Consider the following 1,153,433-nt stretch of genomic DNA (forward strand, 5'->3'; position numbering starts at 1 on the left):
CTGGAGACCTTGGTTAAGCAAATTACTCACGGTCACACGGGTCACATACAAACCTGCCCCCAAACAGACTGATTCCAGAGCTCTTGCTTCTTAGCGGAATACTTATGAAGCAAGCATCAACAGAGACAAGCATTCATCAGCATCCATAATATTTCAGATCCAGACCATGGGTAGGTCCAGGAATTGCAGCATAATTTAAAAAAGAGGAAAGAAAGAAAGAAAAGAAAGAAAGAAAGAAAGAAAGAAAGAAAGAAAGAAAGAAAGAAAGAAAGAAAGAAAGAAAGAAAAAGAAAGAAAGAAAGAAAGAAAAGAAAGAAAGAAAGAAAGAAAGAAAGAAAGAAAGAAAAGAAAGAAAGAAAGAAAGAAAGAAAGAAAGAAAGAAAGAAAGAAAGAAAGAATAGGTTAATGGTTAAGTGCTAGAGTCAAACAGACCTGAGTCTAGTTATTGGTTCTATATCCCTGGCCAATAATATAGCATCTTAGAGCCTCAGTTTTCTCATCAGTAAAATGGGTATGTGTGCCCTACTCCAGAGGGTTGCTGTGAGGTTTATATGAGATCATGTGTGTGAAGCACCTAGCACCATGCTGGCTTTGCTTTTGAGCTATTGCTCTAATCAATAATAGGTTTTTATATTGTGACAGCTTGGCCCAAGCAGAGGAAGTGAAGAGGGCTATGGGAACCCCCCTTAAAAGGATGGTGAACTCCTACTTTTGGGTGTTGCGGGCCAGTTGGAGGCCCATGATTCTGGACTTCTGTGCATGGCATCTATGGAATGAAGGAGGGTAGGAAGGGCCAAACACTAAGCCCTAGGTCAGGCCTCAGGGAAGTAACTGACTTTGCAGAAGGCATTTGGAGGTAAGGAACTGCCATGGTGGGTCTTATCTATTAAGAGAAAATGAGCCCACAAACATGGGATTCCTTCCCTTGTTCAGCACACTCTGGCCCATACAGCACAGGATGCTGGCCCCTCTGGGAGACTGGAGGGCTCAGCCAAGAGGATACACTGCACTGGGCTCCATTCCTCCAGGCCATCTTCCTGCCACATATCCAGGGCAAAAATGGTTAAAAACACATTCAGGAAACACAGACAAGCCAGCTGATCCTTAACTCAGTCGTGCCACCTTTTTATATTTAATTACATATTTTTATTTTCTCAAGAAATGCTGTCTGATTTTAAAATTTCTTCTAATTTTTTTCAAAATAGAATTTTGCTTTGCTTTCTTCTTCCCCCAAATCCATAACATACCTACCTCAAAGTATCACAGGACAGAACCGGAGGTGAAGCTGCTAGTCCACAGCCGGGGACAGGCTATGTACTCAATTTAGCTAACAAGACCATCATTACTATTACTTTACAAAAGGCTTCCCCTGACACCCCTTGGAAGTCGTCCCGGGGGGAGGGGATTCATAGTATGCACTCCTAATTTTAGGGACCCAGAGGAGAGCCTGCTACATTAGCAAATACGGGGGTGGGGGGGGATGGTGAAACAACATGGGGAGAAGAATGGAACGAGAGGGAGACAGATGGTGCGTGTGTTGGGGGAAGGGATCAGAGATCCAGGAAAACTTATGTTCCCTGAATTGCAAGAATGTTTCCATTTAACCACTTCTTGCCTGACTCCTGATTCTACACAAAAGAGAAGTGGGGAGTTGTAAGATTTGGGGCCACCTGTACCAAGAACCTTAGACGCGAGGTGCGGAGTCAGGAGCGTTGGAAAGCAGGGGCGTAGCGGCTCTTGCTCCAGCCACCGAGGGCTCCAGTCGGTGTCCCGGACCCAGGTAAGGGGCGGTCTCCCTTTCCCCTCGCAGGGGCGGTGTAGGGGCGGCCGGCGGTTCGGACTGTCCCACGAGGGGGCGCGTCTCGGGTCCTAGGACCCGCCCTCGCAGCCCTGGGCGCGGGGAGGGGACCCGGGAACCCAGGCGCCCGGCGCTCCGCCTCCCGTTTCCGGGGCAGCGCGGTTACCTGCACCGCCCGAGCCGCACCTGGCGGAGGCAGAAGTCGCAAAGCGAGCGAGCGCAGAACGCCGCAGCGGAGAGGGGCGACGGCGCCGGGCCAAGGGGAGGAAGAGGGGGAGGCGGCGGTTGCAGGCGGCGGCGTGGAGGGCGCAGCGCGCCGCGCGGCGGAGGAGGGCAGGCGGCAGCTGCGCTCGGCTCGCTCTGCCCCGCCGGCCGGGAGCGTACCCGGACCCGCACCGCGCCGCTGCGGGCGCACATGGCAGCGTGAGAGGCCGGCGGCGGGAGCAGCCGGCGGCGCCGGGCCGGAGCCGCAGGGCCGCATGGACCGCGGCGCCACCCCGGCCGGCCCCCACTAGGGCCCCCAGTCCGCGGGCGCCACTCCCTCCCCCACCCCCGCCATCATGGTGCCTCGGCGGCCACCCGGGCTGGGTACGGCCGGCCGGAGCCGCTGAGCCGGGGGCCCCCGCGGCGGCCGGGAGCTGCATGGGGGAGCGCGGGCCGCGCTCGGGAAGATGCCCCGGCCAGAGCTGCCCCTGCCGGAGGGCTGGGAGGAGGCGCGCGACTTCGACGGCAAGGTCTATTACATAGATCACACGAGCCGCACCACCAGCTGGATCGACCCGCGGGACAGGTAGGACCCCGGGGAGCCCCCACACCTCCCGTTCCCTCCTGCCCCAGGGGCCACCAGCCGGGACTGGGCCGGGGGTGCAAGGGAACTCTCTGAGCCTCTTGCGCTTTCTTCAGTTTGCTGCCCCCCCCCCCAAAATCCCCCGCCGTCTGGAGCGCTGCGGCTGCCAGGGTGGGCTGCTGGGAGGAGAGGACCGCCAGTGGGTTGGCCCAGGCAGTCCCACCGCCATCCCCGATGGAGGACTTAGGCCCCAGCCGGCACCTGCCCAGAGTTTTGACCTTAAGCTCTAGCCCCGCCCCCCCGCCCCCTTTAGGAAGAGGTCGGGCGGGGGCTGGGGAAGCAACCTAGCAGTGTGATTCTGGGGCTTCCCGGGGAGGCTTTCCCCAGCATGTGTGTGTGTGTGGGGGGGGGGGAGATGGGGAATCATCTGGTTTGGAGGGGGTAGTAGGGACCCAGGATTCAGTGGGAAACTGCTGGAGGAAGGACACTAGGCGGAGGGGAAGGCGGTCCGGAGTGTGGTTTTTGACAGGTTCCTGGGAGGCTCTGAGAAGAGCATAGGAGCAGCCAGGGGGCCTGGAGGCCGGGAGTGGGAAGGAAAGGAAGGGTGGGGGGGGAGGGCTGATGGGGAAGACTGGTTCTCCAGGAATCTTACAGCAACTTGGAAGCTGTTAGGATATAGATGGAGGTGAGGGGCCTCCCGCAAAGCCCAGCCCATCACCTCGTTCTCCTCCCTTTCTTCCTCTGGGGGCCGGAGCTCCTCAGCCCTGCACCAGCGCGTCCTGACCTTGGACCTTGGTGGGCACCAAGCCGACTGTAGCACGGGATTTTTTTTTTTTTTCTTTTGCCTGAGGCAGGTGGAGTCTGAGATGACTGGTGTGGCTCTTAGCTTCCAGACTTTTTTCCCGGTTTTGATGCCTTGGCATTTCTTTACACACACCATCCCCATGTATATCCCGGGGTGGGCTGGAGGGGAAGAGGACCACCCTCTGAGATTTCTTTGTTGTCCTTGTTGTCCTGATCTGTGGTCATAGTGTCTTAGGAATGTGGACTTTTCACCTGGTCAGTGCGACCTTGGGTATCAGGTGCCTGTAAAGCAATAGAGGTGAATTTTTTGGACCCTTCATCTTGTAGGGTTGGGATGGAGGTCCCAGAAGTCCAAGATGGGGTGTGTAGCAAGGTGAAGGTTTAAAAAAAGAGGCAGAAAGAAAACTTGAGTTGAGATTCCCAGTAGTTTCTGTGAGCACTTTAAGTTCATTCATTTAACATTTACTGGGCACTTGCTTTATTCTCATCATTCTTCCATGCTGGATGTCTCATTAATGTAATCTGGAAGAGAAATTAAAAAAAAAAAAATCTACGCCTAATGTGGGGCTTGAACTCACCACCCCGATATCAAGATTCGCGTGCTGTACTGACTGAGGCAGCCAGGTGGCCTTGGAAGAGAAATTTTTAATGCTAGAGAAAACATCCCATGAGCAAGCTGCTTTAACCTCTGAGCCCCAGATTCCCCGTTTGTCAGATTAATGGTTTGCTTGGAAGGGAAGGAGTAATAGAAGAACTCTAAAAGTTGGAAGGGACGTAGATGATCAGAGCCCAGCTCTTACTTTCAAACATAAGAGAAAATTTGAGGCCCAGAGGTGTGATTTGCTTGAATATCTTGATCTTTCCACCACTCACCATATGCCAGATTCTTTACAAGCTCTGAAGTTCTGACCTCCAAATCTGTCCTGACTCACTTTCCGTCCCCACCCCACTCAGGGGCATCTGCCCCAGGGACGCTGTTGCCGCGTTGGTGAACGGGGCAGCCCCTTGTTCTCTTCTAGAACAGACGCGAGTTCAGTCTTCTATTTCCTGCCTGGTTTTGGTCCCTGCAGCTTACTGAGGCCACTGTGCTGTCAGCAGTTGGATGTTGGAGGACTGGGACAGCCCCACACCCAGCGCTGCTAACTCACCCGAGGTCATGAATCTAGGGACTTCTCTGGGGCTCTGAGAAAGCCTCTCAAACAACAGTAATTTTTTACCCCTGGACGAGGGCAAGTGGAAAACTGACTTGGCTAGAGCATTATTTTTCAAATTTTAGTATCATGTGAACCACCACCATGGTTTTGTGCTCAATGGACTAGCACTGTTGCTTACTTAATACTTGACTTTAAATCAACTCAGTTTGAAAATTTTTGAACCACTTTCACATATGGGAAACTAGTAATATCCGTTGTCATAAATAGAAAGAATCCTGTTTAGAAACAGTAGAGGGGGGGAAAAAAACCCAATCCAGCACCATTATATTTTAGCTCTGTACTGTAGCTTGCCCATATCCCAGCAACAGGTATGCCCAGCCTTTATTTTTAGGCAGATTGGCAAGCATTGGAGAGGAATTAAAAACATAGTGGCATTTAACTGAGCCACTCACTTTCTTCACCTTGCAAGTCATTGGTTTTAATGCATCTTCGTACCTCCTGGTCATCCCACCCACACTGGGTGGGTGGGGGGCCCCGGAGTTTAGGGCCCTGAGGTGTTCCTAGCACAACCCTGGGGTCACTGTTATGGTGGGCTAACTGAAAATTTGGGGAAAGAGCTCTGGAATTTCCTGCACACCCCGTTCGGGATTTCTGTCTTATAATCTTACCTGTGTGGCCTCGGGTAAATCGCTTGACCTCTCTGAGGTACAAGTAAGTGCTTCATTGGTGTGAGAAGACAGTTGATGAGATGTTTGCAGGACCCTGTCAGGTCTCAGATGTGGTTTCAGACTCCTTGGCCTCGCCTTACCCCTCCTGACCCCATGGCAGAAGGGGAAGAGGGATTGTAACAAGGAAGAAGAAAAAAAAAATAAAGCGAAAAAGAGCCAGACATTTTTGGGGTGGTGGGGTGGGGGAGATAAATTCTGCCAAGGTAGTTATATCTCTGCAACTAATTAATGCTCTTAAACAAAAGAAAACGTAAAAAAAAATTCTTCTCCTTAAGCGTGTGTGAGTGTGTGTGTGTGTGTGTGTGTGTGTGTGTGTTTACATTTGTCTTGGCTTTTTCCTTACCTGAATCAAGGAGATGCCCACCCATTCCCTTGAATTGAAAAGAAGTAAGTCAAACGGTCCTTCAGTCAGAAAAGTGATTTCTTAGCCACGAAGAACAAAATAGCGTCTCGGGTTACCAACCCTGAAGAATGTCTTGGCACATTCCTCCCTCTGGGGCCGAGCTGTTTTGTGCGCTGTCCGGCCTGGAGGCTGCTGGGGGTAGGGAATCCGGTTTTCCGCTTCCCCTTTCACCAGCGGGCTGGAAGAGCAGCTAGGCAGCCGGCCTTGCCAACTCTCTCCTCTTCTCACCCAGGGCAAGACTGGGAGGCCGAAATTCCTGAGGACGGTTGTCCCAACAACCCGAGAGGGTCCAGTGGGCAGCGTGGGCCCTGCCTACTGGGCCAAAGGCTCCAACGGCCCGCAGGCTCCTCCTGAGACAAGGCTGGCCTGGAGAATCAGGTGCTCTGGCCTCCACAGCCCCTTGGAGCAGAATAACTCTGGGTGCTTCTGGGAGCTTCCAGCAAAGGGCCAGCATTCCTTGTGTATTTAACTTAGTGGTATGCGAAAACAAATACACTGATTGTTCTCCAAGGAAGAACGGATTGTTTGAACTGGCCCTGCCAGAGAAGGTTCCTGAAGCCTAATTCCTGCTCATTCAGTGGTGTATGTTCAGACCTTCTTCCAGGAACCACCAGGAGCTCTGTGGGCACGGTTTCTGGGGCTATGTGATAAGTCCTGGAGGCCCACATGGCTAAGAGGCCATGTTGAGAGGACTCAGCAACTTCTCTCATGATTTGAGGAACATTTGCTAGTCCTGTTATTTCAGAAATAATTTATATTGTAGGAAGTTGGGTCTACAGTCAAAAGATCTGAACCTCCTTCTGGCCACAGATCCTTCTGAGAATCTGACAAAGGTTAAAGATGTTTCCTGAAGAAAAGTACAAATACGGTTTTTGGCACATAATTTCGGGGGCTCTTGGACGCCAGGTCCATACTCTTGCCATAGATTAATTTAGAAACTGCTCATCACTGCCTATATGCCCTCCTGTTCAGCGAGGTAGGAAGTAATGACTGAGCGTTTACTGTATTCAGGCAGTCTGCTGAGAGCTTTTTATGGGTGATTTCCTTTAATCCCTCGGACAACCCTGGGAAATAGGTACAATGATCTATGAGGAACCTGAGGCTCAGGGGGGGCTGAGTTTGGTGAAAGCCAACTTTTTTGGAGGTGAGATGCGGATGCTGGGCGCACTGACGCCAGAACCCACACATCTGACTGCTGCACTGCACTGCTACCCCGCCTGGGCCCCGTTGCCTAGGGGATTTGGCCTTGGGGAATGGAGTGGGGACAAGCAGGATTTCACTTACCGGTAGCCATGCTGGTGTGGCCGGGCCATGGTTAACCTGAGAGCAAATGTGGACAGTGGAAAGAGGGTGAGCCTTGCTACCTGAGTGACCTTGGCAAGTTGCAAGCCTTGGCTTTTGTCTTTTCTACAATAGGGAGGTACACATAGTTGTCAAGAGCAGTTATGGACATTAAATAAACTGAGTCAGGTAGAGCAGTTAGCACAGAGCCTGATACCCAGGAGGCGCTTGGGAATGCCAGTTCTTTTCGCTTTTACTAGAACGTGCCTACGGGACACTTAAATCAAATGGAGACTGAGTCTCTGCTCGGCTCTGTAGCAGTTTGTAGCTGGGATGGACTTTTCCGGTCGTGTAACCCATCCCTCTCATTTCACTGATGAAACTAAGACTCAGAGGCAAGTGACTTACTTACCTGCCCAAGGTCACACCTTGAATCATTAGGAAAGGTCTCCTTCCCACTTTCTTTAATGCAAACTTTTCCCTAAAAATCAGATCCAGTCTCTCCTCACCCACTGTAATAATTTGGGAATATTTTATGCTTGTGGCTGAGTTGTTTTCCGTAATCCTTTCTGACTGTGTAGACCAGCAGTTTTCTTTCATCTGTCCCAACCATTTGTGAGTCGTGTCCTAGGAATACTATGGTACTGAACTTACTCTATGCTCCTCATTGGGCTGAGCCTTTTCTTTTGGGATTCATTTCATCCTTTTGCCAACCCTGTGAGGTAAGTACTGTTGTTATTATTTTTGTGTTCAGATAAGGATACTGAGACTTAGAAAGGTAAAGTAAGTTGCTCAAGGTCACCAGTAGGTGATGCACCCGAATCAGAGTCCAGGTAGTGGCAGTCTTGAGTCCACACTCAAGTTAACTGTAGCTGTTCCAGAGTGCCCTGTCAGTAAGGTGGCCTTGAAAGTTGCCATTTATTCCTGAGCTGAAGCAAACGTGCTGTGCATCTCAGGGAGATAATGTTGCTGAGGAAGCCTGATCAGAGGGGCCTGTGAGATCCTCAGTGTGGATTAGGAGGCTGTTGGGCAAAAACCCCACCTTCTGGGAGCAGCCAGCTAACCAGAGCTCTGGGAAAGCGAGAACAGAAACAGAGGCAAAGAAATTCTAAAGGATACAGTGTGTGTCGAGAGCTCAGAGTCGTTTCCAAGTCGCTTGTGTAAATGTTCCCAGTGGCCAGGGAATTAGTAGCCAAGGCAGCTACTCTCTGTCATCACCTCCCCGGCTTTTTGCCTAGCCAAACTGACCTGATTCTCCAATCCCCCGGGATCCCAGGTAGCTATGAAACACTGCTCTTTTGAAGAGAAGGGAATCAGGTTGCCTTAGTTACCGGGAGGGTTGGAACACCAAGCTCAGGTGCACATAAGGAGAGACAAGGCTCAAATAAGTGGGAGTTGGAAGGTGGCCGGCGTATTGCTGCAGAGCTTCCTGGTTTGGAAGAAGCCTTGGTCAGGTTTTGGTGGCGTTTGCAGGGGTTGCCAAGTGAAGGGCAGTCGGCTGTCCACGCTGACTGTCAGGAGCTGTCTCGGGCCATGTCTGCCTCCCTCCAGGCGATGAGGACCTGCAGCCGCCAGCTCAGTCAGGGGCCCTGGACCAGAGAAATCTGCTTCTCTTGGGGAAATGGCTGGGGTGACATCTCCTGGGGTTTCCACTTGGACAGGGCCGATGGCCATGTCTGGGCTGAGTGTGTGTGAAAAGTTCACACGCCCTGCGTCTCGCAGCATGGACAGGGCCAGCCGGCTGCAAACCCTCAGGCAGAACAGCGAGAGGCTCTGCTTGCTGCTGACAAGCTTCTCCGCTGCCTTGAATCCCTGTTTCAGAGTGAGATAAAAGAAGAGAAAACTCAGAAACTGGATACAGTGGTGTTTTGTTATTCAACCTTCACCAGCAGGCCATTAAGCCTCCAGCTCCTGAGCAGAAAACCTCTTGCCAAAATAATGGGGGGAGATTGAGGCGGAGACAGGCGTTCGCTGTTGCTGTGTTGGGAGAACACAGAACATTTTCTAAAGATGCTGGACGGGGTGGGGGGGGCTAAAAATGGACAAGTGCGGTGGGTCACATTCTCCACCCCCCCTTAACCCCCCACAATTGCCTCTTCAATGCTTCTACCCATGACATCTCACCGTTGGTAAGAAATGGGATCTTTCAGTTTCAAATGTCTGCCAGAGAAAAAGGACCCAGGCTTAAGTTCTCCCTCAATGGTCAGCCAGAAAAAAAAAAAAAAAAATGAAGCTGCATCAAGATTAGGGACACCTTTGTTGCCTGTTTTCTTCCCCTGCTCCATTCATCACTCGTTGGCAGCCAGGACCCCAGGCCAGCGGCAGCTGCTGACTTTCCCCAGCCGGCTGCCTGCTGTTGCTGGGCCCAGTTCCGTGGCAGCCCCGCCGTCCCCCCCACCCCCGGTTCCGTGGCAGCCCCGCCGTCCCCTCCCCCCCCAGTTCCGTGGCAGCCCCGCCGTGCACCCCCTCCCCGGTTCCATGGCAGCCCCGCCGTCCCCACGCCAGCTTTCTCCCCGCCCAGTGGCGGTTGCTTGTTTGATTGGTCAGTGGGGCAGCTCTTCCGATCCACTGACTGGTACCTGACTTGGAAGGATAAAGTATCAAGATACAGGCATCAGGTGGCTGCTAGGATGAGGTGACCTTGGGACAGCCTTCTGATCTTGCATCTGTTGTGGCTTTTCTTAGGTAGTTAGGGCTCTGTGAGCATTTCACTTTGTATTCCAGGAATTTCTTCCAAGCACATGGCTTGTCTTTGTACTGCTAACAGGCAAACAATAACTGGTTTTAATGTTGGTGGTAGCGAAGATAATAATAGTTACATTTTATCATTTCTATCCAGTACCTGTCATATGCCAAGCACTGTTGCTCATTGTAGTTTTCTGGCATTTTGCAAATGGGGAAACTGAGGCTAATAAGAATGGGCAAGTGACAAGCTCAAGGTCAGACAGGTAGAAAGAGGCAGAGTTGGAATCTGAATCGAGGTCCATCTGATTTCAAAGCCTTACTCTTTGCACCGCTGCACTCTCAGTAAATTCGGAGAGAGGAAGGGCAGAGAGAGAGGGAAGAGGGAAAAGGAACTTTTTGACTACAGAGGAATCAACAGAAACACACCTATCAGTGTATTGTTCACTGAGGAGAAAAATGATTGTGTGCTTCCAGCCAAGCATCGGTCCCACGATACCGCACATTCCCTGCCGTAGATAAGGTCTTCGTAAAGATCTTCACAGGGCACCAAATCAAGTTCTGGCTCTGTCTTTACATGTAGTAGGTGACCTCGAATAAATTTCTTCTCCTCAGAGTAGGACGTGCCTACCCCCAAGGATGAGATGACACCAGACACGGCAAGTCTTAGCCCAGTGCCAAGTGCACGTCAGGCTTTCTAATGGCAGCTCTTCCCGGTGAGGCGCATTTGCCCTCCTGGGCATCCGTAGAGGAACTCGAACGATCGTTCCTTCCTTGCCAACTCCAGTGTCTTCTGGTAAACCAGGGCTCATGTGAGCCACGTTGACATCAGAGCTTGCAAACCACCTCGGCAGCACTCATTAGATAAGTAAGTCAATAAATTCTTTTCCCCCCACCCCGGTCTTATCGGAGACAAGCCCTTCTTTGGAATTTCTGGAGTGAAATGACTTGCCAGAGAGCTGGCACCGGGGCTGTGCGTGAAGCAGGGGTAAGGAATCGCAGTTGTCATGGCAGAACTGAAAAGGCTGCTGCAGAAACTGGAGGTATCTGGAATTCATCTGTAACTGCTTGATACCGTGTCTCTTCACTCCAGAAGTCCTCCCCCCCCCAACCTCTTGCTGATTTTCGCACGGCAGTGGTGCAGAAGGGCATTGGTATTTATCACGTCCCACCCAGCCAGGGGTTGGCCATTCATTCAGCAGGTATTTATTGAGTGCCTACTGGGCTTCAGGCTCCGGTGCCAGTGCTGAGGATCAGAGCAAAGTCCCTGTGGCAGCAGGGTGTACCCTTGGGTGAGGGAGAAGGGCAAACAGTTAAACAGATAAGTTGCATTACAACTGGGGGCTTGGTGTTCTCTGGAATTCTTTTACCCATCTTAGGAAGATGGAGGGACAGACCCATCTGCTGCACCTGTTGGCAGTTGTGGGGTGAACTTAGATTTGGAACTGGGAGACATTTGTGCCTTCAACAGGGTGTTGCCAGGAGCCTGTCAGGATGAGCTGGGCACTGCGCTAGGAGCTGGGAATGCAAGGGTGAGGTGCAACAGTCAGTCTGCAACTTGTAATATTTACTACAAATTAGTGAGAGAGTCATCAAGCTGTGCAAATACAGTTAGAAATGCCAGGCTATCTGGATCTTGGTTTTCCTTCCTCCTCTGTTTCATCTGGACTCATTTAATCATTCAAAAATATTTATTGAGTGCCTGTGAATGGCTAGGATGTCTGTAATATGCCAGGCATTATTCCAGCACTGGGGACTCGGTGGACCAACAGAAATCCTGTCCTCGTGGAGCTTATATTTTAGAGCAGAGGTTGTCAAACTTGCGGAAGCATCAGAGCCACCTGGAGGGCTTGTTAAATCCCATTCCCCAACTCCGACCTCCCTCCCCACCCCAGTTTGCCTCAGTAGGGCTGTTGTGGGGCCTGGAAATCTGCATGTCAACCGGTCCCCAGGTGTTGCTGCTGGTCTTTGCCCTGTACAGCCATTGGCAGTCGATTCATTGAGTCCTCCCAGTAGGCTGGGAGAGTACCATATTATTCCTGTTTCACAGACGGGGAAACCCAAGAAAGCAGGTGAGGTAACCTGGTCCTCCTTCTTACGCTAAGAGAGCGAGAGGAAGTGGTTTCGGGAGCAGGCACTGTTTCCCTGCATGGCTATGATTGCTATGAGCATACCATTGTCCTAGTTCTTTGGCTACCCTGAAGCCCAGTGGCGGCAAAATCTGGTATTTTCTCCTCTGTTGTGAAATAAAGCACAGGGAAGCAGGAAGTCAGGGGATTCTGGAAGCCAGAGGGACTTCTCTTTACATCAGAATGTCTAGAATCTAGGGGCGCCTGGGTGGCTCAGTCAGTTAAGTGTCTGCCTTTGGCTCAGGTCATGATCCCAGGGTCCTGGGATCGAGCCCCGAGTGGGGGCTTTCTGCTCAGCAGGGAACCTGCTTCTCCCTTTCTCTCTGCCTTGCCACTCTGCCTACTTGTGCTTGTTCTCTCTCTCTCTCTCTCTCTCTCTCTGTCAAATAAATAAATAAATAAATAAAATCTTAAAAAAAAAAAAAAAGAATGTATAGGATCTGTATATCCATACTCAGGAGAGGATCAGAGGAAACAGTTATATCTGTTTCTCAGTGGCACTGAGCCAGGACATCCATGCTGAGCTGTTCTGCCGAGAAAGGGTTGCTGGGCTCCTTCACCCTTGGGAACTTTCAGGGCCCCCTGCCCCCAGTCCGACTTCAGCCCTAGGGAGTGCAGGGGAGGTGTGTAGAAGAGGCAAGTCCCTCTCCTCGCTGAATCCTCACAAACCCTTGAGGGAGACATTGTCCATTGCTGGTCCCCTTGACCACAATTTGGATTTTATATCTCAGCCTTGTCACTGGCTAGTTCTGTGAGCTTGGTTAAGTTACTTAAATCCTCCTGAGCCTCAGTATCCTCACTGGCAATAAGAGAATGTTAGAACATACCTCATAGGGTTAGCCAAAACCGAATTAGAGGTGTGTCATTATATTCAAGTTCCACTCTCCAGATAGTTCTAAACGCAGGAATTAAGGCCTCCTCAGTACATTTTATTATTATTATTTTTTTTAAATTTTATTTATTTGGGTGCTTGGGTGGCTCAGGTGGTTAAGCATCTGCCTTTATGGCTCAGACCATGATCTCCAGGTCCTGGGATCGAGCCCCACGTCAGGCTCCCAGCTTAGCAGGGAAGCTGTTTCTCCCTCTCCTCTGCAGCTCCCCCTTCTTGTGCTCTCTCATTCTCTCTGTCTCTGTCTCTCTCAAATGAATAAATAAATTTTATCTTATTTTTTTTTAAAGATTTTATTTATTCATTTGAGAGAGAGAGCACAAGTGGAGAGGAGGGGAAGAGGGAGAGGGAGAAAGCAGGCTCCCCACTGAGCAGGGAGCCAGATGTGGGGCTTGATCTTGTGACTCTGAGATCACAACCTGAGCCGAAGGCAGATGCTTAATAAGCTGAGCCACCCAGGCGCCCCTCCTCAGTACATTTTATAGCTTTATCAATCATTATGTAATTACTGCTCAATTCATATATTTTGAGTACCAGATTTCTTGGACATAAACCACTTTCTTCCTGTTTTTCTGGGAAAACTGATCATACTTCAGAGGTAAACATCTTTCCAGTAAACAATGACTTTTGCTAGACAAGACTACTGAAAGGTATCTTAACAGTTCAAGGAGTTTCTAAACCAGCCTGAGTGCTTTATTTCCATCGCTGACATAAAACAAACATTGACCAGCTGCAGTGGAGACCGTGGGTATTTCTCCAGCTTCCTTACTGGTCACCCAGCCCAAGTTCTCAAAATGTGGTCCCAGACTAGCACATCAGCTTCTTCTGGGAACTTGTTAGAAACACAGATTCTCGGGGTGCCTGGGTGACTCAGTTGGTTAAGCGGCTGCCTTCGGCTCAGGTCATGATCCCGGGGTCCTGGGATTGAGCCCCACATCCGACTCCCTGCTCAGCAGGGAGCCTGCTTCTCCCTCTCCTCTGCAGCTCCCCCTGCTTGTGCTCTCTCTCTCTCTTGAATAAAGAAAGAAAATCCTAAAAAGAGAAAGAAAAGAAAGGCAGATTCTCACATCCCACCTACTAAATCCAAAACTTGACTCTCCTGCCCCTCAAGTCTCAGAACCACTGGCCAAATGTTTGCAGCCAGAATGACCTAAGATATTTTGTTAGTGATTGCAGGCAAAAACTGACCAGATTTAAAGAACCTTCTGAGCACAGGTAGGGGCAGCCAGTGGAAATGGTCTTCATTGGCTTATGACCATTTTAGTATCATCCCCAGACTTTTAGTGTGCAAGCTGGACCTTCACACTTCCTTCAGCAGACCCCACCATTGCTTGACATCTTCTTTACATTGAGGTTCATCTCACACACGACGGTTAGAAAGGCCTTCCCCTGTGCCTTGCCTGGGCCCCATGGCACCTTACACTGTAGTAGAACAGCATGACCACCCATGTGTTCTGCATTCATGGTTATTAGGTAGCCCAGTGGCTGGCAGGCAGTAGGAGTGCAGAGTCAGGAAATGAATGTCCCCAGTTGGGAGTTTTAGATTCTGTTTCTGGCCCTTCTTCGGAGTAACAAGTCACTTGCCTTCCCTGATGCCTAGTCTCCATTGCTCTACCATGGGGGAATAATAACCTTTGATCTCCTTTCCACAACGGAGGATAGGAGGTTGTGTTTGGAGCTGGGGGACAAAAGGATCAGTCAATGGTTCTCAAGTTCAGTTGCATATTAGTCTCACAGGAGGGGAGTGCAAAAAGTACCCATGTCTGGCCCACTCCCAGACATTCTGGTTTAATTGGACTGGGGTATGGCCTGGGCACGGGATTTCCAGGGTAGAGCCCAGATTGGAGAACCGCGACTATAGGTCAAATGGTTTTATAAACAGGTTTCAGTGAGATTATATGAAAGTACCCCCTAGAAGTTTTTAAAACTAAAGATTTGTACAGTTCTATATAGAATAATTGAGATGATTTAGGAAATACTTAAAAAGTAGTTGTGGGAGGGGAGAAGTAGATCTTTGGCGGATGTCAGTCACCTTGCTGTACCTGTCTTGTGATTTCTTTCCTGGCGTGTTAAGGTTCAGAGAGATTTAGGCTCATCTTTACTTTAATGTGAAAATCTTTAAATTCCTATTGTAGCAGTAATGGTTTTGGACAAATTGGTCTAAGCTGCTGTGGAGTTGCAGGCCCAGGGGTTGGGCCTCCAGCACATCTTCTGTCTGACCTCAGCAGAACCCCGTCTGGATTTCATGCACACATCTGTGTCCTTGAGACTCCAAGAGAGTGGGGCATGCAGACATTGTCACCATATAGATCATAGCCTGTGGGTAAGAACTAATAATAGCTAACATTTATTAAGACCTTAGACTGTGCCAGGATCTGGGCTGTGGGCTTTTAATGCATTATCCAATTTAATTCTCATAGCAGCCCAATGAGGTAAGAATGATACCGTCTCCATTCTGCTGATGGGGAAAGTGATGCATAGGGGTTTGAAACCTTGCCCACGATTGTAAGCTAATAAGTGGCAGAACTGGGATTCAAATTCAGTCTGCCTGCCCCCAAAATGCATGTTCTTCACCATCGTGTAGATCAGGCAAGGCGGTCAGGGAGAGCAACACTGACTTATTCCTGGTAATTCAGACCAGAGCCTCTTTCACTATGCTGATTTCTGCAGTGGCAACTTCTTCCAGTTGCTCGGGATCTGTTTGGAGAGGCCAGACTTTTGTGTTTGCTCTACTCCTGTTTTAGCAGATGTCCCTCTTCAGGAAGCAGGGTGAGTGAGCTATTTTTTTGAGTAGAGTTGGTTTTTCAAAATCCACCCCCCAGGGATGAATGTCCTTGACCAAATTCCTTGGTCCGTGGTGGTGATCGGCATCTTTGCTTCACCCTCCTTACTGACTGTGTTCGAGAGAGCTCCATCTCTTATTACTTTGACACAAAAGACTTAGCAAGAATCAAGTTCCTCTTGGACTCTTGGTATCTGCCCAGCATATGGGCTTGGTCTGCGGCATTCTTGCTTGCTCAGCAGAACATCCTGTAGGATGTTTGTTTTGGGTTCACTAGAAGTCATTTGGGTCATCTCAGGCCCGAAATGGCTCTAACTGGGCATGAATTACTTTCCACTTCTGTCGTACAGTGGGTAGAACTGAAACAAAAGGATGCCACTCCCTGTGTGTATTTGGTTCCTGGTGGGAGCTGTACTAGGAAGGGGGTTCAGCAGTGGATAAAGGCTAACGTCGCCCCTCGTGGAGCTTACAGACAAATAATAAAAACATAAAATAATTACAGATCAGGAAAATGAAGAGGATGCTGTATCAGAAAATAAGTCCTTGTGAATGATATCAGAGGTCAAGCCATAAAGTTGTAAAGATTCTATAATTAGGAAAACTGGGTTTGCTTTTAACTTTAAAAAAGATACATCTTTTGGGCGCCTGGGTGGCTCAGTTGGTTAAGCGACTGCCTTCAGCTCAGGTCATGATCCTGGAGTCCCGGGATCGAGTCCCGCATCGGGCTCCCTGCTCGGCAGGGAGTCTGCTTCTCCCTCTGACCCTCCCCCCTCTCATGCTCTCTCTCTATCTCATTCTCTCTCAAATGAATAAATAAAATCTTTAAAAAAAAAAAAAAAAAAAAAGATACATCTTTAATGATCCCCTGTCTCCCTCTTCATACAGGTCGTCTTAATTCCAGTGAGTAGATTGTGGTCCTCACTGTGGTGGCAACCAACAGGGTTTCTTCTTAACTTTGGCCAGGGAGCCAGGTTCCCCCTGAGTCTGGCATCATCTGTTGATTGCATACATCAGAACCTCCTAAGTGGCTCAAATGCAGATTTCCAGGCCCAGCCCCAGTCAACATAATCAGAACCCATGGATTATGTGGAACCCAGACTCCATGTGTGTGAAAAGAACCCTCAAGTGATTTTGATGCCATCTTAAGGTTGAGAACCCCTGAACCCAACCAGGACTAGAGTCCCTTTGGCCTCTGCCACAACCTGGCCTGCTTTTTGGGCCTCATATCAAAGAAGTCTCTTCCTTTTGTCAGGCATCTGTGGATTTTTCTCCAATGTGCTCAAGCATTCCCTCTCCAAGAATAAATGTTCAGTCTGTGTGCTCTCACCCCATGCCCCTCCCTCTGAAGAACATGGAGGAATTCCGTAGCCACTGGCCCCCACTCATGCTCCAGCACTCACCCTCCTCCTCCCACCTCATCCTCTGATCACAGTTCCAGAAAGGTCACAGGAGCCCCATGATGAGCTCTTCCTCGACCTCCCTGTAGCATCTAACAACCTGGCTGACCCTCCTCCTTTCCTGGTGTCTTTCTTTAATTTTTATTTATTTTGTGGAGATATAATTGACATGTAAATTTAGTTTTAGGTGTACAACATAATGATTCAGTATTTGTATATATTACAAAATGATCATCACAGTAAGTCCAGTTAATATCCTTCAATACATAGAGTTTTTTTTCTTGTGATGAGAACTTTTAATATCTGCTGTTAGCAGTTTTCAAGTAGGCAGTTGCAGTATTGTTAACTATGGTCACCATGCTGTAGATTACATCTCCAGGACTTATTTATTTTATAACTGGAAGTTTGTACTTTTTGACCCCCTTCACTCATTTTGCCCACCATACCTCCTGCCTCTAGCAACCACCAGTCTGTGCTCTGTATCTGTGAGCTTGTTTTGTTTTGTTTTATTTTTGGATTCCACATATGAGATCATATAGTATTTATCTTTCTCTATCTTATTTCACTTAGCATAATGCCCTCAAGGTCCAGCCATGTTAACACAAGATTTCATTCTTCTTAATGGTAGTAGTATTCCATTGTATATATACACCACATTTTCTTTACCCATTCATTCATTCATCAGTGGCCACTTAGGCTGTTTCCATATCTTGGCTGTTGTAAATGATGCTGCAGTGAGCATGGGGTGCAGATATATTTTTGAATTAGTGTTTTCATTTACTTCAAATAAATACCCAGAAGTGGGATTGCTAGGTCATATGGTAGTTCTATTTTTAATTTTTTGAGGAACCTACATACTGTTTTTTTTTAAGATTTTATTTATTTATTTATTTATTTATTTATTTATTTATTAGAGAGAGAGAGTGAGAGAGCGTGCGCGTGCGTGCGCACCAGTAGGGGGAGCGGCAGAGGGAGAAGCAGATTCCCCACTGAGCAGCCCAATGCCACTGGATCCCAGGACCCTGAGATCACGACCTGAGCCGAAGGCAGATGCTTAACTGGCTGAGCCCCCAGGCGCCCCCCAAACTGTTGTTCCTAGTGCCCGCACCAACTTACATTCCCTCCAACAGTGCACAGGCATCTAAGGGTGGTGTTGACCCTCCTCCTCCATTGGCGATCACTCTTCTCCAGGAAAGGGAGGGCATTTTGTGGTCTTATCTCCTGTTGCTCTTCCCTAGTAGTGTCCTGTACCCCACGCTTCCTGCTACCTCTTGTCTAGCGAAACCTCAAGTGCCCATTTCCAGTTTCCTGCTGGACATCATTTCTGGGTCCAGACAAACCCTGTACTCTACTACAGATTTAAACCTGAATCCAGTCCTGGTCTCAAACAGCTTTGCCTTTTCTGCCATTCCCATGAGAAGGTGCCCCCATAATGACTAAAACATGCATGGTTCAAATTCTAAAGGTCCAAAAGGTATGCAGCAAAATGTAGGTATTCCTCCCCCCCTGGTACCCATGTACCCAGTTCCCCCACTACACACAGGCCACCCCTGTTTCCATCCTCTGGATTCCTCCCTCCCCCCATCTAGCTGCCAAGTTCTGCCACCCTTTCTTTTATAGGCTCCAACACCTGCTTCCTTTTCTGTTTATTCCTACTGAGGCTTGTTAGAAAACAGAGACCAAACTAGAGGCCTCTCCCTTCTAGCCAACCTGTGGCCTTCTTTCAGATCAGTCTTGCACCAGTGCTGACCACCCCTCTCCTCACGCTCTTTAGCCGCCCTCCCCCCACCCCCAAGTTTGCTGAGGGACAACCTTCTGAGCCTGACCGTCAAAGCTTCTCAAAGCTGGTCCTGCCTCATTTCCTATGTCTCTCATGCTTTGCCCCACTTTCCTCATTAATAAGATGGGGGTAATAGTAGTATTGACCTCATACTATTTTTAAAGATTTTATTTTTTTTGTATCTTTCCCATGCATCTTTTGGTAGCTTTTAAATTTTGATATAATTTTAAACACAGGAAAATTGCAAAAATATAAGAAATTTCCATATACCCTTTGCCCGGATTTACCAGTTTTTGCATGTTATGCATTTACCTTATAGTCTCTTATTTTCCCTATGTGTGAGTATGTGAGTCTATATATGTGTGCATATTATACAAACATATGTAATCATATGAAACCATTACATAGATAAACCATTTAAGAGTAAGTTGGTTATAGGGGCGCCTGGGTGGCTCAGTCTGTTGATCTCAGCTCAGGTCTTGACCTCAGGGTCGTGAGTTCAAGCCCCATGTTGGGCTCCACGCTGGGCATGGAGCCTACTTAAAAAAAAAAAGTAAGTTGGTTATTACTCTTAAGTTGGACATCGTGTCTCTTTGCCACTAAATACTTCAGTGTTTGTCTATATGTGTGTGTATAAGAAACAAAACGTCCTCTTATATAACCACACTTCATCCAATTTTAATAAGTTTATCTAAAATACTTTGCAGAGTGCCCAGTAGCACGTAGGTGCCAGTCATTGTCAGCTGCGGCTCCTGAGCTCCCTTGATTGGTCCTCTGCGTATGGTCCACCTGGGTTAGTGGCAGCACCCAGACAGGCCCTGCCCTTTGCCATTCTCCCCGTGTGGGCCCGGGTCCCAGCCCCGCCTGTATCCGTGGACGCCCCACCTCCCTCACAGGCCACAGGCGATGCCACCTGCTTCACGAGGTCTTCCCTCATCCACCCTCTCCCTCCCTGCTCCTGCCTGGAAGCGATCTACCTTGAGTCAAGTCTCTCCTGGTCAAAAGCAGGAAAAGCCTGTACCAGATGGCTCTGGGAAGAAGCTGCTGCTGGGAGCTGAGATTTCATAAGAATCTAAGGAAGGGAATAGGAGCCCTCACTGCTGGGCAGGTGGGACTGCAGCTGGAGGCCACCAGAGGTTTCTGCTACCTCCCGAAACCTACTAACAGCAGATCTAGAATTTGTTCATAAATTCGCGAACTTTGTTTCCAACCAGTTCTGCCTCTAACTTGCTGTGTAAACTTGGGCAAGCTGCTTAATCTCGTTGAGCCTCAGTTTCCTTGCCTCATACAAATAAGGCTAAAAGAATAGCCAAGATTTTATTGAGCGCTAAGTGCCGCACTGTTTTATATTTATTCACCCAACCGTCTGAGGGAGGTGCTGTAACCCCATCTACAGAGGGGGAAGTTGAGGCATGGAGGGGCTAAGTAATTTGCCTAAGGTCACACAGCTAGAAAGTGGCAAAGCTGGGATTCAGTCTCAGGCTGTCTGGTTCCAGAGCTCCCGCTCTTAGGCTACCCACTTTGAAGGGTTATTGTGAGAATTGCAGCATGGATCCTTCCATGTAAGGCACTTAGCAGACTGCAAGGCCCAGACTCAGTACTCAAAAATGTTACCAGTTAAGACATTATCACAGCCTTAGATGACCCTTATCCTCCTGCATGGCCCCAGCCTGTCTCATAACCCTTCAGCCCAGCAACCACAGTTAACTCAGTGTCCAAAAATTCAGTGCTGATTTGGAAAAATCACAGAGCTGACCTTGAATTGGACTCACCTGGTACCAGAAACTATGATAAGAGTCAGGGATCATGTGGTACCAACCACAGCAGCTGCCATGCCCAGGAGAGTCTGTAGGCAGTTGGCCATCCCTAGGTCATTCTTTCTCAGAACTTCTAAGTCAGTTGTTCTGATTCTGGGGCAATGAGTAGGACTTAGTGGTTCCTGTATCTGAGCACATGTTCGATTCTGGGCCCTGCTCCTGGCCTCACTCCCGTGTGGCAAACTCCCACTCAGTGTGATCCCTACCCTCTTGCTGCTGGAAGCGTGGGCTGTGGACCAGCACATCAGCATTGCCTGGGAGCTTGTTAAAAATGCAGAATCTCAGATTCCACCCCAGGCCCACTGAATCAGAAACCATTTTTGGTGGTGGTGGTGTTTTTTTTTTTTTTTAATATGGAATGCTTCTTGAATGTGTGGGTCCTCCTTGCACAGGGGCCATGCTAATCTCTGTATCGTTCCAATTTTAGTATATGTGCTGCCGAAGAAAGCAGCAGAAACTGCATTTTAACAAGATCCCGGTGGTCCATAAGCATGTTGATGTTTGAGTAGCACTGGCTAGACCATTCAATAGGACTTATTACTGCGTAGCCCTGGTTTTTCTGTTTGTTTTAATATTTTGTTTTTGTTCTGTGGCTGACTGCCTCTTACGAAGCTATGATGTTGGGCACACCACGTATTTGTGATATCAATAAACAGCAGATTATTACAACCGGTCATAAACACTGTCCGGGGAAAAGAGTTTCTCAGCCTGTTCCCAGAGCTCCACGTGCAATAAGGGAGTGAAGCTGGATGGGGTGTGAAGGTCAGTTCAAAGGGGATCACACCTGCTGAGAAAAGGCAGGTCTTGAGATTGTAGGGTATTCAGCAGCTGGGCCAGAGCAGATGCGGGCTGTGTGGGAAGTCCCCAGGGTGGCAGAACATGGCCCTTGGGGACATGGGGCAGTTGGAAGGTGGGAATTCTTGGGAGGCTAGTGCCTGTGGCTCTAACACATAATGAGGAGGTGGCCCAGCAGGCACTTGGCAGAGATCACAAAGGCAGGGTTCCAGCCCTCAGAGAACAGAGGCAAGAGCAAGACAAGGAGGTGTAGGGTTATCCCCATAAGCTTCCCAGGCAGGGGCTTGAGCCAGCGAAATAAATGGCGGACTCCCTGGAACTAGCTCTGAGTAGGGAAGAATATTGCCATGAGGCTACCAGCAGAAACAATGCCTACGGCCAAGGCTTAGGCTGGTGGAGGCAGAGTCCCCACATGAGACGCTGGGTCCAAGCCAGGAGGAGCCTGAGTGGGGTGGCACTGGGGTAGCAGAGACCAGGCTCTCGGTGGAGGACCCAGGACAGAAGGGGCAGGGAGCCAGCCGCGGGCTGTAGAGAAAGTCTGTAAGACGTCCATAGACTGCCTTGCCTTTCCTGGCATAAGGTTGGCAAGGAGGTGTGGCCAGATTCCAGAAGGCTTTCCCAGCACCGCTTGCTGGGCCCTGGTTCACCTATGGACAGCCTTTTGGCATAAGTGTGGACCTTGCCCCGACACATTCCTGAGATGATAATGCCCACTGTCATCCCATGGAACACAGTGACAGCCGTCCATGTGAATGGGGCTCCTGACACTCTCCTGGGGTTCATTTCCAGTTTGTTTGATGTTGGTATGTCTGTCTGTGTAAAATGACTGAAGAACAAATCATTAGTGAGCTGTCCAAAGTCCCTTTGGGAACATTCCAGGAAAATAAACCAATATTCCATCAAAGCCACAAATGGCTTTTTTTTTTTCCATTCCTTCAAAGCAGGGTTTCTCAGAGTGTGGTCCATAGACTTCCTGCCTTAGACTCCCCCAGGGAGCTCATAAAACAGATTCCTGGGCCCCCACCTGAAAAACACTGAATTACAATCTCAGTGGGGCTTCCAGAATTCTGCATCTTTATTTTATTTTATTTTTATTTATTGGAATCTGCATTTTAGATATGCTACCCAGACGATTCTAATATGCCTTAAACTTGAAACCCTCTCCTCCCTGCCCCAGGAGATGCTCTCCTTGCTTTGCAGGAACCGAGTGTGCGCCCTGCCTGCTGGTGTACCCCCTCCATGCGCTGCTACCCCCAGCTTCAAGGCCTCCTCTTGTGGGAGCCTGCCTTGTCCCAGCTCGGGGAAGGGCCCCTGCTGTGCCCCTTTCTCATATGCATCCACCACGGAGCCATCATCCTTTTCATGTCTGTGTTCTCCACCGAATGGTGTAGTGTCCTGTCAGTCTCCCGGGCCCAGCACCACGTCTTGTACATGATCGGTACTAGCAAATGAGGAGATACCCCCGAAGGCAGCTGAGAGGCAACGGGAAAGTCACAGAATAAAGGGTGATGAATAGATACCTCCTGACTCCTCTCTTGGTCAGTCTGAAGTCCTAGGTCAGGTTTTGGAGCCGGAGGGCAAGCGTTGGACCCAGAGAGAGCCCAGGGCTCTGAGTGGCTGGGAGCACAGCCCACCTGTGTGGGGTTGAGGCATCTCCCGCGGAAGCCCAGCTCTCCGTCTGCCGTTCAGGAAGACCCCTGATGTGGAAGAAAAGACTCAAGGACAGTTTGCCAGCTCCACCCGACCCCACACCCAGGGCCGCTAGAATGCACAAGCCTCCCCCTTGTCAGGAGGCACTAAAGAATAGAGCTATTGGACCGTGGAACTCCCACGAGTCCTTTCCCCCGGAGTTTCCCAGCATCGGCTACTGTGATTTTCTGCGCAAGGTTCCGTATTGCTCTTTGCCAAACCGGTAACTGTTGACCCAACGGGCATCACACAGGCTGTCTTAATCATGTCGGTGAGGAGAGAGCCAGCTGCCTATGGAATGCTGCCCATCACCTGTCTCTGAGAAACAAGCTGCAGTTCCTTATTCTTCGCTGGAGCACCACGAAACCTGCTTTACAAGCCCAGGGCCCCTCCTCTGAGCTTGCTTATCTGTGTGCGTGTGGTGGGCGGGGAGGTGGGGGTACCCGAGGGGACTCTAGGGTTAGCCCAGACTGCTGTGGCTGCAGGGGACCTCAGCACAGGAGACAGCCTGTCCTCTTGATGCGTGAGGTCAGGGTAAGGGCAATGTGCTCTCAATCCAGAGTAGGGTCAGAACCTTCCTTGGTTCTTTGAAGAGAAAGGAGAGGCTGAGTTGTAGGGGCAGGGCAGAGCCTCTGAGGGCTCCGTGCGCAGCCTGCCCTCAGCAAATGCTCCTTGAGTTGATAAAAGGAGAGCGTCCAGTTCTAGTTAATGTGGGCTGTGTCAGAATCCTTCAGGCGTTGGCTGCAATGTCATGGGGGAGTCAGGTATTATAAGATCGTGGGTCATTACTGAGTCTCTTCCGTGCTTTTTTCATAAGGATATTATTTCTGAATCTACTCCCTTTCTCTCTCATCTCCCCAAATTACACTTGATTTGCCTCTAGGAGGAAGGCAATGCTGTGCTCTCATTTGGTCAGGATTTTAGATTCAAAAATAATAAAGTGCTGGGGAAACTTCCAGAGGTTGTGACAGCCGCCATGTACCGAGGAATTTTACGTGCATTTACTGTTTCACTTGCCCTCACTTTCCACAGGAGGCAGCTAAGGCCCGGAGAGATCAGGGGATTTGTCAGGGTCACACAGCAAGTTGGCACGAGGGTTGGGTTTCCATCCAGGGCTCAGTGCTTGTCACTGCCGCATTGTCTCCTGGAGGTCATTGGCTCGCGTTGATGGAACATGGCTAACACTTATTGAGTCCTCCACCGCTTCTCAGAGGGTTTTGTGTATGTGTCCTGATTTGAGAATTAGTTAAGCTCTCGCACTCTCCAGGGTGCAGGGACTGGAATCCAGGCACTGGAGGAAGTTTCTGCCTCCTTCCTAGAGTCCACAGGCAGCCAGAACCCACAGACCCTCCTCTGCAGGGCAGTGGGGCCGGGAGGTATTGCTCAGCAGTTGGTGGGCAGCGTGGCCAGGGGTTGTGGAGGAGGTGGGGTTGTGATGACCCATGGGGCACATGGTCCCTTGTCAGCTCCCGGGGGCCGCACCCAGGGCCCTCCCCCCGCCACGACCTCCTCTCCTATTTCCCTCTTTGGCCCCTGCCCTCATAGACACTATAGCTGTTTGGAAAAGCGAACACAGAGATCTTTTCAGAAGGAGTCTTGTTCTCCAGTATTCCCAGTATCCTTACTCACTGGAGAGAAAGAGAGAGAAGCAGGATTGTGTGGGAAGGAGAGGCAATTGTATGGGAACAGTTGAGATGCAATTGCTAATGACTCCTGAAATTTGTCTCCTAAATGTCCTGCTTGCGTGCAGGGGCGCTGCCCGCCTTAGTGAGGGGCCAGGCCACACTGAATGATGTGTTATCAATACAGTACAATAGCCCTCCAACATCATGAAGACCTTGGTGTTAGGAGGAGATGGAGGGGCCTTTTTACACAGCATGATCCAGCTTTTATTGTATAACCCCTGGGCCTACTGGCCCTTTGTTCCTGTTCTCTTTGACAAAGGATTTTTTTTTTTTTAACTTTCTGATTAGAAACCAGTAGTTTAAGCCTGCTAATCACCTCTTTTGGCTTGGCATGCAAACCAGGGAAAGACCGGAGCACTTAATCTGTTTGCAAGGGCCCTCTCAGTTCCAGAAGTTCAGAAATGTTGTCGCCAACCCCCCCCCACTTAAAAAATTATTCAGTGTAATTCCTACTGTAATTACAATAATAAACATTCTGAGGTGTATTACTTTTTAGTTTACTTTTTAAAACATTAGTTTACTTTTTTTTTTAAAGATTTTATTTATTTATTTATTTATTTATTTATTTATTTATTTGAGAGAGAGAGAGAGAAACAGCATGAGAGGGGAGAGGGTCAGAGGGAGAAGCAGGCTCCCTGCTGAGCCGGGAGCCAGATGTGCGACTTGATCCTGGGACTCCGGGATCATGACCTGAGCCAAAGGCAGTCGCTTAACCAACTGAGCCACCCAGGCGCCCAACATTAGTTTACTTTTTAAAACATTTTATTATTTATTATTTTGGGGGCGCCTGGGTGGCTCAGTTGGTTAAGCATCCATCTTCGGCTCAGGTCATGATCCTGGAGTCTCGGGATCAAGTCCTGCATCGGGCTCCCTGCTCAGCGGGGAGTCTGCTTCTCCCTCTGCCCCTCCCCCGTCTTTCTCTCTCTCTCTCCCTCTTTCTCCCTTTCTCTCTCTCAAATAAATAAATAAAATCTTTAAAAAAAAAAACATGTATTTTTGATTGGGTAAAATATACATAAAATTGACCATGTGAACCATATTAAGCATCCAGCCTGTGGTGTTCAGCACATTCACGTTGCTGTGCAACCATCACCACCATCCATCTCCAGAACTCTTTCCATCTTGTAAAACTGAAACTCTGTCCTCATTAAACTCTCAGCTCCTTGTTCGCCTCTCCCCTCAGCCCCTGGTGGCCACCGTTCTACTTGCTGTTCCTCCCAGTTTGAGTGCTCGGGGTACCTCATATGAATGGACTCCCACGGTATTTGTCTTCCTGCGACTGGTTTGTTTCGCTCAGCGTAACGCCCTCCAGGTTCATCCACGTTGTCGCGTGTGTAGAATGTCCTTCCTTTTTTAAGGCTGAATAGTATTCCACTGTGTGTACACACCGCGTTTTGTGTATCCACTTATCCATTCATGGACACAGTGGTTGCTTTCACTGTTGGATTGTCGTGAATAATGCTGCTCCGAACACGGGTGTACGAATATCTGTTTCCATCCTTGCCTTTAAATCTTTTGGCTTTATTCCCAGAAGTGGAATTTCTGGGTCATAACAGCAATTCCACTTTTAATTTTTTGAGGAGTCCTTGCACTCTTTTCCACTGTGGCTGCACCATTTTACACCCGCAGCGGCAGTGCACTCGGCCTTCCCATTTCCCCACCCCTTCACCCTCACACTTGTTATTTTCTGGGCTTGTGTACAGTAGCCGTCCGAATGCGTGCAAAATGGTATCTCGTGCTTTGGATTTGCATTTCCCTGATGACAAGCAGTGTTGAGCATCTGCACAGGTACTTCTTAAAAAATCTAACTCCTTGGGGCGCCTGGGTGGCTCAGTCGGTTAAGCGTCCGCCTTCGGCTCAGGTCATGATCCCAGGGTCCTGGGATCGAGCCCCGCATCGGGCTCTCTGCTCAGCGGGATGTCTGCTTCTCCCTGACCTTCTGTCCCTCCCTCTGCTTGTGCTCTCTCTCTTTCTCAAATAAATAAACTCTTTAAAAAGTAAAATAAAAAAATAAACAACTAACTCCTCATGTCCTTTCAAATATAGAGAGTCAGTAAAATGTATGTTCAAGTAGCTGAATGGGTTTAATGCTGCCTGGATTTAATGCCGGCTCCACTCCTTACTGACTTTGTTACCTGGGTCCGCTGCAAGACCTCTCTGTGCTTCAGTTTCTCATCTGCAAAATGAGATAATACATAAATGGATCTCACAGGGCTACCGGGAGGACTCAGGGAACTAATACAGTTATGTCCCGCAGAATACTTTCTGTGTGTGGGCTAACTGCTTTGCATCCTTACTCTCTGAACGGAGTCGAATCTGCTGCCTTCCATCAGCCAGGGATACTTCTCTGCCAACTCTTTTTCAAGTAGGGGCATTTGAGGTGAGACGGTAGCTAGAATCTGGTGGGTTTTCACACCCCAAGGGTGGGCATGTCAGGGGGAAAAAGAACCGTTGCAGCCTCCGATATCCATCCTGAAACCTGGCAGAATCTGGTTTTGAGAGTGAATGTTTGCAGAGCTGGTAATTGGTAGGGAAATGGGACTAGGTCTGGCAACCTAGTGGAAAGGGAGCTGCTGTGGTCCCTCACCCAGTAGTTTTTACAGCAAATAACCATCTGGATGAGGAATGGCTCCTAATGCCTTAAAGGAAGACAGTTAGCTAAGGGTTTGTGTAGCTACCTGTATGACCATAGGACTGCATCCTAAGGGCCTGGGTAACTGTCCTCAGGCCCGCGTTGCCTGTGTCCCCTGTGTCCCCTGTGTCTCAGCATCTGGGCCTCCGTATAGTGCCCCATCTGTAGAGAGATCAGGGTTTGCTTGTCCCTGAGGTAAATTCCAGGCATGTCAGGAGGACCCTGGGGTTACAGCTTCCCCTCTGCTTCCCAGAGCACATCTCTGACTTGGTCCCCTCAGGGGAAGATGTCATGGCAAAGTCATCCTCATTCCTGATCCTTCCCCAAAGCCTAACCCAATTTCCTCAGCCAGACAAGAGGAGCAAACTTGCTGAAGGAAGGGAGAGCTTCCCCTTTCCTGCCCTTCACCTGGTTAACCATCTTTTCCAAGCCCAACTTGAAACATAGTTTCCTCAAGAAATCATTCCCCGACTCCCCAAATGGGGCCAGATTCAGTGTTTACATTCCCTCATAGAGCAGTATTGTTTTCCTTTAAATCAGTTGTTCGATGATAATTAGCTAATTAGACCTCATGTGTTTTCTGTTTAATGTCAGCCTAGGACTTTTCTAGACAGCCATTCTCAAAATGTGGTCCCTGGAGGTCCCAGAGATTCTCTCAGGGGGTCTGCAAAGTCAGAACTTCATAATAATACTAAGAAGTTATTTGCCTTTTTTATGTTGTGTTTATCACGAGAGGACAGTGGCGTTTCTAGAGGCTATGTGACATGTAGTTTTGCAACAGGTTGATGCAAATACATCTCTTCGGACTCAGCTGTCTTTCTGTTAAGCTGTACATTAAAGAGTTTTGCAAAAATACAAAGTAATGCGATTCTTCTCACTAATTTTTTTGGAGGGGACTTAGAAAAACATTTAAGTATAAAAACATTTAAATTATAAATTTATACATTAAAATGTTTTTAAATTTATATTAAATTTATAGATTTATAAATATAAAATTATATTTAATTATAAAAATGTTTATGTTAACATGTGGGATTACTGTTATTTTCAAAGAAATTAATATTTTCAAATTTTCTCTGTTTTGATTTCTAATATAGTAAATATTGATAAATAAAACACACATGAACAAAACCTCTTTGGTGTTCTCAAGTTTTAAGATAGTGAAGGGGGTCCTAAGACCAGAAAGTTTGAGAACTGCTACCCTAAATGAGAGTCAATAACCTCTTTCTATAAAGAAGTAGATAGTAAATATTTTAGGCTTTGTGGACCATACTACCTGTCTTAACCACTCAAATTTATAGCACAAAGGCAGTCATAGATAATACATAAACAAATAGGCATGGCTGTGTCCCATTGAAAACTTTATTTGCAGAAACAGGCAATACATGAGTTTGGGCTGCAGGCCGCAGTTTGCCAGACCCTGCTCAAGACGATAAGCTGACGGGTCAGGAACGGCATCTAACTTGTTAATTACTTTATCACCAACACCTAGCACTTGCTCTACTTAGTAGATATTCGGCACCTTTAACAGAGTGTTTAGTGGCTGGCAGCACAAGTCAGAATATATGAATAACAATGGCTTAACTTCAAGATTTAACTTTACTTCTTTATCCAATTAAAAAAAGAAATCACAAGACAAGCCAGTCAGGGTTGGAGTGGTAGCTCCACATGGACACCAGGGACCCAGGTTCCTTATGCATCTCTGCTCGACCATTCTTGGCATGTTACTTGTATCACTATACTCACCCATGGCTTGACAAAGCTTAAAAAGCCTCAAGGGAATAAAGCTGATCTGCCAATAAATTAACTGCCCATCATGACAAATCTTTTTTTTTTTTTTTTTTTTTAAGATTTTCTTTATTTATTTGAGAGAGAGAGCGGCAGAGGGAGAGGGAGAAGCAGGCTCCCCGCTGAGCAGGGAGCCCCATGTAGGGCTTTATCCCAGGACCCTGAGATCACGACGCGAGCTGAAGGCAGACACTTAACCGATTGAGCCACCCAGGTGCCTCACAACAAAATGTTTTTAAAGGAAGAACACAAAATCCAGATTCTCAGCAGCTCAGTATTCACCATGTCCAGCATAGAATAGAAAAGGTATTTAGACATAGGAGGAGAGACGGTAGAGACAGACTCACAGGTGGCAGAGATGGAATTAGCAGAAAAATGACCTTAAAATATTATAGGTATGTTTAAGGATTCAAAGGAAAATAAACCAGTAGAGAAATGGAACCAAATAAAAATTCTGGATGAAAACTGTAGTATCTGAAATGAAAAACCCACTAGATGGATCTAATTGTAGATTGGATATTGTAGGAAAACAGGACACTGAACGCCAAGTCAGGGCAATAGAAACTATCCAAACTAGGCCCAGAGAGAAGAACAGCTGGGGGAGAAAAGGTCAGAACCTTAGCAATCTGTGGGACATTCAGCAGTCTAACAAATGTGTATTTGGGTTCTTGAAAGGAGAGAGAGTGAGACAGAAATTGAGGAAGAAAATATATTGGAAGACTTAATGACTGAAAAGTTCCATAGTGATGAAAAATATCAACCCACAGATCCAAGAAGTTCAACAAACCCCACACAGGAGAATCATGTGAAAATTCCCACCTAGATACATCATAACCAAATTGCTGAAAACTAAAGACAAAAGAGAAAACCCTTAAAATCAGGCAGCGAATAAATACGCGTGATGTACAGAACAATGAGCCTTATTACTGTCTTCTCATCAGAAACAAAGCCCCAAAATAATTGAATTATATCTCTACAATGCTAAGCCAGGGGGCTGGGGAACGTCAGTCTACAATGCTGTATCCAACAAAAAAATCCTTTAAAGATGAGGGTCAAATCAAGATATTTTCAGATAAAAGCTGAGAGAAATTCTCACCAGCAGACTTACACAAAAAGAAATGTCAAAAGAAATTCTTCAGGCTGAAAGAAAATGGTATCAGATGGACACTTGGATCTCCATGAGAAATTAAGAGCCCCGGAATTATAAAAGACTTTAACATTTTTCTTCATTTCTTTAAAAGATAATTGCTTAAAGCAAACATAATAGTGTATTGTGGATGATTTCTCTAGAGTAGGAAAAAAGAAACAGACGAGACAAATAGAAAACAACTGGCAAGTTTGTAGACTTTAATCCAGCTATATTAATAATTTGTTAAAAATAAATGGATTAAACAGTCTAGTTAAAAGATAGATACTGTCAGGTTGGGGGGGGAAAAAGCAAGACTCAAGTATATAAGCTGCCTCGGAGAGATTCCCTTTAAATATAAATATACAGCTAGGCTAAGAGTAAAAGGATGGGAAAATACTAATCAAAAGAAAACTGGAACGGTTATAATAACAAAACAGGAGTATTATATACCAAAAACAGGAGTATTACCAGATAGAGAGACAGAGCTCTTGTTATAATGGGTCAGTTCCTTCCTCAAAAAGACGTAGTAATCCTGAATGTGTATGCACCTAATAGCTTGAGTTCAAGATTCGTGAGTAAGGGACTGGATCCAGTGGAGCTGGTTTTCCAGCTTTTTGCAAGGGGAAGGATTGATGGAGGCATTTCCTCATTCTAGGCCCGATCTTCTTTGAGTCAGTGATGAGGACAGAGGTGGGCAGAAACAAGCTGAACTCTGCGGCCTCATTCTGTGCTCGGCGTCGTGAGCACTGGTGTCCTTCCCGTGCCTCTCAGAAGGCAGGCCCTGGGGCTCTGTGACAGGAGCCCTTACACATAGCTCCCACAAGGCACTTCACCTCTTCTTGCCACAGAGCATTTTCTGGAATCTGCCACTCTCACATGAAATGCCAGCCAGGATATGGGGCTATAGTTCCTGAGGTTGGAGAGGGCTGGGGTCTTGGAGTGATGGGCATGGTCAGTGTCGGTCACTGGGAACTCCAGGTGTCCCAAGACACAGGATAAGGTAGCCGCGTCTACCCTAAGGCTGACTCCTGCCATTCAGATACTACAAGGGACTGAGTCAGCATCCGGTGGGATAGGGGGAAGGGGTTAAGGGAATTTTTAAGCAATAATGAAAAGTTGGGGTATGCCTCGTTGGCAGAGATCTGCATCGTTTTATGCCGTCCCATTTTCTGACAACCTAGCAATGATTGCTTGCTTGCTTGCTTCCTTTTCAAACTTTTTAAAAAATTCTGGCAAAATCCACATGACAAAATGTACAATCTTAAGCATTTTTAAGTGTCCAGTTCTGTGGTGTTCCACCCATTCACATTGCTGTGCAGCCGTCACCGCCATCTATCTCCAGAACTCTTTCCACCTTGCACAACCGAAACTCTGTCCCCATTCAACTCCAACTCATTCACCTCTCCCTTAGCCCCTGGCAACCACCATTCTACTTTATATGAATTTGACTGCAGTAGGTATTTCACATTAAGTAGAATCATACTATTTGTCTTTCTGTGACTGCCTTATTTCAGTCAGCATCATGTCCTCCAGGTTCATACATGGTGTAGCTCATGTCGGAATGTCCTTTTTAAAGGCAGAATAATACTCCATTGTAAGGACACACCACCTCTTGTTTCTCTGTTTATCTGTTGATGGACACTGGGGTTGTTCCCACCTTTCGGTTCTTGCGAATAAGATGCTCCAGTGACCGTGAGGGTAGAGCAGGGATTCCTTTCTGTTTTGTTTTGTTTAAAGGTGATGAGGTGAATGTGGGGATAGAAGTTAGTTGTTCGAGACGCTGACATGACAGCCTTATTTCACACCTGAGACCTAGAACAAAAACACACATCTGAGATTGTTTATCCTTCTAAACCTGCAGTTTTGAGGGGACAGCTATCGAGATTTTCCCGCAGGTGAGGTCTTTAAAGTCTGTCCCACCCATCTGCCAATCCTTTGTCCTTTGTGTCCCCATGGTGACCATCTGAGTTAAGGCATCATTTCTGGCATCGGCTATTGCAACAATCCCTGGCTAACAGGCTAGCCAGACTCGCAAGGTAATTTTCCAGCAATTCACGTTGCAAGTCCTATCAGAATTTTCTTCCGTAGGGCTTTCCAGAATAAATTGCTCTTCTTCTCGGAAACTTCTCATGGTTCTCCAATGCCCAAAATTTCTGAGCTTGACTCAGGGCCCCACTGGCCTTCCTAGGCCCTTCCTTCTCTCCTTCCCTCCATTCCTTCATTTATTGATTGGTTCATTTGTTCACCCTGTATCCTATATTTTGTATTTGTTTCTGACACGCATGTCTAATACGGACTTATTCAAATGATGTGTTAAAGGGCTCAGCACATAGTAAATGCTAGAATGTTTATGATTAAAAGAGTTTTAACTTCTGGGGTCTCATTAGCTCTCCACTGACAGCCTTGTGAGGTAAAGCCTTTCTTACCCAATTGACAAGTTGGGAAATGGAGCTTTCAGAGTGCAGAGAAATAGCTTTGTAATTGGTCCTTGGATCAAATTCAGCATCAGAACCAGGGTGTTCCTCTGGGTGAGATTGTGGCTTTGTGAGACCCTAGGAAGCTGGAGGCAGCAAGAATAAATGCTCAGGGTCTCTGGATGTGTTTCTCTCTCCAAGTAAAGATGAGGCCTTGCTGGGGCTGAATTTGATTGAAGAACAATGAAAGGCCGGTCCTTGTTGATGTTCGCTAACAGAAGCCTAAGTGTAAAATGACGTAGTATAGCAGCAAGTTGTCTGCTTTCCCAACTCTGGAAGGATTCCCTAACGATAATATCAGCTCATGTTGGAAGGAGCATGCTTCTTTCTTTATAGGGAACCCAGAGCAAGGAAAAACCCTTATCAAAATATGTTGCATTCATGCTGACAAAACTTCTGAACGCTTGGCTGGATCAGCCAGGAAGTTGAAGCAAAGTGGGTGGATGTGGACTCCATCCTGCCATGTGCAGCCCAGTGAAGTGCTGAGGCCAAGGACAGAAGTGGGATCAGAAACACCTGCAGAGGGCTAAATGACTTGCTCAGTCACTCAGCTAAGAAGCGCTGAGCTGGGCCTCCCGCATTTGAGGAGTCCAGGTTCACTGATTCTTCTAGTATATCATGCAGCCAGCTTTTAATACACATCTTCCATTTGAAGGCTGTGTAGTACCAGGGGAAGAGTGTGGGCTTAGGCCCCATTTGCAACCTTGACCAAGTTAGCTCAGCCTCAGCGATCTCACCTGCATGTGTGGATAAGAACGCTTGCTTTGGGGCCCCTGGGTGGCTCAGTCTGTTAAGCGTCTGCCTTCGGCGCAGGTCATGATCCCAGGGTCCTGGGATCGAGCCCCACGTTGGGCTCCTTGCTCAGCGGGGAGCCTGCTTCTCCCTCTCTCCCCTGCTCCTGCTCTATCTCTCACTCTCTCTCAAATAAAATCTTTTAAAAAAAAGAGAGAGAATGCCTGCTTCCCTGGGCTGCACTTAAGACTAGTGAGCTAATTGGGTAAAGTGGCCATCAGGTACCCAGGACAAAGTCAGTTATGAACGGTGCTATTTCCTGGTGAGGCCTTGCTTCATCCACGCTTCCTTCACTTGGTACACACCACCACTGCCCGGGACTTGCCCCAGGTGCTCAGGATTCTTGGTGGGTAGCATTTTGGGTGCTATCACTAAAGAAATAGAAGGTTCTGATCGGATGCAAACATCATCCAGGTGCAGTCATCCTTCCTTTCCTGATTCTAGCATTCCCATTGCCCTACACCAGCAATCTTGGGATAGGGATGGGGAATTATTTCATTTCCTTTTCCCCAAAGGTATCTGCATGACCTCAGTGTCTGGTGACTCTTTGCTGGGGCATCTGATACTCGGTCCGCTTAACCAACATCTATCCTGGGCTGGCTGTGCCCATCTCCCACCTCCAGTAAAACAGACATGCCTCGTTGAGAAAATCCCTTCTGTCTGGAGGAACAGGTGGGCCTCAGGATCTTTCCTGCCTGTAAAGTCAGCCTTGCCCTTTGGCTCCCCTCGCAGGGTACCCTTCTCTACCCCCTTGGTAATATCTCAGGAAGAAAGTTCTATCCTAGAGTTTCCAGGAAGCCACTTGATTGCATTATTGACTGATAACCTCATTTACCCTGGAGCAGAAAGACCTGTAGTTTGGAGTTATACTTAGGATAACGTATGCTGGCGTCAAGGCCCAAGTGAAAAATTGAGAAGGCCCGGTTACCGCCAGGCCCAACTCCGACATCACTTACAAGGCTTTGAGGTTTCTTATTTTCTATATTTAAAAAGGGCTCCTTCTTCTTTTGAGACAGAACTTCAAAGGACTCATTCCAGGCCACACTTCCTTTTGGTAAATCTTAACCAGTGTAAATGTTTACTTTTGTGTTGTAAATCCTAGGAGGTAAAGGGAGGAGGAATTTCAGAAGCAGGTGTTCTGCCAGCAAAAGTTAAAACTTAATCTGCTGTTTTGGATGTTTTGGGGAGAGGGGTGGCTGGGGAGGGGAGCATTGATAATTAACGAGCCATGCTAATGAACCTGGAATTAGTAGACTGCCTTTTTGCCACATTGAATGAATTCCTGGACCTTGTGCCCATGGCCCACTGGAAGGGGGGAGAGCTTAGGAAGACCTGCCTTGCTTCCACCCCTTTTGGGAGGCGGGGAGCGGTCAGTGAATGAAAGTGAGAGGAACAGGGCAAAACAATAATTAAAAGGGTAGAAAGATAAAGGGGAAAGTAAAATGACGTAAAACAATATTCATTAAACACTGTGGTTTTAGTTAACACTCTTAAGTTCCTCACATGATTACTGAAAGGAGTCTCCACTCCCCTGCCAACTCCCCCCACCACCACCACCACCAAGCTGAGTCCCCTTCCACCGCATCCACGGACATAATACATTGAACGGGAAGGTCTTGGGGATTGACCTGGGACCTGCACTCGCCACTAAAAAGACTTCTGAGTTTCAATTTGCCGCCTAAGAAACACCCCCTTGGAAGGAACCCTTGAAAAACTGGGGAATTCTGTGCAAGGAGGCCACTTAGGTGTTGTATAACTTGAGCCAAGGCATTCACCTTCTCCAAGACTCAGTTTTCCTATCAATAAAATGGAGCTAACAATTGGTACCTTCCGAATTGTGAGGATGACTTGGGATTGTGTGTGCTCAGTGTAGTTGGTGTTCAGTAACCATTACTATTACCCCTATAGAGCCCACCATATGTATGTGTCATGTGCTGGAGGCGGATGATTTGGTGGGAGCAGATCCTGGGATAATGAAACTAGGACATCCCTCCACCTCCACAGGCACTCATTTCTGGAGGCCCCCCCTTTGCCTTGCTCTTTCCTCTGTTCATCTAGAAGGGGGTGGGGCTGGCGGGGCAGGAGAAAGGGACCTAGAGCATAGAGCAGCATGCAGGGAGGGAGTCTGGGACTGTGGGCAGACAGTGGCCAGGTTTAGGGTATACAGGGCTCTGCAGATTAGGAAGAGGAAGATGGGGAAAGAGCTGGGCCTCTTCACCATCCTCACCCCTAAAGCTGATGAATCTTCTAGTGCATCCAGAATCCTCTACAAGCAATCCCTTCCTGCCTCCCCAGAGCCCCAAACTGACCTCAAGACAGTCACTTGTGGGTGACTCACATAGCCTTTCCCAGGTTTGGGATCACCCTCCCACACTGGGGTCATGCTTCACACTGCAGCCTTGCCACTTCCTCGTGTAACCTTGAGTAGGAGAGCAACAAAACCAGAAAACAGCCTGACTGTGTCATGCTGGGAGCTGCTGCGTAGGTAAGTTAAGGGACATCCATACAGTGGAGTGTCATGTAGATAAATAACAAGCATGTGCTAGAGCTACAGGTGCTGATAGGGAAAGAATTCCAAGATACAAAATTAAGCAAATAGCAATGAGAATAGTATGTTCGTGTTAAAAGAAATGGGGTTAAAAATACTTATACATCCATATATATTGGTTTTATGGAGGGGATTGAAGGGATTCTCTATTCCATGGAAACATTAAAATAGCTGCTGGTCCAGGACCACCCTTGGAGAATCACTACTTTAGAACTACTTTGTGTTAACACAGCCCCGCCTTTCCCACTTCACTCAGTGTCCTGCCTGGCTTGTGTTGTGACTTGAGTTTGCAATCCCAAGTCAACTGAGAGTCAGATGAGGGAGATTATGTGTGCATTGTAGTATAATTCATTTTAAGATTAACTTGTGTTGTTTTGTTTTGTGTGTTAACATCTTCAAATTGGGGATGCATCTCAGAAATGCTTTTGGCTACGGTCCTTGCCCACACCTGCACAAACTCTGGTGTTCCCGCTAACGTAGCCGGTGCTGTGGTCCTGCTGAGTTTCAGCCACAAACCACTTAAGAACGAATGTGGACAGACCTTTGTTCTTTTATCAAAAAAACTTTCTTTAGCATCTTCTGGTAAAATCAGACAGATACCAGAATTTGAACTCAAAGTAATTTTCAGGAGCTTGGAAGAAAATCACAGAGACATTATCAGAGCTAATGTTGCCCCAGCGTTCAGTGGTACAAAGAGTGGCAGCGTGAGGAACGCACAGGTGTCGATGACTCAACACTGAGAAAGGGTTCTGTCTTATCAATACCTTAGCTAATTTATTTTGCTTATATTTTTCTTTCCATATATGGAAAAGAGAGCTGTATAATTAAGTGCATGTCTAAATAAGTCCAAGTTAAAGCTTTTTCAGTATATATGAAGTAAATATTCTAAAGTAAAGAAAGCATTGGGCTATAGTTTATTGGCAGTGTTTTTCTTTCTTCATTTTATAAATCAGAAAACTGTTATGTAGTTGAGGCTTGCTTTCTTAGTTCCGTGGAGTAGAGTATGAGTGTGTATGATCATCCTGAACGTACATCTGCATGTGTGTATGCATGCTAGGTACGTACACATGCTGGTATGTCTGTGGAAATATCTCTGGAAAGACACACAGGAAATCTTAACTTTCATGTTCCTTTAGGGGCTCACGTCTGTGGGTGAAGAGGGAAAAGGTTTTTGTTGCCTATGTTTGTGGGATTTTTGTGTTTGTTTTTATTTTTCACTGTATTTTCTCTAATTTTTTTTTCTTTAAAAAAGTGCAGAAACCTTTAGAGTCTCAGCCTTATCTTGGGCCTCTTGACTTCCAGATCTCAGAGAGTGGGACCCCAGATGTGGGGTAGCCAGGTTTGATTATCCATCTTACCAGGCTGAAAGCCAGCCATCATCTCCATGTTCGTGAGACCAAGAACTCCATGAGGCTCGTGGGTGTTCAAAGAAACTACTCACTAGCCTATTAACTATGTTCTTGCCCTCTCCTCTCCCTGTCTCCCTTCTTTCCTTATGTTTTTTGAGCATGTGTCTTGTGTATAATGTCAAACATCTATAGACCCCCCTCTTCTAGAACTGGAGGGGATGTCCATTTTGTAGCAGAGGTGCCTGAAGAATGCGTTATGTCATTACAGTCCTTGACCATCTCTTCAGAGCCTTCAAGTCTGATAATGTGGCCTCGGTGATATGAGCCTCACCGCAGGGCTTCTCCTCTCTGCAGTGATCTTGGTGCAAGGCCAGATGTCGTTTTATCAGGTTCCTAATGATGGGCAGTACCCCTGTGACTTTTGCAACACGGAGAGCCTCCTCTGAAGCAATGTCAGTCCGGAAACACTGAGCTCAGTGCTGGTGTGGCTGTCAGGGCCTTCCAGAAGGAGGCGGACATTTGGAAAAAAGACAGCCAAATCACGCTCCACCTGCATCATACTACCCTCCCCTTCCCCCCCACCTCCTGTCAGCCCAGGTGCCCAGGTCCATCATTTCGGGGACTTGGACATGCTACTAAAATTCCCTAACTTGTGTGCTTTCTTTTCATCTTACCCTCCCCTCCCACTCCATTCTCCAAGATGATCTTATTACAAAGTTCTTAGGCAGTCTGATCAGTGCCATCCCCCTATGGGAAACATTTGGATGCTCTAACAGGGCCCATAGAACGCTCACATAAGTGTAACCCTGATTTTGCTTCTCCAGCCCCGTCGTGTCCCCCACCAATAGGTCGGCAAAGGCATTACAGAGCCTTTGCAAATGCTCGTCCCTCTACCTGGAATGTTCTTCCCTCCTCTCTCCACCTGTTTACACCTACTACCCTTCAGCCTTGAGCTCAATCGTCACTTACTCCAGAAAGCCTCCTCTAACATTGCTGAGTAGTCAGACCTCCTATGTACGGTCTCATGCCTCTGTGTGCGGCCGCTTCGGAGCGCTGCTCACATTATTTCTGGCTGTCTTCTTCCCTGCCCTGCAAGCTCCCCGGGAGCAAGGACTTGGGCTGTTTTTCCATAAAACTGTATCCCCGGTGCCTGGCTCCAGCAAGCTCTGAACATGTATGTTGCACAGTGAATGAATGGTTGACCCTCCTGCTAAGGCATTGATGCTTCTCCCAAGAACTAGTGGCGGGCCCTGCCCCCAGCAGGATGTGACTGAGGAGGCTGATTGGTGGGATGGAATGCGACAGGTCCCTCTGGTATCCTGGATACCAGAGAGGGTGGGAATGTAAACTGGGCCCAGAGGCTGCATTCTTGAAATTTCACTTCAGCCCAGGAGGAGCCTGCAGGGAAGTGAACCTGACCTTGAAGTTCTTGCCTTTATTTTTTACCCCCTCTCAAAAAAATCAAGATGAAAGGTGCAGTCATGCGAAACATTCCTTCTGAGGGAGCTGGGAGGTGGGGGCTTCCAAGTCACGGTCCACTCATCACCCGACCTGCTTCCTGCTGGTGCAGGTGCGCCTCCCAAGATTCCTCGGCATTGCGTGCCCCGGAGGAGGGGAGGTTCCCTGGGCGCTCACAGGAACATCTCTGCAGCAGTTCCCCAAACAAGGTGCCACAGAAGTCAGAAAGAAGCAGGTGCTCACTGAGCATCTGTGACGTCCAAGACACCGTGGCAAGCGCTTTGCATGCGTCACATGATCTGGGCCTCCCCACACCTGTAAGCAAGGAAATAAGCCCCTTAAGCAGATGAGGAGTCAGGGCTCGGGAATTGAAATGATCTGCCCACAGTCACGTAGCTGGGGGAGGAAGTGCCAGGATTTGAACGTAGATCCATCTTGTGGCTTCCTAGCCCCTGTTCTGACCACTGGGCCGGCTCCAGGTTGCCCTGACAACCAGCACCTGAACACTCAGAGTCTTCCTGCCACTTCATTAGCTCTTTTGTTTACAAAACTTGATAAAGGGCAATATGATGACTCTCATTTCTCAAATAACTAAACTGAGGCTTAGGCTTAGAGAACTTAGTTAAATGGCAGAACCAGGATTCAAACACAGTTTTATCCACCTGCAAAGTCCTTGCTTTCCTTCGCCTTCAGTGGACAGGGGGTCTGTGTGGCATAGAGAGAGTCACTTTTCCTCTCTGGTCCCCGGTTTCTTCATCTGTAAAATGAAGATAGTGGACAATATCAGGGGTTTTCAAACTTTTTTTTTTTTCCCTAAGCGATGGAGCCATTTCATGTGAAATCTTACATTGAACCCTGGCGTGTGAAGCCCTCCCTTTGCTTCCCAGTGTCACCAGCTGCCTGGATATGGGGGTCTCCTGTATCCCAGATATTCTCAAACAGAACCCAGTTTGAGAACCTCAGCAGTCGGTGACTTTCAAAGGCCTTTCCAGTGTGATCTGCCATCTCTGCTTCTGTAATTTGGGATTGAGCCAGGGCCCATTCTCATTCTTAAAAGCAATACCTTGGGGCACCTTGGTAGCTCAGTTCTTAAGCATCTGCCTTCAGCTCAGGTCATGATCCCAGCATCCTGGGATTGAGCCCCGAGTCAGGCTCCCTGTTCAGCGGAGAGCCTGCTTCTCCCTCTCCCACTCCCCCTGCTTGTGTTCCCTCTCTCGCTGTCTCTCTCTGTCAAATAAATAAATAAATCCTTAAAAAAATAAAAAATAAAATAAAAACAATACCTTCTGGTTTAGCATCTCCTTGGGACTCCAAGCCAAAGGGATTGAGCATATGTCCCAGAATACCCCTCCTGTGTGTTTAGAAACTGGCTTAACTATAGGGAATAGAGATGAAGTTCATTGTGTGGTTGGTGTTCTGACTTGCTAGGAAATCCATATCCATATCCAACTCCATATAAATTAGTAGTTATTGCAAGGAATTAAACTGAGTGGGTTGAAATCCCTGCACCTTCACCTTGCAGCCTGTGCCCATGGGCAAGCTACCTAACCTGTCCTATCTACCTAACCTGCTTTGGTTTCTTTGGTGTGTCCAGGAGGTGATGATGCCGAGGCTCTAGTATTAAACTAGATGTTGTACATGCTGTATAAATATCAGTCATTGTTAATAATCTCAATTGCAAAGCATGCATTATTTCTAATGTAGTATGACCATAGTTAGAAATGGGCACTGAGCTGGGAGATCTTGGGTTATATAAAGATGAGGGTGACATTCCAAGAAAAAGGAGCATCATCCTGTACTCCCTTACCAGCTGCCCAGCTGTCTACACCAACTGATGGGACAAAATTGTTGGGGTCCTGCAGACACCTGGACTTGTAGCTGTCCTCTCCCCCTCCACTCTTCTACATGGTGGCAAACAGCCCTGCCTGGTGTGGAGACACCCCACTCTCAAACTATATACTGCACTTATGGATGAATTCTCTTTTCCTTACTTTTGACTTACTCAATCTTTCAACAATATCAGTGGTTCTTAATTGGGGAAGATTTTGACACCTCCTCCCCCCCATCCGCCCCCAGTGCAGGGAACGTTTGGCAATGTCCGGAGACATTTTTGTTGTCATAACTGGGAGAGGGGGTGCATCTAATGGTTAGAGATGAGGGATATGACTAAATATCCCACAATGCATAGGACCGTTCCCCTGCAACAAAGAATCATCTGGCCTAAAATGTCAACAAGGACTCATGGTGAAGGTCAAGGTGGAGAAGCCTTGAAAGCCATGTTGAGCACCCACCATGCAGGCCTGGTGATGAACAAGACAAACGTGGTCCCCTGCTTGTGTGGATCTTATAGACCAGTTTGCATTGCAGGGGGTCTAGGGAACAGAGATTACATGACTAAACAAAGAAACAAACATAAAATTGCCATGTGTCTTCAATTCCATGAAGGAAATAAAAGGGTGCCATGGTGGAGATTAAGCAAGGGGGACCTAATTAAGATGACTCAGTCAGATGAGACCTTTTTGGGAAGGTGACAGTTAAACTGGGATCTGAAAGCCCAGGAGCTAGCCATGCAGAGAGAGGAGGAGGGAATTCCTGGCATGGGTCTGAGTGTGCTAGGTGGCTGGAGTAGAGTGAGCTTTGGAAAAAATTATCAGAGCTGGAGGAGGCTGGAGAGCCAGACTTGAGGGGCCTTTAGGCTTGGGCAAGAGCGTGGGCTTTGTTCTAAACACAGTGAGAAGCCACTGGAAAGCCTTTAACAGGGATATGATAGGATCTCCTCTTTTTAAAAAAAAAAAAGATTTTTAAACTCTGAATTGGAAGGGATTTTTCCTGTGTTAAAAATCTTGAGAGGTGCTAAAGAAACCAGTCCTGGCCATTGTAGGGACCAAGGGCTCCAGGGGAGCCATGACCCTCTGCATGTGTGAGAACACACAGATTTATGTGAAGGAAGGAGCTTTGAGAGGAGAGAAGCAGAATTGTACCAGCTGGGCTGCTGAAGAGCTGAGGGGTTGGGGTGGGGAGCCTAGGACTTGGCCGGGGGGGGGGGGGGGGGGGCGGGGAGGGGAGCTGCCCCTCAGCGAGTTGCCTAGGAGGAGAGAATGCCAGCCGACAAGCCGTAGGGCCTGTCAGGGGCACTCTCATTTGATGTGAAGGAGAATGTTGTTCATCTGTTCTTGCCAACTGGTTCCCACTTCAAGTCCAGGGTCCCCCAGGTTTGGGGAATATTGTTCTCTCTGTATGTGATGGTTCGGTGTCTGCCACTTGCCAGTTAAGTCACTGTAGGTTAGTTACTTGTTCTCTGTGTGCCTCAACTTCCTCATCTATGAGGTGGGTAAGTACTTACCTCACTGGGCTATTCCGTTTAAATGAGGTTCTCTTTGCAAAGCGCTTATTAACAGAGCTCCCAGTGCATAATTAAGGTTTAATGAATATTCACTATTATGTAGTTAGTTTAGATAAACACTTTCACAGTGATACATTTAATTTAATCTTTATTACAATACTATGAGATAGGTACTATAATTTTTTCCAACAACTTTGTTGAGATATAATTCACATGCCATGTAAGTAACCCATTTAAAACATACAATTACATGGCTTTTAGTATATTCAAAGTTTTGCAACCATCACCACAATCACTTTTAGAACATTTTTAGCACCCCAGAAGATACCCTGCACCCCTTAGCCATAACCCCCTCCATCTCCTCCCACTCCTACCCCGAGCCCTACATAACCACTAATCTACTTTCTGTCTCTATAGCTTTTACTTATTCTGGGCATTTCATATAAATGGAGCCATGTAATATGTGGCTCTTTGTGTCTGGCTTCTTTCACTTAACATAATGTTATCAAGGTTCATCCATGTTGTGGCCTATACTAGCACTTCATTCCTTTTTATTGCCAAATAATATCCCATTGTATGAATACCCCACATTTTGTTGATCCATCCCATCAGTTGGGTCTGGGTCGCCGTGGTAGGTGCTATGGGTGAATCGCAGATGTAGGCGGCACAGCCCCCACCTCCCAGGAGCTCACAGTTCACAGTACTGCTCACAGTGCAGCACACAAGTTTTAAGCAGTGAAAATAGATGTGGGGTTGGATTCAAGCTGATGGGGTTCAAGCAGAGGGAGATTTCCAGAGACCTCATGGAGGCCCTGAGGTTTTATAGGACTTTGAAGGGCTGAAACTCATGTGTTTGGGGGCGGCCCAAGGGGTCACGGAAAACTTCACATGCTGAGACATTGAAGTGAGAAGGGACCCAGGGATGAGACCATACTGCATGGACGAGGGGGTTTGTGGAAAGGCAGAGAACTCCCAAAGGGTAGATGAGGAAGAGCACTGACCCAGCGAAGGAAGCCTGTAAGTGACGGGGAACCTTCGGAGATTCCTGAGGAAAGGAAAGCACAGCGAACAGGTCACGTCGTGCCTGCATGGAGAGCACTGTTGTGGGGGCTCCTGAGCATTCCCACCCTGATCCAGTGGGCTTAGCCTCGTGCCCACTGCCAAGTACTGGTGTCTGGGCACCAGGCAGGGAGCAAAGGGCGTTTTCAGTTCCAAAGTGAAGGAACTCATTCCTGTTTATACCCTCCAAGGAACAACTGGGCTCCCACAAGGTTGGAGTTCTTGTCCCCTAACCACCGCCCCATTCCTGAGAGCCCCCCTAGGGCCTCTGCAGCCTGTCTCAGACACTCCCATTGCACATGGGGGACTCCCACCTCCACACTTGCCCGACTTTAGTTCTTTCTCCCATTTGCGCAAAGCTGTAGTCATAGTTTTGAAGGTCGTGAAGTCCCCTCACTAGGAGACACAGAAATACCTTCTTGGCATGGAAGGACCTAACCCATATTGAGTGCAGTCATGTGCCATGCTCTAGATTTATTCATAATAGCCTGTGTTTTGAGCGTTTACTATGAAGTAGGCACCATGCTGACGGTATTTTTCACAACAGGTGTTAAGTGCTGAATCTCCATTGTATGGAGGAGGAAAACCAAGCCTCACAGAGAGGAAGTAGCTCGCCCAAGGTCACACAGCTCCGGTCGGCCAGATTCTAGAACATCCCTTCTTCACCACACCATGCTGTTTGTCAGCAGCAGCACAAAGGGCTGATTTCAAAGATGGTGCCAACTTATACCTCAGAAGTTGAGCTCTTGCTTCCAGGGGTGTTTCTTCCTAGTCCTTAGGGGTTCAGACCTCTCAGATGTTTTTCCCAGCACCCTGACCCAGTCTTCCACTGGTGACATTCCTTGATAATCCTTGGCTCAGTTGGGAGTAGAGGGCGCTGCCACACCTAAGTATACTGACGAGAAGCTGTCAGGCCACAGGCTTGCAAGGCCTCCACGTGCTGAGCATTTGAACTCGAGCTCCTCTCATGCTTATTTTCCACCTAGAACAGTCAGGAGAGGGCAGTGGAAATGTATTAATTATCACGATTGTGCTTAAAGACCTCGGACCCTTTCTGTGAAAGGAAAGAAGATATGTTTGGGTGTTTTAAGGCAGCCCTGCAGGTAGTTTCTGAAAAGACTTTCTGGGCCTGAAAAATTGTTCACTAGCTTGCATGCAGAGTTTTCCTGCGTCCTTCTAAGCTTGAGAGAGCCAGGTATCCCATGGGAAAGAATAAGCTGTTAAAACCCAGCTGCCAGGCCTAAAGCTTCTACCAATGAGTTAGGGCACCTTGGGCATTTCTTTGGATCTGAGTCTGTTTCCTCGGCTGTACCGTGTGAGTGTTACTTTTGCCTTGTAGAATTGTCCTGTGGGTCAGGAGGAGATAGCAGCCTTGAGAAGAGCTTTTGCAAGTGACAAAGTGGAGATATGTGTGAGGGATAACAGTACACAGTTTCCTTAACTCCCGGAGTTCTTGAAGTCACCCGATGAAGCAGTAGATGGGAAAGTACTGGGAGGAGGGAAAACCTCTCTGCGTCTCTGCGGCAAGGGTGGTACTGCTCAAGCCTCAGCAGCGTGTCTCCCACAGCAGGAAGCAGGGAGGGCTTGACAAAGCAGTGCAGGGGGTTCCTGTTCCAAGGAAAGGTTTCATTTATTTCATTAAAATAGAGGCCAAACATTTACAGTAAATACTGGGCGGGGGGGGGGGGGGTGGTGGTGGATTTTATTAGGATTTGACTTTGGGAAACAGAAGTGAAAGTTATGACAATAAGTGTATTTTATATTTAACAAAACTTAAGTTATAGTTGCAATTATGCTTTAATGCTTAGTATGAACAAAGTGTTGATTTCCCTTTTGCATAATTATTTGGGCACAATTAACAATAGCAATAAGAGCTTTCTCTTCTCATTTGACTTTCCCAGCAGACTCATAAGGTCATTTTTGCAAAAAACTGGAGAGAGCTTCAGCAGTTCCCAAGGGCCTCATTTAATTCCGATTGTCATTGAAGTTCTTCTCTTTTGAAGGGCCTCTTGTCTCTTCTTCATCCCAGTGGATCTTCTCCTCACTTGTTAACAGGAACTCTGCCACTCTTTGGGCCTGGTTTGAGGATGCTTTCACCCTGCATCACTTAGAATATTAGCTATTTTCCCTTCAGTTGATGTGCATTGTACTTGCACTGCTTTGTCAATCGCTGAGACATCCAGCCAAGCCATGAGGATGTCGACTTGAAATGTTAATGGCCTGGGCTGGGCTGGACACTAATATTAAGTGGAGAATAATATTTGAGTAGCGCTGATTTTTTTTTTTAAGATTTTATTTATTCATGTGAGACATAGAGCTTCAAAGAGAAAGAGCATGAGCAGGGAGAGTGGGAGAGGGAGAAGTAGGCTCCCCGCTGAGCCAGGAGCCCGATGTGGGGCTCAATCCCAGGACCCTGGGGTCATGACCTGAGCTGAAGGCAGATGCTTAACCATCTGAGCCACCTGGGTGCCCCTGAGTAGCGCTGATTTTTTAAGTGCTTGGTTCACAGGTTAAATTTTCAGATTGTGATGACTCTTGCTTCCCCAAATGATCTTCTAAGTACAGGGATCAACATGATAAATATCCAGTTATCGAGTTTCCCATGACTAAGAGTGTGGGCTCTGGAGTCAGGACACTTGGGTTTCCATCCCAGTATCTACTTGTACAATCTGTGTGACCCTTGACAAGATAATTAAGTTGTCAGAGTCTCAAGTTTTCCCACCTGTATGAAGGGGAAAATGTTAATCACTAACTCATCGGGTTTTTATGAGTATTAAATAAGACTGTTGCTGTGAAGAGCTTACTTTAGTTCTGGAACTTAGTATATCCTCAGCAAGTATTAATTATTATTATTACCAAGTATTGTTGTTCACAGTTTTCACCAGAACCTTTCTTACTCATCTGTGGCCCAGTTTTTCTGTGGAGCTGCTGTTCACAATGGCAGTGACACTCTACGTCTAAATCCAAGGTCTAAAATAAATGAGGCTGGAGTAGGATGGAACGAGAGTATTGTAAGCATTCAAGGACTTTGTGTGATGTGCGAGGCTCTACCCTACACCACCTTGTCGGGGAGAAATGACAGATCCCATCTCATAACAGAACCAGATGGCCAAGGGAGGCAGGCACCTTCAAGAGCCGTGGCCTGGGATGCCCTGGCCCTTGCCCTCCAGCTGCGCAGAGCTTGGGGCTCCCCGAAATTAATTAGGTGCCTTGTGTCTGATAGAAGAAGCAAAGAGGAAAAGGATATGGGAAGGGCAGGTTCTTAACAGATTCATGTCAGCAGCTCTGGAGTTAGGCTAGGAATCTGTATTTTGGAGATGCAAAATCACCTGAAAGAGATAGCACACACCTTGCACTTAGCGGGCATGCCTGAATGCTTGTTGAGAGAATAAATGCATGCAGAATACACTGGAATACCTCCGGTTTTGCTGTAAGCAAAGGAATTCAGCTGAGTGTTGTTGAGAAACCTGTGTGACTAGTTAGAATTAGTTAAAAAGTAAAAGCTGAGGACCTCCCAGGGCCCAGTTTGGAATGCTCTTTGAGTGAGATTGTTCCATAAGTTGGTGGTGGTTTAGAAATGATTGCCAGGCATGCCTTATTTTTTAATGAGACAGTGGATGTTTTGGTCCCTGTAAAATGATTTGAGTGGGAGCCCTGTGGTTAAGTCAGGTGCTGTGTCTCCATCAGTCCCCCACATGCTTTCTGTCTGACATTGGGGCATGGACAAATGTTCTTAGGGTCTCTTGGGCATCTCAGGAACCATGAAGGGCAGAGGGGCGCCGAGCAGAGCCAGAAATATACCTGTAGCCCCTGTCTTAGGCAGCCATGGTTTCCTAATCCTAAGAAAATCATTCTCAATCTGTGACATGGGGCTTGTTACTCAAGGTTCCTCTTCCTTTCCTGATGCGGTCCTCAGAAATCACCCCCGGGTACTGGCAAGAGCCCCTAACCCACTGGACTGGCCCCTGAGTGACCGTGTTGGAGGGGCTTCTTCCTGGATTCCAGTCGTCCTTGCACAGTGCTCACCCTTGCCTTGCCTGGAGAGGGAGTTTGGAATTCTGTGCCGCAGATCCCAGTGGCTGCTCCAGGACCCCCTTGCACCTTCTGTTGAGATACTGGTGTTGAGGAAGAGGTCTCATGAAGATCTTGTTCGTTCTTTTGGGACCTGTTTGTGGCTCCCCCACCAAGGTAGTAAGAAAACCCCGTTTTTGCCATTCTGTCAGTTCATGGCCCAATCTGGACACAGACCTCATTTTCCCACATACATTCCTGAAATCGAGGGTCAGGGGAGGGGTCTGAACAAGGTGAAGAGGAAGCCATATGTGGATCTCTTTCATTTACTAGCCTGAGTGAAATCTGGAGATGTTTTTATAGAGTCATTGTCAGGCAAAGTCAGGCCAAAAAACCCAAATCCTTATGTATTCATTATCATCGTAATTGCTCTGTGCACTGATCGCTGGGGAAACCGCAGTGACCTAAACAGTGCTGATGCTTGCCCTTGGTCAAGGTCATCATCCGCAGGGAAAGACTGTAAGTCGTTTGAAGCGAAGCTGGGATCTAACCTGGTCCAGAGGGTAGGAGGAGTGCTGTTCCTGTGATGGTGATTTAACTACTTGACATACCTACCATGATAAAGACTACCAAGTGTAGAGTACTGAGCACCTGCTCTAAGCACCATGCAAACACCTGGCATGCCGGGGCCCCTTTACCCCATGAAGTGGGTGTCACAGTCAGCCCCATTTGGCAGGTGTGGGGTGCTGCATGGAGACATGACGTGATGTGAGCAGGGCACACAAGTGGCAGAGCTGGCCCTGAGCTCTGGGGATGTGACTGCAGTGTGTGTGTGTGTGTGTGTGTGTGTGTACTCACACACACGTGTGCCTGCGCACAAGTTGCAGTAGGGCGCACCTCAAGGAGACCCAGGCTGTTACCCTCACCCTCTCTTCTGTCTCACTGCCAAGGAGGGGCACGGCCCCAGGATGTTTGCCGGCTTTATTCCGCTGGGCACTTACCCAGGCCCCTTTAATCCACGGCCGGATGGGAAGAGCTGCTGGCGCTGCTGGCAGACGGAAGGGCTACACATCATTGTCCCTTTCGTGAAACACACCTCTCAACGAGTTCCGGGGTGGGGTGGGAGCTTGGCCGTGAGCACAGGCCTGCCTTTATCCCACCTCGATGTTGGATGGGCCAGAGGAGAGCTCCTCTGACTTGCCAGCCGGGAGCGATGGCCATCACAAACAAGGGCTTCTCCAAGGAGGAAATGCAAAGGTTCCCTCCAGAAAGCTGGGGATGCAGAGGATCAAGGAGTAGGCTGGTTAGGGTCCACTTGAGAAACACAAAGAAAGATAGAAATGATCAGCCCAGGAAAGAGCCTTAAGAAGGCCTTTTGGCCCAGCAGGAATTTGGTTGGGGTGGGGTGACCAGTCCCCGAACTATAGTCTGGGTTCTTGGTGAGGTGGGAAGAAAGGGGTTTCTCTCCTGGTGGAAAAGTCCCTGAGTAGTCTGGAAATGACAATAGCTAACAGGCCTCGACTGCTTTTCATATGCCAGACATGAGGCGTAGTGTCATATACACGTGTTCTGTAAACCCCCCAGGAGCCCTGTGAGGTGGGAACTACTGTTACGCCCATTTTACAGAGGAGAAAACTGAGGCACGGTGAGGTTAACTGACACACCCAAGGTTCTAGAGTGCTTAAATGGAAGGGCAAAGCTGGGTTCTCCTTCCAGCTCTGCCACTGAGTGACCATGGCCAAGTCACTTCCCCTCCCTGGGCCTTGGTTTCCCCATATCTACAATGAGATGGATGGAGATAATTATTTCAAAGTCCACAGTACTGAGGCGCCATGATTGTGTGACAGGGACTTGGAGGGTCACCCAGGCACAGAGGGGCAGGTCGCCTCTTGGGCATCTCGGTTGTTAACACCCCCTGTCCACTTCTCATGCACACACATTTTTCTGAGCAAGCCTCCTGAAATCTTTCCCACATAGCAACCCCCAGCTTATGACTGTAGGGAGGTTTTTGTTTTAAATGTCTTCCATGTCTAGGCTCAAGAGAGCCCTTTTTCTCTTCCCGCTAAAAGCTTTCTGCCCCCTGTCCCTCTCTGCAGGGCCTAGTCATGGCCAAGCAGCCTTGCCTTCAGGACAGCTCTGCAGGCAGGCATTACCAGCCCTCTGATATTTACTGCACACCCATCACAGGACTGGCCCAAGGTCATACAGTCAGTGAGTCGCTACTCCCAGCTGGGACTTACAGCCTGGTCTCCTACAGGGCACATAGTAGATCCTCAAAGAATGCTGTTTTCCTCCTCCATCATTAAACTGGCTCTTCGCTTTGCTTCTGCTGGCAGACAGAGAGCAGCACGGGGCTGGGAGTGGGCTTGACTGCTTCTGGCCCATCGGGCCCGGGTCTTCCAAACCCTCCTGCTTTGAGAAGAGGTGGTCTGGACCAGCAATTCCAACAGCCCCAAGCCCATAACCAACAGGCTGCAGAAGGCACACGTACAAGGTTTCTTAGTGACCTTGATTTCCTCAAAGCAGTACTCAACAGAGCAGAAAGGGTGGTGATCCACATGGGCCCTCCAAATGTGAGCTCTCTCCACCTCTGCTGCTTAAAACGCCTGCTTCACCTTCTACCTCCAGTTATTCCTCCAGGGTCCCGTGGAAAATCCCTCAGTCCCGCTGGACATTAAATACTAGAGGCCACTTACTGGAAAAGTCCAGGAAAAGTTGCTGTTTGCTCAGTGATATGGTTTGGTCATAGCTTCTCTCATCTCCTGACTCTTCCAGCTGCTGTGGTGGTTTCATTCTCAGTTTTCACACGATGGGCTCCTAGGCTTTAGGACAGGTGCAGAAAGAGGTCTCTTTCCTTCATGGCTCAGGCAGAAGCCCTGGGGTCAACTGTCAGTGGCTCATACTGGGTCACTTGCCTGCACCTGACCTGGAGCTGTGGGTTCAGGGGCACAGAGTGGGGGTCGGTCAGGCCCACAGCAAACACCCATCTCCAGAGCTGGGGTGAAATCACCTCCCAACCGAAACACACGGACTAAGAATCCTAGAGAGGTGATTACCCCCAGAAAATTGGCAGGGTGCTCACCCAAAGAGGTAGAAGTGGGTGTTCAGTGTCAAAATCCCAACAGCTGTCTTTCATACCTTCCCCTGCTGGTCCCCAGGGCCAGTCCAGCAGGCTGGTGGGCACCCGGACAGAAGTTGAGAGCTCCTCTTATGGATTAACTTCCCCACATACCCTGGGCCCTCTACTTTTAAGCAGTGCTCTCTTTTTCTCCACTCAGAGATGAATGGCATCTGGTGAGGGCAGGATGGGGAGGGGCGGGGGGATAGAAGGGAACCAGTCATTATCACGATCATTCATTCATCCATTCACTCATTCTTCGGCTCACTGGATTACTCAGTGATTTGTTCAACAAACGCTCATTAACACCTAAGACCTTGCAGATAGGGGGTTCAGGGGTTTTCCAAACTTCAGTCATTGGGGCACCCTCTTCCCAATTGTTGGCAAAAGCCATGAAGCAAAATGATGTTCTCAATCCCTAGCTGCTAGCTGACGGGGAGGCTGTGAGCCTGGGGCATGATCTTGCTTTATGAAAAAGGGAGCCTGGAAGATGTTGGAGGCTAAAGACACAGTGTCACCAGACTGAGACTCTGTTCTCAGTGGAATCTGAAAAGCTGAAGGGGAACTGAAAAGGGTATCCATTTTCTCACTGAGAGATCCAGTGCCTTGTATGTGAAAATTGTGAAGTTGTCCTGTGTGCCACCGAGAAGTGTAATGCACACACAGGATATGTAAAATACTGATGACATTCAGAAGTGAATCCAACATACACCTTGCCTCGAAGCGACTTCCATTCTGGAAGGAGAGACAAAAGCAGCAGAACGCAAATGCAAGTGCCGTCAGGCAGGACATGAGGGAAGGAGGGCCCAGAGGAAATGCTGGAAGACCGGAAGAGGGTGCTCCCTGGGCACCCGGTGAGGGGTGCAGGGGCCTCGACGCGCGGCGAGGCGTTTCGGAGGCCTGCCACGGCTGTGCTGTTTCTGCCCACTCAGGTGTCCCTTTATACTCGGATCCTAACGGTGTTGATTAGTGGACTGTCCATTCAGAGCTGAGGCCAGGATGTCTGCCCAGTGACCTCCTCATTCCCTGCACTCTGGTTGGCTCCGCATTCTCTGCCCAGTCATCCTGGAGTGGCAGCTGGTGTAGTAGAAGCCGATGGGGATGCACACCCCAGAGCTGCTCCTTCCCAGCTGTCGGACCCTTTTCTCGGTGACCTGGCAGTAATCTGAGTACCCACCTCAAGGATGGTTGGGAGTGTAAAATGAGCCAGGGCACAGAGAGTGCTAAGCACACAACCTGGCATGGGGCGAGCTCAGTAAACGTGAATGAACACAATTTGAAAAATATGCATGCTTACTGAGTATAACCAGTAGTTGAGATATTGTTGGCTTCCTGTCCTGATTGTCTCCCAGCTCTGTGACTTTAAGCAGGTTAACCTCCCTGAGCCTTAGTTTCATCATCTGAAAAATGGGATGCCCATGCCAGGTGATCCAATAACGCTGATGAAGCAAGAACCGCACAGTAGGCCCTCCATGCTATTTCCTGTGCCTCAGTGGCCTCGGCAGTGCTTTGGGTTTGTCCGTTGACTGTTCTGGTATCAGTCATTGAGTTCCAGCTTGGTGCCAAGACCTCCCACTCTTCTCTTTTCTGATTGTCAAAATAACTCTGCATGGTATTAATATCTGTATTCCCTGTTTTACTCATCGCATGGTGCCAGGTGGTTAATAGAGCGCAGAAACTGCTTGCCTAGGCTGAAATCCCAGCTCTGCCACTTGCCGTTTGTAGGGCCCTGAGCAACTGGCTTAGCCTCTCCAGGCCTCATTTTCTGTCTAAAATGCAGAGAACAATCCTTAATTATACAAAGTAGAATCTTCTCATGGGATTGCTGTGAGGATTACCCCGAGTTAGTATATGTAACTCTTAGGTCAGTGCTTGCCAAATGGTAATCATCTGTAAATGAGCACTGTCACTGCCATGATTACTAATGAGTTGAAGTTACTCAGCTGGTACATGACAACTCAGATTCGAACCCAGACCTGTGTGCTCCAAAGCCCACCTATTCCTTCTCTCCCACTTGGAAACCCCTGTCTATATTTTGGGCCCTTCCAGGGGGCCGGGGACAGCCCCTGCCATGCTGCCTCTCATCCCTGGGCCTCCCAGACTCCCCTGAGCAGGTGTGCTCACCTCCTTCTCCTGCCTTCCCTAAGATGGGGCACTCACCTCCCCCCACCCCCCACCCCACCAAGCTTCCTTGGAGCTACACCGTCACCAGCCTGGCTCTTCCTTCCAGAATTTTCTTCCAATCCCTTGCTGTTCTTCCAGACCCTGCGGCAGTTCTTGCCCTTTGCATGTAAAGTCCTTAAGTAAAGAGACAAGAAGCTACTAATGTACAAACAGAGGACAGCCCTGCTTCTGGCATCAGCCAGCTTTGACCATGCCCAGGCTTCTCATCTCCCACCCCAAAGGATGAGGGTTGTTGCCGTTTGCCGCCCCAGGCCCCCAAGGGAGCCTTTGCCTTTGCACCGGGTCTGGCTGGCTGTACCTCCACAGCTGTGCGCCATCAGGCCCATCACAGCCCCCCTCGGGCCCAGCTTCCTCTCCTGCGCGGTGAATGGTTGTGAGGGATGGAGACGTACGCTGTAATTTATTTGGTTGAACAATCACTGCCCTTAGGGACCAGGCTGCTTCCTGCTTCCTTTCGGGAGCCTCCTGGGAACAGTCCCGCATGCAGGGATCTCTCCTTTTTGGGAATCCTGTGGCACCTTTCATGAAAGTTTCGTTTTGAACGATGTCTTCATTGTTTTCATTCCTCCATATATATATATGGATATATTATCATGTGTGAATGAATATGTTTATGTGTTTATTTCCCGGGATTTTAAGCTCATGTAGGATTTGGCACTAGGCACATAGTAGCTGTGTAAAAAGATACTTGATCATTAGCTTAGGCTCTTTCAAAAATGAATGTTTTTCAAGATTGATGCCCTTGAGCAGATAGGGGTTCAATTGTTAGGTTCTTTCTCATTGGTTTGTACGTTCTCTAGGGAAAAGCAAAATTTCAAGTATTTGGATAAATTTCTGAAATATATTTTAGCTTACTTTTTAAAAAATTATCCTCTCTCTCTTCCATTCTACATTTTTTGGGAACCTGGGTCGTGCCTGGCACTAGCAGTATCCTTTGTACAAAATAAATATTCCTGAAGTTCCCAGGATGCTTGGGTGTTCAGTGAACCCAGTTATAAGGTCTGATTCCTGCCCGTCTACAGAAAGGGGTTGCCGGATGCCCACGGAGTCCGCTCCGTTGGCGAGTTTCCCCTCTGTGGACCTGTTTTGGTTCTATCAGTTCAAAGTCTTCACAAGGAAGGTTCCCAGGGCCTGTTCTTTGGGGAGTTTTCAGTTTGCCTTGGGGTTTATGGAGGGCATTGAGTTCAAGGGTGAGCCTGTAACAGGCCCTGGTGTGTGGGCTGTGTGCTTTGTGCCTCTGGGACTCTTTGCAGGAGGTTGGTGCTGGCTTTGTAAGTGTTGGGCTCAGTGACTTTACCTGGGAGGGAGGGAAAGAGGGAAAAACCCCAGAAAGCCCCCACAAACTCAAAACCTTTCCCCTTGGAGAGGAAGGGCTGCTCACAAGTCCTGTGTTTCGTTCATCCGGCAGATAGGAACCGCCCCTATGCTGCATGTTGTGGTAAGACAGCAGCAGTGAGCTGGGCAGGTCGGCTCTGTTTCCATGGGAAAGACGAGACAGGCAGTCAGCATGTCGATAAGCAAAGACAGAGATGGGAAGTAGAAGGAAGCTCAGGAGCCCACACTGATGAGCCCTGTCCCGTGCGGGGGCGCCCACTGCATGGGGCCCACAGAGGGGAAGAGTCTGACATAAGCTTTCACAGCTGGGAACCCAGCACTCTGTGGTCCCAAAGGCCTGGCCCGCTCCCCTGACCTAGGTGGGCTCCAGGCTCCTCTGTGTTGCTGTCCGTGAAAAAGGAGCAATAGTAGTCCATCAGTGTCAGGCAAGGGCCTTCCATGTCAGCTGGGCTGGGAGAGGCCCCGGCCCACGCCCTGCTCCCGTCTGGGGACCATCTGTGGTGATGGCGCCCGTGGCTCCCCAGTAGCTGAAACCCACAGACAGTCCACAAGGATCCTTCCCACCCGCAGGCGTCAGCTCCTTCCCTGGGGACCGTCCAAGGGTCACAGAATGCCTGTGCCGGAGAGACTCGCTTCTGTGTGCTGCTGATGATACTCATGGGAATGAAAGGGGAGGAGGGGCTACGCAGCGGGATGTGCCCTCCCCAGGGAAGGAGAACTGGCTGTTGCCACACTTCTCCAGTTACCAGCTGGGAATGAGGAAGGAGACCTACTGAGAGAGTTTGTGGTAAAGGCGAGCAAGCCCTGGGCCTGGGCTCAAGTGGCCTGTGTCCAATCCTGGCACAGACCGGGGCCCCGGGAGCCCTGTCAGGTGAGGAAAGTCTGTGTCCGGTTTGCTCATCTGTAAAATGGGGGAGCCATGATGATGGTAAGGATGCTGTTTCACTGATGGTGATTTGCGAATCAAATAAGGTCAGGCATGCGGAAGTACTTTGAGGACCCTGAAGGATTTCTTCATTTGCAAATTTCCCTTTGTTAGGTCAAGCAAAACTTTGGAAGGTGGAATGCCTCGCTGTGAACCCTGCTGGGCATTCCAGTGAAATCTTTCCTCCTTCCTTTGTTCTTTTGTGAGTTCGTGTATTCATTCGGTGAGTGCTCACTCACATAAGATGTTGAGGTTACCGTGATTGGTAAGACACTGCTCAGGCCCTCTTAAAACTCATGGAGGTGGCAGACGCACAAACAATAAAAGGACATATATGGTAAAGAAAGAACTCTTCAACTCCTGCTTTAGATCAACAGGTGCCCAGGAAAAGGTGTTCTGGGCAGCAGGAACAGCAAGGACAAAGGCATGGAATGTGTGAAATAGCGTGGAGTACGCATGGAGTGGTCTTGAAGCCATGTCCTCACCAGAAGCAGCAGGAAGCTGCCATTTGTCTGAGCCAGAACCTCGTCAGGGCAGAGGAGTTCAGGGGCGTGGGTGGGTGAGAGTTATTTTAACAGCTCCTATAGCCGAGTATTCTGTCAGGCTCTTCTTACCACAGTTTGTGTTGTCACAGGCTGGCCTGAGCCCCATCAACGTTCTGTTTGACACAAAATATTCCAAGCTGTCCCCTGTTTATTACCCTCCACTAAGCACTCCTCCAGCGAAACCTAACTGGTTGTAATTTGGGGTGACTGATAATGGTTTGGGATTTTTCTGTTTGCCTACCCAGATGCCTTTGCGGGGAGGATCTAGAAATCATTGTCGGGTCTCCCCAGGGCCTTTCACATCAGCTCCTAGACAGCCTCCCGGGCTGGTCCCTTCGGGGTCTGCAGGCTCTGGGGAGGTGACCGAGGAGGGCTGGGTGAGTTCCTCTCCTGGCAGCCGGCCCAGGGCCATATGGGAGTCTCACCAGCCTCCACTCGGCATCATGGCTCCACTTCTCAGCAAGGATCATGTAACGAGTGTTGAGGCTTGTTTTCTTTCAATGTTTTAATATTTTTCTATACTTTGCATTTTTCTCTAAGAAAATTAGGATTCGTTTTGGAATGACTTTTTTTTTTTATGAAGGGGTAGTAAGAGGTTCTAAATAGAAGAACTGGAGTTGTGTAGAAAAATGTACTTGGTATTTTTAGTATTTTTTCTGTCTTTTCTGATTATAAAAGCAGCAGGGGAAAAAAAAATCGCTAAACATTACCCCCTCCACTGAAAGACGAACACGGTCAATATTTTGGCATTTTTCCTTGTAGTCATTTTCCCTTTTTCTTGCAGGTGGGTAAGATTGTGCTGCACACACAGTTTTATATCCTGCTGTTTTATTTCTTTTTAAATTCTGTAATATAAGCACTCTTTCCTCTATCATCAAAAGGCTTCATGAGCGTACATTTCAAACAGTTGCATCAAATGGTTATTACCAGCCATTCAGTCCCTATATAGTTTACCTATTCCCTATTGATTTTGAGGCTGTGTCCATTTTTTTTTTTTTTTTTGGTATGATAAATAATGCTGCACTGAACATCTCTGTGTATGAAACTTTCCACCTGGGTAGGTTGAAAACAGTGGTGAGACAAGTGATGAAGTTTTTGAGGCCCTTTCTCTTTGAGGAATCAGGTGCTTCTCTGATTCCTGTTTTGTTGGTCATCAGCCTTGACTTCTGCTACTAGGGCTCCAAGATGAGCATCTCTTTCAGTTTATCTAATACACAATTCTTTTCCTCCTTGCCTCCCACAGCCTCACCCATGGTATTCCCATAAAATTCCTAATGTCGTTTGTAGCTGGGGGTAAAAATAGTCCCACAGTTTTCCCTTCTTCCCAGACTTTATTGTTTAAACCTCTAGGGAGTAGTTTTAAATTCCTTGGTATTTAAAAAATCCCCTCTTCTGGCCACCCAATGGTGTAGTCAGCGATTTCTACTCAGTTTTTGAATAGTCGCTAAGATCTAAATTCAAATCCTCAATCTGCCTCTTACCAGCTGAGCAACCTTGGACAACTCCATATCATTCTCTAAGGTTCCACTCATTTATGCCGGGGGATTATCATAGGAGCTACTTACATGGCTTGCTGTGAAAACTTAATACCATGTCATACATGTAAGGGATCGAGCATGTGCTCGTATTATTACTCTCTGAGGGTTTTGACACTGGGTCCTTACAGAGGAACATGCAAGTCACCCTTTGCATGCTAGATTTTCATGACAAAATGGCACCACGAAATGCCAGACCTGGAAGAGTTGTTTGAGATGGAGTCCATCCTTCTCATTTCATTGTTGGGGAAACAGAGGCCCGAGGAGGGGAAGAGACTTGGCCAAGGTCACCTGGATGGATATAAGATAATATAGCAGAGCTTCTCCTATAGTCAGGCAGCGAGGAGGACTGATGACTTCAGAATCCAGATGGAGCCCTTCCACCAAGCCTGCTGGATGCACCCTTTGATGTCCAGAGCTCAGGCAGGCTCAGTGTAGGGATCAGCTGATGTTCCAGATCCCTCCCATTGCCGATCAAGCCCCCAGCCCCCTTGCCTCTCAAGCAATTAGGAAACTTGTGGAATATTAGAAACACTGTACATAGTCTCTCTTGCACTATGCAGGTGATCTTTTGTGACACCGCTCTCCCTCTCCCTTCCTCTCCCTACAGTCCTCTTGGGCCAGTTGGATATTCATACATTCTCCCCTGGCACTGGAGCCGAAGGCGCCTGCCAACCTGTGGGTTTCTTTTCTGTGTGGCTCACCATCTGGAGCGGCCACCTGGCCTCCTTGTGGGGTGTGTGTGTGTGTGTGTGTGTGTGTGTGTGTGCACGTGTGCGCGCAGGCACCCACGTCCCAGGGCCAGGGTATTGTGTCCCCTCTCTGTGCTTGAATGGCTGCATGAACAAGAGCAAGAGAACAGAGCACAGAAGACAATGCCCAGAAGTCATTCTGGCAGTATGAATGAATAATTCATATTGTATCTGCTGCTTTCCAGGGCTTCCTGAAATAGCTGTTTTATTTGCTGATTTGTTTCACTGCTGACTTTAATTCAGCTGTCTTCAGCTCAGCACACTTTGGTGTTTAATGTTGACTTGCAGGTAGGGCTTCCCTTCAGGGAACAACACATTGTATTTATTTTCTTCTTTAAAAAGAAATGATGGGGGGCGCCTGGGTGGCTCAGTCGTTAAGCGTCTGCCTTCGGCTCAGGTCATGATTCCAGGTCCTGGGATCGAGCCCCGCATCAGGCTCCCTGCTTGGCGGGAAGCCTGCTTCTCCCTCTCCCACTCCCCCTGCTTGTATTCCCTCTCTCGCTGTGTCTTTCTCTGTCAAATAAATAAATAAAATCTTTTAAAAAAAAGAAATGATGGGAGGAAAATAAACCCTTAAAGAAAGTCCTATTTCTCGGAGGTGAAAACCATTCCCTTTTCAACTCCTGTGCAGAGTTCCTTTGTAGTCAGTTACTCTAGTCCTCTGTGATCTTGGAAACTAAGGAAGTAGCAGTGAGATGGACAGACAAGGTGAGCTTCTGGACTAGATCAGTCTGCGCCCTGTGATGCAATCTGCAAACACTTGGGCGTCTGCAGCTTTTCAGATTCTCAGACACAGCCGGGCTGCGCTGACTTGTGCTTTCCTAGACCAGCCAGCTGCAGTGTCTAAGAAGGGTGTCAGGAAGGCCCTACCTGCCAAGGTGGGCAACCCAGGAAACCACCCTGACCCTGCTGCCCACAGAACAGTGGTGGTGGGGGAGGGAGGACAGTGTCCTGTCCTCCCAGGGCTCTGGCAGGTCACCTCTAGTGTGAAATGCATGGCTCAGCTTTGAAAAGGCTTCTTCCAGTAGTCCTGGTGGACAGGCCTGGTGGACAGGCCTGGAGGAGAGGGGAGGTTAGAAGCCAGGTGTTTGGAGTCCCTGATAAATGCATACAGGGGCAAAAAGAGGTAGCAAGATGATAGAAGTTGTGTGGGTTACAGCACAAGATGACAGCTGTCTATCCAGAGACACAAAGGGCACCCAGAAGACCCTTGATGGTTGGAGAGTTAGGGCAGGTGGGCTTTGTGGTCTAGTCCTGCACCTGCAGAACCAAGGTCCTGGAGAGCCCGTAGGCCAGGTACTGCCAACTGCCCCCGCCCCAGCCCCCAGCCCTGCTTGACCTTCTGTCTGCAAATGGATGCAAAGGGAAGAGAGCTGTTTAATATGAAATAAATCAGAAAGAAAACGATGCTCACTGAGGGCCTTCTACATAGAGAGCAGCTAAGTGGTTGAGAACCTGAGTTCCTGGATCAGATACAAATGCTGGCTCTCTGCTCACTGGCTGTGGGACCTCAGGCAAGACACTGTTTTGGGCAGGAGCTCAGCAAACACTAGCAAAGGGCTGATACAGCCTGCCTACAGAGCTGTGCTCAGGGAGAGGCTGAGTGGCCATGAGCAGGCCCTGCAGAGTGGGACGGGGAGGCAGAAGGCTTTGATAGAGGAGAGGCATTTCTTGAACACAAGGTTGGGTACCATTTTTTAGAGTCCCTGCAGTTATGAGGTTGGGGATGCTGTTATACGCCAGTGGGTCCTAGGTATGGTGCCAGGACCAGCAATATCAGCATCGCCTGGGAGCTTGTTGCACATGCAAATTCTCAGCCCCGCCCAGAATCAGAAACCTATTGAATCAGAAAGTATGGGGGTGAATTGTGGCCATCTGTGGGTTCTCAAGCCCTCCAGAGTGTTCTGATGCAGCTCAGAGTTGAGAACCACTGCTGTATACAATAAGGAGATGTCAGGAGGGGTGCTCATAGAATAAATGAATATGGACATGGGAAACAGCGGGAGGGTCAGGAAATCTGGGTGCCTGGGAGGATCCCCTCCTTTGTGGCCATGTGACCTTGGACAAGTACTGAGGACAGTCTTGGAAACTCAGTACTGAAAAGTCCCTTAGCAATCACTGTGTCATCTTTTCATGGTGGGGATGGGGAAATAGCGGCCCAGGATGGGAAAGGGACTTGGCTGCCTGCAGTCACTTAGTGGCAGAGCTGGGAATTGAGGCCAGTTGGATTTACCTCTCAACTGGCCGAGTGTTCCTGGGTATGTCAGCTCACCTCTCTATGCCTTAGTTTCCACATGTGGAAAATGAAGCTGTTAATAGTACTTATAAGATTACTTTAAACAAATTAAGATTCTATTGCATCAAACGTATGGGGTTTTTCTTTATTTTTTCTTGACAACTTTATTGAGAAATTGATTATTAAAACACACTAAATTGTATGTATTTAACAAGTGTAATTGGATGAGTTTTGACATACATATATACATCTGTGAACCCGTCTTCATAATCAATATAACAGGCATTCCCATCTTTGTGCCCCTTTGTAACCCTTCTCTCTCTCTCCCCATATCCCCAGGCAACCACTGGTCTGCTCTCTGTCCGTATAGGTTATTTTTTATTTTCTAGAATTTTATATAAATGGAAACATATAGTATAGTCTCTTTTTCCCTGACTCTTATCCCCAGCACAATGTTTCTGAGATTCATCTATATTGTTGCATGTGTAAGAGTTTGTACCTTTTTATTATTGAGTAGTATTCCATTATATGATACACTACATTTGTCTATCCATTCAACTGGTTTTTAAAATTTTTTTTTAAAGATTTTATTTATTCATTTGACAGAGAGAGAGAGAGAGAGAACAAGCACAAGCAGGGGGAGTGGCAGAGGCAGAGGGAGAAGCAGGCTCCCCACTGAGGAGGGAGCCTGACGTAGGGCTTGATCCCAGGACCCTGGGATCATGACCTGAGCCGAAGGCAGATGCTTAACTGATTGAGCCAACCAGGTGCCCCTGTTTGGTTTTTTTTTTTTTTAAGATTTTATTTATTTATTTGAGAGAGAGAGAGAGCATGAGCAGGGTGAGGGGCAGAGGAAGAGGGAGAAGCAGGCTCCCCGCTGAGTAGGGTGCCTGAAATGGGGCTCCATCCCGGGACTGATCCCAGGACCCTGGGGTCATGACCTGAGCCAAAAGGCTGACACTTAACTGACTGAGCCACCCAGGCACCTCATATCCATTCAACTGTTAATGGACATTTGGGTTGTTTCCAGCTTGGGATTATTACAAATCAACACAACATTGATTTTTTTTAAGAAGCACCATTATTTTATGTGCTACTAGGAAAGAAAAAAAGCGACCAATTAAATTATAACCCAATATTTTGAAATTAAATAAAATGTTTTTCTCCTACTTATTGAAATAAATCTTTCAAACTTAGATTTCTTTTAATTCACATACTGCTTTTATACATACAAAAAACCAAAACCCAGCTAGATAAACAAAATAAAGCTCCAGTTTTCTTAAAACATCTTCCTACTCAGAATCCAATTCTTTTTTTTTTTTTTAATTTATTTTATTTAAATTCCATTATGGTTAGCATACAGTGTTATATTAGTTTCATAAATCCAATTCTTTGGAGTTACTTTTTAACTCAGGATTATTGGTGTCTGTGCTTTGAATAGCGTCCTTGTTGCCCTCAAAGTGTTGGTGATGCAGCCTTCTTATAAGGACCCACAGGGGAATTCAAAGGCTTTGGTGCTGGGCTCTGAAGCCAGCGTGGTGGCAATCATGCAGAGTTAGCCTACTTACTTTGCACTCCTGCTTGGGGAATGTTGCTGAACAGGTGGGTTCACTGCCTCCTCAACCCTACCCCACAACCATTTGGCTCCTAGGGGTTAAAAGTGCTCCACTGTTGTCTCTAGGATTTTATCCCAAGCCAGGACACCTTTGATGTCTGTACACAGGAAGGGAAACCTCCATCAGGATTGCAGGCTGGCTGACAGTGTTGTAAGATGTCAGTAAGCAGTGGTGATACACAGCCCAACTTCAGGGATGTTAAAACGTATTTTTAAATGTGCAGCTTAGAATCATTGAAAGATGGTCTATGGAAGGGAGCCTGAATAGTGCCTGGTACTTTGTACACCCTCAATGAAGTTTAGCGTTGTTTATTATTATTATTATTATTATTATTATTATTATTATTATTATTACTAGTATTGTTCAGCATTGTTTGCTCTTTTGGTTAAATGAAGGTGGCAGTACCTGCCTCACAAAAAAGTTGTGAGGATAAAGGAAATGATTTCTCTTACATAGAGCATATGGTCCAGCGCCTCATATTTAATTGGCCTTCAGCAAAAGACATTTTCATTATTGTTTCATTGCAACCTCACAGTGCTCTTGACCTTTGGGACAGGTGGCCAAACAGTAGATTAATGAAGGCTAAAACTGTAAAAGGGGCCTCAGAGAGACCATATTCCAGTTCCCTTATTTTGGAGTTGGGAAGCCCAGAGAGGGTAGGAAGCCCAGGTGCGTGGCTAAACTGGTGATAGCATCAAGATTCAAACCCACATCTCATCACTCCCCTCCAGTGCTCTACGCTGTGCTGTCATGGAAGGGGCCACAGGTCAGACAGGATCCCAGAGAAGCCTTCATGGCCAGTTCCTTCTAGAAGGACCAGCTCCTCAGGTCTGCATTGGTAGGGTGAGGGTCAGAGCTCAAGGAATAGAGGAATGGTCAGATTCCAGGGAGGGGTGGGCTGTGGCCTCTGCTCTTTGAGCTGGAGGTTCGGGGACAGCCTAGTACCTGGGAAGACCCCTTGGAAACCTAGCTCCTGGGACTGGAAGGAGTAAAAACTGGGGGTTGAATGCCCTCAGGATCCTGACTACAGAAAGGAGAAGCTCTGCATTCCTACCCAGCATTACATGCCAAGTGCTGTGTTGAGTCATTCCCATGTACTAATTGATTTAGTCTCTGCAAGAACCCTGCAAGGTAGATTTTCTTGACTGCTTTATACCTATGAGGAAACTGAGGCTCAGAGCTGGGGAAAGAATGGACTAAAATTACACAGCTAAGAAGGATGAAACTGGCCCTTTTATAGGGCACAGAACTGCCTTAGTCTAGCTCTCAATTCAGGAATGAGAATGAAGCTAGGGTGGAGCTGGGTGAGGGACAGACATGCATACCAGGTGCCCTGTTCTGTTGTGGTGTTGGGCTTTCAAGAAATTACCCTCCGATGAGGAAATGGGCAAAAGGAAGGGCCCTTCTCCCAGGCTTGTCTCTCCATGAGTGGGAGCTTCATAGTTTCATTCAGGCTCTTGCCCTGTGGTCATTCTCCTTTCAGTATCATAGGGTCAGTTAGCCCAGAAAATACTATCAGTAACCATATCTTGCAGGATGTTTAGATACTCACTGCATTTCATATGGAGCCAAACTCAGCACCAGATTGGCTTGATCTCTTGGTGTCATGAGTGTGATGCAGGCCTGGGGTAGATTCCAGATTTTATTCTCAGCCCTGCCACTGGGTTCTTGGGTGGCTCTGGGCAAGTCTTTTCTCTCTGTGCCTCAGTTTTCTTAACAGTAGAACAAGGGCGTTGATTTGTCAGATTCCAGATGCCCTGTTCAGTTTTATCATTCTTTAATACCTCTGCATCAGAGGCCTCATTTGGACGGCAGTGAAAATAACAATGAATTGGTCATGTTGATTTCATGTATTCCAAAGTTCCTTTTTGTGCATTCTCTCATTTAATTCTCAAAGAACACTGTGAAGCAGGTCTGAAGAGTACCTACCGAAAAGGGTTGTTAATGAGGGCCAAGTAAGTTAATATCCACAAGTGCTTGGAAAAGTTCTTGGCACGTAGTAGGTATTTAATAAATGTATTATTTTTTTCCTGATTTTCAAATTTGAAAACTGAGCTACAGAGAGTTTAAATGTCTTGCCCATGGTCACACAGCTCAAAAATGGCAGAGCCTGGATTCAAAGCCAGGAGTCTAGCTCCAGAGCCCTGTATTCTTAACTACTACTCTATGCTGCCTTTCGGTAAGACAGAAGTTGGAGTGACATGTTACAGAGCAAGGGTACTGTGTGCCACAAGAGTGCAGCCCCCAACAGTCATGCTAATTCCACTTTTAAACAAAGTGCTGTAACAGGCAAACAGGCTACTGCAGAATGTCAGCTGAATTTGGCCTTCCAGTGGTCAGTTGGCCATGCCTACTCTAATGCACGATCTGGTTCTCTCAGAACCGTAATCTTAAATCCCAGCAAGTGGTTCGCAGAGGGGTAGCAGCACGGATTCACCACTGTGTCCGTGAGCTGGAGGGAATCGGGAACAGATGGACAGAGAGAACTGGGGATGGAGGCAGATGAGGCGGACCAGCCCAAGAACTCAGTAAGGGCAGGGTAAAGATGAGATTTAGCAGGGGGAGTAAGCCACCGGTGTGTGTGGGAAGGGGCCAGCCTAAAGATGAGAGGGGAACATGGAGAACAGTCTGGAACCTTCCCTCTAAACAGTTTGCTCCCTCCTCTTCTTTTCCCCATAAAAGAATTCCAGGAGTGGGAGTGACCAAGCCAAGAAAGCTTCCGGATAAACCAGCTCAACCAAAATAGGGAAGCAAAGAGGTCTGGGGGTAAAAAAACACCAGAATGTTGAGATAGGTGTTTTGAGTGGAGGGAGGGAGGGGAGTGTTCTCTTAAGAATGAGAGCTTAGAAGTTCCTGGCGTAAACACCTCCTCCAGAGAGCAGATCGTGAGAGCCAAACCCACTCCAGCTGCCATCGTCTAACTCCTGGTTTAATTTCCAGAAAGGGAGCATGTATGCAGTTCCAGCCCCTGGAAGGAAAGGAGGCCGTGGAGCACAGTGCAGGGTGTATTGGCTCTTAACCTGGACAGTTATTTTGCCTCAGTTTCCCCATCATAGAAATAAGGATAGAAAACCCAACTCACAATACCAGCTAATGTTGGTTGAGTCCTGTGTGCCATGGGCTCAGCACAGCTCATTTTAACTAGGTGGTTACTCAGAACATCCCCACTTTTCAGATGAAGAAGCAAACTCGGGCAGGTTAGGGTTCATGCCCAAGGCCAAAGAGTAAGTGGCTGTGCCTGCATGGGTGTGCGGTGGCTGACTGTAGAGCCCGGGAGCTTTAACCACCACAGGGTATCTCTTGGGGTGAAGAGTGATGCTGATGAGGATCATTAACATATCTGACCACCTGAGATGGAAGGAGACATGATTCTCACGAGGCACAGAGCACAAAGCCTCTCCACAGATCCTGTTAACAACCCACATCTACTCAGGGCTTATTACATGCCAGGCCCTGTGCAAAGCACTTTATATGGGTTATCTCATTTAATCCCCACCACGCCCTTATGAGATTGGGACTTACAAGTTTCACAGAGAAGGACACTCCTCCTAAAGAGGTTATGTAACACGCCCACAGTTGTGGAAGATGTTGAGCATGGGTTTCAGACCAGCATGGGCTCCTGAGCCTTTGTGGGCAGCAGCTAATCTGTCTCCCCAGGAACCGTGAAGCTGACCACCATCTTTTTCCTTCCTGCCTGGACTCCTTCCTCCTCCAGCCTTTCTTCACTACACCTTGTCGCCTCATTCTCTCCAGTTTCCCAACTCGTTGGCCTTTTGCATCTGAACGGCTGACCTAGCAGCTTATTAACCATCCCTACATCGTCTGATTAATTGCCGTGGCGCACAGCCCCAGGTAGCATAGCCACCTCATATACAGTCACCAAGTGCCCTGGCGATGGGTCACTGCCTGTTTTAAGGGTGAGCATTGGCTCCCTGGCCAGACCCGCTGCTCTTGAAGGCAGAGATAAGGTTTATTCAAATGTCAGAGTCCTCATAGTGTCTGGCGTGGGATTAGGCTCTTGTGTCCATGCAGTAAATGTTTGTTGCTTGGAGAACTACCGGAAACGGGAGAGAGAAGGAAAGCAGAGGGTGAGGCAGGGAGCTTCTCTAGGTCTCCTTCTGCAGCGTAGCATAGGGGAGGCATTTACAAGGGCAGCCCACCCACTACATCCCCATGCCTCCACGCCATCACTTATAACAGAAAGATGTGTCAGGTGGCTTTTTCCCCCCTCAAACTCACCAACATCTTCCCGCCCCAACTGGCCCTTCCCATTGCTTCCCCCCATGGGGTCTCCGCTCAAAGATCACCTTCTGCAAGAGGCTTCCTCTGGCACTCCCTCCCCTCCGCTCCCCACCCCTATTACCCTTGATCCCACCACCCTGTGGCATTTTTCTGCATAGCATGAATCTCTGTCGTCAGTGACTTCGGTGGCTTGCTTCCTGATTGGGGTGTGTCTCCCGACTAGAGTGTTAGAGCAGGTGCCTGTCTGTCTCGTCCACTTCTGCAGTTGGCGTTGATGAAGGTTCAGCTGTGTTCTGGGTGCGCAGTCCTCCTCACAAACTCTGAGATGGTTTTTATCACCTCCCCCTCCTGTTGTGAGATGTATGAATTAAGGTGTTTGTTTTGGTTTTTTTTTAAGATTTTATTTATTTATTTATTTGAGAGAGAGAATGAGAGAAAGAGAGAGAGAGAGCTTGAGATGGGGGAGGGTCAGAGGGAGAAGCAGACTCCCCGCTGAGCAGGGAGCCCGATGCGGGACTCCATCCCGGGACTCCAGGATCATGACCTGAGCCGAAGGCAGTCGCCCAACCAACTGAGCCACCCAGGCGCCCCTAAGGTGTTTGTTTTTGTTTTTTTTAAAGATTTATTTATTTATTTATTTATTTATTTATTTATTTGAGAGAGCGAGAATGAGACAGAGAGAGTACATGAGAGGGGGAAGGGTCAGAGGGAGAAGCAGGCTTCCCGCTGAGCAGGGAGCCCGATGTGGGACTCGATCCCGGAACTCTGGGATCATGACCTGAGCCGAAGGCAGACGCTTAACCTACTGAGCCACCCAGGCACCCTGAATTAAGGTGTTTGAACAGAACTGAATTAAAGGAAGGGAAGAGAACTTCCAATATGGCACTTTCTCCCTGCCCACCCCAGCCTTCAGGGTGCCCAAGGTGAAGGGGCAGTTTGGCAACGCGGCCCTGCTCTGCAGCAGCCTGGAGGTGAGGCTACGAAGGTCGGAGGTGTGCAATCAAAGCTACGGGAACTAGGCATGTGAAACAGCCCCAGGCGGAGGAGCCTGCTGGCCCAGCTCCTTCTGCCTGGGCGGGAGGAGAGGTTCAGCTGAAAGTTTGGACAGTTCTTGGCTTGCAGTCTGGAGGGCCCTTTATCTCCTCTGATCTTGGAGGGCCCTTTAGAAAGTGATCCCGCCCAGCTGTCCTTCGGAGAGAGCCCAGTCGGGGGCCAGCATCCTGCTGGACGGCGATAAAGAGGTTACTGTGGGAAGCATTGGGATCGCTGGGGAGGCAGTAGGAACATGAAAGATAGGTTACGCGTTCCTCAGTCCCCAGAGAATCACCACCCAGTGTTAGACTTGGCAAAAGGCCTTCCGTTCCTTCTCTGAGCTGCCTTGCTTAGAAAGGATGCACCGTCTGAATACCGAATACCGGCCATGGCGATCTGGCAGCCTCTCCCACAGACCATAGGAAAGTGACATGACGCCGGGAGGAGGGCAGGGAGCTAGTGCTCCTGCACAGGTGGGCCAGTGGCACCCCCGTAGTGTGCTCCCCACAGGGTGATCCTGGCAGAACCTACCTGTCTCCAAGGTGACACATCCGGGCCGCTTCTGCAGGAGGACCTGTTGTGAAACATTTAGGAATGTTTGTGTTCCTTCAGAGATTTGTAATTAAGAAGAGGCAGAACGAGTTTTTGCTTGGCCTTCTTCCCTCCCTGCCTCTCACCCCTCTAGTATTTGGGACATTTTGATTTCATGATTGGGGTTTTCGGTAGTCCAGGACATGGAGGCTGGAGGCCGCCCTGAAGCTTAAAATGGGGTGAATCGCTTCACTGGAGGGTGGGGGCTGTGACTTCCAGGCAAGCCCCCAAGCCTGGGCCACATCTGAAAGCGGACATCTCTTCCCAGCCCACATTCTTGGCACTTGCCCAAGGGGGAAACATTGTAGGCCAGAGAAGCACCCACCGTTTCCCAGAGGGGACTGGTTTAAACAGATCGTTCTCTCTGGCAGGAAGAGTGAATGTGTGCATGTGCATATATATACACGTGTGTGTGTGTGTGTGTGTGTGTGTGTGTGTGTGTGTGTTTAAATCTTTGTGCAGCTAAAAACACTTCTCTTCATCCTGATTCTCTGAATGACACATTGCTGCACACTGAATAATTCATCTCCCTCTTGGCATTTGTGCCAGAGAGAATCTTGCTGTCCAGATTTCTTGTAAGTTGCATAGTCTTCCAATAGAAGCTTTTCTCTTTCCCATGGAAGAGCTCTGGGAGCTAGGCTATCAGCCCTCTGGCTTTTCCTCCAACATTGCATCAAAGGGAAACCCTGAATATCAAACCAGAGCCCGCCTTTCTCCTCGGGCCCTCTCCTGACTTTGGGTCCTCTTGATTCACTCTTCTTTATCCCTGAAGGGCACAGTGTCTGTGCTCACTGCATGTGGAAGTCCGCATCTCAGTGGGGTATTCTCATGGCAGTCACGTTACTGAACCTTGTAGCTATCATTTATCTCACTTCTGACTTCCCTGTGTCTAAGGCCGGAACAATCAGCGGAGTTCATGGTTTTCTGGAAAATTGATGCATTTCGGTGTTTCAGACCTGCCCCCAGACCCCTCCTCACTGAGAGAGTTCAGTGAATTACTGGTATTGATGACTTAGGTGACTTTGAAACATTTCATTATCTTTTCATCAAGCAGCTGTGGATGATCCAAGTCTATTGAACGTCTTTGTACCAAGACACAGGTGACCAAAGGTGCAAATATCCTAAAGCTCCAGCGCCTTTTGCCTACAGGCTTGCCTCTGGTCCAGAGTCGTTGCCTGTATCTCTGGCATAGCTTACTCTGTGTTCCAGATTGTTCTGAGACTCACTTGGTCTTGTTAATTCTTATTAGCAAAGCTCAGGTTTGGGACTCAGGTAGTGGGGCTTTAGGTTATCCCTCTGGGGTTTACTGTGTGATATTGAGCATGTTTTCTCATTTGTAAAATGGAGTACGAGTGCCTGCTACCTGGAGAGAGAACATGACATATATAACTTGCTTTCTAGGCTTCGATTTAGCCATTATTAAATATTTTAATTACACTGATGTATGAACATTACAGAGAAATTAGTAAAAAAAAAAAAAATTACATTAAAACCCCTGTACCAAAGATGACATTTTAATGTACATCTTTCCAGTTTCCCTTCTTTATGTGCTGCTGAAGCAAGCACCCAGTTTCTCTTCTATACACACACACACACACACACACACACGGATTTGTAGGCAAAGTATACAATAACAGTATCCTATAGATTTTCTCTTTCAACAGTGTTGTTTTTCTCAGAATATATTGAGAGCATCCTCCCATATTAGCAACATATAGAACAATACATCATTATTTTTCATTCCTACATACTCATTATTGCAGTCACCCATTCCACAAATATTTATTGAGCAGGTGGGGGACACAAGGATCTCGCTTAGATGTACCATTGGATGAAACCATTTAATTGATCCCCATGGAAGAATTTTGAAAGGTGCTGATCCAGGGGAACTGTCAGGAAGGGATATATCTTCTTGGTTTTCTGGGTTACACACAGTATATGTAGTAAGATTCATATCTGTGTGGGGCGCCTGGGTGGCTCAGTTGGTTAAGCGTCTGCCTTGGGCTCAGGTCATGATCCCAGGGTCCTGGGATCGAGCCCCGCATTGGGCTCCCTGCTTAGCAGGGAGCCTGCTTCTTCCTCTCCCCCTGCGTGTGTCTCACACAGCGAGAGAGGGAACAAACACAAGCAGGGGGGAGTAGGAGAGGGAGAAGGCAGACGCTTAACCGACTGAGCTACCCAGGCGCCCCTCAAATAAATCTTAAAAAAAAAAAAAAAGAATGATTTAGGTGAAGGGCGCCTGGGTGGCTCAGTCGGTTAGGTGTCTGACTCTTGATTTCTGCTCAGGTCATGATCTCAGGGTCGTGAGATAGAGCCCCACGTCAGGCTCTGCACTGGGAGTGGAGCCTGCTTGAGGTTCTCTCTCTCTCCCTCTCCCTCCATCCCCGCACCTCTCTAAAAAAAAAAAAAGAAAAATACTGAAGCTCAGAGAGATTAAGTAAGTGGCCAAACCCACACAGCCAATGTGAGTGATGCTTCCTGAATCCTTATTTGGCGGAGCTGAGTCTGTGGCATCTCCTAGGTACCTCTGGCCTCATCCTCGTCGTCTCCCACAATACAGCAGTAAATTACTAACAAGCTTTTGGATTCTCCATTTATTCAGCCAGGAGGTATTTTTCACAACCTACCTGACTTGGATATATGTTGGCACGTGAACTCACCACGTCCTGTTCACCAGGGGCTCCTTCAGTGTTTCTTTTTCCCCCCAATATTTAGCTTTAAGTCTGACTTGGAGTGGGTATAGGAGAGGAGATTGCACAGTAGAAGAGAGAGGGTAGTTTCCTGAGGCCTGGAGGGAAGGTCTTAATCAGAACTCCTAGACCCCACCCAGTCCTCTTTCTTCCTGTCCTGTTGTACCTCAGCTTGCCACTCTATCCAAAGAGTGAGGAAACAGAGCCTTCTGGTTTTCCAGGATTGGGAGGGGGTGGGAGCACACAGGAGACGGAGAACATCTGAATATGTATTTTAAGCAGAGTCCGCAATGGGAGAAACCAAAGGGGTTTTCTGGAGGGGTCACTCAGGCTGATTGGCTGTATATCTAGGTTGGTGGCTCCCTGCACTCTGGCTAAAATGCTTGACCGGTGGCTTGTGCTATTTTCCAGCCTTGACAGCCCTTAGTTCATTTAGTTGGATGATTTGTCTGTCTGACTTAGCCACCAAGTGGGTGATTACCACCACTGCACACCAAAATGGGGTCTTAGATGGTGGTTATTACTAAAAAGATCAGTTTGGCCTGGATTGTCTAGGGAAGGATGGTGGTGGGTGTATGCATTTGGGAACCTGCTCAGGAGGCAAATAAATACTTCTTTTGGCCAAATTCATAGGGATGGAACATCTGCTATTCTAGATGCTGCTGTAAGCCAGCTTTCAGGAGGGCAAGTGGGCATGACAAACATGAGATAGAGCCAGAATGAAGACTGGGGGTGGGGTTGTCAAGTGAGTTGCCGATGAAGAAGCTAGCAAGGGTTGGAGTCTGAGTCCAGAAGCAAGACTTGACCTTTGAACCCTCTTCTGCAAACCCCCCAGAGATGCAGAAACAGAGGCCCAAAGAAGGAAGATGTCTTGCTCAAATCATTCCCAAATTAGTGGCAAAGTTGGGATCAGAATACAGATTCCCCACCTCCTCCTGGGTGATCTAATCCTGCGGCTGCAGCCATGCACTCACCTTCCCGGGACAACGGGGGCCATGGGGACAGCAGAGCCAGGGTCGGTGTGACGTCTGTGGCTCTGTTGGGCCAGCCCAGAGGAGCAGGGAGGCTGAGAGAAGCAGTGAGTTGCAGGGCCTTGGGGACTGTGGGCTGATGGAGTCTGTTTCTCCTCTCCCTTGCCAGGTACACCAAACCGCTCACCTTTGCTGACTGCATTAGTGATGAGTTGCCACTAGGATGGGAAGAGGCGTATGACCCACAGGTTGGAGATTACTTCATAGACCACAACACCAGTAAGTTCCTGGCCAGCCTCCCTTTCCCATCCTGCACCCCATCCCTCTACCTCCACACCCCCCCACCCCGAGTCTGAAAGAGCTGCCGGCAGAGGCTCTTGAAGCCAGATTGTGTTTTGTTTTCTATAGAGTTAGATAGAGATGTCAATGTGGATATAGATAGATAATGTATGCGTGTACAAAATAACCGTTTAGAAGGGTTTTAAATAGAATCTAAAACTGCCCCCTCACAACCCAGCTCCCCAATTTTACAGAAGCAGCCACTGCTAATTCCTTGTGTATCATTCCAGAAATGTTCCAATTGTGTGTTTGTGTGTATTTGCATCTATTCTTTCACTTTTTTAATATATCTCAACTTTTTGTGCATACAGAGTTTTTTTCCATGTAAGGCAGATGTGTCATTGTCATTGCCAGGCCATTTTGGAGCAGCTAGAGCCCCAGCATGTCACTAGCAGCATGCGCACATGTACGTCCATAGTGGATTGGCATCAGTGTGCGTCTACAGCCCATCATACCGGTCAGCCCACCCTCACTTTGTGTCCATGATCCAAGTATCCTGATCTAGAGTACAGATTCCTAGTGTCTCTGTCTCTGGGACCATGATGGAGGAATAGATTGAGAAAGGGACAAGCATATTGTCTGGCAGGTGGAGAAATCCAGGTCACGGTCCCCCAGCCAGGGAGAGTTGATGTATATTTGGGCTTCATCCTTTGTATACCTTCCTGGCCAGGACTATTTCCTGTCCTCTGAAATTTGCTGCCCCGTTTGTCCAATGCCTGTCTCACTCTCAACTTCTGAAGTGTAGGATTCCCTTTGTCCTTTCAGGCCAGAGGAGAATGGACTGAAATGGGTTGTGCCTGGCCAAGTTTGAAGGCCGAGAATAGGGTAGGAAAACCTAATAGCCCCTGTTTACTGAACATACACTCTGTGCCATGTGCTCAGCAAGGCACCTGATAGGCATCATCTCATTTAATCCTCCCAGCTCCCCTGTGGGATGTTAGGATGATTATCCCCATCTTACAAATGGAACTTAGAAGTCGTAACTGGCTGCTTGACACTCAGAGCTAAAACGTGGTAGAGCTGGGATTTGAACTGGTGCTAGGGAACCAGGTTGTGCTTCCCCATTCATTTCCTCCTCGGGTTTTCACTAGCACCCGGCCGTGCCCCTCATCACTCAGTGGTATAACCATTTGCCTGTTGTAAAGCAAGACAGTATCTCAATTCATTGCTCCAGTCCCAGGCCTGTGCTTGATAAGGCACACAGTAGGTGTGCACTTGACCTTTGTTAAATAGGAAAGGGCATACGTGCATGAATTCATGACTGGATGAATGAGCGGACTTCGTCGAAGAGTTTCTGAGAGACAGCTAATGGCATTAATTGCTTTGTTGGGGGTAGCAGAGGTTTTTATTAGCACTCATGATTGCATGCTGGATAATGAGAAGTAAATATGCCTAATTGAGTGTGTACGGGGAATGAGGTTAATGCTTGGAGGGCTGCACGGTATGCTGGGTTAAACACTGATGTACAGGGACCCTAACCAGTCCTCTCCTTGCGTCTAATTGCTGAGTTCATCCCCCTCATTAAAATCTGATGGCAAGAGCAGGATTTTAAGGTGCTTCTGAGAGTTGCTGGAGAAATAGAAGGGAGGAAGGAGTAGCAGGCAGCGGCAGAGTTTATTCTTGAGGGGATGAGGGCAGAAATGGGGTGTATGGGCAGGTGAGTAAATGGGGGCCATCATGGGAAGAATTCTGTCTGATAGTTTTACCAGCTATCAGGCTACTGGGTGCCTTTTGCTTTGAAGTTGTTCTCCTGGGAGGGAGGACACCACGTCTGCTGCTGGAACCAGTGCTACAGGTAATGGCAATGTGACCCTTGAGGCCCAAGCATTCAGAGCCGTGGACTTGGACCAGTGCTCCATGTGTGTATTGTTCATGGACGGAAATTACCTTCTTGAGTTATAGACCCAATACAGTTGAACAAGTTAAATCTACCATCCAGCATTCATTCATTCAGCAAGTATTCACTGACAACCTCTAATGTTCTAGGCACTGTTCTCACAACTTGGGATACGTGAGAATTGCAAAATGGCAATGATTCTTGCCCTTACAGAGCTTTCATGTTAGCAGAAAAGCCAAAAAATAACACAAATAAGCAGATTATAAGGTATATTAGTCAATTGCAGTATTAGGGGAGAAAGAGAAAGCAGAGTGTGGACTGAGGCATGCGGGGGTGAATTTGAAGGTGGTGGGAAAGGACAGTGGTCATGGTCTTCTGAAAGAAGACCTGGTTGAGAATTTGAGTTTTTGAGCTAAGACTTGAGGGAAATAAGGGGGCATTTCAGGTAGAGGATGGATAGAGCCAGAACTCTGAGGTGTGGTCACGTTTAGCTTGCACAGGATGGTAAGGAGGCAGATGTGCGCATGGCAGAGTGAGTGAGGAAGCCGGGAGAAAGACATCAGGCTAGAGAGTGGCAGGGCATAGATGGAGTGGCGGTCTGCCTTCAGGGCGCTAGCTTTTGCTCCATGTGAGATGAGAGCCGTTAGAGGGTCTTAAGCAGATGAGTGGCACGATCTGCTTTATGTCTTGAAAGGGCCACTCTGACTGCTTTGCTGAGAATAGACCTTAGTGGGGCAAGGACAGAAACAGAGAATTTTGTGAGAGATGATTGCAGTAGTCCAGGTGACAGAGGACAGTGCCCCAGACCAAGGCCATAGTGGTGGAGGTGGTGAAAAGTGGCCAGATGTGGATGTATTTGCAAGATAGAGCCAGCAGAATTTCCTAGTAGATTGTATATGGAGCATGAAAGAAAGAGGAATGTATGAATCTCATGGGGCCTGAGCAACTGGCAGGATGGAGTGTCATCGATTGAATGAAAAACACTAGAGGAAGACTGAGTTTAGGAAGGAAAACAAGAGTTTGGGCATGTCGAGTCTTCCATGCCTGTTACACATCTAAGATGTTGCTGGTCAGTTTGATAAAGGAATCTGGAGTTTGGAAAAGATAGTTATTTGGGAGTTGTTGGCATATAAGTAGTATTTAAAGACATGAGACTAGCTGAGATCATCAGAGGAGTACATCAAAGACAGAGAGGAGGACCAAGGAATGAGCTTTGAGGTCCTCGGACAGTAAGGGGATGCAGAGAAGAGAAAAACCAGCGGAGACTCTAAGGAGTGACCAGGAAGGAGGGAGGAAAACCAGGCTATCTTGGCAGCCATGTGAAGGAAGCGCATCAAGGAGAGGATCCTGAGTCCTGTTGAATGCTTCTGATGGGTCAGGTACCAAGAAGACTGAGATAGACCCGACTTGGGAGGGCAGCTTTGGACAAGGACTTGGGGCACGAGCCTCACTACAGTGAATTTGAAAGAAGCTGGAGGAATGGGGAGCAGCAAATATAGACAACTCTTTCCAAAATATAACCCATTTTATTATTTTGGTACTCCCACTGACTGTTTACATCCATCATGATTAGATGGTTTTAATCAGTGATCAAGTTGTGTGTTCTACTATTTTCTCTTCACAGTATGAGTATTTGAGAGATGCCACATAGTCTTCATATTTGTCATTTTTTAAAAAGATTTATTTATTTATTTGAGAGAGAGAGAGCATGCACACAAGTGGGGGGAGGGGCAGGGAGAGGGGGAGAGAGAATCCTCAAGCAGACTCCTTGCTGAGCATGGAGTCCGACACAGGGCTCAGTCCCACAACCCTGAGATCATGACCTTAGCTGAAACCAAGAGTTGGATACTCAGTAGACTACCCATGTGCCCCCGTATTTGTCATTTTTAATGCATCAAACAGATGTAGTGATACATGTTAACACGTAAAACAAATGCACTGTAATTGCCCCCATTGCTGACCTTTTGTGTTATTTCCATATATTTGTTATAAATAAATAACACCAGAGGGAGACTCCTTATTCATATTGCTTCTCTCCTTTGTGATAATTTCCTTTATATTTCCAAAAATAGGATCACTAAGTGAAAGGTTATGAACATTTTTGAGACTTCCAGTCCATATTCCTAGGTTGATAAGTATTTCCAGAAAATTGTAGCAATCTGTATTGCCACAGGCAGCAAGGGTACTGTTTTCCTCATACCTTGATCAGTATGGGGCTGTTTTCATTTCTTTATTTTTTGATAAATTCATCATAGGTTGAAACTGTTACTTCACTGCTTTTCATTTGCATAGTAACATGGTTGGGCATTCTCCAGATGTTCGGCTGTTTTTGTTTTTTTTTTTTTAAGATTTTATTTATTTATTTGACAGAGAGATAGAGAGCACAAGTAGGCAGAGGGCGAGGGAGAAGCAGGCTCTCCACTGAGGAGGGAGCCGGACGTGGGGCTCGATCCCAGGACCCCAGGATCATGACCTGAGCCGAAGGCAGCCGCTTAACCGACTGAGCCACCCAGGCGCCCCTGTTCGGCTGTTTTTAAGACGATTGTTGTTAAAGCCCTTGGAGAATACAGTAGTGTTAGCCACGTGGGTGGGTGTGTGGTGTGTGTAGAAAGTGGGTGTGTGGTGTGTAGAGGTGGGGTGTGGAGTGTGTGCAGAGCTCGCGAGTGTGGGGAACGTGTGTGGAATGTATTTGTAGGTGGAGGTTTGGAGCATGAGGGAGGATAGAGAAGGGGTTTTCAATCATGGTTTCACTCAGTCAGCTAAATGTTTGTTGGCAGTAGCTGCCTTTTGGGGAGGGGGACATGAGAGGAAAGAGGATGGGGAATGATGTTTTATGTAGCTAAGTTTGTAACCTGCTGAACGATTAAACTGTGTCCATGTATAGCTTTAATAAAAAGGAAAACGAACAATTAGCTAGACAACGTGATGTCAAAGATCTTGCCCAGGTGTAAAGTTACCTGTTTGGGTGTGATGGACTTAAGGAAGGGGAGTACCAGCAGAAGAGGCTGGGCCTGGGAGGACCCCCTCAGAATATGACTAATCCAGGATTAACAGCTGTTAACACAATTCCATAGAACCCCCTGGGAGCTTTTGAAAAGCCCAGTGTCCTAAAGGACAGTCTTTTCAACAGTTGCCGGTACAGCTGGCCCACATGGGAAAAAGTACACCTCCACTTCTGTCCCTACCTCACACCATACATAAAAATAAACTCAAAATGACCATAGACCCAAACATAAAAGGGAAAGCTGGAAAAGATCTAGAAGAAAACATAGGAGAAAAATCTTCAAGATTTTAAGGTAGGCAAAGATTTTTATTTGGACAACTAATTATAAAAGAAAAAAGCGATAAATGGAGCTTCATCGAATTTAAACCTGTATTGTTCAGAAGACACCATTAAGAAACTGAAAGGGCAAGCCACAAATAAGGAAAAAATATTTGCAATACTTACATCTGACAAAGGACCCATATCAAGAATATATAAAGAACGCATATCTTACAACTCAGTAGTAAGAAGCCCAGCAACCCAATAAAAAATATAAGCAAGAGATTTAAAAAGACACTTCACTAAAGACATACAAATGGCCAGTAAACACATAAAAGTATGCTTTCACCATCAGTCCTTAGGGAAATACAAATTAAAACTACAGGGAGGTACCACTGCATACCCGCTGTAATGACTAAAATGAAAAAGATGAACGATGCCAGTGGTTGGTGAGGATGTGGAGGAACTGGAACTCTAATACATTAGTGGTGAGAATCTAGATCAGAACAAACATTTTGGAAAATGATTTGCCAGTTTCTTATAAAATTCAATATATGCTTACCATTACAACCCAGCAATTCCACTGCTGGATAGTTTTACCTAGGAGAAATGCAAACAGATGCCCATACAAAGACTTGTGCATGCCTGTTCATTAAAGTTTTTCATAATAATCCCAAACTAGAGGGGCGACTGGGTGGCTCAATTGGTTAAGCGTGTGCCTCTTGATTTCGGATCAAGTCATGAACTCAGTGTCCTGGGATCAAGCCCTGCATCTGGCTCCATGCTCAGTGGGGAGTCTACTTGAGAATTCTCTCTCCCTCTCCTTCCATGCCCTCCTCCCGCTTGGCTGTGCGTGCTTTCTCTCTCTCTCTCAAATAAATAAATAAATCTTTTTTAAAAAATCCCAAACTAGAAACAACCTAAAAGTTTATCAAAAGTGAATTGTGATAAATTCACACAATAGAATATTATTCAGAGGGACGCCTGGGTGGCTCAGTCGTTAAGCGTCTGCCTTCAGCTCAGGTCATGAGATCGAACCCCGCATCGGGCTCCCTGCTCAGCGGGGAGCCTGCTTCTCCCTCTCCTCCCTGCTTGTGCTCTCTGTCTGTGCCCTCAGTTGCTATCTCTCTCTCTCTCTCTCTCTCAAATAAATAAAATCTTAAAAAAAAAATAGAATATTTATTCAGCGATAGCAAGAAACAGGTCACTGATAGAAACAACATAAATGAGTCTCAAAAGCCTTATGCTGAGCATGAGAAGCAAGGCCCAGAAAGCACACACTATATCGGTCCATTGATACCAAGTTCAAAACAGAAGCAGAGGGAGGAGGTGGGTGGGGGAGACTGGGAAAAAGAGTACAGGGATTGTTAGGGTCCATCTAAATCTGATTCTGGTCCAGCTGGCTGGTGTGATGCTGAGCTCCAGGTGGGATCACCCACCAGAGGGCTCGCTGAAATGCTAGGCAATGTTTTACACATTGATTCAAGCAGTGGTTTATGGTATACACATTTGTCAAAACATATTGAACTATACACACTTCAAATGCCTGCACTTCATTGTATTTAAATTATGCCTTAGTAAAGTTGATTGAAGCAATATATTGATGCCCATTTCATACTGCAGACCAATTAAATGGAAATCTCTGGGGTAATCCCAATGTGCAGCCAGGTTGAAACCGGTGTTCTGACGTGGGGTTGTGTGTTGTTTGTCTCTGTGTGCGTTCATCTATCTGTGTTGGTTTCTACTGTAAAAGAGAGCCTGGGCCACCAAAAATGGTAACCAAGCTAGCCCTCAATTAAGTCTCTCCCGTTCGTTTATATTCCAAGGAGTAGGGCCTCAGCCACAGGGCGGGCGCCAGAGGGAGGGTTCATCAGGGTGTGCCCTAGCTTCTTGTCCAGGGCCTAGCATTTCAGCGAGCCCTCTGGTGGGTGATCCCACCTGGAGCTCAGCATCACACCAGCCAGCCTTGCCTGCCAGCCTCAGTGACCGCTCAGCCCATCTGTGTTGGCACCTCTTGGAGAGTGGTTTTCACCTTTGGTGACACATTGGAATTATTTGGGGAGCTTTGCAAATCACCATTGACTTATTCCCACCCCAAGAGATTCTGATCTAAAACCTGGGCATCAGGAGTGTCAAAATATACCCAAGTGATTCTCATGTTGCAGTCAGGGCTTCTCAGCCATGTCTGCATATCAGTCACCTGGGGAAGCTGTTACAACTCTCAATGCCTGGGTCCCACTCCTAGAAATTCTGATGTAAGTGTTCTGGGGCAGAGTTCAGGCTTTTTTGTGTTTTTGGTTTTTGTAGCTCCTCAGCTGATTCTAATACACTGCCAGGACCCAGAATTACTGGATGAAGTACCAACATTTTTTTTAAAACAGTTTTGCTGAGAATCTGGGGGAAAAGTCACTTTCATAGGCTGTTCGTGAGAAAATTGGTACAACCTTTTGGAAGGTAATTTGGTTGTAACTGCTAAAATTAAAATATATATATATATATATGTATATATATATATATACCCTCCGACCCAGTAGTCCCTCTATTAAGAAATATATCCCTCAGAATTAATCACACAAGTTCATTACGGTTTTTTTAACAATTGTCACTGCAGTATTGATTGTGGTAGCAAAAGAACTGAAAACAATCCAAATGTTTCCCAATAGTGGTCTGGAAAACCACTAACACCCTACCATAAATAAAGCCTACCACCATATCATAGAATACTATGCAACCATTTAAGTGGTCGAGGTAGATAAAAAACTAAAAAATAAATAAAAACAGTAATAAAACTAAAAACAATGAATAAACAAAAAAGTTGAGTTGAATCTGCACCCACAAGGAAGGATGAACATGATATATCATTTGCAGATGAAAGCAGATTACAGACTAGTAGATGTGACATGGGGCCATGTTGCATTAAAAATAAATTAGTGCATATAGACACACATGTATGAACAGATTTATGTGGAATCAGAGGGCAGTATCTCCTAGTGTGCGGGACTCCTAGCAGCAGTTACCTCTGAGGAATAGGATTAGAGACATGGAAACTCTCACTTCTTACTTTATAAATTTGCGGTGGTGGAATTACGAGATGTTCCTTTTTTGTATTTTTCAGTATTTTTTCCAAAAAATGTAAATTTTAAAAAGTTACAAACTTTTGAAAACATCTCCAGCCTGGCGGTGACCGGCTGTTTCTTTTCTGTGGCTTCTGTCAGCTGGTGGTCTGAGGCTAGTGCTCGAGGGGTGCTCGGGAGTCCCTGACTCTGAGGGAGTCCACATCTACTGATGGAACATGGGGCCCAGCTTTATAAATACTCCCCTTCTTAATCTTTTCTTGCAGATGTTCCTCCTCCTTTCTTGGTGGAAAGGTTGCAAAGCTATTCTTATGAGCAGTCTTGTGGCTCCCGCCAGCAATCTTCAGTCCTTGTTTTCTTTCCCAGAAAAAGGGAGGAGGGAGAGCTAGAGGAATTACTGTTCATGGACAGTTCAGAAACTGATCCCAGAAAATAGTTTGGGCTTTACTCTCAACCATCGTTTGTTTACTTTACCTGGGCAGAAGTGCTTTACAGCTCCCTAGGAAGCAGGGAGGCAGGGCCCATTAGCCCCTTTAATAATTACAGAAGTAGATTCAGAGAGGTTAAGCAGCCTGCACATTGTAACACAGCAGTTACCAGCAGGGATGAAAACTTGGCCCTGCTGCTTTTTTTTTTTTTTTTTAAGATTTTATTTATGTATTCATTTGAGAGAAAGAGAGAGTGCATGCAAGCAATGGGGAGGGGCAGACAGAGGGAGAGAGAGAATCTCAAGCAAACTCGCGCTGAGCACAGAGCCCGATGTGGGGTCCATCTTACAACCAGAGATCAGACCTGAGCTGAAATCAAGAATCAGTCGCTTAACTGGCTGAGCCCCCCAGGCGCCCCCGCCCTGCTGCTTCTGTGATCATTCTCCCTATCCCTTCTTGCTTTCACTGGAGATGCTCATTTGGGCCTGCTTACAAGGAATGAGAGCTATAGGGCCTACGAAAGGCGGCACAAACTCAAATTCCCCAGGAGTCAGATCCGTGACACGAATGAATGAAGCAGAACAGCAGACGGATGGAGGGCACGGGTCTGTGGCCAGCCGTGGACTCAGCGTGGCCAGATCTTCTGAGAAACCAGAGGTCAGGATTCTACTGTGTAAATCTCCCTATTTTTACATACTAGTAACCAACTCACCGTTAATAAAGCACTTTGGGTTAAGCAAACCTGTCCAGTGGCTGGATTCGCCACATGGCCGTGATGGTACAGTTCTGGTGTGTCAGTCGCCCCTGAACCCACCCACCACCTGGAAGGTGGCTGGGTGGTTGGCAGTTGATGAACATCGATTCTTTGACATTGATTTGACCTCCTCCGTGTCTGCTCAGCTGCCAACTGTCCATTTTTTTAAATGTCTGTCTTTCAGGGTTTTGACTTTTTCAAATGATCGCTGTATATATTTACTATATACATAATTTTTTTCAAAAAAGAATGAAGGAAAAATATCCTACTACCCAGACATATCTACTGTCAATAACGTGCTAAGTTGTCTCCTAATCTTTTTGAGAATGTACATATTATTTCAATAATCACAAAATTCTTTATGCAGTTTTGCCCCCGCACTTCCACTTGTATGTCATAGGCCCCTTTCCACTTCACCCATATTTCTTTGAAGACACTATTTTTAGTGGCTATGGCAGTGTATTATGTAAAATGCAGCAAGGCTATTTGGCCAGTTCTTTTCTGTGTGACCTTGAGCAAGTTATTTGACCTGTGTCCAGATTTTCTCTTTTGAGTAGTGGGGGTCATAATGGAATCTAGTCTTTAGGGTTAGCGTAAGGATCGAAGGGGTAAAGAGATGTAAAGTCGTTAGAACAGTGCTTGGCATACAGTAAACATGAAATAAGTGCTAGTTATTATTGTCATCATCATCATCATTATTATTATCATCCTGATTTGGTACAAATGCATCTTTGCCTGACTACTTTATTACATTTAATAATAAATTACTATGGGGGAATTATGGATCAAAGGGTGTTCACATTTTAAGGCTCTTAATTTGCATAGTCATTTAGTCCTCTTCTAAGTCTATTCTAATTTACATTTCCAGCAGGGAATGGGGTCCGTATTTTTTCATAGCCTCTAAAATATGATTTATTTTTCTTTACTCGACCAAGATAGCTGACCTTAAGCACCTCAAGTGTCCTTGAGCCTCTGTCTAGATTAGAACTCAAACCTGGTCCTTCTCTTGGCTGTTCTGAGATGGCTTGACTTGGGTATGGAAACTGATTCTGGTTTATTTCGTGTTTGTTTGTTTAATCCAAGTGGATTTAATAGGTAAGTTGAACCCATCCGCTTCTATCGTGATTTTCTATTTACCACGCTTTCTGATTTCTGCTAGTGGATTCCACAGGCCACCGACCCAACAAGACATTTGTGAAGTGCTGACCGAGGGTGTCTGGGGTCTGTTCCAGAAACCACTCAGATCGAGGACCCCCGGGTACAATGGCGGCGGGAGCAGGAGCACATGCTGAAGGATTACCTGGTGGTGGCCCAGGAGGCCTTGAGCGCGCAGAAGGAGATCTACCAGGTGAAGCGGCAGCGCCTGGAGCTTGCGCAGCAGGAGTATCAGCAGCTGCATGCCGTCTGGGAGCACAAGCTGGGCTCCCAGGTCAGCTGTGAGTACCTCCCACCGCCCGCGCCCACCAGCACCTCTGCAGGGAGAAGGGAATGGCCGCGCTCGGTCCTGCCTGGCTTGCCTTTCAGTGCTTCTCACATCTACCTGTTTCCTTCCATCTCCGCTTCTCATGCAAACCACCATCCCTCTCCGATGCCATTCCTGCTCCTGCTTGTGCCTTGCAGTGATTCATGAGCCATTTTCATTCCATTCCTTTCATTCATTCGCAGTCGTCTCCAACTACCCGACTACCCGACTACCTGTTGGCTGACAGATCTCATTGAAAGCCCTCCAAAGGCTAGGGGGTGTGGGGAGTAGGGAGTTCGTCCTTAATGGATGGAGTTTCAAGTTGGGAAGATGAAAAAGTTCTGGAGATGGTTGGTGGTGATGGTTGCACAACAATATAAATGTACTCAATGCTCCTGAATTGGACATTTAAAAATGATTAAAGTGGTGAACTTTATGTTATGTATATTTTACCACAATTAAAAAAAAAAAAAACCTTCCTGTCGTTCCTTCCATGGCCTCCACTGCCCTTTGTGATCAGGCCCCTGCCAGCCACCCCCACCTCGTCCCCTGCGGCCACTCCCTGCACCTCAGGCTCATTCACCAGGCTCCAGAGCCCCCCACTCCCCTAGCCTGCCCTGCGCCTTTCCGCCTCGGGGCTTTTGCTCTTGCTGCACCCCTGCTTAGAATGCTCTTCTGTCTGTCCATTTGCACAGCTGGCTGCCTCTTACCCTTCCAGTCTCATTCTTCCTGTCATCTCTGAGAGGCTTGCTTCTGACAACTCTATCCACAGACCCCCTTCCCCAGCGGTAGCCTGTGTAAGGGCTCTCTGTTTATTTTCTTCGTAGCGTGTGTCCCAAGACATCTGCTTACAGGTCTGTCTGTGTTCCCTGCGCTGGCATATTAACTCCGTAAGGGCGGGGCTCCTGTCTCCCCGGTTCACGCTGGTGTCTCCAGAACAGGCATGCGGGTCCCCCAGTCCTTCGTTCCCGGTGCAGTGCAGAACGGTATCTGCTCAGGAGCCCACACCCCTGTTCCTCTGTGTTTTTTGTCTTTTACCACTATTTCTAATAACCAGTCCTCCCCCATGTTTACTGGGTGTTTAGAATATGTCAGGCCGAACATGCTGTTTCATTGAATCCTCCTAACAACCCTGTTGGCAAGCACAGTAAATATCCCCTGTCATAGATAAGGAAACAGGTTAGAGGGGTCGGTGACACGCCCAGGGTCTTAGAGCTGGCAAGAGGTAGCAGTAAGTTCTAAACCCAGACCGTCTGTCCCTCCAGCATTCTCACTGTGGGCCAGGGGCCAGCATTAGGCCATGCTGTTATGGTGGCCATTGCTCGGCTGGGTCCCTGGACACTTCTCCTGTGCGAAGCCCTTGCTCTGAGGAGTTCAGTGCACCAGGGGGGACAAAACTTGCCCAATTACTCACGGTCCCAGCCTTGCCCTTTTCCTTGGTGACTCAAGCAAACCCCCAGCATCTCAGATGATGGAAGAGAACTGTATTATACTCATTCGCTTTTTCTAGGTCCAGTAATGTCTGAGAGACTGTCCTGAGTGTTTTAGCACTTGATCTGTTTTAGGCAGCTCAGGCTGCCATAACAAAATCTCATAGACTAGGTGGCTTAAACAACAGCAATGTATTTTCCCATAGTTCTGGAGACGTGCAATCCAGGATCAGGGTGTCGGCATAGTCTGGTTCTGGTGGCAGATGGCTGTCTTCTAACTGTGTCATCACATAGCAGAGAGACAGAGACAGCATGCTGTCTCGTGTCTCTTCTTGTACAGTCACTAACCCATCATGAAAGCCCCACCCTGGTGACCTCATCTAAACCTAACCACCTCCCAAAGGCCCATCTTCAAACACCATCCCACTGGGGGTTGGGGCTTCAACATATGGATGGGGGTGGGGAGAGGGCGGGGGACAGAATTCGGTCTATAGCATGATCCATACCACAGCCCTGGCAGGGAGATACTATTGTCCCTACTGAAACACAGGTTTGAAGAGGTAGGGTCATTTTTTTTCTCTCTGAAGCCCTCTTCCTCTCTGAAAAGTGACAAGTGTGTATAAAAACAATACTTCTTATTTTGGGGGACAGGATGCTTTTTACATGGAACCAAATTATCACCCCACAAACCATTTACTACTTTGAGAGGGTAACGTGTATTTTCGCATGGGAGAGCGCTGCAGCCACCACCTCACATAGGTGTAAAATAGCCTCACCATGAGGAGACGAACTGGTATCACGTGCCTTCTGATGTGGTGCAGTAAGAACATCATGGAGGCTTCTTGACAAAAATGTTTACCATCAATCAAATCATCAAGACACAGCCAGACAGATCCATAATGTGGACTATCCTACAGGATGATCAGCCTGGACTCTTCGGGGTCGGGGGTACTGAAAAACTGGAAAGAGGGGAAACTATTCTAGACTTGGGGGAAAAAAAGCTATGGATGCATAAACTAAATTAAATGTCTGCACCCTGATTAGACCCTGGATTGGGGTGGAGGGTGGGAAGCAGCCATAGAAGACATCCTCGGGCATTTGGAAGATTGTCTTACGTGTGATCATCATGTTGTGGCTAGGTAGGAGAATGTCCTTGTTCCGAAGGCATGCATGTGGCATCCTACCTGCAGCTTCATTTTAAAAAAAGCAGGAACAAAAAGAAACAATTATGCCATCAGTGTAAGTGAGCTGATTAGTAGCTGCCGATGACACGTTGGTGGCTTTGAATATAGGATAGGCTTTCATTTTTGGTCACCATTTTCAGTAATCGTTTGTTGAGGGCTTGCTCTGGACCAGGTGTCCCACTGAGAGAATTGGAGTGGACAGAAGGATGGATAGAACAAATGTGGGAAAATGTTAAAAATTGGTGGACCTAGGTAGAGGAGGACATATATTATATTATTCTTTCAAATTCTCTGTACCTATAGTTTCCAAAATAAAAGGTCAGGGTGGGGAAAAGAGCCAAATGGGCAGGAATAATGCATTCCCACAGAGAAGCCTGGCGGTGGGAGATGGCAGTTGTTGGACTCTGAAGTCAGAGGGCTTGGGTTTGAATCTCCATTCCACTGTTAACTGTGTCTTCTTGGGGAACATGCTTCACATCTCTTTACATCTGAGATTCCTTCCGTTTAAATATGAAATGTTAATAGTCCCCTCCTCTCCTGGGTCCATGTCAGAGTTTCTCAACCTCCATATGATTGACATTTGGGGCCAGATAAATCTTCATTGTAGGAGCTGTCCTGTGTATTGTGGGATGTTTAGCAGCACTTCTGGCCTCTAACCACTAGATGCTAGTAGTACCCCTCCACCCCAGGTTGTAACAACCAAAAATATCTCCAGACATTGCCAAATGTACTCTAGGGGGGTGCAGAATTCCCCGAGTCGAAAACCAATGGTATAGGTAAAACAGTACCTTCAGAACATGTTAATGGTTCAATATTCTTCTTGGCAGGAAATACTTCACATAATATTTTGAGAGTGTGGACTCTGGAGCTGGACTGCCTGGACTCAAATCCAGGATATGCAGCTTACTGACCATGTAACCTTGCCCAAGTTATGCCACTTCTCTCTGCCTCAAATTCTTCATCTATAAAATTGACATAATACTGGTATCACCTTCACTGAGGTGTTACGGAGCTTAAATTCGTTAACAGATATATAGTACTTGGAATAATACTTGTGATATTCTTAAGCTCTCAATAAATAATAACAATTATTTGACATCATTAATTCATTGGCATTGAAATGACATAAGATTTTAATAGATCTATTTATTCTTATTTTAACCAGTTAGAATAAATACATGATCAGGGGTAGGAAGCAATGATGCAGTCCTGTCATACAACTCTTGGATGCTCCCAAGAGCTCCATCAAGTCCAAAGGCACCACTGATTTGGATGTTAAAGAACTTCCATCTGAAGTGACTAGGGTCATCTCCGGTAATTAGATCTGAGATCCAAACCAGCCAGGAGTTGGGGTGTCCCCAGCCTAAGCATCCCAGTTCAAGTCTCATGACTTTCTTTGGGTTTTACAAGCCAGGTCTGCCTTCCAAGTCAAGCTCTGCAACATGTTGATAGACTGGTGAGATCACATGCCTTGCTTCTAATTCAGATGGCCTGCCCAGGCTTGTGAGAGTTTTGCCACCTGGCCTTGGCTGCAGTGGGGCCTGGCCACAGGTGGGGCCCTGCCCTGGGGATGGAGACTTTGTTGTCACTTCTGGTGCAGTCTCTAGCTCCATGGAGAAGGAGAAGAGAACTAACATTTAATGTGCACCTGTTATATTCCTGCAGGGCAGTATGATGGGCACTCCACATATGTTATTTAAAGTGACCTTCCCCCTCCAAACAATCCTACAAGATACTGTCATTCCCATTTTACAGATCAGAAAACTGAGGCCCAGAAAGGGAAAGGAGCTTCTCCAAGGTCACACTGGTAAAAAGTGGCAGCGCTAGCCTTTATACCCAGGAGTATCTGACCGCAAAAACACTTCTCTTAATACAAATCAGCCAGTCAAATTCTAAGGTTCTTGTGTTACATTTGGGTCCTCCTGTCCTCTGAAAGATGAGAACTCAGGAGAGCTGGGTTCTTTGGGACCTCATCATGTTCCTTCCTCTCTCCAGGCCTTGGTCTCCCATGTGAAAAAGAAATCATTGGGAGGATGCCTGGGTGGCTCAGTTGGTTAAGCAACTGCCTTCGGCTCAGGTCATGATCCTGGAGTCCCAGGATCGAGTCCCGCATCGAGCTCCCTGCTCAGCGGGGAGTCTGCTTCTCCCTCTGACCTCTCCCCTCTCATGCTCTCTCTCTCTCATTCTCTTTCTCTCAAATAAATAAATAAAATCTTAAAAAAAAAAAATCATCGGGAACCTAGCAGTTAAAAATGCCAGTTGAACCACCCACCTGATCTCACTCACTCCTGAAACAAAGTAAATATCAAATAAGAGAATTTTTTTTTTTAAGGAATACATGCACAAAGACAGGGAAACCGGGAGAAAAAAAAGAGCAACTATAAGATGTGGAAGCTGGAAATTAGATGGGCAGGTGACAACCTATCTGATAGACCCGAGGAAAGAATATGGTTCAATCACAAGGAAAACCAGCACCCTAGTCTACACAGGTCACTGGCAAAAGGTGTGGGAATTGGAAGCCATGGCTGTCTCTGGAAGAGCAAGTGAAGTGAGAAGGGCCTCAAATAAAGAGGATTGGATGAAAGCTGTTTTGTGTAGGACTACCAGATCTCCTCCCCAAATTGGTTCGTCCCATCCCCAACTTGGCAAAAGACTGAAGAGTTTTTCGGGGGTTTTTTTCCAAAAGAATAAAGAATCTCTGGACTACGGGATACAAGGCAAGTTCAAAGCTGGGATGAATCACACTGAAAACATAGTGAGAAGTGAACATGAACACACAGGATTTGAGACCTCAGCTCACATGTACCACTTGGTTCTCCAGAATGGTGCCAGGCTCTTTCCACCCAGGCTGGACAGTAGCAGAGGCTGGGGAGTCTGACCGGATAAAAGAGATGGGAAGCCGTTAAAAGTTTCTGGGTGAAACAGTCCAGCCAAATCATGTACCACGTAACCCACAGTCAACAAACTCCACTCCAGTCTGCTTTTGGGGCCCCACTCTTAAATGTGAGCAGACAGCTGAGATTCCAGATATCTGAGGAAAGACTTTGGCATGAAAAGTAGAGATGAAAACAAACACGTGGTGATTGGGGGTGGGGGGCGTGGTGTGTGGAGGGACCAAGGAGTCTGCATGAAGAAGAAAACCTCAAGGGAAGCTACATACCCATGAAACAAGAACAGGATGCTACCTTTTATAGAAAGGAACATTGAGAGAACACAAAAGAGCTTTAGAAATTAAAATACAATAGCAGAAATTTAAAATCCATAGGAAGACTGGAAGGTAAGACCGAAGAAATCTTCTAAAAAGTAGAGCAAAAATAGAATGAGATAGAAAGTGAAAGAGAAAAATAAAACAAAATAGAGCACCAGGCCAGGAAATCTATCAGAGTAATAAAAGTTCCAGAGAGAGCAGAGGAAACAGAGGAGAAGGAGCATCATGTAAAATAATTTCAGAAAAATTTCCCAGAACAGATGGAGGAGAGTTTTTAGGTTGAAAGGGCTCTCAGCGAGCACAATGCATGAAAGTCAGCTCACACCAAGACATACCCATGGTGCAACTTCAAACATGGAGCCGTCCGAGATCCTGAAAGCTTTCAGAGAGAAAAACCAGGTCACACAAAAATTCCTGGGACTCAGAATAGCTCAAAAGTAACACTGGAAACCTGGAAGACAATGGAGTCATGCCTTCAAATTTTTAAGGAAAATCACTTCAGACCTAGAATTCTATATCCAGCAAAACTACCTTTAATCAACTGTAGGGTAGAGCAACGATATTTTGAGACAGGCACAGTTTCAAAAGTTTCTTTCCTTTGTGGTCTCCTTTTCTTGGGCAGCTGCTGGTGTTCTACTGAAACAGCTGGTAGGAGAGGAAGACGTGGTATTTAGGAAAGAGGAGCAAGGTAAGGAGGGCATCTCAGGGTGCCTGTAGGGCAGAGAGAGCGACCAGCTCACGTGCCCGGGCCAGGCAGCGCCCAAAAGTGGAACCGGGCAGGGAGCCGACCAGCTGCCTGGACCCTGGGAGGGGAGGCTCAGATAACTGGCAGAGCATGAGGTGGAATCTGTGAGAAGTTTGTAGAAAGTGAGCAAGCATAAAAATGACAATTATTAACTCTAGGAAAAACAAACCCCCAAAAATGTGCTGGAAAGGAAAAGTAAACGGAGTCAGCTGCGTGCCTCTGGCCCGAGGAGTGTTTACAAAGTAAAAGTAATGCAAACACTGAAGGTGGCTTTCCCAGAGATGGGGAGATGGTGCTGTCTGTGAGGATGGGGAGCGGGGAGGGGGGCACACGTGCGGTGTCAGGGCTGTGGAAGGGAAGGAAGCTAAATCCCTGGCCTCCAGAGAGATAAGTGAGTAAATAATGCCTAAACCAAAAATACCTTGCTGCTTTTTGATAACCAAGAAATTAGCTGAACACATTGAAATGGCTCCCTTTTGGGGAGTGAGATATGGGATTAGGGCCCTGTGGAATGTTCTTTTAGAGCAAAACCTTGCACTGTGTTGGACTGTTAAACTGGTGTTTGTATATAACTTGAATAAAAGCTTAACAGTTAAAAACGATAAAAAGGTGGGCACTTAAAGTCAGCCTTTAAGGTCCAGTTTGAATATAAAATTCCTTTGTTGGAGGAATAGTGAAGAGATAGGGGTCCAAGGGGAGGGAGGTTGATGACCTGTTTCTTGATTGCAGTGCTGATTAGTTGAGTGTGTGACCTTTTTTTTCCCCCCATCAGTGCAAAAAGATGGTTTTATTAAAGCATAGGGACAGGACCCATGGGCAGAAAGAGCTCGAGTGTGTTTCTTTGGTGAAAATTCATCAAGCTGCACACATGATTTGTGCACCTTTCCACATGTATTTTCTAGTTAGATAAAATGTTTACTTAAAAAATAATAACAGGCCACATCCCATTTCAGCAGCTTTGGGGTACAGATAGTGCATTTCACAGTAGTACCCCAGAGCATAAGAATTCAAGCCCCCAGTGGCCCAGTTGGTGGGAGTCTGTTCTTTTTTGGGTTCCCTTCCCTCCCAAGATTTTTGAGCATGCCCTAGGACCACCTCCACGTTCTGCAGGTCAGCTCTGGGTGGCATTGCTGGTCCCCACAGCCGTGCTCTCCCTGGCAGGGTGAGGTCTTGCAATTTTTCAAGGGCTCTCCCCATGCTGCTGCTTCCATGCTCACCTTTACAGTTCCCTGAATTGTCAACCCCAGTCCAGCGGCACAGCTTGATAGCAGAGTGGTTGGCAGGATGGGGCGCTCACAGAACGGACACCCTTCTTCTTGAGCTATCCCCATCTTCCTCACCAGTGACTCTCTTCACCGTGTTTTTACAGTTGATCAGTGGGTAACAAATATTAACAACCTTAAAATTTTGTTGAAAAGTGCCTGTCTGGGGAATATGGCTTCAATCACTGCCACCAGCTATGTACCCAGCCAAGTCCCACCCTGAAATCCCGAAGTCCAGCAAACACCAGAGGAATGAGAATGCAGGAATGAAAGCTTCCAATTGGAAACAAAAATCTGTATCTGAAGTCTCTGTTCCATGCTCACAAGGAGGACCACAAGGTCTCCCCCCCGCCCCCCAGGTATCCCTGCCACCCATCTCTTGTAGTAAAACCCAGCCTCCACCTCCTCCTCCCCTTCGTCGTCATCAGCACTGTAAACTGGGCAGAAATGCAACACTGCCTTTGGTGCAGAACATCTTTTCTGTAATTATGCAGAACACTTTTATTTCCCTTCTCCTGAACTTTCCAGTGTTAGGTTTTAACTTTCCTCGTGCGTGATCAGAAGATCCGTTCCAGTATTTTAACCAAATCCAAAGAGCAGCATCCCCTTCGCAACTGTCACTTCTACCTTTGGACTCTGGAAATTGCCACCAGTCTCTATCCTCAGAAAACTCTAGGCCCCAGCAGGTGATATCTCTGTGCACACACAGTGTCCAGGGGACAGTAGGTGGAAAGGTGGGGGAGAATGGAATTGCACGGATGGTAGGATTAAGGCCCCACGGGAGAAACTCTTCTCTGGCCTCCATACCAAGAATGCCTCTCCTTTCCCTGAACAGTGAGGTTGTGTTTGCAGTAAGGGCACCAGGACTCTTGTATCGGGCCCCTTTCCCTCTTCACATCACCAGTTAGGAAGCTCAGAGCCAGGCCGTGGCACCTGGTAAGGAAGTGGGACCTTCCATGTTTGCCTGAGCCCTAACTCACCTCACACCTGTGGGTGTGCTCCCTCATTCTTGGATTTCCTTTGTCTCATTTTCCTTACTTTAAATATATTTTACTCTGTTGTGCTCATTTTTGTAAATCTTAAGTATCTTTTCAAGACCTGAATACTATTTTAAAATTTTTTAAAAATGCGGTAAGATTACAACTACATAATAGAACTGTGGATACCCAGAGCGCCTGGGTGGTCTTCAGTCAGTTAAGTGTCTGCCTTCGGTTCAGGTCATGATCCCAGGGTCCTGGGATCGAGTCCCACGTTGGGCTCCCTGCTCAGCGAGGAGCCTGCTTCTCATTCTTCCTCTCCCTCTGCCCCCCTCCCCCTGCTCATGTTCTTTCTATCTCAAATAAATAAAATAAAAAATTTAAAAAAAAAGAAAGAACGAACTGTGGATAAGCAGTGGAAAGTAACTTGTGAGAAAAGATTATTGCATTGGGGTGATGGGATTATGAGTAATTTATTTTCCCTTAAAAATATACATTAATATTTTGAAGTATGATAAATAATATTTTTATTAATTTTTTTCTGATTATAAAAATATGTTCATCTTAGAAAATGTAGAAAAGAAAAACACAAAGATGAAGATACTATTCATCATCTACATCTCGAGTAGATATCAGTGTTATCTTTTTGGTATATTTCTTTCTGTGCTTTTTTTTAGATGCATATGCATGTGTATCTGTTAACTGTATATTTTCCAAATTTAACTTTCTTTATAGTTTTTTGTACACTTGTTTTCAGGTAGCAGCACATGCTGGACATTTTCCCTTGTTCAGGATTTTCCTACACCATCATTTTATTTTATTTTTTTTAAAGATTTTACTTATTTATTTGAGAGAGAGAGAGAGAGTGAAGGGAGTGGGGAAGGACAGAGGCAGAAGCAGACTCCCTGTTGAGCAAGGAGCCCGACACAAGACTCGATCCCAGGACCCTGAGATCATGACCTGAGCCGAAGGTAGATGCTTAACGGACGGAGCCACCCAGGCACCCCTGCACCATCATTTTAAATCACATTAAGTCGTATTGTCCTCATTTAACCATGCACCCTATTTATCTAGCAGATCCCCCCTTGTTGGACACTTAGGTGGTTCACTCTTAGTCATTCCTTTCTGGGTTTATGTAGATGGCCAAACAAGCCATCTTTATCAAAATGTGTTTCTCCTACAGAACTGGTTTTTTTTTTTTTCCCTTTCTCATTGCAGTGGTGTCGGGTTCATCATCCAGCTCCAAGTATGACCCTGAGATCCTGAAAGCTGAAATTGCCACCGCGAAATCCCGGGTAGGGCCCCTTTGCGTGTCCTGTGGAAGGGGTCACGGCAGCAGCCACGGGCCCCTCCCCGCCCACCAGCCCAGAGCAGGTGCTTCCACCAGGCAGTGGCGGCCAGTGCCGACTGCCAGGATCCCGAATAATAGCGGGGGTGGCAGTTGTCATAGCAATTGTGATGGCAACCGCCGCTGCCATTTCACGGCATCCCCGGCGCAGTGCTCACTGCTTTCTGTCTCGAGTTCTCGAAGCAAGCCCGTGAAGCAGCTGTTGTCAGTGTCTGGACTTTAAAGACGAGCACACACGAGCTGAGGGGAGCTGAGGAACTTGCCCAGGGTCACAAGGACTCAGGCTGCCTCCACAGTGCTTCACGTAGTGCGCTGTCTTCCTAGCTGTTGCTTGTTCTCCATCGTCTTATTTAACTACGTCACAATAATTACTTCCTGACTTCTTGGGAATAAATAGGATCCCCATTGTCCTGATGTGGAACTAAGGCACAGCAGTTAAGGGACTTGCTTGAGGTAAAGCCAGTATTTTGAACACTGGTTCAGTTACACTTCAAGCAGGTTCTCCAAAGTCAGATGCCTGCAAGAAAATGTAAAAGGGGGCAGTGGGCTCGGGGTGAAGCAGGAGGGAGTGGTGGGAAGTGAGCAACCTGGAGAGCTGTGCCCTGTCTAAAGGGGTCGTTGAATTTTAGCCCTCCCCTCTTGGGGCCATGCTGGAATGAGGGCTCAGTGTCAGCAGATCTTCTAATTTTAGAAAACAGCTATACTTAGGCTTATTATAGGAAATCTCTCAATATTTCATTATTAGCAATGAACTTTTTTGATTTAATAACTGCAAGCCAAACAAAGCATTCCTGCAGGTCAAATCTGGCTCCATGAGCCGTGTCTTGCCTCTCGCCTCCATGCACCGCACTCCCATACCCATTGCCTGCTTTAGGTAATGCACAGCCCTGCAAATGACCATGTTTCTCTTCTGTCTGAATAGGGAAGGGAGGCTCAGAGAGGCAAGGTGGCTTGAGAGAGGTCACCCAGCGAGGCAGTGGGAAGGCGAAGCTCTATCTCAGGGCCGCTAGCACCTGTCCACTTCCTGTTTCCCTCAAGTGAGGGCTGACCCAGGATGACCTGCAGGACAGCTGGGCTGGGATGCTGACTGCACGAGCAGCTGCAGAGACCAAGGCAACATCAGTGAGGGGAAGGTGTTAGGACCATGTGGCCAAGGGATATCGACCTGAGTCATTATGTAGGGGCTGTGGGGGGCTCTGGGTTCCCCTTAGAGGAGAAGGCAGCCCGTGGTTCCATCAATCACTGATCTAGCCCCTTCTGTGGTCTTCTGCCATCCAGGTCAACAAGCTCAAGAGAGAGATGGTTCACCTCCAGCAAGAGCTGCAGTTCAAAGAGCGTGGCTTTCAGACCCTGAAGAAGTAAGTCCACTCTGTCGTGCAGAGCGTGGGGGTGTCCCGTGCTCCCCTTCCTACCCCTGTGTCTGTGTCTCTCATGTAAGGCCGCTCTAATCATTCAATTCCAGTTCTAGTCCACTGGTATTTACTGAAAATACTGTCACCCAAGGTTGAGGTGTAGAAAGAGACAAGGGGAATCATTTCATTCTGTTTTTCTGAAGATTTTATTTATTTCAGAGAGTGCGCAAGCATGAGCAGGGGGAGGGGCAGAGGGAGAAGCAGACTACCTGCTTAGGGAGCATGATGCGGGGGCCTGATCCCAGGACCCTGAGCCCAGGACCTGGGGATCATGACCTGAGCCGAAGGCAGGCACTTAACCAGCTGAGCCACCCAGGCACCCCAAGGGAAATCCCTTCAAACCAGAGTTCTCATTGTCCTCTGAATTCCTGAAGCCATTAAAGTCTGTCCCGTTCTGTTGAGTTTTACCAGCCAGTCACAGAAACAAGTACTGCTGGGCATTTCTGGGCACCTGTCTCATCTCCTCCAGGAGATCCAGTAGGATCTGGTGCACACGCAAACAAAACAAACTCTTCTTTCCCCTGGCCCCTAAAGATGAGCAGCCAGTGTGCCCCACTGAAGGAACAAGGCTCTCTTCCACGACACACAGATCACCAGACGAGCATGCACGGCACCATGCTCTATTGTTTTTTTGGAGCAGGTGTGTTGATTGCTATTATCATTATACTAGCTAAGATTCGCTGAGCAGTTTCTCTGCCGGGAAGCACTTTCATTGTTTCTGCCTGGGTGACCTCATTTGATCCTCATCACTACTCTATAAGGAATGTTCTCTTAGCTAACTCCACTTTATAGGTGAGGAAACCAAGTCACATAGTAAGTGCTCAGTAAGCATTAGCTTATCGGTATGAATAGTCACACATGCAACGAACACTTACGCATTGAGTCACGTTCAGTGTATTTGAGGGACTCAGTGTCCAGTCATTGCAGAGGTGTCTGGAGCCCTCTTGGAAGCCCCAGGGAGAGCAGCCAGTCGATTCCTCTGTTCTAAGGGACATCTCCCTTAGATTCCCAGGGAGGCCACATCTCTACAGACAGCTGCTTCTCTAGTCACTTGCCTTTTCTCTCTCTCTCTCTCTGCCTATACCTTTTCCTCAGCCTCTGAACCTCAAATCCACCCCGACCACTCTGTGGCCACAGCTCCGAGCCTTGGGATGTCTGTCTCCAGGCTCTGTTAATCGAGGGAACTGTGACCACTCTCAGGGGTTGCTTGGTTCTTGCTCACATCTTCCCATCCTCCAAGCCCCCACTGCCTAGGGAGGAGCTACCATGAACCCCCCACCACACAAGGTTTAAGAAAGTATAGATTGTGTATAATGCTTTTCTGTATTATAAATTGTTATAAAATAGGGTTTTATGTGTGTGTGCTTATACAGATGCATACGTTATTATATATGTATATATCCATATGCCTGTGACAGTCAAGAGCAGGAATATGAGTTTAGAAAAGTCCTATTTGTGATCTATAAAGCAAATAACCTCATGAGCCCTCCAGATTCTGAACACATAGTTTAAAGGTTACTCACTCCCACGTCATCTTACCGCAGGGGCCCTCCCCTCCTCCCCCTTCCTGCAATCCTCAGGAGCTTCTGGTTAGAACATTTCCCATTATTCTCTGAGCCACCACAAACCTGTTTTACCACTTTGTCGCCCTGTAGCAGCATTGAAAATTCTTGTTCCTTGGTAAGCTGACGCTGAAACCCCAAAGACAAGCCTCCTTTTTTTTCCTCCTCCCTCCACCCAACCGATGTTTGATATCAGGCCCAGATAAGACTCATGGCAGCGCTGACCGCCCACACTCCCTACCCGAAGCCAGCTCCATGTTCAGTGCAGAGGAAGGCATCTGCTTTCATGCACACCTTGGCATAGAGGGTTAGGAATGTAGCCTCAAGGGGCAGATGGCCTGGGTTCAAATCCCAGCTCCCTGGGACCTTGCAAAAATGACTTAACCCCTGTGAGCTTTGGTTTCTTTATCTGAAAAATAAGTGATTGTGAAGATGAAACTGAAGCGTGTGACAGGGCCTGGCAGTGAGTGTAAGGGTTGGCGAGGGATGTGAGGGGGTGACCTCTAGCTAGTTGCTGGCTTAGATTTGGGGAGGAACTCAGATGAACTCTGTTTGCCCCAGGCTAACGGTTATGCTGCATAAGCATTTTGCATCAGTCACCTCAATTCACTGGCTCTCCCCCTTTAAGAGAAGTTTTTGTTCTGCCCCACTTTACAGATGAGGGCACTGACGAGGTTGAAAGTAGACTGTAGGCCCCCCTAGCCAGTAAGCGGCAGAGTGGGATTAGAACCCAAGACTTTGGGTTTTGCCGCTTCCTTCCTGGCTTCATCCTTAATAACCTTCTTCTCATACCCAGAAAACATACCCTCTTTCCTTGTCCCCTGGGATCTTTTCCAGAGGCTAGTGGTGGGAGATGATCTCATCACTTCTACCTCTCAGCCTCCTCCCTTAGCAGAGCATGGGAGAAGGTGAAACTCGTCCATCTGTCATGACCATGTTCATGGTCAGCAACCCCAGTTTTAAAAAAAAAGGAAAGGTTGATGAGAATTGAAGGATACCTCTTCGGAGACTGAAAAGAAAAATCACGATGAAAGCTCGGGACTTGGGTCCATCAGCTGCCTCGAGCCCTTGTAAATAGGAAAGAATTGAGACTTGGCATGTCATCCCTGTGGGTGGAGGGCCATGCGGCATCTTTCCGCATGTCCCCAGAGCCGCCCTGCCCAGGTGAGAGTTGTCCGGGCAAGACCGAGAGGAATTGGCTCCTGTCAGAGCCTTTGCCCTTCTTCTCTGTGGCTGTGCTGTGGCTAGCGGCTGTGTGAATCTCTGGACAGCTGCGTGATTTGGAAATTCTAAAACACAGGCAGCGCACTACACCCTCCTCTCCCCTGCAGCCACACAATTTTTCTTTCCCTTAAAAAAAAAAAAAAAAAAAAGATTCATTCAGTGAGCACATAATGGTGACCCTTTGTTCCCCTCCCCTCACCCCCCAATCCCAAGAGTGTTCCCTCTTGGAGCTCCTCTCTGGAGCCAAATTCCAGAGCCTGGGTTGCTAAGGCCCCTGAGGGAAATCAGGTAGAGGCTGTCTGAGGAGCCCAGGGCCCAGCAGACAGACCGCGTCTGTCTCATCCTGCTGAGGATTCAAAGCCATCCTGTTGGCAGAGGACAGCAGGGCACAGCCCCCTCCCCAGAGCCCCCAGCCCCACTCAAGCAAATGGCATCTCTCCTACACTCCTCCCCCCACCTTGGGGCAGGGCCATCTCCGGTCCTGGGGGTCCTGCCTCTCCACGGAGCATCTCAGGCAGGACTCTGCTACCAGAAAGCTCCCTTTAGACTAATTTTTCAAACTAAATCTGAGACCAGTCTTAGCCAACCTGGCAGGCTTGCTCGGGCCCAAGTCCTCGAAAGGAACAGACAGGCTATTTTTAGTGGGGAGACATAAATGGGGCTTTGTTTTCTCTCCACGGAGGCTGAACTAACGGACAGGCAGGGGGAGGGCCGTGCTGAGACCCGGGTTCTCTCCCTCTCCTGCTCGGAGGCACAGACAGACCCGGATGAAAACCTGCTCCCGCCATCCGTGATTCCCCACTCAGGTTATTTTTAGCCCAGGACAGTTTGGCCTCTAGCAGGAAACCAGAGAGGAATGCCTGTGAGTGGTTTCTCATCCCGAAATAATGGGTTTGTGGTGTTCCCTCAGACTGTAAGACTTCCTTTTCTCCACTGGGGACTGAGACCTCAGGCCTAGCCTTTGGGGAAAATGTGAAGCAGTTAAAATTTATCTCTTTCCTCCGAAGCTTCTCCACACCACAGCCTCCTTCGCCAGAGGGCCCAGACCTCCACCATCTCTGATTTGGTCTGATCTTCAGAAAGTGACATCGAGACCCTTAATTATTTTTTTAACTCTTTTCTGCCACCAAAATGAACATGTATGGGGGGCCTAGATAAGCTTGATTTGGTCCCATACATCCTAGTCCACCACCTGACTATCCATCCTTTATCCATTTGACATTCCTAACAGCTTCGTGAACATGGGCTGGGCAGGTGACATTATCCAGGTGTTTTTAGAGGAGCAAGCCAAGCCTCCAAGCATTGAGGGCCGTGCCCAAGGTCATGCTACTGAGTAGCAGGGCTGGGAGATTTTCATCATTCGCAACTTTCTTTCATTATGCCTGTTGACTCCACAAATGCTTATTAAAAAGTCCGTGGGTTTCAGCTGGGGATGATCTTGCTCCTCTCCCCCAAGGAGCATTAGGCAAAATATGGAGGCATTTTTGGTTGTCACAACTTGGGGTCAGGATGCTGCTAGCATCTAGTGGGCAGAGCCCAGGGATGCTTCTAAACATCCAGCAATGCACAGGACAGCCCCCCACCACGAAGAATCATCCTCCTCAAATGTCAAGATAGTGAGGTTGAGAGACCCCGAGTTAAAGGAATGTTCTATGCCAGATACTGAGCGGATTCAGTCGCACCCGTGTCCCAAGCCTGCCAGAGACCAGTCAAGGACACTGCTGTACGTAGTACTAAGTAGAACCCAACGTAATGGTTGTAGGTCACAGCTGTGCACAGTGTTACGGGAACACCTAGCCCGGCCTGGAGGACACAGGGAGGTAATCAGGGAAAGCTTCCTGTAAGAGCTGATGCTTAGAGGACCCTTGACTTCCAGGGTGGTGTCGATTCTGCAGCCCCACACCGTGAGACATTTCACTGGAACCTGCTGTGCCTTATCCCACAGGCCGGACCTGGGGAGGGAGGCTGTGCAGGACAGAGAGGAATCTTCTTACGGGACTGATGTCTGTCGTCTGCTTTTCCCCAGGAGAGACTCCATCCCTCACCCTATCTTTGTCTGACCTTCTCCATTGACTGTTTCCTAGAATCGATAAGAAAATGTCTGATGCTCAGGGCAGCTACAAACTGGATGAAGCTCAGGCTGTCTTGAGAGAAACGAAAGCCATCAAGAAGGCCATCACTTGTGGAGAAAAAGAAAAGCAAGATCTCATTAAGGTACGAGAGTTCCAGTGACGGGGATCCCACGTTGATTTCTCCCGAGCACCTTTCTGTGCCCGGACTCAGGCTGCTTCTGCACGCTACGCAGTCACTGAGGTCCCATCGCTGGTTTTCTGGGGCTTTCAGTCTCATTTTATGGAGTAGGGAGAGGAGGTTCAGAAGCATTAGGTGGCTTGCCTAAGGTCACGTCGCTGGCAGAGTTGTTCCAGGAGCCCTCTGCTCCAGTCCAAAGGTCATGTCCTTGCCACTCTTTCTAGCCACCTGGCTTCCTTCTCAAAGAACCGGATAGGGAGGCGGTTCCGACACCGATAGCCCCGACATCAGAACGGAACATCTTCATAAGTATTTCATCCCATGTTCTCCGTCTGTGCTGAGGACCGAGCAGATGAGAGTTGATGTGACTTCACGTGCCAGGCACTTTGCATGCATCATGCCTCACTTATCTCTTACACCAGGCCTAGTTCATCCCCTTCCTGCAGATAATGACAGTACAGCTCAGAATCAGTGGTGGGGCCAGGATTCGAACCCATGAACACGGACTCAGAAGCCTAGTCTTTTAATCCGTAGACACTCCACCTCCCCTCACAGGAACTACCCTGACCTCAGAGATACTGGATTTGTTTGTGTTCCCATTGGCAGATGAGGATTCAGGCTCAGAGGGGCTGTAACTGATTTGGTGAAGGGAGCTTTACGCTCTATGACAAAGAGAATGATCTCGAAGCTCTTGCCCAGGGCAGCAGCCCAGTGAAAACATTCAGGCCCTGGTGGACAGGGAGCCGTGTTCCTATTGTGATTAGCATTTAAGAGCACTGAGTCTTAAGTCAGACAGACCAGGACCAAATCCTGCTCTGTCATTTGCCAGCTTTTCCATGCAACAACTCCCTTATGAATAAAATGGGGACAATACTAGGATTATCAGTCCCAGGTCTGATGTCAGGATTCAGTAAGCTGATGGTAAAGCTGACAGGTACTGAGTATTGGCTGTACTAGCACCTTGCCCTGGTCATCTCATTAAATCAGTATGGTAGTCCTATGAGATAGGACCTATGGTTATTCCTATTTTTCAGGAGAGGAAACTGAGGCACAGAGCGCTTAATCAACTAGCTCAGGTCACACAGCTAGGGAGTAGCAGTGCCAGGATTCCAAGGTAGGCAGTGTGGCTCCAGAGCTGGGGCCCATAGCAGTCTCTCCCAAGTAAAAGACCCAGCCTGGTGCCCGGCACCGAGCAACTGCCCACTTGCTGCTAGCTTTTTACTTACGTTACCGGAGTGAGCATGGCTTCCTACTGAATGACGCAAGGTGGAGAGGGAAGCACGCGGAGGGCGGCAGAGCAGAGCTCCCTCCTGGGCAGTTATGTTGCTAACCCTGCCCCCTCCCCTCTTTAGAGCCTCGCCATGCTGAAGGATGGCTTCCGCACGGAAAGAGGGTCCCACTCTGACCTGTGGTCCAGCGGCAGCTCTCTGGAGAGTTCAGGTTTCCCACTGCCGAAACAGTACCTGGACGTGAGCTCCCAGACGGACATCTCGGGAAGTGTGAGTAGGCTGTGCATCCAGGAGACGGCTGTAGAGGGCAGTCCCTTCTTGTTTCTCACCTGCGGAGTTGACCGGTGTCTCTCTGGGCCTGGCTGCTAACTCAGCCTCCTGGAGCTCCGTTCTCTTGCAGACCGCTTGGCCCCAGGATGATGATGTGGAGGAAAAGCCAGCGCTGACTCCAAGGTCCTGAGTGTTGCCTGGCCATGTGCTTGCATCTCTAGATGCTGCACAGAAAGCAGGTCTGAAGGACCAGGGTCTCTCTTGGGTTCCCTTCTTACAGATTTGTAACACCATTCTGCTTTTCTTTCACCAGCTATAAATCAGGTGATATTTTCCCCTCTGTTCATCCTGAAACGTTACATGTGGCTTTCAGACAGCTCTCTTCAAAAGCTCAGGCTGGTCACTGTAGTGAATAGTGTGAGTGCCATCCGGATTTACTCCATGGAAGTTTTAGAGCAGGACTGACCCATGGCCGTCTGGCTCATTTGGAGAACTTTTGTTTTCCTAGAACAGGTGACATTGAGCAGACCCACCTCCCAGCCTCCGTGGCTAAATGCTATTCCTCTCTGTTTCCTATAGCTGTGTCCCCACTTGTGAAGAGACGTTCTATCCATGTCTGCTTGGGTGAGCCCTGGAGCTTCTTGCCGCTCTTGACAGAATGATGCGGCCAATAGGCTGTCCCCTCCTTCTCCATGCCACCCAAGTGTCCATCTATAAGCCACCGTAGGCCTCCCTGCCGGTTCTAGGACCCTCTTCTCAATCACTCAGTGTTTCAGTCCCGGCTGCCGCCTCCCTGAGTTTTCAGTGGAGCCCCTCCCCAGCTCTCCCAGGATGCCTTTCTTGTATATTGGCTGCCCCTGTTTCCTCCTGACCAGCTGTCCTCCATGCTGCTGGAGCTTGAATGGGCTCCAAGCCCTTCGGGGCTGCAAGATGATATTCTGGGCGCTCCGCTTCTCTTCTGGAAGTGATGGATGTCTGAGTTTGGGGGTCTTCCCACAGCCTGCAGGAAGGAAAGTGTCTTTGCCTGACTAGCTTCCCTGCGATCACACAGCCAACTCAGTAATTGGGGGCTATTCTTAGCTACTTCCCACGCAAGCTGTCAAGTCTCTCATGAGCTCTTGAAATCCAACTCCGCACCGGCCACAATGGCCCTATAATTCCCGACTTTGTTCTTTCCCCCAGTTTGGCACGAGCAGCAACAATCAGTTGGCAGAGAAGGTCAGATTGCGCCTTCGATATGAAGAGGCTAAGAGAAGGTAATTAGGGGCTGGGGGCGGGATGGTTCCAGTTACGGCAACTACCATTGCACAGTGTCTGCTCCTTGCCTGACTTCTCATACACCTCCTTCTCTTTAGTCCTCCAAGATTATGAAGATGAGGATTATGGTATTTATATTTTAACCCTCTCTGAAGCTCAGAGAGGAAATCACTGAGCCAGGGACGCTTAACTAGGTAAAAAGTGGCACTGTGCTTTGAACCCAGATCTCTGAAACCTCAGAGCCTCGTTCTCTTTCCACTTACTCGGCTCGGTTTCTATATAATCAGGGTTTTCCAATGATCCTGTAAGTAGCCTGGTTTGAAGGAGCACAACTGAGGTTTTTAGCAATAAGGCGAAACAGACCCTGGACACTGAACACTTCAGTGTCTCCTGCCCAATGGGGAGCCAGCTGTGCTTACAAACCATGTAGACCCCAGTGACTTTAGACGTTCTGTGGCTTCACGGGCTCCTAAGCAGTTGGGTTCCACCACCACAAATAAAGTTAAAACAGTAAGCAAAGCTGTTATTTTTAGAGCATCTGTTATGCACCAGGTATTGTATTAAAGCATTTGTATGTGTATCGTCTCATTGAATTTTAAAAACAACCTTATAGCGTAGTTTGTGTTATCTCCATGTTAGAGAAGAGAAAGGTAAGATCTAAGATGTTTTATGACTTTTCAAGATGATGGAGTAGGATTTTGAACTCTGAACAGTCTAGCTCCAAGTCTGTGATCTCCTTATGCACGAAGCCAGCCTTCCTGGGAAAGAATCCACAGAGTGTGCTGGTGAATGAAGCCAGGCATATTGCATCCACATGCTGCCTGGCCCATGGACATTCTAAGCCAGGCCACATAGAGTGTGGCAGTGCCCGGCTCTGCCCCTCTGCCAACTGTGTGTGAGCCGCAGAACCCTTTGCAGCAGTGACGGAAATCCTACAGAAACTAGAAGAAGCAGCAAAGGAAATTTGTTGGCTTATTGAATTCCAAAGTCCTAGGATAAACCAACTTCAGGCACAGCTGGATCCAGGAATTCAAATCATGTTACATAGACTCAGTTTTTCTCTTCTGTACCCTGCTTGCCTTTGTATTGACAGACTTTCCTATCAAAATGTAAAGGTGACCCCCAGCAATTCTAGAGTTATATACTATCAGGTTAGCAACCCCAGCAGAAGGAGGACCTGCCTTTCCCAACAGATTTAACGGATTTTGAGTTTGAGGCTCCCTGGGTTTTCCTGGTGACCGATCATGTTGCAGAGTTGGAGGAATTAGAATTCTCTGAAGGTCCAGGCATGGGTCATGTGCCTAACTCTGGGAAGGGGGTTGAGATTAGCTTGTGGGACCCCAGTGACTTAAGTATGGTAGGAGTGATTTCCCAAAGAAAATGTGGAGTATTATTAACAGGAGGAGGAGAAATTGGATCCTGGGTCAGGTAGAGAAAACACTCTGTGCATTATTTCAGCTCCCCCTAGAGGCCCAGCAAAACAGCAGGACTTCTGCATTTGGACAGCCACTTGTCCCCTCTGAAGGGGACCACTCTGAACCCTGGATCCATTCCAGCCTGCAGTAATGCCTATCTTAGAGGATCAGTTCTGGAGAGACCCAAGGACTGAAATCTCCCCTCTGGGCTTGAGCCATTAAACTTCTCATCTCAGAGCTTCTTGGCTCATCTGCCATTACCCAGCTTCACGCCTCCCTTTTCACCCAGAGGTAGTTTAAGTGTCAAGGAGAGAGCAGCCCGCTGAATGGAAAGCAGAGGCTGCAGGGCTTGAAGAAGGGAGGGCAGGTGGCTGTAATGAAAAGTCTGCTTGCTAAGTTTTGTCATGTGTGCATTTCTGCAGAGCGAGTCCAGTGCTTTTCATCAGATCCACCAAAAGGTGGGTGGCCTGAAGGTCAAGGAGCACTGGGAAAGCTCCACTAGAAAGTACATCTAAGCCTTAAGCATCGATCACCCCTTCAGTGTACTGCGCCTAGTAGAGCCCCTGCCAGATCTGTCCAGATCACTCCATCCTCAGAGTGGCGGAAGCTACAAAGTTGTCCCAGATTACTCTCTTTGTGAATGTGGCATATAAATTAATCGACTCCAGGAATCCCTCTGATGCAGGTGGCTGGGGACTGAGCAAACCTAGATGTGTTTGCGTGGAATTTTCATGACACGCTGTGGAGATGTTGTCCCCAGCGGTGTTTCTGTAAATGAAGGGTCGGGCCACCTGTCTGCAGGTAAGATCGGACTGGGAGTGCAGAGGCCTGGGCACTCCACAAGTGCTGGCCGTGTTTATGACGCGCAGGCTTAGGTGATCCATCTCCTCTGTGGACATCTGTCCAGCAACCTCACTGCCAGGTCTTAATCCACACTGTAGGGATTGGGTGGGGCAAGGATGTGATGCTGAAAGTCTTTGCAAAAGCTAAATCCTAAAGGATCACATCATGATTGCTTTGAGATATTTGTAGCAGTCATCTTAGTTATATTGTGGATCTTATTTTGGTCCAAAGATAATTATACTTTATATCTGTGCAGCAGGCGCTTGGCAATGTATAAAGAGCTCTTGATGGTAAGTTTTCATTCGGGTCTCATAACCCACCTTGCAGGTTCCATTATTGACCCCACCTTACAGGTGAGGAGACTGTGTCTCAAAGAGGTTAAAGGATGGAGCTCCCAACTCCTTCCTTTTAACATTTAATAAGTGCCTGTAGTGTACCAGGCCCTGTGCTAGAAGCTCACGATCCCAGAATGGTCTAAGAATGGTGCCTTCTGTCGAGAAGGCCAGAGCCAAGACTCTCCGGCTCAAGGCCTCTGACCCTAGTCTCTAGACTGGGAATACGCAGTTAGCAACTGCAGTATTTGCCGTCATTGTAGTGGGCCCCCGATGGCCATTGGTTGAGCACCTGTTAGTGCCAGTTCCTCTGAATACGTTATTGCTCATTTTCAGAGTTCACCCGACGTTCTATACCTAATAAGTGGTTGAACCAGGTAATAAAACGGTAGCAGCAGAAGCATTCGTTTGAGTACCTGCTACGTGACAAAGACCGTGCTTTGAGAGCTCATGGAATATGTCTAAAGCCTTCCACCACAACCCCATGACAAAGAAGCTTTTGTTATTCCCTTCAGAGACATGAAGCGACTTGCCCAAGGTCCCATAGCTGGCGGTAGGAGGTTATTGCCTGGTGATGAACCCAGCTCTCTGTTCTACCAGCCTTCGTGTCCCTCAGGGCAAGGACATTGCCTTGTTTATGTCTCTTCCCCACCCCTGCAGAGCCTACTCGTTGTTGGCACAGAGTAGGCACCCCATGTGTTGGTTAGATAAAAATAGGTTCCTTGAGACGACATGCTGGTCCGGTGAAGACAGTCACCACCAGAGATGGCTCTGAGGCTGTCATGGCTCCTCGTACATAACCTTAGAAACACAGTCTGTGACCCTGCTCCCGCTGTGCCCCTCTCCGCCCACAGGATCGCCAACCTGAAGATCCAGCTGGCCAAGCTTGACAGTGAGGCCTGGCCTGGAGTGCTGGACTCGGAAAGGGACCGGCTGATCCTCATCAACGAGAAGGAGGAGCTGCTGAAGGAGATGCGCTTCATCAGCCCCCGAAAGTGGACCCAGGGGGAGGTGGAACAGCTGGAGATGGCCCGGAAGCGGCTGGAGAAGGATCTGCAGGCAGCTCGGGACACGCAGAGCAAGGCCCTGACGGAGAGGTGGGGCTGGGCTGGGGCCAGGAGGGCGCGTGGGGCCCTACCCTCGCTGCCAGTCTGTGCTGCAGCCCAGGCAGGGGAAGGGGCAAGGGGGACCACCTGGGGCACCTGGGCTCCGCCCTAAGAACACTCAGTCTAAAGATCCCACAACTCTCCCAAGTTGCAAATTGAGGGAAATGATTCACCATCCAGAATACCAGCTCCCTGGGAGTTTGCGCAGGGAATCCCAGTACCAAAATGTCTGCTCGGGTGCAGGTTTTCAGAAATTATCTTCTGACTAAAGTAAACCACATAACCGTATGTAATGTAGACCAGTCATTTGCCAACTTTGTGGCAGTGAGTCCCGTGATACAGAAGTTTCACGAAACAGTGCATACTCTTTCTGTGTGTGGTAGCCCTCTGATAGTGTCTCTCTTACATTGCGTTTCTTCTCATGATGGTCATGACCCACTAATGTCACCTCAGGCTGAGGGGTTGCAGTTTGCACTTTGCAGAATACTGGTTTAGATGGGGGGTGCAGGTAAACTTGCCTACACCCCAGCGGAAGCAGGCCAGAAGTCCTAGGTGCCTGGGCGTATGCTCTCTGCGTCACCTCGTGATGGGTCCTAAGATACCTTCAGGGAGCCTTCTGAGCTCTACAGCACCCAACTCTCAATCGTACCCTAGGACCCGAATAAGCCCCACTTGCACATGGTGGGGTGCCAGATGGATCAAGGTGAGCAGGCTCTGCCTGGCCCCTTGTAAGCAAGCACATCAGAGTCCAGTGCTCATGGCTGCGAGCATCCTATGGAAGAGAGGAGAAAGCCAACCCAGCGGTCTTTTGTCTATGTCTACAGCCGTTTGCTTCTGGTCCCGTGTTTGTCTGTCTGTGTTCATCCCCCGGACTCTGTTGTTCTCTCTCTAGGTCTCTTTCTCTCCCATTTCTTCTGTTCCTCTCTCCGATCTCTCCCTTTCTCTCTCTCTCTCTCTCTCTCTCTCTCTCTCAGACTGGGAGTATCATGCTCCTCATCATCACACATCAGCCTCTCCACTCCAGGGGCCTTTGAGAAGGACAGGAATGGACACATCCAGAAAGGGCACCACAGGCCTGCCAGACCTCAGTCATACATCAATCACCATCAGACATCCCAACACCCCAGGTCCTACCCCCTGCTTCCACCCTCCCCTTCTGTGGGCCCCCACCACCACTTCTGAGAGCTGCTGAGCACTCACACGGGGGGGCTGGTTGGAGCATGGACTCCCTGGCCTCTCCCCAGGGACCAGTTCCCCAGCCCTGAGATGCAGCCCAAGCTCTTGCATTTTGAGCCAGCGCCCCAGGTACTGAGCTACAGCTTGTGGGGATTCCAGCTCCACCTTCTGGAGCCTCTCCCTACTTCTATGCTTGATGCGTTTGTAGCTTCCCAGCATGTGCCAGGCATCACACACAAATGCCAGATGGCCTGGCAAGCTGGAGCCCCTGGGAGGAGGCCTCGGCACCTGTGTGTTGCTGCAGGTGGTTACACCCCCACGCTCAGGAAGGTGAGGCCACCCGATTCCCAGTCCCCTTGACATCCTGGCGGGGCTCTGGTGGGGCCTGCGTTTTCTCCCAGAACACGTCTCTGTGACTTTTCTCCCAAAGAAGGGGGGGCAAATGAAGGTAGAAATGGTGAGCCCCAGCTGCTTCTTGGCCCCACAACCCCACAGCCTTCCAGGCCTCTGCTCTTAAGGAGAGTCAGGAGATTCCACAGTCCCTCTCCATTCTGTTGAGTCAAGGATTTTGTGCACCACAGGCTCCATCTGCCGGCCTGCTGCCTGCTCCGCCAGCCCCAGGCGGGGACTCTGAAAGAAGAGCGCCAGGGATTGAACTGGCCAAGACCCATGCCGAGCCCCTCACCACCTTGCTGAGTCGTGTAGAGCAAGTTCTGGTCTTCATTGCAGAGCTTGTGTTGGAGGTCTGGGTGTGTTGGTGGAGGTTTGGCATGGTTGGGTTTTTCCATGAGAATGAACTCTTTCTCCCAGTCCTCGCCTGGATTGGGTCAGTCTGTCCCTCCCTAGCAAGATGGCATAAGGGCATATGAGCCCCACAGTGGAACACATTTGTCTGCGGGAGATAGAACAGGCAGGTCTTTCAGCAGAGTGAACGAATTTTGCCTCCCTCCACTGGGGAAAAAGTGGTCCATGCAGCCAATACTGAGCACAGCCGTGTGGTGGGCACTGTGCCGAGTGCCGGAGAGCAGGACATACCACTGCAGCAGCTCGTAACCTTCGTGTGCCCGAAATCACCTGTGAGCCCTCCGATGCAGATGCATGGGCCCTGCCCCGACTTTCTGATTCAGTTGATCAAAGGAGGACCCAAGAAGGAGCATTTAATAAGCATGCCTCCCTTTCCATTGCAGGAGGTCTGCAGACCACACGCTGAGAACCTTAAATGTAGTGGCTCCCTGAGGGCAGCCCACATTCTGAGTTAGTGAGGGCACAAGCCCCTTCCCTGTCAGATCCTGGGACCTTCGAGGGGGCTCACTCCAGCAGTTAGAGGGGGCCATTCCAGGCCCACCCCAAGCTGCCCTCCATGTGGGATTTCAGGAGAGGCGGGGGAGGGGGACTGAGAGGTGGGTCTGGATCCAGCAGATTCTCCTAAAAGCAAGGATTTTGCTTCCAGGGAGGTCATGACTGACATGGGCTTTGGTATCAGCTATCAGCCATGCCTCTGTGCAGATCTTTGCTCCCACATTCCAGGACACTCCACCACACTCACCTGCCTCTTCTCTGGGCTCTCTGGTCCCACTCTCTTGGGCTTCTTTGCCTACTATTGCCAATCCATTCAACCATGGAGTGCTGTATGTACTCAGAGCTTAGTGCTGGGCCCTCCCTTTTTTTCCCCATTATATTTTACCCTACGGTGGTACATTCGTTTGTTAGGGCTGCCAAACCAAAGTACCACAAAATAGGTGACTTCAATAGCAGAAATGTGTTCTCTCACAGTTCTGGAGCCTGAAGTCCAAGACCAAAGTGTTGCTAGAATTGTTTCTTTGGAAGTTTCTCTCCTTCACTTGACGATCGCCGTCCGCACATGAACGTCTGCTATGTCTTCACTTGGTCTGCTCTATGTGCAGGGTGTGTGTCCTAATCTCCTCTTATAAGAACACGGGTCATGTTGGATTAGGGCCCATCCATATGACCTCATTTTAACCTTAATTCCTTAAAGGCCTTTTCTTCAAATACAGTCCCATTTTGAGGTACTGGGTTATTAAGACTTCAGCATAGGAATTCTGGGGTAGGGGGACACAGTCTAATCCATAGCAGATGGTCCTCTCTTTCGTGTGGTGATCCATGTGATGGGGGTTCCCCACCTTGGCAATAGCCCACCTGTTCAGCGTTCAGGCCCACACATCCATAAGAGAACTCCTCTTCCCCTGGGTTGCTCCGCCCCTCGCCTTCCCATCTCTGCAGAAGCCATCTCCGATCTGTTCAGTTGCTAGTGGCAGGTACCTCACAGTCTTCCTCTTAACTCCCTCAGCCTTGCCCCTCATCCAGCCCATGACCTTTCTCTGTCCTCTCCAGTGTCACCCTGGTCCATGCCATCTCAATCACACCATCGTAGCCACCCCAACCTCTTGTCCCTGCCTCACATCCACAACCTACCCCTTTTCCTCACGGCAGCCATTGGTGACCTTAAAATGAAAGTGGCCCCCGCTCTGATTCCCTGCTTGGAATGTTCTTTTCCCTGCACTTCTCCTGGCCAACTCCTGTCCATCCTTCATATCAGCTTAAATGTCTCTACTAGTTAGGGCAGGCCACCTGCCGCCCAAATCTCCATGGTTTAACACAGTAGAAGCTTGTTTCTTGCCTACATAGCATCCACTCGAGTATGCCTGGCTGACAGGCAGCCTTCCGTGTGTTGGATCATTCAGGGACCCAGGCTCTTCCTGTCTGTGGCACCTCCCCTCTTAGAGCTCTCTAGGCGACTGTGGGGAAGATCCACCGACTTAACCCGCTTCGGCCTGATGTGCCTTCTTCGCTCACATCCTATTGGCCAGAACCCTGTCCCATGCCCCGCCTGCCCAGCTGCACGGGAATCTGTGAAAGGGTCCGGCTGTGGGCTCAGGGAGCCGAGGAGAGCATAGATCCTCAAAACAGACTCAGCCACACAGTCACTTGCTCAGGAGGCCCACCTGCCAGTCTAAATTGGGTCTCTCCTGAGTTCTTTTCTACCATTCTGTACTTTTTCCTCATAAACCCTGACACACGATGTGTTAGATATTAGAGATTCGAGTATTCTCTTAATATTTGTCCTCTCCCCCACTCCGCAGCAGAATGTAAGTGCCATAGGAGCAGAAACTAGTTCTGTTTCGCTCACATCTTTATCCCTAGTGCCAACAGCAGGTTCTGGTTATGAGATAGGCACTCAGCAAATATTGGCGGGTTGGCTAGGGGCCAGTGGATGGGAAGGAAGATGGGAGGGGGGGGAGGGATGATTGGGTAGAATTCTAATTCTGCCACGAATTCTCTAGCTTGAAGTAAATTAACTCTAAGAGCCTCAATTTCCCGTATGTAAAGTGGTAGAAACCATTTTAGCTGTGCAGGGCTATTGTGCAGATGAATTAAGGCTGGGTGACACATTTCCTAGCACAGCACCTGGTATGTTGTAGGCGATGAATATAGCCGTTACTATAGGATCGTACGTGGAGGCCCTGTCTCCCCAAACGTCGTGGTAAAACGCTTCCGGAAAATTCCTGTGTCTGTGACTGTGGGTCTGTGTGTACATCTCCACAAGTACCTGCCTATGATTCCTCGTTCAGATGGACGGAGGCTGGATCTCCTGGGGCTCGCCACTCATGCCCTCTGTCCCTGCAGGTTAAAATTGAACAGTAAGAGGAACCAACTGGTGAGAGAACTGGAGGAAGCTACCCGACAAGTAGCGGCTCTGCACTCCCAGCTGAAAAGGTGAGTGGTGCGGGCTGCCTGGGCGTCTGCCTTCGGCTCAGGTCATGGTCCCAGGGTCCTGGGATCGAGCTCTGCATCGGGCTCCCTGCTCTGCGGGAAGCCTGCTTCTCCCTCTGCCTGCTCTGCCTGCTTGTGCTAGCGCACTCTCTCTCTCTCTGACAATTAAATAAATAAAATCTTAAGAAAAAAAAACAGGTGAGTGGTGGGCAGCAAGTGTGGCCGCGGGGCTGGGCTCTGCCCTTCCCGTGTCCACCAGAGCTTGAGTGTGGACATTTAGAAGCACAGCAGGCAGCTGGTTAGGCTGGTGCACTTGGGCTGGGCCTGGTGTGGCCAGGGGCACGATCCTTCTCTCTGGACTGCGGTGCCCTCAGTCCTTCTGCCAGCACCGAGGAGCAGGCACCCGTCAGAGGCCGGTGTGTCCCATTGACGTCTCGAATACCTGCCCGCCTGCTTTCCCAACACAGAGAGCGCAGGCCTCGGGCCTGGGCCTTGGTGGGCAACAGCGCGTCACTGGGATTTAATAACATTTTGTCCCATCAGAGATTTGTAATGCTCGCCTTCTATTTGCAGTAAGTGATGCTGCTTTTCCAATTACACTTAGGATATGAAGTTTCCTTTTTAAGATAAATGTATTGAAGAGTAAAGACTGAGTTTATCTGAGGAAAATATCAAGAAATAGGGCTGGATTCATACAGGGAAAGAGTGTGCAAACGGACTAGGGCCGGTGGAGGTTTGGGAAACAGGAAGAAGTGGGCTTCTGAGGCAGCTGACTTGGGTCTGAATCCCAGCTCTGCCACTTTCTGATTATGTGGGCTTCTCAGGGTATCCTCTTTAGTGAAATGGGGGTGCATGGTCTCCCCTGGAGACTGTCAAGAGGGTGCAACAAAATTCAGTGTTGGAAGTGTCCATAGTGCTGTTCAGAGCCAGGAAGGGAATTCCAGGTGGCCCCCTACCCTCTGCGTGTTTTCACCCTCTGTCCTCTCCCCGCCCCCAGCCTCTCAAGCAGCATGCAGTCCCTGTCCTCTGGCAGCAGCCCTGGATCCCTCACGTCCAGCCGGGGCTCCTTGGCCACCTCCAGCCTGGACTCCTCCACCTCAGCCAGCTTCACTGACCTCTACTATGACCCCTTCGAGCAGCTGGACGCAGAGCTGCAGAGCAAGGTGGAGTTTTTGCTCCTGGAGGGGGCCACGGGCTTCCGGCCCTCAGGCTGCATCACCACCATCCATGAGGACGAGGTGGCCAAGACCCAGAAGGCGGAGGGGGGCAACCGCCTGCAGGCCCTGCGCTCCCTCTCTGGCACCCCGAAGTCCATGACCTCCCTGTCCCCCCGCTCCTCCCTCTCCTCTCCATCCCCGCCCTGCTCCCCACTCATGGCTGACCCCCTCCTGGCTGGAGATGCTTTCCTGAGCCCTCTGGAGTTTGAAGACCCGGAGCTGAGTGCCACTCTCTGTGAACTGAGCCTCAGCGGCAGCACCCAGGAGAAGTACCAGCTGGACGAACCAGGAACGGAAGGCAGACAGTTGGGCCAAGGTAGCGAGCATCACATCCGGAAGAGGGGACCACGAGGAGGGAGGAGGGTAGGAAGTGCACTTGGGCCTGAGCACAGACCCCAGTGGTAATTATGGTCATTTACTGACTGCTTTCTGTGTGCCCAAGTGAGTGGGCGCTTGAATAGTGAGAAGGAGCCAGCTTGGGAAAAGTAAGAGCAAAACCTCTGAGGCTACTAGCAAACCAGAGAATCAGGCAGAGTCCAGGTCATTTAAGGCCTTGTGGGCCATGCATGGTAGGGAGTTTGGATTTTATCCTAATAGCAGCAGGGACCCATATGACCGTTTGAAGCCAGGGAGATATGATCTGGCTCCCATTCTGCATGGGGTCAGAAAGAACATTTTGGTATGGATTGAGATTCAAGTAGGGATCTTCAAAACAGAAGATGCTGATAGTATAGCTAAGCTTTATCAGGAGAGAAATTCTTCATTTTTAGCAGCAACCACATATTAAATTGTAATAGTTAATATTTATTGGGGTATATTATGTGATGGGCAATGTGCCTTATACAGTGAAATAGGTTACTTCTATTATGCCCATTTCACAGATGAGGAAACAGGTTCGGAAAGGTAGTATTACTTGCTCTAGGTCCCCCAGCCAGCAGGTGGGGAAAGAAGGGATTGGAACCTGGGTTTTCCTGACCCAGCACCCCACCTCTTTATCATCGCACTCCTCTCCAGATGTGAGGCAGCTCTGTGTGTTTGCTTCTGAGACACTCCGGTGCTCACTGGCCCCACCATGCCCATCTGGTGTGAAGGTCAAAACTGAGCAGGGTGCCCAGATAGCTCACCTGGGGCTCCCAGGCTTTCCTGGCCACGATTTATTGAATGCAGGTATACAAGGTACGGTCACTGTTCTGTATTTACTCATTTAAGCCTCATAACAACTCTGTGAGATGGGTGCTATTTTTATCCTCATTTACAGACAAAAGAAGTGAGGCCCAGGAAGGTCAGTGTCACGACTAGGAAGTGGCAGAATCAGGACTGGCACCAGGACCACCTGCCCAGATCCCACATTAAGACGTGTGCCGGCTTTGAATGCACAGGGCTCCTGTTTCTGGCTCCTTTTGAGGCCAGGTGGGAAAAGTGGACCCATCTCAGCCTTAAGGCTCCAGGAATGGGTGGAATGGTTGCTGCTATGCCCAGAATTATCCGTTCGTGTGCAAGGGCCAGTGGGAGCAAGGTGGGGGCAAGACGAGATTTCCTGGTTAATTAAAGGCTCTGCTGGGTGAGTGCCAGCCATTTCCTTAGAAGAGGAGCCGAGAGATCCCTGGGGCTCCCTCATCAGGAAGGGAGTCTTGCTGAGTGCTCTCAAACAAAAATAAAAGCAGGCTTCCTACGACAGCAGGTGGCCAACTTCAGAAAATTGTCCCCTGGAGAGGAGCGAGTACAGGTGGAACGTCTAACCAGGCTCCAGAAGAGCCCCTGACAATCTGTCAGAGGATGGCGATGAGCCAAGTCAGGGACCCAGCAAGGTGCCGGGAGTGACCCCCTCCTCCCCGAGCGTCCTTGGGGCTTGTGGGCCAAGGACTGCACATGTCTCAGGATGGCGTCTTCCTTCACGCCATCTCCAAAAGCCGTCCCTGCGGTGAGCAATGCCAGGCTGAGCTTTGACACTAAGCAGGTTATGCGATTAGTGCCGCTGTTCAGTCAGCAGACAAATTAATCTCCTTAAGTGGTTTAGTGGAGGGTGGAGATGCGTGGGTCTGAAGGCGGGGGGCAGGTGGGGGGGTTCTCCACTAGCTGCAGCAGGCATGGGACGCGGGCCGGGACAGCCGCACCCAGATGGCCTCTCGGCTTCCCCCGGGCTCGCTGTCCCCGTCCGTTCCCTCAGCCTGGCCTGCCCCCCGCCCCGTCTCTTCTCCAGGCTGCCCCGGTGCCTGGCACCCAGCGGGCGCTCAGAAGTGCTGGCTGTGGGGTTGCAGGGCCTGAACCTCGTCTTCCCCACCGCACGGAGCTCAGGAACTGTCCTGTCCATCTTGCTAGCTCAGAGCCTGGCAGTGGGCCTGGCTCACCATTGGCACTTGTGACTTAGGGGAGGAAGGAATGTGCAGCATGGGCCAAGTGCCTGGTTGGAGCCCTGGGTCAGAGGCTTTTGAGGGCCTCTGTCAAGGGCAGGGGAGCTGAGGAGCAGAGTTAGGAATGGAATAGAATAGGCCCGAGTGGGGAGAGCCAGTGGTGAAATCCTGTCTTTTCTTCCTCATGCCCCTCCCAAGGGTCCAGGGGCTGTTATTTTGCCCCAGGTGTGTAGGGATCGATCTAGAAGGCATCACCACAGTGATAGGAATGACCATTGCAGTAAGGACAGTGGTACTGAATTTCATCGAGTGTTTTCCTGCATCAGCCTCTGTACTAAGGACTTCACTAGAATGTCTCATTGGGTCCTCCCGGCAGCCACATAGGGTAGGTGTTACTTTCCCCATTTTACAGAGAAGGAATCCAAGGGCCAGAGAGCTGAAATCCATGTCCCAGTGTCATGAAGCAGTAAGTGGTGGAGCTGAGAGGTGAACCCAGGCGCTTTGGTTTCCAAGTCTGGGATGTTAAACACAGAATCCTATACCCCAAAGCAAGGCAGGACCTTGCTGTCAAGTTCAGAGGTGGTATTTGGCGGGACCGCCCTAGGACAGAGAGTAGATCCAAAGTGTGTGTTGCAAAGACAGTGTCCTGGTTTTGGAACCCTGCCTTCCCATCCTTCCTTTTTCCCCCTTCTTCCTCCAGCTATGAATACAGCCCAGGGGTGCAGCCTGAAAGTGGCCTGTGTCTCAGCTGCTGTGTCGGATGAATCCGTGGCCGGGGACAGTGGTGTGTATGAGGCTTCCGTGCAGAGGTGGGTCCCTGAGTCTTGGCTCTCTCTGGGAAGTCTGAGAATGCAGAGCCCGGGCCCCCTCGGGTGTGTGGGAGGGGCCCACAGGAGGCCATGGCCAGGTGACCCCACCTTCCCCCTGGGAGCCCTGTTTAGGGTGTGTTGAAGATGCACACAGCACTGCTCCTCCTGCGGCTGGGGGCACTTCACATTCGCGGGAGTGCTGGTCCCCTGATTGCCATGAAGGAGCATACGGCTAGGGGGGCAAGTACTGGAGAAAAGGCAGCCCCTTCCAGAGAGGAATCCCGAGTAGTTGTGGGAAGGCAGGGTCTGCAGGGAGTCTGAGCAGACCCAAACTTCCGTCCTTCAGGACGCAGCTGCACCCTTCCAGAGAGAACCCCTTTTCTGGAAAATGGCTTTGGCCCCAGGTTACTGCGGGGAAGCCTGACCCTCTTCTTCCCCGTGTTGCCTTCCAGACTGGGTGCTTCAGAAGCCGCTGCTTTTGACAGTGACGAATCGGAAGCAGTGGGTACAACCCGGGTTCAGATTGCCCTGAAGTAAGTGACTGGGAGGGTGAGCGCAGAGCAGGTGGTCGGCAGCAGCCTCCCAGCCTGGACCTTCATGGCTCCCCCGGGGAGGAAGGCAGAACCAGCAGGACCTGCCGGGAGTTGTGGGTTCCCAACTGAAGGGGGCCAGCCCTCTCCCTCCCTCTCAGCTCCACGTTTAACAAAAGAGAAAAATGAGGTCTTGAAGACCTTGTAACTTGCCCCAACTCTCGGAGCTAGCCAATGGCAGAGGCAACCCTGACTGAGACCCCCTGCGTCTTGGTCTGTTGGGTCGTTTTTGCTGCGGCTGTTTGTCTTACCTTTCCGTTGAGGTTCCCACCGTCTGGGGGTGACAGCCCAGATGTGTTCTTCTTGTTGTTTTCTCCTGGTGCAGGGTGGCCTTGATACTGTTTTCAGTAGAAATTAATTGCCAACGTTTAAATATCGAGAGATTTCACGTAACGCAATCTTCGGGCTTCTCTTTAAAAAATTGAGACGGACAGCCTGCCCCTGCACCCCTGCATGGCAGCAAAGCCCTGGCCCTGCGCTCTCGAGCTCAGCACAGTCTCCCGAGCAGCCAGCAGCCACATCGGTGATCACTGAGAGAGAGAAAAATGTGTCACTCCTAGGTGCTCCATATGCCCCTTTCCATTTCAGGTACGATGAGAAGAATAAGCAGTTTGCAATATTAATCATCCAGCTCAGTAACCCTTCTGCTCTGTTGCTACAACAAGACCAGAAAGTGTGAGTATATAGCAGACAGGGTGTCTGTCACTCTGTCAGCCTCTGTGGCCATCCCCGGGGGCGCTCTCTGTGCTGCTCCGACAGTGGGCCCTGTGTGTATTTAACACATGTGACCGTCATGCCACGTGTCAGTGCTGTGAATGTGGATAGAGGCTTGATGGCAAACTCACTAACTATAAAGAGAAGCACTCTAGACAGCTTCAGTTCCTTCACGAGTACATCGTGAGCACCTACCATGTGCCAGCACTAAGAATGGGGCGGTGAGCAAGTCCTTGCCCTCGTGAACTTGAAGCCTCATGAACAAGGGGGACACCTGCGCTGTTAGCCTGTTGGCTCTTCCCATTGCAGATCGGCTCTATGTTTCATTGCATTTCATCTGCCCACGTGTTTCTCCTTTAACTAGACGGTACGCATGGGGGCAGCAACAAGAGCTCCTATTTCCATGGTCTGTACCCAGCCGGCATCTGGGGCTGCGACGTGTGGGAACGGGAGAGGCAGGAGGAAAGCAGGCCAAACAGAAGGAAGACAAGATGGGACCGTAGAGTCGTTTTCAGTCTTTTGCTCGCACAGACCGTGCCAGAATGAATAACCTTCTCCGTATCTCATTGGTCCTTGTACGGGGCTATCTGTGGGACAGTATCGAAAAGCCAGCTGAATGGGTCCCGGGGTCAGTGCCTCTCTAATTGTGTCACGGCTGCCACATGCCCCTCTGCGGGGCTGTAGCAGCTTGCCTTCCTCTCAGCAGTCGTGTCAGACTTCCTGAGTGTTAACAAGCAGGCTTGCTGATTCTTCTGTGCACAGAAGTTTGCACACTGTTGGCCTCAGGCTCCACTGCTTTGAGGTTCTGAGGATTGGGGGATTCAGGAGGAGGAAGAGCAGTGTGTTGTCCCGGGGGCCCTTTCGGCTTCCCTTACCAATTCCTGCATAACCCCTTGAGAACTTACAAACCCCTCCACTGTTATTTTCTTAGGGATTTGCAGCAACTGTTTAACCGAACACATCAGCCCAGACCCAGGCTGAGCTGGGCTCTCCTCTGTCTCCCTCTAGGAACATTCGTGTAGCTATCCTTCCCTGCTCCGAAAGCACCACCTGCCTGTTCCGGACCCGGCCCCTGGACGCCTCAGACACCCTCGTGTTCAATGAAATGTTCTGGGTGTCCATGTCCTATCCAGCCCTTCACCAGAAGACCTTAAGAGTCGATGTCTGTACCACCGACAGGAGCCATCTGGAGGAGTGCCTGGTGAGGGCTATGCCCGTCGTCCCACCTTCTGTCCTTCTGGGGATTGGCCCAGCTTGCAGTTTAGGGAGAAGGCTTGAGAAAACACAGGTTGTAGTGCCAGCGAAGCTCATCCGGGTTCCAGGCAGGGAACTGTTGCCCCGGTGAGCCACATTCTCACACTTACTGGGAGCAAGGGGGCAAGGAAGCGGGAAGCTCCTTTCCGAGCCGACTAACTGCAGGGCCGCATCCCTTGGGCCTGAGGCTGCGTTGCCTACGACTCTTTTAATGCTGTGTCTCAGTCTCCTTATCTGTAAAATCCAGCTAACACTGCCTACCTCACAGATGGCTCTCTGAGGATTAAATGAGGATTTAAGTGGTGTTTCTGGAACTTGAACGTGCAAACAAGTTACCTGGGGCTCTAGTTAAAATGCAATTTCTGATTCAGCAAGTCTGGTGGGGGGTGGGGACACCAGGAGATTCTGCATTTTTAGTTAAGTTCCCAAGTGCTGCTGATTGCTGCTGGTCCCCATAGCAAGGATGTGAAACAATGATGTGTCTGCACACGCTAGATGCTCCGTGGCTCTCACTTCCCACCGCCCCCCTCCTCAGCTGCAGTACAGAACAACATCATTGCCAATTATGTTGTTGATGATATTATTGGCAATAATGCGATAGCATCCATAGGTTGAAAGCACTCGCTGTGGTGGGCACTGAGCTAAGCTCCCTACATGTCGTTTTTCTACCCTCACTACAATCTCCTAGAACAGGTACTGTTATGCCAGTGAGGAAACTGAAGAACAGAGAAGTGAAAGAACTTTCCCAGGGTCACACAGTCAAGAAGTGGCAGGAGCAGTTAGAACCTAAGGCAGGTCTACTTGCACCACCCACCCACGTCAGCGCGTTGGTGTTCTCACCAGCATGGTGCTCCCCAGAGCCCACAGCTAGGACAGTGACTGAAGACTGGTGAGCAGGGGAGACTCTGGATGTTAGAGCAGAAAGCTTTTCCAAACCCAGCCTCTTCTGCTGAAGCATTTCCTCAGCCCTGGGAATTCCTCAATGACAAGAGAATCCTATTTTCTTCTCCTAATTGGATGTCTTTTATTCCTCCTTCCTAATTGAAGTCTGGCCATTGCTGGTTGCCATGGCAGCAGCCAAAGCGCTCGTCGCACTGTGGCTCGTCTCCGTCTGTGGCCAATGGGAAATCTACTTTCCCGTACCCCGCAGGGATGTGGAGTGTCAGGCTGCCGTGTTTTGGTGGCTAGGGGAGCAGGCGAGGAAGTGGGACTCAAGGAGAAAGGCTGTGTGCTCCCACGCAGGCTCCCTAGGCTGCTGGGTTTGGGGAATCTCTAGTCTGTTTGGAGCTGCTTTATCAGCCAGGCCGCAACAGTGGTCCTCCTCCTGAGCGGCATCTGTGTCGAGGACCGCGCTAAGAGCTCTGCGTGCAGTTTGCACTTAACCCTCCCAGCAGCCTGAGGAAGAAGCGTCAGGATTGCCTCCATCTGATAGATTAAGGGTCGAGGCCCCAAAAGGCTAAGTAACCTGCCCAGGCCATCCATCAAGTCGGTGGAGAAGCCTGTTTCCTGTGCAGCTTCCTTCCACACAGGCATCATACTGTCCTACTTCTCAGGGGGTTACAGTGTCATCTCCCCCCTCGCCCCCAAACATGGATTATGGGTTTGGATGAATACAGGGCCTGCCTTCCCTAATATCTCAGGCCACAGTTCTACCAAATGCTTGAGCATGGCATAATAGGCTTTCCAGCTGGGCCCTGGTTGTCCACTCCCCAGCTGCTAAGCTCAGTGCCACTCAGCACAGGTTCTGTTAAGAAAGCCAATTTCCCAGGCCCCGCTCCTATCCCATAGGTAATCATTACAACCAAGAGGCTCCCTTGCCCCTTTTCACCTTGCCATCCCCACTGGGGAAAACCCCAGCCCTGTCAAAGTGAACTCTCCACCTGTGCACTTGTGGGGAAACACAGCCACGCTGTAGGGTCTTATTTTAAAATCGTAGTCATGGGGCGCCTGGCTGGCTCAGTCGGTTAAGCATCCGACTCATGGTTTCGGTTCAGGTCATGATCTCATGGGTCATGAGATCGAGAGCCCCGTGTCAGGCTCCGCGCGTGCAGCAGGAGTTTGCTGGAGATTCTCTCCTCTGCTCCTCCTCCCACACACAAGCGTGCACGTGCGCTCGCTCACTCACTCTCTCTCTCAAATGAATAAATAAATCTTTTAAAAAAATAAAATAAAATCGTGGTCATAAACCTCATTAGGGTCATGAGCCCTAATGCTACTCAGCACTGATACTGCATCTTCCTAGGCCCATTGCCTTCCCCTTGTCCCAGGGGCGAATTCCTACCCTCTCCTCACACTTCCGGAGCAGCTCCTCTCCCGCAGTTGAGCTCCCCCTGCTGAGGCCCTTGCTTCACTCCTTCTTGCCATTTCTCCTGGCTCTCACCTGGCCCCTCCCCACTCCCACCTGAAGCCGGCTTCTCTCACGGGTTACTCGGGCTTTCTCCTCTCTTCAGTCGTCCCTCCTCCACTGGATCTGGCCTGTCAGTATACCAACATGCTGTGAATGCCCCAATGCTTAAAAAGAAACCCAAAAAGCAAAAAAAAGAGAGCAGCTTTTTACCCATTTCTCCCTCCAGGTCCTACCTTGTTTCTTTTCCTTTATAGCAAAATGTGGAAAGGGTGTTCATGTTCTCTCTGTAAGCCAGCTCACACGGGATTTTGTCCTCCCCATCCCACTGGAAATGTGCTCGGCAAGGTCATCAGTGGCCACTTCTCCGTCCTCATCTCCCTTGGCTGGTCAGCTGTGTTTGGTTCAGTTGCTCTGCTCAGCGAGTCTTCCTCGGCATCCTTTGCCCTGACTTGGCCTCCAGGACACCTTGCTCTCAGCATCCTTCCCTCATCACTGGCTTCTCTGTCTCTGCTGATTCTTCTCGGTTCCCTGACCGCTGTATGTCGGAGGGTGCCAGGGCTCAGGCCTTTCCCTTTTCCATTCGCATCCCCTGCCCTGGTGATTGAGATCCCCGTCCTCCAGCGTCCAACACCATGCCAGATGTATGGCTCCAGCCTGGGCCTCTGTACTCACAGCTACATTACACCCCCTTGTCTGTTCCACATCTCCTGCCTGTCCAGGAGGCATCTCAGATGAACTTGTCCACAACCATGCCCCTGATCTTTCCTCCTGTGTCTTCAGTGTCTCAGCTGACAGCAACCCCGTCCTTCCACCACCCAGGCCAGAGACCACAGGGTCATCTTTGACCCTCTCCACCCCACATCCAGTCCTTTAGGAACTCCTGGCAGCTCCATCTTCAAAAGATCCCAGGCCCCAGCCGTTTACCCCTGCTCCACTGCCATCTGTCACCTGGATCGTGTAGCACTCTACGGGGTCTCCCTGCATCTGTCGTTGCCTCCCTTCATCTCTTCTCTACATGGTAACCAGAGTGATCCTAGTAAATTGCAAATCAGTGCAACCTTACAGTAGCTTCCGTCCCCACCCAGAGTCAACTCCCGGGCCCCTTGCCTGCCACCCCCCCCCCAGGGCCCTCAGGGATTTGCCCCTTATTATCTCCCAGATTTCATCCCAAGACTCTTCCTCCATCCTCCATGTGCCCCTTGAATACATAAGCATGCTCCCCGCTCCAGGCCTTTGCACTTGCTGTCCCCTCTGACCGGAATTCTCTTCTCCCAGATACTGATAGGCAAGGCTCACTCCCCCTGCCCCATTCTGGGCTTGACCCAAAAGTCACCTTCTCAGTGAGGTCTTCCTTCCTTCCCCCTCCCCTCTCTTATCCACCCTTACTCCCTTTTCTCTGTATTATTTTTCTCTGTGCCGCATTCCCCCACCTAGCATTTGTCTATATCACAGATTTTAGGGGATACGTGATTTTCACATTTTATCAAATCTCTAAAATCATGATGCAGTTTATACTAGATGACAGGTCATAGTTTAAATCGTAACTATTTTTCTTTCTTAGAGTGCAGGAAATAGTATATTGCATAATTGATGGCATCTTAGATTCCATGAAACACAATATAGTATTTACTTACTGATTTGTTTATCTGATTCCCCCAGACTGGAATGTAAGCTCATGAGGGCAGAGATTTTTATCTGCCTTAAATTCTCCTGTATCCCCAGGACCCAAAACAGTGTCTGGCACATAGAGGCCACTTAGCATGTGTGTGTGTATTGAATAAATAAATGAATGCCCTCAAAGTGAATCGTTTACCAAAGTGGACCATATTCTCACCTATAAGCCAGCCCAAAATAGACAGCGTTGTCTTGTTGGAATTCATAGTAATCTGATGGCAATGTTACACCTCAAAGCTGTCGTTATATTCATTCCCCCTTGCCCCTCAAACATGGCCTGGCAAGTTCTGAACTGTAATATCTGATGCATTTGCCTGTCTTTGAGCCCCTTGGGGGCAGAATCTTGTCTTACATGTTTCTATGTAAGTCTTCTGCAAAGTGCTTGGAGGATATTTATTAAATGAATAAATGAGTAATATACACAAATTTGTGTATATTTAAATGTATTACAGGTGCCTAAAATACACCAGGCATTCAATACCTGAATTGACTCTAGTCGTGCAGGTGGGAGTTATTTACCTTGTTTTCCTCACTGGACTACTCACCACTGTTATAGAAATTAACCTTTAGCCACACGATGGGCTTGCACAGTCCATACCATGCCCTGGTCCATCCTAACAGAAGGAAAAACTGGGGAAAGGGATCCCAGGTAGGTTGGAGAGGCCCCTCCTCATCCCAGGGCCACCACTTGGCTACTGGCCCACTTCACAAACTGGCTTGTGGCATTTCTACTACCCGTTGGCACAGCCCCTGTCGTGTTTGGGGATGGTGAGTCAGCCAAACCCCAAACCTGGTCAGGGCTCTTCAAAAGAAGGCATGTTGAAACAATAAGGCCTCTGAGGAATGGTGAGAATTATTTTATCATTCTTGCCATGAAGGATGTATGTCACCAGAAATAAATCGTCTCCCTGGGAGGTTATATTCAGTTAGGTTAATTTGGTGTCGTTTGCCTTCATCTTAAGGCATCCATTTACACAATTCAAAGGAAAACTGTATAGAAAGATTAACTAAAGAGAAATCTTGTTCCCCCTGCCCCTTGCACCCAATCCGCCCACCTATCCTAGATAGCTAACCACTTTGGTTAGTGTTTTATCTTTCCATCCTTTCTTGTTGCACATACATTCCTGTGATAATGTTCAGGCTCCCTTGCACCTCAAATATGGTGCAAAATATATGTATATATAGAGAGATAATGTATTATTCTCATCCCTCCTTCCATTTCTTTTTCTTTTTTTTTTTTTTGAGAGAGAGAGAGAGAGCGCACGCGCGCAAGAGAAGGGAGAGTCAGAGAAGCAGACCCGATGTGGGACTCAATCCTGGGACTCCAGGATCATGACCTGAGCTGAAGGCAGTCACTTAACAAACTGAGGCACCCCCTCTTTCCATTTCTTATACAAAAAGTAGCATACTGCATATTCCATTCTGCACTGTTCTGTTTTTTTTTTTTTTTCCCTTAACAACACAGCCTGGAAATCTCTCCACATCAGCACCTAGAGATCTTCCTCATTTTTTGTACATAGCTATATAATATCCCATTCCATAGATATATTATAGTTTATTCCTCCAGTCTCCTGTTGCTGGAGCTTTGAGTTGTTCAAAATCTTCTACACTGGTCTTGATGATGATTTTTTGGATCTGACTCCAAAAGCACAGGCAACAAAAACAAAAACAAGTGGGACTACGTCAAACTGAAAAGCTTCTGCACAGCGCAGGAAATCATTGACAAAATGAAAAGGCAACTACCAAATAGAAAATATCTGTAAGTCATGTATCTGATAAAGGGTTAATATCAAAAGTGTATAAAGCACTCATACAACTCCATAGTAAAAAAAGCAAACAATCCAACTTAAAAATGTGCAGAGGTTCTAAATCGTCATTTTTCCAAAGAAGACATACAGAAGGGCAACAGGCACATAAAAAGATGATCACCATCACTAATCATCAGGGAAATGCAAATCAATATCAGAGTGAGATAGCACCTCACACTTCTCAGAATGGCTATTATCAAAGAGACAAGAGAGAGCAGATGTTTGCAAGGATGTGGAAAAAAGAAAAGCCTTGTGCACTGTTGGTTGGGATGTAAATCATTATGCAGGGCCACTGTGGAAAACCGTAGGGCGGTTCCTCAAAAAATTAAAAATGGAATTACAATGCGATCTAGCAATCTCACACCGGTATATAAACAAGGTTTTTTTGTTTTTTTTTTTTTTTAGTTTTTTTATAAACAAGGTTTTGAAGAGATTCTTGCACGTTGTGTTCATAGCAACATTATTCACAATAGTCAAGAGACAGAAGCAACCCGAATGTGTATCCGTAGATAAAGGGATTAAAAAATGTGGTCTCTGGGGCGCCTAGGTGACTCAGTCAGTTAAGAGTCCCTACTCTTGATTTTGGCTCAGGTCACAATCTCAGGGTCATGAGATTGAGCCCCATGTCGGGCTCTGTGGTGGGCTGGAGCCTGGTTAAGATTCTCTCCCTCTCCTTCTGCCCCCACCTCCCCAGCCTGGCTTGCACACACATGCTCTCTCTCAAAAAAAAAAAAAAAAAAAAGTGATCTCTGTATATAATGGAATATTATTCAGCCTTAAAAAGGAAAGAAATCCTGACACATGCTACAACACGAATGAACCTTGAGAACATTATGTTAAATGAAACAAGCCAGTCACAAAAAGACAAATATATTTATATGAGGTATCTGAAGTAGTCACATTCATAGAAACAGAAAGTAAAATGGTGGTTACTAGGGACCAGGGGAAGGGAAAAGGGAAATTGCTTAGTGCGTATAGAATTTCAGATTTGCAGGATGAAAAAGTACTAGAGATCTGTTTCATGCTGTAAATATAAACACTATTGAACTGTACACTTAAAAGTAAGTAAGAGGGCAAATTTTATGTGACAACATGGATGGACCTTGAGAACATACTAAGTGCAATAAGCCAGAGAGAGAAAAACAAATACTGTGTGATCTCACATGTGAAATCTAAAAAACCAAATTCATAGAAACAAACAACAGATTGGTCGTTGCCAGAGGTGGGGGAGTAGGGGAAATGGGTGAAGGTGATCAAAAGGTACAACTTCTAGTTATAAAATAAATAAGTTCTAGCCATGTAATGTACAGCATGGGGACTATAGTTAACAACACTGTATTGCATATTTGAAAGTTCTTAGGACAGATCTTAAAGCTCTCACGTGAGGTGATGGATGTTAACTGAACTTGCTGTGGTAATCATTTCACAATACATATTATACCAAATCTTTATTTTTTTTTAAGATTTTATTTATTTATTTGACAGAGATACACAGCAAGAGAGGGAACACAAGCTGGAGGAGTGGGAGAGGGAGAAGCAGGCTTCCTGCGGAGCAGGGAGCCCGATGTGGGGCTCGATCCCAGGACCCTGGGATCATGACCTGAGCCGAAGGCAGATGCTTAACGACTGAGCCATCCAGGCACCCCCCAAATCTTTATTTTTTTAAGTAAATTCTACACCCAACCTGAAGCTCAAACTCACGACCCTGAGATAAAGAGTCCCATGCTCTACCAACTGAGCCAGCCAGGCGACCCCCAGATCTTTATGTTGTACAACTTAAACTAGTACAATGTTACATGTCAATTATATTTCAGTAAAACTGGGGCACAGGAGATGGTAAATTTTATGTTTTTTATCATAATTTTTAAAAAAAAAATACGTACAATAGGTGTTCAATAAAGATTTGATGAATGAGTAAACCAATGAATAAGTTAGTGAATGAGTGAGTTATGGAAAATGATTCATAACTAGTCCTTTCCTCTTCCCAGAAGCTCCCATCCCCTCTGGGGGTGTTTTTCCTACTTTCCCCAGGACCGGAATTCCCCAGAATACCTTGTCAAGCCCTGGCTTATACTCTTGCCTTTTCCCATCCTCAACAGGGAGGTGCCCAGATCAGCCTGGCTGAGGTCTGTCGGTCTGGGGAGAGGTCGACTCGCTGGTACAACCTCCTGAGCTACAAATACTTGAAGAAACAGAGCAGGGAGCCCAAACCAGTGGGAGCTAAGATCCCTACCCCAGGGCCTGAAAGCACGGTAAGCTGGGCCCCGGGTTGGCCCCACCCTCCTAGGTATGCAGCACCTGGATGGTTGGAAGGAAAAGCCTCTCCCAGAATTGGAGAGGGCTGGGCATCAGAAGTGGGGGAAGCAGCAGAGGGTTTTGGAACAGAGAGGGAGAGGAGGACAGGATAGGAGGAACCTCTGCTAAGGGGCAGGTAGCCCCCCATATTCACATCTTCCACATCTGTGCTCTCCCCTTCTGCACTTTGCTTGACATAATAGAACTTGGCCGACAAAAACCTTAATTTACGTGTTTTTTTTAGTGATGTGGAGAAGGAAGGAGAAATCCGTGCAGGATAGAAAATTAACCTTTATTGAGGTGCTGCTATCTGCGTAGTGGTCCATAGTGGAGGCTTGCTCTAAGAGGCAACAGAAAGTCACAGGAGGGACAGTCAGAAGACTGGGTGTTTGTTAGTTGTGTGACAGGTCAATCATTTCACTTCTCTGAGCCTCTGTTTTTTTCATGTCTAATCTGAGTCTGAAAAAGGTTATTAGGAGGGTTTGAAGAAGTACATGTAAAGAACAGTCAGTACTTGGTTACTTTGGATAGTCATTGCCCAGAATTTCAGGGGAAGGGATGGGCTAGGTCATACAGGTAAGGATAAGTGTAAGGATTAAATCTGTTTCCTCTTCGCCACCTCCACCTCCTTTTTCATCCTTCTCCTCATTTTCTGCACTTCCTTTTGTGTTGGGCACTGTCCTGTTTATAATGTGCCATTTACCAAGGCTCAGAAAGGTTACCTAAGGACATACATACATCCAGTAAGCAACAAAGCTAGGTCTCCCTCACTCCAAAAAGAGTCTGTGAGCTGGTAAAGGTCTTGAAAACATCCTCTGCTTTCTAGAGCATGTCCTTGGGTGAGTGACGTCAACCCTAGACACATTCGTTTCCTTGTTCCCATTTCTCAAGGGAATAATCATAAGCTCTACCTATCAGAATAGTCGTGAAGATTAAATAAGATGCTACACATAAGCTATCTATCAGTGCAGGATGTATACCAGGCCTTCAATGGATTTTTCTTCCCTTTTCCCCAAAAGAAAATTTCAGGGAGTTTTCAGGCTCTGGCCCACACTACCAAGGGTGTTTGCAAATTAACCATATGCTCAGAAAACTACAAGATCAGTTTTTGCTTTACTGTTAGCTGCCATTTACTGAGTGCTAATTATGTGCTCAGTGCTCTTCTATATACCATATGGACATATTCTCAATTAATCTTCATAACCACCCTTTGTAGTAGTTATTAGAAATTACTGTAGAGGAAACTGAGTCTCAGAGAGGGTTCCTCAAGTCACATAGGCTTCCTCACTGTAGACACCATTCAGTATAGATATTCTTCCTCCAGGAAGTCTTCCCTGAATGCAACCCCCAAGCTGACTTTGCCATTGCTCCTTTGTTCCGAAACGTCACATTGTTTTGTTATTGACAGTTCATGTGATGGTCTCCCTGACTATACTATAATCTCTTTACAGCCAGAGACCTATAATTCTGCCTCCCTAACTACTAAACTAGACTGTCTTCCAAAAGTCTGTCCATGCATACAGGGGCTATTCTCAGGAGAACTGCCAGTTAGATGAACTGAGTGCTGTATTTCCAGTTTATAAGTGACCATGGGGAAAGGTGCTTACCCACTCTGGTCTTCAGTTTCACTCCCAGTCCAGGGGGAGGGTCACACTCTGAGCTCTGATTCTTTTTTTTTTTTTTTTTTTTTAAATTTTTTTATTGTTATGTTAATCCCCATACATTACATCATTAGTTTTAGATATAGTGTTCCATGATTCATTGTTTGTGCATAACACCCAGTGCTCCATGCAGAACGTGCCCTCCTCAATACCCATCACCAGGCTAACCCATCCTCCCACCCCCCTCCCCTCTAGAACCCTCAGTTTGTTTTTCAGAGTCCATCGTCTCTCATGGTTCTTCTCCCCCTCCAATTTCCCCCCTTCATTCTTCCCCTCCTGCTACATTCTTCTTCTTCTTTTTTTCTTTCTTAACATATATTGCATTATTTGTTTCAGAGGTACAGATCTGAGATTCAACAGTCTTGCACAATTCACAGCGCTTACCAGAACACATACCCTCCCCAGTGTCCATCACCCACTTACCCCATCCCTCCCGCCCCACCCCCCACTCCAGCAACCCTCAGTTTGTTTCCTGAGATTAAGAATTCCTCATATCAGTGAGGTCATATGATACATGTCTTTCTCTGTTGAGCTCTGATTCTTGCCCGGTGAGGTGGCCCCAGCGGCATGCAGATGAAGCCATGGGCTTTGTCTCCACAGGATGCTGTGTCTGCTCTGTTGGAACAGACGGCAGTGGAGCTGGAGAAGAGGCAGGAGGGAAGGAGCGACGCACAGACCCTGCAAGACAGCTGGTAAGTGAGCGCTCCCCTCCAGAGCCTCCAGAACTGATCTGGCGTGGACCTGGACACAGCAATGAGATGCCCAAACTCCAGGGCAACCAAGAGGAGTGTTCCCCTGGGAAAACTGAGAACCTCTCTCCTCACGGGTTCTCTATAAGGCAACAAGGCAGTGCAATTGACCCTTGAACAACACAGGGACTGGGGCACCAAGCCGTGGCACAGTCGAAAATCGACATAGAACTTTTGACTCCCCCAAAACTTCACTACTAACCGTCTACTGTTGACCGGAAGCCTTACTAATAACATAAACAGTGCATTAACACATACTTTGTATGTGTTTCTATGATAAACTATATTCTTACAAGAGAGTAAGCTAGAAAAAAAAGGTTTTTTAAAATTTTTTTTTAAAGATTTTATTTATTTGAGAGAGCACAAGCAGGGGGAGCATCAGGCAGAGGGAGAAGCAGACTCCCCGCCGAGCAGGGAGCCCGATGTGGGACTCGATCCCAGGACCCTGGGATCATGACCTGAGCCGAAGGCAGACGCTTAACTGACTGAGCCACCCAGGTGCCCCTAGGAAAATAATGTTAAGAAAATCATAAGGAAGAGAAAATATGTATCCAGCACTGTAGTATATTTATCAAAAAAAATCCATATATAAGTGGACCTGTGCAGTTCAAACCCGTGTCGTCCAAGATCAACTGTATATAGCCTGATAGGATGGTTCCCAGAATTTTGTCCCAATTGGTCATTTTGTGATCTATAAATCACTCGTGCTACTTCACATATTAGTGTCTGTGTTTACTCACATTTATTTTGGTGTAAAAAAAAAAAGTTATATTACTATATATTTAAAGTAAGTATAATCTGCCATAAATTGAAGATGTTTCAATAAGGAATCGCATTTGACTGCTAGGAACAGAGAGTAGAAATAATAAGCTTAAATTAAGATAGTTTATTTCTTTGTTACTTACAAAGAAGAATGGGAAGAAGCAGTCGCAGGTTCATCTGTCAGCTCCATGGTGTTGCTGGGAACCCAGGCTCCTCCTCTCCTTCCTCTTTGTTCTTCTTACTGGGTGACTGCCATCATCGAGGCTGCTTTATAGCTCAAAATGGCTGCTGACTCACCAGCCATCAAGCAGGCATCAGAAAAGTAGAAGGACAAAAGATGTGCCTGTATGCCTTTTAACCACGGAGCATTCCTCGGAGTCCCACCCAGCAATTTCTGCTTGATTCTCATTGGCCGAGCTAAGCCATTTGGCCTACCTAACTGCAAGCGAGGCTGGGAAATGAGGTCTGTGAAGTTGGGAAGAAAGTGGAAGTGGATCCTGGGTAGGCCATGAGCCAAGTCTGCCTCAGAAGGTAACTGGAAAATTAAATGTAATGAAAATCAAGCAAGAGTATAAAACCCGCCTGGACCTACTGCTCACTAAGGCTCTGGGCCTGAGGTCTTCTCTCACTGTTAAACAGGAAGATTAGTCAGTGTTCCGGCAATATTAAAGACATGTGCTGCCAGAGACTTCTCCGTGTCCAAAGGAGAACCGGAGACAGCTTTCTCTCGGTGTGTTTCAAGGCTGCTCAGTCTCTTGTATCCCAAAAGAGCGGTCTCCTCACACATTTAGGAAACAGTGATATAGACCAGAGTTCAAACCTTAGCTTCGTCCTGTTTTGGTCACCTTTGGCAAAGCATCTTTAACTTTTTCTTGCAGTATGACACGCTTACATAAAAGTTCCCCTGAGCGTACAGCTCAGTGAATTTTCAGAAACCTAAGTACCCATGTAACCAGCATCCAAATCCAGAAGCAGAGCATAACTGGCTCTCCAGAGCCCATGGTGGGCTTCCCCCGGCAGAGCATAACCAGCTCTCCAGAGCCCATGGCGGTCTTCCTCTCGGCCACTACCCTCCACTGCAAGGACAGCTGCTGTCAGGCGAGTCATCTAACCTTGTCGGAGCCTCATCTGGAAAAGCGGGGTATCCACCGGCTGCGTGGGCTTAACTGCAGACAGTTGAAGGGAAAGCCACCGTCATGAAGATAAAGTGCAAAGCTCATGGTGGACGCTCAGTAGATGGTAGAAATTATCACTCGGAAAATGAGAAGGAGGTCTGTTAACTACCAGCTAGGTAGGGAGAGGGCAAATCCCATCTCAGAAACGACCAGAACCTGTGACTTTGCCCTCCGGGAGGAGGTATGGTCGGGCTTTAGTGCACGTGCTCTGAATGCAGATAGCTAGGGATTCGGAGTCTTGCTCAGTCAGCTTCCTGTGGGATCCTCGGTCTGGGTGAGGCCCGAGCACCAGTGAGTTTTAAAAAAGCTCCCTGGGTGACCCTAACGTGCAGTGAGGGCTGACAGCCATGGCTCTAAACCTCCATTTCCGCCTCCATGAAATACAGATTTAAAGAGTGGCCACAATGCATGGGATATTTTGTAGACTCAATAGAATTATGCATGATAAGCACTTAGCACAGACTTTGTCCCACAGGAAACCCTCAGTAGCTCTTCTGTATTACTCTGTTACAGCCCCTGGTTATACATTTGGTCTCAGAAAGGGCCTTTCCATAATATCTTTTACTCCAGGGGTCAGCAAATGTTTTCTGGAAAGGGTCAGATAGTAACTGTCTGCTTCGTGGGCCATGCGGGTTCTGGTGCATCTGTTCATCTCTGTGGTTGTGCTGTAAAAGGAGCCCTTGATGGTACATGCACCAACCATCATGTCTCTGCCATTGAAGTTTCACTTATGGATGCTGAAATTTGAATTTCATATAATTTGCACATGTCATGAAATATCATTTTCTTTTGGATATTTTTTTTCCAGCCATTTAAAAATATAAAAGCCACTCATAGCTTGGGCTGTCCAAAACTGGCAATGGGCTAGATCTGGCCCACAGCCTCACCCCTCTTTTACTCTTCTCCTTTACCATTTTATTTCTCCATGTGATAAAGGGTAGAGCAAGGTTCCTGAATTTTCATATGTTCATTTGTTTGCTGTAGGGTTCTCTCTGAACTGTCTCAATTTCTCTCTTTCCTTCTTTCTCTCTCCTTGTGTCCCTTTCTTTCGCTGTCTCTCCTCTCCCTTTCCATCCCTTCCTACCTCCCCTTTCCTTCCCCCTCCCTCTCTTGTCTCTCCCTCTCTCGTCTCTCCCTCTCTCCCTCTCTCCCTCTCTCTCTCCCTCTCTGTGGCACACTGCTGGGCAGGGCTGGGCTGGGCTGGGCTGTGCAAAGGTCTGATGCCGGAAATAGGCCCAGGACCTGTCTTCCAAAACCCTGGCACAAGATCAGTGATTTCTGCCAAATTCCAAGCTTGTGGTGAGACTTTTCAAGCCATCCCCTAGCAACTGCCTTCTGTTCTCTCTCCCCCTTTGCGGCCCCCTCTCTCCCCACCCCTGCCATTCAAACTTCCCTAGACATGGACTCACAAAGAGGACCAGGAATCCCAGAGCTGCTATACTGGAGTAAATCCATCTGCAGCCCCCCTCCCCCCAGACTGGAGGCTTCTTCTGGTCCTGGAATGTTAACTAGCTTTGCTGTGCCTGCTCTGCTCCGGAGTCCTGTGCGGAGGTCCCCCAAACACTGGCCCTGTTCTAATTTCTGCTCCATCTCTCTCAGCACCCAAGGGCCAGGGTGCCATAGTTACTCCCTCCTTTTTATTTGTTTAGGTTTCTTTAGTGCATTTAATCACAAGCCTGGATTTTTTTTTTTAAGATCCACAAGCAAAACAAAATTCTAAGAGTATTAGAAAATATAAGAGAGCATAATCACAGACAATGCTAATCACAGACAAACTCCTGTGTTTGCCTCCTTGGGAACTTGTGTGTGTGTGTGTGTGTGTGTGTGTGTGTGTGTGTGTGTGTGTGTCCAGGGCAGAGGTTGAGAAATGGCATTGCTGGGTCCCAGGGCACGTGTGCTTTATATTTTAATAGGCATTGCAGAATAGTTCTCAAATAAGATTGTACTAGTAAATGCTCCCACCAGCAGTGATTAAGAGTACCCTTAAGCCTACACCCTCTCTGATGCTCAATATAATCTAACTACAGTACTTAATCAAGAATACGTACATATTTTATTTTAGCAGATACTGCTAAACTGACTTCAGAGTGCAAATTGGCTGCTCTGAGGTACACTCCCTGCAGGGATATGCCTATTTCCCATGCCTTCACCAGCACTTGATATGATCTCATATCTATATATTTTGCCACTCTAAAGGGTGAGAAGATGTCTACTTTAATCGTGTTTCTCTTGACAGTTGAGATTTTTTTTTTCCCCTTCCAGGAAATATTTAGATCAGATTCATGGTCAGAAAGAAAAGACTTCCATAGTGGTCAAGCACTTAGTGGGGTTGGACAGATTGGATGGGAAACCTGGCTACACCCCTTAGTGGTCTGTGATACTGGACAGGGCCTAGAAACTCTGATGCCCAGCTTTTGAATCTGTAAAATGGAAACAGTAATTGCTTTCAGTGTTCTTGTAAGGCCTTAGCACAGCACCTGGTGCTTATTAAGCCTTCAGTAAATGCTGGCTAATGTGGCATCTGCCAAATTCTTAGGGAGGTGCTCGTCGTGCATTCCCATGTTTAATGGCCCTTTTATGAGTAGATCGAGAAGCTGTGGGGCAAAGGAGGGAGAGCAAGGGGTGTCCATTAGCACTGGTCCCCATCTAAGGGCAGGGGAGGTTTTAGTCCTGTGGCTGGGGCTGGAGATTCAAGAAAATCCCAAGGGAGATTTTATGCTTGTCCACAGTCTCACTGAGCCAGCTAACAGGATGTGAGATTCTCTGCTTTTGGCTCGAATTCCTTCAGCTCAGTATGGCAACACTGTCTCCTGCTGATCAGAAGCCTGGTGATTATGTATGTCTTTGAGAAGATGGGACTAAAGATAAAATAGTAATTAACAAATGCAGTCCATTTGTCACAACAACTCCTCCCAACCCTGGAGTCCAAAGGGAAAGAATAATCATGAAAAGTATCACCAAAACTAAACTCTTTTCAACACATGGTGCCAGAACACCATTGGACAGCCATACAGAAAAAAAGGGGGGCACCTGGATGGCTCAGTCAGTTAAGTGGCTGCCTTCGGCTCAGGTCATGATACCAGGGTCCTGGGATCGAGCCCCACGTCGGGCTCCTTGCTCAGCAGGAAGCCTGCTTCTCCCTCTCCCTCTGTGTTCTAGTTCTCTCCCAAGTAAATAAATAAAATATCTGAGAAAAAAAAAAAAAGGAGTGGGGCGCTGGGGTGGCTCAGTCAGTTAAGCATCTGCCTTTGGCTCAGATCTTAATCCCAGAGTCCTGGGATTGAGCCCCACATCAGACTCCCTGCTCAGCAGTGAGTCTGCTTCTCCCTCTGCCCCTCCCCCCTCTTGTTTATGTGCTTTCTCTCTCCCTCTCTCTGAAATAAATAAATAAAATCTTAAAAAAAAAAAGAAGCTTTATTCATAATTGACAAGAAATGGAAGCCATTCAAATGTTCATCACCAGATAGATGAGTAGTTATACAAATTGTGCTGTATCCATTCCATTGAGAATGCCACGCAGCAGTAAAAAGGGGTGAACTGTTGATACGGGCACGGACATAGTTGAATCTTAGAAGCTTCAGATGGAGAAAGTGAAGCCAGAGACAAAAGAGCACATACTGTCTGATTCCATGTATATGAAATGCTAGAAAACTCAATCTGTGGTGACAGAAAGCTGATCGGGGGTGGGCCGGGGGTAGGGAAAAGTTAAATAGGAAAGGGTACAAGAAACCTTTGGGGGTAATGGAATGTTCTGTATCACAAGTGTGGTAGTAGTTACACGGGGGGATACATTGGTTGGGAATACATCGGTCAAATGAAACTATACAATGGAAATGCTTTGTGTCGTATGTCAGTTAGACCTCACTAAGTTTTGTTTGTTTAAATGTGTCCTCAACTGTGAAAAGGCTTGGAAGCTCTGCCCTAGGTGCATTTAGAGGCAAGTGAGCAGATCAGAGTGGTCTCTGGGCAGGTAACCGAAGCTCTTTGTCATCACAGGAGGTACGAGGAGACCAGCGAGAACGAAGCGCCGGCGGAGGAGGAAGAGGAGGAGGAGGAGGAGGAGGGAGAGGAGGATGTTTTCACTGAGAAAGTCTCACCTGCTAGGGACGAGTGCCCAGCGTTAAAGGTAGGCAGGCCCAGAGAGACAGGAAGGGCTGTCTTGGAGAAATAGCCCTCGGTGCCTGGACTTCTCCAGCCTCAGGGGACAGGCCCTCGGAATGGGGTGACCTGCAGAAGGTTGCCTAGGAGCGTCCCTGCCTGTAGTGCAGGTCATCTCAGTGACAGTAAACTGGCTCTCCCCTCCTCTCTCCTGCCCTCTGCAGCTGCCCTGGTTCTCTGGACTGACCTCAAGCTTTGTAGCCAGATGGGTCTGGGTTCAGATGCTGGCTCTGCTCCTCTCTGGCTGTGTAGTCTTAGGCGGGTGACTTCATCCCTTCCAGCCTTCATTTCCTCATCTCTAAAACGGATACGATAATACCAACCTGGCTGACAGGTTCTAAGGTTTCAAAGGAATGTATTTCTTTGTTTGGGTCTGCCCAAAGTACAATAGGAAAAAGGAGTCCAGTCAAGTTCCCCTCGCCACCTCTGCTGTGCTAGGGTTACACACGATAGCCAGATTCACTCTGCATAGAGATCTCTCTGTCTTTTCCACCGGCAGGAAATAGAGCACCCCATTGTGTGCGAGCAGGGCACCTGGGGGTGGAGCTGCGGATTGAGCACTGCACAAAGGTGCCTGGCCAAGAGGGGCTGGAGAAGAACCTAGGGCCGCCTTCCAACTGCTCCACACCCAGAGGAAAGTCTTTCTGCAGTCTCTCCAGCCAAAAGGGCTGCCTTTTTCAAAATTACACAAAGGCACTGTAGGCTAATAGGGCCCTGCGTTCAGGTGCTCTTGTTTGTTTGTCATTTGCTGGTGACCGCTGTAAAAGGACAGTAGAAAACCTGCTCACCAAGTTGAAAGACTGAGATTTGCAGATTGCCTCCATAATTCCAGGGAAGCATCTGCAGTTCTTGGCTGCAGCACTAGAGGCCTTGGGTGTGTCTTTGTCAAAATGTGGTTGGCATAGGTGTTTAGAGGGTATGAAGTCAAGGGCATCCATCCTTCTACTGCTCAGTGAGCTTGTTTGGGGACTGAATATGCTCCAACCCACGTGGAGGAATAGGGGCCCAGTAGTTGGGGCCTTGGGTGCTGTCCTGGCTGGCAGGGCTATGGCCTACGAAGCCCCCAGCTGTTATCTGTGGGGTCAAAGGCCAGATGACGGGAGTGGGGAGCAGCTGGGGAGTCTGCCCCACGAGTCTCAGCTGGGTGGCCGAGACACTATGGATACGAGTGGCCTCAGAGCTCTGACTTCTTCTTCAGGTGGACAAAGAGACCAACACAGAGACCCCGGCCCCATCTCCCACAGTGGTGCGGCCCAAGGACCGCCGGGTGGGCGCACCATCCCCAGGGCCCTTTCTTCGAGGGAGCACCATCATCCGCTCTAAGACCTTCTCCCCAGGACCCCAAAGCCAGTATGTGTGCCGGGTAAGCAAATGCGTGGTACTGCCCTCCTTCCTGAACACCTGCTTCCCGAGGAGTAGTGAGAGCCTTGGACCTCACAGCGTTCTGGGTGCAAATTCTGATGACTCTTACTTTGTCAGCTATCCTCAGGGGAGTTAACGCCTCAGTGCCTGTGGAGTTAATACACCGACTTCAAAGGACTGTTTTAGGGATTGAATTAGATAAAATATGGGAAAAGCTTGGTAACCCGTACAAGGCCAATGTTTTTTTTTTTTGTCATTCCAGCCAGCTCTCCCCTCCTTCTTCTTCACAGCCTGCCCTTCCCTTCTACATGACCACTTGCTAAGATCAGACTGACCCCTCGCTGTCCCTGAACAGGCATTTCTTCCCCACTTCCAGGGCGATCCTAGTCTGGAGCCTGAGGTTGCAAAAAGGCAACGTGCCTGTACTATTTAGCCACAGGTTGGTTGGTTGGTTGGTTTTCATTAAACCTGTTGCTAACCTTGAAAACTTAGGGAAGGCAATTAAAAATAAAAGAAAAATGAAGAGATTTCACATAAAATTCTAGTTTCTCTTGAAAACAAGAAACTGCCTGCCCCCATGGGCTGCACATTCTCTGACGGCGGCAGTTGGCTGGAGCTAAGCAGCTGCCCTTAGATGACTGGCTGATTGGAGAGGGCAGGCTGTCAAGTTCAGTCTGGCCACCTGGCCTTCTTTACCTGTTTTGGTTGCTAGCCTCCTCTTACAGGCTGCACTGGAGTTGAGAAGTCCTACGGTAGGCTTTTGCTCCCTCGCGCCTTTCCCTGTGTATCCATCTCATTAGGCTACCTGTTCCTAGGCCAGCCTCCTTCTCTCATTCTACCATAAATGGAACGTTTTAGCACTTGCCACACCTGAGGGGGTCCCAGCCTTCCTCAGGGATGGCGGAGGTAGGCATGCACACCTCACCTGAGTCCTGGGTCAACATTCTTCCTTACCCTCTGCCATAGAGAACCAGCGAACATTAACTAGAAGCATAGACAGAAGCTTCCCTGTCTAGTGTTCCAATAAGTCATCATAGAAGGCGAAGCCCATGGAACCCGGCCTATATCATCAACCTGCCACTTACCCCTCTACTGTAATTTGGGACGGAGAGGGGATATTGAGGGGCACTTTCAATATGTGATATTCACGGGCGCCTGGGTGGCTCAGTTGGTTAAGCAACTGCCTTCAGCTCAGGTCATGATCCTGGAGTCCTGGGATCGAGTGCCGCATCGGGCTCCCTGCTGAGCAGGGAGTCTGCTTCTCCCTCTGACCCTCCCCACCCTCATGCTCTCTCTCTCCCATTCTCTCTCTCAGATAAATAAATAAAATCTTTAAAATAAAAATTAAAAAAAATCTGATATTCAGTATCCATGGCCAAAATTATAAGATTGAGTAGAGAAGCTAATTTTTTCATAATATGACAGTGTCACCAACTTACTAGCTACTTACCAGTTATTCCCCACAAAAACATTCCCCTAGTCCCTCCCAGAAATAACATAAATCCCTCCCCTCTGTGTCACGCCTCTAGGTAATCGTTTGAGCTTGTAAGCATCTGCATGTTGGCTGCATATCTTGGGAAAGGTACAGAGTTTCCTGAAGACACTGAATGTAATGTTGATGTTAAGGAATTCCTGAATCACAGGTGAAGAATCCTTCAGTTAAGCCAGCTCACAGCTGAGGAAGAGAAAAATCCAACTCATGTTGCAAATGTGAATAATTTGAAGGATTTAGAAAAGCCCTTAGGATAATGGATGAAACCCTCTGGCTTGGGCAGAATTACCAGTTTTATGACTGTGCAGTGGAATTCAAACACAAAGTAAAGAATATCACTCATCAGAAAAATCACACCAAAGAAATTAGTGTTTGATTCATTCTTTTTCATCAGAATTAGAATGCAGTTGTAATTTTGTCAAATGGAAGACAGAAGATAGAACTTTTATAAAGTGTTTCCCCTTTCCAACTAAAGACTCGAAGTTTTTTTCCCCAATATTTACTATAAGATTCTGGTCCCCTGTTGTTGTTTTTTTGTTGTTTTGTTTTGTTTTTTAAGATTTTATTTATTTATTTATTTGTCAGAGAGAGCACACAAGCAGGGGAAGAGGCAGGCAGAACATGCAGAGCGAGAAGCAGGCTCCCTGCTGAGCAAGGAGCCCAATGCAGGACTCGATCCCAGGGTCCCAGGATCAGACACTTAACCGACTGAGCCACCCAGGCATCCCTGGTCCCCTGTTTAGATGGACTCACTTTTAGTGGCCCTTTCCCAGGATTGGCATCTTCAAATAACCAGGAGCTCCGATGCTATTTATTAAGCATCTGTAACACACCTAGCACCACGGGGAGCCCTTTCCATGTTTCATTATCTGGACCAATTTCCAACCCTGCAAGGCTGCAAATTAAGAAATCCCCAGGCAGCGTGCATCCCATGCAACAGGTAGAAAGGGCCTCTCTTACAGCAAAGCCAAAGTGACATAAAGTGGAGAAGCAATTACCATTCATTTTTATGGAAAATTTTTTTTTAGCATTCCCAGACCTAAAAAATAACCTCTCTCAGGCTTTTCTGATACCTTGGGACACATCTCCCTAAAAGATGCACAACATAAATCAAGATAAAGCACAGAAGCTCACAGACACGGTTCAAAGCTATGGGAGCTGGATGCTGAGATGCTCAGCGTAGTGCTGGGGGAGCGTGGTGGTGCCCCATCCTACTCGGGGTGCGGCTGCCTCCATAAGGGCTCACTGCAAAACAGACACTGAGCGTTGTTCTATCTCTTGTCTTTTTCATAAAAGTGAAAATCCTCCTCATATTTCTTTTGGCTAGTAAAAACAGGTGCTAACGGGGGTCCTTTATGAAAGCAAAGTGATGTCACGTGAACTTTCAGAAAGCAGGGATGCCTGTATTTTTCCTTTTTTGCTTTCTGACTGTCCTACTTCAGCCCAAGGTTCTCTCTTTCGTGTAAAATCTTACTGAAGGCTGCAGGAAGAAGCCAGAGGTACAATGTCCTGAATTTTTTCCTATCATTTCCCCTAAAACTCTGTCGGCATATATTCTGGTAACAACTTAACCCTCCGTTTTGAACCCACAAAATGAGAATGACCAAATTTCCAACAGGAAATATTGGGGTCTGGGCCCCAACCTACCCTCCGGGACACAGCCAGCTCCATGTTTCCCAGTCTGGGACTTACGGCACTCTACTTCTGGTATCCAGGCCTATGCCAGTCAGGTTCTTAATGGAAGCAACAGAAACAGACTGTGAGAGGGACGCCTGGATGGCTCAGTTGGTTAGGTTGGTTCCTTTGGCTCAGGTCATGATCCCAGGGTCCTGGGATCGAGTCCCACATCGGGCTCCTTGCTCAGCAGGGAGCCTGCTTCTCCCTCTCTCTCCCTCTGCTTGTGCTCTCACTGTCAAATAAATGAAATCTTAAAAATAAATAAAATTAAATTTAAAAATTAAAAAAAAAAGAGACTGTGAGCAATAGATGCAGGAAAGAATCTTTTGGAAAAGAAACCAAGTAGCTCACATATTCATTGGAAGTGTTGGAAGGCTGCAGAACCGGCCTCAGAAATCAGATGGGAAGAGGGCAGGCCAGACCCCAAGCAAAATAGCCCACAGAGCCCGTCAGCTGAGGATACTAGCAGTGCTGCTGCTAAGCCTGGCCCAGCTGGTCCCAGCTGTTGCCGCCGGGTTCGACATCAGTACCTCCCCCAGAGGTTCCTGCCCTGCACGAGGCCAGAGCAGCTCTGCCTGTTGCCGCCACCCCTCCGTCCCTCCCTGAGATGCAGATATGGCCTGCTCATGGAACAAAAGCAGCTGGGCTCATCAGCTCTGAGAGGCCCAGTAACAGAGCATTGGGTCCAGCTAACCAGGTTGTGATCCAAAGCCTGAGGCAGTTGCCCCCAATGGGCAGAGCCTCGTCCTGTGTCTGCTGGTAGCTGCAAGCGAGGCCGGGAAGGGTAGACTCCGGCACTGCCAGCTTCCTTGATGGAAGGTGGGCTGTGTCTCCCACCTTGAGTCCTAAACTGGGGATTTCCCCGCCCATGGGATGGAGTTTGGGTTGCTAAGCAGCAACTTTTCCCACAAAAAAGCACATGTTTTCTGTGTCATCTAATCTCAGAAGCAGCCCTGCAAGGCAAATGGTGTCTGCCCCGTTTCACAGATGCAGAAGTTGAGACTCAGAAAGACAGAGCACTTTGCTCTGGGTCACACAGCTTATTAGATGCAAAGCCAGGAGTCTGACTGCAGAGTCCACAGCCTTTCTATCACTCAGAGCCACCGCCCGAAGGACTTCCTTTGCCGTCCCCCAGGCTACTTAAGACTTGTCTCTTCTGCTGGCCTGATGCCACACTTCTGCAAACCAGGTGTCCTCTGCTGGCTTCTCCCTTCTTTGATCTTCAGCACAGCCTGTGTCATTTGGTTAGTTTCCCTGAATTGGGCGCCCCGCTGAACTTGAAGTCCATGAGCATAGGGACAATGTATTACGCTCCCTCCAGCTCTCCACAGCCCCCGTGTATTTGACACCTACATAGTTCCCAGAGGTGCTGTCACGTGTTGGTCGGCTCACCCTGACCTGATGAACAGTTCTTCCAAAGTTCTCGTTCTCGAACTAGCTGCCTGTGACTGCCAGTTATTTCACCTCTTTGTTCCCGGTTTCCATAGTTATTACATGGAAATAGAACAGAGCACCGATATTCTCTACCATGCCTGAGATTAAATGCAGCAAAACATCTTTACATTAGGAAAAGATAAGTTGAAGGATCTAATGTGGTTTCCTTCACTCTCCTCTAACATCATCATTGACCCATGAATGGCTACAACCTAAGGATCAGTCATCCTGATGAGTAAGTCTAGTTGGTATGACGCAGTCTGTGAGCGTCACCTTTGGATCGGAGCCGTGTGGGATAGAGCCCCACCCCCCCCGGTATGATATCCAACCAGTGCGCTTGTACAAACCCACCCCCGTCAAGATGGCCCGCGCCTCCATCTGTACCTAGTTTCATCTCTGAGCTCTCTGTGCATCCCGGGGGCCAGGAGAGGACCTGGCCTTAGAGTCAGACTGAGCAGACCTTCAACTCTCGTTCTGATGCTCACCAGCCTTGTGGTTTGTAAAAGCTTCTTAATCTCCCTGGGCCTCAATTCCCTCCATTAGGACTGTCTGCGGATTAAATGTAGCTGTCTGTGAGGCACATGGCACACGTCGTTAGGACCGCTTCTGTTATTCTCTTTCTGGTTCCCATCCGGACTCTGCCTCCTGCGGTAGCTTTTGTCAGTTACATCCCCGGGGTTGCCCTGCCCATCGACACTGCAGAACTATTAATAGCATCATTACCAATAATTATCAGTAACCACAAAAGTAACGGCACAGACAGCTTCTCGGGAGAGAGCGGAGAAGTGGGCAGACAGCTGCCAGAGCGAGCGGGCTCTGTTGCATCAGCCCGTGGCGATCACACCGCCTTGCAAATGTGACTCGAGAAAGAAGCCCCTGTGCTGCGTATCCTGGGATGTGCTGTCACTGCAGCCTCCCTCGCCAGCCCCCCTCTGTCAGGGGCACTCTTGGTACAAAAGCACGATCTGCGGCCACGGAGGAGGAGTATTGGTCCTCTGGGAGAGTACACGAGCAGGGGAGAGCTCCCAGAGCCTGTCTGTGTGTCTTATCTTGGGCATTTCGGACACATGTATCTTGCTGGTGGCTCCATCTGAGCTCCACGGGTGACAGGGAAGAGTCGATGCAAACAGGCCCTGGTGTGGTAGGTCCGGGGGCATTAGATCCTGGAGTCACACTATCTGGTGTCCACCCCGCAGCGTTGCCAGCCACCTGGGAACCCCGCCACCCTTCTGGCCGCAGTGTGCCTTCCGGAGGTACTCGAGTTCAAATTAACTTCCCAGAACTTTTCTCCTGCAGCTGAACCGAAGTGATAGCGACAGCTCGACGCTGTCCAAGAAGCCACCTTTTGTTCGAAACTCCCTGGAGCGGCGCAGCGTCCGGATGAAGCGGGTAAGACAGTCACCGCAGAGCTGTTCGTACACCTGCCCCACGGTCATCTCCCCAAGCGCATGCCCCCGTGTCTGACTGTTTGTTCTCAGCCAGCGGTGTGAAGAAGGTTGCTTTTGCAAGCGTGATGGTGCTTATGAACTGTAAGGCCTGTGTAGGCGCTGGGGAAGGTGCCCAAGGGTAAATGTAACTTTAGGATGATGATGAGTAGGTTAGGTCCGGAGTGTGCGTACTTGGCCTTGTCTTCCAGGGTAGAAATCAAGGTCACTAAGAACTAACCAACTCAAGGTGTCCCAGTCACTGATGGAAGCTGCCTCTCGCACGACTCTGCTCAGCGTGTCATCCAGCTGACTGAGCAAAGGTTCTGACAGCCCACCCTGCTGGCAGAGAAGCCGGACACCTCCAAGCCGCCACCGGAAGCGGGGAGGTGCAGATGGGCTTCTCTCCGTCCAGCTGGAAAAGCACCGGGAAGAGGCCACAGGCTGCCTTTGCAGAGAAATCTCCCCCTGCCTTAGGGAGTCTTGGCTCAGAGATCGGGGTGGGACAGTGTTAGGCAAAAGACTGACTCCTGGTGTGCGCTTTGTTACGAGTCAGAGCTACAGAGATGCAAACGGGCCCTTCCCACTCGGGCCCTTCCCACTCTGGGCTGTCAGCATAGGAAGACTACAGTAGTTCTGGGGAGTTTGCAGAACCAGAAGAAACAGGAGTTGGAATGTCGGAAAGACAAGTAGAGAGAGCAAAACAAAAAGAACACGCAGGGAGAGAGTGACAACAGCCCCAGGCAGGGGAAGGCTCCTCCACCCCTCCCAAAGACCTCCCGCAGACCTGCTTCTAACAGCAGAGTCAGGAGTAGGTCCTTTGTCTGTCACCACCGTGCCCCCCAAGTCTCCGGAACTAGAGAGTGCGGGAGAAAGGAAGCCACACAGAAGAGGGTGCACACGGTTGGCTGCAGGGGAATATGGACATGGCCTCCAGTGACAGGGCTGGCCAACTGCCGGCCTGGGGTCCCTCCCTCCACCCCTGTCTGCTGTAGTTGGTGCTGCACAGTGTCTGGAGCACCAGGAGTCTTCTGGGGAGGTTACTGACAATGCACATTTCCCAGACCACGCTCCCAGACAGTCTCATTCAGGCAGCAGGGGTAGGGTCCTAGAAACTGCATTTTAATAAGCTGCCTGGAGAATTCTGGAGCAGGTGTTCCACGATCCACTCCTGGAGAAATGCCTCTGGAAGCACCTGCTTGCTCCCCCCCTGCATTGCCTATAACTCCCTGTCAAGACAGGCCCTCACAATTCGCCCTCTACCTCTTCTTCCTCTTAGCCAAGGGGAACACTTACTGAGAGAGCCCTTGATAGATGGATCTGAGCCTACATTTCCTTCAGGCCCTAACTGTGATCTGAAACACAGGAGAGTCCGGAGGCTGGGCCGGGGCGCTTGAGCACTAAGTCCTTCTTCCATTGCGTGCCTGAGCTCTGTCTCTGCTTCGGCCTGTCCAGGACTGGACATCAGTCAGAACAAAGCACCTTCATTTGTTACTCTGAGAACTTGAGTTACAGAGATCCCTCAGCTGGATTTCCTGGCCCTGCTCATTTACGAGCACAGACTAGACAAGGCTCTCCCTAGAAGGGCATTCTAGAACTTCCACACTGCGCTGCTTCACGGTCCCACAAGTGTGCTTGCCAGCCTTAACTGAGGGGGGCTCTCACAGCAGTGTTTTATGTACCATTTCTCAAATCCGTCTGTCAGCCCTTGTGTTTGTTTTCTATGGCTGCATAACAAATCACAGCAAACTTAGCAGCTTAAAATAATTCAAATTCAGTATCTCATAGTTTCCACGGGTCAGGAGTTCAGGCGCAGGTTAGCTGGATCCTCTGCTCGGGGTCTCACCAGGCTCATATCTAGGTGCTGACTGACTGCATCCTCCTGTGGAAGTTTGAGTAGGGAAAGATTCACTTCCAGGCTCCCTCAGGACATTGGCAGAATCCCTTGTCTTGTGTTTTCTTGCTAGCTGCAGGACAGGAGCTGTTCACAGGGCCCAGAGGTCATTCTCAGGCCCTTGCCATGTGGCCCTTTCCACCATACACATTGTGTCTTCAAGGCCAGAGGAGACCTGTTTCCAAGAAGGGCCTAGTTCACCTTTTCGGGGCTCACTGGATTGGGTTAGGCCCACCCAAGAACATCTCCCCTTTGTCTAACTCAGAGTCAACTGATGAGTTATTTAATCATGGGAGTGCTATCCCATGGTATTCACAGGCCACCCCCCCCAACACTGAAGAGGAGGGCATTCTCCAGCATGTATGTTGGGGGTGGGAATCTCGGGGCCAACTTAGAATCCTGCCTCCATCAGTTATTTAGTTATTTTGTAATCATTACTGTTTTTTGATCGAGAAGGAGAGTAAATGGTTGCATTACTCAGGATCTTTTACATACAGATAACTGAAGAATTCAAATATAACTTGAAAATGCAAGAGGGAATTTACTGGCTCATTTAATGGAAAACCCCAGGATGCTGGACTACCTTCAGGCATGAATTGAGCCTTTGTTGAGACAATGTCATCAAGCCTCAGTCCCCGTCTCATGGCACACTGCTCCTCCCAGATAGCTTAATTCTTAAAAAGGGTCACCCCTTATGGTGGGAAAGATGGCCATGATCAGTTCCAGGCTTAGATCTTGCTGGCTTCATAACCTCGTCTAAAGACTCTTTTTTCCAAGGACTCAGCAGAAGTGCCAGAATTGAAGGTTATTGCTGGGCTTAGACAACATACTCACTCCTGAAGCAGTCACTGAGGTTCTGACTGTCCAGGTTTGGGTCACATTCCTGTCCCTGAAGTCCCCCGTGAACCACCATGTGGGTTGAGCATGGAGGAGGAGTGGATCCCCAAGGGAAGATGATCATTGTCATCGCTGTTACTGTCAGATCAGGGGAGTGGGTGCTAGACAAGCAGAAACAGCAGAACAAAGTCAAGAAGACATGACGTCTCCCTCAAGGAGGCACAGACTGCACTGAGGAAATAACTTCAGAGCAGGATCATGACAAGAACCCATTAACCAAGTGTGAATGTTGAGGCACTGAGAGTGGGGAAACTGGGCAGTGTGGGGAGTGAGTGGGTACGGTCTGGAGCCAACTGCCTGGGCTGGAATCTCAACTTTACCCCCAGCCCCATGCCTGGGACATAAAAATGCTCAATAAACATAAGCTATGGACCTGGGAGAAATCAAGGCAGGCTCTGGGGGAGGGGAGCCCCATTTTTGAAGAACTAGAAGCCTACAGATAAAGGGGGGTATTTGAGGTTCAGGGGGGCAGTTGTTGGGGCTTACAGAACCCAGCCCTCTAATAACCAGTCAAAGCTCTCCCTCCCCCCGCAGCCTTCGTCGGTCAAATCCCTGCGCACCGAGCGCCTGATCCGCACGTCACTGGACCTTGAGCTGGACCTGCAGGCGACCAGGACCTGGCACAGCCAGCTGACTCAGGAGATCTCGGTGCTGAAGGAGCTCAAGGAGCAGCTTGAACAAGCCAAGAGCCATGGGGAGAAGGAGTTGCCCCACTGGTTGCGTGAGGATGAGCGCTTCCGCCTGCTGCTGAGGATGCTGGAGAAGCGGGTGAGAGCCATGCAAGAGGCAAGGGAGGCGGCTTGGTCTGCCCTGTGGGACTGCCCCATGCGGCAGGGGAGGGAGGCCAGAGCTTGGAACAGGGCCTACAATCCTGTGACCCACTAAAGAGTGTTCCCAGGGCCCCTCATTCCCATCAGCAAAAGGATCCAGGAATCCCTTTGCCCAGTAAACTTTATTAACTCTTGACCTGGCTGCCAGGCCCTTTTGCTGCATTTCCATGTTTATGTGTGCAAGGCCTTATTATTCACACTTTTGTTCATCAAACATTGGGTACCTAATCTGCGCTGGGGCACACGCTTGAATAGAATAAATACAGAACACTGACCTGCCCCAGTGTCTGCCCATGCGGTCCCACAGAGTACGCATCTCCAAAGACACGTTTGCATATGGAGGAAGTCCCTCACTGCAGGAGAACTCCCGAAGGCACTTCTCTGGGCCACCACCTGGAGGAGAGGAGGACAGGGGATCTAGGAGCATCCAGCATCTAGATGCTGTCCCTCAGCTGCACAGGACTCTCTGGGTCAGAAAGCTCCAAAGTAGCAGCAGCTTCGGGTCCCTTTATGGCCCTGGGGTTTATCTTATCTGTGGCTAGCAAATGGTGGGTACAACTTCATGGGGTCTGCAAAGCTGGCAGTTTCTAAATGGCTAAAAAAAAATCTGCTTGTTGGAGCTATATTTAAAGCAATTGGATGCCTTAAAAATTTGACTTTGGCACCAGTGGGGTGGTGAGCTGACAGGTCCCAGGCTGTCATGAAAAAGTAACAACACAGGGTCAATACACAGAGGCCATCTTCAACTCATTTATATATCTGCTACTCCTGGACTGTCACCATGGCAGGAATGACCTTTGCTAGTTTTCTCCGCACACAGCCAAACAAGGAACCTTCCAGAGGGTGCCTGCCTGGGTTGCTGGGAGAGCCGTTAGCTGAAGGTGCAGCTCTTGGTGCAGGTGATAATGCCTTAGTGTAGGAAAGTGGTGGTGGGCTTCTGAGGTCCGGACTAGGGGGGCCTTCAAATGGACTCTTCTAATTCAAGAGTTCCAGAAATGTTTATTTCTAATTTATTACTTATACCCTGTATACTTATAATAGGCAAAGTCAGGAAGGGAGGGAGGGAGGAAAGGAGGGAGGGGAGGAAGGAAAAGAAGGAAAGGAAGCCTGACCTCTCAAATAGCAAAAGAATAGTACATCCATGACTGTCTGATAATGACCTTCTACTAAAAAACCATTTAAATGATGGCTTCATTGGGGCGGCTGACTCTTGATTTCAGCTCAGGTCATGATCTCGGCGTCCTGGGATTGAGCCCCACATCTGGCTCCGTGCTCAGTGGGGAGTCTTGCTTGGGGATTCTGTCTCCTCTCTCTCTCTCTCTCTCTCTCTCTCTCTCAAATAATTAAATAAACCTTTTAAAAAAATCATGGCTTCATTGGCCAAAATTCCATCTTCATGCAATGTTTTCAAGTATATGGTACATGGATATTTCAGGGCTTTTTGTGGTTTGTTCTCCAAAGTGCTTACACAGGTTTGCATTAGGTGGAAGGGGTGCAGTGTCCCTAAAGCCCTTGAGCACAACCAAATGATTGGAATTGGGTTTCTACCGCTTCTTGGTGGTTTTGACATTAAAGAAATTTCTTAACCTGCCTGAGCCTCCATTTCCTCGTCTATAATATAGAAGCAATTATAAAATGTACCTTTCCAGGTGGCCCTGAGGATTAGAAAGGTAGGACACATTTCTCTAGGCAGCCCTCATCTCCTTAACACACAGGTATTCAGTTCCCTGGCCCCAGAACCCTGTCCACCCCGACGGACAGTGGGACCACGTCTCATCACCCTTCTGAACAGGGGATCCTGCCGTGGAACAGGAAGGAGTGAGCGTGCCCGTTCCATGACCCTCAGACCTCTTGACTACCATCGGCTCCTCTTTTGTGCTAGGAAGTTATCACTGGCTGACCCCTCTCTAGAGGCCCTGAGGACTCCATACCACCTCACAGCCCTGCTTGCTTTGCCCTGCAGATGGACCGAGCGGAGCACAAGGGTGAGCTCCAGACAGACAAGATGATGCGGGCAGCTGCCAAGGATGTACATAAGCTTCGAGGCCAGAGCTGTAAGGAGCCCCCAGAAGTGCAGTCTTTCAGGTAAGCAAGTGGGCCCCTGGCCAGCCCGCCTTGCCCTTTCATACGCAGCCTCCCCAGCCTCGGCCTCCCTGCCCCGGCCCGTGCTCCCTCCACCGGCAGAGCACTGGCTCCCCCTATAACAGATGTGTACCCTCTGCCACGCCATCCCCGGGGGGCTGTGAGCGCCGCCGTGCTTTCCCTCAGCCGTCTCTATCAATCCGCACACAACGCGAGCTAATTTGTTAGGTCCTCCTGTTGAACGAATGAGCCACCTGCTCCGGCCTTTCCTCTGAGCATTTCCATCACCGGTAATTACGGAGAATTGGCTGAATGATAAATAAGCCTGGGGGTGATGGGGGCTTTTGCCGGGCCTCCCTGCCTCTGCCTGCTGCCTGCTGGGATCTTAGGGAGGTGCTTTCTTGCCTGGATCCAGGCACTTCTCAAGAGGGCCCAAATGCCATTTGGCCGGGGCCTCCCGTTCACAGAGGCCCTTGCATTTAGACTCATGATGGCCTCCTAGAGAAGGCACTGGTGGTCGTGTATGTGCTCCAGAAAAAAAAGAAACAGCCTTTCCGGAATAGAAACATTTAAAATATACTGTCATTTGAGGATCATAGGGAAGGGAGGGAAAAATGAAACAAGACGAAACCAGAGAGGGAGACCAACCATAAGAGACTCTCAATCTCAGGAAATAAACTGAGGGTTGCTGGAGTGGTGGGGGGTGGGAGGGATGGGTGGCTGGGTGAGGGACATTGGGGAGGGTATGTGCTACGGCAAGCGCCGTGAATTATGTAAGACTGATGAATCACAGACCTGTACCCCTGAAACAAGTAATACATTATATGTTAATTAAAAAAAAGAAAAGAAAAGAAAATATACTGTCATTTGTATAACTGTATTTGGACACCTCTTAATTTTTAACCAATTGGGAATCTTAAACAAACAGACGAACACTGCAAGTGGCCCAAGGGCCCATTTAAACTTAGGCCCGTGATTTGAACTGAAGGTGGCCGGTCCTGCTAATGTCCCTAAACTAGTGGTTCTCAACCACGGATGACTGGGGCACCCCGGGGACATTTGGCAATGTCTGGGGACATTTTTTTGGTTGTCACAACTGGAAGAAAGGATGAGGGAGGGGCTGCTACTGGCACCGAGTGCCTGGAGGCCAGTGATGCGGCTAACCATCCTACAGTGCACAGGACAGCCCTCACAACAGAGACTGATCCCACCCGTAATACCTAAAAAGTAAGGTTGAAAAACCCTGCTCTGAAGCGCTGGTCTCTTTTGTAGGGAGAAGATGGCATTTTTCACCCAGCCTCGGATGAACATCCCGACCCTCTCTGCAGATGATGTCTAATCGCCAGAAAAGTATTTCCTTTGTTCCACTGACCACGCTGTGAACATAGACTGTGGCTAAAGTTATTTATGTGGTGTTATATGAAGGTACTGAGTCACAAGTCCTCGAGCGCTCTTGTCGGTTTGAAGACGAACAGATTTTTTTTTTTTTAGTTTGGGTTCTATTATTATTAAAAAACAAAAACAAAAAAAAACAAAACCAGCATTAAAATGACAAGATTGTATAGTTTGTATATTTAGGAATGTATTTTTGAGAAAGAAAATTTAAATGAACTAAAGCAGTGTTAAGTTGCTGCTCTTCTTAAAATTGTTTAGATTTTTTTTTTTTTTTTTTGTACAGCTCTACCTTCTAGAGGTTTCACTGCAATAAAAAGTAATGTTTCAGGGACGGTAATCCTAAAAGGACGTCCCACAGGTGTCAACAGCACAGCTGACCTTTCCTACTTAACACATTTTGTACAATATAAAAAAAAAATGTCTGGAACCATTTGGGGAATTGTGAGATGCATTTGCAAGTCTTCATGAGCTGTGATGTGTTTGTATGTGGCCGCCTGACGTGGGGCAGGCAACACGGAGCTGGCTGAGCAGCCCAGCCCGTGTGGCGACAGGCCTGCCCACGCCAGTCTCGGATGCCCAGTGAAGCCACTGAAGTGAGTGAGGGAGGGCTGTGGAGAGCTCCTTTCAGTTTCATCTCCATCAATAAAGTGGCCTTTCTGAACGAATTTTCGCTCTCTTTTTCCCCCCCACCTCTCACTTCATCTGTTTCTCCCTAATTTTTGACCTGCCCCTTCCTCACCATTTCCTCTCCACCGGTCTCCAGGCCAGGGGGCGGTTTTTCTCTTGCGGGCACCACCGCTTGTTTGCTCATCAGATTTAAAACCACTGCCCAGCTGGGGCTGTTGCAGACAATGGGGAATCAGCCTTTAACTATATTTTTTCATCCCAAAGCTATCTGTAGCTATGGTTCACGTTTCCGGGATCAATCCCGCAGAGAGAAGTCGATATAAGTGGGGAAACTAGGGGTAGACCTGGGGTTTGAATCCTCCATCCTCTCCCTAATTGTAGTCTGTCTGGTGAACCAGGACAAGAGAGCTGGTAAAGGGCGCCTGGGTGGCTCAGTTGAGCGTCTGCCTTCAGCTCAGGTCATGATCTCAGGTCCTGGGATCAAGCCCCTCGATGGGCTCCCTGCTCAGTGGGGAGTCTGCTTCTCCCTCTTCCTCTGCCACTCCCCCTGCTTGTGCCTCTCTCTGTGTGTGTCTCAAATAAATAAAATCTTTTTTAAAAAGAGAGCTAATAAAAAGGTGAAGGTCATGCAGTAGGATTTTTTCACTCAGTCACACCTTCATCCATGGTCAGCTCTCCCAGCAAGGCTCAGCCCCTCACACACCGGCAGCATCAGCTTCTGTGAAGCAGAGCTCCTAGCGCCCTCCTTGTGTGCGGGAAAGGCTGTGTGGAGCCAACCTTCCTACCTGAGCAGTATGTCTCAGTGTTGCTTCCACTGATAGAGCATCTGCAGGCGGCCTTCTGTCCGCCATGGCGTTGAATTCTGAACAGTTCATGGCACACCAGCAATAACATCCTGTCGTTTGCCTGGCGAGAAATTGAAGAGTAGATAAAGAAATTTCACTCGGAATCATGCATGTGTGTTCTCCAGAATCTTCAGGAAACACAGTTTCAGAAATGTGGAAAGATCTGGTCTGGGTCTCTCAGATAACAAATGGCCAGAGCTAGGACACAAACGCTGTCTGTCGCCTCCCAAATGTCTTCTGTGTTTCAGCTCTGGTTTCTGTTTCATGGCACTGTGGTCACATGTGGGCCCTACTCAAAGGGAATTTGAGGGGCGCCTGAGTGGCTCCATCAGTTGGGCGACTGCCTTCGGCTTGGGTCATGATCCTGGAGTGCCGGGATCGAGACCCACGTCAGGCTCCCTGCTCAGCGGGGAGTGTGCCTCTCCCTCCCCCTCTGCCATTCCCCCTGCTCCTTCTCTCTCTCTTGCTCACCCTAGCTCTCTCGAGTAAATAAATAAAATCTAAAAAAAACAGTGGGGGGATTTGAACATTTGGTTTTGAAGAGTGAGGTCATGAAATCCTGTGGCTTCTCTGCAGGAGGGTATGAGAAAGGTGGCATGACTAGGACACTAGCCTGGGAAAAGACTGACCGGCTCTGACCCATTCACAAAACCAGTGGTTGCCTTTGACCGCAAAGCCTTTTGCCATGTACACATTGGCTATCTTTGTGCTTCCCGCATCCAAGAAGGCTAATAAGATCTGTCCAGTTAACTGTCTCCCTGCTAATCAGACTCCAGCCACCTTAACCTTTCTTTTCTGTATTCTGTGCTTACAATTCTGGTTCCTTCTGCCCAGTCCACTCTTCCTTCATGTCTTCACCCTGTCTTCATACAGCTCTCTGATTATCAATACTCTGATCCCAGTTCAAGCCTCACCCCTTAGAGGGACCTCTCCCCCTGACCCTGGGCCACCCTATCCAACTTACCCTCCCACATGTCCCTCTCTGACACAAGGACCCACTTTGCTCAGAACACTGTTCCTCTGCAGTCATCTTATTACATCCCCTCCTCTGTCTCTTCCCTCTAAAATGGAAGATCATAAAGCAGGGACCTTGTTTGCCATGCTTTCTGTTGAGTCTGAGGCAGAGTGGGTCCTTGATAAATATTTGTGGAACAAATGAATGAGATCAAATGTCTTCCCCAGAGCTATGTTTACTCCCTTCTTTGTCATTCCTGACCAGGGCAAAGGAAGATTCTGGGTGGAACAAGAGTACCAAAGGCTCTTCTTTGGGGTATAGGGTTGTGATCCAGCTCAGTGCATGCCCCACCAAGTATGCACAGGCCACCTACAGGGTAAAGAAGCAGAAGTGATTGGGATGGCTGACACCCACACACAACGTTCACATTCTTTGAGGGAAAAGTCAGGTTATTTACCCTGAAATCATTCCTCTCCTATAACAATTAGTTGTGTTACGTTAATAGCTAATACTTAGGTACCACACAAAATCCAAAGGGTACACAAGAGTCTCGGTAGCACATCCTTCCACTCACTGTAGGCCTAGGCACTGTTCTAAACGTTCACTTATTTTTAACTCATCCTCATTACAACCCCATGAGGTAGGTACTATTATGATCATTCCAGTTTTACCATTGAGGACTCGGCTCAGAGGAGTTACTTGCCCAACATCATACATATGGTAAGTGGTAGAACTGGTATTAAACATGGTGTGCGCTCTCAAGACACCTCACTACAGTCACCAGGGACCCTTATATGTGTATCCTTTTTTCCACCTCAAAATGCATACTAAATGTACTGTCCTGTACCTTGCCGTTTCTCAGTAAGGTATCTGTAAACAACTTCATTCTTTTTTTTTTTTTTTTTAAGATTTTATTTATTTATTTGAGCAAGAGAAAGAGAACACAAGCAGCAGGAGGGGCAGAGGGAGAAGCAGACGCCCTGCTGAGCAGGGAGCTGGATGTGGGGCTCAATTCTGGGACTCCAGGATCAGGACCTGAGCCCCCCAGGCACCCCAAACAACTTCATTCTTTTTAGCAACAATGTAGTATTCCACTGAACGGTGTACCATAAATTAATTGGTGGACAGTGATGTTGTAGCCAATCTCTTGCTTTTACAGTGTCTAATTGGTCTTTGAATATCCATTCTTTCACACACGTATGAGCATATCTGTAGATTAAGTACCGCCTACAGTTTTGAAATGCACGATCAGAGCTCCACATGAAACTGTAAATTGCCTCTCAGACATTTTTTCTCAGCATGTTTGCTACCTTCGCTAAGTGGCATGAAGATTCGTGGCAATAATACACTTTAGGTACTGAACACAGAGATGTAAGTTGTTAATGAAAGGTAGGGAAGTTGTTATGTTCTATCAAGGGACTATATTCTAGTTATATTTTAGATGCTTCTGGGAATAAGTACATCAATTTTTTTTTTTAAAGATTTTATTTATTTATTTGACAGAGAGAGACACAGCAAGAGAGGGAATACAAGCAGGGGGAGTGGGAGAGGGAGAAGCAGGCTTCCCGCGGAGCAGGGAGCCCGATGCGGGGCTCGATCCCAGGACCCCGGGATCATGACCTGAGCCGAAGGCAGATGCTTAACGACTGAGCCACCCAGGCGCCCCAGTACATCAATTTTTTAAAAGATTTTATTTATTCATTTGAGAGAGAGCATGAGCAGAGGGAGAGGGAGAAGCAGACACCCCGCTGAGCAGGGAGCCCGACATGGGGCTCGATGCCAGGACCCTGGGATCATGACCTGAGCCGAAGGCAGACGCTTAACCGATCGAGCCACCCAGGTGCCCTTTTTTTTCTTTTCCTTTTTCTTTTTCTTTTTTTTTTTTTAAGATCTTATTTGGGAATAAGTAAATTTAAACAGTTGTGCTACACCATTAGTAAGACTTCTCCCAGGGCACTTGGGACTAAATAAGTTTATTTAGGAGACAATGGTAAGTCATAAGTTTACAAGCAAAATATATGCGAAGCCAATCAGACATAAGCTTGATGGTTCTTTTTACCACTTACATTTACCTATTAGATTGTTTTGGTTTTGGCTGTCTGCTCATGAGGATGTTGGAGATGTAAGGGCAGGCATCATTCACGTCTTGTTCGCTGTTTTAATCCCCAGGGCCAGAGCAGTCCCTGACAGATGGCACACCCTCAAACAATTGTTTGGTGAATAAATTAGGCTAAGACCAAAGTTCTAATTCTAGTCCTACTAAGTAACATAAACCTGGGTGAATATTTTCCAGTGGTTTTTGACCCTCTCAAGAGGCTGTCTTGATAAAAATGACTTAATGCAATGTTTCCCAAAGGGAAGCATCAAATAAAATGTTAGATGGTACCTAGCTGAATTTTTTAAAATAATTTTAACATGCATATCAAACCCATGAATTCAAAGATACTACGGCTTCGGATGAGTTAAAGTGAATCAATACAGGGGTGCCTGGGTGGCTCAGTTGGTTGGGCAGCTGCCTTCCACTCAGGTCATGATCCCTGGGTCCTGGGATCAAGCCCCGAGTTGTTGGGCTCCCTGCTCAGCAGAAAATCTGCTTTTCCCTCTCCCTCTGCCCCTCTCCTGCACTTGTGCTCTCTCTCTCTCTCTCTCAAATAAATAAATAAAATCTTAAAAAAAAAAGTGAATCAATTTAAAGAAAAAGATCACATAATTAATATAGTGGCACAAAGAAATGGCAAAAATACTGATGCTGAAAACACATTTCGGAAAGATTGAGTTAATGTATCTGGAATAGGTCTAAAGGGTCACCTCTCACGATCTCCCATTTCACAGATAAGAAAAGCAGGCCCAGAAGCCGTGGCTTACCAGCAATAAACTGAGCTCTTGGTAACTCTGCCCATTTTTAAAAAGCTTGGATCTGCTCTACTTTGTATTATTAAAACAATGGTGCCCCTCCCAATATAAGATCACCATATGAAATATGCTTTTTCCTAATACATCGGCCTCATCCAGAAATTCTAAACCTTTCCCGCATCCATTCTGTTAAGAATTACTGATCTAGTTAAACGTACAAGAGGCAGCCGAAAGCAGCCACACGGCTGCAATATCCCCTCCTCCTCATTCAAGGCCCAACCTCCGTGTTTGTGCCGGCCCCCACGTCTGGGCCATCTCCCTGAGAACACAGATGACTGACTGTTCTAGTTCTGTCACGGGGCTCCAGAAACGGTGACAGTAATCCTGCCAGCACCACCCCCAGAACCCATCCCTCTTCCCCTCCAAGTGCAGACCCAGAAGGCTAGAGGGAACGTTGACCCCTGAGTCCTATCCTTCAACTTGGCCTTGGGGGTAAGGTGCCACCTGCCTCTGTCCACCAGCAATGCTCTTTCCACCGGAATGTCCTTCCTCATCCCATACCCAGCCCAAATATTACCTCTAGAAACCCTTCCTCCTTATCACCTATCACCCAGGCCAACCCCCAACACCATCAACAACCCACAAGCATCTTCCCTTTCTTAAAGATGTGAGGGGCACCAGGGTGGCTCAGTTGGTTGGGCAACCAACTCTTAATTTCAGCTCAGGTCATGGTCTCAGCGTCCTGGGATCAAGACCCATGTCGCGCTCCGTGCTCAGCGGGGAGGCTGCTTCAGATCATTCTCTCTCCCTCTGCCCCTCCCCCCACTCGCTCTCTCTCCCTCTGAAATAAGTAAATAGGGGCGCCTGGGTGGCTCAGTCGTTAAGCGTCTGCCTTCGGCTCAGGTCATGATCCCAGGGTCCTGGGATCGAGTCCCGCATCGGGCTTTCTGCTCGGCGGGAAGCCTGCTTCTCTCTCTCTCCCACTCCCCCTGCTTGTGTTCCTGCTCTCGCTGTCTCTCTCTCTGTCAAATAAATAAATAAAATCTTTAAAAAAATAAATAAATAAAATAAAATAAGTAAATAAATAAATCTTTTTAAAAAAAGATTTTTTTGATGTGAGTTCTCTCCCAGTAGACTAGACTGTCAGCTTCCTTGTGAGTACAGACTGTAATTGAGCTGTATCCCCGGTGCCCAGTTCTGAGCCATGGGGGCTGCTGATGTAAGGAGACAGGGAGATAGCTCTCAAAGCTCTGACTGTCTCCCCGTGGGGTTAGTGCAGGAAGCTTTTACTCAGTGTTTTAGGGGGTGGGGGCAGGGAACTTGCATAAGCACCCCAGTTCAATTGCACATGCCTAGCATGACAACACACTAGTACATACATTGTATGTCCAAGAAATGGCAGAACACTCTGACCATAGGAGGAGATCTTAGCATTATAATGAACTAAAGTAACTTCACGTCAGCTCAGGGAGGCTTCTGTGCAGGTCCTTGGCTCTGATCCAGCTCAAACTGGCTCACATAAGGGGCTATCAGGTGAAACAGGGCATCTCCCTGGCTGGAACTGTTGGTTCTGCAAAACAGAACACATTCCCTTCCCGCTTTGTCCCTTTCCTCCCTTCTGCTGATAGTCCTCAGCCCTCTTATTTGAGTAGTTTTCCGTTGCATCCTAGTTAACAGTGACTGTTCAACAAGTAAGTGGTTGAAGAAAGGAAGCAACATGGTGGGGGATGGGGTGGGGGGATGTCTGGGGCTGAGCTGTGCCCACCTCTGCCCTTTAACCCTCCGAGTCCCAAGGGTGCTTTTCCAAGCTGGGGGAGGTTATGGGGAAACTGCCAAGCCTCCCGAACTTACTCTGTCTTCCTCCTACGTGAGTGTAAAAGTTGGTGTTGAGTAAGGAAAGGGTTAAGGTACTGGCAGGGAGAGATAGGAGGCCCCTGACTCCCCTGACTAGGATCCCTCGCAGGGGCTAGAAATCCCAAATGTGGGGAAATGCTGAGGTGTACAAAACCAGAAATAAGGGAACAAACCAGACCACCTGGCCCCGGATGTCAGGGAGTATATTTTTTTTGGCAGCTACATTGTAATCACAGAAAATGATCAGACCTCAAAGAAGTAAGCCATTAAGGGTGTTACGGTAGTCCACGCTCAAACCAAGACGGCCCAAGAAGCTCAAGGCCACAAGCTTCCTAGTCAGTTCTCAATACAAGACTGCCAGTAAAAGCCCTCAGTAGCCACCCCTGTCCCTCTAGAGAGCTTTTATCTTTCCTTTCTGCATTCACCTTCACTTACTAAACTTTCATGTCGCTTCACCCTTTTGTGTCCGCAAGATTCATTCTGACTCGGTGAGACAAGAACGCTGTGATCCTGTGAACAGTGTGACACTGGCCCAGACACAGGACGGCTCAGCGGGGAGGAGAGGCAGGGACCGTCTCTCCAATCGCAGGGAGGGGACACGGAGGCTTTCAGATGGGATGGGGCCCCCTCTCTGTAGAAGTCACTCTGTGTGCGGGAATTTTCATGACCACTAGGGTAAGAAAGGGGGCCTGCTCTCGCCTAGAGCCTCAGTATGGGAGCTTGGCGCCCACTTTTTTTTAGTTTAGAATTTGTTTTCTATTATTATATAAGTAAGGAATACACATGGTAAAAAAAACAAAAACTCAGTACCACAGGACATAAGATGTAAAAGTCACCCTCTTCTCTGGAATCTACAATTAATACTAGCTAATCTAGTAGTTTCTACTTTAAATAATTGACCTTGTTTAGCAAAATGCAACTGCATAAATCTGAGGATCTAATTGGCTTATTAAGTGATTCATGAATCCATGGCATCCCATCTAGCAAGTACCAGGGTGCTCTCAGGAGTTGTACAAGATGGAAGGTTTTGTGGGAAGGAGGGTGGGGCAAGAAATTACTAACAAAAGAAAAGGATTGTTTCAGGCAGGATCACCTTTCTCTTGGGGAAGGCAGGGAGTCTTACGGTGCAAATTATCTCCTACTCCTTTGGGGGACAGAGAGGCTCATGTGGCAGATTACCTCACTGATGCTGGCCAAAAAATTCCTGACCTACCCGTTAAGACTACATTTCTGGGGGAGGTTGAAACTGCAACTAGGTTAGGTATTAAGTCTAGACTTGGTGACTTGGCTTAAGTGATACCATTTAGGGTCTGTGGTTTTCTTTTCTTTTCTTTTTTTTTTTTAAAGATTTTATTTATTTATTTGACAGAGAGAGACACAGCGAGAGAAGGAACACAAGCAGGGGGAATGGGAGAGGGAGAAGCAGGCTTCCCGCGGAGCAGGGAGCCCGATGCGGGGCTTGATCCCAGGACCCTGGGATCATGACCTGAGCCGAAGGCAGACGCTTAACGACTGAGCCACCCAGGCGCCCCTAGGGTCTGTGGTTTTCTTTTTAACAATTCCCCCCTTTTGATTAGACTCTCAGCCTGAGAGATGCGCTCAAAATTTAAGGCATTAGCACTACTGTCTGCTACCACCCTGAAGTTCTTGCCATTTCTCTTCTCCCTTTGTGTGGTATCCACTGGTCACGACATTTTCTGCTTAATCCTGTGATACTCCTAGATCACAACTCCAGGCTTATAATCAAAATCAGTCATTCTCGTTGCTTCTCCAATGCTCCAGTCTCAGGGAGATTGAGCCCTGCCTCGGGCTCTGTGCTGGCTGGGCATGGAGCCTGCTTAAGATCCTCGCCACCCTTCCTATCCCAGGCGCATGCACTCTCTCTCTTTAAAAGAAAAGATTTTGAGAGAATATAAAGCACCAGGAAGATTATAAGAAGGATAGTTCCTAATATTTGGAGTGTACCTTGGAACCATGGTCCCCAAGACCCAAACCAATCAAAGACCCCATTGCAGGAGTCAGCCTTTTAAGCCAAGTGGCTTGCTCGGTGATCTTAAGTAACTGAGTTTCGGCTTCCCCAGAAGCGTTAACCCAGATACGGCAGGTGGTGTTAGGTACGGCACAGACACCTCCTTGCTCAGCTAAGAGGTAATCAAGAGCTATCCTATCAAACACAACTCTGGCCAGGGCGCCTGGGTGGCTCAGTTGGTTGGGCGACTGCCTTCGGCTCAGGTCATGATCCTGGAGTCCCGGGATCGAGTCCCGCATCGGGCTCCCTGCTCGGCAGGGAGTCTGCTTCTCCCTCTGACTCTTCCCCCTCTCGTGTTCTCTCTATCTCATTCTCTCTCTCAAATAAATAAATAAATAAATAAATAAAATCTTAAAAAAAAAAACAAAAAACCACAACTCTGGCCAGAGAGGCTAAGAATCTTTGTCAGGCAGCTACTGCTTTATTTGCAGGTTCTGCAGTGGTTTCAAGAACTGAGTTTTGATGGGCACCTGGGTGGCTCAGTCGTTAAGCGTCTGCCTTCGGCTCAGGTCATGATCCCAGGGTCCTGGGATCGAGTCCCACATCGGGCTCCCTGCTCCGCGGGAAGCCTGCTTCTCCCTCTCCCACTCCCCCTGCTTGTATTCCCTCTCTCGCTGTGTCTCTCTCTGTCAAATAAATAAATAAAATCTTAAAAAAAAAAAAAAAAAAGAACTGAGTTTTGAATGAAAGCCTCATTTTCTTTATCCCTAACCAGGGAAATAGGGACCTGCCAAAAGGAGTGAATCCTGACTCCCGAAAGCCTCCTGCTAGGTCCTTTCTAACTCCACAGTGTAAATTCAGGGGGGTCGACCAATGAGATTTCTCCTTTTGCTTGTGAAAAATTAGGGGCAGTTAGATTTTCTTCTAGCCTGAAATGAAAGGTTGTTCTAAATTCCAGGTTATCCACCCCTGGCCCCCGCCCTGAGCAATGTCGTGGGAAACACAGATGAGAGCATTATTTTCCTAAGAGAATGTCAGAGTAAAGGAAAGGAAAAGGAGAAGGGGTTCATGGTCACTTAGTATGAACTGGAAGCAGTCTATCTCATTGTCAGCTACTTCTCTTTCTCATCAAGTTGATGCGGAGGTCTCCAGCAACATCAGTGTCCAGAGCACTTGGTAAGGTCCCTTCCAGTGGCTCCAGGACCATCTTCCTCTTATGCATTTCCAGAATAGCTAGCCACCAGGCTTAAGACTGGGACTGCGGCTGGGGCGCAGGGGTGCAAGAGCACCTGGCTCTAGGGGTCCCAAACAGAACATACCCGGCCACTTGCCGCGGACACAATCTAAAGGCGGGAGACAAGCGGTGGTGAAACAAGAAAGGAATTTATTTCAGTGCGGCCACCACGGGAAGACGGCAGGCTAGTGTTCAAAGACTGTCTCCAAAGTGCTGACAATACTTCCAGGTTTATATAAAAAAAATATAGAACAAAGGTTGGTGGGTGTGTGCAGGTGGGCAGTGAAGGTCAGGTCCATCACAGGCAGAGTCTTGCTGGCTCAGGACAGTCCTTATTGCCTAAGGGGTAGTTTTGGTTCCCATCCCAGGATGCTTTGCCTGCAGAGTCTTTTGCCTGAGTTAACAAGCTGGAGGGGCGCCTGGGTGGCTCAGTCGTTAAGTGTCTGCCTTCGGCTCAGGTTATGAGGGATCGAGCCCCGCATCGGGCGCTCTGTTCAGCGGGAAGCCTGCTTCTCCCTCTCCCATGCCCCCTGCTTGTGTTCCCTCTCTTGCTGTGTCTATCTCTGTCAAATAAATAAATAAAATCTTAAAAAAAAAAAAAAAGACTGATGAATCACAGACCTGTACCTCTGAAACCGATAATATATGTTAATTAACGGAATTTAAATTTAAAAGATTAGTTTTTGATAAGTGAAAAAAAAGTTTGATGTCAAAATGGAGATAAAGTCCTCTCTCAGGATCAACAGGATCCTTTGAAGTGGGATCCAAGAAGTCTTCTTAAATCTGTTGATGATAGGCTTGAGCATAAGACATTAGAGACTTCATAGCTGGTCGTACTAGCATGAGATAACAAGAGATCAGCAGAAGGTTGTATGCCAACAGACACTGGTCTGCCATGCAGCGTGAGTTTATGTTTCCAGAATGGGGAACTTCGAACAGTCAGCAAGACCAACGGCAATACCTTGAGTCAGGAAAGTCCAGTAGCTTTGGCAAGTTCAGAAGTTTTAAGTTTGAGGATCCCATTGTCAGTGAGTCCTCTTGCTCAACCATGGACCACAAGTTATTCCTTATCGCACTTTCTTGAGGCTTTGACAATGACTGCAACATTCCAATCACCAGAGCAGAAAAGCCCTGATAGCAATGGAATGCCCAGAAGACCACATCCTGCCCATGGTCACAGGCTGAACACAGACGGACCCCCACCCATGATCACGTGCTCCCCACCTGCTCTCTTGCCTTTACCCCCAAGCCTCTTCCTATAAAACTGTAGGTATCCATCTTGTCAAGAGAGAGGTCAGTTCTTAAGGCTTGAACTTGCCACATGCCCCGGCTGCCAGCACCCAAAATAAATTTCTCCCTTTCTCTTTTATAAACCCTTGTCTCCTGAGTTATTGGCTTCTCCTGCAATGAGTTTATCTGAGCTTGTTCAGCAACAGTGTTGGCAAACCCAGCCAGGAGCTGTGCTCTTGATTGGTCCAGCCCCGTCGGGGTTCCCTGTTCATTTCCTGAGTCAGTGGCTGTGATGGTTTGGTAACACCACTAGTTCTCTCAACCTTGCCCGATGACGGAAGATGATAAAACAGTGTTAATTCCAAGAAGTCTGCAAGATTTTCATTAAGGCTCATATGGTTTGTCCAGTAAAGTGGGTGCCTCGATCACTGGAGATTACGGAGGGTTTACCCCAAGTGGGAAACACATTCTCTCACAGTTTCTTTGCCACTGTAAAAGCTCCAGCCCATCCTGAAAACATCCATGCAAGAACATGTTGATAGCCCATACTAAGTGACAGCTGAATTAAGTCCAGCTGCAGATGTTCAAAGGGTCCAGAGGGAGGAGGTCTGAGGCCCCTGGGAATAAAAATAGTCTCTCCAGGATTATGGGCCTGACAGATCAGACACTGCGGGGTTCTCTGTTTTTGCGGTTTTATAGAAGTCTCCCTACCAAGGTCTATTTATAATTCAAGTCATCTTAAATGTACTGTGGTGGGTGAAGGTATGCTGAAAAATGGGGTTTGTCAGGTAGCAGGCAAGAACCATCTTGGATTCCCTAGAGCCCCAACTGTTCAATATACAGCCACTGTTTACTCATCTTAATTTCTCTGATTCAGGAGCAGACTGTTGCCATGGTACAAGGACATCAGGATGGCAAAAGTCTGTTTTTGTCTTTTTTTAATTTTTTTTAATTTTTATTTTTTAAAGAAGGCTTTCTCTTTTTCTTTTTTAATTTTTTTTCTAAGATTTTATTTATTTATTCAACAGAGAGACACAGCAAGAGAGGGAGCCAAGCAGGGAGAATGGGAGAGGGAGAAGCAGACTCCTCGCTGAGCAGGGAGCCTGATGCGGGACTCGATCCCAAGATACTGGGATCGTGACCTGAGCTGAAGGCAGACACTTAATGACTGAGTCACCCAGGCGCCCTGTTTTTGGGGTTTTTTTAAGATTTTATTTTTATTTATTTGTCAGAGAGGGAGAGAGAGAGAGAGCACAAGCGGGGGAGCGGCAGAGGCAGAGGGAGAAGCAGGTTCCCGGCCGACCAAGCAACCCGATGTGGGACTCAATCCCAGGACCCTGGGATCATGACCTGAGCCGAAGGCAGCCGCTTAACCGACTGAGCCACCCAGGTACCCTGCAAAAGTCTGTTTTTTAAATTACTGCCATAAAATAGATACGATAATACAAAACTTACCAGTTATAAACTAGATTTAAGCTTGTTTACTGGCAGATGGAATAGATTAAGTTTACCTGTCTAGATGGCTAAAATTTTGTAAAGTATTTTTGTAAAAGACACTTAAAGGTTTGTATTGGTCCTTGACAGGTCAAGTTCCAAATGACCTCCTCCTCCCCCCTTCCCCCCCCCCCGCCGTTTTTTTTTTTTTTTTTTTGATAGGAATTACCGCCCCCTGAAGTTTGCATATCCAAGAGATGGTTTAGATAAGAGTTCTGGAAAAGACTTTGGGTACACTATATCTTAAAGGCATGGGTGGGGGTTGGGGAAAAAAGCAAGCTCCTCCTAGCACTTTTGTTCACTTAAGGCCAGAGTTTTTACAATACTTACAAGTCTTTTGAGATAAATAGGGGAAATTTGGGCATTAGTAAAAAGGACTGGTGAACTTGGAATTGTTTCTGGAACCACACCTCTGGTCCCGCAAAAGACTAGACTTGTAAAATAAGGACAGCTGTTTGTAATTCCTCAAAAGAATTGGGTTGCCACCCAAATGATATCAAGGACTGGCACCCCCACTCACCTCAGTTACGATGTTTCCTTTCTCTCTGGGTACATTTAGCTTAGGCTTGAATGCCTAAAGAAATTTCTAGCAGGCTCCGGAATTACCTTCCAATCTGGCCAGATTTCTGATCAGAGTCATTAAATTCTTTCAAGTATCTTGTCAGGATTCAGCCAGGACAAACAGTAAATATTTCTGGCAGTATTAAATGACTTTATGGACCCAAAAGGTGTCCTCAGAGAGGGTGCAAAAGATACTTCTTCACAAGATCTAGAGTCACTCCCAAATATAGCCAGAGCAAGGACCTACAACCTACATGTCCCAGACAGGCAGAAAGCCAAGTCAAGTCTTTAGGATGTGAAATGAGATAAGCAAGAAGGCAATAGCTATCCCTGAGCGAGAAAGGATCAGTAACCAATTAGTTTGGATTTGAAAAGGAAGGGACAACATGGAAGTTTTCCTCTCTCTACTGGGCTCAGGAGGTAATCTATTTACAAAAACTTTGGAGGATCCTCCCTGGATTTAAGAAATTCTTTCGGCCGTGACCAAGGAGTGAAAGAAAGATAGCTGAAAAGGATTGTAGGTTGCCTCAGGTTGTCTGACGTTAAAAGGTAACCGTTTTAATAAGTCTCTTCTGAGTAGAAAGGCAATTCAGACAGAGGATTACTAGAATGAGCACTCGGGTAAAGGAAGATAAAGGGAAGCAAGAGGAGTTATGTCAGTCTTATACATCAGTCTCATAGTCTTCGGTTGTAGGTAACTTTCCTTAATTCTTCATTCCTTTTGCAAGGAATCCCTCAAAACTATTTTGGAGATTTGGAACTTTCTGGAGGCTTCTGTATGCAATTAGTTCCCATTGTGTTTAGTTTGGGAACTCTTGCTTTCAAGTGCACAGATGATCTTAATTTAACTGGATCATTCCCCATAATGGCCATTATAATTCTAGGTTGATTTTAGTAAGATTTTGCCATTTCACTAAATATTTGCAACTTCTGGAACTATAGTTCTTAGAAAAGAAGGTTTGGAGGTGCCTGGGTGTCTCGGTTAAGTGTCTGCCTTTGGCTCAGGTCATGGTATCAGGATCCTGGGATAAAGCCCCATGCTGGGCTTTCTGCTCAGCGGGGAGTTTGCTTCTCCATCTTCCACTGTTCCTCCCCATGCTTGTGCTCGAACTCTTTAAAAAAAAAAAAAAAAAAAGTGTGCCAAAACTTGGCAGGCTCACTTCCCTGGATTTAAAGAACTCCACTTCTTTTAGCTAGGCCTTGTTTGCCCAGAGCCACACTAATCGTCTGAGGAGTATGTAAAGAACTACACGTGCAGGCCCAAAGAATGGGACTGAGGAATGATTCCAAACAAATGGAGAACTTCCACCAGCAATTTCCAACTTGAAATCTGGGAATCTGGAGATGAAACCAAAGGGCTGGGTTTTTTTTTTTTTTTTTTTTTTTAGCTCTTGGCCAAAACACCATTTAGCTATAGCCTTTGTTAGACGAAACAAGGCACACAAACTCTACACCTTAACTTACCAGCAGCCGAGAGATGTTACTGCATCCCGGCCACAGAAGGGTTCTGTAGGCACCGTCACCAATTCCCACAGAAGCTTGCATTGAGCAAAGCCTCGTGTATCAGTTTGCTAGGGCTGCCATAACAAAGTAGCACACACCGGGAGCTACACAGAAATTTATTTTCTTATAATTCTGGAGGCTGGAAGACTGAGGTGGACATGTTGGCAATCAAGGTTGGTTAACGACTTTTATTTGGCTTAAAATATAAAGGTAAACTTTTAAGTTAAAAAATAAGTAAATATGATTTTAATTATTTGACAAAGAGACCTGGCTTTGCCAATTAATTAATGTGCTAACATTCCAGATGGGCTAAATATTCAGCTCTACAGGTTTTTGTTTGTTTGTTGCAGCTCTACAGTTGTGATGAAAATACATTGAGAGCACTTAACAAGAAACATCAAGCCAGGGACGCCTGGGTGGCTCAGTCAGTTAAGCATCTGCCTTCGGCTCAGGTCATGATCCCACAGTCCTGGGATCAAGTTCCACATTGGGCTCCTTGCTCAGCGGGGAGCCTGCTTCTCCCTCTGCCTGCCGCTCCCCCTGCTTGTGTTCTCTCTCTCTCTCTGACAAATAAATAAATAAAATCTTTAAAAAAAGAAACATCAAGCCAGAAAATAGGCCATTGCCACTATTTAAAATTGTGGCAGGAGTGCCTGGCTGGCTTAGTCGGTAGAGCATGCAATTCTCAATCTCAGGATTGTGAGTTTGAGCCCCATGTTGGGTGTAGCGATTACTTAAAAAATAAAATCTTAGGGGCGCCTGGGTGGCTCAGTCGGTTAAGCATCTGCCTTCAGCTCAGGTCATGATCCCAGGGTCCTGGGATCGAGCTTCATGTCGTTGGGTTCCCTGCTCAGCGGGGAGCCTGCTTCTCCCTCTCCCTCTGCCTGCCACTCTGCCTGCTTGTGCCCTCTCTCTCTCTGTCAAATAAATAAATAAATAAAATCTTTAAAAATAATAATAAAATCTTAAAAAAATAAAAAGTTGTGACAAGAGTTTTGGGGTGTCAACTTCAAAAAAAAATCTTTGTTGGAGTATAAATTTTTTAAGACACAGAAACAAAAAAGTTTAGAGGCTGCTGCTCTAAGTACTGGGGCCATAGGGAAGAGTGAAAAAAGACCATTCATGTCCCTGTCCTCTCAGAACTTAAATCCCAGGTTAGCTGTTTAAAATTTTAACTCAGATGAGAGTTCTTCCCTGACCCAAATCACTCTACCACATTATTTTTGTTAAGAAGAAAACCATAGGGCCCAAATGGCATCACTTAGGACAAATCACTAAACCCGGCTTAACACCTAACCTAATTGCACTTTCAGCCTCTCCCAGAAACGTAGTCTTAATTGGGCAGTTAGAAATTTTCTGGTCAGGGATGCCTGGCTGGCTCTGCCAGTGGAACTGGTGACTCTTGATCTCAGGATTGTGAGTTCAGAATCCCTAATCCCTACGTTGGATGTAGGGATTACTTAAAAATAAAATCTTTTTTTTTTAAAGATTTTATTTATTTATTCATGAGAGACAGAGAGAGAGGGAGAGAAAGGCAGAGGGAGAAGCAGGCTCCCAAGGAGCAGAGAGCCTGATGCAGGACTCGATCCCAGGACCCTGGGATCATGACCTGAGCTGAAGGCAGCCACTTAACTGACTGAGCCACCCAGGTGCCCCAAAAATAAAATCTTAAAAAAAAAAAAAGTTTTGTCTGGTCAGAACCAGTAAGGTAATCAATCTGTCACATGGGCCCCCTCCGTCCCCCAAAAGGCAGATGATGTAATCCACCTAAGACCCTTTTGTCTCCAAAGAAAGGCGGCCACACCGTAAATAATCCTTTTTTGTTTATGACTTCTTTGTCTTATCTTTAAAACCTTTCTTTTTTGTAGCCCTCTGGATCTTCCCTCCAACTGCAAGATGGGATGCTGCCTCATACACGAATTAATAAAGCCCTTTAATCTTCAGATTTACTTGAATTTTGTCTTTCAACACTTTCCTGGCAATTAAAACGACCTGAGAGTATTTGCTTTTTTTTTGTCTAGCATATCTCTTGGGGACCTTGTCTGTCTTATTTCCAGCTTGTGTTCTAGTGCCTAGAAGAGCGTCTGCCATGTTCATGTGCACAATAAATGCCTGTTGAATAAATGAATGGATTTTGTTAATTATGTGACCATTTCACAAAAGGGCAAACTGAAGCCCTTGAGAGACAGAGGCCTTAGGTAAGTGTCTTTGTCCAAGTTAGTCCAAGCACAGAGCAGCTGTTGCCCAATTCCCCTCAATTTCTCTGCCCCCGCCCCACCATTAGAGTCCAAAGGCAGCAGCCGACATTTCCCGGGGGTGCGGTTCTCCCCGCAGTGTCGCCGGGATCCCGCCAGGTGGCAGCAGAGGTGGCGGCACACAGTCGACAGGAGCAGGCGGTGCGGGAAGGAGGATTTCCGCTTCCGGGAGGGGCTGGTCGTTTCCGCTTCCGGACACTTAAAATGTTAGTTGCTGACGGGAGGATGGAAGGTCTGGTGGCTCAGTGTTCCGCAAAGCTGTTGCAGCAGGTAGGACCACATGGGACCAGTGAAAAGGCTGGGAGGGAAAGAACTAGGATCTGCCCCCCACCCGAGCAGCATCGGGACAGCGGCAGGGAGGCGGGGACCGCCCTGGTCTCCCCACCCCCCCAGGCGCGGGCAGCGTTGTCCCGAGATCTAGGTCTGTGCTACCTCGGAAGCGAACACCGTCCCAGGGATGGCCCTCCAGGGTAGAGAGGAAAAACCCATCCTAACAAGGCCCATGTGACAATGATCTTCAGCCTTCCAAACCAGCATCCCCGACGTAGAGGTCCTTGTCCTCTCCTAGAGCCCCCCAAACCAGCGTCTTTGGTGCGCTGAAGCTTGGCGTGTCCAGTACAGGCTTTCCCCACAGTGCCCCTCCTTCCCCGCACACACGTGCTCTCAGGATGCGGGGGGGTCAGGCAGAGAGAGAAGTGGGATAAGAGCGGGAGCCTTGGGTCCTGGTTCGCAGCTCAGCCGTTCTGTCCATTGATACTGAGCAAGAGGACTCTAAAAAGCCCACACAGTGGTTCATTTGCCCTCCACTGTCAGTATTCCTGGGGGAAGAACAGTCACAGCTTATAAAAGTGAAAGTGGGATATTTCCATTACCTTTTATGCTCAGGTGGGGAGGGGTAATAAAGTGGTTTAAGTACTTATATCAAGGGAACTGCTTTATACCAAATCAACAATCACAAAATACAAGTTGGTCAAGTAAAATGGCAAGTTCTTTCTTGTTTTGAGCCATATATTCTTTGTCAGTGTGGGGGTGTAAGTACCTTATCATTGGATTGTGATAAAGAATTATAGAGATAATTTCTGGAAAATGTTTAGCTCTGTGCGTGGAACATAATATATGGTCATTTATGGCAACCTGTTCATGCTGTAGCTACCTCCTGGTAAACATTCTCAAATTTCAGGTGAGGAATCCCCCGTTTAGTAATTCTTTTAGGCTGGAAGCTTTATTGTCTTCTGGATTGGCATGTTTTTAGTTTTAGGTATTAGAGAAAAAACCTTGTTTAGGACCTGAGACAATGGAAACTAAGGGAAAAATTGGGAAGTCATTTTGTCTAAGAAAGGGCAAAAGGGGGCGCCTGGGTGGCTCAGTTGTTAAGCGTCTGCCTTCGGCTCAGGTCATGATCCCAGGGTCCTGGGATCGAGCCCCACATCGGGCTCCCTGCTCTGTGGGAAGCCTGCTTCTCCCTCTCCCACTCCCCCTGCTTGTGTTCCCTCTCTCGCTGTGTCTCTCTCTGTCAAATAAATAAATAAAATCTTAAAAAAAAAAAAAAAAAAGGGCAAAAGGCACTTGAAGTATATTAAATGTGATAAAAGGCATTTCCTTTTTAAAAGAGCCCCAAGTCCTAAGATTTGGTAGTTAAGTCAGGTTGGTCACTCTTGAATTTAACTGGTGCTCTCATTAAATCAGAGTGGTTTACTAAGACCAAAGAAACAGGATATAAGGCTTATCCCATTATGTGCTTAATACCCCTGTGCCTCTCCTCCAACATACACACTTAATTCTTTCACACAAAAGGATAATATGCTGGGACACCTGGGTGGCTCAGTTGGTTAAGCATCTACCTTCAGCTCAGGTCATGATTCCAGGGTCCTGGGATCCAGTCCCTTATAGGGCTCCTTGCGTAATGGGGAGTCTGCTTCTCCTTCTGCCTGCCCCTCCCCCTGGTTGTGCTCTCTCTCTCTGACAAATGAATAAATAAAATCTTAAAAAAAAACAAAAGGATAATATGCTGATGTAATCCAAAGCCTCGAGGGAAAATCACAGCTTATCAAAGGGAAGTCCCTTCAATCCCATCACCTCTGCCATGCCCTGTTGGAGAGGAGTAAGTTTATGGTACAGTTTACCACATTACGGAAGTCGTCAATCATAAGTGGACTGTGGACTGAACAAAGTGCCTTTTCCTTAGGAAAAAGAGATTAAGTCTCTGACTGCTGAAATTGATCGGTTAAAAAACTGCGGCTCTTTAGAAGCTTCTCCAAATTTGGAGCAGTTGCGAGAAGAAAATTTAAAATTAAAGTATCGCCTGAATATCCTTAGAAAGGTAAGTACTGCGGGTTGTTTTTCATTCTGTAATTTGAATTATTGTATCTTTTAAAAAACTTTTGTTATCAAAGATTCAGAAAGCATACCCTGAGGAATATGGAGACATGAGTAAAGACTCCCTGTCTTTTCCCCTGCCTTAGACTAGTTAGGACTAAGTTGTTGGTGCAAGTAACGGAGAAGTTAGTGTAGCTTTGTCCTTCCAGGGCCCCTTGAAATGTTTGATCATACTAACTATTTGACCAGCTTGACGTAGGCTTCAAATAAGGTTGAGACATTTCTTTTAATAGTTTATGCCAGGCCTTTTTTTAAAAAAACTGTTTTTTGAATTTTAAATAATTTCCTCTATCAAAAGAAAATATTAGAATATAACCACAGTCCTTCTCTGCCCTAAGTTGGTTATTTTACAGTTTTATATTTCATAGTGTCATATTTGGTTTTTTTCCACTTAATATTTCAGAACTTTTTTTTTTCCATGAAGCTTGTGCTGTATTTGTTATTTAATAACCTTATAATCTAACAGTGTTTATCAGTTTTGTCAAAAAACTGAGCTTGTTTTAGTGGAGGTTTTGATTTCTTGGCCTGCCTTTCAAGTCTGCTGATGACACATCCTGGAGGATGACCTCACCCCCATAATTGTCCTCCAGTATGTGTATAGTACTTCAGCCAGGCTGTACTGGCATTATATTCTTTTTTCCAAAGCTGACTCCATTTATTTATCTTAGACTCTGCCCACCCCACTCCCATGAAGTCTTTTTAATCACCTACTTGGGATCTGTTCTGCTTGAAATAACTTTTTCTTTGAGTCTTCTAAAATAACATTTCTTTTCCTTGGAGTCTTCCCCCAAATACCTCACTTTTCTGATTACCTCATTTATTCTGCACTTATTTGTATTCATTTCTGTATTTATTTTAATTCAGAAGTATTATTAGATGTCTGTGTGGTAGAAGGTATGAGGAAAAACACAAAAGAAGAACAGTTTATTATCATTATTATTTTTTTTTTTTTTTAAGATTTTAAGTAATCTCTACACCCAGCCTAGGGCTCGAACTTAAAGCCCCAAGATCAAGAGTCCCATGCTCTACCGACTGAGCCAGCTAGGCACCCCAAGTACAGTGTATTCTAATACACGTTTCCATAATGCATATTAGCTCTAATGTGTAAATGACAGAATGCTGTCAGTGTAATGGGGGGGCCCATTACACTGACAGCATTCTGTCATTTACACATTAGAGCTAATATGCATACAATACTCATAAATAAGTACAAATACTTTGCCCTCCTGAGAAACAGTAGCTAAACACAAGGTACACAAACAACAGAAAACAAGTCATAGATGAATAAAATACTGTGTGGGACACCCATTCATTCACCCTAACTTCTTTCCCTGGTCACTTTGGTCACATGCTCCAACTGAGAACCACTTACTGGATGGTTGTCCTATTACGTTTCTCAGCATTTCCCAGATGTGAGAGCATTGCACAATGTATGTTACCTTTTGGTGTGAAACCTTCTCAAGACATTTAAAGGTTTCTCAAAATATTTGGGAGTATTTTGTATGATAATTTAATATTTTGTTGACATTTTCATTTTTTTCTCAGAGTCTTCAAGCAGAAAGAACCAGACCAACTAAAGATATGATTAACATCAATAGCCGACTGCAAGATGTCTTTGGTTGTGCCATTCACGCTGCATATCCAGATTTGGAAAATCCTCCTCTGATAGTGACACCAAGTCAACAGCCCAAGTTTGGGGACTACCAGTGTAATAGTGCTATGGGTATCTCTCAGGTGATTGTATTATTGTAAAGCATTCTTGGTGATTTGATTTTCTTAAGCATTAATCATCATCGTTACTTCTTACATAAATAGTAGCAAATTGTATTCTCAATGAAAAGAACATTTTCCACAGTTCTGAAAAACTTGAGAAAAGAGGAAGTATGTTTTTAATTTTAAAACACAAGTTTGAATATTCAAAAAAAACCACACAAGTTTGAATATTCAAATTTTATATGTATATTTTATATGTATTTTCAGTATTTAAGGGTGGTAGTTGATACTCTTGGTACTTCCCTCCTGTTATGTCCAGGATTGCTGTGTGTTATTGATGAGTATTGGAAGGTGAGAGATTACAAATTAGCTATTTACCAGCCAGTGTCCCCATTACATATGTGATGCAGCTGTGGTATCTCTGAGGTGGGCTTATGTATTTCATTTTCAGTTAGAGGGATCCCCCCCTTTTTTTTTTAGTAAGAACCATTTTGAGTTACATTTTTAAATTTATTTTTTATTTTTTAAATTTATTTATGAGGTGAGCAAGCACAAGCAGGGGGGAGGGGCGGAGGGAGAAGCAGACTCCCCTGCTGAGTAGGGAGCCCGATGCGGGGCTTGATCCCGGGATTCTGGGATCATGACCTGAGCAGAAGACAGACGCTTAATGGCTGAGCCTCCCAGGCACCCACATTTTTAAATTTTTATTTAATTACTCAAGAGAGAGGGAGAGGGACAAGCAGACTCCATGCTCAGTGAGCAGGGAGCCCGACGCTCAACGAACTGAGCCACCCAGTTGCCCCAGAATTCCCCAGTTTAAATAGCTGCATTGTATAATATGTTTGTGGTTAAGGTTATAAAGGTACTATTTTTATTACCCAAGCCTGAATATTGCACACTTTCATGATTGGAAAATTCCAAATGTGAATATCCTGGAAATCAGCATCATAACTAAAGATTTAATTTTATTTATTTTTTTTTAAGATTTTATTTATTCATGAGAGGGAGAGGGAGAAGCAGACTCCCTGCTGAGCTGGGGGCCTGACGTGGGGCTTGATCCCAGGACCTGGAGATCATGACCTGAGCTGAAGGCAGATGCTTAACCATCTGAGCCACCCAGTCGCCCCATAACTAAAGATTTTAAATCTTCATAAAAGAGTTACAGATAATGTGTGGCAGCTCATTTTGAAATGGAGATCATGTGGCTTGGGCACTTTTGTATTCCTCTTGGCACTGTTGATGCTTGATGCTTTAATCTATCCATCTACAAGGTCATTGGACTTCTTTGCTTCTGCCTCTTGATGGGTCTTAATGTCAGATGCATCTCATGCTTTATCAGTTGTGTATTTCTGAGTAACTTGCTGGACTCTGTTGTGTAATGAATCATTTTAAATTGTGTTATAGATCCTCAAAACCAAGGAACAGAAAGTTAATCCAAGAGAAATTGCCGAAAACATTACCAAACACCTCCCAGACAATGAATGTGTTGAAAAAGTTGAAATTGCCGGCCCTGGTATGACAGTGTTACCCTTCTTAAGTAGTTGTATTGATGTTGGGTCCTTTTTGAAATAAAAGGAACCATATAACATATAAATGTAGGTTTAAACTGGTATACTGAACAAGGTGGTGAAACACCTTGGATTGAGAGTTACGAAACTGAGGTTTTAGTCTAGACTGAGGTGCCTGATCTTGGATGAGTTATTTCACCTCTCTATGACTCAGTTTTTCATTAGCAAAAAGGACATGGATAATGGCAGATAAATTTGTGATAAAAGGTCCACCAACAAATCATATACTGAGAGTGAAGGGGCCCAGGATTAAGTAGGAAGCTTCAAGAGAGTGGTAATGTTTGAAATAGATACTGAAAGAAGGGGTTAACTAGAGGGCCTTAGGTGGTGTTGGAGTCTTTTAAGTTTTGCCAGAGCCTTATCAGCATTCTGGAGCCAACATAATTGAAATTGAGAAAGTCTTTGGAAGTGAGCAATCAGAATTCTAAGATAGGAAGCTATCTGATTTTTTTTTCTCTCCTCTTACTGTTCATTAGGTTTTATTAATGTCCACTTAAGAAAGGACTTTGTATCACAACAGTTGACCAATCTCCTGGTGAATGGTGTTAAACTACCTGCCCTTGGAGAGAATAAAAAGGTATATGCACAGTTTGCAATGATATATTAACACCTTAGAGCTGTATGACAAGGGCTGGGAGGGAACTGGCGGTCACTTTTTATACTGAGATTTAATCATTAATATTCAAGGTTATGAACATAACTGAAATAGCCTTTTGCCTGGGTCTTGCTTATTTCGTGGTTTTTCTTTTCACTTTATTCCACAAGGCATTTGAAGTAGCCAGCTGATATTTATGAGGTTTGGCTGAAATAGAGGATAGATTATTTGTATAAACAAATTTGATCCAATTAGTCATGGACAAGTAGATTCACCAGAAATCTAACACAGTTGAGTTACAGCCTAAGCTGTTATTTAAGTCTGAGTTTATTTTTAAATGTTATTAATGAATGTTAGCAGAGTAAAATGTCTATACCCCTTTAAAAATTTTTTTTAATTGAAGGTATTGACATACCATGCAGATTTAAGATGTACACGGTGTTACTTTGATACGTTTATATATTGTAACATAATTGCCTTTGTACCTATACTTACCACTTTAAATAATTAAAGTACAATACTGTCTAAAAACACTTTTTTTTCTCCCCTCTTTCTGTCTCAGGTTGTAGTTGACTTCTCCTCTCCCAACATAGCTAAGGAAATGCACGTAGGCCATCTCAGATCAACTATCATAGGAGAGAGCATGTGCCGCCTCTTTGAGTTTGCAGGATATGATGTGCTAAGGTATATGTGCTCTTCCCTTTAGAAATTTCTATAGAAAATAGGAAATGTTGCTTGAGAAAGAATCTTTGACTGAATCAGTGATTCATAAGTATGGTTCTGCTTCTAATCACCCTGTGGGCTTTTTAAATAAATTATGTCCTGGGCTTCTCTAAACTGTATCTTTTAGACTGTCTGGGGGTGGAGCCAAGGAAAAACTCCCCCATTCATTCCACAAATATTTCTTGAGTGCTTCCTGTATCCATGGGGTTATATTTTACTAGGGGGAAGGGTAGGCAAGAAAGAGATTATGCTGGGCCTGTAGGCCATGGTAGGAAACTGGGATTTTATTCTTAAGTGTGATGGGAAGCTATTGGAGAATTTTAATTAGGAGGAGCAATGTAATCTAATTAAGGATTAGTCTGGCGTCTGTGAAGAAACCAGGCAAGGAAGGCAGAACTGTAAGAAGACTATTGTAATAATCTAGTTAAGAGATGATCTGGTGGTTTGAGATTAGTTAAAAACAGTAAGGGGTGTAAAGTGGTTGGATTGACACATTTTGAAGAATTTTGTCCACTGACATTGGTTCTCAAATCACACTAAGATAATTGGTTGAAAAGTTAAATTTTCATAAAACTGTAATGATCGACATTGGCTCACCTTTTTAGACATTGGCCTAAATCACACTAAGATAATTGGATGAAAAGTTAAATTTTCATAAAGTAGTGATCAACATTGGTTCACCTGTCTGTCTCAGTTAACTACACAATAAACAAATCATAGTCCATTGATAGGAACTTCATTGACCACAAATCCTGGAGGCCGGTTATGTGCAGACTCTGTCAGTGCGTATACATTTTAAATATTTTTTTTGTAAAGATTTTGTTTGTTTATTTGAGAGAGAGTGAATGAGAGAGAACACAAGTTGGGGGAGGGCCAGAGAGAGAAGCAGAGTACTGGCTGACATCGGACTCAGTCGCAGGACTCTGGGATCATGACCTGAGCCGAAGGCAGGCGCTTAATTGACTGAGCCACCCAGGCACCCCAATGGGTAAACATTTCTAAATGTACATTGTCCTTGCCTCTCCTGGAGCTTGCAGACCAGTTGAGAAGACAACTGAGTAAACAAGATGTTACTAAATGTGATGTCTGTGTTTGTCATTTTAAAATGATTTTGTCTTCTGATTGGCATTAGATTAAACCATGTAGGAGACTGGGGGACCCAGTTTGGCATGCTCATCGCTCACCTGCAAGATAAATTTCCAGATTACCTAACAGTTTCACCTCCTATTGGGGATCTTCAGGCCTTTTATAAGGTTAGATACCATTTATTGTTATAATATTTGTGTGTTTACCATTCATAATAATTATTAGTTTTCTTTAGGGAGTTCAGAATGGTATTTGAAGCTACTACGGGGTTAATACTAAACTCTCTGCCCCTTAACACAGCATCTTTGCATTTTTAATTGGTGTATGTTAAAAGTTGAACTCTACCATATTACCCATTATTAAGTGAATTTAGAAGTTCATTGATCAAAAGACGTTTTAGTATTTAAAAATTTTTTTGATGTTCTCAATTTTATATAAGTTGAAAATGTTATAGTATATGTAAGAATAGTTTTTAAAAGACAAATGTACTATAAACCATAATTTTAAATTAATCACTGGTCAACTTTCACTTGTGACATCCATATACAAATCTTTATTACATTGTTTGTGATTATAATACAATTTTTGTATTGTGTTTAACATTTCATTATCAACTTTCATGTTACTGTATGGTTTGGCTGCACATTGTTTTGTTGGATTGATGTACTGAAGTTTATATTAATCCCTATTGGGGTTTTTTTCTCCCTGCATTTTTGGAGTGCTTTTATCCATTCAGTAAACAACTTTGAGACAACGTGTACATATGTTTTTTCTATTTTTAAAATTATTTCCTTTTGATAGACAACTTCCCAAGAATAGGATTACAGCATTAAAAAGTAAACATTTGTGTGGTTTTTTCTTGTTATTGTTTTTTGGGGTTTGTCTTGGTAAGTATTTTCTAATGAAAAAATTGAAAACAATATGTTTACTGATGTGAGACTGGTCAATTATATAACTAATGTTATAAAACACAGTAAAAGAAAAACTGTATATTCCAGTTTTTGTTAAAACACATAGGTATGGGGCGCCTGGGTGGCTCAGTTGGTTAAGTGACTGCCTTCGGCTCAGGTCATGATCCTGGAGTCCCGGGATCGAGTCCCACATCAGGCTCCCGCTCAGCAGGGAGTCTGCTTCTCCCTCTGACCCTCCTCCCTCTCATGCTCTCTGTCTCTCATTGTCTCTCTTGCAAATAAATAAAATCTTAAAAAAAAAAAAACACATAGGTATGTATTTGCAAAGAAATGTCTAGAATTAATGCAGCAAAACATTATCCCTGGTTAGGTTGGGGTAGAATTAACAATATATATTTTTTTGCAGTAAGCATGTGTTACTTTCAGAATAGATAGAAACAATGAAAGCAATATTATTTTTAATTACAAAAAATGAGTTATTCGTGCAGGACCATATCCAAAGTGGAAGATGAAGCACAGAAAATTCAGCTCTACCTGTTAGTTATTCTTTATTACTCTTAAATCATTGGGGTGAAGAAGGTTTTTGTGAATTGGAAAAGTGGAGGTAGCACTGTGACGAGAATTTGGTATTTTCAAGAAAAATGATTTCAAAAGAAGTAATAGGGTTCTTTGGCACATTCATTTTAACTATTGTTGAATGTTGAGATAGAGCACCTGTTCTGTTTTTTGTACTGGTGTTGTAAATTTTCACTTTCCTCACCTTTGTTTTTTTTTGTTTGTGTGTTTGCTTTTTGTTTTAGAAATAAATTCTTTACCTAGAAATAAAAGGCTGGCTTTTTACAAACATTACTTTTTTTTTTTCCTCTTAAAAATAGGAATCCAAGAAGAGATTTGATACTGAGGAGGAATTTAAGAAGCGGGCATACCAGTGTGTAGTTTTGCTCCAAAGTAAAAATCCAGATATTACAAAAGCTTGGAAGCTTATCTGTGATGTTTCCCGCCAAGGTGAGTTTCTGGGCTTCGTTCATTCATTCATCCAAGAAATATCATTTCATGTAGTTTCCTTGGGTCTTTACTCAGAATGACCTTTAATGACATGTTAAACTTTAAAAGACTGGCAAATAGATTTTTTTAAAAATATTTTCTGACACTGAAACAACTATTAAAATTTATTAAGATAATCAACAGCAAATTTTAACTTTCTTAGAAACCAAGAAAAATTAATTAGGAAAAAAATTCAATTCCAAAAACATTTTTTTTAATCAGGAAAGAAAAGGGAAAATCCTATTCATAGTAGCAACCAAAGCTATAAAACACATTGGAATAAATTTATTTAGAAATGTGTCAGACCAAAGTGAAGAGAAATAAATAACAGGATATAAGACAATTTCAGGTTTTCAAACATAATTTTAAAGGTCACTTTGAAGAATAAATGGGTAAGAATAGCCAATAAATCTTTGAAAAAGAAGGCTAATGATGGCTATTTTGCACTACTAGTTTGTTAAAATGTTTTATAATGCTACCCTAGGTAGTACTGCATCACTGATGCATGGCTAGGCAGGTAAATGATACAATTTAGAGAAAATTATAAGAAAATTTTTAAAATATTTGATCTCAAATAAGAAAGGCCTGTTCGTTTTTTCATTTACATTTTTTAAGGATAACATTTCTAAAGTTACCCAAGAAGCACCTGCTGCTTGTAGAAAAAAACAGATGTGGACAGGGAAAAAAAAAAATACAGTCTCACTATTAATATTTTGATGGGTGTCTTACATTTTTGAAATAGCAGTATGTATATAATGTGCTTTATCATATTTTTAAGCGGGGAGCCTACTTAATAAATGTTGCAGGTTTTTTTTTTTTATGATTTTATTCATTTATTTGACAGAGCACAAGCGGGGGGAGCTGCAGAGGGAGGGGGAGAAGCAGGCTCCCCTCTGAGCAGGGAGCCCGATGCGGGGCTCGATCCCAGGACCCTGGGATCATGACCTGAGCCGAAGGTAGACACTTAACCAACTGAGCCACCCAGGTGCCCCTAAAATGTTGCAGTTAAATAATAAATTTCTTTTAATATAAGATGTATGTCTCCTATTTGTTTAAATTCTTACAAATTTTTTTAAATTTGGTGACTTTTTTCCCTAGAGTTTAATAAAATCTATGACGCATTGGACATCTCTTTAATAGAGAGAGGGGAATCCTTCTATCAAGACAGGATGAATGACATTGTAAAGGAATTCGAAGATAAAGGTAGGCATTCCTTTTTTTTTTTTAAGCTTTTCATTATGGAAATTTTCAGACATAGGCAAAAGTGGAGAGAATATTACAATCTTTTAATCATTAGGGTTTTTTTTCAGTCTGTACATTTAATATACATCTTAAAAATTATGTAAATCCGTAGGGTCCCTCCCCATTCCCTGCTTTTTTCTTTTGTTATTGAAGAAACTGGGCCATTTGTCTTAGAGAATTTCCCACATGGTATTATTTAACACTTCCTCATATCTGTATCTTCTGAAGAGGCTTGATTTAAATTATGGTTTGTGTTTTTTTTCTTTGTCTTTTGTTTATTTGCAATCAGTCCAACAGTGTCTGGTTTGCTCTCTTTGTGTTAAGGTGGATTAGTAGGTTCAGGTGTCAGCCTGATATAGCCACATATTTTCCTATTAGACCTTCCCCTATTGTTTTTAGCAGCTGTTGATGATCATGACTTTGATCCATTATCATTAAAGGTTGGAAAATAATAGTGTTCTGTTGTTCCTTCTTTATTACACCTTGAATTCTCCTGTGCCAAACATTGCCACATAATTTTGGGTTACCCTGAAGTACAGTTCACAAAAGACAAGCAGTATAAATTCATCAATTTCAGGATAGTAAATTAGTTTCTTAGCATCTTCCAGATTCATCTGAGTTGTTTTTAGCATTATTATAAAGATCCATTCATCACCAAATATTTTATATTTTTTAATCATTTACCTTTTATTACACTTCTTAATTTTTTTTTTTTTTTTAAGATTTTTATTTATTTGAGAGAGAGCATGAGAGGGGGTAGATTCAGAGGGAGAAGCAGACTCCCTGCTGAGCAGGGAGCCCAATGCTGGACTCAACGTGGGACTCTGGGATCATGACCTGAGCCGAAGGCAGTTGCTTAACCAACTGAGCCACTCAGGCGCCCTGCACTTTTTATTTCTCACTGTCCTATTTTTGGCTAAAGGTGGCCTCCTCAAACTGGATGTCTTGTTTTTTGTCTTTTTCTTGACCCCTATAGTCTTTGATAGTTTACTTACTTTCAGGTACACAACATTCTAAGATTATTTTGTATGTTTCCTGCCTCAGATCTAGAATCAGCTAACCTGTCTTCTCCAAGAAAGCCTGGTTCCTTGAATGGGAATTGGTATTTATTAATCACAGTCTGTGGCCTACGGATTATACTTTTAAGATAATAAAATTTTAGGGGCTTTTTTAATGATGAGAAGGAAGCACAGAGAAATTAGTTACTTGCCAAGGTCATAAAGCTAATAACAAGTCTGAGAATCAAACCTAGGCAGTCTAGCCTCAGAGCTTTTTTTTTTTTTTATTTTTGGTAGTTAACACAGTGCAGTATTGGTTTCTGGAGTACGGTTCAGTGATTGATCACTTACGTACAACACCCCAGTGCTCATCATTAAGTGCCCTCCTTAATACCCATCACCTATCTAGCCCATTCACCACCTACCTCCCTCCATCAACCCTCTGTTTTCTATTGTTAAGAGTCTCTTATGGCTTGTTTCCCTCTCCCCTTTTTTTTCTTGCCCCTTCCCATATGTTCGTTTGTTTTGTTTCTTAAATTCCACATATGAGCGAGATCATATGGTATTTGTCTTTCTCTGACTTATTTTACTTAGCATAATATCCTCTAGTTCCATCCGAGTCATTGCAAATGACAAGATTTCATTCTTTTTGATGGCTGAGGAATATCCCATTCTATTTATATGCCACATTGTTATCCATTCATCACTCGATGGACATTTTGGCTCTCCATAGTTTGGCTATTGTTGATAATGCTGCTATAAGCATCTGGCTGCATGCTTCCCTTGGAATCTGTATTTTTGTATTCTTTGGGTAAATACCTAGTAATGCAATTGCTGGATCGCAGGATCGTTCTATTTCTAACATTTTGAGGAACCTCCATATGCTCTCCAGTGTGGTTGTACTAGTTTACATTCCCGCCAACAGTGCAAGAGGGTTCCCCTTTCTTCACATTCAGGACTTGTTTTTAACTACGATTTTATACTGCCTTTGCCTTACCTCAGATTCCTAAACTGTAAGAAACCAATACTAAGAGTATATTTGCTGCATAGAGTTATTGTGAAGGTTGAATTTCAGACTTAATGAAATTTCGTACATAGTAGCAATCAAATATAGCTTTGTTATTGTCATCATGTTCTTTCTTGTCCCTTACTTATTGCATCAAAGAATTTTGCCTTTTTCGACATGAATATAAGAACATGATTTTATTTTTTCTTTCCACTAATCATTCCAAATGCTAAGCCCTGCCATGTTTGTTTCCTGAATCCTGGTACAGTTTTCACTTCCGTTCAGTACATTTCAGGAGGCAGTGATATTTCACCAGAGGAAGTATATGGCTCTAACTTGAAAACAGAGCATGGATTTCCGTTTTCTGTGTCTTTGAGTAGGTGGGCTCCAGTAAGGTGTTTTTTAAGATTTTATTTTTATTTATGAGAGAGAGGGAGAGTGCAGGGGGAGGACCAGAGGGAGAGGGACAAGCAGACTCCATGCTGAGTGCAGAACCTAATGCAAGGCTCAATCCTAGGACCCAGAGACCATAACCTGAGCTGAAACCAAGAGTCAGATAACCGACTGAGACACCCAGGTGCCCTGTGAGGTGTTTTATAAAGAGTTTGGGAGCCAAGTGTAGTGTGAATCCAGAAAACTGCCAGGCTAGTTCACCTGTGCCCTGAGAACATCATGGGTGCCCAGACAGTAGCCATTTTCCAAGACTCATAGTAGGTCATAGTGCCATAGTGTGGGGGAAAAATGTAATTTCTTGAGCTCTCTAGTAAATATCTTATAATAACTCATCTTTTATATTCCTTCAGGATTCTTTTAACATTATTAATAAAGATTTCTTTCCTAGGATTTGTGCAAGTGGATGACGGCAGAAAGATTGTGTTTGTCCCAGGATGTTCTATACCATTAACCATAGTAAAATCAGATGGAGGTTATACCTATGATACATCTGACCTGGCTGCTCTTAAGCAAAGACTATTTGAGGAAAAAGCAGATATGATTATCTATGTGGTGGACAGTGGACAAGTGAGTTTGTAGATTTGTTTATGTTCTTACATTATCTGTTTGGAGCTGAGACGGTATGGTAGGGTTTGTGGCATTTAGCACTGGAAGACTGTAAGTCTTCCCAAAGACTAAAATTCAGAACTGCAGTGGAACATAAGAGGAAAAACAGGGTTTGGAGATTTGGTCACACTTCCCCGCTTTTCAGCTTATTTCCATAAACATCAATGACCCTTCCTATCTGAAAGGGTGGTTGTGGACCTAAAATTTAATTGAGATTATTGCACATGAAGCTACCCTTAATTCAGCCACTTTAAAAACTTTTGGACACAGAAAGTAAAACAGTTCTGCTCTTACTCTCTCATATATTGGGTATAAAGAAGAGTTTTTATAATTACGCTTGCCTTCTAAGATTTGTGAGTAAAGTTTACAAATCTTTATTCCTAAGCACAGAGTTTTAAGTCACTTTTTTGTTACCAGAAAGCTTAGCAAGTAACTTGCTATTTGTTTCTTTGTAGTCTGTGCACTTCCAGACAGTATTTGGTGCTGCTCAAATGGCTGGTTGGTATGACCCTAAAGTAACTCGAGTGTCTCATGCTGGATTTGGTGTGGTGCTGGGGGAAGACAAGTAAGTCTGGAAAGTCTTGAGTGTTCATAACATACCTGACCCCCAGATTTCTTTGGAAGAGGCTACATTTCATTTGATACCATATTAGAATTAAAATGCGCAATTTTCTTTAGTCTGTATATGTGGTAATGGTGAATCCAGCTGAGGCTTTTTGTACCTGTATCTTATCACTGCTAGAGAATGTGGCCTTTTAGAGAGATTTGGACAAAGTTGAATGAAATAGACTTAGCAGATTTATAAAGAGTAAATTGTAAAGTCTGTCATAGTACCTTCTCAGATTTCAAACAGAATACTTAACAGTATATTTCAAACATTTTGTAAATGTCTGGTTTTTTTCCTTCACAATTGAACACCTGGTCAACACATATACATTTATTGAGATTCCAATTGAGTTTTAAAATTCACAGCTTTTATTTTTATGTTTATCTCAAAAATACTAAGTTTGAGACCTACATGTTTGTTTTTTAAACATTTTTATTTATTTGAGAGAGAGAATGAGTGGTGGGGAGGGGCAGAGGGAGAGAAGCAGACTCCCCACTGAGCAGGAAGCCCGATGCAGGACTTGATCCCAGGACCCTGAGATCATGACCTGAGCCGAAGGTAGATGTCTAGCTTAACTGACTGAGCCACCCAGGTGCCCTGAGACCTACATGTTAATATATTTCCAATTTTTCTATTTTCCAGTCATTTCCCCACATTCTGTTCAGTGTTTACAAAATAAAAGGTAAATACAAGCAAATATATATAGACAGTGTTCATCAATTCAAAGGCACAAAATTTTTAGCATCTTGCATTTAATAGTGTCTTAGGATCACTTAACTATTTAATTATCATGTCTCTTAAAATCTGTGGCATTTTAGATTTAGTGATACAGCCCAAATATAACACAAAGGTGGTAATGGTTTTAAAAACCATGGGCGCCTGGGTGGCTTGGGTGCCTGGGTGGCTCAGTTGGTTGAGCAACTGCCTTCGGCTCAGGTCATGATCCTGGAGTCCCTGGATCGAGTCCCACATCGGGCTCCCTGCTCAGCAGGGAGTCTGCTTCTCCCTCTGATCCTCCCCCTCTCATGCTCTCTGTCTCCCATTCTCTCTCTCAGGTAAATAAATAAAATCTTTAAAAAAAAAAACAAAAAAACACATGAAGTTGCTCAAGATGCTTGGTTAGCCATTGTTACAGAAGCCTTAATTAAGCATTGTAAAAGGCTAGGTGTGTCAAGGTATTATTTTAGATACAGATTATATGGAGATCACAGACTTGGAATCAACATCAAACTTCTATATATAATGTAGGACTCTTCTCTAGAGCTGCACTTTTTGCAATCAAAACACTAGGTCCTTATTTGGTGTCCATGGTTGTCCTAAGAAAGTGCTTGAAAACTGAGTTGAGTATTGCCTATATTTTCTTAGTTTCTAAACTGTTCATTTTTTGGACTGATATTTAGATGATTATTCTTAACAGTTGGGTGAAATTATCAAATTTACTGTTATATCTACATTTATCACCAATATTCATATCTTGGCATTTAACTTGTTGATCATGTAATGCTAAGGGATTTTTTTCCCTTGATTTGTTGTTTCATATTTCTGCACTCAGCATCATGTAATTATGGCATCATACGCCACCAAAGAAAAATAATTTTAATAGTTAACCAGTGGCAGCTTACCATATTTTAAAATACATACATTTAAAATGCTCAGATTCTGCTGTTTCTTAGTGAAATTTTCTGTTTTATTTATTTATTTTTAAAGATTTATTAGAGAGAGAGAGAGAGCACACAAGTGGGGGGAGGGGCAGAGGGAGAGGGAGAGAATCTCAAGCAGACTCCCTGCTGAGTGTGGAACCTGACACAGAGCTCAGTCCCATAACCCTGAGATCATGACCTAAGCTGAAATCAAGAATCAGACACTTAACTGACTGAGCCACCCAGGTGCCCTGAAATTTTCTGTTTTAATTATAGTAAATAGTTTACCCTTTAATCATCTTCCTCTTCTTCCTTGGACCCCTATTTACTGAGCACCTGTGCATGGCATTGGCTGGGTGCTCCAGTGTATACACAAAGATAACAGAAAATGACCTTTTCCTTGAAGGAGCCTGTCTTACGAAGGGGAGGAATTTCCTGGGGAGCCTGTTAAACTATACATGCCAGGCCCCACCAGGGGAGTTATTGATATATTAGGTTCTAAAGTAGGTATTAGGTATTTTTTTAAAAACTTCTGATACTCAGATATGGATCTTCATATTAGAACCACTGGTCCTAGGAATAAGCCAACACCAAAAAAACACACAAAAATTCAAGGCAGGTGCAGATAAGGACTAACAGAAAAGACCAGTTATTATAGAGACAACATTAGGGGAAGGCCTCCCTTACCATTTTGTCTAGCTTTATGATGGGTAACATTTTATCAGGCAGAAGATTTGAAGGTTGCTGAACACTACTACTTAGGGGATGTCATAAGGAAAGCCACAGAAGTATTTAATGTATTCAGAGCATGGGTAATAAAGGAGTTTTAATTCTGTGATAAATGGCAAGAAGATTCTAAGGTAACTCTGAAAATACAACTTTAATAGGAAGTATCTTGATTATTTTGGTGGGCTTTGTGTTGGGTAGAAAAGCATGCTTCAGGGCGCCTGGGTGGCTCAGTTGGTTAAGCGACTGCCTTCGGCTCAGGTCATGATCCTGGAGTCCCTGGATCGAGTCCCGCATCGGGCTTCCTGCTCGGCAGGGAGTCTGCTTCGTCCTCTGATCCTATCCCCTCTCAGGTGTTCTCTCTCTCTCATTCTCTCTCTCTCAAATAAATAAATAAAATCTTTAAAAAAAAAAAGAAAAGAAAAGAAAAGCATGCTTCATTTGTACCATTATTGCTTTGAAAATTTTTTAAGATTTTATTTTTAAGTAATTTCTGTACCCAGTGTGGGGCTTGAACTTACAACCCTGAGATCAAGAGTCATACACTCTACTGACTGAGCCAGCAAGGCACCCCAAAGAATTTTTAACGTTAAAAAAAAAAAATTATAAACTCAGTGTTGTGCAGACTTCTGTTTAATAGGTAAAATCCAATTTTTAAAAAGTAATCTCTGTGGCCACCATGGGGCTTGAACTCATGACCCCGAGATCAAGAATCTCATGCTCAGGGCGCCTGGGTGGTTCAGTGGGTTAAACCTCTGCCTTCGGCTCGGGTCGTGATTCCAGGGTCCTGGGATCGAGTCCCGCATCCTGCTCCTTGCTCAGCGGGGAGCCTGCTTCTCCCTCTCCCTCTGCTGCTCCTCCTGCTTGTGCTCTCTCTCCCCCGTCAAATAAATAAAATCTTAAAAAATAAGAAAGAACTCTTTAAATAAAAAGAAAAAAAGAATCATATGCTTTACCAATTGAGCCAGCCAGGTGCCCCAGTAGAATCCAATTTTTTTTTAATACTTTTTTTTAAGATTTTACTTATTTATTTGACAGAGAGACACAGCAAGAGAGAGAACACAAGCAGGGGGAGCGGGAGTGGGAGAAGCAGGCTTCCTGCCAAGCAGGGAGCCCGATGTGGGGCTCGATCCTAGGACCCTGGGATCATGACCTGAGCTGAAGGCAGACGCTTAACGACTGAGCCACCCAGGCGCCCCTAGAATCCAATTTTTGTGAAATGCCTTTTTTTTTTTTTTTTAAAGATTTTACTTATTTGAGATAGAGAGATGGCTAGAGAGGGATCAGGAGCAGGGAGGAGGGAGAAGCAGGCTCCCCGCAGAGCTGGGAGCCCAATGCAGGACTCGATCCCAGGACCCTAGGGTCATGACCTGAGCCAAAGGCAGATGCTTAACAACTGAGCCACCCAGGCGCCCCTAGAATCCAATTTTTGTGAAATGCCTTTTTTTTTTTTTTTTAAAGATTTTACTTATTTGAGATAGAGAGAGAGATGGCTAGAGAGGGATCAGGAGCAGGGAGGAGGGAGAAGCAGGCTCCCCGCAGAGCTGGGAGCCCAATGCAGGACTCGATCCCAGGACCCTAGGGTCATGACCTGAGCTGAAGGCAGACGCTTAACCGACTGAGCCACCCAGGTGCCCCTGTGAAATGCTTTTAATGGTAATGTTGCCCAGGACAATGCTCCTCAGTGCTTTTGCCCCATCCTCACAGGTGGATTTCAGTGGGTCTGAATGGAGCCCTGGTAGCCTGCTTTTCTTAAGCTCTTCAGCTGATTTCTGTTGTGCACCCAGAGTTGCTTGCCCTCAGCAGGTGGGATTATTATCTAGAGAAATGCAAATGAGATTCCAGTTAGGAATTTGCTTAGTTCCCAAACTGTTCTAGGAGCAAACATCTATTTTATTAATTTTTCAAAGAAGCCAGAATAAGCCAAACTTTGTGTTCATGAAAACAAATTAACAAATGTCTTTATTTTCCTTTTAGGGAGTGTATTATAGGTCCACATGAAGAGAATGCTATTAGGAGCCTAAAGCATAGAAAGCTTTCAGTTGAGGACTATAGATGAAAGATAATTAAGAGTACCACTCTTTCTCTCTTTTGGCATCTTCCCTTTTTGCCAACTGGAATAAAGCAGTGTCAAACCTTCATTTTCAAAGATTTTCTAAGTGAGAAGTTCTGCAAAATCTACTTAATTGAGGGGCGCCTGGATGGCTCAGTCGTTAAGTGTCTGCCTTCAGCTCCGGTCATGATCTCAGGGTCCTGGGATCGAGCCCCACGTCGAGCTCCCTGCTCGGCACACCCCCTGCTTGTGTTTCCTCTCTTGCTGTCTCTCTGTCAAAAAATAATAAAAATCTTTAATAAAAAAACATCTACTTAATTGAGACTCAAATTTTTTTAGGAAGAAGTTTAAAACACGTTCAGGTGAAACAGTGCGCCTCATAGACCTTCTGGAAGAAGGACTAAAACGATCCATGGACAAATTGAAGGAAAAAGAAAGAGACAAGGTAATCCTAAGCCTTGTTTGCATATTGTTGTGTAACGTATGTTGTGTTGTGATTTTTTCATTTTTGTTTTTATCAAAAGAACTGGGGAGCATTATGAGGAGCAAATCCACTTAGGACAAGCTTATATTACTCGGATTTTATTGCACAGTAAGTTTCCTTACTGAGCATTTAGTTTGAAAATACAGTTCTTGGCTATTAAAAAGGCTATGTTTCCTCCTCTGTTAATGTGGCATATTATCTCTGCTTCTTGTTTGTATTCTCCTGTCACTACTTTGAACCAATGATTCAAAACTATTTCAAATTAAGAGGTTAGACTCTCCAGCCTACAGTAGGATCTACATCTGCTGAGTTCGTCTTTCAGGGAGCACTTGGGAGAGTAGTAGTCCTAGCAGTCAGCACCTACCACCCAAGGCCATTGGCCAGCCGTGTCAGAGTAGGCAACAACATAAAGGGCTTTCATAGCACCCTTAAAAAGGACTGTGGTTAGATTTGTGTGGAATTTGAGTAATTAAAGCAAAATAAAGAAAACTTGACAAGAAAGAAGTAGAGTAAAAGACACAAGAAAAACATTTTTTAAGATAGGAAGGTCAAGAATTGAGATTCAAACAGTAGTGATGTTTTGGAATGAGCATAACTACTATAAACAGTATAATTACAGAAAGAGACATAGAGTAGGATGAAATATAGACATGAAAGAGCCAAACACAAAAGAAGGTCCTTTGAGGGAGGGAAAGCCCTTTCGTTTGGTTCGGATAGATCACTGACAATCCAGAGAGCATGAAGGCAGGCCATGAGACTACATTGTTCCCACCTGCTCCCTTTCCATTGCCAACAAAATGAAATGTAAAATAGCTTTTCTCTCTATTTCTACTAGGTGGATGCCAAGTCTCCACAGCTGGTATCTCCAGAGTAGTTTTTCCTTTTAGTTCTGGCTTAGGCACATCTAGCACCATCAGATGAAAGGTGGAATATTTGGTCATCTAACCAATTTGTTTACTCTGCATGATGGTAAAAACTGCTTTGGCTCTTCTATTTGGCCAATTTGCATACAGTAAAAAGTAAAATATGATGATTTCTTACACATACTTTGCCTGGTAACTCCAGCCATCACCCCAGAAAATTTCCTGTCACCATGGGTCACTTTCATTTATTCTAGGACTTCATATAATATGGTGCTGTTTTCTAGGTGTATCAGTAGTTCATTTCTTTTTATTGCTAAAGAATAGTGTTCTGTTAGGGTGCCTGGGTGGCTCAGTCGTTACAAGTCTGCCTTCGGCTCCGGTCATGATCCCAGAGTTCTGGGATTGAGCCCTGCATCGGGCTCCCTGCTCAGCGGGAAGCCTGCTTCTGCCTCTCCCACTCCCCCTGCTTGTGTTCCCTCTCTCGCTGTGTCTCTCTCTGTCAAATAAATAAATAAAATCTTAAAAAAAAGGAATAGTGTTCTGTTGTATGAATATACCAAATTTTGTTCATTCATTCTGTTGATGGGCATTAGGGTTGTTTCCGTTTGTTGGTTGTTAATGAATAAAATGTTAATTTCAACATTGTTAAAGCCCTTTTATGGATACATGCACTTTTACTTTGGGATATATATCTAGGAATATCATTGCTGGGTTTAGGGTTAGAGTTGGCTTATGCTTAACTTCATTAAAAATTGTCAAGGAGAGTATTGTAACCATTATGCACTCCCATCATGAATATATGATCGCTCCAGTTGCCCCCATCTACCAACACTGGATTTGTCAGTCTTCTGGTGAAGGCAGTGGCCTCTTACTGTGGTTAAAATTTGCATTTCTTGGGGTACCTGGGTGGCTCAGTTAGTTAAGCCTCTGACTCTTGAGTTTGGCTCGGGTCATGATCTCAGGATCGTTGAGATCGGGCTCTGAGCAGAGCATGGAGCCTGCTTAAGATTCTCCCTCTGCCCCCCCTCCCCCCATGCACATACGCATGCTTGCTCTTTTGCTCCCTCTCAAAAACAAAATTCCGTTTCCCTGATGAGTCATGATGTTGATTGCCTTTTTTAATGCTTATTGGCCATTTATATATCTTTTATGAAGGGTCTTTTCAAGTCTTATAACCATTATTTGTTGCAAACCATCAATATTCGTTTATATTTACATATTTACCCTTTCCTATGCACTTCATTCCTTCCTGAAGTGTTTTTGCTTCCATCAGGGATTATTTTCCTTCAGTCTGAAGATCTCCTTTTAGTATTTTTTTTGTAGTGCAGGTCTGCTGGTGATAAGTTCTGTTGGCATTTGTTTGTCTGAAAACATCTTTGTATTGCCTTTAGTTTTGAACAGTATTTTTAGTGGGCATAGGATTCTAGCCCAGCAGCTGTTCTTTGAGCATTTTATTTTATTTAAGATTTTATTTATTTGTTTGACAGAGAAAGACACAGCAAGTGAGGGAACACAAGCAGGGGGAGTGGGAGAGGGAGAAGCAGGCTCCCCGCTGAACAAGGAGCCCAACATGGGGCTCGATCCCAGGATCCTGGGATCATGACCTGAGCCGAAGGCAGACGCTGAACGACTGAGCCACCCAGGCGCCCCTGTTCTTTGAGCATTTTAAAGGTGGTATTCCATTGTTTCCAGCTTCTGTAGTTTCTTGGAATATCAGTTGTCTCATTGTTGCTCCTTTAAAGATAATGTGACTTTTGGGCGCCTGGGTGGCTCAGTTGGTTAAGCGACTGCCTTCGGCTCAGGTCATGATCCTGGAGTCCCGGGATCGAGTCCCACATCGGGCTCCCTGCTTAGCAGAGAGTCTGCTTCTCCGTCTGACCCTCCCCCCCTCTTGTGCTCTCTCTCTCTCTCTCATTCTCTCTCTCAAATAAAATCTTTAAAAAAAAAAAGATAATGTGACTTTTTCTTAGACTACTTTTACTATTTTTCTTAGACTTTGTTTTAGTACTTTGACTAAGAAAGGCCTAAGTGTGGTTTGAGGGTTTTTGCGGGTGGGGGGTGGGGGTGTACTCATCCTGTTTGGGAAGTAGCTGAGCTTCCTTAATCTGTAGGTTGTATCCTTTCATCAGTTTAGGAAAATTCTCAGCCATAGCTCTTAAATTATTGCATCTTTGCCCTATTCTGTTCTTTTCAAAATTCTGAGTACTGTGTTAGAATTTTTGACTGTGTGTCCTACATGTCTCTCACACTCTGCTTTTTTTTTTTTTAAGATTTTATTTGAGAGGGGCGCCTGGGTGGCTCAGTCATTAAGTGTCTTCAGCTCAGGTCATGATCCTGGAATCCTGGGATCGAGCCCCGCATCGGATTCCCCAGGCTTCCCCCTCTCCCCTTCACCCTGCTCATGCTCTCTCTCACTCACTCTCTCTCAAATAAATAAAATTAAAAAAAAAAAAAAAGATTTTATTTGAGAGAGAGAGGAGCCGGGAGGAATGAGAAGCAGACTCCCCGCTGAGCAGGGAGCCTAATGGCGGGGCTCATCCCAGGACTCTGGGATCATGACCTGAGCCAAAGGCAGACGCTTAACCAACTGAGCCACCCAGGTGCCCGTCTGCTTTTTTTTTTTCCATATTTTTTTCCTCCCTCTGCTTCCTTTTGAATATTTTCTACAGTTCTGCCCCTTTTCTCCAGTTTTTTTTTTTAAGATTTTTATTTATTCATTTGAGAGAGCACAAGTTGGGGGGGAGGAGCCCAGGGAAAAGGAAGACTCCCCACTGAGCAGGGAGCCTGATGCAGGGCTCAATGCTGGGGCTCAATCCCAGGACTCCGGGATCATGACCTGAGCCGAATGAAGGCAGATGCTTAACTGACTGAGCCACCCAGGCCCCCCTCCTCTGATTTTTTGAACACCTTAATTATAATTTTCTTTTAGCTTTTCATTTTGAAATAATTTTAGACATACAAAAAATTACAAAATAATTTTAGACATACAAAAAATTACAAGGAATTACTATTTTTAGCTTCCCCAAATATCAGTATCTTGTGTATGCATAGTATAATTACAGAATTAGGATATTAAAATTGATGTAGGAGTAGTAACTAGTCTACAGATCTTATTCAGGTTTTACCATTTGTCTCATGAATGTTTTAGTCCAGTTACCTAATCCAGGATTACCTGTTGCAGTTAGTTGTCATATCTCCTTAATATTTCTAAATCTGGGTCGTTCCCTGCTCTTTGACTTTCGTGATCTTGACACTTTTGAAGGGTACTGGTCAGCTTTTTGTAGACTCTCTCTCAGCTGGACTTGCTGTTTCCTAATGATTAATTCAAGTTATGCAACCTTGTCAAGACATGAGTTCTAGAATCCTTACTTCATTTCAGAAGGCACATGGTGTTGATAAGTGTAATGATTGTTCATTAATTTTGATCACTTTGTTAAGGTGATAACAGTTTTCTCCAGTGTAAAGTTAATATTCTCCCCCTTTGTAATTAGTATTTTTCAATATCTTTATTTAAAGCAATTCCAGATTTAAAGTTGCTTTTGTTATTTTTGTTTCTCTTTTCTTTTTCATCTTCCTCCCACCCAACCCCCTCTTGATTTTCAGTTACATCTATTGGTTTTATTAGGCTGGGTGTTTGTTTTTTGTTTTAACTGGATGCTGGGTGTTGTGAATGCAAAATTATAAAAGTTCTATATAATGTCATCTTCCTCCAACAATCTTTTTAAGTTTCTATTTATTTATTTGACAGAGAGAGACACAGCGAAAGAAGGAACACAAGCAGGGGGAGTGGGAGAGGGAGAAGCAGGCTTCCCGCGGAGCAGGGAGCCAATGTGGGGCTCGATCCCAGGACTCTGGGATCATGACCTGAGCCAAAGGCAGACGCTTAACAACTGAGCCACCCAGGCGCCCCCCTCCAATAATCATTTAAATCTTCCTCTGGCAGATAGCATACCAGCTGATTATCTTAATTCTGTCAGTCTTGGGCTGAGGCTTTGTTAGGGCTGAATGAAGCATTTCAGTTTTACTCTTAGGGTGAGGTTCTTATTGGTGAAATATGGCCCTTCGAGTTTCACCAGGGTATTCACTAGTGCCCTTCCCCCGTGCTCCTGCTGGGATGCCCTAGCCTCACACAGCTGCTGAAATCTGCTCAGTTCTTCAGCCACCCACTTGCTCTTTCCTGCTGGATTTTTGGGGAATCCTGCCTTGTTAATGCCAGCCACTTGGTGGTTTTAAAGAAATGCGTTCACAGAGTTTTTCCCTCCTCTGTGGTTCCCTCTTGGTGATTTTTGTCCTATTTTGGCAGCCCCAAACTCAACTCTGTCTTCTTACCCCAGTAAGAACACTTCTTTCTGCTTGGCTTTTGTTCCCTATTTGTCCACCACATAGTGATTTGGACAGTGTCCTAGGGGTAAAGGTCAGGTAAATGTGGAACTCAGTCAACTTCTGTGTTTCCCTTCTCCCAAAGATTATATATAGCCCCTCAAACTTTGCTTGTGTTAATGTTCTCTGGTGATTTCATATAGTTGCTTCATATGATTTACCTAACTTTTAAATAGCTGCTTTTGGTAGAAGGCTTGGTACATGATGGTATATTACAGGCTCCTCCATGTCCAGAACAGAACCTTAACCACTTGTGGCCTGATAGTGCTTCAGAATACATGGCCAAATATTAACAAAACAATGCATGAGTTCTTTCTCCTACTCCTGACACCGTGTTTTGTTTTTTAAATTCCAATGTAATTAACATATAGTGTTATTAGTTTCAGGTGTATAGTATAGTGATTCAGCAATTCTGTACATACTCGGTGCTCATCAAGATTAAGTGTACTCTTAATCCCCTTCACCTATTTCACCCATCCCCCCCATCCGCCTCCCTTCTGGTAACCACCAGTTTGTTCTCTGTTTTTTGTTTGTTTTTTTAATCTGTTCATTTGTTTCTTGAGTCCCACGTGAGCAAAATCATACAGTATCTGTCTTTCTCTAATGGTGCTTTCTATTTCATATCTACTGAATATTTTGTGGGGAAAATATTCAAGCTGACACTTCATATTTTACAGATAAGGTTCTCATAGAAACACTTTTTGTTATGCAGAGCTGATGAGTTCTATTTTCATTATTCTTTTATTTGTAGATTAGCCCATGTTCCCTCAGTGTCGATATTTATTAAAATTAACTGATAAAGGAAAACCATTAGATGCTCCTGATCCCTGTCTTGAGCCTGAGACACCAGGACAAAGGCAGTGGTCAGTAAACTATGAAGTTTTTTTTTTTCCAAAAGGTCTTAACCGCAGAGGAATTAAAGGCTGCTCAGACGTCTGTTGCTTATGGTTGTATCAAATATGCTGATCTTTCTCATAACCGGTTGAATGACTACATCTTCTCCTTTGACAAAATGCTGGATGACAGAGGAAACACGGCTGCTTACTTGTTGTATGCCTTCACTAGAATCAGGTAATTGTAGTGGTGGTTTATTTTGAATCAATTGATAGGATTTCCAATTTATATCAGTCATTTCTTACTATGTTACCTCTTAAGTGGAGAAGAATGTGCCTAACCACAGAAAATGATGAATGATGGCTATTGTCTGATTTCTTAGGTCTATTGCTCGTCTGGCCAATATTGATGAAGAGATGCTCCAGAGAGCTGCTCAAGAGACCAAGATCATTTTGGACCATGAGAAGGAATGGAAACTAGGCCGGTGCATTTTACGGTTTCCTGAGATTCTCCAGAAGATTTTAGATGACTTATTTCTCCACACTCTCTGTGATTATATCTATGAGCTGGCAACTACTTTCACAGAATTCTATGATAGCTGCTATTGTGTGGAGAAAGATCGACAAACTGGTCAGTGTCTCTTTCAGTGGTCATATTGGGGGGTAGGGCACCAGCAAGGCATTTATTTGAATTGGGTGTAGATGGTTTTCAACTTGTTTTATTACTAGAACATCTCCCTCCCCTTTTTCCCCCAGTTATGTACTGGTCCATATCATATATAATAGACAAAATTCAACTAGATCTCATAAGAGCATAAATGGAATTCTCATTCCCAAAGTAGTTTCCCCACCCTCAGGCACATGGCATGGAACCATAGAAAACAGTTGGAAGAGGACTAGGAGTAGGACATTGCCAACAAAAGCAGGGTTCCAGAATGAGTCTTTGGGAGTTCTTGGTAATGGAAACTGCCCTTGGGAGAAAATTGCTATCTTTTCTTACCTAGGCTTTAAGGTTACGTAGTTATTGAAGTAGACTGAAGTAATTTGTTATAGGGCAAGTAGGTGTTTTTGAGGGTCATCCTTCAGAACTGAAACTTTATTAGAAAAAATAATCTCACCATTATCCTGGAATTAAAGTTTAGAGTTATATCAAACCATGACACCTAAGATAAAACTCTTGAAGAGTTTAAAAAGAAAGATAAATCATTACAGAACTTGTTTCCCCTTATCAGTTAGAAACAGATTTCTTGAACAGAAACCTTTCTTTCTTGGATTGTCTTTATTTTTTAATATGGAGGTAATTCTAGTTAAAGCCCTAAAACATGATGGGGTAGGCTGTTCATCTTTCAGTAAAATACAGAAGTAAAAAAGATTCTTCAGTAATTTTTTAAAAGACAAATCAATCTCTTTTTTTATTTTCTCAGGACAAGTGTTGAAGGTAAACATGTGGCGTATGCTGCTTTGTGAAGCAGTAGCTGCTGTCATGGCCAAGGCGTTTGATATCCTGGGAATAAAACCTGTCCAAAGAATGTAATCCTTCTTAGGTTTGAACACTGTGTTTTTACCAAAAATAGCAATTTAACACTATCTGCTTTTTTACAATCATGTGAATACAAAAATAAGTAAAGGAAATTTGTCAGCTATCTACGTAACGTGTTTTTTTTTTCCCCCTAACAACCGGGTCTCTGAAAAGAAAAACATTACTTTCCCAAAATTACTTAGTGGGGTCGTGGAGTAAAAAGGTTTGTTGTGTACTTTAGTGAGAGTGTATATTGGGTTGGCTGAATGTGTTTTCATTCATTTTAATTTGATAGGGAGTCCCATTTATTGAGCTCTGCTATAGACCCCAGAAACTTCACATGCCTTCATTGTCCCATATAGTCCTCATTCCATTGTTCTTTTGTAACACTTATCCCTGTTTGGCAAGTGACAAAACTGAGGCTTCACAGAAGTAAGTATCTTGCCCTGGATTGCTCACAAAGAAAACCAAGATTCATATCTATGTGTGTCTGACTCCTCAATTTAACCTCTTTTCTTTTTTAGCAAAAGGTGATTTGGGGAATATAACAAACCTGGATTCAGGGGAAGGTCAAGAAAATTAACAGACTGGAACTTTTTCAGAAGCTGCAGATTAACTCTTCACATCTCATTGGTCATGTGCCAATTTCATTGCAAGGGAAGCTGGAAAAACTTGAATAAGCAAAGAACAGAATTGTCATGATTAGCTTAGATCAGTCAAGATTCATCTCCTAGGCATGTTGAATTATTCCAAGAAATTGGGGTTATAGAAAGACAAGGTGGAGATTTCTGGTGACAGTGAAGGTAGTCACGGAAGAGGGGGTGGTGATTGTTGGGTGAGTAAATGTAATTTGCCAACACAATGATTAGGTTAGGATTCATGTAAAGAACATAATACTTGGGAAAACAAGTGCTTAATGAACATGAACTGTGTTCTACCATGCTGTTTCCAAGGCTCTCCAAGCCCAAAGGAACTTAAGAGATGATCTTAATGAATTATAACAATAGCTACAATTTACAAACAAATGGGTATGTAAAAGGTTGAAGTGTTCATCACACTAGATCATTACTCTCTAGCGAACATAGAATCTGAACAATTTCCTTTTGCCTGGTAACTGCAAAGAGAGTACTATTGAGTCCATTGGTCAGAAGATCCAGGAGTTTTATGGGTAAAAAACAGGATTCAGTGAGGTATAGGAGGAACTATTGAAGGACTGGGGTGTGTATGTTAACCAAATGTCATGATTAGTTCATATACTGACAAGTCAGTCTTCTGCTTCCTGAGAAAGTAACTTTGTGGTTATTTCATCTTTAAAACATTGTCTTATCAGAAATTATAAGTATCATTAGGTAGTAGATAATAGGGCTCTGATTAGCCTATTTTTTAAGATTTTATTTATTCATGAGAGAGAGGCAGAGGGAGAAGCAGGCTTCCCAAGGAGCAGGGAGCCCGACATGGGACTCGATCCCAGGACCCCGGGATCATGACCTGAGCCGAAGGCAGACACTCAACCATCTGAGCCACCCAGGCACCCTGATTAGCCTATTTTTAAGGTGCTACTCTTTGGGAGAAAAGGGGAAAACTGTCAGGAAACAAAGCTAGAATTCCCAGTGGGGGTACGAGATTGTGGAGCGAGAAAGTGAATACTGGCAGCCCAGACCTCTGGATGAAGGAAGGTTTGAGGCAGCCCTGTATCAGAGCATTGGGTTGAGAGTCCCGGGATATAGAACTATTTCAGCCAACAGTTTTGTGTGACCTTTTTTTGGTCTTCTGTCTCCTATAAATAAGTGAAGGGGAAGGGTGGGGTCAAACCAGAACCTTTCTAATGTTCCTGCATTTCAACCCTGACATCTGATGATCTGACATGCATGTGACCAGAGCCCCAGAAAACCTTATGTTGTCATGTTCTCTATAACCATCTTTAGTAACTGGCTGGCTGCTAGATTCTAATTGTCTTTTTGTCATTGAGTTCTATTTTAATTCCATTATTGTTGGAAAACACATTTCTTTTCTAAAATGCATTGTTTCAATTCTTTGAAATTTGTTGAGACTTGTTTATAACCCAGGGTTTGTTCAGTTCTTACAAATGCTCCACATATACTTGAATATGATGTCTTCGGTTTATTGGATACACTATCCTATATAGTTCTTTAAATCTTTTATATCCAGACTTCTGCAAAATGGATTAAGGAACTTCAGAAGTCTGCATTCCATAAAAGGAATAAAAAGCTGGCAAAAATTGTCACAGTCAACTTTTTCAGAACTGGAAACTAACTAAAAGCTTACAGACCAGGGCAACATAATCAAGAAGAAACAGCTGACTCTTGGTAAGAACAGACAACTTTGTGGCATTTTAACTTAACCCTGGTCTCATCCCCCTCCCCCTAGCTTAGCAGTGGCCTTGAAGATAACAGCCACATTCCCTGTGAGTATACCAGTACCACAGTGAGTATAATGGAACTAATTTGCAAAAAAATTGTGCTTGTTTCTTTTGAACTTTCTGGTGGCTTCTTCGAGTACAATTTCAAAGGGTTTGCCTTTATCTTACCTAACTCAGAACTCTCTGGTACTGAGATAGTTACCTAGAGGGCATTTGTCAGAAACACAGGCAAATGTATTAGTTGCTGCTGACTGGGGGAATGGATCACAGTTGGGGGGAAAAAAAACAGAAAAACCAAAGATCTTGGAAAGAGGCTGGGGAATGAGATGCTTTGGTGAATAAGGACTTAGAAAAGCTCTGACATATTACTGGGTATCTAGAAAGCCATGCTTATATCCAGGACTGTGCACCTACTCAGCAAAAACTTCAAAAGGTTCACCTCCAGCTGATTTAAGACTCTGCAAGCAAGAAGTAAATACTAAGGCAGAGATGTGAACTTCCTGGTTGAGTGTTGAAGGTTGTACCAGCATGCACAGAGCAATTGAGTTAACAATGACAACAAACATCACTAACAAACCCTGGGGTGGGGAGGATAGTACCTGATTTGTAAAGTTGCCACATTAAAATATTCAAAATGTTCAGTATTCAACAACAAAAATATTACAGGGGCATGTAAAGAAACAAAATATGGCCCATACCTAAGGAAATAATAGAAATTGTCCCCCAGGAAACCCTGACATTGGACATGCAGGACAATGACTTAATCAGCTATTTGAAAAATATTTGAGGAGCTAAAGGAAACCGTAAGAAATCTTACCAAATAGAGAATAGGAATGAAGAGATAGAAATAAAAAGTCAAAAAGAATTGAGCTGAAAAGCGTAACTGGAATGAAAGATTCACTAGAGGGGCCCAACAGCAGAGTTGAACAGATAGAAGGAAGAATCAGTGAACTTGATGATAAACCAACTAAAATTATCCAGTCTAAGTAACAAAAAAATTTTTTAAAGAATGAACAGAACCTAAGAGATGTGTAGGACACCATCAAAAAGACCAGCATGTGTATAATGGGAGTCCCAGATGAGACAAAGGCAGAAAGTATTTGAGGAAATAATAGCTAAAAACTTCCTAAAAAATTTTTTTAAGATTTTATTTATTTGTGAGAGAGCACACAAGCAGGGAGAGCAGCGGGCAGAGGGAGAAGCAGGCTCCCCACCGAGCAGAGAGCCCAACGTGGGACTTGATCCCAGGACCCCAGGATCACAACCCGAGCCAAAGGCAGATGCTTAACCAACTGAGCCACCCAGGCATCCCTAAAAACTTCCTAAATTTGATGAAAACACAAATCTACACATACAAGAAGCTCAATGAACTCTTTTTTTTTTTTTAATCTTTTTTTTTTTTTTTTAAAGATTCCACTTATTTATTTGACAGAGAGAGACAACGAGAGCAGGAACACAAGCAGGGGGAGTGGGAGAGGGAGAAGCAGGCCTCCCGCCGAGCAGGGAGCCCGACGTGGGACTCGATCCCAGGACCCTGGGATCATGACCTGAGCCGAAGACAGACGCTTAACGACTGAGCCACCTAGGCGCCCCTCAATGAACTCTTAAGTAGGATAAACTCAGATCCAATCTTAGACACATGATCAAACTTTGAAAGACAAAGAGAATCTTGAAAACAAGAGAAGCTACTACTCATGTGCAAGTGATTCTCAGGATAACAGCTAATTTCTCCTCAGACACCATGGGGACCAGAAGACAATGGAATGATATATTCAAAGAGGTGAAAGAAAAAAAAAAAACTGTTAACCATGACTTCAATGTCTGGAAAAACTACTTGAAAAATGAAGATATACAGTGGAATATTATTTAGCCATTAAAAGTGAAATCTTGCCATTTGCAACAACATGGAACTAGAGAGTATAATGTTAAGCAAAATAAGTCTGAGAAAGACAAATACCATATGATTTCACTCAATGGGAATGTAAGAAACAAAACATACAAAGGAGAAGGGAAAAAGGACAAACCAAGAAAGAGACTCTTAACTGTAGAGAACAAACTGATGGTTACCAGAGGGGAGGTAGGTGGGGGGATGGGTGAAATAAGTGATAGGGTTAAGGAGTGCACTTGTCCTGATGAGCACTGGGTGGTGTATGGAATTGTTGAATCACTATATTGTACACCTGAAACTAATACAATACTATGTTAACTATACTGGAATTAAAAATTTCTACAAATAAATAGCGCCCCCCCGCCATGAAGATGAAACACATTGTCAATGAGCAGAAATTGAGTTTGTCACAAGTAGACCTTCCCTACAAGAAATGCTAAACACTAAAATGTAAGGACACTAGATAGTATTGCAAATCCACACAAAGAAATAATGCCAGTAAAAGTAACTATAATAGATAGGGGTAAAAAGCAGTATTAATGTATTTTTTTGCCTGTAACTTTTTTCCTTATTTAAGACAGCTGCCTAAAACAGTAACTGTAAATCTGTGTTTATGGGCACACAATATATAAAGATGTAATTTGTGACAAAAGCAACAAAGTGAGGAGCAGACATAGCAAAGGTTTTGTACGCTATTGATATTAAATTGTTACATTAATTCAATCATAAAGAATGAAATCTTGCCATTTGCAACAACCAGGATGTACCACAGGGGCATTATGCTAAGTGAAATAAGTCAGAGAAAGACAAATACCATATGATCTTCCTTACATGTGGTATAAAAAAAAATAAAACGAAAAAACTCTCATACAGAGAACAGATTAGTGATTGCCAGACAGGGTGAAGGGTGGGAGAAATGGGTGAAGGGAGTCAAAAGTTAAATAGAAAACAAATATGGTGCATTACTTAACAACACCAGCAAATAGCTTACTATTATCTAGTAATTTGTGACCAAAACCAAACAAAACTCAAGAAAAACAAACTCAAATTAGATGTAAACTGTATACACGCTGAAACCTAACAGTGGCAACAAAGCCATACTTCAAATGCTGAAGGTTATATACAATTTATACCTAGATGAAGTACTCCATAATTCAGCAAGTATTACCTATAACCCTAAATATGACAGTTAAGAAGGTGGGGAAAAAACCTATTCCCATTAAAAATATTTTTAATCTTTTAATGGCAGATTCACAAATACGAATTCATGAATAAGGAGGACTGTATCTTTCTGGTGACTGGTTTTCTGTCATTTTGTTATGTCCCTCTGGACATAGGGTACCTTCAGTGAACCTGTGCAGCCCTAAAATTCCTAAACACACACACACACATTCCCTTATAAAAAGGGAATTGGGAATGCTGCTGGGTCACCAGCTCATAGTTTCTGCCCTATGGAGCAAACATTCCTTTTATGGTGGTTAGGCCCCCTTATCCTAATGTGTTATTTTCCAATCACTGTTGTAATAAATTACCACTAACTGGATGGCTTGAAATCATAGAAATTTATTCTTTCATAATTATGGAGAACAGAAGTCCAAAATCAGTATTACTGGGACAAAAATCAAGGTATTATCAGGGCCACACTTCCTCCAGAAGCTCTGGGGGGGGGGGGGATTCATTCTTTGCCTCTTCCAGCTTCTGGTGGCTTCCAGCTTTTCTTGACTTGTGGCCACGTCATTCCAGGCTCTGCCTCTGTCACATCACCTTTCCTTCTGTTAGTGAAAGCTCCCATTGCCTTTCTCTTATGAAGTAACGTGACTGCCTTTAGAGCCTACCCAGATAATTCAGGGCAATCTCCCCATCTCAAGATCCTTAATTATATGTGTAGAGACCCTTTGTCCATACATGGTAACATTTACAGGTTCCAGGAATTAGGACTTGATATGTTTTAGGGACATTTTTCAGCCTACCACATCTAATTTTGTCTATCTGTGGGCTCTGTGGGCAAGAAGCCTTTACTCAGAGTCCCACCAAACTTCCAAGCTTGCTCCCTGACAGTTCACAATCCAGCTGAGCCTAGGAAGGATGCGTCCATTTCTGAGGCAGGGTAACACACTTTAGAGGCCAGAGCAGGGACCAGGAGCCAAGAAACTGGTCTATTTTCAGCTCTACTGTGTACATTGGACAAACGGCCCAAGCTCACAAAGCCTTGGTTTCCTTATTTCTGAAAGGGGTGCAGTGGTATCTGCTCTTCTTCACCAGATCCCAGAGCTCCTGCAGATGGACTTGTTAATTGCAATCCCCTCCTTAGTGAAAGGCAGTCTAAGGGAAGTGATTTTGCTCACTTAACTGCTTTGAATGATTCTACTCAAGCATGGCAAACAAACATCAACAGGGCACATACCCCACCCATACCAGGTTCCCTGCTGGGCCCCAGGAAAACACTATCTCATACATTAAGGAGCTCCCAGCTGAAATGGAGGCAGCGTGCCATGAGTAAAGGGTACCAGAAAGCCCCAGAGTGGGAAACCTCAGTTATATCTCAAATATTCACATCCACTTGTTACCTTTATAAGGAATGTTTTCAAACTTCTCTAAATGCTTTCAAGAACCAGATTAGATATGAATAAATAGATTAAAATAGTGAATTGAATTATTTGAAAAGGTCTGAGTCTACAATCATGAGGTCTAGGGTGTGGCTGAAGGACTTCCTCCCAATCCACTTTCTTCAAAATGGATCAGAACAAGATTCTTCACTTTAGAAAGGAGTAAAAAGCCTCCAGCATGGTGGTATGAGGCAGGACAGAGCAGAAGGGGGTTGCAGGAGGGGGTTGCATCTTTGGAGACTAGAGGCTTGAAGAGAGATATATAGGACAACGTCTATACAGTTAACCAGGTAGGGAGCAAACAGTAACCAGAGACAAACATTTCCATAATTTTCAGAAAATTTGAGTTATGTCTACTTTGGCAAGGAAAGGAGGTTTGGGACATAACGAAGGCCATCCAGGATTGTTCCCTATATTCTGTAAGGGAAAGGGAAGGACAGGCCCCATCCTCAGGTAATTCTTAACTGAACATAGAGTTTAGATGCACAGTAGGGACCTCAGAGGACTGAGAGGCTACTATGCCACAAAGGATGCCAGGCTGGGCCTCCTGTGTTGGTGGGTGACGCAAGAGGAGTCCAGAAATCCCAAGTAAGTATCTTTTGCAGACTGGTGCAGAGGGAGTAGAGCCTGTGCTAGACCACCCTCTGGGAGACCCCTGCTTTGTTAGGATCACCACCCCTTGCCACCTTCCTTAGGTAAGAAGGAATGGTGACAATGATGCAATCTGCCTTCAATCCCAGTTGGCTCTTTCAACACTGTTTCACCCTTCTCAGTAAGCACTAGATGTAATTATGAAACTGATTTTAATAAAATTAATTCTTTAAGGAAAATAAATTGTGTCTGACAAAACCCATAGAATGTATAACACCAAGAGTAAGCCCCAATATAAACTATGGACTTTGGTTGATAATGATGTATCAGTGTAGGTTCACTGATAGGAACAATGTACCACTCTGCCACACGATGTTGATAGTGGGGGAGCCTGTGCATGTGTAGGGTTAGAATTATATGGGAACTCTGTATTTTGTACTCAAATTTGCTGTGAAGCTAAAACTGCTCTAAAAAACAGTCTATTTAAATAAAAGGGTGGGGGGTCTATGTAAGGGCTCTCTGCTAACTTTGAACTTCTTGAGCTTCTAGACCAACATACTTCCCTTGCTTTGTTTTATATAAAGAATTTGCCAAATATCAAGGGCAAATTCAGTAGAAAGTTTGAGTCAACTATTCAAGAAACTCCTAATTTTAAAAAGTGTTTTTTTTTCAAAATAAATATTGGCTTATGGTTAGAAAAGCAGGGTCTGCGCATTGTATGATGAAAAGAAAAGAAGAACATAAGTTACCAATAATCCTATTACATTTATAAACACTGTAGTGTTTTGTTCTTTGTTATGTGCAAACATAAGCATGTGTTTACATTTATAATGGAAAAGAGTCATATTTTAACCAGTCTTTTTTTAGTTAATATGTCATCGGCATTGTTCCATGGCTTTGCATATTCTTCCAAAACATCAATATTAGGTGAATTTTATTCCATTTTATGGATATACTACAATTTATGTTAGTTATTTATTGTTGAGCACAGAGCTTATTTCTTAACTTATGTTTTTCAGGTAATACTGCAGTGAAGATTCTTGAACCTAAATTTTTGCACATATCCGTGATCATCTTCTAATAAATAGCAAAGAAGTGAAATTGTTGAGTCAAAAGGTACATTCATATTACAGGATTCAACACACATTACCAAATGACTCCCAGAGAGAGGGTACCATGTCACAATGCATGAGAATTCTATGTCCTTGTACCCTCATCAATACTGGACATTGAATTCGACAGGTTTGGTAAGGCAAGGTTAGTACTGGAAAAATTAATCAGCCTAAAATTGTACCCTAACTCTGTGTAAAATACAAGAGAAGTACATGTCCTTGCTCTGAAGAAATTCACAGAATACGGGCTGGATTTTTACACAGTTCAAACACTTATTTCCCTGTTGTTTGGCTCTGGAAGTTACTTAATCTCTCTTCACCTTAACCTTGCCTACTAACTCTGAGGATGGTGAGTTTATGGACTGAATTGTGTTCCCTCCTCCCCCCCACCCATTCATATGTTGAAGCCTAACCCTCAAAGTGATTGTACTTGGAGATGGGGCCTTTAAGGAGGTAATTAAGGTTAAACGAGGTCATAAGAATGGGGCCCTACTTTCACAGGACTGGTGTCCTCATAAGAAGAGGAAGAGACACCAGAGATATCTCTCCTTCTCCTCCCTTACACATGCACAGAAGAAAGGCCTTATGAAGACACAGTAAGAAGGCAGCCACCTATAAGCCAAGGATAGAGTTCTCACCAGAAACCCACTCTTCTGGCATCTCGATCTCAGACTTTTCAGTCTGTAGAATGGTCAGAAAAGAAATTTCTATTTTTTAAGCCACACAGTCTGTGGTATTTTGTTATGGCAGTTCAAGTAGACTAATACAGCAGGGATGTGGCCGGGTAGCATTGCAGTTAAGGGTGGAATGTGTAAGGTTGGATATGGTTTTAAACCCTGGTTCTACCAGTTAGTAGCTGTCTGACTCTGAACATGTTAATTAATTTCTTTGTGTGTCTAGTTGAAAAAGATAAATGAGTATGTGTGTGTGTGTGTGTGTATACATGTGTGTATTCTTATTTACTCTTTCCAACCAGGCAGAATTACAGAATTATATATCATCTATATAATAGCTAACATATATATATAGTTAATATATGCACAGTGTTCAAAAATGATAATCACTGCCATGCTGCTACTATTACCAGTAATAATAATTGAGATAGCTCGGGCAGATACTCATCAAATGTTAGTTACCACTTATAAGTTATATACCTTGGCTGTTCAATGGAAGTAATAATACCTTCTCCCCAAGGTTCCTGTGAGGATTATAGGAGATGAAACAGCTCAGTACCAGGAACACAGATGGAACTTTTCTTCCCTTAGGAATGTTTTAGAAATTGATGTCAGAATTTCTGACATCACGTGTCAGACTTAATTTGACCACGTGTGTAGCTGGCTCAGACAGAAGAGTGTGCGACTCTCGATCTCAGGGTCATGGGTTCGAGCCCCATGTTGGGTGTAGAGATTACTTAAAAATAAGTAAATAAACATTAAAAAAAAAAAAGCATTTAGAGAAATAATGTACAATGCCTGACAAATTAGCAACCCAAAGAGTTTCTTCTCTGAGGAACTCTAAGATAAGGGCTGAATCAGTGAGACTTGGTCAAATCAAGTCTTTATCCTTGTCAAGAGTCTTTCCCCTTTCTCTTGGAAAAATGATCCTTTCAATTCCTTTAGGCTGATATTCAGCTGCCTGTCACTGGGTTTCCCTGACTGAATGCAAAAATCCTAAGAAGCCTGAGGCACCAATTGAGGAGACTGAAATAAGAGTAGGGATTGGATAGAAAAGGAAGAAATTCTTTCTTCTTATGATTTTGCTTAGTAAATACCTATTTGCTTAAGAGATTTCAAGCATAGTTAAACAAAGATGTGTCAATATCTGGCAGCAAAGGAACTCTGCCAACATCATAAGCCCCTCTGTACCGGCTCTGGCTTAATAGCTTTGGTAAGAACTACTCATTTGAGCACTTATTGTAAGACTCTATAATCCTTATAACAACCTGATTATTCCATTGAAGACACAGCTAACAATTCAATGAGCCAGGACTGGGACCCATGTCCGTTTGCCTTGAAGTGTATGTTTTTCTTTCTCCACTTTCTCTTTCTCTCCTCTTTTTCCTCTTCTACTTTTCAGAGTCCTTTCTTTTCCTTTTAGTCTATCCAGATTTCAGGCCTACCTTTGCACCCGTACCAGGGGTATGACCTATCCCTGTGGCTTCCAGATCATCTGTTCCCAGGACCTCGCATCTGCTGGACTAAGAGGGACTTTACTGGGCACAGAGCCCTCAGTGGCATACCAAGATGCACAGGGGCCTGGGAGCTGAGGACCCCCAGAGAAATCGGGGTCTCGGAGTCGCTGAAGACAATGCAGGTATTTCAGTGAAAATGTCTCAGTCTTTCCAGGATAAAGAAAGAATATATTGAAGGTGCTGGTTTTAAAAATAGCGTGTTTGGAGAACTTGAATATTTTTGGCCAAAACAATTTCATGTTGTGACCAAGGGAAATGAATAAAAGAATTCAGTTACAGTACTATGTGGAGGCAGAATCATTGCATCGCAACAGACTTGTGTTTTCTGGGGGTTTTTTGTTTGTTTTTTTTTTTAAAGATTTTATTCATTTATTTGAGAGAGAGAGAGAAAGGGAGAGGAGCACAGAGGGAGAGTGAGAGGGAGAAGCAGACTCCCCCCCCCCCCCAGCAGAGAGCCCGATGTGGGGCTGGATCCCAGGATCCCGAGATCATGACCTGAATGAAGACAGATGCTTAAGTGACTAAGCCACCCAGGCGCCCCTCAACAGACTTATGTTTTAACCATTAAAATTTTTATATTTTTTTAAAGATTTTATTTATTCATTTGTCAGAGAGAGAGAGAGAGCACAAGCAGGGGCAGCGTCAGGCAGAGGGAGAAGCAGGCTCCCTGCTGAGCAAGGACCTCCCCCCCCCACCGCGGGACTGGATCCCAGGACCCTGGGATCATGACCTGAGCCAAAGGCAGACGCTTAACCAACTGAGCCACCCAGGCGCCCCTAAATGTGTTGTTTTAATTTTTATGGCTATATTTGCGGTTTCCCTACTGGCTATCAACTTCTTAGAAAGCAGAACAAACTAATGGTACAAATGGGGTCATAGAGAAATTATTCTTACTATATTGGGGTAAATGATGAGTCATCTGGCAGCCTTGATTTTTTTTCTCCAAGAACAATGAATTCTTACAGAGAATTTAAACTAAGACATGATGTAATTTTATGTAATTTTTTGTTATTTTTTCCTGTCAGTCTTTGCCTTTCCTTGTTAGCCAGGATCATCTCAAGCGGCCAGCTGGGCTATAGAAGTTTTATTGAAGTTAGAGAAAGTACATGGGGTCGGTTGAGGTAAAAATTTTTTTATTTTTTTTTGTTGTTGTTTGGTGTTTTGCATTTCCAATTGGCCAACGGTTTCATGACGTAAGTATAAACAATGCTCGTAAAAGGTAAAATGTAATGAACTGATGAAAGCCCAGTTAGACCCACTGTATTTTTTTTAAAGATTTTTATTTATTTATTTGACAGAGAGAGACACAGTGAGAGAGGGAACACAAGCAGGGGGAGTGGGAGAGGGAGAAGCAGGCTCCCCGCTGAGCAAGGAGCCCGATGCAGGACTGGATCCCAGGACCCTGGGAGCATGACCTGAGCTGAAGGCAGACGCTTAACGACTGAGCCACCCAGGAGCCCCTAGACGCATTGTATTTTTGTGGGGATTTTAGGTAATTTGTTTGTAGGATTTGTAGATTATAGGATTTGTAGTATGGATAAGCCAGCCACCTTCTGAATCTCAATTACCTAGTCTATAAAAAAAAGGAATTACTGATGATTTCTAAGGTTTCTTCTAGAAAGAAGATCTTTGGAAAAGTAGCTTGTTATTTATAGACTGAATTGTGTCTCCCCAAAATTCATATGTTGAAGCCCTCAATGTCTGTATTTGGAATAAAAAGTAAATTAGGTCAATTGAGGTCAATTGAAGAAGAGACACCAGAGAGTTCACTCTCTCTCTCTCCCCCTATCAGGTGAGGGCACAGTAAGAAGGCAACCTTCTACAGGCCAGAAAGAGAGAGCTTTCACCAGAAACAACCATGCTGGCATTCTAAGCTTGGACTTCCAGCTTCCAGAGCTGTGAGAAAATAAATTTTTGTTTCTCTGGAGAACCCTGACTAATACACCCTTCAGAGCTTTCTAAACATAAAGTGCCACACCCAGCAAGGGAATAGCCAAATATTAATGGAATCCCAACTAAGGAACTTGAGCTATTCTTTAAGGTACAGAGACTAGGAAAGGAGAGACATTTTCTCTTTTTTCTACTTTATTTAACAAGCTCTATTAGATACGTGGTTGGGATTTGATTATGACTCTGGGTTTTAGTCATGTGTTAGTAAAAATGTATTATATTTTGCCTTGATTAGTAAATTTAAATACATGCACATTGAACAGTAAATTTCATTTGTGATGTTTGTCCTGGGTACACTGATCAAGGTGTGCCATCCTGGCATTATGCAATAAATACTTACGGCAAAAACATTTACTGTTCACTGATTATCTCACTCATGTTTCCCAGCTGCCTTCCAGTTAGACAGGGCATAAAACTAGTTCCAGCCAATGGGTTGTGAGTAGAAATGACTACGTCAAACTCTAGGCCAAACCCATAGGAAAGGCAATGTGAGTTCTCCCTGCACTCTTTTCCCCAGTGGTGACAATGTAAGCCCTCTTGTTTCTCATGTTATAGCCATAAGACATTGTTACCTGAGCCCTTCAGTGACTATGTGGAGCAAACCTCCAATGGATCTTCAATGGACATGAAAAGTAAGCAAGAGGGCACCTGGGTGGCTCAGTCAGTTAAGTGTCTGCCTTAGGCTCAGGTCATAATCCTAGGGTCCTGAGATCGAATCCCATGTCAGGCTCCCTGCTCAGCAGGAGACTGCTTCTCCCTCTCCTCCCCACTCATGCTCTCTCTCTCTCTCTTGCTTATCTCTGTCGCTATCTCTGTCTGTCTGTCTCTCTCTCTCAAATAAATAAAATCCTTTTTAAAAAGTAAGCAAGAAATAAACATAGTTACATTAATCCATTGAGATTTGGGGGTCACATTGCTGCATAATAGCCCAGCCCATCTTGATCAAATACAGCTATGGCTGTCCCTGGGGATGGAGATGCAAATCTCTGGAGTCACCTTTGGAAGTAGACCATGGTTTTTAGAAAACAGGTTGGGGAAGCCATTCATGCATGACTGTTTAAATACTAATGAGACTGGGAATGAGGTTACACAGCCTTCCAGCTTGTTTTACCTTAATCATGGCTAGTCATTTGTTAGGCAATTTTCTGGAATGGTGTATGAGAGAAATAGAGCAAAATTGCTCATATATCTTTTTAAGTCTTTAAGTAGGGCTGGTGTACTCCATGTTAACTATTAAGGCCCCGTCACAGATGTAATTATGAACGTGACTATAAGAAGTATCTTATGGAATAATAAGTCAACTGTAAACACAAGTTTAAAGTGGCTATAGTTGTTCTTATTGGCTGTCAGAGAGAAATGTCTGGATCATAATGACAAATTACCTGGAGCTCCTGGGTGGCTCAGTAGGTTAAGCGTCTGCCTTTGGCTCAGGTCATGATCCTGGGGTCCTGGGATTGAGCCTTGCATCGGGCTCCCTGCTCGGCGGGGAGCCTGCTTCTCCCTCCCGCTCCCCCTGCTTCTCTCTCTCTCTCTTTCTCTCTCTGTCAAATAAATAAATAAATAATCTTTAAAAATATAATGACAAATTATCACTTTAGGAAGCATTTTGAGTAGGTAGGACCCACTGCTCATGAAACTTTGGGAATGAGACAGATTTCAATGTTATCAGTGGCTCCAGATGAAAATTTTAGTGGAAGAGTTTCTTGACACCTTAAGATGCCAATACTTGGCATGAGTCCTTGCCTCGGTAGCATTCTAGGGTCATGCACAGGTGGAACATGTTCAACTGGACTGGAAGTCTTGCTGGTTGATGGGTGCTCCCAGGCCATAGCATCTCAACAGACAGGCTATAAAAAAATGGCTTTGCCAGGTAGGAATCAAAGCCAGGAGACAGAAAAGTTCTCTGGGAGTCATCAAACCCTATTCTGGGTAAGGATGCCTCTGGTGAAAAGCAAAATTTGAAAACTAAGTTTTTAGCAGTCCTAAGGCTGTCACCAGCAGTGGGACAGAGACCTAAGAAAGCTGCCAAGGTTTGCATACATAAGGGAGGGTGGCTCTGGAACCCTTAGCAGATTGTTGAAAATGACAGCAGTAACGTAATGAAACTGATGGGGGATGGGAGAGGGGGAGAAGATATCTGGAGAAGTTGTCTGCTAGAGTGTAGTAGAGGCTGCCTCAAGCCCTGGTATGAAATCTAGTGAGAAGAGTGGGCCACCAAAACCTCACCACCAGTGAGGTAGCCCACTGCTATTGCCAGTTGACAGAAATTACTCCCAAAGAACGACTCTAAATTCATGAAGATGTGGCTCATTAGATTTAGAGTTTGAAATCACTAACCACCCCTCCCAGCAGATTCCATGAAATAAATCACATGGAAATGCATGACATTCTTGAATATGTCAGTTCTGAAATGAACAGCAAGTGCACTGGAAAAGCCACCTCAGTCCATTTAAAACAGGCTAGGAACAGGGGCCTGAGAGATACTTACTTGTATTGTGGTGAAGGAATGTTAATAATAGCATAACAGAAAGTGATAAGACAAAGGTTGGAATGTGTCAGTAGCTGTGCCCTCAAAGGCTTATACCTGCAATGTTGTACAGAATTATCTAAACTAACTTAGGTAAAAGTTGGATCTCTTGGTGTTGGATATGGATCCTCTTCAGTGGTCTGGAGGCATAATGGAGAGGGTTCATTGTGGAGGATTGTGCTTTAATACCCTGAATAAAAACAACGAAGGAATAAACTATTCAAATACAACTGCAGACCTCCATGATACCGTCTACTAGAGTGAAAAATACTGAGGAGAGGGTTCCTGGGTGGCTCAGTCGGTTAAGCGTCTGCCTTCAGCTCAGGTCATGATCCCAGGGTCCTGGGATCGAGCCCTGTATCGGGCTCCCTGCTCAGCAGGAAGCCTGCTTCTCCCTCTTCCTCTGCCCCTCTCCCAACTCATGCGCACCTGCTCTCTCTCTCTCTCTCAAATAAATAAATAAATAAATCTTAAAGAAAAAAAGAAAAATAATGAGGAGAGTTTTGTACTGCTAGGTTGAATACCCGTATTACAGGTAGTGTTAGTGTATTTATGGTATGACTTTCTTTCCCGATATAATAAGCTATTTTTCCCCCGATGTAATAAGCTTTATGAGCTCATGCACATTTTCTAAGTTACAAAGTTCTGGTTGTACATGGGATGGAGTAGCCGAGTGAAGCATGCACTGTTGGTGCCTTATCCAATATCCCTTGGGCCCAGCTCTAAGTTCATCTGCAGCTGTGATAAACAGATTCCACCATGAGAGCATCTCCCTCCCCCAAGTGCCTGCCTCTCTGCCTTATGGCTTTCTGCAGCGTCAGAGGAGTTTGCTGAGCCACACACGGGAGCAACTCAAAGGGCAGGAGAGTTAATGCCCCCGAAACAACTCCCAACAATAGAGAAAGGGAGAATGGTGAATTAATGCCCTAGTCTCCCAGCCTGTGGTAGAACAATTCTGAGATGCCCTCCACACAGTTTCATAGAGGGTGCTCAAGACATTTGAGCCCTCATCTCCCACTGTGGTAATCTTCTAATTAATGTACCCTATCTTAGCCTTTCTATCTTCCTGTCTCATTTCCCCATCCCCTATGTGTGCTTCCTGGGATCACCTCTCAAAAAAACCACCAGGACCCATGTTCTTCTCTGAGGGTCTGTCCTCCAGATAAATAGAAACAACAGGATAAATAGATTGATCTGTATCTGTACCTAGATCTATATCCACATCTACATCTATATATAGAGAGAGAGATTACAAGGAAATCGTTCATACAATAATAGAGACTGGTGAGTTCAAAATCTGTAGAGCCAATGTTGCAGTTTAAGTCTGTAGCCAGGCAGCTGCTATAGAACCAGGAAGTCAATGTGCCAGTTCAAAGGCTGTCAGGCAGGAGAAGTCTCTCTTACTCTTAGAAAGGTCAGCCCTTTGTTCTATTTAGGCCTCCAACAGATTGAATAAGGCCCACCCACATTATCGGGGGCAGACTGTTTTATGTAGTTTACTTGGTTAAATGTTAATTTCATCCCAAAACACGCTCACAGACACACCAGGATAAGTTTGGCCAAACAACCAGGCACTCCATGGTCCAGTCAAGTTGATCCATAAAATTAACCATTACAGGGTCTGATCTGGGGGAAATCCAAACCAAGGCACCAAGGGTAGTTCATCATTTTGGACAACACTCCTCAATTTGTAATGAGAGCAGAAATTTTTTTTTTAAAGATTTTATTTATTTATTTATTTGACAGAGAGAGACAGAGCGAGAGAGGAAACACAAGCAGGGGGAGTGGGAGAGGGAGAAGCAGGCTTCCCGCTGAGCAGGGAGCCCAATGTGGGGCTCGATCCCAGGACCCGGAGATCATGACCTGAGCTGAAGGCAGATGCTTAACGACTGAGCCACCCAGGTGCCCCGAGAGCAGAAATTTCTAAGGAGAATGTTTTATAACAATCATCCACCTCAGGAATTGTACATTGCACTCTTTAACTGCTTGTCCACATTCCAACACATAAGCTTATGGCCCCTATTAAGGAGGCATTTCGGCCCTCTGAGAAAACCACACCTGGTGTTGCTGTCTGTGAATTTGAAACAGGAAGAGTTCTGGTCCAGGATGAAATAAAAGCTTTGGTGGGTGCACATTCAGTACACCCTGCCTGACATTTGCCCTGCTCTTCAGGTACGTTTTGTCTTTCTCTGGAGCAGGCACTTTGTTCCACTAATAAGGAGGTCCACAGGTTGCTTATATCACCTACATACACCACCTTCCCCCGCTCATGGGTGGGTCCCAAGCCAGTCACAGTAGCTAAAATGTCCCATTTGGTGTCGCTGTCCAAGGTTCTGATTGAATGCTCAAGCCTCCACATTATATCCGTTTTTCTGTCCTTTTGTGCTGCCCAGTGTTTTTTTTAAAATGCTCAAAAGATGCTGCAGACTGAAAGAGCAGGGTTTTTGAAACATAGACTAGGATTCAGGAATAAACATGAGATTTTGGCTCCTGCTGAGGTGTGCTACAGGGTTTAGGGCTCGAGCCCATGTGTCCCCATTTACACTGAAGAATCAACAATTTCTTGCTGTTACATATTCCCAGAACAAATTCTGGGATTTAGCACAGTTGATGGAAGAAAGCAGAGCTAAGTAGAGAACAACCAGGGCTGCACCTTGTAGAGTATTAACCAAAAAGGGGAGGCACAGGGGTGCCTGGGTGGCTCAGTCAGTTAAGCATCTACCTTTGGCTCAGGTCATGATCCCGGGGTCCTGGAATCGAACCCTGTGTCAGGATCCCTGCTCATCAGAGAGTCTGCTTCTCCCTCTTCCTCTGCCCCTCCCACTCCCCCCCCACCCCCGCTTGTGCACTCGCTCGCATGCTCTCTCAAACAAACAATTTTTTTTTAAAGGGGAGGCACACTATACTTTGGCAATCTCTGGCTTGGAATTTTCCTCTTTCTGACTTCTTACATCCAGTTCATCAGAAAGCCCTGTGACTTCTATCTTCTAAATATTTCCCTTGGATTGGTTGGTCTACTTCATCTCACCTCTGCCACATCTCTGACAATGATCATTATCACTACCATTGTCACCACTCCTGTTCTAGCAGTTCTAATTATCATCATTGGTGGGACTCCTGGGTGGCTGAGTCAGTTAAGCGTCTGCCTTCGGCTCAGGTCCTGATCCCGGGGTCCAGGGATCGAGCCCCGCATCGGGCTCCCTGCTCGGCGGGAAGTCTGCTTCTCCCTCTCCCACTCCCCCTGCTTGTGTTCCCTCTCTCGCTGTGTCTCTCTCTGTCAAATAAATAAATAAAATCTTAAGAAAAAAAAAGAATATGTGTACCAATTTGCATTCTCAACATTGTATAAGGGTGCAGGAGCCACTCTTGCACGAGTGGCAAAAGTTCCAAGAGGCAATATATTTACTTAAACAAAAATTGGTGCATTTTATTGTGTGTAAACTATACCTCAACAAAAAGACCAAAGGAAATACATTAAAAAAAAAAAAAAAACTAACACAGTAATTATCATGCGCCATGGCTGGGATAAGTGTATGTAGCACTTTAAAACAAACTTCTCAGGTAGGTTCTGTTTTACAGATGGGATGTTGAGACTCAGTTAAAAAAACTTGCTCAAGTTGAAACAAGAATTTCAGAGAGAGTCAGGTAACTTCCTAAGACCACACAGCGAGCAAGTGGCACAGCAAGGACTAAAGCCGTTGCTCTCATCCTCATCTGCAGCGGAGACGCTTCCTTCTCAGCTCCCCAGGAGAAGTGCAAAGGGTCCCTAAGAAAGCAGCAGGTGAGGAAGGGGAAGAGTTAAAAGGAAGCAGGTTGCGTCTGCTCGCGGGTTAGAAGGGGGGCTTCCGGAGCTGCAGGGTCCCGAAGCGGGTGTGATGTAATCACGCCGGTCTCTGCGTCAAAGGGCGGCTCCAGGGCTGCGGGCACTGCGGTAAAGCTGTTCCCGACCGCCGCACACCTTGTCCCGGTCTCCTGCTGTGGCTGGCCAGGCCAGCAGCATCCGCTGTCGCCATTGTTCCACGCCAGGACTGCCATCCAGAACCACCTGTGACTCCTGGCAACTCCAAGCCACTGGTAACCCCTGACAGCCGCCACCAGTTATCTGCGACACCTTTACAATCACCTCTAGCCACCCACCCGGGTGCCCAGGGCGCGCCATGAAGTCTGCCTCAAGCTCGCGCGGGGGTGGGTCGGGTGGCCGTGGGGGTGGCAGCTGGGGCGGCGGGTGGGGCGGCGGGCGGGGGGGCGGAGGCAAGGGAGGAGGAGGCGATGGCGGCCCTGGGGGCAAGGGCGGCTTTGGGGCGCGGGCGCGTGGCTTCGGCGGCGGCCGGGGCCGGGGGCGCGGAGGGGGGGACAGTAGGGACCGTGGTGGCAGCGGGCAGCGGCGCGGCGGTGTGGGCAAAAACAAAAACCGCCGCAGGAAGGGCGCCAATGCTGTGTCGGTGGAGCCACACAGGCATGAGGGTGTCTTCATCTACCGTGGAGCGGAAGACGCGCTGGTAACGCTGAATATGGTGCCGGGCCACTCGGTGTATGGCGAGCGGCGGGTCACTGTGACCGAAGGCGGTGTGAAACAAGAGTACCGCACATGGAACCCCTTCCGCTCCAAGCTGGCAGCGGCCATCCTGGGCGGGGTCGACCAGATCCACATCAAGCCCAAGTCCAAAGTGCTGTACCTGGGCGCTGCCTCAGGGACCACTGTCTCTCATGTGTCCGACATCATCGGCCCGGACGGCCTGGTCTACGCGGTTGAATTCTCCCACCGCGCTGGCCGTGATCTGGTTAACGTGGCCAAGAAGCGAACCAACATCATCCCGGTTCTCGAAGATGCCCGGCACCCGCTCAAGTACCGCATGCTTATAGGGATGGTGGATGTGATCTTTGCCGATGTGGCCCAGCCTGACCAGTCCCGGATAGTAGCTCTGAATGCCCACACCTTCCTGCGCAACGGGGGCCACTTTCTCATTTCCATCAAGGCCAACTGCATCGACTCCACTGCATCTGCTGAGGCAGTGTTTGCTTCTGAGGTGAGGAAGTTGCAGCAGGAGAACTTAAAGCCTCAAGAGCAACTGACCCTGGAGCCCTACGAGAGGGACCACGCTGTGGTCGTGGGGGTCTACCGGCCCCTTCCCAAGAGCGGTGGCAAGTAGCACCCAGCAAGGGCTGTCCCTGGGCTCTCCCCAATCTGTGCTGTGTTCAGTATAACTGTGTATGTGTTTTCTTTGTGTGTTGTTTTTCTTTTGTCTATTAAATGGCATAAAGAAACAGTACCCAGGTGTATCAGTGAGGCCAGACAGTTTTCCTGCAATAACAGTCAATCCCTAAATCTCCAAATCTTCAAATCCCTAAAAGAGCTAAAACAGCTGGTGATAGGAACCCATCAAGGAACAGCATGGGAGTTGTGCTTACTCTAATGACTTAGGGCCCTAATGTCCCAGGGCTCCTCCTCACACAAGCTTTCTCATCGCAGGGGCAGGGGGAAGAGAGCTGGGGCATTGCTAATGAGCCTGAAAAGTCCCCCTTGGAATTGAGGGAGCACTTGGGTTTACATTGGCTAAGTCACATGACCGAGCCTGACTCCAGGGAGTGGCACTGGGTATTGATGGACAATAGTGTAGTGTAACACACCCGATCTGTCGGACTCTAAGCCCGAGTTCTGGTAAAATATATATTTAATACTTTATTCTTCACCTAAGCTCTTTTGCATCCCCTAGTACTTATTCACCACACCCGCTGGAATGGCTTTGTTAACCATTTCCCTTTTACATGCAAAGCAACAGGGCTTCTGAAGGTAAACTGGTTGCCCAAGTTTGCATAACCAGTTAGGAGATAGAATTTAAATCCCAATCTTTTGGGCTCTAAATCCACAGCTATTTCCTCTACACCAGTGGAATCATACCTCTCCCCTACATGGCCCACACTGGACAGACTGCAAGTCCCCACGTGTGGACACACACAAAACAGAGTTCTGTGGTTTCATTGTGTTCTTTCTTTCACCTCCCTGTGCTGCCCTTAGATTTCAAAATAACAAAATAAGGCAGGGGGGTAGGATGCGGGTCTACTTTGCAACGTGTCCCCACTGCCAGGCATAACATACCCAAGATGGTATCACCAAGTGTCTGAGAAACAACCAGAAAAATGACTTCAGAAAGTGTCTGTTTCTGAAGGGCATTTCCTGCAGACCCTGAGTTGCTGGACTCATTACATTCAATTCTGACTCTCTAAACCAGCCCAAAGGGAGTGGGAGAGTAAGCAATCCCAGGGGAGCTGGGAATGTTCCAAAACCAGGCCTTTAAGAAGACATTTATTCATTCACTCACACCTTAAAAAAAAAAAAAAAAATCCCCATTGCCAAGGTCATTGATATTGAGTCTGGGGATGATTGCTCCCTAATGCATTATTTGGAGAATGGTTCTGCCTTCCTAAAGATGTGCTGGGGTAGATTGCAGTTAGTCTGCATTTTCTGAGAGGATATTTCCTGAACAAAATACAATAAATCAGATTTTTTAAAAGGCATCTATCCCTCCACTCCTCCCCTCATTCCCCACCACACCACACAAATGCTATATGCAAGGTGAGAACTACCGTTCAGGTTTGTTGGCCAGACGGACTCAGGAAGAATAGGGTGAATGGAATAAATGCCTATAAAAACCCAAACCAGTCATTTCCAAAAAGAATGTGAAATCTTCATTACAATCCTGCAAAGCAGGGTTCATTATTTCCATTTAACAGATGAGAAAACTGCAGTTCAGAAAGATGATATAACTTGCTTATGATCCTCCAGTAGGGTTCACAGCCAGAAATCAAACCCATAGGAATCTGATTTCAAAATCTGTGGCCCTTCCATGGAGATCTATACTGGCTCCTTTGCTTTGAAAACCCTCTCTTCAATCCTAGGCTTATTAACTTGATGCTGGGATGAATCCCTGAGGCTGAGGATGGACTCCCAGGAAACTTCCAGAATGTGACAGGATCCAGCCCTTCTCAGAGTCAGCTCAGCCTCAAAAAGGAGCACTTGGTTCTTTACAGGGAAAACTCCATCTCCTTCCTTGGCATGAGAACTCCCACATATGCCCACAGGGACAATTTATAGTCCATGTCTGAAGCTGCTTGAAGTGGGAACATTAATGGAGAAAGGACGCAAAACAACCTCCTAAAGAGTATCTCTGAGTAGTAGATGGGTTCCTGGGCCAATGGAACAACATGGTAAGTACCAAAAGAAATATGGGAATAAGACTGAGGGAATAAAGGAAGGAAGCTGGAACCTGATTGGAGAATAAAGGCAGGGAAAAGCATGGGACTGTAACCAGTGGGCAGCGAGGCCCAGGAAGTCAGCCGTAGTGACACGGGGCACCTGACATGCTCAGAGCCAAGAATGCTTGGGTTCCTAGAAGGTATTACATTGTGATTTCTAGGTGTCTTAGGCTGCTTGGGCCATCATCACAAAATACCACAGTCTGGGTTGCTTAAGCAATAGATATTTTCTCACAGTTCTGGTGGCTGGAAGGAAGTCCGAGGTCAAGGTGCCAGCAGGATTGGTTTCTGGTGAAGCCTCTCTCCTTTGCTTGTTGATGGCTGCCTTCTCCCTGTGTCCTTACATGGCCTTTTCCTCTTTGTGTTTGGTGGGGGATGGAGGCGATAGGGAGAGCTAGCTTTGGTATCTCTTCCTCTTCTTATAGGACACCAGTCCTATCAAATTAGGGCCTCACCTTTATGACCTCATTTAACTTTAACTACCTCTTAAAGGCCCCATCTCTAAATACAGTCACACTGAGGGTTAGGGCTTCAACACTTGACTTTGGGGGGGAACAGGTTCAGCCTATAACACTAGGGTGGGACAGGAAACTTCAGCTAAAATGCCTGTCTTACTGGCTTGTGAGAACTGACTGAGGAAACCAACATGCAATGTGAAATACCTCGACCGAGCTCTGTGTACTGTTTCTCCTTCCCATCTTTCCTCTCATTGTCCATATAAGATGACAAGGTAGCTGAGAATTCAGGAGTAGCATAAAGGCCTGGGGTTATGCTGGAGTTGGGGGGAACTTAGCAGGGCTTTCAGAGGGGCCTGATGTTCAAGCTGAAGGGTGGATGGAAGTTGCTGCTGAGTTTCAGAGAATCAGCAGCCTAACAAGAGCCACAGTGGAGCCTGGCCCAAGCGTCAGTGTGTGACCAGCTGTAGGCACCTCTGCAGCAGGTGCAGGGAGGTAAGAGGCTGATACTCAAAAATCAGGAGTGGTGAACTCTGCGCCAGAGCAAGTCAGCAGAAGCGGGGGTGGGGAGGGGCGGTGGAGAACACACAGATCCAATCTCACCTACCCTCGCCATCACTGTAATGTCTGTTAGCCTCCTCCTGCCCAGAGGCCTCTAGGGATGCAGGGAGAAGACTAGGGAGGGAGAAGACCCAAGAGAATGGACCTTTATCCAAAAGGGACTGGTTTAAACTGGAAGAAATTGGCAGTCTCCTTCCTAGCTGCGATCCTGCTACGAAGTGAGATGCTCATCTGAGCTGCGGTGAGTATGTTTGGGTTCTGCATCACTCATATTTTTCAAGCACTTATGAGGTCTCAGGCTGGGAGCTAAGCACCGTTTGATTTTTTTTTTTAAGATTTTATTTATTTATTTGACAGAGAGAGAGAGCACGAGCAGGGGGAGCAGCAGACAGAGGGAGAGGGAGAAGCAGACTGCCCGCCGTGCAGGGAGCCCAATGCAATCCAGCAGGGAGCAGGATCCCAGGGTCCTGGGATCATGACCTGAGCTGAAGGCAGACGCTTAACCGACTGAGCCACCCAGGTGCCCCTGATTTTTTTAAAATATTTTAAATTTAATAATGAGAACAAACATACCAGAAAAATACTGAAACATAAATGTTCAGTTTAATGGAGTGCTATAAAATGAACACTGGTGTTGGAGCTACTTCTAACATTTGTGTGGTCTGGAGCAAGAGAACGCATGCAAGCCCCTGGCCTGTGGCCTGCCCCTGCCCCTTCCCACTCCTGGTCTGCCTACACCCTGAAAGCCCTCATGCACGTGTCTGTAGAATTCCAGCCTTCAAGTCCAGGGTCTGTCCCCATGCCTTTTAATAAATAGCCTCCTTTAAGGCACCCCATGGGGCTAGAGTGGCAAACTGGAAGTGTGGTCCCCTCTCAGGAGGACTGGATTGGAGAATACAAAAGAAGCAGACCCAGGCTGCTCAGGCTGGTTTCTGGTGCGTGACCTATGAACTAGAAGATGGGAACATGGGCTCTTGGGGGTGGGGGGGGGGGATGGCACTCGTTCCTTATGGCCTCCTTGCCCTGGGGGGCAAGGTGCAGACAGAGGAAAGCCAGGGCAAAGTCCTGTAAAGTCAGGGCCCAGGGCAGGGGTCCTGATTGCTTATGTCTTAGAGTGGTCCCTTCGCCTCTCCACCCACCCAAGTGTCAACATTCCTTCTTAAGGAGGCAAATCCAACTCTTCCAAGTAGTCTTCCAGGCCTTTGGGCTCACAGGAAATCCCTCTTCCGAAGGCTCTTGATTCACATTCCAATTGAGACAGCATTTACTAGGCTTCCAGACACCTTGCTTAACTTAACCACCCCCTGGGAGGCAAGTGTTATCACCCCCACATCATAGATAAGGAAACTGAGGTCTCGGAAAGTGATATGAATCACCCAATGTGGCTTAGTTAGAAAGTGGGAGAACAGGGTCACCTGGGTGACTCAGTCAGTTGAGTGTCCCACTCTTTCAGCTCCAGTCATGATCTCATGGGTTGTGAGATGGAGCTGCCCCACATGGGGCTCTGCGCTCGGCGAGGGGGGTCTGCTTGAGGATTCTCTCCCTCTTCCCCTCCCCTCCACTCTCAAATAAATCTTTAAAAAAATAGAAAGTGGAAGAGCAGGATTGTGTTGCCTCTTTAAGTTAATGAAATGAAAATCAGATGCTCTAGGGAAAGACGTGGCTTCAATGTTTTTCATCCATCCCGCAGGTGATTCTAATGTGCACCCAGGGCTGACACCCACTATTTACAATCTCATACCACTCTTGTCATTGATTGGGAAAGGCAGATTTAGTACAGTATTTTGGATAAGTGGAAGACAATAGCTGAGCTTTTCTTTGGTGCCTGTGGCTACTTGGGGCTTCTGTGACAGCCCAGGGTACTCCCCAAGATTCCAAAGAGGAGGAGGAGTGAAGTCTGTGCATGAAAACAAAGTTATTAATGTTTCTGGGCATTTGGCCCCTGAGAGCTGCATGCAGATCATGTTTGTCAGGGGTTCAGCTGAGCTGGGAGAGCGCTGAGCTGCCAGGTGTCAGAGTTAAGTCTTTAATTACTGCCATGGAATAAGCAGGAGGCTAAAACTAGAGAAAGTGCCGACTCCCCCTGTTTCATTCCCCCCCGGTGCAATGGCCCTGATTGAGGGTCAGGGGGCTGAGAGCTACATGGGGTGTGGGGGTCATCTTGCTGTTTCCAGCACCTGGAACAAAAGGCTTCAGTAGTTTTATGGACGAGGTGGGCAATGGGGGGGTGAGCGGGAAGGCGAGGAGTGGAGAAGTTTTGAGTTCTGAGTCAGAAAGGGGAAGAGCGTTTTCATTTTCCCCTGCTGCCTCCAACAGGTGCCAGAGCCGCCCGCAGGAGGCCTCCAAGGCCTCAGATAAGGAGACCTAGAAACGGAGGAGACAGAGTAGAAATGTGAATATTTACCTGTGGGGGGCCCTGAGTCCTTCCGAGACTGCAGGGTGCAGGCTGTGCTCCAAGTCCGGCAGGGGGAGGCACCTTGTCCCTTCCGCCACACCAGGTCTGCCGAGTGGAGCCTTTGCGATCACCTCTGATCGGACACGAGAGACCGCACACTGATATTTAATCAGTAGCCAGATTCTGCCACGTTTATCTCCTCATCCACACTCTAAGAGTTCTCAATACATAAGTTGTTTTGAATGGGCTTTTCTGTCTCTTGAGCAAAAACATTTATAGATTTCTTCCCAAAATGTTGCCTTTTTTCTCATGCTTGCCATTTCCATTCCCTGGTGGCCATCCAGCCTCCCATCCAATATGGCTCCATGTCCACTGTCCATTAGACACTTCTCCACCTACTGCTTCCAGCCAAGCCTCTTCCTGGAGGACTTGTGCCTGAAAACATCACCCAGGAATTCTGGGGCTCCTCTGATTCATAGCCAGTCAGAAGCACAGGTAATAACCCGGGCTTGTTGTTGGCATCTGAAGTTGGGAGGGTGGGCATCTTGTGGGACTGAGCCCTCAGCCTGTGGGATCTGAAGCTCTCTCCAGGTGGAGCATGTCAGAATTGAGTTGCATTGTAGGACAGCCAGCTGGTGTTGGAGAATTGGTGGTGTGATGGAGAACAGGCCCCGTTTTCACATGGTGGAGTGGGGCACAGAACCAACTCAGGAAGTGATTAGGTCATGAGGGCAGAGCCCTGTCGAATGGGACTAGTGCCTTATAAGAGAGATGCCCAAAAGATCTCCTCCCCTTCCGCCCTGTGAGGGCATAGCAAGAAGCTGCCATTCTGCAAGCTGGAAGAGGACCTGCACCAGCGCCCAGCCGTGCTGGCGCCCTGATCTCAGACTTCCAGCCTCCAGCACTGGGAGAAATAGGAATCTGTTGTCTATAAACTACCCTGTCTCTGTCATCTTAAGTCGCCTGAGGGACTAAAACAGCATGGCATTCAAAGCCCTCCAAAGGCCAACTTCTGACTACCACTTCAATCTTGTTTCACATCACTCTGTTTCAGTAATTCAGAATTGCTGTCTCCTCTTGTGTTTCAGACACGTGGGCCTTGCTCATGATTATTTCTTCCTATAGTACTTTCTTCTCCACATCACCTGTTTGACTTACTCCTTCCCCATGCTTTCAGACTTAGCTCAGACATGTCCTGTAGACAGTTTTCCCTGCCTCCTGTTTCGTTCATCCATCCCTCCTGTGCTTAGGCGAGAATAAATGCCTCTCCTCTCTATTCCTCTTGTTCTGCCTCTCATTTGGTTAGGGAATTTAAATCTTATTAAAGTTGTTGTTTACGGTAAAAAAAAAAAAAAAATCTGGCTACATGCAGTAGCCATCGTGTGTGGCAGAGTGTTCCATGTCTGCCACACAGGATGGCTTCCAGAAACGCTGGACAAGAAGAGCCGAGGAAGAAACCAGAAGTTGTTTTTATGGAGAACCATGTCTTTCTAATCTCCTCCTATGATTCTAATATTCTCTCATCCAAACCTCCTTCCTTCCCACTTATTTGTCTACCTCACTGCCTTTAGGAATGGTAGATCCAGCAATCATTCAACCCCCAAAGGCCCCCAACACTCTGATCCACCATCTTTTTACCACTCCTTCAACTCTCTGCTTGCTGTCCCCAAGTTCTCCCTTCCTTCCTTACCTGGCTAAGATCTCATGGTCCATTATAGTTATTTCCTGGCTGAATTCCTTGTCCAATTCTTTTCTGAACCCACCTGTTTCTTGGAGCACATAATCAAATGGAAATAAAGCTGCCAATATAATGCTACTAACACTCTTTTTCAACTTCTCCTAAGGTCCCAAGTTCACCGGCACGTTACCTACCTTCCACATTATTAGGTGACTAAAGCTTCACTTCCTCATAACATGAATCACCACCCTTCCATCCTCACCTAGCTGCCGGCCCTTAATCCAATGCCATGTATTTTAGGTTTTTGGTATTCAGTGGCATTCCATTTCTCATCCAACTTCTGTATCAGTTGGGATAGGTATATCAGATGGATTATGCTGTGAGCCAAGCCTCAAAGTCTGTGCCTAAATGGAGAGTTTATTTTCTCCCTCACACTGCAGCACCTTCATTATTTGGTGAGTAAGTGAGGAGATAGGGCCACTGTTAATTTTAGTCACTTAGTGTCTGCCCTGTTAGCTTGATCTCTACCTTGGATAATGCTGGTTGTTACACTAGAGGGAAAAGGTGGCTCTGGAAGGTCTCAAAAAGGTGATTAAGTGATTTAGCTGAGAAGTAGTGCATATCCTTTGCAATCACAATTCACTCACTAGTTGGCCAGAACCAGTCATATGAACCGACCCAACCACAAGGAAGCCAGGAAGTGCAATCCTACTATGTGTCTGAAAGGCGGAATACTGAAAATTTCTGCTGAACAACATTAATGATGACCACAGGTAGGTAGAATTATTAACCTTATCCTGCATGTGGTGAGGCACATGGAGTTAAGAAATTTGCCTGATATCGTGTGCCTGTAAGAGCAGGATTGATTGATTGATTTAAAGATTTTATTTATTTGACACAGAGAGACAGCTAGAGAGGGAACACAAGCAGGGGGAACGGGAGAGGGAGAAGCAGGCTCCTGGCTGAGCAGGGAGCCCTACGCGGGGCTCGATTCCAGGACCCTGGGATCATGACCTGAGCCGAAGGCAGATGCTTAACGACTGAGCCACCCAGGCGCCCCCAGAGCAGGATTTAAATCTATGCTCCAGAATAGTTGCTTTTAACCACTTTTAACCACTGCTCTACACTTTCTCTCAAGCCATCGGCAAATATGTAGCTTTTGTTATTATCGTGTAATTTAATTGTGATGTGCTCAGAGAATGTGGTCTTATATTTTGAAATTTATTGAGACTCTGTAGTCTTGTACATGATCAATTTTTGTAAAGAATGTGTACCCTCCTGTTGGCTGATAATTCAATGTTATGACCTTTAGGTCAAGCTTGACTGCCGTGTTCAAACTTACATTTTTCTGACTTTTTGTTTACCTGAACTGTCAATAATTGAAGTGTTGAAATAATCCCCCTGTGATGGCAGTTTCATGACTTAACATTTCATCAATTTTAGCTTTATTTTTGTGGATATTTTATTACTTGCATTTATATTTTAAATTATTATGTCTTATTTTAACTTTTTATGGTCCTATAATGGCCTTATTCCTAATGATGGCCTTTGTCTTCACGTTTATTTTCTTGCCTTAATATAACTACATAGGCTTTCTGTTAATGTTTGCCTGATCATTTTTTATTTTATTTATCTCAAAATTGAAGTATAGTTGACATACAATATTATATTAATTTCAGGTGTACAGCATAGTGACTATATAACAAAATGCTCACTATGATAAGTGTAGTTACTATTTATCACCATACAAATTTATTACAATATTATTGACTGTATTCCCTCTGCCATACTTTACATTACTATGACTTATTTATTTTATAACTGGAATTTTATACTTCTTTTTTAAAAAGATTTTATTTATTTGAGAGAGAGTGAGAGGGCGAGAGAGAGAGAGCACAAGCACATACAGAGGGAGAGGGAGAAGCAGACTCCCCACTGAGCAGGGAGCCTGACACGAGGCTTGATCCCAGGACCCTGGGATCATGACCTGAGCCTAAGGCAGATGCTTAACCGCCTTAGCCACCCAGGTGCCCTGGAATTTTATACTGCTAAGTCCTCTTTTATTTTGCCCGCTTTCCCATTCACCTCCCCTCTGACAGCTACCAGTTTGTTCTCTGTATTTATGAGTCTATTTCTGTTTTGTTCAGTCATTTGTTTTGATTTTTAGATTCCACGTATAAGGGAAACCATACAGCATTTGTCTTTGAGTTATTTCACTTAGCATAATACTGTCTAGCTCCATCCATGTCATTGCAAATGGCAAGATTTCATTCTTTTTGATGGCTGAATAATACTCCATTGTGTGTGTGCATGCACAGACCACATCTTCTTCATCCATCAATTGATGGACGCTTCCATATCTTGGCTATTGTAAATAACGCTGCTAAAAACACGGGGTGCATATATCCCTTTGACTTAGTGTTCTTGTATTCTTTGGGTAAATACCCAGTAGTGTGATTGCTGGATCATAAGGTAATTCTATTTTTAACTTTTTGAGGAACCTCCATACTCTTTTCCACAGTGGCTGTACCAGTTTGCATTCCTGCCAATAGTGCACAAAGGTTCCTTTTTCTCCACATCCTCACCAATATCTGTTGTTTCTTCTGTTGTTGATTTTAGCCATTCTGAGAGGTTTGAGGTAGTATCTCACTGTAGTTTTGATTTGCATTTCCCTGATGATGGAGTGATGTTGAGCATCTTTTCATGTGTCTGTTGGCCATCTCTGTCTTTGGAGAAATGTCTGTTCATGTCTTCTGCCCATTTTTAAATTGGATTATTTGCTTTTTGGTGTTGAGTTGTGTAAGATATTTATATATTTTGGATACTAACCCTTTATCAGGTATGTCATTTGCAAATATCTTCTCCAATTCAGTAGGTTGCCTTTTTTTTTTTTTTAAGATTTATTTATTTTTTAGAGAGAGAGAGAGAGAGCTGGAGGATGCAGAGAGAGAGGGAATGGGAGAGAAGCAGACGCCATGCTAAGAGCAGAGCCTGACGTGGGGCTGATCCTACAACCCCGAGATCATGACTGAGCCGGTATCAGAGAGAGAGAGAGAGAGCTGGAGGATGGGCAGAGAGAGAGGGAGTGGGAGAGAAGCAGACTCCATGCTAGGAGCAGAGCCTGACGTGGGGCTGATCCTACAACCCCGAGATCATGACTGAGCCGGTGTCAAGAGCTGGAGGCTCAACCAGCTGAGCCACCCAGGCGTCCTCAGTAGGCTGGCTTTTAGTTTTGTTGATCATTTCCTTCGTTGTACAGAAGGTTTTTAGTTTGATGTAGTCCCAATAGTTCATTTTTGCTTTTGTTTCCCTCGACTCAGGAGACCTATCTAGAAAGATTTTGCTATGGTTGATGTCAAAGAGGTTACTGCCTATGTTCTCTTCTAGGATTTTTATGGTTTCAGGTATCACATTTAGTTCTTTAATCTATTTTGAATTTACTTTTGTGTATGGTGTAAGAAAGTGGTTCAGTTTCGGGGCGCCTGGGTGGCTCAGTTGGTTAAGCAACTGCCTTCGGCTCAGGTCATGATCCTGGAGTCCCGGGATCGAGTCCCACATTGGGCTCCCTGCTCAGCAGGGCGTCTGCTTCTCCCTCTGACCCTCCTCCCTCTCATGCTCTCTGTCGATCATTGTCTCTCTCGCAAATAAAAAAAAAAAGAAAAAAAAAAGAAAGTGGTTCAGTTTCATTCGTTTGCGAGTTGCTGTCCAGATTTCCCAACACCATTTGTTGAAGATACATTCTTTTTCCCATTGGATATTCTTTCCTGCTTTGTCAAAGATTCATTGACCATATAATTGTAGGTTTATTTCTGGATTTTCTATTCTGTTCCATTGATCTATGTGTCTGTTTTTGTGCCAGTACCATACTGCTTTAATTACGACAGCTTTGTAATATAGCTTGAAGTCTGGAATTGTGATGACTCCAGCTTTGCTTTTCTTTTTCAAGATGGCTTTACTATTAGTTAGGGGTCCTTTGCTGCTCCATACAAATTTTAGTATTGTTCTAGTTCTGTGAAAAATGCTGGTGGTATTTTGATAGAGATCACATTAAATGTGTAGATTGTTTTGGGTAGTATAGACTTTTTTTTTAAAGATTTTATTTATTTATTTGACAGAGAGAGACACAGTGAGAGAGGGAACACAAACAAGGGGAGTGGGAGCGGGAGAAGCAGGCTTCCCACTGAGCAGGGAGCCCGACCGATATGGGGCTCGATCCCAGGACCCTGAGATCATGACCTGAGCCGAAGGCAGACACTTAACGACTGAGCCACTCAGGTGCCCCGACATTTTTAACAGTATTTGTTCTTCCAATCCATGAGCATGGAATGTCTTTCCATTTCTTTGTGTTGTCTTCATTTTCTTTCATCAGTGTTTTATAGTTTCCAGATACAGATCTTTCACCTCTTTGGTTAGGTTTATCCCTAGATATCTTACTATTTTGGGTACAATTGTAGATGGGATTGTTTTCTTAATTTCTCTTTCTGCTGCTCCATTATTGACATAGAAATGCAACAGATTTCTGTACATTGATTTTTGTATCCTGTGACTTTACTGAATTCATTTATCATTTCTAGCAGTTGTTTTGGTGAAGTCTTTGGGGGTTTTCTATATAGAGTATCATGTTATTTACAAAGAGTGAAAGTTTTACTTCTTCCTTACCAATTTGTTTTTTTGGGTTTTTTTTTGTAAATTTTTAAAAAAGATTTTATTTATTTATTTGACAGAGAGAGGCACAGCGAGAGAGGGAACACAAGCAGGGGGAGTGGGAGAGGGAGAAGCAGGCCTCCTGAGCAGGGAGCCCGATGCGGGGCTCGATCCCAGGACCCTGGAATCATGACCTGAGCCGTAGGCAGACGCTTAACGACTGAGCCACCCAGGCGCCCCCTTCCTTACCAATTTGGATGCCTTTTATTTCTTTTTATTGTCTGATTGCTGAGGTTAGGACTTCCAGTTCTATGTTGAATAAAAGTGGTGCAAGTGTGCATCCTTTTCTTGTTCCTGATCTTAGAGGAAAAGATTTCAGTTTTTCATCGTTGCATATGGCATTATCTGCGGGCTTGTCATTTATGGCCTTTATTATGTTGAGGTATATTCCTTCTATACCCACTTTATTGAGAGTTTTTATCATGAATGGAAGTTGAATTTTGTCAAATGCTTTTTGTGTCTATTGAGATGACTATGATTTTCATCTTTCATTTTGTTAATGTGGTATATCATGATTGATTTGTGGATATTGAACCATTTTTGCATCCCTGGAATAAATCCCACCTGCTCATGATGAGCAGGGGACACTTTTAGATGTTTATAGACAATAGCCCTTAGCCACTGCAGTTGGATGTAGTAGGGCCATATGACAAAGTGGGTGAGGTCCCTTTGGGTTGGATGTCCTGACTGATGCCAAAATTCTTGGGCCTTTTCTCAAACAGGGGATTGACCACATTCTTGGCCTCCTGCTTCTTCACAACAGCTGGGGCTGGGGACGTCTTCCCCTTAGCCTTCTTTCCTTTCAGCATCTTGGATGGCTGGAGGAGAGAGCTGAAAGTAAGTATTGATAGGTATTTATTTGTTACCATTTTGTTAATTGGTTTCTGGTTGTTCTTGTAATTCTTCTCTGTTCCTTTCTTCTTTTGCTCTCTTCCCTTGTGATTTTTTGACTTTCTCTGGTGTTATGCTTGAATTTATTTTTATTTTTTGTGCTTCTGTTTTAGGTTTTTGTTTTGTGGTTACCATGAGGTTCATATATAACACCCCATGTGTATAATAGTCTGTTTAAGTTGATAGTCACTTTGGTTTTTTTTTTTTAAGGTTTTATTTATTTGAGAGAGAGAGAGAGCACACAAGCACAAGCAGGGGGAACAGCAGGCAGAGGGAGAGGGAGAAGCAGGCTCGCTGCTGAGCAAGGAGCCTGATGTGGGGCTCAATCCCAGGACCTGAGCTGAAGGCAGACACTTTAATTGACTGAGCCACCCAGGTGCCCTCGTCACTTAACTTTGAACACATTCTAAAGATTTTATTTATTTATTTATTGATTAGAGAGCGAGCGAGAGAGAAACAGCATGAGAGGGGAGAGGGTCAGAGGGAGAAGCAGGCTCCCCGCTGAGCTGGGAGCCCTATGTGGGACTTGATCGCAGGACTCCAGGATCATGACCTGAGCTGAAGGCAGACGCTTAACCAACTGAGCCAGCCAGGTGCCCAACTTTGAACACATTCTAAAAGCACTAAATTTTTCTCTGCCCTGCCCCACAAGATTTATGTATTTTACATCATCTTATTTTGAGTATCCCTTAATTAATTATTGTAGATATAGTTGATTTTACTACTTTTATCTTTTAACCGTCATACTAGCTTGATAATGATTGACCTACTTCCTTTACTATATGTTTGCTTTTACCAATGAATTTTTTCTTTCATAATTTCCTTACTTGTGGCCTTTTATTTTCCACTTAAATGCTTTTAACATTTCTTATAAGTCTGGTTTAGTGATGATGAACTCCTTTACCTTTTCTTTGTCTCTGAAATTCTTTATTTCTCTTTCAATTCTGAATGATACCCTTACTAGGTAGACTATTCTTCATCGTAGGTGTTTTAATTTCAGCACTTTAAATATATTATGCCACTCTCTTCTGGCCTGAAAAATTCCTGAAAACTCAGTTGATAGTCTTATGGGTATTCTCTTGTGTGTTAGTTTCTTTTCTCTCACTGTTTAAAGATTCTCTGTTTGGGGTGCCTGGGTGGCTCGGTTGAGCATCCGACTCTTGATTTTGGCTCAGGTCATGATCTTGGGGTTGTGAGATGGAGCCCTGCATCAGGCTCCACACTCAGTGTGGAGTCTGCTTGTCCCCCTCCCTCTGTTTCTCCCCCTCCCCCCTCCAATAAATAAATAAACCTTTTTTAAAATTCTCTCTTTGTGTTTAATTTTTGACATTTTAATTACTGTGTCTTAGTAACCCTCTTTGGGTTCATCTTGTTGGGGCTCTCTCTGCTTCCTGGACCTGGATGTCTCTTTCCTTCCCCAGTTTAGAGAAGTTTTCAGCTATTATTTCTTTAAATAAGTTTCTTGACCCTTTCTCTCTCTTTCCCTTCTGGGACATCTATAATGTGTATGTTGGTACACTTGATGTTTTGCTGGAGATCCCTTAACCTATCATCATTTTTTTTTTTTTAAATCTTTCTTCCTTTTGCATTCAGCTTGGATGATTTCCACTACCCCATCTTCCAGACGACTGATCCATTCTTCTGCATCCTCTAATCTGCTGTTGATTCCTGCTAGTGTGTTTTTCATTTCAGTTATTGTATTCTTCAGCTTCATTGGTTTTTGTATTTTCTATCTCTTTGTTGAAGTTCTCACTGAGTTTTACTCTTCTCCCAAATTCACTGACCATTTTTACGTCCATCACTTTGAGTTGCTTATCAGGTAGATTGTTTATCTTCATTGTTTAGTTCTTTTTATGAGGTTTTGTCTTGTTATTTCACTTGGGACATATTCCTCTGTCTCCTCATTTTGTCTGATTCTCTGTTTTTCTATGTATTAGTAGATCAACTTCCTCTCCTGGTCTTGAAGGTAGTGATATTCTGTGTGCCCAGAAGCACAATTCCCTCTAGTTACCAGAACCAGATGCTCCTGTGGTATCCTGTTTGTGGGCTTTGTGCACACTCCTGTTATGACTGGGAGGTGACTGTTGTGGGGCTGTTGGTAGGTGGGCCTGGACCCAGCACTGCTGGCTGAGGGGCCTGACAGCAACAATTATGTGCCGGCTGGTGGACAGGGCTGCCTCCCTTCCTCCCCAGGGCAGGCATTGCTTTGGAGGGGTGCTGGTCCCAATGGAGGTTGCCTATTGGTGGAGCAGGGCAGAAACTGCTTTGGAGGTACACCTGTCTGGATTGGTGGATTGAGTGTGGTATGTCCACAGGGGGATACCAGGGTAGGTTGAATGGTGCTAGCAATGTAGTTGGAGAGTGTCAGAACTTTGCCTGCCAACATTGGGCCAGCTAGGCTGAAAAAGGTCAAGAAAAATGGTGCACAGCAGCACTTCTGTTCCCAGAGAAAGTTCCTACAAATCTCTGCCCCTCTGGCATGCATCCTAAAATTAGTCAATAGATCTCCTACATGTATGGCCCAGGTGCTTTTCAAACTGCTGACTCTGTCGTGGGCCTCAGAGTGAGTGAGATTGTGCATGGGCCCTTTAAGAACAGAGTTTTAGTAACCTATAGCCCTCTGGCTCTCCCGGAGTTAAACCCCACTGATACTCAAAGCCCCTGGAGTTAAGCCCTACTAATTTTCAAAGCCAGCTCTTCCCAGGGCAGATCTCCAGGCAGGAGGCACCCAATTTGGGTCTTGAATCCCTCACTCCTGAGGAAGGGCCTCTGTGCCTGTGGTAGTCCTTATGTTTGTGGGTTGCTACTAGCCATTTTTCCAGCTTTTTTTTTTCTTTCTTTTTTTTTTTTTTGCTGAGTCTTGGGGTTAGTGAGACTGATTATGAACCCTCCAGGAGAGGAACCTGTTTCCAGAGCACTTTGGGATACCTGGACATCAGCTCAGCCCTGCTGGTTTTCTTTCTTTCTTTTTTTTTTTTTTATGATTTTATTTTTAAGTAATCTCTACACCCAATGTGGGGCTCGAATTTAACAGTCCCTAGATCAAGAGTCACATGTTCTACCGAGTGTGCCAGGCAGGTGCCCCCCCTTTTAATTATTATTTTTTGTGTTAGCTTTCTAAGCCAGATATTCTGGGGGCTTGTCTCTCTGGTACAGATCCTAGGGGCTGGGGTACCTGATGTGGGGCCCTAAATTGGGTACCTCCTGCCCTGGAGATCTGCCCTGCGAAGAATGCTCATCGATATGCTTTTTCACTTCTAGAGAAGTGTCTATCTGGTGAGATCCTTCCCTAATGTATTGCACTGGGTGTTGGGCTGTTTTTGCTTTATTTTTGTAAAATGGTTACTCTGTAAAATGGTTATTCTGCCTCTCCCACCTTTTACTTTAGTTAACATTCTATATTATAAAAGCATATAGATGTTTTTCTCCTTTTAAACCCAGACTACCCCTGTAATTGGCAAATTCAGTACACTTATATTTATTGTGTTTATGAAGATACTTTTTCTTTGGTTTTTCTTTTGTACTCTAGTTGTTCCGATTTTTCTATATTGATTGTTCTATCTTTCTTGGATGTTCTAACCTAATTCTTTTTAATTTGAATAACATTCTGTTCCTATATGCTACTTGCCCAACAGGGAGAGGGTTAAAAAAAAAAAAAAAGAAAGAAAGAAAAACAACACTGAATGGATTGAGAAAAGCTAGAGTTGAATTTCAGTTCTGTGAATAACCTGCTGTGTGACCTGGGACAGTACAATTGACTTCTCTGAGCTTTATAATTCCCTGTAAAATCCTGGGTTTGAATCAGCAGTCTGTGAGATTCTAACTCATGGATTCTCTATGCCCAAACTTGGCTGGTAACTGGCTCCTGGTGTGTGAGAGATACTAGGTCATCTATAATTTGAAGTGTACTCTTAGATGAAGAGTATTTATTTTTTATTTTAATTTAATTTTAATATAAATATATTATTTATATTTATTTTAATTTTTTGCCCAGTTTCATTGAGGTAAGACTCTTGAATTCAAGAGAGCCTTCCTTTCTTTACAGCATTGGGAAGATTTCAGACTAAAGTAGCATTATGGAAAGGAACCCAAGAAAAAACCAGAATGTTTTCTTACATGTCTAGAATTGGTTGAACCATAAATTTCATAATCAGAATCAGGAGAAAAAAAAAAGAATCAGGAGAAAGAACTGGGTGCGTTGACACAAATGTGAACAGTTATTCTGTCTTTTTAAAAAAGGCTTTATTGGGGTATAATCTATGTACAATAAACCACAAATTTAAAATAAACAATATGATGAGCTTTGACATAGGTATACACCTGTGGAACCATCATCACAATGACAATAATGAACATATCCATCACTCCCACAACTTTCCTCCTGATGCTTTGTAATTGCTATCTCCCTCTAATCCCAGGACTCACAATCACAAAACAAGTCTTTTTGATACACGATGCTGACACAACTAGATACCCATATGCTTAAGACCCCCAAAGACACACCCCTTCAACCCTTACCTCATTGATTCATAGATCTAAACATAAAAACTACACAAAATGCCTAGAATAAACCAGCAGAAAATATTCAAGACGTTGGGTAGGCCAAGATTTTTTAGGACCTAACAAGTGGGAACCATAAAGGAAAAAAATGAGAAACGGACTTCAACAAAATAAAAAAACTCTACTTTTCAAAATAATCTAAGAAAATAAAAAGACAAGCCACAAACTTGGAGAAAATATCCAAACATATATCCAACAAAGTGCTTCTAACTGGAATAAAGAACTCTTGTGGGCGCCTGGGTGGCTCAGTTGGTTAAGCAACTGCCTTCGGCTCAGGTCATGAACCTGGAGTCCCAGGATCGAGTCCCACATCGGGCTCCCTGATGAGCAGGGAGTCTGCTTCTCCCTTTGACCCTCCCCCATCATGTGCTCTCTCTCAAATAAATAAATAAAATCTTTAAAAAAAAAAAACTCTTGTAACTCAGTAAGACAATTAAGAAAGGGTAAGATTTGGTCAGTCTTTACAAAAACATATATTAAAGACCAATGAGCTTCAGAAAAGATGCTCATTGTTATCAGTAATTAAGGATGTGCAAATTAAAATCATAGTAGATACCAGCACATACATAAGAATGGCTAAAATTAAAAAGCCAACACTTAGTGTTGACAAAGATGCAGAGTAAGTGGAACTCTCATATTGCCAGTGGGAATGTAAAAATGGAAATTTTGGAAAATTTTCCAGTTTCTTATAGAAATAAACATAGTTACACAAGCAATTCCACTCCTATTTAGCCCAAAGAAAAAATATGTCCATCCAAAGGCTTGTATATAACTGTACAAGTGAATGGAGAAATTGTGGTATATCCATCCAATGGAATATTACTCAGCAGTAAAGAGGAATGAACTACTGATACAACATACATTAATTTCAAAAAACATGCTGAGAAAGCAGTCAGATATGAGTACATATTATAGGTAAATCTGTAGACAGAAAGCAGAGCACAACCCTAGAAAGCCTAAAGTAGGAAGGGATGGGGTATTAGGAGGTGAAAAAAAGGGTTAATATCGTATGAGCCCACTTATCTGAAAACTCTAGAGATAAACTGAATCTCCTATCATAGAGCATGTATCAGTTGCCATGGGATGAGGATGGGAGGGGACTAAGATGAGATGCCAAGGGAACTGTTTGGAATGATGGAAGTATCTTGGGAGTGGTAGTCACGTGGCTACATAAATTTATCAAGCTTACTTAAATATATAATTAACTACTGTACTAGAACTATACTTCAGTAAGTGGATTTTAAAAAATAGGTCCCAGGGTCACTTAGTGGTTCAGTTGGTTAAGTGTCTGACTCTTGATCTCAGCTCAGGTCTTGATCTCATGGTCGTGAGTTCAAGCCCTGCATTGGGTTCCATGCTGGGCATGGAGCCTACTTAAAAAAAAAAAAAAAGTCTCAAACCAAAACCAAAAATAAACAAAAGCCAAAATAGTAGTTACAAATGTACTGAAATCACTTTTTGAAGTATTAGTTGTCCTGAAAACCTGAAGAAAGGTTCTGGAAATCTGAAAACATAAGGTACTGGGATTTTTTAATTTCAACTCTTAGGATATTTAAAAACAGAAACAAAACAAGTCAAATCCTACATTATATTCACTTAATTTTTTTCAAGTTGAGAGCCTTGAGTTTTCTGAATGATGTAGTTAACGTTTCTTTTTTTCCCCCAAGAAATCGGGTAGCTGACTCCAAACTCTTGCTAGAGAAAAATGAGCAAATTGGGCTCTTCACTCCAAAAGAACATGCCATCATGGTTTCCATAATCTTTATTACTATTTCCAGAATAAAAAGACCAGTTTTTTATGTAAAAGAGGTACAGTCCCAGAGATGAGTTAGGTTTTCCAAGTTTTAGAGGAGAGCCCAAAGCAGAACTTTTTAAAAAAATCCTCAAGGATGGGGTGCCTGAGTGGCTCAGTCATTAAGCATCTGCCTTCGGCTCAGGTCATGATCCCAGGGTCCTGGGATCGAGCCCCGCATCGGGGTTCCTGCTCAGCGGAAAGTGTGCTTCTCCCTCTCCCACTCCCCCTGCTTGTGTCCCCTGTCAAATAAATAAAATCTTAAAGAAAACTCAAAAAACCTCAAATCCCAGAAGCATAGGAATATCTTAACATAGAAATAAACAAAGCTTTTATAATAGGAAGTACCTGGCTGGCTTGGTTGGTAGAATGTGTGATTCTCGGTCTTGGTCTCGGGTTTGTGAGCTTGAGCCCCATGTTGGGTGTAGGGGTTACTTAAAAATAGTTTGAAAATCTTAAAAAAAAAATAGGAAGTGATCAACAGACTTTAGATGCAGAAACATTTGTTTGCTCAATACACAATACCCTTAATTGAGGAACATGTCAACAGAGAAGAGGCATCTTGCTTTCAAAATGTATAAGCTCGGGGCGCCTGGGTGGCTCAGTCGTTAAGCGTCTGCCTTCGGCTCAGGTCATGATCCCAGGGTCCTGGGATCGAGCCCCACGTCGGGCTCCCTGCTCCACGGGAAGCCTGCTTCTCCCTCTCCCACTCCCCCTGCTTGTGTTCCTGCTCTCACTCTGTCAAATAAGTAAATAAAATCTTAAAAAAAAAAAAAAAATGTATAAGCTCTGTGTATAGAATCCAATATGAACTCTTTCCCTCCTGGAATAAGTGAATTTTGAATGAAGCACTTAGATACTCACTTATGTGTGTAGCCTTGAACTACTTTTGCTCTTCAGTGGCTTATTTCCAATTGCTCGTGGTACTTCTATCCTTGGAGCTAAACTACGCCTCAAATCTGTATTTCCACACCAAACTCATCATCTTCCCCCTTAGTCACCATCTCACACTTTTTTCATCCTAGTTGCTATTTACTGGATTTTTTTTCTTTTAAAGGTTTAATTATTTCAGAGAGAGAGAGAGAGAGAGAAGGGTGGGGAGGGGCAGGGAGAGAGAATCTCAAATAGACTCAGCGCTCAATGAGGAGCCCAATGCAGGGCTTGATCTTACAACCCTGAGCTGAAACCAAGAGTCTGACACTTAACCACTTAAATGACTGCACCACCCAGGCATCCGGGGGATTTTTTTTCTCCCCTTAAACACAAAGGCTATGTACTTCCCGGAGGCATATTGGTAGTCTTCATGTTGTCAACCATTCCTGTATGCCTGGAATCAACAATCATTCAATTTGAAAATAGAGACGAACTTTCCAAATTCCTCGCATATTAAGATCATCTCTTTTCCTTTTTTTTCTTTAAACAAAGCTAACAGTCATTGTCTATTAAAAATAAGTAAATGAAGTTTTGGTTTAGAGGAAGCATGTATGAAATAACACGTCCAAAGTACCACAAGGTTCTGTCATCTCCTGTGGAGCATATCCAAGAGTTTGGAAAAAGCCCTCTGTTGTTGACATGCATTCCTGGTGCAGGGTAACATGGCCTCATTTTGAGAAGAAGTTAAGTTTAAACATTTTAATAATTGAAAGTCCTACCAGAATATGATGGGAAGAGGAAGGTGGGGAAAAACTGTAATTCTATCTTATAGAGGCAGACTAGGTAAGGACACTTTCTCTACAGTGAATTCACTCAGCAAGTATTTATGTACTGAACGCCTTCTCTGTGCCAACTACTGGGGAGAGAGCTAAGACTGTGCCGTGTCCTCGCACTCAGAGTTTACATTCTATTATAGGTAATTTCAATTACAACTTTAATTCAGAGTGAAAATGCGGGAGTACAATATATAAAATGAAATAATAAAAAGATACACATATTAAACAACTTAGAGAATTTATTTGGAAAGTAGGAAATAAAAAGAATGATTTTAACATTTATTTAGAATATGAACAAAACTAGAAAAAGTTAAACTACAGGAAAGAAGGCAGAGAGTACCAAAGTTGGCTTAATGGCCATCCAATATAAACAAGCAAAACCTAAGTTTCTTTCATGCAAATAAGCATTAAGAAGAGCACAGGAATGTTTATACAACAGGCCACAACAAGTGTTTTAAAAATTTACAAAAGAAAAGGTACATAAAAAATAAACTGGACAATTTACAAGAAATGTTTTATAGGTTACAATAGGCTATAAGTTAATTATGAATAAAATTTGTAGCACATCATACATTTTTACATCACAGATTCAGTGTTAAAAGAATTCCAACATGACAAAGCTTAGACATGACAAGAACAATGTGATAGAATAAGGCAACTTAAACTGAAATGGCTCGTGTAAGTAAAATTAAAACATACAAACATCTAGATATGATTTGGTCAATAACTGGGCAGGATTAAGACAAATGCCATTCAACTTCAGTCAAAAAGTCAGTCTCAATGTAGTTCAAATAAAAAGGAAAGCATACAATATATAAAAATAAAATAAAACCGTCTTAATAGGACTTACATCCTAATTCCATTAATTATATATGGGACAAAGAGACTAAGATATTGATGTTAGGTGTATAAAGTTACCTTTTGTTTCTAAACATTGCAAACTAAAAAGGGCATCTCAGAAAAAAATTATAAATTTAAAAATGGGTTACTTAGTATCTGCAATAACTACTGATCACGCCAGGTATGATGTCCATGATTCAGAGATACAACGTAAGGCTAAAATAATTTCAAACTATTTGCATTACTTATGTATACTTTACAAATTATGTAAAAACTCAAACGTTTTCTTTGAAAGCTACTGAAACTGTAAGCAATGCAATGAATGAAAGATGTTAATAGCAAAAAAAGTCAGCAATATCTTAGAAATTCAGTTGCATATTAACTTCATTTACTCCTTTGAAAAATATATTCCTCATTAGTTCTTTTAAACACAAAATTAGTGGCAGCTGCAGCAAAATGACTGAAAATTTCAAAGAAAAATAATCTCTTAACAACTCAAAGAGCCAGAATATAAAGATTTCTGAATTTTTTTTTTACGGAAAAAAAATTATTTCCCCTCATACACATCATTCGGCACAACTATTTAGTACTTGGAAGTCCCAGTATCAACTCACTGCTATATTCATTTTAAATAATAAGCTGGGAATGTCAGAACCATGTAGAGTCTGATTATTCTGACAATTCTAAGGATAAAAGCATTTTGGGTCTTCATATTTGATGTAAATGGCTAGAACACATGATATTTCAACTCACTTGGAGGTAATTAAAATTGTTTTATAAATTTTGCTACAAAATGTGTTTGACAAAAGCAGTTAAGTAATTCCTAGAGGGGGTTTATCCCGCGTCTGTTCCTACTCATAATGATCAGAAAGAAGAAACAGCTTAAAGAAAAGGGCCACTAAAAATCCCAAATATATCTAATATTCAAACATTCATGAATCTAGCAGGGTGTTTCTTTTTGTACAATGGAAAAGCTATAATAATGTCCACATAATTTAAAAGTTAACACAATAAAAATTCCAGATACTCCCACAGATTAAAGTGTGCAACCATGCGTGTGCACATACACACACCCACTTTAATAATAATATATATAAAACCCCTCATAATACTTTATCTACTAAGCTATTACAGACAAGAACATAACCTTATGAGAGTAACTAATACCTGGCTTGGTGAGAATCCAGAATCTAGTGCCTCTATCAACATATACAAATCAAATTAACTCCAAAACAGGACACAACATATCTGAACAAATTATTTTAGTCTTTCCAAATGCTGCCATGAATGGAGCAACTTTTTTCAAGATCCTGATGATAACTGAGTTGTTTCCCATTGTATCAAATCAATTCCCTCATTTTACAGTGAAATAAAATAACATTCAAAGAATTTAGACCAGTGGCTGGCACTGTTTCTAATATAATACCAAGTTAAGATCCCACATCCCTTGAATACACAAGCGATAACACAAGCAATAGAGACTGCTTTGAAAAGACTTTTTGGAAGTGGCAATTACTCAGAATTTTAGATATGGTCAAAAAGGTGGGGTGATTTACTTTTTATACCACCATCATTTTTATTAGGCTATTAAAAATACCTTAAAGGAAGAAAAAAATTACCTCTTTTGGTCTTTGATTATTACTAGGCTCTGTAGAAAATATAAGACCACTACTGTCTCAAATATGGAAAACAGACAGTAATATAGATAAAGCACATTATTTTCTGAGGTTATCTGATGACAGAAACAAAGTTGGCTGAATTCCTTCAGTATTAGAATAAAACCCACATTTAATAAACTCATTAGGAAAATAGGGCATCAGTGACATTTCCTGGCAAATCATCTTAAATAAGGTCAAAGAGTATTACAAAAAGGCAATATATTTCTAATATTTTGCTTATATATACCACAAAACAATGAGTTAAATGCAAAATAATGCACACTCATTTTTTCTGGTTATTACCCTTTGAACGGTTTTTACATGGCTTTAAATAAGGATTTCTAAACTATATTTTCTCAAATGCAATGGACTAAAAAGCATAAAGTGCTTAACAGAAAAAAAATATACACTATACAAAATATGAACATTTTTGCATATAACAAGCAGAGTGGTTATAAAGGGTATCTGGAAACTATTGCCTTGCTAAGCTTTCCACCCAAGAACGCAACCTTAGAAATCAAGGCAAGATGGAGAGACTGCTCTTACAAGGCAAGAGTTCCATCAGACATAGAGGAAAACCTTTCCCTTTAGCTGCATCATTTTTCTTATAGAAATGGGACTTTCAGGAACTGGTACCTACAATAATCACATTTGCATGCAAAGGTAAAAAACTCAGGAATCTTTACAGAGTCTACTATTTGGCAAAGAATCTGAACCTCTTGAAAGACTGTCAATGGCCATGTATATTATTGGCAATGGCACTGCCTTAACCCAAATGAAGAGCCCACCTATTTAGAGTAGCTGAGCAAGGAATGCCCCCGTTGACAGGCAAGCAAGTCTAATACTATGTCTTTGGAGAAACTGGGTATAGAACTGAAGGCCATTATTTCTAAACATCTCTAGTTAAAAGGCAATCTTTTTTTTTGGGGGGGGTGGCTGGTGGTGGAAAGTTCTAGACCTTGTGTTCTTCATCAAGCCCCAAAACAACCTGATAGTGCTCTTTGTATTTGAAAATATTTTACCAGTTTTTAAGAATGGAAATTAAATCCAAAAGTTGTAAAGAACTTGTGTGTACAGAACTCAAGAATTAAAAGGGTCTCTTTTTAGTCCTTTAAAATTGTCTTCTCAAAGTTCAATTACATAAGGTTGGGTGGATTTAAGTCCTGGAATCATCAAATTTGCTTCAGTGAAGGAAACTGACATTTTGGAGATTGTTGAGGACAGTCAGGATGGGTCTTGGGCAACTTATCAGTATCACTAGAAAAATGATATACAGTATGATAAAATGGCAGGATCCAATGTAAGACATTTTTGGATTGGTCAGAAATACAGCTAGTCTGTAAAATAAACTAACCCAAATGAGCTACTTCTTAATCTCCTTCTGTATTTAAAAAAAAAAGTTCCCGTATTTTTTTCCATAAAAAATAGTATTTCCCATATCCCCTCTCAAACAGTCTTTAAAAAGCCTTTATTCATAAAGTTTTAATGGATACATGATAGTGTTCATTTTTTTTTTTAAGAGCTACTTCTGGAACTGCACTGTCTAGTACAGAAGCCACTATCCAAATGTGGCTTGAGAACCTGGAATGTGGTTAGCCTAAACTGAAGTGTGCCCACCCAAAGTATAAATATACACGGGTTTTGAAGACAGAGTTAAAAAACAATACATTATTTCCTAAATAACGTTTTATAGTGATTATATGTTGAAATGGTGACATACCAGGTATACTGGGTTAAATAGAAATGATTTTCACCAGTTTCTTTTTACTTTTTAAATATGCTTACTAGAAAATGTAAAATTACGTATGGCTTACACTTCATGTTCTTAAATTGTACAGTCTAATAGAAATAGAGCTTTGAGGCATTATGCTGATCGGGCTAAGAACTAAACCTATTTACCACTGTATGCTTATAAAGAATTTTGTGAGATTATAATAAAAAACTAGAATCTTGTCAGTCTTTATCACAACTTCGTGTTCATGCTTATTGCTCCAGTAATTCTTGATTATACATGAGAATAGCCAAGAGCAACAGTGGTGAAATGGTTGTTCACTGTATATGTATTTTAACCGGTAACTTCAGTTTCAAAGGACAAAAGTATGAATCACAGTCCGAAATTAACCAAAACATTGATCAAATTAATTTACATGGACTCTGACCATTTAATTTCTTTCTTAAAGACAGCCCCAGATCTATAGCTGCTAATACAGTTTGCCATGAACTTGAAATTATCATTTAAAAATAAAAACTTTTTGTACAAATGTCCAAATCACAAAATTTTAAAATAAATTGAACACATGGCTCTTTGTAGTGACAGAAATATCTTGCCATAACAATGGAAACATTAAAGTAAGAAACATTTAGTCATTGTAGGTTTTCAAAGTGACTTACTGACTCGACATGAATTCAAACTTCCAAATATTCTAAATTCTAAAAAATTACCTTACATGCTTTTCCCTCTGAATAGTCACTCCTATTATTCATATGTTCATGTCTTTAGATTAAATAAAACTGAATTTTAAATATTTGAGCACAAAACTTGAGAACTGTAAGGAGAAATGTCTTTTTCAAGCACCTCTACTGCAAATTGTTCCTTATGGAGGAAAATTATGTTCCGTAAAAACATATTAATACTTCTTTCTTCCTATAATGTAAACAATTTTTAAGCTCTTCAAAGTATATCCACATTTACTGGTAATTTAAGGAAGTAAATGTTTTCCCCAAGTCTACTTCTTAAACTAATTAATTAACAGGCTTGAACAACTTTGCTGAACTACTGGACCTCCAAAAATGTTACTGCCAAAGTATCTGAAAAAATTAGTAACATTATAAAAAGTGACTTCAAAATAGAGAACAAATTCCAAGGGAAAAGGATTTACAAATTTTGGAACTATAATGTCTTTATTACCAGAATGTACAAAACACTGATCCTTTTCTAATTTTGCAATACTGCCTCAGACCCCTACAGTTTCAAAACAACTCATCTTTTAGATTTCCATGACATCTCTTTAGAATAAATGTGATTTTGTTGCTGTTCGTAATAGATTAAAGTCTCTCTAGCTTTGAAGTTTCAGACCTAATTAAACAGAAATGACTAAGTTCAGGCCCGAGATAAATGTGGTATAGAGAGAGCACAGGTCTCTATCAATGCACACAAACCATATTCTATTAGTGTAGTCCTGGGACCTCATTAAATGGATTTTCAAATATGTAACTAAGTCTCTATAAAATACAAAACATTTTTTAAATATAATGATTAACATAAAATACAGAAAGTGCAATTATCACCAATTATGTGATTTTCTAGGATTCATCTTAAAATTCAGGCTAATATTTAACAATAGTATTTCAATCAAATTATGGCATTTGAAAAAGCTTGTACTTCTGGGAAAAGATCACATAAACATGCTTTTTTGGTGGGAGAAATGTTGAGAAAACTACAACCATGAATAATTCATATTGCCTTAACATTTCTAAAATCACATCAAAACGATCATCTTTGATAGCCATTTCAATAAGTTTGATACAGGGTATGTTACTGCCCACTTACTAGTAACCAAGACACACAGAACGCACTTGCAACAAATATCCAGATCCAATTATCTTCAGGAGCTTAACATTTCAGAGACTTTAAGATTTGTGTTTGAGCATACAGTACTGCAAGAGTTGGCTACATAAAATAAATAGAAAATCTTCTGAGAGGAAGCTCAATAATCAGAGGCTGTATTGCATTTTAAGGATTTAACACTGGATATATACAGAAGGGAAAGCATTTCAATTAGAAATACTTCACATGTTACCGAGCTCCCTCTTTTAATATGGCAACTTTTAGCAGCTTACCATTGTGACATTTAAAAATCAACAGGAATAGTGCTACTCTGTTATCCTTTGGTTCCCAGTGACAATAATGCAGTAATAATGCCTCTGGTTTTCAGTTCCTCATGGATGACATTTATTAGCAGAGAAAAACCTGATGCTTTTTAGCTGAAATTTGGCAGCCCAAGAAGTGCACCAACTGCTCCAAAGTATCCCTGTATAATTTTAAAACAATTATTAATGCAGTTCAGCTTTTAAATTAGCATACAATATTAACTATTAGGAACAGATACTTATGTATAATCTATTTAAGAACTTTTATTCAGAAACCTACCAACTTCTGTGTTGTCAGCTAATATTTGAAAAATATGAAATACATTTATTTTTTTAAAGATTTTATTTGAGAGAGAAAGAGAGAGAGAAAGAGAGAGAATGAGGGCGGAGGGTCAGAGGGAGAAGCAGACTCCCTGTTGAGCAGGGAGCCTGACGGGGGACTTGATCCTGGAACTCCAGGATCATGACCTGAGCCGAAGGCAGTCACTTAACCAACTCAGCAACCCAGGCACTCTGAAATACACATTTTTTAAAGTGTGGCTTGTAGACACTGAAAAGCTTCTAGGGCTGTTACTACAATTCTGAGCCCCTCTCCTCTTTCCTCAGTACAAGTCCTTTGGTTCCACCTGCCGCTCTCCCCGCACCCAGTACACCACAGTGAGAGCAGTGACAGCGAAACAAACGCAAGAGAATACTCTGAATCTGTGTTATTAAATTATTAATATGTCCATTTGACTAGAAACAAAACAATTCAAGGTAAATTTACTTAATCCAAAACACCGTATGAACTGATAATTTCAGATCAGAGTAACTGGATGTAGTGAATGAATAGGAAAAAAATCTTGAAGAATCTTCAAAATTTTAACAGTGGTCCCTGTGGAGGTGAGGGATGAGGTTGTGGTGGGAGGATTCAGAAGAATTTTCATTGCTAAATTATTTATTTTTGTGATGTTCACATTTAATATTTGTTATCTCAGGGGAGAAAAAAAAAAGAAAAACAAAAATATACAATTTAAGTACACAAGCAGCCCCAATATTTAAGGAGCTCACAAGACCTAATATCCCTCTCTCTCTTGGTCAGAGGAAATGGGAAACTCCATCTTAATGGGGTGCCTACCAGGTTATAGTTAACGCCTATCCCCCCAACTCAAACTGAAATGGGGGACTCAATATACTATTTAGGTAAATCAGTTTTATACTTAAGAGTACACAGTAAGAAGCAATGTATGAAACCTGTATATAAAAGCATGCTATTAAAATTTGCAAAGCATTACTTTCCTATCATACCTCATGCTCTAGAAACAATGCTTTCAGTTGACCTTTTGACCAATAATCCAGTGCATATGCCAAAAGTTTCATTGAGAGAGTATTGACACGTAAAAAGTTCCCAACAAAGACAACTCGGTTTATTTTCTAAAAGAAAAGAACAAAGAAAATGAGTTGAAGTAAGAATTATCAAGTAGAATTTATAATACAGTAGGGTTTAGAAAATCTCTACTTAAAAATGTAAACAACTACTACCCTATTTTTTAGTGTCTATTACATTCCTAGTACATATATCTCCACAATCCTGAATATTTAAAATTTAGTTCAGGATATGACACTACACATTTGTGAAAACCCAAAGAATGTACACAAGAGTGAGCCCAAATGTAAACTGTGGGCTTTGGGTGATAGTGATGTGTCACTGCAAGTTCAGCGACTAACAAAGGTACCAATCTGGTTCTGGATGTTGACAGTGGGGGAAGCTGTGTAGGTGTGGGGTTCAAGTGTATATATGGGAACTCTGTATTTTCTATTCAATTTTGCTGTGAACCTAAAACTTCTCTAAAAAATATAGTCTATTTTTTAAAAAAGTTCTGGAAAGACTTTAGTAAATGATTTTAGGTGAGACTGGTTTTTGAAAATGGCCAGTAAATAATCTATTAAGAAAGTAATTTGGAGAAACAGTATTGAGATTAAAGGAGAAAAACCAAGGAAGAGTATTTTAAATGGGTTTAGGATTAAAACACTGTAAACTTGAGGCTTCCAGCATCTCCGGCCCCAGCCTACCCTATCAAGTCACTCTCCGCTAAGATTCCACTCACTAATTTGGTTCCATATATACCTTGAAGGAAGTCTTTTATGGAGGAACTGGTGTTTCAGTCTCCAGAAAACCTTTCTACTCTCACAATAATATACTGAACTTTGAGTATACATTTTTGCACACTGAGTTTGGGTAGTGTAAACTATGGCCTTAGTTACTGTTAAGTGGCCAGTGAAAATCTAGATCTACAGGGCTAAGAAAAAAGGTCCCAGATTATTGTCAGCCCCCCAGTGTGAAATATTCCCTAAACCTGGGTTAGAACATCTGTTAGTGGCTCTCTCAACCAACTTACTACGCTGTTATTGAGAAACTTAGAATTCTGGATTTAAACAGAATAATTCAAATAATTAATTTGAGTCTTTTCACAGTTGTTCTCTGCTGGAGCTTCTCTTTCCCCAAATATCTGCATGCTGATTATCTCACCTCCTTTCAATATTTATCCAAGGATTACATTTTCAATAAAGCCTTCCTTCAACAATCCAATTACTCAACAATTTGTCTTCTGCTGGTCTACTCTCAATTCTCTTCATCTTGTTTGATTTCCTTTTTTAAAAAATTGCATTTATCACCAAATACATACTAAAAATTTATTAAATCACTAGAATGGATGAAGTTGCATAAAGTCAGGGATCTTTGTTTCTTTCGCTAATGTATCCCAAGTGCCTAGAACAATGCCTGGCACATGGTACTCTGTAAATACTTCATGAATAAATGAATGAATAAATGCAGGATTCCCTCAAAAAGTAAAATTCCCACTTCATTTAAAGTATTTGATATTTACAAAAATTAAGTGGGAAATACATCTATTACATGAAGGCAGAATTGTATATATAATCTCCTTCAAATAAAAATAACCCAACAGTGAGGGTAAATATAGGAGTACATGCTTTTTGTAAGTATACATCATTCAAAGTTCAGGTGAAGAACAAGTCTCAATGCCTTCATAGCCCTGTACAATGCTGCTTGATCCATATGCAACAAGGCAGCACTGTAAAGAAGCCGAAGGCAGTAAGAAAGCTTCTAAGCACCTCGCTAATCAAATGCAACATTAGCAGCAAAAAATACCCCTTTCAATAATTAGTTACTTCAAAAACGTCCTACGTTTGGAAAGAATTTTCTATCTTCAAGAAATTTAGGTTGTGTATTTCTGAAAAAGTTTCTAGATAAACTTGAAATATAAGTATCTCTTTGTTCTATTTCCAACTTGAATTATCTGCTACTTTCCTTAAAGGTAACATAACAATTAGGTACACATGGCATATACAGCTAATGAGCCTTGGGATTTAATGGAGGAGATCTCAATCCTACAGGTCTCTAAGGAACACAAAGAAGCCCTGCTACATGTACATAAAGCTCCAATCCACATTTTTCAAATAGTTAATTTTTTTTACCTCATTAACAGCACACATTCGTGCCACAGAACCAATGTTATTGGTGATAGTAACTAAAGTAGCTCTTGCTAGATCTTCTTTACTAACAGATTCTCGTTTCTCCTTATAAATCATATTCCCAAAACTGCAGAGAAATGAAAAACAAAATTCTGTTGATAATTAAGAAACACTTCATACATTTTTGGAATTTATCCTACAGATAAATTTACACAAGTACAAAATAAGGTATGTAGTAGCAAGGTTACTGACTGACCCATTGAACTATACAAAGCAGAATACCGGAAACCACCATCAAACTCTGATAAATCCACACAATAAAATACCAAGAGGCTGTTAATAAGGGAGGGAGGGTAGGAGAGGGGAAGGTAAAGGAAGAGAAGGGGGAGAGAAGAAGGGGGGAGAAAGAGAGAAAGGGAGGGAGGGAGGGCGGCACAGAGACTAGGATACATTGCCTACTGAAGAGTACATACAGTAGTATGCTGTATAATGGTATATTAATGCTACCTTCTGAAAGCTACCTTCTGTATAAGGGGAGGATAAGGATATGTATTTATATTTGCATGAAGAAATACTGAAAGGATATTCAAGAATTAATAAAAATGGTTTCCTATGGGGTACACCAGGGGAGACTTCTTAATGTATATAAACATTAAGAACAGCAAAAGCGTGGGGCGCCTGGGTGGCTCAGACGGTTAAGCGTCTGCCTTCGGCTCAGGTCATGATCCCAGGGTCCTGGGATCGAGTCCCGCATCGGGCTCCCTGCTCCTTGGGAGCCTGCTTCTCCCTCTGCCTCTCTCTCTCTGTCTCTCATGAATAAATAAAGAAAAAATCTTTAAAAAAAAAAAAAAAAAAAAAAGAACAGCAAAAGCGTGGGGCGCCTGGGTGGCTCAGTCGTTAAGCGTCTGCCTTCAGCTCAGGTCATGATCCCAGGGTCCTGGGATCGAGTCCTGCATCGGGCTCCCTGCTCAGTGGGAAGCCTGCTTCTCCCTCTCCCACTCCCCCTGCTTGTATTCCCTCTCTCGCTGTGTCTCTCTCTGTCAAATAAATAAACAAAATCTTTAAAAAAAAAAAAAAAGCAAAAGCGAGAGAGATCACAGGAGGAGAGGGAGAAGCAGACTCACCGGTGATAGGACAGCCCAATGCAGAGCTCGATCCCAAGACCCTGAGATCATGATCTGAGTTGAACGCAGATGCTTAACTGACTGAGACACCCAGGTGCCCCCTTAATGTGTATCTTATTTTTGAACTACATACGTGTTCAAAACTTGGAACCTAAACTGGGTAACAGTAAGCCCCCTAAAAACTTCCTGATATGTTGCTTTCTAAAAACTAAATAAGCAACTTTAATTACAATATAAATATTAAACTTACCTAGATGCTACAGCCCAACCTGGCAGACCAAATCTTTCATAATCTCCTCCGTAAATATCACGGACCAGCTTGTCAGCTTGGGTGCTGTCGCCTTTGGATGCCATTTCAAGAGCCTCTTCAAAACTTTCACAGCCAGTCAATAAACAGCATAAACCCAGAAAAGTACCCCCTCCAAGGCTGAAAAAAAAAAGAAATAAAGAAAACTGGATAAGTTACATTAACACACTGTATTCTTTCTCCAGAGTAAAAAGATGGAATATCCATGTAATTAATAAACACAAAGAAAGAACACATTGCTAATGCCAAGTGCTGAAATATCAACATAATGAAGAAAAATGCCAAACTAAACTTGTCAGATGAAAGAATAAACCAAAGGGGGAAAAATCAGTTGGTGATAGCAACATGAAGGCAGGAAGAGATGTTGAATATCTTCTAATATCTTTACCCAAATCCTTACACTTTGTAATTGCTAAAAATAAATGCTTTTACATGTGGGGGGGAAGCAGTAAGTGTTAAAAATTAGTACCATATGAATTAAAAGGAGAAAGCTTGCAACTCTAAATGGTTTCCAGGAAATGATTTAGTGAAAGGCCTATTTACTTGGTCTGACAAGGCTGAAATCAATTCAGTGTGACACATTAGCATTTAAAATGACCCAGAAATGAATATGGTGAGAAAATTTATGTCAGGCTGGTCAGTACGTTAATGATAAAAATTTACTTGGTTCTATTTTTTTGGATATACTGATAAAATGAAATCATGCCTCTCTAATCCCTAAAATCAAAACCTTTGCTCCCCAGTCTCACCTAAATTTCTAACAGACTCCATGTATCCCTGATCACTGCTAGAATTTAGTTAACAGACTGAATTTCTTTTAGAATGAAATAGGTAATATTTCCCTGTAAGTCTTTGGCATAGAGTCACAATGGAGGTAGATTTTTAGCCACCACAGAGATAAAATACTAATTAAATTTAAGTATCACTTAGAGGTGCCTGGCCAGCTGAGCACTGACTCTTGATCTCAGGGTCATGAGTCTGAGCCCCACATGGGGGTAGAGTTTACTTGCAACAAAAAATTTAAGTATCACTTTAGTAATAAGAGTACTACTTTAAAATGGCAATGAGTTTTTTTTCATAAACCCCTATCTTTCTTCCTCAAATAATTAGGAGCTTCTACCCTTAAAAGCTGATAAAGTATCAGAATCATAAGAACAATTTTTAAAAAATTTTATTTCACAATATTTCAGGCCTCATAGAAAATCTTATGGGATATTTAGAACAGCAATGTTATCCCATAATGAGCTCATGTTAAATTCATCTTATAAGAATTATTACAGGGGCACCTGGGTGGCTCAGTTGGTTGAGCATCTGATTCTTGATTTTGGCTCAGGTAATGATCTCAGGCTAATGAGATTAAGCCCTGCATGGGGCTCCATGCTCAACTGAGAGTCTGCTTGAGATTCTCTCTCTCTCTGCCCCTCCCCCCACTCTCTCTCAAATAAATAAAATAAATCTTAAAGCAAAAAGAATTATTACAATGTTGCCCAATAGGACACTTAAAATGTGAATCTAATCCAACCAGCATGCAAGCTGACCAGTGGCAAACTTCAGGCTTAAATAGATCGATCATACAACAGTGGAGAAACAAGGAGAGGAATGCTTTGGAAAATAGGAAGTTATGGGACACAGTGAATCATGAACACTACCATCAAAAACTAATGATGTACTATATGGTGACTAACATAATAAAAAAAAGTTATTGGAATCAGTCCAGATAAAAATTTGCTTTTACGATTATGGAAATTTTGATGCCAATTGATGTCAAGCAAATATAAATATTTAATTATTTTAGTTTGAGTCTTTATACACATACCTTATCAAACAGTATTATTTGCAACACTTTAACTTATACTTGCACAGCTACATTTTTTGCTATTGCACAAATGCATGTTAGAGGCTTGATTTCACAACTTGTGGGTATAAAACAACATGAATGCTGCAATAAGAACAGAAAGGTCACTACCTTGTCCCGGTTACTCGTTTATAGTTGTCTTTGGAATGGACTGCTAAAATACTGACTCCTGAACCAATGTTCACTATCAGCAGTGGATAGGGATCATCCAGGTTAAAAGGCATCTTTTGGCATCGCTCAGGTTCTGAGGCATTAGCAAAATAATAGCACTCTGCTTGTCCATTGAAACTGACAGAATCTATATACAGCAAGCCCTTTACAAGGCAGTCAAGTTCATCCAGTTTGTGCAGGTGGAGGTTTCCAATCTATAAAAAACACCACAGAAGTTTTATAAAGTGAACAAGGGACAGTATTCAAAATATTTGACTCAACTGCACTGTATAATTTTCATGAACTTTATAAAACTTCAAAATCATCTATGACCCATACATTTTCCCTTCTTTTGTTTTGTGTCAGAATCTTAGTCCAATGGTTCTCAGTGATAGTGGTATTACCTCTGGATGCATTCTGAAAATTTTTAGGGATATTTCAGTTTTCACAAAGATGGAGTGGAGAAGAGGATCAAACTAACATTTAGTGGGCAGGGATTTGGGATGCCCGATATCTGCAATGGGTAGGGCAGTTGTGCAAAAACAAAGTTATTATCCTATTCCTGTCTTATCTTTGAGCCTTCTGACAGACATTTTTTTAGGGAGCAGTAAGAAAATTTGTTTGTAAGGGTGCCTGCGTGGCTCAATTGGTTAAGTGTCTGCCTTCAGCTCAGGTCATGATCCCAGGGTCCTGGGATCAAGTTCCACACTGGGCTTCCTGCTCAGCGGGGAGCCTGCTTCTCCCTCTGCCCGTTCCCCTGCTTGTGCTCTGTCTCAAATAAATTAAAAAAAAAAAAATTCTTTATAATTATCTGAGCCTATGTAAGCACAAAGTATTCTTTATATACATGCTAAATTTGCTAGGAATGCAACCACCATATAAACTGAGGAAATATTGGACTTTTTTATTGTTTGGAATTTTCCCAAGTGTTATTTAGCATCTTAAGAGTGTTGTGTCACAAACAGCAACACCACTTATGGTACAAGATTCTCCAATAAAACATACCGTATCAATCTACTAGCATTTGTGCCTTTAAAATTCATGGTGAATTTATGTTGAAGTGCCAGCATCTAACTCTCTCATTATGCCTTCTCATGTGATCATACCAGAGAATCTACCAATTTCTATACTATAGTTTGGGTCCTAGTCTGAAATTATTAAATTCATTTCAGGTTAGTAAAGAATATATTATAAACTATTCGTAAAAAAGATCTCAGCTTAGAGATCACTTCCTCTGGGAAGCTTTCATTCTCCAGAACTTGTTAGGTTAATACTACTCTGGTGTTCCCATGGCACTGCTTTTCGTATCAATACTTGAGGCGTTGTACTTTTACTTATAACTCACTTATCTGTGTGGTCTAGAATACTGCACTCTTTCAAGGCTAAGAATGTGTCTTATTCCCAGCTGAGTTCTGTGTCTAGCATAATACCTGACACATATTACCCGACACATATTAAGCTCAAATATTTAGCTTAATAAATGATTGAGCATCAACATAAAGTTATTAGAGAACTTCATCACTAGAAATTATTGATACTTCTGGGTCGCCTGGGTGGTTCAGTCAGTTAAGCCTTGGCCTTCAGCTAGGGTCATGATCCCAGGGTCCTGGGATTGAGCCCCGCAGGGCTCCTGCTCAGTGGGGAGTCAGCTTCACCCTCTGCCCCTCCCCTAGTTCATGCTAATATAGGAATAAAAATCATAAAAAAAAAAAAGAAAATAATTGATACTTCAATGTCAGGTGAAGGCTGGCTTCAAGGATACTGCTTCTGGTAAGAATTCTAGCAAACACTAAATATCACATGTTCAAGCAAACTAGTCTCAAATCTATGAAATTTATGTTCAAATTACTCAATAAATTGAATACAAATCAGTATTATCCATCAAAAGAAAAAAATTAGTAACAATTTAGACTTTTAAACTATCCCAAAGTTTAAGGGGCTCACTTATGTCAGCCATAAGCGATAACTTATCTTCTATTAACAGACTTTTCTTATATGAATTTAAGAAATTAAATGGTTCACATGCATATTTTCAAAGAAAACAAATTTCAGTACTTCCAAATGCCAACTTTCTAATCTTTATTCTACAGGAAAGGATTAGAAGCTTGGCAAACCCCCACTAGCACTTAATCAGTGTTTACGTAGTCCTCTTGCTATATCCAAATGACCCCCTTTGAGATAGGAACATGGTAAGGTTGGTGGATAAAACCAGAAAAAAGGGCTAACGTGACTCTCACTCAGATGTCTACTTAATCAAAAGACGCGGGCTTCAGCTGATTTTTTTGGGGGGGCGGCAAGGAAAGAGATGGCCCTGGGAGAGAGGACTGTATGAATAATACATAAAAGCAATGCATACATAGGACAGTAATAGAGAAAATAATTCAAACGCCACTTATATTTGGCTTTGTATGCTGCCAAATTCATTGAAATCCCCTTTTATTGTAGCTTTATAGCAGTCCCTGAACGTAGCAGGTTTTACCAAATATTATGTACAATAAGCCCAAATCTGGGCAATTTTTTACGCAGCCTATAAAAGCTATTTAAGTGCCCCAAATGAAAAGCTGGTCATGAATACATACTTCCTCCATATCCAGCATGGGGAACTAATCTAGGAAACAGCCTCGTATTTTAAAAATTAAAGAGGGGGTGCCTGGGTAGCTCAGTGGGTTGAGAGTCTGACTCTTGGTTTCGGCTCAGGCCACGATCTCAAGGTTTTGAGACTGAGCCCCGTAACGGGCTCTGTGCTCAGTGCGGAGCCTGCTAGTCCCTCTCTCCCTCTGCTCCTGGCCACCACCGCCGCCGCGCACCCCCCCGCCCCCGCCGCCTCTTGCTCCCACACTCTAATAAATCTTTAAGAAAAAAAAAAAGAGAGAATGGGTATCAATTTTTGGTTTTGAGTAAGATACCTACTGTGCGAAAATCTTCTTCAAACTTGTAAGCACCACCTCCTGTAGCACATAGCACCGTGTGTAATGTTGAGAAGTTTTTATCTCTTCCCATTTGAATAAAAGTAGGCAGGTCGTGAGTCGGAAATCTGATAAAGTGCAAGTTCCCTCTTCGCCCAAAAAGTGTTAAATCCTTCAGTTCAAGGTGTACATCCCGAATACCAGTGGATCCATATGCTACATTAGAAGTCAAATATTTCCGGATACTTTTTAAGCTCTCAACTTCTTCTTGTTCTTCCTCTGCTGTGATATCAATAGGTTCAAAATATGAGAGCTTTACTAGAGTCCCCCCAATGTCCATGCCAAACCATGGGAAAGCTGTGGATTAAAAAAAAAATACATATATATCAACTTTAGAAATGCAATTTAGGAGCTAATTAGCCACAGACTTCATATATCCTGAATCATGCAGTCAGTATTTTTGGGGTAAGATGCTTCTTCTATGTGCAACTCAACTTTTTCCCTTCGAAGTATTACTTTATACATTTTCTAAAAACCTGTAACATAGGATGCTTAGAGCTGGCCCAGGGCCTTTTAATTCCTGGTCAGGTAGGTATTCCTTTTCATTTATTAAATACTTGTCATATGCCCCAGACAACCAGGAAAAATTTGGACCAATTCTGTTTTATTTTATTTATTTTTTTTTTTTTTTAAAGATTTTTTTATTTATTTATTTGAGACAGAGAGAATGAGAGAGAGAGAGCACACGAGAGGGGGGAGGGTCAGAGGGAGAAGCAGACTCCCTGCCGAGCAGGGAGCCCGATGTGGGACTCGATCCAGGGACTCCAGGATCATGACCTGAGCCGAAGGCAGTCGCTTAACCAACTGAGCCACCCAGGCGCCCATGGACCAATTCTGTTTTAATAAATAGGTCATCACCTACGGCTTGATAATGTTTCTAATAAGATTTTAATGCAATAAAACTGGCCTATAATTACTTCAAGTAACCCAAGGGAAAAAGTACCTCCTTAAAAAGAAATCTTATTCTTTGCTCATTGAACAATGTATTTCTTTGGTACATCTGGTTAATAAAATTAGCTGTTGGGCGCCTGGGTGGCTCAGTTGGTTAAGCGACTGCCTTCGGCTCAGGTCATGATCCTGGAGTCCCTGGATCGAGTCCCGCATCGGGCTCCCTGCTCGGCAGGGAGTCTGCTTCTCCCTCTGACCCTCCCCACTCTCATGTGCTCTCTCTCATTCTCTTTCTCTCAAATAAATAAATAAAATCTTTAAAAAAAAAAAAAAAAATTAGCTGTTAACGTTGAAGATAAAGTCTACTTGGGCACATTTGGGCAGGCAGTTATATCATTTGGGTTTGGAACTTGGTGCTCTCTCACTAACTGGACTTAATATGACTTTGGAAAAGCCATTAACTTCTCTGAATCTTAGTTTATTTAACGTCTGTTTCTATTCTCTGGGATCTTAAACAAAATGAGAGAGACTCAAGAATAATTTAATACTTAAGATATACGTATTACAGAATACTTCAGAATAAATTGTATTTAACAGTTTATGTGTAAGCTGTCAAGGAAAACTAGTTCCCTCCAAAATCTGTTTCTTAAATATTAATATTTTATTTGATATATCTGACTATTAGAAACCAGGTACATACAATTCAACAAGAAAAGATTCTACACATTTCTCCATTTCAGAATTTATGTTTACTGAAATTAGTAAGTAATATTAAATGAGGAAGGAGTAATTCTCATTCTCTTCTCCTGGAGAAATAGTTCATTCTTTTTTTTTTTAGCTCACTTGTTTTTGTATTTGAAACCCGAGTTCCAGATACAGATCTACACTAAAGACAGTGTTAAAAAAGAAAGTTAAAAAAAAAAAAAAAAAGTGAAATGACTTAAGACCATAACCTGGGGGGCAGTAAGACCCCAAACAGGCACAACACTTTTGTGTCACCTATAGACTTTTATAAGTAACTAAAACGTAAAAGAAACAAGACTAAATTTTCTCAATTTTTAAATCCCTAGTAGCAAGCCCCAATACTAACAGTTACAGAGAGAAAATTCACAGCAACTGTTTGCTTGGACAACACACTGAAAGAAAAAACAATATGGAGTAGCTCTACTGATCCAATAAATCAGAGATAACTTCAGAATTTTCCCAATCTGTTACACAGGTATGTAATTAGGGCACTTTTCAATGGACATTAGATAAAACATAGGAATGCTTCTGATATTATATAACTAAAATCATTTTTAAGGGGCGCCTGGATGGCTCAGTCAGTTAAGCGTCTGCCTTTGGGGCTCAGGTCATGATCCCAGGGTTCTGGGATCAAGTCAGCATGGCATTGGGCTCCTTGCTCAGCCGGGAGCCTGCTTCTCCCGTGCGTGCTCTGCCTGCCGCTCCCCCTGCTTGTGCTCTCTCTCTCTCTCTGATAAATAAATAAATAAAATCTGGGGGGAAAAAAAAAGGCTTTTGTTGATATATTTGCATCAAACAACCAAACTTGTCCTATCTGAAAAAGAAAACTCCACACAGAAAGTAAAAAGAATTTGTAAACAAAACTATGTTTTATTATTACAGTATATCAAATCCCTCATTTCTTTTAAATTACATTAATTACTAAAGAATATTTTAAGATATGTATGACATGTAACACATAAAGAATAACCACCACCAGGGGTGCCTGGGTGGCTCGGTCAGTTAACTGACTCTTGGTTTCAGCTTAGGTTGTGAGTTCAAGCCCCTCACTGGGCTCTGCGCTCAGTGGGGAATCTGCTTGAAGATTCTCTCTCCCCCTCTCTCAAATAAATAAATCTTAAAAAAAAAAAAAAAAGAAAAATAACAACCACCAACAACCACAAACTCATGAAACAATTACTACCATTCAATTTTAAATCTTTGTGTGACCCACTTTTGTACACTGACTAGAGGAATAGAAGGTTCTATGAAAAAACTGCAAATTAAATTGGAAAACTGTATGATTTCTTTAACGGTTATTGCCTACAGAGGTAGGTTTTTAAAATTAAGAATGCAAAAAGCCCAAGACTCATTTCACATCTAGCCTATGAGATACATCTGTTCTTTTAGTGCTACCTGTTCTTAAGGGAAGGGTAACTAGAGATGCTATATTGTAGACGATGAATATCTCAGTAATCATGTGCAAACGAGAACATTACATGTCCTTTCTATTTCTTACTAAATCTCAATTATGACAGTTTTCTTCTTAAAATCAGGAAGGTAGGGACTGAAAGAACTCAGCCTTGCCAGTGACTCCAAAGAAAAAAAGCTGGTAACAGCCACCTTTGGCATAGTGAGCCTTTTAACTCAGCAGAGTTCTGGATTTCCTTTCCTTATGCCAGAGGGGGAGAAAAAAATCACATTAGAAAAGTATGGGCGCCTCTGCCGCGGGAGTCATGGAGGAGCAGCAGCCTCTCTGTGCTACCCTATGACCATGGGCCTCAACACGGGCCACAAGGTCACTTAGAACATGGGCAAGCTGAGGCAGAGCCGCCGCCAGGGGCGCCTCACCAAGCACACCAAGTTTGTGCGGGATATGATCCCAGAGGTGTACCACTTCCCCACACGAGCGGCATGCGCAAGGTCTCCAAGGACAAGTGCACCCTCAAATTCATCAAGAAAAGGGTGGGGACACACATCCGTGCCGAGAGGAAATGAGCAACGTCCTGGCAGCCAGGGGGAAAAAAGCAGCAGCCAAGAAGGACTGAACCCCCTCCCCTCTGTATGTAATAAAGCCTCTTTGGAATTGAAAAAAGAAAAAAATAGTAATTTTTTAAGAATTTTATTTTTAGGTAATCTCTACACCCAACGTGGGGCTCGATCGAACTCACAACCCTGAGATCAAGAATCCCATGCTCTACCGACTGAGCCAGGAAGGTGTGTCCCACAGAAAACACAAATTCTTAATTATGATCCATTCCTATCATTTAGTAAGTGGTCTGATTACCGATCTTTACATTTTCCAGTACATTTAGAAAAAAAATACATATTTTGTCACTGACCAAAACAGGAGGGGGAAAGGGACATGGAGCTCAAACTTTATTTGCAATTCTAAGTATGAGGCAAATAAATATAAGGTTATTAAGTACAACCACAGGTCCACTAATAGCTCATGAAGTAAGAAAAATAACGGTTTCCTAAAAAATCAGGCAAGTATCTATACCTATAGCTTTGTTGCTTCTAGCCAAGAGACAGGTTAAAGGTCGGTCACCAGTGCATGAGCAGGCTACTTACTGCATATAACCTCAACATTTTTTATTCTTTGGTAATAAAACTCTCCTCTGCCAAGGTGAAAATAATGAACCAAAACACACATTTAAAAAATAAAACACACATTCCATAACTACAAATGAGTACTTTGATGATGGGAAATATGCACTGCCTTCTCCAGACTTTCCTAGAATCTATTCGGCCTTCAAAAAAATAACTCGTTTCTCAGCTGAGCCTAAGAGAGCTGTCAATAGCTCCCCATCAGTAACAAAAATATCCAGAACTAGCATAAGCATAAAGTGCTACCAAGAATTATCTTTCTTACCAGGTAGATTGTGTATGAAGAAACCTGCCAAGTCCAATCCCTTTGATATCTAGCAGAAGATATCTTGCCACAAGGCAAACTGCTGATTTCTAACAAAATGTGTTTTAAGAGTTTGGTGTCTTGCTAGGTGTTGTAAAGGGGTGGGGGAGAAACATTAAAGAACTGTTTAATTGCTATTGGCTCCATGCAGATTTCAGCCCAAAGGGATCCTATGCCAAATTAGGATTTAATTGTTCTTTAGCAGAAAGAGGGACCAAATGTTGAAAATGTTTAAAACATTAGTGGATTATTTTAAGAAACAAAATTCTAAAATGGGCATGTGCACTGGTAAATTCCAGGTATGCTTCAAGTTCTTGGATAAAAGAAGACATTCATTTTGCTCTTCCCAATAATCACTCCAAATAAAAATGTTGGTGTTTTGAAATAGACTAAGAAAATAACCACCTTCACACCTTTAGTATCGTAATTCCTTACAAGAGTGTTAGGTAAATATTTTTTTTCCTTTGGTATATTAGTACATCTAAGGGAATATTAGAAACTATCATATTCTATTGTACCTTATTATCTATTGGAAGGGATTTTTTTTTTAAAGTAGGCTCCACACCCAGCATGGAGCCCAACATGGGGCTTGAACTCACAATCCTGAGATCAAGACCTGAGCTGAGATCAAGAGTCAGATGTTCAACCAACTGAGCCACCAGGCACCCATGGAAGGGATAATTCTTAAGTAATGATTCAATTTACAAACAGGCCAATCAAATTATATAGAAGCAAACTACACACATATGTCATATACTTCCCTCTGCTCTTGACAAAAGCTTCAGGTAACAGCTTGGGTTAGGCAAAGCAGAGACTCAAAAACCTTTATCTTATCAAATTAAAAATAAAAAATATATCTTTTACTATCATCTTGTTAATTAGGCTACATGCCACAAAGGTAAGCAAAACAAAGGTTGAGGGGTGCCTGGGTGGCTCATCTGCCTTTGGCTCAGGTCATGATCCGAGGTCCTGGGATGGAGCCCCACATCGGGCTCTGAGCTCAGCGGGGAGCCTGCTTCTCCTTCTCCCTCTCCCTCTGCCTGCCTGCCTGCCTACTTGTGATCTCTCTGTCAAATAAATAAATAAATAATCAAAACAAAAACAAAAACAAAGGTTGAACATACCTTAAGACATCCTGTCAGCTGAGGTACAAAGGAACCCATGATTGTCTGGCTTTTTAATATCTAATATTTAAGCAGTGTGAAATATTTAAGTAAAGGTAAAGCAAACAAACACTGCCATTTTTCAGGTTTCCATATTTTCACTAGCAAAAATTTTTCACTAGGTTAATGTTTGACTTCATCCTTTCCTTGGAGTTGAATTAACACATATTTCAGATTCTAACCTTTTACTCATACAATCCAGCAGATGAAACTAATTCCTTTTCTTATTTTCTGGTTAAATACATGCATTTGATTTATAATCTCCTAATATATTAGTGATGTATTTAAAAGCAATGTTTTCTAATACTTAGGTGTGCCCAAATCTAACAAATCAAACCACTACCATGGCAAAAAGAAAAAACCGTTAAGAGTCTGCATGAGCTTATCATAGTTAAACTTATTTTACTAAATGGAAGTTCTAAGACAAGCAGGGAAAATATATGTGTTAATGGAAGATGTCCAAGTGTTTTACATTACTGCATCTGTTCAAGATTAGTTTAATTCAGCAAATATAAAAAAAATTAGAAGTGGTTCTATAGTACTGTCACTTAAGCCTTCACTTACAGACTCCTTGAACAAGAACTCTTTAGTTACCACAAGAAATCATCATTAAAATATTTTTTTCTTCAGCAGGCAGATAAAACCACCAGATCTGAAAGGTTTCTCTAAGCATTTCAACTAATCTATACCCCTATGGGTGCAGAAGAACGAACCCTGGACTATGAGTCAGTCGACTTAGGGGAACCTCATTAGCACAGGGTTGGTTGGTACAGCCTCGGAAAAGTTACTCTGGGGCTAAATAAATTCAATTTCCTCATCTGTAAAATTAAGACCAAATTATCTCACATTTAAAGAGTGATTAGTCGTTTTCAGAGTGCTTTGGGATGTTGCCTTTCGGGTGAGATTAAGAGAACCCTGAAGGGCCAGAAGGGAAGGTGTCAATGCTCCCTTTTATAGATTTCTTAGAACTCTAAGATCACATGAGACACTAAAAACTGTTAAATACCAATACAATTCTAAGATAAGCATGCTTCCCCACATTCCTAGTTCCCCTGGGAGAATTACTTACAAAGTATGAAAATCATGAGTGATTAAATAAACTATTTATAGGAGTAAAAGGTTTTTAAAAGGCTAAAAATAACAAGGAAATGAAAGTTGATCTGGTCTCTTAAAACATGTAAAGAATGTTTTATTAAAAAGTACGTACATACGTAGTCGTAGAAAAATCTCTAATAAGAGCATTCACCAAAATATTAATAGCGGTTAGCTCTGAGTGGCAGGAATACCCATGATTTTTATCAAATTTTTTTTTTTAAGCAAACACGACCTAGTTGTTATTCTAAACAAAAACAAGCCAAGGCAATTACCCACTGGTAAGTTACAGGCGTGTTTTAAAAAGACTAATTGTAACAGCAGTGGCAACTCCCAGGAACACACCAATATTTCAAGGTCACAAGCGGGAAGCACAGAAATTAGTGGAAAAAAAAAAGGGGGGGGGAAGGATGGCAAATGCCCCCACGCAAACGACACCCATTTTCAACCCGACTTCAGAGGAAGCTGGGTGAGTGGACTGGTAGCTCTAGTCTTGCCTGGCAAAAACCGAATCAAAAATTCCTCCAAGCGCGTCCCAGATCTCGAGGAGGAAGTGGGAGGAAAGGGCCAGGGGGCGGCAGGCGTTCGTCACGCGCGCACAGGAGGATGGAGAGGGAGCCTCCATCCCGATGCTGAAATGGTCCTTGCGCCCCCATGCCGTGCTAGGCGCCGGCGAGGAGCGACAGGCCGGGAACGAGGCCGCTCCGCTAAGGCGCTTCCACACGGCGCCCAAAGTGCTCTCCCAACCCGACGGGCCCAAACCCCATCTTACAGGGTTTCTTGGCATCCTTGATCTTCATGGCGTCTGCGGAAGGAACCAGGCGAAGCTTCGGGTCCGGACCACGCAGGGTAGTGGCTGCGACTCCGGAGGTGCCTGGGCCGCGCGGGAAGGCCCAGCCGGTTCCTCCCCTCAGGCCGGGCGGGGCGGGCCCAGGGCGGGGCGGCGGCGCCTGAGGCGAGGCCCGGCCCAGGGGGCGGCCTCCCCACCCCCGCGAGGGTGTGCCGGGACCGAGCGAGCTGGGGAAGGCCGCCGGCCTCGCCGCTCCGGGGCCGCCCCCCGCAGCCGCTCCAAACAAAAGGCCCCGGTCCCCCGAGCCGACGCCGCCGCCGCCGCCGCCGCACTGAGAAATAGCCCGCCCCGGCCGAGAGCCCACGTGACGCGAGCTCCCCCTCTCTCCGCTCGCCGCCGGCTGCTGGGGATTGTAGTTCTCCGGGTCCTGACGCCCCGATCTTTGGCTGCAGCTGTAGGGTTGGACTACAAAGCCCAGGATGCGTCGCGGTCCCTCCTTTGAGGCCCCTCCGCTTCCGGAGATCGCCTCAGCGTGGTCCCAGAGAGAAGGGGGAAGGGCCTTAATCACGCCAGCGACGAGGCCACCAATGGTGGCTGAGATGGGCGGGCTGTGGAAGTCGGGCTCAGGCCTCACCCGGCCTCTGAAAGATAAGGGGAAGGGTACTCTCTGCAGGCACTGTCGTGGCTGTTCTGTAAGTCGCGGACTTTCCCCGGAGGGAGAAAACCTGGTCATTGTACCATGGAAAGCCCTAAATGAAGGGCTGTAGACCCGCTGTTTGGGCAGACCATTGAATGCATTTGTAAATTCAAGTCATTCACATCGGGACCCCCTGGCTTAATAGAGACACCTCGAGTGTTGTTGGGGTTGGAATCATAAAAATAATGGCAATAGAAATAATAACCAACATTTATTGAATGCTTACCATGTCCTAGGCACTCCGCTAAGCACATTTTGTGGAATTACTTAGTTCAGTTAAGCAACCTTGTAAACTGCCTTACAATCATTACCACTCATTTTGAAGATGGGGTGGGATCTGAGAAGTTAAATAACTTGCGGGACACGAGCTCTTTGCCACAGTTCCGTGGTCCCCTCAGGGGCCGTGCAGCCCAGCTCCGTCCTTACAAAGGGGAAAATTTCCAGAGAAGAAAATTAGATGCTCCAGTTCTCACAGCAAAGCCAGAGACCCCTTTCCCTATGCCTCCTAGATTCTGAGTTTTCTAGCTGGAACAGGAACGGATGGCATTGGGGATCTTCTCCTGGCCTCCCTTCCACCCCTCCACATCTGTCCCCCAGTAAGTTGACCAGGAATTCAGTGACTTTGGCCACCATTCAGATGGTTTGAGAGTTGGCCATGGACGATTGAGCCTTACTGTCCCTCCCTTGTGAAGGATGAGACAAGGATTGCGAATATAGACAGGAAGGGACACAAACTACCAGGGAGCATGTACTGAGAGCTGGCACTGTGCAAGGTGCTTTCCTTACTTTTAAAATTTTAATTTAGATTTAATGCTCACAACCACCCTTTGAAATATAATGATTAAGAACTCCAAATTTGAATTTACATCTTGGTCCTATAACTTGGCAATACATTTGGGCAAATTACTTCATCTCTCTGATTCTCATTGGAAATAAATGATGTCTGCATTCCATGGGATTGGCATGGGGATTACAAGAAAGAAGGGATATAAAGTGGTTAACTCATTGCCTGTCATATGGGCAGTAAGTGATGACTACGTCTGTTATTGCTATTGTTATCCTTATTGTAAATATGAAGAATGGTTATCTATGCTGTTTGGCTAAGGTAATTATTTAGGACTGGACCTCAGGTCTAATTGGTACTTTGAGTTACCTTATTTTTTGTTACTTTGACCCCAGGTTCCACATTTATTGTTTAGAAATATATTTTTATTTATATCTTTTATAGAAGTATTCTTTTGAGTTCTCAGATATGTAACCAGGTAACTCTGAACCATGACTGGTAGACTTAACCTTCTTTTCCTCTTTTTTCCCCTCTTGCCATTCTATCCCATACAGAACTGTAGATGTTCTCAAATGGTTCTGTTTGCCCATAGGTTTACTGGATGAGAGTCATGATTTCTGATCGGATATGGCTTCAAAGAGTGTTCAGTATCTAATATGGGTTCACCTGCTGTTTTTGTAAGTATCGTGTACACACTCTGTTCTCTACCAGCATATATCTTTTGGTTATTTCCTGCCTCTTTCTGATAGCATCAACTTGGAAATCAAAGGGGAAGTGATATGTGTGTCTTGTGATAGGCTGGCCATGGACTGAGAGGAAGGAGAGCTAGAAATGAGAAGTCATAAGAATTTGCGTGAGTTTTGGACACAGGCACTTGCTAGCTTCTGTGGCCACAGAAATGACTTAGCTTAATTTAGCTTAAAAGTTAGGTTTACATTGGAGATGTTATGTGCCAGAAAAATACTGAATTTTTTTTTAAAGATTTTATTTATTTATTTGAGAGAGACAGAATGAGGGACAGAGAGAGCACATGAGAGGGGGGGAGCGTCAGAGGGAGAAACAGACTCACAGCTGAGCAGAGAGCCCGATGCGGGACTCGATCCTGGGACTCTGGGATCATGACCTTAGCTAAAGGCAGTCACTTAACCAACTGAGCCGCCCAGGGACCCCCTGAATTTTGAATAATGAGAATTCTAGTCCTAGATCAGCCACAGAATTTCTGTGTGATCCTGAGAAAGTCCTTTCTTCTCTCTGGGTTTCGGATTACCCATCTTTAAAATGAAACAATTGAGGTTTCTTCCCTTTCTGATTTTTGAGGTTCACTAAAATGTCTCTTTTTCAGGAACATTATGAGATGTATTCAACTGTGCTTTCCTTTAGGTTTTTCCCAGTGTTATTGAAACTGATGGGTTATCCTGCTTCAGTTTTTGACCAGAAAGTTTCTTCTGCAGCCCCTGTTGGCTGTCTGCCCAATCCCTCCCTCCAGTACTGTCTGGGTAACTGCATTTTCTCTCTTCTCTAGCATGTCCTAAAAACCCCTCCCAGCAGAACCAGCGTGGGAGCTGGGGAGAATATCTGAAGGGGCCAAGAGACTGTCTTCCTGTCTCAATATTTATAGTTTACAAGACACAATAAATTCAACCTGTCTTGCAAAGGAATAGAGGAGAACTGCCACATCCTCATTTTGCTTTTACCGAGTGGGTATCCATGGAGGCAGGTGGTAGATTGTACCTAATGACGATTATGAGGTCTCCTGGCATGAAGTAAAGACACACACACACCCTAGCTTCAAAGCGCAGACCAAGCTTGTGACAATGGATTCTGTCTCTAATTAGATGGTCGAGAATATGTTACAGTCAGTCCTTGGATCCACAAACGCAAACCAGCATCTCACTGTGGGAGAGCATCATTTATATGAGCATCACCAGCATCACCATCATAATAGTGGAAGCACAATTGTGTCCAGAAATGTTAATTGAGCTATAACTATGTTCTGGGCACTGGAATACATGGTAGGAGGAGAGAGGGGTGAAAAAGAGAGAAATAATAATCAAGTCAACATATCAGCAAACAAGAATAGGCTGAGATAAGTGATGTAAAAGAATTAATCAGGTTGATGTGCTAGGGCAGAGAAGGAAGGCTCTATTTTAGTTTGGATAGTCAGAGAAGGCCTCTCTGAGGAGGTAGTATATGAGCTGGAATCCTTGCAAATTGCTGGGGAAGACAGAGGTGTGACTGACACTGGAGGTATATTTGGCTTTAGGAACAGAGCAAAGCATGGGCAGTTGAGAATAAAGTGTGTCAAAGTAAAGGAGGTGAAGTTGGAGAAGTGGGCACGCTGGGCCTTGAGGACCCCCGGAAGACTTTAAGCAGGGCATTGACATGATCTATGATTTTAGAAAGCCACTCTGGCTGCTCTGTGGAGATTGGGTGGACCAGAGAGGTGCCATGACTTGGAAATGGAAAGACTAGTCACCCCCAGCTTCTCCCTCACCCTCCTGGCCCCCATGCAAGCAGGGGAGGCTCCAGGAGCACTCTGGGAACTGTGTGGGAACTTGAATCTGTGTGGTGGCAGCAGAGATGGAGAGAAGTGCCGGGATGAGAACTTCATTTAACAACAGCTTACTGAGCTCCTACAATGTGCCAGGCACTATTATAGGTGTTTGGGGTGTGGTGAAGAACAGGACAAAGTCCCACTCTCCTGGAGTTTACATTTCAAGGGGGGACATAGAGAGTAAACAAGTAGACAGCATCCACACGCTTGCCCAACACAGAAAGCTGGGAGTCATCCTGGACTCCTCTCACCCCCTTCTAGCCCACATCTGACCAGTCACTAAGTCCTCTCGCTGCTGTCCTTGTGTCTCTTCCTTCCTGTCCAACCTCACTGCTTTCATCCAAGCACCAGCCTCCACATCTCCCATGTACACTCTTAAAGGCCCTTCCTGCCTCTTGACTGGCTTTTTTCCATCTACCCTCCTTACTGATACCAGAGTGAGTTTTTTCAAAAGCAAACTGGACTGTATCATTTCCAGGGCTCAGAACCATGTCTCTCCCCTCATGTTGTCTTCAGGATAAAATCCCAGTCCCTTAGCCTAGGATATAAGACCCATTATGACTGGCTGGTCTAAACTTCTTTAGCTGCATCCCTTGCATCCATGCACCCTCATTGTATGCTGTGATAAGACAAAAACTGCTTATAGCAAATGGAGTACATGCTATTGCCTGATGCCTTTATCCCTTTTGTATTTGTAAGGCTCTCTTCTTGACTTCCCATTGAACACCTATTCATACTTTAAGCCCAACCCAGAAATCCTCTCCTCTGGAAAGACTTCCTTTCCTCCATGCTACTTCTAGTTTCTGCACAAGCTTCTCTTTGCCTCTCTTTGCATAGTAATATAGTGATCCCTTCACTTGCCTGTCTCCTTCAATATCAGATGAATTCTTTGAATGCTAGGATTGTGACATACTCTGCTTGGTCTCCCCAAGCTTAGCATGGGGTCTGACACAGAATGGTGGCTCACAAATAAGTAAATTGGATGGTTTGGGTCCAAGTCCTTCAAATACAACCTGGAAACTCTGAGCCTTCTAGAAACTTCCAACAACCAGTAATTATTGACAACAAAGGCAGCTTAGTAGCAGTGAATCATTGTACTTTATAGGGTTAATATTGAAGAGAGTATGGCCTGGGAGCCATCATGGGCTTCCTAACATTGTGTGTAATCAGGGGCACCTCTTATTACAGCTGGGCCTCTTGCTGGGCCTGAGATACCTACAGGAGTGTATTTATCAAGGCCTTGACCAGGTTAGAGTAGAGTTCAATGGTAAAAGCTAGGCATCAAATTAGGCAGGATTAGGTTTTGATCTTTCATTGGTTGTGCAACTTTGGAGTGCTAATTTATCTATGTCTTGGCCTCCTCATCTGTAGAAGGAGGATAAAAAAGGCTCCCACGCCATCCATCCTTTGTAAAAATGAAATGACTTCCTGCATCTAAAGTGCTTAACAAAGTAGCTGACATATGGGAGCAAAAGGGTGGCCTTGTTGGTGACTATTAGAAAGACAAAGCATTCTTGCTGATATTTGAGCCTCAGTGTAAAGGTCCCTTTTTCCCTTGCTAGTGCACACAAGCTGACTAGATTAGGGTGTCGGTTTGACTTTCTTGTAAAACTTGAATACTTTGTTCATAGCTTTCATCATGAGACTATTGTGTCACATTTAGTCTGACTTCCTCACTCAGCTCAGAAAGCTCCCAGAGGGCAAGGACTCTGTTCTTTAACCCTCAACTCTTCTTTTTTTTTTTTTTTTAATAAAGACTTTCTTTATTTGAGAGAGAGAAAGAGAGATAGCATGAGCAGGGGGAGAGGGAGAAGCAGACTCCCCGCTGAGTGTGGAGCCCGATGTGGGGCTCGATCCCAGGACCCTGAAATCATGACCTGAGTCGAAACCAAGAGTCGGACGCTTAACCAACTATACCACCCAGGTGCCCCTATTCCTCAACTCTTAACACAGTTCCTGGCCCATAGAAAGCTCTCACTGACTATTGAATGAGTGAAGAAGCCTTTCCTACTGGCATGTTATGTTGACATGGGGTGTTTGTGTGTGTGTGTGTGTGTGTGTGTGTATAGGGGGGCTGTTTGGTGGGATTAGAAGTAAAAGCACTGGTAGAAAGTCCATGGTAATGGAGAATGGTTAGGGACCTCTGCACCAATGAGACAAGAGACTAAGAGCACATAAGGACAGACCCCGGCAGCATAGGATTTTTCAGGCTATCACTGCCTTAGGCTGTGAGGCCTGTGTGTAGGATAAGAATAGTTTGCACAGTTCTACTTTGTAAATCAGGGCTTTGACAGAGCTTAGCCAATTACCCAGCAAGAATAGCTAGTTTTCTGGAGCTTAGAGCCTTTTAAAAATTCCAAAACTGGGGAATAATCAAAAAAAAAAAAATTTTTTTACTTACTTTGAAAAGCAGGATTAAAAAAACCCTACCCACCTTTTCAATATTCTCTTTATCTACAATATAAATTATCAGACACTTCCTGTGCACAAACCCACAGATGAGAGGAAGGAAGGAGCCAGGAATAAACCAAGTGCTTCACATGAAGTCATCAAATGAGGGATAAGGAAGAGTAAAGAGTATAGTGTGGTGGCCAGACTAGAGGAATGCTAGGCAAAGTGTGGCACACAGGTGGGTGCTGACCCCGGACTGTCATTAGTTCCCAGTGGGATATGGAGCTTGCAGCAGAATGTGTATCAACTGCCTCACTGAGCACACTGTTTTTAGTTCAGCTGATAGTCTTTTCCATAGTGAGATATACTCCATGAAGGTAGCCCTTCTTTATTTTACATTTTGGCCCTATCTGTCACTGCCTTAGGCTTGGACCAGTAACAAATAGTTTACTGACCAGCTACTTTAGCAATATAGGTCTAGAGGATGGACTTTGAAATCAGTCAGACTTGACTGTACTACTTAAGCTTTGGATTCCAAATCTGGAAAATGGCAATTCATTCTTACCCACCAATGTTTTGAGCACATACTATATTTTAGGTACTGTTCTACGAGTTGAGGATATTGCAGTGACCTTGGCTGATAGGATTCTTGCTTTCAAGGGGCCTACTGACAAAGAAGTGAGATAATTACAGTTTACAATACATGCTATTAAGAAAGTCAACTAATGGGGCACCTGGGTGGCTCAGTCCTTTAAGCGTCTATCTTCAGCTCAGGTCATGATCTTAGGGTCCTGGGATGAGCCCGCGCGCGGGGCTCCCTGCTTAGCAGGGAGTCTGCTTCTTCCTCTCCCTCTCCCCCTACTCCCTGCTTGTGCTCTCTTTTTTTTTTTTTTTTTTAAAGATTTTATTTATTTATTTGACACAGAGAGAGAGAGAGACAGCCAGAGAGGGAACACAAGCAGGGGGAGTGGAGGAGGGAGAAGCAGGCCTCCCGCCGATCGGGGAGCCCGATGCAGGGCTCGATCCCAGGACCCCGGGATCATGACCTGAGCGAAGGCAGATGCTTAACGACCGAGTCACCCAGGTGCCCTTGCTTGCGCTCTCTTGCTCTCTCTTTCTCAAATAAATAAATAAAATCTTAAAAAAAAAAGAATAAAAAAAAGTCAACTAACTTTGATGTGTAAGTAACAGATTGATTGATTAGGGAATGGTTGACTTGAGAAGTTTAAGAAGCAACCAGTTATGCAAAAAACTTGAGGATGAGGTTCCAGGCAGAGGGAAGAGCATGTACCAAGGCTCTGAGGCATTTTGGGGAAACAAGGTGACCAGTGTGTCTGAAGTGGAGTGAAGGAGGGAGGTAGAGGGTGGGGAGATGAGGTCAGAGAGGATCCAGTTCATGCAGGCCTAACAGAACACAGAGAAAGGGTTTGGATTCCAATCTTTTTTTTTTTTTTTTAAGATTTTATTTATTTGACAGAGAGGGACACAGCGAGAGAGGGAACACAAGCAGGGGGAGTGGGAGAGGGAGAAGCAGGCTTCCCACTGAGCAGGGAGCCCGATGCGGGACTCGATCCTAGGACACTGGGATCATGACCTGAGCTGAAGGCAGACGCTTAACAACTGAGCCACCCAGGTGCCCCTGGATTCCAATCTTAAAGCAAAGCAAAACCCTTGGAGGGTTTTAAACCAGGTCATAAAATTTCTTGGAAACCATGCTAAAGAGTTTGGATTTACTCCAGAGAACAATAGAGACCCATCAAAGCAGGGGAGTGTCAGGATTAGAACCAGGTTTTAGAAAGTTTACTTTGGCTGTGGTAAAGGTAACAGCTTAGATGGGGCTCAGGCAAAGAGACCAGCTAGGGGAAGACATTCTGGCCATGGAATGAGTGAATAAGTATAAGAGTGATTGAGTTAATATCATTAACTAGACCACAAGCTTCCTTATGTTGTGAGCCTCACCAACTCTTGCTTTGGATGTTTCACAACACAAACATTAGGTCTTTGTGAAAATCAATGTTTAATTCATATCCAACTAGTTGAATTGACTAGCTAACAGAAAGTCAACCTAGCTTCTCCATCTCCTCTGCAGAAGCTGAGTCATTGCACAGAGCTCTGATCTTACCGTGATGTAGATGTCTGTCTCCTTTACCTTGTTCACTTCTTCCTCTTTTTTTTTTTAAGATTTTATTTATTTATTTGACAGAGAGAGAGCGAGAGCAGGAACACAAGCAGGGGGAGTGGGAAAGGGAGAAGCAGGCTTCCCGCGGAGCAGGGAGTCTGATGCGGGGCTCAATCCCAGGACCCTGGGATCATGACCTGAGCCAGATGCTTAATGACTGAGCCACCCAGGTGCCCCTACCTTGTTCACTTCTTACCTGTTTACATTGACGCCCACTGATGCTCAAGGCCACAGGTGAGTCAGTTTCCAGCAGCAACTGAACTGGGGCAATTAACATCTGGAACCAAATAAATGCCTAAGCTCTGTTTGGAATGTCTGCTTCTAGAGTCATCCAGCCACAGAGTCTGTTGCACAAGGCAAACTGGCACTTGGCCTGCTGAATAGAATTGTCAGTGCTTCTACATGAGAGAAGACCTATTCATTACCAGAGGCTTTGCTAGCCAGCATTGGCTCAATCAATATCAAGTAACAATGATGAGTAATGTTTATTGAGCAGCTACTGTGTACCAGGCACTGGGCTAAGGATTTACATTTTTTTTTTCTCATTTTAAACCTCACAACAATCTTATACAATAGGCATTCTTAACTAACTCCATTTTATTTTATTTATTTATTTAATTTTACATGTGTGAGGGTTTTTTTTTTTAAGATTTTTTTTTTAAGTAATCTCTTCACCCAACATGGGGCTCGAACTTACAACCTTGAGATCAAGAGTCACATGCTCTACCAACTGAGCCAGCCAGGCACCTCTTAACACCATTTTATTTATTTTTTTTTTATTTTTATTTTTTTTAAAGATTTTATTTATTTATTTGAGAGAGAGAGAATGAGAGAGAGCAAGTACATGAGAGGGGGGAGGGTCAGAGGGAGAAGCAGACTCCCTGCTGAGCAGGGAGCCCGATGCGGGACTCGATCCAGGGACTCCAGGATCATGACCTGAGCCGAAGGCAGTCGCCTAACCAACTGAGCCACCCAGGTGCCCAACACCATTTTAAAGAGAAAGAAATTGAGAATCAGAGAGACTAAGTAACTTATCTAATGTCATATAACTAATAGGATGCTGACCAGGATTTATACCTAGTTCTCTTTGATTCCAAAACCTTGTGTCATTTTAATAGTAATTTTTAATTTATTTTATTTTTATTTATTTATTTTTTTTAAGTTTTTTTTTTTTAATTTATTTATTTGACAGATAGAGAGCACAAGTAGGCAGAGCGGCAGGCAGAGGGAAAGGGAGAAGCAGGCTCTCCGCTGAGCAGGGAGCCTGATGTGGGGCTCCATCCCAGGATCCTGGGATCATGACCTGAGCCGAAGGCAGCTGCTTAACCGACTGAGCCACCCAGGCGCCCCTAATTTATTTTATATGTTAGTGACTCTTTATAATTATTAAGGTTATATATGCTTATTATCATAACTCAGGCAATTTAAGATTATATAGGGTAATTATGGGAACTATCTGTTCTGGTTATCTATTGCTGTGTAAAAAATCACTCCAATGCTTAGTGACTTTAAAAAAAATGGCAATGATTTAGGGGATGCTGCGGGCCATGGCTGCTGAGTAGCACATGACCCCAGGGGCGAGGTGTGAGGTGGCTGTGGGGATGTGGGGCTGGCTTGGAGGCCGTGGGGAGAAGGCAGGGTGGGGCTGGGGTCAGGGGCTGGCAGCACTTGAGCTTGGAGCCGGGGCCCGGGGCCACGCACTACCAACTTGTCTACGCTTGCAAAGTCTGTTGGACACGGTTCTCCAAGCACATCTCCAAGCTGGCCTATCACCAGGACGTGGTCACTGTGACATGCCCCAGCTGCCAGAAGCACTACATCATCATAGACAACCTGGGCTGGTTGTTGGACCTGGATAGGAAGAGGAATATTAAAGAAATCCTGGAGGTCAGAGGGGAGACGGTGTGCTGAGTGGCTGGTGACGGGGCTGTAGAGCTGGTTTTAGAGGCTGCAGGGAACCCCAAATCCGCCACTGCTCCAGAAGGGGGTGAGGACGAGGATCCCACTCATCCTGGCAAGATGGAGCCCAGCTGACTCTACCTTTTGCCTTTGAGAAGATGCTTTGGCCCCAGGCCCTTCTAGACTTGCCTGTTTTCTATCAATAAACAGACAAGGGGCGCCTGGGTGGCTCAGTCGTTAGGCGTCTGCCTTCGTCTCAGGTCATGATCCTAGGGTCCTGGGATCGAGCCCCGCATCGGGCTCCCTGCTCCGCGGGAAGCCTGCTTCTCCCTCTCCCACTCCCCCTGCTTGTGTTCCCTCTCTCGCTGTGTCTCTCTCTGTCAAATAAATAAATAAAATCTTTAAAAAATAAATAAATAAATAAACAGACAACACTTGGAAAAAGAAAGCAATAATTTAATTCTCTCTCATGGTTCTGGGGCCTGCCTGGGTTCATCTAGTCCTATCTCACTCATTGTCTCCTATGTGGTTATAGTTGGATATTGGCTGGGGATAGAATCTTCTTAAAGTTTTCTTATTCCCATGCTGACTATAGACTGGGACCTTAGTGGGGCTGTCTACTGGAACACAATCCCTTGGCCTCTCCCTGTGGCCTGGGCTTTCCTCACAGCATGATGGGTGGGATCCAAAAGTGAGAATCCCAAGAAAGAGGAAATAGAAGCTGCTCATTTCTTAAGGCCTGGGCCAGAAACTGACATAGTACCACTTCTGCTGTTTTCTATTGATCAAGCAGTTGCAGAGCCAAGGTTGAAGGGAAGGAGACAGATCCCACTCTTACATGGTAGGAATATCAAAAAATTGGGAGGTCAGATTTTAAAACTGCCATAGTCTGCATCTGACCACAAATTATGTTCTTCCTTCACTCAAAATGCAGTTGTCCTATCCAAAGACCCTCCCAAACATCTTGTGCCATCAGGGACAGACATGAAGTCCAGGACCTTGTCTTCTGTATTACTTCTAGGTGTAGATGAGGTGCCTTGAGTATGGATCTTTAGTTATAGCTCTTCAAAAATGATACTTCTTGATCTGAGTAGCTGTGAACAAAAAGACAGATTATTGGGACGCCTGGGTGGCTCAGTTGGTTAAGCATCTGACTCTTGATTTCAGCTCAGGTCATGATCTCAGGGTTGTGAGATTGAGTCCGGTGTCTGCGTGTCTCATGAAGTTGCAATTGTCTGGCTGGGGCCAGAGTCATCTTGAAGGTTAGCCTAGGCTATACCGATCTCATCCCTCCTCGGAGAATGTATAATAACTGGGATATGGATAGACTAAGCTAGTTAACTAAGGAGAGCCAAGCTGAGAGGCCATGGGGACTTTCAGAGTCAAAATGTTGCTGAGGCTGGTATATTGGGTCATATGCAAGATGGTTAAACAAAGCAAGTCATCTGTTGGAAAAGAAAACCAAGATGTAAAGATGACAGAGAGCACTGGGCACTCTGATTCCTGGTGGCTTTCCAAGCCCATAAGTCCTGGCTGTGCTTTGTTTCCATTATACCTCTGCATTCTTACCATAAACTTCCATTTTTGCTGTGTTGGCCTAAGGAGATTTCTGTTTCTGACATGCAACATATTGACCTGACTGGACCCCTGGAGGGATGTTGTGAGGATCTTTATTATTCTCAAGGAGTGGTGGGAAGAAATGAGTATGTACTTCAGGGCCATTGATTGAGATATTCGTGTTATTACCCATTATGAATGCAAGGAAATCTCCATTGTACTTCCCTTAGGTACCAAATTCTGCTAGGAACTGGGTATGTGGAGGTAAACAAGGTTGGCAAGGTTCCTGTCCTCATGGAGCTCACAGTCTAGTGAGAATCACCCAGAGCCAAGTTCAAATTCCTCCTGTGTCAGGTACTAGCTGGGTGAAGTCCCCACTTTTCACCTGGGAAATGGGCAGCACTTTGTGGACCCAGTGTGAAGATTAAATGACATCTGTGTATTTGCATGGAGATGTGGAGACCATATGGCACATGAAAGACCCTTAAATATTTGGGTTTATTTTTCCTTGTGTTGTTTTCTTAAACTGGGGGCTGGATAATACTTTGTTGTGGAAGGCTACCCTCTGCTCTGCAAGATGTTGAGCAGCATCCCTGGCCTCTACCCACAAGATGGTGATAGCACTCCCTCTGACCCCAAGTTGTGATAACCAAAAATGTTTCCACATACTGCTAGATGGGCCAAGGGGTAGAGATTGGGTGGGCAAAATGGCTGCCTGTTGCAAACCATTACATCAGATAAAAGGCAGACATTTATGCCTAAAGCTACAGACTCTAACATCTACCTCTAAGTTTGACTTCCCAATCCGCCTGACTCCCTTTCATGGTTTTGTTTTGTTTTTGCTTCCAAAACTAAATGGCATCAGGAGGAAAGTAGATACTAATGCCAATTTTGTAGTACTAATGCTGAAGAAAGGAAAATCTACATAGCCCCATCCCTCCTTCCTTCTCTGAGGCCAAGCCCAGTTTTGCCTGTTTAATTACCTCCAGTGATTTCAACATTAATCAGGTCTGTTGATCCACCCTGGCATGAGAAATAACAGAGTTGGCCAGATCTGATAGTGCAGAGAAATTGGAGGCTTTCCCTAGCACTGTTTACACAGGCCTCATCTGGGGGTTGAGGGTCATAGCTTTGGTGGCTTATAGCTGGAACACACTTGTCATTACCTGAGGGAGAGGAAAAGGGTTCTGTTTCGAGTGGTAAGCACAGAATTTCACAGTAGGGGGGGCATGGGCCTAGCAGTCTGATTTGTATAGAAACTAAATTTGCATGGCAAGAATATGAATTATCCATAGATTCTGTTTAAAAGAACTATACAAGTATCTTAGTTTTCTAAAAGGCCTTTATTTACACTCTACATAAGTTTGGGGAAAAAGTTCATTTTAAATATTATAGTGCTATGATAACAGTTTTGTTTGGGCTGGGGCTTTCTTCTGGCACGGTACTATTAGGGCCTATGGGGTAAGACTGGCGTGGCTCTCTGACTCTCCGTCTTACCACTTTCTCTCTTGTTCATTTACTCGCCTTCTGCTGTTCCTGAACACCAAGTTCCCTTAAGGCCTTTGTACTTGATGTTTCCTTTTCTTAGAACTTGCCCTGTCTTAGCTGGTGTGGGCTGCCATAACAAAATGCCATAACAGGCTGGGTGGCTTAAACAACAGAAACTTATTTCTCACAGTTCTGGAGGCGAGGAAGTCCAAAGTCAAGGTGCTAACAAGGTAGTTTCATTCAGAAGCCTCCTCTCTTGGCTGACTGGTGGCCTCCATCTCTCTGTGTGCTCACACAGCCTTTCCTATGTGCATGTGCACAGACAGGTGAGAAGAGTAAGCTCTCTGATGTCTCTTCTTCTAAGGACACTGTTGGATCAGAGACCCACCCTTATGACTTCATGCAACCTTAATTTCTTCCTTAGTGGCCCCATCTCCAAATACAGCCACACTGAGGGTTAGGGCTTTACTATATGAATTTGAAGGGAGGGAAGACACAAACATTCAGTCCATAACACTCCCCATTAGGTCTAAATTGGTTTAGTTCTTGGCTATCTACAACACATCTTCCCTCCCCTTTTTTTCTGTCACTCACTGTCCTTCTCTGCTTTGTTTTTCTTCCTGCACTTAATACCACCTAAAATTATTTTACATTACACGAGTGGTGTTTATTTTCTGTCCCTACGTCTTAGATGAGTTAATGATTAAATGAGCTTGCTTAAATAAATTATTCATTCCACAAATTTTTATTTTGTGCCTACAGTGTGCAAGGCACTGGACTCGGTTCTAGGGTTGCAGTGATGAAGAAAAGTATGCATACTCCCTGCCCTCATATTGCTTACGGTGTTGTAGGAGCATTTATTGAATACTTACTAGGTACCAGGTATGGTGCTGAGAATTTAACTTAGATTATCTCACTTGATCTTTATAAAAATCCTATGATGTAGGTCCTATTGTTTCATTAATTTTATGAAAGGGACCATTAGGCCCCACATGGATAAGCCACTTTTTCAAAGTCATTCAACTAGTTGGAGCTGGGTCCTACAGTCTGGGGCCATAGTTGATGCTCTTGACCACTATCCTAAACTGCATATGGAAGACACAGTAGAGTACATTGAGGGGATGAACAAAATCACGTATGGCTGTAACCTTAATATCAAAAAGTATTCAATACTGATTATTCCCATTAACCAGCGGTTATATATCCAAAACAAGTTTGGGTATAAAAACCTACATGCACAAGATTGATATTCTGAGGCATTATTAAGAATGTTATAAAAAAAAAATCACTGCCCATGGGATTCCTTTCCTTTAGAGTGTGTGATAGAAAACCCAATGGGGCCTTTGGAGGCAGGCAGGGGGATTTGGGAGCAGACTTGGATTCATATCTTTGCTCTGTCATTTACTGCCCTTGGAACCTTGAGCAGGTTCTGAGACTGAGTTTTCTTAGCTGTGAAATGGGGATTATAATACCCACTTCATAAAGTGTTAAAATATCCCTGCAAATAGAGGATACTTAATGAATGGTAGTTAGCTTTTACTATATTATTTTCACAGTGCATTTAAACTATAATTTGAGGGGCACCTGGGTAGCTCAGTCAGTTAAGTGTCTGTTTTGGCTCAGGTCATGATCCCGGGGTGCTGGGATGGAGCCCCACGTTGGGCTCCCTGCTCAGTGGGAAGTCTGCTTCTCGCTCTGCCCCTCCCCCTGCTCATGCTTTCTCTCTTTCTCTCTATTATAAATAAATAAAATCTTTTAAAAAATAAACTATAATTTGATTTTTAAACAATTAACCTGTTCAGAATCATGTGTGTTACATAAAGTGAGGCTAACCTGGAAGACTTGAGTTGTGTAACCTGATCACTTGGAAGCAGCTATTTCTCCATCAGTTTCCCTGAATGCCTCAAGATAATTTCATCAGTCCTAGATTCCCTTTCCCCTAGAAGGAGTATCTTTGGGACTGGCAGTCTTCCGAGGTTCTGGGAGGTCAAAGGAATCCAGGTCCCTTGGCATGTGTCTTTCTCTCTGCCTCTAGATTCAACAGGAAGAAGTCTGGGTCAGTGTTAGTGGGTTGGATAAGGAAGAAGTGAGAGGAGGAAAAAGAAAAAAAATTGAGCATGGGTCCAAGTTATACCCAGTTCCCAATGGAGCCCCAGAAACTCTCTCTTTCCCTTGGGCAGGACAGAAAGAATTAGAATCTTGCCATCACTGGCTTGTCAGACCACGTGGTATCATGCTTTTGGCTGTGGGTGTTTAGAAGGCTGTGGGTTGTGCCTGCTGAATATTCATTCTCACTTCTTATAAAAATAACTTGACTGTTTTTTCTTTGGGAAACTAATCTTCTCCCACTCTTAGTCGCTGTTCCAGGTCCAGGTAAGTCTGTAGCCAGGCCTAGCAATTAGTGTGTTCCATTCCTCTTTCCACAGTGATTGGTTCCAGGATGGCAGTATAATCCAAAGCTGGGCCAATGAGGCTCAATTTCTGTGCTTTTATTGGCCTTCTTTCCCCTCAGGTATGCTAAACTCTGGGCATGTAATCCTGCTTCTTCTGCCTCAACCCTCTAGAGAGAGTTTAGCCCAGAGTGGAGGCAATGAGGCAAGAGACCTCACAATATCATTCCAGTTCCTCCATCTTATCAGGCTTCCATTTTCAGTTACTTGAACGAATAAACCCAGTTCCTTCATTTTTTCTTTTCTTAAATCAAGTTGATTTTGGTTTTTGACACTTGGAGTCAAGAGAGTCCAAGGGAGTAATACATCTGACTTTGTGGAACTGGAATGAGCAGATGAGGCAGCCAAGATGTGAGGGGGGATGGGAAACCATGTCCTATAGAAATCATAGGGAGACCAGCAGTGTTCACCTCTGTCTGAGGGGCTGCTGCTGGTTGGGGCTGTTGTTTGTCTTACCTAGTTTGTGCTCTTGGGAGTAGAACTAGACCAAAGACAGGTGGTTAAGAAAGAACAGATGGTAAGTATGTTATTTCCAATAGTGATTACTGAAGAAAATAGGTGGAAATTTCTAGTGGGGGAGTGAGTGCCCCATCACTAGAGCTGTCTGATTCCAGGAAGCTGGACTGACCCCGCTGGGAATGTTAAGCATGGCTGGTGGAGGGGAGACATATTTAGACTGACTTTGAGCCCCATTTCTATTTTGGGAGTTTCTGATTAGATGCAAATTGTTTGAATATATTATTTAGCCTGGAACATGTATAAATAAGCCAATATTTCACTAACAAGATGTGCTCTTGTGAGGACTGTGTCTTGCTTACCTCTCTAGCTTAGGGCAGATAGAGGGCAGGTAACTTGGTGATGAAAATCAAATGCCCTGCCATCTAATCCTGAGTCTGTCCCTTGTTTGATGAGTGACCTTGGGCAAGTGACTCCATACCAGTAAGGTTGTGTCCTCTATGTAACATGGGGATCCTATTATACCTACTGCTTAGGGTTGGCATGTGGGTTGGCCATAAGGCATCGTAAGCACTTGTCTGACAGCTGTTATTACTAATTGCTCAGCCCCTGCCTGTGGAGTGAATGAACAAAGGTGCTGGGAGAACCCCAGAGAAAACCCTGCCAACTGGTTTTAGAAAGGAACTCAGGGTGAATTTGGGAGGAAGAAAAAGTGTGACAGTCAAGGAGGGCTCAGTTCTGCTCTTGTTGATGGGACACAATGCCTGAATTCTAGTTTCTTCTTTCCTGGATAAATTGGCATGTATCTTATGTCAGGTTCTCTAGAAGCTGAGTGGGAGGAGGATAGAGACACTGTTCAAGTGATTTATGAGGGACAGTGCTCCCAGGAGATGGAGAGTGAGCAGGACTGGCTACACAATTTTTTGGGTCCAGAGCAAAATGAAAATGAGGAGCCCCATTTTCAAAAGAACAGGGAAAAAGTGTTATTAAAGATACTAACATATAAAACCTTTTTCTTTCTTCTACCATTTTTCTTTCAACTTGCCATGGTATTTTTTATTTGCTATTTAATATAGTTCTAAGTAAAGCAAAAATAAAAATTTAAATTATTAGCATGAATTTTACCATTTATCTTCACTTTGTGCAACGCCAATTTTAATTGCAAATATCACCAAAATTATATTAATTAGTATTTTTGTGGTTCATCCCCAGAAGGTGCCTCTAGCTAGTCAGAAGACACAAACACAAGCCAGACCCAGGAAAGTTGGAAGGGAGGGTATGCAAGGCAGAAAGATACACCAGCACCTGACATGCTGCATCCTGGCTGAGGAATTTGAGCCAGGAATGTCCCCTTCCCATAGGTCACCCATTCTGACCCACAGTGGAAGGAGACCCTAAGCTTATTTCAGCCTCTGTCCCTTCACTGGGGGTAGGTGAGAGGCTTGTTCTTGCCACAGTGCTTGCCAAATGTGCTGTGGCATTGCCGCCAGAGGCAGGGACAGCTACCACCTTGCCCAGCTCTACCTTTCCTTGTGTCTGCACTCAGGCCCTTGCTGGGGGCAGAGGGCTGCTGCCGTCACTGCACAGGACAGGGAGGGAGAGGTGCGGCAGAAGGAAGGGTGTTAGGGGGTAGAGGAGGTGGGAAGGTGCTGGGAGGTGGCACTGCCTGTGAGCCAAGGCTCCAAGTCCCTGGTCATCCTTATTAATTTCATAGGACTTCCCCTACAAAACAGATTTAAAGATAAACTTTTTAAGAATTTCAAGATGGCAGGTGCAGAGGAGTAAACTCCAAGCAAGGTGAGCATTGGACCCTATGTGACTGCCTTGGTCTTAGGCTTGAGAATATCTCTGACCTCATTCTTTGGCTCATCAATTCTTGATCTCTTTTCATTGTGTATATTAAGCAGTACCCTAGTTGGATGTCCTAATTTGCTCCCAAGATTACTATGTTCGATGAGCCATCTATCTAGATCCTTGCAGGTCAGGGCCCCTGGCCACCATTCCACCCATGTTGCCCTTTATGGTAATTGCACCCATCTTGTTTCTCATAGTTGAGTGCTTCTGTTGGTCTTTACTATTCTGGAATTTTATTATCCAGTTTTTTTCTAGGGAGCCCAGTTCTGTTACAGCACTTCCTATAGGAGACAGCCACTACGGAGCTTCGTGAGGAACTGTTGCCAACCTTACCAATACTTTTTTTTTTTTAAGATTTTATTTATTTATTTGAGAGAGCGAGCAAGTGCGAGCTGGGGGAAGGGCAGAGGGAGAGGGAGAAGCAGGCTCGCTGCTGATCTGAGAGCATGAAATCCCAGGACCCTGAGATCATGACCTGAGCCAGAGGCAGACACTTAACCGACTGGGCCACTCAGGTGCCCCTCACCAATACTTTCTTATCTCCCTGGTAAAGGGAGAATCCTCCAGGCCTTCTCAAGGAACATGGTCGGCTGATGGGTTTTCCTGTCTTATATGGTAGGCCCATTCTAGCATGCCTACTACTCTGAGCCCGTCAAACCTTCCCTGCAGTTTGCAATGGCAGTTTTCTGGCATCTCTGCATTGTTGTTTGGCTCATTGCTTTTTCCAGTCTTTCAAGAGCCTCCCTTCAGCATATCGGAAACATCCCCTGGGGTCATCCTGTGACACTGGAGAGAGGGCCCCTCTTTATCAACAAACTCTACATTATCCAGCTAATATCTCACCTTCCTTGATCCATCACCCTTGGAATCCTCCACAGACATTTTCCCCTCCCCCAGCTGGGGCTTGTGCATGTTGGCCAGGTCTGATATATAATCCCTTTCTTTCCTCAGTAAGCCTAGCACTTTCTGAGTTGGTCCATGCTAAGGTTTTACCCTGATGATCAGTCTGATGGCCAGGAGTGGAGGTGGGGCAAATCTCTAGAAGGGCAAACATTGTTTTATAAAGCACCTGACTCATTTTTCAGCAAGGTAGAGTGGAGGTGAGGGCTTATCTTCCAGCAAGGGAACAGGGACACTTTGGTAGACCCAGAGGGTTCAGGTGTATCTGGGCTTATCTCTTCAGATAGCCCCTCCCAAGAATCTGCATCCCCTCTTTCCCTGTCAGGGCCTTGTCTTTGGGGTAAAAGGATGTTCCTAGCAGAGAAATGGGCTGCCTGCTCTTCAGCTCTTTGTCAGCCTTCCAGCTGTGGGAGGTAAGGGTCCCTTTAAATGCTGCCAATCAGGCCCTCTGAAATTGTTTATCAATCAGTCTGTCAGCTTCTGTCTTCAACACATCTTAGCACACCCAGTTCCATGGTCTATTTGGTCAGCATTTGTCCCAGACCTTGCAGATACCAGAGGGACTGTAGCAGCTGGTGCTCCCCTCCCACTTCCCCCTGCCTATTCTCTGAAGGTGAAAGTCTTAGAAATGGCACCTGCTGCAACAGGCATTTGGTTTCCTAGGACACTTTCCAGTATCAATGGTTTTGGGTTGGTTTCCCTAGAAGCAGAACCTGAGATAGGGTTCATTGTTTAAATGATTTTTTGAGGGAGCAAAAATAGAAGGGGAATGAAGAAGCAAGACAAGGTGGCAAAAAGCTAAGCAAGAATGTGGTCTCAACAGGAGTCTAGTTGTAGCCTGATTTCCCTGGGGCACTCTGGAGCCCTCATGGGATCACAGAGTTGGCCCCAGCCTGGCAACCTGCCTTTCACATCCTCCTCTATCCATCAGTCATTGGCCTCCTCTCTCCAATCAAGGAGCACACTCTGCTTTTCTCTCCTCCTTCTCAGAAACCTGTCTCAGCGGAAAGCAGATCCTTAGACTCAGGGGAGAGAAGATCGAAGAAGTTCTTTGGCCTTTGGCCCAATTTCTCTGGAAAATGATTTCGGGATTGAAGACCTTTTAATTCATTGTAATGCATGTCACTGATACTGTCTCTACTGGGATGGCTTTTGGCCCAGGGACAATGAGGAGGCCTGGCAAAATGTGGCGTGCAGCTAGGTTTGCTTTCTGGGATCCCAAAGCTGGACAATTATGGACACCACATGGATCATGTTGGAAAGGACTTTGTCTTTGTTTCCCTTTGGTTCCTGGGATGTTCACTACATGTTTATTAATTACCGACTGAGTTGGAGAATCAATATGAAACCTGAAGAATGTAGAGTATAATAATTGATTTTCTGGGGCGCATGGGCGGCTCAGTCGGCTAAGCATCTGCCTTCGGCTCAGGTCATGATCCCAGGGTCCTGGGATGGAGCCCTGTGTCCGGCTCCCTGCTCAGTGGGGAGCCTGCTTCTCCCTCTTCCTCTGCCGCTCCCCTGCTTGTGCTCTCTCTCTCTCTAATAAGTAAATAAAATCTTACAAAGAAAAAAAAAAGAATTGATTTTCTGTTTTTCAACCAAATATTTTAAGTGGGCATGAGAGGCAGGGATGACAGGGAAGGAGGAGGGTGTGATGGTTCAGAGCCTGGTCCCCGGATTCACATGGACCTGAGTTGGAATCCCAGCAGTGACTCCTCATAGCAGCATGACCTCGAGCATGTGGCTTCAATTCTCTGAGTCTTACTTTTCCTCTTGGGGATGACACCCGTTTTTACTTCATAGAGCTGATAAAAGGCTTAAATGGGATCCTGCATGAAACAGATTGAGCACTGGGCATCTAGTGACTGCCTAGTGAATACCAACTATTATTTTTTTTTTAAAGATTTTATTTATTCATTTGTCAGAGAGAGAGAGAGAGAGCACAAGCAGGGGCAGCGGCAGGCAGAGAGAGAAGCAGGCTCCCCGCTGAGCAAGGAGCCCGATGCAGGACTGGATCCCAGGACCCTGGGATCATGACCTGAGCCGAAGGCAGACGCTTAACGACTGAGCCACCCAGGCGCCCCGAATACCAACTATTATTGATAGCAGAGTGTTATCTGAACGTTTTTTGGGCAGTGCATATTCTGGAGGCAGCATGATAGTGCGGAAGAAGTCAGGTCTTTGAAATCTGAGAGAATTCGCTTCCATTTCTGACTCTGCCACTGCCTAGCTCTGTGACTGTGGGCAATTTACTTTCCCTCTCTGATCTGCCGAGAAGGAGGAAAATAACTGCATTGCAGAGTTTTGGTGGAGAAAGCATCCAGCCCAAATTATGGCTCACTCAGAACTTACTCAGTTCTCTTTCTTCTTCTCATTTTACAACAACAGAATGTTTAGCTCATGCCTTTATTTCCTCACATGTGACTTGGGGCCAAAGTTGGCAATTAGATTTTTTAAAGTTTCTCAAGGTAGGGCACAGAATGGGTGAGACCATTAATTAAACGCTGGCTTTGGAAGACAAAATACTACTGCATTCCAAAAGGAAACTAACTATTAATTGGAACAGAAATATTCAGGCTCAAATAAGCAAAGACAACAAGCTCTGAGATGCCATTTTAACAGCAGGAGATGTAACCGATCTTTAGGAGTGTCTGCTTGCCTTAACCCTTAATTAGGATGATGGTGGAAGGGAGCAGGATGATGGCAGTGGTATTCACTGGGTCCTTATTCTTTCCTAGATGCAGTACTAAGCACTTGACATGTCATATTTCTTTTAATCTTTTTAATAACCTTATGAGGGAGATATTATTATCCCCATTTTACAGATAAGAAAAGTTGAGTCTCAGAGGAGGAAACTTCCAAGGTCATTGGCTGGTAAGAGGCACACTAGTATTAGAATCAAAGTCTGAGGGGTTCCTGGGTGGCGGATTGGGTAAGTGTCCAACTTTTGGTTTTGGCTCAGGTCATGATCTCAGGGTCATGAGATCGAGCCCCATGACAGGCTCCACACTCAGCGAGGAGTCTGCTTGGGATTCTCTCTCTCCCTCTCCCTCTACCCCTCCTGCTTGTGCTCTCCCTCTCTCTCTCTACCCCTCTCTCTCCAAATAAATAAATAAATCTTAAAAAAAAATCAAAGTCTGAGTATGGAGTCCCAGGTGATAGAGCCATACCCCAGTATATTACATGGACTTCCCACAGGCCAGCACTCTGAGGAAATGCTCTGTGAGTGCTTCTCTGAGAAACACAGAATCCCTTACCACTTTTATAAAAAGGGGTTTTCCTAGCAGCTAAAATTCTCCTCTAAGGGGAATAAGTTTAAAACAATCTTTCATACTGCTCATAAGGTTTATTTGGAGAAATGCTTATTTCCTATGGTTAATAAACTAGACATGAAATTATATTTACAATAGTAAAATCTCAGTGGTGAGAAGAAAAAGTCACTTAGAAAAAAGAAAATGCTAATAGTGTTATCTCTGGTTATTTGGAAGGGTTACTTCTTTACATTATTTTAACTTCTTTTTCTTCTTCCAAAATTTCCATAATCTTTACTTATTATGTTGGTGATCAGAAGCAACAACGTTAAGGATAATTGGGAAAAATGATCTTGTGTGTTGTTAGTGATCAGAGATCTACGATTGCATAGAAAATAAACACTTGTAGAACCCAGATCGGGGGGCCAGAATCCATCAGAAACTTCTTTTGTTTGTTAACACAGGCTAAATTCATGAATAAGTGTGCCTTTGGAACAACATATTTGCCCCGCCAATGGTGACTGACATAGTTTCAGATCCAGTGAATTAGTCTAATAGGTGCATCTTGAGGGCAGCATGACTGCCAGCTGTGAATATCCAGGGCCGGGACACCAAGATGGGAGACTGATGTGCAGGACAGTCCGTGAGAATGTTTTTATGTAGATGAGATGCCTGGGAGAATGGCAGACCACTTCTCGCTAGCATTCTTTATGGCCCCAGATATTCTCACATTAGAGATCTAAAAAAAAGCAGCTCTGTTAGCTTTCATTGAAAATTTTGAGCTCAAATACTATCATTTAAAAAAAGCAAAACAGGGCGCCTGGGTGGCTCAGTTGTTAAGCGTCTGCCTTCGGCTCAGGTCATGATCCCAGGGTCCTGGGATCGAGTACCACATGAGGCTTCCTGCTCGGCAGGAAGCCTGCTTCTCCCTCTCCCACTTGCCCTGCTTGTGTTCCTGCTCTCGCTATCTCTCTCTCTGTCAAATAAATAAATAAAATCTTAAAAAAAAACCCAAAAAACAACAACAAAAAAACAGTACATCAAACATTTTCAATGTGCCAAACACTGCTCTAAATACTAGGATATAGCAGTGAATAGGATGAGGCTTCAGTTCTTTTTTTTTTTTTTTTTTTTTAAGATTTTGTTTTTAAGTAATCTCTATACCCAACGTGGGACTCAGAAAACCCCAAGATCAAGAGTTGCATGTTCCACTGGCTGAGCCAGCCAGGCAGCCCCAGTTTCAGTTCTCATAAAGCTTCCGTTCTAGTTCTACATCATTTTTTAAAGTCAATAGAGTTTGTATTATTCTGTATAAATATTGTTCTTTGTTCAGCCAAAAACTATGCTATGATACTTTTTTTTGTTTTTTTGGTTTTTTTTGTACAACTGCTGTTTTCTCTGGTTGGTGAGGTGCTTCAGTATTTATCATTTGCTTAGTTTCCAAGGTATTTATTGCTTTTTATTCCCATTGCTGCTAAAATCTGTCAAATGCCTATCAATAATATTTCTAAATGTTCAAAGACATCAGGTAATCAATTCCATGCTTTGTTTTCCCCAACTCCCCAACCAGAGACCTCTCTCCTGCTTCCCTATATCTTCCTTCTCTAATCTGGACAGCTGATACTTGGCCACACTTGTGGGTTGGACCCCCTGTTTCCTGGCTCCTGAGTCTTCCCTTGTGTTATAGTGATGCTTGTATATTCTTCACTACCTCTGTAGAAAGATCGCTTGGGAGATTTTGCATAACTGAGTATGTCACTGGGCTTTCCTCATACTTGGTTCATGGTTTGTCTTTGTATGAAGGTCTCGATTGAAAATAATTTTCCATCAGAATTTTGAAGCCTGTTGAAAAATCTGATGCCATTATGACTTTCTTTGCTATATATGTGAATATTGTTTTTTTTTCCCCTCTGGGTTCTTTTAGGATTTTCTCTTTATCCCAGCAGAGTGACATTTCTCAATGATAGATTAAATTTATTTTGCTGGGTGCTTGGTGAAATTTTTCAATGTAAAAACTTGTGTCCCTCAATTTTGGGAAATTTAATTTCCAGCAACAGTTCTGTTGACTGACTTTCTACTTAACTACCTTGCTAGATTAACCCACACCCTCCCTTTTGTCTGAAAAATATATTGACAATTGCTCACAGCATTCTTTTTTTTTTTTTTTAATATTTCATTTATTTATTTGACAGAGAGAGAGATAGCGAGAGCAGGAGCACAAGCAGGGGGAGTGGGAGAGGGAGAAGCAGGCTTCCCGTGGAGCAGGGAGCCCGATGCGGGGCTTGATCCCCGGACCCTGGGATCATGACCCGAGTCGAAGGCAGACGCTTAATGACTGAGCCACCCAGGTGCCCCTGCTCACAGCATTCTAAGTGCCCATGGATAGGAATACCCATAGCTTTTATTTCTATTAGTTGAGTTGTTTGCTTATCAATATCAGTCAATTACATTTGTTCCCAAGCTTATACCAGTTGCACCTGTTATTGGAATTATACAAATTAGTTAAAAATTGTATCTACCAATGAATTTGAGTGTGAAAAGAGAATTGTTTCCATTGAAACCAAATTGAAAACGTTGGGGGAAAAGTGGATAAAATCAGTTTGCTTATGGGAAAACACAAAGTCTAGAATAATTCAGCACTCAGATTGCTTTGAAAGTGGCTTTCAGTTCTTGGTCTCTAAAAAAATTGAAATTGAAAGTTTTAAACAATGCATTCTAGGAAATGCATTGGAAGGGGCTTAAAGAGCCAGTCAGCAGACCAATTCTCAAAGAAAAAGCTTTGGCCTGAATGAAAAATTGGTGAATAAGTGCATATTTATGTTTAAAGCAAAAATAAAATGGCTAAATACTAACCTTAAAGTGCAGAAACCTGGCAGTTGCCACTTAACCAAATGATAAAGTTGACATCACCAGTACTGGATGGGATGCACCGAGAAGGGTACCATGTCACTGCAGTGGTATTTCTGCCAAAAATATAAAATGTCAGTCTACTCATAAGGAAACATGAGATAAACCCAAGTTGGTTGGGGGGGGGGGTTACAAAATAATTGGCCTGAACAATTCAAACACGTCAAAGTCAAAAAAGACAACAAAAGGTTGAGTAAAGGTGACCAAAGAGACATAGCAACTAGATTGGTTCTGGATTGGGTCCCAAACTGGCAAAACTCAACTATCTCTTAAAGATGTTTTTAGGGGGCGCCTGGGTGGCTCAGTCGTTAAGCGTCTGCCTTCGGCTCGGGTCGTGATCCCAGGGTCCTGGGATCAAGCCCCACATCAGGCTCTCTGCTCCGCGGGAAGCCTGCTTCTCCCTCTCCCACTCCCCCTGCTTGTGTTCCCTCTCTGGCTGTGTCTCTCTCTGTCAAATAAATAAAATCTTTAAAAAAAAAAATAAATAAATAAAGATGTTTTTAGGACAATTGATAAAATTTGAAAATGGACTGTAGATTACATAATAGTATCTCATCAATGTCAAATTTCCTGATTTTGATAATTGTACATGATTGTGTGAGAGAATGTCCTTGTTAGAAAATACACTCTGAGATATTTAGGGTTAAAGGGGCATGATGTCTCCAACATACTTTCTTTTTTTTTTTTTAAAGATTTTATTTATTTATTTGACAGAGAAATAGAGAGAGCACAAGTAGGCAGAGTGGCAGGCAGAGGCAGAGGGAGAAGCAGACTCCCCGCTGAGCGGGGAGCCCGGCACGGGACTTGATCCCAGGACCCTGGGATCATGACCTGAGCCGAAGGCAGACGCTTAACCGACTGAGCCACCCAGGCACCCCTCCAACATACTTTAAAATAGTTCAGAAAAAGTGACACAAAGAAAATACAGAGGGAATAATGAAGACAAATGGGGCTAAATATAAAAATTGCTAAATCTGGGTATTGTATTCCTCATGCAAAGTTTCTATGAGATTGCAATGATATAAAAGTGCATACAATAAAAATGTAGATTTATTTTTATAATCTATTCTAATTATTTTGATAATCAAATTTCCTTTTAATTGGTCAACCCTGGAGCTTCCAGGGCAAGAGCAGAGAGAACGGTGCCACCAGGTTGGTGTTTCAGGATCATGGGTTGAGTGTGGAAGAGCAGAAGGCAGTGAGGCTGGAGAGAGGCAGGAGCCAGATGCTGAAGATGCTATTCCCGACTTAATGGACTTGAACTTTGGGAAGCTGCTGAAAGCTTGTTAAGGAAAGAGGAGTTCTGTGAACCCATTTATATTTTAGAATGATCACTCTAGCAGCTGGTGTGCAGTGTAAATAGGAGAGGGATGGGGAAGATGCAGGACTGAGGCTACTGGAGTCATTTAAAAGGGGAGTAACTGGATCTTGCACCACATTTGTAGCAGTGAGGATGGACAGAAGTGAAGGGATTCAAGACCACTGTAGACACTTTAGAAGTGGAATCATCAGATGAGGGAACCCACTGAGGAGTGGCAGTGAGGGCATGGGAACAGTACAAGTTGTCTCAAGTTACCTTCCTAGGTGACTGAGTAGGTGGTGATACCATTAACCTGGCAGGAACTTCAGTGCAAGAGACAGAGTAGGTGTGGAGTGAGAGGGTAGGGCAAAATGATGAGTTAAATTAGATCATGATGAATTTAAGCCCCAGTGGGAATCACTTGGATGCACATACAGTTCTTGGCAATCACCACCCCCTCAATTCATAGACACAAAACACATGTATCTTAGAACTGATCAAGTACCAAAGTCCTGCTGGACTGCTTTCCAGTTTAGCTGTTCTGATATTCTCTCCCATCAGCAGTGCAAGAGGATTGCTTGGTGTTTTCCCATATCTCTGCCAACACTTGGTATTTCCTGACTTTTTCATTTGTGCTAATCCAATGACAGTTTGCAATTCATTTTTTACCAGTAAGTTTAGGCTTTTTCTTTCCTTCTCTTTTTTTGCTGGTTAGCCACTCAAGATTCCTCCTCTGTAAATTCCAGTGCATATCATCTGCTCATTTTTCTATTGGGCTTCCTCTTCTTTTCTTGTTGATTTTGAAGGAGTTTTTGAGTGTTGTCGGTATTGATCTCTTACCATCTTTAAATATTGCAACTATCTTTTCCCAGTTTGTCTTCTGTATTTTATCTATGAAATCTGTAATTTTGGTCTAGTCAAATGTAATATTTTCCTCTGTGTGATATCTGCTTTTAGAGTTTTAACATGTCCTTCCTCATAGGTCACACAGATAGGAGTTTCTATTAACTTTATAATTTTACCTTTATATTTATACCTTTAATTTTTCTGTGATTCACCCTTGCATATGGTCTGAAGTAGAGATCCAACTTTATTTTTCATCATATGGTAAACTAGCTATCCCAACATAATCTCCAAGAAAATCCACCCACGTCCATTTATTATTACCTAACAAATTGCCATGTATACCTGGGTCTATTTCTGAGTGCTCAATTCTGATCCATTGGTTAATTGCTCCTTAATATCAATGCACTGGATTTATTATTGTGGTTTAAAATATGCCTTAATGTCTAGTAACATGGGTACTCTTTCTTGGCTCTTTTTTTTTTTTTCTTTCAAAATTTGCTTAGCTGTTTGTAGACATAAATTCTACCAGTCACTTATAAGAAATACATTTGATAAATCTTTCAAAAATAATATCTAATAGTCTGCCTTTTGAGTAGTGAGTTAACTTTTGTTGAAACTAAGGTTCATATAATATATGAATTTATTTTTATTGTATTTTATGTTTACTAAACTTTATATTTTATTCCTTTTTTCTTTTCCTGCCTTCCTTTAAATTGAATTTTGTTCTGTTGGCTTGAAATATACGTGTTCTATTTTTAAGGAAGTAAGACAAATATTGGTAGTTATCTTCCCTAATAATTTCTTAAATGTGTTACTATTACTATTTCCCTTCTGAACAAGACAAACATATTAACATGCTTTCACTTCCCTTATTTTTTCTCTTTTGTCCCTGCTAATCCCCTCCCACACCCTCTTACTTATGGTGACGTTGTCTAGAATTTTTGTTTTGAATTGTTAGGGATTGTTACGGTTAATTTTATGTGTCAACTTACTCAGACCACAGTACCCAGATATTTGGTCAAAAGGCAGTCTAAATGTTTCTGTGAAGGCATTTTTTTAGATAAGATTAGCATTTAAATCAATAGGCTTGGGGCACCAGGGTGGCTCAGTCGGTTGAGTGGTTGAGCATCTGACCCTTGATCTCAGTTCAGGTCTCAGTCTTGGGATTGTGAGTTCAAGTCCCACATTGGGCGTGGAGCCTACTTAAATAAATAAACAAACAAATAAATAAATAGGCTTTGAGTAAAGCAGATTATACTACATAATGTGGGTGGGCCTCATCCAATCAATTGGAGGCCTTAGGAGAAAAAAAAGTCAGAGGTCCTCTGAGGGAGAGGGAATTCGGCCTCCAGACTGCCTTCTAAAACATCAGCTCCTTCCTCAGTCTCCAGCATGCTGGTCTTTCCTGCGGAGTTTGGACTTGGCAACCCCAACTTCAATTGCACGAGCCAATTTCTTTAAAAAAAAAAAAACTGCTCTCTACCTCTTTCACTTTCTCTCTATATACATCCTAGTGTTCTATTTTTCACAGAACCCTGACTAAGCTAGGGATATACTTAGATCTTTTTCCTCAGCTGTTCTAGAGAATGGTGTAACCCTGATTCTAGAATTAAGATTTAAGATTCATTTTCTTAAGTATGACTGGCTGAGTTTGAATTCTGCCTCAGTCACTTACTGCATGACGTTTTAAAAATTTTAATTGGGGTGACTGGGTGGCTCAGATGGTTAAGCATCTGCCTTCGGCTCAGGTCATGATCCCAGGGTCCTGGGATCGAGTCCTGCATCGGGCTCCCTGCTCAGCGGGGAGCCTGCTTCTCCCTCTGCCTCTCTCTCTCTGTCTCTTATGAATAAATAAATAAAATCTTTAAAAAAAAAAAATAAAAATTTTAACTGATGTTATATGCATATAGAAATGCAAACATATAATAAGGTACAGCTCAATGAATTTTCAGAAAACGAACACACCAATGTAACTAGCAAAATAAAAAACCAAAACATTACTAACACTCGAAATTTCCCTTATGCCTATCACTACTCACACTGTCGCTAAGGTAAATCACAATTCTGACTTCTAAAGAAGTAAATATTTTTTTATTGCTGTGTATCGTTTTGTCAGTTTTTGCATTTTATATACAAGGAATCATCAGTATGTATTTTGTATCTAGTGCTCAACCTTTTTTTGGTATGATTAATTTAGGTGGTTGTGTGTCATTGTAGTTTTTTCCCCCCAATAAAAATTTATTTTTTAAAATTTAAATTCAATTAATTAACATATAATGTATTATTAGTTTCAGAGGTACCGGTCCGTGATTCATCAGTCTTTTTTTTTTCCCCAAAGATTTTATTTATTTATTTGACAGAGAGAGAGACACAGCGAGAGAGGTAACACAAGCAAGGGGAGTAGGAGAGGGAGAAGCAGGCTTTCCGCAGAGTAGAGAGCCTGAAGCGGGGCTTGATCCGAGGCCGTGGGATCATGACCCAAGCGGAAGGCAGACGCTTAATGACTGAGCCACCCAGGCGCCCCCATCAGTCTTATATGATACCCAGTGCTCATTATATGACATGCCCTCCTTAATGTCTGTCACCCAGTTACCCCCTCCCTCCACCCCCCCGCTCCCCTCCAGCAACCCTCAGTTTGTTTCCTATGATTGAGAGTCTCTTATGGTATGTCTCCCTCTCTGATTTCGTCTTACTTAATTTTTTCCTCTCTTCCCCTATGATCCTTTGTTTTATTTCTTAAATTCCACATATGAGTGAGATCATATGATAATTGTCTTTCTCTGATTGACTTATTTTGCTTAGCATAATACCCTCTAGTTCCATCCACGTCGTTGCTAATGGCAAGATTTCATTTTTTTGATGGCTGCATAATATTCCATTTATATATATACACGACATCTTCTTTATCCATTCATCTGTTGATGGACATCTAGGCTCTTTCCATAGTTTGGCTATTGTGGACATTGCTGCTATAAACATTGGGGTATATGTGCCCCTTCAGATTACTCCATCTGTATCTTTGGGGTAAATACGTAGTAGTGCAATTGCTGGGCTGTAGGGTAACTCTATTTTCAACTTTTTGAGGAACCTCCATACTGTTTTCCAGAGTGGCTGCACTAGCTTGCATTCCCACCAATACTGTAGGAGGTTCCCCTTTCTCCATATCCTTTCCAACATCTGTCGTTTCCTGAGTGGTTAATTTTAGCCATTCTGACTGGTGTGAGGTGGTATCTCATTGTGGTTTTGATTTGTATTTCCTTGATGCCAAGTGATGTTGAGTATTTTTTCATGTGTCTGTTGGCCATTTGGATGTCTTCTTTGGAGAAATGTCTGTTCATATCTTCTGCCCATTTCTTGATTGGGTTTTTTGTTCTTTGGGTGTTGAGTTAGATAAGTTCTTTATAGATCTTGGATACTAACCTTTTATCTGATAAGACATTTGCAAATATCTTCTCCCATTCTGTCTGTTGTCTTTTGGTTTTGTTGACTGTTTCCTTTGTTGTGCAAAAGCTTTTTATCTTGAAGTCCCAATAGTTCATTTTTGCTTTTGTTTTTCTTGTCTTTGCAGACTTATAGGCCAAAGTTGCTGCGGCCAAAGTGAAAGAGGTTGCTGCCTATGTTCTTCTCTAGGATTTCGATGGATTCCTATCTCACATTTAGGTCTTTCATCCATTTTGAGTCTATTTTTGTGTATGGTGTAAGGAAATGGTCCAGTTTAATTCTTCTGCATGTGGTTGTGCCATTTTCCCAACACCATTTGTTGAAGCGACTGTCTTTTTTCCATTGGATGTTCTTTTCTGCTTTGTCGAAGATTAGTTGACCATAGAGTTGAGCGTCCATTTCTGGGTTCTTTATTCTGTTCCATTGATCTATGTGCCTGTTTTTATGCCAGTACCATATTGTCTTGATGATTACAGCTTTGTCATACAGCTTGAGGTCCAGGATTGTGATACCACTAGCTTTGGTTTTCTTTTTCAAGATTGCTTTGGCTATTTGGGGTCTTTTCTGGTTCCATACAAATTTTAGGATCTTTTTTTCCAGCTCTGGGAAAAAGTTGATGGTATTTTGTAGGGATTGCATTCAATGTATAGATTGCTTTAGGTATCATAGACAATTTACAATATTTGTTCTTCTAATCCATGAGCATGGACTGTTTTACCATTTCTTTGTGTCTTTCTCAATTTCTTTCATGAATGTTTTATAGTTTCTTGAGTACAGGTCCTTTGCCTCTTTGGTTAGGTTTATTCCTAGGTATCTTTTGGTTTTTGGTGCAATTGTAAATGGGATTGATCCCTTGATTTCTCTTTCCTCTGCCTCATTGTTAGTGTATAGAAATGCAACTGATTTGTTTTTCTTTTTCTTTTTCTTTTTTTAAGATTTTATTTATTCATTTGAGAGAGAGAGAAAGGGAGAGCATGAGTTCGAGGGCAGAGGCAGAGGGAGAGGAAGAGGGAGAATAGACTCCTTGCTGAGCAGGGAGCCAAGGCTGGTGGTTGGTGTTGTGGATTTGAATGTCACATCACTATGGGAGTGAATAGAGTAAGGAATGAAGGTGGTGTTAGGGAGTGGTCTTGGCATTTAAGGATTAGTGGACAAAGAAAGAAAAGGAGATGGAGAGGGATGGTGTATCCTAGGAAAAGGTAGGGCCGCAGAGGCCAGGAGAAAGTTGAGTCTCAAGAGAAGGAAGGGGGTCATCCTCAGAACCATAGGCTCTGGAGAAACCACCTTTTTTTTTTTTTGTCAATTGGATTTTGTATTTAGATGCTCCCTGGTGAACTTAGATCAGTTTCAGTGGAGAGGAGGGGACAGAAGCCAGGTTATAGCCAGTTGAGAAATAAGTTGGAGGTGAAGAAGTAGAGACAAGTATAGACCTTTCTCCCAAAATGTTTGGCTGTGAAAAGAAGGAGAGAGATTAAGGCAATGGCTGGAGGAAGTGTCTAGTCAGAAGAAACACAAGTGGGTTTGTTTCTTATAAGGAAAGAGCCAGTTACATCTTTCTCATCTCTTCCTCCTTCCTTCTTCCCTTCTTCTTCACCCCTTCCTTCCTACCTCCTTCTAGTTCTCTTCTCTAAGCCTAACTTTGTATCCTTCTGGAAATGAAGCAGGTGACTTAGGAAGCTCTAGGAGAGAGAGAGAGAGAGATCGAAGCTACTTGAGGAGGGGGGGATAAGCCATGAAGGGCACTTGCACTGAGGAGGTAGAGCAATGGGGTCCCAAGTCCAGGTGGGCCTTGCATCCTTGCCCAGTGTTGCAGGAGGGGAGGAGTGGTATCAGTGGGTATCAATGTAGGTAGGTTTGCAATGGGGGGGAATGGGGCAGGGGAGGAAAGTAATCAGGGTTTCTTCCATTGTGTTTAGTTGGCTTATTAAGAGCATCAGTAGGCTTGAAATGGGCATCTTCATCTTTCCCAGAGATGGGTAATATTCTCTTCTCACAGAGCTCTGCACAAGACTGGGTTAAAGTGAGGTGGTATATGAAGGGCGCTGTGAACTGAGAGCCATGAATTGATGGCAGGGGAAAGACATTCACTGAAAATATGTAGTTTTGCCTGGTTATTTGCTCAGATGATGCCAGGACTCAGTGACACAGGATCAGATCTAGTGATGACCCCAGGGGGGACCCAGGCACAGGGATCATGGCCTGACACTTCCTTTTTGGAATGATTTTATTGTAAGTATTAGGGGACTATTATGAAGTTCCCCTGATTGCTTAGAAATGAGGGAGTCAGATGGCCTCCCATAGTCCCATACTGAAATGATCAAATCAAAGTGCAGCTGGAGGGGGGCTGAGTATATCCTAGCCTCAAAACTTCACCTATACACAGGCCAAATGTCTCCACAGGTTGACACATGACAGGTATTTTGGGCCCAGATGATATTTGTGGAGATACCGCCTCAACCACTAGACTCCGTTTTCAGCTACTTGTAATTGTATGTGTATGGGAAATGCATGTGTTTTTGGATGCATGTGTGCAGATATGCACATGTGTTTGGGGGGTCTGGAATTCATCCACTAAATGCAGAAGTGCAAAAAAGAAAGGTAGATGAGGGGTGTACAACATGCTTGATTTTTTTTAAAAGATTTATTTATTTGAGAGAAAGAGAGAGAGTGTGTGTGTGCGCATGCCCTTGAGCGAGTGGGGGGAGGGGCAGAGGGAGAGAGGCTGAGCATGGAGCTATGAGATCACAACCTGAGCCAAAACCAAGAGTCAGACACTTAACTGACTAAGCCTCCCAGGTGCCCCAGCGTTCTTGATTTTCTAATATTATGCTTATCTTGTTCATAAATACCCATAAAGCTGAGAACAAAAGGTGTTAATAACCTCTAATTTTTAAAGGGAGGAGCTAGACCAGCTATGCAGAACTTGCTAAATGGGGATCAAAAAATCTGGTCCCATTGCTGCTTTGGGAGTATAAAGAGGCATGTAGATGGGCGCCTGGGTGGCTCAGATGGTTAAGCGTCTGCCTTCGGCTCAGGTCATGATCTCAGGGTCCTGGGGTCGAGTCCCACATCGGGCTTCCTGCTCCTTGGGAGCCTGCTTCTTCCTCTGCCTCTCTCTCTCTCTGTCTCTCATGAATAAATAAATAAAATCTTAAAAAAAAAAAAAAAAAAGAGGCATGTAGATGATGGAGAGAGATTGACCTAGAGCAGGGCTCCTTGCCCACACGTACCTGAAGTGAAGGGCGGGGGCTCCCTGAGAACCACTGAAAGACAGTGACAAGTATGCCTGGAGTTCAGAGGGCCATCTGGAAAAGATACCTCTTCCTTCCTAAAACTGAAGGCAAGAAGTTGGCTAGAGCCTGCCTAAGGAGTCAAGGCTACCACGGGAGTGGCATGGGCTTTCACCAAGGCAACTGGCAAAGAAACCCAAAGGATACTGTCCAGGACAGAGACAGTAGCGATGGAGTTGGTTGGTGTGTGTGTGTGTGCGCGTGCGTGGATGTGGATGTGCATACGCATGCATGCCCGTGTGTGAACTGGAAGTTTATTCTCTGTGGGCACAGCAACAAGGGCTGTTGGGAGATACTCATTATACTGAGTTTCTCCTTCGGAGAGCTCCAGCTTACAGTGGCCTCAACACTTCCAACTAGAATCCTCTTCTGCCTCCAGAATTCTCTGGAGGTGACTAGAAGGAAACATGTGCCTCAGAGCCAAGGCATTTCAGCAGCTTCTCCACACCTTGTGATACTCATGTAGAAATAGAGGCACGTTGTTGGGCCAGTCTGGGCCTGGTAGCCAGGGACATGGCCTTTCCTGACCTCCACTCTCCTCAAACCTCCAGACATCCTGCTGTTCATCACCAGTTCTCTGGCCTGTTATCCCCGGCCAGAGAGATGAGGTAACAGAGCCATTGCCAGTGCTGCCCAGTGCTGGGTTACAAGCCCTGTTAGATCAGCTGCTGGCAGAACTGCCCGCCCAGCTGAAGCAAGGATTAAAGATTGGGAAAAGTCATAGTTGACCACACTTGAGACATGGAGTGTGAAATCCTAGTACCATGCAGAGAGCAGACTGCTTCGTGGAGGTTTCTCCACCCTCGCTGGAAACTTTCACAGAGCCCAGGGGCACTGCTATGTGTGATGACTCAGGCTCCCCTTCTGTCGCCAGCATCTCAAGTCAAGATGGGACCCACTCACATTATTAGGCCTTTGGTTCAGAAAGGATTGCACCTTCTGTCAGCCTACAGGATTCTAAGCCTGGCTTTATCACTTAACAGCTGCGTGATCCTGTGTATGTGTGTGTGTCACTTCCCCTCCCACCCTCACTTTCTTCATCCTTGGAGATGATCAGATCTATTCTAAAGCGTTGTTGTAGGAATGAAATGAGATAACACACATAAAGTGACTTGCACGATGTCTGGAAAAAAACAGGACACACAAACTGCTTTCTTTCCTTGTCAGCTCTACCTAGAACCTGGCTCCTAATAGTGCGTGTGGGGTGAGCACTGCTTGCTGGGAAGAGGGAGGGCAACCTCTGTCCCACGCCCTGTGTGCTTGCTGTGATGGTGGGTGGTGGGGAGAATGGGCCTGCTCCTCTGAGCCAGCCGCTCCCAGGCGATGCCTCCGCCTGCAGAAGGGGCATCAGTTCTGCAGGCACTGGGGGCCAGGCGTGATGCAGGGTGAGAGGTCTGTGAGGAGTGCAGACAAAAACTCACAACCTGAAAGAAAGACCCAGCTCAAGACCCTCTCCTCTGGCACCCATCCTCAGATCTACTGGGCCCTCACCTGGCCTCCCAGTTCCAGACTCACACCTGGAGCCCATCTTCCATGCTGCCCCAGAGGGCGCTTTTTGAAATGCTAGCCCGTTCGCATCCCTCCTCTTCTGGAAACCCTCAGTGGCTCCCTAGTGCTTAAAACTGTGCTTTTCAAATAATGGAATATGACCTTTAGTGGGTTATGAAATCAATTTAGTGAATTGCAATCATCATTAAAAAAACTGAATAGATTAAATGTCAGCCTCAGTCACATGTAAGTATTGTTTTGCAAAACATTTATTTCAGATTATTTTATTTATTTATTTATTTATTAAGATTTTATTTATTTCAGAGAGAGAGAATGAGTGAGAGAGAGTGCACATGAGAGACGGGGGAGGGTCAGAGGGAGAAGCAGACTCCCTGCTGAGCAGGGAGCCCGATGTGGGACTCGATCCCGGGACTCCAGGATCATGACCTGAGCCGAAGGCAGTCGCTTAACTAACTGAGCCACCCAGGCGTCCCTCAGATTATTTTAAATGTAAGCATGTAATTTTGTATTGAGGTGTTGTGGGTTCACAACTCTGTTGGGAGCTTCCTGAGTGTTATCTGCACTGCGTCCCCCCCCCCCCCCCGCCCCACTTGAAGGGCAGGGTGCTCCAGGTCGGTAGGTGGCAGTTTTAATAAGCAAAGGGAACTTACATACAAGGCTTGTCTTGGTCAGCTTCAAGATGAATGGACCCCCGAATCCATCCCTCAAATCTAGGGCAGAGGCAGAGGGAGAGGGAGAATAGACTCCCTATAGCTTATAAAGGGGACTTAACTAGGCTCAGTCACATTTACCATGCAGGTGTTCTCAACACCACATCACCATATCAAGGCTATGTCCTTGGAGCAGCCTCTGGGAGTGGGAAAGGCAAGCGGAACCCACATTCCCAGGACGGGGGAGGGGGTGAGGAGTCCTCGAAGTGCCCAGGTCATGCTTATAGGTCAACTGGCGGTTACATCTTTTTAATGACATTTCCCAACAGGTATAACATATTCAGTAAAGTGCACAAGTATTAAGTGTGCAGCTTGATGGGTTTTTTTATACGTGCACACTCTCATTTAGCTACCACCTAGCCCAAGACATGAAACATATCTGGTAGCCCGGAAGGCTCGCTCATGCCCCTTCCCAGTCAAAACTGTCCCACCCTGCCTGCAAGATAATTACTATTCTGATTGCTCTAATCATCAATTAGGGGTGGGGTTTTTTTGGCTTGTTCTTGAACTAAATAGGGTTTTGGGTATTGGCTTCTTTAACTCAACATTTGTGACGTTTCATGTAGCTGTAGTTAGTCCGTTTTCATTATTGTATTCTATTGTGTGACTGCACCACAATTTCCTTATCCACTTCTGTTGATGGACATTTGAGTTGTTTCTACTTTTTGGCTATTATGAACAAAGCTCCTGTGAATATTCTTACACATGTCTTTTCATCTCTACTAATTTCTGTTGGCCATACTAATAGGAGTAAAATCTCTGGGTCACGGGGTAGATGTATGATAACTATTAAAACTACCAGTTTTCCAGAGTAGTTACATTTGAGATTTATATGTGCATATGTTCACATACATGTATGATGTATGTGTGTATATACCTATGGTCTAGGTTGTCACGTAAAATGATTTTATTATTGTGGGTCTTGGTTAAAAAAAAACAAAACAAAAACCCACACACAACAAAAGCTACTCGTTAGAAGAGAAAGTCAAATTCTTTAGCATGGCTCACAAAGCAGGGCATGACATGCTTCTATCTCTACTATCTCAACTCCCACCCGCTCTCCCAGTGTCTTCTCTTGGCTTGCCTGAAAAATCTTTTTCCTCTCTTTTGTTTGTGGACTTCTACTTTTCCCTGAATATTCATTTCAAATGAATAGCTTTTCCAAGAAGTCTTCCGTGATCACCCCTTTCTCCTCTCCCTTTTTGCCCCTTTATAACCCATGCATGCCTCTATCATCATGCTTAGTGTCTTGTATTCTGTCTCCTATACCAAATTGTTTCCTTATGTACAAGGTCCTTGAGGGAAAACTGTGACCCACCTTTACCATCTAGGGTGAACATTTGTTCTTTACCTTCCCACTTCCATCATCCCCTCTTTTAGTAACAGCCCCTAGGATTAATCCAGGGAGCTACCTTTCCTGCACTCTGCGTCCAGGTAGCTCAGGTGTGGTCCCATTCACCTGGTATCATAGAGGTGCTCGTGACCACAGTCTGGGTCCCTCAGCGTATCAGTATCCTTGGCCATAGAGCTTGGTTGCCTAGCTAGTTGGAAAGGGCTTTGAGAGGCCTGGACCCCATTGTCTATACCTTTTCCATTCCCTGTCCACCCTGTGGCCTATAGCTCATTATCTGCTAGGCATTGTGGTTACAATTTCATTTCGTTTTCACAACAGCTCTAGGAGCTGAAGGTACTGTTATCATCTCCGTTTACATGAGAACCCTGGGTCAGAGAGGTGAGATAGCACACAGCTAGTGCACTGCCAGAGCTGGGCCTTAGACTAAAAGCTCCGGACTGCCTTTGTATCGATGATAAAACTTTAAACTCTAACTCTCTTAAGAGCAGATGCTTAAAGAAAATAATTTTCATGTATGAGTAGGTTTTTCACAGGTGTTGCAGAGGTGGTCGCCCTTTCTCTAAGCATTTTAAAGATGTCACACCATTGTCTTCTAGCCTCCATTGTTTCTGAAAAGTAGTAATCTGTAATTATATTTGTTCTTCTGTTTATGTCATGTGTCTTTTTTTTTTTCCTTCTGGATATATTAAAGATTTTCTCCTTGTCTTTAGTCACTAGTAACTTGATTATGATGTGCTTAGGCATGGTTTTGTGTGGGGGTGTGTGTGTATTTGTCATGTTTGGGGTTTTCTGAATTTCTTAAATCTGTAGATTGCAATTTTTCCTATTGAATTTGCAAAATTTTCAGCCATTATATCTTCATATATTTGCTTTCTGCCTAGTTTTCTCTTTCCTTTTCTTCTGGGATTCCTATGACACAAGTGTCAGATTACCTAATGTTTCCCATTGAGGCTTTGTTCATGTTTGAAAAGTATTTCTTCCTCTGTGGTTCCGTTTGGGTAATTTCTGCTGACGTATCTTTACCTTCACTTCTATTTTTAGAGTATGCAGTATGCTGTTATCTTAGCTAGGGAATTTTTTTATTTCAAATATTGTACTTTTGGTTTTTGAGTTGACATTTGGCTTACTTTTTAGAATTTTCTTATCTATCTTGAAATTCACCAGCTCTCTAGCTATTACATTCATCTTTTCCTAAAAAATATTTTAAACATGTCTATTATGTTTAATTTCAAGATCCTTGTTTGCTAATTCCAATATCTGATTCACCTTCTGGGTTCTTTATATGCCAGGTAATTTTTATTGTGTGCTTATTGTATGTAATATACTCCAGAGTCTCTTGATTCTGTTATCTTTCTCTGAAAAGTATTGGGTTTTGTCCCATTGGCTGGTTCACTTGCTGACAGATCACCTTTATCCCGTGGAAGTGTAGTTTCAGCCTTTATTAGAGTTGTCTCTTCCAGTTCTATCCTAGTCCTGGGATGTAGACCTTAGTCCTAGGATGTGGTCCTTACTCCTAACGCATGGTTCTGAAAGAGTGCCAGTGGAAAGGTCATCGTGTTCTTTAACTTCTCTAGCTTCTCTAACGCGGTAGAACTTGATTGCTCGGCTTTTTAATCTCCCTGCATTTGCTTTCCTCTGGGTAATTTAGAGTCTTACCCTGTGCATGAACTATGAGCAGTCAGCCAAGTATTGAGGAGAATTGGCACACAGATTTTAAAAGGAAGCCTCTTTTGTGCTTCTATCATTTGCTGGATTTCATTCCTCAATTTCCAGTCACTCCAGCCCCACACACGGTGTAAATTAAAGGGATGTGCCTTTAGGGGAAGATCTTACCCAATGTGCTTCATTTCTCTGAAGGGGTTGGATCCCCTTAGTTTCTGCCTGCTCTGGCTGCTGCCCAGTGCCTTCAGGTAATTGTTTTTTCATACAGAGTATATAATTGTCATGTGGGAGGGTTAGTTTGACACAGGCTGTTCCCTATTACCAGAACCAGAATCTCCTCCTCGCTTTTCTCCCTACAATCTCAACACCAGTGAATATGGGAGAACTAAGAAGTCAGAGAAGCAGTGACACCAAGCCCAGAGGGGACACTCAACAGGGCTAACTGGAAAGTGGCCATGTGCACAATGGTTAAGAGCATAGACTGTGGCGGCAAATGACCCTGCCACCCATCAGCTGTATGAACTTAACACAAGATGCTCCACCAATGGGGTCTATATATCCTTATCTGCAGAATGGGAATGGTAATATTGTTTTCATAGTTTTTTGGGGGAGTGAGGATTAAATGAAGTGCTTAGTACCAAATCTGGTATATTATCATAACCAAAGGTAGTCACTACCGCTAAGAGAACCAGGTGTTCTTTCACAGAGGGCTTAAAGGAGAGGGACAAGGCTAGATCTCTTCTCCAGACAGTAGGTGGGTGACGTCTACTGGGGCTTTTTGGACTAGAAGTCTATGCCTCTAACCGAAGACATTCACAGTTGTTTGGAAATAAGCACAGTCCCACCCCTTAGCATTCCTTTTTTGTGTGTGTTCCAGGTGGGGCTTATCAAGAGCTGGAGGGTCTGAACCAGATCTATCCAGAATTTTAAAGGGACAGAGATAGAGTTAAACAAGAAGCTGACTGAAGTGCATATCAAGGGCAAAGGCTAGGAGATGACACTTCCCCCCAAACCCTGTTCCAGTACAGGTCTCTTTTCTGAGCACTCCAACCAGACATAAAGTAGTCTTAATTCCCAAACCCAAGCATGTCCGGAAAGATTCCTTTACAGAGGTTAAAATTCATATAATAGAAAATCCCCATTTTAACCATTTTAAAGTGTATAATTCAGTGACTTCTAGTACATTTATGATGTTATGCATCCTTCATCACTAATTCCAGAACATTTTTATCACCCCAGAAAGAAACCCCATACCTGTTTAATAGTCCACATTCCCCCCTTCCTCTCAGCCCCTGCCAACCACTAATCTACTTTCTGTTTCTATGATTCATGTATTCTGGACATTTCATGTAAATGGAATCACACTATATGTGACTGTTTGTGTTTGGCTTCTTTCACTTGGCATAATGTCTTCAAGGTTCGTCCATTGCCTGGAATTTTTTAGATACTAATTTTTGTATAAACTCCTGTGTCTTTTTTCAGGTTACCTCCTGCATGAGGATTTCCTATAGGGAACAGAGAACCTTGAAGAAGTGAACATGGAGGATGGTGGGTGCAAACGCGGGGGCACATTTGATGAAGGATAATTGGAAGGCAGGCAGGCAGGGACCAGCGCGGCACCCTCCACCAACTCCCCTTAAAAGGATTTTACACCACCCTGAAAGGAGCCCTCCACCCTTTCCCACGTGATAGATAGGTGACAAAAACCTGATTGGATGACAGGCTCATGGAGGGTTAATCAGATTAAAATGACCCACTAACAAGCCCATAAACACCCCTAAACTTAGAAACTCCTCTGGCAACCCTCTCATGTCCCCTCCCTCCTCACGAGCTTTGTACTATCACTTTGCTATTTTTCAATAAACCGTGCTTTGCTACCCACCACTCTGTCTGGTCTACCTCTTCATTCTTCGAAGCAGCATGACAAGAACCATGGGTACAGACAGAGAAAAAAATCCTCTAACACATTGACACACTTCTGTTTCTGCACCCCATTTACAGTGCTCTTGAGGCTCTTCTGTTGGAGTATCCATTTCACTTTTCCACCTGAAAATCCCCTCATCTCAACTGTAGTCAAAAGATTGATGTCTTTCTAAGGCACCCAATTAAATGTAACAAGGTAATATACAGGAGGAAGTACCTATGTTTTAAAGTCAGATTGGATTTGAATCCCACCTCAGAGACTGCATATAGGTTTGGGGAATTCCAGAGTAGGGGAGACCTGTGTCCACTTTTGCAAGCAGATGTAGGAATGGGGTGTATCCCTACGGATATTACATATGCCATAACATGGCGTGAAAGGAGTAGAAAGAGCTGCTGGATACCATCACTGAGTCAGCCTTGAAGAGTTCCCAAAGCCCTGTGCAGTGGGGGAGCAATTAAATGACTTTTCTGTGTGTCTCAGAGTAGCAAGCAAGTGGGTGAACAGACTTAGCTCCACCTCATTTCTTCTTCTTCTTCTTTTTTTTTTAAGATTTTATTTATTTATTTGACAGAGTACAAGCAGGGGGAGCGGCAGGCGGAGGGAGAAGCAGGCTCCCGCTGAGCAAGGAGCCTGATGCGGGACTTGATCCCAGGACCCCGGTGATGAGGGAACAGAAGGCAAGCTGAGGACAAAGCAGAAGCTGACCCCTGCAACCTTCCCCCCCCTCCCCCCCCCCCCCCCCCCGCCATGGGATATATGTGACATTCCTCAAGCACTCCTGGCTGCCCTAAAGGAAAAACAAATAGTTAATGTGTAGAGACCACAATCCTGCAAGACCTGAGCCTCCCTCAGTTTACTTACAAAAGCCTTAGCAGTAGCTTCCAGAAGGGAATGTAAATACAATTAAATGTCTTTATAACCTGCAGCCCATCAACAGATACTTGAAGTGGGCAGAGTGTAATGTTCCTCCAGGAAGTTCCCATCTATCTTAATGTTAATGCCTTACTAGAGGGGTAAACAACCTTAACTTGACAATGGCAAGGCCTCTGGTGTCCTGTGAGTCTTCTTTAGCATATGAAAGTTCTTTGGAGACCTCCCTTTTTCCTTACCTCCCCCAACCCCATAGTATATAATCAACCATCCCTCACAACCCCGGTGCAGCTGCTCTTTCTGCCCAGGTGTCTTGTCCCCGTGCTTTAATAAACCACCAGTTTGCACCAAAGACGTCTCAAGAATTCTTTCTTGGTCGTCGGCTCCAGGCTCCACCCCACTGAACCTCACTTATATTCTAAAACCACAACACTGGGATCATGACCTAAGCCAAAGGCAGATGCTTAACCAACCAGTTGAGCTACCCAGGTGCCCCTCCACCTCATTTCTTATCATGGCATGGCCCCAGCATGGCATAGGGGCACCAGGTGTTCCCAGACATTCTTGGAGAAGAGCGAAGTGGCATAGAGAACCTGCAAACTTAGAGAAGACCTGCCAGATTGATAGGGCAAAAGTAGACAGATGTCCAGAGGTCCAGAGTATGGGCACTGGGCACATTTTGGCAGCTCCCAGGAATACATGGAAGCAGCAAGGGGCAGATACCTTCAGAGGTTACCTTAAGATACCTAGAACTCAGATGAGATCCCAGAGAAACGGAGTGGCAGATGCTGAACTGAGGTTAAAGATTTTGCCTAGTGCTACAGGATGGGGGCTCAAAACAGGAATTCGGTTTAGAAAATGCAGTGTACATTTTAAGCACTTTGAATAGGTAAGCAGAGAGTCCTAACTTAAACTTCTTTTCCCCACTGTACGTCATTCCACTTTATTTCATTTTAAGCTCCTGAAATACGGCCTCGCCTCTCTCTCAGAGCCCATGATTGAGTTGATGCACTGAAGACGCAGAACTTTGTAGCTTTAGGGGGTGGACCAGCTGGCTCAGTTTCTCAGCTGAAGTTCCTAGGGAAACTGGCTGCAGGCACTCAGCCAGCCGCTCTGCACTGGAAGGGGAGGGGTTAGCTTACACTTGGTCTGGGCTGTTCTGGAGGCTGGCTGTTCTCAGCTGCAGGGCTTCCTTCCTCATCCTCCTCCCACCCTTGTTCCCTTCCATTTTGAATGTTTTTGTTATTTATTTATTTAAGAGAGAGAGAGAGAGAGAGAGAGAGAAAGAGAACGTGAGCGGGGGTAGGGGGGTGGGGGGAAGAGCAGAGGGAGAAAGACAAGCAAACCGCCGCGGAGCCTAACACAGGGCTTGATCTCATGACCCTGAGATCATGACCTGAGCCGAAACCAAAAAGTCTGATGTGTAACCGGCTGAGCCACCGAGGCACCCCTGAATGTTTTTTAAATTGAGGTGAAATTCACAGAACAGAGAAGTAACCACTTGGAAGTAAACAACTCAGTGTCCTTTTTCACACTGTTGTACAACTATCACCTCTCTCCAGTTCCAAAACATTTTCATCATTCTCCAAAGGGACTCCCCAACTTAGTCACTCCCAAAAGATCCTGGCCACCACCAATGTGCTTCCTTTCTCTGTGGATTTACCTATTCTGCACATTCCATACAAATGAAATTGCACAATTTGTGACCTTTTGTGTCTGGCTTCTTTCCTCATCCATCTTGTACCTTTCAGTCCTATCTCCTCCCTGAAGCTTTGGGGCCCACCCAAGAAGTCCCTCAGGCATTTCCAAACTCCATTTTCCAGGACTTAGGCCAGAGAAAGTAAAGGTCAGAGGGTGGGGGTTGGGGGTGGGGGAGAATTAAATTGGGTTAGGAAAAAAAATGCCAACAATTTCTGATCAGGTCCTGGCCGCCGAATTTGGTTTAGAGGCCAATTATCTTAGGTCACTGGGGTTTAAGTACCGTGGCTGCGGCTTCTGAGCCATGCCACGGGTGAGACAGGCTTGCCCTGGCTCCTGACTTGAGATGCTCTGTGCCCTTGAAGGAAAAGTTGGGTTTTGGAAAAAATGCAGCCCTACTGACAGTGGTGCAGCTAGAGTTTCACAAAGCTGTTGTTTATGATCAGACAGAAAACCAGGGGGAAACAGCGAAAAGGGTCAAGTTGCCCCTTCCATCCCCAGTGGCCACACCTGGCCCTAAGAACTGGGGATGCTGCGGAGAAGCACATCATAAACTTGTGGCCCAGGACCGCCACTTCTCTAATATTATGGCAGAGTTTTTAAACTCTGAAGTGGAGGAAATTGTAGGTGGGAGGAAATTAGAGGTGGCGGCTTCTCTGTGTCTGGTAAAGGAGTGGGCTCGTGACCCATTGCTGGCTCTGCGGTTTCTCTGGCTTCAGTGGTTTTTCTGTGGAGTGAGATGCCTCCCTGTCTTTCCTGGGAGGGAGGAATAGGGGTTGAAATTATAGAACATGTTTTGAGCAGACTCCCTCTGGTTGTCTTCATTAAGGATGGGGTTATTTACCTTGACCTATGAAGGCCTGTGCACTGATGAAAATCCCAGTGTCCATGCTTCTCCTCCCTCCAACATTGGCTATACATGTCAGCTGTATGGCCTTGGGATAAAACTTTAGTAGTTTTCTCAGCTCTAAGTGAAGAAATAAGATTGTGTAGTGGGTTGAATAGTGTCTCCCCCAAAGTTCATGTCCACCCAGAACCTCAGAATGTGACTTTATTTGGATTTGGAGTCTTCGCAGATGTTAACTAAGGCAAGGATTGAGATGAGATCCTACTGGATTAGGATGGGCCCTAAATCCAAAGGAGAGTGCCCTTATAATGTAGTTGGAGCACAGGGGTGCAAAAACACCTGGCTCCAGGGGTCCCAAATAGACCAGGCTCAGCCACTTGCCACTAACAAAATCAAAAGGAGAGAGATGAGTGGTAGCCAAACAAGAATTTATTTTAGTGATGCCCAACCGGGAAGACAGTGAACTAACAGCTCAAAGACTGTCTCCGAAGTGCTGAAGTGTTTCTTATAAGGAGAATGTGGGACAAAGGTCGGTGGGTACATGCAGGTGGGCAGTAAAGGGCAGGTCAGTCATTATCGTGGGGTCAATCACTGGCAGGATCTTGCTGGCTCAGGGCAGTCCTTATTGCACGACGGGGTAGTTTCGGTTCCTAGTTCCTGTCACAATATGCTTTGCCTGCAGGGTCTTTTGCCTGACTTAAGAGATAAGCTGGAAAGAACTTAATCAGAAAGTTTGAGGTCCAAATGGAGGGGTCTTTCAATAAGAGACAGAAAAGGGAACACAGACACACAGGGAAGAAGAGGAGGTAGGCAGAGATTGGAGGGATATGTCTACAAGCCAAGGAATGCCAAAGGTTGTGGGCAAGCAGCAGAAGTTGGGGGAGAGGCAGGGAGTTTCTCTCAGCCTCCAGTAGGAATCAGTTTTGCGGACACTTTTATTTCGCACTATTGGCCTCTTGAACTGTGGAGAGAATAGATTTCTCTGTTTTAAGCCAGTTTGTGGTGCTTTGTTGTGGTAGCACTAGGAAATTGATACAGATTAGATACTGTTTCTAGGATTAATCCATTTCTTCATGGTGCTTGTAGTTTTTACAAAGTGTATTCACATAATTTATTTCTCGTGGTAAATTCTTGCCAGGTGTGATACTGTGGTTTATAATATTTAGTCTTCCTTCTTGTTCGTAGCACAGAGCTCCTAAAACCTTTGAAATCCTCTGTGATGAGGGCCATAAAGGTGTCTTTTGTTATGTTAATGAGGTGACTTTTGGAAAGCAGAAGGATGGGGGCTGGTGGCCAGTGGAACCAACCAAGTGATTAGAAGGTTGGAACTTTCAGACATATCACCTGACCCTCCAGGGAGGGGAGAGGGGCTGGAGATTGAGTTCAGTCACCAACAACCAATGACTTAATCACACCTATGTAATGAGGCCACAGTAAAATACCCAAAAGGCCTGGGTTTGGAGAGCTTCTGGGTTGATGAATGCATGGAGGTTTGGAGAGAGCCGTGCACTCGGAGGGAGCATGGGAACTCTGTCCTTTCTCCACACCTTGCCTTCAACGTCTCTTTCATCCGGTTGTTCCTGAGTTACATTCTTACATAGTAAACCGGTAATGTAGTAAGTAAGAGGTATTTCTGAGTTCTCTGAGACACTCTAGCACATTTATTGAACCCAAGGAGGGAGCCGTTAGAACCTGCAGTCTGCAGCCTGTTGCTAACAACCTGGACTTAAGAGTAGCTTCTGAAACGTGTTTGTGTGTGTGTGGGGGGATTGACAGTCTTTAAAGACTGAACCCTTAACTCGTGGAATCTGATGCTATATTAGGGTAGTGTTAGAACTGAGTTAAAGTGTAAGACATCCAGCTGGTGCCTGAGAATTTTTGGTGGTGTGTGGGGGATAACACCCTCCCCCCGGCCTCATTGGAAATTGGGTTAATGCAGAATCTTTTAACCAGGTAACATTTCTGGGCTTCAGGTAGATTTTACCAACCCATTCCCTTTTTTTGCAGTTGCTCAGAGAGATGACCTATTTACTGAAGTGACCAAGCAAGTCAGGGGCAGCCCTCGGCCTCCAGTTTGTACGCTTTCTCTAGTGCAGTGGTTCCCATGAGCTGAAAAGTTCTGATCCACGAGGGTGTATATGGAAAAGGACTCTCCTAGGCATAAGGCGAAGGCTGTTTGGGGGAAGGGCCAGCCTCACCAGTTGCACCTGGGTGGTGAGGTGCTAGTGAGACTCCGGTCTCAGCTTCCAGGGACTCATAGCCTCCTCCTATCTTTAGAAACACTTCCTGCGCTCCTGCCCCCCCACCCATGGTAAATAGAGATCACTGTTCTTGAGGCCAAAGGTGGGATAGCGTGGTGGAGTGAAAAAGCATAGCAGGCCTAGGTTTGAATCCCAGCTCTGCAGTTTACTAGCTGTGGAACCCCTGGGTAATGACTCACTTCTCCAAGATTCAGGTTCTTCAGCTATAATATGGAGATAACAATCCCAACCATGCAGAATTTTTGTGAGGAGTGGGGATAAATGTGTAATACCTCTGGCCCACAGCCACCACTCTATAAAAGCTGTTCCCCTTATTTCCCCCTAATAGTTGCATTGGCTTGACTCCAGGGCTTACACAAGGTCTGGTTTCAGTCTTGAACTAATTAGCTCGGCAGCTTTCCTTAATCCCATGAGCTCCGGTATCTTGCACAAGACCCCCTGTATGTGGGAAGGCATCCAACAAGAGACATTTACCAAGGGCTTGTGCAAAGTATGGTGTAATAGTGGAAAGGACACGGGCATTGTTCTCCTTCAAACCTTATTCAGATCACCCCTCTCCCATTTCCTACCTGTGGGATTCCAGTCTTTCTCACTCATTGGTGAAGTGGGGAGAACAGAACCTGAAGGCAGCATTGCTTTGGTCTTAACACAAACTGGGTTTGTGATAAAGAGCATGTGCTTCACGAATGTTGGTTTTGTCATCTCATTCTGTGAATCCACCTTCTCTCGTGACTAGGCAATCATCCACTTCTCCAAACACTGCTCTGACGTCCTATTAGCTGCCGTCAAAAGGAGACGGAAGATGAGGTCATTTTCAAAACAAGGTCACTGGCGAAGTGGTCAGCCTGAGAATCTGTCCTCAGCTCATTCTGTTTTATTCTAGGACTCCTTGCAGGGGTTCATGGCTATTGTCACCCCCACCTCCACTCCGATGTAGGGAAAGATGCATTTTTATTTTATTTTTTTTAAGCAGTTTCTACACTCAGTATGGAGCCCATTGTGCGGCTTGAACCTATGACCTGAGACCAAGACCTGAGGGGAAATCAAGAGTTGGACGCCCAACCAACTAAGCCACCCAGGGACCCCTAGGCTGCATTTTTAAATTTAAATTTTAATACCACATGAAAATAGCATCTTGAGTCCAATGATGAAACTTCTAGACATTCAAAAACGTTAATAAGAAACTTTGTGTTAGAGGCTGCTGGGTGGCTCAGTCGGTTAAGCGTCTGCCTTTGGCTCAGGTCATGATCCCAGAGTCCTGGGATCGAGCCCCGCATCGGGCTCCCTGCTCAGTGGGGAGCCTGCTTCTCCCTCTCCCTCCGTACCTCCCCCTGCTTGTGGTCTGGAGCATGCTCTGTCTGTCAAATGGAGAGAGAAAATCTTAAAAAAAAAAAAAAAAGAAAAAAAAGAAAGGGAAGGAAAGAAAGTTCATGTTATTTTTTAGCTGCCAAATGTTGGCCTCTGTCATATGTTCACAGATACTCGGGGAGCTGGAATCCACTTTGTAAATTCCTGGACTTAGCTTATCATATCCATATTGTGTCATAGTTGTTTTCATTGAGATAATTGACATAACATTACCTAAGTTTCAGATGTGTAACATAGTGATTTGGTATTTGTACATTGTGAGATGATCACCATGATAAGTCTAGTTAACCTCCATCACCGTACATGGTTAACACACTTATAAAGATAATTTTTAAGATTAAGCAACTTGCACATACCAGTACAGTATTATTTTCAACTTCAGATCTACAGTGCAGTCCTGTAGTTATCATGCTGTGCATTACATTCCCAGGACTGACTGACTTTATAACGAAATTTGTAACTTTTGACCATCTTCTCCCTTTTCACCCACCCCCCACCTCTGCAGCCTAAAAATGTATCTTTCCCTACATTGGAGGAGGGTGGTGGTGACAGAATAGCTGCGAATCCTTGCTCTGAACCACCAGTCTGTTCTCTAGTTCAGTTTTTTTTCTTTAGATTCTACATGTATGATCATATGTTGTCTTTTCTGTCTTATTTTTAGTTAACCTAATGCCCACAAGGTGTATCTAGGTTGTTGCAAATGGTGAGATTGCCTTCTTTTTTATGGCTAAATAATATTCCATTATGTATGTGTATACATATATACACACTATATGTACATAAATATACACAGTGGAATATTAGATTTATTATTTTAATAACTAATTATATATATTAATGATCATTTCTCTTTCACATATTCTTTATCCATTCATCCATCAGTGGACACTTAGGTTATTTCCATGTCTCGGCTATTATATGTAATGCTGCAGTGAACATGGGCTAGTGCATATATCTCTTTGATATAGTGTTCTCATTTCCTTTTGATACATACCTGGAAGCAGAATTGCTGGGTCATAGGATAGTTTAATTTTTTGAGGAATCTCCATTCTGTTTTCCATAACGGTTGCACCAATTTACATTCCCACCAATGGTGCACAAGGGTCACTTTTTTTCCCACATCTTTACCAACAGTTGTTATTTCTTGCCTTTTTTTTATAGCCATCCTGACTGGTGTGAGATGATATCTTGTGGTTTTAATCTGCATTTCCCTGATGATTAGTGATGTTGAGCATCTTTTTATGAGCCTGTTGGCCATCTGTATGTTGTCTTTGGAAAAATGCTTATTCAAATTCTCTGCCCATTTAATTGATCGTTTTATTGCTACTAAGTTGTCATGTGAGGTTTTTTTTTAAAGATTATATTTAGTTATTTGATAGAGACAGCGAGAGAGGGAACACAAGCAGTGGGAGTGGGAGAGGGAGAAGCAGACTTCCCGCTGAGCAGGAAGCCCGATGTGGGACTCAATCCCAGGACCCCGGGATCATGACCTGAGCTGAAGGCAGATGCTTAATGACTGAGCCACCCAGGCATCCCTGTCATATGAGTTCTTTATATATTTTGGATAATAAACCCTTATATATATGATTTGCAAATATTTTCTCTCAGTAGTTTGCCTTTTCAGAAAACTTTGATCATGATTTCCTTTGCTGTGCAGAAGCATTTTAGTTTGATGTAGTCTCACTGTTTTTTTGTTTGTTGTTTTTGTTTTTTCTTTGGTTGTCTTTGACTTTGGTGTCAAATCCAAAATATGATTGTCAAGACCAGCATCAAGGCATTTATCACCTGTTTCCTTCTAGTTTTGTCTAGTTTTCCCAACACCATTTATTAAAAGAGATTGTACTTTCCCCATCATATACTTTTAGCTCCTTTTCCTAAAATTAATTAACCATATATGCATGCATTTATTTCTGGGTTCTCAATTCTTTTCCACTGATCTGTGTCTGTTTTTATGCCAATGCCATAGTTCTGATTACTATAACTTTATAATATAGTTTGAAATCAGTAAGTATGATGCATCCAACTTTATTCTTCTTAAGATTGCTTTGGCTATTGGGGTGCCTGGGTGGCTCAGTCGTTAAGCGTCTGCCTTCGGCTCAGGTCGTGATCCCAGGGTCCTGGGATCGAGCCCCGCATCGGGCTCCCTGCTCAGTGGGAAGCCTGCTTCTCCCTCTCCCACTCCCCCTGCTTGTGTTCCCTCTCTCGCTGTGTCTCTCTCTGTCAAATGACTAAATAAAATCTTAAAAAAAAAAAAAAAAAAGATTGCTTTGGCTATTTGGGGTCTTTGGTGGTTTATGCAAATTTCAGGATTGTTCTATTTCTCTGAAAAATGCCATTGGAATTTGGATAGAGATTGCATTGAATGTGTAGATTGCTTTGGGCAGTATGGACATTTTAAGAATATTCTTTTAAGAATATTCTTCTGGGGCACCTGGGTGGCTCATTTGGTTAAGTGTCCAATTCTTGATTTACTCTTGGGTCATGTCCTCAAGGTCATGAGATCCAGCCCCATGTCAGGTTCTGAGCTTGAAGTGGAGTCTGCTTGGAATTCTTTCTCGCTTTCCCTCTACCCCTCCTCCAGCTGCTTGTGTGCTCATGTGCGCTCTCTCTCTCCCTCTCTCAATCAATCCATTAATCAATCAATAAAATCTTTATTTTTTAAATATAATTTAAAAAAAATATTCTTCCGGGGCGCCTGGGTGGCTCAGTCGTTAAGTGTCTGCCTTCGGCTCAGGTCATGATCTCAGGGTCCTGGGATCAAGCCCCGCATCGGGCTCCCTGCTCAGCGGGGAGCCTGCTTCTCCCTTCCCACTCCCCCTGCTTGTGTTGCCTCTCTCGCTGTGTCTCTCTCTGTCAGATAAATAAATAAAATCTTTAAAAAAAAAATAAAAAAATAAAAAAATATTCTTCCAACTCATAAGTGGGAATACTTTCCATTCATTGGGGTCTTCAGTTTCTTTGATAAGGGTCTTAGAGTTGGCAGTATACAGGTCTTTCACTTCCTTAGTTGAATTTATTCCTAGGTATTCTTTCTGATGGAATTGTAAATAAGAAATTTCTCTGATAGTTCATTTTCAGTGTATACAAACATAAGATTTTTATATGCTCATTTTGTATCCTGCAACTTTACTGAATTCATTGATCTAATTTCTTTCTTTCTTCTTTTTTTTTTTTTTTTGTGGAGTCTTAGGGTTTTCTACATGTAATATGTGATCTGCAAATAGTGACAGTTTTACTTCTCTTTTCCATTTTGGAGGCCTTTTTTTGTTGTTGTTGCCTAATTGCTCTAGCTAAGATTTCCAATACTATGCTGAAATAAAATCAAGAGTGAGCATCTTTGTTTTGTTCCGATCTTAGAGGAAAAGCTTTTAGCTTTTCAGCATTGAGTATGATGTTAGTTGTAGGTATGTTGTATGTGGCCTTTATTATGTTGAAGTATGTTACCTTTGTACCCACTTTGTTGGGAGTTTTTATCACAAATGGATGTTAAATGTTGTCAAATGCTTTTTCTGCATCTATTGAGATATGATTTTTATCCTTCATTTAGTTAATATGGAAGGTCGCATCAATTGATAAAGTTGAACCATTCATGCATCTTTGGAATAAATCCCACTTGATTATGGTGATCCTGCTTTTTTTTTCTTAAAGATTTTTATTTATTTGTCAGAGAGAGAGAGGGAGAAGCAGGCTCTCTGCTGAGCAGGGAGCCCGAGGCGGGGGTTTGATTCCAGGACCCTGGGATCATGACCTGAGCCGAAGGCAGACTCTTAACCCAGGTGTCCTTTTTTTTTTTAATTGAGATATGATTGATATATAGCATTGTGTAACTTGACAGCATATAGCACAATGATTCAACTTACATGTATTATGAAATGATCATCACAGAAAGTTTAGTTAACATCATTATCTGATAAAAACAAAAAAAATTTTTTTTCCTTGTTACGAGAACCCTTAGGGTTTATTCTCTTTTGTAAATACCATACAGCAGTGTTAACTATAATTATCATGTTGTACATTACATCGCTAATACTGATTTATCTTAGAATGGAGTTTGTGCCTTTGTATCCATTCCTCCCTCCCCACACCTCCTGCCTCTGGTAAGCACAAATATAATCTTTTTCTGTGAGTTTGGCTTTTGTTTTCAGGATGAAACAGTGTTCATTCACTTAAAATGACAATAAAAGATACCAAAGACAAATACATCAGGTCAAATAGCCGTAAGCAAATTTAGCTTTGTAGAATGTTGAGTTTTTTTTTTTCTTTTAAGGTAAATCAAAGATCTGCTAAACATAGGTAATCTGGCAAAACACAGAATCCTTGTTTTGTAGGCAGTTAATTTTAAAGATAAAAGTATTTACAATGTCTTATTAAGAGAAGATCAATAGTTTAAGAAAACTTAAAATTTTTAAATTCTAGTTTAGTTAATATACAGTGTTAGTTTCAGGTGTACAATATAGTGATTCAGCAGTTCCATATATTATTCAGCGCTCATTGTGATAAGGGTGCTCTTAATCCCCTTCACTTGGTTCACCCATCCCCTTCCCCACCCCCACCTCCCTTATGGTAATCATCTCTGGGTTTTTTTTATTTGTCTTTTTCCCCTTTGTTCCTTAAATTCCACATGTGAGTGAAATCATGGTATTTGTCTTTCTCTGACTGGCTTATTTCCTTTAGCATTATACTCTCTAGATCCATCCATGTTGTTGCAAATGGCAGGATTTCATTCTTTTTTTATGGCTGAATAATACTCTATTGCATATGTATAGCACATCTTCTTTATCCATTCATCTGTCTGTGGACACTTGGGCTGCTTCCATATCTCGGCTATTGTAGGTAATGCTGCAGTAAATATAGGGGTGTATGTATCCCTTCAAATTAGTGTTTTCAAATTCTTTTTTTTTAAAGATTTTATTTATTTATTTGAGAGAGAGAATGACATAGAGAGAGAGAGCATGAGAGGGGGCAGGGTCAGAAGGAGAAGCAGACTCCCTGCTGAGCAGGGAGCCCGACGTGGGGCTCGATCCCGGGACTCCAGGATCACGACCTGAGCCGAAGGCAGTCGCTTAACCAACTGAACCACCCAGGCACCCCAGTGTTTTCAAATTCTTTGGGTAAATATCCAATACTGCAATATGGGAATTCTATTTTAAATTAATTAATTTATTATTTTTTAAAAATTTTAAAAAAGTATTTATTTGACAGAGAGACAGAGAGAGAGGGAACACAAGCAGGGGGAGTGGGAGAGGGAGAAGCAGGCTTCCTGCTGAGCAGGGAGCCTGATGTGGGGCTCTATCCCAGGACCCTGGGATCATGACCTGAGCCGAAGGCAGATGCTTAACGACTGAGCCACCCAGGCGCCCCTCTATTTTTAATTTTTTGAGGAACGTCTGTACTATCTTCTATGGTTTGCACTCCCACCAATAGTATACAAGGGTTCCTTCTTCCACACATCCTCGCCAACACTTGTTTCTTGTGTTTTTGGTTTTAGCCATTCTGACAGGTGTAAGGTGGTATCTCATTGTGGTTTTGATTAGCATTTTCCTGATGATGAGTGATGTTGAGCATCTTTTCATGTGCCTGTTGGCCATCTATATGTCTTTGGAGAAATGTCTATTCATGTTTTCGGCCCATTTTTTGTTTTTTGGGTGTTGAGTTTTATAAGTGCTTTATATATTTTGGATACTAACCCTTAATTGCGTATGTCATTAGCAATTATCTCTTCTCATTCAGTGGGTTGTCTTTTGGTTTTGTTGATTGATTCCTTTTCTGTGCAGAAGCCTTTTATTTTGATATAGTCCCAATATTGTATTTTTGCTTTTGTTTCCTTGCCTCAGGATACCTATCTAGAAAGATGTTGCTATGGCTGATGTCAAAGAAATTACTGCCTGTGCTGTCTCTTAGGATTTTTATGGTTTCAGGTCTCACATTAGGTCTTTAATCTATTTTGAGTTTTTGTCTATGGTGTAAGAAAGTGGTTCACTTTCATTCTTTTGCATGTAGCTGTTCAGTTTTCCCAACGTCATTTTTTTTTAAAAGATTTTATTTATTTATTTGACAGAGAGTGAGATTACAAGTAGGCAGAGCGGCAGGTAGAGGGAGAGGGAGAAGCAGGCTCCCCGCTGGGCAGAGAGACTGATGCAGACTCAATCCTGGGACCCTGGGATCATGACCTGAGCCAAAGGCAGCTGCTTAACCAACTGAGCCACCCAGGTGCCCCGCCAACAGCATTGTTGTAGAGACATTTTCCCATTGGATATTCTTTCCTGCTTTGTCGAAGATAATTGACCATATAATTGTGGATTTATTTCTGGTCTTTCTATTCTGTTCCATTGATCTGTATGTCTGTTTTGGTGCCAGTACCATACTGCTTTGATTACTACAGCTATGTAATATAATTTGAAATCTGGAATTATGATACCTCCAGCTTCATTTTTCTTTTTCAAGATTGTTGTGGCTGTTTAGGGTCTTTTGTGGTTCCATACAAATTTTAGGATTTGTTCTAGTTCTGTGAGAAATACTGGTGGTATTTTGATAGGGATTATATTAAATGTATAGGTTGTTTTGGGTACTATGGACATTTTAGCAATATTCTTCCAATCCATGAGCATGGAATGTCTTTCCGTTTCTTTATGTCATCTTCAATTTCTTTCACCAGTGTTTTTTTTTTTTTAAAGATTTTATTTATTTATTTGCCAGAGAGAGACACAGCCAGAGAGGGAACACAAGCAGGGGGAGTAGAAGAGGGACCTGCTTCATGCAGAGCAGGGAGCCCGATGCAGGGCTCAATCCCAGGACTCTGGGATCATGACCTGAGCCTAAGGCAGATGCTTAATGACTGAGCCACCCAGGCGCCCCTCACCAGTGTTTTATAATTTACATAGTACAGGTCTTTCACTTCCTTGGTTAAGTTTATTCCTAGGTATTGTATTATTTTTGATGGAATTGTAAGTGGGATTTTTTTTTCTTAGTTTCTCTTTCTGCTGCTTCATTATTAGTGTATAGAAGAAATGCAGCAGATTTCTGTACATTGATTTTGTATCCTGTGGCTTTACTGAATTCAGTAATCCTTTCTAGCAGTTTTTTTGGTGGAGTCTTTTGGATTTTCTATATATAGTCTCATGTCATCTGCAAAGAGTGAACAATTTATTTCTTCCTGATTTGGAGGTCTTTTATTTCTTTTTGTTGTACTATTCCTGTGGCTCGGACTTTGAGTACTATTTTGAGTAAAAGTGTTGAGAGTGGACATCCTTGTCTTATTCCTGACCTTAGGGGAATAGCCCTCAGTTTTCCCCATTGAGTATGCTGTTCTCTGTGGGTTTTTCATATACGTCCTTTATTATGTTGAGGTATGTTCCTTCTGAACCCACTTTGAGGATTTTTCTCATGAATGGATTTTGTATTTCATCAAATGCTTTATCTGCGTCTTTTGAAATGGTCATATGGTATTTATCCTTTCTTTATTGGTATGATGTATCATGTTGATTTGTGAATACTGAACCACCTTTGCATCCTGGGAATAAATCCCACTTGATGGTGGTGAATGATTTCTTTTTAATATATTGTTGGAGTCCGTTTGCTAGTATTTTGTTGAGGATTTTCGCAACTCTGTTCATCAGATATATTGGCCTGTAATTCCCTCTCTCTCTCTCTCTCTTTTTTTTTTTTTTGTGGTATCTTTATCTGGTTTTGTTATCTGGGTAATGCTGGCCTCACAGAATGAATTTGGAAGTTTTCCTTCTCTTCTATTTTTTTGGAAAGTTTGAGAAGAATAGGTATTAACTCTTGTTTTAAATGTTTGGTAGAAGTCACATGTGAAACCATCTGGTCCTGGACTTTTTTTTGCGAGGGGGGGGTGCGGGGGAGGGAGTTTTGTATTACTGACTCAATTTCTTTGCTGGCTATCAGTCTGTTCAAATTTTCTATTTCTTCCTGTTTCAGTTTTGGTACATTATGTGTTTCTAGGAATTTATCCATTTCTTCTAGGTGTCCAGTTAGTTGGCATATAATTTTTTATAGTATTCTTGGAATCCTTTGTATTTCTATGATGTCAGCTGTTATTTCTCCTCCTGCATTTGTGATTTTATTTGGGTCTTGTTCTGATGAATCTGGGTAGAGGCTCATCAGTTTTGTTTATCTTTTCACAGAACCAGCTCCTGGTTTCATTGATCTGTGCTTTGTTTTGTTTTTTTAGTTTTTTTTTTTTTTAAAGATTTTATTTATTTAGAGAGAGACACAGCAAGAGAAGGAACACAAGCAGGGGGAGTGGGAGACGGAGAGGGAGAAGCAGAAGCTGGCTTCCCGTAGAGCAGGGAGCCCGATGCGGGGCTCGATCCCAGGACTCTGTGATCATGACCTGAGCCGAAGGCAGACGCTTAACGACTGAGCCACCCAGGCGCCCCTGTGTTTTAGTTTCTATATCCTTTATTTCTGCTCTAATGTTTATTATTATCCTTCCTTCTTCTGGTTTTGGGATTTATTTATTTAAACTTTTGTTTATTTGTCAGAGAGAGAGCGAATGAGAGCGTGTGCGCACAAGCAGGGGGAGCGGCAGGAAGAGGGAGAAACGGGCTCCCTGCTGAGCAAGGAGCCCGATCTGGGACTCCATTCATGACCTGAGCTGAAGGCAGACGCTTAACCCACGGAGCCACCCAGGCGTCCCTGGTTTTGGGATTTATTTGTTCTTTTTCTAGCTCCTTTAGGTGTAATGTTAGATTGTTTATTTGAAATCTTGAGGTTGGCTTGTATTGCTTATAAACTTCCCTCTTAGAACCACTTTTGCTGCATTCCAAAGATTTTGGACCATTGTGTTTTTATTTTTGTCTCCATATATTTTTTGATTTCTTTTTTTTTTTTTAAGATTTTATTTATTTATTTGACAGAGAGATAGAGAGAGAACACAAGTAGGCAGAGAAGCAGGCAGAGGGAGAGGGAGAAGCAGGCTCCCCGCAGAGCAGGGAGCCCGATGCGGGACTCCATCCCAGGACCCTGGGATCATGACCTGAGCTGAAGGCAGCCGCTTAACCGACTGAGCCACCCAGGCGCCCCTTGATTTCTTTTTTATTTCCTGGTTGACTCATTCATTGTTTAGTACCATATTGTTTAACCTCCATGTATTTGTGCTCTTTCCAGATTTTTTTTCCTGTGATTTATCTCTGGCCTTACTGTATTGTGGTCAGAAAAGATGCATTGTATGATTTTGATTATTATTATTATTATTTTTTTTTGAATTTGTTGAGACCTGTTTTGTGGCTTACTATGTGATTTATTCTAGAGAGGGTTTGTTTGAACTTAAAGAATGTGTATTCTGTTGTTTTAGTGTGGAATGTTCTGAATATATCTATTAAATCCACCAAGTCCAATGTGTCATTGAAAGCTACAGTTTCCTTGTGGATTTCTGTTTAGGTGATTCGTGCATTGATGTCAGCTGGGTGTGAAAGTCCCCTACTATTATTGTATTATTATCAAATACTTTTATGTTTGTTATCAACTGCTTAATGTATTTGGGTGCTCCCATGTTGGGTCCATAAATATTTACAATTATTATTTCTTGTTGGATTGTCCTCTTAATTATTATATAGTGTCCTTCTTTGTCTCATGTTACATTCTTTGTTTTAAAGTCTATTTTGTGTGATATAAATATTGTTACTCTGGCGCTCTCTTCACATCCATTTGCATTGTAAATGTTTCTCCATCCCCTCACTTTGAATCTGCACATGTCTTTACATCTGAAATGAGTCTCTTGTAGGCAGCATTTGGATGGGTCTTTTTTTTTTTTTTAATCCCTTCTGTCACCCTGTGTCTTTTGATTGGAGCATTTAGTCCTTTTACATTCAAAGTAATTATTGAGGCCACAGCAACTTCTTTCAAGACATGTCTCCAAAGGCAAAGGAAACAAAAGCAAAAATGAACTTTTGGGAGTTCATCAAGTTAAAAAGCTTCTGCTCAGCAAAGGAAACAGTCAACAAAACTAAGAGGCCATCCATCTTGCACATGGCAAGATTTCTTTTCTTTTTTTTTTTGACTGCTGAGTAGTATCCCAGTGTGTGTGCGTGTGTATACCACATCTTCTTTATCCATTCATCTGTTGAAGGACATCGTGGCTCCTTCCACAGTTTGGTTATTGTGGACATTGCTGCTATGAACATTGTGGTGCATGTGCCCTTCTTTTCACTACATCTGTGTCTTTGGGGTAAATACCTAGTAGTACAATTGCTGGGTCATAGGGTAGCTCTGTTTTCAACTTTTTGAGGAACCTCCACACTGTTTTCCAGAGTGGCTGCACCAGCTTGCATTCCCACCAACAGTGTAAGAGGTACACTGTTCTCTGCATCCTCGCCAGCATCTGTCGTTTCCTGAGTGGTTAATTTTAGCCATTCTGACTGGTGTGAGGTGGTATCTCATTGTGATTTTTTTTCCCCAAAGATTTTATTTGACAGAGAGAGACACAGCGACAGAGAACACAAGCAGGGGGAGTGGGAGAGGGAGAAGCAGGCTTCCTGCTGAGCAGGGAGCCCGATGTGGGGTTCGATCCCAGGACCCTGGGACCATGACCTGAGCCGAAAGCAGATACCCAACGACTGAGCCACCCAGGAGCCCTCTCATTGTGATTTTGATTTGTGTTTCCCTGATGCCAAGTGAGGAGCATTTTTTCATGTGTCTGTTGCCCATTTGGATGTCTTCTTTTGAAGAAATGTCTGTTCATGTCTTCTGCCCATTTCTTGACGTACTTGTTTTTTGGGTGTTGAGTTAGATAAGTTCTTTATAGATCTTAGATACTAGCCTGTATCTGATAAGACATTTGCAGATATCTTCTCACATTCTTTAGGTTGCCTTTTAGTTTTGTTGACTGTTTCCATTAAGGTGCAAAAGCTTTTTATCTCGATGAAGTCCCAGTAGTTCATTTTGCTTCTGTTTTTCTTGCCTTTAGGCAGAAGTTGCTGCAGCCAAAGTGAAAGAGGTTGCTGCCTTTGGTCTTCTCTAGGATTTCGATGGATTCATGTCTCACGTTTAGGTCTTTCATCCATTTTGAGTCTATTTTTGTGTATAGTGTAAGAAAGTGGTCCATTTTCATTCTTCTACATATAGCTGTCCAATTTTCCCAACATCATTTGTTGAAGTGACTGTCTTTTTTCCATTGGATGTTCTTTCTTGCTCTGTTGAAGATTAGTTGACCATAGAGTTGAAGGTCCATTTCTGGGTTCTTCATTCTGTTCCATTGATCTATGTGGCTGTTTTTATGCCAGTACCATATTGTCTTGATGATTATAGCTTTGTCATACAACTTGAAGTCCAGGATTGTGATGCCACTAGCTTTGGTTTTCTTTTTCAAGATTGCTTTGGCTATTTGGGGTCTTTTCTGGTTCCATACAAATTTTAGGATCATTTTTTTCCAGCTCTGTGAAAAAATTGATGGTATTTTGGTAGGAATTGCATTGAATCTGTAGATTGCTCTGGGTAGCATAGACATCTTAACAGTATTTGTTCTTCCAATCCATGAGCATGGAATGTTTTTCCATTTCTTTGTGTTTTCCTCAATTTCTTTCATAAGTGTTCTATAGTTTTCAGAGTACAGATCCTTTACCTCTTTGGTTAGGTTTATTCCTAGGTTTTTGGTGTAGTTGTAAATGGGATCGATTCCTTGAGTTCTCTTTCTTCTGCCTCATTGTTAGTGTATAGAAATGCAACTGACTTCTGTGCACTGAGGGTCTGTTTCTTTCCTTTCTCTGTGCCGGTTGCTCCCTCCCTCCAGTGGACAGACTTGAGAGTCCATTTAGCACCGTAATGTGTCCCCACCCTTCCTGCCCTCTTCAGTGTGGCCTCTTTTCTGCATTTAGCCATGGAGTTTGTTCTCCCAGTTTTCAGGTCATTTACCCTGGTGTGTTATCCAGTTGTATTTGTGGGACATGAGGTGAGCTTAGGACATTTTAACAATTTTCTTCCAAATTCATGAGCACAAAGAATTCTTTCCATTTCCTTATGTCGTCTTTGATTTGTCATCAATGTTTTGTAGTTCTCAGAGTAGAGATCTTTCACCTCTTTGGTTAGATTTGTACCAAAGTATTTTATTGTTGATGCTATTATAAATGGGATAATTTTCTTTATTTCTTTTTCATGTAATTCATTGTTAGTGTATAGAAATACTATAGCAATACTGGTTGAGCGTCAGGCTCTTGGTTTTGGCTCAGTTCATGATCTCTTGGGTTGTGAAATTGAGCCCAGCCTTGGGCTCCATGCTCAGTGGGGAGTCTTCTTGAGATTCTGTCCCTCTGTCCCTTACCCCACTCGAGTGCATGTGCTCTCTCTCTTTCTCTCTCTACATAAATCCTAAAAAATGCTATTGTTTTCCATGTTAGTTTTGTAATCCTGTAACTTTACTGAATTTTTTTTATTAGATCTAACCTTTTTTTTTTTTTTTTGGTGGAGTTTTAAAGATTTTCTATGTATAAAATCATGTCATCTGCAAATAGAGACCATTTTAGTTTTTCCTTTCCAATTCTGATCCAGTTTATTTTTATTGCCTAATTGCTGTGGCTAAGACTTCCAGTATTATGTTGAATAAAAGTGGTGAGAATGGGTACTCTTGTATCCTTCCTGATTTTAGAGGAAGAACTTTCAGCTTTTACCATTGAGTATGATGGTAGGTATGAGTTTGTCATTTGTGGCCTTTATCATATGTTGAGGTAAAATCCTCCTATTCCCAATTTGTTACGTTTTTATCATAAATGGGTATTAAACTTTGTCAAATGATTTTTTTCTGTGTGTGTTAAGATGATAAAATTTTTACCTTTCTATTTTTTTTTTAAAGATTTTTATTTATTTATTTGACAGAGAGTCACAGCGAGAGAGGGAACACAAGCAGGGGGAGTGGGAGAGGGAGAAGCAGGCTTCCCGCTGAGCAGGGAGCCTGATGGCATGGCTCGATCCCAGGACCCTAGGATCCTGACCTGAGCCAAAGGCAGATGCCTAAGGACCGAGCCACCCAGGCACCCCTTACCTTTCTATTTATGTGATGTGTCACACTGATTTGCATATGTTAAACTGTCCTTGCATCCCAGGGATAAATGTCACTTGATCATTGTGAATAATCCTTTTAATGTGCTGCTGAATTCAGTTTGCTAATATTTATTGAGAATTTTTGGTTTTATATCAATGAGGAATATCAGCCTGTAGTTTTCTTTTTTGGTAGTGTCTTTTTTTTGGCTTTCATATTAGTGTAATGTTCTGGTAAAATAAGTTTAGGACTGTTCCCTCTTTGTTTTTGTTTCATTTTTGTTTTTTATTTGTTTTTTGAAGGTTTTGAGAAGAATTGGCATTAATTCTTCAAATGTTTGTAAAATCCACCAGTGAGGTCATTATTCCGCTTTTCTTTTTTTGGGATATTTAAAATTACTGATTCAGTCTCCTTACCAGAAATTGGTCTGTTCAGTGTTTTTGTTTTTGTTTTTAAAGATTTTATTTATTTATTTGACAGAGAGAGAGAGAGACAGCTAGAGAGGGAACACAAGCGGGGGAGTGGGAGAGGGAGAAGCAGGCTCCTGGCTGAGCAGGGAGCCCCATGCGGGGCTTGATCCCAGGACCCTGGGATCATGACCTGAGCCAAAGGCAGACGCTGAACGACTGAGCCACCTAGGTGCCCCAATCATGATTCAATTTTGGTCCATATGTTTTTAAGAATTTTTCTATTCTAGGTTGTCCAGTTTGTTGGCATATATTATTATTCACAGTAGTCTCTCTTTTTTTTTTAAAGATTTTATTTATTTATTTATTTGTCAGAGAGAGAGAGAGCACAAGGAGGGGGAGCGGCAGGCAGAGCAGTAGAGGGAGAAACAGGCTCCCCGGTGAGCAAGGAGCCCGATGTGGGACTCGATCCCAGGACCCTGGGATCATGACCTGAGCCGAAGGCAGACGCTTAACGACTGAGCCACCCAGGTGTCCCCACAGTAGTCTCTTATGATCAGTTGTAATGTCTTCTTTTTCATTTTGAATTTTGTTGGTTTGGGTCCTCTCCCCCTTTTTTTTTGGTTAGTCTATCTAAAGTTTTCCCAATTTTGTTTCAAAGAACCTATCCTTAGTTTGATTTAATTTTTTCTATTGCCTTCCTCTTTATTTCACTTATTTCTGCTATAATCTTTATTACTTCCTTCCAACTGTTGGGTTCATTTTATTTTTGTTCTGGTTCCTTAGGGCAGAGTTAGGTTGCCCATTTGAGGTCTTTCTTTTTTCTTAATGTAGACTTTTTTTTTTTTAAAGATTTTATTTATTTATTTGAGAGAGAGAGAATGAGAGAGAGAGCATGAGAGGGGGGAGGGTCAGAGGGAGAAGCAGACACCCTGCCGAGCAGGGAGCCCGATGCGGGACTCGATCCAGGGACTCCAGGATCATGACCTGAGCTGAGGCAGTCGCTTAACCAACTGAGCCACCCAGGCGCCCTTTAATGTAGACGTTTATTCCTATGGGCTTCCCTCTTAGATTTGCTTTTGCTGCATCTCATACATTTTGGTATAGTGTGTTTCCATTTTTGTTTATCTCAAGATACTTTTTATTTCCTCCCTTTTTTCTTCATTTATTGGTTGTTCAAGAGATTGTTGTTTAGTTTCCATGTATTTGTGATTTCTTTTTTTTTTTTTCCTAGTTTCCTTCTTGTTATTGATTTGTAGTTTCATACTAAGGTAGAGAAGATTCTTGGTATGATTTCGGACTTCTTGAATTTGTTTTGTGGCCTAACATACAGTCCTAGAAAATGTTCCATGTGTGTGTGAGAGTAATGGGTATTCTGTAATGGGTATTCTGTTGTTTTTGATAGAATATTCTGTATGTGGCTGTTAGGTTCATTGAGTCTATAATGTTGTTCAAATCCACTGTTTCTATTGGATGATCTATTCATAATTGGGAGATGGGTATACAATACTATTACTGTATTCCTGTTTATTTCTCCTTTTAGCTATGTTAGCTTTTGCTTTATATGTTTGGGTGCTCTGATGTTGGGTACATAAATATTTACAATTGTTCTATCATCTTGGTGGATTGACCCCTTTATCATTATATAATGACCTTCATTGTCTCTTTTTTACCCTTTTTTGGTTTAATGTCTATTTTGTCCGATACAAGTATAGCTGTCCCTGTTTTGTTGTTGTTGTTGTTGTTACTATTTGTTTGAAATATCTTTTTAAGTGCCTTCACTCTCAATCTATGTGTGTCTAAAAGGCTAAGTCTTTTGTAGGTAGCATATCATTGTGTCTTTTTAAAAAATCCATTCAGCCATTCTGTGACTTTTGGAGAATTTAAACCATTTGTATTTAAAGTAATTATTGAGAGGTATGAAATTACTGTTACCATTTTATTTTCTGGCTGGCTTGTAGATCCATTGTGACTTTTATCCCCCCTGCTGTATTGTTTTTGCTTTTGATGTCTTGTGGTATCAGTATGCTTTGACTTTATCATGTTCTTTTGTGTAATTACCACAGGTTTTTCCACTGTGGTTACCATTAGGCTTACATAAAATATCTTAAAATTGTAAAACCTTATTTTAAACTGCTAACAATTTACCTTCAATAGAATTCCAAAACTTTACATTTTTATTTATCCTCTCACGTTTTAGGTTTGATGTTCTAATTTACATATTTTTTACATTGTGTAACTAATAAAGGTTAAGGTAGATATGGATATTTAACTTTTCAACTAGACTTGTAAGTTATGCACCACCAGTATTATCTTACAGAATCTAACTTTGAATATATATTTACCTTTACCAGGGAATTTTACACTCCATTCTTTTTTTTTTTTTTTTTTAAAGATTTTATTTATTTATTTGAGACAGAGAGAATGAGAGAGAGAGAGAGAGCACATGAGAGGGGGGAGGGTCAGAGGGAGAAGCAGGCTCCCTGCTGAGCAGGGAGCCCGATGCGGGACTCGATCCAGGGACTCCATCCAGGGACTCCAGGATCATGACCTGAGCCGAAGGCAGTCGCTTAACCAACTGAGCCACCCAGGCGCCCTACACTCCATTCTTACGGTTTAACCTTTTTACTTCTAGTCAGAGAACTCCTTTTAGCATTTCTTGTAAAGCAGGTCTCATTGTCCTAAATTCCCTCAGCTTTTGTTTGTTTGGGAAAGCCTTTTTCTCTCCTTTATCTCTGAAGGACAGCTTTGCTTGGTATAGAATTCTTGGTTCAGAATTTTTTTCTTTTAATATTTTCTTTTAATATTTTCAGTATATCATTCCATTCTTTCCTGGCCTGCAACATTTTTGTTGAGAAATCTGCTGATACGGGGTTCCCTTTTATGTAATTTCTCTTTTCTCTTGCTGCTTTTAAAATTTTCTTTGTCTTTAACTTTTGACTGATTTTGATTAATTCTAATCTTGGAGGGGTGGCGCCTGGGTGGCTCAGTCATTAAACGTCTGCCTTTGGCGCAGGTCATGATCCCAGGGTCCTAGGATCGAGCCCCGCATTGGGCTCCCTGCTTCGTGGGGAGTCTGCTTCTCCCTCTCCCACTCCCCCTACTTGTGTTCCCTCTCTCGCTGTATCTCTGTATGTCAAATAAATAAAATCTTTAAAAAAAAATTATAATCTTGGTTTAACCCTATTTGGATTCAACCTATTTGGGATGTTTTGGGGCCTCATGGAGCTGGATGTCCATCTCTCCCCTCAGGTTTGGGCAATTTTCAGTCATTATTGCTTTAAATATACCTTCTGTCTCTTTCTTTCTCTTCTGGAATTCTCATAATATGGATATTATTTATTTTGATTGTGTCCCATAAGACCCATAGGCTTTCATCACTTTTTTCATTCTTTTTTTTTAAGATTTTATTTATTTGATATTTATTTGAGAGAGAGCAAGTGCAAGAGTGTGCATGTGTGAGCACGAGCAGGGGGCGCGGCAGGCAGAGGGAGAAGCAGGCTCCCCGTGGAGCAGGGAGCCCAATGTGGGACTTGATCCCAGGACCCTGGGATCATGACCTGAGCCGAAGGCAGCCGCTTAACCGACTGAGCCACCCAGGTACCCTCTTTTTTCTTTTTTACTCCACTGACTGGATAATTTCAAATGTCCTGTCTTCTAAATCAAGGATTCTTCTGTGTGGTCAAGTTTGCTTTTGAAGCTTTCTATTGAATTATTCATTTTAATCTTTGTATTTTTCAGCTTTAGGATTTGCCTTTGGTTCTTTTATTTTCTATTTCTTGAACTACTCATTTTATTCACATGCAGTTTTTGTTATTTTATTTGTTGTCCATGTTTTTGTAGTTCACTAGATTTTCAGTAGACTTAAAAGAAATAATTTGAATTTTTTTTAAGATTTATTTATTTTAGGGAGGGGGGAGAGAGAGAGAGAGAGAGAGAGAATGCGCGAGTGGGAGGGGCAGAGGGAGAGGGAGAGAGAATCTCAAGCAGACTCCACACTGAGTGTGGAGCCCAATGTGGGGCTCGATCCCATGACCCTGAGATCCTCACCTGAGCTGAAACCAAGAGTCAGATGCTAACTTGACTGTCCCACCCAGGTGCTCCAAACTATTTTGAATTATTATCTGTTGATTCATGTATCTCTGCTCCTTTAGGGTCAGTGATTGGAGCTTTACTGTTTTCCTTTGGTGGCTTCATGTTCCAGATTTGCTTTGGCAGAGACATTTCTTCACCATTCTGATCTGTTTGGGTTTCTGGGCGTGTCTGACTGTAATGTCTTTGGATAGGTGAGGCTTTCAGTCATGGTCTGTTTTTGGACAAGGCCACTGCCCAAGCTCAAAGGTTGGGGCGGGTGTGTTCTTGGCTGAGAACTGTTGGCTAGTACTGCTGGCTGTTTCCCCTGCCTAAGTGAGGCTATAGGATGTTATCTGGGTTCTCCAGTCAGGCTTACTAGGTGGTTGGGATTGGGTAATATACTCAGCAGTGGGTGGGGCTATGAATTAGCTTCTCTGCATCGCTCGGGAAGTAAGATGGGTCTGAGGGCCTGCATAGTTTGTTTTTTGGGGATCCAAATCAGACAAGACTGCACTGAATTTGCTGACCAGACAGAGCCCCTGGTTTTGCTCAGCAGACAGCAAAGTCCATGTTCTGTGCTTAAGGCCTCTGTAAAGAGTGCTGTTTGATGGGCTATGTAGCTTCCTGTGTACTCTGGTTAGGTTCTCTGTTCAGGTGGGTTGAAGGCTGTATTCAGCAAATGGCCGAGCTACAGATTGGTTTCCCTGCCCAGCTAAGCAAGAAAACTAGTTCTAAGGCTGGAAAGACCCTTTGTGGTCTTGACTCTAGGCATGCAGCCCCCTAATTTCCCTGGCCTAATGGGGCCCCTGGCTTTGCTTTGGAGACCATGAACCCTGCCTGTTGGACTCTCTGCTTCAGTGTTGCTGGGCTACATAGCTTTGCCTGTGTTCTGGCCAGGCTTTCTGTTTGGGTGGGTCTGGAAGCTTCATTCAGTTGTGGACAGGGCTATGATTAGCTCTTCACAGGATGGGAGGGCCAGATCCAAGCAGTTTTCAAGAATTTCCAAGTATGAGGCTTTGTGGTTGGGAGGGATCAGGAGCTATACTCAGGCAGTGGGCAAGGTTATGAATTAGCTCATCTATCGGATCCTAGCAGAGTAGCTGGCTTCAAGGCCAGCGAGGCTCTTCCTGCTTGAGCAGGGCCAGGAGCTACACTTAGTAGGGGTGAGGATAAGACTTCACTCCTCTGCCTACAGGGGCCTGTGGGGGTGGGGAATGGTGGGGTCAGCATACAGGCTTCATGGCTCTTGATTTAAGGTGCCAAATCAGGCAGACCTGTGCTCCTGTTTTGGCTCTGCACTGTGGAGCCCTGGTCAGACTTCGCTCCTGTTTTGGCTCTGCAGCTCAGCAGAGGTGCTGGTTGGGACATCTGTCTGGGTACTGTAAGAAATTGGTCTGCCAAGCCTTGAGTGCTGCTTGTTGCAAGCCCCTTCCCCTTTCTTCGTCACACTCAGATTACCAGGAGTCAGTGCTTGCAAATTCTCTTGAAATCCTCGTGGTATGAGACCAGAGTGGGGGTTCCCAAGAAGGAACCCACAGTGCTGGGGAGGCTAGATCTTCGTGCTGGGTTCTCTTTTCCTACTAGAGGAACTGTAGGCTCTGGGGAGACCTCTTGATGTGTGTTTCAGTGGTCTGGGGAAGGGACAGTGCAGTCAGCATGTAACCACTTTTCTTACCGTTCTAATGTTGTCCATCTTGGTCTCAGGTACAGGAGGATGCTTTAGCCTCACCCCCACTTTCTAGGTGGGGTCTCATCCATGAATAGTTGTTAGTTTTCCTTGTGATGAGAAGCAAAGTCAGGAATGACCTATGTCTCCATGTTGGTGATGTCACTCTTGTACGATCCTTTTTTTGTTTAAAGGTTTTATTTGTCAGAGAGCGAGCGAGTGAGAGAGCGCACAAGCTGGGGGAGCAGCAGGCAGAGGGAGAAGCAGGCTCCTCGCTGAGCAAGGAGCTGGATGCAGGACTCAATCCCAGGACCCTGGGATCATGACCTGAATTGAAGGCAGATGCTTAACTGACTGAGCCACCCAGGCCTCCCTTGTATGATCCTTCTAATGTATTTTTGAATTTGGTTTGCTAATATCTTGTTGAGGAATTTTGTATTTTCATCTGAGATATTGATGCATAATTTTCTTGTATTCTTGTCTGGTTTCAGTATCAGGGTGATGCTGGCCTTGTAAAATGAGTTTAGAAGTGTTCCATCCTCTTCTATTTTTTGGAAGAGTTTGAGGAAGATTGCTGCTACTTTTAAGTGTTTGGTAGAATTTACCAATGAAATTATTTTGGCCTGGACTTTTGTCTATTGGGAGGTTTTTGATTACTGATTCAGTCTCTTTACCGGTCTGTTCATGGTCTGTTCAAATTTTCTACTCTTCATACAGTCCTTGTAGGTTGTATGTTCTAGGAATTGAACCATTTCTTTTAGGTTGTTCAATTTGTTGGCTTATTATTGTTTATAATAGCCTCTTATGATCCTTTGTATTTCTGTGGTATCAGTTGTAATGTCCCCTCTTTCATTTCTCATTTTGAGTCCATGCTCTTTCTTTTACTGAGTCTAGCTAAAGGTAGCCTATTTTGTTTATCTTTTCAAAAAACCGGCTTTTAGTTTAATTGATACATTACATTGGTTTTTTGTTTGTTTGTATATCATTTATTTCTGCTCTGGTCTTTATTTTTTTCTACTAATGGGCTTGATTTGTTCTTTTTTTTTTTCCTAGTTCCTTGTGGTGTAAAGTTTATTTGACATCTTTCTTATTTCTTAATGTAGGCATTTATTGCTATGAACTTCCCTCTTAGAACTGCTTTCACTGTATTTTTAAGTCTTGGCATGTTATATTTCCAATTTCATATGTTTGAAGGTATTTTTTTGATTTCTCTGAATTCTAATGTGGTCTGTTGGTTGTTCAGTAGCATGTTTAATTTCCACTTTTGGGAATTTTCTAATTTTCTTCTTGTAATTGATTTCTAGTTTCATAGCATACGATTTCAGTCTTTTGAAATTTATTAAGACTTGTTTTGTGGCCTAGCCTGTAACCTGTTCTGAAGAATGTTTCATGTGTTCTTTAGTAGAATGTCTATTCTGTTGCTTTAGGATGGAATGTTCTGTATATGTCTGTTAAGTCCATTTGGTCTAATGTGTCATTTAAGGCCAATGTTTTCTGATTGATTTTTCTCTCTGGATGATCTATCCATTGATGAAAGTGAGGTATTAAAGTCCCCAGTCATTAATGTATTGCTGACTTTTTCTCCCTCCAGGTCTGTTAATATTTGCTTTATATGTTTAGATGCTCCGGTGTTTTGTGTAGAAATATTTACAAATGTTTTATCTTCTTGTTTTTTTTTTTTTTAAGATTTTATTTATTTATTTGACAGAGAGAGACACAGTGAGAGAGGGAACACAAGCAGGGGGAGTGGGAGAGGGAGAAGCAGACTCCCCGCTGAGCAGGGAGCCTGATGCGGGGCTCGATTCCAGGACCCTGGGATCATTACCTGAGCTGAAGGCAGACCTTAATCGACTGAGCCACCCAGGCGCCCCTATCTTCTTGTTTGATATACCCCTTTTTCATTATATAATCTTTTTTTTTTTTTTTTAAAGATTTTATTTATTTATTTGAGAGAGAGAGAATGAGAGAGAGCACATGAGAGGGGATAGGGTCAGAGGGCAAAGCAGACTCCCTGCCGAGCAGGGAGCCCGATGCGGGACTCGATCCAGGGACTCCAGGATCATGACCTGAGCCGAAGGCAGTCGCTTAACCAACTGAGCCACCCAGGCGCCCCTATATAATCTTTTTTGTCTCTTATTAGTTTTTGTCTTAAAGTCTAATTTGTCTAATATAAGTATAGCTACTCTAGCTTTCTTTTTGTTTTCGTTAGCTTGGAATATCTTTTTCTATTCCTGCACTGTGTGTGTGTGTTCTTACATCTGAAGTGAGTTTCTTGTGGACACTCTATAGATGGGATTTTTTTTTTTTTTTGAATTCATTCCGCCATTCTGTCTTTTTTAAAAATTTTTTATTGTTATGTTAATCCCCATACATTACATCATTAGTTTTAGATATAGTGTTCCATGATTCATTGTTTGTGCATAACACCCAGTGCTCCATGCAGAACGTGCCCTCCTCACTACCCATCACCAGGCTAACCCATCCTCCCACCCCCCTCCCCTCTAGAACCCTCAGTTCCACCATTCTGTCTTTTGGTCAGAGAATTTAATCCATTTATATGTAAAGTAATTATTGATACCTGCTGGTATTTTGTTAATTGTTTTCTGGCTGTTTTGTAATTCCTTTCTTTTTCTCTTCCTCTCTTCCTTTGTGATTTGATGATTTTCTGTAGTGTTATGCTTAGATTCCTTTATCTTTTTTTCTGTCTACTATAGGTTTTTGCTCTGAGGTTTACATAAAATGATTTATAGTTTCAGTTAAAAATAACTTAAGTTTGGGGGCCCCTGGTGGCTCAGTTAAGTGTCTGCCTTTGGCTCAGGTCATGATCCCAGAGTCCCTTCTCTGTGGGGAGTCTGCTTCTCCCTCTGACCCTCCCCTCTCTCATGCTCTCTCTCACTCTCTCTCAAATAAAATCTTTAAAAAAAATTAAAAAATAAAAAGTTTGAATACATTCTAAAGCTATAATATTTACTCCCTGCTGCCCCCATGTTTTATGGCTTTGATGTCACAGTTTATATTTTTTTTTTTTTTAAAGATTTTATTTATTTGTTTGACAGAGAGAGACAGTCAGAGAGGGAACACAAGCAGGGGGAGTGGGAGAGGGAGAAGCAATTCGGTGATCCCAGCACACCAGGATCATGACCTGAGCTGAAGGCAGACGCTCAATGACTGAGCCACCCAGGAGCCCCACAATTTACATTTTTATCTTGTGTATTTATTATAGTTATAGGTGCTTTATTCCTTTTGTCTTTTAACCTTCCTAATAATTTATAAGTGATTAACCCACCATCTTTACAACATCAGATTATTCTGAGTTCCATATATTCACTCTTACCAGTGAAATTTATACTTTCATATGTTTTCCTGTTACTAGTTAGTACCCTTTAATTCCCACTTAAAGAGTCTCTTTAACATTTTTTGTAAAGTCAGTCTAGTGGTAGTGAATTCCTTTTAGCTTTTGCTTGCCTGGAAAAGTTTATTTCTCCAGTTCCGAAGAACAACTTTGCCATGTAGAATATTCTTGGTTGGCAGTTTTTTTTTAAAAAAAACAATGTTATTTACCTAAGTAATCTCTACCCTCAACAGGGCACCTTGTTGGCAGTTTTTACTTTCAGCACTTTGATAGTGAGAACCTGCTAACATCAGCTCTGCTGGCCACCTGAGCCAGGCGATCAAGGGTCATCCCCTGGGTGGCAGCCACAAAAAAATCAGGGCACCTGACATGGGCACAAGCTTCTTCCTGGGAGACACTGGTGGTCTGAAGTACACTGGGGAGGGTGTGAAGATAGCACCTGCCCTCCAGGGTTTCTGTAGGGGATTGTAGTCAGCCCTTAGATGTGTGTTTAATTAGACTCTTGTCCCAGAGTCTAAAGCTATAAAGTAATTGGCTTCTTTCCCCACTGTGCCCTGGGGTGTCGCCAGTGAAGAACTCTTTACCCATGAGCGTAAGCCCCACTGACCACCAGAGTCAGGTGGTCAAGAATTGTTCCCTGAGTGGCAGCACCAACACTGGGGTGCCAGGTGGGTGCACAAGCTCCTTTCCAGTGGACCCTGGTGACCAGGATGCAGGCAGAGGGAGAAGGCAAAGGTGGCACCTCCTGCCTCCGTCTTTGGTGAGTGTATCAGTAGGCCCCTATGTGTGTTCAATCAGATGCCTGCCCTTTAGGTGGATGCTTTAAGATAAGCCTCATATACAGAAATACTGGTCGCTTTCCTGCCTCTGTGCTGTGTTCTGGGGTGGGTGAGTCTGTAGGCGTGGGCCCTTTAAGAACTGTTTCTCAGTTTGCTATAGCTTTGTGGGTCTCAGGGATGCAAGCCCTGTTTGTTTTCAAAGCTGGATGTTTTGGGGGCTCACCTCTCAAGTGCAGGTCTTAAAAATTGAGGTGCCAGATGTGGGCTTCAAACCCTTCTCCTCAGTGAGAAGCTCAGGGTTGTTAGTTTGCTTCTGATTGTGGGTCTCTGTGCTGGGGGCTGGCATTTTTGATGAGATTGTGTCTAGGCTTTTCCTTATGTGTTTTGATGTGGGTTTTTCTTGTTCACCTGTTGTGAAGGAGTGGGTCAACTAGTTTTGGGGTTTCTTTTGGTAGAAACTGTTACATATGTGGTTGTAGATTTGTTGTGTCTGTGGGAAGAGATGAGCTCAGGAGAGCTCAGGATGAGCGTGGAGCCTGCTTCTCCCTCTCCTTCTGCCTTCCACTCCCCCTGCTTGTGCTCTCTGTCAAATAAATAAATAAAATCTTAAAAAAATAATTTTCTAGATAATTCTTTTATTTTTTTAAGATTTTATTTATTAGAGCAAGAGAGCGGGGGGGGGGGGGGCAAAGGCAGAGGGAGAAGCAGTCTGCACTGAGCAGGGAGCCCAGGACCCCAAGATCATGACCTGAGCTGAAGGCAGATGCTTAACTGACTGAGCCACCCAGGCACCCTCTAAATAATTAATATTTGAAATAATTTTCTAAATTTTCTTTTTTTTTGAAGCACCTTCTATTTATTTATTTGACAGCGCACAAGAGAGCGCACAAGCAGGGCGAGCAGCAGAGGGACAGGGAGAGGGAGAAGAGAAGCAGGCTCCCCGCTGAGCAGGGAGCCTGACATGGGGCTCGATCCCAGGACCCTGGGATCATGACCTGAGCCGAAGGCAGACGCTTAACCGACTGAGTCACCCAGGCTCCCCTAAATAGTTTTCTAAATAATTCCTTGTAGTGAGCAGTTACTATTTGCCATTTTTGCCCACCCAGCATCTATTACTTATTTTCCTTGGGGAAACACTTGTCCTCACCTTGGACTACCTGTTTCTGGCTCGAGGGATGGTCATGTGATACAGGCTTGGTCAATCCAATGACTCTTATTCTTTGCCCATAATGTCTGGTTCAGTGATGGATATTTGCCTGAATCGAGGCTGGTCAGAAGCTGTGACTCTGCTGGGCTGTGTCTTGGAATTATCGGAAAAGAGAAGCCCTTTTCTCCTGGACTTGAAATTAGTAGTATGTATTGCTTTCATTTGAGCAGTGGCTGAGAGTCACTTTGCCAACTCCTCAGGAAGGCCTTCTTGAGGATGAAGCCCATGCAGAAGAAAGCCAAGCATACACGAGAGACCCAGAACCCGTAGGACCAGAGATGCATCTTTGCATCTCTGTCTGATGCAGTGAGAACTATCTTAGATTTTTCCAATGACTTGAGCCAACATACTCCTTTTGTGGCTTAAGTTAATTTGAATTGCTTTTTGCCACTTGTAATCTTCAGAGCTTTATGTCAAGTACTGCCATCCTTGATTTTTAGAAGGGGAAACTGAATCTCACAGTGATATTGCCAAAGTCAAACAGCTGGATAGGGGAGAGGATGTGGAGCTCTTTAGGGCCAGTGGAGCTGAGCCAGATGGAGGCCTGCTCACTTATCACTCAGACCTTCCCCCCATCCTACTTTCATGGCTTGCCTCACCTCTACCACCCCTGCAAACATGGACATGTACAAGGTCTATTTACAGAGTTCTAGTCAGGTGCTGAGAGCCTCTCCTATCCCTGCAGCAATTTCTAAGATCACTGTGAGTGAGCAAGTTTACTCTGATGAGTTAATCCTGCCATCATTACTGGGAGTTGGCCCAACATCTCTTGCCCCATCTTAGAGCTTGGGCTGCTTAAGCCTTTTGACCTATACTTTATTCACTCACCTCTGACATTCCACAGCCACAGCCACAGTCCTCATGTCTTGATTTGATAACTTTCTCACTGGTCTTCCTGCTGGGGCCTACCTGAGGGCTAGAGTTCCAGGAAATAGAAACAACATTTTTATTGATCCTATTACTTATTTTTCTGCCAGTAGCAGGTCCAAAGATGAATGCCCCCCGCTCCACCATATTTTATATGTGTCACCTAAGCGTAATAAGTGCATGATCCATTGTTCTGCACCCATTTGCCATGCCTGGGTAGTAGGCGCAGAGTAGCAAAGGAAGGATGATGGTGGCACCTCATTGCCAGAAATGTCTCGGTCCATTTCCCATCAATAATTGTGTTCTAAATACAAGTATAGACCGCCACCCTGCCATGTATTCTCACCAAGGGACCCAGCTCCCCTGAGGAGGCCATTATTTGTTACCTATTGAGCACTTTCACCCCCTTCTTCCTTTGTAAATGATTCCGTTCAGGTCTTATAGGAAGGATCTGATTAGTCCCAGATAGGATTTCTCAATCTTAAGACTACTGATCCCTTGGCGGGATAGTTCTCTGTTGTGGAGGCTGTCCTGCGCATTGTCGGGTGTTTAGCAGCATCCCTGGGCCTCCCACTAGATGCCAGGAGCTCCCCTGCCCTAGTCATACAATCAGAAGTGTCTTTAGACATTGCCAAATGTCTCCTTTGGTGGCAAAGTCTCTCCCAGTTGAGGAGCTCTGCAATTGACGAAAAAGGGAATTTGACAGGGATCATCAGAACTATAGGTCCCAAACCTGGGAGGAGGGGCTACTTGGTCTAAGCTTGGAAAGTGGAGGCTGTTGGTTCCTGGCCAGCAGCTTCTCCTGGCAGGGATGCCCAGGCAGCCTGGTATAGGATGTGTCAGCACAAAATCTACTCCCCCCCCTTCCATTTCAGATTCTTTCACGCTCACAGCTTTGAAGCTAATATTAAGGGCATCTTGATGGAGACTCAGTGCCCCCGGCCTATGTGGCCCTGTCTTGCTCAGGAAATACCAGGGGGAGAAGGAGTGACAGGCTGGGCCGTTTTCCAACACTTGGTGCATCTGCTGCCCACCATTATCTTGCTCCCAGTGGTGCTCTTCATTGAGATATAGGGCTATCTGCTGGGAAGCAAAAGTGACCTTCAGTCAGCTGGTGGTGGCCTCCAGACCCATGGCATTCTTCATTTAGAAGGGCCATGAACTCCCAAGGATGCCTCAGGGCTGGGAAGCTGAGGGGGGAGTTCTGCCCTCACCCTCGCCTGCAAGCCCACTCATCGTGCTCGCTTGCCCATGTCATCCCCTCTGGATTCCTAAGATGCTTGGGCTCTCTACCTCTCTCAGATGCCACCTGCATGGGGGCAGTTATCTAGTGAGTGCTGTGGGGTCAGGCTTCCTCCTTCCCATTTCTTGGTACTTCACCGCCCCCATGTCCCAGTTCTTCAGAGAAGCTTTCCTTGACTTCACCGTGGAAAGTACCCACCAGCTATTCGGTCATGTCACCTCTCTCTCTCTTTTTTTTAATTGACACTCAGAAGTTAAGTTCCAAAAGAACAAAGACTTTGTCTTGATCATCTTTGTGTTGTCCTCAATGCCTAGACCAGGACCTGGCACATAGTAAATGTTCAATAAATGCTTGGGAAGGAATGAATAAAAGATGGGGTTTAATTAACCAGGACCAATCTTCCTCCACATCTTACTAAGTGTTCTCTACCCCGAGTGGCTTCTTCCCCCATGATCCTTGGCACCCAGTCTGTGACCATACAAATCACACACCCTGCAGACCTCAAGCCTTGTGTTGGGCCTTCTCTCCCATGTCTCTCGGGAACTCTTGATCCTTTTTTTCCCCTCACTTCATGTTTCAAGAAACCAGTAGTTTTCACTGACTCCACACCAGACTTGTCCAAACCCCATGAATGGAGTAATCTTTGCCCCAGGGAGTGAAAGTCAGGAATAAAAATAAAACACACACCAGGGAGTAGGGCTGAGTTTATGGTATTCACAAGAACATTTGATAGCTCTCCTGTGACTCATTTTAATGATATCAGATAATGACAGTCTGTTGAATCAAAAAATGCACATTATTTATCCCATAATGGTGAAGTGGCACTGTAACACTTTTAAAAACCATCTTAGTTTTTTCTTAGAACCTCTTGTTGAGTTAGAGAAATAGGCTTTGCCAAATGCCCAATTCTGTCTTTGCTTGTTCTGGCTAGCTGGCATCTTGCACCCACTTTCCCCAGGCGTTTCCTTTGGCACAGTCTGATCCTGACTAGAACATAAGGGTAAGTGCCACCAAACCAGGCACTGCCCAGCTTCCCAGCCGTCTGAGTGCACTGTGGGGGAAGGGGGGATACTTTTCTGGCCACCTAGAAGGTATCATGGGGTCTGTCTCAACTTTCACTCTTCCTGGATGCTCACAGTGGAGTAGCAGGAAGAAAGATGTCCTGGGTAGACCCCTGGGTCTGTTCCTGCCTCTGGTGTTAATTTGTTGGATGACCTTGGTCTCTGGTTTAGACACTCCCTTTCTCTGATTCTCAGGTTTCTCCCTCACCAGGGATTCTCTCAGGTTCCTTCAGCTCTGATACCTGAGGCCCTGTGAGTTTTAGGGGCAGGTCCACTTAGGCTAGGGGCTTCTCCTCCCAGCAAAGGCGACGGGTGGCTGCTCGGCCACAGGGTTCAATCTGATGGTAGCTTTGTACCTGGTGGAAGGCGAGGTGAGCCATCACCCTCCTGGCTGCTCCTGGGCTCCGAAGGGTCATTCTGGGGGATGTCCCCTCTTTCTCTGGCCCTAGGAAATCTCCCTCTTTCCTTGCCCCTCTTTTCCTTGTCCCGTCCTCTTTCTGAAGCATCAGACTCAGGTTCCCTTCTGAAATTGAAAAGGCAAAGCCATCTTCTACATGGGCCTGTTGGCATGTCAGTCACGGCAACAACGATAGTCGTAACAGCTTACATTAAAGGTTGTTAGTTTACACTTTACAAAGAGCTTTTAAATACATCATCTCATCAGCCATTTTAGGGTCCCTTGGTTGAGTCAAAGGGGTTCTCCCTTCCTTCCCCTGAATCCTGCTCAGGGGGAACCGAGCCCAAGCCCCCTTTCACATATGCCGGTCCCCACACGCAAACATGGGACCCATACTTTGAAGCATGCAAGTTACCTGACTGAACTCTTCCTGCCCTGGAGGACTTTGTTTCTAGAATTTGGCTGTTGAAATAAGAGCGTTTTAATCTGCGTTTGTTAGAGAAACTTCCTTTTGGGGAGAATTTTCTTAATCTTGCATTAGGCATTTCATAAAGTCAGGGCTTCCAAAATTGAGGGGAAGGCTCAAAACCACCCTCAAGCCACATTAAGGACCTGGTCCTTTTGGCTGGGCCGGCTGATTGCAGCTGGGTTTGGCGGGGGGCGCAGGGCATGGTTGCAGAGGCAGGCCTTGGATTCTGTGGGGGAGGCCAAGGGAACGCTGGTAGCCTGGCAAGTCTTCCCAGAGGTCCGTGACCCTGGTTGCGCGGCTCTCAAGATGGTAGGCCGAGTGGGCTTCATGTTCTGTGGAGAGTGGCTAGCTGGGAGTGTTGACGGTAGAATAAGCCTAGGGTTTACCTGCGTGGGTGAGGTGGGCTGACGGCACGAGGGATGGGGAAGGGTATGGGACAGATCTCAGGAAGACCCCTTTCAGGAGAGAACTTCGGAGCTACCACAAAGACTTTTGGGACCTATCTGGAAATTGGCATTGTTTAGCGACAACAAACTCAAGTGAACAACTGGGAAGCCCCCAGAGCCATTTTGGATGGCAGAGCGCTCTCTCCTCTTCCAAGCCTGTGTCATCTTTGCCACCAGTTCTCTTCCTAAATCAGAGCTTGTCTTGCTATTCCCCTACTTAAAAACACTGCAGGGTCCCTGTGTTCTAGCCTGCCATACATGGCTCTTACTGGTTGAACCCTTGCCTTCATGTCTGCCCCCCTTGATTTCTGCTCCCCAATGTGCATCCCACACTCCTGCCACCCTGGACCTCTTGACTGTTCCCCATACTGGGTCTTTTCCCTGTTTCACTGCTTTTTAACAAGCCATTCCCTGGAAAGTTCAACTCCCTTTCTTACCCCTGCCCCGGCAAACTCCTATTCATCCCTGAAGACCCAGGATTGGAGATTTCCTAGTCTGGACAGTGACTTCCCTTGTTTATACTGCCATGAGGGGACTCCTATAATAAAGTTGTTGTCCCATGATTGTTTTTGCCCTGGACTGTAGGATCCTCAAAGGCAGATGTTTCCTTCCCATGAGGAGTAACTTCTGGAGTTAGGCAAACTGGGCCCAAATCCTGGCTCTATAATTTATTAGGCATCTGTTTTTGTGCAAGTTCCTTAACTCCTCTGTGCCTCAACTTTCTCAACTGTAAAATGGGTTACTAATGTCTTTACTACAGGGTGGTTTTGAGAATTAAATATGTGTGTGTATATATATATATAAATTAGAACGGTATCTGATGTATAATGTAAGTACTAAGTGAATCTATCTGTTAATATTAGAAACACATCCACCATAAGTACACTAAGTACCTGGAACATAATGTGTATTAGTACACACATTTTTAAGTAAACTCTTCCATTTTATTTCTCCCTCCTTTTCCCTCCTTCCTTCTCGTCATCCCGCTCTTCCTTATGTTCTTCCCTCCCTATCCCTTCTTTCCCTTCCTCCTTCCCTCCTTATTTCCCCCTTCCCTTGTGCTCTCCCATCTTCCTTTTCTGCCTCCTTCTTGATTCTTGGAATCTTTAGCCCACTGTTGGTCCTCACAGAACCACTAGGCTCCTCTGGGGAACCTCCATGCTGGAAGGTCCTCTGAGCCCCACATTTTCCTGCCTGACACTTCCACAGGGGAGGCTCCCAGGGGAAAGGAGGGATGAGTGAGAGACAAGGAGTTGGTGTGAGCAGCTGAGCCGCTGAGCCATCTGTACTAGGCTGAGGGGAGCTGAGAGACAGGCGCAAGTCTCCCTCAGGCAGGCTGCCTTTGCTCACATTCCCTGATATGTAACTCTGTCTAGAAGCTTTCTGGATACTGGGGAACAGAACAAGACTTGAACACAAGCAGGAAAAATAGTAAAGAACATCTACTTTCTTTTCCTGGTAGGGCTTGTCCTATGAACAACCTGAATCTCTTGCGTTTCTGCTCTTTAGAAAAGGCATCTAGAGCTTTGAGTCTTACTCTTCTACTTAATCAAAGATGTGGCTTAAGGCAAGATACAGAGTTTGAGAGAGGCGTGTTTCCTTGTCTGTGAAATGGGGCCATCTGGCTTTACCCTCCTTATGGGAGCAGGGATTGCACGGAGCATGGATTACATGGATAAAATCAGGTACAGTACAGATATGCGTTGGAAAGTGTTGCAGATGAGCAAGGCGTTGTGATGACAACTTATGAGGGTGGCCTGGAGGATCAGGTGGCAGAGGCTTGTTCGTCCTATAGCAAGATCCTCCCAGAACTTTCCAGAGTTGGACTTCTACCAGGGCTATGGGCAGGCTGGGTTCCTGGCCTTCCTCATCTCTGCAGCCCTGGCTGCCTGCTCTCCTAGTACTGCACTCCAGTGTGAAATGGGCTGGAGGGAAGAGGATGGGTCAGAACTTTGAGAGGAAGTGCCGGTGGTTGGGGCCTGAGGAGATGGCTTTGACCCTTCTTCCGTTGACTCACCTGGAGAGGGGCAGGGAAAGAGGAGGTGTTTTAAATGTGGCAAAGCAGGCTCAGATGAAGCCTGTGGCAGAGTTTCGAACAGCCCTGTAGTGGCAGGCAGGGCCAGCCCGGAGGGAAAAGAGGGGTCTGCAGTAGGTTCAGACCCCGCTGGCGGCCTGGGGCAGCTGGGGGCGGCGACTGTGAGGCGGACGCGGCGGGGCTGCAGCGGCTTTTCCTGCAAGGACGGGCTTCGGCAACCAGGACTTAAAAGCTGGGTGCTTTTAGGGAAGAGAAAAAGAGTCATTAAAAATAAGAAGAAACAAAGAAAAATCTTTTCCTTCTCTTCCTCTTATCATTCCTTTTCCTGAGCTCAGTAAGCAGGTCTTGGTTTCTGTTGACACGATACAGTTTCATCAACATAAAAACTTCCTTCTTCCTCCTCGGACAGGCTAGCACTTCTTTATTCTTACCCTTTTGTTTTAAAACATTTTTATTAGTCTTTTTTCTTAAAATTTTTAACAGCTGTTTATAAAAACGTGACAAATACACAAGACTTGGTAAAAATAACTCACTATATGGTACATATACTCAGACGGTGTGATATATTTATATAATAAAAGATGAAAATAGTCACTTTCCATAATAAAAATAAGTTCTATTTTTTGTTTATTTTACAATATACTTAATATTCTCTTCTTCTGCTTCCTCTCCAGCTTCTACTTCTTCACCTCGAATCTCGAGGGGGTCCCACATGGCTGTCCCAGCCCCACGAAGCTGGAGTCTGAGAGGTGGGGGGCAGGCGGGCCGACGGCCTTAGGAACACTGGCGGCAGCCACACTCGAGGTGTCTTTCCACCTCTTCCACGAACGAGGAGCCGTCGGTGCACTGGAAGACGTATTTCCGCCGCTTGCTGCGGGTGGGCTGGCAGCACTGGGGCCCACAGCCCCCACGACACTCCATGATGGGCACCCTGGAGGCCGTGGCACACGAGGCATAACCTTTCTGGCGGTGGATCACCTCTCGGACGACCTCCCCCCGGCACGGGTTCTCTGCAGAGGGCAGAAGAGGTAAGGTCAGGGCATGGGTGGTACAGATGATCAGCCAGGGTCCGTTCCTGGGCAGGCTGTTGGGAAACATTTGTGTGGCGTGAAGACCCTTTGTACTTCTTCATGCGTCCCTCCATCTGCCCGCCCACTAACCCATCCAGCGGTCCCACAAATACGGAGTGCCTTTCTGGGCCAGCCTCGCTGCTAGATCTATAACTAAGTCCTGAGCATTGCATGGGAACAAAAGCAGGCCCCGTCCTTTCCTTCAAGGAACTCAAACAGCACACTAGATGTGGCCAAGTACTAGGCTGTGGGCTAAATCCTGTCCCCAAATCTTGATTGTGCCACCTATACTTAGAAAACAAATTAAATGTCACCATTAAAAACCCAGGTGATCAATTAAATACTGGGATTCCTGGCTTTGCTGAAAACCAGAAGTGTCCAGTTTGGCCCAGTCCCCACTGGTATAGAGTTGAGATACTAATTCTATAATCCCCAAAGTGAATGTGTTTGTAAGGATAAACTGAGGTCGGGCTACACAGGAACAGAACAGGGCGAAGCGCCTGATGCAGCCCAGGGGTGTGTCTCTGGGACATGCTGCCTGAGAGGAGAGCTGAATGAGGAATTAATGAACGCTGATAGCTGCTTGAATCTTCCCTGTGACATTGGGAAGAAGGCTAGAGCAAGGCCCTGAGGAGAATGACGAGCTTAGATCCCCAGCCCTGCAGCCTGAAGGAAGACATTGGCCATCCTTGAGCCGGTTTCCTTGTCTGGAAAATGGTGACCCATTTCCCTGTTCTTCCTACTGCTTCACAGGTTACGAGCCTCAGAGAAGACTGAATGAGAAAGGGCTGAATGCATTTTAATGAATTATGGTAAGCATGATGTAATTTCTTTAGATTATGAGATTGTACACACAGGCACTCACTATCTTGTAACAATGTGGGGCAGGGGACAAGAGCCGATGTGGTAACGTGGTCACTGGGCAGTCTGGTGAAGGGAATGTGAGCGCTCTTTATCTTCTGACAAGTTTTCTGTTAAATCTCAAATTATTTCAAAATATATTACTTAATAAAAATTTTTAAAACCTGGTCAGTTTGGGTTGAGAACAGTATTTCAATGACATATAAATGTGAAAGTCCTTTAGAGACCGACAGGGTGGTCTGCCTAGGAATCTGGGCGCAGGGAGGAAGACCTCTCTGTTTCCATGCAGGGGAAAAAGCCCTCCAAGGGGAGGTAGATTTGAATTTTGATATAGTTCATTTTGAAATAGGCTCAAATACAGGAAAATAAAAACTGAACACACTACACGGGCCAAGGGCATGGAGGGGAGGAGGGGGGAGGAAGGAGGGCCTTGCTGCGCTGTGGTGCGGGGCTAATTAGTTACATAGAGTGCACAACTGCTTCAGAGAGGGACGGTGTTGCCCCCATTTTCAAGGTGAAGGGACTGAAGCTTAGAAAGCGACGTCACAAGATCCTGCAGCCCACCTCTGCCCCCGTGGCCCTCTCCGGCCCCTCCCCTGCGCACAGTGGACCCACCTTGCTCGCAGTGCTCCCCACTGAAGCCAGGCTGGCACAGGCAGTAGGGCTCCCCTCGATCTGAGGAATGGCACTGGCCCTGGTGACACTTGAAGGCAGAGCAGGCGCTGGAGTCATTCTTGCGGTCACACGTGGCCCCGCCGTAGCCTTCTGCACACTTGCACACATACGAGGTCCCGGTTGCTACACATTTCCCATGGTTGCAGCTGTTGGCAGAGGACAGGATGAGAAGGGGGAGGGCAGAGAGCGGGCCGCGGAGGCTTTCTCTGTCCACCGCAGCCGGGGCCCAGGCTCCGAGCGGGGCGCCCAGAGCTGTGGAGCTTAGGTCTTCTCCATCCCACGGTCCGCCCCCTGCTAGCCCAGGGGCCCAGCATCAGCGTCCGACCTGCTGGAGGCTCGGATCCCCCAAAGTCAGCCGCCAGCTGGGGCCACGAGGCTGGCTGGCTGGCCATTTTACAGGCATTAGAAGTCACCTATCCAAGTGGCGGGTCCCTGCTCCGAAGCAGCGAAGCAGTCTCTAAACGTTTTAATTGCTCTGACACCTGAATTAACAATGTCACTGTCACCGCCACCACCCGCGTCAGTGCCAGGCATTGGCTGAGTGCTTTACACCGGACATCATTCTTAACCTTCTACAGTCCCCCTCTCCTCTGCTGCTTCGATGCCGCAGATAGTCTTAGGCACATCTCCAAGACGGAGAAACGGATGCTGAAATTCACCGTCCTTCTGCTTGACGGAGACAGGTACTCTCAGCTAGGTGCTCACACACGGTGTCTCTAAGAGGGAGCTGCTCCTGCCCGCTTGAGCAGTCACACTGACACAGGTTCTGGGTATGGTCTGACTGCACTCCCTCCGGCTTTCCCCAGGGCCGCTTCTCGGGTGGGGACGGGCTAGAGGCAGGGACTGAGTCCGTGCGGGGAGCCTGGGCTCGCAGGACACTGACCTGTGGCCCAGACAGGGGTCCCGGGCCTCCTGGTCGCACAGTGGGCCCGTCCAGCCTGGGTGGCACTCACACACCACGCTGTCCTTCTCCACGGAGTGGCACAGGCCGTGCTTGCACACGGTGCAGGACTTGCAGCCCGGTGACACTCCCAGGGACTGTGGCGGGAGGGCCTTGAAGTCTTGCAGCTCGTTGTTGATGCGCACCTCGTGGATGCAGCCATGGAAGCCACCCAGGGGCCGGTCCGTGCCCTGGCGCAGGGCCGAGAGGCCCGTGGAGGTGGGGATGCCTGGGGGAGGGGTGCCAGGACAGCCGCCTGAAGACCCTCCCTTGCCCACCAGCCCAGGCCTCTCCTCAGAGCGCCAAGGAGGTCTCCACGTGCTCACAGTTAAGCACTCCCAGCTCTGGGCCTCTGCTGTTCAGGTAGAGGGAAGGGACCAAAACCTGGGACCTTGTCCACACAAGGGCTCCTATCCTTTGCCTTGCACTCTCTTTAAAAAAATGTGAATTTGTTGCCAACATTTTAAATATAGAAAACGTCCCACAAAAACCCTTATTTCAAGCTTCTCTAGAAAACAAGAGAAGATCTGGCTAGCCACAGGGCCACAGTGGCTGGACAGAGGAGGACCACCCCCTCCAGGCAGGGAACAGAGGGTGTATCCCATTCCTCTGCTGTCCCCACCAGGCCTCCCCTGCCCCTTGTCACAGCCCTGCAGAGCACAGGGTGGGAGAGCGAGAGTTTGGGAGAGAACGGGTGTGGGGGAGCAGCCTTGATGTGTGGAACTTTGGGGATCTTCAGTGGGGGGAGAAACTGTGTCCCTTCTGGGACTTTTTTTTTTAAAGATTTTATTTGAGAGAGAGAGAGAGCACATGAGAGGGGGGAGGGTCAGAGGGAGAAGCAGACTCCCCGCTGACCAGGGAGCCCGATGTGGGACTCGATCCAGGGACTCCAGGATCATGACCTGAGCTGGAAGGCAGTAGCTTAACCAGCTGAGCCACCCAGGCGCCCCCTGGGACTGCTCTTGACTGAAGGCTTTCCCTGGGCCCTTGGCACCTGGACCAGCTGTTAACAATGCACATTCCTGGGCCTTCCAGAGGGGGCATTCCTTGGCAGGGAGGTTTTGGGAATCTCTTTGTTGAACAAGCTGCTCTGGTGATGGTTTTTTTTTTTTTTTTTTTTTTTTTGCACATAATCCTTTTAGTACAGACCCTGGGCTGCATTTCAGGCCCAGGCTCTGCCAGCCAGGTGGTTACTTCCTTTCCGGCCTTCATCTCAAACACGGACTACATGTGTCACCTGAGCCTCACAGTGTCTGACATGGTGGCAGAGCAGAGGGAATGTGACTGAAGTCTGCAACTGGTGGGGCCTGGATTGACCTCCATCTCCTCCCTCCCCATTCCATCTTCACCTCTTCCCACCATTCCCACCATCTTCATCTCCTGAAACACTTGTACTTCCCCAGAAGGAGCCTGTCTTCTCTCCTTTTTCCTCCTCCTCCCCGCGATCTGGCTGTTTACCCTTTAGGGATCAGCTTGGTTGTCACTTCCTCCAGGAAGCCTTCCCTGATATGCTTTGGCAGTGGATGCTGAGATCAGGGGAACCCCAGCCAGTAGGCCGGGGTGGGTGCCCAAACACAGAGGGTGGGTGGGAGGTGGAGGTGGAGGAGGTGGAGATGGGAGGGGAGAAGGGCCTTACCTCCGAGGTAGAGGGGACTGTTGATGCCTACTGCCGGCTGCTTCTGGAGCTTTCCCAGGCTCTTGGGGGCTCCTTTATCCACCACCAGGTTCAGGGTCTGGTTTAGCATCACCAGCTCCACGCTGTGAAACTGCCCATCATTCACAGTCTCCACACTGGGCAGAAGAGAAGGGGTGAGAATGAGAGGGTTTGCTGGATGCCTCCCACAGCCAGGCACTGGGCCATGAACTTGGCCAGCATTACTTGCATTTTGCTTTATTTTTCATTTGGAAATAACTTCAAACTTAAATAAGTTGCAAACGTAGAAACAGTACAGAGAGTACTTGTTACACCCATAGATTCTCCTATCAGCCCCATTTGCTTTATCATTTATTTTCTGTCTGTATGTCCATCTCCATAGCCATGCATACCCATATATGTATATACATATGTACATAGTTTTTCTGAATCCTTTAGAAGTTACATACCTGACCCTTATCCCCAGATGCCTCAGTGTGCATTTCCTGAGGACGTGGATAATCTCCTACATAAGCACACTGCAGTTTTCAACTTTGGAACATTGGTACCACACTTGTATTTAATCAGGCTGAATTTTAATTTTTCAGTGGATCCAAAAATATCTTTATAGCATTTTCCCCTTCCAGTACAAGATTCAGCCTAGGGTCAGGTTGTGCACTCGGTTATATTATTCGCATTTCTTTCTAGAATTTTACAGAGTTAAGCAAATGCCTTCCTCAGACCGCCTTCTCAATTTTTCCTCTACGGCATGCCACTAGGACCATTATTAACATGTTTTTCTTCAGTTGCTCCATTTCCCCCTTAAACATCAGTAAGAATATAAGCTAGCATTGTTCTAAAGAATACTGTCCATGAAAAGAATATTTCAGGGTTATTTATATTTTTCCTAGTACATAAGGAAAAAAAAAGGATCTCAAAGTGTCAATAGTTTGTCCCATCTAAACTCATCTCCTGCACCTCCCGCAGTATTCTTACCGAATGTGGATTACTAATACCGTACAACGCTGCTCCACATGTTAATAGCATTATAGAAACGAGGAAACGGGCTCCTGGGGGGCTCAGTTGCTTAAGGGCATGATCCCAGGGTCCTGGGATCGAGTCCCATGTTGGGCTCCTTGCTCAGCACAGAGTCTGCTTCTCCCTCTCCCCCCCACCCCGCCCCCACTGGTACTGTCTGTCTCTCAAATAAATAAATAAATAAATAATAAGTAATAAATAAATAAATGAATGAAATTTAAAAAAAAGATGAGGAAACAGAAGCTCAGGGAGGTCAACTAATGCTCCTAAGTCCCCACAACTAATGAGTCCTAGAGCAGGATTGTACACTGAGGTACGTCTGGCTTCAAAGCCCGCATGGATGCCCCTTTCCCATGTTGCCTCCCGCAGTCCCAGCAGGCCCTCAGCGAGGGCTGATGAGGCCCAAGAGCCAGGCATCGTGCTGAATGGCTCTCTCCTATTACTGGACCCTCATCATCATTCTATAAAGTGGTGTCAGATACCCCATTTCAAAGGTAAGACGACTGAGGCCCAGAGAGGTGAAAGGATTTGTCGGAGTTCACCCAGCTAGTATGTTCCAGAGATAGAATGCATAGGCAAAACTTTGGACTCCCAAAGTTCTGCTCTTTCCACAATTCAATCCTTGGCTGGGGCTGGGAGGGAGCAGTGAGTGCAGGTGATAGGCATTTGGAAATGTGGCACTCCTCTCTGAAAAGGGCCCTCTGAGGAGGCGGCTGAACTCTGCCTTATCCATTCAAATGTGGGTGGTGAATACGGAGGCTCCATGTCCACTTGAGATCTCCTTGACAAATCCCCTAGTAAACTGGCTCCAATAAGAGGATCCCGTGCCAGATCACCTGGCAGGCAGGAGCAGCCTCAGTGACTGAAGTGAATTTCAGCAAAGAGGTGAGGAAAATACTTGGGGGAAGAGAGGCTAAATTGGGGTGGAGCAGAGAAAGCATAGTCTGTCCTAGCCCCTTGGCGGGACTGTGACCACTCAGAAACAGAACCCGTCTGGTCTCAGTCTGTAAAAGGGGGAGAACAACCTGACAGAATTACCGTGATAATTGAATCAGAGGATGTACTTGAAAGTGCTTTGTAGACTGTAAACTCCTGGGAAAACGTGAGCCGTTATCAGTAGTGTTAGTTGGAGTATTAACAACCGTAAGAACCTACCATTGCCGGCAAACCTAGTGACTCCTGCTCTGGGAGAAAGTGGTGGTGGAGGGGGACATGCAGGAGCTCAGGACCCTCCCAAACCCATCATGAACTTTCTCTTCTCTCCCATCCATCCATCCTCCATCCATCATCTACCCTTCCAAGCCTCCATTTCCCATCCATCCATCCACCCACCCACCCACCCACTGAATGTCTGCTAGGAACCGCATCGTCCTAGGTGCTAGGGATCAGTGGCAAACAGGACACTCAGGAAGCTCACATTTCCTTAGCCTTTCCTCTAAACCAAACGACCAACATATCAGTGTAAGGTCAGGTCAAGAAATAGGGCAATGGGGGGTGGAGTGGTAGCTAAGAGTCCATTGGAGGATCTCATTTGTGATGGGGAGCCAAGAAGTCATACGAAGGTAGAGCTGTTCTATTTCAGTAGCTTCTGACTACTCTAAGTAGTGAGCTGAGGATAAGGCGGAGACCTGTGTTCCCACAGACGAGTCGATGGTGGGTGGGGGAATGAGGGCTGGTGTGCAGAGACTACAAGCTTCTGACTTGGAGTCCTAGCACAGTTTTTAAACATACATGCAAGAACATGCAGCTGTATCCCCAAACCATTTGGTAAACTGATGCTGTCCTGAATGAGCTCCCCATCCCCTGAGCCGTGTAACTAACGCTGGGTAGCCACCTGTCAGGGAGTCGTAGAGAGGCTGGGACTCTGGGTGGGTGGTCTTGGCATTCCCTTCCAACATTAAAATTCAGGGAGTCCGAGGCAGCTGCTTTTCCATTATAAACACACACAGACACAGCAAACACACACCACTAACCCCTTCCTGGCCACGGGCTCCAAGCCCGTTGCTGCTTTCCTTCCTGTGCTCCCTGTGCTGGCCCAGGCCCTGGTACACCTCCACTGAGGGCCCCAGCCTGGAGACAGTGGTTTGGTAGGAGCTGCAGGAGCAGAGCGCATGTGAGCCACCCCCCTGCCCCCGATTAAGTGCTAGGCTCCCCAGTGCCCCAGCCGCTTGGGTCTGTGGAGGGTCTCCTCTGATTCCCACAAGGGAGAGTCCTAGGCAGGCCCCTTCCTCCAGCTATACTCTTCTGCTAGTTCATGCTCGGGAGTGGAGAGATCTGGTCTCACATGGGTCTTCCAACTGAGGGACCCTGGGCAAGTCCCATCACTCCGTAAACCCGAGTTTCTACTTACACACTACAGCGATGGTGCGGATGTCGACCTCGCCATGTTCTGATGGACAACACATGGTCCCTGATACCTAGCAAGCGCTCGAAGGTGGAATGATGATCTCCTCCACCCTGACCCTGGGCTTGCAGGAGCTGGGTGTGGCAGGAGGGACAGAGTCGGGGGGCAGGTTCGTGGACCCTGGAAGAACTCTTCTACTGACTCGCAACCTTCCAGCTGCCCAGGGCTTTGGGTTTCTGTCTGCTTCCACTGCTCATAACCATCTCTCAGGAAGGCACTCATGAGCCCCATTTTACAGGGAGGAAATCTAAATAACTTGACCAAGGACACATTGCTAGGAAGTGGTGGAATTGAGGTTCAAAGTCAGGACTGGTTCCAAATCCAAACTTCCCATAACCTGTGCCAGTAGGTGCTCATGGGTTAATAGGGTCCTGGAAGTGATGCCTAAAGCCAGTGGTTTTCACACTGTAGGTCCCTGGAGGTTTGGGGTAGGTGGTGCTGCAGTCCCTGATTTTTCACCATTATCTCACAAATCAGGATGGCTCCGTTTCTTACTTTTTTTCCCCTTTTCCTACTGTGGTTCCAAGCCCCATAATTAGTCTCCTGGAGAGACATGTAGGGATTACAGGGGAGACAACTGGGCTCTGAGAGCCTTCCTTCCTTCCCTCCTTCCTTTTTTTTTTTTTTTTTTTAAAGTAGGCTCCTTGCCCTGGTGGAGCCCAACACAGGGCTTGAACTCACAACCCTGAGATCAAGACATGAGCTGAGACCAAGAGTCAGACTTAACCGACTGGGCCACCCAGATGCCCGTCTCTTCTTTTTTTTTTTTTTTTTTTAAAGATTTTATTTATTTATTTGACAGAGGGAGAGACAGCGAGAGAGGGAACACAAGCAGGGGGAGTGGGAGAGGGAGAAGCAGGCTTCCTGCAGAGCAGGGAGCCCGATGTGGGGCTCGATCCCAGGACCCTGGGATTATGACCTGAGCCGAAGGCAGACGCTTAACGACTGAGCCACCCAGGCGCCCCCTCTCTTCTGCTTTTAATATCGAGTGCTTTACAGGGCTTGGCACTGTGCTACTCTGTGCTAAGCACTTGACCTGCATTCTCTCATTTAACCCTAACAACCCCCACACGGGAGGTACAATTTTTTCTCCATTTTAGAGATAAGAGGCCTAAGGCTCAGAGACTTAAGGTGTCCAGCTCACAGTCTTAAAGTGGAAGTGGTGCAGGCAAGACTGAAACCCAAGCTCCGAAGCCACAGGACTCTACTCCACTGTGGGATGAACCGTCATTCCTCCAGGTACTGGGCATGTTCACCTGGATGCCGAGTTGTGGCCACTAGGTGGCGATAGAGCCTCACAGGACCAAATAGTCCCTTGGATTTCAGTTAAGCAGTAGCCTGAGACCTCAAGACCACACTGCAGGGACACCCGCCCCCTGCCCCGCCCCCGCCCCGCCCCCAACTCCTGGACCCTGGCTGCATGGTCCCACTCTCTCTCACCCTGGCCTTCATGCCTCAGCATGGTGGGAAAGTGGGTTCTGGTGGGAGCCTGACCTGGGTTTGAATCTCAGCTCTGCCACTTTACTGGCTTGTGTGCTTTGGGGCCAAAGACTTCATCTGAGCATCATGTTTCTCATCCCTAAAATAGGAGTGATGACGCTTGCCTGGGGCTTGTGGTGAGGGGCAAGTGAGACAAAGACCTTGGCAGTGGATGGGATTGTGGTAATTTAGACTCGGGGAGCATGCACTGTGGGCTAGATAGAGCTCTCTTGTGGCCCACATTTAAACACTGAGCTATTTCACATAGAAACCCCGAGTTTCTAGCTTCTCTTGATGATCTGCATTCTCACATGGCAGGATCTGCTGGAGCTGAGGTCAACGGTCCCTTCGGACAAAGCCTATGCTCTCCAGGCTTCCACCGTCCACTTGCCCCAAGTCTGTTACCTCACTTGGCCCCTGGGCCTCGCCGTAGGAAATAATGCCTGAAGTCCCTCTGACAAGTCTTGGAACTCAGGAATAGTGCAGCCTGTTCCCATGCTGGTAGAGGCTCAGACAGGCTTTTCTGGGTGTTTGCCTTAGGGCCTGGAGTAGGACCTTGAAGCACCAGCACCCCCACCTGTGAATGCAGCTGGGCAGATGAAAAATATCAGGCACCCCATAAAGGTGGTTCAGTGTCCAGCTGCCGCAGGCCTGTAAATCCCTGCTGGGAGTGCTGACTGCTCATTCTCACTCAGGGGCTGTCCGGGGCCCTCAGTGGGCAGAACTTTGCAAGCTGCCAGCTCCCCTGAGTAAATCAGCTTTGGTTTGACACCCTGGCCCTGAGGCTGAGGAGGCCTTTCTAGATGGCCAAAGGTCACCACAGCGACTCTGTGCCCTCCATTAACCCCAGCCCCCCACAGCATGGCTTCTGTGCATACTGATGGGGTCTCCCCTGCCCAGGGCCTTCTCACTTCTCCACCTGTGGAAATGCTTGTCAGCCCTGGCCCCAGCCTCAGCTCAAATGTTACCTCTTCTTCCAGGGAGCCTTTCCTGATCCTCAGAGCAGAAATGTCTGCTCCTTCGATGTCCCATAGCATCTACCAGTGTCTTCCGGGAGACCTATTTTATCCTGCCTGTGTGACTACTGCTTGTTTATACACCTGCCTTCTTCCCTGGACTGTGTTTTGTCTAACTCTGTGTCCCCCATCCCTCGCCCAGGACCCGGCCCACACAAGGCACCCGGGAGATGTTTACTGAGTGAGTGGAAGAGCGCACTGCGGGGGCAGAGCGGGTGCTGCCGCCGAGAAGTCTAGAAACAAACCCATTTTAAATGTAGGATTTCTGGAGCCTCGGGCCCTTTAGTCTGTGGGCTGCAGGACACTAAGGGTCTGTCGCTAGGCTTGGCATGCGGACCTAGGCATGGGCATCCTTCACTGGGTTTGTCCCATGGGTAAGAGAAAGAGCCTGGGGTCTCCCCAGGGCTCCGTGCTAACCCTCAGCCCCCTGGCTCCCTGACAAGGGCTGGAGGAGAGAGCAATTCCCTAGGTTCCCATTTCATTCTCACATCCCAAGGCAGGCGTCAGCAAAGGGTTCCAGCATTCTCACCGACAACATCACCCCTTTACCGAACCACCCCCCAACAGCTAACGTCAGTGCGGGCTCCCAGCTCCCAGCTCTGGACAGAGCCCAGCCTCTCTCGAAGCCTGGCTGTCACCTTCTGTCTGCGACATGCCCACATCAAGGCTCATTTTGCCAAGCACTTTCTCACCCCCCAGCCCTCAACAACATCCCCTGAAATGCATCCTGCGATTCTGCACAGTGCACAGGGGAGGAAAGTGATGTTTCCAGAGTGCGTGAAAGAGCGCACTAGGGACACCAACAGTCCTGTCACCGACAAGACTGTTTGGAAACAAACCCATTTTAAATACAGGATTTCAGGTGTGTCTGACACCACAGGCCCATGACCATGACCAGCGCTCCAGAAACACAGATGCTGGGAGGCCCTGACTCCAGGGAACTCTGAGGCTCCTGAGGTGAGCTCCTTCTCCTGGTGTCCATTGTACCCAACTGTCCTAACCTGGCCGGTTCCCTCCACCCACCATCTGCTGTGCACCTCTGTTCTGGTCCACCCCTTTGTATTGTCCCTTAGGCTTGTCATTGCTCTTCTCCCAGCCCGCTTGCCCACCTGTTCTCCCTGCTCATGTAACTCCACCCTTTCTTCAAAACCCATCACAAATGGCCTTCTCAGGCTTGGGCATTCTGTGTAAGCTGGCACTTCTCAGACTTGGGCATCGAATCACCTGGAGGCTTAAAACAGATGGCTGGGCCCTACCCCAGAGCTTCTGTCGGTAGGCCTGGGGTGAGGTCTGAAGACGTGCATGTCTGACAAGTTCCTGACCGGGGCTGTTGCTCTGGGACCCCACTTTGAGAACCACTGGTTTAAACCGATGGTTTTCAGCTGGGCTTGTTGGAGTTGTTTTGGGGGCCTTCATGAGAGTAAGTGTGAGGGAAGAAACTTTGCTCCCTCTCAGACCTGTGGGACAGTTTTGCTTCTGTGTATTTAGTATTTTGATTTCAATATAAAGTTGTGATTGACTAAATGACTTAGTTCCTGGGAAAAAAAGTCTGAAAACTGCTAGCCTTCACCAATCCCAGTCAAATGTGCTTCTGCTTCCGGAGGGGACGGCCGGCCTCTGGATGTGGGTCTCTCTCGTGGACGTGCTTCCCCTCCCAAGAAATGGCTTTCCTGCCACAGGCAGGTTTATGTGATTTGAGGTGTAACACAAATATTTCTCATTTTACTGGTGATTTTTATAATTATTACAAAAATGTAACTAACAGTTTAGTATTTATTTTACTGAGGGGTAGAAGAAAAAATCTAGCATATCTGTGATTTCACCGATGATCTTACTTAGGATGAAACTAAATGTAAAGAGTGCGCAGATTTAAAAGCTGATGTAAGGTAGCCCGCTATGTAACATACGGCTGACATACCGTGTTTTTACAATTTTACGTAAAAATCAGGGTGACTGTTGGAAAGACTGAAGTTTAGAGGAAAACCATCCTTCAGGACAGTTTGAAAGTCACTTAAGGAATAGTCCTGCTCCCTCGGGCTCTGGGATTTCTTCCCCTTGAGTTGCATGCTAATCTCCCCCTGTTTTCTTTCTTAAACTAATAAAAAAGATTAGGATGACATTTTGAAAAGAGCACCTCATTAAGCGGCCTCATCCCCACTGGCGCACACGCTCCCGCATAGTAGCCAGCTGGCCATTTATCCTACAGTAATGAGCTCCTGCCTCTTCCTCCAGCACTGCCTCTCCCCCTCCCCGCTGCAGCTCTGAGCGAGGGACAGTGTGCGAGTGTGCAGGGGGCAGGGAGAAGCGGCCCTGGGCATCCTGTCTCAGCGCGGAGGGCAGGCAGGCGGGAGGGGCTGGGTTCTTACCTGTACACCGTGGTCGGTGGGGAGCTCAGACTGTCATAGACGAGCCTCACGTGGCCCTGGTACAGCTCCAGCGCCAGGGGGTCATTGTCCCCCTTGTAGAGAAGGATGCCGTTGTCCTTGTCCGTGGCCACCTGGAGAGAGGCAGGTTGGTTAGGGCTCCCCTGAGGCCTAGCCTCCCCAACCCCACCTCCCCACAGAGACCTCTTGCAGGCGGCATCTTCTGGATGAACCCCAGATCTGAACCCATGTCCCTGTCTAGTCTGGGAATTTCCAGGAGGGCATATACTTACACTCCAGCAAATGCTGATCGAGTAATTCAATTCAGTAAATATTTACTGAGGACCCACTATGTGCCACTTTGTTTATGTATATAAATATTAGATTATTACATATAACATGTATATTATTTTATTGTGTGTGGGGGTGGGGTAGGGTCAGGAGCCTTGAGTTCTAATCGCCTCTCCCACCAGCATACAATGTGATCCCACCCAAATCCTTGCCCCTCTCAGGGCCTCAGTCTCTCTGTATAAAGTATGATAATAATTATGAACAAAATGCTAACAATGACCATTGCATTCAGTGTTTACTATGAACTAGGCACTGTGTTAAAGAGTCATCTGGGGAATTTTTAAAAACACCCATGTCTAGGCTTTACCCCAAACCAACTCCAGATGAACCTCTGGGGGGTGGGGCCCCGGCAAGTATAATTTTAGGAGTTCTCCAGGTGATTCTCATGTGGTGCCAAGGCCGAGAGCCCCTGGTTTCAGAAGTTGCCGCCCAGAGGGCACCATGCTTCAGGGATGGGATCCTCTGACTAGCCTGTCAGCGCTCACCACCCAGCACAGGTGCAGCCTGAAGGCCCGGAAATGGGGCCGACGGTCTGATGGGACCTCTGGATGTGTGCGGCACACGTGCTGCTCTGGCTAGCTGGAACCCAAAATTCGGGTCCCTGGGTCGGTGGGACACAGAGAGGAAGGCATATAGGTTACCCAGAGATGCATTTTGGAATAAATGTGCTCAGGCCACAGGTAAGGAGCCTGAAAGAAGTTAGTTAGCAAAGAATTTGGTTCATACTGAATGGTTTTTCATTCCCTGAAAAATGCCCTGCCTGTTTGTGCCTCTGGGCCTTTGTACGTGCTGATCTCTCAGGCTAGACGGCATCCCCTCACCCTTCTATCCTTCTCCAGGCAAACTCCTACTCGTCCTTCAGATCTCAGTTTAGTTATCACTGCCTCTGGGGAACCTTCCTCCTTCTTCCCAGCAGGTGAGGAGCTCTGTCCCACCCATGTGCTCCCACAACACCCAGGGTTGGCACTGGCCCTCTGCTTGTCATCTTGCCCTAGACAAGGGGCGCTGTCTGTCTTGTCCGCCATCGAATCCCCAGGGCCAGCACAGTTTCTGACATAAAACATCTGAGTATTTTCTAGGTAAATGAACAGGAGTGGGGGCTGCCATCTGCGGTGAGAGCCAGTCAGGAGTCGGCCGAATACCAGCGGCCGTTCTCAGAACAGTCGGAGCTTGGGGGCATGTTGGAGTGAAGCGCACCTGCAGGGAGATGTTGGCCTGGGGCCGGACCTTGGCAGAGGCTAGTTCCACGTAGGAGTCTTTGCCCACAAAGTTGACGGTGATGAGCTTCTCGCACCTCGGGCCGGCGAAGCCCGGGGGGCAGCGACAGGTCGGCTCCTGCTGCACCACGATGCACTGGGCCCCATTCTGGCACTCGTACTGGTCACAGGGACTGGTCTGAAGCAGGACCATGGGTGGGGGCTGCTCACAGAGGAGCCCGCTGGGAGGAGGGGAGAGAGGATGGGGGAGGGGTGAGAGGAGGACAGTGAGAGGAGACAGTCATAGTTATTTGGGCCAAAGAGCCACTGGCAGAGAGAGGGAAGAAAGATGGGAACTGGGACTTGTTCCAGCCCTCCCACCAACTGGGGCAAGCCCTTTTCCTTCTCTAAGCCCCCACTTCCCCATTTTTACAATAATGGGGTTGGATGAGTGCTGGTCCCCACATTTTAGTGTCATCAGAATCATCTGGGATAAATTTGTTAAAAGCACAGATTTTCATCCATCCACAGACGAATGGACAAACAAAATGTGGTATATGCATACAATAGAATATTATTCAGCCTTGAAAAAAGACATTCTGACACCTGTTACAAGGTGGATGAACCTTGAGGACCTTATGCTAAGTGAAATAAAGCAGTCACAAAAATGCAAATACTATATGGTTCCACTTACATGAGGTACTTAAGAGTGGTCAAGTTTATGGGGTCAGAAAGTAGAATGGTGGTTACCAGGGGCCGTAGGGAGGGGGATGGGAAGTTAGCGTTTAATGGGTACAGAGTTTCAGTTTTGCAAGATTAAAAAAGTTCTGGAGATGGATGGTGGTGTTGGCTGTACTTAAGGCCAAAGAGCCATACACTTAAACATGGTTAGATGGTAAATTTTACCTTATATATATCTTACCACAATTTAAAAACATTAAAAGAAAGTGCAGATTCCTAGCCCCTCTCCCCCCGCCCCATTCTAATTGAGTAGCTCTGGGGTGGGGCTCAGGAATGTATATTTTCATAAGCCTCATGTAGATGGTCTCAGGCTTTGGAAAAACTGGGCTTCTTCATGATTCCTTCTCAGAGTCTGTGACCAAGGGTCATTTGCATAGTTGGGTTTATGCCATGCAGCGAGTACTAATGTACACGGAACTGTCCCCAATCCGACCCCCACCCCCCACCTTCAGTCTGGTCCCCGCCTCCCCTCCAGAGCCCCCTGCACCTTTCCCTTCCAGTCAGTGTGGGCGCTAGGGCTGGAACCCAGCCTCTCCTTCCACATACCCCACAGACCTCTCCTGACCACTTGGCCAGTGCCTCCCATTTCCTCTTTCTCTTCCGGCTTCACTGATTCCAGTAATTAACCCCAAGCTCTCCCGTTTACCTCCATTTTTCTACCATTTGGGCACAATAATGTTTTTGTTCCCCAGCCTAAAAAGAAGATCCCTGCCAGGGTGACCGTGTGACTACCCCCACCTCGTAAGCTGAGCTCCGAGACGGTAGCATCTTCCGTTGGAAGGAATCATGCCCAAGCTTGACATCATGTGAGCTGGATCCTAAGTCCAACTCCCGCCCAGTTGCCCTGGATGGCTCTTCTCTCCGTCTATCACATGGGCTTCACAACATCTGCTCTCGGACATGGAAGGGCTGACCTTCCAAGGAGGCCCAGGAGGCCAGGGGCTGGTGCTGCCTAGGAGTGGGTGTCTCCCCTGCCTGCCTTAGCCCACCAGTCCCCCAGTCTGCAGGCCCCATCCTGAGGGCCCCGTCCACCATACCTGAAGCCCTGGGGGCAGATGCACGTGTAGCCGTTGACCGCATCCATGCACTGGGCCCCGTGGCGGCAGCTGTGGGCCACGCAATCATCGTTGTCCACCTCGCAGAGCTTCCCGCCGTAGCCGGGGAGACATTCGCACCTGGAACGCAGCAGAGCAAGGCTGTTCTGTGGGCCAGGCTGGCTTCCAGGGGGCCTCCTGTCTTCTCTGTGCACCCATGGTCCTAAGTCCCTCTCACTTCTTGAGGGCTCCCCGGAGCCTGGCCCACGGTCGGCTTCACCAGCCATCCGTGGGCTCTGGGTCCCCCCGCAGGTTGATGTCTGCTTGCGTCATGTGGGGGCTCCTGTGTTAGGAGCCGGCAGCGGCGCTCAGTGAGAAGGGTGGGTGCTGCAGCCCCCCACCACCTGCTGGCCCAGGTGCACCCAGGTGCGCCCATAGCCCAGCAAGAAAGAGACCTGAAGGCACTGCATTACTCGCAGGGGCGGAGGCACACACAGGCACACGCGAACACCAACACTTCCGGGCGCTTCTGCCGGCTGCAGGCTGGGAGCCCGCGTACCCCTTCGGGACCGGCAGCTGAATTCTACTGGGCGGGGTACAGATGATAACCACAGCCTACGCAGGTCAGAGGAGGAAGGTGGGACAGGTGGCCACCGCGGAGAGGGAAGCGAGACCTCTGAATACACATGGGACGGAGAAGCCTGGCCCGAGAAGCATCAGGACAAAGGGATGGTCCTCCCTGCGCCCTCTCCTTGCTCCTCCCCCTGTAGGAGTGGATAGAGTAGAATCACAAGTGGATCCCGACATTGTTGGGGTTGTGGGCAGAGCACGGTGTGTGCTGTGGATTCATGGCTAGCTAAGACGCTTGGGGCGTGGGGGGTCGCCGGAGGAGGACAAGCTCTAGAATCTGAGGATCCACTGAGCCTGCATTCAGAAACTGAAATCGGCTAAGATCTGACCTGTTCACCTTTACTTATTTGAAGGGTAAATTTGAAGTATGTGATCTACTGCTGCCCCAGAAAGTGCAAACTTTCATGTCATAGCCCACACTCCACCCCAGTTTTTAAAGAGACCGATTGGGCAAGCCTCTTGTGGGGACATATGCTCAGTATACCCGTTAGTGTTAAGGCTGGCCCCTGGAGGCATTTGTCTTTGTGTCTCCTGAATTCTAAGAAGTACCTGCGAACAACTCAAGCCGCATGAGCCTCTCTGAGGCACCAATCGCCACTCAGTCCTTGCAGGGTAAGATCCAGCCTGTTAGGCATGGGGTCAAGATGGCGGAGGAGGTCTCCACGAGGGGATGCCATGCTCCCTCGCAGACAGCATGCAGATCTGGAGGTGAATGTGCTCCCGTCCTTCTTCCTGACAACGCTACAGCCCTCTTCACACCTGTGCTTCGCCAACAAAGCCCCCTGGGGATCCTGTTAAAATGCCGCTTCTGAGCAGGGAGTCTGGGTGGCGCCTGGGAATCTGCACTCCCCACAAGCTCCCCTGGGATGCGGCTGCCGCTGGGTCCTGCACCTCGCTTCCCTTAGCAAGGATCTAGGCACCATTTCTTTATCTGCTAAAGAGAAGCGTCTGGGGGTATCACCTGCATTTCCTAATGTTCTCAAATGTTTTCCCCTTGCCTTTCTTCTAAAGTGTAAGGCTTAGATGGTTTTGTTATGTATAGGACTTTGATTCTGAACAAGGGGGCATAACCAAGTGACGTCCTTGGTCCCAGGACATCAGGAGTCTCCGGATTTAGCTAATAAATCGGCCAGGCCTGGACTGACTCGCAGCCCCAGCTGTCTCTGTGTGTGAGTACACGGGTGGCTTGCTTCACCTCGCGGCACCTCAGCCCCCGCCTAGCAAGCGGATAGTTGTTTTACAGCCTAAGACTGCGGAGCGCGACGGGGGATAGGCCACTGCGCCTGACGCACAGGAAGTCCTCCGCGCGCGGTGATCATCGTGATCTGTGTTTCTGTCATTATGACTCCCAGTGTTCACGGGCAGTCTGCTTCATTATTTTCTGGGTTTTGGTACATTATGATTGGTACATTATGATTATGTGTTTATATCACAGATAGTTATATAGTTTTATCTGTTCTGTTGAATCCTCATTAGAACATCATACAAGGAAATCTTCAAGGATAAGCATTTCCAAACTTGGGCAAAGGTTGCATTGGCTGCACGTCTCTTGTTACTGTCCCTGCAGCCTGCCTTGGGATATGGGTGAGGAGAGGAGAGGAGAGGAGAGGGAGGGAAGGGGAGGAGGGTTAAGATTAGGAGATGTTGTCCTGGGAGAAGGGGTTTTTGATTTAAATGCATTTTAATAAAATTCACATTATTAAGCTGGCCCGTAGACCTCTTCAAGATGCTAGGATACACTGTGCATAACTATATCATCTCAGGATTTTGAAAGCTAGACTGGTTTCCTGCTATATTCCATATTCTATATTCCCCTAGAACTCAAGGGGCCTTGGCTACAGTAGAGTGAGGTTTCTAGGGACAAGTACCAGAGGGTCACGATCTCTGGCCCTGCTTATGTCTCTGGTCCCAAGTCCCTAACACCCCAACCCCAGACCTATACCCTGGATGGACCACTTTGGACCAGTTCTCATGCTCACTGTGCTCTGTCAGGCCATTGTCCTCTGAGCTCGAGGAATGCCACTGACCTGCTTTCCAGCTATGGATCTTCTACTGTCCTTCACAGCTCAGCTGCCTCGTCACCACTGTTGCCCCTCGTAGGCACCCCCAGAGCACTCTGCTTGGCAGTCCAGCCTGCTCTGCTTTGGGTTCAGGTTTGTATTATGCATCTCTGCCTCCCCTTGGCCTCTTCCTTCAGTTAAAGAGCAGCCCTGAGTTGAAGCCAAATCCAGGAGTAGGAAGAGTGGGGTTGGGGGGTTGGGAGGCATCCCTCACCCTTACTTACACTCCAGCAGCTCAACTACCTAAGAGCCCACGTGGCACCTCTCAGAGGGGAGCAGAGCAGATAAGGCAGATTTGAATGAGGGTACGGGCATGGAAGGACTGAAGCTTCCTTTGCTGTCAGCAGAACCAGAGGCCCTAACAGGCCTCTAGCATTTTCCCTGGTGATGCTGTAGGTGATGCTCTCAAGCTCTAGGCTTGAGATGTCAAAATAGGAAAGGAAAACACCAGATAAGACATGCTCATGTCACTCTCTCACCTTCACCTATTCTAGACCCTTCTCCTGCTCGTGGCCACCCCCCCCCAGCTCATTCAAATCCCACCCATCTCAGCTCACCTCCTAAAGTGTGTGAGGACTTCCCTTTGCTTTAGCAGGTTCTCCTCTCCCCTCAGCTCCCCATCAACACTCAGAGCCAGAATCAAGGGCCCCAGAAATGCCTTCTTTCTACACATTTGTTTTGTGTCAAATTTTCCTCCCTCAGGTCCACAGAAAGGGCCTCAAGAGGGAGGGAATCAGAAACCTCTTGCAATACCCACAGCACTTATCACAGTGAGAATTTGAGGACTGAAGATTTGGCTCACTGAGGGACAACAACTAGAACCCATAATTCTTAGATTCTAGGATCATTAAGAGTTCTCTAGTTCTTAGGTCTTAGAGATTTATGAATCAAAGAGTCCACAGTTCCTAAGTCCCTAAGATTCTGTGATTTTATGATGTCATTAACCTCAGGATTTCTAAAATCCTGGGTTTCCTCGAAGTGCTAAGCGTTGCAGCATAGCATCATAGTCTCAAAAACCCTCCTCCGAGTCTGGGAACTCTCTGCCTTATGACTGAAAGCTGGACAGACTCAGACTGATGACAGATCTAGAGCCATCTAGACCCAGAGCTCCAGAGGCTGGAGATGCTACTGGATGAAAGTCTGGTCAGGATTCTTTTTAAAGACTTGTCAGCATAGGCATGGAGCTCCAGACCCACATGCCTCATCTTTAGGGGTGACTCTGTGGAGTCACTTCAGATACCTTTGCTGAAGGCTCATCTGGGGTACCCCCAGCTGCTCTGGTCTGCATGCTCCCCCAGATTCTCTGGTGCTAGAGGCTCCCACCCCCCCTTCAGTGTTGGACAGAGCCTGTTGGGGACAAGGGGAGACAACTGTGTGTGCAAGGCAGCTTTGGGAGAGTGTTTAGGGGAGACTATTCTTGGCCCTAGGGTTCTGGGATGTCCCTACTGATGTCAGATGACCCCAGACTCAAGGATCTCAGGGTTTTCTCCAGAAGAGGCAATGGTACATGTTTTCATGAAGGAGGGGTGGGGGAGGAAGTAGGGACAGAGCCCGGGAGTGATTTCCCAGGGGGTGTCATTTGATCCTCAGGCTCTGGAACTGGTGCTTTCTCCTGAGGCAGACTCTCCTTCCACCCTTAGAATTGCTCCTGTGCTCCCTGAGCTCCTGTGGGCTCTGCTGCTCACCAAGGAGACAGCTCCACCAGTGGCCATGGCTGCTGAACCCAGTCAGTGCTCCCTCTCCCCTGCCTGGCCCCCCAACATACACAGGTGCATAAGCTGGCAAACTCGCTGGAGCCACAGAGGGCAGAATGCTGTGAAGGATGCACATGAGGAAGGTGACCAAATACCCTTCAGACTCAGTTCTTCAGTGGGATTGTTCTACTATACTAGCTCTGGAAAGGAAAGCTATGCTGGGGTTGGAGGGGATGGGGTGGGGAGAGAGGAAGGAGGGGGAGCAGGAGGGGAAGGAGAGGGGTAAGGGAAAGAGAGGATATCTTTATCTTCATCTGTCTGTCTATAGACACACAGAGAGAAAGAGACAGACTTACAAAGAGAGAGAACCACAAAGGGACAGAGACAGAGGCACATGCATAGGGAAACGAAGAGACTGAAAGAATTAGACCATGACCAGTCAGAGACACGGAGAAGCACATGGTAATGAACAAGTAACAGGCAGAGAGAGATCGGGAGAGGGAGAGAATGGAGAGGGCCCCATTGGAGGCAGAGACCTCAGGACCCTATGCTGCTGGGGACACAAAGCCAAGCCTCACCTGAATCCTTTGTCCAGGGAGATGCACTTGGCCTCATGCTGACAGAGGTTCATCCCGGGCAGGCAGTGGTCAATCACCTCGTCGCACAGCTCACCTGTGGGGGTGGGTAGAAAGGTCAGGCGCCCAGGAGACCCTGGCTAGCAGGTCAGATCCATCGAGCCCTGTCATCCAGGAGGTCATGGATCTCAGGCGTCCTGCACTCACTCTCTTGGCGTATCCTTTCTCCTGTACCTCTGCCTCGGTCTCCCTAGCAGTGGCGCTGGGAAGACTCTAGCATTTCCCCCGGGCACTGTCCTAGCACCATCCTTTGGTTGTTTCACTTGATTGTTCAGGGGCTGCTGCAGCTGAAACCACAGGACGCTAGCCCCTGACCTCGGGCTATGCTTAATTGCTTTTTTTCATTCCACATCCTTGTGTGGTAGATACCGTGACAGGTACTAGGGACACAACAGTGACCCGGTCTTGTCCTCCCCATGGCCTAGGGGGGCAGATCTACAAATCAGTAGGTGACTGTAACACAGAGATGTGTGACCACAGAGGTAAACTCCGTGGAAACCCAGAGGCTTCCTGGAAGAGCAGACGTGGCTTAGCATAGTCCACTTGCTGTAGATAAGTAAGCCCCCTGGATTTTCTCAGAGAAGAAACTATGACAGGAATTTTGGAATTTAGGTCTCTGAATACACTCCCTTTGAAATTCATCATGCCAAGGAATGCCTAATGGGTCATAAATACCCAGGGATGGCACTTCCATAATAAGCTCCCAAGGCTCATACCATCTGAGATGTATTCTGGGAATGTGGAGCTGAGTGAGACAGGACAGCAGTGGGGAGGGCAGTGGCAGAAGCACCCCTGAGCTTTGGGTTCCCTTAAATTCCACGTGGTCAAGCCAGGTGGAGAGTGATCTAAGAGAGGAAAACTTCACCCATGGAATTTCTCTCAGAGGTGGGGGTGGGAACACGGACAGAGAAGGCTGCTGGGGCAGGGCAGAGGAAGGTCCTGAGGGTGGCTGGGGAGGAAATGGATGACAAACGCAGCCCCAGAGTCTGTTCTGTGCTGTGAAAGGGGCAAGCTGACCCCTACCCTATCCTCATTTTGCCAGCCACTCAAGACCACAGACGGCACTGTGTTCTTTATAAGCTGTTTCCTCTTCCTCACTTACTGGAGAGACCCAGAGAGGCAGACAAGCTTCTGTGTGGGACTAGCATTTTCTGGGACAGAGAAAACCATGACATCCCATCCGCAGGTAGAGATGCACTTCAGTTAACTGCAGACACAGGCCATGCTATTCAACTGGGGTAGGAAGCCACCTCAGTGTCTCCTCAGCCCCCGTTCCACTGCCCATTTGCCTACCATAAATTCAGTTCACGCCCTTCCTTTGCCCCAAAGCCTATTTTGAGTCCTTTTGCCTTCTTTTTTTAACTGCTGGGATTTTTACTGTCCCTCTTCTGGTACTGAGCAGATTTTTCTGGACCAACGATTTAACCCTATATGACAACTCCTCTCATCTAGGTAGACCAGATGCCCCTTGAGAGCCTACTTTTAGACTTTTTGGTAGACTTTTTGGTATCCCTAGCAGCTAATTCAGTGGTCTGTATACAGTAGATGCATAATAAGTGCTGCCTCTTGCTAACTTAACTCTTGGCTACAACTCCTCTCTGGGAAGGTGGAAGATGTAGAGGAGTAGACCATCAGGCCATCCCTGCACTTTGTTCCAGCATAAAGCCTTCCCTGGGACTCCGGGAGGCTGAGGACTAGCAGGTGGTTTTCTCATTTGGCCTTGGCGTACTCTACCACAGTCCCAAGAGTGTGCTTGGGGAATACCTGGCTAACGGGCCAGGGGTCTGCATAAGGCGCAGGGTCCTGAGGGACAATGGGGTCTATTTGGCTTCCTTCTCTATAGGCCTCAGGACTGCCTCTAATCATCGTCTGTGTATTCCCATCTCCTACCTCATTCCTGATGTCAAGCCAGGTGCCAATAGGGTAGAGCATAGCAGTCCCTGGGGTGCCTGGTCCTTGTTTTCATCCTTGCCTTAGGTTGCTATTTCCTAAAATGTGTTTCTTGCAACACACAAAGTCTGCATTGGGAAGGAGTTCTCGGGTAGGGTAGGAGGGAAGTTCTGACTTCAAATAAATTTGGGACTTGCTGGGTTAAACAAAGTTAAATAGCATTCTTTCAAGCAAGAATTGTCAGAACCTCTAATAGACTGCTTTGTATCATGTGGAAGGGAGGTATTATTACATACAGTGCTGCTCCAACTTTTTGTTCCTGGAGGCTTTTCCTCAAAGAACTCATGGAATTTATGGAATTCCATTCTGGGATATGCCACTTCGGGTTGATCCTATAACAAAGGAGGCTGTGCTCATACCACTGGGTGGCATTTTGCTTCATCATCTAGTCTACTTAACTATTCTCATCAGGGGCTGTTAATATAGGAAATAAAGGTGCTGTGTTTTGGGGGTGGGTAGGTAGGATGATTATCCTGAGGAATAACCTGTGGGGAGCCTTCCTTGATTCTCTGGCTGGGTTAGGTTCTTCCTCTGTGATCCCATGACCCCCTGGGGCTTACAGGTGTTATATTCTCTTTCTACTGAATACTGTCTCTCTCTACTTGACGATGAGCTTCTTAGGAGAGGGAACTTTGTCTTGGTCATTTTTGTATCCTCAGCAACTAGCAGAGTGTCAAGAAAGTGTAAATTTCCAGAGAAAGCAGACTAGACCTGAACAAAGCAGAAATGTAATGCAAACACCTCTCGCTGGCCTCAACCACCACTGGGTCTCTGGGGTTCCCAAAGGAGGGGATGGCCATCAGCTAGCGGAGCAGACAGCTGCGAGTGCCCTGGGAACCTATTTCAAAGCCAGGAGGAGCTAGTGATGTGCAGGGGGGGATTAGGAGGGGCTGACAAGCAGAGAGGCCTCTGGGAAGCCCCTCCTGGCACAGCACTGGGTTTTGGGGATTCACATCTGTCCACAGGGGGAGAGGGCGGGGGCCCTGAAAGAAGCTAAGAAAAGAGTAATCTTTAGCGCATGACAGCTGGCCCACCACCGTGCACAGGTGCCAGGGGACCTTACCCGTGTAGTTAGGAGGGCAGACGCACACGTAGTTGTTGATCCCGTCCACACAGGTGGCATTGTTCTCACAGTCGTTGTCCTCACAGTCATCTGGATTGATTTCACACCGCTGGCCCTCAAAGCCCAGAGGGCAGGAGCAGCTTTGGGGAGATCGTGTAGGGTGGGGAGGAGGGGAGCCAGGGGTCAGGGAGTGGGGTGGGGTTGGAGTGGCAGAAAAGAAGGTTGGGGGGCATGTAATTAGTCAGGTTTCTCTCTGGATGGAGGTCCGAGGCAGCACCATGTACACGTGAAGCCTTGGGGGCCAGTGCAGGAAGACCCTTAGGGGCCTGAGAGGTCATTTCATCTAGCCCGCTGTCTCCGGGCAATACTCCCATCTCCCCCGGCCCTGGATGGCTGCCTGCTCCCGCACCATTCCCCCAGCTGGAAGTGGTTTCCTGGAGAGAGCTTAAATGCCTCCAGCTGTCTTCCTTTGGCTCCTCTGTGGGTAGTGGTTTATAGACAAAGAGACAAACAGCGTAACAAACATCCCCCTTTGAGTGACTTTCTACTCAAGGGCAGGCTTTCTACCTTGAGCCCGAATAGGACATGGTGGCCAAGATCAGGATCTGCAGCCGAGTATGGGGAATGAATTCTGGGTCTGCTACTCCCTGGCTATTAGACCTTAGGCAAATTAATTAAATTCTGTGTCTCAGTTTCCACATCTAGTGACTGGGGGAGTATTACTTCCCCGCTGTGGTGGTTGTGGGGAGTAAGGAGATGATACAAGTAAAAGGCTCAGGGGCACCTGGGTGGCTCAGTTGTTAAGCGTCTGCCTTCGGCTCAGGTCATGATCCCAGGGTCCTGGGATCGAGCCCCGCATCGGGCTCCCTGCTCAGGGGGAAGCCTGCTTCTCCCTCTCCTACTCCCTCTGCTTGTGTTCCCTCTCTTGCTGTGTCTCTCTCTGTCAAATAAGTAAATAAAATCTTTATTAAAAAAAAAAACAAGTAAAAGGCTCAGGAGGGGATCTGGCACATAGAAAATGCTCAGAACATGTTAGCTGGCTTCAGTTCTGGATACTTCCATACCTGGCCTCCTTACTCTTTCTCAGGGATGCCACTGTCCCCTGTATGTACTCCTACTTCTTTTTTTAAATTTTATTTTATTTTATTTTTTTTAAAGATTTTATTTATTTATTTGACAGAGAGAGACACAGCGAGAAAGGGAACACAAGCAGGGGGAGTGGGAGAGGGAGAAACAGGCTTCCCACTGAGCAGGGAGCCCGATGTGGGTCTCGATCCAGGACCCTGGGATCATGACCTGAGCCGAAGGCAGACGCTTAACTGACTGAGCCACCCAGGCGCCCCTGTACGCCTACTTCTGAGACCACTCCAGCTTCTGGGGGATAAGTGGATGGGGCAGGAGGATGCCAGCGCTGAGGCTCGCCGGTGAGCTTGGCTTAAAACACTGGATCGCATGATGCAGTCCCTTAACTTGTCTCTGGAGTGCTGCATCTCTTGGATAAAAACCTCAAACCTCTGGCCATCCTCTGCCCAACCTGCAAACTAAGCCAGGACAGAGAAGCTGAGCAGATGAGAAGGGGCATGGGTGGGAGGTGAGTATCTGATTAAATGAGCTGCAGGGAGTTACTCCCTCTGCAGCCCAGCCCCCCGTCAGGGATCTACACCCCATTCATGAACGTCTGTTCCAGCTTCAGACCCAGGATTCCAGGCCTTTCTCTGTTTTAGAGATTGCTCTGATTTGGGATTTAGCTACAAAACTAAACTGATAGGAAGTGGATTTCTAGAATCCTACTTAACCTCCTTTCCTCTACAACCTGAAAACTGTGTCACATTTTCTACAGAAGGCCAGAGGGGGTTCTTCAGTCTGAGCTCTTGAGGTGGAGCAAAATGATGCATTCCTTTTTTCTGTGAGGGACTCTGGGTGTTCATGAAAAGCCATTTCCTCAGAGTCGGATGGAGGGTAGGCTTTCAAAGGTCTGAAACCATAGTGTTGCCTATTTTCCTGAAATGAGTTACCCTGGCTGTCCCCAGAGCTGTAGAATTGCATGAAAGTGGGATACGGATGGCTGGTGAGGGAACGGGTTGCTCATGCAGTGGACAGAAGGTGGGAAGGAGACTAAAGTATCCTCTGCCCAAACTGGAAACCTTGGCAGGGGGTTGTCAAGGAGACTCCAAGAGCATCCAGTTAGCTGTGGGGTTGTAGGATGGGTCCCATCTCCCGTCTTGGTCTCCTGCCTGGCCAGCTCTGCTAGTCTTTGCTCTTTTTGTGAGCAGATAATGCATCAAGACTGGAGAAGCATCTGATGAAGAGGCGCGTGATACTTCTAGAATTCTGACGTGCAAGAGGTGTTATGGGTTGAACTGCGTCCCCTCAAAAAGATATGTTAACCCCCAGCACCTCAGAAGGTGACCTCATTTGGAAATAGGGTCATTGCAGATGTAACTTAAGATGCAGTTATATTGGGGGAGGGTGGGCCCCTGGTCCATTATGACTGCCGTCCTTACAAAAACACAGGCACGAGGAGACAGACACAGGGTGAATGCCACGTGGTGATGAAGACAGAGACCACAGTGGGGCGGCTGCAACCCAAGGAAGGCCCCAAATCGCCAGGCACCAGCAGAAGCTAGGACGGGGCCCTTCCCCTACAGGTTTCAGGGTGGGCATGGCCCTGCTGACACCTTGAGTTTGGACTCCTGGCTTCTAGAAATGTGAGAGAATACATTTGTGTTGTTCCAAGCCAGCCCTGTGTGGTACTTTGTTACAGCCGTCCTAGCAAACAGACACAGGACGGAAAAAGGGAGCAGAGCTTCCCTGACAGGTGTCCCTCGCTTTGCCAACCTATCAGGTACTCACCTAGTGAGGGAGGGTGTTGCTGCTCCTTGGGAGGTCCACACAAACTATGCTATCCCCAGTATGTGGGCCTCATTGCCTTAATCCTCCACCCCATTTCCCTAATCCTGTAGGTCTGGGCCCTTTTCCTTGAAAATGAAATTCTACAAATATTTCCAGTTTATTTGAATCCCCTCAGCGACTGAGGGTGGAAACAGGATCCTTCTGCTCACCTGCAGCCTCAGAGATGGAGAGAGATACCCACAAAGAGGCGGGCGGGGTGCAATGCGTAGGGAACCAGAGAGGGGAGAGACAGTCGCCCGCAGGGGGCACTCCTCCCTCTTGCAGACCTCCATCCCTTGGCTGGGAGGGCAGAGCCAGGCTCTGACCCTGGAGGTGTGTTTCCTGGCTGGGGCCACATCGCCACCTCCGTGAGATTTCTGTGTGGTTTCTCCTCGCCCCTGCTCCCAGTGTGAAGGTCGGAGTGGGTGGTTTGGCCGACTTCAGGCAGGAAAACAAAACTTGGCTTGAATTTCACTTTTCACTGGCTTGGCAGGTGGACACAGGGGTAGGCTGGGTTCCCCGGGGAGGAGAACTGGGAGCCCAGAACCTGATTTCTTTCGCAGACCACACAGCCAGAGTGCCTTCAATAGTTGTTTGCAATCTGAGCTCTAACACATCCACACACAGCTTGGCACCAGGCACCCCTCCTCTCCTGCCTGACCCACTCACTCACTAGGGGTGCTAAAGGAACCACTTCCCACTGGTCTGCTTTTGCCAGGGCCAGGGGTCGGGAAAACTGGGCATCTGAAAGCAGCTGAGAAGGGTGGGAAGTAGGAAGGGGGCCTGGGGTTTGGCAGAGGCCTTGAAAGCCTGCTTTTAGAACACGGATGGGAAAAACGTAAGTGGCTTCTATCCTCTTTTCTTCCTGAGCTCTTAAGGAGGAACAAGGTTGGGTGGGAAGACCCAGGAATGAGCGTCAGGATAGGTGACCCAGAGCAAATCCACCTCTGTGTCTCAGTTTCCTCATCCGTTAAATGGGGCTAGCCCCAACCTGTAGTGGGTAGGGTCACTGTGAGGGTTTAAATGAGATACTACACGACTAGCTCGTGCCTGGCTCATAATGAACATGTAGTCAATGTCACCTGTTGTCACTGTTTTTATCACACAGAAGAGTGGTGGAATTGCCGTGCTGGTGGGGCTCTGAGTCGTCATGCCATCCTTCTCTGACTCTGCCAGCAGCTGTGGCCTCCCTTGGTGCCCTCCTGGCTCTGGAGACAGCCTCCCCGAATTCCCTGTACCCGTGCTTACTAACCGTGTCACTGCAGGCAAAGGATTGCTCCTGTGGGCGCCCCGACCTTCTTATTTGCATCGTAGTGATCACAGTAGCTCCCTCATAGGGTGGAAGAGCCTTGAGATCACCCACACGATGGGCTTGGCACAGTGTGGCCACAGGGTAGGCCCTCAGTGAGCAGCTGTGCTTCTTCAGCCTGCCCCAGCAGTCTGCCCAGAAAGCCCTCGGAGGGAGGGAGGAAAGGCCCACGGGTGAGCTGTTACCTGAACCCATCCTTGTGGCTCTCGCTCAGGTGGCAGGTGCCTCCGTGCTGACAGGGGTTCTGGATGCAGGTGTTGATGGGCACAGTGCAGTCTTTGCCCTGAGGAGCAGAAGAGGGAGATGCGCCGGGTTAGGGAGGCTGTCAGTGGCAGCCTGGACCAGGACGCCCCTTGGAGCCCCCAGCATCCTCCAGGATGAGGCCGGGCAGATGGCCACAAGGAAGCCCCGGGACCAGTCTGCTGTGTGGCTTGGAGGAAGCCAAAGGGGGCCCTCGGAGCGAGTGAGAACTCAGGAGTTTGGGCCGCAGCTTCACTAGTTCCCAGAATTCACATCCTGTTCTCTATCCTGAACTGCAGGGCAAGAGCGTGGGCTTTGAACACAGGAAATCCTGGTTTCACAGTCCAGCTTCATCTCTTTCTGGTTGGCTGACCATGACCTGTATAAGCCTTTTACCCTCTCCCAGCCTACCTCTCAGAGCTGCTGGAGAATTAAAGGCAGCCTTTCACGTAAGGAAGTACCTAAAGTATATGCCACATCTAGCCCACAGTAGGCACTCTATACGTGTTCGCCGATGACCGTGTTCTCAGCCACACGGACGCTCCCATGTAATCCACAACTTGAGACTAGGGCTGAAGTGTGGAGAGCAGACCTTGCCCCTGTAAAGTGACAACCCCCCAGACATCCGTCTTCGATTGGTTTGGAAGTGGGCCTGGTTGTTGGTATTGAAAGTTCTGATTCTGATCTCCAGGCCACACTGAGGACTCTGCGACAGACAGCTGTGGGTGGAGGGGCGTTCCTCTGGAGCACGCCCCTCGGAAGGGGACATTTGAGCTGAGGAGGAGCCAAGTGTGCGGCAGGTGGGGAGGAGCGTGCCAGGCAGAAGGACAGTGGGGGCCAAGGCACTGAGGAGGGAGGCCAAGGCAGACACTGTGGACGTTAAGACCCCGCGTCCTAGGGAGCAGCCCAATGCTTGGCCCTCTGGCTCCAGCTTCTCCTCTGGGACTGATGCCCCAGCGCTGCATCTAAGTCTTGACAAGCAGTCCCCTGGAGGACCTGCGGGGTCTCCGGAGGCATCTACGGCATTTGTTTCTGGGCTGTGGGCTTGGGGTGGGCACCGTGCCCAGCGGGGGCGATCACGGGAGCCCTCCCACCGCCACGCCACCTGCTCACCATCTGCCTGAGAAAATCCCCTTCCCACCTCTGCTGCTGCCAGTGCCTGTGACGGAGGGGGGCTGGGCTCCCCGGCCCCGAGGTCACTGCCAAGCGGGCCTCCGACCCTCCTCCTGTCTCCAGCCCTGAAGCCACAGGCGCAGTCCCCAGCAGCCGGGAGGCACGGCCACGTGCGCCTGGCGCTCACGGCTCTCACCGCTAAGGGCCAGACCGGGGATTCTCGAGGGGGAGAAGGAGAACGCAGTTTTGGGTGGGATCTGGGCTTATCCTAAACCAGAGCGAAGTGGGATCCCTTTCGGAGAGTCATTGTGTGCGGTGGAAACTGCAATACTCATTCTCAATTTACTGAGCACATTTCCCATTCCAGGCCTCACACTAAGGGTTTTGTGTTCACGATCACACGTAATGTTCACAACAAGCCTGTGAGATTGGTATGGTTGTTATTACTGCCATTTTCAGATCGCAAAGGCAGACTGGGAGAGTGAGCTAACGTGTCCCAGACTGCCCTGCAGCCAGTGGGGCGGGGCGGCATCTGCAGCCGGACACCCAGTCAATGGGAAGCCAGCGCCGGGGACTTCTCTGATAATAACCTCCCCTGTGGAATGAACCATTAGAAATCACACATGTATATAACAAGCACCGGGCATGTGATGGTAGCCCCAGAAGTAAGAAGTAAGAGCTCTTCAGATGGGGATGACGTCAGGGGTCTGAGGCAGGGCTGGAGGGGGGTGATCCAAAGACTTTTTCAGGCCTTTGGTTGGTACGGAATTGTTCAGGAGTGTGAGTGTGTGTATGTGTGTGACTGTGTGTTAGATGGATGAGCCGTGAAGAGCAGCACAAGAGAACCTGGATCATGGTCAAGGCAGGGCCTTCCTAGTCCCTGCCCGGGCCAGTCTGTCTGCTCTGGGGAACTCTCAAGTATCAGGGACTCCAGGTGGGATCTTCCCTTGGGGGTGGGATGGGGGTGACGTGGAGTTGGTGATGTTTCCTCCAGTCTCTTACGCTGAGCTCAGAAATCCAGGAGGCTGACCCTAGCTCTTGATGATGTGCTAATTGGGCCTGGAGGTGGGGATTTCTGTCACTTACATGTCCTTGAGAAATAATCACCATTGTCAATGCCTGGCTAATTAGCCCAGTTCAACTCTCTTCAGCCTCACTTTGCTCAGATCTACTAGATTTATGATGCTCCTTGGTCTCCCACCACTGTGTGTGTGTGTGAGAGAGAGAGAGAGAGAGAGAGAGAGAGGGAGAGAGGGAGAACAGACATCATGGCTGGGGCTTCTGGCTTCTTTTAAAGGAGTTTGGGAGTAGCTATCTCCATTGGAACCCTCTCTCTGAGATGGGGCCAGGAGGGCTGCTCCAGGACCTTGCTACTCAAACTACGGTCCTTGGGCTAGAAGCACTGGCATTCCCTGAGATCTTGGTCAAAATGCACAAACTTGGGCCTGACCTCAGATCTAATGGGTCAGAACCTGCATTTAATAAGATCTCCAGGTGGAGTACACATTACAGTGTGAGGAGCGCTGTGTTGGGACATTGAACAGAGGTACATGAAGCTAAATGGCTGAAACAGAATGAGCCCAAACATACATTTTATTTCCCCCAGTGTTAGAATAGCTGTAAACCAGTTCTCTCTGTGAAGTGTCTACTGGATCCTGGCTCTGAGGCAGGCCAAGTGCATACATGACCCTATCAATCCTTGTAGGAGCTCTGCCTCCATGTGCAGGTGGGGGAGGGGATGTGAGGCTCAGATGGAACTCGTTACTCGTGGGGGGCTGAGTGGATAGACTTTCCTGCCAGGGAGAGGTGGGCTCTGGGTTTAGCTCACGTGCTTCCTAGGTGTGGGAGCTTGGGTAAGTTATCTGATCCTTTTGAACCTCAGTTTCTACAACTACCAAAAGAGGATAACAAAACTTATTTCAGAGGATAAAAGAGAGTGTGATGTGCTTAAATTGCTTCACAAAGGCCTGGCATTACAGATGAACAGCAGCTGTCACTAAACATTACGCAGCGGGGGGCCATGCTTTTTTGGGTAATATTGCGGCTTCCCACGTTCACTCAGATAGTCAATGGAAAAACTGAGATATTGGGAAATAACTAGACAAGTGTCAGAACGTTGAGCATGGTTTTGTGGGTATCTGCTGATTGTTGTCAACTTAGCAACTCACCCAGAACTACTACTTCAGTCACTGCTCGGGTGGGCTCCGACCCCAGAAGAAGGGAGAGCAGGGGGATCAAACACAGGGCAGGGGGAAGGATGCAACCCATAGTGAAGGGACCTCTTTGGTTCTACCTGCTGCATTTTGAGGTGGGGAGGAGAGTAGGAGCTGTTCCAGGTCATACAGTCAGGTAGGGACAAGCTCCGGGGGTCCTGCTTGGTGTTCCTTCCACCAGCACACCCTACTTTTCCCTGTTCTGGAGACTCTGACAGGTCCCAAATGGCCAGGGACTTATGGTGCTTGACAGTGGGCCATGAATGCAGTGGTCAAGAGCATGGGTTCTGGAATCAGTTGGTTCTGAGCTCTGAATCCCAACTGTCTCACCTACTATCCCAGTTTCCTAAACTGGAAAATGGACCTGGCCTCCTAGGGCTTTGAGGAGGGGTATGCGAGATAATGCCTGTACCTTGTTTAGTATGCTGTTGGTATGCAGTAGGCACTCACTAAATATGGCCGCTCATATTCCTGGTGGTGTGATAGTCATCACCATCATCACCATCATGTACCGTCCCACGACTATCCTCCTCCCCCTTGTACCCCAGACCTGTGTGACCCCAGCGGTTTCCTAAAGGTCCAAATCCCTGCTCAGATTCTTCCACAAGACATTCAGACTCTTACGAGCGAAGTCCAAACAAGCGGCATTACCCCATAAGAGCCCTGTGGTTGCACTCTTTGCTCTGACACACATGGCCAGGCCAGTTTCGCAAGTGTGGCAGGAAGTGTGGCAGGAAGCAGCCGGGCCTTCAAACTGAGCTCCAGTACTTTCAGACTCAGGCTGATTTGACAGAGAAGGGAGCGAGACTCAGAATGTGAAGTGGTCTTATCTTTCAAAGAGGGACGATACCGTCCACCTCAAAGGCGATTATAAAACTTAGAGGAGGGAATAAATACAAACGTCCCGCTGGGTGTCTGGCACACGGTCAGTGCATAAAAAGCTAACTACACGGGTATGGAACTGGGCATGTCATAGATGTACATGTCTCCTTTCTAGGAGAGCCACTGATGGTCTCTGGCCATTCTGTGTCACGGACTGAGAACCCCGGGTGAAACCAGCCAGTGAGGGGGAAGGAAAAGGCAGCACCGTGCCAGCTTACTGAATGCACACTGAAGGACCCTCCTGGGTGCACTGCCGATGTCCCTGTGATGGTCACAGCACACCTGTGAGATGGGCCCTGGGGTGTCAGTGGAAGGCTGAGGTGAGGCCACTGGCCGTCACCACACAGCAAAGCTGGAGTTCACACTTGCCCTCTGTGTAATTCCACAGCCTGTTTCCTCCACCGAATTAATACAAGGGAGTGTGAGGACCTAGGCCCGAGTATGTCATCTTAATTTCTCTACTTCCCTGCAGTGTCTGTATACGCACTCATAGGATGGGGCAAGGCTGGCTGGCTGGCTGGCTACCAAGAGCCTCCTCTGGCTCTCCTCGGCCAGGCCCATAGGTGGCACTCTGACACTGTCTGCTGGAGGCACAACTAGTGCGTTCCCCAGAGTTGAGTCTGCCCCTCAAGCTGGTCACTATACTTACAAATGCTCCAGGGGACAGGAGACCCAGCGATGACAGCTCCCTCCCAGTCTGCCACACACTAGGCATGGGTGTTAGATGGGCTTTGGGGTGGTCTTGGAACTCCTGGCTTGCCCACTCCATTTGGATGGGCGCCCTGGGGAGGTGGGAAGCTGGGAAGGTCCTGGGGAAGGGGATTCAGCCACAGCTTTGCTGACCCCAGTGAGACACAGTGAGGGGCTCGGCTATCCAGGGGAAAAACCAGGAACTTTGGAATCATATAGTGCTAGGTCCTATCCCAACCCTACTGCTTATGAGCTTTGGGACATTGAGTCAAGCCCTTTCACCAACCCGAGGTGCAGTTTCCACATCTGTAGATGGGAAATAATGAGCCTTCCTCATAGGGCGTGTTTAAAAAGAAAAGGTGGCTAAAATGCTAAGCAGACTGCTGGCCATGTAGTCCATACTCTATATAGATGTTAGTAGGGAGGCAGGATAACATGATCTAGATAGTGCTGGGTGAGAAGAAAGGAGGAAAAGTTGTTCTGGAATTAGCCTGGATTTCTGGGAAGGGTGCCCAGGAGAAATGGCATCTCCATCCCCTTACGGGCTGACCCAAGCCTTTCAACAGTGTGCTGGCTTGGCAGCCAGCCCCCAGGCTTTTCAATTCGCCATCCCTGTATCCTTCTCGAACTGGAGCCAGCGCTTCCAGCCCTGGCCACCCCGAGGGTGGAGCTGGGGATGCGGAGGGGAGGGTCTGGGAATGCCCTTGAAGGGAAGCCAGGATAGTGAGTTCCACGGACACCTCTGCTTGGAAGCATGTGAACTCTTTGAGACTTAGCGTCCCCATGTTTAGCAAGGACCATACAAATATTACATTTCCTCCTTATCTCTGAGTGTCACTGTCGAGACTGTAGGGGTTCTCTGTGTTTTGCACGACTGGGTAGCAGTAGAATAGGAGTGTTACTGGCAAAGACGTCTCTGGAGTGACCTGCGAAATGGAGTTCTCCAGGCCGCCCTCGGAGAAGGGAGGGTCAGCAGGGCACAGGGCCGCTCCTGGGGCCATGAATGGTGGGGATGAGGCTTCCCGTCTTACCTTGTAGCCATAGGGGCAGGTGCAGCGGTAGAACTCCACGGGATCCTGGCTGCAAGTCCCGTTGTTCTTGCACGGGCTGGAGAGGCAGGCGTTGCACTTGGCCACAAGGTTGATGTCCACTGGCCCTGGGCGGCAAAACCAGATTGTTGGTAGCAGGTCGAGGTCACCGCTTCTTCCCTTCCCCTCCTCTCTGGCCCCATCCTCAGCCAGCCGCCAGCTCCTCTCCATCTCCGCACACACAGGGCAGTTGGCCCTCCCCAGCCAGCACCATCCAGTCTAGCTAGAGTCCCATTAATGCAGCCGTTGTCCAGTGAGGAAAAAAATCACAGTGGGACATCATTCAGAAGCACTTTTGCAGTCAAATCAATTACTATAATTAGCCTGATCCGATTTTGGAGCTAATCTACAAACAAGGCACCATAATTAGAAGCCCCTTGTGTATCTTTTTATGTTCTGGGAGCTCTGGGCCCAGCCTCCATTTGGACCTCCCATTCCTCTGCCCCCAAACACCGCTCCCCATGGAATAGTTCAGGCTAGGCTAAGGAGGGCATGGTGCCTGGGCCAAAGGAAGGTTCCTCCTCATGGAACCCTTGAATTGGCAGGAGGAAGGAAGAAGTGATGCCGAAAGACACAGCAATGAGGTCAACGATGGATGGCGAACTATGCTCAGGCACACGTTGCGTCTATGACAATTCCGACCGTGTCCTGTTCTCTTCAGCTGTAAAGGCTGGAGGGGTGGCCGTCATGGTCCCTGCACAGAGCTTTGGAGATTGGGTTGAGATTAACCCCAGGGGGAGTCTGACCATTTGTGGGTAGGGGGAACAGAAAGAACGTCCCGATTGAGAGTCTCTACTAGCTGGCTCAACCCCCAGCTTCACATTAGAAAAGGGACACTATCTGTCCTGGTTTGCCAGGATTCCCAGGATGCAGAACTTCCAGTGCAAAAACCAGAAGGTCCTAGCCAAACCGGGATGAATTGGTCACCTCATGGTAGAACCAGCCAAGGTGCTTTTAAATATCCCCAGCACACCCAGGCTGTACCCCACACCGATTTAATCTAAAACCTAGAGTGTGGGGCCCAGGCACCAGTAAAAAGCTCCTCAAGTGATTCCAAAATGTACAGCTAAGATTGAGAACTACTATTTTAGAGTGAGCTGGGCCTCTTTAGCATCAATCAAGTCAGATGTTTTGGAAGCAGGAGGAGGAACATGAAAAATTAGCTTAAAACCAGTGGAATGTTTTCCTGCTTTAAGCAAAACCGTGAGACACATGAAGTTTATAGGGTAATCAAACTATATATGTAAATCAAACTCAAGGCTCTAAGAGATGAGCAAAGGACATTAACAGACAAATACACAATACAAATTGAAAGTACATTTTTGAAAAAAAAAACAGTTATCAAAGAAAAGACAAAATAGGAGGTATAATTTTTTTAAACCTTTCTAATTAGCATGAGATGATATGAGATAAAATAATGCAAAAGTCTGATGAAAAATGTGCTCAAATGGTGCTGTTTGGGGCATAAAGTGGTTTACAACCCTTTTTGGAAACCAGTTGGCAATATGTGTGAAGACCTTAAAGATGATCACATACTTTGCCTCAGTAGTTTCTCTTCTCTGAATCTTATCTGAGGATATAATTTTATTTTTTTAGAGTAGGGAGAAGGGGGGGGAGGGGCAGAGGGAGAGGGAAAGAATCCCAAGCAGACTCTGTGCCGAGTGCGGATCCCGATGCAGGGCTCGATCTCACGACCCTGAGCCGAAATCAAGAGTTGGACACTGAACCCACTGAGCCACCCAGGTGCCCCTAAGGATATAATTTTAAATAGAGAAAGAACTTTTATGCATTAGTGGTAGAAAACAATTGGAAATACCCAGTGAATACTAAAGGTTCAGAACCAGGAACTGGTTAAAGAAGTTATGGCCGAATATGATAGCCTGGTGGGCAAGAGTATACTCTGGAATCAGAAAGACCTGGGAGCCTCCTAAGAGAAGTCTCGAGAAGTCACTTAACCTTGGTAAGCCTCAGCTTTCTTGTTTTTAAAAATAAGGGTAATACTGAAGTCTGCTGAGAGTGTCGGGGAATTAAATTAATACTTGGAAAGTGAGAATTAAATGAAATAACACACAAAAAAGTGCTTAACACCATGCCCAGCACAGAAGAACGCAGTAGCAGTTTGTTTATCATAATGATGTAGTCGATTAAAATCTCATGTACCAAAAGCTTGCTGTAGTAAAAATGGGAAAATGTGTATGCTTTAAGAATGTTGGGTAAAGAAACACAGGCTAAAGATTTTTCTCTATGCAAAACTACGTAGAGAAAGAAGTCAGGGAGGAACACATCAGAGATGCCAGCAGAGGGACTTTGAGGAGAGAAGACAAAGCATCTGAGTCTCTCCGTGTGGCCCACGGAAGAGATGGGGCGATGGTTGCAGATGTCGCATCTGTTGAGATGCCCAGCTCCGACAGGCTGTCAGAGACAGAGCAGACCCCTGGAAGCACAGGGCAGGGTCAGCAGGTACCTTTGCACTGGAATCGGTGGGTGGGGGTGGTGAGCAGGAGTCTGTCGGCCATGGGCTCGGGGCTACTGCAGCGGGCGATGCCAGGCTCCTTGTACCCCGCCTTCACCCACTCCGACAGCCAGCGCAGACTGCAGTCACAGTGGAGTGGATTGGTTCCCAGCGCCCTAGAAGGCAGAGCAGGAAGTCAGGGCCCCCTGCTCAGCTTGGCCCAGAGGCTTCGTGGAAAAATAGAATCTTCAGACTCTGGCTAGATTAGGGGTGTCTGACTGGAGGCCCAATGGAGAAGTAGTTTCCACCGGGCTAGTTTCCACCAGACTCCAGATAGTACTTCCAATCCCTCCAGATGTTTCCACCCCACCTAAGGCCCTCCTACCTCCGAGGTTTTGCTCGCACCTACCGTGCTAAGATTCAGTCCTCAACTCAACCCCAATCCTAGCCCTTCCAGGATGGTTCGGAACCTTTGGCCATCTGACTATCTGACTCTGTTGCCCTACTGAAGGGTCCATCGAAGGATGTACTCTGCAGAGAAGGTGTTGATACACGGCAACCTAGGGAGAAGCTTCCGACCATGGAAAGGGCTCAGAGCATGACACCCCTAGATATGCTGTGTTGGCATATTGATGATTTTGAGCTAAAGGTACCTGAGAAATGGCAGATGCAGTAGGGGCTCTCTGAACTCCCTCTTTCTACCTAAAAGCAAGTCATAAAGTTTCCCGTGAGAAAGATGCCTTCCCTGAACCATAATGAGAAGATTCTTATCACTAGAGACTGGGAGTCAATGCCAAAATGGACCCGTACAAACAAACCTGATCTTCCAACAGTCCCTCCGCATATTTCCTAGCCACTGCCCCACAACGGACTGCCCCAGTCCAAGGCCCTTTGTCTTGTCCCATCCCCACAATTTCTCATTCCGTGTATAAAAAGGTATATAAGTTTTGGGGCCCAATAGCTTCTTCAGGTCTTCATTTTCCATTTGAAGACTCCCATGTACACATAAAAATACCCAATACATTTGTATGCTTTTCTCCGGTTGCTCTGCCTTATGTCCGTCTAATTCTTAGACCAGCCACAGGACCTAAGGGGGTAGAAGCTGACTACACCAGTCAGCTTCAAAATGCACAGGATGGGGGATGGCACAGGCTGGTGCAGACCTCTGCACAGGGGTGTCCGGACAGAAAATACAAGAACTTTGGCTTATTTTAAAAATCATATCCTTTAGCATTTCTATTTCTTAAATGTTTTATAAGGTGCATACATAATGTATCAGTATCACAGTATATGCATGCAATATGAAAACAATTAAATATGCATCGAGTCGGTATACAGACTCAAAAACGGTCACTGGCAGAGGTAGTAACAGCTAATATGCACAGACCTTGGCTTCCCCTGCGTAAAATGGGGAGGGAATACCTCATGCAGAGTGGTAGCAAGTATGTGCTTTAGAGTCAAGGTGAACCTGGATTTGAACCAAGGTTCTGCTGCTTACTCGCTGTGCAGCCCTTGGACAAAGTCTTTAGTTCTTCTCAATTTAAGTTTTGCTGTGTATAATAAGGGGATAAAAATGCTTTATTGCTGTAAGAAGTAAATGAGATAATTCATCTAAAGTGTTTATCACATAGTAAGAGTTTTATGTCAGTTCTTCTTATTAAACATTTACATTGTTTACATAATTGATGACGCCTCTTAAGGCATCTGAAGCAGAGAACACACGAGGTGCACCATGTGGGTATGTTTTTATAGAACGTGCTCTATGCGTATGGAAAGAACATATACTGAAATGGGAACAGGGATGGCATGATCCCTGGCACGATCACGATATTGAGTGGATCCACACCAAGGAGAACTATGGCTACTTACAGATGGGAAAGAGATGTCAGGTCGCTGAAGGAGCCTTCGGGAACGCTGGAAATGTCATTGCCGTGGAGGGTCCTGAAAGTGGAAGCACAGGGCGGAGGTTAACCCCCAGTTATGGTTCTGAGCTCAGCAAGCTCTTGGGGTCCCAGGCTGGCCCCAACGCCCCTCATTTGTGCTCAGAGCCCCACTGCTCCTAGCAGGAGGTGCCTCCTCCTCTGAGGCAGGTGCCTGCCTATTTCCATGCCCAGCTCAGCAGTGTGGATATTGGGGATAGAGGGTTTGGGAAAGAAGAGGATGGAGTTCTGAATCTGACAGGCCCAGGATGGAATGAGAAACCAGTCCTTTTTAGCTGTGGAACACTGGGTACGTTAACTTCGCTCTTCTGAGCCTCGGCTTTTGCACCTGAAACATGGAGAGGGATGTCTGGAGGCACTGGAGAGATAACGTGAAGAACTGTGGCCGAGACTAAGTTTTAGAGCCAGGCTGCTTGCCTTCAAATCCTGACTCTGCCACTTACCAGCTGTGTGACTCTGGCCAAAGTTATTTACCTCTCTGTGCCTCTGTTTCCTATCGTAAAGCGGGAATGAAAGTCAACAGATTTGTCATAGAAGGTGGTTGTGGGTGCATTAATCCATAAAAAGTCAAGCATTTTCTGTGTGCTAAATGACCACCCATTATTCATAGTTGTGAAAGGGTCTTGAAGAATGGCTGGTAGAGATCAATAAATTAGTTCCCTTCATATTCACCTAGAGAGATTTTGAGCAGATTGAGAAATGTTATTAATCCCAGCTCAGGTGATAGAGGGAGGGGGGCGCTCAGGTCCTGGGGCGATTCCGTGGAGCCGGACACTCATCTGCATGGGGAATGGTTTGGTGTCAGCCATGACGTATTTTTATCTGGTGTTCGCGTGCCTCCGAGTGCGTTTTCTGACAGCATGTCCAAGGGGCCAGGCGACCTGCTTGGTATTAATCATACCTCTCTCCGCCTTGTGGTGTAGGAGCTGGGAGCCATTCTTACTTGCGGAGTGGTGGCATATACTGCACTTTTAATCAATGCCTGCAGAATAGGTCCATGAGAAAAACCAAATGCACACTGCTCCGGTGCTCAAGCAACAACACTAGTAAATCCACAATTCATGGATTATACCCTCCTTTGAAGGACTAATCATCAACCGCATACAAAAAGCCCCCACACCGATGACTCACTTTGGGTCTGGCCTGTGAAATGTGCAGACACTCAGAGGCTCCGTTAGTGACCACTGTGCGCGGTCCCCTGTGCTGTGATGGAGCCAACAAAGGGCAATGAGAGTTGACTGGGGAAGTGTAAACAGGATCATAACTAACGAATATGCCCTTTTGTTTTCCTTTTAGCTGATGTTAGCCTGCCCTGGGTTTTGAGCTGAAATAAAGAGAGGAGCTTACTTACACTTAATACAGAACAGAGGCGTCTGACAGACTGAGCGCTAGAGCTAACACACCGGCAGATTTCTGAGACCCATTCTCAGGGGCTCCGATTCTGTAGGTCTGGGGTGGGGTGCGAGAGAGGCTGCATTTCTAACCAGCTCCCAGGTGATGCTCATGCTCTTGGTCCTCTGAGCCACATTGAGCTGCCCTAGGTTGTCACCCTCATCACCTCAAGCTCCTTCCCTTTCCTTCTCCCTGGGACAGCAGGAAGAAGCTAACCAGTCGTCCAAAGAGAGCTGGAAGTAGCTTCTCACCTCCCCGGATAAGAAGGGGCTAGAAGCACTTCCTAACACTTATCAGTATCATTTAGTTTCGAACGCATGTGGTTATTTATGAATCACACCGGCTCCTGCCTGCTATTAGCTTGGATGACTTCATGGCTGCTTGCTGTTCGGCAAATGTGCCCAGCCCTGTTGTTAATCATTTCCGAATGAGGCCTGGGCCCCTGGAGAGGCACGAAGCCCTAATTTAAAAAACACCAAATGACCCAAAGGCAGCTTTGGCGCTGCGACTCCTGCAAGTCACGCTCCCATTTATTATGAGCTGCGCTGCCGAGGTCTCCATCAACTGCAGAGTAACGGGGCTGTAATTTACTGGGACAGCGCTAAAGAAATCTGCCTACACCGCAGGTTCTCCCTCCCGGTTTGGCCCCCCAAAGAAAGACTCTTGCCTGTCCAGCCACCATCCTCAGGGTTGCCAGGGAAGTGGGACAAGTGTTCCCTCCCGGGAAGCACGATCCACCGCCCCACCCCCTGCTTTTCCTCCCCTTTCCCTGACACCTCCTGGGGGCTGCAACTCTGAACTCAGAACGACTCTTCTCCAAGTGCCCGGACTCCTTTTTCCCTGCTGACTCTTCGGAGGTGTTATGGTAAACTTGGGCATTTTGGGGTGCGGATGAGGGCGTCACTTGGAGTAACACGAAAGCAGAACAATCTCGTGTCAGTTCTGGGTTGCCTGAACCTCGGGTCTCCGGACCCCCAGGTGCTCCCGGTATGTGTACGTGATACTGGTGCTCATGGTTCATGTGAAAGATGGCAGGGACGACCGTCATCCTGTATGTGGATGGGGGTGGGTGGGTGAATTCTCTTCTGAGCAGGCTGGGTCACTCTCAGGTGACCTGGGGGTTAAGGCCTGGATCAGACTGCCTGGGTGTGAGTCCCTATTCTGATCATCACTGGCTGTGTGATTATCTGATTCAACGGACTTAATCTTTCTGTGCTTCTGTTTTCTTATCTCTAAAATGGAGGAATTCTTAGGATCCACTTGCAGTAGATATCTTTTTAGGGGTGTGGGTTGGTGGGCATCAATCTCTTTTCGGTAACACTTCCTCCCTTTTCCATGGAGGAGTCACCCTTCTCCACCTCTTAGTCCAGCTGGTTTGGCCTCATGGGCAGAACTGTGGCCCAGGCCAGCGTCAGCCCAGAGTCACTGAGAGTGGTTTGAGGCTGAGTATGTGACCTAAGTGGACCACTGTGAGACACTTCTGGGGCTTTCTCTGGAACTATCAGGACAAAGACAGTGTCACTCTGAGAAGCAGAAAGCAGCACATCTCTGACAGCACCATCGGAGCACCTGCATCCAGCCCTAGACCGCAATACCTACGACTGACCTTTTCAGTTACCTGCACTGACAAATTCTCTTCCTGCTTATGGTGGTTTGAACCGATTTTCTCCTCCTTCAGCCAGGAAGGGATCTAACATACTGTTTCCTAAGCTAGTTGCAAAGATTCAAAGATACAATGCAAGTGGTTCAGATGCCGCAGGACTCCGTGCAGGGCCAGCCCGTGAGGCTGCAATTATGGCTCCCATCATCATGACTCCTTCCCCTCGAGGCTCCGCGATGTGTTTTGGGGCCAGTCCTCTCAAAACGCTCCCCCCACACAGAGGAAGCCTGAAGCTACGCAGCCTGTGTGGTGCAAAGGCAGTAACAAGTCATGTGACAGATTCCCGGACTGGAGAAGAGACACACTGGGTTTCGGCAGAGTGACCCTGGGCCCATCACCTTCTGGCCCGTGTCTCTTTCCACCACACTCTTTAGTTCTCATCAGAGGACTCTCTGGGCCGTGTCCCTCCAATCCTCAAGGAAAGTCTGAAATGGGTGGCAAGGAAAAGAGAGAACCTCTGGCTGGGAAGGATGGAATGTGGTGGCAAGAGCACTGGGCTGGGAGCTGGGACCCGGGTTCCCGCCCCGCTTCTGCTCCTGCTTGTGGCTCGTCTGCAGCACTGCTTCCTGCTCTTGTCCCCAGAAGCCACCCCCCCACATCTGTCGCTCCTCGAGGGTCCCCATGCACATGCCCTTCCTTCAGGGGCTCTGTCTAGGGAATTTATGTTCTCCCTGCCTAGAATAGTCTCCACTCCCCTCACACATAGGTAACTCCCACTGGCTTCTCAGACTCAGCCCTGGGAGTAGTGATTCGGAGAGCAAATGGTCTTGGGTTCAAATCCCAACTTTATTCTCTACTGGTTGTGTCACTTTGGCAAAGTGACTCAACCTTGCTGAGCCTCTGTTTCCTGGTCTGGGGGATGGGGATAATAGTGGTACATTCTTCAGAGGGGTGATATGAAAAGTGGATATGATAATTAACTAAAGCACGTAGCCCAGTGTGTAGTACACAGACAATGGCCAAAACTGGGTCACGTGCCTCTCCCGTGTATTCCTGTGGCTCTCTCCCAGGTACCGCCATGTGTGCCAGGAGCTTATCTACTTGTCTGTTTCCTCTTCTAGACCGTGAGCTGAGGACAGGGACTGTGTTTCATTATTTTCCTCTCTGGTGTTTAGCACAGCATTTAACATATAGTAGGTATTTAGAAAAGGATGAATAAATAAATGTGGGCAAGTCACTAAGCCTTTCTGAATCTGTCTCCTTACTTTATAAACAAGAGGTTTGGATAAGATAATTTATTTTTTTTAAAGATTTTATTTATTTGAGGAGGGGGGAGAGAGAGAGAGTTATGAGGGGGAGGGGCAGAGGGACAAGCAGACTCCCTGCTAGACTCCCTGCTGAGTGGGAGCCCGATGTGAGGCTCGATCCCAGGACCCTGAGATCATGACCTGAGCTGAAGTTGGACACTTAACCAACTGAGCCTCAGGCTAGAATAATTTCTGAGACTCACTTCCCATTTCTAAAATTCAAAATTAATTTTATTTTTTGGTAACACCAAAGGGCCACACCAGGACCAGGGTTTGGAGGCCATAAGGAATCACCTTTTGGCTCACCAGAATTGTCTAATGTTCAACAGCCGGTCAAAAATGGAGTGGGGTTGGGGCACCTTGGTGGTTCAGTCGGTTAAGCATCTGCCTTGGGCTCAGGTCATGATCTCAGGGTCCTGGGATCGAGCCCCGAGTTGGGCTCCATGCTCTTTGGGGAGCCTGCTTCTCCCACTCCCTCTGTCTCACCCCCGGCTCATGCTCTCTCACTCTCTCTCTCAAATAAATAAAGAAAATCTTAAAAAAAATGGAATGGGGTCGGCGTGCCTAGGTGGCGCAGTCAGTTAAGCGTCTGACTCTTGATTTCGGCTCAGGTCATGATCTCAGGGTCTCGAGATCAAGCCCCGCATCGGGCTCTGCGCTGGGTGTGGAATCTGCTTAAGATTCTCTCTTTCCCTGTGCCCCTCCCCCTGCTCTAAATAATAATTAATTAATTAATTTAATGGAGTGGGGTTATCTGGGAAGGGAGCAAGCTCCTGGTCTCTAAAGGTAATCAAGCAAAGGGCAATGGAGCCCTTTGCAGAGATGCTGTAGGGAGGACCCATGCAATTGGTAGAGCAGGGATGAACAGCCCCGTGTGCATAAATAGCAAGCACCATCTTCCTCCAGGGACAAGGGACTAAAAATACTGAGGATGATGAATGATAATCCCACTCCCTCCCTCATGAGCACACACTGAAACAGCCCTCCCAGAGCTAACTGATTCCAGGTGGCCCTCCTGCAGCTGGGGAGTGACAGTTGGGACCACACACATGCACACAAGGCATGTGGCTCAGTGTGGGGCAAAGATCAGGGAACACGCAGATCCCTGAAGAAGAACTAGAATGTCCATGAGAATGTTCTCTTTTAGCTATTTTTAGATTAGGAGCAAACTAGGAAAAGCAAATTTTCACCCAGTGTTTTGTACTCAGGGTTCCCTGACAACTCTCCTGTCTCAGGAATGTATTCACATCCACCCACCAACATACACGCACGCACGCACACACACACACACTCACTCTTAAATTGTCAGGTCTTTCTAGAATACTTTGTGGCCTTTGTCTTGGCTAAACCCGATGCTTATTCTCTCCCCCACCCCAAACTGCCAGCAGCCATGGATCTGTTGTCATGTCTGAAATTCTCATCAAAGTAAGGAAACCTTTTGGAAATGAGAAAAGAAAACACAAATGCTCAAATGCAATTGTAGATATTACAGCTCCTGATTTCACAAAAACCTACCTTTCCCCCCTAACCGTCTAAATTGTGAATATCCTACTATATTCATTCATCTTTAACTCTGCCTTCTTTTATGACAGGAACAACTTCACATTAGCAGTTAGCGATCAATGATTTTTTTTTCATTTGTCTATGTTCCCTCAAAGTCCTTCTTTATAGTTATAAATGTATGCAATTATAATTGTGACATATATACCAATTAGGTTTACTTTTCCACATAAGGCTATGTGGTAAACACTTCCCAACACTGCTACCTCGTTTTCATCTTTACCTCTTTTAATAATTGCCCTTCATTGACTGCCTGTGTTATGCTTTTCCTTAAACTGTGGCGCTTGTAGGTACTATTTAAAATGTAGGTTAAAAATTAACAGAGCAACCAAGATCCTAATGCAGAGAACCTTTCCCTCATATTGGATTATTCTTTAGCATAAATTCCTAGCTGTGCAATTACTGGGGAAAAGGATACAAATACCATAAAAGAAACGTCGTCCACAAACATTTTTATTTTTCCTGAATTGGCCTTTATGCGGAAAATGGTTGCTCCCCACTGAGGTATATGGTTGCAATGAGGGCCTCTAAGACCACTTATTATCTATGAGATCCCATGATTCTAAAATGATGATGCCATAAGCCTACTGATTCTTAATTCAAGACGCAGAAGCATGTGGTATGTTGCTGTGCGTTCCCAATGAATGAATGAGAGCAGTCTGCAATGGGACAGACAAGGTGCCTGGGGAGCAGGAAACCCCGGTGATGTTCTCGCTGCCACCCTGGGAGACCAGACAAATGGACACGCAAGCATTCTCAGTCTCCCTCCCTTTCCTGTGCTGGGTTGCCCCACTGGAACCACTCGAATTATAAACGTAGGCACATGTGTCCCATGAGAATTGGCAGCTGCCCCTGGCAGCAAACCCATGCAGAGAACTGGAAGACCAGGATGGGAGACAATTGGTTGGGATTGAGGGGGGATGGTGGGAAGTGGGAGGGGGCAGCAGGACCAGCCCCGGCCCCGGCCAATGAGAGGAGCCCATCTCCTGCTGCGTTCAACTGGAAACAGGGAAATGGTTCTGCTGATGTTTCCATTCTCAAACTCCCCCGAGAAGGTGGATAATAAATAACGGACAATAACAGATTGCACACTGTCAGCGCGGGTACTTCTTTGCCCCGAGAGAATTGATTTTTAATAAGAGCGCAGATGACATGTGGCGGGAGTTGTTGCTGACACCGGTGTTTTGTGGGCTTCAATAAATCACATCAGCCTGGAGGCTCTGGAATGGACGGGCTCATTGGGTGCTGTTTGCTGATTGCTACTGGGTCCTGAGAAGGGTCCCAGGGCTCTGAGTCAGGAGGCTGGATGCTGCAGCCTCCTGACTGCTGGATTTGGGGCCAGTTACAACCTGGACCTCGGTTTTCCCATCTTTACAATGGGCACAATCCCCTCAATCTCACAGCACTGTTGCAAAGGGTTATAGAGGGCAGTGGCCATGCAAAGTGGCATTTCTGTCCTCATGGGAATATCATTCAAAGGATCCTCCTTTGCCAACAAAATATGCAAGATGACAAGGCACAAAGATCAAGTGATAGATAATAGGGCCTAGGGATGGGGGTGGCCCAGAGAGGTGCCATTCCTGCTCTTGTAAGGTAATAACAAATGCCGGTAGTAGCAAGTGAATATTTATAAAGTGTTTGCCCTGGGCCAGAGCTATGGTAAGCCTGTCTGTACATCATCTCATTTAATCATCATAAAACCCCGTGAGGTAATTACCACCTGGATTTTAAGGAAGACACACAGCTAGGGAGGGGCAGAGCCACGCTTGGAAAGTAGGTAGACTCTGTGGCCATCTTGTCTTTGCTAGGAACTCACCTGCCTCAGTGGGCTGCCCTCTACCCTGAGTAAGACAGGGCGAGGCAGGTGTCATATGGTGACAAGGTGGGGGGCAGGTATGGAGGCTGCAGACTCCAGAACCCCGTCTAAAGGGGCAGATCTGCTCAGCCTTGCAAGAATATAGATGGGAGCCCCGGAATGGCCACATCTCTCCATTTTCCAAGAGAGATTAGAAATTAGGATTTGTATGAGAAGGCTCCTGATGTTTAACTGTTAGCAACTTATTAAAACTTTGTTGTTTTGAAAAGATACTCTGTGAGCCACCTGACTCCACAGTGGCTAACTCATAGCTGTCTGTGAGCTGAACCAGGCGTCTGGGCTTCTAGTTTGTGACCTCTGATACACCCTGCACAGGTTCACAGTGTTCCCGCTGCCCCTCTAAAGCCAGAGGGACCAACAGCGGAGTGGTCCTCAGCACCGTGGCCACAAACCACACACTGTGCTCTACTAGGGTGCAGAATACAACTGCATGTGCTAATCCTCACTAGGGAGGTGCTAGCAATCTCGCTGTGCACAAGAAGCAGCAGCAACTCAGAGTGGCTTGTGATTTGTGCTGGCCCGTGGGAGCGCCGGGCTGGGGAGGTGTGGGGGTGGATAGGAGCACTCAGCGCTGCGTGCTGGACTTGGTAAAGCACAAGTGGGCATCGGGGCTCTGGGGCACTCACAGCACTCGGAGAGACCGCAGCCCGTCGAAGGCGTGGACAGGGATGCACCGCAGCTGGTTGTAGCTCAGGATCCTGCGGAAGAAGACACAGGTGCGCTCTTGGCCATTCCTAGTCTCAGCTACTTACGGCCGTACTGTCCATTCTGCGGACCAGTCAAAGCAAATGGTTTCTTTATCTTCCTAATTTTAAGATATTGACAAAAAACCATCCCAACAATAAAGGGAAGAGAAACACCTTCCACCGCTCCAGAAAGTTCACTGGCTTTGTTTCCCCAGCTTCCTCTCGTGCTCCACGGCAGGCTGGCCTCTAACCAGCTTTGCCATCACCTCCCTCTATTGTCAAATGGTCAGTGCTCACAGTGTGCCGAGCTAATGGGAAATAAATGGATCTGAGCAAAATATAGTTGTGTAGGGAAACCCTCCACTGGGAAAGAAAATTCACAAATCACAGAAGGTATTCCAAAGAGGGCCTTCTTCAGAAGTAATTAGGTGTTAGTTCCTCTCTAACTGCCCAGACAGTAGAGTTCTGCCCTACTTTATTTTCCTTCTGGTGATTAAGGTCTGCTCTACATGGGGGCAGCCATAGCCCTGAGGATCACTAGAGCAGAGAACATAGGCCTGAGGGGGCAGGGAGAGAGGATGGCCACACGCCACTTACTGCCAGGCCCCTGTTACACGCAGCACCCCACTGTACTCACAGGGTGGAGAGGTGAGACATGTTACTGAAGGTGTAGTTGGTCAGCACGCCAATGCTGTTGTTGCTCAGGTCACTAGGAAAAGTAAAATAGAAGGGCATACTTTACTGTTGTTGCATCTGTAGGGGGTCATTCCCAACTTTCACACATTCGTGTATGCCTGCTGTCCATCCGTCCGTCCATCCATTCATCCATCCACTCACCTATCCACCCATTCATCCAATATTTTCATTCAAGATTTATTCAATCCCTCATTCAAGCGTTTATTGTTCATCCATCCATCCATTCACCTAGTCAACCATTCAATTACAAGTCTATCCTTCCATCTCATCCTCCCGGCAACACAGAACACACGAGATCTCTCCTTATTCTAGCGCCATTTCCCCCAGGTCAATCCTTTCTTCCACTGTTCCTCTCTCACTTCTGGCATTCATTTGTCGCATCTTATCAGATTCTCTCTTAGGGAGAATGAGGTTGGTGGGGGTGTAGTGCTCTGCCAAATACAACCTCCAGCTTCTCTTCGGGGACAACTACCCCAAGCAGTGGTGTCCCATAGTAGCTGCACATTAGAATCCCCTGGAGAGTGTTTACACCCTCCGAGGCCTGGGTCCCATGTCCAGATATTCTGGTTTACAAATCAGATATTCTGATTTAATTGCTTGAGGATGGTTTGGAGCATCAGTATTAAACAAACAAATTAATCAGCTGAGGGTGAGAACCATTGCTCTAGAGGAGTGGTTCTCGACTCAGGGCACGTTTGCTTCCCCAGTGACATGTGGCAATGTCTGGAGACATTTTTGGTTGTCACTACTTGGGAGGGACGCTACTGGCATCTCATGGGTAGAGGCCCTGAGGTGCTGCTGAACATCCCAGTGTCCAGCACAGCCCCACAACCCAGAGTGACCTGGCCCCAAATGCACACAGGGCCGAGGTGGAGAAATCTCACCCAGAGGCTGGTTTGGGGGATAGGTAAGAAGCCAGGCTGAATGAGGTGACAGGTGGCTTTCTTCCACCCATCTTCCACCCTTCTTCAGTAGCCCCACTTTCCCAAGGGCAACAGTGATTCATTCTGAAAGAACTCTCCCTCTCCCCCTGTGGACTGGCTCCCTGCTCCCTGAGCAGCCAGGGTGATCTTCCAATGACCACTCGCTCAAGGAATTATTTTGTACCCTTATGGTTCCCCTCCTGGCAAGACAGTGATGCTGTCAGGGGCAAAGCTCATGGACCACCCAGCTTCCTGGGCCCCACCCATGCCCCGCAGCCCTGCTCCTCATTTGGGAGTTTTTCCTGGGTCTTGGCCGACTTGGAGCCGGTATGAGCTACCACCTGAAGGAACCTCAATTTGAACCATCTACTTGGAACATTTTCTAGGCAACTAGAGGAGGAAGAAGAAATGTTCATTTAAGCTTCTGGCAAACCTCAGTGTGGCCGCAGCTTACAAGAAACTGGAGGCTGGGGAGTCTCAGGATTTAATTGGGGCCCCAGAAAGTCAGAGGCTCCCCCACCTGTCCCTAAGCCAAGGAGGAAGGTGATGTGGATGGTCAGTGATGCCAGGCTCTGGGTATTTCTGTGTGTAGTTCTCACTGGTAAGGCCTGCCACATCAGAATGGCTCATGCCTCCCAGCTGCCTCTGCTCCACCCCGGGAGAAAGCGTAGGAATGCCGTGAAGCCCACAGACCGTCCTCTCTTACCCTCCACATAGTTTCCTGAGCTCCCCTAGGAGTGAACATTACATGCCCCCCCCCCGCCCCCATGCCCGGCTCCTTACATAAGTGTCAGGTGTCGGAGGGCAGACAGCTCCCTGGGCACGGCTGTTAAGTGGTTTCCTTCCAGGTACCTGAAAGAGAGGTGCAGAGTGACGCCTGGTCAAGAGACACTGCATACATGGTCATTTCTCAGAGACCCCTCCTCCGACTTTCTGGGTTAGGTTGGGCCTCTGTTTTGCTCTCTCAAAGCTCCTTTTCTCCCCTGCCCCGACCTCAAAGCACATACTACATTTGTCATTTAATATTGATTTGTGTGATTATTCAACGAATGACACTTTTCCCCACTGGACCACTCTCCTCCATGATGGCAGGGCTGTTGCCTGAAACCGTCCAGTGTTGGACCCCCCAGAGTGTGTACATAGCTGTCACCCAGTAGGTGTCCAGTAAACACTTCCTGAATACATAAAGCACTCACTCTGTGCCCAGCCCTCACAATACTCTCACGTGGCAAGGATTCACACCTGAGGAAACAATTTCAGAGATGTTCAAACACTTGCCCAAGGTCACACAGCGAGTGAGTGGCTGAGCTAGGATTCGAACCCAGGTCTCTCTGACTACAGTCTTACCACAATTCCTATGGCCTCTACTTAGCTACTGGAGAACATGGGAGAGCTGAGCCACGATTCCTGTTAAGAACCCTAATTCAGGCTTGCATATGTCCGATGTGCACCAGAAGCTGAGGGAAAAGGGCATGTTCCTGGAGCACTGTGCTGTGGTTCCCAGCAGGATGACTGCCTGCGGGCAGGGGGACGTACCAACAGACGGAGACTCCTGCTGGACAGGCAAAGCTTGAGCCTAGACCTGACTGGACTTCAGGGTCCTGCACGGACCTGCTCACCTGGGATGAGGCCACCTCCTCTGACACCCGAGTGTGCTTGAGGACAAGAGAAGGAAGTCTTGTTTTGATCATGAATTACAAAAGTGATGACTACCCTCAAGAGGTGACATGGGCCAATTCATTCACTGCCATCCTTGCTGTAAACTCCTTCCCCCTGGGCTTCCTGTTGCTCTCGGGACAAAATGACAAAACCTTGAAGATGGCTTACAATGCCTGCTCTGGTCTCCTGGGCGAATCTCCCTTGACATAAGGCCCCCAGAGCTTCCTCTTGGAATGGTGCTGATGCCCACAGGTGCAGAGTCTGCCTTAAGCTCCAAGAGGGCAGACCCTCCATCTTTATCTGTAGCCCAGTGCTTCTCAAACTTTAACATAGGTACACATCACCTGGGATCTTGCTAAAAGGCAGATTCTAATCTGGTAGGTCTGCGTCGGGTTGGAGAGTCTGCATTTCTAACAGGCTGCTGGGTGAGGGTGGGAAGTGCTGGTCTGCAGGCTGCGTTTGGAGTCACAGCATACTGGCACACCGCCTGGCATCCGGCAGACCCACCACCGAATGGCTGAATGGGATGACAGGGGTTAAAACGGGATAGGAGTGTTTGTCAATGACCAAACCAGGCTTAGCTTTCAGGACAAGTTGGAATGGGTGTTTCCTTAAATTAGGGCCAAGTGACTTTATTTCCAGGGCTGGCCCCTGGGAATCCTCATGGCCCAGAGCACTGGGCAGGACCCCATATGGTCTGAGGTTGCCATGGCATGTTGGATTGTTGTCCCTTTGGTCCTTAATCCTTTGTGGCGTACCTATTCTGTGCCAAGAGCAATGCTAGACGAGAGGGGTAGATACAAAGATGAACCAGAGTCCATTTCTGCCTTCAGGGAGCTTGATCATCTGGCCTAAAACTCAGCCACATACACTTAGATCATGCCCTCAGGCAGAGGAGCTAAGAGAAATGTATTCGCTGATGCATTCATTTGTTCAGGCAGAAATGTTTATTGGGCAACTGCAGTGTGCCAGGTAGTGTATATCCTGGTGAAGACAGGCGTGATGCCTACTTTCTGGCATTTAAAAATCTAATGTGGAGAGGAAGGGGGAGGGAGTGGGAGAGAGAGGGGAAGAGGGAAAGTGGGGGGAGAGAGGGAGAGGACATACACAGAAAGCGACATAAATTACAAACCGTGATGCGGGCTTTGAAGGAAAGGAGCAAAGTTCTGGGATGGAGTCGCAGCTGAGGCGGGGATGCTTGGGATGGCAGGAGCAGGGGAGGAGGGATAGTCGGGCAAGAGTGAGGCCTGTGGAGGGCCCTGAGCTTGGGTGTTGTTGAGGCAGAGAAAGAAGGCCGGGGAGGCCGGTCTGGTGGGCTAAGGGAGATGGGCAGATCACCCTGAAGCCTCGGAGGTGGGTTTATTCCAAGTGCAGTGAGTGACCGCAGACGGGTGCAGGGGGGGGCTGGTGTCACAGGAGAGCTTCCCCTGCGTTCACCCTTCTGCTCTGCCCTGAAGGACGGGTGGCAGGGCATTCACATTCTGTGTGGACACTGGCCCTGTGGCTCAACAGTGGGGGCAAGGAGCAGGCGTGTGAAGAGCTCCCAGCCTTCTCCACTGGGCAGGGCGGTTCTGTGGGCGTGGTGGGATTCTGGGGTCATGCTGGGCCACTGCCCTCAGGGAGTGTTTTGTGGACAGTGTGGCATGGAGGGAGGGAGGGAGCTGGATGAATGAGCAGGGCTGGTGCGGAGGCATTGTGCCAGGCAGCGTCTCTGCTGGAGGGAGGCTAATTAACCACGAGGGAGCCACTTGAAGGGGTCTAGCCTCGGGCTGGCAGAGACGGCTCACCCTCTCCCATGCTGCTCATTCTCTCACTCTCGTTTGTTTGCTACAACTACTTAGCAAACTTGAGACATCTACGAGGAAACCCAGAATAAGATACCACAACCCCAAGTCTCCCTGCTGGGGTGTTTACAGAAGGGCCCATGACAAGCACATCTGAAGCAAGTTACTTAACCTCACAGACAAGGAGACATAGTGACAAGGAAAATAACAACACAGAAACAACAGGTGCATAGTCTAGTACTATGGGATCCAGAGACTCTGGTCTGTTATCCAATCCTCTCAAGAGGATCTTGCTGGCTGTTTGGTCCATTTTGTTGACAAGAACACTGAGGCTCAGAGAGGGAGGAATGAGTCCAGGAGCCAGGATCTAAACTCAGGTCTGCTGGGCTGCACGGCCCAAGAAGTCAAACCCATGCTATTTCAGCTCTCCACCTGGAGCTCCTTATTTTCGCCTTTGGCCATCTCTGTCCTGAGAGGATTCACTCTACCACAGAACTTACTCTCTCACCTCCCCTAGAACAGAAGCTGCATGCAGCAGGGATCTGGGGCCACTTCTGTTTCCTGTTGCATCCCCAGAGCACAGTGTAGGGCTTAGCGCACAGCAGGACCTCAAATATTTGCTGAATGAATGAATGAACAAATGAAGAGAAGGGCTGTTCATAGGGCCCTGGATTAAACAAACAAAACCTACAGTGGTTTCAAAGAATGCCCTGTGCCTTGCCCACGTCCATCCGTAAGGCAGGCCATGCTCTATAGATGATTATAGATGATATAGATTTGCTGAACAGTTGAATGAACACATAAAATGACCACTGGAATTCAGGGAGGCTGACAGCATGCTCATCTGACATAGGGAGCTTCCGGCGAGGGGGGGGTTGGCTGGAGGATGGGCAACGTGACACAGATGCTTCTGGAACCTCTGGGCCTGCTGTGCCAGTTCCTTGGGTTCCAACCTGGCTTTGATCGGTGCTCTGCCAATGCTGACTGGATCGGCCTTGCTCCCTGCTTAAAATCCTTCCTTGGCTTCCACTGCTTGCTAGAGAAGGACTACCTGAATCCTGCCCAAATCCCTCCAAGCTCTGTGGCCCATCCTAGATTAGTCAGGGTTCTCTAGAGAAACAGACCAATTGGAGAGAGAGAGACACACACACACACACACATATAAATATATATACAGAGGAAGAGAGAATTTGTTTTTTAAAATTTTTTAAAAAGACTTGAGAGAGAGAAAGAAAGAAAGAGAGAGAGAGAGAGTGCCCACATGCATGCGGAGAGGGGCAGAGGGAAAGAATTCTCAAGCAGACTCCCCACTGAATGTGGAGACTGACATGGGGCTCAATCCCAGGACCCTGAGATCATGACCTGAGCCAAAACCGAGAGTTGGCCACCCAACCGACTGAGCCACCAGGCGCCCCAAGAGAGAATTTACTTTAAGGAAGGGACAGCAGGTTGGAAACTCAAGTAGGACTTCTGTTACGATCTTAAGGCAGAATTCCCCCCTTCTACAGAAAACTCTAGTTTTTTTGTTTTTAAGACCTTCTACTGATTATATGAGGTCTACATCCTCATTATTCTGAGTAATCTCCTTTACTTAACTGCATCCACAAAATACCTTCTGGGCAACACGTGGGCACCACAGCCCAGTCAAGTTGACCCATGAGATTCACCGTCCCAGGCCCTGCCTGCCTTTCCTGTTCACCCCACAGCAAACCCTCCCTTGGCCTCAGCCCCACCCCCTGAGTGCCCCATGCTCCTTTTGGGGGGCAGGTCTGGGAGCACGCGTGTCCCCCCCCCCCTTGCTAGTTCACTCCAACGGCTGCTGAGAGCTCAGCTGGCACACTGCCTCCCCGACATCATCCCCCACACCCACTGGGGACGTGACAGGCTACTCAGTCCAAGCTCTCGGCGTAATTTCTTCCCAGCATCTCACCCCCCGTGACGTCCACGTGTGAGTCTGTGATTAGTGGGGCGGAGCCGTGGCTGCTTGCTGCAGCATCCTAGGATGCTGGCTGGCAGCAGATGCTCAGGAAACGCCATCCGTGTGATGCAAACCCCAGGAGTCCCCAGGGAGAGCTGCGTGCGGCCCGGCAGGGCTGAGGGGGGCCCGTGTGGGAGCCGCTTTAAGGGCACCGCGTCCCTGGCAACCTGGTGCTGTGGCACAGAAGACGCGGAATCAAAAGGCTTCACATCACAAATACAGAGGTGGCTGTGGGAAAGCTCTCTTTGTGCAAAGCCCTTCATGAAGACTCTGAACTCCAAAATTGCCTGTAGCCTGCAGCCCGGCCCCAGAGGGACGCTTTTAGGAGACGGCATTCTTGCCCTGCCATCCTCAGAAGGATCAGAGCTTCTCCAGCGGGTCAACCTTTGTGTTGATCTGCATTTAAATGCTCTGTTTTAGCCCCAGCTCGAGCAGGAGGACCCGGCTGCCTCACATGAAAATCCACACAGAGCTCTGTCGAAGGGATGCCCCCCACTTCTGTTGGGAGTTTTGTGGTGCGGATAAGTGCCACATGCAGAGCTCTCGGACCTGCTGAATGGAGAAGGAGAAGGGCAGTTGCCTTCCAGGAGCCCCCGCTCATGGCCAGGGTTTCCACCAGGGGCCTAGGATGATGTGGCTCCCGCTCAGGAGTCAGGCTGCCCAGGCTCACATCCTGGCTCCACGAGCTAATAGCTGTGTGACCTTGGGCAACTTACTTCACCTCTCTGAGCTTGCATTTCACCTGCAAAAGGGGGCTTATCATGATTGCCATCTGGAAGTGATTATGAGGATTAAACGAGTCTCTGTGAAAGCCCTTGGAGCAGTGCTCAGCACAGTGGTTTTCAGTGTGTTCTGAACACACACACACACTCTCCATCCAATAATACATATGAATATGAGTACATATCACAGATAATGATCCCCTTGCTGTCTATTCTCTATTCTTCTTGCAGACGTAGTATTTCTAAAATGAGAATCACATCATGTCACTTTCCTGTTTAAAATTCTTCCTTGGCTCCCGCATTTCTCCTGGGATAAGGAGTCAGCTCTCACCATGGCCTATGGGAACTGCAGATCCTTCTTGAGTTTTCAGGACACACCAGTCTCTTTTCCATTCTATTTGCTCCATTACTGGTCTTCTGGTCTTCTAACTTTAAGATCTTTCCACATTTGGGTCTTCACAAAACATTTTCTTTCTTTCTACTGCTTTCCACGTCCCACCCCACCCCCTTTTCCTGGGAAACACTATTCTCTGTCCTATCTGAAATGCCTAATTTCCTGATTAGCCTTCTTACATCCTAAGTTTCTGACACCAGGGGTCTTATCTGTCACATTAGCTACTGTGTTCCCAGCTCCTGGGACATTATCTGGCACAATAAACTCAGTGAACACCTGAATGCATGGAGAGGGCTTCTCTCAGCTTGTGGCCTGTGCTCTGGCCTCCCTCGGTCCCTCCCACAGATGGCCATCACTGCCCGATAGCCTCGAAGTGTCCTCTACTGAAGCCATCTGCTGAGGGCTTCTCTGGGCCAAGGCCTGTGCCAGGACTCCTAAGTGCTGCCCTGCCCAGAGCCAGCTGCCCTCCAGCTGGCTGCAGGCAATTTCTGTCCCTTCCCCGGCCAGAGAAAGGCAAGAATATAGTCAGCGCTGGGCACTTGCTCTCTAAAGTGCTCTGGGGAAACTGCCGAGCAGGGGTGGGGTGGGGAGGTGCCAATATGCAAAGAAAGCAGCAGCTGGTATTGCCAGACAGGGTACGGCTGTCAGGATGGGCCCAGCCGGAACCAGTGACAGGTCCCTCTAGCATCATGGCAGGGGCGCCATGTTTGCCTTGTCCCTGCTGAAATGCAGGTGGCAGGTTCCAAGGAGACGCATGACGGTCTCCTGCAAATCAACGAGCCAGGCCACCGGGCAGAGCACATGGGGGACCCAGGCCTCTGCCAAAGGGAGTAGTTGAGTGGCTAAAGGATGGGATTGGGGTCAGACAGCCCTGGGCTCGAGTTGATGTTCTGCTGCTTCTTGGCAGTGTGTTCTCAAGAAAGTCTTCAACCTTCCCGAGCCTCAGTTACCTTCTCTGCAAAATGGGAGTAACAGTACCTGCCTTATAGGATTCCTGGGAGGATTAAGTCAGATCATGTATGGAAACCATCGACCACAGCGCCTGGCACACGGTACGTGCTTGGATTGCTGACTGTGGTGGATCGCAGCTGGCCAGACACATCTTCCCTTGGTTTCCTAAAGCCTAGGGTGGGCAGAACTGCCTGCCCTCCTCCCTATCCCAGAGCACATCCTGTCCCCGCCACTCCTCCGTGCTTGTCACTTCCTACATTGCTCTACCCCTTCTTTAGCACGCACCTCTGTCGCCCTACATTTGAGCTGCTTGCTGTACCCCAGATCCCCATCTTCGGGCCCCCTGGAGTTAACCAGTGCCAGGCCAGGTCCTACCCCCTCCTCCAAGCAGTGCATTCTTCTCATTACCTCCTGCCATACTCAGTCTCACAGAGCTTTGTCTCAGCCCGTGCCCTGGTGGTTAAGCCCCAAACCCTTTCAAGCCTCCTATCAGTGCTGTGGATGTGTGCGTACCGTGAGTCTGCTTCCCAGGATGTCCACAGACTCCACACCCCAGCATAAATCCCCTCTTCCAACAGTGGTACCGCGGGGAGATATGTCATCCTTCCCTTCTCCTCTCCTCGGGATGTCAGTGGTGGGAAAACAAATCCATGCTCACAGTCCTCACACGGAAATCAGTTTCAAAATTTCCTGGATATTAAGAAGGAGTGGACTGCAGGAGATGGGGAGGGGTGCATTGCTTGCTGGCACTAGATTCTCATTCTCCTCTCTAGCCCTCAGGAAGATGTGGATTTACAGGGTTTGTTTCCAGAATCAGGAAGGTCTGATGTTAATAAACATCCCCTTAAATGCAAGCAAAGAGAGTTTTTAGGTCTCAGTTCTTCCGGAATGGCAAGCCTGAGTCTACGAGGCTCATGGCCCAGCAAGAACAGAACTTCTCTGAAGCTGATGAGGGCCTACCTTTGCAGACTGAATTTGTGTCACCTACCTTGGGGGCTGATATGTCTGCTTCTGCCCTGCTGTCAGTAAGCTTTTGTAGGCTTGCTTCTAAATCAGGACCCTGCTGTTGACTTCTAGCAGGGGTCTGGATTGTTTGCCTGCTAGTGTGTAATTACCTGAGTGGTTCTTAAAGTGTGGTCCACGGGCCACTGGGACTCCTCTAGACTTTTTCAGGGCTCTGTGAGACTGGAACTACTTCTTTGATAACATTAAAATATTGTTTTCCATTTATACTGTGTGAGGAAAACTGCTGGCACCTCAGTATGAATCAAGGCCGTGACACCACATGATAAGTGGTCACTATAGTCTTCCCCTTTAAGTACATGCAGGTAAAAAAAAAAAAAAAAGCCAGTTGCACTTGAGAATGCCCTCCGTGAAGCAGTGAAAAATTATTAATTGCTTTAAACATCAACCCTTGAACACACATCTTTTTAATATTCTGCGTGGCAAAACAGGAAACACGCATAAAGCATTTCGGCTTTGGTTTTCCAGAGAAAAAGCTCCGGTGTCACTGAGTTACAAGCTGAACTAGCCGTTTTTTAAAAATTTTCTTCCATAAAACACCATTTCTGCTTAAAAGAATGACTAGCAAACAGGTTATTCTGGGATGGGTATTTAGTAGACAATGTCTCAAAAGTAAAAAAAAAAATAATAATAATAAGCCTGTCACTTCCCGGAAAACAACTACTAGTACTTACTGGCAGTGATAAAATTCAAGCTTGCTTCCAAGTGAAAATTAAAAGTTTAGAAAACTTGTAACTGCTACACTGAGCAGTATCCCTTTACTGGGAGACTCTCCTGAGGGCATCTGTGGTGATGTTACCGGCTAGGACGTTTTTGATACTTTGTAATGCAAGGTGCCAACTTCAGGAAGATCTCATAACTCCGTGAAGGAGCATCTTCCCAATGACCAATGCACACTGTTACAGGATCCTTCATGGGGGAAAGCTCCATTCAAGTAACAGAGTATAGAAAGTCCATTGATGTGGTTTCGGGTTCCACACAACAACTGGCCTTTAAGAAACTTCCACCATGTGATTTTGGTGTATCATCAAAGAAGGATATCCACAATTATTTGGAAGGGCTATTAAAATTCTCCTCCCTTTTCCAACTACATGTCTATGTGAAGCCAGATTTTCTTCTTGTACTTGACCCAAAACATCATATCACCACAGAGGGAATGCTTAAGTGGTTATGAAAATCCAGTTGCCTTCTACCACATTTGTAAAAATGTCACTCTTCTCAATTAAATTTCTTTCTGTTTGTTTTTCATAGAAGTTTGCTATTTATATAAACATGTAATGAGTAAATTATTTCTAAATGGATTAATAAACATTTAAAAAAATTTCTCAGTAGTACTTTCCAATTTGGTAAATATCAGTAGCTATAACCACATAAACAAAAACAGAGTCCTCATTGCTTTTGAAAAACCTAAAGGGGTCTTGAGACCCCAAATTTAAGAACTTCTGGGGTAGGGGACAAGAGCATGGGATCTGGGGTCAGACCAAGCTGCCTTCTGATCCTGATTGGCTGCTTTACTGGAGATGAGGCTTGGGGAGTGGCTCTTGGTTCTCAGCACTGAGAGAGAGCTAGGGGGACTGCATGCCTACCTCAGCGACTGCTTGAACCAGCAAGGGTGAGAGCCGCAGGTCCCAGGTGGCCCTCACTCAAGAAGAGAGCAGGCCAGGGGTTTGCAGAGGGCTGACAGAGGAAAACTCACTTCCCGCCTGTACGGTACCACCTTGCTCGCTCGTGCCTGCAGTAGGCTCCCTCACCCTCCCCTTGGAGAAATGCTATGGAACTTTGTTGTTGTTTTTTTTCCTTCTCAGTGAATTAAACTTAATTTTGTTTTGTACATTGGCAGCTCTGCCTGAGACCGCTAATGATGCCTGAGGGAGCTGGAAAGCTAGCCCTGGATCCAAACACTGATTCTGGTCCTTGAACCTGAGGCCTCCAAGCTACTGCTTTCTGGGCCGGTTGACTTTCACTTTCTCTGGCATCAATTTCCCTGCTCCCCCCTTACCCGGACCCCTCCCCTGATACTCCTCCTCCACTGCCTCCGGGAGATGGTCTGGGCTCAGAGCTCAGGGCTGCCATCCTGGGTGTGCTTTGGAAACCAGTTTGGCCGCGGGGGGTGCCATCATTTCCAAAGCAGGAAATCAGGTCTCCCCAAGCTCTGGTGTTTACTTTATCATTACAGCCAATTATCTTTGTTATTTCAATCTCTGTTTCATGAGCTTTGGGGAAAAGCATCCACAGGCCTGTTTTCATGGCATTTTCTTCTCTTTGGCATGTGTCACTTGGCACTCAGTTGGTCCAGGAAGGAAGCAAGTACCTGGGTCATTTCTGCAGCCCCCACCCCATGCCACCAGCAGAGGGAAGGGCCCGGGGCTGGTGGCGCAAACGCAGGGTGTTGTGGGCCTTTTAGTGACTATCAACTCCGCTCTTGCAGACCTCAGCAGCACAGCCAGGGCCCAAACGCAGGGTGTTGTGGGCCTTTTAGTGACTATCAAGTCCTTCCGTCCGTCCGTCCTTCCTTCCTTCCTTCCTTCCTTCCTTCCTTCCGCCCTCCCTCCCTCCCTCCCTTCCTTTCCTGGCATGGGCAGCCCGGTTCCAGCCTCCTTGAGTGTCGGGGAGATGCTGGGAGCCACAACACACCCAGGCATTGACCTGCTATTCTAAGTCAGTGTCTTACTCAGGTTCCCCCCAACCCACCTCCCCCTGAAGCACTGGCAGAGCCAGTCCCAGTGGGAGGAACAGTCCCTGCTGGTGTCTTGGTCAATTCTGTCACTGTGTCAGAGGGCAGGGTGCATGCTAAGCTGTCCCAGAGGAAGGGGCGTGCCCAGGGTCCAGGGACACAGTGCAAGCTTGCGATGTGGCTGGGGAGTGGCATGTGAGTGTGTCTTCCCGCGCTGGCACTCTGGGTCCCGGTCACACCCCACCAGGCTCTGCCCGCCACGACCCGCAGCAGCTGCCTCCCCTCCTGCCTCCCCCGCCCCGGATCTGCTCCTCACCCTTCAGGCTTCATCTCCACAGAGAAGCTTTCTCTGATCTCCACACCAAGGGGAGCCTCTCTACTCTAGGGTGTCACAGCGACCTTGCCCTCTCTTTTGTGGCACTGTCATAGTTGTCATCTTGCACATGCTGCTGAGACGGTGGAGCATACGTCTCCCTTCCCAGTGACCTGGGGGCCCCACACGGGTGGCGGTCTCCCCAGTGCGAGCAGAGGAACCCGACCCACCAGGCGTGCAACAGACAGGCGCTGAGTGAGTGAGGGACCGAGCGGAAGCAGGAACATGGCGTGTGCGGGCTGTGCTCCGGGCTGTTCCAGGGACACCTCCCTGCCCATGGACTGGCTGAGCTTTCCAGGGGGCGGGAAGGCAGTTTCCTCCACAGCATGAAGAGTGCCTCAGGAAGGGAATGAGACCTCTTTTGTTAAGTGGGAGCCTCTGGGGCAGGAGCAGCCCTGAGGAGTTGGTGTGGGGAGTCAGATGGCTCCCGGGTGGAGCACGAGCAGGACTCAGGACTAAGATTTCACCTGTAACATAGGTAGCCGTAAGGGGGAGCAGGTTGGTAGAAGTGCTCCGGAAGCCACGGTGCCTGCTGGGCATCGTTTTTACAACGATCTGGGCTGTTTCTGGTGTCAGATTGAGAGACTGCTGGGGAATCTGGAAGGTGGAGTACAGAGCAGGGGGCTTGGGTGGGGGGGTATCTAGAAAACAAGATGGTAACCCTCCTGCTTGTATTCTGGAGGGCCAGGTAGTCGTCGCCGGCCAGGCAGAGGCACTGGGGAGGAGTGCTTCCTGTCCCCGTGTCGAAGCTGCCCGACCCCTTGGCTGAGGCTCTGCTGCCATGGTGCCAGGGTCCACTCAAGGAAGGGCGCCCCAGGCAGTCGTGCTGGGGACACTGGAGATAAAGCGTGGCGGATGCTGGCGGAGGTGGGGTTAGAGGGTGGGAGTACTTACAGTTCGGTCACGTCCTTGGGAATGCCTTTGGGGAGGGCGTGCAGCCCCCTGTTGCTGCACCGGACCACCGTCTCCACGCAGGTGCACTGCTCCGGGCAGTGGGGGCCCACCTGGCAGCTACTCTCGTCATTGCCTGTGGAGGGTCCCAAAGTGAGCATGGGGGGACACTAGCTTCTCTGGGGGGGGTGGGGGGGTGGGGCAGGTGAGCGAGGCCGGGTGCCAGGGACCAAGCCGTCTTCAGGAAAGGGAAGCCCTCCACTCTGAGCCCGAACCAGAAATAAGGAGGCTGCTGGTCTCCTCCATGGGTAAAGGGGAAAGAATGTATGTCTGGATCGGGGAAAAGGGCCACCCCTCTGCTACCATGTTCAACATAAATTGAAGACTTTAAAAACTTGATTAACCAGAGTATCAGATAGGGAAGAGATGACTGTGAACCAAATCCAGAATAAGCCAAACTGACTGAAGGAGTGCTCCAGGGTAGGCGGAGAGCCCTGTCTACTCCCTCTTTCTCCTACCGTTCTCCACTCCTTCCACCGACACAATCCGTCTGGGGTGGTAAATGTGTCCCCAGCCCGTTATACCTTAACCTCAGTTAATCTACAAACCAGTTAATTTGTCTTTAGATAAGCTATAGCTGACCAAGTAAAAAATGTGCTGGCTGAATTTATGTAAATATGTCCTTTGGAATCCTGACACTTAAAGCCTTGGACCTCCAGGTATTCATAACCCGCCCAGCCAGTGACAGAAATTTCCCAGGAGCTCATCTTGAAGTCTGTTTCTCAGGATACACTGAGCCTCATGACATAGATAGGAAAACTGAGGGCCAGGGCTCTCATGCACGGTTGTGTAGGTTGCGTACTGCACAAGGGTGCCTCCCCATCTAATGGGCGCTGATCTCACTGTGGATATGATAGATTAGGACATTTAGTACAACAGTATTCTCATAGACAGCCATAAAGTGTCTCGTTTTAAAAAAATCAGTATATTATGACACATTTCTGATAGAAGTAAAATGTCTTGAGGAAGAGGCCCCTTTTCTTAATTTGCATAAGGGAGCCATATGGTTAGCAGCAGACCTACAGAGCCCCATAGAGCCCTTCAGAGCCACAGCTGCATGCCAGAGGGCAGAGCAGTGTCAGATCTCAGGGGGTCCTGGCCATTAGTTACCTGCTGCACCTCTCCTCTCTTATTATCTTTCTTGCCTTCCCAGGTACTGCCCCTCTGCCCCACCCCCCAGCCTCCTCACCTTCACAGGTAAAGTCCTGGCTGGCCACATCCTGGATGGGGATCTCCTTGAGGAAGAATGGCTTCTGGCACCGGGGGTTCCCGCTCACGATCCGCCTCTTCCTCAACCACTTGCCGAGCCAGGCCAGGTGGCAGTTGCAGTTGAAGGGGTTGGACAGGAGGTTTCTGGGAGGAAAAAAGGGCCCTCTCTGAGTGGTTAGCACCTACCGCTCTACTGTGGAAGCTGGCCTCGGGACCCAGGGCTGCAACCCTGGGGCCTGGCTCCCCAGGGAGGCCTGCTCTGGGTTCCGGGGAAGGAGAGAGGAGGTCCAGGAAAGGAAATGCAGACTCTCTTCTAGAATCCAGAGGCAGTCTTTGCAAGGGTCTCATTCCGGACCTCTGCGGATGGACAGGACCGTGGTCTCCTGCCGCGCCCTCCCTTCTCCGCTGAGCTCCACCTGTGGACTGTCTTCAATCCCTCAGCACGGTTCTCTTACACTTAGTGCCTCCACCAGCGCTGGTCCCCGGCCTGGCATGACTCTCTCTGCTGTCTGCCTGGCCGCCTCCTCCTCCTTCCGTCCTGGCGTAGACAGGGAGACTAGAAGCTGCACCTGTCCCAGCCTTCTCCCTCACTCGCCCACGTGGCCTGCTCAGCAGCCACACTGGGGGGGATGGCACGGGGGCAGAGCAGGGTGAGGCAACCCACACTTGAGCAAAGGATGGAAGGAGGGGAGAGAGGCCGGGGAAGGCTGTTCCAGGTAGTGGGAGTGGGTCTAGGGCGTGGGGGGCAGTGAGGAGGCTGAGGGGGGGGGTGCTGGCCTGGAGGTAGGTTAGGAGGGACTGGATGGTGTGGGCCCTTTAGGACATCTATAATTTGGCTTTTATTCCCAGTGAGGTGGGTATTTGGGAACAATAGGCAGCAACAGGAGATGCAACCAAAAGCCTTTCTCTTCTGTCTTTCAGAGAGTCATTAGGGAAGGAAAGAGAGAGAGGAATGGACCAGCAACTAAGGTTAACAGAGCCACGTGGAAATACTATGCACAGCCATAAAGGCTAACGTGTGTTGAGTACTTTCTATATCTCAGGCCCCTCCTTTGCATTTTACAAATATTAACGGATTCAATCTTCGTAACAATCCTATGAGATGGATTATACAGAAGGAACAATTCAAACACAGAGAGATGAAGTAACTTTTCTAAGGTCACACAGCTAATAAGAGGTAAAGCCAGGGTTTGAAACCAGGAAATTTGCTCTAGAGCCCATCACTTTACTATTCTAAAGCCTCGTTTACCAATACAATGAATTAACCGGGCAGGAGCACTCATTTAGGTGTCCAGAAGGCTAGATTCTAATTCTGGTTCTGATACACATTTAAGCGGCCAGTGACATCATTTAAAACCCACTGTCAGATCATGTCACTGGCCTGCTTAAAACCTTCAGTGGCTTTCGATGAAGACCAAAATAGTCCATGGCAGGCCTGTAGCCTGGCCCTGGCCTGGCCTCCCTTCTGCCTTGCCTTATACCTCATCCTCCCTTACTCTGTGCTATGACCATGTTGGACTGTGCTCAGTCTCATGCATCTGCTCTGCGACAACCCACCACAGGGCCTTTGCACATGTTCTTCTTCTTTTTTTTTTTTTTTAAGATTTTATTTATTTGCGAGAGAGAGAATGAGAGACAGAGAGCATGAGAGGGAGGAGGGTCAGAGGGAGAAGCAGACTCCCTGCTGAGCAGGGAGCCCGATGTGGGACTCGATCCCGGGACTCCAGGATCATGACCTGAGCCGAAGGCAGTCGCTTAACCAACTGAGCCACCCAGGCGCCCTGCACATGTTCTTCTGATAGAAGGAAATACACTTCCCACTTTCTTGAACAAGCTAACTCCCACTCACCTTCCAGAACCCAGCTCCAGTGTTCTTTGACAAAGCCTATATTGGGTTTTCATATCACCATGGACCTCCCTTCTGTGGTAATTCACTATGCTGTGAGCTCCAGAAAGGAGGGACCATGTCTGTGAATTCTTAGCACCTCGATGGTGCCTGGCACATGGAGGGAGCCCAGCAAGTGGTTATTACGTTGACAGATGGGTAGGTGACTGTGGCCAAACATGGTAGGGAGCTGCCAGGGGAGAGGTGTGCAGGAGAGGAGCCCAGAGTCAGTGTGCAGTGGGTCCAGGAGGACTTACATGGTAGATAGGGAGACAAGTGTGGTGAAGGCTCCAGGGGTGATGGTGGTGATCCGATTGTCATAGAGGGACAGCAGCCTCACTGAACTCAGGCCAGCAAATGTGTCATTGCTCACACAGTTGATCAGGTTACTCCTCAGCATCCTGCAAGGAGAGGGGTAGGGATGAGGGTGCACAGGCATTATCTTCTCTCCACCACAGAGCCACAGGGTGTGTGTGTGCGTGCGTGTGTGTGTGTGTGATGCTTTTGCCAACTCCAGGCCAGACTAGTCATGTTGCTGAGGTTTGTTCTGTGATAGGCTGTGGGTTCCCACTGTGGCTACCTGTGAATGTGTGCGTACATTCTTGTCTGTGCATGCTTTATGTACAGTAAATACGGGTGTCATGAGTGTCTATGTGTACACATGTATGTTGTATGGTGGTCAGTGTCTGCATGTCTATTTCTGGGAGGAGAAAGGAGAATCAAGATGTGGCTGTGGGCCATCAGCTTGTGTGTGTGTGTGCTCGTGTGTACATGCTTGTTTGTGTGTGTGCTTCTCGGCATGCGGCCTGTGTGTCATTTTTATGTATATGTGTCTATATCTAAGTGGGTGAGTGTGTGTGTGCCCCTCTCAGCACAGTTTCAGCATGAATCTATCTACGTGTACACCTTCGGGCAAGTATCTTTCAGGATGCGTGTGCTGGGGTTGCTGAGCATGCTAAGCGGTTTCCCATCGAGGCCTGGGAAATGTCTAGTGCCTCTCTGGCTCCAGGAAGGAAGGCACTCAGCTTGTCAGGACAGGGCCCAGGAGCTGCCCGCCAGCCTTCGTAATCCCCCTCCGAGGCCCCCGTCCTCCCATCTCCTTGCAGGCCTTGGCCCAGGATCCAGGCACTCACAGGGTCTTGAGGCTGCTGAGTCCCCGGAACATGCGTCCATGCAGCGTTTCCAGCTGGTTCCCGGTCAGCATCAGCTCCTGCACACCGGCCGCTCCATCGAAGGCACCCTCTCTCACCTCCTTGATCTTGTTGTTACTCAGGTTTCTAGAAGGAGGAGACAGAGCGGGTCAGGATGCAGGGAGGGAATCATGAGCCCTGCAGTCACGGGGGACCCTCAGGCGCCCTTGGACCAAGGACTGGATGGTGGGGCTCCCTGATGGCTTGGTCTTCAGCACCCGTGGCTGTGGAGCAAGGACCCCAGTCCTACACAGTTGGGGCTACCCTGTGAAACAGGCTGCGTGCAGCCTGAAGTCTTTTCAGGGTGATCCTTTTTTCTAAGCCCCAGGTACGAGCACATTTAAAATGGCGATTCTCAAACTGATTTTTCTCCCTTTATCAGAAACACTCGCCTAGCAGTGCTTCTCACATGGAAGGCCAGAGAAAAATATAAAATGTGCCCTCTGTGGGGGTGGGACGTTTGTAGAGCTTCTAGCTCTACAGTTGAGATCCTTGATATAAATGGACACTTTCTAGTTACTACTTTCTGAGCACTTATTATGCATTTGGTTCCATGTGAGGGGTTTGGCCCACAGAATCACATCAAATCCTTGAAACAACACCTATCAGAAGAGTATTACGTGTATTATCATTGTCTCATTTTATGGATGAGGTGACTGAAGTTCAGAGAGTTTAAGTAACTTGCCCAGAATCACACAGCTGATAGAACTGGGATTGAGGCCAGGCTTTCTGGTGCATCAAAAGTCCTCCTAAGTGAATGTTCCTTTGGTGCTGTGGATACTCACACCCTTCTGTTACTGCTTTGCAGAATTCAGGGCTTGGGATATTGTATTTTCCAACAGCTTGGTCCTACCAAGCCTTGGAGCCACCCTTTCCAATTCTGCTCGAGCTCCGAGAAGGCCTTTCCCTCCGATGCCTGATACCACAGGCCAGGCCTCTCGAGAGCTCCTGCAGGGCCACCGGGGCTGCGAGTCCGCCAAGGCGCTCCTTGGCAGGGAGCCTCCATGGACCACCCAGTCAGCCTGAAATGCATCCCAGACAGGACGGATGGAGTGGAGAGTGATGGTGTTTACACAAACTGGGGGAAAAATCCAGTCTCCGGAGCAAAGAGCCTGTCTGTGCCTTGCACAGGAATGGTGTTCTGCGAACGGCAAAGCTGCAGGTGTAGACGGAGCCTGCTGACCCTCTAAGCACACTGAGGACCCACAGCTGTTAGGACCCACAGCTGAGCCCCTGGTGCTTTTGCTTCTCTCACGCGCCCGTGCGCAGCTCTGGGCTGACCCATGGCAACCCCAGGGGGTGAAGCTTCCCTCGGCAACCGCCTCAGAGCTAGTGATGGAACTGGGCACCCACGGGCTGGACGCCAGTTTGGTGCCTCCTTCCCACGTAGGGCCTGGGCCTGCAAGGCAGGGCAGTGCCCACGCCTGTGTGCAGGTGCGGAGGAAACAGCTGGCGCCTCGTCGGCACCCTCAGCGCTCCTGTCATGGCCCTGCTCTCCTGCCCCTTCCGTCCTGCCAAGGAAACAGGAGAAATACTCCTCAGCATCCTCCCCTCAAGGTCTGAGAGATTTGGGAGACTCTCTCTCTGGATTTCTGCCCCCCTCCCCCTTGCTGGCTCTCCTTAAACTCAGCCGTTTTTGTTTGTTTGTTTGTTTGTTTGTTTTTTAAATAAATCCTGGTAGTCCTGGTCTGGGATAACCCAGGAATGAAGGGGAGACTGCAAATTACCCCCAAATTAGACATGGGAGGAGAGATAAAAGCTCTCCCAGTAGCTATAACTCATATGAATGCCGGAGGAGCAGGATTTTACTCCAGAGAGTTAGGCTCCGTGGGGAATTAAAGTACACAGGACGGGCAATGAAGATGAGTTAAAGCAGCCATGAAGGGGGAGGGCTTCCATTTCCTGACATCTGTTTCTTCAAATGAGCAAAATTAACATCACATTACTGTAAGGTTTGTGAATTGGATTTCCTCAGGTTGGGAGAATGGAAAACATAAGGAGAGAAAAAAAGGAGAGGATAGAATTTTCTAGAAAACCAGGCTGTGGCTGTCTCTCTATTCATCAAAGCGCTGCTCAAAACTACAGGCAGCTTGGGGCAAGCGGTCCACTCACAAAACGAGAGCATCGGGCTTTTGTAGGAACTCTCTCTTACTCTCAGAGCGCTATCTTCCTGAAGACGCCCCAGATCCCAGGGTCCCCAAATGTGAAGCCAGGACCACTCAGGAGGCCTCGCTCCATTTTTGTCTCCACAGACGCACCCAAAGGAATATGGCTTCATCCTGGCTTTGACTCTGATGAGGATGGGATCTTACCCAAGGGTCCAGCCGTGGAAAACTCCCATGCAGGCTGGGGTGGGTGTGGGGGGCGGGGGAGGGCAGTTCAGAGGGGCAGCGCCAGGAGAAACCCAGTGTGTGTCCCCGCTGCCTCTGCTGGCTGTCGGCTGTCCCAAGAAACAACGAGGCCCCGCAGGCTGGGGACTTGTCTGGCTTCCCCTGGAAACCTGAGTCCGAGGAGGCAAGCCTGGGCCTCTCCTAGCCCATGGCTTGTAAGACCGCCCAAGCACTCTGGCAACAGGGAGGCATCTGTGATCCTGTTTAAAGCCCAGTCTCAGATGAAAATGTAGTGGGGAGAGAGCTAAGTGGATTTTGTTCTAGAAACTAAGGATACTGGGTCATCACGGAGCAAGCACTCTGGCACACTGTCAGGTCAGGGAGGTCCCGTCTACCCTTTTTATGAACCTCTCTCTCCCTGACGTGGAAATTCTATTTCCAGCTGGGGCTGCAAGCTCAAATGTCCACAGGGTCCAGGCTGGTGACTTAAGGCAGGAAGCAGGTCCAGGGGGATAGCACAGTCCACAAGCCCAGTGACCAGAAAAGCACATGCCTGATTTAGGGGGGGCAGCTGCTTCTCACTTCAACTCAACTGCAGCCGTTTGACCGTTTTACCAGATCTTCTGATTTTCCAAAAGATGCCAGAAATTTGGATTTTTTTTTTTTACTGTGAATATTCCTGATTTTTAAAAGTGGGCAACTAATTCTTACTAAAAACACAACTATGGTCAACAAATTCGCCTGTGTGTACCTGATTTTGGCTAGAGGGCTGCCAGGTTTCAGCCTGTGGCTGAGATTCTCCTTCAGCGTAGGAACTGACCTAAAAGTCTGCCTGAGAGACGCCATGACCACAGTCTGAATGTGACGTCATTTGAAGAGTTGCCTGGAGTTACCACTGTACCAATAATCCTTTTGGGGAATGGCTTATACATTTTTTTTTGGAGGGGGAGGGCATCCCTTAGTACATGTGATACTCTTGGAGATCTCATTATTCCCACAGGACAGGTAAAGGCACAGTAGAGTTCCAACACCTGGCTTTATACTCCCCCCCCCACCCTCGGCCCCTGTGCCCAGTCAGGGTAAAGTCAAGAGCATAACCTTAGGGCCCCGACCTCCCAGTCCCTGCAGAAGCTTAGCAGACTTGGACACAGGCACAGCTGGCTTTAACCTGACCCTGATCCCGTTGGCCCACTACCTCTATGGGGGTGTTGGGACGGTGATGGGTCCCAGTTAAGACCCTTTACTTAACAAAAAGAGCTGCCATCAAGTTATTTTAAATCAGTGCTTACAGCTGGTGGCCTTTGGGACCAGATCTGTTCCTTCGGGATTTGCTCAGTTGGCTAGTACTACGAAAATGAATTTATGCACACATACATGTGCACACACATGTACTTACTGCCTTTAGGTGGGGCATGCATTCCCCAGCTGATCTGCACTGTTACCACTCCTGGCTCTGCTGCTTGAGTTTTAACCTTGGATAAGTTATATAACTTTCTGGGCGCCTGGGTGGCTCAGTGGTTAAGCATCTGCCTTCGGCTCAGGTCATGATCCCAGGGTTCTGGGATCGAGTCCCACATCGGGCTCCCTGCTCGACAGGAAGCCTGCTTCCCCCCCTCCCACTCCCCCTGCTTGTGTTCCTGCTCTCACTATCTCTCTCTTTCTGTCAAATAAATAAATAAATAAATAAAATCTTTTAAAAAAAAAAAAGTTATATAACTTTCTGTGTTTCAGCTTCCTTATTTGTAAAATGTAACAATCTCAATGCTTTTTTGTTTTTCTTGGTGAGAGTTACATGAATTAATGTCAGTACAGTCTGGCCCAGAGTGAAGTGTCTAGTAACCGTTAGTGGCTAGCTGCTATTAGTAGTATTATTAGTATTAATTATTGCCATGCACCAAGCTCCTTTCCACAACTGTGCTACTCTCTGGATCTTGAAAGTATCTGAACTTGCAAACTCCTGTTTTAAATATATAGCTAGCTACCCTGGGTCACTCAACCCAGACGTGTTCTTCTGTCTTCCTGCTCCTTTTCATCCCACGTCCACGTTCAGTGGCCTGTCTTTCACTGACCTCTTCATACTTACTTCTTTTTTTTTTTTTTTGAATGGGATTTTATTTATTTTTTATTTTTTTAAGATTTTATTTATTTATTTTGACAGAGAGACACAGCGAGAAAGGGAACACAAGCAGGGGGAGTGGGAGAGGGAGAAGCAGGCTTCCCGCGGAGCAGGGAGCCTGATGCGGGGCTCGATCCCAGGACCCTGGGACCATGACCTGAGCCGAAGGCAGATGCTTAACGACTGAGCCACCCAGGCGCCCCTTTTCATACTTATTTCTGATCCTCATCATAACTTATAAGGAAGGTAGATTTCTTTATACCATGCAAATAATGTAACTAGGGCTCAGCAAGGCTAAGGACAATCCTAGGGTGACACAGCAGGAGGGGGACAGAGCTGAACTGAGAACAAACGCAGGTCTGTTCTTTGCCGCACTTGGATTGCTGGCTGCTACAGGGAATGTTTGGCAGCCGGGACCTTCATTCCAGCACAGCAAACACTGGGACAAACCCAGTGACCTTTGACCCTTTCAGCGAGAACTGGATTTGTGTTTTACCACAGTCCCCACCACTCTCTTGTGGCTTGGATGCTGAGGCTGGGAGTTGGTGGTCACTTACCATTGTGTTTGTGTGATTGTTTTTCTTGGTGCACAGAAACGGTTCTCTATTCTCCCTTCCCTGTCGCAAGGGAGAAGATGAGAGAGAGACTCAAAGTGTGTGAGCTTCACCTCACACGGGAGGGTAATGTCTCTCTGTGGAAGCAAAGATTACTTCGTCCTGTTTACTATGCAGATATGTACTTGGCCAGCCTTACTCATTTAAATACCTGCCTTCTCTCCATACACATGGAAGTTACTGTTTTGAGGTTTAAAACAGTATGCGTTTTTCAGGTTTGAATTAAACAGGACATTTCCTTGCAGGTGATGGGTGATGTCTGTGCTCGGTTTCCAAAGCCTGACCACACAGACAGCCACAATCCTCACCAGGACCCACATGTGTCCCTCTCTCCTCTGTGCCTTCAGAGTGCTCTCTCCTGCTCCCAGTTACAGAGCAGTCACTGAGGACGTGGGCAAGGTGGTGGCTGTGGGCAGGGAGGGAGGGAGGTGCAGCCCAGGGCAGGGGAAGGTCTTTCTCCTTCTTGTCTGCAGGGGACTGATGGGTGGAAGAGTGGAGAACATGAGAAAAAAAAAGGTTTACAGTCAGTTCTCATTATTCACGGTAGTTATAGTCTACAAAGTCACGGGGAAACTGAATTAGGGAATGCTGAACCACGGCTCCTAGGGGAAACACAGGGTTAAGTTCCTGTGGACCTCTGGTCACAACATTGTCATCAGCTGATCAGTACATAACCTTGTCTGATGTGTGTTTCTGTTTAAAGACATCTTATTTAATATATGTGGTTGATTTATTTACATGGCACTCACAGCCTGTAGACCATTACTCGAGTCTGAACAAAGCCCATGTAACATACGTATTTTCTTCACGAGGCACATCGTAGCCTTCTTGTGCTTTGGAAGCCTAGACAGCCTAGCAGCACTATGTATCGGGGCCATTTAAACAGCAAAACCACCAACAAAATGCATAAACATGCAAAAAGATGTGGCACCAAATACACTGTGAAAAGGACACTTGTTTACAGTCTGAGAGCGGAAGCAAAGAATCAGAGCACAGCCTTGTTGGATATCAGCTGAGGACAGGCATGCAGGACAACTCAAATTTTCTGCTGTTTTGTCCGTGTCTACAAATGAGCATGAAAGCACCGTGAGTACTGATTTTGAGATTACAAAGAAGTTTCAGCGAGTAAGTGAATTAGCAAATATGGGATTTGCGAATAAGGAGGCTTGACTATATTTCCTTTGAACCCAACTCTGGGGCCAGGAGGTGTGGAGCCTGGGGTGGGCGCAGGGAGAGGGGCCGAGGAGAAGGGAATCAGAGGGTAGAGAGCCCCTGTCTGTGCTGGTACCTCTGTGAGGGCCCTGGGAAGGGAAGATGAGCGGAAGCAAGCCTAACTGCACACTGGTGTGACTATGGATGAACCCCAGTCTGAGTACCAGCTCCGACATTGATCAGCTGTGTGGTCTTAGAGAAGCCTTGCCAGCTTCCTCACCCACACGAAAGGGAATATGAGGCCAGCACCAGGCAGGTGTACAAGGACTACATGAGCTGATGTGCATGAGGCAGGGAATGTGGCCTCTGGCCCAGGACAAACGCTCCCTTAGCTCAGTCACATTATTCTTGTTTGGCCCAACCTCGGAGGCAGGGAGGGGGTTATGAGGACAGGCAGCTGTGGCACTGGAGAAGCCAATGTAAGCATGTGGGCCCTTTGCCTAAGGTCAGGCTCTGGTCACACCCAGGGACACCTAGACTGAAGCCCAGTGTGCAAGACATCTAGCATTTCTGCTCCAATGTGCCTCACCCACGCAGAAGCCTGTAGAGGCCATCTAATAACAGAACTTTTAATCATCACCTCGTAAAAAGTCCTGAGTGACGTACATGTACCCTAGACTCCTGTGTCCCATTGCTGGTCCTTACCTGAGTTCCTCTTGCCACCCCTTGGGGTAGATGCTGGGTGTGGAGGGTCAGGATAAGCAGAGGGCACCTGGAGTGAGGATTAGGGATGGTGCCAAATGCATGCTCTGCACAATACTTGGCAATTTAAAAGCAGTGAAGTTTTGAGGCGCCTGGGTGGCTTAGTCGGTTACGCATCTGCCTTCATGACTCAGGTCAGGATCTCAGGGTCCTGGGGTCGAGCCCCGAATCAGGCTCCCTGCTCAGTGGGGAGTCTGCTTCTCCCTCTCCCTCCGCCCCTCCCCCATCTCACCGCTCATGCTCGCTCTTGCTGTCTCTGTCTCAAATAAATAAAATCTTTATTAAAAAAAAAAACAACCCAACCCCAAACAGTGAAGTTTCATTTTGGTCTGTCTCTGCATGGCTGTGCCTTACTGTCCTGCTTCAAAGATACATGCCGTAGTGGGGGCAGGAGGAGGCTGGGAGGGTCTGGGCCAGAGGGTGAGGGAGCCCCCAGGACCCTGGCCTTCTGCTCTAGTCTGCAGCACGGACCCTGGCCAGGCCTGCAGGCTGCTGCCAAGTGCCCAGGGCTGACTTACATTTTCCGCAGGTTGGGCAACTTCTTGAAGATAGCAGTGGCCTCGAGAACAGATAGCTCATTGTCATTCAGTCGCCTACATGGGAAACAAGAGGTGAGGTGGTGGGTTAGCCGGGGATGGGGGCGCCTCCTCCTCCGCCCTCCATGGAATCCTCCCCAGCTCCCCCATGGGTTAAACTGAGTTGCCACCTGGCCCTCACATCCAGCCAAGGTCAGTGGAGCCAGGGAAAACTCAGGGAAGGCACAAGGGCCCAGAAGGCTGTTCCTGGCCGTGTGCTACTGGGATGTGTAAGTCAAAGAGAACACCAGCACGAACGCCACTAAGACCACCATTATTTATGCAGAGCTCCCTCCTCACATGAGTCAAGATGAATTCCGTGCTTGCATTCTCTTGCTTCATCTTCTTAAACCCCTAGGAGGTTCGTACCATCCCCTCCATTTTACAGCTAGGAATCGGACCCTGAGGTCTGAGAAGCAACTTGCCCAACGAGAGGAAAGTCAAGATGACCAGGGTCACACGTCCGTCCGTCCCGCACATGTCGCGCCCTCACCCCTACCATGCTGTAGCTCTCTAGCTCTCCCATTTCCGGACAAACCAGCGTACCCTTTCATTAGCATGTATAACTGGAGGCTCAGATATAGCTCATCATTCCAGTGTTTTCTCGACTCTGACAACTATTTACTAACCATCTTTCTGTTATGTAGTAAGCTCCATAAGGACCCGGAGGGACTGTCTGCTTTGTGCACTGTGGAAGCTGGTGGACCTAGCACCATGCCTGGCTCACAGTGGGTGTTCAAAAATATTTGTCGAATGAACTAGTGGTTTTTATTTTTGAGGAAGCTGTTCCCGATGGTGGTGGGCGGGGGGGTGCCTGGGTGTCTATCCTCTGCTGAGGACACGGAGGATGGCCAAGGAGCATCCATGTGACTGAGCCGGGAGGGGGGCTACCTCCCAGAGACCCTGCCCCGACTGGCTCAGGGTGATGGGGTGCTAGGGGCAGTGTAGGGAGTTCCGCCCAGGTAGTACTTACAGATCAGTGACGTATTCGGGGAGGTGGCTTGGGATGCGGGCCAGCTTCTGGTTGGAGCAGTCCACGATGGTACCCTCGCAGCGGCACTTCTCGGGGCATACAAGGTCCATGAAGCACTCACTGCTGAACCTGCTGCGGTAATCCTCTGAGCCTGGGTGGGGCCAAAGAGGGCAGTCAGGATCACTGGGGCTCCCAGCCTGGGCCGAGGTTGTGGGTAGTGGGATGGGGAGACATGTGGGGGGGTCCCAGGGACAGACACAGCATTGCTTTCATTTGTGGCCACCTTGCTGGTGCCCTCCCCACCCCAGCCTTCCACTTGCCATTTGGTCTTTATCATTCATCATTTGAGTCCTCTGGGAAACCAGGCTCAAGTTCTGTGGGCTCTTAAGCTTTTGTGGGTCATGGACTTTTTCGAGAAGCTGATGCAAAGTTGTGTTCTCCTCAGAGAAATGCTCGTAGGTGCATGTGTACAGAATTTGGGCTACAATTTGGGGGGGAGAGTACTTAGTCCGTGATGCCCATAATCTGTGGACCCTCTGAATGTTCATGAAAATCCCAATGAAGAGATTTCAATGGCGTTTTGATGGGGGCTGTGTCAGGGTGGGGATGAGGTCAGGGAAGGGGGTCAAAACTCAGTTCTCTTCAAGCAGGTAACGAAACAATAAAGGAGACCCAGCATATGGTGGTCAATGACCACCGACCCCAGGCCTCAGCATTGGGAAGACAATAATGAGGGCTGGGGACCTGGGGAATTGGAGCCCAGGCCCTAAAGGCTTGGGAATTTGGCTCAGGGTTGCCTGATGATCCTCTTTAAAACCAATAATAGCAATAAATTAACATTTAAAAACTGTCAAGACAAGTACAACCCTTGTGAAGGTCCAAGTGATTTGCCCTGTCTTTGAGAATAAGCTCCATTTAACTATGGTGAAAGGCCAGTTCTGATGAGAACTAAGATTTATTTTTTTGACATCGAGTCTCTCCGGACGTCGCACAGTAACAGCAAGAGGATCAACAAGTAACATCTCAGGAGAGGCCCTGGGTGCCGCTTTACTGGTTAGAAATGATCCCTTGGCACCCGGGCAAACCTTGTGAGAACAGCAATCCCAGCGGTGGTCACTGGGGAAGCCCTGGTTCTCCCCAGCTAGTTGACAGGGGTGAACGTTTCATTAGCACCGTGCTAGGTATGAAACACAGGCTTGGTCCACGTTTGTCCAGCGTGTAAGCAGGGTGCTGCTAGCACATCAGCTGTCCTGTATGTGAGTGTTCCGGAAGCGCTTCAGGGAACGTGAACATCCCAGGGTTGCTTAACGGCCTGAGGCAGACCTTGGTGGTCTGATCTGCTATAGGGCCAGTGTGGGGCAGTACCAGTATAGAAGCGTTAGCAGTCGTGGCTTTGCCCAGGCCCTGGCACTTACTAGCCTCAGTCCCTCCACATGGACAAATGGGGGTCTAGGACTTGCCCCGTCTCATGGGGATGGTTGTGCAAATGCAAGGAAGAGCAAGGCAGTGGAGAGGCTCTGGGGAAGGGAAAAGACCCATATGGATATTTGCGATCCTACTGCTGTTATTTTCCAGAACCTAGTAGAACGTTTGGCATATCAGAGGCCACCAAAACATCCGTGTAGCTAGTGATAATAGCTGACTTTTATGGAGCATGGACCACAAGCCGGGCACTATTCTTCAAACTTCAGAAGGGGGAAGCCCATTTAATCCTTGCAACTCTCTGAGATTATCATGACTCCATTTTATAGATGAGAAGACTGAGGCCATCGGATCAGCTGGTACACGACAGAGGGATGAACCCAGGCAGGCGGATGCCAGGGCCCATGTGACTAATACTATGCTTTCCTGCAGATGTGTATTTTGACAAAACCTTTATGCCAGTCTTTGTAGGACTGATCATAGAGTCCAGCTTGGCAGAGGTAGATTGAACGGCGCTTTCCTGCAGGGGGCTATGGGAGGCAGGAAGCAGCTATCTTCCATGCTTGTGGTTTCTTACCCCTGACCTTATCAACCTATGCTAATCCTTGATTGCGGATGAACTTGGTAGTCTCTGATTCTGAAGTGAGACCTTCTCCTGAAGACAGGGGATCAGAGGCCTGGACCTGTCTCCTTTCCTTCTCTGCTCCCTCCCTGCCCCCCTCCTTCATCCCACCTTCCACCCCCAGGCTTGTGTGAACAAAATCTGTGCACCTATCCCCGCAGTTATTTGGGCTGCTTCCTAATCCAATGCATTATGCAAATCTCTTGCCCTTGGCTTGCCAGCATCCATCCCACTGAATAACTCTGACCTGGGCCATCTCCCTCCAGATACATCGGCATGCTGAGTCCTGGGTGAATTTCATTTTGCAAACCCTGCTAAATGACAGTCCTCTCTTGTCCCTTGCCAGTGATCCTCCACGCTGATGGCGTGAAGGAATGCTTTGTATACACGCATATATTTTTCCTTCAGAAGGCGGCTACAGTGGAATCCTTGCAAAGTGGAGGAACCCCGAGCACTGATCAAATGCCTTTGAAAGCAGGAGGGAGCACGGTTTGCTCTTCAACACGATGAGCCTGAAGATGTACACCGGCTGGGCTGTGGCCGGGGACTGCCACCAATTAAATGCGTTTTCGTTTTAATCAAGGTGAGAGCGGCTGTAGTTAGCAGGAATCGCTCTCTGTAGTATAGTTAGATTATAACTGGTGGACCTCTGCGATGGAACCGCTGACCCATTTTAATGAAATGATTTTGCAATTAGATTCGATGGACTAATATGTCCTTTCCAGCATTCCCCCCTGCTGTTCTTGTTATTGCCCTGGTTTGTAACAACGAGGGGGTCGGAGTGTGATATTTTATACGAGTGGGAGCCAGAAATGTTAATAACGATGTTTGCCCAGAATCCAAAGAGTTCCTTCCCCAGTCAGAGCCAGCCTGAAATGCCACCCCCAGCACTTCATATTTCATTACCGAAACTACCCAGGGTTTCTCGGAGCCATTTGTTATGCCTAATGCTCATAACTACCCAAAAGTATTTTTAACTTTTCCAGAGCTTTAAAAGTCCATTTCAATCTCAATGCATATTTGTCACTGCCAGAAATACTTAGTAGGAGGGGAGTAACTGAATAGGCCGCTGCTTCATCTCTTTGGGGTGAGTTCAGACAGCAGAGATCTCGGAGGACTTGAAGAAGGGCCATAAAACAAAACGACGGCTGAAGCGGGTCATGGGAGAGCTGATGTCATCTGGCATCTTGCCTGCTCCTGCCCCTGTAGCCCTCCTCCCTTTTTGCGGGCAGCTCAGAACAACGACACTTGGTACATGATCACAGAGAAGCTTTAATAGACTGGGGGGTAGAAATCCACAGCAATGCGATTTTATTACGAATCCCTGCCCTATGGCCACTTCCCAGGAGAGACATTTGGATGGTCATGGGATTGGAGCAGGTAGGGAGCCACAGCTCCCATTTTTTGGATGGCCTTGGCTGCAGAGGCCAGTGCTGGGCCCAGGATGGCTCCTGTCATTAGCCGTCCGGATTTGTGTCATTCTTTAGGCAACCCGTTTGTTGAATGAAAGTCATAGATTCATTGTTATCTGATGACCATGGCCCTGCCAACGCATGTGTCCAGAACTCTCCTCTTCTACCTCCAATATCCCTAACATGGGTGGAATGGAAGGAGAAAAGGAGCAGAAAGAGGAACTGGGGCGGGGGGGTAGTTCATCAGCTTGAAGAGAGAGTCACGTGGACAAGCAAAGGGTCGTAAGTAATGAATGGAATCAAGAGAACATTGCTAGGCACACAGTTATCCGCTCATAGGCAAAGGCTGGGGGATTAGACACCAGTGGCTGGAAAATGTCAACTGTTTCACCAAGAGTTTGGTGATCAGTTGGGCAGACAGCTGTCCTTGTAAGCTGTCCCTATCAGAGTCTATTATGAATGCAGCCATCTGCCTAAAAGCAGAGGGAAAGGCCCATGGCCTGCGGCTGGGCACTGCCCGGTCGTAAGCCTGCTGCTGCAGAACCAGGGAGGTGCCCAGGAAGGTGCCATCGTGGACCCACTCCAGAGGCCCGGCCCCCCTGTTCAGGATAGGGAATTGCTCCAGGCTCGAGGATTTGTTCTGTACCAAACAGATCTTGGTCTGTCCATGCTGGAGGGAGGAGCCATTTAAACTGTGCTGCTTGCTTACTTGCTTACTCAAGTTTTTCTCCATCAACAAAAGCAAGCTTGAAAGGGTGTGGTAAAATTTTTTTCCCACTCCCTGTCAATTCAAGTCAATCCTGTCATTCTTTCCCACTTTATAATTCAAGGCAATGGGTTTATCCATAGCTGGGAAGGCTGAGTGTTACAGCTAGAGAGAGCAGCCATCTGACCCTGGGCAAGTTAGTTAACCTCTCTGACTTGATGTGCTTATCTGTGAAATGGGCCTTATAAGGTTGTTATAAAAATTAAAGAAGGTAATGATGGAAATAGTTGGATGCCTGACCTATAGTAAGCACTCAGTATATTGTGAAAGCATCCAGAGAGGCAAACGACTCTTTGTTACTCAGCAACAGCTGCGCCCTGGCTCTGAGGGGTGACCTGAGGGAGAGGAGACAGTGAGAGTCACACATCACCATGGGACGCCAGAGTCGGCTCCCAGGCCTAAGCCAGGGTTTGGTTCCCACCATGGCTCTCTCTTATCTTGGACGAGACACACAGACTCCATGGCATGAACCAAAAACAATCTTCTAGTTACACTGGGCCTAGGATTTACCAAGAAACAAGCAGAACGGGAGGTGCCAAGATCCCTCTCTTTATTATCAGAGACAGTTGATTTCTGCATAGCCCTTATGTGGCACTGAGTGAGCACCATGTGAGGAGTCCAGCACCTAGGCCACCGTGTTAACTGTTCTTGGAAGGTGAAGGACACAGACTGGACTTTAGGCTGCACGGGGGGGAAGGGGGGGACCAGGGCCAATGTACTCATGAGGAGTGGGGGTCAGGTTCAGAAGGGGCCACAGGTTAAATCCAAAGTCTCAGACTCACGCCACTTTCACCCATTCTCATGCTCACATCCATCCCCAATGCTTCCAGTAAAGATGGCGGGTAAGGAGTGGATCACAAGCAGTATGACCTTTGGGTTAGCTACCACTTGGGAAAAATGACCTTGCACTGGGACCCTGCCATGAAACCATGGGGCATATGCCATCGGTGTACCTGTTCTCTCTGAATAGAAGGAAAACAGTGGTTTCTGAGCTATGACCTAGCTACTTTACCCCTCGTCTGGCATCCAGTGTAGATTTGGGGGATGACGACTCCATCTGGGGTAGGAGATGTGGATATAGATCTTAGCGTGTCCCCCGTGTGCTTCTCCATACCCATTTCAGCCCATATCTGCTACCTGGTGGAGGTGCTCTGGGAATCCTTCAAGACTCCCCCCCGCAACCGCCCCCTCCCGCCCTTTGTGAGGCTAGACCGGGACAGGTGGGTCTGGCAGGTGCTGGGCTGCGGTGCTCCAGAGCAGAGAAGAGGTGTCCAGCGGTGGCGGCGGTGCTGGTGGCGGGCCATGCTGCAGGAGAGCGCGGTGCTTTCCGCGGTGCTTGACAGAACCATGTTCCGTTTCCATCGTTCCACCACATGGTTAGATCAAGCACAAAGGAAAGCCCCACGGCGACTGGTCAGAGTCAAGGTCAGGAAGCAGCGTCAGAGAGAGGACAGGAGCGCTCAGAGGAAGCAGCGTGGAGAAGCGGAAGCCGGAGCAGGCCCCCACTGAGCGTAATTAGTACCAGGAGCAGGGTTCCACAGGAACACTTCCGAAGACAGGAGCCCCACCGCCCTTGTAGCCCATTCCCAGGGGAGACACATGGGAAGGGGAGAAGAACGGGTGGGAGACTGTTAGATACCCCTACGCAGAAGTATCAGGGCGCAACGGAGCCCTCCCAAGGGAATTATGACCGCAAATGTCTCTGGTCATCTCACAGGCCTGCACTGAACCTCTAAATCCCACTCAATCATACCATCGATCTGCCAAGACATCAATCTTAGCAGAAGCATCTTCCGCATGCTCTGCAACCTGTCCATCCCCATAGCAGAGTGGATCCGCAGCAGTCTGATCTCCCAGACTCTTAAATGAAGAGACAAGCCACAACTTCCGGTGGGCTAACAAAGCTGCAATGCTCTTCTTTAGGAAAAGAGCCTTTCGATATTCCACACCTCAGGAGTCTCCCCAGTACCCTTCCAGGCGCCCAGAAACCCTCTGGCTGACAGACATACATCCAAGATGACTCGAAGTATCATGGAGGGGGAGTATGGCATCAAAAGAAAATATGTGACCTTAGCCAGGGAGAAAGATGGGAAAGCCGATAGGGCCCTGCGTTTGGGACTGGGAAACCTACAATCACAACTGTCTGTGAACACCGACTTTCACAGAGGAGGCGACCAGTTCCCATCATGATAAGTGGCCTCTTTCAGACTAAGAGAAGGAAGGAAAGGGGGAAGACACCAGATTCTAGGGTCCTTCCTGATTTCCAGATTTCCTCCATGGTTGTGAATCATGGCAGTGGGTAGAGGGACCAACAACCAACTCTTTTTGGGTATTGTGGGCCTAAGTGAGGGCGCCTAGTCCCTAGATCCCTATCTGCAATAGATCAGGGGCAGTTTTTACGAACTTCCTCCCAAGCCACTAGGAGGAGATGTGTACATCTTGACGAGGTCAGAGTCAGGGCCAGGTGACTGGGAACCTCCCTACTCTTGCCCTCTGATAGGAGGGACGGAGTCGCTGTTCCTCTACAGTGTGTTTTTGGGACAAGATGGTCACAGCATCTCGCCAGTGCATACAAAGGTTGTCTGCAATGGTTGACCAGTTAGTCAAGGTCACATCACAGCCCCAGATCTGACCTCTTTCAAAGCCCTCCCATCCGACCGGCTAGAGGTGGTCACTGCAATCTGGTCTCAACCCTGCTTCGACCCCTAGACACTCAGGGCTCTATAACACTCTGGTTTGGGGATTTCACATTCCAGTTTGATCAGAGCAGGGAAAAAATCCATCCCTTTCATGCCCCTGCCCCCAACCCTTGAAACCTTCTCTTTGATTTCCCTCAACAAAAAGAAATGGAGGGACATGGGAGAAAATCTTCACAGTACATCGGAAGTCCGGGGTTTCAGATCTCATCTTGAAAATACTACTCTCTAACCTCAGACAATACTTTTCTGCTGGGTGGGCCCTGATTTCATCATCCCTAGCAGGGACTGGGTGATCTCTGAGGTCTCTAAGCCTCTGATGCCCTGAGCAGTGTCTTGTGGTTTGCCATCCTTGTGCATACTGTGTCACCACCTTCTGTACTTTGCCCCGTGAATTTCTTCTTGCTGACAGATCTCTACACGCCAAGGCGGGGTGGGGGGGGCGGTGATGGAAGACAGGCAGCATCTTCCAACTGCCAAGTGCTCCCTTGGGGATGGGCTTGGAGTCCCAGGCAGCCAGACGGTGCCTTTTCAGGGGGACTTAATCCGATGGTCAGATGACGCTGGCTGGCAGCATTCACCTCTAACCTGACACCGCTGCCCAGGGCGGCGGATGCAGCTGATAGAGGTAGACACAGGGCAGCTGGCAGCCAGACGCCCTGCCTATGGAGGGGCTTTATGCGTTGCAGGAGCAGCCCTCAAATTGGCTTCTAATTACATCAGCTGTCTTTGCAATGGGGGTGCTTTTAGGGGAAAGTAAAACGAGGAGTTATTATCTGTCAACTCCAGTATGTGTCACCTGCCCCTCCTTCTTCTGGAGCTTCCTGGAAACACAGAGCTTTAGACCTATGGCTTCTGTATCCCCTAAAGCCAAGGCAGGTCTGGGCCCCAGTGTCTGTCAAAGCCAAGGCCTTTGATGCTCGCCAGTAGCTCTCTCTACCTCTCTTCTCTGCAGCTACATGAAGTAAAGCACATAGAATGCTCGACGTCAGGCATCAGCTCTGACGTCCTCTACCTTTATAGGAATAATCTGCTTAGTATTGATTAAAAAAAATCTTTTAGACAGGGTCAGTCCAAGAACCCTGAACTTCTGTTTCTTTTTACAATTTCCAACCACTCCTACCCTCCATAGGAAAAGCAGCCAGGATCCCTCCCATGCAAAGGTGGGGAGGTAGGGGCAGAGCAAGAGAATGATAGGTTACTGTGTCCTAGGTCAGCTTACTATTTTTTCTCTCTACTTAGTTCTGCCTGCACCCCCACCCTGCCACCCCTAGTCCCAGCCTACAGTCATTCCTAGGCACTTGGCCAGATTCGGTCCCTGGGAGATGCTGGTCCTCGGACCCTGGGCTGATTCCACTCCTGCTCTGCCCCCAGGGTCTTGGCATCAATCTGGAGCTTTGAGATCACAATGGAAGACCAAGGGGTTGGGGTCAGTAGGTGGCACCCCGTCCTCCTCTGTGTCTTACTGCCCCTCTTCTGGGGCACAACTGCTTGACAGAGCTAATGAACTCAGCCCTGGACAGACTTGGAGAGGAACAAAGGGGGCAGAGGGAATAAGAGGTGCGTGTTATGAGAAAGGCCCTGGGGAAGGATGGTTGTGCTTCAGGTGACACCTCCGGGCTGGGAGAAGGTTTTCCTCCCTGAGATGCTGCCAGCCCCAAGAAGGAACTTAAGGAAAGAGTTGCAGGGAGTGGGGGGCAGGCCATGAGACTGCGTGCAAAAGAGAGTCACCCAAGCAGTTGGACTGCCTTCCCAAATGTTCCTTCTCTCCTACATGCTGTGCAGAGTTGAGGAGTGAACCAGACCTAGGGTCTGGTCTTGCCTCTACCATCTGCTTGCTGTGGCCATGGGGGTGCCCTTTTACCTCTAGGCCCCTGGCTCCCTCAGCTGCAGAATGGGGACCCCTCCTGCTGAGCTCAGAGGACTAGTGGAAGAACCAAATCAAACTAGAGGCACTCAGCACAGAGTTCATCACCGGCCAGAAACTGCTCTTGTAATTGACATTGTTATTCTGCAGAAGATAAGTTGGGACCAATGCCTCATTTTGCCACAGAGTCCCTGTGGTGTCTCCAAGCTCTCTTGAGGTATTGGTTTCTATGGAAAAAGCAAATAGCTGAAGTTTACTCCTCTGGAGACATGGACTAAAGGATCTGACTTAGAGGCCAAGAACAACATGAAAGAGGCAGAAGTCTGTCTGCTGGTCTTCTCCTGGCGACCAGGGCCCACGCTGTCATTCTCCCCGGGAGAACTCGCTTACATAAGATGCTCTTGGGCAAGGGAGAAGAAGGGTTCTCGCTGACACACAGATTGTGAGGGTTGGTGCCAACCCATCTCAGCACGTCATACTATTCATCTCTCACCATTGCGAGCACAACGCAGTGTGGTGAATTTTTCCAGCAGCAACTGACACAGATGATCGCCATTTTTAACTGCCTGTTCATCTAGCTATTAGGTCAAGGACGGCTACTTCTCTTTCCAAGATGAACCGAGGACTCCCCTGCTGCCATTCACCCCAGGTCTCTTTCCCGGATGCAATAGGGAGGAAGGTTTCCAGAGAGAGCTTAGAAACTGGAGGGCAAGGCTTTGCTTTCCTACTGAGCACAGCTCTTTGCTGTTCTCTCCATAAGCAGAATGCACCAGTCTGGGGTGGAGGAGTCGGCTAGCGAGAATGTCTGAAATCTGTAACAAACTCTGGCCTAAGGGCTGTACCAAAGGCCATCTTAGAGGGGATGGGAGGCCCCCAACATTATATGCTGCCTGAAGCCTGACCTGGGAGATATTTATTTCCCTATCTGCCACTTGGGGAGCACACTTTGGGAACTAAAAGAAAATAAATCATGGCCTCTAAAAGGCACATGGGTAAAGGCTGCCCCTCCCCTAGCTTCCACCTAGCCCTGGAGATAGGCTGCCACCTGGGTTTTGTCTCTCCTGAAATTGTGCACCCTCCCCATGCTTTTACTGTGTGTGTGTGTTTTATTTTAAATCCATAAGGTAATTGGTTTTCTGCAGGACTAACCGAATTTCCCCAATTTAATTTGCAGAGATGCTCCCGAGGAGCCATTACAGTGCTTGCTGTCCTCCAGATTGGATTACCGGCCTCTCTGGGGCTGCTGTGCTCTGAGTCGGGAGGTGGCGCCCAGCCCCGTAACCTGATTACCTGAGCAGCGGAACTTCTTGCTCTTGATCTGGCCGATGCGCTTGTTGGCCAGCCGGCGTGGGCTGCCGCAACGGGCCCCGCTCGTCTCGATGGGGTTGTCCTGCAGGTAGTCGGCCAGCCACTTCAAGTGGCAGTCACACACAAATGGGTTTTGCGCTAAGTGGCTGCGAGAGGGAGGAGAATTGATCAGGAGTGACCCGTGGTGCCACGCTGCACCACCACCTTGCCTGGCGCTGGGCCCCTCCTCCTCGGGCAGGGTGCAGGGGCGGGGGGTGGAGCTGAGGTCAGAGAGGGTCACAGCTGCAGCTGGCAGCCGGCCGGGCGATGGGGGGGGCCGTCTCCCTGCTCTCCTGACTTGAGGCAGGATCCACCACTGATCTTGACCCTGACCCACACCGGTTCTGATGGGCCAAGCAAGCAGCAGGCTCAGGGTCTGTGCTTACAACAGCCCGGACTTGATTTCTTCAAGCCCAGGAATGCCAGGCACGTGAGCAGCACGTGAGCGTGCTGACTGGCACATGACGGGTGTCCCACACACAGCAGTGGGCGTTGCTGCTCTCCTCCTCGTCGCCAGGCCAGCACCGCGGGTCTGGCTTCCCCTGGCTCACGGGAAAACTCTTCACAGCGCCAACACGGGGGTGCTCAGCATGCGGTCGCTGTTCAACATACAGCGGCTCTTCTTAACTCTTTATCGGCACCCGCCTCTGGCTACAGGGGCAGTAAGTGCCAGGTGACTTAGAAAGTGTCCAGAAGCCCCAGGGTCATGGTCGGGCCCGGGCTGGGCGGAGATCTGTTCTCAGTTGTCGTGTATCTAATGGAGTTACTTATGAACATCTGCAGTGCTCGGGAATGAGGAAGTGCTCCCTGAAGATGGGAGGTGAAAAATTCCGAGTGCCTGTATCAGAGGTTTCGGGTTTTGCAGGCTAGTGGGGGGTGTGGGTGGGCAGGAGAGAAGGAGACGGCTCAGACTACACTGGCAACAGTGGTTAACAGAGCAGGTGAGCTGCAACTCCGCCTGTTCAAATACGGCATCTTACTAGCTGTGCAACCTTGAGTAAGTTACTTAACCTCTCTGTGCCCTGGTTTCCTCACAGAGAAATGAGGGCTCATAACAGCACCTACCTCATAGGATTGCTGTGAGGCCTAAAGGTCTGAATACAGGGAAAGTCCTCAGCGAGGTGTGGAGCAGCGTGGGAGTGTTCAATAGAGGTGAGCTAGAACCACAGTTATTAGTCCGTCCTCACTGCAGGCTCTAGACCTCCTCCTGGACATGCTCACTTTGCCTTCCTTTGGGGTGTTCTCTGTGTCTGGGTGTTTGGGGTCACTCGCTGTCTGGGCACGTGCTGCCACTTGAGGGGGCGTACTCACAGGGTCTGGATGGCCTGCAGAGGGGCAAAGAGTCCCTTGCTGATGGTCTGCAGCTTGTTGTCATACAGGGAGAGCAGGTTGAGGTTCTGCAGGTCCTGAAACGTGTTCACTCGCAGGCAGTTGATCTTGTTGGCATTGAGGAGGCTGCAAGCAGGAGAGAGGCCAGTGACTCACTAATCCTGCTAGTTCCCTGCGGTGCAAGGGCTCCGCCTGCAGGGGACAGGCTGCAGAGCCCCGCGCTCTCCTTGCAGCCACAGCTCCTGCTGCTTGAGGGAGTGTGTGTGTGTGTGTGGCTCTTGCATCCCTGTGGCCCCCGAACCTCCACACACGTCTGGGCACTTGTACGCCAGGTAGCATGGACCCTGTGCCACACGCCGAGATCACCTGGAGCCCTCCCTGTGCCCGTGCCCTCCGGGGAAGGCTGGAAATGCACTGCTGTGCTTTACTTTCTGCTTCAGAATGCAGAGCTTCCAGGAATTGCAAAAACATCATTGGGCACAATTGTGCTAACGCTTGTGTTGACTGACTAAAGGCAATTTTGACTCCGAAAACTCCTTAGAGTTCTTTTGAACCACGGGTCCCATTAGGTTACAGGTCATGCGATCTCCCAGAAAATTCACCCATGGGTAAGCACATGTGCACCCACAGGCGCATTCTCTCTTTGACGTGCACGCATGCGCGCATACACACGCACGCGTACACGTGCATGGATGGAACCTCATGTGACCTGACCTCTCCCCCTTTCCCTCTCACCCATGTATCCCCACTCATGACACTTTCGTTCCTCAGACACTCCCATAAGTGTTTTGGACCAGGTCCTTTGAGCACGTTCTTTACCCCCTTTCACCAGGTGGTTCCTTCCCCTCCTCTGCACCTTAGTGCAAATGTCACCTCTTCAGAGAGGCCTGCCTCGATCCCCTCATCTACACCAAGGCCCCCAGACCCCCCACTAGTGTCTCCCATAGCCCCAGTTTCTTGTCTTTGTAGCACTTCTCTCAATTTGTGATTCCAGAATGTTCATTGCTGTTTACCATTTGCCTCCCACCTATGATGACTGTAAGCTCTGGTGGCACAAATGACATCTCTTTTATTCCCTTTCTTCTTAGTGCTCAGCATGAGCATTTGCTAAGAAATATACCCAGCCCCATACACAACTCCAGAGGACCACATTCCTGTGAGGTGGCACCCATCTGCCCTGGTTTTAGATCCTCAGACCCCTCCCTCCACCAAAAAAACAAAAAACAAAAAAAACCCAAAACAAACAAACAAAAAAACCAACCAAAAACCAAAAAACCCCAGCACCAAAGGAAGTTGCCTTTCCAGGAAAACTCTGGTCCAGCACAGGGGATGCCGTGAGGGTTATAGGAGAGTTCTCCAGAATGGGGCTGGCAAGTCAAGCAAATCTGAGTCCTAAGAATTTCCTTTATGATGCTAGACCGACAGGTTGTGCCCTCTTAACTAGTGTAAAATCAGTTCCCCTTTTTAATTAAAGGGGGGATGGGGAGAACTAAACTAACCAGTAAAAATGTTAACTTTTTAAAATTTCTATTTTCACAAGGCTGGCTCAGAGCTTCTCCCGCGGGGGGATGGCCCAGGAGACTCGTCATGGGCTGGCTTGCCTCTGGAGGCTCTGATGCCGGGGTCCGGGGGGACTCGGGTTGGTGAGGCTGCCCCCGGGGGCTCCGTCATCTGTGCCACCTCTCCGTGCTGCAGCCTGTGTGTAGGCAGGCAGCTGTGGCGGTGACAAGTGGAAGAAGTGCCTGTTTAATCTGGCTAATAATGGGCAGGGTCCCAAGGGTTCACACAGATGTCCTCCTGGAGGAAAGCTCCCATTGCTAGAATACTTGGCTTGTTTTCCAAAGTGCTTTCCTGGCATTCCCATCGTTCCCACGGTAACCTGGGCAGATGGGCAGGGCCAGCTTCCCATGTTTAGGTAAGAAAACAGAGGCTGAGAGTGTGGTGGCTTAGTCAAGGTCACACGTGTTTCCAGGGAGCATGCTGGAGGCAGTCACAAGAACTGAGGTCTCTGGAGGGTGCACTTTCTTCTTTATGAATGCCTTATACACCCCGCCCATCTGTCTATCCCCTCTGTGGCATTCCCCAAAGAGTTTCCTGGGCTTTGTCTACTACATTTTAGTCAAGATCACTCTCCAAGGAGGACACTGTGGAGAAAAGCTGGAGGGACCCAGCAGGGCCAAGCACCCACGGGGCGGGAATGGACCCGTCACATATGCGTGTTTGGTTTGCTTGTTTACAAAGAAAAATAAAGTACATGGTGAATGATTTGTTCCAAACCCTGATATTCAGGGCCTTCTGAGGGCAGCACTTTGCTAGAGAACATTGAACAATTCAGGAAAGAGACCAAGTTAGAGGTCTGATGGCCTGAGAATAGAATCCTCCCTACAAGATATTGCAACATCCCAAATGCAAATCTGTTTATTTACCCTCCCAGTGTTATAAATCAGGAAATCTCTCTCTCGCTCATACACGCACACACACATACACACACCGGATTTCTATTTCCTCTTGAAAAAAAAAAATTCAGAAGTTCTAGCAATGCTGCATCGACTGGAGGCGGCTACAGAGTGGGTGTCCCCTTTAGATAGGACCTATGCTCCTTTTTGCCACAGTCCTCACTATTTATTTGCCCATCTCTCCTGAGTGGCCACTCATTTTTGAGACCCTGGTGCAGATTAACAAGGCCAGCTGCCGCTCTGGAGAATGCTGGACACTGGGCAAAGAATTACTAGGCAGAGACAGCATGAGGCATGGAGCGTGTGAGGCAGGGAGCGACAGAAATGCAGAAGGGCATAGTCTCCTGGTCACTCATTCTCTCCCAGGATGCTTGGCCCCCTAAGGCGAGACACGTAGGTGCAGGGAGAGATAAAATTAAGCTGCTTATCCAGATTCGGATGCTGAGGACAGCCTCGCTGATCCCTAGCACCAGCAAGATCTAACAGCCTGTCCTTCTGTCCTCTCTCCTTTGTGAGGAAGGTTGGCAGCTACTCATCTCCATCTGCCTTTCACGGAAGGACCTCCGAGCTCCTGATACATGGACAAGAGTTGGAGGGGAATTAAAAAAACACGCTGTGATAGAGCAAACAGAGAGGAAGCAGCTATTTAGAATGGGGTTCAGCACTTCCCTAAGAAGTCCTGAAGACAGGCCTCCTCGGTATTTCACTGGAGGGATTGATTCTCCCTCTTTCTCCTTCAAGGTTGCCCCATCTGCCCTGCCCCATGTCATCCTCCCCCTCTGAGGAGCAGTCGTGTGGCTGCTGTGTGAAGTGATACTAATAATGCAGCGTCATCTCCAGTGACCACAGCTCTGGGCGGCCCCGGGCCCAGCATTTTCTGAACCACTTTCCATGCAGCATTTTATTTCACCCGCAGAGCGGCGCTAAGATTGTCCTTATTTTGCGGGTGAGGAGACCGAGGGTCAGAGTGGTGACGGATTTGACCAAGGTCATCCAGTGATAAGTGAAGGGCCAGCCTGACTTCAGACCTCAACTCTTTCCAACACATAAAATCCATACTTTCTTTTCCGTGCCCAATGGAGGGCGTTCCTCGTCTCTGGGAGTGGCTATTTCTGCTAGCTTTGAAATGCACCTGGTGGACAGAGGTCTGATTGGGTCTGGAAGATTCTTGCCTCTTGGTTGTGTAGAGGTATCAGGAATCCTGCCAACTCTAAGGAAGGACATGGCACCAAGCTGTGAGAGATGGGACGCTCTTTGGGATGCTCACCAAACTGCCATTGGCACAAAGTGGCAGGTTCTTCACTGAGGGGCTCACACAGGTACAAAGCAGGGTTTCCACCTTCAGTGATCATTGACCACATGCTGATTTGGGAGCTGGTATGCATGGCTCCCCTGAATTATCACTCTACCCCAGGCAGATCAGGGGACAGTGATGAAGCAGGGACAACAGCATCCCTCATGCAAAATGAGATGCTCCAGCTTGTCTCATTCAAGAGGCTGCCCAGTATTCAAACTCAAATCTTTGACATCCTAACTACATCCCAGCTTGGTCTGCTGAATCCAGGAACTCAAGGGCTGGGGGCATACTGTGCTCATAAATATTTCCCCAAAAGCATATCCAACCATCTTTTGGGGCCACCTCCTCCCAGGCCTACCTGCTCCCAGACCCACCTCCCAAATGCCTCAGAGGTCTTACAAGCAAAAGAAGAGAGGGGCTGAGATGGTCAGGCCAGATGAACAGCAGGGCCACATGACCTAACAGGTATAACAAGCATGATGTATGGCCAGGTACCCACCAAACTCCTTACAAACACTAACTCATTAATCTCCCCACAGCCCTGCAGGATGAGTGCCATCTCCATATGACAGATGACACCACTGGGACAGAGAAGGCTTAAGTACCAGTGACCAGACTTGCACAGATGGTAGGTTGAGAAGTGGATCTAAGCTATCTAAGCCCAAAGATTTTGCTCCCACCTATGATGCCACCCTGATGCCCACTAAGGGACCTGGGGAGTCACCTGATGCTTATGGGAGGAGGTAGCAGTGTGTTCTCTGTAGCCACTCCCACAAACTTAGCGATGATTCTACAATAAAACAAAACAAAAAGAGCCATGCTCCCTTCAGAGGAGATTAAGGAGAGTGGCGCATTCGGGAGTGGGAGCACATGGACATCACCTTCTAAATTTATTTCCGAGGGTGAGCCCTACGAGGCACTCTGCCACCTCCCTTCTCGGAGCACGTTTGGCTTCCACATATGTTCCGTGTCAAGAGGTATTAGCACTCAGCCCACTGACTAACCAACATGACGATGCTGCTAGGAGATAATCCTTTCCAGAGCTGTTGCCTTCAGAAAAGGCAAAGCAGGGCGCCTGGGTGGCTCAGTTGGTTAAGCAACTGCCTTCGGCTCAGGTCATGATCCTGGAGTCCCGGGATCGAGTCCCACATCGGGCTCCCTGCTCAGCAGGGGGTCTGCTTCTCCCTGTGCCCTCTTCCCTCTCATGCTCTCTGTCTCTCATTCTCTCTCTCTCAAATAAATAAATAAAATCTTTAAATAAATAAAAAAAAAAAAAAAAAAAAAAAAAAAAAAAAAAAAAGAAAAGGCAAAGCAGCAAACACGCCACAGAGAACCACAGCGCTGCGGCCTGTGTGTGTGTGTGTGTGTGTGTGTGTGTGTTGGGGGTGTGTGTGTGAAATACCCTGAGTCTGCGCTCAGGAGGGCCCTCGTGACTCGAGTCCTTCTGCTCCGGGACCCAGCCTGGCCTCACCACAGAAGTCCCAGCTGCTCTCAACACAGGGGGCAGCTGGCAGCTCTGTCCCTTCCAGGTCCAGGTAACCCAAGGAGAAGAACCACGGGAGGGAGATGAGGTCCGCCCTGATCGCTGAAGAGGACCCACCACACCCAGTTCTCCTAAAGAGGCCAGTGGGGCAGAAGGCCACTGAGACCCCATTTTTAGCTACTGTCCTTGCCCACATCTCCTCTTCAGTGAAGAGTCCCATGGAGCTCACAGGCCTTTGCTGCAAGGTTTGGAAAACACAAACATCTGGAGTCGGGTTTAATGATAAATTGCATTAAAATCACCTTGGCAACTCTGGCAGTTCATGTGTTGATTCAGTGGCCCAGAGCTCACATTCTGGGTGGTATTTATAGTCTCCACACCTGCCCACGGGTCTCTGGAAGACAGCAGTTACGTTACTCCTCCTATTTCGATGGTGTTTGTCGGGAAATGCCACAAGCATGTTCCAGACTCCACAGTACAAGGTTTTCTCAGAAAACTGGTGCCAAGAAAGAGTACAGTGACCCCTTTCTTGCAAATAAGCGAAGCCCTTGCAGGAAAGACCATGGGACAGGAAGATGGCCCAGGCTCCTGCCACAGGGGTGGCGGGAGGGGGGCTTTGTGGAGCCTCCTTTTCCCAACGCAAGGCTGGGGAGTCAGTTTCTGTTTCGTAAACACTCAGATGCAGATACACAGGAGGAGAAGGATGGTACCAACAACTGCCTGGCATAACCCTGTCTATGGTTCCTCCTTCAAAGAGTTCTCTCCCTGAAAGTATTAACCACCATTACACACTGGCATAAACTATTAGTGAGGACACAAATTTAGGGAGATATTTTGGACCCCTGATTAAGCTGTAGGGTATAGAGTCAAACCTCCCTCATTAATCTGTTCCTCTTTTTTTTTTTTTAAATTTCTCTAGAATTAACCTTCTATCATCCTGAATTTCTTTATCCACTAATTGTAATAAGGACTACTATCTCGCCTTAGAACAAATATAATGCTCTCACCCTTACCATATGATGTGGGGGATTTACTTTGACCTTCAGGAGTCTACCGCAGCCAGACCTGGAGAGGAGCCTGGTGATGCCTAGTGCCACGAGGTCAAGAAACTCTAACCCTGCCCAGTCTTGCTCTGGGCCATGTCAGGCTAAACGCTCATGCGAAGAAGCAGGAGGAGCCCCCCCCCCCAACTAAGGACAAAGGGGACTTCCCTTTTCTCCTGATAATGGCTGCATTGCTGGTCACCAGCTGTGGGTTGTCATGGTGATTCCTGATGCAAGGGAAGCTGCAAATGTAGCAATGCCATCAGGTGGCCTGAGAAACAGGACCTCCTTGGAGTCCACAGATATAGGAGGACTGTAGGAACAGGGTGCAAGCAGAGGGAAGCGGAGACTCTGAGAGACCAGACAGGAAAGCCATCACCTGCTCTCAGGAGGTCAAAGGCCTCACCTAGTGGGACCGGGCTTGCTCCTCTCCCTTAACAGCTACTAGGGTAGTCATTCGCCTCTTGCCTCCTGCTTGCTAATCTGTCCTTTAAGAGGGGTGAGTCATTCACTCAATGACCAAGCATGGGATGACCCCAGACTTTAAGTCTCCCTGAAGGCCTTCCTTGGGAAGCCCCAGGCACACAAGAAAGGGAGGAAGTCCTCTCTCAAGAGTGCATCACAAAGCAGGTTTGCTTCTGCTGCGGGGGAGAGTTTTCAATCATCTCGCCTTGACGCAGTCTTTAAAGACAAGCAGCTCCTTCATGCCCTCTCACAGGGGTTAGCGGGAGGCCAAGGAACCAGAGGGAGTCCCAGGGAGACGGCAGCCCGTGACAGATACTGAGGCATAGCCAAAGGAACTGGAGACAGTTCAGCAGCACCTCCTCCTCAGCATGAGCCTGTGAGGAATGTTCCATGGATCCCCAAACTAGCTCTGCAGATCTGCCTGGGACCGGGGCTGGAGCAGAAGTCTCTGGCATGGACTCCAGAATTAGACTGCCACTTATATGCTGACTGACAGTGGCCATGTTACTTAACCCTTCAGTGCCTCAGTCTCCTCATCTGTAAAATGGGCCTTTCAATAATACCTTCCTCTTAGCATCCTTGTAAGGATTAGAGAAGCATATAAGCATATCAGATTGCTTTAGCACGGGCTCTGGAGCATATTAAGTAGTCAGTAAATGTTAGTGGCTACTATTAGCAGCAGTAATATTACTTGTGAAACAGCTGGTGAGGGAAAGTGAGCTACAGGAGCGAAGTTTTGCTTACTGCCCTATAATTGGCATGTTGCTTGGCAAACTCCAAGATTCTCAAAAGGTCTTGTCTGCCTTCCAAGAAAATCAAACAACAAGTGCCTGTGTTGTCTTAACTTATTCCAGCCCAAAGACAGTCTGGTTTGGTTTAAGACCTCCTGGGGCCGGCTTAACATCGATCACGGCCAGCATTTACAAGAAAGCTTCTGCCTCAAATGACCGCCCGCCCCACTCAGGTGACTTTCCTGGGCATGCCGTGCAATCAGTGAGCACAAAATGAAAGCTTTTTCTTTCCTGGGGGAGCTGAAACAGCACAACTTGCAGCTGCCCATCCGAAGAGAAAGTGATGGTTCTAGAGACATGCTGATGGCTTTTCCTGCTTTGGGAGAGGTTGACCTCTGAGCTACAACGGGAGGGGGGGCACTTGACTGGCTGATGTCCCAGGAACCCAGGAGCCTGGGCGGGCAGGGGAATGGACAGGAACAGGAGCACCCTAAGTACCGACCCTAAGTTTCTGGTGAGGAAGGGGACGGGTGCAGCACGGGAGAAGAGGACAGGTCACCTCTCTGGTCGTCCAGCTGCATCCATCCCTGGAGCTGGGGGCATATGTACAGTGGCATATCCTGTCCTAACTGTGGATTCTGAGATGTCTTCATGTGGGATATTTCAGTTCTCAGTGGTTTAGGAGGGTGTCTCTAAACATATTTCTGGTCCAAATGGGCGCTGGACTTGCTCCCCAGCAGTCTATTTTAAGGAGGGAAGCTGACAGACCACCACACACTCCCCCAAAGATAAATAAGGGCTGTTACTAATAACCAACGAATGTGTGTTTACACACTAAGTGTCTGCAGGAACTGAACCTGTTTGGGATTAATTACAGGGAGACATACTAGTTATTTTGAAACATTTGAAGACTTTGAGAACAGCCTTTTCTGAGTTTCCCAGAAGCCATTACTGAGGTTTAGTATAAGAAAGAACTTCCTAACCTTCTCAGGACATAGTGATGACTTATTGCAAACACCATCAGTAAGAATAGATCAAATTTGTTATAGAGGGCACAGGAGGGGTTTCTGCACCAACCGGGTAGGAGATTGTGCTTGGAGCCCCGAAGCTCCTTTAACCTCTAAGATTCTGGGACTTAAACTAAAGGAGGTGACTCTTTCGAGGCTGACACCCAGAGGACAGGGCGTCGGGTTTAGGGGGTCACTCCCAGGACTGCTGAAGCTTTTCCATGTAGACCCATTTGTAAAGGCAGCCTCTGAGAAACTCTGAAGCCTGAGATATTCTACTCCTAGTGTTGGCCATCTGCTGGAACAAACCCATCAAGAAAATGACCCAGGAGGATGATCCAGGGACTGGGCAAATTTGGTGGGATGGCTGAAAAATGTGGAGAAATGGGACACGGGAGGGCAGGCAGGACAACTCAATGTATCCACTTCGCTACGGGCAGCTTCATGACAAGAAAGGAAATAGCCACGATCACTTCACGTGGCAGAGACAGCTTGGCTTTGTGACGCACCCGTAATTGGAGAAACGGAGAGAGAAAAATAAACACAAACCTCTCGCAAAAAGCCTTCGAGTCAAAGGAGAGGAAATTACCCAGACTACCAGGGTATTCTAATCAGAGCCTTCTTATCAGAGTGTCTCCAGTCTAACAAGGAGAAATCCAATCTACAGTGGGCTGGACGCTAAATTAGATCTAATCAGGACATGCTTTCCAACTGCTCAGCAGCAGGTCAAAGCCCAATGCCGGGCTGTGGTTGCTGCTGCTTTCTGGAAAGCGAGCCTAAGTTGTGTCAACTCTTGGTCCCGTGTGAGGGGGGATGCTTTGTCTTTACTCCCAGCTACTCCATTCCATCTGCTAAAAATTTTGGTGAGGTTGAACTAGAGCTGCCTTCCCTGCCCGTGCAAAGTCCTGTGAGTTCTATTAATATCATCACCGCTGTCAGCCTGGGAGACATTTCCTTTTTAAAAAACATGCACACCGCCCTCCCCCCCCTCCCCGGCTGAACCCATACATGTATTGATCTTTGCAACATGCCATGCCCTGTGCTGGGCACTTTGATGCATGTTAGATTTCTCCTTAATGTATGCAAGGGCATTTTCCCATCCACACCAGACACGCAGATTGTATAGGGATATTTACCCCAGCCCAGTGGAACACAACACCCCCAAATCTACCTCAAGGCCCATGCTGTTGTTACGCTTCCTTCCAGGGATTAATAGCTACAGTTAGCTAGCCTTCTGGTGGTGGTTATAACTTACAGTTTCTTTGCTACAAGCAAAGAACACCATCTGTGAAACACCCAGCTCCCTGCAGAGCCCTGGTGTGTCATTGTAACAAACAGCCTGAAGGGCTCACCTGAGGGCTGCGACCCTTGAAACCAATATGCCTACACAGAGACTCTCAGAGTGAGACAGACCTAGAGACAGAGGTGAGGGGGGACACAGAGAAAAAGATATGGAATCTTCTTTCTCTTGCTTTCAGCTTCACTGAAACCAACCTGACTACTGCTTGTGGATGGACATGCTGCCTGGAAAGCCGCTGGGCATGACAGCCATGACTGCACTGTCCTAGGAGGACCTGTCCAGGCCTGAGGCTTACAGGACACGGGAAGGGTAGGGAGTGAAGATGTGGAAAGGGAAAGGCTGACGAAGAGTCTCACTTGCTCTTCCTTGAAGAGTCCTTGGGCGTCACCCTGAGAGAGCGTGGCCCACCTTCCTCTCTCTGTTCTTGCGCCTGGCCTCCCTCCCAGACGGTCTGCACACTCCTACTGCAGCTTTGCTTAACTGCGCATGGTGTGGAGGGGGCGGCCCTTCCTCACCGCCTGTGGCTTGGAGATGGTTTTACAAAGACACACGGACACGCTCGCTCACTCATCTGCACTCCAGATGCACACCTCTACTCAAAGGGCTGAACGCCTTCTCCAGTCAGCTCTTCTCCGGTCTCCACACGGACTTTGCTGTGTGACGGAGGACAAGTCATTTACCTCTCCGAGACCTGTCTTCTCCACTGCTCGCAGGATACTCAAGATCAACTCCTCATACTCAGAGGAATTGTGATGGTCACCGAGCGGGCAAGGATGTGTACGCGCACACAGATACTCCCGTTCCCAGAGCACAGGCACGCGGATGCCACGGCTACCTAATCGCAAACCAGAGATCACTCACCCCCATCATAAAATCTTAAAATACAAGGTTCTTCTCCTTGCCTCTCCATATCAGAGTTCAATTATCCTCTTCAAACATTTAAGCTCAAATGACCAGAATGAAATAAATGCAAATAAATAATCCCAGATCTTAAAATTCGAGGCAACAAACCTTCCTTTAAATTAAATAAACACATCCCCCCTCAGCCACATCTTACCCAGATAGAGTCACACTGGTGACTGATTATGCGCTTCTGTGTAATTATTTCACCACCCCACCCCCACCCTTCTTCAAGGTCACATGCCTGTCAGCAGCTCTGTTTCAGCTTTCTTGCAGCATGGTGTGTCAATGTTTGAGTTCCCTACATTCCCAGCACACTCCTGCAAGGTGCTTCCCCTTGTAGGATTCAACTCAGGCTTAATTCCTAGGCCCCAGATCTACGGTCAGTGACTCATGCCCAGGCCAGGCTCCTGAGCTGTAGCATTTAGATTTGTTCACACTGACCTTGGCCTCCCTCTGCCAACTCCCTGGCTTTCTTTCCACCAAAAAGAGGTGATGGAGGTGTGGGGTGGACAGCTCAGAATTTTTTTTTTTCCTTTTGGTGTGTGTAAAATCAAAAGAACTGTGCAGAGCGTGGCTCGAAGTTTGCAGGGCAGAACCTGCAAAGAGTCTCCGAGACATACACAGTGACAAGGGGCCTACTCACAGCAGCTGTAGGGACACCAGCCCATCAAATAGTCCCTTGGCAAGCTCGGTGATCTTGTTCCCATAGAGCACCCTGCAAAAGAGCAGAGAAGAGAGCGGTCACTGTGGAGGCCAGGGCCCTGGAACCCACTCACGTAGCGGCCATCGCCTCGGCCAGCCCCAGCGGGTGGGTGGGTGGGGTTTCTCAGAGCATCTCCTTCCCTGGCTGGCCTCACCCCTCCTCCTTACCAGTGGGAGAGCAGGTGAGTGCCACCAGGGGCTGGAGAGGCAGGCTGTGTGGGAGGCAAGGAGAAATGGGCTCCATCCTGTTTCACTCCTGGGCAGCCCAGTTCAATAAATAATCCACAACAGGGAGCAGCAGTCCCTCTGTAGTGTCTCCCTGAGCGGCTAATATGACTCACACCTCAGCAATAAATAAGATGTGTAGGAAGCTGGCTGGCCCTGTGTCTTCTTGTCTTCAATGGGTATTGATCAGGCTGAGCCCAGCCTATAGAACGTTTCCTTTTAATATCCCATTGCATCCTAGCAATTCCTGAGCTGAGTTCTTTAATCATCCATTCAGACAGGGCTTTGGGTATCTGGGGTCCTATCCAGATGGCACAGGGACTGCTGAGTCAAGGACTGGCTCTCAGGAAACACTGGAGAGGAAGGAACTGTGATCTCGGAGCGATGGCCCCTGCACTCCAGCCCCTTCTTGATCTCCAGGAACCAAGAAACTCTGAATTCTTTTATCCCTTTCTCTTTCAGACCTACAGGGTCCCTCACACCATGTCTCCTATTCGTGCGCTGGCCTTCGGAAACTTGGGGGGGGGCGCTTGGGGAAGAATTCTATGGTCAGCTCCTCCAGCCCAGTGCCCAGGGGGTTCAGTTGGCCCCCCACATAGGCGCCGAGGACCCTGCTGGCCTCCCTTGCTTTCATCCGTTTGGCACAGACTGCTTCTCTTGGGTCCAGCCTCCTCTGACATGGAAGAAACTGAGCTAAGGAGGGCTTTTTTCTTTTTGGTTTTTTCCTTTCAATTCCCTCTTGGGCCCTGAAGTACACTGCATGAATGCAGTATTCAATCCCCACTCAGACTGCAAATCCAGGCTGTTACACGTCTTTGAGGAGACAAAATATTAGGGTAAGGAAAGAGTAAATGGGAGCGATAAACCAAACCCCCTGTTTTCCAGACGCCACCAGGAAAAAGAGTGTCTCATTCAGCTGGTGGGTGTGTTTCATTAATGTTTCAACAAATTAATGAGTAAATAGAAGTCAGCATGACGGCTCAGGCTCACGTTTGTAATTCATATTAATGTCGCACCGCTCACTGCACCAAACACTGTAGCGTCACTGTCTGCTCGTCTCGGCTGATGTCAGAGCTGTTGGTGCAGCAGCGGCTGGTGGGGTGGTGGGGCCAGGGACTTGGGCAGGGGATCCTCACATGACCCATCATACCTCCATACGGGACAGCTCTCACCTACCGGGTCAAAACCACTCTCCAGCAGACTGAAGAGGGCTGTGGGTCTACCTTGGAGCAATCTGGGTGTAGACCCACCTGGCTTTGCCCTCAAATCTTTCCTTGACTGCCTTCTTCCCACCCTTCAGGTCTTGAGTGCACACAGCTCTTCCTTGGGAAGCTTCTCCTGAATATTTTAATGTTTTTCACCACCTGTCACCCTGTTTTTATTTCTTCATCACTTCACGATGTCATGTTCTATTACTTATGTATTCATTTACTTAAACATTTTTCTGTGCCTCTACCTCTCAGCTCCCTTGAATGTTGGCTCCATGCGTGTGGTGACATTATGTGGCTTGCTCATGGCTGGGTCCCTAGAGCTGAGAGCTGACAGGGTCTAGCACAGTATTTGTTGAAAGAATACATGAATGAGTACGGGCAAGGCTTTCCTGCCTTTTAGCTTGGCCACTCCTGAGTTTGGGTTGGGTATGTTTGTGTTCCAAGCTCCATGAGCCCAAGGGTCTTGTCCATCCAGTTCACGGCCACATTCTATGTGCCTAGTAGGTGTCTACTTGAATGGATGAATGCATAAATTGGGGGGGGGCACTTCCCTTACGGCCCCAGTGTATTTCAGAACTGGCCAGTGGGATGCCAATGCCATGTCTGGCAACCAGATTTTGATTTTTTTTTTTTCTTTCCCTGCAGGACCAGAAGCATCTCACAGTCCTCAGATTGTGCCCAAGTCCCAGCAGAGGGAAACCAGATAAGGGGAATGGGACGGTGGGGGCGGGGACAGGATCCTGGCAGCACACAGCCACTCCTCTGCTCCTCTGTGATCTTCAGCACAATAAGCAGGCACTAATCTCACAGACGATCCTGTCTTTGATAACCCAGCCAGATGTTCTATTCGATAAATGAAACTAATTTACTCTGCAAGCAGCAGGCAACAGCTGACTCAAGAGGCTTCCCTGTGCTCAGCCCCTCCCGGTGGGACGGGGCCAGGTGGGGGAAACGTGTATCTTGTTACCTGCCCGCTCATAAATTAAGCAAACAGGTTACAGAGAGAAGCAAAGCACAGACAGCTCGCTCACCCCTACTCAGTGGGCGGGTCATCAAGTGACATAAATGATATCAGCTGATGATACCTCTCGAGTCTTAGTGTATATTTTTCACATTATCTGGAGTGAAGAGGCAGCATCACATGGGGTTGAGAGCATGGGTTCTGGAGTCGCACTGCGTGGGTTCAAATCCTGCCTCCCCCCGTTGTGGACTTCGGATAATTATACTTATTCGGCAAGCTTTATTTTTGTGCAATTATTGTGTGCCAGGTACTGTTCCAGGCGCCAGAGATTCAGCCAGGATCAAAACAGATAAAAGGTCCTGTCTATGCGGAGCTCGGATCACCCCGATTCCTTCTACTGTAAAAGAGAGATGAGGATAAGAGCCTGTATTTTAGGTTGTTCTGAGGACTAAACCTGCAAGACTCCTGGCACACCCTGAGTGCTTTATAGGTACTGCCAATTATTTTAATCATGGTCACCACTGAAGGTGTGTTAGGCAGGAAAGATAGCGCTCTCCCCATTTTGTCTGGGGGGGAAATAGACTCAAGTGGCGTCCCCTGGGCCACGTGGTGAGTCACTGACAGAATCAGGACAAAGCTCCATGCCTTCCTGCCCCTGTGGGTCTCTGAGTCCCTGGTGGGTGAGGCTGTGGTTCCACCCAGCAGGCTGCCCTAGGGTTGTGAAATCCAAGAGAAGGCCTTACAGGAGGGGGTGGATGCTTACTCAAGAAAAGCCTGAAAATCAGGGGAAGAAAATTAGCTTCTCCCTTGACAAGGTCACACAGATGGGCGAAATGGGCACATTGGTAATAAACATATATTACCGTTCCGTCCCTCCAGGTCCCTAGAGAGCACTGCTGAGGCACGCGGGTGGGAGGGAAAATGTGGGTAGAGCAGAAGATGCATTTGAATTAGAAGCCAATAACTGGGAAGGCTGCTGGGCACTTAATCAATAAAAATAATGCATTTGGGTTGTAGAAATATTCCCCAAGATCAATTTCCCCTGAAGAAATATTTGTTTCTTTTACCAGGTTGCCACAAGTGTGTAAGGGAACATAAAGCCTTGATAAACACCTCCTGAAAAATATGGACACATCCCCCTCCTATTGCCAACTCCCCCCCCCCCACCCCGCCCCACACGACTCTGCTCCCCACTTACAGTGATGTGAGTGATTTCAGACCTTGGAAGGCATCTGGAGCAATGTCCGATATCTGATTCTTGCTGATGTCTCTAAAAAACATTGATGGGAGAGCCTGAGAACACAGTTCCGAGGTGTGATACGGTCATTCCTAGGTGTGAATCGAGCACTTCAGATATTTAAAGCAGTGAGAATTAATCAGTTTATTTATTCACAGTACAAGAGAAAGGGCTTAAAGACCATTCAGTTCAACTGTCTCTTGATGAAATATACTACATTTGTTTCACTCTTCTTGGCTTTCAAAGAATGCTCACCCACAGCATCTTGACTTTGACATATGGCTTTGCACATGTGAGCTCTTCCTTCATAGGGAAGGCCGCACCCAGGCACACTGGGGCCTTGTTGTGCATTACCTAGCAATTATAGCATCAACGAAGCAGAAGCTGGCCTCACCCAAACACAGGCCAGGGTTCGGGCATGCATCATCTTCTTGTCGCATGCCTCAGCCAATGCTGATTTTCTTCCCCATATTGTCCTGAGTCATTTCACCTCCCCAGTGACCTTTCCTTACTGACCTGAAAAGAGGTTTTGAGCAGTGACTAAAGTCTCTGGTTCGGTGCGTCCTCCAGGTCATGTGATGCAAGCACATCATGAGATCCTCATGGGATGGCTCTGAGATGTGGATTTGTCACTGGTAGTGCTCCTCAGACGGGCGTGAGCCCGCGGCGGCGGCGGGGGGGGGGGGTGATGCCCAGGGCTGGGGGGTCCGGTGGACGAGCGGGAGGCTACGTGACAGAAGGCAGCCACCCTGGCTGCGCTGGTGTGGAGGAATCGCCCTGACCTGGCTCCTCCTCAGGGCCCAGAGGCTGCCCCTTTCCTGCATCCCAGTGACTTCCAGCCTCTAGTTCTTGCTAATGGCACTTCACTGAGGCGGAAGACTTTCTCTGAGTCCTTAGCTCGAGGGCGGCCTCTGGGCTCCTATCATTGGAAGGTGAGTTGCCCCAGTTTCCAGAGACAGCGCACCTCTCCAGTTCTTTTTCTTTAACAAAAGACATCAATTGGTCTTTGCTTTTGTGTAGGAGAGAGCGAGCTGGGGTCTTGGAGGGTCAACAAGGAGGAGCTGAGGGACTATGGAGAAGAAAGCACATCTAAGCTGATTCTTAAGCAACTGCCTCCAGCGAGGCCAAACCCCCAGCCCCCAGCCTCTGAAGCACACTCCCTGGGTCTGTTTCTCCCCTCCTTCTAATAGCCTTCAAAGGGCTGCATGGCCACCTTTCCTAGGCCTCTGCTCCCTCCGTCCCTGGTTCCAAAGGCAGGAAGTTGAAAGATATTTCACAGGTTAAGGCTTCTTAGGCACAGCTGTCGAGCTTATCCCTTTAGCTGGCAAGATCGCCTCTCACAAATCCACAGATTGTGCTCACAAACTCGTCAGTTTACACCAGGCTTTTCTCCGGCGCTCTACTTCTGTATAAGGGTCTTACCAAGCAAATGCCCTGGATTATCCTAATCTTGCTCGCCCTCCGCCTGCCTGCCTCACTAGGCATGTCAGGCCAGCACGCTGGCTCTGTGCTCAGATCAGACCGCTGAGCGAGCCTGGGTTTTTGTTTTGTTTTGTTTTGGGGGTTCTGTTTTGTTTTCCTGATCATGGGATGTCTCTTCAAGCTACTGAGATCTCTAGCGTGCAGGAAGAAGTTCTGGAACTCGGGGGTAGCAGGGGGAGCCCTCTGCTTTAGCCTCCTCAGGGCAAAGTGGTGGTCAGGCCACAACTAGCCTTTCAGACGCACTCTTCTCTGTACACGGGAGGGATGTCTTGTGGTCTTGGAGATGACGGGGAGTAGAAGTGGACAAGTGATAGTTTAGCTGGGGATTGCCCCTGGTGGTCACTTCATCTTAGTTCTTAATTCTGCAGGAAGTAAATGGCAGCCTGAAATGGTGAAGGACCTAGAGCCACAGGTGACTTGACGCAGCTATGTGTTTGGCATCTCAGGTCTCCCGTCACTTCACAATGACGGATGCACGAGGCAACGGCGCCGCCCAGAAGGCAGGCTGGGGAAGCCATCTCCTGCTCCCTGACCTCCATGCCTGAGCCCTCCCGATCCACAGCAGGTGGCCCTGAGCTGACTCCAGGTTCTGGGTCACTCTTGCTCAGTGGTTCTCAAACATCACTAGGGTGTTTACTAAAGCGCACCCCCGGGGAGTCTGCTTTCACGAGCAGGGGGCAGGGGGCTAGAAACCTGCATGTATAGCCCATCTCCAGTGATTCCTGTGCACGTGGTCCCGGGGCCATGCTTTAGGCCACAGTGTTTTCCCATCAGGTCGGTCTTAGACATACCCCAGTGCCCCGGGGCTTACAAACTGGATGGCCGAGAGGCAGTGGACTTTCCAGACGGTTCAGAGCCAAGGTGACAGATACCTGTGGAATCCTACTCTACGTAAGAGTGCAGAAGCGGAAGAACATGCCTTTCTGGCCAAGTCGCACAGCTGTGGCCCCCATTTGCCTGCGCCGTCAGTTAACCAGCCCTGTAAGACCAGGGGCTTCTCTCTAGTGCCTATTGCGCTCCTCATAAATGGCTTCTCTACCTTGATACTAGTTTTTACCTGGAAGTATTTTTTATACTAAGCCGGCCACGAGAAATGGGGACAAAGTCATTCATTCCAGGAGAATCCTTTGTTGTTGCTGTTGTTGTTATTAGAGAGAAGAGGAGGGTGTAGTTCATACATAGTTGAGGGGAAACTTCTTTCTGTTAGAGAGACTGGCCATGTACACCTAGGAGGAATTCACACTTAGGGTTTTAAAATCCATTCTCACCAGGGGCCCTACTTCTCCCAAGCCATCATACTTCAGTCTTGGTTTGTGAAGTTCTGTTAATCGGAAAAAATTTTAAGTGGTCTCTCTTCCCTACCGCCATCTCCTTGGGGAAAAAAAGGGCATCATAATAAATATCAGTAGCATCAGAAGTGATCAAAAATTAAATTCCCTTCACAGGTCATGACTGAGAAGGTCTTATGAATTTTGAATTGCACAGATCATGGCAACTCCAATGGGATGAAGAAAGGACAGTAAAACATAGCCAAGCTCTAAATTACCTGGACTTCACAAAAAATTAGAGCAGTAACTTAAATCATGCAAGAGATATAGGTTGGGGCAGTGACTGAACTTGTCATTTTTCACTGAAATTACTATCTGGCTGCATAATCAAGCTAGACTTTAAAAATGAATTTGGGGGGGTACGGAGTGAGCTGGGGAAGCAGGGAGACCAGGAGATTAATGGCCCAAGGTTTTAAATATTAAGGCCTATATTTATACAGCTCCTCCAGCAAGGATGCTGCCAAGGGGAGAGAAAAAAGTACGTGCTCAGGGCTGGCTCATTATGTTGGTTTCTACTTCTGGAATTGTACCAGGAGAAAATCTTGTTTGGTTTGGATTTCCAGGAAGATGGGAAGTTGCCTTCCCAAGATCCGAAGGTAAAGCCTACCAATGCCACTGTTTCTTGGGGATGTTTATTTTTAACATAAAAGGAGTCAGCAGACACTTAACCTCCTTAATGGAGGCCCTCCTACTCAAAGGAAACCGATGAATCAGCCTTCAGCAGAAGGGCACAAGATCGAGTCAGTGCATGTTTCTACCTGCTCTTTCTTCCTCTGTGGGGGCCAGAGAGGGTAAGTAACTGGGATGAAAACAGCATTTTGATTACTGGACCATGATAAATGACTTCTCAGCCCAGAAAAGGGAAAGATGTCTCCTTCCCCTATTCTTAATATCTATGCTGGCAATGGCTGGGCCATTTCTGAATCCTACTAGCCTCCCTTGCGAGCGCCCTGGTCTGAGTGACTCACAGAGTGGGGCTCAGGGCAGTCATGGGTTGGGGAAGGGTGGTGATGATGTTGCCCCCATGGCAGGGATAAGGGCCATGATGCATGATGCTGTCAGTGGTGCCGTGGTAGGGAAGGAACAGCAGTGTTGGTGTCTCCCAGGTATTAGGATACAGTGGTCAGTGATCCTGGATGCAGTGGTAATGGGGATGGTGGGGATAATCACAGGCAAGACATATGTGGTTGGAGGATAAGGAAGGGCCCAAGGCTTCTTATCTCACTTAGAAAGAATAGAAAGTCCTTACCATGGTCTAAAGGGTCCACAGGATCTGGCGCTACGTACCTACCTCTCCAACACAATCCCCACCACTCTCTCCCTCACCCTCCCGTCTTCCTTGCTGCTCTGCAAACCATCCACGTATGCTCCCCAGGGCTCTTCACTTGCTCTCTCCTGAGAGCTCCTTATTCCCACCCTTCATTTGGGTCACCTGCACAGAGAGGCTTCTGTGGGCCCTTCCTTTGTTTTACTTTCTAGTACTCACCAATTTCTGGTACTTGTTTCTTTTCTGAGTTCTCCCACTTAAGTATGTAAGCTCCACGGGAGCAAACTTTGTTTTAGTGCACACTCCGTCCACAGACCATGCAGTTCCTGCACGTGGTAGACGTTCACTCTTTGTTAGATGTGTGTGTGCATGGCCGTAGGCATGTTGGTTAGGGTGCTGTAGACTGATACAAGGCCACTGTCCCAGCTTTATTGACACTCCTATTTCAGGTCCACATCATGAAAGTGAGGACAGTCAAAATGGTGGTATAGGTTTTTTTAGCCAACTCAGCTCTACCTCTGACTCAGATAATTTCACTTTGCTCTAGTTGGAGAGACCCCTAGCTCTGAGGTGTCTAAATCCATATACCTCACCATCTGAAAGCAACACTCCTGACCCACACCTCCCAATCTTAGAGAGCATTCCAGGTCCAACACTAAACTCTCCAGGAAGGATGCGAGGCAGGCAGTCATCTGGGCAGGTTGCCCACGACACAGGACACCCATTACCCCCCGCATAAAAACATCGGCCTCATCCCTTCCCTGGGGAAACTCACATTCGCTTCAGTTTCTTATACTGGGTGAAGGCTCCAGCAGGGATGGATTTGATGGAGTTCTGTTCCAGGCGTCTGGGAAACAGAGCAGAGAAGAGTCAGTTAACCATCCACCTGTCAAGAGGTGGTGGCTGAGGGCCTTGAGGACAGGATGGTCCCTCTTATCACATGGCACCCACTATTGGTTATAGGACACCAGGCAAACACTGTGTGAAAGCTAGAGACCCATGTTCTAGTGGAAGGAGCACCCATCCCAGGATCTAATGGCCGTTGGAAAAATGAGAGAAGATGACATCTCCTTGAGGATTCTGGCTCTTGCCTATTATAAGCCATCTTTGAAGGCAGAGGTCTTCTTCAAAAAATCTGTAGCATCAGAGTGCTGAAAAAGTCAAAGGGATAAAGAGAAGAAGAGATGGCCTGTGGGCCAGTGACACCTGCCTGCCAGAGAAGCATGTCACCTTTCAGTAAACACTCAACCCCTCCCTGCCACAGGGGTACCAAACAGGCAGGAGTGACAATGGCTGACTTCATTTCTGTTTTTTTTTATTAAGGTATAACTGACTTAGTTTCAGGAGTACAACATGCAATAAACAACAACATTTGATATTTGTTTCTGGGTTTTTCAATGGGCTTCTAAAGTGCTGGAGAAACGGCCTTCAAATCTTTAGGCTCCCAGCCTGACACCCATCAAACTGGCTTCCTGACATCCCGAGGGCCCTAGGGGCCCCAGTCGGACCACCCCCCGGGGGCTGCTGCTAGAACCCCTGGCTTTACCACCTTATGGACTTCCCTGAAGTGCTTCCTCTCCTGGGACTGCAGAATGACAAGAAATGCTACAGGCCCAGGGCCCAGAACTTCCTTGAAGAGAAGGGGCCATGGGGAGTGAGCAAGCATCTCAATGCTTTATTCTCTCGCCTCTCAGATGACTTCCTGTCAAGAACAGGTGTGGAGGGCCACAGGCCTGAATGGGAGGCAGGACCCTCTGTTAGAGGTGATGAGTGAATGCCTTGGCCTTGGCCAAGGACTCAGCCTCTCCTTCTTGCCCATCTCCCTTTTCTCCAGGGTGTGGATCTTTTCATCACCTCCTCATTTGACATGGATGTTCCCCACACCCCCAGCAGGGAAGACACACAAAAAGGTGTGTGCAGGGAGGGATGGGGGGAGCAGAAGGGACAGACGGGCGGAAGCGGCTCCCTTGGAGGCTACATCTAGTGGATGCATTTCTGGCGGGGATGAGCCCATTCATCTTGAAGAGTAATCCCCGCTGCAGAGTCAGGGAGACAGTCATATTAATTTGTGCTTCTGCAATCTCATCTTCATTGGGGGAAGAGAGTATTTGTTACTGGAACCGCTAATGGAGCAGTTTGCCAGCAATTTTCCCATTTCAAACAACATCTCAGCTGCTAATGTGGAATGGTTTGTCAGGCCTACCCATAACACAGACAAATCACTCTCCAGGCCAAAGGAAGGGTTGGGGGGGGGGCGGTGGAGAAAAAGAGGAAGGGCGGGTGGGAGGAGAAAGGGAGCATCAGGACAGATCATTCTTGGCTGCTGGATGAAGAGAGTCTACAAAGGAGACTGCCACGGTCTATTAAGAAAGCCTTTGTGGCCTGCCGGAGGGGGTGGGGAGCATGCTCTGTGGGCACACGGGCACAGGCTGGCTGGACGGGGGCCGGGCTGGCTCACGGGAGGGCACAAGAGCAAGCCACCAGGTCTTAGAGTCTGTGAGCTACCGGCTCCAGCCACCCACAGAGGCGGCGGACTCGGGGCAGGCTGCCTTGACTGAGATGTTCCAAGGACATTCTTGTTTTCCAGCTGAGCAGAGTTCAGTAGGGATTTCTCAGCCAAGGCAGTGGCTCTATGGGTCTCTGGGGCTGCCAGTCAGGTGGAAAATGCTCTCCAGGAATCCTGTGATTCACCTGCCACTTTGGCAAGGGATTGTGGCTGGATGATGCCTCTGGGGAGAGCCACTGTCTGTAATGATGGCAACGCCCTCAGTTTTTGCAAGAGGATCCACCGCTCCCAGCTGCAGGCCAAGAGCCCATGCAAGTCAGGTCAGCACTGCGTGGGAGGTCAGCCGGCTGTGTGTGCGATTCATAATCAATTAACCTCCACTGTAGTGACGGGCGTAAGAGCCGAGGGAGGGATGAACCAGTGAGCAATACATGGTGCCTGTCCCCAAGGAGTTTAATAATCTGGGGACAGCAACAGCCCAAGACGGTCCATCACAGAACCAAATTCTATGGCTCACATAACAAACAGGAAGAGCTATCATTTATGAGGCCAAGTTGATTTATGTCTGTTATCTCTTTTAATCCTTACATTTATGAAGCAAGCTGTGTTGGCCTCATTTTGTGGATGCTGAAAATAAAACCTAGAGGGACCAAACAGCCCGTCCAGAGTGACAGAGCAAGTAATTGGCAGAACTGACATCTGTTTGTACCCATCGGACATACTGCCTGCCTCTCTTTCTGAAAACAGAGAAACTGAGGCCTAGAGACTAAAGTGACTTCCCCAAAGTCACAGAAAGGTTCGGGAGGTTAAGACTCCAGGCAGCCTCTGCAGAAGTCGGTATTTTGTAAAAAGGCTGAAGGAGTTGAGGGAGACGCTGTACAGGTGCGAATATATATAAATATGCAAATAGAGTGCAAAGGTGTGGTTTTGAACAAAGAACTCCAATCTCTGCAGGGATGGCTCTGTGCGTCCTGTACTTGTCAGATGCACACACTCTAGGGATGGTATTTGTCTCTGCAGCCTCTCTGCTGCTTATGCTGCTGTGGGTCCTGGCTGGGCACCGAACCCCTTACGGAGTGCCAAGGCCATGGCAAGTGCCACGATGTGGGTTAACCTTGCCCCAAGGGGCATCAGAGTTTGTCTGGGGGGTGTAGTTGTGAATAGTCGGTGTTCTTCAAATGCAAAGTAAAGGTGAGGATAGGGATAACGACAATAGTAAGAGCTAATAGCTATCAGGTGCTTGTAAATCGGCATTAGGCTAAGAATTTTACCTGGTTTATCTTAATATTTACACCTCTCTGAGGCAAATCCTATTCATTATTACCATCTCCACTTTAAACGTGAGAAAATGGAGGCTCAGAGATGTTAAGTCACTTGTCCAGATTCACATAGCCAGGAAGAGCTACAGCTGGGATGAAACTCAAGTTCGTCCCATTCAAAAACCTCAACTCTCCGTCACCGAGCTTTGCCAAATCCCATTTGGAGCGGAGGCATCTCCATTTTTAGTCATTGCCAGCTCATCCTCAGGGAAACGGCCCCTTCGTCAAGGGAGTAAGCCCACAGTGAGTGTGCACACACGAAGTTTCTCTGCAGCAGACAGCCCCCGGTGGGTTTTATACAGCCTGGAACAAGCATGCAAAGATCCATAGTCCCAGTGACAAAAGGTGTGAAGGATGAGAAGAAGCAGTAGCATCAGCAAAAACTGTCACATTTAGAGAGGTGTCTGAAGCCAACAGCTGTTTTAGGTCTCTCTTAAATGGCACATGGGTCTTTCTTTGTCTGGCAAACATTCTTCAGGCTGCAAACTGATTTAATAGAACTAGCATAAAAACAAACATACAAATCAAACATCTGAACATCTTCCGGCACCAGTAAACACAATGGGAACATCTGATGGGGATTTCAGCCATTTGCGCTCTGTATTGATTTGCCCTAGTTTCTCGGTGCTTCCTTAATGATCTGTCATTTGCAAACATGCGACTGAACACAATATATTTCTAGCAGTGCATAAGTCAACATGATGCCAGAGAGACTGGCAGGGGCACGGCAGCGCAACGGCATGGCTACGAGTCACCTGATAGAGCGGTTCTGGAGCTGGGTTCGAGTATTGGTGGCAGAAATGGCTGAGGTGGCAAGAAGGACAAACATCTACCATTTACTGAGGGCCGTTTATATGTTAGACACTGGGCTCTTTGCACGCTGGCTTTTAGTCCTTCAACAATCCTACAAAGCAAGTATTATTAGTAGTATAATAACAACAAAGATGAGGGCTGCGGGCATAGGTGACATGAGTCATTTGTGACCTGCTCTGCACAATACCTGGCATTTGCCAACAGAAAACAGAGGAGCAGGCACGGAGCCAGATTCGCTCTTCTGATTATATGCATGTGCCCAGATGCCTCTCCCAGAGAATTTTTTTTTTTATCATCTTAGGAAAAAAATGAAAGAAAAATAGTATGGGAACTTGAGACTAAACCATTCTATCATGTTGCACATGTGACCCTGTGCATAGGTTTTTCTTTTTAGGTTCCATTCAGTGTCTTCCAAACATTGTGCTAATTTTCTGCACAATTGTGCTACTTAATCTTCATAGAAAATCTCTAGTAGGTCTGATGAGCCCCATTTTGCAAAGGGGGGAGCGGACTGAAGCAGGAGATGTTAAGAAAGGTGCCCTAGGTAAGAGGCAAAACTGGGAATTCAACCCTGGACTACTTATCTCAAGGCTCCGTTCTTAATTATTCTGTGCTGCATCCGCTTCCCTTTTATTCCACTGCCCCATCCCACCCCATCTCCCCGCCTTCCATGTGACAGTCCCTCAGAAACCTGGTGCTCTCAGAACATTGAAGAATCCTGGATGGTGATGGCTTCCAGAACCCTCCAGTCCTTTTGTTCTGTTGTCTGCTTTTTTTTCCTTTTCCTTTCCCATTCTCTCTTTTTAAAATTCCCTGGTGACCAGTATAATGGGAGAATATGTGTTTTTGCTAAGCAGATAAGCCACTATTTATCTCCTCACCCCCGACAATGGGATTGAGGTGAAATGATGGCTACCTTTCCCCCAGATGCTTTCACTTATGACTCGACAGGAAGCCCATCCGCGGCCTTTCTCCATCAACTAAATTGAGCTGCTAGAGCAGAGGGCATGAGACACACTGGATGGCGCTGTGTGTGTGTATGGGTGGGGGGGGGGGGCAGAGCAAACTGGAAGAAGATGGGACAGAGATTAAGATGAAGCTCTAGCTACAGATGGTCCTCTTGAGCCTTGAGGACTCTGGAGGGAAGACAGAAGACCACAGAAGAGAGGAAGGTGTGAGCCTCTGGCTCTTCCCAGAATCTATCCCTGGTAGAGGCTGGAGCCGGTTCAGAGAAACGACAGAGAGCAGCAAGAACGGTGCCGTTGGTGGGAGCTCAGTTTCGAGGAAAATCTGCAAGGAGCTGTCTCACTGTGGGTTCTCTGGAAGAAAGCTATTTTTAGAGGAATTGGCTCTGCTATGCGGGGAGACCAGCACACAGTCCTCTGAGCTGCTTCGGCTTTGAAAAAAAATTCTAAAAGAGTTTGCCAGATTGCTTTGCATGAGAGATAGCCCTTCCTCCCCCCAAAAGTTGGGGAGTGCAGAACCCCTCCCGAGGTGTTAGAGAATCACTACCGGCTGAGGATTGTGCACAGGGTCTGGAGAGCCTGATAGGGCGCCAAACATCCCTAAAGAGAGGGGGGAAATCTGCACTGTATGGGTGCCATGGACACAAGGCAGAATTCCTGACAGTAAAAAGTCACATTCAGATGTCTCTGGGATGATAAATCAGACACCTCCTATTCATCCTGGGCTAGGTACTGCAGTTTCAACTCTCTACTCTCTATCTCATCTTTCAACCTCCCCCATCTGCTGGTCTTCTCTCCCTGCTATGAGGATGCGTTTCAGCTGTTTTCAAGACTTCACGGCCAACACACGGGTCCCCAGGCAAGGGCTTTGTTACCTTGAAGAATGAGCAGGTTTCTTCCTCAAAGGTCTCTCTTACATGTCACCTCTCCCCATCCCCTCCTAACCATAGAATCTTGTCTCATCTCTTTAATGTCTCAGTTTCATTTCATCACAGAAGGAGAAATCCTGGGCAATCTGTCTGGTGGGCCGTGGGTGCTTGGCAAGCAGGGGCAGCCTTATTTCCATGTCTGCATACATTTGCATGAAGATGAGCTACTGCCAGGCTCCATTCCTAATGCAAGTGGCTAGCCTGGTTCTTGAACCTCTTCTCTCATCCATAACCCTCAAGAACCTGACCTAGCGTTGGGGAAGGTTTGTGTATGCGGGTAGCTCCAGCTCCTATGATATGGTCCAACGCTTCTCACTGAGCCTAATAAAAGTGGAAGTGGTAGTAGTAGTAGTAGTAGTAGTAGTACTAGTACTAGCAGTAGTAAAATACCAACAGTCCTGGCTGACAGTCTATCCTCTGTGTCAGACACAACGCTGAGCGTTTGACAGCACATGTTCATTTCGCTTTCACGAGACCTGTTAAGAAGGTACCACTGGCCTCCACGTGTTTCGGTTGAGGAAAACAAGACTCAGAAAAGTTATTTAACCAAGAGCTAAAAGGCAGGGCCAGAGCTAGTACGTGGATCTAGCTCCCTGAATTCAAGGTCTACGCTCTTAAGAATCTGGTTGCTGTTTGTGGCTGTTTGTTTTTAGAAGCACTCCAGCTAGGTTGGTCATTCCCAGACTTTTAGATTTCACAGGCTAGGTGGTTCCAGACCTTTTATTTTGCCAATTAAGGTGCCCTGTGTGTGTGTTATATAATACATGTTTATATAGAGACATACATTTATAATTACATAATAATTACACATGTAATTAAACACATGTTTATCACGTACATGTGCATGCACACACAAGCATATATATTCTGCCTTCAGCAACCATCATTTCATAAGATAGAGGGCATTTTAAGAAACAACAATAACAGAATAAGGGAGCCCAGGAATTTAAAATAAAGGATAGTCTTTTAAATTGAATAGTTTTGCTCAACAGAAAAACATCACATTGTTCTTGTTTTTCTCACTTTTACCTCACACCACGAAAAAGATATCAGTAATCCAACAGCCTTTCACAAATCGCTACTCTAGTTTGTTAATATCCCTTTATTTTATTATTATTATTTTTAAAGATTTTATTTATTCATTTGAGACACAGAGATACAGAGAGAGAGAGAGAGAAAGCATGAGCAGGGAGAGAGAGAAGCAGGCTCCTCGCTGAGCCAGGAGCCCGATGTGGGGCTCGATCCCAGGACCCTGGGATCATGACCTGAGCCGAAGGCAGACGCTTAACCATCTGAGCCACCCAGGCGCCCTGTTAATATCCCTTTAAAAACTTGATGTCCAGGGATGAGCCCAACAGTCCAGGTACGGCTTGGTCTGCATGGGTCTCACCTCTGATGTGGACATCTGCAATTTCTCTCTCCCAGACACCCGAGCTGTGTGCCTGTGAGGCCCAAGTTGGAGGTATAAAGATGTGGGGCAGAGGAGGGTGAATCAGGGGTTGGCAGGGGTCAAGTTACAGCTTGACTATTAGACTGGCCTCTTTCATCAGGCTGTGGTTTGAGGAAAGATCTATGGCTGCCAAAGAGGGAAGATAAACCTGGCAGATGGAGGGAGAAAGGAACGAAGTGGGGCAGAGAAAGAAAGCAAAGATCTTTGGGAATCTGAAATGAGATGAACATGGGAAAGAATTCTGTCTTGAACATCTGACTTGGAGGGCCAGAGCCCTACCCTGGCATGGATGGAGAGGGAAGGTGGGCAGCTTTTACGACAAGGAGCAAAGCATTAACTGGGTGAAGAGAGAGATGGGGCTGGGAAGTGAGGTGAGAAGATCATTGGTGGGGAGAGGGAGAGAAGGGGGGAAATGAATCAGGGGAGGAAGATAAAGACAAGGGGAAAGAGTACAGAATGGGGAAGAGAGTAAGGCCAGGAACAAAAGGAATTCAGAGAAGAAGAGAAGGGGATAAGCAGGAGCCGCATGGGGTCTAAGTGAGCTCCTTCCATGGAAGGGATCTCCAAAGCGAGAGCAATACACCATGAGGAGCGAAGGGAAACAGCAAAATGTGAAGTGAATTAATTGTTGGTTCTTGCCAAAAGGAAGACTGAAGGCTGAGCAAAGGCCATGGAAAGTGTGGGTGTCAGGCCAAAAGGACGCTTTACTGACTGGTTCCTGCCTGCAGGTGTGAGTTGTGTCTACTAGGGCTGGGGGAAGAAAGTTTTGAAGGGAATTAGGGAAAAGCTGGTAAAACCAATGGAGAAAGAAGAAACTGACTCTCCACTGTGGTAAATCATGTTTCTTCTCATCTTAATCAGGATGAAAGAAAAGTCTTTAAAATGTCCCTTTGATCTGGCTCCTCATTGCCTCTCTGATCTCATCCTCGAACGCTCTCCCTTATGTTCACTTCACTCCAGTGACACTGGCCTTCTGGTATAGCAGGCACACTCCTACCTCTGGGCCTTTGCACGTGCTGTGCCCTCCACCTGCAACACTCTTCCTCCACATAGCCACATGTTTTGTCTCCCCAAGTTACTTTGAATCTTTTCCTAGTTTTATTTTTCTCCACAGAAGCCATCGCCTTCTATCATGTCATATAATTTGTTTTGCTTTGTTTACTGTTTATTACCCCCCATCCCCCGAATGCAAGCATCATAAAGGCAGAAATTTTATGTCTCTCATTCACTGATGCTCCTCAAGCACAGAACTACGATTGGAACAGAGCGGGCTAACAACAGACGTTTAATGAATGAATGTGTGAATGGCTGAGAGAGTTAATGGGCCGTCTATTGGAATAGAAGGGCATGCATAGGAGGAGGAAGGAGGGGAGAAGAGCAACAGAGAGGCTACGGGAACGTGTGTCTTATTTGGAGGATTTTATCTGATGATATTTGGAGTAGGAGGGTTCTATCTCACCGTGTTTTTATTTTTTATTTTTTTTTATTATTTTATTTATTTATCTGACAGAGAGAGACACAGCAAGAGAGGGAACACAAGCAGGGGGGTGGGAGAGGGAGAAGCAGGGTTCCTGCCAAGCAGGGAGCCTGATGCGGGGCTCGATCCCAGGACCCTGGGACCATGACCTGAGCTGAAGGCAGCCGCTTAACTGACTGAGCCACCCAGGTGCCCCGTCACCGTGTTTTTAATAAAGCCACCTAAAAGTGAAGGTAGAACATGAAAACACTTGTGGTCATTTAAAGAGTGATCTTGAGGTCAGTGTTGACTGACCCTCTACTCAATCCAGAATGAGAAACTGGCCATTGTCTAATGCACGGGGGGAAGAGTAGACAAGTTTGAGCTATACGGTCAACCCACTTTTAGTGGAACTTTGAACATCCGTGCACACACATGGACACACACAATCTTGTCTGTGGACCTACGGACCAAAGCTAGAGGACAAGAATCTGATCTGAAATGATGAACAGTTCAGTCTCTTGCTCACATAATGGCAGCTATGAAATGAGTTCGCCCCTTATGTATTTTCTGCCAATACTACCACCGCTGCACAGGGCACTTACCCCCGTGCCAAGGACTGTATTACGGGCTGACGTGCCGTATTGCCTTCTGTTTTCACAATCACCCATGGACAATACTATAATTATCACACTGTTATAGATGAGAGAACTAGGGATGAAAGAGAGGAATTATTCTGCCCAAAGTCGCACAGCTAGTAGATGGTAGAGCTAGAACATCATCCCAGGGCGACTCCAGGGAAGGGCCTGGCAAACACTGTAAAGGGGCAGAGAGCACATGTATCAGGCCTGGTGGGCCGTAAGTGACAACTCCTCAAGCCCGCCTTACGAGGACAGCCATAGACCATACATACACAATAGCTGTGGGTGTGTTCCAATAAAACTTTATTTACGGAAATAAGTGGTAGGCAGATTTGGACCACCGGGCCTAGTTTGCTGACTGTGCTCTGGAATCTACCACGCCTGGGAGAGCCTGGAAGGATGGCAAAGAGATTCCTGAGTGTTTTTCATAGTTAGCTCTAACACACCAGGGGATGGGCTGAGACAGAGAGGTGAACTAGCCAGGGACAGAGGGTGGCAGATGGGGCACTTACATTTCGACGATGCCCTCTGGAAGGTTGGCGGGGATCTCAGTCAAGCCCTTCCCTCGACAGTCCACGATGTTATTGCTGCAAGTGCAGGCCGAGGGGCAGGAGAGGGAGTTGGCATTGCAGGATGGAGGTTCGGAGTGGGGGCCTGTGGGGCAGGAACACAGCGGTCAGTCACGGCAGGGTCAGGAGCCGCCTGGCCTTCTGTGCCTCTTCGCCATTTCCCAGCATCACCTCCTGGAAAGCTACCTGACATTTTCACCAGCTGACATGTCCCCTCATCTGGGAGACACAGCTGCCACTGGCCAAATATTGAGCCAAGAGGAGAGATTCTGACCTTGACCTGTTTCTGGATAGTTCCACCTGCTCTGTCATCCCATCATCCTCATCTTTCAGAGAAAGGGCTGCTCGCGGAGTCAATCCCACGTGAAAATATGCCACTGGAATGCACACTGCGTACACGGGGACTACATTCTCAGCCCAATGTTTGAATGAACACCCACGTTTTTTGGCTTTTATCCGGGGATTGGATGCTGAGTATAGACACATTTTCATTCTTTACTCTAGAGGCTAAAACTCACTCCTAAAACCAAGTGGGAGGAAAAAATGTGTCAGAATTTCATTATTTGGGGCATTGATGTTGTCCAAGTGTCATTAGCAGTGACATCATCCAAGGCATTTTCAAATAGCTTGTATGTCCAGAGAACATGCAAATAAAATCTACCTCATTAGAAAAAAAGGCAAATAAGTTACCACATATTTTGGAGTCAGCTTTTAATTTTGAGGTGAGAACCGGTATGAATTTAAAGCAAAGTGGTAAAAAATCCAGGTAAATGGCATCTAAGGAGCTTATTTAGAAAGTCAAACATAGAGAAATACATATATTAGCAAACTAACTCAGAATTCAAAGGGTCACAAGAAGTAAATTCAAGGGGCGCCTGGGTGGCTCAGTCGTTAAGCGTCTGCCTTCGGCTCAGGTCACAATCCCAGGTCCTGGGATGGAGCCCCGCATTGGACTCCCTGCTCTGAGGGAAATCTGCTTCTCCCTCTCCCGCTCCCCCTGCTTGTGTTCCCTCTCTCGCTGTGTCTTTCTGTCAAATAAATAAATAAAATCTTAAAAAAAAAAAAGAAGTAAATTCAAATGTTTTCAAGACATAAAAGTTTTCATACTATCACTACTTCTTCAAAGTGAGGTAAGAATCTCAAACCTGTGGTGAGTTTTCCAAATATGGACATTGTGGCCCAAAAGGTAGACCAACCCCAAAACCTCCGCAGGACCTTATCCCACGCCTGCTAGATCTAGTTCACAGGGATTATGTCAATGTCTTTCCAGACCCCCACCCCCAGAGGAGAGGGCCACGGGCTAAGACCACGCTCAGACCAACTCTGCAGATCTCCTTGCTGCTCGGACATGGGAATTCTGGCTGGGAGCCCTTGGGTGGAGATTAAACATGAAACACAAAAACGTCTGCAGGGAAAAACTAATTTTGGTTTGGCCTCTGTTCACTGGAGAAGCTGAGTCTGGGAAGCCAGAGAGGGTCGAGCTACAGTGGTTGCATCAGAGGACCAAGGGGGCCTGCAGCGAATGCCTGTTTGGACACTGAGACTCAAAGCGGAAGTTTCCCTCTCCACACTCGACAGTCCCTGTGCCTGGGGCAGGTCCTTCCACAAGGGCTCAAAGGGACGCCAGTGGCTTGGTCTGGAACATTTACCTTGCTGGGAAGTGCTAACCCAGTGATCAAAGATTCTTATTTCCCTTGGCCTCACCTCCTCTCTCTCTCTCCCTCATACACACATCAAATATTTAAAAATATCCTCCTAGCTGGGACATTTGAGAAAATATTCTTGTCTAGGGCACAAGGACTTCAAACTCTCCAGTGTTGCACCAGCAGATCTCATGGAGACCATGAAAAATGCCAGAGAAATGATGACTTACACCAAAGTCCCCAACTGGAACATTCTCTGAGAGAAGGGATACCCACTTTGTTCCAGACCGGGAAAGTTTTCCATTTCTGAGGAAATGGCAATCCCAGAGACTCAGCCTATGGAAGCCGCAGATCAGGAATGAGAGTGCTACGGCTGTGGAGTCCCACTGCCTCAATTTGAATCCTGGTTCTGTTATTTCATCCTTATATCCCCGTGCCCCAGTTTCCCCCATCTGTGAAATGGGGGATGATGACAATACTTATTTCATAGCATGGTTTTGTTGTGAAGGCAAAGGAAGTGAACGCATGTAAAGTATTTAGAAGAATGCACGGCGCAAAGTCAGAGCTTAGTAATGTTAGTTGTTGTTATCACTACTATCAACGAGTCTGGCTCTGCCACCAATACCCCTCTGAGCTATTCTGCTACCATCTCAGTGAGTAAGGAGTTTGGACTGCATGACTCCTGAAGTCCTTTCTGGATGGAAAGGTTCATAACTCCTGGTCTTCAGAGGAACGGAAGCAGAAGGAGTAGGGCACCCAACAGCACCTGTCTGTCCTCTGCTCCACCTTGTTGCAGGTGGTCAAGAGGATCTACTGTGGGAAGAGCCCCCCCGCCACATGCAAGAGAGGCTGGGAGTGGCAGGGCTTCAGATGTCAGGGCTTTTGAAGTGCAGATCATGCTCCCCAGAGAAAAATGCCAGGCCTGGCCCTCCACATCCGGGGGCAAAGGGTACCTAACAAAGTCAGGGCGAATTGTCACACCCTGGGCACCTTCCTGTTTGGGCAATGTCAGGGGCTACACGGAAGGCTGAAGCCTTGCTCCTGTATTTCCATCCACTGAGGCAGAGGGTATCCGACGGTCGTCCTTCTTTTGACCTGTCAAAATATTACTCAGTTGGGGTGTGCCAGAAAGGGAAGTGGGGGAGAAAGACATTATAGTCAAGGGCTCATGTGGGCAATAAGAAGTTCTGCAATGGAGTTTTTCCCAAAAAGCCCCTTTTGACATCTATGCTGAAATTAAATCAGTTTCAACCAGACCCAGGTTGTAGTCTTGAACCCCTCTGGGGATGAGCTGGGTCTTTCAGAGGGTGGCTCTCGGTCTGTAGGCGGCATGTGCTACATTTCAAGGGATGTCGTCAAGGTAAAAAAAGCCTTTGAGAAAGATTCCACAACCAGGTCACTAACAACACCTTTAATTACGCAGAGAGAAACAAAGGTAATTATAGCCTCTGTCAGCATCCTGGGCTGGTGGCTCCCCAGCCAGGCATTCACACATGGTGAGGGTGTTATCTTCTTGTTGAAACAAAACACTTCAGGTTTAAGATGGGGTTGAAAGATGGGTTCATTTTCCCTGGAAACGTTCCCCTCCCATCAATGCCCGATGGACTGAGCCTACTTCCCTTTGAGCCTGTGAGTGCTGTGATGGCAGAAGTCCCTCCCCTTGGCTTTTTGTCTTTGGACAGACTGCGACTAGCATGTATATTCTACAAGGGCAGTGACCTGTTCTGTCTTATGTCCTGTTACATCCCCAGTGCCCAAAATAGGGCTGAACACAAAACATGAACTCAGTAAATATATCTTGGGTGAGTGAAAGGATGAATACATGAATGAAATTGGTCTAGAAGCCTGGCAGAGTGGGGGCTGACTGTGACCAAGCTATGGGGGGCAGGGGCAATCCTTCTAGAAGGGCCCTGAGGGGAGGCCCCCTGAGTTCTGAGGGCCCTGGGCTCTGGTTGATAGGATCAGCCATAGTGTGGAGGGACGGTGTGGCTACTGGGTGGATGGGACTTTCATGCCTGAAGCTCAGGTCTTTCTGCCAACAGCTCAGTGCCAGCAAAGGCCATCCGCCCGGTCCCCTGGGGCTGTCTCTGAGCCTCGCTCACCTGCACAGGTAAGGGTGTCCTAGGCACTCTGCTTAGCTCTGTCAGCAAATCCCTCCCTCCCAGCCTTTCCTGTCCACATATATTGAGAGTGATGGGGGTGGTGCAGGTGACAGTGGATTTCCAAGGGGGACAGAGGGAGGAAACACCCACATTTCTACCCAGGAAATTCTAGGAGTACTGTACAAGCTTGAGAGGCAGAGAGGAACGGGAACAGTGTTTTGATCGGGGTGGAAGGAGTCTCCACCCATCTTTGAAGGGAGGGGACGATCTGGGCCCTGTGTCTGCCTACGGGCACGCGCGTGCGCCTGTTGTAGGAACACGTGCCCATGGGGCCCATGAATGTTCACTGTCCCCGAGCAAGCCTGCCTGCCGCTACCACCTCCTCCTCTTCTTGGCAAAGAACGCAGCTTCAATCAGAGTGTAGTGATTCACTAGCACACGGAACCCCTGTAATCCCTGTTCAGAGATGTGTCCTGATGAACTTGGAGTGCATGTGGACTGCTTTTTGTTTTTAAATGGGTGCCCAAGCTATCCGCCCTGGGAACTCTTTCAGTGGGATGAAAATGTTGCTGCCCTGAGGTGAAAGGAAGTTCTCATCCAGAACAGGGAGACGGGGATGTGGGCCAAGTACCTGTCTGCCCTCGGGGCCTGTCTCCCCTTTCTGAATCACTACTTCAGCTCAAGAATTTCAATTTGGAACCAGAGCCACCTCTGTGCCACACAAGGAGCAAACAGAGATGTCCCACCTTCTGGTTCTCCTGACTCCCCAGACTGTGGCCTGATATCTTGAGGGACGGCAGGGCAGAACGTGGGGCAACCAAGGTGCTGGCCCTTCCCTGCTCCTCCCTGAGTATCAGGGTGCTGATTCCCAGCGGGGGCGGGGGCCCGCAATGAGCACGAGGGCAGGAGTGTATCCCCAGCTAGCCCTGTCATGGCGAAGCGCCTGTGACGGCTGGCAGGGACAGCGATCACATCATCCTTTCTCTGCTGACTGCACCACACCCCGTCCAGTCTGAGAGAGGAGGAGGAGGGATGACTGGGGAGACTGGCTCCTGCCCGGCTGCCTCCTCAACTTTGTTCTTCTATTCGGCATCACGCCAAAAGTGGACAGTCCTAACTTGTGTGCCCAAATGAATGGGGCAAAGGTCATCAAACTTCAGACCTAAAAAGGGTCACGGAGATGGTGAGAAAACCATCCCTTGGAGGGAGAGTACTTGCCCAGGGACCCAGTGGTGGCCAAACTGAGAATGACGTCATTCTCATGATAGCAGCTAAGGCTTATGGAATATTTCCTATGTGCCCAGTACTGCATCAAGTGCTTTGCACACATGATCTTACTTGGTTCTCACAAAACCCATGACGTAGGTTCTATTATTATTATTATTTCCATTATACCGATGAGGAAAGGGAAGAATAGGGAGGTCAAGCAAAGGGTTCAAGATCACGGAGCTAGTGAACAACAAAGTTCTAAAATTTGGTCCAGCGCTCTTTGTACCATCTCCTCTACCAAGAAGACACCCCAAATGCCTCTCTTTATTGCCGCGACATTGAAAACCACCAGGGCCTGGGAATCTGAGGAAGCTCAGGGGCCAAGACACAGACTGTGTAAGCTACGCTGGAGACGGGGGGACACTCTTGTTACAGCTGTGTTTATTTCTTTCTGTCTTTAAAGGGACTTCCACCCAGCAGAGTGCACAGAATTGAAAAATCCAATGGTCTTGTGAGCATGTGGAAATAAATTAATTCCAGCATTCAAATTAAGCATCCCTGTTGGCCTCTGGCCTTTCAAAAGCCAACAACAGACTGCAATGACAATGGGGTTTGAGCAATTATGATGAGAATATAAATGAACGTGATTTAAATACCAGAGGCATGATAATTTTAGGAATGGCTAAATAAACCTAATAATCTCATTCTTGCAATGTCCAATTATGGTGTTTTAATTAAAACCTCCTAAGGAGATGGGCGGCTAGTCATGGCTTACCTTAATTATCTTTATACTTAGTAACTAGTCCCAAATTAAAAAAAAAAAAAAAAGAAAAAGAAGGGGAAAGTTTCTTGTTTCCAGGGAGATATGCCTCTTTCATTTTTAATAATAAATGAGAAAGGGTTTCTTGAGAGGCTTTTAGGAGCAACTATTGTTCTAGGCATTGGGGCACCTGAAAAATGTCTGACGTGAGCCCTTCGCACTAGAAGACAAGACTGATCTTCAGGAAAGGGTATCTCACGCTAAAAGGCTATGGGCAGGTAAGTGTGAAATAGGTGGACAAACCAATGAATAAAAAGATGTTTAAATGAAAGAGATAATTGACTCAAGAGGTCAAATATTTAACTAATACCCTTGAATTACAAATTGTGACTAATAGAAACCTTTTCAGATTAAGGCACCAGAAGATTGATGCATGGAAGGTAAATCCTAGAGCTTAAACCCCAACATAAACCCTTTAGGTAAGGATGGGGAAAAAAACCAAAACTTGCAACTCACATGAGTCGAGTAATGGCCAAAATAGAACCTTTTCTCTGGTCTGTTATCATGAGCTCAATAAAGTCCCAGTCCGGTTCAGGCAACAAGTGGCAGGGACCACAGACTCTTCTAGTCCTAGGGCCCTGACCCTCCTCTTGAAAACAAGAAAGGTTTGCAGAGGAATCCTCACAGCAGTAGCTTAAGGAAACCAAGCATTCCAGTTGTATACCGTAAAAAAACATTAATAAAAAATAAAATATAGTCTCCCACCCTTTGAAAAATTCCCTGGTGTCTCCTTAGAAGAAGAAAATAAATACCTTTGATTGGAAGGGTAAGTTGACAGAGGAGATGAATTTTGTCAAAGTGTGCTGCTAGCAAATTTCTGGGTTAGCTGGAGTGATAAGGCGCCCATAGCCAGGGCTTCTGGGGAGAAGAAGCCTGGCTCCAGTTGGCTGGATTTAATTCACAGGGAGATAGCAGGGACCTGAACAGGCAGGGCCCTCCCAGGCTGAGTGAGATAAAGCTCTTTCCTGTCTCTGGAGTCATTTGTTTAGTGAATTTTTTGATATGGTTTAAGGGCTCAGGGAGGTTTTCTGATGCTTCTCTGTCAGGGGCCACTGGTGATGAAGCTACACGCAGGGACGGCTTAATTGGTACCCTATGCCTTTTTTTCTCCTGAGCAGATGACCTCTATCTTTACAGATATGTTCTTATTCCTGCCTTTCTCGACGGAAGTCCTCCTCTGGTGAGTTACTGGTGGAAGAGCTTGAACAAGGAACACTGATGGTTTCGCAGTTTACAACCAGTGGGATCAGATTCATACCAAACTGCCTCACGCAGATGCCTTGTGGGCTCTGCCATGGGTGGAGCCTGCACCCTGCATGGTAGGGGTGGGGTGGGAAATGGTCAGTGCGTGAAAACAGCCCTCCTCGTTGACCTTCTGAGTGTGCACACGCAGAGTCTTGCTCCACCCGGCTTCCTGTGGCATCCCTTTAACACAGCCTCACGAACTGCCTTTAACAGTTATTAAAGAGGTCGAAACTTCTGGAGGGGGTGCTCCTCCTGCACCCCACTAAGATGGTGGTGCTTCCTTCATCAGGGATAGTCAATTCAGCCAACCATTATATCTGACTTAGACCTTTGCAGAAAGCAGCCCCCTGCAGAGTGTTCTGTTTTTAACCCATGAAAGCCTGGACAGCATCAAAGAATCCCTTCTGCAGAGGGGTTCCCACATGCCACTCTCTTAATTTTCTACTACTTGGTGTGGGGGTGCAGATTAATAGCACATTCATGTCTGGAGTCTGTGGGCCAGATTCTTATGTCCTCAGAAAACACCTGGCTTCGTATTACAAATCATGAGGGATCACCGCAAGCCCTAGGCTTAATTGATATGAACAGGGGAGGTGATAGGGATGCTCCTATTTAACTGTTAACCCGCCTGCTAGATCTAGCCTTTTCAAAGCAGGGAGATTTGGGGCACGAGCACGTCCAAGACCTGGGAGGGTCAGCCTCACTCCCTGGGGTTTGGATCCTGACTGCGACTGGGTAAGCAAGTTGCCACTCCTTTGACGGGAAGGTGCTTTCCTGACGAAGTGGTATGTGTGTTCGTGCAGAGCATTAAGCCTGGCACCCACCTATAATGATGTGTTTTAACATTCTCTCTAATTAGTTTTTCTCACTAGCTCTTGGATGACTCCTGCACTCTATAATTATTTCTTTCACTGGCATTTATGCCGATATTGTACTCTTTGCGTAATAATTACTGTAATTATAGTCAGTATATGTGAGTTGGGTGCCTGTGTGATAAACGGTTTTATTATATGTGTTTGACAGGAAGTGATTTCTAAGTGGGCGTCTATAGGAAATTATCAAGGTACTGCTCTGAGACATGTTAAAATGTTTTTGGATAATAAATAACTTGATGAAGTAGTAACATGACAAGAGAGAGGGGCAGGGAGCGAGATGAAGTTGAATTAAAAAAAAAAAATCTTCCATATTGCTAATGCTGCCTAAGAGCAAAAGGGGGCCGGTTTGCCCTGCTGGCTGGGTTGGGGCCCTGCCGCACACGTGGGGCTCAGGCTGCCTTCAATTCTGAAAACAGCAATGATCAAGAAATGTGAGGCGTGCAGTCCCTCCCTGCCCACCCCAGCGCCGAGCTCCCTATCCTTCCTCCTTCCAGCAGGCTGACCCCCTAAGATCAGCCTTCAGAGGCCACTGAGCCCCCATTCTGGGACTGGGTTCCTGGAAATCGGGGACGCCTCTGTGAGAAACTCCTCAACTGAAAACTTTGTTTTTGAGGAAATTCAGGGATTAGCTCTACTTTGCCCCCAGAAAGAGGGAGTTGGTGGTAGTAGAGGGTGTCAATGAAAAGTAAAAACAAATAAGCAAGCTTGGAACTGAGGACTGTGTTTAAAAGCCACTACATCCTCTGGGAGAATCTTCTCGGGTCCCTCAGCCACCTCCCGTCCCTGGAGGTCTGCGTTGCCTTCCGTTCTGTGCACAGTTCTGTTTTCTGTACTACGCGGACAATCTGTGCTTCTATTACACTTCAATTACCCACAGATCAAACTCTTATGTTTGCTCAGCACATTTTGTGGGCCCACTAAACTATAATAATTAAGCTCCACTTACTAGCTCTTACCAAGTGCTGTGTATTATGCTAAGTGCTTTCTATGCATTATTTCATTTAATCCTCCCACCCATCCCTAGAGTTATGTACTATGATTTTTCCATTTTGCAGACATGTGGTAACTTGCCAAAGTCACACACTACTAAGGGGCAGAGCGAGGGTTTCCAGCCAAGCAGGCTGACCCCACCACCTCCATTAACTTGTCTCTCAACTTCTACGAGCAATTAGACAATAGGCATGTGTGTAGGAAATGCTAAACAATGTACTTAACACATGTTAAGTTTCTTAGCATCGATGGATGATGAAGCTTAACAGAAAGGGATTCATTACTTCCTTGAGCAGTTTCCTTTGCTAGATGACAAGAACTTCTTTCTCAGAACCCTTCAGGGCACCCCAGAGTCCAAGTGACTATGGAGTGCTGGGGAACATAGGAGATTCCATGCCCAGCTCTGGGCCGGGTGATGTCGGGGAGGGCTCGGCGGTGGGTGAGTCACAGTACAGACGAGAGAGGGGCCGGGCAGGCTCACCTGGGCATACGTACTCCTTCTTCTGCACATCTGCCACGTTGAAGCCCCTCAGGTGCACAGGAGCCATGCAGAGTGTGAACTGGCCAATAGTCCGCCGCTGTCGTAGCCAATCCGACAGCCAGGCCAGGTGGCAGTCACAGTACAGGTGGTTGGAGTGCAGGCGCCTGGGAGAGCGAGGGACAGAGGTAAGATGTGGTCATAGCATGGAGTGAACAGAGCAGGCCAAACCTCTGTGCCCCTTTGCCCAGCGTGATAATCCTCAGGAGCCCAGGGAAGCATTTCCCTCTGCACTCGTGAGTTACCACGGGAGCCTCAGCCCTTTTATTGCCAAACCACAAACGACTGTTATCTTCACATGCAGGGCACATCCAACGGATGCCTCCGGCGTTCTGAGCAAGTCCCCATTTCTTAATAGTAATGCCACTCTTTTTTTTTTTTCCCCCACTCAAGAAAGCCTCAGCATGTAGGAGGAGGAGAGTGACATTATTAAAGCGATGGTTCAGATTCGAGTCAAACTTCCAAAGAGGTGACTTGGTTGCAAATTTCAGTACTATAGTTAGCCTGGTCTCCAGATGGCTTGAAACAGCTCCTCAATCTCAATGCCTCAGTCTACAGTGGCACTGTGGCCAAGACCTGCCGTTGCCTTCACTCTTTCTCCTTCACTTCCTCCCTACAGTGAATGAACCCCTACAGGGAATGCTGGGGAGCTTGTATGCACTAGCCCAGGGAGCAGGGCATGCGGGGCAGTTTCCCTCTTGAAGGATGCATCTTCTCTCCACCCACCCCCCTTTAAATAAGGAGCTGCCCATCCCAGACTCCTGGAGCTCACAGCAATGTCTCCACAGCCCTCCTCTTCTTCTCAAGTTAAATTCCACCAGGTGTATTTGCTATTCTGGTTCAGGAAAGACCCCTAACCAGTTCCGGGACTCTTTGGCCTTTCCCCTCCAGTAGCTGTGATTCCAGATCAGTTTCTTGCCCCTGGGTGATTAAGAGTTGCTAGAGGGATCTGCATGTCCGACTTCTGAAAGGAATCCCATCTGGTTAAATGACTAGAATTTACTTTCCATTAATTGAGGGGCAAACTAAGGATACTTTCCATTAACGGGGCGGGGGGGGCAACCTAAGGATATCTAGGGGCTTCTACAGGTTCTTCCCCAAGGTTTCTCGATCAGGGGCTTCCACATTCCCCACAACCTTAGCTCACTGGAAGTGGTGGTAGATAAGTTGTAGTCACATCAGCTTATCACACACTTGGGTTTCTGATGCAAATTTCAAATGCCCAATCGTGGACATGCTAATCAGCCAGCAGTATCTTGGGACTTTCAAGTACTTGGTGTCAAGTTGGTTAATGCTGAGTGGGGGCCTGAAGCAGTGGCTTGGGCTACCTCCATGCCTGAAATGGAGAGCGTTGAAAGGCTCTTGACCTCACTCCACTGAGTATAAAGTCAGCATTGCTCAGCATCGGCCACGTGCGGCTACCTTGAGGGGCGTGCCGGCACAGACTTCCTGCCATGGCCTGGGTGCAAAGCTCGGGCAGGCCAGGGCCACTGGGGGCCTCGACAGCCTCAGGGGGTCCCAGATCCCATCATATCTGACCAACTAAATGAGCCCATACCCATGTAGGAGGTAATTTTTTTTTTTTCTGCTAAAAAAAGTTTGAGAAGATTTTTATGATTTTGTTTCCAAATGATTAATTTTGATGTTGTGATGTTCTTTTGGATTTCAGAGTCAATACTTTAAAGTTGAACACGTTTTTATAGGCTCCTAGGCCCAAGATACTGTGCCCATAATGGGCCCCAAGCAATTCTCCCCTTTGAGTTTCAAAGCTCAGACTCCTATGCTGCTTCCTCTTCATCCGGCACTTCAGAAAGAGGTGCCGCAGGCAGGAAAGCGTAGGGGGGCACGCTCCCAGATTAGGGAAAGGACATGAAGAAGACGAGGGAATTCCTTTTCTATCCTGGGCCTTCTTGGGAAATTTCAGCATGAGTGAAAATGATCTGTTTCCTGACCTATCAGTGAGTTGGAGAGAAAGAGACAGACAGACAGACAGGAGGAAGAGAGAAGGTGGAGGGAGAGAAAGAGAGGAAGGGGAGGGAGAGAGACAGAGAGAGAGAGAAGGATGGGGTGTTGGTTCTGTGGCCAGGAATAGACCCCTGGGTGTAAAGGCTGCCTAGGAAAATGGTGACAGTGACAAGTGACAGTCTTCGTGACAAGGTGGAGCAAAGGCAGGTTGCAGTGGTAACAGAGGCTGAGGTGCTGGGGTATTTCTGTGTGACAGGAGGGTCAGAGCCTTCTAATGAGAGTCTGGCTTCGATGAGGAAAGGTGGCTGCCTTCTCTGAAGTGACGTATGGAAGCTGAGTAAACAGGGATTCCTATGAAGCGCTGAGCATGTGCCCACAAGGTAGATCAATGTCGACAAATTCCCATCCGTTCCAATCAGGGGTAAGAGATCAGTGGAATGACAAAAGTGAGGTTTAAGTAAGTCAGATCCTTATTAAGCGGATTAATTTCTGGGAGAATGAAACTGTTGGAGGTTTTCCTTTTGGAAGATTACATTAGGTCGGTTCTTTCTTAATCCCTGCCAGCCAGCCCCAAGCTACCTTTCTTCCTTACCTTCCTACGGATGGTTCCTAACCTTTTGTCTGCCTTTGTGGGGGATTTCTCCCCTTCCAAGTGAGACCATGGGAAAGAGGTGACCAAAACTGACTTGGAAGCCACCTGAAGGCTCTTGTCAAAAGCCCAGGGCAGTGGATGGGCTCAGATCCTTCTACCCGTGACCCTCCTTGGAATTTTAGCCACCAGAAGTACTGGCAGAGTTGAGCTGGGCAGACTCTTCCAAGCATCTGCCTTTCATATCATGTTTGGGAGATCAAATTGAGTAGTATCGTCCCAAATATGAATAATGAAAGGAAAGTAATCACATTGATCAGAAAACGTGAGCCTGGGCACTGCCAGGAGTATTCCTAATCTCCGTGAGTGAGAAGAAAAATTACTATTATTATTTTTTATGTCAGTCCCCATACCATATATTATTAGTTTTTGATGTAGTGTTCCATGATTCATTGTTTGTGTATAGGTGTTTCTACACAAAGAAAAATTATTTTATTTACTTTTCATAATTTTGGTGAATTGGGATGGCAATGACCTGGGCGAAGGTGGCCTCCAGTGGCCCTTCAGCCATGTGGCTGCTCTGGTTTCCCCTTCCTTGGCTCTTCTGCTTTTGTTTCTGCTGAATGGAAGGAGCTCAAGCTCTGATGTCAAACTGCGCAAATCTGACTTTGGCTCTGTGCTTTTCCTACTTTGACTCTGGGCAGTGATTTAACTCGGGGCCTCAGTGTTATGATCTATAAAATGGGGACTATTAATGGCGCCCCCTTCCCAGGGCTGTTGTGAGGACTGAAACGATTCATGAGAAGTGCTTAGCACAGGCCCTGCACACTATTAGCCATCAAAGTAATGTCTGTGCTTATTACTGTCGCGAGGAGAATAGCCCCACGCTTCTGTCTCCTCCCAACCCACAGCCCTCCCTGTACAAGGGTACCATTTCCTACTTAGACACCAAGGCATCAAGGTGCCTAGGTGTTTCCTGCATGTATTTCCGCAATCTTTCGCTGATGGAAACACCGTATTCCATGTTGGCAAAACCACCTTCATAGAAGATAAGGTGAATGAATACAAATGCCAATTTGTAAAAGGTGCCTTTTAGCCACAGGCGCTAAATTAAATTTCCAGCAAATCCTTTTAGAGAGGGTCAGTGTTCATTTTCTATAAAATGTGGCTTTCTGAATTAAATATAAAAGCTTTCCTTTAGAAATCCCATTTATGACTTCCTTCCTCTCTCCTCTTCCCCCCTTCCCCCACCACCCGTCTCCCCCACCCCCACTTTAATTACAGCGAAGGGGGATTAGTCAGTGCAAGTCTCTGGGGAGTTCTGTACAGAGCCGTCTCTGAAATTAAACTAAAGAGAAAGTGGCAGCAGGACGGAGCAAAGAGAACAGACGAGATTGACTGATTGATCTGAACTCATCAGCTGAGTGTTCGGGACCACAGGGAAGGATGACAACAGAAATGAGGAGAAGAAACTCTTCCACCCTCCTTTCTCACCCAAGGCAGCCAAACAAGGCACCTGAGAACCAGACCCATCTCCTGCCCCGGGGCCCCATCCCAGCTTCTGTTATTGCTGTTCCTAGATGGAGAACAGCAAGAGGGGAAGCCGGAATCACAGAGGGGCAGCCACAGGAACTGGACTGCGGGTTTCTGCAGGTGAGGGTCATTTTTCTTCTACTCAACCACCCCGTCTGGGGAGATGCAGGCCTTGTGGTAGGAGGCTCGCTTTCAGCTTTCCTGGCCAGAAGCCCTGGGCACGCTCCTCTGCAGCTCATTTGTGGCTTGCCGTGGACTGTGAAGAGGTCTTTGAAGACCTCATGGTTTCTCCTTAAAACTCCATTACTGCACCAACCCACTTCAAAGGGGGAAGGCAAAGGATAGATTTTCTTGATGGAATTATGCTATCACATGAGGGATTGAAGGGAGAAATGGGGAGCAATGATGAACCCTGGACTCAGATTCTTCTTCATAGTAACTAGTATTTGTTGAGTGCATCCCATGACAGTACTGCTAGCGTACCTCATTCTTACAGCTGTGAGACAAGCATTTATGAATTCACTGTCCTTGCAGGGCAGACAGATGAAGAAACTTGCCCAGAGTAAGTGGCAGTCAGAGCTAGCCTTTACACTCAGGTCTGCTCAGGGAGCTCAGTGCTGTTTCTTTATACAGTGCCTCACTGCTCCTTGCTTCATTCCTTGCCCCCAAGGTAAGGTCACTTTCTCACTCATGCAGGGGTTCTCAAACGTTATGAGCATCAGAATCCCCCTGGGGGGCTTGTTACAACCTGAAGGCTGGCACCACCCCCAGAGATTTGGATTCCGTGGGTCTAATCTCATTCCATGATGCTGATGCTGCTGGTCCAGGGACCCAACTTTGGGAACCACTGCTCTAAGGACTTTTAAATCTCTGTGGATTCCATGTTGCTCAGGGGCCACTGATTAGCTAGCTGGTTGCTTGGAACTTTCAGTCCAGATTTCTGGATAGAGTGATGATAACAATAACAGTATCATTCATCATCTACTCCGTGCCAGGCCCTCCACATATCTCATCTCATCTAGTCCTCCCCAGCACCCCCATTGACAGAGGAGGGAACAGAGGTCCCAGAGCTAACAAAGGGCACAGCAGGCATTCCAGCCCTTTGCCTTGGCCCTACGTGTATTTAGCTGAAAGTTCTTGGGGGCTGGCTCTCCACTTCTACTGTAATGCAAACACTAATGAAGTTCCACCAACACAAGAAAACCATCCCTATGAACCCCTTTGGAAAGTCCAACAGAGTCCATTTGCAGAGAAACGTACAAAAGGCTTTCTGGTTGAGAGGAGAGGGGAACTCCCCAGGTAATAAAGGCACTGGGACTGCTCTCGGTATGGGGTGTTGTGGGGAGATTTGCTTTCTGAGTACACAGAAAGGGAAGGCTGGAGCCTACCCCAGAATTAAAGGTCAAGAACAAGTTCCTGCATTCTATCAGAATATCGTCAAGGGAGCAGGGGAGTGTGTTGGGTGTGGGCTGGGAGGATGGAGAGAAGGCGGGACTAAGGCTCCCACTCCGCCACTGGACACAGAGGGGAAAACATGACCATGGCACCATGATAGAACTGCCAATGGCAGGTGACATCAGCTCAGGAAATAGTGAGTCATTATGTCTCAGCTGTCCATGCTCTGTGACAATGTACCACTAATAAACTTTTCCATCAAGGTGGAACACACAAAGACAAATTCCCCCATCCCAGGCTAAAGAGAAATGAGTCTGTCCGCCGTGGAATGGGGGTTGAGAACCATGGATGGCCCTGTGAAGCTTCTCCCTCATCTGGGGCTCACCAGCACCTCAGTCAGTGGTGGAAGGAGGCAGGGTTTGCTCTAGGACCCACGTGCAGAGCCAGCACAACAGGTTTCACAGGTCAGAGCATGGCACACGGGGCTGAGCGTGGCAGGGAGCAGGTGGGGCAGAAGCAGGGACCTTTACTCACAGAGTTCGAATCTTCGGCATGTGGTTGAAGCTCGTGACCAGGATACGGCTAATGTTGTTGTTGTTGAGGGTGCTGTGAAGGTAGAGGGAAAAGGGAAATGGTTAACAAGGAAGTAGCATGGGTGGGGGGAGGGCAGCACCGAGATGTTTCTGGAAGTGGGGGAGGGATAGGTGCGACTGCCAAAAGGATCATAAATCAATAGCTATGGGGCAGCTGGAGACAAGGGGGCAGATCTCCAGATGGTAAGAGAATCCCTGATTCCTTTTCTTCAGGCAGCTCTTTCATCCCCTCTGCTGCCCTCTCAGTACTCACAGACCCACCTGCAGCAATGATTATCACTTCCTGAATCCTACTGTGTCCTGGGTGCCTCACTATGACATCTCTAATTCTCACAACCACCACAGTGTCCGTTATATATTACCGTCCTCATTTTTTGAGAGAAGAAAACAGATACGGGTCATTTTGGTTAGTAACACACGTCCCTGCTAGGTAGGCATTATCCTCGTACTATAGATGGGGAAGCGGAGCTCCGGAGAGGGGACAGAATTCTCCCAGGGACCCCTGGCTGCTGAGCTTGGGAGATGGGACTGGAATCTAGCACTATCTTGTTCCAATTTCCCTGCTCTGCCCATTGCCCATACTGCCGAACACACGGTGCTACATGGACAGTTTATTCTGGAAGTATGTTCTCCCTAGCTCACCCCCTCTTACCCTCCCATGGGCCCCCACTGGCCAAGGAAGAAGCCTTTCTTTGGAAGCCTTCACTGGTTAAGCAGACTTCTTTTGTCCTTAGCTCTTGGTAATCACATTACCTTTCTCTTAAAATGCCCTCCAACGTTTTCTATCCTGTGTATTACTACGGCCCCATGACCTGGTCCATATCCGATTCAAATTGAGTCTTATATACCCTACTTGTTTGATCTTGGGCAAACTATCAGCATCTCTCAACCACAGGTTCTTCATTGGCAGAAGGAGGCAGGTAACGGTACCTACCTCACGGGCTGGTAAAGGCTTAGCGTGCAGTATAAACTCAGTAATGGAGGCTACCATTTTACTGACACTGGTGGAGTCCTGTCCTGGTCATTCCTGTTTCCCCCAACCCCAACCTCCATAGAAGTGGAAATACAGCTTCATCCAGCACAGTGGCCCCCATACCCACTGCACCCAAGGGGCCTGCACAGATTCTCCACAACAGGAGGAGTCCAGTGACTACACCCCCCCTTGCCCCAGGCTATCCCTGCAACTCCCCAGGGCCTACTTAGCATTTGTTTGGCTAATAAGTCCAGAAGGAAATCTGTTTACCTAAAGACATAGAACCTAATACTTGTCCCTCCCTCCTCCCATATTTACCACACGTCCAACCATTTTAGGCACAGGGGATGGTAAAGAGGAACGCGCAGACCACGTCTGTGTGGACTGCTTCTGCCTCCTCCATACTTTACCAATGTTCCTGTGCAGACACTTGGCATTTTATGAAGTTGAAGCCACGTAGCTGTTCTGTGTCGTATGGCTTATCTTTTCTAAGAAGTGTGTGTTAACCCATCCTATCTCCCCACACCCAGGTAGCCCTCAGAATATCTCATCTGACAAGGCTGAAGAATCTGACCCTTCACTTCCTTGGCAGGAAGCTTCCTGGGTGTGGGGACTATGCGCCCCCAGTCATCCATTGGATGAGGAATGCCTCTGGGGCCAAAACGATGCCTTTGTTTCCCTATCTGTCCCAGAGTTCTAGGCTCCACACTTTGGGGGTACCTCGTTAGGGTCATTGCCTCACTACCAGACAACAATCTGACCATCTTCTTCTCTCAAAGGCAAAGAGCAAGAAGCCTTTGCAGAGAAGAGGCTTCCTTCCAAGCATGCCCGGCCACTCACATCAGGTTGAGTTCACAGCCAGCCCTAATTTGAGCTGAATACACAGTGCAGTTATATGCAGGGCTCGGCTATAACCGCATCCGGCAGGAGTCCGGCAGCAATGACTTATTAATGTATTACTACACTGATATTTAAATGTGAGCTGTAATGAGGGCTATAAAACATTTACGATAATAGCAATTATTCTAGAACCAAAATGACTAAACATGGTATTCAGACTTTCCTGATTTGCTGTGTGGGGCTGGCCAGCCCAGGGATGACAGAGGGCTGGTGACCTCTTGGATGCGAACTTCCATGGCAGCTACAGGTTTTGTTTCCCCGATAAACCCTGATTTATTTGCGCTCCAGTCTCGGTGGCTTGTGCCCATGCATGGAGTACGGTGCTCTATCTGTTGCTTGCACCCCTCAGTAGCGGGTTATCAATGGAGTTGTTGGTGGTATAACCCCCCCACGGTGGAGCAGCGCTGGGGAGCATGCGCCTGGAAGGCAGAGACCGGGTTCAGATTCTGGCTCTGTCACTTGCAGCCCGTGCAACCGTGAGTAAGTTATCTTAATCTCATTAGGTTTCCTCCCTCAACATGGAGATCATAATGGCACCAATCTCAGAGCTTTGGTGGCGATTTAATGCGATGATACTAATAATTGCCACATTAGCTGAGAGCTTACTGTGTGCCAGGCAGGCACTGGGGCTGAGGGTTCTACTTGTACCATCTCATTGCTGCAAACACTATGAGACAGGCACTTTTGTGATCACCTCCATTTCATGGATGAAGCAAGCCCGACTCCAGGAATGACACCTGGATTGGTTGTCTCCTGCTACAATAACAGATTACTAAAAATTTTTTGACTTCAAGCAACACACAGTCTGGAGGTCAGAAGTCTAACGTGGGTTCATGGGACCACGTCTCTTCTGGCGGCATCAGGAGAATGTTTCATTGTCCTTTGCTGCTTGTCCTCAGCCTGTGGTCCCTTCCTGCAGTACTCCGACCTCCTGCTTCTGTGGTCACATCTCCCACTGTTCACTGTGACCCACCTCCCTGTAATGAGGAGCCTCATGAGGACATTTAGAGCCTAACTGGATAATCCAGGATAACCTGCCCATCTCAGGATCTTTATCTTAGTTACATCTACCAAGTCCCTTTTGTCATAAAAGGTAATATTCCTAAGTTCCTGGGATGAGGATGTGGACATTTTTTTTTGGACAGAGGGGCCTTATCCAATCAACCACCATGCCCTGAAACAAAGCACACTTGTGAGCACACAGCCTGGCTCGTGCGCAACGCTCAGGAGGACTTAGCTGTTATTTTAGCTTGTGTTTCTTTAGTCTTTTATGGTTTACAATATGCTTTCGCGTTCACCTCATCTGGTATTTGTAGAACTCTGAGGTTGGGATTCTTATGCCCATCTTACAGACGAGCGATATGAGGCTACGACGCTCAGGGTAGCTCATGAGCTCCTGGATGATTCAGGAATCACTGTTCTTTCTTTAAACCACAATTTCTCCCAACTTACCCACTGCCTCCTGTTTTCAGGGCCAGTTTGTTACCCCAGCATGGATGTTCTCTGTCATGTCCACCCTGGCACCCAAAGCTAGAAAGAACTGCACAAGTGTCTCTTGTTCTATAAACTTCCTTGAAAATTAACCAACAGGAAAATAAACGGTTGGGTCTGACGATGACCCGCCACTGGATGGCTGGTCCAGACTAAGCTGTAGGGAACTCATCAGCTTGTTTTATTTACCTCCATCTCCTGGAGGGCTTCTGCCAGTTCCACAATCTAGCTTCAACCTCACTGCTCTGCTCCTTTGGAGATACTTTGAGAAAATACACTTTACCCCAAGTCACCCAGGCTGGAGGTTTTTCCCCAAATAAATGCTCCCAATTCAGCATTTTCCATCAGGTATCAAGATCAAGCTCAGGGTCAAATTAATTCTATAAGACTTCAGAACTACTCTGCGCCGCCCCCCCCACTTTTGCACCATCACAAGCAACTACATGGGCATTTCAGTATAAACCAGAAATAAAGCCATCCCCCCCTCCATGAGATTTAACAACTGAGCCACCCAGGCGCCCCCCCCCCAACTCCATGAGATTTAAAGACAGTCTGCCTACTTCCCATTTCTCTTTTGTAAAACCCTTACCTGTTATACTGTATTTATATGGAGACTAAGGGTGACCTATATACTGTGCAATCACTCTTCTGTTTTGTCATAATCAGAACATAAATGTTTAATGAAAAAGGATCATTTTCCATATTAAAATGATCCATGCCATGTGGATAATGCTACTTCTACCAATGGATCCCATTCTCTCTCTCAATTGTGAGCACTAGAAGGAGGGCATTAACCTTTTTTCCCCAGGGCACTGAGGGATTAGTGGACTTATTGCTCCTGGGGAGCACCGATAGAACCTTGGTACCCTGAAAAAATGTGCTTGTGTTCCTCAGCTAAATACCATGCTACTGTGGCAAGACCAGGGCTCCCCGGTGCTGAAGAACGCACGAGGAAGTTGTGCACATATGGGTCCGTTCCAGGGGGTGACAGACTACTGCCCACAAGTCAAATCCCATCCAGTACAGCCTGTTTTTGTAAATAAGGTCATACCCACCCGCTTATGTATTGTCCGTGGCCCCTGCTTCTCGGTTATAACAGCTGAGTAGACGTGACAGAGACCACAGGGCTAGCCTAGCCTAAAATAGTGACATCTGCCTTTTTATAGAAAATGTTTGCCAATCCCGCTTGCTCTAGAACTGGGAAGCTTCAGTCTTGCATTTGTCAGTAATGACCTGTGATGTGCTGGGCAAGCGGATGAGGGGATGAGGTCAGAAGCTCTCAAAACACGGGTAGGAAAGCCCAAATAGTCACTGGTAGGGCTGGGACTCAAAAGCAGGGGGTCTAACTCTAGAATCCACACTGCTGGCCCACATCACAGGCCCACCTGGAAGATGGGTCCCACTCTTCCAGAACCTACAATGCTGTGATGAGATCAGAGCCAAGGAGAAGGCCCTGTTCAAGGGACAGGGCAGGTGAGTCCATCCTGGTTTGGGTGTGGAATGAACTTGGGTAGTGGTTTTCTAAGTGTGGTCCCCAGACCTGCATCATCACTTGGGAACTTGCTAGACATGTGTATCTTCAGGTCCCACGCAGACTTACTGAATCAGAAGCTCGGCGGGGGGGGGGGGGGGGGGGGGGGGGGGGGGCGGTGTCCCAGCCTTGTGTGTTTTAACGGACCCTCCATAGTATTCTCATGCGAACTCAAGTTTGAAAACCACTGAGCTAGAGAAAAAGCTGAGAGTAGAGCCTTTACCTAAGTGTAGAGGACAGTATATAGTCTACCTTCTTGCTGACTCTGGGACCGAAAGCCTCTTCTGTGGAGGATATGGGGTTTTCCTACTTAGAAAGAGGCCCAAGCTCTGAAATAGTACACAGCCCTCAATGAAGATAGCTGTAATCACCCTTGGAAAGCTCCAGCTTGGCATCTGCCCCCGGCTCCCCGCTGCTCTCTGCTGAGTGCTGAAGTGTGGCTCTTCCTCACATCCCTCAAGATAGCCATCTTCAGTCTGGAGGAGCTAAGTCCAGCTGCAGCCACGCCACCCTGGCAACCTTAATAAGGCTGACATTTCCCTCTGTCTCCTCCGATTAGGCCATCACTTTATCACTCTGTGCCTTCTTGGCTCCGGGTGTAATCTGCGTGTTGTGTGTCCATAACACTACGTAATTGGCTCTAATGCAGCAGTATTATCTGTGAGCATGTATCACATAATTGCAAAACCAGGCATCGACAGTAAGTACCACTGCAGACTCCCAGCGCGCTGGCCTTCCTGGGAGACCCCTCGAGCCGCAACCCCTCTTCCCCTCCACACAGGTGGGAATCCAGACTCCGTGGGTCAGATAAACCCTCTTGGAAGATCGGCCTGTTCATCCCTTGTCTCAAGGCAGGGTGATCGTTCCTTAAGTCTCCGTATATAAGGTGGTTCCCTCCTTAACACTCCCCAGGGAGGAGACTCTTGGTGAGTCATCAGCAGCCATGCAGCAAAATGTCTTTTTCAAGTGAGATTGGAGGTGCCCTGACTTGTACTTACAAATACCTGTGTCCCCTGGCCAGCCCTCTAAGCCCTGAAGGCGGAACCCCTCCAACAGGGCCTGTATTGAATTCCCAGGGGCAGACACAAACCAAAGTAGGTGGCAGCATTTTCTGGAGAGCGGCTGAGTACAAATACTGTGGCTGGACCCTGCAGGAAGGATCGAAACTGCTGGCCTGGGGAATGAGAAGCACAGGGGGATTCTGGCAGTGTGTGGGCCTCAAAGGGAGCGGTGGAGGGCTCACTGCTGCGTCTCCTTCTTGCTGGCTCGGGCAGGGAGAGAGGAATGAGACTGAGAATGCTTTAGGTGCCTGCTCTCTTCTCTGGCCTATCTGTCAAAGCAGGGCTGCCTTGTCTTGGGTCTTGCTTGGTGGCTGCTGACTGACAGTCACTGTGGCCCCAGGAATCAAGGCCCATTGCTGATGACCAGGCCCTTCCGCCTGCTCCTAGGTCCTGGGAATGTGAATGCTGTTGGCTGGCTCAGTCCATTATAATGTGTGTAGGTGGTGTCTCTTTGTGGACTTGGCTGCAGGAGAACACACACCGAATGCCCACTGAGGTTAAGGGAGGCATCCCCAAGCCTTTCCCCCAGCCCAGAATCTCTCCCCAACTCAATGACTCAGTCATTTCTGGAGGAAGCTCTCCTGAACGTTTCCCTCCTATCACCCAGTGGCACATCGTTCTGCTTTGGCTGGAGGCTCTAGGAAACTCCAGAAATCAGCAAGAATGTACGATGATGCATCCTTTGAGAAAATCTAAACTGAGCTTGCCAAGATCTTCCAGTAAAGATGTCAGTAAGAGCAATAACAACACTGATACTAATTATTAAGTATTCGCTATGTGCTGGCACCGGGCTGAGCACTTTTCACACATTATCTCATTTAATTCTCCCAACAATCCTGAGGTAGACCTTTCCATTTTGGAGCCTCAAAACATCTGCTCTGATCACAGCTGTAAAGTTGCAGAGACAGTCTTCAAATATAGGGAAGTGGGATACCAGGGCCTGTATTTTTTGCCATTCCACAAAACTGCCTCTTCCAGGACTGTCAGACAGATGCTGGCTGTCCCGTTTCCATGTCTTTTCCAAGGCCGAGACGAGTCCTAGAGGCCAGTGGGGCTCTCAGCCCTCACGGACTTCCATGTGGCAGGGACTATGGTGTTTGCCTCACTGCCAAGGCTGCTCAAAGGCAGCAGCATGACCTGACCCTCCTCTTGTCTGCAGAACACAGAGCTCAGCACGGAGCACGAGGGCGGTGGGAGAGGCTACACAGGAGAGCGGGCAATTCGGTCTTAGAGCCTTCTGAGGACAAGGTTTGGCTAACGGCGGCTAAGTGTTGCCAGAAACCACATTGGATCAGTTGGCTGGAACCAAGGGTACAGATCTGCTTCTTAAGCAAAGCTCATCTTTGGGCTGTTTGGAGCAGGTAGTGAGTCTCTGAGGGCAGATGGGGCAGGAGGAATGAGAGGGACAGAGGGAGAGAGAAGAAAGGATGGTGGGAAGCCACCTCTCGCACATTACCTCCTCTCCGGGACTGTCCTGGGTGCCGCCTATTACTGATTTCCTTGATCTCCCTGCGGACCGTTTAAATCAAAGCTCATAACCATTGTGTGGGCATATAATGAAACCAACTGATGCTGCACTGATTAGTCCATTACTCTCAACTGTTAGAAAACATAATGATCTCACAAGGGGCCTTATTCACTGACGTATAGCAAGCGAGCTCTCATTTGACACCTCAAATTAGCAGCCAAAGCAATAACAGCTGGGGTTTTTGTCTCAATATTTGTACCCGACTCTAAAGTGATTTGGCACCGGGTGAGCGTTATTTTTAAACACAGAGCTCTCACCGCCAAGTAACATTTTAAATGGTCTCCAGGTGTCATGTAAAACCTACAGAAATAAATAAAAACAATCAGCTGCCAATTTGAGTCTTTGATGATATGGATTCCTTAACAAAAGGGCTCGTCTTTGGTTCTCCCTTCATTATATATTCATATTGTGACAGGCAGAAACTCATCTCCTACCCAGCAGAGCCTCGGTGTTAAAATGAAAAAAAAAAAAAAAGATGACTCCAAAATAAATGTAGAAAGCGGAAGATCAAAAGAGATAGATGAAACTTCAAATCCTGCCATTGCTCAGTCAGATGCCCGGTAGTGGAGGTATTCCTGAGGCTCCAGTGTTTTAGGTCCCTTGATTCTGAAGAACTCCTTACTCATTTTTTGAGATGGTCACAGACACTGCCTGGTGGTGATTTAGAATGATTCAACTGCCTCCCAATGACCATTTTAATTGTAAAATGTACCTTCAACGACAACATGAATGAGTGGCCTCTCCCGATTCTGTTTCGTCATCCATAGGCTGGGAAACTGGACCATCAATCTTGTCTACTACATTATTTAGAAATCAGGAAGTTGCCAGTGTGCCAAGATGTCTGCAGTGGGCTGAGGATGGAAGAATGACCTCCAACTTACATAACGAACAGGTGAGTGTGCAGTCAAGGCGGGGGTGGGGGGCAATGGACGATTTCCCCCTCAGCTGCACTTCAGCCCGTAAGAGAGGAAGAAGGGAGAAGTTTTTCAATGCCCACCAACGTGTACACTATGAGAGAACAGAGGACATGCCAGTTTTGCTCCCTGTGGTATAGGCAGGGTCTTGCCCAGTGTTTGGCACATAGAACAACTCAATAAATATTTACTGCATGGGTGGATGAGTTTCAAAATGTGAAGGGTCATGCTTTTGGCATCTTTTCATAAAAATAAGTTTCTACTCTGAACAGCTGCCTGGGCTAATCCAGGAGTACAAACTCAGCTGCCTGCAGGAGCCAGGTTTTACATCTGAGCAAGTGGGTTGCGTGGGGTCCGCAGTAAACCCAGCTCTGCCACCCGGGATCGTCACTTCTCGTTTCAAAGGCTTGTTGCTATCCTGGAATGTGGGTGCACCTGCTGCTGGCTGTTCCTTTTTTTTTTTTTTTTAAGAGAAAGCCAGACATCTAGAATTTTTATGTGAAGTCTCCTGGTTTTTTAATATTGGTGATTAAATCATCTTAAGGAACAAAAGTTACAAATGAAAAATAACTTGGATTTGGCTTTGCAGATGCCAGTTTTTAGTCTCTGAACCAAAAAGATCAATTTAACAGTTTGAATCACCTATATCACATATGTATCACACATATATCATATATGTATATTCAACACATATCACATATGTAACACACTTTGAGATACGTATATATATAAAAATTGATGTGTGTGTGTGTGTGTGTGTGTAAAATCCAAGTACGTTAATGGTGAAATGTGGTTGACACCTTCCTTCTATACCACATCTCCAGGAGGGCAGCCACCAGGAATCTACTCTTCAAATGAACTATCTTAAATGATAGAAAAGTATTCAAGTTCTACCCCCCGCCCTCCCCAACCATCATTACCTGGAGACAAAGAATTTTGAGAAAGTTTCTGTTTATAAGGGTAAGGCTGGGTCCCACCAGGTAGGCGTGCTCTTCCCAGCTTTCCACACACTGTGAATCAGTTCTGTGGCTAAACCTGTAAGTTATTTCTTATGTACGGTTCGGAACTAAGCCACAGGGTGCATGAGGCTCTGTTTCTGGGCTGAGATGCTGACAAGGTCCGGGTCTACCCTCTGATCTTTGCAAGGGAGGGGCTCTCTCAGGGAGCTAGACACAGTTTACTTGGGCTGCTTGGGCTCAAAGAGAGGCAGGGTGCTTCCTCGTCTGGCCTCTGGTCACCACTGGTAGCCAGGATCCATGATGTAGAATTCAATCTCTTCCCAGTTTGCCTTCCTAACAGACAGCAACCTGTTGGCTACTGAGTGGTCATCTCCCAAGCAGTGGCTGCAGGGCTAGAAGGCCCTAGAAAGGGAGGGTGTTGGTCCCCATACTGAACATATGCTGTTCTCTCTGGAAAAATGCTAGAGATTAAGAGATGATGGGATGGGCAGGGCATAGAGGCTGGCTTCACTATTCTTTGTTCCCCTTCTGCTAATACAGGGGAAAGGCAGACGGCAATACAGAGCACCGGATAAAGAGTCAATGGACCTGTTTTCTGGCTTGGTTCTTCTGTGAAATTTTTCTATGGCTGTGTATGAGTCACTCAACCTTCTGGGGGAATTCCTTTCTTTTAAAACAAAGTGGTGGGACTAGTTGACCTCCAGGGTCTTTGCAGGCTACAGTTCCACTCTCCAATTCACACTGGGCTGGTGCTGGCTCTAAAATGGCAATTCTGGAATGGGAATCGTTTTCCAGACAGCAGTGGAAGGGCTGGTGGATGTCTAGATTTGTATAAAGATAGGACATCTGACCAGACTCTGAAAATCACAACTAACCCCCACAGCATTTGAAAAGTTTTGCAGGGTCAGCTCATTTTGTTTTTCTCTTTATGAAAATAAAGCTTCAGCTTCTGTGGGGTTAATGGGCTTGCTTCCCTAACCAGCTGTCGCATCTCTAGCTTATATATGGAGAAGGGACGGGTCCAGACATGGGAGTGATTTTCCTACCCAGTTGACTTTGTGGCAATGATTTGCAAGGCTGAAAGAAGTGAATAATTGGGATCAGGAAACTAATTCTCGCAGAGACAGGGTTTCACGTGGGTGGGAGACAGTTTTAATAATCATACTCCTGGGTTTTAATAAAAATGGGTCTTTTGCAGGTACAAGATCCAAATGGTTAAATTCAGAAAGAGAAAGGGCAGAGTGGAGGGTGAGGGGAGTGGCAGATACCTCAAAGTATTTAACTTCAGAAGATACACTGTTTAAATGTGCCTCTTAATGAACGTGAACCGGCCCCAGTGGTTTGGAACAAAGCAAGCAGGAAAACAGGCCTGGAGGGAGCTGTGGAGATTTGCAGAGGGCCATTCCTGTCCAAATGGGGTACTTGCCACTCAGCTCTAAGCCTGCGATGTCCAATAAGGTAGCCACTAGGTAAAGGTGGTGATTTCAATTTAGATCAATTAAAATTAAATAAAAGTTCAGTTCCTCGGTTGTATGAGCCACACTTCAAGTGCTCAAGAGTCACATTGTGGTTAGTGCCTATCATATTAGCACAGATAAGAAGCATTTCCTGCATCACACAAAGTCCGATGAGACAGCGCCGCTCTAGACAATCAGAGCCACACGCGTGCCCAGGATTGCCACAGCTTCCAGATATTCCGGGGAAATTGAAATTATATACTTTTAAATAACATTACCTGAGTTTTAAACATTGGCAACTAATTCTAATTTTTTTAAACACTGTAAAGCCTAAACCAATTAAAAAAAATCAAACTCCATATCTGAAGTTTTCAATTAACTATGGGCCAATAGTTGGGGTCCTCTGATTAGTTATAAGTCAAGTGGGGATGGGCACTCTAGAGCTTCTATGAGTCCAAATATGACATTGGAGAAACAGAATCAGATTCCCTCCATCCTTCCTCCTCACCATCCCTTGCTTCTAAGCACCTTCACAGATAGGAAATGGAAGCTGAGAAAGGTAGAGATGATGCTCTGATTCTCCCCAGCACTGCATCTCCATGTCTTCCCCATGCCATCCTCCCCTCCGGAGAGCCAACTAGCAAGAAGGGGTCAATTTCCTGCTTGAGTTCCGAGGACCTTGACTTTCAGGACACATTTCTGCAGAGTAATGGACTCTTGGCCACAGGTGAGCTGAGCCAGCCAATATTCTGCATCCTGGATGGAAGTGGAGGTTGAGCAAGGGGCAGGTTCCACTCTTCAAGGAGTCACGGCTCCCTGGCCTGGAGACCCTTGAGAGCCATGAGATGAGAGCTGAACGAGAGCAAGATACTCCCTGAATGTGCTCACACACTGGTCACTGAAGCCATTGCTGGCTGCTGGAAGACAGAGAAAAGATAGAGGCTGACCATCGGCACAGGAGTGCATTTGCAAATCGGTGTAGAAGCTCCATTTTGGGAGTGAACTGACCGCTGTGTGCATTTGGTAGCTCTGTGGTATTTCCCCACTGGCCTCCTCATCTTGCCCCCAAGAGGAAACTCTATGGAATCTGTTTTTCAAAGATTCAGTTATTTTTCTAGTTTGTTTCAGGTGGGACAAAGCAAACCTAGTTTGTCCAGCCAGAATTTCAGCCCAGAGACCTGGTGGCTGGAGTCCATGGCCCCTTTGAACAGTAAGACTTCCATTACCTGAGTCCACCTAAGTGTTGCTCACAGGAGAAGTTGATAATGGGAGTCCTACCGATTCACAGATCCTCTGTGCTCAAGAACAGTTCAACCATCTTCACCATATCCCCTTAACCCAAGAATGTACACCAATGCATTTTCAATTCAGAGACTAAACAGAACTTTAGTTAACAGGAAAGTACAATCAAATGGAAACCACTGGAATACTCTCCCCCACCCCAATTCTAGCTACTTGAACTGTTAAGGTACTGCTTATTTAAATGGAAAAAATTATCCTTTATTTCAAAGGAATTTCACTTTTTCCTTAAGCTGATGTTCTCAAAACCAAGCTAGCCATTTTAAGAACATGGCTATGATTGAGCCTTGAGCCTGGGTGACTATGAAGGAGGGGCGTGTGTTGTGTGGCCCATGTGAGCATTTATAGAAAACCTAGATCCTTTCCTAGGATCCTAGGGGCTGAATGGAAGTTACTGGTGCCTTCCACAAAGTGCAGTTTTAATTCTGATTGCCTGAACAAATCACAATTTGTAGCACAGTACCAAAAAAAAAAAAAAAAATCATATTCTGGAAATATTTTAAGACTTTCATTAGGCAGTGACAGTTCTATATTCAAAGCTATGTTGTGACTAAATACCCTGATTCCAAATTCTGTTGAAACAAATGTTTTCAGCTCCCAGAGAAACTCAGGTGAAACACCTTGTAAATAAATGAAAATGAGCCTTGTCTGTTAGAAAACACCACTTTTCACTATGGCTCTAATTTTGTTCATAGATAATTAAAAAAAATATATCGCCATTTAGCTGGAGGAATAAAAAAAACAAAGGTAATGTGAGAAATGCACTGTTTCAATAAAATACTACATCATTCAGTATTTAAAATAATTTTGGGACAATCACAACCTTAAGTTCTGTTCAGGACGGAAACGTAACAGAGAATATGGAAACTGGGTGGAGTAGGCTTCCATTCAGTTAGTTAATTTCAACTGAATTTGGTTTCATGTACTTTATTTATTTATATTTTAAAGAGAGTTTATTTATTTGAGAGAGAGGGAGAGAGAGAGCGAGCCTGAGCGGTGGGGAGGGGCAGAGGGAGAGGGACAAGCAGCCTGCTTGCTGAGTGGGGAGCCTGACCTGGGGCTTGATCCCAAGATTGTAAGATCATGACTGGAGCGGAAGGCAGACACGTAACTCATTGAGCCAGCCAGGCACCCTAGTTCCATGTACTTTAAATGACTACCTACTTTGTTTCCAGTTTGTGTGAGGTTCTGGGGATAAGGCAGTGAAACAGTATAGGCATGTCCTTCAACTTCAGTTGTGGCGAGTGTCCTGGTTGGGTGTCTGCTATTTGCTAGACCTACACCTATGGTAGCTCCTTTAACCCACATACTAGCCTAAGGGGTTGGTAGGTATTATTGCTTCTATTTTTCAATGAGGAAACAAGCCCAAAACCACCCAGTTTGGTGAAGCTGGACCGGCAGCCAGTCCTATGGGAGGACTCTAACATCCCCAAGGTCAACCTTGGCCTTATACCTCCAGGTTTGGGGTGGTTCTGTGGAATTGGATGTAATGCTGATTAAGCTGAGGTCATAGGTTAAGATCTGAGCGCCCTGTGGGTCAACTTTTCAAATATGAAAAACTATCATTCCTGAATCATTGTGGGCATTTACAACAGCCCGTAATCTTATTAACGCATATAATTGTTTCTTTGGTATGTACGCTCCAGAATGCATTTTTTCATTTTCATTTTAATTTTTTGTAGCAGAGCAGTGAAGGGCAGGGGCTCAAATACCAGGCAGAGCTGGATTTGCTACTTGAAGGGCAGGCCCAGGGACTTGCCAGGGGCACTTTGGGCAAGTCATTAGCTTCTCTGAGTCTCAGTTTCCTCATTAGAAAAATGAGATTAAGAGGTTCTACTTTGTAAGGTTGTGGTGAGGATTTACATAAAATGCTGGATTCTAGTATCTTGTCATAGTCCCTGGAAGATAGCAGACACTAAGAAATGGAGGTTGTAACAGTAATTATAATATCTATAGTGACTATACTAGTAATTGTTATAATATCATTGTATTATATATTGTTAATTACTATTTGTATCTAGTTCCACATTCAGAGGAAGCTCAGTTGAAGTGGAGGATAGACCTCCATTTGTATAAAGCTCTGGGTTTTCTGTACCGGGCCGACAAGGTCTATGAAAGTCCTTACACCCAAATCCCAGCACCCTTCAGCCAGGACAACAACCCCATGCTAGAGGAGTGAGCACACCCTGATCTGGGTGTCAGGACTATTGTTAATTTCCTGTCACTGCCTTCTTCTTACACCAGCAAAGGACTTTCTTCTCCATTTTTCTGTGTCTACAAGTGGGGCTTGGGGTCAGGCCATGTTGTACCTGCCTGGATGCAGCTGAATATCTACCCTAAAAGTCTGGTCAATTCCCACCCACCACTGCTTTAACTCTTGAATCGCTGTTCTCTAAATGTGAGCTAAGAAGGAGCTCAGTACATGGGATGATGAAGGGGTCCAGGGAACATGAAACTGGGTGGGGGGTGTTTATCTCATTTCTCATCAGTTGCATAGACCCAATGACAAGTGCTTTAAAATCAAAAGGGAATTTGGAGGCTAGTTCAACTCTTGGGAAGAACTTTCCAGAAGATGGGGCACAAGAGATTCCTGCTTGCTTCTGTGGTGTCCTCGCTCAGCTTGGGAGTCCTGGACTCCACGTCACTTGGTTCTGCTTATACATGTCCATTCAACAATTCTGGTAAGCTCTGGCCTCTAGAGTTTGATCCACCAGAGAATCTGCTCTTCTAAAGCTTTACTGTCTCTGGCACTGGGCACCACGCTGGCACACAGTGTTTCCTTGCTTCTTGGATGGATGACAGCGGGGGCCACCTGGGCTGGCAGGTAGCTGAAATGAATGGAGGTTGGTGGGAAAGTAGAGTCTACTCATCCCTTCTGAGGAGGGAATGTACTCTTCAGCCACAACTGACTGTCACAAAGCAGAAATGCAGCCCAGGGTTGCCACTGCTTCAGGTGTACCAGAAACCCAAAGCTGGCCATCTGTACTTTTAAGAAAAATTTTATAATTTTAAAATACGAGATTCTAATTTCAATTAAAAAATACTCGACAGGATTGAAAAAAACTCATCTGTGGGTGCAACATAGTCTGTGGTCTATCTAGTTTCCAACGTCTGGTTTCAAAAGAGCAGAAAGCAGGATCATTCCTTGATTCTGTCATGTGCTCAAGTTTGCCCTCCTCCTCAAATCTCCTAAATAAAACACCTAATAATGGCTTTGAAAGGACAACTGTGCTTGGGATCCCCAGTCCTACAAAGGTTTTTTTTTTTTTTTTTCCTGGACAGCCTAGTTGCATGAAGGTGTCCAATGTGGGCAAAGAACATGGGATCAGGGGTCTGCAGACCCAGCTTCTAGTCCCCTTGCTGCCACCAACTTGCTGTTTCCCTTGGCAAATCTCTTAGCCAGAGCCTGGATGAGGGTGAGGGACGTGGGGTACCTGGGTGCAAAATGTTATTTGGCCTGGGCTTCACTCTTACCTGTTCTCAATCTCTCTGTGCCTTCTCTCAAAGTAAGAGGTCATCCCGGAAACTAAGGTCCTTACAGGCCCAGCCTATAATAATGTCACTGAATTTCCAAAATTGGCAAGTGACATAAATGGAGGTAGACCTTCAAAACAACACACGCTGGTTATCTGCAGATGTGTTGGACCTGCATGCAATTTAGCTGGTACCAGTGATTTATCAAGGGCAGGCTCCTCACTGGGATATGTGAACATTTTCAGGCTATGCTCCTGACATCTTTCGTTTGGCATTTTTGGCAGCATTATCTACTGAACTTCTGATCTGCTACATGTTGTCAGGAGACAGTGTCTGAAAATCTTTTTTCCTCTCCCACAGTACTATTGAAAGAAAATTATTTTATTAGCTAGGTTTTCTCATTTTTGTTTCATTTGTCCACACTCTTGATTTTTTTTCATTAAACATACTTCTGACCCAGGACAGCACGTGGGGCAGGGAGGTGCCTGGTATAACTGGCAGAATGCCTGGCTGTCCTCAACCTCACTGGCCAGGAAACCAGCTCAGAGCACCACGACGAATGATTCCTGACCACATAGGGTCAGAATTGCAGTCTTGGCATATTCAACTGCAGTATAAGCCCAACTTGGAGGAAACCGAGTATGTGAATCACCAAATGTATAGAACAGGTGGAAATGAAAGGCCAGTGATTTGGGCAACAGAAGGCTGTCTGAGTCATAGCAACTCTCAGTTAAGAACCTTAAGGCCATACAGAAAGCTGGGGCTAGATTGTGGGAAGGTCTGAAGAATGGAGCCCCCAAACCACTGAGTGACAAAGTCAACTGGTGATGTCCAGAAGCGAGAATAAATCGTCTCTGGGACTAAGAATGTAACTCAACGAAAAAGCAGGACTATTTTCTTTCCCTGGCAAGTCTGATTTACCTTCAACTTTGTGGGGACCCACTAACTGGGTAAAGGAAATGACAATTTCAGAAGCATGTGGGAGGCTCCAACGTGATCCTGGGCAGGACTGTGAATCACTGCTAGCTCGCCTAGCCCAGCTCTCGGAGGCCAGTTCATACCACCCTGTGGCACCCGTTGGCCACGCTTCCAGGGAACCAACGCCACGAGAGCCTTGGCAATTACAGATCGGGAAAGCTGCTTGGTAGAACGGTTAATCACACAGGCTCTGCTGCTTCCTAGTTAAGCAGCTACTTGCCTTCTTTCAGATAGGTCTTGTGCAGAAGGAGGGCTGTGAGGATGCAGAGGGGGAAGGTATGTAGGAGCACCGCATCCACTGTCAGGCCCGGGTAACTGAACAACGGAGGCTACCAAGGCTGTGTCCTCTGCGCCATGATTCTTCCCCGATGGTGGCACCGGGGCCTTGCCAAGTTTCACCCGCACTATGCTTTTTTTCTTAGTCCCTTTTCTGGTTACCTGGGAAGGGGAGGAGGGTGGTGGCTCTTTTCCTTGGTTCACCATATTCTGTGCTAGGCATCCCCCACTGGGCAGGAGCCAAAAATGAGGATGAAGTGAGCAGATGTCATAGCCTTTTCCAGCCCGGTACCCATTCCTCTCTCTTTACCGCTTTACCCCTTCCTGGTTCTCGAAGGCTCCCGTCCTCAATTCCCATTGTGTGTCCTGTGCGACCAACCTCAGCCTGGATGGGAAGAAGTTTTACAGCAGTTCCAGCCACAGAAAAAAATGGAACAACAGGGGGCTCCCATGTGAAATATTTCCACTAGTAGTTGACACCCACAAACTTTCCTTAAGTTAATTTTGAGAGAGCTTTCCATGGGGGTAATCGTTGAGTCTTTCCTTGTTTTTTTTTTTTTTTTTTTAAGATTTTATTTATTTATTTGACAGAGAGAGACATAGCAAGAGCAGGAACACAAGCAGGGGGAGTGGGAGAGGGAGAAGCAGGCTTCCCGCAGAGCAGGGAGCCCGATGTGGGACTCAATCCCAGGACCCTGGGACCATGACCTGAGCCGAAGGCAGACGCTTAACGACTGAGCCACCCAGGCGCCCGAGTCTTTCCTTGTTTTTTATCTCATCTGCCTAATGTCAGAGAGAAAACACACCTGTAATACTCTATTTTGTCTTCTTAATTTGCAGACTTTTAAAGCTTTAGATACTTAAAGATGACCTTTCTGGGGATGGTGTGTTTTGAACCTCTCTCTCTCAGGAACTTATTAAGTTAATATATAATGTCTTCACTTAGTTCCTATTTATTATTTCATTGTCAAGATTCTTTATGGTGCCTAAGTTGTGATTACAGAGAATTGTGATAAAATGTCAATGTGCAGATGAGATTTGGAAGGTCTGGGGGTGGGGAGGGGAGATTCTTTAAATGGAGATGTCAGCTCCAGCCAATTTCAGAATGGCTCACCATTAAGATAGATGGTTCCAAAGCCGTGTGCCTCTGCTGGAAATTAAAAACCCATGGAATAAATGATTATGATTAATTTTAAGTACTTAGCCATGTGAAGCCAAATGAGAGTGTCTTTAAAACAAAGCTATTGATCTGGCTTTGTTTGGAATTGAGAAGATAAACTAATCAGATCCTGTGGTCTCTTTGTAATAATAGGGAATGAGAACTACTTTCTCCCCCCACCCGCCACCATAGACTTTTAAGCTTCAAGTTTGAGAAACTTGGTGTACCAATATGCTATATAACATACCAACATTTTAAAATTAGCAAACACTGGGGTAGAGAAGAGCAGTCCAGTTCTGTCCCAGACAGGGGTTTGATGGGGATGAGGGCATGATGGGGAGAAAGTGAGGGGAATGGAAGGGACAGAAGCCAGCTTTTCTTAAAGTTGAGGGAACAGACTCAGAGAGGTTGCATTGCTTGGCCCAAGTCCCACTGTGCCCAGGTGTGTCTGACTGCACGGCCCCACCCCCTCCCTCAGACAGCCTTCCTGGTGAGGTGAGGCGCCACCACTCCTAGTACAGAGAGCTAACGTGCGGGCTGTCTGGTTGTCATAGCTGTTTTGTGGCAGCTGGTGATTTCCATTTCCTGGTCTCTTCTGAGGAATTTTCTCATCCTCCTGAAGAAAAGGGTGATATGCTCCCAGCATCCCTTCTCCAGAAAGGCTTTTTTGCAGGCTGGGAAAATTGCGCCTACCCTTCTCAGCCCCAGTCTCCTGATCAGGGAAGTCCTAGGTCACTAAATTGGGCTGGTATCCTCTCCCTAGCAGACGTGCATTTGTTGACGGTTCTGGGGTCAGAGTTTGGGTGAGGAGCCACCATCCATCTTAGGACTGACAACCTGACCTCCCTGGCTGTGGGTCCTGCCGCTTCTGTCCCGGGAATTCGCGGCTTTCATCAGATTTCCGGCACCTTGCAGCATCAGCATCCCCTTTTATTTCCCGTGATTCCTCTTGGAATCACCTTCCTCTCGTACAACGTGGAGAGGCTTTCTCCAAGCCGTGCCCACTGGCTGCAGGGCCAGGTGAAAAGGAAGGTGGGAGGAGGACCTTCCTTCATGTAGAAAGGGACATTTTTATATATTCATTCATTCATTTCTGTGACATTTATTCATTCCTTTGGAAGTCAGAGGTATGTAACCTGGTGACTAGGTAGGTTTTTTTTTTTAAATTTTTAAATTTTTTTTTATTTTCAGGGGTATGCTCAACAAATTCTCCCCTATCATTCACTGGATAGAACTGTACCATCAGAATTATTTTTAGAACCAAGCAATTACAGAATTTGGAAAGGGGAAGCCAGCCCCAAGGTATAGCAACAAACCCTTCCTTTTCCAAATGGGAAAACTGAGACTCTGAGTGCGGAAGGGACTTGCCCAAGGTCACACAGCCAATTAGGGGCTGAGTTGGGACTGAACCACACATCTCCTGACACAAGTTCTACTAGGCTTTATTGCTTTCCTTTCTAGGTTTCACCAAATCAGGGACAGCTGGAAGTGTCGCTTTGGGTGACATTCAATCGAAATGTTTTCTTACACAATTCTACTTTAGTTTGAATGACCCCAAGATGATTCCTAGCTGAATTCCACCCCCCAACCCACACCTGGAAAACTGGAAATCAGGTTAGACCCATGGGAAAAATCCAGAACACAGAAAAGCAGATCCTCAAGGTATAAGGGGTGGGATTCCACCTCCTCGCATCTTTCCCCCACCCTGCCACTTTAAGGTTACTGCTTAAAGTTTGCATTTAAACCCAAGGCGAGATCCCAGGAGCAATGGCAATGACTAGACTTTACCAGGCTGTTTGGCAGTGCAGCACCCCCGCCCCCGCCCTGTGCCAGGTCCCTTTGTGATTCTGGGTGATATCAACTGACCCCTTGGTGCTATCCCCTCTCTCATCTCCCAGACCTGTAAACTGTCTCTTCCCATGCCCACACTCAAACAGACTCTCCCTGAACGCTCTCCCTGGCGCTGGGGGGCTATTCTAGCCCATCTGTTCCACCCAGCAACAAATACCACAGGAGCACCGGGGGAGAAAGGACTCAATTGAGACTTAATTAGCAGGAACCCCAGTTTGTGGGAGGTGAGAAATCACACTTTGCTGCCTGCAAACACTTTGGCCAAGGTGAGCCAGAGGGATCTCCCGGTTCCCAATTTTAATAGCACTGCAGCAGAAGACACAGAAATGCAATCCACACGGACCCCCCTGCACACACACTCCCCTTTCTCTCCTCCTCACAGGGACACACACACACATGCACACAAGGCAGCGGTCGCAAGATCAACTCACAGGATCTCCAAATCGCGCAGCGCTCGGAAGGCTCCATCTTCAATGCAGCTGATGTGGTTGTTGTCCAGTTGCCTGTGGAAAAGCAAGGGGAGGGCATGAAGGCTGAGCGGGGGCAGCGCCGAGGAGCTGGGCGGCCCGGGCCACCCGAGCGCCTGTCCCTCCACCCCTGGCAGGCTCTGCTCGTCCCCGCCAGGAGCTCGCGCAGAGCCAGCCTGTCTGCCACGCTGCTCCGTCCCTGCTCTCTGTCTGGGAGAGCTACACAGACGAGCGCACCAAAGGCTGTCAGGTCTCAGTAAATATTAATTGCGCATTTTTTTTTTTTTTTAGGCAGAAGGGAGTAATTTCATTACATTAGGGCATCCAATCCATTACGAGCTCTTACCGTCATGTCACTGAAACAATTTCATTAAGCTAAAGGCCTGTAAATCATTGGAGGTCACTGCTCTGCCCTCCGCGACCTCCCAGAATGCTTTTTTCCCTCTCTCCCTCTCCCTTGTCTCCCTTTACTGGAAGTTGCAGTCTTCTGCTCTGACACAGTGCTAAATCTCAAGGCTTTATCTGCCCAAGAGCAGCGAGGGTGCATGGGGAATATACCAATTCCAAATTAGACTCAACTAATCTAATTTTATAGTCTTTTTATTATTCTAAGCACCAAATGTCTGTGGTGGTTTGATGCCTCCGTGCTTTGTTATGGGGCCCATCTGGTAGGTCATTCTATCGAAGCATTTTCTGACTAACTACAGAGCCCCTCAAACTGCACCAACCACCATCAACATTAAAGAAATCCATTGATGGAAGCGTTCCTGATGGGGGAAGAAAAGGAATATTGTTATTGCCTTAAAGATGTACCACTTAAATTTAAATTGGGAAGAATTAAATGCACCTATTTCAGGACTCCTTTTTTATTTCCCTTTCCATCTTATGAGCATGAAAATAATGTCTTTTAAAAGGATGCCTTGACTAATATACATTCTAGTTGGGGATTGAGGTATTTTAGTTGAAGGATAATAAATATATACCATTATCCCTAAATCAAAATAGGTCTGATGTGTAAGTCATGACCATACTGCAACTCAAATCTCACATTATATATCAGTCATTTGATTTCTAAAATAAAAAATGGTATACAGAAAATGTTTATTAGCACCAGATTGTCTATTGTATTTTGTGTGCAGAATACACCACGGTCTTTGGGGCAAATGGCCGAAAGAAGTATGGCTGTACTGAAAAACTCCCTTATCTACTTTTTTTTTTTTTTTTCTTTTGTCTTAGAAAAAAATCAGCCCCTCTCAGGTGAAGGGATTTTCCGATGCTGGAATTTTCATGTGACTTGTACTAATCTATCCCAACAACTCTGTGCAAAAGATGTGTCGATGATATGTTCAGTAACCCTCACGGAGGGTTTTATATTCTGCTGCAGGAAGGCGGAATTAAAATTAAAATACTATTATCATTGAGAAACCAGATAGATACAAGATTTCTGTAAACGCAGATGAGTGAGACACGTACAATTAGACTGATGTCGTGTGTCACAACCGATGGGCTCTGCCACGATATTACGGGGAACTGAATCATCTCAATAAATGCTCCTGATACAAGATTTAGACATTTAGGGTTTAAAAATAAGCGGCCAATGGGTATCTCAAGAAGCAGAAGCACTCTTTAGGTCGACAACTTCTACATCTAGCGTTCAAAGTTCTTGCTGATGCCCACTCCGGTGAAATCTCAGAGTTCTCGCTACCCGGAATCCTTCCGTAGTCTTTCTTAACATGAGTTTGCTGAACGTCCTTTCCCAAGATTTCCTGTAAGTACTGGGGCCGCTGATTCCCCGCAAAGGTTCTATTAAGGCAGTCTAGTCCTGCTGCCCAGTTTTTAGATTTATCATCAGTTTAAGGGCCGATGAATCAACAACCCCCGCCCCACACCAAGGCCACCAAACCTTACCAAGCAGAAATGCAGTGGAGTTGGCTTTTAGCTCCAAGAAATTGTTCAATAAATATGCTGAATTCAGCAAAAATGGCCCCATCCACCTAAGTAGAAAAGTATCTAAATCATCAGACTGAGACGAGGGGGTAGTGTGTAGCGATGGCAGTTTGTGGTGCATCTGCTTTTGGGCAGACATTTTGGCGAAGTCCTTGCTATTAGAATATTATTTATTTGCTGGATTTTGTGAGATGCTTTCTGTTCCTTTTCTTTTCGAGCACGAGAAACCAAACAGGACACTGTAAATGTACAGAATGTTATATGGAAAGAATGCAATTTGCAGGGGAGAAGAGAAATTCACGGAAAGAAGGGAAAGAATGAAGTGGTAGAAGAGATTAAAAGGGTGGGGGAAAGGAGATGTGCAAAAGATGAAAAACCAAGTCCACTGTTCAACGTTGCATAGGAGTCCTGCCCAGGGATACTGGAGCGGTGGGACAGAGTCTTAGGGAGGGACGTGGTCACTATAAGGCTAAAAGCAGGGAGGTCTCCTACGTGATCAGTTCCGTAATGTTTGAACAGGCTCACTGGGCGGCACAAGCTGACACCTAGTTGTTTATTAGTAATGGGGAACACTGAGCTGTAATAGAAGCATCTCTGTGGGTGTATTTTTATAGACTCCTTTAGAATATATGAAATGTATCAAAATTTCAAATATTTATGCAGAAGTGTGCTATACATTTATTATAACCAGGATTGTCTCCTTTTACTCTACCCACAGATAAACAGTACCCCAGCCTTTGTCGTCAGTCATTTCCCATACGCATTGTTCATCAGGGAAGTCTTCGGGGGGTACAAGGCCTAGGAGGATCGTGTCAAGCAAATGAAAACCTGAGAATTACTTCACTGCCCAGCTATTAATATCTTCATGGCACTGAGCATCAGAGTGTTCGTAAAAGGTCATTAATTGTCTGCAATCTATCCTGATATTTCATGCAAATAAGCCAGGCCCCTAAAGCAAAGTAAATACATACTTGCCTCAGACAAGGTTTCTTTTTCTTTCAAAATTACATCTCAGATACACAAAAGTTAGTCCCCAAGCACGGGGTGGGGGATGCAAAATACATGCCAGCCCAGCATTCCTTTGCAGGTGTTAGGAGTGGAGCACTACTAAACACACAGAGAACCTTCTGGAGCTAAGGCCAAAGCCTTTGACTTAGCAGTTTGCTTCTGGGGGTTGATGGAGGCCGCTGAACTGTGTTCTAAGCTCTCGAGTCAAAGATCCATTTTGCAGCTTTGAAAGGACTCTTTCAAAGACCCTCTCAAAAACAAATCAAAAAGCCCATTGCTCACTCCACACTCCATTACTCAGGAGGCATGTATGTGCAAAAGGAACTCTGGATATGGCAGCACAAAGAACTCAGCAGTCTTAGAATGCCTGATCTTTCTATTTGTCCATGGCAGTGAGAGGTGTATTTCACACTGCTACTGAATCCATTTTTACCACACAAAATGACCTGCCCTGGTGCCTCGCACAGTGCCAGGGACTTCCCAGCTGGCCATGCATGGTTGCAGAGTGAGTCCTACTGAAGGTCCGGCAGGGCTGGGTTCAAACTACCCGGCAGAAGGCTCTAAGCCATGAGCTATGCTGTCCCGGCCGTGGTCCTATGTGATGGAGCATTCCCTCTCTGACTACATGGGGAGCTTTCTGCCACACAGACCTCCACTGGGGGAGTATTTGCAGAGGATGCTTGGAATAACGTGAGATTTCTGTGGTGAAGATGAGGGGCAGGAAGGCAGTGGATGGAAGGAAGTTTGGCTGTTTTTTGGAGGCAACTTTCACTGTCATCTACTTTATATAGAAAACTCAATTTGATTTATACTCTCCTGCCTGTGACTAAGCCTGGAAGCCCCAAAACATTCATGATATTAAATTAACTGCTCTAATTTCCCTGGGCAGCTCAGATTTCACCAAACAACGTGCGCTAAAATGATACCAGAGTCTATTTAGAAAGGACTCCTCCGACAAGAACTAAATGCAGACTCCCTGAGAGGAGCTCCCTGACTACTGTATTTTTATACTCTGAGAATATAAACAAGTCAGAAAAGAAAGCCAGCGTGAGTGAGGACTTAAAATAATCTTCACCAAAGGCAGACAGGGAGATAGTGCTTTTGTAAGAATTCCCATCCGTAAGCATAATATTATCGCAATTCATCTCCTTCAATCACAATTTCAAATTTCATAATTGAAGCAGGAAAGAAATATTTTGCAGTTCAGAAACTTAAAGAAGCATATCTAAATCCTTTTCAAAGAGCTGAAAAAATCTGATTACAATATTAAGAGCGACCTACCTATCTCCTAACCACCGCCCCCCACAACAACAACAAAGGAAGAAAGAAAATGTCATGATTTCCACGATGCTTTTGAGTCCCCACGAGGAGAAAATACCTGAAAGATAGAAATCTCCAGAAACAGGTTTCTGGAAGAAAAGCAGAATTCCCAAGTAGTCGTCTAGATGCAGGGTCTACATACCGAGGCACAGCCACCCAGATGTGTATTTCTCATGCAGATGTTCTGGGGGACCCCAGCAACTCCGCCCTTGGTTGGTGAAACTTAGCCTAAGGGCACTGTCGCTCCAGGCCCGAAATCCAGCCCAGCGTGGGCTCCAGCACTGCAGCTAGAGGTACTGCAGTCCTCATGCTAAGTGGGAGAAGTAGCTAAGGCTCAGCGCTCTTTGGAATTAAACAGTTTGCTAATTTCCGAGCAAAACTATCTACACAAAATGCGCACAATAAGGAGAAGGACTTCGGCATGAAATTCACAAGAGAAGCCCTAGTAGAAATTCAAGGCAAGCCTGTGGTCTCGGAATCCAACAATAAATTAACCTGTAAGAGCAACTGAGAGTTAGTAGATGTTCACACTGTATTAGGCACCTAGGATACAGAATGAAGTGTAAGACATCCTTTGAAATTTTTTGGAAGAAGCCGGCACCTGTGGTTTTTACATTTCAATTATCTTAAGAGATACGAGAGGGGCGCTTGGGTGGCTTAAGCGTCTGCCTTCGGCTCAGGTCATGATCTCAGGGTCCTGGGATCGAGCTCCGCATCGCATCGGGCTCCCTGCTTGGCAGGAAGCCTGCTTCTCCCTCTCCCACTCCCCCTGCTTGTGTTCACTCTCACTATGTCTCTCTCTGTCAAATAAATAAATAAAATCTTAAAAAAAAAAGGTATATGAGAATTCTAAAAACTAAAGTAATTTAAATTTGTTTTTGATGAAATATGTATGTCCCTACATATACATACTCCAAGTGTACTCCTTTTTCCATACTGAGGAGAAACAGAATGTTGAAACTATTAAAAAAAAAAAAAAGAAAGAAAGAAAAACTTGGGGAATCCCTGCTTTTTTAAAACAAGCCAGAAAACAAAACATGAAGTAGCCCAGACATGCTGTTTCTTTTCTTCCCATTATCCAATTGTCCTTTAAGCAGATAACAGGGAATCTAGTAGCGCTTCTGAAGTTTGTTTTTTTATGACAGTTTAACATTCTAAAAACTCACTATTGAAGAACAAATTATAGAAGTATTTGTCTGCTCCTGGCTGGGGTCTTCAAAAAAAAAAAAAAAAAAAAAAGCTCAAGGTTATTTTAACTGGCAAAGGGGAAAAAAAAATGTTCAAAAGAAATGCATACCCTCCATATAATTGAGTAGTAGCCACCCTTTGTAGGCAAATCAAACACTTGATCTAAGCCACAGTCTGCTAATGAATTGTCACTACTTCTCATCATTAAGGAGCTACTGTAATTCCACATTAAAACGACATCTCAAATGAACAAAAAGAGGTGAATCTATTATTTTGCACATTTGGTACACTTGTCCACCAGACCCAAGAATACATGCATATTGATATGTTTACCGATCCATGAATTATTTATGTATCCACAAAGATTCCTGTCTATAGAACTGACAACTTTATGCCTATTTTTCCTACATAATAATTACATGTAATATTTCCCTATTGTATGCATGTAAATGCAAATGATACTATAAAATAGTTACAGTGATTGCTGACCTCTGAAATTTTATGTGCCCATATCTAGTCCTATTTGCAGATATATTTAGACAATTAAATGATTGTTAGTATTCCAGAGACTTCAACCAACCAAACCTACTTTGTAAAGACAGAATCCTAGGTTAATTAAGCTCTCTGATCAGAACACCCCGCTTAGAACTTAGTTAAAAATTGAAGCATGAATCTATTTCAGCAAGCATCCTTATGCATACTTTGCCACATGGCTAGCATAATACCTTTTATCAAGTATGTATCATATTGCTGTTCAACATATGCAACTTCTCAGCAGGAGCATAACCGCATCCACTCCAGTAGATGCTCCTGAAACCAAGCTCCACAATAATGCAAACACAGATGATGGATTAGCACCAAAGAGGCACGCCAGACCTCGGAGAAAAAAGGGGTGTTTTACACATCACTGGGAAATATCAATAACTACACTTCTGTGTTTACATAGTTTCCGGTTTGTTGGGGATTTGGCAAATGAAAAATGCAGGGGGGAAAATCCCTGCAAACCAATTTAGCATGAAGGATAGTTGCTAGGAAGAAGCTGAGCTCTCATTTAATTTGGAGGAGTATCAGTCTGAAACAATTTCTAGCATTTCCAGATAAATAAAACAACAACAAAAACACCAACCAACCAAACAAAAAGCAAATCAAACGAATACATCCTCTATTCACCAATGAGAGAGTTTTGAGTTTTGTTCCCTTCACAGCAACTTTTAGAACAGGGGACCAAGGACACTAGGTTCTTTCTTTTTTTTTTAAAGATTTTATTTATTTATTTGACAGAGAGAGACAGCGAGAGAGGGAACACAAGCAGGGGGAGTGGGAGAGGGAGAAGCAGGCTTCCTGCCGAGCAGGGAGCCCGATGCGGGGCTCGATCCCAGGACCCTGAGATCATGACCTGAGCCGAAGGCAGACGCTTAACTGACTGAGCCACCCAGGCGCCCCAGGACACTAGGTTCTTTTTTTTTTTTTTTTTTTTTTTTTTTTTTTTTTTTTTAAATTTTTTTATTGTTATGTTAATCCCCATACATTACATCATTAGTTTTAGATATAGTGTTCCATGATTCATTGTTTATGCATAACACCCAGTGCTCCATGCAGAACGTGCCCTCCTCAATACCCATCACCAGGCTAATCCATCCTCCCAACCCCCTCCCCTCTAGAACCCTCAGTTTGTTTTTCAGAGTCCATCGTCTCTCATGGTTCTAAGGACACTAGGTTCTTGTTGCAGAATGTGCTCTCATGTTTTGAGGCTTGTCTCAAATCCATCCTTTCTTGCGTCAACCTAATATTAGGGACCAAAGGGCTTCATACCTAGGACGTCCAACTTGCCAGGGTTTGTCTGGAACATTCCCATTTTAGCACTGAAACTTCTGTGACCCATCCTGGGGAACTCATCAGTCCTGGCAAACTGCAGTGGCTGGCTGTTCCCCAGTTATACCCCTGGGGCTGACTCCACTGGAAACAGATTTATTCTCTGCACATAATTTCTTCACCAGTGTTCCTAAACCGTAAAATGTGTGTTGATTCACAAACTCAGCCTTCAGTTATACCAGCTCTAAGAGGCTCCTCACTGTGTCTCCTGTAAAATGGGCTATCCTTCTACAAACACACCTACAGCCGGGCTGGGGGGAGCCCTGAAAGTTGCTGAGACGTCCTAACGTGCATTCTCAACTTTCCTCATTGTGAATTAAAATGTCTTTGTAAGAAGCACCCGCGTTTTACTCGCCTTCTTACTGAGGTCATGAATACTCAGAGGCCAAACAAATAAAAGGCTGTCTCCATAGCGATTGGGGCAGGTTTGTGGTTTCCCTAGTTACACTCTTGAGTGATAACCATCTGGGGTTCCTCGCCGGTGGAGGGGAGAGGGAGTGAGAAACCAGAAGATGAAATGTGCTTTTGTTAACGGGCCTGAAAGTTATCTTCCACATCTGTGTTTTTTATTTGTTTTTAGGTCAATCAGCATACACTGTTGAGAGTTTTAAAATTTTTCACTCCCCCTCCCCCCAAGGGTTTCAGAAATTTTCCCGTCGGACTCTAGAGAAACTATTCCAGCCACATGAATATGAGCAACAAGCCGCAGGCAGAGAAGAGTATTTCTGCCCGGACGGAGACGGCTGTAGGCATCAGAGCCCAGGCGGGATGCTGGGTTTCATTCAAATACAGGATGTAAGCAGCTCCACTCTGCGTTGGTCAGGGGTCTCTCCCTGACCGTCCATCGAGGCCGCATCAAGGGAGGACAGGGATGGCCTCCTAAGACCTCGAAAGATCTTTGTCTCCCTTTAAGAGAATCACATGGTTCTCTCATGTAGAAATTTAAGACCTTCTGAATTTACTCAAATTTCCAACCCATACTAAGTAACCTTTTGGAGGCTTTCAACATTTGCTACCCATTTTTTATAAAACAGAAGACTAGGGCTCCTGTAAATTTCTAGCTGATGAATGAAGTGACTCATATCTGCCTCAGTGTGCCTGGAAGGCAGGACCTCCGCCCCAGTGGGCCCCGAAGGCAGAACACACAGCCTAAGATTATTCTCTAATCTTAAGGTTTTGGGTTTGCTCGGGACCTGCCTGTCACTCCTTTCCTCTCTGCTATTTCTCCCTTTTGGAATGGGAACGTCGGTCCTACGCCGGTATCACCACTGCATTTTGGAAGGACATGTTTGATTTCACAGGTTCATAGCTAGAGAGCAATTTGGCTCGGGAGGAGTCATACCTGCAGCCTTATTAGGTAGTTAATTAATTAAAAGATTTATTTATTTTGAGAGAGAGAGAGAGAGACTGCACGCAGGGGGAGGCACAGAGGGCGTGAATCTTCAAGCAGACTCCCTGCTGAGCATGGAGCCTGACAGGCAGCTCAGTCTCAGGACCCATGAGATCACAGCCTGAGCTGAAACCAAGAGTCCCGAGGCTTAAAGGACTGAGCCACTCAGGGGCCCCTCTTCAACCTCACTTCAGATGAGATTTTGGACTTTAGAGTTTTAGGTTGATGCTGGAACAAGTTTGAGTCTACTGAGACAGAATGAAACATATTTTGCATATGAGAAGTATATGAAATTTGGGGGGCCAGGGGCAGAATGCTATAGACTGAATGTGTCCTCTCACCCCCAATTCATATGTTAAAACCTCTCCTCTAAGGTTATTATATTAGAAAGTGGGGCCTTTGGGAGGTGATTAAGTGGTGAAAGCTGAGCCCTCAAGAATGAGACTAGTGTCCTTGTAAAAGGGGATCCAAACAGGGATTCCTCACCCCCTCCACCAGGTGATGTTACAGCACAAAGAAAGCTGACCCTCTAGGAAGCAGGCCCTAGCAGACACAGAATTGCTGGCACCCTGGTCTTGGACATCCCAGGCTCCAGTCTGCGAGAAACAACTTTCTGCTGTTTATAAACCACCCAGTTTATGGATAGCATCCATGCCCCCAAGTCTGTTTCTTCATTTGTAAAATGGAATAACATTTAGCCTAAAAGGAAGTTTTGAGTATGAAAGTAATGAAATGTATGCACTCTGAAAATGTATTTGTGGCATTAATTTTCTTTCCTTTGAAATAAATAATAGTAAACACAGGAATTCATCTTCTATAATCTCTAAAGTCTCCTTCTGATCTGAAGTTATGTGGCCTGAGGTCAATTTCTTATGAGATTCTTAAGAAAAAGTTCCTGTTCATCTTACTCAGATCCTTCTGTGCTTTGAGCCTATCCCTTTATCCCCTCTTCTTCCGTCCCAGGCCAAAGAATCTATTATTTGAGATATTCAATATATTTTTTTCTGGACTGAGGGCAGTAGTTCAGACTATATGCTTTTTGTACTTCTCCAGCGGATAGGAGATTGAAATATGAGAAGCCATCAAAAACCTCCATGACGAAAAACACAAATTTTTCTCTTACTGGGAGAATGAGGTCAATATGGGCCTATATTTATAATTCCCATAGATGAGAACCTTTAGGGAGAGTGACTACAAAATTGAACCCCATTCCTTGGTGACCTTTTTCAATTAATAACCAACCAAGTTATGTGTAGAGCACCTAAAATAGTCAATTGCCACTCTATTGTCTATGGTGTGTAATTCCCCAGTTCTGTTGTTGTTGTTGTTGTTTTAAGATTTTATTTTTAAGCGACCTCTACACCCAATGTGGGGCTTGAACTCACAACCCCGAGATCAAGTGTTGCATGCTCCACCGACTGAGCCAGCCAGGTGCCCCAGTGGTGTATAATTTCTTAATCTTAACATTCCTTAATTGGGACACGAGCCTTTAATGACTCCCTGTGGCCTACACTACAAATGATCACAACAACACAGTCACCGTTTATTAGGCATCAAGTATTGAGCTGGGCATCTTCAATGTCTTATCCCAGTTGGGTCTCAAAACACCACAATTCCTGTTTTCCAGAAAAATCAAATGAGACCTGGAGAGTTCAGTCTCTAAGCTTGACCTTGAACCCAGGTCTGTCCCTGCTCATAATGATGACAGGTGGTGCTGCTTCTCTGTGGACAGCCTGGAATCCTCAGCATGGCACTGCCCCACCCGCTCTGCAGTACATGAGTGTACCAAACGCTTACATGGTTCCTTATCATGCTGGTCCTGCCCGCCTCCTCTGCTTGGGGAATTCTTTCTCGTCCATCAAGGCCTGCCTTAGAGGCCACATCCTCCAGCAAACCTTCCCGTGCAAACTCAGCAAAATGAACTGCTCTCTCCAAACCCTCCTGACCCTTTGGTCATCCTTCCATTAGAGCACTTACATCACAGCAGTAGGGCTAATTGTAAACACATGAGGAAACCAAGGTTCAGAGACGTCATGTAACATCTTCAAGGGAACTCAGCTCATACATCAGAGAGTCAGGATCAAACCTGCCTTCCTGATCCGGAAGCTTCAGGGCTTACCCTCCGTTGCTACCTCCCCTCTCTCTGATTTCCAAAGTGCAAAGAGAGGGACCCTATGTTAGGACCATGTGGACTTAACTCTATTATATTCAGTTGGGAAGAGGAGAATAGTCAAGGTTTGGTCTTGGCAGTGGTCACCGGAACCCAGTTGCTTTCACTGGCCTGCAAGCTTTTTGACCCTGAGCATGGTAGGTGAGGTGTCCTTTCGCTGTCCCGTGTGTCTCTTAATGAGATTCCCTGGAAGTCCCAGGCCGTTTAACTTTTAGGATGACTGGGGGAAGCAGGCACCTACGCCTTAAGGAGATACTACAATTCCCAGCTGACTACTGGGACCTGGCAGGTGGCCTCTGACCAGCCTGGGACAGCTTAGTGCTTTCTTGAGCAAGGTTGAGGCACATTCAAGGAAATGGCTCTCTGTGCTCTGGGCAACTGGCAAACGGCACAGATTTTCATCAATCTTTCCTGGGCACGGCCTCCCCGAGTGGTGACACAGGCATGTCTTCTAAAGTTGTACAACCTGAAACAACTGGGCAGTGCTAACCAGGTCATGTACTGGGATGTGCAGGGGCAGTGGCCATTAGTGAGGTGTCACTCAAAGGTGTATTTGTGGCAGCAGAAGCCAATTAAAATATGTCTCATAAGCTCACTGTAAGGGGATATCAAGGTCCCTGTAATTAACTGCTGAAAAAACGGGCATCAAAACTCAGCAACATGGGCAGTGCTGATAACTACATTCAACCCAGCTAACGCACAGAACTGAAATCCTCTAGGAAAAGGCCAGCTTCTCTTTCATTACCATTATTCTTAATGAAGAATGAAGAAGGCCTGGACTCATCGGCAATGGGACAGCAGGGGCAGGATCTGTCTGGTCCACAACTGCACCTGCCCCATAGCGCCTTGCATACAGGAAGTGCTTGGCCCACACCCCTGGGGGGTCTTGACAGGCTATCACTTTATACCTGTGAGGATGGCTATAGTCAAAAAGATGGAAAGTGATGTGGAGAAACAGGGACCCTCCCACAGTGCTGGTGGGAGTGTAACATGGTACAGCTGCTCTGGAAAAGAGTTTGGTGGTCCCTCAAAAGTTAATCATAGAGTTGCCTGATGGCCCAGCAATTCCACTCCTAGGGATATACCCCAAAGAACTGAAAACAGGTGTTCAAACAAAAACTTGTACGCAGACGTTCATAGCAGTATTCTTTGCAATAACCAACAGGTAGAAACAGCCCAAGTGTTCATCAGCAGACGAATGGGTCGACAAACTGTGATATATTCATACAATAGAATATCATGCAGTCATAAAGAAGGAATGAGCTCCTGACACGAGCTACAACATGGATGAACCGTGAAAACATTGTACTAAGTGAAAGGGCCAGACATATATGATTCCGTTATGTGAAATGTTCAGAACAGGTAATCTACAGAAACAGAAAACAGATTAGCACTTGCCAGGGACTGGTGATATGGGGAGTATGGGGAGTAACTCCTTAATGGATATGGGGTTTCCTTTTGGGGGGATGAAAATGGTTTAGATAAAACTGATGGTCGCACAACATTATGAATGCACGAAATGCCACTGAATTGTGTATACTTTAAAATGATGAATTCTGTTATGTGAATTCTAGTTCCCCACCCCCCAAAAGAGGGGCTTGCTCTTTCTGTGGCAGGGAGGAGTCTTATGAGAACATCACACCGTAAGGGTAATTTTCCTGTGTCATCATCACAAACGCAAGGAAGCCCAGGGCCAGATCTTATACAAGGCACCATCAGGCAGCAAAGCCAATCCCATCTGATGTGAAAAGAAATATCTTGGCACCTGAAGAACAAAGAGAATGAAGGAGAGGAACATGGGGGAGGGGGGAGTTAATCCACCTACTTCTGGGGATTATTTATAGCAAATTTACAAACTCTCCTAGTTGGCTTTGGGGATGCTAGCAGTCACTTGGCACTCAGCAAAAAATAAAACCAGTTTAAGTAAAGAGAATGAGGCTGGTAAACTTGACGGAAGCGGAGGCAGGGGAGGGGGTGTAAATCATCGGCTCGCTTCCCAAGTCAAATGTACAATGTTGTGGGATTAGCCACTACGTTGTTATTTCCACACCACTGCTCCCTCTTCCCCATCGGTAGCCAGCACAGATAACTTAGCAGATTGTACGGAGTTTCCTTCTTGCCTTTCCTCAGATGGGTTCTTTGGCTCCCCCACTGAGAAGGCTAGCAAGAAGGCCAGGCTCTTCCCCTCGGCCCCGAGAGAGAAGCGTCTCTGACCAGAAACTCTTCCCTGCCTGGGTCTCTGGGAGCCCCCTGGGCAAGGCTCCTGCGGAAAGCTATGCGGGTGAAGGCTGGGTCGAGTGCTGAGTTTTTTCCCCTACTCTTCCCCCTTCAAATTCTCAGGATTCTGGGGCAGCCACATGGTCTCACTGAGCTGAACAAATCCAAATAAGTTGGAATAGGAGGAAGAGGCCAGAAAAACAAAGGACAGAAAGTGCTGGAAGCCAAGAGGCCCCATTGAGACAGTTCCCGCCTGGGTACAAGGTGAGGGCCAGTTCTACTGACGAGCTTCCAGGTCCCGAGGGAAGGTTTCTGGCTTTCCACTGAGGCTACTGCTACTTAGTCGGTCATGTCAAGCCTGAAACCAGCTTCTAATTCCTCCCCCGATTCCAGGAAAGGGAAATGAGAACATGGCTTATGCTCCCGAACTGAGGATAAGCAGCACCATGCTGGGGGAGAAAGGGAAAAGAATGATTTTCCTTTTCTCATTTGCCAGCAGTAGAGTTTCATCTAAGATGGTGTGGTTTAGTGGGAAAAAATGAAGTTTGCTTGGGAATCAAATGACAAAGTTCTTTGACCTTGCTGGGTCATGGCCTAACTTCTCTGGGCTGAAATTTCCCTATCAGTAAAACAAACCTGTGAGAAAGAAGATTTCTGTGCATCCCTCCAGAGCTGATATTCAGGGCTGCGCAATTTTAATCCAGCCTCTGAAGTCCTCACATGAGAATTTTCTCATTTTGTGGTTACAGGTACTATTGGAGGAGTCAGACTTTATTTCTAATGCAGTATGTTGAGAATACAAATATGAGTTTCCTCCTGCCTGGAACGGTTAGGATGGGGACCCTGGAGGTCTGAACAGGTTAGGAAAAAAATACAAGAATGAATGAAATGTGGTATTAACTTCTGCCAAAATGCTCCATGGAAACCCACTGAGCTCAGCAGCCCGCAACAGTGACTAATGGGTAGAGATTGACGTAGCGTTTCTTAGGTAAGATAAGACCAGCTCTCTCAAGCTTTTGGATGTTTATGGGGTTAGAAATAAGAAGTCAGGCTGCTGTGGTTCCTTCCACCCCATCTCCTTGAAATGTCTCCTCTTCCTGGTCAGAAACGGCATCTTTCTCCATCCCATTAGTCACAGAGATGACTTTTGAAAAGCATTCAATAATTTTTACAGTGACCCCAGAAAGCTAAGGCTAGAGTCCCCCATCAAGCGGGGGATAGACAAAATGAGAGTGTAGATGTGGGAACACAGGCTCTGGAGGCAGAAGAGGAGAAGGCCATCCCAGTGACACCCTCGAGTTGAGTGTTTCACCAAGAAGTCTCTAGGAGGTACCATGCCAGGCAGAGAAAGCCTCGTAGGACTTTGCCGAATTTGCTCCTAAAGTACATGAGAAATGGGACCCCTCTCCCCTCCAGAAATGATCTTTGGACTCACACTGCTCTTCCTGGCAAGTTTACCCTATTTTTACATCCCAGCTAAAGGCTAGTTTTCTCACAACCCTTGGTTGGGGAAAAGTTAGGCCCTTTGAAGCTGGACCTGAAAGGGAAAACGCTCATTTCCAGGTCAAAGGGCTGTTTTCTCAACCATCCCAACTCCACCTAGATAGGGTCCTGGCTTTTGTCCACAAAATGCCCAGAAGCAGCCTCCCTTACTTATGGGGCGTCCAGCACCCTTCGTGGTTCCCTCAGCCATTGCTGGCCTTCTGCAGCTTGTACCTGATGGGTCGAATACATACGTTTGTGTCTTCATATACTTCCTCGAGCTCTCAAATTCTGTTTTTTTCCCTTAAAAAATTCCTTTTCAAATTCACCACCCGAGGTTCTAATGTTCCATCCTAGGGTCCTCACTCACTCTTTGGGCACTCATACTCTGGGACTAACCTTATATTTACAACACATTTACATCCCAATACACTCCGGTCCCCTTGCCCCTGACCAGCCTGGGTGCAGGGGGTTTGCACGTGAAATGTGGAAGGGGGTGACCATTGTCTCAGGTCTTCTCTGAACAGAGGGTGGGGTGAACAGTCCTGCCCCAGCGAGCGATGCCATCTCACAGGACTTCAAAATGGAAAGGTCAGAACCCATCCGATCAGAGGAAAGGGTTGGATAGTCAGAGCTAACATTTCCTTTGTCTGTGATGGATAGCCACTTTGGAACTATTTCCCATCCTGACTTTTCCTTTGGTCAGCACTGCGGTGGAAGCGAGGGGTGGAGGGATGGGGTCTGTTTCGGTCACGATGTTCTATACGAACCCCTCCAAGAAGAGCGCAGCACCAGAATTGTGTCTGTACAAAAGGTTTGCATTAACTGTAATGAAGCAAATGATAAAATCAATAAAGCGGGAATCGCGTGGCTGTCATAAAGATGATGTAAATCCAGGGTTCACGATGGTTATGAAGCTATTTAGAATTGTAATTAAAACCAGCACCATTTTTTTCAAGATAAAAGCCCCTTTGACAACCATAAATGCAAGCTACAGGAAATTTTCAACAAATATATTCAAAATTAATGTATGGCACAAAGATGGCATAAATTAACTGAGGATAATCCATAAGCCCAGCTTCAGAATCTAAGAGCACTGAGTAAAGAGATTTCGATTTTGCGTTTGGTTTTCAAGCAGTGTGGTTTTCAATTTTAATCAAGTTAAAGCTTGACAGAGCACTTAGAGACTCTGAATGAATGGCATATTTCTGACAACTACTTTTCAATGAGACTGAAAATGCTGTCTCTGTATTTGCCCAACTCGAGATCTGACGGCATTTGCTATTTTATGCATCCCACATATTTCAGAAAAGAATCTGTGTGTGTGTAGGAGAAGATGACCTTTTTGTTTTATTCGGGAGTGGGAACAGGAGGACGTAGGGGAGGAAGGGGGTGGAATAGCCAAGTCTTTCAGTCCTAATGAGCTCTCTGCCATGGACTTATTTTCTGAGCCCTGATTGCAAACCGTAACACTTGGGATTTCTTGGGAAATATCCACCTGCCTACTGTTCCATTCACCTAACTTCAGAGCATCACTGTTTGTTTCTAGGTCATTAACAGTATCACTTACTATGGTCCTCTGCCCTGTTGAAGGAGATTCCAGCCCTCTGGGTGATGATAACTGTAGAGTCGTAGAATTTCAGTGTTGGAATCAATCTTAGTGACCATCCAGTCCAAGTCCATCATTTTTAACAGAAGAGGAAAAAGGGGATCAGAGAGGGGAATAATTACTTAAAATCCTAAGAAAACACTTGGCAGGATAGTCTGGGCTTGATCACAAGCTCCTTAGGTCACACTACTTGGGAAGGGAAGAGTGACGTACGATACATCAATAAAAAAAAATAAGACAGTGAATTATGATTAAATTGTATTGTCAAGTCTGAATGCCGCTAGAATCCAGGGATGCTTGATCCTTTCAATCCAAGGCCCTTTCAATCCAGGGCTTGGAGTGTGGTGAGGAGGTGGGGGGCTAAAAAGGAATTGAGTCCAGGGATTTAGGGGTATATCCATCATATTTTTCATTTTCTGTATTTTATGATTGCTTGACATCTTGGGGGTGGGGGGTCTTGCTGACTGAGGAGAGACTGCCTCTCCCAGGGCTAGTAAATTTCCGGAGATAGTAAACAACTTGTCAGGAAGCCTGTCTTTCCTATGCAAACCACCCAATCCTATGTCCATACCTGCAACCACACCTTTCTCTCTCTCACCCAACCAGGCCAATATCTCCCCCTCTAAATCACCCAGGGCCAGGCAGCAGAGCACTAGGGACAGCCCCCATACCCCAAGGCCCACTGGAATGATTCAAACTAGCCAATCCCCAGCTGTTTACCCTGCCCTGCCTTGCCTTTCCTAGGCAAACCTCAATAAAGTCTGTCGTCTATGGTCTATGCTTTCCCTTTGCTTCTGCCTCCTGACTCTGGTGCTTCCTTATGTGGCCCTCCCCACATGGCATGGTGTGCCTCTCGTTTCTAGGATGCCTGTGGGTAACAATGAACTATTTTTCCAATGGCATGGACCTCCCTGTGTAATCACTCAGTCATCTTCATAAACCAATACCCAGGCACAGGTCAAAGGGACCCAGGTTTTGGTCACAATTCCTGCCCACTGTCTGAATGATTCTGGACAAGTTAAATCGCCACCTCTTTAAAAAAGGAGAGGTGGGCACTGTATTTTCAAGTCCTTTCTGGCTGGGTTAAGTCTAGGACTCTAAGTAGAACAACCTGAATTGCAGGTCCTCAAGTCAACTGGTGGAGGCTGGCTGCAGGGGAGGAATCGCGTGCTAGCCAAACCACTTATTGTAAAAGCACGGCTCATACTTGTCTCAGTAGTAAAATGGGCAAAGAAAGGAATTCATTTTAGGAAATCTAATTGCATTAAGGAGCTGATTCCAGAAAAGGCATTTGGATTAATAGTCTCCTGAGAAGGCGCGTCTTCTGTGATGAACAATCTGGCAGAGAAAATTTGCACATTCACAACTCAATTACGCTGGTTGACGGCAGGTTCCCCAAACTGCACATGGGCCATCTTAATTGCTAGGAAGGTGCAAATGCTATGAAGCAATTTCACAACAGACCCAAAAGGAAGTTGTGTGCCAGTCCTCACTTTAAAGCGGCCTGAGACATGTGAAGAGGACCCAGAAAGGCTTGACCTAAGCCACTCAACCTCCGAGACATGCAATAAGGAAGCCCCTCAAAATTCAAAGCAGAAATCCCTAGCTTGGGGCCCTTTGGGATTTTTGTGCCTCGGGCAGAGAAGAGCCCCTTTTAAACATTAGCAGCTGGTCATTAGCAGTGAGAGTATCATTTAATGGTCTAGTAGAGGCTGGCCTTCTTTTTGGAGAACACAATGGGACCCTTTCTAAGGCAGAGTTCAAGTTTAGAATCTTGGCTTCGTGGTCCGTATATTTTCCCTGTAGCTGGAAAACATACCTAAGGCTGATTTGGGACCAAAGGAATCCCTTGGGCTATTTAAAATAAGGCATGGGCAGTAAAAGGCAGATAAAAGGGAATAGGGGCAGGGATAATCTGCTTAAGGAAATGTTTCAACCCCAGTGAAATGTCTTAAAGTCTGAGCCACAGAAGACTCCGGAAACTGGTGAATAGTTAATTGAGGTTTTACCTGGCGGTGTCCTCTTACTCTATGGTTCTGGGTTGAATCTCCATCGCTCAGCCATCTCCTCTTCCCCATTCATTTCTCTCTTGTCTATAACTCCTAAAGATCACCTAAGTTGGGTTTTATCTTTTTCATTGTGTGGTTTAGATAACAGCGTAGGCTGGGAGGGACAAAGGAGGAAAATGCTGTGCAGGAGACCCCCATGCCATGAGACCAGAAGTGTTCACAAACCCAAATTAAATGCAGTCTGTTCACTACACCACACAGTTTGATTTGCCTGACAGCTGAATAATGACTCAATATTTGTATCTTCCCAATGAATTGATGCACTGGTTTCTTTCTGTGACCACACAGAGCCAGGAGCACACTTTGAACTTGGGTGTGGAGTCTTTTTTTGGAAAGAATCAAGCAAACATTTGCGGGTTTGTGAGCTGAATATGCTTAAGTAGACAAAAGCGATATTCAGCCAGTGATCTAATTGACATTTTACTTGGGCAAGAGAACTGGGGCCAGCCCAATGGCAGGCAAATTCATTTTCCAAAGGTCATGGGGTTGGCTACTGGTGATTCGTTGTTGAAAGATATCTCAGGGCTGGTCAAAGCCACAATCAGAGATGCCTATGGAATACAAATAATTCCCCTCATTCAAAACTGGCAGGCAGAACTGTGGGTCAATGTGGTTGTACTTATGCAAATGGTAATGATCATAGTTTCCAGTTATGGAGGGTCAACTGTGACAGAGACAGGTGGGCATGGGGCATGGCTGGCTCAGAGTCTTGTGAGTTCTTGCTCCGAAAAGCACTCTCTGTTATCTATGTTATACCAGGGAATCAAATGAAACAGGAGAGCTCCTGTTCTTTGGGCTGAGATCAGATGGATTTAACCCACAATTTTTTTAATATGTAAATATATGCACATTATGAAGAAAAGTTCAAGGAGCATCAAAAAGTCTAGAGTGAAATGCAATACCCCTACTGCCCTAGTCCTCCAGTTTTGCAACTTAGCTTCCCCAACAGTAACTATTAGAGTTTCCCATAAATATGTCCACAAATACCTCACATATATAAAAGCATATGAGAACAAATACAAGCATACTATTTTAAAGGCACAAATGGTAAAAAACCAAAAAAAAACTCCACCAAAACTGTACCAAGCTTCCTGCACCTCGTTTTCTCATTCATCAGCTCTGGATGCTGTTCTGTATCATAAACAATGATCAGTCTCATTGTTCGTTAACTACTCTCTAGAAGTCCAGTGAATGACATGCCATGACTCCTACAATGAGTGGCCTACCAATGGGATTTTAGGCGGCTTCCAAGACATCTTTGCTACAAATGAGCTTACCTATACACGCCTTTTGGGAACTTGTATAAATTTGTCTAGAAAACAGATACATCAAAGATAAATGGCTGGATTGAGGAGTATGCGTATTTTCACGTTTAATAGCGGTTGCCAGATTCCTTGTTAAGGGGGTTATACTAGTAACATTCCCTCTGTCAGTGTAAAATACTCCTCCACATCCTTGCCAGTTCAGTGCCCCATGGATTCTTAGCAAGCACTCAAGAAAAGAAGCTCTCTAATCACATCCAAATCTCACGGGGAGCAGCTGGATGCACTACCCTGGAATCAAGACAGCCATAGGCAAAATATAGTAAGGTCTTCTTTCCCAACTTACATCAGCTTTCTGAAACAGTGGGATATGGGATATATCCTATTCTGGTATTTGTTCTGATTGCTGTTAAGTAATGTATGTTCACTGAAGAAATATCGGGAACGACACAAAATAAAACATAAAATAAAATAAACTCATTCTGAAGTATTTACCCAAGAGAAATGAAAACGTAAGTGAAACTTCATAGCAGCTTTATTCATAATAACCACAACCTGGAAACAACCCAAATGCCCATCAACAGGAGAGTGGATAAACATAGTGTAGTCGATCCACACCGCGGAATACTATTCAGCAACCAAAAAGAACAGATTACCATTGACGATACAACATAAGATGAATTTCAAAATATTAAACTAAGTGAGAGAAGCTAGTTACACAAGACAACACACTGTATGAGTCTGTTTATATGAACTAGTTCCTCAGGCAAAATGGTAGCCCCTGAAAGCCAGTTGGCGGCTGCTGGGGGTCAAGGCATGCGTAAAGGGGAGTGGGGACTGACTGTATACAGATACAAAGCACATTTTGGGTGGTGGTTACAGGACAATATCCTTGTCAAAATGCATTGAACTGTATAGTTAAAGTGGATGCATTTTATTGTAGGTTAATTATACTTCAATAAAACTGATTTAAAAGTTAAAATCACCTGAATTCCTACCCTTTATAGTTAACCACTGTTAGCATTTTGGTTTTATATCCTCCAGACTTTATTTCCCGTGCAAACATACACAACCATATTCACACTTTTAAATGTACCTTTCATTGTATTTTTAAAAAATAAACGAGAACATATGGTTTGGTAATCTGATTTTTAAAGACATCTTAATGACATATCGGCTAGATTCTTTAATAGCTTAGTCCCTTATCTCAAACTGTTTTCTTGTTCCTAACAGAAACAGTAGTGGGCTTCACCTGCCTGCCCACCCCAACATAGGTAAAAAAATTCACCCTCGTGGAGTAACCGAGTTTGAAGAAGCATGATGAGTTTTGACATCTCTCTTTTTTTAGATGCCTTTTTCCTTCTCCCTATAAGATGTGTGGATTACACTGGCCTCGGGCAGATGGCAAGCAACCCTCCCGCCGCCCAGCTAGGGTCACGGTTCACCGGTGTAGCAGAGTTGGCATAAACTTAAAGCGGGACCAGGCTCATTCCCCAGCTTGTAAGACACTCACAGGGAGAAGCCAGAAACCTCCAAAGAAAACCAGAGGTCCTCCCCTCTACACTGTTTGGGGGAGACAAAGGCCTCAAAGTAACTGAAAGGGAGGCTCTATTCTCTGGCTTTGCTCCAGATGAGGCCCTCCCACGTTCTCCGATCCACTGTCGGGACATGGGACCTCCTCCACTGACAGCATTCCAAGGGGTTGTTGGACAAATCAAGAGCCACAAAGGCCAGAGCATTAGACACAAAGGAGTCAGTGGGAGCCACGACCACGGACTCTCATCCCCAAAGGCACAGAGGGAAAGCTCAACACAGACGATGGACTCTTGCCTCACAAGCCAAGGCCCCGTCCCCCTACCCCTCATCCTCCAGGCCCCCTCACTCTCATTTCAAGTCTGGATTGATTTCCCACTATTGTTTTAAGAACAGTTAACAGTTTGGGTCAGATTGATGTAGGTTCGAATTTCAGCTCTGCTGTGTGATCTCTGCAAACTACCAACCTTGCTGAGTCTAAACTTCATCTTGAAAAGAGGGACAATGCCACCTACCTCACAGGGTTGTTATAACAACTCAGTGAGATGAGAACTCACGTTCGAAGCTCTTGCTATGGATCAGTTCTAACTACTTTACAAATATTCTCTGATTTAGGTACTATCTTTAGTCTCCATGAAAAAAAAAACACAACAACAACAAGCTCAGCGAAGTTAGCAACTTGCTCAAGATCAGTGGGGAGGGTTGGGACTCGGACCCAGATTTCTCTCACTTCAATGCCAAGTCCTTATCCAGCAGGCAACTCATTCTCAAACTTCATAAAATCAAGCCTGAGTGGGCTAAAATGTAGATTCCGGGCCCCGGCCAGAAATCAAGATTCATTTAGTCATTAACAGGGCGCAGGAATCTGCATTCTTACTAAGGTCCAGATCTGGAAGCAGGGCATCATCAAGCCACATCTTGCAAACATTACACATGGCTACAATGAAGAAATGCGCTCATTACTTCACAATTATTACTTTAAAAACCCAATGGAGAGAAATTATAGGGGGGGCCAGGGAGAGAGGACGGAAGGGGACTACAGGACTCCACTGGCGAGCTCTGAAAGGCCAGGCAATCAGGGATGGTGTCCAGATGATGCTGGGGCCAGTGGAGGCACACAGATGGATTTGCGTGTACTGAGTAAACAGTCCAGCCAAATAATAACCCCGAGTCAAGCTAAAGAATGTCAGGCCCTTGGGGGTTGGCGGCCTTGGGATGCTTCAGGGAAGATGACCACTGGGGTGTGACTTCGAAAAAAGCATGGCGAAGTCACTCACTTCAGGGATGCGCCAAGGCCGTACTCTGAGGCAGCAGACCCAATTCCTGGCAGGGTATTTGGCCTCAAAACACTATGGGATGTGGTCAGAAGGGAAGTTCAAGTCCAGGGTCAGTGCTCTGCTTAGGACAGTCAGCAGTGATCTGCGTGACGTGGTTACGGGAGTATTTTTTTTTTTTTTTAAAGATTTTTATTTATTTATTTGTCAGAGAGAGAGAGAGCACAAGCAGGGGGAGCAGCAGAGGGAGAGGGAGAGGCAGTCTCCCCACTGAGCAAGGAGCCCGACACAGAACTCGATCCCAGGACCCTGGGATCATGACCTGAGCCGAAGGCAGATGCTTAACGACTGAGCCACCCAGGCGTCCTGTGGTTACGGGAGTATTGTTCTTTTTTTTTTTTTTTTTTTTTTTTTTTAATTTTTTATTGTTATGTTAATCCCCATACATTACATCATTAGTTTTAGATATAGTGTTCCATGATTCATTGTTTGTGCATAACACCCAGTGCTCCATGCAGAACGTGCCCTCCTCAATACCCATCACCAGGCTAACCCATCCTCCCAACCCCCTCCCCTCTAGAACCCTCAGTTTGTTTTTCAGAGTCCATCGTCTCTCATGGTTCTTCTCCCCCTCCGATTTCCCCGGGAGTATTGTTCTTAAAGTCATCCCTCTCCAGCCATCCCGACTGCCACCTTTTAGAGTCACTCTTTCAGGGCCTTTGGAAACTGGTGGATTTTAACTGGTTTAAGGAATTATGGCGCTACAGGCTGCCAACACATTAGCAAGGATCAAGTTACTGACACATGGGGCTTTGGGACAAACCACCAGAACCTTCCATTCACTTCCACTCCCGCAGCAGGTGCTCCTCAGGGAGTGGGAGGCACCATCTAAGTCAGACCCCTGTGGCTGAATTTGACCCACAGATGGTGTTATTTAGCCCGCACGGTGAGGATACTCAGTGTTTAAAGAGATTTTGCGTTAGGTGCCAGCATCTCGAAATCAGATGATTTTATAGAGAAATCTCAATATCTTGCTTCTTTCAGGAAAATGAAAAAAACAATTGTTAAAGGTGAGGCTATATTCATCTGCTGGAGCTGACTCACGGCAATGTTTAGATAGAACCATCGTTCTCTAGCTAGCCAGAGTGTCTACTACTTCCTGTTACTCCCTCAATAGCATCAGGCCCCGTCCAATCGTCATTTGTCCACTCATGGTATGTGAGCTTACAATCCCTTATTGAAGGACTTGTCTTCAAGATGCTGGAACAGAGAGAATGCCCAAGACAACCAAACCGAGTCCCCAAACCCTCCCTCTCCTCCAACCCTTCATGCCAATAGGCCGACTGTGGGGTTCTCTCTCCTTGCGTCAGTGAAGGTGAAGGAGGAAGAATGTGGGGTGATGGGGTGCAGAAAATTAATACTGAGCATCTACTTTGTGCCAAGCTCTATCCTCAGGTCTTTCCACATGTCATCTCATTTAACTTTCACATGAAAACTTATGGCTTGGTTAAAGGCTAATAATCGTCTTCATTTTTTTGAAAAGGTAATGAAAGCTTGGGGAAGAGAAGCAGTGTGCCTAAGTAGCAAAGTGACCATTGCAGACTGGGGACCGCTCTAGGGAAGAAGTGCGTTGGCAACTCTTCCTCTGAGATGACTCTCCACAACAATGGGGTTCTTGAGAAGCCCGTAGGACCAGGGAAGCCAGCCTGCTCGGGACAGGAGAGCATACTGTTTCTAAGAGGGAGGCTGCAACTCAGCCTCAGGCTACTGTTCGCTATGCAGGCTTGAGCGCCCAGTGTTAACACATCTGAGTTTTCCAGCGAAGCTGGATATCCAGATTTCTCAACAAGATTTACTGATCTTTGAAACCCCACAACGAAGAAGAAATAAAACCTGTCTGGAGGTGGGATTTTGTCCATCGGTGTTGATTTTCATTAAATGCTTTTCTAAGTATAGGCAGCATTGCATAGAGGTTACAGGTGCTAGATTTAAACTCTCTGGGTTCAAGTCCCAGCTCTGCCACTTATTAGCATATGACCCTGGGATTCATCGCTTACTCCTCCGTGTCTCAGTTTTATCATCTGTAAACTGGCAATAACAATCATAAGGTCGTCATGGGGATTAAGTGAGAGGATAGGTAGAAATTAGTAAGATTAGTTAAGGGCTCTATAAGAACTTATTACTTACTAAGAAGAATGAGTGTCTGTTTTGAAGCTACTACTCCTTTCTTGAAGCAGCCTCTGTTTATTCTGTGAGGGAGTGGGGGAGGAGATAGGAGCATTTCAGGTTAAATTATGGGCTTTAGAGGGACACATACCCCATCCTTGAGCCCAAGAAATGGTGTTGCTTCTAAGAGCAGAAAAAGAAGTGAAACTTCCCAAATGAAATGCTAATTAGCTATAAAATCTCAGAACTGCTGCTGGGCCATGTGCTGTGTAAACCCAATCTTATCTACTGGGTACTTATTTGTCCAGCTAGGTAGTTTTCCTGGCAGACACAGTACCTGAGAACGGATCATTGGCATTTAGAAGTAATTTAGCTTTGGGCACTTGGGCCTGGAGCCTGGTTACAGAGAGAACTTTAAAGGAGAGTGTTAACAATGGCAAATAACGGCTGTCTGTCGTTCTGAATGGACACATTGTGACACACTGTCCATTTAGAGAGCTGAGCACGCGGCCGGCACAGAAGTGCTCCACCCGCAGTGCATACGGATTTGTCAGTGCTGAAACAAGGCGCTCCAAAACACGGGCTCCAAAAACACACCTGTGCCCATCATGAGCAGTGCTGGGGCTGACATCTCAGGCTCTGGAAACCACCGTCTCAGCCCCGGCATGGAGGACTTATTTATTCATCTGGCAAATATTTCTTGAGTGCCGTGGCTGACCAAGTCTTCCCTCCCCGAAGTCCTTAAAGAACCCTCTCTTTCCCAAAGCAGCCATTTCCCTGAGATGCAAACCAGTCGATCTGGTGAGGCAACCAGGAAGGGAGACTGTGCAGGAAAGCTGGTCGAACTCAGACATGCTGCAGAAATCTGTAACCAGTCCCAAGGATGTCCCAAAGATTTCGGATGCCTTCAGCCCCATTCCAGAAAATGTCTCCCAGTCAACATCCAACTTTCTCTTTCTTTTTTCCTTCTCTCTGAAGGTAAGCCCAGCCCAGACCCTCAACCCGGGTAACCAATATATAAGGTGTTATTCTGATCTTCTCTGCTGGTCTCCTACCAGATCCTGGCTCTTTGATTCTGCTGCCGAGTTTTCTCTCAATGACACAAGCTAGCTCCTCCCTGATGGATGACGGTCTCAAAGAATCATCACCCTTTACAGTCTGAACCTACCTGAAAGATTGTCTAGTCCGGTTTTTTTAAAATAGGACTCTAGGTTATTCAAAATCTCATGTTGAACATCAACGTCTAAAAGAGAGAACTTAAAACTTTATCATTATTAAAAGTAACTTTTTAGTTGTAGGCTCTTGAAGCACTAGAGCTTCTCAGAATACACACTGAAATCCACTGATCACAACGTGTCAATTCCTTATTTGAACAGACGAGGAAGCCAACATCAAGAGGTTAGGTGGCAGCCGGAGGGCAGTATTGGTATTGGTTTCCTATTGCCGCCATAACAAATTATCACAGACTTAGAGGCTTAAAATATGAATATATTTTCTCAGCATTCAGAGGTCAGAAGTTCTAGATCAGTTTCACTTGGACTCACATCAAAGTGCAAGCAGGGCTGTGTTCCTTCTGGAGGCTTTAGGGGAGAATCTGTTTCCCCGCCTTCTCCAGGTAAGTTCTGTCCTCATTTGCTGCATCACATGGTCTTTCTCCCTCTGCTTCCAGCCCTTGTCCTCTTTCTTATAAAGACCCTTCTGATTATATTTGGTGCACTTAAATAATTCAGGATACTCTATCCATCTCAGGATCCTTCATTTAATCGCATTTGCAAAGTCCCTTTTGCCATCCATGTAGGGTACATGGTAATATATTCCGGGGCTTAGACTGTGGCTGTCCCTGGGGGGCCATTATTCAGCCCATCACAGGTCGGCAGCAGTTAATAGCAGAGCTGTGACAGAGCCCACAACTCCTGGGCTCTTTTGGTACTTTCTGTGTCTTGATGGGGACAGGAAGATGGATCAGGATGGGGAAGGTACACCTCTTTTTCTCTGAGCTGTTTTGTACCTTGCCTATTACAAGCCATAAACCAGAACACAACAGCCCCACTGGAAGAAAGAAGAGAAGGTGTGATGAAGTTAAGTAATTTTAAGAGTCTGAAGCGGAACACTGTAAATATAACCTTTTTCTCTGGGCATGTATTTTGTCTCGGAAGGGAAGATAGTCCATGAGTTGTGATAGTCTGATTCAAATAGATTCTCAGGGATGAGATAAAGGAGCAATAATTATTATTCATCTTCATAACAACACCATTACAAGGGTAATATTTCCACTTAATATATGGGGAAACTGAGGCCAGGAACGTGACCTATTTTGCTGCAGATCACATAGGTGGTAAGAGCCAGGGTCCATGTGACTCCGTGCAGGCTGACCTGGGAACCTGAGACTGCAACCATTATTTAAACACCCTCAGAGTTTATGCGGAGTACACAACACCAGCCTGGGCAGGTGCTTTGACTTACAAGTCTTCTCTGAAGGAGCCGTGTCAGGAAGAAATGCTAATGCTCACACCTCAGGCTACGGCTGAGAAAGTCGGGACTGCTCCTGGGTTTCTTTCTGCTGTGCTCTATGGCACTTCAACTTGCAGGGTGTCACTCGCCCTCTCTCAAAGAAGCAAAAAGACGACGTGGGTTGTTCGAGTCTGAACAATGGAATATTAATTAATTAATTAATTACGATAAATAAGCTATTGTGAAGGGCTGTGAAACACGACGGGATTTCCCTCTCCATTTAAAAGCTCACACTCCAGGGCTTAGGAGAATGGAGGGAGGAATGAATGGGGGAGCACGGGGAATTTTTAGGGCAGTGAAACTATTCTGCATGTTACCACAAAGGTGGATACGTGTCATTATGCATTTGCCACAACCCACAGAACGTACAACACCAGGAGCAAACCCTACTATAAACTATAGATCTTAGTTAAATGTGTTAGTATTGACTTAGCAATTGTAACAAATGCACCACAGTAGTGCAAGATTTAATGGGAGAAACTATGTGTGTGGGCAGAGGGTATATGGGACTATGTACCTTCTGCTTAATTCTTCTGTAAACCTAAAACTGCTCTTGAAAAAATGAAGTCTATTAATTAAAAAAAGAACTCACACTTGAAGTCACTCCTGCTGGTCTCAGAAATTCTTTCCCACATGGTGACCATCACAGCTTATTCTTGCCTAGGGACTTGGCTGGCGCTGGGTGCCAGAAATGCTTTCCCAACATTCCCCACTGATCTGTACCTGCTGCTTCCTACAAGACATCATTCATGCTCACCAAATCTCAGAGCTCTCCCTAGCTAGCCACTCAGAAAAGCACTGACACATCCTGGGATCCTGCCCCAGCCTTGCCACTGACCAGCTCTGTTGCTTTGGGAGAGTTCCTGCATTTCTTTGAGCTTCAACTTCCTCATCTATATCTAGAGGCTAAAAAACTTTTCCCTAATGATCTGGCAGGGCTGTTGTGGTAATTAAACAAGATAATACCTATGGGGTGCCTGGGTGGCTCAGTTGGTTAAGCATCTGCCTTAGGCTCAGGTCATGGTCCCAGGGTCCTGGGATCGAGTTCCCCATTGGGCTCCCTGCTCAGCGGGGAGTCTGCTTCTCCCTCTGCCCCTCCCCCCATTCGTGTGTGCTCTCTCTCTCTCAAATAAATAAAATTTAAAAAAAAGGTAATACCTATGAAGGCTTTGGGCAAACCATAAAGCATTATTATTCACACATGTAAGGCACATACTTTCCTGTTTAACTCCTCACTAGCATTCTCCCCATTTTATAGATTAGGGGACTGAGGCTCAGAAAGATTAAGTAACTTGCCCTAAGCCACACAGGTCATAATCGCAAAGCTGGAATTAAAAAAAAAAATCAAGTCTGACTCCAAAACTCATACTTTACATTTACACTCTTCAAAACTATACTACGTTGTCTCCAATGAGACAAAGAACCAGAACATCAATAGTTACTAGAGTTTCAAAGTGTAATCCCCACTGTAATACTCATCTTTCCTTCTCTGAAGGAGGAGGAAATTTTAAATTTTAAATTTTAATTTATTTATTTGACAGAAAGAGAGAGAAAGAGAGAGAGAGCACAAGCAGGGGGAGAAGCAGACTCCCCACTGAGCAGGGAGTCCAATGTGGGACTTGATCCCAGGATCCTGGGATCATGACCCGAGCCGAAGGCAGACACTTAACCTACTGAGTCACCCAGGTGCCCCTCATTTCTTTTCAGAGCTAAAAATCTCCAGGCAAAAAGCTCAGCCCAGGGGTGAATTTCTCAAGACCACTAAGCCCAACTCTGAGGAGCCCAGAATCACTGTGCCTTCTTGCTGGGTGCAGGAAAGATGGGATTCTATTTTACATGCTTGTTTAAACCCCTCATTTTCTGTGGATTTAATGCTCACAGGAGTCAAATATCTGTGATGAGTTAAAAAAGCATTTTGTCCACAAATAAAAATATCCCAAATAGTAAATTTCGGTGCTGGACTCAGAATAGTGGTCTCCATTATCCTGAAAAAACATGAGGGATTCTCTGGGTTGGTTCTTGTGGCTTTCCTTTAATTTTTCTTTGTTCCCAGACGTAATCATGCTCTTTCATTCAGGGTTTTAGTGATTCTCTAAGCGCTGGAGTCTTTTTGTTCTGAAAGTCATCCACTTATTAATTTTCGTTGTTTGAACACCTATCATATGTGCCAGGCATAGAACGACTCTTGCAAACAAGCAGAGAGTGAACAAGACAGACTCGACCTCTCCATCTACACAGCTTCAGGCCCTTGGAGGAGAAAGACAACCGAGCAGACGGTTATAACTTAGAGTGAGCATAAGAAATATCCAAAGCCCAATAGAGGACCCCTAACACAGACTACAAAACTCTGTGATCTGGCCAGGAAGGAATTCTATTTGTCACTTATACAGCTGCAATTCTAGGCACGACGTCTGGGATGGGGCACTTACCACTACCACCTCCTTGCCTTTGGATAACACAGTAATGTATCTTTTCCAGACTAATGGGGTCTAATTCATCGGTGTCTTCTACTATTTTTCTCATTTCAGTGGATTTACTTTAATAAATCAACTGCTGTTTATTGAGCACTTGCATTGTTGGCCATGGGGCAGATAAAGAAGATGCTCTAGGGATATATTTATCATATTATATATGCTCTGTGTGAATCTGTTTGCCTCCCTCTGCAGATGAAATTTCTCAAGAACAGGGACTATGTCTTACTCATCTCTTTCCAGGACTGGCTTGGGGTCTGGTAAGGGTAGGGGCTCAATCACGATGTATGGAAGGAAGAATGGAAAGACAGAGAGCAGAAAGAAGGGAGGAAGGGAGGAGGGAAAGGAAGGCAGGGAGGCGGGTTGACACGATCCCTTTTTCAGGATCGCTTACTTGGCTAGCACTTAGCAGACAGGGGTCCAGTCCGACTTCCTGCAGCAGCATTTCTGAACCTGACATAGCCAGAGCCACAAATGCAGAGGGACGAAAGGCTGGAAAGCCTGCCGCCCCTTGGGCAGGTGATCGAGTAGCATCTGCTTGCCTCCTGGGAGCAGATTTCCCGAACCCCCTTCCAAGAGGCAGCACGGCTTTCCTCATGAAAGGCAGGCACCACTCTTGGGTCCGAGTCGGCAGAGATGCCTGGTGTTGAAAGCTGCCTCTGCCTCTGGCCTGCGAGGCCCTGGTGACGGGCACTCGGTTCACCCGCCCAGTCCGCCCCCACAGGTGTCCGCAGTTTGCCACTGCCTCTTTAGGTCCATTGAGCCTGCCCCTTTGGGGCCCTGTCATCTCTCAACAACTGCACAAGTACCCGCATCGGCCACCTGGACTTGAGTCTCCCCTCGGCCAGCTGTCCTCCCCACTGTCACTGGCACGGCCTTTCTTAAATGAACATCTGATGACACCACGCCCCTATTAAAGCCCTTCAGTGGATCTCATGGCGACATTCAAAGTCCTCCCTTCCCGCCGGCCCCAACTCCCTGCCTCACTAAGCTCGTCTGTCTTCAGTGCCTCTCTTGCTTGCTGTGTTCCAACCATCAACTCTTCTAAGCATCGACTCTTTCACATTCCTCTGTGCCTTTGCACGGGTGGGTGATTTTTCACATGTTATTCCTTCTGCCTGGAAAGCCCTTTCCCCGGACGAACTCCTACTCATCCTTCAAGACCCAACTCATGTCACTTCTTGAGTGAAGCCAGAATCAGGCCTGTCTGGGGTCTTTCCTGCCCCTTGGTCCTTACCTCCAACCGAGTCTTGGTACACGGACTGTACCTGCTCATTTACTAGTCTGTCCCCTCATTAGACTGAGGTCTCGGAGTACAAGGATGGTATCTTGTTATTTCTATAATATTTTTTTCATATTCAACATTTTAATGATCATACATGATTTCCTATATGTAACAGGTCAACTGCAAATACTCAAGGAATGGATGAACAAACATTCATTTGATGCATTTTTAGTCGGCTGTACTCTCTGCCGGGAACCGTCTGGGCACTGGGGACTCCACAGTGACAGAGGCAGGCAGGGGCCCTGAGTACCCATGTCCATTCTGTGTGACAGACGGAGACAGGGGGACAAATAAATGAACAAGATAATTTCAGAGGGCAATAAGTGCTCTGAAGAGATATAACTGGGTAGTGGGATAGAGAGGAGGGACAGTGGGGGCCGGGGGAGCTGCTTTGGATGGGTCAGGGAAGGCCACCCTGAGGAGGTGAGGTTGGAGCTGAGAACGGACCTGAAGGAGTTGACCACGCCGAAGTGCGAGGGCTTAGCATCCCATGCAAAGGGAGTGGCGAGTGCAAAGTCCCACAGGCAGGAAGAAGCTTGGGGTGTTTCAAGGGATGAGATGGAGCATGGGAAGCACGATGTGGGTGAGGGAGGGCCCAGCCATATAGAGTCTTGCAGGGCATGACCAGGAGCGTGAACTCTGTTCCAGGCACAATGACAGAATGAATGGCTGCCGAGATTAGCAGACACGGCTGCTCCCAACGAATGGGTGCTTCGTGTCCCTCCCCACACCTCCCTCACCCTCACATAAGATTACTGGCTGCTCACGGAGCGGGTGGAGACAGCCCTCATTAATCTCAGGAAGCGGGAGGGCAGACTCGGGCAGTGCGGCAACACAGAGTAACTAGAGAACACAAAGGCCGCCTGCCCAGCTTTGTTTTGAAACCGTCAATTCCAAATTCCACTAGCTGGCAGAGACAGGGGTTATTGATTTTCCCTTCTGGAATGCATGTCCTACAGAGTCCTCGCAAATAGAAACGGAAAAACAGAGGAAAACACAAGTGCTGAGAAGGATAGGGCAAGGGGACTTTTTTTAAAAAAAAAACAATCCATACTGGATTTTGTCTTTTTCTTCTTATGCTTTGTTGGATTGTGGCTTGTCATCTCTGTTTTTTCCCAATTCACTGCTTTTTCCCTATCTCTGTGCCTTCCTGATGCCCTCCCTCTCTCCTCCTCCCGAGCCTCTGGTCCAGTACCCGCTGCGCCGTTTGCATTCAGGAGGCAGCTGATGCTGCGGTGCTGAATGTTGCTTTCTCTACCCGTCAGCCTCTCCGCGTGTTCTTTCTCCGGATCAGTTTGTCCAGCTCACTGCTTCTCTAAATACAGCACCTCTCCCCCTTACAGACAGGCAGGCAGCAGAGTGGGACCGGCCCATAAGACCAGCTTTTCGAAATTGCATAGAGTGGTATCCCCAGCTAATTACATTTTCTCTCTTCTCCTGAGAACCAGGAAGCAATTAGGGACTTCCTTCCACTGCCTTGTTGGGGTGGGGGCCTCTAGCACCCATTTCCACTGGATTAAACACCACCTGTGGCCCGCCCTTGGCTTTGATAAAAGCTGCACACGTGCCTCTTTGCCTCTGTGAATCAGGCCTTCGCTTGCTACCGCCTTCTTAGTTACTTCTTCCTTCCTTCCTGTCGCTAGCGTGGCTGAGTGGAGAGGCATCTGGGTACACAGAAGTGTCTACAGGTAGAGTCTAAAATGTGGTTGGGTGTGTTACTAAGGATAGGTATGTGGGGAGGCCTAGGCTCAACTGTGTCTGCTGACTTTTACCAAATTAAACACACTGATTGAAACTTAACTTTATCATCTGGGAAATGGGTGTATCACAGTCTCTTCCTTCTTGAAGGGGAATGTCAGGACAAGCAAAGAAAAATCCATGTCAAAACTACAAAATTATAAAAAAAAAAAAAATAGACAATCCTTGACCTTCTCCTCCTAATGAAATACATGGTATTGTGGAGAGGCCCAACTGTTGTCATTTCATAGCCTGATACTCCAATAATTTATCTTCTAGTCCTATTTTATCTAAGAAATAAAACAGTGTTATATTCTCTGAACTCACACAAGGCGGTAGGGAAGGCTGGGGTGAGGGGGAATGGGAGGTGGTTCTCGAACAAAATGATGAGAGGGATGTACATTCCTGAGATTTAAAATTTGTAACAAGAGAGACAATCTACCCGCAGGTAATTGAGGTCTGGTAGGAGGAGTGTTTCCTTAACAGGTTTTAAACAAACTTAATTTCTACAAAGCATCTTCTATTTTACACGTACTGATGCATATTTAAATGTATAACTTCAATTATCACCTTGACGCAGATGCTTCCCCTCCTTGAACTTGCCCTCAGTCAGCTCCTATATCTCCAGTTACCCACATGATATTTTCTCTGAAGTCTGTAAGATTATTTCCTCTACCTTCTTCTTATTAAAACCATGGAAGCTGAGGCTCATAGACATAGCTGTGGCCCAGAGACCAAAGTCATTTACCCAGCAGGCACAAGAGGATGGGATGTCAGTCTCAGCAATTTCCAAACACACAGAGAAGATGCTCCATCCACGATGCCTGTGGAAGACTTTACATCACTTCACACCCAACTTACGATCATCAAGTCTGGCTCTTCTCCTCCTGACCTTTCAGTCTCTGTGGAGTGGAAGCTCCAAGAAGGCAAAGCTCACACACAGATCTACAGATCTTACTTTCTATGGCTTCCCCCAGAGCTGGCATTTAGTAGGTTCAAAACCATTTTGATGGATGCAGAGATGAAAGACTACGGAAATTTGCCATCATTCCTTGTATCATCTGAGCTTGGAAACTCATCATTTTCTAACACTCCCCCCCCCCCCCCCGGCCACTAATACCTCATTGATTGCCAATTTCTGTTGACTTGGCCCCTACTGGTATCTTTGGACCCTCCTTCACTTCTGATTGTTCTCTTTCCCAAGTGTGAGCCCTGACCCCTTACACTGGACTCAGCCTCATCTCCTGTCCCCTGCCTTTCCTTTTTCCTCCTCCTCCTGTCCTAGGCTCCTCTTCCACAATAAATAATTTCATCATGATTTTTCCCATGTTGCAAGCCATCTACATTCTCAGTACCTACCTCTAAAGTCTATACACCTTGCAGGCAAGGCTTGCCGCCATCTGGCCTCCACCTCTCTTCCTAACTTTATCACCTGTTGTTCTGCCTCATAATCCCCCACCCCCACAGCTCTGCCTGTGTCCCCTGAAACACACCTTATACAGGTTTGCATCTATATTTGCACACACTAGTTGCCTCATTTACTTTGGGAATTCCAATCATTCAGGCCCAGGTAAAGTCTTTACAATTATAACAACAACAAAGGAATACAGCAGTAACAGTAGCTAGAACTTTCTAAATATCTTCCATGTACCAAGCATAGTAGTAACTTATCCATACTCATTATTTTATCCACCTTCACAAAAAGCCTAGGAGGTTAAGTACAATTCTTATCCTCATCTTACAGTGGAGGAAATCTAGGCTCAGAAGTGTCCAGTAAGGTGCCTAAGGTCACAGACTCTGTGTGCACAATAGCTGAAAGTCAGACCTAGATCTATCAGGTGGCCAAAGCCGTGTTTCTAACTTTTAGGCTATGCTCCCTGAAGCCATTTTTCTTCTCTGAACTCTGATAGCCTTTTTAAGCATGGCCACTCAATTGCCAGTTTTCATGTAGATTGTTTTTTGTTTTTAAAGATTTTATTTATTTATTTGACAGAGAGAGACACAGTGAGAGAGGGAACACAAGCAGGGGGAGTGGGAGAGGGAGAAGCAGGCTTCCGGTGGAGCAGGGAGCCCGACTCGGGGCTCGATCCCACGACCCTGGGATCATGACCTGAACCGAAGGCAGACGCTTAACGACTGAGCCACCCAGGCGCCCCTTCATGTGGATTGTTAAATCACTAAACATTCTCCTGTATGCATGTGTTTCTTGTCCCTAGTTTTACCGGAAGCCAGCAGAGAATGCGAATAATACCTCTGGGCCTCATAGGTTCTGCCCAACAAATGCATGCTGAAGGAACTGATTCATAGTGTGAAGTAATCAACCCCCCTTAAGTTCTGTTGGCTAATTCGTCCTTTCAGCAGAGGATTTACTTCCCTCTCCTCTCGCCCCAGGACCACATGCTGACACTGGGTATGAAAAACAAAAGAGAAGATCCTCCCTGAGTTCAGGCCTTTGAGTCACACCTATTTGCAAGACCTGGAGAAGGAAGCCCTGACAGTTATTCGTGAGTGACTCAGGAGTCTGTGTTTGCAGAATCTTGAATCTTTGAGCTCCTGAGGCCTTTGTGAAGTTAGAGGTATTACAGGAAAACAACCCCCACCCCCCCAATTCAGCAACTACTGTGGACCACTGTGAGATTTAATCACTTTCTTGAGAACCAAAACTGCAGTTGGTAATTACACAGCCCTGCTTATACATCACGGAAGTGTTTTGTTGTTGTTGTTGTTAACTGGCCCATTTAAAATTAGAGCCATGAGATAGGACAGATAAACCACTTTATATACGTAAAATGTTAATCTGGGGATCAGCCGGATTAAGAAACTAGTTGACCTTGAGTTAGTCACTGCCCTTCTCTGGTCCTGTCCTCAATTTTCTCACTATTGACCGGTGGGGGTTTTAGAGGATCTCTAAGTCCCCCTCTTGCCTTGCCTTTCTGGGATGCTAATTAACAGAGCCTCATAGTTTTGGCTTATATGCACAATCTTGAGTCACATTCTCCATGGCTTTGTCTGCTCCAGCCTGCCCTCTCCTGCTTCTGAGCAAACACACCCAGACGAAGCAGTGGGCAGCTTCCTGTGTGGGATCCCCTTGCAAAGTCCTCTCTGCCCTAGGCTTCCTTCGCCTCAAGATGCCTCTGCCCTCTTGTGTGCTTTGCATGTTAAACAGCAAAAGCTTCCCGCTAAGTTCTCAGCACCGGGGGAAGCAGACAGCCTGTAACTGGAAGCCATCATCAGCTTCCCAGGACAGTCCTTATAAGGAAAACCAATAGCTAAAGTAATTTTAAAGAAACCTCCTTCAAGACTTCTCAGATTGAGCCTGAGCCTGTGGAGGAGGCCAGTGGACAGAAATGCCTGCCCAGGCAAACCAGACTCTCTTCTGTGCCCTTCTCCCAACACACGCTCTGAACACATGGACACGGTGGCAGGGGAGAGAATTCAGAAGGCATAGTCCTTGTGAAAGTAAGGGCCCAGGAGTCACTGCTAAACAGCAAATAGTGGAGGCCAGGTTAACAACGACAAAGATTATTTGGCAAGTTAAGAAACATAGTGATGGACTAGTTCTGCACTGATCATATCAATGGGCACAGGAATCTGCATGGGATAAAATTACACAGAACCACACGGGCAGGCACACACACACAAATGAGCGTGTGTGATGATCCGAAATCTGAAGAATAACATCCGTGGATTGCACCCATGGCAGTTTTGATACCATACTAGTTATGTAACATGTTACCACTGGGAGGAAACTGGGGTAAAAGGGCACATGGACGTATCTACTATTTTTGAAACTTCCTGTGAATGAATAATTACTTCAAAATAAAACTAAACACACCTCCAAAACCAAGCAGCTAGTGCAGTGGGTGGATGTGGCTATGTCCCCCTGCAATCCTGGAATAACCAGTGGCCAGGCCCTCTCACAAGATCCTATTAATAACAGTGACGCCTTCGCCATCATGATCATCACCCCCATCATCAAGGCTCCCATTTATTGAACACTTACTACGTATGAGGCACGCGTCCTCATTTCTGTCAACACCCCACCAGCCCATCATGCCCATTTTATAGAAAATAACGACCCTGGGAGTAGCTGAGTCAAGCCCCAGGCCACAGAGCTACTGTGGGGCCAGGCTGTGGCCCAGGTCTGGACTCTAATGCTCACACTTGGGGCCGAAACACCAGACAGCAACAGGACTCCATGGAGCTGTCATGGTTTCCGACATGTGTTCCCTGCAAACCCCTCAGGCACATCCCTCACCCTGTCTCAAAGGCGCCTGCACCGAGGCAGCAAAGAGCATGGGGATACCACCTTCCTGTCCCATCTCTCACCCCTGTTCTGGCCAGAAAGCCACATCTCCAGAGAAGCCAAAAAAAAAAAAAAAAAAAACCCAACACTTACAAGTTCTTCACGTTGGCGATGCCACGGAACGCCTTCCTCGGGATCCCCAGGATCTGGTTTTCGCTCAGATCTCTAAACAGGAAGAGAAGAGGCACACGCATTAAGGACCAAGGCCCGGCTTTATCTGCATCTCATTATGACAACAAAACCCCTCGCAGGCTGCCTCTGCGGTCAGGAGTATTGGAGGGACTCTTCAGTCTCAGGCCCCAGGCTGCTACAAGCCTTTACATTGTTCCTCCAGTGATGGCCTTTGCTGGAATGGTTACCAGGCGGGAGCAGCTCGCCTCCAGGGCGGGCTCTGTGGGTGGTCTCGCACCTCCAGGCCACGAGCCAAGACGCTGGGTTATTTGTTGTGCACACCGCACCCAATTCTCTGTTTTGCTATCTCCCAGAGAGACCCCTTGCCCCCCTCCCCCCTTGCCGTCCCTCCCCCACTGCAGGGTCAACAGCACTCAGTCTCCCACTCTCAGGGATTCTCTGCCTTTGTCATCTGGGATTGGAAGGGATCCTAGCCATCCTGATTTTCTGATGGGGGGGTGTCCATCTCCATTTATTCCAGAGCACCAGACACCCCCCGGGGGCCTCCTGGATCGAGCTTAGTGACAGGCATGATAACTTCAAATTGCATCTCTACAAACCCGCCCAAAATGGGGGTCCTACTGGCAGCTCATCTAGCATTAAGCAGTGCTAACGTGTTGTTCTGAGGAAGAAAGGTAAGGGACAAAGTACCAGGTGCTGAAGGCAGCTCAAACCCAGGTCTTGAGCCAGGTCCTTTTTAACAATCCCCAAAGCTTCAGTTTCCTTTCCTAAGACGCATGTGTTTTTTTTTTCTGTTTCCTTCCCCCCATCCCCCACTCAAACCAAACACATGCACTTGTTTACATTCATACCTCAAGCTTGCTTGGAATCTCAGTAATCAATCACACCTGCGCGTGTCTACACACACACACACACACATCAATCGTATGTACATACATCTATAGATACAGATATAGATCTCAATTATTGTGAAAATAACACAAAAACCATTAGATATTAAGGTAAAAAATTACCTACCCAGACCATAACCACTGTTACAAATTAGGAGCAATATGTATAAATTTCACCAACATGATCTCATAGTATATAGTCAGTCATAAACCCTTTTTTTCACTTATTATGTTGAGAACATCTGTTCATGTCATTAACATACATGTATGGCAACATTTTCAATCACTGTATATCATCCAATTGTATACAGGGCTATAGGATCCCGCACTGTGGGGTATTTGTCATTTAAGGAAACACTAGGATGAGGTTTCCTCCCTACGCGTTTAAATTGTTGAGCTCCTTCCTTGGTATAAAGTCCTATAAGGAGAACATGCTGGGTCACAGGGTAAACGTCCTTAACTGCCAAGTTGTCCCAGAGGCAGATTGTACTAATGGATACTCTCCCACACTGATTTTCCACAGGAACCTAATCAAAAGCTAAAGAGGACTCCAAATATATTTGGGAAGAGAGGTCAGACAATCATCCTCCACGAAAACTTAGGCTGTCTAAGTTAACCTTGTGTGAAGGAGCAGGAGGAAAAACAGAAAGCAGAAGAGAGGCGTCCCTTTCCTGTTCTCACCTGCGGAGAGGAGTTAAGCCACACTCCGAGCAGCTGGTCGGAACTTTAGACCCTTGGGGATTGTCTGGGGCCATGGTTAAGCCCCAAGGCAAGGCTCGGAGTTGGGGTCGGGTGTAGATACGACGACCGGTGGCTTCTGGGGCTCAATAACACGGTGTTCCCCATCTCAAATCCAGTTTCCTCTGTCTGCAACTGGTGTAAATAAATTTAGATGCACAAGGAGCCCCATAGCAGGCTCCCCCGGCTGGGCCTGATTCAATGAGCAGGGCTCCAGCCTGGAGTCGGGGCACTGAACAAAGCCCACGGTGACAGTAGAGGTCAGGCAGGGTCACCAAGGTCACTCCTCTGCTCTCCATCAGACTGCAGGAGAAGAGGGAGCAGGTCCTGTCATCTGACTAATGCAATTTCCACCAGGCATCTGGGCTGTAAGGCTCCAGCCACCACAATGGGCCTAGTCTTTTCTGCCAAGTAAAGGCTGGTCTCCAGGACAGCAAGCCCCTACCCACTACGCTCCCAGGCTTGGCTGCTATCTTTGGCCACTCTGGGAAACAGGTCAGGCCACACTTCTGGCCAACGGCTGGTGATCAGAATCAGGGGCAGGGGAGCAAACAGGAGAGACGTTTGGACGAGTCAGCTATAACCATGCCTGGGAGCCAGGAGAAGGGGAACATCCTCTAGTAGTGCGTTAACCCTTGGAGTTTAAGCTACCCCAAACATACTGAAGAAATAACCATCGTATGACAGTTCTGGCTTGTAATATGGTGGGATGAGAGGAGAGTAGCATTTTAGCAGAAAAATCCGGCCCAGCTGCTAGGAAACGTCCCACAGAAGCAATCACACGGGAAAAACCCTGCAATGGCACCGGGCAGCCACTTGGGTTTCTGGTCACTATTTCGTTGCTGGAAGTAGACCCAGTCTTGCTTCTAGTTGAAGGGACACAGTTTAAAGCACAGCTTTCTTTCCGCCTCCCTGCCATGGCTTTGCTTCTGCCGCAACTGAGCAAAACAGTGGATTGTAGGGAATTTATCTGTTCCCCATGACAATCCGCTTGTAAATTTTATTAATTTTATTTTCCATTGAGCCTCTGTTCTCCAGCTAACAATACCACTGCCATCCATCTGTAGGATTGTATATTGATTTCATAAATACCTCCAGTGGGCTGACAAACTGACAGCTTTAATGGTGTTACTGATGGGGCGTGGAGGAGGGTTCAGGGCTGGGTGCTTCATTTTCGGTAACTGTCCCTTCACAATTATCTCGAGGCCTTTGTGAAGGCTCCTAATAGCGTGTTTATCTCAGCGTGATGCCAGAGCATGGAGCTAGTGCTAAGCACTACCCTTGAGAGAGACAAGAGCCACCATTTTCAGCTGACATTTAAATAAAAATAACAAAATCTATCCGTAGTGCTCAAGAGCCTAGTTCCGGCCAATTGCTTGCTGGGGGTTTAGTGCCTTGCCCCTCCTGAGGGAAAATGCTCAGAAGGAACCAGGGAAAAGGACAAGGCTGGAGCACGGTGAGAGGATAAGGGGCATGCTAAGATTTTCTGGGGGACGTAAAGGAAGACGGCTGTTGGGAAACGTTTTCTTGGTTGGGAAGTAGGACTATGGATTGGGATGCCTTTTTAAATAATTAGGACTCTGAAAGAAAGGAGAACTGCATTAGCTAAAGTGCATTTTCCTGCTTCCAGAAAATGATTAACCGATGGATTATTCCATCCAAAAACACAAGACCAAAGAGGACTTATTAAGGAGACAGTAAGTCAAATAGGAGTTGGCAAGAACCAATATATCCCCCTTCCAGCCAGCCCCCCCCCCTTTTAATTTACTAAAATGCTTTGGACACAGATTAACTTTCTTCACAAATTTATTATTGCTTCATCTACCTTGAAACGGGAACTGCAGACACTTTGATAAATGGATTGAAAGGTTGTCTAGTTCCAGTGGAGCTTTGAAATGCTTCCCGGGGCTCTCCCCACAATGTCAGCCACGCTTTGTTCTCAGCGCAACAGTGAATGACAGTCCCCACCTTCACCCCCACCCCTGCCCACCCCATGTTTACCAGGGAAGATGGCAAGGCAAGAAGCAGGAAAACAGTCTCCTTTTTGCTCTCGTGGGGACAATGCCCTTGTCTCGGGTCATATTCATGCTCCCAGGAAGGCTGGCCTGTGTTAAATGGCAATTTGTGGGGGGTGGAATTTGCTCCTAGTTGTCAATCTTCAGCTATTCCAAAGGTACAAGATGGGGCTTGGAAGCTCCCCCAATCTTGGGGTATTCTTGTTTCTGAGGTGGGGCGAGCTAGTTAGGTGTATGATCATGCAAATTACTGAAATGTTCTATGCCTCAGTTTCCCCATCTTTACAATGGGGGCTTGACTGACCTCCTCGGTTAATCACGGGGATGAAAGGAGCTGATACATGAGCGCCTTGCACAGCACCTGGAACCCAGGCATTCATTGCATGGCTGCATTTATTTCTTGGATTTTCTGCCCATTTAGTCCTGCATTTTACATTGCTGAAAATATCCTTTATGACCCTCTTCAGGACATCTGTCTACAACTGTGCAAAGAATAGAACACATAAACGTTGCTAATATTCTTCCTGTAAAATCTCAGGGAGGGGTCAACGTTTCCCTCCTCTATCATCTAGATAGGAGTATCCATATTTGATTCTAGGGTCTTTTGAATTCAGGAGAAAAGGTCTGTCTCAAATTGGGCTCTCAAAGAAGCTGACACTTAGCCAAGTGATGTATTCATAAAGTGCTCCTGGGAGAGACCAGTAAGGGATGCAGGAAGCAAGATCAAGAAGAGAAATAAAGGTCAGTTAGGAAAAGTCCTAGCCTTAGCCCCATAACCTGGGAGCTCCTGTTTCTAACCAAGGGATCTGGGCCTCTAGAGCCCTGCATCAGACAGTCTTTGGTTAGAGACCACCCAAGAAAAACACAAATTGCCCGGCTCTGCCTGTTCGCCAGAAGGCTGAACAAGGTGCTCCAACAACTCAAGGACAGATTGCTGAAGAGGCTCCCGGTCATGATCTTTATCCTCAAAGTCTGAAGCAGGAGATGGGAGCCAGTGTCAGTAAAGAGACCCAAGGAAGCCAACCCAAAGCATTCATAAATAGGCTTCAAGGAAAATTCTCCTGATTCAGGAAGTTCTCAGAAGATTAAAAAAAAATTACTCATGAAAGATGACATATCCAGTGACCAAAGGAAATTGGAACAACCCAGTCTGATACCTTCTTTGTCTACCTCCCCGGACCACTTGCACTGAGACCAATCAGGTACCTTTTTAGTAACTTAAAAAAAAAAAAAAAAAACACAAAACTATCACCTCTTGATAAGCCAAGAAGGGATGATCTAAAAGCATTTCTAGGAGCGCCTGGTGGCTCAGTTAAGCATCTGCCTTCAGCTCAGGTCATGATCTCAGGGTCCTGGGATCAAGCCCCACATCAGGCTCTCTGCTCAGCGGGGAGTCTGCTTCTCCCTCTCCATCTGTGCTTTCTCTCTCTCTCTCACTCTCTCTCTCTCTCTCAAATAAATAAATCTTAAAAAAAAAAAAGCATTTCTGGGCGCCTGGGTGGCTCAGTCGGTGGGCGCCTGACTTCAGCTCAGGTCATGATACCTGGGTCCTGGGATCGAGTCCTGCATTGGGCTCCCTGTTCTTCAGGGAGCCTGCTTATCCCTCTCCCACTCCCCCTGCTTGTGTTCCCTCTCTCGCTGTCAAATAAATAAAATCTTTAAAAAAAAATTACTTTTCCAGTCACTGCCTAGTAGGAGGAAACCTGCCCATTGGTGCAGTAGGTATCAATCAAAACTCATTTAGGGATTTAAAAAATTTCTGATGGATAATCCATGAATCTAAAAATTCTTGTACTCTCACTGCTGCCATGTTATACAAAGCTGAACCCTGCTCCCCTTAACCCCAACTCCTAATGTATAGTAACTGTGACATTATCACTCCACTCTAGGAGCCCAAGAGAAAGACGGTCTTGCTTACCTTATTTTATACTGTGGGAGGGACAGACATGCAGGAAAAATTATTCCCTGGGGATTTTACAATGTGGACTTTGGGGAGGATTTATCTGAGAAGGTAAATCTCTTCTGCAGGCAATTTACCTTAATAAGCAAGATTATATGTTTGCAGTTGGGTCACCGTCAAAACCAAGTGAGCCCCAAGCATATGTCCCAGCTAAGAAGCCCTGGTACCTCTAGCTGGGTGCCTTTGGCATCCTTTGTCCAAGGGAGATTATAATGGAATAACTGAATCATTTCCTGAAAGAACTGCCATGTATGTCAGAGACCCAGAGAATCAAAGTATCAATGGGGGACAAAAACAAAACAAAACAAAACATAACAACAACAACAAAACCAACCCAATTACTTTCACTGCTCCCGTTGGCTTCTGAATATTTCATTGCACCAGTTTACATGCTTGCTCCCTTGATGCTAAACATTTACTGAACGAAAGAGATCAGGAAAAGCTCCTTTCATTCTGCCTCCCCTGGCAAGCTCATTAGAAAAGTCTTAGGCATACCATTCAAATGTTTAATATTGGCAGATTAAGTGTCAGCTCAGATTCTTCATGCAACAAAAAATAAATTTAGCACCTACTATGTGCTATTCTTTGTCACATGCTGAGACACAGAAGTGAACAGAACTGAGTTCCTGACTTCCTGGAGCTTGCATTCTCTTTGACCCCCGATATAAACAAGCAGGACTCTTCCCACATTCAATTGGAAAATAAACATCTACAGTCCCCAGAAGTAAGAGCTGCAGTTTCACTGTTTTTTTCCTTTTCTACAAGAAGAAACTCTGTATCTAAAGTCACACTGTAGACTGTTCCTAACCAGCAGGGAAAATAATTCACAGCTTTGTTTCACTTGAGGCTCAGTATCTTTTTCATTTTTTAGGGGCGGGGGGAAGGGAAAGATGCCGATCTGGATCACTGGGACTTGCAGTCTTGTGTCATCAAGTACTTTGGTTTTGTCTTTCAAAGTGGACAGTCTGATAAAAATCAGGCCCTTTTGAAGATGTTATTAAGATTTGGCGTGGCGCGGGGCAACTGTTCTTGCTGCAGGGCTCATGGTCTACCTCCTCAGAACTTACCCATGATGCTTCAAAAAAATACAGATTCCTGGCTTCTAAAATAATTTAGATAGGATAATGGTATTGTGGGCTATGTTTCCCTTCATTTAGGTCTTTATCTTTGAGAGACACATACTGAAGTAATTAAGGATTAAATGATGATGTCTGGGTTTTGCTTCAAAATAATGTAGAAGAGGAGGGGAGTGGGTGGAAGTGGAAAAGGAGTAGGATTGGCCATGAATGGATACTTACTGGAACTGAGTGCTAGGTACAAAGGAGGTTCATTTATAATTTGTGCTTGACTTTTACATATGTGTGAAATTTTCCAGGATAAAAAAAAAGTAATGCAGATTTCTCGGACCCATCCCAGACCTGAGGCAGAAACCCTGGGGATGGGCTCTGGAGTATAAACTTTGAACAAATCTGAAAGCATGGGGACGGTGATTTGTGCATGGGATTAGGTGCTGAGTTCACACCCCAGCTGTGCTACTTAATGGGCTGTGTGTCTGTAAGAACATCAATTCAATTCTGAGCCTGAACTGGTGCTTCTGTGAAATCAGGATAAGCATCGAGAGTAATGAAAAATCAAGGGCTTTCTATACTCTAAAGCAAGATATAAATGCAAATCACTATCTTTGTTTTATTAGCATGAAGCTAACAAATACAGCATCCTACTACCTTAAGTGTCTAGGGAAAATTTTGGGTCCAACATGCAAAGGTCCAAACATGTCTCAGGTGTGAGCCTGCTAGTGTTGGACAAAATGCTTATGGGATAGTGTCACAGAAGGCTGAAGGGGGACAGAGCGACAATATCTAATCCATACCTGACAAAGCCACTCAGGGGCCCAGTTTGGAGGCCGACCTAGAAGGCGTAAGAGTCCATGGATGGTTACACCCTTCCCTGGGACCCCAGCCATTCAGCAGGAGGAAGCCAAGCACTTTGCCCCTGGACCCTCCTAAACCTGTGGGGGAGCCTCTGGTGACTGGGATTAGAGCATTCCGGGGGGGGGGGGGGGCTCACAGACAAGTGTTTTCCCAGGTTTCTAGGAGGACTGCATTGAGGGAAAAAAACACTGGAGGAGCCAGGCCCTGAGGCAGATCTCGAGCTGTGACCATTCAAGAGCAGGTGAAGGCCTGCTGTCTGAGCACCACAGAGTTAAGGATCCCTTAGACGGAGAGACGGAGGCCTGCAAGTAAGGTTAGTGTTATTGGTTTGCTCTATGATTAGTCACTAACATACACACCTTCTGTCTCCTTATGGGCAGATGTTCTAGAAATCACAAATTCAAATGCATTAGGATCACACAGGTTAAAGAAAATGAGCAAAGCAGGCTGACTGTGGACATAAAAGTAGGGAGGGGTGAGCTGGGGGACACAGGGCTCATCCCAATGAATTCCCCCCAATTAAAAACACATAACCTCCGGGTGCCTGGGTGGCTCAGTTGGTTAAGCGACTGCCTGCGGCTCAGGTCATGATCCTGGAGTCCCGGGATCGAGTCCCGCATCGGGCTCCCTGCTCAGCGGGGAGTCTGTTTCTCCCTCTGACCCTCCCCCCTCTCATGTGCTCTCTCTTTCTCATTCTCTCTCTCAAATAAATAAATAAAATCTTTAAAAAAAAAAAAACAAAAAAAACCACATAACCTCCATGCTGGTCAACAGGACACTTCAGCCTTGGGCTGAAGGGTATAGAGGCCAGCGCCCCTCCAGAGGGGATCTGCTAATTCTAGGACAGCACTGTCCCACAGAAATATAACATGAGACACCCATGCAATTTACTTTGTTCCATTAGCTGCATTAAAAACAATAAAAAGAAATGGCTGAAATGAATCTTAATATTTTACTTAACCCAATATATCCAAAATATTTTAACATGTAATCAATATAAAAATATATTAATGAGATACTTTATATTCTTTTTTATACCAAGTCTTCAGAATCTGGTGTGTATTTTACATACATCTCAAGTCAGATCAGCCACATTTCAAGTGCTCAGTAACCACACATGGCTAGCACCTGTCATATTGGACAGTGCACTTCTAGAATAAGGCTAGGAGCTTGATGCCATAGTTCTGTTCCCACTCATTGTCAAGAGAGAGAAAAGAGTATTAGATATTGCAACCAATCTAAAGGAGCCCAAAATGGGACTCCTCAGAGGCTGGGGGTGGGATGGGGTGGGTGGGTAAACAGTAGGAAATATGAAAGGGAGCCATTCAAGATAGAAACTTTTGGATTTAAGGAAGCAAGCCAGGGCTTGAAATATCCTAGTCATTCAGCCATTCCTCCTATGAGCAGAGAACCTCCTTCCAGCCAAAGGATTTAATTTGTATCTTTCTGAACGAACTTTCCAGGGCTGGCAGGGTTAACCAATGCTTCCAGTCCAAACAGAAGCTTTCCTCATTGAATTATCATATGCAACGCCGACTAAGGCTCTTTGTGTTCATGAAACAGCATTATAATTGACTGATCATCTCCAGCAAATGGTACAGAGGCTGAGCTTCTCAACAGCTAATTCCTAGAATTATCACAATTTAGCCACAAGGTAGTTACATTAGACGGGATTGGGGAGCTCTTGTTATCAGTCCAATTGTGCTTTCTGTTCTGGTCCAGACTTCCCTGCTTCACTAAGTGGCCTAAGAAACATCACCAGGATTCTAACTACCAGCATCTGACTCGAGTTTGTGCGTCCACTGTCATGTACCCTTCAGGGGGTGTAACTGAGATTGTGGTGTTCTTACATTGTGGGCAGAAATCTGATGCTGAAAATCATCTGATCCTAAGGATCTAATTACATGCCTGAGATAGTCCTTTGCCAATTTTAGCCCCAATGAAATGTTTTGGTGTGAGTGTGTGTGTGTGGGGGGGGTATCCACCTGGTTCAAAAGGATGGGGACCAGGGTTTTCTTTTTTTCCTTTGTTTGAGACTACGTGTCTGCCCAATACAGTTGGGGAAAGGGAGCCCATTTCTGTGCAGTCCATCCTCCTTCCAGGCTGACATACTGTTCCTACCCTCTCCTTTCCCTCCGTCCCTCTCCCTTGGCAGTCCTCTGAGGCTTTCATCCCTAATTTGATTGTCGTAGCTGACACTGTCAATCCGAAATCCAGTAGCACATCTAACGCTGGCTGGACAAGAGGAATGCATGGGGAGTAGAGGGGGAGGCAAATTCATCTTGAGAATAGCTTTATGTAAATCGATCCTCTGGCGAAAGCTGGAGCCAAGCATTTGCTGATTAATTGGAGAAGCGTCCTTGTTCCTGTGTCTTCTTTAGAGAGATGGCCCAAATTGAGTCCTCTCTTCTTCACAAAGACATTCCCATGCCAAAAAGCTTTTGCAATTAGGAGATGAAACCTTGCGAGCAGGGGGGTGGAGGTAGCAGGGGTTGGGGGGAGCGTTTATGGAATTGTTCTGAAATGAAGTATGTGCATTTGGGCTGCTTCATGATTAATTGCTGACCTGGGCACCTTCATTTGCCTCCCAGATGGTGGCCTGATAGCCTAGGTTCTGAGGCAGAATATCTCATAGGTGAAGATCCACTTGTACAATTAGCAAAAATTAAGGGGGTGGAAAGTGTACCTTCTAACATGTTTTTCTGGTAGATTCCAAATTTCTATTTTCAGTGACCACTTGGGCCCATTTCTGTTGGCATCAGGAAAGACAGAGGGTCTGTGATTGACTCAATCTCTTTTCTCTGCTTACTGCCTCTGAAAAAGAAAGCTCCAGCAGAATGCCAGATCATCCATCAAAGTGGTCCTTTAACCCAGGGTGCTGTTAAATCTGACCTTACCCAAAAGCTCAAGGCAAATTAAGGACTTAGGCACATGTAGAAGTGAGTTTGGATCTAGAGTGATCGCTTGTTTGCTAATCCTTGTGCTGACTGAAGGTCAAGCTTATATGGAAACATGGTCATTGCCATAGGCTCCTTCATTAAATTATTAGTTTCACGTGGTTAGAAACTTTTGCTGAGCACAAGCCCTGACACCCTGCTTAAAAAATATTTGTTGAATGGATTAAAAATAAGCGAAAATGATTTCATGTCATTGCCTGGTTCATGGATGATCGAGGATAAATCTCAAGCTATGGAGATTTCCCCCCCAAGTCCAGTTTGTCCCTTTAAAGAGCTCTGCCCCTGTTCCCCACCCTTCTATCTCTGCCTTGCTGGTGCAGTACGGTGACTGAGAACTAATGTCACTAGAACAGGCTTGTGTTCTAAGGAGCTACTGATAAAGTCTCTAACTGAGAAGGGTTTAGTGAGCTACACTGAAGCGTGGAAATGAGCAGGTACCTGGGAAGGGAGCCTAAGCAAATAATTTGGTTTTTTGGAATAGAGTTTAAACCTGGTCTGAGAGGACACAAAAATTTTGGAAAATGAATTCAGTCCAGAAAAGGGCTGTGTGCTGACAAAGACACATCTCCAAGAACATCCCCCCCGCCTCTCCCCATTTCTGAATTCTGGCACCCATTGGGACTAGGATAATAGAGATAATCAAACTCCGGGGACAGAAGGAGACATTTTTAGCATCCAGCTATATAGGAGATGTCAGAAGGGGGTGACTGGCAGTGAGACAGTTTTGATTATCTTTGTGATAATTTGCTCTGTGATCACTCTCCTTTCTGCCAAAGGGTCTAAGAGATGTGGAAACCCGCATGGAGCCTGAGGATTAAGAAGTCCAACTGGGGAAGGTGGGAAGCAGAGAGGCAGGCCGATGGGCTGAGGCGCTGTCATTTAGGAGTAGGTGAAGCCATTTCCTGATTTCTATCCCTGTAACGTTCAATGTTCAACTTGGTCATGAAGAAAGGATCCTTTCAATACTTCTCTGGGTACCCTGTGTGCACCTGACCCTAGAGTAACGTTTTATGGACTGAGCAACTCCTCCTTCCTCCACTGGAGGATATTCCACTGGGCCTCCTCCTCTGCCATCTGTTCATTTTCACTGAAGAAACGTGAGCACCTAGGGGCAGGGGGGTGGTGCATGGGGAGGGTTACGCCTCAGGCTTCGGCTGCCCAGAGGCTGGAGTCTGGAACCAGTGCGCGGCTCAAGGAAATGGGGCTTGTATATGCCTGTTCTTTCTTGTAACTCTTCAGAACCCCATTAAATAAGTGAAACCTCAGGGATGAAGGTGAGATGCTATCCTGGGGCCATCCGCTGATAAAATCAATGAGGCCTCAGAAAGGCTCAAAATTATCTTCTACCCAAGCAGGAAAGCAGTTCAGCAAGAGCTCAGCACCCTGAACTGCAAGGCCAGCTTCTCGAAGCCCAGTGTTGGATGAAGCATATAGCAGCTAAAGCCATTAAGCTATGTTAATACCATAGTACGACATTTCTCCCCATGACCCCCTGTACTATTTATTGTTCCATTCAAAACAATTACAGCTACTGCTAATAACTCACACCTGTGGATGTCCTGGTATCGACTCAGGCGGAATAGATGCTGTTTTCTTGCTTATTTATGTAAAAATGGATGCACTTCAATAGGCTGGCACTAAGTTTGAAGTTAACACTAAGGTTTAATCCCAGACCGGCTTCTGGCCATTTAGCTTGAAAGGCAGGCGACGAGGGGTGCGCGCTGGGAGAACCCCGTGAACCGCAGAGAGGCAAGTAAGCGGTGATGAATGTGGGGCTGCTTCAACGGGTCTGATGCCCAATACAACAAACTCCCCTGTCCAGGGCAAAGAGGGTAGGACCTCCACGGCAGGAGGTGGGGGCAGAGAGGAGGGATAGAGGGGCGACTCCTTCTGAAATGCCTCCCTTGCCTCTCTGTCCATTAACTACAGCCTGAGCCATACTCTGCCTGGTAACTCAACTCCCTTCCTTTCATAACTGGCCCCAGAGGTCCTGCCTATGGTCAGGATTCCAGGAGACAGTGAGGCACACCATTGGAAGCATGGCTCAGGAGCCCAGAGAACCTTCGTGTGAATTCAGATTTGGCCTCTTGCTAGCTATGTGGCTTTGTATGAGTAGATCACCCTGTCTGAGCCTCAGTTTCCTCATCTGTAAAACAGGGACAACGAAAATACTCACGTCAGGGAATTACTATCAAATGGCTAATCAATTTAGAGCTGTAGGTTACCTGGCTGATAATAAGCACTTAATAAATACCAGTTATTATGAGTGCTGTATCTATGCAAGTCTGCGTTCAAACACTATGAGTAGATGACAAGAAAATCCCCACACATTCCTTGTCCTAGAGAACATTACATCAGAGCTCAAACTGTAAAGCAGCAACTCCCAGTCAAATTTAATACCAAAGACAGCGATACTTGGATTCTACTCAGCTTGCTGTGCCTCAAAGCTTCTCTGGGTCCTGCAGGGAGACCTGACCTCATGGATTCTACCAGGCTCACCCTGGGATGGCTGGTCAAGATGGATGGTCACAGAGTTAAAGCCCCACAGCTCTCTGTACACCCCCTTGGAAGCTGGCTGGAGCCTGCGGATTCAACAGCCACTGCTGTGCGGAGAAGTCAGCAGGGGGTGCCGCAAAGAGGATGGATGAGGAGGAGGGCTAGAGGCAGCTGGTGGGACCACTGGTAGGAGAGAGCTGGAGGATCCAGTTGGGCAGGGTTTAGACGGGGGAGAGGAGGGGAGTGGCCTCAACCCTAATGCGGGCTCTGGGCTGAGGGCAGGATGGTGACCAGCTGCCTCTGCACAGACTCAGGACAAGTCAAAGTAGCCCTCCACCTTCCGAAGGAAGCTGGGGAACGTGAGCTTGCTGGGGGTCCAGAGCCATGCAGGAAACAGCCACAAGAGGAGAGGCTGAGATCACTCAAAATGGGAAGGTGAGTTGAATTTGCTACTAAAGCAAATTCCCTGGCTGTCCTTCCTACCCTGTTAAAACTGTCTTGTGGCTTACATTTCAAAGCAAGGTCATCATTAATAAGGTGACTATAGTGTACCCATGGAGTTAGGTGCTATGGGTCAAAGCTAAGAAAATGAGAAGACAGAGTCTGTGGGAGAGGACAAAAGGGGACAGCAAGTATGACATCACCTCTCAGGAAATGAAAGTCACCTCTGCAGACAGACCCAGCTGTTCAAGGCAAGATATACTGGGCCTCTGTCCTCTCTCCTATCCCCAAACCCACCCTGGAGGCTGCTCCAGGAGGGAGGGGAAGGAATCAGAAAGTCGGCCTCTGAGTATGGAAGGGCTGAGTCTGTGATCTTCTTTAAAGTCAGCTGTGGATGGGTGGGAGAACCCAAGCAGAGAGGGACAGAGATACACAGAGAAATAGATGAGATTGAAAGATAGAGATGGAGATAGAGAGAGAACAATAGAGAAAGAGAAAGGGGAAAAACAGGCAGGGACACAAAAACAAAGAGGAAGGGAGGCTGACAGTGAGACAGAATGAGAAAACAAAAGGAAAAACAAAAGTCAGAGAGAAACACACATGCACAGAAACAGTGATTTTCCCGAAGAGATCGTGAAAGGCAGAGATGCAGAGAGAGAGAGAGAGAAGCACAGATGTGAGACAAAGGACACGGGGTGGAGACAGGTGCAAACACACAGAAAGAGCCAGGCTGGGAGAACGAGGGGCAGAGGATAGCAAGAGGCATAGGATCAGGTGGACGCTCTGCAGATTCCTCTCGACAGATCCTCAGCGTCTAGGCTTTCTCAGGATAAGGGGACCAAGAAAGGGAGGGGATCCAAGGTCTCTCTTACATTGGACATGGGAGGCTGCGCTGGAAACAAGGAAGTGTCGTCCTCACTGCCTGGACCCTGCACTGAACTCAGGCCTCCGCCCCCTCCGGAGCCTTGTCCACAGAGAGCAGCACCCCCCCTCTCCCCCAAGGAGGAGAGCTACCTAGGGGAAGGTGCTAGGACCTAGGGGAAGGTCCCTCGGGCCTTCACCCAAGCTCCCATCTCTAAGGAACGGCTCCAGTCCCTGCCTCCCTCAGCTCCAGAAGGCAGGCACAAGAGGTTTTGGCAGAGGAAACTTGTGGAGGTTTCAAACTTTTTATATTATGAAGCAAGTTTTTAAAAGCTCCATAAAATTTCAAGGCACATACTTAATGTTCAAATGGCAGAATATATTGATCCCTGCCCATCCTCTAGTATCTTAAGTTTACCCAGAGGACCATTTTATTTAATTAACTTGGTGCTTTATTAATATAAATATTCTCCTATTGATCCTAAGAGGGCCTGACAGGCTCTCAGGCTGGGGATACATCACCGTCCCTCTGAGCAGCGCCACTTAGAGGAGTAGCTGGTTCAGAATCAAGAGAGTGGCCGGAAGTGGTCCCCTGGGACGTCAGGCACTGATGAATCTATAGCAGTTTTTATGGAGGGAGACTTTTTTTTTTTTTTTAAGTTCCAGCTCCTCGATTCTTTTAAAGCAGAAAGCATATGGAAATGAGATATGAAAATGGTCTTGGCTTACATGTATCAATTAAGCATGTCAATACTTTAATTAAATCACTCGACCTAATGAGATTTATACCAATGAATATGTTTTATAGTTATAATAGCTTTTCTGGCCACTGTTCAAAACGTCAAATAAATTGTAAAAAGAGGATTAAAAAAAGACATAATTGACGTTCTGAACTGAGGCCAGTTTTCTTTTTCCTTCCTTTCTTTCCCCTTTATTCATGAGATTTTGGACAATATGTATAAAGTAATGGACCCTATAATGGATTGGTTTTTTTAAGAGTCTTTTTCATTTTTCAATTCTAATCCTTCTTATCAACTTTTCTAAGCCTCAGCTCACTGAACCTGCGAACGCCCTCACTTTCTTCTGGTCCTTTGGAGCTTGCTTTTTTAGTCATCTGCAGCTGGAACCCCCCAGTACACCCACAGAGAGGGGCACACGCCCTCTGCCCTGACAAAGAGAACCCCAAAGAGGGCAAAAGTTAAAAGGCATCATGACTGAGAAGGCTGTTACCAGAACATCAAAATATCTGGGTAAACCTATTCTAAATCTCTTATGTAAAAGCCAGGCTAAAAGCCTATCTTCTCTAACTAAATAATGTGGCAAAGGAGGCCAAGATTCTCGCTTCTCTCTTCTTAAGCTCTTTTGGTCTCAGCTTTTCTAATCAATTTATTTCTGTATGTAACTGTAGTCCTGTAGTCTCTGTCCCCAAAGATAGAAAATAAAGAGAAGGCCTTCTAGACAAGTACAAACGTATACAAAACGTGAAGGCGAGCCAGTTAAGCGATAGGGAACATCTGTAATGCTGTAGTGGGGTCCTCCCAGTACGTCCCAGGCAGAACGAGCAAAGCTGGGAGTACTATGATGTAGGTTTGGAGTTACTATCTGAAACTGGGATTGCAAGAAAGAAAAGAAAAGAAATAGAAATGATTCTGGGGGCACTGATCTGAAATACACAAGTCCTGAAACCTCAGCCAGGCCATTGGGTTGAACGCTGCCCTAAATAAAGCAGAATGACAAGAAGCAGGAAGTGGGTGTCCCTCAAATATTTGTGCTCTCTGGTTCCCCTGAGGCTCTGGTGCATGGGGGCTGTATCCGTGCCCCCCCCATTCACAGCTGACCCCCTGCCAGTTCCTGGGGAAGGGTGGCACCAAACAGAGGCTCCAGAGAGAAGCAAGAACCAGCTAGTCCTCCCAGTTTGCTTTCCTTTGCTGACATGATCTGGCCAACATTAGGGAAAAGGACCAAACACCCCAACCATCATCGGATATTATTCAGAATGAAGCATCATGGCACAGAATCTGTGATTTGCAACAAATTTTAGAGCTAGAAGATTGAAACTTCCGGGTTTACAGATGGCAAACTGAAGCCCCAAGAGAGAAAGGACCTGTCCAACATCATACAGCCTAGGGCCAGAATGCAGGACCCTGATTTTGTGGAGAAGACTTCTGCCCTCCACAAGTACTGTTTCTGTTTTATATAAAAAGGGTGGGATGTCAGGGAGGTCTGGGTGCAGTAGTTATCATTTCCCTGGTTGCTGGGGAGCACCTGGCTGATCCAGCTAACTGGGCAGGTACACTCTTTCCTCTGTTATTTCTCTGCAACATGTGAACAGCCCTCCTGATGCTCTGCCTGCATTTAAAATGGGTAGTCTTTCTAGATTCATCTACCCATCAAACGTTTATTGAGCATCTACTACATGTTAGTCACAGGGGATAGGTGATGGCCAGGATCTTTGTTCATGGAGTTTATAGAATTATAGGGAAGATAAACATAAGCAAACAACTGTACAGATGAGCATTTATAATTCAGTTAGATGCCTGCATGATAGGAACATGTATAATAGGAGAGCTCAGCCCGTGCTAGGCAGCCGGTGGAAGAGTGAAGCTCGAATGGACGAGTAGGAATCATGCAAGGGAAATGGTGGGGTTGGTGCACTGGTTCTCAAAGTGCAGTCTCTGGACCAGCAGCATTAGTATCAGCTGGAAACCTATTAGAAATGCAGATTCTCAGATGCAACCTTAGACAGTCTAAATTGAAAACTCTGGGGGTATGAAAAATCCACTTGGGTGTTTCTTTCCCTGAGGAAATAAATGTTATTTTTTTGGTAGAAATTTAAAAACGGACACAAAAGTAGAGAGAATAGTATAATAAACCTCAACTTGAGCAAGTATCAATATTGTGCTAATTTCATTTCATCCATCCCCACTCCTTCCTTCCACATACACACTTTTTTTTTTCTTTCTGGAGTAGTTTAAGAGCAAATCTCAGACATCATCTCATTTTATACACACACATATATATTTGTGTGTGTATATATATTCCAGTATGCCATTCTAATCAATAAAGACTTTAAATTTAACCACTGGGCATTATTATACCTAATAAAATGAACAGTAAGTCTGTAGTCAAGATTTAAACACTGCCTCTGGGCCACCTGAGTTTTAAAGAAGGCTTCGGGTGATGCTGACATCACCAGAACCAGTGGTGTAGAGTGTGCCAGGGTGGGTGGGGGGGGGACAGCGTGGTTTGAGGAGCAGACCAAGGTTGAGAGTGGCCAGAATGGGGCGAGGGGAGAGTGTGGCCGAGCGGAAGATGGTGGGGAAGAGAGGAGGTGATAGCGGACGGGATCAGGGCTGGACATGATCTCAGGACAAGAAGAGCCACTGGAGGTACTAAGCAGGGGAAGGGAAGTTCTTTACTGAATGTTGATGAGACTCTTGAAACAAAACCAGCAGACCACAGGAATAGGTCTTCCTTATGATCTTTTATTAAAAAATAACTGATATTTTAATGCATTCACATTTACATGTGGATTTTCACATAAAAAGCCACAGACGGTCACTGTGTCACCCTAGACTTCCTCCTCATTCAGCTCCGCAGTGAGGAACAAGCCCTAGTCTGCACACTCTGAAGGTGGGGGGCGGGGCGCGGACGGCGGCAGATGGATGGAGAAAGAACTCAAAAGCAGCTGGGTTCCCTGGGGGTGTGAACCTGGTGCCCCCAGAAACCCAGAGTTCTGGCTTCAGCAGGTTTACCCTGCTAGGGCTTTAGTTGTTTTTGCATTTTCTGATGGGTCATAAACCTACCTCACCTCAGCACTTCATTGGGGTGGGGGGCGGGGGAGGGCGTCTGGATCCTGTTCTCCAGACCAGAGGGACTGAGCCTTCACCCCATAATTTCAATGTCACAGAGAGCTAGGGTGGCACCCTCAGATCCCTTGCTCTTTGTTCTAGCCGCCCAGGCAAAAAGGTGGCCCTTGTGGGGGGCATGGAATGAATGACTTGGGGGTCCCAGGGCACTTGGGTCATCCCTGCTGTGCTGTGTGGGCTGGAGCACAGTGCCCTCTGGCTGGTCCTCCTCAAGGTCCCCACCCACCCCCTCCCCTTTCCACCTCTTGTCATTGCCCCCGACCCCCACCTCTACTATCTATCCCTCCCTACTCCCTGTAAATATCAGAGAGTAACCGTGGTGCCTTCCAGCATGTTTTAAACCAGTTCAGTGGGTTTTAGGCCGCTATTTACATGCAGAATTATTTTGTCCAGTGGGTGTTTCCAATAGAATCCTGATGTACAAAACAGATCACATTGGAGCTTCTCTCGCCGAGGTGGCGAGGTGACAGGGGAACCAGGCTTTGTCACACCCCCAGTAACCTAGGGTGCTTTGACAGATTTTGAGCATCACCAACTGCTTCCGAGGAAGCTGAGGCACAAAGGTCAATGTTTTGTCTGAGCGCTCAGCAGAGAAGGCTAAAGCCCTCTTGCCCGCCGTACCTGCTTCTAGTGCTCTGTCCCTCTCGTGCCATTTCCAGAAGCTTACGAATGTTCAGAGTCAGGGAGAGCATACTCCATGAAGACTCACAGTTTGACCTCATCTGAACTTGTTTATAGTTAACAGGCTTGGGGACCACACATTCTAGATAAGAAAAAAACACATTTCACTTCCCCCCAGGCCTGTCCTGCTAGGCTTGCCTGGGGTAGGAGACTAGCTGAGAAGCTGAATGGTGAGGGGAAAAACCCCAAATAGCCCGATTCTCCATTCCTGCTAATCAGTCTCTGTGTATTCACAGCAGCGAATCAGAGCTCCCCTCAGAGAGGAAGCTATGAAACTTTAAATGTTCTGACTCTTATTTCCCCTGTGGGGCTAATCCAGAAAACTTTACTTTAGAAATAGTAACAGTGATAAAAATACCTTGCACATGCTTAACTAGCCCTTATCATGTTCCTGGTATTCTTCTAAGCATTTTGGCATAGGTTTCAAATTTCTCTTTCCTATCAGGAGAACACAGGAAAAACTCCCAGACATCACTGCAAAATGCTAATTCCAGCTTTGGGGGCAGGCATAATGGCAGGAGGGTGAATTGCTATGGAGATAATACAAGCTGATGGACACATGTGCATAATTAGAGGCGCCCATAACGAAACGGGTCATATCCCTGGTCTCCGGGGGAGGGCAGTTCCTCTGTGCCATAGTGTTGGCAGCGCAAGGGTGCCCTGGGCTGGCACAGAAGTTCTATATAATCCTGGGGTTCCTCAGTGTTATAATCTCACAACCTTCTTTAAAGAGAGAGATTTCCAAATTCTGCCCTCCAACAGGGATGTGGCCATAAAGCACCACGAGATACTAGGAGTCCTAGCTTAAGTCTGCACTTACATGCAGAGAGACCAACACTTCATGAGGACCTACTGTGTGTCCACTTCCACTTTAAAAACAATGCTGAGGTGGGCACCTGGGTGGCTCAGTTGGTTAAGTGACTGCCTTCAGCTCAGGTCATGATCCTGGGGTCCTAGGATCGAGCCCCACATCGGGCTCCCCTTGCTCTGCAGGGAGCCTGCTTCTCCCTCTCCCTCTCCCTGCCACTCCCCCTGCTTGTGTGTGCGCACTCTCTCTGTGTCAAATAAATAAATAATAATAAAAAAAAAAGAAAAAAAGAAAGACATGGATCGGAATTTATTAAAAAACAAAACAAAACAATGCTGGGGCAATTACCACTGTTGTAATTTTACACGTAAGGAGACCACAGTACAAATACTACCATAGTACAATACTACTCCAGAGCCATGTCCTGCCTTTGCAAAACCCCAGTGGTTACTTGGAGGAGCTCAGTTCATCACATCCATCCTGTACCCCCACTTCTCCTTGATATCACCCACTTAGAGTGGAGGACAGACTTCAGTACCCATGCACACAGAGATGAGGTCTAGACTTTTGACTTGGAAAGAAGATGGTATTTTCCTGGTTTAATATTGCCAAATATTCAGGAGTTAAATACTATTTTATTTCAACATCTTTCATTTATTGGGGTCACACTAAAACTTTAGCATTAATGAGGGGATGGGGCTATGACAGAGTTTGAAGAGGCAGTCTTTTTTTGAGAAGAGTTTAACGGACAGTCCACATCATGTAGATAAACTCGTGCATGGAAGCTGGTTTCTGAGTAAGTTCTGGGTTCTGGGTTGAGGTTTGAGTATTAGGCAGCAAAGCATTAAGAGGGGATGAGAGGTAAAGAAATACAAGGTCCTGTGAGGACTCAGTGGACGTGCTGGAAACAGCAAGCCCGGAACCCTAATTATTTATCAGCAAGTCCTAAATTCTGCCCCATATCGCTCAGAGTCTGCAGAAATGAGGTTAGCAGTGTCTTTTCTCATAAGGAAAATATCACATTCCCCGCCCCACCTTCCCTCTATATTTTAATGTTCAAGAAATAGAAAAGAATGAAAAAAAATATCTTAACATACTATACCATGCTATTACACTTAAAAATACAGAAAGGATTAAAACTGCCAGACCACATTAAAACTAACAACTGGTTTGGTGCGACCCCCCTCATTGCCTTGGTGCTGTCCATTGGCTGCAGAAATAAAGAAACAGCACAGGCAATTTATTGAGAGTTATTCTCAAATGAATTGCATTTGCTGAGAAGAGCACATTTAGCATTTGGTGATTCATATGTGGGAAACATTATTGCTCTGGAAAAGAGCTTTAGAATAAGTGAGATTTAGAGCCCATGGGGATAAAAAATCCCTGGAGAGTTTAAGTTTAATTAAAAAAAAAGGCATGCATTCATTATGTATCTGTGCATGAGTATGGGTTTGGATGCAAGTGCATTAGAAAAGTTCTGCCTAGATCCCAAATGGTGCTCTCTCCAGTGAGGAGTGGGATTGGGAGATAAGGGTTAAGGAGAATAATCTATATCTTTTTCAATAAAAAAAAAAAAATAGAGGAAAAGAAAAATATATGACCCAAACCATATACTTTATAACTTTTGATATTTCTGTATTGTAATTTTTACAAGTAAAGCATTCATAGGCTATTTGTGTGTACTTGAAAGTTAAAAGGAAAGTGAGTGATTATACTTTCAGAGCCCCCTCTTACTGTCCCTGGGAGCAAGGGAGGGATTTTTTTTTTTTTATACTTTCTCACCAAGTATTTTAAACCTCTGTGCTCCAAGCGGCTGAAGCCAGGCCCTCTGCTCTACCGAGCCCCGTGTCCTCGCAGAACTACGGTGTGAGGATGCAGCCTGGTGCTAGGATCTCACACTGAAAGGGGGAAATCATTGGAACACAACTGCCCGCTGTCCTTTTCTTCATCTCTGTTGCTGGTTTATCGAAGTGCAAATTTACCTACAGCTTCCCAGTTAGAAGACCTGTTCTTCTTCTTTCCTACAAACCTGTATCCCGGCATGCGTAGTATTCTTCCTTTGAATTACTCTTCTCTTGGATAGGTAACAGAAAAGATATCCTGAATATTTTGTTAATGAGAAGGCCAGTTATGCAGCAGTGTTCAAGTATGATCACGTATATGGCAAAGGCTGGGAAGGCAGTGTGCAAAAATATTAAATACCATCGATTGTGAGTTCTGGGTTGCAACAAAATGAGTGACCTTCCTCCCTTCCTTCCTCCCTTCCTTCCTTCCGATTGGTCATGTCCAATTTTTCTCTACTGCCTTCAATGATGGTATTATATGTAAAATAAAGAAACTTACTGTTTCCTTAGAGTAACACGCAAAGACATTTTTGAAAATATAGGAAGGTAGAAGCAATTACCTATAATACTTCTACTCAACCACGGAAAACATTTTTTTTTTTTTTTGAAGATTTTGTTTATTTATTTGACAGAGAGACACAGCGAGAGCAGGAACACAAGCAGGGGGAGTGGGAGAGGGAGAAGCAGGCTTCCTGTTGAGCAGGGAGCCCGATGAGGGGCCCGATCCCAGGACCCTGGGATCAAGACCTGAGCCGAAGCAGACGCTTAACGACTGAGCCACCCAGGCGCCCCAAACATTTTCTTTCTTTCAGTCTCCTATAGATACATTTGTGTGTACACATATGCTTGTAAATAAATACATAAATATACATATTTTTAGAGCGACAGAAGGAGGGAGAAAGGTTTGGCTTTAGGCTTTTATTTCTTCACTTAATATCACAACCTGGGTGGCCATATACAAGGGTGAGAGGAAAACTTTTCATTGTATGCCTTTTGAATCTTTCGAATTTCAAACCATTTGAATTGCCTATTTTGAAGTAGATTAAAATATAATTTCTTATTGTAGTAAGCATTTCCTATGCTATTGCATTTATATGTTCATCTTTTTGAGTGGCTGCGTTATATTCCTTACAAACATGCTGGAAGAGATAGATGGTGACCAGATCAGTCACATCGGTGACAGTCAAGTCACCTCTTCCTCCCAACCTCTCACCCTTGCCCAAACTCTTCCCCTTATCTGCCCAAGTAGCATGCAGCCCACGGCTGGCCTGCAGAGGACTAAGGGCAGGTTTCCAGCAGAGCTGATGTCACTCTATGGGAATGAATCGTGATGTCAAGCAGCATGAGTGGTGGAGAGGGCAGGAGATTGTGAAGAGTCTAAATTAATAGCATCTCCAATTCCCAGACTTTTCATGGACCACACTGCTAAGCCAAGAAGGGACACAGTGCTATGGATGGATTGTTCCTAAGGTGGCTCCAGAGACTTCTTCCTCTTAGGGCAAGTATAATCCTTCCTTTTAGAACACGTATAACCAGGGTAACAAACTGCACAAGGAAACAAAGGATCTGCACTTAAAAAAAAAAGTAATCGTGAAGACCAGCAAACATGGCTTATTACAGATTTTCCTTGGCCTGAAATAACATAAAAAAGCAGACCGGATAATAAAGTTCACTGCAATTCTTCCAAACCTGATTACCTTATTTCATAAAGAACGATAAAGGTATTCAAGCTCTATTTCAACTAAAAATGCCTCCCATGTAAGACCTATGGAGGACCTGCAATCATTTCGTACTTACACAGAGGCACACACTTCACGAACCCTGTGCGACGCTCATAACATCTACCTAACCCCGACCTTGACTTGCAGCTCCCTGGAAATCACATCGGGGTATCCGCCCAGTGCTTGCATTTTCTCCCAACATGCTCAAGGGCTTTTCTATGCAAACTTGTATCAGACACACAGATGTCTGTCCTCCAGTCACAATCCGTCCTGCCCGTGTGTAGATGTGAATAAGCAGCACCTAAAACAGCAAGGGATAATCCCCGAGCTGTTCTCCCACAGAGGACCAATATTTAGGGCACAGTTTTAGTTCTTGTGGAGTCCTCCTTTGTCTACAGATGGTGCAAATTGGTGTTTGATTTGGCTTGTATACTCTTAAAAAAAAATCTGAGCCAACATTTTAAAAATGGGAAATTTATATAAACATCTGAATTTGTGGCTACTCTTGAAAACTCCAAGTATCCATCGACTTAGGCTCTCTCTTCCGTGGCATAAAGCTCGGCGGTAGCTGCCGTCTGTGGAAGATGCAGGCAATTTTTATCTTGAGGTCGGTTTTGTCCACAGAAGTCCCTGTTGCCTCCTAACATTAGGTCCCTGTGTCCACTGCCATTTGTCATTGGGCTTGCATTGTTGTTTTTCTCATCATAGAAAAATAATTTTATTATGCCTGCCCGCTTCACTCAATTATTTTACTTGAAGGCATTTGAGTTGTAATCCCTGGCCTGGAGTTCTGAGAATATGGCCTGAAGATTTATTTAGGCATTACAGAAAGAGACACAAAAAACAAAACAATGCCTTCCTCTGCACTGTGGCGGTCCCCCTAACTCAGCTCCTCCTTGCATCAAAAACGGGTTTTTGGTTTGAGCACGTTCTAAGGCATTGTAGTTCACGGTCCACTGAGCCAAGACACTGGACCTGTCTACCTAGACTTGGCCATACTCTCCCGTTGTCTCCCAAAAGAAGTCCTGCCTCCCCCCTTTGCGCTATGTGCTTTAAATCCATTAACTTAATTTGTTACAAATGTGCGGCATTCCCTTTCTTGTTAAACACGGACAGATAGGTACATGATTTCAAAGCTGAGAGAAGCACATAATCAAATGATTTTGTGCAGAACCAAACCATCTGGGATGAAGACAAGCTTCTTAAAATAATTGTTTTCTCCCCTTGATGGTGGATCACAGAATATTTAGCACTTTGACTGATTTGGTCTAGCTATATAGATGAAGTCTGTTTACTTACATAGTAATGAAACTAAAGGTTCAATGTAACTTACTCTCTCCTGTTATAGAAAAATCAACTTCAAGACTAAAACATTTAAATGAGCAGAATTTTCATTACATTAGCTTGCTCCAATTGTTTCAAGAAATTTTTTTTATCCACAAAGACACACACACACATTTATATAATCACCTATACACATCCGTATGTTTGCACACATACATACATATTTGGCCATGCATCAGTGATGGATTAAACCATCCCATGACACTTGCAAAGTTAGATGGTAATAACAAGTGGGTCTGTACACTTGATCACAAAGACCTCTGCAAATAGGACCTCTTAAAAAACACAGTTTATGCTTTGTCTTCGTCGGAGCCTTTCCTAGGAGACTGTGAGGGAAGTCACAGCCCCGATCCCTCTATTGTAAAGAAAACACCAATGAAAATCCTAAACTCTGGGAAACAGAGAGTATAGCCTAATGTTTTGCACCAGGTACAAAAGCAAAAAAAAAGCTGGCTTTAAAATCAAACAGCTTCTCCACTGGTTTGATGAAAGCCAGCCTCCTTTCTCTGCCCTAACTCCCGTCTCAGGCTGCTTTTCCAAGACAAATAGTGCACGGTAATTAAATACCAAATGATTAAAAACACTTGTGAGGGAATAATTGTTATGTATGTAGCAGATCTATGTATTAGACCGCAGCATGTACGTTTTGAATAATTTATGGGGTATCTGAGCTGTAGTAGCTGTCCTGTTATGGTCCCCCTTTTCTGTACAATCTCCAAATGCTGTTATAACTAGTGCACGTGGGAGAACAGCTGCCTTGTGGATTTAAACTTATTTTCTCTCACTTACCATTAGCTCCCAATGAGTATGCTTTTAATGAAGAGTCTTATTAAAAATGGGGTTTTGCAAAATGTAAATTAAATGCATGGCTTAGGAAATTCTTGAAGCATTCTCACCTCACATAAGTCCTGTTAGCATAATGAAAACATGTACGTGCATCCTGGCAATAAGAAGTGGCCATCATTTAACGGTCCTCTGATTACCTTTCTAAATAACTCCAGCCTGAATTCAGGATAAGGGAGATTTCCGTTAGGTGGCACATTTGTCATCAGGATTACAGCGGGCAAAGCGGCAGTTTAGAGCGTTAGCAGATTCAGATTCACGTCTGGGCCCCATTGCTTTTTTGGAGAAACCTTTTCTTCATTGCATCTTAGCTCTCTTGCCTCACTTAGACGGTCTTAGGAGTTGCTATAATAACGTTTGGAAACCGCCGCAAACCTAGCCTGCGTAAATGAGCGCTGGCTGTGCCAGATCACCCTCAGCTTTCTGAGCTGACCTTCACTTGTATGTCACTCCCCTTCATCAAGTGCTTAGGATACCCCAGGTTTTTTCACTTTCTCCCCATTTAACCGACAGGAAAACCAGGGATCTGAGTGGTCAGGGAAGCCGCCCACTGCACAGCCAGGAAGTAAAGTAGGAATTAGAGCCAGACCCTCTGGCTTGGAGCCATCTTTACCACGTGCTCGCTATATGTCCCCTCTCGTGAGCCCCTCGCTTCTCCTCCATGTCCGCATGCCCAGGCAGGAATTGGGGTGTGCGTCCCACATGGACTGACCACTGAATGTGCATCAGACCCTACCGTCCCTCTCATGACTCTAGGATAGAGTTTACACACTTTACAGATGAGGGAACTGGGATGTATATACTTGCCGATGGCTCCTCGACAAGTGGCCAAGTTGGGCTGCAAACCCATTTCCCACCAAACCAAAGCCCTTGAACTTTCTGCACGTCTCCCCTAACATGCAGTCATCCTCAGCTCCATTGCTCTTGTCACATTTACTCTGACCCCAGACTTCCCTCCCCCCTCTCTGTGCCTATCCAGCCTGGATGCATCTATTACTATGCATTTGGCTTTGGGATTTTACCCCAGCCTGCTGGTCTCCTGATAAGAGATTCTCTTCTGTATCCTGAAGCATCCATAGTCCAGAAGCCAGGATGAGCATTTAATTCCAGACTGGCTGTTCTTGTTTGAATCATTTTAGGTCTATCGGTCTTTTCTCCCTAATGTGACAGCAAGCTCCTTACCACTTGCCGGGACCTTCCCTGCTGCACCTTGTTCTGTAGATATTCATGGTTGCCGCTGGTTTGAGAAACATGATTGCCCTTCTGACCAGAAGACCAGATTTAAGCAACTGCACCCATTAATTTTCCCCCAACCCAGCTGCTTTATTTGAATGCTCAAACTTGTTTATAAATTTAATATTTAAAAAATACATGTCCATAAAAAAATCCATAGGAGTATTAAAATAGAAAGTAAAACCAATTATTTTTTCCCTCACTCTGACCTCTAGTCTCTACATCTAAAGATTTTAATATTTTGTGTATCTTTCTTGAAAATGTTTATATATATATACTACCATTTATACGTATTTAAAATAAGCACAAATAAAATAATATACACACTATTCTACATTTTTCTTTTTTAACTTAATGGTACCTTTTAAACCTCACTGTACATGGTCCATATCTGCACATGCAGCTCTTGCTAACTCTTTTAAATGACCATGTGCTATTCCTTTATATATGGATGTGCCATAAACTATTAACTGGTCCCCTGGTGAAGGCTGCTTCCATCTTTGTGAGGACAGTGAACTTCAAGGCACATATGTCTTGGAAAATTTTGTGAATGTATCTGTTAGAAAAATTCCTAGCAGTGCAATTGCTGGGTCTTAAAGGGTCTATGCACTTAAAATTTTGATAAATATTGCCCAAGGGGTCTCCAAAGAGGTTGTACTAATCCTATTTATTTTGAGTAGTTCACATAGACTCTGTAGGTCATGGTCCCCAAGGAGGGCCCCGAAGTAGGGCTAATGCTGTAGGCAGCATCAGAATCTGCCCAGGGTTTGGGAAAGATTTAATCACAGTCAGAGAGAACCACAGCGGCAGCAGTACTAAGCTGTCATTTGGATGCAGAAAATGCAGAGCACACACCGAATGGGCTCCTGCTGTATTGTTACTTAGACTTTCTGGGAACAGTCTCCTGGTTCAGAGGATGAGCACAGTGGTCCTCCTGGGAGGGAGAAATCCTAGCTTCTAGTCCCAACTCTGCCCCTCATGGGGCTGTTTCACCCTCAGCCAGGCCCTTCTGTTTTTTAATTTCTTTATTCCTGACATGAGGTGGACTCAGGGTCACGCACTGAAATACAGGGAGGAGGCAGAGAACCTAACTCTGGCTGGATGCAGAGGGCCTCCAACAGAGGAGCAGACATCCCGTATAAGGACCGAGCCAAACTCTCCTCCAGAGGACTCCGGGGTGGTGGGGGGTGAACATGTCAGCCTACTGTTGCTCGAGCCCCCAGGTTCCCATGGGAATCCGGAAATACAGAGTTTTATGCAAAATTTCTAGATTTCTTTTTCTAGATTTTTAAATGCTGGAAACTTAAAATTCAAAATCCTACTTGATATTTAATATACAAAAATCCATAAGTTCACAGTAATACTCAAAGAGAAAGTAAAAAAAAAAAAAATCCTTTGTCACCACTCTACAGCTCTTTATTCTGAAAACTGGTTAGTTACAGAGAAGGAATCAAGCATTTATCTGGTCTTTCCTATAGGAACTGTGTTTCAGGGCAACCAACTGGTCTAGGTTTCTGAGCTTTTCTTTACACAGAAATTGTAATTAATAGATCTAAATAGAATGGTAGAGAAAATCATTTTGCCACTTAACCTCCAGTTAAATAATTTGGGCAACAGTCATCAATGAATGTTAAATCATTAAGTTAAAGACTGATTCAGGGTGCTAAATACTTGGTCACAGATTATTGCTGGTTATGAGGATGGAAAAACACCTTTTAAAAAAAGATTTATTTATTTGAGAGAGAGAGCGTGAGCAAGGGAGCAGGGAGAGGGGCAGAGGGAGAGGGACAGAGGGACAGAGGGACAGAGGGAGAATCCTCAAACAGATTCCCCGCTGAACGCAGAGTCCAAGCAGGGCTTTATCCCACAACCTGAGATCATGACCTGAGCCAAAATCAAGGGTCAGACTCTTAACCAACTGAGCCACCCAGGTGCCCCAAAAAACACCTTTAAAGAGAGGGATCAGATAGTAACCACCTGAATTCATTGATTAATCTTAGCATGAGAGCAAGAACACAAAGGTTAGGTGCATCCTGATGTGGTACTCTGAAATACAGTGTCACTCATGGAGGCTTCTTGTGAAAAAAAACTTAAACCTGAATCTGAGCCAGCCTAATTAACCAGCTGTTAGAAATATAGGTATAGAGAAACAAGTTAAACTGTAGCTTAGAGGAACCATCAGAAAAATCCAGAAAGTGGGGCATACCTCAGGACCTGGTTTCTTCAATAAGGGCAAGAGAAAAACAGAGGAAGGAACTCTTCCAGATTAAAAGCAGAGAGTAATGTTTTTCACCAGCGCTATTCAAGAGAAATAGAATTCGAGTCACAAATGCCGGCTCCTACAGAATCTCAAATTTTCTAGTAGTCACATTAAAAAAGTAAAAAGAAACACATTAAATATATTTGATATATTTTATTATATCCATGATATCCAAAATATTATAATCTGAAGATACAATTGATATAAGATTATTAGTGAGCTATTTTACATTTGTTTTTGGTACTGTCCTTGAAGTCTGGGGTGCATTTTACACTTAGAACACATCTTAATTTCGACTAGCCACATTTCAAGGCCTTGTAGCCACATGTGGCCAGAGGCTATTGCTAAAAGAGCAGTAACAACTAAATGCAACATTTACACGGTGTTTGGTTTGTAATGTGAAAAACCAGTTAAAAAAAATATTTTTAGAAAAATAGGGGACTTGTCATATGGACTGGATATTGGATGATACTAAGGAATTACTCATTTTTTTTAAACTGTGATAGTGGTGTAGTTTTGGAAGAACATATTTTTACTTTTTAATGAGGCATACTGAAATATTTAGGGATAAAGTGTCACAATGTCTATAATTTACTTTAAAATACTTTGGCAAAATGACACCAGCAATACCACCAATAGCAGAATATTCACAACTGTTACCTTCGTTTCAGATGGAAAATTTCAGCTGGCCAGCTGCATATCTGCATTTGAATTCCACTGCTCTGGGAAAGGAGAAGCATGTACAGCAAACAATAAACGCACTCTAACAGGACTTTTCTCCTCTCCCCTGGAAGGCAGGCCCAAGAGAACCTGCAGCCAGGGGAGGCTGTCCCCTGAGAGCCCTGCACGGCAGAGCAGAGCCTGGTTGAGGCAGCGCAGAGCCTGGCCGAGGCAGCAGGACCCAGTGAAGTCAGATCCCAGCTGAATGCAGAGCCAGAGGAGGGGGGCCCCTCCAGGCACCAAGCCCGTCACTTACCGGACTCCGGGCAGGACGCGTCCAGCACTGTCCTTCATTAGCGCTAATGGAATTTCAAGGTCAATGACCAGTCATAAACATCAGCCCTAAATTAAGTGTATCTGAGGCTCCTTGCCCAGAGGATTTTTTTTTTCTTAAAAGCCAAGTTGCTTGGGAGATAGGGGAGTGTCAAAAATACAGTTAACCTTTCAAGATGAAAACATTATCAATTCTATTGATTTAGATCATAACTCGCTTCCACTTAACTCATCAAAAAGGATTGCCAATTTTAGAAATAATGTATTTCTCAGTCTTAGGGAGTTTTTTCTTACCTCCCCATCCTCCTCCCCCATCTCTTTCTCCAGGCAACTTTTCTCTCAAGTCCCCCGGGGACACCTCATACAGGAGATTGACTGGGGTCTGGCTAGATTGCTGACAACACCAAAATGCTGTACACCTCGCCTGTGGTGTTTTGTATTATTGATAGTGTCTTCTCTGCCTGTCATTTCTCCCCCTCTCCTTCCAAACAGCTGGGAATAGCCCTGCGATCCTTGTCATACAACATGACTAATATGTTCAGCTTCAGAGGTCCAAAGAAGACAGAAATAAATGAAGGGATCGCTAAATAGGAGTTTTTCTATCCCTCCAGTGGGATGTGAGTAACTAGGAACAGACGGCCCCAAGCATCATTGCATAATCATCATCAGGTTGAGGGCCTGAAAGACTCTAAAAACAATCTGGAATCAACACCTATCTAAGGTCAAGTGGATAGTGAGCTTAGGTTCCAGGGCCAGAGTCAACAGCAACTTCTAGCTAAGTCTTAGTGTTATCACACCTTGAGATTTACAAGCCAGATTTTAGCAGCTCCAAACCCCCTCCTGCTTAGCTCTGTCTGGGGCATTGTGCCTTGGCTCTCCACATCAGCTCGCTTCCTCCCCTACTTCCAAATCTGTGTGTGGCACTGCAGGAAGGGAAAGAACTGGTCCCCTGACAAAAATCACAGTCAAGCTCCCTATTTTTTTTTAAGATTTTATTTATTTATTTGACAGAGAGAGACACAGCGAGAGAGGGAACACACGCAGGGGGAGTGGGAGAGGGAGAAGCAGGTTTCCCACGGAGCAGGGAGCCCGATGTGGGACTCAATCCCAGGACCCTGGGATGATGACCTGAGCCGAAGGCAGACGCTTAACGACTGAGCCACACAGGCACCCCCCCATTTGTTTTTTATTGATACTCCATGCTGAAGAATTCCAACCAGAACTCCAAACAAGGCACCTCTTGCTGCAGACACTAACGACAGGTGTTTTTTTTTTTAACAAAATTCTGTCTGTATTGAAGAAAGATGGACATAGCCCTTCCACCGTGCCCCTGTGGCTGCTCACCAGCCTTCTCACTAAATCCCAGGGTCTGTTGTAATGTCTCCTGCTTCCCATCAAAAAGAGAAAAATCCGGTATTGCTTTTATGTCCGTATTATCTCTAGAAGCATACATACCCTCCAATATGGAAGGTTTTGGTGTGTGAAAATCTAATTCCTCTTTAGAGAAGCCAAGAAAACCTGTGTGGTGTTATTGTGTAATTCTTTTCTCCCCAGGCTGAAAGGGTTAGTTTTATCAAGCTAATGCAATCTTCTCTCCCAAGACATACTAACTCTGACTTTAAACAATCTGTGAATAAATAGCTCAGCCTTCCCCCAAGTCTCTTTCCATTCATCTCAGCTGAGGAATGAGGGAATATGGATTATCATTTTGATTACAAATATATTTCTATCTAGAGGAAGATCTACAAAGGGCTAAAGTCACCTCTATAAATTTAAACAGTCTCCAGTTAGCCCTGAAGAGTTAACCCCCCCTTTTTTTTAAACATCCTGGTTCTTCAAAGATGTTATATTAGATAGATGTCACATTGATATAATAAACAGCAATGCCAAATCTACTGAATTAAAGGAAAAGAGAACCACATGCTGAGATTTTCAGATGAAATCAGGTAATGACAGGGAAGAAAAATGAAGCCGCATTTAAAAACGGCTTGAGAGTCCAAAATTCAAGGTGTGGAGAGACTCATAGCAGGAGAAATCTCAACTGTGCACTGCATTCATCTTACATATATATGCATTTCTGCCTGGTGTTCTGACTTGGGTAAAAGAAAAAGAAAATGAGATTTAGAGGGTCCCTGGGGCTAGTAATACTTGGGTAAAGGAAGTTCGTATATCAGTTGTCATTGAGGCCCCAGCCACGTTGTCAACGGCTTCACTAAGGTGAGGGTTTTTAGAAGATATTTTATAAGAGGTTTGTGAACCCGATTTGTGTTTCCAACAACTTCCTTGCACTTGCCATTAATTATAGTCAGGTGGAAGAATCCAGCTCTCAGCGGTTTGGATCCACGGACAGACGTGTGTGGCTCGGTTACGGCCAGCCCAAGCATCGATGCGATGCAGCCGTGCAGCATCGAGGCCTGGATGGGGGGGATGTTCTTCCTAAAGCGCTTTAGAAAAGATGACGTCACAGCCTCATTGCATTCAAGGTGATACAGGGATGGCAAAACTCTACTTTTTGTCTAGCTCAAAGAACCCTGGCTTTAATTTGTGCCCATTTCTTCTTAAAAATGTTCCGCCCCAGCCATTCCACTTCTAGAGATTTATCCTATAAATATCCTCAGAGTCACGTACAGAGATAGACACAGAAGGATGTTTACTACCACACGGCCTTAGCGATGCTAGAAACAACTTAAATCTCTATCGATGGTTGCCCGGTTAATGTTAAACTACATTCTAGTGCATCTAGACAAGAGAATACCAAGAAGTTTATTCAAAGAGAATTATGTTCAGACATGGAAACATTGCCACGATATGTTGTTAAGTGAAATAGTAAACTTCAAACCAATATGTTGTCTGATTCCATTTGATTAGGCATAGAAACTTTCTGGAAAGATACCCAAGCTTTTAATAATGGCTATGTCTGCAGAGAGGGACTTTTAGATAGTAATATTACGTAGTACTTCATTTTTATAAAAATAATAATGTTCTTTGTTTTTTAAACACTTTAAAAGTCCCTTATTTAATAAAGATAAATTGAATCACACGCTAGGCTTTTCTTTTACAGATTAAATACCACTGAGTGCTTTAATTTTTCAACAATACATTATATTTCAGATATATATTATTGTTTAAAGTCACTTCCTCATTGATAAAAAGTAGGAACATAAAAGCCAAGAACTTTTTTCCATGCCCTGTTTTGGGGATCTACCCTCAATTTGATATTACTTAATATGCTTTCTTCTATTCAAGGACTTCACTTTGAGAAGAGTCAATGTCCATAGTCAGTAGTACACACTCAGCGATTTAGAACGGGTAAAATCAAACAGGGGCTTTGGCTTTTCCTACAAGGAAATGACAGTCATTTCTTTCTAGCAGGAATCTATGGAACCCAGTTTCTGGAACAGCAAACTCTCTGTAACAATGGCCTTGATTCTGGAAGATAAATGACTTTGGGATGTCTGGTTCCATTTGGACAGAATTCTAGAAGACAATGAAAGGCTACAGAGGAAGGAAGTCAGCCCAGCCTTCAGGGAAGATCAGCATGCTGATTGGATTCATGTGGACTGAAGATTTCAGCAAGCTGGAGCCTGTGGCCCTTCACACAGCCCCCACATATGGAGATCCTGCATCTCCGAACCTCCCCTGTCCAGGACGCTCTGCATCCTGAGCTAGGACGACAGCTCATACACTCAGCCAATTCTGTGGAGAGCAAGCACAACTTAACTAGAGGCTAGGACGATCATCTCAGAATGAATTATTCACCAGTGAGACAACTGCAGCTGCAGGCGGGAATACAGATGCTCCCCGTGAGGCTACATCTCACCCACTTCCTTATTCAGGTTTAGTGCAATTTCCAGTCCTGGTGAATGGAGTGTGCGGGCAGTCAGCGGCTTTCCACGTTGCCTCCCAAACCGCCGCCTTCTTTCTCTATCTTCCAGGGCAAGCTTACTTCTCTGAGTGTGGGGGGAAGTCTCTTCTCTTAAAACCTTTTATTTTAAGTCAGTTTCTCAGTCTCTTTCTTCCCAGCTTATTTAAACTGAGTTTCTCTCCCAATTTTTTTTTTTTTTAATTGGAATCATAGACACCATCCACTCAGTCTTCCATGCTGCACTCACTGATAAACTAGGCACATGGCATCGCATCAATACCCATGATGAATTGCTCACTCATTCATTTATAGTTTATGGAATCACTGCAATCTCCTCACATGACCCCTTGCGATGCTCCGCCAGTGGGGGAGTAGCTTAGCATGGTGACTGAAGGCAGAGGCTCTGGAGCTGGATGGCTGGAGTTTAATCCCAGGTCTTGGATTTAAAATCCTCATCTTTTCCCTCCAAATCTGTGTATTTAGACATCATCTGTCACAAGACATGTAGAAGGGAAAATGATGGAGAACCTCAAAGGGGCTATTTCCCTGCACATGATCATGCACAGAAAACAGCTTTCCTTTTTCTTCTCAGTCTTCTTGAAAGCGCTTGCAATTTCACACTCCTCAGGTTCCCAAACACCCTATTTCCTCCACTGCTCCCACCCAGACGTGCATACTGGGGCTCATCTATTCACCTCACGTGCAAGATGAAGAGGGCAATTTTATGTAGTAAAGATATATGGGACAAGCCAACCTCAAGTTCACATCCGTTAAAGCATTTCTCTGTTGGCAACATTTTTACAAGCCTCTCACAGCTATATGCTTAATTAAAATAAAAGGGTGATATACATCATTGCACCAAGTCCTTGCTGATGTAGAGGAAGGGAGGGGGGAAAATGAGTGCATTCGTTTTCCTTTATTAAAAGAGTTATTTCAGCATGACATCTCAAATAAAGACTAGCCATTAGCAAAATTAAAAATTAGGTGAAGTTGATTTTGGGAAATGCACACCATTAGTGCCCTCCTCCCGCCTCTGGCTGCATCTTCCCCCATTCCAGCTCCAAGTTGCTGCCCCATCCTGCGTTCTTGATCTGCAAGTTCCCCAAACTGATTATCATAATGATGGAATGACAAGCAGAGGGACAAGAGTTTATACACTCTGCTTGATATTTACACTAAGGAAAAAAAAGGTCAACCTTTACTGAGCACATACTATGTGCCAGACACTATTCTGAGTACTTTACCCATAAATGCTTAATTATTTAAACCACTCTTGGGAGGGGGTGCCTGGGTGGCTCAGTTGGTTGAGTGTCTGACTCGGTTTTGGCTCAGGTCATGATCTCAGGGTTGTGAGATCAAGCCCTGTGTCGGACCCTGTGCTGGGCATTAAGAGCCTGCTTAAGATTCTCTCCCTCCCTCTGCTCCCTTTCCCCCTACTCTCTCCCTCTCTAATAAAAGTTAAAAGTAAAAAAAAATAAATAAAAACAAAAAAATAAACCACTCTTAGGGAATGTGGGAGAAGGAAAGCAATATTAACTGAACACCTGCAACATTCTAAATGCATTCTGTGAGTTAATACTCATACAACTATGTTACTACTCCTATTAATAAAATGAACCCCATTTTACAGATGAGCAAACTGAGGTTTTGAGAAGTAATTGGCCCCATCCTATAGTGTAACTATGTCAAGGAGCAAGTTTCAAAGGGAGTTTTTGTCTTTGCAAACAAGATCAATCCTAAAGACATAGTAAGTAGAGAGTGGGAACCAATATGAAGAAAAACCTGCAGAGGTGGGAATGTGCATGGTGCATTTGACAAGGGATTGACCAAGACCAAGAGGTTCCGAAAGGGGAGAGAGAGATCAAGGTCATAGACAAGGGGTGGCTGTAACTGCAGATGGTGGAGCTGAGTGGACAGATCACGTACTTAATTAGGAAAAAGCAGGACTCGTAGGAAAAAAAGGAGTCAAGGATGATTCCAGCCTGGAGTCTTGATGATTGGGACACCGATAGAGGGCCCATGAACAGAAAAGAAAGGCCTGGATTGAAAATGTTTTGGGGAAAGGGTTTACTTGAACAAATCATTAGATGGAAGAAAAAAGGAAGGGTAAACAAGCTGATGTGCAGAACATTCTACAGGCCAGACGCGTGGGTATGGGTCTTGATGTTTCCCTCTCCCTAATTCTTGTACCCATCCCATCACCAGGTTCTAACATTTACAAGTATGTGTGCAATCCACTCTTCTATGTCCACTGGCAACGTTCTCCCTGAGCCACCATCACCTCTTCCTGGGCTGTTCCAAACCCTCCACTCCCCGTAATCAACTCTCCACCCTGGAGTCAGAGGGCTCTTTTACAAACATAAACATGACTGGGTAACTTCCTTATATCTTTTAAAGGCTTCTCAGTGTCCTTAGACTAGGTCAGGCATCAGCAAACTATGGCCTATGGGCCAAATACAGCCTGCTGCCTGAAGTAAAGTTTACTGGAACTCAGCCTCTTGTTCATTGATGTATTTATGGTCTGGGGCTGCTTCCATGTCACAATAGCAGAGCTGAATATCGTGACAGAGACTGCTGGGCCCTTTGCAGAAAATGTTGGGCAACTGCTGGACAAGGAGTCCTTAAAATAGCTCACAAGACCCCACCTGATTGGGCCCCCACCTCCTTCTCCAGTCTCTCTTCATGCCTCTGATCCCCTTGCTCTTGGCACTTCAGTCATTCTGGCCAACTTCCCGCTGCTCACAGGGGCCACAGAAATGGGATTCAGTGGCCATGGATTGGCATGGTCTGTAGAGCATCCTAACTCCACATGTTTCTGGGAGACAGACCTTTTGGATGGAGGACACTCTTACCTCCAGTCTTTGTCTGGCTTCCCTTCCTGGGTTCTTCTTCTTTCTTTCCTGTAGACAGGGGTCTAGTATCCTCCATATCTCTCTCTCCTTCCTTCTTAAGTCCCCCTTTTAGTACAGGAGCCCAAATCAACCACTGTACCTCATCTCAACTCAAGCCAGTGCAATGAATATAGGAACATTTGAGTTTTGAGTCTTTCTGCTAAATGAAAGTCTTTTCCCTTTTTTTAAAAAAAAAAACATTCCAGATATCCGTATGCAGGTGGGAGGACTTGATAGAGCAGGAGGGAAAAGGTAGAGAAATCCCTTCTTCATATCCCTGAGATTCCATCATAGAGGAAAGCAGTGGTCTCTTCCACCAAGGAGAACAGTCCCAATTTTAGTCAGAGTCAACTGGTATCGACTGAACATCTTCCAGGAGTCAGAGTGCTAGGAATGTTTATATTTTGTGCTGTCCTCCTACACCATGTAAATGAGCCTGGGATCCATTACAGGTTAACAGGAGCTCCTCTAGAGAATTTAAGCAAAAATACCAACAATTTTGTAAGCATCTATCAATTTTGTAGCAAATGCGATGAAATGCTTACCAACTTGTTGGATATGCTCCAGGGTATGCCTCTGGGAGTAGCTCCCAGGAACAGTACCGCAGAACTGGCCAGCCAAGGGAGCTGCTACAATGCACGAGCTGGGGAAGAAGGAAGCAATTGCCCCAACTGCTGGTTCCAGAATCAGACCAGCTAACTGCCACGTGGGGATTTTAAAAGCTATATCCAGAGCAGTTGGCTCCATAGACACACCAATCTGCAAGAGTCGCACCAGCAAGAGGGATCTCTGGCAAGCCTTCTCTCTTCCCAATGAACTCAGTTCTGGATTCCAGTCGTGTAGAAGTGTATCAGATGGCAGATATTCAATCACCACCAGAGCTGCAGGGGAGTCTGGGGACTGCCATGTTTAGCTCTCCCATCTCCGCATTATAGGCAAGTACACAAGGAGGATGTTGGCGTGAACATGGAATGAGGCAATATATAGTCTGTATCTTGTAAAAATAAAAGGGGGGGGTGCCATTTCCCTGATTTTATAGAAGCAGAAACCAAGTTTCTGAGGATGATGTGCTCAGTTTCAAAGCCAAGTCCAGGTTTGTTAACTCTAAGCCTCATTGCTTGTTCTAATACAAAGAAAGAGAATGTTATTTGTTATATTTAAAGGCAGCAACCAAGTGAGTCTTGGTCTTCTTACTGTCCTAAATGACACATTTCAGAGCTCAGCTAGCTGCTGGAAAACCGATTAGAAGTCAGCTGACAAGGGTCAGCTGTGAACCCAGATGGGTAGAATCTGGGATCTCTATCAGCTTCTCCAGCAACTCAACATTCAGGAAATGATTTGCACAGGCTGTGTTCCATCCACCAGGTCACTCAATGACAATAGTGCTTTTCTCCGGGGGCAGTAACTCAGAAATCAGGAGCATCATAAAATGACAACCTGTGGCTCCCCAAACACGGGAAGGCTAAGTCTATCCACCCTCCCAACTCAGCATATGAGGTCCTGAGCAGAAGCTCATCTCTCTAGGAGAGAACATAGATCTCCAATTTGGGGATGCAGTTTTCAGGAGTAGACATGAGTCGTTATTCAGATGGTTGTTACCACCTCATCATTTCAACACGGGGTCATCACAGCGCCCAACCCTGGGAGCCCTGCTTTGTGCTTCTATCCTCCAATTCATCTTTCCTACTGCCAGACATGTATTTACAATCCGATCTATGTTAATGCCCTGCTCAAGAACCCTTTAGCCTGTCATTGCTATGTCATAGATAAAGTCCACTTAACAACAAAAAAGCCCAATTAAAAAACAAAGACATACTAATGGCTGACAGGCACATGAAAAGATGCTCAGCATCACTAATCATTAGGGAAATGAAAAGCAAAACCACAATGAGATACCACACTTACAGGCTTTAGGATGACTACTGTTTTTAAAAAGGATTAAGTCCTAATAATACATTTTAGAGAGGATGTAGAGAAACTGGAACACTTGTGCACTGTTGGTGGGAAAATGATGTAGCTGCTGTGGGAAATGGTATGACAGTTCCTCAAAAAGTTAAAAAGTTAAAAATGGAATTACCATATGATCTAGCAATTGTGCTTCTGGGTATATACCTGAAAGAACTGACATCAGGGTCATGATGACATGTTTGTACACCCAAGGCACAGCACCATTATTCACAATAGGCAATGGGTGAAAGGAACCTGAGTGTCCACTGACTGATGAATGGATAAACAAAATGTGGTAAAATGGACTGTTACTTGGCCCTAAAAAGGAATGAACTTCTGACACATGCTACAACATCAATGAACCTTGAGGATATTATGCTAAGTGAAATAAGCAAGTCACACACAAAACCTCCCCAATACTGTATAATTCCACTTACGTGAAGTACCCAGAGTAGTGGAATTCACAGAGGCAGAAATCAGAGTGGTGGTTGCCGGGGTCTAAGGGTGGCGGCGGCATGTTACCTAATGGGTATAGAGTTTCAGTTTTGCAAGATGAAAAGAGTTCTGGAGATGGCTTGCACAGCAGTGTAAATGTCAACACTACTGAACTACATATTTAAAAATGGCTAAGATGGCAATTTTGTTATGTGCATTATGCCACAATTTAAAGCCCTTAAAGAGAGATATAAAGTCCAAGGTGCCCGTTGTGGTATTCCATGCCTTAGACCACAATCTCTTCTAGCTTTACACCCTTGCTTCTTCCTACAGGTAACTGTACCGGCCATTCCTAAAGCTCATCTGCCCTTTCACACCTCTGGCCTTTGCTCCAACTGTCCCCTGGGCCCGGTGTCCATTTCCCTAAATGTGTGCATGGTAGCTCCCCTATCCCCACTCATTCTTGACTTCTCACTGAGTTTAGAATCAAATCCAAACTCTACTCTGGCCCACGAGGCCCTTTGAGACTCTGCCAGTGGACCACTTGCCCTCTTGTTCCCTGATCTGCAGTCACACTGGCCTTCTTTCTGTTCCTAGAACACCCTAAAGTTCTTTCTGGCCTCAAAGCCGGAGTTTGCATCTTCTCTGCTAGGAACACTCTCGTGCCACCCTTCCAATGGCTAGTGGCTTCTCATCATTTGTGTTTCAGCTTTACCTTTGAGAGAGGACTTCCCTGACTGCTCCCGCGTAGAAGGGGCCCATCCTCATTCTGTAGCTCATCTCCTTTCTGGCACTTATCAAAACTTGCATTTGCCTTGCGTATTTCCTTGACTGTTAGGATTGAGTCTATCTTGCCTGCAAGCGTGTAAGCTCTGTGGCCATGGGGACACTGTTCAGCGCACCATTAACTGGAGGACTGAGCATGTTCGGCACGCAGTGAGATGTCAGTCTTGTCTGAAAGCCCTTCTCAATTGCGGAGTGGAATGGATCCCTCCTTTATCTGGTTTGCTTTGCTTTGCGCTTTCTTCCACTGCTAGCACAGCACCTATCACATCGTGTTCTAGTTAGCGTGGATGCGGCTATTTCTCATACTAGATGGCGAGCTTCAAGCCAGGGATGATACGTTATTAACTGTGACATTACCAGCAGCCTGTAGAGTACTTGGCAAGTAACAGGTACTCAAGAAAGATGTGTTTAATGTAGCATTTCCCAAACTTGTGTCATTTTTTTTTTCCACCTTCAAGATTTTTGTCAGGTTTACTTACACTTCCTTTTAAATTGGCTCACATTTAAAAAATTATTTAAAGAGGAAAAACTGTAATATCGGTAAAATCAAGAATTTAATGGGTGAGTTGTAGTTTTCTCTATTACACATTAACAATACATTTTTAAAAGCTTTCCCACGTAGCCCTAAATTGTGTTGACTATCATTCTTTGAGAAACACGGGTGTAAAGACTGGGCCCCTTGCTTCCCTGCCACTCTGGTGTCCCTCCAGATCTCTGGATTTTGGGCCATGCCCAGGAAAGACGGGGCAAGAGGCCGCTGTGTATGTCACATCTGCCGCCCACTGATCCTCCCTCTGTTTGGAAACCTGGCTCGGGGGCCGCTTCTTGCCCCTCTGTGGCTGCTCGAGTCTTTTACAAGGAGGAAATGCCAAACAGAATTTTAAAATCTCTAGCGTGTGACACTACATTCTCCTTTAGAGGATTTATTTATTTATTTATTTATTTTTAACATTTAAACAGCCAGGAGTGAATCTAATTAATATTTTAGGTACTACTTTACTTAAAATAGAACTTTTAGAGCCAAAACACTTTCATACTTGTTTCCCCACTTTCTTGTCATACTATCTTTGGAAGGGAAATGGGCAATATTTTATACACAGAGAGAGTAACCCTGGCTAAGGTCATCAAAATACCTCTGCCCAAAGTCCCTGGGCTGGTGACACATGCCTTCGACTCTTAGCATGACTCTTTCCATCAGGTTATAGGTTGTTGACCTGGACCCAATAATAAATAATAAATTATTCATTAAAAATACTGAGTAATAATAATGATAATACAATAGCTACTATTTGGTGAGTGCTTATTATTGCCAGGCATTGTTCTAAGAGCTTATTCAATCTTCACAACAACCCAGTGAGTTTGGGACTCTTATTGTGTCCATTTTGAAGTTATGGAAACCAAAGCTAACAGAGGTGAGGTTATCTGCTCAAGATTATACCAACAAGTGATTCCCAACCCCACCCAATGTCCCACAATCATAGTAAGCTTTGTTACTGTTGCTGTTATAATGGCCATAGTAACATTCATGGAGGGCTTACTATGTGCCCAACACTGTGTTAAACATTTTATGAGATTTAAGTCATTTAATCATCACAGCAATCCTAGGAGTAGGTGCTATCAGGGCCTTCACTTTAGAAATGGGGAAACTGAGGCACGGAGCAGTTAACCCACCTACCCGAAGCTGTGTGGGCAAGCAGAGAGTGGCAGAGGCAGGACCAAAGGCAGGCCTGCTCTGAAGCCAGGGTGGGTGTGGCTCAGAGAGGAGCTGAGAGGGGTCTGACCGACGGGAAGTAAGACTTCCTGGTGTTCCAGCTCCCTCAGCTATCTGGAGGGATAGCAGTCTCTCCTGACTGGCAGATTATCTGAAGCCTACCTGAGGAGTTTTGTGCATGGGCAGACAAATAAAGCCTGACTCCATGGGGGAGGGAAACGCCCGGAGAGCCGGTCTGGTGGCTCACAGGGGCGCCTGGGCGGGAGAATAGTGACCACTGGGAAGTGGCTGAAGGGGGTGGGGGAGGTGGAGGCCTCCTCACAGTCAGGCTCTGGCCAGCTTTATTCCATAGGGTTCCCTCCATGAGGACTCTCGCCACCTTTGGGTCTGGAGCCTACACATAAGGCAGGCAGGCTAGGAGGAGACACGGTGAGTCCAGGCACCTGCAGCACGAGTCACCCTCAGGAGACAGAAACGAGGTCCCAGTCAGTGTGAGGCAGGGGGAAGCCGCCCAGCCCCATCTCTGGGCAGAAGTGAAAGCACGGATTCCTGGGCACACCCCCGGATGAAATAGCACCCGCGGGGGTGAGGATTGGGGATTTCAGTGTCTACTCTCAGCTTTGAGAACCCTAAAGATGGCTCCTAAGTGGGGAGGACCAGCCATTGTACGCAGGGCCACCAGTGTGGAGATGACACCCCTTCAGTCTTCCCCACACAGGCCTGCTGGGGAGAGAGGCCTACACTTAAGCAAACAATAAAACACGCAGGCACGCCTGGAGGCCACAGGGTTTATCCTTTGGGGCTCTGAGGCGGGGCAGTGTGGTCTCCAATATGCGCCCTGCCACTCTTCGCCAGGAGACTTTTGGACCTCCCACAGCCTCGGCTTCCAGGCTCCTCCCCGGCTCAGCTCGTGTCTAGAAACAGAACCCTGGGGAGGGATCCGCAGGCGACACCTGCAGCTTAGGTCGTACAAATAGCAGAGCAACGGTTCTGGAAATTCTCACACCAGGAGTTTCCCCTGGAGGCCTGATCTACCCAGCACAGAGCTTCTTGTCCTGTTTCACGCTGCCAGGGGCCATGGTCAGTAACTTGTGTGCTTTTGGGCCCATGGAAAACCTAACAGCCTATTTCTGAGGATAAGTGCCGCAGAGCTGCTGCCTCCCTCTGCAAATACGGTGTCCTGCCCCGACCGCTGACAGCCAGCCCAGGCCCACGGCCCTCCATGCCCCTGTCCCAGAAAGCCCGGGAGTCCCTCGCAGATAGTCTTCCTAGTATCGTCCACGATTTGGCAGGAAGGAAACCTGGGCCCAGAACAAACTCCCCAGGCAAGTCAGAGCAGCAGTCCCCAAAAAGGCGCCCCCGAAAGAGAAAGACCACATTTCATTTCACCTCATAGGTTACATGTATGGAGTTTAGACTGCCCGTTACCTGGCAATTGCCGTTCAGGAGAAAAAAGAAAATCAGATGGCATCGAAATAGCAAACGATTGACTGATGGACGGACTCATTCATCCACCCCACAGATATTACTGTACATCTGTTATGTGCCGAACATTGTGTTAGGAGCTGAGGATACAGGGATGAGCAAAATAAAGACACGGTCCCCGGCATCACTGAGCCTAAGGCTGAAGTGAGAGAGAGACCTTGACCCCATCTGCCCCTCCACAAGAACCCAAGTCCTACACTGAGAGTTTTGGTAGCAGTTCTCTGGGAAGGAAAGGCGTCATGTGTCTGAGCACACGTTATGAGGGACGGGAGCTGGGCTGGGTGGGACGGGGTGGCACTGGGTGGCCAGGGCTTCAGCGGCTCTGCCTCTACATTGCACTGAGTGTCAGTGAACAAAGCAGTGATTTGTGGCCAGAAGGTTCCATGGCACGGGTGTCTGTCCGCACACGCTTCTGCACAGGGAGAATAGCCAGGACGTGCTGGCCTGAGAGGACTGCTGGAGGTTCCCCTCTCAAAGCCTGCCTTAACAGCTTCCTGGGGATGTTTTCACCACGTACCCAGGCCCTGGAGCCAGACTTGAAAACGGTCCTTGACACTTCTACTCTGAGTCACAGACCTGCGGGGAGGTGGGCAGAATCCGACCTTTTTAGGGAACCTGCCTGTTGGCTGGCCTGTGGCCATCACAGTGTTCCCAATGGGACGGTGGGGATTTCAAATATGGTGGAATTGGGACTCCACTTTCCCCCAGAGAACCACAGCCGACGGAGAGAGGGGATGCTGCCTGCTTCAGGGGAGCCTGGCTGCCATATGCCTGCAGCTCCCTGGTAGGTGGCAGGACCTGTCGGGACCATTTCTCCCAATTCAGCCCCACATCCCAACTCCCTACTCTACTCCTGACACTTTTCTTTTTCGTAGAAAGTGCCCTAAGTTTTCAAGTTATTCTTCTGGACTAGATATGAAGGGCAGGAAGAGCATGAGGAAAAAAATATATATACATCTGGGTTTCTTCTCTGTAAGTCCTCTCTCTTCCTGGGCCCCTATCTTACAAGGAGGCAGAAAGAACAGTAGTTCCTGCCCCCCCCTTTTTTGGGCAAAATTTTCCTCCTGTTTGCAGACAAAGCCCTGGTACATTCATCTCAATTAATCAAAATGTGGCCCAGGGACACCCTGTGGGACATCATAAGGCAGTCACCAATGAAACTGGAGGGAAACAGAGCTGGGGGCAGATCCCAGCCCCTCCACATCCCAGCTGTGTGACGGGCCAGTTCGTACCCTCAGTCTGTTTCCATATCTGTAAAACGGGGAAGCATGCCTCCAGTTCGTAAGTGAGGTCATGCACTTCTAAACCAGCCCCGCATACATAAAAACTTAGGCAGCATGGACCATGACTTGAGTAGCACCCCCTAGAGTTGAACTCTGTGCAACATGCATAACCTCCTGAGGTAGCCACGCCCCCCCCCCCCCCCCCCCCGGGAGCAAGAACTCAGTCAATAGCATCTATTGTCAAAAGATCCTAGCGTTTGGAAGCTGACACTATAACTGAGTCTTCCACATGAGTATTACAACCAAGCATACCAGCAAAGTGGGAAGATTGCCAGCTTATAGAGACGACAACACACTATCAATGGATACAGAGAATCTCACAGGATAGGAGAGAAAAGAGCATAAGCAAGGACTCCAAGATATGCAAGGGGTGTTAACACAACAGCTGGGTTGAAGTGGAAGATATTTAATAATCACTAGCACATTAGAAAGGACTTTGCAGTCTGCCAAGTGTTTCTGACCAGCATCTCTGCTAAGTCTTAAAATTGGTGGAGGAGGCAAAAATTGGGGTTCCCTTTTTCGGGATGAGGACATTGAAGCTCTAAGGAACGGTGTCCCTTTCCTAGCGAGCACCATTAGTAAGTGATGGAGTCCGGACTTCGGTTCAGGACCTCTGGCTCCAAAACAGAGATGTGGGTAAAGGCCCAGAGAGAAAAAGGATGAGGATCATCTGGGGCCAGACCCAGGCCAACAAAGGCCCAACAGGAGAGTTTGGATTTTATGGAGTAAGCAATGGAGAGGGAAGGAAGGTCTTTCAGCAGAAGAGGGACGTGAGAACAGAAATGTTTTAAGAAGATGAACCTGGCTGGGATGAGCTAAGTGGCACATGAAATACTGAAAGACAAGGAGGAAGTCATCATCTATTCAACCCATATTTACTGAGCGTGGTGCTGAGAAGGTGCCGCCCACGCCATCTTCTCCCTTTTTAACCAGGAGCTTGCATTCTACTCTACCAGGCAGCAGGGGCTCTGGATCTGACAAACATGAGACCTCCAAGTACTCTGAGGGCACCATGGGCTCGATTTGCCTCCCAGAAGCCCACCAGGACTTCAGCTCAGTTATCCTCTAAAGAGATCCATTTGCCAAGGTGGGCAAGCCTCCCTGGCAGATGACACAGTGATCATCACTCACCAGGAGCTCCCAAGGGAGTAATTAACCTATCGGAAGCTCCTGCTTAAGGAAGGAGCCTCGAGAGCTGACAGACTATTGACTTCAAGCCACCCAAGCCTGCTCTCCCTTCCTGCTTGTTGGGATTCAACTTAAATAGCCAGTCTCTAGATGATCCACTTCCAGATTCACATTTTCTTGGAACAGAGCAAAATCACAGGAGAGAAGGAGCTCATTCGCTCATTAATTCATTCAACTAGTAATTATTGAACGTATCGTGGGAAGAAACAGAGGTCAGTGTGACAGTGTCTGCCTTTGGCAGAGGTCAGGCTGATACTACGTTGTGATAACAAGGAAGGCATAGGGCTCCGGAAGCCACACAGGATGAGGGGGAGGCTTCCTGCTGGAACTGACATTCAAGTTCAGTCCTGAAAGAGGGCAGCCTTTGAGACAGGGCAAGAGTGGTTTGGGGGGAATGGGCAGAGAGCCAGTGCGAAGGTAGAGGCAAGAAAGCCTGTTTTGGGAACTAAAACAACCATAATAATAAATGACTATTCTTGAGCACTTATTGTGGGCCAGACACTATGCTAAATGCTTTATGTACATTTTCTCATAGATCTTTAAATACAAAACAACAAGAATAACCCTATAAAGTAGGCCTTGCCCTCATTTTGCAGATGAAAAGTTAACTTAGGGTAGCTAGTTTGTCCAACATCACCTGTTAAAATATAATAAAGTCAGAATTCAGTTGCAGGTCATCTTCGTCCTGAAATCAGAGCCACCTTGCTGTGCATCCAGGGCCTCTCTGGCCACACCTCCTCCAGGAAGCCTTTCCTGACTTCATCAGTCTACAAAGACAATTGTTCCTTCTCCGGTTATCACTGGATCCCCTCATCTCCACAACCAGAGAGTACCTTCCCCAAGGCGGAGGGGGGCGGTGCAGCCTCCACTCTGTTGTTTGGTGTGTTTGTTTATTCCTTTGTTCTAATTCTCCCACAGCACCTTCAGAAGTATTTGGATGATTGGCCATTCTTTTGCCCCTGTGCCATACTGATAAAGTGATCTTCTTAAATGGAAAAGCCTGTTAGGTCTACATATGTCTCTAACTTCTAGCCAGAAGGGAAGTCTGAGTGCATTTCAGCTTTCACGGTGTTTTCATAAATACAGATGTATAGGGTTACGATGAATACCAAGGAAAGAGCTTCAGCACAAATCACAGTATTCTGTTCTGAGCTCCCAGGGCCCTCCAGAAAGTCCGAGAAATCCTGTCACAGCACTCACAGACCCTGTGGTGTGGTTTCTTTGAGAAGCAGCCTTTGTATTTGTGTCTGATTTTTGTTTAAAGAATATTATTTCCAAGATGGCAAACATTAAGGAAGCAAGTCTGTTTATATTTGGCAACTAAAAAAACGTATCAGACTGAACACAAATTTCAAACAATGAAATGAACCTGGCCTAGCAAATAAAGGCTCTGGAATCCCCTAGTTATAATTAGTTTTCCCTACACAATTAGGGATGCTTAGCCTAGGGAGGACCACATGGATGTGAAGTTAGTGAAACGGAACGAAGAGATTCTAATGAAAGCTGCCCCTTGGCACTAAGGTATTTGGATCCTATTACTTGTGGATGGGAAATCAACAATCATTAGGCCAAAACCAAAGAGGGGACCAGCTCATTCACATGCCCCTCCTGGACCACAGCTTTTCCACTCAAAGCAAGTGGTCAGAGACTCCCAAGCCATAGTCTCCACTCTGAAAGAATAAATGTCCCCATAAGGGAGGAAATTAACTCAATGAGCAGCTCAGATCATGCTAGAATAACAAGCATACAGCTTTCCATATCACTTGACTTCCTTTAATGCCCTGTTCCTAGGCTGGGTGATATGTGGACACTGATCCTCATTGGATGCAAGGTGGTGGTCAGCAAAAGGAGGGGGCTTTGGAATCATTAGGTCATATAGTCAGTCAACATATATTTATTGAGCACCTACTAGGTGCTTGTTCTGTGCTAGGAACTGGGGCTACAAGTGGTGAAGATTTAAATATAATCCCTATTCTCCTGGAGCATCCCATTTGGAGGTGGTACCTAGAGATTAAACAATTAACTAAGAAGTTACTCTTTAATTATAACTGGGCTTAGTGCTGTGGAAGCGAGTTTATCATACACAGAGGTATGGGTGTGTGTATATATATATATATATATATATAATGTATGTATATATGTAACGTAGATATAATGTGTGTGTGTATATATATATATACACATATATATATATATGTGTATATATATATATATATATACACATATATATATATATATGGGCAAGGATGCAATCAGAGAAGTTGTATAGGGTGTATATATATATAGAGGGTGTATATATATATATAATGTATGTATACATGTAACGTAGATATAATGTGTGTGTGTGTGTGTATATATATATATATATATATATATATACACATACACATATATATATATGGGCAAGGATGCAGTCAGAGAAGTCTTCCTGGAGGAAGGGTAACCTGAGCTGTGGTTTGAAGAAGGAGTGGACTAAACCAGGTGGAGTTGGATGAGGCCTTGGGGTAGGAAGGAGTCCAACACACTGGAGGGACAGGGAGAAAGCCAGTGTGTCTGGAACACAGGGGCCGAGGGAGTGAGTGTGGTGATGACACTGGGTGAAATCCTGCAGGGTCCCTATAGGTCATGTGGGAGGATTTTCATTTCTACCCTAAGAGAATGGGAAAAACCATTAAAGTGTTATAAGCAGGTCAGTGAGGGGATCTGATGTGCATTTTGGAAGGGACATCCATTTCATGGAGAATGAGTTGGATGGGGAGAAACGTGCATAAGGAGAGACCATTTAGGGGACAGGAGTCACCACAGTGGCTGTCTGGCCTTGGGTGGTAGCAGTGGGAAAAGGTGAAGTGGATCTATTACGTGTTTCAGAGGTAAAATCAACTAAACTGATGAGGTGGAGCCTGGATAGCTGGATGGGAGGTTCTGGTGTTCTCTGAGCCTGGGACACTGGAAGCCACTGGAGCTGGGGAAGAAGATCACGACATGGGTGAGGACCCTGGACTGGCCACTCCCTAGCTGTAGGACCCCTAGGTGAGTCATGTGGCCTCCATGCACCTTAGTTCTCTTTTCTAATTAATAGAGGTCAACAGCAACCTTGTCTTTTTTTCAAGAAGTTGAATAAAGTGTGGTGTCTAACACAGTGCCCAGTATATAAAAGACTAATAAATGACAGTGGTTATAATCATCATCAGTATTTTTTCCCAGTGCACGCCATCAGATCCACACTAAAGCTCCTGGAACACCTTAGCTGGAACTTCTGACTTCCAGAAGGCAAGAACATAATACGGTCGTCATCCTAGGGGGTCCATCCACATGGTAGACACTATACATCTGTATAGTTCGTACATGTTCCTCCCCAGGATATTGCTGTAAAATCCTGTTCTAACAAACCAATACATCATAACAATTTTCTGACACATAGGAGTGAACTACTTGGAGGAAGGGTGAGCCTCTTCTAATTCTTACAGTTTGCTGCAGTCCAGGCCATGTTAGAGAACATGAAGTATATTGTGGCTAAACACTAGACAAAAACGCATCCAAAAAATCCTGTTGGCATTTAACTATTAGTATGGATGGATTTTAGCACCTGACTTTTATAGAGAATGATTAGTTCTAATCCAAGACATTAGCGTGTGGGAGAAAGGGACATTTAAACAGCAAATAGGTGAGAGATGCATATAAGTGCTTAGCATATTGCCTAGTACCTAGTGACAAATACATGGTGGCATGATTGTGCCGCTGCTGCTAAAGATATTGCCGTTCTAGAACAAACCTCAACATCTGAGCATTAAACTTTATAAGAACCCTTTTAGGTCACTCATTATCTTAAATGCCAGGGCTTTAAATCTGATGACTTAATAAATTTAACTTTTAGTCCCCTCTATCCTGGTTTATCCTCTTTTTTATATAATAATTATGGCAGAGACCAAGCTGCCCCCATTGGGAAGACAGAATACTTGTTCAAAATGGAACATGATACACCTTCAGATCTCTTGCAGGCCAATGACATGAAAAAAGGTCCTTGCTGGGTATAGGAAACCCTGCAGGCAACACAGGGACAAATAGCCAGGGGGAGGCATGCAAAGAACCAGAAATACAGAATAAAGGAGAAGCCAAGACAGACAAAGCAGCAGCAAGCCAGATTGAGGCACCTGGGCGTAAAAGAGTCCCGAGCGGTGGCAGGTGAAGGCTGGGGCTGATGAGTGGGGGCCTTCAGGTGCTACTGCTGTGTGTGGGCACATTTTGCCATGGGAGCCCAGTGTCGCCTGGCCCCTGATTTACTATGTTAAAATAGGTAACAGGCAAGAGCACGGATGTGTACCTGGCTCGGAATTCCAGCTAGAACTGCCATCTGATGAATATAGTATATCCTAGGAATATAATAAAACTTATGGATTTGCATACTTCCAAAATTTGGAGTTTTTGCTAATTTAAAAAGGCTTGAGATGATCCGTGGATATTCTATGGAGGAAGGCTTGGCTAAACAATTTACAGATGCAGACAAGACAGAGGGAGACTTATGTTGGTAGAAAAACCCAACATTCAAAGCACACCGGACAGTTTTAAGTGTTCTCTTTTAAAGTAAGCTGCCTTAAGCAGCTCTACTCTATTTCGTGTTAGGATATATATAACCTATTTTTTAAAAATTTAGTGAAATGGATCTCTTCTCATAAGTGTTCTATAATCAAGAGTTTTTACGGAGGCACATTATCTACTTTTATGTAAGGCACTCTGGTATAAAAAACGGAAAGTAACACTTAAGACCATGTTTTAATGCTATTAGTATTACTGCGCCTATATTAATCATCATAATAACAGCTACCATTTATTAAGCACTTTCCATTTGCTTGGCACCCCGTTAGAGAGGTTTTGTACATTACTTAATTTAATCCTGTTATCCTATTTTTTGCAAATGAGCAAACTGAGATTAGGGGCTAAGTGAAACAGTCACGGTTATGCAGGTGGTAAGTAGCGGAGATGGGGTATACCCTGGATTGGACTAACTCTGGGGCCCATGTTCTCACAGCAGATGGTAATACAGTGGGGGAGGATAAAAGCTAAATAAAACTGTCAGGCAATAAATGATAAGTGTCAGATGAGATGCGGGTGATAAATGCAAACAGAAGGTAAGGGCTCTTGGTAAGTGCCATTGGCTGGTTTGCTAATAACAGGTTTGTTCTGTTCTAGTCGTCATCTTGAAAAAGTATGCTGTTGCCCAGGGCTTAAGAACAAGAAGACTTAAGTGATGGAATGTTTCTGGATGGTGCTTCACAGGTTTGTCATCTTGAATGCCAGATGTCACCAGTCCTTCATGTAGAGTGGTGATTCCAGAGAAAGTGATTTCCCACTGCTGTAAATCAACAGTTAAGAAGGACCACATCCTTGAATATATTTACCACTCTTTATATTCAAACAACATCACTGATAGCAAAGAAGGAAAAAAAAAAAAAAACCCAGACTCTCCCAGACACATAAAGTTATAAAGTATTTTTATCATCTGTTTAAAAAAAAAAGGATGCAACTGGAGTCTTCAGATTTTTACAGCCTGGTCTATTTTGCAAACACCAACCATCATATTAAGGGTATCAACAAGACGAGGGTGATTTAGTTCCAACCTGGAGATGTGAAATAAACTAGGAGGCAGGTTGCATTAAATCAATCCTGAAATGAATCTTCCAGATATCAAATCTGGGCTTTTTAGGACAGTTTTATTTGCTAATAAGCCTAATAAATTGAAAGCTGCCAGCGTTGTCATGAGACATGTACCTTGAAAAGTATAAATGATGTGAAAATGCAGGTTTCGCAGCAAACAGACAAGGCAAAGGATGGGGTTGTGAAGAGGAGCATATATGCTGTTTCGGTGGAGCTCCGGCTGGCCCTTCCTTATCTCCAGATGGAACCACTCAGGATCCCCCAGGGACTGTTGCCATTCCTGAGTGAGTTATAGGAGCAAGGCAAACACAAGACTCTCCTCTAGAAGGCAAACAAGCCCACAGGGCTTGGACAATTAAAACCTAGTCAATTTTAACTTTTGGAAATCTTTGAAAGATGATAATCTTGTTTTAGCCTGTAGCTGGCCTGCTTATTTCTCATTATTTTGGTTTCAGGCCTTTTGAATCACCAGGAATTCATCTACAATCTAATTTTCTTCCATTTTTTCCTGTTCACCACCCCCCCGTTTAGGATTGATGCCTTTCTCATCTCCCATCTCTACCCAGTTTTCTAATGAATTCTAATCAGTCAGTGACTGAAATCAAAGACATTGGGCGCATTCATTTCTTGATAGGAGAACAGAGTCAGAGCAGAGTTCAAAATGTGGCTCCACACACTACCCAGGTTAGGTCATTTCAGCCTTCCCAGACTTGCTTTTCTTAGCTGTCTAATAGGAATAAGAAGTGCTAGTCCACTGGGTTGCTCTTATCATTACACTGAATAATCTTTACAAAGTGCTTACATGGTGTCTGGCACATAATAAGTGCTCAATAAACCATAGCCGATATTATTTCTACAATGTACCTAAGTGCTGATGAACAGTGGAGGATGCAGTTCTCCTTAGTGTAAATTTGGGGTTTGAGGCTTGTTCCTAAGTGGAGAAATTGAAATCCAGTCTCCGATTTGCCTCTTTCAGGTAAAGGAGGGTAAAGGAGTGAGGATTTTCAAATTTTAACCTTGTCACCTGTCCAGAAACAGGGATTATAGAAATGCAATAGAATTTGGCATCGGATAAATCAAAATTAAAGTGCCAGGTCTACTAGAGTGGGTTACAGAACCCTTCTGAACATAACTTTCTTCATCTGTACAAAGGTAATAATAAAAATATCTACCTTGTGTTTGTCAGGGTCAAATAAGATTATTTATATGAAAAGAGCCTACACACTGCTAAGCTTTGGACCTATTGGTCAAGGCTTCTTTTAGCATCTAGCACTGAGCCTGGTACACAGCAAGCAGTCAATGGAGTTTTCCCTCCAGTCACCATATCTCTATCATTTTCAGTGTAAGTAGTTGGGTGTGTGTGTGTGTGTGTGTGTGTGTGTGTGTGTGTGTGTGTGTGTGTGTGTGTGTGTTGTGTGTGTGTGTGTTTTAGGGGTGGAGAAGGGAGCAGGGCTAGTCTCCAGAGGCTCCACATGACTCAGGCTTGGCCCAATGTGAATAGTATGTGCCCTGGCAGCAGTGATTGGCTCAGTGATGCACCCATGACCAAGCCAGACCCAATCAGAATAAGTTCCAGAAGTTTTACAGGAACTATTAGGGGAAGAAAACAAACAAAAAATGCTTCTTTTTCTGCCAAAGTCCACGCCGAAGAGATAAGTGTGGAAATGCTGGGAGCCATCACATGGAAAAAAGTCCCAATGACATTAGTGAACTACTAGGTCCAGCCTTGTCTGAAGCCCTTAAATCTTGAGTTTTATGAGCCAACAAGTTTCTCTTTTTTTTTAAGAGTCCTTTTTAATTTGGGTTCTATTATTTGCAAATGAGAATCCTGGCCATACAACAGTCTATATTGGTTTTGCTTATTTTCTTATTTTTTAACCTTGGTCTCTAGGCTAGATGTGCTTAGAGAGTAAACATTTATACAACATACCATATCTATGTGTATTTCCTTTTGGGGAGGAGGGAGTATATAGAACTATTGGTCTGGAGCAATCTAGATTTCTGCTTATGCACAAACTTTCTTTTCTGGCACACTAACTTCTGCCCTAAGTTTTACTATAATTGTGTTCTGAATATATTTACTACCTAAATGTAAAGGCTTTTGATCCTTTCACATTCTCCTTGATCTTCCCTGGGTGTCTCCAATTGCTGATCATGAAATGAGGCCCTAAAGATTGTATCAGACATAAAGGGACTGACTGGCCAGTCGGCTGGTGTCTCTCAAGGCCTCTGGAGTTTTGTGGGGTCATTAAAGTCCTGGATTGGGATGTTAAATAGATGCCACCCTGTTAGCCAGCTCCTGACTTTGGAGATGTGTTGGAAGCACAAGCCCCGGCTAAGTAAAGTGTGTGATAATCCACTGGCGATGTCCACAGTGGGCTCAGGAGGAGGAAGGGCAGCAACTGCTAATTCTGAACAAAGGCTGAGGTCTCCTATTTACCTAATTAGAGTTTTAAATCTCATCAGTTCACCCAGAGGGCTTTGGGGCCCTCAAAAACTGAGTGAATTATAAGAGATTGGCTGGTAACTTACATCTTTCCACTAACCCTAATATTCATGTGTCAAATCTCAGGGTCTTCAGAAGGGGCTTGGGCATTTATTCTAGGAAGATGAAGTGATGACCAATTTCCCTAAAGGAGGACAGACTCTAGGGAATATACCAGAAGAAGCGTTTGGGGTGACCCCCAAAAAACAGTGCCACGCTGATCTCAACCAACTTGGCTAATCCAAATATTCAACTGCCATGAGCTGAACACATACTTCGTGTTTAAAATACATATATAAACCGAGTTCACATGTGTTTGCAGAATGCTAGGTTAGCAACAGCAGATTGGAGTAGTAACCTCAGTTCTGGACTATCTTGCTGGGTGGCCACAGGTTAACCTCTCAGAGCCTCAGTTTCATCATCTGTAAAATCATTATAATAATGCCTATTTATCCCAAAGCATTGCTGTGTGGGTCAAATGAGAAATGTGCAAGTGCTCTGTACCACTCTGAAGCATTATGCAAATGCAAGGTATCATCCGTGCATGCACTCTCCATGTGCATATATACACATAGCTTATGAATAATATATAAGCTCCGTGGGGCTCAGACCCATTTTGATCAATAATCTCACCTCCACGTGCACATAGAACATTAGGGACAAACATCTTGGGTTAGTGCTTTGACAATAACTATAATGGCATTGAAGAACAGTGTTGAAAAAAGGAAAACAAACAGGAAACTGCTGACCGTCTTCGCTTTAAGCCACAAACTCTATCTGAACAAAACTCCTTGGCAAATCCCTAAACAGTAATTCAATAAACAAAGCCATTCACTCGGTTTTACCCCCAAAGTCCTTGGTGGCCCAGCAGCATGCATTCTGAAGGTTTACTTTGTTATGCACAGTCCCCATCCCAGGACTAATCTTTTTATAATGAACTTAATCCAGTTAGAACTCCCTAGAATGGCCACATGTCAAAGTAATTGGATAAGGGCCTGAGATTTTATAATTATTCCTACTCTGCAAGCAGAGCTGGTTTGAGTCTGCCCACCCCTCCTATCACCGACAACTCTTCCCAGTGATAAAGCGGATGCCAAGGGGGAAAGAGTTGTCTGAGCTCTGACTTGGGGGGCAATGGTGTTAGCAGGAGAGAAGTGGGAGAGAGAGGGAAAGCCAAGAGGGCAGAGAGTCGGCTTCGGGTGGTAGACTGTCTCTCTTTAATAGGCTGCTCCTTGCAGTAAAGAAACGCAGACCTCACAAGGCCTAGGTGTCTCTGCACCATGGGGAAGAACAATTAACCCAGTTGAGAAAATGGTTTTGAACAATTTTGCAGCTGCTTGGGCATGGCTTCCCTCCTCATTTTCCAATTTACCTTCCCCCCACTGAAGCATGCCATACTTGTCTCTGTTCTCCCCATTACCCTTCAGACACAAAGACACAAATCTCCTTTTGGGACACGAGGCCCAAAATGCTCTGAAAGAGGAAGTACGGGTTGAGTCAGTGATTGTGAAATGAGGATGTTCAAAGTGTTCCCTAAAAACAGAAAATTCAAACGCACAAAAGGGTGCCCTCTATCTCCCAGTTTGTTCTTCGTCTACGGATAGAAGTTGCTAACAAGTCTGGACTCGCCATTCTCCGAGAGCTTTTGTATGTGCAAATGATGGTCCTTTCATATCAAGTGGGTCTCTCACTTATATCCCTAATTTACTTGGAGTTTCGAGTGGCGGTCTCACTTAATCAGCCCATTTCAATACTTAGAGAGGTCTGTACCTCCAATGATCGAATTGACACTGAGGGAACAGGAGGGTCAGAACCCCAACTGGGAAGACCTGTGCTACCAGAGGGAAGGAGGGGGAAGGGGGAGAGAAATGGCCCTCTCCAGCTCAGGTCCTCAACACTGAAGCTTAACTTGTGCAAAGGGAATGGGACCCTGGTGAAACTGGCAACTTACATAAATGGATCCCACAGCAGTAAAACTAGCCCGTGCCGCCCAAAGCCACACCACGCTGATTCGTGTTAGGGCATTGTTTCAGTACTTTACAGTGTGAAAACTCATTCCTGGGAAGAAAATCAGCATTTCTGGGCCTAGAGGAGAGAGTGGGAAGGGGCTCGGTTTCTCGATTGGATTGCATTATTAGGACTGGGGAGAGGCAGACACATTCTGGCCTGGCCTCACCTCAGAGGGTCAATGCCTCTTCTTGTCATCAGTATGGGAGACCCTGCCCGGAGCTTTCCGTACAGCCTTTACTGTTAATATGTCCTAAGTCTGTTTCCAGTTATTCCAAATACATCAACACTGAGATAGAAAAAAAGTCCTTTGACCGCTTTAGGGTAAACTTGGGTGCTTTCTCTCAACACATTGATCAAAACACATGCATATGTGGCTCTGTGAAGTGGCTGCCAGGGTTTTAGGGCAACTCAAAACCAAGTAAAGAAAAGAGAGGGCACTTGCTCTCTGAGGCCTGGGCCACATCTCTTGATTTGTTCTACTCTCTGAGCTAGCGCTAATGTTCATGATTGGATCAGGCACAAGACTGTCCTCCCACACCGGCTAAGGCCTTGGAAGGTTCTTTGTGAACTCTTTCTCCCTCCCCTGCTGAGCAGTTACACTGTCTGCCGAGGTGCTGTGTGCAGTATTTCCGGCTGCTTCTCACAATGATGCTGCGATGGAGTCCAGGCCCATTTAATGCCCGTGATGAAACAGAGGCTCTGAGATAGGAAACAATTTTCCCCCACTCACTGGCCTGTTGATAGTGAGGATGGGACCTCGACTCACGTCCCTGCCCTCAAGAACCACCCACGCTGGCCCGGAACCCACTCTCACAGCTTCTTACTTGGTGACCGAGGGCCTGGGAGCCTCGGTGGGGCTGGGGCGCAGCTGACCCCACTTCTTTCAGCCATCGGGGCCTCTCTCTACTGAAGAATCTATCCTTCCTCCCAGGATCCGTGGAGCAAGAGAGCCTTGGAGTCACCCACAGTTGCTATCACGGGCAGCACCATTCAGCTGGGGGTATGGGGGACACTGAACCCCAATCTCCCAAAAGCCTGCAAATAGGCCTGGCCCTGCCTTTTCCGATTGGGCTGTCCCAGGCCCAAGGGGCAGCCACTGCCAGGGAGGGTTTTCCATGGTCCCAGAAGTGCTCCCCAGCATTGCTTACACAGCACAACAGTGACATCCAGGGGAGAGGCTGGGTGATGGCAGGGACTGCCCGGCTCCAGCATCTTCCACAGGTTTCAGGCTGACTTCCAGGCACACAGACTCTGAATCGTCAGGGGCTGGTCATCTCCTCAGTCAGTGAACCCCCTGAAGCTTGCCGGGGTCCTATACCGACTGCATGGGCTCCCCTTAGCCTGCCTCACCCCCACACTCCCCCAGCCTTTGGCTCAGTTACCCCAGCATTTAGGGAAGGTGGCTCTCGCTTGACCTAATTGAATACAGAGCAGCTTTCCTCACTCCCTAAACACATCTCCATTCATGAAGTCTTGTTAGCACCACCTGATAGAGCAGCTGTTTCTAGAACTAAAAATGAACTCAGTCCTTCCCTCAAAGAGAAAGGTTTCACAAGCAAACGGAAAATGTGATGGGTGTCATATTATTACTATTATGTCTCTCACTACCATCCTATTCATATTCATTGGGCTGTTCCCCTTGTTTTGATCTGCATTATGAGGAGGAAAGGTTGTCTATGGATGCAAAGAACATATACTGCACACAGAATTAGACCCTAAACACACACACACAGAGAAATATGCAAGCATCTCAACATGTAAACAGACACCAGGGGCAAGAGAAGCTAAAAGGCTTAAAGAAATGCAACAAGAAAGAAAACAGATCCTTGCCTCTGCCGGGACCCTTTTCTGGGGGAGCCTTTGGGCTGGTGTCTGCCCATCACCTGTCCATGGCCTGTGTGGGTGCTGTCTCGGCAGCCTGCACTCCGGGATGCTCCTTGGATCCCTCAGGAGCCGCGGGAGAGCTGCTGCTTGCAGCCTGGGCAGCAGGACTTCGCTCCCACAGGCCCCTGCTTGCTACTTATATTGGCCAGGAGGTGGCAGGGCAGAGATGCTGTGCAGGACTGAAGCCCAAAGGGATGGCAAGAAAGGAAAACCGGATTGGGATGCCCTGATCATCCGTGCCCTGCATCCCTGCCCAGGGAAGGAGAAGGACCACTGTCTGTCCAGGCTGAGCAAAACTCCAGGGCTGCCAGCATAGCCATGGGGGGCCAGTTCCTCTGCCCAGTTTGTGGGGTTTGGTGAAATCCTTCTTGAAGCATGTGCCCCATATCCAGGGCTTGAGGGATGGTGAGGACCCAAGGCCTGAGCAATAGATAAGGAGCCTGAAAGGTAGTTTGCATTGTCTTGGAAGTAAAGTAGGAGAGGTAGTGCCCTGGGAGCTGCTGCCCATGGAAGGGTGGTGAGGGCCACATTCCTGCCTTTGTCTTCTCCCTAGACGGTGTGCCCGAGCATCATGCCTGCCTTGTCCAGAGCCTCACACAGTGCCTGGCACACACAGGGCGCTCCACCACTATTTGACTTGCAGCCACGAGCACAGGAGGCCCTGCAGTTGCTCGGGCGAGCTGTTTTCTGGGCCTAGAGGAGAGAGTGGGAAGGGGCTCAGTCTGGAGTAGGCAGGATTTAGGTACAAATCACATTCCGATCTGTATCTGTGGGAACTGCAGATGGACACCCGGTCCATCTTCCTCTCCGCTTCTGAGAGAAGTAATCATGAGGGCTGGGGATACTTCGCAGGTTTAGGTGATAAAGTCTCCCTTGAGATTTTCCAGAAAAGGAGATTCTAGTAGAAAAGGTAGATGGATTTGCTGCAAGATGCAGAGCTGAGACTTCCCTTTTTTGCCCCCATTAGCAGATGCTTTCTTCCTGCCTGTTCTTGCTCTAGAAACAAAATCTAAGGAGAGCCTAATATATAAAACATGCACGTGAAGGGAGTCTGATTGAACACGGACAAGGCCAGAGCCCTGCTCTTTGGACCACCCCCTGGTTGTCATTCTGTTCCCAGGGCACCCTCGAAGGCATCTTTGTGAAAACCCCAGGGCTCTGCTAAAGTGGGTTGGGAGACCACTGGTAGGGACAGATTATCAAGGCCCCCAGAATTTGGTCCTGGCTGGGCATCTGGTGGGCCATGTTTGGGTTCATCTTCCTGAGCTCTCAAAGGAGCCGTGTGGACTAGATTAGCAGCTCCCACACCTGGCTGTTCTTCAGACTCCCTGGTGGGGTTTGTTAACACAGAGGCCTACCCCCCATGCCACAGCCCTCAGATCAGCACTTCCCGGGGCAAGAGCTGAGCATCTGTATTTTTCATAAGCATTTCTGGAGAGTCTGATGATTGGGACTGGAAGCCCCCGGATAGCAAGCTGACCTGTGAGAGTCTTTTCACCTGCGGGAATTCCAAGGCTCTGCAGCCTTGCTTTGAACCCGCAACAAACCGGACTGGGCTTGGAAAATCCAAGCTTCCTTCCCAATAATGTGTCCCCAGAGCACAGGCCACAGCAAATCCAGGCAGTCATGGGGATCATTCAGCATCTGCAAACACTGTAAGAGAGATGTCACCATGAGAAAGCATCGGGCCATCAGTGGAGGCTCCTATCTGTAGTACATCCCCCACATGGGGCTCCAGGAAACCCCAGTCCTTGAAACACATCACAGGGATGTTCTTGCTCGTTACAGCCAGCCCATCCTCCAGGGAAGGCTTCCTTTGAGAACCCTCCAAAAGTAAGTGCCGTGACTATACACACATGAGTCCAAAAATAGCTGGCTGGATTGGGTTAAAAAATAAAACCAAAAACCAACAACAAAGTGCCCACAGTAGAGGGGAATCTTTGCTGGAGGGACAACCAGAAGTCAGTGCGTAAGGCAAAGGCATAGCTAGTTAAAATGGTCCTTGAAAAGCCCTTAAATCACCCATAAAATACCACATAGGACGGCTTTGAGTACACAGCTCTGCACAGTAATATGTAGTTGTTGAAAACTTCTTAAAGGGCCAGACGGTCAGTATCTTAGGCTTTGTTGGTCATACAGTTTCTGTCACAACTATGCAACAGTTCTGCTGTTGTAGCAAAAAAAGCAGCCAAAGACATAAATAAGTGAGCATGGCTGTGTTCCAATAAAACTTTATTTACAAAAATAGGCAGTGGGCCAGACTTGGCCCTCTATCCCATTTCCCAGGCCATACTTTGTCACCTTTAGTTATAGAAAATGATAGAGGGAAGAACCTATTTTACAAAAACTAGGTCTTAGAATAAAATAACACATGGAAACCCAGATCTCCACAAAGGAATGAAGAACACTGAAAAAGTTCCTTCCTATTATCACGAAGAGCCTCCCATTCACACATACATATACTCTAGGCTGTTCATCCAAGCTCAGTCTACAGTGTAGTCTCTACAACCAACAATTCCCTTTTAAACAACCCTCTGGAATTAGGGGTAGGCCTACATGGGTGGTCGGACCTAAGGAAGACTGACTGGCTGTCGAGAGTTTAACTAAACTATTGTATTATATTGCTGCCTCAGCATCCAGTTTGTAAGCTAAGTGGCTTGCAGGGCCCTTGAACCGACACTAGCCCCTTTGTCAAGTGCAGGCCATTTATGACAGCCTACATAGTAACAGATGTAAGTTTCTGATAGGACTTCCCCAATGCTGCTGATAATGGACAGACCCCTCTGCCTCCCAACTCCTTCCCTTGTGCACCCCTGAGATAAGACCACCATAGAGCTTACCAAGACCTCCCATTTTTGGTTTGAATTGACCAATCCAGCCTTAGCCTGGGAACCCCAAAGCACTCTACCCACAGATCCTAACAAAGGCATGTGCCTTGTGCCCCAAGTCCCGCTGCTTGCTCTCTGCCCACACCCTGCCCTGACCTCCCCATGTGGCCACTCAAGGCATGCTGTGTACTTCCTCCAGGACTATGAGTAATAAACTCTATTTCACTTTCAAAAAAAAAAAAAGTTAGGTCTCAAAACACTACCACACGAGGATGTGGGGTGGGCAGTGAGTAACAGATTCATGTTTTCTATCTCGGCGTCTCCCTGGGCATGCATTGACGAGGATGGCAGGTGAAACTGCCCAAAATTTAAATGATTTATCTGCCTCTTACTGCTCAGCACAGAGTTGAATTCCGTAAGTTGACTATTACCCTTTACAGCCCAATATGTAAATATAAAAAACACTAAGCCTGTTTATCTGTTTCCTAATTTCATTGATTTATGCTGCATCCTATAGGTTGAGACTGTGGCATATCTAAACCATGGTGGGGCAGGAAGGCAAAAATATTAGAAAAGTTTGGTTTTATCCCTTTATCTCAGGAGATGGCCATCACCAGGAGAAAAAAAATCAGCACTAGAATAGAGGATTAGGTAGGGACAGCTGTTGGTGTGGAAGGGGAGAGCCCTGGGTTTTCCAAAAGCCAAGATTCAGCAAGAGAACACCACCACTTTTTTTTTTTAAATAATGGTCAAAGTATAAAAGTATACAACACCTGGCCTAGTGTCCAAGGCAGAGTGACTTAATGCCCACACTGGTCAAAGTATAAAACAATGGCCAAAGTATAAAAGTATACAGACCTGGCCTAGTGTCCAAGGTAGAGTGACTTAATGCCCACACTGGTCAGAGGAATGGATTACTAGCTATAAACAATGCTTACTGTTAAGAAAAAGATCACTCCAGGCAATTGGAAGGAGTTGTACCATTTGATAGCAAAGTCCAAGAAATGCGGTCCTGGTTTACTCCTTATAGAAGGAAGCCTTCTTTATAATAAGGGTTCCTGCTGACCAACAGGCTGACCCCTGACCTGGCCTGATGGGTCACTCATTCTGTCGACCCCTACAGAACCATCTCCTGGAGAGACACCTCTGCTAAGGAAAGATGCAGAGACAGGGGTAAACAGACCTATGATGAAGCGCTGAGGTGCACACGGCTTTTATGGATGTGGGAAATCCACCCCAGTGCCCTGAGAAACCCAGCTGGAAGATCACAGTATCTCTCCCTCATCCCAGCCTTCCCCCTTCAACACGGGGAGATCCACCTTGCCCCACTGCTCAAACTGGTCTTGAATTTCCTGGTGTTTCTTGGAGGTGGAGGCAGCTCCAAAGAGTTGAGAAATACATTTAATGAGAAATATTCCCCCAAATTTCCCAAGTGCTATGGGTTATAAATGAGGCCATGAATCACGGGGCTGCCCGCAATATTTTATAAGCGGTGTTGGAAAACCGCCTCTAATAAACTTGGGGGAAGATGGATCACCTTTCTGCAAAAGCAAAAAGGGATGGTGGAGGCATAAATATATGCAGAGACCAGATTTGGATCCATGTCTGGTTAAGGAGCAAGGCCCCCTTGCCCCCTCCTTCTGGCATTGCCAGCCCTCCAGCTGTAAGGGCTTTTTTCCTGGAGCTCGGCACACGTTTACATTTCAGGCTGATTGTTGGCACCAAGAGCACATCTGGGATTACTTCCCTCAAGTGGCTGCATGCTCCCCCAGCTCCCCCAGCCCCCGAAGTTCTTGCGAACATTTCCCCTGCAGTCTCCGGGGTCTGAGGGCTAACTTTGTGGGGAGCAGGAGGAAGAGGAGGACAAAGGAAGGGAGGGAGGGAGGAGGAGGAAGGGGGAGAGAAAGGAGAGGAGAAAGAAGGGAGGGGAGAAAGAAGGGGAGGAAGGAGAGGGAGAGAAGAAAGGGGAGATGGGGGACGGAAATGCCAAAAACAGGAAAGAATGGAAGAGTAGAACAAAAAGGGAGACCAAAAGGAAAATGGAAAGATTATGAAGAAGGAAGAAAAGACAGAGGAAGGGATAGTAAGAAAGGAAAAAGGAGAAAGGGTCAAAAGAACGGGGAGGCAAATCCATCAGAGAACGCTAGTCCTTCCCATAACAAGCTGATCCGATTGGAGGATTCTTTGCTCTGAAAGTTCCTCCACAGAGATTTAGGAATAATCCACATGGAGGTTTCTCCTCCCACTACCTTGGCTGTGAGCAGATCGGTAGAACTTCATTCACTGATTCATCTAGCATGCTGCTCGGAGGATTCACAGCAATTACAAGTGCTTAGAGGGGCTGCTCCTGGGAAGGGCCCAAGAGTGTCTGAGCAACTGTTACCATCCCCGATACTCTCCAATGAGTCCACAGTTTAGTGTGAAAGGGAAGGAAAAAAGGAGACGATCTTTTCTTCCTGGGCCCATGTTGACACACAACAGGCCAGAAACAACCTCAGCTGGTTCTCATCTATAAAATGAAGGGTTGCGGCAATTAAATGAGAGAATCAGTGCAAAGCACTAGGCAAGTCTCCAGGCACATGCAAGCACTTCACAGCCTGTTTCCACAGACTCAGGGCACAGTGCCTGCACAGAGATGTTCGCTCTAGCCTCGTGGAAGGGATATAGGTGCTGAATGCATATTTACTTCCATGCTCTCTTCTGGGCTCCATAATTGACTCTCAGCCCAGGGAACTGGGGCAACAGAATCAAACATTTACTGTGCACAAAGAGCCCTCATACATAAATATTTATTTGCCCTTCAAAATGTTTTTCCTGCCACCAGAGCCTGAGAACTGAAGAACTGCTATATTTAAGTATCCGAGTTGACGGCTTCTAGAATGCAGCCATAATGGGCCCCCAGATAGGTTTTTCTTGTGGAGCTGGGAGCTGAGAAAATTTGACTTCAAAGGTGTCATTTCTGCTCTGGGGCAACAGGTGTCACTCCAGAGCCTAGCAATTCACTGAAAATGGTCTTATTCTAGGTGATCAAGGGCAGGAAGGAAGAAGGCAGTGGCGATAGTAGGAGGCGTTGGGGGCGGCCCCTCTGAAGGCGGTAGCTTTGGGCAGGTGATTCAGCCTCTCGGGCCCTACCTGCTCCTTGATCAGCCGGGAAGCCTTGTCCCAGCTTTGCCAGGCGTAATAATGGACACAAAATGAGAGAAGTGTGTCTCGCACAGACAAGGCTCTCTGTAAATGTTGTAATTGGTTAGTAGAAATGCTGGCTGTTTGGGTTGGGGGCCGGGGAGGGAAAATGCCCCCAAAGAGTAGAAGCAGCTCTGTGAGAGTAAAGGCATTAGCTTCAAAGATCCCGGTCTTACAGTTTTAAGCTGCTTGACACTTGGAGAAAGAAGTAGGTTCCCACAGATTATTATTCTATTGGTTAATTGACATAGTACTACTAGGTGGGCTTCTTTCCCTCCATTTTACAGATGAGAAAAAAAAAATCAAGGTTTGCAGGTAGGATGGGACCTTTCCAAGGTCATTTGAAGCCAAGGCCCTCTATCTCCAAAGCTTAGGAACTCAAGAGTTCAAACACATAGCAGTGAGGACCAGGCGGGTAAGGCCGAAGAGCAAAGAGGCGGGAAGGAAAGCAGTTGTTTGGTAAGATGGAGGGTAAACCGTTGCGGTGAAGGAATGTGGCCCAGGGTGGCCAGGTCTTCTGATTTTCAAGCAAAACAAAAACTGTGGATTTTTAATGGTGACAAAAAGAAGACAAAAGCACCTGTGATGAGGGAGCAGAGGCTCACTGAAGACAAAGCACAAACGGACAGCCGGCAACCCCCCGCCCCCAGGTGGGATCTGTGTGACATTCCTCCAGGAAACTTCCAACTATCTTAATGTTAATGCTTTGCTAGAGGGAAAAACAACCTCAGCTTGACAATAGCAAGGCCGCCAGTATCCTGAGAGTCTTCTTTAGCATATGAAAGTCCTTTTGGACACCTCCCTTTTTCCTTACCTCCCCCAACTCCCAAGTATATAATCAGCCACTCCTCACAACCCTGGGGCAGCAGCTCTTTCTGCCCTCGGGTCCTGTCCCCGTGCTTTAATAAAACCACCATTTTGCGCCAAAGACATCTCAAGAATTCTTTCTTGGTTGTGAGCTCCGGATCTCACCCCACCAAACCTCACCTATATTCCAAAACTATATCACCCACACCTCTTTGTCAGATCTGACTCAAAGTCCAAAGTCCTCCATGTTCCAGGCCTCCATCCACCCCCCCCAAAGATGTCAGAATATCTCTGGGTGTTCTAGAGGGGGGCCTGTTCCTTGGCCAAGCTCCTCTGGCCACCTAGTGGCACTCCTGGCCTTCCCTGGGGTGGGGGCTGGGGAGCAGCTCGCCAGGTGTTTCCTATTTAATTTTGATGTGCAGGTTTTTAACAAGAGCAATTTCTGAGTTTGACATTGTCAGTGGTGGTCTGAATGGCTTCTCAGGCTAATACAAAGGCTGCCAGAACACATTAGCAAATCACTTGGGTAGTGTGGCGTTTTGAAAAGAAAATTATTTTTCTATTTTTGCGGGTTAGACAGCAGTGCTCCCTGGAGGCTCCCCCAAGAGGGACTCTGTGTGGCTGCTTTCTCAGAGCTGCGAATACTAATGGTCAGGACTAAACTCCTTCTTGGTCTCCCTCCCGCACCTCCCCCTTCTAGCCAACGGATTCCAGCCTGTTCACTAGTTCAGGCTGCAGGTTTAGTGAGCTCCTGCTCCGGGTCAGGCTGTTTGAAGACCAAGAGATGGGAAGGCGGGAGCTCAAACTCCATGGTTCTGACCACACCCGCGGAGACACGCTCCAGTATCGGCCACGTGGCCAGGTGACCTGGTGCGTGCGAAGAAAGGGCAGGCTTGGGAGACATGTCACCTTTGGGCCCACTTCCAAACCTTTGGGCTGCTGCTGAAAGGTTCAGGGTAAGAGCGGGGATTTTAAGGACTGCGTGGTGCAGTGAGGGAGGGAGATGAGACCCAAACCAGTACCAGCAGGGAAGAGAGCCCTAATGATGAGTGTAAGTTTTGTTTTGTGACATGTGATGGAACCTTCTGTCCAACCCCCTCTACCCCATCACCTCACCCCAACAGATTCCGCAGGACCATCTCCATTAGTGGCTAAGATTTCAGGTGTGGGGACGTGATCCCCACTGACTTTGGCCTTACCTTGCTCAAGAAACAAGAAGAGCAGCAAACAAAACATTTGGGTTTATTTATATCCACGACAGCAAAATAGCAGGGGCAATGATCTGCTGCTCTACTTCAACATAAACTCTGGACACAGCCACACCAGGCACGAGGGAAACTCATTTTGTGATTTAAAGCGGGGGGGGACCCACACAAATGGTGTAATGCTAGAAATCAAACAGTAAGCTTTCCTAGAGATTCCTCGCCACCTCATTTCAGATGTAAAGGTTGGTTATCGCGCACTCCACAGTACCCACTATTCGAAGTCACATCTGAACAAGACTCTTCTTCAGAAACAAGCCACGATACTCCAAAGGACATAAAAAGACCCTAATGGCCTTACGAGAAATCAGAGTATAAGAAAGTGAAGATGTTCTCTGTGAGATAAGGACAACTTGGAGAAACTGGTCTATGTTTATGTAGGCAACAGTAAGACGGATGCCAAGACATTTGAAGAAATATTAAGGTTCACTAAAAAACACGTCAAATTACCTTTCACCTGAGTGAAGTTTCGGTCAGCTGAACCACGAAGAAACAGAGGAGGCGCGTCTTTGAGGTAGCTGGGTGTTGAAAATATTGCTGATACCTACAAGGTCAAAGGCTTACTTTGACTTCATCCCAGGTCTGTAGGTCTGTATATTCTCTTCAGTGCAAGGCAGGTATCTGTGCTAATTTCGCCGCCTTTTAAAGCACACTGCGGTTGGCACTGCCGCCCGCCTTGCGGCTGAGCGACTTACTGACCTGGCAGCTCCGAGCCGCCCCAAGGCACACACACCTGGGATACTCGGTAGCAAGCAGATTCTGATTCAGGAAGTCTGCACTGGAGGCTGGGCTCCTCTGCACTTCTTAAAAGCTCCCAGGTGATGCCAGTGCTACCGGTCCGGTCCCACTTTGAGTGGCCGGGGCCGAGCAGCGGTTGACCCACCTGACTGAGTCTCAGAATCCCTGGGCAGCTGGTGTAGTTGTACCCGTTTCTGGGCCTCACCCCACAGGCTCTGAAAACCTGGTATTGAGGTGCGTATTTTTTTATTTGATAAGTGGTAATTTCCTTCTTTCCTTCCTTCCTTCATTTTATTTATTTATTGGAGAGAAAGAGAGCACAAGCAGGGGGAGCGGGAGAGGGAGAAGCAGGCTCTCCGCTGAGCAGGGAGCCCGATGCAGGACTGGATCCCAGGACCCCGGGATCATGACCTGAGCCGAAGGCAGATGCTGAACCGACTGAGCCACCCAGGTGCCCCCGGAGGTGTGTATTTTTAACAAGCTTCTCAGGTGATTCTCTTGCACCCTCTACTGTGTACCCGTGGAAGTGGGGAGGGACCAAGGTGCCACGGATTCTGGTTCTGGTTCTGCTACTTATTCACTGTGTGACCTCATACAAGTCCCTTAACCACTGTGAATCTCAAGTTCTTCAAAGCAAACACTGGGGTGGGGGTTTGATAGAAATTGCCCAGTTTGGTTACCTAAACATTGTTAATTCCTTTCTATTTTTAGTAAAAATACTTAACTGTCTTTTTCTCTCCCTCCCCCGCCCCTGCTCCCCCAACTGCCTTTCTAAAACTTTTTTGAGGGGCTGTTGAGAATTGGTGCCTTCAGTCCTGTCACCCAGACAACTCCGGTACATTGTGTGGATGGAGTATTCTGATCATTGAAGCATCCTAATTAACCACATACAATCACTCTAAGTCATTGATTCGTATTTCAAGATATGAGGATATAATTTACTGAGCACAATGAGTTTTCTAAAACTCTCACTGTTGATTCAGAAAACCCAGTAGTGATAGGGCTCTGAGGGGCCTCGCTATGCATGGGTATCTTATCCAACCGGAAGAATGAGTAGTTCACAGCTCAAGGGAACTCTGCACGGCACTTTATATTTTCTTTTTTTTAAATTAAGTTTTTATCTTAATTCAAGCATAGTTAACACAGTGTAATATTAGTTTCAGGTGAACGATATAGTGATTCAACACTTCCACACATTACCCAGTGCTCATCATGACAAGTACACTCCTTAGTCCCCATCACCTATTTCCCCTAACCCCCTACCAACCTCCCCTCTGGTAACCATCAGTTTGTTCTCTCGAGTTAAGAATCTCTTTCCTTCTCTCTTTCTTTCTTTCTTTCTTCCTTTCTTTCTTTTTTAAGATTTATTTATTTATTTGAGAAAGAGAGAGTGTGCAAGTGAGGGAGGGACAGAGGGAGAGGAGAGAATCCCAAGCAGACTCCCCGTTGAGTGCAGAGTGCTACGCAGGGCTTGATCTTATGACCATGATCTGAGCTGAAATCAAGAGTCAGATGATGCTTAACCGACTAAGCCACCCAGGCACCCTGAGAGTCTTTTCTTGATTTGTCTCTCTCTCTTAATTTTTTCCCTTTGCTTGTTTTGTTTCTTAAATTGCACATGAGTGAAATCATATGATATCTATCTTTCTCTGACTCTTTTTGCTTAGCATTACACTCTCTAGCTCCATCTATGTCATTGCAAATGGCAAGATTTCATTCTTTTTTATGGCTGAGTAATATTCCATTATAGATATATATGTGTGTGTATATGTATATATATCACTTCTTTATCCTTTCATCAATCAATGGACACTTGGGCTGCTTCCATATCTTGGCTATTGTAAATAATGCTACTATAAAAATTGGGGTGCATGTGTCCCTTCGAATTAGTGTTCTTGTATTCTTTGGGTAAATACCCAGTAGTGCGATTGCTGGATCATAGGGTAGTTCTATTTTTAGCTTTTTGAGGACCCTCCATACTGTTTTCCACAGTGGCTGTACCAGTTTGCATTCCCACCAACAGTGCAAGAAGGTTCCCCTTTCTCTGCATCCTTGCTAACATCTGTTGTTTCTTGTGTTGTTGATTGTAGCCATTCTGACAGGTGTGAGGTGATATCTCATTGTAGTTTTGATTTGCATTTCTCTGATGATAATTGATGATGAGCATCTTTTCACATGTCTGTTGGCCATCTGTATGTGTTCTTTGGAGAAATATGTTTATATCTTCTGCCCATTTTTGAATTGGATTATTTGTGTTTTGGGTATTGAGCCTCATATATTTTGGATATTAACCCATTATTGGACATGTCATTTGCAAATACCTTCTTTCATTCAATAGGTTGTCTTTTAGTTTTGTTGATTGTTTCCTTCGCTGGGCAGAAGCTTTTTATTTTGATGAAGTCCCAGTAGTGTATTTTTGCTTTTGTTTCCCTGGTCTTGGGAGAAATATCTGGAAAGAAGTTGCTACAGCCCTGGAATTTTATATTTTCAAGATACATTCATGTTCAGCTGCCATTTTATTGTAGGAGAGTTTATTATATGCCAGGAACTGTCCTTAGGATTTTACATGCTTTCTCTCTTTTAGTCCTTACAATCCCCCTGTGGGACCAGCAGGCATTATCATCCCCATGTTACGGAGAAGGAAACTGAGGCCCCCAGGTGCTCAGTGTAAACCACCGATCGAGTGGAAAGCTGGGATTTAATACCAGAATTCTCTGTCCACACAGCTGGTGACTGTAACCACCATGTACGCTCCCACCTTTCTCATCTAAACCATGACAATTCCTGGACATAGACTGGGAGGATTTTTACCTTGAGAAAGAGAGAAGGAGGGGCTGGAGTGGAGGGGGGTTAAACGGTTGCCTGCAGGGGGCATCTGGATTGTGTGTGTGTGTGTGTGTGTGTGTTGCCCGGAGAGGTGCAGTGGTGTGCTGACATTCTCTCTTCCATATTCTCCAAGCCCACCCCAAGTTAACCCCTCAGATTCTCCTTCCTGCCTGTGGCCTGTGATTGAAGTTCCACCACCAGTGGCGCCTGTTTTGGCTTCCACCAGGCCGAGAATAATGAATGTGTGCAATACATGGCCCCACGAGCCTGACCACGGCAGACATTGCTCATCGATCACAACTCTTTCTTCAGGAGACTGAACGTGGCTTCACCACCTTCCCTTGCAGAGGGCTCCAGGGAGGCGCAGCCAATTGGTTCAGGTTGAGATCTGAAAAGAAAGTGGTTGCCTTTCAGCATTAAGCCTTACCGGTGCTACCGAAAAGCAGAAACAACCCTTGTCAGGGAATTTGGAAGCCTGAGTTCTAACCCTGGCTCTTGCACTGACCTGCTGGTGACCTCCTGCAGGTTATGTTTCACCCTAGGCCTTGGTTTACCCTCCATAAAAGAAGGAGTTGGCCTATGCCCTAGAGAATCTGAAATCTCTCCCAAAGATAACATCCTAGGTTCTGACAGGTACTGAAAGCCAGGTGGAGCTCATCAGGGGAAAGAAAGCCTCTGTGTTACTATGACTGCATGATCAGACATGTACGAGAACATCCCCTCTGCACATGTGAAAACCACCCTGGAGAGGTCACTATACCATGTTGTCTGTGACTTTGTGGGATAAAGTGTCTGTAAGTAGAAGAAAAAGCAAACAATATCGTTTGTTCAAATGAGGAGTGACAACCTGGAAGAGGTCTCACCTCCCAGGCTGTCTGGAGCAAGTGATCTCTCTGCGAAGGAACACAAGATGGGGGCCGAGAATCCATCCTAGTGATGTGGGCAGAAGGATTTGGAGCCTTGAGGACGTGGCTGCTTGGTTCTGCGCCCCCAGATCTGTCTTCCCTGTGCCTGGGAGTCAGCTTGGAGATGCTTCTTCTCTGTTCAGCTCAGACATGCAGGACCACGGTTGTGGCTTTCCAGTGAAAATCAAGCTATGCAGCATTAGCGAGAACCATGCCACCCCAGATAATAACAAGGGATGTTACTGAGTGTCCTCTTTGCGCCAGGCACTGTTATATATGCTTGCACCCTCGCACCAGTCTTACGAGGCAGGAACTATTATCATCCTCATGTTAGAGATAGGGAACTAAGGCCTGGGGAGGTTCAGCGACTTGCCCGCGGTGACACACTAGTAGGAGGCCAACCCGGGACTCAATTCTGAGCAATGGGACCCAGAGCCCTTCATTTTAGCCACATATTGTAGCAATTCCCTAACATGGCTTCTGGCTCTAGAGAGTATCAGGGACTCTGTTGCATATTTTCTACACGCTTGTTTAAGTGACTATCTTCCTTGCTGGATAACAAATGCTAGGAGGTCAGGAGCCTTGCCTTATTTATTCATTATCGTACCTATGGTGTCTAGCAAATCCATGTACATTGTAGGTGCTCGTTGATCTCTGATCAGTGCTTGCATAAATAAATGAGTACAATCCAGCAGAGAAGAGTTAAGCAGCAATGCCTCTTCCCTAGAATTATATGCTTTCTGAAAAGAAATTAAACATATTTGTTAAATTCCCACTATATGGCAGATACTGTGCTAAATGTTTTACATGAATGGTTTCTTTAATTATCATAAAAACCAAATGAGGTACAATTTCATACTTTCTTTACATATGGGGGAAACTGAGGCTCTGGATGCTTAAGTTAATTGTCCATTTAAATGGCAGAGCTGGGATTTAAGCTCAGGGCCAACTGGCCCCAAAGTACCATGATCATTCCATGATAGTGTGTCCTGGTCAAAGATAGCTTCTTGGCCTGGATGGTTTAGTTTGGGATAAAAAAAAAGAGACACACCATGGTAAAATGTAGATAAAACTGAGTGTCAGAAATTGTGGATTTTAGATTTGGCACCTTTATTAATTTAGTTATGTAGTCATAGGCAAGGTTCTCCCACGTCTGGGACCTCTTTCCACCATCTGCAAAATGAGGAGGCTCAAGCAAATGATTGTTCCCAATTCTTTTTTTTTTTTTAAAGATTTTATTTATTTATTTGACAGAGACAGTGAGAGAAGGAGCACAAGCAGGGGGAGTGGGAGAGGGAGAAGCAGGCTTCCCACGGAGCAGGGAGCCCAATGCGGGGCTTGATCCCAGGACCCTGGGATCACGACCTGAGCCGAAGGCAGACGCCTAACGACTGAGCCACCCAGGCGCCCCGATTGTTCCCAATTCTGATGGTCTGTGACTCAATGGAAGAGACAGAGCCTAGAAGGGGGCCAGGAGATATAGCAGTGGTCTTGCTGGAGCTGGGAGAAGGTGCTCTCCCTTGGCCAGCTGGAGGTGGTGGTGAAGAAGACTGCAATGAATAGATAGATATGATACCCTTAGATGTTTTTTTCTAATTTTTCCCATCCTACCTGAACCTTGTGAAACTTCAGAGCTCTTAAGTCATCCAGACATTCATTAGCTTAGTGACAGGAACTCAAGGCTACTTCTTCAGTGTTCCAGAGAATGTTAAGATTCAAAGAGCTGGCAACACAAAGCCAGGTTACGACTATTGGAAAGAAAATATAGGGGGTCTAGCAAGGATTTGTAGTCACAGAAACAAAGAATATTAAAGTTAGGCCCCTACAGGGGCGCCTGGGTGGCTCAGTTGGTTAAGCGTCTGCCTTCAGCTCAGGTCATGATCCCAGGGTCTTGGGATCGAGTCCCGCATGGGGCTCCCTGCTTGGTGGGGAGTCTCCCTCTCCCTCTGCCCCTGCCATAGCTCCTGCTCTCTCTTTCTCTCTCTGTCTCATGTGCATGCGCTCTCTCTCTAATAATAAATAAATAAAATCTTTTTTTTTTTAAAGAGTTTTATTTATTTGTTTAACACAGATAGAGAGCACAAGTAGGCAGAGTGGCAGGCAGAGGGAGAGGGAGAAGCAGGCTCCCCGCTGAGCAGGGAGCCCAATGCAGGGCTCGATCCCAGGACCCCGGGATCATGACCTGAGCCGAAGGCAGCCACTTAACTGACTGAACCAGCCAGGCACCCCAATAAATAAATAAAATCTTAAAAAAAATAAAGTTAGACCCCTAGAGAAGTAGGAAGTGTGGACTGGGAGTTCATAGAGATGTTTATTTGGCCCACATGGTACTTTAATAATGTCATTTAAGCTAAAAATCCAAATTTACACATTTTCTTGGGAAAAAAAAAAGATCTGAAAAAACTGTGGTTTTGTATTCTCACATGGTAAATATTGGATGGTGCTAAATTGAGTAAGAATCTTCTTATAAGTAAAAAAACAAAACAAAAAAAACTAAAACCAAATGCCTGAAAAACCTGGAAATAGATTAGAAATAGAGCTCAATAAGGTCATGGAGGACCCAATTTCTTTCTGCTTCCTCCATTCTTCCCTGGCTGACTTCATTATAAGGCTGGCTTCCCTCATGGGGACAAAATGGTGGTTGTGGTCCTAGACATTACAACTTCATTTTATACCACTGAGAGGCAACCAGCCTTTATGTGCCTCAGAATGTCCAGCAAAGACCTGAACTTTGGGCTAACAGAATCACCTTGAACTAATACTTATGGCTTTAGGAGTACCATGCTGTGGGTTGGGGTGGGTCCCAGCCTAAGCACATGGCTTCTACCCAGTGGGAGAGGGGCAGGACGGAGGTTGGAGAGACAGTCTCATTATCTACCAGATCCTGCCATCCTGTCCCCCTCGATGGGCACATGCCCAGTGCACCATGCTCTCTACCATTCCCCATTGTCTGACACCTGGCTTATTTTAGCCATGCCTCCCAGGTATGAGATAATGAACCCAAGTCATGCCTCCCTCTCCCCAATTAAGTGAAAGAACATGCATGCATCTAGAAACATACAGAGGCAGTTGTTGAGTCAGAATCATTTTACAGATGGGGAAGTTAAGGCCTGGGACATATTCCACACTTGCAAATCAGGCAGGGAGACTTAGCTCCAGCTAACATGGCTGAGTCAGTGATAGAGCCCAGGGTATTTTACACTGTCCACATGGGCCTGAATGATCTATAGTCCACTTCGATGGGACACATCCCACTCAAGATTTCACTTTCAGTCCATGGAGAGATGGAAAGTGATAGAAAAACCAAGTCAATTCAGTTTTGATGAGCAGTGGTGGTCTTTAACATACACTTGGCTGGGGTAATTCCTGGGAGAATCTACTGCGTTTTCTGCTGAGACAGAGCTGACCAAACCCAAGTGGGGTATAAACTCCCATGCTGGTTTATAACAGTGTCCCAAGCTCCTGCTGCTTCACAGCTCCGGGAGGTCCTGGTTTGAAAGTGGGTGTTATTAACTGAGCTGTGCTGCATATAAACCCATGAACACAGCTAGGTGGTTTGACAGTTGAGTCAACAAAGTTACAAATCAACGTATCAAGCATATAGAACAGGTAAGTTTTAAGGATGATGTTAGATCGGGAAAGGTGGGCCTAGGAGGCACCCTCTAGAAGATGCTAGGCACCCTTGCGGTGGAAAGGGTCATTGGGCCTATTGGGGATGGACACTGAGATTGGAGAGAGAGAATCCAGCAGGAAAGGAGAAGAGATGCTGGAGCTTTATTAGTTTGGTTAATCTTGCTTTAAGGAAAAAAAAAGGGCAATGAACTCAGGAAAGATCATGCACTATGACTGAGGGCAGGCAGCAAGGTTTTATGGAAGAATTGGTGTCTGAAGTACTGACAATTTAGGCTGTAAATATGGCTGGTGATGTAATGAGCCCTGACCTTGAAAAACTATCTCCTCACCTGTATAATGAAGAGTCAGTAGATAATCTCTACAATCACCTTTTGCTCAGAAAATCTTCTTTCCAGAAAGCATTGTCATTATTCACCAGCCCCCCACCCTTCCCCTTTCACTGCTGAAATACCCAGTCAGGGACCAGCACATCTTTGATTAGATAAAAGCCCCAGCAGAGGGGAACCCCCAAGATATAAGTACTAGAGATTATTCAGGTGCCCACTGTAGGAAGAAATAGCCAGGAAATTCACTCATTCATTAAAAAAATGTCTTTAGTTTCAGCCATGTACCAGGCACTGTTTTATGTACCAGACATGGTGCAATGATAATACAAACAGAACAAAACAAAAAATAGAATCGACACAACCAAAACCTATATACAGACCCTGCCCTGTTTCTTGTCCCAGGATTGACGAGGAGGGTGAGGGTGGGAGGTAAGAACCGAGATTAATCAAAGATTAATCAACATTCGTCAAATAATACAAGTAAATGTAAATCTATAGTAGTAGTGAGGGCTTTGAAAAAGAAATACAGGGTGTTTTAGGAGTTTAGAGAAGGGAAAATGGACCTGAGTAGGAGGCCAGGTGTTGGAGTTGAGAACCAAATGAAGAGGTAACGGGATAAAGCTTTCCATGCATGTGCAAAGGCTCTGTGGCAGGAGGAAGTAGGATGGATTGGTGGAATTGATAAAAAGTTTAACGTGGTCGGAGAATAGCACAAGATGAGTTCAGAAAAGAAAAAACCCAAGGACCTAACTTTGGGATATTTTATGTCTAAATGTTAGAAACTTTTTTCTTTATCTTAAGAGCAATAGGACACTATTTAAGGTATGTATACCTATGTGTATGTGCATGTATATATATGTGTGTGTGAGAGAGAAAGAGAAGGAACGAGACAGAGGCACATAGAGGGAGACAAGACGGAGGGAGAGAAATAGTTGTTCAGTGCTGTGCTTTGAAAAGATCACTCTGGGTATTGTGTGGAGCATGGATGGGGAAGGCCAGGGATGGGTGATGAGGGCACAGAGCCCCGTGATTCTGCTGACACCTCCACCGCACAGGATTGTATTGTTCCCACACCCTCTGCGGGTAGAACTATGGATTCTGATGCTCTAGAACCCCTGGCTGCCCACCTGCTTGACCCTGCCCCCAGCAGGGATCTCTTGCAGCACCCAGAAGGAGTTTCGCTATTTCCCAGGGTTCAGGGCTTCTCTCTAGTGGCTGGCCACACTGAGACCCAGCTTCCAGATGTAGAAAGCACAAGCATGCTGCTCTCCAGACAGGACCAGACAACGAAATCTGCCTTGGAAATCAAACAACCTCCCTCCCGCCCCCCACCCATTACACACACACACACACACACACACACACACACACACACACACACGTACCCTGCATATCTGTCAGAAACCTTCTCCCTGGACAATAGATGATTTATGTGAGGCTGCTCTATTTCCCGCCTCTCTCTTGCTCTATTTTAGGAGAATATATCCAGACCATGTGTTTTTGCTTAGCCTGACACATTCCAAGCAAGCTTTCTGTATTCTGTGTGCTGGTGAAATGTCCTCTCTTAAGAAGTAGAAGGGCAAGAAGAAAAAGCAAAAGTGAGCCCAACCCCCATCTTTCCTGGGTGGCTAGAGGAGCGGTCATTGCCCACACTGAAAGTGCTGGGGAGTCCCCTGGGGCACTGGCCATCCCTTTCATGGCCAGATTCTGGGGCATGCCAACAGACTCCCCATGTTTCACAGGAGCGCCCCATGTCAAGCACAGAGGAAGTGGGGAGGGGGGAAAGGTGGCCTTCAGGCTCTTCAGCTCCTCAGATTCACCATGCACTTTCCCTCCTAGCAGCCTTTGGACAGGCAGTTCTCACTGCCTGAAACCCCCTACTTGTCACAATGCAGGTCGTTCACCTCCTTCAGGATGCTGCTTACAGGACACCTTGGCAAAGCCACGTCTCCTTCTCAGACGACCCCATCCGACGCGAGTCCCCCTGTCACTGCGTATCTCAGCACCCTGCTTCTATCTTTTATGGAAGTGACTGCACATGGCAGTCATATTCAGTTCCTTGCTAACTTTCACTTCTTTCTTTCATTTGGCTAGGGGTCGGCCAACTATGGTTCATGAGCCAAACCCCATCCACTGTCTGTTTTTGTAAGTGAAGTTGTGTTGGGACACAGTCCTTCCTGCTCATTTCTTCACAGACTGCCTGAGGCTGCTTTGCCACACACAGCAGAGTAGAGTCGTGACAGAGACCATATGGGCCTCTAAGCCTGAGACCGTTACTCTCTGGCCCATTACAGAAAAAGGTTAGTAACCTCTGTATTGGACAGTAAACTCCACGAGGGCCGAGACTAGGCCCATCTTGGTTATCGGGTTATTACTGGTTTCTTGCTCAGAGTCTCATAATAGGCACTTGATAAGCATTTGCAAAAAGACAGACCCTCAGAAATGCTAGGTTGGGATTGCTGAGTCAATGGCCAAGAGGATAAACTTCATTTTTAAACCTCAGACTTTGTTGTTGTTGTTTGCTCTGTTTAAGGCTTGCCTTATACTCAGTTTGGGGTTAAAAACCAGAAGATACTTTAGTTCCACAACACAGTACCTTTAAAAAAGAACAAAAGGTAAAGTTTTAAGAGAGAGGGGAAAAAAAAAAAACCCAAATCCTCAAACTGGATTTTAAAAGACCAACAAAGCTATAAATATTAACAATTCTGATTTATGAGGCCACAGAGGATTGTCCCTAGTTACAATAGCAAGCTCAAAGAAGGCAGCCTGAATGGAGAGAAAGGCAAGAGGCTGGGAAAAAAGAAAAAAAAAAAAGAAGAAAAAAATTTATTAGCTTGATTTTTCCCCAAGTGGGCAAAGACTTCCTGCTGGTAAAAGGTGAGCATTTGTGCAAATCCTAATTTAATAAAGCATTTGGGAAAACACTTTTGTAGCACAATCAAGATTTTTAAAGTCACCCAGTCTTGGGAAAACACTAGGAACAATTTAACTGGACTCTCACGGAATACTTTGAAAATTATAATTTGATCAGAGACATCAGTGTGGGTTTATGTAAGGGAGACTTTAGTACCTAACCTGTTATAAAAAAATTTCTTGGATAAATTACTACCCTGGGAGATAAGAAAGAGGCAGATATTGACATGCATTTACAGAAAGCCTGGGGCACAGTTTCACATATTATTGGCCAACAAGACATATGAAGGGAGATTAGGAGACTGCAGAATACATACTGCCAAAAAAACCTCATTTCATTTTTCAAGATGAACAAAAGGTAAGAAGCCAGGTGAATTGAGGGAACTTTACTATTTATAAACAAAACAAAAGCTGAAAAATATATAATCTAGTTGAAGACACTCAACCTTTGAGACTTCTGGTCACCTAGTGGTATTTATTTCAAACTTTTGGCCCAAGTGTGCTAATGGGGGCAAAGACAGCACAAACTGGGCTGGGCACTGAAGAAATTGCGGTCAATCTGTGTTAGCAGCTGAGCCACCTGCAGATCAGCAAAGAGGGTCCCTTTTACCATAAGGTGTGTCTGCTCTTTATTATTTGCACACACCACAAAGTACATTTTCTGACATCTAGTAGAGTCCTCAATACATTTCTAGTGAAGAAGGCTTTAAAAGCTAGATACCACTGATGTGTCCAAAAAAACGTCTGGAGATCATAACCAGGCCCAGAGACAGGTCCCAGTGAGGTTAGTGGAGGCACCTAGGACACCGTTTGAGGAGGTGTCCAGACAAAGGGGTGACTCCGCACGTACACATTTCTGAGAGTGAGTGCCTCCTTAAATGGTGCCCCCTAAGCATCATGCTTGTCTCGTCCCAGTGTAGGCTCTAACAAGGACTTTTTATTCTTCTCAGAACAATCGAGCCTGAAAGGATCACTCTCAAAGAGGAGAAATGATGGTTTCCTCCATTTGGAGTTTGGTCAGAGAGAAAACATTTTAAGATGACAAAGTATCTATTGAAGCCAAAATGGGAAGAACAAAATTAGGGCATGAGCGTATTCTCAAACATTTAGGAGATAAGTAACACCTTAATTAGGTGTGAGAATTTGCTTACTTCAATGAGGAAAGAAACTAAAGCTTCAAGTAAAGCTGGACCAGGAAGATGAAGTTTGTGACCATCATAGCTCAGAAGCAAACTTTACTAGAGCCTTTTCTCTTGTTACTTTCTAATATGATTTTGAGATAGCTATAAGATACTAGGTTATTTGGTCCATTCTCGTCAGTCCCAAAATATATAATTGTGACTTTCAGGGCACTTTGACCCATATTAAATTAGTTCAGGGAAATATGACAAGTTCTACCTATTCAAGCGTGGGTCCCTTATGGCACATCTCTTGTTGGTCATCTAAAATGAGCTTCATGCCAAGAGCACTTTGACACACCAGTGTTACAAACTGATATTATACAGCTACTCTAAGTACAGACAGAATTCTTCTCTTATCACTTATCAGCAATTACACCTAAAAGTTCACTGTCTTTCTGAAGGTGAACCTTTCACTTGATTCTGAGGTGGTGCTTACAGGTTCTAGGCAAAGAGCTTAATAACCCCAAATGAAATGTGTGGTGATGTGTCTACCTTCCCAACTGTGAACTCGTCCACTCACTCACTCTCCCTCACCGTACACTGTTTAGTTGAGGAAACACGATCTGCCTTCAAAGTCCCCCAATGACAACATCTTTGAACGGAGCATCTCCACAAAGAAAAATCAGCAATAGCATCTGGTTCTCCTATCTGAGGCAGGCTGGGGCTGAGGTGCTCATAACGTGCAGAAGTGCCTGAAGAGATGCTATTATTGATTGTGAGATACAATTGTGAATTTTATTACCTTCTGGGAAAAAATAGGAAACATAAAAGCAAGAGTTTTGTGCCAGATGTAAGAACTAAACGCTACGGTTATCTGATTAGCATTAGAGACATGTGCTTTGAATGTGAAACACTTGTAAGTTTCCCCAGGTGAGCTCTCGATCTTATCTGTGCCATTTACGTCCGACTTTTATATGCCTACTCTTCTCAAATGGGACCCAGATGAAGTCCAATCTTTTGCCTAGAAGAGTCTGAGGAGTGCACTGGATTTCCTTATTTTAAAGCCAGAGTGCTTTTTATAACAGAGAGTCAAAACGTTGGGCCGTTGCTTGGAATCACCAGGAGGAGGAGTAAGGGAAGGCAGCGTGGTGCGACCATGTTTTCCCTGCTACCAGCGTCAACTCCTCTTTAAAGTGTCAGTTTGGATGGCAGAAGCTGTCTCTTGAGTCTACATATTAAAACTGACAGAGAACTTCCCAGTCACCGCCATTATCCATACGTTAAGTGCATTCTCCTATATTTGGTTTGCTTTCCCCAGTTCCATCTGAGGGCTCTAAATACCCACACTGCCTGAACCTTTTCTGCCTGAGGAGTGCTGTGGGGGTGGTTCAAGGCGGACTTAGGTCATGGTGCTCCCTCCAGCCTCACAAACTTTAACAGCATTAACCAATTTTTTCTAAATGATACCTTGTGACAATGAGGAGGGGGAGAGACAGATGCTCTCACTTCTGGAAGGAATGTAAGCTGGTAATGCCTTTCGGTTGGGCAACTTGGCAATACATCCCGGTTACTCTTACTGTGTGTATAACCTGTTGTTTAGCAACTCTCCTTGCAAGGAAATAGTCTGACAAAGGCACAGAAAATGATTGGACAAGACTGGAGCACGTCTGATGATGGAAAAAACTGGAAAACACCTAAACTTCCCAGCCGTAGGAGCTGAATATCATGGCCCTAACATTACAGTGGAAGACCAATAACCATTTAAAAGAAGAAGGGTGTTGATAAACTTAGACAAATGCTCTATGTATTTTAAGTGAAAAGGGAGGTTTCCAAAGAGCATGTGTGGTGTAATCCAATGCTATAAATAGAAATGTGTGCGTGTGTGCACGTGTGTGTGTGTGCATATGTAAGGGGGAAGAAGATCTGGGAAGAAATTGCACCAAAATATGAATAGTGATTTTTTTTCTAGGTGAGGGATTATGAGTAAATAATTTTTATTTTTTTGGCTTCTCTGCATCATGTAATTTTCCCACAGTGACTACAGAACACTTGTGTGACAATTTCTTTTTAAAACCGGCGCATTCCTCTGGCACCCCTGTCTCCGTCTTTGAGGGGTTTTCATTACCTTCATCGCACTTGTCCCTCGCACGGCTCTCCACCCACGATACTGGAGGTGGTCAGCCTGCCTCTGCAGAAAGGACAGCATGTGGTTTCCCATGTTCCTCCCTGCCGTGGCAAAGCTGGCAGAAAAGATGAGGTCTGCACTCTCAGACACTCTCGCCCCTCCTGCCCGCATCACTGGCTTGCGCCGATTCTCTTCCCAAGCCCTGCTCACCTGCTCTGGCAGGCGCTTAAATTCCTTCCTCACTGCACTCCCTGGGCCTTGGAAAAGAGAGTGGGTTTTTAAGATTCCTCACCACACTCCTCCCTGAACATAAAGATAAAGAATTATTTATTTCTGCCCTCCTGTTAAACACGGCATTCTTGTCTCAGAGCTGATCTCCTCCTCTGCTTGCTCAGGTCAGCGGAGCCAGGGATATTGCTCATCACCACCGTTATCCGCAAGCCTACCCACTCTCGGCTCCCCTCCGTGCCCTGCTCAACTGTTACTCTTTCTGTGTTTCCAAGCACAACATGTAAATCTTGGCCTCTCCCTGCTCTCCTGGAACTTCAAACTCTTCTCTTCCCAAATATGGCTGGGATGGGAGCTCCGGTCTCCACATGTCTCCATGGCAGAACCCCACCCCTGTCGTCACCCTGGCAGATGCCATCCTCCACTGCCATCATTGTCAATGGCATCACTGTAACCTCGTCTCTAGTTGGCTGTGTTGGGGGCATTATGAAAGGAATCCTTCTGCAGACCTAATTGTATGCCCTTTTGAAAGTGTTTGTCTTCAAGGAGCAAAAACTCTCATTGGGGAGATATGACATAAACCTTAACTTGCTCATCCATAGAAATCTGGTTCTTACCTCACCTGTCAACCAAAAGTACTCTTCTAAAGTTAGAGTCAGTTCTCTTCTTTACCAAATCTATCTCCTACTTCTTAATGTCTTGGCTACCTACTTCTTTAGGTCTTTGCCCTACTGATTGTAATCCCCTACATGAAGTTCAGGGAAATTTCAAGACTCTGACTTAGAGTCTGTCATAGCTCTCTTTCTAGCTCTGTGACCTCAGGCAAGGTACTTTACATCTCTGATCTTCATCTATAAAATGATGGCAACAATGTCTACTGTGCACTGATGTTTTCAGAAGCAAGAGACGAGATCGGGCAGGAGAAAACCCAGTCGGAGTCGGATTGAAGCATTGCATTCTTGGTCTACAGAAACTTTTGCTCAAGATTTCTATGCCCAGTGCATTTTTTTTATGAGACACCAAACTTATAATAATCATAGTAATTCATCATTTCGAGGCAGAGTCATTTTCGTCTTAACCAGCAGAGAGGAACAAAGCCATTTGAGAAGTAAAATAAAAGAACTGTTGTTGCTGTTTTGTGTTTTGGTTTATCTTACCCCCTTAGCTGATTCTTCTGTTTTCTCTTTAAACAGACACAGTGGAAGCAGTTAAATGGGCTCAACCTGAATGCAGACAGGCAGGGAGTCAATTTGAGGTTGTGAAGAATAAATGACACAGAGGGTTTTGGCTTTGATTTTTCTCCTCAGCTGGCATGTACCTGGAGCTGCCGAGTGCCCCGGCCCCAGCACCGGCGTGCAACTGGACAAACAGATGCGGCCGGCCTGTGCGGGCTCCAGCCACCGGCCCTTCTGCAGCTGGTGTCTCTATTACCCCAAATTGTGGGGCTCCCATTGTTTGTTTTTGATTTTCTCCTGTTCAGGGAAACGGCAGCAGGAAGAGGCTCCCTCCCTCTCTCAGGTCGTTCTGAACACAGCCATCAAGCTATCAGCAAGAAAAGCAGCTGGATGGGACTGCTCTGCTCAATCTGGCTGATAAACTCGAGCACATCTAGATTGTTTGCTGACAGGTGAGGGGTTGACAGCTTGATAAATGGGAACGAGACGCCCTAAATTTGTCTGTGACAGGTGTAGTTTCGTGCACTTGCTTCCCTTCCCTGCGGCTGCCCTGGCTCCCAGGGATGGGCAAGGGATGCTCATCTCAGGTTCTCCTTGGGGTCCTTGAAACAACATTTCTCATAGTGATGTGACATTAGTTAACATCCTAATTCCTCCTCACCATCCTTTCCTTTAGAACCAAGACCAAACAAAAACAAAAAAACACACTCTTCTAAAATGAACGGTGTAAGAAGACCCAGAACCAGAATCTCTGCGGGAGCTCAGCACTTGAGCTGCTGTCTGCCCACAGATTACATCACGTGAAGCTGTCATGGCAAGTTATAGCATTTGTGTGTGTGTGTGGGGGGGGGTGGGGGCTGTCTCAACTCACTCTCATACCCTCACCTGTTCTTTTCTCTATGCAGTTGCCTACTCCCATCCCTAAGTCAGAAATACCCCCCCTTTTTTTCCCCTAATACTTAAGAACCTGGATTCTCACCACTTCACCACTTCCTTGCCAGGTGCCCACCAGATTTCTAGGCCTCAGTCTCCTTATCTGTGAAATGGGGAGTTGCTTATTTAGCAACTATTTATTAAGTGTTTATTGTGTGCCAGGCATTTTCCAGGCATCACATCTGTGGAGGAGAACCATAGCCAAACAAGCCCTTTGCCTGCTGGTGGATCATTATAGGACCCACATGCTTTATTCGTTCACCCAACAAATAATTACTCAACATTTTCTACAGGCCAGACACTACTCTAGAGGCTGGTGATCAATGGATAAAAAGGCAATGTTCCTGGCCTGATGGAACTTAAGTTTGTATCGAAATCACGTGGGGACTACAGGAGATAAAGCAAGGGAGGTGTGCTCTATATGGTGGCCTCTGCTATCATCATCATCATCATCATCATCATCTTCATTATTATCACGTGTGAATCACCCGAGGCAACAGCTCAGTTGTCCCAAGTGTGGTCTAGACACAGGGCTCTCCTGCTCCGAGCCTGCATTAGCCACCCGTGCGGCAGGGTGAGTCTCGTGTGGGAGGAGTCCGAGCTGGCCAGGCCGGCCGGTGGAGGTTCTGCTGCGGTGTTGCAGAGACCACAGAGCCATTTCCTCCGTCCTCGTTTTCTCAGTGCGGTTGTACCTCCTGTGTGCTAAAACAGATTGGAGCTTTTCTTTTCCTTGCCAGTCCTGCCCTTTCCCACACCTAACCCGGGAACACAGACTTCATAACTGCACCTCATGGTTAAATTCAAACTTTAGCAACCATATTTCCTGCCTCCTGGGATATCTGGGATATCTGCTTTCAATCACTGAGAAGCAGATTTTATTTTTTATTACAAGTATTCAATAAGTATCTGTAGAAACAAATGCACGGGAAAGGTGTGCAGATGTTCATGGCAATTAAGCAGTAAACGACGGTATCCCAGAGCCCTCTGCTGCATAGAAAAGTCCACTCTGGGGCTCTTTTCTCTGCGGGGTACCTCCAGAGGGCACCCTTTCATTTCCCATTCACACTCTGTATCTCTGGAGCACCTTCCAAGCACAAGGCACTGTTCTAGGTGCCAGGACTATGTTGGGGAATGAGAGAGTTGCATCCCTCCTCTCCTGGACTTACATTGTAGCTAGGGACATAGAAAACAAATAAGACCACTTGTAAATCAAGCTGCAAAAACAACTGCAGATTTAGGTAAGGGTTACATGGGAAATAATCGTAGGGATGGGACAGAAAGTATTTAGAAGAGGCCACATTAGATGGGTCACCAGCAGTTCTCTTGGAAGAGGTGGCAAGTTCTGAGCTGAGATCTGGAGAATGAGAAGGAGCCAGCGGTGAAGAAGACCTGGATGGGCATTCCAGGTAGAGGGAGGCACGGCTGCCTTGCGGTGGATTGGGGGAAGAGTGAGCGAGAGGCAGAGAATGGTGCAGGATGAGGTTGGACAGGGAAGGCGGAGCCAGGCTGGGCATCACCTGGAGGGACCAGGGGAGGAGTGTGATCCAACCTGGCTTGCTGATGGACTGGCTGGGAAGCAAAGTGGGAGAAGAAATCGGAGAGTAAAGAATGACTCCTAGGTTTCTGGCTGAAGTAACGGTGTGGATCATGGCAGACCCATTTCCCAGGCCTGCTTTGGGGCAATATTGGTAAAGACGCCCAAGATCTGATGCTTGAATCTCAGTTTCCCTACTTGTTCATTGAGTACCTTCTGACAAGGTAGTCTCTGAGCCCCTCTCTGAGCCTCTCCTTAGCTGTAGAAGTGGTGTACTGACACCTGCTTTTAGCGCTGTTGTGGGGGGTAAGCGAGAGGCCCTGGTGTGGCCACTCGTCATGAGGGTTCCACAACTCTTGGCTCCCTTCTCTGGCCTTTGCTGCCTTCTATGTGCTCCTACCTGTCTCTGCCTGTTTTAACTCAGCGTTTGCTTCTGCCTCTCATTGGGTGTGAGCAGCGTGCAACATCTCACCCACACTTCGGGACAGCCGTTGTCACTCCGCTCTCTCCTTCCATCCACGGGATCAAATGCATTCTTTCCCAAGTCCTTCCCCCGCCACCGCCCCCGTCCCCTGGGGGCAAGCTGTGCCACAAATACCCACACATGGATTTTTAGGTTCCCTTCTCCTCTCTAGGTGTAATTTCCTGGTACAAGCAGAGATAAGAAGTGTTTGGCTGAGCCAAAATGCTGGCAGTGACTGGGGCAGGTTTTCCTCAGATGACCTTTGAAATTCTTTCCAACTGAAGGATGCTAAGCTTCAGCTTAACACGGACTCCGGGTATTGCCTTTGCAGATCCCAAAGGAATAAGGGGACACAGACAGGTTCCTTCTGTCGTGTTTCCATGTCTGTCATGAATATAATGACGGAGTTCTCACTGTTGGCTTCTGACTCATGGTCAGAGGAGAAATCATCTGGAAGTAACTTTTTTTCTTCCTGTTGTTCATTAAAAATGTCTAAACAGCTTTAGTGAGACATAATTCAGATACTTTGTAATTTATCCATTTAAAGCAAACACTTTATGGTTTTTAATATATTCACAGATATGCTCAACTGTCACCGTAGTCAATGTATATAGTTTTCATCAGCTCAAAACAAAATTCCATATCCTTTAGCTATCACCCCATCCCCCATCCCCCATCTCTGCCCTACCCCCAGCCCTAGGCACCCACTAATCTACTTTTTGTCTCTATAGAGATCCCCATTCTGGGTTTCCATATGAATTGAATCATATAATATGTGGTATTTTCCGCATGTTTGAAGATGCGTCAGCGGGAGCATACACCCGTACTTCATCACATTTTATGGCTGACTAGTAGTCGGTTGCATGGATATACCCTATTTTGTTTATCCATTTGTCTATGATGGACACTTGGATTGTTTCCACTTTTTGGCTATTATGAATGCTCCTATGAACATTTGTGTATAACAAGTATGGACCTGTCTTCATTTCTCTTTAGAAATAACTTTTTAAAACTTCTCTTTGAATAAATTTTCCCTCTAATAGTATGGTAATAACCATGATTATAGCAAATAACATATAGTGTGTTGTTAGTCAGTATCAGGAACTATGCTGAGTTTATCTCATTGACTCCTCACACAACTGGCCCGAGATAGGTACTATTATTACCCCTAGTTTACAGATGAGGAATCGGAGGCTTACAGAATCTGAATAACATAAAAGGAAAGAGAAACTCCTAGAAGGAGTAAGAAGGGAGAACATGAAAGATACTATTAGACTGAGCCTGAAAATTTCTTCTTCCAAAGGGTCGTATTTCTGGTGACACTAGGCACCCCCCTCCAATTTTATATTCATTCTTACAGAAAGAAGTGAAATTCACCTTCATAGTTTTGTACCCCAAACCACCTCCCTGTCCTCTAATGACTTCAGTATAGAAAAATAATGCTGCAATGTCCACAATAGCCAAACTGTGGAAAGAGCCAAGATGTCTATTGACAGATGAATGGATAAAGAAGATGTGGTATATATATAAATGGAATATTATGCAGCCATCAAAAGGAATGAGATCTTGCCATTTGCAACGATGTGGATGGAACTGGAGGGTGTTATGCTGAGTGAAATAAGTCAATCAGAGAAAGACATGTATCATATGATCTCACTGATATGAGGAATTCTTAATCTCAGGAAACAAACTGAGGGTTGCTGGAGTGGGGGGTGGGGTGGGAAGGATGGGGTGGCTGGGTGATAGACATTGGGGAGGGTATGTGCTATGGCGAGCGCTGTGAATTGTGCAAGACTGTTGAATCACAGACCTGTACCTCTGAAAGAAATAATGCAATATATGTTAAGAAAAAAAAAAAAAGAAGAAGGGGCGCCTGGGTGGCTCAGTCGTTAAGCGTCTGCCTTCGGCTCAGGTCATGATCCCAGGGTCCTGGGATCGAGCCCGCATCGGGCTCCCTGCTCCGCGGGGAGCCTGCTTCTCCCTCTCCCACTCTCCCTGCTTGTGTTCCCTCTCTCGCTTTGTCTCTCTCTGTCAAATAAATAAATAAAATCTTTAAAAAAAAAAAAAAGAAGAAGAAGAAGAAGATAGTAGGAGGGGAAGAATGAAGGGGGGGAAATCGGAGGGGGAGACGAACCATGAGAGACGATGGACTCTGAAAAACAAACTGAGGGTTCTAGAGGGGAGGGGGGTAGGAGGATGGGTTAGCCTGGTGATGGGTATTAAAGAGGGCACGTTCTGCATGGAGCACTGGGTGTTATGCACAAACAATGAATCATGGAACACTACATCAAAAACTAATGATGTAATGTATGGTGATTAACATAACAATAAAAAAGTAAAAAAAAATAATGCTGCAAAGATTACATAAACATACCCATTAAGAGACACGGGTTTTAGGTTTGTCCCATAATCCTGATAAAATGAAGGTCCCTGTGGTCCAATTTCTACATAGAGTTATATGTAAAGAAGCAGTTAGGCCACCACAGATGGTTAAAAAGGAATTTCAATATTTATTTGAATCTCTTAAATGACACTCATCTGGAGGCAGACTTTTCAGACACCCCTTCTTCCTGATCTCCATGTGTCATGTGCATACCTCATGGATGCTCTGTAAACTCCTTGCTAACATGGCCCCAGCCCTCAATCAATCCTGCCATTTTACCACCTCTCAGGTCTTGTCTCTTTTTCTGTTTTCCAGATTTTACATCACAAAATAGCCAGGAACTAGACTGGTAAAGACAAGACTTTCTTTTGGAGGGGTGGGAGTCAGGGGAGGCAGCAGGGAAGGGTGGGGCAGAGAAAAATAGGGGTGAGAATGAGAAGGAGGGAATTGTTACATAAAATTACATCTTCTTTTTATAATGCATGTAGTTTTTCACTTTGTTTTTTCATCAGTAGGAGAAGATTTTGACTTGTTCAAGGAGTCCCACTTAGATCATTTGACGAACAGTTTACCAAAGTAAACAGATACATAAAATGTACTGGGCATATGAACAGCAGAATAGTAGAATGAATAACTTCTCTAGCTTTGACTAGAATGCAAACGGCCGGCATTACATAAATAGCAGATCCTCATTATTTGCAGATTCCATCTTTGCAAATTAGCTTACTTGCTAAAATTTATTTATAACCCCAAAATCAATACTTACAGTGCTTTTGCAGTCATTTGTGGACATGCGCAGAGAGTTAAAAATTTGAGTTGCCTGATAAACAGGTTCCCAGCTGAGGTCAGACAAGGTGATGCTCTGCCTTCTTGTGTCAGGTGTCACACAGAGATGGCCCGGGGTGGACACTGCCTGGGAGCTAGGCAGTGTGGTGCAAGAAGATGCAGCTCTCAGGCCAGTTGGATGGGGTTTAATTCCAACTCTGCCACAAGTTAGTGGGGTGGCCTCAGGCAAGCTTTTAACAATTCTGAACCTTGTTTTTTATTTCATAAAATGGAGAAAATGGAATCTATCAGAATGAGTTGTTTTTATGATTTAAAATGATAATCATGTGAGGTGTGTGTGTGTGTGTACATATTTCTCCTAGGAGCAATGATTCAGTATTCACTAATTCAGTGTTCAAGGTGACTTTATAGACTATAACTACTATGAATAATGAGAATCCACTGCATATTGGTTTTCATGGCCCTTGGGTGACTGGGATGATGGGAAGGAATCAACACCCGTTCTTGGAAACTAGAAGAGGGCTGGGTATTCTGCTCAGGACTCCTCTCCCCAGGACTCATCAACTCAGATTTTTGTCTGTTTATCAAAACCTCACAAAAACGTAGACACAAGAGACCTAAGACTTTAGATCATCTACCTCTTTTCTCCCCCCACCGCCATGATGAACCCTTTCTTTGAATGAAATCTGACATGAAAACTGTAACATATAAATCAGATCAAAGTAAAGCCATATCCTTGAAAGAAGGGGCCCAAGGAAACCTGGTGTCTTGACAGCGAGAATGTTCCTCATGTCCTTTCTCTCTACCCTACTCCTAAAAGGGCCGTTGAGGCATATCTAGAGAATCAAGGAATGTGAAGGCCATTGATTTTGCCCAACATCTCCACAGTTTGTGTGAGTAAATTCAGACTCTGAGACGTAAATTTCCCAACAGTGCAGATCAACAAAGTCCTAAATAGGAAGGCCCTCCAAATTCTGTAAAATATTATAATTCCTTCAAAGTTGTCTCCTGAGATACTGAACAGTCAACCAAGACTTTCCTCTAATTTATCTTCTTTATCCCCAACATACATGGTATCTAGAACACAGTGAGGAAGGATTTTCTTAATTAACAAGGAGGACATCACAAATATTAGCTGATTTCAATTCTAAAATGGGATATATTCAGTAACTATACAGATTCTGGCTACTTGTAATCCAATTAGACAATATCAAGGGGGAAGTTTGGATTTAGAACTCATAGGGCTTTATGAAAAATACAGATAACCATAAAACCATGATTATAAAAACATCCCCTGCTCCTCTTGTTTAGAACACTTTAAACTATATATGTATTTTTAAAGCTGGGATCTATCTACCTACCTACCAACCTATCTAATTTTTTTCACTGAGTTTGTTTTAAAATTTGGAAAATCAATATCCAGAGAGGTCAAGTGTCTTGTTCAAAGTCCCACAACTAGTTTGCAGTGGAGCTAGACCTCAAACTGAAGTCTTTTGTCTGTTGGTTCATTGCCTTCTCCACTTTTAACACTATTTGCTTAAGTCATACGGGGAAGGGCACCTGACTTCTGACTCATGAAACAGAGCTGCATTGCTCAGCAAAAAGAAAAATCCTTTGTTGACCCCATTCTCTTTCCAGTTTGAACTAGATCTCGGCCTCTACTACTCGGTGGGAGGTCAGATCCCAAAAGAAAACAGAATTTAAAAACGAAGTTCCTTTTTGGCCTTTGAGTTTTGAAGGGACCAGCTTCTGGAGACTGAAGGGTAATTTAAGGGATTTTCAAGGGTACCTTTGATTGTATAGATTTTTATATCACCGCTCACTTTAGAACCAAATGCTTACATTAATTGTACTATATTGCACTTCCCTCTAAAAATAGTTCCACTTAGAAGAGACAATAGGCTCTGAAATCATCTTGAGAGAAGAGGGGAGGTGTCTGTTTAAAACAAAACAAAACAAAACAAAACCCCCCAAAACAACAACCAGTTCAGAACGCACTTGCCTCTGTCTTTAGGCAGGGGCTCTCACCTACCTACTCTCTACCCTGGGCCCTGTCTTCTCCCTGCAAACACAACTCTGGCCTCTCCTCTGAGGATGGGGAAAGAACTGAGAGTATCCCTTCTAGAAACACTGCTCATTTACTGAGTCTTCCTCCTTGGCCTCAGGAGGCTGGCCTTCCACCATTCTCTTTCTCAGCGTTGGCCACACATCCCCATGGCCTTTTCAGACCTGTGTTCCAGTTAGGTAGAAAAGCCACCACAAGGGACAAGCAGACCCTACTTTCAGCAGAAATGCAGGTAAACACAGGAAGGGACTTCCTGGAAAAAGGACTTCTGCATTACCTGGCAGGTAACGTCCAGCCAGACCCGCAAATACACAGACACACACAGCATTGGTATAGTATGCACACTAATATGAAGGTTGTGGGGATGGAGGGAGGTTTAAAATTGAATTTGAAGCATCTCTGTTCTTAAAAATTTTAGCCACCTTTCTCTGCAAAGCTCCACCTCCTGCATTCTTCCCTGGATTCTCTCCTTTGCTTCCCTCTCTTGAAAGAGTCCTCTGGAAACCTGATCTTCACCCCACATCCTCCCATTTTATCAGGCAGGACAAATTTGACTCTGCCAAGTCCCCCACTTCAGGTAGAAGTCCTACTTTTGCAATGCATCCAGACCAATCAGCGGGCCCCTGCTTGGGCTCTCACTCATCTTCACTCTCAGAGGCAGAAGGCAACAGGGCACAGATAAACTTCTACAATGGTGCTACTTCTTTAAGTGCCAAAGTGGCTAGGGTTGATTTTTATTTCAAGCAACAATAAATCTCTCTCCATAAACCACAAACTTCACCTTACCCTGGCCTAGTGACCCCGTGACCAACCACCAAGAGCGATGTCAAACATTGTGGATATCAGGTGCCAGCCATAATTCTAAGTACTTTTCAATCAAACTCATTCACTCCTCATGTGCCTTATGAGGTAGGTGCTAGCTGCCTTAACAGGGAGGGAAACTGAGGCTCAGAGAGATTATGTAACTTGCCCAAGATTATAGGCCTAAGGCTTTCTCTCACAGCTTGTCTTCCTGACTCTTCTGTTATGCTCTTTTTGCTAACGGATTCCATTGTCCTCAATATGGCTGCAGAACCAAACTTCCTGGGACATTGAGGACCCAGAATTTCCAGGTAAGTGAAGAGGAGGTAATGGGGCCACATATGCTATGCACACCACTGCCTAGTTATTGCTAGAGAGCTTTTTCAACCTCAGAGAATGTGGCATTCCATGCTAACCAATCATTTTAAATTCCTGCAATAAATGAAAAAATAAACACACAGCTGAGGATATAATTCAGCTAACCTCGCTCCCAAATGAGGCTGATTCCAGATAGAAAGCAGATTTTCATATTTACTGTATGTGACAGCTGTAGGAATTAAATGAATCATCTGTCTATCTCTATCGCCTTGTTCCTCCTGTGCTGTATGTATCTATCCCTAGGGTTGTCTGTCTTCCCATTGCAGGAAGACAGATCAGTATAGTTTCAATTATTAATTCCATGTTTGGATCACAGTAACACCAGTTCCAGTTCAGTGACCTGCAGTTCCTATTGATTTAAGTGATGAATTATCTACACTGCAATGTATTATTAACTTTATTTTGTCTCTTATTCCTTCCGCATTCATGCATCAAAATAATAAAGCACCATTCACAGGCTAAAAGGACCTATTTCCCTTCTCACATTTCCCATAAGGCAAAGCCAAGGCACACCAGGGAGGTAATTACACAGAGCTGGGGATGGGGGCTGGATATTTATTTTGCCTACAAATTATTTATCTCAGCTGTGAATTTGGGGAAGGGGGGGTGGGACGGGGATCTTGAGTAGTGGCAGGGATCTGAATGGGGAACAAAGGGGCCCAGGAGGAAAGTTAATGAAGACAAGTGAAGATTGGAACCCTGGAGATGCAAACAAAATAAAATAACCTCGACTCAAAAGGTCAAGTTCTAGGAGTCTCTCTACCCTTTGTGATGCTGGCATGAGGGTGGGTGTGGATGTGGGTGTGTGATGGTGGTCCAGTGACGGGAAGGGGGCAAGGGAAAGGGGCAAGAGACGAGAGCATCACCAGTGTTTCTTATGAGGTCTTTCATACTGCTCTGCTCTGTGTACTTCCATGGCAAGACCTACCGAGCGAGGTCATATCCTAGTGAGACATGGAATTGCAGATGTATGGCTGAAATTGGTTAGTTTTGGCTGCCCATCATCGCCTTCATCTTCTTTGGATAAAGAAGAGACACACTGTCTAATAATTACCTGTTGAGGCATTGCCTTTCCCTGCATACAATCTGGTAGGGCTGTTAATCAAGATGCCCTACCTTTCCCAGGCCAAATGCATGACCCACGCGGGGCCAATGAGATTCTCTCCCCATCAAATGGTATTTGAATTACAGGCAAAGGAACCAAAAAAACCTGAATGTAATTGGCATGTGTTCATCCGCACTGATGCCTGGGTATGACTATCAGGCAATCACTGCTCTCATGACCCTCTGAAGATGATCAGTGCCTGTCTTTGCAAGCTCTGTTTTTCAACTTTTCTTTGATTTGAGATGCCCCACCCCGTATGGTTTCAGAAATCCCTTTTTATTTGGATTTAGTTATGTTTTGTTACTTTCAACCAGAGAACTTGGGCTGAGCTGTCCAGGGACTTGGCTGCATCTGGAATGTCACTGAGCCCTCAGTGATGGGAAAGGTGAGGAGGGAAGTAACAGATATCTTGTCCACATCTCTAGCCCCAACCAAGCAGCAGTCACACAAATGGGGAGAGCAGGGCAGCAGGGAAAGTGAAAGCATTCCTCTGTTCACTTTCTCCCATTTCTTGTTCCAACTGAACCCAACCTCCCAGCCTCCAGGATTCCTGTTGGAGGGACTCCCAACGTCAGAGAGCCTGAAGAGACACCCCATCTGGCTACCCCACCCGAAGGGAAGACCTCAGCATGGGGTGCCTGGGGTCAAGCCCCCACCTATGAGCCAAACCCAGAGAGAAAGGAGAGGCACACACAGACCTCCCAACTTGAAAGGGAACAGGAGCATGCTAAATGTGTAAAAGCTTCCATGTGTAGACAATTGGAGGATTACCTGGGTCTCATTTGTAATTCTAGTCAACCCAAAGGCTTTGTGGGAGGACACCTGCCTCACCTAAGGCCGCTCCTGGTTTGTGACTCAGAGCGCGAGAGGCAGTCTTGGTCTGAAGGAGATGTCAGGACTGTTGTACTGCAGGTTCTACCTGCCACCGTCACTCATCTGACTCAGACACGAGCCTTGGCCTTCGTTTCTTCTTCCCTTCTCCCCACCTGCCCCCATTTGAAGAGCACGGAGCCAAGTATCTCACAGGTAGAGTCTGATTCTACCAGTCAGCCCAGCCCCCGACAAGAAGTAGAGAATGGCCACTGATACCAGAGAAGCGAGTTCTTTCTCTTTCCCGTACTTGACCAAATAAGGCGAAGAGGAGCCGAAAACCACTGTGATTAGATTATATGGAAGAGGGTCAAAGATTAAAAATCCACTGCCTCTCATTATTAGAGGAGGGATGACAGATTCAGACCAGAGCACAAAAGAAAATACATTATTTCAAAACAGGATATGAAACCCAGTCCCAGGCGATTAGTCTCTGTTAAGTAAATTTACTATCTAATCTTTTAACTGTCTCCCGAAATTGCCCGTCCAAAGTTCCCTCCCTCCTCAGTTGGAAGCTCAACCTTGGGCAGCGCTGTCATCCACTTGGACTCCATCAGCATGCTAATGGAACCGGGACTCATCTGGGGAGGGGTGTGGGGGTGTGTGTGGGGGGACATGGCGGAAGTGGAGGCGGCTGGAAGCAAAATGCACCTCATAATAAAAACAGGATGTGAGCACCACAGACCAGCCCAAATGGAGGAAGGACAGGGATGTCGGGCAGGGGAAATTGTTCCGGCTTTAGTTTCAGAGCCAGGCCCATCATCCTGGAGGCTGTTCTTGAACATCACTTTGGGCTCATCCCGGGGAAACTAGACTTTGCTTTTTCCACTTAGCCCCAAGAGGCCCACATGCCAAGGAATCCCATGCTCCCAGATTGTTCTCAAACCAGACCAACCTTCAAAGCTTTGGTTTTAAATGAATGCTGCATTGCAGGCCAAATACCACAGGCCTGTTTTGGGGCCCGGAGAGGACAAGATGTGCACTTGGAGGCCAGACAGGCTCACAGCACCATCCAAGCAATGAGAAAACAAAGAGAAAACAGGACACAGTGAAAGAGAGGGCCTGTTTCTCAGTATCTTTCCTGGCTTGGGGGCCACTGTCAACGTGGAGCATATGAATCAGAGAGGTAGAGAACATTAAACCAAAAGCAACTCCTTCCTTTTTCTATTTACCAAAAGGAACTCTCTCTCTTTCTCTCTCTTTTTCTATGCTTCACTATTTTCTCATCATCTGTTTAGTCTAAAAGGCTGAACTGCGGCACAAAGAAAGTTCTCTCCAAGAATGAGTTTTCCAGAAAAAAGCTTTTCAGACAAGGGTGGTGCGTGCAGCACTCTGCACAGCCTAGAGAATGGGGCATGTGTTTAGCAGGAGGGGGCTGGAGCAGAGCTGGACTCCCTGAAGGATTCTCAAGGTGCTCTGTTTGTGTGATTTATCCCTTCTGGAAAATCCAAACATACAAATGTGCCTGCTGTAAAAGCAAGGGCAGACATGGGACTCAAGTCCCAAACAAAGTGAACTGCATACCACTCACCTTCCCTGGGGGCTTTCTCAGTTTTAACCTTTGTAGGTTTCAACCAAAACACATCAAAGGGAAGTGCATGCATTTCTGCTGGGGATCAGTGGGTGTCATTTCTCTCTCTTTCTCTCTCTCTCCTTAGCCCTTAGCAAGCTTCACAAAGAACTCTGGGAGAGTAGGACCTGGGCAAAAACGGCCTGCTCTCAGCCCCTGGGATTTCAGAACCTGACATCACTGTCTTGCTCATCAAGTGAGCAAAACCACACAACTCTGAGGCCCCCCGCTTCTAGAGAATGGGACACAACCCTCGGAAGATGCAAACCCAAAACTCTTTTTATCTAGTAACCATTTGTTCACCGGAGGTTTGATTCACATTCTAGAAGAGGTAGACCAGTTCTGCATGCCTGTCATATTCCAGCCCGCACACCCCTTATCTCTGCCTAAAATGTACTATGGAGCCATGCCCAAGTTTGCGCCTTGTGTAAAAACTGATGGAGATGGCAGACAGAGTTAAAAATGTGTCCTCCCTTGAACATCATCTGTCCGAGGGGAAGGCCACTTCTTAGGCCGGGAACTGTGCTCAGGGCTTGAAATGCATGAGTTTGTCTAAGCTTCAAAACAGTCCTGTGAAGTCAATGCTTTTACTTCCATCCCTGTGTCATACTAAGGCAACTGAAGCTCAGAGAATGTCAGTCCCTAACAAAGGTCACCCAGCTTGTTAAGTGGCAGAGTGAGAATTAGGACCAAAGCCTTTCCCCACAGTTGAAGATCCTGTCTTTCCATATTGACTTGCGTAATATGGCAAGGCTTCAGGAAGGTCCCATGCCCTTTGATCCAGTGCTTATGAGGCTATGGATTTCATCTATGGAAATAATGGTGAAGGCAGACAAAGATATAGGTTCAGTGACACTATTGATAGCTGAAATTTGGGAGAAAAAATATGGCATTGGCTAAATAAAATACCATATCCATATAAGAGAATACTATGTAGTCATTAAATGACAGGGATAGGATAGTCTTCTAGTGACATGGGAATGTTTACAATGTAATGTTAAGTGAAAAAAAAGAATGTGTAACCAAATGTCCATGGATAAACAAATGGATACATCCATTCTGGTATAGGCTTGCAATGGGATACTGTCATTCTATGGAAAAGAATGAGTTCTGTACAAGTACTGACTGAGAAGGATTTCTTCTTTTTGCTCTAATTCGTATTTTTCCCTCAAAACATATTATTTTTTTTAAATAAGGAAAAAAGTATTAAAAACAATTTTCAACACTCAGGTATAGGCATTGGTTTTAGAAACTGTCTCAATAATATGGTTTTGTCATTATATGTGTGATGATGATACTCTGCATGAACAAGTTGCTTTTGTTTATCAACGTATACGCAGTTTGAATCACACATTGGTTTATTCATCAGTGTGTGCTTGGCAAGCTGTGGGGGGCAGGCTAACAGGGATTTGACTGTATGACAGGTCAGATTTTGGTAATGGGGAGATCCGAGGGAGGTTGGAGTCAGATCTGAATAGAGACAGGGGAGAAGACAAAAAACGGATGAGGCTTGGAAGCATTGAGGAAAGAGGTGGGAGGATTATTCCCTTCTCATAAACAACTGTGCCAATGCCTATGGTGGGTGTTCCAGACATAGCCCCTCCCCCATGCCCATCCAAATAAAATAAAGCCTCAGGTGATTGGGCCAGCAGAGCCAAGAGCAGACCGAATCAGCCGGCACTGTGGCCAGCCAACACTGCCTGATTTTAATTATTGCAGATGGAGTTGAAAGGTTACCTATTGCCCCAGGGCACTGCTGCCCCTGCCCCACCCAGCCATTGCTGTAATAACCATATGTCTTCATTTCTTCCCTGATCAATAACTCTATGCCTGAATTCGAAAGATACATCAGCTGCTCCCATAGTCCTCTGATAAACGGTTTGAATCAATATCAGAAGCATTATTCCTAGAGCCCTGGATTATTGTATCAAAGGCATCGGGTTTCCCAAGAAGCTTCTAGGACCCTGGATACTCAGGGGCATGGAAGGCTGGAGCTGAGCCTGGAGTGTCTTTAACTCTCAAATGATCACTGCTAGGCTATGAACTGTTGACGACTGGTCCCTGAAGACATAAATACAGAAGTTGAAAGTAATCTAGAAACTTTTATAACAATTTGACATTGCCATACCCTAGTATGTGATATCAATCACCTATATTCACCTTTTCCATGACCACTGTGCAGTGTTGGAATTATTTCCCAGTTTTCGGATTATATGTTTTCTGATTATATTTTTTGAAGTGTCATTCTATGCCTGTTTCATCTAAAAATTAAATATTTGGACCTCTATTTTCTACATCTTTTCATGTCATTTTTCTAATAGGTAATTTTTATTATGTTTTACAAATATATTCATATATACCTTGGAGATTTTTTTTTTTTCTAAAGGGGAAAAAATCCACCTCACAAATAGTTTCAGAAGTAACTAAGTAAGTTTGAGCTCAGTCTTCTCAGGTTTTGTTTTTGTTTTTATTTTTAAATTAATGGAGATAATCAAGAATTGAATAGAGAGGCACCTGGGTGGCTCAGTCAGTTAAGTGTCTGCTTTCGGCTCAGGTCATGATCTCATGGGATTGAACCCCACATTGGGCTCCCTGCTCAGAGGGGAGCCTGCTTCTCCTTCTCCCCCTGCTTGTGTGCTCTCTCTCCCCCCTCCACCCCGTCAAATAAATAAAGAATTGAATAGAGTCGGCATTTGGGGTATAACTTTGTCTTTGATTAGAACCCCAGCTGGGTGGCACTTGGAAGGATCGTCAGGGCTTTCTAAGACTCTTTTTGGTCTAAGCTGATGAGCAGGTCAACGGGATGAGACAATTCTGGAGCCTAATATCCTTATTTTGTTCTGAGGGACTCCCATGGTTAATCTCCTTATTTCATGCATAGTCATTATCCCCACTACACCCTGCTTTCTTGAAATTTCACTCAAACTTTTTGGTCTGTACAGGTGTGCCCAAGAACATTACATTTTTATTTAAAATAGCCTTGGCTACAAGAAAATGTATATAAAAACCTGGTGGAGGATAAGATATTGCCCTCAGCTTTAACTTGCTTGCTTGGTTTCCTTTGAGGAAGAATAATCATGCATTTTAAGCCATGCTGGGTAAGCCATCGAACAATCCAAACTGGAAGGTGAGAAGTGGTCATACTGCTGTCCTGAAGGTCTGGGTCAACTGATGCCTCAGTCTCAAGTGACATTTCCATTCTCACTCGAGATGGATTTTTTTTTTTTTTTTTAAGATTTTATTTATTTATTTGACAGAGAGAGACATAGCGAGAGCAGGAACACAAGCAGGGGGAGTGGGAGAGGGAGAAGCAGGCTTCCCGCGGAGCAGGGAGCCCGATGCGGGGCTCGATCCCAGGATCCTGGGATCATGACCTGAGCCGAAGGCAGACGCTTAACGACTGAGCCACCCAGGTGCCCCTTGAGATGGATTTGAACGTCAAAAAGCTAAGTCAGACTTCCTGATAGCTACTGGCTCCAGAAAACTCAGCGATCAAAACATCACTCTCTGTACAATAAAATGCTCCTCTCTTTGTAGAGATCTCTCCAGCCTCATCCCCCAGGTAAACTCCCCAAGATTACCTAAAGCCAGGGATTTCCCTGTCTGGTGCCAATTTATCTTTTCACATAAATCAATAGTAGGTTAGTGCTAAGATTTTCTCCACCTAAGCCCTGCAATCCCTTTCCCAGGATAGGAGCAAATATCTTCTTCATCAGAAATATTTTAAATCCCAAGTGGGGTTTTGATGTTGCCTCATTTCTCTGAGGCCAGAATTCTTTTTGGAAGGCGGCACAGGGTGGTGGGGAAGGGCCAAGACCTGAGGTCTGTTCCTTGCTCTACCACCTTTCAGCTGTGGGCCTTGAGGGAGATTACATCATTTCCCTTGAGGGAAATTCTCTGTGCCTCAGTTTCTTCATCTGCAAAATGGGGGGACCTGAGTCCTAGACTTATTATGAAAATTAAGTTATAAAGTACTTAGAACAGTGCTTGGCACATAGTAAATATTAGCTGGTATCATTATTTACTTTTTAAGAGGGTGTAAGCTATTTCCAAAAGATTTTTTGAGGTATATGATATAGACAGAGAAATCACAGAACATTTTTCCTTTCCCAAAAGAACGAGACCACTCAAATTTGAGTCTTGGATGGAAGCTATGTTAGGATATCATTACCATATTAAAAAGAGGCCAAGGAAGAAAGGAAAAGGAAAATAAGGAAAGAGACATGGAGAGTCTGATATGAAAAAAATGGATAAAAGGAGGGCAAGCATTGTCAAATACGCTGGTGACAAACCAGAGGATCATTCGACTTTGAAACTCACTACCATAAAATTAAAAAGCCTAACGACAGAACTTAGAAAATTCCCTGGGGAAGAGGAAAACAGACAAATACCAAGTGAATTTAAAATGCCAGTGAACATGAGCAGGAGCAAGGACTCAGCGTCGGGACGGGGCGGCTGGGTTGTCTGCGCCTGATGCAGAACTCCTCAAATTGCGTCTCCCCCTTTAACAAGGGAACTGGTTATTCAATCTGAATTTCCTAAATGAGAACCAGCTACCCCATCTGAATTGCCCAAATTCAATTAAGTCACCTGGCATGCTTCCTGTCAATACTCTCTGTCTCTCAGCTGGCTTCGCCGGTAACTGTTCTGGCTTCTGATCATCATGAAGCTAGGGCAGACACACTGTCTATATGAGGCCACCAGCAGAAGAACGCTCTGTCCGGTCCCTGTGGAATACCAAGGTGAGACTGCATGGGGCCCACTGACCTCTTGAGAAAATGTCAGGGTAACTCAAAATCTCTTGCATGCCCTACTTTTTCCAAGAGGAGGGGCCCCATTTACAAAGTTTTCTGCTCCTTAATGGACTCCTTCTGGAATTCAGAAGAAAATACCTGGAATATGAGGCTGTTTTCAGTGAAGAGCAGATAAAATGTGAGTTACAGGTGAAATTTACACAGGATAGAAGAACATCTCAAACCTCAGTGGACTTAGCAACCCAGGGTGCTTATTAAACAGGCAGATTCCTGTTCTTCCTACCTGACCGACGCCCCCATTCTGAATCATGAGGTCTCTAACAGGACCAGTTCTGTACTTTCAAGCACCCAGATGATTCTAATGATAAATTTTAAGAAATGATCTAGAAACATCACACAGGGGAGAAACGATAGGAGGAATGCTACAGGAAGCTGTCTGTAAAGGAGTCAGCTAAAATTTTCAGGTCATTTCACAGAATTACGGTGACTTGACCCTCAAGTGCCTTCCCTACCAGATGAGATTTCTTCTTACGGCTAGGGAGTTTCAGTGCTGGACCTGCAGCCACCTGGGCTCTGCACCCTGCAGGACTTCAATTCCTGGATGTGGAACCAAACTGCAGCCTAAGTACACCCGAGTTCTTTCAATAGAGGTCGGGACCTAATTCCCTCTATGGCTGCTATAGGAGCTGAGCCAGGAATATGCCATCCTGGCTCCAAGGTCACTCTGCCCATTTTTCTGGATTTTGCAAAGTCTTAGGAAGTAGAGATTAAGCTTCAGCAATCTCTGCTTTGCTGTTCATCAGCAAGTCATCAGAAGAACAAAGTAGCAGCTTTTGTGCTGCAGAGGGAGTCTGTATCCCAAACTGAAGGGCAAGGCAATGATGGGGGACATGTGTTGATTGATGCCCTATCTCCCCAGCATTTCTGCCCCCATCTTTGTTTGCAGAGCCAGCACACCCCCCCACCCCATTTCAGTTCCTGTGCTTGGGTGGACAGAGCATGTGGCCCTGGGCTGAGCCAGAGCATCTCATTCCTCTGTCCCCAGCTGAAACCAATGGGAGGGGGAGTGTTTGCAGAAATGCTGGAACAGAGACAAAGGCAGGTATTATTCTCCACTCAACCTGAGCCTGGAAGATGTGAGGTCTGGAGCTGTGGTGGCCCCCTTGCCACAGTGAGGGGGGCACCTGTCTGCAAATGAAGGCAATGTAGAGAAAACTAGCCCAGAGAGAAAGAGAGAGAGAGGAATTGGGTGTGGTGGTTGTATTCAGACCCCTGATTAAATCATCCTAGGGGTGCTTTTCAGACCCATGCAGCAATCACCTTTTTTTTTTTAAGGTAAACTTGGGTTGGCTTTTCCTAAAACTTTGTAACTGAAAGACACCTAACCAATGTAGTAAGGCTTTTTAAATGAACTGTCCAGACTCACAAAGAAAATCCTACTTTCACATTCTTCGTACAGCGTGCTGACACTGAGTCTTCCATAGGCACATACATTCGGTCTCAGAAATCAGAATACATCCTGGGGCTCACACTTCCCCAAGGTCCTTTCGCATCCCTTCTTACAGTTAATTTTCACAGTTTCCCCTCCCGTGGTGCTAGATGCTAGCTAGGTAAATACCATGTTGGAGGGCAAAAACAGTGATCCCCATATCATGGGTGAGAAGACTGAGGCTCAGAGGGGTGAACTCACTTGCTCGAGGTCGACATGCGGGGGTCATCCCCCCCCACCCGCCGCCCACTTCCCGGTGGTGTGAATAAGGCAAAGTCAACCTGGGACTGTGGGGTCCTCCTCTCCCCTAGGCCGTGCAGAGGCAGCTCTCCGCCCGCATGGGCAGCTGGAGGGAGAGGGCTCTCAATACATTCATCAGCCAGAACATTGCCGGCCAGGCCCCTGCTCCAGTTCCTAGACCCTTGCCCGTCTGCCCTGGGCAAACCCTTCTTTATGCTGCCTGACTCCGACTCTCCCACGCATGCTGGGAGTGTTGCCCTCCACGTCTGCACCAGTTTTGTTTTCCTCCACCAGTAACACGGGGAGGTTTTAGCACAGGCTTCGAGTCAGAGGACCTGGGTTCAAACTGTGACTCACACACCATCCATATGACTATGGGTAAGTGACAACCTCTCTGAGGCTCAATTTTCTCACCTAGGAGATGGGGGTCCTAATGCTACAGATCTCACAGAGTTGTTGCAAATTAACGAAATATGTTTGAAACCATTAGCATGGGGTTAACTCATGCTAGTAAATATTGGTCATAGACACTAACATTCATTGTGCCCAGACTCTGTCAGCACATCATTTAATGGTCGCTAAGTGGAGGCTCGCTGTGTTTATCTGATTCCCACCTGTCTTTCCATGGCTGCTCCATCCTGCCTTCTGTCTAACCCGTAATGCCCACAGCTCTAGCTCTGTCCCTCTACTCTGGATTCCATGGCATTTGACAGCAGAGCCACCCCCTGCCTTGCATCCATCCTTCACGTCCACCAGGCGAGTGTCTCCCATATATTCAGGATGGCCCATCTCTCCCATCCAGACTCTGCGCTGTCCTGTTTCTGTTCAAGCTAGTCTCACCTCCAGTCCAGCCAAGTGGTCGAGGCCATGAGCTTTAGGGCCAAACTCTCTTGCTTTCAAGCTCTAGCTCTTTGTTTTGTCACCTTAAGAAAGTGACAACCTCCTAGGCTCAGGTCCCTCACCTGGGAAATGGTTATGGTAACACCGACCTCTCCGGTTGTTGGGAGCTCGCTAAGCGTGTTTGTTTATCATAGGTACAGCAAGCTCTACCCTTGTTAATCTCATTATAGCCTTAGCTGCACAGCACTTAGCTTGCTGCCCCATAGCAGGTGGGAGCTGAATTGGTTTTGACCCAGGGGCATTTCTTGCTCTGTGGTTCCCTGCACTCGCCCACATTCTCCTATGGCCACAAGGTGGCAGCCTATCCATTGCAGAGGAAGCTTCCATTCCCAGAACAGGGAGAAGGTGAAATGGTTTCTTATGGAATATAGAGATGACTTTTCTTTTTCCTTTTTGGTGGTGGAGGGGGGGCAGGGGTGACCTGAGAATCCTCATAAGCTCCTGCTTCCACTGTCTGTGAGTTTGTTTTGGTACACAGCAGCCCAAAGTGGCACAGCTGAAGCAGATGAAACAAGCTGCCGGTACTTGAAGGTGTTTCGCTTTTGGCATCCTTTTGGATTAGCACCCATCCTCCTCATTCCATCAGCCAGGCTCCATCAGAAAGCCCTTTGGGTTTAGAAATCCCCTCTAGGCTGGGCTTCCCCAACCCGTATTTACCTTAAGGTGTCAGGGAGGCTGATGTGGGGCACCTAAGTGCACCCGGGGTGACCATTTTGTCCAGAACTTTCCTGGTTTTAAAGCTGAAAGTCCTGTATCCTGGGAAGTCCCTTGGTTCCAGGAAAACTGGGATGGCTGGCCACTCTAGGGCAACTCTCTGCCACATTGCTCCTCTCACTCAACCACGTGGTTTTCCTTCCTTTCTCAATGACATGGGCACACAATTTGCCAAAACCCTAGAATTCTATAATTGCATATTTGGAAGGGATCACAGACAACATCCAGTTTCCCCAGGATGGGAATCACAGCTCTTTCCGTGGGCTTCTGTCCACTTGGAGCCACAGGAACAGAAGGAGGGGTGTCTGGCTTCCTGGCCACTCTCTCAGAATAGCTTCTGGAAAATAGCAACCCAGGGCAGGATGCACCCAGGGAGACTACAAGATCTAACTTAAAGCAAACTTCATACCAGATGCTTAGGGATGTAATTCATGTGCTCTTCAACTGGAACACACTCTCCAAGGGTAAGGGCTGGGATTTAAATTTAACCTGGACGGCACGGCTTCCCAGACCTCACTTTGGTACGGTGGGGTAGGCTGGAGGAGCATTAACTAGGAGATTCCCCCAGGGACTGGCAGGGCATGAACTGAGCTGGGGTAGCCTGCCTGGATTTCGCCTCCAGAGAAAAGAATGCACCAGCATTCTCCTGGAATCTCTTTGGCACTCCCCATCTCAGCGGTGCCAGCCACCTGCCCTCCTTGTTCACTTCAGAAAGCAACATTTTCTGGATTTATTTTCATTAACAAATCCTGCTGAAGCAAACTCCTGCCCTCAGTGTTATCAGACATTTACATCTCTACAGTCTCAGCCCTGGCACTAAATTGATTTGCTCAGAGACACACCACTGAATTCAAGTTTTATTAGAAAGCTGAACCGAATACAGGGAAGCTTTGCAAAAACAGGATAGAAAGAATCCTTCTTTTACAAAGCCATGCAAACCAAGCAAGCCCATTAATGATTGACTATGGTAAGTATACCTCTTTAAGAAGGGACTTTTTTGTTGTTGGTGATTAACATAACATAATAAAAAAAATTCTCACAACACAGAATTCTTATTAGTAATGAAAACTTTCAGAAATTGGTTTTCCAAAACGAACTTCGCAGGGAATGGAAGTATCTACATGCAGAAGGAACACACCCAAGTGATTCTCCCACAAAAGAGGACTCAAACTCGGGTTTGGCTACTTGGAAGGAATCTGCTAAGAACACAGTAGACGCTGCTGATAAATCTCCTGTGGGATTTGCCACATTTGTCTCCTCCTCAGGGTTTGCAAGAAGAAGAGTCCAACTAGGGGGAGGCTGGGGGACAGGTCACAGCTAACTACTCTGCACCTAATGTAATTACCAAAAATTCTCTGGGCGAGTGAGCTGAATCATAAAAGCTAAGCAAATCAGAGTTTTAACTGACACCCACAAGAATGGGAAAGGCAGACACACACTAATGCAGAACAGTGGGGGCAAAAGCCCTGGAAAAGGAAGCCGTAGTCGCTGCCCCCACAGCTCTGCTGAAATGGGAGCACAGGAGAGGGTGAGCTGAGAAACAGACCATCATCTGAGAGATCTGGGGTTTACTCCCAGGGCGGCCAGAACCCAGTGGTGGGGCCCAGAACAAGTTATTCACCTGTCCGAGGTTCAATTTCCTTCTCCTGTAAAGCGATGGGGTCAGGTCGAATGTCCTCTGAGGTGCCTTTATTTCTTACAGTTCTGTGGAAAGATATGTAGCTGGCACGTAACAGTGAAGAGGTTAAGCTGAGGAGACAAGAAAGTGCAGACTCACTCCATAAAAATTTCACAGCAGCCTCTCCTGCTCTTTATTTGGGTTCAGAACAGGGTCTTGAGCGCCTGTTCTCAGACCAAGCTGGCAGATCCTAAGCAACTTTCCCCAAAAGATGTGAAGGGGATGAGCTCTGAGGACAGCCTGACTAAGACAAGATCTCTTCCATGTGGGGCCTTCGGGATTTCAGTGGGATGCCCATCTTCTGCCCTTGGTAACTGCACCCCTCAGAGGGGTGGAGGGTGGGGGGTGGGACAGGCAGAGAAAGTCCTACCCCAGCTTCCAAACGCTCAGGGGAAACCTTTGCTTTCATGCCACATGTTTTTAGTTTTGTTTTCTTTTTTTTTTTAAGTGATTCAGATCCTGTAAAGTCCTGTTAATTCTACTTCACTTTCATAGCTAGGACTTTTATCTTTCACCATCCCCTCACCGTCTTAAAGAGCATTATCTTTATTAAATTTGATAAGAATCAAAGCATTGAAAACAATTATGTCCCTGTGCCAGCCAAGAGCCAGGAACAGCCTGGCTCCCAGAAGAGACTCAAGGGGACCACGATGCAGGGCCCATAGGGAGGCTGACTCTCTTGGGTGGATCAGTACTTATGTCCCTCACCTGATGGCTGGTTCAGCTTGGGGTACACACTCTAAGGAGGTTTTAGGGGAAAAAAAAAAGCAAACACTTAAGTTCTCCTTGGAGAGAATACCATATGTGAGAACTGGCAGTAATATTTGAAGTCTATCACTATTCACTGTTTGGTAAGCGCCAGGCCCCGTGCTGAGCACTTATTTGCATCACCTTTCATTCGTCCCTGCTGCCTTGTGAGATGGGCATTATCATCTTCATCTTGTAAAAGGGGAAGGCGAAGCTCAGAGAGGTCAAGGAATTTACCCAAAATCACGCAGGAAGCAACTGACACAGCTGAGACTGGCATTGAGATCTTTTTTTATTGCAAAACATACACTTATTAGATACTATATTAGAGTGCTTGCTTCCCAACAAGCAGGACTAAATTAATAACAGCTAACACGTGAGTGGTTTCTATGTGCCAAGGACTGAGCTGGGGGTTCCATAAAGACTGTCTTCTTTCCTCCTTCCACAAGCCTTACAAAGCAGGTCTGTTCTTGTGCCCATATTAGAGATGAAGAAACTGAGGCTCAGAGGGCTCACAGGGAGGAAGGGGCCAGCTGGGATGTGAATTACTCCGTGGTTCCTGCTCCCACCAGCAAGTGCACGGCCTTGCCCTGCCACCTGCCTGGCAGTGAAGACAGCAGGGGGCCCGAAGCCCCCGTCTCAGGAAGGACACTGCTGCCCCAGGTGCAGAGATGGATTACAGGCATCCAAACCTCACTGTCCACCCTGGCTTTTTTTCTCCAGCAGCAACCCTGTAGCCAGGCCTGCGGGAATGCTGGCCTGGGAAAACAGAGTGCTACCGTGGTCTGTCAGGAGAGCCTTCTCTCCCTTCTTTGCCTTGTGAAGATCCCTTTCAGTCTTTCTAGCAGGCAAATTGTTTTCAAGGGCCAGCCCCTGAAACCTGAGAGGAGAAAGCCCCTTTCTCAGAGTGGCCACCCCTGATTTTCCTTTACAGTATGTACAAAGCCAGCCCAGACTCCCCAGCCTGCCTCTTCCCCCACATCTCCCTCACGCTGGTTTGCAATTCCCATCTGCCTCTGACCCAGGAGCCTGGGGGTGGGGGTGGGGGCAAGGCTGTGCAGACCCTTTCAGGGCCTGAGGGGCCCCCTGGCTGGCAGGCACTCATTTTTTATTTAAAAGCAAAGCAAACAGCAATATAAAAGGGCCCATATAAGAACTCAGTGTGCAAGGAGGACTTGCCTCAGGCAAATTTTTCTAATTTTCCTGAAAACGTGCGTTTTACTTTTTGGCCCAAAGCCATTGCATTTGCCTCTGGACTCGTCCCTCCCCCACCCCCCTCTCGGGGCCACCATTCAGTGGTTGAAGAGTTGCTCCTTGCAGAAAAGAGCGTGACCCCCTGAGTTTTCGTCAGACGCCTTATGGGGGCTGGCGAAGATTTTTCGAGTTTGCTCACTCTCCGGCTAGAGTCCATGGAAGTTGCTCACAGACAGTGCAAGGCAACCTCATGAGTGAGGAGCAGGGGGGCTTGATGACACATGCGAGGACCCTCAGCTACATCCAGAAGATTATGTCGGCTCCGAATCCTGTAGAACTCTGCTGAACTTTACTTTCACTTTATGCAAGGGCTAATTAAGCTGGGTTTGTCAATGGTTTTTTTTTTTTTTTTTTTTTTTTTAAAGATTTTATTTATTTATTTGACGGAGAGAGACACAGCGAGAGAGGGAATACAAGCAGGGGGAGTGGGAGAGGGAGAAGCAGGCTTCCCGCCGAGCGGGGAGCCCGATGTGGGGCTCGATCCCAGGACCTGGAATCATGACCTGAGCCGAAGGCAGACGCCCAACGACTGAGCCACCCAGGCGCCCCTTGTCAATGGTTTTTATTTATCTTTTTCCTGTGGATATAATTATAGCTTGAATCCTGTGAACAGAACCTCTAAATCAGCCAGTGGTCTTCAAACTCTCTTTAAAAGCAGAGGAACCTTCTGTCTGTGGAGCAGTCCCCAGAACCATGACATAAAGGACAGATGAAAGCAGAAGTTCTGGAGGAGGAAGGCCTGAAGCCTTGCCCACTGGGCTTCCCAGTTCCCTCCCCTTTCCTCCTGAGCCCTGACCTCTGCCTCACTCTGAGACAGATGTCATGGAACCTCAGGGTTCCGAAGGATGCCGTTTGAGAAACAAGGCTCCCTATGGCTGACTACTCCTTAGAACATCTTTTCTAGTTGTGGCCTCCTAGGATTACTGAACACAGATGGGAACTGCAGTCTCATACGCCAGTGTCAGCAGCATTTCTGTTTCGTGGGGGTTGATACAGCGCCCTCCTTGTACTGGAAAGTGCCAGTGGGTATCAGTAAAGGCTCTTTACATGCAGAATAATGACCACCAGAGCTCGGCGTGAGCTTCAAAGGGTTCTCTTTGTTGGAAAGGGTGACAAGGGTACAGGATTTACCCCCGATCCTCTCAAGGAGGGTCAGCCTCTGGGACTTCAGTAGGTGGGTGTTTGGAGGCCGGGAAACCCACGCAGCTCTGTCAGGCCCCAAATGAAAACGGCCCTTATGTACTCGCTCTAAGCCTCGGGTCTGACATTTAAAGATTTATCTTCCTTCTCAAACTGAAAAATACACATTTCCTCTCCATCTCCGAAGGGACTAAGGAAACCCAAGATGTCAGCCAAGTGCAGAATGGCTGGGTCCTCGGAAAGCCACTGATAAGTTGTTCTGATGGAGGACTCAGGGCTCTGTGCTCTGGTCCCGGCTCCTGGGGTTGGGGAAAGAGCTCTGATATGTTAGTCTTCACTTACACAGGCCCTGTGCCCCACCTGCAAGATCCTGCCCTTGCTTTCTCAGAGACCCCTCCTGTACGCTGTCTGAAGCAGGCAGGACAGACAGTAGCCCATTGTACAGATATGGAGAGTGAGGCAGTGTCACGTGAAGGTCAAAGAATCCCCCAGGTGGGTGCTCTCTCCATTAGCTCAACACACCCTCAGGCTCTGCTCTGAAGGTGCTTTAGTCTGGCAAGTGTTTTCTGTTTTAAGTGACAACATGCTTTCTCTCATCTCACCCAGATTCATAGAAAGGGTTTTTATTTTCTCATATACTTTTTCAACAATGAGGAAAAAAAAAAAATCCTGACCACATGATGAAAGGCAGAAAATAAAAACAAGAAGAAATGGTGCCTGGCATGGGAAGCCACCACCTTGCTCACCCTCTCTGCTGCATCCTGCCTTTTCCGCGTTCTAGCAAAGCCCTTAGATTCCTCTTGATGTTCTATGACAATACAAATAAAACAGAAGCAAAATATAACATTTGCAAAATGTAGGCTTCTAGCAGCTGCTGACTGAGGGCTTCTAGAATCAGCTGGGACTATAGGGCATCTGGGGATGTCGATGAGAAATCAGAGGCTGGGGTTCTTGTTCTGACTTTGCCCCAACAGGTTAGCTGTGTAGCTTTGAGAAGAGATGAAAGAGAAGAAAATGACTTTACTGTCTGAAGACACCCTTGTGCCAGAGGCACTGGAGTGGGAAGGCTTTGTGGGATCTTTGGAAGGCTCCAGAACTCCATGGAATGAAGAACAGATAGGAAATGGGACCCTTGGTGCTGGAAAGGGTGTGAAGCTGGGCTGCTGTGGCTGGTGAAGACTCTCTCTCAGGGCTTTCTGGGACACACAATTAAGAGAGATCTTCTGGATTCATATAGAAAAACAGCCCTAACTTTTACATGGTCCTCGACTTTTATTTTCCATACTTTCTCACCTGGGACTTGCTTATAATCCAAGAATTGTGACAGGCACATCCCAGGATTCAGTTATCCATCCCTCTGGGTGTCCTTCCATGCCCAACCAAATTATTTATCTATATGCCCACATAAATCCCACCTCTCCTTCCAGATTAACAGCCCTTCCATCCCCTGGTCAAAATGGAGATGCACAGAATAATAATATTTAGGGCTATAAAGATCCACCATACATCAGGCTTTCTACTTTGCATGAATCATCTTATTTAATGCTTGTAATAAGCCTACAAAGTTAGGAGCTATCATTACCCCCATTTTTACATGAAGGAACTCAGGTACAGTAGAATCTGGCATCCTGCCTAAAATTACATAGTTGGCAGGGGATAGAGGCAAGATTCAAACCAATCTCACTTAAGAGCCCGTCTTTTAAGTATGCCCCTCAACTGCAGCATGGACACTACACCTCAGGATATCCAACTGAGTGTGTGAATATGCGACCAAGCAGACTGACACAGCGTGAGAGCGCACGGGGCTTTCCTGCACACACAGCAGAAAGACGGTCATGAATGAGCTGTTTAGGGCTGGGCTACAAATGGGGGCATGTGGACAGAGCAAGGGCCAATTAGCTATTTGGATCATCCAACAGGATGAATGCTCAAAGTCACTTATTCTGCTATCAAATTAATTACACAATTTTCAAATATGCTTCCCCCACTCTTAATTGTGATACCTTAGTCATGGTTTGCCCAAGCTAATACTACCCTTAGTTTGGGTCCTCAATGACAAAGTGATGAAAGAAAATTACTGGAATTGTGTTAGGGGATAAAGAAGAAAAAAAAACCTTAGCTAATCTATTGTCAGAAAATTGAGAATCATCAGTGTCAAGAAGGTGCTTCCCCTGAGAGGACCCACTTGACACATTTGCAAAATAGATGATTCTCATTAGTCAGATGGAAATGGTTCCAATGGATTGGGAACTTGTGGTCTCCAATGGTGGCTTCCCTTGCTACCCCCCCTTCCTGCCCCTTTTGCATAACTATTTGCATGGCAAACCGGCATCAAGCCGGCACCTGCCAGCTCTGCCCACAGCCCAACTCCCAGATAGCAAAGCCAAAACACACTGGACATGGGAGCCTGCATTCTTGTACACAGCTAGAGAACTACGGTTGATTTCCCAGAGCAAGATCTCTATTGAACCCAATCCCCCCGGTACTGTCCTTTCTGGCTCCTCCTGACCAACCACAAGCGCGCATCCAACCCTCACACCCCCAAACGTTCAACTGGTGACTGCCAAGATCATTAGTGTACAAGAAAGCACTTAGCACAGCGCCAGGCACAGAGCAGGCGTGCCACAAGGCTCAGGATGGCTGGGGGCTGCTGGGAGAAGAGGGGCTGACTAGACTTCTGCCGTGGGGAAGCTCTTCCCTTCAAGAGAGGCCTTTGCCCTTTCAGATGGAGGAACAGATACAGAGGCGCTCGGTCTGCAAACAGAGCCCTTCCAGAGCCGGGCCTGCTGTCCCCTTCCCTAGGCTGAAGTCAACATGGGGACATTTGAGCTACAAATATCTTTTCCCATTTCACACCAGAGTGACATAAAATGGTTCCATTCTAAGTGGATGGGAGGTGGGAAGAGGGAGGACTGAGGCTAAAGCTTCATTTTAATTTTTTTTATTTTTTAATTTTTTAAAAGATTTTTATTTATTTATTTGACAGAGAGACACAGCTAGAGAGGGAACACAAGCAGGGGGAGAGGGAGAGGGAGAAGCAGGCTTCCCGCTGAGAATGGGACTTGCTCGGAGCCCGACATGGGACTTGATCCCAGGACCCCGGGATCATGACCTGAGCCGAAGGCAGACGCTTAACGACTGAGCCACCCGGGCGCCCCTAAAGCTTCATTTTTAATGAACGCCAATAAAATATTCTCTCTTAGGTAATTATCCCCCCAAAACTTATGCAAGAGAAATCATCTATAACTTCTAATGACCCCAGGCTTGCTTAGCTATACTTGGGGGCTTCAGCTATAACACCAAACCCCTTCACGATGCCACTGTGTGGTTTCTTAAAAACAGTGAATTCAGAAACTCGTAAGGAACTCTGTCGACTCTGACCCTCAACAACTCTTGGCTTGTGGCAATTTACCTGATGAAAGTTAATGGCAGCAGATTTTTCAACGGCTCTTCCTCTATGGGCTGCTCAGTGATTTGGCATCAGGCCAGTCCATCCAGTCCCCAGGCTGGGGGACAGGAAGCAGTGCTCCTGACAGTGAGGGGTCCCAGCTACAGATGTTTTTCTGGCCTCCACCGGCAAGCAGAATGAGACTTAGGCTGGCCTCATGAGGGGGTGGCCCGAGCTGGGGAGGAGCTGATGAAGAGTTGAATCCGGCTCCCGGTCTGAGCAGGTTTAAGAGCCTTTCACTGTTGCAGGACAATCAGGTGACTTCTGTAGGTTTGCTGTGTCAATAGGTCACTCTTATAGCTGTGAGGCAAGGTAAGAGCACCAACCCCCCCCCCCCCCGCACCCCAGGAAATCATGGCAGGAGGGAGGGACTCACTGCCTCATACAAAGATTCCTCAATTTCTTTGTGTTCTCTATTTCTATCCTAGTGAGACTCCGCTTTCTGCCCCATACGTGAGGGGATTTGACAACGCCAGCCCGTTCCCTAAGAGTGACATCTGCAAGGACCAGGACACAGGGCCTGGAAGCTACTCCCCTGAGAGTTCACATCTGTGTTTAGCAAAACCTGAGCTCGGTGACTCTGGGGTTCTACTCCTCGAGAGTGTGGAGGGCTGGGGAGCGTATACCCTTCCGAGAACGCTGGCTTTAATCTAAGGTGGGTCACATTGTTTTAGGATCAAATCTGAGCTCTGCTGGTTTTCTGACCCCTTCTCCCATTCTAGAAGGATAGAATGAAATTACTTTTCTGCACCTCCTGGAAAGAGTTGAGTATTATGGGCTCTGGGTTTAGTGGGCATCAAGTCCTACTGGGGAAGAATGCGATTGAAGGGAGAGTGGCCTCAAAAAGAGGTAGGAAGCAGCTTCTTTTCCAAAAACTAGAAAGGGATTAGAGACAGAAAGATATGCAGGGGCCCCAAAATTTTGGGAGAGGCTCTACTCCTTGCTGTGCCCCAAGGAGGAGGAAAGACCCCAGGAATCATACCTGTTGGACTGCCTGGAAGCCAAAATTACCCCAAATTCCCTTTCCTAGCAGAAATTTTTCTAAGTAGGGCTGCTGTGTTCCAAGGGTCCTCGGTGGGCCTGAGCAACAGTGGCGGAGCAGTGCTAGCCATCTTTGGTTTCCGAGCACTTGCCAACTCCTAACTGTGCTGGGAGGGATGTGTGAGGAGAGAAGGGGGGGACCTAAATAGTGACTGACATGGCATTTCCAACCAGCTTGGTAAGATGGGGACTTTTAAGGTCAAAATCAGGTTCATGGGAATGGTATTTCTGGTACATCCGAGTTTCTCCTGGGCACTTGAAAACCCACTTAGAACCCTTGCTTGTCCTTCTCTTTGATGTCTATTAAAGAACCAGGGGACCTGTTCTTCATGTAATCACTTTTCCCTGAATTTGGGACCAATTTCCAATCTCTCTGACTCTCTCTCTTGACTGTTCATGTTCAAAACCAGGTGGAAGCTCTCAGTAATAAATTCTAGGAATCTTCCAGGACATAGGGATGGTTCCTGGTTTCACAGTTACAAGAAGGAAAGTCATCCAGATTATCTCTAGAATAAAATGTCACCAGAAAATGTATTTTAACAATAAAATACTCTGTCGCGGCTTAAAGTGACACATCCCTTCATCCCTTCCTTGATTCATTTTAGCTTGAGAAAGTACAACAAATTCTAAAATGTTTTCAGACAGATCTGTCTTCTATGCAAGATCTTAGATATCTCAGTTAATAATTCAAATAAGCTAAGTTTCCCGGTTCTAATGTTTTGCACCAAGATTTTATACCATCTCATGTACCAGCGGACTCTGAAACTTGGAACTAAGAAACAGCCACTGGATAGTACGCGGTTGGGGAAACAGCAGTGCTCCCACAGTGGGGTCCCTGGACCAGCGCCAGCTGGGAACTTGCTAGAAATGCAGATCCTTGGGCTCCACCCCAGACCCATGGAATCAGAAACTCTGCGAAGGGGCCTAGCAACCTGTGTTTTAATGAGCCCTCTGGGGGATCCTGGGTAGACCTCTGAGTATGAGAACTTCTGGTGAGGGGCTCAAGACTCTGAGCTCTGAGTCAAACAGATGTGGGTTTGAATCCAGATCTTCAGGTACCAGGCTGTTCACCTTGTGCTGCTTCTCTCAGTCTGGTTCTCTGATCTGATCAACATACTGATAATCCCGATTTCCAAGGATTGTCAGATCAAGTGAAACACTACACAGAGCCTGGTGTGGGTATTTGGGGGTACTTGTGAAAACTAATCACAACCCCATTCCTTCCAAGTTCAAGACCAATGTGAATCAAACAGATAGAGAACGTTGGCTTTATTGCTCTTAAAGGTCGTCTGATCAAAGATGTGACACCACTGACCACTAGACCTCCTAGCGTTGCCTCCCAGAACTTTGGACAATGTGCCTGGCAGGGGGTTGGGGGGTGGAGAATGCAGAACAGGCATGTTTAATCTGAATCCCTGGCTCACGCTGACAAACCCCAGGAGTATGGACAGAGGGTGTGTCCAGAGGCCTCACAAAGGCAATCCTGGCTCCACCCCAAGGGCAGGCTCTGTGGTGGCAGGCACAGAGCTGATGCCACCTGTGAGCTGGCAGATCTATATAACGAGGAGCCTGCTGGGCTCTAATGGCCGTCTTAACCTCAAAGGTTTTGTGGCTTAGGGTTTGGAGTAGGGAGAAGCGAGGGAAGGAGAAGGAAGACAGCCTGAAGGCCCTTCATTTTTCCTCTTGGGGCCTGGATGTTCCTGCCCCTCTAAGGAAATAGAATAAGTGGGGGTCAAGCATTTCCCACCATTTACAAAAAACAGTGCTCATAAATGCTGTGATCATTATTAAGAAGTTATACAGTATTTCTAGATTGCTACATGGAAAAAAAAAGATAACACTGAATGCTTTCTGTCAGGTAGGTATAGCAACAGTCAACACAGAGAGAAATGAGTATGGGCCAGGCATGTATTAATCAATATACTAACTCATTCATTCTTGTCCTCTGTGGGGTAGGCGGACTATTAGTCACTTCCGTTCTACACATGAGGACACTGAGGCACAAGATGATCTGCCAGTAGCCAAGGGTGACACAGGTGAGTAGGGGTCCAAGTTCAAGTCCAGACAGTCTGCCAGCAGGGCCTGTGTCCCTAGCCACTGTGCTGGGCCAGCCAGGGCAAGGCCGGGAATTCTGAAACACATGTGTGCCTTGCCTTAAAAAAATTAGTTAAGAACACACAGAATTGTAAACGTTATTAACCCGACCCTTCCCATAACTGGAAAGTTCTTTCAGCTACATTAAAGCTGAAATCTACAATTCAGAATTATACAAAGAGAAACACAATGAAGAAAACACAGAAAATGCTCAACAGCCTAAAAATAATAGAGGCAACAAAAAAACCTTTAGGTAAGAATAAATAACAGAAACTTTATGGTATTAGAAGTCAGAGCATGAGATGAATCATAGAATACAGAGTCGAACATTATAGGCCTGGTTCGACCTCATTAAAGAATCACCAGAAATTACCTTTATACCAACATGGCACAAAAAGAAAGACACACACCTGCCAGTTATAAAAACCCTGAGCATTCAGTAAACATCTATCTGATAAATACGAATGAATCCACTGTTCAATAATAACAGTCCTGAGAAACGATTTTTTAAGTCAGTCTTTATTTTATCCTAGATGCTCACAATTGGAGGTTTTAGTTCTAAACCTCTCTTGAACTATTTCTGCTAATCTGTCATTTGAGTCATTTCAGAAACCATTTTTAGTGAATTCTGCAGGGAGCAAGTTGCCCGTAAGAAGTCTTTTACTTTGTCAACTTATGTATTAGTAAAGTTGTGATGTGTCAGAGGGGTATAAAGAATCCCATTCAAATGAAAAAAGGCTTTTCTGCAAATACATCCTACTCTTCACATCTCAAACCACTTTCACGTTTATCCAAATGCTTTGTTATTTTTTAATGAATGTCTGATGGGGATGCAATGAAAACATGTCAGCCAACACTTCTAGAAGTTTCTCACATCTAGTGCCTCTCCATCCCTCATTTTGTGAACCTGTATCTTCTCTGTCTAACCCTGAGAAAATAAAAAGTTCTCAAACTACCCCCATAGAGCAATTTGCAGTCACTCTCCCTGACTAGATCACTTCAAATTCACCTTCTGCTTGGAATGACGGAGGAGGCCTTCCACCTTTGGAGTTTGGCCTTCATGATAAAAAAAATGTAGGTAAAAAATGCAAAATAACTCTAAGAAGTAACATGCACATTCACTGCTCACGCCTCTATTTTTTTTTTTTTCCTCCTCAAGTGTTTATAATGGAGCATTTCAATTTGTTATAAGAGCGGGAATCAGAGAGTGAAATAGACTGGAAACAGACCAATTTCATCTTTCTGTCAGCGTCTCATGACAGGCCGAAGATAAACCTCATAAACTGTGAAAAATGAACAATTCTTGGTTTTGATAACCTACGCTGGGACGAGGACCAAGGAGTTAATATCTCTGGAACCCAGTTTATCTCACTTGTTTTTCAAAGATTAATCCCAAACTTATCCCATTTCGTCAACAAGTTCAACAAGCCAAAAGGGAAGTTTTAGACTCCTGGCCGTAGCTCCTCTCCACGTCTAGGCTTACTGGTGCCAAACGAAGTCTTAATTAACCAAAAGTCTCCCTTTTTTTCTGACATGCAGAATGGCAAGGCAGCGATATTCCAGAGAAGGAAAACACTGGTGGGAACCGCAGATTTTTGGGGTGAGGGGTGGCTCAAGAGAAAAACAAGAGGCACAGGATATGGAGGTAATTACATGGCAAAAGCAACAGGGTGGAAATAAATATGGAGTTGGAGAGGACAGTGAAAAGAATGGTCTGGCAGGAGAAGAGTTTCCAAAGCAGGAGATAGTGGGGCTAACATCAGGTAGGAGGCTGGACTTGAAAACCCAGTTAGAAGATTTGGGACATAATGTGATGGCCACAGGGAGCTATTATGTGTTCTGGAGCAGGAGAGCCTTATGATCTGAGTGCATGATAGAATGCACAGTGGTGTGCAGGCAGCTGGTGGGGGAGACTAAAATCGGGAGTCTAATTGAGAAACGTCTCCATAATTGGGACAAGAGATTGTGAGGGCTGGAATCGTCCATGTTTTTCTTCCTTAATCAAAGTATTTCCCAATTCACCATAAGCGAATTTTACCACAGATACATAGAATTGTACTGCTATTTACTTGTTTTATCCTTACCCACTAATAACTTGACTGTTATGTTTACTTAGCATAATCTATTATATCTGCAAAATCATAAATGTGATATATTAGTTATATATATATCTTTAACCCACCTGAAAACAAGTACACAGATGGTAAAATAAGTTTGTGTGACTTGTACTTAAAATCATCTCAGACCATCAGTGAAAGTTTCCTCAGTTCATAGGTTCTTAAGCTTGCTGGGGTCACAGACCCCTCTGTTTACCCACTAAAATCTATAGAGTCTTTTCCCAGAAAACCGAGTGTATGTCTGTGTACACACACAACTTCATATGTTCTTTCAAGTTGCTGTCCCTTGGGTTAAACCCTTTGGGTTAAAACCCTTTGACTTATATGAAGCTTGCAAAATGTGAACCTTAGCTTCTCAGCAGGCCATGTCACTTGACAAATCTTCCTGGAACTCAATGTGGCTTTGGAGAAGTCTTTTCAAGAGCCTGCAACTCCTCTGGGGAAGTCTGACCCCATTCAGTTTCTAGAATGTTCTGTGGTGAAAGCCATTCCTAATGGCTCCCCAGATACCCTTGCTCTTTTCAGAAGCTCCCACTGAACAAGGGCCATGAGGACACTCTTTCTATGGTACCAGTCTGCATGGTCCAGTATAGGTGAGAGCATGCACATACCCCCTCAGGGTGACACGTGGATGTGGCTGGACTAGCCCCATGGAGCTAAGTTGTGCAGTCTCGTCCGTTCTTCCAGACTGTTGCTGAGAGAGGTGTTTGGTCTCACCCATGGCCTATGATTGCTCTGTCAAATCAATTCAAGAGACTATAAAGATATAAGAGCTGAACAGCACCAGCAGGGGACTCTTTTTTTTTCTTTCAAGGCTCCCTGCCAGATAAAACAAGAATAAATATGAAATGGCTTCATATTCCAAGCATGAACTAATGTTGGGGTTGCGGCTGATACGTAAAGAACAGCTAAACAGGCTTTGACACCGTGACTCTGGAGGGGGCAACATTCTCACTGGAAGTGGGGGTGTGAGGATTTATTGGGGCTGTTGGGGAGTGAGCTGTCTGGAAGAGGTTCCTCCCTCATAAAAAACTCAGGCCCCTGCTGACTGATTCTCACATTAGGAAAACATTGGTAAATCATCAGCATAATCCAAGAATTATTCCCTTCCTCTGCTCTGAGCATGGAGGCCCTTCTCTTCTTATCTGTTTCTAATTTTCTTCGTGGGTGCTATTCTTAGTCCATTAATTGAAAGGATTTTTGGCTAGAAGCCCATGACCTGCCTGGGAAAAAAAATACTCCACGAAATCGGAGGGGCTGATACTCTGTGCGTCGAAGGGAAATACAAGTGGATGGGAATGGTTCCTTTGGAGTCCCTGTTGGGTTAGGTTCAGAGCCCTGAGGCACAGTAGGGAGAGCTGGTGGCCTGGACATCTTCCCCTAGCCAGGGAGCATGGTAAATCACTGGCTTTCACAATGTCCTCCAGAGAAAATAAGATCATTACAAGACTTTTAAGATCAAGCATAATAGACTCCCTACAATTTGTTTTTCTTCTGCTGCTCTTACTAACCCCTCTGGGCCTTCTTCCAACGCTGAGTCTGATATTGCTCAGCAAGACAGGGAGGTAAGAGGAGGGGCTCTGGGGTTGGTCAAGAGCCCTGAGATAAAACACTGCCTCCACACCTTCCTAACTCAGTGGCTTTGGACATGTGGGTTAACCTACTCTGAGCTACGGTTACTGGGAAAGAGAACTCGAGTAAGCGCACTACAGAACAGCTCTGAAAATTCAATGAGACGACGCGTGTAAAATGTGTAAGAGAGTTCCTGGCACACAGCAGGCTCTCAGCTAATGGTCGGCATCACCACCACCACCACCATCACAGTCTGCCCTGACGACCTGCTGAACAAGAACAGAGGCATTAAGTTCAACTCAACTCAATGCCATTTAGAATGGATTTGCAAATGCTGCCAGTGACAGCGCCAGTATGTACGTCCCCAGTTACATTTTTCAGCTGGACAACCAGGATATAGGACAAAATGCTGCTGTAACATCCATTCATTCACCCATTCATTCATTCATTCATTCGTTCATTCATTCAATAAACATTTATTGTACCCACGACATTCCAGACATTTTTCTAGAGTGGCAGCTATAATTTAGCAGGGAAGACACAGTCCCTATCTTTCTGGAGGGCATAGTCACCTCAGCTGTGGGGGGTGGGGATGAAACACAACCTCAGCAAACACAGTGCAAGATGCCTCCCGGGCCATCTGCACTATTACCTAAGGCTCATGCTGCAACCCAATGGCAGCATACAGAACTCATCAGGACCACAGGAACTTAGGGGCTATACTTTCCCCAAATGTCCGCAGAAAATCCACCAGGTAGTTGCTGATATCTCCTCAGTACCAGGCACTGTGCTGGGCTGAGGGACGCCATGGGATTAGGGTTCATAATCTGAGTAAAGGAGAAAACAGATAAGTAAACAATCATTTTAGCCGACCGCAATGCCTGAGCCCCAAGGCACCATGACATCACTGTACTTAGGGGCTTTACAGCTTAACCATCCACCAGCCAGGGCATCTTCTGAAGCAGGGCATATGCTAAACCTTAAACCAACTTCACATGCCCTAATCATCTATTTCACTTACAGGATAATCTTAAAAATAAGGAAAGCAAAGATTCCCTTCCTCACCTAAGAGATGGTAGAGAGTTAGTAGATCGGGATTGTATTCCACTGTCCATATTGTTGGTTCCCCTATCCCTTAACAGCACAACTCCCCACGGGATCCATTAGGAATCTGCCCCTCCCCTCCTCCTTTCTTCACTAGCCCCTGAACTCCCACATTAGCACATAAGTTGTGGTCTGGGACTAAGAGGGTTTTGTTTTTTAAACAGTTAAATCTTTCATTGCAGACCAATTAAAATTTAAAGACTCTCTCCCCCACCCTTCTCCCCCTGCTCTCTCTCTCTCTCTCTCTCTCTCTCTCTCTCTCACACACACACACACACACACACACACTCCCACTTCTCTGAGCACAAAGAGCCGATGACAGCCTGGTGTTTACTATTAGAAACAGGATCTGAAAACCCAATGAGAGAAAGCCAGCCCTACACCTCCACTTGTTTTTTCCTGCCCAAAGTTTCCTAAATAAGATGGTTTCTACCAGAAACCATGAGTGCCTCCTACCTAAGCCAACCAGAGAGTAAGACCAAGTCCCTTGGCCTTCTCAGCTGTCATTCCCTGGCAAAGGATGAGGAGACACACGTGGTGCCCAGGAAGCGGCCTGGGTATTGGGTGAGCCCTAGCCCTCCTGTCACACAGCTCTGCCCACCTCATTCCACAGCTGCCACCTGCAGGCCTGCATGTCTCTCATGTTCTATCATCGCGGCTCCTTGGCAAACTCAGGGGACCTGCCCTGACCATCAAGGATGAAGGGCCAGGACATGAGGTTAGTCTTCTAGCTCCAGCCTCATTCTATATTCTTGGATTCAGAAATAATAGACTTTAAAATGAGATTAGGTAGAGAGGGCCCGGGAGTCTCTAGGTAGGTGCGTAAATGTGTTTACATCATACCTGTGCATGTGTGTGTGCACTTGAAAGTGTATATTTGGGGTGCACAGCCCGTGTATGTTTGCCTATATATACTGCAGTCTGCCTGCTTGACCGAATACGTATCTACTTGCTTTGCTACCATTCTGACTATCCTGGCTTACTCAGAGGAAAAAGCTCCTCTCAACAGCTTTCCTTCCTCAGATTTAGCAGAGCTGAAGACGGCCTCTTCCCAATTCGGTTATGTTGTACACACAGAGGTACATGCCCACACTTTGCCTTTAGAGACCTTGGGTTTCCCGGGACTTCTCCAGCTGGAACACGCAGAGACAATGCAGTCATCTCTGGGTGTTAATTTGGACGTTAATCCTCCGTGCTAACCTCCCTTTTCCCTGTCGCCTTAATGGGGTATCAAAGAGTGACCCTTGCAAAGCAGCCAGCCAGACAGGGGGTTCTGGTGCTGGGTTTCATGGAGCCAAGTCTGAGGAGAAGTGCCACTTTCTGAGGTATCACCGGCTGAAAGAGGTCATCCTGCTGCCACGTTGGGCGTATGCCCCCTGCTCTGCATAGTTCTTGGTGAAGTGGTGATAACTTTCTCTTCCTGAGTGAAGTCCATACAGGAAAAGATAGAGATTAAGAAGCAAAAAAGACTGGGCGCCTGGGTGGCTCAGTGGGTTAAGCGTCTGCCTTCGGCTCAGGTCATGATCCCAGGGTCCTGGGATCGAGCCCCGCGTCGGGCTCCCTGCTCAGTGGGGAGCCTGCTTCTCCCTCTGCCTCTGCCTGCTACCCCCCTGCTTGTGCTCTCTCTCGCTCTCTGTCAGATAAATAAATAAAATCTTAAAAAAAAAAAGAAGCAAAAAAAAAAAATCAATTCACTGTGATGGAAAGAAACCATCTCTGGCAGGATGTGAGGTAGAAAAAACTCTGGGTCCCATGGAGAAAAGGTCTCCAAACTCCTACAAAACAAGGCAAATGATTTCTGTGATGACTCATCTTTGGGCCAGCATGTAGTCTGTGGCAATGGAGCTGGGAGGCTGGGAGAGGCAGCACGTAGAGGATGGGGCCCGCTTTCCCGGGCCATGCAGAGGAGTACGGGGCCTTGGAGGAGAGGCCACGGTCAGAACTACAGCTGGCATCTGGAAGGAGCCAGAGAAATGCAGAGGATTTGTGGTCCTAGCCAGGTCCATCTCTTCACTGAGGAAAAGGGGCTCCCAGCCCTTGCAGTGTGGACAAGCCACTTGAACTCACCATCCCCTTTTTAAAGGGAGATCTTCTAGCTCTCCCTTCACCTCAGAGATAAATTATTCCAAAAGCAGTAAGAACAAACATTCACCATGCCCTTATTATCTGTCAAGCACTGCAGCAAGCACTTTCACGCATTTTTGCACTTGACCCTTGCACCACCTCAGGGTGAATGTCTATATGTGCTATTATTCTCATTTCACCAACAAGGGAACTGAAGTTCAGAGATGATCTAACTTGTTTGAGGTCACACCACTAGTAAGTTAGTGAGCTGGGATTTGAGCGAAGGCAGCTTGAGCTTTCTGCGCCCAAGGTCACATTTCAATATGAGCAAAAATTACTGCTCTTTTTAGAAGAAACCAGGAATTGTCAATCAGGAGAGAGGGATCGCCTTGGAACACAAAGCCGAAGGACCCCAAAAGGTATCAAACCAAAAAATCATCTTCCTCCTCTTGAAACTTCCATTCTGCCTCATGGACTCCCCTACAACTTTGGAAACCCGCAGCCTACTAATTCACTTTCCAGATCCCATGTAGCTGTGTCTCTGGATGATCATAACTTGACTGAGTCAGCTGACAAGGTCTGCAAGACTCTCCGAAAGACATCATTAATTTGAAATGACGCCAAGTGTCACATGGGTAGTCCATTTGCAAACATTCTCCTTCTTTTGCCAAAGAGCAAGCGTTCTACGCAGTTACCAGCTCCCTTCCACATCACCTCTCTGTGCCAGGCTCCTCCAGCCCACTCAGCTATCTATCTATGCTGATGAAGAACAAACCAACAGTAATCCACGGAGGTAATATTTGGTCCGCTGCTGTCATCCCGAGCAGCCAGCTTTCCTGGAAGATGCTTAGCATCCTGATGGCACAGCCCAACATCACACAAAGTAGCTATAAGCCACCAAACCAGTTCAACAGACATTCACTGAGCTCTCACTTCAGATGAGGTAGCAGACATGCTAAAGTAGAGTGCCTGTCGTAGTGCAGGAAAAGACCAGTGGAGAAATGCTCCAACACAGGGTGTAATTAAGTACATGCTAAATAAGCACCATTTTAATTATGGCTGGGACATATTTTGAACTATTAATTTGTATCTATTTTTCATCTATTTTCTCCTCTCCTATCTTCTCTTCTCAAGCACATAGCCAATCAGCCTTACCTTCATTGCCTCAGAGATGGTACAAAGCAGAGAGAAAGGAGAAGTCCCTCGCAAGACTCTCTGGCTTTGATAGTCTGAAAGCTCATGCCCAGAGTTGAACCAACAGGATTTGTGGAGAACGAAGGGGGCAAAAGAGGAACTGGATGGAGGAAGAGGCAAAGGGAACTGGAGAAAACCAAGGTAGAAGGAGGCTTTCTTCCAGAATGGAAAGTAACATCACTGGGCTGGGGGCAGAGGCAGGAGGAGAATGAGAGCATGAGACACAGAGAGAGACAGAGACAGAGAGACGGAGAGAGACTGAGGCTGGGACTGCTGGGTGCTCAGGCAAAGAGGACTCAACCTCATGATTCTTGCCTCAACAAGACCCTCCACCCCCCAAAGGCAGTGGCTGTGTCGTATGTCCAGGCAAACATAGGACCAGAGATAATTGTGCAAAACAATTCTCAGCTCCCCAGTGTGACCACAGAGAGCAGCTAGCCCTAACTGCCAGATGGAGGGGGTCAGGGGCACCACAGAGGTAACTTGCTTGGTTTCTGCCTTAGACACTGCCTAGAACAGTGGCCCAGACTGAGAGTGGAACCCAAGCCGTGCCAACCATGGTTTCTTGGCAGCCTGGAGGGATAGGGCCACGGGTGCCAGAGATAATCTAGGATGTCCTGTACTGGGTGGGTGTTCTGTACTTTTATTTGCTGAGTCTGGCAATCCTGGATTGGACTTGAAGGAGAAATTAAGTTGACAAAAATGATGTGGACAAAAATTCATATCTGAGATTCATACAAAAATTCATTTGTAGAACTGAAATGGTACACTCTGATTTATACTCATTCACATATAACACCTTTTATTTTTAGAGAGCTTTACAGTATATGAAGTTCCTTCACGTATACTGTATCATTCGACCCTCCCAATAACCTGGTGAGATGAGAAATGTGGGTCTAATTTTTTCCAGAAGAAGATCCAGGGCTCAGGGAAGCTAAGCCTGCTGAAGATGTTAAGTCCAGGTGGGCCAAAGCTATAACCCAAACTGGCTTCAGCTCCCAAAATGCTCTGCTCTGGGACCCTGCACTGCCTCCGAGTCCCAGCCTGGCTCAGGCTCGAGCATTCTGGACGCGACACCACTGACTTCAGTTCCACGTGCCTCTCACGAGCTTTTGGGAAGCATGAAGTTTTAGAGGTGTCTGGTTCCAGATAACCTCTCTTGGGTTTGCAGAAGAGCCAGAGCTAGAAAATGCCTTTGCTTGATGAGGGTCTCCATCACCCGTGGGCTCCGGGATGACAAGACTTTGGATGATAATCCTTTGAGTTCATCATAGTCCGGGTCAGGTGACAGCCACCTACAAATAAGATGGCTTGATTCCCCTGCTACTCATTGAGGATGGTGTGCATGGTGATTTCTGGAGAAGGAGACCAGACTTGGGGATGCTTTGCAGAGCCCTGAGGAGGGCAGCCGGAGGAACGTTCTGTCCAGCACACTTAAGACAGCCACTGCCTGGGGGGGAGGGGCCCGCTCTGTCAGAGCTCAGGGTTTTACACATCCTAAAATCTTTACTTATCGACGTCAGGTCAAAGGGAAGGGAAAAAAAGCTCAACCAGACTTGAAAAGTTACCTGGTTCTGCTGTCAGCAAATGGGCTGCAGCTGTTTTTGCCATTACAAAAGCTGGTGCTTTTTTTTTTTTTTTTTAAGTATGTTGTAGGAAATAAAGAATATGATCCTGGGGAAGCCCTATGTATACCACTGCCCGCTTTGATAAAAATTTCATTTTTCACTCTATACAGAGGATTTCAATGGCAGGAAAATGTTCTTTTTCTTTTTTTCTTTTGTTTTTTTGAAGTGCTAGAAGACAGGAACCATTTTTATTGTCATGTTTTATTCTTTATACTTCGATACACTAGAAATATTATTTATTTCCCACTAAATAGTTAACACTAACAACGATAACTCCTCATTGTTGGTTGAAGTCAGTTTTGGGGTGTGAGAAAGGGCATCTTATAGATTGGGAAATGAGACAAAGATTTCGATGATCGCCAAAACATTCATTACCAACATCTATTTTGTAATGTGTCCAAAGCACCATAACATGAAGCTCGGTAGATGTGTGAAAAGTGTCTCTGAGAATTTCTTTCAAACATCTCACCGACTGGCAGCCACTGAGCTGGGGCAAGTCCTCCAAGGAGCTGGGGCCATTCCAGTGCCAGCGTCAGGACTGTTGGTCGATGTATCTGGGCAGGAGTGATGCCCTCAGAGCACGGTGCTCATTCTGACCAGTCTGGCTCACCTGAATGGACCACAGGTCAGCAGGACTAAGCTCTGCGCCAGAATTCCAAGTTCCCTTCCTCCGCCCCGGGCCAGTGACTTGTAAACGCAGAGGCTCTGCTAAGCACTGGGATTTCATTAAGGGCCTTGTTAAAATTTACTAGAGTCAAATAAAGAAAAGATCCAGCCTTGGAAATCATTCTCCACTCATGTCTCTCCTTCTCCCTGCTTCCCACCCCCACCTCTGATCCCACTTATTCATCTATTAAACAACTAACTACTGAGCGAGTTCTGGAAAGTTGCCCATACCACATCTCTTTAGAAATCATCTCAGAAAACGCCTTTAGGAAGGTAGGTCACCTCTTTCCATTTGTCTTACTCTGGCACGTCTGGTGCCTAAGCAAACAGGCAGTGAAGCACAACCGTGAAGAATACAGAGAATCCCGATTCTTAAGTCAGGCCCAAGATAAGTCCTGGCCACTGCATATGACCTGGAGGACCTTGGGCAAGTTCCTTCACTTCTCTGAGTCTCACTTTCTGCATCTATAAAATGGGACTAGTACTGTGACCTACTGTGTCACATATTGTGAGGGTTAAGGAAAATAATCCATGTCTACTGTCTACCTCAGTGTCTAGCACATAGCAGGTGCCAAAGAGTGAGCCATCAACAGGGGGTCTTTTGCGGACACTGCCTATCTTTCTGCTGCATTGCTCAATCTTGTGTTTAGCAGAATTTTTGCTGGCTATGTGGAAACTGAGGAGAGGAAAAGCCATATTCGTGCTCCTGGACTCATAAGTTGTCCCATCCTTCTGTGATGTCATAATTCGAGCTGTAGCCCACAAATCTGAACGCTAACAATCTGCAACCAGTCCCCACCTCCCACATGCTTTTCATCACCCACTTGTACCCAACATCTGGGGCCTCTGCTTCCACCCTGCCATCTCATGAGCCTGCCACCGAGGTTGCATGTCCAACATTACTCAGAGAGCCAGGATCTACAGGAGGTAAGCATATCAGGGCCTTCAAGATCCAAGGCAGGAAACCCCTCTTCCAGGGGAAGCTGAAATTTTGCAAAATGGGATATAGGCAGGGGCATCTCTTTGGTTTCATGATTAAAATTAAAACTCGACTCCTCTGCTCTGGGGGACCTGACCACAGGTTTCATTTTTCGAAGGACCTGGATGCTTATTAAGGGCCAGCTCATCCCCAAGATTGGGTTACTCTGCTTTCAGCAGCTGCTTGACCTCTCCTCAAGTCCATTCTGAGGCGAAGCCCCACATGGGAGTAAACCTGCGCTACACAGGGCCAGAGGCAGCTCCTTGGGTGACAAATATTTTTTGAGCAAGCCTGGCTCCTCCTACTCATTCGGGTCTCTGACCAGGTGTCCACCCCTCAGAGAGTCCTTCCCGGACCTCTGCATATAAAGTCCCACGTCTCTTGTCTCCTCTGCACATCCGCCTTTCCTATGGTCTCCTGTCATTTAGCCCAAAGCCTCTCATGTCTCTGTTTGCTCACTGGTGCATGCCTGCTGCCCCCTAGACTGTCAGATCCCTGAGAAGAGAAGTTCTACCTGTCTTGTTCAGGCTATGGGCCTGGCACTTGCTAGTTTTTGCACTGAGGAGAAGAGAGAAAGGAGTAAAAGACTTATAAAGTGACACACAAAAATCTAGAGTCCTGTCTGCCATTGGGGCTTGGAGTACAGAGAATGCTCTATTCAGGAAGGAAAAAAGGAAGGATGGAAGGAAGGAAGGAAGGAAGGAAGGAAGGACAGAAGGAAGGAAAGAAGGAAGGGAAGGAAGGAGGGAGGGAGGGAGGAAGGAAGGAAGGAAGGAAGAAAGGGAGGGAGGGAGGATAGTTATGCTGTTTTACTGCTGATGTCCTAAGGCTTTATGACACACACATGGACCGACCATACTCTCTGACATCACACACAGGGCCTAAGCAACTCAAAGTCATTTTATCTGGAAGTGTCACGGCCATTATACATTATGCATATTCTCTCTCCTGCGTACTCTCACTGTATCTAGTCAATGTGCTGAACCCCAATTGCTGAGGGCCTGGCTATCTAAGTACACAGAGTGGTAAGTCAGTATAAATTTGATGAGAGTCAAGAAATCTCAAGCATTGGTGGGTGAGAGAGCCTAGTGAGATGGAGTTGGGGAGAGAGAACAGAAGTCAGGGCTTTCCTTTGACTTAAGTCTAAAACAGATTAACAAAAAAGGACAGGTCAAGACTCACGTCAAGCTAGTTTCCCTCACCTGGCCGTGAATGCTTTCCTTTGTTGCTCTGAGCTGGGCAACAGTGTTCTCTGTACACAGGGCTGCAGGGAAGGAAGGGAAGGAGAGTAGAAAAGGGTCGCTATGTTTGCAGGAGAATTAAGAAGCAACCTTAGAAGGCTGTAATGACTTTGTAGGCTACAGGATAAAACTTCCAAAAGGGCAAAAAGCAAAACCTGGTCATTGAGGAGGGCTAGACATCCATGCAAAAACAAACTGCAAACCAACCAACCAAATGAAGACAAAGCAACACCCTCAACAAGTAGATACATTTGGCCCAGTGTGGAGTTTCTATTATGAAAGAACAAAACAGGAGTAGCTCTGGCCACCCTCCTTGTCATGGCAACTACCATTACCTGCCCCTATGCTCAGGATGGAATGCTCCTGCTAGGGCAGGTTTAGGGCATGAAGCCAGTGGTGGGAGAGCTCCTGCAGGTGTGCATTTAATGGCTGTGGGCACATCTGCAAAGGGATGCTGGAATTCTGAGTGTCAGGAGCCAGTGAGCAGTGGGGTTCCAGAAGCCAGAGTTTGGCAATATGCATGCATGCACACACATGTGGACAGGCAAAAACAGTTTCTGCTGGGATTGTCCAAAAGTGATACAGAACCAGTAGCTGTGGAACTTTGTATAATAACCTGTCTAGACTGTTCTAACCTCATTGATAAAATTAAGACATGGGAATAGGTACTCCCTAAGGGTGTTCCAGTTTAAAAATTCTATACTTTTATGTAAACATTACTTTCTCTCTATGCTCTTTTGATTTTCTCTCCCTTGCTCTTTCTGTCTCATCTTCTGCCTTTCTTCTTTCCTTCCTCTTGGCCAAGTCCTCTTCATCTGCCTCAAAGAGGCTGGTGACCCCTCAGTAGCTGACCAGGAAAGCCAGCAAATCAGCAGTTGTTTTCACAAGGTTTGGAGTAGCTGATGTCCCACAATTATGATTCAACCGTCTAGTTCCTAGGTTCTAAGACGAATCCCCAAGTCTCTTGTTGAGCATTAAGTAAGACATACCAGCCAGTCAGCAAAAGAGTCTCCTGACTGAGTCGTGGCAGGACAGAGCAATAGGTATAGCCACCGCACCAAGAAGTGTAGTCAAATACAGAAACAGGTGCGCCCCAAATTGCAACATTTCTGCTGCAGAAATCAAGACAGAGCTAAAGGGGGAAATCTAGCAACTAAGGTATCAGCTGATTATGGGAGGAGTGAACTTTAGGGATCTGGAAAGCCTCCCTAGGAGAGGGCATGATAACGGATAATGTGCAACTTTAGCAAAACATAGTATCATCATTCTTCATTAAATGCATCTATTCCTATAAATTGCAAAATCACTTCAGTTGGGACGGACCCATCCATTAAACATATATAACACATGTAGTTATCATTTGCTGAGCACTGTCCGCTATGAACTGTGCTAAGCTCCTCATACACACCTCATTCAGTCCTCATAATAAAAGAGGAGGTTGATGTCAGCACAGTGTTAAGAGCATGTTATTAGTCACACAGAGTCTGCCCTTCTCTGTGCCTCAGCTTTTTCATCTGTAAATGGGACAAATAATAGTATTTGTCCTTATAGGATTGGTGTGTTTCTTTTTCAATTAAAAATTATATAAAGCACTTAACACAATGTTAAGAATGTAGTAAATGCTCCATAAACATTATTTATTATTGGTGGCATCATTTTTCCACATATGGCTCCTAATGCCTGGAGAGTAAGTAGCTTCTCTGAGGTTACGTGGCTAGTATGTGGTTTGAACGCAACTTGGTCTGTGCCCACACTCTCTCGTCCTTTGTGATGTAAACTTTCACTGCTTGATGGCAACTTCTTTACATTTTTCTGGTAAATTTGGCACCGACTGTGGACTTGTCCTGCAATCTACATTTAAAAGTCATTGTGGATCTGCAGTTCTATTAATCTTACCTTGGCAAAATCATGCAAATGTGTGGCATATACAGTAGGACCTTCCTTAGAGTTAGAGATGCCTGCGGTCTTTACTTTGAGGGAGGTAGATCAGGCTGCTTCAATCATCATCTGGGATTCCTCTTTGCCCATCCCTATTTCTGGGCTCTTCTGGGACATTCCCTTCTGCTCTTTCCTAATGACCCAGCTCACACCAGGGCCTGGGGGTGCCCAACCTAGAAAAGTCAAGCAGCGAGCCAAGAAGAACCTTGGCATGAAATGGGGCTGGAAGGCACAGACCCGGCAATGCGCTGGAGGCTCTCACCAAAAGAAGCTTTTAAGGAAAGGAAAGCAGCCACCTTGGGGGACATTCATAATGCTTATGCCAACCTTTGCTTGCAGCAGGGCTGGAAAGGGCAGGCCAAATTGCACACCATCTGCAGCCAGCTCCTCAAAGTCAGCCAAATGTTTCCCATGAGCCTCTGTAGAGCAACAGGGCCAAATTTCCTGTAGAAATGGCTGACCTCAAAGGCGTGTGCTACAGCAGTAACTAGGAAGGGTGGCAAAATGGCATGGATAACTGGTCCTAAGACGGAGTTCTAGAGGGATTTTGTCTATAAGGAAAAGAAGAGAGACTAAGAGAAAGAAAAGCCTGAGGGATGCCTAGGTGTCTTGAAGCAGCTCTGAAGTTTTATTTGGTTTATTTGCTTATATGGGGAGAAGTCAGAGAAGTAATCTGGAACCAATGAGGATCAAAGAAAGGAAAAGGGGCTTAAGCTGGAGAAACATTCCAGTTGGACAAAACAAAGCCCTTTTTGAATGCAAAGCTGATAAGACTGCTAGGTTTTACTGCCAAGTGAGGTTGTGGTTCTACCTGTAAAGCTTCAAAAAACAATTCTAAACGCCCCCCCTCTCCCCCCAATCCTGTATGTTTCCCACTTATCTCAGAATAACCACTTGTCTCAGAATTACCAGCATCATTTATACCATTTGTACTGGAATTACCTAGAAAGCTTATATAGATGCAAGTTCTCAGACTCCACCTCTGACACTACTGAGTCAGAATCCCCGGGAGGTGGGCGCTCCATAACCCACCATCTTACAAGCTCCCAAGGGGATCCCTATCTACACGGAAATAGCTGAGCGGTCCCCCGTCTGCATGAGGGGAGTGAACAAAGACAAGGTGCCTTCCACCTTGAATTTTCTGAATGTATGCATTTTATCAAACTCATCAGAGGGCTGCTGCAAAGGGCACTGAATAAAATTAAATGAAAACTGCCTTTTCTAGGGAGATGGGCTGCTCAGTGCTAGAGTAGCACCCTGACCCCAGGGCACAGCCAAGCTGTTGAACTGAAGAAAAGGGTTGGCTTTGGCAACCCTTGTTTATAGACAGACAGCTGAGAGGAGGCTGTTGGGCCTCACACTAGAGGGCCAGACTGGGGAGAAACCTCAGTTCAGGGCAAATTCCTGTGCCCAGAATCAGATCTGAGTGCAGCACTGCCATCTTCTACTAGAGAAAGAAATCTTAAGAGTAATTTATCTTTCTCCCTCCTCTTATCTCTGAGTCGGGTGCTTGACTGTGGAAACACACTTACTGATTTGCACTTCACTCCTCAGTGCTTTGCGGTCTCCTTACCAAGGGACTGAAAACGTCTGCACCCATTCGGAGGTGGGTGACTGCTGGTCCTAGAGGAAAGGAGAGGGCTCCAAGGCAGTTTTCTTTCTTTAGGGTTTTTTGGGCCTGCACAGTTTTTTGGTTTGTTTGTTTTTAACTTGTCTGTTGTTTTTTTTTTTTTTAAGGATAATTAACATGCAGTGTTATAGAGGCAGTTGTCTTTTTCCTTCTACTGCAACTACATTTTTGGAACATGAACACATGGGCTGGCATAAGGGACTCCCTTCCTTGGGCACTCCTGCCCTGACTTTCTCAAGGTCACGTAGAGTGCATTTTTGCCTCTCTCTGCAGGGGTGCCCATTAGCACCCAGCGTTGACACCAGGCCGGCCGCTGCACTGTGGATTCTCCCAGGCTGATCTGCCTCCTCCCACTCGGGCTTGCACTGCGGTGGCCAGCGTTGTTTCACACAACTTTGAGCTGCAGTGGTGGAGAGCAGAAGGGAAGTGACACAGTGTTAGGATCGGAATCATCCAACTGTGCCAACTCATTCCCTACGACTGTGACTCTCTCGCCAGTGCAAACACTGTCCCTTCTCAGATCTGGGAGTTGCCATTTTTCAGAGAGGAAGCGAGTGGTGGAATGCCTAGAAGAAACAAAACTGCCTGCCAGTCACAGCCTCACTGGAAGTCTTGATTCTATTCCTTGCTTCACAACCAGTTGTGGGTTGTGCCATATGCAATTTGTTACTAATTAAGAGTCCTAAGCTAATTCAGTTAGAAAAGATAAATTGGAAAGACCTATAGGATCACTCCTGCTCCCATACATTCTGATAGCTTCCTTGAAGGAAAAAGAAAATTAGGTTTACCTAGGTTAGTGAATTTGTACCTTGCATCTTATTTCCTATGAACTCAGAAGGCCCATAATTATATCATAACTGTTACATCCATGAGTGTCACAAAAACTAACGGCTTTGCAGTATTTAGCAAATTGTGATCACCGCGCCTCCACCATTTGTTTAAAACCAGCTGGGAAGCATGCCAAAAATGCAGATTCCTGGGCCCTGTCCCAAAATACTGAGGGTAGAATTCTGAAATCTACATTTTTATAAACGTTCTCTTCATAGCTATCATGGCTTTCCTTCGAAGCACAGCTGAAAACATTTCTCTTTTATATAGAACTAATTAAATAAGTCCTTCGACTCCTTCTATATTCTCTGAAACCCTTTTCTTTTGCTGCCTCCAGCAGCCAGAGAAAATGCACGTACTTTTTTTCAGTTCTTTGCAAATAGTCTAAAATGTTCCTGTTCTGTGTGTTCCCAGGTCTAGAAAAGAGATTGGCAAACTACAGTCCTCAGGCTAAATCTGGACTGCTGCCTGTTTGTATAATAAAGTTTTATTGGAATGTAGTCATGTCATTTTGTTCACATATTGTCTACGGCTACTTTTATATTGCAAGGCACAAGTGAGTATTTGCGACAGAGCCCATATGGCCTGCGAAGCTGAAAATATTTCCTATTTGGCTTTTTGCATAAAAAGTTTGCCGAAGGGCTCCTGGGTGGCTCAGTTGGTTAAGCGTCTGCCTTCAGCTCAGGTCATGATCCCAGGGCCCTGGGATCAAGCCCCATGTCGGGCTCCCTGCTCAGTGGGGGGGAGCCTGCTTCTCCCTCTCCCTCTGCCACTCCCCCTGCTCGTGCTCTCTCTCTCTTCCTCTCTCAAATAAATAAATAAAATCTTTAAAAAATATCTTTAAAAGTTAGAGTTACACACGGAGTGAGGTCCTTAGCATCTTCAAAAGCAGGACGGGAAATGAGGGGTTGCTACTTGTTTACCGGGCAAGAGAAGGGTGGAGGAGAATCAGGGCAGTGGTTACAGGAACCGTTTTTCTGAGGGCTCTCCTCACATCCTGCAATGCCAGCATGATGAGTTTATTCCCCTCACTGATGACTGCTAGATGCTCTGCCACACACAGTGCTAGAGGAGGAGACTTGCTCTTTTCCCCAGGAAATAATTATTTCCAGGGGATATGGAACAGTCTAGCATCAAGGCTAGAATCTTAGAGAACACCATGAAGTACAGGGGAAAGAAAGAGTTCTGGTAAGGTGTGGCGGACTTGGTTCTCAGATCTTTGCTGCAAAAATTAGCTATGTACCTTAAGGCAAGTCACCACCCCTTCGAAGGTATGACTTCCTCATCAAAACAAGTCTACATCTTGAAAATGTCAGAACCAGACTGGATTTTAGATATAACTAGCTCAGTGGTTTCCAAAGCAAGTTCCAAGAATCCCTGTGATTCTTCAGAGGTGCCTCAGTATCTTCTGTAATGTTTAAGGGATGGGCAATGGGCAGATTCTGGGTTTCCCACTGATTGAACCAGTACAGCATGACTTTTTATTTATTTATGGTGGGAGAGTATTTTGAAGTGATAACTGATATGTTCCATGTCGCACCCACCAATACTCACACTTTCTCGTATCCAAGAACACAGGATATAGTCCACCTTTGCCTTAGGGTGGATTGTCCTATACAATATAGAGAACAAAGACATTAACTCTTGGCTTTTAAGTTTGAAAAATCTAGACCTGTGCTGTCCAATATGTGGCTATCTGAATTTATGTCCATTAAAATTAAACAATCAGTTCATTGGTCATACCAGTCACATGTAGCTGTGGCTACCATAATGAACATGTCCATCATAGAAAATTCTGTTGGACCGTGCTGATCTAAGCCCTAAGTGTACTTGGGGTATACTGGATTCGTCAGAATTAGTAACCTCCCTCCTCCAAAGATTTTTCCTCCTGGGGAAAATATTTAAAAGGATCATGAAGGGAGTTGAGACACAGATAGGCATGGGGTAGAGACCCCTTTCTTAACCTCTCTCTCCCAAGTACCAGGACTGGACATGGATGGGATGAAGAGGAATGAGAGAAGCTGAGGTCTGAGGAGACATAACTCTGCCAGATAGAGCCAAGTGAGGTGTCCAGGTCTCTCAGAATTCCCTTTACTCTATCCTGGTGCAGGAGCATCAGAGAATAACAGATTCATGGTGGCAATTAGCAGCCTTGCAGGAAAGATAGTCTTTGAGAGTTTCCCAGAGCCTCTGAGGAGCAAGGAAGTAGAAGGATAATTTCCTGTGCTGGGCAGAACCGTAGGGAAGAAGGGAGTTGGATGAAGAGAGGTGGTTGTCTTATTGGATGCCAAGGTAGACAGACTTAAGTGCCATGAACTAGATGCTCATCACCCTCTTCTGTATATGGGCACCATTTAAATACTCTGGAGCTTGACACAGCCCTGGGAAAGGGGGCAGGGGGATGCAGAAGTGCCCAAGATTTAGTTTTTGTGGAAAGTGGGCATGTGTGAGAAATCATTATATATACTGATGTTTGCAGACTGAGTTTATATCCACTATGTATTTCTTATGTTTGCCTTGTACAAAAATAATCCTGCTGTTGAAAATAATGAAAGGTTGTATGTGAGCCAGAGACCAATGTTTCTTGCATCTAAGGGTATCCTGTTGGACAAAATGTGTCTGGGGTAACAGGTTGATGTAGGAAGTGGTTTCAGGCTCCTCACTGTTTTAGATGAAACATAGGGTATGTAAAGGTGACAGAATTCTCTGGCACTTGCCCTAACTCCCCTCCTGAGGAGAACAAGAGGCATGACAAGTAAACAACAGAGTAAGTGCTCTATGCTTAAACACAGAAGCACACCAAGAGGGAACTCACCCCACTCAAGCTTAAAGCCCTGCTTTGCTCCACAAGAAAATGAGCAAAAGGTGAACAGGTACTAAGCAAAAATGCATCACCTTCTTTGTGAAAGCACCGTAGCCTTTGTACTTCCAGTGATGCTCACTCGAAAATGATGTTCTCTGCCTATATAAAGGTGCCTAAGGAAACGGAAGCTCTAACTTCCATTATCTGAGCACAGTTTCTTTCTGTGTGTTCCCGAAAATTTCTTAAGTTATTTATGGTCACATCAGCCACATTTTGATCACTCTGGATGCCCATCTTTTGGTGCGGAGCTGCACAAATGTCCAGATGCACACAGGCATGGATAATGTCAGCACGCCTCTAAGAAGGTCCTGAGAACCAAGGGCTTTGGGGTGAGTTCTTCCATGAGGCCCACATGCTGGTATCTGGGCAGGGAGTACCTCGGCAAAGATGGCCTTGGGGTTTCACTTACTCCATTACAATAAAAAATGGTTTGTTCTTTGTAAAAAAAAAAAAAAAAAAAAGGTTGTGTTATGTTAGGGCTCTATTTAAAATGGGGGGGAGTGTGCTATGTTAGGGCTTCATTTAAAGAAGAATGATTATAAGACTAAAGATTTTCACAGGCCCTTATGTTCTTTATTGATAGCTCTGGACCTTTGGGTTGGAGTCTGGTGGCATTGAGAAGAAGTTATGGTAAACTTTCCCCAAAGGCTTCTAGGAACCTAGGGGACTTCTAAGTACATTGGGAAGTCTTCTCTCTCTCTCTCTCTCCCCTCCTCATTCCCACCCTCTGTTTTCTTTCCTTCCCACTCCTAGTTACATTCTCTCATGGTTGTCTACTATAATCTTCATCTTCCTGTGCCACAAACTCTTAGGCTCTCCCACCATACTAAAGGCCATGTCTGCAAGGCACTAGCAGAGATAGAAAAGCTTGGGTGGGTGTGTCAGTGTGTGAGTAAGGGAGCCAGAGGCTGGGTTTCCCACCCATGCTTCACCCATCTCTTCAGACAGAGGGGAGCAGGTATCCTAAGGGCAGGTGCATTTTCAGAAAGAGATGAAGGACTGAATGCAGGGAAAGGGAAAGAACTGTTTTCTCTCCCCAGTGGAAACATTTATATCCTGAAGGTGGAGAATTGGATTCTCCCAGAGGGTCACGTTGGATGTGTCTTGAGCTATGGGCCTCATACATGCTCTCTTATTTATCCTCAAAACCAGCTTTGAGGTAGGCATAATTATTCTCTGTTTATGAATAACCCATGGGAGGATCAGAAAGGTGAAGAACCTGACCAATCACCCAGCTGGTAAGCCTCTGAGCCGGGAGCTTCATCCTGAGAGCTGAGTACTGAATGTGAATGCAGCACTGAGGTCTAGCAACCTGGAGACTCCAGAATGGCCCGTCAACCCTGGGAGGAACAGAGGTATTCTAAGGGGCTGTGATAACAGCTCGTGCTTATTGTGCCTTATCTTGTGAGCAGCAGGGCTGGGATTCGGTTGAGGTGCTCGAGTTTGAGACCTCTTTTAATAAACTACACTCCCCCAAAGTGAGCTATGGGCAGACACACCTTCTCTAACTTTAGGAGGCAAACTTTTCCAGTGGGGAGAGAAAGCTGTCGGTCACAAACCTCTCACTGGGCAGTGGGAGTGGATATGCTTTTCCTGCCAGAAGTTGCCAGAAGGGCTGTGAGACTTTAAGGTTGACTAAGCCATAATTCTACTCTAGATCGTGCTGATGCTTCCGTTTCCAGAGCAACAGCATGGAATTGGGAGAACATACGTGTTATCAGATTTGGACAGGGAGGCGAGCAGCAGTGTTTGTCACTGGGAACGGAGTGGGACACAAACAGCCTGGGCTCTGTGCCTTGCCCAAGCTGTCACACGCACCTCATCCTCCAGAAGCAAACTGATAGCAACCCAGAATAAACCACCCCCTGCTTGTCTTTAAAGAAGAGTAGCAGAGGAATGGGGTTGCGGGAGCGGGGGGGGGGGGGGGGGGGGAGGGGCGGGGGGAGGGGGAGGAGACAAAATGAAGAGAAGACACGAACCCAAAACACAGGTGCAGTTTCAAGCAGTTCCTACCTAGGCGTATAGAATTCTCATAGGGCCAAGGGACTGGAGGCCAACTGTGACTCCTGAAGTCTCCAGACACATCTGAATCTCACCGAAGTAGAAGACAATTGGTACAATGAAATTACTTCTCATTAGGACATAGCTCTTCATTAATGGGGCTGGTCCTTTTTCAGGGAAGAGGCCTGAATGGAAGTGAGTCAGGGCAAAAAATGTTGGAAGTTTCAGAATGCAATCTGTCCTCCTTTGCTGGCCCCAAATCAGAGAAGGATGTTAAGAAGGGACTTCTCTGGATACAGTTCTGAAATCAGTCAGAGAGTTAAGAGGATTTAAAAAATTATCTTGGATCCATCTGGAATCTGAAAGAAACGATCACTCAAAGAAGAACAGGAGTGAATTCAGATAGTTCCAGCTCAGTAATGGAAGCAGCAACTTGGGTTCCTAAGTGCCTGGATCATTCTGGAAGGTTATACGTCCTACATGTCTCTTCCAGCACCTCTGCCCTGTGGTGGGTTCTGTAGACGTGATGTGCAAGAGACCAAACCAAGTGGGTCCAGAGACAAGTAGAGAGACTCAAATTTTCCTGGAACAGATGGTAAATTCTTCACTCGTTTCTTGTCTTTGATTTTGTTTTCTCACAAGTTCCTTCTGCAGGATGCACTGTGGGGAATCCAGAAATGTCATCCCTACCTGGTAGAGCCCAGGCATGTAGGAACCTGGACCTCTCTGTGGCAAAGATCCCAAGGGATAGCTTTCCTCTTGATAGAGAGGGAACACACAGCTCTGGGGGTCTCTTAGAGTCACCATATGCAAATAATTCAACAAATGGTCTAACAGCAATGTTGTCAGAAAAAGAACGCTATCAGTTTGCTTCTGGAGGATGAGGTGCGTGTGACAGCTTGGGCAAGGCACGGAGCCCAGGCTGTTTGTGTCCCACTCCGTTTCCAATTCTATCACCATGGTGACAGCTCATCAAAAAAAAAATCTAAATCTAAAAATTGCCTTCTTTTGGCTGATGAAAAATAATAAATAAGGTTTCTGGGGTTTGTATTTGTATTAGCTCTCACTGCCACCCCCCAATGCTCCCCCAGCTCCACCCTCATATCTGGCTGGGTCCTCACACAGACTCAGCCACCTGTGATTCCCCAGAATGCACTCGAGCCCGGGAAATTAAAACAGGAGTGGTTCATTCCCCAAACTCCCAGATCCCCAGTCTGGCCCCTCACCCCACATTCTTGCTAACATTCATTAACCCTTGACCCCAGGTTGATCAGTTGTCCATAGCAATTTCATAGACAGGGCATTTCTGGAAATAGCTATGAGCCCCAGGTTGTGGCGACTCCAGGGATGGAGTGCTCACAGGAGAAGAGACAAGAATGTCCTGAGGAACTGAGGCAGAAATGGGCACTTGTGACTTCCTTCTGTTTTAAGGGCAATGCCACAGCCCAATTTTCATATTAAAAACTGGATTGTCTAAGTCTCCAAGGCCTCCTGCAACAGACAACGTATATATTTTGCCATTTCTAGAACTGTAATCCAAGCAACTGCTGAGGGAGTGCAGTTTCCAAGAAGCAAGGCCAAGAGCAGGGACTGAAATACAGGAGCAGCAAGTTGTCGGCGTAGATGTGCTCACGGCATCTTGTAGGGATGGGCACATACCAGGGAGCGCCCAGCTCATCAAGTGCAGATGAATGGATGCTGAAATGGCCACACAGGGGAACACTGCAAGATTAGGACATACAAATGACTGATGATCTATGGTTACCGATGGGGAGAGACGCCCACGATATGTCATTAGCAAAAAATCAGGCTACGAAACGACATACATAGTGTAATCCTCTTTAAGCTATATATTTATGTGCATACACACATAAAGAAAAGAGTAGAAGGCTATATTCCAGAGTGTTAATGACTGTTACCTCTGGGGGTTTCTTCTTTTTATCTTTATAAAATTTTGGTGCCTAAAGCAATAGTTTATGTGCTGAATTTGTATTAATATTATAATCAGGGGAAAAAAATCCACAAAACCCTAAAGTGACTTTAAGAGGGACTTTTCAAGAATAAGAGATGGGGATCAGGTGTCTACTCTACCAGGCGCTGTGATAGGAGGCAAAATGAAAGGACCACATGGTCTATGCCCTCAACGGGCTTGGTTTCTAAATGAGGGGATACAAGAAATAATCACTAGGTCCTAGATCTTTAGGAGTAAATGAGCTAAACATTCGATGATGGTGGATCATGTTCACACAGGTGGACAGACATAGTTTGGTGGTGAAGAGGAGGAGATCATCTAGATTCCCACCCGAGATGGATGTGACACTGATCAAGTTGCTTATCTGCCTGGAGGCCTAGTTTCCCCGTCTGAAAGTGGGGTTAATAACAGCAGAGGGTCCACCTTAAAGGATTGCTGTGAGGTTTCAATGGGGTAAAGACAGAACACAGTGCCGGCAGGGGACATTCAGGAAATGCCAGCTATTACGATGACTTTGCCAAGGGCTCTGGGAAAGCAGGTGTGGGCGCAGCACAGACACAGGAAACCCCTTTGGTGTCATGTCTCCTGATGCCAACGGTCATCTACCTTCTGAACAAGACCCTTCCTTTAGCTTAAGTGTTGAGAGAAGTTGTAAATGAAGTGGCACTCATTTTCCTGGGAACACGGGAAGCCTGGCTCACACCTCCCTGGCACAGTGCAGTATCTATCGTAGGGCTTCATCTGTGGGTGACCTAGTCTGTTGATGAAGCCAATCACTGGCTCCCCCGACCTCAAGCAAATGCCTTGCTCCCCTCCAATCAAAAGGCACCTTTCGTCTGATTCTTTTTCACTCAACTCCACCATGATCCACATGTCATTTCATTCCTTCTTTTCCCTCCTGCAAGTAATCAGCCTGGTCCAATTTGCTTGTATAAACAGGAGGCCTAGGCGGGGGGATGTCACTTGGCCATGGCAGTTCTGCTTTTTATACATCCCCCCGCCTTGTTTCCTGAGACCTTTCAATAGAGCCAGACTTGGAGGAGAGTTATATTAAACAGTTTGACTCCAAACCTAAACAGCCCCTGAAGCATTAGTGGTTCAAAGATCTCCTGGTGCATTTATGAAAAGCCATTGATCTGGGAAGAGGTGTTAGCGAACTTGAAATGCACTAAGAAAACTCCTTTGCTGGCAGGAGGCAGAGTGGTTTTCATTAAGGATCTGCCCTTTATCTTGTCACATCACTGACCTGCCCAAGCCGAGACGGGTGTTTCCCCTTGCCTTGGGAGGAGGCTGCTGCCTCTGGTTAGAAGCTGTGATAAGAAAGCGTTCATTTTTAAGACAGACACAAAAGACAGAAGTGACTTGCTTTTCTGAGTCTGAACCCCAAATCGCCTTTAAATTATAACTTTTGTGATCACCTCTGATGCACAAAAGCCTTGAGAACACCATGGATCATTTCCCCAATGTTTGCTTCTCAGGACTTAGGGAAAAAAAAAATGCAAATCCTGGGACATCAGAACTTCAGGAACTTGAAATATCACCTAGAACAGGGTCCCTTCCTTAACCCAGAGGACCGTTTACCAGCTTCAGAACAGTGTACTGCCTTAAATCCCCCTTCGGCTGCTTACTACTGGGTGACTTGAGATGCATTCCTTCCGGTCTCTGCCATGATCTTCTCAAGTAGAAACTGGGTCTGATGACCTCAGAGGGTTGTTGAAAGGATTAAATATGGTAATAGATGTAAAGTGCTTTGCACAGAGCCTGGCATAAAGTTGACACTTGATAAATGTCAGCTATTATTATTGCTTGCTATTACTATACTATTATTTACACAGTCTAAAAATTGTAAGCAACATTTTGCATGTCATGAACATGCGCATTTTCCTGGGAAGAGGTCTATATGCTTAATTTTCATTTTCCCCTAAAGGGGAAGAACCACTCATCTAGCTAGACTTTCTCCTTCAATTGATGAGTAAAATCATGCCCGGAGGTTTAGAGTGTTCTTTCCATAGTCACATGGTAAGACAGATGCAAAGCCAGAACTAAAACCCCAAATCTGTGGATTCACTGTCCACAGTTACATTACTTTGCAATGTTCTGGAAGCATTAGCAAAAGTATCCCAAGCCTTACCCAGTGTTGTAGAGAAGAAGTGATCTATAAGTACATGTGGAACAGGACTGGAAACGTATTGGTGGGGCTAAGGCGGAGGGAAATTTCAGGGGTCTGCAGGTGTGATGCCTGTGCAGTTGCCAAAAAGCTGCTTGACAATAATAATCGACAAAGAGGAGGTGCGCAAACCAGAGTGAAGGAGGAATGAGTGGGGGCCACCAGCAAGAACCTGCCCTACTTCCAGACTCCTTTGCATTTCCCATGCATAGCAAGGCACATTTACCCCATAAGCTTTATAAAATCCAAGAGAATATGTACATTTGACCTGGGAAATGAATAATTTTGAAGTTCTGAGTGATTGTACCTCCGTTTCCCAGAAGATACAGCCCCAGGATTTTGAGGTTTGCATTCTTTTTTCTTTGACCAGGTTCTTTAAAATACTTTGACTTTCCCAGGGTCAGTGGTTCTTGAAGTGTATCTTGGGATGGCCACCATCAGTGTTACTGGGAAACTTGCTGCAAATGCAAGTTTGGGGGACCTCCTTAGGCCCACTGAATCAGAGAGTCTGGGGCAGGGCCTAGGAATGTGCTTTTGGAGGGTCTCCAGGTGACTCTGAAGCACGCTCAACTCTGAGAACCATTTATTTTTAGGCCACTGGTGTGGCAGAGAGACCCAGTAAGGAAAAGAGGGCTCGGAAACATCTTCCAGAAATTTGAATTCCTGGAATACATTTTTTTTTGGTATGAAACAAACTGAAACTAGACTAGTAATCTAGTTCCTCTTGTATTTTGCAAACAAGAGATCTTGGAGGGAAGTGGAAAATAAATTTCAAGGCCTTTCATCTCAGTTACAATGACATGTTCATTTAGCATTGTGTGGGGAGGAAGGGAGGGAGGGAAGGAGGGGCAGCGGTTAGGCTTGTAGAGGAGAGTACACAATTCCAATGGAATCCACTGTAATTTAGGGGCAATTAGCGTCTGTACATTCTCCACCCATGAGGCTCCATTAATCCAGTTAATCCTTATCTTCCAATTGAAAACAAACACCCTTGAGTGTACTTGGGATCCTTTTAACACGTTCTGCCCACCTGGATGCAGTCCTCTGCCTTGTAATCCAGAGCTTTTAGGAGCTACTTCAGCTCCTGGGAAGGCGGGATGACCCACTGTCTTGGCTGGGTCCCGCCAGCCCCTTGGAAATAAGCCCTGTCTCAGGCTGCACCCTCGCCCGAAGCACGCGTTCTCTGGCGAGACCTGCTCTCTCCCTGTCATTACTCAAGTCATTCTTGGTACTCCCTTGCTGTTCTGGGCAGCCTTCCCTGACAACTTCTTGACTTCCCCTTGCCTAAGTAATGCAAGCACTTGGATAATACTAAGGCCTTGCATTGCTAACGCAATTTGCTCTTTCCAGAGACCTTTCTTATTTGTGTCACGTGATCCTCCAAACTACCGCAGTATCAATGCCTTTCTCTACTTCCCCACCCACTCTCACACCCTCTGCAATTTATAGATGGGGGCCATTAAAGCTTCCCAGGTTTATACGACCGACCAGATTCCCAAGGTTACACGACTGACCAGATTCCCAGAGTTAGTAACTTGATGACAAAGTAGGTTCAAACTCAAGTCTCCTGATTCGCAGGTGAAAATCTTCCTGCCACAGAACACTGTCTCTTTCTGATGACCCACCTAAATCCATAACACTAATGAATAATGCATTTGTTCTTTCACTGTGTTTATGTCTTCAGGACACCTTTGTATCTATGAAAATCAGTCTGTCTTCCTTCATTTAAAAGCCCTTAAGGAGAAGAAATCGTATCAGGCTCAAATAATAATGTAAAGTGCTTCTACCTATTCAAAATATTTTCATTTTATCTTATTTTGTCTACAAAACAATTCAATGAGTTAAGTAGGATAAGCAGTATTGTACTTATTTTAATAGTAAGGAAACTAAAATTTGGCCAATAAAAGCAACTTACTGGCTCAGAAAGTAGAAAGTGGTATAAATTGGGAATAAAATACAGATTTCTAACTTCCAGTGCTGTATTTATCTACCAGATGTTTGGTTTTAACACTGTGTTCTGAGAGCTGCAGGGTTCTTATATGCTGCCTCAGAACTTCTGGGGGAGCCATGGAAAGGTGGGGCTGGCAGGGCTCTGGGTATCCTATCCTGGGTTTAACTAGAATGTTCCTGTCCTTAAAAAGCAGCTTGGAAGCCACTGGTAGGTTGGTAGACCTGTTCTGCTGCATGAAAATAATGGGGGCGGGGGAAGGGCAAGGGCAGGGTCCCATCCACTTAGGAGGTCAGGGAATTCCACTCCTTGGAGGAAACACTGAAATGAGGTCTTCTTGGCAGGGTTGAGAGGGAGAGGAAGAGCATTCCCGTTGCATGGAACAGCACTGTCTAGATATGGAGCAACAAGAGTGTGGCCTGTTTAAGGGATGTCCAGGAGATGAGCTGGACCAGAGTGCCAGGAGGGGCAGGGCTCAGAATTTCTGCAAAGCAAAATGGACAGCTATTGCAGAGATTTAAGTAAGGAGTGTCATGATGGATTGACACGTTTTCAAAGATGATTCTGGCTACTGTCCAGATTAAAAAAAATGGGGTTGGTCAGGAGTATAAAGTGAAGAGACGTTTGAGGAGTCTTACCAAGTTGGTTTTGTACATATGTGACCTAACTGGCCCAATTAATTTCTAATACTGGAAGTAACCCTGAATGCTCTTGAGTGTGGAGCAAGTTATCAGAAAGGAAATCCAGTCACACAGTGAGAGGAGCCCTTGAGAGATTTTATAACTTCATGTGGAAGAGCTTAGAAGAACAAGAGTGGTAAAACAGAAAGTTCTACTTTAGATTTAGATGACAAGGTCTCAGTCTTGCCCTACCACATGTTATCTGTGTAACGTGAGACAGGCCATCTAACTAACCCCTTAGGCCTCATTTTCCCCAGTTGGAGAAGGGGCTCCTAACCCAACCACAGCAAGTTATCAGGCAACCTGATTACACAATGTAAGTGCAAGTGCTTTGTAAATGGTTAGGCATTCTTAAAATACAGGATGCCATTATCATTAACCATGTCGGTATATACAAAGTAATTATAATTAGAGTTTGGAGTAAATAAGGAGTAACATTTTTATCTCCAATTGCATCCCAAAAGTAAGTTAAGAGACACCAAGGAGTTTGTGTTCTTAGATGGGTTAGAAGTTTCACCATATTCCACCATAAATCTACCTTTATTTTTTTCAAACGATACAAATTACAGAATTACTCAACAATTTTATTCTTTAATATACTCAGAATTATGATTACAATCATATTTGCTTCATACTATACCCCAAACCTTAGTCATTTATGTTCCAAAGTCATACTTTTAAACCCATAAATGTATAAATATTAACTTATGTTTTATTTAAATTGAAGTTATACATACTCCCTTCCACTTTTAGTTTTAATGAATTTAAACCTAAAGAATATCACTTCGAAATATTTTTTTCCTAATTCACATTACAATAGTTGGAAGACTGTTAACATACAATCTAAACTATCTACCAGGATCTCACATAACAACAGCAGTAACCTCCATACTTGGGAAGTAAGAGCTTATTATCCCATTCATATTTCAGGAACTTTTTTCAATATCCAAATTAATAGGGCCCTTCCCTAGCCCAGGGATTCTTAACATTAGAATCATCTGGAGAGCTCTTGATGCCCAGCTGGACTGCAGATCAATTAAATAAAAATTTCTAGGCATGGGACCCTCAGTATTGTTCCAAGTTCCCTGGGATGATTCTCATGTGAACCCAGGTTGAGAACCACTGACCTAGATTCTTGGGTGCCTTCCAAGACTGCCTGGGCCTGCTAGGATTGGCCAGATATCAAGGACAGACTACATGGGGGCACTATATGGCAGTAGGGGACTCAATCGCTGTTTTTGTCTCATTCAGAAGGCAATGGCCATCTGGATAAAAACAATAGCGGTGCTACTAGTAATAGGCGATATGAATTGAGGGCTAACTTTAGGTCAGTTACTCCTCCAAGTAGTTTAATAGACTTATTTCATTAGTATTCACAGCAACACTGCAAAGGGAGCACTTTAAGAATCTGTTTCTGAGATGAGGTATCCGAAGCCCAGAGAGGTGGAATGTCTTGGCCAAGGTCACACAGTAAGTAGTAAGTGATAGAGCTGGAATGGAGGCTCCTTGAAAGCAACTCCAAGTTTCCATCCTTTCATATGGCTTTCTACTTAAAACAGATACCTCAGGGCCTAGAATCCTATTATACAGACCAGAATCTCCTTTCCCTGTGCCTTTTTATTAGACTTCTCTCCCGATCGCTAATTTTGCAGACGAGTACATTTTATTGATATGAATGAAGACCTGTAGAAGTTGCATTACTTCCCAGGTCATATAACCAACTCCATGTGTGGTCTTGTGAGAGTCCCCTAACTTCTCCTGGACATGCTTTTTCTCATTTGAGTTGCAACAATAAATGCTTTTGCCTCATTACCATTAATGTTAGAAGAAGAAGAGGCATCCAAAGTGCTGGGTCCCCACTGCTCCTTGCCCTGGAGAAAACTCCATGGGGAGAGAAGGATGGTCTCCAGCAGCCCAGAAGTCACTTTTCTCCTTTGTAGGATCCAGTTACACCCAACAGACTTCAGTCTGAATAAACAAAACTAGATTAACACACTTAGGGGACCTTTGAGTCTAGTCTCAGGTTTTAGCATCCAGCTACAGGGAGGTGAGAAGAGCCTGTTGTTTTCTAGAAGCAAGATGAAGAAACCACCCTCCAATTATGCAGCAGATTCGGCTTCACAGTTGAATAAAGGGCATGAAATCGGATGTTTTTTAAGCTCAGAATAAAGCAGTGGAAAATCCACCTCCTTTCGCCCTCCATAAAGAACATCTAACACATTGCGTTTAATTTCCGAATAGGGCAATGTTCTTTTTAAGGGAAATGTTAAGCAGGGATTAAAGACACGATGGGCTGTGTAACTCTATCCTCAGCCCTTTCATTGTTAATAGTATTTTTTTTGGCGGCGTCTGTGCAGAGATGTGGGGAAAACCGAAGTCTTATGTAAATGAGAATTGACACACTGATAAACCAAGCGCCAGACCTGAGGTCTTAATTACACAGGAGTCTAGATGTCAAAGTGAATGCAGCTTATCGACGCTCAGAGATTTCACTCAGTATTAAGTTGGACGACCTTCTTCCGGGAGCAGAGAGCAAAGCCCAGGTTTCTCATTACTCAGGGCCACGTTCACAAACGGCAAAGGGCTCTGTTCATGCCTGGGCGCTTTTCTGGATGGGATACGTCCCTGAGCTCTGACACCCCCGCCTGCTTGCAGGGGCACAAGCAAAGCAAGGTGTTTGCAGGTGTTTCCCGTTGTGGAGTAAAGGGCTGCTAACTGACAACAGTTCTTAAAAGCAAAGGTCTCTACTGGCATCTTCCCCCCTCCCCTCCCCTCTACACGGCCTTCCCTGCCCATTTGTCATCATTTGTGGCCTCTGCAGCTCTATCAAGGCATTATCTCATTTCAAAACCTAATACTCTGATGAGATATATGAAAGCATTAGTAGCTACTTTTTAAGGCTGGGAAGTCTGCAAGGTGGGTAATTAACAAGCACTTATGTTGCTGAAGATGACACTTGGGGGGTGTCTCTAGCTCACACAAGGCGTTGCGGTTGGACTGGAGTCTAGTGAGGTTTGTACCTCCTGGCCCACGGCTCTTTTCATTCGCTTGACACTATGGCCATTATCCTAGGGGGTACAGGCTGTGTTTTTAAAAGGGGCTTGGGCAGAACCTAACAGTTCTCAGTGGGTGTCAGGGTCTTTGCCTTGAAACAGAAAAATAATACATCCTTTCCTTCCACCCGTACTAATTAAAGTGTTAGGATGGAGCCCCAACACTGATTTGACACATGATATGACGTCCCGTGTAATCTGACGTGTTTTGCACTGACATCAAAGCCCCGTCAAGGAAAATGGAGCAGGATATTTAGTGCGTGCCCGTTGCAGTCTGACATATAACTCCATCCAGCTTCATTCACAGGCCCTCGCTCACCAGGAGGTTAACCCGTCAGGCCGCTGAATGAGAAGGGACAGAGCAGACCCCAACAGGAGGCCCGGGATGCCGGGGAAATCCAGACAGATACACCTGCTCAGGGAAGACCCTCCCGACACCTCGTCCTCCTGCGGACATCCGTGGCAAGTGCTATGGCAGCCACTGATGTGGCACTGGGTCATTTATGACTGCCTTATGACATTATTTCTCACTGTTGTCTTTGCATTGTTGTTCAACAACTTCGTGTAATTGTCTCTCCTCACCCCAAATAAACCTCAGCACCTGGGAGGCAAGGAGTAGCTTCGATACGTGTCTGTCCTAGCAAACGTCTCCAGTGATTCCGTGAAGGGCTAGCTAGCTCTTTCTGTTTTTGTGTTAATTTTCAATCTTTCATGCACCCAGTACTTTTGCAGAATACAATAAAAATGAAGTATTGCAAGGATGAACATGGGTCTGGATGTCTTAGCAGTGTCAGACAATGATGTGTCTAAATGGTCACTCTCAATTTCTGCACTTATCTGCCCCAGCCCAGGAACATACAGTTTGCCAACTGACACGAAGTTGTGGACCACAATTTGAGTAGTACTAAACCAGAACCCTGAGATGCCTGCAACAGTGTGGAACATAAGGGAGCTCCTTGAAATGTAACTGTTGATTGAATAGGTATGTAACGTATAGATAACATATATATACACACATTATCTCTATGATACATTCATGTCAAATATAGCTATATGCACATACATCCAAGTAAATTATACTTTACACCGTACATGTAATTAGAAGATAGCATCACAAAATGGACACCTATAACTAGGAGGCACGGGCGCATGTTAGCTAGCAAGTTGGCACTAAGACCCACTCAGTGAAAAGGCACACGTGGAAAGGGAGTTATGACGGAGCTGTGCCTACCCAGTACTCTGTGTGCCATCTTGGTGGGTCATACTCCTATTTTACCCAAGGGGCGGTGAAGCTCACTGAGGGTAAGTGATTCACAGCTATTTAGTGATGAGAATGAGATTCAGATGCAGCTCTGACTCCACACAGCCCATATTCCTTCTGCTGTACCACGTGAATTCGGTGACGTCATAGGTAGCTAGGTCTTACTCACAGGATGGGTGTGTTCCTCCCCCCACTTCTAAGCAAAGGTGGCTGTAAAGTAATCATTAGCTGGCTGGCCGAGGTAGGTTTCAAGTGAGAGCAATTCTACTAATGAGCTTCTAGGAAGTTTACTCCTTAAGAGAAAAGCCTAGAGAAGAGATGACCCCGTCTTTTGCTGGAAACTGAAGTATCAGGATGTGATAGCTGGGATGACCTACAGCCATCTAAGACTCAGTTAGAGAATGGTGTCAATGCACTGGGGGAGGGAGAGCACCAAGAGAGCCCCAGAGTAGCAGGGCAGGAGCCTTAATATTCTGCATCTACGGTATCCCCCACCTGAAGACTTCTATTGGGTAAAATAGATTTTCCCTGCTATACAAAAGTAGAGCATTCCTATGAAGCCTTTTGTAAGCTGAAGTGGCATAAAGCAAAGAAGCAGTTACCATTTTGTAAAAGCAAAAATCCTCTTTGGATTTCCTGCAGTTAGCAAAAACAGGTACTAAGGTAGGTCTTTCCTAAAAGTGATGTGCATCGAGCGAACTTTCAGAGAGCAGGGAAACCTGTACACATTCCCTTATGAGAACTGATCTGAGCAGAGATTGTTCTGTTACTTGCCCCCAGCGACACCCGGCCTAACACAACCTCCTCACCTAGCAGGACACTGAACTCCACTGTCCCTCTTCATTAAAGCTAATGTTTGATTCATCATGTCGGACCAAAATGTGAAGGAGACGATCATCTAATGTATGGCAGCAACACGCATTTTTCAAATCACCCTTTGAAATGAAATTTAGATGCCCTGAAAGGGCCATAAGATTTGAGCTTGGAAATAAAAAAAGAAAAAAACGAATGAAAGAAAACCCACAGTATGCAATATAATTCCTACTGACTACATGCGGGGTTTAGTTCAACTTTCGGGACACAGTACCTCAAGGCATGTGCAATCACAGCCCGTCAGCTCTGTTTAGGAATTCCCCTGCTCCTTCTTGCGTGTTTACACAACTTTAATACTTTCCTATATTGGCTCAGTAAAGCATTTTTCTATTGAGATGGCATTGTTCATCTGTATTTATCCCACAGCGAGGAGCCTGAGCTTCTTAACAGTCCATTTTGGTAACTGTAAAGCTGATAAATTGTGTATAAACAGCTCAAATATTTCTCAGAAAATAAAACTGGAAAGAAGAGGATTTTGCTTCAACCATCGAAGACAGTCTTGCATATTTAGAGATTAAGGCTGAGGTGTGGGTTTCTTCTTTCAGCTAAACCCTCATCCCCCCTGCCCTTGACAACTTAATTTCCTGTCCTCTTTGGGAGACAGACGGATGAATATTTAGTGTAGAACATGATTGTGATTAAGCTTCCAAATGTATCTTCATCTGGATTCCAGCTGGTATGGCATCTCAATTACTCCTCTATCCCCCTACGGAACCGTATTATTGATGTAGTAAGCTTTGCATGATGGCACTGGATTAAAAATCTCCCAGGACTCTCCAAAACTTCTGACCTCAATCAATTATCCTTTAATAAAGGGGAGGGGGAAGAGGTCTTTTGTGTACATTATGACCTGAAGAATCCCACCAATAGGCATCCTACCATTGCTGCTTAGCTACTACCCTCAGAGAACAGAAATCTTTCTTACAGCCGGCTCCTTTCTCCTACTCCCCACCTCTGCAAATGATGATGCATTAAGTGAGGCTCATAAACTAATAGAGGTGGTGATTAATAGATGTACTGTCGATACAACATGAAGAAGGCTGCAAAACGTTCAGCTGCCCACAATTTCGTTACTGGCCCCAACATTCCATATCTGTCACTCTTCCCGTGATTCCTGGTACCATTATGCCCAAACTAAATTACAGAAGTACAGTACCGTTCTCTGAATCAATTCTAAATATCTTGGATATGCACACATCATTTTTCGGTATCATTTCTTTGGAGAAGAAGCCCCAACTAATTTACATGGCTCTTTCATTCATGAACTCCTTTATTCATTCATTCAACATGTATTGAGCTGTGTGTAGGCTGTGTGCTAAGCACTGGGCACGGATCTGCAAATAAGACAGACACAAAACAAGTTCCTTGTTCTCAGGGAACATAGTATAGTGGGGGTGACAGACACGCACACGGCTAATAACAACTGAGCATGAACAGTGCTGGAAGGAGCCAAGTCCCAGACACTGTGGGGATGCCCAGGAGTGGCATCTACCTCAGACTCAGGAGGATGAGCAGTGAAGGCTTTTGAGAGCTTTTTTTTTCTTTTTTTCATTTCCCTAATCCATTACATTGGCAGTGGCCTCAGCACTTAGACATATTTATAAAATGTTGGGAAAGGCAGACGAAAAGATAGTTTCTACTTTTTTCCTGCCATGAATATATATTACTTGATAAATGGCTATGGATGATTAAATACTACACCCAATGTTGCAGACAGTATAGTTCCTATAGGACTTCAGAGAGTGGGGGCAATCTGTGTGGAGTAGAGTATTTGGAAAATACTTCTGAAAATGAGGAGGCTGAGTTTGTTCTCTAAGATAGGCTAACAGTAAAGTAGGTACTTTCTATTTCCATTAGACAAGACCCTCATTTCCGGCAACCAGACTTATGAGGATAGAATCTCTTAGGAACCCAAGTAAGCTGGTAGAAAGCCTTAAGAATCCTTCTTGGGATAAAAAGGAAAAAATAAGCAATGGATTTCATCCCTCATTCAAATCTTATAGTTCTAAAGAAGGCACTTCTCTCCAAGAGGGAAGCTTGCCTCCCCCACTTGCCTTCTTGATTCAATGGCTGTGTGTACATTGCTGGTAGATGGCATATGCAAGGAAAATGGAAGATGGAGGAAGAATATTTGGTAGCAAAGTGAGATAGGCCAGTTTATAGGGCTGATTGGAGAATTTTCAAACTCTCTAGAATCATTCTTTCAGACAGTGACCAAAGAGAAAATAGAACTCCTCAAATACCTTCGAATGGAGATGCTTAAAACAAATCATCCTAAAAAAAATCATCCTACATATTAAAAAAAAAAATCCCCAGAAACAAGGAGAAGCTGGAATGGTAGCCTGAAGCACTATGAACTCCTGAAAAATTAATTCAATCCTCAAAGTCAGCACCAGTAAGGACTGTTCTACATAACAAAAAGTTCTCAGTTGCATCATTAAAAACACTGCTTTGGAGTGACCAATTAATTTCAAAGGCGCCAGGCTCTGCGTTAGAAGTTATCAAAGACATATGTGCTAAAAGGGTCCTCCCTATCAAATCCGGTGCCCATCTGCTCTCCCAGGGTTATAATTGAGATCCTTATTATGGTTTGAGCACTTCGCTTTCATTTTAACCAAAACATCTTTGTGAGATTTCCCTTAAAAGCCCATTGGAGAGCAAGATTAGTGAAACTGCTCTTTTTCTCCCAGAAGCTGGTACCTGGACTGGCTCTCACACACAGTCCGCTCATATCAAGGTTGTTGGTGGTGGTGGTGGTGGTGGGGTGTTTGCCACACCAGCATTTGCCAACATGAGAATCAAACCGTGATATTTTTGAGAAACAGGAGATGGGGCCTTAGGATTTTGGACAGGTGTGTCCCGTTTTAAGAAATCCTGGTATTAAAAAATGAAATGTATATAAACCTAATAAAACTCTGATTCATCCATTTACAAAAGAGGACTCACCACGGGCTTCCTTAAAAATCAGTTTCCTAATCTAGTTAATATGTTTCATTATCCACAAGACAAACAAAAAAAGTATTTACTTGTACCCTTTCTGGAGCACACCTATTATTTAAATGTACTACTACTAATGGTTTCCCTTTATTGAATGCCTGCTATTTATGTGACTGTCCCTGTGCTGACACTTTATAGAAGTAATCTCATTTACTTCTCAAAACAGCCCTGAAACCTACATATCAGAATCTCATACTAGGGAAAAGTGACTTGCCCAGGGTCATATAGCCAGAGCAGAGCTGGAATTCAAACCAAAGTCTGTTTTGCTTTGCAATTCACTATTCTGGTCTTGTCAGAAATCAGACTGAATTAAAACCTCATTAATATGGGCTGGTTGAGACACATGACCATTTAAATTTACTAGAAAAGTTTGAGTTACAAAATATGCAGAGATTACCCACAAGTATACACAATGAGTTGATGATTTCACTGGCTGCTGGAGATCCTTCAGGACTCATTTTAATGATAAGAACAATATAACCCCAATGCATAGAAGTAATAGGAACACACAACTAATATACATGAAAATACTCCGTTCCCTGAAGTTGGTTTAATATAACTTAATAATGTGCTTATTAAATTCTCTGTTGAAGACACTTTACACTAGCTATATTTGAGCTGGTGCTATGTTCAAGCACAAATTCTTGAATAGTAAGTCCTGATGTGATTATGCTTTGCTTTTAATTTCTTCCAAACAAAGTTGTATATTTCATTAACCCCTTGGTTTGGAAATAAAGAGAAGCATGTGAAAATAATGAGCTCCTTCTCTCCTCTCTCCAGTTGCCCAGGGAAGGAAGGGTGGCAGATTTAGGAGGGAGTAGCTATCTCTGGTTTCTCAAATTCAGGTCTTAAAATTAGCAAAGAATAGGAATAAGAGGGAGCTTGGTCTTTGGAAGGCATGTGAATTGGGAGCTCAATATTGGAATTATGCAGATACTGGCTGGATTAACATTAAGAAGGATGTAACTATTAGAGATACAAAATAGGAAAAATTGTCTATCATTTTTCTTTTTGTTCTAGGAAAAATTCTGGACCTTGATAGGATAGCTATGGGTAGAGAGAAGTAGAAAAAGCCTATAACAGCCAAATTAATATGCGTAAGAAAGGGCACCACTTCACATCCAGTAGGCACTAGGATGGCTACACTTAAGAAAAAAAAGGACAATAACAAGTTTTGGCAAGGATGTGGAGACATTGGAACTCTCATATATTGTTGGAACTATTATACATTGTATGTACACGGACGGTAAAGCCACTTAGTGGAAAACACTTCCGAAATTCTTCAAAAAGTTAAACATAGAATTAACATACGACCTAGTAATCCTACTCCAAAGTATATACCCATGACAAGTGAAAACATGTATCCACACAAAAATTTACACATCCATTTCCTTTAGCAGCATTATCATAATAGCCAAAAGGTAGAAACAAGGCAAATGCCCATCAGCTGATGGCTAGATAAACAAAATGTGCTCTATTCATACAATGGAATATTACTCAGCCGTAAAAGGGAAAGACAAGTACTCTTATATACTTACAGCATGAGTGAATCTTGGAGAAATTATACTAAGTGAAAGAAGTTAGACATGAAAGGGTACACATCAGTGATTCCATTTATATGAAATGCCCAGAAAAGGCAAATCTATAGAGCCAAAAAGTAGATTAGTGGTTGTCAGGGCTGTAGGGAGGGAGGGAGAGAGAGAGAGAGAGAGACTGCTAATGGGTAGCAGGTTGCTTTTTGGGGTGATGGAAATGCTATGGGATTTGACAGTGGTCATGGTTGTACAATATAGTGAATACACTAAAAATTGAACTACATACTTTAAGATGGTGAATACTGTGTTATTTGAATTATATCTCAAGAATAAAAGGGGCTAAGGTTTGCTGGAAAGGGAATGACCCCAAACAATGGTACTTTATCATCTTTCAATTCGGTGTGGCTGAAGAGCCCAGCTCTGTGTTCTGCACCCAGAAAAGGAGACTAGTTCCTGCTGCATTTCTGGAACATCACAACAGCAGTAAGCATCGGCTTCCCTAGCTCTGTACTGTGCCAGTTTATCTTTGCAGCCCCTGCCCATCACAGCATGGGGAGGACTCTCCCACGGTTCAGAGCTGCTCTAGGGCCATGCAGCCCCAGAGATGCTGGGTCATGCTCAGGTCTCGGTGGCAGCACTGGCTTGCAGTCTCCTCCCCCTCTCTGTGAGGGGGTCTGAAGCAGCTGCAGCTGAACACGTCAATAAGATGGCCAGGAAGAGCCCCTGGGAGCAGTGCATTTTATTTCCAAGAATTTCAAGTATTCCGACGCAGTGGGTGTCAGTAAAACTTTAAGGCACCCAACAGACCTACATTTGAGATGGGGGTTGGGAGCAAGGTGGTCTCAGGAGAGGGTGACTGCTGTAGGATGGAGTCAGTGGGAGCCAACTGGAGCTGTAGAAGAGTTGAAATGTGCAAGCTGGACAGAGCCATACCTGCTACTTTCTCCCTGCCCAGGCTCTCCCTCACCCCTAGCAAAGGCCTCTTGATTGCAGCTTCGACAGGCGGCAAAAGAAACTTCTATTAATATCACTTCTAAGACTTTCTCCAAATATAGTCCATGCAGAATAAAATGGGCTGAGAGGAAGTAATTTACTTTCTAGAAGAACTGATTTTCCAAGACCTGGGCACACCTCTTCACACCTTCAAGAACACTGCCTAGCACATGGTCAGTACTCAATGGGCACTGACTGAATGAAGGAGTCAGTGAATGAATGAATGAAGTGTACTTATTAAGCATTTACTATGTGCTAGATACTTTACTAAGTTTTAAATTCATTATCACATTGTAAAGGCACAGAGGTGTTAAGTGATTTGCCCAAAATAATACAACTTGTAAATAGTAGACCCAGGATCCAGGATCCAGACCATAGCAAGCCAGCTCTTACTTCCTATAGGAGGCCTTCTCTGCCTCACCCTGGTGAGGGGCCCACTTTCTGTGTTCCCGTAGCACCCTGCAATTATCCCTACCTTAGATCTACATACCAGACTTACATTTATGCTGACTTTTCTGTCATCTCCCCCACTATACTGTGAGCTCCTGGATGCAGGGATTGACTCTTTGTTCGTGGCTGTATCCCTAGGGACACAACAGGCACAATACTTAGGATGCCACTCAATAGAGACATATCGAATTAACACATGAACACAACTTGTTGAGAGGGAGCTGTACGGCCCGAACGGAGAAGGCAGAGTATGGGAGGAGTTTGATGGGCAAAAGCAAAGAAGTAGAAGGCAGTGCGTGGAGGAGACCCCTTCCCCCCAAGGTGTCCTGTTTGTGTGCCCTGCAGGTAAACGTATTGCCTAGAGGGACTGTAACTAGTGGGGGATCGCAGAGCAAATTAGGGGGCACCGGGGTCTGGCAGCGGAACATCTGTACAGCACATTGTGAGCACAGGATGAAAGGCATGCATAGAAAAGCAAAGATCACAGCACCATTTTTGCACAAATGAAACATTCCTAAATTAATACAAGAAGGGAGGTGAGGCTCCTAGAATCCGATACACTGCAGAAGATACCGGTTCCCTTTGACATTGCTTTAAAGTAAGTAGGTATGCAAGTAAAAGTAAGGCACGAGAGAGAGCAATAATCTCCTGTGTATATCTGAAACTTCTCCAGACCCACAATCTCCTGGGTACACTCTGGGCAGAGCAGGGCTGAGAGGTGGACTGTACATTTAGGAAGGCATGAAGAAGGCCATGAAAGCTAGGAGAGGGTTGGGAATCACTCTCTTCTTGACCGTCACCAAAAATCCATTCTTGTGAGCACCAAAATCTGTCCAGTGGAAAGCAACAGTGCCCTCCAGCCTCTCAGTAAGGGAGGCTCACTCTTATCTCTCCATCTCCCACCATCACTAAGCCCTGTTCTTGCAAGCATTATGAGCCCCATGTGTGTAAAATTAAAAACCCAAACGTGATTTCTTCTTAGAGGTAATTGGTCTGCCCACCCCCATCCTTCCTCAACCCTCTGGCCCCCTCTCCAGGCCTAAACCTCTACTTAGCAGCTGGGTGCCTGTCTCCGACTGCTAAAAAACACCATTTGCTTTCTATATTCTGGGCTTTGCCAGAGGGGGCCTACTCCAGCCACAGTCAAGACACACTAATGCTGACATTATTTTTACTGGCAACTTCACTTCTTGAAGGAGGATTCAAGTTCTATTTGTAGACTGTGAAAAAACAAAAACAAAAACACAAAACACAATGCATAGCTGAAAAAATATACTTTTGCACCTGGATGTCCTGCAGGCATCTCAAAGTCAACAGGTCTCAACCTGCACTTGGGATGACTCCCCGGCCACCCCCTCAAGCCACGTCTTCATGCTCAGCTCGGTTGACAACGCCCCACATCCACCTTATTGCTTTAGCTGAAACCCTCAGATTCATTTGCCCCCATTCCCCCCTCCCTCCCTCCCCCTTTTCCAATCTGTCTCTAAGCCCTGTGGATTTTACAATTGAAATGCCTTCTGAATCCAAGCCTTTACCTCATCTCTGATGCCTTCTGTCCTAGCACAGGCGCTGGCACCCATCTTTGTTGGGGTCTCCGCCTCCAGCATCCTCTCAAGGTCTCCACAGCAAGGCTCGAAGTGACCTTTCCATTTAGTCTTATGACCAGCATCTTCCATGACAGCTCCTTCAGGCCATTTGGTCTGACCAAACTCCCCTGGATGTGTTGTCTCTCCCTGACTATGTTGTGTGCCTTCCTGCCTCCAGGCATTCCCATACACCGTTGTCTCTTTCTTTGCTGGGACACCTCCCACGCCTCCTTCCCTGGCTGCTCTCTCCCCTGCTGCTGCCGGACACGGGGTGTGGTTCCACAAAGCCCCTCAGCCCGCTGTGCCGCAAGGATGCACTGTGTTGTCACCCACTTTTCTAGGTGACCAGCGACTTGAGAGCAGGACCAGGCTATAGTCAGCTTAGCACAACGTCCAGTAAGTGGTGGTGTAAGGAAGAAAGGAAAGAAGGAAACAAAATGGAGCCAAATGTCAATTTCACTGCTCTCAAGATCCACATATTGCCCCCAAAACTCACTTTGTTTCTTTCAATGTCCCTTGAATGAAATTCAAGCCAGAAAGGAGAAGCTGAGGGGACGCAGAGCAGACTTTGCAGCAGACAAGGTTCGAATATCCACATTTTGTCCATGGTGGTCTCTCGGACAGCTCACTTAACCTCTCAAAGCCTCAGTTTCCTTATTCTTTTTTTTTTTTTTTTAAGATTTATTTATTTATTGAGAGGAGGGGGGAGAGAACACAAGCTGGGGGAGGGGCAGAGGGAGAGGGAAAGGGAGAATCTCAGGTAGACTCCATGCTGAGCACAGAGCCTGATGTGGCGCTCGATTTCACAACCCTGAGATCATGACCTGAGCCTAAAGCAAGAGTCAGACACTTAACCAACTGAGCCATCCAGGTGCCCCCTCAGTTTCTTTATTCTTAAACACAGTATCATCAGCTCGTTTACAGAGTTGCCTTTACCTCTGATCAATGTGATAAGGTGTAAAGCATTCTGATAACAGAACCAGGCATTTGGTAAGCATTCAATGAATAACATTTTTTATTATTATTCCTTATTACTGTCCTTAGTGATCTTTTACTGAATACAGTTCCTCAAACTGTAAGACACTCCCTGCCCTGGTGAAGCTGGTAGTTGAGTTGGGGTAACAGATGAGCTGGGACAATAATAAAAGAGTGATTTTCTTAACCAGACTTATCAGAACTCAAGCATCACACTGACATGGTCGTTTGAAGCAAGAGTTATTTAGTTTGCCTACAGATTTCCTCCAGTGTTGCTGCCAAGGACTCAGAATTGTTTGTACTTGTGAGCTTTGAGTATAAAAAGCAAAGTCAGATCCAAGTTCCGAGTTCCAGACCTGAGTAACAGTAATGCACGTTAAATGCCATAGTATTTTTGCTTCAGATAATAATAGCCACATTAAGTTGTTATAGTGACCGCCTCTGTCTCATCTCTGCAGGTGGCATGGGATTCCTCTGCAAGGAATCACAATCTGGAAAGGGGAACCCAGCTCCCTTGCCCCATTGGTTCAGCGGCTCAGAAAAATCCCCCACTTAGTTAAGATACTGTTCTTGAAATGTAGAGCTTTAGATTACACTGAGCAAAGAACAGGCCAGAGCCTGGGGTCCTTGGGAGTTGAGCAACACCCCGTGCCCAGCATTGTGCTGGACCTTCTTCAGTGGATGACTGAAGACCCAGCTTGAACAGAGAGGACAATCAGGCAGGTGTCTTATGAAGCCAACAGCCTCTCAGGGGCCACTGGGACTGCTATAGTGGGTGAGGCCATGTCACAAGTTTGTCAACACCCAAGGCACAGGAGCCTTCTCAGGGCACAGGCAAATATCTGTAGCTGGAAAAAAAAAATACTGACTCCAATATACAAAAAAGTATGAAATCAAAATTATAAGAAGCAAAATGATAAAAACTGCTTTAAAGGGAAGCATCAGAAGTACTCACTTCCCTCCAGGAAGTCAGGTTGAGAGCTCTGGACTCCTTGCAGGAAGCTAGGAAGTTTCTAATTGTGTGGAGATTTATTGTAGTGGTAAGAGGAAGTGATATTAAGACACAGAAACTGGCATTTGGGGTTGACAAATGATAGCCAATGCATTTTAATCTGTTAGACACAAACCTACATTCAGAAACGCGTGAAAGAGAAACAAAATAAAAGTGTTCTGTAGTTCCCAGGGTGGGTTTGTGGTATTGTTTTTATTTGTTGTTGTTGGTTCCATTTTGGTCGAGAAATGCTGCCACAATTGTTTGATCTGCCCCAGGGAGATGGCAGCCTTGCAAAGCCAGACTGGGACACTGGTTTCCCAGCATAGTTGAGCCATTTATTCTTTCTTGGCTGTCTCCCTTCCTCCCCATTTCTCCTCCGAGTAAATGGCATGGCTCCAGAATGAGAGAGAAAAGAAGAGGTGTGTCAGGAGAGCACTTTCTCCGGTCAGGAGAGTGAAATTAACATACCGGCTGACGCTTCATTTGCTGGACCATACTGCTTGCTGTCAAGGGCCTTTCCACCATTCTTCTCACTTATTTCCCAACCCAACTAAAGGAGGGTCACTCAACAGTTAGGGATGCAGTGCTAGATCTCCTTATGTACAAATACTCAGTCTGCAAACTCTTGAGTATAAACACTGAGCTTTATCAGTTATCCTATGTTGTTTGTCCAAAATCAAAACCTCATCTCATTTCTTCTAATCTCACCTTATCCAGTCCACCCATCCATCTGTCCATCCCTTCATCCAATCATCATTTTCTCTACCCAGCTTTCTGAGCACAAAGTTGGCCCACATTTCTTTGAAATTATTGGGTCTGTGCCCAGAGAATTCATTCATTCAACAAATCTCTATTCAGTATTTGTGACACGCCAAGCCCTGTGCTAGGTTATTGGAATGTGGTGATCAGCCAGACCAACACTGTGTCTGCTCTAATGAAATTTATAGTCAAATAAAATGCCAATCAGTGTGAGGATTTGCCTAACCACTGCCCCCTTTGAACTGGATACTCTGAAGCCTATAATAGTACTTTTTTTTTTTTTTTTTTGCAACCACATAACACTGTTCATATTGAGCTTGCCGCCAACTGTAACACTTAGATTTCCTTTCTGACAAAAAGGAATACACATGGAGGAAGGGGGATGCCATTGGTATTACTGCCAGATCACATCCAACCTTCTAGAAGTTTCCATGTACCTGGCACATAATAGGCAGAAATATATGTTGGATGAATTTGTTGGCTCTATTTGTTTTATGTTTCATATTTAGGTTCAGCATCATTCCAGCCCTCTGCTATCTTTATAGAGCCTGATTTGTTATCTGACATAACCTCCCTCTTATTTGCTTTTTGTTTTTAATCTGAAAAGATCAAGAAAACCATCAAGATCTACATCCAAAAGATGGAAAACTGAAATTTGGCTGTACCAGAAAGTTCATGTCAACTTCTGAACTTGTCAGAAGCAATCAAGAGTAGATTTTGTGGGTCCTTCAGAACTGGAAAGGAAAAGGAAATCAGACACTCAAGGGATCAATTTAGATTCATAAAAAATAGAAAAGAAGGAAAAGGAAAGCCAACAGAATTAACACTAGTTTGATTCAAAAATAAATTGCCATTTTTAAAAAAAATTTCTAGCCTTTTTTTTTTTTTTTTCCCCTGCACAAGACACTGTGGGACTGTATATAAAAGAGTAAATCAGAGCTGTGGGTGCCGAATCTCAATTCTCTATTTAAGTTTCCTCCTGCCCAGGAGTGACTCCAAGAAGGAAATGAATTCTCAGTGGGGGACCCTGTAGTTGATTAGCTTTTACCTTCCAGAGGAGATGTCAATCATGTTAATTGGAATCAATAGACAGCTGTTCAGGGGCCCAGGATAATTAAGCAAGTCATAAAGGGTAGAATTAGAGTTCCCTTTAAAAATTAAAAGGGATCCCACTGTTTGCTAACATTTTAAGCCACTTTGGCTACCTAAGACCTATTCTGATTTAAACTCACTGATCAAAGAGAGGCCAACTTTTGTGTGGGGGAAGGAGAGCATATGCTTATCCTGTGGGAAAGAGGCAAATCCAGGCTTCAGCAGTGAACTTCCACTGCATTCCAAGGGGAATCTAAATTTGTTGGTTTTGAGCTGATGAGCCAAAATCTACAGAAATAGAGAGAGAGAGAGAGAGAGAATGAGTGAGCGTGCACACTAGCCCTCTGGACTCTTGACCATGTCATGCTTGCACACTCTGGTGTCCCCTGAACAACCTATAGAATCCATCATCTGTGAGCCAGGTCTTCTCAGAGGGCAGCATAGAGAAAACTTCACAGGAGCAGAAGGAAAGAAGACATACTGACAGCAAGTTACAATAACCGGACATCCCCATCCCCCCTTCAAAAAGATGCTCCCCCTGCCAGAGAACTTCTTCACAGAAATGCATATGCATTTTTATGCCCCCTTTAAAACTTGAAAGGGAGCTCACATACCACCACCAACCTCCCCCCTCTCTCCCCACATACACATTTGCTTAAAGACGGAGAGGGCTCCTTCACCCACATGGCAACATGAAAAGAAAATGAAATTCTGTCCCAGGGCTTGTGATTTTTTTTTCTTCCTTTTCCTGAGTCAATGAATGCCAGATGTTCTCACAAAACGTCTTCATATCTTCAGGACAGCCTGAAGAATACTACTTACTATTGCTCAGAAGTCAAGAGGCCATAATAGATTTATAAGAAGGCTGTGGTCACTCTTTGTGTCTCTTATACTTAGGTGGCTAGAGTCACAGACAGCTCCTCTTTCTACATAATTTACTTCTTCAGGGCCAATTAACTGGGTCAGATTAAGAGCAGAGGTGGTTTCCCGGCCTTAGGCAACAGAAAGCTTGTCAAGGCCAGCTAAGCCATACAAGACTTTCCAACTGTCAGAAGAACAAGAGCGAGGGAAAATGTCCAGAAGAATATAGAGTGTGAAGGCCAGTAAGCCCGTCTGTCAACAATCTGTAAAATGTGGTAGGTCATAGCCTCTTTGGCCTTGACCCGGCAACGTCTCAGTCCCAATAAGCCATCACGCTGTTGAGGTCTTCCGAGGTGGAACTGGGCTCTAAGTAGAAGGAAGGTAGATTTCATTCCACACCATCCAAGCTTCCTCTCAGACCACTGCTGAAACACTGCATCATCGCCTCTGCCTTGTGCCTACAAATTCAATCAGCCTTTTCACAGGGATCACCCACCTTCCTCTGCCCCACTCTGTTTTCAAAGCACGGGCGGATGTTGCAGAGAACCACCGCCTCCAGGTACGCATGCGAAAAAGCACCAATGCCCATGGGAAAGCGGGTCGTGTTTGGTCTGGACATCAAAGAGGCTCGGCAATAGGCACCGGATGAACCATGTCAGAACCAGACCCTGGGCGGCTGGGGCCTCAGCAGAGGGTGCTTTACCTGTGCAGTCTGCTGTTTCCTGTGCTTGTGAATACTCTTCTCAAGTAAGCTCTGGCCTACGCGGTGGCCTCCCTTTCCTAAGGTTTTCCAACCAAACAAGACACTATTGATTTCAGCTTGGCTCCCGAATGAATGAAGGGTCAATAGATTAGGCTGGGAAAACAGGCTTCTTCCTTTTCCTCCACAAGGAAAACTCAGGTCGTGTCTGTGGCTCTAGTTTTTAAGAAATCAATTGAATTCAGTAATTTGATTTCCATTTTGGCTTCTGGTCTGAATTTTGAGGAAGGTAACATTCCCTATTTACTCATATGGTTACCTTTTTTTTTTTTTTTCCCATTTCTTCCTCTCTAAGGAAGTTCTTTAGGATACTAAGATTTCTTTGGATGATGGGCTAAGCATTTGAAGAAGAGAAACAGGGATCTTGTGTTCTACATCCTATATGATATACTCTATATTTTAGTGAATGGCTCCACCCTCCACCTGATCACATAAACAAAAAACGTGGGAATCTTTCTAGGTCACCACCTCTCCTTCAGACTTTCACATCTGCTTGGCTTCTAAGACTTACTGAATCCATTTTTATTTGACTCTGGGATTTCCCCCTTCTTTCCCTTTAATCTCTGTTATGGGTTAAATTATGTCCCCCCAAAAGATGTATTGAAATCTAAACCCCTGTGCTATGGATCAAATATTTGTGCTCCCCCACAAAAATCATATGTTGAAACCTAATGCCCAATGTGATGGTATCAGGAAGCGGGGGGGCCTTTGGGAGGTGCTTAGGCCATAAGGGTGGAGCCCACATGAATGGGATTAGTGCTCTCATAAAAGAGGCCCCATGGACCTCCCTAGCCCTCTTTCTACCATGTGAGGATACAATGAAAAGTCAGCAGTCTAAATTCTGGAGGAGGGTTCTCACCAGACACTGAATCTGCCAGTGCTTTGATCTTAGATTTCCCAGCCTTTAGAACTGTTAGAAATAAATTTCCGTTGTTCATAAGCCACCCAGTTTGTGGTATTTTGTTATAGCAGCCTGAAAGGACTAAGACACCCCAGTGCCTGTGAATGTGCCCTTGTTTCAAAATGGGGTCTTTGTAGATATCATCAAGATGAGGTCATTAGCGTGGACATTAGTCCAACATGAGCAGTGTTGGTGTAAGAGGAGGGAAACACCATACGCAGACAAGGACACACAAGGAGAAGACAGCCATGTGAGGACAGAGGCACAGACTGGAGTGATGCAGCCACCAGCCAAAGCACACTTGGGGCCACGAAAAGTTGGGAGAGGCAAGGAAGGATCCTCTCCTAGAGACTTCAGAGGGAACATGACCTACCCATACCTTGACTTCAGACCTTTGTCCTCCAGAACTGTGAGACAATAAGTTTCTGTTTTAAGCCCCCCAGTTTGGGGTAATCTGTTACAGCAGCCTTAGGAAACTATTACACTCCCCTAATCCAGGCCCACAGAGTCTCTTAAGACTAATATTTTCCTCCTCTGACAGACACATCCTCTCCACTGGGACCAGTGATTTTCTTAAAAGTTTATAGTTGTTTCAAGATGAAGTTCAAACTTTTTAATGTTATAAAGGTCCTTCTTAATGTGGCCCTATCTGCCTCTCTAGTTCCTGCTTCTCCTTCATGAAAATCATTTACTCCAGCCATATGGAGGGGCATCTGATATTTGCTTGTGCTGTTTAAAATACTTCAACCCCTTGCTTGCCTAACTCCCATACATCCTCCAAGTTACGGCTCCTTTGAAATCCCTTCCTTGAAAGCCCTGACCTAGGGGTCCATTTTCTGAGTAGATCATGCACACCTTTGTTATATTTGTTACCATGTTGAACAAGTATCATGGAGTTTTCTAGATCTTGATTTCTTCAAGGTCACGGACTACTCTGTGGCCCCAATGCCTGGGGTACTGGCTGGCAAATAGGGAGTTGGTGAATGTTTGTTGAGCAAGTAAATTTGAAAAAATGAGTGATTGATTCTCTGGTAAATTTTAGTATGTTGTTTCTTCAGGTAGAGGGAGAAAGGCATCAGTCTAGTCAGTCCAGATTCCCAGGGATGCCAACCATAAGCCAAATAGCACTCTAGGTACTGGAAAGAAAAACACCTTGCTTTCTGGAATCTTCCATTGTAGGGAGATGAATAATTGACTCAAATAAGTAAATTTCAGATAAAAATACATGCTAAAAGAAATAAAACAGTATAACCTGTTTCCACCTCAAAAAGGAAGTAACATTTTGAATTAGACTTGAATAATGTGCTAAGTCGAAAGCCGGTCATTCGGGCAGAGATTGAACAAAGGCCCAAAGGACATCCTGACTTGTTCAAGTAAGATCAAGAAGGCCAGAAGAGGCTGCAGCTTAGGAAGAGTGCTGGGCATAAGTATGAGAAGAAGTCAGAGAAGTAGGTAGTGGTCAAAACATGTAGGGCTTTATCAGCCATGGTTAAAAAAAAAAAAAAGGGATTTTATTCTAGATACAATGGGCCATCAGTGGAAGTGGGCTCAGGCAAGACAGGATCTGACCTTAGTTCTCAAAAGACTGTTCTGGCTTCTCCATAGATATGGATTGTAGAGGGCAGAGTAGAGTCAAGGAAGCTGGTTAGACAGCTTCCATACAATTCCAGGTGGGAGCTGAAGGGGGCTTGGAGAGGGCAATGGAGTGCGGATGTCCCATTTTTTCTTCTTGCATAAAACTATTGCGCAGAACGGGGCCTGAGTAGGCTCTGAAACCTTTGTTGTGGGCAGTGGGAGCCTCCCTTCCTCCGAAGCCCATTGGATAAGGAGAGGGCTCCTACTTGATTCAGGGGCCTTGTGGATTCTTGGCTGGGCAGGTTTCCCAGCCAGGAGAAGGGGAGTCCGAAAGATTCCTCAATTATTATGCCAGTTTTTATTCCTTCTGCACTCCATTAAATATAGATGTTTATACATACTTACATATCCATGTGCTGCCTTCCCAAGCCACCTTTGGAGAGACCCAGGGATAATTGATTTGTCTTTTCAATGTGCGTTGTTGAGTGATTTCGACATCACATTGCTATCAATAGAGGGGTTTGACTTACAAATTATTAAGTGCTTACAGCAGATCGTTGGCCACCTCCCAGACATTCATAGCTGGCAACCTCTTAAAAAAAAAAAAAAAAAGATTAAATGAAGCTCACAGTGACTTCAGCATTAACTGCTGGCTTCCAGGATTCGTGCCTATTTGAGGCAGAATTCCTGCTGTTCTTGCAGCTGCTGATTTCATGGTTTCCACTTTATAATCACTTTAAGGGACAGGGGAGCAGATTGGTGGAGCTGATGGTGCCCCGTGGCTGACTTCAGAGCCTCGTGGAGGAGAAGGGCGCCCGAGCAGGGGAAGCTGCACAGTGTCACAGAAGGTGCGCTCAACCCAGAGTCAAAACAGCCACGTGCTCTTCCCAGCTGTGCCACCAACAAGCTGTGTGACCCTGGAAGGTCTCTTAACCTCTCTGAGCCTCAGTTTTCTCAACTGGAAAATAGGAAAATGTTATTTACCATACCTGTCTTATGACAAAAGCAAGCATGCTATAAGTGAAATGGTGTTAATATTTAAAAAAATATTTCCCGATATATTTCCCCTTTTCTGGTAAACAAGATCCTTTCTCTCTATCCCATCTGTCATTAAGGCCACACAGAGGTTTAATGTTCCAGGAAAGAAAAGAGCAGCTATGACCTATAACTCAGGGAAGGTGAGAGGAGGATATGGCAGAGTGGTGAGTTTCCTTCCATCAGGAAAAGAAAAGAATGCTCTTTGGACAACATGGGAGAAATTTAGAGGGGCCAAGCCTTGGGGGTACTTGGCAAAGATAACCCTGAGCTGACGCCTGGAGAACAGGTTAAGGACAGTTACCTGAGCTAGACTGGGGAGAAGCTGAGTACATTGGGGCCCTACCCTGTCTTCCCTACGTTGCCAAGTGCCTGGCACCAGCGTGGGCAGCTAGGGAAGCCTGGAAGTGGTGATATGGTGGGCTTAGCCAGAGAATCCCGAAGTAGAGTTTTGAGAATGGAAAAGTGAAGAGTGCCCATGAACTCCCTGGGGGTGGGGGATGTGGAAGGTGGCTAGGGGAGCCAGGGGCCCATCATGAGGTTAACATGTGGGGGATAAAAGGATTGTTTAGTGGAAGCAGAGGAAGGAATACACCAGGGGGCTGGAAGGAAAACATGTCTGAGCCACAGAGAAACTGCAGAAGGTAGGTGGGGCCCAGGCTCAGAGGGTGGGTGGGGTGGGTCATCAGGACTCCCCACTGGGTGCAGAGAAGAGACCACAAGTTTCATCAGTCATGGACTCCAGCAATGGATGCCAGATGACCAGGATGGAGCAGCACATGGATCTAAGGATCTTATGTCTACCCCTGCCATTAGAAGTATGAAAGTTTCCCCTCTATGCCCACAAGAAACTATATTTTTTTAAGATTTATTTATTTATTTGAGAGAGAGAGAGAGCCCGAGCCAGCGGGGGGGGGGGGGGGGGGGGGGAGATGGGCCAGAGGGAGAGGGAGAGAGAGAAGCAGACTCCCCACTGAGTCTGACCCTGAGATCATGACCTGAGCCGATACAAAGAGTCGAAGCTCAACAAACTGAACCACCCAGGTGCCCCCCCAACAAGAAACGATTTAAGCAAAACGAGATAGCTTCTCTTTTCATTGGAAAGGTTGGGGATTTCCCCCTCCCCTTGAGATCAAGACGAGATTGGCTATAGAACATAAGTTACCTGGTTGCTTGCCCCTCTGTCTAGTGAATCAAAAGATCAGCCCTATTCCATGAGGTATAAAGAGTGGAATTTCCTTTGATGTCAAATGAGATGAGTATTGAGTAGGGACTGCCCTGTTCATACATGAAAAGTGTCCTCCTCACACTGCTTCTCAAACATTCTGCCTGTCAAGAGAGCGGTCTCTGGAATGGCTTCTCCCTGAGCCTGTGACATCCACTCTATGAAAGTGATGGGGCGGAATGTGAGTGCATATGCACTCATAGCCTTCCTCCCCAGCAGCATTCCCGTGCAGACTTTTTGTTGCCTGCTTGCTTCTACTGCACTGCTTGGAGTTCTGGTGAGGGGTGTAGACCAGGGGAGGGGTGCCTGCTCCCCTGAGTCACATGGGAAGGCAGAGTTAGGAAGAAACTAGATCTGAAAGGTAAGAGCAGCTCAAGGAGACCAGAACAGCTCAGGCTACATTTGGAAGAACATTTGGGGGAAACTGGGGAGCAGGCAGCAGCTGCCTGATCAGTGAGATATAGAGAGAATTCACAGAAATTTTGTTGTGTGATATGAATGTAATTCTGTGCTGTACCATTTGAAAAACGGTTTTAAGATTGAGATCCTGGGGCATTCTTTTTGAATGTTGGTCTGTGGTTCCCTCTGAATGCTTCGCTGTGCTGGGACAGGCTGTGGAGCAACTTGGCTTTCTATGGATTGCAACAATTTATGATTCTGTTTCTTACTCTGGCGACACCCTACCTCTGACGTGGGTGAGCGAGCCCTCCCCTGTCTCTCACTCCTTTTATGAGATTCAGACAGGAGGCTGAGCCCAGAGGAAAGAGTAGGATGGCCTCAGATTTAGAAAGAGCACCCCCACCCCCACCGGGGAAAGGACTCTCTGCTGCTCCAGAGGGTGGCAAGGAAGAGCATCCAGAATATTACATGCCAGGAAGCTGCCATCTCAGGTCCCTCTGCACTGACCAAACATAGTGAGGATGCTGCAATGTGCAGTGAGGAGCACAGGTGCTGGGGAGTTTGCCACAAGAACTGGTGAGAAATCCTGAATAAGAGGGTTCCCTTTAAAGCACAAGCTCCAAGAGCACTCGCTTTTGTCCTGACTGATCACAAGCTCATGGCATCCTTTACTTCTTAGTAGAGAAGAACTCGCTATCAAAATCTTCCTGGCAAACAGAAAGCTGCCATTTCTTCAGCTCTAGAGGACCACAGAGATCCTTCAAAGGACATGATATAATACAAGCACCTCTCCTACTTCCTAGGAGCAAAGTCAGGCAGCTCCCCCTTCACACCTACTTGACAACAGGGATAACAATAGCAAAATTCCTTAAGCAATTACTACCTGACAAGCACTGGACCTGGCATTTCAAAAGCCAGGCATTTCATTATCCATTTAATCTTACAGCAAGCCTGCAAGGGAGCATTAGGATACCCACTGAGGTGTCAAGTCATTTATCTAAGTTGCACTGTTAGGAAGTGGCAGGGTAGGGATTTGAACCCAGTGCAGTCTGTCCCAAAGCCCTATACTCTTATCCCCTACTATACTGCAGAAATCTCAAAGGGGCTGTCCCTTGGCTTCCTTTGGCCCAGAGACATACTTAGTATGCACAGCACAACATTAAAAACAATTTTTAAAATTGGCTGCTAATATTTTAAAGATGGGAGATTAGATCTTTAAAAATCCAAATTTCTAGCTTGACTTAAAACACAATTAAGAGACCTGAGTACAACAGCCCTACATTATTCTGGGGCCCAACAGGTGAAAGCTGGCAGGATTTGGCTGGCTTCTGTCCCAGCCCCGCAGGTATGTGAGTTCTCTAGTTTTGTGTATGGCCTCATGTCACCACCACCTTGGGTATAATTGCAGCATGAGCATCTTGGATCAGGACTGTGTGTCTCCTGCTCTCTATTATACCAAAGGATGCAGCTCTGTCACCTGCTCCTTGGTGAGATTCTAGTCTGAGGTTGACCAGAAGCCCAGCTGCAGGCAGAGAAGAACCTACAAAGACAGGATAAAAGCAGTGCTCACCAGGCTGTGTGAGGCACTGATCCCAGTCAGGTCTGATCCACGGGGCCTGGGCTAGAAATCTGGACAGCTCTCGAGTGCTGCTGGGACCCCCCCTCCACCTGCCTCCTTATGATGAACTACTCGTCTGTCTTAAATGGGAACTGCAGTGGTGCCCACATGGACTGTGGGGTCCTAGATACCTGGGCTGAAGTCCTGCATAGTCACTTCCTAAGCTATGTCCTTGAGCAACTTTGTAACCTCTCTACACCCCAGTTTTCTTCATTTGCAAATGGGGTAGTAACAGAATCTACCTCACTGGGATGCTGTGAGTATTCAATGAGGTAATTCACTAGCACAGGGTCTAGAATATTCAATAAACAGAAGCAACTCTTATTTTCCCATTACTGTTTCCTTCCTGGACGATTTAGAGGGATTTTCAATTAAGTCCAGGGAGGAGAATGCTCCTTTACAATGGGGTGGATGCTGTGTGTGGCTTCAGTGGTGTCTTTGTAGGGCTCTTTCAGCAGTTTGGTCCATGGGGCCAAAGAGAGAAAGGCTCCGAATTGATGCTTCCCATATGCTGTACATGTGATTGGATGTTGACTGGTGACACATGTTGGACTGGAACCCTGGGCTTCCTGGCTTAGGTCTCTATCTCTTCTGTGTGATTCTCCCCTCACCCATAACTTAGAGGCCCACTTACCTACCACTCGGTTCCCTACTGTCCACACTATAGTCCTGACTGCACAGAACGTCCTGTTAACCACACATATGAGAGTGGATGGAGAGACATTCTTATGCAGGACAGGAATCACCTGTCCTGTGGTCTCCACCTGACCTTACTACAGAGCTCTAATAGAGTCCCAGACAGGAGCTCGGAAGGCCAAGACTGGCTTCGTTTCTGTCATATCAGTCATTGACAATGTAGCACAAAGAACCTTGAGTGCTTGGACTAGGAAGACTTGAAAACAAGCATCAATGAGATGATGCCAGACCTTCCTGGGAAAATGCTGGAACATCATTCATCTAAGGTCATGACTTATGCCCCAAGAAACATCCTCCCTTCCCTGCAGCTGCAGACCAGTGTCATGATGATAGAATCATTCCCCACCCCCACCCTCCGCCCTCTGGGGTCAGGAAGGTACCCAGGGAGGCTGAGTCTATCCCTCTCCTTTGGGGATAGTCTAGATCACTGCAGAAAACACTCCAGAGTTCTTTTGACAGACATTTGCCAGTCATCCTTCTTCGCAGAATCCTTATTGCTGGAAGATAAGCCCACCCAATTTCTTCAGTGCTCACTAAAGCTTTAAGAACTACCAAGTCTACACAGATGTTTAGGAAAGACTTTGGTAACTGCCTCATCCTTTTCCTTACCTTCATGGTGTAGACAAGGAGTCACATCTTTGAGTCCTGACCTTGACCCTATACAACTGGCCTCTTCTCTCTCTCTGATTTTATTCTCTTCCACTCCCCCTCCCCTACTCACTGTGTTCTCACCACACTCACCACCTTTCTGCCCCTTGAACATTTCAAGTCCAGGCCCTTCTTCTTGCCCTTGTCACCAGTCCCAATTACACCATTCTATTGTGTTTTCTTATAATTTTATACTTTTGGAAATTATTTCATTTATTCATGTGTTTGGTTCTCACAATCTGTCTCTCCCCAAATTCCATGACAGCAGAGGCCCTGTCTATGAGTTTCTGCCACCTGTGAGTCCTCCTGACAGAGAGTTGGGCCCAGTAAGGTGCTACTGTTGCAGTCATTTCCCCATTAATGTGCCCTCCCTGCCTTACCCACCTGGAGAAGTTCTCAACATAGCCAGGGGTGGGGAGAGAAAGACCTTTACCTGTGAATGAGAGGAAGGACCAGGAAGAGTAACAAGACCATCATAGAGAGACTCTGTGTGTGTGTGCGCACATACAAACCTCTTTAAAATCAAGTCTTTGGGCGCCTGGGTGGCTCAGTTGGTTAAGCGACTGCCTTCGGCTCAGGTCATGATCCCGGAGTCCTGGGATCAAGTCCCACATCGGGCTCCCAGCTCAGCAGGGAGCCTGCTTCTCCCTCAGACCCTCTCCCCTCTCATGCTGTTTCTCTCTCTCTCTTTCTCTCAAATAAATAAATAAATAAAATCTTAAAAAAAAAAAAAAAAAGATAAAATCAAGTCTTTGCTAAGCTGTTCCCTTACATTTCAGAATGGAAACATTACTTGTATGACCTGTTTTTAAAAAGCGCATGTATTGGTTATCTGCCAAACTTAAATATGATGCTTGGGACCAGTTAGCACCCTAGCTGCTGCAGATGCCCAGAGGAGGGAGGTCTGGAATCCTAAGTGTCAGCGGAGCCCCAGAATCCGCTGTGCACAGAGGGCCACAACCTGCCATGGCACGCCAGACCTTGACAGTCAGTTTTGTATTCTCCAAGGTCACTTAGTTAAATCTCCTTTGGCTGGCTTGCTCCCCAGCGTCCCATGAGAGCCACGTCTGGACGGAGGGGCTGTGGATTTCTTTCCTACCAGGGGCAGGTGATACCCTTCAGAATTTCTTCTCCTCTAGGTCTCTGCTCCTTCATTCCTCCCACGTTCTCTTAATTCTTTGGTGGCTGTTGGAAGGAGTTGAGACAGACTGTTCAGAACCAGGCGCCCAAACACTGCCACATTCCAGCTGGCCTCTGGATGCTCTCGCCTGGTCTTTACACCCTGCTGGTGACAACTAGCTCCACAATCCATCCCACCTGCAGCCACAACTGACGTCGTCCCGTGTGTGCGAAAGAGGGAGATCTGAGTGAAAGTTTTATGTGTGTGATGCGGACACCATAAATCAGGACCCTGGCAGTATTTAAATCTGTGAAATGCAAAGGGAATTTAAATAACAAGCCAGCTACGCAGGCAGGTGGCCCCTGAAGCTCCGGAATGTTCATCTCACGCTAACGGCTTGCACATTTATATTGCAGCACCAGAAGCAGGGAGCAGGAGTGGAAGGTGTTAACAGCTACTGCAAAATATTTCTTTAAGGATACATTTCCTCCATTTCCTCTCAACATAAATTCTGACAAACACAAATGCAGCATTTATCCATGAAATCATGTATCTGGGAGGACTGCTTTTAATTTATGGAATGATTTGAAAAAGCAGTCCTTTAATCTATACCGGGAGTAGTTGGTTAATGTGATGTAATTAGCAGGGTAAATTATTTTCATAAGGAAAGGGTTTAAGGCATGAAACCAGCCCATTACACAGGAACACCTTCCCATTCTGCTCGGTGTCAAAAAAGTGGATTCTGTTGCTCCCCTCTAAAAAGATAAGCAGATGCACTTTCTTGGATTATTAAAGGTCAGACTTAACTCTTACCACTCACCTGTGACTTCCTGGAAGGACCCTAATTGAAGTGGGATGGGAAGGGAAGGGGACAGAACACACAATCTTTGCCTGCTGGAACATTTCTTGGCTCTGGGCCACTGCCTCTGGATTCTTTGGGTGGTTGAAATAGAAACTTGTCTTCTCTGTTTTAGTCCAATAATAGCAACAGTGGTCACATTAGTGAATGCCCACTATGTGTGAGGCCCTATAATATGCAAGTATTTTTAGACACATGACCTTTTTTGCCACTCATAAAAACCCAGCAGATGTATTATGCTTTTTTTTTTTTTTTTTACAGAGATGGAAACTGAGGCCAGAGAACATCTCTAGTTACATAGCTAGAAGGTGACAGAGTCAAGATTTGAACCCAGGGGTTCTGCTACCAAATTTAATGTACTTTTTATGCAATGCTGCCTGTATGCTGAGCATTAACGCTGCTCATGCCTGAATGCAGCTATAAGGAGGGGCAGTCTCTTCCCTCTGTGAACATCTGTCCTGTGAAGCTGGATTTCCTTCCATATTGACTCAGTTCTAGGAGCACTGTCTATGTTTCAGGGACTGGCTGTGGATGAATCCTTTTGGACATTTCATATAGACTCCCAGTATGGTATAGCTATTAGGGACCAAGTTCAAACTTCTCATTTTACAGATGGTGACATAAAAGCCTCGGAGGGCTTTTCCTGGTAGTTTTGAAACTAGAGCCCAGACTAATTGCTCATCTTGACACTTTGAGTTTTGACCTTTCACTCCTACTATTTAATTTTATCCTCAGAACTTCTTCTTTGAAGAAGGTGTGGAAATTATTACTACTGTCCTTGAAGAAATGGAAGCCCAGAGGGGCAAAGTTCATATGGTTACAAGTTGTGTATGATACTGGTGGAGAGGTTCAAAGCGGGAATTATTGATACTACCTACAATTCCCAAAGAGGATCCCTTAGAGAGTCTTAGATGTTCATAAGAAGTAAGATTAATGCCTCTCTCAAACGAGTTTTAAATGCAGTCAAATCTCCCTTCCAACTACCAGATAAACATTCAGCATCCACCTTTACAACTGCTACTGTTTATAGGGTATCATAAAGGGTGCTACAATCAAAAACGACAGAACAAATTCTCCCTACTCTATCCCAAGTGAGTAATATGGAAGCCATCATGCAGAGCAGGGCCCAAGGTTCATGTCAGAGTCCTCATAAATCCATTTCCCTCCACTTGGGTGGCTCCTCCGAAGTGTTTGTAAAGTTAAGCCAATGTCCTGGTATCCCCAGAAGTTCCAAGCCTATGTCCCTTGGGAACAAATTGGAGGAGCCTGACCACCAAAGCCACCCTCTTTTTGACTTGACCTTTGACTTGACCACATCAGGCAACCCACTCATTGCTGGGGCATTTGGAGGTCAAGTCACCCCCCAACACTCAAGATGTCCTTGGGTCCTAAGAGTGCTTCTATTCCCATGGTATTGTGGGTCAGGATGAAGGTGGGATATCTGCAAATCCCCCAAGAGGGCCCATTCCATGGGAACTATAAGACTTCTTTCTAACAGAGCATGCACCTCTCCCTGCTTGTCCTATCAACAAAGAGGGAGGGGGAGAGGGTGAGGGCAGCCTCAACAGTTACATCAAAACTACTTATTAAAAAAAAAGAAAAAACAAAACTATTCAAAAGAGACATGTTTCAACAGAAAACTGGACATCATTCTGCACAGTCACTTAAATGATAATAATAGCGTCTTTCGTGAATGCCATCTTTGTGCCAGGCACTGTGTTTTATAAGCGTTAGCACATTTGCTACTAAAGAAAATTGTGAGATAAATGTCATCATCTCATTTGACAGATGAGAAAACCGAGGCTCAGAGGAGTGAAGTGACTTGGCCCAAGTTCACAAAGCAAGTAAATGGCAGAGCCAGGACTAAGACAGGGTCTAATTATAATAACACAAATATCACCTGGCAAAGACATTTAAAAATAGCTTTGGGTAGTTAGTCTGTAATTTGTTGTGTATACTTTGCTGGATTTGACTGCAGTGGTATCATATTTTCCCAATCCCAAACCCAGAGTTGATCCTATCCTCTCCTTAAGCAGGAAGCTACATGGCCAGTAAGTTATGTTTTTTTGGTAAAGTAGGATACCCTGAGCCCCTCAACGGGTAGCTATACCAAAATTAACATCATAACACAGAATGGGCAAAGGACAGGAGAGGCAATCCCCAAAATCAGAAATTCAAATAGCCAACACATGCATGAAAAAAAGTTCAATCTGACTTGTATGGAAAGAAAAAAGCTTAAATAAAATCAACTACCATCCTCTGTGCCTTGAAACCTAGAAAAGAATATTAACCATAAAAATGATAATTCTCAGAGTTGGAGAACATAAGCAAAAACATTAATATTCTCTACTCCCTTTGACCTGCATCTAAAATATTTATCCAAGGAAATAATCATGGTAGTGTTCAACTATATTTCTAAAAGGATATTAATTGCAATGTTGCTTATAATAATATAAGTCTTAAAAATAGTTCAAATGTCCAACCATAGGCATAGATTAATAAATTATGATACATCTATGTAATGACATACTTTACAAATCTTAAACAATGATTTTGTATAAGATGATTTAATGACATGGGAAAATGGTCATGAAATATTGCTAAGGCAACAATATGATGTCATTTCTGAAAAAAAATGTGGAGATAAATATACGCCCAGAAAAAGATAAGAACAAACATGGAATATTAATAGTAAAACAAATTGTGATCATTATTCTGTTCCTTCTAGGAATTTTCAAAGATTTCCACAATGACCACATCTTTGTGGTCAAATGACCACATATGTATATGAAGAATGACGACTAATTACTCCACATAGATCATGGGGCTCCCTAAGTCACATATAGGGACAATTCAGTCACATCTACACCTGTCAGGTGAAAGAGCTGACAGGCAGGGGGAGGAGGCTGAGAGTTTCAATTCTCAGCCCGATGCTGGGATATGGTGGCTGAGCCTTCGCATCAGCCATTTGCAAGCTCACACACACAGCTCTAGTTGGATGGGCCTCCCAACTTACTTCCTAACTAGAGACCTAGATACACCTGCAGACATATTCCAGGTGGGTTCAGCTTGTGAGGGGCCTCTGGTGTCAGAGTAGTGCGGCGGAGGGTGTTTTGTACAGCACTCCATAAAACACAAGGACGTGGCTCTGAGAGACAGCACTCTATGTTGCCTGCACGTTCCTGTGTTTGCAGGCTTCCTGCGTCCAACGCAAAACAGTGGCTCTGTTGTGCATGCAAAGAGGAAGAGATGGGCTGAGGCCAGTTATACTGTGAACACACAGGGCAGTAACCTGGGCTGGAACACTTGAGGAAAATTATTTAGTTATGATCATTATTAGCCACTTTTAATCACAATAATGAACTAATACAGCAGTACTTATGCTTGGGAAAGTCAAAGAGGATCCATTAAAAATCTAATTAAAAGCCAGTCTTTAAGAAGAATCATGGCTTATTTATCTCTCTATTAGGTAATATAAACTAGTGAACTGTGAAGCTTGGAAATTTTCCACCAGTCAAGCTGGTAAGGACTATTCCCTGTTCGGCTGTAAAAGTACAATAAATCCTACTTTAAGGGAACTCTTGCTATGTTTTAAGAAGAGAGACAATGAGGGAGGAAAAAAGTGAGGGAGAGAGGAAAAAAAGTCAATAACAAGGTTTCTTCATTTATATCTTGCCATTTTCCAAAAAAGTCCCATATTTATACTTCCATAGAAAAAAGTATGAAAAGTAGTCTTTTGGTAATAGACTTTAAGATCTAGACTGTGGTTAATAATTCTTTACTATGGGCGAACCACTGAGCTAGGTGCCGAAATAAAGAGCTTAAAGTAAAAGGCAACTAAGGTAGGGCACTAAGATGAAGCCTGGGGTAAAGTCAGAAGACAACATCGATCATCAGAGTGGCCTGTTTAAGGAGGGCTGTAAACTATACTCTGAGCTTCCCAGTGGCCAAAGCAAAGAGAGATGTAAAAGTTCAAAATGTAGCAATCCCTCTATAGAAATAAAGTCCTTTCTGGCAACCAAAAGCTGGAAGGAATTTCTGCCGTGAGTTCCAAACAAACAAACAAACAAACAAACAAAAAAACAAACCAAATGTCCCCAACAATACCCTTTGAGAGGCCATGTCCTGGCAAGTTTCCATACTGTTTCTTAGGATGCTCCTTGTCCAGCAAGTCTCCAAAGGCCTAAAGCAATGAGGTCCAGGTAGCTAGGTGTCTGATCAGACAGAGAGTTGAGGAGACTGCCTGTGGCCGAGCACACCTGGGCGTGTGCACGCATACACAACACATTCACAGCCCACCCAGCAGGAGAAGCTTTGCCATAGTGCTTCAACTCTTATTATGGGGAACCTCCTATTAAACATGTAAATTTTAAAAGCCTCAAAAAGAGTGCAGAATCTTTTTCTTATGATCCCATAGGGAAAGGTTACCTTCTAACATCCAGCAGCTCAGGGGCAATTCAATTTCAATTAATAAGTTCGTTGGGCTTGTTTTTAGCCTCTACGACATACAGAAGAAATAAGCAGACAGCATAAAGTCTGCTACAATGGAGAAGGCACAGCTGGGAAATAATATGGACAGCTGTGACTCCTTTACTGACTAGCGGACACAGGCGACATGCTCTATGGAATCCTCGTAATAACCCGTAGAGAGAGTTACAACCACCAGCCCTGATTGACAGAAGAGGCACGTATCAAGAGGCACAGAAATCCTCAGAGTCAGACACTGGAATTGAATGCAGGACCACCTATCACGGAAGGGACTGACTTCTAGATGCTCTCATATAACGAGCAGAAGAGACACATGCGGCTGGCAGGTGAGGCATGCGAAGAGGAACCGCCGTGGAGGGCCCCAGAAAGCTCGAGGCAGGAGATCTGCAATCAGAGTCACTTTAGGATCAGAGTCAGCAGACTGAGCATCGGCAGTGAGGGCGCATTCGGTCCTCATCTGTTTCCCTGGCGGCTTTCTGGGTTGACTACGTCCTGGGTCCTGTGCAATTCACTGCAGAGTGAGGGCACCTGCCCTGGGTCCCTGAGGAACTCAGACTTGTAGAAGTGGTCCCAGAAGGCTTGGGAGCCTGGGAGAAAGGTATCTAACTTCCACTGGGGGCTTTGCATACTCTGCGAGTAGTAAGACGATTAGAGGTAGAGGCAATGTGACATGCAAATGTGGAAGAGAGCATACACTATTCGGGGTTTGGAGAGAGTCAATGGAGGCTGACAGAATGAAAGGAAAACGAGAGAGTGTGAAGAGTGTGGGACACATGAGGACAGGCAAGCAAGCAGGGGCTTTATTCTGAGAGCAGTGGGGAACTGTGAAGGATTTTAAGCAGGATTAAGTCAAGGTCAGAGGGAGGTGTTAGAAAGGTCACCCTGCCTGTATGGAGGGGGCACAGGAAGGTGGGATGAAGACAGGGTAGCCACAACAGGCTGGGCAGAAGGTTATGGGATGTGGAAGAGGCCAGCAGCAGTGGGAATGGAAAAGGAAGGGGAAAGAGATGTGGGTAAGATGAAAGTTGAAGCAGATTCCACCCTGAAGGTGGCAGGTGATGCAGAAGGGACTGGGGGCTTTCGGGGGCTCAACACAGTGATATCGTGGGGCTGGCAGGATTCAGGTGCTAGGTGCAGGAGGGCACTGGATGTTTCTGGCGTTTAGGGAGTATCCCAGGGATGAGCTTCCCCTCACAGAAGCTGCTTCCTGTCGCCATGCCGCTGTCTGAATGTTTAACTCTGCTTCTTGCCCAGATGAAGAGAAAACTTTTTGATCACCGCACATCCTGTATGAGGTACAATCTCAGGCTGTCTCCTGTCACTGACCATATGTTGCAAAGAGGACTAAAATTTGAGGTTTCGGCTAAAAGTCTCGCCAGGGAAAAGCAAAGGCAAACTTGAACTAATTGCTCCGCTGGTTGAGATGACCTTTAGAAACAAGTCTGAACTTTTGTCAGCGTGTTATCGGTATTTCCATCAGGAAGTATTTCAACCAGCTAATGTTTTGCCAACTGGGAGGACCGAGTGTTCGGTTCAGCATCAGGGTTTCTGTGCTAATCTGACCTTCTGAGGTATTTAAAGATGCAAAGGCCAGATTCATCACTTGAGTTCCCAATCCCATCGCCTGAATGCCATTGTGCTATGTTCACCGACACGTGCCTAGACTTTCTCCATACCTTTTCCTCCAAAAACAGAGCCTGATGCCCCAGCTTTCAAACTGATCTTACAAATGTTTTAGACTCCCATGCTGCTGAGCCACCTTAATCATCATCAACCCTCTTCCTTAGATTGTGGCGCAATTAGGCACTTGGGCTTTGGAGCCAGCATACTGGGTTGGCTGTGTGTGGCTTCCACAACCAGCAAGTGAGTGGCTTCCTCACTTGCTAGTTGTGTGTCCGTGGGCAAGCCATTTAAGCTCCATAAGCCTCACTTCCCCATCTGTGAAGTGCTACTTCTAAGAGAACTCTCCTTCCAGGTAAGGTAGTTCCGAGGCTGATACGAGATGGGTCTTGAGATGGTGCTCATTACCGGCGGTGGCACCTGGGTTGTTCTCGATCTATGTGGCCATGATGGTCAAAAAGTCTTTGGTACACTTAATCTCGCAGAGGGTGCTAGCTTCAGCACATGGGATGGGAGCCTAGTAGCTGATACAAAACCAGGGATTGTGCTTGTTTTTCTTCTTCTTTATAAGCAGAAGCAACAGATAAAATAATTCCTGCGCAATCCAATACCTCCAGCTGTATTTCACTGCTCTGTGAAGTAGCAGCAGGAGGAACCCAGAGCTAGACTCAACTCTTGTTTTGTGTAACATAAGGGAAGAGAAGGAGCTTTTCGGGAAAGGTAGTTCATAAGACACTGATTCCTGAGGGGAGGGCATGCAGAGTGACAAATAAAAGGGCACCAGAGGAGGGCTTTCTCTCACTCCAGACGTTTTCTGTAGGTTGCTGTCCCTCTGATGAGGCCTCATCCCTTTAGAACACTCTGTGCTCTCCATTTCCCCCAACAACACGAGCCTCCGCGTTAGGGGGTGTTTCTGCAGTACCCCTTTGACTGGGGATCGTTGCTGGGGGTCAGCCTAGAATCCAGGGGTGTGACCGGAATGGAAACTCTGCCTGCCTGTCTCTTTCCACCACACAAGCCTTGTGTTCTTGAGTTACCGCTATGACTGGCTTGGCCTCTTGTTCAGGAAATAGCCGTTCTTGACTTCTCCATTCCTTGTGTGAGCTGTTGGGACAGTGGGCGGGGCAGGCAGAGGAGGGGTATTGGGGCACTACGGTTAGAGGAGAAAGGGGGAAATGACAGGTGCAGGGCTCTCAGAATGTCACAGGGAAACGCTAGAAGGTAACAAAAGCTCCCTTTGATGTTTCTTGGATCTAAGTTGGCTTGAGTTGGGACTAGAACAATAGCTCACTTTTGATCCCCAAAGAGCCAAAGAGTCGATTATTAACAGGTATGAGAATTACTACCTCCAGATTCCAGAAACCAGTGAGAGGGACAGGAAGATGGCCCCCACAGGGAAGTACTGGATCAAGAGAGAAGGGACTTTTTGGCAGTATGGAGGTATGTAGGGGGGTTGCAGACAGTTGGGAGTGTCCCAGAGAACAGCAGAGAATAATTATGAACATGAAGAATAAGAACATTATAACATTATTGAGTGCTGTCATTTGGCTGCTCCATGTTAAATCTTCTATGTGTAGTATCTTCTTTAACCCTTACAGTAACCTGGGGGGTCTGAGTCCAGTCCCAAGAACCGGTGTTCTCCTACCTCCGGCACTGATGTGTCTCCACACAAGGAGGGCAACAGGTACACTGGACTGGGAAACCGAAGACCCGAGATGAGCACTCTACTTATTGCTGTGTGACCTTGGAGAAGTCACATAAAGCTTCCCGAACTCCAGGTGTGTCCCTCCTCTATCACACGAGGTTTGTAAATATCTGCTGACCCTTCCTCAAGGGATTGAGAGGAGCAAGTGATTTAAGGTATGTATGTCTCTGTATAAAATCAACTCTTCCATTATTCACATCAGGTCTCTCCGGCTCCAAGGGGACTATGACGAAAGGTGAGTACAAATGAAGAGGTGACTTATTATTCAAAGCTGAAGACTCTAAGGTGGATCGATCAAGCCACCATGCTAGGTCTAGCCTGTCTGTAGAGGTTTTATCATCCTGACATAGTCCCCCAGGGAGAGGGTTAGGGATATTTCTAGACTCCAGCTGGACAGGGGTCAGCACAGGGCAGTGGAAGCCTTGCCAGGAAAGATAAAACTCACACCAGATCACCTACGAGGCTGGGTCACTGGCCAGTGTAATCTCTTGAGCAGCATTACCCCAAGCCTGGTCTGAGTGTCTGGATGCTCTTCCTGTTGCCTCTGGCCATTCTCAGCCTCCAACGGTCTCCCTCTTGGTTATCAGCGCTGCATCCTGCAGCAGCTCAGACTGCCAGTGAAGGGCGCCTGCCTCTTGCTGAAACACTGCCGGCCTCCACAGCAGCCCCCAGCCTACTTCCAACACAGCGGTAGCTTCAGGTGGCCAGAGGGCTCATCCAGTAATTACAGCACATTCATTTAATATTTATTGGTAAATGCTCACGCAGTGCAGGTTGCACGTAAGGACTGGAAACTTATCCTTCAGACCCCATCCATCCCATCTTATCAGGCTTTTATTTTAAAGCTCCTTTTCTTACACCACAGTCTCCCCTCCCCCATCCCTCAGGTTCCTTGCTTTCTCCTTGGGGGTGAGAGGGGCTGAATCTCCTAGTTTTCCTATACTTGCAGAAGCACCGGCACATTAAAGGGGGGGGAGGATGAGGCATGTATACATGATGGTCACCACCATGCCCAAGCCCATCCTTCTTCCAACACTTGAGGAATTTTCCATATTTTGAGTCTGGCTGGGAGGCAAAGCCCCCTTCTACAACAGAACCAGACAATGCCAGATATTTGTTTCTTAGACTCCCCTGCAGTATGCTAGGGATATGCTATTGAGGCTCCTCCAATCAGAGCAGATCCACAGGTGAACGAGGAGCGTGTTCCTTGAAGAAGTGGGGATTTGGAAGAATCTTTTTCAGAGGCTGGGCAAGATAGAGTTCTGGGGCAGTGGTGGCTGGCATGGACAGTGGGGTGTACCACACCATCTCCGTGGCTGGGTGCGGATAGCAGTGTTGCCCTCCAGGGCAAGTCTCCAGGGTGATTTGGGGTGTTGTTCCTGGCTGGGTGGTTTCCAGGTCTCACTTCCCAACTCTGAGAAATTCTGTAGGCCACCCAATATCATTTTTAGTGCATTCTTTTTCTGCTCAGATCAGCGAAGTCTGATTTTGTACCTTGAAACGAGGAATTCCGAGTAATACAGCAAATGACACAAACAATAATAGTAATACTGATAGTAATAGCTAGCATCTATTGAGTATTTCCACATTCCAGGCATTGTCTCAAAGTTTTTGATATAATAACTAATTTACTCCTAAAACACACACTCAGAAGTAATTACAATCAGTAATCTGATTTTACAGCTGCGGAAGCAGAATGCTGGAGAGGTAGGTAACTTTGCTGAGGTCTTAAGGGTCACCCTTTCCTTCTACCACCTCCTAAGGAGTTAGGCTGAAGTATGGGATTCCGAATTAAAGTCATCATGCTTGGGGCTACTAACTCTGGCTCCTCTGGGTTCAGAACTGAGGTGAGCCTTCCATTTAAGGGGGAACATCCATCCTGTGATTGGATTCATTAGGCCGTGAGCTCAGCAGATTGAGCTGTTCTCACACATGGAGCCATTTCACAATGCAGGAAACCCATCCCAGAAGGCCAACCATCAAGAAGTAGAGTCGGATAGAAACGTAACGCATGACCGAGAGGCCCGGCTTATGGCCGGGTCATAATTCGTCACCTGAGAGTGATTGATTGTCTTGTTTTTGTTCTAATTTTGGACTAGACACTTTGGGATGACAGTCGGGTTTAACATTTTAGTTGTCTTTTCTCATTCCATGAGGAAGTCTAAAGTAACTGTGACTCTGGTAGGAGAGGGAGGGAGGAGGGGATCGGCTGATGCCAGGATTTTTATGTTATTTTTCTTGAACCAACTGCCATAAGCGCATATTTGAGGAATAAAGTCTCTCTGCATCAGGGGTGAGTGAGGACCTGGAATTTTCTCTCTTGGTGTGTTTTTGGTGCTGCTTGTGTACATTTGTCTAAATCCTGGGAAATAATAAAAGCTGTGTCCTAAAATTTTGTGAGGTTGAAAGCATTTTGTTAAGAAATTCTCCGTCCCCAAACTCCAGGGTGAGGAAAGTTGTTTGCCTGATTTTTAGCTATGTGGAGTGGGCTATATGAATGATTTCTTTGCAGCCCCTCCCACCCCAAATCTGTGAGGGGCTGCTTGAGCTTAGGTCCTGCCCAGAATAGTCTAGGCAGAAGCATAGGACAGACTTGGCTTCCTATATACGGACAGAACAATTGAGGGAAAAATTATTAATGACAGCACTCTATTCAGAGTTCCTATTGCCCTTCACGCAAAGCCCTACAGGATCTTGCTCTTTCTTGCCTCTTAGATCTCATCTAGCACTTTCCCCAGCCATGCTAGTCTGCTTTTGGTGCTTCTAACAAGCCAGGCTAGTCCTTGTCTGTCTTTCCAATGATTCGTTCCCTGCCTGCAGCACTCATTCCACAAGCAGGTCTACAGCAACGCCTTGGGTGAGGCAGGCTCTTCCCTCACTAGCATTTAGAACCTTGCTACTCCAAGTCTGGTCCAGGGACCAGCAGCATCGGTATCACTTGCGAGGCTGTCAGAAACGCCACCTCTCAGGCCCCACACAGGCCTTCTGAATCAGAATCTGCATTTTTAACAAGATCCCCACTGGATTCTATCCATGTGAAGGTATGAGAAGCCCTGAGTTAGAACTCGGCTTGAATGTCACCACCTCCCTGTCCTCTGGGAGGCCTTCCCTGAGCACTGCAGCTTCCTGACCAGAGATCCCCCCAGGGCTAAGCACCACTACTCTCTTGCCTCATCCCAGCTGGCTCTCTGCATAGTGCTGATTACAACATGACATTTCCATTTTACTTTCAATTTGTCTGGATATTTGTACGGAACTTGTCTTGTTGATTTACCTGACTGCCCTCAGGGCCTAGACCAATGGCTGATGCATAACTGGAGTAGACACTCCACAAATATCTTTTTCTTCCAAATTATTTTATTTTTCTCAGCTTTGTTGAGGTAAAATGGACAAATAAAACTGTCAGATATTTACAGTGTACAATGTGATGATTTGATAAACACACACATTGAGAAAGGATTCCCCCATTCAGTTAATCAACACACCCATTCCCTCACATATTTATCTTTTTTTTTTTCCCCCCCAATAAACATGTCTTGAGTGAGTGAAAGAATCAACTGGTCAATTACTACAAGATGCAACCTTCCCTCCCTCCCTCTCTGTTGATGGATCCATTGCTCTATTTGTCTAGTCTGTCTCTGTGGGCTTTCCTACAACACATCCCCACCGAGGGGCAAAGGGAAAGGCACTGGCAGCCTGGGGTGGGGAAGTGACTCACCCTGCTCTTTGAGAATCTGCAGTGTGGACAGAGGTGTCCTGGGAAGCTTCCTGTGCAAAGCGGAGTCCCCTTGTGCTCTGGCTGAGAGCTTCCTGCACAAGGCCCACCAACAAGGGCAGGACCCTTAGGGGAGGTTTCATTCAGGAGAGAACGGGCCTGGCCCTAGGTTTGTCTGACCTTGGCCATAGGGAGTTGCAAAGGGATTACAGGAGAGAAGATAAATTGAGTTTCTCCAATAGTTTATGAAGAATGTTATTCAATGGTCAAGGGGATTGGGGGTCTTTTTCAGACTTCAGAGAGATCAAAGAGAGCATATATTAGGGCCAGGGTTTGTTCAGGAGGCTGTGATTATCACACAGGGCTGGCACATGATGGACATGTGGTAAGTATCAGCTGGACGAAGGGCTACGGCAGGTCCCACAGCAGAGGACTCCCTCTCATCCCTCTGCCTGTCTTCTTCCACTGTCATTTGCCTTTTCTCTCCCCTTCCTTCCCTATGTTCGCCTTTTGTTCCTACCTCTCTCTCCAGCTTGCTAAAACATTTTTTTGTGGAATACATCCTGAAAAACAACAGTCAAAACTGGGTTTTTTCCTGCTCTCATACTTACTCTAAGAGAAGAGAGAGGGCAGACGAAATGTGTTTTGAGAGCCTAAGAGAAATAGGGGACATGTTATAACTCAATCTCTGGAAATTCTAGTCTCTGGAAATTCTAGAACAAATTGTAGAATATTGCAATTAACAACATCTCCCAAGAATATTCTTTTTAATTTCAGACTTGAGAAAAGCTAATCAGAATCTAGTTCAGGACTTCATATAGAGTCAAAGAAATATTATTTAACTGATGGGTCTTGGGAAAACTAAGTACTTAGAGGATAATAAAAATATACCCCAATTTTACACACCCTCACCCAAAAGAAAGGTACGCATGTACACACACAGGAAGGAATATATAGCAAAAAAATCAGTGGTGGATTATCTCTTGGTGAGCTTAGGTATTCTTTTCTACATTTTCCAAAATTTTCAGAATGAGTGTCTACAACTTCCTTAATTATTAAAAATGAAAATGCTGTTGTTAAAATATTAAAAGTTATTTAAAAAAAAATAACAGTACTTCGCAGGTGCCCTTTCCTCAGGCTGTGTCTCTTTGCACACACAGCCAGTTTGTTGCCTGGCTTGCTGGGCCAACAGACAGTCACAGTGTCCAGCCCACACAGGATCAAGACCGCTGTCTGTTGCAGAATCCCAGGAAACCTCATTTAACTTTCTAGGAGCATGTCTGGGGTCCTCCCTTCATTTTGCTTCCCCCATAGGGACTGTATCCTATGCATATATTACCCACTCCTGACCCCAGCCACCCACTGCTTTGATCGAATCACATCAGATTACAAAATACAGGGTTCAGCAATGAAGTGGTGTCCAAGTGCAAGGACTTCTCAGGCCCAAGCCCAGTCCAACCGGGCCAGAAGCAGTAGGAAATGGCTGTATTTTGAAGCAGAAACTCCAAACCTCTCCCTTTGCTTCCCTTGCTTTAAATCTTCCTTCTTTCTATTGTCTTTGCTTCTCTTTTCCTCTCCACCTTCAGATTTCGTACCATTTCGTATCTAATGCACACCAGGAACTCCGGGGGCTGTCTCCACAAATATATTTCTCCTTAGATACACACCACCAGTAAAATGAATGTTTTTGCTCCCATCTTATAGATGAGGAGCCTAAGACTCAGATCAGTTTCAAATGGCCAAGCGGAAATCAGAGACCTAGTGTATGATAAAAGGCCGGCCTCCTCCCAACCCGGAGCCCTTCCTGCTTCAGCCTGCTATCCTACTTTTCCTTGCTTCCTTATTCCCCAGCGTCCCCTTCCTACCACTTTCCTTTCTTTACCCTTCATCCTTCTCCTAAGAGCATGTCTAAGATGAGAAAAGGAAAAGTAAACATACAGTGAAAATAAGTGGGCTGAGGGCTTTCACACACAGTCTCTCAACAGATAATCCAACAGCTCAGTAAGGTTAAGTGGCACACGTTCCCTCAGGCACATACTGCATGCTAATGGTCTGGCAGCTACTGCCCTAGATGCTTGGAGTGAAAGCAATTAAAAACAACAACAACAACAACCCTATTTCTTGTCCTCAAGTTGCTTATGGTCTAGTGGATGCTCCCATTACCATTTGTTTTCATTTTTTTAAAGCTATTTATTTATTTATTTATTTGACAGAGAGAGACACAGCGAGAGCAGGAACACAAGCAGGGGAGGTGGGAGAGGGAGAAGTAGGCTTCCCGCCGAGCAGGGAGCCCAATGTGGGGCTCGATCCCAGGACCCTGGGCAGATGCTTAACGACTGAGCCACCCAGGTGCCCCTGTTTTCAAAAGATAAAGATACTGAGGCTTGGAAGAATTAATTAGCCTCCTCAATGTCATGGTCCAAACCCAGAATCCTCCTTCTTAACGCGCTCCAGATTTCAGACTTCTTAATGGCACAGAATTCTGGGGAACATCAGAAAAAGCACAGCTTTCCTGAATCAGCCTTCACCTTTGGCTTTCTAAATAGGACAGAAAAGAGGAGAGAGGAATTGGGGGAAGGGTGGGGCGAGAAAAGCAGATCCTTGTCCCTCATCCTGATACTGGCAATGACTCATCGATGCATTCCCTCCTTTTCCACGTGGGAGAGCACATGCTTCCAGGGGTCCAAGGCTGTCAGGGCAGGGTTTGCCCAGGTGGACGTGTAAACCAGAGAGTCGAAGGCTGAGGCCTGTAGCATGCACCTGACTCCTTTCAGCTTCTTGGTGTTCAGCGTTCACAGCCTCTAGCTAAACAAGGAAGCTTTGCTTCTCATCCCTGGTCTCTGACAGAGAGAATTTCAATTCTTGCAACTGAAAAAAAGACTGCAGCTGGCCAGAGAGAGGAGGGTGGGAGATAGGATCCCAAGCTTTGAGGGTCCTAGGTGAAGGTGGTGATTATGGTGTTGGCGATGATGGGGACAGCACAGAATGTCTACTGCACATTTATGTGCCAAGCACCATACTAAGTGCTTTAACATAATACCTCATTTAACCTACAATAAAATAATTCTGTGACATAGGCACTATCACCATGATCATTATAAAGACAAAGAGTCTCAGTCTGGGAGACCTAACTTCCCCAAGATCCCCTTTAAGTAGGGGACAGAGCTAGGAGTTGATCCCAGGAAGTTGCGTTATTCTGCCTCCCCGGCGAAAACTATAAAGCGCATACATGGTTCGTCCTCAGTAAATACTAGTTTCCTCTTCTTTTTTTAAAACTCTCCTGGGGAGGTTGTTTTTAACAAACCTCCCAGTTCTCTGACCCACCGGTGACTTTCCTGTGTGCCATACAGCCAGCTCTGTGGTCGGGTGGGAAGACCTTGCTGGTGTCTAACTCCCAACCCTCATGCTGCCCATGAGCCCTCAGAGTCCTCGGCTGGCTGCTGCCAAATGTCACCTTCCTGCTGGAGGCTTTCCCTGGAAAGCCCAGATTCCCTGGTGATTTGCAAGCACATTAACATTTAAGAATGCTAGAGAGCATTTGTGCTTGGCTTCTCTGTGCAACCATTTATCATATTTCACAGTTTTAAAGAAAAAAAGCAAAAACAGAAAAAGCCAGGCATACTGGAGAAGCTGACAGGATAACCTCTGACCTGTGGCTTAGGATGGGAGTGAAGGCAGAACCAGTTCCCTGGTTGTGGCTGCTCCCCACAACCCCCATGGCTCCCCTCCCTCCTGGCTTTGTGGCCTTGTAAATGGCCTGGGGGCTGGGGGGAGAGAGGGAAGAAGGGAGAGGGCTCAGCACATGTCACAAAACCTACTCCCCCCCCCCCCCCCGACCCCCAGGCCAGGCCAGGTGCCTGCCACTTACAAGAAGAAATTTTCTCAGGTCTGAACTCTCCCTCTTGCTCTGGAGACCTCCAGGAGGGGTTGGTGCCTTTCTTTTTCATTAAGCAAGGGTAGGGGGTGCACAGCAGGGTGGGAAGGAGCCTGGGAGGGGAGAGAGGAAGAGTTTCAGGTGGTGCCGGCAGGGGGGCAGCTGGGCTTCCGTCTCCTAGCCTGGGCCAAATAAAGCCAGAGAGACCCACAGGTTCATAATTCATCTTAATGAAGGGCCTCTGTAAACCTGCCATGCCCTCGGGTTTCGGCAGGAAGCTCTTGGCCATTCTGCTGACACGGGTCTCCAATTGTGCAGGTGCTAACGGGCTCTTTCCTCCTGGGGTTTCTGTGGCTTGTTTTGGAGTGACTGGATGCTTCAGAACCTTCTTCCTTCAGGGCCTCCAAGGAGAGGGGATGCTGAACTGAGAGATCTGCTCTGGGATGGTCCCAGAAAGTCACTGAGAGCTCCTCCACTCAGCACCACCCATCCCTCTTCAGCAGATAACTAGTGGGAGGTGTGAGTAGTGGGCAGTGGTGGTTGTAAGAGGCTGACTAGAATGAATTATATTTAAAGCAGCTAGTAACATCCCAGACTTATAAAAAATTCATTCTCAGCCAGACCCTGCACTGTGCTCTTTTGCACACACTGTCTCACTCCTCACAATGACATGCGTTATCAGCCCAGGTGTTCAGTTGAGAGAATGGACAGCTGGAGAGTTGCAGAGCCTGCATCTGAGCCCAGGTCAGTCTGTCTCCAGACCCCACACTGGAAGGTTCAGTGAGGACCGTACAAGGTAAGGCATATCCGTTTTCCCTTTTAACATGAACAACTCTCTGTAAGGTCCTTATTATGAACACTTTTTGCAGATGACAAAGACAGAACTCAGAGAGGTGTAGGGATTTGCAGAGAGTAACACATTAACTGTCCTTAGCTAGAACTCTCCAGACTGTGGCCATTCCAGCAAACGGGTCCATGAGTGGGAAACCATACTAAACAAACCACTGCTTTTCCTGGATGGTTGAAAACCCTCCATCTTTCCTAGCTTTTTCCTGATTTCCCCCTCACACTCCCAAGGAAGCTCACAGACACCAAAGATATAAGGCTCATATTTTATACTCTGAATTTTTTTTAATCTACAGAACTTCCGGTTTGAGTTTTTGGCAAAGACATAGTTAAGATAATGTTGGAGTAATTATTTTTTTCATACGGTCTGCCTTGCCTATTTCCAAAAGAGTAATGAGACTTTTTTATTAAAAAAAGTAACAGAGAAGCCTCCTCCACCACAAGGAAGATTCCTTAAGGTTGGACGTTTGTCTACTGCTTGTCTACACTCTGCTCTTCCCACCCCAGTGCCCAGAATTTTGGAAAGTATCTGCGTGCTTATGTGTGTGTAAAATCATGCGGCAGAATGGGAGAAATGACTGAACCAGGACTAAGGGTTACCACGACTGGCCATTTAATCAGTCCAGAGGTTCCTGGAAAAAAGTGGAGAAATGACAGAAATGACAGAAATGTTCAGAGTTTAATTAGATGTGATGTTATTTAACCCTTTCTTTCCCGTGAGACCCACTGTTTACCTTTGCCGCTGGTACCTTTATCCGGAACCGTATGCAACTTCACGCTCTGTTCAGCTACGTTTATCCCTGCCCCCTCCCTCGCCTCAACAACATGACTTACACGACTTACACATTCATTGCTAAGTGTGTTTCCAGCAGTCCAGTACAGGGTAAATCCACAATTTGAACGTATCCATTTTTCTTACAGCTCTAAAGCAAATGAAATAATCTCCGAATCAGATAATCTGATCTTTATTGAATGACTACCATACATGACATAACTTATCCAAGATAAGAATTTGGTTCTCTCGGTTGCCTGTGAGATGCAACTAGTCACCCCACGGGGAGAACAGGACAGGTAAAGGCTCCAAACCAAACTAACCTAATCATTGACTCGATTTCCATATATATTATGCGTATCTGCATTTACCTATCAAATGCATATGGTAATCTGGATACATGTGTGAAGGGACATATATGGACAGAAGGACATATATCTGTTCCTTTAATAGAACAGAGTTCTATGAAAAGACTCGGGGTTAACTGGGCCATTAAAGCTTGACTGACCTACCTCCCTACCCCCTCCAAAGCACAAATACCTGAAAATGAAATGGGAGAAGAAAAGAGATCATCACCTATCCACGATGAGAACTTTCACAAATGGGACATGGTGTTGAGTGCTGTCACATGCCTTAGTTAAATTTAACACAATCCCAAACTGATGAGGTCTGGGGTTGCAAACTGGCAAACAGGAAATTGTCCTTGCGCTTTCCTGCTCTTCAAAGAGGGGGGGAGCTCTCCAGTGTGTTTGGCAGTTCAGAGTTTAATTAGCCATCTCTATGCGCTCAATCTGGGCTCAGCAGGGAAGACCAAATACTGTCAGGGCCGGAGTCGGCCATCACGGGCCTCTGGGAAGCACATAGTATTGCCCAGAGCTCTGTCTACCATCGAGCCAGCCACTCTCCAGAAATTCCTCCTTCTCCTTCCCAACTTTTAATGCCCTGGGGGGGTGGGGAACCCCTGGAATTCTTCTAGTCTGCCCCACAATTAAAGATGCAAAGCTCATTATGGGCTACTGAAAATATCCACCTGGCACAGAACTGTCCCTCCTGGTTCACTCTACATGCCTCACTTCACACACTCCTGCTCTTAAGCGTCCTGCATCTCAATCCCTTGGGATTTTACTCTCTTTAAGAGCCATCCCACCTTACCCGTCTGAACATGCTCAAGCTTGGCGTTTGTTCTTTTCCAAACCTGTGCTCATTTGGGTATAAGAATCGAAGAAAAGAATCCCAGGATCTTCAACTCTTTTGTTTCAGGTGTGTGTGTGTAGGAGTAGAGAGTGTGTATTAGTAACTCCTTTACAGTACAGTTCCAGAGCCTGCAAGCTGCAGCCCAATCCACCCCTCACACATGCCTTGTTGGTACACTCTAACACTCCTCAGAGGAAACAAAAAATTGAAGCGGTGGCTTACATTTTAAACATTTCACACACAAGAGATTTCCAGTTTATTCTGAAACAAGCAAGTGATAAAACAAAGCAGACACAGTTGGCAAGCTGGGTTCCTCAACCCTGCCTGATACACATTGTCTTGAGCTGAGCGGGGCACCCATCTCAGGTGGGAGAGCCACTGCATTTGGTTGTGTCTGCTGAGGGGGCCCAGACAGGCTGAAATCAAAGCTGGCCTCGCTGGCTTCCATGGGGAGGAAGGGGCCCCTTTCCCTAGTTCACACAAAGCCTCGCTATGGGCCAGAGGCGCATAGTTCCTTCCACTGGCCACCTGACCAACGTCACCCATTCATGTTACCTACTTCTCCCAGTAGGAGTGGCTAATCCCTGCAACAGACAAGAACTTACAGCTATAAAGTTTTGACAAGTTCAACAGCACCAACACATAGATTAGATTTCTACCCAGCTTTCAGAGAAAATTCTTACCGGGTTGCTATCCAAGTCCAGTCTTTCTAGACCTCAGCTTTCTTGCTTTCTTAAATTCAGCCCTCCCCACCCCCCTCTGCTCAGGCTTACTTGCTTCCCTGGGCCCTGGAAAAACAGAAAACCTGACTCTCCAAGCCAGAGCAGGTCGGCTGGAAACACAGGCGGCTTATTACACCACTGAGTCATAAAGAATGAGAACGGCCAGTCCACTTTTCTTGTGGAGCGGCCTGCTGTCTCGGAGGTTGTCAGCAGCCTTGGGCTTCTGCTCTTAAGACATCTTCTGACCCAATGAGCAGACCTGGGCAGTAAAATGCAAATCATTCCCGGCAGTCAATTAATCCCACTGAAATTGCTTCAACTAACCGAGCAGTAAAAGGGGGGAAAAAGAGAGTTTTCCTCTCCGGTCTTTCTCTACTCAGAGATAACCTGCAAAACTTAAAGAACAGTTAATTGTCCAGATCCACCCCAATTTCCCAAATCCAGGCCACATGCATGGCTGTTTAAGCCTTAATGAAAATTAATGAAACGGAAACAAGAAGGAGGTTACTGCTGTGAATCAGAATGGCCTGGTGTCAATACTCAAACCAAACACAGCCTGCCCCAGCGCAGCAAGACAGACCAGTCTTAAAGGGACCAGCCAGTGGAAGGCAATGCTCACCCCAGTCCTAATACCGATCCATCCTCTCCCTAGTTTCTGGAATAATGACAGGTCTGATGAAAATTCCTTCTGTGATTTTCACGGCTGGACAGAGAGCGAGGCCAAGCCCTGGGTAGAAATGACTTGGGCGTTGCCAGGCAGCACCATCTAGCCCTCTTTCAAAGCTGGTCCAACGTTGGCACCTTGATCTGCAGCTCACTCGGCCACAGTACACGAGCCTGAAGCCCAGGGAGTCAGCACCAACCTTTATTCCACACGGGTGCTCCCGAAATCATTTTTCAGAGGCCTCGATTTGAGGTAGTCAGCTTCCTGAGCAAAAATGTCAACACTCCTCTAAAGCCAATGGCATTTCCACTCACAGCCACGGGCGTCCTTCGGAAGCTCGAGCAGCCTGTATAACCGATTTTTATTTTCCTGTGAGAATGGTCAAGGCCAAGGAGCACAAACATCTTTTTTTTTTTAAGAGCTTAGAGGTTACAGGTCAACCACCCCATTTTACACATGAAGAAAACATAAATGACTTGCAGGAGGGTAAAGGGCTAGGATTAGGACCTGGGAATCCAGAGTCACTATTTTGAGTTCTAAAAGTACATTGGTATTGCCCCAGTCCCTGCCCTGTCCTCTTTATTCTCCTGCCACTGTTTTCCCCAAACCACCCACAAAAGGGGACTTTCCTGGCTTCTAAGAAGGTGGGGCATGGAGGCAAGAGGGCAGGGAGCACCCCCAGATACCAATATCGATGCTCCTCTACATTTGCAGATGGTCCCTACTGCTGTTTTCTAGGCTGATTGCTCTCCAGGTTCTCTACAGTAGGAAATAAAGGACAACAGCTTTAGATAAGGTAGGAACTAAGCAACTCCACCTCCTACAGTTGGGGGCAGGCCGGGGGAGCTGTCTGTCTGGCATTGGTGAGTGAGAAAAACCTGTCCTCCTTCTTAAGTTGCTCTCATTTTAGCTAGGTGGTATAGGGTACTTCAGAAGTTTCAGAAGACACAACATGTGTTACAGAAGGTCGAATAGGGTGTTTGCAAAATGCTGAGGTCCACAGGACCCCTACTCCCCTGCCGAAGTTTTTCTTTTAAGAAGCTGTTGCCACCATCACAATAGCAACATTAATAACAACAGAAGCAATGGGCATTGGTACAGCCAACCCAGAAAGAATCCCAGCATAAAACCAGCATTTCTGAACCAGGGATTTACAACCAGCCCGGGAGTGAGCAAGACCAGAGAGAGGGATGTAGCGTGGAGGAAGCAAGAATTACACCACCAACAAGACATGGGCAGGGGTCCATTGAAGAATCAGACTGAGCACTAGTTGATGAACCTGGCTATGCCTAAAAATCTTGGTGGGGGGCACCCAGGTGGCTCAGCTGGTTAAGCGGCAGTCAACTCTTGATTTTGGCTCAGGTCATAATCTCAGGGTAGTGAGATGGAGCCTGGTGTCAGGCTCTGTGCTGGGCGTGAAGCCTACTTAAGATATTCTCTCTCCCTCTCCCTCTGCCCCTCCTCCACTGTTTGCATGGGCGCATAAACATGCATTTTCTCCTCTCTCAAAACAAACAAACAAACAAACAAACAAACAAACAAACAAAACTCCAGGGGGGTTTGACAAATACAGATTCAGGCCCTTCTTCGGAAATACTGCATGTGAGTCTTCAGAGGTGGGGCCAGGGAAACTGTGTTTTGAGAAAATGTGCCCAGGACCCTGATACAACCGGCTCTGGACTCCCAACCAGCACATAAATGCTCAGGGGCCTTAAGGACCCTTTTCCAGTCACAGCTGCAGTCTTCTCCATCCTTCATTCTGGCTATCCATCATTGAGTTCAAGGGTTTGAGGATGGCAGGCCCCTCTGTGGTTGTAAACTTCTAGAAACTTCTTCCTGCTGTCTGGATCCTGCAGTTCTCTCACATGGCTCTGTGCATTATGTGCTACCTCATTTCTTGAGCAGTAAACTGGTTGCTCAAATCCCACGGCAGGGTTGGGAGGGGGGGTAGCATCTGTCCCCGATCTCCTGTGGCCCAGCTGAGGCCTTCCTTAGGTGGCTGCTAGCCCTAGACTATGTTCCCTTCTGTTCCAAGAAAACCATACCACTTGACTGCCTTTCCCAAACCAAAACCTCAAAAGGCCCTGCACCAGCTGCCTCCTGCCCATCTCTTTTGCCCCTTCTGATGAAGCCCTTTACTGTTGGTGCTCTAGTCGCACTGACCTTCTTTCAGAACCTTGAGAGCTCCCTCCTACATCAGCATATGACTCATCCCGTCTTTGAGCTGCCTCGGCTGGGTTATCTCCTAGCTCAGGTCTCAATGCTCAGCTCAAACATCACTCCTCAGGGAGCCCTAATGACCCTTTATGCCGGATTGGATGTCCCATCACTGCGTTTTCCTTTCCTTTTTTTTTTTTTTTTTTAAAGATTTTATTTAATTATTTGAGACACAGAGAGAAAGCATGAGCGGGGGGTGGGGGGATGGCAGAGAGAGAGGGAGAAGCAGGCTCCCCACTGAACAGGGAGCCCGATGAGGACTCGATCCCAGGACCTTGAGATCATGACCTGAGCCGAAGGTGGACGGTTACTGACTGAGCCACCCAGGCACCCCAGCCATCACTGTGCTTTTCTAAAGCTATCCTACTTCCCCTTCATACACTGACCATTGTTTATAATCATATAGTTATTTGGGTGATGAACTGATTGATGTCTGTCTTTTCCATCTGACTGAGGGTCTGCCTGCCTGGCTCACCATTAGTCCTTGGCACAATAGTCCTTCTCCACCCTCTCCCAAACTATTTGTCTTTCAAATCTGAGCTTGGACCTGGCATTGGTCGAGGGCCTACCAGGAGAACTGAAACCACTGTATGTCCTACAGAGGCAGTTTAATGCAGGGGAGCTGGTTGTGTAGGTGAGAGCAGAGCCAAGAGCCCAACAGAGGATGCTGAGCTCTCCTGCAGACAGGCAACAATAAGAAGCCGTTCCCACTCCAGTGCTAGAGGAACAGAGCTGAACAGGTGGTGTTACCAGGGCGCAGGGACCCGAATGGCAGGAGATGCAAGCACAGAGGAGACACAGCCACTCCCAGAGGAGCCGGGGAAAGAAGAAGGAAAGGAATCCCATGGCGTCTCCCTCTATCTGTCCCCATGTCTCCTGTGAACGACCCTGCTTGGTAGGACTAGACGGGAGCCAGCTGACATGGGAGCTCAGGGACCACAGCCTGCAGGGGTTGGCCCCCCTGACACGGGGAGCAGGGCAGGGGGAGGGCAGGGCCCAAGACCTCTAGGAACCTTTCCTTGCCCCCATCCCAAGCTGAAAAATGGTCCCCTGAAGATATATTCACTTCCTAATCCCCAGAACCTCTGAATCTTATCTTAGTCTTACTTTATGTCCCGGAAGATATGATTAAGTTAAGGATCTTGACAGAGGGAGCGTACCTTGGATTTTTCTGAGCAGGCCCAGAAAGCCTTCACAAGTATCCTTATAAGGGAGAGGCAGTGGGAGCCGGGCACACAGAGGAAAGGCGATGTGAAGACAAGGTGCAGGCAGAGACCGGAGCGGCGCGGCCGCAAGCCGAGGACTGCCCGCAGCCAGCAGGAGCCCGGAGAGGCAGGAAGTCAATTCTCTCCCGGAGCCTCCAGAGGGAGGGCAGCCCTGCTGATACCCTGATTTCCGACCCCTGGCCTCTAGAATTCTCTCCTGGAGCCTCCAGAGGGAGGGCAGCCCTGCTGATACCCTGATTTCCGACCTCTGGCCTCCAGGACTGTGAGAGAATACATTTCTGTTGTTTTAGGCTACCAATTCAGGGCAGTTTGTTACAGCAGCTATAGGAAACAATACCATGCCTCTATTAGTTCCCATGGGCATCCATGCTCACCTCCGTGGTCCACTGTTCCTCTGCATCCACGTAGGCTCGTCCACTGTCTGATAGGTCCAGATAGACTGACCTCCTTTTAAGCCATACCTGATCTTTGACCTCTTCCTTGGGAACAATATTGCCCAAATGAAGAGGTTAATATTCTGATATTTCTAGCCATCTAGCCAGACTCTGCCCTGCAGGTCTATCTGTTCTGTAATCCAGCCTCCCCAGCCCGAGGCCCTGCAAGGGACCCTCTGCTTTAGGTGGCAGAAAACCAAGTCTCCCAATGGCAGTTGCGGTCCCAGCCATCCTACCTATCTCCAACATGGTGCCTGAAAGTGACAGTGAGCCTTGGGGGAAACAAGCACCTCCTCTGTTCAGCTTTTCTCTTGAGTCATCCACCTCCCAGCCATGGGCCAGGTCAAAGTTTCTCTGGAGTCCCCTGTGCTAACAAGCTGGAAGCCAAACAGCCCAGTGTTGTACAGCATTTTTCTGAGTAGTTAATTAACGAGGCGATAAGCTACCTTGACGATCACTGAAGCAAGCATCCTCACTGTGCAGTCATCAAGAGGGATGGGATTAGTTTCCAGGGAGACAATAGGGAAATGACAAGGAGGGCAGGCTTGCTGGGACCTGCGACTTTCCTCAGTGCTGCTCCTTGCCCCACTCCCCTTCTGCCCACAATGCAGAGCAGACGCGTGTAGAGCCTCATGGCGGGGCTGGACTGGCCTGATAATTAGTTATCACTCAGTGCTGTGGGCGGATTTAGAGGCGGCTCACAGATGGCATGAGCTGGGCTGAGGGCCTTCTGGAAATCACACTGTCCAAGGCTGACAGCCTGGGGAGGTAACACGTCCTGGTGAAATCACTGAGTGGCCCAGAAAAATGCCTCAGAGGTAGGCAGCATTGATCAGGTTATGGGTTCTGGTTGACCCACAGGGGGAAGGGGAGGAGCTGTGGCAGTTGCTAGAGGCCAAGGCTGGTGAGCAGATCCCCATGCAGAGTGGCAGCATTTCTAGGAAAGGGAAGATGAACGATAGTGGATATATGCCATTTTATTTTATTTACTCCTATTCACTCCACTCTATTCCATTTCTGTTTTTTGCTACCCAGCGTCTCAGGGGGAGGTGTAGTGTGCCTTCCACTCTAGAAGTCAGAAGAGCTAGATGACTTTGCCAGCTTCCTCTGCGGCTAGGGTGCAGGAAGGTGACCTAGGCTCGGACAGTCGGATGCACCTGCTGGCCATTTTTGAATCCTGAGCTTTTGGTGTCAGTCAGCATGTAGAATTCTTGCAGGGGGCTAGCACAGGCCATTTCTGGGGCGGAAACACCAGAGAGGACTGTCTCTAGCCAGGATCAGCGTCCAGTCTTGGTGGTAGCAGTGGCCTCTTCATCCCGGCCCTTTGTGGTGCTGATGCCCCCTTGTTCACACCCCCATTCTGAGCATAGTTCTTCAGATCTCTAGCAATTTCTATAAATTCAGTTGCTGTTTATCTCAGCCAGTGTGGACTTCTATTCCTTTGGACTATTAAACTGGCCCAATCCAGAGTGTTGACTGGCTTATTTCTAAGTAGTTGGAGGAAGTAAGGAAAGTTTGCCCTGTTTTATCCGGAGGAGAGTTCTGGAAAATGATTTTCAATTTTTTTTTGTTCTGTCATAGCATAATAGCTTGGATATATTTGTCAGGCCTCTATGAGGTACAAGTGACAGAAACTGATTTAAGAACAATGGGAATTTATTTATAACTGTAAAGTATGGGGGTTAACAGGATCCAGGTACAGCTGGATCTGGTGAGGTAAGTCATGTCAAGAATTTAACTCTCTTGCTTTCTTCTTTTCCAGCTTCATTCTTAGGCAGGTTCTGTTCATGTAATGGTCTTTGGCTCCTCTAGGCCTGTATCCCATCAGCTTAGCAATGCCAGCAGGAAAAAGAAAAAGGCTTATTTTCCCCCAAAGTCCAGCAAAATCCTGGTTCTGAATATAATTGGGCAAATTTGGGTCACCTGTACACTCTAACCTGTGGTCAAGGTTGAGTGGGGTCAGGGCCAGAAGCTGACTAGCCCAGGTCTGGATTATGATGTGGGGTCACTCCTTCAGTCACTCCTTTAGTTAAATGTTCTGAGATTCTGCTGTAGACCCTGACCCTGCCAACCTTCCTACTTCCCCAATTTATGGAAAGTAAAGTTTTATAATAGAGTAACTCATGTTTCTAAATTTTTTAATTCTTTTACAACAGTTAACATATGATTAGTAGAATTTAGTTGCTTCCTCCACTGTTTATGCTGGATACGAGACAGACTGTTAATTATAAGCTGATGGTCTATTTGTTTTTTGCCCTCTCAAAAAAAGATTATTTTGCAATTCAAGTAAGAGTGACCTTATTATAAAGGTAGACTTAAATCACATTTAATTTATTAATTTTTAAGGCAGGTAAAGATCTGTTATTATGTAAAACAAAATACTTATAATAGAAGTAATTACAACCACTTGGTACCATATCTGATGTTTATTAAGAGTGCACTATGTTTCCAGCACTGTTCTAAACTCCTCCATCTGTGAACTCAAATCCTAGTCCTAAAATACTATGAAGTAGGTATCATTACTAATCCCATTTTTCAAATGATGAAACTGAGGAATGGAAATAAAAAGAACCTGGCCCCAAATCACAGGGCTAATAAATGCTGGGGCCAGGGTTTGAGTCCAGTAAATATGCATTCCGTATGCATTCTTAACTACTATGTTATCCTGCCTCCATTCAGTAATCGAACTTATTATTCAAAAGAGCCCAGTGATGTAGGCATTATTTCTGTTTTACAGATGAAGATACTAAGGCTCATGAGGTTACACCATTTGTCCAAGGTCACAGAGGTAATAAGGGCTTTGGGCCAGAATTCAAAGCCCCTGCTCTTAACCACCCCGCAACACACTGCAAATCCCCTGGGGACAGAATATAGTGTTGATGCCCCGAGGTGTGAAATCACTGCTTTAGAACAGAGGCTGGCAAACTACGGCTCATGGGCCAAATCCAGTCTGATGCTAGGTTTATAAATAAAGTTTTATCAGGACACAGCCATCTGTATTCATCTATGTACTACTGTCTATAGCTACTTTCGTGTCACGACAGCAGAATTGAGTAGTTGTGACAGAGACCACCTGTCCTGCAAATCCTAAAATATTTACTATTTGACTCTTTACAGAAACAGCTTGCCAACCAACCCCTGCCAGGAAAGGACCCAGGATGGCTCATGTCTCACTAGTTCCACCTTATGTCACAGGGACCACTGAGGAATGAAGAGGGACAGCAAAGGATGACTGGTTCCCTAATACCTACCTAATCGCAAGCTGAAGTTTGACAATCATCTCTGTAGCTTTGAAATTTTCTTTCCCTGCCCTACTTCCTGTTTCTGCCAAGTGCTTACAGCCAGGGCCCACCTTTGTTTCAAAGAGCCCCGAATCTGGCCGCTTACTCCGTTTCTTCTCGTTTATTGTATAACTGCTGCTCATCCCAGGAAGCACATTTAAGTTCTCCTCCAACAGGGTGGATTTCCTAATGTTAAAAATATCAATGCAGAGTCATCTTGCCCCAAGCCACATCTGACTGGCACTTTTACATGTTATAGCAGCTGTTTTAGAAACAGGCATTTTTTTTCTCCTAATGCTAAAAACCCAATCTAATTGTCCAGTTGTTTTATGAAGCCCTGAGAAGCAGAGCGAATTCTGTTTTCCTTCCCCCAGAACATAATCTGAGGAAATTTAAAAAAATTAGAAGGGGTAAGACTTGAGAAGAGTAAGCCCCCACCCCCTTGCCTGGCAGGCTGACGGACCCCAGGGCTCTGTCCAGCCTCACTGTAAGTATCTACGACCTGCCCACCTGCTGCCTCTAGGGAGTGGCCCACTGTGGCATTAGATGTAATGCCTTAATTCCCCTTTCTGACCTTTACTGTGATAAATGACTTCCCTAACGCTAATTGTCGGCTTCTCCTCTCTAGTCCTCACCTTCTCCTGCCATTCAGCAACCTGCCACACTGGTCACTGTCCTCACTGCTCAGTGACATCAGTGCCTCCCCACCCCCCATCATTTTGTTCTTGTGGTCCTTCTGCTTGGCGTCATGTTCTTCCCTCATCATTCCACCTATCAGAATCACACCCACATCTCAATGTTCTGCCCAAGTGTCTTTCATTTTATATACAATGCCTTTTCAACCCATTTTAATTAAACAAGAAATACATGAATGCATTCTCCTGGTCATAATGTAAAAGCATTACGGAGAGGCTTAAAGTCTCTGTTGACAAAAACCCCCAAGCTCCATTCGTCCTCAAAGGCAAGCATTATTATCTATTTGTTGCATATTTTTCCAGAGTTCTTTCTAAGCACTTGCATATTTACATACGAACTAGTATAAAATACATAATATGTTTGCATTTTTTACACAAATGCTAACATCCTTGCCTTCTTTACTCAACAATCCCTGCCGGAGACTTTTCCACATTACTCAATATAGACAGAGTGCATTCTTCTTATCTGCCACAGTGTGAGTACAGCATTCTTCTTCTGATTGACATTTAGACTGTTTTTAGCTATTTGAGAGTAAAATAATGATGTTATAAAGACATCCTTGTCTATGCCTCCTTGTGTACTTGTTTCTCCAGAGTAGATTATTGCTTTCTGACTGTTTAGAGCAGGGCTTGGCAAATGTTTTTCTGTAAAGGACCAGGTAGGAAGTATTTTAGGCTCTGCAGGCCTTCCAGTTCCTATTATAACTGCTCAAGTCTGTGCTTGTGGTTTGAAAGCAGCCATAGACTATATGTAAATGAACAGGTATAGCTGTGTACTAATAAAACTTTATTTACAAGAATAGCCAGTGGGCAGGATTTGGCCCACAGGCCATAGTTTGCTATCCCTTGGTATAGAGCACACCTTCAAACTAGAACACTGGTGCTTTCTGGGTATTTCTGGGCTACCATACCAGAGGACCAATGATTACTAATTTATTGAGCCTCTTAGAGGCACCATGCCCATTGCTACAAGCTTTGCCAGCATTATCTCATTTAATCCACTCAACAGTCCTATGAAGTAGTAGAACCAACGGAAGCTCAGTGATGATATTAAATAATTCTTCAAGGTCACATAGCACGTAAGTGGTAGAGCTAGCATTATACAGATAGCATGTGCTTACTTTTTTTTTAATTTTTATTTTTTTTATTATTATGTTCAGTAAGCCAACATATAGTACATGCCCTTTTAGTTTTTGATGTAGTGCTCAACAATTCATTAGTTGCGTATAACACTACTACGCCACAATGTTTTCCTACAATTAAGCGGAGAAGAGGTAGAGTGCAGATGGGTCAACACATAGCTAGTCAGTAATTTAAGTCCCAGATGGCTCTCACAACTGAGAATCTGGTGGTTTGGTGGACTGTCCCCCCAGGAATATCAATACGTATTTTGCCTATAATTTCAGGTCATTCAGAGAGCCCCTGTGTGCCACCCATGAGCCTCAGGTTAAGATTCATAGCGTTGGGACTCAATGTGGCTGGGCATCTACCCAGTGCTGAAATTCCACCACCTGCCTGCTCTATCAGCAGTGTGCACCATACCCTGCCTCCCGGGCTGAGACACCTCTTTGGATAGGGATCCTTGCTTTTCTTCCCCCTTTGGTCCAGGAAGTTTGAGAAGTGACATTAAAACTGGCTTCCCACCAAAGGATGAAAAAGAGGATGGATGGATGAACAAGTGAATGGGAGGGAGGGAAGAAAAGAGGGAAAAGGAGGGAGAGTGGGAGGGAGGGAGGTAGGGAGGAAGGAAGGGAGGTTGAGAGAAGGGAAAAAAAGAATACTACTGTTACATGTATATGCTCTTTTAAAATTATATTTACCCGTGTGATTTCACCTCTTAGGGGCAGTCTGGCGACTATCAAGGGCAAACTACCGGGGAGATGTGTATTCTGCAAGAAGAGCAGTTATGGATATTGTGAGCTTAGCAGCCATGCGCAGTTCTAGCCATGGTAGTTCTAGTTCTTCTAGTTGTTCCCACAGGTTCTGGGGAAGTAGTTAGGTGAAGTGGCAGTACCGGGAATGTTGTCAACTTGACACTGGTGTTCTGTAGCTTGCTCTGGAGCCCCCAAAGCTCCCCAAATGCTGCCCCTTATCTGCCCTCTGTTAGGTTCAAACCCAGCTCTAGAGGCACAACTTGGAGGATCAAGTGCATTTTCCACTCCGTCTCATGCCAACTGGAAAGCCAAGACCTGCCAAGGCCTGAGTTTTAAAAATATAAGTGGGGAACCCCCAAGGGGCCCGAACCAAGGACCATTCCAAATGTTCTCCTCCTTTTTAATGTTTTAATATACTTGACAAGTGCTTATTCCCAGTTTGGGGGAAAACCTGTCAGAAAGGATGCCCAGAGGGGCGCCTGGGTGGCTCAGTTGGTTAAGCGTCTGCCTTCGGCTCAGGTCATGATCTCAGGGTCCTGGGATCAGGTCCCGCATCAGGCTCTCTGCTCTGCGGAGAGCCTGTTTCTCCCTCTCCCCCTGCTCTTCTCTCTCTCTCTCTCTCTCTGTCAAATAAATAAAATCTTTAAAAAAAAAAAAAAAAAAAGAAGGGATGCCCAGAGCAAAGGAAAACTCTGACTCCGGGCAAGCTGCCCATGCCTTCCTGATGGTTATCACTGGGCCCAGCTTGGTTTTATTTCTTTTGGAGAGCTGGCTTCTTCTCGCACATGGGGTTTCATGGCTTGGGGACCATTATTTAGTCACAAAGTATGCCAATAAGAAGTCCCCTTTCCAAGGAGCCAAGTGACCAAAGTGTCTTTCCTTCTATAAAAAGAAGCTCATCCTTTTGAATGTGGGCACCCCTGCCCACACCATGCCCACACAAACACGTACCCCACACACGCAACCAATAACTAAGCACAAACTCAGGCACATTTTTGGCCTGAGTGTGAATCCATTCCTAGCAGATGCAGCCGGTTTTCTTCACTGAGCCCAGAGATTCAGGGGAGACTATTTTGATGACATTAAGCCAGAACCCAAACAAATGCTGGTAGGCACAGAGGATCCCCTCTATCGGTAGATTCACCATCTGTGATTCCACACATCACATGAGTCCAGTCCTAGATATTTACAGCTCTGATCATTCCAGAAAGAGAGACGTTGCATATAACCTGGTAGACATGAAATAGCGCGGCAAACAATCACAACAGCAAGGGTGGATGAAGTTGATGTGTCCGCCTACAAATGCATCCAACAATGTAAGTTACATGTGGATGGCTTCTGACAAAGATGTCATCTGAAATCTTAGACTTCTACCTCGTGGCACACGGTCATTACAATGGAGCGATTGTTGAGCCACAGAAACAGGATTCGCATTTTCCCAGCCTGTTTGTACTTTTCCCTCCCAAAGGGGCATTTCTTGAGAAGTCAGAGGAATTCTGCTGATTACATCTCCAGCACAGCCACATTCCAGGGGGTAGGAGGGTCACACACCTGGGCAGGCAGGAGGAGGCCCGAGCGCTGAGCTCTGAGGTCAGATCTCGGGTGTCTGCCCACCCCGCCCCCCAGCAGCACAACAGCTCAGGAGCTCAGGCCTGCTCCCCGTGGCCTGGGGAAGGTTTCATAAATCCACTGCCTCTGCTTGACCTTCTCCAGAGATGGCTTGAAAGCTAAGCAAGCATCCTCCCTGGCCCACCCCTTCTCCCTAGATTTTTGCCATCTTTTTGGACTGCCTTTCCTGATTTTCGGGATTCTCTGATCGATGTGGAATAGGCCTCTCAGATCACAGTTTGTGTTTGCACAAAATAGGTGATTCATGGGCCCAGCAGCCCCCAAAGACAGTGGCCTTGACATATCAGGCTTGTAGGAAGGACACAGGTACTACTAGAGGCCTTGTTTTTATCTTCGTGCTTGTATGTGACAGTTAATTTTGTGTCAGCTTGACTGGCTGTGGGTACCCAGATTAAACATTATTTCTAGGGGTGTCTGTGAGGGTGTTTCCAGGTGAGATTAGCATTTGGATCTATGGACTCAGGGAAGTAAGATGACCCTCCCCTGGGTGGGTGGGCTTCATCCAATCTGTTAAGGGCCTGAATAGAACAAATGGCAGAGGGGGAAGGAATACACCCCTTTCTTCCTGCCTCACAGATTGAACTGGAACATCTCAGCCCATCTTCCCCCGCTCTTGAACCGGGATTTACACCATTGGTTCCCTGGTTCTTAGACTTTTGGCATCAGACTGAATTACCTCTGGCTTTCTTGGGTCTCCAGTTTACAAATGACAGATCATAGGGCTTCTCAGCCTCCATAGTTACAAAAGCTAATTCCTTATAATAAATCTCTATCCATCTATCTGTCATCTCCTTTTGGTTGTTTCTCTAATACACACATACAGCTTGTTCATCAGCCATTCAATCATTCATCATTTCTTAATTCAGTCAATTCTTCCTTCCTTCCAGGATTCCTCCCAGGATTCCTCCCTCTTCCTCCTCTCTCCCGTTCATGTGTACTTACTAGACACTGGCGATACAACATAATAATAAAAACAGCTGACGTGCTGAGCACCTACTGTGTGCCCTTCATAGTGCTCAATGCTTTCTATACATCATGCCATCTCATCCTCATAATAACGTTTTGATCAGGTATGATTACTGGCTCTATTTCACAGATGTGAAAACGTATCCTCTTCGTGGGTCACACAGCTATTGAGTGCTAGAGCTGGAGATTAAATCCAGGCAGTCTGATTTCATGGTCCACCCTAGTCCTAACTGTAACAGTGGCCGGCCACAGAACCCTGGTCTTGGCCTTGGCGGCTCACGGTGCAGTGGGCAAGGTGGCGAGGCAATGCAGACATCACAATACCGTGTGCCAGTGCTGCTGGAGGCCTAAGTGCCCTGGAGGGGCAACAAGTCCAGCCTGAGGGGAAGGAAGACAGGGAGGTGACATCTGAGGTGAGTCCTGAAGGCAAGTGGGACTTTTGCCAGCTGGGAGGGGAAGGTCCAGGCCCACTTGCTGGGTTTATTTAAACTAAGGCCAACTGACCATGAGCCAGAGAGCAGCTTCTTCCCTGGGGAGCAGATGTCAGAGAGACAACTGGCTGTGAGCTTGGAGAGCCTTGCTGTGCCTCACTTCCACTTAGCTAATCACCGTGTCAAGCCCTCTTCTGGTACCATGGGTGCTTGGGATTCAGAGATAACAGAGAAGAAGTGGGGAGGAGCAAGTCTGGAGCAGAGCCAGGCAGAGTGTGGAATCCAGTTCAAAGCAAGGAAGAATGGCACAGCGGGGCTCCCCCTGGGCCCAGGAGACAATGTTGAACACCACCAGCTGGATGGGGAAGACAGCACAGCCAAACGTTCTGGATTTAACAGCTGGGTTCAGTCCTGGTGCAATCACATGCAAGCATGGCGGACTTGGGCTGAGTCCTCCAAAGTAGACGAGCTTTAGTTTACCTATTCGTCAAAAAGGGACGAGGATATGCACTTTCACAGGGTTGTTTCAGGCATGAAAAAAAGAGTGCCAAGAAAGTGCTCTGTACAATGAAAGCAGGTAAGATGCTGTAAAATGCAAGGGAGTCAGGAAGATGGGTCCATGCTCTCACCGGGCAGAGGATGGTAATTGGTCACCCAATATGTGATGTGTGAGGTCCCTTTCAATGCTGGGTCATTGCTGGAGACACTGAGGGCAGGGAATACAGGGATACAAAGACACCAAGAACATGACCCACAACCTTCATGTGACCACTTGCGCCAGAGCTTCCTTCGTAAGCCTGTGGTGGGGGGCGGGGCCAGAGTAGACACTGACTCATCCCATCTTCCAATGTGCCTGTGGCTAATGCCAGGTGCTGCCATTTTTACCCAAGGGCCAGGGGTGCTTCAAGGCTTAGGATCAGGCTGACTCATCAGGGTTCTCTCTATGGTTACTGATGACAAGCTGACACAGGGAAACCCCATTTATCAATGAAACCTGCTGGCAAGAAAATGCTAGTTGCTGCCTCTCCAAACGTCCTCCTGATTTTTAAACAAGCATCCCAGTGTGAGAGCCTGAGTGAAAGTTGACAATCGGTGTCCTCCTCCCAGGGACTCATCCTGGCTAACTGGTTTTGAGTTCTGTTTGTTTTTCCTTTGTAAAAACAGAGGAAAAGTTAGTGTCGAGCATTCAGTCTCATCCTGAGTCCCATGGGCATCTGAAATTAGTGTTTTCATTTTGAGGGTCTTGGAATAAAGGAAAACTGGCTGTCATCCTCCCAGAAGAAAGCCATAAACATGAGCATCAGGGGACAAAGAGACCTCTGGTTTGCTGCACAATGTTTAGTCCCAAAGAGCAGCCCATAAACATCCCACCGAAGGTCATTACTGAGCTCCTGAATGGTTCCTCTTCACAGGCTAGGACCTGGGCAAAATCATGAGGAGGTGAGGTTTGTTTTTAATGTCCTAGTACCCTCTATACCTCCACCATGGAAACTTGCTCTTGGAGAAAGTTCCTGTACTCATTCACAATGAAGTGTGACAGAGATTAAGTTCTTATCCCATATAGAACGTAACAGGGATCCAAGCTTTAACGACTAGAATGGACATCTTAGACTTCCAGACATCGTCTATGGAGACTCCATGGTCACTTTTCCTATATCTTTCCCTCTCAATTCATTCTCCACAGTGCAGCTAGAGAGATCTTCCTAAAATGGAAATATATCAGTTATTTCTCTGCTAAAAATCCTTAATAGTCTTGAATCATTTTCAAGAAAAATGATCCTGATGATTGTGCAGCTCCCCACCTCCTGGCCTCAATACCTGAGTGCCACCATATGCTCCAGCTATGGCAAACTGCTCTTGAAATCCATTCTGCTTCCCTTACCACAGGGTCTTTGCACAGGCTAGTCCCTCTTCTTAGAGTTATCTTTCATCTTCTTCCCTACTTATCTAAACTTCTATGCAAACTTTAAGACTCAGCCCCAGGGTTCCTCACTTTCCAGTGGTCCTCCACAACATCTCCTATATCCCAGACTGCATAACTCTGGAGAACCTGGCCTTCTGCCTGATCTAGTATTTACCATGCAGCACTGCAGTTTTCTGCTTAAATGTCTGTCTTCTCCTTTAGACTATGAGCTCCTTAAGTGATGTCTTATTCACCCTGCCACCTACCAGTGAAGATTGACTATAGGAATGAATCCTGTATTCTAGAGGGCAACCAACTTCCCCAGGATGCCTCAAAATTTTTTCTCTATTCCCTATGTGGAAGTGGCTATAAAAAGGAGTATGTATGTCTGGGTCAAGGTGAGAACTAGGGATCACATGCCCTGTCTCACAGGGACAGCTGAATTCCCTTCCAGCCAATTTGAGACTACTTCTGCCACACCTTATAATTTTTCAAAGAACCTGGGTATTTGGATTATTTTTAACATGAAAACATGTAGCTAATCTTGCAGACATATGTGCGCGTGCACACACACACACACACACACACACACGCATTCCTGAGGGCCAAATGTAGCCCTTAGGTCATGTATTAGTCAGGGTTCTCCAAATATATATATATATACATATATATATATATATCCTGTTATACATGTTACATATATAATATAATATACATTTTATATATAATATGTGTGTGCATATATACACACGCACATATAAAGAAAGATTTATTATATTGAGACTGACAAGTCCAAATCTGTAGAGCTGATGTCCCAGTTTGAGTTCAAAGGCCAGTAGGCTGCTATAGACCAGGAAGAGCTGATGTCCTGGTTCAGAGGCTGTCAGGCAGGAGAATGCTTTCTTATTCAGGAGAGGGTCAGCCTTTTTGTTCTATTCAGGCCTTCAACTGATTGGATGAGGCCCACCCACATCATAGAGGGCATTTGCTTTATTCAGTCTAGTGACTCAAATGTTAATCTCATCAAGAAGCACCCTTACCAAAGCACCCAGGGTAATGTTTGACTAGATATCTGGGCATCCCATGGCCCTGTTAAGTTGACACATAAAATTTACTATCACAGGTCAATGAATTTCAAACTTGTTTTATCCTTCAGGAAACCCCCCTTTTTCTTCAAACGAAATCTTCCCTACTATTCTAACAGGATAATGACCATGGTGATACAAATAAGCAGTAGTACTTGTAACATTTTTGAGTGATTATTATAGTCAGAGTGTTTTACATACATAGACTCATTGAATCTCCATAGCAATCCTATTAAATAGCTACTATTATTCTACTCCCATTTCTCAGAGGTGGAAACTGAGGACCAAGAGGAGGTAAGATAACATGGTCAGTCACACAGCTTGCAAATAGTGAGGACTGTGTTTGACCCTGAGAGGTAGGGTTTCTCTCCAGTATGTTAGGTAAAACAGACAAATCAAGCCTGTTTTATTGGAAGTGGACCTGTGGCCCCTTCCTCCTAGCAAAGTCCCTGGAATTGTAGTGTCTGAGGAAGGGCTTGAGAAGCCCCGGCTCAGGTGATCCTCAGAGCCTGTGAGGGAAACCAAGCCGAGGATATGTGATCCTGTGGTCCCCAGCACAAGAAAGGTCAGTTCTGCCTGGCGAGTTTTGCAAGCAAGTGGCTGCCAGGATCCTGAGTTGTCCCATGGGCCAAAGCCAGTAGTGTATGTGGGGAGTGAGACCCCTTTTCCACTCTGGGCCATTCGTTTTCCATTTGTGAAAAGCAGGGATTAAATTACACACCTCAGAGCCCCTTCCTCAAGGCCCCCATGCTGTGCCTGGGAGATGGGAGGGTCTGCCCCTTTTTTAGGCCCAGATGGAATACTTGCAGCCTTTAGTCCAGGAGCTTTCTGAAAGCATGCCCTAGCCTCGCACTCCCACGCAGGCCTGCACCTCTGGCTAGGGCAGGCCTGCACAGCCTGGGGCCAGCCTCGCTGCCCAGAAGCACGGGCTCCCAGCCCGTGTCTCTCATTAGCAGGAAGGGTAGGGAGACCAAGGGAGGGTGAGCTGTAGCTGGCCCTGTGTCCCACCCCTGCCACGAGTGGACTTGCCACTTTCCGCTCTGGGTTGGGGTTTCCTCAAGACCGGTCTGTGAACTCCAGAGTCACTTGTTAGCAGGGCTGGCTACAATTTGTCAGGGATCCTGTTACTCCTGAATCTAGTTCCAAAAACAATAGAGGGCCTGATATATTAGCCCTAATTAAATTGGCCCACAACATGCTTTTCACTTAATTCACCTATTTTTCTTCTTGCCTCTCCTTCTCGGGGCTCCTCCTCTCAAAGCTCAATTTGGAAATACCCCCACATTTGATCCAAAGACGGGTTCCCTGGCCAAGAAGTGAGCCCATGAAGCCATGCCAGCAAGAAGCCAAAAGCCGTGGAATCACCTGCCTTTTGTGCATTTTTACATCTAAGCCTCAATTAGGGGACATGCCAAAGAGCAAGTGCATGAAAAATAAATGAGCCCCTGAAGAAATACCAGGACAGAGGAAGCACATGCTTGACTCAATCACATTTCCCAATTTCTCTTTGTGTATTTTTCCTGACATCTTTGCATAGGGTAATTCTAATGAAGTTTTCACCTGTCAAAATGAAAAGGCTTTTAAAGCCAACAGCTGATTTCACACAGGGGCCCTATTTAATCTTAAATCAAAGACCCACTGAACACGACGAGCAACTCCGCATCCACAAATGGATCCAGGGGTCAGCTTTCTCTGCAGTGACAGAGCGTGTGCATTCATGCCACCTTGGGCCACGTGTTGAGCCTCATCACCTTCTCCTGGTCATGAGCCTCGGTGAATTTTCTCAAATTTTGGAGGCGGGGGTGGGGAGCTTTAGGGAGCCATCCACCTCCTGGTCCGGTCTCCTGGCAACAAGGAAGCCATCTGGGAGCCAGGCAAGGATATCACACCCTGGGGGGCAAAAATTAGCAACTCCAAGGAAACCTCCCAGGCGAGAAAAGGAAGAAAACCACAGTTTTCCCCAGTTTTCAGGAGCTGGGCTAACCTGCCCTGCATGCTGGGTCTGCCCTTCTGATGTGTGCCCTTCTTGACTGCATACGACATTTTGAAAGCAGCATGTACAACATTTTAATGTCAAGAGAAGAATTAGTGTCTCAGAAAAGCCTCAAGTATGATCACATGTAATTGTTTTATAGATGCTGGCACAGGTTCAGGGAAGAATGGGTTTTTAATACCAAATCTTTCCATTTCTCTTTGTTTCCCTGTGATTTGTGGGCTCTATGAATGGCAGGTTTCTGGCAGATCCACAATTTTGATTTCCCCTTTGTTTTCTCACGTTCATAGAGTTCAAGGTTTCTTTTCTTTTCTTTTTTTTCCCCATGCATCACAAATAGTGTTTAATGGGGTCAGGGGCGGTTTTCTCCCCCACTGGAGACACATCGTTTGGTTAAACCACACATAAATTTTACTTCTCTTCAAAGAAACATTAACAATTCTAATGCACATATATGTACATGCTCACAGACTGAGAAGGCTTTTCTTTTTCCTTTTAAACCAGGGAAATACCCAAGGTACAACTTCTTGCTCCATCTTCATCCTCATGGAGAAGGAGTTTATAGGCAGTGGGATGCATGAGGGCCATACTTCACTGAGTTGAGAACACTCTCCCCTGCCCATCCTCCCCAAAGGCATGCTGAGTGTTAGGTTTGAGGACGCCTTCTAGGTAAAGGGCAGCCTCAGGAGGCATCAGGCCTGTGAAGATAAGACTCATCTACCAGTTGATGCCCTTCAAGGTCATCCTTGGATAAACCAACATGTTCCAGAGCAGAAGGAAGTAGAAGGAACAGGATTCAGAGACCAGGGTCCTCGGCGTTGGGTTTGTATTAGGATGCAGAGGTCAAGGATCCTTTTTAAATCAGATGTGTTTTAGAAAAAAATCTCTCTGGCTGCTGCATGGAGTGTAGACCACAGAGGGACCAGTGCTGGGACTACTGCAATAGCATGAGTGAGTGCTGATGAAAATCTAGGCGAAGGGGGTGAAAGAAAAGGAGAGATGGAAGAACTCCTGGAGAGTCTGTCAAATAGACACTTCCTCTGCACTGCCGAAGCAAAGTGGGTCATTTTGATATGATCATTTTGGCACAACCATTCCAATGTTACGAATGTTGCTTCAACATGCAAAATGCTGTTTTTAAAAATTACCAGTATTGAGTGCAACCATCGTATCCTTGACCCTTTACTATTTCTGACCTTCTCTTCATTCTGGGTCTCAGTCCTGAGCTTCCCCCATCCCTGATGCTACTGCACATGTCCCGTCACCCCCTCCCTGTTTCCCTGCAGCATACTAAGGCGTCACAATCCACACTGACAATCTAATGGCTTGATTTCTAGGTCATGTCAAAACAACCCTGTGTCAAGACAGCCAGGTCAAACTACCACCCATGCCTGTGCTGAACTTCCAAAGAGGCGAAGGTCCTTCAGTTTTTGCAGACAGAGCCTCAAAAGAGAGAGCTGGAGAGACAGTAATTCCCTGCAGAAAGCAGTCTCCAGAACCGTTAGCCAAAGCCAGGTTCCCTGGGCATTCCAAGGTCACATGTATCTTGGGATGAGCTGCAGGAGCAGGAGAGATGATGCCAGAAGTGTCAGAGGAGGCAGCACCTGTCGGCCTCCTCATCCAGGGCTGCCCTCCCTGTGCAGGAAATGGTCCCTGCGGGGTGTCCTTGTAGCCACTTCAGCCAGGCCTTAGTTTGCTTCTAATTAGCGCTGAGCAGGGCACACAGTCCCTGCCTCCTCACGACTGTCCATATGGCTGGACTCCGCTCCTTGCTGCTCATAGACAAGACGAGTGAGTTTGTCTGTCTCCCTTTCTCTTTTTCATAAATCAGTCTTTGCAGCTCATGCTCCTCCCAGCTCAAGCTTGCACTCCCAAACCCAAAGGTAGAGAAACTCGAGCTTCTCTCTCCCATTTCATAGACCTGAATGCACTTACTAGCCGTATTCAGTTTACTAAGAGCTGTAGCCTGCGTACCTCCCTGGTGCTAAGAGTTCTAACATTGGTCTTTCATTCCAAGTAGATGTGGGTTTGAGATTACTCATTTGTGAAAAAAATGGTTATTATTCTAAGCTGTGTGTCTTGAACATGGTAAGAGGATTGGTTGGATTTCTGTGTGGCGATAACCTCTCCCAAGGGGTGACAGCCCCAGGGAGGAGGCATGGCAGGGCTCTTCAGAATGATAAATGGGAGGCCCTGGCATGTCGGGATCACAGGGAGCCTGGGAATGAGACGGGCTTAGGGCCTTTGCACTCTCTCTGTTTGGGTCTGGCTGTCTGACTTCAGATTGAGCAAGAATAACCACCTGGCCCTCTTCTCTCCAGCCCAACTAAACTTGGTTCATTTCTCCAAACTTTCTCCCACTTCAGGGCCTTCGCCCACATTATATCCTCTGCCGGGATTACTGTTCTAACTGCCTCCCCTTGTGCCCTTAGCTTAATTGACTTTTCTTCTTCCTCCTAATTTCCAGTCAAGAACCCCTCAGGCAGGGGTGCCTTTCCTGCTCTTGCTGACCAGCTCATATGCTGCCTCGTGGGCTCTCTCATCACCTCCTTCCGGTCACTCTTAACATTTACTACAAATGGAATCACATGCCATTTTCACCTCCGTGCATGATACTTCAATCCATACCTGTCTCCCCCACTAGGCCGTAAGCTTGCTAAGCGTGGGCACTCGGCCTGTTTCCAGCCTAGGGGACTGAGTAGGCACTCAGGGAACACCCATGGAATAAGTGAGAGATCAAAAATTCTCCAGATGGAGGGCAAGGATCAGGTACTCTCAGTCTTAGACAGCAAGGTGCAGTGGAAGAGAAGGGTCTTCAAGGTCAGGTGACCTGGGGTCAAGTCCCGGCCCTGACACTTGGATGCTGGTATTTCTACACTGAAGAACAGATTTTTGACAGACTCAGAGACAGCTAGCACAGCACAACAGTGGAGGCATCCTACCACTGGTCTGAAGTCCAGATGGATTTTTCAGAGAGATGTTCTCTAAGGCTAGGGAAGAAGCCAGGCTGGAGAAGTGGTAGAGGCAGAAGAAGGGCACAAGGCCATGGAGGGTTTGGTTTAATCATTGTAAGAGTGAGCAACAGTGGCTTCAACTGCTAGGAATGATTGGTGTTCAGACTCCTGACCACACGAGCTGTGAGATAGTAAATGTATGTTGTTTTTGAACCTCTAAGTTTATAGTAATTTGTTATACAACAATTGAAAAGCCTCCAGGCCTTTAATCATGCTGTCCCTCCATCTGGAAAGGTGGGACTAAGGGACACTCATGAGACTAAGTTTGAGCATCACCTCCTCCAGGAAACCTTCCCTCTTCTCATGCTGTTCCCACTCTAGAAGTCCCTCATCTGTGCTCCCCCAGTGCTCCCTATGTTTGCTCTATCATAACTTTTGACACTATATTGTCATTTTCTGTTTGAACATTGATTGTGCTCACTAAGCCCTGAGCTCCTCAGCGGCAAGGGCCCTGACTCTCTTCCCATTTTCTTTCCTCTGTTCTCTTTACCTTCGCCAGATAGTTTTGGAGAGCTCACAGTGCGTGGGGCAGTGTGCTAGTTGCCAGGATATAAAGGCAAACAAAAGCAGTAGCATAAAGATCCTGCTCTATCTCTTGGATCTAATGACAAAGAGACTCATCAATTCCAAAATCACACACACTATTCCCGGAGCATTATGGCTGTGGATAAATGTCAGAGAAGTGCGATGAGCCACTAATGGGTGATGTGACCTGGTGGGTGAGACAGGGACTTTTGTGATGATCTATGAAGGATGAGTGAGAGTTGAACCAGCAGAGGCGAGGTGAACAATGGCGCAGGCAGAGGGACAGTTTATAGACAAACCCTGTTAAGGAAGGATATGTGGCAAGTTTGAACACCAGAAAGAAAGCCAGCGAGGCGGTGACAGAGAGTGCAGGCGTGTGGGGTATGAGGAAGCGGCAAGGTCCCCCAGGACAGATGACGCAGCACACCACAGATGACAGTAAAGTTCAGCCTTCAGGCACAGGGTGTGCCTTGGAGGGCGACATATTCCAATGTTACTGTGAAATGACTAAGCTGAGACACGGACCGTGGCTTGTGGAATAAAGGTTCGAGAACGGGGAGGGGCGGGGTGTGGCTATGGGAGACCAGTTAGGAAACTCTTGCCATAGTCCGGGTAGAAATAATGTAGCTTAGAGTTATGGGCTGCATTGTGTCCCCCCCAAAAGTTGAAATCCTAACCAGTGCCCATGAAGGTGACCTTATTTGGAAACAGCCTTATTTGGAAATGACCTTATTTGATCATCCACAGATGATCAAGTTAGGATGAAGTCATTAGGATGGGCCCAAATCCAACATCTATCCAAAAGAGAAAGTTTGGACATGGAGATAGACATGAATAGAGGGAAGATGATGTGAAGACACAGAAGAATGCCATCTGCAAGCCAAGATGTCTGAGGCTACCAGAAGCTAGGAGAGGCATGAGCAGATTCTGCTTCACAGTCCTCAGAAGAAACCAACACTGCTGACACAGTGGTCTTGGACATCTAGTCTCCAGCTGTGAAACAATAAATGTCTGTTAGTTTCAGCCACCCAATGTGTGGAACTTTGTTAGGGCAGCCTTAGCAAACTAATATACTTGGTTTAGGTCAGGAGTCAGCAAACTTCTTTAAAGGGCCATATATATATATATATGGCTTTGGGGACCATAATGTCCCTGTCACAGTTACTCAACTGAGCTGTCATAATGTGAAAGCAGCCACAGACAACAGATAAACAAAGGGTGTTTGTTTTATCTATTGTGGCACACATGGTATGCCAATGACCCTTGATACCCTAAGACGGCCAGCAGGTGGATTTGGTCCATGGGCCATAGTTTTTGGACTCTGGGTCTGAGTGATGGTGTTGCAGATGAAAAGAAGCAGATGGTATGTTGAGAGACCCAGGTCTGTGTCTTGGGTCACCCTCACATCTAGCTCACGCTGGGCACTGGCCAGGTGCTCAGTAAATGTTGAACTTGTGACCTGAACTCACACTGGACAAACAGGTCATTTCAGCCCAGGCAAAATGAGGGGGTTTGATAGATGGTTTGAAGTGTATCTTTTAGCTCAACAGTCTGGGGTCTGCTGACAGGGGAGGGACTGTGTTCTGAGTTCGTGTTTAGTGTGGCTTGTTACAAAGTAGATGCCCTGGCCTGAAGGCTTAGTGGGGGTGGGAGAGGCCTCGGGTCTGTGCATAGTAGCTTCCTTTGTCCAGACACAAGGCACAATGCCGCTCTTGCTCAGCATCACAAAGCCTGATGCTGGTGATAATAGTGGTGACAGTGAGTGACTGCCTGCCTGAAGGTTTTTGTAGTTGGTGGGAAGAGCTCAGCTTTGGAATCTGAAATTCTGGATCTGCAGCTTATTAGCTGCCTGAGCTGGGAAAAGGACTGAATTAAGCTCTCTGAGTCTCTCTTTTCTCACTCACTTGAGGAGGAGAAAGCACAGTGTTAGGCACTTCACAGACCTTCATGACATTTTAGGCCTGCCCTTTCCTTCAGGAGGCTCTGTGGCCCCCAGGGTTGGGAGGGGGCCAGCAGGCTGGAAGCCTGCTCTGCATTCACTAAGTGTGTGACCTTGGATGAGTTACTTTACTTCAGTATCCTCATCTAGGGAATGGGAGTACAGTAGCTGCACCAAATCATTCATGGTTGCCCCTGAGGTCTATCCTCCACCCTCCACCCATCTCTGAGCCCTGGGAAGGCTGAGTCACAGGATGCCATAACCAGCTTCCCTTGCCCTCTGATTCCGGCTGGGTGCAGCCAGGGGAGTCATGGGCAGGAGGACAGGGTATTTATCCACTGGTTCCTCTCTGCTCGGCTCTGGTTTACAAGGGCTGAGTTCTTATACTTAAAGCCTCACCTCCTGTTCGGTGTCCCTTCTCCCATGGCTACTGTTCCCACCTCATCCTGGTAACCGTTCCTTCCCTTGTTTCCCCCTCAGGTCTCTGGGTGGATGGAGCTTCCCATGGTGCTACTCCCTCTGTGCTTACCCATCACTCACTGGCACCTATAACTCATTTAAATCTTTGTAAATACCCTCTTACTTCAGCCCACCTTTAAAATTATTCTTAATTGTGGTAAAATACACGTAACATAAAATTTACCATTTAAACTATTTAAGCATACAGATTTGTAGCATGAACTAGCTTCACATTGTTCTGCTCCTGTTACTACTACCCTTCTCCAGAACACTTTTCCTCCTGCAAAACTGAAACCCTGAGCCCATCAAACCATAAGTCATCTTTCCCCCTCTCCTCCAGCCCCTGGCAACAACCATTCTACTTTCTGTCTGTATGAATTTTTTACTCAACATACCTCATGTAAGTGGAATCATACAGGGTTTGTCTTTTGTGACTGGCTTATTTTACTTAGCATAATTATTCTCAAGGTTCATCCATGTTGTATTATAGTATGTATTAGAATTTACTTCCTTAAAAAAGGCTGAATAGTATTGTTTATGTATACAGTACATTCTGCTTATCCATGTGTCTGTCGGTGAATACTTGGGTTGCTTCTACCTTTTGGCTAATGAGAATAATGCTGCTATGGACATGGGTGTACAGATATTTTTAAACGCTAACTGGTCCTTTGGGGGTTCCACTGGGCTTCTATCAAGACCTTGGGTGATGTATAGTATCTGCATATAGTCTCATCATGTCATGTTGAGTGACTGAGTTAATATAGGTAAAGCACTTACACACGTGCTCACTTCATGCTTGCTGTTACTCGGAAGGTGTCTCTGTGTGGCAGAGACAAGGTGGAAGTGCCTCTTCGTTTTGAGCACCAGCTAACGATCTTCTCTAGCTGAGTTAGGCTGTGAGCACGTGACTACATTCTTTCTAGAGGGTGGAATGTGACCGGGGTGAGGCACCCCCCTTCTAAGCCTGGCCCATCAAAACCTCTGACGTCCAATCCTTTATGCCTTCTCTCTGGGTGGGCTAGACATCCACCTTGCAGGAAGATCCTGGATGCCATGTGTTAAAGGAGGCAGTGCCGCCATCAGTCCGGGTCCCTTGATGTGTGGTGTGGAGATAGGTGCTAGGGTTTATCACCCACATTTCACAGATGATAAAATCAGGAGATTTGGTAACTTGCCCAGCAAGTAGCAGAGCCTAGATTGGAACTGAAGCAAGCAGTCAGGCCCCAGGCTCCAGAGGCCTAAACACTGCCGGACACTCTTTCTCTCTCAAACTCAGGAACAAGTTTTCTCGATTAGATTTTCTTCTTCTGGGACAACCCTCGGACCGAGTGTGAACTCAGGGTTGCTGCAGTGGGAGTCCACGGAGCTGACCACTGCACCACGGTGTGGCGCCAAGGTGCACGGGCTGCCCAGCTGATGGCTTTCCATCCCCCGCCGGTACAGGCTACGGGGGTGCCGCGAGGGACGGGAGGGACGCGGATCAGCACTTGCAGCAGCTTCCTGGGCTACCTCTGTGCTCTTTCTTCCATGTCCTTTCTTTCTTGTAGAGCCCGTGGCATGCTCTAACCACTAGGGAAGTAGACTGAAGAGCGGTGCTCCTGGCTCCCTGGCAGCCACGCCGGGATTACCCACTGACATTACAGCTGACAGCCCCTGGCTGCTGGCACCCTTGTAAAGAAAGCATGATGGCAATTTTCCAGCTAAATTCTCCCAATTAGGCAGTTAGAGAAACATTATCCACCTCAGGATAAAGCTGATGAAATGGAGGGGCAGGGTCGAGGAGGAGGGGTGCTAATCTGTCTGCGCTGGCCCCCACAGCCCAGAGCACAACATCCGGGGGGTGCTCAGTGTTCATGAAGAAGCATCTGCAGGGTCTGATGAGCTGCCTGGGAGCACACAGGTGACTTGTCTGCCTCAGCCACTTTCTAAAATCTCCAAACTCTACCAGCTCTGGTCAGACAGGGTGGGTAAAGGGTGGCAGAAGAGAAGAAGGACAGAAAGAGCCTGAGGAGGCTTCCCTTACCCACCCTAACTAGATTCAACATAGGCACTAGGGAAACTAAGGCCCCCACAAGGAAAGTCCGAGAGGTGACGCAGGTCACGGTTCCTGGTGGCTTTACCCCAGCAATTCTCAGAATTCCATAGCTTCCTCCTTAACCAAGCCTTTCCTAAGCATTGGCGTTTTATACCCATCATCACATTCAGTTCTTACAACAACCTGGGACGGGGGGCTCCTCGTGTTCCCTATTGACACACAAGGAAACTGAGATTTAGTCAAACTTCTAGAAGCAGACCAGGTGTTCCCCAAGCAGACCAAGCCTAGTGTCTCAACTCCTCAGAAAGGCCCTGGGTCCTATGTCCAGAAGTCTATTCACCAACACACCTCTACTTAATGAGAATGAGAATGACAGTAATAGTGCATGGAGCACCCTGCTAAGTGCCTAACCCAGAATATCTAATTGAGTCCTTACAACTATTTCTGTCAAATGAGTCATCACTCCTCACTTTGCCAATGCAGAGACTCTGGACCAGAGAGATGAAGGGACTTGCCCAGAGTCATGAACTATGGTGGGATCCAAGGCTCCGTGCTCCTGACTCAGGCCAGCACTCCGGAGCTCCATGTCAGTCCATCTCTGCTTTGGACAAGGCCCACCTAGCAGAGCAGGCTCAGTGGGCTCTGCAGAAAAGCAGAGGGTGTTCCCTGCACTTGGGACAGGTATTCCATAAAGTGGTAAAAAATAAGTTCCCAGTTTACAAGTGTTAAAGGAGTTCTGGGAGAGGGGGAGGGAGAGAGAGGGGAGAGAGAGACTCTGGGGTTGGGGCTGTCATGATTGCTCTATGAGGAATGAGGATTTGAATGGAGCATTATTATAGGAAGTCTAGGCAAGGGAGGCCATTCTGAGCAGAGGTGTGGTAAGGCAGGTGTCTGAGGGACCACGAGCTCTGTGGTCTGGTATTCACAGAAGCAACACAGGGCATGATGCCATAAACATGGCTTGAGACCACACTGTGCAGGGATTTGGATGTCATATACAAAGTTAGGATTTTACCCTCGGGAAATAGGGAGCTATTGAATGTTTGGGGCAAGGTGCCAAGATATCTCTCCAGGCTGAATGGCCTGGTTATGGTATTTGGGATTGATTTGAGGAGGGAAAGACTAGAAGCCCAAAGACATCGATAATGGAATGAAGGGGGAATTATGAAGGCCATGCTGGCAGAACATGGTGGCTGACTGGAAAAATATCAGCAACCAAGCCTATTATCATCACTGATAAGATGACTGTTTGTGTACATTATCTTTCTGTTAATTACATTTCCTCTGGCTACAAATACTTCTTCCCCTCAACAAAACATTGAAGTCAGAGGGAGAACCAGGCTAATCAAGCCTGCATTATGAGGACAGGCTCCAACTGCTTGGCACCAGCACTGCAGGAAAGTCCTCAAGCATCAAACAGCCTACCGTCCTCTGATTCCCACACATTTGTGGCTTAGTTGTTTATAGGGAATCTAATAAAAAGCAAGGGATGGCTGATTTGTTGAGGTTTCCCTTGGCCGGGCTCAAAGGCCACAGAACCTTTCGGATTTAAACCCTTCAGGAAGGGCTGCATCCTCATGTTTCCTTCATTCCCGCAACATTAGGATGAGCTGGGGGATCCTCAACCAGGGACATATAGCAAATCAGAAGCTGCCCTGGGCCCAGAAGAAACACAGTTTCCTACCAACAGCTTGGGCAGACAGTCCTTCTCGATTATTCAAGGGTAGTGTGAAAGGGGAAGGCACCAACCAATGTGTGTGTGCGCGCCTATACTGAAATACTATACATGAAAAGTAAAGAAAACACTGCTTTACAAACTGCTAGGACACACAATTGCACAATGGACTTACAGTCTACAAAAAGCACTGCTCTGTGCCCGGCCTGAGGGAGCTGGGAGAGCCAAACCAGAAGTGAGCAAGCAGAGATCCCATGAAATTACTTCCTGGATGTAGATCCTCATCACTGGGCCATTCACAGCAATCATCCTGGATGCTCTCCCCTCGCCCGCCCTCCTCTGCCCCCACACCTCTTGCCAGCCCAATTTTGCCAGTAATTTTGAAAGCCATGGATATGTTTCATTGGGACTTGGCTCAAGTCTGCCAGAAAAAGCAAATTCAGGCCAGAAATAGTGGAATTTGAACATGATGGCAGAGCCAAGCTGCTGCCAACCTGAACTTCACCTCAAGTTTGATGTAGGGAAGAGGAAGGCAGGGTTTCTAGGCACTCATGGGCAGTGTTAGCCAGAATTCTGTTTGTTTAAAACATCTTACCCAACCCATAGCCAAGGGTTCATAGTCCCTGGAAATATCTGACAAATACTATTCCATGCCACCCGAAGGTCTCTATTCTCAAGAGAAGAACTCTCTTGTCTGCCTATGCAAGGTGAGCTCTGAATATTGCCAGTGAAGTCAGAAAGAGATTTAATAGATTTGAAAACTCTGACTTTTCTCTCTTGGCCATTTAAATAGCATTTGAGAACCCTCCATAGTGTTTCTTAAGCATGAGTTGGCATAATAAGGAAAAGGTGCTCTGACATGGGCCCAGAACAATGTTGTAATTCTGTGACTCTATAAGTAATTCTGTGACTCTGTAATACGTGCCTTCTACTTTAATATTTTGGAAACGTGTCCCTTTCTGATGTGTATGTATAACAGCATCTTTATTTTCCCAGGAATTTGTGTCAGATAGGTCATGTGCTGCATTCAGTGAGGTCTTAAATGAAGACATTCATGTGTTGGTGGGGAAGCCTTTGGCAGATGGCGCTAAGACCATGCACTAGTCTAGGTCTGCCTCCCTAGTGACAGTGCCTGGAGCAGTTTCTGGCCTGAAGGCTTCTTCCAGTCTTTGAATGCCCCATGACCTTTGGAAAGGCAGACACGACCAAGAAGTGGGAAGAAGATTTGGAGTTAGTGGTTTCATCCTACTCTTCTTCAAACCCTAGATAGAGCCAGGCCAAGGCCAGGCTGTTAACCCAGGAGAATGGGGTCAAGAAGCAGACCTCAGTCCATACTATAAGCTAAAGGTGCAAGATTAGTCTCCCAAGTGGTCAGCTCTGGGTCTCTAGAGAAGAGATGACCCAGGAATACGGATGGTATAGAGTTCTGAGGGATTTAGGACCTTGGCCATCACTAGGAGATGAAACTTAACAGTTGTTAAAAGGGCTAAGTGTGTCATTTGGCACCTGCAGGAACCTGTTTATATGCAAGCCTGCCACTCTGATGGTGACTCACTTTTAGAGTAGGGAACACTCCAGCCATCTCTTCACCTGAATGGCATTTATGACATTCTTTGGTTTGTTTCTGCCCCTCAGGATATACTCCATGATTTGAAAGTCCCAGACTGGAGTCTCATGAAATTTTTAAAACAATTTCAGGGGTCTTAGCTTTTAAACTACCATTTATGAGCACTTACTATGTATCAGGCACCACGTGAAAGGAATCCACATGGATGATGATATTTATTCTTTTGTGAAAGTTTTAGCAAGGTCCCATGACCAGTTAGTGCTGAAGCTCGTATTTGAACCTAAAGATCTAAAACCCGTCTACTGACCCATGAAATTTGGACTGCCTCTGTAGCTATTAAAAGCACCAGAGTCAATACATATGGAAGTCAAAGACACTGGCTGACTCAGAGCAAAGGTTTTGGAATTCCACCAGAACAAACTTCTTCAGCCTTGTCTTGCAGATGACCCCTGAAAACTATCCAAAACTAAATTTCCCACAGGCACATCCCCCTGCCACGGGCACATGTGGCTCTCCCAGAGAGAGTACCCACTGTAGAATGAATTTCTGATCTTCATGCTGGTTTGATAAAGGGAACTGCCATAGGCACAAAACCTGGTTCTGCTGTTAATGACTAAAAATTGTTCTCATTCTGATTAATGCTGCCATTGTTTAGAACAATGATTAACTCAGAAAGAAGGACCCAAAGGAATGAAATAGTAACTAATCAATCTCAAAGGAATTGCCAGGTGATGTTTATTTCATGAGAACTGGAGGGAATCAAAGATGCAATCATTTTTCCTCGACATTGACAGGTGGGCAGTAGCGAAGTCAGAACTTGTCTATATCCCATTTCAGGTGCACGGTCAGCAAGTCCTCGTGCAGGGGCAGCAGGAAAGGGATAGGGGAGTCTGTCTCTGGCTAACCACCCAACCATGGTAGCTGCCTCTGTGGGTCTCCTGTCTTCCCTCCAATCTTAACATCTACTTTCTCAAGAGTCAGTGCTCACCTGAGTTGCTAATTAAGTAATTTCTTTGTTCATCTGCCTTGGATGGTTTTCTTGCAGCACTGCCAAGTGGAAATGGCTCTTGATTATGTCAACTCATGAAACCATACCAAAGACAACCTTATCAGAATGCTCATTTGTCATATTATTTAAAGGAAAAAATCAGCTAACTGAGGGGAGGCTAATAAAAGCCCTTTTATCAAAAGCTCTTCATCTCTGTACTACTCATCAGCTTCCAAATCCTTTCTTGGATCTGGCTATTAAAACTCTACTCCATGCGCAGAACAGAACCAAGAAGGATATCTTCTTAAGTAGGAATGTAAAGAGAGTCCTATCTTTCTTTCCATTTAAAATTAGACTTAACTTGATCTTTTAAGAAATACAGTTGATCATGGATATAATGTCAGAGTGCCTGGTTTGGGGGTGATGGTTTAAGACATAAGATGGAGAAGAAACAGGGACCTAATTTTCTAGCCTTCCCCATGTTCCTCATAGAGTTGCTCTGGGAACAGATGCTTTGGAGAAATCCTTTGAATGGGAAGTGATTTCTGGGGCACCTGGGTGGCTCAGTTGGTTAAGCGTCTGACTCTTGATTTTGGCTCAGGTCATGACCTCAGGGTCCTGGGATTGAGTCCCACATCAGGCTCTGTGCTCAGTGGGGAGTCTGCTTGAGGATTCTCTCTCTCTCCCTCTCCCTTTCCCTCTGCCCCTCCCCCTGCTCCCATTCTCTCTCAAATAAATAAATCAGTAAATCTTAAGAAAAAAAAAGGTTGGGGGGGAAGTGATTTCTGTCGGGGGGAAGTGATTTCTGTCTAGTGCCATCCATCAGAGTTCCACCCCGGGGCCCAGCAGAAGAGAGAAGGTGATGTGATGATAGAAATGGAGAGTGAGATTTAAATGCTGTGTTGCTGCTTTGAAGATGGAGGAGGGGACCATGAGCCAAGGAATGCAGGTAGCCTCTAAAACCTGTAAAAGGTAAGGAAATGGATTCTCCCCTAGAGCCTGTAGAGGGAGTGTGGCCCTGCCACCGTCTTGATTTCAGCCCAGTGAAATCCATTTTGGATTTATGACCTCCAGAACTGTAGGATAATAAATCTGTGTTGCTTTATGCCACTAAATGTGTAGTACTTGTTACAGCAGCAATAAGAAACTAATATAGCATGCGATCCAAGACTTCTGCTACCTTGCACACTTACCTGCTCTGAGTCCACCTTCATTGTTGCATCTAGCTGTACTTAGCTTCTCACTGTTTTTTTTATTTACCACAGTCTTCTGCCTCTGACCCAACACCCACATGCCAACAGCCAGCTAGCTGCCTTCTCCCTGTTTTAGTGCTGCTGGGTTTGCTCACAGTGAGTGGGGTTTTTTGTTTTTTTTTTAATTTAAGTATAATTGGCATACAATATCCTATTAGTTTCACGTGGACATCATAGTAATTTGATATTTTTATACATTACAAAATGATCCCCATAATGAGTGTAGTTACCATACAAAGTTACTACAATATTATTGACTATATTGCCAATGCTGTATATTACATCCTCAAGATCTGTTTTAGAAATAGTTGAGAGGAATGAAGGGGTACAAACTTCACAGTTTTAAAATAAGTTAGCCATGATCCTAGTGTTTTTGTCTCAGGATTGATATAGGATCCTCTCTCATAATCCTAGCTTCCATTGCTTGGGAGTTTACCATGAGATCTCTTACTTCTCGTATTTACTATATAGAAATACTATATTTCCCCCCATTTAGCAACAAGGAGGCTAAAGTTAGACAACTATTAACATAGCTACTAATTGCTAAGGTCAGGATTGCAATCCAGATGCCAAACTCCAAATCTGTGTTCTCAAGGACAATTCAGCATGGCCATTCTCAACCCCTGCTATGGGAAACCCCAGGGTCTGTGGCCCAGGGCCATATCTCTGAAGTCAGTGGCTCAGCATTAACTTTGGGAATTTCAATGCCTATATCTTTCTGGTGAGCATTGCAACTGACTTAATCCCTACCTAATTTCACTCAAGAGAGGGCAAAATCAAATCTAAGTTCTATTTTTTTTTAAAAGATTTTATTTATTTATTTGACAGGGAGAGACACAGCGAGAGAGGGAACACAAGCAGGAGGAGTGGGAGAGGGAGAAGCAGGCTTCCCCACGGAGCAGGGAGCCCGATGCGGGGCTCGATCCCAGGACCCTGAGATCATGACCTGAGCCGAAGGCAGACGCTTAACGACTGAGCCACCCAGGTGCCCCAAATCTAAGTTCTAAAGTGGCACACTTTGTATAGCTTTAGATTCATCAATCACAGTAATGCAAAAAAATACCCCCACCATGCCATGCCATGCACTTGTGTCTATTGTGTCTGGGCCTCAAACACCTGATTCTTCCACAGAGAGACTATTCCACGACCTCTGATGTCCTGTCTACCCCAACCACTGACTGACACCAAAGTTGTCCTATCCTGTCGATGTTCAGTGTTCAGAACTGAAAGGGCTTGGTTTTCATAGTCAACCACTGATCAAGGGATCACTCCTCTTGATATTCCTTGCAGCCTTGTATTTACTTTTGGATGCCATTCTATGAGGTGAACACAATCTCATAATTAATATTTTTGAAGACCCTACGGTCAGTAAAAATTGGAAGCATTTTTTCTGCAAAGAAAGGGAAAAACAATCAACACTCCTTTCTGGTTTGAAAGCTTTTTCTCTAGTGATGTACTGGAGATAGTAACATCAAGGACAATGATGTACCTGAGGTTACCCAGGACCTGCTGTAATTCCAGTTCTGTGCATTTTCCTCTACCTCATGTTACCCAACACCCCAATTCTAGCAATTTCTCAGAGAATTCTAGAGCTGCTCATAAGCCACCCTGGAGCAATCCCTCTGCTACCAAATGGTAGCTCCTTTTATCATCCCCAAAATGTCGGGGGTGACTTTTTGTTTCTTTTCACTGAGCTGAGAGTGGGGAGTTGACCAGCTTGGCCCCAGAATGCCCTGAGATAATGCTGCTTCTAAATTCCACCCCACTAGGGCCTATGTTTAGGTGCTTCCAGTTAGGAGGCAGTTCCAAAATAGAAATCAAAGTGAAGGCTGTCACAGGATCATTGGGAGCACAATCAGACGTTATTACACACTTAGACTATACAAGCCAAGGTCTCAGACCACACTCTCAAGAGAAGAACCCAGAATAACTATTTGGTTGTTCATAAAACTATCATTATTCCAACCCTGAAATTAAAACAAAGCCTCCCCAGTCTCTGGGGTCAGAGATACTATTTCTGGAGTGAGCCTGCCTTTTGCATGTGCATCAGAGCCCTGGGTTCTGGTACCCAGAGTCCTCGCAGCTCATCACACTTTTCTCTGACTAGAGGAAAGGACTCTGGGAGCCATTATTTCGTAATTGCTGGATATCTCATGCTAACTGTATGTTCTCTTTGTTAAGCTAGTTCAGGTTCCTCAACACCACAAAGTTGAGACTCCAGAAAGAGATATAGATTGGAAAGATGATGAAAGAATTTGATCATCTCCAACTCCCTGGCATAGCCACATGGTCATGGTGAACCTTGATTTTACGCTGCTGGTGACACCATCACTATCTCCTGGAACAATGAAGGCTGCCTGCATCCTACTGGCACCAGGGGATTACTCGGGCCTTTTATTGGTCCATGTCTGTTACTGATATTTCAAAGTCACATATTCTTGCTCCTCCCCCAACCCATTCTGATTCCTAGGAAATATGGATTTAAGCACATAAAAGAGTAGTAGTAAGGTGCAAAGAAAACTGGTACTTCTGAAAAACTCTTAAACTTTACTTACCTTTCCAGAAAGCCATTTCCAAACACTCAACCTGAGTATTAAGGCTCCTGCCACACTTAGTGTGGGGAATAATTATCCTTTATAATACAATATGTTTGTTAAATGGAATGGCCAAAATGATTAACATGAACACAGACACACACACAGACACACAGACACACACACACACACACACACACACACACACACATGCAGGGTTGCAGCAAGAAATACAGTGTTACTACATGAATTAGAAAAAGGCATCCCTTCCGCAGAGATAAATTAGAAAAATTTCTCTGGGAAGACATAGTCCAGGGATAGTTTGACAACTAAATCAAGAGATGGATTTCAGACCACACTCACTCCTGGTCCAGTGCCTGTCTACCCCACCCCCCTGTACAGCAACCCTGGAGAAAAGTATAGATGGATATGGACTATGGATATAGGTAAAGGTTGCTAGAATTAGAGTGATCATAAATCATTAAGGGAAAGAAAAAAGTTTGGAAAACAGAAAAACCTCAAAGGAAAAATAACCACGAGAAAAAAATATCACCTTGAGAAATAATGACTATTTAAATCTTTGGTGTACTGCTTTCCATTCTTTTTTTTTTTTTTCTTTTTTCCAAAGACATATTGAAAAAAAAATAGAGAATAGAGAATACCAATATGGTAATGTAAATGTACTATACCTACTGTCTTATGGTCTTTGCCTTTTGCCTATTTTATCCTGCACATCCTAGCACAGGCTCTAAGATATATCTCCAGCATCACTTGTAACAGCAATGCAGCATCCTCTTGAACTGTAATGCATTTGGCCAAGCCTATGGTTGGTACTTCAGGTTAACTAGGTCTCTAAATTCCTGTCTTAGCCATCTGCTTGCCATGAAAAGCCATCTGTCTGGAAACAGAAGCAAAGGGAACACCAAGCCTCACAGTTGGGATGGAGCCATGACTGATTAACAGCACAGGGTGGGGAAAAACCCTTCTTTGGGAGAATGTATCCAGGGCAAGCTAAGTCCCTGCAGCTTGCTCCTGACTTGCAGTGAAGGTTTACCTTGCCTCCTACTGGTCACTCTGCCTCCATCATTAGGCACATATGTGGCTTCCATGTTCACTGAGCCAGATGCTATTGTTGGAATCTGTTGACAAGTGACAGCTGGCTGAAACTGAGAGAGCTTGTTCTGCACCCCTCTCCCTGCACAGCATCCCCCTCCACCACGGTTTTTTCCGCAAAGCTGAGAGAGGACGGATAAGAACATGATTTCCATTTGTGCCTGGGCACCAACTAATTCCTGCTGACAAATGCATTCCTTCCATACCTGTCCATCAGCTTGAGAGGCACGAAGCCTGGGAACAGGGCTTACATTTCCTGAGCAAAGTTCTTTATCTTTCCTCAGGTAGAAATGAAACCAGCTTGCCAAGAGATGAAATATGCTTCTAGCTTTGTTGTTGGAAGAACATCAACTTGTGTCCCAGAATTCACACTCCTCAGGGACTTTGTTTTAGTTAACTTGCTTTTTAGCTCATCTCATGACAACACGTTCGCATTGGACCCACAGAGAAAAGGAGCCGCATGGCCTCACTACCCCATAGACCTAGGAGGACTGATCTAGCTGGATTCCAGCTCTCTGATGACATACCATTTGACCTCAAAAGACCCTGTAGGAATATCTTCCCATGCAAGATCTTGTGAGAAATTTTCATTAAAATTTTTTTTTTTAATTTTAAAAATCATCCACTTTGGACATCCTATTTATGTTCTAAAGTGAGAGGTACTCTGACCAATTAAAAAGCAAATGTATATAGAAAAAGAAGAGAGAGATAAGAGAATGGGAGAGAGAGAGAGAGGAAGAGAAACAGGGGAGAGAGAGAAAGAGAGATGCGAGACCTCATCCAGGGAACACGAGGATGTTGCTAAAGGTAAAATATTTAGAAGTATTTCTAGGTAAAGGTAAAATATCCTCAGAGCCTCTTTCCTCTTTTACTAACAATTAATGAAAAAAGCTAGCATAAGAGAAATTATGGTTCAGTGCCAAGGGACTTTAGCGGTGACATCATGAAGAGCACAGCCTGGGCTGGGCTGACTCTCAAATGACACCATGGTTGACACTGGGCACTGCCTTTCACAAGCACTCCATGGCAGCTTTGCTCATAGACACAAGCTCTGCTCTCTTGACACAATGATATCAACCACTCGAGGCATCAGGGGGCATGGGGCAAACCTGGAGAGGCGCAAACCTGCCTGTGTGCCTGGAGCTTTCTTGTAATGAGGCTGGGGAGGCAGGCCCTGATGAGTCAGAGCTCCTAAGTGACAGAGGGAGACAGCATTTGCCAGAGGTTGGCCACAGATGGGGACCGCCTCAAGCACTGTCTTTGGTTGCCCAGATTTTTCTCCCTAACTTAACCAAATGACCCTATGATCCATTAGTCACTCTTTACTGACATCCACTGGGAGTCATCAGGACTTCATGATCCACATAATTACAATGAAAAGTCTGCACTGACTTCAACGATTTAAGTGATTTAGACAAAATGTTCCCCAGACAACTGACCATGGCTTCACCATCAGAGAGCATGTCTGAGAGTTACTCCTATAGACTTGGGTCACAGGCTGCCAAGAGGCAGGTATTTGTTCCTCCATCATTTTGGATAGTCATTTCAAGATGGCACCTCTCACACCTGGGCAAATTAAAAAAAGGAAAAAGTCAAATGAAAACTCTTTGTAGGAGGTTAAGATGACCAATGAGGAAGATCTGCAGAGTAGAGCCATAATATCAGGGACTTTACTCACCAGTACAGAGAACAGTAAAATAGGTACTGCCCACAAAACCACTGGAGAAACTCTCAAACTGCGCTTTCCATTGTTATGAGAAATCCGAGTGTATTTCAATTGTTAAAAGGAGGCAGCAGCAGCAAGGCCCCAGCATCAGCCTTTCAACCAAAATAGTTTGCCCACCATAGGCAAATACTTTAGTTTTGTCTCCTGGGCTCAAATCAAATTCCCCTCAAATTGGAAATGGAAAAGCCATCTTTCTCTGAAGTCAGAACACCTCAATTAGGAAAACAGAACTGGAGGTAGATAGCGGGCATCAAGCCTCTGATGAAAAGAGATGCTTACAAAAGGGTTTATCTAACTCCCTTCTCAACCAAATCAGGGTCTTCCTGAGCCAGATGCTATTTTGGACATGAGAGCAGGAGTTCTGCTTTTGCCTAGCATCTTACCCTCAGCAGCTGCTAGGCAGCCCGACGCCAAAACTGACTGATGACTGAATGACTGACCGAATCAATCAGAACCTTAGTTGTTGTGGTCAAATCAAAGTTTGTGTAAGTCTAGAGAGCAAGCAGTGACGCAGGACAAAGTTAGAAAATGTAGCACCATACCTGGGTTCAGCAGAGCTCTAATAAGATGGGTTTGCCCTCTACTCCCAAATGTATCAAAAGCCTTAAAAATGTTTATAATCTTTGACCCAGTAGTCCCACTTCTGGGACTTTATTTTATGGAAATAACCAAAGGTATAAGGAAAGGAGAGCTCTACTTTCAAAAGTACTTCTCTCAGCATCAAAAATTAACCAACTGTACCATAGAATGATTAAATGAATTAAAGGTTATTTAAATAAGAAACTGTTATGTATTTATTTAATAGTTACTTAAGAGAAACAAGTAAATTGCTTATGATGGTATCATAAGAAAACAAATTTTCAAGTATGTTACATAATACGTTCTGAGAACAAAAGCATAAATGTATGGACAGAAACAAGTAAAATATCAACAGTAATTGTCTTTTGGGAAGTGGATCACAGATAACCATTTTTAGATTCTATTTTCTGAGAAATTACTAAAAATTTTTCAGTGAATATTCACTTTATAATGGGGTGAAAGTAAACAATTATATATATGTATATACATACACACTCATATACACACTCATATACATATATACCTATATAAATATAAAATAAGCTTAAGATAAAATAAACTTAAAATAAATATACATATTTACATATATAAATTTAAAACGGAAAGTGTCCCAAACACTGCCCTTCTAAGAAAGCAGTTGGCTTTTTAGTAGGCTCTAAAAATTGACCCTTTCTGGGCTCTTCCATCTTGAGCCTAATAATACTTTTAACCAACAATCTGGATATCGTTTCTAAGAGTTCTCTGATCCCTCCATGTTGCTGCCAACATGGACAGTGGGTTTGTAAAATTTAATTGTTAAATTCCTTCTGGTGACAGCATCACAGAACCCAGGCAGTGGAAGCTCACTCTCGTCCCTTTGTGACTGAAGAAGACCTTTTATCTGGAGTACAGATTGACTTTTGAGAGGTACAGATATTAAAAAAAAAAGGCAGAGCTGGGGGAGTTGGAATAGTGTTATACTGTAGTTGCGTGATACTTGGAACAGGGCATTGAGGGGCAGGAGGTTAAAATCCCTTGGTAAGCCACTGAGACTTACCATTTGCCACAGTCGGCAAGCATCTGGGCCCTGTAGCCTCCAGACACCGTGTCACTCCAACTGTGTCCCTGCATCCTTGCACCAAGACAGCGTCAGGCAGCAGTGTCGAAAAGATGTGATGTGCAACTTCCTGAGGTGCTTATTAAAACAGCAACTTCCTTTTCCTTCCAGGACTCACCTAACTCACTCTCAGGTGAGGTACTTATAGCTCTCTCAACTCCTGATACTGCCTTATATGGACATCATAATAAACTCAACTAAGTCAATGCCTCACCTGAGTACACTGATTGTCAAGGTCACAAAAAACAAGGAAAGACCGAGAAGCTATAAGAGACCAGAGGTTACTGGGGAGACAATGAGGACTAAATGCAGTGTGGTGCCCTGGACAGGATCCCGGGACAGTGAGGACATTAATGGAAAAACTGGTGACATCCAAAGTCTGGAGTTTAATAGTAATATGCAAATGTCAGTTTGGCATAGTTTTGGCAGATGTACCACAGTAATATAAGATGTTAATAATGAGAGAAACCAGGGGCGCCTGAGTGGCTCAGTTGGTTAAGTGTCCGACTCTTGATCTCAGCTCAGGTCTTGATCTCAGGGTCATGAGTTCAAGCCCGTTGTAAAAAAAAAATAATAATGAGGAAAAATGGGCATTCTCTGTACCGTCTTTGAGACTTTTTGGTAAATCTAGTAATATTTCCAAATTAACAGTTTATTAAAAAAGGAATCAAAGCCCTCAAAGAGAATTAAGATGAGGAATGGTAATTGATTTTAGGTTCACCAGAAATCTTGGTGAAATGTTAGAAAGAGTGTTGGAATTAGAGAGAAAAGATTTAATTCAAAACTCCCTGCTTTTTTCAATGAGAACTTGAGTGAGTTACTTAAAGTCAGGAAACTTTAGTTTTCTCATCTGTAAAATGTGAAGAGGAGTACCTGTGGGACAGACTTGCAGGCATCCTGTGAAGTAAGCATCATGAGGGAGGGAGGATGTTCATTACCTGCGATAGTCCCTGTGCCTAGAACAGTGCCTGGCACAAATTAGCTACCTGACAAATGTTGGTTATGTGAGTGAATATATGAAAAAAATTCAAAATGGCATCCCACTTCAATTTATTGTTGCTATTAATAGCAATATTAAAACCCTACCAACCCTATTGAAAATAATTTGAAACATGGTATATGAAAATGGAACACTACCAAGCAGTTAAAATAAATAAACTAGATTGAGGGGTGCCTGGGTGGCTCAGTTGGTTGGGCAGCTGCCTTCGGCTCAGGTCATGATCCCATGACCCTGGGATCGAGCCCCGCATCTGGCTCTTTGCTCAGTGGGGGGCCTGCTTCTCCCTCTCCCTCCACCTGCTACTCCTCCTGCTTGTGCTCTCTCCCTCTCTCTGTCAAATAAATAAATATGAATTCTTTAAAATAAATAAATAAATAAATAAACTAGATTGAGATGTACCACTATGACCAGAGGTCAACATAACATTGAATAAAATATGTAAGTTATGGAACAGTACATGGGATACGATTTATGCAAAATGTCTGAAAACACATAAAAGGTTGTCTATATACGGTTTCTAGATACTTATTTATATGGTGAAAAATATCAAGAAACGTGGGCCAGAAAGGTTCAATAGATGTGTGGGAGTGGTTGTTTTGGGGCAAGAGTGGAGTGACTGAGGATGGACCACTCTTCATCCCTTTTGAGGCATGGCCAGCACATGCAAGCAGAAAGACTCTGGCTCCCAAACAATGCGACCACTGACAATTCCAATATAGAGGTCAGTTGGCCCGTTAACCACACTGATTATCTGCTAATATATTATTTAGTTGCTAAAGAACACATACAAAAGCACAAATTAAAATAGCATAATTTAGGAAAACCTGCTGTGGGAGCACTGGTTGTAATTGCATGCTTGCAACTGGTTGGCACAGTGGTTCTCAAAGTGGGGTTCCTGGACCAGCAGCATCAACACAACCTGGGAACTTTATAAAAATGCAAATTCTCAGGTTCCACCTCAGACCTCCTGAATTCTGAACTCTGGGGGTAGGGCCCAGCAATAGGTATTTTAACATGCCCTGTTGGTGGATTCTGAGGCTTGCTCCAGATGAGAACCACTGGATTAGCAGGGTCTGTCGAGAAGGGTTTTTGACCTGCTTAGCCAAAACTAAGTCCGTTTATCTCTGACTTCATCTCTTAAAATATGGATCAGGTCCAAATGCTCTCTAAATTCCTTTTCAATTCTACAAGTTTCTGACCACACACCGACTTAAAGGATTATAAGGCTAACTTTTCATCAGACTTTTTCAACTTAGAGAATATAAGGCCAGAGACCAGTCCTATTCTCTCTATTGGCTGACTGTGGCTCAGCTCTCCCTAAGGGATCCATAACCTCGCTCTCCCTTGCCTTCCTCTACCACTGAGACTGCAAAGCTAAAACACACTCTCTGCCCACTTCCTCTGCAGTAGGGACACCCATGTGAAATAGTGCCTCCTATGAGATGTGAGCGGGAGTTGAGCTTTCTAAATATAAGACCCCAGTCTAGAGGGAAGGGGGCGCTACACAGGCATCACTGGTGTGTGGCAGCCTTCTCGCACACATGCAGGTCACATGGGAAGGCTGGAGGCCCAGGAAGACTTTGATGGCATTCTGGAACAACTGCAGCAGCTCTGCTCTGCCTTCTGCAGGATGCAAAGCCACTATTTCTTTAAGCCACGGCGTGACTTGTCTGTTCCTGCAGCTGAACACATACCTGTTTGATTTGCCCCTTACATGCCCCTCACACATTAGGCTCTTCCGGATGCCTGCGGATGATAACAGAGGGGAGGAAGAGGACAGAGGAAGAGAAAGCCAAGTAAGGGGGAGAAGTGGAGAGAGAACTTAGGGCTAGCGTGAGACAGGTGGATTTACTGAGGACAGGATACCTAAAAGGAGTAAATTTTGAGCAGGTTTGTAAAGTGAGAAAAGACCTGGCAGAGAGGAAAAAGAAGGCATGCCAAATCTCTATTTATACAAGAAACTTTATTATATACATTAAAACGTGGGTTTGATGTACTGGTTACACATATTTTAATGCACATTAAAATGAATACATAACTATTAAAAAATATATATGTATTGGTCCATGTGCCACCAAAAATCATCTTGTGAACCAACAGAAGTTTGCCTGGCACTTACAAGGAGTGCTGAATTATGCAAATTCCTGGCCAGAGGGTTTGCAGCTTTAGATCTGAAATAGCAAAATGTAAACTGGAAAGATCCAAATCTAAGATTGCTTGAACTTAGCAGGAACCAGTACTTCTCGAAGAGCACATTCTGTACCAAGCGGAAAGTCTTTATGTCTATTCTCTTTATTTCCCTAAGGTACACCATATTTCTTAGCTAACCCCAAGTACACGAGGAAATATAATGAACACAAAGAGGAAAGAATGGCTCCTACTCTAGCCTTGGGAAGGCTCTGTGATCTCTCAACCCTTAGGACACTTATTTTTACCCATAACAAAATTGTGTGTATATTTTAATGTACATTTGCTAAATGCTGAGATTTGGAATCTGGTAGCAAGGCTCATTTTTTATAAAATGCCTTATGGTGTTCTGGTAGCTTTCATTTTCAAGCCATTTCTTCTTTCTTGTTCTGTTCCCACAACTTTTTCCTCCCTTTTTCAACCACCTCCCACCAGCAAAGAGGCACAGACGGGGATTCCTCTTTGTGGAGAGGGCCGTTACAGACACACCGGCCGAGAGGACAGCCAGCAGGAGGTGCTGGTGTGCCTCTCTCCCCCCTTCTCCTGCCCTTATCCCAGCAGAGGCTTGCATTTCTGCTGATAGGTGGGAGATTCCTGTCCTTCCTCACGCCATTCCCCAGCCCCCCAGCCCCCAGGCCCATCTCTGCAGGCAGGGCCAGCACCAAGCTTGACACGGCTTTATGGTGTTCGTCAGTGGCACCCTCTGATGGGCACGCCGCAGCCTTGGTCCTATGTCTTGAGTGATGAGCCCACCTTTGTCGCCTCCCTGTGAATGCAAAGCCTGGAGCCTGTCTGTCTACCACCCATAGCTGCTGAGCTGTGTCGTCTATGCACAGGGCCATGGGAGTCAGCCTGCCAACAGTCTCCATGGAGAAGGGCAGAGGTCACAAGAGAAGCCACTGACAGACATGCCAGCGTATCCGAGGATGCTCAAGGTTGACAGGGATCACTCTCCTTTCTCAAAGTGGGAGAAAACAAAATTAAGATCTTTATAGTAGGAGCTAGATCAAGGGGGGAGGGAGAGGCAGAATGGGAGGATGAGAATGGTATCTGTGTCAACTGTTTATTTTGGTGATTGTCTGCAAGTTGCAGGCAACATGGCTGAGCAAAGCTGTCATGGAAACACGATTTCGTGGCAGATGACAAGTTGGCATAAAGACAACGTAGGTGGAAAAGAGGTACGGGAAACAAAACTACCTGTCAGGCAGGTGGAGGGAGGAAGGAAATCTTCTCTCACACACATGCCCGTAATTAAATGTCAGATGTACACAATGCAGTAAAATAATTAGCATGGCATAATTACTGTTCAGATGGAGTCCGTGTATATGCCAAACAAATTGCTGTACTAGAGCACAAGCTGTTAAAACAAATTGAGTTACTTAATTTTTACATGTAGCAGCCTGTTTTATCATTTCCTAAGATGCCAATGTTTCATTAATGGTGCGGTCTTTCTAAGTGTGCATAGCTCTGGGCTGCTACAAAGGCAGAGCCATCGGTCTCCCTCTGGAGACGATGCAGACAAAAATCAACTGATCTCCTTCTTTCCACACTTTTCCCATCCGAGCTTTTCTCCACAGAGCAGCCAAGGGAATATTTTAAAGCCATAAGTCAGATCATGTCACATACCCGATTTAAGATCTTTCAGTGCTCCTGCTGACCTTAGAATAAAGTCCAAAGGCCAAAAGCGTTCCTACGCCTCCTCCTGACCATCTGGGGTCTCTGTTCCATCACCGTGCTCAGGCCACACTGGCTTTCCTTCAGTTCGGGTTCAATTCTCCTTGGACCCAAGGTCTTCATACTTGCCACTCCCCTTGCATAAAAGCCTCCTCCACCACTCCTCCAGCTCCCACCATCTCCCATCCCTCTGTAACTACCCGGCTCTCTTCCACGGGACTTGACTTAACTTTTGTAGCCCGAGAGAGAGCTTTCTGGCCACCCTAGGAAAAGTAGTCCCTGTCCCTCCCTGACCCCAGCCAGTCTCTACTAAAGCTCCCGGCTTGCTTCCCCTGTAGTAATGATCACATTTTGTACTATAATTTTATATGTCAGCTTGTTCTTTTATTTGTTCAATGTCTGCCACCCCCAAAGACTCTAAACACCTGGAGGGTAGAGATCACCCTGTTGTGCTCACCACTATATATCCACCATGGCTGTTCCTGGCATATAGTAGCTGCTCAGTAAACCTATGTGGATTCTATGCAACGCTGGGTGTCCCTTCCCTCACATGCACCTGTTTTGTCCTCCACAAAGTGAGAGTATAGACTAGATCATGACTCTCTCCACCTATCTACTGGATTCATGAGACCAATTCAGTGGTGTCAAAGGTTAATGCTCTCGAAATATGACATAGCACAGAGACTACCAGAAACATGGTAACAATGCTTACCCTCACCACCAGTGAAACCAGAAGGGTAAGTACTATTTCAGGAGACCCTTCTTTTGGCATCTATTTGCATGCATTTGTTCACTGGATTGTGATGTAAAGGATACATGTTTCTTCCTGTGGGCCAGCGACAAAAAACATCAACAAGTTTTACAACCGTGGGACGCTGAGAAAGGCCTAGACTACACAAGCTCCAAGACCTCTAAGCTGGCTCCCAGTCTTTGGCCTTTGTGGATCTTTATCCTCACTCCCCCTTTGCTACTAGGGCAGGCTGCGAAGGTCTGTCTAAACAGGAAGGAAGTACTCTTTGTTCAACCCCCAACCCCCCCTGAAACTGAGAAGAGACTTCAGACTTGGTCCCTGGGAAGGCATGTCCCAGTCAGTTCTGCCTTTACCACCTTTACTTAACAAAGCGGTCTTCTGTGCCCCATGCAGGGGGCTCAGACTCTTCCCCAGGAAACTTCACCAAAGGACATGATTATTCATGAGTTTCATGGCTTCTGGCTTTGACAGCTTTTCTTGTCAGGTTTGTAGATTACTCGGATGCAGGTGATGGGGCCTTTCAAAAGTACACGAGCCTGTTTCACTTTGCCCAGCCCTATGGATGGGGTAGGAACTTAACGGGACATTTACTCATTAGATGAATTCAAATGTACATCACCCCTTTTCTCTGTCTCTCCCCCCTGCCTCTCTCTCTCTCTCTCTCTCTCTCTCTCTCTCTCACACACACACACACACACACACACACGAAGCAAACAGCCTGCTTCAAAGCGGGAGGCAGGAGAAGGGTTATCTATTTCTGGCAAGCTCCCCGAGGAGGCCTCAGGGGGCTGGTAACTCACTCCCCTCCTCTTCTCCGAGCCATCCAAGTTTCTCCTCTCGTTAGCCCACCCTGGATCTCAGACCACCCTCTCTGCTCAGCTCTTGGCCAGGATACCCTCCTGCCAGGGGCTTTTCCTGGCTTGCTACCCCTCACCCATGTCCCCCAGACAGCCTCTAGCTGAGGTGGCTGTGACTTTAGCAGCTCTGGGGAATGATAACTCTAATTATTTTTAACCTGCCTTACCTGACACCACCCAGCACCATAAACACAGACCCTCACATCCTTACCGTGCTCCCATCCAGAAGGCTAGGCTGACTGCCAGGCCCGATTTGCCCAGGACTGAGGGGGTTTCCCAGGATGCAGGGTTTTCAGTGTCAAAATGGGGAAGTCCTGGGCAAAGCAGGATGAGTTGGTCACACTACAGAAGCCTAAAGTCTGGCCTTGCCCCTTGGGCTTCCCTCATGACCTTAACCTTATCTCTAGGCCTCCTGAGCACATGCCTTACTTATCTCTTGTTTACTAATTCCTACCTGGCCCTCAGCTGGAGTTAACAGGAGGGGGAATATAAGTCAGCAAGGCCAAAGGCTTGGAGATAGATGCCTGGGTTTGACTCCTGGCTCCACACAGCTATGGACTGATGACATAAACACTCTAGACCTCAGTTTACTGATATGGAAAAGGGGCCTATTAACTGTACCTACAGTAGTAGATGCTGTTGGTGCCCCACCCAGTTCCCTTTTTCCAGGTTGGTACACTCATCCCCCAGCTGGGGTTTGCAGCTAATAGCTCAAAGCTGCCCTTGGAATATGGGAGTCACTTCAGAAATGCATAGGAAGTTATGCCACACACTCTCCTGGGAGGTGTGATCTATAGCCAGTGACTGATTGACAGGAGAGAACAGAAGCCCAGCGCCCTGCCTCAAGTGAGAACAGATCTGTGGTGCCATGCACATGGCCAGCACTCTCTGCGGGGTCAGGCAGAGACTGGATTTTTCCTGCAGCCACATCTTTGCTCAGCTTCCTCCCCCATCCTATCCTGCTTCCCTCATTTTCTCAGCAAATCACCTGGCCAAGAATCCCTGGCTCAGACTCTGCTCCTAGAGAGCATGAGCTGAGACACCTGCCTTCGAGAACTGCTGAAAAAGACTAAATGAGATCGTGCACATAAAATGCTTATCATATCAGAGCCTGGCACATAGTAAGTTCCCCGACTGGAGCTGCTCTGTCCTGACCCGTGGGACTTAGGCTTGTCCCACGGCACTGCAGGTCTTGTCCTCCCCTGCCCCCCTGTGGCACCACAGTTGTTAATGTCCTTACGCATGATGCAGGTGCATGGGCATACCCGGGGTGTGCCAAATGCTGGGTACCCCAGCTGTGATGCAATCCCTGACTTGCAACTTCTATTTCAGAATGGGAATGGCCCTCTACCATTGTTATAGGGGAAACTTCCTGATTTTTGAAGTAACCATCTGCAAGCGCCAGCAGGATAAGTAGCAGGTTTCTTATGCTGATCACCACTGAGAACGGCTGCCTACATCTAGACCTGCTGTCCCAGCTCTTCCAGGAGGCCTGGGTCCTCTTTTAACCTGTTCCCTAAAGAGATCATGGGCAGAAGGTTCCTCCTCTCATCTTTCACTGGCAAGCCCTGTCCCAAGTCCAGGGACAAGTTTTCTCCTTGGTGCTCCTGGTTTCTCCGTGGGTGTCACTTCCCAGGGTGATGAGGGCACCAGCCTATGATAGAGGACATTCAGATTAAAGCCCCCAAATTGTAGGGAGCCTCGCCTGCAATGAGAGACAGAAGAACTAGAGAAGAAATCAAGGTTTCAGTCCTTGTCCTCCAGAAACTTAGGGCAGGCAAAAGGATCCAAGAATCGCCAGACATTTATTGAAAGAGAAAAACAATGATTAACAAGATCCCACCCTTATTGAGCACTTACTATGCACAGGGTGTTTTGCTAACTGTTTTGCATATATGACATTATTTAATCCTTATTGCTCTTCTGTCCTTCTCCTTGTCACTTCCCAGAGGGAGATCTGAGACCATGAGAGAACAGGGAGCTTGCCCAGGGTGTATGTCTAGACAGCGAGAATAGGATTCATCCCAGCCAGAGTGATTCTGGCCCATGCTCACCTCTACTAAGCTCCACCCCTCCTAGCACTAGCCTGACCCTGGGGGGCTTTCAGTTAGTGGTTGAAACAACTGTGAGCTTGAGGAACAGAATTCTAGCAGAGGTGGAGTGAGTACAATACACAGGGAAACAGTGAATAATGGGGACAACTTAAAGCACTGACAACATCATACAGTGCCAAGTTGTGAGATCCAAGTGTTCATGAGAAAAGTAGGGGCTCCTTTTCCATGCCTCTTGTCAGCAGCTAGGAACCCCTCCATCCCTGCCAAAAAACAAAGAATGCGACAAGAGAAGGCAATCTATCTGCCGGCGTCCCAGGGACCTGCTCTGTGCCAAATACCCTCCCGAGCAAATATTGATATATTAACCGCAGCTCAAATACTGTGAGTGCAGCAAGCATGCCTCAGCAGGGAGGGGGATGCTGGCCCCCTGCCACCTCCCCCCATGGCTCTTGTCAGAGCCAGAAACGGGCACTTCTTCCTGGTGGAGGAATCTGCAAGGCTCTTGAACCAGGGCTGGCTCAGGGGCCAGAGTCCAGGGGATGCTAAGACCTCCCACCCCCATGATGGGATGGAGCCATGTCTGTTCATACAGAGCTCCAGGAACTCCCATCATTTCCTTCTGCAGCCTTCAGGGATGTGTAAATTAGGCCCGGAACAGGGAGCTCCAGAGATGTGATAATGATGCCAACAGTCTAAGTGGAGACCCAGCACTGAGTTCTGCTCAGTCATGGATGACAGAGATCTTATTTATATTTATATATAGGGCGGATATACATTAATAAAAACCAGAAACCTGTTGTGCTTTTTTTCCCTTGTTATTTTTCTCTATCACTAAAGAAAAGACTAGAACTTAGTTTCTTCGATTTAAAAGGGAAATATTTTCATTAATTAGATCAGAAAATGCCAGAGCTGGACGGGACACAAGACGCTACTTCACCCAAGCTCTCCTTTTAATGGTGAGGAAACCAAGACCCAGGGAGGTGACCTAATTTGCTCAAGGTCCCAAGTAAGTGGCAAGCCCAGAATAGGGCCTGGGCTTATGTCTTCTGCAGCATTAACCCCTACATGCAACACTTGCCTCCCGACCTGCAAATATCAATGGCCAGTTTCTAGGAGAGGCCACTGTGTCTATAGAAAGGGTTGGGTGGGTAGAAAGATGGGGAGAAGGCGGGGACAAGTGGAACGGGGTGTACATAGGCTTCTAGGCATGCCAATCAGTCTTGTATGAAGGAAGTCGGGCATGCCCCAGTGGTGTTCAGTGAGGATGACAGACATGCAGGAGCAATCCTAGAAGCCCACTCTTACTAACCGCAAATTGCTGTCTGGAGCACTATGTTAAGAATGGTTCTGAGGCATCTTCCAGGCCCTATGAGATGGTGTTTTGTGATCTATTTGTGATGTCCGTCATGGGTACCAAGGGAGAGTCTCAACAAATATGCCCATTATTTGCCATGCCTTCCTAAATGTATAAGGATAATGATGATGCTTGAGGCTGTTTTCTTTCTTTCTCAAGAAACCCTTCTAGGTCCCTCCAAGGAGAAAATGGAGCATTCTATGCAGAATGGCAAGTATATAATTGGCGCTTAATAATAGTATATTTTTTGGAAGAAAAAAAAGAGTGAGGGAGGAAGGCTGTAGGCAGGATATCCTTCACATCCCCTGGAGCTTTACTACCTTTACAAACTCCATCTTCGGGGAGCCTGGGTGGCTCAGTTGGTTAAGCGACTGCCTTTGGCTCAGGTCATGATCCCAGGGTCCTGGGATGGAGCCCCGCATCTGGCTCCCTGCTTGGCAGGAAGCCTGCTTCTCCCTCCCTGACTCCCCCTGCTGGTGTTCTCTCTCTCTCAATTAAATAAAATCTTTAAAACAAACAAACAAACAAAGAAACAAACTCCATCTTCACTTCTGGGCTTCTTTTCCAACCCTGGCAAGGCTGCCATGGGAAGACCTGCAAGAACTGTTCTATCCACGGGGCCAAAGTTTACTTAGAAACTCTTGAAGTGCTAGTAGGTCTTGGGTCAGAAATTCAGAAACATTCACTTCACAGAGACCCTCAAGTTCCCCCTTCCTTCCTTCCAAGAGCAAACCCTCACGCAGAGGCCCACCTCTGGAGTTGTAGCAACCACAAAGAACAGGGGGAAGGGAAGGAAGGTGAGGGGGAGGAGCACTCAGGAGAGCAATGCAGGGCTGTTCTTTCCAAATTCGGGGAACAGACTGGTTAAAAGAGGGAAGAACCAGGGGTGCCTGGGTGGCTCAGTCATTAAGTGTCTGCCTTTAGCTCAGGTCATATCCCAGGGTTCTGGGATCGAGCCCCACGTCAGGCTCCCTCTCCCACTCCCCCTGCTTGTGTTCCCTCTCTCGCTGTGTCTCTCTCTGTCAAATAAATAAAATTAAAAAAAAAAAAAGAGGGAAGAATCATTTCTGAGGGATGGTACCAGTTGGAAGAATCACACAAGCCAAAGGTTAACTCCAACCATGCCCCTCCCGCACTCAGAAAATCAGTGCTTCCCACTGCCCTCTCAGTCAAGGATAAAACCCTTTGGGTCTGGCCACCACCCTCCAGCAGGAGACACTATCCTAGAATTCAGTCTCCCTTGTATCATCTTCATGCCCCTAACAAATTGATTCTCATGAAATATCATAAACAACCTCAAATTTTTCCCTTTACCATGAATTTGACTCATGTTCTTTTTTTTTTTTTTTTTTTCCCTTTCTTTCTGCTTTTTGGTCAGAATCTGGTCCATTCTTCAAGATTCAGCTCAATGCCATCTGTTCCAAGGAGCCTTCACTAGGGGCGCCTGGGTGGCTCAGTCGTTAAGCGTCTGCCTTCGGCTTGGGTCATGATCCCAGGGTCCTGGGATTGAGCCCTGCATCGGGTTCCCTCAGTGGGGAGCCTGCTTCTCCCTCTCCCACTCCCCCTGCTTGTGTTCCCTCTCTCGCTGTGTCTCTCTCTGCCAAATAAATAAATAAAATCTTAAAAAAAAAAAAAAAAAAGAAGGCTTCACTATTCCCTGAGTTGTGCTCCCTCTCTCTCTCTCCCTCTCCCACTCTCACTCCCTCTCTCTCTGACACACAAACTCAAATAGAAATAGATCTAACTCTACCTCAATTCCATCTCCCAAATCACAGAACTGGATATGAAGACACACTGCCTGCTATACTGTCAAATACACAAACAAAAAACAAAAAGATACTAAAAAAATAATCCACTGCCACAAAGCTGATTTTAGGATCTTAAATTCCTCCACCCTAACTCTCCCCTCTTTGGAAAAGGTTTTGTTCAGGCCACAGAGACCTTTAAAAAAATTAATAAAGTTAGGTCATGAGTGTGTATAATTTTGTGGTGAATGCCCATCTACTGCATATTCACTGTGGATATAAACTAAAACTTAACCAGTTAACTTTATTTATACTCTGGATGGAGCCTCCTCTTTTAATAAAACAGAATCCGTTAAGGATTATAAACAAACAGTGTTTTATGAACTAAAACTGCAGTGCACTAGTCACTCAAGGGCAAAAATTGGGCTCTGGGAGGCTCAGCCAGCTATAAATAAAGATAAGGCCCTGCCAGGCATGGGCTTGGGCAGAGTAATTGCTGACTCCATAATCAGCTTCTCCCCTCCTCCTTCATGCCCACAAATCACTTGGGTGTTGGGTCACTGCCCACTGGATTCAGCCCAGAGCCAGAGAGAAATGGCAAAGCAGTTCATGAGCTGTGAGACCGAGTATAAACTGGGACTCATGGAACGTCTAGGTCCCAAGTCAAACTGCAGCACCCTCATCCTCTCAGCCCACATGACCGGACTGGTCGGGGCAGGAGCATCAGCAGGTTGAACCTGTGCTACACTCTGGACACGGGCCCTCATCACGGTCCGTCTTGGCTCAACTGCCCCACCTTCTCTGGGATACCTTGCTCCCACCCCCCAATACCCACCCCCAATCTAACCATGTGGCTGGGGGCTGCCAATAACCCAGCTCGGATCCCAGGGGCTGCGGTAATTGGTCCAAGTGTGAGGCACATATACTAAGCAGAGCCAATGAGAGCCCACATGGGGGGCTGTTCACATTGGAGCTGAAAGAGGACATCCCTTTCCAGGTGGGTTACCTGATGGAAGAACATGTCTTTGGAGCTACCAGAGACCACCTTTCGTGCTACACGAAAAAAGCCAATCCACAGTGAAAATACTCTATGATACCACAGAGACCCTGAAGTTCCCCCTTCCTTCCAAGAGCAAACTTCCACACAGAGGTCCACCTCCATCTGGGGCTGTGGCAACCACAAAAGCCAGGAGGGAGGGAAGGGATGCATATCACTGTACATTTGTCCAAACCCACAAAATGTACACCACCAGGAGTGAACTCTAACATAAACCATGGGCTTTGGGTGATCAGGATGTATCAGTACAGGCGCATCGGTTGTAACAAACATCCCACTCTGTTGAGGGAGGTTGATCATGGGGGAGGCTGTGCATGTGTAGGGGCAGGGGCTAATGGGAAACTTCTCTACTTGCCTCTTAATTTTGCTATAAAACTAAAACTGCTCTAAAAAAATAAAGTCTTAAAAAAAGAAAGTCTACTTGCCCCAGGGAGAATGAAACTGAGATGAAAAAAGAAGCAGAGAGGAAAAGAGATGAGTCCTAATAACCAGTAGCTCCTCGTTTTTGTGTAAGTCCTGTCCCTGCTCTTTATCCTAAAGAATCCTGATTAACCCTACTTTTGGTAACTGTATCACTTATTGAGCAGCCACTAGTTGTCAGACATTGTAATAAGCCACTCAGTGCTAATAATGTTATCACTATGATTACTATTTATTGAGGGCTTAGAGTTTGCTAAGGGCTTTCCATGATTGCTGCAACTAATTCAAACACCACCAGTGAACAGATGCTCTTACCCTCCTTTTCTGGATGTAGAAACTGAGGCTGAAAGTCAAGTACCTTTTCAAGGTTATAAGGCTAGTGATTAGTAGAGCCAGGATATAAACCCAATGACACCAGAGCCCATGCCCCCATCCTAACCCTCATACCACCTTGCTGCAGTGTGATTTCAATTTTATTTGCATAAGCAATATATATGCCTGTGTGTGTGTGTGTGTGTGTGTGAGAGAGAGAGAGAGAAAGAGAGAGAGATGGGTGGAGAGGGGGAAGGCTCACAACAGGCAGGATCACATGGGTCCATGGTAAAAAATGGGGTGATAATACAGAAATACCAAAGCAGAAGGCCCTATTATCTCACACGGCTCAAATTAAGTAGTGTCATTAAGCCTCGGCCTGTGATTCCAGTCTTGACTCTCCTTCTGCTTCAAAGGAATAGACTAGTGCCTGGTAGGAGTTCGCTAAATACTGTTGCACAGATAACACCTCCCATGGCTATTCTTTCCCTTTTTCCTCACAAGTGCTCTATGGTGTAGACAGAGAAGGCAATACCATTTTTATTTCATGGATGGGAAAACAGATCCACTAAGCTACCTAGCTTCTTCCCTTTATCTTGTGACACTCCTTCCCCCACCTCTGTGCTGCAGGCCACTGACCTGTATTTTCTCTTCTTTGAAAGTGTCACACTCACTCTTGTCTCAGGGCCCTTGTACCTAGAATGTTCTCTCCCTCCCTCATGACCTGGCTAACTGAGTTCCACTCCTGATCTCAGCTCAGAAGTCCCTTTCTTGAGGTCATCTTCTGTGACCACTTTGATGTGTCCAGTTTCTGCTCCCATAGGCCCCCTTTTCTTGATGGCACGTTTCACTGCTTCTAATGATGTATCTGGTTATTATCTCATTAACATCCAGCTGGCCCATCTGACTATAAACTCCTGAAGGAACATGCTTGTTGTGCTCACCATTTCATCACAAGAGTCTAGCACGGCATTTAGAATGCTCTCAACAAATGTTTGACAAATGATGAATGAAGAAATGGATGTATGTCCTGGTTGACACTGAGATACAAAGTACTCCTAACATGTAAAAATCCTAGAAAGGGCTCTGGTCTCTTCGGGAAGTCAAGCCCACCACTCAAGGCCTCAGGCCACTGACTTGGGCTCAGGCCTTCTCATCAACTTTTATGGCAGGAGAAGTTCCACTGGCCAATATGCCCAAATCAAAGACCTAGAAGAGAATACAGTTCATACCCTCAAAAAGATGGGCTTGTCGTGAACTGAGAAAAGAAAAATGAAAAAGAACAGTGTCACCTGCCTAGGACATAAGCTCCTTCTCTCCCTCCTTCTTTAATCTGCCAGGGAACACCTTTTACATCCAGTTGATTATGTTTAACCATGGGCTTTTTGTCCTCGCCTTATAATTACAACCTTTTAAAACCCAGCCGCAAAATTAATTGCCCCTTAATGAAGCAGGGTAGCAATTAAGGGCAGTGAACCTTGAGAGGAAGGAGAAACACACATTTGTTTGAGGTGTATCCTCAGGAGCCCGACGCTGGAGGCATCATCATTATGGTTGTAAATATTCTCCAAGGCTGCCTGACACCTCCTTAGACCCAACTGGAACTGCCAGGCTCTGGAGAAATCCGTGTTCCTTCGGAGTTAATTGGAGTCCCCTTTGGAGCTTCCTGTCTCCTGGACTAAAAGGAAATACAATTTATGATTGCTCGATGCCCACTAGGTCCACTGAGGACCAGAGGCCTTCCTAGGAAAGCCGCTGTGCTGCCTGTCAGCTTCTCCCGCAACAGCACTGCTCACAAGGTACAAATGTGCAGGTGCCAGAGAAGCCCAGAGCTGCAGGCAGAGCGCACGGACTGCCACTTGGTGAGGCTCTCTGTGTAAAAAGAAGCACACCTAGGTTCCTAGCCTTGTAGTAAGGCAGCCACAAAGAAGTGTGTCACAGCCAAGTGGCCAAGCCACACTGGTTGGGCTCCCTGTCACCCTCTAGCAGAGCTAATGACCTCACAGGGCTGAGAAGCAGGGAGATGGGTAAACCTACATACTCTTAGTCTGTCCCTGCCATTCTCTGGGCTCTGGAATGATGTTCGTGTCTCAAAGCTGAAGGTGTCAATGATGACCACACCAGTACCACCACCAACGGAAATAGTAATAGCTAACACATATGGAGGACCTCCTAGGTATCAGGCACTTTAATTCCATGACAACAATCCCACCAGGAATGTGTCACTCCATTTTATAGCGCAGAGAAAACTGGAGCATAGAGAAACTGAGTCACTCTTTCACGGACACATAGCGAAGTGGCAGAACCAGAACACAAACCTGGGCACTTGCTCCTAACCGTAGAATGGATTCCCTCTCAAGCACAGGCCGGTGCTCTTGTCAAACAGCAACGATGCAGGGGTTGGTCCATGATCCCGCTAACTGACGGCTATTTCTGTCTTTCAGGCAAGGGGACTGACTGCCCTGATGGAGCCCAGGGCCACCCCCCTTCCCCCAACAGGACTCTCCCAGCTGCAGGGCTTTAATCACCTCATTTTCCCTGGTTCTGGTTTGATGACAATGGCTTCAAGTTCAAGGCCCTCTGTGAGCCAGCTGTCCCCAGCCATCCTTCTGCCCTTCACAGATCCTCCTCTGCCACCTGCTCGGACCACCCCAGCGCCTCCTGCCTCCATGGCCACCTACAAAACTTTCTCCAACTGGGATGTTCTCCCTGCTTCTCTGCACAGTTGTAAGTTCTTCCAGACCCAACTGGTGCACCCCCCATGTCTTGTGACACCTTTGCCAAACCCAGCTCATAGAGACCCCTTCCTCCTTGAAACCTCTATGACTGTGAGCTTTTTCAGGCCTTACTTGGCACATAAATTCACCAAGCTGTTATACACATATATTTTAACTCATGACCCCATTATATTATCTTTTCATGCAACCGAATCCTTGAGCTGCCACTTACAAGCTGTGTGACGTTGGGCAAGTTGCTTAGCTTCTTTGTGCTTTAGTTTCCTAGACTGTTAAATGAAGATAATGATTATACCTACCACAGAGAGGTGTTTGAAATTAATGCAGGGGACGACTTGACTTCACCTAGTGCCTGGCTCATAAATGTCAGTTGTTACTCTCTATCACACGGGACTATAGCTCCTTGAGCTTGGAACCGTGTCTGATGCTCATGCCCAAGTATGACTGGCAAGTATGTAGCTGCCTGTGGACTAGTTTGAGTGTCTAGCTCTCTACACCTTTCTTTGGAACTGCTTTGGAGGTGTCAGACTGGGAGTGTGGACAGACCTGGAGCCTCCTTCTTCTTAGTGGTGGGTGTCTGGTCTAGCCTGCCCCAAGTCCAGTGTCCCTCAGCCTTGGTTGTCTGAGACCTGGAGTCTTCTTGTTGCTGACTCACCATATACACCAGCCCAGGCAAGCAGAGCTGTTTGCCTTTCTTTCTGCCTCCATGTCCCCCCCTGCCCCACACAGGGCTGGCGCCCTGTAGTCCTGAAGGCAAAGAAAGCCCCTCCACCTTCTTAGAGAAAAATCCTAAGCTGATACATCCTGTTTTTGCAAGTCAGAGAGAAACAGAGACGTGGGTTAGCAGTTTTGGAAGCCAACCACCATACCTTCTTGCACCCAGATTCCTGTCTAAGCTCCTGCTTCCACACAGCTTCAAGCTCTGGGGACTTCCAAAGACTTGCAAGCCTTAGTCACCATTGCTGCTTATGTTCAGGGTCAGAATCGTTCAGGTATGTTTTGATGTTGCTAGAAAAGCCCAGTGAGTTCTGAACGCTGAAGACAGCCCCGACGGCCAGCGCAGGGCCTGTATTTAACGAGTTTCCCTTTGCAAAGTGCTCCAGCTACATACATGCTTGTGTTGCCGCTGCCGCTCGGCTTCTCATTTTAAAAGGCCAGAGAGGAAATAAAAATGAATGATGATGCAATGTCCACATGGGTAGAAAAACAGAATAGCCTGAAAGCTCCGGGGCAGGAACGGACACAATTTAATTAACCATTTGGAATAAACATGTTTGGTGCCGCTAGCAGAGCTGTTGGTTTGCCTTCACAAAATAATGCTCTTAATAAGTCTGAGATTAAACCTTCTGGAGATTAATTAAATGCAACACCTTGACTTGAAATGTTAGGAATGGCCAGGAAAGCACAATATTTTCTTTGCACATTGTTCAGTGGCTGTTGTCATCTTGCATAAAGAGTTCCCGGTCTCTGTTAGGTGTTGTATAAAAATCGTCACTAATCGTGATTTGGCATTGGTGTGCTATATAAAATGCTTATTTTTTAAATAGTCTAACAAATGCTTAACAAGGGAACAGGATGGATCAAATTTAAACTGTGATGGCAGGAGAACTGACATACTTCATTATATCCTAAAAGTCATTAAGTTGCTCTCCAAGGCAGATCAGGGATGTTTGTGACTAATAGTGTCATTGAAAAAAATCAAAATAAGCACAATATCTGCCATTTATTAAAAAGCCACTATATCCCAGACCTTATACTCACTATACATCTATTATCCACAGAAGTCCTTTAAAGGAATATCCTCAGTCCCATTTTATTTATTTTATTTTATTTTATTTTTATTTTTTTAAAGATTTTATTTATTTATTTGACAGAGAGAGAGATAGCGAGAGCTGGAACACAAGCAGGGGGAGTGGGAGAGGGAGAAGCAGGCTTCCCGCCGCGCAGGGAGCCCGATGTGGGACTTGATCCCAGGACCCTGCGATCATGACCTGAGCCGAAGGCAGACGCTTAACGACTGAGCCACCCAGGCGCCCCAGTCCCATTTTATTTTTTCAAAGTAATTTCTATACCCAGTGCGGGGCTCGAACTTATGACCCAGAGATCAAGAGTCATATGCTCTACCAACTGAGCCAGCCAGGTGCCTCTCACCAGTCCCATTTTATAGAGGAGAAAACTGAGGCTCAGAAAGGTTACGTGACCTCAAAATCTACATAGCTGGTTATGGAGGAAGCTGGGATTTGAAGCCAGATCTCTCTAACTCTGAAATCTATGGCCTTCAGCCACCTCGCCTCCTAAAACAGAAGAAAGAAACACAACCTGGGAAATTCTAATCACACACTAATTACATGACTAATTAAGAGGAAATGATACTAACATATTTTATTTGATTGCTTATAGAAAGGCATTTTGTGCTCAATGATTGTTTGGGGTTAAAATCATTGTAAATGGTTTTGTTAGAAAAAGATATAGCCTAAACTCACAAAGGAATACAACATGGGTGTTTTTTTGGTCATATGTTAAGAATCCTTTATTAATTCCAGCTCCAACATTTTGTTCCCGTCATCTGCACTGCAGTCTGGCTCTTCCCTATGAGGCTTCTTTTTTTTTTTTTCTTCAATTATTATTACTATTATTTTTTAATTTAATTTTATTATGTTATGTTAGTTACCTTACATCATTAGTTTTTGATGCAGTGTTCCACGATTCATTGTTTTCGAGTAACACCCAGTGCTCCATGCAGTACGTGCAATACCCATCACCGGGCTAACCCATCCCCCCACCCCCATGAGGCTTCTGTAATTACTGACTTGACTCTTCAGCCTATCAGTAGGAGACCCAGACCCCAGAGACCCCGGGGCACCCTCTAGTGGCTATCAGTACAAATCCGCAGAATCAAGACACTGGGAGCTTCCGCAAACCAAGGGGCCCCCAATCAATATCTTTCTCTTGTGCCTGTGAAAGCAAAGAGGGGCAAATTATCAGATAACACACAACCTGAAGGATCAAGCACATGAATAATGTAGAATGATTTTTTAAATCTGGTTTCGCGATGATGTCGCCAACTAGGAGTACTCTCTTCATGGTTAAATTCCAACAGATTCTTCCTTCCCTGGTCAGGAAAAATCACTGTTAGGGGGCCCTACATCAACAGGAATCTGAGCTGTAGGCATGATGTGTACAGCTGGGCACCGGGTGGCTACAGCAAGCTGGACAGGAGATCCTACATTTGTCGACCACCCTGCATGCCAGGGATAGTGTTGAGAGCTTTCATAGTCCTCCTCTTATCATGCCTGCTTCACACATGACGCTGCAGCCAGTGGGGAGGATTCCAGCCCCGGATGCCGCATGCCAAAACCAGCTTCCTCCCCATCATATTTTGATGTGCAATTGGATACTGTAAATATTCCTTATACAAGCAACAAACAAATAATTGGTTTCTGGTTTATAAAGCCTTCTGCAAATTAGCAAGGGCTTTTCTGATTTTTCCTTCCATATCCTGTTGTATTCAAGACCTCAAAGTTAATTACTACACCAGACACTCCATAGCAGAGATAAACATCTGGGCCCCTTGTCCTGTGTGTCTGCCATTATGATCTGGCCCAGGCGAGGCCCACAAATGGCTAATGAGGTTAAATATAAAGTAAGATAAAGATAAAGCCGTGAGGCTGTGCAGGTTCTCAGGGACAAGCAGATGACACTTGGGTCTAAACAAAGGTCTAAATAAGGAAGGGAAAATGGTCCCTGTCCCATTTCCCATCCTACTTCTCACACACACACACACACACACACACACACACACCACCTCTCTCACTTGAATGTGTAAGCGTATATACACACCAGATGCACGTACAACTTCTCTCAATCACACCCCCCCCAAACACACACCGCTGTCTCACATATGGATGTAAAAATTTGGGGTGGAGTAGCCACTCTGGTACCTCTTTGCCTTACGGAGGCACGAGGGTGGAGAGGGTGAGAGGGCTGGCCTGGGAATCAGGTGAACATGGCTTTGGGAACAGACAGTTTGAACTCATGACAGAGGTGCTGGAAATGTCTACTGAAATTAAGTCCCCAGCAATTTGGGCAAAGGAAAACTCAAACTTCCCTTCCCCTAGGAGAGAGGGCCACTAAGCATCTTGCAACTGGACTTCCAGACAGGAGAGGTCCGAGCAGCAGAAGAAAGGTCAGGAACACAACTGGGGACCTGGAAGCTGGGTGGCAGACCAGGAACGGGGGCTGGGAGTGAGGGAGAGGGGCCCAGTGTAAGGGACACTGGGATCAACGTTTTGCACGAAAGCAGCAATCACGCCTGCCTCCTATTGAGCCCAGGCTCCTGGCCTGGCTGGGGCCCTCCCGCTCAGCACAGTGGGTGGCCATTTGTTAAGTGCACCATCAGTGGACTGAGAGCCCACTTCCCTCTGCCCTGCATGACCCTGCTCTCCTCTTCGTTGGGATCCAGCCTCCTGCCCTTCCTTCGGAGACTTCCCTGAGCTCCAGGTGGTGCCACTGGATGGAGGGGGTTCTAATGCACGGTGTGGCATTCCAAAGAGCTCACTAACTTTATTTATTTATTTATTTTATTATTTTTTTAAAAGATTTTTTATTTATTTGAAAGAGAGAGAGAGAGCAGGAACACAAGCAGGGGGAGTGGGAAAGGGAGAAGCAGGCTTCCCGCTGAGCAGGGAGCCTGATGTGGGGCTCGATCCCAGGACTCTGGGATCATGATATGAGCCGAAGGCAGACGCTTGATTGAGCCACCCAGGCGCCCCAAGAGCTCACTAACTTTAGAAGTTAGTCTGGAATAACAGCTTTGGCAGGAGGAAAACCAATGTGGGGATCACCCTCCTGTCAGGGACCCAAATGAGCCCCCTCTAGAGAGTACAGTGGGCAGTCAGTGTCTGAGGGACTTTGTCAGCAGGGGCAGAGGAGGGGCTGCCTGCGATTCCACTGGCCACCAGTGTCATCCTTCTTGGGGACTTAATTAGTCAGACGACAGGGTCATTTGCTACTAACTTCCAGGTCAATGATCGAGAGCAAGCCGGAGAGTCCAGGATAAGGTGCTCAGGCCTGCTCCTTCTGGCCTCTAAAGGGTTCGCCTTCCTAACAGGGTATATGGGCTCAGGGCTCAGTGGTCAGGAAAAGGGTGTGACAGAGGCAGAAGAGCAAAGTGATTAAGAGCAGGGACTTGGGAGATGCCTAAGCCTGGGTACAAATCCTGCCCCTTACAAGCTGAGTGACTTGGTTTAATCGTTCTGTGCCTTAGTTTCCCTATTGATAAAATGGGGATAATTGGAGCACCTATCTCAAGGTGTTGTCTGAAGAGCAAAGAAGATAAAGCTTGGACAACACTTATTGCAAGCTGAGATCTCAATACTTGTTGCCATTATTATTATTATTATTATTAATATTACTGAAAGGTTAACGGACACAGTTCCCATAGCCAGGCAACACTGGACCAAGGGAGGCCGGATGACAGTGGCACTAAGAGCCCCAGCTTTGAGAGCTCAGGGGCCTCTGGCTGGAATGCCGTGCTCCAAAACTTCCAGTACAATCCCAGCACACACACATTTCAATCGGGCCAATTCAACTACATGCATTTGTGACAGAGAAGAGAGAGGAAGTCAGTGACTGGCATTGTTAGCTACCACGCTGCTCAGAAGCTAAATGTCTCCAGAGAGTGGGGACCAAGGACTCACACTTGCCCTCGCGTACAGCCTCAGCTTCCAGGTGCTTCTCCTGTGTGGGTATCCCAGCAGGCTGAGCATTAAGAAACTCCCCCTTCATGAAACCTGACTTCTAAATGCAAGTCCAGGAGAGCTGCGGCAGTCTACTGAAGAAACTGATCTCTGCCAACCGGAGGGCAAAGTGGCCAGGCACCGCCTTCGCAGGGCATTATTTTTCGGTAATTTTGACCCTACAGCATTTTTTGCTTTATGTGCCGAGTGTAGGGACTGAGAATCTCAAGGCAGGGTCTCCTGTAGAGCTGGGTGGACATGTGTGATCCTCAAGATCCTCATCAAAAGAGTAGGGGCAAGAGGTCTGTGTATCGAGTGGCGTCACAGGTAGAAAATCTGTCCCTGTGCTCTGTAGACCACATTCACAAATACAGGGAATAATTATTTCCTTCCCTGACACTGCTGGTGTCCCAGTCTCAGGCTAAAGAGAGGGCGTGGGGCAGCTATGATGACAGCCAACCCCTGCATGTCACATTCCCAGAGCATAACAACGGCGCCTCCGCCCCAACCCCGGGGAGCAGCCCAGCGTTGCCCCCAAATTAAGTATTAGCCTGGTTTAGCTATGAGCCATTCTCAGCTTCATGGTCTCCAGAAGGGTAGCACTTTCCCTTTTTCAGGTTAAAAGCATTCTAAAAATATCTTCAGAAGGCACTGAGGTCCCCACAGCCTTCCCTGCTCTGATTTCAATCCAGTTCACATCTCCTATGGCGTGTGTCTGGGTAAGACATCACTTGTGCTGATGTGGGCCAGGTTTCAGAACTCACAGCTGCATACTGACAAGCTGCCGCAAACCAAGTTCCAGGGCCCACCGCTCACTCTGTTTGGGCCCAGGAGGAGGGCAGGAGGACCTGCAACCCCTCTTTGACTCAGAGCAGGTTTCCAGTATTTGGCACATTGACAATGATTTTTCTCTCCCCGAACAACCCCTCAAGTCTAAAAACTTCATTTCCAACTTCCAGACTTTACAATGCAATGGAAATTATATTGGGCAGTTTACAGGTCCCTTTGTAGAATTCCCATTCTCTCAACAAATATTATATCCTGTAAACTGTGGCAGCAGACAGGGTTTTATTTGCGTGAGCGGCTAGGTGGTATTGCAACACCCAAGTCTGCTGTTTTCCTATCTCCACTAACAGACTGTCAGACAATATTCAGATACTTGGCATTTTTTTTGGAAACGCCCAGGCCTGGGTTTTCTCTTTGGCTCCAGGACAGGCTGTGTGTCAGGCAGAGCTTGCTTGCCTTCTGCCTAGGGGGTTTGTCTTGAATTAAAACTAGGAGTTAATGGGGCGCCTGGGTGGCTCAGTTGGTTAAGCGACTGCCTTCGGCTCAGGTCATGATCCTGGAGTCCCGGGATCGAGCCCCGCATCGGGCTCCCAGCTCGGCAGGAAGCCTGCTTCTCCCTTTCCCACTCCCCCTGCTTGTGTTCCCTCTCTCGCTGTCTCTCTCTCTGTCAAATAAATAAATAAAATCTTTAAAAAAAAAAAAAAAAAAAAAAAAAAAAAAAAAACTAGGAGTTAATGATCATTTGGGCGGAGAGGATCTGGGGATCTCTGCCTCCCATGTTGGGACTCTCCATCATCAATATGGCTTTAGCTCTCGTTCTAACCCTGACCTTTCAAATCAAATTTTGCCTTCAGTCTCCACTTTGGACTCTGGTTCTGGTTATTGGTTCCAGATATTTTCCTCTGGCCTGACCCCATCGAAAGGAACTATGTGGCACCTGAGTCCCTTCACCTGTGGGTCCTGAACCCTACGTACCCAGCAGAGACCTTGAAAAACTACCCTGGTGCTTGCTGCCAGCCCTTCTAGATCTCTGGGTAACACAGACTCCTGACTTCATCCTTTGCTCTGGTCCCATTACTCCTAATTGTACCTCCCCATGCTGATAGCTCCTTGGCATTACCTGAAGCCACACTCTCCACTTCCTGGGTTCTTCCTGTTGTCATCACCTACACTATGCCCCTTCTGCTTATTCCTTGAGTTCTAGGTCCAGCCTCTGCCTGTCTGTCTCATCTCAATGCCAGGAATGGGGCTGTGCCCAGGCCTGTCCTGAAAGAAGATGCCTAGTCTATGGGGTTAGACTATTGGCTTCAAATTCCAGCCCTAGAGCTTTGCAACCATGAACAGGTTCCTCAATTACTCTGTGCCTCAGTTTCCTCACTGTAAAGTCAAAATAGCCTCATGGAGTTGCTGAGGGAATTAAATCTGATAATGAATAGAAAGGAAAGCATGGTACTTGGTACCTTTTAAGTACAGAATAAATATTAGTTATTATACTAATTATGTGGTGTTGAAATTTGGGAATTCTAAAATTTATTATGAAATCTGTAGCAAACTGAGAATGAGAATGAGAGAAAATGAACATGTGTAGTCAGAATGTTTCTTTTGAATGTATAAGCTCACCAAGGCTTTTCCAAATTAACCTTCAAAACCATCTCAGACCAAGCCATTTTGGGGGCCTATCTCAAGGCAAAAAGAATGCTTTACTTAGGAACATTAAAAGAGGAAGCCATCTAAAAATCTCTAAGGATCAAGTAGGATGAGAAAGTTAAAGACATTTTAGCCTACTAGCTTCAACTAAGACCTGGTTAAAGTAACTACAATATACACATGCGGTTGCAGTTTTTGGTAACCTAGTGTTGGTGGCTGGTGCTTGAGCCTTTGAACCCTGTGTCTGTGAGTCAGATAAGAACTAATTTACAAAGCACATCCACATATTTGCCTCGACAAAAGGACAATTCACTCAAGTCTTCCCTATCAGTGCAGTCAGCTTTCGGAGGTTGCATTCCTACTCAGACAAAGCAAGACTGTTCCAACCACTGTCAACACCTCGGTGTCTGCAACTGATAGCAATCAGAGCCTTTCTCCTGGCCCGAGTCACGTTTACATAATGCAACATCATGAACAATTTGGATCTGAAATTAACTTATTGAAAACCCCATTGCCCCACAAGCTGCTAAGGTAGAAACCTTTTGTCTTAGGTTAAAATCAAATCATTGAAGCAAACCATCCCTTGATGAGCAGAATTTTCAATTCTAACATGGATACAGGGCTGCAACTAAGAAGGAAGAAGGAAGATATGAAGCCCCATCAGTGGGCTGAGCCTGTACCCCTGTGTAACTCGGGAGACTTGATTCTTTGTGGGAAACCCATGGCAGAGTCTTGGGACTTTTCCTTTCCTTTAAAATAAGCATTTGCAGAAGACATGGATCTAAGACATCAGTAGCTAGTTCCCCAAGTGACAGATGCAAATCGGTGTTGCCCCTTCTGGAGCAACAGAGGTGGGCATGGGTGGGGAGAGAGTTTGGCTGTGCACCTTGGTTATTAGAAGGGCCATCAGGACTCCTTCTTTTCAAAATTGTGAAAACCTCGTCTATGGCAGCATATTTCCTGTAAGATTTCTCCCTAGGACACCAGCATCCATCAATACCCTGTAACAAAATGGATCTGTGACTGAGTAAATTTGGGAAACACTGCAGATTTTATAATGTGTATCAGCACATTTAAGGTTCTCAGAAGTTTCACAATAAAGAAATGTATTTAACTTATTTTAACCTTGGATTTCTCCAACATTCTTGACCACAGACCTTTGCAACTTACTAGCCCATAGAAGCTTCAGGAAACATTTCAGGAAATGTCAAGCTTATTATAAGCCACCTAGTTCATTCTTCTGACTGCTAAAGGGAACACCAACAATTCTCATCCCAGCTCATTCCATCCTGATGAAGTAAGAAATCACTGTAACGGTAAAGGGAACACTCTGAAAACATGGTTTCCTTTAAGACAGATACCTTGCAGAAAGCCACAACACATGTGCGTGCGCGCGCACACACACACACGGCCAAGCAACATTCCATTTAATGGCCCTTATGACCTGAACTGAGGACACCCTGATTGATTCCCACCCTCAGTGCCTACTATAACAAATGTCCTGCTTAGCCTGTCAAGTCTTCCTGCTCCAGTAGCCTGGTCCTGGTGTCTGCAGGAAGAGAAGAATCTCTAGGCTGTGGAGGTGGGAAGGCCCATCTCTACCCCTTCTTTGTCCTTCTTTGCCCTGTCTTGGCCTTTTTTCTCCCATTGAGAGCAGCTTTTCATCAAGAGTTAAGTAGAAAGCATCTTCCATCTCATTTCTGATGGGCACAAAGCAGAATCTTAAAAAAAAAACAAAAACACAGGGGATTTAAAGGTAGATTTATATATGAATAAACCATGGTACAAATCATCAAAGGTCTGCTCTGTCAGAACCACTGAGATACTTGATAAAATGCTTAAAAAGCCCATTTTACAGGACTTCCCCTTCTGGGAAACTGGAGTAGATGGAGATACTTTTCCTTTTTCTTCTGTGAGTCTTCTGTGAGTCAGATAAGAACTAATTTACAAAGAACTAATTTACAAAACTGAGTTTAAGTTAAAGATATGATATAAAACAAATATCAGAAGACTCTAAAAGATGGATAGAAGAAGGCAGTCTGGCTAGGGACTTGGAACCCAAGAAATGGGATGGTGGTGTATCCTCTGGATTTTTTTTCTGCCTCATGTATCCCAGACCTGGTGCTGGTGAAGCCAGCAACCCGAATATGCCAATGGGCACAGACAAATAAAGCCTCCTCTCCTAGTCTAAGGAGCAGAACAGAGGCAGCCTAGCAAACAGAAAACTTCCAGCCACTCACAACTTTACTCTAGCTAAACACTACAGAAAAAGCTGTAGCCCCACCTCCTCCAGCAATGGCTGAGTGGGGAAGTTAGACTTCTACTCTCATGAGCCTCACTACAACCCCAAGCCCTTGTTGGGTGGCATCAGATAAAGGCATGTTATCCTTGCTGAGTGGCAATGAAATTCTTCCCCATGGTATCAGTGGAGACCATGTGGGGAGCCTGGTCTTCTAGATTTACCTGGTGGTAGAGAACAAGGTGGCTCTTCCTAGTGACCTAACCACTGGAGTGGCGTCAGAGGAGTCCCAAGGAAGGTCAGTACTTTTACCACCACCCAGTGGTAATAAGACCACTTCCACACCCCCTACCCTTGTGCTGTTGGTGAGGTCATGTGGGAAGTAGTAATACGGTATTCTTGCCCTCCCAGCTAGATAGCATCAGCAGAAGTTTAGCAGGGAGCTGAAATTCCCATTCCCACTCAGCTGTAATAGGGAGTCCTCTTTTCCAGGTTATCAGTGGAGTCCAAGCGGGGAATCAGGATTCCTACCCCCACCTGGCAGTAATAAGGCAGTGCCAGCCCCTCCCCCTACCAGAGCAATGTCAGGAGCCAGCGGAAGCAAAAGATTTAAATAAGATCCAGAGTCTCATTACATAATACCCAAAGTATTCAATTTTAATTGAAAATCATCTGTCATATCACGATCAAGGGAAATCACAACTTAAATGAGAAAAGACAATCAAAAAATGCCAACATTGGCATGGATTTTAAAGTAGCTATCATGGAGTGCCTGGGTGGCTCAGTCGTTAAGCCTCTGCCTTCAGCTCAGGTCATGATCCCAGGGTCCTGGGATCGAGCCCCGCATCGGGCTCCCTGCTCCACGGGAAGTCTGCTTCTCCCTCTCCCACTCCCCCTGCTTGTGTTTCCTCTCTTGATGTGCCTCTCTCTGTCAAATAAATAAATAAAATCTTTAAAAAAATAAAGTAGCTATCATAAAAATGCTTTCACGAGCAAGAAAGAACATACTTGGTATAAATGAAAAGCTAGAAATTCTCAGCAAAGAAATTGAAGATAAAAGAAGACCCAAATGGAAATTTCAGAACTGAAAAATAAATTGATCAAAATGAAAAATTCAGTGGATGGGTTCCACAGCAGAATGGAGGGGACAGAGGAAAGAATTGATAAGCTTGAAGATAAAACAATAGAAATGACTCAATCTCAAGAGTCATTCTTCAGAGTTCAGAGAGAAAACAGACTGAAAAGAAATGGACAGAGCCTTAAAGATCTAACATGTCACTGGAGACCCAGAAGGAAAGGAAGGTGGCGTGGCTGAAAGAGTACTTGAAGAAATAATGGCTGAAAATTTCCCAAATTAGGAAAAAGACATAAATCAAAAAGGTGAGCAGACTCAAACAGAGTATACAAAAAGAAATCCATACCAAGAGACATATATCAAACTTCTGAAAACTAAAGACAAAAGAAAAAATCTTGAAAGCTGTGAAAGAGAAATACCACCACGCCTACAGGGGAAAAACAATTCAAAGAACAGCAAATTTCTCATCAGAAACCATGAAGTCCAGAAAGAAGTGACACAAGTTTTTTCAGGAGCTAAAACAAAACAAAACAAAACAAAACAAAAAAACAACTGTCAACCAGAATTCTATACAGCAAAAACATCCTTCAGAATGAATTCTCCAATGAAATAAAACTAAGAGAATTTCTCACTAGCAGATATAGCTTACAAAGAAAGAAGGGTTAAAGGAAATTCTCTAAACAAAAAGGAAGAACATCAGAAAAAAAGAGAAAGAACAATGAGAAGAGTAAAAATATGGGTAACTTTATTTCCTTTTCCTTTAAGTTTTCTAAGTTATGTTTGGTGGTTGAAGCGAAAATTATATTGCTAGTGTCCTCAGTGTATTTAGAGGAAATATTTAAGATGATTATTATAAACTGGGGATGGTAAAGGGACATAAATGGGGATTACGAAGATTTCTACACTTCACTCAAACTGGTAAATTGTCAACACCAGTAGAATGTGATTAGTTAAGTATGTATAATGTAATACCTAGAGGAACCGCTATGCTATACAAAAAAGAGACATTCAAGACCACTACAGATGATCAAAATGGAATTTTAAAAAAAAAGTTCATGTAACCCACTATAAGGTGGGAAAAAGAAGACAGAGGAAAAAGAAAAAAGAACAAACAGAAAAGAGAAAATAAAATGGCAGACTTAACAGGCCAATAATTGCAATAAATTTCATTAAATGTAAATGGCCTAAATATACCAATTTAAAGGCACAGATTTATGGGTTTAAAAAAAAAAAAAGCATGATCCAAATATATGCTAATATGATGTAAGCAAAACTATTACTTGGCTAGTTCCCTTAAAAGGCAACTGGCACATGTTCTTCTTGAGTCTTCCTCCATTCTGTCTCTTAGAAGATGTAGGTGATGGCTGACATCCAACTTAGATTATTACGGTATGGCCACAACATAGAGATAATGGAACTAAAAGCTAGAGCAACCTGGCTCTTGGAGTACTTGTTAGAGCAAAGCTGCTACACCAACTCTGGACTTCTCCATGATTCTTAGTTCAGAGATAAATAAATTTCTATGTTGTTTAAAACCTGTTAACTGTGGGATTTTTCTATTCCTTGCAGTTAAACCCAATCCTCACTAATACCAAAGAATTATACTTACTGAAAGCTACTATGGGTCTATCACTGTCTACCAAGGTCTACCAAGCCCTTCAGAAGATTATTTTAATGAACTGAAAAGGAAGAAATACTATTTTTCTCATTTTATAATGGTGAGGAAACTACTGTTCAGAGAAGTTAAGTGACTTGCCCAGGGTCACACATCTCATCTGCCTGGTAAAAACGTGAGAAGTCTAACTGTAGGGCCTGACCTGTTAACCTAAACAATGTACTGTGAAACCCAGTGAAATCCCTTTAAAAAAGATTCTTGTCTCATTTCCTCTAGGCTGACTGAAAGGTTTCCTTCCACAGTCACACAGGACCATCATGAGCCCAGAGAAGGCTTTTATCTATCAGACCTTTCTATTGGACACAATCAATTAATCAATCAGTCCCCTCATTAATTCAACAAGCATTTATAAAGGCTTCATGGTACTGGGCCTTGAGATAAGCTAGAAGAATGAATCAGGTGACCCGGTCCTGTTCCCACAGGGGTCCCCATTTATAGGCTGGGCACTGAGCTTATTTACTCTGAAAGTGGATTTTTCCACATCTCATTGTTCAGCTCCAAGCCCAACATGTCAACTGAGCAGACTGTGGGGGTTCACTGGTATCGTCTGTTCTCCCAGAAGCCCTGCTATCCCAACCCCTCTATGCTTTGAGGCATCTAGGTCAAGTATCCCCTTTTATGTCTCCAACATGGCAATGGGAGTCTTCGATGACTCACCTTGCTGAGAGAAGAAGAAAGGGTGGAAACGCTTCAGAGAGGGTGGCCAAAAAGCTTTGAGATTATGCCAAGCCCCATCAGCGTGGCTTGGTCTTTCCTCTATGTTCCCTGGAAGGAAAAGTGGATTTTTCTAGCTTCCCTTTTACTCCCACATCCCCACCCAGCTCTCAGCTCCTGGCAGTGCCAGCACTCACATCCAGGGATAACAGTCAAAATCACCTCCTTCTCTGACAATAAAATCCAGCAACCATTTGGCATCTCAGTGTGCCCCAGTCTCCTGACCCCTGGCTGGGTCCCAGAGGATTTGTGGTCGGCTGTTAATCAGAGCCCTGGCTATAGCCATTTCCCATGACATAGCTGGAATTCTCCCACTGCCTGCCCTCTCGGTGTCAGCTACCCGGCCAGGCTGAAACTATGTGCTCCCCTCCCACCCTGTCCATCACTGCCCCTTCCTTAGGCCGTGCCTCTGCACCCGCCTGTTGGCCAGAATCCCGAGGCCCTCAGCGGGGGAGCTGCAAACTTCTCTCTGCTTTTATTACTGACCCGCAACCCACCTCCTACACTCCTTCAGTCCACAAGGCTTCTTTTAAGCACCCTCCTCCTGAGCAATGATAAACCTTGGTGCCAGAGAAGTTTAAAGAGAAAACAGCCACTCCCTACCAACCATATTGGTATCCAGAAGGGAGGTCAAGCATGTGATTTTCAAGCTGTGGTCATAAAACATTGTCTTTTCTTTGTCATTTCTGGTTAATATGCCTATGAACTAGAAAACCAGTCTCTCTCCCCTTTTGGAGGGCCTGTTCTTAGCCTACCTGGGGACAGGAAAGAATGTGTGCCAACGATGGGCCAGGTATTGTGCACTGTGTAGCACTGAGCATGTGGACTCTGAAGCCAGGCTGCCTGGGTTGTGACCCAGCTCCACAGACCTAGCTAGGTGACCTTGGGCAAGTCACAGAACCTCTCTGGGCCTCAGTCATCTCTCTGAACAATGAAGAAAATAAGAGGACCACCTCCTAAGCTCATTATAGGTATTACCTGAGTTCATATTTATAAAGGATAGCAAGAGCTGTGCCCACATTTGGTAAAGAAATACTACATACATATATATGAATGATATTCAGTTCATTTTCACAACAGCTTGATAAGGTTATTAGAGAAACCCTTTAGAGAAAACTCTACTGTATCTCAGAGTTGTAGAAACTTGCCTGTGGTCAGACAGTAAGTGGCAGAACTGGGATTGGAAGTAGGGTTATACTTCCCATTATGACAGTGATTCTCAAAGCGAGGTCCCAGACCACCTAGGGACTTGGTAGAAATGCGAATTACCCAGCCCCATCCAGACTTACTGACTCAGGAACTCTGGGGGTGGGTCCAGTGATATTTTAATCAGCTCTTCGTGAGGGCGTGATGCCCAAAGGTTGAGATGCACTATCACCACCTTCCCCTCATAGCAAGAGGAGAAGCTCCCTTTCTTCCTGTCTCCTGGTAATTGATACAAAGTGGGCATAATACCTACCTTTCAAACAACACACAGAAACACAGGTCTTCTGGGTGCGAAGTGCTGTGCTAGATGCCATGGGGACACAAAGAAATGTGAGCTTCCTGCCTGCAGAGTATTCCCTGATTATCAAGCCCAGATAAGCATGTGCACAAAGTCATCCAACAGCACAGACCACACTAGGAGTCAAAAGCATCAGCATTCAGAGGTTGGGGGTCCCATTCTCAGGAGTTGCGACTTTAATGAAGTCATGTGATCTCAATGTGGTCTGGCTTCTCTCCCCAACTCTTGGGGCTGCTCTAAGGATGAAATGACATCAGGGCAACCACCTTATATGGAGGCTGGCCCATGGTACGTGGCTTAGTTACTAAATGGCTGGGACCATCAAGATTTTTCACCAGATGCTACCACAGGTTTCATGCCCAATCATGATAGAAAGGTAAGTTGGGGGTGGGGGGATGGCCCTGAGGGAGGAAGGCTTACAGAGAATGGGGACTTGAACTTAATTTCAATGCAGGGTGCAAATCTCAGCAGATGAACACGAGGGAAAAGAAGAAAATGGTACAATGATTAGGAAAGAGTGAGTTAAAAGGCATGCCAGGCTAACAGTTAGTTGGCCAAAAGCAGTCTGACCTACGTGACTTTCACCTTGAGAATGTTGACTCAAGATCTCAGAGTATCTTAGACCCAGACACAGGCTCTCCAAGCCACCCCCTGTTTATCCATCAGGTGTTTAGGAAGAGGGCTATGGATATTCCTATAGCTATTCCTTTTTTTCTGGATACTCTTTGGAGGAACACCCAAAATAAACTCATGGGCTGGGGAAAAAAAAAAATTGAAAAAAGTTTAAGTTGTGATTGTCTCACATTTATTTCCTCTCGATTCTGGAGGCCTAAAACGTCATCAAAGTGATTAGATAGCTAGCATGAGCTATTAGCCCAGCGCAAGGGCAAAAGATCTGGAAAATTTGGCTTACCTTTGCCTGGGGCAAATCAGGAAGTAAAGATGTCCAGGAACGGTCTCCAGGACAATGGAAGGAAGTGACATGATCATTCCTGTCCCTTTCCAATCTTATGACTTTCAGGCTAGTTTTCCTGTAAAACTTACCAAGACAAATTTCTCAGACTTTTCCCTGTTAGTTGCTTCTGGGCCTGGGCAGAAGTGGTGCTTGCTGGCCCAGCAGAGAGCCATTCTGGGGCAGAGGAGAATGTGCAACTGGAAGATCATGGGAGACAGGTCATTGGCCCATCTCACAATGAGCTCTGACAGCACCCAGTGATTTATGTTCTGGAAGGATTTTAGCAAGTCAAGATGTTTTGGCTGCTCCTTCTCCAAGCCAGGGTAAAGTAACCCGACATCTCAACATGACCACATATTTGAAAGTCTAGCCTATTGTTTTAGAATTTCCCTTGAAGGCCCTCTAAATACCACCCTCAGACTCCCCACCAAGACCAGTAAATATAAGTCAATGGGAGGGAAAATGTGATGTGAAATATTTCTGGCTAATTCAATTCCCTTGGAGGAAAGTTCACTTCCAAAGGTCCCACTCTAGAAAGCAGGGGTGGGGGTGGGGGGCTCAGGACCGCAGCATCTTTTCCTGAAGAAGCAGCGGAGTCTGTGGTTCCATTTTGCTTTATTGTTTTAGTAAAAATTATCTCTGTGGCTTCAGGGTGTGCTTCCATTCTGGGTGGGATGGTAAAGGGAGTGATTTGTCTGCCACATTACTCAGCCCCAAATTATATGCCACTGGGGGCAAACTTGGCTTCTGCATTTTCCCATTCTCTCTGGGCTGTTCTCTCCTCCCTTGTGAGTCAGCCCTTTCCTGGGCTGGACCCAGCCAAACCCTCCAGGCCCTGGCTCTGCTGGATAAAGAGCAGTTGTTTGGGTTGGGGGGCAGTGACCGTGCCCCTTCCTGCTGGTATGTGGAGCTATTGTTCTCTGGGCCCACGGTTGTTTTTAACTCTGAAATTCCTACAATCAGGATTAGCAGATCTGTGCCTGTCTTGCTGGGTTGCTTTCCACTTTACTTCAGTTGCAAGCCTCCCACAGGCCCTGCCCCTGGATTCCCATGCATGGCTGGCCATCCCGAGGTGGCACCCCAAGGCTACACACAGGGACAAAGATGGGGGCAGGCTCATTATGCGAGCCATACAAGACATTGTACCACAGGATGCCAGGGGATCCCCAGCTGGCCACTACTGCTGTGTCTCTCTGAGCCAGCCACAGACCTCGCCACACTTGGTTTTCTCACCTCTCAAACAGCAGTGATAACTCATGTCCTACCGGACTCGGGGGAGGGTTAAGATTGCGGACACATAAGCGTGAAGCAACTGCAGAGACCAGGCTCTGAGAGTAGCTGCTCAGGAAAGGCTAGATCCCTTTGCCCTTTCTAACGGAGGTGGGCAGCTGGGGGGCACCCGCCTTACCTACCCCATGGGGCTGTTGGAAGGAATGAGTGATGCAGGCTATGCAAAAGTATGAACAAGCTCCAAAGGGCTGCATGCACAAGGAAACATTATCATGATCCTTGAATGTGTGATGAGTCTTAACTTGTGCCCAGGCCAACCTGAAAGAGAGGTGGTGTTGTACACTGCCAAGAGAAGCAGAAAACGTTTCTTCAGCCTTCTGTTCTGCCTCGCTTGAAAATGACTTTTCAGAAAGCTGGAAGCAGAGGGTGCAACAGCAACTTCACTGATTAATCTGATTATAAGCTCACATTTACTGAGCACATACTCTACATCAGGTACTGTTTTAAGCGCTTTACATTTCTGACGATCCTATTTCATCCAAACAACCCCATGCAGGCATACATACATTCATTAATAGTGCTCTTTCCCCAGACATCCACATAGCTCTTTGTCTCACCTTCTGCAAGTCACTGCTCAAATGTCACCTCCGGACTGTGGGCTTCTCTGGCTATCTTACCTAAAATTCTCCTAGCCGCCTGCTATCACCTCTGTGTAACTGTTCTTAGCATGTACCACTATCCAACATACCAGTTGTTTTATGTATTAACCTTGTTTATGATGTGCATTTCCTACTGGAACACGAGCCCCCTGGGGACAGGCATTCTGCGGTATTTCATTCCCACCTGTGTCCCTAGCACCTGGAACAGAAGGGTATCTGAGTGTTTAGCTCAGCGTGGCTGCTCAACAGACATTAGTTGACTGAATGAAACTGATGGGGTCAGTAATATTAGCATCATTATGCTTGTCTTGCAGATGAAGAAACTGAGGCACAGGAAGGTTAAGTAACTCGCCCATGGTCCCATAGTAAAGATCAAAGCCAGGATTCAAATTCAGAAACTACACACTATATTCTTTCCCCTTTCTGTCTAAGGTCAGCTTCTGTACTAATACTACCAGTTTTTGTTTTGTTTTGTTTTTTTCCTTTTCCTTCTTCTCCTCTTCTTCTGGGATCACTGCTTTTGTTTCTGGCCTTCTTTTCCATGGAGACCAATGACCCCCAAAGGACTCATTCATGCCGAGATACAGACTCATTTGCTAACACGTGTTCTTAATGAGAAAACTGCTGCCTGGTAAATGATTCACTCAGTGTGTTCATGCTCAGATGCTTCATTTAGCAGCGGACACATCAAGGTACACAATAACGGTATTATTGTTGGCAGGGCTATGGGGATCTTCTTGAGCAACAGGGAAGTAGCAGAGGTGGTGGAAACAGTCTGGGTCCCAGAGCCACCACGTCAGTCTGATTCCTGCTGAGACCTTATTATAAGAGAACTGTGAGATCTTGGTCAAGTCAGTTCACCTCTCCTGGCACCCATCTCCTTACTGATAGAGAAATGCCCTCCTGGGTTGTGGTTAGGCTAATCCAGGAAGCACTGATAGAGGGCTGGGGAATTGGTAGGTGCCCCCTCTCCCTCCCACCCCCTGCCAATATCACCTTCCCTAATGCTACAGGTCTCATCTTTCCCAGTTTCTGGTTTACTTCAGTAATAGCACTGAAAGTACAGGTGAGAGTAAACTCAGGAAAGGTAGAAATGAGGAGAATGATCCTTCCTATCTAGAAAAGTCCATGTATGTTCCCATATCACTTGGAGAATCTGGGATATTCCCCAAAAAGACTTTCCCACCTCCCTTCCCCCACCCTTGTGTTAGTAACAATAATGTTGGCCAACATGAACTGAATGCTTACTGGGTTCCAAGTCCTGTTCGATGTGCTTATGTGCACTAACTCGTTTCAGCCCCACAGCAATTCTGTGAGCTAGTTACTGTTATCATACCCATTTCACAGATGACAAAACTGAGACCCTGAGAGATTAAATAATCTGCCTGAGGTAAGGAGAGGAGGATTCAAGCCCAGGTAGGCTGACTTCAGGCACTGGTCCTTCTGCTCACCCCACCTGCCTCCTCACACCCCCCTTCGCTGATCCTCTGGTAGCACCAACTACAGATGAGTGCTGAGGAGGAGGGTCAGGGAGTGAGTGAACTCTGGAAAGTGCTTTGACCTGGGGGAAGGGGAGCACACAGCTCCTCTGGAGCATTACTGGAGAACTTCCTAACCTCTCCACAGTGAGGATCTGGATTTTAATGTTCTGTTGAGGTTTCTCGCAATGAAGACGGGCATGAATGAGGGAATTTCCTGTGGGAGCACCTCTTCATCTCTTCAAGCATTTCTCCTGTACCATAGGTCAACAGAACCCAAATCCCTCACATCCTCCTGGGTCATTCATTCTGAGCATGGGTCAGCCCCTTTCTACAACCTCATGGTAATGAAAATAGTTTCCAGAGAGTAGGCTATATGTCTTGCAAAACTGTAAGTAAGTACTTATTTCCAAAATTGTTCACTCAAGTCATTTTTAATTAGGTGAAAAATAACTTTAGAAAATAATAAATATTCTGCCATCTTGTTTTCTATTGTTCCAAGACTGCGGAGTCCCAGAGCCCTGGGACTGCTCAATGATCTGGTAAATTCTTCACCTTGGAGCCTTTTGATTGGGAAAATGTGCTCCGTGGCGTCAGATGGTAAAAATAGCATACATTCACTGAAACAGTGTTAATTAAATGCTGTACACTGTGCTAGAAGCTTTACATGCATCATCTCATTTAATTTTTACAACTGCTCAATGAGGTAGGTGTTAGTATCACTACTTCAAAACAAAATAAAACAAAATTGAATCTCTGGGAAATGAAGTAACTTGGCAAGGACCCCAAAGTGGCGAAGCCAGGATTCAAACCCAGCTCTGTCTGGATTTCATAGTCTTAAATCACTCAGTTATACAGAATCCCCTTCAAGCTCTCAACTCTCACACATGTTCCTAATGGCTGATGGCTGATGGCTGATCTGCCTGCATCTTTCAGGAGGGACAACAGGAAATGGTGACAGGAGGCAAACGGCATAGAAGCTCCTTGACCCCTGGGATGTGGCCACTGGCCAGAAACCCTGCCGGGATAGCTCTATGCCTCTCCTCCCTCCACCTTGGTATTGGGAATTTTTCTCAGAAGTCATTCATTTAAGACACACCCCAAATCCATGACCCTGGAGCATTGTCAGCCCAGGAAGGGTCTCCTTTTCCAATTCACGTTGGGGTGTTGTAAAGGCTAGCAGCACCCCAGTTGGCTCCAGTTTGCGGGCACGAGCTCCTCACTTGTAGAATGGGGAGCCTGAACCTTCTCAGGGGAACCTGTACCCAGGGAATGGGCTGCCACTCCGGGTGCTGGCTCCATGGCATCCAGGTGTAATGTATCCCATGCTGCCTTCCTGAGTTTGGATGGGCCTCAGAATCCTTTTCAACATATTACCCTGGGCGCCATTTATCTAATCACAGTTGGCATTTAAGATGTAATCTATTTGCCATGCCTAAACGAGACGATCTCAAAGGACCCTTCCAGATTAATATATCATTTTATGGTATGTCTACACACGAAGTGTATGAAAACACACATTTTTCTAGAATAAATAATGGAACCAGCTTTCGATGACATAACTTGGGAAAATAAATTAGCTGGCTTCTCCCAAACCTTTCCATGTAAAAGGGTCTTGAGCCCAGGAACTTTGAGATGTCAAATGAGAGAGAATGGAAGTTTTCATGGTGCAGAAAATTAGAGAGGGGATCCATGGCAAGGGAAGTCTCTCTTACCACAGAGAATTGCTGCTGGGTTCAGGCAGTAATTAGCGCACCCCAAATCACTTGCCGGCAACAACACAAGTAAGACCTGGAGACAGAGAGGCCTGAACTTTACAGAGAAGCTGCATTACCACAAAATCAGGGCCCTGACCCACGGACTCTGAGATGAAGTGAAGTAACCGTCTCAATTAGAAACAGACCTACCCATTCCTCTAAACTCCCTATTTGCAAAGCCTTACCAGGCAGAGGAGCTACAAGGCCTGATCTTGACCATGTGATACTGCTAGGACCGAGTCCAGCAAGCCACAGAGACCAAGTCCAGCCCTCCTCCCGGGCGGAAGGCCTGTACCGTGAGGGAGGCAGCTCAGGGGTGCCTTTCCTGGGACAGAGAATGGTGTGTCCAGGTGCAGGACTTCCTGGGGGATGCCGAGGTGGGATTCTCTCCATGCCTCCCTGACTGCACCCAAAGGAGGGGATTTGGTCTTGTTGGACTGGAGGTGGCAGATTACTCAGACACCCACACTTGAAAGGCTTGTGTTGCCTCCCCCCACTGGCCTTCAGAATCCCCAGAAGAGCATTGAGGACCTCGACTTTGCTGGGTACCCTACTGTACGGGCTAGAGGTCATGAGGTTGGCCTTGCCTCCTTCTCAGAAGTGAAAGGACTGTGGAAACCATCAGAGAAAGGTCCAGCAGGGTCTTCAACAATTTCCAAATCCAGCAAAGAAAAAGGGAACCCTGTTAGGGGCCTGCTCTTCGTTTAGGCGAATGAAGAAGCAGCCTGATGGTCATCTTCCCCTCAATGATCTCCACCATCACTGCCCGATCAGTGGCCCTGGCTTTGTGGGCCTCAGTTACCTCTTCTGTGCCATGCTGCTAGGGAATGAAGAAGGTCTTATCCCCAAATGTGAAAGGCTACAAGGGTCATGAAAATAAATGAACAAGGCCCATGTGGGGCAGTAACAGTGATGGGAATTTTAGCAAAATGGAGAAAGCATGCTCCTCAAAAGGGGCTCCCAAGACTTGGCTCTGAGGACTGCTGCCAAATGGGAATCAGGGCCTCTACACCTGCCAGAGCTCCTGATTTGGGGGGAGGAACAAACAGTCTGGATTTTTATATGAACACTCTCAATTTTTAAATATAGTCAACTCTTTTTTTTTTAAATTATGCAGGCCAAACACAATATATCTGTGGGCAGGATTCCATCTGTGGGATCACCATTTTGCAAGCTCTTTAAATGAAAGGGTGGCTGCAAGAAGAACAAGGGTGATTTTTCCAAATCTTTGATTTTAGCCAATCAGGCAGCTGAATTAAACAGACCAGTAAATCAACCGGCCTGTGTGTGTGTAGTGGACCCTGGCAGACAACATGACTGTCAACCGTGTAGGCTGGAGAAAAAGAAACAGACAGAGTACCCTGTTTAATAACACTGAAGATGACCAGCAGTCCATTAAAACAATGCAAACAGTATCATCAGAAGTGTGATCAAGGTGGTTCTGGAGATCACAGTGAGGAATTTGGGGGACCCATGTGGGATGAGATTGCCACAAGGTCTTCATTGAATGGGGAGGGTTTAGGCTTGAGGATGAGATAAAAGCAAATGACATTCACTGAACACCAGGCAGTGTGCTAAATGCTTTATAAGGAATACCTCATTTAATGTTTGCAATAATCTCCTAACTTAGAACCCTCACTCTTTTTTTTTTTTTTTAAGATCTTATTTATTTGTCAGAGAGAGAGAGAGAGAGAGACAGACAGAGAGAGAGAGGCAGGCAGAGGACCCTGGGATCATGACCTGAGCTGACAGCCGACGCTTAACCGACTGAGCCACCCAGGCATCCTGAACCCTCACTCTTAAGAACCACATGACATCTTTTCTAGACTTGGATAGGCCTTGCAAGAGAAGGCAGGGCATCCCAGGCAGTAAAAAACGGCACAAGCAAAAGCATGGGGGTAATAATGGGTCAAACAAATGAGTAGGCAGATGGGGGGGCAGTTAAGAGTGTGTGTTGCAGGTTTCCTTTGTGCTTATGTGCTCTGTGCAAGTGTCTGACACCAAGATTCCAGAGGTGACAGCAGCCCTGAGATGGTGTAGCACTCCCTTGATCTGAAGCCTCAGGAAAGAGAAAAAGTATCTGACAGCAATTCAGTACTTCCTCTGGGAGCACCATGGTAATCAATCCAGGTTGGAGATTCTGAGGCCCCATTTAGTTGCTGTTCTCCCCACAGGAGGTACATGGATCAGACCAGGGTCCTGAGGGACAGGGTGGCAGAGCAGGAAAGGTCCCTAGGCTGGAATAGAGCCCACCCTGTGAATGCATAAATATTCTTTGCTTTGGGGGAGGTGCTGACTATTTGCAGGCATCCATCTCTTAGGATTCAGCTGGGAAGAATTCACTCCACCTCTGGAGGGAAACTGGGTGGGGCTGGGATGAGAATACTGGATTCAAGCAGGGATCTGAGTTCCCACAACCCGCTCAGAATGCCTCTGTAGTCGACAGCTACTCTCTGCCCTTGAGGCCAGAGGAATTCCCCAAAGATAGAGTCAAAGAGGAAATGTTAAGGGGGGTGGGCCTGGGGAGGGAGAGAGGACCAGCATCTTCAGACAACTGGTGTGGAGGGAAAATGACACCTTTCTTCTAGCAAATCAGGGGAAGCTTTGAGAAAGAGGTTGGGTATTACGAAAGCCTCTGAAATGCTTCTGGACCTTAGTGGAGGGAAGTGCCTGGAGGGGGACCGTGGCCCTGTATCAGAACCAAGAATGAGAAGGCTCTTGAAGGCCAAACTGAGATGGCAATTAAATGGCACCTCAGAATCACCAACCTGGATTGATCACTATGGCATTCCCAGAGGAAATACTGAATTGCCCTCAGTATTTTTTTCAGGCTCTTTTTATGGATCTTTCACCTATGGATTAACCTAATTTTACAAAGTTCTAACCTCATGGGGCACCTGGGTGGCTCGGTCAGTTAAGCGTCTGCCTTTGGCTCAGGTCCTGATCCCAGGGTCCTAGGATCGAGCCCCACATCGGGCTCCCTGCTCAGTGGAGAGTCTGCTTCTCCCTCTCCCCCTGCTTGTGAGTGCTCTCTCTCTCTCTCTCTCACTCTCTCTGTCAAATAAATAAAAATCTTTTAAAAAAATTTCTAACCTCATATTTTCTTAATACGAGTATGCTATAAATCTCAAGTCCCACCCAATGCACCATGAACACAGATTCCACAGTCAAAAAATGTTTGGGAACTAGTTGCATGCTTCTTTGCACCTCCTGGAAATTCACAATGCATCTTAACAAAGTAAAGGCGTGAAGAAGTCCTGCAATCAGGAAGTCTTCCATATTTCCTTTAGAACAAACTTATCTGACCAGGATACTTTTTTTTTTTCTTTTTCTTTTTGCTGAACATCCATTAAGACAGAACACATTTGGGAAATGAGTATCTAGACATTTAAGGCTGATGTTCATATCCTCCACCTTGAAGTCCTCTGAGGTAATGAGTTCTACAAAATCAACATTGGTTCTGTGGCACTGCTCCCATTTGTTATGAACTGAATGTTTGTATCTCACCAAGAGTCAGATGGTGAAGTCCTAATCTCTAATGTGATGGTATTTGGAGGTGAGACCTTTGGAAGGTAACTAGGTTTAGATGAGGTCAAGAAGGTAGAGTCTTCATGTTGGGATTAGTGCCTTTATAAGGAGAGACCAGAGAGTTCTCTCCCTCCCTCCCCCAACCCCTTCCATGTAAGGATACCACAAAAAGATGGCCATCTGCAAGCCAGGAAAAGAGTTCTCACCCAAACCCAACCATACCGGCACCGTGATCTCAGACTTCCAGTCTCCAGAACTGTGAGAAATAAATGTCTGTTGTTTAAGCCACCCGTGTAAGGTATTTTGTTATAGCAGCCTGAGCTAAGATATCACTTACTCAGTTTTTCCATCAAAAATATTTTAGCACTGTTCTAAACTCTGCTAATAAAAAATACAAACACAATTTTCCACTCACAAGTGGTTTACAGTCTGGTAGAAAGGCAGGCAAAGCATCAGTCTTAAGAGTGGGTATGGTTGATGCTCAGATAAATAGTTCACCCAGGAAGCTAGGGCCAGAAGAAGTCTTTCTAATACATAAAACCAGTGTCATCAGGGAGGACTTCCTGGAGGAGAGATGAGGGCTGAGTTTTAAAAAGTGACATTTAATTAGACAATAGGATGTGAGAAGAGCCTTCTAGGTATGAATAAGAAGGCATAAAGATGCAGAAAAAAATAAAACCTGGTGAATTTCTGAACTGCAAAAGACAGTTTTGAAATGACAGGAGTAAAAGAAGTGAGCATGGACATGGCAGGAATGAAAGCTGGAGAGGGAGGCAGAGGAGAGATCTAGACTTCCATCAAGTCTCCTCTGTTCTCCTGAAGTCCTGCCAACCTTCAAGGATGCTGCCTCTTAGCTCTGGAAACAAGAGGCATTGGCTTCCCGAGTTTGCATCCCTCCTTCCCATTATTTCCCAGCTTTACAAATTCAATGTTACTGCTCTTCTAGCAGCCTTGATGACTCCCCAGTCCTATTTTTTTTTTTTTTAGCTCCCATGGTTGAATCCTGGGAAGAGCTGCAGATGTGTTTTCCCTATTTTATGAAGGACCAGGAAGGAAAATGGCAAGACATGGCTGTTGGCTTGAAGAGGTGTAGTGTTCTGGACATAAGGTGACTGTGACCTTTGGCATCATAGTCAGAGCTCCACCTGGTTGAGGCATGTTTGCTCTCAGCTCTGTATGCCTAGAATCCATCTGGTTTCCTTTCAGCAATAGCAGGTGGGCATGTGATCCAGACTGGGTTGATCATAGGCCCAGGCTCTGGCCTCAGGGACTGCTCCAGGGACCAAAGCTCTAAGGATATGGTGTCAGCCTGCCAGGGTTTCATCACAGGGTGACACCTGATGGAATGGTGTAGAGAGATGCTCCTCTAATGCTCCTAGGTAGAGAGATGCAGAGATGAGATTCAGAGAGTCACAAAGACCCAGTGGGCTCGAGGCCTAGGACCTTGTGAGCTGTAACATCAATCCTCTCTTGTGGCTTCTTATTGTCATTGTTGACACTTGTTTTTCCTTATTCTACTTTGCTTCAGGTTTCTGTCAGTGGTAATCTTGAGAGTACTAAAAAGCCCAGGCCCTCTTAGCTGGAAGTGGTCAGACCTCAAGAAGCTATACACAGACCCTAGAATAATTCCTAGAAATTCTTTGGAGACAATTGGGATGTCATGAGAAACGTGGAGGGCATGAAGGGAGTACCTATCCTCACAGTGAAGACATCACCTGATGTGTAGCGGATAATGAGCTCCGGAGTTGGGAAGGCATGGGTTCTGGTCTTGTTTTCATCTCTCCCTAACTCTGAGACCATATGTTCTTTAAACTTCTTTCCTCAATGTCAAATGGACATAAGACTAATACCCACCTCACAGGGTTGGAAAGAAAAATGCCAGTGAAAGAACTTGCGCAGCACGTAGTACAACACAAAACAATGTTAATTCTCTTGTGTATCAAGTTCTCCTATTGAAGCCCAACTCATCAGTACATCACAAACCTTGCCAGTTCCAGGGGAGGAGATGACTGAACCAACAGCCTTTGCAGCTTGATCAAAAGACAAGTGACAGCCAGCCCTCACCTGTCCCAACTGCACACTTGCAAAATTCTCTTTGCTTTCTATCTCCCAGAGCAGGAGCTCAGCAAAGATGAATGAATTATAAAAACGTCTTCCTCTAAAATGCAACTTCCCTTGACATGCATGTGATACAAATACCTCTTGCTCCATTCACCTCTGGTGGGATGTTCTCTCCCCCTGCCATGGTCCATAAATGCGTATCCATTTATACATGGATAAATATATGTCCATCTCAGGTGGAAAATGCCTTAAAGGGAGAGGCTGGGTCTGTGTATCTCACTCCCTGCAGAGCTCAGCAGAGTATCATGGACAATGATGGTAGTGATGGAAAAGCTTGGATTTGTGTTTTATCAAATACAGGATGAGGGAAAAATGGAGAGGGGCCTGCTGAGCTCTTACTTTGAATCAGACAATAGGTTTAGGCTGAAAATATACATCACCTTTGATTGTCTCCACAACCCTGGCTGTTATATCCCTTCAAACATTGGACACCGAGGATCAGAAAAGCAAAATTACGTATCCGCACGGCAAAGCTACTTCGTGACAGTTTGCTCTATGTCTGTGGCTTTCCCACCTCCCACCCCTGGTATGTGGAATGGTTAGGGTCTCAGGCAGATTCAGTTCTCAGCTCCACCGTTTACACATTAGCTTGAGCAAATTTTTTACCATCTCTGAGCTTCATTTCCTCTTCGATAAAATGGAATAGTTATACCCACCTCACAGGATGGTCATGAAGATTAAATGAGATCATGAAGATTACAGGGTTTAGAACAATGGCTGGTGCTTTGTAAGCACTGAACAAATTGTAGCTGCTGTTACATGGTTGTGTTATTTACCATCATTTCCCCTGTGCCCTCTTGTCTTCCTAGGTTCAGAGCCCAAAGGCTATTTTGCAAGAGGTGCTTTGGTCCTGTTTTCAACCAGAGATGTCTACAGCTGCAGCAGGCACACTGGTGATGCCTGCAGGCCTGTGGACACACCACCTTTCTCACACCCACTGCACAAGTTCAGGGCATCTGAGATTGGCTCCAGCCTGCCCCAAAGCCTAGCAAACTGCTTTCAGTGGGTGCAAGAGCCAAGACTAGCTTTCAGCCCTGGTTGCAGCCCTTCTGGTGGCATCCGTCTCCCCCATAAAGAAGCCATATGGACCAGGCTCTCTCTCCAGCAATCGGCATTGCACGGGCAACATGGGCCATGAAATGCGCTTTTATCACCCAGGCCTTCTTCTTGTTGGTTTTCTGTTGCTGCCTGACAAACAACTGTTATGCTTCCCAGCATGACAAGGTATCTAGGGTTTGCTCCACCATCTACCCCACAGTGAGGGTGGACTGAAGAAAGCAAGACCCACCTCCCTTCTTCTCTGGCTTTTGTGTTCCTTGTGACTTGGCTGCTCACATGACCCCTTTCCACAGCCCTTCTGCAGAAAAAGGGAAAGCCTAGATACATCCTCTCCCACTGCCGAGGCCTCTCTCCTTTACCCTGGGAAGAAGTGAGGTTGAGCTGAAAGGAGACAAAATTTGGAGTCAGACAGGCAAGGTATGAATCCCGGTTCTGCAATCTCCTCAACTGAAGGGCATTGGGCAAAACACTTGCCCTTTCGGAGCCTCAGTCTTCTCTTCTGTCAAATGGGCTCATGATCCCTACTAAACAACACAACTGTTGAGAGAGGCCAATGAATGGTTTCAGAAGCCCTACATAGTAAGATAACCATTCAAGTTCCCTTCAAATTTCCTTGCCATGGGGTTGAATTTGTCTGGAGGAAAGTTAAGGGGAGTCATCCAAATTAATCTATCTCCATATAAAATATTTGAAGGTTCTTATGGTAGAACAAGGAGCAGCAAACGTTTTCTGTAAAGAGCCATATTATAAATATTTTTGGCTTTGAGGGCCTTAAGATCTCTGCCACAACTATGCAACTCTGCCACTGTAGCCCAGATAGGGTCACAGGTAGTATGTAAATGAGTGGGTGTGGCTATGTTCCAATACAACTTTATTTACTACAGCAGGTGGCAGTGGGCTGGACAGGCTGGAAGGCTGTAGTTTGCCCGCTCCAGCCTTAGATGTTTAGAGAGTTTGGAGCTGAGGAAGAGCATCCCCTTGTCAAGCAAATCAGAGGGCCAGTATCTTCTTTCTGCCAACATCCCTTCAGAAACCCACCCATCAGAAAGGCGGAACCCCGTGCCAGCTGCCGAAATTCTCCCTCTGCCTTTGAGAAACTGGAAGTTTAGACTTATGCACATGGCAATTTGTTTCACATAATTCTGTCAGTAATTACACCGACTTCCACTAGCAGCCATTAGGTAAATGATTTGGCCCTTTCCCCTGAGTAATATTTTCCCCCACTGAAATAAATGGAGGGTGCACTTCTTTCCCATAAGTTAAGCATATTATTTGCCTCATCACACAAGGCAAATGCAGTAGCTTCGAGCTATTAGTCTATCACTGCAGCGATCAGACGGCCAGGAGCCAGAAGTAATTTACAACAGGGAAGTAAACAGGGCCCCAGATAAATAAATAAGAGGCCTGGGCTGGTCTGGGGCCTGAAAAGATTAAGTAATGAGACTATCTAGCGAGAGATTTAGTGCTAAGTGAGCTAGGACCAGAGCAGCCTCCCATGGAGGAATCAAATTATATCATTGGAAAGAGATATTATTGAAGTCCCTCATGCTGAGCTGGGAAATCAGCGCTTCTTGGGAGGGGAGGGCTGACATCATTAGCATAGCAATCTGGGACTCCACACTGAAGTCTGGCTAATTAGCTACAGGTAAATGGGTTATTTATGACAGGTAAGCAGGGTACAGGGCCCCTGCCCACTAGGAAAACCTGGTGAGTTCCTCAGTGTCTGCCGGGTTATAAGTAATAGGCTAGGGTCTTTTTTCTTAAATGCACAGGCTCCTTATAAAGAACATGTCCTTAGAGAAGTATCTCACTAGGCTGGGAAAGAAAATCCTGTTCAGGCTGATCCCAAAGCTGACTTTAGCTTTTTAATTTCTGAAATTGCTAGGGGGTGGAAATACAAATATCCCAGGGCTTGTCGTCCCTGGGAGCAGTCTCCATCACGCTACTTCAAGAGACTTCCTCCTCTCTTCCTTTTGTTAGTACCGCCATTCTTCCAACACCAGGCTGAAAAGCCTCAGGGAGTCCGCCTCCACTCATTCCTTTTGATTACCTATTTTGTTGATTCTTTCCTTGGAATGGCTCTCATGTGGGGTTTGACCTTTCAATTCCCTTCTTCAGATATGTCATGACATAACTACCAGGAGGCAGTCATAATGCTTCCATAGAACCTCCAACAACCCTATCATAGATAAGAATCACTCATCCTTACTTCCCCAGCAAATCTATTACCAGTATTACATCTTTCAAAGGAATATCCTTTAAGATAACTGCTACCCCAGCCAGCCTGACCCCTCAAACATCGATACTTGATCCCTTATAAGCCAATGATCCTTCTTCCATGGCTTCTCTTCCCTGTCACTTAATGAAAAATCATGGCCAAGGTAAGAATGAATCTTTGGGCTGTGCCCACAGTACCAGACCAAGAATCTGAGGGCTGGGATTTGTGAGTTCCCTACTGCTCTGTGCCTCAGGTTCTCCAGCTGTAAAATGAGGGCACTGGTCTAGAAGTTCCAGAAGGTGCCATTTGGCTCTGGTAATCTATGAAGATGATGCTTCTTTCCTCCTGAGGGGTTACTGTACAGATAAGAGCTCACACAGAGCGTGGCACAGAATGAAGAGGCACACGTGTAATCAAAAATTGTTCCATTTGCCTTGGAAGGAACCAGAAAAAGACAAAAACAAACTGAAATACATTTACCTCCCCGAATATTCAAGTATTCCTATTCTCTTGCTTTCTGTTCCTTTGTCCTCCACTGAGTCTTTATCTTTACCACCTCTGTCTCATATTTACTTTTTGTTGGTGGTGGTCTTCCTTTTTCCCTCTCTTCCTTATTCCAGGTTTCCTTCCTTTCGTCCCATCCTATCTTCCCTTTTTTCCCCATTCACCTAAGAAGTATGCCGTCACTGAAAAGACACTCCTCTTTTCCCCATGATGTGGAATTAAAAGTGGTGAGTAGGTCAAGCTGTTCAGAACAGCAGCATCCCTCACATCATGGAAGCAGAACAGAGAGTCTGGAAGGCCTGCATTCCACAGCGTGGCACAGATGGTGGGCCCATCACTGAAGGCTGGTATGTGTGCAGAAGGGAGAAGTGGTGGATAAGGGCAGGAGGCACGACAGGAGCAAAGAAGAATAAACAGTCGGTTGGTGTTGCAGTTTTATACAACAGCAGCCAGAGACTTGGACAGAGTTAGTTTGGAAAACATTAATAATTTGATGTTCCAGGGATGCCTGGGTGGCTCAGATGGTTAAGTATCTGCCTTCGGCTTGGGTCATGATCCTGGGGTCCTGGGATGGAGCCCCACATCTGGCTCCTGGCTCAGCAGGGAGCCTGCTTCTCCCTCTGTCTCTCCCCCTGCTCGTGCTCTCTCTCTCTATATATATCTCTGTGTCTCGAATGAATAAATAAAATCTTTAAAAAAAAAAATTTGATGTTCCAGTATGGCTCTGGTTCAACTGATTTAGAAGATAGGGTTCACTTCAGGTTTAGACTAATTTACCAGATGTCTTTTGAACAATCTCTAGTTTAGATCTCAGATCAAGAGAAGAATAATTTGGAGGTTTAGGTCAGTGTTCAGTAAATTAGTGTAATCTATTCTTTTTTTTTCCAGACTGAGGTTTGGTTTTTGTTTGATTCCCCACTAGTCTTCTTTTTCCTTCTTTATAAAGCCTTCACTGAGCTGAGGCTCCCAATAGCTACACAATCCCTTTCAATGCCCATTAGAAGTAAAAAGAAATCAATGAGGCTGGGAGATGAAGCAAACGCAGTTTATCTTTTCATTTCATTGTAACAGCGAATATTATTCTCAGGTCTTTGAAATAAGCATCAGAGAATAACACTCCCTCCCCAGCTCTCAGTCTCAGGCACTGGCTCACATCTGCCGAAGAGGATCTTGGATGGGCTGTTTTTCTCTTTGGTGGAAGTATGAGATCCTACCCTACTGGCTCTTAAAGTCAGTTCACCTCCATACTGCACGGCCCACCTGTGTGTGGATGGGCTCATCCCACGGAGGCATTCTTAAAACTCCAGGGCAGGATCCTTCTACTTTTTCAACCCAAGTAATTTTTCTTGCAAAAAGTGAAATAGAGGCCAGAAACAGAGGAAGGGAATGTGGTGTGTTAGTTTCATCCTCACTTTTGTGTGCATCCTTGATGAGTGTGTGTATGCATGTGTCTGTATGCATATATGTGCACATATGCTATTAAAGAGTCACTTGGGACTTTTTCAGGGCAATGATTCAGAACAGAAGGTGACTTTGACTATATATTGAGAAAAAAAGCAGATTTTAGAGAGACCAAATTCCTTCTCTCAGTCACTCATTCACAGAATATTTATTGAATGCCCACGACGTGCTAGATAAAATATTAGGCAATTATAGAGTCAACAGGACAGACAAAATCCCTGTTCTCAAGAAGCTTGCATCCTAATGGGGGAATGGGAGAGCAGAAAATAAACAACCAAACAAACAAATGAGCAAAAGAATTTCAGGGAGTGGTAAGTGCCATGAAGAAAAAAAAAGAGGGTCATGTTACAGACAATGGCCAGCAAGGAAAAAACAGCACTGTAGGTAGGGTTATTAGAAAAGGGCTCTCTGAGCAAGTCATGTTTGAACCAGGATCTACATTTCAAGAAGGGCCTACCCAGGCCAAATTCTGGAGTCAGAATGTCCCAGGCAGAAGTAATAGCAAGGCCAAGGTCCTGAGCTGAGAAAGATGTGGGAGTGTTGGAGCAATAGGAGGAAGGCCTGTTAAGGCTGCTGTGGTGGAAGTGGAGAGAGTGGCCTTGGATGGCACCAGGAAGAGTGACAGAGGCTAGACTGTGTAAGGTAGGAGCTGGGGTTATTTCTTAGAACAACAGGAAGTCACTGGAAGATTTAATTGTGGAATGAGGAGATCTGATTTGTCTCAGGATGATCCTGGCATCTGTTGGATGGACCTTGGATGATGAAGGAACACAAGTAGGAGTAGGAAGATTTCGTGCGGAGGTCCTTGAAGTCATCTAATCAAGGAAGGTTGGTGGGTTGTATAAAGATGAACAGAGCAGAGACCGAAGGTGGTGGACAAACTGGTAAAGACAGAGCTGACAAATTCTACCCAATCTTCTCACCCTCCTGTCAATGATTCTACACTTGGGGAGAAGCTTGTGAGTAGAGTACTCTCTGGGCAACCCGTCTTCCCTCGTTACTGCTTTTCTGGCCTCATTAGGCCTAATGATCTCCCATCTTTCACTCTCATTTAAAATAAAGGAAGTGCCATGCACAGGGGAACAGGATCTGCAGAGAACACCATTAGTGATGGAAGCCGTAACAATTATTCCCTAAGATAATTTTGTTCGATGGCTGAGCCCTTGGGAACTGGTGGTTGACAATGCTCTGCTCTGTGTTGTAAAATGGAATCAAAGTCCCGGAAGGTCTCGGGTAGAAGCCTGACCATGCACATCTCTTCCAGGGAAGACAGAAGCTCTCTCTGGAGACTAGAAAACATTTACACTAATAATTTACTGTCTCTGACACAGATCTGCCACTAACCATCTTTATGCACCTAAAACACCAATTATGAGTCAAGGAGATAAAGCATCTTCACCCTCCACCACTGCTGCTGCCTTCCTGACCCCTGATATCTTCTCACAGTGTTGCTCAATAATTTGAGCTAATTTAAAAGTCAGTATCTTGCACTAAAGTGAAATTATATCTGTGCTTAGATTCAGCAGCCTGGGAGGGATCTTCATTTATCTGTCTGGGATTCTTCTATAGAGAGAAGGTTTTATGTGCATGTGTGGGTGAAATGTTATGTGTATATGGCATGTGCTTTTGGGAAGAGGAAGGGCAGAGTAGGAAATGTGGAGACACAGGAAGGAGATGATTAAGACCATGATATTAATAAAATTGATGATCCAGCATTTCTTTCTATACCACTATCAGCAAATTTCATTAAAAATATACTTTTTTAAATTATTGAAGTCAGGTCTCTCTGAGCATCTTGATACACAGCTTAGGATCTCATAAATCTCAAATTAAATGAAATTGAGATGGAGGGGAGTATCCCTCAGTTACCCTTTAACCCTCTTAGAAATGCAGTTTTTTCCCTTAGACAGAGCATTTTGACCTCCAAAAGTCAGGATGCTTTCTTCACTAGGAGAAATGTTGTCATGACTCTAAGTATATTTTGATCAAAAGCTGACTCAGTGATGAGAAATTCTAGTCCAGAGCCCTAAACACACCAGTGAGAGGCCAAACCATCAGTTTAATAGCTAAATACTCCATTTAGCCAGCCATGGAAAGTTCTTGGCTATACAATAGGCAACACCAATCAAGATGAGGCCAGACTTCCAAACAGGCTTCATCACCATAAGCAGAGTGGGGAGAATTAGAGAAGGAATCATGGGGAGAAAGAAACATCATGAATAAAACATTAAAATATTTTTCTAAACCATGAACCAAAAACTCTGGTCCAGCACACCACATTCAGGCAAGGAGTGTAAAATTTACGTAAACTTCTCCACTTCTTTTATTTTTTTTTAACTTAAAACATTATATTTATTTACTATTAAAAAAAATTTTTTTTATTATGTTTTGTTAGTCATCATACAGTACATCATTAGTTTTTGATGTAGTGTTCCACGATTCATTGTTTGCGTATAACACCCTGTGCTCCATGCAATACATGCTCTCCTTAATACCCATCACTGGCTTCACCCATCCCCCTTAGCCCCCCCTCAAAACCCTCAGTTTGATTCCTGGAGTCCATAGTCTCTCATGGTTTGTCTCCCCCTCTGATTCCCCCACCCCTTCATTTTTCCCTTCCATAGAGGACATTAGGAGAAGGAAGGGAAAAATATTTACTATTTTTTTAATTGAGGTGTAATTGACACATAATATTATACTAGTTTCAGGTGTACAACATAATGATTTGATATTTGTATACAACACAAAATGATCACCACAGTGAGTCTAGCTTCTTCCCATATAAAGTTATATAATATGCAATACAATATTGTTGACTATGGTCACCACGTTATACATTACATCCCCATGACTTATTTATTTTATGACTGGAACTCTGTACTCCCAGACCCCCTTTTCCCTTTTCCCCAAATCCCAATCCCTCCACCCCTCTGACAACCACCAATCTGTTTTCTGCTTCTACATGTTGGTTTTGTTTGTTCATTTATTTTGCTTTTTACATTCCGCATATAAGTGAGATCATATGGTATTTGTTTTTCTCTGTCTGACTTATTTCACTAAGCATAATACCCTCAAGGTCCATCCATGTTGTCATAAATGGCAAGATTTCATTCTCTTTTTTAATGGTTGAGTAGTATTCCAGTGTATACAAACACCACATCTTCTTTATCCATTCATCCATCAATGGATACTTTGTTTCCATATCAAAGCTACTGTGACTAATGCTGCAATGAACATAGGGTGCATATGTTTTCAAACTAGTGTTTTGTTTTTTCAATAAATACCCAGAAGTGGAATTGCTAGATCATATGGTAGTTCTATTTTTCCATAGTGGCTGCATCAATTTACATTCCCACCAGCAGTGCATGAGGCTTCCCTTTTCTCCACATCCTCGCCAACACTTGTTTTTTCTTATCTTTATGATAATGGCCATTCTCACATTATGAGATGATATCTCATTGTGTTTTTTTAATTTTTATTTTTTATTTAAATTCAATTTAGTTAACATATAGTATATTATTAGTTTTAGGAGTAAAATTTAGTGATTCATCAGTTGCATATAACACCCAGTGCTCATTACATTAAGTGCCTTCCTTAATGCCTATCACCTAATTATCCCTTCCCCCCACCCACCTCCCCTCCAGCAATGCTCAGTTTGTTCTTTAGAGTTAAGAGTCTCTTATGGTTTGCCTCCCTGTTTTTTATCTTATTTTTTTTCCTTTCCTTCCCCTATGTTCATCTGTTTTGTTTCTTAAATTCACGTATGAGTGAAATTATATGGTATTTGTCTTTCTCTGACTGATTAATTAGCTTAATTTAATACTCTCTAGTTCCATCCATGTCATTGCAAATGGCAAGATTTCATTCTTTCTGATGGCTGAGTAATATTCCATTATATATACCACATCTTCTTTATCCATTCATCTTTTGGTGGACATCTGAGTTCTTTCCATATTTTGGCTATTGTGGACATTGCTGCTATAAACATTGGGGTACACAGCTTTGCTCTGCGTTTCCCTGGTGATTAGTGATATTGAGCATCTTTCTATGTGCCTGCTGGCCATCTGTAATGTCTTCTTTGACAAAAAAAGTCTATTCAGATTCTCTGCCCATTTTTTAACAGACTGTTTTTTGTTATTGAGTTGTATGACTTTTTAAAATATATTTTAGATATATCAGATATATGATTTGCAAATATTTTCTCCCATTTAGTAGATTGGTTTTTTAAAAAATTTTATTGATAGTTTCCTTCACTGTGAAGGTTTTTAGTTTGATGTAGCCCCATTTGTTTATTTTTGTTTTCATTGCCATTACCCTTGGAGTCAAATCCAAAAACATATCTCGTAAGAGTGATGTCAAGAAGCTTACCACTTATGCTTTCTTCTAGGAGTTTTATGGTACCTGGTCTTATATTTAAGTCTTTAATCCATTGTGAATTAATTTTGTATATGGTGTAAGATAGTGGTCCAGTTTCATTCTTTTGCATATGGCTCTTCAATTTTCCCAGTACCATTTATTGAAGACACTGTCCTTCTGTCCTTTCTCCATTGTATATTCTTGCCTCTTTTGTCATGAATTAATTGACCATATATGAAAAGCTTTCTTGGTTCTCTATTCTGTTTCATTGATCTATGTGTCTGTTTTTGTGCCAATACCATACAGTTTTCATTATTATAACTTTGTAATATAGTTTGAAATCAGGGCACACAGGAATGCCTCCAGCTTTGTTATTCTTTCTCAAGATTGCTCTGGCTATTCATAATATTTTGTGGTTCCATACAAATTTTAAGATTGTTTGTTCTTTTTGTGAGAAAAATGCCATTGGGATTTTGATAGGGATTGCATTGAATCTGGAAATTGCTGTGGGTGATACGGACATTTTAACAGTATTAATTCTTACACTCCATAAGCATGGAATATCTTTCCATTTATGTGTGTTCGTCTCAATTTCTTTCATCAATATCTTGTAGTTTTCAGTGTACAGGTCTTTTTTACCTCCTTGATTAAATTTATTCCTGGGTATTTTATTCTTTTTTTTTTTTTTAAGATTTTATTTATTTGTCAGAGGGAGAGAGCACAAGCAGGGAGAGTGGCAGGCAGAGCAGGCAGAGGGAGAAGTGGGCTCCCTGCTGAGCAAGGAGTCCGATACGGGACTCATCCCAGGACCCTGGCATCATAACCTGAGCCAAAGGCAGGAACTTAACCGAGTGAGCCACCCAGGTGTCCCTATTTTATTCTTTTTAATGCAACTGTAAATGGGACTGTTTTCTTAATTTCTCTCTCTGATGGTTTGTTAGTGTATAAAAAAGCAGCAAATTTTTGTATATTGACTTTGTATCCTGCAACTTTACTGAATTTATTAGTTCTAACCATTTTTGGTGAGTTTTTAGGGTTTTCTATATATAATATCATGTTATCCACAAATAATGTCATTTTTACTTCTTCCTTTCTGTTTTGATGACTCTTATTTCATTTCCTTCCTAATTGCTCTGGCTAGGACTTCCAAAACTACATTGAATAAAAGTGGCAAGAACAGGTATCCATGTCTTACTCTTGATCTTTCAGCTTTTCACCGAGTATGATGTTAGCTGGGCTTATCATAAATGGCTTTTATTATGTTGAGGTACATTCCCTATATACCTGCTTTGTTGAGAGTTTTTATTATAAACAGATGTTACATTTTGTCAAGTGTTTTTTCTACATCTATTGAGATGATCATATGATTTTTATCCTTCATTTTGTTGATGTGGTGTATCACGTTAATTAACTTGTGGATGTTAACCATCCTCGCATCCTTGGAATAAATCTCACTTGATCATGGTATATGATCCTGTCAATATATTGCTGAATTTGGTTTGCTAATATTTTGCTGAGGATTTTTGCATCTATGTCCATCAGGGATATTGTCCTATAATTTTCCTCTTTTGTGGTTTCCTTGTCTGGTCTTGGTATCAGGGTAATGCTGGCTTTGTATAATAAGTCTGAAAGCATTCCTTCCTCTTCAGTTTTTTGGAGGAATTTGAGAAGGATAGGTATAAAATCTTTGTATGGTAGAATTTACCAGTAAAGCCCTCTGGTCCTAGACTTTTGTTTGTTGGGAGGTTTTCGATTAATGATTCAATCTCCTTGCTAATTATCAGTCTACTCAGATCTTCTTTCTTCATGATTTGATCTTGAAGTATTGCATGTGTCTAGGAATTTATCCATTTCCTCTAGGTTGTTTAATTTGTTAGCATGTAATTATTCATAGTTTATTACGATATTTTATATTTCTGTGGTATCAGTAATATAGCCTCTTTCATTCTGAGTTTATTTATTGGAGTCCTATCATTTTTTTTCTTAGTGAGTCCAGCTAAGGTTTATCAATTTATTTCTTTTCAAACTAACCAGCTCTTTGTTTCATTGATTCTATTGTCTTTTCAGTCTCTATTTCATTTATTTCTGCTCTGATCTTTATTACTCCCTTCCCTCTATTAGTTTTGGCCTTCACTTGTTCCTTTTTTTCTAGTTCCTTTAGGTGTAAAGTTAGATTGCTTATTTGAAATTTTTCTTTTTTCTTGAGGTTGGCCTATATAACTCACTATGAACCTCCCTCACAGAACTGCTCTTGCTGCGTCTCATAGATTTTGGTATGTTGCAATCTCATTTTCATTTGGGACCCACTATTATGTGAATGCTGATCTTCTTGATGTTGTGCCATAGGTGCCTTAAGCTATCTTCACTTTTTAAAATTCCTTTTTCTTTTTTCTTTTATTTATTTATTTTTTTATTATGTTATGTTAATCACCATACATTACTTCACTAGTTTTTTTTTTTTTTAAAGATTTTATTTATTTATTTGAGAGAGAGAGAATGAGCGACAGAGAGCATGAGAGGGAGGAGTCAGAGGGAGAAGCAGACTCCCTGCCAAGCAGGGAGCCCGATGCAGGACTCAATCCCGGGACTCCAGGATCATGACCTGAGCCGAAGGCAGTCGCTTAACCAACTGAGCCACCCAGGCGCCCTACATCATTAGTTTTTGATATAGTGTTCCATGATTCATTGTTTGCGTATAACACTCAGTGCTCCATTCAGTACATGCCCTCTTTAATACCCATCACCAGGCTAACTCATCCCCCCAACCCCCTCCCCCCTAGCACCCTCAGTTTGTTTCTCAGAGTCAATAGTCTCTCATGTTTCATCTCCCCCTCCGATTTCCCCCCTTCATTTTTCCCTTCCTGCTATCTTCTTCTTCTTCTCCTCTCTTTTTTTTTTTTTTTAACATATAATGTATTATTTGTTTCAGAGGTACAGGTCTGTGATTCAACAGTCTTACACAATTCACAGTGCTCACCATAGCACATACCCTCCCCAATGTCTATCACCCAGCCACCTCATCCCTCCCACACCCCACCACTCCAGCAACCCTCAGTTTATTTCCTGAGATTAAGAATTCCTCATATCAGTGAGGTCATTTGATACATGTCTTTCTCTAATTGACTTATTTCGCTCAGCATAATACCCTCCAGTTGCAAATGGCAAGATTTCATTCCTTTTGATGGCTGCATAATATTCCATTATATATATATATATATATATATATATATATATGCCACCTCTTCTTTATGTATTCATCTGTTGATGGACATCTTGGCTCTTTCCATAGTTTGGCTATTGTGGACATCGCTGCTATAAACATCGGGGTGCATGTACTCCTTCGGATCCCTACATTTCTATCTTTGGGGTAAACACCCAGTAGTGCAATTGCTGGGTTGTATGGTAGCTCTATTTTCAACTCTTTGAGGAACCTCCATACTGTTTTCCAGAGTGGCTGCACCAGCTTGCATTTCCACCAACAGTGTAGGAGGGTTCCCCTTTCTCTGCATCCCCGCCAACATCTGTCATGTCCTGACGTGTTAATTTTAGCCCTTCCAACTGGTGTGAGGTGGTATCTCATTGAGGTTTTGATTTGGATTTCCCTGATGCCGAACGATGTTGAGCACTTTTTCATGTGTCTGTTGGCCATCTGGATGTCTTCTTTGGAAAAATGTCTGTTCATGTCTTCTGCCCATTTGTTGATTGGATCATTTGTTCTTTGGGTGTTGAGTTTAAGAAGTTCTTTATAGATTTTGGATACTAGCCCTTTATCTGATATGTCATTTGCAAATATCTTCTCCCATTCTGTCAGTTGTCTTTTGGTTTTGTTGACTGTTTCTTTTGCTGTGCAAAAGCTTTTGATCTTGATGAAGTCCCAAAAGTTCATTTTTGCCCTTGCTTCCCTTGCCTTTGGCGATGTGTCTAGGAAGAAGTTGCTGTGGTTGAGGTCACAGGGGTTGCTGCCTGTGTTCTCCTTTAGGATTTTGATGGACTCCTGTCTCACATTTAGCTCTTTCAACCATTTTGAGTCTATTTTTGTGTGTGGTGTAAGGAAATAGTCCAGTTTCATTCTTCTGCATGTGGCTGTCCAATTTTCCCAACATCATTTGTTGAAGAGACTGTCTTTTTTCCATTGGACAGTCTTTCCTGCTTTGTCGAAGACTAGCTGACCACAGAGTTGAGGGTCCATTTCTGGGCTCTCTATTCTGTTTCATTGATCTATGTGTCTGTTTTTGTGCCAGTACCATACCGTCTTGATGATGACAGCTTTGTAATAGAGCTTGAAGTCCAGAATTGTGATGCCACCAGCTTTGCTTTTCTTTTCCAAAATTCCTCTGGCTATTCGGGGTCTTTTCTGGTTCCATACAAATTTTAGGATTATTTGTTCCATTTCTTTGAAAAAAGTGGATGGTATTTTGATTGCATTGAATGTGTAGATTGCTCTCGGTAGCATTGACATCATCACAATATTTTTTCTTCCAGTCCATGAGCATGGAACGTTTTTCCATTTCTTTGTGTTTTCCTCAATTTCTTTCATGAGTATTTTATAGTTTTCTGAGTACAGATGCTTTGCCTCTTTGGTTAGATTTATTCCTAGGTATCTTATGGTTTTGGGTGCAATTGTAAATGGGATCGACTCCTTAATTTCTCTTTCTTCTGTCTTGTTGTTGATGTATAGGAATGCCACTGATTTCTGTGCATTAATTTTATATCTTGCCACTTTACTGAATTGCTGTATAAGTCCTAGCAGTTTTGCAGTGGAGTCTTTTGGGTTTTCCACATAAAGTATCATATCATCTGCAAAGAGTAAGAGTTTGACTTCTTTGCCAATTCGGATGCCTTTTATTTCTTTTTGTTGTCTGATTGCTGTGGCTAGGACTTCTAATACTATGTTGAATAGCAGTGGTGATAGTGGACATCCCTGCCGCGTTCCTGACCTTAGGGGGAAAACTCTCAGTTTTTCCCCATTGAGAATGATATTCGTTGTGGGTTTTTCATAGATGGCTTTTAGGATATTGAGGTATGTACCCTCTATCCCTACACTCTGAAGAGGTTTGATTAAGAAAGGATGCTGTACTTTGTCAAATGCTTTTTCTGCATCTATTGAGAGGATCATATGGTTCTTGTTCTTTCCTTTATTAATGTTTTGTATCACGTTGATTGATTTGCGGATGTTGAATCAACCTTGCAGCCCAGGGTTAAATCCCAATTGGTCGTGGTGAATAATCATTTTAATGTACTGTTGGATCCTATTGGCTAGTATTTTGGTGAGAATTTTTGCATCCATGTTCATCAAGGATATCGATCTGTAATTCTCCTTTTTGATGGCATCTGTCTGGTTTTGGGATCAAGGTAATGGTGGCCTCATAAAACGAGTTTGGAAGTTTTCCTTCCATTTCTATTTTCTGGAACAGTTTCAGAAGAATAGGTATTAATTCTTCTTGAAATGTTTGGTAGAATTCCCCTGGGAAGCCATCTGGCCCTGGGCTTTTGTTTGTTGGGAGATTTTTGATGACTGCTTCAATTTCCTTAGTGGTTATAGGTCTGTTCAGGTTTTCTATTTCTTCCTGGTTCAATTTTGGTAGTTTATACATCTCTAGGAATGCATCCATTTCTTCCAGATTATCTAATTTGCTGGCATATAGTTGCTCATAATGTTCTTATAATTGTTTGTATTTCTTTGGTATTGGTTATGATCTCTCCTCTTTCATTCCTGATTTTATTTATATGGGTCACTTCTCTTTTCTTTTTGATAAGTCTGGCCAGGGGTTTATCAATCTTGTTAATTCTTTCAAAGAATGAGCTCCTAGTTTCGTTGATCTGTTCTACTGTTCTTTTGGTTTCTATTTCATTGATTTCTGCTCTGAGCTTTATTATTTCTCTTCTCTTGCTGCGTTTAGGTTTTATTTGCTATTCTTTCTCCAGCTCTTTTAGGTGTAGGGTTAGGTTGTGTACTTGAGACCTTTCTTGTTTCTTGAGAAAGGCTTGTATTGTTATATACCTTCCTCTTAGGACTGCCTTTGCTGCATCCCAAAGATTTTGAACAGTTGTGTTTTCATTTTCATTGGTTTCCATGAATCTTTTTAATACTTCTTTAATTTCCTGGTTGACCCATTCATTGTTTAGTAGGATGCTCTTTAGCCTCCATGTATTTGAGTTCTTTCCAACTTTCCTCTTGTGATTGAGTTCTAGTTTCAAAGCATTGTGGTGAAAATATTGAGGGAATGAGCCCAATCTTTTGGTGCCGGTTGAGACCTGATTTGTGACCTGGGATGTGATCTATTCTGGAGAATGTTCCATAGGCACTAGAGAAGAATGTGTATTCTGTTGCTTGGGGATGGAATGTCCTCAATATATCTGTGAAGTCCATTTGGTCCAGTGTGTCATTTAAGGTCTTTATTTCCTCGTTGATCTTTTGCTTAGATGATCTGTCCATTTCAGTGAGGAGGGTGTTAAAGTCCCCCACTATTATTGTATTGTTGTCGACGTGTTTCTTTGCTTTTGTTATTAATTAGCTTATATAATTGGCTGCTCCCATGTTAGGGGCATAGATATTTACAAGTGTTAGATCTTCTTGTTGGACAGACCCTTTAAGTATGATATAGTGTGCTTCCTCTTCTCTTATTCTAGTCTTTGGTTTAAAATCTAATTTGTCTGATATAAGGATTGCCACCCAAGCTTTCTTTTGGTGTCCATTAGCATGGTAAATGGTTTTCCACCCCCTCACTTTCAATCGGGCGGTGTCTTTGGGTCTAAAATGAGTCTCTTGGGCGCCTGGGTGGCTCAGTTGGTTAAGCGACTGCCTTCGGCTCAGGTCATGATCCTGGAGTCCCGGGATCGAGTCCCACATCGGGCTCCCTGCTCAGCAGGGAGTCTGCTTCTCCCTCTGACCCTCCTCCCTCTCATGCTGTCTCTCATTCTCTCCCTCGCAAATAAATAAAATCTTAAAAAAAAAAAAAATAAAATAAAATGAGTCTCTTGCAGACAGCACATCGATGGGTCTTGCTTTTTTATCCAATCTGATAGCCTGTGTCTTTTGATTGGTGCATTTTGCCCATTTACATTCAGGGTAACTATTGAAAGATATGAATTTAGTGCCATTGTACTGCCTGTAAGGGGACTGTTACTATGTATTGTCTGTGTTCCTTTCTGGCCTATGTTACTTTTAGGCTCTCTCTTTGCTTAGAGGACCCCTTTCAATATTTCTTGTAGGGCTGGTTTCGTGTTTGCAAATTCCTTTAGTTTTTGTTTGTCCTGGAAGCTTTTTCTCTCTCCTATTTTCAATGACAGCCTAGCTGGATATAGTATTCTTGGCTGCATATCTTTCTCATTTAGTGCTCTGAATATATCATGCCAGTCCTTTCTGGACTGCCAGGTCTCTGTGGATAGGTCTGTTGCCAATCTAATGTTTCTACCATTGTAGATTACAGATCTCTTCTCCCAAGCTGCTTTCAGGATTTTCTCTTTGTCTCTGAGACTCCTAAGTTTTACTATTAGATGTTGGGGTGTTGACCTATTTTTATTGATTTTGAGGGGGATTCTCTGTGTCTCCTCGATTTTGATGCCTGTTTCCATCCCCAAATTAGAGAAGTTCTGTGCTATAATTTGCTCCAATATACCTTCTACCCCTCTCTCTCTTTCTTCTTCTTCTGGGATCCCAATTATTCTAACATTTTTCGTCTTATGTTATCACTTATCTCTCGAATTCTGCCCTCGTGATCCAGTAGTTGTTTATCTCTCTTTTTCTCAGCTTCTTTATTTTCCATCATTTTGTCTTCTATATCACTAATTCTCTCTTCTGCCTCATTTATCCTAGCAGTTAGAGCCTCCATTTTTTTTAAAAAAAAAATTTTTTTTATTGTTATGTTAATCCCCATACATTACATCATTAGTTTTAGATATAGTGTTCCATGATTCATTGTTTGTGCATAACACCCAGTGCTCCATGCAGAACGTGCCCTCCTCAATACCCATCACCAGGCTAACCCATCCTCCCAACCCCCTCCCCTCTAGAACCCTCAGTTTGTTTTTCAGAGTCCATTGTCTCTCATGGTTCTTCTCCCCCTCCGATTTCCCCCCCTTCATTCTTCCCCTCCTGCTACATTCTTCTTCTTCTTTTTTTCTTTCTTAACATATATTGCATTATTTGTTTCAGAGGTACAGATCTGAGATTCAACAGTCTTGCACAATTCACAGCGCTTACCAGAACACATACTCTCCCCAGTGTCCATCACCCAGTCACCCCATCCCTCCCACCCCACCCCCCACTCCAGCAACCCTCAGTTTGTTTCCTGAGATTAAGAATTCCTCATATCAGTGGGGTCATATGATACATGTCTTTCTCTGTTTGACTTATTTCGTAGAGCCTCCATTTTTGATTGCACCTCATTAATAGCCTTTTTGATTTCGACTTGGTTAGATTTTAGTTCTTTTATTTCTCCAGAAAGAGTTTCTCTAATATCTTCCATGCTTTTTTCAAGCCCAGCTAGTATCTTTAAAATCGTCATTCTGAACTCTAGTTCCAACATCTTACTAATGTCCATATTGATTAGGTCCCTGGCAGTCAGTACTGCCTCTTGTTCTTATTTTTGAGGTGATTTTTTTCCGTATTGTCATTTTGTCCAGAGGAGAATAGATGAATGAGAGAACAAAATGCTAACAGGGTAACAACAGCTCCAGAAAAATATACACTAAACAAATCAGAAGAGACCTGAAACCAGGGGAAAAGAAAGGGAAAGAAAGAAAAAAGAAAGAAAAAGAAAAAGATAAAAAAAAAGAATATGATCAAATATGATCAGGCTGGTGCATAGATCAGTGCCACACACTAGATCTTGGGCATATTTTGGTCTGTTAGAAGAAAGTGCCTCCCAAAATTTTAAAGAAACAAAAACTTATATATGTACAAAAATAAGGGTAAATATGATAAAGGGATGGAATATGACTGTACCGATGAAATATAAAAGATTTTATAAAAGGAATTGATAAGATAAGAAGTTGGTTGAAAAAAGAAAGAAGAGGAATTAAAAAAAAAAGGGGAGAGAATGTGATCAGGCAGGAGACTAGAACAAAGCCATACACTAGAGATTTAGGGTATATTTTGGTCTGTTAGAGGAAACTGTATCCCAAAATTTTAAAGAGAACAACATATACCCATATATATATATATATACCCAAAATAATGTTAACTACTATGAAGGGATAGAATATGACTCTAAAAATGAAAAATAAAAAAGATTTTTTAAAAAAGGGATTGATAAGATGTTGGTTGAGAAAGGGAAAAAGAAAAATTCAAAAAAAAGAAAAAGAAAAAGAAAAAAAGAAAATTAAAAAAAATTAACTTTGAAAGACTAAAGAATCATGGGAAAAAAAGCCGTGAATTCTATGTGCTGTATTCCCCTAGCGCTGGAGTTTTGCCATTCTCATTGATCAGTAAACTTGGTCTTGGCTGGCTGTTCTTGCTGATCTTCTGGGGGAGGGGCCTGTTGCTGTTCTTCTCAAATGTCTTTGCCGGAGGCAGAATTGCCCCACCCTTCTGGGTCCAGACTAAGTAATCTGCTCGGGTTTGCTCTTGGGAGCTTTTGTTCCCTGCAAGCTTTCCATACAGCTTTGGAGGACGAGAGTGAAAATGGCGGCCTCCCAATCTCTGCCCCGGAGGAGCTGAGAACTCGGGGCCCCACTCCTCAGTGCGCCCCCAGAGAAAAACAGTCACTCAGTCCCGTCTCCCCAGTCTCCGGCCGCACTCTGTGCTCACCCGGCCTGTGACTGAGTGTTTCTATCTCTGGTTCACGACCCTGTGTAGAGTCTCCAAACCAGCAGATCCCTGCAGTGCGCTCCTGCGCCGCTCCTCCCGGGGGAGTAAGGGGAGTCTCCCCAGATCTGCCGCTTGTTGGGTCCCTGCTGGAAGATCAGTGGCCCAACTGTGCTGCGGATCACGGTTTATGGCAACCCCGAGCTGAGAGCCTGCTCCTCCGCTCTGTCTCTGCAGACGCTTCCCTGCTCCGATACCTGGGAGCTCTGCTGCACTCAGGCACCTCCGGTCTTTCCTCTCCTCTCCTCTTCTCTCCTCTTCTCTCTTCTCCTCTCCTCTCTTCTCTCTCATCTCTCATCTCTCATCTTTATGACCATACTTTGAACTCTTTATCAGGTAAATTACTTATCTCCATTTCATTAAGAATTTTTCCTAGGGTTTTATCTTATTCTTTCACATGGAACATATTCCTCTGTTTCCTTGTTTTGCTTGACTCTCTGTTTGATTCTGTGTATTAGGCAAAGCAGCTACCTTTCCTAGTTTTGAAGGAGTGGTCACAGGAAGCCTGAGGGGGGTGTGTTTCAGTCTGATGTCTGTGCAGTGCCCTGGGTGTGGTAGCCTTCTAAGAACTGACTCTTTGATTATCTCAGTTATGTGGAGCCCAGAAATGCAAGTACACCTGCCATCAGAGCCAGCATTCAAGGGGGCATTCCCTGGGTGGAATGTGCACACCTGCCAGCTTTGAGGTCATAGGAGAGTGCCAGGCTGGAATGAGCCTGCCAAGTGAGTTTTGCTGGGTGGAGGCATGGGGGAGCATTGGGCCAGGGCAAGTGGGTCCACCAGGTTTCACAGGGCAGGGCTGTGGGGGCATGCAGGGCTGGGATAAGCACACTTACTGGGTTTGGCAGGGCTGCAGGGGAATACAGGGATGGGACAAGCAACACTAGCAAGGTAGAGGGAAAGTGCAAAATGGTGCCTGCCCGTGCCTCTGTCCCTAGAGAGAGTTCCAACAGACCCCTACTCCTCTGGCAGTCCCTTTAAGCTTAGCCAATGAATCTCCTTCACATATAGTCTAGGCTCCTTTCAGCTTGCTGCTTTTGAGCTGGATCCTGGGGTGAGTGAATCTGTGTGTGAGCCCTTTAAGAGTGGAGCCTCAGTCTCCTAGAGCCCTTTAGGTCTCCTGGATATAAGCCCCATTGGTTTTTAAGGCCAGATATTTTGTAGGCTCATTTCTTCAGTGCAGGTCCCAATGATTGGGATACCTAATATGGGGTTTGAACCCCTTGCTCCTTAGAGATACACTCTATATTTATGGGATCCCTCCCACTACTGGGTTGTCCCCCACCAGGGGTGGGGGTTTTGGCAAGACCACATCTCTGCCTCTACTAATCATTCTGGTGTGGCCTTTTTATCCTTTGTTGTGGAGGAGCTGTTCAGATAGTTTTCAGGTCTTTTTCATAGAGAATTATTCTGTATGTACCTATAGATTTGGCATGCCCATGGGAAGAGGTAAGTTCAGCGTCTTCCTATGCTGCCATCTTGAACTACCCCCTCAAACTTCTCCATTTCTCTTTGGTTTAGACAGTACTGTTAGTATAGTTTTGCTGTTGTTAATACTGTGTGAACACTTTCATTACAATCTTCAATTTCCAGGACTTTGTAAATGGACTACAAACCTAAAAAATGAAAATGTTCAACATACAGGTACTGAGCCCACAGGAAAGACAGAAGAAGGCCAAAGTTACAGACTTTTTTTTGATAATTTGAAATTATGCTAGAATTCAGGACATCAAATTAAAACACTATTTGTCCCCTGGAAAGATTCCCAAATGTTGGTTGAAAATGAGAGATGATTAGGCTCTTTAGAAATGTTTCTGTTGATGCTGAATGTGGTTCAAGAACAAATAATTCAAGATTATTAGATGTGGGTACATTTGCATCATTCAGGCAATTGTAGAATGTGTGTTTGGAGTCTGCCCACCTCAAAAGGCTTATGTTTTTCTATATATAATGTGATAATTCCCTGAAATTCTCAATTCCCTTGAGAGTTTCTAACTCCAGATAAGGAGTGTGCACATAGGCTGGCCTTGGGTTCTCATTCTCAGTAATGGCCTAAGGTTGCCACTGAGAACACATTCTTTATGTGAGCATCATTGGTGATGGCCACATAGCCATGCTGAGGCTAGCTGACTTTACCACATGCCACAAGGTGCTGAGAGCAGCACATGGTGTTGTGTAGAGAGGTTCCAACTCTGCAGGTGGGTCCCAGCCAAGGAAGTCTGAGAAGGAGCCAGGTGGCAAGAAGCCCATGCTCACACCCTCTGGGCTCAGATTAGACATGTCTGCATTCTATATACTCAGCATCCCAACAACCAGCACGTTTCTCTCTCTCTCTCTCTCTCCCTCCTTTCTCCCTCACACACACACACACAGTAGGTGTTCAATGAATATTTTAGTTGTCCCTGGTCACACAGTTCTCTTCCTAGGAATTGGATAGGAATGTCCCCAACAGGGAATTGACTACGTGCCAGGTATCAGCTGGGTGTTTGTTTTATTTTTCCACTTTCCCAATTCACTGTTTTCACATATAGCACAGAGAACACACCGACATATGAAGGTTTCCGGCTGTGTGTGCAAGGAGCTGAGCTCTTCTTGCTGTGAGCTGTTTAATGCACCACCAGAACTAAAATTCAGGAGCTTTTCTGAAGCCCTTACACATATAACCTTTTTTCTTTATATTTTTCCTTTTTCTGTAGCAATTCAGTTGGCTCCAGGGTTTCACCATTATCACCAGTGTCCAGTTTAGTCTGACTTCCTTCAAGGGTGGCTTTTCTCACCCTGATCCATGGCATGACTCTAGAATGGTTAACCCTTTGCACACATCTTCAGAAAGCCATCTTGGATCCCCCACCAAGTAGACCAGCAAAAACCCTTACCTTCAAACCAAAGAAAATACTAAATCCATGAAATCACTTAAGAGAGGGAGAATCAAAATGTTTTATGCAGCAACCTATAAGAAACTCATTTTGTGGGATGTTTCACATTCCAGCCCATGGTTTATTCCCCCATATATCCCTGCCAGTAATATCAACCAGATGTGGCAAAGAAGTCTGTGCAGAATTGTAAAAATTACAAGCATATTCTGTAATTCCAAAGCATTGTAAAGTCACAGCTTGGTTTTCTTTCTTTAAAAAAAAGAAAACCACCAAAAAAACTTTTCAAGCTGGCAAAATGTTCTCAGTACAAGTATTACCTGATCACTTTAGAAAGTTCTTCTGTTGGCCCAAAGGGCCAAAAAGTTTTCAAATATAAAACCCAATTCTACCTTTGATATGTTGTAGGGAATTTAGGAAGGTCTACTTGCACACATACACTTAAGTCTATAAATTTTCTTTTTTTATTTTTTAAAAAATATTTTATTTATTTATTTGACAGAGAGAGAGAGCGCCCGCACAAGCAGGGGAAGTGGCAGGCAGAGGGAGAAGCAGGCTCCCCGCTGAGCAGGGAGTCCAATGCAGGGCTCGATCCCAGGACCCTGGGATCATGACCTGAGCCAAAGGCAGCCGCTTAACTGACTGAGCCACCCAGGCGCCCCTAAGTCTATAAATTTTCTGTTTTAATGTTTCAAGTCTTAATACTTTAGATCTCAGGTATGAGCATGTGCTCATATATACTCATATAAGCATAAAAGTACAAAATACTGAAACTTGAAAGCTTCAGAGATCCATGATTGTTTTTTCTCTCTTTTGTAAGGTGTGTTTCAGCACAGGAGGCACATGATAAGGTAGAAAACAATCCGTAGAATTGGGGGTCAGAAAGCCCTGGGTGTATTCCTAGTGAGTTAGTCTAACTCTTAGGCTTCAGTTTTATCATCTGTGCAGTAGGCACAAAAATATCTACCCTGCAGGAGAACTAAAGAAGATTGCATATGCAAAGGGTATCTAGTACACAATAGGTGCTCAAGAGATGTCTGGTTTTTTGCCTGCTCCCATATCTATAAAGTAATAGGGTTTGTACTAGATCAGTGTTTCTCAAAGTATGCTCATGGATGACATACACCAAAATCATGTAGGGTGCCTATTTACAAGGTCAGAACCCTAAGTCCATTCCAGATCTAATGAACTAGATGTCTTGGTTACATGGCCTGGGAATCAACATTTTAACCAGCACCTCAAGGGATTTTTTTTCCCCAAATACTAAGTTTGAGAAGCAGTGGAACCTAGATCCTTGCTCACCAAATGTGGTCCTGGGCCAGGGGCATCACCTGGAAGTTTGTTACAAATATAGACTCTTAGGTCCCACCCCAGACCTACAGAACCAGAATCCACATTTTAACAAGATTCGCAGGTGTTCAGATGCACAGTCAAGTTTGAAAAATTCTGGTCTATATAACTTATTCCTAACTAAAATTTTACCATTTAAGGGTCTACAAGACAATTCAAAGTATTAGCCTATAATCAACTCTGTGTATAGACAACAGGCTCCTGTGCTTAGCCAGATAAAGCCTCAGTGGAAAAGAAAAGAAAACTTCCATGCCTTCTTTCCTGGCTCTTGCTTAAAGCACTACAGACAGAGTGCAAAATAGAAATCCCAAGACTGACATGGCACCCACTGTAATCCATTATCTGTCCACATGCAGATTAAAGCTAAACCTGTCCTCAAGCACATGACGAAACTTGCAGTTGATGAAGCATGCTGTAAAGCAAACAGAAGGCCAGAGCCTCACTGCAGTGTTCAGGGAGTGGGGGAATGAAGAAGGAGGAGGGACGGGAGCTCCAGTTTGCAGGAATATTTTCCATGAGCTTTTAGTGGCTGTGCCCCTGGAAAAAGTGACCCCACGTCTACGATGGTGAGGCTGGTCTGTCCCTGGACTCTGAAGGCTAGGCTAGCATGGGGGAGCAGGTCTCCGGGATCCAGCTCCAGGCAGGAGGGCTGTTTCTAAAACCCCCACCATCCTGATGGATTGGTTTCCCCATCGTCCTATTACCATTTCACCACATCAGATAACAACTCTGCTGGAAATTGAGTAGTATGGTTTTTGTTTTCTCCACTGGTTTTTCACTTTTATAGCACTGTTTCACATCGATATAGAGTTTTATGGAGACACATATTGCATGTAGTTATGTTTTCAAGTTTAGTGCAGAACTGAAAGATTAAGGTGGCTGCAGAGGGATCTACGAACAGCAAAAGGTGTTACCTAGAGATATGGGGCCCCAGTCATTCAACAAGCCTGGGCCCATTTAAGGCTTCAAAGGCATAAGGGCACAAACATTAATTGAGCTTCTACTAGGTGGCACTTTAAGTAGTTACTAACTTCTCATAAATACAGTAAGGAGACTGTGGTTAGGAATGTGGGCTCTGGAGTCAGGCAAGCTTGGGTTTGAATTTTGGCTCTGCCAGTTGCTGGCTCTGACCTTGGGCAAGTTGTCCAAATCTCTAGGACTGTTTCTTTATCTCTAAAATGGAAATGTTATAGTATCTGACCCCCTAAACCTGAGACTGAGTAAGGGGATATACATAGAAGCAGGTCATAGAGCACCTGATCCATGCAAATATGTAATACGCACTCGGGAACTCTTATAGGCTGGTGTGTCATCCCCATCCCCCAAATTCATATTTGAAGCCCTTGGCCTCATTACTTCAGAATGTGACTGTATTTGGAGATCAGGTCCTTACAGAGGTAATTAAGTTAAAACATACCCATTAGGGTGGGGCCTAAGCCAGGGTCACTGATGTCCTTATGAGAAGAGGAAGAGACACCGGGCCTGAACATGAACAGAGGGACAACCGTGTGAAGAGGCACGAGAAGACCGCCATCTCTAAGACAAGGAGAGAGGCCTCAGGAAACCAACCCTGCCAGCACCTTGATCTTAAACTTCTAGGATCCAAACTATGAGAAAATAAATCTCTGTTGTTTAAGCCATCTAACCTGAGATCCTTTTCTATGGCAGCCTAAGCAAACGAAGACAGGAGCTATGACTGTTATCCCTATTGCACAGCCAATCAACCTGAGACCAAGAAAGTTGAAGCTACTTGCCCATGGTCACCAGAGAGTAGGATCCAAACCCAGGTTTATGCGGTTCCAAAGGCCACATTCTTTACTCTCCCACTGGGCCGACTCAAAGAGACACTAGATCACCTTGCTGAATGCAGCTTCCTGTTTGGGAGTATGGGGCACACAAGGTGGTGACAAGAGCAGACAATGGTGAAGAAGAAGGAGAGGTACAAGCGAGCAGGAATGAGAGTTGGGAGGAGGACTCCCTCATTGGAAGTAAGTTCCCTGGAAACTGAGGTTTCCCAGCCTTTAACTCTGGACAGATGCTGATCTACTGTAACAACAGCCCAGTGACTTAGGGCTAGTTGGTTGGCCACACTTCATAGTGTTTTCAGCTGCCTCAGGGCTTAACCTTCTAAGTCTCTTGCAACTCCACAGACCCAAGTGAGGGCCAGGGGGTTTAACCCCAGTGGCATTTTTTTAAAGCTGTCACATACCTCATAGAACTGAGTGGGGAAGAATTGGTCGGGGGGGGGGGGGGCTGTCCTGCTGCTATCACACTGCTTGTTCAGCTACGGGCTTTAAACCACTACCAAATATGGAATGGGCTGTTTGGACATGAATCCAGGACAGACAGGCCAAAAGGACCCCAGTGGTCTCCTCATCCTCATATGGGGAAGTCAAACTCTTAAAAACTGCGGTTGTAAACCACTGTGTCCCTTGTCTCCTTAAAGCTCTCTAATCGGTAAAATGCAGGGACTTTTTATTTTTTAAAAAGATGTATTTATTTATTTGAGAGAGAGAGAGGGAAAGAGAGAGAGTGGGGGGGGAGGGCCAGAGGGAGAGAGAGAGAATCTCAAGCAGACTCTGCACTGAGCACAGAACCTGATGCAGGGCTCAATCTCACAACCATGAGATCATGACCTGACCAAGAGTCAGACCAACTGTGCCACCCAGGTGCCCCGGTAAAATGCAGAGGACTTTTAATCATGGTTTTTACCTTGTCTTCTGCTCCTTCTAATGCTTTCTGCCAACATTAATACTTTAACCTCCCAATAACCAGAAATCCTTTGCTCCCTCTCCCATGTGTAGGTGAGATAGAACGCTGGAAAGGGATACAAAAAAAGGGCGGAATTAATAACCTATAGACCATGTAGCGGACTGCGTTCCATCCCATCCTGTCTAGATGAAACAACTGAGGCCCGGAGAGGGGAAGTAACATGTCTCAGGCCACAGAGCCTATGGGTGGTGGAGCCGGTCTGAGGACCGGGATCTTCCCGCTCCAAGTGCAGTGTTCCCTCACTCTCATCTCCTTTGGAGCCTGAACTCTATGCCAGGTGCTGAAGTGTTAACCACAGATGCCAAAGCCCTGGCAAAAGCACTGCTCGCATCAGTCAGCTAGCAAAGTCAACCAGAGCCATCTTTCCCTGAGCACTTGCTATGTGCTAGAGTCAAAGCTGAAGGCTGTGCATGGGTTACTTTCATTTATCCTCACAACAATGTAGAGAAGTAGGTTCTCTTGTTTATTTTATTGGTGAAGAACCTGAGACCCAGGGAGGTTAAGTGACTCATCCACAGTCTCACAGCCCCTTAACCCCTTCACTCAAATGCCACCTCCTATGCTCAGCTCTGGGTCAGGAGTGGTAGGGAACTTAAGAAGACCAGAAACATGGTCCCGACACTTGAGAACCTTATGATCTATGTCAAGATGGGGGTGGGGGGCAAGCTAATACTTATTGAGTGCCCAGGGCATGACATAGACCTTACTGGCCCTTTATCAACCGCAGCAGTATTACCTAAACCTCAGGGCACTTCCAAGCTCTAGGATGCTCTGGCTTGTACTCTATGTGCTTGAAAACAGAGCAAGAGGACAGATACACCACTAATATAGATATGGATCAATCAATCAATGGTGCTGGATCTGAGGGTGGATGGGGGTGGAGTGACCAGCAGAGGCCTGACAGAAACACTTGGATATATGACAGGTCCATTAACAATCTTTTTTATCAACACTTCAGGTCTCCACAATAGCTAGCTTGGCATGGTAGAAAACTGAAGGACACTAACCCCTCTAAGCTTCAGAAGTAGATTTGAGAATGATTCTCTCTGCAAGATTGGTGTAAAGGTTAAATCTGAACATTGAGGCAAAGTCCCAGGGTAGTGCAACTTCTTAGAAATGTGGGCCATATGGGCAAGTAATTCAAACTCTTGAGTTGTAGTTTCCTCTACTATAAAATGGGAGTATTGAGGCAGGGAGCTGACTGTAGTAGAGAAAAGCACAGACTCCAGAGTCAGATTACTCAAATTTGAATTCTGGTTCTCTCACAGAGTAGTTGTATGATGTTGGGCGAGTTCTTAACCTCTGAGCTGAAGTTTCACATCGATCAAACAGTAATAGTCATAGCACCTATCCCACAGGGCTGGTAGGAGTATCAAATGAGTTCTACATAAAGCGCTCAGAACAGCATCTGCCAGTCAATGGGTTTGTTACTGTTATTACCTTGAAGTGTTATTGAGGATCCAAAGCACTCAATTAAAGCGCAGCAGTCTGCACAAAGTAGATGCTCAATAAACTTGCAGATATCTGTTGTTTTCAAGTTTGGCATCACTTCCCCCATCTTCCAATAACAGAATTATTCTTTCTTTGGGAAAACCCATACTCTCATCCCCAAACAAGTGGGATGAACCCACGACCCAAACTTGATCAGTCAGAGGACACCACCTCATTGGCAACAGCGACGTGCTCCGACATAGACGTGTGACCAAGCTAAGCAATCTACCATTGGTTCTTTCTTGCAGGACTGTTGACTCTACCCAGAGTGCCAGTTTAGTGCCCCCGAGTCTTCTGCTTTTGCCCACCATCATGGGCACTGTTACACACAATGGAGGGAGGGAGATGAAGTCCCAATGACATCACCAAGCCCTTGGATCCAGTTGTTCCTAAAGCCATCCATAACTATTTCTAGTCTTCCCAGGCATATAAACTAATATATTTCCTCTTTGGATTAAACTAACGTTAGTCACATTTCTGTCACTCACTGGTTAGTAACTTTATTATAATAGCAGGTTTTCAATAAATATTATTTCCCTTTCCCATCACTCCTGAAAACATCTTATTACATGTCCATAGCCTTTCCAAAAGGTATTCTTTGGATAAACACTGAGTATTAGGCAGTTTTTGTCTACAGATCTAGTAAGAAAGGAAAAGGCGTGTCCAGAATTGCTACTTATCCCACATGGCATACTACGGAGTAGACAGCCACAGAGTACCCACATTTAGCATTCCCTGGAAAATGGCTCACTGTGTCTATTGAGATGCAATGCTCTTTTAAAACAGAGCTAGTGGCATATGTATACACACTCATGATTGCACATTTATTGATTTCTAATTTGTACCCTGCTTACTTCCAAAAAGGCCCTGGAGTGGCCAACAAAATAAGACAAAGACACAATAGGGCCATTAAGAAAAATCAAAGATCAAGCCCAGAGAGAAAAAAGGGATTGCTGATTATAGCTGAAACCTGGGTTAATATAGCTGCTTCAATAAAAAAAAAAAATTATATTTAGCTCTCAGCTTTTTGGCAGCCATTCAGAATGTGTCATGATGAGGCACACAGAGAAGTGGGCATCCTTCATGTCTGCAGCTGAAAACCCAGCAGAAGCCAGGCACAGTGGAAGAGCTTATTGAATGAATGAATGAGTGAATGAATGAATGAATGAATGGGGGTAAAAGAACCAGAGCCTAAGGGTACTGTTGCTATACCTAGGCCTATATCCTTCACTTCTTCATCGGCCCGTTCACTGAGAGCTGATGTGGTGCCGGCCTCTGTGCCTGGCTAGGGCCTGGAAGGGGAGTCGAATGTCTTCCCTGCCTTCCCAGCTGCAGCTCTTCTGGCTTGAAGTAAAAGCTCAGGGTCGTCCACCTCAGTGCTCACAGCAACTCCCAGTTCCTTCATGCATCCCGTAGGAAGAGATCAGAGAGTGAGGCTGAGCAGATGGGAAGTGTAGGAGTAGTCATAGTTACCTTGGTGAGGACACTCACACCACACTGTAAACCCTAGAAAACACACGCACACTGTGATCTCGTCCAATACTCACAACTCCTCAGCGAGGAAGATGAAAGGGAGGAGGGGTGTCTGCCTTTTACTGATGAGGATATTCAGGCACAGAAGGGAAAGTGACTCCCCCAACCTCTCTCAGTTAGAAAGTGACAGGATAGCACCCTGAGGTTTCCCATGTCCCGGGCTGTTTGCCCGGGCCTGGCCCCCAGCATCTCGCTGCCTGAAATTCCTCCTCTGCTTGGGTCAAGAGCAGCCTTGAACAAAATGGGCATCACTCTGACGGCTGTGGGGAATGGCTGGGAGGCCACGTTCCGTGAGCAAGAACCGGCCCGCCCGACGTCCTGCAACAAGTAGAACCGTCAGACCCCACCTGCTCGAAGCCTTCCAGCAGCCCCAGCCCCACAGACACCTTCTGTGTGCCTAGAAAGTGATGCTGAGATTCCCAATGAAGAGCAGATAGCCAGCATTATTTAGGAGCAGCTTGAAAAGGCACAATGTAGTGCTGGGTGGAGAGACAGCTAGTAAGTAAACACAGAGGGAAAGAACTATACAGGAAGAGGAAATTAAAAACCAGGTTCTTTCCCCTCATGCCCATTTCGTCTTGCTTATCCAGCTCAGCTAGACACCCAGGCTGCCGAATGTCACTTTATCCACCCTCACGCTCATCAAAGTGGATTCAGAGAGGAAGGGTGGAAAGGGGGGCATATTCTTGTCCATGTTTAGCAAAGTCAGCCAGGTGGACTGAGCGAGAGAAATGCAGTACACAGCACGAGCAGACCTTGACAAGGTACAGGTGTGTCCTAGAGAAGGCGAGCCACGCTACTGTACCACTTAAACACCAGCCAACCCTTGCTGTTCTTGTTCCAATAAAGTACCCCTTAAAATACACTTATGTATATGGTCTCTTTGTGTGTACCCACACATATAGCTATAGATACAGATTTCCAATTCAGAACTCGTTCTTAAGTGCACTCACTGACATGTGTTTCGTATTTCCCAATGTATCTTGGAGCCTACACGCATTGTTCGAGTGCATAAATAGGTATTAAACACAGCCACCGAGAATGTGAATAGTGGCCACAAGTTTGGAGCCTCCCCAGTAATGTTAGAGTCTTCCCAGCCAGGCTGTAAATCTCACCGCTTGACTAATAAGCAGCCAGACACTGTCACTCCATTCAGAAAACCAAGGCTCGGGCCAACCCAGTTCACCCCATGAACTACAAGAGTCACTGCCAGTATGACTTGTAGGTTCAGAATCATGGAGCCATTCACCACCAGTTAATTAGCACTTGGCTAACACCCACAATATGCAAACCACAATCTCCACTCTGACATGCATCTCTAGCTCCTAAACCTCCACACTCTCCCACTGAATAAATGCACAGAAGCATCTCCAAGCTTCCCCCTGCATTATAACCTGGACCATTCCAGAAGATAAAGCAAAATTCAAGGTGTTTCTTCCTTTTCCCACAAAACCATAGCTCTCCAGACCCAGGATTCCAAGACTGGCAGCAGTAGGAAGCAGGCGAAGGGCAGGACGTGTACTAGTCTGCAGGGTGGTAAGGTTGAAATGATCAGTCCAATCCAGTGCCTTCTGACACCACTGATGTCTCCTGTAAATAAACGCATCTCAAATCCCATCCTCAGGGCATTTCCCTGAGGTAAGGTCAGACCCATGTTAAATGGCAGCATGTCCTTCCTTGCAAAGAAAAGATCTACTACCACAAGTCACTAGCTCTCAGTGGCCACTTAAGTCACTGATCTCTGAAGAAAGGGAGCAAAAAGTTGGGTGTGGAGGGGCGTATAAGGGCACGCCATGTTGAAGACCAGCTCCAAGTCCCCGCGCATATGGGCTAACTGCCAAGCTCTGCACGGCACCAGGCTCCACTCACGAAGGCAATCACAATATCCACATCACCAAAGCCAGGCAGGACGCCCGGTAGAAAACACAATTCAATTCTACTCACAGTCTGGTGAGCTTCGGTGTACTCTGGAAAAGCAGTTCTGGGAGGACCTGGAGCTTATTCTTGTTCAGGCGCCTACAGATGAAGAGAAGAATGAAAGGATGTCAGGGGACATTAAATTGGATCAAGTGTATTCACAGACACCAATCAATTAATCAATCAATCAACAGGTATAAAGAGAACTTCTAGATCTTTCAACGTGGGATGCACATCATGTTAAGGCATATTCTGTCTTGAAAAGCTTGCAGTCAAGTTGAGGATATAAGGCAAAGGTCAGTCACAGGCAAGAACATAGCACGCGTGCTGCCATTCCCCCATCATGAGCCTAGGACAGACATCACTCATAGATCACACGTTCTTTCCCACAGATCCCACACAAGGCTTTCGAAACTTTCTGGCCAAGTGCTCCAGGTAGCTATTGCCAAGTGATGAAACTGATAAGCAAAATGGGTCCCTAAAAAGAAACAAAATACCAGAGAGAATATTCTATCCTAGATAATGGTGGTGGTGTGGTGGGGAAATAGCAGTTACTATGGAAGTAGAAGAGGCCACGGGTTGAGGGGCCAAATGGAATCCCTACCAGCCTGGCTCTTTGGCCCAGAGGAGGGCTGCATTATAATTTTCATGGGCCCTTGGCACTTCTGCCTTTGCGTGTCCCTATCTCTATAAAAAATTAATATCATATTTTATAACTATGTTGGTATAAAATATATTAATATTATATATAATAACATTTACTTTGACCTGAAAGGGTTTTTTTTTCCTTATAATTTTAAAAGAAATGAAACCATTTTCATGGGACTCTAAAAGTATTGTTGGTCTTGGACACTGTCCCCACCGTGCCTAATGGAGCAGTCGGCTCTGGGTCAAAGATCACAGTCTGGCCATGCCGTGTGGCTGGAGGTAAACTCGGCCAGGAGGGAGGCCCCATGTTGGATGGCAGCAATAGAGCCAGTTAGACAGTCTCCTGAGAACGGTGAACACTAATGCCAATAGTAAAGAAGGCCATGTGTGTTTCCAAAGGACACAGGACCCTTGTTGTGGCTTCCAAGAAGGCTGCTCTCCTGGGAGTGAGAGGCCAAGAGGGAGACCCTGTTCCCTGCCTGCTCCCATGCCTCCCTCTCCTAGTATCTTCATGTAGCCTCATCGGTGAGTGTCCAAACCAGTGTCTCCAAATCTGTCCCCAGAATGTCTTGGAGCCAAAGAACAGTTTATAGCCTGGCTGAATTTCTTCCTTAGAGTGAACTGCCTGTTTGGTTACCTGGGACAACCATTATTATCTTATCTGAGAGTTAAGCAAACTGAAGAAAAAGGTGAGCTTCTTCTTTGCATCTCCTCCCAAAGCCCATGCTTTCCCCATCGCATCAAGCAGACATGGTTCCCTGGGTGGGATTTTGGTATTTTCCCCCTTTCATCCCAGGTTGATGGCCAAACACTTGAGAGGGACAGGGATCTAGAAGGAGGTTAAAAAGGGCAAAGCATGTAAGAGAGGAGCATTTAAGACCACAGAATAAGCCTCCTGTCAGGAGTGTGCTGCTCAGCTCTGAGGGGCTCACAGCGTGTGTGGGCAGGTATGGACCAGTGATGCTGTTCAGGAGCCCCCTGACTCAAGGAGGCCAGATGAGAGGCTGGGAAGTTGGACGGGATAAGCTCAAATTCCCTGCCTCACCCCAACAGTAGCCTGACTCCCACACCAGTGCTCTTTTTGAAATTTTTTGTTAATTGTGGTAAAAAAAGTTTTTTTTCCACCTTAACCATTTTCATGTGTACAGTTCAGTAGTGTTAAGTATATTCACATTGTTGTACAGATCTCTGGATCTTTTTCATCTTGCAGAACTGAAACACTATCCCCATCAAACAACACCCCCCCACCTGCCCTGCCCTGTCCCTGATAGCCACCACCATACTTTGTTTCCCTGAGTTTGACCAGTGTTCTTTTGATCACACCCAGTATCTATTCTTTGTGTTCCTGTCACTAAAATGGAGAGATGGAGGGAGCCCAGGGGAGGGTGAAGGGTAATCTAGTTGCTTGTTTAGTTCGGTTCCCATACAGTCAGCAATAGGTCCCTTTATGTCATGTGGGAGCACTGATCCCAGGGGAGGCGTGGTATGGCTTTGGGGCTGGCCAAGGCTGGGTTCAGGTCTAACTAGATCTTGATCTCTTTGTGGGGCCTTAGGGCCGTTACCTAGCCTGCTGAGCCTCAGTGTTCCATGTGGAAAATAACCCTACTCGTTGGGTTATAGTAATTCCTAATGACACAGTATATGCCAAAGTGTCTAGCACTGCAGTAAGAGCGTGGTGATAATACTGCAGACGATGCTTGTCGAGTCCTAACTGCATGTCGGACGCTAGGCTGCATGCTGGACGGGCAGGATTGCAGGCAGAAGAGCCCAGAGGCAGGCGCCATTATGACCCACATCTCACAGCCGAGGACGCTGGTGTCTGGAGGGGTTGGGCACATTCCATAAGGCCACAGCATGAAGAAGGGGTAGGGACAGCATCTGGACCCAGGCAGTCTGCCTCCAGAGCCCTGGTTCTGAACCACGAACCACTCGAAGCCTTGCAGTAACTGACAGCTCCCTTCCTCTTTCCCTTTCTTCTTCCTTTTTTTCCCCTTTGCTTCCTTTCTTCCACGATTGCCGCCCCCTCTGCACTAGCCCAGACAACCGTCCACCCTGAATCCGCTTCCCTTCCTGAACAGGACTCTCTTGGAGGTCCCTAAGGCCAGAACTGGTCTCTCGGTGGGTCTGTCTGGAACCACCCTCTATTGTCACAGCTGCGCAAAGCCCAGTGAGAGTGCCATTCAGATGCCCAATGCTCCAGTCTAGGCAAAAATCTGAAAATCTGGCCTGCTGCGGCCTGCAGCGGGTAGGGTGTTCAGTGCGCTAAAAGCCCCAAAGCAGAGTTGAAGCTAAAAATAAAACCAGCTTGGCTCCAAGGCTCCAGGAAGGGAAGGAATCATTTTTCAGTATTTGTGGCTGGACAAAAATAAAAACACAACCAAACTGAGCCAATTGTGCTCTGCCTGCCTGATGAGCCTTCCAGGGCAGCTGGGCCGGGCTCTTCTCCCAAAGCCTCCGGGTTTTTCCGCTTTAGCGTGGGCGGGCCTCGTGCTGGTTCTCCCTATCACAAGGAGCTGGATGCTCTATTTCATTCCCAGCTCATCCCAGGATTTATTCACATTTACTTAGCTAACCAAGCTGGCTGATAGGTCTTCCTTGAAGAGCTGATGAAGGCTCCAAGCTGCATAAGGTGCATTGCCCATGCGGATGCTGTAGAGCAGCTCCTGAACAGGAAAATGAACAGTATGACATGTGTCACTGTCCTGGTAGAGGGGCAGGGAAGCACTGGGCTGCAGACGGGAGTACTGGCCATGAGGCCCTCGATCACTCATGCCGTCCTCTGCTCTGTCACCCTGGGCCCAGCGGTGGAAATCTCCTGTTGTGGTTCAAGCTGAAAATAGATCCATGATGCCTGGATGGAAAAAAGGACTGAATGGGACCCATATGAGGGCAGACCCAAGGAGGCTGACAAACAGGCCATAGGCCAGGTCAGTGATAAGATAAAGTCCACCTGGCTGTCCCCCTCCCTTTGAGATCAGTACTCTTTTTTAGCTTTCCTGTTGGAACATTGGGCAGCATCAAGGTCAAAAACCCACTGGCTGTGAGTTGCAAGGTCATACTGCTTTTCAGCCTGAACTATGAAGCTTTACAGTACTGCTGATCACCCTCCTGGAGGCAGCTGGGTGTAAAATCTGATTAGAGGTTTTGCCACTTTTTTTTTGTTGAATTTGTCCATTTATCTATCTTTTTAATCATCCATCCATCCATCCAGCTTTCCACCCAACCACCATCCATCCGCCTCTCCAGTCCTTTTTCAATATGAACATACAAAAATGAATAAGAATATTCCTTTCCAAATATCAGATGGTAGTGGAGAAGACAGACATGAAAACAAAGGTATCATAGGAGAACAGAGGGAGGCCAGTGAACCCAGACCTGGTAAAGGAAGGCTTCCCAAAGGAAGTGGTTGGAATTTAGTTTTGAAGCATGAGTACAACTTTTCAGGGGACAGGAACAGAGGGCTCTAGACTTGTGCATGGCCATGGAGGGCCATGAGACCCAGGAGCACTTGGGGAGCAGGCTGCATTGCTGAATTGTGGGGATGACATGAGAAAAAAGGGATGAAGCTACAGAACTAGGCAGGGGTCCTATAGCAAGGACCCTCGTGGGTCATGATAAAGGATCTGGGCTTGGGTGTTTCCTGAGAGTAATGGGAAGCCACAGGAGGGGTGTGAGCAAGGGAATGATCATCTGGTTTAGATTTTAGAAAGTCCTCTTGAGTAGCAATAAACATGGTTTGGCAGAGAGTGAAAAAGGAAGCAAGGAAACTAGTTAAGAGGGCTCTTATGTGATCCACCTGGCTGTGTGAGGAGCTGGTTTAAGGATGAGAATGGTATTGGGGTGTAGGAGATACATGGGAGGCATCATCGACAGAGTCAGAGGGAGTTACAGGGGTGGGGGTGTTAAAACTGTCCCCCGGGGCTCCTGTTAACTGAGTAACTGATCAGTTGAGATTACCAATCACTGCTGAAAGGAACAGAGAAGGGAGACCAGCACACAGAATGTGGCGTGTTTAGATTCCAGATTTCTATACTACTGGGGTCTCTCAAATATGTTCTGACAACTAATATCAGTAGCTAGTAATAACAGTGAGGCCATGACTCAGGTGCTGTACCAAGCACTTTACCTGCACTGTCCCACTTAATTTTCACAGAAACACGTTGAGGCTAGTACTCTCAGTAGCTGTAATAAGGGAACAGAAGACTAAAGAGGTTAAAGCACTTGCCCAAAGTCAAACTTGATCAAAATGATGGTGATGGGATTTGAACCCAGACACTTGATGCTAAATCTGTGCTCTTAGCTACCATGGATAACGACAATATTTAATTAGCTCTTCATTATACGCTGTCTCAACTTATCACCTAATGCGTGAGTCTCATCTTCCCATTAAGTTCTGTAGGTCCTCAAGAGTAGAAAACGCGTCTAATATCTTCCTGCTGTCCAACCTCAGCCCACACAGCCCCGGGCACGCAGTGGGTGGTGATTCAGAAAGGGCCGGTTGAATTTCATGAATAAATCATAAGAGAAGAATGGCAAATTTGGGGAGCCTGAAGAGTCAACAGCCTTCCTGGGCTAGGTAACAGAAGCCATCCTGTTTGGAGGCGAACACAACTCCCAGAGGGCCCACATGTCTATCTGCATTCTCCAGAAACTTCTTGCAGATTCACCTGCCTCACTGACAGGCAAGGCAAGAACTGTGGGGCTCATTCAGTACCTCCCCCGCTGGGTGAAGGACGGAGCGAGAGGCCTCGGGCCAGAAGCATGTACGTCAGCAGCAGGCCAGGGCAGGGCCACAGCACAGCCAAGCCTTACTTTTCTCAGGGAGCGGTAGCATGTCCAGCTGCCCAGCTACAGCCTGAAGGAGGGGAAAAGTCAAAGTGTGCTAACTCCCAAAGGTCACTGGGATTGTTTATTTTAGTAATGAAATTAATTGGTTCCCCAGCCCCAGGCACTTTCCTAGACAGCCTAGATGTTCTCTAGGTCAACTGGTACTTTCAGAAATGTCAACATGTCTAAGCAACAAGGGCCAAAGAGTCTCTGTCGTTCAGAGCAGAAGCTCTAAGCCTCCCCCAGTGGAGAGATGGAGAGGACCATGGAGCTGAGGCTCCAGGTAAGCCCAGAAGAAGGAAAGCCCCAAACTGCAGAGGTCTCAAATCCCAGCTCAGAGGTGGCACCATCATCCATGAGGATATACAGGTGTCACTATACATCAGGGGAACTCTGTGAGCATAAGGGAAAAAACTTGAACTTCAGCAAGTGAAAAAAGCAGACAGCCCTGATGTGGGGCTCTTTCTACAGTTGCTCCCTGTAAACACTGATATCCTCTTATTTTCTTGGTTTCCTCACTGGTCAAATCACATTCAGGCTTTGTTCCTGCAATGCAAATTTCATAATGCAAACTGGATGTAACCTGATCAGTTCAATAAGAAAACTGATTTGTGATGTTGTTGGTTTGCGTCACTGTCATGATCAGAAATGCATCCCACGTGTGTAGAAAGCAAGCTTATTTGCTTCAGCACCCATGGCCACTTCCGTTGGGTGACCGATTCTTCTTTGCCATTGGGATTTCCATTTTTAAAATTTATTTTTATTTATTTATTTATTTTTGCGAGCAATTTTCTTGAGATCTAGCGGGGGCTTCCTTTTAATAGCACTCTGGTCCAAACCACAATTTATTTTGATGGTTCAGGAGCAAGTTGACCTGAGTCTTATCTTCCACAGAATTCAGCATTTGCTCACTGACATTTAGGCTGGCTTATGCCAATTTTGAAAATCTGTTATTTTTAGTTTACGACTTCAAAATGTCCTTAATAGCAATTAAAACCTTTATTTTTGACATTTCTGTGAGAGAAATAACTTTGTTTCCATCATCTAAAATTCTTGCCCCTAAGAAGTTTTTTCCTCATTAAAGTTGTTTGAAAGAACCCATTTTATTTTTATTTTTTAAAAGATTTATTTATTTGAGAGAGAGAGAGAGAACAGGGAAAGGGGCAGGGGGAGAGAGAGAGAGACTCTCAAGCAGACTCCCCCCTGAGCACAGAGCCCAGTGCAGTGTTCAATCCCAGGAACCCTTAGATCATAACCTGAGCTGAAATCAAGAGTCTAATGCTTAACCGACTGAGCCACCCAGGTGCCCCAGAGAACCCATTTTAAAAATAACTTAAAGTTTATTTTAGGAACACCATTACTATGTAATAGCAAAATATGTACCTCATGAGGTCCCTGAGAGGGATGAATGATTTAACATCTGCAAAGGTCTCTATAGGACTCCTCAAAGGCTCAAAAAACAGTGACTATTGCAGCTAATGTTCTTGTCACCACCATCATCTCTAGATGCCCCAGGAGGCCAGAAATAGATTTACTTCTCCCGTATAGACTACTGTGCTGGTCAGCAAGGCTATTAGCATAACAAATGAGTTCCAAGATCTCACTGGGTTAACACAGTAAACACAGATTCTACACTCCCATAAACAACTTGCTCCACCTTGTAAGATGACATAGGGAAGGCATGGCCTCCAAGGCCGCTGGGCTGGCAAAGAGAGGAAACAAGGAGCCATACCAGCTCTTAGCTTTCTTGACTGAGTAGGGACTCATGACACCTCTGCTCTCGGTCTGTTGGCCGGAAATACCGGCATGGAGCACACCTCACTGTAAAGGAGGCTGGGAAATCTACAGGGATCTTGGGTATTTGGTGAGAACTATCATAATAGCCAGCTTGTTTTAGCATCAGAGCAACAGTCATGACCTCTTTGTTCTTATTGTTTCTTCCTTCCTCCTTTGTTCTGTCAAGATAGGGCACTTATGCTGTACTAAGCACTGTGTGAGATGTTTTATATGCATTCTCTCATTTTACCCTTAAAGTGACTCTCAAAATAAACACGGTTACTGTCATTATTTTACATAAGGAAACTGAGGCATAGAGAGATTATGTAACTTGTCCAAAGTCACCCAGCTGATAAAACAAGGTTTGGAAAGAGGTCTCTCTGACAACAAAACCTGTGCTTTGAACCCCTTCACCATTCTGCTTCCTTAACACTTTGGCGCTTGGTTGACTAGCAGGCCTCGTAACAGTCCTGGGAAGGAGGTCAGTAACAGAGAGCATCTGTCCGTTTTATAGCTAGAGAAACTGAGTCAAAGTGGACTAGGAAACTGACCCTGTGCTCTCTTGGCTTTACTTTTCAAGGCCTATTTAACGATCCTGCCCCTCTGGAAGGCTCTGAGGTCCCCAGGATCACTGTTCCCAGGGCAGGAGGGAAACCCAGAGCCATCTCTACAAAGCATTTATTCCTATTCACCTTTCAGACCTAAAGGATCTGTCCATTGAGAACTTCCCTGCCTGCCTTTGTAGGTGACTTTGTACTGAGAATTATGTACAGTTTTAGAGAGCTCTGGGGCTTGCCCAGGATCTCACCTTGCTGGGATTCAACTCAGGACTCTAGCATGAAAAGAAAACAAGCACAAAGACTCCCAAACAACCCCTTTTGAACTTTCCTGCACCTCACATTGGACCAATTTTCCTCCAATTACATGGTCGTTAGAAAGAAAACAGAGCACATCAGTGGCCTGAGCCTGCTTTGCCTCTGACCCATAAGCCCAAATATCCCTCCCTCCAGAACACCTTGATTTCAGGAGGAAAGAAGGGGGTGGGGAGAAAGAAGGGCAAGGGTCCTGTATATGCAGCTACAGCAGAATACTACTGACTATGCAAAGAATAAGCCACAGGGCACTGAGAACCCTCTTGTTCCAGGGTGGCTGACCTATAAGACCTAAGTCACTTTTGCCTAGAACAATTCAGGGAACCCCAGGGGCTATGACCAATAGGCTGCTTTATCTAGGACTAAATTCAAGAGCAGGGGTCTCTGGGAATTTCCCAGTGGATTGTACATGAAACCACATTAGCACACTGAGGGCTCAGACTCCAGGAAAACATATCTAGAGTAGGAGAAAACACGCATTTAGGCATGCATGTGAATGCACAGACACAGACACATGCATCCAACATACACTGCAGACATACTGAGTGTGCAACTTAACAGAGTCATGTATATCCATCAGAGCTGACCAGATCCATTTCAGACAGTCAGACCACTTGACACTGGCCAAAACTTGCATCCCCATAGTGATGTCCTTACCCTGACAAGGCAGGCAGCCCCCCAGACTCAAGAATCATGCCTCGATCCCTTCTGGGACATTCCGGTCTTGCATCCTCTCCTGCCTCAGGGTGTTTACACATGCTCCTCCCTTCTCTGGGAATTCTCTTTACTTGGTGCCCAGGGTGGCAGCTGTGGAGGTGTTAAGATAGAAATGTTTTGAAGGTGGAGCAGACAGGATTTGCCGATGGATTAGAGGTGAGGCTTGAGAGACAGGGGAATGAACGTGGACACTGATGTTGGGCCTGTGCATCTAAAACTGTGGAGCTATTGTTACCAGAGATGGGGGAGGAGTGTGGGTAGAGCAGGTCTGAGGACCAGAGTTGGACATATTAAATCTGATATGCTTATAAACATCCAAGTGGAGACACCTGCTAGACAACTGGATATGCAAAACTGGGCTTTAGGAATAAGACCAAGATAAGAGACAGATGATATTTAAAGGCATGAATGATGGTCTCACCATGGGAGATGAAGAAAGGGGAAGAGGAGTGAGGATGAGTGGTGGGCTGCACCATCCACCGGAGAGCAGAGAGAGCAAGAAACAGCCACCAGTGTGGTAGAAGGAGAAGCAAGAGAGGGTAGAGTCATGGAAGCCAAGTGATGGGGGAGAGTTCCCAGGTGGGGCGGGATTGCTGCTGAAAGGTAGAGAAAGATGAGGATGACATTGCATCTAGCAATGCAGAGCTCACTGGTAACCTGGAGAGAGCAGCTTGGTATAGAGGTAGGCATGAACTAGTCACTGGAGTGGCTCCAGAAAGAGTGGGAGGAGGATTTCAAGGGGAAACAAGCATTATGAGGTGGTTTGCTATACCGGAGGACAGAAAACAGGCTGGTAGCTAGCAGGGGCTATGGAGTCAAGAAAGGCTTTGTTGTTTTTAGTTTGTAAGATTGCGGGGGGGGGGGGGGGGGATTGCAACATGCTTCTTTGCTGATGAGAGTAATCTGGTAAACAGAGAAAATCGATGATGCAGGGGATGAGGGGAAAATTGTTAGAGAGAGGCTCCTGAACAGGTGACAAGGAAAATTCCAATGCACAAGTGATGGCAATGGCCTTCGACAGGGTCAAAGGTCGTCTGTGGCAACAGCGGGGTTGGCAGAAGTTAGGGGACAGGTTATGGCAGACGTGGTGATGGGAGTCTATGGAAGGTCTTCTCTGAGTACTTCTATTTTCTCACTGAAAAAGAAAGCTAGATTGTCAGCAGGGATTGAGGAGAGGAAGGGTGTGGTGGGTGACTGAGGAGAAAAGGTAAGAAATAGTTTTCCAGAAAAGAGCAGGAGCGTGAACTGACCAGGAAAGGCTAGAAGTTGGTGGGGCAGCAGCCGTTGAGGTTAGTGATCCCGAGGTGTAAGTGAGATCTGCCTACATGAGCATGTGTTTGTTCTCCAGACACATCCAAGCTGCCTGGGTGACGGGGTGCAAACAACAGAAATTGAATTCAGCCTAGGTTAGGGTTTTTGCAGGAACTACGAAAAAGGGGGAAATGGACAAGGGAGTTGAGGTAGTTATATTTCTTATGAAAATGGGCCATGATATCTATGTTGACTAAGGAAGTACGGGTGGTTGTTACGGTCTGAATATTTGTGTTCTCCCTCACCACCACATTCATATGCTGAGATCCTAACCCCCAAGGTGATGACTTAGGAGATGGGCTTTGGGGAGCTGATTAGGATATGAGAGCAGAGCCCTCATGAATGGGATTAATACCTTTCTAAAACAGGCTCCAGAGAGATCTATTGCCCTCTCCACCAGATGAGGAACGGCAAGAAGTTAGCAGTCTGCAGCCCAGAAGAGTGCCCTCCATAGAACACAATTGCGTTGGTACCCTGATCTTGGATTTCCAGCCTCCAGATTGTGAGAAATAAATCTCTGTTGCTTTATGCTACCCAGTCTGTGGTATTTTTTATAGCAGCCCAAATGGACAGAGGTCATTAGGTGGGTATGAAACAGTGACAAGATGACAGAACCAGTGAATTATAGGCCCCTGCAGGGTCTAAGAACTCATGGATAGGGCACAGGCCTGGGGCTTAGGGAAGCTGGGCGACGGTCCTATCTCTGCCCCCCCCAAACCACAGCACCTTGGTTTTCTTCATCAACAGAATCAGTGGGTTATTGAGATGATTCCTAAGATCCCTCTATTACTCTCCTTATTATGAGAGATAGATAGGATACCTGGATTCTACATCCCACTCTAAATGAGCTATAAGTCCTTAGGGTTTAATTTCTCTTTCTCTTGGCTTCTTCATATAAAAAACGGGAATAATGATACCTCTTAGATTATCCATCCAAATCTGAGGTGCCATGGGAAGAGGGGTTTTTTTGGTCAATTTTGTTCACTGCAACTCAGAACTTAGAATAGTTCCTAGCAACTAGTAGGTGCTCAATAAATATTTACTGTTTGGTTATTCTGTTGGTTCGTTGAATGAATAAATGAATGAATCCATCAATCAATCCATCAATCAATGAGTGAGTGAATACCTAATTCACCTATCCCACGAAATTACTGAGGAACAAATGAGAAAAAAATGGTAAACTGCGAAAAGCTTGCAGTGCTGTCAGTTGTTATGCAATGCTGCCCCAGCAGCCCTGTGCTGGCCATTTCACCCTGGCTATTAAAACCAGAGTGTCTTGTTAGGGACCTGCTGGAGTACCACAACCAGGTTACTGGAGAGCTGCACAGATTTATACCCTTGTCATAGTGCTAGAAAGAGGGTCCTGAGAGTATGGGGCACGAGGCACATACCATTGATTTGCACAGGGGGGTGAGGGGGAAGCAAGGACAGCTCCAGAACCGAGTGAAACCAGAGGGAGGCAGAGGGGCCCTACACCACGTGGAGCATTAGAGTGAGGTCTCTGTATCAGCAGAATGAGAGGTGCTAACGAGAAAAGGCAGACGGCCCCCAAAGGCAAACTCTCTCTTGCCTGTGCTGCCTCGGAATGAATATGGGAGAGCTATGTTGGGGAGGGCAGGGGAGGACTGAGAATTCCTCAGACATTAGCACTGCTCTGTAAAAGCACGCTCCATCAAGACATTAAGCATGCCTCCAGCAGCCTATGGTTAATGTTGAGTCATTTCCACTAGGATTTAAGAGAAAAATACTTTAGGCAGCTATGAGGATCTTCCCCCCTTAAAATCCCCAAAACAATGCAGCAAAGCTGGTTCTAAATAGGATGGCATGAGCAGAGCCTATAACAGACTTCCCATGTTCTCTCTGGCTTGTTCTCAGCCCGTCATCTGGGTCTCCAACCCCTTTGACCCACAGGTAGGAAAATGACAGATGCAAATTGAAGGAGAAATACTCTAGCTGGTGGATGTCACAGGGGGCAGGTGCAACTCAGCACAAATTTTCTGGAAGTGTACTGTTTAAAATGGTCCTGTTTGAACCCATTGGCCTTTGCTTTTGTTTTAAGAAAGTTCAAAGTAAAAAAGAGAGAGAAAGAGAGAGAAAGAAAAAAAGGAAAAGAGACCTGACAGCAAAGGATTCAAACATTCCTAGCTTGTGAATGACAAATTTCCCTTTCGTTTCTGTTCTAAACACTTGCACTCTGCAAGATCTGTTAATGATGGTGTGCTTCTCTGTGTGTTTATCTAGGTATCTAGATATATGTCTACAAATAGAGCAACAACAACAAAAAAAGATCTCTGAAGGCTTCTCAGGCATGAGCCAAGGAATGTAGAGTAATTATCTGTGACCAATTCTCATCTATAACTAATTAGAATTTTACTTTCTCATAGCATTTCCTTCCTGGTCTAGTTCCAAGGTTTTTCCTTCTTCTTTTTCTTTCTTTTTTCTTAGAAAAGGAAGATACCTGGATACATTTAGAACTGTGGGGTGGGAAGGGAACAGGGGGAAAGAGAATAGGGGGAAGGGGACACTTTTCAGATTGCATTATTTCTTTAATCTGATTGAACCTTCTTTGGTTATTCCTGGTTGTGAATGCTTTTCCAGCCTGGGAAGGGTTTCTCCACTCTCTGCCTGTTGCATTTGAACCAAAGTCTGCAGAACAGTTTAAGAGCCCCTGCTCACCTCTCTCACTCCCACCTCAGGCGAGCAGTTCCCCATCCCAACCACGGCTTTGAGATCCCTTCCAAACTTGTTGGAGTCTCAAACTGAATCCCAGATGTTCACTTAGCAAGAAATAAATGAATGGCCCAAGCTGCGGACTGAACCAGTGATCCTCACAAATAGATTCCACGTGTGTTGGCATGTGGATTGCTATCTCTCTTTTTCTCCATTTTACGCACACACTCGCGCACGCGCACACACACACATGATACCAGTTCCATCCTGAAAAAGAATTTGACACCATCTCCAGATGTAGAGCTGATGCAGAATGGACAGGACTAGTTACCTAACATGAATTACATCTTTTCAATCATGGACAAAGACAAAAGGCCTCCAAACACATTCCCCTTTGCCTTCGATAATCAAAAGCATGATACATTTGATGTTCAAAATCAGGTTAGGCCTGAAAGCACTAAGAATTGCTAAACTATCTTAATTGGCATCAATTTTCATTGTCAATCTTAGCCACCTCCTGCATTTCCTATGAAACCCACCTTATTGCAAATTTAACAAGCACCCACTATTTGCCTACCTGGGACAAGCAATATAGGGAAGGAAAAAGAGAGAAGGCAAGACTTAAAGAACAAGAGTCCTGTAGAAACAGCAAAGTTCAAGTCACTTAACTCATAAATTGATTGAGAAATTTAATGTTTACTCAGTGCCTATTTCTTTTTTTTTTATTTTTACTCATTTTTGATGCTTCCCTCTTTTAATTCAAGTATACTTAACATACAGTATTATATTAGCTATAGGTGCACAATATAGCAATTCAACAATTCCATACATTTCTCAGCGCTCTCAAAATAAGTGTACTCAATCCCCTTATCTATTTCACCCATTCCCCTCCCCCACCACCTCCCCTCTGGCAACAGTTTATTCTCTATACTTAAGAGTCTGATTTTTTTTTGTCTTTTTCTTTCTTCCTTTGTTTCTTAAATCCCACGTGAGTGGAATTATATGGTATTTGTCTTTGTCTGACTTACTGCACATAGCATTATACCCTCTAGGTCCATCCATATTGTTGCAACTGGCAAGATTTCATTCCTTTCTGTCGCTGAGTCCATTGTGTATGTATACCACATCTTCTTCATGCCTGTTCTGTGTCATGCTCTGGGACACAAAATCCAGCAAGATCCTCTCCTTAAAGAGCTCATAGTCAGTCTAGTAGGGAAGGAAGAGAAGCACATTGATGACCACAGGCAAATGGGATGTGTGCTGATGGAGAAGGGAATAGAGGAAGCTATGGAAGAAGTCTTTATGGCTTCATGGAGGAGGCAATATTGGATTAGCATCTGCCGACAGAAAGAGGAAAGAGCTAGGGAATGAAAAACAGAGAAAGGGCAGAGAGAATACATGGTTAAAGGAACTTTGATGGGACACCTCAGGCACAGCATCTATGTTAATGTGCTGAGTGAAGGATGAGGATGCCCTGTGTGTGGATGGAGTAAGACTTGGCAGGCACTAGCCATGTGAGTCCAGGCACACTTGTGCGTCAAGTTGCTAAGATCAACAAATGTGAAGAAATGAGAGAAGCATGAGCTGGACCACTGGATGATGGGCATCAGCTGTAAGTGAAGCAGGAAGGGATAGCCAATCAGGGGCTAGGGGACTTGTGGAGGAGGCAAGTCTTCAAGGACAGGTAGAGAGAAAGAGGTAGGGTCTTCCAGGTTCAGAGGGTAATATGAGCACAGCTAGAGTCAAATGCTTTTCCATGACAGGTGCACAGACAGTGAGGCAACCACCACGCTCCCAGCAGTGGAAATATGTAGAGACAAAAATAAAGGCTAGATGGATGGGATGAAGCTATAGGGCTTGTGGGAGGCCAGTGGGTCCCCAAATGCAGTCATCAAACCTCTAAAGTGATTTCAGAGGGTAAATGTACAAACATGCTTATCTTAATCAGCATATGTTTTTATGTTTTTAGAAAAATGTGTAACTCTCTTGTGGTAATTATTACTTAAGATAAAGCTAAGGGGAAAAGTAAGTAGACTTAAAGTCAAGTTAAAGAAAATATTAAATAATAACAGTACAGGTGTGACACAGGTTGACCAGAACCATGAAGGGGGTATAGAAATTGTTTGCATTTGGGGGAAATCTGTGTTGCTAAATGGCTGGTCATTGAAGTTTCTTGACCAGGCTTGACATGAAGAAAGGAACACTGTAGGAAGAAGATTCAGGCAGGGCATGAAGGAAGTTGTATCAGGGGGAAGAAAGAGCTGATGGGGGAGAACATGGAGGTGCCCATTATGTGAGGAAGTATGAGTCAAAGGGGACCAGAGTTACAATCAGCAGACAAATACGAAGACGACGAGGATAGTTAGAATAGAGAGAAAACATGGTAGATGGGTTTATTGTTCTAATTCTTCCCTCCTTCTCTGTGGTAGAATCGTATATCTAAGACTTTGGCCATGTGTCCTTGTGGTATTTCCCATGAAAGAGGGCAGTGCCTATCTCCTCACCCTGCTGGTGTCAGGCTTGGACATGTACCTTGATTTGGCCAATAGAAGGTTGGTGGGTGTGATGTGAGCAGGGGCTTTAAATGTGCTTCTGTGGTTTGGCTTGATCTCCTCTCTTCTTCCACCTGCCTTGAGAAAAATATGCCTCTGGTAGTCGCAAGCCCAAGGAGCGTAAGAAATCACATGACAGATCCTAAACCCAGTCTACAGCCGGAATCCAAGGCCTACTGAATCTAGCTGATATCAGCCAAACCCAGCCAACTTATGACCCATAAGCAAGGGAAATAAATACTTATCTTCCATAAGACACTGAGGTTTTGAGGTTGTTTAGATAAAAGGGAAATTGACTAATACGGAGGAGGAAGAGTTACCTTCAGATTTGCAGTAGTCTCCTGTCTGGTCCCCCTGCTTCCACCATTGCCCACCTACAACCTCTTCTCCTCTAGTAGCTAGAATAATCCTTTCAAAATCCACATCAAGTCATTCCTTTGCTGAGGATCCTCCAATGGCCCTCATCTCACTCAGTGAAAGTTGATGTTCTTGCAATGGGCCCCATGTCTCTACGTGACTTGTCCACCTCCCTACTCCTTTGCCTCTCAAACTTCAGCTCTGCTGCAGTCTCACACTCTGCCAGCCACATTGTCTCCCTGCTCTCCTGGGACACATCAGGATGCTCCCTTCCTCAGGCCTTCTCCTTGCTTTCCTCCTCCTAGAAAACACTTGCTTCAGATATCTAAATAGCTAACATCTTCACCTCCGGTCTTAAAGCAGTGGAATGAATGACATGGCCTGCTCTGAATCCAACTGGACATCTCATGGGCATCCCATTGGCATGACTGATGTGGATATTGTCATCTCCCTCCACCCTAAACTTGCTCCTACCCACACAGTCCCCATCTCAGGGAGTGATCCTCTCTCATGCTTCACTCCTTGTCACTTGACACTCCCCATATGCCACAAGTCACTGTGTGCTGTCAGTTTTGCCTATTAAATAGTCTCCAAACCAGTCTCTTCTCCACCTCCACTGCCTCTTTCCTACTTCAGGCTACCATGGTCTCCCCTTGCATTACTGAAATGGGCTCTCCCTGCCAGCCTTCTTGCTTCCAGTCTTGCTCCTCACGCTCCTACTCAACACTTAAAGTCAATCTACATATTCCAGGTAAACTGATTTCCCTAAAATATGAACCTAATTATATCGTTCCCCTGCTGAAAATCCCTCAATACATCCCCACTGCCCTCAGAAAACATTAAAACGTCTTCATTCTGCTTGGGAAGCTTGGTGTCACCTGTCCTTTGTCCCTCTAGCTGTGATGAATTTCATTTAGCTCCTGAACATACCCTGCTCTCTCTCACCTCTGGGCCTTTGCAAATGTTGTTCCCTCTATCTGGAATTCTTTTCCTTTCTCCTCTACTTCATTAACTCCTATTCAGCCTCCAGGTCTCTACTGAGAGGACATCTCTTCTAGGAAGCCCTGTCCAATCCTTCTCTCTACCCCTATGGGCTTCTGAAATTATTTCACTATACTGAAATTTCCTATTGACTGGCTTCTTTCATTACAGAGTGAGTGCTGTACTGAAAGGTGTCTCTACACCAGGGTCGGTAAATGTTCTCTGTAAAAGCCAGGTGGTAATTACTTTAGGCTTTGCAGGCCTTAGGCTATCTGTCACAACCACTCAATTCTACCAATGTAGCATGAAAGCAGCCATAAACAATACATATATGATTGGGCATGGCTGTGTTCCTATAAAACTTTATTTACAAAAACAGGGAGTGTACTGGATTTGGCCCACGGGCTACATTTTGACAAACCCTGCTCTAGACTGTCACGGTATCCCTGGGACTAGAGGAATGCCTTATACATCAAAGGGGCTCAATAAGGATTTCTTGAATAAAGAAGGAAAGCTCATATGAGTATATGAGTAAATGAATGGTATGTTTCAAAGGCCAAGCTAACCTAGTTTGAAAAACATCTTTCTCAGAATTAAACTCGTATTTTAGGAACTGTGTCTTTTCTTGTTCCCTCCTGTTTAAAACCCTGTCATGAAATAATAATATTTATTGAGTGCCACCCTTTTAAACACTTGACAATGATTAGCCTATTTTATCCTCAAAATAACCGCATGAGCTATGAACTACTTTATCTTCGGTTTGTGCAGGAGGAAACCTCAGAGAGGTTCCTCAAAGCTAGAGCTCTGCCTTGCCTTCAGCAGAGCCCTCCTTCCCTAGAGACCCTGGCTCAGTGCCCGTGATCCAGCCCCTCAGTTGGGCTTCTTCCCCCAGTGTCTCCGTGGTTGGCCTGAACCCTTGCCTCGCCCTGGCCTGCTCCACCTATGCGCCATGCACTCAGTCTGGGGTCAGCCATTCCTAATTTGGATCACCTGCCTGCCAAACCCTCTAATTCCCTTACCCACAATCTCCAGGTTTGGTACTACTTGCCTTTTCTCCAGGGGTTTATCGCTGTTCTGGGCCCTACTGACCCTCTGAGCTCCATGCTATCACTTTTCCCCTCTCTCACCTGCCCTCCGAGGAAGTTCTAATACCATCATGACATGTTTCAAAGACCAGGGCACAAATGATTGTATCTAGAACTTGAAAAGTGTGAGAAAAATCCAAGAGATGAGAAATGCTCTGATAGAAGCAGTAGCAAGCTCAGCGGTCTTCCTACGGAGATTCGGCCAATTACCGAAAACACTTCCTTTGGCTGAAAAGCTCACCATTGAATTAGACTTGGGGAAGAATACACTGTAATGTTAAACCCCAAAGGGCCTCTCTGCTCCGAGGCCCTGATTTCATCTGTAATTTCTCGATGTTTATCAGAAGTATGTTCCCCGTGAGGATTTAAGGGCTCCCAACAAAAGCAGATCCCTCATTGAGAAGCTGGAGGCGGCACTTTCAGCCTGGATTTGTCCTCTCCTCGCTTTTCCAGACAGGGGTCTCTGCCTCTCCCCTGAACTCAGCAGCCCCTGGCGGCTCACGGCACTGGTTTGAATCTGAGTTATGAGCCGATGGGTATCGCCATGGCGGAATAGGAGGCTGCAATGTTAATTGCTCATTAGCCATCTGTGCATGCTGTGCCTCAGCTAAAAGACAAGAATGTGAGCTGCCGATACCTGGGAGTCCAGCTACCGACACACGTGGAAACTATCCAGGGGGACCTCAGGTTCAATCCACAGCTTGGCCATATATTTATTTCTCACTAAAAAAACATCTGGCTTTCATTTTTTGGTGACAACTCGTTTGGACAAGACCCTGAGTAGCTTAAAAAAAATTAGACTTTCCACCCTTCCCCCAGCCTTGGGGAACTAAACTTTAAGCTCTTTTGTGAGCCAAGGGTGTGAATAAGAAATTGGTGTGGGGACTGCAAGCTGGGTTGTAAACAAGGAGTTATTTGTTTCTTCTTATTAAAAGATGATGACTTTGTGGAGTTCACACTCCCCACTTGAGTGCAAGGCAGTGTTCCTGGGGAGAATATATAGCAAATTATGTACAGGTCCCAGGAGTCTACAGCTCAATTACTAGGCAATTCGAAGGCTCGACTCTGTGTCCAAAGCCTTTGGAACCCAGAGTAGGATGGCTGGGTTTGGAGAGCATGCTTGAGTTGTGCACTGAGCCAGGAGAACATGACAGAATGCCACAAACACTCTGCAGGTTCCACGAAGAGCTAGTAGCCCTGGCTGCTACAGCCTGGGATCTCTGGGGGTCCCTGCCACAATACAAGCTCTGTGAGGTCAAGGACACTATCACTTCTGCTCTTGACCACATCCTCAACACCTAGCAGAGCATCTGCTTCTAGTAAGTACTCACATGTGTTTGCTCAATAATGAACAAATGGTACAATACATAGGTTCTCTTGTGATTCCAGCCCCTGACTATGGCCACGTCTCCTCCAAACAATACCCAGAATATTTCCCACAATCCTGAGAGATGGGAGGTTGCCAGCCCTATATATGATAAAGATGCTTCTCTGAGACAAAAAAACAAGATTCCTCACAAGCTGGTGCAGTCACTCTGGAAAACAGTATGGAGGTTCCTCAAAAAGTTGAAAATAAAGCCACCCTATGACCCAGCAATTGCACTACTGGGTATTTACCCCAAAGATACAAATGTAGTGATCTGAAGGGGCATGTGCACCCCAATGTTCATAGCGGCAATGTCCACAATAGCCAAACTATGGAAAGAGCCTAGCTGTCCATCAACAGATGAATGGATAAAGAAGATGTGGTATATATATACAATGGAATATTATGCAGCCATCAAAACCCAGAAATCTTGCCATTTGCAACAATGTGGATGGAACTAGAGGATATTATGCTAAGCAAAATAAGTCAATCAGAGAAAGACAATTATATGATCTCATTGATATGAGGAATTTGAGAAACAAGACAGAGGATCATAGGGGAAAGGAGGGAAAAATGAAACAAGACGAAACCAGAGAGGGAGACAAACCATAAGAGGCTCTTAATCTCAGGAAACAAACTGAGGATTGCTGGAGTGGAGGGGGGTGGGAGGGATGGGGTGGCTGGGTGATGGACATTGGGTAGGGTATGTGCTACGATGAGCGCTGTGAATTGTGTAAGACTGATGAATCACAGACCTGTACCCCTGAAACAAATAATACATTATATGTTAATTAAAAAAAAAAGAGAAAAACCAAAAAACCACCAAGATTCCTTATTGATTGGAGCCTCCATTAGCAGAGATGGAGTGGGAGCTCCTGTTTCCTGGCTCTCCAGCTGAGGCATTTCTGAGGAGGAAATGGGTGAGGCTGTATAGTTAGTGAGACCTTGGCTTCACACAGCCAAATGTGAAATTTAATTCTGTGTCTACTATGTGCAGAGCATGGTGCTAAGTGCTTTGGAGATTTCAAATTAAGAGGAAAGAAGGGAGATGGTGCTTGCTCTTGAACTCTCAGAGATCTTCTATAGGCCATGCTCTTCTCTACCACAGGCCATTTGCACATGCTGCTTGCTTATCTGCATGCATGCCCTTCATGCTTCCCAACCTTCTTTTGAGTAGCTTCAGATCTTTGTTCAATCATTACTACCTCAGGAAATCATTACTACTTTCCCTGATTACCACACCCGCCAGAATAGGTCAGATCCCCCAGTATGCCTTTATGCAACCATGTACTCCTTCTGCATAGTACTTAGTACAACTGTAATTTTCCATCATTTTCTATGATTATTTGACTAACAGCTTCTTCCTACTACCTGCACTGCCCAATACAGTGCCCACTAGCCATGTGGCTATTTTAACTAAAACTGATTAAAATTACACAAAATTAAAAATTCAGTCCCTCAGCTACATTAGTCATATTTTAAGTGGTCAATAGCCACATGTGGCTAATGGCTATCATATTGGACAGTGTGGAGGAGACAGAATACCTCAGTGACTGCAGAACATTCTATTGGTGCAGTGCTAGACTATACACTCTGTGAAGACAGGTATCATGACAATTATTACTTCCATTCTATACCACAATAGGTAGCGCAGTGCCTATCACGAAGCGAGTGTTCATGAAATATCTGCTGAATGAATGAGAAACCAAGGAGGAGACTCGTACTCTAGAATACAAGGCAGCGTGATTCAGTGCTACATGGGAGCCAGAGGACAAGATCACGGAACAGAGCACTGTTCTTGTAGGTGAGATTGAAGGCTCAGAGGAGGAGGCAAATTTGTGTTGGGCTTTGAAGAGTAGATAGGAATCTGACAGTGGAGAAGAAGTAGGGTATCATAAACAGCAAAAGAAAATAGCATTTGAGTTAGGTAATGGAATCAGAAAAAAGCATGCCCTACCTGGGGAGGCACAATGATTCATCTTGGGTGGCACATGGGTGTTTGGGATGAAAGTCCTGGAATGGCATGCTGACAAAGCTAAATTTCATTCACAAGTGATTTCAGGTAAGATATGGTCCATCTACTATGTGCCAGTGCTACATACATGACTTCATTTGATATTTGCAGCATCCCAGTGAGGTAGGTACTATAATGATCCCCATTTACAGATGAGAAAACTGAAGTTTATATGGGCCATACAGATTCATATGGGTTGAATAACCTGATAAAAGTCACATGGCTAACAAGCAGCAATGATGTGATTACTGAAATGAAGCTCCATACAGGTAGGGAGTATACCTGTCTCATTCTCCATTGTAATTACCAGCACCTCACATAGTGCTGGAACATACTAGTGGCCTAATCGGTAGCTGGTGAATGAACAAGTGACCAAACTTGGGACCCCACTAGCTGGAGTGGAGGTGGATAGAAAAGAGAAAGGCAGTATTGCAGAAGGTTAGGAGTGAGAGTTGGGTTGGACTCTCTGGGTTCAGTCTTGGAGCCAAAACTTACCTTCTGGGTGACCTGGAGTGAGCGAGTCTCTTGACTCTTGTGTACATCATCAGACCCAGGGCAATAATTGAGAGTGCGTTTACTGGAGAGTGGTAAGAGCTCAATGAAGTAGATAATGCACATATCGGCTATCAAATAAATAATGGCTTTTTTTATCAGGAGGTGATCAGGACCTTGTCCCTTTCTCTAGGTTTTGGAGGGCAGAGGTGTCACAGATACTATGCAGGTTGAATCAGTCTGGGACTTGATAACTAAAGGAAAGCTGGGGTTAAGGAAGGAATCAGATTCCTGAAAGGATTTGAGCCTGGGGGAATGAAAGGCTGAATGAGACCATGAACAGAGGTGGGGAGCACAACAAGAGAAAGAGGTTTGGGTGAAAAATCAAGGTCATGGTGGTTTCCTCTGGGTCCCAAATCCAGGAACCCAGTGGAGACTAGAAAAACAGACATAGCCAGGGGCACAGAAAGGCCCTCACTCAGTCAAGTAGGACGGATTCCTAGACCCTTTAAGAGCAGAGCAACTGCCTCATCAAGTACATTCCCCAAAGACTCTAAGGGTTAATTGTGTCGCTTGCTGAGCTCCATGTGACATCATCTTTACCATGAGTGCTGTCAGGGAGCTGTGCGTAAAGTCAACCGCTGGGCCCAAAAAAATAGATAACATGCCAGGCCAAGGCTGCATGGCTTCCTGGTTTGGTGCCATGTCACTCAAAGTATCTAGGGACCACCAGGTGAGCATCACCTGGGAGCTTGTGAGAAATGCAGCCTCTTAGGCCATGCCTGGGATCTGCTAAACCAGCCTCGCCTGTTAGCCATGTCCGCAGGTGGCTCGTGTGAACATTAACATCTGAGGGTTCAGAGCTCTGTAGACAGGCTGCCTAAGTTCTGGTTTGGTACTTATTACATCTGTGACCTAGGCAAGTGATTTACTATCTCTAAGCTTCTATTTTTTCATCTAGGCAAAGGGGAAAACAATCAAGCTGACTCATCTGGTAGTTCTCAGGCTTGCCCAAGATTATGCATATGGAAGTGGTTAACACAAGCTTATAACTGATAAATGCCCAATTAATACCAGCAATGGTTCTTAGAAACCCAGTGTCCAAGACAAGAGGCAGAATGATGGCCCAACTGACCATTCCAGGCAACAGGATGTTCCCAAAGGAATGAAACCAAGATGAAGCTACCACCCACCCAGCCACCCTCCCCAGATACATTTATTTATCACTCCAAATGATCAGAAGGTTCCACCCTGCGGAGTACTTGAACCAGATCTGGCCCATCTTCTCGGTCTTACAGTTCAAGATTCAAGACCAACAAGATTAGGCAGAGAGCCAACATAAACATTGGAATGGGCCCTGAATCACTCTCCTGATTAGATCAGCAAACACACCAGGGCTGCCTGAAGGACACATTCCCGGAGGGCAGAGGCAGATAGGAATCGGGTGGACCTCAGGCCCTGCCTGGCAGTGGTTTATGGCCAAAAGGAAGAGAAAGGCCGTAGGATCGGACTGACCCACCTTCATTTTAGACAGTGCCATCAGCTGACAACAGAAGCAGAGTAAGGTTCCAGAGTAAGAGCAGCAACACCTAATCTTTTTTGAGTGCTCATAGTGTTCTAAGGGTTTTGTAGGTTTTAACTAATTAAATCCTCTCAACAACCCTATAAGGTCCAGACCATTATTTATTTTATCTCATTTTACAGATGATAAAACCAAGGCTTAGAGAACTTAAATGACTTACTATATGACTCATCACACCACTAGTAAGTGGCAGAACTAGGATTTTGGTCAGGTGCACAGTTCTCCTCTCACCTCATCTACACCTTAAGTGACCATGGCTCTCCTGCTGTGTGTCTAGCCTGTGTGGCTGGGACATCCTGTGTTGCCCAGGAAAGGCAAGGGTGGGCTGGCTACTGCATGCAGCAAGGGGCTTGCCCCACCTTCGGAGGGATGGATTCCAGATCCTGCCTGGGGGAGGGCTTCTCATCTTACTCAGCCTCAGCTACAAGCAAGTGGTGACACTTTCTGGGATGCCTATTCCTATCCTGAGGAACGGCAACATGGAAATTCAAAAGATGAAATCACAGAACCAGTTTATCACCCTAAGTACAAAGACAGGTATCTGTCAACAAAGGCACACGATTATAGTTGAGCGTTCACTGAGTGCCTCTTCCCCTGTTGCTCTCGGAGATCTTTTGAGACCCCGAGTTGTCGAGAAGTCTCTAGTTGCAGAGACTCAATGTCTCTGTGTGTGTGGAGACAGATGCAGAGGCAAGCATGGAGGCTGTGATCTCTCCTCCATGCTGTCTCTTTACTACAGCCCACTCACCCATGTACCAGGTAGCCAATGCGAGTGAGTCTGGGGCTCTTGTCCCGGCCTCCAATTCTCCAGTAGTGTGTCTCCTGGCTCCCCTCCTCAGACATGGCCTCACTCTCCCCCTCTGGTCCCACTGCACTCATGGCTTTCCCATTTGGCCCCTGCCGGTCCTTGGGACCCCACACTGCTCTGCATACCACAGTGCCCAGTGTGGCCAGTGCCCACATGAGGCCCCCACAGGCAGAGATAAGATACTAAAACCCACTTGCAAACTGGCAAACTGGCAAACTGGCAGATGATCCTAGTCAAATGCAAGAGAAGTGTTAACTAGGAGGTTTAAAAAAAAAAATCTAAATCCTAAGCCCACAGAATGTACAATACAAAGAATGAAGGGTAATGTAAACTATGGACTCTGGGTGATTTCAATGTGTCAAGGTAGGTTCATCAATTGTCACAAATGTCCCACTCTGGTTGGAAATGTTGACAATTGGAGAGGCTGTGGGTGTATGGGGGAAGGAGGTGTATGGCACATCTCTGTACCTTCCCCTAAAACTGCTCTGAATAGTCTTAATAATTTTTTAAAATCTAAAGAATAATTTTCAAATAGTTAAAAAAAAATATTGGATCCATGGTAGGTCATGGGCATGTGTTTTTTGGATATTAGACTTCTGGCTTCCTTCAACCACACCCAATAAATGATTATCTTCTCCATCTATGGATAGAACTCTGATTGGTGTATGAAATCACACATATATCCATGCATACATATGTATATACATACATACACACACAGTTTTATAAGTTTGTATAAGAGTAATTTCTGGAAGCATACAAAAGAAACAAGACAACGGCTGTATTTAGGAAGGGGAACCAGGAATCAGGTAAACCAGGGACACTTCCTTTTGTTCACTTCTAATCCTTAATAGTTTTGTACCATGAATATGTAGTACCTGCTAATTTCAATTTCAACAACAGTCAGTAACAACAATAAAAAAAACATGCGGAATTGGTGAGAGAAATATGGTCCTGTCACGTGTCCACTTTAAAATGGTTCTTCAAACCAACTGCTCCCCGACAGAGCACAGTACACATGTGTCAACAATGAGAAACAGTGCCCTTCAAGACAGACAGACTGCATCCGCCTCAGTCCCGCCACCCACGACGGCCCCTCTTCCACACCAGACCCTTCCAGTGTGTGACCCTGCACACGGCCTCTACTCCAGCTCTGGCTCTTTGTGTTAATCAACTGATCTGTCTTCTCAGGACAAAGGACTTTGCCCATGACGTGCTCTCAGGTTTTCCCATAGCGTGGGGTATCTTGTGTTGACTCCTGAGATCCCAAACCTAGAGGGGCTCCCCACCGCCCACCCCGCCCCTGCCATCACTGGCCAGGAGGCAGGGCTTCAGAATTCACTTTTTCTATCAGGCAAAGGGGACTTTATGCTAATTGCTGATTGCCCCGTGTAATCAAACTTAAGCTCTTTTGGCACTCCCAAGTGTGCAGGTAAACTTATGTACACATCAAGTTTCAAAATCCCGGCTTACACAGAAGAAAATCTCGTGCCTCACTCAGAACAAATACGGCTCAGAAAATGAGTGCTGCCCCTCCGGCTCGGGCTGTTTTGTTTACGCACTACTTCTTCCCATTCAACAGCCTGTCATTATGTGAGCGCCAATAAACCGGGCGGGATCGTGGACACAATATATCACTGTTCAGCACTGCCAGAATGGGAACATAAAGACCACTTAACTCAGAACAAAATCAGAGAGCCCACAAATTAGTCACTGCAGAGATGCCAAGACGATGTTAGTCTATTCACTGCACTCAACAGTATTACACATCTGAATGGGTTTAAGGCTCCTCAGAGGGGTGTGTGGTGGGGTTTATTCACTGCTTCTGTTGCAGGGGATGGGCTGTCACTAGCTGTGGCGCATCAGACCAGCAGTCCCCACGCCTCATGACATCCTTTTCCCTCTGTCCCTCCTCTGACCTTGGACCATATAGCTTGCGGTGCTGCGATCCCCTTTCGCCATGTCCCCGGCATCCCCCTTCCAATGCTAATGTCTGGAGTGGAATGTGCAAGGTTTAATGGGAAGCTCATTTCTCTCCACCGTGTCTCCTCCACATCTAGATAGTCAAGATTGCAGGGAGTGGTCTACATCTCAATGTTACTGTTGTGTGGATGATGGGACGTACCCAAGGACGTGTGTGAGAGCAATCTCATTAAAAGTCCATCATGGCTTGGCTGTGCAGTGAGCCATGCAAGCTAATGACCAGGTATTGTCAAACACTCAAAGGCCCTTGGCTTACCTCCCTGAATAATAAACTGACTTGCTTCCTTGGGGGTGAACAAAAGGAAGTGTCCCTGCTTTACCTGAGTTTAAGTACAGTTAGGATAGTGGCTTTTGACATTCTAATCATTCATAAGCTATCTTGCTATCACTTTTGGGTATCATCTATATTATTATTTAATATAGTTCTGTAAATTAACTCACCTTCTTTATTTTCCTTAAATGCCTGCTTTACTCTCATGTGTAGCAAAATTACTAACAAGGCCATGCCTTTGAACAGCTATTTATCTAATACACATCACAAAAAATCCATAAAAATGAAAATGTTATGTCTCTCACACCTTGGCACACTTGGAAGGCAAATCATCACTCAGAAGTCAATAGACTCCACTGTATCTTGAACTCTTTCTATCTCCCATCATTGCTAGCAAGGGATTTTGCACACAGTAAGCGACCAAAATCAATTTGCTCATTTGAATTAATCTCAGGTGCCATTTAACCAAACTCTACTTCTCGGGATTGTGATGAAAAAAAAAAAAAAGAAGATATTCCAGGATCTAAGCAAATTAATTCCTTGCTTTGTAGGCCTTGAGATTTGGAAGCTACTCAAAGAACATCTTCACCCTGAACTTCTTGGTTCAGTTATGAGAGGGCTAAGGAAACTGACAAAGTGATGCCATAACTTATTCTTAGAAAAACAAGAAAGCATGCAGGAAAGCAGAGTTTGCAAAAACTGACGCAGAACCCTGCCTTAAGTGTCTTTAGGAGGAAGAATGTCTGCAGATCCGGACCTTTCATGTAGAGTTGGTATACGCATGGTAATTGACTTGGTGAGTTTAGTGCTTCAGCCACTGTCATCAGATACAAGCAGGGAGGGCCATGGTGAAATGCTCCCAGCCCATCCCTGATCAAAGCTTGTTCTTAACCAAAATGGTCAAGGCATGGACATTCACACAACAAGGATACAAAACTGAATGGGAGGGTCTGCTTCTCACTGGAGGAACCAGACTATACATGGAAAATTCCATGCCACAGTTCAAAGGGGCATTGTGACCTAATAAATTTAGCTGCATGGGTTATTAAAGGCAACTATAAATTCAGCCTGGGTTTCCTCACCAACTTCCCCTCCCCCCCAACCAAGCTTCTCCCTCAGCTGAAACATGTTAAAGTAGAGAAAGTTCCCAGGGAAGCTTGGTGCCTGTTCTGATTGCATCTGACATGCCATGTGCCAGGATGAGGGATTCCTCTGTAAGTGACTGTTGCTGAAGCTGGGACCCCAGGAACACTGGCCTAGAATCTCTGCTGAAGGCCTCAGAGTGGGGTTTCATGGACCTCCAGGTAAAGAAGACCAACAGTAATTGTATCTGCAGCCAGCCAGAGCTGGGAACATTTCCTTTCGCTGGCTGGTTGTAACACCTAATCTCGCCAAAGAAGCTCTGTTAGAAAGTGAATAATTCATGTGCTTTTCCTCTGTGGGGTTTAGCAATGTAGGTGTCCTGACAAGTCAAACAACAGTGATAGAGATGTGTCTTTAGGGATTAGTGAAAATCGGACTCCTGCCTGCTGGGATTTAGCTCTGCTCAGCCCCTATTCTGCAACCTGTGTGATCTCAGGGTCAGAAAATAAAAAGGCAGAGCCCTGGTTTAGAAAGCATCACACAGGGAGTAGCAAACATGGCCTCTCTTTTATTTTCTTCAGCTTTTTAAGGCAGACCTTTGGAGAAAAAAAAAAAAAGATTTTGAAATTCCAAAATGGATGTACAAAATGGGTCCTTGTCAAATAAATCAACCAAGAAAAATAAAACCAGCAAAGAGATTTCTTTTTTCTAAGGGCTGACTCAGAGATCCGTTTCTGTAGCAAGGCGTGTGCAGGTCTCCCAGACCATCTGCAGGGATCTGGGAGGGAAGGGAGGAGAGATTGGCGAGGCCTGAGAGAGGAGCCCTCCACCTTTGGTGCTACCTTCAGAGCCTGTTTACAAGGCACGCAGAACAAACAGGCTTTTGATTTGTAACCTTATCTTGTCCTCACCACGTAGGTTTTAAGAAGATATACAGGATCAGGCAATGACAATGTCATCTGCTATGGAGGCAAGGAGAGCTGCTTTCAAATCTTGCCTCCACTTCTCATAGCATTGAGACTTTGGTGTCAAATCATTTAACCTCTCTGGACCCATTTCCTTACTGGGAAATGGGAGGCTAACAAGTACTCCCTAGGGTTACAGTAGGGACTAAATAATGAATGAATGCCAGACCCATAACAGGACATCACTACAGAGATCAGATGGTGTATAGAAAATTACTAGGAGAGGACATGGCTCAGCTTACCAGCCTACTATAATTACTTGACCCGGCTCCAAATGGATTACCCAGTTTTTAAATAAAATGCATATTCCAATAAGTAATTATGTAATGCTCAAAGTGTATATATTTTCTTTTATATAAATTATATCTCAATAAAAAATATTTGCTATGAAGAAGGATGTTCAAAGTAACATGTGGCTGAGCATTCAACAACGTCCCCAAAGAACACCACCTACTATGTGCTAGGTCTTCTGTCACTGCCAGGGGAGAGGTGAAGGCAGTTCTAGAAGGGGTGTTCCACAAATGGGTTCCTCACGGGGATAAGTGTAGGGCCTCACGAGGTAAAGAGTATAACGGGCAGGTACCCTGAAAGAAGAGGTTCTGCTTGTCATTCCTATTGTGGGCACGGTGGAGGAGAGCCCAGCAGACCTATCTACATGAAGTTGGAAGGGAAGCGACGTGGGGTAACCACAGGACCCTCGGTGTGGCTACATCTCTGTGAGTGTTCTGCCTGGGTTTCCAAAGCACAAGAATCACCAGTGACACTGCTCACTCACATGACAAATGTTAACAAGGGCAGGTTCTGGGCAGGCACAACGTCACGGGCCAGCGCTCCTGTGCCGAGCACTGACATATGGTTTTTGTCTCAGGGGGTTTACTGTCTCATGAGGGAGACCAACATCCATTGGGTATCACTAAGGAATGTATAAATACTGAGACGATCACAGGGTCAGAGGAGTGTAAGAACGTGTGAGAGAGGCACTGAACAGGCTGGAGGGGCACAGAAGGCTCCCCTGAGCAGGTGACCCTATGGCTGATTGCTGAAGGATGAATGACAGTTCTAGCTGAGGAGGGGACGAGGGAGGTCTGCCATGACGAGGGGCTGAAGTAGATTTTAAGAGCCGAAGGAAGCCTCGGAAGGATTTTGAGCACTATCTGTATTTAAGAGGCTCACTCTGGCTTGCTCTAGAGTGAAGAATGTTTTCCCCTGGGGCCAGAGTGGAAGCAGGTGGGTAAGAGAGATCTTCAGGAAAGAGATGATAATGCCATGGGTGAGTTCAGCAGCCATGGGGATGAAGTCAAGGGGAGAAACGAGAGGCCATAGTTTGAGGCGGTCCCCCACTGTCTCACTTATTGCTCTGCATTCCTCCTCCAAGCCCTGCCGGGCCCTAGGAATAGTGATGTGGATGTGAACTCCCCACCATCATGTCCACGAACCACTCACCGCTGAGCAATGGGAGCTCCTGAGGTACAGAACTGGGTAACTCTGAGAACTCTCAGTGGGTAGGGGAGGACTATAGAGTGGAGCTGAATGGTTGGGCCTCTGTGGTGGATAATCTCCCACCCAGACATGCTTTTGGGAGGCAAGAGGGACTCCTCCTCAGCCCTTGTCTTCTCCCTGCCCCTTCCCCACTCTTGGGGTGGAAAGAAAGTGGCCTTACAACCACTCCCCACCAACTTGGCCCCCAACACAAAACCAAAGGCTCATAGAGACCTGGAGCACTTGGCTCTGGTCTAAGTTTAGTTTGCAGGCTCCAGTCTCTACTTTGTGGGACTGAAAACAATTGATTCACCTTCCCTGAGACTCAGTGACCTCATCTGTAAAATGCTGACAATAACCTCTGCCTTGTGGGATGGCTCAGAGAATGCAGTCAGACATTATCTGTAGAGTACCAAGCACTGTGTCTAAGTAGGTGTTTAATAAACATTAGTACATTCACTATGCGAAGGGCAAGGCTAGGACCAAAATCACTAATGCCAGTCTGTTATCCTCAGTCCCTTTTCTCACTCTGTCACAATGTAGAGAGGTAGTAATGCTGGGTCTCAGGATGCTCAAAGACTCAAGATGCATCTTCAGTTTTTGCTAAGATCCAGACCTGCAATCTCTCTGACATCTTACAATGTGGATGTGGGAAGAGGCATTCCAACATTCTCAGCCCAGGGGATGCTTCCATGAGATACAGACTAAGGCTGGAGGAGTGGCAGGGAATTTACCTGAACTTGCCACACCTGTGGGACCTCCATCCTTCAGTCCTGTCACTATAGCCCTCACCCTATGGGAAGTGGTGACCAGCAGGGAAAAGGGTGGCTCCTGAGCAATAGCAGGTCTACAAGATCACGGGTGAATGGGAGCATGGAAACCACTGGGGAGGTGAAGGTTGCTGTACGCATGATCAGGGCGGCCAACCCTGGATGGGCTTCAACATATACTTGAGCATTCAGGAGTGAGGGAATAGCTGAACAGTCAATCCTTGCATTTAGATTTGCTTCCATTTTTTTTTAAAGATTTTATTTATTTATTTGACAGACAGAGAGACAGCGAGAGAGGGAACACAAGCAGGGGAAGTGGGAGAGGGAGAAGCAGGCTTCCCGCTGAGCTGGGAGCCTGATATGGGGCTCTATTCCAGACCCTGGGATGATGACCTGAGCCAAAGGCAGACGCTTAATGACTGAGCCACTCAGGCACCCCAGCTTCCATTTTTGGAAGAGATTTTTTTTTATATATACTAAATTGTCACTTATATCTGATCATGATGATGATGATATAGTTAATAGTTAATATGTATTAACCACTTACTTTGTTTTGTGTCAGGGGCTTTGCTAGACACAAAACATGTATTATTTCATTCGATCCTCTCAACAATTCTGGGGTAGGTAATTCTACTACCTCTTTGTACAGATGAGAGATTAAGGCACTTGCCTAAGGCTACACTGCTGGCCAGTGGAGAACCTGAGATTCCCAGGGAGGTAGCCTGAGGACACAGCCTGTGCTCTTAATTACTGAGCTAATCTCAAATGGAAATCAATGTTTCAGTAGTACAATTTGGGTAGCACTTCACAATGTTCTACAAAGAGCTGCAGTCCTAACTTTTTTCATGTGATCTCATAGAAACAACATCAGAGTACGTGCCTAGGTTCCCAACAGAGGGCTTGATGGCATACTTTTCTAGAAATGACCACAATTGCCCTACTTAATCAATTATAAATGGTATATTTGTACAATGTATGGTAGAAAGTTCTCTAGTGTGTGCCTATATCAAATAAATAAAGCAGTACAAGAACCAATCACATACATTTAATCACATTTTATTTACTTAGGCGCTCCTGGGAGAAGCCTAGCAGCACTGAGGGGCGGCTGGGGACTTTGAGGAAACAGGTAGAAGAATTGTGGGGAGAAGGTCTGAGTCCAGGAGCCAGAAAGAGCCCCCAAGAGAGGGGAGTTGCCATTTGAGAGAGATTTCCTAAATGACAGAAATAAGAGGACATGCTCTGAAAACACAAAAGCTATCAGGGAGTGACATTAATGGATGACAGGGAGTGAGGACTGCCAGACAGAAATTCTCTGAATAATGACATGGGTGCAGTTGACAGGGGCCTCTAATGTGGGAAGCACTCTAAGCAAAGATGTCCTGGACACTTTTTTTAAGTCTCTCTAAAGTACTCACATCTCAGAGAAAAAATGTTTTCACAACATATATTTAATATATGCTCGTTTTGTGTTGTTTGTTCTCTGGGTCCCTAAAAACAAAGCACACTCAAAACATCAATTTAAAGAGAAAAGAAATGAAGATGAAAGCATCCTGGAATATTGTTCTTCATTTTACCTCTCCAAAGCTCCTAGGGATCTTCCTGGTTTGAACCTTAATTATGGAAATTCTCATTTGTATTACATGATTTATTTAAAACCCTGTCTTTCCAAGAGAATAAAATCCAGGTTTTGAAGCACCTCTCAAAACAATTTATTCTTCTCCACTGACTAACCGCTTTGGCCAGCAATTGTAAATTTATAGTACTTTATGCCAAAGCAAAACACTCTAATAACTTAATCAAACATTTAAAATCCAGCTCACAGCCATATAATAGACAGAAGCAGTTCTCTCAGCTCTCTCGTTAAAGGTCAATTACCATTTTCATTCCAAACCTCCACATCTTAGAGAAGCCCAACACACACACACACACACACATCTTGGAGAAGCCCAACACACACACACACACACACACACACACACAAACACACCCCAGCCCAACACACACACACACACAAACACACACACACACGCACCCAGAGACAGAGTGAGAGAGCAACATAAGCATTTTGAGATTCAAAACTTGGCTGACATATTCCCAGACTTAGAGCAGTTCCACTTGTTATACATTGAAATGAGAAAATGGATCTTTCAGCTATTTCTCTACTTCTAACAAAACAGTATAAAATAAAGAGAATAAAACAAACAAACCTGAAGTATTAATCCTTTTGGTCTTCAAGGCATTCAGGGGAAGAACTGGGCAGAATCTAAACCTCTATGTTGCTGTGCCCCCCACAAGGGTAGGAGTATAGAAATAATCATGATAATTTGCTTTGTTTTGTATGTTTGCCTTTTTAGAGTACATAAGCGGATACGTATTTTCTGACAATGCCCTTACTCTTATCAGACAGAAAATACTATGAAGCTTGTTTTCCAAATGAAAAAACATGCTTAGGCAATTTTTGATGGGAAAACAAGAATAGGAGTTGGTATGTATTTGGTGTAGGGTCTTTGGCGTAAGAGATGGAAACAAGCCAATGAATAAAAATGTAGTCCTTTGGCTTACTTGGTCAAATAAATTGCTCTTTTCCTTTATCCATCACTCTTAGCCCGTGATGATGATAAAGAAAAGGAAGAGAAGGAGAGTCTGGGAGGATGCCTCCGTATACTGAGTGATAATTGTGCCAGTCACTGTGTGAAGCCCTTCCCATGGGAAATCTCATGAGTGCCTCATGAAGTGGGTTAGTGGAATCCACATGTGCATTTAACTCACAGGTGAACCCACGTATAGGCATTCAGCGAAAATTAAAAGAAAAGAAGAAAGTAAGAAATATAAGGTACAGAAGGTCCTACCAATCATTCTTCTCAATGAACCTGTGCCCCCAAGTGACTTGGATGAGAGATGAGAACCTGCCCCTCCCTCAATCTCAGTCCTCATGTGCTGCTAGCCATGAGCATTTTGTTGATGGGGATTCCAGTGGTCAATGATGTTTTTCAGTATACAGTGGTCCCTACATGTCTTGTTTTTTTTTTTTTTTAATTTTATTATGTTATGTTTGTCACCATACAATACATCATTGGTTTTTGATGTGGTGATCCACGATCCATTGTTTTTGTATAATACCCAGTGCTCCATGCAGTACGTGCCCTCCTTAATACCCATCACCGGGCTAACCAATCCCCTCTCCCCCCTCCCCTCTAAAACCCTGTTTGTTTCTCAGAGTCCATAGTCTCTCATGGTTCATCTCTCCCTCCAATCCCCCCCCTTCATTTTTCCCTTCCTTCTCCTAATGTCCTCCATGCTATTCCTTATGTTCCACAAATAAGTGAAACCATATGATAACTGGCTTTCTCTGCTTGACCTACATGTCTTGTTTATGGGAGAGAGAACTGTCAATAATTTGAATACTTTCCATTTTTATCTTTCACACCAACTTTAGAAACAAGCCCCTATTTAAAAGGCAACTCTATGGGGTGCCTGGCTGGCTCAGTCAGTGGAGCACTTGACTCTTAATCTCAGGGTCATGAGTTTAAGCCCCACGCTGGGCGTGGAACCTAATTTAAAAAAATAATAATAAATAATAAAAATTTAAAAAATTAAAATAAAAGGCAACTTACTCAATAATGATTATCCCCATTTAACAGATGGCACTTGGTAGCTACTGAGAAACTTGCCTGAGGCCTCATGGCTTGTAAGAGAAATGGGAAGATTTATCCCGGTTCAAATCCAAGTCTTTCCTAACTTTGAGTCCATGTTCTTTTTTTTTTTTTTTTTTTTTTACTGTTTTTTATTTAAAATCAATTTAATTTAATTAACATATAGTGTATTATTATTTTCAGAGGTAGAATTTAGTGATTCATCAGTTGCATATAATACCCAGTATTCATTACCTCAAGTGCCCTCCTTAATGCCCATCACCAGTTACCCCATCCCCCCCACCTCCCCTCTAGCAACCCTCAGTTTGTTTTATAGTTAAGAGTCTTTTATGGTTTGTCTCCCTTTCTGATTTCACCTTATTTTATTTTTCCTAGCCTTCCCCTATGTTCATCTGTTTTGTTGCTTAAATTCCACATATGAGTGAAATCATATTATATTTGTCTTTCTCTGACTGACTTATTTCACTTAGCATAATATCTTCTAGTTCCATCCATGGCATTGTAAATGGTAAGATTTCATTCTTTTTGATGGCTGAGTAGTATTCCATTGTGTGTGTGTGTGTGTGTGTGTGTGTGTGTGTGTGTGTGTACCACATCTTCTTTAATCATTCATCTGTCAATGGACATCTGGGCTCTTTCCATAGTTTGGCTATTGTGGACATTGCTGCTATAAACATTGGGGTGCAGGTGCCCCTTCAGATCACTACATTTGTATGTTTGAGGTAGTGCAATTGCTGGGTCGTAGGGTAGCTCTATTTTTAACTTTTTGAGGAACTTCCATACTGTTTTCCAAAGTGGCTGTACCAGTGTACAGTCCCACCAACAGTGTAAGAGCGTTCCCCTTTCTCCACATTGTCACCAATATCTGTTGTTTCCTGACTTGTTAACTTTTGCCATTCTGACTGGTGTGAGGTGGTATCTCATTGTGGTTTTATCTGTATTTCCCTGATGCCGAGTGATGTTGAGCATTTTTTCATGTGTCTGTTGGTCATTTGTATGTCTTCTTTTTGAGTCCACGTTCTTAATCTTTAAATCATTAGACTAAATATCCACCACACACTCCAACTAAACGGACAGATCTAAGGGCCTGTGGAAACTTTTAGAGGGTGGCCCTTGCTGTTCTTGCTTCCCTCCTGAATGACCCCAGATGTATTATTCTTGGCCACGTGATTTGTACTCCTATTTGATCTTCAAAACTTGGTTCAAGTGATGCCTCCTGGGTAAAGCTTTCTCTGGTCTTACCAGTAGAGGTGGTCATTCCTCTGTACTCTCAAGGGTTCACCATCTGCCATGTTGAAAGGTTTGTGTTTACATGCTTTCCTTCCTAAGTAGAGTGTAAGCAGCTTGAAGGCAAGGGTTCCACTGTATTCTCAAAAACTCTAGCACTGACACAATTCCTGGTGGCATAGCAGATGCTTAATAGATGTTCATTACCTGGAATTGTCTGGAGATGGGTGAGCTGCCGTGGGGTGAAGTGGGAGAGGAAGTTGCTGGAGAAAGTTTGAAAATACCTGTCTTAGAGGTTCCCCAGGAACATGTAATCAATCTTTTTTTTCCCCCAGAGACTGCAGTGAAATGCTTAGGGTATTTACTACAAACCAGACACTGTCCTAAATCCTTCTCATGTATGCTATTTAGTTTTCACAACAACCCCTATGAGGTCGATATATAGATATTTTACAGATGAGGCAACTGAGGCTAAGAGAGGCTCATTAATTTGTCCAAGGTCACATACAAGTAAGTGTGGGCCAGGACACCGGAACCCACATTCCTGACTACTTCACTACACTTTCTTTCTACATATTCACTTAAATTCCTGCCATCACAAGGCTTACCTGAGTCTTGTTCTGCAGGGACATGGCCCCATCCCCCATTCTATGAAGTTAGAGTTAGAGTTACAGTTGAAGAGTTTACGCTTAAGTCTCCCTACAACCTCCTCCTCATCTGCCTTGGTCCTTCAGTGCAGCCAGAGAGGAAAGGGCTTGGTGGGAGAGAACCAGGCAGGGCTGGCCAACACAGGCCTCTAGGCTCTGCATATGGTGGTGAACATTTTCTCCAGCTTTTATTTTTTTCCGCTAACATTTCCCTAGTTTTAAGGCTTCCCTTCACACTGCCTTGCAATTCTTAAGGAACCAATGGAGAATATATTCCAAGACAGAAGTTATGTTTTGTTTTTTTTTTTAAATAAGGAATAATAACATAAACCCATCAAAAATCTGTCAACAGTGGTGTTTCTGGTGTTGCCAGCTATATACCCATACAGACATTGGGGTTTTTTTCCTGGACGTAGAGTAATTTAAGTGTAGACACCACAGGCGATAAATTGCACAAAGAAAACCCTGTCCATAATTCTGAGTTAATAACAATGGTCAGTGTTTGATGTTGATACAAATGAGGCCAAAGGAAGAAAAAGCCACATTCACGGGCTGTTGGAGTGTCTGGCCTCTAAATGACTGGCTCAAGGAACATAACGTATCTTAGTTCTGGTAGGAAAAGCAGGGTTCTATCTTATCAAGAACAAAATAAGTCTTGCAATAATTTAAAACTATGTATTTGCGATACATATGCATTTAAATATATAATCTAATTATTTACTTCACATCTAATTAAAGAGTAAGTGGGAACTCTGGCTTAGAGCTAAGAACACCCTTGTGTTTTGCTCTTTGGAAAAACTGAGCTAACACCAAGGAAACTCAACCCCTCAAACATTGCATGCTACATTAACATTTCATAGAAGTCAAATTCCTCCCTGGCCTGTTTCCTTGTCTGTAAAATGGGGAAATTGGATAATACAATATCACAATCTCATTCCAGTTCCTGACGGTTATGTCTTCTTTTCCTAGCACCTGAATTTGGAATAGTCCTGGATTTAAATCTCGGCATGGCAAGTTACTTTAATTTCAGAGCTTCAGGATTTTTTTCTCTGAAAAGTACATGATAATTAAAAAAATATATTTAAAAATTTTTAATAAAAAATGTTGAAACATACAGAAAATAAAAAAATGTATTTTGAACTTTTGTATGCTCACCACTTAGATTCAACAATTATTTTCATTTTGCTGTATTTGTTTTACTCTGTGTTCTTTATTGAACCATTTAAGGTAAAGTACGGAAATCAGGACACTTGATCCCTAAACAGTTCTGCATGCATCTCAAAAAATTAAAAGGTTTTCCTATATAACTAGAGTACCATTATCACACTTAACAAAGTTAATAAACAATTCCCTGACATCATGTTCATGATACACAATCCACGTTCAGATTTCCCCATTTGTCTCAAAATTTTATTTTACACATTAGTTTCTCCAAAACAGGCTTTGGTTAAGAGCCAGGCACTGAATTTGGTTGTTATATCTGTCTCTAAAGTCTCCTTATAAAATAATTTTTTTTGAAGTATAACATATACATAGAAAAAAGCACAAATCTAAATTTTATGGCTAGAAGCATTTTCACCTAGTTGAACAGATCCACAAAACCTCTACCCAGATCCAGAAACAGATGATGATACACCCCAGAAACCCTTTAGTGCTCTCTTCCATTTACAGCCCTCCAATGAGAGGGTAAACACTACCCTGACTTGTAATACCATAGATTAGTTGTGCCTGTTTGGAAGATTATATAAATGAAATCAGGTAATATATATTCTTTTATGTCTGGCTTTTGTCACTCATTCTGTTTCTGAGATTTATCATGTTGTTACATACAGCAGTTCTGTGTGTGTGTGTGTTGGGGTAATTTTTCATTTTCCATCAGGCTATTCCATTGTATGAATAGACCACAAACTATTTTTGCTCATGCTGATGAGCATTTGGCCTGTTTCCACTTTGGGGCTATTACAAATAGTGCTCCTATGAACATTCTTGTGTAGGTCTTTTTATGGGATGTATATCCAGGAGTGGAACTGCTGGGTCATGGGGTATGTGTATGTTCAGCTGCAGATGATACTGCCAAAAGTTTTGCAGAGTAATTGCTTTAGTTTTCTTCCTCAGAGATTTGTATTATAAATGTGATAGAATGTCTTTGACTTCTGTATTTATCACTTCCTCTTAAATCCTCTTAACCTCTATATTAACTTATTGATTGAAAAAAATTACTCATTTTCCATTTCTCTTAAAGCATTTATCTCCCCTCAAATTGCATCTAGATGAGTATGTATGCATGTATTTTTGGTGTAAAACAGTAACATTTATTTTGCTTATGAATCTATAATTCAAGTAGGGTTTGGCATAGTGAACTTTTTTCAAAATAAACTTTATATAGAATAGATTTAAATATACATAAAAATTGGGAAGACAGTACAGAGCACCTATACATCCCACACCCAGTTTCCCCTATCATTAACATTTTATATTAGTATAATGTATTTGTCACAATTAATGAGCCAATATTGATACATTATTATTAAGTAAGTCAATACTTTATTCGGATTCACTTAGTTTTTACCTGTATCTTTTTTTTTTCTGTTTGAGCATACCATCCAGGATGCCACATTACATTTAGTCTTCATGTCTCCTTATGTTCCTTTTGGCTCTGACAATTTCACTGACTTCTATTGTTTTTGATGACTTTGACAGTTTTGAGGAGAACTGTTCAGATGTTTTTAAGAATGTCCCTCCATTGGAATTTGTCTGTTGTTTTTCTCATTAGAATGTCGTTACGGGTTTTTGAGATAGAGATCACAGACGTAAACTGCTATTTTCATTACATCATACCAAAGGTACATATTATCAATGTGACTTAGCACTTTGGATATTGGCCTTGATCATCTAGCTGAGGTAGTAGTGTATGTCATATTTCTCCACTGTGAAATTTCTATGCTCTGCCCTCCCCTTTTCATACAGTACTCTTTGAAGGAAATCACCATGCAAAGCCTACATTTAAGGAGTGGAGAGTTATGCTCCACCTCCTTAAGGGCAGAAAATCTACATAAATCACTTAGAATTCTTCTGCGTGAGAGATTTCTCCTCTCCCCGTTCATTTATTTGTCCAATCATTTATTTATGTCACTACAGAATCATGGATATTTTATACTTTGGTTATAATCCAATACCAATTTGTTTATTTATTGCTGAAATTATTTCAGCTTTGGCCATTAGGAGCTCTTTCAGTTTGCTCCTACGTCCTTTTAACATATCCCCTAATTGTGGGTTTTGTTTTCTTTTGTTTTGTTTTGAGCACTTCCTTTCTGGCACAATCTATCTCATGCCCAGTCCTAGAATCATCCCATTTCTCCAAGAACCTTAGCTCCCTTTTATTGGAGAATGGTATTAGAAACCAAGATCTGGGCACTAGGTGTGCTCATTGCTATTGCAGTGTCATCATTTCTAGGCTCTCCTACTAATAAAGCAAGGAAATATGTGCGTACAAACATGTATATTTACATACCAATATATTTCTATGTATATATCCATCTGTATTAAGTGAACATATCTATATTAGGCTAAACATTTGTTTATACTGATGTCTCCAACTCTAATCCACTGACATAAGGATCATTATAGTTTTCTTCATTGCCTGTCTGTAACCACCCATTTCAGCAACAAGAAACCTGTCTCTACCATCCACCATCCATTGTTCAATTCCAATACACATGTACAGTCACTTCAGAATTGTTAACTCATACTCCTTTGGGAAACAACTTTGTTAACCACAGTACAGTTCTTATGTGTGATTCCTTTTGCCTTTTGTCTCATAGATTGATTTCCAAATCTACTTAGGTCAGCACCTTTCCCCCATCACCTTCAAGAGGTTGATTCATACATTCATCACAGTCTGTATTCCATCTTGGGATCGTCCAATTTTCTAAATAATTTTTAGAAATGTTCATGCAGGGTGCCTGGGTGGCTCAGTTGGTTGGGTGTCTGTCTTTGGCTCAGGTCATGATCCCGGAGTCCCAGGATCGAGTTCCGTGTCAGGCTCTCTGTTCGGTGGGGAGTCTGCTTCTCCCTTTGACCCTCCCCACTCTCGTGCTTTCTCTCTCACACACACTCTCTCTCAAATAAATAAATAAAATCTTTTTTAAAAGAAATGTTCAAGCATTAAAGTTCACCATGTATGCTATAAAATTCTATGGGCTTTTATCAATGCAAATGTCATATATTCACTATTTCAGTATCATACAGCATAATTTCACCATCCTAAGCCCCTCCACCCCCATGGCTTTACCTATTCAACCCTCCATCCCCTCTTCTTCCCTGAACTCCTAACCACTGAACTGGACTGCAAATATGACTGTGTTTAGCTTTGTAAGAAACTGCTAAATTGGCTATAGCATTTTGCATTCCCACCAGCAATAAATGAGAGTTCCTCTTACTCTTACCTTCTCATCAGCAATTAGTATTATCAGTCTTTAGTATTTTAGCCATTGTAATTAAAGGGGACAGTGCTATTTCATTGTTGTTTAACTTGCATTACCCTAATAAGAAATGATATTGAGAATTTTTCATATGCTTATTTCCCATATACATATCTTATTTGGTACAGTACTTATTTAAATCTTTTGCCCATTTCTTTCTCTTTGTAGGGTAGGGGTGTTTTCTTGCTGTTGAATTTTTAAAGTTCTTCATATATTTTGCATGCAAATCAGATAAGCATTTTGCAAAAATTTTCTTCCAGTCTGTGACTTTTCATTCTCCTAACAGTGCCCTTTGTGGAGCAGAAGTTTTTAATTTCAATAAAGTTTAATTGATCAATTTTTTTTCTTTTGTGGACCATGTTTTTGTTGTTATATTGAGAAACACATTCCCAAAACCAAGGTCATGTATATTTTTTCTCTTGTCTCTCTTAGAAGTTTAATAGTTTTAAATTTCACATTTAGGTCTATGATCCACTTTGAATTAAATTCTGTGTAAGATGTAAGGTATGTGCCTAGGTTCAATTTCTACATATGAACATCCAATTGTCCCAGTACCATTTCTTGAAAAGACTATTCTTTCTCCATTGAATTATCTTTGCACTTTTGTCAAAAGTCAGTTAACTATATTTGAATGGGTCTGTTTCTGTTTGTTTTTTTTTTTTATTCTGTTCTGTTAATTCATATGTCTATTATTTCACCAATGCCATCCTATCTTGGTTACTGTAGCTTTATAGCAGGTCTTGGAATTGGATAGTGTGATTCTTCCAAGTTAATTCTTCTTCAGAATTGACAGCATATATTTTGAAATTAGTTCTTATATTTCAAAATTTTCCCCTGAGTTCTTCATCCCTTTCACATTCTATTTTTCTCTAATCATCTAATTTCTGAATTTTTAAAATTCAAATTTATGTTGTACTTTTATAGTTTATAAGACCTTAAATTTTGTCCCTAGTTTTGAACTATTCTGTTATAGTTTTCATCTGTTTTGTGGGTACCTCTCTCTTGCATGTTTTCATTGTTTCTAGAAGGGTTATTATACTCCTTACTATTTTTTTTATTTTTCTTATGAAAAAACACATTGTATGTGCTTCAACAATAATCTTTTTGGTTGCTTATTTCTTAAATGAAAGAAATTCCTGTAGTTTTATGAGGGAGGGGTGGGAAGTGATAGCTTTCTTAGCTTCAAGAGTCTAGAGTTCATCCTTGTTTTTTTTGCACAAACTAATGAAAAACATGGCCTTGGATTTTCTAAGATCTAACTCTTCTGGTGTTTTCTAATACTTTCATCAAGAAGTTCTCTTTTCATTTCTACTATTGTTCCTGTTCTGATCAACTATACTCAGGAGTTTCTTATCAATGCTAGGTCTTTCTTTGAAAAAGAGCCCTGTTTTTGTTAGTTTGAAGAATTTACAGGGCCTGGGATACTCCAAGTACTATCAGTCATTATCACATCATGGTTCCTTTGTACTTACCATGAATTGGATCTAATCCAACTCCCTTCCATTTTTGGCGGCTTTTCTCAGGTTGGCCACTGTGTTTTCCAATGAGTACATATTGGTTATTTAAGCAATCTCCTGTTTTCAGAGTCATAAGAATTTCAGAGGGCTTCCCTCTGCTTTGTCCCACACAGATGAGATAATACAACAGTCTTGTAACCATCAGTTGTTTTTCCCTGCCTACTTAGGGGTTTACTAAGATACTGTGTCAACTACTTTTATTATGGATGTTGTGTATGTCTTTGGTTTTGCTACCCTAGTTGTTCAGCATTTTTTAATTTGGGAGAGGATTTTCAAATATTAAACCAATCTGGTCTTCCTTGAATAATCCAAACTTGGTTGTAATACTTTTCATGTACTACTAAATTAACTTTGCTAATATTTTGTTAGAAAATTCATATAAATATTCATGAAATATGTTGGTTTATATTTTTTTGAAATGTTCGTGTTGGATTTTGCTATGAAAATTATATTGTCCAAATGACAAATGTCTATTCTTTTTGTAGAATGAATTTATGTTAAATTGATATTATTTGCTCCTTAAAACTTTGGTAGAATTCACTAGTGAAGCCATCTGAGTCTAGATTGTTTGGTGGAATGTTTTAATTAAAGATTTAATTTCTTTAATAGATATAGGACTATATAGATTTTCTACCCCTCCTTGCCTCAGTTTTCAATTCCACTTAATCTTTAAAATCACTGAACTAACGTTCTTCAAAATCTACTCTTATTATCACTTTAATCTGTAAAATCCATAGATATGTCCTCCTTTTTATCCTTCATATAGGCAATTTGGTCTTCTTTCTTTTTTGTTTTCTGATCAGTCTTGTTAGTTTTTGTAATTTTATTGTGTCAAGAATGAAAGTTTGGCTTTTCAGAGTTCTTAAACTTTATATATATGTTTCTATTTCATATGCTTCTGCTCTTACTGATTTCCTTCCTTCTACTTTTTTGTTCTTTTTCTAGCTTCTTAAGATGGGTACTTTCATCAAGATTTTATCTGGGTGAGGGCGCCTGGGTGGCTCAGTTGGTTAAGCGACTGCCTTCGGCTCAGGTCATGATCCTGGAGTCCCGGGATCGAGTCCCGCATCGGGCTACCTGCTCAGCAGGGAGTCTGCTTCTCCCTCTCCCACTCCCCCCTCTTGTGCTCTTTCTTTCTCTCACTCTCTCTCTCAAATAAATAAAATCTTTAAAAAAAAAAAGATTTTATCTGGGTGATGGGTATTAAGGAGAGCACGTGTGGCGATGAGCACTGGGTGTTATATGCAACTAATGAATCGTTGAACACTACATCAAAAACTAATGATGTATTATATGTTGGCTAAATGAACATAATAAAAAAAAGAAAAAAAGATTTTATCCTTACTTCTTTTTAAATATATGATAGCATACATATATCATAAATTGAATAATATAACTTAAAGGCTATCCATTTTCTTCTGAGCATGGCTTTGGCTGCAATCCATACACTGTGATATACTGTGTGTTTATTAACATTCAGAAAATATGTTTTCCAATTTCCCCTATGATATGTTCTTTGACTCAGACGTTATTTTGAAGTATAGTACACAATTTCCAAATATTTTGAAATTTTCTAGTTATTGTTTTCTTATTGACTTCTTGAATATTTCTACTGTGGCCAGAGAAAGTACTCCATATGATTTCAACCCTTTGATATTTTTGAGACCTGCTTTGTAGACCAGTGCTTGATAAAGGTTTCATATGCACTTGAAAAAAATGTTTATTCTACATTTTTCTGGTTGCAGTGTTTTCTAGGTATCAATTAGGTCAGGTTTGCAAACTTTGTTGTATTGTTCCATATTGTTACTAACAGTATTTCATATTGTTACTTATAATAGTCTAGATTGTTACTAATGATTATATCTCCTTATCCTATTAATTACAAGAACAGTATTTTAACTATGAATGTAAACTTGTCTATCCTTTTAATTTTGTCAATATTTGCTTTATGTATTGTCAGACTATGTTTTTAGAAACATACAAATACAAATTCTCTGCATTTTTCTGGTGTATTTATTCCTTTGTCATTTTTAAATAGCCCTCTTCATCTCCAATAATGTTATTTTTTTTAAAGTCTATTTTATGGAGGTGCCTGGGTGGCTCAGGCAGTTAAGTGTCTGCCTTCAGCTCAGGTCATGATCCCAGGGTCCTGGGATTGAGCCCCATATCAGGCTCCCTGCTCAACAGGGAGCCTGCTTCTCCCTCTCTCCCCCCCGCCCAACTCAGGTTCTCTCTCACTAGCTGTGTGCTCGCTCACTTTCTCTATCTCTCAAATACATAAATAATCTTAAAAAAATAAAATAAAAGTCTATTTTATGTAGTATTAATAAAGCCATACCATCCTTCTTTTGGTTAATATTTTCATGGTATCTTTTCTATCCTTTTACTTTCAATTTTTCTCTATCTTCTTGTTTAATGTTTGTGTTTGTAAAAAGCATGTAATTATTGTTTGTTTTTTTATCCACTCTGTCTTTTAAGTGGAGGATTAATCCATTTACATATACAGTAATTATGATATTTTTTGTGTTTAAGATCATCTTACTATTTGCTTTCTCTTTGTCTCATTTGTTCTATATTCCTTTTTCTTTCCTTTTATCCCTTATTTGAATTAACCATATTTTTCTTTGTATCATTCTATGTCCTTTCTCCCTCTATTAGGTTATTATATTTTTAAACTGTTCTTTTTAGAGGCTATCCCACAGGTTGCAACATGCATCCTTGATTTAATAAGGATATAAACATTAGTGCTATTATCACTTCCTGGATAATTCAAAGATCTTAGACCACTTAAACTCCATTGACCCTCCCAACTTTTTGCTACTGTTTCTATCTTAAGCTTCTTTTAATCTACAACAGTCAACTCCCATCTCTTTCATGACATTGATTTTTTGAAGAGACCAAGGCAGTTGTCTTATAGAATGTTCCATCTATAGGATTTACTTGTTCCTCTTGGTTTCACTTAACTTGGTCCTCTAACCTGTCTACTCTTGGGAAATCAAAAGTGAAATGTAGCTAAATTAGATATAGGGGAGACACACTTAGCAACAATACTTTATAGCCAATGCTTTGAATTTTATATTGTCACATCATGGACACAGTAATTCTAACCTCGAAAAATTGTTGTATGGATTAAATGAGATGGCCTATGTCAAGTGTCTATGAGGCTATCTGATACATAGTAGGTAAAGAGCAGAGTTTCTCAACCTCAGCACTGTTAACACTCTGGACCAGATAATTTTCTGTTGTGGGAGCTGTCCTGTGCATTGTAGGATGTCCTGTGCATTAGCAGCATTCCTGACCTCTACCCATTATATACCAGTAGCATACTCCAGTTGTCACAACCAAAAATATCTCCAGACATTTCCAAGTATCCTCTGGGTGGGGGGAACTGGTTCCAGTTCAGACCACTAGTATAGAATAAAAACCCAAGTATTGGATAAGTATTCCACAAGTACTTACTATAGTGCAGTGTGCAAAGCTTTGAGATTAAGACCTAATGAAACATGATTTCTGACTTCAACATACTCATGGTTTTGGAGAGAGACAATAGGCAAGTAGGGAATTAACAGATAAGTGCTGTGATAAGGACAATCATTGTTGTATGTGAGGAGAGGCAGGCGATTCAGTCTGCCTCAGAAGCCCTTTCATGGAAGAACAGAGAACTCTGATTTGAGACCTGAGGGACAGAATTCTCTCCTCTTTAAGGCTCAAGAGATCAAACCAATAAAGCCCATTCATAATGAAAATCAATACTTCAGAAATGAATTATCAAAACCCATATAATTTTCAGGCTGTATTTCAGAGTATGATCAATAAAGATGAATCTACTACCAAATATAGAGACACAAGTAAGGTAAGTCAGGAGTGAGAGCTGCAGATGGCACAATCAGCCATCTACTTCTTCAGTTGTTAGCAGCAAATATGTTATATTTTCCCATTCTATAGCTCGCAGTCTGTTTGGGGACAGACTGGATAACTAACACCAGATTAACACGTCAGGATAATGTCACACACACCCTCTCTCGTTGACATTGGAAAGCCTTGACTAAGGAGGCCCATCCAACTGTGCATGCTGGTCCAGCCACCTATACTTTTCATTCTTCTTCCTGCCCAAGTACTTCTTTAGATCACTTGCAGTATGAATCAGAGACTGGTTAGCTGTTCACTAATTCTGCTTCCTCTATTTCCTGGGCATATAGCTTGATTACATTTCCTAGCCTCTTCTGCAGCTTACTGTGGCCATATGAACAATTTCTAATCCAAGGTATGTAATAGTGGAAGTCATATGTACTCTTTCCAGGTCTGGCCCATAAAAACCTCCCATGTGTAATCCTTCATGCTGTTTTCTCTTCCAGTGGCTTGATTCACCCACTGGTACCTTGGTAGCCAAGGTTTAAAGATGGCAGAGCTGAGGAGTGAAAGGAGCCTGTGTTCCTGAGTCTCCCCTTGGAGGAGAGAGGCCCAGCAACCAAGAATGCCCTTATTGGGTTGGATATGAATAAGAAGTAAACTTTTGTGTTAAGCCGTGAGATTTGAGGGTTTATCAAGTACAGTAGCAAGCATTAGCCTCCTAATACACCAAAGTAAAGAAATAGCCAGGTTTACCCTGCAATTGTAAGCCCCTCAGTCCTGCAGACATGCATGGTATTTCTGCTGTGTTCACCAAGCCAAAGAAAAGCACTTTTTGCCAGCATATTTCACTGATAGTCCCTGGAGTTAGGTGGGTATGTGAGAGGCCATTTGCAGGGCCATTGCTAAAGATCACACTTCATCTAATGTCCACAGCACAGAAGTATGAAAGGGCGTGGGCTTTGATGTCAGACAGATGTGGCTCTGAATCTTGGCTACCCCCCGCCCGACAATTCTTTGGCTTCATCTCCCTGGGCCTCTGTTTCTTCATCTGCAAAATGAGGGTAATAAAACCTCATAGGGATTTAGCGGGGATAAAACAACAGATAGCATATAAAACATCGGCATAGTTCCAAGCATGTCCAAGGTACTCAATTATCAATTAGTTCCCTCCCAACAATCATGAAATGAATAAATTAGGAGTTTATTTACCCTTCTAATCAGAAGACTAAGCAAGAGGTGGCCTTTTCACAAAGAACTATATATTTATTCTTCCATAGAAATGTTTAATACCTCATACAAAGGAACCAGGTTCAACAAATACTTTTATTTTTCCCTTGGTCTAAATAAGGAGAATTTAAGTTTCAAGAAACTTAAAAATATAAGCGTAAACAGAGGCAGCATTCATTATTTTTAGAACTCTTTCCCTTTATAAGAAATAAATGTCGTATTTTTAAACCAACAACAGAACATACAGTGACCTTTGACCCAGATGGAGAGCAATAAATGAGACGATTCACACAAAGCAGGGGGAGTACAGGATTTTGCTGGATAATACCCGTGTTGCCCCAGATACAATGAGTCCAAGGGAAAAGATGGCAGATCACAAAGCTAACACGTTGGTGGCAGGCCCTCCACCTGACCCAAGCCCATCTCTGTAGCTGAGATTTGGCAACAGGACAGGTAAATGGAGCAGGATCCTTCTAGGGAGGTTGGTGGAGCAGTGAGCTGTCACAGCCCTGTGCCCCAACTGCAGGGACAAGAGGCTGAAATGTCAGGCCAACCAGGATGCGGAGGGAAACATGGAAGAGAGCCGCCCACCGGCATGACTAAGTGCTCTTGGGGACAGGCCCCACTTAGAGGGCAGGAAGCAAATATCCAGATGTTATGAGCTGCCAGGTATGATTAACTGAGGAAAGGTGAAGCTGCCCACTTAAGCACCTGAGCAGCAGCCCCACCTGAGTGACCCAAGAGGTTTCTGCAAATGCATTAATCATCAAAACCAGTGGAGGCTCCATCCATCTCCATCCCCGCCACTCTTCATCTCTCCCTCTGACAGTCAGAAGAGCAGCCTATTTTTAAACCCTGGCACCACATTCCCTCATGGAAACATGGGGGCTTCCAGACACAGGCTGATGCTCAGCGGAAATGCAGGCACACCGAAGGGCCTGCCCACTCTCCCACCCTTCCTCTCCCTGGAGGGGCAAAGGCTGCTCGGGGACAGCGAATATCTAACACCGGCCTCCATGACAGCGAAACTGACTGCCGGCTTCCATCCTCGGCAAAAGAGAAGAGGCTTGGGCAAGAACCAGCCCCATATACAGATATCAATAGCAACAGCTCAAGCCTGGGAAGAAGAAAAATAAACCCCAGATGCCAATTCTAGCATCTTTTAAAGTAAAAGAGTTTAAAAAAAATAAAAGAAAAAAAAAGAGCTTAAAAGGATCTCAGTGTCTCTTTAACATGTATCTAACGTGCTTTAAATAAAATAGCAAACATTTCATTAAGCATTGGAGACTTTTTCTTGGCAAGGTCACAATGAAGTCAATTTACCAAAAAAAAAAAAAAAAAAAAGAAGAAGAAGAAGAAGAAGAAGAAGAAGAAGAAGAAGACTTTTCAAGAAAGGAGGTTGTATTATACTTACAATCGCTCCAGCTGCTTCAGATCCTGGAAGGCGCCTCTCTCGATGACGCTGACCTGGTTGTCTTCCAGATGCCTAGAACCACAGAAACAGCAGCGGTCAAGGACAAGGGGCCTCAGGGGTCCTGGCGCTAGGCTTCAGGCCGGCAGGCAGGGCACTCAGCCCCTCCCACAACACTCTGCCCTGCCCCCCATCCCCCAGCCAGGATCAGTCTGGTGGGACAAGATAATTCACATGCCAGCTTGGTGTCACGGTAACCAGGGTTTCGCCGCCTGCACACTTCTACCTGACAGATTGGTTTCCATGCCTCTATTTTAAGAATGTTCTCAGCAAATGTCCCCCCAAGCACTGCAGGATGTTGCACAGAAAAGGAAGAGGTAAAAGCTGCTTCTTATAAAAACCACACATATATTCAGCATCTCCTCCCTTGGACCTCCCTCCTCTAAGGATGCAAAAATACTTCATTAAAAAGGGTCTCTCTGTGTACTCTGTCTCTGGGTCACCTACTAGAAAGGGTGACCCTACCGTTGGACAACTGCCTGTACTAGGAACTCTCCTCGCCCAGGGCCTGGCTGTTCCCAACGTGAGGGTGATGGTCACAAAAGCTAGTCTAGCCACAGTCTCTGCTGACCTCCAAAGTCCTCCATGCAGATGATTAAAAACCTAAACACTTTGCTTAAGTGAGGTTGTTTCAAGCATGTGGCATACCCTAAGAATTGAGTATACAATGAAACATTTGTTTCCCTAACTTAACACACACACACACACACACACACACACACACACACACACACACACACACACACAATGGCAGCTTAAATAGGATTAGCTAGGCTAAGGGAAACAATGAGGGAAGGGAAGCAATGAGGTTGCCCAGTTTCCATCCAGGACCAATCCTGCTGGCTGAATGAGACTTAAGGGGATGTAGTTGTGTTTGAAGGATGTGTCCTTGGAAGTTGGAGTTTAGGAAGGGCTGTGGGTGCCCCTGGATTACAAAGGAGGAGAGGTGCCCTGAGCACCTGAAGGAAAAACAGAAGGATGGAAGGCAGCTTTAAGGAAGGTTGGCCTTCATTTCAAAATGATTCCATCCATGCTTGCCCACCACCTCTGAGGCATTTCATAACCCCTGTACTTCTTGGGCTTAACACTTGGGTCCTTGTGTTTATTTTCAAGTCCATCGTCCCTACTATGCCTAGGGACTAAGAGGGTAAGAACTTCTGTTCTTTCTCATACTCCTTGCCCTACCACATTTGCCTAGCGCAGCAGCCACTTAATAAAGGCTTTTGAATAATGAAAAACTAAAGATGACTTGGGGCCACATAACATATTATTTTCTATCAAGGAAAAGGCTAGTCTAGGACATAAGAAGTGTCTGACTCAGACGATCAGAGTGAGAAGGGTATTTTGTTTGGGTTCAATGATATTTTACATTTTTTGTGAGTTTTTCACAAGCAACTAAAAATCAATATCACACACACACACACACACACACACACCACAAAAGAAACTCCTTTTGAAAATTCAGCTCCTGTGTTTCCAAATACCAATAATTGGTGGGAACTGAGTATGGGGTCAGGCAAGGCACACGGGCCCCTCAGTCTGCCTCAATCCTCACCCACTCCAGTTCATACATTCATGTCCCTCTGGCCCCTTACAACTTAACAGATATGGACATCATGGAGTAGGGAGGCTAAGAGACTAACCCAGGGAGAAATTATTTGGATAAAGTCATACAGCCAGCTAGGATAGACTCTTTAACCCCCCAGTCTGGTGTGCTTGTCAAATCTGGTGTAAAAACCCCTGTCCTGCTTTCTTACCAGCAGATGGTGTGGCACTGGGCTATCTAGTCAACCTCTCAGGGACTCTGTTTCCTTATTTATAAAATTTAAAAAAAAATCTCATAAGTCCTTGTGAGGATAAAAATGGAATAGAGTGTGTAAATTATCTAGTCCAGGATCTGGAGTACAATTAGAGGCTTAATAAATGTTCTTTTTTCCTTCCCTTGTCTTTCTCTCTATTCTGCCATATGGCAAGGAGGGCCTTGGAATGCCAACAGACTCACACTAGCACATCTCGCTAAACAGGGAACCAGTTCAATATTAGTGACTAGGGATTTGTTGAGCTGGGTTTTTACTATCAGTCAATCCATCACAGTGCTTGTTGTTGTTAAGTTCCCAATTATAACAAGGAACAACCCTAGAGTGACTGAGTGTGATATTCTTTTTTTTTTTTTTAAAGATTTTATTTATTCATTTGACAGAGAGAGTCACAGCGAGAGAGGGAACACAAGCAGGGGGAGTGGGAGAGGGAGAAGCAGGCTTCCCGCCAAGCAGGGAGCCCGATGCAGGGCTCGATCCCAGGACCCTGGGATCATGACCAGAGCCGAAGGCAGATGCTTAACGACTGAGCCATCCAGGCGCCCCTGAGTGTGATATTCTTGCTGGGTTTCTGAAGGATTTTAACTCCAATCTCCTATGATGAATTTTTTAGTTCTGTACTAATTAATCTAACACTACTAGCTTCTTTCAGAAAGGGGAATCAAAAAATGCAAATATATCTGTATTAGATATCTGCCCCTTCTCTACTTTGCTCAGGCTCAGGGAGGCTAATTTTTATCACTTCAAGAAGCTTCTCTGACTCTAGTTTCCACTTGAGTAAGCCAATGGAAGTCACCAGCAGAAAATGAGATGTGGGATGGAGTGATATTCGGGGATTTGTTCCTACCTCCTTCCCTGCCAAGTAACTTCAGATTGGCTGTGTCCCTCCACCTAAGACCCCAGATCCTATCAGGCAGTTCCTACCCTTTGTGGTCTCAAATAACCACTTCCTCTCATTGCTCCTTGAGGCCCAGAGCACTGTCGTGGCTCCTTGTTGCTAGCCCCAGGAAACCGCACCATGTCTTCTTGGTTTCTCTTAACTTTGCCCATACCTTTATAAATAATTCTTTATTCAGTTCTCCTTATTTGTCCTGAGTGAGTGTCATCTCTTTCCTGCTGGAGTCCGGGCTGGTAAGGTAGCTAGGGTCCCTCTCTAGATCTACTTCCTAGACCTATCAGAGACTAGCCTAGTACCTGACTTTTAAAGGTGCAATAAATAATCAACATCTGATGAATGAATGAATGAATGAATAAAGAAACTGTGAACCTTACATCCAGACTTCTAGGCTGAGATGCAGTTCAGGAGCTTGGGATAATGCCATTGATGTCACTCTCATTTTACTGACCAGATGCAGGAGGTCAGGGATCCAGGAAAGGTTGGATGCCCAGAAGGGCTGTCCATGAGTCTGTTCTGAGTTAGAGACATACAGACTGTGTTCAGTTCTTTTGGCATTGTTATTTTTTTAGTTTTAACACTGGATCAGAATTGGAAATCACCCCATGTGATGATGGCTGGGGAGGAGTTTAACTCTTTTATTAACCCCATTTGGGATAAAGCTGGCTCCCACATTGTGGGCATAGCAGAGTTCTTGCAACAGACTACTAAGAACGGGAATATAATTGATAACACCAGAAGAGATCTTTTCCTACTCCCACCCTGTGGGAGAAAGAATTGTTATGGGCAATTCTTATATCTTCTCCTTGAATGTACTTTATTTGGGGAAAATTGCCTTTGGATGAGACCAAAGTTCCCCAATCTCCATTTTATCTGCTTTTGCCCATTCACCTGCACTGTATTAACAGTTCTGCATGGAAATAGGTGGCAAGCTCAAATTATTCAAGACTATTGAGTCTTTTCTGGCTTCACTATAAATTGTAAATAAGAAACAGATACAGGGAATGTGCCAAGGTGTGATGAAAACTTTTCAAAAAAGATAGTTGTCTAGGTTACTCAGCTAAAAAGAATAGATTGGGAGAAAATATGGTTTAAATGTCTGGGTATTTTACTGGTGTGAGAAAGCATTTCAGCTATCCCACCTAGCAGATTCTTTCACAGTAATAAAGGACCACTTGAATGGGATTGTCTTTGAGTTGATAAGGAAGATAATGAAACACAATATATTAACAGAGTCTATAAAGGGGGGAAGGGGGAGTGTTTTGGTGTTGCTTATCAAAATAAGAAGAATGTGCCAATTAAACAAATGATAAACTGGAGTCAAAGGAATGTTTTGTAGACCATCCAGAGGATATTAATACAATCTTTTGTGATTATTTTAAACTTTCTATTTGCAGAGAGCAGATATGGAAATTGGAATTTTTATTAGCCTTTCTGATGTAATGGTAAGAAAATCAAAGGGTTTTCTTTTCTGACTTGGTTAGAAAATGAAGCATTAGGTGAAATTTGTGACTCATATGAAAGGAAATCTCTCACAGATGCAGGGGGGAAAATGGAAACAAAGAGAGAAGTTAAATGTTTGTTTTTTAAGCTGTCAGATGACCTGCAATCAGGAGTTTACCGTCTCTATCTCTTCAATAAAAGTTACTCTAAAGCTGAGCCATGGAATTCCCTCAACCCATCCCAGTCTCAATTCTGTCCCACACACATCTCATGAGAGCTGCCAGTCATTTGACATACACGAGACTGCTTAGGGCAAAAGACTCAGCAGAGGGTAGAGGCTCCCCCTTCGGCCCCCACCACCTTCCTCCTGAGGATGGTGAGAGGAGTGTGAACATGCCACATCTGGAGAATATATCAAGGGGAAAACATCTGCTATCTGGAGGCCCAACATTCAGATCCTAGTGTCCCCACACACTGGTGTTCAGGGAAACTCAGGTAAACCACTTATTTGCACATCAGGGCTGCATTTTTAAGATGGGTAGACTATTGCTTCTTGGTTTTTAAAATTTCTATAATGCAAATGGACAGCAGCTCTGCACAGAGGTTAGAAAACACATGTTCTGGGTTCTGACTTCTCCTTAGCATAGTTACCTGCCATGTGAAGCTGGGACAACTTAACCAACTGTGCCTGTTTCCTCTGGGCAGATAGGGGTTAATAACCACGTAACACAGAGCTTGATCTGCGACAGGTACCATATATACGTTGGTTATCATCACCATTGTCACCACTATCTACTTCTGAGTCAGAAAAGCAATGCTATGCAAGTAATATTCCACAAGTTGCAGTGAGAATAAACAGACTTCATGAAAATGATAAAACCACAAAGCATCATACGTGCAACTGTGAGAATTAGGAGGACTTCTGACTATTTGTTATGGGTGGAATTATATCCCCCCCACCAAATTCATATGTTGATGTCCTAATCCCCAGGCTATCATAATGTGACCTTATTTGGAGATATGGTCATCACTGAGGTAATTCAGTTAAAATGGGGTCATTAGGATGTGCACTAATCTAATATGACTGGTGTCCTTATAACAAGAGAAAATGTGAACAGAGACCGCATAGAAGGAAGACAATGTGAGAGACTCAGGGAGAAGACAACCATCTAGAAACCAGGGATTTCTGAGGCTACCAGAAGCTAGAAAAGGGGCTGGATCAGAGCCTCCCTCTCAGGATCGCCCTCAAAAGGAACCAACCCTGTTGCCACCCTGACTTTGGTTTTCTGGCCTCAGAAACTGTGAGACAATAATTTTTGTTAAGCCACCCACTGTGTGGTCCTTTGTTACAGTAGCCCTACCGAACTAGTATACTATCATTCCTTAACTTAGAGATGAAAAAACTGAGGCCCAGAGAGGTACAGTGATTCACCCAAGATCACATGCACAGTTAATTTTGGTGCAGGACCAGAACCTGGTACTTCTTGTCCCTACAATAAAATTCTTTGTATTATAATGGGCTATTAGCAAAAAGAAGGTGGCGGCTTCAGATACCAAGACTTTAGCTGCTGCTTCTAGCAGGGATTTGCCAACCAAGATTTCATGACACAACAGACACCAAGGCACTGGCCAGACTGCCCAGACGGTGCTCCAGGTGTGGAGCCACACTTGGGGGCGAAATCAACCTCTGAGTAAAGTAGCAAAGAGGCTCCAATTGCTCCTCTCTTGTATCTCTAAATATGTCAGACTTGCCAATGGACAAGCATTTAGGCACATCCTGATCACTCACAGACTCAGGGATGGGTGAAGGTGTTCAGTATTGATATTCCTTGCTCCCCTGTTGCATCAATCCCCACCTCAAATTTTGCTACCTGTCTGTACAGCTGTGGGTGTACAACAGGGGCCCTGACCCTGTCTGACTCTCTCCCTCCCTCTCCCCTCCTCTTCAGTAAGCAACAAGATAAATAGCTTTTGTTCTGATTGCTCTTCTAATGCACAGGCTGGAGAAGAAATTATGATCTCTATGGAAGAGTAGCCTGGTGAGTCAAGCTGACATTGCTGTCATCCCAGAAGCTGGGCATGTTGATTTATTCATGTAGAGCCTTCTGTTTTCCCTGTCACTGGAACTGACTTCTTCCACCGGTCTAGCCCAGCCGGCAGCATGGAGACACAGAATGAGATACCCATGAAAACCTGGGTCTACTAATGAAGGGTTTTCTGTTGAAGAATGGTAAATTCCTGTCACCCAGTGCATAGGGGTGTAATGTCAGGCCAGCAGAACATTTTCACAAGGCCAAAGAGCTGAAAATGAAAATGCGTCGAAGAGCCATGTATTACTTACAAGACTCGGAGATTCTTGAGTCCAGCAAAGTCCATCTTGGTGATCCTGGTAATATTATTTCTGTCCAGGTCACTGCAACAGAGAGCAAATTTGGGTCAGATTTTTTTTGCAGGTTACACTTATGGTCTCTTCAACCCAGACTGGCTTGAAGGAATGTTGCTTGTCAAGCAGAAGGTAATTCCAATGATTAATATCATCCCCTGAGCATGCCCAACCAACCTTAAGGATACTGTTTGGAATAAGCTACCCATTATGTATGTAGTAGAGCCCTGCTATATTTAGCTGCCTGGCTTCTGTTGCCCCTTCTTTGGGTAACAACTTTTTCTTTGGAAGTTCCCTCCCCCAACTCTCAGACCATGTCACATAAGTGAGGCTTACCCCTCTTCCCAGATCCAGACCTAACCCAGGCTAGGTTTATAAGCATCTCCACTCCCTCTGACAACAGTACTTGTTTCAGGAAAGTATACATAACTCAAATTCCCAATAGCTCTCTCTCCCCACTGGGTTTCCAAGCTGTTCAGCATTGCCAGAAACCATCTTGCCACCATGTAGAGAGAGTTTTCCAGAGTCAAGGAGAGACTGATTCCTGGTGCTAGCCTATGAGTATGTGCATCTACCCATGCCTGAAGCCAGGTACTTCTGCATTTTGAAATTACATGAGCCAATCTAACCCATCTCCCTTATATTTTGTCTTAAAACAGTTTGAGTTGAATTTTCTACCACTTGAAACCAAAAGAATCTTGACTGACTTTGGTACCTACCTAGGTATTTGTTTATTTTCCACCTGGTTTGCAAACTCCCTAAGGGCAAAGGTAATATCTCATTTAACTTCCATAGCTCAATCTAGAGAGTATGTGCCTGGCACAGAGTAGAGGGAACTTTGCTAATTTCATACATTAGGGAAAGACAGTTACATGCATTGCTCTGCCTCAACTAGTAGGTTTACGCTCCTAAAAATGATCCCAAAGAGAAGAATTTGCTACGAAAGAATTGAAAGCATTATGGTGGTATTTGTGTTGGGGAGAAGGGACACCATGGGTATTAGAAAACCAGGGTTAGAGAAAACCAAAGTCAAGAATGAACCTATGAACAACTATAAATATATTCTGTGTTCACTAACATTATCTAAGACTAGATGCAAAAAAAAAAAAAAGACCACGAATAATATGTTACAGTTCTTAATAATGGATGCTGAATGACTAATTCCTATCTACCATACCTTCTTGAGAAATTTTCAGGGTTCTGGCCACATTGGAGTTTCAACAAGTTACTTGTAAACTGGCTTTTCTCTTTTCCTGAACATTCAGGAACTAAGGAGGCCATTTTCTCCATGATAGATCCCCATCCGCACGGTCACTACTTCTAACATTTTCCTAGCCAGGGCCTAAAGTTGCCATCCTGCAGTCATGTCTCAGAGGGACTTGTGAGCTCTACAGCTGTATTAAAGGAACAGGGAAACAATCTTCAGATTCTAGCACTTTATATGAAGAGGGATTATTCTCCTGATACTGAAAATAATACCAAAATAAAAATCAAGTGAGTCCTTGGTTAATCTCACCTGGGAACCACCTCCCTTCCTCATCCAGTTTTCCACTACCTAAAATAGCAATCAAATTGTTTCTTAACTAGCCTGTGATGGAGAGAGGTAGTATATAGACTTCTCAGACTCAGTTGAGTGCTGGTAAAGGAAGAGCAAGAATTACACAGGGAAATAAAGAAAGGTTGCCTGTCTGAGGATCAGACAGCAGCACACAGATGGGAATGTGTGCATGCTCATACTCACCCTGAGTATTCTTCTCAACTCCTGTCTCAATGGGACTGATATTTGGGGACACTGAAAACTACAGATATGACAATGCAACTAAGGGTTTAATTACCAGGACCCAGCATGGTATCTCAGCAGCTTGTGCTGGTGGCTGTGGCACCAATATTTTCAATTAATACTTATTACGTGAAGGGGCACAAAGTGTGCTGCTGCAAGGCTGAGGACTTGGTGGGGGGGGAACAGGTTGTGGGGTTGCCCCAGGCACACAGTCCGTGTTTGTGAGGCAGAGCCTCAGGGACAAGCAGCCCTGAGTCTGAGTCCCTGCCCTGCCACCTGCTGAGTGACCTATGGGCAGTTCACTTCATTTCTGAGGCTCCGCTTCTCCATCCACAAATGGAGGGTGATCAACTCAAGCTCAAAGGTTTTTGTGAAGGTCAAATGAGATGACACATATACAGTGCTTCCCCGGCACTTGTTAGAGCCTCAATCATGGCAGCTATTATTACTATCATTAGTTGAACTACAGCCTTACCTGCACCCGCCACTTCCACCCTGAAATTTCAGTGCATCAAGAGCAGTTGCCTGCACCGCCCCAAACTGTGTGCCTACAGATGAATCCTGGGATCTCCAGGAGACTATCTTCCTGTAGATGTAAAAGGGGTTTTGTGACTAATAAGTAGTAAGATGGCGCCACAAGCAGCCCCCTCATGCTGCCCCTCCCTCTCACATTTCTTTTTTTTTTCTTTAAAGATTTTTAATTTATTTATTTGACAGAGAGAGACACAGCGACAGAGGGAACACAAGCAGGGGGAGTGGCGGGGGGGGAGAAGCAGGCTTCCCGTGGAGCAGGGAGCCCAATGTGGGGCTCGATCCCAGGACCCTGGGCTCATGACCTGAGCCGAAGGCAGACGCTTAATGACTGAGCCACCCAGGCGCCCTGCCTCTCACATTTCTAAGACACCTATTTCCAAATCTCCCCCTGCCCTGCCAGCACACACCCTGCCCGACTGCCAGGAAGGAGGTCAGGAAGCACGTTCCTGGGCTCTGAGGTGAGACAGGTCAGGGTTCAAATCTCTTCCCTACCCCCGACTCCCAGCTGTGTGAGTTTCAGTATTTTAACTTTTCTGAGCCTCCCTGCTTTATGTAAGCCTCTCCTACTTGCAACCTTGGAATGGCGAGAAGCACAAAACCTTGACTGCAAGTATGCTTGGCTGAAAACGGGACTTAATTAAATGGGCACTGTGAAGAAGCTGCACTACCTCATATACCCATTGCTCCCCTAGTCCCCATTGTCCCAGTCCAGGCTACTCTGGAACTTCAGCCTGATTTCTTAGCCTGCAGCTTTGGCCTTTGAGGGAATCAGAATCAGTATATCTTAGCCTCGCAGATAGTTCAGACGGTGTTCTGAACCATCTGCAAGCATGATCCCTAGATGGGGAGCCACTGCAGTTCTAGTGATGGAGTAGGGAAGTGGGGTGGTATTAAAACATGTCTGCAAGTTGTTTCATTGACAAGCCTGCCGTGGAGAGGTGGAGTCTATGTTCCTTTCCCTTGAAAGTGAGCAGGCCTTATGACTGCTTAGACAAGCCCGGGGCAGGAATGATGTTGTAGAATTTCTGAGGCTGGATTAGAAAAGGCAGTAAGCAACTGCCTGGCTCTCTCTTGAAGCCCTGAGCTGCCATGTTGGAAGACTGGAAGGCCTAAGGTCACCACTGGTAAGACCATGTAAGCCCTGAGCTGCCATGTTGGAAGACCAGAAGGCCTAGGGTCACCACTGGTAAGACCATGTGAGAGGACCAGAGGGAGACGGAGCCAGGGAGAGACAGGGAGGTGCTGGAGGAGCCCCGGCGGTTCCACCCTGGCTGTTTGATTCTTTCCAGCATAGAGGTCAGGCACATAAGTGCAGACACCTTTGAGATTCCAGCTCCAGCTACCATCTGGTTATGACTTATGAGAAACTCTGAGCCAGATCACCCAGCTGAACTACTCTTGAATTCCTGCCCACAGAAACTGTGAGGGAGAATACTAAAATGAGCACTGTCTTAAGCCATTAAGTTTTGGGGTGATTTGTTTGGCAACAAAAGAGAGATGGAAGAGAAAGGAAGAGAAAGACACCTTTTGAATGTTTAACTTCCTCTTAACAATGGAACCTCCTTCACATGACTCTCAATGGCATTTCCTTTCTGTGCTTGCCTGTCACCCTTGAGATCCTCAGTCCTGTCATTATGGTCAAATATGGCTCACAGGGGCCAAAAACACCCTGTCATTCTAGGAATGAAGTGAGAACCAGCCCTTCTCTCAGGTTCTCAGGAGTAAAGACTGCATAATTAGGGTTGCCCATCTCTCCAAGTGAGCCTTAGGATACCATGAGAATCACCCTGGTATTATATTAATAATTGCAGTAGTGGGTACCATTCATTGAACATTGTGGCAGAGACCAGAAAGTTGTCCAGCAAACCATTTTCCCTCAGTCTGGTTACACAGATAGCATACATTTCTCAGCTTCCCTGGCAGGGAGGTGCAACCACGTGACTGAGTTCTCACTATTACATGGGCAGAGGCAATATATGCTGCCCTCAGGCCTGACCGATAACACTTCCTGCCCAATCCTTCATGATTTTTTTCTTCCCTCTGCTTGGGCTGAATTCAGTAAGTCCAGGGGAGGACTCCAAGAATGGCAGACAGAAAGAGCCTGAGTCCTTGAATGACTGCATGGAATAGAGACCTTCCCTCCCCTTTCTCTCCATTTACCTATATAAAACTCAGACACATTCAAGAAATAATTCTTAAAGCCACTGAAATTTTGGGCCTATTTGTTATAGCAGTCTACACTGACAAATGCAATATCTTTGAGTCAGGATCTTTCCATCTTTTTTTTTTTCTTTCTCTCTGCAACAGTTCTGAAAGGTAGGTATTATTATCTTCCTTAAACAGATAAAAATACTGCAGATAAGCCTTAATAAGAGCTGATGTTTGTTGGGCCCAAACTATGCACTAGGCACTGTGCTAAAAACTGTATGTTCATTTTCTCTTATCCAGACAGCAATCATATGTGGTAGATATCATTACTAACCCATTTTTCACGTGAGGAAGCTGAAGCATAATTTCCCCAACCCCAATCCAGCTTAGATTTTACCAATAAAGCAACTTGCCATGAAGTCACACAACCAGTAAGTCGCAAAGGCTGGGATGTGAACTTGGGCTCTCTGAATGCAGAGGACATGTTTTTTATCACATCATGCTCCCCATCTATAGCTAGACTCTAAGCATTTTCTACTACATCAGGTTAACTACTGACTGAAAGAAAAAATCAATGAATAAATGAATAAATAAATAAAACAGTATAGAATAGAATTTCCCAACCCATCTTGAGGAAAGCAAAGGGCACTCCTGGTGGTTTCACTGCTTCCCACTCTAGGCAAGATGGCCCATTTCCTTTTCTGTCTCCCAGTGAGGTCTGGGCCAGTGGGGGTGCTGAGACCCTCTGCAAGCTTTCAGAGGGGTGTTTTCCTGCTGTTTTTGCCCATGTCTGGTTTCTGCCATGTTGCTCATCAGCTACCAGATTGCCTATATAAACAAGCATCACCATGGTAATCTCCCACATTATTTTTCCCTATCCCAATCAGTGAATCATAAACCAATGCTGAGAGTCACAGCTTTGTGGTATTTTCACATCTGTTTGACACCTTGGGTGGGGTGGGGATGATGAGGAATTCAGAACAACACTGGAAAAAATGGAACAAAAAATGTTCTGGGGCAGCCCACTGTCCCTAACTTGGCACATGTATATTCACATTCTTCTTTTGATTCATTCTGTGGCATTCCAGCAAAATGTTCTTTTTGCTGTGACACATCTGGGAAGAGGGAGCAGTAAAAACAGGGTAGTGTGAAAAAAGGGCTTCAATACCAAACCCAGAAGATGTAGATTTGAGTCCCCTCTTCCTTCTTAGCTGGGTGACTTTGGGAACGTCACTTAAACTTGTTTAACCCCAGTTGTTCGTATTGTTGTTGAGACTTTTATAAAATATGACCAAGAACACCAGCTCTACAGGATTACCATGAGGCTCAAGAGATAAATTATGTGAGGAAGTACTTTCTAAACAGCAATTGGAGTAATTAATTTTTCACTCACAGCCAACAACTTGAAGGGAGAGGATGCAGAGGTAGAAGTTAGGACTGGTGTCAAAACAAGATGCTTCTCTATGATGGTGCAACCTATAGAGTTAGAGACTACACCATCAGTTCAGATCGGACTTTAAGACCACCTGCCCCATACACCAAGTTTATACAGAGTATTGTCTTCCGGGTTTCAGGAAAGAAGATATCTCAGTCTAAGGTAAACTTGGAAGGGCTGCTTTACAATGAAGTAATTCCCTAATACAGGCTTATATAAGCAGAGATTAGTAGTTAACTCATGCTGGACATGATGTACTTGTGATGGGTAGGAAGCTAGATGACATGACCTATAAAGTCCTGATAATATTAAGATCTACAATTCTTGTATTTTGGGGGCCCAGAACCAAGGGGGCTTAAAAATACTGCCTCAGTTTGGAGTCTAGTTGAGGAGATGGACTGAGACTTACAAGCTACTTAGAGAACAATGTAAAAATATATAAAATTAGATGTTAAGAGATGTGGTCTAGATTCCATGGAGAGTGAGCAATCAGAGATTTGAGTTAGCTGTGAAAACAGCTCAGAAGACCTGGAGCAAATGAGAAGGAAGTATATTGTGATGCGGTGGTGACAACAGGGGCCACGATGGGTATCACAGAGAAGTGAAGGGTCTGAGGACAAGGACAGCAAGCTTCTGAACAAGGATGGTGTGATGCATTCACATTCAAAATCTCAAAGCCTAATCTGGGGAATTTTGCCTAGTAAAGTGGTAAGAGGAGACAGAATTAAGATGTCTTGTGGTCTAGCCTGACCCCTTGTTTACCACCAGCAAAGAAGAAGTTCCAATCACATCAGAATAAATTAGTGAAGGGGCTTTAGTCTCCATTTCAGTTATTCACTCTCTACGCCGGGAAGGCTAACCTGAATGGACCACATCACAAGGCTGGCTGCTGTGCCCTTCTGCTTCACTTTGAGTTAAGCAGGAGATGGGGGAAAAGGAACAGAGTGAGGAGAGTGTATTTATTCTCCTGGTTCCCTCCCTGTGAGGTCACTCAGGTTAGCTAGTGTCTCCACCAAAGGTCATGACTCTTCTTCATGGCTAACCACTTCCTGGTTCCAGAACAGTGCCTTCTCTAATCTCTTCTGGCTCAGCGGTAGTAACAGCTCTATTGATTCTAGTCCTGGTTCCCTGAACCACAGCCAACTACTGAAATAGTCCCTTTGTAAATCAATCTTCTTTACATAATCCTAATTTGAGTTTTTCTACCTATTTTCATTTTCTGACACCTTGGGTGGGGTGGGGAGGATGTCATTCATTCATTCATGTCATTCATTCAATAAATTATCTTAACCACTAAGTTTCAGGTACTATACTAAATGCTGGGACACAGCTGTAAACAAGACTGGCATGGTCTCTGACATTGAGCAAGCATAGTGGGGAAGAAATAAATAAAGGGTCAACTCCCACAGACTGTGCTAAACAGTCTACAATAAGTGTTGTTGAACTTTTTCTGTAAAGGGCCAGATAGTAAATAATTTAGGTTTTGTCAGCCATATTTTTTTATGACAACTATTCAACTCAGCTCTGTAGCATAGACAATACACAAACTAATGGGTATGGCTGTGCCCCAATAAAACTTTATTTGCAAAACAGACTGAAGGCCAGATTTGGTCTGGGAGGTATAGTTTACAGACTCCTGTTCTATACTGGGTCAGAGCCATAAACAAAAGCTTATGGGAGAGTATACCAAGTTTTAAGGGTCAGGAGAAGCTTCCAGGAAAAGGTAGTATTTTAATTGAGACTTCAAGACTGAGTTGGCCATAGCTAGGTTGGTTGGCATGGGAATATGTGAGAGAGAGAAAAAGGATTCTAGGTAAAGCAGCAGCATGTATAAAAGCCCAGAGTCATTGCTTTAGGATAACTGCAAGATTTGTTTGGCTGTTAAAGCATGTTACAGGGGAAAGCAGAACATTCCTTCTTTCAGTCTTTCCTTTCTCCCTTCCTCTTTTGCTCCCTCCCTCCCTTCTTCCTTCCTTCCTTCCTTCCTTCCTCCCTCTTTCTCTTGCTCTCTTCATCCTTCCTTTATTCCTACAATAGGCCTTTATTATACACCTACTCTGGATCTGGTGCTGTGTTTATGGCTAGGGATAGCATGCTAAACAACAACAAAAACTGTTCCTTTCAGGGAACTTTTATTCTCTTGGTGAGTGTGGCAGACAGACTCTAGGGTGGCTTACGTGATCCCCGTCTCCTGGTATTAGCACCCTTGAGTAATCCCTACTCCTTGAGCAAGGCAGGACCTACTGATTTGCTTCTCATTGATATAGTATGGCAAAGGTGACCGGATGGCACTTCTGTGATTATATTATATACAACTATAATGCTCGTCCTGCTAAGACACTCTTTCCCTTGTTATCTATGATGAGCAAGTGACCATATTAGGGAGGCCCACATAGCAAGGAACTGAGGGCAGCCCCCACAAACAACCAACAAGGAACTGAAGACAACCACCAAGAGCCTGAAGTCTTCAATCTAACAGACTGCATGCAATTCTGCCAATAACCTCAAGAGCTTAGAAGTACATCCATCCCAATTGAGCCTTGGGTGGTCAGGAGAGACCTTTGGTCTGACACTTGAAGGGAAAGAAGGAACCAGACAAGGGGAGAGGCTGAAGGGAGACATTTCCAAGTACAGGAACAGAATCACAAAGGTCCTGAGGAGAGAAAGTATTGGAGGGTCTAAGCAACAGAAAGGCCTGGTGACTGGAACAGAGTATCACCGAATAGGATCACAGAGGCAGGTGGCACCCAGACTATGGACCATCCAGGGGGGTAGCTTTCATGCCTTTAGCACTCAGAACCAGAGGAGAGGTCAAGCAGGGAAGTAACTGGTTTAACAGCCCTCAACCTCTTTCCCCTGACATCAAACCTGCCCCCTATAACCAGATTCATTTCCCCCAAACGCCAATGTCTTTCACAGTGCAAAGCACTGCAGCCAGGTGGGACTCATGACTGTTCTTAGCTTGCCTCATTTAATTCTTTCTTCTTTCAGTCCAAAGACCTTTACTGAGCGCCTTCCAGATTTGGGACTCTGCTAGACACTCCATTGATACTTATGTTCCTGCTACTTGCTGGCCTCTAAAGCCCTTAACATCCTTTCTCCATCCAAATCCTACTACTACGTTGTGGGTTGAATTGTGTCCCCACAAAAGATATGTTGAAGTCCTAACTGCCCGTACCTGTAAAAGTGACCTTATCTGGAAATAGGGTCTTTGCAGATGGAATTAGTTTGAAATGAGGCCATTAGGATGGCCCTAATCCAATATGACTAGAGTCCTCATAAGACGAGACAGAGACACAGGGAGAATGCCAGGGGACACCAGAAGGAAGACACTGGAGTGAGGCAGCTGCAAATCAACGAATGCCAAGGATCGCCAGCCACTTCCAGAAGCTAGGAAGAGGCAAGGAAGGATCCCCCTCTGCTACAGACTCCAGAGTGAGCATGGCCATACTGACTCCTTGATTTCGGACTTCTAGCCCCAAGAAGTGTGACACAATGCATCACTGTTGATTTAAGCCACCCAGTCTGTGATACTTTGCTACGGCTGCCTCACGAAACATAACGGCCTCTCTTCAGGCTTTGTGAAGGCCCCCCCACCCCACCAAGCCTCCTCTGTGCAGTTTTCCCAGCCTCTCCATCCTGCACTGATCTCTCCCTTCTCTGAACTTCTGCATCATTTAGCCTCTCCACAATCCATTTAGGCCTTTCATCACATTTCCTTCCACCTCGTGTGTGCTGCCTGTTTCCTGTGTGTTTGCCTCGTCTCCCAAAGGAGTGTGAAGCTCTGTGGGAGCCAAAACCACAGATCATACTCCCCTCACTTCCTCCCAGACACCTTGGATGAAGTGAGGTCCCTTGGAGACACTCAGAGAAATGTACACTAGTATTCTCTGGATGCTGGGGCAGAGTTTTGTTGTTTTTTCTTAAATATTTTACATTTTGTTTCTTAGGACTGTCAATGTTTTCCACAGTAAATATGTATTACTCACGCACTCTCCCCTTTCCCCGCCAAAATGTTGAAAGAAGTGGCCCAGTTGAAATAGGACTCTTCTCATGGCTAAAGTGACCAGCAGAGCTGAAGCCATTTAAGACCTGGACATCTGGCCAAAAGAAGATGTTCTTTGATGGGCCCAAGGGCAGTTCTTAGAAGCTGCTCAGATGGCCCTACCCATATGGGTGTCTTCCTTTCTTTGCTGTCTCTCCCCAGTCACCCATTCATCTTCCCTGATGGAACAGAGAAAGCAGTATGTGTTCAAGAATCACCAAATCACCAACCCACTAGGTCTCACGCAGCCACATTTCACCATGGATCCCCCTCATAGAGCTTCCATCTCATGTCTTACTGCACAACAGAGACATTACTGAATTATTCTCTGACTTTTTCACTTCATCCTCATCAGTTACATAACCACATACAAGTTTAAAAACACATACACGCATTTGGGAGAGAAATGACTGAATTTGATTTAAAAAACTGGCTTCACACTACCTCAGTTGTTTGGGAACTAAGCCTCCTGGGCTAAATTTCTGGCTTGGCAACACTCTTGCATATATAATTTTACACCTGCAAAAGTTTGCAGCCAGTGCTTTGCAGACAGCTACCTGCAGGGAGGAGAACAGCCAGACAGAGGGGCAACCTGGATGGTTGGGTGTGGAGGTGGTGAGGGCTCTGTAAGGAGGAGGGGCGAGCGTGGGTCTCCACTCTTCCTCTCCTGCTGCGGGAGGGCTCCCTGCTGGCCCCTGTCTCGCTCTGTTCAGTTTCATCCTTCAGCATGAAGGGCATAGAGGGGATATATCTAGCTCTTTGCTGGAGGCAGTAGAGGAGAACTTGCAAACTCGTAGCCCATGGGCCAATTCTGGCCTACAGACATGTTTAGTCTGGTCCTCAGTATGACTTTAGCATTTACAAACTAATTGCCAATTTGGAAGCATTTCACATACAAATCTGGAATTCTAGATTGTCTCTAAAAAATCAGATGATCAGACCCCCTGGACTTTCATGGCCACTGGAAACTGGAGCTAAGAGGCAACTGCCCATTTTGGACAAGGTATGGACTTTGCTATTCATTAGTCCCATTCATCAGCTTCCCTCACTTATGCCACCTGCTTGGTCCTTACAGGCACTGGAGTTTGAGATCTCTGCTCCACAGCATAATGCTTAAGAAAGCAAGTGCTAGAATCAGATAGCCTGGGCTCAAATTTTATCAGACAGCGGTAATGGTTTTGGGCAAATTCCCTAAGTTTCTGTTTTCTCACCTGTAAAATGGGTATAATAACAGTACCCACTTCCTAGGATGTTATGAGGGGTAAATGAGATGATAAAGTGATTTAGCACAGGGCTGGTCATGTAGTAAATACTCAATAGGTAATCATTACCATCAATTTGTTGATTATTATTCATATAAAATGTGAGCACAGAAAGATACAGAATAGGTTAATGGGAACTCAGTGCTTAACTAACCTTGAAGGGGCATGGAGTCTAATCCACAGCTCTTTCCCCCAGATCTGCCTAGTCCACTCAGTCACATCCTTCAATCTCTCCCTTCATGACAACCCCCAGACTATTCTAGCCCTGAGTCTCAGAAAACAAAAAGATAAAAAAAAATACATCATTCCCAAATTCTTCCTATGATGACTTAAGGAAAATTATTTCTTTCTGAGCAGTAACCTCCAGGTGACAACTATCAACCCAAAAGGGTTCAGTCTATATGTGCACTTTATCATGCCCAGAAATCTCAAACCCTTCCAAATTCTTCCCAGAAGTCCCATTCTTAAAACCCTTCTCCACCCTATATATGAGAGCACCTAAAAAAAAAAAAAAAAAAAAAAACAAAAAAAAACTCCACAAATCCCTGGGAATTAGGAGACCGAAATCTCAAAAGAGATTGGAGTCAGCCTTTGAAAATGGGTCAAGAAATGTTGGGCACATGATATGACAGGAACAATGCTATGGGTTCACCAAACCATTTCATTTTTCTCTTAGGTAAACAGCAAGATTAAATTTACTGGCACCGCTTGTATCTAGGTGGGACCATATGACTGATTTCTGATTAAAGAAATGTAGATGGAAGTGATATAAACCATTTCCAGGCAAGGCCATAAAACATCCTTCACATTATACTCTCTTCCCTTGTCATCCTCGACATGTATAGAACATGTGTCAAAAATGGTGGTGTCCTATAATGGAAGGAACCTGGGTTCCTGAGAGACCATATGGATCATAGCCAGACTACCTGAACTGGGCTCTGGTATAAGGAAGTAATACAGTGTTGTTGTTTTGCCACTGTTACATCTGGATTTGTTTCTGTGGCATAGCCTTATCTGTGCTGACTGATAACACACGACAGTTTGGCAGAGTGGGAAAGAAAGGCCTAAAAGCTAAACATCCGTGATTTTTCTCTATGCCCTGTTTCTAACCCATAGCATGATCTTGGAAAAGCTACCCACCCCCAATCTTTAAAAGGAGGAAAATGAACTGATTGATTCCCCCAGGGTCAGAATCTCACTGACCCTGAACTCTTACCCATGAAAATTCTCACAGGCTTTGAACTCCATCAACACACTACCTTAAATTATGTTTTTAAGAAGGCTACCTAAGTTCTAGTCAACAGAGGTAGAAAAGCTGCTGCCAGCCCACATTACAGTCTAAATAAATATCTGTGGAATGAGTAATTATTATGCAAGAACCAACGTGTGTTGGGTGTTTACCATGTGCCAAGCACTATTCTAAGTACTTCACATTCAGTGCCTCTTGTAATCCTTACAACCACCCTGCAAGGTTGATGCTATTATTAGTCCCATTTTATGAATGAACAAATGCAGGCATAGGGAGCTTAGGACCCTTATGTATGATCACAAGCTGATAAGTACACCAGGGGCACTTCTATCTAGACAGTCAGATGTCAGAGCCTGAGAACTTAGCAATCAACTTGCAAGAAATAAATATAGAGTCCTGAAGGGTGAAAGGCAAACTGAAATGATCTGATTAGAGAATTTCCTTAACATACCCCAAATTTTAGCTAAACCAATTAACTCCAACTGCTTGGGAGTTGCGGCCATATACGTTTGAATCCCCAGGGTCCAGCACAATGTCTGGCACATAAAAAGCACAAATAAATATTTGTTGAATGACTGAATGTTCTGAACCTAGTTTTTTATCAACACATTTAACTGAGTTACATTTGCCTTTCATTGACAATGCCTTGAAACCCAAAGTCAATGTTAGTATTTCATTTGTACCAATAAATCTGAGCACCAGTTGGAAGTGGAGTGATCATATAATTTCTCATCCAAACTTGAATGTTTCTGTGAGTCAAAGGGGATGCCATTAATGATTATATCAGGAAAAGAGGCAGAAGTTGGGACTGTTCTGAGCAAATCAGCACATATGGTCATCCTAGCTAGAGCCACAATAACCTACAATAGAGGTGAGTGATAAAGGGAGTACTCACAAGGGGGCCTGACTGTCCACAATGTCTTTGTTCTTAAGGAATGCCTCTTCTTGTCTACTTCAAAGTCTATACTATTTGCGGGACATGTTGTGATTAAGTGTCATTCTCTGAATGGTGCACATCTCCAAACCTGACAGCCATGGAGCCCACTCAGTATTAACTTTTAATATAGGTGCAGCAATCACTTTAAGAAAACAGGAAGGAGCAGCCCAAGGAATGCAATGATTGCTGCAGGAATATAAACATGGATCGCATTGGAACAGATGACATACGTTGTATAAACACTAATAAAGTGAGTTCAGGCTGAGCTGTGACTTTAAAGGAAATTCTTCCCCATAAACATGTCCTGCCATGCCCTAATAACTCTTTAATTTGATGCACATTTGGGAAGGATGATGCGAAGTAATCACAGAATAATGTTAAGGTCTGTTGCGAAGGAGGAGGGGGTGGAATGTGATGCAACTTGGAGCTAACACCATCCACCAGAGAGTTGGCTCCATTGCTCATTTTACACATGGAGGGAATTTGCTGAGTGACATGCAGGAAATCAGAGAGAGGTCTTTGCAGGTTCAGGACAAGAAAATTCTGGGTGTCATCTGATGGCACCATAGAAGACTCCTGGCCTGTCCATTTCTGGCCTGCTTTCTCTTGCTGGAGATAGCAAGAGTGGCTTTCACTTGTATGTAGGCTCTCTACTTCCTAGAGCAAGGCTCTTCAAATCTCCACTAGAGTATATGCTCCTTGAGAGCAGAGAACACTTCATATGTATCTGGACATCACCTGTGAGGCTGACGTGGCCCTGTATCCCTGCAAGGAAGCAGAATGGCACAGAATTGATGACAACCAGACCAGGAGCTGCAGCCTCAGGGCTTACGACACAGTTCCATAAATAATTGTATAGTTGGGGCAAGTCACTCTGCTCATCTGCAAAGGGGTTAATAGCACCGACTAAACCTCAGTGGGCTTTGGAGATGATAAAATATCCAAGAGAAGGGCTTTGTAAATTAAAAGAGAGTTGTACAAATATAGGAAATTATAACTGCTGGAAAGCATAATACTAATTAATAACAATAATAGTTTGACATGTATTGAGTTCTCACTATGTAGCAGGCATTATTCATCTCCTTTACATGCTCACAGCAATTCTAAGAGGTAGGTACGATTATTATCCCCAATTCACAGAAAACAGCTCCCTAGAGGTTAAGTAACTTTCCCCAGTTCACACATCTAAGTATTATCTACAAGGTAATGATTCTGGAGGGCAGGCTGGATTGTCAGGGCTCCCTGCTCTCTGCTCCTCTATGTCCCAGGGAAGTGAAGGAATTAAAGGAATTGAATCTGTCTACTTTATCATGAACAACTAGAGGGCAAGGGTTGTGTGGGACTTCCTTCCAAATGTCCAGGATCCATCAAAGAAGGGGGAAATTGAGGTTTTTGGATCAAATGACTATAGCTCCTCCCTTACCCAGACACTCTTACTTCTATACGAACTCTGGGAGTCCATGCCCAACAGCATCACCATGCTTCTCTCCTTTCAGCAAGGCAATAGGCCTCAGCCTTGTGCCCTGGCTGCCTCCAAGTATAGCACAAAGAGCTCATCTATCGGGGCAGGTCCCCCACATCCACCAGGCTCATTTCAAGCACCAGGCCTTTGCTCAGGCAAGTCTCGCATTTGTAATGTCCTCTCCCATGGACCACAATGAATGCAGCTATCAGGAAGCTGGGTTGAGGAATAGGGACTTTTTCCAATAGTGTGCTGAAGAAGAGGAGCTGGAAAGAAAGAGGATGTCTTTATAGTAAGCCACTGAGACAGTGATGGACCCACCAACCCCTTTCAGGCGGGAGCCACTCTCCCCCCATCTGGCACTGATAAAATGCCTAGGGACAAGAACTAGGTTGGGATAGAGAAGGACTCATCTGATTCTCCAACCAGTCCTGCATGTCCAGACCCAAAGAGGCAAATATCCCTTTCATCATTCATGAAACCATATCTTGCTTATTATGACAATTTAAAAAACTTCTCTGATTATTCCTTTGAGAATCCAATTTGTTTCCTTTGTAAAGAGGAAACAATTCTCTTCTCAGTTTGGGAGGTGGGGGACATTCCATTTATCTTCAGGGGAAATCTGTTTCCTATTACGAATCACGTTCTGTAGGTCTATTTGCAAAGAATAAATCTCTGCACTTCATGTAGAAAAAAAATTCTCTTTTCACTGTTCTACAAAAATCCCTGAAGGGAGGCTCCTGCCCTCTCCTAGCACTTGTGACAAAGACTGGATTTCCAACCCTTGCTTTGAGAAAAGGGAACTTTGTACTCATTCTCTGAAAATCAGCAGTATCCCAGAATCATCTAGTATACCTGAGAGAAAGACTACCATGCAGTTATTCGTTCAGTCGGCATTTATGGATGAAGACTGAGGGTCAGAATCAAGAGAGATCCTGGCAAGGCATGGATTTAAAATAAATACCTAACCCTCCAAATCCCTGTGCTCTAAGACAGAGGTCAGCAAGCTATGGCCCACAGGCCAAATCGAGCCCACTGCCTGTTTTTATATGGCCCATGAGCTAAGAATTGTTTTTATATTTTTAAATGGTTGAAAAATCAAAAGAAGAATAATATTTCATGACACATAAAAATATATGAAATTCAAATTTCAGTATCCATAAATACAGTTTTTCTGGAACACAGCCACAACTCTCATCCATTTATAGATTGTCTATGGCTGCTTTCGTGCTACACGGGCAGAGTTGAGTAGTTGCTATTGAGATTGTATGGTCCCCAGGGCCTAAATATGTACTATGTGGTCCTTTACAGAGAATGTTTGCTGACCCCTGAACTAGGAGTTTACATATCCCAGTAAGGTTCGAAAATAAGGAAATGTCAGTGTTATAACTCAATGTTTGTGTCTCCCTAAAATTCTTATGTTGAAGCCCTAACCCCCAGCATGATGGTATTTGGAGGTGATGCCTTGGAAGGTAATTATGTTTAGATGTTATCATGAGGGTAGTGCTCCATGATGAGATGAGAGCCCTGTAGGAAGAGGAAGAGACATCAGAGTACTCTCTTCTGCATGTGAGAACACAGAGAGAAGGCAGCCATCTGCAAGCTGGGAAGACAGCTTTCATTAGAACTCAACCATGTTGGCACCTTGACCTCAGATTTCCAGCTTCCATGACTATGAGAAATAAATGTCTATTGTTTAAGCCACCAGTCTATGGTATTTTGTTATAGCATTCCGAGCTAAGACAGGCAGCACTACAATAACAAGAAGAATAAAAACCACAAATATTAACATGGAGGGTGATGCATAGTGGTTAAGTGTGGGCACCAGGGTCAGATTGAAGGTTAATCTATGCGTGGTTTACTTAGCATCACAATGCAGGAAGTTATTTAAATTCTCTGTGCCTCCACTTCCTTATCTGTAAAATGGAGATAATCACAGTGTCCTCCTCCTTGGGTTGGGTTGAGAATTAATCTAGTTTATGAATATCAAGAGGACAAGATAATGTCTAGCTCATAAATACTTAACATCTCTTTGCTCTTATTATCACCAGTACTGGTGCTTGCACAACTCCAGGGGATATTGTTCAAGAGTATACAGTGAGAAGCATCTAATATCACTGCTGAGGCATATAATATGCATACCGACCCAGGAGTTCAGCAGCATGGTGGCTCTGATCATAGCTAATATTACAATGATGCCTGCACAGAGTTTTGAGGAAAAAGGGGGAGCAGAAGCACCATTCCAGACAGACTAAGTAGTTGCCATGTATTTTTATTGCCATGTCATCCACTCTTCCATTATGAAAAGAGATTCAAGAAGACAATATTAAATGAGCTGTGGGGGACTCCAGCCCAGACCCCCAACCTCTATGCCTGTCTTTCTCTCAGCCCATAGACCCCGCTCAGTCATCACAGGGTGGATTTCCTATGCCCATTCCTTCGATTACACCTTGCTCCTGGTCCCCCTCCCCCCCCCCAACTCTCAGGCTGTGGGCTATTTTAAGCTCAAATTAAAGACTCCTCTTTCCTGAATGGTTGCAATTTCAGTCTGTGGTTTTTTCACTCTGACGTGGCTTGGGGCCATGGTGTTGGGTGTGTGGGGCACTGCAAAGGGGTAAATTGTTTTAGGAAGGAGACAAGGGGCTTTACAGAAACCATTTCACTGCAACACACTCACTGTGGAAAATACAAGCACATGGATGAACAAATAAAAACAGCAGTGGGAGTGTCCCATATATCTGGAGAATAATGCTAAAAATAGCATCACGTCAGAAGCAAGTAAGCACTGGAAGCTATGCAGTGCTTCAAACCCCAGAGAAAGAGACTTGCCATTCCAAGTCCATAAGCCTAAGTCTGTGTTTCTCCATAAGCCTCTTGAAGGAAGGACCTTTGAGGCTCTGATATAGGCTTCTTGATCTATAGAAACCTTGCCATTGATCCTAACATCGCAGGGTAGAGGTCAGGAAACTAAGGCCACACGCAAAGCCTCCAGTGCTTCCCCCTAGGAGATGTGAATCCACAGTCCAGTGATGGGCAAATGAGCACAGTGCTGATGAAAGCAGGCAGCTAAGAAGAGGAATACCAGAAGGAAACTGGGTGGGAACAGGGCAGAAGTCCACCAAGTTCTCCTAAGTCTAAGCTGGAGGAAACATGGACAAGAGTGCTCAGGATCCCATTCTGTTCCTTCCTCTGTCCCTTGCTTCTCATGTTCCTAAAGGGACAGAAAAGGAGAGATAAGCCTTCAAATCACACTTGGGAGGGCAGAGTCACTATAATTTCTTCCCTATCACACTTGCAGCCTGATCAGATACCTCCACACTGACCCACCATACCAGGTGAATTCCCAATTTGGCCAGTTGCATTCTGGAAGCTTTCTCAGATGCTCAGTCAAGGTGGGCTCCCTAAGCAGCAACTGCAGATGGAGCTTGGCTCCAGAAGAGAATACCTCCAGGATCCTGAGTTCATTCTGGAATTTGGGTTTCTAGACCCTCCCATAGACATGAGGGGTCCTTTAGCTGAGAGTTCGCCCACACTAAGTGGTTAGAAGTGGGGGTCACATGGGCTCCCCACCAGTGAACCCCAGTGTACAGACCGTATTTTGTTTGCTTGGCAAAGAGCGTTTTTAAATAGTGACTTTTTGCTGGGCATGTGGTCCCCAGTTCACTGATGGACCCCATCAACCTCCATCACTCCCTATATCTTCAGGGACAGCCCAATTCACTCATTTATATTACCTGTCTGGCTCAGGTAGGTGATTTGATGTGATCCTAGACTTTTTCATGACTAAATGCTTTCCTACTAGTGTAACCAAGTCTCATGAACCAGTCCTTGCTCCAGTGGCGAGCACAAAGTGCCTTACCCAATGCAACTTCTCAAACAGTGGGCGGATTTGAATGTACTAATGTGATTGTGTCTCTTACACACAGCTCCTGAGACCACATGAGGAGAGAGAAAAGAAGGGACAGGAATAAAGAATTACTCACCCAACCATCTCTCTGGGATACTTGATGCTACAGGTCTACTGAACCACACCCCAAATGCTTAGGACAAATTGGTGGAGATGGCTGTAGGGGAGCCAAATCTTGGCTCCAACAAAACTGAAAACAGCTGACACTCCTGAATACTCTGGTCCCTGAGGGCCTGGGCTGAGTGCACACTGGTAACCACCAGCCCTTTCCCCTTTTTCTTCTTGTCATGCTTAATTACACCAGGATTGTGCTGAGTCAAGCAACCTGCTAGGATGGGGGCCCAGGCATGACCTTTCCCATTGCTCTCAGCCAGTATATGGGTCTCAAGTAGCCGTGTGCATTTCCAGCGAGAAACCCAAGAATAAACACAGCCCTGATGCATGATGCCAAATACTAAGCCCCACACCTCAGCCCCTGGGAGGATGGCCCCTTCTGAACTGAGGGTGAACAAAAGGGCCTTGCAAAAGCCACACCACCTGCATTCAGCCTTGAAACAGAGCCTTCTCAGCCGTGGAATGTGGCAACCAGCGGTCAGCTGAAGGCAGCCAGAGGAGACAGAGGCAGGCCTGCTCAATGCTCTCAAGTACCCTCCGGCTTTGCCAAGTTTTTACCTAAGGCATGACTTCTAATTCTGCACCCTTATGCTCACTCTGTACCACTCAAGGGGTGCAGAGTTCTGCACTTCTCTACACATGTGTGCACCCATATTCATATACGTGCACAGCCCTCTACAAATGCTCAAGAGAAATTTATGCAGCAAAATGCTCTAGATCAGTGTTCCCATTCTTGGCTGCACATTAGAATCACCCAGGGAGCTATAAAAAACTTGCTTCCCAGGCCACACTGACAACAATGAAATTAGAATCTCTAGGGGTAGATATCAGGCATCAGTATTATTTTAAAGTCCCCCAGGTGATTCCAATGTGTAGCTAGGATTAAGAATTGCTACCGGCGAACTGAAAACCCTGGAAAATTCCATCCACCAAACTATGCTTTGAGGATGAGCTCCCAAGCTGGAACTGGCCTCAAGATACCAGGGAAACCTGAGTTTTCTGGCTACAAAGCCACAAAGACTGATGATATTCATTCAATGGACACTACTGAGCTCCAACTATATACTGGGTCCTCTTCTGGGTATCTACAGATTGTCTCAAGAGCTATACTGCCAGAGTTCAAGTGGTTTACAAATTGGGTCTTAGCGAGGTTGGTCTCTGAATCAACCAACCAACCAGCTAACATTTTTTTAACACCCAGTGTGTTCAAGGCTGACTCTGCAAAAGGTCCTAAGAAGTGTAAGGTGAAATTCCTGACCCCCAAGAGTTTAAATCCTAAATGGCAAAGCCTAAGAATTTGTACATTGAAAAATAAAAAGACAACGTGATATACAAAGGAGAAAGGAATATGCGATCAAACAATTCAAAATGACAGGGGCGCCTAGGTGGCTCAGTAGGTTACACATCCACCTTTGGCTCAGGTCATGATCCCAGGGTCCTGGGATCAAGCCCTATGTCAGGCTCCCAGCTCAGTGGGAAGTCTGCCTCTCCTTCTCCTTCTGCCCCTCCCCCCATGCTTGCTCGCTTTCTCTCTCTCTCTCTCTCTGGCTCTCTCAAATAAATAAATAAAATCTTTAAAAAAATAATTCAAAATGACAAATACATATCAAACAACTACTTTGTGCCAGGCACTGTGTAATGTTAGAAGAACAACAAAGATAGTATCCCTGTCCTCAAAATGCTTGGCCTAGAAGTAGTTCCCAAAGTGGGGTCCCCCAGCCAGGAGCATCAGCATCCTCTGGGAACTTATTAGAAATGCCCATTCTTCAGCCTCATCCCAACTGAATCAGAACCTTGGGAGGTGAGGCCCATCAATCTGTATTTAAACAAGCCCTCCAGGTGATTCTGATGCCTCCTCAAGTTTAGGAACCACTAGTTTAGAGGACTAGTTAATGCTACAGGCATTGAGAAAGGGAAGACAGTTCCTTGGGTCAAGAGTTGATGAAAGGATTTGACTCCTAGCTCTGACATACTTCTTGGAACCTTAAGCAACTACTTCAACCACCTTATAGTTTCTGTTTTGTCAACTGTAAAGTACTAATAAGTGGTAAGTGGTAATGACATCTATGATGTAGAGATATATTAGGAGAACCTAGGATAATGTGTAAAAGTCACCAGAACAGTGCCTGGGGCCTAGTAAGTACTCAATAAACGATCTCCAGCACTAATAGTCATGGTCCAAGGGAGCTGTTGAGCAAATGAATGTTGACAGAATGAATGAAAGAATGAAAAAATTAAGGCATGATTGATGGGGACTTGGATTTGGCAAGCCTGGAAAAGCAACAACGAATGGGTACTTCATTCAATGGGCAAATGAGGTGATTTTCTTTTTAAAGATTTTATTTATTTATTTGAGAGAGAGAGAATGAGAGAGAGCATGAGAGGGAGAAGCAAACTCCCTGCTGAGCAGGGAGCCCGATGCGGGACTCGATCCCGGGACTCCAGGATCATGACCTGAGCCGAAGGCAGTCGCTTAACCAACTGAGCCACCCAGGCGCCCCAAGGTGATTTTCAAGATAAGACATGGGCTTCTAAGACTGAGCAGTCAAAACACATGACAGATGAGAGTGGCATCTTCCTGGCTCAGCTTGCAAAGCAATCCCAAGGAGGGTTTTCCTGCTCACAGCAGCCAGTGTGTTGCCTATGTACCTGGGCTCTGAAGTCAAACTGTCTGGGCTCAAGTACTTACTAGTTGAGTGGTCTTGGATGAGTCGTTTAACCTCATTAAGCCTCAGTTTTTTCTTCTGAAAAATGGGTATAATAATAGTACCAACATTATAGAGTTGTGAGAATTGAACATGATAACTTGCATAAAACAATTAGCTTGGTGCTTTAAATATAATGAGTGATCTCTACATGTTAGCTCTTTGCATCATGGCATGCAACTGGGTGCTACTGTGACCTCTGCTAAATTATGGCTGACTTGGATTTTCAAGCAGACCAGCATCGGTACACTCTAGCACCAGATCCAAACAACACATGGCTGCTTGGTATCTTCATAATAGCTCCCAAGTACTGGGTGGCTGCTTACTTGCAGGTTGTGTGCAGGGGCTGCTCATGTACAGGTGCTGTACGTGTGAACCCTGAGACATAGGTATCCTTGTGCCCATTTTACAGATGAGGAAACTAAAGTTTAGTGACTCATCAAAGTTATGCAACTATCAAGTGTCAAAGCCTGGATTCATATTTAGCCTTAGTTCCAAACCCCATGGTCTTGCTACTATCATGAAATCAGCTCCAGACTTCCTCCAGAGGCTGCCTAAGGACCTTCCCCAAATGGGGTTTACCCAGCAGCAGCGTCAGAGGGCCAGGCTCTTTCATGGTGTTGCTGTGTCCCACAACACATGAGAAGGGGATACAGCTTACAACTCTGAATCTGAAAGAAGGAAGTCATAGATGGGCTGGGTACAGGATGGTGGACACTGCAGATCAGGCTCCTAGATTCCAAGACTGCTTCCTGCTTGCTAATAATGATTCAATGTGTATACTGCATGTCTGTGTGTATACATCGATCAAGAGGGAAAGGGTGTTGGGGGGTGGGGAGGCAATGACTCTTCTTTCCAATCCAAGAATGGTTATCTCAGCCTCTGTTCACAGAATAAGCACAATGAAATGTAACACAAGACTCCCATCAGCTTTTAGAAACCAGTTTCTTCTTCTAAAAGAAGCATTTGGCCCATGAAACAACACAGCAAGATGAATGCCTCTTCTCTCCTCCCAGTCTATCTCCTTAAATGCCAAATTGTGGTCTTTCTTCTTCCCCCTAGATAGCAGCTGTGACTCCACTGACAGCCAAGGAGATGTGGAGACCCACAATGCCTCTTCCTGAGGATTTGAACTCTGTCATGAATAAATGGAGAGAAGTACGGCTGGCCTCCTGCCTGCCCTTGAGAGCTTCTAAAGATTCCTGGAGTCTATTACCAACGTGGACTCCATCCTTCCACGCCCTTTGGTTCCACTGGTCCAGAAAGCTGTCTGAATGCTCTCAACCAGAACAAAGAGGACACAACCCTTTGGAATTCTGAGTTTTTATAACAATTACTAACAATCCACTCTCCTTCAAATCTTGTATTTACCTGCAATGGGCCATGTTACCTCTGACTGACCCCACCTGCCAAAAATATTACTGCGTTTTCATATTTATTGTCTTTGTGTTCCACAGTTGCCATGGTAGTAAAATTTACACTCAATAGCCTCACTGCCATTTTCAACTACAAATGGAATTAGTCTGCTCCCAGTTTGGTTCAGCAAAAAAAAGGAATATGCATCCACTCTATACCAGGCCCTGTGCTAGGTATAAGGCCTGGGTGCTGAGATGAGTAAGAAAGAGATTTCTGTAAGATTTTGCTCTTTTACAAAAAAGACTTCTTGCTTCTCTTGTGATGAGATTCTTTTTATTATATTGTGGTAAAATATATATAGCATAAAATTTATAATTTTACCTATTTTTTAATTTAAATTCAATTAGCCAAGGTATAACTACATCATCAGTTTTTGATATAATGTTCAATGATTCATTGAATCATTGAATATAATACCCAGTGCTCATCATATCATGGGCCCTCATTAATTTTGATCACCCAGTCACCCCACCACGCCACCCATTTCCCTTTCCTCAACCCTCAGTTTGTTTACTGGAGTCAAGAGTCTCTCATGGTTTGGCTCCCTCTCTGATTTCTTCCCATTCAGTTTTCCTTCCCTTCTCCTGTGGTCCTCTGTGCTATTTCTTATGTTCCACATACGAGTGAAACCATATGATAATTGTCTTTCTCTGATTGACTTATTTCACTTAGCATAGTATCCTCTAGTTCCATCCATGTCAATGTAAATGGTAGATATTCATCCTTTCTAATTTTAACTATTTTCAAGTACATAGTTCATTGGTATTAAGTACATTCACAATATTGTACAACCATAACCACTATCTATTTCTGGATCTTTTTCATCACCCCAAACAGAAACTCTATACCCACTAAGCATTAACTTCCTATTTCCCACCCCATCCCACTCCCAGACCCTGGTAACCTCTAATCTATTTTCTGTCTCTATGAATTTGCCTATTCTGGATATTTCATGTAAGTGACATCATGCAATATTGGTCCTTTTGTGTCTAGCTTATTTTGCTTAACATAATATTTTCAAGGTTCATCCTTGTTGTAACATGTGTCAGAATTCTCCATTCCTTTTGAAGGCTGAATAACATTCCACTGTATGCATATATTATGTTTGCTTATTCATTCACCTGTTGATGGACACCTTAGTTCTTTCTATCTTTCGGCTACTGTGAATAATGCTGCAATAAGTAGTGGCATAAATATTTGTCTGAGTCCCCCCCTTTCAATTCTTTTCAGTGTAAACTTAGTGGAATTGCAAGACCGTATAGTAATTCTGTGTTTAACTTTTTGAGGGACTGCCACACTGCTTTTCACAGAAATGATTTTACATTGTATTTTAATTTTTCCACATTCTCGCCAACACTTGTCATTTGCTGGGTTTTTGGTCTTTTGTTGTTTTGATTATAACCATCATAGTAAGTGTGGTGTGGTTGTTTTCTGAAAGAGCAAGTTGAAGAGGTAAGAAATGGCTTGGTCACCAGAGTATCACAGGTGCACGTGGGTGCACGGAGTACAGCTTTGCCAAATGAATGAATGGGCTCTCCTGTTTACAGTACTGTATCACTCCTTTAGACCTGACATCCCATACAACTCCTTCCTGATTCTCCTGCTGACAGGATTTGAAACTTGCACAAGGAAGCACCGCTCCGCAAAAGAGACCCAGGCAGCAACTGAGATCAAAGTATCTCAGGGCTTTAATTCAGGACCATCTGCACCATCTTTCTCCATTTGTTTTCACATCTAGGAATCAGTAAAACTTACTGCTTTAGAATCAAGGAAGCCCACTTGGTAGAAGCTCAAAAATAAAGAAGACTATAAGCTATAGAGTGTGGTGGTTAAGAAACCAAAGCTATGGGTCAAACAGACAGGCCTGAATTTCAGCTCTACTGTTTGTCACACGTGTGACTCTGAGCAAACTATAAATCCTTTCTGTGCCTCAATTTGGCCCTAATCCTAGTCTTGTGAGGATTAAATGAAACAACAAGAAGCACTTAGCACAGTGCCTGACACAATGTGATGTTACTCTAGTATTAGTGCACAGACCCAAACTACTTCCTCGTCTCCACGTCAGCTACTTTCTCTAGTCTCCAAGAGCCCTGGGAAAGCAGAAGGGCTCTGGGATGAGGGCAGACTCAACAGTCTCCTAATGATCTTCCAGGCTGACTGGAAGGACTCAGAACACCCATCCAGATGCACAGCTGGGATCTGAGATGAGGACTCAGTCTTAATTCTTCATTTTGGAAAGTGTTTGGGGAGAAAGTGGGGCCATCACCACGTGGCTCTCCTGCAAAGACACAAAGCCCACACCCCAAGAGGTCAGAAGGAACTTTCATAAAACCTACAGATGAAACTTAAGTTGAGTAGAGTTTCCAAAAAGAAGACTGACTGACAAAAATTCAGTAAGAACAGCAGGGGGCTTTACCATGTGGACCCAAGGGAAAACACAGAAGAAACGAGCCATGAGGCTAGGCAGGGTGGTATTTCATGCTGGCAGCACCATAATTCTTAAGTGAGTGGAAGGCAACACATTCAGCTTGGCCTGACAGGAAGCTTTATGTTAAACTGAAGCATATTGAAAATATCAAAGTCCATGGAATGAAAAATAGCTCCTGAGCCTAATACTTGGCCTATAACTTAAAAGTTTTATTGGACATGGACACCCTCAAGCCAAAAGCCAAACCACTGGGGGTGAAAGAAGGACTATTCCATAGCAGGACCCTGCAGGTGTGTGAGGAGCCATGGCTGTAACTGGAAAAAAAAACAACGGACCCTATTTCTTGAGCACTGTGCTAGGTGCTTTCCACACATGGTCTGACTGATGTGCTATAGCAACACCATGTGTTTGGGATATTAGCCCCATTTTTTGGAGGGAGAAACTGAGGTTCAAAGTTAAGAACTTGCTGAAGGTGAGAGAAAGGAAAATTTCTGTGACTTATATATCATTTATTAGGATGAACTCTACAAAATTACTACTATTCAACTTTTTCTATTATCAAGAATGGCAAGTCCATAGGGTTCCACCTAATATATAGCACATTATCTATTACTTATCTATTAATCATTTTATGTACAATAAATTGTATCGCACATAAATGCCCTATTATATTGATTATACAATGTCACCTATACATTTTATAATATATATATGAGGCAGAATGCTTAGTGGTTAAGGTGGATTCTTGACTCAGGCTGCATGGGAAACTTGACTCTGTCACTTACCAGCTATGGGACATTGAGTAGATAAGGTATCCTCTTAGTGCCTTTGTTCTTCATCTATAAAATGAGCTAATAATAGTACCAACCTCATAGAACTGTTGTAAAAAAGTAAGAAAACATAGCAATGTGCTAGAACAGTGCCTGGCACATATTACTTTAAGCAGTCATTGTGCATGCTTTTGTTCACTAATTCTTTGCAACAAACCTTGGCAATGGTTAATGCTACCTTGGTTTCACAGTGGGAAGCCCAAGACTCGGAGATCTGCCCAGGATTATACATCAGGTGTTTCTGAGTCTCAAGCCTTGCTGTTCCTTAGAAGCTGCCAGCTTCCTCTGGTGGTCTCTCTGGGCTCTCACTGCCATTTGGTGAAATAAGAGGTTGAGCCAACTGATTCTGTGGTTCCTTCCAGCATCCTTGTGAAAGGGGGCTGTATCAAAGCAGCAACAGGAGCAGCAGAAATAACAGGATCAAATGTGTTCAGTTCCACTGAACACAGTATCCTTAGCCATGTGGCCAAAGCATTCTGTATTTAGAGTTCCAATTTTTTTTTTCTTTTTCAGCTATTTCTTTCCAGAGTCCTCAGTACATTTCCTAATTAATCACTCCCACTTAATTTCCTAAGGCAATCACAGCCTCCCCGCAGGCAAGCAGCCTCATCTTAGGCAGAAGCACACACACCAGGTGGCCCCTCAGCTATGTGGGAGTGTGTGGAGCAGCCCCTGGACACAGACCAAAGAGTGGCACAGACACAGGGGAAACGTAGCTGGGGAGCTACACTCAGGGGACACTGTTCCTATGCTGGTGACATGCGGTTTCCTGGTGAGCAAAAAGGACAGTGAGATTCGGTTCTCCAAGGAAACCCTAAGATGCAGAAGATCTGGCTGGAGCATCCCAGGATGCAGGCAGACTCTACCAACAGCTACTCTGTGATGGCAGAAAAGGCTATGCTGGCGAGGTAGGAGGCTCAGATTTCTCTCCCTAGCTTATTTGTTGTGTGAATTTGGACAAGAGTTTTCCTTTGGTTGAGCTTCAGTTTTCCCATCTTTAAAATGGGAACGGTAATATACACAACACAGTGTAGATGTAAGGAAGGAAGCCACAAATACAAGAACCTAGAGAAACCAGGCAGATGATATCAAGGAGGGAAGTTGGGCTAAGCAAAAGGAAAATAACATGATGCCAAATGGCATCTAACGTACAGTTGGAGTTACAACAAAGAATGGTGGGGAGTGTGGTGCAATGGAGACATGCCTCATGAAAAAGCCAGCCAATTACCGCCATTGAGCCAAGTTGACCCCCCCATTGCCACGTTTACCAATTTCTAAAAAAGAAGCTAGAGGTAGATCTTTCTATGAATTCACCCAATCTTAAAATGTTGGCAAGAAACTGACACTAAAAAGACCAATTATATGTGCCAATACCACGTGAGCCAAGTACAACACACTGGAAAGCTTGATTTGGCCTACTGGCCACTGTTTGTGAACTCTGTCAATGTAACCATTAATTGAGACAATGTAATATATAAAGCACTTAGCCATGCGCATAACACATAATAAACACTCAATAAATGGTAGCCAGTGGTTATTATTATTACTATTAACTTTTCTGTAACTCAGAACCCCCATCCGTAACAATGGATGTACGGATTCCTGATAGCTGTCTGGCTCACTGGCATTTGAGAAAATCTGTGAGGGCACTACAGAGATTAACCACTGTGCATTCACAACATTTATGCTGCTTTGTTAATTTAAACCCACTTCACTGTGACTGGGCTAGAGGAGCGGTTCTCAACCAGAAAGGGTTTTGTCCCCCAAGGGACATTTGGCAATGTCTGGAGACATCTTTTGGTTGTCAGACTAGGGACGGGCTGAGACGAGTCTAGTGGGTAGAGGTCAGGGATGCTGCTAAATATCTAAAGATGAACAGGACAACTCCCCACAACCAAAAAATGCCGAGCCCCAAATATCAATAGTACTTAGGTAGACAAACCCTGGGCTAAGATGAAGGTTTCCCTTTGCACCCTCTCTATAGAAAGCACTTTATAAAGATAGAGGTTTGGATAGGTTCCTACATGGTAAGATATGGGAGAGGCTGTGGGGTAGAAGGAGAGGGGAGATGGCAGATGGGAGAAGTAAGATCTATAATTATCTTCTCTAAGAGGCTCAAGGCCCTGCTTTCACTCTGCTTCCTATAGAATCTTTTCATCAGTGTCTTAACAACTGTCACATCAACATATTTCCTTGAAAAATTCTGTTGAAGCTGCACCCATTGGAAAATAGGCTCTGGGGAAACTGAGGACTTGAGAAATGAACTGCCTGAGCCAAGGTCACTCAGCAAGTTGCAGGACAGATCTAGCAGATCTCTTGGGTCCTGGTCCAGATCCCTCAGGAAGACATCACTATTTTGCTGTTGCCATGGTAATTATAAATCAATTTCATCTCTCATTAAAGCAGTTACTCCACAGAATGCTCTCACAAAGCATTGTTGAACTCGTCCTAGCTATTTCATGGATGTGACGGTAATCACATTTTTGTATATTCTATAATTCTGGCTACATCTATGATTGGCCTTCACCCCAAATGGTATAAATGAGCAGGGTTATATTGCACCGTGCTTGTCATGCATGGCTCTGACTACTCCAAACAAAGAAAACTGTGCTAGAAGCAAAGGCAAGTGATTCTGGTTCTCCTTAAAAAAGGAAAGGAAAGGAGAATGACTTTTACCAATCTCTCCAGTACACTAAGGGTTTTACATAACTTATATCATTTAATCTTCGTTATAATTTGAAGACTTTCTTTAGGTCAATTTTCTCAAAAGCTGCTGCACATTAGAAATACCTGGGAGCTTTATAAAATCACAACACCCAGGAAAGCACCCCAAAATCATTCAACAGAATGTCTGGGGATGGAACCCAGGCATTGGTAATTTTAAAATCTCCCCAGGTGATTTTAAGGCACAGCCAAGTTTGGGAATCAAGGTTTCAGGACTCATTATCCTTATTTTGCAATGATGCTGACATCCTAAGAGAAAAATGAACTTGCCTAAGGGTACCCAGCTGGTGAATGGTAAAACTGTGATTCAAACCCGGGTCTGCCTTTCTCCAAATGCCAGTCACAGTCTTTTTCATTATGCCACTTTCTTCCCAGAAGTTTGTTGTCTGTGGCTTTCTCAGAGTTATCTGGTGGCAAGTTTATAAACTTGAGCAAAAGGGAATTCCCTAGAAGGCTATCAGGAATTTCTGGACTCAAAGGGATTCTTAAGAACAGGTCTGGGGAGAAGGAAATCAGGCATTTCTGGTCGTTGCATAAGTGCTTAGCTGAAATGGCAAGCCATCATGTCCAATCTCTTTGTCCCTTTGGTCAAGATTCCATTTCCAGGGAGGAAACACCCGATGGACCTGACTTTGGGGCATGAGCTCATCTACTGACCAGGGTAGGGCAAGGCCCCTGATGACAAACCCGCCCAACTGTATCCTGTGGGTGCAGATGATACTTGGCTAGGAAGGAAGACTGAATCCTCAGCAGCCAAACACAGCACATCTATCACGATGGAGGAAGTGCAGGACTTGGAAAAGCGGGAAGACCTAAGTCTCACAGGTGCACTATGATCCTCAAGTAGAACTTAGCAGAAGACCAGGAGCCCATGAAATAGTCATTCAGAAGAAATACACCACCTGGGGAGGTGGCCATGCTTGGCCTCAAAATCATTTGCAAAATATTGTGAGCTTGTGTATTTTTCTAAAGGACAAGGACAATTTATTTTATCAGCTTATCTAGACTTGTTTAAAAAAAAAGGCTAAGGTTGGGGCTCTTGGGAGATCTTCAGGAAGAAAGGGAGGAGCTCCTGGTCAATGGCTCCTAACAGAGCCTCAGACCCCAGGAACTACCTGGAAAAAATGAAACTGGGTGTCCTGGTTGGCACCACACAGACAAAACTGGTACAGTTTAACATATTTGAACTAGGAAAACAACGCTTTTTTAAAAGACCACAACAAAAACGACACAAAGAGCTTGCATGTGGCCTGTAGTTACATGGCAGCAGAGGAGAAGATAGACCCAAAGAGGAAAGGACACACATGGATGTCTGAGCAAAATGGTTGTAACTCAAGGAACCCAGGGGGCGTTCTGGGGTCGAGTCAACAGGGACAATTAAAACTCAACTTCACCTGTCTTCAAAAAGAACCCTGTCCCAAGCAGCTGGCCTGCACCCGTGAGCTCCTTGCCAAAGGGCCAGTTCTCCATCCATGAATAGATCTTCCCAGATCTAGGCATCCACAGACCCCCAGCATGCATGGACTTGCGAAATGAGTCTATTATGAGTTAGGAGCATTAAATAAATAATTGTTCAGGGCGCCTGGGTGGCTCAGTTGGTTAAGCAACTGCCTTCGGCTCAGGTCATGATCCTGGAGTCCCGGGATCGAGTCCCGCATCGGGCTCCCTGCTCAGCAAGGAGTCTGCCTCTCCCTCTGACCCTCCCTCCCTCATGCTCTCTCTCTCTCATTCTCTCTCTCTCTCAAATAAATAAATAAAATCTTTAAAAAAAAAAAAAAGAGAAAAAATAAATAATTGTTCAATGTATCAATTCACAGATGAGTCAATATACGAAAAAAGAATAGCAATTTTAACTGTGGCTGTTCAATGTACAGGTGCTAGGTATTAAGTCCCTACTATGTGTTAGGGACTGAGCTAGAAGCCTTACACAATGTATTAATCATCCTTACAATAAACCTAAAATGTATATACTATTATATCCATTTTACCCATCAAAGAGATGAAAGGACTTCTCTGTAGTCACAGAGTAAGCGATGGGATTTGAAACCTGTCTGTCACCTTGAGCATCTGTGGGCTTGCCACAGTACCACAATGCTTCACGATGTCCACTAGCATCAACTATGTGTTGGCCATTCTGCATATATTATCCCTAATTCTTCCAACAATCCTTGAGATAGGTATTAGTGTCTCCATGGTGTGAGGGTGGGGGGTTGGGGGAGAAAGTTGAGTCTAGAAAGACGACTAATTTTCCAAAGTGCTCATTTTTGAACACAGATTTTTGAATCCAACTCTCTTTGGTTCAGTTTCCACTAAACCTCCTGCCCACTCAAATCAATTTACTTTTTAAAAATGTGTTGACTTAGTCTTATGTTCACAAGCCTTGTACTAAGCCCCTGTAGAGAAATGTATAGCTTCTGCCCTCAAGAAGCTTTTTATCTAGTTAAGAGATTAGTTACACAGTATAGAAAACAACAGAATTATATGGCTGTAGAGGCTTTAAAACACGGCCGTAATGGCTGCAAATTCTTTGGGACTTCTTTTGAGAGGTGATCCTCACCCTTGAATCTGGGCTAACTTGTACTGCTTAGAACAATAAAATACAACAGAAGGGACACTTTGCTACTTCTAAGCCTAGTTCCTAAAATGTCATGCAACCTGTTGTTTACTGGCACATTGTTTTTGGAGCTCTGAGCTTCCATGTAAGAAGTTAGAAAACTTTAAGGCCACCGTGCTGCAAGCAAGCTCAGGCCACATAGAGAGGTCACATGTAGGGGTTCTGGTCAACAATCCCAGCCAAGGCCAGCCTTCAAGTCAACCCAGCCTATTTGCCAGATGTGTGAGTGAACAGCCTGCAGATGATTCTAGCACCCAGCCATTCAAGCCCTCCCCCAGTCATTCCCACACCGTATAGCTTATGCCTCAGACGTTAAGAAGCAGAGACAAGCCAACCCATCTGAGTTATGTCCCAAATCCTGACTCAAAGAAGCATAGGGCAACAAGCAATGAAATGGGTGTTGCTTTACAACCCTAAGTTTTGGGGGGTGGTTTGTTAAGCAGCAATAAGTAATCAGGAGAATGGCTTTTTGAGTGGTTATTTAGGGTTAGGCACTGTCTTCTAAGCTTGACATGTGTTACCTCATTTGAACCTGCCAGCAACCCAATGAAGCAGCTTACTATTAAAGAACATGCCCAAGATTATCTAGTTAGCTATGGCATTCGAGCCCAGGTCATGACAACTCCAGTATTGAGAACTCTACACCACTCTGCTATAGAGGAAAGGAAATTATGTCTGCACGTGAAGTCTACAAAGCCCAAAGCCAATCAGTTTTAAGAAACACCAACTGCTATTTTTGAAACTAAACATCTTTTTCTTTCTTAATTTCAGAAGGCTAACTGTGGAGCTGAGCTAATTATTTGAGCCTTAATCAAGGACCAGCCACTCCCTGAAGCAGCTGTCCTGGCCATTCTATTGCCTCTAGAAAGTCCCTTGGGTTGGTTGGATATTGGCTCAGGTCTAAACCTCAATTCCCAGCCCCCAGAAGTGAGGATGTATAGGGCTGAAAGGATCCTTGGAGATCATCCAGCCTATTCCCTTCATCCCCTTTAAAGATGAGGAAACTGAGGCCCAGAAAGGTCAAGTGACTTGTCCGAAGTCACACGGTGTGTCAGAGGTACAGCCAGGTCTCCAAATTCCCATGCAAGCATTCTTTCCACTACACCATGCTGCAGTTGCTAAAAATTCCCCAGAGCTGCCTCCCTCGGCTCTCCTCTTGACAAAGCTGTTTTCCCCCCCACACAACTACACACAGTCACATTTGGCAAGAGGTGCTATCAGCCCCGCTCTGCTCGTGAAATGCTGTTTTGCAATGGGGCCTCTTTGTTCGTTAGCAACACAGACAAAGAAAACTGTAGTGCAGTCTTCTCAGAAGGAGATGTTTCTTGTTTTAAAGATGGGAAGAGAGCTTCCTGGCTGAATATGGCTTGAATCAGCATGCAGCTCCAGTTGGGAAAGAACGCAGAGGAGATTTAGGTCTTTGCAAAATTTCTAGAACATACAAGGTGGGCACATGGCAAGAGGAAGCTTATGGGAAATGTTTCAGAAAGTATTAAAATCTACGCCTAAACAGAGTAAACAGAGCAGATTGGTTACCATCTTGTGGTATGAAGTAATTAGAAGGGGGGCCACTAGACTCATTAAAAACTCCCATGAAGTAATTGGCCTTCCCATTTTGGATTCCTGCTCCAGACCTGGTTCCCAGCATTCCTTCCCTTGCAGTTTTCCTATCTGAGGTCTTCCCTTTCTAGACTCTAAACAAGCTACCTAGGTGCTTAGGGTCTCGAGGATATAACCTACTATCCCAAGTCACCCATTTTGTATTTCTCCCCTCTGGCTCCACATTATTCCTTGTTGTTTTTTTGTTTTGTTTTGTTTTGTTTTTGTTTTTTGTACTAGATTTGGTCCCTCTTCTGTCTCCCTAGCTTCCCAGATTGGCAGAGACTTCCTAAGGCTGAGAGATCTTTACTCAGGACCAATGCTGTGAGCAAGGCTGAAATGAGAGGAGGCAAACTTCTCAGCAGGGCAGCTCTCACCACAAAGCTGAGGTCGCCTCCTATGACTTCTCTAAGACACTTATCTGTACAGGTGGGTTGGATCAGTGGGGAAGGGGTAGACCAGATGATCTCCAGAGATACCTCAAAAGCCTAAATATCTCTTGGTTAGGGAAAGAAATGAGGGGGGGGGGGAGGGACAGAACTGAGTTCCATGGCAGAAATCCAGGACTTTTCAGCTGGCAGCAGATGGAAAGAAAACTGCCAGCTTCTAGTAGGAGGAGATGGGGTGCACACATTTCTTAGGGCTATTGCAAGCCACAGGTCTTCCATTGCAAAGGTTCAGGTGAATGCTGCCTGAGAACCACCCTCCTGTACACATACACATCACGAGGTCCCAGGCACAAGATGGGATCTCCAACAAAAAACTGGGCCAAATCAAAGTTCTCGGACCCTTCCCCTCAAAGCTGAGTCTTGCACATAGCCCACCCCACTCGCAGGCAAACACCTGCACAAAGAGCACATTTCAGTGCAAAGCCCCCTGGTTCATTTTCCCCTGGGAAAATCCCTACCTGCTTGTTAAACCCAACAGAGAAGAAAGGGAATTAACAGTGTCCAGTGGTCCAGTTACAGCCGCAAGCACCTGGGAGGGGAAGCTGGCTGCCCAGAGGAGGCCCTGTATCTCCTCATGGCCTGAAATGCTGCTGCGCTCTGTGTCAGTGTTTATGAAATGCTTCTCAAATAAGGTCAGTGTTCTACACAGAGTTGGGGCTCTAATAAAATGCAGAACTTGTGCTGTTTGCCAGCTAGCTGCAGAGGCATACTTGAATGCTTTCTTGGATACAATTGTTCTCAGATTAATATTTTCCCCATGAGTTTTTTTAATTCTACTTGTACTATTTTTTTTACGACATGTGAGTTTTTCTGCATATTTGTATCCACCAAAAGGGATGAGTGGGACTTGCTTTCATCAGTGGTTCCTGAGGGCTTGGTGTCGCCTCCCTTATTGTTCTAGCATTTCCCCCGCCATCCCATCCTCTCTGAACCTAGCATGGTGGCCTTTGCCTTGTCAGTCATTTGGTGGGAAGCAACAGCCCAGACTGCATTCCATATTATTTTGAGCTATTCTAGTTATGAGGACATTTTGCTTGCTTTATTCATCATTGTTCCTGGCACATAGTAGGCACTCAATAAATAGCTCCTTTAAACATCTCCATCCTTCATACAGCCCCCTATGTGGTTCTACTTTCTTGGAAACTGCCATTTCTTAATTACTCAGTTAGGCAAAAAGTCCTCTAAACTTCCCCTGGTTGGGTGGCTGACTTGGCTGGTGAGGCACTTTATTTGCATTTGTAAAAGATGCACCTTAAGAAGTGAAAAGGAAAACCTAGCAAGAGTCTGAAGGCATGGGTGACTTTGAACTCATTGAGTTTCCTCTTCTGAAAATGCACCCTGATCATCTTTCAGATACAGGATTTAGTGGTTAAAATCAGATATTGTGGGTGGACTCATTAAAGTATTCACAGAGCACTAAATTTAGGAGGCATCTGCAGACATTTGATCTCCTATAAAACTTGCATCAGCCCCATGGGAGAAGGGTTAGTCCTACCATTCTAAAGGTTACAGATGAGAAAACTGAGACTCAGAAGATACTTGTACAAGGTCCCACAGTTAAAAGAAAAAGGGGGGTGGTGGTGACGGAAACCAGGATTTGGCCTCGGTCTTTTTACTCATTTAAGGTTACATCAAATTGTTCTCCCCATTGGTTTCTCATTAATATCAGTTAGAAACCCCATATATTTATCACATGCCCTCCTTCATGCCCATTACCCAGGAGCATTGGGTGGTATATGCAACTGATGAATTATTGAACACTACTACCTGAAACTAATGATGTACTATATGTTGGCTAATTGAATTTAAATTAAAAAAAGAAAAAAAAGAAACCCCATATATAAAACACTTATCTACTTACATTCTAGAGCTGGGCAGAGATGGGGAGGAGAATAAAGAATATCAGTAAAGTGCTAGATAGGCCAGAAACTTCTGCACCACATTTCTGAACAGGACATCTCTTCAATGAAATCATCATTGTTGAGCTTTTCAATTGCAGAAAAATCTGCTCTATTCTCTGTTTGGGTTGCAGGGTACTCAGCAGCACGTTGTAAGTAACTTATCATGCACCGAGTCCAGCCCTGCAGCATCTCTACACTTCACCCTGGGCATCATAAAAGGCTTCAGGTAGCCATGAAAAGGAAGTCTGAGGTTGTTTCCAGGACACAACCACAAGCTGGGAGTCTCCGGTCTCCAGTGAAGGTCCAGGCCACAAAGAACCTCCTGAAATCCAATTCCAGGACCCAAGGGTTAGGTGGTGAATGTCCGAATTCCATGCTGAGGCTATGGAGAGCTACCTGGAGGGTAGGGGAGTGTGAGAAGGCAAGAAGCCAAGCTGGAAGTGTCAAGGCAGGGGCCAGGAGCAGCTCAAGTTCAAGGAGAGATGCACAAAATGCACAGGTCCATGGTTAAGCCCACATACCTCAGATTAGAAGAGGACCATGGACTCCACACCTTGTAGACCAGCCTGAGTCAGGGCATACACTAATTCTAGAGTCCAAGGGAGCAAGGAGTGGGTATGCCAGGTAGCAGACAGGAACTACAGGAACTAGGGAGGCCAAAAAACTCAAAGAGGGAGTCAAGGTGGGTGGTTAAATGTGCTGGCTGAATTTCAGGAACCACAATCCACACCACTGCCAAAGTGCTGAATGAAACAGGGATCGAGAACCCAGACTGGCATTTTGGACAAGAGGAGTCTAAGCCCACACAAGCAGTGATAAGGTTGTGAAAAGTGGAGTCATATTTACTCCAGCCGGGATGCATCTTATATATGTCCTGTTCTACCAGGACCCGGTGTCAGGGTCAGGGATCCCAGAGATCATGCCTGAAGGAAGTCAAGTGGTACATCTTAACTGGAAAGAAAGGCAATCCCTGCAAAAATGTCAGCAAATACTTGTGGGGGGAAAATACTGGTCAAGAAGCCTTGTCAGAATTCTTCTTAGAGGGTTTAGCCCTTCAAATCCAAAATAAAAATATTAGCCACATAACCATGGTGATACTTTTCCTTGACCTCATGGATTCTTCTCTAAACACCCTTGTTAGATGAAACTTCTTCAAGTACAGTTTCTATTCATTTTAAATTGGGCTCAGGCTCTCTTTTGTTCAATGTAACCACGAACTTCTGCAGATCTGTACCACGCTTCCATTACTCCCTGTGGGAACCCTATTCATCCTTCAAGCTCCAGTCTGAACGCTGCCTGCTTCCCCAAACGGGACAGGACAGCTCTACCACCAACTATCCAGGACACAGCACTGGCCTTCCTCTCAGGATGCCTTGCATCAAACAGGTGCTCACTGTTTCAACTGGGACTCAGTTTTTTTTTTTTTTTCCCTTCTTTCCTCCTTCTTATTTGAGAATCGGGTTTGGAAGACAAGAAGGGGGGCTGACTTGGAAGGCTTGTGGAGGAATGGCATGATCAGTGGGTGGGGCACAGGCCTGAGACCAGTCTGCCCAAATGAGCCCTGACTCTACTGCTCCAACCTGGGAAAGTTACTTCACCTCTCTTAGTTTTCTTATCTGTAAACTGAGGAGAGCATGAGTTTCTGCCTTGCATGACTGTTAAGTTAAGCGAGAGAACGTGTGTAAAGGAAGTGTGAGAGCAGTGCCAGGCACAATGAGGGGCTTAATGAACAGCAGCTGCTGTGGCGACAGTCACTGTTGTCGTCATCATCATTGTTGTTTGGAAATTTGGGGAGAGCGCGTGCACCTCCATGCTTCCTTCCCCATCACATCCATTCCCAGCCCTACTCAAGCAAATGTGCTCTGGGCCAATGGGCACCCAAGACGTTAAAGGAAATCACTTTGCAAGAGTGAGGCTTCTCAGCGGAGCTCTGCTGCTGCCAGAGGAGCCCAGAAGGCTACAATACTTTATAGGAGAGGACATGCACACGCACATACACACATATATACACATCACGATATACACATCACGTCACGTCCCATCCCGTGCTGATGGGGCTCTGGCACCAGCCTAATAGGACAAGGATGAAGCTCAAGTCACAAAGGGAAGTGCAATGAGAAACCAAGACTTTAGAAAACAGTCAACAAACAGAGGAATTAAGCATTAATAGGAAATCATTCCAGAGAAAATACGAACAACAGAACCCCAGGGAAAGAAGATGCGACAGGCCAACAAGACCTCAACATTTCTATCCATCCCAGCCAGAAAGAACTGGACAATATATTCATGTCATCCACACCCCAGCCACTGAAAGACTTTAAACAAGCAGAGAGGATTCTGCTGATTATATTGACAACCTGGATAAAGATCCATAGGGCAAGCTCAGGAACCCTGCAGAGGGAATGGGGGGAGGAGTGGTAACACGCTAGATGAGTGAATCAAAATAGAAAATGTTGCTGAAAAGCTGATGAAATTAAACTATTTGCCAAAATTTAATTAGGATAATGCAAAGTGTTGCACTTAGACTCCAAAAAGTCAACTGCACAAATCTGGGATGGAGAAAATAGGATCAACAGCAGGGAGGGCTGGGAGACACTGGGGATGCAATGAACAGCCGGGTGGAAATGAGCCAACCCAGGGGTGTGGCTGTCAGAAGTGAAAATGCCCCTTCAGGATGTTGACAGAAGTCAAGATAGCAAGGGAGTGGAAGGATTCATTCTAACTAAGACAAGCAAAGAAGACTGGAACCTATTTGGAGGAAGATAAGTAGGAATGGGAAGAGGGCCTGTCTCAGAGTCTAACACACACAGAATAGTTGAGGCAATTATAAAAATTTATGGAAGAAAGAAGAAGACTAAGATAAGTGGGTAGTGAGAAACACGACAGCAGTAACATTTTTGAAATCCTACCATTTGGAAGAAGGATTATATTTGCTCTGTGTAACAACAGTCAGGGGGAGATAAGTTCAACCCCCAGGCAAAGAAAATTTTCTTGTTAAAACTGTTTTCTAAAATGGAATAAATTGCTTTAGGAAGAACCGAGTTCCTCCCCATTAGAAGTAATCCAGCAAAGGAGAATGGCCACTCTCTCCAAAATTATGTTGGTGGAAGATCAATCTGCACATGGTTAGAACCTGAACTAGAGGAACCCTTTCAACCCTGACAATCTATCTTGTTTCAATCAGGCTTTGTCTTGAGCTTGCTCTGGAAGGACGGCTATAGTCAGTAAGAATTATGAAGATAACCGTACTAAGAATACTTATGGAGGATGCGCTGTGATCCAGGCAGTCCATGTGGGTAAATTCAATACTCCCAGCATCCTATGAAGGGGGTAGTTTTATTATTCCCACTTTACAAATGAGAACACTGAGGTCACCCAGCTGGTAAGCGGAGAAACCAGGAGCAGCCCCGTCTGGCTCTGATGTCTATGCCTTTATCCAAAGGTCATGACTTTTCCCACCTCCCTATCCACTCACAATTGAGGACGTTTAATTACACACTCCTGACGAATGTTTCCCAGGGAATGGTGTATCAAATATAGTGCTGGCCACAGAACTACAAAGACCACAGTGAGTGGGAAGCAAAGGACAGCCTTAGGCAGACCAGCAATAGCAGTACTTACAAAACACAATCCAGGTCTTCCGAACAGAGAAGCAGAAGATTCCCATTATGAGTGCTTCCCACCTGGGCAAGGCTGATTTAAATTTAAGGCTGGAGAATGATAAATAATGGAGAGCTTTGAAAACTCAACACCGTGCACCCTAGCAGGGTACCCTTTGCATCTATCCTATCTGGAAGTAGTAATGGTCCAGAAAAGTTCTCTGGAAAAGCCTCCATGCCTCTTTTTTTCCTTTTCAGCTGTTCTAAAAAGGGTTAAGACCACCTTACATAATGAGGGTGGAGCATACTAGTAAATACAGCTGTTTCAAGTAAAAGCAGTAACAGAGGCAGACACGGGAAGTCAGTAAAAGGTATTTAGGGAAAGACAGAAGGAATGAGCATTGAAAAAAAAAAGTCAGGGCCGAAAATTCCCCCATGAAAATCCAACCCCCCAAAATAAATAAATAAAATGCATTCCTTATTTAAATATACCACAAAGCAGCACGCCCATGGAAAAGATATAAACCACTTCAACTGTAATCCCCTTTTTATAGAACGGAGGCCAACCTGGGCTTAGCTGGAGAGGAGAGGGAGGGGAGCAGGCACGAGCTGTGCTGAGCACAGCGTACGTGCAGGCGAGGAGCTTGCCTTGATGGGGCACATTTAGAGTGGGCATCTCAAACTTTCCAGCTGGATGGGGCCTGAGATGAAGAAATAGAAGAAATAGCCATGGTCACCACTATTAATAGTTGGTGGAGACCTAAGTGCCAGGTACTGTGTTAAGCACTTCCCATTCTTTATTTTATCTGATTCTCCCCAAGAGGAACATTTATGACGCACACTTTACAGGTAAAGAGTAGTAGCTGGAGAATCAAAGTGCCGGGCACTCTGCTGAGTGCATTACATGGTTTGTCCAGGGCCACATTCACAGCATGCCCACAGGGCCAGTGTGATTATCATCCCTGTATTACAGCTGTGGAAATACAGTACAAAGGGATTAAATGGACTACAGCCCAGAGGAGTGGAGTAATTCGCCCATGGTGCAACAGCAAATTTGTAACAGAGCCAGAATTCAAACCAGAGCTGTCTATCTGCAGAGCCCGCAGCCTGCACTAGTAGGCATGGGGTTCTGAAGCCTTGCCACAGCCCACCTAGTCTGTGCAAAAGATCCAATGGCTCTCAGATCTACCATTCTCACTTTCCAGGGAAGGAAGAACTCAGTGACAACAAACAGAACTGGAGAGAAACAAAATAACAATCAAAATGCAAAAAATGCAGAAATATACAAGACCCAGATGATGGGCAAAAGCAAAACTTAGTAATGACTCTACAAATAGATCAATTAATACAAGAAGAGCAGCAATCAAAAACCACAGAGAGCACAGGATGATGCTGATGAGTTCCTGATTAGAAAGGCCTACAGTTTAAGTGTGGGGGCCTTCTAGCTCTTTTCATGGGCATGTGCACAGTAGGAGTTTTGCAAGGTTGCTAAGCAATGCTTGGCAACCAGACTCCAGAGTGGATCACTCATTAGGAGACCTTGGTAACTCTAGTGAGGCCATAATTTTAGTTCATGAAAGCCAAATTTTAGAAAACCTCAATAACTCACGTAATAGGTTACTAGTAAGTCGCCCTTGGCCATACATAAATGCAAAACCATAATCCCCCATCTTTCACTTATAAGAACTAACAAAAAACTTGTATTTTTCAGACTTACTCATTTAGTCAACACATACTAGTTGAAAACCTACTATGTGCCAGGCACTGGGGGAGAGGACCATACAGGGAAAACTATCAGGACTACACTAGAATTCTGCTTTCAGGAAAAGGAGGCCCAGCAAGGCAAAGCAATCTGTCCAGATGCACGGCACACTGGAGGCAGGTGCACTTAACTGCTCACGTCCAACCCAGAGGTTCCCCCGGAGAGCACTGCGCTTCTCTGAGAGGCCACATCACCATGGGTGGCTCGGAGAGGCCTCGCCATTCACCAAACTGCCCCTCATCTGCTGAGCTGGCTCCGAAGCTAGGAGTACCAGGATGCAGGGCTTGGCCGTGGAGCATCTTGGAAAGTCTCCCACTTGACCTGGAGACCTCTGCGGTCAAGTGAGGGAAAGCCTGTGACACGGTGTCGGTTTTTATTGGACCCAACCACCGGCGAAGCTTGCCATCATCTGGAGTGATGGAGAAAATTAAGTTACCACATTCTCACGTTTCAGCCTTTCGCCCGTTTTCCTTCGCAAACAGGAAATGTTTATTTAAATACAGCAGTCTCCAGCATGTTCCAGAGCCAAGTGAAAAACCAAAGATGTCCACTCTTGCCCCACTCCGCTGTTCAGGCCACCACCTCCCCGTGGGTGAGAAGTAGGCCTCTGCCTGCCTTTAGGCAGCGTGGGGAGAAGGGGCCCCTTGTGAGAGTTCGTTTTCATCTGTCCGCTCTTTTTCCAGGCTGAGATTGTGGTTGGAGAAGAATTACATCTGTGGGCTCCTTTTGTACTCAGAAGGGTAAATGCGACATCTGTTTACTCTGTGCTCCATGGTAAATGTTTTGTTTCAGGCACCACCATTCACTTCCTCTCCTCATGTCCTCTATCTTTGCTGCATGGATAATAAATTACACTGAATTCTCCCCTGCGTTTATTTAGCTTTCTTGCGGGTATCACCTCCTCATTGAGGGGAAAAAAAAAAACTGTCAGTAGTTTATAAACGACAGAGAGTTTCTCTTTCTGTGTAATGTGCTGACATTATGGAAAAGAGCTGGGACACAGACCCCCAACTCTGATATCAGCTTAATTATGAATAATATAACAAGCCCCATTCCAGGCCTAAAGCAAAGTCCAAATGGTGACCACATTATCCCCATGCAGATTTTCCTTAAAGGGTGCATGAGCAGATGAGGCCTCAGATGTCAAAAACCCCCAGAGAAACAATGACACACATACACACATACATACACACGCACATGCACGCGCGTATGCGCGCACACATACTCCTACAGAAAAGCCTCTCTGGGAGATCAAGCAGCAGGAATGGAAAAGGGAGAAAATGCTTCTCCTTTGTTATAAAACACAACATAAACATTAGAGATCAGGAAACTGGATTTTAGGAAGGTCCCGAGCATGTGGTGCCAATGCCGACAGACCGTATACCCTGTGGAGAAACGAGTCCTGGGGAGTTTCAAAGCCTCACTAAAGGAAGTTTCCTTCTTCTACCCTCTGCTTCCATTCTTTAAGTCGAATTGCTGGTTTTCTTCTGTATATGCAATGATTTTATATACAGTTACTGGAATGCAGTAGAGGTTCAAGTGATGTTTGTTGAACGAATGAAGAAAGGAATGAATGAGAAATTCCTCCCTAAAAAAATCTATTCCATAGCTTAGAAATGCCAAACATCCCCCCAAGAGTTTGCAGAACTCAAATATTCCATCTGAGTTGACTGACAGAGGATGAGAGGTGGTGAAGGACTGTTGGTGGGCTGCTCCTCACCCCTGCAGCACTCCTGACCAAGCTTTCTTCTAAAGGTTTTCCCCTCTCCCGGGGGAGGAAGAAGACCAGAATGAGGAGCCAGCCTTGGCAGCCGCGTCACCCCACGCACCCCAGCCAAAGGGGCACCAGTGACTGGAACCAAGGTAGATGAGACTCAGCTATTCCAAAGTACTTCCCACTCTGCCAATGCCTGCGAACGACCATGACAGCAGCAGGGCACTGTGGGAATGCCCAGGACTCAGTCTCCACCCAGTTTCTCCAGTTGTAGAGCAGATGGGTTGCTCCAAGCTGCCTGGGTCTCCTGGGGAAGGTGGGTGGGTGGCATATTGGCTGCAGTGCTGTGCCTGCAGCTTTTGAAGACTTCCTACATGCCAGCAGGAGAAGGGCCCACTCCCCTTGGTTTCCCAAACATGTACCATGATTTTGAGGATGGAGGAGAGGTAGTCTCAAGACTCCAACCAGGAGAGCTAATGTCATAGCAAGCTGAATATTGGCAGGGTACACCCGAAGCAGTAGCAAGAGCAGCCTATTCCCAAGCCCAGCCAGAACCCTCCCAGGATCATCTATTTACAGATCTTGGCCCAAACTGACCCTTGTTCCAAAGATGGCTAGCAGAGTGGTAGATACCCAAAAATACCACTACAACAAATTTTTAACTGCTTTGTAAAATATAAGGTTTGAATTAAGTTGTGGACACCTGGATTGTGGCCCCTTTATTGCCACTAACTTGCTGCATTACCTTGGGCAAGTCTTTTCAAATGCCTGAGCCTCCTTTTCTACATACGTTAATGAAGGTTCAGCTCCAATGCTCTAGAATTGCATGACCACACAGAATAATGAATGCACTTGAAAAAAAAAAAAAAATGTTTTGAGCCACAGGAAACCTCCAGGAAAAAGGAAGGCAGTTCTATTGAGTCTCTGCCCAGGGACACATGGAGTTCGAGGAAGAGAAGTAGAGTTACAGGAGGTGATCAAGAGGAATAACACACTGTAGGACAATTCACTCAGTCTCATGCCACTATCTTCCAGCTTCAAGTCAAGAGGGCAGAATGGAAGACCCAGTGCACCCACCCCTAACATGCAAGGGCAAGGGAGACAGAGGGAGAGCAAGACACGAAGAAGTGGATCACACTAGAGCAAACCCTCACCCACTTCTGGGCTGTGTTCCCAGGCCGGTTCCAACCCCCTCCACCATTTCTCCCTCTTTCCTTACTCCCCAACTGTGGGCTGGGAAGAGCCCACCCTCAGAGTCCAAGTTTTGAATTTGGTCCGAGGATCAAAATGATAAATGTTTCCAAAACGTTGACATATGAAAAGTAAATATTTGGTTGCACAATTGGGGTTAAAATGAGGGTCAATCTACCCCACTCTCCAAACGCCTCTCCTTTCGCTGCCAAACCCAGGATCTGAGACTGAGTGCGGTTTGTAAGATTATAGCGCTCGGTCTCATTTAAAGGGCTGTCAGCATTTCCATTCTCCGGCCCGTTTGGGGAGGCATTTATAACCGAGCCATAAAAAATTCACCCCGGCTGCAACTTGGCATCTGCGACGCTGCGCTCCAGGCAGGGCGGGTTTTGCAAGCACCCACTCCGAATTCGTTCGGTTCCTCAGAAGTTAGACCTTCACACACACTCTCAACTTCGCTCGCAAGGGCAGCCAGAAAGTGACTGGCCCTTTCTGATCTCCAAGCTGGTCACAGTCTCGGCCCTCTCGGGTCTCCGTTCCCTTACGCCCCACCACCTTTCAGCTTTCTCCTTCGCCCCCCTCTTAAATGTGCGCGGACCCCTTGCCCTTACCCTAAGACCTGACTGGCTGTAGTGTTCTTTCCTCCCCTCGCTTCCTGCCAGCCTTCTGCTGGAAGCTGTCACCGGGCCCTGCGTCTGGAGCCTTCACCCCTGGAAAAGCACTGCTCTTTGCCCATCGCAGTGGGCTTCAAGACTTCTCTCCCTAGACCTACCCAACGCCAGAGACCCCAACTCAGGGAATGAAGAATCCGACCCGGGAGAGGGTGACAGCGAGACTGCATCCAGTGCGGCCAAGGGGAAAGGAAAGATCTGGTGCCTGGGGGCCCCACTATGGACCCAGGGGGTGGCCCGGGTTGGGCGGGGCGGGGGTACTCACAGGCGCTCGGCGTTGCGGGGTATGCCCCGGGGAACAGCCCGGAGGCCCAGTCCGTGGCAGTCCACGCTGGCGGCGGAACAGGTACACTTGGTGGGGCAGGCGGCGGCTGGGGGCCCGCTCAAGACGCTCGCCAGCGCCAAGGCCAGCGCCAGGCGGGCGCGCACGGCGGCGCCGGCCCCTGTCCGCCCGGGGGCCATGGTGTGCAGGGGCCCGCGCCCAGAGGAGGCTGCCTCGGCGGGGCAAGACGCGCGGAGCCCGGGGAAGCGCGCGCGGAGCCCAAGCGGCCTGGGGAGCCGGCGGCGGAGTTGGCGCGGAGGAGGAGCGAGCTCGGCGCTCAGGCGCACGGGGCGCGGGCGGAGCGGGGCGCGCCGGGCGGCGGCGGCGGCGGCGGCGGCAGCAGCAGCAGCTCCATCCGCGGGGCTGGGGCTGCCCCGCTGCGCATCGCTCGGAGTGCCCAGGTACCGAGCGCCTCCTGGGCCCGCTGACCCGCGGCCTGAGGCGTCGGCCGGGTCGGGGACCTGGGGGCGAGCGCAGTGGGGCACGGCGCCTAAGGAGGTCCGACTTGGGGCTGAGGTCGGGAGCGCGGCGGCGGCGGCTGGAGCACGGGGCGGCCGGGTGAGCCGGCCGGCGCTCGCTCTCTCCATTCACTGAGCAGGGCAGACACCGGAGACGCGGGGCCCACCCCTCCCCCCCCTCCCAAAAAACGCCAGCTCCGCTTCCCATTGGCTGCGCTGCACGTCATGTCGACTAAGTTGGGAACTTTGCTGGAGCGACCGAGAGCCCGGAGGGGAGGAGGCAGGAGATGAGGGAGAGGGAAGGAAAGGGGCTCGGCCAGCAGGGCCCCAGAATTGAGACCCATTCCCTCTTACGGAGCCAAGGATTGATCAGGCTGGTGGCACTTTTTCTTTATTCTGGCACTGAGCTAGGCACTCTGCTCATAGTCTTTCCTTGGGTTCCAACACCGTCCCGCAAGGGGGCATCCGAGTACCCCATTTTATAGATGAAACAAAGCTCAGAGAAGTAAAGTGACTTGCCCGAGGCCACACAGCTGCTAAGTACCCCAAACCGCAGCACTCACATTCACTCATATTTTACACCACAGCCCATCGAAGCTGTGTACTTTACTCATCTACAAAGATCCTCAAAGATCCTACCTCATCTTGGCAAAGATCCACAACTTCTTCCTAAAGCACCTATTGTATTGATACTAAAGCATTTCACAGTCACACATGTCACATAAAATGTTTGTCCATGTTGTTCAGGTCGCTGCTGGCAAACCCTACACGGAAGCCTGTCCTGCTTTGCCTAGACCCAATGCCGGCTGTGCTGATAAAAGTAGTGATGGCAGGGACTGGGACCCCTGGATTGACAGTGCTTCTGCTTCCTGACTGGGTGACTCTGGGCCAATCACGTCACCTCTGAGCCTCGGTTTCCTCAAAGCAAGGGGCCACAGCTCTGTCTGGGACCACCTCACTGGGTTGTTTGGAGCATCAAAGAAGAGAAAGTGTTTTTTGCACAACAGTCATTCGCATGTGAGACATCCCTTCTGCCCCCACAGCCTTCATTCTTCCATAGCGCTCTAAATTGGCCAGGTCTGAGCTTTTCCAGATGCTGGTGGGGAGGGGCGCGTGTGTTAGAGGCTCCATAAATACTTGTAGGAATGATTTTGTTTGTTTGTTTGGAGGGAGAGGGCAGGAACTGGAGGAAGTATTGCCCAGACTTCCTCGTGGTCTGCTCACACTGGAAAAGTCTAAATGAGCCCTGAACATGCGCGTGCGTGCACACGTGCTCTCTCTCTCTCTCACACACACACACTTGTGCACACACACGCTTATACTCAGGTTCACACACACACACCCATATACACACAATCACATACACACATGTATACATGCATAGTCTCACACCACACACAATCACACATACCACAATAACAATTATGCCACTGAGAGCTCTTTCCTTTTCTTTCATATAAATGCTATTCTAATTCCTTCTACTTCATCTTCCTTGTTTCAACGTCTTGACAATATCCTGTGAATTTATAGTAGAGGTGCAGATTTTATTTTATTCTATTTAACATATTTTCAAAATCATAGCCCCAGGCACCCAACTGCACGTACGTGTACACATACATACACAGTCACACACACTTCAGACCCTCCATCATTCATAAACACGTTAGGTGTAATTTACTGCTGTTATTCTTGGGAGCAGCTTTCCATACCGATGCTGTTGTCAGCGCCCTCTGGTGGCCATAAAGGGTCTATGCTCTGGTCCATAGGGTGACTTCAGCTTTTAAGAACTCTAAACATCCTTTCCTCTGAAACTTTCCTCCAAATCTTGAACCAATTTAATACCAGGACTGAGGCAGATGAGAGAACTGGGCAAAGACCCAAGGGCACAAAAGCGTCTCAGACTGTCTGGAGCAGAAAAGAGTAGGGTTTTCTTTGTTTTCCCAAATGCACACTAGAGCATGTTTTGCAATCCCTTTAGGCTGGGCCTGGGTCTGTGCTCTGAGTACAGTGTGAGGGTGGAGGTGGGGGCAGGGACTGTGTTTTCCATTTAAGCTGATGGGGAATTTCATTAGCCTGACTAGATCTTCAAGTGACTTCATAGGCATTCAAGTGTGCTTGCTTTTCCTTGGGAGAACACTTTAAAACCGAGCTTGAGAGTCAATCATCCCAAAGAAACAGGAGGTACACAGGACACAGGCCATACAGAATCAGGGAGCGCAGCTGGAACAACCTTGAAAATCACCAGATCCAGCATTTCTGCAAGTGTGTTCTGATGACTACTAGTTCTACATGTTTCTTCAAGAAAGTGGGGAAGGGGGGTTCTTGGGCAGAAATAGGGTGAGAAATGCTCACTTTCACCACTCTTGGAGATTTGCATCACCAATGAGCATATTTAAGATTTTGAGAAGTCCTGCAGTAAGGAAACCGGTTTAAGGTTTGTGTTGAACCCAGTTTCCCAGCATGGCTGATCCTTTTACATGTAAACTTAAAATTCTTTTGAAATTTTTGGATAACACCCAATATAATTCAGGTCCTGTATTCAATAACATGGAAACTGAGTCTCAGAGAGGGAAGGGCACTGGTACAAGGTTGTCCAGCTAATTAGTGAAAGAGCCAGAGCCAGGACGCAGGGCTCCTAGTGCCTAGAACTAGGCTCCCTCCACTCTCCCCCACTGATTCTGAAGCATTACTCTTCTCGGAGAAGTGTAAGTAAGTCCTTAGGAGGTCAGTTTGTTGGGTAGGATTTTTTATGTCTAAGTACCAGAGATGGCTTTTACACCCTATGGTATGATTTTCAGAGTTCCTCATAAGCCTCCAGGGCCAACTTTTGGATTTTTTCCTTTAGTTTTCTCTAGGCTTCTCAAAAGCAAACTGCCCACCCATTCCCCCAAGAAACCCACCTCAAACTTTCTCCTCCACTTGTTTTCTGTCTCTCAGTGGAAGACACCACTATTTATATGGCTACTATAATCAGCTGAGGTTTTCTGGTTGCAACAATAGAAAGTAACTAATTGAAGTAAAAAAAAAAAAATACTTTTTAAGAAGGCCTTTGGGTAACATACAAAATTAAGGAGGAAGAAACTAAAGAAAGAAGCTTTTAAAAAGACACAAACCAAGCAGGATCTAGGATCAAGCTCAAGCCCAATTTCCAAATTCCCAAGACACAAAGACTGGCCTGGGTTAGGTTATGTAATCACCCTATTAACCACAGAAGACAAGAATCTACAGATAACAGTTCCATGGAAACTATACTCAGGCAGGTAGAAGCAGTGCTCTCAAAGGAAGACTGGGGAGCTGTTAGCTGGAAAAGTAGGGGGATGATGAGAAGGCAAAATAGCACCAAAGCATCTTCCCTCTGTTTCACACCACAGCCATTCAGTTCCTGAGTCCCGTTAATTCTTCCTCATGATTATCACTTACATCTGTACCTCTTCATCTTTGGGCCTCCAGGTATTGTTCAGATCCTGGTTTCATGCATGGCCACTGCTCACACCAGCCCCCACATCAATTCTCTTTGTCTTTTTGTTCCACCAACTCATCCTTGGCCCTGATGATCAAGGGATTTTTCTAAAATGCACACATAATAATGCAATCCCGAACTTTGAAGTAGATTTCTACCTCTATACCTCATCTCCTCCCAGTATCCCACACCCACTCAAAACAATCCTCCTGAACATTCTTCCTAGCTCTTTCCTCTCTGGCTAGCCCAGAGTCAGTTGAGCCTTCCATTCCTCCAGGAAACCTTGCTGATCCAGTCTATTAGATTTTCAAAGTCAGGGAATCTATAGAATCTATTAATTCCAACATTTATTATAAAAATTTTCAAACATACAAAAGTATCTAATTCATTTTTTGCATGCTTGATGCCTAGAGGTACAAATACATCTTTGATGATTGGTGAATGACTAATTAACAAGTATGTGAATGAATGATCTCTCCAATCACCTAGCTTATTTGACATTCTCTTGCTGCAGTTTTACTTATTTTGATCAGTGTTACTTGATCTTTTCAGGGAGGAGGATGAGACTACATTCTTCTAGAAACTCTGAGTGCATTTTTTTTTTTTTTGAAAACTATACATATTCCCTGCCCCACCCCCCATTCTGATATTTTGCTCCCATCCCATTGAAACTTACCATTTGTGCTGGTCATTCTCCAGTGGATTGTCCAGACTGCTCTGCCCAGTGTCACCCTGTTCTCTCCACCAGGAGGCTGACCTCTATGGACTGTATCACCTGTGCTTCCTTGGGTCTGCCCATGTGGGGAACTAGCCCAGAGATCTGGAGGAAAGGCCAGCACTTCCTCCATAAGGACAGCAAGGTGGCAGTGGCTCCTTCCTTTACTGAAGGTCATCATTAATGTCCTCCAGCTGCCATTCCCATCCCCTTATCTCTTTAGAGGGTAGGAGTAGGAACATCTTCCCACTATTGCTAAACCTTGGGCAGTCCTCATCTCTTGATTCCTTAACCCTGCCGCACTTTTCTAAAAAGTCCCTTTACTAAACCTTCTTCAAATTACTCCTTTGTGTTGTGTTGTCTGTTTCCTACCAAGGGCCCTGAAACTGACACACTACCTCACTAAGCCATCATGGCATATTTCTGAGGAATATGTGAACAGGGAGGGGAGGGAGAGATGATGAAAACTCCAATTTGAGATTAAGACTGTGACTCCTATTAAATCTTCCCCGGGGGAGGGAAAAACTCACATATGTGAATTTTAGGTCACTTATGGGAGCAGGATTAAGTAAAGCTACCATCAGCTGGACCTGGAAGGTCATTTTTTTTTTTTCTATGCAAATGCTTCTTTTTCTCTCCCTTGAGAAAGAAAGAATATTAAAGCTTTACTGCCAGTTACTCTATTGAGCTTCCCCAAGGGGCAAGATCTACTCTGACTAGACAAATGTTTGATGAATGAATACATAACTTTAAAATATATAACCTCTCCTGGGGAATAAGATAGAGCAATAGAACCTTCCAAAATCCAGATCCACCTGTAGCAGACAACTCTTACTTGATCTTTTACTCCAACTATGTGATTATAATTTAGAACTTTCTTGTTCTTATATGATCTTGCCTCCCTCTCAAGATAGTGATTTTCTAGGGGTGAGCACTGACATAAAGCCAATCAGTGTTCCCTGAATTTTTTCTGACTGGAACTGGAGAAAGAGATTCAGTCCCTCTGTGGTTGTAAAGCTGGAACATGTGAGAAACTAGAATGAGCCATATTTTCAGTTGTGTGGCCCAGCTGGTATAATAAGATGGATTTGACCCATTTTCTAGAAGTGTAAGTGGCATCTAGCTTAATTTAGCAATCGAACAGCCATTTATTGGGAACTTTATATATGTCCAGGAGAAGACACAGCCCACAGCTGCCAACAATCCAATTAGGAATATAAGTTTAAGATATATGAAAGAAGATAAAAGATATGGTATATAATTAAATGCTAATTAATGTGAGTCAGATAGTAAGTGCTACAAAAATTCTAAAAAGGAAAAAAATCACTTCAAGCTGGATTGGAAGTGCAGAGGAATGCCATTTGGTTTTTGGAGGATACATATTGATGAGCTCAATGGGAGGGAAAAGGGTCTTCATCTTGAGGGAAGCAAAGGCAGGGAGGCAGGAATATGAGTGTAAGGAAAGGGCTTTGGGAATGTGGAATATAAGAGAGTTTAGGGCAGATTTCTATTGGTCTGATAGCAAATTTGAGAAAAAGCTTTGGTGTCTGATTTGCCTTTGGACATGGGTTGGCCACCTTGCTTTAGAAGCTAGAGGGCTGTATGCAGAGGCAATGACTCGGACCTTGAGAGATGATACAGATTGGAATCCCCAGAAAGGAACCAGAAATGTGTCCCAGATCAACTTTGCCCTAGTCTGAAAGGAGGCCAGATGAAGTGAGGAGCTTTTATTTCTCTAAACTGGTGCATCAAGATGGTGGTGACTCAGCTAGATGTGGAGTTAGACTCCTGGTCCTCAGCACCAGAGTGCTGACCTGAGAGGCCTGGCAGACAGGTGAGTGCAATCACGGGTCTGTCCAATCTATGCAATGAAGATTTGTCTTATATTTGAGCAAAGCAAGAACTGTCACTCGGGAAATGGCTCTCCAATTTGAGGAGTATTAATCACCTAATTAACCAGAACACCTGTTCATAAAACTCATCCCACCCAGGGAACCAAATTAAACAAAGCATGAGGATGTGCCACACAGACTTGGTGGTAGCATCTGCATTCTTGGCTGGCTTCCTTGGGCACTGGGGCTCAAAAAACTCTCCAGCCAGCTGTTGGGCTTTGACAGAAACTTTAGAACACCACCCTTGTTTAGCAAGCAGTGATTAGTGCAAAGTCAGAGAAACTCCTCTGGCAAATTACCTGGCATCATGGATGCCCCGATATGCTTGGCCTATTCTAAGTGTTTCACATATATTAACTCTCTAATCTTAATAACAATCAAATCAAGTCCCCTATTGTGGCAGAGGCTAGCTTGATGCTCACAGTTCCAGTTTCTTCTTTCTGGGAACACAAGAAGACTATATTTACCAGCCTCCCTTCCAGCCTTCCCAGCAGTTAGGTTGGGGTCATATGCTTCATTCTGACCAAAGGATGTTGTGCAGAAGTGATGCATACCACTTCAAGACTTGGTCTTTGAAACCTCTTACATCATCAGGCAAGCCTTCTCTCTTTGCCTGTTCGCTAGACAGAGGGGATCCAGGAAGAATCACAGTGTCCTGAGAGGATGGTGGAGCCACAGAAAGGAAGACACTGGAATCCTTGAATCACTACACAGAAGGCAATGACTATACAGTCTGAAACAGGAGAATAACCTAACCGCCCCCCAACTAAGATTTGGGGGTTGTTTATTATAGCCATTGGCATTAGTTACCTAAGCTGATAAACCAATGCAATCCTGAAGTTATGTCTTCCCCAAATCACACAGGATGAATCTTAGGGAAAGCTATTATCTATGTGGTATGATTTCAGAAACAACAGGAAATTTCCTCTTTCCCAAAGTGATACCTCCTGCTATTGGTTAATTAATGAAATGCTTTTAAATAGTAATCCTAATTGTCTGACCTTTATTTATTTCTTATTTATTGATTCAACATATATTTACTGTGTACTTTTTGAGTGAAGGTCACATCATATATATTATAGTGAAGACAAGGTAAAACTTGATTGTTACTCTTATGGAGTCTTATTTGGGCAATAGATGTAAAACAATCAACTAAGCAAGAAAATAAATATATAATTAAGCATTACAAAGTGCTGAGAAGGGAATCAATAAGGTGATATGATAAAGACTAATTGAGGCTGGAAATGTCTCAAAAAAAAAATGGCCATGGAACAAGACTCAAAAGACCAGAAGAATCTAGCTATGATATAATAAGGTATGGAGTGGGATAGGTCACTATTCCAAGAGACAAAACAGCACATGCAAAGGCCCTGTGATATGAGTTCACTAGTTGAGGAACATAAAGAAGGGCACTGTATGGACCCTAGAATATGAGGGAGACCTTTTCTGGGAAGGTCAGAATTATTTCTTCTTCACCATTGTACAGACCCCAGGCTATGTGAAGTACTACAGTGAGTGGTATTACCCCTACCATTTGTGTGTATGAAGAGGAGCCTAAACTTTTGGACTAACCTGACTGGACAGAGAATCAATTGCAGTTCCAGGGATATTTGTAGATAAAGGGGCTGATAAAGGCACATTAATTAGGGGATTTGTATTAAAGTTATCTTGTATAGGTAGCATCATATTTTTTTCCCACAACTTTTAAGTTTTCAATGTGGCTAGGGGATAAGGGATGGAGCTGATGAAGACCACTGGAGTAGAAGGTTAAGGACCTTCTAACCCACTCTTGGAGCCACCACCTCATTGAGTGATTATCCAGTCTTGGGTAAGGAGTGTGTATTTCTGTAAAATATTTTATTTCCCAACTTCAGCTAATGGCATCACCATCTACCCAGATAGCCAAGACAAAAACTTAAACATCATCTTTAACTTTCCCCTTTTATTCCTTTTAATTCACCCCATCCATCAGCTCACCAAGACCTCTTGACTCCTCAACTTAAAATGTTTTAAGTTCCTACGCCAAATGCTCCCTCTCTTTGGATTTGTCCTGGCCATAATGGCCTCTCACCCAGGCTCTTTAACTGGTTCCCTGCTCAACAACTCCAGTCACATTCCAGAGCCTTAAAGGTATTTCCATTACTTATAGAGTAGTCCAAACTCTGTATACGATAAAGAAAGGTCTTTGTCTCTGCCTTTATCTCTTGCTTCACTTTTTCACAAATCCTTCTTCCCACTTTAGGCTGAGCCATAGAGAATTAAAATTTCCTAAAAGTGTTGAGGTGTCTACCGTCTGTCAAGTTATCCCATTCTCTTCACACTTTCTGCAATGCCCTTGCCCACCTCCTCTGGTGAAATTGTCTTGGTCCTTTGCTATGCAGCTAAAGCATCTCAACCTCTGTGAAGTATTTTATGCTTCCCTCCATTAATACCCTCTCTATATTAGAGACTTCTTCATTTGATTTGTGGCTGTAAATCTCTATTCTGCACTCCTTACACTAATGTAATTATCTACTTATGAATATTCCTCCTGCACAACTAGATTGTGCGTCTCTTGACAGATGGAATGTAATTGATTGAACTGCTTGAGAGAACTGTCTATCCTCACTGTATCTAATTCCTCTATTCTTTCTTCAATCCACCCCTTTCAGAATTTCTCCCCAATGCTGAAACTGTTGTTTTCAATGACCTCCCCCTTTTTCTAGTTAAGTAAAGTCTTAGAGTCATCCTTCATTTCTCCCTTCTTTTCATAGATAACATCTAAATAATCAGCAAATCACATTTATTTTTTCTTCGAGTCCAGAATTCAATCATTTTGTTTTGTATCTACCATTACAACAAATGACTGTCACTTCTGGCCTGGATTCTGGCAATCATCTCCTAACTCCTTGCCTCCATCACTCCCCACCTTCTATAGCCAACCTTTAACTCAGCAGCCCCACATTGTTAAAATATACGTCAGATCACATAATTCTTGTGATCCAAAGCTTCCTATAGAGACTTCTGCTTCTATCTATGATGGAAGAACAGAAACTAGATTTACCTTTCCACCTTAAGCCTGTAGAAAAAAGGATACAATATATAAAAAAGATGATTTTCAAATATTGGAAAATAGGAAGTATATGACTGCTCCCTAAAATGAGAAACAAGTGAGGTGAGCTGTACAATTATGCCACTTTATTTCCTATAGATAATTTCCAGACTGCAGTATAGGGATGAGAACTCAACATTCTAAGTTGAGGAGACAGAGATTGGAAAGACAACTGTGTCTAGAGTTGTAACACTACAACTAGAGTTGTAACCAAGAGGTGGGAGCTGAACAGAAGAGAATTCTAGGATCTACTGAGAGATTCCCTTGAGTCTTTGGTGAAGTATTTGTGAGAGAAAAATCCATGAGGCTGAGAAGAGAACCACCTGACAGGAATAGGCTGAATCATTCTCACAGTTCACATAAGACTAGGAATAGTTAGTGTTGCCACCAGCCACGTTGAAAGACCCTCATAATAATATAAGGCATTGAATAGAAACCTCAGAAGAGTATTACTTTGCAGTGGAGCTGAAGACATTTTGGACCCACCCTAAGAAAAGTTTAAAAACAAGACTCAAAAGGCTCCAACCGATTCTGTGTAACTTAACTGTGATAAGAACAAAGTCCATGCTCTTTAAAGAAATACTAGAGCACCCAACAATGTAAATTTCACAATGACTGCTATCCAATCAAAAATCACCTGGAACACAAAGAAGATTGAAAAATAGGATTTACGAAAAAAAAAAAAAAAGAAAATCAATACAAACAGACACAGAAATGGTGAAGGTGATATAATTAATAGACAAGGATATTAAAACAGCTATTATAAATGTAACTTGCATATTTAGGAAGCAGGAAAAAAAAGAAGCTATAAAAAGAAGTAAATGGAACTTCTAGAGATGTAAAATATAATATCTAACATGCAAATGCACTGGATGGTATTGGCAGCAGGTAAAATTCACCAAAATCTTGTACCTGGAATTTATTTTAAAAAACTAAACACTTACAGCTCCATAATTAAAAGACAAATAGCCAAATTAAAAATAAACCTAAGACTTGAAAAGACACTTCATCAAAGAAGGTAGATGAAGAGATATAAATAACAAGTAGACACATGGAAAAATGCTCAAAATCAGTCATAAGGGAAATGTAAATTAAAATCACAATGAGATACCACTACACAGCCATTAAAATAACTAGCATCAAAAAGACTGAAATTACTAAGCAATGAAGAGGATATATAGAAACTGGAGCCCCCATTCAGTGCTAGTAGGAATAAAAATGGTACAACCACTTTGGATAACAGTTTGGCAGTTTCTTGAAAGTTAAACATATACTTATCATATGACCCAGTAATTTCACACCCAAATGCCTACCAAGGAAAAAGGGATATATATGTCCACACAAAGTCTTGTATAGCAATATTATTCATAGTGGCTCAAAATTGGAAACCATCCATATGTCTATCAAATGATGACTGGATAAAAAAACCAAAACTAAAAATGATATATCCATACAATGGAGTATTACTCACCAATTAAAGGGAACAAACTCCTGATACATACAATGATATGGATGCAGCTCAAAATCATAATGCTAATTGTAATAATCCAGATACAAATACAAGACTACATATTGTATGAATCCATTTACATTAAATATAAAGAAAAGGAAAGCTATAGATACAGAAAACAAATCAGTGGTTTCCTGGAGCTGGGAGTAGGGTGGGGTGGGCAGTGGAAATTAACTAACAGGTATAAGGGAAATTTTTGGGGTGATGGAATTGTTCTAAGAGTAGATTGTGGTGATAGTCACTCAACTATATATTTACTAAAACTCAAAAGTCAACTGGACTTAAAAATGTTTACTGTATTTAATACACCTCAATAAAGCTGCTAAAAAAGGTAATTGTTTAAACTAAAATGACAACAATGTACCAAGGAGTTCATAATATATGCAAAAATAAAGGGTATGAAAATAATAGCACAAAGGACAGGAGGAAGGTAATGGGAGTATACTGTGTAAGGTTACTACACTATAGGAAAAGTGGTATAATATTACTGGAGAGTAGAAGATAAACTATGAAAATTTAAAATATGTGTTATAAACAATATTTTAAGGAAACCATCAAAAAATAAAGCAAAGACATATAACTAAAAGCCAGTAGAAGAAATAAAATGAAGTGATAAAAATTTCTCACTGTATCTAAAATAAGAAAATAGGAAAAAAAGCAAGAAAGAACAGATGGGACAAATATTAAACAAATAGCAAGATGGTAGACTTAAACCCATATGGCCATAATTACATTAGATATAAATGGTCTAAACAATCCAGTTTAAAGCCAGAGACTTGTGGGATTGGATTAAACAAAGCAAGACCCAACTGAATGATATCTATAATAAATCCTCTTTAAATATAAAGACACAAAAAAGGTAACAATAAAAGGATGGAAAAGAATGCAGCATAAAAACACTAGTCAAAGAAACCTAGAGTAGCTATATTATTATTAGAGAAAGTAGAATTTAAAATAAGCATTATTTCAAGTCAATCAGAGAAAGACAATTATATGATTTTACTTATATGTGGAATTTAAGAAACAAAACAGATGATTATAGGGGAAGGGAGGGAAAAATAAAATCAGATGAAATCAGAGAGGGAGACAAACCATAAGAGACTCTTAACTATAGAAAACAAATTGAGGGTTGCTGGAGGGAAGGTAGGTAGGGGGGATGGGGTAGCTGGGTGATGGGCATTAAGGAGGGCATGTGATGTAATGAGCACTGGGTGTCATATGCAACTGATGAATCACTGAACTACCTCTGAAAGTAACAGTACACTCTATGTTAATTATTTGAATTCAAATAAAATTTTTTAAAAAGAAAAAAATAAAAATAAAAAATAAAAGAAGCATTATTTCCCTAGATAAAGAGAAGATGTTTCATAATGATAAAGGGGCCAATTCACCAAGAGAACATAATAATCCTAAATGTGGATGTACCAAACAATAGAGCTTCAAAATACATGAAAACAAAATTCAGTAGCGTTTAAAAAAAAAAAAAAAAGACCAATCCACAATTATGCTGTGGGTATCAACATTTTTATCTCAGTAATTGCTACAACTAGACAAGAAATCACTAAAGATATATGAAACTTAAAAAAACAAAAAAACAAAAAACAAAAACTAGTAACCAAATAAGACTAATTGACATTTAGAGAATTCTCCACCCAACAATAGCAGAATACACATTATTTTCAAATCCACTTGGAATATTCACTAAGATAAACCATAGTCTGGATCATAAAGTAAAGTACAATAATTTTAAAAGGATTCAAATTGTATAAAAATATTCTCTGACCACAACAGAATTAAATTAGAAATCAAAGACAAAAAGATATATGGAAAATCATTTAAAATATTGAAAATTAAACATCACTCCTCTAAATAAACCATGGTCAAAGAAGAAATCACAAGAGAAATTAGAAAATATTTTGAATTCAATGAAAATGAAAACACCATATGTGAACATTTGTGGAATGAAGCTAAAGCAGTGTTTAAAGGGAACATTTTGGCATTAAATGCTTTTATTAGATAAGAAAGAAGGATGAAAATCAATAACCTAAGTTTCCACTTTAAGGAACTAGCTAAAGAAGAGCTTGTCAAACCCAAATTAAACAGGAGGAAGGAAATAATGGAGAGCAGAAATCACTAAAATTGAAACAGAAATGCCATGGAGAAAACCAATGAAATCAAAATTTTTTCTTTGAAATGATAAATAAAGTTGAAAATCTCTAGAATAATAATCATGAAAAAAAAGAGAGAAAAGACGTAAGCGATCAATACCAGGGATTAAACAGGAGACAGCTCTTTAAAGCCAACTAAAATTAAAGGAAGAATAATAGAATATTATGAAAAGCTTTATGCCAAACATTTGATAATTTAGATGGAATGGACAAATTCCTTGAAAGACACAAACTACAAAAGCTCACTCAAGAAAAAATAACCTAATTAGCCCTACATCTATTAAAATTTGAATTCATAGTTTAAAAACCTCCCCACAAAGAGAATCCAGGTTAGATAGTTTCCCTGGCAAATATAACCAACTTTACACAAACTTTTCAAGAAAATGGAAAGGAAGAGAATAGTTTCCAACTCATTAATGTGGTTAGAATTATCATGATATCAAAAACAGAAGAAAACATAATTGAACATAATTAAAAAAATAAAATAAATAAACTTTGCTTTGCTGTCCACCAAAAAAAGACATCATAAAAAAAAAAAAATTATATACCGGGGTGCCTGGGTGGCTCAGTCGTTAAGTGTCTGCCTTCCGCTCAGGTCATGATCCCGGGGTCCTGGGATTGAGCCCCGCATCGGGCTCCCTGCTTGGGGGGAAGCCTGCTTCTCCCTCTCCGACTCCCCCTGCTTGTGTTCCCTCTCTCCCTGTGTCTCTCTCTGTCAAATAAATAAATAAAATCTTTAAAAAACTAAAAAAATAAAAATTATATAACAATGTCCCTCATAAATATTAAAAATCTTTAACAAAATATTAGAAAATGGAATTAAGTAATAAAAAAGATAATACATCATGACCAACTAAAGTTTACCCTACGTATGAAAAGTTGGTTCAATGCTTGAAAATTAATCAGTGTTGTTTAACTGAGTGTAAAAAAGTTGTGTAAAAAAGAAAAAAACAGAGTGCAAAACATTAACAGAATGTAAAAAAGTAAAAGCATGTGATCATCTAGAGAGATGGAGAAAGAACAGTTAACAAAATTTCACATCTATTCACGATAGAAATTTTCAGAAAATGGGAAAGATGAAACTTCCTTAGCCTAATAAAGGACATCTACAAAAAACTCTACATTTAGCTAAGATGAAAAAATGAATGCTTTCTTCCTAAGATCAGGAACAAGGCAAGGATGTTTGATTCATCACTTATTTCCAACACTATGCTGGAGGGCCTAACCAATGTTGTAATATGAGAAAAATTAAAAAGTCATGCAGATTTGAAAGGAAGACATAAACTTACATTTACAGACAATGTGATTGTCTACATAAGAAATCCTAAAGAATCTACTTATAAGTGAGTTTAGTAAGGTTCACGATATAAGGTCAGTATATGAAAATCAATTGTTTTCTCAGATACTGGGAATGAATAACTGGAAATTGAAATTACAAAAACAGTACCATTTACAATAGCATTACAAAACATGAAATACTTAGAGGAAAACTAACTATGTACAGGATTTAAAAGCTGAAAATGACAAAAGATTGATTAGAGAAATCAAGAGGACCTAATAAATGGATAGCTATACCTGTACTCATGGATTAGAAAATCCATTATTGTTAAGCTGTCAAGTGTCCTCAAATTGATCTATACATTCAATGCAATCCCAATCAAAATCCCAGCGTGAATTTTTTTCTTGTAGGAATTTACAGGTTAATTCTAAAATTTATATAGAAAAGCAAAGGAACTAAAATAGCTAAAGTAGGTAATTTTGGACAAGAAGAACAAAGTTGAAGATTTCAAATAACCTGATTTGGAGACTTACTATAAGGATATAATAATCAAGACAGTGTGGTATTAGCTAAAAAAGAAACACACAGATCAAGGGAATAGAATCTGGAGTTCAGAAATAGACCTATGTAGGGCGCCTGGGTGGCTCAGTTGGTTAAGCGACTGCCTTCGGCTCAGGTCATGATCCTGGAGTCCCGGGATCGAGTTCCGCATCGGGCTCCCTGCTCGGCAGGGTGTCTGCTTCTCCCTCTGACCCTCCTCCCTCTCATGCTCTCTGTCTCTCATTCTCTCTCTCAAATAAATAAATAAAATCTTAAAAAAAAAAAAGAAATAGACCCATGTATATATATATGGCCATTGATCTTCAACCATTCATCTGCTTCACAGAGCAAAGTGCTAAGGTAATTCAACAGACAAAAGATAATCTTTTCAGCAATGGGTGCTGGAACAATTGGCTATCTATATGCTAAATAAAGAAATAACCTTGACCTTTTCCTGCATCGTATACAAAATTAGCTTGAAATGGCCGATATTTAAATGTCAGTGTTAAATGTATAAAAACTTCTAGAAGACGATGACATAGAAGAAAACCCTTTTGTGCTTGAATTAGGCAAAGATTTCTTAGATAATATACATAAAGCAGAGACCACAAAAGAAAAAAAATTAAGTTGAACTGAATTAAAATTAAAAACATCTGTTCTTTGCAAATATTGTGACATAAAGAGGTAAGTGACACATATCTGATAATGGGTTCATTTCCAGAATATATAAAGAAGTCTCAAAATTCAGTAAGACAAGAAACCAAATAAAAATGGGATAAAAGCTTTACCAAAGAAGACATATATATGACAAATAAACTCATGAAAAGAAACTATACATCATCAGTTACTGAGGAAATGAAAGTTAAAATCATAATGAGATATCACTACATACCCATTAGAATAGCTAAAACTGAAAAGTGCTGCTGAGGACATAGGGCATCTGGTAGCCTCATACACATTAATTATGGGAATACAAAATGGTAAAAAGTGTTTGGCACTTTCTAGTAAAGTTATGCATTCACTAGCTATGTGACCCAGAAACCCCACTCCTAATACTTCAACCAAGAAAACTGAAAACCTATGTCCACAAGAGATCTGTATGCAAATGTTTATGGAAACTTTATTTATAATAAACAAAGAACAGAAGCAACTCAGATGCTCATCATCTGCTAAATGGGTAACCAATTTGTGGTACATTAATATAATAGAACACAATTTAGCAATAAAAAATAAAGCATCAATACAGGCAAAAAATAGGTGAATTTCAAAAGCACTATGCCACTATGTCATTGAAATAAAGATAAAATATATTTATGACTAAACTTACATACTTTATGATTACATTCATATGACATTTTGAAAAGGCAAAAAGCAGATCAGAAACCAGATCACTGATTGCTAGGGACTGGGGGTGAGGGGAGATAATTGACTACAAATAGACACAAAGAAACTTTCTACAGTAATAGAAATGTTCTCTTAGTTATGGTTTTGGTTACAGGACTATACACATTTATTAAAACTTACTGCACTATACTCTTAAAAGGGGAATATATTATTGTCTATAAATATCTCAATAAACCTGATTCCCCAAAATTTCATCTAAGTCTCAGTTTCTTCATCTATACAATTATAGCCACTGTTAGGATTTTTTTAAAAATGATCCTTTTCCATGGAAATATCATTCTGGCCCTGATTTCTAAGTCATTGCTCTGATTACTATTTGCCATTTTGTGTCATTGAAATAAATATAAAATATATTTATGAGAAGCATCTTTTATTATGCTCCGTATGTACTGGGAACTTGTTCAATACTTAAATGAGTATGACATTTAATAAAAGAGGAAGACAGAGTCAATCTTTTCAGGGTCCAAGCGGATACGCTGGAATCCAGACTGTAGTGAGTACATTTTGCTTTTTGAATTCGCACCCTGACCTCTTTTCTTAGTTTGCATTGAAATGTTGACTGGGTTGAAGGAAGAATTCTCGAAAATGTTTCTATTTATTTCTCGTGGCCTAGGAAGTACCAGAGTTCTGACATATAACAGTACAACATGTAAATGCATTTTCTTAGCTGACATAATTACACTTAGAGTAATTGAATCCATTTTGTGTTTTCTTCCGTTTTCTCTGGAGGTGGGGTTACTCCTTCATTTGGTCTCAGAACTCAGCCTGTGCCTAGGTCCTATTACAACTCTAACAGTAATTCTTGTTGTTTGACCTTTGTGTCTACTGCCTTCACAGATTTTTTTTCCCCAACTGTCCTGATGTATCACATCCTATGGGCCCAATTTCTAGTCATTTATTTTAACTGGAGACAAACTCCTTAAACCTACCCATAGCTAAATTTTCTATACCAGACCTATCTGCAAACTGCACCACCATGATCATTATTTTGCTTTTTAATAATAATTGTAACAACAATTATAATAATATCATAATATGGCAAAAACTACCATTCATTGGTAATTGGGCTCAGGATGATACTAAATACTTAGAACTAATCCTCACAACTATCATGTGACATAGGTATGGTTCCTATTTTACAATGAGGAATTAAGGCACAGAGCATCTCAATGGCTTTGCCTGGGCATATACCCTGTGAATCATAGATCTGGGCTCTAGCACCTATGTTTGTTGTCCTAAACCTGTATTCTTCCTTGGCTGAGAAGGAGCAAGAGCTCACTCTGCCTATCAGCAAGGACATGTTGGACCAGGAATTAATTTAGGCCAAACTTTTGAAAAGAGAGAAAATAATGAGACTTAAAAAAAAAAAAAAACTTGGCAAAACTTTCCTTTTAAGCCACTGACAACCTTTAGCATCTCTTCTTTTATTGTAACAGGGTCAATCTCCAGAGAGCCGAATTCATGGTCTTCCCTCTAAAACTTTGTTGTCTTCCCCATCTCAGTGAATGGCAACCTTATCCTTCCAATCTCTCAGCCCAAAAACTTTGTAATTATCCCTGACTCCTTCCCTTTTCTCACCTCTACATCTAATATATCAGGAAATCCTGTCAGTTTCATTTTCCAAATACATTCAGATTCTGGTTAATTCTCACCACTTCCATCACCCTTCTCTAAACCATGATGACATTTTTCTTTGATTACTGCAATAGTCCTTTAATTGGGTTGTTTCTATCATTGCTGCCTACAATACTCCAATGACTTCCCATTTCACTCAAAGCCCAAGTCCTTATAATGTCTTAAACTCCACATGGTCCCACACACATCTCTATTACCTTTGACCTCCTTCCTTTTTATTCCCCTCTTTGTGTATTCCACTCCAGCCCCACTGACTGCCTTCCTGTTCATTGAATATACCAGGCACCCTTATGTCTTGCTTTGCTCCAGACTTTCCCTAAGCCTACAGAAAACTTCCCCTAAATACCCCCTTGTCTCACCCTCTCCTCTTTCAAGCCTTTGCTCATATCTGACTACACAATGAGTCCTATGCTGACCATGTTATTTAATATAGCAATCTACCTCCATTCCCCCACCTATTCTCCTGACTCCTCCTTGCCCTATTTTTTTTTTTGCCAAGCACTTATCATTTTTTGTACAATAAGTCACTTATTTTTCATGTATATTATTTATTGATTATCTCCTGTGCTAGAATATGAGCTTCCTGAGGGAGGGACCCTCTATTTTGATTAGTAATATAACCCAGTGCTAAGAACAGAGCCTGGCATGTAATAGGTATTCAAAACAGTGTCGTTGAACAAATAAACCAAGAAGCAGATTGCTTAATTTCACATAGTAGGTTATAGAGTTGGGTCTGTCTGACTCCAAAACCCAAGCTTTTCCATTCATCCCATGCTAATGTAAGTTATTCATATGCTTAGAGAAAACCATATTGAAATAAAATTTTGAAAAGAATAATAGGCATGTTATATTTCAAAGATCCTTAGAAATCTCTGTTCTTCTCTCAAATGTGCTTTGAGGAAGTCTCTTCCCATCTTTAACTCTGGGTTTAGGCTTCATGATTCTGAGGGTAGATCTTTGTAGCTACATCATGCATGTAGGGAAGGAACTTATTATACTATTACTGCTCATTAATCTCTAAACATAAGTATATGAGAATGGTTGTCCATGAAGTGGGGTATAGGCCATAAAATATCTTATGGTAACTGGAATGAGAGATTGGAAAGATCTTAGACCCCTGAGACACTAAACCTTAGTGAGAAGAGCCTTGAAATCAGGAAAGCAAGCAGGACAGGCCCTCATAGTGCAGCTTTGGAGTCAATCAGACTCAGATTAGAGACCAAGCCTTTCCATTTGCTAGGAAAAATGACTTAATAAACAAGAGTTTCATTTTCCTTATCTATGAAAAAGGATTCTGGTGGTACTTATTACATTGGCAAGCTATAAAATATTAATTCTAGGGGTGCCTGGGTGGCTTAGTTGGTTAAGCGTCCGACTCTTGATTTTGGCTCAGGTCATGATCTCAGGGTCATGAGATCGAGTCCCATGTCTGGATCCGTGCTTGGTGTGGAGTCTGCTTGGGAGTCTCTCTCCTTTTTCCTATACCCCTCCCTCCACTCACACACACTCTCTCTAAATAAATAAATAAAATCTTTAAAAAAATAATTCTATGGTTCAGACAAATAGCTTAGTACGATATCATTTACATAGTACACTTAATAGATGTTGGGGTGCTGGTTTATACTGTTAGTATTGGTCATTTGTCAGAAGTGTGATATTAGTTGTAGAGTTTTGTAGATGTATTGTTACTAAAAGACTGAATGCTTACTCAAGAATAAAGTGAGGATATGTATTCTCATGAATTGTATTCAACATCATATTAGAGGTACTATCCAGTACTAGAAGGCATGAAACAAAAGCTTTTACATTAAAGAAGAAGAAATAAAACTGTCTATATTCACAGATAACATGATTGCTATTTAAAAAATCTCAAAGAATCTCCAAAAATCTACTAGCAGTAACATGTTACAGGATAAAGGATTAAAAAATAAACTGTTTTTCTATATACTAGCAATGAAAAATTAGAATTTTAAATAACAGTATAATTTGTAATATCACCCAAAATCATGAAGTAAATAGGTATACATCTAACAAAATTTGTGCAAGATCTGTATGCTAAAATTACAAAATATTGAAAAAACAATTTTAAAGACTTAAAATAGATGCATCAGAATTATAGATTGATAGACACATTATTCTACAGATGTAAATCCTTCCCCAAATTGATATATAGATTTAACATAACAACATTCTGGTAGAAATTGACAAATTTCATCTAAAATCTATTAAAAAAAACCTAGAATAGTCAAAACTAGAATAGTCAAAACAATTTAAAAAAGAACAGAAAAGCTGGAGAACTTAAACCACTTGATTTTAAGACTTAATGTCAAGCTATAGTATTTAAGACAGTGTGGTATTGGTGAAAAAGTAGACATATGAATTAATAGAATAGTGTCTAGAAAAAGACCCATACATACATATATAGACAATAGATTTCAACAAAGGCATAAAGGTAATTCAGTAGAGAAGGATGGTCTTCTCAACAATTTGTGATGGAATAATTGGACATCCACATGAATAAAACAAAATCAAAAACGAAAGTCCTCCACCCATACCTCATACCACAGACAATGGATTTAAAATAGTAGACCTAAAGGTAAATTCTAAAACTATAAAATTCCTAGAATAAAAGCATAGGAAAAATTTTTTGTAATCTTAGATTAGGCAAATATTTCTTAGATAGGACATCAAGAGCATCATATATAAAAAAATTTACAAATTAGGCTTCATTTAAATTAAAAACTTCTGTTCTTCAAAATATAGTTAAAACAATTAAAAGAGAAAACTAACAACCCAACTAAAATGGGCAAAGATTTGAACACTTAACCAAAGAAGTATATCAATGATAAATGAGCACATGCAAGGATACAAATTAAAATGGCAATGAAGTATCACTACACACAGATTAGAAGAAAAAATGGATACTACAAAGTGCTGGTGAGGATGTAGAGAAATGAAAACTCTCATATATTACTGGTAGGAATGCAAAATGGTACAGACACTTACAGAATGGTACAGAAACCATTAGTTTCCTCATATAGTTGAATATACACTTGTCATATATGACCCAGCAATCCCATCTCTAGGTTATTTACCCCAAAGAATGGAAACATGTTTACACAAAACTTTGTATGCATATATAGTAATTTTTTCATACAGGTTGGGAAACAACCCAAATGCCTTTCTACTTGGTGAATAGGTAAATAAACAGCATTACATGTATTCAATGGAATACTACTCAGCAATAAAAAATGAACTCTGGATACACACAACAGCTTAGATAACTCTCAAATGCATTATATTGAGTGAAATTAGTCTTTCTGAAAAGACCACATTCTGTATGATTCCATTTATATGATGTTCTGGAAAATGAAAATTACAGGGACAGAAAATAGATCAGCGATTGCCATGGGCTGGGTGGGAGGAGGGGTTGATCACAAAGGCTCAAGAGGGAATTTTTGTGTGTGTGATGGAACCATTCTATATCTTGACTCTAATAGAGAGTTTGCATGACTGTATGCATTTGTCAAATCTCATAGAATCATACATTAAAGAAAAAAGTTTGCCTTACAGAAACTATATTTAATACACCTAAGTTAAAAAAAAATCTAGGCTGACTGCTGTTTCTGCCTCAGAACTTTGAATTTATTATACCACTGCTTTCTATTCTCTGTTGTTGTTGATAATGGTATTTCTGGGCTTAACTACAATATATCAAGGGATGTATTTATTTTCATTTTTTTAACCCTGCTTTCTAAATCTGAAGACTCCTATCTCTTACTAGGCTTGGGAAATTTTCAGCATTATCTCTTTGAATGTTGCCTCTTCTATTCTCTCTACTCTCTCTTTATGTAATATCTATTATAGATAAATTTGATCTTTCTCATTCTTACACTCCTTTCTATATTTTCCATCTTTTTATCCTCTAGTTGCATTCTGGAGAATTTCTTCAGATTTATTTCTCAATTTTCAATTTTCACCCCTGTTGTGTCTGATGTGTTTCTTAAACAATCTATTGCCTTTTTAAAGTTAAACTAGTTATTGAAATAAAGAATACATACACAAATATGCATAAATCATAAATGTCAACTCATTTTCCACAAACCAAACACTGAGACCACCACCCAGATCAAGAAATTGAATGTTGCCATCACCCAGTAGGCTCCCTTTACACCCTTTTTCAGTCACCAGACACCTGCCAAGGCCACCACAATTCTGAATTTAACATCATAGCTTAGTTTTACTAAGTCTTGAGCTTAATATAAATGAAATTTTCAACTTGAACTCTTTTGGCTTCTTTTATTCAATATTATGTTTGTGAAAGTCATCTTACCATTGTGTGTAGCATTCATTTCTCACTGTGGTTTAGTATTCCATTGTATTAAGATATTACACATGATCCATTTTGCATTATTTAAATGTGAGTAGTTTCTCATTTGAGGTAATTATGAATAAAACCATATGAACAGTCTTGCACATGTGTTTTTTTGTATATGTATCTCTACATTCCTGTGGATATATATCTAGGAGTAGAATTACTGGGCCATAGGATAGATTCATTTTGATGTTGTGACAAACTGCCACAAACAAAGTGGTCTAAGGCAACAAAAATTTAATAACTTACAGTCTGTAGATCAGAAGTCCAACATAAATCTCACTGGGCTAAGATCAAGGTGTTAGAGGGTCTGCCTTTCTTTCTGGAGATTCTAGGAGATAATCCATTTCCTTGCCTTTTCCAGCTTCTAGAACCCACCAGATTTCCTTGGCTTCCACCTGCCTTCCTCTAGTAACTTTGATACGGATCCTTCTTGTTTCATCCATTCTCTCTTCTGATGCCTTCTTCTACTTTTAAGGACTCACGTGATTACAATGGGCACATTCCAGTAATCTGCCTATTTTAAGGTCAGGTGATTTGCAAACTTAATTCCTCTTTGCCATGTAACCTAATACAAGTTCTGGAGATTAGGACATGGATATCTTTGGGGATCCATTATTCTGTCTACCACACAGAATATGCATATGTTCAGTTTTATTTTACTATGTAATAGTTTTCCAAAGTGTCTCTACCAATTTACACTCCTATAGCAGTAGAGGGAAGTTCCATTGCTTGATATCTTTGCTAACACTTATTTTATTTTTTCCTTTTATTCATTTTGGCGGTGTTGGATTGATATCTTACTGACGCTTTGTTTCTTTTAAAGATGTATTTATTTATTTATAGTGGGGGAGGGGCAGAGAGAGAGGGAGAGAGAAAAATCCTCAAGCAGACTCCCCACTGAGCTTGAAGCCCAATGTGGGGCTTGATTCCAAGACCCTGAGATCATGACCTGAACCAAAATCAAGATTCGGCTCCTCAACCAACTGAGCCACTCAGCACCCCACTGATGTTTTAATTTGTATTTCTCTAATTACTAGTAATATTGAATATCTTTTTCAGTGCTAACTGGCTTTTGGAAAGCTTTCTTTCTGAAATGCTTAATTGAGTCTTTTGCCCATTCTTTATTGAGTTTATGTCTTTATTATTAATCTGTGGTAGTTCCTTTGATATTATGGATAGCAATCCTTTGTCAGATATACATACTGTAAATACCTTCTCCCACTCTATGGCTTGCCTTTTCACTTTCATACTGGCATCGTTAGGCAAACAGAAGTTTTTATTTCTAACACAGTCCAACTTGTCTTTAATTGTTAATATTTTATGGTTATTCTACTTAAGAAATCTTTGCTTCAAAATATTTTCCATGTTTTCATGTAGAAACTTTATTGTTATATTTAGATCTACAATATACCTGGAATTTTTTTTATAATGTGAGGTACAAATCAAAATTCAGTTTTCTCATATGGGTATCCAAATGATGAAAAATTAAATTATTGAAAAGAAGCCCCACTTCCTACTACATTTCAGTTTCACCTCTGTCATAAAATGAGTAAACATATCTATCTGTGTGTCTTCTATTGACTTTTCAATTTGAAATGCAATGTTCTCCCTTTTTAAAAGATCTGTTAATTTTGTTTTCAAATAGGTTTTTAAAAAATTTCCCAATAGTACCCTGTATCTCTGTAAATGGTACTTCAAATATCCAAAATGTAATTTTTAATATAGTCTCTATCATATAGTTCCATTATTTCAGACTTTTGGGGCATTAATTCCCATTTTGCTTTATCTGCTGTTCTCCTCACAGTAGATGGCCTTCCATGGTAGTTTTAATTTTTGTATGGGATCTTCTTTCCAATGAGTAGTGTGTGTGTGTGTGTGTGTGTGTGTGCATTTGTGTATAAGAGTCACACGCAATACGATTTTTGGCTTAACACATGAAAGTTTATTTTTTTCTCATGGAAAGTCTGCAGCTCCTTCCAAGCAGTAATCTGGCAATCCATCTGTTTCCATCTAGTGGCTAAACTATCTCAAGATGGAGCTGCCACTGTCACTGAGGAATGAAAAGGAAGGGCAGATCTCATGACTTCTCTTCTATGCTTCAGTCCAGAAGTAACCCATGTTACTTCCACTTCAATGTATTGCTTAGGAATAGTCACATGGTGGGACACTTGGGTGGCTCAGTCAGTTAAGCATCTGCCTTCGGCTCAGGTCATGATCCCAGGGTCCTGGGATCAAGTCCCACATTGGGCCCTTGCTCGGTGGGGAGCCTGCTTCTCCCTCTGCCTGCCGCTCCCCCTGTTTGTGCTCTCTCTCTCTCTCTAACAAATAAATAAATAAATAAAATCTTTAAAAAAGAAAAAAAGAAAGAAATAGTCACATGCTCCTAACTGCAAGTGGCCTGAAAATTGTAGGGGAACACATGAGTATTTGGTGAGCAGTAAATGTTTCTGCTTTTTAATCACTGAATACTCTTTTGCCCCCTTCTTCCCAGTTGTAGAACACATTCAAGCCATCCCCTCCCCCAAGGGAAGCTACCCAAAGGTCCATCCAGTCATTTCATATCAGTTTAAATTCCATCAGATTTGGACATGGTTCCTCTTTGCCTTGAGGTCTATGAAACAAAAAGATAAATATCTGCCCCTCTCCCCAAAACAGCAATAGAACACAAGCAAGATAATTTCAGTAAACACATCCATTCAGAAAGGGGGAAAAGGGAGGTGCATATTGTGATGGCCCACTTCAATAGGGATAGGAACTTTTTGATTATTATTTAGTTTCTTTAGGAATGTTCTATAATGTCTTCTGCCAATTTTTTGACTTGATTATTTGTTTTTTGGGTGTTGAGTTTGAGAAGTTCTTTATAGATCTTGGATACCAGCCCTTTATCTGTAGTGTCATTTGGAAATATCTTCTCCCATTCTGTGGGTTGCCTCCTTGTTTTGTTGACTGTTTCCTTTGCTGTGCAGAAGCTTTTTATCTTGATGAAGTCCCAAAAGTTCATTTTTGCTTTTGTTTCACTAGCGTTTGGAGATGTATCTTGAAAGAAGTTGCTGTCGCTGATGTTAAAGAGGTTACTGCCTATGTTCTCCTCTAGGATTTTGATGGATTTCTGTCTCACATTGAGGTCTTTCATCCATTTTGATTATGTCTTCGTGTATGGTGTTAGAGAATGGTCCAGTTTCATTCTTCTGCATGTGGCTGTCCATTTTCCCAGCACCATTTATTGAAGAGACTGTCTTTTATCCATCGCATATTTTTTCCTGCTTTGTCGAAGATTATTTGACCATAGAGTTGAGGGTCCATATCTGGGCTGTCTATTCTGTTCCATTGGTGTATATGTCTGTTTTTGTGCCAGTACCATGCTGTCTTGGTGACCACTGCTTTGTAATATAGCTTGAAATCGGGCAACATGATGCCCCCAGCTTTGTTTTTCTTTTTCAACATTTCCTTGGCGATTCGGGGTCTTTTCTGATTCCATACAAATTTTAGGATTGTTTGTTCCAGCACTTTAAAAAATGTCATTGGAATTTTGATCGGGATGGCATTGAAGGTATAGATTGCTCTGGGTGGGATAGACATTTTAACAATGTTTATTCTTCCGATCCATGAGCATGGAATGTTTTTCCATCTTTTTGTGTCTTCTTCAATTTCTTTCATGAGTGTTCTGTAGTTCCTAGAGTATCGATCCTTTACCTCTTTGGTTAGGTTTATTCCGAGGTATCTTATGGTTTTTGGTGCTATTGTAAATGGAATCATTTCTCTAATTTCTCTTTCTACAGTTGCATTGTTAGTGTATAAGAAAGCAACTGATTTCTGTGCATTGATTTTGTATCCTGCCATATTCTGAATTGCTGTATGAGTTCTAGTAATTTGGGGGTGGAGTCTTTTGGATTTTCCACATAAAGTATCATGTCATCTGCGAAAAGAGAGAGTTTGACTTCTTCTTTGCCAATTTGAATACCTTTTATTTCTTTTTGTTGTCTGATTGCTGTTGCTAGGACTTCTAGTGCCCTATGTTGAACAATAGTGGCGAGAGTGGGTATCCTTGATGCATTCCTGATCTTAAGGGAAACGCTCTCAGCTTTTCCCCATTGAGGATGATATTCACTGTGGGTTTTTCATAGATGGATTTTATGAACTTGAGGAATGATCCCTCTATCCCTATGCTCTGAAGAGTTTTAATCAGGAAAGGATGCTGTATTTTGTCAAATGCTTTTTCTGCATCAATTGAGAGGACCATATGGTTCTTCTCTCTCCTCTTATTAATGTGTTCTATCACATTGATTGATTTGTAAATGTTGAACCACCCTTGCATCCTGGGGATAAATCCCACTTAGTCGTGGTGGAACTCAACACCCAGAAAACAAATAATCGAGTCAAAAAATGGGCAGAAGACATGAACAGACACTTCTCAAAAGAAGACATACAAATGGCTAACAGACACATGAAAAAATGTTCATCATCATTAGCCATCAGGTAAATTCAAATCAAAACCACATTGAGATACCACCTTACACCAGTTAGAATGGCAAAAATTGACAAGGCAAGAAACAACAAATGTTGGAGAGGTGGTGGAGAAAGGGGAACCCTCTTGCACTGTTGGTGGGAATGCAAGTTGTTACAGCCACTTTGGAAAACAGTGTGGAAGTTCCTCAAAAAATTAAAAATAGAGCTACCCTATGACCCAGCAATTGCACTACTGGGTATTTACCCCAAAGACACAATGTAGTGAAAAGAAGGGCCATATGCACCCCAATGTTCATAGCAGCAATGTCCACAATAGCCAAAGTGTGGAAAGAGCCGAGATGCCCTTCAACAAATGAATGGATAAAGAAGATGTGGTCCATATATACAATGGAATATTACTCAGCCATCAGAAAGGAAGAATACCTACCATTTACATTGGCATGGATGGAACTGGAGGAGATTATGCTAAGTGAAATAAGTCAAGCAGAGAAAGTCAATTATCATATGGTTTCACTAATTTGTGGTATATAAGGAATAGCATGGAGGACATTAGGAGAAGGAAGGGAAAAATGAAGGGGGGGAAATCGGAGGGGGAGATGAACCATGAGAGACTATGGACTCTGAGAAACAAACTGAGGGTTTTAGAGGGGAGGGGGGTGGGGGGATGGGTTAGCCCAGTGATGGGTATTAAGGAGGGCACGTACTGCATGGAGCACTGGGTGTTATATGAAAACAATGAATCATGGATCACCACATCAAAAACTAATGATGTATTGTATGGTGACTAACATAACGTAATAAAATAAAATTAAAAAAAAAGGAATGTCCTATAATATCAGCTTCTTGGAAAGCACATTCTTTAGTGGTGTCTGCTAACTCTCCTTCATGATGTACTACTTTCTACTTTGTGTATTTTGTAATTTTTGCTTGTGAGCCGATTATTGGTAGGGATTTATGTGTGCATGAGTGTGGTAGTCAATCATGTGTACCCCAAGTTGTGAAAGTGTTTTCACCTTGTGCTTTAGGGATTTATCAGTCCAGGAATGCTTTTTTTTTTTTTTTAAGATTTTATTTATTTATTTGAGAGAGAGAGTGAGAGAGAGAGAGAGAGCACAAGAGGGGGGAGCGGGAGAGGGAGAAGCAGACTCCCTGCTGAGCAGGGAGCCTGATGTGGGACTTGATCCCGGGACTCCAGGATCATGACCTGAGCTGAAGGCAGTTGCTTAACCAACTGAGCCACCCAGGCACCCCCAGGACTGCTTTTTTTAAACATCAACTTCTCAGGTGGAGATTTTTATGACATCCAAATACTGTAAATTTAGACTCATATTCAAGGGGAAGGGAGGGAAAGCTGAATGGGAAGAAATCAGAGAGGGAGATAAATCATGGGAGACTCTGGACTCCGGGAAAAAAACTGAGGGTACAGAAGGGAGGGGTTGGGGGATGGGGTAATCACATGATGGGTATTAAGGAGGGCACGTGTTGTGATGAGCACCGGGTGTTATACACAACTGATGAATTGTTGAACACTACATCAAAAACTAATGATGTACTATATGTTGGTTAATTGAAAATTAAAAAAATAGACTCATATTCATCTAAGCAATGAGCCACAGAACATTCAGTTAAAGCTTTTCTTATCCCCTTTCCAACTCTTTTCCCCAGAGGTGATTTGTATTCTGAAGATGGCTTGAATCTTTCCCATTCATGTATTTATACTTTGACTGAGGGTCTAAAACTAGTATATAGTATTGATCTGTGGTTTAAAATTTATACAAATTCACATCATATTGTGGTTATTCACCGCAGCTTGTTTTCTTGCCAGTAAACATATTTTCAAGATTTAAATATGCTGATGAATACAGATCAAGTCCATTCATTTTGATTGCTATATAGTATCTAAAAAAAAAAAAAAAACCTAAAACTCAACATTTTTCCATTCTATTAATGGAAATTTAGGTTGTTTCCAATTTTTCACTATTATAAATTACTGCTGTATGAATATTCTTTTTTTTTATTTTTTTATTTTTTTTTTTAAGATTTTATTTATTTATTTGAGAGAGAGAGAATGAGAGAGAGCGAGTACATGAGAGGGGGGAGGGTCAGAGGGAGAAGCAGACTCCCCGCTGAGCAGGGAGCCCGATGCGGGACTCGATCCAGGGACTCCAGGATCATGACCTGAGCCGAAGGCAGTCGCCCAACCAACTGAGCCACCCAGGCGCCCTGTATGAATATTCTTTGTACACATTTGTGGAAGTGTATTTGGGCTATATACTTATTGGGTCATAGGATTTGGACATCTTTAACTTTATTAAGTATTGACAAACTACTATACTAAGTGGTTGTGCTAATTTATAGTCATAAGCATTTTGATAGAGAATATAATCCTGACTTTTCAATATCCAAGTCAAAACTTGGTTTTGTTAGACCTTTTACCTTTTTTCCATCTAATATAAAATGTTCTCTCATTATGGTTTTAATTTGCAGTTACAAGATTACTATGAGATTGAACTTTTTTTCCCATGATTATGGCTTTTCAGGTTTCTTCTGTGAATTATCCATTTTTCTACTGTGATTTAGTTTTTCCTTTATTTGATTTATGAGGAAGTTTTATAATTTCTGGATGTAATTCTTTGTCAGCTATGAAATTTAAGTATTTTCTTCCTGTTTGTGGTTTGGAAACCTTCCTTAGAGTCTGAAGAAAACCTTACCTAATTGAGATTTCTGTAGTCTGTTTGCTAAAATGTATTGTTTATGCTTTTCCACCTTGCTACAGTGTGGTGTGGACACCATAGGAGTAGGTGACATTTCCATGTTCCTCTGGGACCCATGTAGACACTGCTTTTGAAGCTAGTCTGATTTTCCTTACTGACTTGTGTCTTTCTGCCAGTAGGATCCAGGGTGCATGGATTACCCTAGACCTCTTCAACCACTTCACCTGACACCATCAGAGTGAGAGCTAAAAAGACTAGAGACCTACCCAGGAATTCAGCTAGATAGGTATCAAACCATTCTGAATACCTATGAACTCAACAGGAGATTGAAGAAAAGAATAGCAGCAACTCTCTGAACAGAAAAGCGACCACTTTCTGTAAGTTTCAGGTCTCTTCTGATTTGTTTAGTGTATATTTTTCTGGGGTCGTTGTTACCCTGTTAGCATTTTGTTCTCTCATTCATCTATTCTCCTCTGGACAAAATGACAAGACAGAAAAACTCACCACAAAAAAGAGAATAAGAGGCAGTACCAACTGCCAGGGACCTAATCAATACAGACATTAGTAAGATGTCAGAACGAGAGTTCAGAACGACGATTATAAAGATACTAGCTGGGCTTGAAAAAAGCATGGAAGATACTGGAGAAACCCTTTCCAGAGAAATAAAAAAGCTAAAATCTAACCAAGTTGAAATCAAGATGGCTATTAATGAGGTGCAATCAAAAATGGAGGCTCTAACTGCTAGGATAAATGAGGCAGAAGAGAGAATCGGTGATATACAAGACCAAATGATGGAGAATAAAGAAGCTGAGAAAAAAAGAGATAAACAACTACTGGATCACGAGGGTAGAATTCGAGATAAGTGATACAATAAGACGGAACAATATGAGAATAATTGGGAACCCAGAAGAAGAAGAAAGAGAGAGAGGGACAGAAGGTATATTGGAGCAAATTATAGCACAGAACTTCCCTAATTTGGGGAAGGAAACAGGCATCAAAATCCAGGAGGCACAGAGAACCCCCCTCAAAATCAATAAAAATAGGTCAACAACCTGACATCTAGTATTAAAACTTACAAGTCTCAGAGACAAAGAGAAAATTCTGAAAGCAGCTCGGGACAAGAGGTCTGTAACATACAATGGTAGAAACATTAGATTGGCAACAGAACTATCCACAGAGACCTGGCAGGCCAGAAAGGCCTGGCATGATATCTTCAGAGCACTAAATGAGAAAAATATGCAGCCAAGAATGATATATCCAGCTAGGCTGTCATTGAAAATAGAAGGAGAGATAAAAAGCTTCCAGGACAAACAAAAACTAAAGGAATTTGCAAACAAGAAACCAGCCCTACAAGAAATATTGAAAGGGGTCCTCTAAGCAAAGAGAGAGCCTAAAAGTAACAGACCAGAAAGGAACACAGACAATATACAGTAACAGTCACCTTACAGGCAATACAATGGCACAAAATTCATATCTTTCAATAGTTACCCCAAATGTAAATGGGCAAAATGCCACAATCAAAAGACACAGGGTATCAGATTAGATAAAAAAACAAGACCCATCAATATGCTATCTGCAAGAGACTCATTTTTGACCCAAAGACACCTCCAGATTGAAAGTGAGGGGGTGGAAAACCATTTGCCATGCTACTGGACACCAAAAGAAAGCTGGGGTGGCAATCCTTATATCAGACAAATTAGATTTTAAACCAAAGACTATAATAAGAGAAGAGGAAGCACACTATATACTCCTTAAAGGGTCTATCCAACAAGAAGATCTAACACTTGTAAATATCTATGCCCCTAACATGGGAGCAGCCAACTCTATAAGCCAGTTAATAACAAAATCAAAGAAACACATCGACAACAATACAATAACAGTGGGGGACTTTAACACCCACCTCACTGAAATGGACAGATCATCTAAGCAAAAGATCAACAAGGAAATAAAGACTTTAAATGACACACTGGACCAAATGGACTTCACAGATATATCAGAACATTCCATCCCAAGGAACAGAATACACATTCTTCTCTAATACCCATGGAACATTTTCCAGAATAGATCACATCCTGGGTCACAAATCAGGTCTCAACAGGTACCAAAAGATTGGGATCATTCTCTGCATTTTCAGACCACAATGCTTTGAAACTAGAACTCAATCACAAGAGGAAAGTCAGAAAGTACTCAAATACATGGAGGCTAAAGAGCATCCTACTAAAGAATGAATGGGTCAACCAGGAAATTAAAGAAGAATTTAAAAAATTCATGGAAACCAATGAAAATGAAAACACAACTGTTCAAAATCTTTGGGATGCAGCAAAGGCAGTCCTAAGAGGAAAGTATATAGCAATACAAGCCTTTCTCAAGAAACAAGAAAGGTCTCAAATACACAACCTAAGCCTACACCTAAAGGAGTTGGAGAAAGAACAGCAAATAAAGCCTAAACCCAGCAGGAGACAAGAAATAATAAAGATCAGAGCCGAAATCAATAAAATAGAAACCAAAAGAACAGTAGAACAGATCAACGAAACTAGGAGCTGGTTCTTTGAAAGAATTAACAAGACTGATAAACCCCTGGCCAGACTTATCAAAAAGAAAAGAGAAAGGACCCAAAGAAATAAAATCATGAATGGAAGAGGAGAGATCACAAACAATACCAAAGAAATACAAACAATTATAAGAACATATTATGAGCAAATATATGCCAGCAAATTAGATAATCTGGAAGAAATGGATGTATTCCTAGAGATGTATAAACTACCAAAACTGAACCAGTAGAAATAGAAAACCTGAACAGACCTATAACAACTAAGGAAATTGAAGCAGTCATCAAAAATCTCCCAAGAAACAAAAGCCCAGGGCCAGATGGCTTCCCAGGGGAATTCGACCAAACATTTAAAGAAGAATTAATACCTATTCTTCTGAAACTGTTCCAAAAAATAGAAATGGAAGGAAAACTTCCAAACTCATTTTATGAGGCCACCATTACCTTGATCCCAAAACCAGACAAAGACCTCATCAAAAAGGAGAATTACAGACCAATATCCCTGATGAACATGGATGCAAAAATTCTCACAAAATACTAGCAAATAGGATCCAACAGTACATTAAAAAGATTATTCACCACGACCAAGTGGGATTTAACCCTGGGCTGCAAGGTTGGTTCAACATCCACAAATCAATCTATGTGATACAATACATTAATAAAAGAAAGAACAAGAACCATATGATCCTCTCAATAGATGCACAAAAAGCGTTTGACAAAGTACAGCATCCTTTCTTGATTAAAACTCTTCAGAGTGTAGGGATAGAGGGTACATACCTCAATATCCTAAAAGCCATCTATGAAAAACCCACAGCGAATATCATTGTCAATGGGGAAAACTGAGAGCTTTCCCCCTAAGGTCAGGAACATGGCAGGGATGTCCACTATCACCACTGCTATTCAACATAGTACTAGAAGTCCTAGCCACAGCAATCAAACAACAAAAAGAAATAAAAGGCATCCAAATCGGCAAAGAAGAAGTCAAACTCTCACTCTTTGCCGATGATATGATACTTTATGTGGAAAACCCAAAAGACTCCACCGTAAAACTGCTAGAACTCATACAGGAATTCAGTCAAGTGGCAGGATATAAAATCAATTTCTATACACCAACAAGAAGACAGAAGAAAGAGAAATTAAGGAGTCGATCCCATTTACAATTGCACCCAAAACCATAAGATACCTAGGAATAAATCTAACCAAAGAGGCAAAGAATCTGTACTCAGAAAACTAGAAAATACTCATGAAAGAAATTGAGGAAGACACAAAGAAATGGAAAAACGTTCCATGCTCATGGACTGGAAGAACAAATATTGTGAAGATGTCAATACTACCTAGAGCAATCTACACATTTAATGTAATCCCTATCAAAATACCATCAATTTTAGGATTACTTGTTAATCCCAAAATAATCCTAATATTATTTAGGATTATTAAATATTAATATCCTAGATAATCCTAAAATTTGTATGGAACTACAAAAGACAGCCAAAGGAATGTTGAAAAAGAAAAGCAAAGCTGGTAGCATCACAATTCTGGACTTCAAGCTCTATTACAAAGCTGTAATCATCAAGACAGTATGGTACTGGCACAAAAACAGACACACAGATCAATGGAACAGAATAGAGAGCCCAGAAATGGACCCTCAACTCTATGGTCAACTAATCCTCCACAAAGCAGGAAAGAATGTCCAATGGAAAAAAGACAGTCTCTTCCACAAATGGTGTTGGGAAAATTGGACAGCCACATGCAGAAGAATGAAACTGGACCATTTCCTTACACCACACACAAAAATAGACCCAAAATGGATGAAAGACCTCAATGTGAGACAGGAGTCCCTCAAAATCCAACAAAAGAGGAGAACACAGGCAACAACCTCTTTGACCACAGCCGCAGCAACTTCTTCCTAGAAACATCTCCAAAGGCAAGGGAAGCAAGGGCAAAAATACACTATTGGGACTTCATCAAGATCAAAAGCTTTTGCACAGCAAAAGAAACAGTCAACAAGACCAAAAGACAACTGACAGAATGGGAGAAGATATTTGTAAATGACATATCAGATAAAGGGCTAGTATCCAAAATCTACAAAGAACTTATTAAACTCAACACCCAAAGAACAAATGATCCAATCAAGAAATGGGCAGAAGATATGAACAGACATTTTTCCAAAGACAGCCAAATGGCCAACAGACACATGAAAAAGTGCTCAACATTGCTTGGCATCAGGGAAATCCAAATCAAAACCTCAATGAGATAGCACCTCACACCAGTCAGAAGGGCTAAAATTAACAAGTCAGGAAACGACAGATGTTGGCGAGGATGCGGAGAAAGGGGAACCCTCCTACACTGTTGGTGGGAATATACGCTGGTGCAGCCACTCTGGAAAACAGTATGGAGGTTCCTCAAAAAGTTGAAAATAGAGCTACCGTATGACCCAGCAATTGCACTACTGGGTATTTACCCCAAAGATACAAATGTAGTGATCCGAAGGGGTACGTGCACCCCAATATTTATAGCAGCAATGTCCACAAGAACCAAAATATGGAAAGAGCCAAGATGTCCATCAACAGATGAATGGATAAAGAAGATGTGGCATATATATACAATGGAATATTATGCAGCCACCAAAAAAACCGAAACCTTGCCATTTGCAACGGCGTGGATGGAACTGGAGGGTATTATGCTGAGCGAAATAAGTCAATCAGAGAAAGACAAGTATCATATGATCTCACTGATATGAGGAATTCTTAATCTCAGGAAACAAACTGAAGGTTGCCGGAGGGGTGGGTGTTGGGAGGGTTGGGGTGGCTGGGTGATAGACATTGGGGAGGGTATGTGCTATGGTGAGCGCTGTGAATTGTGTAAGACTGATGAATCACAGACCTGTACCTCTGAAACAAATAATACATTATATGTTAAAAAAAAAAAAAAAGAAGATAGTAGGAAGGGAAAAATGAACTGGGGGAAATCAGAGGGCGAGTCAAACCATGAGAGACTATGGACTCTGAGAAACAAACTGAGGGTTCTAGAGGGGAGGAGGGTGGGGGGATGGGTTAGCCTGGTGATGGGTATTAAAGAGGGCATATATTGAATGGAGCACTGGGTGTTATATGCAAACAATGAATCATGGAACACTACATCAAAAACTAATGATGATGGTGATTAACATGACATAATAAAATAAAATTAAAAAAAAAATAGACTGGAGACCTAAAATGTCACCATTTGCGCAACAACTGACAAGCAGCCAGGGAAAGATTTCCTACATGCCTTTCACAGACTGAAAATGGTGCCTAGATTCAGAATCCCTGAATGGGAAGCTTTACATTTCACATGGAAAATTTACAATCTATTCAAACCATTGCACAAGGTTTCTACCACAACTTGTAAGGTTTAATTTTGAGAGAGCATCTCAGAAGCAGGGAAACAGATTATATTAGAGCCACCTCACATAGGAGCTATCTCTTGGTTGTTATTTAAAAAGCACTGGAGAGCCTTAGCTGTGTACCCCCAGGTAATAACTGCTTTCTTTTGAAACCTTGTTCTCTCTATATGCAAAATTAGGAAAAGGGATTTGGTATCTAAAATTTTACCATTCTTTTTTCCTCTTACCCATGCAATTTCTATTACTAGAAACAATTCTCTGGTTTAGTTGTAAATCTCAAACTTTGACTACCAAGTACTCTAATGAAGAGTCTCCATAAGATCTGTGGCATAGCTCTAAGAAGCCTACTAACAAGCAAAGCATTCATAAATTCTCATTCTTTATCCTAAAATTTCATGTGAATTTTTTAGTCTACTGCACATTACATCTGGATTTGTTTTAATGAAAACATGATGCATTTGAAATTTAATTTTCAAGTAAGTTAAAGCTCTGGGAAGAGATACTATGTTTATCCTGTGACTTTGAATAGCCCAAGTTCATATGTAGAAACACCCATGGGGCTATGGTTCCTGGAGCAAAGGCTTCCTATAGTCATATGTTTCACTACTGGCCAAACATACGCAGGACAATTCAGTCATATGGTCTATTTGTTGTCCTTTGAACTTACTATTCTATTTCTTACCTAAAGATTTTTATTGATGTCATTTTCCTGTCCAGAGTACTTCTCCTCCTACTAATTTTTCTGAGAACTTAAAGGCCCTGCTTCTCTGATAAGATGTCTCAAACTTATGGAGCTCATTCTTTATGTGCTCAAAGTATTTGCTCTTTTCGCTGTGAACTCAGAGCTCATTGTCTTATATTGTTGGCTCCTGCATTGCACACATTTATCACTAACTGAACTACAAGCTCCTCAAGGTCAGGTCCATGTCTCAGACCTCCTTGTCTTTCTTGGACCTCATCAGGACAATCCTTTCTAGTAGAAAACATCTACTTCTTAAAAAAAATTCTGTAAGTATTCGTAGGCCAAGATGAGATTACCCTTATAAAAAAGAAGAAAAAGAAGGAAAGGGAGAGAATTAATATTTTAGCCCATTTGGCTGCTATAACAAAATAACACAGAATGGGTAGATTATAAACAGAAATTTATTTCTCACAGTTCTGGAGACTAGGAAGCCCAAGATCAAGCAAGGCACCTGCATGCTCACACTCTTGTGAGGGCTCTCTGGTGCATAGCTATCACCTTCTCACTGTGTCCTCACATGTTGGAAGGGATAAGGGAGCTCTGTGGAGTCTCTTTTATTTATTTTCTTATTTATATATTTTTAAAGATTTATTTATTTGAGAGGTGGGGGAGGGGCAGAAGGAGAGACTCCTCAAGCAGACTCCTCACTGAGCGGAGAGCCCGATACTACTCGATCCCATGACTCATGACATCATGACCTGAGCCAAAACCAAGAACCAAAGGCTGGATGTTCAACCAACTGAGCCACCCAGGCACCCCTGTGGAGTCTCTTATAACAGCATTAACCCCATTCATAGAGGGCTCTACCCTCAGGACCCTATCACCTCCCAAAGGCCCCACCTCCAAATACCATTACATTGGCCATTAGGATTTGAAAAATTGAATTTTGAAGGGACACAAACATCCAGACTATAGCAAGAAGCTAACACTGATTGAATGCTAACTATGTGCATGCACTGTGCAAACAACATTAACACGCTGTACACATCACACTCAGTCTTTACAACAACCCTGTGAGGTAAGTATCATTGTTATCCACATTTTACAGATATGAATACTGAGACTCTGAGAGGCTAAATAACTCCCTAGAGATCACATCCCTGTGAGTGAGCTGGAATGCTGGCCCCTAATTCCCTGGCACTGGATCTTAAGTTCTTAATTATTAAGAGGAAAGAGAAATGGGAGCATAGGTCAGATAAATTTAACGTAGGTGGGGGGATTGGTGCAACACAAAATATTACCCATGGTTAGGGGGTGGGAGGCTATGCTCTTTCTTGTAGATGGAACTACTATTTTCTAGTAGAAAGTAGATGCTTTCTAGTAAAAAGTTTGTCTTAATGAGGTCCAGGAGAGAAGAAGAGTTCTGAGGCATGGACCTGACCTTGAAGAACATGCAGTCTAGTTAGGAATATGTGTGTACAATATAGGAACCAATGATATAAGATGGTGTTCTGGGCTCAAATGGGCATCACTGAACAGCAAGAAGGCCCAAGGCACCGGTGAGAGGGCCAGAAGAAAGGTCAGTGAGAACACAATTTCCCCAGAACCTACTTCCTTTCTTCCAGCTTACCCCTCATAAAAACCAAACTCTCACTCAGCCTGTCAGTCTGATACCATGCCTGACCACGGCAATCATCCCTGCTCAGCATTCCCACAGATGGATATTATTTTCCATAATGGAGTGCAGAAAATGATATTTTTCTTCTGCCATGATAACATCCCCACAATTAGGGGGAAAAAATACCCAAGAACTGATATTTTACAAGGTCATGCTTCATTTTCCCTGGCTTGATGCAGCCCAGGGAGGAGAGTTTAGTTTCTAAGAAGCCAGTGGGAACTCTGGGGGCTCAGTATCTAGTAGAGTCTGTGCCCTCAGAGTTTGATGGGTCATCTGCAGAGTCTCCTTAAGTGGGAGAATATAAAATTGTATAGAGAAATGGTTTAACATGCAGCCAGTCAGTGAGGTTTTGTCAGATCAATAAAGGCCAAACTCTGAGTGTTCCCGCTGGGCTTCCTAACGCCCTGGGACACTCAGCTGAACTATCTATTAAGACTATTTTCCCAAGTCATTTGTGTTAGATTATAGGCTATAAACTGCTTATTGTTGCTTGTCCGCCATAAATATAAAGCAATCATTTTTAATGCAAGCAGCTGTTGGGCTGGCTTCTCCAAGATGCTTTACCCAGGGACTCACGTTCTGCTGTTTTCTCCTTCATCAAGTGCATTTCTGATTGTTTTTCTGCTCTGCTGCATACCACACACATGGTGGTGGTGGGGGTATAAATTTTCCTTGCAGAGCTTTGTTTGGACACATGGTTTCTAAAAATATCCAAAAGGAATTGAAGGTGCAGAGGGGCAATTTAAGTTGTAGGAAATCTGGTGACTCAAGTCCTCAACACGGCATCTAATTTCTTAAAATGACCTTGCAAGTACCAACTCATTTTTTCTAACTTCCTGTGATAAGATCTGGGATTTTGGATTATATGTATTGATTAAAAAATTCTAAATGTGCTAGGGTACCATGCTAGATGTTGAGGATATAAAAGTGAGCCAAAATTGACAAGGTATCTATTCCCTGCCTCTCCCCACCCCCAGCTTTACTGAGGTATAACTGACAAATAAAATTATAAGATATTTAAGGTGTACAATGTGATGATGTTATAAACACACACTGTGAAAGGATTCCCCCCAGTGAGTTAATTAACATATCCATCACCTCATGTATTTATCCCTCTTCCCCCCGTCTCTTTTTGTGTGTGTGAGAACATTCAAATTCTACTCTCTTAGCAAATTTCAATTATGTAACATAGTGTTATCAACTAGAGCAACTATGTTACATGTTCCATCTTCAGACCTTATTCATCTTATACCTCAGATTTGTACCCTTTTACTAGCTCTCCCTATTTCCTCCACTTCCCAGCCCCTGGCAACTACTTTTTTATTTTCTGTTTCTATGAGTTCAATCCCCTGCCTCTTACAGTCTAGTAGGAGAGACAGACTGATCAAACAAATGCATAAATTGTGATATAAGTATGAAGGAAATTTAAAGAACAAATAAAATGCCCAATCTAGGGATTTATGGAGATTTTCCTAAGAAAGCCGCATTTGAGCTGAGGGTAAGTTGAGTGAACTCTGCAAGGGAAGAGGGATAATGAGAACAGGATTTCCAGGAAGGCATAAAGTCACAAAGTCTGAGAGGTGGGAATGAGCATTTTAAGAACTGACTTAAGGGCAGGGCACCAGATGCGGAGAAGGAGACAAACAGCCCAGTGGGGCTGGAGAGGAAGGCAGGGTCTAGATCTAGCAAGGCTGTGGAGGGCCTTGTGAAGAGGAGCTTGGGCTCCACCCTGACACCAACAGGAAGCCATTGGTGGATGTAGCCCTTAGGACCTCAGGGAGTAACTGCTGGTTTCCTTGAATCATACTTCAGTGAAATGTTGAGATAATTTACAGAAGAAATTCTTTTCCTGGGCATGGGTGGAGTTAAAGGGACCAAGCAAAGATGTTGAGGCACCCAGGCAAAGCAACGAGAAGCCGTTTTTTTACCTCTAGGCCTGAAAAGGCAAGGGGAGGAAGCAGTGAGAGCTGGAGCCAGGAAGGTGAGCTGCCCTGCAGAAGCTGTGGTCATGGAATATCACAGATAACAACAGAACTGCAGCATTCCAGTGGGAATAAATATTTCAAACTCTCTTGCCTTGTGCCCTCTAGTCTCCTGCTGGATCCTTCATTGACTGAACCTAAACAGAAGCCAGAAAGCCAAAGGAATCCACTGAGATCAGCATCCTCCCCCACACCCCAAACAGGTACAAAGAAGGAAGGTACATATATATTAACACCCTTTTACAAATGAGCCAAATGAGACTCAGACAGGTTAGACAAATTGCCCAAGATCCACAGATGGTAAGTGGAAAACCCCAGACTCAAACCCAGGTCTCCCTGCCTCTAAACATCTATGGTCTTAACCACTACTCCATACTGGTTCTCACCTACCTGGCACAGCATTATGCTGGGCCCTCTTGTTTGGGGTATTGGGGTTGGGAGGGAGAGTTTGAGACATCAAAGAGTAGGAAGTGGTAAACAGTCAAAGATGACAACAATCAATCCTTCCCTCCCTGTGTGTGCATGCTACTCTTTGCATCAAACAAAGTTGTTTAATTTCCCTCTTCTTGAATCTGCCTCAGTGACTTTATTCTAACCATCTGAAATCTGAGATTTCTGAGGCTAGGTCACAAAAAGATTTGCAGCTTGCTCTTCCATATGCCCCCTCTTAGAAGACAGCTGCCATGCTGTAAGAAGCCTGAGCCACATGGAGAGGCCACATGTAGACATTCCAGGTGCAACCTCAGCTGAGTTCAAAGCCGAGAGCCAAAAATAAATGCAACCCATATTAGTGAGCTGTCTTGGACATCCAGGTCAGTCGAACCTTCAGATGACTGTAGCCTCAACCACCATCTGACTATAACCACATGTGAGATGTCCAAGGAAGAACTACCTGGATGAGCCCAGCCAACTCAAGAACTGTGAGAGATACTAATAAATTGCTTTAAGCTGCTAATTTAGGGGTGGTTTGTTGTGCATTTATGGATAGTCAGAACATAGGGTAAGGTTTCTGACTTCATGAAAATAATATTTAGATAAACAGAACATAAGCATACCACACACATTCCCTTTCCCCCATAAGCGTTAATAAGGAACCTCTTTCCTGGAAACTCTCCCTCCTCTGCACAAATCTGGACCTCACTAATTCTTGAGCCCAGTCTCCTTGTTAGTCTGTAAGGCCTTCCCCTCCTGTGAATGCCTCAGGGTACAAATGAAAGGCACAGCCAGGGAAGATGGGGAGTACCTTACATCAAAGCTCTCTGCCTCTCCCTCCCAGCTTCTGGCCACGCACGCTCTCCACCAGTATGGAGTGAAGGTGTGGAACAGACTCTAGATGCTACAGGACTCAGACAAGAAGGTAAACCAAGGTTGAAGCAAAGGAAGATGTGGACTTTGTAGGAAAACTTTTATCCTAGATAGGAAATAAAACACCTGTAAGTTATCCTAGCCCAGGACTAGAGCTAAGCCTGGGTCTAGCAGGGTTTCTCAGACTCAGCACTATTGATATTTTGGACCAGATAATTCTTTGTTGTGGGGGCTGTTCCGTGCATTATAGGATGTTTAGCAGCATCTCTGGCCTCTACCCCCTAGATGCCAATAGCACTTAGCCACCAGTTGTGACAACCCCCAAAAAGTCTCCAGACTTTGCCAAATGTTCTTGGGGGTGGGAGGAATGGTAAAACTGAAAACCACTACGCCCTCCCTTCTTTCTCTGAAGACATTGCCTCTCAGATGGTGAGAAAAATCTGCGACTTCCTGCCACAGTTTTCCTTCACCCTTCCAGGTGCATGACCAGCACCAAATCCTTTCATCTATCTCCACCAGGTTCCCCTCTCCCCAGTCTTCCTCTGGCCAGATGGCACTCAGGCTCTCCAGAGGGCATTTCACAGACATGACATGGTGTTTCAGGCTAAGTCTATTCTATATCCCAGGTTAAGGATGATACAGGCCAGATTAATGGGTGAGCCACTAGGCAGCTGTCCGGAGCACCAGTCAATAGGGGCTACCAAAATGTTACTGGCATAAAACTAGAGTAGGGAACCAGTTAACTCAGGTCTCCACACATGACTGCTAACAAAACTGATGAGGCATAAACTGGTTTGGCTGCAATTAAACACTCCCTATTGCTGCCAACCTCTCTCTGTTGATATTTTTTTGTGGCAGTACATGGTGTGTATAAAGCCTGAACACTAACTTTGAGACCAGCCCTCTGAGATTTCCCTGTAACCAACCAGCCTGCTGAAATTCTGAAACTGAAAAATTCATGATGCTGTATGTGCTCTTTTCTGGGGATGATTTATTAGAATGTCTACATTTACATAGTTTAATACACCTCTCAAGAAATTGTCTAGTTTAGAAAATCATGTGTAGTATGTACATGGAAAATATATCTTTATTTTGAACATAAAAAAGCATTTACTTTTATTATTTTTTCCATTCCTATTAAATGCTGATCAGATATATAAGGAATGGACAAAATTATGTAAAAAGGATCCAAGTTACTCACCTGACATGTCCAATGTCTCAGTCTGACGCAGATGCATGCATAGTGTTGCTGGGAGGTGAAGGGACAGAAACTCACAAAAATTACACTGAATTTGTATTTCCCTGAAGGCAAGTGATGTGGAGCATTTTTTCATGTGTCCGTTCGCCATTTGTATGTCTTCTTTGGAGAAGTGTCTGTTCATGCCTTCTGCCCATTTCTTGACTGGATTATTTGTTTTTTGGGTGTTGAGTTTGGTAAGTTCTTTATAGATCTTGGATAGCAGCCCTTTATCTGTACTGTCATTTGCAAATATCTTCTCCTATTCCATAGGTGGCCTTTTAGTTTTGTTGACTGTTTCTTTTGCTGTGCAGAAGCTTTTCATCTTGATGAAGTCTAAAAAGTTCATTTTTGCTTTTGTTTCCCTTGCCTTTAGACATGTGTCTTGCAAGAAGTTGCTGTGGCCGATATCAAAGAGGTTATTGCCTGTATTCTCCTCTAGGATTTTGATGGATTCCTGTCTCACATTGAGGTCTTTCATCCATTTTGAGTTTATCTTTGTGTATGGTGTAAGAAAATGGTCCAGTTTCATTCTTCTGCATGTGGCTGTCCAATTTTCCCAGCATCATTTATTGAAGAGACTGTCTTTTTTCCATTGGATATTCTTTCCTGCTTTGTGGAAGATTAGTTGACCATAGAGTTGAGGGTCCATTTCTGGGCTCTCTGTTCTGTTCCACTGATCTATGTGTCTGTTTTTATGCCAGTACCATGCTGTCTTGATGATCACAGCTTTGTAATATAGCTTGAAGTCAGGCATTGTGATGCCCCCAGCTTTGGTATTCTTCTTCAATATTCCCTTGGCGATTTGGAATCTTTTCTGGTTTCATATAAATTTTAAGATTGTTTCTTCCAGCTCTGTAAAAAATGTCAATGGTATTTTGATAGGGATTGCATTGAACGTGTAGGTTTCTCTAAGCAGCATAGACATTTTAATAATGTTTATTCTTCCAATCCATGAGTATGGAATGTTTTTCCATCTTCTTGTGTCTTCCTCAATTTCTTTCATAAGTGTTCTGTAGTTTCTAGAGTACAGATCCTTTACCTCTCTGGTTAGGTTTATTCCTAGGTATCTTATGGTTTTTGGTGCAATTGAGATACCACCTTACACTAGTTAGAATGGCTAAAATTAACAAGACAGGAAACAACAAATATTGGCGAGGATGTGGAAAAGGGGATCCCTCTTACACTGTTGGTGGGAATGCAAGCTGGTACAGCCACTCTGGAAAACAGTATGGAGGGTCCTCAAGATGTTAAAAATAGAGCTACCCTATGACCCAACAATTGCACTACTAGGTGTTTACCTCAAAGATACAGATGTAGTGAAAAGAAGGGGCACATGCACCCCAATGTTCATAGCAGCAATGTCCACAATAGCCAAACTGTGGAAGGAGCCGAGATGTCTTTCAACAGATGAATGGATAAAGAAGATGTGGTTCATATATACAATGGAATATTACTCAGCTATTAGAAAGGATGAATACCTACCATTCACATCGGCATGGATGGAACTGGAAGGTGGTATGCTAAGTGAAATAAGTCAAGGAGAGAAAGACAATTATCATATGGTTTCACTTATATGTGGAATATGGAAATAGTGCAGAATTTCATAGGGGAAGAGAGGGAAAACTGAATGGGAAGAAATCAGAGAGGGAGCCAAACCATGAAAGACTCTTGGCTCCGGGAAACAAACTAAGGGCTGCAGAAAGGGAGGTGGGTAGGGGGGTGGGGTAACTGGGTGATGGGCATTAAGGAGGGCACGTGAACGTGATGAGCACTGGGTGTTATATGCAACTAATGAATCACTGAACATTATAACAAAGCTAATGATGTACTATATGTTGGCTAATTGAACTTAAATAAAAAAATTGCACTGGAAACCTTTTCTTTCTACTCCCACATATTTCCATATAAAATCAGATCAAAATGAATCTTCAAAGTAATTTTAAAGTATAAATCAAGTAAAAATAAGAAACAGTCTGAAATATAAGTCAGGAAATGGGGAAGACCAGATCATCTATTTGACCTTAGGGTTTTGAGGAAGACTGGGTACTAACTGCATGTATAAGAGTCTCAGATCTTTTTCAGCTCCATTAGGTAAGTCCAACTCCTCTTGTTTGAATTAATACTTCCTTAATGCACTGGCCAATCACTCTCTCCTGTACCCGAAGCAAGAAAATGCTCATCAGTTATTGGGGTTGAAGAAGTCTCCCTGCTGCATGCTTCCTGTGTGCAATCTCAAGGTCACAAATGTGTTACTCCTGGTCCTGCAAGAAGCAGAGGCCAAGACAGAATTAGATATGCAAGAGATCCACTGGAAAATGTCTGTAAGAGAAGCAGAGGAGGAGTTTGAGAAGGTAAGAAGAGCTGTCTGACCACAGTGCAGGGCTGACCCTGTGTAGGCCAGAGGAAAGGAAGGACAGGCAGCTGAGATGGCAGAGTCTCAGACTGCAGCACAGCGCTAGGAAATTTTTGGCCAAGCTGAAGGAGAGTCCTAGAGCCAATGTATCTAGCACCTCACAGGTATGGGCCTGCCTTAGTAACCCTCTTGTGATCAATCATCAGCTGAGAGTAGCCCAAGGGATGCAAAGCCTCAGAGCAGATGGCATGGTGGATTTGGAACACAGTATCTGGGGCTGTTTATCAATTATGGTCACAATGACACAGCAGGAATTTTGAGTGGTGCATCTTCAAGGTCACCATAGCTATGGAAGCCTTAGTGCAGCAGAAGGCCATGGGTGAATAGGACAGTAGAGAAAGGAAGAGGGATATTAGCAATTAAAGGAGGCCAAGACTGATTTGACCGAATTCTGCCCAGAACCCAACTTGCACCTCAAATGAGGGTTGGGACTACTTAGAGGCTTCTGACTCCTGAGTCCCAGGTGAGCACCAATATCCACCAAATCAGCTAGTGAGTAATAGCTTGGAAAGCAAGCACCATTGACCATATTTTACCTAAAAGAAAATGTGATTCAGGTTTCAAATAACCAATTTTCAATTTGATTTTGGGGTTGCAGATATACCAACACAGGGGACTGTCAAGAAGAGAGTATTTTCACTCTTACAATGATATAGCCATTATCAGAGAATATCCAAGAGTAGGATAAGATATCTACCTTTACACAACTGATACTGTTATGTAGCTGAGAAAATGCAATTAATTCTGTTAGAAATATTGATTAAGTGCCTTAGGTGTTGTCAGGAATTGTCCCAGATGTTAGAAACATAGATAGACATATTTGGAGTTATTCAAGAATGAAGAACTAAAAAATGCAGGTAGAAGTCATAGGGAGATAGATTTAGATTTGAAATACCAAAAAATATCTTAAATTATTCTGTTACACATCATCTCCCATTGTGCTTCCCAGCTCTTTGCTCATACAGCTGTTGTCCCATTGATCACACTGTATTCCAGTTAGTTATTTATGGATTTCTTCTCCCTTGAGAGTTTCCAAAATCCCAAAGGAACACATGTATTAATTCACTAATTACATAAATAACTCATCGCTCATATGTTTATTCAACAAAGGTTTTTTTGGGTGCTTTGTGCCTGCTGTTGGTATCTGTGGAGGCCAAGATAAATAAGACACAAAACCTGTCCTCCAGGAGCTCACAGTAAATTAGGGAGAAAGATGATGAGACATCGATATATTTCCGAATAGTGTGCGCTATAGTGGAGGTATTTACTGAGAAAAGCAGGAGCATCAGGAGGGAATACCTAACTCTGCTGAGGGGGTGTCAGTGAAGGAAATTCATCATAAAATTGATGACTCTTCAGCTGCATCATGAAGGACAAGTAGAAGTTAACCAGGATTTTATCCCTAGTTTCCAGCACAAAACAAGTCCTCAATTCATCTCTGCAAAATGAATGAATGAATGATAGATAAATAGAGTGTAACTAAATTTTTTCCTGATCAGCATCTATTGCCCTGCATCCTGGTAATAGCAACTCACTCCTGGCTCCAGAAGTGGGCCCATGACCCAGGCCTTGGCAATGAAATAATGAACAGCTCTGGCCAGTGACTGGTTCAGGAGACTGGACATGGTTGAACTTGGTAGAGTGAGACTCATTTCAGGACCTGCTTGAGCAATCGGAGGATAGAATCTCTCTTTTTGCTGACTGGCAGCTGTGAAGTTGTCAGTCTGGGGCATCTGGGGGCATCTCGGTTGACAGAAGTCTGCTGAGGATGAAGTTCCATAGAGGAAGCAGGACTGAGAGGTAGTGAGAGAGAAACTGGGTCCTGGTAACATTGTTTTAGCTTCTAGATCCAGCGATATAAGAAGTAGGTCTACTCCTTAACTGTTCTTTGGGTGATCATTAAATTACCTTTTTGGGGTGTGTGTGTGTGAGGTGGGGTTTAAGCCAGTTTTAATTGGCCCTTCTATTAATTGTGACCAAACATGTGTTGACTAATAGAGATAAATAGCTATCTACAGTATAAATTGCTTCACAAATTATTGAGTTACCCATTCCCAGAATGGTTCATGTAAAATCAAGTCTATCAGAAAAGGAAATGCTGCATTACTGGAGAACCCTATGTCCTTTTCAGCCTTGCTGATTGAGGCCAGGTTTCTCTCTGTTACCTGAGGAAGAGAGTGCTTGTGAAAGAGAGAGATAGAGATAGAGATAGAGAGAGAGAGAAAGACAGGAGTGGAGGAGAGACTCTGCACCATAACATCACCAGATTGCCCAGCATCATTTCAGAATTACTATTTACTTCTTGTGAGTGACAAAATATACCCAAACCAGAGAGAACTGACATACTAAAATTTTTATTAAAAAGAACAAATGTGCAGGTTGGCTGAGAGAAAGGGATGTGGACACTGAGGCATAGTGGCTGAAAAAGATATTTTTCTTTTCCTTCTTTCCCCTAAGTGCACCATCTAAAGGAGGAATTACTATCAAACACAAACATCCTCACCACAGTGACAACCTTGGCAGGGATCAGAGGAGAAAGTGCCCACTGGCCCTATTCCCAGGGGTTTGAGTCAAGAGGCCAGGAATCTGTGTAGCACATCTGGGGCAGGAGAGCAGATGTCTAATGGGGCAAAGCCTAGAACCAGAGAAGGTACATTTTATGAAATGGAAATACAAATAAATAGCTGACACCAGAAGACAGAGCATCTCCTGACTCTTTAGAAGCCACTGGACTCTGGTTCTATTTATAAAGATGACATGTTCCACAGATCCAGTTTTCCCTGTTACTAATCGAGGCCAAAGCATCAACATATTCCAGGCACATGTGGGAAGGGATGAGATGTGGGTTCAGGGCTCTGACCTCTTTAATGAATTCACTCTGCATCTGGGTCAGGACACTTGCAGAGTGTTTTGTACTTTTTACTAGGAGAGACATAGATGCATAGTCTTCCTCTAGATTTCTAGCCCTTCTCACCTTCCTGTAAGTTTCATTTTTCTTCTTTTTGGCTTGTCTGCCACCCCTACCTCCTTTTCATTCTCTCCCAGCAGAAAGAACACACCTGGCTGCTTAAGTGACATGGATCCTGGTCCAGACTGGCTATTCAACTTCAGGCATCTTATTTAATCTCTCTGGACTCCAGTTTTCTCATCTGCAAAAGGGCTTAGATAAGTGTTTACTCAATTCATGATTCCCAAAATATGAAGAACTGGGCTGCATGCATGGATATTGAAGACCCTGAGACATATTTCAGTAAAGAATCATATTCAACTTTGTTTTGTCAAGCATGGCTCAAATTCATCTGAGAACAAAATCTCTTTAAAGAAAATAACATGGGGACACCTGGGTGGCGCAGTCCCTTCAGCGTCCAACTCTTGTTTCTGGCTCAGGTCGTGATCTCAGGGTCCTGGGATTGAACCCCATGTTGGGCTCCACACTCACTGAGGAGTCTGACTGAAATTCTCACTCCTTTTTCCTCTGCCCCTCCTCCTGTGCATGTGCTCTCTCTCTCTCTCTCTCAAATAAGTAAATCTTTAAAAAAATAACATGTAGCTACATCTCACTATTCTATGGTATACAGGTTGAAAACTGCTGGTTTTGGCCAATACTCGGATTGGCTCTCTAAACTTTTTTTTTTACCATCCTTCTATTTAGAGTGGTTGGGAACAAAAACTGTATTTCTCAGACTTCCTGCAGCTAGGGTTTTGCATCTGGATTACATTCTACCAATAAAATGAACTCATGTGAGACGGGGAAGACATTTTCATTTCTTGCCCAATCCTGATGGATACACTAACCTAGATGATCTCTAAAAGTCTAGTTCAACTCAATGGGATTTTTATGTTTTCTCTCTTGGCCATACCTTTTCTTAGGCAAAAAGCTCATTTAGCTATCATGTATCTAGTTCATTTATTTTTTTTTTTCTGAGTTGTAATACATCACAAGAAATAGACCCAGGTCAAATCAGGAAAGAGTAAATGCTAGCTGGGGGTCTTCTTGCTCTGAAATTTCCATCATCTTCTACATTTCATTTCTGATTCAGCGGGACATAGGTCATCTTGGGGTCTTGTAGCAATTCCAAAAAGAGAGAGACCTGCTAAAAAGTTGGAACTATAACCATGATGCCATAGATCCTCTGGCCACCATTATGAGGCTGGATTGAGCTGGGTACACAGATTGTTTCCTTTCAGCATCCCCTGTTAATTTTATAGGGATGATTGTATTTCTCATCACATTCCAGGAGCATCTTAAATGCTGCTCCACTTAAAGAAGACAGCTAGCTCTAGGATGGCAGGGCCTAGCTCTGGCTCCCTGATGACTTAGTAAGCAATCTTGGTCAGGACAAATAACTACTGTGTCCCTTAGATTATCTGGGTCTAAAATCAATGAAGCAGCATCTTCCCTAGCTGCAGTACTTTAGATAAATAGGAGATCCTGTATGTAGTGCAGTGAGTTTTAAAATTGAGCTTTTCAGGTGGGTGTCAGATACTACCAAACTCACTCCTGACCTTGATTCCATGAAGGTTAAACATTGGAAATTGGACTCATCAAAACATAGGATAAAGGGAATTTCTGGGTGGATGGTCCTTTGACAAAATTGTAAAGTGGTTAAAATTTGTCTTTTTCTTCTTCAAATGACAAAAGTTCAGTTTTCCAACTTTTAGCACTAGAAAGCTTTCCCTATTCTCCTCTGCCCCCTAGAATTGTGCAGTGTTTTAACTCTGTCCTTCTCAGAGCAAGGAAAAATAGTAAGCTCATTTATCCTGAGGCTGTTGTTTTAACCCTGGCATCCTATCAGTCCTGGATAGCTGCAGAGAGCATAAATGCCAGGGTCCCACAGCTAGAAACCCAACAGTTGGTCTTGGATGGGGCCCAGGTATACTAACTATTCCAAAGCTCCCATGGGTTGAGAACCACTAGGGTACTGTTACCTAAACATACCTCTTCAAAGAGAATCATGGAAAAATTTCCAGGGATCAACTAATCTTGTCTCACTCCTACTCAAATTTTCGGTAAAACAGATTATTGCCATTCACTTTTATTTGCAAGCTTCAGGTAACCAAACTGGTAGTACAGCTCTTTCCATAAATAAGAAGCTCATAAAATCTTGAAATAATGCCAAGGTTAGTTCAATATGAAGCTTCTATCTAGTAGCTGGTACCTTGTTCTGGAAATTCTGTGCCCATTCTGCCTCCTGGCTTGATTATGCTTGATTATCCCACCCTTGAATACCCCCAGAACCTGGTTTTCATCCTCTGCCTGGTGTCCTGTTCCTCATCTAACCCTCCAATACTAACCTGATGACAAACACATGGACTTTGAGTTAGATCTAGTTCAAGTCTTGACCCCACCACTCTGTAACTCAGGATTCCTTGGGAAAATTATTTGGAGCCTTGGTTTCTTCATCTGCAGAGTAGGGATGATATTTCTTATTCTATCAGTCCAGAGTTTTACACATAGAAATATCCAACAATTGTGAGGTCTCTTGCCCCTCAAATCTCATTGTTTATTTTGCACTTATTTCTACCTATTGTTTATATGACCATAGCCCAAAGGGTTTTTAAAGGTAGGATTTAGAGTATCAGTAGGAAGATGTTTTAGGCATAGCAAGACCTTTGTGTTACATCGAAATTACAGCCTACTGGTCCCCAGTAGCCTTCTCTTAGCTCCCACCATAAGGGGTCTGACCAAGGCATTCAGGACAGTGATGGGATGGAGGAAACTAATGGATGCAGTGGGAGGAGTGATTTGAAGAAACCCTTGGTAGGCACCAGTGGGAAGCTGAAAAATAAACCCAGAAAAGACCTGAAAAGGGCAGACCACCAGATATCCAACTAGGAAGCAAAAATCCTGGCTGGAGTCTGTTTCAAACCACAGAATCTGAATTTAGGGAAGAAAGCATTAAAAACAATAAATTACCCAAAATGGCAAATTTAAGATTCAACTGCCTCAAACTGTTACAACTTAGGCACTTGTAAAAGAGAAATATTCCAGATGGCAAAGTGGAAGGATGAATTATAGAGAAGGAAGTGGCTAATATCCTGTGCAAGACTTTGAAGAAATACAAAGAGAGCTTTCCTGGCAGGAGCAGGCTGGGGAGCCTGGTGTTTCTGGAGACAGAAATGGGGTGCCATTTGATCAGGGTCAGCTGGCCCCATTGGCTAGTCCTAGGTGCTCGGGGCTCAGGTTTGGTTTCAAATTGTCTTCTGTCTTCTAAGAGAGTCTGGAACAAATGGCCCTGGTGCTTAGGAGGGGCACCTAGAGTGACTACTTAACATGTATATGATTTTGATTTGACATGGTCCATCTGGCCTTACTATTTAATTCAGGATCCCATGGCCCTAGGTATGATTTCAAATTGTATCTGATCTATTTTCATCTTCTACTTCCCTTTATATCAGGTCACTCCAGCTCTGGAACCAAGGGGATTGAATCTGAACAGGTAAACTAGAGAAAGGTGAAGGAATCTAACTGCATCCTGCTCAAAGGGGTCTTAGTTCTGGCTTCTTAAAATGTAGTCCTCAGACTGCATGATCTGACTATATGATGCCTCAGCATCACCTGTGAGATTACTGGAAATGCAACACCCTGGCTGGTCTGTAGCAAGCTGCAGACACCAGTTTTGTTCTGCAGGATGGGGTTTGTTAAAAGTTGTCAAGAATAAGGCTTACTTCAAGAGATACCAAGTGAAAGGGCCATCCAGTGCTCCATCTCAGCCTCAGTTATTCCGTTCTATTGTTTCTCCTCCTTTCAATGGGGCATTCCGTGCCAAGGGGAGGAAAGTCATAACATGAAAGAAAGTTGTAGAAAACTGGTTTGCTATCACATTCAGAATAGTTCAGATTCCTTATTGTGGTCTCATAGGGCCCTTCATTCTCTGGCACCTGACTACTTCTTAAAATTTATTTCTTGCCCTCTGTAATGCTTCTCCAGCCATTCTGGCCCTTTTCTTTCTGGAACACACCAAGTTCATTCTCAGCTCCAAGCATTTCCTGTTTCCTCTATGGGAATGCTCTTTCTTTCCTTGTGTCTTAGCATTGTTGAGTCCTCATCGCTTACGTCTCAGCACAAACAATGCTTTCCTAGGAAGACCAACCCTGCTACTCTGTCTGAAACTCCACCCCACCTATTCTATCTCTATCAGATTATCTTGTGGGATTTTCTTCATTGAATTTAATGTTACCTGGTATTCTCATGTTTATATTTACTGATTTACTTCTCCTCCCCTACCACATATAAGCTTTAGAAGAGCAAGGAACAGATTCCTCTTCCTGACTGCTATATCCCAAGTGCTTAGAACAATGCCTGACAAAATATTTTTTCACAAAAATGTTTACTGAATTTGAGTGAATGATAGCACTAGGGTGAAACTACTGGCTTTTCAATCATCTGTGCATTCCTGTTTTCTCTGCTCTAATCACTGCACTCATGCCCACCAATAACTCTGAAGGGCTTAGATGGCAGAGCCTGAGTCAGTGATGTTTTAGGTCTGGCCCACAAGATTGAGATAGGTCACAGTGTGATCACTTCAGGGCTGTGTAGTATTCCAATTCAATACAGTTCTGTAAACCCTTACTGACTGCCTGTCTATGTACAAGGTACTGTGAAATACAAAGGCAAAATATAAATCTAAAGCCAAAGGCATTCCAGGAAGACAAAATGGCATTTACAAAGGTATAGAAGCAAGAAAGGGGGTTGGGAGAACTGCAAAGTTTGGTGATACCAAATGCAAAGTGCACAGTTTGGGCAGACAGAAGGAAACAAGTCTGGGGAAGGAACCAGAATGCTTGTAATAATACATATCCTTGAGGTGCTGGACCTACTTTATGTTTGAGGTCAGATGCAAATATCTCAAATTCTTTTTAGTCGAAAAGAGCCAGCAGTGAGTTTAGTTGAGAGCATGTTGCAACCCCTAGCCCTCCTCTGTGCTCCCTTTGGGCACCATGAGCACTATACCCAGCAATCTCAAAAGCCCTCACATGCTGGACCCATTAGGCACTGCATACTCCACTGTCTGAGTCATTTCCCCTCTGCCAATAGTGACAAACCCAGAGGAACTCTCCACTAATTGAATCTGAGATGACTCACTCTAAACCAGGGACTTGAAACTTGAAAATCTCAGCAGCAATACCTTGGCAGTAAGACTCTTGGTTTAAGTTGTCCAGCTTATTGTCTGGGGAGCCAGTGGGCATGAGAGGATAGAGTAGAGGGTATCTGGGAGGAGGGCTTTGGAGCAGGAATTTTGGGTTTTCTCAGAAAGCTGGAACGACAATAGCACCCACTGTATGTCATTGCTTGAGCTCCCCAGCTGGCTGCCAAGTGCTAAAAAATGATACTCAAACAGGTTTTGTTTGGCACACCTAGTTTTGTTTATAATGTTTGAAGCAGTATTTAAAAATAAAGAGCTTTCACATTAAATTCTCAAATTTCTGGATTCTCTCAAAGATTTAAAAGACCTGGCAATAGCCCACTACAAGTAAAGAGTGGGTGCCCTTTATATAGGCTGTATACTCCCCAGGTTTCCATGGTCTACACCTCAACTTTTACATTCCTAGTGTTCTTGCACTTATACCTAGAATGCTTCATTGGTTTATTATCCCTTTTGGCTCCTGAAGGATTTCAGTTTGCAACCTCTATTCTGACACCATCATTAAGAGGACAAACTCTGATGACATTTTCAGTAATAGGAATGTACCTCAAAATAGTATCACTTTAGAAAATTTCACCTGCTCAGTGCTGAGAAATTTATTAGAAAATAATATAATAAAAGGGCATGAAAATCATCAATCTCTATCCTCCACTTCTTCTCTCCCAGAAAAATACATAGTACTTACATTTGAGGCTGGGGTTATATTTTCTTTACTGTCTTATGTTCCTCATCATAATTACATCATGGTGGGTATTTAACTGATGCCCAATAAATAGGTAAGGAATGAAATGGCATTGCTGGTCTAAGTCTTATGCATCTGGTATCCTCCCCCAGGAGAGCTGACACCCAGAGTATGACATGTTTTGTTCTTTTTTTTTTCAACCATTCGTATTTTAATGGTCTCCTTCCTTCCCTATGTACTCATCTGCCTAGTCTTCTAAGAAGTGTTCCATGACTTCCCCAAACTGGAAATATTAGCTTTTTCTCCTCTATTTAAAATTGGTACTTACTTGTTTTTATTATGTAACTTCCTGAGTTTTCATTTCCCTCATGGGAAAAGCAGTATCTACTTCATAAGATCATTATGAACATTGTGTCTGGATGTGGTGAAATAACCATTGCAAACACTTATATATCACTTACTATATGCTAGGAACCCTTCCAAGTGCTTTGTATATGTTGACTTATTTAATCTTTACAACATTGTTGTAAGGTAGGTACTGCTATTATAACCCCCATTTTACAGATGAAGAAGCTGAGGCAATAAAAGATTAAGTAGGTTGCTCAAAGTCACCAGTCAAAAAGTGCTGGAGATAGGCTTCAAACGCCAGAAGCCGGACCCAGTATGTATGGTGCTAGCCACTAAATAATACTGCCTCTCTTCTGAAGTGAGGTTTACAATACATGGCCATATTCTTTGTGATTAAGATAGAAAACTGTCTTTCATTATCCAATTTTACTAGTGCTGTTTTGCATTGTTAGTTACATACAGCCAGATTGAATCCTACTTGCTTTTAAAGATTGATTTGACTACATTAAGAGAAAGGTGGGGAGAGAAGTCTCAAATAACATAAATAAAACTAAGGTGGGATCCACAGTCTTTCCTTCTTTTGCCTTATTTAGGCAGGAAATTCTTCAGGCAGAGAACACTTTTGAAAAATAGCTTTATCAGCAGATCCCTCCTGGGAGCTCTTTGTCATCCAGAAGTACCATACATCCAGCCTAGATGCAAAACATCCCTGAGGCCAAGCAAAGACCTGGAACTAAAAGAATGCAAATGGCATTGGTTTTCCATTTCATTTTCAGATATGGATCTATTTCCCAATCTTACCTGTACAATTTGGTACAGACTCTCTTATATTTGTCCTTAGTTTCTTCATTTGTGAAATGGAAGATTGGAAAAGGCCAGGAATGGCAAACAGATTTGCTTTTGTAGGCCACATCCAATTGATTAATCGTATGTGCCTCAGAGAACTGCAAGCCATAAGCTTGCAGTATATGAACTACAGAAGTATCTATCGCATATTTTCCAAGAATTTGCCTCCCTGGGTTAGATGACTCCCCAGGCTCCTACCCAATTTTACGCTCATGTGAAAAGAGCTACAAAAGGTAAAGGGAATAATAAAGCAGGAGATATGAATAAAATTTTTTTTTTAATTTTTTTATTGTTATGTTAATCCCCATACATTACATCATTAGTTTTAGATATATAAAATTTTTTAAAAGGACTATAAGGAAAAAAGAGTATGTTTGTAGAATTACCATTTATACTGGAAGCAGTGAAGAGCAGGATTGATATTGCAGAAAATCCAATCAGTAATGTGGTAGACAAATATGAAAGTAATGTAGAGAAAAAGAGCAAAGTGAGGACTGGGGCAAGAAGGAGTTGGGTGTGATTATAAAAGGGCAACATCAGGGACGTTTGTGGTGATGGAACTCTTCTGTGTCTTGACTGTGGAGGTGGAAAATGGACCAATGCATGTAATAAAATTATATATAACTAAATACGCATATACACACAAATGAGTACAAGTAAAACTGGGGAAATCTGAATAAGATTGGTAAATTGTAGAAACGTCAATATCCTATCTGTGATGCTATATTATAATTTTGCAAGATACTACCACAGGAGAAAACTGAACAATAGGTGTATGGGATCTCTCTCTATTATTTCTTACACCTGCATGTGAATCTACAATGATCTCAAAGTAAAAGTTAATTCACCAAAAAAGAACAAAACTATAAGGACATTTAGAGAATTAGAGATAATTCTCTATCCAATACACAGACAAATAGTACTATAAAACAGAACTAAAAGCAATAATCAAAGGTAAAGAAGAGATTAAAATGTTTCTATGCTGAAAAAATGCTAATATTCATGGATTTAAAAGACTCATCAAAATTTAGGGATAATGAGAGAAAAGAAATTTATTCTTAAACACACTGTGTCAAATTTTATATATTAAGAGGCTTGTAGCCAAAAATGATAGTCAGATAAAGTAGCTAGGAGCCAAGAGCTTGTGAATAGCCCTGGGGGGTATAGTGGAAATTCATAAGCCAATGGCATTAATAATCCCAGCCCCATGATTTGATTTAGGGATTCCTTTCCCCACTTAAACCATGAACTGGTGACAAATCTGAAAATGCTGCTGAACCACAGATGCTGCATGAGGAACATCCACACTGAGAGAGAGACGGGATAAAGTTTCCTACCATTCTGAAAGATTCCCTACCATTCATAAATGATTTCTTGAAAAGCATAAAGGTGGCTTTTACAGTTATTATTTAGATGTAGATCTAGGCACAAAGCAAATTCAGTCATTCCTGTACTTGCCCCAGAAACGTTTCTTTAACTTCAATGCCATGCGTTCAGTTAATGGATGTTTATGGACACGTGGCAGGCAGAAGGTACTACAAATGTACAAAAGTACCGATTTAGGCATGACCCTTACCTCCAAACAGCCTCTTAGAGATAAGCAAGTAATACCAACAACAAAGGCTGTGATTTATTAAGTGTTATCTGCATTCCAGACTGCACAGGTGTTTTATATATTATTTAATTTAATGATCTCAATAATTCCATTGAAGGCAGAATTGGGCTTTTACTTCATGTTTGTGTGACCCAATGACTGGGATATTCTTTATGCTCACTGCCCATCATTTTTCAAGATGAAGGTCAAATCATAAAGCTACCATGACATCTTCTATGAACAAGTACAGATTCATCATTCATTCATTCAAAAACAAATATTTATTGGCATCATCTATGTACCAGGCTTTATGCTAGGTCCTGGGACATAATGGACAGGAATCCAGCCTCAAGGAGCTTCAAGTCTAATAGAAGAAACTGGTATTATTCAAATGATCAAATTAATGTATAGCAATATGTATCCATAGCAAGGGCTATGAAGAAAAAGATAAATGTTGCTTTGAGAGCATATAAGGAACCAATTTGACCTATTCAGGGAATTAGAGGTTTTTCCAAAGAAGTGACTCTTTTAAAGAAATCAGAAGAAGGATTAAGAGTTATCTGGTTGAAGAATGTAAGGAAAGCACTCCAAGAAGAGGAAACAGCATTGGAAAATTCCTGTGGTGGGAAGAAAGGGGCATGGAAATATGATGGACTGAAAAAAAAAGAGGACTGCTGTGGAGAAAGTGAAGTGTGGTGCAAGATGAGGATGGGAACTTAGGAAGTGCTGGGACATACCCAGCCGCGTGTTCCATGTAAGGAGTTTAGGAGTTTGCCTTTATCCTAAGAGCAAGAAGAAGACATTGGAAGGGTTTAGAAAGGGAGTGGTAGGGATGATGGTTTTGCATTTTCAATCAATAATTCTTCCTCCTCCTCTATTACCTCCTCCTCTACTACCTCCTCCTCCTCCTCCTTCTTTTCTTCTCCTTCTCCTCCTCCTTCTCCTTCTTAATTTTTTTTGCCTTCTATAGCCAAAGTTGTTAGTGCAAACTTCTCAATTATATTCTGCCTTAATAATGCTTATTATGACATCAAATAACAAAATATTATCTTCCTAATTAGAAGGGAGATACCTGGAAGGTTGGGGTTATTTCTTAACTTATATTTAATTGGATTTAAGACACCCAATAAGATGTGCGTTTACTGTAGTATTCCACTAAAAAAAAGAAAATGTTTCCAATTAGACTCACCATTGATTATAAATAGCATCTCTATTCCAAAGACTTAAAAATGTTTAATAATGCACATCTTTAACTCAATGGAATATTATACTTCCTTTGACTCTTTTACAGTGCCTGATATAATACTGAACTGGTCAAAAGCGGAATAGAAAGAGTGCTGCTTTTCAAATAGGGACACTGAGTTTGTAACTGGTTCTGCCATGCACCTGAACAAGAGTGACTTTTTGTGTCCCAGTCCACTCTTCTATTGTATGACCACATGACCCCTGAGGTTTCTCCCAGATCTACATTTTCTCTGTGCAACAGTTGTCTGTCAACAGCTCTAGGAAGAGGACTTTGAGGCTTTTCTCTGCTAGACAGATTGCCTTGCAGAGAGGTATGGGGACCCCCACCCATACTTCTCCAGGTGGAAGGCAGTAAGGAATGTGCCTGGAAGCCATACAGCTCTGAATTAGAGACAGAACACTGAAGACACAAGAAATTGAGTAACCAAGGAAAGTTTATATAGGCCTCATGTTAGCCAGAGATGAGAGCAAAGCAAGGGCTATATTATGGATTGAACTGTGTTCCCTTCCAAAAGGTAATAATGTCCTAATTCTTAATAACTGTGGATTTGACCTTATTTGGAAATAGGGTCTCTGCAAATGATCAAATTAAGATAAGGTCATTTGGGTGGGCCTTAACCCAATATGACTGTGTCCTTATGAAAAGGGGAAATTTGGACATGGAGACAGACACATACAGAAGGACATAACGTGAAGTCACAGGGAAAACACCATCTGTAAGCCAAGGAATGCCTGAGGCCAACAGAAGCTAGGAGAGGCATGAAACAGATTCTCTCTCACTGCCCTCAGAAGGTACCAACCCTGCTAACACCTTGATTTTGGACTTTTAGCCTGCGAATTTTGTTTCACCAGCCCCAGAAAATTACTATGGCTGTTTCCTGAGAGAATTGTATTACTACAGTGATTCAGGGTCTTTTACTTAGCATTCTCCTCTGCTTCTGAGAGAGTAGCAGATTATTACAGACCAGGGTTTGGAAATACATAAAACTGTTAAGAGAGTACAGTTTGTCCTCAACACTCTCTCCCATCTGCTTTCTATACCTGGCAATTACTTCTCATGTCTCTGGCCTCAGGTACCAGCACCCCAGTCTGCCTTTCCATAGCCAAGAATACCTTCCAGTGCCCTCCTCAGGGGGCACTGCGTTACTCTCTCAACCTTAAGTCCATTCTGCATCCTCCCCTCTCATTGGCCTTCATCTCACGTGTATTTTAAAAATCAGTATTTGGCACTGGAAAGGGATGGGGAATTTTGTAGCACAGGAGATAAATCTTGTGGGTGTCTGACACAGAACTTTCCAGTGGGTGAAACACCTGTCAGTATGCAAGATGGATTACTTTCAGGAGCCATTCTAGTGAATTGGAGGGTATTTAACATTTGGTTTGATGGTTAAGACAATGTGGGACTTCCTCCATCCCAAATCTTCTCTCTCCTAAATTGGCTTTTATTTTCACTCGAATTAATAGTAGTCTATTTGTAGGTGGAAAGCCTCTGGAGTAGCCCAACCCCAGTCACATCCATTAATAGGACCCCACCCATTAATGCTTCATAAGTTGCTGCCCCTCAAGGCCAAGACTCTACCCCAACATGGCCCCTTTCTCCAGATCCACAAGGATGGAGGGTTGACCTAGAAGGTAATTAAGGTCCCCGCCAGCTCTAAGACAGAATGATCCTAGGATTTCATTCTTGTCATATAATCTCTGCTCACAGCCCCATGTCCTCTATAGTCACTTTCTCTTCTAATTTCCAAAACTTTCTCATTCATACCTGCCTTTGAGGTATGCCTGGAAATGGGGCAATATTGAAATTCAAATTTTGTGCAATATCCAGTGTGTAAAAACAATACTAATAATTATAAATACAGCTTTCATTTATTGAGAGCTCAGTGTGTGCCTGAATTAATGTTAAGTGCTCTATAACCACTTTTTTTTTAACCCTTGCTATAAGCCTAAGATGTAGGTATGAATAGGAATCCAATTTTATAATAAAGACTGAGGCCCACAAAATTAAAAACTTTTCTAAGATCAGATAGGAGGAGGTGGAAATGGGATTCAAACCTAGATAGAGCGAGGAGCCCATGCTCTTAATCACTTTGCTATACTGACTTCTTGTGTCTGGAAATTAGAATGCACTTGTTTATGGTTTAGGGAAATCTCCTTCTATCAGGGAACTTGAATCAGTTCTGAAAATCAGGGAAGAATTATCCAAAAGCAGAGTTTTAACCTTAGAGAACATCTGAGAGATTTTTGTTTTTCTCCTCACTTTACAACTGAAGAATCTAAGGACTTCATAGGCAAAACACTTGCCAGTGGATAAACATCTAGAGACGGAACTTTGTACTAAAAATGCACATCTCTAGTCTCCTAGGCCATGATACAAGAGAAGAGGAAGTTGCCCTAATCCTTGTATTACTGGTTCCCAAACTAGAACTAGCATCAGAGTTGCCTTGTAGGGTGGTTAAAACACAGATCCAGGGTCTTAATGGAGACCTGACAATTTTAATTCACTTTCATTTCAATATTCATGCAATGACTCTGGGAACCACTTTCTGAAAAATCACTGTCTTTAAACCAGAGGACACTGTACTATTAGGTGAGGAGGCCTCTTACTCCAATCACTGAGTAAGAACTGGGCCTTAATATAGTGGTTTTTAGCCTTGATTGCATATTGAAATCACCTGGGGAGATTTAAAAACCCACCACAGAGTCTGATTTAATTGGTCTGAGATATGGACTATCACTAGGTGTTTTACAAGCTACTGACATGATTCTCATGTGCAGTCAGTGTTGAGAACCCCCGTCTTAACACTTCCAAACCACCTGATTGTAAGTTACATAAACTCTTAGTGTTATAGTTTTCTCATTATATAATGAGAATAATAATAATGGTACTTATGATTTTTGTGGTACTTAACGATTTTTGGAGTATTAAATGACTCAATGAGTTGAAACTATTTAGAAATAGGCCCAGCATTTAGTAAATGTTGTATAAATGTTGGCTGTTATTGTCCTCATCACTGTAGTTGTAATTAGTGTCCTTTTTCCTCTTTCCTTTTCTCTGTGTGTTCTGATTTTCATGGACTCTTTTACGTATGGACAAGAACTTACTTTTTTTCTAATGAGATATATATTAAAGCCATCAAAATTAAGTATGGCCAACGGGCCCACATCTCCCTCTTCCTTGGTAAAAAGATGTTTTTGTTTTCTCTCAGTCATCACTGTTTAGTGGAAAGAGCACTTTCCATTCTTGCAAGTGAAAGTTTTATTTCAGGACTTTTGGTTCTATTCCATTCAGTTATATATCTATCCTTATGCTAGTATATACTGTTTTGATTAGTGTAGATTTGTACTAAGTTTTAAAATCAGAAAGTGTCAGTCCTCCAACACTGTACTTTTTCAAGATTGTTTTGGCCATTCTTATTCCCTTGCACTTCCGTATGTATTTTAGAATTGGCTTGTTAATTTCTGAAAAGATGCAGGTTAGGATCTGAATAGTGATTGCATTGAATCTGTCAATCATTTGGGGGCAAGTTGTTATCATAACAATATTAAGCCTTCTGATTAATGAACATGACATTTCTTTCCATTTATTTAGGTCTTTAGTTTCTTTCATCAATGTTTCATGGTTTTCAGATTATAAATTTTGTTAATTCTTAAGTGTTTTATTTTTGTGTTCTATTTATTCTTTTTGATCCTAATATAATGCAATTGTTTTCTTAATTTCATTTTCAGATTGTTCATTGCTAATGTATAGAAATGCAATTGATTTTTGTATATTGATCTTATGTCTTGAAAACTACTGAACTTATTTATTATTCTAATTGTTTTTTAGTGGATTTTTTAGGATTTCCTATATACAAGGTCATATCATCTACAAATAGAGATTGTTTTACTTCTCCCTTTAAAACTTAAATGTCTTTTATTTAATTTTCTTGCCTAATCATGCTGGCTAGAACTTCTGGCAGAATATTATGTCTGGCAGACATAACAAAAGCAGGCATCCTGGTTCTTAAAGGGAAAGCACTGAGTCTTTCACAATTAAGTACCTCATTTACTGTTGGGTTTTTTTGTTTTGTTTTGTTTTGTTTTTTTTTTTGTAGACAACTTTATCAGGTTGAGAAAGTTCCTTTCTATTTCTAGTTTGACAAATGTCAAAGGTATTTTCTGCATCTATTGAAATGATCATGTGGGTTTTATCCTTTATTGACATGGTATATTACATTGATATTCAGATGCCATTTCCTGGGTATGTCAAGCTGTTATTAAAAACAACCAACTTGTTATAATGGAAAATTCTAAACACATAAAAAGTAGAGAGAATAATATAATAAACCCTCAGCTTCAATTATTATCAACTCCAGGGCCAACTTAGTTCATCTATATTCCTTGCTTTGCTCTGCCACATTCTAATAATTTTGAAGGAAATCCCAGAAATTATATTTTTCATCTGTTACTACTGATGTATGTATCTCAAAGGGTAAAAGACTATTTTAAAAAATAGTCATAGCATCATTATCATATTTAAAAGCAATAATTCCTTAATATCACAAAATGTCCAGTCAGGGAACACATTTCTTTAGTTATCTCATACTTTTTTTTATTATTATTAGTATGTTATGTTAATCACCATATAGCACATCATTAGTTTTTGATGTAGTGTTCCATGATTCATTGTTTGTGTATAACATACCTTTTAACAAATTTGACTCAAGGTCAAAATAAGGTCTAAATGTTAAAATTGATTCATGTGTCCCTTAACTCTCATTTAACTTTTTGAATCACCCTCCAACCTCCTCTCATCTCTTTTTTTGCATGAAAAAAATAAGGTAATTTGTCTGGTGATGCTTGTCACAGTCTGGATATTACTGATTTTATCCCCAAGGTGAAGTTTAACATGCTCTTCTGGACCCTGTGTTTCCTATAAACTGTTAGTTAGATTTAGAGACTTGATCAGACCCAAGTTTGATTTTCTGGCGATGATTCACCGTAGGTGATACTGTCCAACTCCACCTAGGAGACATGTAATAATCGATTGCTTAGTTTTTGTTTTGTTAGCAGCTATTATTACTTACTGCCTGGATTCATACTTTTATTAAGGCTTTCAAAGTAGTTATATTCTAATTCTCCCTCTATTTGTAAGTAATATTTTCATTCCATACCACATTAAGGAAAAAAAAATGGGATGTTTGAGGGGAAGGATTGGGATTTATTGGAAGAAATGCGGGGGGGGGGGGTATTCCCCAAAGAATGAAGGCTTTGTGAAAGGCTATCAGAGTCAAAAAAACTATTAGGCAATTTAGAGCTTTTCTCTCTCTTCTCTCCCCAGGTTTGCCTCCATCCCTCTCATCTTAATTTGTTTAGCTTTTTCATAGCCAAATATGGTTGCCCCATACTTCCTGAATTTACATTTCCACAGCCAAACAACTTACAGAGATATTGTGCAAGGACGTTTCAATATCAGATCCCCTAGTTGATATATTCTGATTAGTCCAGTATGAACAAACTAGCTATGACAATTAGGACAGTATGGCAAAGTCACACCATTCAAATATGTCTACCTGTGGATCAGGTGAGGGAGAGTTCTTAGAGAAAAGTAAATGTTTTGGACAGACCTTCCAAAATAATTGTTATTGGTATCTCCTCCTACCATGTCAGTCCATGGTTTCAAACCACCATTTTTATACATTGATGAATGTCTCTCTCCTCCCTTCTTTCAAATGAGTTTCAGACTCTTATATAAAACTGCCAACTAAAATATTCCCTTAGAAATCCTGTAGACCCGAAGCTCAATATTTTTTTTAAATTTTATTTTATTTTATTATGTTATGTTAGTCATCATACAGTACATCATTAGTTTTTGATGTAGTGTTCCATGATTCATTGTTTTCATATAACACCCAATGCTCCATGCAATACGTGCCCTCCTTAATATCCATCACCAGGCTAACCCATTCCCCCACCCCCCTACCCTCTAAAACCATCAGTTTGTTTCTCAGAGTCCATAGTCTCTCATGGTTCATCTCCCCCTCCGATTTCCCCCCCTTCATTTTTCCCTTCCTTCTCCTAATGTCCTCCATGCTATTCCTTATGTTCCACAAATAAGTGAAACCATATGATAATTGACTTTCTCTGCTTGACTTATTTCACTTAGCATGATCTCCTCCAGTCCCATCCATGTTGATGTAAAAGTTGGTTATTTATCCTTCCTGATGGCTGAGTAATATTTCATTGTATATATGGACCACATCTTCTTTATCCATTCACCTGTTGAAGGGCATCTCAGCTCTTTCCACAGTTTGGCTATTGCAGACATTGCTGCTATGAACATTGGGGTGCATATGGCCCTTCTTTTCACTACATTGTGTCTTTGGGGTAAATACCCAGTAGTGAAATTGCTGGGTCATAGGGTAGCTCTACTTTTAATTTTTTGAGGAAACTCCACACTGTTTTCCAAAGTGGCTGTAACAACTTGCATTCCCACCAACAGTGTAAGAGGGTTCCCCTTTCTCCACCACCTCTCCAACATTTGTTGTTTCTTGCCTTGTCAATTTTTGCCATTCTAACTGGTGTAAGGTGGTATCTCAATGTGGTTTTGATTTGAATCTCCCTGATGGCTAATGATGATGAACATTTTTTCATGTGTCTGTTAGCCATTTGTATGTCTTCTTTTGAGAAGTGTCTGTTCATGTCTTCTCTCCATTTTTTGACTGGATTATTTGGTTTTTGGGTGTTGAATTTGAGAAGTTCTTTATAGATCTTGGATATCAGCCCTTTGTCTGTAGTGTCATTTGCAAATATCTTCTCCCATTCTGTAGGTGGCCTCTTTGTTTTGTTGACTGTTTCCTTTGCTGTGCAGAAGCTTTTTATCTTGATGAAGTCCCAAAAGTTCATTTTTGTTTTTGTTTCACTTGCCTTTGGAGATGTATCTTGAAAGAAGTTGCTGTGGCCGATGTCGAAGAGGTTACTGCCTATGTTCTCCTCTAGGATTTTGATGGATTCCTGTCTCACATTGAGGTCTTTCATCCATTTTGAGTTTATCTTTGTGTATGGTGTTAGAGAATGGTCGAGTTTCATTCTTCTGTATATAGCTGCCCAATTTTCCCAGCACCATTTATTGAAGAGACTGTCTTTTTTCCATTGCATATTTTTTCCTGCTTTGTCGAAGATTATTTGACCATAGAGTTGAGGGTCCATATCTGGGCTCTCTATTCTGTTCCATTGGTCTATATGTCTGTTTTTGTACCAGTACCATGCTGTCTCGGTGATCACGGCTTTGTAATATAGCTTGAAATCAGGCAACATGATGTCCCCAGCTTTGTTTTTCTTTTTCAACATTTCCGTGGCGATTCAGAGTCTTTTCTGATTCCATACAGATTTTAGGATTATTTGTTCCAGCACTTTGAAAAATGTCATTGGAATTTTGATCGGGATGGCATTGAAGGTATAGATTGCTCTGGATGGGATAGACATTTTAACGTTTATTCTTCTGATCCATGAAGTTTTTCCATCTTTTTGTCTTCAATTTCTTCATGAGTGTTCTATAGTTCCTAGAGTATAGGTCCTTTACCTCTTTGGTTAGGTTTATTCCGAGGTATCTTATGGTTTTTGGTGTTATTGTAAATGAAATCGATTCTCTAATTTCTCTTTCTATGGTTGCATTGTTAGTGTATAAGAAAGCAACTGATTTCTGTGCATTGATTTTGTATCCTGCCACATTACTGAATTGCTGTATGAGTTCTAGTAATTTGGGGGTGGAGTCTTTTGGATTTTCCACATAAAGTATCATGTCATCTGCGAAGAGAGAGAGTTTGACTTCTTCTTTGCAGATTCAGATGCCTTTTATTTCTTTTTGTTGTCTGATTGCTGTTGCTAGGACTTCTAGTACTATGTTGAACAATAGTGGTGAGAGTGGGCATTCTTGTCGTGTTCCTGACTTAAGGCAAAGGCTCTCAGCTTTTCCCCATTGAGGATGATACTCAATGTGGGTTTTTCATAGATGGATTTTATGAAATTGAGGAATGTTCCCTCTATCCCTATGCTCTGAAGAGTTTTAATCAGGAAAGGATGCTGTATTTTGTTAAATGCTTTTTCTGCATCAATTGAGAGGACCATATGGTTCTTCTCTCTCCACTTATTAATGTATTCTATCACATTGATTGATTTGATTTGTGAATGTTGAATCACCCTTGCATCCTGGGGATAAATCCCATTTGGTGGTGGTGGAGGATCCTTTTAATGTATTTTTGGAACCTATTAGCTAGGATTTTGTTGAGAATTTTGGAATCCATATTCATCAGGGATATCAGTCTGAAATTCTCCTTTTTGATGGGGTGGGGATTAAGGTAATGCTGGCCTCATAGAATGAGTCTGGAAGCTTTCCTTCTGTTTCTATTTTTTGAAACAGCTTCAGGAGAATAGGTATTATTTCTTTGAATGTCTGGTAGAATTCCCCAGAGAATCCATCAGGCCCTGGACTCCCGTTTTTTTGGGAGGTTTTTGATCACTGCTTCAATCTCATTCCTGGTTATTGGCCTATTCAGGTTGTCAATTTCTTCCTGTTTCAGTCTTGGTAGTTTATAGGTTTCCAGGAAGGCATCCATTTCTTCCAGGTTGCTTAATTTATTGGCATATAGTTGTTGATAATAATTTCTAATAATTGGGGCACCTGGGTGGCTCAGTTGGTTAAGCGACTGCCTTCAGCTCAGGTCATGATCCTGGAGTCCCAGGATCGAGTCCTGCATCAGCAGGGAGCCTGCTTCTCCCTCTGACCCTCCCCCCTCTCATGTACTCTCTCTCTCTCTCTCTCATTCTCACTCTCTCAAATAAATAAATTTATAAAAAAAAATTTCTAATAATTGTTTCTATATCCTTGGTGTTGTGATCTCTCCCCTTTCATTCATAATTTTAATTTGGGTCCTTTCTCTTTTCTTTTGGATAAGTCTGGCCAGTGGCTTATCGATCTTATTCATTCTTTTAAAGAACGAGCTTCTAGTTTCGTTGACCTGATCTACTGTGTTTCTGGTTTCTAATTCATTGATCTCTGCTCTAATCTTAATTATTTCTCTTCTAATGCGTGGCTTAGGCATCGTTTGTTGCTTTTTCTCTAGTTCTTTAAGGTGTAGAGTTAGTTGGTGAATTCTGGATTTTTCTGTTTTTTTGAGTGAGGCGTGGATGGCTATGTATTTCCCCCTTAGGACCGCCTTTGCAGTATCCCATAGGTTTTGGGCCGATGTGTTTTCATTCTCATTGTTTTCCATGAATTGTTTAAGTTCTTCTTTGATTTCCTGGTTGACCCAAACATTCTTAAGCAGAGTGGTCTTTAGCTTCCAAGTGTTTGAATTTCTTCCAAATTTTTTCTTGTGATTGAGTTCCAGTTTTAAAGCATTATGGTCTGAGAATACGCAGGGAATAATCTCAGTCTTTTGGTATCGGTTGAGACCTGATTTGTGACCCAGTATGTGGTCTATTCTAGAGAAAGTTCCATGTGTGCTCGAGGGGAATGAGTATTCTATTGTTTTAGGGTAGAATGTTCTGTACATATTTATGAGGTCCATCTGGTCCAGTGTGTCATTCAAAGCTCCTGTTTCTTTGTTGATTTTCTGCTTAGATGGTCTGTCTATTGCTGACAGTGCAGTATTGAGGTCTCCTACAATTAACGTATTATTATCAATATGACTCTTAATTTTGGTTAACAGTTGGCCTACGTGGTTGGCTGCTCCCATGTTGGGGGCATCGATATTTACAATTGTTAGATCTGGTTGGACAGGCCATTTAAGAATGATATAGTGTCCTTCTGTGTCTCTAACTACAGTCTTTAGCTTAAAATCTAATTTGCCTGATATAAGAATTGCTATCCCAGCTTTCTTTTGAGGTCCGTTGGCATGGAAGATGGAACTCCATCCCTTCACTTTCAGTCTGGATGTATCTTTAGGTTCAAAATGAGTCTCTTGTAGACAGCATATGGATGGGTCCTGTCTTTTTACCCAATCTGCAACCTTGTGCCATTTTATGGGAGCATTTAGGCCGTTCACATTGAGAATGATTATTGAAAGATATGAATTTGTTGTCATCATGTTGCCTGTGAAGTCCTTGTTTCTGGAGATTGTCTCTGTAAATTTCTGTTCTATATCACTCTTGGGGTCTTTCTCCTTTGACAGAAACCCCCTTAATATTTCTTGCAGGGCTGGCTTAGTCGTCACATATTCTTTCAGTTTCTGCTGGTCTTCAAAGCTCTGCATTTCTCCATCCGTTCTAAATGACAGCCTTGCCAGATAAAGTATTTTTGGCTGCATGTTCTTCTCATTTAGTACCCTGAATATGTCTTGCTAGCCCTTTCTGGCTTGCCAGGTCTCTGTGGATAGGTCTGACGTTATCCTGATGTTCCTCCCTCTGTAAGTAAGGAATCTCTTCCCCCTAACTGCCCTTAAGATGGTTTCCTTGGTTCTAAGATTTGTGAGTTTTACTATTACATGCCAGGGCATTGGTCTGTTTTCCTTGATCATGGGAGGGGTCCTCTCTGCCTCTAGGACACGAATGTTTATTTCATTCCCCTGATTAGGGAAGTTCTCAGCTATGATTTGCTCAAATATATCTTCTAGTCCTCTCTCTCCACCCCCTCAGGGATCCCAATAATTCTGACATTGGAAAGTTTCATGGCATCACTTATGTCCCTAATTCTGTTTTCATGGATTTTAAGGTGTTTCTCCCAGGCCTCCTCTTTTCCCTTCTCTTCTACCAGTCTGTCTTCTAGATCACTAATTCGTTCTTCTGCCTCGTTTACTCTAGTCGTTAGAGTATCTAGATTAGAGTGGATCTCATTGATAGTATTTTTAAGTTCTGCCAGTTCAGCTTTCATTTCTGCCCTTAGAGACTCTATGTTGCCATTAATCAATTTCTCCATTCTAGCTATCGTCTTCATAACTGTTACCCTGAAGTCCATTTCCCACATTTTGGTTATATCTGTATCCATTTGTAAATCTGTGACAGAAGTCACAGTCTCTGAGTCTTTCCTATTTTGGGGGTTCCTCCTCCTAGTCATTCTGTTGAGGGGTGGTTGAGGGAATGTACATAGTCCAAATTATTGACTATAACCCAAGCAAGATGCATCTGTTTAATAGGGACCTTAGGGTTGCTGGCCTCTTGTTCTTCCAGCCTGTCTTCTGTGGGAGGGGCCTGCCGCGCTGTTACTCAGGCAACCCTGTTCAGGCAGAGTTGCCCTGCCCCCTGTGGGGGGGGATGGGCTCAGTGAAAACCGTTTTTTGGGGGCTTTTGTTCTCTGGCAGCTTTCCCTGGTGGTTTTCTGCGTCTCTTCCGAGAGTCAGAGCAGAAGAGACCGTTTCCAACCCTCTGCCTCAGAACAGAGAAATTGCAGTCTGTTCTTCAGTGAGCTCTCCAGGCCACACTATCTCCGTTTCTGTCTGTGCTGCTAAAAACTGCAGCGTCCTGGGTTGTGTGCCCCTCAGCAACACTCCCAGTCCTCGCCTCCAGGTTGGGGCACGTCTTTTCCCTTTGTGCTTCTAAAACCACCAGCTGCCCCCAGTTCACACGTGTGGCCCCACCGCTCCAGGTTTCAGCCCAGGGGGCTGCCCTAAAGTCCTTTCCCCATCGCTACCGGTCAGCGAGTCTGTGCCCGTTCCCCAGCGCAGGAGGCTTTTGCGCTCTGGCAGTGCAGGATCCTGAAGGCTCCCTCACCCTTCTGTTTATCTGCTGATATCTGCCCGTGGAATCACGGCTCCCTGCTTCTTACCTTGAAGCCAACTGCCTGTGATATTCTGTTTGTAGAGATACAGATATATCTTCTTACATCTCAGGCTGATTTCGTGAGTGTTCAGAGTGGTCTAGTAGGTATCCAGCTCAATTCTGGGGACTGTTTGGAATAGGGTCCCCTACTCCTCCGCCATCTTTTCCTCCCTCCCCAAACCTTAATATGTCAAAGACTGAACTCATCATCTTACCACCCAAAAATTGATCTTCCCACTTCATGCCCCATCTCAATGAAAGGAACCATAAGCAATGCAGTGAGCCATATAAGAAATGTGAGAATTGTCCTAGTCTCTTAACTATTACCCCTTTCTTCCCATGTCATTCTTCTTGTCACAGAGGACTTGAATTCTACCTCCTTTAATATCATTTGCATTTGTTCCCTCTATTTGATTCCCACTAATGGTCACTGCTCTAGTCAGTAGCCATTGCTTCTAACCTGATTACTGCCACAGCCTCCTAACTGGACTCTCTGGGTTTCAGAATGGTTCTTTTCCCATTTACTCTACACACCTCTAATAAAAGCCATCCTTGTAAAGCACTGGGTGTTATATGCAAACAATGAATCATAGAGCACTACATCAAAAACTAATGATGTACTGTATGGTGACTAACATAACATAATAAAAAAATAAAGCATAGTTATAATCATTTCATTTTGCCGATTAAATTCCTTCAGTGGGCCACCACAACTTCCAGGATAAGAGTTCAAACTCCCTATCTTAGCAACCAAAATTCTTCACCATCTGGCTCCTGACCACTCCTCTATCTTTGCCCCCATCCCTCCCTCACAGTCAATGTACTGTCTAATCACCTAAAAGCATTTTTAGTTTCCCAAATTGGACAGGTTTTTCATGCTTCTCTGCTTGCTTTCCCTTACCTGTTTCCACTCTCTGGTATACCTTACCTCTGTTCACATTTTCATCCAACTAATAGCAGGTGGCTCCTCAAAATTCAACTAAAAGTTGAGTTTTCATCTTCTATGAGAAACTTCCTAGAGGACATGTTGAGTTTGACTTTTTATCTCCAACATTTAGCCCAGTGCCCAATATTGAGTAAGTGTTGAATACATGTTTGTAGTATATAAATAAATAAAAACCTACAGACTTTGGGCAAAAGTGCCTGGACTTTTTGTAGCTCCATTTTTTTTTTCAGGAATTCTGGGCAGTAACTACTCCATGTGCTTTTAGTCAACACAGGTTCCCCCCCAGGCTCTTCTGATGATTCTCTCAGCAAACTGTATCTGAGTTCATGGACCACAGGTCAACAGGAATGAACTAGTTAGCTCTGACAGTTGGCACTGCTACTTGGTACCAATGCAGATAGAAGGAGCCCAAGTAAGCATAGGAAAGTGAAAACAGATTCCTGGAATCTTCAAGGAACACAATTAGTGCTTCCTTGCTTGATTATGGAAAATTCAAAAATCAAGTACTGATCTTTTGGAGTCTAGAATTACAGTCCTTACCATGAGGTCTTTGCTGATACCTGTAGCTCATATTTGATCACTTTCTTGACCATCTAGGACAATTCTTGATTTCTGTCATTCATTTTAATACCTGACTATATTTTGTGTAACTCTTTACCCTATTGTCTAGTTTCTCACAGTTATATGTAAGCATTTTGTAGGCAAAAACAAACAAAAAACCCACACAAAATAACATGGCATATTTCTCAATGTGAGAAGTACCAGAAACCTGGAGAAGGATAAATATTTAGAGTTTTTCTAAGAAAGAAGGGATAATTCTAGAATTTATAAACCTATTGTATCTAAAGTAAAAAAAAAAAAGAAAGAAAAGAAAAGAAAAACTAGCAAAAAGATTATTGAAAGGTGATTTGTGAGTATATAAAAAGGAGAATTTGTAATCATCAGTAGCCACTTGCATTCATGGAGGACAAATTATGCTAAATGAACCTAATTGTCTTTTCTAACTGGTAAACTAAATTATAACAATTCATATCAATCTGGGATTTTATAACAGAAAGCACTTTATACAGATAATTCTCAGTGAGGTTGCATAACATTGTGGAAAGATAATGTATTTTTAAGCAAAACAGATATGAGTTTGAATCTTGGTGCTACTTTACTTCTCTGAGCCGCTTTTCTTCATCTGTATGTTTAAAACATATACAAAGATAATCTGTGTTCCAGTCCAGTTACTGAAACGAGCAATATCTACATTTTATGGAGACTTTATTGTAATTATCACCATTCTTAATATTCTCAGTAAACAGTGAGGAATGTAATAGTGTTGTCTTTTTTGCATATGGGAAAATCAAGGGTAAGTTTAAGTAACTTTCCACATGACACCCAATAAGTGTGTTAAAGAACAAAGATTTGAATCCCTGTTCTCAGCTATATGCTTTCCCCTGGGCCATAGAGAAGGGAGATCACTTCATTTCATCATTTTGTAAGCATGGAGTATGTAAAATGGTAAAGAACTGAGAGCTGGATGGTATTACAATACAGAAAGTTTATAGGCACTTAACTGACCAGACCTTCATAATGTTGATCAAAATCCACCTGGATGGGGGTGGACTGCACTCTCTTTCACCATACAGAGCTCTGACTTGGCCTATCTTCTTCAACAATTTAATTAAATTAAATAAAGGACATTCTGATTAAATATGTAAGCAGAGAATGCAACAAGTAGGCAATATGCTGGATATCAAAATCCAGATTTATTTGAAAAGAAATAGGTAAGAAGAATGAGTCAAAATAATGAAACCAGTTTTATCAGAGATCAAGAAAAAAATCCTATATTTATGATTTAAAAAATTAAACATACTCACTTCAACAGCACATATACTGATATTGGAATGATAGAGAGAAGTTTAGCTTAGCTCCTGTGCAAGAATGACACATAAAGTTGTGAGGTGTTCCATGTTTTTTCTTTCTTAAATTAAACTTCATGAGTATGGAATAGGAGAGACATGTTTTAACAGCAGTTAAATACTATGACTTAAGTTGACTATAAGCTCAATATGAATTAATAATATGGCAAGTCTACCACTTAATCTTGGATCCCATTCAAAGAGATTCAGCATCATACACAATGAAGATGATGGTTTCAAACTGTTCTGGGCTGGTCAATCTTCACCTGGAATTTCACATTTAATTCTGAACATCATATTTTGAAAAGAACCTTGACAAACTAGAGGTCATCTGGGAAACATTCCCACAATGGTGAAAAGCTCAAAACATTATGCAAGAAATGCTTTGGAGATACTGGAGAAGTATACACCAGAGGAAAGAAGACACACGGGAAACATTATAATGAAGGATCCAACTGGAAGAAAGATTTGACTTAGTCTGTGTAGATCCAAATAGTGGACAAAAGACCATGCAAGGGAGACATTTCTCAGGGCAAATGGATGGAAGTGAATGCTAATTAAGTCTACTGTTTACCAAGCACAGAGTTAAAATATATCTTATATACTCTATTTCTCACAAAACCCCTTTAGGTAGCAAGCACTGCTACCTCTATTTACAGATAAAAAAAAAAAAAATCTAGCTTAAAAGATTAAAATAACTTGCCCAATGTCCTAAAACTAGTAAGTTCCTAATGAGGGATGCATCCTGACAACCCTAAGTTGTAGGTATTATTTCAGTTACAAAAGGATCTGAATTAACAAATTTGCTAAAGGTCAAAGGTGACTACATGACAGAACTGGCTTAATAAGCACTTAACTTGTGCCAGGACTTGAGCAATATATTTCACAAGTATAGTTTATTTTAACACAACAACAGCATGTGATGGGTATTGTTATTCCCTTCTTACAGATAAGGACACTGAGGCATAGATAGATAAAGCAACTTGCTTAAGATCATAAGTGACTGAGATTGGATTAAAACCCAGGTTTATGTGCCTTAACCACTGTGCTATGCTGCCTCTCCTAGAGAAGCAGAAAGAATTTTCTACCAACTAAAGCTCTCGAAAAATGCTTGAAGAGGCAGCCAGGTCTTCATCACTGAAGTGGTCCAAGTAGAGGCTGGTGGGCCCTGTGGGAGAGTAGAGCTATGATGAGAAACCTAGAAACTCCAAGCCTCTATGATTCTGTCAAATTTGTTTTTCAGATTCATTTTTCACAGGGTGTGCTAAGTATCAAATAGGTGCTTGGTAAGTAGCTATTGACTTGAAAGGAATAGAAGTTCTCTCTCTAGAAGGGAACCCCCAAGGGCATTGCTATGGGAGTTGTGGCTTTGCAAGTGAACTTTCTAGCTATTTGTGTCAAGGCTGAATTAGAGGGAGGCGGGCTTCCCAGCACAGCTAGCAATTAGAATCCAACCCACAAATTCATACACTGGACTGGCTGCTTGCGTGGGAAGGAGAGGGAAGGAGGCACTTTCAAGGGATAAAGTAGAAGCAGCAGCCCTGTGAGCTGTGGCCACAAGACAGCCTGGACAGCTGGCCTCAGTCTTGATTTGGATTAAGATGTTTATTCTGCTTTGCCTCCCAGGCCTCTCCCTTCCTGCCCCAAGGGCTGTCCACTCAAGTGTCTGAAGAGGTGATTAATTAGATGCAGACTCTCAGAACCTGCCAAGAAATGTTCTTGGACTAAGATTCACATTGGGGGTGAAAGATACCCTCCCAGTGGTACTATATAGAAATCCCCTCCCTTTGCTGACTCCTATAGTTGAAAGGTCATGATCCATGAAAAAATCTGAATTAAATGCATGCCATGCTGAGCTTTTGTCTGAGCACTGTGAAATGGTAATGTAGGGAGAGCATGCAACCTGAAGTCTTGATTGGGGGTTTCCTGGGAGCAAGTTTTCTCAGAGGAATATGCATAGATTGTACATTTGGTTTTTAGAAAGAGGATAAAAAGTCCTCTTGCTCAATGCCCAGTCCACTGGTTTATCAGAACTACTCAAATTATCACTTCCTTGCATTAAAGCAGTGGTTCACAAACATTTTGGTCTAAAATCTCATTTATACTTTTAAAAATAATGGAGGATCCCAAAGAGCTTTCGTTTGTGTGAGTTATACCTCTCAATATTTGCCATATTGGAAATTAAAACTGAGAAAATTTTAAAACTTCAGTTCATTAATTTCTTTTAAAATAACAATACACCGGGGCGCCTGGGTGGCTCAGTCATTAAGCGTCTGCCTTCAGCTCAGGTCATGATCCCAGTGTCCTGGGATCGAACCCCGCATTGGGCTCCCTGCTCCGTGGGAAGCCTGCTTCTCCCTCTCCCACTCCCCCTGCTTGTGTTCCCTCTCTCGCTGTGTTGCCCTCTGTCAAATAAAAAAAAAAAAAATCTTTAAAAAAAAACAATACACCATCATATATTAACATAATATTTTTCTGAAAAATAAATATATTTTCTAAAACAAATATATTTGGTTGAGAAGACTGTCGCTGTTTTACATTTTCGAAAATCTCTTTAATGTCTGGCTTAATAGAAGGCAGCTGGATTCTAAGATCTGCTTCTGCTTTCAATCTGTTGTGATATGTTATTTGGGTTGAAGGTTATGAAGAAAATCCCACCTCACATAGTATGTAATTAGGCAAGGGAGGAGTACTTCAATAGACTTTTTAGATAACTGTGGTGATTTTTTTTAGTACACCAAAACAGGTTAGTTGTAGTATGGAACCTGACCCCATATCAATGAACTTTTCATACTCTATTACATTAAAATCCATTGATCTGTCCTGCACTTTGAATGGATCTTTTACCCATGCATGGTTCTGTAATATCATATATTAATCATCTAGGAAATATTGATTCACTGAGTTATGCAGATCTTTCAAATTTTTTTTTTTAAGATTTTATTTATTTAACAGAGAGAGACACAGCGAGAGAGGGAACACAAGCAGGGGGAGTGGAGAGAGAGAAGCAGGCTTCCTGCGGAGCAGAGAGCCGGATGTGGGGCTCCATCCCAGGACCCTGGGATCATGACCTGAGCTGAAGGCAGACGCTGAACGACTAAGCCACCTAGGCGCCCCTTCCAAATGTTGATACATTTATTATACAATATAAAAAAATCTCATGTCTATTAATATCACCACTGATCTTAAAAGAAAAATCTTTAAATATTGGAAACTTGTCAAGCTCATGGTGGCAGGTAAAATTTTTTAAATTTCTAATTTTCACCAAAAGTTCAAATTTTATCATTGAAATCAGATAGCGTCAGCGGTTTTCCTTGAAATGACAGACTCACTTTGTTCATTTTTGAGAAAATGTCTGCCAAATACTCAAGTCTGAATAACCAGTTTGTCTGTCAGTCAATTTTTCAAGAAAAGATGGTGTTCCATGGCAAAAGTGGCTGGTTTAGTTCACAGCTCAAAAAATCTCACAAGTGCTTTTTCTTGAGAATTTGGTGTGCCTCAAAAGTGTTTTATGTGTGCTTCCCATTTTGTCACAGAAAGTACTAAAAATATGTGTACTTAGGGCACCTGGGTGGCACAGCTGGTTAAGCATTCGACTCTTGGTTTCAGCTCAGGTGGTGATCTCAGGGTCATGGGATTGAGCCCTGTGTTGGGCTGTGCACTCAGCATGGAATCTGCTAAAGTTTCTCTCTCTCTCTCTCTCCCTCTGCCTCCCCTTTGTGTGCTCTCTCTCTCTCAAATAAACAAATAAATTTTTAAAAAATATATGTGTACTCAAGGGTTGGGATTTTAATAAAACTAATAATACAGCTTCATCATAGATAATCTTAAGAAAACTGCCTTTTTGTGTTTCCCATGAGTGTGTGGTGTTGAAGTATGCAATGATAGTTGGGTATCCTGCCTTGATTTGTTCTAAAGTGGCAGCAGTTATGTCTACAGTTGCTTCTGCATCATCAGTGCAAATGTTAACTCAGTGAGAATGGCAGATGACATCTTAGTATTATTATGAAAATAGTTGTGACTTTGAAGACCTCCTAAAAGTTTCTTAAGGACTCCAGAGGCCCATGGACTTCACTTAGAGAATTGTTGGGCTAAAGTGTTGAAAGACCTTATTAAAATTCAAGTGTCTTCTGGGAGGGATGAGTAAAAAAATAAACTCTTGGCAGTCACTGTCAGCTTTGTGTGGAGGCAGGAGAGTTCAGCAAGTATGGCCTTCAACTTCAGGAGTCAGATAAATCTGGGATAGGATGCCAGATCCCACACTTTCTAGCTCTGTAAGTCATGTAATTTTTAAGGTTTTGGTTTTTTCTTCTGTAAATGGAAATAATAATCCTAAACCTTTACATTTGCTATGAGGATTTAATATGATAAGTACCTAATGCATAGTACATAATTAATAAATGTTAACTGGTTTTATAGTTTACGTTCTTATAAACTAGAAAGAATGGGATAAAAGATGGCTAAGTTCTTTTTTTTTTTTTTTTAAAGATTTTATTTATTTATCTGACAGAGAGACACACAGCGAGAGAGAGAACACAAGCAGGGGGAGTGGGAGAGGGAGAAGCAGGCTTTCCACTGAGCAGGGAGCCCGATGCGGGGCTCGATCCCAGGACCCTGGGATCATGACCCGAGCCAAAGGCAGACGCTTAACGACTGAGCCACCCAGGCGCCCCAAGATGGCTAAGTTCTTAATGGGAACAGGGAACAGGAAGCTGCCCGAGAGCCACAGGGTAGGAAATTGCTAAGTATCAACTAAGATTAGCCATCTAGGGGGTGCATGGAAAAGAGGTGAAGAAGAGACTAAAGACAGTCTTCACTTTCTCATTCATCTATTCAAAAAATATATGATGATCATCTACTGCATGCCAGATTCCAATTTTGCACTAAGAAAAGCCACAAAGAAATGTGGGCTGTATATACAACTGGTATAGTGGGCAGGATGTGGGATTCATGTCAGGAGACCCGGCTTTTGGGTCCAGTTTTGTACTAGCTATGTCTCCTACGGCATGCCCTTTAAATCCTCTCAAATTTGGTTTTCCTATTTAAAAAATGGGAAAGATAATGAATGCTTCACTGTGATGTTTCAAGAATAAATGTTAAAATGTGGTTAAAGCAGTCTTTACTTATTTTGGTGCCTGTGGTTCTTGAAGTGATTCACCTTTTAAAGTCTTGAAAATCAATATCATGTAGATGAAGGAATCCCTCTATCCTAGATTTCTTTGACTCTAAATAAGAATAATAACACCTGCTTACTTTTGAGGGGTCTTAGTATATACAGTGTCAATATAGTTTGTGTATGGTACAAGGTAAGGTGCTCAGTAAATGGCAGTTATTATTTATGATTTCACAGTGAGACAGATATACCTCACATGAAATTCGACACATAACAATCCAAGAAAATAAATGGCAGAGAAAAAATTTTATAATGATGCTGAATTTAAAAAGATACACCAGCAAACAATTAATAGTGATAGAATGAAAGGTCTGATTATCATGTAGAGACTCATTCTGTGACCAAACCATGGTGAGAGCATCTTCTTGCCTTCCTACATCCATTCTCAAGATCTAATCTCCAACCTTTAAACAGTGTTGGAAGCAAGAGACATGAATAAATGATAAATTATGCCAGCCTAAGCAGATGATTAGGCAGAACCCTAGTGGAGGCTAAGGAGTGGAGTTTGGGGGAAACAAAGGAATTGAAAGGATTAAGAAAGCATGGAAGCAGATGAAATAGTGCCCAAGGATGGATGTTATGGGTCTCTCCTGGCATTAGTGATGCTACATGGAGTACCCCAGAAGCCCATAGCTAAAAACCCAGGCTTTTTGATGAGCTGAAAGATGATAAGAATATCATAGAGAAGTCTTCTCTACTCTCTACCTCATATTAAAATGTATATAAGATAGGGAATACCACCAAACTCAAAGACTGAACGTTATCCTAAATTTTTCATGGAAGTTTGACAAACTAGCAGTCAATCCACTTGGTTGTGGGGTGTATTTTATAATATTTTAAGATAAATATTTATATAGTATTTACTAAGTGCCAGGAACTATTGTGAGTACTCACACATATTGATTATTTTAATCCACATAGAGTTCCCATTTTATAGACAGAGAAACTGAGGCAAAGTAAATTTCCTAAAATATTCCATCGGTAAGGAGGAGATTCTCAGAATCTAAAGAACCTAATCTGCTAAAGAATCAAGCTCCAGAGTTCAGGCTTTTAATCATATAGCTCTACCATTATAAAGGGAGTAAACTTAGACTCCAGTTATTTTGATGCTGTTAAAAATACTCAGGGATTATGTGATAACAAAGAGGAGGAAGGTTGCCCATTGTTGAGGTAATCTTTGCATTACAGGATAAGATTTGCAGACTGTAAACAATGTGACTACTATTCCTCCTTAAAATGAAAAGTAGTATATTTTAACTCCCAGTTTAACCTGCTGATGGGTCATCTCAAGTCTGTACAAAGGCAGTTCAGTGGAATAGGAAAGTGAGAGAGTTTATTAATGTCTCCTTCTACCCAAGTCTTATCCTTAATTCCTCATCCTTCCCCCAAACTCCCTGCAGATCTTAACCAAACTTTCAAAGTTGCCCCTAGGGATGAATAGAGCCTCAACCTTCAGGAGCCATTCACCTACTTGAAAAGAAATTGCTGGAGGAGGGTAGGAATTGATTACATTTCCTCAGAAGCTGCTCAGCATGAAGTGAATTTTTGGAAGAGATCTGGAACTATTGTTCAAATGATTCTGTGTAACCAAATAGTCTCTAGAAACCCCCTTTATCATATTTGTCTCTCAAAGTGTTCCCTTGTCCAAGTGTACCATCTAGGAAGTGATATAGGCTCTCCATCAGACTCTAGTTAACCAGGTGCTGAGGCTGCCTCCTCACCTGGCCAGGCCAGTGGGCTTAAAAAGGGAGAAACAGCCCATGAGGATCATCTCAACTTGAACCAGGCACCTTCCAACCAAATGAAAACAGCTTCTCAATTCTGGATACAAGTTAGAATCACTTGGAGCACTTTTAAAAAATGTATCTGGAGCCCAGGTTCCACCATAGTCCAATTCAATCAGACTCCCTGAAGAGAGGGCCTGCATATCATTATTTCATGAAAGTTCTCCATGAGCTTATGATGCCAGGGTTGACCATCACTAATAGAGACATTTAACATTTCTTCTGCGTGGCCAGCATGATTCTTGTGGCTTCCTGGTCTCCATGGAAGACTTCTCAGTAGAAGAGTAAGAGTTATCACAGTAGCATTAAAAGAGCCCAGGCTTTGGAGTTCTGGGTTCAAATTCTGGTTCAAATAGTTACTGATTCTGGGGGCACCTGGGTGACTCAGATGGTTAAGCATCTGCCTTCAGCTCAGGTCATGATCCCAAGGATCCTGGGATCAAGCCCCACATCAGGCTCCCTGCTCAGTGCAGAGCCTGCTTCTCCCTCTCCCTCTGCCATTCCCTCCGCTTGTGCTCTCTGGCTCTATCTCTCTGTCAAATAAATAAACAAATCTAAAAAAACAAACAAAACCCAAATAGTTACTGATTCTGAGGCAGCATATTTGTTTGGCATTAAGTAGCACACAGAGATAAATTAGATATAGGGTCCACCTTGAAGTGACAGAGGCCTAGGGTTGAGTCCAGGTTCTTCCAGTCAACAGCTAAGTGACATCACATCTATATTTCTTCATCTGTAGAATGGGTATATTAATGCCTTCCTTGCAGGGGAGTGTGGTTTGAGATTATAAATTCTGTAAGTAAACCATTTAGTACAGAGTTGGGCTTATAGTAGCTATTATTATAAGGACTTTAGAATCTCTCACATATACTCCCTCACTGCAACCTACTATCAAGCCAAACCAGACTTGTAAGGGCTGAGATTTCTAAGAAGTGGTTGGGGTTAGGTTGAGCCATATCTGAGAGGCCTTGTAGAACGTTGTAATTATTGTGACCATTATGCTAATTTATGCAGAATAGGGATAGTCCAATTTATACTTTGAGAAGGCCACTCTGGCTGCTGTGTGAAGAACAGGTTGGAGATGGATAAGAATGGAAGCAAGGAGACTAGTTAGGAGGCTATTATAATAGCCCTGGTAAAAGATACTAGAGATTTAGGGTAGCGAAGTGGCAAGAGGGATGAAGAGACATAATCTATTGAGGTTAGCTTTGAAAGGAGCAGAGAGAAGGCTTGTGTATCCATTGGATGGAGGGTAAAAAAGGAGAGAAAGTTCAGCATGTCTCTCAGGTTTCTGATTTGAAGTAAGGTAGATTATGGGCCCATTTATCAAGATGGTAGAAGGTTGAAGAAGGATTTTGGAGGATAACTGAAAGTTGAATTTTGGTCATATGACCGTTAAGATTTATAGGAGTCATTTAAGTTGAGAAAACATAGAGATGGTTAAGTATATGGGTGCGAAGTTCAAAGAGAAGACTGGATGGGTGATATATATTTGAGAATCATTTTCATTAAAATGGTGTGATTTCATGAGAATGGCCAAGATCACCCAGATGAGAATATAAAGTGAAAACAGAAATAAAAGAAAAGGAATACAGAAAGGATCCCTACAGAACACTGAAAGAAGCCTGCTGTGTTTCATACTAGAGTATACATTCCTTGAGACCAGGAACATGCCTTAATCACTCCTGGGTTCCTAGTACCTGATACATATTAGGCCCTTACTAAATATTGAATGAATCAATCAGCAAATCAACGAAGTAGGTGATGTCCCAAGAAGTATCTCTGATTCTGATATTCCAGACTGTGAGTATCCTCATGTACATGTTTTCTGTGAAGTAGGAGTTATAAGTTCTAGAAAGCGATCTCAGGACCAGAGGAAACATGACTCTTAATCATCCAGAGAATTCTTACTATTGTAAATCTATGGCTCCCACTGTCTTTTGCCTGAGGAAGCTATTTGATGTTCAGGCCTCCACACAAACAGGTATTTAAGGCAATAAGAACAAAAATGGTTTAGCTTAATTACATGCTTTCAACCCATTGGTTCTATTTAATAAGGTTCATCTCCTGAGACACTTTAATAAAGATGGAAAATAATCCTCTCTGAAAGGGACTGATATTTCCACAGAGACCAGAGATAAGACCAGTTCATCTCTGATAGCTGTGACCCCTGCATCTCCCTGGTAACCTCTTCATGCCTGCTCTGAACTACTGCTTCTTTCCTCTTTAAAATTCAGTGAACTCTCCCATTACTTTTGTGCAGCTCCATCTCCCAAAAGGGAAAGACAAAGAAGCAATTCCTCTTCCAGGCTCCTTTAAAAAATCGACCAGCCACTGGTTTAGATTTGCCAATAATGGTATGTCAAAGACCCAAAAGGAGGCTGCTGAGGCACCCTGCAAAAAAATTAAAATTAAGAGAAATGTTCTACCTGGCTTCTTTTTCTCCCATTTCTCAGGGTGGGAGGAGTGGGAGAAGAGTGCAGGGGTTAAGAACACTGCCTTTTAAGCTAGGCTGAGTTGGCAACTCACTCTCCTGCTCCTTAGCTGTGTCTCCTTCAGCATACTGTTTTACCTCTCTATACCTTAGTCTCCTCATCTGCATAATGGGGAGAATAAAGTTACCTATAGTCTAGGGCTTTAGGGAGGAAGAAATAAGATAATAGATATAATGCATTTAGCACAGTACCTGGCCCAAAGTAAGTACTTAGGAAATATGCACAATTCTACCTGAAAGAATCCCAGGCTCCTCTGTCCTTCAAGCCATCAATTATGAATGCAATTTCAACTGAGCATTCTAGGGAACTCCAAAACTGTTTATAGACATGATGACTGGTGGACCAAAACTGGGGCTTTCCCAAGTTGTTATTATCATTCTGGATCTCTCTGATTGCTTTCTTATGCTTTAAGAAGTCCAAGTCACATCTTGACATCCATAAGCAATCAAATGTAGATTTAAAAGGATGCATGTGACATTAATATAACTTTCCCCAGATACATAGAGAGAAGAAAACATGTCCATCATTCAGAATGGGAGTCATGTGCCCAGGGTGTCTGCATCCCATCCATGGTGCAGAATATTTGCTGGAGTAACAACGAAGGATTCTACTAGTATATGCATAGGTGAATTAAATCTCTAGCTGGCTGGAACACCTTGAGGGAGAAGAAATAACAGGCACCACGTTATTCATGTCTGGCATTTATATTACATGTAGGCCCTATCTAGGCACCATTGTGGAACTCTATCAGGTGCAGTTTTTATATAATAAAGGTATTTTCTCAGACCTCACATGTCCCATCTGGGAGCTCTATTCCAGGAGAGATATCAAATAAAGCTTGTTTAATGAGCACATCTAGGAGACAGAAGAAGGGGTATAAAGGGGCCCTTTTAGGAAGATTATTTTGTTGTTTAGGAAAATATTTTTATAAATATCTTTGGTGTGGAAGACCCTGTGGGCATAGCTTGGAAGGAGAGAGCTCTGCATAAATAATGAGCAGAAATCTGAATATTGTTAGAAAAAAAAGAATAGGAAATGAGGAGAGTAATGAAGAGAGGAGGGCTAGAGCAATATGTTAGAAGACATAATCCAAGGAAAAAGGGGACAAATAATAAATTCTCAGTGGCATAGTGGATAAGAAATTTATAAAGAACTGTATTATCAAATATTTACTTTCAAATCATGTTTAACAGTGGAAATTGCCTCTATCATCACCATGAGTAAACTCTGTCTTGCACCTAGATACTATACGTATGTGGTTTTAAGGGTTCAAGAAGATGAGCTTATGTCAAGATCATGGTTGGGTAGAGAGTTGAGAAAATCCAAGACAAAGAAACATGAGTAAGACAGAATTCTGTAGAGCTAGAAACTCAAAGCCAGAGGTTACCTTAAGAACATAAATTCCCAGGAATTCACAGAAACCTTGGGTTGGGCCCTGGATTTCCCACAGGATGTGGGATAGAAGACTCTAGCCAATTTTATTTAAATCTCAAGGGACAGACTGTCCTGAATTGACTCTGGTTTATACGAGGAATAATGGAAGTTACTGGACATATCTGGCCTGTATTGGAAGATACCAAGTGGATCTATGAACTGTAGTGCAGTGTTTTAAGGAAGACTCAGGCAAAATAAGATAAAATTTGAAAGAAACAAACTTATTCCATATACTTCCAGAAGGCAGAATCAGAGCTAATGCCCTAAATTTACAAATCATTTGCCTTAACATAAAAAAAAGAATTTTCTAAGAAAGGATTTCTCAACAACAGAGTGATTGGCTAATGAAAATGGTGAATTAGTTGCCTTTTCTCTTTGGAGGTTTTCTAATAGAGGATTTCTTTAATGAGTCAGATTGGATTAGATCACTTCTAAAGTCCTTCTCTAACTGTAATGTTTACATGCTTACATTTTCACAAATACTTATTGGGTACCAAAACTGTACCTGGTATTGTATTAGGCACTTAGATACTATAATGATCAAAATAACCCACCCAAGGGAAAAAAATAGTTCATTGGATTCTATCATTCTACAACATATTTCTGCCTTTCTAGGCAACTAACAATACTGGGTGCCTACACAAGCCAGGTATATTATATAATTACCTTATCAAATCATCCCATCAAGACTAATTACTATTTACCATTTGGCAGGTGGAAAGTATAAAGTCTGAAAGGTTAGTAAGAACTTATTCAATACGGGACTTTGGATGATTAATTAAACTTTCTTTGCTTCCATTTCTTCATGGGTATAATAATAACATTCAATGCTTAGAGTTCCTGTGATGATCATAGTGAGTTAAAACATGTAAAGTGCTTAGTAATTCATTCAGTGATTATAATAGTTTTATAACTGTCATTATTGCATAGTATTCAATAATGGGTCTGAAAGTGGAACACAGGTCTGCCATTTTCAGGACGTCTTGGCCTCACATAAATGGGCCAAGATGGAACAGTGAAGGGAGCTCAGTGTCCTTTTATTTCTCCTGACCAAGAAACCAAAAGCCATTAGAGCCCCTGGATAAGGAAGGACAGGCATCTGAATCTCCAAACTGAAATCATCTCATTTCAACTGTTACTAAACTCAGCAGTTACTCCTGCCAATCAGCAACTTTTAGCACAAATATATCAGAGGATGAAATTAAATTACCCAATAGGCTTCATGATCTTTTGTTTATTCCATATTTTGAGAAATTAATGCACTTTGTTGTCTCTCCTACCTACCATGTAATCTTACAGAGGGTTAAGTGATGTAGACTAGAAAGGCCAATGAAGCTTATTTTCCAGCAAGATATTGAATAAAATATTTTTATTGTTATTTTTATCTTGTTTTATTTTTATCTTATCTATCCCTTCCATAATCAATGGATAATTTGTTGAAATGTTTAAGAAACATGAGTGGATTCTAACCATTCTTTACTGATTTCTTTCAATCTCTTTCTGATTATCTTAGTTACAAGGTAAGCCTGGAATGGAAAAATATTTTCTTTCCATTTACGTACTTTGAAATTCTCAATAATGTGCTAATTATATGACTATTTGCTCTCATGCCAGAGAGATTTAATAGTTGTTGCATTGGTGTAACAATTAGTAAGACACTATCTTTGCCAATGACACAATGATAATAATAGATATTTTAAATTGAGAGTTCATTATATGCCAAATAGTTTGCTTAATATTTTATTAATGTATCATTTGGGTCTTATGACAAAACCATAAGATCAATATTTATGGACTCTATTTTACAGATGAAGAAATCAAGTCTTGAGCAATGGTGGATTAGGTGGTTTGCAGGAATATCTGCTGAAGAGAATTTTAAAAATTCTAGAAAAAATATGAAAACATCTTCCTCTAAAAGCATTAGAGAGCAAGCAAATTAGAGTGGAATTATTAGGCAAAGACCTGGGGGAAAACATACATTCAGAAAAGGGAGCCTACATTTAGTTCCACTTTAACCCAGAGGATATTTACCAATATTACTAATGCCTATATTAATGCAGAGGAAGTAGATAAGAGGCTAAGCAACACTTTTCACAGCATCATACAGGTTTAGGGAGATAAAAGTTGAAATCTGGGGCTTGCCAAACTTAGGGGTCCTAAGAAAACATGCTACATTAAGGACTAGAACCTGGAAGAACTAGATTCTAGAAATAATAAGGAAATCACATCCATATGAAATAGTTTTAATTTATCTGGGTGACCAAGAAAAATTTCAAGCCCTGAAATTTGATTCAGATGATTCTATGTTGCTAATGACCCCAGGTATCTAGAAAAAGCAAATGAGAACCCTTTATTGACAAAGATAAGAGCATGACAGCCATCAAATTATTTTTAAAAATTAATTTTCATATATAATAGCCAGTACAGAATCAGTGATAACCAGGCTAACAGGAGATAAGACAATAGAAAAGAAAAACAGTAAAAATAACTTAAATAGACAAGTGCTCCAAATAGTGGACATTCTAGACATAAGTTATGAAAACAATTAGCTTACTATTCTCACAAATACAAAAGCTGAACTTAATATTTTTATCAAAGAAGTAGAGATTATTAAATCTAGGTTTGCAGATTTAGAGAATAACCAGAAATTCTAGAATTAAAAAGGGAATTCATTGGTTGGATTCAATAGTTTATTAAATAGACCTGAAGAAAGAATAAGGAAACTAGAAGAGAGATCAGAAGAAACTATTCAGGAAATATCATATGGAGAAAAATGTATATAAAACAGAGTAGATCAGGTAGGATCCCAGAGGATACAATGAAGAGGTCTAACATACCTATAACTGGAGAACTGGAAGGAGAAAAGAGAAAATGGAAGAAGGGATGATGACTGAGAATGGTTCAAAATTGATGAAAATATTGACCTATTGATTTGAGATAACCTAATAAATCCCAAGCATAACATAAAAATAAACCCACACCTAAAAACATCATATTGAAATTTTTTAAAAGGAAATACTCTTAAAGTAGCTAAAGGAAAATGCAGATAACCTTCAAAGGAGTAACAATAAGAATGACAGCTGACTTTCCACATCAATAGTGAAAGAGAGCAGAGAGTGGAATGACAGCCTTTTATTAACTTTAAGAAAACAATTGTCAGCAAAAAATATTCTTCAATAATAAAGGTGAGAGAAGAATTCTGGGAATATAGCTGTAGTGGTGGCAATGGTGTTTTTTAATCTCTCTGAATCACCCTGTAAGAAATATTCAGAGCAAATAAGATCGAAAAACTAAGAGACCAAGAATAGTATCTACAACAAAAACAGAGACTAAGGTATCTCCACCTCCCCAAACATAAGTGATTTGGATGAATCAGTGGACACCAGCTACTGGACATTTATGGTGTCAGCATGTATGGGAATGGCAGCAGAGGGAAGCAACATTTATTGTCCTGAAATAAGAACCACAAAATCCTTGACAGTTATTCTCTGAAAAGTTTAAGAGTGCAAACTGAGACTGAGAAGCCAAAACTGGGAGGAATTTTTTACATTGCTATTTACAGTAGAGGGCAAAGGATCTGTAAGAAGGTGTGAATGGCTGAAGCAGCCAGGGCCCTACAAATTCTCAAAACTAAACTGCTCAAGTTTTCTTCCAGCATGAAACCCTCCACTGTAGGAAAAGGGTTGGAAAAGAGTTGAAGATGAGTAGGACAGGGTCAGTAGGGGCAAAGAAAAGAGAAGAGCCAGATAAAAGTGGAGAAAGGGAAAAATGCCAGGAGGTCTCATAAAATATGAGGTCACATTTTTGTTTATTTTTTATTTTTTTAAAGACTTTATTTATTTATTGGACAGAGAGAGACAGAGCGAGAGAGGGAACACAAGCAGGGGGAGTGGGAGAGGGAGAAGCAGGCCTCCCACTGAGCAAGGAGCCCAATGTGGGGCTCGATCCCAGGACCTGGAATCATGACATGAGCTGAAGGCAGACACTTAACCAACTGAGCCACCAGGCACTCCAAGGTCATAATTTTAAACACTTTACAAAAACAACAGAAACTCTTGAGTAGCAAAGCTAGAAAAACTATTCACCCTCGTTCCTGAAAGCCCAATAACACTAATTTGATGCGTAAAGAAAAGAAACGAAAAAGAACCTTGTTCATCACCCATTGGAAAATATGATGAAAAAAAGAAAATGAGGGGCATAATAACATCTCTACAGACAATGAAACTACACCAGAAACAAAGATAAAGATTTTAACCCACAGATATAGAGTGCAAAGTAAGACTGCAAAGCTAAAAAGATTAAGAAGGGGTGCCTGGGTGGCTCAGTCATTAAGCATCTGCCTTCAGCTCAGGTTGTGATCCCAGGGTCCTGGGATCGAGCCCCACATCGGGCTCCCTGCTCGGCAGGAGGCCTGCTTCTCCCTCTCCCACTCCCCCTGCTTGTGTTCCCTCTCTCGCTGTCTCTCTCTGTGAATAAATAAATAAAATCTTCAAAAAAAAATAAAGAGATTAAGAAAATTAACAAAGATATAAAAAAATAGCATACATCAGAAATCAAAAAACTCAGAAATGAAGTGATGGAATTCAAGAAAGAAAGAGAAAGAAAAGAAAAAGAAATGTATTTCAGAAATGAAGATTAAACTAGAAGGAACATAGGAAAAAACAAAATAAATTATGACTTAAAAGAAATAGAAAGTGAAAGGGAAAGAAAAAACTGAAATGAAGAGACTAAAATTAGCTGAGAGAAAATAAAAAATGAAGAAGGTAGGCAAAGATCTTTGAATACATAGTCTCTAAAAAAGTAAATCAAAGCAACAAGAACAAATATTGAATTATAATTCAAGAAAAATTTTGTGGAATGTGAAAAAAAAATAAAACATGAAAGTACATATTGAAAGTACTCACTTGGCTAGAAAAATTAAACCAGAACAACCAACATCAAATACATTCTAGAAAAAGCAACAGAACTTTATAGAAATGAAAAAAATCATTTGGATATCCAGACACAATTACTAAGTCACTTATAAAGAAAAAAAATCATACAGCCATCTCATTTTTGAATAGCTATACTTTATGCCAGAGGACAATGATGTAACATATTTCAAATTCCCATGGAGGGAGGGGCGCCTGTGTGGCTCAGTCATTAAGCGTCTGCCTTAGGCTCAGGTCATGATCCCAGGGTCCTGGGATCGAGCCCCGCATCGGGCTCCCTGCTTGGCGGGAAGCCTGCTTCTCCCTCTCCCACTCCCCCTGCTTGTGTTCCCTCTCTCGCTGTGTCTCTCTCTGTCAAATAAATAAATAAAATCTTAAAAAATAAAAATTAAAATAAAATAAAATTCCCATGGAGGGAAATGTGGGCTGATTATTTAGTCATTCACACTATCTTTCCAGAACAAAGGCCTAAACAAACCTTGAACATTAAGAATATTTATCTCATTAGCACTTTTGGAAAAAAGTATTAGATGAAAGGCTTCAGACAACCAAAGTGAGTTGTCTAACATAATATGAGAGTTACTGACATAATACAGTTACACTTGATGGATACCTGCTCTTAGCAGAAAAAAAAAGGCAACCAGGTATTATGTGCCTCCTGAGGAAAGGATTCAATACCCTATCTGAATAGTCTTGCCAAATAATTGAATCTGTATGCAATAAATCCATTAACTATCAATTTGTGAGACATAGCGGGAGAGAGGGAAATGTTAAGTGACACTCTAAGGATGCTATCAGCAAAACTAAGTTTATGGGGAAATTCTATAGGACAAATCAGGATAGCTTCAAAAATTAAAAGAAGACATGGAGGGAAACGATAGGTTAAAATAATTGAAAATCTTATTACATAGTTACCATGTATATAGACTTTATTAGGATTCCAATTCAAACAAACTGAAAAAAAATTAAATACAGTCATTTTCAGACCATGAAAAACAGAGAATTTGCTACCAGTAGATCTGCACTAAAGGACATACTAAAGGATGCCCTTAAGACAGAAGGAAAGTGAGGTGCAGGAAGGAACAAGGAACAATTAAAATGGTAAATATGAGAATTAATCTAAATGAAATGACTAAGCAAAATAAAATTAACATGGTTGATACATATAAAAATCAATTGCATTTCTAAATTCAAGTGGCAGTTTGAAAACAAGCTTTATAAAAAGATACCATTCACAATAGATTAAAAAAAACAAATTCATAGGAATGAATCTAAAATCCGTGAAAAACTTCCAATAGAATATTATAAAATATAGTGATAGAAATTTTAAAAGTCCTAAATAGACAGAGATATATCTTCATTATAAAGTAGAAGACTCATTGTTACAAAAGTGTTCAATTCTCTCCAGATTGATTCTGCCTTCAAAAAATCCTAAAATCTTTTCTGTGGAATTTTTCAATATGATTTTAAAATGTAAATAGAAATGTAAGTATGCAAGAATAGCAAAGGCAATTTAAATAGGGAAAACAAGGTGGGGAGACTTGCTATATTGGATATCAATATTTATTATAAAGTTACAATAATAAGGTAATATTTTATCAGTTTTGACAAACAATAATGCACAACAGAAGCAGATCTACACAATAGAGGGACACTTGAATATCCTAAAAATGTCACTGTAGAGAAGAAAAGGATGGTCTTTTCAATAAATAGTGCTGGGATAATTAGGTATGCATATGGGAAAAAATAAATTTGAATCCTATCTTAATACCATAAAAAAAGTCAATTCTAGGTGTATTACAGACCTAAATATAAAAAGCAATAATATTTTATAGTAAAGAATATTATCTTTATGACTTTAATTTGAGACAAAATTTCTAAATATGACATAAAAAAACACTAGCTTGATAAATTTGACCACATTCAAATTAAGAACATCATTTCTTCAAGATGTACTAGTAAGCAAATAAAAAGGCATGCCACAGAGTGTGAATAGATATTAGCAAACATAACCCAAAAGGAACTCATATGCAGAAGATGTAAAGAATTCTTATAAATTGATAAAAATAATACAGACAATCCAGCAGAAAAATAGACAAAGAAACAAAAGTCAAAAGAAAAGGAAATGGAACAGAGACTCTAACAGATCCTTCAAAAGGGAGAAACTCTGGGGTGCTTGAGTCAGTTGGTATCTGACTCTTGACTTTGGCTCAGGTCATGGTCTCAGGGTCACGGGATTGAGCCCCACATTGGGCTGCATGTTGGCCATGGAGCCTGCTTAAGATTCTGAAAGAAAAAGAAAGAAAGAAGAAAGAAAGAAACAAAGGGAGAGAGAGAGAGATAGGGAAGGAGGGAGGAAGGAAGGAAGGAAGAAGGAAGGAAGGGAGGAAGGAAGGAAGGAAGGAAGGAAGGAAGGAAGGAAAAAAAGAAGGAAGGGAAAGAAAGAAGGAAATCCAAGTAATCCATAAACATAAAGAAAGGTACACAATCTATCAATAATCAAGAAAAGGCAAATTAAAACCAAAATGAAATATTATCACACACCTAGTCAAATAGTTGAAACTTAAAAAGATGGACAATATTAAGTGTTGGTGAGGATGGAAAGTGATGGGAATTCTCATACACTGCTGATAGAATTATAAATTGGTACACTTTGGAAACACTTTTGCATTAGCTACTAAATTTGAAGCTAATCCATGCCTGTGACCCAGTAATTACAGGATTCATGCACATGTGCCCCAGAAGTAAAAAGCAAGAAGGTTCACAGCAGCATTACCTGTCATGGTCCCAAACTGGGAATAACCCAACTGTCCATCACAAGTAGAATGGCTATATAAACTGTGGTATATTCATGCAATGGGACACTGAATAACAACAAACATGAGTGAATTACAGCTACATACAACGAAGTGGCTGAACCACCCAAATATAACATGGAAGAAAAGAAGCCATGCCCAAGAATACATACTATAGATTTCCATTTAAACAACATTCAAACCAGGAAAAAAAAAAAGGACAGTATTTATATGGTGAAACTGAAGAAATGCAAATAAGTTATCACTACATAATTCAAATTACAGTTATATTTAGGTGGGGGGGGATGAAGTGTGATGGGAAAAGGGCACAGAGAGGGCCTATAAGGTCCTGATAAAGTTCTGTATCGTGCCCAGATTGGTATGACCTGGGTGCATACATTTCATAAGAATTCATTAAGCCGTATATTTATGGTTTATATATTTTCTCTGTCTGTTTTAAAAGAGGTTTTAAATGAAGATAGAAAACCAAGGCTCAACGATTTTAACTGAGTTTTCCAAGATGGGATACCCATCAACTTAAGACAGCCCTGGTCTCTCTGATCCCAAAACCTGTATTTTCAAGCACTATCTATAAGTTTGTTATTATCTAGTGGAGCACATCAGTTATACCTATAATACAAGAAATAAATAAACAGTGATATAAGAGAGGTAGAAAGAGAATCAAACCAAGGAAGCAATCATGTTCAGCTATCGGAGCAAGCTTCATAGATGTGATGTAACCTGTAATAAATCCAAAAGACCATGGCTTTTGAGATTCTAAAGTCTTCCAGGTCTAGATAGATGTGGTCATCCTGACCTAGAAAGACAGATATGGTGCCAATGCTGTTTCTGGTAATCAGGACACACAGGCTCTCCAGCCCTCTCTGGAATGGAGAGGTCTCATTTCTAGAACAAGAGGCCTAAGGAACACCCATCTCAGACCTGAGTGCCCAAGTTCTTCACAGACAGGAAATCATAACTGCTAGGAGTCAACTTTGAGGGATGCACAGTCACAAACTTGTTCTCATTAAACAATAGCTTAATAAGTTTAATGAATGAAACCATAATGATTAAATTTCTCCTGCAATGTGCAGATGGGCTCAAAGAGCAAGAGAGAAAACACATGCAAATAACCATCTCTAGAGAATTGATCAAACCCTGTGGGACTAGAGGGAGGAGACTGGGAGCTTGATTCCATCTAAAAACAAATCTGCATGTCCCCATCCCAGCTCCCTTTCCACACCCCACTCTCAGCCTGATCCCCCACCCTAAACCTCACGCTTCTTCACAGGAGCCCAAGCTTCTGCATCTTCCATCTGGCATACAGAGAAGTGACTCATAGCAATAAATATCAAGAAAAAAGGAGACTTCATGAATAAAAGGGAAGGAGTGCGACTGGCATGAAGCACTCAACTCACCTTCCTACAAAGTATATAAATAAAGAATGCCAACAACTGAAAAGTGATGTGCCTCCGTTCCACACTCCCTGTCACATGCCCTGGTGTCTTCATTGCATCTGACAGCATGACAAGGCAGAGTCATTCACTAGTTCTTGTCTCTCTGGGAAGGCAGAGACTTGGTGTAACTTTTAGAAACTTTCTCGGTGTGCCCCCAAACTGGCACAGTTGGCATAGCTCCTGTGAAAAGAAACACTGTCTGGAAGTTGCACAATGCAGCTGAGGTGGAGGGTTCCATCTTGATTTTCCTCTAGTCATCAGATCTCTGTGTACTTCTCGTCTGCTTATATCTTGAGTAGCCTCTGCAGTTTTTTTCAAATTATAGAGCCTTTAAGAAGGGACAGTACTAGCAGATTTTGTGACAAGTCATGCAGACATGACCTAGACCCAGGGCCCACTCAGGAAGCAGTCTAGCAGGAGAGATGGCCACATTAATACATGAATGCCATTTAGAGGAATCAGTATTACAATGGAGGGAGATTAAAAAGTATGAGGGGGGATGAATAAATTCTACCTGGGAGAAAAGGGGAGGTATCCTAGAAGAGATGTCATCTGAAGTGGATTTTGAGGGATGATTTGGTATCTACAAAGAACACCTGGGAAGGGCCACTCAGAGGCATAGAATATGTGAAGACAAGAGATACTAATACTAATCCTAATTCTAATCCCAATTCCAATTGGTATTGCTAATCCTAATATTCCATTTATTGAGGATTACCCTGCGTGAGGTACTGTAACAAGTTCTTCAATTGTTTCATTTAAATCCTATAAAAACTTTACAAAGTAGAAATTATTATTACCATCCCCATTTACAGATAATGGTCTGTGATTGAAGAATTAATACTGCTGGTACTTGAGGGAACCTAGATAGTGAAGCACATGTTTGGCCACTAAATTATCCTGTCCTTTGGGATGTAGGCATCCCAGCCAAGCATGGAGTTAAAATTCATAAAAAAGATAACTCAAAATTGTAATCTTTCTGCTTCTCATAGGACACCAAAGATATTAGAAGAGAGATATGTAAATGGCTCTTTAAATGGGCATCTGTACTTGTGAAGAAATTCTTCTTTATAGGGAAGAACCAAAGACAGGTGTTAGAAAACCATACTGGCCATGGATAGAGCAAACAGAGATAGGTTTACAAAATCCTAGAAAACTAGACCCTACAGGGTCAGATCAGTGGCAGCTGAAATGCTACTTTACAAAGCAGACAGGAATCTTCTTTAGCTTTTGAATATAACTACAAATAACTCCAAAAATGATTTAGGTAAACTCCTAGGTAAAAAGCAGTATGTTTGGGATATAGAGCTGTCATCAAGAACACCCACTTATACCTGGGCCCTAGGTAGCCTGGTCCCTACCTACCTGTCATATGGCCATGAAAAAATGAGACTGGGGAAGGCAGGCTTCAGGGGATTCCAGAGGATAAGGCTGTGTCTTCAATTTAGGATATTTATGCACAGTCACTTGTTAATACTTAATAGCTATAACAATAACAGTAATAATATTTGCCATCGGTTATTGGGAGCCGACAATATACTAAGCACAGCCTGCCTTGCTCACTGAACCTCCCACCAATCCTATCGGTTTGTTTTACATGGTGCCCCAGTCAACATAAGTGGAGAAAAGGGGGCTCAAGCCCTGGGCTCCAGGACTCTGAATCCTACTCTCTTCACCTCCGTGTTACAGCAAAGTGTGAGAACAAAAAATGTGTCCTGGAGATAATCAACAGCCTTTGCCTGCAGGGATTCCAAAAAGCTGAGTTGGGAGCAAACAGAGACCTTACACAGATGCTAACCACATCTGTCACTTTGTGGGTGTCAGCACAGAGAGCATTTACTCTGCAGTCCATGGGGGAATGTGAATGGAATTCCTCATAGGATTCCCAACCTGTCTCCAAAGCATCTTGGAACAATAAGAGACTCTCCAGAGTGCTCTGCATGTCCAAGATCTTACAAGGGTATAAGCTGATTTAATCACACAAAGGTCACACTTGACTGCAGCCGAGAGATGCTCACAAGTTTGTCATTAGGCAGGAAGCAGCCAGATTTGCTCATGAAAGTCTGTTCTTTGTAACAAAGGCTGGCAAAGAGAGGACCCATTTCTGGATTCCTAACAGAGAGATATTTACTTAACCCCTGGGGATGTTTTGAAAGAAGGAGAGCTTGGTTCCTCTGGCCCAGTCCCTGGGCCCATCTCCAGAAGGGAAAGATGTGAAGACAAAGCTGAACAGATCTCAGAGGAGACTCTAACTCCCCTAGACCTTGCATTAGGATGAATGGAAAGCTCTCCTCTCCATGGTAATCTCCTGTTGCCCCCAAAGATTGTGGAAACAAGTTGTGACCCCTGAAGTCCCCTGAAAGAATCTCTTGAACCTCTGTGGTCCTGATTAGGGCCCGTTTCTCTGCATACCCAGAGTTACCCATGCTTATCTCTATCTGTATCAATCAGCAGCTCAGGCCATTAGTCGAACTGCTTGAATTCAAATCCCAACTCTGCCATTTACTGTTATTTTCTACAAGTTGTTTTATAAGTCTGTGTCTCAGGCTCCTCATCTATAAAATGGGGACGATAAAATCATGCACCTTGTAGGGCTGTTATGAGGATTAAATTATATAATGTATATAAAGTACTTATTACATCAATATCTGGCACATTCAACACTCACTAAATATGAGCTACCATTATTTCTTATCACTTGTTACTGTCACCTTATATTTACGCACCTTTCTTTCCCACCCAACTGTGAACATCTTCAAGATAGGGTTCCTGTCTTTTATTCCTGTATCACCATCTAGTATAGAACTTAACATATGACAGGCACTCAACAAAGTTCCTCGAATTAAAGAGCACTTCATTCATTCATTCATTCTTAGTGAAAGATAATACTAAATTTATTCAAAAAGTGCCCAAGGAAAAGAAATACGAAAATATGATAGCAATCCAGGGCAGGATATAATCCCCTTCTCTCCCCCATTATATGGGGACCAGACTAGGGAGGAAGCTTTCATTTTAAAAATATCAAGAAAGTCACACCATTGCCAACCTATGGTCAAGCCAGATGAAGGTTTTGATTTTAGAAGACTGTTTTTATATAGAAGTACTCCCAGTACTCTTACCTTATTACATAAAATAGAAACTTCTCATTTTTCCATAATACTTGAAAGACAAGAGGTTCCCTTCCTTTTAAGTCCCTCTCTGCCCCTTGCCAAGGATGAAGGAATGGTTTGACTCATGAAATGGAAAACAGAGCAAAACCTGCAGGGCTCAGCCCCATCTGAGTTGGCTCCCTGGGACCTGTCCACATAGCATGAGTGTTCTCTGCATTTCCTGCAGTCCCAAGGAATGTAAACTCCCTGGAGCAGGGCTTCTCTTCCATAAATATGGGTGGGCACATAAGTTAAATTTCAGGTGGAAAGGGGGAAATGCATTCTCATAAGGCAACAAAGTTGAAATCTTTTTTTTTTTTTTTTAAGATTTTATTTGTTTATTTGACAGAGAGAGACAGCGAGAGCAGGAACACAAGCAGGGAGAGTGGGAGAGGGAGAAACAGGCTTCCTGCTGAGCAGGGAGCCCAATGTGGGACTCGATCCCAGGACCCTGGGATCATAACCTGAGCCGAAGGCAGACGCTTAATGACTGAGCCACCCAGGCGCCCTAAAGTTGAAATCTTGATTTCTTTCTGCCTTCTACATTTATTTCCCCAAGAGGTTCCAAAGTCAAGTGGTGGGGAGACTGAAAACTGGCTTCTCTAAAACAACATACCCACCCTAGGAGGTAATACCTCCACCATTCAGTAATCCAAGGATAATGGTCGAGAGAATGGTGAGAAAATCTGAAGCTACTAAATGTAAGAAAAGTGAAATTTCAAGATAGATCTCCTTTGAAAAGTAATTAGTGATATACAAAATTAATCTTCTAACACTGACATCTATACAAGGGCTATTCTATCAGTTAGGACCCCGGGGGTACACTCATTGAGAAAGGTTTATTTCCAAAATACTAACTGCAAAGCTGTGGATGAAATGTAGAAGAGTACTTCCAAGTCACCTTGTTCCTATCTTTCATTCCTTCTTTCCCACAACATGTAACATACCTGATAGGTGATGCTAGAAAATATGGCTTTGTCTACTTCCTTGTTTAATAGATACAGCTAGGTCTGCAGGGCAGACCCATTATTTATTAATCCCATAATCTGTGTGGCCAAGAATGACCAGCCTGCCTGAAAAGAGCAAGGCCCTCTGTGAGTAGCATAAGGAGGCAGAAAGAGAAGGAAGATCATACCTGGGGCCTGATGCAGCTAACTCACCCACTAGCATCAGGTGGCCCAGTGAATGTTCTTTATTCAATCAATTGAGTTAGCAGCACTTCCTTGGGAAGAATAGAGAATGTATGTGGAGATGGGGAGAAGGATGCAGTTTCTTCCCCTCTAGACTTAGGTAGAATTGTGGAGGGAGAAAAGATAAAGTTCCCTTCCCCATACAAAGGCCTTTTCTTAATTTAGGCTGCCCCAAACAAGCCTATGCCATTTGCAAATGACTTAACTGACCTAATCTGGAAAAGATCATTCACTGAAGTTAAAACTGATGCTGAGTTGTATACAGATGAGGGAGGATGTGTCTACACATAAGTGCACCTACTCTGTTGATGAACATAGCTTGAGAGAGAGAGCCAAGTCCTCATTTCCTATATTCACAGGAACACATAATAGGGACCATGAAGAAGACAGAAAAGAATTCTGAGCCTTACCTATCATTACAATGGAATACAGCTCAGCAATACTCCCCTGCCCACTTAAGAGAAAACTATTCCACCCATCCCAGACACGTGTCACTTCATCTGAACCTAAAAGATCTCTGGGGAAATAACATCACAGTTGCACTTGAAAATTCTTCAAGGTCCTGATAGAAAGTTCTTCCAGTTGTCCTATCTCTCCCCCACCCCCATTGCAGTGGGAATTCATTTTCTTTCTACAGGTCATAGGACAGACTTTATTAAGTCATTCCTTAGCTTTGATTTCTGTCACTAGGTAACCACAATCCAGTGGGATTTCTTCATATCCTGCCCGTCAATAATTAATCAACCTCTCTTGAGAGCTCTAAAGATCTCTGATAAGGTTAAGTGATGATATCCAGAGTCAATCTTGTGTAATCATCAGGTCTAATGCTTGCCTAACCTCCTTCACATGATGAAAAGCTGTTCCTGCTGAAGTGTGTACATCTGAACTAATTTCCACATTAAAAAAAATCAAGAAATCCATTTTATATGATTAGTTTAGCTATCTTACCTGTGACCTACTTATTTGTTGGCCCATTCAAGATTATCACTATGCTGGGACTTTCAGTCTCATGACTAACTGGGAGAGATGTTCAGACCACTTAGAGGGAGCCTTGTGGCATTTGGTTTTTGCAAGCATACTGAATCACAGCCACACATTCAGGCATCAGCGTCACAATTTGAAAATGACATAGTACATTTGATATAGAAGAAGAGCCTCTGAAAAGCCAGGAATATGCAGAATTTTTGTAAACCATAATTAACTTTCCATATGTATCGTCAACTACATTTTAACAATCCTTAATTTCTGATTCAGTATGTCAGTCTTGGGTTTATCTCTAAATTCCCACCCCATCCCATCCTAGACAAATAGTTAATTTTATGGATAACAACAACAATAACAACCCAAATTTTAAGGAACTAGTGATGGTCTCTAAGAGATTACTTTAATAAAGGAACTCTTTAGTCATTAAGGGATGAAAATAGAAATCTATTACAGTGATTCCTATACTTTTGGATTTTATTAGGTTGTAAAATGGCCCAAAGTTAAAAATAGAATCACCATATGATCCAGTAGCTCCACTACTAGGTATTTACCCAGAGAAAATGAGAACACTAATTCAAAAAGAAATATTCATCCCTGTGTTTATCGTAGCATTATTTACAATAGCCAAGACGTGGAAGCAACCCAAGTGTCTACTGACAGATGGATAAAAAGATGTGGTATATATACACAATGGAATATTATTCAGCCATAAAAAGAATGGGATCTTGGGGCGCCTGGGTGGCTCAGTTGGTTAAGCGACTGCCTTTGGCTCAGGTCATGATCCTGGAGTCCCGGGATCGAGTCCCACATCGGGCTCCCTGCTCGGCAGGGAGTCTGCTTCTCCCTCTGACCCTCCTCCCTCTCATGCTCTCTGTCTCTCATTCTCTCTCTCTCAAATAAATAAATAAAATCTTAAAAAAAAACAAACAAACAAACAACAAAAAAAAAGAATGGGATCTTGCCATTTGCAACAACATGGATGGATCTAAAGGGTATAATGCTACATGAAATAAGTCAGTCAGAGAAAGAAACATACCACATGATTTCACTCATATGTGGGATTTAAGAAGCAAAACAAAGAAAAAAAGAGACAAATAAAAAAGCAGACTCTTAAATATAGAAAACTGGTGATTGCCAAAGGAGAGGTGGGTGGGGGGAACGGGTGAAATAGGTGAAGGAGATTAAGAATACACTTGTCATCATGAGTACTGAGTAATGTATAGAATTGTTAATATTGTACACCTGAAAATAATATAACATTATATGCAAATTATACTGGAATTTAAAAAGTAAATAAATATAAATTTAAAACAAAATGGCCCAAAGTATTTTAGGAATTGACAGGAGTGTTAAAACTTTAGTTTGCCAAGTTAGGACATTATAAAAATTTTTTAAATAAATACCATTTTTTAAGAATTATTTATTTATTTATTTGTCAGAGAGAGAGAGAGAGCACAAGCAGGGGGGAGCAGCAGGCAGAGCAGGCAGAGGGAGAAGCAGGCTCCCCACTGAGCAAGGAGTCTGATGAGGGACTCGATCCCAGGACCCTGGGATCATGATCTGAGCCGAAGGCAGATGCTTAACCGACTGAGCCACCCAGGAGTCCCAATAAATACCATTTAGAATCACCATTACTTCATTATAGGAGGGACATCTGAACACCAAAATGCAAGAAAGCCATAATCCCACAAAAAATTAAGAAATAACAGTTGGCAGTAGTATACTGATTTTTAAATAGATTTTTTTTTACTTCAAATTTTACTTATGTATTTATTTATTTTTTTAAGTATGATTAACATACAGTGTTATATGAGACTTGGGTGTACAATATAATGATTCTTGGGACACCTGGGTGGCTCAGTTGATTAAAGTGTCTGCCTTCGGCTCAGGTCATGATCCCAGGGTCCTGGGATCGAGTCCCAAATAGGGCTCCTTGCTCAGCGGGGATCCTGCCTCTCCCCCTGCTTGTGCTCTCTCTGTGTCTCTGTCTCTCTTACAAATAAATAAATAAATAAAATCTTTAAAAAAAAACTAATATAATGATTCTTCAAAAACCTTTTAAAGGTTGAAGAACTGAAGGATACATTTTAAATTTGTGGTGTTATTTTGCATGTAATTCATTTTGGTACAAGTTAGGTCAAGTTAGGAAAATACATTCACCAGCAGAACACAATTTAGAGCTCAAACATCCATTTTTTAAAATTTATCATGGACTTTATTTAAAATCCAGGTTGAGACAGGCATGTGGACACAAATGGCAATATAACTATTAACACTGTTTTTTTTTTTTTTTCAGTAAAGACTGTGGTAGATTGAATTGTGTCACCCAAAGAAATATGTTGAAGTCCCAACTCCTAGTACAGATGAATATGACTTTATTTGGAAATAGTTTTACAGATGTAATCAAGTAATGATGAGGTCATAATGACTTAGGGTGGACTCTAGTACACTGATTGGTATCTTTATGAGAGGAAGGAGAGCAGTACAGAGACAGAAACAAGCATAGAGGAAGACGGCCATGTGAAGATGGAAGCAGACCAAGAAATGCCAAGGACTGCCAGGAACCACCAGAGACTAGGAAGAAGCAAGGAAGGATTTGCCCCCAGAGACTTCAAAGGGAGCTTGGCCCTGTCAACAGCTTAATTTGGGACTTTCGGCCTCCAGAACTGTGAGACAATAAATTTCTGTTGTTTTAAATTGCACAGTTTGTGGTACTTTGTTACAGCAACCTTAGGAAACTAATAGAGACTATCCTGGGTGAACTGAAAGAAGCCAAGGAAAAATATCTCCTCTTCTAGTTTTTGGCTCTGCTGTCTTACTACATGGCCAAAGAGAGAGCAGGGGAGGTAACAGAGGATCTGGACATCGGAGGCTATAGGAGAGTGTGCCCCATTCAGCAGTTGCTCATTTGAGGGCAGTGGTTCTCAGGGTCACTCAAGAAATAGTCAAAAATTTATATAAAAGTATTGCCACACATTTTGTCTCAGATCAGCTTTGGTCATCAGAGTTTTACCAATTGATTAAAAAAATTAAAAAGCAACCATGAAAAAGTAGCAAGAACCTTGGGCATTTGTACCTTCTCATTTTCATATAATAGGTGTTCCTGGAGCAAGGTTAAACCATAAGCTGAAGCACCCATTGCCCAGAAAGGCTCTTCTGGAAGCTGAAGTCCAAATGGTCAAGCCCGAGGAGAAAACTCTGAGGCCTTTAGCTTTCTGAGTGAAGAATTATCTTCCTCTGCCTTCCAGGCTCTTTAGCTAAGTCCATTAACCCTGAGTTTCCTGCAGGGCCCAGCTGTCCCCAGTGGAGATGGGGCAATGGTCTCTAGGGGAACAACTGTCTGGGCCACTCAAAGCACTTAAACAAACCTATAAGAGCAGCTCTTAAACCAAACACAAGAGTCCCCATCTGTGTTTGCCCTCCTCCACTCTTGTTTGCAAGCCTAGGGAGGGCAATGTCTTTCCAATGGCTCCTGGGTTATGGAATGTATTTAAATGCCTGGTTCAAAATCCTCATCCACCCCTCTCAAATTTGACAATTGTTTAAGCATTATTGCTTGAATGGATGCAGATGTTCAGCTCATCTCTTGTTGGGAGGAGTGTTTCTTTAGAAGAAAAGGGGAAATTGGCTTTTTTCTTCTTTTTCTTTTTTTTTTTTCCAGACACATATTTTATCTTTATGTTTGTATCAAGGACTGCCAAGAGATGCATCTGGTCCCCAAATCAAGAATCTCACACTCCTCCTCCCAACTCACAGCTTTCCAAGCGCCTTTCTTTGTGATCTCTGCCCAAATAAGCTGTAGGCAGAGCTCACTGGACAGATGACCCACACCTCATGGGAAAAAAAAAAATCACTTTCTCATCAATGCCAGGAAGAATGGCACCTATGGTATTTTCCATGTTGCCCCTCACCCCCACCTTTTACTTTTTTTGTGCAAAACTCATTTTCTGATTAATATTTTCAGCAGCTAGAGCAAATGTCAGTTTAATTAAATTTCCACACCATCCCCCCCTTTATCCAATTAGTGGGTTCACTGGCTCCTCAACAACCTTCAGCGTCTGCGTTTTCAGTGAATGCTCAGTTGCTTCTGGCCTCGCCAAAAAAAATCTGTTACATATTAAGTTATAATAAGATAGAGGCAATTATAGTAGCAGCAGGACAAATAGATTTGTATGGTTCATTACAAGGGATTTCTGGAACATACGTATTGTAAATAGCCAGTTTCTGGGGCAAAGCATATTTCAAGGGAAAAAAAAAAAAGCAGGAGGGAGGGGAGGAGGCCATTATCAGTTACTATAAGAAAATTCTGGATAAAAGGAAATTCTATAAGTCCGGTAGCTCTCTGTTATTTAGATGAGCAATGTTTCAATATGTAAACCACAAACAGAAGTGAAAGAAAAAAGGACTTTCTCCAGAAAATTGGTGGGACCTGTTTTTCATTTTCAGAAAGGAAGAGAGTAATACCGTTGTCATGGCATTGGAACAGACTCAATAGCCAGGGGAATAAACTAACACCAGAGGAGCATCTGACATGTGATTGGCCATGTGCTACACATTTTGTGTACATTATCTCATTTAAAACTCATGACAACCCTGAGAAATATCAGGTACTAACCTGGCAGGTCAGGGGATACTAACCTGACAATTTCATAGAGTTCACCCTAATAGCTATTGTTTTACAAAGGAGAAAACTGAGGCTTAAGAATGAATGACCGCTCAAACTCACTCAAGGTCTGCCTGGCTATTTCCATGATACCATACCAGGCAAAGAGTTCCAGGGTTAATGCATAAATAAGGTGGAAGAAGACACTTTCTGCCTGTCATAATTTTGGAAATACCAGAGAAGTCCCTCTCTTAAGTTAATTGATATATTAGATGATGATCACCACTCAATATACACTAGGTTATGCTTAATATTTAGCAGGTTTTGATAACATAGTAAAGGAGTGGAATTCCACTGGAAGGGGGAGAAAAGGATTTCCATGATGGGAGTGAAAATGTGCCTAAAAGAATGGTGGGATAGTAGATTAGTTGAATCCACAGTTTTGTCTAAGTAGACCCTAAAGTTGACTGACTCTAATGCCACAGCTCTGCCTCAAGGACTTAAAAATATATCAAATTGAGAAATGTAGTATCTTCCTCTTCTTTACTATATTTAAGAAAAATACTACTTCCTAAGAGCTGCACCTGGAAAGAATCTTGACAAACTTGCTCCTCCTGTCACCTAATTTATCCCTAAACTATAAACATTGTTGTTTTTATCTTAAAAATCTTCAAGGAAGGTTGTTCTCCAGCACTCTTCTACGTTCCATATGGAGAACTATTTTTTAACCAATACTGCTCTGCAGAATCCATTTTATGATTCCCAGGATAAATTCAAGGCATTTTGCCTAATTCTTCAGCCCAGAGTGGAAAGTGGGGTTGAAAAATCCCATATAAGTAAATACTCCATGAGTTTATACAGGCTGAAGTTACTGAGCCCAGAATATTATCAAAATCCCCAGAGAGCCTATAGCAGCACGTGAAAATGGCTTTACAGAGATGTGCCAAGATGCTGACCTCTTTCTCTTTGAGAAGCAGGGATGGGGATGGGAGATTCAGAGCCAATGCTGGTCACTGGGATGGGTAGAGAGTTGAGCTAAGCAAAACTTGCATACTGACTTGTAGTGAGGGTCATTTGGACCTGCAAATGCCAGCAGCCAACCAAGGAGTAGAAACCTGGTTGTGAGAAAGTGAGTAGTATTTTCTGTCTGAATGGGGCTTGATGATATCAACACAGGTCCTACCTGCTATCATTTTTGTTCTATGTATCTACTTTTGCTGGTCCCTTGAGTTACTTGTTCTCCTAGGGAAACACCAGAGTACACTGGGGAGGCTGGTTTTGGAGTCTTGGGAAATGAGTTTGGTCTGTTTCTGCCTTTATGTTCTTAGGTAATTTATAATCAATATGCTTCTGAAGTCACTATTTCCTCATCTCTAAAATGAGGGGCCCACACGTTTTATTCAAGCACTAAGACACTGAAGTGTATTCTCTGACTCATGGACAAAAAAGGCCAAGGTTAAATGCCAGGATTTGTAGATGTTATCCTAATAGAATTATGTGGCAGAATTTAAGAGCTGCAACCTGCATGTCAGACATAAGACAGAGGCTCTGGAACTGACCTCTCTGGACTCTTGGTCTCTTTATAGTTACAGAAGTTAATTATCAAATCCTATGAGCAAAGGAAAAGCAAAAACAATTTGTATAAGACATGTCTTCTAGAGTGATTATCCCACTCATAACCCTAATGAGAAGGCAAATCTGGGTTGTTATGTTAGTGCCACTGGGCCCCACACAAAGCTGGCTATAATTGATAGGGCAGGAATTGAACAAGCAATCCATAGGTTGTCCAGGGATACTATGGAAAGAGTGCCCCATCAAGAACTTGCAATTGTCAATATAGCAAATCATCAGGGAAATGAAAATAAAAACAACGAGATACCACCTCACACCAATAAGAATGGCTAGAATCAAAAAGACAAGAAGTAACAAGTGTTGGTGAGGATGTGGAGAAAAGGGAACCCTCATGGACTGTTGGTGGGAATGTAAATTGGTGCAATTACTATGGAAAATAGTATGGAGGTTCTTCAAAAAACTAAAAATAGAAATACCATATGATCCAGTAATTGCACTACTGGTTACTTACCCAAAGAAAAAGAAAGCTAATTCAAAAAGATATATGCATCCTTATGCTTACAGTCGCATTATTTATAATAGCCAAGTTATGGAAACTACCTAAGTTTCCACTGATAGATGAATGGATAAAGAAGATGTGATAAATATATGTGTGGGATATGGGGTGTGTGGGATGCCAGAAACAAGCGAAGGGATTAAGAGGTACAAACTTCCAGTTATAAAATAAGTAAGTCATGAGGATGAAATGTAAAACATAGGGAGTACAGTCAATAATATTATAATAATGTTGCATGGTGACAGATGGTGACTATACTTATTGTGGTGGGCACTGAGTAATGTTTATAACTGTCAAATCACTGTTGTACACCTGAAACTTAAATAACATTGTATGTCAACTATACTTCAATAATTTAACAAAGTAATATAAAAAATGTGTTGTAACTATAAAGCAAAATACAAAACCATTATAAAAAATTTGGAATTTGTGAACAAGATGATTAAGCCCATGACAGTAAGGATGGGAACTTGAAAGAATGTCATAGAAAAAGTCTAGAGAGGCCAGGGGCAGCAGTTGGGAGGGATTACATGCAAACTAAAGTTATGAGGGAGCAGAAACTGTGGGTAAGCAAATAAATGGTCCTATGGTAACTGGTCTCCAAAAATGGCCCTTCCAGTCAACCCCAATATCAACTTGGTATTCATGTTTCATTGTAGTCTTTTCCTTTTGAATCTGGCCTGACCCTATAACCAGTCACATATGGTGAAAGTGAGAGAGTGCAGTTTCCAAGGATAGGCCACAAGAAGCCTTGCAGCTTCCACCTAGGTCTCTTGGAATGCTGGCTCTTGAAATGGTCTCTCTTAGAAACCCAGATGCCATGCAAAGAGAAATCCAAGCCACATGGGGAGGCCACATGTAGTTCCTCTGGGCAACAGCCTCAGCTGAACTGCCAGCAGCAGCCAGAATCAAGTGCCAGCCATCTGAGAGAGACATTTTAGAAGTCCAGCCCAGTTGAGCCTTTAGATCATTTTATCTCCAGCGGCCATCTGATTGCAACTACATGAAACACCTCAGGTGAGAAATATAGAGTGTAGTCAATTCACAGAACTATGAAAAATAATGATGAGTGTTAAGTCACTAAGTTTCAGAGTGGCTTGGGCTGCAATAGATAACCAGAGCGGGTCCACAGGAAAGGAAGGAGATGGACAGAGAGAAGTATAGTTTCCAAGAGAAGTGTCAGTTCCCGGGACTGCTGTGGTGTCCAAGATTTCTAGCCCTTAACAGAACCATTCTATCTTCAAAATACTTCTTTCATTTGAAGCAACTTGAGGAGATCTCTTTTCCTTAAAATCTAATTAATCAAACAAATTAAAATCCAAATAGAAGGAGACTGAAATATATACGTGGTGATAGTGTAGGTCAGAGATCTCCAGAAGCTAGTCCACAGATAAATACTTGCACTAATAGGGTTCTCACCACTCTGCAATGTAATGAGAAATATAAAGACAATGTAGGAATTTTTGTTCATGAACCTTAATTTATTCATGTTGACGAAGGCAAACAGATATACTCAGAGTCTGAAATGTGAAGCAGGATAGAATCAAATGCCTACTTCCCAAGCATTCATCATCAAATTCTTGGTTGTTAAGAAATGGCAACAGAGGTGCCTGGGTGGCTTAGTCGTTAAACATCTGCCTCAGCTCAGGTCGTGATCCCAGGGTCCTGGGATCGAGCCCCACATCGGGTTCCCTCAGTGGGGAGCCTGCTTCTCCCTCTCCCACTCCCCCTGCTTGTGTTCCCTCTCTCGCTGTCTCTCTCTCTGTCAAATAAATAATTAAAATCTTTAAAATAAAATAAAATAAAATAAAATAAAATAAAATAAAATAAAATAAAAAAGAAATGGCAACATTGATGACTCTCCTTGATCCCTCTCCCTCTATCTCTCTGCTTTTCCTCACAAGCCCCAGGACTGAAAAGGTTAGGAATTGCTTTTACCTCCCTTTCCTGTTTTCCCTTAGGGAAAGGTGGTTCCTCCCACTACCTCTTTGTCATGTCCTTCTGCCTCCCTACCCCAGACTTATGGCTGAGCATCAATGCAGATAGTATAAAAGGGACCATCAGAAGTACAAACATTTGGGAAATGGGGAGGATACATAGCTTTTATCAGCCTCAATAAAGCAGCCCCCAGTTAAGGCAGGTAGTAAAAAATTATTTCCCAATGCCCTTGGTCTTGCTCTAAACTCTGCTTCTTAACCTATATTTGAGTAAAAATATGTAAATAAATAAAATCTTTTCAACAAGATGCCCTTTCCTCTCTAGCCCCCCCTGTGCCTCATGTAAATGATCATAACTCAGTTTAATGACAGCTGCTATGAGCCATGTTACTCTTCTACAGGATGAAAGGAAAGCCCTTCCACAGGCTCTACCTTACCCAAGGTTACAGTGGGTGAGAAGGGACCAGGGCACATGGCATTGCCTACCAGCCTTCTCCTTAGGTAGGAGATCAAAGACTGGGCAGAGAGCCCAGTGATCCTAATTTGCATTGTGAAGTCACCTGTCCAACTCTGCTCCAGAGGCAAAGAGATCAAAGCTGGGAGGGTAGCTGGGGCAGGGAGGAAATAAAATACTGATTTAATGAGATGCATGATACTTCTCCTCCATCCACCTTTTCAGTAATGCAAGTGGGGCCAGGAAGTGACAGTTATTCATGCTCCTTCCATGAGCTCACATTATGGCTTCCATTTGCCCTGCCAGATGGGTCCCATACAGCTTTGCCCAGAAAAGGAAAAACAGGAGGGAAAGGAAGACTGAGAAATATAGTACAATCAGACAGTTTCCCAAGAACCCCTACCACCTCTGCAGAGATGTTCTGTAAGGAGGTAGGTTTTGAATTCTTTCAGTCCCAGCTCAAAAATAATTATATGCAGAAGCTCAAAATCTAAAACAGATAAAAGAGCATCTGCTGTCCTTAAAAAGAGGTGAGGAGAGAAGGTTTACTCTGGTGCCCCATCCCTCTCCCTAGTCACTGAAGAAGCCACAGAGGACAAATGGAAAATGACTGTTCCAACTTTGGGCATTTTTATTGCTGAAATGCTCTGAAGTTCACCATACTTGAGCTGGGCTTTGATGAAATGGGGTGGGGGTGGGGGGTATATGAGAGTAAGAAGGGATGTCAAGCTTGGTGGCAAGCTGAGATATTAGAGCAGCATATAAAACTCAGGGAATGAACGTATTTTCTGTCTGGGAAGGCAACAGGGGCAGGAGACATATTGATTGTAAGGTCCTCAGGGAATTCTCCATCTGAAACTCCTGCTGAAGATGACGTCATTAACCCTCATCAGAGGCCAGGCCCCAGGGAGCTGTGGCTCACCACAGAAGCAGCTCCAGTTTCTGGGTAAGAGAAGCCAAGGCCTCTTTGGCCCTAGCTGCAAGAGTGTGGGCGGGCGAGGGAAGATTTAAGGATTAAGTGGTGAAAATGTTAAGTGAACATGGGCTCCTTATTCATTGTCTGGATCTTAAAATCTTTCAGCTTATTTACTGCAATACCCAAGAAGAACAGCTTATGTATTTGTTCCTCATTTTTCTAAAAGTATAATAAAAAAGAAAGCTGACCCTTCTCCCTATGACAGGTACCCTTGGTGCAATTTGCAATCTAGTCTCCCCACTTGCCTAAATATCCTATCCTTTTACATTTTTGTCTTGCACATGCTCATTGCACCTCTTCCCAGATGGTCTTTCCATCTTCTCTATGGCAAATACAGACACCAATAGCAATCAATTTTGGAGTTTTGGGTTTAAATTCTGACTCTTCTACTTATTGTTTATGCGACTTTGGACAAGTCATTGAAACTCGCTGAGTCTCAGCTTCTCTATTTATGAAATAGGGTAAAGATGAAAAGAGATAAAAGATATGCAACTAGCTCTCTGCCAAGCACATAGCATGTGCTTGTGGAGGGTTATTATGCCCCTGGCAAACTACAACTGCATTCCTCAATATGTAGCTCTGATGAAAGAAGCCCTGAGAACCTCCAGTGACTGGGATTCACTTCTTCCCTAGCAAGGCTCTGAATTGCTGACAGAATGTTGCTACTATATTGCATCAAAACTTATTTCCACCAGCACATGAGTACCTCCACTTCAAGTCAAGGCAAATGCTTTGCGTGGGTCACTGAGGATTCACTGCTCCAATGTGCCTGATTCCCCTGCTGATGGAGTCACAGCAGAGCAGAAATTCACATGGATCCAAGTAGAGGAAGAGAGAGTCTCCTCTGTCCCTGTCTCTGGATCCCACAAATCCTATCTCCACTAATGCAGCAGCCAGTGATTTTCAAGCCCAGTTATTCTTAACACCTTTCATCTGGGTTCAAATGTCCTTTCTTTGCCAAGAACCCACCCAAAGCATCTGGAGCTCTGAATGTAAAGCAGTTTTCTTGGATGGTAGAATCTCACTAAGTAGGGTGGGAAGAAAGACATCTTGAAAGACAATAAAAATTATCTGTAATCCAGACATGCTGTGGTCTTATACTTTCAGGGGCCTCAGGATGACTGGGTAGAAAAGTTCAGTGGGCAGGAAAGGGAAGGTAAGGGAAGTGAAATCTGCAACATTCAGACCATCTGTCCCCAAACTCAAGTTCAGCAAGGAGAAGAGTTGGAACCTCCATGGTATGAAGTCAGGCAAAGAAAGAGATTTAGTATGAGATGACTCTGCACGTATTTCTCAATCAAAGGAATTTTCTTGACTACTGCTGCTACTGAGAGCCTCCTACCATCAAAACACCTGGTCCATACAAAGACACCATTCATTCATTCACATATATATACTGCAAGTCTAGAATCCTCTGGGCACTGTTCCAAGTCCTAGAGATACAGTTAAGAAAACAGATGACAGGGGCACCTGGGTGGCTCAGTTGGTTAAGTGTCCAACTATTGATTTCAGCTCTGGTCATGATCTCAGGGTTGTGAGATCTAGGTCAGCGGGGAGCCTCTTAAGATTCTCTCCCTCCCTCCTTCTGTCCCTCCTCCAGCCCACCTCCCCCTGCCCCCCCAATCTCATGCTCTTTCTCTCTAAAAGAAAACAGACAACAAGTCCTGCCTTTGGAAACTTACATTATAGTGAAGCATTCTTTGCACAATACCACAATGAGATTCAAGGTCAGGATTCAATCCAATGACTCTAGAGGCTGGATGGATAGCAGCCATGAACAGAGTGATGTAGTTATAAGACAACAGGGAGTGGTGGGGACTGTGGAGACTAGAGATCTCATACTCCATCTAAAGGAGAAAGGTCCTACTTGGTTTCAGACAATTGTTTCCGCACAACAATTCAGGTTCATTGCTTTCAGATCTGGTTTGTCAGTAGAAGCCAGAGACATAGATTTCCATGAAATTTTCCGATTTTTAAAACCAGAAAAATAAAACTAAATTTATCTGATGGCTAGGTCCTGTCTGAAAGACATCTGCTCGTGACTCCTGCTCTTGATGTCCAGTGCAGACAGTTGGGAATGGAGGAGTGGAATTAATCAACTCTAAAACCTGGAGTCAGGAAGACATGGTTTCAAACTAGCTTCATCATTTGCCACTAATGTAGTAAGGTTACTTTTTAAAAGCAGATTTATTTTAGAATATCTCCCAACAATATTAGATGCAAATCATGTTCAAAAGCTGTGTGAGAAAGTTTAAAGTGCTAAGCAGATTCCATCAGTGTTCAAAATTCAATGAAAATCATTAGCAAGAAAAAAGAAAATTTGAAGAATGCTATAAATTAGCTTTACCACAGTAAAGTCTTTGAAATACTAAAACTTTCTATAATAATATTTACAGTGTTGGTAAAAGGAACAAACATTGAAAAAGTGCCATCAGAAGTTAACATTATCTACTGTGCAATTAAGCAGAGCATTTTTCATGGTGAACAAAGGCTGTAACCAGATTGTGAGCAGTGCATGTCACTGCAGTTCTGCTGACTGCAAACCATGTATCTACCATAATAAGACAAGTATTTAGAAAACTTACACATCTAAGCAATAAATCATTATCAATATAGTTTCAACTATGCTACAAAAAAATAAAAATAAAAATAAAAAATAAGTAAAAGCAGATTACTTAAGCTCCTTGAGTTTCAGTTTCACCATCCATAAAACAGGGAAATACAAATCAAAACCACAATGAGATACCAGCTTACACCAGAATGGCTAAAATTAACAAGGCAGGAAACAACAAATGTTGGTGAGAATGTGGAGAAAGGGGAACCCTCTTACACTGTTGGTGGGAATGCAATCTGGTATAGCCACTCTCTGGAAAACAGTATGGAGGGTCCTCAAGAAGTTAAAAATAGAGCTACCCTATGACCCAGAAATTGCACTACTATGTATTTACCCCAAAGATACAGATGCAGTGAGAAGAAGGGGCACATGTACCCCAATGTTCATAGTGGCAGTGTCCACAATAGCCAAACTGTGGAAGGAGCTGAGATGTCCTTCAATAGATGAATGGATAAAGAAGATGTAGTTCATACATACATTGGAATATTACTTAGCCATCAGAAAGGAAGAATACCTACCATTTACATTGGCATGGATGGAACTGGAGGGTATTTATCATATGGTTTCACTCATATGTGTAACATAAGGAATAGCACAGAAGACCATTGGGGAAGGAAGGGAAAACTGAAGGGGAAGAAATCAGAGAGGGAGAAAAACCACGAGAGACTCTTGACTCTGGGAAACAAACTGAGGATTTCAGAAGGGGGGAATGGGGGGATGGGGTTGCCGGGTGATGGGTATTAAGGAGGGCACATGTTCTGATGAGCACTGGGTGTTATACACAACTTATGAATCATTGAACACTACATCAAAAACTACTGATGTACTATATGTTGGCTAACTGAACATAATTTAAAAAAAGAAAATACCATAAAAAAATAAAATTTTTATACATAAATTTTGATATGCTCAAATAATGTATGTGAGCATAGGACAGTGCACACTAGTGAGTGTACCACCTAGTGTGAGAAATAGAGCATCGTTACATGAGCCCACTTTGGAATTCTTTTTTTTTTTAATTTAATTTTATTATGTTAGTCACAATATGAATACAAATATGTCACACATTGAATACAAATGTGTATGTTAGTCACATCATTAGTTTTTTTTTTATTTTATTTTATTCTGTTACGTTAATCACCATACATTACATCATTAGTTTTTGATGTAGTGTTCCATGATTCATTGTTTGCGTGTAACACCCAGTGCTCCATTCAATACGTGCCCTCTTTAATACCCATCACCAGGCTAACCCATCCTCTCAATCCCCTCCCCTCTAGAACCCTCAGTTTGTTTCTCAGAGTCCATATTCTCTCATGGTTCGTCTCCCCCTCCTATTTCCCCCCTTCATTTTTCCTTTCCTACTCTTTTTTTTTTTAACATATAATGTATTATTTGTTTCAGAAGTACAAGTCTGTGATTCAACATCATTAGTTTTTGATGTAGTGATCCACGATTCATTGTTTTCGTATAACACCCAGTGCTCCATGCAGTATGTGCCCTCTTTAATACCCATCACCGGGCTAACCCATCCCCCCACCCCCTTCCCCTCTAAAACCCTCAGTTTGTTTCTCAGAGTCCATAGTCTCTCATGGTTCGTCTCTCCCTCCGATTTCTCCCCCTTCATTTTTCCCTTCCTTCTCCTAATGAAATATTACTCAACCATCAGAAAGGATGAATACCCAACTTTTACATCAACATGGATGGGACTGGAGGAGATTATGCTAAGTGAAATAAGTCAAGCAGAGAAAGTCAATTATCATATGGTTTCACTTATTTGTGGAACATAAGGAATAGCATGGAGGACATTAGGAGAAGGAATGGAATTCTTTTTGATAACAGAAGAAGGTAGCAAAGTCTTATTGTATAAAAAGAGAAAGTGTTAGTTACTGGGTCTTCCCTTGCTTTTCTCTTTTAGGTTTATCATATGTTGCTTCAAAAATAAATTATAAAAATTGTGAAAAAAAAAACCCTAAGTTTTAGTGCTTTTTAAAAACAAAGGTTTATTTCTCATTCATGCAAAGAATCCAGTGAGGGCTGGTTGGGAGTTTGCTCTGCATCTCCTCCCTCAGACACTCAGGCAGATAGTGTCTCCACTATCCAGAATGTTTCTGGTTGCAGTGATAGGAGAAAAACAGTGATTTTCACACTGTCTCATAAATTTCCACCTAAAGATGTCAATTCCACTTGCCTTTCAGTGACCAAAGCAAGTCACACAGCCACTTCTAACTTTAAGGCAGTAGAGAAGTATAATTGGACATTATGCCTGGAAGGTGAAAAGGAAAATATTTGTGACCAGCCCTAGTAGCTACCATACAATGTTAGCAAGACTTAGGTGAGATAGACATTCACTGGCATCTTGGTAGCACTGCAAATTAGCACAGATTCTCTAGAAAGCAAGTTGAAAATGTGTATTGAAGGTCTAAAGGGAAGTTCATTCTCCTCTTCAAATAACCTTCCCTTAGTAGAAGTAGAAACCCAGACAAAGATTATGAACAAATGTGTATGTTGAAGTACTACATATACAAACAAAAAAACAAAAAACCAGAATGTCCAATAGCAAGGCAACAGTTAAATAAATCAAAGTATAGCCATATGATGGAAAATCCTCTAGCATTCAAAAATGTTGCTTTTGGAGTGTTTAGTGACATAGGAAAATGCTCACAAGTTAAGTAAAGGATAAAAAATTGTACCATACAAATTAATACAAAAATAAAGTACCAAGAAGAAAGACAAAGGAACTAAATATTAATGATGGATATCTCTAAATAAATGTTATTGTCTTCTTTGTTTTTCTGTATTTCTTTAATTCTCTATACAGTTGAGTTAGTATTTTTTTCATAATCAGGAAAAAATATTATTAAGAACGTATGTAAGGATACTCATTACAGCAATTTTTATAATTGCAGAAATTGAAAACATCTAAACTCCATCAACAGAATGTTGGTTAAATGAATTATAGTTCAGTTAAATAATAGATTATGATGAAGCACTTAAAAATTAATATCTATTTGATCTGCTATGGAACATTCATTACGATATATTAAGAAAAAAAGCAAGGTGCATAAAAGGTATAGTATACTTCCATTTGTATAAACATGCACATACAAACACACATTTCTGAAAAGAATGTACAAAAAATGGTAAGCATTGTTGCCGTTGGGTGGGGAAAGCTAGGAGAGTAGAGACCTGATATATAGCCATGGGGGGTGTGGAGGGAAACTTTCAACTCTTAGTCCTTTACCTTATTTGATTTTTAAAAAATTGTGTGTGTGCTTTATCTTGAGTTATAGTTTACAAACAAATAATAAACAAATGAATAAATCAGATACTGACTCTGACAGACACATCATAACTACTGGTCACCTTCTTTGCCCTTTTGCTGTCTTTAGAACATTTCACTAAATGCCTCAGTCCTAGGCTGGGCCAAAGCTATGGTTTAACAAGGCTTAGGATTGAGAATGGATTTCATTGATCTGTCTGCCATTCTGAGCATGAATAACAGAGGTTTCCCCAAGGAGGCTGGACTCAGGCATAGGGAACATGAGTCATCCTTTCACTGGGGCTACAGGCATCTTGCACCCTTCCAAGGGACCACCTGCTAAAAACACAAAGACCTCCACTTGTCTGATATTGAACACTTCCTACCAACAGCTGAAATCTTGAACCCAGGGCTTTGTTTCTGCTCAGGGCTATTTAACTCTTGGGAGTTACTTATATCTATGGATATTGAGCTGCACCAATCATTGTAAATAATCTCAGGGTCAACTTTTCTGAAGAAAGAGCCTCCAATGCTGATGCAGCAAACTTACTCTCAGCTTCCCAGAGCAAGGCATTTCTAATTCCTTGTCCCAGGACAAGACTGGTAAGAGAATAGTCAAATGCAGAGGAGAGTTTGCTCCTAAACATTATTCTGAAATTGGGCTCTACTGTTCTCCAAGTTTCTGCCACACAGGCCTTCTCTCAGTACCTCCAGCAGCATATGTTCTGTCTTTCCCATCTTTGCTGGAAATGGTCTGTGACAAATGTTCTTATTCATGAGGTAAATCCCTTATCTAGGCGCTAGGGATAGAGCAGTGAACAGAACTGAAGAACCATCTCTACTCCTTTGGAGTTTACATTCAGGTAGACACACATATAATAAATAAAATTGAAAAAGGAAAATAAACAGTATGACACAAATGCTATGGAGTTAAATAAAGCAAGATGTGGATAGGGATTTCCGGAGAGAGGCCTCACTCCAAAGGTGAAGCTTGAGTGAAGATCTGAAGGCAACACAGGAGGGAGCCATGTGAATATCAGGGGAAACATGCCTCATGGGAATTGGCTGAGTTCTACGCCTAGGTCAGAAGGTAAAGGTAGACAGTCAACCAAGATGCAGAAATAATATTTTAAAATTTCTACAATGAAATGCTTTAAAATTTATTTCTAAGATCTGAACAGTTATAAGAGAATTTAAATGTCCAACAGTAAGACCATGAAATGGATTATGATCTAGTCCTTAACAACTACGGATTTGGAAGAATATTTAATAAGGTGGGAAAACACATTCAAACTAACATGTCCAGTGAAAAAAGTAGAAGGCGAAATTATATTCGTTTGTCTTGACTTATGATAAACTAGCTTACCACCCCAAACAGTGCTTGGTATATGGTAGATACATAATAAACACTAGCAAATACCTATTGTTAAGTTAATTGTTGAATTTAACGATGGTGGGGAAAAAACTAGAAGATACATCAAATCATTAATGGTGGTTGGCCCTCAGTGATGGAATTCTTCATGATTTTCCATGGTTTCCAAAGTTTCTACATTGAGAAAAAGTATTACTTACTTTTTAAAAGGACTTGAACACATAGTATTGCATCTGAACCCCTCTGCCATGGACACATTTGGCTGCACTTGCCCTGGTATCAGTGGCTACAAAAAGCCAAAGATTTCTTCATCTAGCCTGAAGTTTCTACCATCAGGAACCTTCTTAGAGAAGGTTATTATTATCTAAGAACTTCCATTCATCAAATGTATATTTTGGGGCCAGAAAATGTGCTATTCTTTTTATATTAGGTGTTCTCAGCTTTGGCTGCACATTGGTATTACCTAGAAGCTGCACTGCAAACAAATTAAGTTATAATTTTGGAGGTGAGGTCAAGGCATCAGTATTTTTTAAAGCTCTGCAGATGATTCCAATATGCAGCCAGAGTTGAAAACAACTGTTTTATGTATGTCTTATTTTATTTTCTAAGTATTTCAATCCCCAATGTATAGAGGAGGAACTGAGGTTCAAAGAGGTGAAGGTAAGTTTGCCCAAGGGCGTATGTTAGGAAGAGGGAAAGCAGGTGACTTAACTGCAGAGCTGATGGAAATCACTGGCCTGATATTTTTACTTGAGGTAGCTGATATGCAGAGAGGGAACTGGAAGGACTTATCCCAAGGCAAAGGCAGGTTCCTTGTGAGTCAGTACCAAAACAGAGGTTTCTATACCCTGCTTGGGACTCTTCCAACTACTCCTTGCTGCTGAGACAGGGAGGATAACAGAGTGCGTGCGTACACACACACACACACACACACACACACACACACACACACTTGTGACTGTGAGTTTCACCTCTGCCTAAGTAAGGTTCCATAAGAATTCCAGGTCTAGTTCTATCTAGTCCTACCAGCATGAGACAGGGGCTTCCTTCTCATGCCAAGGCATAGCCTCTAGGAGTGCAGAGTCCTTTCAAGGATGCTCAGAATCCTGGGCCATTAAATGAGGGCTGTCTGCATGGCGTGGTTGGATGGGGGCAGAGCTAAGTCTTAAGCCCAGACAATTGTTGATTGTTGGGAACCATCTGGCCAATGGTTGGTCATCCTCACTGGTTGACAGTGACAAAGAGAAATGGATGCTATCTTAGCTGCCATCTGGCTCTGTGATAAATGGAGTCTGCTGTGTTCATCAGTCTCACATTGTTGACTCCCCTTCCTTTCTTCTCAACGCAACTGCTTTTTTCTAGTTATAAGGTGGGACAACTATCTTGCAGGTATCCATTGGAGTTCTCCTTCTGTCTCACATTTTGGAAATTGATAGTATGAGTTGTGGACTTTGTATCTTGGTTCTATAGTGGATGACTCATGCCTTGTATCAAGGACAGAGTGGAGTGGGGACAGGCCTTCTTCAGGGTCATACTTATCTCATCCTATTGACTCAAGGTACAAAGCAAGCATGGAGAGGAAACCAAGATGACTGATAAAGCAATGCCTTCCTGTGACAAGGACAACAGGCTGAGCACCTCAATGTAGGCTTTAAAATGCTTCTTTTACCCCTGGGTCAATGTATGTGAAAGTGAACTGAGTATTATTAATATTACTGAAGCTATTATCTTGGCTTTAGGCTACCTATATTAAAGCTTAAAAGAAATCTCCTGGCCTGAGCCTGGCCCTCTAACAATTGATTTCCTTTTTGGCAGGCCAAAAAATTCCCTTGGAGGGCTGCATAAACCACCAAGTACTCTGAGCCGGATGGAACATACTGGCACAAATACAAAAGGTCACCTGGGATTCGGCCGACCTGGTGAATGCCAATGAGCTGGAGCTCCTGGAACTTCAGCTTATGCATATCTGGCAACTGACTTCACCATCGGGCCCAGGCCTCTGCCTCTGTAGCCCATGCTGACCTGAGGATAAAGGGTTTGCCCCACTGAGGGACCCCTTCAGGATTGCTGACACAGGAACTTATTTTTCCAGGGTTCTCAACCTGCTTAAAGCTCTGGCCAGGACCTTTTGCAAGCTAGGTTTTTTGTTTTTTTTTTCCCTGCTTGTAACCATTTACAGATTGGGTTTTCCCCTCCCTAACATGAGGAAACACAATAACAGGGAGTCTTATGAAATTGCAGAATCATGTAACACAGTTCCCTGTGCTCCTTCTACAGGCACACCCTCTCAGCTCCATGCAGGAGCCCAATTCCTCATTGTTCCACGGGTGTTTTGCCCAGAAGTGAGATTCAAAGAAATTGGAACATAAAGATTCACACATCAACAGGTCTATAAAATACCCTGAGCATCTCATTGGAATGGGAGGCCCAACACCCCCTAAATACTAACTTCTCTATCCCAATCCCATTGCATTGGTCTATGTCAGTTGAGAATTCAGTCTTCTACTAAAACACACACCTTCCTGGGAAAGGTTCTGCTCCTGATTACATATCAGCCTCTCTTTAGGAATCTGTAGCATGCACAGGGACTTCCTGCACTCAAATCCAGGTTCCAGCACTTACTAATTAGGTGAACTTGGGCTGTTCTTGAATTTCCCCAAGCCTTGGTATACCCATCAGTAAAATGGAAGTTATAATAGTATCTATTGGGTTTCTGTGGATTAATCAAGCCAATCCATGTAAAGTGCTTAGAATAGTGCCTGCCACATAGTTAGTGTTCAATAAATGCACTTATTTTATTCCCTAAAAGTAGGGTTTGATCAAGAGAGGCACTTGGGCAGAACTTGACCTTTCTGGGGAAAAGGGATCACAAAGAGGGTGGAAAAGGACATGGAAAAAGAAAAGCTGTGGATACTGAAATAGAAATACCATCTTGAAATTATGTTCTTGGTATCTCTTGCAGACATGTGCACAGACCCAGGTAGAGATGGAGACATAGAGATTGGGGCCCCAGCATGAGTGGGATACAGTTAAGGGATGTGTGAGTAGCAAAAAACAACACTTTGCAGCTTTGAGGGGTTAAATTTGCATTAAAATTATAAACATAATGAATGATTCTGTAGAAAATTTAAAAGAATACAAAGGTAAAAAATTTCAATCAATATTTCTACTATCCACTGACCATTTTGATATATTTCATTCCAATCTTTTTTCCCAGGCAGAACTTATATAACTAATATACATTTGTCCTACTCTATATCCAATTTTAACAATATTGGGATCATATTTTAAACTACTTTTTCCCTACTTACTATAGCTTGAGCACATTCCTCTCATTAAATATGGCTTTTAATGTCTACATTATATTCCATCATATGGATTCATTTATCCAATTCACTATAAACATTTATGCTATTTCTGTTTTTTTATTATTATAAATCATAGAGCAATGAGCATCCATGCACATAAATCTTTATGTGCATGTCTAGTAACTTCCTCAGGATAAATTCCTAGAAGTGAAATTAACAGATGAAGAGTTATACTCATTTTGAAGTACCTTGATACATACTGCCCTCTTTCTTGCTATGAATGTGCACACACAGGAATGGCACAGTTATAATTCAAGCATACTTTCTTCCTCCCTCTACTTTCTTCCTTTGGCTAAATATCTCTCATCTTCGCATACTCAGTCCAAGCATCACCCTTCCCAGGAAGCCTTTCCCAACCTTTCCAGATGTTTAGATGCCCCTTTTCTATACTTTTATAGCCCTAGCTCTTCACTCTAATATAGTATTTAGTATACTAGACTGTACTTGCTGATTTACCTCTATGTCTACCTGGCTAGACTAGAAACACCTTAAGGGTAAAGTAATTTCTATAATCCTGGCACCTGGCACATAATAAATTGATAGGAGTCAATGCAAAGCAAGCACCTGAGTAGGCTGGGGCTCTGCAGGGCTATATGTGGTGCATTTCTCTGCTCACAAAGTCCTCCTCCATCATCACCTCTTTAGGTAATATGCTCCAGGTAATGTGTTCTATTGACCTCCAAGCCAATGAAAATGCTGACCCAGGGACTATTACTATACCTCCCATGAAAGGCTGATTTATACACAAGATCTAGGGAAAATAACCTACAAGACTTGTCTAATAGAAGCCAAGACTCTTACCAATCATGATCTTTGGTCAGAGGTATCAGGACAAAAGGTCCCTGAAAAGCCCACAGAAGGCAATTAATAAGATCACCAATTCTTAAGCTTGAAAGGAAACTACCTTGGATTACAGTTCAGTGTATCAAGGCCTAGAGACGTATGGATAATAAGACTTACATGGTACATTGTTCTAAGGACTAAAAGAACAACAAATGTTAAGTCCTAGTAACTGGCATGTAATATTTCCTCAACAAATGGGATTCATTCATTCATTCATTTATCCAGCTAATATTTACTGAATGCCTCTTATATGCTGTTATGATTGAACTGTGTCCTCCCAAAATCTACATTAGTTGAAGCCCTAGCCCCCCGACCTTTGGAAATAGAGCCATTAAGGAGGTAATAAGGTTAAATGAGGTCATAAGGGTGGAGAACTAATCTGATAGGACTTGTGTCCTTGTAAGAAGAGGAAGAGACACCAAAGCACTCTCTCTCTCTACACACACAAAGGAAAGGCCCTCTGAGGATGCAGCAAGAAGGCAGCCATCTACAAGCCAAGAAGAGAGGCCTCACTAGAAATCAACACTGATAACACCTTCGTCTTGGACTTCGAGCCTCCAGAACTTGAGAAAATTAATTCTGTTTAAGCCACCCAGTCTGTGGTATCTTGTTATGGCAGTCCAAGCTGACTAATAAATGTGCCATGGTCCAACAGTTAATATGTGATAGTGCTCACGTGCAGTGTAACTTGTGCTGGGAAACTATTTTTAGTATATGTGCTGCCGAAGCGAGCACTGTGCTGGGAAACTAAAACACCTGGGATAAAAGGCATTATCCTATTGATCAGTAAAGGGTCTCTGTTTTCTCATTATTCAAGGATGCTTCCCTGCTCCCAGTTAGAAAGCCATCTAATCATTACATTCTATAAGTTGTCACCTCTTCAAGACCACTACTCAGTTCTATGACCTGCACAGAAATGTTAGAAAAGACAGCTTGCTGTCTCAGAAAGAGTGAGCAACTTCTGAGTCACACAGAGCCAAGTCTGAATCTGAAATCTGTCACTTACTAGATCTGAGACTGTGGAAAAGTTACTTCACTTCTTTGAGTCTTAGTTTCCTCATCTGTAGAATGGGTTACTTCGTGGTAAACAGAATAATAGCTTCCCAGATGTGTCCACACTCTAATCCCCAGAACTTGTGAATATGTTACCTTATATGGCAAAAGGAACTTTGCAAATGTCATTAAGAATAAGGACCTTGGACTCTGAGAAACAAACTGAGGGTTTGAGAGGGGAGGCGGGTGGGGGGATGGGTTAGCCTGGTAATAGGTATTAAGGAGGGCACGTACTGAATGGAGCACTGGGTGTTATACGCAAACAATGAATCATGGAACACTACATCAAAAATTAATGATGTAATGTATGGTGATTAACATAACATAATAATAAAAAAAAAAGTGAAGAACATTTCCTGGTTGCTGTTTGACACAATGTGGCAATGGAAGTATGCCAGAGATATAGCATGAGAGGGATTTGACTTACTGTTGCTGGCTCTGAAGATGGAGGAAGGTGCCACAAGCCAAGGAATGCAGGTCATCCCTAGAAACTGGAAAAGGCAAGGAAACAGATTCTCCCCTAGAGCTTCCAAAAAGTAATGTATCTCTGCTGACACTTTGATTTTAGCCCAGTGAGACCCATGTTGTACTTCTGACCTATAGAACTTAGTTGTATTGTTTTAGCTACTAAGTATGTGGTACTTTGTTATAGCCACTGTAGGAAAATCATACAACTTTATACAATTGTTAAAACTTTTAAAAGAGAGTATCTGTTTGTCACCTAGGAGACCCACTAAATAGGCTCATTCACAGTCCTTTAAAGGAGAACAGATCATTATTGAAAAGAAATGCTATTTATATTTAAATGTCTCATAATAAGGGAAGCAAAGGAATCAACAAACAAGAGTCCCTTAATTACAAGTGATCAATGTATGCTTGCATCTATTCTCCACCCATCTTTTCTTAGCATTTGACTGAATCAGCAGCAGCTAGCTGACACAAGTTCATCTCCCAATGGCCAACCAAGGAAGAGCCTGGCTGACAGTCAGTCCCAAATAGCCCCCACCTCTTGTCTGGTAACACATCTTCTCTCTCCACCCTACAGAAGGCAGGCTCCATAATGGACATTTTATGCCTTATGCTGAGGTATACACATGGACCACTCACACCCTGGAGTTCAAATTGTGTTGCTGCCATTTCCTAGTTGTGTGACCTTGGGCAAGTATCACACCTCTTTGAGTCCTAGATTTCTCTTTTGATAATTAAGGGTAACTTCTGCTTTATATGGTTGGTCAGAGCAGGAAAAGAAATATGTTTTCAAATTGCTTAATATAGTGCCTGTCACACTGACGTTGCCAATAAATGAGCTAATTTATCCAAAAATATAAAAGGAGCACTCAAAAATAAATAAATATGTATGTATATAAATGCATCAGAAATGTATACTACTTGCATAAATAGAAATATATTGTTATACATAAGTATACACACACACACACACACACACACACACACCAAATAAGACCTAGGGCTTGTCCTCAAATCTTCCACAGTCCAGTGGGGACAAGACAGGTAAAACAGGTAATGATAAGATAATGTAATCAGTGCTAAAACAGGAGGTAATATCTGGTACTATGGGTTCAAAGGGGAGAGGCAACTAATCCAGTTTATGTGAACAAGGAAAGCTTCTAGGTGAAGTCACTTCTAAAATGAATCCTGGGGTGCCTGGGTTGCTCAGTCAGTTAAGCATCCGACTCTTGATTTCAGCTCAGATCATGATCTCAAGGTCATGAGGTCAAGCCCTGTGTTGGGCTCCAAACCCAGTGCTTAAGATTCTCTCTCTCCCTCTCCTTCACCCCTCCCAAAATATAAAATAAAATAAAATAAAATAAAATAAAATAAAATAAAATAGGGGCGCCTGGGTGGTTCAGTCGTTGGGCGTCTGCCTTCGGCTCAGGTCATGATCCCAGGGTCCTGGGATCGAGTCCCGTGTCGGGCTCCTTGTTCAGCGGGAAGCCTGCTTCTCCCTCTCCCACTCCCCCTGCTTGTGTTCCCTCTCTCGCTGTGTCTCTCTCTGTCAAATAAATAAATAAAATTTAAAAATAAATAAATAAATAAAATAAAATAAAATAAAATAAAATAAAATAAATAAAATAAAATGAATCCTTCAGGATTAACATGAATTGGGTAGGTAAAAGATAGAGGAAGTGAATATGATATGCAGGTTGATAGCAAGTACAAGCCTAATGCAAAGAAGAACACACAAAAAAATCAAGAAATGAACATAATTTAATATAACAGAGTTGGAAAGGAGAGGAAGCGTAGAGAAATAGCTTATTGATGTAATCATCATGTATGGGTGTGTCAGACAAGAGGTATCTTTGCATTAATACCCAGCCTATTTCTCTCCCCAGCCTACTAAGGAAAATTCTAATTGCCACTCAACCCTGTCCTGAAACTTAATGGGAAGACTGGGGTAATCAATGAAGTAGAGAAGGGCTGAGATAGGGAGAGAATAATTTACCAGAAGAGATGAGAACCTAAGGGGAGAGAAAGATTGGTGATGAGGGGTGGAAGTCTTCCAGCTTTTGTATTTTCTTAAAGCAGCTGTAGTAAAGATTTAAATTATTTTCAATTTTTCCAACTATTAGTTATTTGAATTTGATTCTATGCCAAAAGTGGACTTCTTGGAGTCTAGTTTTATATAGCTTATACATCTATGGATACATCTGAACCTTTTCCAGACAGACTATTTTATTTATTGTTCCTTCAAAATACTTCTCTCTCACCATTTACTTATGCCATTTGCCCTGCCTGGAATGCTTTCTGTACTTCTCTAAATCCCTCCTATTCTTTAAGGCTGGTCTTATACTCCACATGCTCCCTCAAAGCTGTCTCAGCACAATGAAATGCCCCTTCAATTACTTTAATGTATTTGTTGTCTGAATTGTAGAAATTAGTGCTTATTGTCCAGAAAATCTTCACAAAAACATCAAAGAAAAATATAGAAAAAATACATGACCCTTTAAGACCATTGTCCGAAAGGAAGAAGTACTTACATGCAATCCCTTCCAGTCATTAATTATGGGTATAGATGATCTATAATATTACAGTCATGCTAGAAATTTTGATTTTATCCATTTTTTGAAGTATGCTTGTATTTATTTTTTTAAGTTTTTAACTCTAGTTAGATAATATACAGTGTTATCTGGTATCAGATATACAATATAGTAATTCCACACTTCCATACTCACCACAACAAATGCACTCCTTAATGCCCATCACCTATTTGACCCATTCCCCCCACCCACCTCACCTCTGGTAACTATCAGTTCTTTATAATTAAGAATCTGTTTCTTGACCTCTCTCTCTTTTTCCCTTTGCTCGTTTATTTTGTTTCTTAAATTTCACACATGAGTGAAATTATATGGTATTTGTCTTTCTCTGACTGACTTATTTCACTTAGCAGAATACACTCTAGCTCCATCCATGTTGTTGCAAATGGCAAGATTTCATTCTTTTTTATGGCTGAATAATATTCCATTATTTATTAATAGTTCCATTATTATTCCAAACTCCATACTGTTTTCCACAATGGCTGCACCAGTTTGCATTTTGACCAATAATGAAGCAGGAGAAAGAATCCCATTTATAAGAAAATAATCCCATTTATAATTGCACCCAAAATAACAAGATACATAGGAATAAACCTAACCAAAGAGGTGAAAGACTTGTACTCTGAAAACTATAAAACACTGATGAAAGAAATTGAAGATAATACAAATAAATGAAGACAAAACAGTATGGAGTTTCCTCAAAAAGTTAAAAATAGAACTAGCTATGGTCTAGCAATCACACTACTAGGTATTTCCCCAAAGAATACAAAAGTACTAATGCAGAGGGACATATTATGCACCTTAAAATTTATAACAGCATTATCTACAATAGCCAAATTATGGAAACAGCCCAATTGTCCATCAACTGATGAATGGGTAAAGAAGATATGGTGTGTATATATAGTGGAATATTATTCAGCCATAAAAAAGAATGAAATCTTCCCATTTGCAACAATATGGATGTAGCTAGAGAGTATTATGCTAAGCAAAATAAGTCTGTCAAAGAAAGACAAATACCATATAATTTCACTCATGTGTGGAATTTAAGAAACAAAACAAATGAGCAAACAGAAAAAATAAGAGAAAGAGAGAGGCAAACCAAGAAACAGACTCTTAACTATAGAGAACAAACTGATGGTCACCATAAGGGAGGTGTGTGGAGAGATAGGCTAAATAGGTGATGGGGATTAAGGAGTGCACTTGCTGGGATGAGCACAGGGTGATGTATAGAAGTGTTGAATTACTATATTGTACACCTGAAACTAATATTATACCATATGTTAACTAACTGGAATTTAAATAAAAACTTAAAAGAAAAAAAAAAGAAATAGACATTCCATACTCATAAATTGGAAGAACAAATATTGTTAAAATGTCTATACTACCCAAAGCAATCTACATATTTAATGCAATCCCTGTCATAATACCAACAACATTTTTCACAGAACTAGAACAAAGAATCCTAAAATTTGTATGGAACCCTAAAAGACCCCGAATAGGCAAAGCAATCTTGAAAAAGAAAAGCAAAGCTGGAGGCATCACAATTCTGGACTTTAAGTTATATTACAAAGCTACAGTGATCTAAACAGTATGATACTGGCACAAGAACAGAAACAGAGATCAATGGAACAGAAGAGAAAATCCAGAAATAAACCCACAATTGTATGGTCAATTAATCTTCAGCAAAGCAGGCAAGAATGCCAATGGGAAAAAGAATGTCTCTTCAACAAATGGTGTTGTGAAAACTGGGCAGCAACATGCAAAAGAAAGAAACTAGACCACTTTCTTACACTGTACACAAAATAAATTCTAAATTCTAAATATGAGACCTGAAACCATAAAAATCCTAGAAGAGAACACAGGCAGTAATTTCTTTGACATCAGTAGTAGCAACTTCTTTCTAGATATATCTCCTGAGGCAAAGGAAACAAAAGCAAAAATAAATTATCAGGACTACTTAAAAATAAGCCTCTGCAGAGTAAAAGGAACAATCAACAAAACTAAAAAGCAACCTATAGAATGGAAGGAGATATTTGCAAATGACATATCCGATAAAGGGTTAGTATCCAAAATATATAAAGAACTTATAAAACTCAACACTCAACAAACAAATAATTCAGTTAAGAAATGGGCAGAAAACATGAATAGGCATTTCTCCAAAGAAGACATCCAGATGGCCAACAGACACATGAAAAGATGCTCATCATCACTTATCATCAGGGAAATGCAAATCAAAACTACAATGAGATATCACCTCACACCTGTCAGAATGGCTAAAATCAACAACAGAAGAAACAATAGGTGTTGGTAAGGATGTGGAGAAAAAGGAACACTCATGCACTGTTGGTGGGAATGCAAATTGATTTCATCTTTTAACTTTTTACTTTACAATGTTAGTGACCTTTTTATGTCTAGAGTGCATGTCCCCTCTACCTTTCTGGCTTTTATATAACATGGCATATTATAAGGTTGTAATCTTAAGTTTGTAGTAGAGAGCAGTGTCTCAAATAGAGAAGATGCTCAATAAATGTTAATTCTTCCCTTGAACAGCTCCAAGTTCCCTAAAGAAGGGATGTATCATTTTTTTTTTTTTGATCTTTAAAATCTCAACAACTTAACAAAGGCCACAAACTCAAACATCTCTAGGAGCCAAGCAGATTTTGTAAATTAATAAAACAGGCTTGGGTAGAATGACATGGACAGGTTCAGTACATTGCAGTGGTTTTACCAGCTTGTAAGAGCCAATTGTTATACTGTGAAGACTTATTTTTTTTTAAAGATTTTATTTATTTATTTGACAGAGAGAGACACAGCGAGAGAGGGAAAACAAGCAGGGGGAGTGGGAGAGGGGGAAGCAGGCTTCCCACCGAGCAGGGAGCACAATGCGGGGCTCAATCCCAGGACCCTGGGATCATGACCTGAGCCGAAGGCAGATGCTTAACGACTGAGCCACCCAGGCGCCCCCACTGTGAAGACTTTTGTGAGCCAGTTTAAACAAAGCTTTTATTAACTTAACTACTACATAAATTATATTAAAAAACAAAGGTAGGGGCACCTGGGTGGCTCAGTCGTTAAGCGTCTGCCTTGGCTCAGGTCATGATCCCAGGGTCCTGGGATTGAGCCCTGCATTGTGCTCCCTGCTCGGCGGGAAGCCTGCTTCTCCCTCTCCCACTCCCCCTGCTTGTGTTCCCTCTCTGTGTCTCTCTCTGTCAAATAAATAAATAAAATCTTTAAAAAAGGGTAATAAATACTCAAAATTCATCACTTCCTATTTATTTTAATAAGAGTTGCTTTATCTATTTTTTTAAAAAATGTTTATTTATTTTGGAGAGAGGGAGAGCATGCGGCAGAGAAAGAATCTCAAGCAGACTCTCCACTGAGTGTGGAGCCTGACTTGGGGCTCAATCCCACAACCCTGAGATCCTGACCTGAGCCAAAATCAAGAGTCAGATGCTTAACTGACTGAGTTACCCAGGTGCCCCGATCTTTGTTTTTGAGGTTGTGTCTATTGTATTTGTATGATGGAAATGCTATACTGTGTGTTCCTGTGCATCTCTTTCCAATTCCAATTTCCAATTCCAATTTCCAACTGGTAATGTCAAGTTAGTTGGGTGAAATTGGCTACGATGGGAGTTTAGACATCACAGAAATTGGCTAATGCTACAAAACAGGGTTTGGCTTATTCTTTGTTGATTTGATGGGCTGAAGAGAGTGATCGCAAAAATGTCATTAATGATGATAAAAGTCCAAACTGTGTTATGTTTACAGTCATTACATGACGAATAGCATAAAAATTGAGGAAATGGTCTTCTAGTATTCAAAACTAGTATGTGATTCAGCAAAGAAGTCATTTGTTTTATTGAAGAACAGTGAAGTTCTTTAATGCTAGGTAAAATACAGGATGTCCAGTTAAATTTATTTGCTTACTTTTTTTTTAGTAATCTCTACACCCAACGTGGGGCTTGAACTCACAACACCAAGATCAAGAGTCACATGGTCTTCTGACTGAGCCAGCCAGGGGCACCAGTTAAATTTACATTTAAATCGGTAAGAATACTTTTAGCATAAGTGTATCTCAACTATTGTTCAGATCATACTTATACTAAAATTTTATTTGTTGTTTATTGGAAATTCAAATTTAACTGAGCCTTCTTTATTTTTGTTTGTCAAATCTGGCAACCCTAGACATATATCTTCATTGTTTCAGCTTACATGTTTACATAGATAAAAATATCAACAAATATTCATGTTGGTACTGTACTTGTTTGTCAGCTGCAACTATAGGTTGGCTATGGATAAGATAGTTCAGTGAAAATCAATGAAATAATCCTATGAGAATCAACCAGCTATATGAAATTTATAATAAAGAATACTGTATATTTTATAATTTACAAATTTTATGCTATACATCCTTTACAACAGTAAAATTTATAAGCACACATATCTACACACACACACTTTATTAATTTTTGAAGAACCGGTCATTAAATATTCATCAACAAACCACTGAGATACTGAGATGGTAATAAACTATCCCTTGAGAATGCATACAAATTCATTTTACAAACACCGTCCTTCTAAATAAAACGTCATCCTACCCTCCTCTAACTGCCATTTTGCTATGTCAGACCTACGACAGGTCAAGGTCAGGACCCACATGAACAATAACATTAGAGTTTACATTTTTGAGAAATCAATCATCTCCAAAGCAAATAAATGCAAACAACTGGAATAATTTCTCTCCCTGTGTAAAGGCTAAGTTTAAAAAAGAATGAAGGAAAATAAAGAAGCTGAGAAAAAGAGAGATAAACAACTACTGGATCAAGAGAGCAGAATTCAAGAGATAAGTGATACCATAAGACGAAACAATATTAGAATAACTGGGATCCCAGAAGAAGAAGAAAGAGAGAGGGGCAGAAGGTATATTGGAGCAAATTATAGCAGAGAACTTCCCTAATCTGGGGATGGAAACAGGCATCAAAATTCAGGAGGCACAGAGAGCCCCCCTCAAAATCAATAAAAATAGGTCAACACCCCGACATCTAATAGTAAAACTTACAAGTCTCAGAGATAAAGAGAAAATCCTGAAAGCAGCTCGGGAGAAGAGATCTGTAACTTACAATAGTAGAAACATTAGATTGGCAGCAGACCTATCCACAGAGACATGGCAGGTCAGAAAGGACTGGCATGATATCTTCAGAGCACTAAATGAGAAAAATATGCGGCCAAGAATACTATATCCAGCTAGGCTGTCATTGAAAATTGAAGGAGAGATAAAAAAACTTCCAGGACAAACAAAAACTAAAAGAATTTGCAAACACGAAACCAGCCCTACAAGAAATATTGAAAGGGGTCCTCTAAGCAAAGAGAGAGCCTAAAAGTAACATAGGCCAGAAAGGAACACAGACAATATGCAGTAACAGTCACCTTACAGGCAATACAGTGGCACAAAATTCATATCTTTCAATAGTTACCCCGAATGTAAATGGGCAAAATGCCACAATCAAAAGATACAGGCTATGAGATTGGATTAAAAAACAAGACCCATCGATATGCTGTCTGCAAGAGACTCATTTTAGACCCAAAGACACCCCCAGATTGAAAGTGAGGGGGTGGAAAAACATTTACCATGCTAATGGACACCAAAAGAAAGCTGGGGTGGCAATCCTTATATCAGACAAATTAGATTTTAAACCAAAGACTATAATAAGAGATGAGGAAGGACACTATATCCTACTTAAAGCGTCTATCCAACAAGAAGATCTAACACTTCTAAATTTCTATGCCCCTAACATGGGAGCAGCCAATTATATAAGCCAATTAATAACAAAAGCAAAGAAACACGTCAACAATACAATAACAGTGGGGGACTTTAACACCCCCCTCACTGAAATGGACAGATAATCTAAGCAAAAGATCAACAAGGAAATAAAGACTTTAAATGACACACTGGACCAAATGGACTTCACAGATATATCAGAACATTCCATCCCAAAGCAACAGAATACACATTCTTCTCTAGTGCCCATGAAACATTCTCCAGAATAGATCACATCCTAGGTCACAAATCAGGTCTCAACCGATACCAAAAGATTGGGATCATTCCTGCATATTTTCAGACCACAGTGCTTTGAAACTAGAACTCAATCACAAGAGGAAAGTTGGAAGGACCTCAGATACCTGGAGGCTAAAGAGCATCCTACTAAAGAATGAATGGGTCAAACAGGAAATTAAAGAAAAATTTTAAAAATTCATGGAAATCAATGAAAATGAAAACACAAGTGTTCAAAATCTTTGGGATGCAGCAAAGGTGATCCTAAAAGGAAAGTATATAGCAATACAAGCCTTTCTCAAGAAACAAGAAAGGTCTCAAGTACACAACCTAACCCTACACCTAAAGGAGCTGGAGAAAGAACAGCAAATAAAGCCTAAACCCAGCAGGAGAAGAGAAATAATAAAAATCAGAGCAGAAATCAATGAAACAGACACTAAAAAAAACAGTAGAACAGATCAACGAAACTAGGAGCTGGTTCTTTCAAAGAATTAATAAGATTGATAAACCCCTGGACAGACTTATCAAAAAGAAAAGAGAAAGGACCCAAATAAATAAAATCATGAATGAAAGAGGAGAGATCACAAACAACACCAAAGAAATACAAACAATTATAAGAACATATTATGAGCAAATATATGCCAGCAAATTAGATAACCTGGAAGTAATGGATGCATTCCTAGAGATGTATCAACTACCAAAACTGAACCAGGAAGAAATAGAAAACCTGAACAGACCTATAACCACTAAGGAAATTGAAGCAGTCATCAAAAATCTCCCAAGAAACAAGAGCCCAGGGCCAGATGGCTTCCCAGGGGAATTCTACCAAACATTTCAAGAAGAATTAATACCTATTCTTCTGAAACTGTTCCAAAAAATAGAAATGGAGGGAAAACTTCCAAACTCGTTTTATGAGGCCAGCATTACCTTGATCCCAAAACCAGACAAAGACCCCATCAAAAAGGAGAATTACAGACCAGTATCCTTGATGAACATGGATGCAAAAATTCTCACCAAAATACTAGCCAATAGGATCCAACAGTACATTAAAAGGATTATTCACCACGATCGAGGGGGATTTAACCCTGGGCTGCAAGGTTGGTTCAACATCTGCAAATCAATCAATGTGACACAAGACATTAATAAATGAAAGAACAAGAACCATATGATCCTCTCAATAGATGCAGAAAAAGCATTTGACAAAGTACAGCATCCTTTCTTGATCAAAACTCTTCAGAGTATAGGGATAGAGGGTACATACCTCAATATCCTAAAAGCCATCTATGAAAAACCCACAGTGAATATCGTTCTCAATGGGGAAAAACTGAGAGCTTTCCCCCTAAGGTCAGGAACATGGCAGGGATGTCCACTATCACCACTGCTATTCAACATAGTATTAGAAGTCCTAGCCACAGCAATCAAACAACAAAAAGAAATAAAAGGCATCCAAATCAGCAAAGAAGAAGTCAAACTCTCACTCTTTGCAGATGATATGATACTTTATGTGGAAAACCCAAAAGAGTCCACCGCAAAACTGCTAGAACTCATATAGGAATTCAGTAAAGTGGCAGGATATAAAATCAATGCACGGAAATCAGTGGCATTCCCATACACCACCAACAAGACAGAAGAAAGAGAAATTAAGGAGTCGATCCCATTTACAATTGCACCCAAAACCATAAGATACCTAGGAATAAATCTAACCAAAGAGGCAAAGAATCTGTACTCAGAAAACTATAAAATACTCATGAAAGAAATTGAGGAAGACACAAAGAAATGGAAAAACATTCCATGCTCACGGATTGGAAGAACAAATATTGTGAAGAGCAACCTAGAGTAATCTACACATTTAATGCAATCCCTATCAAAATCCATCCACTTTTTTCAAAGAAATGGAACAAATAATCCTAAAATTTGTTTGGAACCAGAAAAGACCCCGAATAGCCAGAGGAAAGTTGAAAAAGCAAAGCAAAGCTCGTGACATCACAATTCTGGACTTCAAGCTCTATTACAAAGCTGTCATCATCAAGACAGTATGGTACTGGCACAAAAACAGACACATAGATCAATGGAACAGAATAAAGAGCCCAGAAATGGACCCTCAACTCTATGGTCAACTAATCCTCCACAAAGCAGGAAAGAATGTCCAATGGAAAAAAGACAGTCTCTTCAACAAATGGTTTTGGGAAAATTGGACAGCCACATGCAGAAGAATGAAACTGGACTATTTCCTTACACCACACACAAAAATAGACTCAAATGGTTGAAAGACCTAAATGTGAGACTGGAGTCCATCAAAATCCTAAAGGAGAACACAGGCAGCAACCTCTTGGACCTCAACCACAGCAACTTCTTCCTAGAAACATCGCCAAAGGCAAGGGAAGCAAGGGCAAAAATGAACTTTTGGGACTTCATCAAGATCAAAAGCTTTTGCACAGCAAAAGAAACAGTCAACAAAACCAAAAGACAACCGACAGGATGGGAGAAGATATTTGCAAATGACATATCAGATAAAGGGCTAGTATCCAAAATCTATAAAGAACTTATTAAACTCAACACCCAAAGAACAAATGATCCAATCAAGAAATGGGCAGAAGACATGAACAGACATTTTTCCAAAGAAGACATCCAAATGGCCAACAGACACATGAAAAAGTGCTCAACATTGCTTGGCATCAGGGAAATCCAAATCAAAACCTCAATGAGATAGCACCTCACACCAGTCAGAAGGGCTAAAATTAACAAGTCAGGAAACGACAGATGTTGGCGAGGCTGCGGAGAAAGGGGAACCTTCCTACACTGTTGGTCAGAATGCAAGCTGGTGCAGCTACTCTGGAAAACAGTATGGAGGTTCCTCAAAAAGTTGAAAATAGAGCTACCGTATGACCCAGCAATTGCACTACTGGGTATTTACCCCAAAGATACAAATGTAGGTATCTGAAGGGGTACGTGCACCCTGATGTTAGCAGCAACGTCCACAATAGCCAAACTATGGAAAGAGCCAAGATGTCCATCAACAGATGAATGGATAAAGAAGAAGTGGTATATATATACAATGGAATATTATGCAGCCACCAAAAAACCCCCGAAATCTTGCCATTTGCAATGACGTGGATGGAACTGGAGGGTATTATGCTGAGCGAAATAAGTCAATCAGAGAAAGACATGTATCATATGATCTCACTGATATGAGGAATTCTTAATCTCAAGAAACAAACTGAGGGTTGCTCGAGTGATGGGAGGTGGGAGGGATGGGGTGACTGGGTGATAGACATTGGGGAGGGTATGTGCTATGGTGAGCGCTCTGAATTGTGCAAGACTGTTGAATCACAGACCTGTACCTCTGAAACAAATAATACATTATATGTTAAAAAAAGAAGAAGATAGCGGAAGGGAAAAATGAAGGGGAAATCAGAGGGGGAGACGATTGGACTATGAGACTATGGACTCTGAGAAACAAACTGAGGCTTCTAGGGGGGAGGGGGGTGGGGGATGGGTTAGCCTGGTGATGGGTATTAAAGAGAGCACGTACTGAATGGAGCACTGGGTGTTATACGCAAACAATGAATCATGGAACACTACATCAAAAACTAATGATGTAATGTATGGTGATTAACATAACATAACATAAATAACATAATGTTATTAACATAACATAACAAAACAACATAACAAATTAAAAAAAAAACAAAAAAGAATGAAGAAAGATCATTCCTCCCTAACTCTCCACCCTTAATGTGAGCCCCATCCAATTATCTGAACTATTGCACACCATGCCCATCTTCACCTGACTACCCACTTAAGCTAAGGAGACATCTCTCGGTGCCATCAGGCTCTGACATATGGGACTCATAACCACAAGCCCATAGCATTTCCTTTCTTGCCAGAGTGATGTTCATATTGGGAAGACTGATGCAGTTGGCAAGCCTGCCTAGTTATTCTTCTGCTGCTATGCTCTCTAACCAGAGGCCATCCGGATCTTGCATAGGGCAGTCTTGGGGCCTAAGAGGCCTCTGGAATGCAGAATCCCTCTAAATTAACACAGTTAAACACAAAGAGCAGGAAGCATGTCCATGAGGTGACATCTTTAGACTCTCTCATTCCCAGAGAGGCAAATTGGCGAGGGCAGAAAGGAAGACAAACTGAGCTTCCAATCCAGATGCCTGGAAAGATTCAGGGGCTCCAGAGAGACCGGATTTTTACACCCCAGGGCTTAGCTCAGCTCCTGCTTGGTTCTCTTGCCATACACTTGCTTTGTGTTAGTAATAAGAGAGAACAACAAACTTCAGAGCAATAAATACTCTGTTGCTTATTTTATGGGTGGTAGTCTGTCTGTCTTTCTCTCCAGAATGAGCAAAGGCAAAATAGAAAAAACAAACAAACAATCTCTGGGGTATTTAATACTACAATTACCCCCTTCGATATATTCCCAACTCTAAATTTATGCCCCAGGCCAGTATTTCACATAGTGGGCTTACTCAGATGTTTATGTATAATTTATGGGAAAATAGGGGAAGAGTTCCACGGTTAAATAAATTTGTGATATTGCAGGTTTAATGTTTTAATTTTTTTTTTCTGCTGGACTTCTCAGAGTCTTTAATATGCTCATGTACTTCGGGAATCTATTCACTGGAGTAAAGTTCAATATGTTTTCCAAATTTATTTGAGTCAAGAACCCCCTTTTCATGGAGTATCTTAAAGAACCAGTGTTCTGTAGAGGAGACTTTACAAAACTCTTAGGCTCCCACTATTTTCAACAGCTTCTCATTAATCAACAATACAATAGACTTCACATTTCCATGACTGTTTATCTACTCTCTTCTCTCATCCTCAACAATTAAAGGATTTCTCTTTCTTCCAGGCCTGTTGCTCTCAGAGCCTCTATCAAAAATTCCCTTCTCTCCTTTCTTTGCTCAAACAAGACTTGCTCGATACCAATGTCATCACCATTACCACAGGCTCCTGGAAGGCAGTGGGGCTTGGTGGGGAGGGCCTGGACTAGAAGCCACATGGCCTGCAGTCAGGATATAGCTCCAATGACCTTAATCAGGGTACTTTACCTTTTAGAGGCTCAGTTACCTTTTATGTAAAATGGGAATAATATTTTTGTCACAGACTCATGATGATGATCTCCTGAAAGGGTTTCATGAAAGCACTTTGTTATCATAAAATGAAACTGAAAAACTATTAACCCCAATTTTTTCTAAATTCCTCTGATCGTAAGAATCATCTAGGACATTTATTAAAATGAGAGATTTGTCTGAAAATCTGTTTCCGTGGGTGGGATCTAGAATCTGATTTTAACAAACATCCCAGGTAATTTTTACCATCAGAAGAATTTAGAAGGTTCTGAATTATCTGAAAGAACTGAGGAATGAATGGTGAATTTAATAGCAAGAGCTATAGACAAGTGAGAGATATGTGGTTGGGGGCAAGGCCAAGGAAGCAAAACACTAGGGCTCCTCCTATTTATTACACCAGGTAGGCATGTGTATATCCCTTCACTGGGCAAAGATGCTGGGCATTTTACTTTTGTACAGTACTTATGGAGTACACACTCCAAAAAATATATTATTAAATACCTCACTGGTCAAATTTATCTTGGTCACTTCTTTATTTGAATCTTGAATCTTTTTTTTTTTACATCAATTATGACCTTGTAGATAATCATAATAGAGATCTTTATTTAAGAAATCAATGTCGCATTTCTAATCAAGGACTTGCTTGAGCACAAGAGAAGGGGCAAAATACATGCGTGTGTGCATACACGCTAATACACACACACATACACACCTGCCACATTTGCCATTTATAACTCTTTATATACTCGTTGAAGTGCTCATGAATTACAAAAAAAAAAAAAAAAAAAAAAAGAGCCCATCTCTGAAATGATCTCTTTGTGTGTATTCTTTATGTTGCCTGCATACAGGAGCTGGGATTACTTAGAGATTTTATTTCTTGTGGAGAAGCAAGGGAATAAAAACAGTATTTGCTTTATTAAAAATAAAATAAATACCCTAAACAAAAACTCATTATTTCTAGAAAGTCCCCTCTCATGTCCAACCACCAAGGGAGACTCTACTGCAACTGATTTCTTGGAAAAGTCCAAATCAAAGCCGGGAAAATCTTGTAGCCATTAGAGTGCAATCTCTATGAATCACCAATTTGTTTTTCATGACTTTTTCTGCATTCCTTCTCTATTCTGTAGTTTATTTTGTTCAATGTTTTCAGCAACTGCTTTGCCAAGCCTCAGTGTAGAAGCCATCTAAGTGGGGAGTATGTTTCCCACTCCACGATCCTCTTGTCTAAGGAACAAAGCAGGCATCTGACTTCTCTCCCATCCCATTCTTTCCCTGTGTGGTTACAGGCACAGGAAGAAAACAACCAGACCTAAATACTCATGGAATAAGGCCTTAAACAGTCAAGGATGCCATGAGCAAATTCTGAGATATAGAATGCCTTCTTTCCTATTACTCAGTGTATCTTACAGAGACTGAGGCCTTTAAGAAAAAGAAGCAACTGCAGTTGTGACCAGTTGGCAGTGGCCACTTTGTGGCTTAGTGCAATAAATAATTTACTTTAACTTAGCTCCATCTTACAGTCTCTCGCTTCTCTACCCCTATACACAAACAATTCACTTCTCATTTACAAATATTACACATCTGCATGTGTGACCACACTTTCTCGTTAAATATTTATTTCTCTTTCTGCCCAACATGGGGAACTGGTTTTGAAGTAAGTTAACCAGATCAGCCTCTTTCACTGTACTAAGTAGACTGGTATTTCTGGATCAATCTTGGTGGTGACAGCAGGGTGGGTATCTAATTTATTCATTTAGCCATCCATTTATTATCCATTCATCCATTTATTCATTGAGTAAGCATTATTAAGTGTCTATTCTGTGGTCTACAGGTATTGGGGTAGGCATGGTATTGTGAGTACAATAGTCAATTAAATACATGGAGACTGTGCTCTGATGGAAATGTATTGTCTAATGGAAGAGATAAACATTAAACAAATGATTACACATATTTTAAATTTTAAATTTTTAATTTTAATAAGGGCTGCAAGAAGAAGTAAAGGGAGCTATGAAAGTTAATGAAAAGGGAAATAAGGACCACATATTGTATTATTCCATTTATAAGCAATGTCCAGAATAGGCAAATCTGGAGAGAAAAAGTACCTTAGTGGTTGCCTAGACTGGAGGGAGTGCTTGGAGCATTTGAGGATGATGGCTAAGAGAAATGCGCTTTCTTTCCTAGGTTATAAAAATGTTCTAAAATTGATTGTGGTTATGGATACACAACTCTGCATATATACTCAAAGCCTTGAATCCCTCTTTTTCCACTCACTGATACTTTCTTTGGGGCTAGATTGAATGAACCACTGCCAACTGGTCACAACTGCAGTTGCTTCTTTTTCTTAAAGGCCTCAGTCTCTGTAGGATACACTCTGAGTAATAGGAAAGAAGGCATTCTATATCTCAGAATTTGCTCATGGCATCCTTGACTGTTTAAGGCCTTATTCCATGAGTATTTAGGTCTGGTTGTTTTCTTCCTGTGCCTGTAACCACACAGGGAAAGAATGGGATGGGAGAGAAGTCAGATGCCTGCTTTGTTCCTTAGACAAGAGGATCGTGGAGTGGGAAACATACTCCCCACTTAGATGGCTTCTACACTGAGGCTTGGCAAAGCAGTTGCTGAAAACACTGAACAAAATAAACTACAGAATAGAGAAGGAATGCAGAAAAAGTCATGAAAAACAAATTGAATCCCTGAAAATGAATCTCAGGGATTATGTCCACCTGCAGCTATTGGGTGTTTATTCTACCAGCCTAGCACACCAAAGACAGTGAGGGCATTTATCTTGTAGCTCCAGTCAACGTGGTAGGGAAGCCTTAAGTGGTCTGACTTGGTAACATGTACATCCTTGCATCATTCATTGATCGGGGGAACATGATGCCAAGGTGGGTACATGCCTAGGCCAGGAGGTGGAGTCAGTTCTACCAGAACTTCATGCTCTGAGGATGAGGAAGAGATGGTCCTGTTACCAGATGTAGAGAGGCTAGGTAGGCAAAAGCAGCAGTGGCCCACTTGGGATGATCAGTTGCCTCATGCAACCTTGGAATAAAGGTTTTGTTTTGAGGAACCACAGCTCTTCAGGATACAGACTCACTATATTTCAACTGCTGCATACAGCTTGAAATTGCTAAATCATTCAAAGTGTCACACAGAGAACCTATAAAATTTGCAACTCTTAATGGATTCTATCACTTAGTTAAATAAGTAAATACTATATACTAGCTATGGGATAAGATTAAAAAACAGTTAATAAATTTGTAAACTGGATTATGTAGACATTTAATTCATATTAATAATTCTCATTTTCATTGGGGGTTTGGGTGTTTTTTTGTGTGGGGGTGATGAGGTTGGGATTTTCATTTGGTTTGGTTCTTATGAATTTATATCAGCTTCTGGGTATCCTGAAGTTCCAAATGATATGTAATAAAAAGTAGTCAAGTAACATACATCTTGGGATATTTCCACCAACAAATGTAGAGGAATTATAGGCAACACATTTATCTGCCAATTACTGTCATGAAATTTGCTTTGCTAGCAGGAAAATGTAATCACACGATGATGGCAGATGCATGGCCAGCAAGTCTCATTGCCCTCTCACATGTAAACATCATGAATTGATCATGGAGCTCTTTCCCATTGTTATGTAATGTGACCTCAGAATCCTCCTCAACACAATGCTTCAAGGAAACACCACCAATCAAATGTAGCTAGAAACCAGGATGAGCTGTGTGAGCTTAGAAGAGTTATTTAATCTTACCAAGCTTTAGTTAACGTGCTTATATTTATAAAATGTACTTGTGCTTGATAAAATGTAGTTACAATGATGATGAAAATGATGATTGCCTTTAGATTGTATCTAAATAGAGCTGCTTCCAAAGTTTTTCTCCATAGGTTTTCTTCATAGTGGTGAGGAGAACAGCATAAGTGATTCCATTTTTGGATTTATTTCAGACTCTCTTAGTGCACCAGAAAGGGGATTCCTACTTACTTGAATTTTCACTTTCATAAATGGTCACGATGAGAACATCCAGATGATAAACTGCATATTATATAAGAAGCCATGGAGGGAGATATTGTCCATTCTGTCCCACAGTGACTCATGTGATAAATGCCTAAGTTTGGTTCCAGGAAAAAGTTTGTCTTTACAGAAAAATGTGTGTGCTTTCCACCTTCAGAAAACCAAAACTAAATAACCCAACATGTTTCCATTTTGCCTTCACTGCCAGGAAGCTTGTGCCAAAAATGTATTACCCCAAGTTTTATAATTTGCCCAAATCAGGTGTCTAAAGACATCAACTCCTTTTGAGTCCTTCAGATAGTCCTAGTTTTCTTTTACCCTTAAATTGTTTATTTTATACTGAAAGAATCTGTAAGCTTCTTTAATCCCACTGGAAGAAGTGGATCACCTGACCTTTTAAGGTCTCTTCCAACTATAAAATTCCATGAAATCCTTAATAAAATTCAATCATTTGAACAAAAATGACTAGTTCTTAAGAGGGCCTATGGCCTCTTGCATCCAAATAAATGGGAAAGAGATGATTTAAAATGTATTAGGAACCCATGGTTGGTTAGGCATTCTACATCTATAACAGGTGTTTTAAATGGTCTCACCAGCCTGGGGACACAAATGTGGCCATGTTCCCATGTATAGCTACATTTGCACCTCAGTGCTCCCCACCATCCCCTGCATGGCAGCAGGGCTTCAGAGTTCCTCCAAATGATTTTTGGGACTCACTGCTAGTGTCTCATGAGCATTCCATGCTCTCAGGATCGTGCTGTCATGAATATAGGGTTTTAGCATTGTTGGACAACTGAGCATGCCCCCATTCCAGCCTACCCCAACTGCTCTGACAGGCTCTAACCTACTTAGGGCAATGTCTTCTGGAAAAAATCCAAACCTGAAAACCACTTGGGTGCCAATATATTACTATATATTCCCTTCCTCTTGTTCTGTTCCATGAAGTAATGGGAAACCATCTTCTTATCCTTTCTAGTGGAATAAAAATAAATATAATATGCGTGAAATCAGCAGGAGAAAAGTGTCAAGGGAGAAGACAATTGCTTTTAGATCCAAACGTTGAAGAGCTTAGTTCAACTCAAGCTAGCCTAGAGGAAAGAAAAGGAGACTGAGAAGAAGGAGCCAGAAAGGTAGTAATAAAATGCAAGAAGGGATGGTGTTACAGATCCCCAGGAGAAGAACATGTTTCACAAAGGAGGACCAACCCCTGTTACAAGTGTTATCAAACCTGCATAGCCTCTTGAGGCAGACATTATCATTCCTATCTACCAGTGAAGAATCTAAGCTCACACAGATTAATTTTATTTGCCCAAGTTCACAAAGCTAGTTAGTGTCAGAGCTAGAACTCAATGCCAACTCTGCTGTGCTCTTTCCATGACACACCTGTGTGAAACAGATTGCAGAACACACCTTTCCTGTTCCTTTAATTTTCCTAATATCTATTTCCCAAACCTACAATAGAACATCTCAACTTTTCATCCTGACAAATGTCAAGGATAGCAACTGGTGGCTTAAAAACAGGACTGCCATCCTTTTATCTGAGCTCCTGGGTATGTGCCTGGAGGAGTCCTAGCCAGGCTGGGTGCTCCAGCCTTTCCTGATCCATCATGAGGAGACATGTACTGAGGCATCTCAGGCTGCCAGGAAACTTTATTTCCTGGAATCACAGAATTTTAGAGGCTGAAAACACCCTGAAGACCTAACCAGTGTTTTTAATATTTATTTTTAAAATATGGAACACTTTGTGTATATATACAAATATAACAAGTTGAAAAAATATTATCTTGACATTTGACATCTTAATCCTTCTTAGGGAGGAAACTATCATTGTTTGGAAAACACCTTGGTAAACATACTTGGGATATGACATCAGCAGGAGCTAAGACCTCAGAGGAGAAAGAAGAAAAACTATTCTGGGTGAAAATAGAGAAGGGTCATGGGCAAATTTTTGTTTTTGTTTCTGAATGGGAAAAATAGAGGTAAGTGAGGAGAGAAAAAAATGGAGAAGGGGTGAAAGGAACTGGAAATTAAAATAATAATGGCCTGATTTTATATATAGAATCAAATAGAATGTAATATAATAGAGATATTTATCTATCTATGTATCATCATCATCATCATCATATCTGGCCTTGTTCTAATCATTTTACTTATATTAACTCATTTCCTCTTCATACCAATCCTGTGAGTAGATATTGTTGTAGTCCCCATTTTAAAAATGACACTGAGGAACAGAAAGGCTAAACAAATTGACCAGATCCTACAACTAGCAAACATGGAGCAGGCTGCCCCAACTGCAGCCTATCACCACATGGATCATCAGACTCCACAGATACAGGACTTTTCTCTTACAGATGAACAAACTGAGAACATTATGCCCTGGATTTTAATTTTGTCCTGACCAGTGTTTTTAAAAACTAAATCATGAATATTTAAAATGAGGACATTTTATATTTTAAAGGTCAAGATTTCCTGCTTGTCTTGAAAATATGGAAACCTGTGCCATCTTCAAACACAACAACACTTAGCCAGAGGTAGGTCTCACCACCTGCTGTGCATGGGGCATGAAATTTCCAGAGTGGACATGGTCCCCACCCTGACTGCTTCATTCACTTGCTACCTGATCAAGCACTGAATTTGAAGCTCCTGATATAGCACTAAGACAACAGATTCAGTGTTAATGCAGACCTGAACCTACACTTGTGGCTTCCCCCTTTTCAGAGCTTTACTGTATCATAGAGATCAGATGCCAGCACCCATGTTTTGCTTGCCAATGCATTCTGGTGTCTAGGTACAGTGTTTGGCATATCAGAAGAACTTAATACCTATTTCTCAACTCATGGATAGATGCATGGATGGATGAAAGCTCATAGTGGCCAATGAGCAGAAGGAAGTACATCCCCATATCTCTTCCTACCACTACCACTATCACCAAATAGCTTCACAGACATGGCAAATGTCCCTTTTGACTTTGCCCCATTAGAAACAACCTACCTGATGAAACTATTTTATCCGGGCCTGAAACTCCCCACCTAGGGAAGAAATGCACCATCTCTTCTTAAGTCTCAATTGTTCCAGTTTCCAAGGGTCATGCTTCTCAGACTGGGGACATGAAGAAGACAAGACAACTCAAACCAAAAGCAGGGGTGTGGACATCTCAGAGGGTCTTCGAAAAATGGGAGGGGCCCAAGGAACCAGACATTGAGTCATCATGATAAACCCCAGAACCCAAGGCACAGTCTTGTACTGCTTTGCTGTTGGCTCGATGGCATTTTAAGCCTTAATTATCATTCTGTTTTATACTTGCAGCCTCAGAGCCTTGCTATTAAAGTGCTTTCAAATGTTTGGGAAGTCAGTTGTGTTCAAGTTTATCCTCTTACTGTTTGGTTGACAGGAACTATTTGTAAACGGAGCACCCTGCCAGTTACCAGCATTTATTTGCAGTTATATCACAAATGTTTTTGAAACTTGTGTTTATCTATAATTTGACACATCAAGAGGACTTTTGCTCTTGGCCTGAGCTCCTGCCAAAGCAAATGGTTATGTGTTGAAGTTGCTTTCATCAGGCCTTCACAGACCTAATGGCTGACTCTTACATCTCCCTCATATGAGGGTTACCCAAACTGATGTTAAGAAAGCAATTGAATACATATGTGACAAGTTGGAGGGCCCAAGTAAGAGGGAAGGGGGTAGAGTTGGGGGCTCACTCCACTTGGAGTAGTGTTTTAAATAAAGGGCTGTTTTCAGAGAAGCTGGTTCTGACATCCACAAAAGCAATTTGGCAGAGGACCTAGTTACTCTCTCATCCACCTCTTTACTGATTATGATGATTGCTCTTTGCTCTGTTGCTAAACTCAGAGAAAGATGTGTCGGCACCCGGAGGCATCTGTTTCACTCAGCTTGCTTACCCACCATTTCAGTTAAGCCCTGAGAAATCCTATCTTGGCTGATTTGTGGAGAAAACCTCTCTGTTGGAAAGATGAATGCTTTTGGTGATGGATTTTGAAAATCATAGTACTTCATAGCTGGAAGGAGACCCACAGAGATGATCTAGTCCAAACCCCAGCTTATCTAATTCATGTATTCATTCAACAAATATTTGCCAAGCTCCTTCCACATGCCAGATACCATTCAACATGATGGAGAAATACTGGGAACAAAGCAGACAAGTCTCTTTCATGGAGCAAGTAAACAAAAAGCATGATTTCAGGGACTGTTAGTTTCTATGAAGAAGACAAAACTGAGATAATGTGATAAAGAAGTGGTTCTTTGATAAAGAAGTGGTTCTTTTGAGAGGAAGACCCTGAGAGGAGGCAATAATGTTGGAGCTGAGGCTCAGTGATAAGAAACTAGTTAAGCAAACATCTTTGGGAAGGCACACAGAAGAAAGAGTGACTGCAAAGACTCTCAGGACAAGTCTTGCATATCGGAGTACAGAAACCTGGCCATGAAACTGAGCTTACAGGGTGAGGCAAGAGAGGAGCAGGGACCAGGTCACACAGGGCCAACAACTGAGGCACTAGTTGACTTAATGTCTGTGATACAGCACATGTAAGCACAGGTCTCTCCATCCCTATTCAGAACTTTTTTATCCAGCACATGTTGTCCCTAAGACAAAGCCACCATACTTTCTCTCATTATATTTCCCAACAGTTTTGTGCTCTGGGAGGCACAAGATATGGGAAAATACATCTTGGCAGAAGACAAAGAGATTAATCCAGGAATATGTCACTCTCATAATGAAAATCACTCTTGATTAAAATGATGTCTCAGCCTGAGTTGTTTTGTATGATTGTTCCTCCATGTGCTTTTCAATAGTTTTCTTCCCCTAAGATCCAGGTTACCAGAAGAAGAATCTCTCTATATCTAGCATTTCCCAAAATTCAACCATTTGTGAATCACCTTCAGAGCTTATGCCATATCTGTGTCCCACCTACTATTTTTATTTAATACTTTTGTTTAAACTTATCTATTATCTTATACTTCTTTCTACCTGCCCCAACTGATATCATTCACATAATTGTGAGTTTGATATGCTAGTTTTTATTTTATTACACATAAAATGAATATAATATTAAATCTCTAATTTTTATACCACCTAAAATCATATCCTATGGGTAATTTTTTTAGGGAAAAAAAAAAACCCACTGTCTATGTGCAATAGGGGCATGCTGTCTCAGAAGGTTAGCAATATAAACATTCTCTTTGGGTTTCTCTCTTTTATTTTGTTTCTGACATAAACATTTATGTCAACTTTCAATTGCTGCTCTTATCTCAATAATAGAATACGCAGAGCCTCCAGAATGTCTTATTTTTGAAAAGGTTACAATTCCTAAATGAAAATAATTAATACAACCATCAATTCTTTTCACCTCCCTTTGAAAATATCACCTATAAGTGACTTCTGTAGGGGAATAAGGGAGAAGAGAAGACAGAGATCCCCTCTGGAAAGCCACCATCAAGTACACATGCCATGGACCAGAACAACAAAACATATCTACATATATATTTGTTAAAATCAAGCACATTTAGGGGCGCCTGGGTGGCTCAGTCGTTAAGCGTCTGCCTTCGGCTCAGGTCATGATCCCAGGGTCCTGGGATCGAGCCCCGCATCGGGCTCCCTGCTCAGCGGGAAGCCTGCTTCTCCCTCTCCCTCTCCCCCTGCTTGTGTTCCCCCTCTCGCTGTGTCTCTCTCTGTCGTAAATAAATAAAATCTTTAAAAAAAAAAATCAAGCACATTTAAAAAAATCTTTATTAAGATATTTATTGAATCTTAATTTTTAAAATATTTACATAAGTAAAGAGAACAATATAATAAACACCTATGCACTCATCACCTACTTTCAAGAATTACTAACTCATGGTCAATCTTGTTTCCTCTATACTCACACCCACTTCTCCCTCCCCAGTGGATTATTATGAGGCAAGTCACAGATGTTGCTTCATTTCATCTGTAAATATTTCAGTATGTGTCTTTAAGAGAAGTTTGATTTTGACTATAATCACAATACCAGTTTCACACTTAAAAAATTAATAATTCTTTAATATCATAAAATAGCTAGCCTTCAATCTTCCAAATACAATTTTTTTTACAGTCATTTTGTTCAAATCAGGATCCAAGCAAGATCCACAAATCCATTTGATGGGTATATTTCATAAGTCATTTTAAATTGATTACACATCCCCCCCTTTTTTTTATTTGTGAGAGAAACCAGATAATTGTCCTAAAAGGTTTCCCACATTCCAGATCTTTTCTGATTATATCTTTGGGGTGTGTGTAACATATCCTTCTGTTCTCTAATTGTTCTACAAATTGGTGTTTAATTCTAGAGCTGTTCTATCCAAAACAGCAGCCATTAGCCATGTGTTTTTTGAGCACTTGAAATGTGGCTAGTCTGGATGGAGATGTTCTGTAAGTATAAAATACACACCAGCTTCCAAAGACTTGGTACAAAAAAAGTAAAATATCTCACTAATAAGGTGTATATTGATTATACGTTGAAATAATAGCACTTTGTTTATATTGGGTTGAATAAAATATGCAGTTGATTCTTGAATAACGCAGGGATTAGGTGCACTGACCCGCCACACAGTCAGAATCCATGTATAATTTTGACTCCTCAAAAACTTAACTATTGAGAGCATAATGTTGACCAGAATCCTTACCAACAATATAAGTCATTGATTAACACATATTTTCTAGTTGTAGGTATTATATATTGTGTTCTTACAATAAAGTAAGCTAGAGAAAAGAAAATGTTAAGAAAATCATGAGGAAGAGAAAATATATTTCAAGTACTGTACCGTAAAAATCTGTGTATAAGTGGACCCACGCAGTTCAAACCTGTGTTGTTCAAGGGTCAACTGTGTCATTAAAATTAATTTTTACTTGTTTCTTTTTATTTTTTATCATGGCTTCTAAAAAATTTAAAATTACATATGTGGCTCACAGATTTCACATAGCCAGTGCTGTACTAGAATTTTGGTCAGGTTCAGATGGATGTTTTGGTGAGAATACTTCATATACTACATGAGGGGACAAAGAACAACTGGTTATCTCTTTTTTTTTCTGGTAAGACTGATCAGTATTATCAGCCTGATCCATCCATTCTAAAATTACCTAGCAGCCTCTGACCTAACAGTTTTAGCAACAATTAATAATTATTATGATAGAGTTTCTCAGCCTCAGCACTATTGGTATTTTGGAAAGGATAGTTCTTTGTTGTGGGAGCTGTCAAGTGCATTGAAGGATGTTTAGCAGCATCCCTAGTCCCTACCTACTAGATTCCAATAGCACCTCCCCAGCGCCTCCAGTTGTGACAATAAAAATGTCTCTAGACATTGCCACATATGCCCTGCAGGGTAAAACCAGCTCCCCTACTACCCCCACCCCCAATTTGAGAATCACTGGTCATAAACTTAACCCCTTCAGTGAAGTCTTCCCTAAAGCCATATTCCTACAACTAAGAATTTACACCTTCAACTTTGTATTTCCCTCGTGCCCTGTGGCTCTCTATTAGCATTTATTGCATTATTTCACAACTGTTTGGGTATGTTTCCCTCCCTAGAATGTGGGCTCCTCAAGGGCAGCCTCCACACCTTTTTACATTCCTACAGCCTGGAAGAATACCTGAATGCAGGGCTCAATGGATGAAATACCAAATAAGGGCAAGAGGCAAGAACTTCTGGGTTCCCTGATGCCATTAAGAGGAAAAGCATAACCACCCATCTGGTTCCCCAGGGACCATTTCTAAAGTCTGTCTATTAGAGGGCCCTTGTGTAGAATGTACTGTCTGTGAAAAGTTTGGAGTCAGATCTGTCATTCGCTATACTTGAGCATTTATTTATCTGTTCTAGAAATATACACTGAGCATTAACTGTTGGAAAAACAAGTTTCTCAAAATTACATATACAGTGAAGAAGGTCCTCTCTGAAGAAGCTGTATCCTATGGTAGAGGGATAAGGCTGGAGGGTCAATAAGCAAATATACAAATAAATACATAAATAAACAAGATTTGGGATTATAAGTGTATAAGAAAAATTTTTAAAATGATGTGATAAAATGTATGGAAGGAGAAGCAATTACTTTAGACAAAGAAAGAATGAAATGCAGAAAGCCATGGGCAAAGCAGAAGGACATTCCAGATAGAAGGAAAAGCAAAAGCCAGGATTCTTCAGTATAGTATTTTATTCTATAGGGGCAGGATAGTGTAAACCATGGCCAAACTTTGGACTTTATTGTAAGAATGAGGAGAAGCTACTGAATAGCTTAAAAATGTATTTGGAATAATATAACTTACATTTAAAAAATAATAGCCTTATTGAACTATAATCCACAATTTAGTAGTTTTAGTATGATCACAGAGTTGTACAACCATTACCATTACTTAATTTTAGAACATCTTAATTATTTCAGAAAGAAACTCCCATTTATAGTCACTCCCCATTTTCTCCTAGTCCCAGACCCTAGCAACTACCCATTTACTTTCTCTGTAGATTTGCCATTATGGATATTTCATATAAATGGAGTCATCTGATATATGGCCTATGTGTCTGGTTTCTTTCACTTAGCATAGTTTTCAGAGTTTATCCATGGTTTGGCATGTATCAGTACTTCATTTCTTCTATGACTGAATAATATTGCATTGTATAGATATACTACTTTAATTTGTCCATTCATCTGTTGATGGACATTTCGGTTGTTTCTACATTTTGGCTATTAAGAAATATGCTGCTATAATCATTTGTATAAAAGTTGGTGTGGAGCAGGGGAGGAGCAAGATGGAGGAGGAGTAGGAGACCTAAATTTCATCTGGTCCTAGGAATTCAGCTAGATAGGGATCAAACCATTCAGAACACCTACAAGCTCAAAAGGAGATCGAAGAAAGGAATAGCAGCAACTCTCTGAACAGAAAAGCGACCACTTTCTGGAAAGTAGGACTTGTGGAGAAGTGAATCCGAGGCGATATTTGGGAAGATAGACTGCGGGGAGAGGGAGCCTCCTCAGCCAGCTACTGGCAAGTGATAGAGCAGTGGAGCACAAAATTGGAACTTTAAGAAGTTGGCTCTGCTGAGGCACATTGCTCCAGTGGCTAAGTGGAGGGTAGAACCCTTGCTAGAACAGTGTGGTCTCAGGACCCTAGGGGTCACAGAAAGACTGAGGGTAGGCCTGAGTGTGGTAGAGCTCCCAGGTATTGGAGAGGGGAAGCAGCACAAAGACGGGGCTGAGGAGTGGGCTCTCAGCTTGGGGTTGCCATAAACTGTGATTGTGGCACAGTCAGGCCACTGCTCTTTGAGCAGGGACCCAAAAAGTGGCAGATCCGGAGAGACTCCCCTTCCTCCCCTGGGAGGAAGGGCGTGGGAGCCAGCCGCAGGAATCTGCTGGGTTTAGAGACTCCAAACAGGGTTGTGTGCCAGAGATAGAAATACTCGTTCACAAGGCGGGTGAGCACGGAGTGCAGCTGGAGACCAGGGAGACAGGAGTGATTGACTGCTTTTCTCTGAGGGTGCACTGAGGAGTGGGGCCCCAAGCTCTCAGCTCCTGTGGGACCAGAGATTGGGAGGCCACCATTTTCATTCTCGTCCTCCAAAGCTGTACAGAAAGCTTTCAGGGAACAAAAGCTACCGAGAGCAAACCCGAGCAGATTACTTAGCCTACCCCTGGCAAGGGTGGTGCAATTCCGCCTCCGGCAAAGACATTTGAGAATCACTGCAACAGGCCCCTCCCCAGAAGATCAGCAAGAACATCCAGCCAAGAGCAAGGTTATGGATCAATCAACGAGAAGGGCAAAACCCCAGCACTAGGGGAATACAACACATAGAATTCATGGCTTTTTTCCCATGATTATTTAGTCTTTCAAAGTTAATTTTTAAAAATTTCTTTATTTTCTCTTTTTCTACTTTTTTAGTTGAATTTTTCTCTTTCCTTTTTCAACCACCATCTTACAAATTCCTTTTTTAAAATCTTTTTTAATTTTTCATTTTTACAGTCATATCTCTTCATTGTATTTAACCTTATTTTTTGTATAAGTTTTTCTTCCTTTAAAAATGTGGGATACAGGGCGCCTGGGTGGCTCAGATGGTTAAGCATCTGCCTTCGGCTCAGGTCATGATCTCAGGGTCCTGGGATTGAGTCCCGCATCGGGTTCCCTGCTCAGTGCAGAGCCTGCTTCTCCCTCTCCCTCTGCCACTCCCTCTGCTTGTGCTCTTCTATCTCTCTGTCAAATAAATAAATAAAATCTTAAAAAAAAAAAAAAATGTGGGATACAGTTTCTTCTAACAGACCAAAATATACCCTAAATCTAGTCTATGACGTTGTCCTAGTCTCCCACCTGATCACATTCTCTTTTTTTAAATTTTTATTCTTTTTTCAACCAACTTCTTATCTTATCAATTCCTTTTTTGAAATACTCCTTAATTTTCATCTTTAACAGACATATTCCATCCCTTCACCGTATTTACCCTTATTTTTGTATATATGTAAGTTTTTCTTTCTTTAAAATTTTGGAAGGCACTTTCTTCTAACAGACCAAAATACACCCAAAATCTAGTGTGTGGCTCTGATCTATTCACCAGCCTGATCATATTCTTTTTTTTTTCTTTTTCTTTCAATTCTTCCTCCCCCTGGTTTCAGGTCTCTTCTGATTTGTTTAGTGTATATTTTTCTAGGGTTGTTGTTACCCTGTTAGCATTTGTTCTCTCATTCATCTATTCTCTGGACCAAATGACAAGACGGAAAAAATCACCTCAAAAAAAAGAACAAGAGGCAGTACTGACTGCCAGGGACCTACTCAATACAGACATTAGTACGATATTGGAACTAGAGTTCAGAATGATGATTTTAAAGATACTAGCTGGGCTTGAAAAAAGCATGGAAGTTATTAGAGAAACCCTTTCTGGAGAAATAAAAGAACAAAAATCTAACCAAGTCGAAATCAAAAAGGCTATTAATGAGGTGCAATCAAAAAGGGGGCGCTAACTGCCAGGATAAATGAGGCAGAAGAGCGAATTAGTGATATAGAAGACCAAATGATGGAAAATAAAGAAGCTGAGAAAAAGAGAGATAAACAACTACTGGATCACGAGAGCAGAATTCGAGAGATAAGTGATACCATAAGATGAAACAACATTAGAATAATTGGGATCCCAGAAGAAGAAGAAAGAGAGAGAGGGGCAGAAGGTATATTGGAGCAAATTATAGCAGAGAACTTCCCCAATTTGGGGAAGAAAACAGGCATCAAATTTAGGAGGCATAAAGAACCCCCCTCAAAATCAATAAAAATAGGTCAACACCCCGACATCTAATAGTAAAACTTACGAGTCTCAGAGATAAAGAGAAAATCCTGAAAGCAGCTCAGGAGAAGAGATCTGTAACCTACAATGGTAGAAACATTAGATTGGCGCAAACCTATCCACAAAGACATGGCAGGTCAGAAAGGACTGGCATGATATCTTCAGAGCACTAAATGAGAAAAATATGCAGCCAAGAATACTATATCCAGCTAGGCTGTCATTGAAAATAGAAGGAGAGATAAAAAACTTCCAGGACAAACAAAAACTAAAAGAATTTGCAAACACAAAACCAGCCCTACAACAAATATTGAAAGGGGTCCTCTAAGCAAAGAGAGAGCCTAAAAGTAACATAGGCTAGAAAGGAACACAGACAATACATAGTAACAGTCACCTTATAGGCAATACAATGGCACTAAATTCCTATCTTTCAATAGTTACCCTGAATGTAAATGGGCTAAATGCCTCAATCAAAAGACACAAGCACAGATTGGATAAAAAAACAAGTCCCATCAATATGCTGCTGTCTGCAAGAGACTCATTTTAGACCGAAAGACACTCCCAGACTGAAAGTGAGGGGGTGGAAAAACATTTACCATGCTAATGGACACCAAAAGAAAGCTGGGGTGGCAATCCTTATATCAGACAAATTAGATTTTATTTTATTTATTTATTTATTTATTTTTTTTTAAAGATTTTATTTATTTATTTGAGAGAGAGAATGAGACAGAGAGAGCATGAGAGGGTCAGAGGGGGAAGCAGACTCCCTGCCGAGCAGGGAGCCCGATGTGGGACTCGATCCCAGGACTCCAGGATCATGACCTGAGCTGAAGGCAGTCGCTTAACCAACTGAGCCACCCAGGCGCCCTGGACAAATTAGATTTTAAACCAAAGACTATAATGAGAGATGAGGAAGGACACTATATCATACTTAAAGGATCCATCCAACAAGAAGATCTAACACTTGTAAATATCTATGCCCCTAACATGGGAGCAGCCAATTAATAACAAAAGCCAAGAAACACATCAACAACAATACAATAATAGTGAGGGACTTTAACACACCCCCTCACTGAAATGGACAGATCATCCAAGCAAAAGATCAACAAGGAAATAAAGACTTTAAATGACACACTGGACCAAATGGACTTCACAGATATATCAGAACATTCCATCCCAAAGCAACAGAATACACATTCTTCTCTAGTGCCCATGAAACATTCTCCAGAATAGATCACATCCTAGGTCACAAATCAGGTCTCAACCGGTACCAAAAGATTGGGATCATTCCCTGCATATTTTCAGACCACAGTGCTTTGAAACTAGAACTCAATCACAAGAGGAAAGTCGGAAAGAACTCAAATACATACAGGCTAAAGAGCATCCTACTAAAGAATGAATGGGTCAAACAGGAAATTAAAGAAGACTTAAAAATATTCGTGGAAACCAATGAAAATGAAAACACAACTGTTCAAAATCTTTGCGATGCAGCAAAGGTGATCCTAAGAGGAAAGTATATAGCAATACAAGCCTTTCTCAAGAAACAAGAAAGGTCTCAAGTACACAACCTAACCCTACACCTAAAGGAGCTGGAGAAAGAACAGCAAATAAAGCCTAAACCCAGCAGGAGAAGAGAAATAATAAAAATCAGAGCAGAAATCAATGAAATAGAAACCAAAAGAACAGTAGAACTGATCAACGAAACTAGGAGCTGGTTCTTCGAAAGAATTAATAAGATTCATAAACCCTTGGCCAGATTTATCAAAAAGAAAAGAGAAATGACCTAAATAAATAAAATCATGAATGAAAGAGGAGAGATCACAAACAACACCAAAGAAATACAAACAATTATAAGAACATATTAGGAGCAACTATATGCCAGCAAATTAGATAATCTGGAAGAAATGGATGCATTCCTAGAGATGTATCAACAACCAAAATGGAACCAGGAAGAAACAGAAAACCTGAACAGACCTATAACCACTAAGGAAATTGAAGCAGTCATCAAAAATCTCCCAACAAACAAGAGCCTAGGGCCAGATGGCTTCCCAGGGGAATTCTACCAAACATTTCAAGAAGAATTAATGCCTATTCTTCTGAAACTGTTCCAAAAAATAGAAATGGAGGGAAAACTTCCAAACTCATTTTATTAGTCCACCATTAACTTGATCCCAAAACCAAAGACTCCATCAAAAAGGAGAATTACAGACCAATATCCTTGATGAACATGGATGCAAAAATTCTCACCAAAATACTAACCAATAGGATCCAACAGTACATTAAAAGGATTATTCACCACGACCAAGTGGGATTTATCCCTGGGCTGCAAGGTTGGTTCAACATCCGCAAATCAATCAATGTGATACAATACATTAATAAAAGAAAGAACAAGAACCATACGATCTTCTCAATAGATGCAGAAAAAGCATTTGACAAAGTACAGCATTCTTTCTTGATCAAAACTCTTCAGAGTATAGGGATAGAGGGTACATACCTCAATATCCTAAAAGCCATCTATGAAAAACCCACAGCGAATATCATTCTCAATGGGGAAAAACTGAGAGCTTTCCCCCTAAGGTCAGGAACACGGCAGGGATGTCCACTATCACCACTGCTATTCAACATAGTATTAGAAGTCCTAGCCACAGCAATCAGACAACAAAAAGAAATAAAAGGCATCCAAATTGGCAAAGAAGAAGTCAAACTCTCACTCTTTGCAGATGATATGATACTTTATGTGGAAAACCCAAAAGAGTCCACCGCAAAACTGCTAGAACTCATATAGGAATTCAGTAAAGTGGCAGGATATAAAATCAATGCACAGAAATCAGTGGCATTCCCATACACCAACAACAAGACAGAAGAAAGAGAAATTAAGGAATCGATCCCATTTAAAATTGCACCCAAAACCAAATAAATCTAACCAAAGAGGCAAAGAATCTGTACTCAGAAAACTATAAAATACTCATGAAAAAAATTGAGGAAGACACAAAGAAATGGAAAAACGTTCCATGCTCATGGACTGGAAGAACAAATATTGTGAAGATGTCAGTGCTACCTAGAGCAATCTACACATTTAATGCAATCCCTATCAAAATACCATCAACGGGGGCGGAGCAAGATGGCGGAGGAGTAGGAGACCTGGATTTCGTCTCCTCTCAGGAATTCAGCTGGATAGGGATCAAACCATTCTGAACACCTACAAACTCAACAGGAGATCGAAGAAAAGAATAGCAACAACTCTCTGAACAGAAAAGCGACCACTTTCTGGAAGGTAGGACGTGCGGAGAAGTGAATCCGAGGCGTTATTCGGGAGGATAGACGGCGGGGGAGGGGCCTCCGTCGGCCGCTTCTGGCAAGTGATAGAGCCACGGAGCACAAAATCGGAACTTTTAGAAGTCTGCTCCGCTGAGGGACGTCACTCTGGTGGCGAAGTGGGGGGTGGAACCCTCGCGGGACAGTGTGGTCTCAGGACCCTCGGGGTCACAGAAAGACCGGGGGTGCCTGAGTGCGGCAGAGCTCCCAGGTACCGGAGCAGGGAAGCCGGCTGCAGAGATGGAGCCCAGGCGTGGGCTCTCAGCTCGGGGTTGCTATAAACCGTGATCCGGGGCACAGTCGGGCCACTGCTCCTCCAGCAGGGACCCAATAAGCGGCAGATCCGGGGAGACTCACCTTCTTCCCCCGGGAGGAGAGGTGCGGGAGCGCACCGCGGGGATCTGCTGGGTTTGGAGACTCCACCCGGGGTCGGGTGCCGGATAGAAAGGCGCGGTCACAGGCCGGGGGAGCGCGGAGTGTGGCCGGAGACCGGGGAGATGGGAGTGACTGACTGCTTTTCTCTGGGGGCTCGCTGAGGAGCGGGACCCTGAGTTCTCGGCTCCCGCGGGGCGGAGACTGGGAGGCCGCCATTTTCACTCTCCGCCTCCAAAGCTGTACGGAAAGCTTGCAGGGAACAAAAGCTCCGGAGAGCAAACCCGAGCAGATTACTTAGCCCGGACCGGCAAGGGCGGGGCAATTTTGCCTCCGGCAAAGACATTTGGGAACCACGGCAACAGGCCCCTCCCCCAGAAGATCAGCGAGAACAGCCAGCCAAGACCAAGTTTACCGATCAATGAGAACGGCAGAATTCCAGCGCTAGGGGAATACTGCACATAGAATTCATGGCTTTTTTACCATGATTCTTTAGTCTTTCAAAGTTAATTATTTTTTTTAACTGTCTTTTTTTCTTTTTTCCTTCTTTCTTTTTTTTTGAATTTTTCTTTTTCCCTTTTTCAACCAACATCTTATCAATCCCTTTTTTAAAAAAAAAATTTTTATTTTTCATTTTTAAAGTCATATTCTATCCCTTCATAGTAGTTACCCGTATTTTTGGCATATATATATAAGTTGTTCTCTCTTTAAAATCTTGAGATAGTTTCTTCTAACAGATCAAAATATACTCTAAATCTCTAGTGTATGGTTTTTTTCTATTCCCCTGCCTGATCACATTCTCTCCCTTTTTTCTTTCTTTTTTAATCCTCTTCTTTCTTTTTTCAAACAACTTATCAAATCCTTTTTTAAAATTTTTTATAATTTCCATCTTTACAGTCATATTCCATCCCTTCATCATATCAACTCTTATTTTTGTACATATGTAAGTTTTTCTTTCTTTAAAATTTTGGGAGGGACTTTCTTTTAACAGACCAAAATACACCCAAAATCTAGTGTGTGGCACTGATCTATAATCCAGCCTGATCATATTTGATCACATTCTGTTTTTGTTTTGTTTTGTTTTGTTCTGCTTTTGTTTGTTTTTATCTTTATCTTTTTCTTTTTTCTTTTTTTCTTTCCTTTTCTTTTTTCTCTCTTTCCCTTTCTTTTCCCACTGCTTCAGGTCTTTTCTGATTTGTTTAGAGTATATTTTCTGGGGACGTTGTTACCCTGCTAGCATTTTGTTCTCTCATTAATCTATTCTCCTCTGCACAAAATGACAAGACGGAAAAAATCACCTCAACAAAAAGAACAAGAGGTAGTACCGACTGCCAGGGACCTACTCAATACGGACATTAGTACGATGTCAGATCTAGAGTTCAGAATCATCACTTTAAAGATACTAGCTGGGCTTGAAAAAAACATGGAAGTTATTAGAAAAACCCTTTCTGGAGAAGTAAAAGAACTAAAATCTAACCAAGTAGAAATCAAAAAGGCTATCAATGAGGTGCAATCAAATATGGGGGCGCTAACTGCTAGGATAAATGAGGCAGAAGAAAGAATCAGTGAGATAGAAGACCAAATGATGGAAAATAAAGAAGCTGAGAAAAAGAGAGATAAACAACTACTGGATCACGAGGGCAGAATTCGAGAGATAAACGATACCATAAGACGAAACAACATTAGAATAATTGGGATCCCAGAAGAAGAAGAAAGAGAGAGAGGGGCAGAAGGTATAATGGAGCAAATTATAGCAGAGAATTTCCCTAATCTGGGGAAGGAAACAGGCATCAAAATCCAGGAAGCACAGAGAACCCCTCTCAAAATCAATAAAAATAGGTCAACACCCCGACATCTAATAGTAAAACTTACGAGTCTCAGAGACAAAGAGAAAATCCTGAAAGCAGCTCGGGAGAAGAGATATGTAACCTACAATGGTAGAAACATTAGATTGGCAACAGACTTATCCAGAGAGACCTGGCAGGCCAGAAAGGACTGGCAGGACATATTCAGAGCACTAAATGAGAAAAATATGCAGCCAAGAATACTATATCCAGCTAGGCTGTCATTGAAAATTGAAGGAGAGATAAAAAGCTTCCAGGACAAACAAAAACTAAAGGAATTTGCAAACACGAAACCAGCCCTACAACAAATATTGAAAGGGGTCTTCTAAGCAAAGAGAGAGCCTAAAAGCAACATAGACCAGAAAGGAACACAAACAATATACAGTAACAGTCACCTTACAGGCAATACAATGGCACTGAATTCCTATCTTTCAATAGTTACCCTGAATGTAAATGGGCTAAATGCCCCAATCAAAAGACACAGGCTATCAGATTGGATTAAAAAACAAGACCCATCGATATGCTGTCTGCAAGAGACTCATTTTAGACCCAAAGACACCCCCAGATTGAAAGTGAGGGGGTGGAAAACCATTTACCATGCTAATGGACACCAAAAGAAAGCTGGGGTGGCAATCCTTATATCAGACAAATTAGATTTTAAACCAAAGACTGTAATAAGAGATGAGGAAGGACACTATATCCTACTTAAAGGGTCTATCCAACAAGAAGATCTAACAATTGTAAATATCTATGCCCCTAACATGGGAGCAGCCAATTATATAAGGCAATTAATAACAAAAGCAAAGAAACACATCGACAACAATACAATAATAGTGGGGGACTTTAACACCCCCCTCACTGAAATGGTCAGATCGTCTAAGCAAAAGATCAACAAGGAAATAAAGACTTTAAATGACACACTGGACCAAATGGACTTCACAGACATATTCAGAACATTCCATCCCAAAGCAACGGAATACACATTCTTCTCTAGTGCTCATGGAACATTCTCCAGAATAGATCACATCCTAGGTCATAAATCAGGTCTCAACCGGTACCAGAAGATTGGGATCATTCCCTGCCTATTTTCAGACCACAATGCTTTGAAACTAGAACTCAATGACGAGAGGAAAGTCGGAAAGAACTCAAATACATGGAGGCTAAAGAGCATCCTACTGAAGAATGAATGGGTCAACCAGGAAATTAAAGAAGAATTAAAAAAATTCATGGAAACCAATGAAAATGAAAACACAACTATTCAAAATCTTTGGGCTACAGCAAAGGCAGTCCTAAGAGGAAAGTATATAGCAATACAAGCCTTTCTCAAGAAACAAGAAAGGTCTCAAGTACACAACCTAACCCTACACCTAAAGGAGCTGGAGAAAGAACAGCAAATAAAGCCTAAACCCAGCAGGAGAAGAGAAATAATAAAGATCAGAGCAGAAATCAATGAAATAGAAACCAAAAGAACAGTAGAACAGATCAACGAAACTAGGAGCTGGTTCTTTGAAAGAATTAACAAGATTGATAAGCCCCTGGCCAGACTTATCAAAAAGAAAAGAGAAATGACCCAAATCAACAAAATCATGAATGAAAGAGGAGAAATCACAACCAACACCAAAGAAATACAAACAATTATAAGAACATATTATGAGCAACTCTATGCCAGCAAATTAGATAACCTGGAAGTAATGGATGCATTCCTAGAGATGTATCAACTACCAAAACTGAACCAGGAAGAAATAGAAAATCTGAACAGACCTATAACCACTAAGGAAATTGAAGCAGTCATCAAAAATCTCCCAAAACACAAAAGCCCAGGGCCAGATGGCTTCCCAGGGGAATTCTACCAAACATTTCAAGAAGAATTAATACCTATCCTTCTGAAACTGTTCCAAAAAATAGAAATGGAAGGAAAACTTCCAAACTCATTTTATGAGGCCAGCATTACCTTGATCCCAAAACCAGACAAAGACCCCATCAAAAAGGAGAATTACAGACCAATATCCCTGATGAACATGGATGCAAAAATTCTCACCAAAATACTAGCCAATAGGATCCAACAGTACATTAAAAGGATCATTCACCACGACCAAGTCGGATTTATCCCTGGGCTGCAAGGTTGGTTCAACATCCGCAAATCAATCAACGTGATACAATACATTAACAAAAGAAATGACAAGAATCATATGATCCTCTCAATAGATGCAGAAAAAGCATTTGACAAAGTACAGCATCCTTTCTTGATCAAAACTCTTCAGAGTATAGGGATAGAGGGTACATACCTCAATATCATAAAAGCCATCTATGAAAAACCTACAGCGAATATCATTCTCAATGGGGAAAAACTGAGAGCTTTCCCCCTAAGGTCAGGAACGCGGCAGGGATGTCCACTATCACCACTGCTATTCAACATAGTATTGGAAGTCCTAGCCACAGCAATCAGACAACAAAAAGAAATCAAAGGCATCCAAATTGGCAAAGAAGAAGTCAAACTCTCACTCTTTGCAGACGATATGATACTTTATGTGGAAAATCCCAAAGACTCCACCCCAAAACTGCTAGAACTCATACAGGAATTCAGTCAAGTGGCAGGATATAAAATCAATGCACAGAAGTCAGTGGCATTCCTATACACCAACAACAAGTCAGAAGAAAGAGAAATTAAGGAGTCGATCCCATTTACAATTGCACCCAAAACCATAAGATACCTAGGAATAAATCTAACCAAAGAGGCAAAGGATCTGTACTCAGAAAACTAGAAAATACTCATGAAAGAAATTGAGGAAGACACAAAGAAATGGAAAAACGTTCCATGCTCATGGATTGGAAGAACAAATATTGTGAAGATGTCAATCCTACCTAGAGCAATCTACACATTCAATGCAATCCCCATCAAAATACCATCCACTTTCTTCAAAGAAATGGAACAAATAATCCTAAAATTTGTATGGAACCAGAAAAGACCCCGCATAGCCAGAGGAATGTTGAAAAAGAAAAGCAAAGCTGGCGGCATCACAATTCCAGACTTCCAGCTCTACTACAAAGCTGTCATCATCAAGACAGTATGGTACTGGCACAAAAACAGACACACAGATCAATGGAACAGAATAGAGAGCCCAGAAATGGACCCTCAACTCTATGGTCAACTAATCTTTGACAAAGCAGGAAAGAATGTCCAATGGAAAAAAGACAGTCTCTTCAACAAATGGTGTTGGGAAAATTGGACAGCCACATGCAGAAGAATGAAACTGGACCATTTCCTTACACCACACACAAAAATAGACTCCAAATGGTTGAAAGACCTCAATGTGAGACAGGAGTCCATCAGAATCCTAAAGGAGAACACAGGCAGCAACCTCTTCGACCTCAGCCGCAGCAACTTCTTCCTAGAAACATTGCCAAAGGCAAGGGAAGCAAGGGCAAAAATGAACTCTTGGGACTTCATCAAGATAAAAAGCTTTTGCAAAGCAAAGGAAACAGTCAACGAAACCAAAAGACAACTGACAGAATGGGAGAAGATATTTGCAAATGACATATCAGATAAAGGGCTAGTATCTAAAATCTATAAAGAACTCATCAAACTCAATACCAAAAGAACAAAGAATCCAATCAAGAAATGGGCAGAAGACATGAACAGACATTTTTCCAAAGAAGACATCCAAACGGCCAACAGACACATGAAAAAGTGTTCAATATCGCTCGGCATCAGGGAAATCCAAATCAAAACCTCAATGAGATACCACCTCACACCAGTCAGAATGGCTAAAATTAACAAGTCAGGAAATGACAGATGTTGGCGGGGATGCGGAGAAAGGGGAACCCTCCTACACTGTTGGTGGGAATGCAAGCTGGTGCAGCCACTCTGGAAAACAGTATGGAGGGTCCTCAAAAAGTTGAAAATAAAGCTACCATATGATCCAGCAATTGCACTACTGGGTATTTACCCCAAAGATACAAAAGTAGGGACCCGAAAGGCTACGTGCACCCCGATGTTTATAGCAGCAATGTCCACAATAGCCAAACTGTGGAAAGAGCCAAGATGTCCATCAACAGATGAATGGATAAAGAAGAGGTGGTATATATATACAATGGAATATTATGCAGCCATCAAAAGGAATGAGATCTTGCCATTTGCAACGACGTGGATGGAACTGGAGGGTATTATGCTGAGCAAAATAAGTCAAACAGAGAAAGACATGTATCATATGACCTCACTGATATGAGGAATTCTTAATCTCAGGAAACAAAGTGAGGGTTGCTGGAGTGGGGGGTGGGGTGGGAGGGATGGGGTGACTGGGTGATGGACACTGGGGAGGGTATGTGTTCTGGTAAGCGCTGTGAATTGTGCAAGACTGTTGAATCTCAGATCTGTACCTCTGAAACAAATAATGCAATATATGTTAAGAAAGAAAAAAAGAAGAAGAAGAATGTAGCAGGAGGGGAAGAATGAAGGGGGGAAATCGGAGGGGGAGAAGAACCATGAGAGACAATGGACTCTGAAAAACAAACTGAGGGTTCTAGAGGGGAGGGGGTTGGGAGGATGGGTTAGCCTGGTGATGGGTATTGCGGAGGGCACGTTCTGCATGGAGCACTGGGTGTTATGCACAAACAATGAATCATGGAACACTATATCTAAAACTAATGATGTAATGTATGGGGATTAACATAACAATAAAAAAATAAAAAAAAAAATACCATCAACTGTGGCACCTGGGTGGCTCAGTCGTTAAGTGTCTGCCTTCCACTCAGGTAATGATCCCAGCGTCCTGGGATCAAGCCCGCATTGGGCTCCCTGCTCAACGGGAAGCCTGCTTCTCCTTCTCACACTCCCCCTGCTTGTGTTCCTGCTCTTGCTATCTCTCTCTCTCTGTCAAATAAATAAATAAAATCTTTTTTTTTAATTAAATAGAATCTTTAAAAAAAAAATACCATCCACTTTTTTCGAAGAAATGGAACAAATAATCCTAAAATTTGTTTGGAACCAGAAAAGACCCCGAATAGCCAGAGGAAAGTTGAAAATGCAAAGCAAAGCTCGTGACATCACAATTCTGGACTTCAAGCTCTATTACAAAGCTGTCATCATCAAGACAGTATGGTACTGGCACAAAAACAGACACATAGATCAATGGAACAGAATAGAGAGCCCAGAAATGGACCCTCAACTCTATGGTCAACTAATCTTCCACAAAGCAGGAAAGAATGTCCAGTGGATAAAAGACAGTCTCTTCAACAAATGGTGTTGGGAAAATTGGACAGCCACATGCAGAAGAAACTGGACCATTTCCTTACACCACACACAAAAATAGACTCAAAATGGTTGAAAGACCTCAATGTGAGACAGCAGTCCATCAAAATCCTAAAGTAGAACACAGGCAGCAACCTCTTCGACCTCAGCCGCAGCAACTTCTTCCTAGAAACATTGCCAAAGGCAAGGAAAGCAAGGGCAAAAATGAACTATTGGGACTTCATCAAGATCAAAAGCTTTTGCACAGCAAAAGAAACAGTCAACAAGACCAAAAGACAACTGACAGAATGGGAGAAGATATTTGCAAATGACATATCAGATAAAAGGCTAGTATTCAAAATCTATAAAGAACTTATCAAACTCAACACCCAAAGAACAAATGATCCAATCAAGAAATGGGCAGAAGACATGAACAGACATTTTTCCAAAGAAGACATCCAAATGGCCAACAGACACATGAAAAAGTGCTCAACATTGCTTGGCATCAGGGAAATCCAAATCAAAACCTCAATGAGATACCACCTCACACCAGTCAGAATGGCTAAAATTAACAAGTCAGGAAATGACAGATGTTGGCGGGGATGCAGAGAAAGGGGAACCCTCCTACACTGTTGGTGGAAATGCAAGCTGGTGCAGCCACTCTGGAAAACAGTATGGAGGGTCCTCAAAAAGTTGAAAATAGAGCTACCGTATGACCCAGCAATTGCACTACGGGGTATTTATCCCAAGGATACAAAGGTAGGGATCTGAAGGGGTACGTCCACCCCAATGTTTATAGCAGCAATGTCCACAATAGCCAAACTGTGGAAAGAGCCAAGATGTCCATCGACAGATGAATGGATAAAGAAGATGTGGCATATATATACAATGGAATCTTATGCAGCCACCAAAAAAACCTGAAATCTTGCCATTTGCAATGACGTGGATGGAACTGGAGGGTATTATGCTGAGCGAAATAAGTCAATCAGAGAAAGACATGTATCATATGATCTCACTGATATGAGGAATTCTTAATCTCAGGAAACAAACTGAGGGTTGCTGGAGTGGTGGTGGTAGGAGGGATGGGGTGACTGGGTGATAGACATTGGGGAGGGTATGTGCTACGGTGAGCACTGTGAATTGTGTAAGACTGTTGAATCACAGACCTGTACCTCTGAAACAAATAATACATTATACGTTAAGAAAAAAAAAAAAAAAGAAGATAGTAGGAAGGGAAAAATGAAGTGGGGGAAATCGGAGGGGGAGAAGAACCATGAGAGACTATGGACTCTGAGAAAGAAACTGAGGGTTCTAGAGTGGAGGGGGATGGGAGGATGGGTTAGCCTGGTGATGGGTATTAAAGAGGGCATGTATTGAATGGAGCACTGGGTGTTATATGCAAACAATGAATCATGGAACACTACATCAAAAACTAATGATGTAATGCATGGTGATTAACATAACATAATAAAATAAAATAAAATAAGAACAAAAAAAGTCGCAAATCAATCAATGTGAATACATTAATAATAAGAGAGAAAAGAACCATATGGTAGTCTCAATTGTTGCAGGAGAAGCATTTGACAAAATACAGCATCCTTTCCTGATTAAAACTCTTCAGAATATAGGACTGGAGGGAACATTCCTCAATTTCTTAAAATCCATCTATGAAAAACCCACAGCAAATACCATTCTCAATGGGGAAAAGCTGAGAGCATTTCCCTTAAGATCAGGAACATGACAAGGATGCCCACTCTCACCACTATTGTTCAACATAATACTAGAAGTCCTAGCAACAGCAATCGGACAACAAAAAGAAACAAAAGGTATTCAAATTGGCAAAGAAGAAGTCAAACTCTCTCTTTTTGCACATGACATGATACTTTATGTGGAAAACCCAAAAGACTCCACCCCCATATTACTAGAACTCATACAGCAATTCAGTAATGTGGCAGGATACAAAGTCAGTGCAGAGAAATCAGCTGCTTTCTTATATACTAAGAATGCAACTGTAGAAAGAGAAATTAGAGAATCGATTCCATTTACAATAGCACCAAAAACCATAAGATACCTTGGAATAAACCTAACCAAAGAGGTAAAGGATCTATACTCTAGGAACTACAGAACACATGAAAGAAAGTGAAGAAGACACAAAAAGATGGAAAAACATTCCATGCTCATGGATTGGAATAATAAACATTGTTAAAATGTCTATGCTGCCCAGAGCAATCTACACTTTCAATGCCATTGGCATTTTTCAAAATGCTGGAACAAAAAATCCTAAAATTTGTATGGAATCAGAAAAGACCCTGAATTGCCAAGGAAATGTTGAAAAAGAAAAACAAAGCTGGGGGCATCATGTTGCTTGATTACAAGCTATAATACAAAGCTGCGATCAGCTAGACAGAATGGTACTGGCATAAAAACAGACACATAGACCAATGGAACAAAAGAGAGAGCCCCAATATGGACCCTCAACTCAGTGGTCAAATAATCTTTGACAAAGCAGGAAAAAATATGCAATGGAAAAAAGACAGTCTCTTCAATAAATGGTTCTGGGAAAATTGGACAACTACATGCAGAAGAATGAAACTCAACCAATTTCTTACACCATACACTCAAAATGGATGAAAGACCTCAATGTGAGATAGGAATCCATCAAAATCCTACAGGAGAACATAGGCAGTAACCTCTTTGACATCGGCCACAGCAACTTTTATCAAGACACGTCTCCTGCGGTGCCTGGGTTGCTCAGTGGTTAAGTGTCTGCCTTCAGCTAAGGTCATGATCCCAGGGTCCTGGGATCAAGCCCCACATCGGGCTCCCTGCTCTCCCGTGGGAAGCCTGCTTCTCCCTCTCCCACTCCCCGTGCTTTTGTTCCCTCTCTTGCTGTCTCTCTCTCCGTCAAGTAAATAAATAAAATCTTAAAAAAAAAAAAAAAAAAAGACATCTCCAAAGGCAAGGGAAACAAAAGCAAAAATGAACTTTTGGGACTTCATCAAGATAAAAAGCTTCTGTACAGCAAAGGAAACAGTGAACAAAAGAAAGAGGCGACCCACAGAATGGGAGAAGATATTTGCAAAGGACACTACAGACAAAGGGCTGATATCCAAGATCTATAAAGAACTTCTCAAACTCAACACCCCAAACTCAAATAATCCAGTCAAAAAATGGGCAGAAGATATGAACAGACATTCTCAAAAGAAGATATACAAATGGCTAACAGACACATGAAAAAATGTTCATCATCATTAGCCATCAAGGAAATTCAAATCAAAACCACACTGAGATCCCACCTTACACCAGTTAGAATGGCAAAAATTGACAAGGCAAGAAACAACAAATGTTGGAGAGGTTGTGGACAAAGGAGAAGCCTCTTACACTGTTGGTGGGAATGCAAGTTGGTACAGCCTCTTTGGAAAACAGTGTGGCGTTCCTCAAAAAACTAAAAATAGAGCTATCCTATGACCCAGCAATTGCATTACTGGGTATTTATCCCAAAGACATAGATGTAGTGAAAAGAAGGGCCATATGCACCCCAATGTTCACAGCAGCAATGTCCACAATAGCCAAACCGTGGAAAGAGCCGAGATGCCCTTCAACAGGTGAATGGATAAAGAAGATGTGGTCCATATATACAATGGAATATTACTCAGCCATCAGAAAGGATGAAGACCCAACTTTTACATCAACATGGATGGGACTGGAGGAGATTATGCTAAGTGAAATAAGTCAAGCAGAGAAAGTCAATTATCATATGGTTTCACTTATTTGTGGAACATAAGGAATAGCATGGAGGACATTAGGAGAAGGAAGGGAAAAATGAAGGGGGGAAATTGGGAGGGGGAGATGAACCATGAGAGACTGTGAACTCTGAGAAACAAACTTAGGGTTTTAGAGGGGTGGGGGGGGATGGGTTAGCCTGATGATGGGTATTAAGGAGGGCACATATTGCATGGAGCACTGGGTGTTATACGCAAACAATGAATCATGGAACACTACATCAAAAACTAACGATGTACTGTATGGTGACTAACATAACAATAATAATAATAAAAAAAGAAACTGATCAAATGGGGGGACTTTTTTTTTTTTTAAGGTGGGTAGATTCCTCAGCCTCCAGCTCTGAGGACCACACGTTAATGGTGAGGTCAACTCAAACCCAACATGACTGTACCTTGACATTTTCCAGGCTCACATCAACAATCCCATTCCAGCCATAGAGAACTGCTATGTGGTTCAGTAACTGCTCGGTAAAAGAAATGCACCTACTGGGTTTTGGTGATATTTTTATTGTGAACTACCTGAAAACAATAAAACAAATGAATTTCAAGGAAAAAAATTTATTGATCTTTTCAAAGAATCAACTTTTGGCTTTATGAATTATCTTTATTGTTTTTCTAATTATTTTTTTCATTAAGTTCCACTCTCATCTGAATTATATTCTTCCTTCTTATAGCTTTGGTTTTAGTTTGCTCTTCTTTTTTCTAATTCCTTGTGGCAGTTTAGGTTCTTGATTTAAGATCTTCTTTAATATAATAAGTTAAAGGTAAAATTTCCCTCTAAGCCCTGCTTTTTACTATATCCCATAGTTTTGGTATTCTCTGTTTTTATTTCATTCATCTCAAAGTATTTTCTAATTTCTCTTGTAATTTATTCTCTAACCCATTGGTTATTTAGAAGCATATTGCATAATTTCCACGTATTTGTGAATTCCCCAAATTTCCTTTTGTTATTGACTTCTAATTTCCTTCTATTATGGTCAGAGAACATAATTTGTATGTTTCCAATCCTTTTTAAAATTTTTTACTTGTTTTATGGCCTAAAATATGGTCTATCCTGATGGATGTCCCATGTGTACTTAAGAATATCTATTCTATTGTTGTTGGGTAGTATTCTATACAGATCTGTTAGGTCTACTTAGTTAATAGTGTTCTTAAAGATTTCTATTTCCATTTGATTTTCTATATAGTTGTTCTATCTATTATTGAATGTAGATATTGAAATCTCCAATTCTTATTGTTGAAATGTCTAATTCTCTTTTCAGTTATGTCAGTTTTTTGCTTCATGTATTTTCAGCTCTATTTCTAGGTACATATGTTTATAACTTTTACTTTTTCTTCCTTATGGAGTGACATTTTTACCCTTAAAAAAATCCTCTTTGTCTCTAGTGACACCTTTTGTGTTGAAGTATGTTTTGCCTGGTTTTAATATAGTCCTCTCCCCCCAATTCTCTTTGGTTATTATTTGCATGATGTCCCTTTTCATTTTAAAACTATTTATGTATTTTAAGTTTAAATGTGTCTCTTAGCATACAGTTGGGCTTTTTAAAAAAAATCCATTTTGTGGATTGAAGTCCTAAATGTGAGACAGGAATCCATCAAAAATGAAGGGGGAGAAATTGGAGGGGGAAACGAACCATGAGAGACTATGGACTCTGAGAAACAAACTGGAAGTTCTAGTGGGGAGGGGGGGAGGGGGATGGGTTAGCCTGGTGATGGGTATTAAAAAAAAAAAATCCTAGAGGAGAACAGAGGCAGTAACCTTCGACATTGGCCACAGCAACTTCTTGCAAGACACGTCTCCAAAGGCAAGGGAAATAAAAGCAAAAATGAACTTTTGGCACTTCATCAACATGAAAAGCTTCTGAACAGCAAAGGAAACAGTCAATAAAACTGCAATCTACAAAATGGGAGAAGATACTTGCAAATGACGGTACAGATAAAGGCCTGGTATCCAAGATCTATAAAGAACTTATCAAACTTAACACCCAAAAAACAAATAATCCAATCAAGAAATGGCCAGAAGACATGAACAGACATTTCTCCAAAGAAGACATCCAAATGGCCAACAGACACATGAAAAAATGCTCCACATCACTAGTCATCAGGGAAATACAAATCAAAACCACAATGAGATACCACCTTACACCAGTTAGAAGGGCTAAAATTGACAAGGCAAGAAACAACAAATGTTGGCAAGGATGCGGAGAAAGGGGAACCCTCTTACACTGTTGGTGGGAATGCAAGCTGGTACAGCCACTCTGGAAAACAGTATGGAGGGTCCTCAAGAAGTTAAAAATAGAGCTACCTTATGACCCAGAAATTGCACTACTGGGTATTTACCCCAAAGACACAGATGTAGTGAAAAGAAGGGGCACATGCACCCCAATGTCCATAGCAGCAATGTCCACAATAGCCAAACTGTGGAAGGAACCAAGATGTTCTTCAACAGATGAATGGATAAATAGTGGCTCATATATACATTGGAATATACTCAGCCATCAGAAAGTATGAATACCTACCATTTACATTGGCATCGATGGAATTGGAGGGTATTATGCTAAGTGAAATAAGTCAAGCAGAGAAAGACAATTATCATATGGTTTCACTCATATGAGGAATATAAGAAATAGCACAGAATTTCATAGGGGAAAGAAGGAAAAACTGAATGGGAACAAACCAGAAAGGGAGCCAAACCATGAGAGACTCTTGACTCTGGGAAACAAACTAAAGTCTGTGGAAAGGGAAGTGGGTGGGGGGGGGGTGAGGTAACTGGGTGATGGGTATTAAGGAGGGCATGTGATGTGATGAGCACTGGGTGTTATACGCAACTAATGAATCATTGAATACTAAACCAAAAATTAATGATGTACTATATGTTGGCTAATTGAATTTATTTATTTATTTATTTTAAATTTTTAAAACTTTAATACAGTTCAAATCAGTGGGCCAGGTTCACTTCAGCTCCTTCACTGCCAAACCTGGGGGCAGGGACTGCTTCAGTTTCTCTGCCTTCTCCTTGTCCGTGATGACCAAGGTGTAAAGGTATCTGCTGCACCGAACTTTAAACTTCACATTATCCTTATTTTTCTTGATCTTGACAGATTTGGCGTCCTTTTGCTTGGCCGTGAGCAAAAAGTCCTTGATTTCCTCGGCTAATTGAATTTAAATTTTAAAAAAAGCCAGGCAAAAACAAATTTTGCCAATCTCTGCCTCTTAGAGTATTTAGTCCATTTACACTTAATATAATTATGATAAGGTAGGATTTACATCTGCCATTTTGCTATTTGTTTTCTATATGTTTTATGTCCTTTTTGTTCCTCTAGTCCTCCATTATTGCCTTCTTTTGTGTTAAATACATATTTGCTCATATATCATTTTAATTTTTTGTTATATATATAAACATACTATTATGTATATTTATTATTATGATACAATATATTATATATATACATATATATATTTTAAGTTAGTCTTAGTTGTTGCCTTGGCATCTTAACCTAAAACAAACTAGATCAGATTAATACCAACTTATTTTCAATACTATACAAAAAATTTAGCTCCAATAAGCTTCATTTCTTTCCTTTTCTTCATGTTTTTATTGTCAGGCAAATTACATGTTTATACATTATAAGCCCATCAAAAGTTTTATAATTACTGCTTTATGCAGTGTTTTTAAAATCAGATAGGAGAAAAAATTATAAACAGAAATATATTTATATTTTCTTTTATATTTACATATATAAATGGTAACTACACAGTTACCATTACTGGTGATCTTTGTATCTTCATGTGAATTCAAGTTATTGTCTAGTGTCCTTTTATTTCAGCCTGAAGGACTTTTTTTTAAGCATTTCTTGTAGGTCATATCTGCTAGTAACAAATTCTCAGTTTTTAATTATCTGAAAATTCACTAATTTCTCTTTATTGAAGAATAATTTTCTGGTTATAGAATTCCTAGTTGACAGTCTTTTCTTTTGACACGTTGAATATGTCATCCCACTGCTTTCTGGCTTCCACAGGAGAGTCTAAACAGAAATCAGTTTTAATTATTACTGAAGATCCCTTGTACATGGTGAATTGTTTTTCTCTTGCTTCTTTCAAGATTTTCTCTTTGTCTTTCAATAGTTTGATTATTATGTTTTCAGATATATATCTCTTAGAGTTTTTTCTACTTGGATTAATTGAGCATCTTGAATGTGTAGATTAATGTTTTTCTCCAAATTTGAGGAATTTTTGGCAAATGTTTCTTCAAATTTCTTTCTTCCCCTTTCTCTTTTTCCTCTCCTTCTAGGATTCGCATTATGTGTATGTTTATAGGCTTGATATTTCCCACAGTTTTCTGAAGCTCTGTTCTTTTTTCTTCATTGTTTTTCCTTTCTGTTCCTCTAACTAGTTAATCTCACAATCGATCTATCTTCAGTTTTGCTGATTCTTCCTTCTCCTATCTCAAATGTGCTCTTGAACTCCTCTAGTGGATTTTTCATTTAGGCTATTGTTACTTTCAACTCCAGAATTTTTAGTTTTTAAAATAATTTCTATTGTTATATTGATATTCTCCATTTAGAAAATATCATTTTCAGGGCACCTGGGTGGCTCAGTCGTTAAGCATCTGCCTTCAGCTCAGATCACGATCCCAGGGTCCTGGGATCAAGCCCCACATCGGGCTCCCTGCTCCATGGGAAGCCTGCTTCTCCCTCTCCCACGCCCCCTGCTTGTGTTCCCTTTCTGGCTGTGTCTCTCTGTCAAATAAATAAATAAAATCTTAAAATATATATATATCATTTTCACCCCTTACTTTTTACATGGCTTCCTTTATTTCTTTGAACTTATTTATAGTGACTGATTTAAAATATTTAACCAGTTAGCCCAGTGTCTGAGATTCCTCAGGGACAGTTTGTACTGACTTCTTTTTTTTCTTGTATTTGGGCCATACTTTCTCATTTCTTGGCATTTATTATTTCTTCTGTTGAAAAATGAACATTTTCTATCTAAAAATCAGATCCTTCCCCTTCCCAGAGGTTGTCATTTGACGTTTGTTTAGTAACTTTATTCTTTATTTTGTATAGCTGCTAAAGTCTCTGCTTGGTTAACTTAGTGTCCAACTAATGACTGGACAGATATTTACTTAAGTGCCTTGAATCAATGTATCTCTCAGCCTTTACCAAGAGGCTGTCTGTGTTTGTTGGGGGCATAATTTCAACACTCCAACAGGTAGTTGATAACTCTGCCTTAATTTTCATATTCTGATTGTACTTATCCTCAAGATAAGCCAGAGGTGTGATTAGGGTCTCCTCAGAGGTGTGATTAGGGTCTTCTCATGTCTTTTCTGTGCAGGTGCACTGCCCTGCACATATGTAAAGCCTTCTAGAATCCCAGGAATATATCATAGGTTTTCAAATTCCCCTATGAGCATCTCATTCCCAAATTTTTCCTTTAAAGTTTTTTGGCTAAAAGTTTCTTGTTAGCCTCAACTGATATTGCTACCACAGGCAACTCTGATATTAAATTTTTGCCATTGATTGTTTTTGGCAAGTTTCCTAGGGACAGGGCTATTCACAGATAGCAGAGCTCTGCATCAGCCAAATAAAGACAAATCCTAAGATTGGAGCTTTTTATATTTTTGACATTTTTTTAAGTTAAGTTTATTGTGGCTTACACACAATGAAATTGACGTTTTTAAGTATTTAGATTGATGAGTTTTGGCAATGCCTACACTCATATAACCAACGTCACAATCAAGATATAGAACATTTCTATCACCCCCCAAAGTTTCCATTTTCCCCTTCGCAGTTAATTCCCTCCCTAAACACTGGAAAACACTGTTTCTTTTTCTTTCTTTCTAGCTTTGCCTTTTTTATAATGTTATATACAGGGAATCATACAGTAGGTAGCCTTTTGTTGGATGTACATTTTTAAAAGTGCACCCCTGCTGCCTTGTGGAAAATGAATTGGAGACAGTGAAGATAGGAACCAGTAGGAATCATTAGAAAGCTATTTCCTAGTCCAGGTGAAAGATAGTGGGAACTGAGAAACATTGGTAATAGTGGAGATAGAAAATGGACTCAAAGTAATAGGAGATGAGGGACATGGAAACCCCAAAGATGACTCATAATTATCTGTGTGATTGTGACCTTTCCTGAGTTGGGGATACTTGTAGAGAAAAATATGAAGAGTCCTAATATAATCACACTGGAAACCTTTTAGGTTAAGAAAAAATCATGCTTCCTATAGCAAACTAACAAAACTTATGTACTTTAAAATGTAAACCCATTCACCCTTTCTCATGGTGCTCAGAGTTCCCCACACAAAAACCCATTTTTACAGGCACTCAAGAAAATGCCACTAGCAGGCAGCTCTACCAAGAGCTGTAAATCTGTGGGCAGAGTCCTAAGGAGAGCTTTCATCTTCTCCCCTTGTACTGACAAACTGAACAGGAAACTCTTTGCCTTGCTAGTCTTCCACTTAAAACAACCTAATTAGATTGTCTTCTGGCTTTGATCAGAGAGGGTCTTCGGAGAGTTTAATGGGTCAGAATGGACTCAATTGCCAGACAAAAACCAGCATGCCAAAAATAAAGCATTAACCAAAGCCAAGAAAACTGTTGGCTGAGCCACAGGTTGGTATGGGGCTCTAGGTATTTCAAACAGCCAGGTTTGATGGAAGCAATTAGGACAGCAGTAATTGCCTGTCAGGCAACATTGCCATTTGCTGAGGACAGAGTTGATACATTTAGACACAAAGGCTGCTGGGCCTGTGTTGTAGCCTTTCACTTTTGGAGATTGTCTTCTGGTTTCCATTACAATGAAGCTCAAGCTGCCTACCTCATTAAAATGTCAAGGTGGGAGGGAAACGAGGTTTTGAAATAAGTCTTTCAAGGCTATTGCCATGGTTGGTTTTATTTATGGAGTAAGGTTCCTGTACACACTTATTTTACCTTTTCTTACCATTAAGTGATGAAATAACAAGTCTGTTAGCTCCATCACCAGAGAGCTGAGAAGTCAACTTTTGTTCTCTCCATGGCAGGGCTATAGTCAGGCGATGCTCGACCATCTGCTATTCTTCCTCATACCTGGAAGAATAAGTTCAGGTGCTCCAGAAGGATTTTTCTGCATAAGTCCCTTGACCAGTGACTCTCAGCCCTTCATAGGGCTTTAAATACTTACTTCCATTACTAGAAGTGTGGCAATTTGGAATTCCCCTTTCTCTCTTTTCATTCAGAAATACCCCATCACAAGCAGCTGTTCTTGAATCAGATTATTTGATCCCAAATTCAGGGTAAAGGAAAAAGAAAAAAAGAGTGCCCATCATCAGGGCTAGAGAGGATTTTTTTTTTAAAGATTTTTATTTATTTGAGAGAGAGACAGAGAATGAGAGAGAGAGAGAGCATGAGAGGAGGGAGGGTCAGAGGGAGAAGGAGACTCTCTGCTGAGCAGGGAGCCCGATGCAGGACTTGATCCTGGCACTGCGGAACTTGATCCTGGGACTCCAGGATCATGACCTGAGCCGAAGGCAGTTGCTTAACCAACTGAGCCACCCAGGCGCCCCAGGGCTAGAGAGGATTGTAATAATACATGTAATGTGTCTATAGGGAAATATAGGTTCACTAGTAAGGAGATAGGTTCTTGAGCTCCCTAGAGAATAGCAAAATAATCCAGGCACATTCACAAGCAGTATAAGCATTGCCTCCTTACTTTAGAGGATATGATGAAAACAGAAATGCTGATCTGGAAGCCCAGAGACCTGGGTGTTATCATATTATTTGTCTTTCACAAGCTGTATACTCTAGAGCATGATTTAAACTTTGTTTTATTTAGAGCTGTATGCATAGGGCCTAGAAGAGTACCTGGCACACAATAGGCTCTTGACAAAAAATTGCTGATTAAACTTTTTGAAACTCAGAATACTGGTCAGAAATATGGGGATTGTATTAGTTTCCTAAGGTTTTCATTACAAAGTACCACAAACTAGGTGGTCTAAAACAACAGAAATTTATTCTGTCACATTTGTGGAGTCTAGAAATCCAGTATAAGGGAATCAACCCTCTGAAATTCATAGGTGAGAATCCCTCCTGTGTTTTCCCTTCTGGTGGTGGCTGTCAATCTTTGGCATTCCTTGGCTTACAGCTCCATCACTCTAATCTCCGCCTCTGTTGTCACATGGTGTTCTCTCTGTGGGTTTCTTTCTCCTTTTCTTATTAGTATACCAGTCCTACTGGGTTAAGGGTCCACCTATTCGAGTATGATCTCATCTTAACTACATCTGCATCACTCTCTATCTAAATAGGTTCACATTCTGAGGTACTGGGGGCTAGGACTTCAACACATCTTTTTGGAGGACACAATTCAACTCATAACAGGGATACTTCCACCTGTATAATCCAGCTCATCATTTTTTATGAGGACTCAGTAGGATAATGTCTTTAGACATAACGTCTTTACAGAAAAAGTCTTTAGAAATGACATATTCACATGCCTGGAAGAGTTTCTCACCCTTGCCATTTACTAAGAGGATTTGGTAACATTTCATAATACTTGAATTGTCAACATTAATACTTACTAGGACTTTATAATTTATTAATCCAAATTACATACATTATCCCACTTTAGCCTGTGAGATGGATAGGCAAGTGCTATCATCCCCAATCTAGAGGTGAAAAAACAGACAGTGAAATATTAAATTAAGTGACACAATCAAAGGCACACAGTCTAACAATGGAATATCTGGTACTAAATTTCAGGATGTCACACTCCTGGTTGTGATGCTTTCTAGTTCACCATGATGCTGAGATGACGATTTCTCCTTGGAGCTTTCATCTTCTCATCATCAGGTGGCATGTTGCAGAGACCAGAGTTCATCTCCTGATCCACTGAGACTTGCTAGTGCTATGAAACCTCTGTTCAATTGGATTTAACTCCCTGTATTGTGGTGTGGAAATACAAGGCAGGATAAAAGAGAAGGGTGCAGTAAAAATGGATGAGGGTAAGGAGTAATTATAATGAGTAGGTGAACTCACAACTCAGCGAACAAGGCATGAATTAAGTGTGGTGTATAGGATAATTAGTAGTCATTTAGTGCAAGAAAATTACTACCAGCTGTTCAAAACTCAAGACTGAGGGGCTAATCTGTAAATGGTTATCTGAATAAGCAGGCAAACAGATTCAAAATGAAGCTGTGCCCTAGAGCCTAAAGGCTATATTTTATTGTCCAGAGATGGCATTGCCTTGAGACGAACTCATTATGCTCATTAACTGCTGTTACACAAATTTCTTGAGTTTACCAAAAGCTCCTAGAGAACACTGGGTCATGGATCTGTGGATAATCAGACCTACAAAGAGGTAAATGGGAACGTCAGAGTTCTAAAACCCTAAGACTGCTCCCCATATGGATCTCCCACTTTCTGTGGCTCAGTCAGCAAACAGTCTTATCCATTAGAAATGCCCATTTCCTCATTAAATCCCCCTATCCACCTCTAAATATACTAGCTTAAGCACTACTCCAAAAATTCTGATATCTTTCTTTTTCAATTTAGCACCCAAATACAGCAGAGTTACCCTAAACCTTCAGAACAACAATAACAACAACAACAACAACAATAAAACATAGGCAGAAAATGTACAAGATGACCCTGGAATGTCTTACCACACCCGAAAGCAGGAACACTGTCAAAGACTATAGGAGTTAAATCAGAAGGTCAAGAATTAGCTCAAAAAGGCTTTCACTGACTAAAATGGGGGCAATTCAAGCACTGACATGAATATCACACCTAGGAAGTAAAAAAACTTCCAATATATTAAAATCCATGAGTTCATAAGGTACTAAAAACAATACTCAATGTCCTCTTTGGAGCTTGCTGAGGAACCACATTACTCTGGAAACTGGTAAATAAATGAAAGAATCAAGCCATTAGCCTGATTTCCTGTAGGACCTATTCCTTAGATAAGGGTTGATGAGGAAAAGTTTTTTCTTTATAGAAGGGTTCCCAGGAATAAATGAAGGAAAAATGCTATTATCCTTTTGTAAACCCCCAACTAAATAATGGATCAAGATCAATGATGGCAACTTAACAACACAAAAAGACAGACAATGAGATGTTATGCTCCTCCTGATAAAAGTACATATCACTACCTATAAAGGATCCTTGTAAAAAGTCATGTCAGATGAAGCCACTAGATCTAATTACCAATTTACAGGAAATGTAGAAAACTAAGAAACATGTCATTTGATACTATGGATATGCAATCAGAAAAATCCAGAATGTGGGAAATTCCATAGGACAAAGTATTTAGTTTCTTCAACAAATATATTATAGGGAGAAAAAAAATGAAGGAAGGGGAACTGTGATTGACTGAACTGTTGGCCTCCATTATTCACCCTTTTCTACATCTACACCCATGGCATGGCTGCACTGTGGAAGAAGTGTACTTCCCTGCCATTGACCCTGGGCTTAGCAATGAAAGTTGCTTGAAAAATAGAATGTAGCAGAACTGACAGTGCAGAGCTCTGAGCTAAAGCCTTAAGAGGTCTCTTGGGTTTTCACTCACCCTCTTGTACTCCTGCTCTTGTCTTGGGAAGAACTTTCTTTGGGAAACTGTTGATTCTTCAGCTTAAACAGTAAGAATATCAATAGCAATAACAATGGGTTGAAGACAGGAAGCTACAACCTGATATTCTAGACAAGATGTACAACCTCAAGAAAGGGACAGCATCCTCCCCACCCAATCACCTCCCATGATCTGCCACCACCACCACCATCATCACAATCATGACTACATTAAAATTTCCTGACTTCTCTGCAGGTAGAGTGAAACCAGAGGAAGTTGATTTAAGAACAAGAAATAAAGAGTGAAGTATCTAATTCAAATCCATTATAAATTAATTTTAGTTCCCAATCTTTAGTAGCTTGAGTACCATAGACAGTAAAATACATCAACTGGCCACTGTAACAGAATCCTTTACTCTTGTGGCAGAAAGAAAGAATGTGTCATCACCATCACCATGTTAAAATATTTATGTGGGATGTTTCTGGGTAGAGAACTGAGCATGTAAATGAACAGAGATGAACGCTCCTTACAAGCAGATGTCCTGCAAGAAGAATGACTGCTTTTCTGACTTGGTCCCTAATTCAGATTCCCAGTCTGGACTCCTTCCCTGTAGGAAGTCCCAAGGAAGCATGCTGGTCCATGTCATCAACTTGGTAGGACCTTGATATCCAAATGTTGGGATTTGGGGTATGGGGATTAAATATGCTTTCAACAAAAAAAGTCAGAAGATTTGCTTAACTGAATCTTTTAACTTTAAAGGGCAGAATTTACTGTGGAAGATTTGCAGCCTGGAGCAATGCAAGAAACATGTGAAAAGATGTTCTGCTATAGGTCTTCACTTGCCAGAAAAAAACAACCAGAGAAACTCTAAAGAACAGGGCCATACTCAGCCCTCAGCATAGTTCATAAACTCAAATCATCAACCTAAGAAGTCCCAGAACCACTTCAATTAGCAGTCATTCCCAAAGTTGCAAGTATGTGATGATCTCTACCATCCCAGGAACTTTAGAGCTTATAAACTATGAAAGATCATAATTTCCAAAAAGGGCTACAGCAGTATTTCTGTCCCACATGCTTTTTCAGAACCTTGTGGAATCTATTTTCCCTTCCCTTGAAACTGGGTAATACTTTGTAACGAATTTGATGAACACAGTGCAGAAGTGATATTCTGTGACTTCTGAGGCTAAATTATAAAAGGCTATCTTTCTCAAGATGTTTTTGCATGGAATCAGTTGCCAGGATGCAAGGAAGCCCAATCAAACCAGTGTGGAGGTCCACAAGGAGAGTAACTGAGGCCACAAGCCAATAACCAGTACCAACCACTGAACATGAAGTAAATAAACCTTCAGATGATTGATTCTAGCCTCCACCCTACAAGGCTTCCAGCTGAGACCCTGGAATTCCTGGAGCAGATCAAGTTATCCCTTTTCTGCCCTTTTTGAATTCCCAATCCACTGAATCTACAAGAAAGCAGAGTTAGTAAGGAAACTCAGCCTCTGAATCTCAAGAATCCCAAGGGCCAAAGCCCCAGTGCTCTGGTACCCCTCTGCTTGTTTCCCCTTCATAGTCATTTTGGCTTCAGCAATGTGTGAATAAAATAACTAGAGGAGTTAGCCTTGGTTGAAAAAAGACTGGTTGATTTTTCAAGGATTTTGAGGTCACGCTTTGGTGAGTGAGATGTTGCCTCTTTAGAAGAAAGTACTTAAGGGGACATAAACTGGGATAGTCGACCACAATGGCAGCAGGAAATTAGGGCCACACAGCATAGGAAGAGCCTCCTTAAAAAAAGGATACACAACAGTGGAATGAAAGACAATTATCATATGGTTTCACTCATATGTGGAACATAAGGAATAGCATGGAGGACCACAGGGGAAGGAAGAGAAAACTGAATGAGAAGAAATCAGAGAGGGAGACAAACCATGAGAGACTCTGGACTCCGGGAAACAAACCAAGGGTTACAGAAGGGAGGGTGGGTAGGGGGATGGGGTAACCAGGTGATGGGTATTAAGGAGAGCACGTGTTGTGATGAGCACTGGGTGTTATATGCAACTAATGAATCAGTTGAACACTACATCAAAAACTACTGATGTACTATCTGTTGGCTAAATGAACATAATAAAAAATAAAATAAAAAAATGAAATCACATTTTGAAAATCTAAAAAAAATAAATGGTAGAATTAAAAAATAAATAAATAAATAAATAAATAACAGTCACAAGAGTAAAAAAAAAAAAGAAAGAAAAGAAAGAGAATAGAGTAAAAAGAACCAGACATCCACTTGAGAAATGTCCATAAGTAATCTAATAAAGTGTTTAAAATTCTAAACACTATAGGTTTGGATCCCTAAGAAGAATAAAGCAACTCAAAAATAAGTTGTTTTTCTTAAGAACTATTGTGTGCCATAAACTTCCTCTTATATTAAGTCAATTTAACTTTGCAAAAACTCTGTCATGTATTTACCTTTTGTGTCACCTTTTTCTCTTTTTATTTTTTACTATTATAAAAGACTTAGTTTCTTTTTCATTATTTAAATTCAATTAGCTAACATATAGTACATAATTAGTTTCAGATGTAGAGTTCAGTAATTCATCAGTTGCATAGAACACCCAGTGCTCATCTCATCACATGCCCCTTGGTTCTTAGGGCTTCAAATTCAAACTGGAATTACACCACTGGCTTTCTGGGTCTCCAGCTTGCAGATGGCAGAATGTGGGACTTCTTAACCTCTGTAATTGTGTGAGCCAAATCTTCATAATCTTTTTCTGTCTCTCTATCTATCTCTCTGTCTCTGTCTCTCTAGAGATAAATGCAGGGAGATAGATATAGATATATAGAGATAGATATCCTATTTGTTCTATTCCCTGGAGAAGCTTGATTAATGCAAACATTTATTAGGCAATTACTATATGTCAGTCAATGCTCTAAGCATGCTAGTGAATGATCTCATTTAATCTCACACCAACTCTGAGATAGTAACTACTCCTTTTTTCACATTTTACAGATGAGAAAACTGAGGAGCAAAGATTAAGTTATTTTCCCAAGTTCACATAGCTAGTTAGTTCAGACAGATGGCCCAGCTGTCATGCTCCCCAGAACTTATCTAAGTGACCTTTTAGATCTCAAATCAGATACTCTCATCTTCGAAAACAAAACAAACAGCTCTTCTTGTGTTACAAAGACAGTTTTAAATTAAACTTTTTTCATGTAAGTATATTTGAATTTTCTCCATATATGTTCTTTATTGCACCTTGGCTTAATTAATCATCTTTTTGGGTTTCCCATTATTCTTCATGGCAGCTACAAATCCCTCTCTAGGAAGAAAACCTTCAAGTCTTGCCCTGAGAGGAAGGCTGGGGGAGAAAAGGAAGATTCTTGTTCCTGTTTGAATCAAGTGTTTACTTAAACCTGTGGCTGAATTATAAACAGATATTTTTTTTAAAGACTAAAGAGAGAATGAAATTGATTCAATAAATGACTTAGAAGGGAGAGGGCCGATCTCTGAGCAGGCCTCCAAATGTGCAGGAATGCATTCATCTTTTTTTCATATGTTTGAGTTATTCTTTCATACTGTGTTAAAAGTAGCAAGAAAGAGGAAGAAAAAAGCAGAGGTAGAAGAAGAGATGGAGATGAAGGAGGGGAGGGGGTGAAAGTGAAGGAGGAGGAAGAAGAGGAAAAAGCAGCTTTAGGCATATTGCCCTACTCTTTGAAGATACTAAAGATAAGGTTCATGTTTTTTATGTCTGGGTAAAAAGCAAATCTGGTACTCATCTGGTAGTCTCAGCTAAGGCAGTACTAAAAAAATAGTTACACACTGAAAATGCTGACTTGCAAACTGGCTAGTGAATATCCATTGCTTCCAGCCTCCTGAATGTTCTACCATCATAACAGGTGTTTGGTCCAGCTCCTATGACCAATACTTCCATACTATCCAGCAACCAAAGGGGTGTCTCCTAATACTGCAGGAGTCTCCCCAAACTTGCTCCATTACCAGGGTCACATTGCCCAATCTTCCTGTCATTAAATATTTTACTATCATCCCTGGGAAGAAATCTCTACTCCGCAGCCTGGTAATGAGGTTGCCATTATCCCAAGCCTTCCTTGTTGGTGGAGTTCAGGGCAGGCTGTCCCCAAATATGCCACTTTGGCATATTGATAACTTAGAAATTAAAGTTACTTAAGAAACAGTCAGTTCAAAAAAGGACACTCTGACCCTCTTTTGACCCTCCACCCTGAAAACAGGAAAGAAATCTCCTGTATGAAAGGTACCCTCCCTATACCAGGAGGTAAAGAGACATCATTATCACAGAGACATGGAATTCAGGACCAAGAAAGCTTTTTTTTTTTTTTAACATTTTACTTATTTTTGACAGAGAGAGAAAGTGTACAAGCAGGGGAAGCAGCAGGCAGAGGGAGAGGGAGAAGCAGGCTCCCCGCTCAGCAGGGAGCCCAATGTGGGCCTCAATCCCAGGACCCTGGGATCATGACCCGAGCCGAAGGCAGATGCTTAACCAACTGAGCCACCCAGGTGCCCCAGAATCAAGAAAGCTTTAAACCTTGTTACTTCTTCACTAACTATCTCAAGCCCAGACTTCTTAGGTCTTGTCAATTCTTCACAAATTCATTGTTTTTTTTTTGTTTTTTGTTTTTTTGTGTGTAAAGGTATAAAAGCTGCCAGCTTTAGTCACTTCTTTGAGTCTCATATTTTTATGAGCTCCTGTATAGGCAAAATTAAATTTGTTTTTCTCCTGCTAATCTGTCTTATCTCAATTTAATTATTAGGCCAGCCAAGGAACCTAGAAGGAAAGGAAGGAAAAGTTTTCCTCCTCCTCCACACTGCTTTGTTCACCCCTGACTGTCCCTGGCTGAGCACACCAGCCACCAGGCCAGTTTGGATGTTACCATCAACTTGCCTTTGACCACCCACTCAAGACAAACAAAGCTAGTGAGATGGTGTGCCATCTCAGAACTGGGAAGGGAAAGATGGAGAGGCTGAGAGACTAGGGAATGGGGCAGGGTCTGTAAAGTTCTCAGGGTGAGAATAAAAACCAGAAGCCTTCTTGCTCACATAAGAGAAATGCCTAGGATGACTCCCTGTTTGGGTTCTGTATAGTTAACATGATGTCATGCAGTTTGTAGAACTCTTTCACATATATGATCTCATCTGATCCTCATGACAAATATTTTAGTAGTCAGGGCAGGGGTAATAATTCCAGTTTCACAGAAAAGAAAATGTAAGTCCAAAGAAGAGATGTGACTTGCCAAGGTCCTGAAGCTAAAATTCGAACTGTGGCATATAGATGCCAAGTCTAGCCCTCCATGGTGCCTTGTTATTAACAAGGAAGGACTGTCAGAAGTTCCCAAGAAGAGTGATCAAGTTGGGTATATCAATTAAAATCCCTGCATTTTTATAGCATTTTACTCTTTGAATTTATTTTGTTGTCGTTCTTTCATGTGTCCCTCACAATAATCATGTGAGGACATCAGAGGATATATCACTGCCTACATTTTAAAATGAGGAAAGGGGGTCCCAATATTCAGTGATTGACAAGGTCACACACACAGTGGGTGACAGCAGAACTGGGCTGGGATACCAATGTTCTGAATGCCTGTCCAATGCCTGTCACTACCCTGTACCATCTACTGCTGTACACGTATCTCATGTCTTTCTAAGGAAGGAAAGAGACAGTTTGGGTTAGAAGATGCTGAGTCATCAGCTGTTGATTCTCCATCATCATGAGGAGAGTGGAAATGCAGATGATCTACAATATGAAATAAACCAGAAAGAATTTATCATTTGAGAGCATATTCTTAGGTAGGAAATCTACATCTTCCATAATGTTTCATTCTGCTTGCAATAAAAAGAAAGGAGGCTGAAAAGAAATGAATATTTACTACTTCTATGACATTATCTCATTTAGCCATCATAACAACTGTTACGCAAGAATACCATACAAACGAGGGAACAGGTTCTAAGGCATTACATAATCTGCTCAGTCTTAAAGGCAGGAATTAGCTTTCCTACATGCTCATGAACTTTGTAAGGAGGTGCCTCTTTAACAAGATGGAGCTTTTCTATTCGGAGGGAATAGTAGGAATTCTGGTTCCATCTTTCAGAATCTGTGTGATCCAGGGCCAATTATTAATTTATTCTCTGACACTCAGTTTCCTCATTTCCGAAGTGTAATATACCCCCATCTCAAGAAGGATATGAGGATTAATATCAATAGCTAACATTTGTTGAGTGTTTACTCTTCTACACCCTTTTATCTACTATCTCACTGCTCCAAACATATCTGTGGGACTGGGTACTACTTTTTAGCCCCATTCTCCAGGTGACAAATTTAAAGCTGATAGCATTTAAGTGATATATCCAAATTAGTAGCTGGAAGGGCCAATATCTGAAGTCTGACTTCACAGTCCACGCGCATAATTGGAGCTCAATAAAAAGTGCCTATTTCATCATCATAGGGCAGCAACTGAAGAGAACCTGGGATGGGCAAGTCACTGGGATCAACCCACAAGCAGGTTAAATTACACACCTAAGGTGTACAGATGCGGGGAGAGGCAATGAGTCTTCCATAGACATGGAGGTAACGTAAGCACTGGCAAGCTTTAAATGGTGTAATGGAGGCTTCAGTGAGAAAGAGGCCACCCATTCCATCTTCTAGACCACACAGACCTAGACCATCTGTGGGAGGTTTGGGGCTCCCATGCCATTAGTCTGTTCTCTAAGCTTGGATGGGAGAATGACATTTGTACACACACACATACACACGATTTTCACAACTTTTCTTCTATCACTCTTTCATATGCTTTGCAAACATTCTCTTCAGCATCTGGCAAACTGTTTGTTCCTCATCCTCCCACTCAGCTGAATGTCAGTTGTGCCACCATCCCAACCCAGCCTCTCATAATGGTTTCTGTTTCCAAGAGATAGCTTGACTCAAAATGTCATCTAGTCCTATGCCAGGGAGAGGACTAGGACTTGCCTAGCCGGGAGGGACAGAAAAGATGATGGCCAGAACCATCCTCGCAGGAGAACTCTAGGAACGTGAGCATCTCAAAGGTGTTTCTGCCGAGAAGTGGACTTGTGACTTCTGAAAATTACCAGCCTATCAGGGACTATGTCACGGGGCAAGAACGGTCTTCAGTATTAGCCTCTGGCCTCAACCTGCCTTAAAAGTTAAACGTATGAAACAGATCGTGTATTCCATATTACTTGTCTGCATATTGTTTTTCTTCACTTAATGATGCATCATAAGTACTTCACTTTGTCCTAAATTTTACTCATATTTTAGCAAGAAAACCCAGAGACCCAAGAGGGGCACATTTCAAATCTGAGTGTTTTCTGACTTACCTTTCTTTGATTCAGTCTCTTATTGACTGTCAAGTTTGCCTGTAATGTATTTGCAATACTCCTCTGGAAATGTTTGTGCAATGACTCTATCATCTGGGAAAAGACCATGACCCCAACCACAGCCACTGAGGTAGACTGGTACCCAGGATGTACCAATCATAGCTTCTCATCACCTGTGAACTTGACCCAAGCCAGCCAATAAGAAAGCTTTCCCTGGATTTTCTGAACCAAAGCTGGGATTGAGAAGGGCTCCTTCTTTGATTGCTATACTTTGAGGACATGAGCTAAGCTCTGCCTGGCACAGTTCCAGTCCACTGAAGAGAGCTTCTCAGAGAAAACGGAAAGATAATAAAGCTAAGAGGACAACTTCTGTGGTGTTTCCTGATTCTCTACTTCCTGGTTTCATGAGCAATTTTTTTTTTTTTTTTGTATAAGCCAGACTGTTACTGTCTTTTGACTAAAATTATTGCCAGAGTTTGGGAAATGTGGTGGGAGAAAGGGAAGGAGCTGATAAGCCATCTAACCTCCCAAACCCTGTAATAAATAGTTAATAGCCAAAGATGAACAGACTTTTAGAGTTTATATCTCAGGATGATATGTTGCTAAGTTACTAAAAAAAAAATCAGCTCAAAATGGCTAAGAAAAAAGGGGGGGAATTTATTGACCTATGCAGCTGAAAAGTTTAGAAGTTCAGATACAGATAGCCAAGCTCAATCCAACAGCTCAACCACTGTCCCCAACAGCTTAGGCCCTCTGCATCTCTCTTTTTTACCTTAGGTTCAGTCATATCCTGGGCTCCATTCAGAAACCAAGAAAATCCTCATAAGGCAGGAATCAGCCTGCCTTAATTGTATCATGTGCTGCCATATTTAGATGTAAAATCAATCTAAAAAGTTCAAATATGATGCAGATGGGAATTGTGCTTCCATTTTTATAAAATAATTTCAAAGTCATCTATCTGTGTGTATGTAAAAAAAAGCATGAAAATGCATGAAAGGGTACATAACAGGTCATTAAAATTGTTTATGTGGGGTGGGGAAGTAGAGACCAGGAAAGCAGGTAGAAGGACTTAGGGGTTAAAGTGTTCTTCATAATAATAGTATTTACAGCATGTATTAGTTTTATATGCCTTTTCAGCTTCAAGAAGCCACCCACAATTCCTTGGCTGGTGGCTCCTTTTTCCATCTTCAAAACCAGCAATGATCAATTGAATGTTTCTCATATCATATCACTTTGACATTATTAACTCTTGTTTCCCTGACTTCCACATTGAAAAATCCTTGTGACCCATATTGGCCCAACTGAATAATGCAGCATAATCTCCTCATTTTAAGATCAGCTGATTAGCAACCTTAGTTCTACCTGCCACCTTCATCCCCTTGGCCATGTAATGTAACAAACTGGTTCTGAAGATTACGGCATGAACTGTGGGAGCTCTGCCTACCACAAATTATATCCCATTCATGCAAATGTGGATGCATATATATATGTGTGTGTGTGTGTACATATATATTATACTATAAATATGCATATATACATACATATATATTATAAATATGCATTTCTATATATAATGACAAATGGAAGATGGTCATCAAAATGATAGTGGTTATCAAGGCAGTAAAATTTAATTCTCTACCATTTTCCTCAAAATTTTACATAGAGTTTTATCTTTTTGAGTATTTGTAAATCTACGTACAGAAAAGAAAGCAACAAAGCTAGTCTCATTAGTGAATATGATCAATTTTAGTGGGATGTGTGACCTGAATTCCCTCAAATATTAGAAGTACTGGGCCCTGGATGGGGAGTCCAGCCTCAGAGGAACTTTGTACCTCCTGAACCCCACCTGCATCAAACCTCCTTTTTCTGTACACAATGGGAGATATTGATCCAAGGCATGAGAAAGACTTCCATCTACTAAAAATCTAATTAGAGAGATTCAAAGCCAAGCAGAATATGCAGACTGATGGATATGCAGAGAAGTACTTTGCAGTGAGTCTGCATGGAGCTGGGAAGGGTGGGGAGAGAATGAAGGTGACTCTGAAGGTCTTGGAATATATATCCCAAAGGAAGCCACTTGCCTCTTTCCCCAACAGCCCACTCCAAAATGTCTACTCATTTTCATGACCCTCCAAGCCGTCCCTTTCCATATCTTGGTCACTTTCATGCACATTCCTTTCAACTTTTCCATTTCCTGGTTCCAGAGGGTCAGCACACCAGCCATCCAAGGGCATCCTCCTCCAGTTAATTCCTGCCCTCTAGAAGACAATCTGTGACATCAGCATTCCCCGAATCATGCGGTATTTATAAGGTGTTTAGGGAAACATATGATGCTGTGGTCAAAACTTGAGAAGACAGAGAAAAAACAAAATTATATTCTTTTTTTTTTTTTTCCTGCAGGACACCCCCAAGCATTTAATATGCTGAAGTGCACTGCAATGCACTGCAATACTCCAGGAGGTTGCTATAGCAGCAGTAAATCTACCTGAATGTGGAATCATGCTATCAAAGGATAAGTGGTGAAATTAGTCCTCCAGGGGCACCTGGGTGGCTCAGTCGTTAGGCGTCTGCCTTCGGCTCAGGTCATGGTCCCAGGGTCCTGGGATCGAGCCCCGCATTGGGCTCCCTGCTCTGCGGGAGGCCTGCTTCTCCCTTTCCCACTCCCTCTGCTTGTGTTCCCTCTCTTGCTGTGTCTCTCTCTGTCGAATAAATAAATAAAATCTTAAAAAAAAAAAAAAAGAAATTAGTCCTCCATATAAACAAAAACTAATGATGTAATGTATGGTGATTAACATAATATAATAAAATTAAAAAACAAAAAAGCAAAACAAAGCAAAAAAACAAACAAAAAAACCTCTATGATCATAGGATATGCTAAAAAACCTAATCTTGGTGCCCGAAAGAACCTTGGAGACCATCTTGTCCCACTTTATTTTAAAACTGAATAAAGGAACACAGAGGGCAAGTCATTTGCCTAAAGATAGACAGCTAGTTAATGGCAAAGATAGGAATCTCTTTGCAGTGCCCACCTCCTGCTCCCTATTTTATACCATCTCAAGTTTCTCTATCACACATAGAAAGGAAGCACACCCCATGTGGCAGATCTATAGGAGATTACAAATTATCCCTGGACACTTTAAACCTTATCTAAGTTGGTATATTGGCTTTGTTATCCCTTGAAGGCATTTCAGCTATCATGGTAAAAATGACTTGGGTTGTTCGGGTTTATGATGGCAGTGAGACAGCGGGACATGTAGAAGTGTAATGCCCCTGAAAGTTTTCTTCATTTAACATTCCACCAAGAAAATCAATTTCATCTATGTCAATACAGAAAAATGATTATAGGATTTTTAAAAGCTGCTTTATTAGGATCTAACTGATATACAATAAACTATACATAATAAACTACATATTTACAATTTGATAAGTTTTGATGCATGAGTTTCACCCATAAAACTTATCACAATCAAAAGAGTAAGCATATCCATCACCCCCCCCCATATTTCCTCATGCCCCACAGTAATCCTGCCTTCTTGCCCTCCTGACTCCACAACCCCAGCAACCACTGATCTGCTTTCAATCATTATGGGTTGGTTTGCATTTTCAGGAGTTTTATATAAATGGAAACATATAAGCTATTTTGGTTTTGGTCTGGCTTCACCATCATCATTCTGAAATCTATCCATATTGTTTCCAGCATCAATAGCTTATTCCCCTTTATTGCTAAGTAGTATTCCTTTGTATGTATATACCATAATTTGTTTATTCATTCACCTGCTGATAGACTTTTGGGTTATTTCCAGTTTTTAGCTATTACAAATAAAGCTACTATGAACATTCATGTACAGGATTTTATATGAGGATATGCTTTCTGTTCTCTTGAGTAAAAACCTAGGAATTGAATGGTTGGATAATATGCTACGTGCATATTTAATCTTTTAAGAACATGCCAACCTTTTTTTCCTAAGTGATTGTATCATTTCATATTCCCAACAGGAGTGTATGAGAGTTCCTGTACCTCCACACCCTCACCAACACTTGGTAAGTGTTAGTAATTAATTTCAGAAATTCTAATAGGTACTTAGTGGTATATACTTTTGAGTTTAATTCGCATCTCTTCAGTGACTAATAATATTAAGCATATTTTGTATGCTTATTTACCATTTGGATATCTTCTTTGATGAAATGCCATATCAAATCTTCACTTATTTTTAAATTGGGTTGTTTTATTATTATTGAGTTATGAGAGCTGTTTATATATTCTGAATATGAGTAGTTTATCAAATTTATGTTTTGCAAATATTTTCTACTAGTTGCGCATTGTCTTTTCATTCTCTTAGCAGTGTCTTTCAAAATATAGAAGTTTTTGATGTTGGTGACATATTTATCAAGTTGTATTTTTCTTTTCTTATAATGTCTTTGTCTTACTTTGGAATCAGGGTAATATTGGCACCAAATAATGAGTAGGAAAGTATTTCCCCCTCTTTGCTTTTTTAAAAAGAGTTTATGTAGAATTGGGTGTTATTTCTTCCTGAAATTTTAGGTAGAATTCACCAGTGAAGCCATCTGTGTCTGAATAGCTTCTTTGTGAGAAGATTTTTAATTACAAATTCAGTTTCCTAAGTAGGGTATTTGCATAATCTATTTATTCTTGAATGAGCTTTGGTAGTTTGTGTTTTTCAAGGAAATTTGTCCAATTTATCTAAGTTGTTCAATTTATAGGTATAAAGCTGTTCATAATATCCCCCTTGTTCTTTTAATATCTATAGATTCTGTAGTGGTATTACTTCAATTGTTCCTGATATTGGTACTTTTTGTGCTCTTTTTAACTCAGCAATTTGGCTATACTTGATCAATTTTAGTGATCTCAAAGTACCAACTTTTATTTGATTGATTTTCTCCATTGTTTTTTGTTTTATATTTCATTGATTTCTGCTTTAATCTTTATTATTTCCTTCCTATTCTGAGTTTGGTTTTTGTTCTTCTTTTTCATTTGTTATGGAAGAAACTGAATGCATTGACTAAGACCATTTTTTCCTTCTTTTCTAATACAGTCATTTGTTGTTATAATTTTTCTCCTAAGTACTGCCTTAGCAGTATCCCACAAATGCTGATATGCTGTGTTTTCATTTTCATTCAGTTCAAAATACTTTCTAATTTCTCTTTTTACGTCTTCTTTGTCTCATTTGGTTATTTAGAAGAGTATTAGTTTCTAAATATTTGGGGGTTTTCTGTATTTTTCCGTGATTGATTTCTAATTTAATTTCACTGTGGTCAGAGAACATACCGTTATGACTTGAATCCTTTACGATTTTTTTTTTTATAGTGATCTTTTTTATTTTTTTTATTTATTTTTTTATTTTTTTTATTGTTATGTTAATCCCCATACATTACATCATTAGTTTTAGATATAGTGTTCCATGATTCATTGTTTGTGCATAACACCCAGTGCTCCATGCAGAACGTGCCCTCCTCAATACCCATCACCAGGCTAACCCATCCTCCCAACCCCCTCTCCTCTAGAACCCTCAGTTTGTTTTTCAGAGTCCATTGTCTCTCATGGTTCTTCTCCCCCTCCGATTTCCCCCCCTTCATTCTTCACCTCCTGCTACATTCTTCTTCTTCTTTTTTTCTTTCTTAACATATATTGCATTATTTGTTTCAGAGGTACAGATCTGAGATTCAACAGTCTTGCACAATTCACAGCGCTCACCAAAACACATACCTTCCCCAGTGTCCATCACCCAGTCACCCCATCCCTCCCACCCCACCCCCCACTCCAGCAACCCTCACTTTGTTTCCTGAGATTAAGAATTCCTCATATCAGTGAGGTCATATGATACATGTCTTTCTCTGTTTGACTTATTTCGCTCAGCATAATACCCTCCAGTTCCATCCACGTCGTTGCAAATGGCAAGATCTTATTCCTTTTGATGGCTGCATAATTTTCCATTGTATATATATACCACATCTTCTTTATCCATTCATCTGTTGATGGACATCTTGGCTCTTTCCACAGTTTGGCTATTGTGGACATTGCTGCTATAAACATCGGGGTGCACGTAGCCTTTCGGGTCCCTACTTTTGTATCTTTGGGGTAAATACCCAGTAGTGCAATTGCTGGATCATATGGTAGCTCTATTTTCAACTTTTTGAGGACCCTCCATACTGTTTTCCAGAGTGGCTGCACCAGCTTGCATTCCCACCAACAGTGTAGGAGGGTTCCCCTTTCTCCGCATCCTCGCCAACATCTGTCATTTCCTGACTTGTTAATTTTAGCCATTCTGACTGGTGTGAGGTGGTATCTCATTGAGGTTTTGATTTGGATTTCCCTGATGCCGAGCGATATTGAACACTTTTTCATGTGTCTGTTGGCCGTTTGGATGTCTTCTTTGGAAAAATGTCTGTTCATGTCTTCTGCCCATTTCTTGATTGGATTCTTTGTTCTTTTGGTGTTGAGTTTGATGAGTTCTTTATAGATTTTGGATACTAGCCCTTTATCTGATATGTCATTTGCAAATATCTTCTCCCATTCTGTCAGTTGTCTTTTGGTTTTGTTGACTGTTTCCTTTGCTTTGCAAAAGCTTTTGATCTTGATGAAGTCCCAATAGTTCATTTTTGCCCTTGCTTCCCTTGCCTTTGGCGATGTTTCTAGGAAGAAGTTGCTGCGGCTGAGGTCGAAGAGGTTGCTGCCTGTGTTCTCCTTTAGGATTCTGATGGACTCCTGTCTCACATTGAGGTCTTTCAACCATTTGGAGTCTATTTTTGTGTGTGGTGTAAGGAAATGGTCCAGTTTCATTCTTCTGCATGTGGCTGTCCAATTTTCCCAACACCATTTGTTGAAGAGACTGTCTTTTTTCCATTGGACATTCTTTCCTGCTTTGTCAAAGATTAGTTGACCATAGAGTTGAGGGTCCATTTCTGGGCTCTCTATTCTGTTCCATTGATCTATGTGTCTGTTTTTGTGCCAGTACCATACTGTCTTGATGATGACAGCTTTGTAGTAGAGCTGGAAGTCTGGAATTGTGATGCCGCCAGCTTTGCTTTTCTTTTTCAACATTCCTCTGGCTATGCGGGGTCTTTTCTGGTTCCATACAAATTTTAGGATTATTTGTTCCATTTCTTTGAAGAAAGTGGATGGTATTTTGATGGGGATTGCATTGAATGTGTAGATTGCTCTAGGTAGGATTGACATCTTCACAATATTTGTTCTTCCAATCCATGAGCATGGAACATTTTTCCATTTCTTTGTGTCTTCCTCAATTTCTTTCATGAGTATTTTCTAGTTTTCTGAGTACAGATCCTTTGCCTCTTTGGTTAGATTTATTCCTAGGTATCTTATGGTTTTGGGTGCAATTGTAAATGGGATCGACTCCTTAATTTCTCTTTCTTCTGACTTGTTGTTGGTGTATAGGAATGCCACTGACTTCTGTGCATTGATTTTATATCCTGCCACTTGACTGAATTCCTGTATGAGTTCTAGCAGTTTTGGGGTGGAGTCTTTGGGATTTTCCACATAAAGTATCATATCGTCTGCAAAGAGTGAGAGTTTGACTTCTTCTTTGCCAATTTGGATGCCTTTGATTTCTTTTTGTTGTCTGATTGCTGTGGCTAGGACTTCCAATACTATGTTGAATAGCAGTGGTGATAGTGGACATCCCTGCCGCGTTCCTGACCTTAGGGGGAAAGCTCTCAGTTTTTCCCCATTGAGAATGATATTCGCTGTAGGTTTTTCATAGATGGCTTTTATGATATTGAGGTATGTACCCTCTATCCCTATACTCTGAAGAGTTTTGATCAAGAAAGGATGCTGTACTTTGTCAAATGCTTTTTCTGCATCTATTGAGAGGATCATATGATTCTTGTCATTTCTTTTGTTAATGTATTGTATCACGTTGATTGATTTGCGGATGTTGAACCAACCTTGCAGCCCAGGGATAAATCCGACTTGGTCGTGGTGAATGATCCTTTTAATGTACTGTTGGATCCTATTGGCTAGTATTTTGGTGAGAATTTTTGCATCCATGTTCATCAGGGATATTGGTCTGTAATTCTCCTTTTTGATGGGGTCTTTGTCTGGTTTTGGGATCAAGGTAATGCTGGCCTCATAAAATGAGTTTGGAAGTTTTCCTTCCATTTCTATTTTTTGGAACAGTTTCAGAAGGATAGGTATTAATTCTTCTTGAAATGTTTGGTAGAATTCCCCTGGGAAGCCATCTGGCCCTGGGCTTTTGTGTTTTGGGAGATTTTTGATGACTGCTTCAATTTCCTTAGTGGTTATAGGTCTGTTCAGGTTTTCTATTTCTTCCTGGTTCAGTTTTGGTAGTTGATACATCTCTAGGAATGCATCCATTACTTCCAGGTTATCTAATTTGCTGGCATAGAGTTGCTCATAATATGTTCTTATAATTGTTTGTATTTCTTTGGTGTTGGTTGTGATTTCTCCTCTTTCATTCATGATTTTGTTGATTTGGGTCATTTCTCTTTTCTTTTTGATAAGTCTGGCCAGGGGCTTATCAATCTTGTTAATTCTTTCAAAGAACCAGCTCCTAGTTTCGTTGATCTGTTCTACTGTTCTTTTGGTTTCTATTTCATTGATTTCTGCTCTGATCTTTATTATTTCTCTTCTCCTGCTGGGTTTAGGCTTTATTTGCTGTTCTTTCTCCAGCTCCTTTAGGTGTAGGGTTAGGTTGTGTACTTGAGACCTTTCTTGTTTCTTGAGAAAGGCTTGTATTGCTATATACTTTCCTCTTAGGACTGCCTTTGCTGTATCCCAAAGATTTTGAATAGTTGTGTTTTCATTTTCATTGGTTTCCATGAATTTTTTAAATTCTTCTTTAATTTCCTGGTTGACCCATTCATTCTTCAGTAGGATGCTCTTTAGCCTCCATGTATTTGAGTTCTTTCCGACTTTCCTCTCGTGATTGAGTTCTAGTTTCAAAGCATTGTGGTCTGAAAATAGGCAGGGGATGATCCCAATCTTCTGGTACCGGTTGAGACCTGATTTATGACCTAGGATGTGATCTATTCTGGAGAATGTTCCATGGGCACTAGAGAAGAATGTGTATTCCATTGCTTTGGGATGGAATGTTCTGAATATGTATGAAGTCCATTTGGTCCAGTGTGTCATTTAAAGTCTTTATTTCCTTGTTGATCTTTTGCTTAGACGATCTGTCCATTTCAGTGAGGGGGGTGTTAAAGTCCCCCACTATTATTGTATTGTTGTCGATGTGTTTCTTTGCTTTTGTTATTAATTGCCTTATATAATTGGCTGCTCCCATGTTAGGGGCATAGATATTTACAATTGTTAGATCTTCTTGTTGGATAGACCCTTTAAGTATGATATAGTGTCCTTCCTCATCTCTTATTACAGTCTTTGGTTTAAAATCTAATTTGTCTGATATAAGGATTGCCACCCCAGCTTTCTTTTGGTGTCCATTAGCATGGTAAATGGTTTTCCACCCCCTCACTTTCAATCTGGGGGTGTCTTTGGGTCTAAAATGAGTCTCTTGCAGACAGCATATCGATGGGTCTTGTTTTTTAATCCACTCTGATAGCCTATGTCTTTTGATTGGGGCATTTAGCCCATTTACATTCAGGGTAACTATTGAAAGATAGGAATTCAGTGCCATTGTATTGCCTGTAAAGTGACTGTTACTGTATATTGTTTGTGTTCCTTTCTGGTCTATGTTGCTTTTAGGCTCTCTCTTTGCTTAGAGGACCCCTTTCAATATTTCTTGTAGGGCTGGTTTCGTGTTTGCAAATTCCTTTAGTTTTTGTTTGTCCTGGAAGCTTTTTATCTCTCCTTCAATTTTCAATGACAGCCTAGCTGGATATAGTATTCTTGGCTGCATATTTTTCTCATTTAGTGCTCTGAATATATCCTGCCAGTCCTTTCTGGCCTGCCAGGTCTCTGTGGATAAGTCTGTTGCCAATCTAATGTTTCTACCATTGTAGGTTACAGATCTCTTCTCCCGAGCTGCTTTCAGGATTTTCTCTTTGTCTCTGAGACTCGTAAGTTTTACTATTAGATGTCGGGGTGTTGACCTATTTTTATTGATTTTGAGAGGGGTTCTCTGTGCTTCCTGGATTTTGATGCCTGTTTCCTTCCCCAAATTAGGGAAGTTCTCTGCTATAATTTGCTCCATTATACCTTCTGCCCCTCTCTCTCTTTCTTCTTCTTCTGGGATCCCAATTATTCTAATGTTGTTTCGTCTTATGGTATCGTTTATCTCTCGAATTCTGCCCTCGTGATCCAGTAGTTGTTTATCTCTCTTTTTCTCAGCTTCTTTATTTTCCATCATTTGGTCTTCTATCTCACTGATTCTTTCTTCTGCCTCATTTATCCTAGCAGTTAGCGCCCCCATATTTGATTGCACCTCATTGATAGCCTTTTTGATTTCTACTTGGTTAGATTTTAGTTCTTTTACTTCTCCAGAAAGGGTTTCTCTAATAACTTCCATGTTTTTTTCAAGCCCAGCTAGTATCTTTAAAGTGATGATTCTGAACTCTAGATCTGACATCGTACTAATGTCCATATTGAGTAGGTCCCTGGCAGTCGGTACTACCTCTTGTTCTTTTTGTTGAGGTGATTTTTTCCGTCTTGTCATTTTGTGCAGAGGAGAATAGATTAATGAGAGAACAAAATGCTAGCAGGGTAACAACGTCCCCAGAAAATATACTCTAAACAAATCAGAAAAGACCTGAAGCAGTGGGAAAAGAAAGGGAAAGAGAGAAAAAAGAAGAGGAAAGAAAAAAAGAAAAAAGAAAAAGATAAAGATAAAAACAAACAAAAGCAGAACAAAACAAAACAAAACAAAAACAGAATGTGATCAAATATGATCAGGCTGGATTATAGATCAGTGCCACACACTAGATTTTGGGTGTATTTTGGTCTGTTAAAAGAAAGTCCCTCCCAAAATTTTAAAGAAAGAAAAACTTTTATATGTACAAAAATAAGGGTTGATATGATGAAGGGATGGAATATGACTGTAAAGATGGAAATTATAAAAAATTTTAAAAAAGGATTTGATAAGTTGTTTGAAAAAAGAAAGAAGAGGATTAAAAAAAAAAAAAAGAAAGAAAAAAGGGAGAGAATGTGATCAGGCAGGGGAGTAGAAAAAAACCATACACTAGAGATTTAGAGTATATTTTGATCTGTTAGAAGAAACTATCTCAAGATTTTAAAGAGAGAACAACTTATATATATATGCCAAAAATACGGGTAACTACTATGAAGGGATAGAATATGACTTTAAAAATGAAAAATAAAAATGTTTTTTTTTTTTAAAAAAGGGATTGATAAGATGTTGGTTGAAAAAGGGAAAAAGAAAAATTCAAAAAAAAAGAAAAAAGGAAAAAAGAAAAAAAGACAGTTAAAAAAAAATAATTAACTTTGAAAGACTAAAGAATCACGGTAAAAAAGCCATGAATTCTATGTGCAGTATTCCCCTAGCGCTGGAGTTCTGCTGTTCTCATTGATCGGTAAACTTGGTCTTGGCTGGCTGTTCTCGCTGATCTTCTGGGGGAGGGGCCTGTTGCCGTGGTTCCCAAATGTCTTTGCCGGAGGCGAAATTGCCCCGTCCTTGCCGGTCTGGGCTAAGTAATCTGCTCGGGTTTGCTCTCCGGAGCTTTTGTTCCCTGCAAGCCTTCCGTAGAGCTTTGGAGGCGGAGAGTGAAAATGGCAGCCTCCCAGTCTCCGCCCCGGAGGAGCCGAGAACTCGGGGTCCCGCTCCTCAGCGAGCCCCCAGAGAAAAGCAGTCAGTCACTCCCGTCTGCCCGGTCTCCGGCCACACTCCGCGCTCACCTGGCCTGTGACCGCGTCTTTCTATCCGGCACCCGACCCAGGGTGGAGTCTCCAAACCCAGCAGATCCCCGCGGTGCGCTCCCGCACCTCTCCTCCCGGGGGAAGAAGGTGAGTCTCCCCGGATCTGCCGCTTGTTGGGTCCCTGCTGGAGGAGCAGTGGCCCAACTGTGCCGCGGATCACGGTTTATAGCAACCCCGAGCTGAGAGCCCGCTCCTGGGCTCCGTCTCTGCAGCCGGCTTCCCTGCTCCGATACCTGGGAGCTCTGCCACACTCAGGCACCCCCGGTCTTTCTGTGACCCCGAGGGTCCTGAGACCACACTGTCCCGCGAGGGTTCCACCCCCCGCTTCGCCACCAGAGTGACGTCCCTCAGCGGAGCAGACTTCTAAAAGTTCCGAGTTTGTGCTCCACGGCTCTATCACTTGCCAGAAGCGGCCGATGGAGGCCCCTCCCCCGCCGTCTATCCTCCCGAATAATGCCTCGGATTCACTTCTCCGCACGTCCTACCTTCCAGAAAGTGGTCGCTTTTCTGTTCAGAGAGTTGTTGCTATTCTTTTCTTCGATCTCCTGTTGAGTTTGTAGGTGCTCAGAATGGTTTGATCCCTATCCAGCTGAATTCCTGAGAGGAGACGAAATCCAGGTTTCCTACTCCTCCGCCATCTTGCTCCGCCCCCCCAATCCTTTACGATTTTTTGAAACTTGTTTTATGGCCTAGAATATGGTCTATCTTGATACATGTTCTATGTACACTTGAAAGGAATGCACATTTTGCTGTTGTCGGAAGGAGTGTTCTATAAATGTCAGTTAGAACAAGTTGGTTGACAGGATTGTTCAAGTCTACTACATTCTTGCTGGCTTTCTGTTTGCTTGTTCTATCAATACTGAGGAGTTATTTGTCTCAGTAAAATGGAATGTTTTTCTATTTCTCTTTGTAGTTCTATTGGGTTTGCCTCATGTATTTTAAAGCTCTGCTACTAGGGGCATATATATTTAGGATGTTATGTCCTCCAATAAACTGAACACTTTATCATCATGAAATGACTTTTTGATCTCTGGTAAAATTATGTGCTCTAACTGATACTTTGTCTGAAATTAATATAATAATTCAGGCTTCCTTTATCTTTCCCATCTTTTTACCATTAATATATTTTTTTGTCGTTACCCAGTGTGTTTCTTGTAGACAACATTAAGGTTTTTTTTTTTTTTTTTAACTGAATCTGAAAATTTCTGATTTTTAACTGGGGTTTTTAAACATTTTACATTTAATGTGATTATTGATATGATTAGGCTAAGTCTATCATCTTGCTAGTTGTTTTATATGTCTCCTTTGTTCTTTGTTCTCTTTTCCCTCTTTTTCTGAGTTACTTTGAATTAAATATTTTTTATTATTTCATTCTATCTTCTTTGTTGGCTTATTAGCTATAACTCTTTTTTTATTTTATTTGTTGCTTTAGGGTTGTAATATACAGCTGTAACATTAAAATCTAGCTTCAACTGATATTATAACAATTTATATATAAGACCTTACAATACTATACTTCATTTATACCCTTCCAGGCTTTTTGCTATTTTTATCATACATTTCACCGATACCTATGTAATAAATCCCTGAATATATTGATATTGTCATTGTTTAAACAATCAATTTTCTTTTAGAGCAGTTACTTAATAAGAAAAAATTGTGTTCATGTATCCATATAGTTACCACGTCTGGGACTCTTCATGCCCTTGTGTAGAAATTTTTATCTGTTATCATTTTAATTCTGTCTAAAGGATTTCATGTCTTTAACATTTCTTGTAGTGCAGTCATTGTGATGCATTTGCATGTCTGAAAATACCTTTATTTCATCTTTAGTTTGAAAGTTATTTTCACTGGGTATATAACTTTATAGACTTTTTCTTTTAGTACTTAGGGATTTTCTACCATCTTCATGCTTAAATTGTTTCTAATGAGAAATCTGCTATCATCCATGTCTTTGTTTTTTGTATAGAGTGTGCTTTTCATTTTAAAGCTATTTTTAGTATTTTATCATTTGTTTTGAACAATTTCATTATGATGTGCCATGATGTGGTTTTCTGCATTTGTGTGTGTGTGTGTGTGTGTGTGGCCGTGTGCTTAGGGTTCATTAAGGTTCATGATCTGTGAGTTTATGGTTTTCATCAAAACTGGAAATTTTTCTGCTATTAATTCCTCCACAAAATGTTCCCCCCCCCCATCATCTTCTAGGGACTTAAAGTATACATGTATGTTAGGCTGCTTATACTTTTACTATAGCTCACTGATACTCTATTTTTAAAATTCTTTTGTTGTTGTTTGTTTGCTTTTTGGTGTATTTCATTTTGGATCATTTCTCTTGCTATGTATTCAAGTTCACCAGTATTTTCTTCTACAATGTCGAATCTGATGTTAATCCCATCAAGGGTATTGTTATCCCAGACACTGTACTTTCATCTCTAAAAGTTTGAGTTGGCTCTTCTTTGTATCTTCCATGACTCTAATTAATATATTCAATCTTACCTCTAGATTTTTGAATATAGAGGATACAATTATAACAATGTTTTAATATCTTTGTCTACTAATTGTTATCATTTGTTTTATTTATTTTTAAGTTATGTTTTTAATTGAAGTATAGTTGACACACTATATTAGTTTCAGGTGTACAACATGGTGATTCAACAATTCTTTACATTATGCAATGCTCATTCACCTGTTTTACTTCTGAAGCAGTTTCTTTTTTTTTTAAGATTTTATTTATTTATTTGACAGAGAGAGAGCACAAGCAGGGTGAGAGACAGAGGGAGAAGCAGACTCCCCACTGAGCAGGGAGCCTGATGCAGGACACGATCCCAGGACCCTGGGATCATGAACTGAGCTGAAGGCAGACGCTTAACTGTCTGAGCCACCTAGGTGCCCCTCTGAAGCAGTTTCAATTGATTAACTGGTAACTTTGGTTGAATACAAGACATTGTGAATTTTACATTGTTGGCTGTTGGATATTTTTGTATTCCTATAAATATTCTTGAGCTTTGTTCTGTAACACTGTTAAGTTACTTGGAGCAAGCTTGATCCTTTTGGTCTTCGTTTTAAGTTTTGTTAGGTGAATTTACTCTAGGACTAATTTTACCATACTATTAAAGTAAAACCCTTTTGGGTACTTTCCCTTATATCTAATTAAGATATTAAAATTTTCCACTCTAGCTGGTAAGAACAAATACTAATCCTGGTCTTGTTTATATGAACCCCAGAGTGTCCCTTTATTCATTTCAGGTGATTGTTTCCTTGGTTTTGGGTAGTTTCCACATATGCATATACTAGTCAGTATTCATCTGAATATTAGAGAAGCACCATCTTCAGATCTCTGAAGTTCTATTTCTGTGCAGATTTCTCCCTCCCGTATTCTGTCCTGTGAACCCTAGCTGCCTTGGCCTCCCCAGACACTCTACTACCTCTCTTCAACTCATGGAGTCTACCAGGCACTATCAGGGTTCCCTCTGTGCTGTAGCCTGGAAACTCAAGGCAGTAAGCTGGGGCAATTTTAGAGCTTACCTCATTTTTTCTCATCTCACATGGATCACTATCCTTTGTTGCTCAATGTCCAGTATTTTGAAAACTCTTGTTGTATAATATTTCTCTGTTTTGTTGTTGGTGGTGGTGTTTCATTTTGTTTGTTTGTTTTTTTCAGGTGGGAAGGTAGATCTGATCACTTTTACTCTACATTAAGTGAACTTGGAAGTCCCTGGTTATAACATTTTGATAAGGCTGTGCTTCCTTAGTTTTTCATGGGCTCTGGGTTCCGTTCACTCTTTAAAGCTTGGTATTTTTCAATTCAATTGTTCTTCACCTTCATCACTCTCTCCCTGGGTGATCTCATCCCAAAGTTTCAAGTAAGCCCACGTGTTGATGAATCCCAAATTTCCATCATTATCTCAGTCCATTGTCTCATTTCTAGATCTATCTAGCCAACAATTTACTATTCATTTTTTGCTAGATGACCCATAAGCTATTAGAACTCAACATATACAAAATAAACAGCCCCCTTCTACATGTTCCCAACCAATTCTTTTTCAAATCTCCCTGTAGGGGTTGCCTGGGTGGCTCAGTCAGTTAAGTAGTTGCCTTCGGCTCAGGTCATGATCCCAGGTTCCTGGGATCGAGCCCCACGTTGGGCTCCCTGCTCACTGGGGAGTCTGCTTCTCCCTCTCCCCCTGCAGCTCACCCTGCTTATTCTCTCTCTCTGTCAAATGAATAAATAAAATCTTTTAAAGAAATAAATAAAAATAAATAAAAAATAAATAAATCTCCCTGTAGTATTCATCACACTATTTATAGCTAGTTGTTTGTGTTTCTCTCTCTCTCCTTAAGTTGTCAGTAGAGATTATGTTTTTGTCATTGCTGTTTTTCCAACACTTAGCACAGTTCCTGACACTAGAGGGCTTCTCAACAAGTATGTTGAATTAAATTGAATTTCACATATAAGGGGATCTTCAGAGACAGGGGAGAGTAACAATCTAAGCTAAAAGCCATCACACTAAACAAGACCTGGTCATTCTCTCTGAAAGATGGATTAAGGAAACAGAGCCAGTCTGGAGCACTCGCTGACTTTCCATCTCAGGCCACTGTGAAGGAGATACCTGGGGATAAGCAAGGATGGAAAATTAAGTGGAAAGAATGGAAGAGAGCCAAATTTCTGGGCTCTTAAATGCTAAACACTGCTTCTTAGAACTGTGTCCAAATTAACTACTCCTATTGCTCCTTTCCGTGCTGAATGTGCTTATATTAAATTCATTATGCATTGCTTTTTGAAGTGTTCTTGAGTCATTTTATGTGAAGACATTTCATTTCATCAACTATATTATAAATTCCAACTAGACATAACACTACCTCTTTTCTCAGTAGGTTTGGGAGAGGTTAGGAGCAAGGACCATGTCTCTTTATCAGACTAGGTGCATCCCAAGGATAGGGACCATGCCTTTTTTGTTCCCAGGAAAGGTAATACATGAAAATATTGACTACCAATATAAGGAATAGAGATACAAGGCTGGCTTGGGGTCTCAGCCTGCTCTGCTTCTGTTCAAACTGGCTGGTTGGAGTTAGAGTCAACAGGGAATTTGGAGAGCAGGCCAGGCAGGTGTGAAGGTCTCTTCCAGCAACTCAAATATTAGAAGGCTTTTCAGTCATTTTCTGGTGCCTAGGTCTGATTCCTTTCAGAGAGGGAGCTAGGATAGCTCAGCCCTCTAAATTCCAAAACCCAATGTTATAAAGGATGTGAAATAATTAGACCTGCCTTAGAAAACTACTGTTATAAAGAACAGTCCAACTTCTCAGCAACCACACTGTACTTACATCCTGTTCTAATAAAATTTAATAAAAATTTCCATACTGGAGATGCAGGGCCAAAAGAAACTTAAAATAAAGATTAAAAAATGATGTTTAATAAGTTTAAACAATCATTATTCACACAAATTGACAATTTATTTAACTGAAAATATCCCGTGTTGGCAAGGGTGTGAAGAAATGGTAATTCTCATATACTCTTGGTGGAAGTATAAATTGAGACATCATTTTAAGGGCATTTGGGAATTATATGTCAAAATTTACTGTGACTATGCCTTTCAACTCAACAATTCCAGTTCTAACTTGAGAACTACATTCACATGTACACAAAGATAAACACTAGGGGATGCTCAATTCAGCATTGTTTTTAATGTCAAAAAGTTATAAGCGATCTAAATCTCTTTTAATAAGAGTTATCCCATATAACCACATTATGAAATATTATACCACAACTCAAAAGAATAAAAGAGCCTTTGGTATTATAACAATCTCTGAGAGATATTGTTAAATGACAAAAGCATTATAAGACAATATGGATAGGTGATCAAGGTCATGAAAAAATAAAAGAACCTTGGAACTCGATGTCTATTTATGAAATACACTTCTATAAGACAGCATATCAAACCATTTATAGGAGTTAATGCTGGAACTTCAGGAAAGTGAGTGAATAGGGAATGGTGAGAAAAAGGAATGTAAAGAGGGAGTTTTAAATTTAATTCTAAGCTTGTTTTGAAAAATTAATAAAAGGAAACAATATCAAGAAAAACCCCATCCCATGTGATATTCTTGAAGAGATGGGAATTCAGATCTTTCTCAGGAGCAGTACTTTTCAATTCTGGCTATAAGGTAGTGGGGAATTGAAAAAAAAAAAAAAAAAAGGTCTGAATTCAAGTTCTATAGAAAGCAGAGCCTGATGCGAGGATTAAAATATTTGACACTTTATTTTTGTGGTGCAAGCGCAGGACAGTGAAGGTGAAGAGATAAAGAGAAGTGGGCAAAGAAAGATGCAAAATAATATGATGCAGTCTTACTTTGATGGCCAACACTTCACCAAAAGTATGAAGAGACAGAGCAGTTGCTCATCAGGACCTCTCCAGAAATGCAAGGAACAGTCGCACATCAGAGCAGTCCATAGAAGAGAGAAAGAGGGGGGAAGTTTATCTGCCCAGTTCCCTCTTGTCTCCTATTTCTCATTAGTCAAGTTTCACCTTACAGCAAGCTGCTTCCTGGGTATCATTTAGCCAATGGCTACTCTCAGAAAATCAAATCCCATGCCCTGGGGTGTAGCATTTTATCCAAATCTACAGAAAAAGACAGATGACTTTAAGTAGCTAAAACTCAAAATTTGGTTCTTGAGATTCTTGCTACTTGGAGTTTGAGCTCCAGCTACCTCAGAAGTGGGAATTGAAGAGGTGGTATACGTGTGGTGTGGGGGGTGGCTAAGCAAGGGTCTAGCAAAGGAGAAGCAGTGGAAAATGGTCAGAGAGGCAAGACGATCCTTTAGAAAGATGGAAGAGATGAAGGAAAGCTAACAAGGTGCACAAAGCATGTGTCCCTTGTAATTCTGACCCTAACTTACTCCTGACTAATTACATAAGAATGTCTGTGAACTTGCATTATTTTTAAGGCTCCTAGATTATTTGAATGTTCAGCCAGCATTGAGAATCACTGCTCAAAACATCCATCGAAACAAACCTCTTGGGAGCAAATTTCATATCATGGTACCGTATTTTTCCCTTTCAATTAAAAATGGCAAAGCTACCTTAGAAGGACAGCTTAGAAAGTCATTATGCCTCAGAAGATTATGTTATTTCAGAGTACATTCTGGAAGATGCAAACACCTCATGACCTTGACTTCCTGTTAGACAAAAGGGCACAGAAATTCTTGACGCAAAACAATGAAATTTTCCATTAGGTTACATTTAAACAGCAATTTTGCAAAAGGTAGAAAGAAACAGCAGGTTCCTCAGTCAGACTAAATAGGTTTTGTTTGAAAAAGAAATAATCAGTTCACTGCCTTGGATTTGAAGGGCACATCTTTCCTCAAAATGAACAACGTCATGTTTTATTTTCTCCACATAAATTGTGTTCTAACCATGTGTATCCAGATGAAACCAAAACATGAATAAAGTGATTTCTTGGGCTTTTCCTAGATATGTATTTCCTGGTACAAACCTCAAGTTTTTACATTTGTACTCTATTGCATGCTGCTTTATATATAGATAAAGAGCAAGAAATTGCTCTCAAAAAAGTGAAATATAGCCATCAAATATGACTTTCTTAGATGGTCTAATTTTTTTTATGATTAATTTATTTATTTTAGAGAGAGAGAAAGAGAGTGCATGAGTGGGGGAAGGGGCAGAGGGAGAGGGAGAGAGAGAATCTTGAGCAGATTCCCCACTGAGTGTGGAGCCCAATGCGGGGCTCAATCCCAGGACCCTGAAACCACGACCTGAGCCAAAATCAAGAGTTGGACACCTAACAAACTGAGCCACCCAGGTGCCCTGGCCTAATGTTATTTGAATGCCTTTGTCCCTCACTCCATTTCCCTACTATAAGTTACTGCCCCTTTGTCAGTTCAGAAATTAGAGTAAAAAATATCAGAAGTGATGATGAAATTGGAGTCTACCAAGAATAAGATATATAAGCAGTACCCTGTGAAATATAGCACTTAGGTATATCACTTCTATCTGGTCAGTCTCCCCACCAAAATGAGGTATTAAGCCTTGGTAATGTCTTCAGTCCTTCTGACTGAGATTTTACATTTCTAAATTCTTGAACAATTTCCCATATGTATTTGTCAACGTATACACTTAGCTGTGAATTCTGCCTACAAAATTTCCAAAGACTTAATGGTCAAGACAAATAATCTCAAAATAAAATAACCAAAATTCCTATTTAAAACAGGCTTGGGGACTCCTGGGTGTCTCAGTCGTTAAGTGTCTACCTTTGGCTCAGGTCATGATCCTGGAGTCCCAGGATCAAGTCCCACATTGGGCTCCCTGCTCAGCAGGGAGTCTGCTTCTCCCTCTGACCCTCACCCCACTGTGCTCTCTCTCTCTCTCTCTCAAATAAATAAACAAAATCTTTTAAAAAAATAAAACTTGCTTGGTGCAATATATGCTGCAAAACAATGTAGAAAGATGTAGAACCCTCCTCTGGGAACTTACAATTCCTCCTCTGTTTGTCAGCAGAGAGAGAGAAAAAAGTGATAATGACAACAGAACCTGCATTGTTGAGAAAATATATGCCAAGTAAATTTTTTTATAGTATGTTATGGTTTGGGGATTTTTTTTAAAGATTTTATTTATTTATTTGACAGACAGTGAGAGAGCACAAGCAGGGGAAGCAGCAGGCAGAGGGAGAGGGAGAAGCAGACTCCCCGCTGAACAGAGAGCCCAATGCGAGGCTCGATCCCAGGACCCTGGGATCATGACCTGAGCTGAAGGCAGCCGCTTAACTGACTGAGCCACCCAGGCGCCCCAGGTTTGGGGATTTTGAAGATCATATTTGATGATGATAATCATGAACTAAATATGGATGAATTTTTTAAATGACAAATAATAATGAGGACCCAATTCTTTATGTGTAAAAGATCTCCTTCAGTCTCTGTCTAATACATATCAGTCAAAGAGCTTGTATATATCTGCAACTCAGATTCATGGAGTCCTAGGGAGCCTTTTTACAGAATATGCATATGATGAATGTGTATTCCCACAATTCCTATTTCACATTCTCATTGGACCCTGTGCTTCTAATTTTTAGTAATTAAAAAAATTACTTATAAAGTTATTTAATGTCTATCATTCCCAGTGGGTTATGAGAATGATGTGGATGAAGGCAGAGGTTCTTATTTACCTCTGAGTTCTCTACAAATAGCACAGATAGCCCAAAAATATCTGCTCATGGTTGTGTGAATAAATCAATGAATGGATAATATCTACTTCCTAGAAAAAGATTTGAGATGACTCACCATAAAGTATATGCAGACCATTTTTTTAAAAAGATTTTATTTATTTATTTGACAGAGAGAGAGAGCAGGAACACAAGCAGGGGGAGTGGAAGAAGGAGAAGCAGGCTTCCCACTGAGCAGGGAGCCCGATGTGGGGCTCGATCCCAGGACCCCAGGATTATGACCTGAGCTGAAGGCAGATGCTTAATGACTGAACCACCCAGGCACCTCTATGCAGACCATTTTAAGAAGGACATTGGATCAAGAACCATGAAATGGTGGAGAAGAGAAATTTAATCTGACTGGAACAATTACCTAAAGCTACTTACCACTATTAAACACAAAATTTTACCTCTGGGATTTCTGGCAATTAAGACATAAAAAGTAAACATCATCATGAGAATATAAAAGAAACATGCTGTTCTCTGCCTAAAGAGAAGAACATGACATTAGGATTCTTTCTATAAGTATCTTGAGGAATATTGATCAACACATCTCCACTCACGTTAGCTGAACTCAGAACACACCAGTTACTTGGGTATCTGACAGCAAACCTGCCTTGGCACATGGTTTTCTCGGGTGAGTTGTGTTTGGCAAGCATTTCTTTAGCCTCTTTAAGGCTCTGTTCAATGCAAATTGTTCTGATCCACTGCACTTCGGTTGGGAATAGTCTCAGGGACATTGAAATCAAATAAGTACTTTTCTGATACAGTGAAACAAGATGATTTTAAGGCTTTTGTGTCAAGTCGAGGGAAAATTTCATCATTTCTCTCAGCACATCATTGAAAACTAAATGCCCATTTCCAAATGTTTCACAAATGGCAATAACTATGAAGAGGCTCATGTATAACTGGTATCATTCCTATTATTAAGTGCCCGAATGTCAAGATCTTCAGTCAGGGTAGTTTAAACATCTGTGAGTAAAATGGCACTCTGCTTTGATGAAATGTTTAATACCATTTTAAGTAGATTCATGGATGGGAGAAAAACATGTCTGTGTTTTAGGACAGTGACTGATGGTACATAGGAAAACCTCAATATTATTACTACATATATAATTTTTTAAATTTTCTCAGTAACCATGGGACATAAAGATTATTTGTTTCCATTTTACAGATAAAGAAACTCAGACACATACAGATTAGGCAAATTGTCCAGGGTCATAGAACCAATAAGTGGCACATTAGGTACTTAAGCCCAACTATTAGAGACTACCAATTCTAGGCTCTTTTCACTATAATATTACTGCCTCTACTGCCTCCAAGAAATACAAAGTCTATTGCTTTTGAAATCCAAAAGTACGTGCCATGAATTACTTGGAAGATGAAAAATACCGCCCTTGACTATGAAGCATAGTTAACTCTTTAACAAATGACTAATTTCTCAAGTGCATTTAGTAGTGCTGGAAACAACGGAAGCATCTGGTGATGCTAACCATGCCTTCACTCAGAAGAATCTATTGATATGTATCAGTAAGGATGATTTTTGTTGCAAGTAATGTAAGTCCCAACTAAAAGTATCTCAATAATGAGGATATGTATTATCTCACAAAATAAGATGCCCAATGGTAAGTAACTACAGAGTTGGAGTTAGATACTTTAGCTTCTTAGCAATATCATTATGGTTGGGGCCCTGCCATCTTCAGCATGGCTGACAAAATGCACCTCACATTCATATATTGAATGCCTATATGTTTTAGGCAGTTCTAAATATTTTATAAGCATTTTAACATAGTTGGTCTTCTTGACACTCCTATGAGAGATACTATTATACTGAGATAGACAAAGACCCTTCATGGACATAAGATAGCTGCAACAGGCCAAATATCAAAGCAGATAAAAGCACAGTCAGTAATAAATAGAAGGGGTATTATCTCTCATGTACCTCTTCCCAAAAGCCACTGAGAAGACTTTCTCTAAGGTTCAATGCTCAAACTAGTCACTAGCAAGAGGAATGGAAATTATCGCAATTATCTTAAGCATATCATGATTCACACAAGCTCCTCCAGAGTGGAGGCCCCCCATTTCTTCAAGCAGATGGCCACAAACACCAGAACCAAAGCTCTGATGCTATACCTAACTTCTTCATCTCTAGTTATAAAAGGAACATCCTTAGACACGTTCAAGGTTGATGAGTTTCTCAAAAAAGCAAAGTGGGCAGGCTGGAGATATTTAAAAGACTTGCCAATTCCCTTTACAGATAGTAGAGGTGTCCTACTTGAGCAATTGTAGAAACACTAAAGAAAACCAGGAACTGAGTTGAAACAAACAAACAAAAAAGCATTGGCTCTTGCAGGAGACTAAGTCAAGCTCTGAGTTTCACAAGTATAGCATGGTTTAAAGTAATACCATTTGGAGTTTACAGACATGGGGAAAGAATCCCCAGTGTGATTGTAAAGAGTGCTGCAAAACAGAAAACATTCCTGGTGGGCTACATCATGCAGTATTCAGTAGAATTTACTACATATCCCCCCCTACCATGCCTCCAGCAATGGCAGAAATCCTTCAAACTTTACTAAAATGCATGTGTGTTTTTGTGTAGCAGCTAAAAACATGTGTGTCTTCAGATGTAGGGTGTGTGTGTGTTATATGTGCCTGTGTGCAGAAATTTGCCCAAACTGTAGATGCCTTACTGTTATAAACTGAATTGTATCCCCTGAAAATTTATATGTTCAAGTCCTAACCCCCAATACCTCAGAATGTGACTGTATCTGAAAATAGGCCTTTAAAGAGGTAATCAAGGTAAAATGAGGTCAAATGAGTGGGCCTTCATCCAAGAGGATTGGTGTCCTTCTGAGAAGATTAGGATGCAGACACAGAAACTGAGGAAAGACCACATGAAGAAAAGGGAGAAGACATCTATCTATAAGCCAAGGAGAGAAATCTCATGATGAAATCAACCTGCTGACACCATGATCTCAGACTAGCCTCCAGAACTGTGAGAAAATAAATTTCCATTGCATTATGAAATGCTTCTTATAGGAAAACTTGGCCTTTTACAAAGGGCTGGCTCTTCCTCAATTCCTTCCTCCTGAATGTGTTGCAGAATGAAAGATAATGTGGTTGAGCACTGCCTATTGGCCAGTTAGCCATCTTGACTGAATCAGATGAAATCTGCAGCTAATTGGGTCCACTGTGCAAAAACTAATCATTTAGATAGTCCTATAATGTGACCCAGACAACTGTTTTCCCCCTTAACTCTGGCTCCTGAATCCATGAAAGAATTTTGGTCATTAACATGAACATACAATTTGCCTCCTCTTCCTCCAAAGAACTTAGATTTCATAGGAGAAATGAGGGGTGAGGTGAGAGCAGTTTATACTGATTATCCTACAGAGAAAATCTTAAAACTGGCCTTTAGCCTTTTTTATACTCCCTCGAATATTTTCCTTAGAATTGACAACTTTGGAAGTCCTCTCTTTTCTCTTTCTCCAACAGCATTCACCCAAATGCTCACCCTCTCTAGATGCCCCCAGGAAAGCCAAATCCCAAATTCCCTCTCCTCTATCTAGCAGCAAAACCTCTCTCCTCCTTTCAAAACCTGGATGCCAGATGACAATTACCTAGGCCCTGAACCCCTCAAGTGAATTTATTAGTGCATTTTTTCAACAAAAGCCAAATTTTCATTATAAGAAGTTCTGATGCCAGCTGTGGAGAGAATAAAACTATTTTCCTATTTTTATAAGAAAAATAAAAAGAAAGCAAATAAAAGAAAAACTGTTTGAATACAAGAATCTTAGATCTTCCAATTTTCTTTTGTCCTAGAAGAGAGGCCAGTGTTTTGTGCCCTAAATAACTGGACAAGCTTACCAGCCTAGAAAAACTAGAATATGAAAAGTCATATATCTCTGCCTGAGTGAGGGTCTAATCCCATTCCTAGAGAAAAACATTGCTGTTTTCCTTCTGAATTAACATTAACTTGCATCACACACACACACATACACACACACATTATATTTAGAAATGTTTTAGCCCTGACTTCTCAGTAGGAGTAAGTGCCTCAATTTCCTGCAAATCATTGTCAAGTGTCTAGACAGGAGAAGTGGAAGCAAAGATAAGAGATCCTGAATTTCAGCAGAGGGGCCATCAAGCTAAATCCAACTCAGCTGTGCTTTTTCACTTGGCAACAAGCGATAACCCTCTGACAGCCACATATCTTTCACGTTGCCTTTGACTTCTGATACAGGAAGAGGAAAGTGGGAAACAATGATGAGCCTTGATGATAAACACCCCTGGCTGTGCTTTTGCTTTGGTCTTTTTAAGTTAACTGAGCCCCAGAGGAATCCCAAGTCCTACAGGCCTATCTAATATCTGGAGAGGTTTATGAGCATTTGAAGCTATAGATTAAGATGAACAATATACTTTAAAGGGTTTGTGACTTTTTAGCACCTTAATTTTAAATACACATCTAAGTCAATCAAACATGCTTTGTAGAAATTCCTAGTTTCAATACTCTTTCTGAGAGTTTTATAGTCTCTTAATCTTTAAGAACTGGATGGTACTTCAGAGGTCCCTTCAACAACAGCTTATACACACACACTAAATCTACCATGGGAATACCTGGGATTTGTAGCAAAGTTTCTTTCCTTACAAACATTCAGAGAATACCTTCCCTGAGAAGCTAATCTCTTACTGTGTAACAAGACTTGGACATGTCAAACCTGATCCATTCCTCATTCCCTCACGCATCCATCAACCCTTCTTTGAGTCCCTTGTTGAATGGGATAGGGATTAAATGGGTAGGTAGGGGAGTCAGGCTGCCTAGTTTAGAACCCTGACTCTACTACTCACTAGTTGCCTAAATATGAACAAGTTATTTAACCTCTTGTGCCTCATATTCCCTAAAATGGGAATAATGACAAGACTTACCTCTCAGGATTGCTGTGAGAGTTAGAGAGCTATAAATGCAAAACAAGGATTTGACATATAGCAAGTGTTTAATGAATTTCAATTGTCACTATTAAGTGTCAAACACTAGTCTTTAGTCAGAAGAGGAAAAGATAGATGAGAAGAATGTTTTAGAAATGAGGGTGAAGAAGGGAAATCCATCAACTATTTAAGAATTAAGAAATCAGAAAAAGAGAGATGCCATACAATTTCACTTATATGTGGAATATAAAAAAATGAAAACAAAAACAATACAAAACAAAACCAAAAAAACAAGCTCATAGTTACAGAGAACAGATTGGTGGTTCCCGGAGGTGGCGGGTGGAGGGTAGGAGAAATGGGTGAAGAACGTCAAAAGGTATAAACTTCCAGTTATAAAATAAAGTCATGGAGATGTAATGTACATGGTGACTATAGCTAATAATACTGAATTGTATATTTGAAAGTTGTTAAGAAAGTAGATCTTAAAAGTTTTCATTATAAGAAAAAAATTTTTGTAACTATGTAAGGTGACAGGTGTTAACTACACTTACTGTGGTGATCATTTTGCAAATATATATAAATATGGAATGTTATGTTATATACCTGAAGCAAATATCATGTTATATCTCAATTATACCTCAATTTAAAAAATATATATATATTTAATTTATTTTTGAAAAGAATTAAGAAACCAGACAACACAGTGGTACATAGCTGGTTCCTAGCACTTTTCTAGACATAATTATGAGTTTCAACAATAACTTATAAGACAGTGCTAACTTAGATTAACTCAGAACAAATAATTAAACAGTTTGGCTTGAAGGACTGTAGGAGTTCAAAGAAGAAATAGATCACTGTGGACTGAAGGGGAGAGAGAAGACTTCATGAAGGAGGCATGGCTTTGTCCTGGGCTGCATTGAACAAGTAGGATATAGATCCATCTTCTGATGGATAAGGAGGTTACTGAGGGAAAAGCTTCAAAAGCAGAGAGATGGGGACTACTGTGATACAGGCTGCACTGAACATCTGGATTAATTTTCAGTGGTCAGCCCAGGAAGCAGGCTTGTCATCACCCTTATTTTCTGCCTTACAGTTAAAAGGCAGACCTCCACACAAGCCTCAGGCTGCCTCTGGGTCCATCCCTTCCAGTAGATCTTATACCACTGGACCTTATACCAGTGCATCTTATATACCCTCCACCAGTTCAGCTTTCTTTCAACACTATTGCCCTCTTGTCTCTACCCTGCTCCCAAGCTTTCAGTATCTGCCCCCTCCTTAAGCCCATCCCATTGCTTTCAAGGTAAAACCAAGCTCCTTAGCCTAATACACAATGTTCTTCACAATCTGACAATGAACGTGTCCCAGTATAACTTTCCCCTCTTTTTCCTCACAGTTCCTCCAGCTAGGCTTTTTGTTCCTGATTCAATCAGTCTAAACTCTAATACAGAATTACCTCCATTCTCACCTTAGCCATCTAATTCATCACTGTATCTGTGGACAACATATTTGTGAACTTTCTGGTTCTTTTCCAATTTTCTAATTCTTTTATTGTTTGCTAACTTTCCAAACTCTTTGCTAACTTCTCTAACCCACCATATTTTCTCTCTTTTGAGCTCACAGAACAAGTCTGTTCCACTCAAAGCAAGTAAATTTGTAGTATTGCTTAGCTAGATTTTCATATTGTCATTTTACTTGGAGGTAGGTTAACTATTTTTTTAATTGAGATCTTAGTTTTCAATCTGAATTAAGAATTCTTCAAGAACAAGACTTGTATTTGATTCTTCTTCTTGCAAGCACAGTAGTTGATTACTTAATTATGACGGATGAAAGGAACCAGGGATATCAATTTACAAAACTAATGTAAACTACCCACATGGGGACAAGCATAAAAAAAAGCCAATTTCAAGGTCAGTAGGTTACAGATCAGGCTCCTTGTAAAACAGACCATGATAACTCTAAGGGTTTTTATCATGATTTTGTTTTCACTTTTACTTTTTTAAAAAAATTTTTATTGTTATGTTAATCACCATATATTACATCATTAGTTTTTTTTTAAATTTTTTTATTGTTATGTTAATCCCCATACATTACATCATTAGTTTTAGATATAGTGTTCCATGATTCATTGTTTGTGCATAACACTCAGTGCTCGATGCAGAACGTGCCCTCCTCAATACCCATCACCAGGCTAACCCATCCTCCCACCCCCCTCCCCTCTAGAACCCTCAGTTTGTTTCTCAGAGTCCATCATCTCTCATGGTTCATCTCCCCTTCTGATTTCCCCCCCTTCCCTTCATTCTTCCCCTCCTGCTATCTTCTTTTTTTTTAAACATATAATGTATTATTTGTTTCAGAGGTGCAGATCTGTGATTCAACAGTCTTGCACAATTCACAGCGCTGACCATACCACATACCCTCCCCAAGGTCTATCACCCAGCCACCCCATCACTCCCACCCCCCACCACTCCAGCAACCCTCAGTTTGTTTCCTGAGATTAAGAATTCCTCATATCAGTGAGGTCATATGATCCATGTCTTTCTCTGATTACCTTATTTCGCTCAGCATAACACTCTCCAGTTCCAACCACATTGTTGCAAATGGCAAGATTTCATCCCTTTGATGGCTGCATAATATTCCATTGTATATATATATATACCATGTCTTCTTTATCCATTCATCTGTCGATGGACATCTTGGCTCTTTCCATAGTTTGGCTATTGTGGACATTGCTGCTATAAACATCGGGGTTCATGTACCCCTTCGGATCCCTACATTTGTATCCTTGGGGTAAATACCCAGTAGTACAATTGCTGGGTCATACGGTAGCTCTATTTTCAACTTTTTGAGGACCCTCCATACTGTTTTCCAGAGTGGCTGCACCAGCTTGCATTCCCACCAACAGTGGAGGAGGGTTCCCCTTTCTCTGCATCCCCGCCAACATCTGTCATGTCCTGACGTGTTAATTTTAGCCCTTCCAACTGGTGTGAGGTGGTATCTCATTGAGGTTTTGATTTGGATTTCCCTGATGCCGAACGATGTTGAGCACTTTTTCATGTGTCTGTTGGCCATTTGGATGTCTTCTTTGGAAAAATGTCTGTTCATGTCTTCTGCCCATTTCTTGATTGGATCATTTGTTCTTTGGGTGTTGAGTTTAAGAAGTTCTTTATAGATTTTGGATACTAGCCCTTTATCTGATATGTCATTTGCAAATATCTTTTCCCATTCTGTCGGTTGTCTTTTGGTTTTGTTATCTGTTTCCTTTGCTGTGCAGAAGCTGTTTATCTTGATGAAGTCCCAATAGTTCATTTTTGCCCTTGCTTCCCTTGCCTTTTGGTGATGTTTCTAGGAAGAACTTGCTGTGGCTGAGGTTGAAGACATTGCTGCCTGTGTTCTCCTCTAGGATTTTGATGGACTGCTGTCTCACATTTAGGTCTTTCAATCATTTTGAGTCTATTTTTGTGTGTGGTGTAAGGAAATGGTCCCGTTTCTTCTGCATGTGGCTGTCCAATTTTCCCAACACCATTTGTTGAAGAGACTGTCTTTTTTCCACTGGACATTCTTTCCTGCTTTGTGGAAGATTAGTTGACTATAGAGTTGAGGGTTCATTTCTGGGCTCTCTATTCTGTTCCATTGATCTATGTGTCTGTTTTTCTGCCAGTACCATACCGTCTTGATGATGACAGCTTTGCAATAGAGCTTGAAGTCCAGAATTGTGATGCTGCCAGCTTTGCTTTTCTTTTTCAACACTCCTCTGGCTATTCAGGGTCTTTTCTGGTTCCATACAAATTTTAGGATTATTTGTTCCATTTCTTTGAAAAAAGTGGATGGTATTTTGATGGGGATTGCATTGAATGTGTAGATTGCTCTAGGTAGCATTGACATCTTCACAATATTTGTTCTTCCAATCCATGAGCATGGAACGTTTTTCCATTTCTTTGTGTCTTCCTCAATTTCTTTCATGAGTATTTTCTAGTTTTCTGAGTACAGATTCTTTGCCTCTTTGGTTAGATTTATTCCTAGGTATCTTATGGTTTTGGGTGCAATTGTAAATGGGATCGACTCCTTAATTTCTCTTTCTTCTGTCTTCTTGTTGGTGAATGGGAATGCCACTGATTTCTGTGCATTGATTTTATATCCTGCCACTTTACTGAATTCCTGTATGAGTTCTAGCAGTTTTGCGGTGGAGTCTTCTGGGTTTTCCACATAAAGTATCATATCTGCAAAGAGTGAGGGTTTGACTTCTTCTTTGCTGATTTGGATGCCTTTTATTTCTTTTTGTTGTTTGATTGCTGTGGCTAGGACTTCTAATACTATGTTGAATAGCAGTGGTGATAGTGGACATCCCTGCCATGTTCCTGACCTTAGGGGGAAAGCTCTCAGTTCTTCCCCATTGAGAATGATATTCGCTGTGCGTTTTTCATAGATGGCTTTTATGATATTGAGGTATGTACCCTCTATCCCTATACTCTGAAGAGTTTTGATCAAGAAAGGATGCTGTACTTTGTCAAATGCTTTTTCTGCATCTATTGAGAAGATCATATGGTTCTTGTTCTTTCTTTTGTTAATGTATTGTATCACGTTGATTGATTTGCGGATGTTGAATCAACCTTACAGCCCAGGGATAAATCCCATTTGGTCATGGTGAATAATCCTTTTAATGTACTGTTGGATCCTATTGGTTAGTATTTTGGTGAGAATTTTTGCATCCATGTTCATCAAGGATATTGGTCTGTAATTCTCCTTTTTGATGGGGTCTTTGTCTGGTTTTGGGATCAAGGTAATGGTGGCCCCATAAAATGAGTTTGGAAATTTTCCTTCCATTTCTATTTTTTGGAACAGTTTCAGAAGAATAGGCATTAATTCTTCTTGAAATGTTTGGTAGAATTCCCCTGGGAAGCCATCTGGCCCTGGGCTCTTGTTTCTTGGGAGATTTTTGATGACTGCTTCAATTTTCTTAGTGGTTATAGGTCTGTTCAGGTATTCTATTTCTTCCTGGTTCAGTTTTGGTAGTTGACGCATCTCTAGGAATGCATCCATTTCTTCCAAGTTGTCTAATTTGCTGGCATATAGTTGCTCCTAATATGTTCTTATAATTGTTTGTATTTCTTTGGTGGTGTTTGTGATCTCTCCTCTTTCATTCATGATTTTGTTGATTTGGGTCATTTCTCTTTTCTTTTTGATAAGTCTGGCCAGGGGTTTATCAATCTTATTAATTCTTTCAAAGAACAAGCTCCTAGTTTCATTGATCTGTTCTACTGTTCTTTTGGTTTCTATTTCATTGATATCTGCTCTGATCTTTATTATTTCTCTTCTCCTGCTGGGTTTAGGCTTTATTTGCTGTTCTTTCTCCAGCTCCTTTAGGTGTAGGGTTAGGTTGTGTACTTGAGACCTTTCTTGTTTCTTGAGAAAGGCTTGTATTGCTATATACTTTCCTTTTAGGATCACCTTCGCTGCATCCCAAATATTTTGAACAGTTGTGTTTTCATTTTCATTGGTTTCCATGAATTTTTTAAATTCTTCTTTAATTTCCTGGTTGACCCATTCATTCTTCAGTAGGATGCTCTTTAACCTCCATGTATTTGAGTTCTTTCCAACTTTCCTCTTGTGATTGAGTTCTAGTTTCAAAGCACTGTGGTCTGAAAATATGCAGGGAATGATCCCAATCTTTTGGTACTGGCTGAGACCTGATTTGTGACCTGGGATGTGATCTATTCTGGAGAATGTTCCATGGGCACTAGAGAAGAATGTGTATTCTGTTGTTTGGGGATGGAATGTTCTCAATATATCTGTGAAGTCCATTTGGTCCAGTGTGTCATTTAAAGTCATTATTTCCTTGTTGATCTTTTGCTTAGATGATCTGTCCATTTCAGTGAGGGGAAGTGTTAAAGTCCCCCACTATTATTGTATTGTTGTCGACGTGTTTCTTTGCTTTTGTTATTAATTGGCTTATATAATTGGCTGCTCCCATGCTGGGAGCATAGATATTTACAAGTGTTAGATCTTCTTGTTGGATAGATCCTTTAAGGAGGATATAGTGTCCTTCCTACAGTCTTTGGTTTAAAATCTAATTTGTCTGATATAAGGATTGCCACCCCAGCTTTCTTTTGATGTCCATTAACATGGTAAATGTTTTTCCACTTCCTCACTTTCAATCTGGGGGTGTCTTTGGGTCTAAAATGAGTCTCTTGCAGACAGCATATCGATGGGTCTTGTTTTTTAATCCAATCTGATAGCTTGTGTCTTTTGATTGGGGCATTTAGCCTATTTACATTCAGGGTAACTACTGAAAGATAGGAATTTAGTGCCATTGTATTGCCTGTAAGGTGACAGTTACTGCATATTGTCTGTGTTCTTTTCTGGTCTATGTTACTTTTAGGCTCTCTCTTTGCTTAGAGGACCCCTTTCAATATTTCTTGTAGGGCTGGTTTCGTGTTTGCAAATTCCTTTAGTTTTTGTTTGTCGTGGAAGTTTTTTATCTCTCCTTCTATTTTCAATGACAGCCTAGCTGGATATAGTATTCTTGGCCGCATATTTTTCTCATTTAGTGCTCTGAATATATCATGCCAGGCCTTTCTGGCCTGCCAGGTCTCTGTGGATAGGTCTGTTGCCAATCTAATGTTTCTACCATTGTAGGTTACAGATCTCTTATCCCTAGCTGCTTTCAGGATTTTCTCTTTATCTCTGAGACTTGTAAGTTTTACTATTAGATGTCGGGGTGTTGACCTATTTTTATTGATTTTGAGGGGGGTTCTCTGTGCCTCCTGGATTTTGATGCCTGTTTCCTTCCCCAAATTAGGGAAGTTCTGTGCTGTAATTTGCTCCAATATACCTTCTGCCCCTCTCTCTTTCTTCTTCTTCTGGGATCCCATTATTCTAATGTTGTTTTGTCTTATGGTATCACTTATCTCTTGAAATCTGCCCTCGTGATCCAGTAGTTGTTTATGTCTCTTTTTCTCAGCTTCTTTATTTTCCATTATTTGGTCTTCTATATCACTAATTCACTCTTCTGCCTCATTTATCCTGGCAGTTAGCGCCCCCTTTTTGATTGCACCTCATTAATAGCCTTTTTGATTTCGACTTGGTTAGATTTTAGTTCTTTTATTTCTCCAGAAAGCGTTTCTCTAATAACTTCCATGCTTTTTTCAAGCCCAGCTAGTATCTTTAAAATCATCATTCTGAACTCTAGTTCCAATATCGTACTAATGTCCATATTGAGTAGGTCCCTGGCAGTCGGTACTGCCTCTTGTTCTTTTTGTTGAGGTGATTTTTTCTGTCTTGTCATTTTGTCCAGAGGAGAACGGATGAATGAGAGAACAAAATGCCAACTGGGTAACAACATCCCCAGAAAATATACTCTAAACTAATCAGAAAAGACCTGAAACCAGGGGAAAAGAAAGGGAAAGAAAGAAAAAAGAAAAAGAAAAAGAAAATGAAAAAGATAAAAACACAAACAGAACAAAACAAAAAAAAAAACAGAATATGATCAAATATGATCAGACTGGTGCATACATCAGTGCCACACACTAGATTTTGGGTGTATTTTGGTCTGTTAGAAGAAAGTGCCTCCCAAAATTTTAAAGAAAGAAAAACTTATATATGTAGAAAAATAAGGGTTAATACGATGAAGGGATGGAATATGACTGTAAAGATGAAAATTATAAAAAATTATATAAAAGGAATTGATAAGATAAGAAGTTGTTTGAAAAAAGAAAGAAGAGGATTTAAAAAAAAAAAAAGAAAAAAAGGGAGAGAATGTGATCAGGCAGGGGACTAGAACAAAGCCATACACTAGAGATTTAGGGTATATTTTGATCTGTTAGAAGAAACTGTCTCAAAATTTTAAAGAGAGAACAACTTATATATATATATATATATATATATATATATATATATGCCCAAAATAAGGGTAACTACTATGAAGGGATAGAATATGACTCTAAAAATGAAAAATAAAAACACTTTTTAAAAAAGGGATTGATAAGATGTTGGTTGAAAAAGGGAAAAAAAAATTCAAAAAAAAAGACAGTTAAAAAAAAAATTAACTTTGAAAGACTAAAGAAAGAATCATGGTAAAAAAGCCATGAATTCTATGTGCAGTATTCCCCTAGCGCTGGAGTTCTGCTGTTCTCATTGATCAGTAAACTTGGTCTTGGCTGGCTGTTCTTGCTGATCTTCTGAGGGAGGGGCCTTTCGCTGTGGTTCCCAAATGTCTTTGCCGGAGGTGGAATTGCCCCATCTTTGCCGGGTCTGGGCTAAGTCATCTGCTGGGGTTTCCTCTCAGGTTTTGTTCCCTGCAAGCTTTCCCTACAGCTTTGGAGGACAAGAGTGAAAATGGCAGCCTCCCAATCTCCGCCCTGGAGGAGCCGAGAACTCAGAGCCCCGTTCCTCAGTGAGCCCCCAGAGAAAAGCAGCCAATCACTCCCGTCTCCCCAGTCTCTGGCCACACTATGTGCTCACCCGGCCTGTGACCAAGCGTTTCTATTTCTGGCACCCGACTCGGTGTGGAGTCTCCAAACCCAGCAGATCCCTGCAGTGCACTCCCGTGCCGCTCCTCCCGGGCGAGGAAGGGGATTCTCCCCGCATCTGCCACGTGTTGGGTCCCTGCTGGAAGAGCAGTGGCCCAACTGTGCCGCGGATCATGGTTTATGGCAACCCCGAGCTGAGAGCCCGCTCCTTGGCTCCGTCTCTGCAGCCGGCTTTCCCGCTCCGATACCTGGGAGCTCTGCCACACTCAGGCACCCCCGTCTCTCTGTGACCCCAAGGGTCCTGAGACCACCCTGTCCCAGAGAGGGTTCCACTCCCTGCTTAGCCACTGGAGTGACGTCCCTCAGCGGAGCAGACTTCTAAAAGTTCCGATTTTGTGCTCCGTGGCTCTATCACTTGCCAAAAGTGGCAGACGGAGGCCCCCTCCCCTGCCGTCTATCCTCCCAAATATCGCCTCAGATTCACTTCTCCACACGTCCTACCTTCCAGAAAGTGGTCGTTTTTCTGTTCAGAGAGTTGTTGCTATTCTTTTCTTTGATCTCCTGTTGAGTTCATAGGTGTTCAGAATGGTTTGATCCCTACCCAGCTGAATTCCTGAGACCAGATGAAATCCAGGTCTCCTACTCCTCCCCCATCTTGCTCCACTACCCACCCCTCCGTTTTCACTTTTACTTTTGCTTTTGTTTGAGACTCTGAGATTTGAATTCAGAAAGTTACTTCTCTTAGATCAACACCTCTGGAGCATGAGGGACAAGGAGTAAAGCATGAAGACTGTGCAGAAGAAGAAGTTAGAAGCTGAACTGTGCTGTAGTCTTAATAGTGTTCAGTCGATCTCATAGGGAGCTCTGGTGCTGAAATGGCCCTTAAGTTGTCCCAATTGAAGCAAAGGAGACAGGTCTTTTTTTTTTTAAGATTGTATTTATTTATTTGTCAGAGAGAGACCGCACAAGCAAGGAGAGTGGCAGGCAGAGCGTGAGGGAGAAGCAGGCTCCCTGCCGAGCAAGGAGCCCAAAGTGGGACTCGATCCCAGGACCCCGGATCATGACCTGAGCCGAAGGCAGATGCTTAACCAACTGAGCCATCCAGGTGTCCCGAGCCAGGTCTTTATATATACACTAAGCCCATTCTTTGGATATCTGCTATACCTAAGGAAAAAGAATAACCTTGGGAAAGGCAAGTGCTTTAGGCAATTTCTGGGGAGCGATGCAGCTGGCAGAATAAGTGCCTTGCTCCTAAAGGCAGAGCCTGGCAGTATATCACAGTATCCACTACAGTTGGGTAATATGACAATATGATCTCTTGGCCTTCTCAGCTTAATCTCTGTGTTTAGCATTCAGCTCCACCTATTCTCTGGCTATTATGTTTTACATGCCTGACCTGACTTAAAAATGTGTTCACTGTAGATCAAAAATTTAATTTTCATAAGTTGTCCCTTTCTTGCAGTTTCTTGTTCCACTTATCAGAAATAAACTATCAATGAGATCATATGACACATATGATCTCACTGATATGAGGAATTTTTTTTTTTTAATATATATATATTTTAAGATCTTATTCATTTATTTGAGAGAGATAGAATGAGAGAGAGCACATGAGACGGGGGAGGGTCAGAGGGAGAAGAAGACTCCCAGATGAGCAGGGAGCCCGATGCGGGACTCGATCCAGGGACTCCAGGATCATGACCTGAGCCGAAGGCAGTCGCTTAACCAACTGAGCCACCCAGGCGCCCTGACGTGAGGAATTCTTAATCTCAGGAAACAAACTGAGGGTTGCTGGAGTGGTGGGGGGTGGGAGGGATGGGGTGGCTGGGTGATAGACATTGGGGAGGGTATGTGCTATGATGAGTGCTGTGAATTGTGTAAGACTGTTGAATCACAGACCTGTACCTCTGAAACAAATAATACATTATATGTTAAAAAAAAAAAGGAGAAGATAGTAGGAAGGGAAAAATGAAGTGGGGGACATTGGAGGGGGAGACAAACCATGAGAGACTATGGACTCTGAGAAACAAACTAAGGGTTCTAGAGGTGAGGGGGTAGGGGGATGTAGGTTGGCCTGGTGATGGGTATTAAAGAGGGCACATATTGCATGGAGCATTGGATGTTATATGTAAACAATGAATCATGGAACACTACATCAGAAACTAATGATGTAATGTATGGTGATTAACATGATAAAATAAAATAAAAAAAGAAATAAACTGTCAAAAACTACTTATTAGCTAAACCAGCAACTGGTCAGTGTTCAACTCATCAGCATTTGCCCTGGAATCAGATAAGTAGCTGTTCTATCAGATCACTCCTAGAATCTCAAGTGGAAATTCAGCCTTCATGGGATCCAGGTAAGACTGGAAAAATAATCTTGGGGTTTCAGCACTTTCCAGAAACACCAGCTGACCGAACACTTGAAACTGTCAAGGTGGGGTGCCTGGGTGGCTCAGTCATTGAGCGTCTACCTTTGGCTCAGGTCACGATCTCAGGGTTCTGGGATCGAGCCCCGCATTGGGCTCCCTGCTTGGCGGGAAGCCTGCTTCTCCCTCTCCCATTCCCCCTGCTTGTGTTCCCTTTCTCGCTGTGACTCTCTCTGTCAAATAAATAAATAAAATCTTTAAAAAAAAAAAGTGTCAAAGAGCCAACAACAGGGTAGAGCTGTCTTAATGTGAGGAAAGGAAAACTGACTTAGCGAAGAGTAACAAAGAGACAGTATGAACTAGATTAGTGACCACCTTGTACTGCTGTAGGTTCCACTTTGGTGACCCTTCTCCCCAGTCCATCAACTCTGCCACTTCTCATCATTAGATCTTTTGTTATTGATGATTATGATAATGATGATTTGAGATATTTAACAAATACAGACCAGAACCAAAAATAATAAAACAAGGTGTCCACTTCCTAGGTGTCCTCTTTCTAGAATTTAGGCGTCTTCTTCTTAGAATCCACTATCATTCACTTTTTGCCATATTTGCTTGTGTTTTTTTAATTAAAAATATTATAGGTATAATTCAAATCACTTCTGTTCCTCTCTTCCATGGGCAAAGGGGATCATGATTTTGATGTGTATCTTTCCAGTTTATTTTTATTAATTTTAAATGCATATGTTAGTATCCATGATAATACAAAATATTGTAACATATGGTTTTTAAGTTGACAAAAACATATAATACATTGTACTTTAGTTAACTTTTCTTCGTTAATTCTTTCTGAGAATTTTTCATATTACTATACATAGATTTAGTTATTTTAGTCATTTTTAACTGCTTATAATAGTCCATCAGAGAATCATATTACATTTTATTTATTTATTCTCCTACTGATGAACATTTCCAAGATTCTCCTTTTTATGAATTTTTTTCCTGACTTTCTTGACAGCTCAAAAATGTCTTTTTTATTTTTTTCAATTTCTAGCAGAGATTGACCAGGCCTCCAGAGAAGAATTCCCACTGTATCTTTGTTCTTTGCCCCTCTGCCTCAACCCTGACAAATACCAGGTGCCGGTTTCTAGAATTCCCATTGTTTTCTGAGTTGTTTCTGCCAAAGATTTCATTCCTGGCCAGACGTAAGGAACAGATCAAGGAAGTGACAAATATGGACAAAATGAATAGAGTTCACTGGGCCTCAAAATAAAAACTGGAGCTACTTCTGGAAATTCATCCCAAGAAAATAATTTTCAAAGAAAGGGGAAAAAAATGAAGATTTTTATTATAGAACTATTTTTTAATGGGGAAAAATAAGAAATAACCAAAATGGTCAATAATGGGGAGTCCTTATACAAATCATGGTATATCAACTCAATAAAATATTAATTCTTATAGATGAAGTAGTTACAATTCAAAGTGATTAAGCTTTTTTAGTGTCATAATCAATAGAGTGGCAGAGCTAGAATTTGCATCCAGTCCTCTTTGATTTCAAAGCCTGCACTCCATTCATGTCCTTCTCTGTTGAGATGAAAATGCCATCTTTTCTTTATAGCTCTCATTATATTGCTTGTATAATAAACAGAAATTCAAATTAAAAATTTCTCAAGAAGGAGAGTATAAGGAAGAAGGGTCACTAAACACCTATTCCTGTTCCCTTCTGGTCCAGAGTGACAGGGCACCTACTAGAATGGCTCTTTGATTTTTCAAGCTTGCCCTTAGGGTTCTTGGTGTAGAACAAAAGACTGCTGAGAAGAGGGTGACAGTCAACAGACAGACACAGTTGGATTGGGAATGGGATGAGCCATGTACTGCCTAAGGCCACTTAATCAAAGCTCTTGAACAAAGGGAATTTAGCTATTGTATGATGCTTTTGAGAGTGAGTTGAAAACTGTGGGTGTTGTGGATGTTCTCAGGGAGAAGCCTCTAAGTTCCAGCCTGAATCAATGAACAGAGGAGCACTGGGAGGGGAGTCAGGACTTCTGGGTTCCTTGGTTCAGTTCCTAAGCAGATGTGTATCCTTGGGCAAATCACTGAAGTTCTCAGTTTTCTACCTGCAACATGAAAGAGATTGCCTCCTCCAGCACTAAGTGTTTTTTTGGCTCTTTTTTCCACCCAGAAAGAAGAGTTCTACAGTCTGCTAACTGGAGAAATCATGTTTCAGATGTCTGAATACTGAAGGAAGTCTTTACTCTTCTTACCTTTACTCTTTCAGAAAAGGGGGTACTTCCACCAACACTTCTACTCTTCTCTCCACCCACTAATATGATCACTACCTTCCTGCCCAGTGAATTCTCAGGAAGGCCAAATCCTGGATCTGGTGCATGGAGATATTCTGCCACAGAAGTGGGAAACAGGCTCTGTTCACTCTCACTTCAACCCACTTGCCAGCAAAGGGGCCAAATTGTACTTTGTGTTTCTGCTCTTAGGCAGAAAGCATGCCAGGTCAGTCTGTGGATCTGTCTCCAAGGAAAGACCTAGAAACTCCGTCCCCTCTTCAGCTCTCTATCCTGCCAGTTACCAGCTACAGCCCTTAAGGTAACTGGTTAGCTAACTGTCAGCTGTGCAGACCCCAGAGAGGGTACCAAACTTTAAACTTGGGGAATGGGAAGAGGAAGTCATTGGAAGACCCATTATTACTTCAAGGTCAATCTATATTCCAGCACAGAGTGCCAGCAGCCCTAAATCTGGGGATTCACAAAGCGGATCCTGGAATTTGGTATTCCCCAAGCTCCTTATATCTGTCTGCCACTGGGAAAGAAAGAAAAGAAAAGAAAGGAAAAGAAAAGAAAAGAAAAGAAAAGAAAAGAAAAGAAAAGAAAAGAAAAGAAAAGAAAAAAAGAAAGAAAGGGAAGGAAGGGAAGGGAAAGGAATGAAGGGAGGGAAGGAAGGGAAGGGAAAGGAGGGAAGGGAGGGAAGGAAGGAAGGAAGGAAGGAAGGAAGGAAGGAAGGAAGGAAGGAAGGAAGGAAGGAAGAAAGAAAGAAAGAAAGAAAGAAAGAAAGAAAGAAAGAAAGAAAAGAAAGAGAAAGAAAGAAAGAAAAAGAAAGAAAGAAAGAAAGAAAGAAAAAGAAAGAGAGAGAGGAAAAAAGAAAGAAAGAAAGAAAGAAAAAGAAAAAGAAAGAAAGAAAGAAAGAAAGAAAGAAAGAAAGAAAGAAAGAAAGAAAGAAAGAAAGAAAATGAATGGGTAATTGGCATCCCCAAACCTCAAATACAGAACCAAAATCTGGAAGAAATACCAATCCATAATCAGATATAACCTCCTTATCAAACTGTTACTATGAGAATGAGAGAACAAAGGGGTCAGAAGACACATTAAAAAAAGTAGATTGTAGAACTGAAATAACATTCTGCAATTGAACTTTCTAAGAGACAGAGGTAAGTTAAACAACAATGCTGAATTCTGGACTCAACGATCTAAGGGGAGAGTGAGATGTTGGTGAGTAAGCCAAAGTCTAGTCAGGGATGTGTCTTGGTTGCCAGGGCACCAACACACATGTAAACGAGCAGAAGTAAGATATATAACTGTTTACAGGACTGCATAGGGAAATCTGAGAACAGATGAATAGGTGTACTGTCTTCCACCCTAGAGTGCCTGAAATCAAATGCTACCATCACCATCTTTAGGATATATGGCCGTAGGCAAAGATAAACCATGCATAACCTCAATTTTCTTAACTGCAGAACAGGTTATCATAATAGTCCCTCAATAGGGTTGTTGGGAGTATTTCATGAGATAAATCATGTAAAGTACTAGCACATCCAGTGTTCCGAAAAACACGGGGCTTCCCTCCTAACACATAGGCTCTGAAAGGGGAGAGACCGTGCTACATCTGCTACTGGTGGATCTCTAATGCCTAACACAGTGTCTCAGAAAACATTTATTATTGTTATTGACATTGTGGTATTGGAGAAGAGATTGAAGAAACAACATTTTTACCCTCTTCATTCTCCCTACACTAGCTTCTCTCTCATTTGAAGCCAGATAACTACATTGCTGAGGATGAGGCTATGTCTTTCCCATCTAAAGATTCCTTTTTCTCCTGCAGCTTCAGCAACTATCGTTGTATGGAATGATGGAAACTAAATAACCTCAACCAACCCAGCTGGATTCTTGGTCTGATTCTTGCTCCCTAAGACAGATCCGACAAGGCAGCAGCATGCCTTGATTGGATTGATATGATTTAATTAACTTGATTTCATGTGATTGATTTTCAAATTCCTTTCTTATTTTCACTCTGAGTTCCCCAAAATTCAAGAGGGAGAGAACAACCAGGTAGTAGGAGATAATCTCTAATGTCAGAATAAGTGTCTTTCCCTCACTTGGTTGGTAGTGACTGGAGAGGAAGGGACCTCTGTTGGAGTAAAGACTAAAGAAAGAGATGCTTTTTCCAATTCAAATTGATTTTGTTTTTAAGATTTTACTTATTTATTTGACAGAGACACAGCAAGAGAAGGAACACAAGCAGAGGGAGAGGGAGAGGCAGAGGGAGAAGCAGGCTTCCTGCTGAGCAGGGAGCCCGACGTAGGGCTCGATCCCAGGACCCCAGGATCATGACCTG

General features: G+C 44.3%; 5 protein-coding genes, 4 long non-coding RNA genes, 2 other non-coding genes and 2 pseudogenes across 20 annotated transcripts; 8 read left to right on the forward strand and 5 right to left on the reverse strand.

Moving 5' to 3' along the window:
* Nucleotides 1–1,930: 1,930 nt before the first annotated feature.
* Nucleotides 1,931–148,789, forward strand: WWC1 (WW and C2 domain containing 1). Of its 7 annotated transcripts, none has more exons than XM_036106733.2 (23): nt 1,933–2,588; nt 71,125–71,234; nt 81,882–82,085; nt 92,136–92,212; nt 93,544–93,623; nt 98,548–98,677; nt 100,066–100,212; nt 101,395–101,468; nt 104,914–105,156; nt 109,987–110,076; nt 111,071–111,606; nt 114,342–114,450; nt 114,903–114,983; nt 115,629–115,715; nt 116,763–116,955; nt 124,937–125,089; nt 127,394–127,485; nt 133,476–133,605; nt 134,836–135,000; nt 140,899–140,991; nt 144,334–144,603; nt 146,611–146,732; nt 148,002–148,789. In XM_036106733.2, the coding sequence occupies exons 1-23, from the start codon at nt 2,470–2,472 to the stop codon at nt 148,066–148,068; spliced, it is 3,372 nt and encodes a 1,123-aa protein (XP_035962626.1). In that variant the 5' UTR covers nt 1,933–2,469; the 3' UTR covers nt 148,069–148,789. The 7 variants fall into 7 exon arrangements, with proteins under 7 accessions (XP_077922966.1, XP_035962626.1, XP_035962629.1 ...); XM_036106736.2 differs by having other exon boundaries at nt 1,934–2,588; nt 144,352–144,603; XM_036106735.2 differs by having other exon boundaries at nt 1,936–2,588; nt 144,334–144,585.
* On the reverse strand, nt 20,779–20,882 carry LOC118544807 (U6 spliceosomal RNA). Its single transcript, XR_004921790.1, has one exon. It is a non-coding gene; the product is annotated as a U6 spliceosomal RNA (small nuclear RNA).
* Nucleotides 148,790–165,657: 16,868 nt separating the features above from the next.
* Nucleotides 165,658–193,054, forward strand: RARS1 (arginyl-tRNA synthetase 1). The gene is made up of 15 exons (XM_036106740.2): nt 165,658–165,774; nt 167,690–167,824; nt 169,426–169,614; nt 170,998–171,106; nt 171,638–171,738; nt 172,319–172,440; nt 173,612–173,732; nt 175,352–175,481; nt 176,619–176,723; nt 179,608–179,786; nt 180,281–180,390; nt 185,191–185,296; nt 191,477–191,649; nt 191,795–192,042; nt 192,836–193,054. Exons 1-15 carry the CDS (start codon nt 165,709–165,711, stop codon nt 192,943–192,945), a joined length of 2,004 nt encoding a protein of 667 aa, XP_035962633.2. The 5' UTR covers nt 165,658–165,708; the 3' UTR covers nt 192,946–193,054.
* Nucleotides 193,055–212,048: 18,994 nt separating this feature from the next.
* FBLL1 (fibrillarin like rRNA 2'-O-methyltransferase 1) lies at nt 212,049–213,445 on the forward strand. The gene has a single exon (XM_036106742.2). It carries the CDS (start codon nt 212,333–212,335, stop codon nt 213,323–213,325), a length of 993 nt encoding a protein of 330 aa, XP_035962635.1. The 5' UTR covers nt 212,049–212,332; the 3' UTR covers nt 213,326–213,445.
* Nucleotides 213,446–234,395: 20,950 nt separating this feature from the next.
* Nucleotides 234,396–258,130, reverse strand: PANK3 (pantothenate kinase 3). 4 transcript variants are annotated; one of them, XM_036106745.2, is made up of 7 exons: nt 257,971–258,130; nt 250,363–250,715; nt 247,414–247,667; nt 245,391–245,567; nt 244,020–244,143; nt 241,830–241,955; nt 234,396–240,703 (listed from the first exon to the last, which is right to left on the reverse strand). In XM_036106745.2, exons 1-7 carry the CDS (start codon nt 257,996–257,998, stop codon nt 240,653–240,655), a joined length of 1,113 nt encoding a protein of 370 aa, XP_035962638.1. In that variant the 5' UTR covers nt 257,999–258,130; the 3' UTR covers nt 234,396–240,652. The 4 variants fall into 4 exon arrangements, with proteins under 4 accessions (XP_035962638.1, XP_077922970.1, XP_077922971.1 ...); XM_078066844.1 differs by lacking the exon at nt 257,971–258,130 and adding an exon at nt 256,068–256,339; XM_078066843.1 differs by lacking the exon at nt 234,396–240,703 and adding an exon at nt 240,867–241,055.
* Nucleotides 253,705–254,132, forward strand: LOC118544806 (large ribosomal subunit protein eL36 pseudogene; annotated as a pseudogene).
* A 192-nt stretch (nt 258,131–258,322) lies between the features above and the next one.
* On the forward strand, nt 258,323–339,531 carry LOC144378828 (uncharacterized). The gene is made up of 4 exons (XR_013445609.1): nt 258,323–258,680; nt 260,024–260,146; nt 338,104–338,457; nt 339,253–339,531. It is a non-coding gene; the product is annotated as an uncharacterized LOC144378828 (long non-coding RNA).
* On the forward strand, nt 273,830–300,613 carry LOC118544800 (uncharacterized). Its single transcript, XR_004921779.2, has 3 exons — nt 273,830–273,910; nt 298,950–299,015; nt 299,963–300,613. It is a non-coding gene; the product is annotated as an uncharacterized LOC118544800 (long non-coding RNA).
* SLIT3 (slit guidance ligand 3) lies at nt 338,040–930,273 on the reverse strand. The gene is made up of 36 exons (XM_036106743.2): nt 929,623–930,273; nt 884,840–884,911; nt 878,287–878,358; nt 829,687–829,758; nt 526,369–526,440; nt 489,423–489,494; nt 469,082–469,153; nt 463,009–463,172; nt 453,587–453,728; nt 443,771–443,842; nt 438,880–438,951; nt 435,226–435,297; nt 423,880–424,023; nt 422,512–422,675; nt 412,437–412,587; nt 411,407–411,481; nt 403,858–404,001; nt 402,982–403,125; nt 400,820–400,983; nt 399,574–399,706; nt 387,905–387,973; nt 386,140–386,211; nt 385,443–385,514; nt 377,011–377,082; nt 375,154–375,317; nt 372,633–372,757; nt 366,649–366,746; nt 362,263–362,402; nt 359,193–359,286; nt 354,234–354,371; nt 352,457–352,697; nt 350,912–351,042; nt 342,612–342,766; nt 340,919–341,204; nt 339,976–340,181; nt 338,040–338,439 (listed from the first exon to the last, which is right to left on the reverse strand). The coding sequence occupies exons 1-36, from the start codon at nt 930,264–930,266 to the stop codon at nt 338,204–338,206; spliced, it is 5,016 nt and encodes a 1,671-aa protein (XP_035962636.2). The 5' UTR covers nt 930,267–930,273; the 3' UTR covers nt 338,040–338,203.
* LOC144381090 (uncharacterized) lies at nt 474,122–662,138 on the forward strand. Its single transcript, XR_013445610.1, has 2 exons — nt 474,122–474,153; nt 662,090–662,138. It is a non-coding gene; the product is annotated as an uncharacterized LOC144381090 (long non-coding RNA).
* On the reverse strand, nt 782,253–787,709 carry LOC118544801 (uncharacterized). The gene is made up of 2 exons (XR_013445611.1): nt 787,503–787,709; nt 782,253–782,549 (listed from the first exon to the last, which is right to left on the reverse strand). It is a non-coding gene; the product is annotated as an uncharacterized LOC118544801 (long non-coding RNA).
* A 71,751-nt stretch (nt 930,274–1,002,024) lies between the features above and the next one.
* On the forward strand, nt 1,002,025–1,002,131 carry LOC118544808 (U6 spliceosomal RNA). The gene has a single exon (XR_004921791.1). It is a non-coding gene; the product is annotated as a U6 spliceosomal RNA (small nuclear RNA).
* A 94,873-nt stretch (nt 1,002,132–1,097,004) lies between these two features.
* On the reverse strand, nt 1,097,005–1,101,227 carry LOC118523525 (large ribosomal subunit protein eL38 pseudogene; annotated as a pseudogene).
* Nucleotides 1,101,228–1,153,433: the final 52,206 nt, after the last annotated feature.

The sequence above is a fragment of the Halichoerus grypus genome, chromosome 2 (assembly GCF_964656455.1).
Source record: "Halichoerus grypus chromosome 2, mHalGry1.hap1.1, whole genome shotgun sequence".
In the NCBI taxonomy this organism is placed as follows: Eukaryota; Metazoa; Chordata; class Mammalia; order Carnivora; family Phocidae; genus Halichoerus; species Halichoerus grypus.

Coding starts and splice junctions, on each gene's coding strand:
- PANK3 (XM_036106745.2), bottom strand. CDS start 257,998: ATGAAGATCAAGGATGCCAAGAAACCCT. Junction 247,668..250,362: donor TTGAAGAAGATTTTCGCACA/GTAGGTATCTTA, acceptor TGTTTTTTATAG/ATTGGAAACCTCCACCTGCA. Junction 240,704..241,829: donor CATTGTTTCTAGAGCATGAG/GTATGATAGGAA, acceptor AAAATTATACAG/GGATACTTTGGAGCAGTTGG.
- FBLL1 (XM_036106742.2), top strand. CDS start 212,333: ATGAAGTCTGCCTCAAGCTCGCGCGGGGGTGGGTCGGGTGGCCGTGGG.
- RARS1 (XM_036106740.2), top strand. CDS start 165,709: ATGTTAGTTGCTGACGGGAGGATGGAAGGTCTGGTGGCTCAGTGTTCC. Junction 169,615..170,997: donor GTGCTATGGGTATCTCTCAG/GTGATTGTATTA, acceptor ATTGTGTTATAG/ATCCTCAAAACCAAGGAACA. Junction 191,650..191,794: donor TATGCCTTCACTAGAATCAG/GTAATTGTAGTG, acceptor CTGATTTCTTAG/GTCTATTGCTCGTCTGGCCA.
- WWC1 (XM_036106733.2), top strand. CDS start 2,470: ATGCCCCGGCCAGAGCTGCCCCTGCCGGAGGGCTGGGAGGAGGCGCGC. Junction 100,213..101,394: donor AGACGGACATCTCGGGAAGT/GTGAGTAGGCTG, acceptor TCTTTCCCCCAG/TTTGGCACGAGCAGCAACAA. Junction 114,451..114,902: donor TATGAGGCTTCCGTGCAGAG/GTGGGTCCCTGA, acceptor GTTGCCTTCCAG/ACTGGGTGCTTCAGAAGCCG.
- SLIT3 (XM_036106743.2), bottom strand. CDS start 930,266: ATGGAGAGAGCGAGCGCCGGCCGGCTCACCCGGCCGCCCCGTGCTCCA. Junction 422,676..423,879: donor CTGCAGGCCATCCAGACCCT/GTGAGTACGCCC, acceptor TCCCTCTCGCAG/CCACTTAGCGCAAAACCCAT. Junction 352,698..354,233: donor ATCTGCCCCCAGGGCTTCAG/GTATGGTGGACG, acceptor CCCTCCTCCCAG/CGGGCTCCTCTGTGAGCAGC.